The sequence below is a fragment of the Ambystoma mexicanum genome, chromosome 4p (assembly GCF_040938575.1).
Source record: "Ambystoma mexicanum isolate Mex_15411 chromosome 4p, UKY_AmexF1_1, whole genome shotgun sequence".
In the NCBI taxonomy this organism is placed as follows: Eukaryota; Metazoa; Chordata; class Amphibia; order Caudata; family Ambystomatidae; genus Ambystoma; species Ambystoma mexicanum.
The window spans coordinates 1,093,325,769-1,094,479,201 of record NC_090927.1 but is presented as its reverse complement, the minus strand read 5'-3'; the positions used below and the strand labels follow the sequence as shown (position 1 = coordinate 1,094,479,201).

General features: G+C 45.1%; 1 protein-coding gene across 1 annotated transcript; it reads right to left on the bottom strand.

The window, feature by feature from the left end:
- Positions 1–193,131: 193,131 nt before the first annotated feature.
- Positions 193,132–906,239, bottom strand: MOXD1 (monooxygenase DBH like 1). Its single transcript, XM_069606682.1, has 12 exons — positions 905,867–906,239; positions 605,236–605,382; positions 565,647–565,814; positions 564,548–564,631; positions 513,523–513,702; positions 499,337–499,439; positions 496,078–496,244; positions 438,126–438,317; positions 349,740–349,799; positions 336,830–336,972; positions 271,657–271,825; positions 193,132–193,440 (listed from the first exon to the last, which is right to left on the bottom strand). Exons 1-12 carry the CDS (start codon positions 906,155–906,157, stop codon positions 193,258–193,260), a joined length of 1,887 nt encoding a protein of 628 aa, XP_069462783.1. The 5' UTR covers positions 906,158–906,239; the 3' UTR covers positions 193,132–193,257.
- Between the last annotated feature and the right edge of the window lie 247,194 nt (positions 906,240–1,153,433).

The following is a 1,153,433-nucleotide window of genomic DNA, read 5'->3' as shown; positions in this document are numbered from 1 at the left end:
TATACCACAGAGCAAGAAACCAAAGGCATCATTGATTTAAATGATACACTTCTGAATGATCCACAAGGGGAGCTGTTTTGCGATGGCACCTTGTTTTATACTTCCGGATGGTACATCCACTGCTGCTTATGCCATCACTACATTAAGCACGATTGTGGAAACCAAGCGAATTTTGCATAACTCCATGCAGGCCGCAGAGATAATCGCACTGACTCGAGCTTGTAAACTTTCCGAAGGGCTTACAGTAAATATATTTACAGATAGCCAGTATGCCTTTGGGGTGAATCACAACTTCAGTAGACTATGGGCAGAACGAGGTTTCTTGACCTCACACGGAACAAAAATCCAACATGGCACCTTGATAGTTCAGCTACTCTCAGCACTTGCGCTTCCTACTCAAATAGCAATCATGAAGTGCGCCGCACATCAGAAAGTAACAGATGATGTAGGGAGAGGAAACGCTTTTGCTGACAGGATAGCTAAACAAACTGCTACTGATTTATGTTCAGAAATGTATGTAATGAAAGAAACTACGAATGTTTGTACGTTAGATGAAGGAATCGATTCCATAAAAAATATTCAAGCTGATGCCACTCCAAAAGAACTTAAACACGGGTCTGAGGGTTTGGCAAGTTTGGATGAGGAAGGTTGCTGTGTGGACAGCGATAGAGAAAGATGGATGCTACCCGATGCATATGTCACCGCTATGTTACAATGGCTCATGGTCCTACTCACATGTGTGCTAGAAAAAATCTGTAAATTACTAGAACCTGTCTGGGTAAACGTGAACATTTCAAAGACGGCTGAGAGTTTTGTCCAAAACTGTATGGTATACTTACAGCATAATGTGGGGAAGGGTATGACGACAACGAGGGGTCGTTTTGGTCCGCCCTTTTGCCCTTTGAAGTGATTAATTTTGACTTCAACAAAATGGAACGCTGCTATAACAATAAGTACGTTTTGGTAGTCTTTTATGCCTTTAGCAAGTGAGTTGAAGCCTTCCCTGTAAAAGATGCCACAGCAATGACAACGGCGAAAACCATGCTTAAGGAATATCTTCCTAGGTTTGGTTTGCCGAGGGTCATCTGGTCGGATAATGGTCCACATTTTATTGCTGCTGTTATCCTGCAAGTATGCGCAGGATTGCAGATCGATAAATGGTTCCATTCTGCTAGACACGCTCAGAGTGCCAGACTTGTAGAATGTCATAATGGTATCCTAAAGAAAAAGCTAGTAAAAGTCTGCTCTAGCAGTAACTTGATATGGCCATATGCCTTACCGGTAGTTTTACTGTCCATGTGGACGACCCCACAGACTAGAACTGGACTCTCCCCTTACAAAATTATAATGGGGAGACCAGCTAATATATAGAATTTACCAAAGCCCAAAAAACTGAAAGATGGGGAGCATTTGCTTCTTGCTGAATACTGTGACCAGTTAACTCAAAACTTGTATTTGATTTATCAACAGGTGCGAGAAGTCGTCCCAGTTAAATACGAGGGGCCAGGTCATCAACTTCGACCTGGGGACTGGGTGCTTACCAAAAATTTTGAAAGAGCATCCAGCCTGGAGAGGACAGTTTGAGATCTTGTTGGCCACATAGACTGCTGTACGAGTAGCTGGAAAACGGCACTGGTTATACGCAATGCACGTCAAGAAAATACCTTTACCTTTGCCACTCGACGAAGAAGAAAAAAGGAAACTGTTTGTTCTGCTTCGCAAGATAAACCTGTTTTAAACAACACCAAGGGTGTTTCGGAGATTCTTCCTGAGCCCATGGGCCCTGGGGAGACTGCTGCTTTGTCTTTGAATTCTTCTTCGGATCTTTCTGCACCCTTGAGTAATCTTGCCTCTATTTCACCACTTCCATCAGGAAGCAGCGACACTCTGTTTGCATATCACATCGTACCTGGAGTCTTGAGGTACGATCTGCGTCCACAGCACTAGATTTAAAGCACAGCATGGCTGTGCCATCAGAAAAATGACTGTTGAGCTAGTCCGCTGCCACTCTCTCCCTGAAACATAAGTAAGTGGCCGGGACCGACAAAGTTACCTTCAATCAAGATAAACCACGTGTCAGGAGATCACCAACTAATGAACTTAAGGAGTCTGTCGCAGAAACTTTTCAGAATAAACTTTGAGGAACAATGCCTGTCACTAACTCTACTCATACGAAGCAACTGATCGATTGTGTGGCTAACAAAGACATTGAACAGAAAAAATCGCGCTCCTTGAGCACTTACTGTTTTCTTGTAATAATGTTAACTGGTATAAAAGTTGTGATTGCGCTTGGGTTTTGGTATATTGAGGGGATGCGTCCTCTTGAGACATTGTTACCTACCAAGAGTTTTCCCACTATGTCTTCTCCTTTCGTGCACCTGCACACTCTACCTTCTAGGGATTTCCAACACAGACAGAGTTACCACAACAATACACTTTTGTTAATCATGAATGCAACCCATGCAGTTCTGAACAGAACAAATTGCTGGATATGTTCTCATTTGCCACAGCACAGTAAAAAGGGTTTGGCTGGAATATTCATCCTCTACCTTTGACTACTGCATGCTACGCCTCTTTAAGGGTACTATTCTTTGGTCCTTGGAATGATGGCATCTCTGGGAACTTCGATGGGACTAACTTGAATGAGTTTGAAAGAGGAGTCCTGACGCCTCTGGGATGTTCCCTTTTGCGAATAGGAGCAAAGTCAATGTTGCTTCCATTAGACTTTCTCATAGACTTTGTAATCCAATCGAATCGCTGATTTCTTTCAAGATGGCTCCCGTACGCAACCGGGATGCCATGCCTCCTTCTTACACTATCAATCATAGCCCCAACTCTGTTTCCTTCTGCATACAGAGGGATGGTTCTCAGCCAATTGGTATTTTTGAAGGTTGTACCAATATTGTGAATCTGACTAGTGAGGACAGACCTTTGTGTGTAGGTGATCCTATGTATTTCGTCTGTGGCAATGAAGCTTATCCTTGGCTACCTAGAAATTGGCAGGGTACTTGTTACGCTCACCTGGCTCCCACAGGGGTGTCGGTCGGACCCGGACAGCTGCGGTCTCCACCCACGTGATGCATAGTGCAGCGCTGACTGACTGGATCTGCCCTCCTAATCTTGTCTGCTTAACCATAGAAATATTCTCCTGCAAGTGGAGAGATGGATTTAGCCACTTGTGGATTCAAGTGATGGCACCCCCACAGTCCTCCCCAACTAATCACCTCCGAAATGCCCTCACAGCAAACTCACCTTGTATTCTTGAAAGATGAGCTCTCCATCCTGTGTGGATTTGCAGGGGCGCTTCGATTCCAGTTACTTCACTGGTTTGAAGGCTCGGGAGAGTTCCGGAGAGTATTGACTCTGAGGTTCCTGGTGAGGACCAGTAAGTATTAAGTTCATAGAGTTCAATATGTCCGATGTGCACTCTTGTTCCTCCCTTCCTTTCTTGTCTTGCAGCTGGCTCATGAAAAGATGCTCTTGTGGCAGCTGGTGGCGCTCAGGTAAGAGTCTGTATTACCCGGCGCTGTCCGGTAAATGTTGCACGAGGAAAACGTGTTGTTTTGTCTCTATTTACAGATGCGGCACGTGAAAATATGGAGAGTCACAAAAGGATGCCTACGGTGGTAAATCAGGTAAGTCTATGGTGGTAAGAATCATATTTGTTGGTTCCCTCGGCTCACCTTGTGGTTTTCTTTTGTCTCCTAGGTTCGGCGAAGAAATGATGGAGGCAGCGCCGACCCAAAGGATGCTGTGAAGACTGGTGAGTATTGCGCGGCGTTGCCGCTGGAGTTGCGGCACGTGCAGAAATGATGTTCTTTACAGGTCCAGAGACAAGATGGATCCAGAATCAGGTGTGGAATAGAAATAAGTTTGTTTTCTAACCTTGTCCCTTTCTTTCCTCTTTGTTTTAGGAGCTCCGGATTCGAGGCGGGCGTGGCAGAAGACTGGATGCAGGCTGCAAGCACGGTGAGTGTTACGCTGCTGGATGCAGAATAACGCAAAGCGTGTGTTGCTGGTCGGGTGTGGTTTAAATAGCCTCAAAAGTAGTCCCAGGTAAGAAATCCCTAGAACCACACCCGAGTAAAAAATAGTCCCTGTATAAAAATAGTCCCTTTCAGGCTTCATGTTGGATTGGAGTCATTTGCAGCATGGTCTGCCTGAGGTAAGTAATGACTATGAGCCTGGCGCCTTAGGCGCCAGGACTGATTCCTACTATGAGCCTGGCACCTAAGGCGCCAGGGCTGAACCCAGATAGCCCCTAGCTGGGGCTGCTGAGGTTTCACTAAATGTCTAGATGCCTGCTGCCGGGGCTGATGGGCTTGGTCCGGATGCCTGGGGGTAGGCATCATGACAGTACTTGTTACTTGGGTATCTTGCTACCAGGGGTATTTGAAACCAACACCTCTGAGGTCTCTAGAGCTCATCCAAGGTGGGACGAGAACAGTGATACTCCTTTGCAGGTCATGGGTGATGTAGCAAAATCCTTTGTGCCATTTTGGGGACAGATCATGAATTCCGAGGATATTAGGAGACTGGCAAGAGTATTGGAGAGAGCCATCAACAGAACCACCAATATACTATACAACATGATATTGGAACAGAAAGCAATTAGATTAGTGGCTCTACAAAACCAGATGGTGTTAGACGTCATCCTGGCTGAGCATGGTGGAGTATGTAAATTGGTGGGATCTGCTTGTTGTGTTTTTGTGCCTGACTCCTCCCCTACCATATTCAAGGCAATACAAAATCTGCACATTCTAAGTACAGAAGTACATGTTCCTGAGGGAAATTGGGACCTTAGCGCTTGGTTCTGGGACTTTTTACAGTCTTGGGGAGGGAAACTCTTTTCAGCCTTAGTGGTAATCCTTGGTATTCTATTGTTCTTTTTTTATTGCATACAATGCCTTCCTGACATATGTTCGATGTTAGGGGGATGTTGTGCGCAAACTGTAGGTACATTGGGACCAAAAACACATGCACCTGAGAAAATGACTAATGTTTTTTCTGATGAAGGATATTACTGTCAAGGATCTAATGGCGATTGATATTTCTGAAGAATGTGATTCAGGATGAACGGACATTGAAGCGTGGGATTTGAGTAAAGCAGATGTTTTAGTAAAGCTCTTGGCTTAGGCCAAAAGTAGGGTTTGTTAAACCATAATCATATAGTGCCTCCTTATTATGAATATTGGCCTAAGCCCATTCACGTTACATGGAAAACCACGTTGCAAAGTTCCGATTTTTGGGTTAACTCAGACACCATTTTAAGACTCATCCGCCATTTTGATTTTAACTCATGTTCCATGTTCTAAAATGGTGAATTATGTTTTCGTCTTGCAGTCGAGCTGAACAACCTTTGAGTTCTGTTAATGTTTAAGTTTTCCGAGAGCCGACTGTTTAAGCTATGCAAATAAACCTTGTGCTTCATACGAACTGCCATTCAAGTGTTGTCTGCACTCACAAGCCTCATCCTTGTATAAACATCAAAACAATGAAGAGTAAACATCGATTGAATGCCTTAGCTGAACTGCATTGTAGTGACTCTTGAAACAAGGCTTACCACAGATCAGAGAACCTACAGAACCATTGTATTTTCATGGAAATCTAAACCTGTATAATCCTTTGCATAATATTGTAACATCTGTCATGTGAACTAGACACGAACTCTAGCCCGTGAAACATTAACATGAAGAGAGGCTGGACAATATTGTAGAAATTGTACAAACATGCTTGTGTTTAGATGTCCAGCACTCTCTCTCCTCACTGTGTTGGCTGGTACACACTAAGAGGTTTTGAGAGCCAGATAGCTTTCTGTTTTGCTTTGCAAACTGTACAGTAATAAAATATACTTGTATATTTTCAGCCTGTGATTGGTGTATTTCATTCGTGGTACTCAGCCTTGATATTTCTTTATTCTTTCGGGTTGACCAAAGGAGAACACAGCAAAGCGCAACATTGCTGCACTTCAGAAAGACTTTGGTTCCATGTTTCTTCTTGGACTCAGCATCCCAGTGGCTCCTTCTTCCAAGGGGTGTCCATCCTCGGAGGGAATCGTCTAGTGAAACCGAGAAACTCTGCCACTTCGCCTGACAAGGCATCAAAGGTACTGTGATGAGGAAAAGCATCTTCTAACCTCAGGAGTCATCCAGGGGTCCCAGATTCATCTTGGATCCAGTTTATCTGTGGCCTCTGAGGTACTTTGGGGTGCTAGAACCTTTTTAAAAAAGCAGAAGCCTATTGCAAAGTATTGGACTGTACTCTAAAAGACAAGGTAAGTGACTCCCTAGCTTTTCCATTACAGGTTACCCAGGTGGGGGGGATCTTCAGATAGAATTGGATATCTAGTCTAAGGAAAGCATTCTGCCACTGTTCACAACTAACCTGCCTTTCTTCCCTATCCTATGCTGATACACCTCACTTAAGAATGCACATGCCTATTTAAAACTGTCTGTAGTTTGCGCATCTATTACTGAATTTAAGTATTGTGTGGTACCACATAGAGAGTATATATTTTCCTTTCTTTGAATAAGTGCAAAGTGTTATTTAAATGTATATATACATTCCTGAATTTTATTTCATACAATGAAGCTGTGTTATCACCTAACATAGTGTGTGGACATCCCTTTTTGGGGGCTTGGGGGAATGCTGCATTTAAGAACGTGACTGCATCACCTCCTAAAATCTTAAGCCTGGCTGCCTTTCTATTGCTACCAAATTGATGGCCCTGGCTGGGGTGTTCTGTGCCTTTACCCTACCATGTAGAGGGCAGAAGTACAGATACCTCCTCCAGTCTTTACAATGTAAAAAAACAAACGCTAGTAAACTAATAGTAGAGAATGCCACCATTCCCCCCATTATACAGTGCTGTTGTTGCTGCACCCAATGTTCATCTGGAGCCAGACTGTTGTCAAACTGTTGAAGGTTCACAGATAGTTCATCCATGTTGAAGTGAATTCGAGTTTGGTATGCATACATGTGATAAGCAATATGCTGCAATTTCTGATCAATCATGAAGAGTCATATTTGTGATGAGGCTCTGTGTGCTTCATATCCTGCTTCTAGCACATTTTGTGAATCTAGTTAGTGTGCTATCACATAGCACTGAAGAAGTGCCAATGGTCACACAGCATTTCCAGTGCAGATTGTATACAGGGACATGCATCCTGACAAGCACAAATCAGGAATAATGACTCAAAGGACAGCTGACATTGCGCATATTATGCCAGTACTGTGAAAGGAGAGTCATTGAGACCTGTGCAATCAGGCAATTGCTCGGTTTATGAAGATCCATTCACATCACACTTGCTGTGCTCATGTCCCTATACTTGCTCCCAATAGAATGAATAATAACATTTAAAGTCCTTAAACACGCCGAGCAGTACAGAAAATGACAACAATGATCGTGGGAGCCCCCCTAGAAGGAAACATTTCCCAGACTTCTATAAACTGGAAACACAAAGCTCGACAGACCTTCTGCGCTGTGGGACCTAGGCACGGAAAGAGCCTGAACGCTGTAGGACCTAGAACCAGAAACAGCCTGAGTGGCCACTTAGACAGCAATAGGGCCATTTTAAATTTCAGACAAAGTTTAAGACCACCCTTTTCCAGCACACCTTCTGTAAGTAGGCAAGAAAACAGTCTATTGACATTAGGCACTACCCATTATCACAGTGATGGGAGCGGTCGTACCCTTGTGTACTGTTTAGCTAACAACAAAAGAGAGAATTGAATTCTCCAGAGAGTCACAATGAAACAACCATCTTGGAAAAGGCTAGACAGTGCAACAAAAAATAAATTAAGTCTTGTGAGAGCCACAATACAGCTGCTTCAAGTAGTGTGACTACAGAAAGATGTTCCCACAGAAAAGGACTGATATGCAAGGCGGTGGCCATCTTAGAATGAGCCACAAAGCTCCAAAACATAAGGATAAAGATAGAATAATGAGAAATACAGAACCTACAGATAGAATAGGGAGTAATAACATGAAAGGGAAAGGACATTGATGCAAAGAACAAAGCATAAAGAAAGGATAAAGGAAAAATGAGAAGACTAACACACAATACAGAAAGGACAATGTGCAACAACAAAATATCCTGAGAAAATCCAGAAAACTAGCATCTAAAGGAAAACCATGTGCCTTATTACAAGCCTTGAGGTACGGAAATAAGCTTGGTGCTGGTAGCAAAGTACCGGGGCACCCTTTCCGGATTGCCAGACTACGAAAATGCCTGCAGAGGCTGTTGCTCCCGGCAGGTTTGACCTGCCGTTAGCACCAGGGGGTTACCGCCGACCTTGTTTGTAATGAGTCCCCATGTCCGACATAGACAACAAGGTTTGTTCTATGTATCACATGTCCGCACAATTCACTACAACAGATACATAAGTGCTTGGGCCCTTGTTAGGAAAATTGATACAAATATTTGAAAGCTACATTGAATTCCAGGGAGATGGCTACTCAGAGCAATATGCCAGGAGCCTCTTCATGAACCCTATGGGAGATTTAGAACACCCGTATGACAATTTCCGAGTGGATGAGACAGAGACAGATATCAGCCTCCAGGAAAATTTGAACATCTGCTTTAACAGGTACAGAAACCGTGACAATGAAAAGCACATCTCCAGCACAGCATTCAAACTACCATGGCAATCAGTAGCCACCTTTTCTGCCAGGCTATACTAGCTAGCAGCTCACTGCGATGGTCACATTTTCCCAAATGCAGAAAAAACAAGATGACACCTTATTGAAGGATTCTTCAGTTTTCTGAGAGAGGCTACTAAAAGAGCTAGTGATTTCAAAAGTTGTCTATAGAAACACAAAAAGCCTAGTGTAAACTGATGACTGATTATGACAAGGATTTGGCCTTAGTGAATAGGGTATATCTCATCATCCAGGCATGGATGGCTACACACGGTCTATGCCTGAATGATGACAAGACTGAGATCATCATCCTGGACACAACTTCAACTCTCAAACAATTGAGTCCTAACTATGCTGCCTTCAACATTGACAATAACATCATTACTGTTGCTAAGGAGGTGAAAACCTTGGGGTTCTACCTGGACGCCACCATGTCCTTCAGCAAGCAAGTAAACGCTATGGCCACGGCCACAGCTTATACTTGCAAACTGATCAGAACAGGTAAACCCTTTTTATGCAACAATAGTAGCATTACCCTGGCCGGAGCGCTTATTTCATCTAAGCTCGCTAACTGTAATGCATTGTACATAGGAGCCAACAAACAAACCATCAATTAAATCCAATTCCTCCAGAACAATGCCTTGAGAGCAGCACTTGGAATTGCCAGGAGAGAACACATTTCTCAGATTAGAAGAGATAACAACTGGCTCTCCACCCAGGACATCATTTATTTAAAAGCTGCCTCACTTACATACAAATGCCTGAACAACATCGCACCTCGTTATTTGACTGAAAGACTTATCATAAAACCCTCTACAAGAACTACTAGGCTATCTAATACTAACTTCCTTCAAGCCCCTAGATCCAAGCTATCTAGAGTCGGCAGTAATAGCTTCACGGTTAAGGCAGTCCAACTCTGGAACTCCTTACCCCCACCACTAAGAGCAGACCAACCCTACCTGAACTTCCGCCAAAAACGAATAAGATGGCTCAAAGAATCTGACAAATAAAGCCTGCTTTTGAAACTAATAATTGATCCTCTCCGCTGCTACCTTGCATATAACTGTATATTATTAGCCTTCTCAACTATTATTCTATATGTATTCCTGACTAGCCTGTGTCAAGGATCACTCTCCTAATCATGTCATGTTGCTCCGTAGCCTAGCTTGAGGTATGCATAATTATACCGTCTGCTTGGATGCCACTGTTGCTCTGCATTCGATTTATGCACAACTATACCTTTTGTCCTGATATGCTCTGTTTACCTCCACCTGTGCTCTACCTATTCTGCTGCAATCACATGCACTGTATCATATTGTATTATGCATCATGCTGTACTGTATTTTGTCATTATGTAACCAAGCTTCAAGTTGTCTTATCCTATGCGTCCTGATGCTCACGGGTCTGGTGCGCAATATAAATAATAAAACAAACAAACAAACAAACAAAAAATAAAAACTGGGGGTTTTCTCGAGTGAATTAATTCAAAAGGGGGTTTGGCATTCCCTTTTGATTGGAGCTATCATCTGGCCACAACATGCATATAAAGTGATGGATGATGATGAATGACATCCCGCCTTGAAAACAAATAGAAACAGTGGGCCTAGAGAGTTTGATATTTACCGATAAAGATACAATCCCACCAGAATTCCTAAATCATCTCATTATGCAATTCTTCCAAAAATGCTTGTTTGAGGTGTGGAAGATTTGGGGTATCCACCCACCCCTGAGTTGTATTTGTACCCACTCTTCCCTTAATGCTCTTAAGATATGGCGTCCTGGTGGAACACCCTCAATTAAACTTGAAAAGACAGAGAGAAGGCTATCGGTGAGCGAGACCCTTAGAAACAGAACTCAATCATTCACTTAACTAGCTACATCCTACTTTGTATCCAAAGTCAGCTTACTGGTGGCACTATCTGTGGCACATCTCCATCTTAAGCTAAAATATTCAACGGCTCAATGTGGACAGGGCTCTGTTCCTTTGGGAGGAAAAATGCCCAACAGCAGAAGATGAATTCCTTGAGATGAACCCATATTTCAGGATGCTCAAATCACATAATGCATCACGAAACTGGACTCTAACTGCAGCTGGCGTGGAGGACCGCACTTCAGGCTTGAGGAGCGAGGTCACAGGTCTGCAACCTTAACCTCTCCAGATGTTTTGCACTACAACTGCCATCACACACAGCCGGCAGAGTTAAAGATGGGGGATCATGGGAGATGCAGTCCAAAGAATCTGCAGAGCCACAGGTTGCAGACCCCTGATCTAGATGTACTTTCTTAGTGGGATCTCGTGGCAGATTTATTTATTTGTAAAGCAGAGTAGCACGCAGGTATCAGGGCGCACACAAAGACAGAAGATAGAACGTGAAGCACGAGACACAGTTAGGGGAGGTGTAAGCTACTAGAATGTATGTAAACAAGAGATTCGTTAGTTGTTTATGAAAGTGCAGAAAATTAGCTTCCTGTCAAAGAGCAAAGGGTAAGGTGGTCCATGCTTTAGGTGCTACTGCTAAAAAAGATCTTCCGTTGACCAGTGTGCTTCTTGAGTTGGTGCGTGTGAGCAACCCAGTTTCCGAGGATCTCAGAGTTCTGCTGGGTTTATATGTGATCAGTCTCTCTGAGAGGTAACGAGGTGCAGAGGCATTCACACATTTGTGCACCAAGATAAGAATCTTGAACTGTATGCGGCATGTAACAGGGAACCAGCGCAGCTCAATCTGCAGTTCAGAGATATGAGAGTTACGTGGTGGATTTTATTGCGGTACGAATGGCATCATTTTGAAAGGCTTGTCGTTTTGGATACAGGTTTTATCTGTGCCTCCTAGTAAGGCGTAACAGTAGTCTATTCTTGGAAGGAGGGTGGCTTGTGCAAGGGAGATAGAGTTTTTCTTAGAGAGGAATGGTCTTATTTGTCTCAGTAATTTCAGGTGGTAATGAGAGTTTTATTTTGTATGAGGTTGACCTGTGCTTCCGCATTTAGTGATGCTTCCAGGATGATATCCAGAGTTTTAACTTTGTTGAGAACTGGGATCTCACAGCCCTCTATCAGAAAGGTGGAGTAGGCTGGCGAGAGCTTATTCCTGGATTGGTGTGGAACGAATACCAGTAGCTCAGTGTTGTTGTTGAGACACATCCAGTTGTACGGCATCCATTTTTTGAGGGTACCATATATCAACTGGAGTTCGTTTAAATCTGTCTCCTATGTCCCTTCAAGCTCCCACAGTAGCGGGGTGTTGTTAGCGTGGTAAGTACAAGTCACATCCCTGTTAGCCAAAATGCCACACAGTGGTTTGATGTAAATGCTGAACAGCACCAGTGTCAAGCTTGCACCTTGTGGGACACTGTGAGCAGTAAAAGGTCAGGTGGAGGAGGCACTCCAACATCGCACAGTTGACCTTCTGCTGTTCAGGAAAGATTGTATCCAGGAAATTGCATACTCTGAGGAATGGCCTGACGTGGTGAGTCTGGCTAGTAGAAGACTGTGGTCTAGGAGCTCAAAGGCTGCAGAGAGACCTAACAGTACCAGGAGTCCTGCTTTCCCTCGGTCCATGATATCTAGCATATTAGATTGTAAGTCTATCAGGGCACTTTCTGTCCCGTGATGCAGGTGGAAACCGGATTGCTTGGGGTGTAAGAGATTAGCTTCTTCCAGATGTTTTTGGAGCTGCATGCAAGCAACCATATCAACTATGTTTGGTAGAAGGTGTGAGTTAGTGATCAGTCTGAGGTTGGACGTGTAGTCCAGGTTTTTTAACCAGCGGGGTCAATGGGACTTCTTTAATGCCGCCAGGTACCAACGCATGTTGGAATGTAGAATTCACAAATCTTGTGAAGAAATGGAAGAGCATTTGAATGTTGTTTAGGATTAATTCATTTGGAATAACATCCCAGAAACATGAGGTAGGCTAGAGTTTCCATAATACATCTTCCATATCAGCTGTGAAAATCTATTGAAAGGTGAATTTGGGTAGGTCTGGTGGCTGTGTGGTGCTCGGGTCGTTCTCAGCACTCTCCCCTGTATCCTGCCAGCTATATGCTTTTGGTTTCAGAATTTTTGATCTTTTTTATTTCACTAGCCTTATTTACTCTATCCTTGAAGGTTTGTTGGTGTTGAGGCAGTCCGCTGTAGTGGGGGCAAATGGTTCTACTTGTACTTTGGGTTTTTCCAGGGATCTCATGTTCTTGAAGAGTTTTTTGAGTCATTTTCAGCATTCAAGGTTTGTGTGTTAAGAAAGATTTCTTTGGCTTTATATCTGGCTGATTTGTATGTTTTAGCAAGGCCTTTCCATTTAAGCCTGATTATTTCCATTTGGGATTTTAGCCAGGATCTTTTGCCTGACGTTTTGTTCTTTTGATGGCTTCTAGCTCAGGTGTGAACTAGCTTTGGTGATTTGAACTGTCTCTCATGATCCCAGTTGTCTGTCAGGATTGTCCGGTAAGAGGCAGCCAACTTATCTGGATGGTCTGTGTCTTTTGTGGCTTTTAGTATTGCCTGCATGCAAGTAGAAAGATCAGCGATTTTCAACTTCTTAACATTTCAACTGAGCATTCTCTTAGTGTGGTTAACTCTTTTCTCGACTTTGCCTATTAGGTGAAAAGTGAATTCCACGAATAAGTGGTCTGACCACACACATGGCTTTGTGTTGTTATGACTATGTCTAAGTTTCGAGTTGCCACTCAATCTAGTATTGTTCCTTTCATGGGTCGGGGCAAACGTGGCAGCCACAGTGTTGTGGACTCTAAATTCAATGTTATTAAGGTTGGATTCCAGAGAGATGCCTCTTTGTCTAAGATGTCTCCCAGCCAGCAGTTTAGGTCGCCCATTAAGAAAATGGACTTCGAATTTGCGTGATTTCATCGTTAAAGCTGGGACAGGTGTCTCAGTTAGAAACAAGGAAATACAATTTGAAATCATTTAAAGGTTGGACTATACCACTGCCAGATTGTTCAGAGTGGGCCGCGCAGACTCGCTGACGTGCTGGAGACACTGCTCTGTTTACGGAGCCCTTGTGCATCGGCTGTGGCTACAATCAGCCCTGTGCAGCACTGGTACATTCTCACCATTATTGACCTCATTTGAAGAAGGTGTCTCTTTGTTGACAATATCAGATCTAGAAAAACATCTAGCCTACACAATGTTGTTCTGGGCTAGAACAACGATGATTAGCAATTGGAAAGATGAATCAGAAGAGGGTCCAGGTTATTAGGGAATATTAGTCAGCTCTGTGTGGAGAAACGTTTGGCTTGTTGGGACAATAACTGCTCAAATACTGTGGGATATATATGGTTGCTGTATATAATTTATTTTTTTATTATTATTTCAGAAGACTATAGGACCCCTTACCTTTCCTTTAAATATGCTTCATTCAACTGCACCTGTTTCGTTTTCAAAGTTTTCATGAAGTTTATTTATTTTATTTATATAGCGCACCGAACCTTCAGGTATCTAGGCGCATAACACCGTTGCATAAGTTGCATCAGTCACACCCACAAATCATCCTTGGCATGGTTGCTTGTTTGTGTATCCTGTGGTTTGGGGTCATTGAAACTTATGCTATACAACACTGCATTTAACTTTGCCGTTTTCTTTTGTTGAATTTGTTAAAGATTCATCTTTTTTAACCATTGAACGCTGCCGTATTAGTGCGTGAATTGTTACATGACATGATTTGTTATGTATTAATGCAAAATGTTTTTTCTTTTTTTTAAAGAGCTGGTGATGTTTTTTGACAATCAGCCTCTGCCTGGCCAGCAACAACCCACCCAAATGAAACATGGGAACTGAGGACGTGTGCAAGTATTAAAATGTCAATCGCCAAGATGAAAACAGCGGGAGGACATGCTATAGTGTTGCACATGTTTTTACATTGAGGAAAATGCCCAAAATGGATCAAAGAAGAAGAGACTGCCGGAAGGATAACCATTTTGCATGAATTCGCAAATTAATAAACAAATAAACACAACAAGCAGAACACCATAGCAGAACAATGAAAATAGACTGAGGCAGAATGAACAAAATTGAAGCATGTGAGAGGGACCCGAAAGAGTGGTGGCATGGAAGTGCAGATGAGTACGTGCACATGATGAAGACCAGCAGGCAAGACTTCACTAAAGACAATGGGCCTCATGACGACCCTTGCGGTCCGGAAATAACGGTGGCGGTAAACCCGCCGCCACCGTTGTTTCCGGACCGCCTGATCCCGACCCCTGCAGGCGGGAGGTGATGTTCCCGCCAGGTCTGACCTGGCGGGTTTAACACCGCCCGCCTGCAGGCGGACGAGGAAACACCGGCAGCATTACAAGATGCTGCCGGTGTTTCCATGATCCCGATTCCCATTGAGTCCCATAGGACTCAATGGGAATGGGGATTTACACCATTCCGCCTCCGTGATTCCCGGAAAGCCGGGGTTGTGATGCCCCGGTAATTCCGGGAATCACGGAGGCGGAATGGTAATACGAGTCCGGCGTTAACCAGGCGGTTTTACCGCCTCGGTTAACGCCGGACTCGTAATGAGGCCCAATGAACTCAATACTTCCTGTGGGTTACGGGTCCGGGATCATGCGCAAAAGAGGAAAAGAATGCAAGCTGACAGATTTCATCTCAAGGAGATATGAAGGAGCCAACAGCGAGACGATCACTAGTGGTGCCATGCATAAACTTCAGAGAATAAGGAGCAAATACAGCACCAGTGATGCTAGCTCAAACCGTTGAACGTAAAAGAAAGACTCATCACTCTAGGACAGGGGTACGGCTTAATGTATTAGTTCATCCTTTATAACACATTTACTATCGTGACCAGACTCTAAGCGCGGGACCGGGATTTGAACCTGTCCTGCTCTGCGTTGTCTTGATTCCACGGTTGCCCCTGAGCTATCCACTTGGCCCAGGCTTTCCAGGTGTTTTGGACTCCAATTCCTGTCAGTCCTAGTCAGCAAAGTTAATGGTGAGAGATCATGGGAGTCGCAGTCCAAAACATCTGGGGAGTCACCGGTTGCAGGTTCCTGTTCTACGATGTCCTCAAGCTCATAGTGCAACGGAAAGGGAGTCACGGCACAGCAGGGAAGAGATACTCAATGCACTTTGACAAAAGGGAAGTCCAGGTATTCAAGAATGTACATGATGAGCTGCCTGAGAGCAGTAAAGGGGTATTGCTGAGATGGTGAAACTGAAAAAGGCCACACCATATCATAATTGGCACAGCCCATGAAGGCCCTTCAGCGATTGTGGCGACCAGGCACATCAGTAGCACACTATGATTCTCATTGATGGACAACATGGAGGAGAAAGCGAAAGGAGCCTGCACCTTATGCCAATGCACAAGCACGACTACGAAGTCAGAGCCACTACACATGTCAACATTACCCGAGACTGCATGGCAAGGAGTGTCAGCCTCATTTGTTTGGATTTTTTGGGGTTCAAGCCATACCTGCTGCTAATAACGGACTGATATTCGAGATTTCACACCATAGTGCAGACATCATCGACAACTGCTGGAGTGGTGATCGGGCTATTAGGCACAATCTTCTCATCATGCGGGATCCCAAAGGCCTTAGGAGCAGATAATAGCCCACCGTTAAATCAAAGTGTTTTTGTGAGGTTCAGTAAACGCATTGGTGTGACACACAAGACAATGACATCACTGGGGCCTCAAGGTGCAGAGGCAACAATTTATGGAAACCATTAAGAGGGGGATTCAGAAAAGTGCAGAACGTGTAGTATCCCTGAAGTGGGCACCGGCACCACCCCGGCTAACTGCAGGAGCTCCCCCAGCCAGCTCAGATGGAAAGTCCCGTTGCTGGTATGAAATAGGAAAAGACCAGCCGAGATAGCCCTTGCCACACCTAGAGACCGTTGTGAGACGCAACAAGAAGGTTGGGTGTCCTTACTTCTGCATCAGGCCTGGAGGAGCGACAGGATATTCTTCTATGGCACTGAACTAAGGCACGCATTACTTCGGCGGGACAAAGAAGTCTATTTCATTCAGCACATGGCCCTGTGATTCCTACGATAGAGACAAAGAGTCGGGCTATGCCAGTGTGACTGCTTTTGACATGCCCACAGAGCTGACCCGTCATGCATGCCACAGGAAGAAATGACACCTTTGGATCCAATTGAGGAGCAGATCATCTTTGTGCGAGAGACTTATGACCTAATCATGTGGAAACGCAGAGGATCATTCATATATTTAACTATGACATCAGTAGTAGGCCGCAGTGTAAACAGAAGTATATTTAGTGGACGGCAGCCGTTTGGCAAACTCATAAAAATGGCACTTTTTAATGTGACCCCGCCCTCTGTCAAACATGACATCCACACAGGTGGCGGCAGATTGACAGGCCTTCCATCCAAAACTCATCCTCATAACTTCCTTTCATTGTCTGTTTTCCCGCCTTGTGACCGCAACATCACGATAGCATTTATAAAGGTATTTCCTGTCACGGCTCCAAGAACTTGTGGAAACCTTTGTTGTTCCTGCAGTTACCAGTTTGAACGACTGCAACTCAGCCGTTTTATCTTTCTAAGTGTAACGCTCTGGTAACCACGAATTTTGGTCATTTTTGTTTTTAAATGGGACGGAATTAGGATATATTACGCAGGAGTAACTATACCAAAAGAGAGATAGTAAAAATAATAACAATAACTAAGCAATGTGTGGTAACAGACCAGGGCCCAAGTTACAGGCCTAAGCGCATTTTGTATGAATGAGCGCCTCGCGGCGTCCTGTTCATTCATGCAAAATACTTAACTAAGATTCCACCACAGAGCTTGAAGGCAGAGACCTTCTTGCATTTCCATGGTGGCCCGGGAGCCTGGAGCAACGGCGGCAGTTGAGCCACTGCCAAAACAATAAGGGGAGTGGGGTAGAGGTGTGGGGAGGGGAGGGAACTGTGACCGAAGGAAAGCAGGGGGTGGGGGGGGATGGCAGGGCAGGGAGCAGCCATCAGGTTGCTTGCAATACAGTATCATTAGATTCAGCCCACGAACCAATTAACCTAACTGTATGGCTCCCCTCTGCCCCCCCGTGTTAAAATTGCTATTATTGTACAATAATTATTATTTGTATAGTAATCATTATCATTATAAGTGCTGCTGCCTTCACTCGTCTCGTCTCATGGTTTATTCCATTTCAAATTATGGCATGTCATGTTAATTCACGGTCACCACCCATCACCCCTACAATATTCCTGAACCTTAATACAGCCCTCGCCCCCCACCCAACAACCACCCCCAACGTCCTGCCAGGATGCACTTTCCCGAACATTCCAAGGTTCGTCTTTCTTTAGCATTCACCTCATCCAAAAAAATTCAGAAAGTCGTTCATAGGTGCATGGTTACTCTAAAATCAATCCTCTGGTGCCACAGAGTGGCGAGATGGAGTAGGACAATGTCTACGCAGATACAAATCGTGTTTTTCAAGTTTGACGAATGGTTTCCACTTGCATTTTCTTAAAGCGTTTTAAAGATGACCTAAAATGATCACAGACCAGCAAGATTTGTAAATGATTTTTCAATATGTGTAAACGACGGAGAGGTCAAAATTACCTTGCAAACTCCATGGAATAATTCGGATATAAAATATAGTTATTAGGCACAAAAAAGAAGAAAAAATGAAATCCCCAAAGAAAATTTTTCGAACACCTCCCTTTATGAGGTTTGCGAGCCACCCCAAACCTACTGGCCACATTCCGACCATTTGGCTATTGCATTTGCTATCTGATTTTTGATATCGAAGAGATGTTGTTGATGTCTCAGCAAATGCAGATATTGTTCAGCGACAACATGGACTGAATAGGTCCAGCTTTCCCTGGAACTAGGGTCTGCAACCTTTGGCGCTTCAGGTTTTTTGCACTACATCTCCCATCAGCACTAGCCAGCAGAGCCAATGGTGTGTGATCATGGGACTTCTAGTCCAAAACATGTGGAGAGCCAAAGGCTGCAGACCACTTTTAGAGTGGGTATGCTTTATTAGATCGAAATAGCGAGTGTGAAAAATAAATTAGTGGAGTGATAACGTCCCAGGAATGTAGTTGATGTAATGTAATTCGTATTCAGAAAATGTTTTGCGACCTCTTGGTGCAGGGTTCTGCTTGAGAACTGGAAGTGGAGGGCAGGTTAGTGGAAGGTGAGGAAGAGGCAGACGCAAATACAGTAGTGTTGATTAGTGCCACCTGGGAAGTACCCTATTACTGTGTATCTTTATGTGTTTATGTGTTTTATGGTGGTGACACTTGGCTCTATGTGTTTCCAGAGGGGAGAATCCAAGTTTGTTTATCTACCCGCACAGGTATATCGGAACAGCTGTTGGACTATAACAAGGCTGTGCAGGTGTGGTATGGGGTAGAAATGCTGTGGAATCATGCAGAGAGAGCTCTACACTGTGTGTGTGGTGCTGTGGTGGTCGAAGTGTACGAAAAGAAGTAGTGGAACTATGTTCCCTGCTTGCCTGCATCCACTCCCCACAAACCCTATCATCACGTCACCTCCTACACACAATACACCCCCCAAACACTTGCACCTGCTGTTCAAGGGAACATTCAGTGCAGTGCACTGAAAGGGCAAGTTTCAACTTCTTCCTACTCTTTTATTTTAAAATGAAACCATTACGGAATGGTATCTTTTTAAAAATAAAAGTATGGGAGCTGTAAAAGGTAATTTAAAAAAGTAGAGGAGCACCGCTCCCGACCGCTTCCGCTCACTTGGAACAACTGGGTGTTAGCATGCATGAGGCTGCAGCGTGGAAGAGGATTTGTGTATGTAAAGGAAGGTCTTAGTCTTGTCTTGTATTTCATGTGGCATTTATCTTATCCCATTGGTCACACATATTCATTATTTGAATAGTTCATTATATAGCTAACCTGCTGATTTTCAGCTTTATGTAAAACTCAACACAGCCCCTATCTAGACCTCGAGCAACTTCAATTGATATTGTTATGGACATTGGAAATTAGTCTTTGAAATGCCCTTCTACCACCTGGCATACCCATCTTAACTTACCCCCTCCTGTGGTTTTGAAGGTTAGAAACTTAGGAGTGCTAATGGGGTCCAGTCTCTCTATGGATCCTCAAGTGTTATCTGTGGTCAAGTGTAGATTCTATCACTATAGAGCATAGAGTATTATTGTCATGTCTCAGCATTTCTGGTTCTGGGTGGCGCTGTCTGCAGACCTGTGGGGTATGTCTACCATCTCCAGAGAAGACCCTGAACAATTATCTAGCATTTCCTTCCATTAATCTGTGTTTTCCAAAAACATGGACTTCAATTCCCACAAAGCACCTTGAAGATACCAGGAAAACCTGGCAGCCTAATCCGGAAACTCTTTTGGAATCTGAGTTGCATGCACAATAGTTTCACTGTGACTGGAAGCAAACAGACTGATTTCAATGGACTGCAAAATTAAAAATGCCACGACAATTATTGTGCTTTTGTTTCCATACAAAATCTCCTGATGTTTGTCTGCAAAGGATCCTCTCCAAAAGTGCATACCAGAGATTTCCATTTACTACACTTTTGACTGCTTGTGTTCCGCCCAGTCATGCAGTTTCACCCTGTTTTTCCAATCTACTAGAACTGCTCAAAAGCTGCCATATCCTCGAGATTTTGTGTACTTGTATTGTGTTCTGAACCTCGTGCAGCTGTGACCCATTTGGAATCTCTCCCTGCCTTGTTGACATCTGCCTTGTGCTTTGCCTGTGACTCTTCCCTGCTCCTCTGCTGCCTGGCTCCAATTCGTAAAGCCTCACCTTGCACGCTCTGTCCTGCACCCTCTTCCTGCTGCCAGTATGTTTGCTACTTGCCTTTGTGCTGCACCCGGCAGCAATTTACCCCTGTTTCTTGTCCATATTTCCTGCAGCTCTGAGCCCGAGCCCCTGTACTGTGTCCCTGCAGCGTTCAGTCTCTGATACTTGTGCTGTTTCCTGTCCATCTCCCCTGCTTCCTTCTCTTCAATTTCCTTGCTTTCAGGTCTATTTACTTTCAAGCTTTACCCCATTAGGCAGTCTCTGTTTATCTTGCTTCTGTTTGTACTGTTTCCTCTTTGTTTTAGTCCTGTTTCCCAAAGTCTTGCCTTGTGTAGTTCATGTGTTTCCAGTCGAGTTTTCCAGCCTGCTTTTGATACCTAGATTCAGTTGTCTTGTACCAGTATCCTGCTCAGTTACCTTGGTCCAGTATCCTAATCCGTTACCCTGTACCAGTACCCTGCTCAGTTACCTTATTCCAGTACCCTGCTCAGTTACCCTGTACCAATACCCTGCTCTGTTACCTTGTTCCAGTACTCTGCTCAGTTACATTGGTCCAGTACACTGATCCATTGCCCTGTACCAGTACCCTGCTCAGTTAACTTGTTCCAGTACCTTGCTCAGTTACCCTGTACCAATACCCTGCTCAGTTACCTTGTACCAGTTCTGTGCTGAGTTACCTTGTTCCAGTATCCTGCTCAGTTACCTTGTACCTTGTCTCTGTTGCCTTATACAGAGGCGCAGGACACACATAAAATGTGGGGTGTGGGGGGACAGGGGACACCTTGGCGACTTCGCTTTTTTAATTAGTTGTGATTTAGTCAAAGAACTCGAATTTTCAGAATTTTTCAAAATTAAAATAGCAGTATGTATTAAATTACATTTATCATCACTGTATAAAACAAGAAAAAAGAAAACAGAACAAAATTAAGAAAAAGAAAAGCAGTTCAGTGTATAAAATCCTTCAATTTGGCGTCTCGCTTCAGAAGGCTCAGTTCGTGTAAAAATGTAACCACTTCCCAGGTCAAAGGGCTTTCATGGCCTGAGAATAGCTGGTCCCAAAAAGATTGGGTGTCAACCCACCATTCCTTGTCCACAAATCTCAAAAACTTTACAACACTCTTCTTTACAAGCCATTACACAGAAATAAGTAGTGAATACTGAAATGTGGGTTACTTATTTGCAGTGGCAAGCAGGAAAGACAAAGGAAGTAGGCATCATTGCACGTAATTTTGTGTGCATGTACCCTGTGTGAATTGTTTTTTTCTGGGGGCCATTCCTCTGCTTCATTAGTAGCCGAGTAAGCACTCTAAATGCTACACGTACACAATGTTCTTTCAAGTGTACTTTAAAGTGTATGGTTTCCTTCCTATCGGAAAAAAACTGGATAAGTTAATGGTTAACATTAGTAAGGGTGGACCGCCCTACAGATACGTCTGGAGATTTCCCAGTTGGCCTGTACACCTTGGACAGGGGTGGACTGCCCTACAGAGAACTCTAGAGATTTCCCAGTACGCCTGTGCACCCTGGCCCTCTTTTGTGTGGTAACCTATTTCATTTGCACATTTTCTCATAGGAAAAGGGTTGGGCTTTCTGAAAATGTGTAATATGGGGCCACTTTGAACATTATTTCCAGGGCCTCTTTTGGTTCCCAGTCTACCCCTGAATTAGTAAGCCTCCAGTCTTGTCAAAGATTAATAACCAAAAAAAATCCTTGTTTGGGGAAACATGTATAACACTTGGACATGTTTGCAGAACTGGATGAAAGCCCCCCATTTGCTAGTGAAGTGCATTCAGGGACGTCATTTAGGGGTTGCCAGAGGTCGCAACTGCGACCTCTGAGGTCTCCCTTGCGACCTCTGTGGTCTCCCTTGCGACCTCTAAAAAAATAAAAAAACATTTTTTTTGTTTGTAATGTAAGCTCCTGGGCTGTGGCTCTTTACTACTGGGTAACACTTTCAGCACTGACCCTAAATAAGAAAGAATAGGAATACCAAATAATGTGTCTTTCTGGAATGCTATACAATAATTGCTAGGCCAATTAAAGGTTTATTTCAGGCACACTTCAGGGGGTGAGTCACTGATTTAGTCTGTTCTTAAATGCCTCAACTCAGCCTTTCATCTTTCTGAGGTCGATAAATGAGTACCAACACAGGTTGGGTGATATTGGGTGTATATTTTGTCTATATAAGGCTTAAGCTTAACACATCATTATCATTTGGTCATGAACGTCTGCTTGCATACACAGTAATTTGATAATATGGGCCTTACACACACTGATCTTAATGATACATATGGCGATCCATTCTTGTATGAAATGTACATCACATAGTGATATCTTAACTATATTTTTCGTAGTGTACAATGCTATGTGATGCCACTTCCTGTTTTGTCAACGGGTGAAATGTTGTTTTCCATCACTTCCCGTGATATCACTTTGGGGCGGGGTCGAATGACATCACTTCCTGTGACGTCATCAGGGGTCAAGGGTCTTGTGGTGTCACTTCCGCTACCCCTGGCATTTTGGTGAAATGACGTCCCTGAGTGCATTGTTGTAATATTGAAGTTCAACATGATGATATACTGACATCGAATTCTCAAGAGCTAGGGGTGTGTATGTTAGCCTTGAATTCCCGTAAGAAAGAATTGCAGGCTTCGCCCACTCCCGCACTTTTAAACACCCGTTGGCAGGTTTACAATCAAATACCAAAACAAAATGGAGACATTTAAGGACAGCTTAAAACGGCCCCACACCCATAAGACTCTTGAGGGATTGCTGTGTAGCCGATGCCACTTGGCATCAGGGGTGGCAAGATCCGGGGTCTTGTTGCCCAATAAAGCTGCGCTTTCGGTTTCCTTTTCTTACCTGCTTGCTGCAGTGCAAGTTTCATTTCTCAGGGCCAGAGGAGCACTTTCTGTTTCTCCAGAATAGGAGAACAATGCAGCTATTTTTAAGGCTCAAGAAACGAAATGTCGGGAGGGCATAGGTGGGGTGTGGGGCGGCGGGGGAGGGAAAAATAGCTAGAGAGTGAGAGTGAGTGAGAGAAAGCACCTGCGCATACCTAAATGCCAGACTGACGGATTCAGATCCACTTATCACTTTCGAACGGAACCTGACATGTGACACGTCTGTGACACCACTGATTGCACGCATTGAAAGATATTACATTAATAATTAACAAGCATTGGCAATGCCAACAGTTTGGGCTTTTATGTAGGCATGGGAATGGTACATGCCAGGCACTGCCATAGTAGTATTAACTGGGCATTGACAGTAGCAGCTCTAAAATGGAGGGGCTTGCCATCCAAGAGCTGTGCCTGGCATCTGCCTAATACATATAGACAAGCCAAAACTGTTGGCTTTGCCAGTTCTTGTTTTTAACAGGACTTTGGTGAAAGACACGCATAGTGGTAATACAATGAATGGCTGAAGGCAGACCTGGTTAAGGCATTTTTATTGCAGCAGCAGGTTTAGAACTCCAATGAAGTGATGAACTCTCAGAAGAATGCTCTGGAAACACACTGGCAGACACTTTGAGTGTTAAGCTTGATGGTAAGGATTAATTAAAGGGAACTCTAAGAGTTCCCATGGGTGGGGAGGAGCAGGAACTAGGTGAGAATTGCCATAGGGATTAGCATGGCCATGGGCAGTCAAAAGGTAGGCACATACAACCCCTACAAGCTGTGTGTCCCTCCCTCCTCATATGCCATTTCTCCCTAGCTGTACTCTAATGCAATATTTTTGGCTTATTGGTATCCCAAACTAACTTGACATTATTATAATAACTTCCAGAAAACAATGTTCAAGACGGATTTGGACAACTGGTATACAATGTAATATAAAACAAGCATATGTTGTCTTTTTCTGAAGTGAAAGGCAACACAGCCTCCCTGAAGAGTGTTGGGACACGAAAGCGCTAGGAGGAGGAGAACAGCAGTACCAATGCAGCATAAGTGATCTAACACTGTGAATATTTGGAGGAGGAGAACAGCAGTACCAATGCAGCATAAGGGATCCAACCCTGTGAATATTTGGAGGAGGAGAACAGCAGTACCAATGCAGCATAAGAGATCCAACCCTGTGAATATTTGGAGGAGGAGAACAGCAGTACCAATGCAGCATAAGGGATCCAACCCTGTGAATATTTGGAGGAGGAGAACAGCAGTACCAATGCAGCATAAGTGATCTAACACTGTGAATATTTGGAGGAGGAGAACAGCAGTACCAATGCAGCATAAGGGATCCAACCATGTGAATATTTGGAGGAGGAGAACAGCAGTACCAATGCAGCATAAGGGATCCAACCCTGTGAATATTTGGAGGAGGAGAACAGCAGTACCAATGCAGCATAAGGGATCCAACCCTGTGAATATTTGGAGGAGGAGAACAGCAGTACCAATGCAGCATAAGGGATCTAACCCTGTGAACATTTTTGCAACATTTGGGATCCAACCCTGTGAATATTTTTGCAACATTTGGGATCCAACCCTGTGAATATTTTTGCAACATTTGGGATCCAACCCTGTGAATATTTTTGCACCAATTGAGATCGAACCCAGTGAATTGGACACTTTGGGATTTGACCCATTTATTCTTTTTCCTTTTTCAGGTAGTATAATGGCCATGAATTGGAGTGCGTTCCTCACCCCTCTTTTTTTACATGTAATTTGTGGATATCCGGACTCCAGAGGCTGCATCACCAGGGACATGTTTCCCTACAGTGGAGAATCATAGTTATGGTTCTCCCCCTCCCCCAGCTAAGGGTAATATGTGTGCTCCTGGAGGGGAGTCTTTCCTTGGTCACCTGAATTGAACAAAATATTTCACTACAGCTCCCATTATTCTCAGAGACTGCAATTTAATTGGACTCACCTGAAGTGAAAGGCAACGCAGCCTCCCTGAAGAGTGTTGGGACATGAAAGCGCTAGGAGGAGGAGAACAGCAGTACAAATGCAGCATAAGGGATCCAACCCTGTGAATATTTGGAGGAGGAGAACAGCAGTACCAATGCAGCATAAGCGATCTAACCCTGTGAATATTTTTGCAACATTTGGGATCCAACCCTGCGAATATTTTTGCAACAATTGGGATCTAACCCAGTGAATTGGACACTTTGGGATTTAACCCATTTATTCTTTTTCCTTTTTCAGGTAGTATATTGACCAGGAATTGGAGTGCGTGCCTCACCCCTCTTTTTCTCCCATTTTACTTGTAGTGTATAGCGTATTTAATGTAACAGTGTGTTGCGTTCCGTTCCCACAGAAAGCATCCACTATATATTCCGACTAGACCCACACCGGCTTGTCTCACTCCGTATTTGTGCCTTAGGGTCCAGATACAGAAGCCACTCTTGCTGCCCCCTTCCATGGGCTTGCATGATGTGGCACCTGCTAGAGTAACTTGCACAGAGGCATTGAGCTTCTCTTATTTCTGTCGGCTGTGGGGGGGGACTCATCAACAAACACAATCGGATGTGACGTCGTCAGAAATTAGCATATCAAGGTGAAATATGCGCTTTTCATTAAGATGGCTTTTGCATAACCACCCAAATTGAACAGGACGAATGGCATTTGCCTTTCATAAAATCAACACACACACAAAACCAAGACAGGACATTTTCTTCTAATTGTGATTTTTAAAATGTTAAAATGTGTGCATGTTTTAAACTCTAAGAACCAATACAAATGTTTTCCCTGGTACTTGCAGTAACAAAATGGGATATTTTACCTTTAGTTGTTTGTTTTGATCAGGTTATATAGTGCACTGGTGAAGTGTCCGGCTGTGGGATGTTTTTACCCATGCATCCAAGCCGTACCATAAAACTGTGCAGTACTGGCATGGAAAACATCATGATGGCCAGAACTCCCCAGAGAGTGCACATGGAAAACATGAAGAATAGGCTCCCACCCATTTTTGCCTATGTTGTGAGCACAGGAGGGCACCGCCTAAAACCACCATTGGGCTACACACACAGTAGCCTGAAACCATTGGGAATGGCAATGCTGATTGCCAAAAAGCAACTCAGAACTGTGGGGAATTAATTTTCTTAATCCCAAAAATGGTTGCAATACCGGTACTCACCACTATCAGAAAGCCGGCGTTTTAAAACCACCAGCCTTTTGTGTAAAACTGAACAGAGGAACCCAAACCAGACCAAGGAAAGACTTGCTAAGAGGTGGATACAATGTAAAACTATATTCTGAAATGACTTGAAGGAAGTAATTATTTAATGTATAGGTAAAAATTGTAAGTTTGATTTAAACTGGGAACTAAAGTGACATTTAGCTGAATTCTGCCTAACAACTACCCCCGACAGGAGAAACCTGCTCAGCCACTCTTCCCAGGCCTGGCTGCATTCTGCTGCCCCCACAAAAAGGAGGTGACACCTCTCTGATTGAATTACCTGGGGACTGCAGGAAACTGAACAATGGACTCAGGCAAATGTTATATTGGGGGGGGGGGCGTAAAGTGGCTCCTCTTGGGAGAAGTGGGAGGAGAAGTGCCTCTGGGAGCCACCCGAGCTGGAGGTGGGGGCAGACAGAAGCTTCCCCCATGTGCTTTGGAACCTAAACCACACCCATCTGGTCCAGAGCATAATTTTAAAAAGATAGATAACTCATAGTGCGGACTTTTCTGAATTATATAAGTAATATCATTATTCTTGTGATTTTTCTGTGCACGTTTTAAGAGGCGTTAGGACCCTGTGGTGTATTGTGGGGGTTGCTAGCGGAAAATAGGGTCTCACTCCAAATGTCTGCATGTTAACAATCTGACACTTCATCATTTAATGTCCATACTCCTTGCGCACATGTGTATAATTTTTGGTAAATGTCCGATATTGTCATTTTTGAATGCAAGCCCCCAGGAAGATCAGAGGCGGACAAGCATGGACCATAAGGAATATATAATGTGTACATGTAATTTCAACAAATTGTGTATCTGGGAAATATGTATTTGAATCAAATATAGATTTGTGGGCAAATTGACCTGGGGAGGATCCTCTGACCCATAAACAGACCTCATCATGATGACAATCCATTTCCTTCCCCCAATCATGGGAGAGGGGAGAATTGGGCCAATGACAAGTAGAGAGGGGCAGGCTCAGTTATGCCACACACACACCCACTTCCAAAACACATAAAAAGAGACTTCTGGGACAGGTAGAGACATTCAATTCCATTTTCTGAGGGACGCTCTGCCGGGAGACTCCAGACTTCACATCCATCAATCTTCAGAGACCAGACATTTACTTCAGAACATAAAGCAAGGGCCTAAACCCACAAACTGAGAACTCTTCTCAGCAGGCCTCAGCATCCGTAAAATCATTTGCAAACTATTCCACAGCCGGGCGAGCTGTCTGAATTCTTTTGCCAAGAACTTTTGCCAGTACCCAGAAAGCAGTGTTACATCCAGAATCCACTTGATCCGGACCGGAAAGCAGAGCAGTATCCAGAACCAGATGCCGCTGTATCCAGAGAGGCTAGACCGGCAGAGCAGAGCTGACCCAGACCGCTGTGAGCAGAACTATAGATCCGGATCGCTGTGAGCAGAACCGGTGCCTGATTGACCCGCCGAGCAGACAGAACCGCCGCCGGACGTGTTGACCAGATCCGTGACGAGGCCTAGTTCAAATTTATATTGTGAGTACCTAGCAGAACTGTGCAGAACCAATCTCTCAGTTAAAATAATGTAATTCAAGCTATTTTAACCTAAGTAGAACTGCCTCCTAGAAATCGTGTCATCTGTCATTTTTAAAGCTGCACAACTGTCACCTGTCAATTCTGAAGCTGCAAGCTGTCACCTGTCATTTTGAGTTTTACTTTAAATCCGAAAATCTACCTTTATTAAATCGTCCGTATCTCTGGAACAGTTTGGGCTAGGAACAAAATTTCATTTTAAAGCTGTGATTCTAGGCTTTCCAACGAACCTAGAACCGACTTCCTACTCCCTATACTTTTTCCGCAATCACGATTTATGCACTTGCGAAATTTACCGCGATTTGCGATTTTGGCTCAATTTCTCCACTTGTCAAAATAGCTGCTCCATTCTTTCCTTTGTTAAAAATCTGTTTGCAACCTGGTAATAACTCATAGAGCATTGCTAAAGTGAGCCTGAACTAATACCAACAAGCATCTCTCACTCACCCTGAATCTCTAGAGGGAATTAAAATCAGTTAGCACATTTTCCCATCCATTGCCATCATATTTAAAAGCATTTTGGGCCTGTGTTTCAAACTTCTGCCTGTTTCCTCTAAGCTTGCTGGGGGGGAAATGCATTTCGTATTGCATTTTGTTGGGATTCTTGAAGACTGTGTGCTCTCCTTCCATTTCTTACATTGCATAGGGGGGGGAGGGTGAATTGTCAAGGAAAAGTGATTACATTGTCTTTTGTTGGAGCCATATCAAGTTATTTTCTGTACTGCATTTCATTCATCATTGCGTTTCCTTGAACCATATAAAGCATTCTTTCCCACCTTATTCTTCTGTTCCTATTCACAAGTTACCTCTTGCTGATTACTGCTCATATTCACAAGTGCAATATCCATTATCAATTTATTTATAGAAGTGTGATATATATATATATATATATATTGTTTACATTTTCAAATAAACCTTTTAATTTGCAAAACAAACCTACTAAGAGGGTGTGTTATACAAGGGTTGTCATGCAGAGTACTGAACTGTACATAAAAATACATCAATAAGGGTTTTCCTCAGCATCCCAGACTAGGCATTGACTTAGTTGTAGTGTTGATTGAATATCGCTTAACACGGCCTACAAATCTGACGAATGCAGTTTGATCCCTGAGGTCTTCATAAATTCAATGAGGTCATCCATGTTTCTATTTTAGCTGGGGGGGACTGAGTCCACCCTCTGAATAAAGTGGGGGGGACTCCTGCCCCCTGCGTGTACCCTCAACTTGAGGCCTGCACCCCTAGTGGGATTCCTCATTGTTTCACCATTGCATGGTTCCCATCCCTTCTTGTTCACCGTCAAGGTCACCCCTTTCTTCACGATTTGTTCTGATTGACCTTGTCTGTTCTTCCATCTTGTTTACCCTTCTGCTGTATGTGCTTGTCTGTTCCCGTATATCAGCATAGCCACCCTAAATCTACCTGGGTGCTCTGTGTACCTTCTGACAATTATGCCAGATTTTAAACATGTTTCCTTCACTAACAAGACGCCCTTGGCATTGCTTGATTTTCAATTGTCCATATAGCATATGAGTATGACTGAAGAGCACCAGATGCAGTGAATTCAGAAAGCAGCAGCCAGAAGGCTGCTCAGAGTTGGGGACGAGATCATGAGGCTTAATCACTTGGATCACGCCACTGGCTGCCACGTTCTGAAATAGTTGCATTCAAGGTGCCATACATGGCATAAGATCAGCCATGCATGAAAGGAAGGCTGCACCTTCTCTGTGCAAGTATTAAATAAAGGAATGAATGTCAACTCCACATGTGAACAACAGCTCACCATCTTACTTCAAGAAAAGTCCGGAAGATGCATTGCTTATATTGGGCTGTATGTTGTCGAAATCTACTCTTCAGTGTTTGTTTTGGGTAGCCCTGGCTTTGAGACTGCCAGCTTATAAACAAGCCTTACAAATCACTTACAACCTAACATGTGGGTGGGGATGCAGGATGAACTATGACATGGCACACTCCTCAAATGTAAAGTTAATCTTCAAGGTAGTTGTATCTAAACAAAGGATGAATACAGATTCTACGCTGCAGGTGTGTAAGCCCTAAAATAACATTTTGAATTAGAGCTAGAGTGTTGCAGAGTTCGGATTGTGTGTGTCATTAAAGTACTAACATAGATGTTTTGGCAATAGGTGCATGGAAATAACAGGGTTAGTGCATTTGAGACTGCAGAGAAGCACGAGCAGCCGTCCGAAGGACAACATTGTCTGCCGTGATGTGAGATGAACAATCAAGCATTTATTTATTTATTATTTGTTATTTATTTATTTATAAGGCACCGAAAGCCGCAAGCATCAGGGCGCCACATGAAGACAGTCACTCACACAAAACACCTGGGCTAACAGGTACAAAGGCACAAGACGCTTGGCGTGCCAAGACACAGAAAGGAAACAGGTACTACTCTGGATTGCTTAGATCATTTGAATAAGAGAGTTTTTAATTGCTTTCAAAACCTGAGAAGGTTGGATTCAATACTCAGGTTCAGTGGCAGTTTGTCCCAGTGGTAGGCAGACCGATTTGGAAAGGCTCGGCCCAAACCGTTTGCTTTCCTGTGGGAGTTAGTTGTAATAAGCCCTTGAGCCTCAGATTTTAGAGTGCCGGTTGGAATGTAGCCCACAATTTTGGACTTAAGGTAGGCCGGGGCTTTTCCACATAAGTACTTGTGATTTTGCCTTCTGCTTGATTATTCGAACAGAATTTAGAAGGGTTTCTGTCTAAGGAAATCTTGACTGGCAAAATCAGCTCCTTCGTTCTGAGTGAAACATGCAGAGAGAGCAGTAGGATGCCTCTGAGGCTTCCACGTGGAGATCTAAAGAAATGTATTGTTGCTAAAGGACATTTATGATCGAAAATCAGGATGTGGTTCGTGAGTGAAGGAAAGTTACAGAGAAAGCACATGGAATAGGAAGAGGTGATGTTGGCACTAGAGACCGGAGGGGTTGGGCACCGGGTGTATACATATGTATGTGGGTGTAGCAAGGGCAAAGGTGTATATACAAGGTCAGAAAAGAAGGAGGGGCTGCTGTCCTTTTGGGACTGTTTGGATGCTGGCATTTTTAGTTTCATCATCATCAATAACTTTCTTTCAGCCATAGGGCAATAAAAGTACATCATGACACAAATAAATCAACATCTATAACAAATGAAACATTACATCCACATTGTGAGTAAATCATATACAATGCCCCCAATGGCCTACTTATATCCCCAGGGAATACTTCCATCAGTGATTCTTGCATCAATGTGGAGCAGGCCAACCATCTCCTTGCTCATCCTTACAATTTGGCCCAAAAGGAATTTCCCAGAGTCCTTTTCCCAATGGGACTGTGTTAGCTCCGGAGAGCACAGGCCAACATGGTCTGTTTTCCGAGTGGGCATCAGTATATCCCCCACAGTGCGCTCTGGCTTCAATCGCAGTATTTACAGGGGGGCAGCATCTGTGGGCAAAGCCCAGTATGCTCTTTCCCATGCTTGGCTCTTTAAAGTCAATTTGGACCCAGTCATGGGCACTTTCCCCCTGAAAGGGCGGCCTGGTACACCTTGTGATAATTTCCCCTGTTACAAATAGACAACCCTGCACTGCCCGGATCCAGTGAGTACACTTATTCACTAGGGCCTCCATAGGTTCATTACAATGTGGGGGCAATTTTGGGACCCTATGTAGGTATATTGATCCTCCCCCGCAGGCACTATTCTCTTGCTATAGGTGGCAGTGTGATTCCGTAGCGCATGACCCATTCCACTAGATGACTCACCCATAGCGGCATTGGGCCTAGGGCCATCTTCTCCCTTTCTAATAGTGATCTGTGGGGGTGGGGTGAGGGTGGGATGTCCTTCTGTGTGCTCGAGGGGTAATCTCGCTCCCTTTGGGCTATAAGGGCCTGAGGCGCATTGTCGTGCGGGGCACTTTTATTTTTGTAGCTTCCACTACGGCCTATAGTGGACCCGAGAATGGCAGGGTTGGGGTTTGCATTCTTAGGCAAGGTACCTGGTTCAACAAACGATGCCGTCAAAAGGTTAGTGTACCCCTTTTTGCCCTCCAGCATAACAGGAACCTCCCTCGTGGTCTCTCCCTTCCCATGATCTTTCAGCAGCAGTTGGAGAAGATTTTGAATTGACGCCAGTTCAGACATAACAAGGTTGCATTTGCCGGCATGGGCCCCTAGGTCCTTCACCCTATCCTTGTCTGTGTTGGCTATTGGTATTGATCCAAAGTGGAGAGGGAAGGTTGGGAGGGAGGAAGCCACCATTGACGCCTAATTTTTCAGCCAGCATCAGGACATTCCCAAGGCCCCTGTTGATTGTCTTGCTGTAACCACCCTCCATGCCCGCCCTTACCTGGGATACATAGTTTTGCATTATGATTGGTCTGGTTTTGTTCTTGCTGTTTATTATCGAGGTGGTTTGCCCCTTCCCACCCCCTCCGCCCCAGATCCTTTGAAACAAACTCTGGGCTATCAGGAGAGCCAGTGGCGTCAATTTTGACAAGTGGGGACTGGCTGGGGATCAATCCGGCGGGTGCTGTAGTGATCAGAGTGGTGGGCGGGGTAGTCGAGGTGGTCGTTGTGGCTGCTGGGCCGCTGTTGACGTGTGGTTTTAGGCTTTCCGAGGCCGCAGGTAAACACAGTCTCTCAATGGCCATGAACATTTTGTAATACTGACCCACAGGCATTAGTTGGCTGGCCGCAGTCTTAGCCTGATCTGCAGTATCCCGATACACAAGTCCACCGGGAGCATCCAAGTCCCTATTGCTGGAGCCTTGGTCCTACTTGTTGGTATTGGTAGACAGCTCAGTAACTTTGCCCACCATGGGTAAAGGCTTACAGGGATTTTGATATTACATAGGAACTGTTGGATTTCGCTAATAAGGGTGTGAGCCTTACCCACAGATATTACAAGATTGTTTGACCTGTTCTTTTCTGCATCTGATGTTGGGCAAGTGGGGGCAGTGAGCACTTTTCTCCTGTTAGAATTCTCTGTCTGGGCGAGAGTGGGAGCATAATGGACGAGATGGCAGGATGGCGAGGTTTTCACAACCTTTGGAGGTCATTTTAGGGGACGGATATTATTATGCGCCCAGAGCACAAGGCCCAAAATGTATAAGCATATGGCTATCACAAACAAATAAGTATACTGATGTTGCCTCCTCTGCCAGTCTTCTTACCTATTCTGGAGTGCAATGTCTTCCTCTTTGTCCACTCCCCTAATTCACCAGCTGGTTTCCGCAATAGGATGCCGAGGGGACCACTGCAAGTTCGGCTCAAGACAAGTCCTGACGAGCCTCCCCCGCAGGGACCAAAGCTGATTTATAGTGCAAGCCCCCCCAGGTCACAATTTCTCACCTGGCCTGGCGTTTCTGGTGTTCCTTCCCACTTATGCAATGAACATTAGTCCTAACCGGTGCTCCACAGTCTTTCGGGGGTTGCCCTGCTCCTGCCCCTCCACCTGCAGCCACCGAACACCCTGCAGGATACCAAACACCCGCGCCCTTTCCCTGTGGGCTTCCCCCGGCGGGTGCTGAGGTGAGCTTTTGTCCAGAAGGGGGCGTTTCCAGCAGGCTACGGAAGCTCCCAGTAGTACTTCCAGTCAGGAAACGGGCTCCCAAACACCCGCGCCCTGGTTTCAATATTGTGTGGGCTGTTTTGGCACCAATACTAAAAAGAAGAACTCCTACTGGGCGATGATTTGCTAGTGAGGTCTTTGGAGACTCGGACCCAGTGATGGGAGAGGAAGGAAAAACCTTGTGAGTACCTAAGCTGTGGATGAGTGGAGAGACCATTGGCGAATACCAGCCAGGACAGGAGAAGCTGACCAGGGACAATTTGAGGACAGACGGATCGAAAGGCAATCAGTCACAGTGCGCATGGTAAATTGTATCACAAGGAAAGAATAAGCCTGGCGTAACTGATTGACAAAGTGTGTCACTTTTAACATAAAAGCAGCTTTTCAATAACCTCCTCTTATGGGGACTCGTGAATATGCTGCCTTTAATTTAATAGGAATAAAGGTTTTGCTTTTAATGAAGAGGCTCTGGAAAATGCTCTCCCCATTCCTATCGGGTTGTGACTTTGAGTGTGAGTGTTGCTTGTGGTTTAACGGAGGGAAGCTCTACATTTGCAACAAGCTTGTTTCTTGATCACGTTGTAGATAATTCAGCAGGTTCCATCCTGAATGAAACAGGAGTGCATTGTATCCCCGTTGTTTGATTGCAATGTTGTATTAGATGATGTTCCAAATCGCTGTGTGGTAAAAATATTTTGTATGGTCTGGCCTGTTTGTGGACTGCCTTGCTGTTCTTTTAAATGCTGTTGATTTACTCTATGGGGATTTTAGTATTGTGTATTTAGTTAACTCTGCTAAGAATTTTGCTGATTACTCCATAAACGTGCTTTCATGTATCGGATGTGTAAGAGATATTTTTAAATGCCATGTTTTATGTGGAAGAGTAAAATAACGTAGCCTCGTCAATCCACAAATCAGAGTGACAGTACTAGGCCAGATAATGCGTGCTTGGGCACCCTAGAAAAGATAAGTTAACGCATAGTGGGAGGGACAAACAAGTAGTCCTACAAGGATCATTGCAGCGACTTGCAACAGGAATTTCATCTAAAATCATTGAAATGTGAGTGGGTCAGGCAATTCCAAAAAACCCTGCATTGCCAATAGTGCCTTGCCTCTTGCAGTCCAAGGTAGGAACAGGGGGTGAAACCAAAACCACAAATGCAGGGGGTGTGGGATGCCCTCATCAAAATTGGGTGAACGCTGGACTGCCATGCCGATCTTTTTGCATCTGCCAACTGCCTTTGAGACTGTGGCTCAACCAACTCAGCTGGACAAGTTGGTCAATGCACGAGTATGGCCTCAGAGCACAAAATGGTTCAGACGCCATCACCAGGTCAGGCTCTGACTCTTTCTTTCAAGTCGCCCCTTAAAACAAAGATGCTGAGCTTTCCTATCACATGTCATCTAGAGGATGGATATATCTTCACATACTATCAGCTGTCTTCTGGGAACTGAAGAATGTAGCTATATTAAAAGGAGCTTTGCCTGGTCATGTGTAAAATAGAATGTTCATGTCAGCGTGTTCCTCAGACAACACTGACCATGAAATACCTCTGGTGAGACTATATCAGAGTCTGCAAAATGGCCAAATTAAATTGCATTGCCGGTCATTTCAAAGAGCGGCAGTTCAACTACATTAACCCAAACTATAGAACGACATGTCAGAGATCATCTTATAAAAGAAACATTATCCTAGTGTATCTTCTACATTTTTCATTATTTTTCAACAAAAAGGTTATCATTTGTTTGAGGGATCGGTTCCCATGTTCCAATCAGAGTTATGTACCAATGTGACATGCAAATCGGTTCACCATTAGTGGCCAATTGGTATGTCGAATTTAGCTGAAATACATGCATCTTTACTTTTTTGTTTATCGTAGCCTATTTTGTAATATACAATAATGTTCACATTTGTATGCAGTTTCTAACTGGTGGCTATTGAGAAACCTGGGCAGAACCAGATGCTCGAAGCCTGAGGCACATAATCTTCACTTTAAAAAAAAATGATACAAAAGCATGCCATTTGAGACAATAAGAAAGGAAACAAGATAATAAAAAACAGTGCATAGCCCTGAAGATGCGCTGAACACTGAAGCTGAAACATGTGTTTGTTCAGGAAAGTGTCCAAATGTTGGCTTGGAAAATATACTACAATAATCAAAACGAGGTAATAACACATGGCTGGACTAGTTTTGAGAACAGTAAATTGATTTAATATTTGGACACTAGCGATCAACTGACTAACATATCAGACTGGAAAATAAGTTTCAATAGAACTCGGAAATTGGGACCCGCTAGACTAATTATGACCCTACACTGGAAAATAATAAAAAAGCATACACGATTGCAAAAACACAGTGCCCATCAGTTAATTATGGAGCTCAGTCGGTTTACTAACAGTTTATTGAAAAAGTTGGTAATTTGAATGACTGAAAATGCTATTGTATTTGTATTTTATTGATTTTATAATGCGCCTTTCACCAAAGGCACTGAACAATAAATGAATAAAAAAATAGTACAATCAAAATTATACAGATTAGTAAAAGGTTATATCAACAGAGAAAAACAGAGAATTCTAGGAGGCTAAAGACGAAAGAAGAGTTTAAGATTAGTCTGGAAAATAATACAAAAGGATGAGGAGGAACGAAGTAAAAGAGGAGCCACAAAGGAGTGAAAGTGTTTAGGAGCCAGAAAAGAAAAAGAGCAAAAACGAGATGAGGCAAAAGGGGGCTTGGGAACAGTCAACAGAAATACATTCTGAGATCGGAAGGGGCGTGAGGGGACATAGAATGAGAGTAGAGAGGAAGGATTAAAAAAAGGAAAGAAAAAGAGGAGCCAGGCCATAGGTGCATTTGAAGGCAATTGAAAGAAAGTGATACAAAAGAAGGGATTCAAAAGGAAGTAGTGAAATTGAAAGTAGGGAGGATGTAATAGAGGTCTAAGGGGGTAAAGAAAAACGGAGGAGAACACACGAGTTATAGATAGAACGAAGAGGGAAGAGATGACAGGCAGGTAGACTGAGCAATAAAGATGAACAGTAGTGGGTTTTAATCCATTTACGGGCAGGTGAGTGTTTTGTGTGTTTTCTTGCCCAAGCAATACCCTTTGACCAAACTTGAGGGTCCCTAGGCCCGTGTTGCGCCCGTTTTCCTTCCCTCCCTCCCCGCTTCTACTTCCCGATCCGTAGCCCTCCCATCTCCGAGCCCACCCACCGGCCCCTGATTGGTGCTTACTGCTAGTGCACGAAGGGCTACTGCCCGTTCAGCTCCTGCTCGCCTTGTTTAATCCATTTGCCGGCAGGTGAGTGTTTTGTGTGCCCTCTTCGCAAGAGAAATGTATTGCTTGGATACCCTTTGACCACACTTGAGAGTCCCTGGGCCCGTGTTGTGCCTGTTGTCCTTCCCTCCCTACCCCCCGCTTCCACTTCCCAATCCGTAGCCCTACCGCCTCCCAGCCTGCCCACCGGCCCCTGATTGCTGCTGACTGCTAGTGCACGAAGGGTTACTGCCCAGGCAGTTCCTGCTCGCCTTGTTTAATCCATTTGCCAGCAGGTGAATGTTTTGTGTGCCCTCTTGCCCGAGCAATACCCTTTGACCAAACCTGAGGGTTCCTAGGCCCGTGTTGTGCCCATTGCCCTTCCCTCACTCCCCCGCTTCAACTTCCCGATCCATAGCCCTCCCGCCTCCCAGCCTGCCCACCGGCCCCTGATTGGTTCTTACTGCTAGTGTACGAAGGGCTACTGCCCGTGCAGCTCCTGCTCTCCTCATTTAATCCATTTTCCGGCAGGTGAGTGTTTTGTGTGCCCTCTTGCCCGAGTAATACCCTTTGACCAAACCTGAGGGCTCCTAGGCCCGTGTTGCACCCGTTGTCCTTCCCTCCCTCCCTGCGCTTCCACTTCCCGATCCGTAGCCCTCCCACCTCCCAGCCCGCCCACTGGCCCCTGATTGGTGCTTAATGCTAGTGCAAAAAGGGCTACTGCCCGTTCAGCTCCTGCTTGCCTCGTTTAATCCATTTGCCGGCAGGTGAGTGTTTTGTGTGTCCTCTTGCCTGAGAATACCCTTTGACCAAACTTGAGGGACCCTAGGCCCATGTTGTGGCCGTTGTCCTTCCCTCCCTCCCCCCGCTTCCACTTCCCGATCCGTAGCCCTCCCGCCTCCCAGCCCGACCACCGGCCCCTGATTGGTGCTTACTGCTAGTGCACGAAGGGCTACTTCCTGATCTGTATCCCTCCCGCCTTCCATCCTGCCCACCGGCCCCAGATTGGTGGTTACTGCTAGTGCACGAAGGGCTACTGCCCGTGCAGCTCCTGCTCACCTCGTTTAATCCATTTGCTGGCAGGTGAGTGTTTTGTGTGCCCTCTTGCCTGAGCAATACCCTTTGACCAAACTTGAGGGACCCTAGGCCCGTGTTGTGCCCGTTGTCCTTCCCTCCCTCCCCCCGCTTCCACTTCCTGATCCGTAGCCCTCCCGCCTCCCAGCCCGACCACCGGCCCCTGATTGGTGCTTACTGCTAGTGCACAAAGGGCTACTTCCCGATCTGTAGCCCTCCCGCCTCCCATCCTGCCCACCGGCCCCAGATTGGTGGTTACTGCTAGTGCACGAAGGGCTACTGCCCGTGCAGCTCCTGCTCACCTCGTTTAATCCATTTGCTGGCAGGTGAGTGTTTTGTGTGCCCTCTTGCATAAGCAATGCCCTTTGACCAAACTTGAGGGTCCCTAGGCCTGTGTTGCACCCGTTGTCCTTCCCTCCCTCCCTGCGCTTCCACTTCCCAATCCATAGCCCGCCCACCGGCCCCTGATTGGTGCTTACTGCTAGTGCACGAAGGGCTACTGCCCGTGCAGCTCCTGCTCGTCTCGTTTTAATCTATTCACCGGCATGTGATTGTTTAGTGTGCCCTCTTGCCCGAGCAATACCCTTTGACCAAACTTGAGGGTCCCTAGGCTTGTGTTGCACCCTCTGTCCTTCCCTCCCTCCCCCCGCTTCCACTTCCCGATCCGTAGCCCTCACACCTCCCAGCCTGCCCACTGGCCACAGATTGGTGCTTACTGCTAGTGTACGAAGGGCTACTGCCCGTGCAGCTCCTGCTTGCCTTGTTTAATCCATTTGCTGGCAGGTGAGTGTTTTGTGTGCCCTCTTGCCTGAGCAATACCCTTTGACCAAACGTGAGGGTCCCTAGGCCCGTGTTGCACCCGTTGTCCTTCCGTCCCTCCCTCTGCTTCCACTTCCCGATCCGTAGCCCTCCCACCTCCCAGCCCACCCACCGGCCCCTGATTGGTGCTTACTGTTAGTGCATGAAGGGCTACTGTCCATGCAGCTCCTGCTCGCCTCGTTTTAATCTATTTGCCGGCAGGTGATTGTTTAGTGTGCCCTCTTGCCCGAACAATACTGTTTGACCAACTTGAGGGTCCCTAGGCTTGTGTTGCACCCACTGTCCTCCCCTCCCTCCCCCCGCTTCCACTTCCTGACCCGTAGACCTCCCGCCTCCCACCCCACCTACCGACCCCTGATTGTTGCTTACTGCTAGTGGACAAAGGGCTACTGCACGTGCAGCTACTGCTTGCCTTGCTTTAATCTATTTGCCGGTAGTTGAGTGTTTTGTGTGCCCTCTAGCTCGCAACCCTCCTGGGCCCGAGCAATACCCTTTGACCAAACTTGAGGGTCCCTAGGCCCGTGTTGTGCCCGTTGTTCTTTCCTCCCTTCCCCCGCTTCCACTTCCTGATCCATAGCCCTCCTGCCTCCCAGCCCGCCCTCCAGCCCCTGATTGGTCACCCCACACTCATAGTTGGCCCTCAAAGGGCAGCCCACTGCCCGTGCAGCCCCTGCAGCAAAGGGCCCCGTGGCAAACGGCAGCTCCAACACTGGCAGCTGTACATCATGCCCGTAGGTGTCTGCTGGGGAAGCCAGTGGCCAGCCATCAACCAGCAGCAACGAACAAGGTAGGAGAGGCCAGGGTGGGGAGTAGAGCAATCACTTTACTCTGAAAGCCCTGCCATACAACAAATCTACATACCTTGGAACAGTACTGTGATTATTAGCCTGTGCCTCTCAAATATTACTGTGATTATTAGCCTGTGCCTCTCAAATAGTACCGTGATTATTTGCTGGTGCCTCTGAAATAGTACTGTGCTTATTAGCTTGTGCCTCTACAATAGTACTGTGCTTATTAGCTTGTGCCTCTGAAACAGACTGTGATTATTAGCTGGTGCCTCTGAAATAGTACAGTGATTATTAGCTTGTGCCTCAGAAATAGTACTGTGCTTATTAGCTTGTGCCTTGGAAATAGTACTGTGATTATTAGACTGTGTCTCTCAATGAGTACTGTGATTATTAGCATGTGCCTCTCAAATAATACTGTGATTATTAGCTGGTGCCTCTGAAATAGTACTGTGCTTATTAGCTCGTGCCTTGGAAATAGTACTGTGATTATTGACTGCATCTCTCAAATAGTACTGTGATTATTAGCCTGTGCCTCTCAAATAATACTGTGATTATTAGCTGGTGTCTCTGAAATAGTACTGTTCTTATTAGCTTGTGCCTCTGAAACAGTACTATGATTATTAGCATGTGCCTCTAAAATAGTACTGTGCTTATTAGCTTGTGCCTCTGAAATAGTACTGTGCTTATTAGCTTGTGCCTCTGAAACAGTACAGTGATTATTCGCTTGTGCCTCTGAAAAAGTACTGTGCTTATTAGCTTGTGCCTTGGAAATAGTACTGTGATTATTAGACTGCACCTCTCAAATAGTACTGTGATTATTAGCCTGTGCCTCTCAAATAATACCATGAATATTAGCTGGTGCTTCTGAAATAGTACTGTGCTTATTAGCTTGTGCCTCTGAAACAGTACAGTGATCATTAGCTTGTGCCTCTGAAATAGTACTGTGCTTATTAGCTTGTGCCTTGGAAATAGTACTGTGATTATTAGACTGCACCTCTCAAATAGTACTGTGATTATTAGCCTGTGCCTCTCAAATAATTCCATGAACATTAGCTGGTGCTTCTGAAATAGTACTGTGCTTATTAGCTTGTGCCTCTGAAACAGTACTGTGCTTATTAGCTTGTGCCTCTAAAACAGTACTGTGATTATTAGCTTGTGCCTCTGAAATAGTACAGTGATTATTATCCTGTGCCTCTCAAATAGTACTGTGCATATTAGCTTGCGCCTCTGAAATAGTACTGTGTGTATTAGCTTGTGCCTCTGAAACAGTACTGTGCTTATTAGCTTGTGCCTCTGAAACAGTACTGTGATTATTAGCTTGTGCCTCTGAAATAGTACAGTGATTATTACCCTGTGCCTCTCAAATAGTATTGTGCATATTAGCTGGTGCCTCTGAAATAGTACTGTGCTTATTAGCTCGTGCCTTGGAAATAGTACTGTGATTATTAGACTGCATCTCTCAAATAGTACTGTGATTATTAGCCTGTGCCTCTCAAATAATACTGTGATTATTAGTTGTTGCCTCTGAAATAGTACTGTGCTTATTAGCTTGTGCCTCTGAAACAGTACTGTGATTATTAGCTTGTGCCTCTGAAATAGTACTGTGCCTATTAGCTTGTGCCTTGGAAATAGTACTGTGATTATTAGACTGCACCTCTGAAATAGTACTGTGCTTATTAGCTTGTGTCTCTGAAACAGTACAGTGATTATTAGCTTGTGCCTCTGAAATAGTACTGTGCTTATTGGCTTGTGCCTTGGATATAGTACTGTGATTATTAGACTGCACCTCTCAAATAGTACTGTGATTATTAGCATGTGCCTCTCAAATAATACCATGAATATTAGCTGGTGCCTCTGAAATAGTACTGTGCTTATTAGCTTGTGCCTCTGAAACAGTACTGTGCTTATTAGCTTGTGCTTCTGAAACAATACTATGATTATTAGCATGTGCCTCTAAAATAGTACTGTGCTTATTAGCTTGTGCCTCTGAAATAGTACTGCGCTTATTAGCTTGTGCCTCTGAAACAGTACTGTGATTATTAGCTTGTGCCTCTGAAATAGTACAGTGATTATTACCCTGTGCCTCTCAAATAGTACTGTGCATATTAGCTTGTGCCTCTGAAATAGTACTGTGTGTATTAGCTTGTGCCTTGGAAATAGTACTGTGATTATTAGACTGCGCCACACCTCTAGCAGTGTTTAGGCTTGTACTCAACGTGCATTATTAGGGGTAGGCCTCTCTCCCACTATACAGGACATTCAGATCTAGCTGTGTGTAGGTGTTTACTTAAATTGCATTGTTAGGGGTGGGCCTTTCTCCCACTATACAGGACACTCAGATCTAGCTGGGTGTAGGTGTTTACTTAAATTGTATTGCTGGGGGTAAGCCTTTCTCCCACTATACAGGACACTGAGATTGAGGTGTGTTTAGGCTTTCACTTAAATTGCATTGTTAGGGGTAGGCCTTTCTCCCACTCTACGGGACACTGAGATCAAGGTGTGTTTAGGCTTTCACTTAAATTGCATTGTTAGGGTTAGGCCTTTCTCCCATTATACAGGACACTGAAATCTAGCTGTGTTTGGCCTTGTACTCGTCTTACACTGTTAGGTGTAGGCCTCTCTCCCACTATACAGGATTCTCAAATCTAGCTGTGTCTAGTCTTGCACTCAAATCTAGCTGTGTTTATTCTCTCTCTCTCAAATCTAGCTGTGTTTAGTCTTGCAACCAAATCTAGCTGTGTCTAGTCTTGCACTCAAATCTAGCTGTGTCTAGTCCTTCACTCAAATCTAGCTGTGTTTAGTTTTGCACTTAAATCTAGCTGTGTTTAGTCTTGCACTCAAACCTAGCTGTGATTAGTCTTGCACTCAAACCTAGCTACGTTTAGTCTTGCACGCAAATCTAACTGTTTTTACTCTTGCACTCATATCTGGCTGTGTTCAGTCTTGTACTCATCTTGCACTGTTGGGTGTAGGCCTCTCTCCCACTATTTGGGATTCGCAGATCTAGCTGTGTTTAGTCTTGTAACCAAATCTAGCTGTGTTTAGTCTTGTACTCATCTCACACTTTTAGGTCTAGGCCTCTCTCCCACTATACATGATTCTCGAGTCTAGCTGTGCTTAGGCTTGTACTGAAACTCTGTTTAGACTATCTTGACACACATCTAGTGGGGAACAGACTGTGATAGTATTGTATAAACCCACCTCCAATACCTCAAAGAACAACATAGACAGCTACCGAATTTATTCCTAGACCACCGCCATCTGTACGCCCAGTACCCCCCCGATCCCCACTGGACAGCGCTCCCTAGGTTACATACCCAACCCATCTAAAGAACAGACAGCACCAATAAAGCAACCATGCTAACCAGCAATAGAGGAATCACCAGTACTGTCTTAGCACAAGACATTACAGTCGATCACCAGACCCGTTATCTCGGCACCGAGCACCAAAATGTCCTGGAACAGGAAGGGGCACCGAGAAAGAACACAGGATCATACCACAATGGGCATGGGCTCACAAATCCAATTTACCCCAGCAGTAACAGCCTCAAATGCAGGAAACACCCCGCCAAAAACCAATAGGATCAGAACAAACTTCGAAAGAGAAAAATCCTTATATCTCAAACCATACCTCGCAAAAACCCCAGAACCTGCATACCCCCATGACAGGAGACATTGAGCCATGCAAAGAATCATCCGAGACAATCAGAAAAAAGACGGGAGCACCCAAGAAGAATGTGGGAAAACTCAGACCCCATCACCACATACATCACAAGAACAGAAGGGCACTAGCAACTCCCACAGCACGCCAGACAAAACGACAAAGTACTAATAACCAACAACCCAACCATTAACCTAACAGACCGATTCAATGAAGAAGCCTTCGCTGAACTTCAACCAATCAGCATGAATAGGGAAGCACCACTATTTCAATATAGCGGACCGCTTCAATGAAATTGCAGCCTTCGCTGATCCCCATCCAATCAACGCCAACACAGATGCACCCCGACCAAACAAATGCAAACCAAAACAAGGAACAATTAATAAGCAAAACCACATGAAAAAGATCCACTGCAATTTAATCAGTGCAAGGTCAACGTCCAAACATGACACCAAAATATACGATCACTTCTGCGACGGAGGGATCCACATCCTACAAGATCACCCTCAACACCTGCCTGTCTGAAGCTTCAAATGCGTCCAAGCAAACAGAAAAACCAAAAGAGGAGGAGGACTGGCAATCATCCACAAGGAACACCTGGCTATCAAACTGGAAGACCCACTAAGCATTGATAAATGTGAACCCTTAATCATACGCCTATCAGTAAACCCCAAAACAAACCTGTAATTCATACTGATATACAGACCACTAACCTATGATGCAACACAATCTCACAGTCAATCTACATCTTTTGTGTTGCCTGTATGCTTATCCTGCTGCACAAGTGACTCCCTCTCTTCCGTCTTGAACACTTCAAGGGCTGAATTATTCACCCTATTGCAGGTATTCCCATAAATTGTAGGAACTCTGGGATCTTAGAGCAACCAAAGTCTTACCCAATGGATAGGCCCTACGATCTATACTGAAAAGGCCCTCTACTTGCGCACAGTATCGGAGAAACACTTTTATATAGTTCAAATGGGTATTCGGTATACCACCCCTCTCAAAGAACATTATGTCGTCTCTAATTACCGATAGACAACCTTTGGTATGCTGGATCCAATAAATACATTTGTTCTTGAGGCTCTCCTGGTCCTCGTAGATTCCCTGTCCCAAATGTGGAATATTGGACATGAGAACAGAGGGGTGAGGGTCTCACAGGTGTATTCAAGACATTTCCTGTTGGGTCATAAACTAGTGGCTTGCTCAAGGCTATGGTATTAGGGCCCGTCAGTGGGGGAGCCACTTTAACTTGCATGTTTTTATGACCTTGAATCCTGGGGCTGGGAAATCACCCAGGACATTGGAAGGTTATTCAGAGACAGTAAATGTTGCTCATGTCATGTTGTTTTGCCATATATTTGTGTATTTGTTGCTTAGAGTGAGGGCCAGTTATCTCTGTTAGAGTGTTTCCCCTTAGCATTGGTGTGGCAGGGAAATCCTCAGCAGAGTTAGGAGAATGAGCAATTTTGATCATATTTTCTTTAAGAATAAAATGGGATATATTGATTAATCATCAAACAGTTGTCTGCCTCGCATTACTGACCTCTCACAGTAGGAAATAGTGAATCCTACAGTACACAGCGTCAATAACTACCAGCTGCACAGTGAATTAATTCATCAAACTGGCACACACAATCTCACAAAAATGGTCCCCACCTACCAGATTGCCCTGATCTTCCAGCATTGCGCTTTTCACAAATAGGCCAGTCTGAGCATGGACATTTGTATGGCTCACAAAAATAGAATCACTCTAGGGCGTCGTTCCTAGCTGTCAACCCTGCTGAATTCGCATACCCCTTTTATAAAACTCATTTTTTAACTCCCCAAATAAACAATTTATTTTACAGTAGTTCATTTAATTGTATTTTTTGACCTGCATCTCTGGTGCGTCAAGTTTATTAGATACAAAGATACTGAATTTCACTAATTAAGTTGCATTGTACAGCCCTTTTAAAATGTCACAAAACAAAGTCTTTCTCTCATCAAATGTTTTATGCAAACAATGTTTATTTTTCCAACCATGCTACACAAATGACCCTTAAAGCGTATTCAAATATTCTGTGAGAAGTTGACAAGTAAATGTAGAGAATGTATTATGGAGATTGAGTTAAAATTGTGGACACAACATGTATTATTACACTCTTATTAAGTGAAAATTATAACAAAACCATTATTTACTGCATGCATGTCATTTTAAACTGCTCAGTGCAGCTGCAATCTTGTTAATCTGGCATAGGATTATTACGAGCTTAGTTTTCAAGGCACAAGGTCCAGAGATCTGCTTTTTTGGTTAAAAAGACCCCCCATTAATCAGTAGTTAATCCATTAGCTGAGCTGAACAGACACCGTTTTGCGTAATCTTAGCATATATAGCAATCTTAGCAACTAACCAACTGCACTAACAATTTCCCCCTCTGCATATACATCTCAAACTACAAACCAAAGACAACCACAAACCTAAAGCACAACAAACCGCAAAAACTTCACTACATTGCAACAACAAAACAAAAAACACATAGACCCGCACAATAGTACACGACGACTACCGGACGCAAAACACCCCAGGCCCAGCCAACGGACCGACCGGGCTGAGACCGCCAACAGCACATTACTGCTCTCTTGCACTTTTCCAGCTTCTTCCCACTAACCAGAGCCGCAAGAGCGCCAGGGGACCACTCCGGTGGTGATAGTGCACGGTACAAATGTCCTTTAACATTAATATTAACATTAACATTAACAATAACATATATCCTGGTCTTAAAAAGTACATTAAATGCAAGCCATTATTTTGTAAAACAACACATTTTCATTGGGATTCACAATTCATGAGGGTTGCAGGGGCACAATTCATAGTCCTATTCCTCTAGTAAGGCTGTTTCAAAAGACCAGCTCTGCACATAAACCATAAACCTTTATTGTGAGGCAGAGTAATAAGCCACTATACACAGTGTGTCTGCTTCATGCACTGTGTCTCAGACTATTTGTTCAGTATATTTTTATGTTAATGATGAGCCACTATACATTTGTAATACACAGCTTTGGCACAAAGAATGTGGGTTCATTTAAAAAAGCACCAAATATTGAAATCATCTTATTGGCTATATGTTTTGAGCCCTTTTGCTGAATTTAGAGCTCCATCCTCTGCTTATAAATATGATATATTAATAAGTGTGAATTATTGATACATTTAGATATTTTTTTTATTTGATATAGATGAATAAATTCAACTTTTCAAATGACAAAACAATTTTACATTCAAATTTGAAAAACAACTAAAATAGCAAGAGGAACGCAAGAAATATACCAAAAATGTACAACAGATATGTGAGCACATACCAAATGATTATAAAACTTAGGAACTTAAAAAATAATAAAATTATACATTTCATTTCATTTCTTACTCAAGTGCACAACATAAATTTGAATATGAATATACACCACGGGAACTCATATTTCCAAATTATTTTGCAAATTGATTTCAGCAGGGAGAATGAGTTTCAAATAGTGCACAAGAGCAGTTATCACCGAAAATCTCGTGGTATTACATAAAATACTCAATATCTGATTTCCATCCCTTTCCTCATGCAAATTCAACAAATCACTAAAAAATGTAGCTCGCATTTCCTTCAAGTTAGGACAAAATATGATCAAATGCTGGAGGGTTTCATTCTCAGTACCAGATTCACAAAACCGACAAAAATTTAGATCAGCAGAAATGATTTTTCGCCTTGCCAAAACTTCCCTAGTGGACCATAAATTAAGCCTTAGTAGTAAAAATTGATTTTGTACATGCCCAGAAGGGGATTTCAGCAAATAACTTGCCACTTGGCCCAAACGCTTGATTACGGAATGTTTGCTATTGAAATCTTTAAATTTTGAACAGAAATCATAATTTTGTATCCACACCCAGCAATTGAACTTAGTCTTAGCATGAACTGGGTTTTCAAGCAGAAGCTGTAATGAAATGTCAGCCTCAACCAGGTGTTCAATACTAAATTACGCCATTTCAATGGAAATACATGATTTGAAGAGGACAAATAGCGTGCTACAGTACTCAGAATGTTGTTATTTTTGACGCCACACAAGCATTTTCGAAAGAAGGAGCACATTCTCCACTTGGCTCTGCTGGATAGTGCGTTAATGCCTAATTCAAATCGTAATAAAGGCATCGGTGTACAGTTTGGTAGATGTAAAACTCTTTTCCAGAATCCAGCCTCCAGTTTATTCCACATTTTATCATTTGTGTACAACTTTGATTCGACACCATAAAGAAGAATGGGAATTACTTTCTGCTCATAAAACATTAATATATGTTTTAGAGTGAATTTCCCATATTTATAGTGAAGTATTCTAGCCTGTGAAATCAGGGTCGACAATTTCGACTGTAGAACAGTGATATATTTGTTATCAATCAGTGACAGTATTTTGTAGAGGAAGCCCCAAATATTTATATTCCAATACTAGTTCCATACCATTTTCTAGTAGTCCATTTGGATTTGCCATGGGGCCTTCAAACCAAAATCTGTGATTTATTCAAATTTACAGTAAGCTGGTTGTTCTAACATATTCTGAAAGAGCGGATAACAAAATCTGTAGACCCTTGGGGGTTTGAGAGATTAAAACTAAATTGTCAGCGTATAACAACCAAGATATACGCTGACCTCCCAATTCAGGAGCATCAGACTGGATTCGGACAAAAGAGAGACCCATGTCAAAAATGAAAAGATTAAACAATATTGAAGCTAGAATGCACCCTTGCTTTAGACCCAAAAACGTGGCAAAGGATGAAGACAATAGGACATCCAAGGATAATCTACCTCGCATAGAGGTTTCCGTGTGCAACTGAATCACTAGAACCAATAGAGAAGGAGGACAGGCAAGCAGTTTGAGTTTTAGGAATAGAAGGTCACGATTTATTGAGTCAAAAGCTGACCGGAAATCTATAGATGCCAAATATATGCTTTCCGGCAAGCATACTGTGACTTAAGCATGTTGAGAGAGATGATATTAGGGAGAGTGCCAAGACCACTAACGAATCCAGATTGAAAAGGATCTCTCTTGAAACTATTTTTGGTCCAAATATTCAACTCTCTCAAAATGAGACGACAAAAAATCTTGCCAGGCATGTCAAGGAAAGAAATGGGCCTGTAACTAGCCGGGTTGGCACGATCACCCTTCTTGTAAATAGGAATGAGGATGGATTGTTTCCAGGACGGTGGTATTTTCTGAGTCAGGTTAATGTTTCCAAAAATAAGATATAAAATGTCTGCCCAGATTTCCGGGAATTGCTTCATATGGGTGTTAGACAACCCACCCGGGCCAGGTGCTCTGGAATGACTTGCATGTTTGATGAAATACAAAATATCGTCTTTATCAAATGGTAAGTGAAAATGAGGCTGGGACTCGGGCTTATATATACTTAAATGAGCCGGGGGTGCAGCAAATAATTTGGAGTAATAAAGTACCCATGTCTCTTCAGACACATCATTAGTTTGTACAGCAACCTGGTGACCTACTACAGTTTGGTTGATGATGTTCCAGGACTGGGCTGTATTTTTTGCGGCTAAAGATTTAAGCATTTTGCTTCCATCTGTTTGGTATAGTTTGGCCTGCATCCCTCTAGACCAATTCCTATATCTGGTTTTAATCAGGTTAGGGCTGTCAGACGTGTAGCAACAGGGAGCTTGGAGGCTTTCCTCTTTTCAGCCCGTACCATCGATTCGTAATTCTAATTTCATGGTCAAGGCTGTGCAAGTGCAGAGGTTGTTTTTGTCCGTGTATGATGGAGGATGGTTGAAATAAATGCATTAAGTCGTGATAAACTACCTCTTGGTTACGTTTCGAAACAACTTTAGACTTTGACCCAGCATCATAGTATGATCTAAAGGCTTCCAAAGATGTCTCGGACCACATTACACGGTTTCTGGCTGGGTTTACTTTGTGAGAGCCCGTAATGTAACACAATTGGTCTTATACCATATTGGAATCACGGAGCCAAGTAGCATTTAGCACATTGTGATCACTCACTTCAGTGTGAATTATTTGAAATGAATTTACTTTGTTTAGCTTGTTAGCTTTAACATAAATAAAATCAATGATTCCCTGACTGTTAGCGTGATGCCAAGTGGTTCTAGGTGGAATATCCCAAGAAAAGGAGCCATTTAACATAAACAGGCTTCTGGCTTTAACAAAGCTTTTCCACTTGGCAAGACGGTACATTTCTGATGTACAATACGGACCCAAACAATGAAGGTTCAAATCACCTGCCAAAATGATGGAATGCGAGTGTCTATCGAGAATTACGATGTCAATGGCTTTGTTCACAGATTCCAGAAAGGTGTCATCAGAGATGCCCACAGGATTCCAGTAAAGATTTATAGTTGCACATGAAAAGTTTGATCCGACAATTTTAGTCATTTGCAAAAATGGATTTGGAGAGAACCAAGGTTCGACCTTTAAAGCAGAAGATTGTTTTACAGCCGTTAACAGGCCAGAGGTGGGACGCCAAGAGGCACCCTTGACGGCTGGTATCAGGAGGACATCATGGTTATTCCACGATGGTGGACTCGTTAACCAAGATTCTTGTAACAGGATTATATCATGATCTAAAAGATGCAGAACCTGATTATTCAAAATATGCTTGTGTCCTCTGGAGTTCCAGCTAATCAAAGAGACAGGTGACACCAAAGACTTTGGATGCTAACCTTGGTGATTTTTGGGGTTGCGTTTGCATGCATGTGTAGGAATACCTTGGTTTTTATTTGTGTGTTGATTTGAGTGGATGTCCAAATGCTTGACTGATGAGCAATCTGAGGTATCAGAGCTTGGTAGAAGAATAAAACCAAGGTCAAAAATTTGGGACTTAACAGCCCAGATTGCATTTACCACCACTCTCGAATTTATCCAGAGGATCACAGAAGAGCGTTTTAGGTGATCAATAAACTCAACCAGCTCAATGTCAATGGTGCCAATGTCATCAAGCTAGGGAATTGTGCTGAATATTGACAGAACAGAAGCATGGTTTAAATTGTATTGTTTTGCAGGCAAAGGCCTGCAACTAAGGGACAATGAGTGCAGGGCGCTTGATAGCACAGTCTGAGATTTTTGTTTTAAAGGATTAGACAGTTCATTGGGAGCTTCAAGCGTGACACTGGGATCATTTCTCTGGATAATACCAGAGGCTACAAAAAACTTTGTTAGTGTAGATTGAATCAATTTTTCCATGTCACACATACTGTGATGTTGAGTGTGTGACTCAGGTTGGCTTGAGTCAATATTATTAGGAGCTTGAGATTGTTTTATAAGCGCTTTCTGTACAATGGGGGCAGTGGGCTCATACATTTTTTACCATTTCTGATGGTGCAAAAGACAACTTCTTTGGAAAAGATTTAGAGGTCATGTACTCATCAACAACTTGCCTTATTTATTGATGCCGTTCTACATTATTCACATCACCTGAGACCACGGGAGGAATAAAGCAAAAGCCATTTGATGGTTGAGTTTTAGAAGAATGTTGAGATACACAAGCAGCAGCACTTATCTGTTAATTTAAAGGACTATAGGCCGTGACAATGGGAAGTAAGGTTGGCAACGTCTTTGTTCTCTTTACCTGCGACTGAAGCAGATATTTTTTCGGCACCTTTCATGTTCTCAGATTTTTTTGGATGGGCACCCTTATTGGGGCCCGCCTTTGATGAAACATCAAAAACATTTGTGTTTGTACCACCAAAAAGTGAGTAGTTTTGTTTTTGTTGCTGGCCCTCTGCAACTTCATTTGCAATGTGGGCCAGATCAACAATGGGATTTGGTATCAAAGGAATAGTCTGATATCGCTGCAAAGGAACATCGGATAGGCTTCAAGTTTGAGAGGCCACTGAGCTTTTAATAATAAGGGGATTGCAGGCGTTACTCATACTTTCAAGCCTATTCGATAAAGTAAGTTGGCCAGATAGGATTAGAATGTACATCGGCCTTATTCGCTAAGACCTCAAACAGTATGGCCAAGGCAAGTATGGCATTATCCATAGATGTCAAAGCAATCCCAGTGTTTACATTATGAGCATCAACCAACCCTCCACCAGGAGAGCAAGAGCCACCCATTTTCCATGGAGTTGGCGCAATAAATGATAGATTATCTACTGAATTGGCAACACTCAAATTTGTAAAAAGAATTGGAGACTTGGATAGGTTTTCAGACATAGTATGAGTTGAAAAGCAAGAAGCATTTGTTTCCAGATCAATTACCGCCATGTCTCCAACAGAGAATATTGTATGCACACTTGGGTTAGAAATGTCATCTGCAATCAAGGAGGACGTAGTTGGTGCTGTGACAGATGATACAACAGGACCAGTGAGTACATTGTTTAACAGAATACTGTCTGTTAGGGAGACATTTTCCTTCGCAAAAGTGACCGTGGAACCAGTCGGGGACACATACTTAGTTGACTCACCCGTTGGGCCATCAACCGCTGCATCGTGCTTGCCAGATTGTCCATGTGAAGTGTCCTTTGTGGCTGCAAGATTTGTTATGTCCACACAGTCAATTGCTGTTGTTGAAATGTTCCCAATGTTCGAAATGGCAGTGTCCACATGACTTGCTTCTCGACAAAAAGGACGAATGTCCATACCTAACAAAAGTTCAGCTCTGCTTTTACATTTAGATTTCATGATACCCATACGTGAAGTAGAGCTTAGTCAGGTTTTTTTTACTGAAGAGGGAGATAGACTATGTGCAGGAATCATGCCATTCGGACAATGCAAATCAGTTACAGTAGGCATGCCTGATTTAAGAGTGGGAATGCTACGTTTCATGGTGGAGTTATGTCAAGAAAAGGCGGATTCACTCAACAGAAATGCAATCTTTACAAACATAAAATGAAATCACAAATGAAATGATGAACCCAAAAGGTGAGAGCCACGCCACTCACCGCAACAAATGCGGCGAAGCGGCAAAGTGGGACTTGACGGGGCTTCATGGCTGCGCACGCGTGGTGCGCGCGCAACCACATATTTATGGCCCCTCCCAGATAATGTTTGACAGAAGGCCTAAACAAAGACAAAAGAGTTCTGTCAGCATAGAATTATGCTAGAGGCTGTTATATGTAACTTCCAACAGCAAATCTTCACCAGATGGGGCTCGTAGTTCGTAGTTAAATCCACTGTAATCCAAGGCAGGAAAGGAGCTCCAAACACCCATGGCAAAGCGGGACTTGACAGGGCTTCACGGGTGCGCGCGCAGTGCGCGTTCAACCACGTATTTATGGCCCCTCCCAGATAATGTTTGACAGAAGGCCTGATGGGGCTCCTAGTTCGTAGTCAAATCCACTGTAATCCAAGGCAGGAAAGGAGCTCCAAACACCCGCGGCAAAGCGGGACTTGACGGGGCTCCACGGGTGCGCATATATAAGAATACTTATATATGACAAAAATCTATGCCAGGAGGAAGCAATTCTGAATACAATAGGCCTCCATAATGGTACATTATCACATAAGAAATTATAGGAGAAAGATATATTTAATTCCAATTTGATCATACATTCAGGAGAGAAGGAAAGAAATACCTCCCTTTTTTACATGGCAAAATACATTGGCCCAATAACAATAAAAAGGAGGATTCTTGGAATCTATTGTAGACCCCATCCAATCAGAGATTGCTGTATCAAATAATTCTGCATGGGCCGAATTCATCAAGTATTTAAGGCCAAAAACCCAAAGTTGGGAGAGTTCTTGGGAAATCTATGGAGCATAGGAACTTTTCTGACAGAAGAAATGCAGATTAGGTTACACCTGGATGAAGCTTACTATGGCCTTTTCTGGAGGGATCCAAAGGCAGAAGCTTTTTCCAAGTCAGAATCAGATTACCTGAGAGGGATTTTGGAAGGAGTGGGTAGACTCGGAGCAGAGCTTACTTGGCAGAGCTGCCTGGAGCAGTTGCCGTTCATACCTGTCCATGGCCTACAAAAGACAAACCAAAGTAAATTAGTACAATCCTTATATACATTTAGATATATTTCTCAAGAAGTAGTTAAACCCTGATAAGAATTTAAAGTCATTTGGATGAATCTTGTACAAGCTAAGGCACTAAATGGGACTGATCCTATAAGGGAAATTGTGTGCAAGTATACTTAAAATAGAATTCCCTAAAATGTATGATTGGGCAGGGCACATTATTCTCTTGCAATATGAAAATATGAATGAATCCCCACATTTTTCAGAGGGGCAATTTATATCTGGATTTTTGACGTGATGTACCACGCGATTCACAGGTTTGCACGAATTAATAGACATCTTGACCTTTACATAAAAGGAGACATCTTTAATGGAGTTGCATACTGCTTAAAGAAGAAGAGAAAAGACATTATTTTGTCCCCTTTGTTCACCAGAAGAAAATGGTAAATACCCAATGTAATTTTTCAAAGTAACATTCTGCAGAAAAGAAAGGATTCTTCCTTACGTGGACACCTAATGCCAATTAAAAAGTAAATGTTGACTCCTTGTTTATCGCAAATGTATTCAGATCATGCTTGTGTGACCCTTTAAATGAATTTAGATAGTGTGCTCTTCAAAATAAAAGCTTGTATCCTAACACAAGCTTGTCAACAAAGCAGCCAAGCATGTGTTTAGGATGTGTTCTTGTATCTATGTCCTAGCTAGAAACCAAGCATGTCCCACATTTCGAGTAGAATCAGCCCTTGACTAAGAAAAGTATATGTGAATCCAATGTTTTTCTCTGGGGCCAACACTTGTTGATGGTGTCAGAGAAAATGAAGCAAATAATATACAGTGAAACATATCTTTCAAAACATATACAGATTTCTTTAAATGCAATGCCGACAGCAGTGATAATTTAAATGTTAATAAGATTGTGTATTTTGTCTAGAATAGTTACTCAGACTTGCTTTTATATGCATATATGTGTGTTTGTTGTGGATGTAATACATTGTGAATGTAAAATATTAGTGAGATAATAACAGGCACGTTGTATTTCTTTTCTGCAGATAAGGTACCTCCTTTTGTGTGGCATATTGTGGGTGACTTCCCCAGTATTGAAAGTTAGGCGACCACCTTTAATTCCGATTTCTATTTTAAATAAAACAGAATATTCGGATTAAAAACAGCCTGTTTCTTGTCCAAAAATTCTGGGCGTTGGATTGTTGTGGTAGGGTTTAGTAGATCAGTGGACATTTCTGTATAAAAACAAACCTTCATAACAGAGATATATCCCATAGATTCAAGTAATTAGAGGTGGGTTGCATGGGTCCTTGATGGGGGTTATAGGCCATTAGTGGACTACAGAACTTTCATCACCTGTGCAAATATAAAGTAGGGTGTCATTAGCATTGCATCTATGCAGGTTCTTCAAAGTGTCAACAACAGAGTCGCTGTCAGTGTGTGCTGCTGTGTATCTTTGGAAAGGGTTTATGGTGCTGATGGATGTGTTCGGACTTCCGAGAGTGACTTTGTTGTTAGTATTTGGTTGTATTTTCACCATTTCATGGTTATCAGATAGGTGTTTTTTATGTTGCTCACAGTTCTTCATTTGTTATACCGTAGCCTTTTCCTCATGAGGTGACCTCTTGCACTGTTAGCGGGTATGAAACAGCTCTCAAGTTTCAGAGCCTTGTAACTTGAGCCAGAAAATGGTGCAAACTCAGGTGATCAGTAGTCTGGCATTACCACCCGTACCTTTTCTTTTTGCCAATACTAAAAAATGAGGTCCTTCTCAGACAGGCAAAAAAGAAAAGCTACCTATTTTAGGTCTGGTAAAAGAACTTGGTCTCTCGGCCAGAGCTCTTGAAAATACATATCGCTGAGGTGGGCCCTTGTGACTGTCTGCTGCTTCTTGATGGATACTGAGCACATCATGGTGAAAGATCTGTTACAAAAACATCTGTTTTGCAGCAGCCATTGGAACTGTTTAAATTGATTAGCAATTTTTTGAATGCTGATTTTAAATGCAAATTGTGTCTGCATGCTGCTTGGTACATTGATGTGCTTTGACCATTTGTCCTGCATTACACTGTTTAAATTGTAGTCATTATTATTATGTGCTTAGGCTATTATTACTGCATGTTCATACTGTGAGAGACCTGAGGGTATTCTCACTCCTAGACCCTTGGATCCTCTACGCAAGGGGCCAGGGAAAGGCTATTGCTATTGGATCCCAACCCTGGGGGGCGGAGAAGGGAAGGATGATCACCTGGGTGGAGGGTATTTGGGGACTGTGAGTGGGGTTCCGTTGAACGAGACATGGTATCCCCCTTTCCCTAGTGACAACCAACCCACCCTTCCCCAACCTTTATTGGCTGTTATAAGCCAGCACCCCTCATTTCTCCACAATTGACACTTGACAGTACTGGGATGAGGAAGAGGCCTGCTAAGAGCATTGAAGGTCAGGCATGCCCCTTTAATTGTGGACACGGAAAGGCAGACTGGCCATCCACACCTGAAGCCTATCAAGGGGCTGCAGGTATATAAATGGATCCCAGCCCAGTGGCAGAGGACAACGCTAGGGGAAGGACCAGGAGGCCGGTGCATACAACAGAGAACCCTACAGCGTGGCGTGGGAGTTGGGACTCCCTGGAGCAGATTGAAAAATGTGAAGGGAGCTGGACCACCAGAGGAGTGTCGGAGGGGCAGGAACTGGAGCCCTGACACTACAAGCAGAAGGCAGTGCTATCAGCGCTGCAGCACAAACTCTAAAAGCAACCAGTGAGTTTCTGGTGAATGAGAAAACCGGTGTGCACGTGTGTGAACATTATTTACTGAATACTTTCTATCGGAGTGGTCGCGTGCGTCACATTAGCCCTTTTTCAAAAGTCTATGCACCTTTCATTGTCAATTGTCAATTATCAAACACATGGGAATACTTTGTATCGGAGTGGTCACGTACATCAAGAAACATGTTTTCGAAGGTCTCTGAACATTGAGCCATTCAGTTAAAGTGAAACAAATATTGAACTACAAATTAAGTGACAATGAACCATAAGCAAGATGGTTAATTATTGAATATCAAACTGAATTAAAACCTTGCTACCAAACAGAATTAAAACCTTTGGAACCCATACAGAGAAAGACATTTTCAATCCAAGCAAACCATTAGATGTTAAAGTGCTAAAATAAACATAACTCTAAACCAACCACAGTATGCTGAAATCTAAAGTGACTTTAAAGAACATGCAAACAAAAGATACTGAAGCCTGATTTACAGTGATATGTTTAACCTGTGTGAAAGCTGCAAATTAACTGAACACATATTTCAACCAATATTAATTGAACTGTGGAGACAGGGATATTTTGTGTTTTGTTTGAAACTGTGTGATTTGGCATTTGGGGAAGGGAACCCTGAGTCATGACTTGGGGACGGAAACCCTGAGACCTGAAAAAGACTATTGCATCCTATATCCAAGAAAGGGAATCTTTAGACTTTTCTTTTTGGAACTGTTTTGTACTTGTGGAAGGGAGCTGAAAGGGAACTGCGAGCTGGAAGCAGCTCATAACTTTGTGTTAAACACTGTTTTCTTTTGTTTTTTGACATCCCTACACACTGCACAGATCGCGTTTTGAGGGCAAGTATAGGGTTTGGACATATTCCTAACTTGAACTCTTTCACTCAGACTTTCCTTAATTTTATTTAGGTAGGGAAATCCAACCTTACCATAGGCCATGTTAGGCCTGTTTCCACCCTGACATTTAAGTTAATGAAATTGGTTGTTTTGGATTGTGTCCTTCTTCATGATGCCTTTACAATACACAGAAATAATTGATAGAAAGACTTCCATGCACCACAATATGTTAAGTATGCAAGCATTATCTAGTACATCTTATTGTACCTTTAAAAATCATTATAAGACATATTGGGCCAATGTCAGTTATTGTGGTGATTTGGCTCTGTGCGGCAACCATATCACATGCACCGTAGTCTGGCTATCAGATTCCACCCTTAACTGTTACCGCAGCACACAAAATGCAGCCTGCCCCCTGTTCAAAAGTAAGAGCCTGAGAGTGCACTGCTTTGTGGCTCACAGTAGGGCTCATGGTATCACAGGACAGAGGGGGTTCCACTTTAAGAGTGTCTGAACACTGTACAGAGGAGACGCTTCAGTGTAGCTTCCTACAAGCCCACACAATGTTCTTGCAGCAGAGAAAGGACAGAGCATCACCTCCCGAAAAGATGTGGCTGCATTAGGAACAACGGATGGATCGAGCAGAGTCCCCATCGCTGCAACACAGCTTTGAACAGGAGGACCACACCATTCAGGGGAATATTGAGAAAACACAGAGAAGGGGCAGCATGGGGTGAACGCGAAGTGTCAGATACCCCAGATGGCCACAGGTTAATTGCAGGGACAGTGGTAATTCCAATGGAGTTTTGCATGAGGAAGAATGGGTGGAGCTAGACATCCAAGGGAGCAACATCCTCCACCCAAGGGCAGAAGCCATGTCATAGAAAGTGGAGGAGGGGAGGGGATACAGTAGCAGGGTTCAGGCAGACCCAATAGTCCACAACGCTTATGCAGAGCTGGATGGGGTGGGGAATAGAAGGGTATTGCTTCCACTTTCCCATAAAAAATGAAGACATGAATAAAATCAATGTTTTCATTGTATTTGTTTATACAAAACCTTATCCATACATGAAAGAAATATATATTATTCATTTTTAATGAGAAGGATAGAAAGGATTTACACAAAATCATTTCCTAGCCTAATTTCGAGCAGGCATCAGAATCTGCGAGATAAGAGGTGTATCCTTTATCTGATGACATATATTTCAATAGCCTATCTACAGAGACCAGGATCAGGGGTGAAGGAAACATAGGATCCAAATCAGGCCCAACAATTAAAGAGAAAGAGTGGAATAACCGTGCATGGCCTTTTTCTTTGCACTGAATGAAGGTTGAAATGTGATTTGCAGCTGTAACTTGGTTTTCTCTACTGTGGTCCCCACAACGTGTCAGCCCATCACACCGAAATCTCGGATTCCAGCTTTTCCTGCTCTGTGCCCAGAAAATATCATATAGGCTCATTACCTATCAAATGGGCTCGGCAGCTTTACAAATTCAGGAGGGCACTAAGCAGTGCCAGTCGTGACACACATGAGCAAAGCAGGTTCTTCTGCGTCTCATCAACCACCACCTGCCACAGGGCAGGAACCATATTGCTCAGTTATTGTGTGTCAGCAGACTTAACCCCTTAAGTGCCAAGGACGAGTATGCTTGCCTGTCTGTGCTTTCAAATATAGTGATGGGAAGAGGCTCAGGAACTGTCTGTCCAATTTGAAGTGCAGTTTATATGACATTTTTGTTTATATGGTTGTGAATTTCTCTTAGGAGCCATGTCTGTGAAAGCTTTGTTATGAAGTGCATTAGGACACAGGTTCTTGTAAAAATATTATTTTGTATAGTGCTTTATGACACATTTCTTGCACGTCTAAGCACTGTAAGAATAGGCAATGATATTACCCAATAAAAAAGTAAACCTTTATTTAGTGTTTTATTTTTTACAATTCATTATAACTTTGTAACAACCTTGTAACCCCTTTGCAATGGTGCAGAGGAACTAATAAATGGTGGTGTGGATGGTTGCTCACAGCATTTCCAGTGGTTCATATTCATTCAAAACCTTCCGCCCATCACCTTTTTGGTTGTAGTTCGACTCCCTATGTGAGATAGGGGCTCTTGCTTGCTGCGCCATAGGGAACCAATCTGCACGTCACTAAGGAGACCCAACAAGGCAGAAACATGGCTGGCATTGCTTGTGTTTCCATGCTGAGAGGACCTGATCTAACAGTTAGGGCTGGGCTGCTACCACTGGTGGCAGTACCTGACTGTATTGCATATGGCTGGACCCCTTTTACAATGGTGCAGACGGGCTAAAAAATGGTGGTGTGGGTGCCTGTCCAGAGCATTGCCAGTGGTTCAGATTCATTCAAAACCTTCCACCCATCACATTTTTGGTTGTAGTTCGACTCCCTATGTGAGATAGGGGCTCTTGCTTGCTGCGCCATAGGGAACCAATCTGCACGTCACTAAGGAGACCCAACAAGGCAGAAACATGGCTGGCATTGCTTGTGTTTCCATGCTGAGAGGACCTGATCTAACAGTTAGGGCTGGGCTGCTACCACTGGTGGCAGTACCTGACTGTATTGCATATGGCTGGACCCCTTTTACAATGGTGCAGACGGGCTAAAAAATGGTGGTGTGGGTGCCTGTCCAGAGCATTGCCAGTGGTTCAGATTCATTCAAAACCTTCCACCCATCACATTTTTGGTTGAACCTTGTAACATAACCATCATGATCAATACTACCCACTTGAAAGGTGCTCAATCGATCTCGGAAGGATAACGTTCTTAGGCACCCCATTTATGATTCGAACCTGCGGGGGCAGGTTGCACACAGCATGTACAAAGGGTGTTGTTTGTAAAGTCTGCATGATCAGGAATGTCATTTGGGGTGGCTAGGCGTCACACCTGCGACCCCTGCTGTATCCCTTGCGACCTTTGGCAATGAAAAAAAGTTTTTAAAAGGAAGAAAAAAAAAACAGAAGCTCCAAGGCTGCCTTCTGGGCTACAGGCACCAATGGGACTCATGCTTCATACGTTACAGAACTCTTAAAGCACAAGTCTGTAATTTCACGCAGCACTAGCATAACGGGAGACCCCGCATTCCGTGTGGTTCGGGAGTCCCGCCATAAAAACAATGAACCCACTTCATTTTATCGAACAATCGATTTCATTCTTCAAGCATCGTCTTTGCTGTAGTGCTACTTTCCCAGTTACACCATCTTAATGTGTGTACAGTAAGTATCCAAAACATGTCTGGTTTCCACCAGCCAGGGGTCTTCTACAGTGGCAGCCTTGGCGGGTTGGGCAGTGACTCGCAAGGGTGGGGTCGGGGGGAACTTGAGCGGGTGGTGACAAGGCACCCGCTCGACAGAGCCAGGTGAAACAGTGGCTGCAGGATTTCTTGAGGCAGCACCGTGAGGGCAGCGAATGTGGGGGATTGAGCTTCAAGTATCGGTGAGTGTGCCGTACATAGGAATAGGGTGGACAACTTTACAAAATGATCTTACAGGCCACATTAGCTGTGCAGTACATCTGCGTTGTGATCACTTGAGTATGGTGTCATGTGCTCTCCTCTTTTTAATGTATCCTTATTTTGTAATAGTAGTGCTAAATTGCAGTTTAGCGAACCAAATCTCAAAACAAACTATAGGACAATTAAGAATATATAGGGTCCAGACCCCTTTTCACTCATAGGCCGGTCCAGGGATTTCAGAGGCACCTGTGCAGCAAAATACATGTATGCCCTAACTTGCCTATGTATTAGAGTCCTCAGAAATGGCATGATAGATAAGAACATTTCAAGGAGTGTCACCAGTCTTTGTTACTAAATGGAATCCTTGGAAGTCATTTCCATGAATAAACCAACAGACATTGTGGTGTGCAACATATGTGTTGGGCACAAAGAGATTCGATAGTGGCCCGTTTTCCAAGTAAGTCCTTTATTGATACAGTGCTATAGTACAGGGTAGTGCTTGCTGGCGGTTGTAATGTGGACTACTAGCGCCACCACCCAGGTAAACTCCATACACTTCTGGTCTGCTTTACCAACTGACACTTGACAGAACTCTCACACTTAACCACACATACACATTCTAGATATGACACCCTGCTGACATAAGTGCCTTAGCAGTTGCCCACAACACTCCTCCCCCGCACAACAATTAGAAGTGAGGAAGTGTCATACTCTATCAACCTTCTCCATTTAGCACACTGAGGTCATCATGCAACCTACAGTAATTCATCAAGCAAAACCCTGAAATGTACAGAGTGCATTTCACGGTAGGCATAGTACAATGCTGGTACACATGCAATAACACTCACAGCCCTCTACCCGCAAGAGGCACTCAGTTGATAACTTGTTGAAACAACATGTGATATCAGTTAAATCCACATTAGACATTAGTTGAATCCTACTGCATCAAAACTTGCACTACCCAGACATGTGTCACATCTAGATAGAATTGCAAAGATTAGCCATGCGTCACACTTAGATGGATCTGTGAAGATTAGCCATGCATCACATTAGATAGATTGGTGAAGATTAGCCATGCGTCACACTTAGATGGATCTGTGAAGATTAGCCATGCGTCACATTTAGACAGAATTGTGAATATTAGCCACATGTAACACCAGATATAATTGTGAAGATTAGCCAGGCATCACACTTTGATAGGTCGGTGAAGATAGCCACGCACAACATTAGATAGAGTTGTGAAGATTATCCACGTGTCACCTTTAGATAGAAGTGCAAATATTAACCATGCATCACACTTAGATAGATCTGCGTACATTAGCCAGGCATCACACTTTGATAGGTCTGTGAAGATAGCCATGCATCACATTAGATGGTATTGTGAAGACTAGCCAGGCGTATCACTAGATAAAATTGTGAAGATTAGCCATACGTCACATTTAGATAGATTTGGAAGATTAGCCATGTATAACATTTACATAGAATTGTGAAGACTAGCCCTGCATCACATTTAGATAGATTTGTGAAGATTAGCACTGCGTCACACTGAGATAGAATTGTGAAGGTTAGCTATGCATCACACTTAGACTGACTGTGAAGGTTAGCCATGCGCCACTTTTAGATAGATCTGTGAAGATTAGCCATGCGTCACCTTTAGATAGATTTGTGTACATTAGCCAGGCGTCACACTTAGATAGATCTGTGAAGATTAGCCATGCGTCACATTTAGATAGAATTGGGAAGATTAGCCACCTAAATGTACTTTGAGAATTCTGAATGTACTAACCACCCCACTCCTGCTCTCCTCCAACACACCTCCCAAGTACTATACACACCATATGGGCTAGTCAAAAGACACACAAACACACATCCAACATAAGTAGCACTTGCATAGAACTAACAACCCCAGGCACTGGACCTTACCCCTACATATAGAACAAGCCAGTGCGCACAGCCACAACCTTAAATACCAGCCAATCTACCCACAAAACGCAATCACAATCACAGACCCCACATAACCAGACATTCACATACAATAAATAATATAGGCACTGGGCCTCACCCTTACGGATACAACAAGCCAGTGCCCGCAATCAAACCACCTGCAATCCAACACACACAGATGCCAGTTTCTCCTGGTTCTGGACCTATATTATCACTCTACCCTCACTAACCCACCTCATCCACTTATTTGCAAAGCCACGTGAGTGCCTGGAGACTGCCTCTTTCGCGGTAGCAGTGCGTGGTATAAGTCAACATAATATAACCTTGCTATACTAATAGGTTCCCTGCGTGATCTTTTCTGTCCAGAACACACTCGGGCACCTAAGAGGTAGGCCTGAAGTCTTTATTATTTGGATTCAATTGGCTTGTAATGGGTATGTATGGCTGTCTATTTGAATAGCGCTTTTGCCGTACATGTGGGACTTGTAACAGTATTCGTTTGGCTAGGTGCACTGGGTTGGCCTCTGCCACCTAATACAGAATTTTTATTTCTCTATATTTGAATCAGGATTTATGATTTATATATGTGCACTGCTATAGCTTCTTCCCAACAACAGTAATTATGAACACATTTGAGCATATTCATGTTCTAACTCTACATCTATTGCAATTGAGCTATATACCAATGTATTTGATTTGATGGCATTTTGTTTTTCTTCATGTTTCCCTATATTATGTACAGTCCATATAACCGTAGTTTTTCTATGAGAACATAGTCTAATTTTACGTTCAATTTACCAGTCTAAGATGGCCGCCTGAATTTCATTAGCATATAGAGTACGTAACTGTGACACTGTTCATGCTCCAAGATACATTCCATTGAGTTTGTATACCCAGTAACCGAGCTAATGGGCTACTCGTTTGTTTGCTTTCTTTCAGTATGCAATTCCATGACTGAAGCCACAAAGTCTCTAGTTTAAATGATAACACTCGCACAGAGTTTTTAATAGTGTCGGAATTCATTAAGTGCTCCTAGTAGTGAGTAATTTTTTATTTAACATCCACATCTAATCTTAAATACTTCTTTCTCCATGGAGCATGACATATATGATTGACTGTGTATTTTCTTCCAATCATAGTGATGAGACTGGATTGCTTTATATTGGACTGCTTTTCCTGTGTTAATACACTAGTGCTCAATTACCATAATATAGATGTCATTAGTACCCGGAGGTGGGGTGTGGCAGCCTCTCAGCCAACAAGGAGGCTCAGAACGGGGGCATTACCGGCGGTAATCCCCCTGCTCCGAGCAGCCTCGTGGCTGGAGGCTGCTTTCTTCCCCCGCCGGGGAATGAGGTAAGTGGTGTCCCACTTCCCCTCTCCCCTCACTCCTCCCCCATCCACAGAATACCCTCCCGCCCTCCATCCCTGCTTACCTTCGTAGAAGTCAATTTCTGGAGTGGTTGTGCTGGGAACACTTCTGTCCCAAGCGCGTCCACCCCCGAACTGCGACAGGCCGTCATGGAAAGGAAGAAGGGACTACACATAGTCCCTTCTCCCTTTCCATGGTGGCCATTTTTTGGTTTACTTTTTTAGTGGGCGCCATGAAAAGAGAGAATGGACTACATCTAGTAATTTCTCCCGTTTCCATGGTGGTTTACTTTTTTTCAATTTTTTTCAATGGGTGTCATGGAAAGGGAAAACAGACTTTGTTTTCCCTTCCCCTGTGGCCATTATATTTAATTTTTTTTTCTGTTCCAAAGCACTGGAACTTTTATTACCCAGTGATATGGGCCGGGGTACTAATAGCAATAGGCCCCGAGCAGGGGGGACATTACTGCTTCAGGTAATGCCCCGGGGCCTTCGTTAAGGCCCTCGCTTTGCTTGGGCCTGTAACTATGGGCCTATTGCTTATGTATATTTGCATACTTTTGTGTTTCTCTGGCTGCTGGGATTCCATTCTGGAAGCACTTCATGTGTTCTATATGTAACTTTGAAGTGTACTATTTGCATATGTATACCTGAACAGTATGGTTGGATGCATGTGGTATCATTTAAAAATAATTGGACGCTCCTAGAATTGCACTTTTTTCATTTGTCAATAACTGGGAAGTAATGAATATTTGCATTTGTGACAGTATATGTGATCAATGGCTAATCGAATAAATCTACAGCTGCGCATTCTCTAGTTTCATTTGTAAGGTCGCCATACATATGTAACAGGGCTTGCAGTGGACAGGCAGGCGCTTGGCCAAGCAGTGGTCTGTCTTTGCGGGTGGTGACCGACATTAAAAACGGCGGAGCACCACTCTCTCTCTCTCACAAATATTTAACACGACTTTGTTGCTCGGGCTCTCGCCAACAACCAGCTCCACTGTCACTTTATTCATGCAGAAGCATTAATAAAGCACTGCATGTTTCATTTGTGTCTCAACTACATCAAATAATATGCCATAAAAAAGAATCCTACAGAGACGAAAAATAGCGAATTGCTTAAATGAGTGCACAGAAGTGCACCGAGCAGAAAAACCGGGCCCAATGAAACCAACCAAGCACAAAAGAAAGCCATGGCCTGTGCATTGGCATGTACGGAGAGAGTGAGTAAACAGGACCATGGCTTGCTGGCAGTGCTATAGGGCAAAGGTTGCTGTGCTGCAGGGTCCAGTGATTCCTCTGGCTGACCATCAGGGAAGCGGGAGGGGCAGAGTGAGGGGGTTGGCAACTAGGGGTGGGTGAATCGGCCGGACAGTGCGCTCCGCGAAGCATGCACTTCTAATTGTCTCTGTGTTTATGCGGTGCTACTAAAATGCAAAATGGCCGCTGGGCGGGAGTGCTAGATATGTTTTCACAACACTAGGGTGAGATGCAATGTGGTCGTTATTACTTTGTTCTTTGTGTGGGTGCTGGATTATTTGTAAGGCAATCGCAATTCCCATCACAACCCTCCACCACTTCCCACCTCATCAGCGTGTATTTATATACAAATTAAAACATTGCAATGTCATTTTAATACTAATTTTGAATTTTGAATCATTTATATCTCGCACTGGATGGACTGAATCGTATTTGGGCGCAGATGGAAACTTTAGCATTTGGACTGTCTTTCTCCAGTGTGATAAGTATATTGCCCCTACTTTACAAATGTTTATATAAGAGCAAAAGAATGCTGTTTCAAGTACTGTTTCTTTCAGTTTGCGGGTCTTCTAGGTGCTGCGAAATTGCAAGTGCGTTCAGTGAGCACACACAACTTTTCCAAACACAAAACAAGACTTCGAAAGCAGAAGCTGAGGTCTGCAAAATAGCTCAGCTGCTTCACACCCTTGCTGCTCAGATGTGTGCATGTGTGTGTATATAGACAACAAGAACCGCTTGTAAAGGTGACACTGTCTTTCATGCCTGAACAGTATTTATACCCACATCACTGTGCCCCCTTGCCACAGTCTTCAAGCAGGGGCACAGGGCTAAGATCACTTTCATGCATACAGTGGCTGCTGGGAGGCACTCAGTTGGTGAGTGATCTGCAGATGCTCTGTTTGTTTTGCATAACCCGACAGGGGAGGACTGTAGATTTGCTTGGTTCTGGCTCCGTTTCTAAGGGTTGAATGTGTTGAGACGCCTTCTTTCATTTCATGCAATAGCCAAGTGTTTTTTTCTTTCCAGTGCATGCCATCATTTGGCCTTGGATGTCTGCTTGCATTCACAGTGAGTTGGTAAAATGGGCTTATACACACTAATATTAATGCTTCATGTGGTGATCCATTCTTGTGTGACATGTGTATCGTATTACAGGGATATCGTAACCATATTTCTCTTAGTGTACTCGAACAATTCAATGTGATGCCACTTCCTCATTTGTCAAGATGTGAAAAGTCATGTGCCACCGCTTCCTGTGATGTCACTTGGGGGTGGGATCACATGGCATAGAAAATGACGTCCCTGTGAATGATACCTCTCTATTGAATGTTTTTTTGTTTGTAATGCACTTCAGGAAACTTCTGAATGAAATGTTCCTGACACTGTTAGGTGCTTTGGGCCCATGGCAGTTGGATGGAACGTTCTGCGTTTTGAAAGGGCTTTGCAATAAAGTTTCATTTTCGGATATGTGTCTGTTTTGGATGCTCAATAGGACATTGCCTGCATGAAGGAGGCTGAGCCTGTGGCATTTTCAGAGAAGCGCATGGATAAGTCTAGGACACATGTGCCAACATGCCGTATTTCATATAGGTGATGCTCACCCACTCCTGCCTTTTCTTGGCACTGTGGACTTCTTGCTTTGCTTTTCCCACTATAAATCCAGTGCTATAAGCCCAAGAATGCAAACAAGCTGAACTGAATGAGCATCCCCTGAATGGCATGGGGTCCTACTGGCAAGTACGTTCTAGGCCTCTCTCAGGCGGTTTACACCTGGAGGAATATTCAACACAAAAGGGCATGTTTGACACAAAAGACTGGTGCAAAAGTGGGGTGCAGTCTCCAACCCCTTTCCACCCTAGTCATCTGAATGGAAGTGCAGCCGTTCCACTTAGGAAAGCACATGCCTTGCCAATACCTATTCCCTACCTTTTCTCTCTATCCAGGGGGCACCGTTGGTTGCGGGCATTACCGCCTCCCTCCTGCCTTGCCCTTATCCCTTCTCCCGTGCACCTCACACTCTGAAAGTGGCGTATAATACAAAGGCAGCGCTTTTGGGGAGCAGAAGCATGGAACGGATTCATCTTCACAGGCCCTGGTTTATAAAATGGCCTCCTTTCACCATAGCTGCAAAGAGCCTTGTTTGTTAGGACACCTTCAGACACTTCTGGGTTCTTAGTTAAAAGGTTGCATGCTGTAATGTGCAGGCCCATACGCATGGTAGGATTCATTAGATGACAAGTTCCAGAGTGGAAGGGAGGCCTGACTTTGTAAATGTAGAGGATATGATTTTCTTGCAAAGCCCCACGGGCCGAAAAGTCTTACCATTTACATTGTTTAAAGCCAGACCGCGTGGCTTTGCCAATGCTTGTCGCATAGGCCGGTCCACTTCTTTGTGGTAGTCTACATCTGTGTGTGTTTGTACATGACGGGTGTGGCTGAGTGGATTCTTTGTTAATAGCTGTGATTGCAGGGAACTCCCACCTGCTGCAGCCGCAGTTGCGCATTTGCTATTGTGAACGCAGCATTGTGGCTACTTCTGTAACAATAACTAAACCCCAGTAGGCCAGGCTGCTGCATTGCGCCATTTCCACTGGGGCTAAGCCAGGCCGTGTGCTCAGAAGAATCTGTAAGTATGGGAAACCAGCTGGGAAGCATTGGAACGTATGTTATATTACATAGAGGCGATATTTGACTAAGCTTAATATTTTGAGGTCGAATCTTTTGTGTTCTTACTCAAACTCACGCGAAAACATCACTAAAGTACAGTACGCATTTCTCTGATCTGTATTGGGCCATAAACGCTTACGCGTGGTGTTCATATAATGTGTGCCGCTGTGATGCAGTGAGCTAGACCTCACTGCCAGGTTCAATGGCGTCGCAGGCTGCCGTGACCTACGTCAGCTCTTTTCACATCCGCGTACGGGCAGCAAACATTAGCCTTTCCCCATCCTGTGCCACAATGAATCCCCCGACAGCTGAAGCAGCTCTGGCAGCCGGCCAGACCCGGCCAGCGTGTGAACCCTCTCCAGAGTTCCAGACGCCCCTCCTGTGTTGGTGCTGTGCTGTCCTGCTGTCCATCAACTCTCTCTCTGGGTAAATACAGCTGACCGGGAGGAATCGCACATCTTTTGCAAACTCATTCCTGCAAACCCATGTCCTAGGGCCTAGGAGTTTTTTTCCTAACACCTGGGTCCACACACCCCCCACTCACCACCGAACCTGAGACTGGCTTGTCTGTTCCCCCTGGTTTCCCGCCACGGTTGCTTATAGTTCCCTTGCTGCCAAACTAGCACCCCTCCTGCTCCCCTTGCCCCTTTGTTAGCTCTCTGGTTCCTTTTATCTCGGCTTTCATCCCGCGTGCTTCACCCTATGACTTGTAAAGCGCTCTGTTGCTTCCCAAAGATAGGTTTGCGCTCAAGAAATATATGATAATAATTATTATTATTACTGGGCTGAATTAGCCAGTTGTTGGCACAACCCAGCATTCCTGCTTGGTCCCTGTTCAGCAATGCAACTGAACGCTGATCACCTGTATATACCATACTTCTTTTGACAAAAATATGACAGAAGAATAATGAAAATGGAGTTAGGTTCGCTGCTTAAAATCTATGATTTGTAAAAACGCTGAGGGAGTAGTCTCTAGGCGGGCAGAGGGGTTATGCTGCGATCTGGTCACGGGCCCAACAAGATCCCAATCAGTGTAAGCATCTGATTTTCATTGGATTTGCCGGGGCAACGGGCACACCAAGGCCTGGAATATTCTTTGGCCCAGGGCATATGCCTGCCTTCCCCAATCTCCAGTGCAGGCAAAGATGTCGCTCCTATATATGTGCATGTGAGTGCTTGTGAAGCAGCAGACCCCCATACAGCAAGATGATAGTTATTTGGTACAATAATATGGATACATTTAGAAGAGTGGAACATTAAGTGTAGGCTGGGAAGGCCGGGGAGAGAAGGGTTAAATGCCAGAGAGACAGATTAGGGAGTGGAAGACGGATCCAGACATGGTGAGTTTGTTCCTGGAACCCCACCTGTGTTCCTATTGAAGATACATTGCTGTATGTTTCACATTATTGGAACTTCTTCAGAGCTCTGCTGAGGGCCTGGGTCTGCGTCAGTGATTCCCTCCCTGACTTTATTCACCTGTGAGAGAGGAAGCAAAGTGTGTTTCCGTTCGATCCTCCATGGAGACCTCCAAGGTAGGAAGCCATTCAGAAAATCCTCCCACAATTTTACCACCTTTTTACATGTCACTCACTGGTTACCAGCTGTAGAAAGCAAATGTGCATTTCATGTTTCCCTCCAGGTTTCTACACTCCTGATAAGGGACACTTACTGCAGTGTTTAGTACAGTTTAGTTGCACATAACCAAAAGAAAATGTCCACCAACCGAAAAAGCATTTATTAGACTGGGGTCCACTGTGTAAATGACCTAAGAGGCCTGTTGTTAGGATAAATACCAGGCTTGCATGGGTAGATGGGCCGTTTGATAATGAAGTAAGAAGGTCTTAGCAGGTGAGAAAAAGGGGAGGAGAGTCAACATTTAGATTTCAGAGGGGACTGGTGAAGGACTGTTTGAGTTTACCACAGGGGCAGGCGCAGGGATGGGACTTGCCACTCCTCAGGCAGACCTCTACCACACGAGGAGAGGCTCCGCAAAGGCAACGTATATATTCAATATTGTTGGAAACACAGGCTGGATGGCTCAGTCCAGGACATCCTCATGACTTAAGGACAGATCTCACCAACCCCCAAAGACCACCAAAACTCACACGGGCATTAGCTTGTTTTTGTGCAGCAATTGAAAACACCGGCTGAATTAGTCAAATAACAGAATCAAATTTAGCTTTATCGATTGTTCTGTAAAAGCAGGCATACATCATTCCAAAATTCAAATCCACAATAATCACAATGCCTGATAATAATACATTTCGCTAACATTTTATTTTCCGACTGATTTCAACAATGTTCATTAAAACATCACTAAAGCGGAAGAGACAAGATATTCAGACATTTATGAATCCATTAGAACAAATCTACATTGTGTACGGTGCATTTTCTTTTGCTCTCTATAATTACGCATGGGGTAAAGTACCCCCTTCCACAGGCCCTAAGGATATTAGCAAGTCACCAAGGACTTCCATGACTGAAGAGAGGAATGAGGCCGGAGGCTTAGTTCCTTTATAAGGTTGTGGAACTCCAAGCATTGGTGAACCCAACGTCATAGCGCAGTGTGGATTATTGCATAACTGGTACCACCAAGGATACTTTGTGTGGCAGCCCAAGTAAATCCTTTAAATCTGCCGAATCTTTTCTGTCCCATCTTATCTAAATACGTCCTGTTCTGTTTTTTTTTTTTTGTGCACCCTGAGGGTTGAGGGTTCCTGGCACGATACAAGTAAATTAAAAAAACATAAAAAAATAAAAATGAAAAAGTACATTGCCAGGCCTTCTCTGGAGAGTGTGGATCGTTTCCATCTTCCATGGCATGGTTGTTGTTCAAACAGACAAAATGAAGGACTATGCATGGAACTTCTGCTGATGTGGCGATGGTCTTAAAGCTGAGGGCGAGAGTGGCACGTGACATCATTACTGTCAGTTGAAGACTGAACAGAGTATTCACCAAGACCCACTCTGTTGACAACATTGACCATTCATAGGGCATTGAGACATCAGGTGACTGCCATGAAAAGAAAGAGACCTCAGAAGATGAAGGCGAAAGTGCCTCCAAAACACAAGAAAATACTAGTGTGCCCAAAAGAAAACAAAGGCCTCTTCACACCCACATTTCAAGGATACAGAGACAACACAAAAATTGCATTCTCTATTTCACCAAACATTGAATACAATAACTCCGTTGGCCAATACTTTACCGCCTTACAAATAATGATGTCCCAAAAAAAATATGCCTGAACTCAAACAAGACAGAGATCATGGCCTTTAATCCCAGCACATTCACCACTTTCCCTCGATAAGGGCTGCTGACCTTTAACCTACTTCAGAAGCACATAACCTGGGAATCCTTATAGACACAGACCCATCCCTTAATACACATATACAATACTTCACCAAAAAAACAAAGTACCTCCTACACATCCTCAGAAAGATACTCCCATGCTTGGAAGGTCACAAAAAGATCTACATCAGCAATGCCCTAATACTCTCCAAAATAGAATACTGCATTTCTCTCTACATAGGTCTGTCACCAGAAAACCCAAAATTGTTCCAAATTACCTAAAGCAAAACTGGAAGATGCATACTAAACCTCAAGACTTATTAGCTTAAATTTCTATTTTGTTTGTGATTTGGTTATATTTTAAACATTTCATATAAAAAATTAAAATGAATACAATTAAATTTCAGCTCTACCTAGGCACCAAATCCACCAATACAATTATAAGAGAGATAAAACATTATCCAGATAAAAACATGCATTCTAACAAATTCATATATATACAATATCAGTTCACATATAAAACAATAAATAAAGTCATTTATACTAAAAACGTTCAGTCATTATGCAGTTAAAATCCAAATTCCCTGTATAACTTCTATGGACATTGTTGTTATTTAGCCAGACTCAATACCTCTCTTGCTGCCAACTGTCCCAGACATTGGGGAGGCCAAACACAGGGACACCTCCACACTCTGCTGATGTAGATAGAGTTGTATATCTGACCGCCCTGAATTCTTATTGTTCTTTTTCCTTTTAATGATCTTTTTACATTTTTGCCACCGCTTTTCCTTCTGTCGATGGTTCTTACCCAGATCCTTAGCTGAACCTCCCTCAATTGGCACAGAGTCAGGGATCGGGTGCAGAATTAATAACCTCCTCTTGTTCAGGTAATTCCACTGTGATAGCCGCCGGCTCCGTCCTTTCAGATCTAACTTTCTTTTTCGTATTCACAATGTTCTGCTCTCTTTGATTGACTGCATACAATATATTGCAAAGACATTTTTGAGAGCCTCTTCGCCTGTTCGTGGTGTCCTTCCGCAGATTCCTTTCTCTGTGGTTCTTTATATTCCACATCAATCACCTCCACGCTACTCATTTCCACGTCCGACTCTGTTTGTGTTTGAGTGTTGATCACTATGGTCTCATTGCAAATGGGCACTGCACATCTCGTTTCTCTCTTAGCCCAAATCCTCTCACTTCTATATAACTCTTCTTTACTATCCAATAGCGTGCTCGTATCCACTTGCTCCTCTGAATGCGCACTGTCATACATCCGGACCAGGGCTTGGAGAACCAGATTGAACGCTGACATGGCATTCCCAGTCATTATCGAACTTTCACCAAAGGTTGAGTACAATAAGCTCTCTCTGGCAGGTCTGTCTGCCACTTGTTGATATTCTCTAGCTGTATCTTCCAAAAACTGTTTGTCCTCTAAAACCCCATTAGAGGGAGGAAATAGACAAGGAGGTGACCCACTTAAATTGGCCAGCCGGATCTCCAGCTCTTGATTTCCCACCTCCAGATCCAAACAGTCATTGAGTAAGGTATTATTGGCCATGCCTAAGTGGACTTGTGACACTTCCTTCCTCAGACTGCATAGCTCTTATCACTGTAACACCCAACTTGTCATTTGGCAGGATTGTACGCTCTAAAGGTTGGCAATGTTGTCGTGTCACCAGATTTACAACCTCTCCTCTTCCATCATTTGCAGTACCCGGGACATTCTCCATCTGCAGCACTTGACTGTAAGTTCAAATAGGAGTTAGTGGTTTAGGATGGGGAACAATCTGTGATTTGAGCACCTTCTCCCGAGGGCTCTCCACGTTTCGCCTCCACGATGGCTTTTACCATCTCATTGTCCAAAGGTGGGGGCACCTTATTCCGAAGGTTATAGTAGCCCTCTTCATGCAACATACCTTAACTTACTCACAATAAAATGTAATACTCTTGCAGCTGTCAGTAGATATAATTCCTGGGATGTTACAGTCAAGTACAGATAGTGCATGGAGAGCGTGTCTTCCTGAGGGGAGCCCACTCGTGCTTACTGTGGGGCTGGAGACAAGATTCTTCCTATATCAAAGGGCTCCTCGTTCCTGCGTCCTGCAGACTTCTAGGTAAACACTTCTGCACACTTACGACCATATCAGTCCAGGTCTAAAAACACTCAACTGGTAACCCATCAAAACTAAAATAGAAATCAAAATCCTAAACATTACCCACAAATCTTTCCAATCTTCATGCCCCTAATGCCTGCAATCATTCCTTAAAGTTGCCATCCTATGCAGATACCTACGGTTATCAAATAAAACTGAACTAATAGCTCTAAAATGTCTGCAAAAAAACACGAAGGCAAATCTTTCTCTTCCATTGAACTCGTGCTATGGAACAAACTACCAGACTATCTCACAAGAACCCAAATCCCACACCACAAAAAAAGCAGTATAAGGTGATATTATCCCCACAAATAATGTCACTATATATATGGTCACCGGGAAAGGCCATAGGCAACATTATTTGTGTGGATAATTTATGAGGTAAATGGGAGCAGGGGTTGCGGGTGTGTCCCCCACTCCCTTTAAAAAATATGGGTGTTGCTGGGGTGTCCCCCGCAAGTTCCATGGGTTAATATCGCCGCAAAAAAACAGCGCCCTTCTTGTTTGCCGATATTTTTGTGGGGATATTAACACAGAACCAAAAAAACACCCAAAGGCTTGTTCAGTGCCAACCTTCAATCACAAGCCTAACACTCCACCTGCTTCAACCTTCATGCACCTAACACTCTACCCACTCCACTCCCTTTTCCATCCGGAAACACCCTTTTCCAACTATATAAGCACTTATACACCACAGACGCCCCTCCCTACTCTTCTTCCTTCACCTTCATTAACACTATACCCGCAACCAACTTCTCTTCCTCCTTCCATCTCCCTTTGATCACAATAGCACTAACCTGAAATGCACTTTCAGACCCCATAGCACTTTTACATCTTCTGTAAACTGCACTTACTTTCATTCCAATCCTACCTTCTCTTCACACCCTTCTCCCTGCCCACTAACACCCCCTCTGTGTTGCCTTAGCATTTCTAGAACACACTCTCCTGTGCCTTGAAAGTATTTGCTTACTAACTCTAATTAAATGTCAATGGTCTGTACTAGCTTTTAAATCCTGGCTGCGACCAGGTGACATTGGTGCCTTGAAGCATTTGTGTGATCTGGTGCCTGTATATCAGATACCAACAAAATAAATAAATAGATAAATAAATAAATAAATAAAATTAACTAACTAGGATTAATATTTCCGCTGTATGTTGTTTTTCTTTCCTGTATCATCTCCTATTATAAACTATTACAATTTCCATTTGCATGTGAAGAGTGTAACATTTTAGTAGAGCACTGTATATATGTTCTTCCTAATTTGGAGGGTGTCATTATTTTTTTATTTGCATTGAAAGTGTTTGTTATTCTATTGTCTGTTGTGTTCTTCCCATTTGCAAGGGTGTACTTCATTTCATATTAGGATTGGGCTGCTTTGATAGTGTCTAGGGGTATGGTACAGTGTGTGTTGTGCTCTTTCCAATTGCAAGGGCCCATGACATTAGCATGCTTAATGTTTCTTTTCTCTAAGTATGTTATGCCATGAAGCTTTTATACTTTACCAAATCACCACCATATTAGTCTCAGAGTGCCTAGCCTTGTCTGGAGGTTAGTGTGTTGTGCACCCACCAGGAGTTTCCAGAACTTAGACTGCAGAATAAAAAGGAAAAGGGGGAAGGTAAGAGAATGAGAAACGTGATGGTCCAAAGACAGGGAAGGGGTGCTGCAAGTGAAAGTTCGTTTTGTGGTTGGGTGCATGTATGTCCTCTTAGGTGGACTATAGGTGGGTGTTATGTTGGCGAGGGTAAGCCAGGGGCCCCCGCCGGCATTCACACGTGCGCTCACACACTCGCACAATGAGCCACGCCGGAGACGTGTGACTTGCTTGGGTCCCCGGTGCCAACTGCCGGAGGACCGTCTTTATTCTCAACTGCGCATGCGCGAGCCTCGATCCCGCTCGTGCATGCGTACATTAGCGTATTCACTACGCAACACCCCTCCCTTTTCCCTTGAACAATAAACATTACCAAACATTAGAATCAACAGTGATCTATTCAAATTGCAACTGACAGTTTTTCACTGGCTACGAGGCAGGGTCCATAATAAAGTCTTGGAACCTCTGCGGGCTGTGGAGGTTCCAAAAATGTGATGAAATGCAGGTGGCGCACAAGCACCCTCATGGGCCGCAACTACTGCAATCTGCGCGTGGATCCGTGCCGACACAGAGCGACGTTCTTTCCCTCCGATGATGTCGGAGCGGAGAGCTGCTCCGGAGTCGTCCTCATTGCCAATGATATGTTGGCGGGGGTAAGCCAGGGGCCCACGCTGGCATTCACACGTGCGCTCACACACTTGCACAATGAGCCACGCCAGAGACGTGTGACTTGCTCGGGTCCGGCGCCAACTGCCGGAGGACCGTCTTTATTCTCAACTGCGCATGCGCGAGCCTCGATCCCGCTCGCGCATGCGTACATTAGCGTATTCACTACGCAACAGTGGGTACAGGGAAAAAAGGTGCAATCTAATGTGTTTAGAATGAATTGGATTGTTTTCTTAAAGGGATGGTCTATTAAAAATTTTTATTTAAAAAATAGATAGGCAACATAAAAAAAAAATACTATCATTCTCCGTTTTAAAACGTCCTATGTAAAATTTTGAGCTATTCAAGCTCAAAATTCGCAAAAGCAAGCGCATGGGTGCATCCATTTTGTGAAATGGAGGCCCCGCCTGTGATGGCTTTTGCTTTTGCGGCACTAATGAAGGAAAAGCCAGCCAGCTGTAGTAAACAAAAGCTACCGCTGGGTGGCTTTCCCTTCATTAGTGCTGTAGGCAGAGGACGGGGACCAGAGCCCAGAGCAGGAAAGCTGCAGCTGAATCTCGGTAAGTGCTATTTATTTCTTTAAAAAAAATAAGCACTAGCTGGAGGAGCCCGGAAAACTTAGAAATAAAACCAGAGCTTTAAAAACGTTGTATTTATGTTTGCGGTCGCTTTTGAAGCGACCGCAAACATAAATACAACGTTATCGTGTTGGAAAACGCTGCGGTTTTTCTTTCCAAGTTTCTCAGGCTCCTCCAGCTCGGAGGAGCCTGAGAAACTCGGAAAGAAAAACCGCAGCGTTTTCCAACACAACCGCGTGTGTTTCTGCCTGAATCTGCTTTCCCATTTGGGGCTCTCGGGCTCCCCACTGGGAGCCCGAGAGCCCCAAATGGGAAAGCAGATTTAGGCAGACAACGCAGCATTTAGCATTTCCCATTTGGGTCTCTCGGCCTCCCCACGGGGCTCCCCAATGGTAAAGCAGATTCAGGCAGAAACAACGCGGCATTGCGGAAAACAACCGCATTGTTTCTGCCTAAATCTGCTTTCCCATTTGGGGCTCTCGGGCTCCTCACGGGGAGCCCGAGAGCCCCAAATGGGAAAGCAGATTTAGGCAGACAACGCAGCATTTAGCATTTCCCATTTGGGTCTCTCGGGCTCCCCACGGGGAGCCCGAGAGCCCCAAATGGGAAATCAGCTGCAGGTAGAAACACTACGCGGCATGTAAACATAACTGCGTGTGTTTCTGCCTGCTGTGGCTTTCACTTTGGGTCTCCGGTGCTCCCCACAGAGGACCATATCTATATGGGGCTGTTGGATATCACAAAATGGGGAATGAATGTAGACTCAATTCAAATTTCCAGGGCTGGTTGCTTTGTAATAGCACACATGAAAAATGTGTAGATGTAAGGAAGGACGAGGGGTAGGTGTAGAATTGTTGAATGTTTGCATGCATGTAGAGTCAGTGTAGAAAAATCAAGGTATAACATTGATAACAAAAAGGACAAATGTTTACTGTTCCTGCGAACGAACCCATACTCCGGAAAGTACTGAAAATAATCATTGATTGTGCAGTGGCCTTGAGATATGCTTCAGTGAAGCCTTTTAGCTTGGAGGATTCTTTCTGTTGGGTGTTACTGTAACCTGATGGTGCCCGGAGCGTACTGTGTGCAGGGCGATTAAGGTGGACACACAAGGGAATAGAAATCAAGTGTATGCATCATCTGACAGAAAACCACACGTGCGTGACTGCATACAAAGGGAAGAGTGCCGTGAAGGAGGGGCTAGTCTAATTGACTGATTATATAGTGAAATATGTTGTCTGAGAGTGCAGTTGCTGCACAGCTCACGGATAATGTTCAGGGAGCTGCATGTGTCACTACATAATGATGTGTGTGACAAACTGACCAAGAGCCAGCACAATCATAAAAGTAAAACAGGCACAGTTAAGAGATATACCTCCTTCACCTTTTGTGATAACGTGGGTCGAGGGGAGGCTATACTCTCAAGAGGGGTGTGAATGTGGTTTATTAGCAACCTAAAAAGCAAAGTATAACAGTCCAAAATAAATGAAAATCCCAAAAATGTTCTATAAAGAAGCGTATACTTTAATTAAACACAACATGTACAATAGTAACTAACTGGAAAACCACTACCCAAAACTATGGGTGATGAAAGAACATAGTATAAGCAAAGATAGAAAGATTTAGTACTCTGAGTAATGAATCAGGGGTGTAAAACAAGTAATAACCACCATGTTCATGAACAGAGTATGTTATTGGTTGCAGAAAGGCATACAAGTGATCTTACTAGTCTCTAGGGCCCAATAATGGAACCTTTTTGCCGTTCCTGGTGGTCCACAGCACCGGATCAGACTTCTTGGCGATGTGCAAGGAATTAGAAGATTAGGAGAGTTGAAAAGGCAGCATCAGAGGCTTTCCGGTGGTTCAAATATGTCCAATGGTTCTTGAAAACAGTTCCAAGCAGTTCAATGGCAAACACGTTAGGATCTGGCTGTCTTGGCTTTCAGGGTGCTCTGTGTCCCAGTCCAAGGGCTCAGGGACATGATGAATTATTTTCTCATGCTCCCAAATACGGGGGAGGCAGGCACTTGACATCAGGTTTATGTTGGGTTCCTACCTAAATGGCGCTTGCACACATGGTTATAAGCATGTTGTGGTCATTCTTTGTTCAAGATAATACAGTGTATAGTTCACACGTTTATTTTTGATCCCATTGGGGATTTTTATAATTTTTAATTGTTGATTTAATCACCATAGGTGCCGACATGTGTTTCGACCAACAGACGGTCTTTATTAAACTATCTGAACAAATCACCTGTAAATGGTTGTAGCCTTGATAAAGACCGCCTGTTGGTCGAAACACATGTCGGCACATATGGTGATTAAATCAACAATCAAATATAATAAAAATCCCCAATGGGATCAAAAATAACCGTGTGGACTATACACCGTATTATGTTGAACAAAGAATGACCATAAAATGCTTGTAATCATGTGTGCAAGCGCCATTTAAGTAGGAACCCAACATAAACCTACTCATTCCAGTTTTAGTGCACTAGAGCACTGGCCCTTTGGTTCCTTCAACCGGTAGCTTGCGCAATCAAATCCGGTATCTCACTAGAAGCTAGGCGCAGCAACCAACCATTCCAAGTGCTCTGACCACTCCCTTGACTTGACTTCAGGGGTTCTTCAAAACAGTGAAGTCCTTGGTACCACTGTGGCAGCAGAGAGGCAGGTCTTTCTCCAGCAGCAGGTCACTCATCAGGTTGCTTTGAATCCCTCTCCAGGGACTCAGGGACAAGATGTATCCTTGTTCTTGGGCTGCCAAACATGGGGAAGGCTGGCACACAACTGATGGGGTCCTTCAACACTGTGAGATCCGGGGTACCGCTGTTGCTTGCAGAGAGGCAGGTCTTGTTGCAGTAGCAGTTTCACCCCCAATGGTTTCTGGGATGATTAGGGGACAGAGCTTACTCCTGCATTGAAACACCCATCTTCACCTCACAAGTGGAGAACTTTGGAAAGGACTGCTCTCCCAACAGGGTCTAAAACAATCTTCTGCAAAGGTTGAAGTCCAAAAGAGTATACAAAGAAGTGGTAAGAGGCCCCTTCTTTTAAAGGTGAAAGCCTCAAGGTGATTGGACTAAAGCTAACCTGCCTTAGTGATCCAATCCCTGTTCTTGGGAGAAGTGGACTTTGCCCTTCTGACATTACACCTGAAGTAATTTGCACTAGAGGAAGTGAAGGCTACAGGAAGGATAGAGAGAGGCAGAGTGAAACAAGATGGTGGAATCTTTCCCCAACTGATCAGAGCTTTCCCTGTCTGCACTAACCTCAACCCTCGCCTTCTGAATTGAATGAAAGGCCTTTAGATAAAAAAAACACTGTGATGTGTGTCTGCTCCCATTGAATGGGTGTGCCTAGGCCTAGGACAGCTGCTTGATGTGTGGCTGTCTCTGGCAGTAGGCACTACCTACCCTTAAAAGAGATCGAAGAAGAGACATGGCCATTCAGGTTCCTGTACTGTCACTTGGCAGAATCACCCCCCCCCCCTGGACAAAATACACATCTCCTTCTGTAGCTGAGTCGGCTCACAGGAGCTGACACATGTGTGATATCAAATTGGATGTGGCTGCCATGATTATGAGCAGTGCCATGCTCCAGGCCCTAACCCAGGCTTGGCATATATTTACAGTTAATCCTGCCACCTGCAAAGGATACTTATAATCATCATAGTTTTGGTGCATATCGTAAATTCAGCCCCTGTGCTGTAGAAACTTGGCGGTCACTGAAACTATCAAGTGGGCACCTGGTGCCTCTGAACCTGCTCTGTGCCTGTGGTAGAGCAGGTGCCGCAGATCGTGATACTGATGCAGTGGGGCACAGGTACACTATGCTTTTTTACATGGAGCGTATGAAAAGGGAATCTGATCAGCAGTTTACCCGTTCAGAGATGGAATTACCCATATAATTTTAATAATAAACAAAAAATATAAAAAGCCAGGGGTTCCACACCCTTGCCAGATAGCAATCCCTCACAATAAGACACAGTATGATATGCATGTGGCTCGTGTGGTACCCTGACAGAACCAAGAGTTGGACGTGGGATGGCATATTCCACCGGCACCCAAGGCTCTGAACTGGAGTCCCTTCAATGTGAATGCCCATGTCCAGTTATTCAGTGAGGTTACACGTGTGACTCTAACAATGCTTCCATGTTATGGTGGCCTTCACTTTCAAGGTTGCATGCTGAGAATACAGCAATGGGGCTGATTCCTGAGAAATCACTGGGCCCTGCCAGCCAACATATGACGATTATTGCGGCATTGTAGAGACTGCACCTCTTCTATGTGGTTTATGGAACCCTCTGGCACTACTGCATGTTTGCAACCCCTTTCAAACATTTCTCTGATATGCAGTAGCTACACCTTAGCTATACCCAGTGGGCATCATCTTGGAGAACAACCCCATTGAGTGAGAGAAATATCAGATGCCAAACCAACACGCCTACCATCTTGCAATGGAGATACGGTGAAAGACGTGAACAGTAAGACAGTGGACAACATCATGTAGTGACAAAACAGCAGGAGGCAGAACCTGCCGATGATATCTGTGATGGAGATTTGTTTCAGGAAGTGCAGGAATGCCCTTCAAATAAAGAATAAGGTCTTTCAGGTGCCAGCAGAAAGGCTGGCACCTACAGGGCAGCCCCCGTCCACACTGCTCCTGGATGCAGAGGATTTTCAATGAAATAGGAATCCAGAAATGATATTTGTGCATTCAACAGAAGACTGTGGTCCTATTAAGGAAGGTGGTACAAAATGAGAATGGGGTGATGGCTGCCCAGGTCAAACTGCAACCAGTGATATTGTCTACTAATGATATAAAATGTATGGTAGAAGAAGAAACCCACCATGAAAGGACCATAACTTGTAACCAAGTATTCCATGACTTGTGCCCAAGTACCACAATATTCCTAGAACCTCCTATGGCTCTACCGGATGTACCACAAAACTACCCCTGAAGGTACATGCTCCATGAATGTGCACTCATGTTTTCATGTATTAATGTGCAATTTAATCATGTATGTATTTATACAGAAATTCATATGGAATCAGTATCTTCACACATAACACACAACACTGTTCATCTTCCTGTCTGTGAACACAAGTACTGGGGGTTAGACATTACTAAACATCAAGGGCACAAAGGCAACCTGCAGCCCACCAACACTGCCATGATTCCTCCCAATTGAATATGCAGGCAAGAGCTCTTTATTCCCATTTCTCACCTTGAGCTGTCACCTACCCTTAGGACTGCCAGCCCCTCCAGCATCCCTGTTGGCCCATTTGCTCCACCAATGGTCAATGAGCTAACCTTCCAATTGTTTGTCCTCCCTCTTCAACATCCCCCTTTCTCCTGGCCTAGTTGCAGCCTGCTGGAGGATAGCAACACTCCTACCAATCCTTAGGAAGACCTCAGCTCACTCTGACAATCCCACCAAATGCTGGCATCTTTCTCTCCTCCCTCACTACTCAAAAATGCTTGAAGAACTCGTTTATCATCCAATCTCTTCTTACATTGACTTTGATGATATCTCGGGCCATGTCCAATATGGGTTCCATAGATGGCCCTCTATTGAATCAGTCCTCGCCCATGTCCCTAATTCTCTTACCTCTGCATATCACTGCAAACTAGTTTTCAATCTAATCCTAATGGACCTTTCAGCCATGTTTGAAATAGTTGACCATGCCCCGCTTCTTCATGCCCTCTTGGAAACCGCCCTTGAATGGATACTTCAAATATATGACAATGTTAAAGTGGAACATAAATCAGAGGAGGTGGATGAAGGTTTTAGTGAGTAATGTACATGTGATCATGTGATGCAAATGCTATAAGGATGGAGTTTCCCAATTTACGAAGAAAGCATGTATTTTAGGGAGCAGGGAGGCAGCAGCTGCAACCCTCATTAAAAGTAATACAGATAGATGCCACTGCAAGTGACATTTTAAAATAAATTAAGAAGCCAGTCATTTATTTCTTACTTTATCTGTGTTTATGTTTCTTTTTGGGGTTTTATGGTAAATTACAGCTCCTGCACTGGAAAACATTCAAAACCCTGTCAAGTTTGTACCACATTTCATACGTGCGTCCTTCTTGGCTTTTTATAGTCAAATTAAAGCTTTTTAGCAGCATGCAGTTGAAACGGGGGAGGGGGTTAAACATACATGAATAAAGTCTTGAAAGGTTATTTGGCAAAGGGAGCAGTTTCGGAGTCTAGTCCTCTAACCATTTCTTCCTCCAGGCATGGTTTCAACAAACAAAGCTGCACCAATCCTTTGCCCAATCCTTTACACAGACTCATAGGCTGTGTGATCAGTATCAGCTCTCAATTGACCCCCTATTGCAATCAGAACTGCTTTAAAAATAGCATGCCAGGACAGCACGAGTGCAGAAACCTTCTGGAGGTCAGACTACGAAGTTCCAACTCCTGCATGAAGGGCCTAGATTTGGGAAGACTGCTGCGCCTGGACCTGGAGAAAGAGTCAGTGAAATGGGACTGGCCTGGGGACTGGAGATTCTTCTGTTCCTTCAGAATGCAACACAACGCTCAGATGTGAAGATGTGCAACTATGCGGCAAGACAGCAAATCTACAGTGCAAAGGGAAAGGGGCTAACAAGCATCCGCAGTATTCACAAAGCTTTTTCCAGGAGTAAATAGAATATACAGCTGGAAATAGGTCTAACTTAGATCAACGGAAGTTAGGCCAATTCAATAAGACGTAACAGTGCTCTGCGTGCATACGTCTTGGTCAGGGGTGTTGCTTGGTCTGGAAAAGATCTGGGGCTACACTAATGGCGCGCCTGTCGGGACTCAGGGCTAGCTAGCCTTTTCATTGTAGCCTCTAAACTTCTATGCAGGGCTACAACCAAAAGACCCGGGACTATGGCCCCTTCAGTCCCCCCACCTCCCTGGCCAACGTCTCTCATCTTGGTGAAAATGTTGTCATGTCACAGTACATGGGTGAACTTTCCTAGCGTAAATGTGCTGTAAAGCACTGGAAATTAGCATTTTGTCAGGTTTGTCTTTGATTGAATGCGCGTGCCAGGAGATGTGTGAGTGAAAAGGTGTAATACCCATGGAAGCTCATTTTGAATTCGGCCTTCGGTATGGCTTCTAAGCCTTCCATTCACTCCATGCCCCATTTCTGTCAATTTGTATGGCGGAGAGGAGGGGTGGAACGCAACTTGCATTACCGCCGCTCGCTTCCTCTACCGCCACACAAATCCTCATGCATTTGCACCGGCATGCATTTTCATGCAGGCACAAATGCTGGGGATCCCTACGGATCCACCTGCATTATGCGCCTGCAAAAAGCAGGCAGATACCGTAGGGCTCCATTGTAATCGCTGACTGCCATTCGTCCCTGGCAGGCATCATTTATTTCATTTGTGCGGACGGGGTGCAAAAGGGGGGGGGCAAGAAACAGCATACACGCTTGTACGCCGCCTTTTGCCCTCCCCTTTTTCCTTTTGCTGTGCACATGACGAGAATTAGGTGGCAGGGAGCCTTGTATGTTTAAGTGTTCACCTAACGGCTCCCTGCCACCAAATTATGAGCTCTATTAAAATAAACTCCTCAGTATTCACTGAGATGGATACATGTGGCTTAATTTACAACAGTTCATGGTGTAAATGTGGTTTGATGAGTGCGAAAGTGTTCATTAGTGCATGGAAATTAGTGGCTTTGATGGAGTAAGTGAATATGTTTATAGGAAAAATGTACATTTCTGTGTGAAAATGTGCTTTGTCACTTTTATATGTTAAACTATTACTTACGCCATTGAATTTGCAGGTGAAATGTCTGGCAGAGTATATTCCTTTGGTGGATCGTACCTGTAAGTCTGCTGCTTAGCAAATCAGACTTAACTTATGCAAGGACTTCCTTCAGGCTTAGGGTGGATCTGGAATCTTCACTCGGCGGTTTAGTGAATCCCATTTGCAGACATCACTTACACCACATGTTTGTGAAGCACGTGACCACATCCTCGCTGGCAGGATCTCCATGGGGCAAAGCAAAGAAAACTATCACTAAAGCAGCTGAAAGACCGAAAGGAGAACCCATCTCCAATTAGAAAACTGGCAAAAGAGATCAGAAGGAGGAAGCCTGACGCTGCAATCATGCTCTCAAAGATGGCTCTGCAACCTTTATCTCTCCAGATGTTTTGGACTACAACTTCCATCAGCCTTACCCAGAATACTGAATGGTGATTGCCCAAAACATCAGGTGTTCCACAGATGTCACACCCCTGCTCTAGAACCACTGAGGGTGATGCCAGATGAGCCAAACACTCATTCAGATGTGAGACATTTTAAATAAGACCTGGAAGGGATGAAGAGGTGCTTTGATGGAAGGATCACCCAAGGACATCAACTCAGGCCATTCAAAAAGTTGGGACGGGGGGCCATAAATCAAGGCAATCCTCCGAGAAGCTCCAGATACTGGCAATCTTCTAGGAGGTGTTTTGGTTAAATAATGCTGTTTCACTGTATGAACGTGTTAGCGAGTAAGCTGTCTAGAATGCATAGTGTCAACCTCCATATTCACATGCAAGTGGGATGTAGAAAACAGTTTGATGATGGGGGCACAATATGCTGCTGAAATATGCTACACCTTTTCCAGAATAGTGGGGAAGCCTAGTCCCAATAGACATTGATAACATCTGCTGACATGTGGAAGACTTCAGAGAAGCAGGCATCATTTGGAAACCACTATGTCTTTATGCATTACCAGTAGACATGATTGAAGTTTGTTGTGCCTCAAAACACTTGTGTATAGGTGCAATATAAATAACCAGTACATAAAATAAAGTAAGGCAGGGTCTGTTAATTTTCCCAAATACAAGCCAGAGGAACTAGTTCAGGGGAAACCCGCTGTACTCAAATAACTCTGAAATTGTGACAACAACTCACTGTTTATTAAGAGTCCTTATGACAGGGATTAAGACATGGACATCTCATGATTTCCAATGCTCTCTCGCTGGTTACAGGCTTGTCATAGAGTTTTAATACAAAGTGATGTCACAAGCAAATGATACATTACAAAAACCTTAGGTGGGATGGGATTGGTTAGTTTGGTAGGCTACAAATAGAAAATCCGCAGGGTTAGTTGTTTCATTGGTTAGACAGTGTCTTTTGGCTCCTCCTGTGACCACCCCCTAAATGTTGCAAATACAGGCATGTCAGTTTAGCACATTATTATTGGGTCTTGCAACAAAATATGAACTAGCGTGGAAGGTGGGTAGGGATTGATCAGAGAGGGTCTTCTCAGCCTTGGCACTTTGGAAGGTTATCAGCCCATGAGCAACAATTCAAGGTGGTGGGAACAGCCCCAAATGTGCTATCTGTATCAAACACGGTTACCATCTCCTACCCTGTAGGCCCTGAGACAGAACATTTAGCTTTCAATGTGGTATTACTTTTGTATCATCTGTCTTCAGTTGGATGGGAACAGTGGTCTCTGTCTGGTTAAAATGAATAGGCTCTGTCTATCAATTTGAGATCATGTGTGCAGGGACCACAAACTTAATTTTCCTGCTCACATTTATGAGGATTTTCTCTCCATCTGTGTCCTTGGCAAGAATATGCACAATAGCTGCACAGAGAGCATGGTCTGCACCTCTCTGCGAAACCAGCATGTCAGGCCTCTCTCTGTGTTCTTAAGCCTTCTCAGCGCTTTCCACTCACTTCAATGTGGCTGCAGCTTCCATTTTGATTTACATGGCCACTGATGTTTGATGCGTTCAGCGTCAGCAAGTAGTTTATATGTACTCTCGTACGACTTATGGTTACTGCATTGCAAAAGTGCATCCATCCTCTTAAGTGGGTCATACGCATGTTATTTGTGTCTAGGAGTACTTTAATCTAAGTGTCTCTGTTGATTCATACAGGAATGCATATGTGCTTCATGTCTAATGCAGCTATGTTATGGTCTCAGTCATGATGACATCAGCCCTTGGATGGTCACAGTCAGTCTACTTGCTCCATCGGCTGCAAACTCATCTCTTCAATGATGTCATCAGGATAGGGTCTAAATGGCTATCTGAGTGAATAAGGTCCTCACATGTGTGGTACAACGGTGATGGGGAGGAGGGGGTGAGGAATGAAGCACCCCTTTTTATTACTGTAACGTTTGGACGAGCGCAGGACCAGCGCAACAAGGACCACATTCATATATCCCTCTTAAATCGCCCTCTGGTCAAGAAATCAACCACATTTCCTTTGAGAGTCACACTGTTGACATGTGGCTTCAGAATCCACACTTTTGCCACTCCTCCCAGGTGACCTTTGTACTTCACTTGCTCATTCAATTTCCAGGCCATATAGCAGCAGTCCCCATCAGGTTTACCACCATAGGCAATATCCCACACATTTGCGTGGATCTGGGAGAAATGATAACCTTGTGCCTGGAGGGAGAAGGGGACACTGCTTCAAGTGTGACTGTAGCACTTCAAAAGTGTGTGTCCCTTCATCTGTCTTTGTATCTACATCCAGTAAAATTTTCATTTCTATTATCTTCTGGGTAGTCTTCTTGCATTGTGTTATAGCTACTCTAATGACACAGAAGGCAAGCAGTAATAGTACTAAGGCAGCTGAGAGTACTCTCGGCCCATTGGCTATCCATGATGGGATCCAGCAAAAGATGTATGTCAGCCAACCTTCATCTGCCCCTGCTGGGCTTGTTATTTCTTCCATCTTGGCATGCAGGTCTGATAACTGCATTATGGCCTCTGAAAGGGTCCCATTATCTCCATGTTGGAGGGGGTGGGGGGGCGCCTAGGTGCAACAGGACAGCCAAATTATTGTGCACACGCCTCCTTCCACAGCTGTGAGGAGATCAAAGACATATCTATTTTAAAGGGTCATGAGTCTGACAGCTCTTAGCTCTTCTTTGACAGTGTTGAACCCTTTAATCATTGAATTTATTGTCTGAAGCACTTCCCACCAGATAATTCTGAGCCACTTGGCATTCTGTTTGGCCTGAACCCCTGGAATAACTTAAGCGAAAAGCATTTCAGTCCTGCTGAACAGTTTGTGCTCTGGCGGTTTCGCATCGAGTGCTTTTTTCATCCTGGTCAAAATATATTTCCCTCTCTTCACTCTGGTCAACTCCATTGATCTTCTCTTTGTCTGGTGTGTGTCCATTTTGGGGAACCAATCTACTTGTATGTCTTTCTGACGCACTAGTAAGGCTTGTGTATTCAAGTGACAGGTCCTGTAGTGGTATATCATTACTGCATTGCTGACCTTCATACCTTGTATCTTCGATGTCCGATGTTCATTTGCATCCTTTATGCTCCCCAACCTTCACTGGACCACAGGGAAGCATTCTCGGGTGGAATAATTGACAAAGAGCCTGCTTCATTCTCTTCCCATGTGAGCAGCTTTGCACTCGCCGCCCATTCTTTGAGACAGTCATCATTTTCCTTCTGTACCACTTCGACTGGAACCATCAGAAGTGCCTGTGCTTTGCACCCTATCTTCCCCTCCATCCCCCTTCTCCTGTGAACATCTGTCCACATACCAACAGTTGAGATCTCCCCCAGCAACCTGGCAGTCCTCCTGTTTCCTTTTTTCCTGTTTTCGGGCACTGCAATTCCTTTGGGTTACTACTCTGGCTTCCCCTTTGTTTGGGCCATCTAGTATATACTGTATCATTTTGTATGAGCTCCAGTCCCATCCATCATTGCTTGATTCTTGATTTGCTATCTTCATATGAGAACGTCTTTTGTGACATCCATCGTAGTGTAGCCCATCTTCTTTGAAATGTTTCCCTTGTGTGCAGAGCGCTAAGTGCATACAGCATTGTGCTCTGGCTGTTGGAATTTCTGTTGCTATGAATGTACTGGAGGCATTCATGACATAGGGGTTGTGTTAGCATACTCTTCAAAATGTGTGTAATTGTGCATCTTTTTGTCAATGAAGGAAGGTAAAGAGATAGAGACAGCAGAATGCAAAAAAAGGTCAGTACAATCAATGACTCTTTCTGCAGGATCCATTGTCTGCATACTGGTGCGCTCTTGAAGTTGTCAACAACTTCAACAAAAAGGTTTGCCAAAACTCATAAGCTTTGATATTATCATTGTTAAGACAGTCAGGCTGTGATAGCACTGTGCTAATGCAGCAATAAAAAATGTTTCAAATATAAACTGAGCCTATTAAGAAGGGCAATAGTAATACATTGTTTATTGTCAGAATTAAATAACATGTGTGTGACATAAGGAAGGAAGGCATAGACAAATATGTTCCCAGGCACCATCTGCTCTGTGTTGCTTATGTGTTCATGAAGTGCTTTACTTCAATAGTGCAAGTGTAGAATTACTCATCAAAACTCAACTCACAGATGTGCAGGGATTACCTAGTGTAAGAAAAGACAGTGGGCCTCGTTACAACCCTGGTGTTAAGGGGTTAACGGCGCCGTAAAAGGCTGTGGTGCCGTTAAACCCTTAACGCCCGATTCACACTTTAACGCCTGCTTTTTGCAGGTGTTAAAGTCCAACCCGCTTAGGGACCTTGGTGCTAATTACGGCACCGTAATTTACGGTGCCGTAATTAGCGCCTTCCCCATTCCCATTGAGCCCTATGGGCCAAAAATGGGAATGAGGAAGGGGCCATGGTGAATGGGGATTTACCGCCCGCCAACCTTGGAATGGGGCAGTAAATCCGCCATCCACCATGGCGGAATCCGGCATGGACCATGGTGCTAATAGCACCATGGTCCAACGCCAGGGTCGTAATGAGGGCCAGTGTGCAGAAACTAGCATTCTGTACGTTCCTGTCTAGCTCTGGTTCAGTAACGTGTTTGAATCTGTTGGGGTTAATTTTCTTCTTCTTGCAGTCTATCGTCTATGTGTTGGGCTAAGGGGTCTCACCTCGGCATGGCTTGAGATCTCCCAGATAATTCCACGCTTTCTTCCCTACTAATTTAACAGCATTGTCTTTTGCTTTCCCTTCGGTGAAGGGGTCTTTGAAACGCGGCTTGTGGCACACTCTAATAACATTTCTAAACAGGACCTGGTCTCCAGGATAAAGCACTGGTGGTTTTAGCAGTTCAGATGGTTCTACTTGTGTGTTATCTTCATCATCCATCTTGGACCTCCCCAGCCGCGACTTCAGCTGTTGAGAGCTAAAAGAAGCACTAGCCATCGCCAAAGCAAGATATTCATGCATTTCATTCCCATGAACAGTGGCAACATTATGGGCGTCCGTCAATTCTCTAGTGGGAGGAGCAAGTGAGAGGCACATGCATAGTCCTGTTACAACCTCATGTGAGTTAAATGGTGATCAGATGCAGGATGATTACGCAGAAAGTAAATCCGAGGGCAGGCAATGAAGCCACCCCTTTTATTGTAATTTTTGTTTTAGCATTTATTTCTTTGAGCAGGACATTGAGGCGTTCACAAATCCTATTTGCTTGCAGGTGATAAGCACAGGAAAACTTATGCTTAATTCCAATCAGGGCTGTGATATGCTTAAACACTTCATTTCTGAAGCGAGGTCCATTATCTGATTGTAGGACCTTACACACACCCCACCGTGGGAACACCTCTCTGATGAGGAATTTCACTGCACTGAAGGAATGGGGGTGTGAGCATGGACCAGCTTCGTTCCAGTGAGAAAATGTGCATACTACTACAAGCATATACCTGTAGGCATTACAATTTCTGATCATATTCACGTAATCTATGTGGCGATGTTGGAAGGACCAACTAGGGAGCAGTATGGCTCCTCGCAATACATGCAACATGTGTCCCGCAGTAGATTTCTGACAGTCAAAGCAGTCATGCATAAAGGTGGCAATATAATCAGCCAAGTTGGAACGTAACCAGTCTTCCTTTTTTTATGTGCGGCAAGAACATCTTTGCTAAGGTGGGTCGGGTAGTGCAGCTGCATAAGCGCAATCTGCAATAATGCAAAAGTAATAACCGGCTTTCTGGTGCTCTCCTGTCGGCACATTGCAGTGGTGCAGGATATAAAGCACCCTCTCTTTATCCACAGCTCTTTCTCCTCTGCTGGTGCTCATCCCCAAAATTCTATTATTGGGTAATAGGCAAGGAACTATATCCCTCTCGCAATATCATGCTGAGCATTCGCATGAGTTTATTAGGTGGACTGTCAAACTCATTTATTCATGCAAAATATGCTGCTTGCTTTGCTTCTGCATATGCTGCTTCATTGGCATGGGAAACCATGTCCTCCCCCCTCGTTTGGGCTTGGCATTTCATGACCGCAATGGTCGATGAGAGGTGCAGCAGGTCTATGAGCCTGTCCAATATGGGAGCGTGCTGCAGTGGTGTACCATCAGTAGGCGGAGTCAGAGTACACCGTGATCTCCGCGTCCGAATGCACTTCTAATACTATTATGAGTGCAACCCATACTGCTGCTTGCACTGAAAATGTGAGGGTTATCTTGCACTTGCCACTACTTCAAAAGTCCCACTCTGTCTTAATTACACAACTGCCACCCCAGTATGTCTTTCTCCTGTCGTCTGGTCAATAGTTGAGGTCCTGTCAATAAAGAGTACCTCCCCTCCCCAGAGGGAATTCTGCCTGCTCTAAGAATGTTGTCATAATATTTTGTGTACTGTGATGAACCTGAGGGCATCCTCCCATCTCTTCGCCTTGGATCCTCTTCTCAGGTGGCCAGGGAAAAGCCATCGCTTTTTGATCCTGATGCTGGGTGTGGATATGCGAGGGAGGATCACCTGGGTGGAGGGACCTTGGGGAGTGGATGTATTCAGAAGAGGCATGGTTTCCCCCTTTCCCTTATCTGAATACACCCTGCCCTCCCCTACCTTTGTTGTTTTTTTTCAGTTTGGCACTCTTTCACATCCACATACGGTTCCATATTCATATCTCTTTAAGACTGGGACAAGAAGATGGCAACTAAGAGCAATGCACACTTCCATTTGTGCACACCACTCTCGTACTGAGATGAAGAAGAGGACTGTGAAACACCAGTACCATGGTCAGGCAAGTCTGACTAATTGGGGCAGGCAAATGACTTACACCTGCAGGCAGTTGAAAGGCTACAGGTGTACAAGGACAAAGAAGCCATAAGGAAAGAGAGGCCCATCTGGAGGGAGAAACAGGGCATCCCATTTGGACAGAGGAACCTGCTCGGTGAAAAGGACTCCGAGTGCAGCAGAGGAGCGAGAGAGAGGCTGCAGCCCAAACAGGGTGTGTGAAGATTGGGAGCCCTGCAGAATCCAATGATGTGTGTCCCTCGCTGGAGCTGGGCAGCAGGAAGGTTCTGAAGAGGCGAGCGCTGCTCATCAAAGCTCCTAACGAGTGAAAGGGGAGTGAGCGACCGCAGAGGAGAAAACCAAAGGCACCCGGAGGAGCCACTGAATACTGGTGCATGACCGAGAGGGAAAGTCACATCGGGGCACTCCAGGTGCCTTTGGTTTTCTCCTCTGCGGTCGCTCACTCCCCTTTCACTCGTTTGGGCACAAGGAGATGCCAATCATATGAAAACTTATGCTAAAGGGTCGGAAGAACGAAGGAAAGATGTGTGAAAACCAAATGCGCTGCAACACATTTTTTGCGTTATTGAATCTGTACTGCACACATGAAATAAAAAGTCATATGCAATTTTGAATACAGTGACAGCAAGTCAAAAGCATTGATGGACAATATGATAGTGTGAATCAAAGGAAAGCCAGTAGCAAGGGCTAGGGAAAGCAAGTGAAAAGCAAGTAGTAAGCCCTATTGTGAAGTGTGAAAGCAAGGTGGGTACAAGGGAAGCACCACATACAGTGAATGGCATGAAATTCACGTTATGTCTGCCACTTTCAGGCATTACTGAAAGCCAATAGAACTGATTGTGATTTTGAAGCTAAAAGAGCTCTCTTCTTGGGGAAGGAACTGTGGTGAATTTGGGGAAGGGAACCCTGAGTCCTTCTGAAACTGTGTTGAACTTGGGGAAGGGAACCCCAAGGTCTTTGGTGCGAAACTGTTTCAAACTTGGGGAAGTGGCTGACACACAAGCCAAGGAGCTGGAAGAAGTTCTGAACTTTATTTTGAACACCATTTCTTTGGTTGCTGACATCCCTACACATTGTGAATATTTATTTGTGAGGGCAAGTATAGGTTTTGTATACAGACAGACCTTTAAGTTGAACCTAATGACAGAGACTATCCCAATTTAACATAGGGCAAGTTAGGCCTTACTCCATCCTGACAAATGAGAAATAAATCCTTGATTCTAGAAAAACTGAATCTGTTGTCTGTGTCTTACTTCATGATCCTTCACAGTATATGGTACAATCATGTACATAGTATCCTTCTTCTTCTTGTTCCGCTACAAATGTCACTGGGTTTATGATTTTGTACCTCACTACCTTTATCGCCGGATTCAAAATAATCATCTCATATCCAGATGCTCTCTGTGTGGTCAATGTGCGCTTAGGCTTTTCAAGAATGGCAAAAAGGGCATGCTACACATACAGAGTGGTGCTACAGCCCATCACAACACTTGTTGATTTCTCTACTGCAAAATCAGTAACAGCCAATGCTTGTTCTCTCGGATAGTGATCTCTCATCACTGGATCTAAATTCCCATTGTAGTAAGCTATTGGTTTGTGTCCTAGGGTAGTTTTCTGTGTGAGCACTGGACTACTTATGTGGTGTGTGACAACAGATACAATTCTGCACTGTAGTCAGAAATCCCCAATACTTGGCCTGTGCATATTGGCCCCTTTAGTTCATCAAATGCTTCTGTCATCTCCCTTGTGCATGTTAATTTACCACCCACCCCTTTGAGCCTCTTTAAGCCCGCTTAAGATGGGTCTAATGTATGTACTGTAGTCGAACACCCAGGCTCACCCATAATTACAGAGACCTAAGAATTGCTGTGTTTCCCTCACGGTCTTTGGTGGCGGCATTCTGAAAATCATATCTACTCTCTCAGGAGTCACCTTCCTGCGCTATTAGCAGTCCAATATATAAAACCTCTCTCTGGCAATACTGTAATTTCACATTGTCCACCTTGTAACCCTTTTCTGCTAGAACTCAGTCCTTTTGACACTGCATGTCTGACCTGTGACATATGAAAATGTCATCCATGTACTGAATGACTGTACTGTCCACATGTACATTCCCCAGGTCCATTTGTAGGACCATATTGAATAAAGAAGGGGATTTACATTACCCTGGGGAAGTCTTGTGTGTTTCCACTTTTTCTTTATTTCTATATAGAAATGACATCAGATCGTGTGATTCTTCGTGAAGCGGGATAGAGAAGAAAGTGTTATTCAAGTCTTTCACCATTAAATGAGTTGCTTCCAGTGGAATACTATATGGTATTATTGCTGGATTTGGAACTAAAGGGAACTTTGCTTCAACAATATTGTTCAAAGGGAGCAAATCCTGAATAAAAATGCAACAATCCCCCTTTCTCCTTCTTCACAGGGTACACAAACATGTTACTTTGAAATTCTGATGGCACTAGAATTCCCTGCTGCACTAGTATGAAAATAATATAAAAAAACACCTTTGTCTGCTTCCCTAGATACAGGCTATTGCTTTGCCCTTGGTAAAATCACCCCTGGATTGAGCTTAATTTTAACAGCTCCTACTCCCTTCAAGAGGCCAACAACATACCGGCAACCGGTCCATAATGTGCTTGGTACTTGGGCTAGGTCCTCCTCATGGAATGACAGAGGAACTTTATTTATTAGGGCAATTCTCTGTGGCACTTCTCTGTAATGAATTCTTACCCAGTACATGATGCTCATAAAAAAACACCCTCTCAATTTCTGAATAGTCATCCCGAAACAATTCATCATCTGTCAAGTCAGTCAGTCTATGCCCTTCTCCTACTGCAATTAATAATAATAATGATTTAGCATTTATATAGCGCTATGAAACCTCAGGCATCTGAGTGCTGCGTATTATTACCCATGGTGCGTGGTGCCCATTTTCGACCTCAGAAGGATGAAAGACTGTGTTTGGCCATACCAGGATTTGAACCTGTATCAGCAGGCTCTGCACTGATGTCAATGCTAGCGCTCTACTCACTGTGCTATCAGACCGGCTCAGACGGATTACTGCTCTCCATGCTCACTCTGTATCATCAGTCCCGTGCAATACTATTCTCTCGCCCCTTACAATAACTGTCTCCAATTCTAGCGAAAACACCTGTCTTTCTTTCTCTAAGGCAATCTCTGGTCTAAACAAGACTTTGTTTTGTAAGCAAAGCAGCTTTCCCTTGATCCCTGGAAGCCATGCTAATAACACTTCCACCCCATATTGAAACACCTCAGGATCTGGGGCACCCCTGTGTGTACAGTCTGGCCACAAATTGCATGAATACATTCTCGTGCATTCATATAGTGAATTCCTTGAGTAGAACACACTATCCCCTTCTTGATGAACAAGACGGTCACATTGAGTTTGCTCATGATGACCCTTCCCATTATATTAACTGGTGTCTGTTGGGAATATAACAATGGCATGGTAAGGTCATGCTCCCCTATGGAAATTGGCAGTTTGTCAGTAAAAGAAACTGAATCCATAGCCCAGAGAAACCTTGAGGATTCATGGCAATGCCTCACATAGGGTATCTCCCCTCCCTAATACAGAATCTGGTTGATGCCATATCTATGAGAAAAGAGAAAGCCTTGTCACTTATCATTATCCCTACACGTAGTTCCTCGTTCGGGCCGGGTGTAACAGATAGATTGAACAAAAGTCAGTTTGGATGTCCTGTTTTGGGGATAAGGTCATCCCCGTCCAAGTGGAAGTTTTTCCTCCCACTGCGGTCACACCCCATAGATTTGGAAGGGGAGTCTGCACAATGGTGTCTGCCTGTCTTGTGGCTACAGCGTTTTGCTGCACTGGCTCTTGTGATGCTTTTTGTGGTGGCGGTTTGTACACCTGTGCCTGCTATGTATACGTCATGGGCTGTTGCGACTGTGCCGGTGCATGTTGTGTCTGCATGTGATCTTGGGCATAATAGTCAGGTCACCCCCCCCCCCCATTCTGTTGTGCTTCCCCTGCTTCTACACACTCGCAATATGTGGACTATCTTCCCATATGTCCAACACTTTGTTGTACTGCCCATGGGTCTGGGCTGTCCACCATTAAACCTTTCTCCACTTTGCTGCACTGGGTACCCTGCTTCTCTCTGGGTACACCCCATCTTCCTCATGGCCAATAGTTAGTGTTCCCCCTTCCTACAAAACCTCCCCCTGCCATTTGCTGCTGATTCTGCATGTTCTGGGTGGGCACTCCCTCTCCGCTCGCCAACATCGTCCCTTCCATTGTATATTTTGAGAGTTTTCTCTGAAGTAACTTTGCTTCTTCCTGTTTGCTTTCTTTGTTTTTCGTTCTTGTGTTCTCCTGCATTAGCCGACAAGAATGTACTAAAATCAATTGAATTTCCGACCATGGCTTCGCCTCCATCCCCACAATTTTTTTCAGTTGCTTTTGCACTTGCTCTGGTAACCGCTGGCTTAGTATGTAGTAAAATAAACCCACTGTTTCATTCCACGGTTCACACGTCTCGTAACACCAGCCTTCATCTATCGCCCGAATATACTGAATTGAGTCTTCCTCCTCACACATGTTGCGTGCCATAATTGTGTTTATCTCTGATGTGTCTGGGTACTTTACCCTCAGAGCCTTCCATACGACTACACTGCAGTTATTGAACGGCGGCCCCGCCGTGTGCTGTGATCAGCGCTGTTACTCTGGGGCATCCTGCCCATTTCCAAATATTGTCAGCTACCTCCCCAAGAATGTCATAGAGTAATCTCTTTAATTCATCCACTGCCAATGTCGTCCCGCTGTCAATCTTTCTGGTTTGTAAATCAGATTTCCCTTTCCTGCAGTCAACAATGGCAGCTTGCACCTCAAATTATCTTTGTCCATCTGTTGCCATTGTATATATTGTGGTTGTCTACCACCGTTTACCAGCAGCGGAAAGTGTGTCCGTCTCACACCTCTCTCATACTTCCCCAAATCTTTAATGACTGTAAATGCTCTTGTCATGCTAGCTCTCATTCATCCTGGTAATGCTTTCAACATCTGCCCATATGGTGTAACTTCGTCTGCGACATGAGATCTGCCTTTGGAGCGCTCAAGCCATCCCTCAGGTTTTAGCTTTCCACTTTCTGTACCTTCCTCTTCTTCCCACAGTGTCTCTTGCTCTGGGATTACTCCCTTGGAGGAGCGACGTGGCCGCCTCCCTTCATCGTCATCACTCTCCCCTTATTATTCTTCTGATCCCATTGTCCCCAAACTGTTATCACTGTCTTCAACTCCTGTCATTCTGTCCTCTTCTTCCTTGAGGCGTCTCTCTCTACCTCTCTCTCTCTCTCTCTCTCTCTCTCTCTCTCTCTCTCCCTCTCTCTCTCTCTCTCCTGTCTTTTGTCTCTCCTTTTCCTTTATCTCTGCGTCGACATTCTTTGACAAGTCTAACCATTTCGATTTCCCCTTCTCTCTCCACAATTTCAACTGCCTTTCCTTTTCTTCCTCAGCCTTTCTCATCACCTTCTCCTCTATTTCTTTCTGTCGCCTCCTCTTTTCCATTTACCCTCTCTCCTTCTCTTCTACATTCACTGCCTCCTGTCTCAACCATTCTTGCTCCTTTCTCTCTGCTCTTTCTCTTCTCATCACATCTTCCATTACCTCTACCCATTCTCTGTCCTCTTCTTCTGCCTCCTTTTGTTTCTTAGCTTCCTCCTCAATGTTTCAATGTGTATGATCTCTGTTACACTCCTTCTGTCTATTTTGAACAAAAAATATCTGTCCTCCCACCCAATCATTCAGTGGGAACATTGTCTCATCCCCTATGCATACCTGAGTCACTGTGTCTCCCCCAGTCAACTTTGCTTGCATGTCACTGCGCTCTTTGCGTTCGTCAATCACAACCCCTGTTTTCTTGTTCGCCAGTTTAGCACTACTAAGTGTGTAATCGCTACTATAGGCAGGAGGTGCATAAATGGGATTATTGAACCCAGGATGTTATTTTAACTCCTCCAACTGAAAAAATCCCTGGCCTCCTATGAGTGGGTCAGTTGTTTCAGGAGGAGGAGCCATGGGCGCATCACCCCTGTGGCCTCATGCTGCCAAAGCATTCATTCTTTCTTGGGTGGGTCCTCTTCTTTGTCCTCAAAACATCAGCCTTGAATCCTATATTGCAAATATGTTGCTTAATTTCTTTCCCTTATATGCAGAATGTATATTTCGAAAGACTATAGTTGCATATTTTATCCTGATAACGCGGAAGGGACCTGCACAAGTGTTTAAGGGATGTAGCCCCCATGGTGGCATGTCGCTCTCTGACTGCTGATACTTACTCAACCTCAAATGGTAATATTTTGCACACTTAGACAATTTAAGTTCGCTGTTACAGTTATTGTGAACAATTAATACATTTCTCCAAACCACAATAACTTCCGATTTATTCCATCAGCCTATGTGGCTCACCAACATCAGCAAGGGTGTATTCCGCACACTGCCCATACTCTAATCTCTGCCTTCAAAGGCCAAGCCACAAATCCCCAGGTGCTCCTCGATCCCAACTCGAATAGTACAACAACTATCTTGTTTCCTAAAAAGCTTTGACATCAGTTTGCTCTGCCAAAATAACAACTCCTTTTCCACAAAAACACAGAACAGAAATACACCACAAATACAGCTGTCTTTCTTCTTTTTTCATTCACAGGGGAATCCATTTCTTAAAAGTGCTTACTGAGGGGTGTGGTCCTTCTTCTACACCATAAATAGCATAGGATAACCTTGAATCTGTTTTTTTTCTTTTTTCTGTAACTTCAACAAGGTACCAACTTCCGCAACCAAAGCTAATCGCATAGCCACAGAGAATCATCTCATCACCCCTAACCTAGCTACCACTCAGAACCAGGGAATCTCCCATGAATAACATACAAACAAACCACAACACAACTCCCCCAATATTTGTCAAATTGTTGGACTCATACTCACACTCTGTGGATCTCCTGAAGCCCTTGGATACTGGCACTCCCATAATCTGCCACTCTGCCTTCCAGTCTGCTCGGCGTCTCATGGGGAGCGGGCAGGAATTTCACCAAGGGGCTTCTGACAGCCGTCTCAGTTTCCATGCATGGTCAGTAGTTCAGTCCTCACGGGTCGCGACGCATCAATTCGGGCATGTGATGGAAAAAATTGGTATTGGCGACAGGGGTCTTATGGACCATCCTCTGCTACGACCTGAAGTCAGGCTGAGGATTTATTAATATTCCAATTACAAGCAAGAGGAACTGGTCCAGAGGAAATCCCCCGCACTCAAAAATAGAAGAGTCCAGAAATGTGACAAATCTTATTGTTTTTTGAAACCTTTCAAATAGGGATCAAGTTAAGGACAACACATCATTCACCAATACTTTCTCATCATTCTCAGGCTTGTCATGATCTTTTAAGGCTTTGTGAAGTAACAAAATAAATCGTGTATTGCAAAAATCTAAGGTAACATTGGATTGGTGAGTTAGGTGGACTACATATAGGACATTTATGGAGTTAGTAACCTATTGGCTAAACTGTTTATGGTGGCTCCTTCTGTGACCACCTCCTAAATGTTGGAACTACAGGTCTGTCAGGTTAGCGTGCTGTCATTGGACTATGCAACAAAGTGGGAGCTGGCACGGAACTTGGGTAGGAATTGCACAGCAAGGGTTTCTCAGCCTTGGTGATTTGGAAAGTTACCAGCCTATGAGCAACTATTCAAGGTGGTGGGAACAGCCACAAAGGTGCTGCTTGTACGGTGAAGGCATCATAAAGTAGACACAGACAATTGAGGTGAAGTTTTGGGTATAAATTTTTATTCAACAAAGAAGGGTTGGTTGAAGGCCCAACCTGTCATATGCTAAGGTGGGATTTCCCTACCTAAATAAAATGGGTGTGGGTTGAAAGCCAGAGATCCAAATGTTTGAGGGAGAAAAGACTGAAGATTGTTCTTCCAAAATAACCTTCAGTCTTTTCTCCGCTGAATATTTCCAACTTGGCCCCCGCCAACCAGCTACTCCCCCACCACACCTCCATCCACACCCCCACCAAACCCCCAAACCCCTACTTACCTTGCAGCTGCTGATTCGCAGAGTCCATGCAATGCATGTTTCCTTTCACTTCAGTGATCGGAAACCGGCGCCGGAGGGTCCTTTCCTTTTTTTGGACAGGACTGGCTGCGGGGGATGCCCCTGCAACCCCTGCTCACATCTCAATATAGTGAGCAAGGGTTTGGGTGACACCACGGCAGCCCTTCTTTTTTTTTTCTTTTTTTCTTGGCTTTTTCAGGATAGGCTGCGGGAGACACCCCAACAACCCCCGCACACAATACAGTGAGCAAGAGTGTGGGGGACACCCTCGCAGCCCTCAGCACCAAATGCATGATCTGGTTGAACTTTTTGGCTGTTCAGAATTTTCAAACAGCGAAAATTCGACCAAATCATACATTCGGTCATTTATTATTAGTCATTTTGGGCGTTTCCAATGAAACTAAGGATAGCCTTTGTCAGGAAGTCCAAAGTAAAAGTCTGTGTCCAAAACCTATACTTGCCCTCACATCTATTTGTATACAATGTGCAGGGATGTGAGTGTCAAAAGAATAAGTGTTCAAATAAAAGTTCAAGCTTCTTCCAGCTCTTGGTTTATTTATCAAAGACTCTCTTCTCCAATGTTCACAATAGTTCACAATACACATCCATTACCTTCCCCACACTTGAAGATAGTTCACAATGAAAAGGAGTTCCCTTCTCCATGCTTCTAAGTCTTTCACTTTCTTTAAAACACAACTCCTGGGAATATATCCCAGCTCTTCTGCTTTGGTTACCTTTCATCAATTCCAAAAATGTATATTTCTTTAGTTTCAGTTCATACAAAAGTTTCTTTAGTTCCAATCACAAGCTTATTTGCAAGAATTTGAAGGGGCTTTTCCATGGGCCGGTGTACTAAGTCTAGGTGCAGTTGTCGGACCACACGGTACACCCATTACAGGTCACATAACTGACACACCTTATTTGCCTCTTTTCCTCTGTAGGCATGTTGCCACAGTTTCAGCTCTATAGAGGTGCTTGGTTTACTTTCACTTCACATCCTCATGATGCTTTGCCATTTCTTATTATGCCACTATTTACTTGATGTAGTTTTATATGCTTCTTTGGCTCTTGCCAATGTGTGGTCTCTCAAATTACACAGTTCCTTTATATAAGCTTCTATGGCTCTTGACAATGCTTGTTCTTTCAAATCACACAATTCCTTCATATAAGCTTCTATGGGTCTTTCCAATGCTTGTTCTCTCAAATCACACAGTTTCTTTATTTATTGTGCTTCCACAAAAACTGCTTTCATTCAGATCGGGATTCAATAATACTTGTTTCAATTCAAGTCGATAATCAAAAGTGCTTTCCGTCATTCGAATTGGTATTCACCAATACTTGCTTCAATTCAGATTAATATTCAAAAATTCTTTCTTTCAAATTGGCTCTCAATATTCGAAAGTACTTTCTGTCATTCGAATCAGTATTCACCAATACTTGCTTCAGATTGATATTCAAAAATGTGTTCTTTCATTCGAATTGCTTTCATTACATTTTCCACTGGTCTGACCTGCTCGCCTGCTGCCCGGGCGCCCCCCTTCCTAGGTTGACTCACCGGTTGGTCAATATGGCACTCCAGTGAGGCATCTGGCCACCACAAGCTCTCTCTCTCTCTCGTGCAGTGCCTCAGCGGTACTGCGTGGCTTCGTTCCACCCCACAATGCTTTTCCTGCAACCCAGGCCTCAATTAGAAGCTTCACCTGGTCACGTCGACTTCCTTTCCACAGTCTGCTGCACGCCTCCAGCTTCTTTCAGTCTCGGTTTCCGCTGCACACATTCTGCCTCTGCCAGGCGCTCTCGAGCCCTCTGTCTGTGAAGCCGCTTTCCCGGAGAGGTCTGCGCTCCAACAGCAGTCAGCAGCACTGCTTCCACAGCTGACTCCATTTTCACCGCTCTTCATGCTTTGAAACTTCCCTCCAGGCTGATTGGTCCAAAAAGGACTAGACCGCTCACTGCCAGCTTGGGAGTTCCATATTACTCTTGCTAGACTCCTCATTCCAGTACCAAACTGGTGTGTGCAAGTGTGTTTGTCAATAAAGAGTGGATGTACTTTTCTGGTTGGCCTGGGTTTGTCTCTTCCCATCTCAGTACCAAATTGGTGTCTCTTGGGGTATGTTCTGTTGGGCACATGGAGAAAGGACTGGCAATAGCCTATAAAGGGCTACGGCCAGCGGTCGAAGTGTACAAAAAGAAGTAGTGGAACTATGTTCCCTACTGGCCTGCCCCCGCTCCTCACAACCCCCATCTCCACCCCCTCCCCACGTACAATACAAACCACAAAACACATGCAACTGCTGTTCAAGGGAATGCTCAGTGCAGTGCACTGAAAGTGCAAGTTTCAATTTCTTCCTGCACTTTCATTTTAAAACGAAACCATTCGGAACAGTTTCTTTTTAAAATAAAAGTATAGGAGCAGTAAAACTTAATTTAAAAAAGTAGAGGAGCACCGCTCCCAACCGCCCCCGCCCACTTCGACCACTGGCTATGGCCAGGGGAAGGCAGACTCATTGTGAAAGGGAAATGGGGGATACCGTGTCTCATGCAAGGGTATCCCACCTCCATTCCTCAAGTCTCCTATCCCCAGGTAGTCCTTCCTCACATATCCACCCTCAGGGTCAGGATCCAGTAGCATTGGCCTTTCTCTGGTATCCTTAGAGGAGAACCTATTGGGGAAAGAGGTGAGGACGCCTTCAGATTCCTCACAGTACTGTGAGAAACCTGAGGGCGTCCTCACATCTACTCCCCTTGGATCCCCTTCTCAGGTGGCCAGGGAAAGGCCATCACTTTTGGATCTTGACCCTGGGGGTGGAGAGGTGAGGGAGGATCATCTGGATGAGGGTCCGTGGGGATTGGTGAGAGGACATCCCTGAGGGAGACACAATATTCGGCCTTCCCATTTCATAAGGAACCCATTATCACAGACGCATTTATAGGGTGTTGTTACCGCTTTTCGTATGGCCTGGGTAACACCAGGAAGATTTATAAATCTTGGAGACACAGGAGAAGAGTGAAAGAGAAGAGGTGGCTCACAGGTGAGACCTGGTATCACTCTTTCCATTGATATGACCAACCTAGCCCGTCCCTGACCTTTATTGGTTACTACAAAGCTGTTCCCCTCATTTTCCCACATGTGACACTTGTCAGTACTGGGATGAGGAAGAGGGGACTAGGAGTATTAAACACCATTAGGTACTTTCAGCACTTTGGTACTGGAGCGATGATGAGGACTGCACAAGAATACCATTGGGGAAGTCAGGCATGTCCCACAAATAGGCTGCATAGAGGTCAGGCAATTGAACGTATACACCCACACCTGTGGATGGTTAAGACTCCTAGGGAGTATAAGAGGTGGGGCTGCATACAAGTGAGGGGGAAGCCATTGCATCAGAAGAGAGGCAGAAGCTGTGGTGTTGAAGGAGGCTGTGACCGACCAAAGTCTGAGGCAGAGGGTGCCGAGGCCAGAGTCCCTGTGAGGCTGAAGACTGGTCTTGCGTGTGTCAAAGGATCTGCTGTTCCCTTCTGCAGCAGTCGAGCAGCAGACAGCAGTGCTGAGTTAGGCTGTTCTACTAAGTTTGTAATTGAATGCTTGTTACCTCTGGGTGTGGCAATGACACCGGAGTGCCTGAGGTGCAGCCAGAGACCCCCGTTCCTTAGGAGAAGTTGAAAGGAGTGGATTACTGGTGAGGTGACACAACCCAGAAGTATGCATGATTGGCAGAAGCATGCTGGAACATTGGTGAATCTCTGTGAAAAGGAAGATGCTGGGTTGCTTCACAGTGAACGCGAAAACCTTGTGATATTGTTACAATTGAAGAGAAAGCATTGTTAAATACAACGCACAATGAAAAAGCCCTCTGCAAGCAGAAACAAAGTGAAGAGGCACTGTTTAAGTGAAACTGAAGTTACAGCGCAAGAGTGGCAGATCGCGGGTGAACTTTTTCCCTGTGAAATCATTGAATCTTTTTGTTCATAAAGTGTTTGATGTTGTATAAATGAAAACGGAGGAATAAATGCATTTCCCAAGCCAAGAGAATGTTGCAACTATTATAAAGAATCACGAAGGAAGCATTATTGGCAAGATAAATGGGCTATGCAAACAAGAGTGATACAAATGCAATTTCAGAGCCAGTAGAAATTATATGAAACAAGTATTGATTCAAGCCAATAGAACTCTCAGGAAATCTTAGAAAGTTGTGAGAAAGTCTTTAAAACCAAAACTGTGATACTTTTTGAATCCCAAAATGATTGCAAATTTGAAACACAGTGGAAATATAACATGGCAAGAAGTGTGTGACACTTGGTGGGAAAGCCAAGAGGCTAACCAGGAGAAACCAGAAAAGTGTTGGATTGCACAAAGCGCCACAAGATCCATAAAGAGAAATCAAGTGAATGTGAATCTGGACACAGGGGCAAGGGCCAAAGAAACTTTGAGGCTAGAGAGCCTGGGGTTCCTGGTTGCATGACCTGTGATGGGTGGACTTTGTCGTCTGACAACTTCTCCTAGACAATTGAGCCCTAAATGGTGAACATCAAAAGACATCTGGTAACAAACTAAGGAGTGCTGTGAGTGAACGAGTGAAACAAACCATAAGGAGGGTCAAGTAGACCCATTTTGTTTTGACCATTGAAATACTGAGATCAGTGCAAATGTTACATTGAAGTCTTGGGGAAGGGAACCCTGAGATTTGAGTACTACAAGTACTGTCTTGAGGATGGCACCTCAGGACTCATTTTTGTGTGTATTGTGTTGCCATGAACTTATGTTGATCCATATTTCTGTGATCATTAACATCCCTACACGTTATTTAGTTTAGTTGTGAGGGAAAGCATAGGTTTTGGATACACAGATATACCTTTAAGTTGGACTTTTTGACTCTGACTTTCCTTAGTTTCGTTTAGGTAGGGAAATCCCACCTCAGAATAGGGCAGGTTAGGCCTTCTATGATCCTGACATTTGAGTTTATAAACTACTTTGTTTTGAATCTTGAATCTGTTATCTGTGTCGTACTTCATGATGGCTTCACAGTACCCAACAAGTTACTGTCTCCGATCCTCTAGGCCTTGAGACAGAACATTAAGCTTTCAACCTGGTATTACTTTTGTATCATGTTGCCGTCAGTTGAATGGAAATGTAGTCTCTGTCTGGCGCGAATGAATAGGCTTTGTCTTGCAGGTTCAGATCACGTGTGTAGGGACCCCAAACTTAATTTTCCTGCATGCGTTTATGAAGGTTTTTGGCTTTGAACATGCAGGTGTCCTATCCCTTCTGCTAATATGAAACTTTCTCTTTCTCAGTGTCCTTGGCAAGTGTGAGGAAAATACATGTGGCTGGTGGCACGAGTGGTGGAAACAATGTGGCTGGTGACACAAGTGGTGGAAACAATTCTAAAACATTATGTAACATGAGGAAAATGCCTACAATCAGGTATTCCTGAAGGCTCATTGGTTTTTATTGTAGGCACAGCCTAGGGAGCCAAAGGACCAATCCCAGGCTACATTTCCCAGCAGGCACGTGCAAACACAAGCCTGTTAACAATACCAGGCACACGCCTTTGATATGCACATGCGCACCACGCACGCGAGGCCCCACTCACGTTACAGGCTTTCAAGGTGAACGGACATGCTTCCAAGCAGCTCTTGCAGGCAAACCATTACAGGGCCAATCCCCGCCTGTACCTGCTGCAGGCCCCGCTCGATAACTCAGATAAGTAAACATTACTTGAAATGTGCATTCAGTGTAGGAGGAGAGCTGTTAGTAAATGCAAGACAGGGAGATTATTGCCTGCATAATTATTGGGTCGGGGATAACATTAGGACCATTTAATTGAACTGTGAAACATACAGGCCGCATAAGTATTGGGAGCTTACATGATCGCAGAGTATAGCAGCCGTGTGATGCAAACTGTTGAGGTGGCAATCAGCTCGTCCGCATTTGAATTAATAGACAGCTTCCACTGTGTACTCTCATAGTTTTCTGATATTTTCTAGCGCAGCCTCGCTGGAAACAGACTCCTAGACGGTAGCGAGCAGTGATGAAAACAACCTGCAGCTAAGTAGTGTTTATTTTCTTTCTACAACATGTTGTGCTGAAGTGTTTACAAACTCTGTATTAAGCAAGGAACATTTAAGCATGTAAAATCTGCTAAGGAGCAATATTGGTAGGAAATTTGCACAATAGTGACAAATCATAGGCAGGTTGTCATGAAGCAATGCTAATGTCGTTGACCCTCATTGTGCTTTTGGCTTAGAAGAGAAGTGAACACACTGGGTTCAAGCAGAAAACCTGAGCACTAAGTCTGAGTGTATGAATGGTATGAAAGGGCGGAGATCATCAACCCCAGGAGGGGATGCCGAAGCTGAGGAGCATGTTTTTCCATAAAACCCCATTCCCATCCATAACATCTACCTAACCCTCTTCCCAGTTACCTCAAACCCCTACCTATCCACTCAGTGGACCCTAACCCTCTTTCCCTGGTGGGTTGAGGAGGCCTGTGTTAATCAATATCCCAGATGCCAAGACCCAATGGGACGGCAGGTGTTCATGCTACCTCCGAGCTAGGCTGGGCCAGGATCTGAAAGAAGCGCGAGCCCACAGATTGTCAAGCACCCGGGAAGAACAATAAGCCATGCAGGACATGCTGACCTTATTACAAGAGCTCAAGACCGAACTGTCTGCAACCAGAAAGGATTAGGTAAGTTTGGCTGGTCAGTTACAGACCCTGATGGCCCGGCTTCTGACCAAGCCATGCCATTGCCCAGAGCCCCATCCACTCCAGTCCAAGTCCAAGCATCCACAGAACCACCACTCTCCCTATTGCCACCAGATAAATATCATTGTGATCCGCAGAAGTACAGTCAATTTGTAATGCAATGTCAACTGCATTTCCTGACAAAGCCAGTGGTTTTCGAGCCTGCTCAAGTCCGTACTGCTTTTGTGATATCATATTTGGGTGGAGATGCTGCTTCCTGGGCTACCCCTTTGGTATGTAAAGATGATGCACTACTGTACAGCTGGGATGGCTTCCTGGAAGAATTTATAAAATCTTCAATCTGCAATCTGCGTCATTGATTAAAGACAGAGAACTGCTAATGCTTTGTCAAAGAGGCAAAGATTTAGTGACTTATGTTACCACTATTAATCGCCTGGCGGTGGAAACTGATTGGCCACAGGAAAAGAGGATGGACTTGTTCTACCAGGGTTTAAGGGACGAGCTCAAAGATTTAATTGCGCAGGTTGAGCCGCAGGTTGAGCCACAGCTGGAAAAATGTTAATCTATGATAGACCTGGCTCTACATCATGACCAGAAACAAAACTAACATAAACAGGATCAATGAAAGTGGGAGTCCAAGCCAATAGCTTTTTTAGAGCAACAGAAACCCTATAAGAGAAGGGAGTGGAACCAAGAAGAACCTATGCAGATAGGACCCATGAGTGTCAAGATCACCGCAAAACATCCAACCCAAAGTGTTCAACGACCGCTCTTGCCCGTTTCAAAGAAACTCTGTTCCTTTGATAAAAAGCCAAAACACCCTTTCCGAACCCGTGCTGCCATGTTGCCATGGTCACTATGGCGTCCTCTCCACAAACAAACTATCACGCGGTAAGGAAGAGGAGGGGCCAATCAAGTTTGCGGCTACCTGTTATAACGCTTCTGGGTAGCTGTACTCGCTGCTTCTGATTTTCATCAAAATCACTGCAAGCTCCCGAACCCACGTCTTGTTCCCTTTGACTGCGCTTATCCTTTCCTGGCCTTTTTTGACCGCAGTCTGTGTTTCTTGAACTCTTGCTTCCTTGGCTGTTTACTGTTTGTTACCTCCTGAACTGCTTTCATGTTGCCAGACTCTGGAACGTTATTTGACCTGCCTTGCCTGCTGATTCTGATCTGCATCTCTGTCCACACGTTGACAAACCCCGGAACGTTATTTGACCTGCCTTGCCTGCTGATTCTGATCTGCATCTCTCTCCGCACGCTGACAAACCCCGGAACGAAATTTGACCTGCCTTGCCTGCTGATTCTGTCCTGCCTTATTGTCCGCACGCTGCCGAACCCCGGAACGTTATTGGACCTGCTCTGCCTCTACTGTTCGCACCGGCTTTCCAGCAAAGTCCTTTTCAACATTTCGGATTCAACACGCCGGATTAAGGAACAACAACTGTTTTTACACTGTGGCACTATCATCACCTACCTGAGCAAATCTGCATGCCCAAAAGAATAGCGCAACGAACTAGAGACTGATTCCTGGCGCTCAGGTCGTTAGGCGTCCTCGTTTCGTCGGGATAGTCTGTGGACTTGAGACTGCCAAACTCTGTCTAGGCGTCCTCGTTTCGTCGTGACTTAGGATAGGTTGGGTTTGCAGAGTTTGCTCAGTAGTGTCCTTCCCTTGTCTACCATTGGTAAGTCTCACTGTCTATTATCTGATTCCTGATTGTCATTTTTGTCCTTTCCTGAAATTGTTTGTTTTCCGCTCTATGCTCTGAGTCTTCTGATATATGGTTCAACCCCTACAGCCTCTATTCTCAGTGTACATCAGCCATTGTTACAGTGTTCCTTGATCACCTGCTTGTCTACGCTCCACAGCATCTGTCTCTATCTCCAGCTGCAACAGTAGAACTATCTTTCCACTAATTGGTTCCTTTGTAATTTTACTTAGAAATACAAAGGGACACATTGGTAGGAAGAACTCATCTCCTACACTTCGAGTTCTTCTACCAGGCCTCATGATCACGAGTCGGGCCAACTTGACAATGGGCGGGTTGTTATCGAAAGAAGAAAAGAATAAGAGACAACGTAATAAGTTATGCCTCTATTGCGGAAAAGCAGGCCATTTAGTTTGGGACTGTCCCACAAAGCCCAAGGGAGAGCCGTCGAGAAATGGCAGTGCATGCCAGTAGTAAGGGTGGTCTGGGCGAGCCAACTTAAAGACACCCCAAAACTCTTAGTGAATACCCAGCAGTCACAGGTCTCTCACGTGACCATCTCAGGCTGCTTATGTTGGCAGGGCAAGCGAGTTCCTGTATCATTGATGGTGGACCCTGGAGCCACAGGCAACTTTGCTAATGAGACCTTGGCATTACAGCTGGGCTTGCCGCTTGTGAACAAGGAACAAGAGGAAGAGGTGAAGTCGGTGGATGGTTCTCAATTGGCGTCTCATCCAATTACCAAATAAACTGAGACAGTGCAATTGGAGTGTGGCCCGCAACGCCAAGAGGGGCTGAGATTTGACATCAAAGCAGCTCCACATAGCTTTGGTTAGGGCTTCTTAATCCAACATTGGACTGGGCATTGGGTTCCATACGATTCCTGTCAAACCATTGTTCGGAGCATTGTAACCAGGTGGCAGCTGCTCCCAGTCACAACAGATTGAGCCAGATTGAACACATGATTGGGAATGTGGAAAACATCTTGCCTTCAGAGTATCAAGAGTACAAGGATGTCTTTAGCAAAACAGCAGCCGAAACCCCATCACCACATCAGACCTTTGACTGCAGGATTTATTTGGAGCATGGAGCCACTTTGCCCTGCAGTTGGATTTACGCATTAACAGAGGGAGAAAACAAGTATATAGAGACCAATCTAGCCAATGGATTCATAAGACATTCAACCTTACCAGTATCTTCCCCTATGTTTTTTGTGCCGTAGAAGACCGGAGACCTGAGAACATGCATCGACTACAGAGCGGTCAACCGCATTATGGTAAAAAAACATTATCCATTGCCATTTGATTCCCATTCTATTAGATCAGGTACGGGGATCAACAGTTTACACCAAACTTGATTTACGCAGAGCCTATCATCTGGTGCAGGTGTGGCAGGGGGTCGAATGGAAGACCGCTTTCCGCACCAAATTCGGATTGTATGAGTATCAGGTCATGCCTTATGGCCTCTGCAGTACACCCGCCGGCTTCCAACATATTCTTGGTGAAGTCTTGCAAGGTTATCTCAACATTTTCGTGGTTGTCTACATCGACAACATACTCATCTACTCCCAGAATATTGAGGACCACCAAGACCATGTAAGAGCAGTTCTCCAACAACTGCAGGAACATAAGCTTTACGCCAAGCTCGAGAAATGTGAGTTCCATCAGTCAACCGTAGAATTCCTAGGATTCATCCTGTCTCCTGAAAGAGTTACCATGGACAAGAAAAAGGTGCAAGCAATAGTAGATTGGCCATCTCCTACCACCATGAAGGACATAAAAACCGTTCTGGGATTTGAACATTTTTATCAGCAGTTCATAGAAGGTTTTGAAAAAAAGTTAATCCCATTACCTGACTGTTGAGGAAAGGGGAAGCCTTCCAGTGGGACGCTGCAGCAGAAGAAGGGTTTCAAGCTCTTAAGGAGGCCTTCACTACGGCACCTGTACTGCTTCATCCAGACCCATGCAACCCTATGTGGTGGAGACTGATGCCTCGAGTTATGCTATAGGAGCCATCCTTTCACAACGAGACAACTCAGGACAACTCCATCCAGTTGCATTTTACTCCCGGACACTACTGCCGGCTTAATAGAACTATGTAATCGCTGATCGCAAGTTACTGGCAATAAAAGTTGCATTTGGAGAGTGGCGTCATTACTTAGTGGGAGCCCAACACACGATCACCATATTAACAGATCATCGGAATTTACGGTTTCTGAAGTCAGCCATGGCATTGAGCTCCTGACAGCTGAGATGGTTGATATATTTCACAGATTTTGATTTTGTTGTTACTTACCGGCCAGGCATTGAAAACAAGAAGGCTGACACCTTGTTGCACTGCCCAGAACCCACTATTAACCCAATTAAGGAAACCAAATAACCCAAACCCATAGTGCCTCCCACAGGTATCATCGGCAGTGTCATGGTAGATGACATGTTTGAAGGCATGGCAGCACAGAAACTCGCCCAATGGAATGCCCCAAGCAAACAGCAAACAGTGAAGGACGTGTTATCCTTCCTTGAATCAGCCTTATTTCTTCCAATCACAGAAATCCAACAACAGGCAATTAAATGGTGCCATGACTCACCTTTTGTAGAACATCCGGGAATATCCAAAACTCGAGAACTAGTCAGTCGTCACTTCTGGTGGCCACACATGAAACAAGACATATGACAATATGTATCTACCTGTGAAATTGCTTACAGAAGAAGTCAGATCATCAAAAACCAGCCGGGGAGCTCCAACCACTACCTACACCATCCATGCCTTGTCACACAATATCACTGGATCTGATAGTGGAACTTCCAGAGAACCAAGGGTTTACTACAATCCTACTGGTGGTAAAATCTTTAACCAAGTTGACACACTTCATTCCTTGTAAGGGAACACCATCTGCAAACACCCTGGTAATCCTATTTCTACAGAACGTAGTATGGCTCCATGGAATTCCTCAGCATATCAAATCAGACAGAGGCTCGCAATTTACATTGCGCTTTTGGCAAGCCTTTTGTAAAACTGTAGGGATTGGTATGCAAATGTCTACCTGTTGCCATCACGAAAAGTGACGGGCAAATTGAGCGCGTAAATCAAACTTTAGAACAATGCCTGCACTGTATGCTACATATTAAGGTGTCATCCACGTTTTGGATCACATTGCGTATAAATGTATCTTCCCCAGGTCCATCCAAAGAGAAAGATGTGTCACCTATGGTTACCCCTAATGTGGTTCCCCATTCGGGTGAGGTGTAACAGATAGGATTTAACCCATCAAGTCTGTCTGTGGGCTGTCCTATTGTGGGTATAAAATCACCCCTTTCCCATGAATGGACTCCCTCCCACTGTGGTCACACAGCCTAGTCTCAGTGGCGGAGTCTGTATTTTGGTATCATGTGCTTTGTGGCTACAGCGTTCTAATGCGTTGGTGCTTGTGATTCTGCTTGCAGTGGCTATATATACACCTGTACCTGTGACGTATATGTCATGGGCTGTTGTGAGTGGGCGGATGCGTGTTGTGCTGGTGATATTTGCGGTGCACATGTCTGCCTCTGATCTTGGGCATAATAAATATATATAAACAATACAATAATAATCAAATTTCTCTGTATTGTATGTTGGTAGGTGTGTTGCCCAGCCATTCTGCTGCATTCCCCCTCTGTTTCTATACACTCAGGATATTTGGGCAATCTTTCGGTTGTATACTAATTGACCTTTTCATAATTGAACTCGGGAGAATTGACCTTGGGAGAATTGACCTAATTTAGAAGGTCAATTAGGACATATATGCAGGGGAAACCTCCCGCAACCCTCCACCCAATCCAAAAACCCCCACAACCCTCCAGCCAATCCCCTTATAATATTTACAATCCAAAACCAACCCAATACATATATAAAATAACTAAAATAATATAAAGGTCAATTGTGCAGAAGGTCAATGAGGACCAATATAATTAGGTCAATTGTGTAAGGTCAATTTGGGTAATATCAATCGTTCTGCATATCCAACATTGTGGTGGGAGTCCCATGGGTCTGAGCTGTACCCCATTAAGTCTGTCTCCTCCCTGCTGCACTTGATACCCTGTTCCTCTCCCCCTGGGCATGCATCCTCTTTCTGTGGCCAATAGTTAGTGTCCGCACTTCCTGCAAAACTTCCCCCTACCATTTTCTGCTCATACTGTGTGTTCTGGGTAACCACTCCCTCCCTGCTTGTCAACATCGCCCCTTCTATTGAATACTTTGACACATTTTTCTGTGCTAACTTTGCTTCTTCCTGTTTTATTTCTTGCACATTTCTTTCTGATGTTCATTTGCATTAATTGACAATAGTGAATAGTCAATTGAGTTTCTGACCATTGCTTCACCTCCATTCCCACAATTTTTTGCAATTGCTTCTTTACTTGCTCCGCACTTGCTCTGGTACTCCCTGACTTGATATGTGATAACATGAACCCACAGTTTTATCTGCAGTGGGTCCTCATCCTCGGGCCTTTTGTGTGCCATAATTGTGCTTATGTCAGATGTGTCTGGGTACTGTACTATCAGGGCCAGCCATACGGCTGCCCCACAGTTGTTAAAAGGCGCTCCATTGTACAATGTGTTCTATTCTGTCACTTTGGGATACTCTGCCCATTTCCAAATATTGGGCCTCATGACGACCCTGGCGCTAAGGGGTTAACGGCGCTGTAAAAGGCTGCAGCGCTGTTAACTCCTTAGCACCTGATTATGAGGTCCCTTTGCGGCTCCCGACCTGGATCTGGACCAGCCGTTAAAGTAGGGACCCGCAAAGGGACCTTGAAGGTAATTACGGTACCGCAATCTGCGGTACCGTAATTACCGCCTTCCCCATTCCCATTGAGCCCTATGGGGCAAAAATGGGGAAGGGCCAATGTTGCATGGGGAATTACCGGCCCGCCAACCTTGGAATGGGGTGGTAATTCCCCATTGCACCATGGCGGACTCGTTACTATACCGGCAGCAACCATGGTGCTAATAGCGCCATTGGTTACCGCCGGTGTTGTATTGAGGACCATTGTCATCTACCTCCCCGAGGATGGCAGAGAGTAAGCTCTTCATATCACCCACTGCTAGTGTTGTCTCTGCTGTCAATCTTTCTAATTCATAAATCCATTTCCCTGCTCCTGCAGTCAGTGATGGCAACTTACACCTCACATTATCCTTGTCCATCTGTTGCCATGGTACATATTGTGATCTCCTCTAACAGCGGAAATTGCATCAGGCCCACACTTTTGTCCTATTTCTCTATATCTTTTGAAACTGTAAATGCTCTGATCATGCTAGTTCTCTCCTATCCTGGTAACACCCTCAACCTCTGCGCGTATGGAGAAACTATGGCTCTGCACTGCAATTTGTTCTTGGAGAACTTGATGCGCACTTCAGGCTCTACCATTCCTCTTTCTGTGCATGATTTGTCAGTAGAAAGTTTTATTCCATTGAAAATGTATTTAAATAGAGGCATGTCCAGCATGCCATTGGAGCAGGCGAGCAAAATGACAAGGATGCATTTAACAAGATTGTATACATTTAACTAAATCCATAAGTCTGCTGCGCCATAGTTGTAGTTTATATGATCTGTTCAGAGACATATTACAATGAGGGCCATCTAGGGCAGAACATTGCAACAGTAGACATTTATTTTCAGTTTACTCATTGTCATTTTTTAAATATAATGCTATTTTTTCAGAGTCCAGATGATCCACAGCAATGTACGTGTGTGTGTGTGTGTGTGTGTGTGTGTGTGTGTCTTTGTGTGTGTGTGTGTGTGTGATGGTGTGTGTGAGTTTGAGGTATTGGCAGTCATCTGAATGTGACAGTTAAAGTCTGTGCAAGCCAAACTTGTACATATGCTTGATATTTCCAAAAGCTTAATTGGTAGGGTGATGCTTTTGTTTATCACAAAAAAAGGAAAAGCATACCAAACACAGAATGGATTAGGGATTTAGTGATTGAATCATACATTCACTTGTATCTGACAGATAAAAAGCTCTTGGGTCATTCCAAAATTTCCAAAATGCTCTTTAATATGCAAACAGCCAGAACCCCACTGGTTTTATTGGTGTCACTCACCATTATCATTGAGTTATTTCTAATCAGCACAGATATGGTGTGTTAAGCAATCACTTTTATGTTCAAATACACACGACATGCATTTTTTAAACCATTGAAAAAATTAGAGGTTTTCCTCCAAAAAAGTCAAAGTTAAAAATGATGCTTCATATTACAATTTTACATACATGCCTACCCTTAAGTCAAGCACAGAGATCCCACAGGTGGGCACTAACATGATGTTCAGAAGCAAGCTCTACTTTCCCTCCCAGGCCCCACATTTCAGCATTCTGTGGCCGACCCAAATGTGTAAGAATAATATAGATTGTACAGAAGTTAAAATGGCAGAGTAAATCTAAATGTGCAAGTGCACCAAGAAACCTGTGAAATGATACCCAAAGCTATAGAAGGTTGTGGAAAAAAAGTGACAGATTTGCACAATGTTTCACAGCTGTAAAGAAGAAAGGTGAGGTATCCCATCAAAATATGCATTCTTCCATCTTTGCAGAAGCTGCCCAGTGCTAAGCAAGCAAATGGCATCCCTGCTGGGTTTATCATGTGTACTTGATTAAATCCAGCTAAACGCTCAGTACTACCAGGAGAACAACTACAATGTATACCACACCATGAATAACAGTTCTGTTTCTAAGTAACTTATACATGAATAAAATTTTAAATACAGGGAAGAACTTATACTGTGAAACAGTACCTCATACGGAAGCAGGCAATCTATGGGCCTCATTACAACTGTGCCGGTCTGATAACAATGGTGCCAGTAAGTCTACCTGCAACGTTGTTACCGCACCAGCACAGCACGACTCTGAGGGTGGGTGCCGTCCCGGCCGCCAGGGTCAGACATGGAGGGCGGAATGGCACCAGCCCGAAGAGTTTCACTGAAGCAACGGCACCGTTATTAACAGTGCTGGTGCTTCCATGGTCCCCATTTCCATTGGACTCAAATGGGAATGGGGATTAACAATTTACCGGCGCCTGACTTCTCGGAATGCCAGGGTCATAATCCCCTGGTGTTTCCAGCAAGCCAGGTGCCGGTAAATATTGCAAGTCTGGCAGCAACCCCCAGACTTATAATGAGGCCCTATATCTATAACCCACAAATCTGAAAATGTTCCTATGTACAGTCCAGCCAACTCTAAGGATTTAACATTTTAAATTGCCATAAATGCAAGCTGGCAAGGCGAACAGGCTGAAACATACCCACAAAGGTAATGTTGTGCTGGAAAGCCCAATCCATTGCTCAATTTTACTCCTTGAGTGTAGTGTATTTTGAACAAGTGCACAAACAGCAATGAAGTAAATAGTTTGTACCACTTCATTTGTTATAAATATTACCTTCACTGCGCAGCAATGAGAAACGCTGTCATTTCCCAACCATGAATGTTCAAGGTGACCCATATTAATTTCATTATGTGAGAATGCACAGCCAAAAGTTCCAAGAAACTTCTCTAACAGTTTTTACTGTACTGCGGTGTTTATGCCAAGGCAGAGTTTGCAAATGTCACTTTTGATTTTGCTATCTTTAAATGGTATTCAAACCCAAGGGATTGGAGGTACATGGTTTGCAGCTGGTGATAAATAACCTTATTTCCATTTTGCCACCTGCTAAAAGCAGAGCTGTAAGCATCCGAAGGAGAATGAGTACTTTTCATTCAACATTTTTTATAAAATGAGACTGGACCACTTGCTTATATTCCATATGTAAACTTTACCATTTGACAAGACGCCATGTAGAAATTTAGTTATTATGCCTAAAACATTAATATTGCAGACCAGTCTAGGTGCTTCTCAAAGGGTGACAGCAGGCAACCCGGGAGAAAACAGATATTAGCACTGAAACCAGAATTCCTCGTTCCAACCTTCCCTCACTTGTGTCCAGTTGACAGATTGCTCATGTTCCTATTGCTTTCTCTAAAAGATTGTTTTCTGAGCTAACCATATGTTGACAATTGACCTCACGAAGTACCTCTAGAGCATGCAACTGCAGAACAAACTGCCTCTCAAAATCTCGGCCGGCAAAGATCTGAAAATATTCTTTCAAACACGCTTTCTTCCTCTCTCTCCCCGGCTGACCTACCTGTCTGCTGTGCCGACTGATGCTTGGTTACCCCCAGAGTTGGACTGGGTTCCTGGCTCCTACATGATCAGTCTTCCCTGCACTGCCTTCGGGCCTACCACACACAGGTGTTATAACTGTAATCTCTACAGCCCCTTGCTTTCTTGCACTTACCCAGAGCCTTGCTGCCCTGGCTGCACTCACGTAGTGCAAGGCTGTCCTGATTGCACTTCCCCTTTCCCTCTCCCTGGCACTTCACCCTCTCCCTTCCCTCTGCATTTTACGCTGTAGCTCTTGCACGATCTCAATGACACAAGGCCTAGTAAGATTGTCTTGTCCTCCCTCTGTCTCACCCCCTCCTGTCTTGTCACGCCTAGAAACACTTGTGTACAGGCACGTTATAAATGGCATATCATATCAATTAACATAACAGAGAAGATAACAGGCTTGATTTAATAGAGTGAAAGCAATAACTTTCACATCCCGACAGAGTGAAAACAAAGTCCTTAGGTTGTTCTGGAGCCAAAATGAGGGACAAAATTAGGATGAAGGGGCTTAGTTTGGCCAAGTCCGACTGGGTCCGTTAAAGGGGCACAATCTGTTGAAGGTGCAGAGTCTGGCAGCGGTGGAGTAAAGTTGGGAAGAGGGGCACGTGGGCCTCGGGCAGCAGATCGCCTAAATTCACCACTGGGTCTGTTTGGCCAGATCACATCAAATGATTTTGTGGTGTGAAGGAGTCAACTTAAAAATCGCATGGTGATTAAAATGATGCTTCAATAACCACCTCTTGATGTCAAATGATTGTTCAAATTCACTAATTGCATGAAACAAAACTCTTCTAAAGGTCATGAATAGTCCCCGAGTGCAATTTCACAAAGCCTATCAATCCAGGAAAAATATATCTCTAGATAATGTTAACTTCTGTATTTAGGAAAGTGATGCTACCATATGCTTTTCCAGAGTAGAGTATTCTGTATTATTCCTTATTCGTAGACGGCAATCATTCATTAAACGTGCAAAAACATAAATGACCACTAGAGGGCAGTCCTCCATTGACTATGTTCCATCACATTTCCACATCGATGCTGTGAAATACACTGTAACAAAGCGAACACATTTCAAGAAATACAGATAAGAATGTAAATAACTTAACTTTACTTCAGATGATAAACCAGAGGTCTGTAACCTGTGGTACTCCAGATGTTTTGGACTACAACGCCCATGATTCCTCACCATTGACTGGGCTGGCTAGGCACGATAAGAGTTGTGGTGCAAAACACCTGGAGGGTAAAAGATTACAGGGCTCTGCATAAACTATACACATTGACTAATCCGAGTTTGCATAATTTATCAGCACACCATCTAATAAGGATGGGGTGAGTGTTAAAGATTAAAGTATTGATTTAGGTGTTTAGGTGTTTTAGAGAATATGATGTTGCCCATCACATTCCTATAATATAAAGAACATAATAAGAGAAGATAATTGTGCTTTTGCTAGCTAATCTATGAAAAGTCAATCTTGTTTTTAAAGGCACTAACGCGAATATTGGACATCTGCTCCTTTTGTTTAGTTTGACAGCAGCAAGGATGTTTGATAAATCTTTTTCAAACATGTTGTGGACTACAAGAACCATAATCCTCCATCATATCAATAGAATGGCTATCCTGTGAACTTTCTCCTTATATATGTGTCCCACATGTTAGATCATCCCCTTTTTTTTGCTTATGCAAAGGGCTTATCCCATTAAAGTGCCCCGGAACAGCACTGGAAAACCATCCACGCCATCCTCCAAAATGTGCTGTGCCTCCTCTAACCGATGGTGAGGCTGAAATGACACAATGGGCTTGATTTAAAAAACATTTTTCATTGGGATTGCACCATTGTAAAATGCTTTTGATAATCAGGATCACGGTGGGCTCCGAAAACAACTTCAAAGAAAGCTAGTGGTGGATAACACTATCCTTGGCGCCTTAATGAAATATCAACTTTAGATCGCCTAACAAAATCGCAATTGTATGGCAAGGCACAAGGGACTCTTTCAGGAGTGGGTGGTATCCCGGCGGTAAACTCACTGTGATACCACCCAACACAATTAGCATTACCGCAACTTGGTCCGGTAGTGTCAGATCACAAGTTGTGGTTATGGGGTACATCCCCATTTATTTTGAGTCCATGGGACTCATTGGGGCATTTTCGGCGCAATTACTGTGGCTGTAATTGTGCCAAAAATGGGCAGAAAATCGGTGCATTTACCGTCAGCTCAGAGCTGGAGGTAAATGCTCCGAGTTTCCCCCAACTCGCGATTGGGTGGAGCGGTAATGCAGTGTTAATATCGTTCCTGCTGCATTTTTTCCGCTCCGCTCAAAGCGATCTGAATGACACTTGGCCTAGTTGGATTGCTGTCTCTGTCTTCCCTCGGTTCCCCTCCCTTGCCTCGTCCCGCCTTGATACACTCGTGTATAGGTGCATTATAAATGCCATATCATATCATATCATATCATATCCTATCCTATCCTATCCTGATGAGGCCCGAAGTCTTCTCTATTAAAGTTGGCACAAACCCACAGGTGGTGCTAAGAAAAAGGTTGCTGGCTATCCTAGGTCTAAATGGGGTCCTTGGGGAACTCCTCACCAAAGTTCACCGGAAACTCTACATCATCATGATGATGGCAGCAGCACTAGTCCTAGCCCGCAAATGGAAAACTGCAAAAGGCCCCCCAGACCACGAATGGGTCGCAAAAATATGGTCCCTCCTTGCCATGGAATGGCTAACATACTCACTACAAGGGCATCAGGCCAAATTCAATACAGAGTGGTCGTCCCTGCTGAGATATCTCAAAGAGGGTGCATGCCGAGCATGGTGCCCCAGAGCTACGTCGCTCCTGGGGATCGTTCCCATCCCGGAAGACGAAGACCTGTAAAAGACACTGGAAAAAAAGGACCCTGCCAAACAATGCGCCAAGACCACATCTCAGCGGGACACCGTTAGCCCGACATCAAGATTTCCAGGACCTGCTCTGGGTTAGGGGCACGGGAGGGAGGGTGTTAGGGGCAGGGGTTCTTTCTTTCTTTTCTTCTTCTCCTGTTTGAAACTGTCACAATTGAAAATGTTTAATAAAAATCTATTGGAAAAAAAAAAGAAAAAGGTTTACAGTGAAATTGACTGAATTATACCGGTGTGCAGAACTAATGATGTCCACCAGACAGGCCTCTGTCCAGTAGGAGTTGCAGTCCATGCCACCGGCCCCAACCCCAGTCAAAAGACTGAGATCTTAACCGCTGCATGGGACATAACCCAGCGCACCCCTCTGTCAAGCATAGGGAAAGAAACTGGTCTGCTTAACAATATGAAAGATATGTGAGGAGCCCATGAGGTCTTCGGTCATTTGTTCATTACCCGAAGTGAGACATTGCAGGAAATTCAGGAAAAGCAGGAGCTTCTACAAAACTGCAATTGCTCAAGTCCTCTGAGAAATTTCAAAAAGAAACCCTGGAGATTTAAGAGGCCATTTGGAGCAGATGTGCCTCAATGACCTGTGCTGTTGTCCTACGGGTAACATATCGATCCTATCATGTTGAGCCGAAATAGCGGACCCGTAAAACATTCACTATTCTGTAAGCGTCGGAGAGTGCCAGTCCATCAAGCAAGGTCACTATGTCCTCCTCAGAAGATGCAAAGAGATCCAAGTGACGACACAAACACCTGGCGCATCCACCAAACGGAAATATAGAACTTCCTTGCACCTGGTCCACCTGATTCTTGTACAAAGGTCACAGCCAATTCTGAAACTCCATTGGCTGTTCTAGTAGCCCTAAAACCTTTCAAACAACCAGACAGGGGGAGCCCAATAAGGCCAGAGTGTGAAGGGTTCTGCAGGGTTGGACAGGAATTGAGGTTAGGGAGGGAGAAGAACTGCAATGGCTCCACTCATTTCAAGAGCAATCGGAAACCTTGCCTGAGGCGGCCAAAGCATCCTCAGCAGAGCCATGTCCTTGAATAGGGAAAAAGGGAGAGAAAGCATACGAGAACCCTTGATTCCAAATGTGAAAGAATGAGTCTGTTGCTAAGGCATTTCCATATGGCATCAAGCTAGACAGGTTTTCGGTCTTGGTGTTCAATATGAAAGCAAAGAGCTCTAGCTCCAAATGACCCCGGTGGGACGGTGGGGGGGTCAGAACTTAAAACACAGTGTAGAGAAGTTGACAGTCCTTGAGTTTCTGGTACACCAGTCCACTTCAGTGCTTTATGAGCCTGGCTGAAACCCTGCTCAAACCGTGATATGACGAAGGAGGAAAAAATCCCCAAACTGTTTCAACATATCTGCAAGGGGTTTTCATCAGGTGCCCCCTGGTCTGTTCATATTTGAAGCATCTTATTACAAAGGTGCCTTCAAGCATTTCTACACAATGTATGTGAGTTTTGACCCACAAAGGGCCCTTGGACTTCCAGTCGTTATCACAACACATGGCTCTGTAAACTACCTCCCTGGGATCAGATCTGAACAGTAGAACTGTGAACGGCGGATAGCACAAGGGCAACTCTGGTCTTGGAAGCAAGACCACGCAGAGCAACAGAGGTTTGAATCTCGGATCCGTGCTTAGAAACCGAACTCAGGTATGGCATTAGGTCTGTTATAAAAAAAATTACTCTTCCATTCCCATTCTATACCATGATGGGTGTAATCCACCATCTGATCTCTATTTCTTCCTCACAGGTTCGGGGTGCCAAACCTGGACAAGTGTATCCTTTCTTTAAATTGCGTAAATTCAGTCTCTGCATTGCCCTGTAGTTCTAGTAAAGGGGACCTGGAAATATTCCCCATATCAAAGATGAAAGATGCCCCATGATCTTGGCAGGATGCAGAAGGGTTATTACTGGAAGAGCCAATATGCGTGTTCGTTCTTTCTTTTTTAATCTTATTTTCATTCATGAGAGGTGTAATGGTAAGACCAGCGCCTTGATCTAGAACCCCAGAAATACCCTGTGTTGCAAAGGAGAGATTTCAAACGTTTCCTGATTTCCGATGAACCCCAGTTCCCGAAGTTGTCAGTAGATATTTTTTGACTAAGTCTTCTGAAGGTGCAAAGAGAATGAAATTGACCAGATATATGATCAAGAGCCGGATCCCTTGACTCCGTCATGTTGCAACTTCTGGGATTTCCGGCTTCGTGAAACACCCCGGGGCAGATGACGGTGTGAAGCGAAGACATCTGAAATGAAAGACGCATTCGCCCCTAAGGACAGTGTCGGTTACGTCAGTGAGGAGGATAAATGAGTGCCGATAATTACGTTTCAATCAAGTAAAGTGTACTACCTGGTAGCCAGGGCATCAAACCATGTGGAAAAGTTATTTTTCTACCGTTTTCAAAGGATGATTTGGGTTCCTCAAATGTATTACCTTTTTGATAAAGAGATTGCTTAGGGAAAAAACTGCTATAGAAGATTGTGTTCTATTGCACTATTTTGTAAAAGGCCACGTATTCTCTTGTACTATGACCCAGGTGCCCCGACATAAAAAGTGAATCTTTCTCGGGCATCTGTTCCCAAAACGGGTGAAACATAGTCTATGTGAAAACTATGGATGGTTTGTAAAAACCCATAGATCTGCAGTTAGGTTTGGCTAGAATGTCACCTCCAAACTTTAGGAGGGACGGAGGGTGAGACCAAACTACCATTGAATCTTCTGAAGCTAAATCTCCTCCTAGGAAAATCACCTGTGTAAAACCTACCACATTGTGACGAGAAGACTAATTCTGAGTCGGGGATGGCCCCTGTGAGCCCCTACTGTTGTAACATAGAGAGTATGCTTGGCCATTCGTATGCTTACTGCAACGACCGGCCCAGACAGAAACCTTTTTCGGGTACAAGGTTTCTCTTAAAGTTGATTGTGAGGAGGTAGCAACATATCAATTTAAAATATGCCCTTGTGCTGTGGAATGCCTAGTGAGGCATTTCAATTGGCCAAATACACAAGGCCCTTTGTGTCCACTTACCCAGGGTCAAAGGGCAATTGTGGAACACCCTTTTGGCAGTTTCTGCCATATTCGTAATTGTTGGTAGTGGTTCCACTGTATCTAAGAGTTTGGCCTGGCAGCCCTAACATGCCCCGTCATCTTCTTTGGTCAGATCATTTTCATAGTTGGAGAGAAACATTGTAATCGCTTAATCCATCGTGAGGACTACTGTACCTTCTCCTGGCCCAAATGTCCAAGGGCATTCAGATCTCAAGGGCCTGCTTACTGCATTACCCAACTTGATGTATAGATAAGTCTGGAGATATTGAGGAGGAAGTGGTTGCCGTTCAGTTGAGTTGCGGTTGATGGTGAACTTACGTTCAAACATCAGAGCTCGCGTATAAACATGAATTCCACTAGTGCATGGAGCATCTAAATCATGAGAGGTGTGGCCAGGGTCAGCTACCACTACCTCGTCCAATGTGTCATAATGGATGGGAGGAGACCTACTATCTGGGTCATCTGGTGATACCATCAGAATTGGAGATTTCTTTGCTCTCATTATTGGTAAAAAAAAAGTCTCCTCGCGGTCAGAGAGTCGCGTGATGTACAGGTCCACAGTAGTCAGAACAACTGTCATCCTTGTCCCGAGCAGTGGCTTGAGAAGCAAAGGCCCTGCACCAATCCTTGGAGCACTCAGTGAGTGTCCTCTTTTTTTCACTCTCAGTTTCCTCTGATGTGCGCTTGCCAGCCTTCCTGTAGCTAAATTATATATTAATTAGATTGAAGGGGCCTGAATCTGGGACACTATTACAGAGTGTTTGCAATCTCTTTAAGGAAGCCAGATATATTTATTGTATTTTTTTTATTTATTGAGCATTTGGTAGGTGCCTATACAACAGAATGTTGTTTCCAGGCACCACAAGGCAAGGTGTGGGGGGTTGGGAGGGACAAGGGGAGTTGATAACAGTGGCAAAAACAGTAAATATAAAATCATGGTCCTACTAGACCTTGTGACATTTGGACGTGCAAGTGCACTGAGGAGAAGTGCAGGAGATAGGGAAGGGGGAGCAACGTATGGACAAGTGCTGGTGGGAGCCCAGAAGGGAAGTGCAAGGAGGAACCAAGGGCTAAGTGCTAGGGTGGGGGAATCCCAAGGGTGGGATGCACAGCCCCCAGGCAAGGGGCCCACAAGGGCAGTGCTGCAGGGGTGATGGTGTTGATAGGGTAGAGTGCCTGGTAACCTGCAAGATTCATGAAGGACCAGGCCACCAGTTTCAGCAGAGGTGGGGTGATTAGCAGGAAAGATAGAAAGGCAGACAGATGGAGTCTTTCGCAAAGGAGGCACAATCCCCTAGCCAGGAGGTCAGGGATCTGCAGTGTCAGGTCTACACATAGGCTGCATATTCTTCGTGTGAAGAATAATTGTCTTCTTCGCCCTCCACATCATATCTAGCAATACACATCAATACTTCGACACATACATTTGTTAAAAAAAAACTTTCAATGATTGCTTATCTTTCACAGGATCATCAGCAAGAAAAGGGGATGTATTTATTTATTTTTGCATTTGTAAAGCACACAAAAACTCAGGGGCATCGAGCCGCTGGTTACATGGGGTTAAGCGGAAAGGTGTAGCGGGAGCGGAAGGGGAGCAAGGGAGAGACAATGCAGAAGGTTGCATAGCTTAATAGCTGTATTCTTGTAGTCACTGAAAAAGTTGTGTTTTTAGTTGCTTTCCGAAAGACCAGTAGTATGGTTTGGATCGTATTTGGGGAGGGAGTTTGTTCTAGAGACAGACGGCGATGACTGGGAAACTAGAACCCCCAGCTCTTGTGCGTTTGAAATGCGGTGTGCTTACTCTATGACTGTAGATGGGTCTTGTAGGTTTGGAGGAGGTGTGCTTTTTAGGTCTTTGTGAGGGATAAGGAGGTGGTGAGTGATCGAGAAGATTTTAAAGTCTATGCGTTCTTTAACTGGAAGCCAGTGAGTGCTCTTCTGAATTCTGCTACATGATTACGTTTGGAGAGGTCCATAGCTGCATGGATAGCATTGTGCTGGATTCTCTGCAACTTGAGAAGATTCCGTTCCATGGTTCGGGCTAGGAAGGAATTGCAATTGTCGAGCCGGGAGCCAACAGTGGCTCTTGCAATGGTCAGGCGTTCATGTGAGGAGAGTAGGTGTTTAGTGGCATTCAGGAGTTTGATGGTATGGACTGCTGAGGATGCGATGGCATTGACATTCTGGGTCATGCTCAGGCTTGAGTCTAGGTAGACACCTAGCGGTTTGATGCTAGAGGAGACAGGGATGGTACAAGCATCAATGGAAAAAGGAGTGCTAGGCTGGGTCCAGTTGACCAGATGTGACATGGGGCTGACAATCATGGTTTCTGTTGTGTCATCATTTAGACCGAGTTAGTGAGAAGCCATCCAAGCTTGGATGATATCACAGATGATACTAATGCTGCAGGGATCTTGTTCATGGTTGCCTGAAATGATAAGGATGATTTGAGTATCATCTGCGTAGTTTGTGAATGATATACCCACAGAGCCGAGGTGGTCAAAAAGAGGTTTAGTGTAGACGTTGTATGAAGTAGGGGGAAACACATGACCCTTTTGGGACCCCACGTGGGACGGGTGTCGGGATGACTTATCATACGTGAGACATATATAAAGAGGAAGCGGGAAGGAAGGCCACTCGAACTATGTACATGATATTGGAGGATTATGGAACCTGTAGTCAAAAACAAACAACTTTTTGGAAATATTTGAAAACAATCCTTCCTGCTTATAGTATTGATGATTAATGGAATGTTGGGATTGTGGGGATACAGGTATGTGACGGTTGGGGCAGTTGATCAGGCATAATGTTGAGGAGACAGATGTGTGAAGATGTGGAGTATATGCGAGAGAGTAAAGAAACCTTACTTACCTCTTTGTGTATTGGATTCACTGCTTCACCGCTGCCACATTGCTGTCAAATGAAAAGAACAGAAAAGATGCAAAATAGGAAGTGTGGCGCCATGCCAAAAATCCAAATAAACGAAAATTAAATCTAAGACGCAAAATAATCTAACTAAATAAGAAAATCCAGAATCCTGCATTTTGTATCAGTAAACCCTAAACATATCCATATTCCTGCATATCATGAGTAAGACAGAATTCCCAAATGAAATTAGATAAACTACTGCAGTAGGTCATGATATGTCAGACAATGGGCATCATCCCGAGTCTGGCAGTAACCCTTAAATGCGGCGGTAGCGCTATTACTGCCGCATTTAAGGGTCCACCAGATCATGACCATAGCAAATACGCCGATGTTCGGTGCTATTACCGCCGGCGGGATGCCCTCCGGCAGTAATAGCGTGAATTTTCCCCATTGGGCCCAATGGGGAATTAGGAATTCCCGAAAGGGCCCAATGGGGAATGGGGACTAACCGCTCTGCCAAACCCGTGATCCGGCGCTAATAGCGCTGGGGGGTTTGCCGGTAGGGCTAATAGCGCTGGCGTTACCGCCCAACTCGTGATGAGGCCCAATGTATTTATTTATTGTTTGCTTGTAAGGCGCTTATACAGGAAATGCATTTTGTTTGAAAGCACCCACATGGCAGAAGGGAGGGAACATGGGATGGCCGTACAATTAAATACAAAAAAATAGAGTGGGGAAAGGGACGCCAAACCTACTATGCATTGTGAGTATTCAGAACGTGCAAATGCAGCAAGGAAGAGGGCAGTTGGGTAGGTGCTGGGGTGTCCGTCCGTGCTTGAGGGTGAGGTGCAGATGAAGTGCAGGGTATGGTAAGTGCTATGCGGCCAGGAGCCGAGTTGTGTGGAAAGTGCGATTCTCCAGTGAAGAGGGTGTGCTGAGGCAAGTGCTGTAGTTAGACAGGAGCTGGGGAGATTGGGTGTGAATGGTCAGTGGCCCTGAAGATGCATAGGGGTCCAAGAAACCAATCACAGCAACTGTGAAATTAGCAGAAGAGAGAAGACGGGAAGGAGGAGAAAAGAGGAGAGTCTTGGGGTGCTTTCAGAACTTAAATGGGTCCTGCTCAAGAAGCAGAGTGAGGGGGAGGCTGTTCCAAAGGAGGGATCCAGCTGACGAAAGTGAACAACCTCCTGCTCTGTATGTGCTTAGCAAATGTGTTGTAAGCAAGACAACGCAGAGCAACACTGGTTTGAATCCCGCTCCTGCTCTTGGAGCCTTGTCTCTGGTCTTAAATGTGTAATAAAGGATTAATTAATTAATATGGCTTCTCTTTGGTAGAGTTTTTATATCCACACCTGCTCTCAGCAGAGTTGCTACCACATGGTGGAATGTTATTAGTGAGACAAAATTCCAAACTATGAATTAACTATAACTATTAAATAACTATAAATATTATCAAAGTGTTCTATAACTGCCTATTTAATAGACAACGGAGTGGCACAGGCAGCGTTTGGTGATGGAGGAACGGGCGGCAGATAGCTCCTAAAGGGGCACCAGAATGGTGAGCCCTCAGGGGTGGTGATGTGCCTAATCATTTCCTAAAAATAGCACAAGCGACTGAATGTACGAGAGAGTCCAAAATAATTAACACGGGTTCAGGGTGTTTGCCCTAAGATTTCTTTTTTATACTGTGCTGCAATTATGCATTTTGCAGCACAATTTTTGAGAGGAATTGAGTCAAAATTCATACAATTTTCAATTGCTCCTCTAGTACAACATGAAAGAAATCCAGCAAATTTCAAGATCCACAGCCAGTCATGTACAGTGAATATTTTCAGTGGAGGGACCTAAAAATGTCATCAAATTAGGATGAGCAACCAAGTGTAGTGAAGGCACCCACAATTGAGGAGGCTTTGGGAGGAGGAAATTATAATAAAAATAATTATGTTAAAAAGGGTAGCACAAAAGAAAATCCAGTAGATGTGTCACCAACAGTGCACTCTGTAGGAGAACCTTATACCATTTTCAACCTATCTATGCCAATACTGGTCATTTGTAAACCCCATGTATGAGCCCTCAGCCACAGCCTATCTTTGCAAATAATGGTCCCTGTAATTCCCATGCATGAGGCTGTGTTTGCAACATATCTATGCCAGTCTTGATCACTGTAAATCCCATACATTAAGCTAGAGCCACAATCTGTTTGCCAGTAATGATCACTGTCAATCACAGGTATGAAGATGTTGCCACAACCTCTCTATGGCAGTAATGGTCACTGATTATATGCACAAACCAAGCTGCAGCCACAATCTTTGTTTGCTAGTAATAGTCGCTCTACATCTCTTTCATGATGCTGTGCCCACAGCCTGTGTGCCAGTAATGGTCACTGTAAATCAGATGCAAGAAACTGCTGTGAAAATCTATCTAGGCCTGTAATGGTTACTGGTAATCACGTGTTTAAGCCCGAGTGAGCCCTGAAGCTAATATGCTTGTAATAGTCACGGTAGCAAATGAACAAAAATCTGCAATATATTGCCCCCTCCCCCACCACCGCAACCCTCACCATACAAACACATGCATGCATACTTATTCCCAAACACATGGGAGCACACACAGTCTGATGCTAACATACACATACATATACACACAACTACACACTCACTCAACTCGTCTTACACATACACAGATACACGCACACACACACACATGCACACACACACATGCACACCAGAAAAGCATGCATATAGAGCTGGACAGAAGGTGGCAGGTGGGAACAATTCTGGACCCCCACCAGGGCTGTGGGGGGTCAGCAGCCATACCCTCACCAACTATGGGAGACCCCAACACCTCCCATATGGCCCACAGAAATGCAACAAGAGAGACCCCAGCAGGCAGCCACATGTTCCAAACTGCGTTTATTTCTGGGCAGCAAAAAAAGAAAAAAACACGCAGAGCATCGTGCACATCGAGAGTTCAGGCGCCGTCTTCCCCGGGGCTGGCTTGCAAGCCAGCTTTGTAATCACACTGCAGGCTGACCTCACAGAATTGGATCAGCTCCCAGAAACCTATCTCCTCCTGCTATTGGCTGCTAAGTGATAGGTTACCTATGTAGCCCTTATAGAGAGCCTGACAATTGGATGTTAGCCTTTTGCGTCAGTGGGTTGGTTTAGCTGTGCCAGCCCCCCATTACCTAATTCTAACTTGTTGCATTATGACTTTGTTCCCATAACTTGCTGAAGCAAGCAGTTTGCACCTGAGCTCTGAGCGCTGATTGGCTGGGCTGAGCCATTCTTGTTACAATTATGTTTCAAATGTTGTGCGAGTCTTTGCGAAAATGTCTTTCTTTTCCAGAAAGAAAAGAAAAAAACACACTGGGTTGCCGTGGTTTATTCACATTTGTGGAGAATTAAAAATGTTTGTCTGTAGAAAGCAATCTTATCTTGAATGCGCAACCTTGGCTGCTCGTGGGTTTTGCGAGGAGCATTGCTGAAGGCTTCTGCAGCCAGTGTTCAGTGAGAGAAATGAACTTGGCTGTAATTTTCCTGAAACATGGCTTTACACTGTGCAATTAGACCATGTTAATTCATATAGGCATTTGCAAGCCTTTAAACAGGTATTTTTGTGTTTGTAGATTCTGATATTGCAGCATTGATTCTAATGTAACATGGAAGTTGCACTGTTGGTGAAGTGGGTGTGTTTCAGCATATTCATCACCCCTGGGTGCGCTGGGGCCTGGTTCAAATGATAAGTGCGCTCCTTGTTCTTCCTGCTGTTCTTCTGTATATGCGCCTGGGGTGAGGGGGCATGGGTTTGATCTCGATTTTCCCTCTTCATATAACTATTAAATAACTATATATATTATCAAAGTGTTCTATAACTGCTTGTTTAATAGACAACGAAGTGGCACAGGCAGCGTTTGGTGATGGAGGAACGGGCGGCAGATAGCTCCTAAAGGGGCACCAGAATGGTGAGCCCTGAGGGGTGGTGATGTGCCTAATCATTTCCTCAAAATAGCACAAGCAACTGAATGTACGAGGGAGTCCAAAATAATTAACACGGGTTCAGGGTGTTTGCCCTAAGATTTATTTTTTATACTGTTCTGCAATTATGCATTTTGCAGCACAATTTTTGAGAGGAATTGAGTCAAAAGTCATACAATTTTCAATTGCTCCTCTAATAAAACATGAAAGAAATCCAGAAAATTTCAAGATCCACAGCCAGTCATGTACAGTGAATATTTTCAGTGGAGGGACCTAAAAATGTCATCAAATTAGGATGAGCAACCAAGTGTAGTGAAGGCACCCACAATTGAGGAGGCTTTGGGAGGAGGAAATTATAATAAAAATAATGATGTTAAAAAGGGTAGCACAAAAGAAAATCCAGTAGATGTGTCACCAACAGTGCACTCCGTAGGAGAACCTTATACCATTTTCATCCTATCTATGCCAATACTGGTCATTTGTAAACCCCATGTATGAGCCCTCAGCCACAGCCTATCTTTGCAAATAATGGTCCCTGTAATTCCCATGCATGAGGCTGTGTTTGCAACATATCTATGCCAGTCTTGATCACTGTAAATCCCATACATTAAGCTAGAGCCACAATCTGTTTGCCAGTAATGATCACTGTCAATCACAGGTATGAAGATGTTGCCACAACCTCTCTATGGCAGTAATGGTCACTGATCATATGCACAAACCAAGCTGCAGCCACAATCTTTGTTTGCTAGTAATAGTCGCTCTACATCTCTTTCATGATGCTGTGCCCACAGCCTTTGTGCCAGTAATGGTCACTGTAAATCAGATGCAAGAAACTGCTGTGACAATCTATCTAGGACTGTAATGGTTACTGGTAATCACTTGTTTAAGCCCGAGTGAGCCGTGAAGCTAATATGCTTGTAATAGTCACGGTAGCAAATGAACAAAAATCTGCATTATATTGCCCCCTCCCCACCACCGCGACCCTCACCATACAAACACATGCATGCATAATTATTCCCAAACACATGGGAGCACACACAGTCTGATGCTAACATACACAGACATATACACACAACTACACACTCACTCAACTCGTCTTACACATTCACAGATACACACACACACACACACACACACATGCACACCAGAAAAGCATGCATATAGAGCTGAACAGAAGGTGGCAGGTGGGAACAATTCTAGGCGTGCAGTGCTGGTGCACACCAGAAGGGTTAGAACACAAGGGAGGTGCTGGCACCACACCTCTGAGCAACATGGTTGGTAAATAACCTGCGGAATGGTGTGCCACACATCATGTGTGCTTTGTTTTTTAACCTGAATTGGAAAAAACTGGGGGCACTCACAGCACCAACTGTGTGGGAGGCAAGCGTTTTTTAGTACAGAGTTCTCAACATTGGCTAAAACAATATTCACCAATTCCCACACACAGGCCTGCCTTGCTCTATAAACATTAGCAAACTGTACACCCTGTAAGGCATGATACAGATACCGGTGTTCACACTCTGAAATAAATCCTGGTTGAACTCAAATACTGAGGATTCCACAAACTCATGTATCAGTTTCCGATAGTTTAGTGTATTAAGCACTTGCTACCCAAATCTCTTTTCAACCTGAAAGCCAATCACTTCAATCCCAGCAGGGCTTAGTATTGTTGTCATCCTTCTGAAGTTGATTCATTGAATTCTAAAACACCGTTTCCTAGTAACTTCAACTATTCTGGAACAATAGCTTTGGTAGACAAGCATCTGGGCTAGTAAGTGGTGCATATCATCCGCCTCCAACTCCCTCAGTGTCAGTCGCTTCTCCAAGCAACGAGTTGGTGGCAGATCACTCTCTTCGGCAGGGGCCTCTCTCTGGAACAGCCTTCCTGCCTCCCTGAAACTCGAGGAGAACCATCTCCGGTTCGGCAAGCACCTCAAAACTTTCCTCTTTGCCTCTGCTTTCTCTCCCCCTCTCCCTTGCTGATTTCCTGACTGAAATTGCACTGGCTACCTGGTCACCCTTTCTGATCTCTGTCCCAGGCCCCGTCAATTGCCCACTTGCACTGCCTCCCTGGCAACCCCTGCACCTGGGGAACACTGTTCTGTATCCTTACAGTCCCCCTACCAGCACTTTTGTCTGCACTTGCTTGCACTTGCCACCAGCTGGCCGTTTATTTATTTATCTTATTTATTCCACTTTTTCCCATGTACTGTACTTTCCCATCTCCCTTCCCCCGCACACTTTTCCTTTCCCCCCTTCCCATGCACTTGTGCGATCTGAATGACACCTGGCCTAGTAGGATCGCTGTCTGTCCTCCCTTTGTTCCCCCCCCTTGCCTCGTCGAGCTTTGACACTTGTGTATAGGCGTGTTATAAATGCCATATCATATCATATCATACAAATGTATATTATTATTTTGGAAAACCGAAATCTGTGAATGGAGTGCAGATGGTCAACATTTGGTCAGAGAACTCTCCTTTTGTCTGAACGGTGACATTCTTTATTTGATTACGTTTCATAGACCTAGCTCGATCCTAATAAGGTAAGGAGTAGGGGAGAGGGGCATGGGCGTAGGACATGGGGGGTTCAGGGGGGACAAATCCCCCCCACAATTTTAAGTGGGGGGATGTAATGTCATTTATCCCCCCCAGAACTATGTAAGCTGCCCTCTCCCCCCTGGCCCCCAAAGCATGGGGCAATACCCTGGAGGCAGATGGGTGATCATCTGCCCCCAGGGAAGGGGGACAAACAAAAAAAATAGATTTTTTTAAAACGTAATTTTGGGTGGTGTGGGTGCAGGTGGGACAACTAGCCACCAGGGATTTTTGCAAGGGGGGTGGCCCTCTCGCCCCCACCCTAAGTGGGTGGGGGGCACCTTATGTAGACCTCCCTGGGGGCAGATGTCTGCCCCTATGAAGGGGTACATGAGATGCCCTCCATCCATTTGGGGTGGGGGGGAGGCCACTGCAAATATTGGCAGAGCCACCCCTCCCAAGATTGGGGTAGTATGTTTTGACCCCACCCCCCCTCGGGGCAGATGGCCACACAAATGTGCCCATCTGCCCATAGGGAAGGGCAAAACAAAAATATATATATATTATAACTTGTTTTGGGTGGGGGTGGGGGGCCCACTAGAACACCAGGATTTTATGTGTTTGAAAGGATGGGTGGCCTTGTCCCCCCACCCTAAGTGGATGGGGGCACCTTATGTAGCCTTCCCTAGGGGTGATTTCTGCCCCTAGGAAGGGGCACACGAGATGCCCCCATCCATTTGTGGTGGGGAGGAGGGCACTGCAAATATTGGTAGAGCCACCCCCCAGGCCTGGGGCAGTACGTTTTGCCCCCCCAGGGGGCAGATGGCCACACACATATGCCTATCTGCCCCTAGGAAAGGGACAAAACAAAAATAAAACAAATTATGACTTGTTTTGGGTGGGTGTGGGGGGCCATTGAACCATCATGGATGTTTGTAGTGGAAAGGGGGGTGGCCCTCTCCTCCCACCCCAAATGGATGGGGGGACATCTCATGTAGCCCTCCCTGGAGGCAGATTGCTAGCACAATCTGCCGCTAGGAAAGAGGCAAAACAAAAACAAAAATAAAATAATGATAACTTGTTGTGGGTGGGTGTGGGGGTCACTAAACCACCATGGATGTTTTAAGTGAAAAGGGGGGTGCCCATGGGTGTCTTCTTTTCGGAAATGCATGGGGTTCCCTGTTCTCCTTGGTGGCTTTGACACCCTAGGCCCAAATCTGTAGGTTGTACACATGAGCAAAATTCCTGAAAATCTACTGTGCAAAAAGACTTGGGGTTACCAGGGTTTTAGGCTTTTCCCTTTGCACCCAGGTAGGTGCACCCACACATGTGAGGGACCGTTTTCGCCGGGAAACCTGTGGGAATACAGGAAGGTAGGCCATGTGTTGTTGGCTGCATGTTTTTCGGTTGGTGACCAGAGTTAAATGTGTGGAAATTGGGGTTCCTTTAGTGTAATTTTCCCGATTTCCCCACAAACTATGGAATCTTTCCCTAAATAGTTGTTGCCTGACCTGCACAAATCACCCCTTCCTAAACTTGGAATATAGTCTACTTTTCAGAAATGTATGCCTTTCTGGCTTCCCATTCATCTTTCCTACCCTTTTCTTCCATTCCGTCCACGCATGTCCTATTGGACAAAAAATGCCAAAATCTCCTACCTCTCACAAAATGGCTGATTAGCATATCAAAATATGTTATTTTGGTTTCCACTCAATCTGTTCATGAAAGCCTGGAAAATGGCGAATCCAGCACAGCAAACCATTTGTTCCTAGCTCTTTCAAGGAAAACACCACAGGCTTCTTTGTACAACATTTTATTGGCATTTTCTGAAAAACCCCAAATGTTCTCCTTTTTGGTCATTTTCTCTCACCCCCCCTACAACAAACTAGGATTCCTGGGTGGCGTTACGACCACCTACATGTGGGAAAAAGGGGCCAACTTTGGCCGAGATATCTCATGTAACAAAGAAGTTACAAGGGATTGAATGGCGACATACCGAAATCACCAAAAAAGGCTTTGGCACTTGGGGGAAATACCCATGGCAGTTAAGGGGTTAAGACGGTAAAGCCCCAGAGGAGATATCATCTGTAAGGTAGCTCAGTTAGTTAATGCTCCAAATGTAGATTGTGCACAGGAATATGTAACACCTGTGTTCAGCACCTGGCTTAATCTTCCGGTGGGATAATAGGCAGAGTGAATGCATTCAGCTTCTGATGCAACTCAGCCTTTTCCAGGTCAATTGGTTCAGAAAAAGTGGTGGAAAACACTACTACTGTCGCTTTTTCTAATTGGCTAGATTTTCGTGCATTTTCTGGGTGGAGTTCGGGAGCCCAGTGTACACACCAGGACCCCCTGCATTTCCCGCTCCACCAGACAAATGCGGCCTTACTGCCAGCATGGATTCTCATGCTGGAAATAAGGAACGAGATTCCTCTGGGATCTGCTTGGAAATAAAACCTGTTAAAAGCAGGCAGAGTCCAGAGGAAGCCATTGTCAATTCCGCCAGCAATCGCTAATTGCACAAGGTATTTACACTCTTCCAAAGTGGAAAAGCAATGTGATTTTACCTGCCTTTTAAGCTAAAATCTTCCATTTTGTGGCAGAAAAGTAAAAACGTGCGCCAATGGAAATGGTCCACTCCATGCAGTTTACTTTGCACCTTGATGGTTGGGGGTTTTGTGTGATACTACACATGTAATAAATAAATAAATAAATAAATACATTTAACATGACCCCAGATAAATGGCAATTCGTGATCAGAATGAGTGAGCATGGCATGTCGCTAGTAAGAGGATGTCCTGTGCTTCTTGAGTGCGTTGGCAAATGATTTTAATTGCCATCTCTCGTTAAGCAGGGGCTTAAACCCATCAGTATGGATTGCGCAATCATAAGTCGACAGAGGTATTTCAAATGGCCAATTTCGCTCTTTGGGTGACATTGTCAAAGTGGGAGAATGTTGCCCAGCATGTGCCACTGTCTCTGCAGAGTGAATTGTGCCACCCCGAGGAAGAAGTGTGAAAAACCCACAAGGGCACTGTGCCCTGCTCTTTCTGTGTGTGTCTTCCCCACAGGGCGACAGATGCAGACTCAGACATGGGTAAGTCTCAGGTGGCAAGCCTGTACCCTAGGTGATGTTGCAAAGGATTCCAGACTTCTGAGGCTGATAACATTAGTAGCACTGAGTTACATGCCACCTGACAGGTATGTGTGATAAAGTTGCAAAGCAGAGCTGCTAGTGGGCTAAAGCAGGAGGCAATGTCTGCCCACCCTCAAAGGGTACGTACAACCAAAAGTAATAGGCCCCTCCCCCCATCATGGCTGTAGGGGCCAGGCTCCAAACCGGGGCAAGAATACCCTCCAATCATCCATGCCCACGAGTAGGGTACCCCTCGTGCTCCAGGAACCTTGTTGAGCAACCTCTGTGCTTTCCAGGTGATACTAACGTTATTTAAAGCCAGAAGTCTAAAAGGTCATCGCTTAATTGCAGCTGGAAATTAGCTCCTGGCATGTTCAAAATGTCTTAACCAAGTGTGACATCACCCCCTTCATTTATTAGCAATATGTGTGTTCTCGTATTTTTTCATCCACTGGATTACTGTTAGAAACAAAGGCAAGAGTTGTGTCTCTTGTGCAGGCTTTAGAAAGGCAGTTGCCAGCCTCTGGCATAATATGCCCATGTTCTTCCAATATTGGCTAGCTGTTGCCCTCTTACGGCCAGGTAGAACCATCATGGCAGTGACTGGCAAAAGCCTTTCCTCTGCAGACAGAAAAGCGGAAATAAGAGGCCAATTCAAGACACGGAACAAATAGAAGTTAGGACAGACTTCAGCTGCCATTGCTGTGTTAGGGAGAATATGTTAAGTGTTCAAGCAAGGAGGTATGTATTAAGCAAGCAAGCAGTGAGACAAGGGAGAGGCAAAGAAAGGCCAGGAGGGCTCTTTGAATAATGTAACAGGGCAGAGGACCCATGCTCTGCTGTCCTAGTAACATATGAGATAACCAAATAGATCAGGCTCTGCAGCAAATGTTAAAGGAGAAAGGAACAGAGTCCAGCTCTGCATTCAGAATAACAAAGGCAAAGAAAGGCTAGGCTCTGAAGCTAGCATGAGATGGAATAAGAAGGACCAGACTCATCGTGAGAGGCTGGCCCGGCCCTCGCAGGGGCACTAGAGGGGCAGCCCACATAGCGGGCTGACCCTCTGGCCACCCCCCTGGGTACACATACACCCCACCTACTAGGCATCCCCCGAGTCTGACACATCCGGCTGCGGACCTGGGGAGTGCTTATAAGGGGGTGGGCTTGCGATCGCTCATCCTCCTTGTTTGCTGTACCCCCTAACCCCCAGAGGACAGTCAAAGCAGCAACATCACACACCTGGTTCCTCTACTCCCATAACAGGGCTTACTCAGAGGTAGAAACAAGATTTCCTCTTTCTTTGAAACCCCCATCCTTCCATTCCAAGAGACATACACGTCTCCTTGCCCCACACAAAAAAGTAGCAACTTGCAGTTGGTAGAAAAGGCTGCAACTCCTTTATTTAGCAGGAGTCCACTTACAGGTGATCTGCCTCTTAACGAGCTGGCGTCCTAGCGGTGGCCCACTGGAAGTAATTGTTATTTCCTCTCTCATACCAGGAGCTCATAGTCAGATGAAAAATCCAGAAATGTAACATACAAAGACATGTTCTTCGCTGCTGCATCCTTTAATTTTCTTCTGTTTTCTTTTCTCTTGTTTTATACGGTGATATTTGTAATTTAATACGTACTGCTATTTTAATTCTAATTTTGTGAAAAGCCCAGTTCTTTGACTAAAACACAATAAATAAATAAAGCGAAGTCCCCAAGATGTCCCCGGTCCCCCCCTAGATTTTATGTGTCTCCGATGCCCCTGGAGAGGGGGCAGGAGATTCCCATTTCCTTGCTGCATCTGTCAGGTGCAGCCTGGATGAGGAGGAGAGAGTCGCTGGCAACAGGGGATTCAGCCCTCACCCTAAGATAGATGAGAGTGGAGGGTGGGTGATTTAAGTGCCTGGGCTGTGCCTGTCAGGTGCGGCCCCAGCCAGTTGAGTGATGCTGACAGCATGGCTGCCAGTGCCGCGCTGCTGTGTTGAGAGGGAACAACATGCTGAGAGGCAATGTGATGCTGGCAGCAGCGCTATCAGCACAGTCCTTCCTCTCATTATGGAAGCACAGTGCTGAAAGCCAAGCAGCGCTGACACATAGCTGTCAGCGCGGCACTCCCACGATGAGAGTCATACTGGCTTCGTATAGCCCAGAAATTGGCCAATGGGCGAGTGTGACATCACATAATACGTTTTATAAACAAAAACTTTGTAAAATACAATGGTTTCAAAACACTCATTGCCACAACTTTGTTTACTACAAAATGAAGGAATTAAATGGTCAAAAGACTAGCCTGATAGTTCTGTGAGATAAGGATTTGCTGCTGAGGTATACATGTAACCTGGCGCTCAGAAATGTGAATACTGGCGAGGATGTCGCTCCAAGGTCAATATACTGAGTACCAACAGAGTGGTGGATACTAGACATGTTTTTAAAATTATTTGTATAGAGTTTATACACAAACTTGTACAAACATTATTTTTGAGCAATACATCAGTACATACAATAGAATCACAATAAAACTTCTAAATACATAAGTAGATCGCAATTTTCACTAATCCATTGTGCAAATTAGCAAATGTGCAAATAAGAATAATTACATATAAAATTGGATCATTAGACACAGCGACCAATTATTAAAATTGTATTTAAAATGTACCCTAAGAGCAGATTCTGTTAAAAACAGATACCTCCATGAGTATCAACCAGTGAACTTACATGTTTTAAGATCTCTTAGTGACCAAATCACTAGCATGTGTTTTACTTAAGTACTAAACTGCAGATCTATTTCAAACCAAGTTTTCAATTTTTTTTTTAAACAACCCTAACGAGAGTGTTACACACTTGCAGCACATCCATAGCCAGTCCCTCGAGAAGGTAGCAACCCCGAGTGTGCATTTACCAAAGGCTAACAATCTAGCAGTTTCAAAATGCGAGCAAAACATTACAAGATGTTTTAAAGTTTCTGGTTTATTACTACACAGACAGCAATGACATGCACGAGTAGACAGAACAGCAGCTTTTGAGTTCCAATGTTGAATTTGATCATTAGTGAGAAATTGATTCAGTTTGAATCTAATGGACAGGGATCGAGCCTTCTTACAGGGAAAGCAAAGTAGGTATGAAGATTGGAGAACTCTTTTTTTTATACAACGTGCTTATTCCTTACAACTATTATTACTGCTGAGAACCTCAATGGTGCATGTCCAGTCATATTCATAAAGTTTTATTTCTTAACATAGACTGGACGTGTGCAAAGATCTTTGGTATTCACATCTATATTTCCCAAAAGTATTTTCATTTTCGCATTAAGGCGTGAGAGCGTTGCAGGATATGGATCACTGAGCATCTGGGATAAGTCTACATACAGTGAGTTACCAGGGGGACTAATCATTTTGGCATAATTGTTCAACAATCTTCATTGGTATTTTTAGGATAAGGAACTCAGACCGAGCTCATGTCTCAGAATGGAGTTAGGTAATGAGCTTGCTAATTCCACTATACTCTGGTGGAACTTGAAATTTGAGCGCCAGATGTTTTATCCAGGTCTCTGCTGAAATCGATGAATTCATTGATGTCATAGGAGAACTGGTAGCATTTCTTATAACTGCCCACACAGATTTGGTGTTCTGCTTACATAAATATTGGATCATTTTTTGATTGCCAGCATTATGTAACTTAAATTGAATTAATTTGATCTTGTTTTTATCTGCTTCTTTGAATTTAGGTACTTTGCTGTAGACACCGCTAAGCCTCTTAAGTCCCTCAATTGATTGTTTTTCTGCTGCTTTAAGTGAGCAACATCCATATTAAATGTGTGGTTTTGGCATCAGCTGTTTATGGGAGTTTTCTAGCCAAGTTATTAAGAAGATGTTTAATAATGGAATTGTTAAATTCTTCTGCTTGTTGGCTATCCATTCCATAGTAAGGCCCATCTGCTTCAAGCATGATTTTTTTACTGATCATATCAGTCAATTTATGACATAATTTACGGTTCCAATGCACAGAAACAGCGGGCCGCTCAATCTCTATAAGCGCTAGGGCTGGGACAATTTCATGGGCGTTGTATTCCATGTTCACATTAAGGTTAATGATCATATGATCACCAAAACCAGGATTAGTCAGCATCACCGCATCACAGGCACTAAGTAGATATGTAGTCACACAAAAATAATCGATGTAAGACTTATTAAAGCCTCTTTGCCAAGTGAAGTTATTTTTTTTATTTTCTATTCCTGCAATTTGGATATCCCATTCGGATAGGTAGTGCGCCCATCTTTGACCTTTCATTAGGGACTCTGACTCACAATTCATGATTGCCTTGCAGTATTTCTTAGTAAAAGGAGGAACTCAAGTGGAGTGGAAATCAACACCTATCACTATCATATATTGCGGATTACGAATAAAGGCATCTTCTAGGATGGTATCCAGATGTGTGAATAACGTATTTTGAGACATCCTTGCTGGATGACAATATATACATATTATTAGAAAAAAGCTATTATTATCACCATATGTAGTGAATTGTATGGCCAACAGATCTGCAGAGGCAGAAATCAACTTTGTGTGGGCTTTCATGTTGTTATTTACAAGAATAGCTAAGCCTCCAAAAGGTCTGCCAGTAGTACCAATATTTGCTGGTTCAGTGTAGGTGGAGTAGTCATTCAAGTAGAAGTGTTGCAACTTCATGGTCACTAGAAACAAAACAACATAGGGTTTGTTACCTTTAGGCATCAAGTTAACCAGGAGATTAAGTTATTGTATCCACATGAGTTCCATGATTTGAAAGAGATTACATTGTGGCTACGGTTGCGTATTACTGCTTTTAATAGTTAAAAAGATTTTCATTAAAGGTTCTACCCATAACCAATCCTTAACAGCACTTGCAAATGACGCAAATTTTGCATTATTGCAAACCAGACAGTGGCCAGCCTGCAAAATGAAAGATTGCTTTGGTGCTTGCAGAAGAAAAAGAGTTATCCCTTTGTAAAAAGAATAGACATTTTCAGAGACAAAGTGATGTGTACATTTCGGCAAAAGAAGCTATTAAAAAGGACATTATTAATGAATTGCACTAACATTGTAAACTGGCCCGGTTTGAAATGTTTTACTGTTATTTTTTAATAGTTAATTGTACTGTATTGTGGTCTTAAAACGAAAATTAAACTTGACTTACTGAGCAAAGCACATTATCAAAACCTAGAATAACGATTCACATTGTTATCTGATATATGTCTAGCATTTTATGAAAGACAGTCTGGTACACTCAAGTGTACTCTTTAAAATCTCTCTATCACAAAAGAGGCAGAGAAAAATAGCGCTGATGAGGGTCCCTAGATGCTTTGCATAAAATGAAACAGCAATTATGAACATCCGCATGTAAACAAAGATGTATATTTGACAAATATATCTGTAATAAAAGGGTTGTATGCATGAATTACTAAATACATAATGCACTGGGCGTAGTGCTCATTTAATTTGTCACAACGTTCACTCTAAGGTTAAGTGCTTGTAACCATGCACCATATATACCATTCAGACAGTCTCATAGTTGGAAAATGAGAAAACATTGCCTGCAATATTCTTCTTTTCATGTCCAGGGAAAATGGGCCTCATTATACCTTTGGTAGTATCTCGGCAGGAAATTCACTCAGATACCATCAAACGAAATTACCATTACTGCCACTTGGTACAGCGGTATTACTGCCAGATTACAAGTGGCAGTGGCAGTATTATTCCCCATTTAATTGGAGTCCATAGGAAGGTTGTCATTATGCCAAAATTTGGGGGAAAGTTGGCAGATTTACCTTTCTGCAAAATGTATAGTTGGGTAGTGCGGTAATGCGGTGGTGCACAGTAATGCTGCCATATTTGACTTAACTGGCCACGTTGGTTGCCTTGTACAATTTTTGAAGAGTATGGTCTAAACTGTCTATGCATGTGGGCAGTGTGCATTGTCACAGGGTCAGAAATCTGACCCTGTCAAGAAAGTTTGGCGACTCCTCTCAGCCTGGTGTGGGGGCCTACCAGGTTGGAAACCAAAGCTATTCGTACCCCAGAGGGGGAAGGTGGCAGTTGGAAGGGGAATCCTTGTCCCTTCCCATTGTGCTTGTATGATTAATGGTAGTTCCACTCTCTGCAACATACCTCAGTATGAAAATGGTGGTCAGCCTCTTTGTATTTGTTTCAGAAAACGACATGTTCCAGCATTCCTGATGGATCATCAACCACAGAGCAGCCCACCACAGTCTCCAGAGAAATGCTTCTCGTCAATGCTTCCCAACCAAGAACTGAGAGAGACAGAAGCGCTTCACGACACAACACCGGCATTCACAATGAGCATCAGCAGTGCCCACTGAATACCGCTCATGTACAAGGGCACACTCATCTGTGAACCATCCCCGGAGCATGATCGAACTACAATGTTGTTCAAATTAAGAGCTGTCTTATAGGACTCAATGAAAGTGTAGAATGGCAAAATATAGTATAATTTGTCCACACTATGACTATTGATCTCTGTGACTGCTTCAAAATATTCCTTGAATAAAAGAAGAATTTTCTAACTCAATAAGCTGTTACAATAATACGTCTGTAACAATAGTGGATTGTACAATAGGATTACAAAAGTGGCTCTGTACAATAATACAGAGGTCATAAGTGTAGCGTGATGATATAATTACATAACATGTGCACATTACGTAACCTGCTGGCAATTCTGCATTTTACCATCTAACAACTCTAAGTTTATACAGGTGGTTCACAGAGAATGCGGTCGAGGAGCTTGAATGCAGATTTAGACAATGAATACAAAGCAGGTAAGGCAGTGTAGTCTTAGTAGAAGACAGGATTCTGGGAATAATATAAGCTTTAAAAATTGAGATGTAAAGCAATTATTTATCTTACTACTCCCTTTTTTCAGTTATATAATTTTGAAGGTAAGAACAATTTCAACATTGCATACTACTTTTGTGCAGGGTCATTTTGAATGAAATGTGATATATACTATATGTTTAATGATTTCCTTGTGAGGGACTTAGGAGAATGATTTATGAACTAATGATAACACATGGATTGTTGGTGGTGAAGAATTATTTTGTGGCACTGGAATATGATTCAACAGTTTTAACTGCAACAGGGTGTGAGAGTTATGTGTATAATGTGCTGGGTGTGTTAAGAGCACATGTTTGGAAAGGAAAGATACTCTTTTGTTGGCTATTGGTGCATTTAAATTATGCAGACTCTTTTCCTCATTAATTACCATATCCATTTTTGTTTTGACATGTCTTTTTATTGGAGTTTATGTTTTTTAGTAGATACACAGATTAAACAATGCTCTATGTGTATCAGGATGATTTTCTATCTGAGCATGTATGTTTTCATAATAAATATTGTGTTAAAGTGTAACTCTAAAAGCGATCACGCTATGTTGATGCTGAAACTATAACTACCAAGGGGAATGCTAGATGGACCCCCTCTAAGTGTCAAAACCTACCAGTTAATGATCGAGGAAATATGATTAATCAAGCGGGTTGTAATGTGGGTAAGTTCAACAAGAGAGTACAAGAAGAATATGATTCTTGCACTAGAGGTGAAAAATGTATGATTTGTGACCTGCATTTCTCCCAAACTATTAGTAATGTGGTGAGTTTAATTGAACTAGAAAAGAGCTGGAGCCAGCAACCCTTTAAAGCTCAGCATAGCCATGCTTTCAACATTAAGGTAAGGGACAGAAAGAGACAGATGCTGGGTGAAATTAGGAAAATAAGGAGCAAACCTAAATTAAAGGAAAAAGATATGGGCAGGGAATTTTGGCGGATAAAGCAGATATATAAAAACTGGCATAAATCACACAAAATACAAAGATATAGTCAACATAATCAAAATATGATGAAACAGTTAGGTGTAACTGATAATCGGGGGATCTGGAGAATACTTAATGGTAATGAGGCTTACCAGAGGGCGACTCAATCTATTTGCATTAGCAAAGCACAGTGGATGGAACATTCTACTAAGTTGTAGAACAACCCCCCACTTGAGGAGGGTGGTGGGGAAGGCGCTCCACGTATAGCATGAGAATTCAATGGGGATATTGATATTGAGGACCTAAAAATAGCTATTGAGAAATTAAATAATTTTCAGGCAAGTGGTCCTGATAGGATCTCAAATCTGGTATTGAAGTGTAGTGTGCCTTTATGGGCAAATATTCTTTGGTGTCCTTTTGGGCAAATAGCCCAGAATGTTACCCTCCCTGACTCATGAACCAAATCAATTATAGTTTCAATGAATAAAAGGGGTCTGAGACACCATCCCAGGAGCTATCGTCCTATACCTCTGATTGATTTAATGAGTATGATTTTAGCTGGTTTTACTTTAAAGGATTTAGTGGCATGTATGGACAGATCAAAAAAGACTTAATATCTTCCAAACAGACATTTTTTAGAAAAGCAATGGGGAGAACCCTCAATGGGTGAGTCAATACTCTGTGTTAGCATAAGGTGACCCAGGATAGAACGAAATCCCTCTGTATAACTAACCTTGAGATGTCAGCAGATTTTGACAGAGTGGACAGAGGGCGTCTCTGGTGAAAATGAGTTGAGTGGGATATTCCTTTCAGTGTTTTAAATACTCTGCTGCTATTTTACCCAATAATAGGGCGGGAGTCTGGCTTAACACTGAGAGGGATCTGTCTAGAGAGATAATAATGGTAGTCTGGTCTAAGGCAGGGGTGTGTTCTGGAACCAACCCTGTTTAATTTGTATGTTTCAGATCTTCCCTTGGCACTAATGAAAGTCACCTCTTTTCCCCCAAGATTGGGGTAGTGGGAGGTAGGATGGCTTGCATATGTAGATGATTTGGTGCTGTTTGATTTGTCACCAGTTGGTTTGTAAAGAACTCTTAGGGCCTAATTCACAAAGAATTTTCCAATGGGGTTTTGCCATTATAAATCGCTTCTGTGAATTAGGCACTTAATGTGTTGGACCAGTATGCAAAGGAGAACAATCTATTGCTTAGCCCTGATAATTCTTGCATATTAATATCTATAATAAAAAAGGTAAGTTTAAAACATGCTCCTGGAGTATTGATGGTAAGTTAATAGATGAGGTCCAAGCGCAAGTTTAAGGGGGTGATCGAAACTAAGGGGAACTAGTTTTAGTTAGTTACATTTTTAACATTGTTAATGAATTGCTGTCTGATTGATAACGTGTCTACGGTGGATGTTATGATAATTTTATTCCTAATGTAATTGTATTTTGCATGAATAATGTGTATAATTAAATGCGTGTGTTCTAACGTGGAAGGTTTTAGTGGAAAACCAATGCACAATTAAAATAAAATAATATTAATAAATACAGAGATTAGGAAATGACCTCTGTATAGCGAGATGATCATTTCAATTCATGTAATTTTTATTTAGAAATCTCCATGCATAGCAAATCAACAAACCAGCTTGAATCACAACTTGTGCGCAAAAAGAGGACTTGCAAATAATCCTTCTCTTGTCGCATCATCCTGTTATGTTATGTTATGTTATGTTATGTTATGTTATAAGGATTTATAGAGAGCACTATCGCCACCAGGCATCTTGGTGCTAGGCAACCACAAGATGGTCCACCTCATTCTGCTCCAGAATAGAAACTTTTTCAGGGAACGTCTGAATTCCAGATGATCCGCAATCCATTTTAATGCGGGTGGCAGGGCATTCCACAATCTGACCGCTGCCACTGAGAATGCTCAGCCCCCTATCCTAGCACGCCTATAGAGAGCATCACCAGAAGTCCAGCAGTCTGTGAGTGCAGATTGCACGTCGGGCAGTAGCAAACACATTTTTCCTGCAAATAGCCAGCCCCAAGACCCAGCAGGGCCCGGTGAACCAGACACAGTGATTTGAAGTCAATGCGCTTGGACACAGGAAGCCGATGCAAGCGTTGAAGAGTGGCGGTGATATGAGCTTCAAAGGGGGAGCCAGTGGCCACCCGTGCTGCCATGTTTTGCACCCGCTGTAGTTGCTGGATCACAACCTTTGGCTGGGATAGATAGAGTGAGTTACAATAGTCTATTCGACTAAGGATAAGGGCAGCTACCACTGGTGGATGAAGATGGGGAGGAACGAAAGGGTGTACCTTTACGCAAAATCCTAAATTCGAAATGCCCTGATTTACAAACTGCTGCCACTTGCTGAGTTATGGACAGGGTGGAAGAAAAAGTCACCCCCAGATTTTTCACTACAGAAGCTGCAGTAGGGAGGTTGCCCAGCGACGATGGCCAAAAAAGCAGGCCTCCAGAGTGATAACCCTGCCAGTGCACCCACAAACAACACTTCCGTCTTGTCCCCATTGAGCTTCAGCCTGTTCTGGTTCCTCCAGACCCCCATAGCCCCCAAGCACCGACACAGGCACAACGTCATCTCCGCATGGTCAAGATCTAAACGGACCAGGAGATGTGTGTGTCGTCGGCATATGAATAGCAGCTGAGGCCGTAAGGGAGGATGAGGCCGAGAAGAGGCTGAATGAATATAGATGTTAAAAAGTATCAGGGACAAGGCGTAACCCTGCGGAACATCACAGGAAAGTGAAGAGGGGGAAGAGAGGAATGGAGGCAAAGACATTGTTTGACCCCTGTCTGCCAGGAAGTTCCTCTGGAACTCGATTCCAGTATTGTCTGAAAATGCCCCCACATATCTATAGTATAGCAAATCTCTCAAAAGTTGCTTTTCCAACAAAACACAACCAAGGACAAAGTCCAATGGATGCATAGATTGCAACTCACAGTAGGCACAACTATTAAAAGACCCCAGCCCAGACACTGGTTCCCATACCATATACAGCACTCTGCTGTACTCGAGCTAGTTCTGCCCTTTAACAGTCAAATAAAAAGAAAATATTCAAACATAAGCAAGCAATGCATGTATATCTGTACACATTGGAGGTTTTTGCAAAGGTGCAGTGTGCCTGCATGACATTTCACTAGGTTTTTAAATTAGAGCATTCTCTAGCAAGTTTATGTTACTAAGTACAATTGTTTAATGAAGATCCCAATGGACTTGGAACACCACCTTTCATGTCTGCTGGCCCTTTTATGTTTGATACACATCTCCATTTCACATTATGACCAGAATGGGGGATTCATTGCAAGAACAGTAAAAAGATTGACATGTTTTTTTCCTTATTTAACATTTGTTGAATAGGTAAAGAAAATCATCTATTTTGTGTTTTTAGATATTTTTTTAATGGGAGTGAGGATTCATTTTGTCATACTGCATTTTTGCTTCGCTTATTTAAATTAATTATATATAGGATCTATATTTTATTTGTATTAATGTACACAGGGCCTCATTAGGACCCAGGCGGAGTGGGTTTCCGCCAGCGCTAATCGCGGCGGACCCGTCCGCCGTACGACGAGTTCCCTTAGCGCCATGGAGGTTTTCTCCGCCTGGTTTTACCAGGCGGAGAAAACCATGGCGCTACGGGACCTCGTTGTTAATTACGCCACCGTATTTTACGGTGGCGTAATTAACTCCTTCCCCACTCCCATTATACCCTATGGGGCAAGAATGGGAATGGGGAAGGGCAGAATGGGGATTGGGGATTTACCGCTCCGCCGAGGTCGGAATGGGGCGGTAAATCCGCCAACCCCCATGGCGCTATCGACGGCTTTCCGCCGTGCTTCGCGGTGCATTTAGCACCGCGAAATCCGCCTGGGTCCTAATGAGGCCCACAGTCATTCTGGAAAATATATGATAGCGTTGTTTTCCATTGCATCTTCGCATTCACTTCAACCAGGGCAATGGAATTCATGTACTTTATACAGTATATATGCCTGTTTCCAAGTAGGCTTTATTGATTGAATATTTGTTGCATGCAATCTTTTAAGGGGTTTTAAGGCCTAGTGCAGTGTTGGTGGTGTGAGTAGATGAAGTGATTAGGGTAGCTTAGTATTCTGCTGAGTCTTTTGGTTTGTGGGTAACGTAAATGCTCTATAGGGTTTGGTGCATGTGGATGTACATACAAGATGTTCACAGTTTGTACTCATGTGTATTGCCTTTTTATAAATGGATCAGGCACATGAAGCAATTATATGCTGTGGCTATATTTGCATGTTTATGATATGATATGATATTTTATTTATTTCGTGCTCATACACAAGTGTTTCAGAGCGCGACCAAGCAAAGGGAAAGGGAACAAGGGAGAACAAAATAAACAACGATCTTACTAGGCCCAGTGAAATTAAGAACGTGCAAGTGCATGGAAAAGGGAAAAAGGGGGAAAGTGCGTGGAAGGGGGAGAAGTGGAAAGTGAGGAACAGAGTAGAGAACAGAATAAATGATAGGTTCAGTAAATAAATAAAGGCAGTGAAAAGTGGTAGTGCAGCCAGCAAGTGGCAAGTGATTATTGAGCTAGTGTATATCTGATAAGTACAGAAGAAGAGTGGGGGATTGTACAAGTACAGATACAGAATCCGAGTGCAAGGTGTTGCCCTGAGGCAGTGCTGAAAGTAGGCAGGGTGAGCCGGTACCTGGGCCTGAAGGACAGAGGTGTCCAGGTGCACAGTGCTGAGAGAGTAAAACAGGTCAGCAGGGGAGAAGAGGGGCAAAGGCGAAAGTGAAGAGGAAGGTCTTGAGGTGCTTCCGAAACAGGAGATGGTTCTCTTCAAGTTTCAGGGCAGCTGGGAGTCTGTTCCATAGGGAAGCCGAAGACAGAGATCTGCCCCAGCTCATCTCTTTGAAAAACGACTGACCCTGAGGGAGTTAGAAGTAGAGGAGCGAAGGGCTAGAGGTGGGCGGTATTTGCGGAGGGATAATTGAAGGTATTTTGGACCCGGGCCCCAGAAAGCCTTGTGGACAATGCAGAGGGTTTTAAATGTAATCCTTCCATCCACTGGGAGCCAATGAAGGGATTTCAGAGCTGGAGAGATACGATCCCAGGGCTTGAGGCCAAGGACACGTCTCGCAGTGCTGTTCTGGATTAGTTGTAGAGGGCGGAGAGAGTGGAGTCAGGTAGATTTAGAAAGAGGCTGTTACAGTAGTCCAACCTGGAGAGAACCAGAGCTTGGGAGACAGTGAGCTTCGGAGGGAAGGAGGGGAAAGGCAGAGTACCTCTAAGGAGGTGCAGTAAGAAGTTTGACTTTTTAGAGACGTCAGAGATGTGTGCGGAGAAGGAAAGTGTGGAATCAAAGATGATGCCAAGATTCTTAGCCTCGCAGGTAGGGGTAGAAGGAGGGCCAAGAGAGGCCGTCCAGAGAGTGAGGAGAAAAGATGGTGAAGGTGTACCAATGAGGAGGATCTCTGTCCTGTTGGCATTTAGATAGAGATTATTGGCGGCACCCCAATTTTGAATCGCGATTAGGCAATCAGAGATGAGAGGAGGAGAGGAGGTGGCTGAAGGAAGCCTGAAAATGAGGTGGGTGGCATCAGCATAGCACTGGAAGTTTGAGCAGAAGATGGACATGCAGTAGGTGAGAGCTGCCAGGTATTGGTTGAAAAGCCAGGAGAAGAGGTTAGACCCCTTGGGAACACCAAAGGTGGAGAGGGAGATAGAGGACAGGAAGGACCCAAGTTGTACCTTGCAGGGTAGATCCGAAAGGAAAGAGGTCAGCCAGAGCCTGATCAGTTATACCCAGGTTGTCACAGAGATGATTGAGCAGGATGGTATGGTTGACTGTGTCCAAGGCAGAGGTCAAGTAGGATGAGGACGGAGGGAATGTTAGAGTCAAGGTTGGAGAGCAGGTATTCACGGATGTTCCGGAAAGCTGTTTCCATACCTCTGGCAGCTCTGAATCCATATTGGTGGTAATGGAGAGAGCCAACAGAGTCAGAAAGAAGGTTAAGCTGGGAGATGGCCAGCTTTTCCAGGACCTACCCCAAAAAGGGAGTAATGGAAATTGGCCGATAGTTAGCCGGACAAGAGGGATCCGCTATGGGTTTCTTGAGGAGAGGATGAACAAGGGAGTGCTTCAGAGGGGAGAGGAAAGAACCATAGGCAAAAGAATGGTTACAGAAATTGGCAAGGGCAGGCGTGAGGGTATTGATGTGGTCCCACATCCATGAGAGTAAGGGGCCCATAAGTGCAGAACAAGTAGCACTTATATGCATACTTTTGGTGTGGGGATGGTGGATATATCAGTTGTCTGAATATGCATTGTAGGTCTGTCAGGGGTGATGGAATTATTTTCAAATTTTGGGGTGGAAGTGAGTGTGGGTTGCTGGTTTAGTGCAAGTTTGTTTGTGCGCATAATAGTGGGAGTAGTGGCAGTAGTCATTGTGGTGGTGATTGCTGGTAGGATGTTGTTTGTAATGTGTGGCAGAGAATCTGTGTTTTGTAGTGGATGTAGGTTCGTTGTGTAAGGAAGGCATGGTATTAAAGTGAGACAGACACAAGTGATCCCACCTTAAGGTTGTTTATTGAACTTTGACAGGGCTGTGGAAAATGCCTATCTAAACCTACATCTAAGATTGGAGCAAGCTACGACCATTAAATAATCATAGTGCAGTCCTACTGGAGTCTAGTCAAATAAAAAGGGCCTATAATAAAATAAACATATGCCAATCTTACCTCTATGCTACAAATGTTGTGGGATAATGTTCACAATAAGAAAGAAGTGTTCACAAAATGATAAGATGTGCTGAATTTGCTGGCATTGCTTTGCCACCTTTCTCCTCGCTTTAAACTGCCATCTCAAAATTGCTGCTTCCTCGTGCGTTTTACCTTGCTCAGAGTACGCTTTGATGCTCGGTCTTTTATCCATATGTGAAAGTGTGATGGAAGTCAGGTGTGTGTAATTATCAGTAATTGCCTGACTCTGCCTGACCCTTGTGTTGGGATGTGTCAGGTATACAGCTCTAGTGTTAGTATGTTGTTGCTCACGAAGAACTGTCCGTGAGAAAGTGCTTGTATCGGGAAAGGAGGGGGGGGGTTGAGTTTCTAGGTATCCTATCTGGTGGGATGGGGAAACAATGTTATACGGAAAGGGATACCACTTCCACTGAATGAAGACCCCCCATCCAGGTGATCCTCCTGCACTGGTCCACCCCCAGGAACTGGATCCCATAGCGATGGCTATGCCCTGGCCACCTAGATGCCAGATACCCGGGGACTAGCGGTTGAGACACCTTCAGGTTCCTCACAGTTGGGAGTGGGTTAGTGAGTGACCCCTTGGCCAATCCCACTGGTAAAATATGTTTTTTTTGTTTTGTTTGTGTTAAAGTAGGACTTACTAACTTTATAACGCTCCATGGATCAGGCGCCCATCGCATTAGACTGGTCCATAGAAATTTGGGGACATTTGAGTGCTACAAGCACTTCGAAACACACATACATGTGGATCTGAAAGGACATATTTCTGTATTTGTAGACAAAGTTTACTTGTTAATGTTTTTTGGGCCAGTTTGCAAGCTAATGTTTAGTTTTTTCTTTTGTACTTACTAGTTGTGTTTTCAATTATTATGGACTGTAGATGAGTGACCTAGATGATGTTTTCTAACAAAGTAAACTGTGTTCTACTAAACACAGTTCTATTTTTCTACAAACACTGTATCACAGCATGGTTTACTCCTTTTACTTTTTTTGCCTTTGCAGGGGCTGTGTTTTGTGCTATGGCAATCATTATGAATGGGCTTTCTAGATGCTTTTCTGGTTCACAAAGTTATACTTTCGCTGACCAGTTGAAGACAGTGTTTCTGTAAGTAAATATATTTTACTTAATATTTGTGTTGTATCCTATTTGTTTAATTTATTTGGGGACTTCAAACTAATCAATGTCACATATATCAAATCAAATTTTGTGACAATGTTGTGTTTGTGCTGGGTGTGAGTGGGTGTTAGAGGATAGCTGTGAGAATTCCCTATTATTAGGTACTAACTGGGGTACATAGCATTGCCCGTGTCCTGATCGAGTGGTGTCTCATGTTCCCTGCAGGATGTTGCTCTTGTCCTCTTGTCGGCAAGTCTTGCTTCAGTTTGCTCTGGTGTCTCATGTGGCCTGGAGGAAGTTGCTCTTGTCCTCTTGTCTGCAAGTCTTGCTTCAGTTTGCTCTGGCATCTGCTTTGCCCTCGAGAAAGTTGTTCTTGACCTATGGTCGGCAAGTTGTGCTTCTGTTTATTGTTGTGTTTCAGAAGCTCTTAATATTGATTTTCACTTTATTGTATTTTTATATTTATATAGCATCAGATGGAGCTTTTCCAAGTGATGTATTTTTTTTCGTGCGCCATGTTTCAGTCCCTCAATGGCTTCTTTCTTGGACATTTGAGAAAATGTCCAAGAAAGATTAATAGATTGTGCTCTCTTCTTGTGAATGAAATTCAGTAAACTGTAACCTTGCAATTTCCCATATTTGGAGAGGCATGATAAAAATAAATTGAATTTCTTTTATTGCCTTTAAAACAGTAGTAATACATTTCAAATGAATAACCAATACATCGAACATTTTGCTTCAGACACTTTTCCAAATGCTGCCCCCTTCTAGTAACTATTGTAGTGAATCGGGGTGAGCATCAGTAAATTAGGGTGTCTATAGAGTGGATTTTTTGCGTCCAACTATAGACATAGACTACAATCTTGCCCCAGACAAATGAGGAATCCATGCAAATTTGGTAGATGTGGGTTGAACGGTGGCGATTTGTATTGCCAGACATACATACACACATACATACATTCAGCTCCATATATAAAGATGTGTGGATTTTTCTAGCATTTTCTTTGCATGTTTTTAGTTTGTGACATATGTGTTTTATATTACACACTTGCAAATGTGTTTTGCTTACATCATGTTTTTACATGGGGTGTGAGTGCATGTTGATCATGGTTGTGGGGTTTCACTGTTCTTAGTGTCAGGAAACCAAGCTTATACATACATTTGAGGTAATGATAAATAGAGACAGCTTTATTGTTGTCTAGCAGGACAAAAGAAACAGCATCCTACATCTATCGGAAACTGTCCGATCTGACCTATCTCACCCCCCAGAACCCTCATCTTCGAAGGTCACTAGTCACCTGACCAACTTAAAACCGAACAACATTCTGAAAATCATCACTACGCCTTACGGCAGCAATATACTGCCTCCCACCAAAACAATATATCCTTTCACTCACATCTAGTCCTCTTTCGATATCAACTTCTGGTTACTGTGTCACTTGATGAGTCGTCCTCGGAAGTGTCCTGCTGAGGGGCATTGACACCCCTCCCATTGTGCCGTCATCCATGCTCTGTGAATTATCCTTTGTCCTTACCGGACTAAACAGGTTTTTGAAGTCACAAATGTCTAAACGTCCTTGGCTGGAGTGATCAAAAGAGAACACTTTTCCAGCCCTACATTTTACGCATGCTTAAGAGTTTGCATAGGAGATAAGCAATCAAGTTTTAAGAAACATTTGAAACATCACAATGTACACTGGAAGGAAAGCAACGGGATAAAGGCTTTTCGGATACAATGTTGCGAGTGTGAGCCATAATTTTCTTCTTCATTTATTAATTGGTTTTATTTGATCCTATTCCCGTACTAGCCACTAAGTGTGCCTGCATGATTTTTTATGTTGTGTGTATTTTTTAATGCACTACGAAAGCGTAACTTTTTTCATACAATTCGTTCATGAGTTGGTACATGTGTGACATTGTCAGACTATATACGGGTGACGGTGTGCATGTTTAAGTGTGGTGGGAGTGGTGCTTGCTTAAATATTCTTTTATTCTACCCACTGTGATTGGGTTGTGGAGAATGGCTGATATTTTTGGAATTCAGTTGAAGGCTTGTCTATTTGTTATGATGTGTATGCATGCATGTGTGCAAAATGGTGGGATATTTTTGGGTGGTCCTGTTACAGGTATTTTGCAGCATTATTTTGCGAGCCCCAAAGATACAGGACTACCTGGTGTTATACTTGTACTGGGATCATGAGCGGTAAACCTAAAATCAGACATGATGCGCACTAGAGCACAATTGTATTATTATGTGATATTTTATCTACAATACCACGTTGGCAGTAATTCAGAATATACTTACCAGAACACCTGAATACTGTTATTCTTAACCAGCCCCTGATGTTGACCCATGTTGACCCATCTGACAGTAACCAGCTTGGTTTTGTATTTTACCACACGTGGCAAAAGTGAACACCGTCTGCAATAAAATTAATTTACCACTTGTTTTACATCAGTCTGTATACTATCACAATTAATTAGGAAACATAATAAACAGACCAAGGCTAACAGATGTGTTTATTGTTGTGCTTTATAAGATGAGAATTCATAAACTATACAAACACATGTAATGCACTAATCCATTTTGCAGGATGTCCCTTGTGATTCAACATGAAAATAAACAAAACCACACATACATTTCAATAGAAAGTTCCCCGATGGTAGACAGCCTTTTCTCAAAAGAGGCTTCAAATACCCCTCTTTTAGTGTTGCAAATCAAAATATTATTATCAAAAGACCTTGGCGCACAGCATCTGCTTTTTCACAGCTTAAAGAAAGCTGCAGCTATGTTTGACACTTTTTTACATGAAATGAGTAACACAAGAAAAATATCTGTCTTTGTTTAAGAACACACTTTCTAGGCTGCGACTGTTTAAAAATGCACTTATCAAGAGCACTTCAATAACAACCCACATTTATTAATTTATGACATTGGCCAGACTACACGCTCTTTAATTTGATTAATTAAATATAGATAAAATATCAATTCAAAGAAAATTCAATATCAATTCAATTTACCAGAATCTCACTGAAAATATGTTTATTTCTGTGTGCCCTCGAACTGCCAGGCGGAACAGCAAGGTCAGGATCTCCTTCCTCTGCCTGGAGAGAGCCTGCACTGGTGAATGTCTTCATCTGGTTTTTCCTTCCCACTCATCAGAGAGAGAGACATAATAGCCTGCTTGAGTCAGGAAGATCGGCACATTGACCCTGAGTTGAGGGAGCAAGAGAGAGAGTACTCCAGAGAGTGACTGACAGCCCTTTTTAAATGCTCTGTCTGTTACCTGCCCATGAAAGTAAGTTTGCCTACATAAAGTGTATGAAGACACAACCATTGAAGTGATGTCATGTGCCAAACATATCCACCTCCCTTTAGCCAACAAACTCACTCAAATGTTCTAGAGGACACGTGATCATCCTGCACTGTTAGAAGGCAGCAAACGGATGAAAGGTGTTACATTTCTCTGCACTGTTTTCCTGTTCTGGGAATAAACAATGGATTTGCTTTGAACAAAAAGGTACTACATTTTGCAGCTTGCATACCTCACATCTGCACTGCAAGAAAACAGCCTTCATTCTGCATGTTCATTTTGTTCTGTGCTTTCCAAACACATTGCACAGGCTGTGTTTGCCATCTCATTTAGAGTACCAATTTGTACCAAAGTCTTGCACCAAAGAGCTATGGACTGAGCTGCATTGAATATTAGTAATGGGATAGGTTAGTGGGTGTAAGGGTATTAGTAAAATTAGTGGGTGTTAGTTTTTATTCTTCATTGCACTTAGTCCATATTACTGTGGTGTGGTGTGTCATGATAACATCAACAGTTATGCAGTGCCAAATGTAACCCCCCCGCTCACCTTTTAGCTGGCATGTGCTCCTTGCATTCGCAATACTGACTAATAGCAGATTCAGCCTAGAGTCTCACACCTGAGTCTCACACTCTTGTTGACAAGTGGGGTCGGTTTTCATTTGTGTTGAAATGTGGAGCCTCTTCTTTTCCTATACTCCCCCTTTCTGTCTGCTGGGACCTAACCAAAGAGTCACTGTAGAAACATGCAGTGACAACATTCAAAATATGTGTGCTTCGCTCATTTGGATTTTCCCTTTCCCCATTGTCAACAATACATACATCATCATCATATGCATTTTGACTGTAAGTGTGATCAACCAGATCAAAATGATTACCATTGAGATCACCACAATTACCAAACCTCTTTCCTTGCAGGTTCTCCAAGTGAATACATCTGTTTCTGTCAGGCTTAAGCCACTCATAGTAATATTAGTTATATTTAAATTCATCCTAATTGTGTGTATGCTTTTATGTTTCAGTAAATGTTGAACGTCAGGGTCAAGGGGAAATTATTTTTTCTGAAAGGAATCAATGTTCTCCACTTTTCCTTCTCACAAATAGCCAACCACATGAAATAGGGTCAACCCCTGATTGATACCACTGTATCTTTAGACATATCCATGTAAAACACATTATGCTGTAATGGCTTGACAAAAAATGAAAATTTATTGAGGTGTGTAATTGTATAATTGTTTAGAGAAGTACTAACCAACCACCTGTGTTTAATTAATTTAGCTCTTTAAACTTTACACAGGTATCTAATTTTTGGACCAGGCATAAGTCAAGTTCCCAAGCTTGAAAAGCCACCATTTCAGGAGTCACAATCTTGACATATTTGCCTCCTTGGCAAAAACCTACATTATGTACTACCTTAGTTTGATAAATCAACTCTGGAGTAACAAATGGGATGCACAATAGAAAACCTATTATCATTCTTTCTACATCAATGTATCATGGGAATTCAATCCCCATTTCAAATGCATTTTTTTCTTGGATCATTTCTACCTCTGTCTGTGTAATCCATAGCACTATTTGACAGATAATGTCAGATGGCACAAAATACAGAGGTATATGGCCTTGAATCAATTGAGACACCCCGTTTTGAACCTCTCATAGAAACTTTATCAAGATACTTTCTAATGTATTTACTGCATTAAAAACGTCTTGCAACAGTTTATCATGTTTTAAAATAATACTGGTACTATGTTGCAACATCGAGGGTTGCTCATTGAGTGTCCAAATAGGTTGATTCACATAACAGGCCACTTCAATCTGTTCACCTTTAAGTCCATCTAACGCCCGTGTATCATTCTCATATCATGTCCCAATTCATGAGCCTTGCTACCTAATGTGTTTACATATACAGCATTAGCTGTTGACATTGTCATGCCCACCACAGATCCAATTATGGTCATTACAATTGTTGCAAGCAAAAGACTGGCCACTCTTCTCCCCCTCCCTCTCTTGGCACTAGATGAACTCATGAAGGTTTTTTCTAACTTTAACATTACCTCCTTTACTGCTCTCTGTGCCCCCTCTTTGCGACTTTGCACACAGTCTTTCACTTGAGCAGTTTTCACATCCGACACATTAAGAAACCTTTCAATTACCAAATCTGCTTCAAACTAGTGTAAGTATTTTGAAATAAGAGTCTCCTATTCCCCAGTATAAAACCTGGAGCCTCTTCCACTGCAATTCCTGAGACTGGTCCCGGTTCTATTAGAACTTGACCTTCCACTAAAGTGATATACAGCGTGTTCATCCTAACTATAAGTACCAAGATGGACCAGAAAATGTGTTGTCCCTTTTCCACCAAGCGTGGACCGCAACCACTTCCTTTTCCCTCTCCTTCTTTTGCGGGTTTACTCCCATGGAATTCATGTTCATCCAGTGGACTCCAATGTAATGGGATCTGGCGGTCAACTCCAGAAGTGCTGGCGAAGCACTGTATTAGTTTCAAAAGAGAAAGAGAAAAGGACAGATTAAAGACCAAAACACCAAATCCATTCACTTTCCCTTTTCTTCAAAGTTGGTCTGAAATAAAAGTTGGATTAAGCAACATAACATATACAATATATTCAATGATGATTTTTGAACCAAGAATATTTTCCACTACCACCTGCAAATAAAACATGGATCAAGCACACAAATACAACACAGCACCTATTTATCTCTGACTGTAAATAAGCATGAATGCTAAACCCAACAAAATTCAACACAGCATCTAATCAAGAAACAATATCAATAAATTAGTCATTGCTACGAAGATTCAATTTGCATTCAAAATCTCTGCTAATATAATCATACATCACCCTTTGACATAACTTTTCTACTTTCAATTTGTTTCCATATATATATTCTTTTTTTTTCCTTACCTGCTATACCGCCTTTCTTATTTATTAATCTATTTATTTATTTATTTATTTATTTATTTATTTATTTATTTATTTATTTCATGAACACCTTATGCTCATATTTCCACTTATATACTCACCGTTTTTCATCCCCCCTTTTTCATATACATTTTAAATTGTATTCACAGTTACTCACCTGTTGCATCTCTCCTTTCACCAGCTTTCTTCACACTTCAACTTGATACATTATTTTATACTATTCATACCTACGTACCTGCTATGGTGAACCTCATTGAGATGCAAGTACTTCATTTTTAGGATTTGACTACATCTTTCACTCCCTACTAGTTTCTCCAATTTGTTCTAACCTCCTCACCTCATGCTTTGGGTGGAATGGTTTAATCTGGTTAACATGGACAAATGATTCTACACTTAACTGTCCTTCCTTTATAGCAATTAAATAGAGTACAGGTGAAACCTTATCTGCAATCCTAAATGGCCCGTGCCATGTTGCGAGAAACTGCATTTTTGTGTTTACCTTTTCCAAAATTAAACTCGCCTACCTCATATGCCGTCACAGATGTTTTATGTCAAAGTATGATTTTGCACCATCAGCAGCTTTTTCCAAATTCTGCTGCACAAATGCAAAAACATGTTATGATTGCTTTCTCAGCTCTTCCACATATTCGTGGTTTGTGGTTGAATATACCAGGACCTGCTCATTGGTCTTATAAAGCAAGTATTGTGGCAAAACCATTTTTCTACCCGTCAAAATTTCATGTGTGCTGCGATTTTTTGATTTAGAATGAGATGACTTAATAGCGATTAGCACCAGAGAGAGGCGCAGATCCCAGCTGGACCCGCCTCAGCCACAAACCTTTTTAACATATCAACTATTGACCTGTTGCACCGTTCCATGCCCCCTGAAGAAGAGGGCTGTTATGAATAGTGCAATTTTCTTTTCACACACACGATTGCCACATCTTTGTCATTACTGCACTACTAAAATGGCTTCCACAGTCTGATTCTATTCTCTGAGGTAATCCAAATCTTGAATAAGTATGATTTTCCAGCAAAGTGGCTGTTGTGTGCGCACTGCAGTCGGGACGTGGACAAATTCCACCCACTTGGACATCAAACAGACGACTGTCAACAAACGCTGTTTACCGGGCTGACCTTTGCACCGGCCCAATGAAGTCTATTTGTAGGTCTGACCATGGTAATGTCAGACTTCTTTTCATTAATGGTTGTCACGCCGCACGCACCACTTACCTGTTCTGGGGGTCGGGATCCTCCGCTCTGGCGGTCTCCCTCCTGGAGATTGTATCCGCGTTGGCGCAGTGACAGCTGTTTGCGTTCCAAGCCTTGCTTTGGTCCCAGGCTATGAATAGCCTTTGCAGACCCAGAAACAACGCATCTCAACGCGGTTGGTGCCGTGTATGCACTCCTGGAGACCGGCCTTGCCTGTGTCCCTGTTTCCTGCTTTTGTTACCCTTTTGTGCCTTGACCAGTGTTCCTGTCTAGCCTGTTTCCTTGGCCTCCAGTCCTGTCCCGGTGCCTCGTCCTTCTTGTATTACTGACTGGTTGCTGGTCCTTGGTGTTGGGTCGGTCCCTGTCTGGGTTCCTTGTGTCCTTCCCACATTCTTGGTTCCGGTTATCATCAGGTCCTGGGGTGGTTTGTGCTGATTCCTTCCCCCTTCCTTTTCCTTCATTATTGGAGAGTCTGCCTTCTCTGTTCCCTTTTACTGGTCTTGTGTCCTGCCGGTATCTCTGCCATTTCTACAACCAAGGAAATACCGAAGAACTGCCCATCAATCAGCTGATAACGCAGCAGACTTCACATAGCCTTCTCTGTCACTTTTTACACTGTCCTGACATCACGTAAATACAGAGAAGTGCCACACGTGGCATTGGGAGCTGGTTCAGCTCAATCCTGTCAGTTATTGTCAGGAGGGTGTTGGGTCGGTTCCCCGCGTTGCTCTTTTCATCTTGCGAAGATCATCGACAGACTGGCAGCCTCATCTCCTTGCTCCCCAGGAAGAAAAGGTAACCAGCCATCTTGTGACGCCTTGTATAACAGATTGAGACACCTCTCTTCCAGCTCCGACATGGACGAAATGCAAGAACTATGTGAAGAACTACGGGCCATGGGTCTTGAGGAAAACGACACCCTTCAGCAAGGAATAGGTTGGGTATTGAATGTTGCTCCACAGCCTGAGAATTCTATGGCCCACACAACTCCTACGAAGTTCGATGGTGATCCACGTCGAGTGGCAGAGTTTTGTACCCATTGTCGTATCCATTTTTAGTTTCGGTCAAGCCATTTCAATCAAGACAAGGCCAAGATAGGGTACATTCTAGGTAATTTGACCGGCAACGCTCTAGCTTGGGCAGCTCCCTTGGTTTCCTCCAACAGTCCCTTGTTGAGTGATTTTGCTGCTTTTGAAAAGGCTTTTTTGGATATCTTCAAACCGCCAAACTTGGCAGTGGTGGCTCAGAACCAGTTGATGGAAATCAAACAGGGATCCAGTGACATCATTAACTACATTAGTCGGTTTCGGCAGCTTGCAACTGACTCCCAATGGCCCGAAATCACACAGAAGACCTTGTTCCGTCGGGGTTTATGAGACGAATACAAGGATGAATTACTGCATATTCCTGGGCCAGAAACTCTACCTGCACTGTTGGATCAGGTCCTCTGTATCGACCACAGACTGGCAGAAAGGAGAAGTGAACGTTGTTGAACGGAAATATATCATCCAGGGCTCTCGGTACATCCTTCAGGATCTACAACCTCAACTGACCCGGGTCCTGAGCCTATGCAACTGGGAGCTATTCGCGGACCATTATCTGAGGCTGAGAAGAAGAGAAGACGTCAGCAAAACCTATGTCTGTACTGTGGGGGAACTCGACATTATCTGGGAACCTGTCCTCTGCGTCCTCTGAAGAAGTCGGAAAACTAACGGACCCGCTATGTGGTGACAAGGCATCAGTGGGCCGTTTTTCTGAATCAGTCCTTCCTCCCATGCACTCGGTGCCCTTGTTCGTCTTGGAAGTCGGTATTGCATGGCAAGGGAAATGCATTAAGACCAGGGATCTTCTGGATTGTGGAGCATCGGGCAATTACATCGATGCCTCGTTTTCGGTCTCCAATGGGATCCACCTGCATCGCAAGGAACACTCAGCAGTGGTAGATGTTATCGATGGTACACCATTGTCTTCGGGTCCTGTGTGCCAATATTCTGGTCAGTTATGGCTATCAGTGGAAGGACATCTTGAACAGATTTCTTTGGATGTGATCAAGTCTCCCTCCTTTCCAGTAGTACTCGGTTTGCCTTGGTTGCTTTATCACAATCCGCAAGTTAACTGGACTTCCCGAACCTTGGTCTTCTCTTCTGCACGTTGTCCTAAGGAATGTTGCCTTTGTGATAGCTTTCTGGCGGAATCTGGTTTGGGACTATCCACTCCTGGAAACACCTTTGTCCGCCTATGTGTTACTCAGTCTATACCTCAGGAATATGCTGATTTTCTTAAGGTGTTTTCCAAACCAGAGGACATTCCATTACCTCCTCACAGACAGTTTGACTGCTCCATTGACATTCTACCTGATGCAGATGGCAAGATCTATTCTTTGACGCAATCGATAAAGGGTGTACTACAGGAGTACACCGAGGATTGCCTTAAAAAAGGCTACATTGTACCTTCTAAGTCCCCCGTGGGATTTCCACTTTTCTTTGTCAAAAAGAAAGAGGGTACTTTGCACCCTTGTATTGATTATTGCCAGTTGAATGAAATCACGTGCAAAGACAGATACCCCCTGCCACTTATCCGGGACATCATTGAATCCTTGAAAACTGCTCGGATCTTCACCAAGTTGGATTTAAGAGGAGCCTACCACCTGGTGCGGATTAAAAGAGGTGATGAGTGGAAGACGGCTTTCAAAACTCCCTTTGGGCATTAGGAGTATAGGGTAATTCCATTTGGTCTCTGCAATGCTCCGGCCATCTTCCAACGGTTCATGGATGTTGTCTTTTTCTGATCTTGTTGGAGTATCAGTGTGGGTATATCTGGACGACATCCTGGTATTTTCAACTACTCGCATGGCTCATGTAGGACATGTTCAGGAGGTCCTTCGGAGGTTATCTGCCAATCATTTATATGCCAAGGCCGAGAAATCCCAATTTCATCAGGAAAGTGTAGAATTCCTGGGCTATGTCATCAGCAGCACAGGAGTGCGGATGGACCCCACAAAGCTGCAGGCCATACAGGAATGGAAACAGCCCCACAATGTTAAGTCACTGCAGAGGTTCCTGGGCTTCGCTAATTTTTATCGACGCTTCATTCCTCATTTCTCTCACTTAACTGCCATGTTGACTCATCTGACCAGCGACAAGATACCTTTTTTCTGGGATTCTCAGGCCGAAATCGCATTTCAGGAATTAAAAGAAGCCTTTATGTCTGCTCCTATTTTGAAACATCCCGATGATGGAAAACCGTTCTTAGTCAAAACGGATGCATCTGACTATGCAATTGGTGCAGTCCTGTTGCAGCACGATCCGGTTACGTAAACTGAACATCCTGTGGCATATTATTCGTGGAAGCTGTCACCCAGCGAAAGAAACTACGCTGTGATCGAGAAGGAACCCTTGGCCATAAAAGCAGCCTTCGAGGAATGGCGACATCACTTGTTGGGTGGTAGATATCCACTGGAAGTGCGCACCGATCATCGCAATCTCCAATTCTTATGTTCCTTGCAATGCAGAACCTCACGGCATGCAGGCTGGGCCTTTCTCTTTTCTCATTTTGATTTCATGGTGACTTACATACCTTGCTCTCAGAACATAAAGGCCGTTGCTCTGTCCCGATCCTTGGAGAATGACGTTCACAGAGCCAAGATCAAGGAACACCTGATTGCCTCGAAGCATTTTCTGTCAATGTTGACTCCCCATCTTCAGCAACTCTTAGATGCCACCCGGACGGATCCCTCCAGATTCCAGATTGTGCAACGTTATGACACCTGTGAACGCGACGGATTGCTTTTCTTCAAAAATCGCCTATATGTCCCCACTTTGGATCTTCAGAGGATTATTCTTCGGAATTGTCACGATTCTGTTGTCTGTGGTCATCGAGGGGTCAATACCACCCAAGAATTGGTTGCACGACAATTCTGGTGGCCGGGATGGGCCAAACAGGTTAAGCAATATGTGGATTCCTGCCCTGTTTGTGCTCAGGTAAAGATCCCACGCAAGAAACCCCTTGGTCTTCTGCAACCTACGCCCATGCCACCATACCCATGGCATACCATTGCCACGGACTTCATTGTTGAATTACCCCTCTCTGGAGGGTATACGTGTATCATGGTAGTGGTGGATTGTTTCTCCAAGCTGGCTCACTTCATACCGTTCCCGAAGCTGCCTACTGCCTCCCAGATGGCGCGGCGTTTCTTGCATGAGGTGTATCGTCGTCATGGCCTTCCTGAGAAGATTCTGTCGGACCGTGGTTCTCAGTTTATTTCCTCTTTCTGGGATCAACTGTGTCGTCATTTGGACATTCAGCACGCTCTGAGTTCTGGTTACCATCCCCAAACCAATGGGCAAACCGAGCGCACCAATCAAACCTTTGAACAGTACCTGCAATGTTACGCCAATGCCACTCAAGATAACTGGTCAGATTGGTTGGACATCGCAGAGGTGGCTTACAACAATGCTGTCCATTCTGCTACCGGACTCAGCCCCTTTGTTTGTTCTGTTGGCCTGCACCCCAAGTTGCTGCCTGTTCGTGTGATGCCTCCGAGTGCCGTTCCATCGGCTGATGCCATGGTGGCTCTTATCCGCGATCAACACCACCTGGCGGCCAGTACCTTAGCAGTGGCATAAGCACGTATGAAGGATCAGGCCGATAAACGGCAGAGCCCTGAGCCCTACCTTTGGGTTGGTGATATGGTATGGCTATCTTCCAAGAATCTGCCTGTTCGAAATGTACCCGTGAAATTGGCTGCCTGTTTTTTTGATCCCTTTCACATCATTGGTCGCATTTCCCCTGTTGCCTTTCGTTAGTCTTTGCCCCATTCCTGGCGGATACATCCTGTTTTTCACATCTCTCTTTTGAAACCCTGTGTGCCCGATGTTCTGGGCCGTCCCTGTTCTCGTCCTGTCCCGGTTTTGGTTCAAGGGGTCCCAGAGTTTGAGGTGCAGGAGATTTGTGATTCATGGATTAGGCGTGGGGTGCTCCAATTTTTGGTCAGTTGGAAAGGTTATCCAGCTTGTGACCGCACTTCGGAGCCTCGCTCCTTTGTGCATGCTCCACGCTTGGTTCTGGACTTCTTCCTTTGCTATTCCTGGAAGCCTGGTGCCCCGGGGTTGCCCGAGAGGGGGTATGGTGTCACGCCGCTGGCACCACTTACCTGTTCTGGGGGTCGGGGTCCTCGGCTCCGGCAGTCTCCCTCCTGGCGATTGTATCCGCGTTGGCGACTTCGACAGCGTTCCGCGGTCCGGGCTCCCAGCTCCCTGGGCACAGACATTGTGAATGTCCTGCGCATGCGCAATCGTCAGCATCCGACGTTTCACATATGCGCAGTGACAGCGGCTTGCGTTCCAAGCCTCGCTTTGGTCCCAGGCTATGAATAGCCTTCGCAGACCCGGAAAGAACGCGTCTCAACGCGGTTGTTGCCGTGTATGCGCTCCTGGAGACCTGCCTTGCCTGTGTCTATGTTTCCTGCTTTTGTTACCCTTTTGTGCCTTGACCAGTGTCCATGTCTAGCCTGTTTCCTTGGGCTCCAGTCCTGTCCCGGTGCCTCGTCCTTCTTGGATTCCTGACTGGTTCCTGGTCCTTGGTATTGGGTCGGTCCCTGCCTGGGTTCCTTGTGTCCTTCCCCCATTCTTGGTTCCGGTTATCATCAGGTCCTGGGGTGGTTTGTGCTGATTCCTTCCCCCTTCCTTTTCATTCATTCTTGGAGGGTCTGACTTCTCTGTTCCCTTCTACTGGTCTTGTGTCCTGCTGGTATCTGTGCCATTTCTACAACCAAGGAAATACCGAAGAACTGCCCATCGATCAGCTGGTACCGCAGCAGACTTCAGCTAGCCTTCTCTGTCAGTGTTTACACTGTCCTGACGTCACGTAAATACAGAGAAGTGCCACCCATGGCGTTGGGAGCTGGTTCAGCTCAATACTGTCAGTCAGGAGGGTGTTGGGTCGGTTCCCCGCGTTGCTCTTTTCATCTTGCGAAGATCATCGAAAGACTGGCAGCCTCATCTCCTCACTCCCCAGGAAGGAAAGGTAACCAGCTATCTCGTGACACCTTGTATAACAATGGTGCCCTGGTGTTGGGGAAGCAGGTTGAAATGTTGCGCACACCAGACATCCCCTTCTATAGAGTTCTACATCCGGTGAGATGTGTGGCCAGTATGCAACGTCTTTTAAAATGTCCAAAGTTTTCTGGGAATGTCTGTGACCCACAGTTATGGCATCATGGGCATGAACATCACTCCCTGAAAAAGACAAGGGTACTACCCATTGAATTTGGCCTGACACGGATTGCCGAATCATCTGTCCATCTTGTAAATTAATTATCTTTTTTTTAACAGAACCATCAATTCTTCTTTCCCCAGTAAAACGATTTTGATCTGCATCTAGCAAGTGGTTGTAAAGTGGGCCTAAAGTAAGATCTTCTTTTTGTGCTTTAATCAGGACTTGATCAGGAGGGTACGATGTTATTTGATCAGCGGATGTTTTTTCGCGGGGTTTTTTACTGCAGATTTTTTTATTTTTAAATCATCTAATTTTTTGGGGGGTTAAAAAAAGGGTTAAATAATTATATAAATTGGGTGTGGGTTTATGGTGATATAAAAAAATTAAAGGGGATGGGGGGTTTGGTGGGGGAAACCCCCCAAAAATAAAAAAAAATAAAAAATGTGATGACTTTTTTCCCAAAAAAATCTGTGGTAAAAAACCCAGCGAAAAAACATCCCGCAATGAAATGACATGGAACCATCAGGAGTATCAAATCTCCACTGTGTCAAAGGCTGATCAACTGTTCCCGGAGATTTGGAGCGCATCCACCTGCATTTCACCCAGCAGGTGCCAAATAGGAAGCAATTCCCCCATCATAGCTCCAATTTTGGCTAATTGATCCTTCATATAATTTCCTTCATGTGTTTTCAAATGACCACGAATCTTCCTTCAATGGATGGTCAGGTCATTTTCTGAAACATGTTTGTCCATGGCTTGAATCATTTTGCCATGTGTAAGGGGTTTCTTGTTATATGTGCGTGTTCACCTCAATTCCAAGTCGGATAAATATTCCACAAAAATATTTCATGCATAATCAGAATCAGGGACTAAAACTATTTCTTCAAGTTTATTTTCCTCTGCTGTAGATATTGCCTTATAAATGGCGGACAATTCTGCAACTTCACTGCTTTTAGACCCTAACCTCATTCTTACACTTGGAATGCCAAGGCATTTAACCCACAATCCTTTTCCTGCGACTAGTTCTTTTTTAGAATCACCTCCCACATGGTATGCACATCCATCCAAATACACATTTCAGAGATCCTTACATGTTTCTTCATTGTAAGACTTGAGTGGGGATTGCTCACATTCATTTTAATGTGCTTCTAACTATGTGCCTTCAGGTGCACAGACAGCTGTACAATCATGTAATTCTGCCAGACCTTAAGCAACTGGGCTCTTTTTGTTTTGTCCACATCTCACTTCCACTGGGAATCCCTGAAGGGCTAACGTCCATGAAGTCAATCTTGACTGGGCCAAATTCCCTGATCTGATCCTTTTGCTTTGTAAAAATTGTAGAGGCTGGTGATTTGTTTTAACAATCACAATCACCCCCCCCCCCGAATTATGGGGCTGAAATATTGCAATGCCCAGACAGTGGTCAAAAGTGCCTTTTCACATCCACTAAACATTTCTTTACCTGTGACAATGCCTTTCTGGCATATGCAATGATTTTGGTATCTGCATCATGTTTTTGGTATAGCATTGCTGACATACACTGATCTATGAAACCTATTTCCACAAAGAAGTCTTGATTTGCTAACCAGGGTGCTTTAATCAAACAGTTTTTTTAACCTAGCCCCTGCCCCACTTTGTCCCTTTTCCCATTTCCAGGGTACAACTTGCTTCAGTAATTTATTCAAAGGATGCGTAATTTCTGCATGATTTTCAATACATTTCCTGTTGTAACTTGACATTCCTAGCAAACTCGTTAGACTTTTTAAGTTATTGGGATCGTATAGTGTCTGAATTGCTTCCACTTTTTTCTTTTGCAGGTTTAATTGATGATCTGTCAATTCATGGCCTAGAAAGATTACCCTTTTTCTGCATCAGTGTGCTTTCTGTAAAGATACATTTGCTCCAGCCTTTTGTAGTTGACCGGGTACATGCCTAATTTCATTGAAGTGACTTTCCAAATCCTCATTTTTGATCGGCACATCATCCACATAAACTATGGTCCCTCTCTCAGCAGCATCTGGGAGTGCCTTACTCAGGATATCCCAAACTCACTCCCACTATTGACATATTCAAAGGGGGTCCGGGACCATGCATATTGTAATGTGTCAAAGTAAAATGCAAACACATTTTTTATATCTTCAGCTAGTGGTACACACCAGTGGTAAAAATCTTTGACCCTTGAACCTGTGCAAGTCCTTGATCAATAAATGGAAGTGGCCATCGTGAAATAGATACCCTCTTGTTCAATTCTCTTAGATCTGCACACAAGCGCCTTCAGCCAGTGACTTCAGACATGTGAGGGGCAACCTATATTGTCTTCTGTAGTGTGGCAACATGTAAATCAATCTGTCCACAATCATAGGCATCTTTGGCAAAAACCTCTTTGAATTCCATAAAAATCTTCCTCAACTGATCTCTTTCCTATTCATTTGTGCAAGCATCTGCAGCTTAAATTTGTTCCTCTACCATTTTAGAAATTTCTGAGAAATCCTCCAAAAGAGGACTTTCTGTGCTAGTTGTGTGTCAGTGTCTCTTTGGATAGCTGCTACCCCCAAATATTTTGGAATTTTGTCTTCCACTTCAGTTTGCTGTGTTTTATCCTGCTGCTTTTCTCTTTCTGATCCACCTACTTCAAATAAGACACAATTATGCTGATGACAGCATATCACTTAATTTGGCTTATAAGGGTACACAGACTGAATTCTAAAGATTCCCTTTGGTTTACAATCCAATGACTCAGGTAATTCACCACGTGAAGTCACATCGTTTTCAAGGATATTCCCCATCACTGGGTGGCTTAAATAAGTAGTGTACTAAGATTCTTGCAATGCCATTCCCAATGTTGTATTTTCTTCCAAATGAATGTCCTGGCACCCTTAGTCATACACCAGTATTCAAATGGGTCCATCCGCAATCCCTACCAGTGGTATATATTTCCCATCCTAGCCCTTGCTGTTTCATGGATTAATTTAGGCAAACAAATGCATCAGATTTTTTCATCTCTTATCCCTTTATGTATGTTAATGCTATTGCAAACGGTCTGGTAAATGCAGGAATGGTAACATCCTTTTTCACGTGAAGCTCAATTGCACATGGCACCATTTGGGCACAATGGTAAGCTTGTCTTTTATTTTCAAATTCAGATGCAGCTCCACCCAATCTAGACCAGATCTTCTGTTTTAAGAAGTCCAACACCATGCACATTCTGTGCATTATATCATTTTGCAAATAGAATTTATTTTGGGTTCCACTTACAATCCACACATTGTGGTGACTGCTTTTGAAGCCAACTCGAATCTTTAGTATGCATCTTCTCGTAATTATTTGTCCCAACTCAGGGCTATCGAACCTAAAGATGTGTTATTTTTAATTTAAAAATGTGGAATTTCCTCTCTGTTGAGCATTTTCTTAAACATATTTTCATTAATGAATTTCTTTACCTGTTCTAGCACCAAAGCAACTTCAATCATTTCAGGATACCGATTTACACGGATAGGGATCCCGGGCTGCCATTCTCCAATGTGTATCTCTGCAATAGTTGAAATGGAATTTTCCTGATCCGACTATGGAGTAATATTTGGCTTGCAGTTTTCCTCATCTAGATAAAAACACATTGGGCCTCATTACGACCCAGGCGGTAAGTTACCGCCTGGGCCGTGACTTTACCACCATGGCGTAAACTACGTTTACGCCATGGTGGTAGGCGGACTTACCGCCCCATTCCGACCTAGGCGGGGCGGTAAGTCCCCAATCCCCATTTACCCTTCCCCATTCCCATTTTTGCCCCATAGGGCATAATGGGAGTGGGGAAGGCGTTAATTACGCCACCGTAAATTACGGTGGCGTAATTAACTCCATGGTCCCTTAGCGCCATGGATTTTAACACCTGCTAAAAGCAGGTGTTAAAAGCGCCATGGCGCTAAGGGACCTCGTAATTGGCGGTAAGGGGTCGGCGCAGCTAACGCTGGCGTAAACCCCTTACCGCCAGGGTCGTAATGAGGCCCATTGTGTTTTCATCTATTTGTGATTGCCAGTTTTTCTTGGGGTTCAAATAGATCTCTAAAGATTGTTTCCCTTATTCTCCTTGCATTCGATCCTGACACATGAGAGTGGCAGTGACGCTAGGCACATAGCCATTCTGGAGATATACTTCCACTGCATTTTCTGATTTAGAAATCGTGTGGCATTCTTTTATGATGTTGCTCTGAGTCATTATTTTCTCAGGATTTAATTTTTTGGGCTAAAGCCTAGAACACCCGATTCATGCCATTGATGAGGAGTGACAGCCCGCTGAGGCAATGTGTTCCATGAGGAATAGTATTTCCTTAATGGGTGTGATCAGCACTTCCTGTCTCATCCTATGTTTCCCTATTTTTATGCCAACCTCACTGATACCTTCCGCAGGTATGTCTTCCCTATTCAACTTTTAACAGTATTGTGGGTATATCCCCTCATTTATGATTTGCATTAATTCCCGAGACATTATTGTTTCTTGGGCAGCTGTGTCTATCATTGGAAATGCGTTCCATTTCACTTCAATGGCGATAGGGGCATATTATCTAACTTGGGATTCTTCAAGTATGCAAAGAAAGTGTGAATTATTACTGATTTCAGGGATGACTTTTCTTTGGCCAGCCTGGCTTTTTGCTAGGCCAAGAGGCATATGAAATGACATTTTACCCCCTCTTTGCCCATTTCTTTTTCAAATTCTTTGTCTATTTTCCTGGGTTCATGACCCATTTGAAGTGTAGCCACTAACTGCTCCTTTGACCCAGGACCACTAGTGTTCCTTCACCATTCCTCTATTGTCCTTCCCCACTGCCTGGGTCCTTCCCACTTACCTCCACTCTGTAACCTAATGACTGTGTATTTTCACAAATGTCAGGTGACAGAATGTCAGTTTCTGGTGTGTGACACTTACCTGCATTTCGCACGGCACGTGTCATTTCTGTCCCTTGGAATATCTGGGACTCAAAATATTCTTCAGGTGATTGACCTGCACCTGTTTTTTGTTTTTGGGTAATTTTCATTTCTGTGGAGGTATGAACAGTTTTCTGCTTATCAAGTGAGGATAGACTATCGGTTGATTCTGACTTTTCATTTATCATTGCTGAGACATTCAGCATACCATCAGCCCTGCAATGATTCATTTTGTCACAAACCATTGTTTGACAGCGTGTGTTTCATTCTCATGTTCAGTATTCTTTTTAAATTGCCTTCTAGGGTGCAGCCCTTTTGGATTTTCCTGTAAATTTCTTATTTCCTGCTCCTCATTTTCACACACCTGAATGGTCTGGTTCAAATCTAAGTTAAACCACACTTCCTTTATGTGTGTGTTACTATTCTCTGTCTCACTTTTATTCATTTGATTTCTTGTTTTAAAATTGCTAGACAATTCAGTGTTTTCATTCAAAGGTAATTCATGGGCTTCTGTGTTCTCATCTTTGTCGAAATTACTAACTAGTCACTTGTTGTTGCTACGCACAAGATCACTCCTATGACCTTCTCCAGTTTTGTTTGGTTGCTGCTTTTGCACTGCTCATAGTTTGCCTACTTGCACAGACAACATTTTAACCTGAGCCTCTAAGCATTGGAACCTGTCCGTGTCCCTAAACTCATCCCTTTGTGGTCTGGATCAGTAATGATTGAAATTACCCTGATTAGGCCTGTTCTGGTACCTTTTAGGAGATTGATTTCTGTTTGTGTTTCCCGTGAATTCTCGTGACACAGGAGGTGGGGAGTGTGGGGTGACAATCCTTTGATCATGGCAAGCCTGTGGTGGGGACTGACTATATTGGCGAGGTACATAATTCACATTTTGTCTTTCATGTGCTGGGAATTGTTCTCTATGCTTATTTCCATTTTCAATGAATCGATCTAAATACATTGGTCTTTCCTGATGGCCATACACCATTGTGTTAGGTTAATGATAATGATAATGATGTGTTATTTATATAGCGCCTTAATCCAAAGCGCTTTACAGAGCACATATGTACATACTATATCACCCAACCGAAGATTCAAATCTACTCTGGGCCCCTAATGTCTGGTACGGGCCATTCTACATCTGATTCTGGTTGTTGTTTAGTCCTGGCATATCATAGCGAAACCCCATCGTAGGGGATTTACCAAGATAACTAAGACTAATGTATGAACTTCTGTTGCTGGGCTCAATATATTGGAACATAGGAGTTTGTGGTGGTGTTCTCTGTTGAGCCACACCCCTTTGCCTGTGTGGTGTGTCTTTCTGTAGAGATACTTGGGCTGCTTCCAGGGGCATCTTTACAGACTTTTCCTCTAGAATGGGTGGTGTGGGTTCTTTAGTGTTTGATTTGGTTTCCTTACTTTTAGTTCCCTCTTTCTCCTCATTAAGTGTTACCTCATAGATCTTGGTTGCCTGTTCAATGATCCATTCTAATGGGTTTTCCCTGTCAAACTCATGGATTAACTGAGACACGATATCTTTTTGAAGCCCATAAAAGTAAGCAGTTTTGAACTCTACTCAGTGAGGGTTTAAGGCCACATCAAATCGTGAGAATGCCCTTTTTAGTTTTGAAAGAATTTGTAAGAGGATTCCTTTGGCTGTGCAGACAAGCTATCAGCAGCCTTCTCGGTTTGTTGTATAGATTGATAGGGTGAGAATTGGTGCCTAATTTCTTTCTCAAAGTCCTCCCATTACAAATTGTTTTGTTCATTCAGGCCACGGATAAAATTGGCAGAAGCAGCATCTAAAGTGAGGTGAAAATACCACCCATATTGTTCCCTTGGAATATGAAGGGTCTTACAAATATTGTATACAACTTCAAGATGATCATTGATAAGACTATCTCCTCCTTTTCTGAATGGTTTGATCAAAGCTTTGATAGATTTCATTATCTTTAATGGACTACATGGTGCATTGTGGAATATGTCATTTTGTCCCCTAGTCCTGTTCTCTTGTGGATGAGCATGTGTGTGAGCAGTTGTGGGTGATTCAGCCTCAAATACTGGAGCATAGTCAGGCCTTGTCAGGTGGACAGATGCTGGCAAATGTGTCTGGCTAGGGCTGTGATTAAACCCAGCTTCAGTGAACATGGTGCACTATCACCTTTCCTGAGATTCAGATTTGCTGTTTCAAATCTCTGCACTGAGTACGGAGCTGCTGTGCTTCATGGAAAAGAGCAGAATTCTCATTGCTCACTTTAGTGATTATTCGTTGTAATTCATTAACCTATGTCTCGTAATGGTCAACTGCTTTGGTATTTTCTTCATTGTCATCTAATAATTTAAATGTTTAATTTTCCATGGTAGGGAACTGCTTATCTTTTTCACTATCATCCTTTTTAAGTGTCTGAATTTCTGATATAGCGACATCTCTCTCTTTCGTACACTGTATAACACGGATTTTAAATTAAGTCTGCCTTACTTTCCGTAAATTGCTTATCTCACTGAACCAACAGTGTAAAAAGATTGCTACATTTGGCCTTGAGTTCTGTGTCTAATTCTCTATATTTTAAATCTGCCTTCATGTGTTCCACCCATTCACATTCTGCATCTAAACTACACTACAACATGTTAATGACCTCAGCATCTTTTCCTCGTAGCTTGATGAACCTATGTAGCAGAAACCATAACTTGGCACACAGTGTAATAATATGGTAATGCTCTTGTTTGTGTTCTTTGGCTTGAAATAATCTAGGAAGACATGTTTACTCACTACTTCCTTCTTCAAAGATCTTTTCGGGGGCTTCTTTTTCCATCTCAGTACTAATCCTGTCTTTCCAAGTTATCAGATTATCAGATGACCACGTGCTAAAAGCATACAGTTGTGTCTGTATATAACTAGATACATCAGCAAACCATGTCTGTATTTCTGACATGGTGGTTTTTAGTGCCAATAACACAATAACAAAAATCAGTGTGCACAAAGCACAAGTGCTGCCACTTCCTTCACGGCTCTAGATCAGCTAAAGAGCACACAATATGGTATGCTATACTATGCAAGACCATGCACAGTATTTGCTTTAATGCATCCCCGGCATCTCCCCCATATGTTAGGGGTATGTTGCAGTATTTTTTGATGAGCCCCAAAGATACAGGACAACCTGGTGTTATTCTTGCACTGTGATCATGAGCGGTAAACTGAAAAACCTGACCTGATGCGCGCTAGAGCACAATTCTATTATTATGTGGCATTTTATCTACAACACCACTTTAGAAGTAATCCAGAATATACTTACCAGAACCCCTGAACACTGTAATTTATAACCAGCCCCTGAAGTTGACCCAGCCCACAGTAACGAGCTTGGTTTTGTATTTCACTACATGCGGCAAAAGGAATACTGTCTGCGGTAAAATGAGTTTACCACTTGTTTTACATCAGTCTGTATTCTATCACAATTAATTAGGAGACATAATAAACAGACCAAGGCTAACTGATTTGTTTCTTTTTGTGCTTTATAAAAAATGAGAATTCTAAAAATGTACAAACACATGTAATGCAGTAAGCTATCTTGCAGGACGTCCCTTGTGATTCAAAATGAAAATAAACAAAACCACAGATACATTTCATTAGAAACTTCCCCCACAGTAGATAGCATTTTCTCATAACATGATTCAAATACCCTGCTTTAAGCGTTGCAATTCAAAACATTGTTATCAAAAGACCTTGGCACATGACATTTGCTTTTCACAGCTTAAATAAAGCTCCAGCTATATTTGACACTTTTTACATGGAATGAGTAACACAAGAAAAATATCTGTCTCTGTTTAAGAATGCACTTTCTTGGCTCTGGCTGTTTAAAAATGTACTTATCAAGAGCCCTTAAATAACAACCCACGGTTGTTCATTTATGACAACCTTCACCAGACTACACGCTCCTCAGTTTATTTACCAGAATCCTACCTAAAATATGCTTGTTTCTGTGTGCCCTAGATTTGCAAGGTGCAGTAGTAAGGTCAGGATCTCCTTCGTCTGCCTGGACAGAGCCCGCACTGGAGAATTGCTTTATCTGGTTTTTCCTTCCCACTCATCAGAGAGATATATATCAGCCTGCTCCCGTCAGCAAGATCAGCACATCGACCCAGAGTCAAGAGAGAGAGTCATCCAGAGATTTACTGACAGCACTTTTTTAAATCCTCTGCACATGAATGTATGTTTGCCTACATAAAATGTAAGAAGATACCACCTTGGAAGCGATGTCATGTGCCAAACGGAACCACCTCCCATTAACAAAACAACTAATTAGAATGTTCTAGTGGACACCTGATCAGCCTGCACTATTAGAAGGCAATAAACAGATAAAAAGTGTTACATTTCTCTGTGCTGTTTTTTATTGTTCTGAGAATGAACAGTGGATTGGCTTTGCGTAAAAAGGTACTACACTCCACAGCTCGCATTCCTCACATCTTCACTGCAAGGAAACAGCTTTCATCCTGTACGTTCATTTTCTTCTGTACTTTCCAAACACATTGTACAACCTGTGTTTAGTGTACCAATTTGCACCAAAGGCTTCGACCAAAGAGCTATGGACTGAACTGCATTGAATATTAGTAATGGGCTATGTTAGTGGGTTAAAGGGTATTAGTAAAATTAGTGGGTGTTAGTTTTTATTCTTCATTGCACTCAGTCCATATTACTGTGGTGTGTCATGATAACATCAGCTGGTATGCAATGCCAAATTCAAACCCCCCTTTTTAGCTGGTGCGTGCTCTGTGCATTCACAATATTGACTTATACCAGATTCAGTCTAGAGTCTCTCACCTGTGTCTCACACTCTTGTTGACAAGTGAGGTCAGTTTTCATTTTAGTTGAAATTCACAGCCTTAGTTAAAATTCAGAGCCTCTTTTTCTACAGTCCCCACATTGTCACATGGTTGTTGGTGCATGTGTTGGACTTACCAGACTGACTATTAGACTTAGAATATTGGAGCAGTCCTCCTGTGGTATATATTCTACAATGTAAAAGGACAAAACCTTTAATGTGATTTGTGTGTTGGTTGTAGGCGTGGGTACATGTGTAGTTATTGTGAAATTAAAAGTTACATTTGGTTGTCGTTCTGAGCCATATTGCTGATGAAGCGTTTTGTGCAATAGGTTACAGGCTGAAAAGGCATACCAAACAATCATTTAGTTGAAAATGGCATGAGTCTTTGTGTGGTGGTGGCTGTGGAAGTTTTCTAGTTCTACAGGAGTGTCTGTTTGAATAGGTGTTCCATTTCTGACAACATGTGTTCATGCCACATGCAGGTTTTTAAGTTGATAGTATGGTGGTGTGCATTAAAATGTATATTATGCTAAGGAGAGCTTTCAATGTGCAGACATGATGTGGATGAGAATTTGTTTTAGCGTGAGGTATGTGATTAGTTTAGTTTTGAGTTTTAAAAGGTCGCTGTACAAGTTATATCAGTTTAGTTGTTTAGGTTGTCGGCATGTCGCCTTAAGTGTGAAAAGTTGGTGACTCTTTGATCAGCTGGCTCTAGTGCTTCTGTTCAACAGAGGAGCTGGAATGGCAGAATACCTCACCTGCAACATCCTCTGACATTGACATCATGAGGATAACTGGGCAGATACAATGGCCCATATAAGGTCTTGCATTGCCAATCTTCATGGTGTGCCATAAGTGATCGCCCTAGATGCTTGCGCAAATGACATTCAGTGTACATAACGTCACAGACCTTCTGCAGCAAATGAGGGATGACATGGAGCGTTTGTTTTTGTAGTTTCCATTACACCAATTTGCTTTTTCATGTATTGTTGCCCTTAAATTCTAGGTCAGAGTCACAGTAACTGATCACAAGATTCATAGAGATCACTGGAATGTGACTTCATTCATATATAACCGTGGGATGTCACACATCTGCAGTTTAAAATCTGCATCAATTACCACAGTGTGGTAATATGGAGAGCTAGCAAAAAGGGAACAAGAATAGGAGCTGGGGAAAGGAGGGCCCACGGAGTAGGAAGTACATTACTAGACCGCAGGGGCGTTGCTAGGGGGGGGTAAGGGGGCTATAGCCCCTGATCTTTTGGTTGTAGCCCCGGATAGAATCTCAGGAGCTACAGCCAAAAGACTAGCTAGCCCCCAGTCCCAACAGTTCCGACATCAGTGTAGCCCCGGGTCTTTTCCAGACCTAGCAACTCCCCTGCTAGACCGGGTGCCTCGTGTTCGGCTCACCCGGGAGGCTGGCGATGCCATCTTCGTTGCTGTAGCTAAGCTGCAGAAGTCGCTTCCCAAGCCGTTAAGCGAAACTAAAGATCACCTCTCCTTCCGTCACTTTCTGAAGACTTTTCTGTTTAAATACATTTTCCTCACTGCATGTCTTACATCGTCAAGATGCCCTCAGGCGTACGCTACGCTCTACAAATGCCAATAAGATGAGATAAGATAGACACGCCTAGATAAGTGAAACAAACATTTCAGAATAAAACAGGACAGAACACGGCATATGTGAGCAGGGGAGGGTAAACGCCTGATTCCTGATTAAGATCCGAAAAAACGCCTGTTGGGAAACATGTATGGGTGCACACTGATGGATACATTTGGAGACTACATGCTGCAGAGGTTCTACGTGTATTAATAGACATCTTTTAAATGTGTGCACTTTTATTGGTGCACTTTCGGTCATCATAAATGTGACCCTTTAAACAAAAAAAATACCCCATATCCCTGTCTAGCCCACTGCCCACTCTCCAATCCCACCTCCCTACTTGTCTACCCCCACATACACATGTATATGTGTTCACGGTCGGACTGGGGCATACAATTGTCTCGGGCGCCAAGGAAAAAGTGGCCCACATTTGCAAATGGCAATCCATTCCTTTCGTGACAGATTGTTTGAGTAGTACCCAAGGGGGAGTTTTTTGATAAAATGTAATGCAAATTGTGCAATTTAAAGAATAACTACTCAGCCACAATGGTCAAATCTACTAGCCGCAGTGTGAATTAACTCATAAAACTTGCCCACATTGGTGAAAAAAGTGGTCCACTTTCACCAAAAAAACGGTCCCACGCTAGCATTTTGCGTTTTTGGTTTGGGCAGTGCACTATTGCCCTATAGGACAGTCTGAGCCTGTATGTGTTTGTAATTGGTCAACCTCGACCAAAAGTGCACGAACATAGGCTCCACTTTTAAAAAGAGGACTATGAAAACACAGATTACGGCTGCACCACTGAGGACCATCGCTGTCACAAATCTCTTGACTCTTCTCCATAGACTTCCTCGCTTTCCTCGCCAGCATTCCCTGATAAGATTAAGATTGTGGTTTACATGTCGTTCACACAAGATATGGAGCAATACATTCTAGCATCCGTTCAGAGTCCACTCCGAAGAAAATCCCCTTCTCGTTCTGTACAATGCTGCTGTAGAAGAGGAGTCAAGTACGGCCACCAAAAGCTCTGCCCTGTGTTGCCTATATGTTGGGAACCGTAAATTGCGACACATGCAGTACCAGTGAGAATGCCTGTACTGCAGAGAATCCTGGAAGCAAGGTATCCATTGAGAAAACCCTACATGCATATGCGAAGATATGATGCTCTTCTGGGCAAGGTCCTGGAGGAAGTATGAAAATAAGTGAAAAAGAAGACTGGTGAGGTCATGTGGAGCAGAGCTGACACACCCAGAAAAGATGCATGAGGCAAAAGAACATAGACATTCTCTAAAAGATGAGAAGCATTTTGGGCTCGAGATGCAGATGCTCATGCTATAGAAACGCTGAAGAAAATGCTAAATCAGTTTACACTTGTACAGACGCATTAACGCAAGTAGCCAAAGTGATCTTAAGGCTGGCTACATAGTGAATAGTTGTGGCGATGTGCCAATGTATGATACATAAGAATGTATAGAACCTGGATATTCCACGAAGCACTTTAAGCAAGGCTTGAAACCCAGTAATTGGAAATGGATTTTCAGTACGGCTCAGTTGGAAAATAACTAAAGGTGATGGAGAAATACAAGAAAGGCTTGGATGTCTCAGCTCCAAGAAGTCGAGGCCACCGTGAGCCTGGTTGCCCATCCAGAAGTCACATGAGTGTGAGAAAGAAACAAAACCTCTGTTTGAGGTGAAATGGAAAAACACTGAAGGCGTCAAGAGTTCATCATTTAACAATATTAAATGATGCAAAGAGCTTGAAAATGTGGTCTCCAAGTCACATGGTCAGTTCAAAATAGACATTGGGTTGTGCTACACCGAAACCAAGAAGATACTCCCTTTTATTCCCAGGCACAGAGAGCTTCTGCAAGGCCAAGGTTAAAGCCTTAAATGACTGGCAGACTGCAAGAGTGATGATAGATGTTGGGCTATGATCACGCTGACCCCACCTGCACCTGGTATGGTAGCCTGCATGCTGCTAGCGTGTGGAATATTCCAGAAGGGTACAAGAGTGCCAAATAAATTGTAGAGGGCCACATATCAATGAGCCCTATAGTTTGTATAACCAATGAAGTGTTGAGTATTCGAGTGACACAGACGATGGGCCTCATTACGACCCAGGCGGTAGGTTACCGCCTGGGTCGTATCTTTACCACCATGGCGTAAACTACGTTTACACCATGGTGGTTGGCGGATTTACCACCCCATTCCGAGGTTGGCGGGGCGGTAAGTCCCCAATCCCCATTTACCCTTCCCCATTCCCATTTTTGCCCCATAGGGCATAATGGGAGTGGGGAAGGCGTTAATTACGCCACCGTAAATTACGGTGGCGTAATTAACAACAAGGTCCCTTAGCGCCATGGATTTTAACACCTGCTAAAAGCAGGTGTTAAATCCTCCATGGCGCTAAGGGACCTCGGAATCAGGCGGTAAGGGTCGGCGCTGTTTACGCCGCCGTAAACCCCTTACCGCCTGGGTCGTAATGAGGCCCGATGACTTGCACTTGGGATGGTCTTATGTTATGTTATGTTATGTTATTGAATTTGTAAAGCGCAACCAGGTACCCAAAGGCTTAAGGGCACTGAGACATAAACAATCATAAACTTACAATACACAACATCGATAGAAAAAACAGGATTTCAAGAAAGTCCCAAAAGGGGCAGATCGTGTAAGGCAGGGTCAGAAGTTAGGAGAAAAGGGCAGTTTTCAACCCTTTTATAAAGACTTCAGTCGATGTAGTGACTCTTAGCAAGGGAGGAAGAGAATTCCAAGTCTGAGGTGCAGCAGAGAGGAAGGCGGCATCCCTGGACTTCTTAGTTTTAAGAAGATGAACCGTAAGAAAATTCAACTCTTCAGATCTAAGGGTTCTGACATTTTTCTTGGAAATAATGAGTTCCTTCAAGTAAGCAGGCATGGTTCCATGTACACATTTATGTGTAATGAGAAGTAGTCTAAAGGAGACTCTGGCATGCACAGCGAGCTAATGCAAACTTCTGCATGCTTCCTACACATTGTCTCTTTTCGTAAGACGTTTGACCACTCTAACAGCACCATTTTGAATAACCTGCAGGCGATGAAAATCCAATAGTGGCACGCCTACCAGGAGGCTACAACCATAGTCTAGCTTGGAGCCAATAATGGCCTTTGCCAGGGTTTCTGAACTTCTTTCAGATATGAAGGGTCTAAGACCGCAAAACAACTTAATAAAATAGGATACTGCAGAGATTAGGCTATTGACCTGGGCCTTCATATTTAGATTTTTGTCTAAGTAAATGCCTAACGTTTTAACTTTGCTCATAACATCGATTTTGCAGTTGTCAATAGTGAAATTCTTAGAGCTAGGGCCCAGCTTCTCCAGTTTGGTCTCTGACACAACTAATAAGAGCTCGGTTTTGGAGCTGTTGATGGCTAAACCATTAGCCACCATCCAATGCTGGATAATTTGGTAGATTTTACGCACTGAGTGTCGTCTGCATAGTTTGCAAATATGATCCCTTCCTTTTCCAGCATCTGGAAGAAAGGAATCATAAAGATGTTATAAAAGCAAGGCAACGCACAGGCCCCCTGAGGGACACCATACATAAGAGTGAAAGGTTTTGCTTCAGCACTGTCGCTAGCCACTCTGACTTGTCTCCCCTCCAGGAATGAAGTAATCTACTATACTGCTGCTTGGGAAATGTTAGCGTTATTTTTTAACTTGGTAGATAAGATGGCATGATCCACCAGGTCAAACGCTAATGATAGATCAAGAATCATCAGAAGCAATATATGACCCCCATCCATCCTGTGGAGTAGGTGGGACTTGAGCGCTAACAGAGCAGTCTTGGTTCCATGATTTGTGCAGAAGCCTGACTGATAATCATGATAAATATGATTCTGTTCCAGAAAGATAGAAATCTGGTTGTATGCAACTCTATCTAAAATCTTCAGCAGGAAGGTGGTATTAGTAAAGGGTCTGTAGTTCAAAGCTGCATGAGGACAGAGATTAGGCTTCTTAAGTAATGGAGTAATCCATGCATTTTTGATATTATCAGGAACCTGGTTATTGGCAAAAGAGGAATTAACAAATTTCGTAAGAGCAGGGATCAGAATAGGGGAGCATTCTTTAATTATTATTGATGAACAAGAATATCCTTTACAGCTGATGCTTTTAAGTTGCGTTATAACTTTGGCCAAATCTTATTCGGATATTGGCTGAAAGCTAAAGGCAGATTGGTTGTCAGCATTATTAGCCGAAGTGTGCAAATTAGCTACTAGGGCCTGTTCCGACATACTGAGTTTTGTTTCCTCAATCCCTTCTCTGATTTTTTTGAGCTTGTCGGACATGGCCTGTTTAATTTCTGTGCACCATGGTTCATCTTTGAGAATGGTATCCTGTACAAGACTTGGTGTATGAGATTGCTCCTTCAAGATTTTAAAGAGTTCTCTACGATCTGACTTGGCCTTTTTTTTTTTTCTAACATATTTTATCGGTTTTTACAACACAAAACCATAACATTACAACAACATTAACGTTTGATGGTAAACATGCTCACATAGATTGCATACATTGCATAATATTTCACATGGTGTGATCTCCCCTACATTGTCCATATCTCGTATCTCCTGGTAGCTAGGCTGCATGGTTCGAGGGTTCATACACTGTCCTCCCAGCATTGCTAAATCTTGTCTGCTTTTTCAGGACATCCCCTGGCTCTATAGACTCGTCTTTCAATGGCTATGCAAATTTGAATGTCTGTGATCCACTGGTTTACCTGTGGTGGTTGTGCTGCACCCCAGAGCTGGGCTATATTTCTCTTGATTATTGCAGTTGTGGTCATAAAGCATAGTTATTCATATCTGGGCAGGTCTATTTCACTATCCGCTCCCAACAGCATCAGTTTTGGGTCTCTGGGGATTGTTTGTCGCAGGACCCTCGTAAGGACATTGCAGCACTGTTGCCAGTAGTGACTGATCTGTGGGCATTCCCACAGTATGTGAAAGAAAGATCCTTCTTCTTGGCAGCATAAACAGTTAGGCTCCATTATTGTACCCGAGCTGTACAGGGCTACTCTCGGGTAGTAGATCCTGTGGAGTATTTTAAGCTGTACTAGTCTTAGCCTAGACGAGATGGCAGTTTCACGGGGGTACATGAGGATTTGGACCCAGTATTCTGGCATAATTTCCCCCACGTCCTCTTCCCACTTTGTTTTCAGCCGTGTTAATTCTGGTGTTGCAAAGGAGGTTATAACATTGTACATCACTGTGGTGACCTTCGCCTGGATGTGATCCTCAATTATGTTCCGTTCCAGTGGGGTACTGTCCGGCATGTTGGAGAGGGCAGCGAGGTGTTGTTGTAGAGCGTGTTGTAGCTGCGTGTAGTGGTAATGTTCCGACTCTGGGAGGTTAAAGGACAAAGCCAGATCCTCATAGGGTTTAATGTAGTCGTCCTCTATGATGTCTCCCACTTTTCCTATATCACACCTCGCCCAAATGGGCCATTCTGGCAGTTTGGATATCTCGGGAAGGTTCCTGTTGTTCCATAGAGGTTGTAATGGTGTAATCTTGTCATCCCACCCCATAAAAGCGTGTGCCTCTTTCCAGATGCGAGGTGTCTGAGTAGCCATGTCGTCGGGGCCTCTTCTAGGTATCGCAGCATATAACCTCAGGGGGGGTGATGCTCTCACATGTGGCAGCGTGGGTTCTGCGTGTAGTGCGTCGTTTATCACCGACATTTGGCCAGCCCAGTAATAGGATTGCAGCCTTGGTAGGCCAATGCCTCCTTCCCATATCAATCTCTGCAGTGCCCGGAGGGCTATCCCCGGTCGTCCTCCACCCCATAGGAGTGTCCTGAGTATACCGTCTATTTTCTGGAACGATTTCACCGGTATGTGGAGTGGGGCGTTTTGGAGTATGTATAGGTATCAGGGGAGTGTTAGCATTTTGAACAGTGCTGCGCGACCCAAAAGGGTCAGCGGTAGAGCTTTCCAATGTCGCACATCTCCACCAAATCGGTCTGTAATGGGCTGTAAGTTATTGGACTTGTAGTCCTTAAGGTTTCTTGTGATCTTGATGCCCAGGTACTGAAAGTGGTCAGGGAGCGTTTTGTATGGGCAGAGCTCTGGAGGCTCCATGCCTAGTTGGTTTAATGTGAATATCGTAGATTTGGACCAGTTCACTCTCAGGTCACTAAAGGCCCCATATTTCCGGAGTAGTTGTGTCACCACCGCACATGCTGACCTGGGGTCGCTCATATATATCAACAGGTCGTCCGCATATAGTGACACCCTATCCTCCCAGTCTAGTCCGCCCGGGATCCCTCTCCATGTGGGTGCGTCTCTCAGGAGCTGGGCAAGTAGTTCCATCGCTAATGCAAAAAGGAGGGCCGACAGGGGACAGCCTTGTCGCGTCCCTTTCCCCAAGGGGAAGGTTCGAGATGTCCAACCGTTCACTCTGACCTCGGCCATTGGTGCGTTGTATAGTAGCTGGATCCAGGATAGGAACTGCTCCTGAACCCCATCTTGCGCATGATCTCCCAGAGTGGCTCCCAGCGGATAGAGTCAAATGCCTTTTCAAAGTCAATTGCAAGAACTTCTAGGGGAATGTTCAGGGTCTGGGCACGTTCGATGGCCAAATGTATTCTTCATATATTCATTCTCGTAGACCTGCCGGGCATAAAGCCAAACTGGTTTGGGTGAATCAAAGATGTTATGACCCGTTGCAGGCGTGTGGCTAGTAGTTTGGCCAATATCTTTGCCTCAGTGTTAATAAGGGAGATTGGTCTATACGAGCTGCACTCATCTGGGGGCTTATTTGCTTTGGGTATTACAATTATTGTGGTCTTTCTGAGGTCCGCCGGTAGGCTACCTGTGGTTCGGGCTTGCTGGTACATTTTGAGTAGATGGGGTGCCAGTTCGTTTTCCCATTCGGCCCAGGTGTTTTCCCGGATTGGAGTTGCATCATGGCAGATGTGATTTCGTCTTCGGTGATTTCTTTTTCTAGGGTCGCAAATTGTTCGGCCTTTAGGGAGGTGAGAGAAATCTGTTACAACATAGAGGTTTCAGGGGCAGATGTCGATGCTCTATATAATTCCTCATAGTACCTTGCGAACTCCTCGGCTATCTCCGCATCCATCAGGCATGGCTCCGCTTGTTGGGATGTGATCATTCTCACATGGCTGTGTCCCTCGTCCCTTCGTTCGAGCCAAGCAAGCATCTTCCCTGCTTTGTCACCCGTTTCGTAGATTCTAGCTTTCATGGCATTATGTGCTTGTTTTGCATTGTCCAGTGCAGTGTTTTGCAGTTTTTTTTTTGTGCTAGGATTAGTGCTCTGTTCGTGTCAGCGCTATCTTGGCTTAGATGCGCTGTCTCAGCTTGCTGCACATTTGCTTCCGCCTCCTTTATTGATTCTAAATGCTTCTTCCTTTGTGCTGCAGTCCAGGAGATAATTTCTCCACGTAGCACTGGTTTATAGGCTTCCCACAGTGTGATAGGGCAGTCTACCGATCCCTCGTTCAGCTCAAAGTATGTCGTGCTAGCCTCTTGTAGGCGTTCTACTAATTCAGGCGAGCCTAAGTGATAGCTGTTCAATCTCCACGTGGGTGGAGGCTTCGGTTTACATGTCTTTATTGATATAAGCAGAGGGGAGTGATCTGAGATGCCTCTTGGGAGGTATTCTACTTGCGTTGCTGTATGTATCATTGCTGCGCGTATAAAGAAATAGTCTAAGCGTGATAGTGATGCATGCATCCCTGAATGATAGGAGTATTGTCTCTCCCCGGGGTGCAAGTCGCGCCATACATCCTTGACGCCAAGTGCCTCTGCAATTGAGGCTTGATTGGTCCGGCGGGTGGGGTCTCTGCTGCGTAGATGTGTGCGATCCTCTATGTTGCTTATGACGTCGTTGAAGTTGCCCCCAAGAATCAGGGTATCAGAGGCATCGTCAGACATTTATCTGACTTGGCCTTTGATATTCTTGTGTTAAAGGATTCTTTTTTGGTGGTGTATATAGCCTGTTAATATTCTGTTGAAGCTTTTTTATAACTTGCAAGGCTAGACAGGTCTCTACACTGATGGCAGGCATAGAAAAATTTGTTTTTTATGGATTTAATTTCCTTTAAGTTGTCATTGAACCAGGGATTGCATACTGTCAGGGGTTGTATTTTGTTTTTAATAGGTGCAAGCTTTTCTGTGACTGAGCTTAAAGAGTTCAGGAGTGTAGTTGAAGTTTTCTTCCAAATTATCAATACTACACATCTTGTTATTAAGGCAAGTAGCCCAATCAGCCAAATGTGTGAGAGTCAGCTTCTTTTGATTTCTCACCTTTATTGATAACTTGGGTAGAGTAAACTTTTTTTGGAAGTAATCAGTCTGTATTTGAAAACATATGAAAAAATGATCGGACCAGAGACAGGCATTAACTTCTATATTAAGAAGGGTCATGTTCAGGGAGGACACCCAGTCCAAGGTGTGTCCCTTAATGTGAGTTGGATCTCTAACATGATGAAACAGGCCCAAGGAATCTAATGTATTCTCCATGGCTTTAGCTATGGCATCCGTGGGACATCCCAGCCACACATTGAAATCACCCAATACAATAAGTTTTGAGTTGGATTTTAGAAAACATAAGAGAAGGCTCTTCAGGATGGCTGGAAAGGATGTATCTGGTGTTGGAGCTCTAAATAGTGAGAGGATGTTCAAAGTGGTTTTGGCACTGACCGTTGCTCACCTGATAGCAGAAAACCAATCACAACCCCCGTCAGTATGGAATGTATACTTAGATATTCCCTGTAAGCCTATGAAATCCCCACGTAGGTTTTTGTAGTTTGCCACGTAGTGTGACGTCACTTACGATGAGTTTTACTATAAATGTTGTGTTTTTTATAATACGCGCTGAGAGAAATCGAGCGAACATCCGTTGATGTCCATTTTAACTCTCTGTTTTAGACAATTGCAAATAAAACAGAACAGGTTTTGCCAACTTCCTGAGTCGGTTTTGATTATCGATCTTTGAGTAAATTCTTGTGGGGCACATTTAAGGTACATTTCAGAACTCCCCTTCAAGATAGTGACTTTGGCAAGTGCAGAATTATGGTTCAGAAAGAATGGCAAGAGAAAGCTTGGAGAGAATCAGCAGTGCGGACGAATCTTTGATGTACCAGGAATGAAGGACGGGACAGCAGTTATAATGGATCACTACTGGGCCTGTGGATCCAGAGCATACATGAAGCTGCCCAGAGATTGGGGAGGACTATGTTCTAAGGTGATTGTCCATGTTCCAGCATTGGTGATCCCAAAGAGTGACTTGAACATTGGTGAGTTCCCAACAGCAGATACTCACCTGAGGAAGAAGAGATCTGCTGAGCTCCTGAATCAAATGAAGAGGGAGAACTATTTTTTTAGCTAAATCGATAGAAGCTTTTGATGCCATTCCATATGAACACAGATTGTTCAGCAAGACTTCTTCAGTTTTTACTGTCATCTTTAGGCCTCCTGGAATTCAGACGATGGCGAATACTAAATGGTTACAGATAACCAGATAGGAGCTTTTGCAGATTATCAACACTACTATACAAGGATTTAATGCTATCAAGGAGGAGTTGAGAGCCATGAGACTGATGACTCTTCAGAACAGATTTGTCCTGGACATGATCACAGCTATGGATGGAGGTGTTTGTGCCAAAATTGGAGAATCATGTTGCACATTCATACCTTCTCACAACGACAAGAATGGCACTTTGACATAGGCCATAACAATGCTGACAAACCTGCATGTCCAGATGGAAGATGAGTCAGAAGCCATTGCTGATGACATCTGGTTTGTGTCAATCTTCTCATGGGTTCCACAATGGAAGGCGCATATCTTCAAGTTCCTTGGAGCCCTGTTGGTGATGATCATGTTTGGATTTTGTGTGATCAGAATAATAATCACACAATGCAAGAAGACTGCAAAGAAAGCAGTAGGAATGAAGATTGTGAATAGTGTCCAATCAGGATTTGAATCAAAGGAGCAGACAGATGAAGACATTAGAGACTACATGAAGGCCAGCATTCATGCACCTGAGGGAACAAAGTTCCTGTACCCAGAGAACCACAAGACGTATGTGGGGAGATGGATTTATTGTAGTCCCAATGTACAATGCATGCTCATGACTTGGAGTGTTGATGAGCATGTGAAATCAGCAGGATGCCTGAAGGAAGTCATAACGATATGGGTCCCAAAGAAACACTTCTTCAGTCTGGATGTGAAGATTGATGAGAGAGTGGTCAATGAATCATCCAGAGGGGGGAGTGTAGAGGAGGATTCAAGTACCTGCACCAAAAGCTCTGCCCCATGCTGCCTATATGTTGGAAATTGTGACATTTGCAGTACCAGTGAGAATGCCTGCACTGCAGAGAATCCTTGAAACAAGGTATCCATTGAGAAAACCCTATATGCATATGTGAAGATCTGATGGTCTTCTGGGCAAGGTCCCAGAGGAAGTATGAAAACAAGTGACAAAAAAGACTGGTGACATCATGCGGAGTGGAGCTGACGCACCCAGAAAAGATGCACGAGGTAAAAGAACATAGACATTCTCTAAGATTAGATGTGAAGAGAAGGTGGTAAAGATGAGCAACATTTCAGGCTCGAGATGAAGATGCTCATGCTATAGAACTGCTGAAGAAAAGGCTCAATCAGTTTACACTTGTACAGATGCAGTAACGCAAGTAGACAAAGTGATCTTAAGGCTGGCTACATAGTGAATAGTTGTGGCGATGCGCCAATGTATGATACATAGGAATGTATAGAACCTGCATATTGCACAATGCACTTTAAGCAAGGCTTGAAACCCTGTGATTGGAAAGGGTTTTTCAATGTGGCGCAGTTGGAAAATAACTAAAGGTGATGGAGAAATATAAGAAAGGCTTGGCTGGCCCAGAGCGTGAGAAAGAAACAAAACTTCTGTTTGAGGTGAAATGGAAAAACACTGAAGGCATCAATAGTTCATCATTTAATAATATTAAATGCTGCACTGAACTTGAAAATGTGGTCTCCAAGTCACATGGTCAGATCAAAATAGACATTGGGTCGAGCTACACCGAAACCAAGAAGATACTCCCTCTTATTCCCAGGCACAGAGAGCTTCTGCAAGCCCAAGTTCAAAGCCTTAATTGACTGGCAGACTGCAAGAGTGATGATAGATGTTGGGCTAATTGGGTGGGGAGGCATGATCACGCTGAACCCCCCTGCACCTGGTATGGTAGCCTGCGTGCTGCTAGCGTGTGGAATATTCCAGAAGGGTACTAGAGTGCCAAACCAATTGTAGAGGGCCACGAATCAATGAGCCGTATAGTTGGTATAACCAATGAAGTGCTGAGTACTAGAATTACACGGAAGATGACTTGCACTTGGGATGAGCTTAGTTGCTCACCTGATAGTAGAAACCCAATCACAACCCCTTCAGTATGGAACATATACTTAAATGTTCCCTGTAAGCCTATCACATCCCCAAGAAGGTTTTTTTTTTTAGTTTGCCACATAGTGTGACATCACTTATGATGAGTTTTTACTTTAATAATTGTGTTTTTTTTATAATATGCGCTGAGAGAAATCGAGCAAACGTCTGTTGATGTCCGTTGTAACTCCTTGTTTTAGACAATTGCAAAAAATACAGACCAAGCTTTGCCAACTTCCTGAGTCGGTTTTGATTTTTGATATTTGAGTACATTCTTGTGGGGTACATTTAAGACCCATTTCAGAACTCCCCTTCAAACCAAAAACCGAATTGGAATAATGCCACCAAAACGGCTGTGCTTTCTTTCCCTGGCACATGTGTTGCAAGCATTGGACACTGCCACCCAAAGAATGGCTCTGCATTTGTTTTACCTTCATTTAAATCATCAGAAAATGACCTGCAATCAGAACGGCACCACATTTGCTGTTCTGTACTCTGAAGACTGAAGCTGCGCCTGACATCCAAACCGGCTTTGCAAATTGTTCTTTATTTTATGAAAACATCACAAAGTTGTGCCCTTCATGGAAACACACACCTGCATGCTTTATTTCTGCTGATTACCAAGAAGTGAGGCAATACATTTAAAGAATATCTGCTGTACTGATAAAGTACTTGAGGAGCAAAGAATTCTGTTTTCCACTTTACACAGCTTGTATTTTCTTTTTCTATGAACCATCACGCTCAAATTGCAGGAAATCAAAATAAATAATGTGGTGTTTCTTTTTCTCATGGTAATATCAAAGAAAGCCTGGGCAGCATCCTTTTGCGTCCATCAATCAACCGTATATGCAAACCCCCCAGAAGATTAAGTGAAATTAAACTATGGTCAACAGAAACCACATTTGTAAACTTGAAATGCAAGGAAATGAACACACATGTGAATTTGCTCTTCTGAGAACCAGGAAAACGCTGTTAAAAAGTGAAATGACAAATGACAGCTTGTGCTCGCACAGAAATGTGATTGGATATGTGGGTGGGGGTTTTGCTATATAATGTACAGTATATTTATCCACACAAGACTGGGTTTCCTTTTAAGAAAATAAAACTCAAAAACCAGCAGAACTCGGTTTTGGACCAGGCGCTGACTTCAAGGATGCCTTGCCTCCCGTGCAAAAAGTTGAATCCATAAGTGAACCAGCCCACAAGGACACCTGAAAGACTGAAGAATGTGAAAAGTCACTGCCCCACTAGACTGTCCGGCATCCCTGCAGCAAGGAACAAATAACCCAGTAGGGCTGGTGCATGATCGAGAGGTGCGATTTCCTCCAGCACCCACCCTGAAGAGGGAACTGTAAGAACTTCAAAGGGCATCATAAAACTCCTTTATTGCAAGCAGGCCTGGCAGAGACAGTTGGCTGTGGGGGTTTGCAGGACCGCCCACACAGTAACAAATTCACCACATTGACTTTGAAGAACTTTGGTACATTAAGACATTTTTTCCATCAACCTGAATAAGTAGCAACCTAATATTATGCCAGTATTTCATGTGATTTTCAGTCAAACAGAAAGAGACCAGTGCGTGTTTCTAGCACTTGATGAACTGAAATGGCCATGAAAAATGCATTTCTGGGTTAATTATGAATGGGATAAATCTGAAACTAAGTGGAAAGATGTGAAATGTTATTGGATTGGGAATATGTGTAGCCATTGGCATATGTTTAAATGTATTATACTTTTCATGAAAATGGTGAAATTGTGCCAAAGGGCGATGCGACATCACACAGAGTTGGCGAACGGACTGTCCAATTCCCTTTGACTTATGGAATCTGTACATCTGCTTCTTATAATGGTGACTAGTATAAATAAATGTGAAGTTTGGCTCTATAACTCATCTTAGGTAAAAGGTAGCTTTGTAAGACAAAGAAAGGTCATAAAGTCACACACATAAATTATGTCATTTCCCCTGAACCAATCAGCCCCGGGGGAGTTGGGCAGACTGTTAGGCTGGCCTATCCTAGGATGGGAGTAATTTCAGAGTACTTCCCCCAGATTGTAAAATTCTATGATGTCACTTTGGCTACATAAGGGGGAGACCGAGAAACACAGGAAAGAATCCACTGAGAATCCACAGAAACCCAGACCCCTTGGCCCAGCCATCCAGAGTGACCAGATCCCTTGGCCTAAAAGTACAGAGACCTTGCTGGCTCTCCTGAACCCCAAACACAAGCTTACATTGTAGGTATCACATCACCCAGTGCCCAAATTGCATATCTCACTCTTTTGACCATAGCACATCATTGAAAGCCCACTCAAATCCCAAATTGCCAGTATAATGTGTTAATCTTTCCATAGACCAATCTGTATTAGCCTGTGTATGTTAGTGCATTTCTTTGATAAGTCTTTCCATAGTCTGTATAAATCCTTAGCATTATTTGAAATTCAATTAATTAATTCACCTACAAGGATATTCACAGTGAGCTGGTTGCCTTTTGAAATCAACCACCTCATGTCAAGTGCCTTTCTTTAATAATTATAGCCATTAAAATATTGTGTCATCAGAACTAGTCCTTGTGCAACAAAAAATGAATTTGTTTGTGTATTGTGCTTTCCTATAAATTTCGATGTGTATTTGTCCCATAGAAAAACACTAACAGTAACCCCATTAAGAGTAATCCCTTTCCATCAGAATTCTATCTGTAATGTGCCTTTGTTTCTTATCCTGAAAAACGATTTTCGATTTTGACAGCTAAGCCCTTCACGTAGCTGCCTGTCATTCCAAATCCTGTGTAGAAAAGAAATGCCATTCTGCCCTGTGTGTTTTCTTTTGGATTTGTTTTCATTCCAAAATCAATTTTCTTACTTGTGTTCACGTTGCTTTGGGGCCCTGCTCAGTAGTCTGTAAGCTTCCTTATCTCTTAAGTGTAGCCACACGAATTTCTGTCCTAGCTATCCTTCCGCAATTGTAAACTGATGTGCAAGTAACAAGTAAAACCCGATTATGCCATTTTGCTCATAAATAAGGTTTTCATTTTCGTTTCTGGCCTCCGATTTTGTGGTGATGGGCTGAATTCGAAATCTGATTTCTCCTTCTTTCATCTGACTCCTTGCCACTGCTTTCCATCCACAAATAATTTAGTTTGCATATGTTTGGGGGTGAGTTTTGCGGGGGAGTGCTGAATTTGAGTGCTATCTGTTATTTTTAAAAATGCTTTCTCTTCTGTTTTGCTATTAAAGGTTTATGTATATTGTGTTCTAGGTTTGAATTAACTGTATTGTGGAAATCTTTGCATTATATTGCCACCAATTGGTGATTGCTGCCCATAATGTTTTATTTGCTTGATTTTTCATTGAATCCCAAAATTTATAAATATCACATTGTTACACACTGGCCTGGTTCATAGTCCATTGCGACACAGTGTGTTTGTTAAGGTGGGTGTGAGACGGGTTGGGACCAACTCAAATAAAGGACCCGAAATTGATATGTTTTTATTGTGCGCCACATTCAGTGTCAGTGGAAGAAGTCCCTGACTGGAGTGTGTCGTGTTATAAAACCATTACATTCTGCATCCCCATCTATCTCTAAGTATTGCTACCTCGTCTTAAGGGGCCCTAGGTCTATGGGTTCACTGTCCTATTCTGGATCGCACCATTATAATGCCCTCCTGACCCAACTCTTTTAAACATTTTTCTCCAGGAACATCTGATTTATCTTTTGTTATACTTTGTTCACAAATGAAGAAAGGCTGAATGCTGTCAAACATTGGAAAAATAATTGCCTTGCTTAGTTACTTTTGCACAAACCACTAGCCCCATAATGTTATTGATACAATCCGTGGTGTCCCAATCTGGAGTAAACCCATGTTAGTAAGGCATGACCAACTTGGATATGACATCTGCAAGCCTATGTGCCCCAATTTTTTAAAACACTTTTGTGTCCACCTTAGTTAGTATGATGGGCCAACAAGACGTGCATTCCAGGTGAGGCGTGACCTGTTTTAAAAAGGTGGAAATAACCATTTGGCCCAATGAGTCTGAGATTTTCCTGATACAATGATGGCTTGAAAGACGTTCAGGGTCCTGCTGGCAATAGTGCATCAAAATACTTTACACACCCCAAAGCACTACCATCTACACTGGCAACCTTGTCATTTAGAAGCCTTTCCAGAGCCATTAAAGCAATGCCCACCTCACCTGTATTTATCTGGTACACTAGCAGGAAGTCTATCATTGAAGAAGGCACCCGGGTTATAACATTATAAATAATGTTTCTGAATATATGTCCTTACTAGAGTAAAGATGCAAGTAATAGTCTTGCGAAACCTGAAAATGTCCTTATGTTTCTGAGCGAAGGCACCCCTGTGGTGCGCATAATATCTATTCTACTATATGCCGGATCAATCGTACATCCACCACACCACTGCGGGGTGGGACGGGACTGAGCTGGGGCATCCTCATCCGTGCACTCCTCATCTACATCTTCTGGTGGTGGTATAGCAGCAGAAGGGTGCTGTACAAGATCACATGCAATACATTATAGATACACAATAGTGTTCTGTCACGTTTGGGCAACCTTTTGTAGAGAGTCCCTGTGTTGTCCATTGTTTCAAGACTGTGTTGCGAATCAGCTGCAGTCCTCAAAGACAGTGAAATCTGATGTTCAACCTGATTGATAGTGTTAGGCGGTTGAGGACAAAGAAACGTGATGTATTATTTCTCTGGGCAAGCAGGAGCCACATTGATGCTATTCCATGTCCTGCTAATCCTCATTGAATGAGAGATTAAATAGATAAGAGATTGGGAGCATGTATGGAAATCAAGATATGAGGAGGGACTCAAAGCAAGAGAGGACTATATAGTAATATGTGTACAAGGTTTCATCAATCCTTGCATTGCTTTTTTTAACAAACCAGACACAGCCCTCTATCTTTCTTTCAGGGTCCTTTCGGCCTACTTTTGTCTCCACTGGCTCAGTGTAACTCTTTTCTTTCCCTGCTCAGGAGTCCATGTAGGGTCCTGCAGAGGGGTAACACATGAAGTGCATGCCCTGCTTCTAACCTCAGGCCTTCTTCTACTGGACATTTCTCCCATCTTCTTGTATAGGGATGTCACCCATGACACATCTGATATTCTGACTCTGGTCAGTTCCCTTTCCTGTAATGATCTAAAGAGGTAGAGAAAGCTCTGGAATCCAATCCCAGTCCTGCCCCTGACTTCGAGACTGTTGTCAATTTCCTTTTCGGACACCTCTTTAATCCCACCAATAGTCAGGAGGAGATTGGGTCCTATGGCCCCCCCACAGAATGGATTTCCCGTGGAAGCAAAGTGCTAGTCTGCTTGCATATGGCAAGGAATGCTTCCCATGCTCTAGTCTTCTGAGAATGTATTTGTTCCTGTTCTTCTATTGATAGTTTTGCCCCTTGTTGGTCTCCCCATTTCCTTCCCAGGTGCTTCCTTTAATCCTCAATTATGAAATGAGGTACTGTCACACCAGGGCAGGCGGTGAACTCCTGCTGTCGCGATCACCTTTCAGATTGACATGACACTGTTGACAGCTCCTCAGCTATAGAAGGTTGAGCCTGCAGAAGCTGCAGAGCTTGCCCGGCCTGCAGGCCCTTCTGCAACCTTTTCAGGAATTGTGATGATGGTGGTCTGGATGTGGCAAGCTACTCTCACAAATATGGATCCTTTCTGCAGGACAGTGCCCTTCTGCTTGTCGTTCCGAAGTCTAATAATGCCGCGCTTGCTACCGTAGTATTGCAGAAAGCATTTGCTAATAGCAGTGACTTTTCTTTGCACTTGCAACTCCGCAAAGAGCAAGGCATCGTGAGGTGCACGCCATGAGGTCGGGGACAGTGTGTGTACGGGAGGTGGGTCGTAAATTCAGGTAGGGGGCGTTAAGGGCTTGGGGGACTGAAATAACATCCACGACGCGGAGCGGAAGGAAGAGGAGAAATCAAAGTCGCTACAGGAGAATAAAGTGATGGGTGTTGAAAAAGGAGTTGAAGGGGGTGAAACCCACCTTCATTAGGGTGACCAGATTCAAAAAGTAAAAAACCGGGACAGGGCAACGGACATAAAAGAGACTAAGGGGGTCATTACGACCCAGGCGGTAATTAGGCCAACTTTACCACCATGGTGTAAACTATGTTTACACCATTGTGGATGGCGGATTTACCGCCCCATTCCAAGGTGAGTGGGGCGGTAAATCCCCATTTCCCATTTTCCCTTCCCCATTCCCATTTTTGCCCCATAGGGCATAATGGGAGTGGGGAAGGCGCTAATTACGCCACCGTAAATTACGGTGGCGTAATTAGCATCATGGCGGGTTAGCGCCATGGATTTTAACGGCTGCTAAAAGCAGCCGTTAAAATCGGAATCAGGCGTTAAGGGTTAACGACGGCGTTAACCCTTAACGCCTGAGTTGCAATGAGGCCCTAACTCTTGAAAAAGGCACTACACTTCAGTAGTGTTTGGAGGAGAAGGGGATTTAAGTGTTACTGTTCAAAGAAACACATATTATAATTCATTTATCACAAACTAACACTATCTTAAATTGGAAAATGCAGCATTTCTTCTGTGCAAGATTGTGTGTTCATGCCTGCCAGCTATGACGACCTACTACAAAAAACTGGGACCTCTGCAATTTCCAAAGTGAACATAATCTTGAGAAATGGGGACAGAGTACCAAATACTGGGAAAGTTCCGGTAAAACCGGGACGTCTGGTCACCCTAACCTTCATGGGAGTTGCAGGTAGACGTGGTACTGGAGGGACATCGCCCCTTCAAAGAATCAGGTCGTATGGGACTGTGCAGTGCCCCAAAGTATATACTGCGCGCGAAAGTCCAGCACAGTAAATACATTCGAAGTAAAGACATGGAATCATTGATAGCAGGTTTAACTGTTACTCAACAGAATGTCAATCATTTTACCAAATTCAGAAGGCTGAAAATCTGAGGCCAGACATAGATTTCGGTGGAAACCACTGAACTCTAAGCTACCGGCGACCGCGACGCGCAACCCATGGTTTCAATCAACAACTTGGTTTTTGCCCAGGCAAATAATTTTATTGGTTTATTTAAAAAAAAATTCTTAAAGAGCAACAGTGCATATCAGAACTTGGATGTAACAACAACAAAAAAACAGTCTGTAATGGAATACATTAAAATAATTATAGAAACAGATTTTTCCACGTGATCGCTGCTGCAATGCACATAGCAAAAAAGAGATCCACGGAGAAGTTTTGGCGCGGGCTGGATGATGACACGGAGGAGGACAACGTCGTGGATGGGCACACTGGCGCTTCTTGTTCATACGGCTTGACATCCGGAGGTGAAACCAACATTCCTTGAATCTGGAGAAGAAGAAAAAATTGACATTTCTCCTATGAGATTGACAATGTCTATTCATCCAAATATTCAGAGCTTGAGTTCTTGAACAGGCCCCTGATTCACGGCCCTAACACTCTGGCACGAGCCAGGAAACGATCTGACTAAATTTAGAGTGGTGATGCATCTGCACTTCTGCATTTAGGGGAACAAGTGACATCAACAAAGAATGCTTTCTACATTACTAGCACAAGTGTTCCTCTATGGTTTCTCTCTATAAACACGTGCAGATCATCAGAGCTGAACAGAAACTCAGATGTACACCCTTCTATTTGCTTGCAGTGCAAATGTGTGTGCAATGCCATGTTCGCAAAATGATTCTGGGCATTTAGATCAGGCGAGTTGTGCAGCGCAACCGTGTTGCCCCGCTAAATGAATATGCAGGAAGCGGGGATGTCCCGGATCCTGCTTATACACTGCCCACACCGCTCCCTTTGGAGTATGGCGTGAGGACTAGTAATAACAGCAAATCTCTCACCATAGCCACCAGAGCTCAATCTCCAGATGTGCCGTCAGGAGTTCCATTGACATCACCTGTTACTGTCCCTGCTTTTATACAGCAAAAACAAATGTATGGCCTTTGTCAAGACAGCGAAACAATATCTGACACCCCTCCAGCCCCCACTAGTAGGAAAACAATGATCAACACCCATGCACATCCAAAGGGATAAGAAATTGAGGGGGAGTCCTAGCAAGCACTAAAACAATATGTGGGGTCGGGTTCAAGAAGGGTCTGATGCTGCCCAAAGATTCGCAAACAGACAGGGGATTTTTAAAATACACATTTCCTAAGTAGTTATAGAAGTGTCTATCAGTTTAATGTTCATGCTCAGCAATCAGCGAACTCGGTTTGAAAAGTTGCCTTAAATGCATTATAAGCAGTGGTCGAAACGTAGGCAAAAAGAAAAATATTCAAATAGATATACACAATCAAATCAAAATAGGTCAACGCAGGTTAATCACTAAGTTCTTGAGGAAATCAATAATTCTTTTGTATGTATTAATTTCATTAAATCCCCTTGATGACAAGAGTACAATATCATATCTGGCAAAAATGAAACAATGCATTGTCTATATTACACTTCCCTTTCAAAGTATCACAGAACACATCTGTAACGGATCAGTTGATTCTAACCGTTGCTTACGGGGACATCAACTTGGGCAGGAAAGTAGTGGCATTCACCATCTTGTCATTAAACTCTACTATGAGGACATCAGGCATCTCGCCAGTGGAGCCCCGCCCCACTTAAAGCTCTACCAAGATGATACATCCTGGTTCCTTTGCGTTTGTCTCACTATGCTGTGTTTCATGCCAAAAACCTGCAAGATGCAACTTAAAGACTAAAAGCTAGAAAGATGTTTTAAAACGTGAACAAAATTACAAAAATGTTCAGGAAGTACACATAGGCCAAGCATAGTCTTTTATAAAAATGCATGTCTAAGGTGCATAGAAAGAGCACATATGTTTGCTGTACGTTTAATGTACAAGTGTGAGTGCTATTTATCGAATACAATTCTTTTCATGTGGTGAATGAAAAGGGAGCCTATTTATTTTTTGACATTTGTAGAGATTACCTGCTTGTCAAAGTACATGCTAGAAACTGGATCCAGTGGACGCTCAATGGGGCATACTACCTTTCTTGTAACTACCCTCTGCTGTCACATGGTTTTCACCTAAAGACAGAGTGACCAGGTAGACATTTCAGTAGTCCATTTTCCGAATGGTTTCTAATGGAACAAGTTGCTGACAGATGGTTGTTCGTACATCCTCTGAATTGCTATCAAGAAAATATCTAGAGCTGATCTTCTATTTGGTTAATTCCATTATGATATAATATATGATATGATATGATATGATATTTTATTTATATCGCGCTCATACACAAGTGTTTCAGAGCGCGACCAAGCAAAGGGAGGGGAACAAGGGAGAATAAAAAACAACGGTCTTACTAGGCCCAGGGATATTAAGAACATGCAAGTGCATGGAAAGGGGGAAAAGGAGGAAAGTACAAGGAAGGGGGAGAAGTGGAAAAGTGTGGCACAAAGGAGAGAACAGAATAAATACTGGGTGCAATAAATAAATAAGTGCAATAAATAAATAAATAAATAAAGGCAGAGGCAAGTGCGTGATTTGTCAAATAGGGTATATCTGATAAGTGCAGAAGAAGAAAAAAATGGGGGACTGTATGGGTACAAATACAGATCCCAGTGCACGGGGTGGCTCGGAGGCAATGCAGGAGGGAGAGCAGGTACATGGGCCCTAGGGTGGCCAGGAGAATGGTGGCAAGAGAGGAAACAAATCAGCAGGGGAGAAGAGGGGCAAAGGCAGAAGCAAAGAAGAAGGTATTGAGGTGCTTCCGGAACCAGAGATGGTTCTCCTCAAGTCTCAAAGTGGCCGGGAGGCTGTCCCAAAGGGAGGCCGCAGCCTGAAGACATGGATCTGCTCCCAGCTCGTTTCCTTGAAAAATGACTGACCCTGAGGGAGTTAGAAGTAGAGGAGCGAACGGCTCGAGAGGGGAGGTATTTACAGAGGGATAGTTGAAGGTATTATGGACACATTATTAAAACTCATGGTATGCATGGATCCAGTAGAAACCATATCTTAGATATCACTTTTCACGGGCATGGGTCGCTCACATCTGGCATGGTGCCCTTTAGTATATGCACGCCTTTGCGATATCAGGCTTTTTACTTGAGGGTAGTGTGTTCTGGTGAATATTCAGTTGTCAAAGTGAGCGGAAATCGTCGGGAACGGTGCTCCCCTACTTTTATTTTTTACTGTTAACAGTTCCACTACTTTTTGCAACCATTTCCACCATTCTGGAACTGTTCTTTGTAAAGTTAAAGCACACTTCCCCACTTTACCACTCGATAGCAGTTACAGCTAAACTGATATCTTTTTTAACTCAATCGGCTGTCAAGGCTGCAATCCTTGAAAAATATATTGCACGTTGCTCCCTTCCTGCCCCAGAAACGATCCTAACCAAGTGTAGAAGGTATATTATGTTGGCCGAAAACCAATCCTATCATATGACCAACATCGCAAACACAGAATCGTCAGTATAACCGCAGGGCGTCCATCTTGTGTAACATCCGCCATTTGCTTTTTTCCTTTCTGTCAAAATGCTTTGCAAAACGTATTATATTCTGAAAGCTCATACACGGCATGAGGCCACAGCTTGCATGTTGAAAGATCAGCCCAGACAGGAATGCCAAACAGTACAGAAATACATTGTTTTCCTCCCTCACTGAGTCCTTGAAAGCCAGCAGAAACAGCATTTAATCAACGCCCAGGTGCCAGCCTGTCTCACTAAAGCTGTAGAAACAGGCAGTTAAAGCACGATATATACTCTTCTAGCGGTCCTCCTTACAACAGGCTGACCCCTAGTTCACGAATAGAAACTAGCAGATAACTTGCTTTGGAATGTGTCTCTCACGCGAACACAATATCTTTGCTGAACAAGTGCTTTATGTTCTGTATAACAAAGAACTATGTCTGCAACTTTTGCTAAGTATAATAGATTGAGAAAGAAACTTGTCATTATGTGTTATATTTGTCATAATTGTCAATCACCGAACCCTAGCTGAAGAAGATACATTATGAGCGGTTCTGATGTGCCTTGAAGGCTTGCTTTTTCTAAATATGTAACTGTTTGAATGATGGTCACTCTCTTGAGTCTCAGGAGGTCTGGGTGACACACGTTGCGAGACTTTAGACCCGCAGTCGGCACACTGAGCATATTTTTTGCAATAAACCATAGTACTTGGAAAATGGAACCTCGTGTCTGTCGTATCACTAGTATATGGTGATTGTGCCTTAGTTTCCATATGCGGAGGGTCTTCAGGGCCTAGCGAAAATGGCACCCGAATAGGGACCCTCGCCCTTTTGCTCCATTGTACACCTTAAGTTTGAAGAAGGTGAAAACGAATCGAGGACAAGGCCGTTGAGCAGGGATTGAAAGGTGTTCGGGGCGCCCCTGTAAAAGTGATGAGAGACTCCTTTGCAGATCTGTACACAGCCGGTCCCTGATCGACGAGCAGCGTCCAGAGAGCATCAAGGCAAGGGTCCCAAAACGAGGCAGATTGAGCCAGATACACAGTCACAACGATTCTTGGTTGCGTCTGTATACGGACGAATTGCGTCTTGAGTGACAAACTGATTGATCAGGTGAGTCGTGCCCCGATTCTTAATCACCCTGATATTGATTGAGTGTTGCTCTTGCAAGATCAAACGCCCAGGGTAAGGTAAGAGTAAAGATCAATTACGCCTGGGAAATTGTCTTCCTGTCTTGTGGGATTTTTTCACTGCTGTAGACAATCTTTGGAAACTGGCCAGGTTGCGCCACCCGTAGAGTTGCCAGCTTTTGAAATGTATGTGAAGTATGGACTAGGGGAAATAATGTTTAACACAATTTGGCATACGCAGACCAGGCATGTATCAGACTTGCAGTGGCCTAACGATGGGACTTTTAGATGGGACGTATAGAACACTTAGAATCAGTATTGCTAGGCAAGAAAGGGTGTCCAGTCATTTGGTCGACTGAAAACTGGTCGAATGACATTTGGTCGACGCAATTTGGTCGAAAACCAAATGGTCGAATTTTTTTTAATTTATATATTTATTTTTCGGGTTTTCGTTTTTTTTAAAAAAGGGGTTTTTCGAGAAAAAAGGGGTTGGTGGGGGGCCCCCCCAAAAAAATTAAAAAAAGGGGTGAAAATAAAAAAATAAAAAAATTCGACCATTTGGTTTTCGACCAAATTGGTTCTACCATTTGTCTGGTCGACCAATTTTTTTCGACCAAATGTCTGGTAACCGCAAGAAAGCACGCCCAGCGGCATTCGATGTCGTGAGAGACTGGAGAAAGAAAGCTAATCTCTGTTTGAGAGGTAGGGAGAAACATGCACGTAGACACAAATCAAACACAGAGAAAGCGCTAGAACTTGATGAGCTTAAAGTGACAGAGGATCTAAGAAGAATGGACAGGGCCTTCCAATTAGGTGTACAAAAAATATATCCACAAGATTTGCATACATCAGATGAGCTAATAAACAAAATTCTGAATGAATGAAGAAATGAACTTCCTCAAAGTAGTATTGACCCTATTGCACCTCTACCCATTGCTGCTCTACCTCAGTTGCCACTCCCCACTCCTGTTGTTCCATCTGCGCCATCTCCCCCTGTGCACGTGACACCATTTCCTCCATTACCGAGAGAGCGTGAGTTAGCAGCCGCTGCAGGAGGCAGTTCTGCGGAGGTGGGGCCTGCGCTGAAAGGAAGCACTAGATTAACTTGTAGTACGGTTAGCAAAGAGAGAAAAGAGCAGCTGAAAGAATGGGCAGAAACGTACATTGAAGGCAATGATGAGGGATCCGTGCAGAGTTCCATGTATGACTATAAGAGGCTTGGCAAACAACAGGTACTGTTAGAATGCATGGGGGAGTATCTTGTGGAGGAATGGAAAAAATTGACTGGTACATTAGCACAGCAGGAGTTACGGAATCTAAATGTTTTTTTCTCGTATGCAGGATAGTGCGTCAGAAATACAAGAACATGTAGGCCGGCTATTTGTGTTTAAAAATGAGCTTGATCAATTGAGTGTAGAGATGAAAAGAGGGAAATAACAGGTAGTGCTATATGTCGAGCAGCGATTTTTGCTGCCGTTAAAACCTGTTAGTGAAGAGATGAAAATATGTACGCGAGAGGCGCTTAGATGGATTACAGATGTGACCATTAACCCAATAGAAGTGCATGACACATTTAGTCAGTATAGGGTAGAGATGCAGAGGAAGGTATTGCAGGTAATGGTTGGGTATTTGCAAGATGAGTGTTTGAAAAAAAAAATATGTTGCCCCCCTGATTTAATGACAATATACAAAAGAGCATTTTTGCCTGAAACTGGAAAGGCTGCCTTCTCTCTCGATTTAGCTTTATTGCTTAGTAAGCGAACAGATGAGGAAACGCCTAGTTTACAATTGCCTATGGGAGAAGTGCCCCCTACATTTGTCCCGAAAGTAGAGATTGTTGCCACTGGGGGAAATCCAGCGCAGCTAATAGAAGCCCATTATACTGCACAGTTCGTGCAAGTCCCTTTTTCTAGACAGGAGGTAAATAATATTAAACAGACAATCCCTGATTTTAGGAAAAATCTGGCAGGATTTTATAAGGAAATTGAGTCTGTTTTGAATTTGTCTGTTTTTACAATGAGCGACATTGATCTATTATTTCCCGTGATTCTTCCTGTAGACATATGGAAACAGATTAGGAATATAGATGACATTGATATTCTAGGTGATACATGGCAACATTTTATTAGAATTGATGCAGACAGAAAAGCTGTTGAGAAACCGCCGCCGGTCATGTTGGTCTTACCAGCGCAAATAGTACAGAAATTGAACATTTTAAAACCTGAGAAAAGAATTGTTTGGGACAAATTAACGGCTTGCGTACAGGGGAAAGATGAAGTTGTGACAGATTATTTTAATCAATTTGAAGAAGTATTTGCAGATTTCAGTGGCCAAGATTTGAGTACTGAACCTGGGAAGAGGTTGTTTGTTGATAAGTATGTATGAGGGTTGTTACCGAAAATTCAAAATGTAATAATGACATCTGAAAGTGCATAGCAAGCAAAATCACAGAGTGAAGTGTTACACATGGCCCAATATTATGAGAATAGAGTAAATGCAGAGAAGGAGAAAGAAATAAGGGACAAAGGGTATTTGAAAACAAGGGTATTGATGCAGCAAGTAGCAAACAATAACAGAGGTGGCCGGAACGCACAAACCAGATCTAATTTTTCCAACATGCACGATGGTCCAATTGGACTTAATCAATGTGCCTACTGTAGACAAGAAGGCCATTGGCGAGCACAGTGCCCGCAGATACAGAATTGGAATGGGAATTTTCCAAGAAGATAGAATAGAGGTCGCCCGGGAACACAAGGGGGGTCATTATGACCCGGGCGGTAAGGGATTACCGGTACCGGTAAGGGCACCGGTACCGGTAATCCCTAACCGCCCTACTATGAGGTCCCTTTGCGGGTCCTCCCTTAACGTCTGGTTTTATCAGGCGTTAAGGACAGGACCCGCAAAGGGACTTTGGAGGTAATAACGGTACTGCAACTTGCGGTACCGTTATTACTGCCTTCCCCATTCCATTGAGCCCTATGGGGGCTCTAATGGGAGTGGGGAAGGGCCCTGGTGAATGGGGAATTACCGCCCCTGCCAACCTTGGAATGGGGCGGTAATACCTCCATTCACCAGGGCGGAGTCGCTATGGGTTTGGAGGCAGCCATGGCGCTAATAGCGCCATGGTTACCTCCAAACTCGTAATGACCCCCAAGGTCAGAATAGAAACCCAAGAGCGCCATAAAGTCAGAATAACCAGGGGAATCACAACCAGAATCAGAACCAAAACCAGCAGCAGCATAATAGTACGGGAGATGGAAATGTTTTCGATAATCAGGCCAATGCATACTACTCTGATGATGTATTGTTTTACTAGGGCAGCCCAAGACAGGGGTCGGAACCAGTATCTATTCCCATAGACCAGAAAGGGCCCTACGTAGAAATGAAGGTTGGGAATAGGGAGCACACTTTTCTAGTGGACACAGGTGCACAGAAATGTTCAATTGACCATCACCTGGTTCCAGATATACCACTGTCAGGGCAAAATAATGTCTCAGTAGGGTTTGCAGGTACACCAGTAATTAGACCAGTGTCACAGTCAGTACCTATAACACTAGGTCCATTCACTGAGTCGTGCCCATTTCTTTTGACACAACATTGCGGCAAAAATGTATTGGGTTTAAATTTGTTGAAGAAATTGAGTGCGGTTATTCATTGTTCTCCTGACGGAGTGTGTTTGACAATATCACCACAAAAAGCCCCAGTATCACAATTCTTATCTAAACCATTACCGACTGAATTGAGTAAAGTACCAACTTGTATATGGGCAATGAATTATAACGATGTTAGCTGTTTAAAGGTAGAGCCAGTAAAAATTGTTTTGAAAGAAGGAATTACATTACCACGCATTCCACAATATAAGATTCCGGTGGAAGGGGAGAAAGCATTGAAATGCATTGTTTCTGATTTGATTAAAAGAAACGTAATTGAAGAGATTTCAGGTAGCCCTTGCAATAGTCCAATTCTTCCAGTGTATAATCAAGGAGGTAATGATATACCGTACCATTTCATAATTGATCTGCGCGGATTGAATAAAGTAGTTGATCCCCAATTTCCCTTGGTCCCAGATGTGACTACCATTTTAACTATGATTCCAGCATCCACATCATATTTTAGTGTTGTAGATTTGAAGAATGCGTTTTTCAGCATTCCGGTACATCCAGATAGCAGATATTTATTTGCTTTTTACTCTAGAAGGACGTTCATTTACATTCACATGAATTCCACAAGGTTACACTGTGAGCCCGAGTATTTATAATAGAGCATTAAAAGAACAACTAGACATGCTAGAGTTACCACCAGGTTGTGTATTATTACAGTACATTGATGACTTACTAATTGCTGCAGACATAGAAGACATTTGCAAAGAGAGTACAGTTACATTGTTGACACATTTAGCAGCACATGGGCACAAAGCTTCATTGAAAACATTTCAGTATTGTTGAAAGGAAGTGGCCTATTTGGGCTACCTCCTTTCGAAGGAGGGAAGGAGACTGACACCAGAAAGGATAGAAAGCATCTCTGGTATGCCTATTCCAAAAACGCAGAAGGAAGTCAGAGCTATAATAGGCATGGCTTCATATTGTGGGCAGTGGATCGCGAACTTCGCCATGATTGTGAAACCAATGGTGGCATTGGCAAAGAAGGATGTTGCTCTGTCTTTGCCATGGAGCATGGAATGTCAAGAAGCATTTGATCTCCTCAAAGCTGGCTGCATTGTGCTCAGCTCCAGTTTTGGGCACACCAAATTATGGGAAACATTTTAAGTTATTTATGCATGAAAACAATGGTTGTGCTTGGGCTGTCTTGACCCAGGTACAAGGAGGGAGAAATAGGCCATGCGGTTATTTTTCTTCCCCACTGGATCCTGTTGCATGTGTTTTGCCCCGCTGTTTGCGAGCTGTTGCTGTCGCTGCCACGTCAGTAAAACAAACCAAGGGGATGGTCTTGGGTCACGCTTTAACCATAATGGTGCCTCACGCAGTAGACGTTCTATTAAATAGAACGCAGACGCAACACCTTACATCAGCCAGGCTGACGAGATATGAAATAGTTCTATTTGCACTGCATATACAAAATATGAGGTGTTGCGCTTTGAATCCGGCTGAGTTAATGCCCCCTCCCAATGAAAGAACGGGTGAGAAAGAATTCCCACATGATTGTTTAATGGTTACTGAGCAAGAAACGAAAGGAAGAATTGATCTAACAGATACCCCACAGAAAGAGCCAGATGGAGAACTGTTTTGTGACGGTTCCTGTTTCAAATTACCAGATGGTACATCAACTGCTGCATATGCCATCACAACACTAAAGAGTATTGTAGAGAGCAAAAGAATCCCATACAAATCAGCACTGGCTGCAGAGATAATAGCGTTAACCAGAGCATGTGAAATTTCTGAAAACCTAAATGTAAACATATATACTGACAGTCAGTACGCATTTGGGGTGGTACACAATTTTGGTCAACTAAGGGCTGAGAGGGGTTTTCTGACATCACATGGAACCAACATTCAACAGGGCACTTTGATAGTAAGATTGTTGTCTGCTCTTGCACTTCCTAAACGATTAGCAATAATGAAATGCGAATCGCATAAAAAAGTAACATGTAACGTTGGGAAAGGGAACGCATTTGCAGACAAAATCGCGAAACAAACTGCCACTGATTTACATACGAAAATGTGTATTGAGAGGTCAAAAGAGGAGCCCTGCATGATAGAAAATGGAATTGCCACAGTTAAAAAGATGCAAACAGAAGCAACTGCAGACTAAATAAGAGCTTGGACTGAGGGTACAGCAGAGTTAGACATAGAGGGTTGCTGTGTGGACAAAACGAGTAAAGAATTGATGTTGCCCAATGCCTATGTAACAGCGATGGTCACTATGGCCCACAGCCCCACACACATATGTGCTAAGAAAATGATACAGCATCTAGAGACAGTATGGAAGATACCACACATTAGAAAAACTGCCGACAGACTATTCCAAAACTGCATGACCTGTTTGCAACATAACATTGGAAAAGGAACAACGACTCCAGTAGGTAGTTTTGGCCCCCCCTGTATGCCATTTGAAGTGATCCATTTTGATTTCATAGAAATGGAAAGGTGTCAGAATTACAAGTACGTCCTTGTAGTGGTCTGTGCATTTAGCAAATGGGGGAGGCCTATCCACTTAAAGATTGCACATCAATGAGCACAGCAAAGGTGATGTTAAAAGAGTACTTTTCCCGTTTTGACCTGCCACGTGTCATATGGTCAGATAACGGCCCGCATTTTATTGCAGCCATGATACTTCAAATTTGTGCAGGCCTCCAGATTGATAAGAGATTCCACTCGGCCAGACACCCGATGAGTACCAGTCTTGTGGAACGCCAGAACGGTATTTTAAAGAATAAACTTAGCAAAATATGCTCAGGGAGTCAGCTGAAGTGGCCTGATGCACTGCCATTAGCTTTATTATGCATGACAACGTCTCTGCAGGCAAGGACCGGACTCACCCCATACAAGATCGTTATGGGGAGACCCGCGAATGTTTGGAGCGCCCAGCAACCTAAGCGTCTAAGTGAGATTGAATACCCTTTCCTCAGCACTTATTGTAAACTGTTAACTCAGAACTTGCGTTTGATTCGTCAGCAGGTGCAGGAGGCTCTTCCTGTCAGATATACCAGCCCGGGGCATTGTCTGCAGCCAGAGGATTGGGTGCTGACATAACTTTTTGAGCAAAAGTCCTCACTTGCACCGAGGTGGAAGGGCCTTTACCAGGTCCTCCTGGCAATACAGACTGCAGTCCGAGTGGATGGTCGCAAGGCATGGGCCCATCCTACCCACACGAAAAGAATTCCATTCCCTTTGAAAGAATTGCCTGATCCAAACGGCAAAAGAGAAACAGCTGCTCTCGATCACAAAGACACCATCGCCAGTTCTCTGCCAGAAGTGCTTCCTAAGCCTGAGAAAGGGCCTGGGGAAATTGCAACAAGGATCAAAAGGCCAAAGGTGCCTGCTGCTGCATCATCACTCATTGCATCACAGGCTGACACTAAGCCTGCCTCTGGAAATAAAAAGGCATTATTCATTGATCACACAGTACCTTGAGCAATAAGGTACAACCAGCATTCTCAAAATCGGAAGTGATCTGACCTACGTGTTTGTTTTGCCTCTGTTCCCAACACGGAGGAATTGGGAATCGGAGGCCTACGGAAGTGGAGCGTATGAGCTGTATCAATCTGCATCAAATTGAAAGCTCTGAAACGCGGCTTCCCGGTGCTACCTTTGGAAAGTGAATGGCCAATGCGAGCCCGTACGGACAAGCGGGGAGGCATATGGTACCAACACAACTGATGCTTGCTCTGACATTTTGGAGCACTGTGCAGAATTACATAAGCTTGCTACTCATTTATCAAGCAGGCTGACGAGAACTGGCCTGAACGCGTTGCTGCTCTTTGAACGCTTTGCTGTTTAACGTGTGCCTGAAATTTGGAAACTTTGCATCCTTTAAGCTCGTTCTTGCCTGCTACCAATGCTCCTGCCACAAGCAGTCTGGTACATGCGCTCTCTTATACTCTCCCCTCATTAGAAGTAAGACACAGAAAAGGGTATGTTAATAACACATTGCTTTTGATTATGAATATGACTCACACTATCCTGAATAGGATAAATTGTTACGTCTGCTCCCATTTACCCCAGCATGGCGGAAAAAGGAATGGGTTTGTACCTACAGCCATTACCGCTTAATACTGCTTAATACGGCATGTTATGCATCATTGAGTGCACTATTTTAAGGAGAATGGAATAAGAGTGATACGGGTCAATTGGATGGATCAAATATAGATGAGTTCGAAAGAGTGGTAATGGAACCAGTGGGTTGTTCCATATTTAACAGGGCAAGAATAATAAAACCAATGGTAAAACCAGTATATAGACTCTTTGTGCCTTATAAATCATCTGTAATCACTTTCCACATGAATCCAGTAGGGAATAAGGATGTTGTACCCCCCTCCTATACTATCAATTACAGTCCACGTACTGTCCCATTTTGCTTACGAAAAAGTGGTTCCTACTCAGTAGGAACATTCACTAGATGCATGAATATAGCAGTACTTGAGAAAGAAGAAGAACCAATATGTGCAGGTGATGCCGTTTATGTGGAGAACAGGCTTATCCCTGGTTACCTGAAATTGGGGAGGGACGTGTTACTTAGGCATCCTTTTTCCTGGTGTATTCCTTTCTAAAACTTCTGGCATATCCAAATTATCCAGATCTAGGCCACGGCGGGATGATACAGGATTAATTGCTGAGGACATAACAAAATCATTTATACCATTCTGGGGACAAGCAATACATTAATGGAATATAAAAAAACTGTCCAGGGTGTTAGAAAAAACAATAAATGGAACGACCAATATATTATATAACATGACATTAGAAGAGAAGGCAGTTAGATTAATGACACTTCAGAATAGAATGGCTCTTGATATCATTTTGGCCGATCATGGAGGTGTGTGCAAAATCGTGGGGTCTGCGTGCTGTGTATTTGTAAGTGACTCCTCCTCTACGATTTTTGATGCAATCAAGAAATTGCACATCCTGAGTTCTGACATTTTAGCCCCGACAGGTGGTTGGAATCTGAATATAAGCACATGGTTTTGGGAACTGCTGCATTCATGGAGATGGAAACTGATTGCAATTTTAGTAACATTACTTGGAATTCTCATGTTCTGCTGTTGTTGCATACGCTGTCTGCCAATCTTTTGCTCTGAAATTACAAATGAATGTGTACACGCGATGACAGAAAAATGAACTCCCATGTTGAAAAAGGGTGTAAATCACGAAATGAAAACAATGAAGGAATTATTAATATTGAAGATGACGATTACAGTAGCATGCATAGTTCAGAATTAGATACATGGTCAGATGAAGATGAGATGTATGGATGATGCTCTTGGCTTACGGCCAAAAGGAGGGTTTGTAAGTCCAGAAACGACCCCAACCAAGTATAGAAGGTGTATTATGATGGCCAAAAACCAATCGCATCATATGACCAAACTCGCAAACACAGACTCGTCAGTATAACCACAGGGCATCCATCTTGTGTAACATCCGCCATTTGCTTTTTTCCTTTCTGTCAAAATGCTTGCAAAATGTATTATATTCTGAAAGCTCATACATGGTACGAGGCCACAGCTTGCATGTTGAAAGATCAGCCCAGACAGGAATGCCAAACAGTACAGAAATACATTGTTTTCCTCCCTCACTGAGTCCTTGAAAGCAAGCAGAAACGGCATTTAATCAGCAGCCCAGGTGCCGGCCTGTCTCACTAAATCTGTAGAAACAGGCTGTTAAAGCACGATTAATACTCTTCTAGCGGTCCTCCTTCGCAGATCTTCCTTAGAACAGGCTGACCCCTAGTTCACAAATAGAAACTAGTAGATACGTGCTTTGGAATGTGTCGCTCTCGCGAACACGATATCCTTGCTGAACAAGTGCTTTATGTTCTGTATAACAAAGAACTATGTCTGCAACTTTTGCTAAGTATAATAGATTGAGTAAGGAACTTGTCATAATGTGTCATATTTGTCATAATTGTCAATCACCAAGCCCTAGCTGAAGAAGATACATTTTGGGCGGTTCTGATGTGCCTTCAAGGCTTGCTTTAGCTAAATATGTAACTGTTTGAATGATGTTCGCTCTCTTGCGTCTCACAAGGTCTGGGTGACACACGTTGCAAGACGTTAGACCCGCAGTCGGCCGACTGAGCATATTTTTTGCAATAAACCATAGTACTTGGAAAATCGGACTTTGTGTCTGTCGTACCACTAGTATATGGTGATTGTGCCTTAGTTTCCATATGCGGAGGTTCTTCAGGGCCTAGCAACTAGAGGGTCACAATTCCACTGCTTTTTGGGTTCACTTCCACCAATGGGAATATCACACATGACCATTGATCTGTTCACTGTTTTAACAGTGACTTTTGTCCATCCATGTCCACTGATCCACCTTCCTACTCCCTCTCCATGAATCTGCAAACAGTGCCATTTAGGCTCCACTCTTTCCCTGGCTAATCACAGCCCTCCTTCCCTCACTCCTCCGTACCGTAACTTTTTCTCTCACCATCCCTCATCCTCACACCCCCTCAGTCCTCATAGATCATCTTTTCTTGTATATTTTAATGGTTGGTTTCCAAAAACACATACATCAACAATTCAACAAATAGGTACAGTTTTACTCAAGGCCTAAGACTAGATATTGCACCACAAACACATCAATATTTATCCCCGGCACTCAGTTCGAATCTGCACAGTGGCCGGGTTCATAGAAGATCCATTTAGTTTTTCATGATTAAATACAAATATTGACTTCATATTAGCATTTTGCAACAGAAACAATTTAATGGGCCCGTAATTTTGGTAGGTCTACAAGCAGGTGATAGTGAGTTGTTGTATCCAAAGTCATAATCAAAACACATGCAACATCTTTTAAACACATTTTGACTGTAGGGGCTGGTCCACTCATCCAGGTCTGAGCTACACACCTTTTTACCAGCACCATCACCAGATCCCAGTATCTGCATACACCAGCGGGTATCTCAACCCTCCAACCAAGTAACTCAAGACGCAGAGAGGCTGCCACTTCGACCCCGATTCTATTGGAGGCTACTTGGAAAACGTCATTCCAGAACCTAGCGACTGATGTAGACTACCACCCAATGTGAAGAAACCCAGCATCCGAAGCTTGTGGAGCTGTCTGGTGGTGTGCCTAATGCATGAATCTCAAATGCACCAACCGTAGTCTGTAATCAATCGACACCATTTTGGTCAGTCCTCCTATCTACTTTTATTGCTGCTCTGTGAGCTGGGCAGCAAGCTCCTTCTCCCATCTTCCTCGAACTATCTGAAATAGGTCCATATGTTCTCTCCCAACGCTAAGATATAGCAGCTACACTAGCTTCACCTCTCCGAGAGATCCTATCGGTCAAGGAGGGAAACTCGTCGGGTGCACGCGGAAAGAGGGGAAACTCTCCGTCAATAGATTGCTCAGACGATAATACATTGATATATGAAATGCAGCGCTCCCTCCCCATTCCCTAATCCTAGCCTCTGGAGATTATACGAGGTCAATCTGCTGAGAAAAAATCCAGCTTCACCCGCTCTGTATAGGAAGGGGAGTGTCTGCTGGAATCTGTTGGCGAGAACCTTGGCAAAAGTGTCATTGGCCACGTGATATTGTTCGATATGATGAGCATTGATCTGGTTATGTACAGGGTTTTAATCAAAACTGTTGTTAAGGCACCCCTCATGGAGGATGGGAGAGACCACTTTTCCATAGATTCAGTGTACTTTGACAACAGATAGGGAATAAATAGTCTTATCTGTATTGGTAACTTCCTCCTGAGACAGGTTTGCAGTGCAGCATCCTTGAATCATATTAAATCATGGTTTTATACAGCATCAAAACAATCTGCCAAAAGGCATCAGCCCCAGGGCGCTTAAGAGTCTGCAGCAGGGATTTTTTGAGGTAGCATTGATGGGTACAACGTCCGTTCATCGTAGCATGAAATTTCGATGGTTTTTTTTCTGCGGAAATTTCAACGAAAAAACTCATCTAAATTTTTAGGGGGGGTTTAAAAAGTATTTATATGAGGTGTGGGTGTTCGGGAATAGATACAAAATTAAATGGGATGAGTTTTTTTCCTTATCATTTCCGCAGAAAACCCCCCACAAAATGTCATCCCACGATGAAATGACATGGAACCCAATGATGATATTTAGGCCCAAACAAGATGTTTTGCAATGCTTTAGGTGGGACATGAAACCAAAGCTGTGGCTCATGAAAATGGGTGTGCTGGACATGGCCTAAAGGAGGGGCAGGTGGGCTAGGCAAGGGCCACCTGCCCCAAACAAACAATACATCATGAGGCCCTGCAAACGTGCATTCTGGATCACGCAGCACTGACTCGGCTGGTCTTGTCTGCACACTTTACTCTGCTGCTGGTAAATACATCCCTTTCTCCGTCAGGATATAAGAAATTCAATCAGTTGATAAATCAACTTAAGTCTGTAAATATAGGACTCATGCCGCGTGTCCTTAATAGCTGTTCTTAAATGCTCATTTTGAGTTTCAGCTGCTCTGATGTCTGCCTGTTATAATGTGTAGCTATTACCCGCCTGCAAGGAAGGGCTAATAGTATGCACATGTTCCTTAGGGTGGCAGGATCATAGATTTGCCCCTGTCAGGGCCCATAGGGACCCATCCTATCCTGGAGCAGGCAGCCGATCATGGTGTACGACGTCCTTTCATGGTGGGATGTTTTTTCGCTGTTCTTTTTACCACAAATTTTTTGCCAAAAAAACTCATCACATTTTTTGGGGGGAGTTAGAAAAATAAATAAATCGGGTGTGGGTGTTCGGAAATATATAAAAAATGAAAGGTGGATGAGGTGGTTGGGGGAACCCTCCAAAAATAAAAAATAAATACATTTGATGAGTTTTTTCATAAAAAAATCTGCAGTAAAAAACCCAGTGAAAAAACATCCCAAGATGAAATGACGTGGAACCCGATCAGGGTACAGTCAGGGCTAGTCATACCCTCAAGGTAATTTACAAAGCCCGCTCAGATCAGTGGAGGTTGGATTCTAGCCCGAGTCGTGTAAGCACCCTATGTCTTCACTGGTAGGAAACCCCTAATGATGGAGCTGGGAGGATGACAGAGGATACAACAGCCCCCGGCCCCCAACCTCCGGATGGTAGCATGTGTCTATGCGGAAAGACATTGAGAAGTTGATCAGTACTCTGTGGATTATGCAAATGTAGTTTGTTATCAATTACAGAAGGCGGGTACAGAGGTAAGTTTGTTTGGAAGCGGATACACAGTAAGTAGCAGTCTAAAGGCGGAACTGGTGCGAGAACCCCTCAATAAAAAAGGGGACGATATTGAGCTCAATTTCCTAATTCAATATATGACATTTCAAAATGTTGTAGGAAAGACACAGGTTGTCCAAGATTGCAGAGTTGCTTTTGATTAGATGCAGACTTCATGCGAGTAGTAGACCAAGCAATAAATACCCATTTGGTATTCACAACACAAATTGACAGCTATTTATGTGTAGTATTTGTGTTTAGGCCCATGGGGTCTACCCCCGCTAGCGAAAAAGAGGATGCGGTTTATGGTTAATGTGGAGTAGGAGGCTACACGGCGGACATGCATTTTCCACATACCATGATGCCTGCAATGTAGCACTCCATTGCGGATGTGGAGCACGTACCACAAGCAGCAATTCCGCCCACTTTAAATCCTCCACATTACCACGAAAAACAGCATTTGGCAGTGCAGTGAAAGTAGTGGTAATTCCGTTACCTCCACGTTTTACCACACCGCCAAGCTTGTGAGGAGGCTCAATGTGCTTTGCACCCCTGGTACTTCTGTTCTTTCGGGTTTTTCATGTGTTACTTTGAAGAAGAGATTTGGATCTCACTGGCTTTCCTCCTAACCCTCATGTCTCGCCTCTCAGCTGGTTATCTAACAGCTTAATGGACTCACCCATTTCCTCAAATAATGAGACTCCTTCTGATACAATGATCTCCCTTTTAACTTTCCAAGGTTTCACTGAGCACATGGCCATGGGACTGCACATCAAATAAAAAACACAAATTAATATTTAAAATCAGTTCTACCGATGCTTATTGGTGCAGACACTAGAATATCACCAGCAACCAACCCTGCGGTACTAACTAAACAGAATGTATGTCCTGCACACACCTGCAGAGACAGTGTCACACTCACTGTGGTCTCCCACATAGAGTACAGGGCATACATTCTGTTCTCACAAAGTTGGACTGTCCAAGCTGCGTTATCTTTCAGTGGCAAATAAAGGGTATTTGATTTGGGAGCAGTTGATGTGTCCCCCTGGAGGAATAACCCCTGACTTCCTCCATGCATATTGCTTAAGTGGTCATCCACAAGGGGCAGGATTTATCGTTCTTTTGTTCACAAAGATGTTTTTCTCAGTATAATAGCAAGGAAGATAAACGGCATACTCCATGTGATAAATTCGACTTTCCCTGTCAATTTTTACACATTGGTAATAATAATGTTCCTTTTTTTCCCATGACAAAGTTTCAAAGGGTCTTGTCCCTGGGCCATGGCATGAAGGACTTCCTTACCCAAAAGTTTTTTTTTTTTTATGGGGATTGTATGCCCTTTCGCAAGATAGCCTGCAGTATCAGGGACTGACAAGGACTTTGCAAGGTCCACCAGAGGAGGAGGGTGTAAAGAACTCACCCAATCCTTTTCTCCAGAAGAAGCAACAGCAAGTCCTGCTGAGAGACAAGAGCCAGAAGTGGGAGCCGGGTCAAGGGATGATTACAATGTAGAAGCTGGAGCTTCTCGGGGCTGTAGACGATGTGTGGCTATCTTGATTGCCAACATGTCCATGTCAAGAGGGAATTTTACATTGGACCGAGCAAGTGCTGTGTGCACTAGGGATTAGGAAATTTTCTGCGGTAAATTGAAGGGATCAGACTTGCATAGAGTAGCTACTTCTCTGCCACACATCACTTATGTGCACAAGATAATCTACTGCAGCCACAGGAGATGGAGTTTCACCTCGCGATCTCTGTGCCAGAGTGGGGAGAGGCAGCGCTTTTACCTACCGATGACCCACGCAGAAAGAACACAAAGGAGTTAATTTTGCCCAGACCCGTAATTTGGAGGCGGGGAGCCGTTACGTTAGCACTTCGACCTAAACGGCTCCCTGCCACCACATTTCCGGCATTTGCATGGCAGAGTGCAAAAGGGCGGGCGAAAGGCAGCGTACAAGGTCGATGGAAAACGGGCAACGGTGCGTCATTGCGCCATTGGTCGTATTTTCTACACTGGTATTACAATAATTACAAAAAAGTATGTGGTTCCGATGCTCTCATCCATGGACTATGTGCACGTGTCTTCAGTGTGGTTACTCCGTGTGCAAGGAGCGGGTGGACTAATGTCATGTGAACCATAAAGGCATGCGTAAAATGATTACCTATAGTTCTTCCGGCTGGTTTTATGACCCAGAAAGATCCCAAATGACCATCATAGTACCAATAGGGCACGTGGTCTGCCAGGCAGGTAAAACATTGACATCTCACTGAAGTACTCATTGTTACCTCCACTCTCTTCTGCGCCCTATTTTTCCATCTTTCGATGTCATCTTCTCTGAGACAGTTTGACCTATGTTGGAACTTGCCATTGCAACCTGTAGTTCATTTTAATAGCCCCTTGACGATGATGTTCAGCACGATGGCGTGACGAAATCCCGGGCCCCAGGGACCCACCTTCTGGCAGGACTAAAACCTTGTTTTCGTCTTCCTAATTAGATGTTAGAAAAAGTCCCTTTCGCAGCGCTTTTTCATCTTTGCACGACAAGCACAAATGTGGGGCAAATGAACAGTGTAAAACGTTTTTTCTGATTCGGAAGATAACATGATGAAATGGTGGATTTCGGAACTAATGACGGTCACGTGCGTTTGTTTCCTTATCAAGTGTTAACCTGGTAATTATGAGAGTCATAGGCGAGATCTTCCTGCCACACCTCGCGAGATGATAACACACTTAAAACCGCACTGTTATTACATAAATACCATTTAAGTTGTTAACATCATGAGCCGCGGCGCAAACCCAACAATCACGCCCTTGCCTGATTGGCGGGTTAATGTGCGAATTAACATGACTCATTTATCGTGGCGTAGCTGCTGTTTTCCAACAAATCTTCCAAGCGTTGGCAGTGGCACATTATATCAAGAAAGTACACTAGAAAGGGGGTTTGTGGTAAACGACCGGTGCTTGCATGTTTATTTGCTAACACACGAGTGGTTCCATGTATCGTAAATCTGTACATATAATATTAGAGCGGATGCCAAACGTTTGCTTAAAAATACATTATGATGAAAGTGGGAAAGCCAAATCATGACTTTCATAGCAGGGTAGGGACATATTGACTGCGTCACGAGCTAATGGACAAGTTCTGCTATCATCACAACAGGGACATCACATGCCCAGTGCAATCAGTGGAAGTGACCTAATGACATTTCACCCAATGAAGTTGCAGGAAGTGATATCAGCTGACCTCTTTGTACCTCTCAGCTCACACACTTTTGGCGGGGTTTCTCCCGCCATGTAATCAATTCACACACCCGCCAAGCCCCTCATACACCTATACACTTGAATGAACTCTCACCTGCCCAAAACAAAATCGCCTGTTTTAATCCAGCCTGCAGATTCAAAAGGCGCAGAGCTATGCTTTCACCCCAGTGACATCACATGGAGCGACTTGACTGTTGTAAAAAAATACAATTAGCATACATTAATGAAATAGTAGTTACATATGCAAATGAAAGGCTATTTTTGCTTTCAACCATACATTCACTCCATAACAAGAGTGCTGCCTTGCTATGCCATGGGTGCAGCCATGAAATGTCATGGCTGCCTTCATTGCCAGAGGCACTCTTTCGAATGCCAGTAGAACAACATGCCAAGTATAAACCCCCTGCAAGGTACAGCCTTCATGCCCAGCCAGGGCAATCATATGCCGATTCTGCCTCATATTCCAAAGTATCACATGCACATCCTGACGTCACCCCAAGCACCTCTTACCTTAAGGGTCTGTACCTCAATGTCAGGGCCTGTGGAGGCTGGAGCATGCAGGGTTGTCCATATGGCAATAATCTAATCTAGAACTTTTACCTTAAAAAACATATTTCAAGTGTCTATAGTGCTTCTTCGACAGAGTCCTCCTCCCACTTCTAAGCACTGTAATAATGGATATTCAATTTGTTTATGTCATAAGTATGAGGGCTGAGTTCCGGGCCGGTCTCTGCAGGTCGGCATGTATCACAAAAGCAAACTTTGCACTTGCTTTGCCCTCTCATCAGCTTATAAGGGAAGTTCAACTTGATCATTATTATTATTATTATTAATATTATTATTATTAATATTATTAATAATAATAATATTAGGGTATTTATTGTGATACCGTAGATTTAACCGAATGCAATTTCACCTAAGAAGAAGTGACCGCATGAATTTGACCGAAAATGGGAGGTAATGTGGTATATGTGTAGTGCATAATAGGAGGGATGTGGAGTAAGGGTAAAAGTTAGGGTAGAAAGGGTAAGGGGGTGCTGCGGGTGTAACCCCCTGCATGATTATTTTTATTTTTTTAAGTAAAAAGTTAATTTCGATTTTTGGTAAAACAGATTCGGTCAATTTCCCATTAGGTAAAATATTTTCGATCAAATCTACCCCATTCATTTATTGAGCGCAGACCTAGCTTCGGGAAGCAACAGAGCGCTTTACAATCAAAGGGGGACGAACACAGTCCGGGAAGCAGAGAAAAAAAGCAGGGGGGAGCTAACATTGGAGGGTGGGCAATTGACCGCATAGGGGCAAGACAGTGCGGAGCAGATCACCGAGTCTCAGGTAGGGTGGGGAGTGCAGGGTGTGTGGGCATAGGTGTGAAGGAGCTGTTTCCTCACAGCTGTTTTTAAGTGCAGCATACCTCTTTTCTCAGGGTTATTGTACCTTTCCAGAATAATGTTTTTCTCGAATAAAATTGCATGCTACATATATATTCATGCAAGAGATCTCAAGGTGTGCAGTGTCAGGTGTGAACAGCATTATGCATTCCTTGATTTTTCCTTGCCTTATGGCACGTGCTGCTCTATTCAAGTGCTAAAGTGAAAAGACTAAAAGAGGTCTTGGATAAATGGTGATTCCTTTGTGCTTCAGATAAGGCCGGCAGGGTTGGGGTAGAATCAGGCATGTCGCTTGTACCAGAGTAGTGTCATTTTGCTGCTGTTCTTTTCATCTTTCAGATGCCATAACTACGATTAGAGTTGGACATGGGAGGTCTGGGGTCTGGCTAGGGCAGTGCTTCTTTTAGCACTCCACTCCCAATGGCTGAATGTCGAAAATAAGTTTCTTTTCCTCCACTAACCCACTCACAAACTGTGCCAGCATATGAAGATCCACATGGGTGTTGCTGCTAGGATGATAGGGGGTTGCAAGAGTAAAATAAATCATGTTGGTGGACTCCTTGCACGTGAAAGCCCAGGCAAGCAACCTAGCAAACTAAACATTGTAGTACTTCATTTATCTCATTATGTATTTAGGAGGGACACATGGCTCACATGTGGCAGTGCCTTGAACAATGATCAAGCTATGGAGCCAACCGGTCTTAAATGTACACTGTATGAATGCTCATGATTATTATTAGATTAGGGAGCCAATAGAAATGGAGAATCTGGATAACTTGATTATTAGACCAATAGGGCTAGGCACTGCATAGCTTTCTGTAGGAGACAGCAACTACTGTCGAATCAGTGAATAATAATCTGAATGTATCTTAGAACATTGTTAAAGCTATGATGTCACTCACTCCTATAAAAAAAGCCATTTAATGATGACACGTTGAATGATGCTTGTATTATTCCCGGCCGAGACTGCGTATAATAAAGTTTTGTTTTTCTTAATACCCATGCACATTTATTGCTCATTGGATTGCTTTTTTGGCTACTCATGTTTTTGGGCCTTCCTTACATTTGGTGACCCACAACCTGATTCCAGGTCTGTCTGAGGAGCTGGGAGCTCCCCTGTCACTTTTCCTTGGGCAAGTGGCGCTTATCTGCAGAGAGCAGAATCTGCACACACAACAAGAAAGCATGCAGGCGCTCGGATTAAAGGAAGGCCTACCTGATCGCTGGAGATTTGGCAAAGTCCCCATATGTGCAGGCTCTTTAAGGGCAAGAGATGGCATTGGAGGTCCACGGAAGAACATACAGAAAGCGAGTGCACCTGTCACAGGAACAGCAAACAGGGCTGTGAGTGTTTTAAGTGAGTGAGGAGTGTGCGAAGGAGTGGACCACGTGATGTATATTCTTTTTTCCTTTTTAAGTCAGAGTAAAGAAAAGGGCTCCCGCAGAGGGGTGTGGCAACATCATAATATTAGCATTAGGGAAGAGATATTGAACTGAAGAGTCCCTTGAGAGAGAGTAGGGAAGGCAGCACTGCTTAGAGAAAAGAAGTGAGAGAGGGCTCAATCTCAACTATGAAGCCAAGATACGATACTGTGTACAGAGTGGTCCGGCAACACGTGGGTGCTCATTCAAAAGTCTCTGTTAGGTATCCAGCTGAACGTGGCAAATGTGTAGAATGATAAAGAATTGTGAAATAGAAGTCATCCTACAACGGGTCAAGTAAATCCCTGTGCACATTTGAAAGTCTTCAATAGTTGATGCAACCATAAAGGAAGTTGGTCCGATCACGGCAGATCAGCCTACAAAGCCTTTGGTTAAAGAAAGTTTGTGTAAAGTTATGAACATTTTGTTAAAAGGAATCTGAGCCCGACCGAGGGGGATCTGAGATCTAAGCCTGACTATGGAGGATCCGGGGTGAATCGTGAATCACCCGAGAAAGAATACCCAATGAGGAATTAGATAAATAAATAGGTGTACGAACATTGTGGTGAAAGAATCTGAGCCCAGCTGAGGGGAGTCGAAGGTGAATAACAAATCGCCTAAGAACTTGAGTACTTTTGATAATCTGAAGAAGGAAAATAACTTATCATTTGTTTGTTGCATCAGGCCCTCTGAATGAAGGGACTTTGAAAGGAAAAGAGACTTGGACACGGAAGGCCCTTATGCTTATATCTTGAACTGTATCGTCGTGCTAGAGAAGCCAGAGACTATGCTAAGCTTGAGTGTACCGACTAGTCCCGTGCTTAAAACATGAGGAAGGGAGGCCAACACCCTGAACATTCTGACACATTATTTTGTGAACACTTCTTTCTTTCTCGTAACATTATTTCCCACACTATTTGTATATAGAGGTAGGGATTGGAAATAGGTTTATTAGTATAGGCCCTTTTTATTTTGACACAACACTACGAGGACTGCGTTATTATTATTTGATGGTCGTAGCTTGCACCGATCTGTAGATTTAGGATTAGATAGGCGTTTTTCACAGCCTTTTTGAAGTTCAATAAACACCCTGGAACTGTGGTCACTTGTGTCTCTCTTACTGTTGATACCATGCCTTCCTTACATTTGGTGTCAGGAGTGGCATATAATTCAATTGAAAACAATTGAGAATCCATGCTGATAATTGTTGTTCCACCAGAAGGGGAAAATAGAATCGTTGCACTCCTTGACTCTGACCGTGTATCCACCCTTAAAGAGGTTTTGTTCTCTCAGTTAAACATCCCAACTGTTCAACAAGATTTGTTTTTTAAAACCCAGTTGTTATTAGATACACTCCCCCTCTACCATTATAAAATCCAACAGTGGGATCAAATAATAGTAAAAACATGGCCACCCCATAGATTCATTAGACCTAGTGCCCTAAATCACCTGTGTCCCAAACCTTTGTTTTTTGGTACTAAGTTACTGGTCCGTCAGGGTTACAGACCAATCTATCTAAGTCCTTCCTTTCGGTTGAATCAGACCCAGAAGGGTCAGACGACTTCGAAACTCTATCTGAAGCAGTCGAGACCTGCTTCTTTTCTGACTTTGAAAAAACTACGGAAGGAACCCATACCCCACCGGAAGAAATGGTTGACATAGCAGCTGTCATGGCCCAGTTGGCTACTCATCAAATCCAGGCTTAAGCTAGGCTCCAATAAAACTTGGCGAACTTCTTTCTGAATTTTGTACGATTAGCCGAGTAATTGGGATGGGAAGAAAATCTAAAAAAAATGTTATTTAGGACCCCTGTTGAAAGGTGAGCTACAGACTGCCTACCAGCTACTTAATCTTGCCCGGAAAGCCACCTTTCTATCCATAAATTAAGGGCTGTTGAAAAGAGTAGGCCAAACCTGTAACTTCTATCAGTAAAAATTAAGGACCTTTAGATTAAATACGGGAGAAACCCCCCCCTTGAAATGGGTGAACGAATTAAAAATGCCATCGCTCTTTGGATTAATAACAAAACAATGGAAGAATTGGTAGAAATGATTACATTTGAACAATTCACCAATTCTTCAACACCTTTTTTGCAAAAAGCAATTTTACAACCAAATCGGTCTACCCTAGCCATGGCCATTGAGACTGCCCAAAACCACTCCGATGCAGTCAAACACTTCCACTCGGTACACCGGGTAGGATATTTAGGAACTCAATCCCACCTTTTCCCAACATGAACACTTTCTCACAGACATCTCACTGTGAGAGAAAACGGACTAACACCCAAGCTGTATACCTGACATGTCCCAATACAATGACCATTACACACACATGAACTCGATCACGCTTCCCCAAATGGATAAATGGCAGAGCACGAAAGCACACTCTGAGCAAGGCAGACCACACGAGGAAGCAGAGTTCCAAGATGACAATTTAATACAAGGCGAAAGATGACAAGACCGAAGAGGGTTGCAAGGAGGGAAGTGCCCATGGCCTTTTCAATGAAAGACTGTTACATTTAGGAGCCTTCCAGAATAGGAAACGTAAGAAAAGGAATTGAAGCTGAAGGACATTGCATGATGTGTCGGAGGAACCCGGGACTCTCCCTTGTCGATAGTCAAGGCGTGGAGAAACGCGTGCCGCTGTGGTACTGTCCTTGGCTCGCACAGCAAAGCAGCGCCAGTGAAGTTAGCACAGCTGGTGAGTTGGGGAGACTGATACCAGACCAGTTTGTGTTGAAGGCAAGGTTGCAAGCGGCAACATTGTATAATGAAAAGAGAAGAGAACACCTTATGGAGCGTATGTGGCAAGCAACACAAACACAATTAATCAGCGAATGTGTGATTGAACTTTGAAGCCAAGATACAATACAGTTAACAGAGTGGTCCAGCACCACATGGGTGCTAATTCAAAAGTCTCTGTTAGGTATCCAGCTGAAAGGTGGCAAATATGAAGAGTGATAAAGAATTGTGAAAACAAAGTGGTCCTGCAACAGATCAAGCAAAACCCTGTGCACATTTGAAGGTTTTCGATAGTTGATGAAAGCAGAAATAAAGTTGGTCCAAACCTAGCAGAGGGAGATCAGACTACAAAGCCTTTGGTTAAACTTTGTGTAAAGTTATGAACATTTTGTTAAAAGGAATCTGAGTCCGACTAAGGGGGATCCAAGATCTGAGCCTGACCGAGGGGGATCCGAGATCTGATCCCAACTGAGTGGGATCCAGGGTAAACCTTGAGCCACCTGAGAAAGAATACCCAACAAGGAATTAGATACATAAATAGCGTATGAACATTCTGGTGAAAGTATCTGAGCCTGACTGAGGGGGATCCGAGGTGAATAGCGAACCACCTAAGAACTTGAGTACTTTTGATAATCTGAAGAAGGAAAATAACTTATCGTTTGTTTGTCACATCAGGCCCTCTGAATGATAAGACTTTGAAAGGAAAGGAAATGAGACTTGGACATGGAAAGCCCTGATGCTCATGTCTTGAACTGTATCCTCATGCTAGAGAAGCCAGAGACTGTGCTAAGCTTGAGTGTACCGCCTTGTCCCGTGCTGAAAACGTGGGGACAGGTGGCCAACAGCCTGAACATTCTGACACATTATTTTGTGAACACTTCTTTCTTTTTCGTAACATTATTTCCCACACTTTTTGTATTTAGAGGTAGGGATTACCAATAGGTTTATTAGTATAGGCCCTTTTTATTTTGACACAAGACTACACAGGCTGTGTTATTATTTGATGGTCGTATCTTGCTCCCATATGTAGATTTAGGATTCAATAGGCATTTTTCAAACCCTTTTTGAAGTTCAATAAACATCCTATGACTGTGGTCACTTGTGTCTGTTTTACTGTTGATACCATGCCTTCCTTACAGAGGGGAGCTCATTGGGGGTTGTGGTGTGGGGGTGCACAGTGATTTTTTGTTTTTCTTCATGTTTTGTGGTGAATCAGGGGGGCGCTGTAGGGGGCGGTCCCTGATGGTCTTTGTCGGCACCTGTCTTTTATTGTAACAATGTGTTGTTTGCCATTGCTTAGTTGTGATTTATTGTAAAAGAATGTGCACACCGGTTGTGCATATGTGCAAAGAGCTCCCGACATATAAGGAGAACATTCTCAAATATCATAAGGAAAGGGTGACAGGGATGGGGAAAAAGTTTACTGCGTGCCCTGCAGGAGATACTCAGAGTAAGGATATCATCGAGCACATGTACACACTTTTGTTGTCAATGCACAAAAGAAAAAAATTAAAGCAGAGACAGAGTATATTTGAGTTATGGAAATTGTATGACGAAATAGAAGGGGATGCCAAGGTATCAGCTCAGCCCATTTAAGGAGAGAACACCAATTCGGCACAGTCTTCAACAGCCGACAGTACTCGATGGCCAGGTTTCACTCACAACCTTTTTGGATCTGCCAGCACGTGGGGTAAAATTTTGGCCAGGACGGCATGGTAAAAACAGAATTTTAGAAATGGGTTCCCGACCTTGTTTACGCTGTACGCACAGCAGGAAGCAAAAGTGACGAAAAGCGGTCATGGAATGCAGTTTTCCTGACTTTTCCACATGGTAAGACTATGTCGGGAATAAATGCATCAACATAATGCGTGAAGGCAGCATACATGCTTTTAAGGTTTGTTCAAATTGTATTTATGGAGTCTTCATAGCCTCACAAAATGTCCACCCTCTATATTGACAAAACCATATTCAATATTCCATCATCCGGACGTTTTCTCACACATGACTTCTGTAAAAACATAACTCTTCTGGCCTCTTTAAAACTTTGGGGCCAATTCACAGGGAAGTAATTCTGACCCAACCCTTCACTTCGTCCCCGAGTCACATATTTCTTTCATAAAAAAGTGAACAGAAGAAACTCTGACTTTTCACGAGTAAATCAGTGGTAAGTCAGACTTTATCCTAGTACAGCGTTTGCAAATTGAAGGGCTCTCTGAAGGTTTAATTCAAGTGTAAGTCAGTAGCATCAGTACTTCATAGTACTTTGTTTATGAATCTGCCCCATTGTTCTACCACAGTAAGTTTTAGTCTTTATCAAGTTTCATGTGGGTTTTTTATCAAGCATCAGTTTCTCCACTTGTTGTAATAGAGATTGTTCTTATGCCCACCGGGGTGTCACTGCACCCAATATATCTTCTAGTGCACACATCTTTTCACAAGGCAGATACTTGTGGACATAAATCAAACTCGTGACCTTGGCAAGCATGCTTTGCCTTTAGAGAGGGCGTTCCCCTGAGCCTTTTTAAAACATGTACTATTTTTCGGAGATCGTTCCCAAAATATTGTCCAATCAATACATTAGGAATAATTGTTCTTTGTTTATGCTCACAGGTTGGAGGATTATTTCATGTTCAAGCTTTACCAACTTAATCCAAATATCTCACTAATAACCCAGACTATTAAACTGGATAATACATTTGGAAGATTCTTCCTAAAACCAGCAGTAGACTTCTATGAAGGGAAAGTTATGCCAAAGATGATATATGGTATGGAACTTCACTCTCTGGACATTCAGACCTTCTGGGAGACCATAGAAGGTATAATTTGGAGGAAAATTCTGAAGCTTCCCAATAACATCCCAATTACGGCAATTAGATTTGAATTGGGCCTTGTCTCATTACGAGCTAGATCTTTGTGGCGGTTTATGGTCTTATTCCGTCCTTTCCTCTGCCCTAAGAAGGATTCTCTTTATGTAGACTTGCGGAAAATTCTTTTCTTCCAGGGATGTATGGTTGGGAATGTCTATCTCAATAAGTTCAGAGTTTCCGGTGATAAAACACTAAAGGATCTGTCTACTGATAGGGAAACACTAATTACCAATCCAGATGAAGTCAAAAACGTCTATTTTTATATGATTGGAGTAATACGACTGAAACATTACACTCTTATCCTTCCCTCTGTGATATCAAACATGAACATAGGAAAAGTGGGACTCTTTCATTCATTATGACACAATTCCCAAACCGCTACTATCGTTCCCTCCTTTTAAAACTCAGGTGGAATATTCTACCAACTAAAGAGGTTTTGAAGAGAAGGAACTTAGTTGGAGACTCCAACATTCTATGTAGATTTTGCCATAAATTGGGGGTTTTGGAAACAGCCCGCCATCTATTTTTAGATTGTGTTGAGTTGAAAGGAATTAGATCCATATATCTGGAAAAATGTGCTATCCTGGGATACCTAGGGGAAGACAACTACATCTGGTCAAGTTTTTTATCAATCAGCAATACAATGTCAGGTCTGGCAGTAGCAGGTTTTATCAAATCACTAGATTTATTTGCGGCCTTGGTGTGACGAAGGTGCTGCTAATTTTAGTGAATTAGATGTCCCTATCTCTGGAACTCCCTTTCTACGTGAGGATTGTATATGCACATATTTAGGTTTTAATTGGTATTTTGATTTTAGACAATGGATATGAATTTGCTATTTATGAAATATGAAATTATGTATTTGTAATATAAGATATTGAATTAATTCCGCTATACATTGATTCTATGCTCTGATTGTAAAAAAAAAAGTAAAATGTTATTTAATGAAGACTATTGACGATGATATTAAATGTGAAGGTTTCGTATGTAAACCATATACAATAAAAAATAAATCTCCCATAACCACCACAAATCCTCTCCTTCCAGTTGACATTTACTCGAAGGAATTTTCTTTCCAGGACACAGAGAAAGCAGTTACATGCAATAAAAATGACCCATAGTAAGGTGATCCATTCGGGAGTTACATTATAAACTCTGTCTTCTGTTCTGTTAATTGATGTATGAGTTTCACAACAAGACTTTAATAGTTTTAACTCCCCTGAGTACTCTGCATAACCTTCAGTAGGTTTTTTGTTTTAAAGCACACTCCCACTACCTCCCGTCTACCCGAGCACAACCACCCAGCAATGGATGTTGTTACTGTATACCTCATTACAAACCCTTTCTTTCCTCCAATGTCTTGACACAAATTAAATCATTTGCTTAAACTTGGACTGCTCTTCCAGAAACACCCAAAAAGTTAGTAAAAAAGTTGTCATATGAACCATTTAGCCGAATTCGGCCAGTACTATCAAACAAAGCCCAAACTGCTGAACATGACGAGCTGGAGTTGGGGGTGTCCCCTGCTCTCCATGTTCAGTATTATGGATTTCAGGTGTTACAGGGGTGTCCTTCGCATCCTTGATATTTAAAGCAGGGGACCCAAAAAAAGAAAATCAAAAAAGTAAAAGGAACCCTGCGGCATCAGCCCCGACCCACATTAGAGGAAGTACAGGAGAGGCGGCGGTGGCCGGCAAAAAGGTAAGTAGGGGATTTTGTCTATGGCGGCTTACGAGACATGGATTTGGGTTGTTTTCCCAAAGTAAAACTGATTTGCAGCGAAATCTACTATGGTAATTTCTGCCGTGATTTTTTCTACTTCGGTAGTACAACCCAAATCCACTCGTTCCCGCAATAAACAGTATAAAATAGGTCCAATGGCATCGTAATAACTAACCATGCATTTACACTTCAATAGTGCCAACCACATTTTACCATCACTCTGAAACATACATATTTAAGCTTAAAATCTATGAATTCTATGCAGATTGTTCTAGCAAATTTGATATGATAATAATAGGTTATTTATAACATGCTTAATACCCAGAGGTTTCTAAGCGTGGACCCGGGGAGCAAAATTGTGTTTCTCCGTGTCGTCTTCCTTCCAAGGCAAGCATGTTGCCTCTGAGCTATCCCCTCGAGTGCTGAGGAGTTCCGTTGCTGAGCCTACCTGTTGAGGTTTTGTTACTGGAAACCAATCATTGCTTGCGCAACCTGATATTAAGACTTTGGCAATTGCACCAGTTTATCCATAAGGAGGTAACCATGTTATTCAACTACCATTGTCTATCACAAGGGTCTGGAACATTCGGTTCTCCAGATGTTTGGGCCTACAACCCTTAGTGAGCCTAGTCAATAATCATGGGTCATGGGTGACACAGTACAAAACATCTCAATAGTCATCCCTAATGGGGTGGCCTCCAAAACTTTAAATGGGGCATGGATGATTATTGGAGTGCTGAGGTAGCCTGTGTGTATGTATCTATGGGCACCCAAAACTATTAACCAGAACCTTTATGGAGTGTCATGAAAGTATTTGGACAAGACGAAACATCCCTCACAATCCCTGCATCATCCAAGGGGTTCCTGTTCCTGGCTCTTTCTCTTGATCTGATAAAAGCAGCTAAATCGTCTGTCACTGTAGCCCCAAGTATTTCACTAGAAGTTCCTGGACCATGATACTCACCGAAAAGAAGCCCCTTCTCCTTCCATTGCAAACAAAGTGGCATTGTTTCTACTACTTGCAAGCCCATGTGCCTTCATGGGACACGGGCTTGCAAGTCCTGGACCTCTGTAGCTGCCAATCCTAAAAGGGCTCCCCTTCATATTGTCTGCACCTCATTGTTCCCACCAGAGAATCCTCTGACCAATTTGAAAGGGACATGTGGCTTCCTCACTGGTGCTGCTTCTGTCAAGTCCAGCTCTTTGTGGGTCAACATGAAGGGGCTTTCGAATGTCACCAAGTGTGTTCTTTCCAACCATCCACGTCCAGGTCCTCTGCTTGCAGATCCTGCAACAGAAAACAGTGCTTCGAACGAAACCACATCTCGGCCTCCGTACATACCTCTGCATGTATGATTGCCGAGCTTACTCCACCTCTTTAAAGGAGAGTTCCGGGACTTTTTTTTATTATCCCTACGGTTCGGCCATGTGTTTTTAAGCATAACTCGGTAGATCGTAGAAAACTTTCCTATGGACCTTACCCGACTTTTCGTCCATTAACGCACTCGAAATCAGCCGCCATTTTATGATAATCCTATCATTTCCCCCCATCGACCTGGCTCACCTGCTTTTGCGGCACTAAATCAAATCCCCCGCCCCTGAGCCTGACATCAGCAGACGCGTACCGCCCATTTCCCAACGCCAAAGCACGTTTCGTGTCAACAATCGCTGCGCCTCAGCTAATGAAGTGTCGCCATGGAAATGGCAGGACGCCTCTTTCCTCAATAAGTATAAACACACCGTTTCACAACACACAGCAGCAGATTTTCGATTCCATTCCTCTCTCTGTGTTACTTTGAGTATTCTGTGACTCGTTTCTGTGCTCTGGTCAGCTACCTTCGCCGCTTCTAGGCCTTGTGAACACCTGTACCATCTCTGTAAATTATTTTACTTTCTTTACCACACAATGGCTACAATAATGCCGTATATGTACGAGCCCGAGTACACCGAGGAAGAACTACTGGAAAGGCAAGCACGCGAAAACGATGGGGATTCGGACGGCAGTTGGGAGGACCAGTCAACGGATGAAGAGCCTGGACCATGTCGCATGGACGGCGTCTCCACCTGGTGCATGTGCAATCGGTGCGAGCTAATGCCAACTGAGGAGGAGAACTGCTGCTGCCGTGAAAATTCCGGGTGCTTGGCCTACATTTCAGAAGGCGAGCCAAGTCCGCAATGCATCACCGAGCTGCCAGAGTTCAGGGAAGCCTGCCTCTCACGGACCGTGTTGAGGATGATGATGGTGCTTATGCACGAACTTCGCGGCACTATTCGTCCGTGTAATCCGAGTAACGAGTAAGTATACTCTGGTTTTGATGTCAGTGATGCCACTACTATGTCATGGTCGTCTCCCACATATAAAACTACATCTACATATCATTCGAATGCATGTAAACTGGTTCCATATTGTGCATTTTCTAGATAGAATTTTTTTCAAAGCAGAATGACATTTTTTACCTGAATCGACAGTGATAAGAAAGTTTTGTCATTTTAATACAGTTTGCATCTTTCATTTTCACAGGTGGTACAGGCTGGTGGCCTATTGTTGCTTCACTTGGTGGCTTCACGGGAGGCTCGGACACCGCGTTCGGAGAGTAATACCTGCCTGTGCGGTACTTGCCATTAGACAACATTTCCCCAGCGACAGTGGACAATACCGCGGATTTTCCCTGGATGTGCTGCAACCGGAACTTTACAATGTGTAATGTTTATTATTTATGTTCAATTGAAATTAAGATCTAAAATAAAACCCAACATATATTTTAACAATGGTTGTTTGGATTTTTTAAATGAATCTAGTGTGTCTCCATTGAATAGTCTTCCTGTGCCTTGTCTTGTCACACCACATGTCTCCGGCCAGCATCCTGCAGCCTGCCTCTTACATGCAGTTAGATGGCCTCTCCTTGGTGAGGCCCTGCGGCAAACGAGTCTTGTCTGCACGACCACCGCCCCAATCCACCCCCCCCCCGCCTTATCAAAGGCAGTTCGCACTGGGGTACTTGCGCTGGCAAGTGGAGCTGTCAGGGAGCGATAAAGGCCAAGAGGTGCCAAAGACCATGTACACTTCAAAGTGGTCTATAGAGCATGGGTTGTTGTTCCCATGTCTACCTCCAGACCCCGTGTCTCCTGCCAAGCATCCCCCCTCACGCTGGACGGCCCCCTGCAATCCACATAAGTGTGTCTCCATTCACGAGTCTTCCTGTGTCTTGTCTGCACGACCACCGCCCCAATCCACCCCCCCCCGCCCTATCAAAGGCAGTTCGCACCGGGGTACTTGCGCTGGCAAGTGGAGCTGTCAGGGAGCGATAAAGGCCAAGAGGTGCCAAAGACCATGTACACTTCAAAGTGGTCTATAGAGCATGGGTTGTTGTTCCCATGTCTACCTCCAGAACCCGTGTCTCCTGCCAAGCATCCCCCCTCACGCTGGACGGCCCCCTGCAATCCACATAAGTGTGTCTCCATTCACGAGTCTTCCTGTGTCTTGTCTGCACGACCACCGCCCCAATCCACCCCCCCCCGCCCTATCAAAGGCAGTTCGCACCGGGGTACTTGCGCTGGCAAGTGGAGCTGTCAGGGAGCGATAAAGGCCAAGAGGTGCCAAAGACCATGTACACTTCAAAGTGGTCTATAGAGCATGGGTTGTTGTTCCCATGTCTACCTCCAGACCCCGTGTCTCCTGCCAAGCATCCCCCCTCACGCTGGACGGCCCCCTGCAAACCGCATAATGCCACGACATATACACGTCATTCATTCACAAACACACCCCTGTTTCGAATTCTTTATAACCCACTTCATATTTCTAATGAGAACTACTTTGCGCTTTGCTAGTCAACCCGTGAAGGTGCTGGTTATCTGCTCTTCGTCTCTGTGAACTTCCGTGACCACTTCGAGGAAACTCGTCAGTTTGCAACCTGTGAACTGCTCCCTGTTCTACGACAAGAAACTACTCTGATCCCTGCATCTAACTGTTTGTTCGTCAAGGTAAGGCCATGTACCATAATCATTTTGCGTGCAATTTCTTTTCGTTCAAGACAGTACATGCAAGTAACTAGTCACATGTTCTGAGTTTAGTCAAATTATTTTTCTATTTTTTTAAAGTTATTCAAATACTTATCCGCATGTGAATAACGTGTATAGTTCCAAGAACCAAAACGAACCTTGCATTGAACCTTTTATGTGTCATTTAATTTTTTAACACATTGGTATTCATAGAGAATTGTTGATCTTTACTTTTCAGAACTTTCCACAATGCCTGCCTGTTCCATTGGCGGTTGCCCTTCGAAGACCCATAATAAATCTGAAGGTATTATAATGCATGTTTTCCCTAAGACAATAGATCAGATAAGAGAATGGGTCCGATATTGCGGATATCCACCGTCTGAGCTTGAAAGTAGAGTCCTAGAAGTCTTTGCGGACAAGAGGGGTGATCGATACCGCATCTGCAGCAGGCACTTTAGCTCAGACATGTACTCCACATCATTGCTAATAAAGAAGAACACACCGCGAGCGAGGTGAAAATTGCTCTCAACCGCTATTCCCACTCTATTCGTCCACATCCCTCCACTGGTGAGTCAAGTTTATGTATTTATCTCTCGGCCTTGCGGTAGTGTGTAGCATTAGCTAACAATAATTTCCCTATTTATGTATCCACTCAATATGAAGGCGGAAGATTCTCCATCCGTGTCGTTATTGCAGTCATCAGCCACTTCAAGCGCCTATCGGGTAATCTTACTTGGCTATTCTGCCACTGACTTGTTTTAGGCATGTAAATCAATAGTTTTAATTTATCGTGTAATTATTTTACCTAATGGTACACCCTTGTACTCGTCCTCTAGTCTTTGTTTTCAGTTATAATTATTGTTATCCAAAATAATGCAAGTACTGTCTTTCAGGGAGATGCTGAGGAGTCCAACGTATTGACGACTACCGTTGATGTCACTCAGATGCTCGAGGTACGTTTCAGGACAGTTCCATCGATGGAGATCATCAGATCTTGCATTCTTGTAGCGTGATTGTTACACACAATGTTTCTTTCGTTTTTAGCCATTGATATGTCCTTCTGTCTTCGCCCTCCTATGTGTCTTCTTTTTTCAATATTGTGTTCATTACTAATGAAAGTCCTATGTTTCAGGGAGTCGATGGAGCATTAGTCCAAGAAGAATATGGGGGAGCGTGCAGTTACGGGTCGGCGCAACAGCTTGCAGAAGTGTGCACCGCAGGTACATCGTCCCTTGATGTTCTTATGCATTGGATACTGACAGTTCGATCAAGCGAAATCATATGACGTGATTACATCCGCTATACTTCCTTCTTTATTAACGCAAGTACTATGTTTCAGGGAGATGACGGAGCTTCTTCTACAAGAACATCACCCCTAGTAGTTGATGCAGATCTCTGGGTGGTGACACTTCCAACGATCGAGCAAATCGAATCATATTTACATATCCATTATTTATTTTAGACAACTGATCGTTTGTGCAGGTCTATTTAGATGAGCCGTTCACGCCTGCACAAAGTTTCTGTTCTTTTTATCAAAATAGAAAACCATACTAATGCAATTACTGTGTTTCAGGGAGTCACTGAAGCGTCATCTTCAATAATATCATCAATGGAAGTTTATGAGGAGCCCGAGGTATGGATCTTGACAGTTCCATCTAACTAGATCAACAATGCGTGAATAATTGTCGTTTGAATGTTCTACACAAAGCGTTCATTCGTGTTTTGCTATTGACATGTACGTGGGTATTGGTCCCAAAGTACATTTTGTGTTTTCGATATTATTATACATACTAATGAAAGTTCTATGTTTCAGGGAGTCGATGGAGCGTCAGTGCGTGATGGATGTGCTTATCAGGAAAATATAGTCGTTGCAGCGCAAGAGGAAGTGGAGACATGCACACACGAGTCGGAGCAACAGCGTCCTGATGTTGAAGTTCGAGGCAAGAAAGTTTCAAAGAAAAGAAAGCAAAAGAAGGTTAGTGTCCTGGTCACTATATTATGTTGTTTTTCACTGTTAATAGTTCAATACTGTAAGTTCTGTTTAAACTGAACATCCCTTTTCCAATCTGTCCTCTAGTTGCGAGTGGTTGTACGAACTAGATCTACACAGACAGTGAAGCGAACGAGAGATGTTGCTTGTCAAACCTTTTGGCAGGGACTTGAGACTGGAGATGCATCGTGCCAATGGGAAGAATATGAAGTGATTGACAACGGAGCTATACCACCACCAGCCATTGATAGTGAATGTCCTCCTGGTAGTTCGGATGCAGTCGGAGATCAATTCACAGAATCCACTCCCGCGAAAACTAAGACCGCGAGAAAGTTGAAGAAATTGTTTTATTCACCCATCGCCGGAGAAGGAACAGATGTTGCAATGGAAGAGAATGAAGTGGACGACAATGAAACACCATCAATATCACTGAACATAGCGGAAGACGATATCAGAGATTCTACCTTTCATGTGAGTGACATGTCCTCAACGTTACAGGCCGAACCAGCTGGGATGCAGAGTGACAGTATAAGGAAAGAGGCCAAATTCATTGTATTCGATAGTTGTTTGATTGATATTATTATTCGGATGAAATGTGGGCATTCGGTTGGTGGGGAAGTATGTGGGGAGTCATTGATTAATGTGACTCGTGCAATTCGAGGCACTAACCTTAAAATACATGCCACCTGTACAAAATATCATCCTTTCTCATGGTCTGCACAACCTATGCTGGGACAACTGCCAGCAGGCAATCTACTTTGTGCAGCGGCTGCACTTTTTAGTGGTTCAAGTTTTAAAAAATTAGAGTCTTTCTTTCAGTTTGTGGGAATCCATTTCATTGCGAAAACTCAGTTCTACAAATACCAAACCGATTATCTATTTCCAGCCATTAGCGAAGCTTGGAGAATGGAAAAAATGTCTATTGATAGTACATTCGCGGGCAAACGGTTCAGGCTAGCCGGTGATGGACAGTGCGACAGCCCAGGATTTTCAGCCAAGTACTGCACCTACCACTTTCAGGACATGGAAAGTAAGAAAATTGTGAGTTCGGTGGTCGTGCAGGTGTCACAAAGTACATCCTCAGTGGCCATGGAGAAAGTTGGCTTTGTAGCATCATTGCAAGAACTACAATCGCGGGGAATGGTGATCGACCTGATAGCCACGGACAGACACGTTTCAATTGCCAAGACAATGAGAGAACAGTACAAAAATATAAATCACCAATTTGACGTTTGGCATCTTGCAAAAACAATCAATAAAAAATTGTCGGCTGCAGGTAAAAAAAAAGAAACGCAAGGTATTTCACAGTGGTCCAAGTCAATCAGCAACCATCTTTGGTGGAGCTCAAAAACATGTGGAGGGTCGTTGGAAATCCTACTGGAAAAATGGCGGTCAGTAATGCCACACTGTACAAACGTTCACCGATGGAACACGAACCAACATTTCCACAATTGTGAACATGGCCATTTGTCCACAGAGGAGGCACGGAAGAAGAAGTGGTTGATTCCTTCATCACCCACTCACAAAGCCATTGAAAAGATTGTATTTGATAAAACTATAACAAAAGCTTTGAGGGGACTCACGGAATTCTGCCACACAGGAGATTTGGAGGTGTTCCACAATATGTGCCTAAAGTACAGGCCAAAACGATTGCATTTTGGCATGGAGGGCATGATAAATCGGACTCTTCTAGCGGTCTTGACACATAACCATAATGTTGGCCGTCAACAAAGTAGGACGACCGGAACTTTAGGGACGCTTCGCTACAATAAGGCCTTCACTAAAAGAAGTAAACAATGGGTGATCAAACCAGTGTTTGAGGATATGCAATATGAGTTTATTGAAAGACTTATTGTTGACGTCCTAGATAGGCACATAAATGGAGTTGTGAACGAACCTGTGCAGGGGACAACTGCATTGCCACCCAACATTGCCTGTGTTCCATGTCCACCTAAAGAAGAGCTCATTGAGAAATACACATCACGGTTTAAATGATTGTAATTTGATTGTCTGTTCTCTCGAGTCTCCTCATGTTGCAGGACCATTGAATATGTGTAGCTATGTATTGTGTAAATAAAAGTGATTGCTCAGTGTACATGCAATGTGTCTCTCCACCGTTGCCCCTCCCTTCACTGTGCAGTTGTGCGAACCACCCGGGTGTCACCTGTGACTTTGCTCTGGAGTCTCCTCATGTCGCAGGCCCATTGAATATGTGTAGCTATGTATTGTGTAAATAAAAGTGATTGCTCAGTGTACATGCAATGTGTCTCTCCACCGTTGCCCCTCCCTTCACTGTGCAGTTGTGCGAACCACCCGGGTGTCACCTGTGACTTTGCTCTGGAGTCTCCTCATGTCGCAGGCCCATTGAATATGTGTAGCTATGTATTGTGTAAATAAAAGTGATTGCTCAGTGTACATGCAATGTGTCTCTCCAACCTTGTTCATTTGCGCATTAAATTAAACCAAACAGTAATATAAATCATTTTTCAAAAAATATAGAATGTCTCCGTATTTATGGTTCTGTTGGGCTGCAAAGCACGCAGACAAAATGCAAAGATGGAGTGTAAATTTCAAGTCCTGTGAGATGGCCTTAAACTGAATGTAGCTAACTAGGAATGTGTGCTCGTTCAAAGTGAAGGTCAGCTGCTTTAATTTTTTCTCGGGTGCCAGAATGGCCCACTACTCAGTATAAGGTTCTATTGTTATTTGACCTTGACAGGCCGGGACCACGTAAGAAACGATAATGAATATAATTTCAGAAACGAAAGCCATTTCATGTTCGTTCATTAGAAGAAATAACGTCGGCATAGAAGGAGTGGTATTTCGGGGCTGCCCTACGCACAGACACAATGGAAAATGCAAATATAATGTAAGTAACTCTTTAGATGAGTTTATACCGCAATTTAATTACTATACAGTAGCTTACCGCGCACTAGAACCGTCTCCTTTTACGGAAGCACCTCAAAACCTACCTCTTTGCTTCTGCTTTCTCTCCCCCTCTCCCCTGCTACAACTGGTCCACTGTCTGCGATCTCGGTCCTGGGCCCTTCCACTCTCCACCTGCACTCCCTGTCAACCCCTGCACTGGGGGACTGTCTCAGTATCCTACAGCCCCCCCTTGACGTATAAAACCCAGTTGCACTGTCCTAGCTATGAAATAATTTCCCGACCTAATATATAAAATGAATAATTTTAATAAAGATCTGATGGTGAGACTAATTTCATTTTTTATGTTTTTCAAAAAGGTACTTCATCCATTACTGTCTGTGTCACGAGTACCAGACACCGGCGGATGGCTTCTATAATCGCCAATTGCTTATCCGCGTGAACAACGTTAGCACCCTGACCATTTTGTGGGACGATCGCCAAGTACAAGTATGCCCTTACGCGGTACTAACGGCTAGATGCAACATACAGACCGTTGTGGTGGCCTAGTGCCTCGTTGTTGGAACAGCCATGCGATTATCAGTGCGACCGAAGAGCTTATTTTATCGTAAACCGACACCCTGTGTACTGCACACAAACATCGCTTGCCTCAAGACGAACTATTTTGGATCGAGAGCAAAGAAAAATGCAAATCGCTGAATATTCTCTAAAAATTTTATGTCCAATAAATGTACTTTGCCAAATGTACAATCTTGCAGTTTGCTTTTAAACCACAGTTTCATATTCCGAATTGTGGCGCTGTATTGTGAGATGATCTAAGACCCTGTGTACAGCAAAGGAACATCGCGTGCCTCAAAACGAACTTTTTGGAACGTGAGCAAATAAAAATGCAAATCGCTGAATATTCTCTAAACATTTGATGTCAAATAAATGTACTTTGCCAAATGTACAATCTTGCAGTTTGCTTTTAAACCACAGTTTCATATTCCGAATTGTGGCGCTGTATTGTGAGATGATCTAAGACCCTGTGTACAGCAAAGGAACATCGCGTGCCTCAAAACGAACTTTTTGGAACGTGAGCAAATAAAAATGAAAATCGCTGAATATTCTCTAAACATTTGATGTCAAATAAATGTACTTTACCAAATTTACAATCTTGCGGTTTGATTTAAAAGTACAGTTTCATATTCCGAATTGTGGCGCGCTGTGTTGTGAGCTAATCTGTGTTGATTTCCGGGTTCTGTGTAGAGTCGCGTAGAAGACGCCTGGGCGCGTTTGCCTACGCAGCACAGTCACGTCACGGATAGAGGCGGGGAATATGAATGTTTTGATAAAGTCTGTTTCAGGGGCGGGGGATTTGATTTAGTGCCGCAAAAGCAGGTGAGCCAGGTCGATGGGGGGAAATGATAGGATTATCATAAAATGGCGGCTGATTTCGAGTGCGTTAATGGACGAAAAGTCGGGTAAGGTCCATAGGAAAGTTTTCTACGATCTACCGATTTATGCTTAAAAACACATGGCCGAACCGTAGGGACAATAAAAAAATAGTCCCGGAACTATCCTTTAACTTGTGACATGTGTTCCTGACACCAGTGAGTGTGCCATCCACCCTGCTGGTGGGAGAGTAAACAACCATTTCAAGTTCCAGAATTATATTCAACTGACTCTAGGCATTCCTTTTAGATCTGACTGCATAAAGAGGTAATGATTGGCCCACTGAACAGGAAACTGCAAGGTGCATTCTGTTTTTCTGTAGGGGAGCATTCCAAGGAATAAGGCGAGCAGTTTCCAGGAAAGCCCTTAGTCTCTTTTCAGATGGGGTCAAATTCCTTACTTGGGTAAGAAGATGAGAACATTTTTCCAGCAATAGTACGTCCACTGCTCCTAGTCCATTGCCTTTTTTTTCAAATTAACAACCTTTGCTCTCCATCAAGGAGGTCAGCTGCGGTTCTAAAGATGTTTTCGGGTGGCTCCTTAGTTGAGTCCAAAGGTCATCATAGCATTGGCTATCACAATTCAGGAGGGGCAGTGTTGTCACGCCAGGAAGAGAATTTGGTCCTTGGTGCTATAGTCTGATTTAAATTGGAACAAGCAGAACTATAAGTCCCAGAATGCAACGAATAACACGAGTATTGGATGTCTTACTGAAAGATGACATGGGGAAACTTCAGAGCTCTTCTTAATTCTGGAAACAGTTGTGGACATATCCCTCAGTTGTATGTATCTGCTCACACTGTGGTAACAAATTGCCTTAAAGTGTTGTGAAAACAGCTCGAGTGGAGCCTTCAAAGGGAAGACCTGTTGTAGTACACATTTGCACAGCTGATGTCAACGTGAATACTCCTTTCAAATCCATTCAAAAGCACCAATTTTAGAAAGATGCGTTATCAATAATTAAAGGAACAACAGACTGAATATCAAGAATTATATAAACCGAAGCATAACTAGTAGTGATGAAGTTGGCTGAAATGTACAGACCCCCGCCCGCCCACCCACCCCACAAGCTCTGCTGCCAGGTCCACCTCCCCTCGGCTCTTTTGACTTTGTGTGAATCCACTCACCCTGGCCTTATCATTGGTGTAATGCAGCTGAAAGAAGCGCAGTTGTTTAGTGAAATAAAACCAACATTGCAGTCCACAGGAAGTAAACACACATGGTGCACATAACCTGAAAGCAGGTTCTTAGTATAACTGATATCAATGTTTTGTAAATTTAGCAGTTTATTGATATAGTAGTTTACTATATCAAATGATGTGTGGAAGTTATAAGTGGAGGCTGAGATGACACAGGATCAAGACTGGAGGAGAGAAGTAGGTAATTGGTGTTGATTTGGGGACAGAGGGTTGTGGGGAAAAGAGTGCTAGGGGAGTGTGGCAGGGAAAGGGTGGTGGGAGGTGTGTCGGAATGCCATCTTTGAGGCTTAAAGAGCACATGCTTATTTTTTGATTTAAACATTAAAATGATGCAGGCAATTCTGTTTTGAAAGGGAGGCCTGTTAATCAGACACCCCTTCATAATGCTCCATGCTAAAAATATACTGCACCCACTTATCTTTGCTGGGACCATCTCGTGAAAACTCCAGAAAATGGCCTGAAGTCAAATGTCACCTTTGCATTTCTGGACAATGCTGCAGCAATTTATTTTCTCCAACTGGCTGAGGTGTTTTTATTTTTACATATCTGCACCTTTGGATATAATCATTGTAATTGTGTACCCCAGCAGCTTGGTGGCATGTTAATATATAAATATAAGCTATATTTTGTTATACAAAAGTGGCTACTGAGATTACACTACTATACAGTCACAAGCATTGAAAGTCATCCTGCTGTCAGCTTGGTTAGCATTCATAACAGGGATGGAGTGTATAAGCAGTCTGGCTGGGGTATCCCCACATCAACCATGTGGGACCTGGGCCAGAAAGTGTCTCTTTAATTCCATTCAGGAGGGCAGGCGAACCTCCCCGGGAGTCCCTCTCGATAGTGTTGCTTCAAAGACAGTCCTGCAAAGAATGTGGCCATCTCACGCCAAGGTGCTGATTACTGGAGACCTTTTGATACAGACAGACAGAGGAATGGGGCAGGATTAATGTAGCCCAGAGGAGAGGTTTAGGCCACAGTGGGGTCTCACCCTCTTGGATTTTATAAAGGGCTACTAAACCTCCCCACTTCCTGCAGACAAGGCAACTCTGAGCATCATATCAGTGGGCAATGGACACTTATTACAGCAGCATGGATTGGACACTTAGAGCAGGATTTCGCTGGACGAATCCAGTGTAGCATTTTGCCTACATAAAGGGGAATACCCTCCCCTTAGTTGATGTATCTTTGGATTTCAAGACAAGAAGGATTCACCTAGAACTCTGCTAAAGATACCGTCTATTCCAAAGTCCTCTGCCATAGAGATGAAGCCAGAAGGTGCCAAGCAACAGGAACGTTCTTCTCCCTACCCATCCAAGGGCACATTTGGGGTGAAACTGCTGGCTGGACAAGGCTTACTGTAAGTAATCTACTGGAGGTGACATCACCCCATGCAAATGCCATCTGCACACCTGCCTTTGGGCAATGGGGAGAAGACGAAAGGACTCAACCTGCCCCTGAGTCCGTGGGCCCTGTGTTTCAGCAACCAGAGAACTTAGGAAGTGACCCCTGGCTCCCCTTGCATCTCTAAACTGCCCTTATGCTGTTGTGGGCACCTTAGACCCATCCAAGGTGTTGCATTGGTAGCGCCAGAGCTACCCTGCACCGCGCTGTTGAAACCTTTCTCTGCTGCTCCCTAACTCAGCCCCAGTTTAGCAGTGAAAGCACTCAGACTCCCAGTTTGATGCAGAAAAGCCTGGATCATTGCTAGAACATAAGGTATTTGAAGACCCTTGCCTCGTGCTCCAACATAAAAGTGCCTGGTGACTTTTTGAGGCCCCTTTCTTTGACTTTTAAAAGGCATATCCTTGAACATTGACATTTGCTACTCAAATCCTTTGCCGGGCACCCCTGCCTATCCACCCAGAGTGACCTTTATTCTTGAAGTCTACTTCTCTGTGTTTCCCTTTCAGGAGTGGGTCGGTAGTGTTTTTATTAGTTGTGTGCATTTTTGTTATTTTTTATTAAAGATCCTATTTTTATAGAACCTTGGCTGGATATTCTTTTCAGTACCACTGTACTATTGTTGTTCTGTCCCAGCTCTGCCCCTCCTGAAGTGTATAGCCTTAAGAGCACCACTGGGTTAGTAGTAGTGTGGGGCAGAGTAGGTTCTTTAACTACTTCTCATCCTGACCTCCTGCAGAACAGTAGTCATTTAATCACAGGAGGCCGGCGAGGGTTCAGAAAAAAAACATGGCAGACACTTGGTGGGATGGAGGGCAGGTCTAGGGTCACTCAGATGCCCACAAGAACAAGGGCATTACTGTATCACTGTAGGATTCCTCCTGCATTTCGGGCAACCCGATTGGTCAGTGCCTCTCCATCCGGTGCCAATTGTCCAAGTTTGTCAACTTCTCAGATATTCAGGGCAAAAGAATGGAGTGCACACAATTTTAACATAAAGCAGTGTTTTCCATTGCCTACTGTTTACACTGCAACCCATAGGAAAACACAGATGGATTTGATCACTTATAGCTTTGGTACTGCTTTGTAGCTATACATTCTCTTTTGTGCTTTTGCACCTATTGAGGGAATTACACTCATTTTGCCTAATATGAAGATGTATCATCATTTTGTATTAATTTATAATTGGTGTTTATACCACGCTTAATACCAAAGAGGTTTATAAGCACGGAACCAGGATTCGCGCCTGTGTTGCTCTGCTTCAAGATGAACGCATTGCCACTGAGCTATACTACCTGTGCCATATTGGGTCATCAAGTTCAGTTAACATGTGATTTGCAAGCTTTGCCAGTCAGCATTATGGAAAGCAGAGTACAAAAAAACTCTTAAAAGATAACTGTGCATGAACCAGTGTTTGATATTTTAAATGTAAAGCTTCGACGGAAGGAAATATGTTCAACTGGGTCAATTGCCAGCAGTATGTTCGAAATAAATGTTTACAAACAGACACATAGTTTACTTTTTGACGTCAGTGCCCATGCCAGTTTTGTTTCTGCCTCTCCGCTCACCACAATGATTACCAGGCTAAGCAGTATCTCCGCCTGCACTAGCAGTGTCTCCACCACCTCCCTTTGTTCTCTTGATGATTCACCGGCACCTTTCCTCCTCCTCTTCTCAGTGTGGTCTTACCTGCGCCTCTAGATATGCCACTGGCTACTCTTGTTCGCATACCACCTCCTCTGGACTTCTCACCACCCCCTCCTATTGCCTCATCACCTTCTCTACTTCTCTTTGCACCTCCTCCTGTTCTCACACTGCCTCCCTGATTTGTATTTCCTCCTCCACCAGATGTCCATCCTTCTGTCTCCCCACCTCCTCTTGATATCTTTCCTCCTCCTGTTTTCTCACCCCGTTCTTAATACCTTGCCACTTCCTCCTTATATTTGTCATTAACATCTTTACACAATTCTCTGTGCTCAAGCCTTTCTTCCCTTTTATCCCACCAAACTCCTAATCACTTCTTGGATCTTTTCTCATCTTGATTACTGTCCAGCCCTCCTGGTTGGTCTCCCTGCTTCATATCTTAACCCTCTTTGTTCAGTCTATGGGGGTCATTATGAGGTAGGAGGTAACCATGCCCCTATTAGCGGCATGGCTCCCCCGATACTGGGTATCGGGTCCGGGTTCCTTGAATGAGGAATTACCAGGCCATTCCAACCTTGAAGTTCCCGGCAATTCCTCATTCAAGGAATCCATTCCCATTCGAGCCCCCATAAGGCTAAATGAGAATGGGGAGGGTGCTAACAACGGGCCCGTTACTAACGGGCCCGTTGCCGTGGTCTGCTAGCTGGACCCGCTACGGTGCCTGGTTTTACCAGGAACCCTTAGCGGGTCCCGCGAGCAGACTCGTAATGGGGCGGTAAGGGGTTGACGGCTCTGGCACCTTGACCTGCGCTGTTAACCCCTTACCGCCAATCTCGGAATGAGGCCCTATAACTCAGCTCTTCACCTTATGTTCTCTTTACCACATCGTTCTTTTATTTCTTCCTTTCTTTGCTCCTTATTTTTGTAATCTTTTGACTCTCAGCTTTTTTTTCATTTTCTCTGCATCATTCATATGTGTATTCATGGCCTTGCTTCATCCGAGCTTGTAGGAAAATAAACGAAAAATGGTGACTGGCCGTGGAAAGTCCAGAGGATGGTGGCAAGACCAGTCGCCTCGGTTACCCACAACAGAGGGAGAGGACGGTACGCCCAAAATGCCCAAAAACCATAAATCAGAAACAGCATGCCAGAAACCAAAGTCAACCCATGGAACAATCTTTGGTAGTGAATTTAACGGATACAACACTGAATCAAGACCAATTGGAGGTTTTACAGAAGGGACTGTCCTGTGTCCCCACCAGTAAACATGATCCTTTTGAACTGCGAATAGAGGTGACACAACTAATGAGGAAGATACGCGTAAAACAATTCTTCATGGACAATATGGCCCCATTGAACCAACCAGCCACCAATCTCCATAACAAATCACAGTACTACCCCCCACCACACTCGCTCACGCGTGAGTCATTCACCTTTGAAAAAGCCTTATCAAAAAGGATTGAAGAAATTGAGAAGGAAGAGAGTCACCCATTCTTCAACCTCAAGAAAAAGGAAAACCAGGCTTTAAATGAATTACAGAACAACGACCAGATCGTAATAAAGCCCGCGGAAAAAGGGGGAGCTACTGTCCTGATGAACAGAACAGACTATCAAGCAATGATGAACACTTTGGTAAATGACAGATCAACATACAGACAACTTGGCAGTGACCCAACAGAATCACTAAGGAGAATGATTGATCCAATAATTGAAGAAGGCCTAACGGAAGGGTACATTAGTCAAAAAGAGGCAGACTTCCTCTGCCCTAAATACCCAAAATGCCCAGCGTTCTACGCATTACCAAAAATACATAAAAACACCACACCAATTCCAGGGCATCCGATTGTGTCAGGAATCGGCTCCATATTGGAACCTTGTCTCAATTTCGCAGACTTCTTTCTCAAAGATGAGGTCACACATATGAAATCATACACAAACTGCTGTCCTCAATTACCTAGAAAATCTAGTACTACCCAATGACAATATCTATATTGTGACTATGGACATAGAGTCCTTGTACTCGAGAATACCGCAAGGGGAGACACTAAAAGTCATAGAGAAAACACTACGTGCCAAGAGACCGGAAATACAGATACCAATTATCTTCATCATGCAGTTAGCAGAGATTGCTTTAACCAAGAATTAATACCGCAAGGGGAGACTCTAAAAGTCATACAGAAAACACTACGTGCCAAGAGACCAGAAATACAGATACCAATTGTCTTCATCATGTAATTAGCAGAGATTGCTTTAACCAAGAATTATTTCATGTTAGACAACAGATTCTTTGAACAAGTATCCGGGACAGCCATGGTGGCTATATTTGCCCCACCCATAGCAAATGTATACATAGCAGAGTTTGAAGAGAAAGTAATTTACCAACAGACTAACCCTTTTATGAAGAACATCCTGAGCTGGCGACGTTATATTGATGACATCTTGATGCTCTTCGAGGGCGATGAACACACACAGAAGGGATTCACAGAATGGTTAAACATACAGAACCCCTTCCTAAAATTCACGTTTGAATCCAGCAAGGATACAGCAACCTTCCTAGACTTGAAACTCTTAAGAAAAGAAACAGGAATTGAGACAACAGTCCATCAAAAACCGACTGACCGCAATTCATTATTAGAATTCAGCAGTTTCCACCAAAGGGCCCTAAAAGAAAATCTACCTTTCGGGCAATTTGAGGCGTAACTGCTCCATGAGAACAGAGTATGACACCCAAGTGGAGAACCTGGCAAAAAATCGGCAGAAAGAAATTACCCTCGCAAGATTATCAGACATGCGAAGAAAAGGGCGTGCAACATTCCAAGAGAAACAAAATTAGAACAACACCCAAGAAATGAAAGGGATGACAATCAGATCACGGCAGTTTTCAGTCATTCACCTATAGTGAACCGCATAAAAAAAGAAGTTCGAAAATGTTGGCCTATCCTGAATGTGGGTGAGGGAACCCTGGATCTACTGACTTTTTCCATCAAGAGGAGACGAAACATAAGGGACATAGTGGTACACACCTACAAAGAAGAAAATGAGAACCAATACACAATGTGGAATACAGCAAAGGCCACAGGACATACACCATGTGGAACCTGTGCAGCATGTCCATTTATGAATCGATCCACAACAGTGGACATTGGCTGGAACACACCATGGGAACAAAGAATGCTGACGAATTGCAACACCTCAAATGTGATGTACCTTATAAAGTGCCCCTGTGACAAGATCTACATTGGGATGACCACCAGAAAAATAAAAATAAGAATAGGTAAACACAGATCAAACATTAGGACAAAAAGGATCACAACACCCCTAGTGGAACACTATTTACTACAAAAACACTGATAATGACTTGCACTGGACTATCCTTGAGAAAGTCAAGAGCCAACGGAGGGGTGAAAACTTAGCTGCTATGCTGCTGAAATGAGAGCAATTGTGGATTTTTAGATTAAAGAGCCATATTATTGTCCTCAACGAAGCTATATGCTGGCAAATACTAGCAGTTCAAAGATAAGTCCACAGGAATGGGAGAATAAGCAGCACTCATGACATATACGGCCTTGACTAGGCCCCGCCAACTACAGATGTAGTACCCTGGCAGTCAAACACCTTTATATCCCTCAAAACACGGATTTAACATACCGTGACCTAATATATGCACCGAGTAAAATATTACCTAAGTGCGGCTAATAACGGGACTATGTAGAAGGAGTACACACAACATGTATGATTACCTCAAACACTTTAGAGTATTTCAGGTGAATTTCAAAAACCTAGAAAATATACATCTGGTACATTGCGACTCATTAAAAAATATAAAAATATGATTGCGAGGTCTGGATGTAAATAGCCCTTGACTATCTAATTGTGTACAAATGGACAACACACTACATAGTATTATAAAATTGAGGTGATATACCGTGACAGACTGCCTGAAACGGGATGAACAACACATAATGCTAAAAATAAAAGAAGTACTAGTGGGCATTGCCACTAGATAAATAAAACTCCTCCTAAAATGGTGGCCATCCAACAGAATAAGGAAACAGAACTGGACCGGAGAATGGCGGCAACATGTTATCCTAGGTAAGGAAACCAATTGCTGCATATATACCTAAGCAGGCTATTGCTGCCATGCGTAAGAATAGCCGCCATATCACGGTAGATGGGCATGCACGCGGAATGCTTGCATATATATGCTCCAACTGCCGCATATATATCCAAGCAGGCTATTGCTGCTGTGTGCTATAATAGCCGCCACATTGGGACAGATGGACCTGCACGCGTAACGCGTATTGGAACAGCACACGGCATCACTACCCATAAGATACGCGTACCACACGTGGCAACCATCCATTAAAGGAAGGTGCCGCGGTACGCATATTGAAATGTTGGAAGCCTAACACGAACAAGAAATTACGGGCACTACTTTCTCTGTAAAAAATGCGCACTACACGCGGGATCGTTCCATTGAAGGAAGACACCGCGTTATACATAGCCTGCCATTACCATAGACTAAGATCCTAAAATCCTGAAATGAATAGAAAATATGAGCACGACAAGAATATGTGGTGCCCATATAGCTGTCTAAGACAGTTACATAAGGCATAGCAGGCAACCGAAAATAGGTGCAGCCCAGAACCACATGTGATCTCACCGCAGCTAGGGAAGTAAACAACATCAGATACATACCTACTCTGGAACACTGCCTTGATTGAAGAAATTGGTGGAACAACCAGGATATTTACCAATATTGACACAATAATTTTCTCACACCCCGCAGGCATGACAGCTCCAACACACAAGAGTTGTGAATAGAAACAATAAAAACATGTGAATACAGGCACTGACACAGTCAAGGTGACGGTAAGTATCCTGATACTTAAACAAGAGAACCTAGATTGGATTAAGGAACAATAAGTGGGTTGAACATTAATCTGACCAGGAGTCCTTTGTTTGACAGAAACCAAAACCCCTGGGAAGAACAACAAAAATACCGACCCGATGGTCTACCACAGTAGACAACGGATTGCAGTATGATGCAAGACTCTAACATGCACCGTATAATGTAAACTAGTCAGAACTTTCAAGCACCCTGATCAATGCCCTTTCCCTTGCAGGGAGCTGAAATACAGATGAGATGTCCCATCCAAAAACGGAACACGCCGGATCCAGACAAAGAAATTGATGGACATGAAATTGCCTTTATTCTCCATGTATTAATGTATAGAGTGCCCCAAATTAGCACTATCCATAGTCCTGAAGAAAGCGGCAAATGATAATTCCCCGCTGAAACTGGTTGACAAGTATGGGTTCCGGGTGATGACCTGAGCCACCTGCCTCATAAGAAATTAGTATATGAGCTTGGTTAAGGTCATCCATTAATTTTTAATATAAGTCACACCAAGGGTTAGCAACATGAATAAAGGAATTTGTTGACTCCCAAGGGCGTGCACTTCTTTTTAGAGATCATAGGAAAGTAGTGAGCCAGGATAGGGAAAGTTCCCTTTAGCAGTTCCCTGGATACAACTGGGAACGTATTCCTTTCCTTAGCAGGGACATATAGCTAGAGTTAAGGACTTAAGCGATAGGTTTAAATTGTTTTAACAAAACAGATTCTGCCCATGTTGTGTTGAAATGTATTGGGGGAGGAGACAGAATCCAGACATCCATGTAACTCCAATTGTATTGACTGGCCTTTCATAGCTTCTAGTTTGTAATGAGGCTGATGTCAGCCATTTTGATTTTAGTGGCATCCATTTTGGAAGTTATGATGATGTTCTTGTGGGTGGGGGGCAGCTGGAAAACACCTTGGGTTTCGCAAACACAGATGTCTTCTCCTTAAACAGATGACTCATGAAATGTTATTCTAGAACTAGTTTGTGTAAATGAAGGGATTAGGTGGGGGATTGTTACCTATGTCTGGACCTGCGATATGATAGTGCAAGCCAACATTGCCTACGTGTAACACCTGCAGACCATTGTATGCTACCTGCATAAATTGCTTGCTGAATCAAGACTTCTTTGAGACTTTGTTTACAGCCCTGCGTGGTTGTACAAATTCTCCCGGCCAAAAAATAAAGGGATCTTGCTTTGAGCAATTGCCTCCGTCTTAAATTCTTTTGTTTTTCTGATTATTGCAGTACATATTTGGAAAGCCAGGTAGGAGATCGAGGAGTCCTCTGGCTCTTCATGTGCGTCTCTGCTCCCCAGATACCGTCCGTCGGTGCTTCGCCCTCGGAGTGTATATGCACATAAGATAACGTAAGCAGGTTGCCGAGCTTTGGGCTGAAAGTCTGTGCACTCTGAGAGGTGGGGCTACTGGGGGGTGAAAGGAGGGGGTACTGTGGAGGTGCGGTGTGCAGGAACTTGGATGTTTATACAGTTAAAAAGACTGGGGAAGTGGAATCAAAAGAAATGTGATTGTGACCGGATTATGGAGACAGGGGTAGAACCTTTTTTGACTCCCCCTCCATCCACACATGATTTAAGTAAAGGGATCCACCAAGCACTTTTTTTTCTCAGGTGAAGAAACAGGGACCCACAGGTTCTTTTTTGTACTGCGAGGTAACAGGTCAACCTTTTTTCAATGGTGCCATTGGAGGTTATGTGCAAGGGCCATGTAACAGTTAAAAAGAAAATACAAAAATATTGTGCAGCGTGAGCAGGAGCTACAAGAGACTATACTGTATCATGGCCACAAAGGGGGTCACCTTGTCTCCAAGTATTGGAACACATGAATACTCCACAAGGCATAAAATAAGCGGCATCGCATCACAAGTTGCGATGGAGTACCAGTGAATTGTGTGCCATGTTAATCAAGTGTGTTGTAGTAACTGTAAAATGGTTTTTAAAATGGGATCTGGGCGTATTAAATAACAGTGGAAGGCGTGCTTATGAAGTACAGATACTTGCACTCTGCACACAGAAAGCAAGGTTAAAGGCATGGGACCTTTTAAAGCAGGAAGGTTGAGTGGGTGGCTAATTAAATTCAGGCTCCGTGCTAATCATCATCATGCTCACTCGTTTCTTGGGTTTCACACTCTTTGGATAAGTGCCTACGGGGTTACATTGGGTGAGGCTGCCGTTACGCACATTCTCTTTGAAATGTCGAGACTCCCAAATACTTGAAGGGACAGTCCTCTCCTCACCTTCCCTGTGTTCATTTAAAGTTAATGGAAAGGCATGGAGTGACTCACCACAAGCTGGCCCTGCCTGTGTAGTCCTTGAGTATGGGGGAATTTTGCTTTTGATGTGTGCCTCAGCCGGGAAAGACAGATGGGGATGTGCGAGGTTACTTTAATTCCAGCCCTCCTCTGAGAGTTCCCATATTGGCCAAGAGGGGGAGGTTAGAGGGGCATGGACCAGCTTCATTACCTCACTGTGTTTGACAATCCCTGAATAAGTGCCTCAGTGTGAAGACTGGTTGCAGGGAGGGAGTGTTACAAACCCTGTGGTTACTGATCATGTTCACATTTAGAAAGTTTTATTTGCGAATATGTTTGTAAATATCAAGGTATACTTCTGTGATCATGGATTTTATCAGGCCCAATTGATTGGTCTGTGTATGTGTCTATGTGTGGTCTTGCTGTGTGCACAACCCTGTGTGAGTTATTGTGTGCAGGTGCCGCTGGTGTCTTTAAATGTTATGATTCTTATGTTAATAGAGCGAGCATACCCCTGTTCCAAAATCAGGGCGGACTGCCCTATCAGACATTCTACCCCCGGCAGAATGCAATTTGGACTTGAGATGGCCTTGGGCCGGTTTTACAAGCCACCCTGAGGCCGGTTTGGAATATAACATTATTTTTGTGATTAAGTAACTCAAGTTACTTTAGGTAACGTAACATTACTTATTCCTCTGAGTTGCTCGCCGCTGCACAGTGGAAGGGTTGCAGCAGGCATTCATCAAAGAAAGTTAAGACTTACTAAGTGTTAACTTTGCTTTGATTAATGAACACAATAGCTGAGGCTAGGCTGGGCAGTGTATGTCCCCAGCCATCTGCTGGCGTGGCACCAGTAGGCAGCCGCACTTTGATTAAACAACAAATTGTAACAAATTGTCCTGGGGGGTTGGGAGGGAGTGAACTGAGAGCTTGCCTCCTGCTGTGGGCGGTTCCTATCCTGTGTTGTGTGCATGTTGGTTTTGGGGGACGGCAGCGGGCGGGGTTGCCTGCCTAGAGTAGATTCCTCCTCGCTCTTAGCCTCGGGCAGGGGCCAGGCAACTACCAGAAGCCAGCTATTGCTATGTGGCTTGGGCAGGCTTGGCAGCCAATCACTTCAGCGGGCTGCATGTGCATGGTGTGTTGTGCTGCTGGGTCTGGGTGCGGTCGGTCTCTCACCAGGACACCCCTCCTGCCCTGCACATTTGGAAAGCAAGGAAGGAACTGTTGACATAGAGCAGCAGCCTACAGGCCTCTGGGTCTCTAACTGCAGCAAAGCAAAGCACATGCAACTTGCAAGTGTAACGACAACGACGACAAGGCCTCTATCACATGCTGCAGCAGGCCGACAGCAGCTTGCACCTGGCCCAACCAAGCCCTGCAGCCCAGCCGAGGTGGAAAGCAGAACACATTATTTGTGCACCCACGTGGGACATCGTGATCACACAAAGTAAGGATAAAAACATAAAATGATGGGGCCGGTGCCTGCCAAGTCATCTACCCTTTTTAGCATTTTTATCTCTGGAGGACTGGACTTGGCTTGTAGACCATGTGCAATCCCAATCCTCGAGGCATGTCCACTCCATGCAGAGACCAATGCTGTAAACCGACTTAAATTAGCTAGTGATTGCCCTGAAGCCACTGCCATCTGAAACCTCTTTAAAACAAATAGAAATGACCTGGCTACTCCTTGAACTGGACAGATGTGCTGAGGGTGAAAGGGAGAAAGAAAGCAGAGCACCCAACCATGCCCGAGACCCGTTGTAGCATTGCTGCTTTTAGAAGTCACTGTAGGGATGCTGCTAAGAGGACACCGTTTATTTTGCAGTTTTGCAATGTACTTTTGTTCTCTTGTTACTAGTATTCATAGTGCTACCAGTACATCTAAAAATATATTTATTTGTTCAAAATGCGCCTTTATTAAATTAACTGAATGAACAAGAAAATAAATCCCAGCACCTGATAGCAGAGTATGTATGACTGAAATGACATACCCCGCAGGCAAATGGCCCAATGTACACATAGTTCAATGGAACATGACAATATGAAAACAGCTTTTTTAACAGACTGGAATGACCCATTAGCAATTTATGAATCTTTAAAAATATGCACCCTAAGATTCAATTTCCTTAACTTTTACCACATTTTTAACTATGAATATGCTAAGTGTACGCATGGCAGCATTCAATTATTTGTTTGATCTAATACATCTAGTACACTGTCCGTTTCATTATGTATAGTTCAAGAAATAATGCTCCGAGTCTAGTTTCTTTTTCAAAACAATTAAATTCCATTGTGCGGCTGGCACTGTCCATTTCATTAACTCTCTCTCTGGACGATTTTGCTGTACATGGAAGCACGTGTAAACGGACTACACTCCTACACATAACGGGGCGTTTTATGTTCATTTAGATCGGCCGAGACCAGGTCTCCGACAGCAGAGGTGTTTTGGAGGGACTCGCCCACCCTGTGCTGAGATCAATTCGAGACGCGCACACTGCATATGTATACAAACAATTTATAAACTTCCCTTTTACATGGTGTGATCTTCTTTATGGTCGGTGCAGGTCAGCAACACAGCATGCTCCACATGATGACTAATATCTTGACATGTGCACAGAAAATAGTTGCTTTATGCCAATAATCAAATGTTTTCAACATCACCTTAATGGACAACAATGAGTAAATGAGGCATTCCAGCAATTATTAATCTGCAGATGCATCAGGTTCGGATCTCTGGGGAGAGTACCTTGTGGTTCACCAGGGGAAGGCAGGCAGATTGGAGAATGGTGATTCAATGTGTATGCTTCGATAAAATGATAAGTTGAATTAGTGCATGGAAATGCTGGGCCTAAGGTTAGATCTGTGCAGTTTTAGCTCTCTTGAAACATTGCTCTTTATGTCAGCGCCGAGCACACTCCACACAGTTTTGGCCTAGCACAGCCAGTGTGATGCACCCTTCTTCCACCACTACTGCTGCAAATGCCATCTGTGTGCTGGAGGATCTGAGAGTTGAAGGCAATGTGAACTTTACAGGCATAGAGTCCCCGTCTATCGAAGCTCCGCATGTGAGTGCGCTTTACACGTAAAGGCCCCAGAATCTGCAGGAACATGAAGTTCACTGCAGAATTTACTCAATCCTGTGAACGAGACTGTAAATCTGCAGCCAGAAAGTGCATTTATTTATCATCCTAATTATGTGCATTTCTTAAGTGGCTCCCTTAACAGAACAAAGCTCTGAAGCATCATTGAGACACAACATGTACATATTAAATCTGCTGCTCTTATGATGCAGCTATCTGTATGCCAGCAACAGAGCTTAACCGACCAAAACCACCTGTTTAAAAAAAAACGCTCTTCAAGGTTCATGCATTCCCACCTGAATTCCTTGATGCACTGCGGAGAGACCTGACCGATGGATGCATAGGTTGTTGGATATATTAATGGATCCATGGATGGATGGGCAGACGGGAGTTGGGCGAGCTGGAGGTTTGTGACAAAGAATCTCCATATCGGAGTTTATTACACAACTTATTTTATTGCATTTCTTAAATCACTGAAAGTACAGTTTACTATTCAGGATGTGAAAATTAGAGCCACAATGATATTCTTTTTGCTTAACCACTAAAGATTGTGATCCTCCTAATTCATTACCCCACCCTCTCCACCAGCTGTTTGGCCATCCCACTCCCTCCTTTTTGGATGCAGCCAAAGGACCACTAGTTAATTGTTTCCACTTCCACCACTGCACACAACACAGTCCCCAGAATTGCACAACACATGCATTAACCCACTCCTTTTCATGCATAGCCTGTTCTTGCAAGGCGGAGTAGTCGGATTGCCTTGGGGTACCTGGTGGCACCAATGGAGAGGGGTAGATTCAGGCAGCGGGGTCCAGCCCTGGTACTCACATCCAGAAATGAAGTGCATCTGTGATTCTTCTGTAACGGTGGGTGATGCCTGTGCGACACACAACCTAATTTGTCCGATTTCTGCAGCAGGTGCACACACCCACTGGATTATCATACCGGTGTATGCTATCAAGCATAACCTGTTCTTGCAGGAGCTATGCCTTGCACGATTAAAGTGTTGTGGGATTTACAACGGTAGCAGGTGGCACCAACGAAGTGGGGTAGATGTTGGCAGTGTTTGCCAGGTACTGAAGTCCAGCTTATAGGATGAGAGATGCCTCTGTATGGTAGGTCACACCTGATACCATAACATACCTCCACAGAATTCTGCAGCAGGTGTAGTTGCCCATTTGGTTATGTTACTGGTGCATGCAATGTCGTAAATTGCTGCGATTCACAGATGATGGTTTGTGGGCCTCTCTTTTTGAGGCGAGGGACAAGCCATTTATTTTTAGGTGCCCGGGCCAATTTCTTGTCCCAGTCCAACCCAGTCCAAAATGTATGAAAGTTCAATGACCGATGCAATAACATACCTGTGCATTTAATTTTCAATTGGTGAACAACTTAACTCTGCAACATCAACGAAACCAGGAACACTTCCAAAATTAACAAGTTTAATAACAAACACAGGCATATAGTCATGCATTAGTAAATAGCAAATTCGAAAGCACAAAACTGTGCAGAGCATCTAATTTCACAGTGATTCTTTCACATTAGTGAGTGAAACACGGAAAATGGGGAAGAACATGAGAAAAGTGGGTGTTAAGAGGGACGGCCCGCAGGCAGTCCATTGCACGCCCACAATTGCACGGCACGAGACGTATTCATGGATTCGAGCGTGCAAGCTCTTGGCAGGGAATTGGCCATGCAAGTCCTTCATACTATCCGCCCCCCTAAGGCAGGCGTACAGGCACTTGCGTATGGAATCGCTGTGCGATGGTAAAATTGCAAGTTGGTTAATGGGTTGCGTGCACAAAATCGGGGTTTCAATGTGATTTAGGGGTGTGTGTATGCAGTTAAGTGGGGTGCAGGAATGGTTTGCAGGGGTTCAAATGTAGATTTCCTGAGTAATTACCGAATTACGATTTTTCATGTGCATATTGTCGGGGTGCTGGCAAAAGTTATGGGGGACCTTGCGCAGGGTCCCCAAGATGCAGTCCAGCTTGCAGGGGACCCAATGCACTGTTTGAAGGGTGTGTGTAATCGCGCCCGAGGGAGCATGCAAAGGTATCTGTTCTGGCTGTTTTTGCTTTGCGTGGAGGTGTGGTGGGGGTGTTCTGGGCACGACTTGCGAATACAGTTACTTTGCGCAGTGAATTCCATGAATACGAGGTGCACGCATTTTTTATTTTGCGCGCAGGCTCACACTGTGTCATTCTTGGCGAGCGGGCATTGCAGGATTTCTGTGCCCTTTTCCATGAATCGGCCCTTAATCATACAGGTTCAGGTGCACAAAGTAGGCAGGACCAGCGTGCCATAGTTAGCTTAAAGCAGTGGGACAAGCATGTCAATATTTAAGTGACAGCATTTTCATAAGGAAAGTCAGGATCAGCCGCAGCAATTAGATCGACGTATTTGACGTCTCACATTGGTAGGACCATTCTGCCACGCATATGTTTTCACTGTGCAGAAGTGGATTGGTCTAGTCTGCCTGTATGTTTTCTACTGGTGTCCGGTTAAAGGATCGAATTCAAAAGGATCGAATGCAAAAGGTGAGAGTCAATAGGATCGAAAACAAAAGGTTCGAAAAAAAAATTAATTATATATTTTTTGGAGGTTTTCGTTTAGGTAAAAAAAAGTGGTTTTTACCACAAAAACGGCGGTTGGGGGGCCCCCCCAAACAAAAACAAAGAAAATGTAAAAAAATAAATAAAACTATTTCGAACCTTTTCTTTTCGGTCCTTTCGATTCGACCCTTTTGTCATTCGATCCTTTTGATTCGATCCTTTGACCTATAACCTTTTCTACTTAATTGCTGGCAAGAAAAGTAGATTGTCCTGTATCATATTTGATGTTCGTTTTTTGCCCTGATCTCCAGGACCGGTTCTAGTCAGGCAAAATATATCCATAATTCTGGGCATCATCAGGAGTGACAATATAGAAAGTAGCATTGCAAAGAGTGAAATTGAAGCGTTTAAGAACCAAAGATAATGGGCCTCATTCCGACCCAGGCGGTAAGTTACCGCCTGGGTCGTACCTTTACCACCATGGCGTAAACTACGTTTACGCCATGGTGGTTGGCGGACTTACCGCCCCATTCCGAGGTTGGTGGGGCGGTAAGTCCCCAATCCCCATTTACCCTTCCCCATTCCCATTTTTGCCCCATAGGGCATAATGGGAGTGGGGAAGGCGTTAATTACGCCACCGTAAATTACGGCGGCGTAATTAACAACAAGGTCCCTTAGCGCCATGGATTTTAACACCTGCTTAAAGCAGGTGTTAAATCCTCCATGGCGCTAAGGGACCTCGGAATCAGGCGGTAAGGGTCGGCGCTGTTTACGCTGCCGTAAACCCCTTACCGCCTGGGTCGGAATGAGGCCCAATGTGCTTCTAAGTGGTCCCTTATTACAACTGCACCAACACATTTGAATCACTTTTCTGGGGTCAACATTTTGGCAGATAACACAGTAAAAGAAATGATCTTCCAAGATCACACACTTTACTTAAAGTGTTGGAGATGGGATTTGAGCCCAGTCTACGATTGAAGCACTTGACTGACCACAGCACCTTTCAGCTGTGGTTGGTAAAACTATATAGTATTCAGACCTGACAAATGTATGTCTTTTTATAAATAAATTAAGCAGAGTATGTTTGTAACCTTGTACTTTTCATTCTGAATAAAATTAATGTATTCATGTGGCTTCTTTTACTTGCATAAACAGTTTAACAATGGGAGAAATGGCTTACGTTTGTTACTCTGTTTAATTCTCTTGAGAAAAGACAGATTTTCAAAGCCAACTGGAACTGTGTGGCATTTCAGTTGTGAAAGCCCTCTTGAGCTTTTATCACCCAAAAATGAACTCTAATTCATGGAGACTGACTGCCATTTGCAACTGATAAAAAGGTAACATTTCAAATGTTTTTATGTCTATTAGGCAATTTTGGAGGGCATATTGCCAGGTGGAAAAAGTGAGGGATTGGGACACAAGGAATTGCTGTTCTTGAGGTTAGGAGGTCTAATAGTCTGGCTCTGAGGCAGCAGTTCTTTATTAATAATGACTTTGGAAGACATGATCAGTGACTTAGTACATGCAAATCATCCCATGCTGCCCTTTTATAGTGCCCCTTCATTTATTCTTCGATGGGTTTAGAAGATTGGGAAAGGGTAGTCGAATGATGTTCAGTAACCAATTTGGCAGTCGATCCCATTTTGCTTATACCTCTTGTCGATCTGTCTGCACCCTTTAACCATGAGATTCCTTGGGCCTGATTTATGGAACTTTAGCACCGTGCAAAGTGAGTTTGTACTGGTGCAAAGTGACTTTGCACTGCCAACAAACACCCTAATTTACAGAGCAGTGCAAAGTGTCTTTTAGCAGAACAAAGTCGCTTTGCACTTAAAAAGTACTCTCTGTACTTTACCCTACATGGGCCTAATTCACGGTGAAAAGAGTACTTTTTCAGAGCAAAGTGACTTTGCACTGCAAAAAATACAAAAATACACTTTGCACTGTTCTTTCTGTAAATCAGATTGTTTGTTGGCAGAGGAAAGTCACTTTGCACCAGTACAAAGTCACTTTGCACTGCGCTAAAAATTCCATAAATCAGGCCCCTTGTCTCAAGCTCTGTGCTTCACTTCGCAGAAGCAAACCGCTCTTTGTTTTGTATTTAAGATTTTACACTTCAACCAATGGTTCCTGGCTTGTAAGGCATCTTTCAGCAGAACTGGGAAAGACTAATTAAGGCGTGTGTATTGTTTAACATAATCATACTGGCTTCTCAGAAGGCCATTGGTTTCTTTTAATAATAGTTTTGCCTAATTTTAAACCAAAGATTTGCCTCACTGTCGCTGTGCACTTTAATGGCAAACACTGGCAACATTTACACGTTTTTTTTTCACAAAACAAAAACTGTACACATGCAATTCGTTGCAAAGCCTGTTGCAATGTTGTTGCAATTAAACTCTTGTTCCATTAAAAATGATATAAAAATGTGTTAATCATTTAAATTGGATTGCTTATCATTTTTTCTAGCAATCTCTGCTAATCATTTTTGGAAACCTAATTCTTGCCTTGCTATATTACAAAGCAACTATGAAGTTGAAAGAGAAAAAGCAGGGGCCATCTTAGAAACATTACACAGACAGAAGGAACTACACAGGATGAGACAGAGAGCAGACAGGCTACGGGAGGAGCGGGAAAGAGATCAAAAGGGGACTGCTCACTCATACTGCAAGTAGAGGGAGAAGGAAAGCAGGAATTTCAGGATTACTAGAGGAGGAAAGCGAAGAGTCTGAATAAGCACGATTTTCAGCAATTATGAATACAAAGAAGGAGAGGAAGCAGTGGATGAGGAAGTCATCGTACAGCTAACCAGGAGCAAAGAAAAGGCAAAGTCACGTGGAGGTGAGTTTGATGGGGCATCTGGACCCCTACAAGGAGTAGCTAGAGCAGTAGGAAAGCGAAGGGTGAATGGAAAGAAATATCTTTTTCTATGGATGTAGTGGTCACACCAGTGGAATGATTAGAGAAGGATTTGACAGGTTACTATGGACACGCCTTCTGCTGGATGTTGGCGGAATAGACAGAGGGATTAAAACCGCAAATGATACTGTGGCCCAGAGAGGGAGCTTTTAAAAAAAGAAATATATATGGACACAGCCAGATTTTGCATCCGAGGAGGGCATGGGGTTCCATACAAGCTTGAAATGTCATCTGCTCTCTGCTCTCTCCAACAATTGATACTTTGACTGACTCTACTTCTCTGATTTTTTCCTACTATCGGTTAATTTCATTTTTTGTGCCTTTTGTATTAAGGCCTGTTGAGCACTTTGGTGAAAGCGCTCTATAAATATAAAAAAATACCAAATACCTTTCCTCCTCCTGCTCTCATCCTTCCTTGTGATACTTCAGCTCTTCCTCCTCTTGTTGCACTACCTCCTCCTGATACATCAACACCTCTCCACCCTCCATCTTTCGAACTACTTCACCTGTCATTTCCCACCTCCTCCTCTTTCTCTCCTTCAAGTCACCTTATATTCTCTACTTGACATCACTGCCTCTCCTCTCCTTAAACTATCTCTAAACCAGCCCCTTCGTCTCCCCTCCTATCACTTGAAACAGGCTTCATCTTTACCCCTTTGCTCTCTCCGGTCTCCCACACCTTTCAGCCAATCCCACCTCTTTCATAGGGGTCTTTCTGTTCCACCTGGGACCTCCCCTTCCCAATATCTATTTATTTATTTATTGTTTGCTTGTTAGGCACTTATACAATACGAATATACTGTTTCCAAGCGCCCACAGGGCAGGGAGGGAGGGTGGGAAATACATCACAACACAATATTAAGAGCAGAGGGGGAAGAGCCAGAGGGACAAACCTACAATGCCTCTGAGTAGTCAGAATGTGCACGTGCTGAAAGGAAGAGGGAGGGGGGGTAAGTGCTGGGCAGTCCAAGCTCGAGGGTGAGCCATGGACGAAGTGCTAGGAATGTTGAGTGCTACTTGCCCTGGGCAGTAGGAGGTGTAGGTGTGAGATTCCAGAGAGTAGGGCAGATGCAAGTGCTGTGGATAGACAGGAGCAGGGAAGAATTGGTGTGGGAGATCAAAGCCCCAAAGATGCTTAAGGGCCAAGGACACCGATTCAGAAACTGTGGGATTAGCAAAGGAGAGAAGGAGGGAAGGAAGAGGAAAAGAAGAAAGTCTTAAGGAGCTTCTGGAATTTGAGAAGATCCTGCTCAAGGCGCTGGGAGAGGGGGAGGCTGTTCCAAAGGAGGGAGCCCACATAAGAAAGTGAGCGACCCCCTGCCCTCTGTTTAGCAGAACACTTTACACAGAAAGAGTTGGTGCCAGAGGAGCAAAGTGGTCTAGACGGAGAGTATTTAGTGAGATAAAGTTGAAGAAAGAGTGGTCCCTTGGCCCAGACAGCCTTGTGGATGATGCAGAGGGATTTTAATTTAATCTGTGCAGCAACCGGGAGCCACTGAAGACTTTTTAGTGCAGGAGAGATATGGTCCCTGGGCTTAAGGCCATGGATAAGTCTTGCTGCCCTATTCTGGATAAGCTGAAGGGATCGCAGAGTGGAAGAAGGCAGAGTCAGGAGGAGGCTGTTACAATAGTCAAGTGTAGAGAGAACCAGGGATTGAGTGACATTGAGCCTCTGAGGTAAAGAGAGAAAAGGTAGAATTCCTTTGAGATGGAAGAGCTGATAATTGGACTTCTTGGCAATTTCTTGAGTGTGTGGGATGAAGGAGAGAGAGGAGCCAAAGATGACTCCAAGGTTTCTGGCTTCAGTTGAAGGTGCAGGGGGAGATCACAAGAAGAAAGGCCAGAATGAGGGGAAGAAGGAGGGAGCAGGGGTCCCAATGGGAAGGATCTCAGTTTTACAGGCGTTGAGCCAGAGATCATTGGAGGTGCAGCAGAATTGGATGGCAGATAGGCAGTCAGGGGTGATGGAGGTGATGGAGGGTGCAAGGGGATGAGCAGGGAGTCTGAAGAAGAGCTGTGTGTCATCTGCGTAACATTGGAAGTTGGAGGAGAAGGTGGAGATGAGGCTTGCAAGCAGAGTAAGGTAGGTGTTAAAGAGCCAGGGGAGAGTATTGAGCCCTCGGGGACACCACAGGAGGAGATGGAAGTGGGGGGGGATTACTTGGGAAGAACGGTTAGTGAGAAAAGAGGACAGCCAATCCAGTGCCCGTTCCGAGATACCAAGTGTATCGTGGAGCCTTTGTATGAGGATGGAATGGTTAACTGTGTCAAATGCAGAGGAGAGATCGAGAAGGATGAGGACAGCTGGGGAGTCAGAGTCCAGAGATGTGAGCAGTTATTCACGGGTGTTCAGAAGAGCAGTTTACGTGCCTCTGGATGCTCGGAATCCAGATTGATGGTCGTGGAGGGCATCAACAAGTTCAGTGTGAGAGTTAAGTTGGGGCAAGGCCAGCTTCTCAAGTAGCTTCTCCAGGAAGGGGGTGATGGAGATAGGTTGATAGCTGGCAGGGCAGGTAGGGTCAGAGGAAGATTTTTTTCAGCAGTGGGCACACAAGGGAGTGCTTAAGACAGGAGGGGAAAAAGCCAGTGATAAAAGAGTGATTGCAGAAATCAGCAAGAGCAGGGGTCAAGAGAGCCACTGTTATATATCCTTGATGGTCCTGGATGAATAAGGGGAGACTTGTTTAGAAGAGACCTTCATGGAGCGGACAACTCTGGTAACTTCCTCAGGTGTGACAGGAGAGAAGGAGGAAAAGGAGGAAGGAGGGAGTAGGGAGGGTCTTGAGGGGGTGTGTGGGATGGGTTGTGAGGGAGCGTAGAAAGGGGGGGTCAGAATGTCCTGAGTTTTGGTGGCAAAGTGTGACCAGGGCATTGCAGAGGCCATGGGAAGGAGAAGGGGAGGAGGAGACTGTGGAGGGGTTGGCAAGTTCCCTGCAGATTTTGAAAAGTTCTGCTGAGTTATTGGATGCACCGGAGACCTGTGCCTGAATACCTCTCAATAGTGTGGGTTAATTGTTGGACAACTAGTTTTGCTTGATTTGAATTCACTGACAGAGCTCCAACCACATTGTGAGCTCCTCCCCTTTCCAACAAAGATCCACATGCTTAGCTGATATCGGCGGCGGGTACCATTTCGGATTTGGTGCTCATGCATTTTCTCCGTCCATTCCGTGCAGCAGAGCTGCACTATGTGATTTGTATGTGTTTGCAAGTACCAAAGCTTGCAAACAGGGTCTCCTGGATTCAGGGCCTCCAAACACTACCCACGTCTTTCTTCACCCCTCAAATTACACTACTCCCTGGTAATTGTTCTGGTATCTCCTTGCTGTGTAAGAGTGTGTCTGTATTTCTCCCGGGCTCGCAAAGGGACCATGCTTAATGATGGTGTATGGTAGGTAGTCCTTATCATGCTCCTGGGAAGATTGAGTAGACCAGGTTTGGCATCACTTAGTAGGTGGTGGTTCCTGGCCCCATACTCACCTAATCCCTTACCGTCAGAGGCAGGCTGCAAAGGTGGTCATTGCAAACACCAAGCGTATGAGCAGAACAGAAGGTGCACAATTATAAATCAAAAGGATAATGTAGATTGGGGACATTTTCTGGAAAACGATAAAGATTAGAACAGGGCATAGCTGCGTAGCTTATTTGAGTTACACTGGTGTATGCAACACAATCCTGATGTGTTCCTTGCATTCTGCTAGTATCACCAGCACATGTGAAAGTAAAGCTTACTTTTAGTGGCTATACTAAAGACATGGTGGCATTATGGTGGACTTTGAAGCTGCAGATGAGAGCATCTGCACGTGTGAGGATATAGGTTACGTGCGGTGATCGACCAGGCATTTGATGCCATTATTGGGGCATCTGTGGCTGTGCTTGACTGATTATGCTATCACTGGTGAGGCTATACCTCACATACTGTAACACACCATCTATATGATGGGTTGCTCATGGCAACAGGGATGGGACAATGGAGCTCGCTGCAGATTAGGAAATAGAAACAGGAGTTCTGGAGGTCCTGGAAGGTGCTCAGAACGTGAAGCCCCTGGGGAACAGAGGATTATCCAATGTTGAATTTCCAGCCGGGGCTTACTGGCGGCATCACTCTGCACATCTGGATGGTTTACAGTTTTTTTTGTGTGAAAATGAAAGAGTGATTGTACAGCGGATGACAGTCTGTGTTCTTCATCTCGTTCTGCCCTGTGGCTCCTTGGGGTTATGTGAGGCCCAGTCTGTGGCTGTTAGCTGGCGTTGAGTTCTCCAATTTTGTTCACTCTGCCTCATATGTCGCTCCTAGCTCTTCCACCTTCACCCCCAAGTTTGTGCTCTTTGTTTGCGACATCAAAACCAAGCACCGAATAACATGGCAGGACCCGGCAAATGTTTTTCAAGTTTGCTCTTCCTCAGCCAGCCAGCTGTTGTGGTGACTTGGGGGAGGGGCATAAATAGGAAGTGATGAATGCCGTGACTCTTGGGTCCCCCTTCTCCTCTAGTAGGTCTGCCCCTATAGTATGGCACAGCCTGTGTTTCTATGGCTCACTCACTGCAGACCGCATACCTTTAATTGCTTTCCCCATTCCCCCAACGATGCTCCCTTCTCCTGGTGGGGCATTCATCTCTTTTTCTTACTGATAAGATGGATTTGTTTGTTTAATCCATTTTCTGATTTCTCACTGTGTTCTACTTTAATATTGTTCAGTGTGTTATATTTCACACTCTGTGTACGTCTACCAGTGCCAAATTCCTCTGCCCTATCATATAAACATCCAGTCAATCATACAAGGCTTCACATGACACATAATAGCAGCAACTGTGCATGTGAGATCAACCTTAATATGCTGACTATACGAGCCTTAAAAGGGCATTATTGAAGCACTGGGTACTTTACAGCCAAAATCTATTGGCTTTGCCTTTCTTGTTATGTTTCCTTGGGGGAGGGTTAGCCAGCCAGTGTTTTAAACCAGAACATAAACTAAATCGATTTTCCCATCATTCTGTGCAGGCCTAGGAGGAAAGCAGCAACAGCAGTGTGCATTACACTACTTTCAACCAGGCCTAACGGAGCCTGTGCCTTCCATTCCCCACTGGATCTCAATGTTTTCTTTTTAAAAGTATCTTTCGAAAGGAGATTTTTGTTTCTACTGGTTGCAGCTAAAGATCCTCTTGTCCCAGAATAGCGCGAAGCTTGATTGATTGAACAGGGCCTAACATCAAGGAGAATCCGATGGAGGATATGTGCCTGAGGCCCTTCCGCTTCAGTTACAACTCTTTCATTTAACATTCTGTCTCAGAGAAAATGTTTAGCAAAAACAAATCTGTGCTGCACGCGAGTTCCTATGAATTGTGGAGCTGTGAATGACAAAAGCAAATTGTAAATAGTGCAGCCGGGCTAGTCATCATGCTCTGGCTGGCCTATAGGGCAATAGGCCCAGGGCCGACCCAAAAACACAAAATGCAGGTTTGGGGCAGTTTTTTGGGTCAAAGGGGGCCACTTCTTTTTCACAATTTGGGCCAGTTTAATTCACTGTACGGCTAATCGTTTTGACCAGTGTTGGTGAATAAATATTCTTTAAAATGCACAATTTGCATTCTATGGCAAGACTGGAGACAAGCATTATGCTTCAACTTCTTTTATTACTCCTCCTCAGCAGTTTCAACAAACCAATACCAAATACTGTAAAAATGTCCCAAAGTGACTTTTCCTTTTCAGAACTACAATCCCCATAGTCTCTGTAGTCCATATCCATCCTTGCTCCGCTATGACCACATCCTGTCCCTGAGATCCTCCTCTTCTTTTATTGATCTTCAAGCAGATAAGTAACAATTGTATCACCTCCTATGTTATGATGATATGATATCATATGGCATTTGTAACGCGCCTATATACAAGTGTTTCAAAGCGCGACGAGGCGGGGGGGGAACAAGGGGAGACAGACAACGATCCTACTAGGCCAGGTGTCATTCAGATCGCGCAAGTGCAAGGGCAGAGGGGAAGGGAAAGTGCAAAAGGGAGGTGGAGAGGGGAGAGTGTAATACAGGTTTAAGAGCATACAGGATAAATAACAAGGGCCAGCTAGTGGCAAGTGCGAGATAAGTGCAGAAAAGTGCTGGGAAGGGGGGCTGTAAGGATACAGACACAGTCCCGCGGTGCAGGGGGTTGCCAGGGAGGCAGTGCAGGGGAGAGTGGCTGGGCCAAGGACCGAGAGCGGTGAGTGGCCCAGTTGCAGATTCAGTGCAGTTTCAGTAAGTTTAGCAGGGGAGAGGGGGAGAGAAGGCAGAGGCAAAGAGGAAGGTTTTGAGGTGCTTCCGGAACCGGAGATGGTTCTCCTCGAGTTTCAGGGAGGCAGGAAGGCTGTTCCAGAAGGAGGCTCCTGCAGCGGAGAGAGATCTGCCCCCAATTCGTTGTTTGGAGAAGCGGCTGACCCTGAGGGAGTTGGAGGCGGATGAGCGAAGAGCTCGAGAAGGAAGATATTTAGGAAGAGAGAGTTGAAGGTATTTTGGCCCAAGGCCCCAGAAGGCCTTGTGGACAATGCAGAGGGTTTTGAACTTGATCCTCGCAGTCACTGGGAGCCAGTGTAGTGATTTCAGTCCTGGAGAGATACGGTCCCTGGGCTTGAGGCCAAGGACAAGTCTCGTAGTCCTGTTCTGGATGAGTTGCAAAGGGCGGAGAGTAGAGGCAGGCAGATTTAGATAGAGGCTGTTACAGTAGTCCAGCTTCGAGAGAACCAGGGCTCTAGAGACAGTGAGCTTCTGGGGGAAGGAGAGGAAAGGAAGCATACCACAGAGGAGGTGGAGCTGGTAGTGTGACTTCTTAGAGACGTCGGATATGTGAGGAGAGAAGGAGAGTGTGGAGTCGAAGATGACCCCGAGGTTTTTTGCCTTGCAGGTAGGAGCAGGAAGAGGGCCAAGAGAGGCGGGCCAGAGAGCTGCAGGGAAGGAGGGCGTGGGTGTGCCGATGAGTAGAATCTAAGTCTTACTGGCATTAAGGCAGAGGTCATTGGCGGCACACCATTCCTGGATAGCAGAATGACAGTCAGAGATGAGGGAAGGAGAAGAGGAGGCCAAGGGTAGCCTGAAAATGAGCTGGGTGTCATCCGCATAGCACTGAAAGTTGGGGCAGAGAGCGGCGATGCGGTGGGCAAGGAGTTGACAAGATTATAAGTTCAATTCTAGAGTTTCATGGGAATGTTTATGTGTGTATCAGCACAGGAAAGGATTATGAGTGCATGAGCAATAAGATTAGCTCAGGAAACACGTGTTATAAGCCGTTTTGACTACACACATAATACGTTGGTATCGTGAATCTACGTAGTTTACAGCTAATACTGTGTTTTACGTTCAGGCACAGAGCCTTTCAGGTAGCAAGCCAGCCTGAGGTCGCAGTGGGCGGCCCCGTGGCGTATTCCCAGCACATTAGGGGTGCAGCGCCGCAGTGATCCTCCACGCAAGCCGGGTTCTCACGCGGTCTTCCGAGCGAAGAGAGCGCGGTCCCACCCTCAGGGAGGTGGGGCCGGAACAGCTTTGCAGCTCTGCGGGCCCGGAAACCACAGGAAGGAGCGCTCCAGCCCCCTCCTTTGGAGGAGTGGAGCCATAGCTCTTCCTGAATCACAGCCGCATCGCAGATCGAACAATGAAGCCGGGCCCAGCGGTGATCTTAGCATTCTCAAATATTAATGGAAAGGACCTGATCCTTACAGTACACTGCGTCGCACATGTAAGCGGAGCGTAGCAGGAGAGATCCCTCATCTCGCCTCGCACTATTCAGTGGATTTGGCCTGTTAAGGCCCACGAAGCCTCAGTAAGAGACGTACCAACGACATACAGCCATTAGAGGCAGTGAAGAGACACTAACCCGGTGTAGCCACAATATAAAAAAATAAATTAAAAAAAAGTAAGGATTAAAATCATTATCCAAGCATCTGACCAGTGACGTGGGCATGCACAGACACCTTCATTGGTATTCAGGCACACAGCATACTCCCAAGCATATTGGAATTCGAGTGGAGCGAGGAGGAGCAATCCCTAGACCTTGCTGCCAGCTTTAAGGAGGTGCTAGGCAGTTCAGTAGTCGATGTAGTGGCTCAAGGGGGAGACCCCTGCAAGTAAGACTGGAGACGCTGGAAGCAATGCTGAGCCAGCCCACAGATAGCACTGCAAGGACAGGACGCACGCCCACCAAACCCTCAAAATCAGGGTCTGTGGGGAGTACTAAGGCCCAGAAGAGGAAAGCCTCTCCCGACCCCCAGCGCCCATCGGATGGGGCAGAAGAGAAGGGCCTGGAAGTGGCCAATGCCTTCGCAAAGCTTAGAGAAGCCTACTTGCAGCGTCAGACAGTGCCACACCTCACCACCCCCAACCCTGGGGAAGAGATTGACGGGGGAGAGGACCCAGGAAGAAGGGCCAGCAGAAGGGAACCTATCCTCTCTCGACGAGGATGAAGCAGTAGATGATAGATTGGGCTAAGCCCAGCGGGGGGAAGAAAGGAAGAAAGCCTGCAAGGAAAAACACCTCGAGGAGGTACAAGAGGACATGTTTGACCTGAATAGCATCCAGAACCCGAGGTCCTCGGACAGGCAACCATCACCCAGAGTGGCGCAATACATGACCATATGACTGAAGAAATCTCTTGACAAGGAGGTTAGACAACGGCTGCGAGCAGAGTGCCCAAGGCCAAACCTCCCGGGTAAAGTAGCGGAGACCCCCGAGCTCGACCCAAAGATGTTGACATTTGTTTCCAAGACCAATAAGGACCCCCAAAAGGGAATAGACAGGTCATGGGAAAGCTGCCAGGAGAAAGTGCTGGACTTAGCCGGACCACTAGCTAAGATCATGGATCTAGCTGAGAGAACTAAGGATACGGGAGAAGAAGTAGATCCCGATGCCCTAGCAGGATGGGCACAAAGAGCGGTCTGTTTATTAGGAAACACCAACTGTGCAATTGCCTTAGAAAGAAGGAGAGGTTTATTGCTAAAAATAAATCGCAAGCTTAGCGATCTGGCCTCATACAAAGCAGGAGAAGTAGCCCAGGGCTTCCTCTTCGGTGAAACCTTTGGGAAGGAAAGATCTTCCCCAGTAGAGTTTTTGCCGGGATCAGTCTCCACAGGGGCCATGCGGCTGGTCGGAATCAAGGAGGAAGAAGGCCCCAGAATCCCAGAGCCCAGTACTGGGAGAACATAAAGCAGGATTCCTTCTTCCAGGCCAGGGGACGCTTCCCCAGAGGACGCAGAGGGAGAGGATCCGGCAGAGGACAAGGATTTACACAAGTTGAGAATGAGTCAGTACCCTCCAGTGGGAGGGCGGACTGGTATGTTTTGGTAAAACTGACGCGCGCTTTCCAACGATGCATGGATTTTGTAAACCATGCGGGGCCTGCACCTAGCGTTTATAGAACCTCCCACGCAAGCGTGCAGGCCACACCAACAGTGTCTAGCACGCGCAGAGAGGAGCTGTTTAGACCACAAGCTGATGCAGCTCGCTCAGAAAAATACCATAGAGAGATGCCCGGGAGCATCCAGTTTTGTGAGCAATATGTTCCTAGTACACAGGAAAGAGAAGGTCCAACCAGTGATAAACCTGAGGGAACTGAACAGCTGGGTAGTCTACCGCCATTTCAAGATGGAGGGCATACACCAGCTCCGAGACTCCCTCAGAGAGGGTGACTGGCTGACAAGGCTAGACCTCAAAGACGCCTACCTGACAGTCCCGATTCTAGAAGAGTACAGAGCATTCCTAGCTTTTCATTGGAAAGGGCAGTATTGGCAATTCAAGACAATGCCCTTCGGTCTTCCATCAGCTCCCTGGGCATTTACCAAGCTGATGAAGCCAGTTGCAGCAGCAGTTCGGGAGAAAGGCATAAGGTTGATCATATACTTAGACGACCTGCTACTGTTAGCCGAAGACTGAGAGACGCTGACATACCACATGGAGTGGGTACAGAACCTCCTTCTGTCGCTAGGATTTCTAGTGAATGTGGAGAAGTCAGATACCACCCCAGCACAGAGGTTGGACTTCCTAGGTTTCGTTTTGGACACCAGGAAAGCCACATTAGAGCTTCTAGTGCGGAAGATGCGAGACATCAAGAGAGAAATCCGAGGATGTCTGCAAAAACGAGTAGTGTCTCTCAGAGTACTCGCAAGGATCGTAGGGCTGCTGGCGGCCTCGATCCATGCCATATTGCCAGGGCCGTTACATTATCAGGCACTGCCGAGGCTGAAGATCAGGCATCTGCAACAGGGATTGAGATATCATCAATTTGTTCCTTTCGATCAAGAATCAGTGACAGAACTGGAATGGTGGTTGAAGAATATGGACCCTGGAATGGTTGAGCCATTTTCAGAGATCGCCAAGACCTAATAATAGAGTCAGACGCCAGTTGTCTGGGCTGGGGGGCCCGATGCGGGGACCTGCAGACAGGAGGGAAATGGAGCGAAGAGGAGCTTCACCTCCACATAAACTGCCTAGAGCTGTTAACAGGATCTTTCGCGATCAAAGCCTTCAAGAAGGGCAGAATGAAATCATGTGTATTGCTGAAGATGGACAACATTTCAGCGGTCCACTACATAAATCACCTAGGCGGCACGAAGTCCAAGATGCTAGCAGAGCTGGCAAAGGATTTCTGGCATTTTTGCCTTCAGTCAGAGACGTCAGTGACGGTGGAGTACCTGCCCAGAGAACTGAACCTAGTAGCAGACTGGAACTCACAATACCTCACAGACTCCAGCGATTGGAAACTACATCCAGCAGTATTTCAGACGGTGAATCAGAAGTGGGGCCCAGTGCACATAGACCTCTTTGCCTCTCGCCTCAATGCACAAACAGTCAATTATTTCAGTTGGAGACTGGAACCGGAAGCGCGAGGAACAGACGCCTTCCTGCAAGATTGGGCAGGCAGTCCACACTACACGTTTCCCCCCTTCATGATGCTGAAGAGAGTTCTAGAGAAGTGTCGGAGGGAGAGAACAGAACTGCTGCTAATCGCACCACTGTGAAGTCACAAGTATGGGTCCCGACTCTGATGGAGCTAGCGGGGGACCTGCCGAGAGTTCTACCAGAAGGAGAGCGACTGCTCACGGACCCAGTTGGGTCATATCATCCCCTAAGAGCGAGAGGGACACTCCCGCTCATCGCGTGCAGGATATCAGGAGACGCTGGGCGCTGCCAAGCATTTCGGCGCAGGCTGCAGAGCTTATCGCAGAATCCTGGGCTCCCTTCACTAGGAGGAGCTACGACGCGTCTTGGGCCATTTCAGCCCCTGTAGTAGTGATCCTGAACTTCCTTGTGCAATAATTGGAAGACGGAAGAGCGTTCCGCACGATAGGTGTGTAGAAATCAGCAATCTCAGCGGGGCATTTGCCGATTGAAGGCTTACCAGCAGGCGAACACTCGGCGGAGGTGAGGCTTATTAGGGGAGCCAGATTTAAAGTTCCCCCAGAACCTCGTTATAATACAGTTTGAGACGTGACGGCAGTCCTCCGACTCTAAGAAGAATGGCCGGCGAATAAATATCTAATATATAAGCAGCTGTCGGGTAAACTAGCAATGCTACTATGCCTTGTGTCTTGTAAGTGCGTTTCAGACGTCAAAGCGCTAGAGATAAATAGGAGATCTTTTGGTCCAGAGGGTATTACTTTCTCAATAGTCAGAAGGACTAAGACAGGAACCTCTTCAGTATGCAACCCGTATTTCCGGAGCAGGAGCAAGTGGTGTGTTGCAAACTGCATCAAAGAGTGCAACTCAGGACGGCTGAGCATAGGGCAGCTGGTACCACGCAATTGCTTATAGCCCGTAAAAAGCCCTTTCAAGCAGTAACCACGGCCACTATTGCTAGATGGGTCAAGGAAATTAAGCAAGCAGCGAATATTGACTTGGGGAAGTATGGAAGGCATTCGGTGCGAGGCGCAATGGCATCCAAAGCCTTTACGTCAGGGGTATCATTGAGAGAAATAATGTTAGCAGCAGATTGGGCTAGTGATCGTACCTTTAAAGAGTTCTATTTTAAGCCAACAGAAAATATAGCAACTACCGTATTGGGAAGCTTTGAACAATCATAATGCTCGCCTCCAGTCTGGCCATAGAATGAAGATTACCCCTGCTAGTTGCGCAGGGAGTATTAATTCTATTAAAGACTAGGAGGCGAGCATTAAATTCCCTCCCATTCATGTATTGATGATAATGATGTTATAAAAGACTGTTTGCATTAAGTAACATTGATATTTTCGCAGGTTGATTGCAATACATGGACGGCACCCTGATTATTTTGCTTTGTATTATTCCCTAGGGGAAGAGCAGGAGAACAATTGAAAGGACAGACTAGCAACAGTAGTCAGTTCAAGTCGAGGAGGATCAACGCTCCAGTTTGAAGTGATTAAAGTCTTAGCTCTGTTGGCAGAACATAGTGCTGAGTGTTATGTGACAGTCCAGAGCATGTAAAAGAGAGGAGGAGCTCAGGGACAGGATGTGGTCATAGCTGAGCAAGGATGGAGATGGACTACAGAGACTATGGGGATTGTTGTTCTGAAAAGGAAAAGTCACTTTGGGACATTTTTACAGTATTTGTTATTGGTTTGTTGAAACTGCTGAAGAGTAGTAATAAAAGAAGTTGAAGCATAATGCTTCATTACACTTTATCAAAAAACTCCCCCATAGTTACTATTCAAACAGTGTGACTAAAGGAATAAATACCCATTTGCAACTGAGGGCCACTTTTTCTTTGGTGCCCGAGACAATTGTATGGCCCAGTCCCACCCTGCTAGTCATCCGTGAACCTTAACTGCTGGGCTATTATGCAAGTGTATGCAAAAAGGACAAGAATACACAGGAGAGGTTAACATTCCCAGGCGTGGGTGTGGCCAGTTGCAGTTCTCTGATTGATTTTTAGCCAGTAAACATTAGAGCTCAGTTCTGAATTTTAAAGATTGCTTCCTCCGATCAGGATTTAGCAACATTGGTTTGGTAACTACCAATACAGCTGAGCTTGGACCTGCAGGTTGTACACAAATGCCCAGAGATGGCACATTAGCCCAGCATGCAATACTCAACACACTGTCGGGTAGCTCTTATTTGGGCTAAAAAGTGGCTGCCTCTGTCACCACACCTAAGAAGCCTTGACGGAGACCCAGTGCTGTCTAGAATTGTCTTCAAATGCTGCCTCACTTAAGATATTAACAGCAAGCTGTACAACACATTCTATGGTTGCTTCCCCTGCTGAATTCTGAAGTCTACAGGTAGACACCTCCTCACTATTCCAAGAGCCAAAATCAAACACAGAGCTGATAGAAGGGTCTCTGTGATCTGCCCCTGACATTGGAACAGCCTCCCCTGCCATCTCCCAGCAGGTCCCACTGGGCACGGCACATGAGGAAGTTACAATGATATGTAAGATGGCGCTCAGCTTGCCAACCAACATACAAAGAAAGGTGATACTTAGCAGCCATGTTCTTCAAATCCAGAAAAACTCTTTCTCTGAACCAGAAATGCTGCCTGCCAACACCCCTAGGACTTCACTTAGGGCTATCAATGGAATTGGTGTTCCATATATATATATATATGACTCCCTCCTGGTTGCCTTGTATATGTTTCTCCATAATTGGCTGCTTCTTTATAGCTGGTGATTGGTTGTTCCATCATAAATGTGGCTTCTTGATTGTTTGCACCCCTCCCTTACCAGATCACCGTTCTTCTTCCCACCATTAACTAGCTCCTTATACTTACTGCAGATAAACACAAGCTTGACTCCCCTTCCCCTGCACACCCTACCGCCATCCAAACTTCAGCCATCTTGTCACACATAGTCCTCCAGCAACCCTCAAACTTTTTTTACTCTCACGGTAGACCTTGAAGCAACAAACCAGGTCGGGATACCTACACGCGAGCCCTCCATCTGAATACAATGTCTGCAAGTGCCCACAGCTCTCTGAGAAGCATTGCAGAACACAACACCTGTTCTTGTGGTCAGTACGCATCAACACTTCAGGTTTCACATTTGACCTCTCCCTCTGCTCCCAATAACCCCTTGTCCCTTTCTTGCAGGACTGAGTGCCAAAATGCCTCCACAATGGGAGACGCCTGCTACACAAGACCACTTTACTTTACCTGAGAGCCCATTACCTCAGGCAGTTCCCCTCTGCCCTGAAAACTCATCTTTTCTGATTCACATCCTCTCCACCTCTCCCTCAAACTCCTGCATAAGACCCAGGCATCCTTATAGTGCTGGTGCCCCAGCTACAATTCCAAGGGGCGATCTTAAACACTACTCCTCTATGCACTTGATTGCAAAGTAGACCTACAACTCATCAGATTACTATGTCATCCAAGTAATGTAAAACATAATAGTCACTCCTTTTCAATAATAGTCACTCACCTCTGCTATGGCAGTTTGTTTTTGCCTTCTACGGAATTGCATTCTGGTATTTGTAGTCTTCCATTCAAGGTAGGGGAATAATTCCGGAACGTTACACCTTTTGCCTGGCATATTTCTATATGGATTTATAGATTTGTGTAAGTACTTTACTATATTGTGCATACTTTTTAAGTCATCTTTATAAAACAGAGTATAGTTGAAAGCCAAACATGGGTGTGAGGAGTGGAAATGATGAGAGGGCAATTGAGCCATGAATATTTGCCGACGGTATGGCAAGAGAGGTTGCCGTTCTGGAGACAAGCAGGGTTATTTTCCATGGTTCCGGTCCTGTGTTGATTTCAGGGCACAAGTCAAGGAAACATGTGGGTGGACAGCGTGCATTCATTTTTTTCACAGGGCAGATACATCCCCCAAAGGGAGTTTTTGAGGCCAACATTTAAAGAAATGTTCGTTTACATGCTCACCCCAGGTTATCATGTTTCCAGTGCAGACGCTTACCCACAAGGCCACATACAAGTGTTATTAAAGCACACATCTCATATTTGGATTTTGGTTTCTATGGCATATATAATCATAAATTGTTGGATTTAAAAGGTGGCCACCTTTTATACTTTGCAGAAAGAAAGGTTCAGGATTACCGCTGGAACAACCATATGCTCTCAATCCTCACTTATTCAAATTCTAAATTCAAATTAGTATACATTTGCTGATAGTACATAAAGTCTTAATGCCTTTCTTCAAACAGATCAGTTGGAACTAGTATAATAACTCATTTATTTTGTTACATCATAGATAGCAGTAAGCATTTCAAGGTGTTATTTAGCCAATGCATTTCGGAGCGTGGTCCGTCTTCAGGGAAAAAACACTATTTACATGTAACAATATTGGTTGTGTGATACACCAAGCGAAAATTATAACAAGTGAAAATGAATGGCATAAATGTACATGAGAAAACAGACAAAACGAGTGCACCAAGAAAGGATATATGATCAAGCGCTCAGTTGAGCGTGAAACGCGTTGTAGGTGGGCCGTGCACTAGGCGTCCTGCCCCTGTTTGTCTTGCTGTTTCCCCAGCCTTTTGTTCTGCACATTGTGCAGTTTCTTATTATTAAAATAACTTCCTACTTTTACTGTGTGAGCTCTATATTTTGGTTCTCTTCCCCTTTGGGATTGTAGGACCTCACTGGGTCCACGGAGAGTGCGGTCCGCCCCCTCTCCTCTGGTTTCTTCAATATATAAATATATATATATATATATGACCACAATAAATCTTTATTGGCAGAGGTAGCAAAGTATTTACGGTACTGAGGCTCTGCCCATAAAGTTAGCATGATATTGTTTCTCTCATTTTCCCCTAGTTATACACCATCCACAAAATTGCAGGTAACATTATAGTGTATTTCAATTTTACGGGGTTGAATAATTGCTTTGAAAGGCAAATGCTCCATTGTCTTGTTCACTTTCTTCTAGGGCAGTGGTATTCAAACTGTTTCATACCAAGCCACCCCTTGATTAAAAATATTGTTTCTGCCCACCCCTACCTAGGGGTTGGCCTCCATAGGGAGCCCAAACAATGTCAAGGCGAGTAAGGGGGCAGGTTTAAGGTGACTGATTTAAATAGTTAATATAAGCAGTAGAACATCTGCTTATATTTTATATTAAAAACAGTCATCTCAATCCCTTGTTAAAGAGTCTGGGGCCCCCTCTGGACATTTGAAGGCAACTGTTCTAAGGGGAAATGTCAATTGAACTAAATGTGTATATTTCACTTTAAGATAACGTTCACTTCTGCATATATTAATGGTGGCAGTTTATTTATTTTTGCTATGGTGGAGAGATTCCCACACTGAGTGATGTGAGGGACATTTACCCATCCCCAGGTCAAAACAACACATTTTACAACACACTTTGCAGCAGGAATAGAGAAAAAAGCCATATGATTTACAGCAATGTCTAAATATAACATCCCAGCCACTGTCACCCAACCTGATGAGTTGGTTTTGCAGCATTGTGCTATAGGATCCCCTGAGTCCCCCTGCACAGCCTTTAATCAAGGGTCTGATGGTCCATTATTGAAGCTCCCTTCCCAATTTGCAAGATGCATGCTAACACTTCACCAAGCTTGAACCCAGCAGGAGAGAAGACAGAAACGCTGCCACAACCAGTGATCTAGAGTCCCAGAAAAGAACATCATGCCACAGTAAGAACGGTCTACTAGACTGGCTGCTCCAAATGCCACTCTAGTCAAGTAATAACACATAACATACTTGCTAGACTGCCATTTTGGAGCAGCCAGTTTAGCCCTTTCTTACTGTGGTGTGACATTTTGCCTGGGCATCCATGATTAACCAAGCATGGTATGTGTTATTACTTGGCTACACTGGCATTGTGGGGCAGCCAGTCTAGCCCATTCTTACTGTGGCATTATTATTTTTTCTGGGCATCCTCTCCGGGCCAGTAGGGTTGCCATGTGCTCCTGCTCAGCCTGCCTTCCTGTAGAACAGTTGCATGGAGCAGGACACAGACAGCTGTGTGGCCCTATGCTCCTGCTCTGCACCCTCCATGCACAGTGGTGGTATAGCAGGGCCACGCTCTATGTCCCACTCCAGGCTGCTGACTGCACTGCAGGCCCACTAATTGGTAGAGACAGAGGCAGAGCAGGAGCAAACAAATGTATGTCCGAATTTTGCAAGGAGAGGGTATGGAGTCAGGTCATCATATGGGGGGGGCAGGAACGATTGTGTGTCAGTTGAGCATTCATTTTCCAAGGTGCATTCAGGGGGGAAACTAGCAGGACTTTTTTTTGCGAACCCATCTCCCCACCCCCCACTCTTGCAATGCTGGACACTCCCATGTTTACCCTCCAGTATTACAGCACTGATGTAGCAGGACCTTCATATGAAGTGCAGTTAACCCTCTGCCTTTTGGTGTCCCTGATCCGCCCCCACCGGTACCCTTCATTTGCTAGTATACAAAGTCGCGGATGTGAATCAGGGCAAGTCTGGTATCGATCCGCTTTTGATATCGTTAGTTAGGTGTTTGCGTGCACTGCTTCCGTATTAGACCCGCTTTGGGATGTAAGGGGGGTTTATACCTACCGACCACTCCTCGCTCTCGTGCTTCGAACATCTCACATTGACTGGTACCCGAAGAACCCGCTCATTAAACGACATCCCTCTCTTTTTAGACCATTGGAAGGTGTTCATTGCCTCCACGAACGTCAAGTTGTTATATCGTTTTGGGCTCTTGATAATAAAAGGCCATGTCCTGTGGAGGAGAGCACACAAATATACATTTGAAGGCCAACAAGAAATGGGCGTTTTCATCTCTGCATGAATCGAAAGAGAAACTAGGAAAAGCTGTGAAAACGTTACATGTGCTCATTGTTTTTGCTTGCTGTTGCCTGAATGGCATTTTCTGGGCATCTGTTTGATTGCTATATTAATGATACCAAAAGATACTTTTTAAATGATGGGAAGAGGTGGCTACTATCAACCTGGAACAGTGAGCACCATGGTTCCTTGTGCAAAAGAAATACATACGCACACACAAGTAAAATTTGTTCTTACCAGCTATTTCCATCACATGCACAGGTGGTAACAGCACATGCCATGTATTCACATCATATAATCGTGCGCTGCATCACATTTAGGTGTTGCCATTAAATGCCAAGCAGTATAACCATTTGCCATAGCGCTCAATTGGCAGATATTTCATTCATATGGTACAAACTAATATTGTGTGGCACACATTGTCATGCAATGTCAGGTATTCACATCATTCCCTGGTGTTTTCATCACATGCCTGGGTACCAATCCTTTGGCAGGTATTCTCATTAAATAAATACCCATGTGCTAACCAGATATCTGATATGATATGATATGATATGGCATTTATAACGCGCCGATAAACAAGTGTTTCAAGGAGCGACGAGGCAAGGGTGGGGGGGGCAGAAGGAAGACAGGCAACGATACTACTAAGCCAGGTGTCATTCAGATCGTGCAAGTGCAAGAGGGAGGGGGAAGGGAGAGGGGGCAAAGGGGAAGGAGGAGGGGACAGTGCAGTACATGGAATAAAAATTAATAACAATAGGTAAAAGTACGGCCAATAGGTGGCAAGTGCAAGGGTAAGTGCATCATATACCCAGGCTATCAAATCCCTGGTAGTGATGGCCCCCAAATACCCACCTATTTACACCATTAACAAGGATTGATATGTGGCCCACAAGTTCTCACTCAATTGCCAGAGATTACCATCACAGTCCAGGCACTCCCCCATTGTGCAAGGCTGGCACCAAATGCACAAATGCATTACAAGAGATGACAGTCAAATACCTAATTGACCAATTCTATAGGTACAAATACCAAGTTATTCCCCCATTACCAGGGTTTTCAATAAAATGGCCAGACACTAGCCTTATTTCCAAGGATTGCTAAGAAATGTAAAGGTACCTAACATACTGCCAAATATTGGCACGACCCGCACAGCTACTTTCGCCCTTTTGCAGTCATTGCAATGAAATGGCCGGAACAAACCCCATTACCAAAGACTCCCATAGACATTCCCAAGTATGAGCTTCTTAGAAAAAAATGTTTTGAAATTCAACCATGCTCGCCTGCATTGTAAGGAATCATCATCAGATACCCAGGTATATTCCCCTTTGGCAAACATGTGCAATGACTCAGATGCTACTGTGCCAGAGAATAAAGAACAGCAGGAAATCAGAATCAAACCTGGAAAGTAAATAAGCATTGGCAAAGCCAACAGTTTTGTCTTTTCTGCAGACATTGAATAGACAGTTCACAGGCACTATAATAATGGTACTCCTGGCCATGAAATGGCAACAGTTCGAAAATGGTGTGATTACATGGGCATAGGCTATCAGTACCTGGCAAATGTGGATCTAATACCTATAAACAAGTGAGAACTGTAGGAGTTGTCAATACTTGTTTTTTTAAAAGGACTTCAGTGCACGGAAAAAAAGGAAATCGAGTAGCTGAAGACAAACATGGTTAAGACTTTTTATCATAGCAGTAGCACATTTACAGTGGGAATTAAGGCATATGCTCCCAGCAGACTGTTTAGAAATAACACTGGTAGGCCAAGGTTTGATGTTACTGCTTGGTAGAGCTAGCTCAAAGATATCCCAGGAGGATGTGTTTTGGGTGGGGGAGGGCAGGTAGTGTGCACGAATGGGCATAGTGATTACTATGTAATCAATAGGTGGGTACATAACCAAACAACGCCCACAATCTCTCCCTGTATGTCATCTCCCTCATCACTGTATTCTAATGCAATAGTTTTGGCTTATAGAGGCTCCCAGAAGCCAACATTAAAGAGGCAAAGAAAGGCTGTTAGCTTTACAGCCACGCACTAACTGTGAAAGGCAGGCGCTGGGTATGTCCATATCAGTGCTCTCTTTTTTCCCCCACTATCCTCTACAGCAATAGCCTTTGGTGCTCATGAGGGGTAGCAGTAGTCCAGTTTACTGGGCATAAGGATGGGGATAAGGGTTTTAGTTAAGTGGTGCGTGAGGTGTGGGTCACTTTTTCTAATGTTTAGGATGTTGAGCCTGGCCAAATGCTTGTTCTGTGGCCAATTATTGTTATCAACTGCTTTGCTACTTGCCTGTTGCCAAGGGTTGGAATTAGACCTCCTTCCTTATCCCCCCTACCCGCCTAGCTCCTCTAAACGTCTGCTGCATTCTCATCCTGTGCACCAAAATTAAAGGTAGCCAGATTCAAGAGGCATGTGCACTGTTGCTGCAGTCTTCCAACCCTAGCTGCCTCCTCATTCCAGCTGATAGAAGGGAGGTGGTCGAGCTAGTACAGTGAAGCAGTGCTGCAGCACAAGGTCCATGTGTTGGATTGCCTTTCCTATCTCCCCTCTCTGGCTGTCACTGGCAGTCAAACTAAGGAAGCCAGCAGAGCAGCAGGAGCTGGGAGGTCTCCCTCTGCATTTGACAGGGGGAGCAAGAGGCAGGCTGGGCAGCATGAGGAGGTGAGCAAGTGGAGCAAGGCAACAGTAGGCATGAAAAGCATTTCTGCCATTGGCACCCTGGGCTGGGGGAGCCAGCCAATTAGGTGGCTAGGAACGCGGGCTGACACTACCCGCTCTGGCCACCATGAAAATTGAAGAGGGGCTCCAAACGGAGCCCCACCTTCCTTTTCCATGGCGGCCATGTTGGGACAGTAGTTTCTCTCCGTGAAAAGTAGATGACTACACAGGTGCTAATGGTGTGATTTTTATTTTATTTTATCAGAAAAAAGAAAAACGTACCTTTATCACCGCACAGTACCTTCAGCCAGGCAGTCCCCTCTTCAATGTTGATGACACCAGTCATCAACATTGAGGACGGTCGTCCTGGCTGAAGGCACTGAGCTGCCTCAGGCATGCATTAAAGGTAAGTTATTCAAACATTAAAAAAAAAACATTAGCACCAGTGTAGTGATCTACACATGTGCTAATGGTGATATGTCCTTAGGAGGCTGGGCCCACACGGTAGGTAAGAGCCCGCCATCCTCGTTAAGGGACCCTCACTGCGCTCAGGCCCTTAACTCTACAGGGTGGGCCTGCCACCTGGGGGCATATCGCCTCATTATTGTTCCCGGCAAACCCGGTAGCTCACAGGTGAACAAGTCTCAGGGAAAAGGTGCCTGTACCCCACTCCCTTGTGGACATCCTGCTCTGGGAGACCCTTGTTCTTTCCAGCACTGGTCATGTCTTGCTCTGATGTGGTCATCACTGGAAGAAAACTATTATGAACAGGTATTAGTAAGAGGAGTGGTGATGCAGATCAGTCGGAAAAATACCTCTTCTTTAAGGGAGTATCTAGTGCAGTTATCTGTATACATACTAGCATCATCAACAATCATCAGCAAAAGGAATTCCAGGATAAGGGCCTCATCACGAGTTTGGTGGTATCTTGGTGGTAAATCTGCCAAGATACCACCAAGCGGAATTACCATTACTGCCACTTGTTCTGGTGGAATTCCCACCAGATTACAAGTGGTGGTAGGCGGTGTTACTCACCATTATTTGGAGTCCATAGAACATCAGGGGGATTTCGGCTTAATTACCGCCATCGGTAATGCTGCCAATTTTACTGTTTTTTTGTCAGAAAGGTGGCAGATTTACGTCTAGCTCATAGCTGGGGGTGAATCCTCCCCCTCTGCACCAAACTCGTAGTTGGGCGGTGCAGTAATGCAGAGTTTGGATACTGCCGCATCATCGTCAAATTCTACCACACCGCCAAACTTGTAATGAAGCCGTATATCTTTCTTTGATGAAACTATTGTGTTGAGAAGTACAGCAAACTCATTGATTATGTGTATTGTCAATAGGTGAATTCCAGAGTATTCTCGAGAGATCATTCATTAAGTAGTCCCCTTAAAAATTGAGCTGAGGAGCAAGTGAGCAATGTGGTGAGAAAGTTATTTAGCATTTGAGTTTCCGGGTATTATGTGTATGTGAAATAAATGGGACAACATACCATAGCTCAAAGTACACTTCTAAATGTGATGGCTAAGATCTGAAAGGTCTTAAAAATCGGCCGAAATCCTCATACAAACAGGCAGGTAATCTTGTCCGCCTACCACACCGGCACCATATCAGATATGTCTACTGGCCTATAGTGCAGTGAAGTTATCAAGCTGCAATACAAATTATTAATATAACAATATGTAACCGAGCTTATTAAAAGCTCATTTTAAGCTGGCCCATCATTGCAATAAAGACACGCTCAGCCAGATCTCTCGAGAATACTCTGTAATTCACCTATTGATAATACACATAATCAAGGTATTGCATTTGTTCATTATAAGGCTACTTGAAAATAAATGTAAATCAATAACCATAGCCCTGCACATGATAATTCTAAGACCCTGGGCCCAGAACCACAATGATAATTCTAAGACCCGGTTCCATGTAATAATGTCGCCACAAAAATCTCGCCATGCAAAAATATTGCCGAAAAATGGCCGTTTTTTGTGGCGACATTATAGCATGCAACATGCGGGGGACACTCCCGCAACCCCCAAACCTACACCCCCGCAACCTCCAAACTTTTTTTTTCTTTTTTTTTTACATTTTCTTTTTTTTTGCCCCTGTCCCCATATATGGTCACCCATACAATATCGCCGCAACCTTTTCCCGGCGATATTATTTACGGCGACCCTATATATGGGGATAATATTACCTGATACCCTAAGACCCTGGGCCCAGAACCACAATGTCCCCAGGCTCACCAATTGGCTTTATAATGCCGCAACTGGCTGGCTACTCGAATGTTAGCGCTTATATAGCACATGTCTCCCTAAACAGATGCCCTGGCTCTGAAGACTTCCCTGGCTTGAGGCCTTTGAATAACCATGATTTCAGTTATTTTATTAATGGAAACATTCAGAAAGTCAAATAGAGGGGGTGCTGGAGCCTAGGTACAGGTTTTACCAACTTGGTTAGGAAACACGAACCCAAAATCTTGAACTCTCTTTCAAGATGTTGTGCTTTGTACCCTCACAAAGCACTTTTTTCTCCTGCAGGCACAGTGGAATAATCTTGAATAGCTACTTTAAACCCAGAAACGACATTTAAAACTGACCCTGCTAGTAACTGCCAGCTACTGGAGGCAGTTCCTAGCAACAGAGACGCGGGCTCCCTTCTCTTCAAGACAGATATTAGTCTGAGTCCACTGCTTTGTACTATCTGAAGTTGTAAGTGGTCCACTGCAAAGAAAGTTATAATAGTCCAGGCTGGAAATTGATGGTGCATCTAAAATGGCACATAAGAGAATGGTGTGAGTGTGCTATCCTATCAGCTTGCTGGAAACGTGGGCCGTAGCCCATGTTCCCATCAAGCAGTTAGCCACACACTCCTGCTCCTCCAGCTGACCGCTCACTCTCTATTGAGCCAAAAAGTCTTAAACCTTAGCTTACATGTTTTAATGTTGCTTCCCTTGCTGCTTTACCTGCTCTTCCTCCATCGATCCTCGGCCACCACAGGACGCTAGAGAAATAGCTCCTTTTTCAACTACCTTTCCATTTCTCTCAGCAGCCATTTTGGATTGGGAATGTCTTCGTATATGAAAGCACACTTGCTTGAGGGCATGTTGTTTATAAATGAAAAAGCACTAGAGGGCCATGCAACTGTCGTCCCCATGATCCCCTTGGCCGCGGGCTGTGCCAGATAGTAATCCGCCAAAGACTATAGTTTTACCGGAATATCATAAAAGAACTGAAAAAGTGGATCAGGTTGGCATTCTTCATAATCTGACACAGCAGACTCAATGTAAAACCTCACAAGATAAACGTACAATGGTGAGAAGTAAGAAACAATTCTAACTGAGCCCTCCCATATATGATGCCAACTCAGGGTTTTTCCCCTGGCTCCTCCAAGGGACACACGGTATCCAGAAGGGCAGGATAGTACATTTTATCTAAGACCAAGAAAGATCCAAGAGAACCAAGACTGCAATGTTTGCTTTATTCACTGTTCACAAAAGTGTACCCCATATTTAGAGAAAACCTCTCTCAGTTCCATGCCTGGATTGGAACCCAAAGTTATATGGTGCCTGATGAAAATGTACTTTCAAGAAATTCTGTATCAGTGACTCATCGAAAGAGTCCAGTACGTTTGCTATTATAGGGAGATTTATAATTGGTCATAATAGGCAGTGCTTTAAGTGGGCCGGAGCCAGCCGGGCCCGAGTCCTGGCAGTCTCCAAAAAGTGGGGCTGAGCCAGGGCCCTGCCAGGGCCCCGTTCCCACCACTTCACGGTGGGTCATTGTCGCGCCACGGCCGCAGCCGCGCCGGAGATGAGCCCACAGTCATGAAGTCTAGCAGCTCAAACTAGTTTGCGCAAAGCTGTGGCAGGCTAGCACTTGTGTTAGTCGCAGCTCAGGAAACACACAGCGTCCCCACAATTAACACCCTTTTGTCTCCACTTCCTTTTCTGCCTGTTACAGCATAAGCCTGAGAGTAAGAATTCCGTTTCAGCCGTGCACTGTAACAGGCACAACAGGAGTGGAGACAAAAGCGTGTTATTGTTTAAGCCGTTAACCTCATGGTGGAGACATTAGCTTCTCAAAGCCAAAATGTTCACCACTTCTCAGAAAGCCTTTTTCATAAACATTCTACACTGACTCGCCGATTTCCAGGATATATGCTTGGTTCACAAATCAAAAAACACATTTCCTTCTTAGGCTTTTCATTTTCTTCGACTGCATAACAACAATGCCTCATCAAACAATGATTTAACATGTTGGGGGATTTAACATACTCTTTTGGAAAGGGTCTTAACGGCAATCAAAAACACAACCTGCCCCATTTCAGGTATGAAATGATGAGACACTACTGGATTTTATGATTCCTCAACTTTGCATTCTGGTTCTTGAAATGTTTGCATCCACAAAAAGGGACTCACAAAATAATTTCACATGTGTACCAACAGTGCCTTAAAATCTTAAATGCCATTGACTCCTCGTTGGAGTTCCTTTTAATGAACCCACTGAAAGTAAAAAAGAGAGTACGGGAGATCGACTGGATTGAGACGATTGACCTTGTTAGGAAGTATCACTTATTCTTGGGGGTATTGTTAAATGTCAGACCCTACAACACACTGCCGCACTACTAGAGGAAATGCCCGGGGCGATATTGGCGTGGGCAGTGCCTACGCTTTCGGTTGAATTTTGTTTCCCACTAACGAAATTCTGGGTGCCCGTGGCAGCATTTCCTGCAACCTAAGGTGCTGTAGATTCTGTAAAAGGGCAGATTTGAAACTATACATCACTTGACGCTTGACTATCCTGACCTGATTACGCAACATCAGACCCATTTTTCGCACCTATTTAAGGACTACAAGGAGGCACACCCAGATTGAGTGTGGCAACGCATTTTCATTGATAAATCCTTTAAATGGTCATTGGGTGCTATATACGCTGTATAAAAGACGTTTTAATAATTTTTTAGAAACCTTGTCTGGGATCACGACTCTGAAATGAAATCAGAGGTCTCCCAAGAGGATGTTTATCACCTGGTAGCAACTATTTTAATGAACTGATAGCTTGAGCAAGTTTTATTAGGTTTTTATTACCTTTTATTAGGTTTGTAATGTAATGTGAGGTCAAATTGAAATGTGCTTATGTGACGTGATGTCGACCTTATAACGTTTTTCTGAAATGCTTTTTTTAATCAGACTTGAACTTGTTAAAGCCTTTTTTCGAATATGTTTTAATAAGTCTTGTTTTTCTTTGGGATATTTTTTTGTGTACTGTGCTGTTGATTTTACTTGTGAAAAGTTCCCTGTGAACTATAACACATTTAATAAAAAAAGAAGAATAATAATCTCACATAAAGGAGGCACTATAGTACGCAGTGGGGCTACACTGTTGTATACTGTAGCATTATATCGCACTCTAAATCACTATTGACTACACCAGGAGTGTAAGTGCTGCAGATAAGACACAGTGCAATTAAATGATTAGCACACAGTGTTCCAATATGCACTTAGTAATGTAGGCGAGACCACCCTGTGCATTTTTACATGCTCCTCTTTAGGATCACACATTTTGATTGTACCAAGCACACAGTGCTGTAATATGCACTTAGTTATGTAGGCGAGACCACCCTGTGCATTTTTACATGCTCCTCTTTAGGATCACACATTTTGATTGTACCAAGCACACAGTGTTCCAATATGCACTTAGTAATGTAGGCGAGACCACCCTGTGCATTTTTACATGCTCCTCTTTAGGATCACACATTTTGATTGTACCAAGCACACAGTGTTCCAATATGCACTTAGTAATGTAGGCGAGACCACCCTGTACATTTTTACATGCTCCTCTTTAGGATCACACATTTTGATTGTACCAAGCACACAGTGGTGTAATATGCACTTAGTTATGTAGGCGAGACCACCCTGTGCATTTTTACATGCTCCTCTTTAGGATCACACATTTTGATTGTACCAAGCACACAGTGGTGTAATATGCACTTAGTTATGTAGGCGAGACCACCCTGTGCATTTTTACATGCTCCTCTTTAGGATCACACATTTTGATTGTACCAAGCACACAGTGCTGTAATATGCACTTAGTTATGTAGGCGAGACCACCCTGTGCATTTTTACATGCTCCTCTTTAGGATCACACATTTTGATTGTACCAAGCACACAGTGTTCCAATATGCACTTAGTAATGTAGGCGAGACCACCCTGTGCATTTTTACATGCTCCTCTTTAGGATCACACATTTTGATTGTACCAAGCACACAGTGTTCCAATATGCACTTAGTAATGTAGGCGAGACCACCCTGTGCATTTTTACATGCTCCTCTTTAGGATCACACATTTTGATTGTACCAAGCACACAGTGGTGTAATATGCACTTAGTTATGTAGGCGAGACCACCCTGTGCATTTTTACATGCTCCTCTTTAGGATCACACATTTTGATTGTACCAAGCACACAGTGCTGTAATATGCACTTAGTTATGTAGGCGAGACCACCCTGTGCATTTTTACATGCTCTTCTTTAGGCCACGCCTTTCAGGTTTTAGGCCACACCCTTCAGGCAAGCCACGCCCCCAAATGAGGGTCCCTCCTCAATTTCTTACCCCACTTAAAGCACTGATGATAGGTGAATCGTTGGATGTTACTACAGTTTCCAACAAGGATTTTCTTACTAGTGGGCGTGCTTCATAGGATAACCTGCTGCGTAATGCAAGGGTCCAATCCCTTCCCGAATGTATTGCTTGCTCAAGAAAAAAAGAATAGGAAGAAATATGTTTGCATGCTTTTTTGTCAACATGCCTACCAGAACAAAATCCAGAGAAGGGTTGGTAGACTTACACTGTACCAGTAGACTGCGGGCTGTGTTGACAAAACGAACCACAGTTTTTATTTGTGGGGTTTCACTTCCGGTCTCAGGATACAACGTTTATCTGCACTGAGCCATGGTACGTGTTCACCAGAACCTGTGTCTTATCGTTCCAATTGTGTTGACAAAAATGAATCCTATCTATTTTCCAGCTGTTGTGAAGAAGTGATGGTGATCGTTTTCCTATAATGCTTAACTGCATCTGCCAACAGCAGCGCCATAAATGCATTCTGTGTGTCCTCTAGTGGATTGCCTTCAGGGCTCTTGATCCAAATGCCCACAGCTGAAAATGCATTACATTGTACTGCTTTGTACTTTAAATAAAATATGAACCACTGGCTGTACTCGGTATATCATATGCTGATTTAGCGCTCTCTCTATGTGTCTATCTGTCTCTGAGATCCCTTTCACTCTGTCTGTCTCTTTGTCTCTCTCCTTCTCTGTCTCTCTTCATCTGTGGGTGAGGGATGCGCTGTGAGGCGTATGTTTTCTAGAACCACCGCAGCCATTGCTGACAGCAGCACGACCAGAGAGAAAACACACAAATGTTTTTATGGTTAAAGTCCATTGAGAATAGGAGCAGGCACAATGGGGTCCCTCGAAGTCGGGAACAGGCTGGCATCCGGAAAAATACACTGTCATGATGTGTGTCCTGCAGGAATGTTACCATCACACTGAGGGGGCATTATCCATAGGGGGGCGTGGGGGGTGAGGTGGATGCATGGAGGCCTTGCAGGGGGTGCTGGAGTTCTGACAGACCTTGGAAGGGACCAGAAGACCAAGCTACAGGTCTACAACTGTGCCTTTTATTTTCATTTTGAGTTAGTTATTTGCGTTTGTTCATGCTCTATCATGTGTGTGGTCTCAACAGCACTATCACCCAATCTGTGGCCAGAACACAAAATTAAACATTGCCTTAGAACTCACAGAAGAAACATGGCATTGATTTTAATCTGCACATGCGCTTTTCAAAAAAGGGGGTATATTTTGCTATACAGATAGTGTGTATTCACAGCAAAAACTGAACACTGTTTAATTGCAGTGACATGTTAAATGGCCCTTTTCAGAATCTTCAAATGTTTATTTCTAATGATCATTTTGAGTATAAATGGTAGTAGAAACAAGAACTCTATGCTTTTCTTACTGAGGAAAGCACATTATCAAAACAATGAAAAACATTTAAATTATTTTGTGATAGAAGGTTACCATTCCAGGATGGACAGTCTGGTACACTACAATATAGTCTTTTGAAAAAACCCAATGAGAAAACAGAATGGGACAAATAGCATCAATGAGGGTTCCGAGTTGCTTTGCATAAACTGAAAGAACATTTCTGGGACATATGATTGACCACAGATCTTTATATATGACAAGTATGCCTGTGATTACATGATTGTATCCATGAATCACTAAGTAAAGAATGCACACAGGGCTTGATGTTCATTACATTTTTCATAGCACTCACTGAAACATTAAAGTGTTTGTTACCATGAGCCAAATATACTCAACAGGACAGCCTCAGACGATGGAGGTGAGGATCAAATGGCTGTGACATCTGTTTCTCTATGCAGAGAGCAGGATTCTGTGACAAGTGTACGTCTGGTGTGCATGCCTTAGTGTGAATGTGGAGTAGAGCCTGAAGAGTACACACAGCAAAAGGGTGATACCGGAAGATGACGCATGTGCATTCCACGTGTGCAGGATGTTCGTAAGTGAGCAAACACACTTGCAGCATTAACAGCAGAGAAGGTGCTGGAGCACTCAGCCCCCATGACACTGCTGGCTGGTTCCAAAATGGCAGACAGGCTTGTTGAGACATCGGATGGCAGGTCCCTGGTCAAGGCGGAGTTCAATTATAAAAACAAACACAGCACAGATCGTTAAGTGTAACTAAGGGACATGAGGTAAACTTGGAACCATTGGGAATACACCTATCACGAATACCCACACTAACAGGTAAGTTGACCCGCCAACTAGAACACTCACCGAGGCACTCACGGACCAAACCCAACAATAAAACTAGTCAGAAGCCTCGTGAGCTTTAGGGTGTTAGGATGGGGGTCCACAGTGCTAGCTACGTAGCAGAGCGAGGAGAAGGGAATAAGCTAGAGAGATAGAGCCTGCATTAGCACTGCTGAATAGGCTTTGATGGAAGGATGGGCAAGAGAGCCTGATGGGAGTCTTGGCCCAAAGGTTGCCAGCCCTTGAAAGGAAAAGCTGGAGAGTAACCCCAGAATAAATCTGGCTATGCCACATTTGATTTGGTTATGCCACATTTGCTTAGTGCGCAAGTGTTCTGGTCCTCCCTCCTCCTCCTCCTCACAACAGATGTTACAGAGAGAAAAAGGCAGACCTAGATTTGTATCTGTATTCCATTTTGTCAATGAATAAAACATGGAACATGGTAGTGGACCCATCTAGGGTGCATACAAGCAGTGAGTCCTTAGACAGAGCAGCAACACAAAGTCAAAGGTAGCATGTCTTTTCCTTGCAAATCTTGGGTTTAGGTTTGTGTTTCATATGCTAGTCTCTCCTACTCCTAATTTTGAAATACACGTTCAGGAAGGCGGATTTGCCAAGATAGACTGAACTGTCGGGGGTACCTACGTTCTTCTTTAGGGAACAAGCTGCTTTATTCAAGTATCTGGATTGTGTAAACTTCCCTGTCTTGGGAAGAGGGGCTGCCCATGCCTATTATATGTTGTCAATTAGACACAGTAGTCAGAGGGAGTTATTTTAATAGAGAGTGGAATGGCGGATTGGATGTTTTGCTTCAAGCATGGGCCCAACAGAGAACTGGATTTAGTTGCATGGATTAGCAGTGAATGCTGATGGTTCATGCTGGGCCTGCCTCTTCCCAGCTGGGGGCATTCATCGTCTTTCATAGCAATGCCTGCATGTGTACAGCTTCTAGACAAAGTTCTGAAATGAAGCGATATAGAGGGTCTGGAAATACTGTCAAACAGAATTCTGTTAGCGCATGCAGTAAGCATACAGTAACTTGAAGGGTCCATGATTCAGGGTCATGAAAACCCTTTGGTTATTGCCCATTTCAGAATTGATATCACTCCACGGGAAATGCCATATGACTATTGGAGGATAGCACAGGGGAAACGTGCTGGTCTTGGAAGCAAGACTACGCAGTGAAACAGAGGTTTGAATCCTGGATCCCTGCTTAAAACTGAACTCAAGTATTAAGTGCGTTATAAAACAAAATTAAAAATTAAATTAAAAAATAACAGGCAGTAGAAAATCGCATTCTGTTATGCTGTTGTTTGGAGGTAATTACCTCCACCCAAAAATCAGGCATGAATTAATAGTATCGGTAATGACACTCATAGGGCCTCATTCCAAGATAGCCAGTAGCCTGGCAGAAATGCCAGGATACCAGCAAACGCACATACCCTTTCCACCACCTCATAAACCAGGATACTACAGGTGGTGTAACCACTGGTAAATCCCCATTCCATAGAGTCGCATAGTAGGAGGGATTTGCTGGTATTTTCGGCACCAGCAATACCGCTGCCACAAATACCGGCTGTTTTATGTCAGTGGGGCCCTGAGTTACCTCCAGCTCCGGTTACCCCACCGGCATACTTGTACTCTGCCAGTCCGCCAACCATAAGTACCAGCAGCAATTTTTTTACTGGACTGGCAGGGTCCTACTGAGGCCCATAGATTGGGGGAGGGGCAATAAGTGGGGTAGTATCTGTCAAACTTGAAATGAATCTGCTTTCTGTCTGTATGTATTCAGAAAAATAGAAAAAAAGGAAAAATAGGTCTTTTTGTCTAGTTCTCTATGATGTCACTCGTACATCGCCAGATGAATCGCATTGCAGATTGGCAGCATTCAGAGTGTAAAAGTTATTTCAAAATAGCATTAAAGTGCTTTAAATTGCTGACGTCATATATCATAAGGCAGTCGGAGCAACTGTTTAATGTTATGGAAACAATTGAGATAGCATTTCTTTCCTATATAGCTGAATGCATGCTTTAGTAAATGCATTTTTATATTAGAATACAGAAAAATACTGGTTGTCAATTATCTTTTTATATGGCAAAAAATAAAGGCCAACAAACAAATATGTATAATTATAAAGGGAAATGCGGAAGGTGCACGCTGGTGGTTCCAGCTTCCCCACCCAAGCAGCCACACACTGGAACGCACTTCCACCTCATCTCAGACTGATTGAGTCACACCTAGCCTTTCGTAAGGCTATCAAAACTAGGCTCTTTGCCTAAAAGGCCTCCCAATGTGATTCTCCTTATGCATTATTCCTGTACCTGCATAACACTATATCTATGTGTAACTATGAGACCTATGGTCACCCGCTTTGCTAATCACAAGTCCTCTCACATTCTGTAACAGCGCCTCGATGCCTTATGGCTGCAAGTGCGCTTAACAAATGCAAATAAATAAATAAATAAAATAAATTAATTATAAATAATATGGCACGCCTCTTTCATTTCATTATATTTGTAATATTATTGTGCCCATTTAAAGGGCACAGCATATGCCCTGAGGCATGTGGTGCTCTTGAGCTCATTAATCCCAATCAATAACCATTTTAGTTATTTTAAATGTATGAGCCTTGAAAGAATATAGGACTGAGTCAGCTTAACAGATGTGCTGAATAAGCGTTACTACATTTATCATCCCGAGAAATGGCAATTCCACATCTAGACATATAGTGACGTGTGTAGGAATATCATCCAGTATGTGGCCCCCTAAATATGGAGCGTTTGCTTTAAATGATTCAACACTTGTTGATATTGCATTCGGAGAACGTGGTGCCAGGGGCGTTGCGCAATACTGGGGGGTCATTTACATTAATGTAACCTGGAGAATATTTGGTGTCATAAAACAGCAAAATAATAACATATAATTTGCATTCAGATAGCACTGCGAACCCTCAGGTATCTGGGCGCTGATTATGTGATAAACCTACAGTATGTGGTGCTTGTTTATTGGCCTCGGAAGCATGAAAGGCTGAGTTTGGCCCTGCCGGGATTCGAAACTGAGTCAGAAAGTCCAAGAGAGCGCTCTACTCACTGTGCTATCTGACCGGCTAATAGATCTCCTGCAAAACTCCACTAAGCAACATATTTTGCGAAAGGTGTTGCTGGCGTGCCGGGACTGCGGAAACAAGCTACTAGGCCAAGAGTCTGCATGCACAGGTCCTCAATGTAGGCAGAGGACACTCATGAAATAGGCTCGCTGCATGGCTGCAGTCATTCACCCAGAGCTAGAACCTTCCTTTTTTTTATTCCTTCTAAGCGTAAAAGAAAGGTTTTAAAACCTGTTGGGGAAAGGGTCCCAACAGGTTTATCGCATTCTTTAACCCCTGGGGCATTTTCTAAAGTATGGCAAGTGGAATCTGGGCACGGAATGGGATAAGAGTTTCTGCACGCCTTTTCCACACAAACTGCAAAGAAAAGTTAGACGCTGTGTTAGTGGAGTTTTAAAGTCACACAAGTTGCAGATTTTGATACCTTTTATTGGACAAACTGAAAAATCTGTGCAGAGATGAAACATAGCATTAGCAAAGAGAGTGACATGATTTGTAAAGGAAAGCCTCAGCACAGGTCATTCTCAAAGCGCAAAAAAGAAGGACAATTTCATTAGCTGGAGCAACTGAATGAATGGAATGTGGGCCTGCAATTGCTTTCTTATCTAAAAGGCCATACACACTCCTGGACGTACGAGAAGCAAGTGGCTTTCCTTTACAAATCCTTTCACTTACAAACTCTGAAGAAGTCTGCAGGAGTTCGTAAGCTGATGTTTTGTTCCATCTCCGGATAGATTTTTCAGATAGTCCAATAAAAGGTATTCAAATCAACGCAACCTACAAAACTCCCTGATTTTACACTAGCATGACATTTTCATGCTGGCGAAAAAAACAATGGATTCGTACGGAATTCGCCTGTTTTTACAGCTGGTCAAAACAAACTGGCTCCAAAAGAGTCCATTGTACATGCTGGCTGCAACTGATTTACACTATCTGTTAATGCGATTTTGCCTATTTTAACACTTTTCGTTTACACTTCATCTTGCAAATGACTTTAATTGCATTGAGGGAAACAAATTACATGTAAGTGCAAATGTTCTCAGCCCTCTCTATTTCACATCTTTCTCTTAGGATCTAGGCAAATGTATGGCGAAGCGAGCAAGGGACCCACGTCTGGGCATACCCTCTTCCACCCATCACTTTTGTGGTCACAGTTGTCTCACTATTTGAGAGAGGGTATGCCCAGACGTGGGTCCCTTGCTTGCTGCGCCATAGGGAACCAAGCTGCACCTCACTGAGGAGGCCTAACAAGGCCGAAACATGTCTGGGGTTGCTTGTGTTTCTGTGCAGAGGGGACCTGGCCTAGCAGTTCGGGCTGGGCTGCTACCATTGGTGGCAGTACCTGACTGATTTGCATATGGCTGGACCCCTTTTGCAATGGCGCAGACGGGCTAAATAACGGTGGTGTGGAAGGTTGCCAAGAGCAATGCCAGTGGTACAGATTCATTCTAAACCTTCCACCCATCACTTTTGTGGTCACAGTTGTCTCACTATGTGAGAGAAGGTATGCCCAGACGTGGGTCCCTTGCTCGCTACGCCATAGGGAACCAAGCTGCACCTCACTGAGGAGGCCCAACAAGGCCGAAACATGTCTGGAGTTGCTTGTGTTTCTTTGCAGAGGGGACCTGGCCTAGCAGTTAAGGCTGGGCTGCTACCATTGGTGGCAGTACCTGACTGATTTGCATATGGCTGGACCCCTTTTGCAATGGCGCAGACGGGATAAAAAACGGTGGTGTGGAAGGTTGCCCAGAGCAATGCCAGTGGTACAGATTCATTCAAAACCTTCCACCCATCACTTTTGTGGTCACAGATTATATCATTGGCTGTCAGTATTCCCCTCTTCGATTCCGCTCTCTGTACGTTACTCTTAAAGAGGGAGTCCTAAACGTGGCCCTCGTTGCAATTATTCTGCTCACGCCTCAGGGACAGAGACGAAGAGGTGTATATCGTTCCTGGGCCCTTTCTCCCCATCATCGATGTATCGCAGGTGTGAGAAACGCTACTCACTCAGACAACCGTTCAGACGCAATCCTGGTGACAGTGTTGAAGAGATACAGCTGACTGACTGCAACCTCGAAGAAAGCTGATGACCTCACAACTGACACAATGGGCCTCATTACGACCCGGGCGGACTTCGCGGTGCTAAATGCACCGCGAAGCATGGCGGAAAGCCGCCGATAGCGCCATGGGGGTTGGCGGATTTACCGCCCCATTCCGACCTCGGCGGAGCGGTAAATCCCCAATCCCCATTCTGCCCTTCCCCATTCCCATTCTTGCCCCATAGGGTATAATGGGAGTGGGGAAGGAGTTAATTACGCCACCGTAAAATACGGTGGCGTAATTAACAACGAGGTCCCGTAGCGCCATGGTTTTCTCCGGCTGGTAAAACCAGGCGGAGAAAACCTCCATGGCGCTACGGGAACTCGTAGTATGGCGGAGAGGTACGCCATGCACTACGCTGGCGTAACACCCTCTCCGCCAGGGTCCTAATGAGGCCCAATGACATATATTTGTTAGACATGAGGCACGTAGGCATCTCTGCATTAAGTTATGCAGACACATAGATTTATTGCTGGTAGACATGAAAAACATGTTTATGACTCACATAGTTAGAGGACTGACACATAGACACCTTTCCCATGTAGAAAAGGCAAGATGTACAAAAATACAAAAGAACTGCTTGCTGACGCTTAAACGCAACTAACATGGGTGGACATGTAAATCAAGATGGAAGCCACAAGTACATTGGAGTGAATGCGAGAAGCAGAAACGACTCAAGGAAGAAAAAAAAGCTGACAGGCTGATCACGCTGAAGCATGCAGCCCGGGCTTCCAGTGCACCCACCATGCACATCCTTGGCAAGCACACACAGAGAAGGAAGGTTTCAGGTTAGCAGAAGAGATAGGACACCTGCAGGGAATAAAAGCTGAAAATCCTTATAATTGCAGGCAGGAAAAATCCATTTTGTGGTCCCTACATGCGTGATCTGAAACTGCAAGACAGAACCTATTCAATCGAGCCAGACTAAGGTGGCTGTTCCCATCGAATTGAAGGCAGTATGATATAAAGCAATATCAGGTTCAAAGCCAAATGTTCTGTTTCAAGGCCCAGTAGATCAGAGATGGTAAATTGTTGAGAACATGAAGCACCTTCGGGCCATTTTCACTTACTTGAATAGTTGCACTTGGCCTGGTAGCTTTCCAAAGCTACAAGGCTGAGAAGACCCCCCATTAACCTTTCATGCTAAGCTCACACTTTGTTGCACCATCCAATCACCTCACACTAACCTGTAACTTTTGTACTCACAACATTTAGAGGTGGTCCCTGGTGGAGCTACCAGATATATTTACCCAATTGCCACACTGATCACTTATAGAATGTGTATATAGTTTAACTTCATTAGGATGTAACTTCATTTTGTGACATCATGTATTAACAAAACTGAACGACAGGCTCAAGATCGATGAGCGAGTATGGAGAATGCTGCATTGTTCATATCTCAATCTCTGTATTGAATTTTCAACAAATGCAGTAAAACATTGTCCTATGGCTGGATCTTCACTTTTTGGTGAGGGGATTTCCTTAGCCAATTTCCTCTTGCTCATAATCAGGGAGATTGATAATAGTTCCCCTGCCTGCTATTCAGGTGGCAGCAGAGGATGGCCGCTAATACCCCAGGCAATTAAGACAGTTTTTCCCACAGCATGCCCAAAGAGATGCATTGCGACCCACGAGGCCCCGGATTGAAAACCACGCATGGACACTGAGAGATCGCCAGGCACTGCCTTGGAGAAATTCCTGCCTGCTCCCTGTAGGACACCAAGCAGACCCTATGGCAGAGTGGCAGATTGTAGGAGAGACAGGACCCGAGGGCTTCAATGGATCCGCAGAGTGATATGATATCATCTGGCATTAAAAACACACCTATACACAAGTGTTTCAAGACGCAATGAGACAAGGGAGGGGGAACAGAGGGAAGACAGAGACAACAATCTTACCAGGCCAGGTGACATTGAGATCGTGCAAGTGCAGGGGAGGGGGCAGGGGGTAGTGCAGTACATCGGATCGACAATACAAAATAAATAGAATAAATAAAACAATAGGTAAACGTGCGGCCAGCATGTGGCAAGTGCAGGGGTGAGTGCAGACATCAAGGGGGTAATTAATAGAATTTAGCGCACAAGTAGCGCACGCGGCTGGCGCACAGTGTGCGCGTGTGTATCCCTGCACCAGCCGCGTGCGCTAAAATCCATTTCCGCGCACAGGGTATTCATGGATTCCAGCTACCAAAACCGGCCCTGGTGCACAGTGGCGCAGCGACCCTGCAGCAGCGCCAGTTACGCCCCCAAGAACGCCCCTCGCGCAGGGAAAAGCCATCAAAATCCCCAATCCAGCGCAAAGAGCTGCGCTAACCCTGTACCAGCACGGCAAGCGGGGAACATGTATCACTGGGGATCGCAAGAAGTTTCACACGCGGCTGGCCCTGTGCAAGCGGGGTACGTGTATTACTCGGGTGCGCGGGAAGTTTCACACGCAAGTTCAGCAGGGTACGTGTATTACTGGGGTGCGCGGGAAGTTTCACACGTGATTTCAGCAGGGTACGTGTATTACTGGGGTGCGTGGGAAGTTTCACACGCGATTGGCCCTGTGCGAGCGGGGTACGTGTATTACTGGGGTGCGCAGGAAGTTTCACATTCCATTTCAGCAGGGTACGTGTATTACTGGGGTGCGCAGGAAGTTTCACATGTGATTTCAGCAGGGTACGTGTATTACTGGGGTGCGCGGGAAGTTTCACACGCGAGTGGCCCTGTGCGAGCGTGGTACGTGTATTACTGGGGTGCACAGGAAGTTTCACACGTGATTTCAGCAGGGTACGTGTATTATTGGGATGCGCAGGAAGTTTCACATGCGATTTCAGCAGGGTACGTGTATTACTGGGGTGCGCGGGAAGTTTCACACGCGATTGGCCCTGTGCGAGCGGGGTACGTGTATTACTGGGGTGCGCGGGAAGTTTCACACGCGATTTCAGCAGGGTACGTGTATTACTGGGGTGCGGGAAGTTTCACATGCGATTTCAGCAGGGTACGTGTATTACTGAGGTGCGCGGGAAGTTTCACACGCGATTGGCCCTGTGCGAGCGGGGTACGTGTATTACTGGGGTGCGCGGGAAGTTTCACACGTGATTTCAGCAGGGTACGTGTATTACTGGGGTGCGCGGGAAGTTTCACACGCGATTTCAGCAGGGTACGTGTATTACTGGGGTGCGCGGGAAGTTTCACACGCAATTGGCCCTGTGCGAGCGGGGTACGTGTATTACTGGGGTGCGAGGAAAGTTTCACACGCGATTTCAGCAAGGTACGTGTATTACTGGGGTGCACGGGAAGTTTCACATGCGATTTCAGAAGGGTACGTGTATTACTGGGGTGCGCGGGAAGTTTCACACGCGATTGGCCCTGTGCGAGTGGGGTACGTGTATTACTGGGGTGCGCAGAAAGTTTCACACGCGATTTCAGCAGGGTACGTGTATTACTGGGGTGCGCGGGAAGTTTCACACGCGATTTCAGCAGGGTACGTGTATTACTGAGGTGTGCGGGAAGTTTCACACACGATTGGCCCTGTGCGAGCGGGGTACATGTATTACTGGGGTGCGTGGGAAGTTTCACACGCGATTTCAGCAGGGTACGTGTATTACTGGGTGCGCGGGAAGTTTCACACGCGATTTCAGCAGGGTACGTGTATTACTGGGGTGCGCGGGAAGTTCCACACGCGATTTCAGCAGGGTACGTGTATTACTGGGGTGCGCGGGAAGTGTCACACGCGATTCTCCCTGTGCGAGCGGGGTACGTTTATTACTGGGGTGCGCGGGAAGTTTCACACGCGATTTCAACAGGGTATGTGTATTTTGGGGGTGCCGGGGATACCTACACGTGATTTGGCAGTGTGGGTCCTCCCAGGTGTTCCCTGTACACCCTCCACGGCCCCTGCAGGCAGCCCACACCACAGGGGACTACCCTGCATCCCTGGTCATGTCCCGCAGGCAGCCCACCCAACATGGGCCTGCCCCCCAGCAAAGGCACATGTCTCCTTGCACTACTGATCACCAACTCATGTCCCCTTGCACCCCACCCCCCAGCATTGCGGGGCACCTGCCAGCAGGCCCCCACTCATGTCCCCCTGCACCCCCACCCACCAGCATTGCGGGGCACCCGCCGCAGGCCCCCACTCATGTCCCACTCATGTCCCCCTGCACCCCCAACCCCCAGCATTGCGGGGCACCTGCCAGCAGGCCCCCACTCATGTCCCACTGCACCCCCAGCATTGCGGGGCACCCGCCGCAGGCCCCCACTCATGTCCCACTCATGTCCCCCTGTGCCCCCACCCCCCAGCATTGCGGGGCACCTGCCTGCAGGCCCCCACTCATGTCCCACTCATGTCCCCCTGCACCGCCACCCCCAGCATTGCGGGGCACCTGCCCGCAGGCCCCCACTCATGTCCCACTCATGTCCCCCTGCACCCCCACCCCCAGCATTGCGGGGCACCTGCCAGCAGGCCCCCACTCATGTCCCACTCATGTCCCCCTGCACCCCCACCCCCCAGCATTGCGAGGCACCTGCCAGCAGGCCCCCACTCATGTCCCACTCATGTCCCCCTGCACCCCCACCCCCCAGCATTGCGGGGCACCTGCCCGCAGGCCCCCACTCATGTCCCACTCATGTCCCCCTGCACCCCCACCCCCCAGCATTGCGGGGCACCTGCCAGCAGGCCCCCACTCATGTCCCACTCATGCCCCCCTGCACCCCCACCCCCCAGCATTGCGGGGCACCTGCCAGCAAACCCCACTCATGTCCCCCTGCACCCCCACCCCCCAGCATTGCGGGGCACCTGCCAGCAGGCCCCCATTCATGTCCCACTTATGTTCCCCTGCACCCCCACCCCCCAGCATTGCGGGGCACCTGCCCGCAGGCCCCCACTCATGTCCCACTCATGTCCCCCTGCACCCCCACCCCCTAGCATTGCGGGGCACCTGCCCGCAGGCCCCCACTCATGTCCCACTCATGTCCCCCTGCACCCCCACCCCCCAGCATTGCGGGGCACCTGCCAGCAGGCCCCCACTCATGTCCCACTCATGTCCCCCTGCACCCCCAGCCCCCAGCATTGCGGGGCACCTGCCAGCAACCCCCACTCATGTCCCACTCATGTCCCCCTGCACCCCCACCCCCCAGCATTGCGGGGCACCTGCCAGCAGGCCCCCATTCATGTCCCACTTATGTCCCCCTGCACCCCCATCCCCCAGCATTGCGGGGCACCTGCCCACAGGCCCCCACTCATGTCCCACTCATGTCCCCCTGCACCCCCACCCCCAGCATTGCGGGGCACCTGCCAGCAGGCCCTGACACATGTCCCCCAGCCAACACGTCATCACAATCTAGATCCCTGGCCCTTATGGGCAGCCTCCACATGCCAAACACCCACCCAAGTATTGCATCCACCCACTTAGAAATGCCAATTACATGATACAACCCCAATGGCAAGTTTGTAAATTAACACATGTCCCTCACATACACACAATGGGTGCAAGTGAATGTCAAAACCCATATCATGATATGCATGAAACCAATGAGATGATACTACACATTGAAGTTTGATGAAAAAAATGTATTAAAAGCAACATAAATGGAATTAAAAATAAACAAACGACAATGGGAATTAAAAACCAAAAGCAGCATGTCCGTAAAATAATGAAAAAACACAAATCATAATCCAAAGGAAAGGTGTCCAAAGTCACAGTTCAAAAAAGTTAATCCCAGGGAAAAACAAAACCGAAAACCATTGCTCCATGGGTAAATCCCAAAAAAAAACTATAATCCAACAGTGAACTATATACAGATAAACAATCCAGGGTCCATGATCCCAACTGAAGAAATGAAACCTATCTAAAAATACTACCTAATAAAAAAACTATATACCAAAATGTGGTCCATTGTCTAAAAGGTCCAAAATAAATAAAAAAGCAAAGAAAACCTAACACTAACTATATAACTATTTACAAGGGCAGCGGGCTAGTCCGACGGCTCACTGGTTGTTGTCATGGGCCAAGGCATCATCAAACTCCTGTTCAATGGCTTGGAGACGGGCATGTTCCCTGGCTCCAAGGTCTCGCGGTGATAATGCAGTGTCCAGCTCCAACTCCCTGCGAATACCCTCGAGGCACTCAGCCCGCCTCAGTGCCCTCCGCATGGAGTTCTCCGCCCTGACCATTGTGAGCCGTTCCTCCTCTGTCCGCTGCCTGCCCCCTTGATGTTGATGGCCCCGTGCCATGATGCCTCCCACGTCGAGCCTGCCACTGCCTCCGCCGCAACTGCTTGTGCCAGCACGACGGCATCCAGGCTGATGGAATCCACCGACGCCGTCGTGCACGTGCCCTGCCCGATGATGCCGTCACATCCTCCATCTGCTGGGGTCCAGTTGCTGGTGTGTCCTCCCCTGCTGGACCTCCGACTCCCGACTGTGGCAGGGATGGGATCCCCACCCAGTTGGCTGCGTTGGTCGGGGCAGGTCCACAGGGGGCCCTGGTGGCATCTGGGCCGGAAGACGGCATGAAGAACGACTGGCGCATATCCTCCACAGAGGAGGAGAGGGTCGCCAGAGTGGCCGACACATGTACGAAACCCCCGACCACGGCCGCTCCCAACTGGGCCACGTTGGCACGGTGCTCTTCGTGATGACGTGCGTGCTCCCCCCGGGAAGCACGCACCTCATCACGAATGACACCGGTGCGCAACGCGACACCAATCAGGACCTTCTCCATACAGCCAGGGGTCCCCTCGTCCGCAGGTGGAGGGGAGTCAGATGACATGGACATCCCCCCTACCTGCGGACGGGCCTGGGATGGGGCATCCCTGCTGGTGCATGGTGGTGCAGTCACAGTGTCAGGGACAGTGACATGCACAGGCACCTCCACGGCGACCTGTGCTGCCTCCTGCCCCTGGACTGCACCACCTGCACCAGCAGGGATGCCCCCACCAGGCCCCATGAGCGGCTCAGTAGCGGCCTCCTCCTCCTCTGTGGAAACCACCAACCTGGATGGCTCCGCCCCGTCTTCCGCCGTTGCAAGCCCCTGTGGAGGCTCACCCACCCCTTCCGCTGCAGCCGTGGGGGCATCCCTGCCGCTTTGCTCCACAGCGCCGTCTCCACCCTCTTCTTCACTTTGCACTGTGTAGAGGGAGACATAGAACACAAGCATCAGGGTACTGTACAATGGTCACCTAGACAGGAAGCAATAGCAGATGATTGCCACTGTCAAAGATTACTTCCATCATGTCCCTCCACGACACATGGGTCAGCGCAGGCAAAACACATGCAGTAACAGGCATGGCGCATGCTATGGACATTAGCAAACATGTCCAAGGGACTCTTGAAACATACAGTGTTGTTTTTGAACTCACATGCATCATGGGTCATGCCTATCACATACACACACTTCACCGTACTTTCATCCATCTGGACTCGTACACCCCAGACACAGTGGATGCAAGGATAACTAGGCTGCATCAGTGATTCTGAACATTGTCACAGACATGTGCCATGCATCCATGGCATTCACAAGTCACAGACACGCAGGTCAGACACACAGACATGGACACCATACATGTACATGGCATCAGCGCCCATCCCTCACCCCCACCCATGTCCAGGAACAGAGACTGGCATGCTCTCATGTGTCCATTCCGCATAGGACTCCCCATGTTGCATTTAAACACATATACCAACCGTGTGCTTCACACATTACTGGCCTCACATGCATGGACATGATGTCCCTGCACACACACATGCATACATGGCCTATGTCACACATACATCAGACAACCAGCACACTGCAACATGCCCTGTCTCACACAGCAATGCTTGGCCACTTACCGCTCCACTCCAGACGGGTCTGCCTCTCAAGGATCTGGGCATGGAGCGCTGGGCGTACGCGTTCCAGGACCCTCAGCTGGATGGTACTCATGCTGCCCCGGCCCCCCTCCACGAGGCGCCGGGCCTTTATGAGGGTCCTGGACCTCAAGTCCTCCCAGCGCTTCTTGACTTGCTTGATGTTGCGGGTTGCCACCCCCTCCGCGTTGATGGCAACCACAAAGTCGTCCCAGATCCTGTCCCGTCCTTCCTTGTCGGCGCGTGATGATCCGAAGAGGGCACCATAATGCCCCAGGACAAGCTCCACCAGGACACCAACTTCCTTCTGACTGAAGCTGGTGGCCCTCTGCCGATGGTGAAGCTATGGTCCCGGGAAGGCAGTCTTTCCAAATCTGTGCTGCAACACATGACCACGTATTTACATGCTGCATATAAAGGGAAAAGAATGCATAATTGATTCGCCATTTTGGAGCTATGGAAACTGTTTGAGGACGGGGAAGAGGACCCACCTAAGAAGGAATGGATTCTGAGCCAGCATGATGTGGATGTGAAGCGCCCATGGCTCATCCTCCCCCCTCCTCAAACCACTGACCTATGACAGCAGGCCAGGGATTTTACCCCTTGAAAGAATTAAAAGCAGCAGCAGGATATACCAACCCTGTGTATGCACCACCCATGTACAGCACACACTTAGTGGCAAAAACAGGCGAATAAGAGAATGGGGACCATAGTGGATGAACGCAAGGAGTTCAGCGACCTGCAAGCAAAATTGACTGGGAATGACAAGGCGACACCGGGACATAGTGGGGCTAATGAAGGGACAGTCCCACCAAACAAGTGGGTAGGGAGACAGAAACTGCTCAAATTGGACAGAAGGGCTGCAGTAGAGCATAAAAGCATTGAGGAGGAAGCTCAGAAACAGAAGGAGGAAGAGGATAGAGAGTGGGCATAGATAATGGTGAAAGTGAAGAGAAGAGAGGCAAGAGAAAGAGGAACAGGAACGGTTGAAAGAGAGGCAGAGAAAGCAGAAGAAAGGGAAAGAGAGGAATGACAGAAGGAAAGGCAGAAAGAAATAGAGGAAAAAGCGATGACAAAGGCAGAAAATGAGAGGCAGTTGCAAGTAAAAACGAGAAGAGGAAACTGGAAATTGAAAGGCTTGTTAAAGAGCGTTGATGTAAAGAGGAAGAAGAGAGAGGCAGAAACAGGAGCAGGAAAGAGAGAAGTGGAGATAGATGCCTCAAGGAGGTAGAGGACATCATGATGGGACCAAAATGTTGAAATGACGAGGAAGAGGGGATGTGAAGAAGAATAGGGATACTGTACAGGAGCAGGATGGATAGCACCTCTGTCTATAAGGCAAGCAGGAGTTTAGCGGGGTGGTCCCTATTGAGTGGGGAGAGCGACTCACTGGACAGAGTAACAGGGAAATGACAGGGGAAATGCATGCTGAGGAGGCTTAATTTTGAAAATAAAGAGGACAAAGACAGCCATTTTAGCATGATAACCATAAGGTCAGATGAGGACCTAGAGGAAATGACAATGATAAAGGGAGGAGGCCACACCACCCCTCTGGGGAAGTAAGCCCAGAGAGGGAGTTACTGTGGGGTGGAGAGGAAGACATTGAGAAGGCCAAGTTAGAACGCAAAGGACAACTCGAGCATTCCAAATGTAGATCGCGTAACGCAGATTAATTTACTCCATATGCACAGAGGCTAAGAGCTTTACCGGGATGAAAAAGAGCCAGTAAGATGAGAGTGTTCACTACCACAAAAAACATAGGGAAGTGTGACAGAGGAGTAGTGCTGACACAGTTTACATTGCTAGAAATGGGTGGTGGATGAGCACAATATATACTAGGGCAACAGATGGACAAGGATAATTTGAGGTGTAAGTAACCCTTGCTGACTGCAGGGGTGGAGAAATGGATATACGAGTAGAAAGACGTTGGCAGTGGGTGAAATGAAGAGCATTCTTGGGGAGGCACCTGGCGATGTTTGGAAACAGAGTGACAGCACAAAAAACAGTGCACAATGGTGCACCATTCAATAACTGCAGAGTAGTCGCATGGCAGGCTCTAAGGCTACAGTACCCAGATACATCTGATGTAAGCGCCATTGTGAAATGCAAAATGCGTGAGGATGAAGACCTACTTCGATATATTCAGGCGATACAAGAGCATTGGCGTCTCAAAACGTGAGAACTGTGGGATAAAACTGTGGGTTTATTTTACCATATACTAAGCCAAGAACTACCGGAGCAGGTACAGAAGCAATTAAAGAAATTTAAAGAGTCCCTGCCCCCAGCTGGACACATTGGCTAGAGCAGCTTTGGATGTTCTATTAAGCAGCGGAGGTGGTGGAGGATGCCCGGAAAAAGATGCTACTGCTGTTTTACACATGGAGCGATGCTCATAAGCTATACAAGACTGTTAGCCAAGGTGACGGGTCGGATCATCAATTCTTTGGCGCCCATGGTGAGCAAAGATTATGAGAGGTTCCAGCTGAGACAAGCGGTCCAGGGGCCAGATGAATCGATTGATGGGTTCATCACCAGACTCCTTCAACTGGCCGCGACTTGTGCCTTTCTTGATAAGGAGGGCAAGCTGCATGGTCAAGTGATTCAAAGGTGCCGCTCTAACAAGCTACACACGCAAGTACTCAAGGAACCCAGAATCCCCCTCACGAAGATTCTAGAGTTGGGAACATAGACGTCTCTATGGGAGGGCAAAGGGGGCTCGTGCTCCGGCCATCCATCCTGGTGGCCCTGGAGGGGGGGCCCCCACGGATCCTGTCTGGCTTCAAATGAACACTTTTTTTTATGACAGGAAAAAAACAATAGTGATGGATGGGGGACCTGTTGTCCTGGCTATGCCTCTGCCCCACAACACATAAACCAATGAGGAATGAAAAGTCTGTTGCCATGCATGTAGCAGCTTCTTTGAGCCAATCGGTTGATTTGAATTTGTGGTTGTGTCTAGAAGGCTCTTTCCTTGCAACACAGTCACGCTCTGAACGAGGACGAGGCCCCATTTGCTGCTCATCTCGAGGCCTATGAGGTTTTATCACCTTACCTGCCTGGGCCGGGCACTCACCTAACCGGCCACGCCGACGGCGGACCTCTCCTCCCCAACCCCCAGCCCAGTGTACCTTTCTGGCCCTGACTAGGAAGTCCTGAACCCATTACCCGGAAGCTCAGAGCTGTGCTGCCAGCGGCGTCTGGCCGGCACTGGTAAGTACTACGAATTGCCTCATTTTCTTCTTCGTTATATGCACTGTTCACAGGAGCGGAGCAGCAGTGAATTGGGACTAGCCTAGCCAAACTATCATTAAGCTGACTGAAGTGTATAAATGTATACAAATTAAGCTTTCAAGAAAACCTACTGGGTTGGGTTACCATTTTGATATGAATCACTGTGCACCCCTTCTCGTGCACCTCTTTGCGTGCCTTGCTTGTGTGACCCTATTTATTAACTAGCCGCTGTCACGTGTCAAAGGCCTCACTTGCTGAGACTGTGTGTGCCGAACTCTTTCTTAGTTTTAATTGCAGGGGTGGACTAGAATAAAAATGTTGGACTGCGGGCAATGAATACTACAAGCAAGCAATTTCTCCCATCCTTTGAAGTTAATTGGGTACTTCGTATTACTGAGTGCTTGTACTTTGGACACATTCATACAGGAAAAAACGTTCATGTTGAACTGTTAGGTTTTCATTTTGTTTAATAAATGCTTGCTTAAAATCCTTTTCCTTTATTTTCTTTAAAAATGTATATATTATTCTAAACAAAAACAAAGTGAAATCTCCTCAATAAAGCATCCTCCTGGGGAAACAGATCAGAGAGATGTATAATGTTTATATTTTATTAACAACTAGATAATCCATTTAAAGCTTAGAGGAGTATCTGTTGAATTGGTCTCGAGATGTAATCCCCTCATTTTTCACATTGGGAGGGGGCATGGGTTTCGGAGGGGTGACATGGGTTTGGAGGGGGTGGGAGTAGAACATGGGTTATGGAGGGGTGCCCCAAGGCTGTCGGTGTCCCGGGCTCTCGAAACTGTTAAGATGGCATTGGTTGGGAAGAGCTTAGGAACTTGCCATGTGCCAGTCAGCCCACATGGAGGAGGCGTTGAAAGGGCTGCAGGTGGGAGAGGTTCACACCATACGAACAAAGAATAAGAGAGCCTCTGAAGTGAAGACAGCAGCACGTCACAGAATCCGGTAAAGAAAGGTAGTGTGAGCGGTGCCACAGGGTGGGATATTATGCAAACACTGCAGTGCCCCATTCTCACTAAAATCTAGTGCTAGACAGCCAGAACCATGAAAGAACTGGCATACTGTGGTACCAGCAAATGTAACAGATCTCGCAGAGGAAGCTGCCGGTACTGAAGTAGAAGAATATTACCATGAGGTTGATGTCACAGCCTTGCTGGACTATGACACAGAGGAGGTATTTGCCCTGTTTGAGAACGCACAAGACCTGGCAGATGACGAGGTGGCAGATACAGCAAGAGCCATGAAGACAACAAGGGTGCGAGGATAACAGGGCCGTCGACTAGAGCGGCTGAGAGAGATGGCTAGCTGATCAAGGATTTCCAAGCTGTGTCCCAGTCATGTAATTGTTGTTTGGTTTGTTGTTGAGTTTGGCAAGGGAGGTTGCGACCATTTGTGTGTATGTGGCCATGTGTTCAGTGTTGGGTGATCATAGCATTTCACCCACAGCTGCATGTGTGTATATGTGTTGTTGCCATTGATTGAAGTGTACCGAAAAAAAGTAGTGGAACTATGGTCTCGGCAGGGTAGAGGGTAGGTGGAAGTATAGTGCAACATGTGACAAGGTGTTGCAGCTGGGGCATTGCAATAGACTAAGTGACTAGTAACTGAGGCTCCTATTGCAACTCTACACCTGTGCAGGGGCATGAATAGACAGATCCTCTAAATAGAAGGGTGAATATGGTCATAAAAAGTAGAGGCATGGTAAACAGAAAAAAAAAGTAGTGGAATACCGCTCCTGACCGTTCCCGCTCACTTCGCTCACTTGTTGTTGCCAAATAAATATGGGTGAGTGGCTTCCAGCTCACCAGTTATTCACCAACTCCAATCTCGTCTGTACTTATTCTGTCCTCTGTTCAATAGTGTGGATAAGTGGGGCATGGCCTCCCTTGTGCCCATAACACTATGCAATCAGAAAGCAGCAAGCCTCCAGTACGAGGCCCTGCTTTAGATGGCGTCTTAAAGGTATCGCACGCAATATATGCATATGCGAGTAGGCCAATGTTTTCAGTATAAGCAATGTGACCCTATGAAGTAGGGATCAAGGGATACAACGCAAAATCAACTTCTTTACAGATGAAAGACTGTGAGAACTGTGCAAAAAAAGGATTTAATTGATATCATTACAATAGACTCCAGGTTCTCCAGAATAACGCACTCAGATGTGCCCTCAATCTTCCCCACAAGGCCCACATCTCCACTTTCAGAAAGGATGCTCACTGGCTCCCTATTTGTGACAGGATCAAGTTATGCTCACTTGTCATTACACATAAATGCCTATCCCTGACAGCCCCACGTTACTTATCAGACACATTTACCAGACATAGCAGATCCAGACAGGTTAGATCCCCATATCTGCACCAACTAAACATCCCTAAATTGAACCTGAAAACAGCAGTGGGAGCAAGCTACCCAGCGTTAGCTGCGAAACCCTGGAACGCACCCCCTTCGGAAATCAGATCGGACTCCTCGTTCTGGTCGTTCAGAGCCAAGGTGAAAGCTTTGCTCACAACTCAGCAATAATTTGTTACACGCTCTCATACCGTAACTGTGCTATCCATAGACTCGGACCACACTGTAATTTAATTCTGGCGATATCCTTGAATTGGACCATGCTGTAACCTGGTCCTTGCTATTATTTTATTTATCATTGTCATCTGCTCTGAACTACATGCACAACCTTTCTGGAACCTGCTGTTCTTTAATTCTAATGCGCCCAGTTACCCCAGGGGTTGGCTGCGCTATACAAATAAACTAAACTAAACTAATCACCACCAAACGTATCTAGACAGGTGGAAAAAAATATGTGGAGTCTTAGTTGAAAACTTCTTTCTGTCAGACAGGTTTGCTCTGCGAGATTTGGTTCCTGCATTGCATGAAATAAAACAGACTCCTTACCTTCTCCTGCTTAATTCGAGTCCTGGACTGATTTTTCTTCCACACAAGCTAAGCAGAATGTTGAAATACAAGAAAAATTAAGATATATTTCTACGTGTCTAAAGATATCCTGCTCAGGAATACAAGCTTTGTTTTTACTCCCTAAACGTCCTTGTACTTCCATCTTCCCAAGCATGGAAGTAAAATGCTAGGATTCTTAGCTGCAGCCTGGCTAGTGTGTTGATGAAGTGGTTGAATTAGAGGACATGGTCGAGGGTGTGGTTTCAAAAAGAAAGGGAAAGTCCACTAGTCATGTATTTTTGCGGGACTCTCCTGCTGGAGGACTCTGTCCTGTGCTGGATGGGTAAAAGTCCCACCTCCTTTCATGTAGCAGTCATAATCCAGGCCTCCTTTTGTGTCTGCAGGTCGAGCTGCTTCCACTGCTCTTCCCGCCCTGCTGTTAATACTCTGACATCCACATGTATTACAATACTAATGCTTTGTCCCTTGTGTTGTCATGGCCATGTTTACAGTTAAAAAACGTGACCATCACCTCGCAAGGATGAACATTAACATTGTAACTAAGCCAAGCATTAGATAATTTACAGCCATTCACCAATTGTTTAAATAACAATTGGGGTGAGGTTTGGTTCAAAGGTGAATGAGGCTGTGATGCCCTCATAGCCTTGTGGGTAAGTGTCCTGCAAAATGATTTCGGAAAGCTAGTTCCTGAGCACGTGGCCCACACCATTTGTGGAGGTTTTTAGGACTATTCGCCCATCTGACTCGCTTTAAGAGAAAACTACTCCAGTAAGAATGTCAGAAACGTGCATGAGGAAATACACCATTTTGACTGATCCATATTTTCGCTGTGTGTTTAAAAGCCAGGGACGTTTTGGAAATCGATTATTTTAAACTCAATTGACTGGAGAAGAAAACCCTCATTAATTTACCTTGCATTTTGCCTTAACGTTTAATTTGAGAGTTACGGTTGCCTTTTTCTACCAAGCAAATCAATAAAGATAAATTGACTTCTGCATGCGGCGGGCATAGATCACGGCGCATGCGTGTTACTGTACAGAAAACGGATGACCTTCCTGGGCGGAATATGTCAGTCTGGCTGACACCCACGCTGATCTTCAGATAATACGTCGTTTGATAATGTAGCTTCCAGGAAAGCGAAATAAATTACTGAAGAAAGATGCCCGTTCGGGTCTTTGGAGCCATGTTTAGAGTGCAGCATTCCCAAAGCAACACGAAGCAACATGCTGGGAGAGTGTCACTTATAAGTACCCCAGAAAACGTGCTCTAACAATGACTGTTGTGCCTGAGGCAGGTGGAGAACAAGCGTGCTAAAAACATCCCGTTTCCTGAGGGTAAAATGCACTCTTTCGTTACTAAAGGCAATTCCACTGCAGGGGTATAGAGGGAAGGCTAAGTAACATGCTGCTCAAGCATCTCCCTGACCCAGATTCAAAAGTTACCAACGAACCGCGAACATTATAAAATTAAGGGCTCAACATTAAAACCCTCAAACAGAATTCTGAATGTACATTTTTTCGAGGACTGGCTCTGAATACTGAAAAGACGAATGCATCTCGCATTACCTCTGGTTCGCTCTTCCTCCTCAAAGGAATCACTTGGCATTAGGAGGGATTTTCAGCAAAACTGCGCAGTAGCGTATACACAGCCGGATGCATTGTAAGCAGCGTTGGCTGGTGGCATACTCACATAAAAAGAGGCTAACTTACCTGCAAAATCTCAAAAACATCACAATAGTCCATACGAAACATCCAGAGCCAATGATGACAATAGTGATCAAGTATCTTTAGCTTCAGGAAGTATAGCAATTGCTCTAAGCAAAACACGATGAGCAGCGGAAGCCAGCGCGTGCGATTCTGCTGCAAAGAGCGTGCTCCAAAATTGATCACTTTCATACATCTTAAACTGAGTGTATGCCTTATCATAATAAACTCGTAACATGGGGCAATGTGTCAATATATGCTGAGCAGGTTCGATTTGTTTGCCACAGAGTCGACAAAGACGTTCCTCTAACCGGAGCTCCCTTAATGTAATACACAGTTAATAAATATATCAAGGCGGAGGTACATAATAAAGCGGATCAACGTGGGGAGGTGCCACTTAATTAAATAATGCCTCGGACCCAGGTGGAATCCTCCCTGATGTGTATACTGGATATATGTGCGCTTTTACCCCAGAGACGCGAGTGTTAGAACACAGTCACACCCGACTCCTGATATCCAGTTTAGTAGCTATGTGGATGTCAGTGGTAGAAGGAGCTCCCTTTTCTCTCATGTTACATTTTGACAGGTGGTCACGCTCCCTATTTTCGGTCTGGTCTTAGTCCCGTCCCCTTTTGATATGCTTTGATAGAAACTTAATATAAATTTGATATAAAAATGATTTTAAATGTTTGATATGATTTTATTTCAAATACATATTCTTATAGGAAGTGTGAATACATTTTTTATTAGTTTAAATATAAGTTAATATAAATTGTATATCAAATCTATATAAAGTTGGGATCAGCGGTCGAAGACGTTGCTTGGTCGAGCTCTGTGAAAAAAGTGAGCTCCGAAGATGGGGACTGTGAATCTAGGGTTTTGCAGAGTGACCCAGTGATGACATCACAGAGGAGTTCTGCCCTGATGCGATAGGAAGCGGAAAATGATAACAATGTTACCTTTTTAATATAAAAATGTATATACAAATTATTATAAAATCAATATTTTTGGCTTTAAAATGTATGCACAAATCAATATAAAGATCATATTTTTTATATAAAAATGTATATACAAATCAATATAAAAATATATAAAATTGGGTGGAGCTGTTCTCTGAGCTCCCATGTACGGTGCCTAAAATAAACATTATAGGTTTAATTACATCAAAGAAGGAAGAATCACCAGCTGCGGACTCGTGAAGACATCCTGTGTGATCTGGGAAAACTCCATAGAGCTACGTCCAGCCGTCTCCTTGCTGTGTGTTCTTACCGCTGTGGGGGCCTCCCGTAGCAGGAGACCAACACCACCCAATGCGATGATTGGAGGGATGAGACAATACTTCGAACGGAATTACACTGGGAAGATCACTGATGGATACTGGCAGGCCGAACGAGGTGCGGGCTGCTGAATATAAGAAAGTGAAGGGAGACACTCTTTAACAGCCTTCAGAAACACAGTTTCTGCAGCAGCTGCCTGGTGACAAGCCCTGTGAGGAGTGAGGGAAGGGCAGGCCGACCGGGGCAGACACAGAAAAGTCTCTATCACATCAATAAGGTATCGGGAATACCTCACGTCCCGTTTTAAAACCACACACTTCTCCCTCCTTCCCTCACTGTCACTCTTAGAGTATATGAGCACTCCCAGTGCTGTAGAGGCACCATCAGCCAAATCCTGAATACTAAACATGGACAGTGTGACTGTGACTACCTCCCCTACACTGGGAATAGCAATGCAGCTGCAAACTCTGGACTGTTCCACATACGTTCACTGCTAGAAGGAACATGCGTCAGGGCACACATAGAGCCCTCTGACAGCAGGTGCTGAAGCAAGTATTTATCTGTGCCTGACACAGATAAACGTGAGGCATCAACTGGAGTGTGAACCAATCAGGGGTGACGCCGGAAGTCTTGAGATGTGGTGTGCTCAGTTTATGTCCCTCCTTGCTACCTCTTAGCATCCCATGGTACTAAAAAGTCTATGTGGCTGATTCATGGAATTTTCGCGACGAAAAACGGCAATTTGCGCGCCATTCTGCCCGCAAATCCACATTTGCTAAACAGGGATTTGCGGCCAGAATGGCGCACAAATCCCCTTTTATCGGTGCATACATTCCATGAATCAGCCCCTATGAGTCTGCAGAAGGGCTAACTGCGAACTCTCATACTGAATGCAAACACGGTGCCTGGGCCCAACTCTCACCCGTTAGACACCATAAGCATAACCGTGTGCCCTGGACTCACTGCTGCATAGAAACCACCACAGGGAATACTAGGCTAGATGCACACTGCATCACTCCCTGACATAAAGGTGTGTTAAGACATTGCGGATTGCAGCTATGCCTAGCGGAGGGGAGACCCATAAGAAACAGAATACACTTAACGCATATGCATTTCAAGTCAACCAGCCTCAGGCTGGAACACCAGTCGAGACCCAAAGACCTGAAGCCAGCATGGGGGAGCCACCAGAGTCTCCCAGCCTCAGACAGATCATCGATAACGTGCAGGTGGAGTTTGCCTCCCTCACAGGCAAACTCAATGACATTGCAACCGACATAGCCACTCTTAATGGCAAGATGGAATGCGGGAGCACACGGCTCACAGAAGCTGAAAACTGCATCAGCACATTTGAGGATGATGTACACATTCTTAAATTGCAGATGGTAACAGTGACTATAGACCTGAGGAAAGCCCTCACCAAATGTGATGACCTGGAATCCAGGTCCAGGAGAAGCAACATCTGCATACTGGGCCTCCCTGAAAACTTTGGATGTGGCCCCATGGAAATGGCTGTGGAAGGTCTACTGAAAGAACTGCTAGGCGACCAACAATTTTCTCCTATGGTAGTAGTGGAGCGGGCCCAAAGTATGCCTACTTTAAAACCTGAACCTGGAGCCTCACCCCCAGAGCATTAATAGCGAAACTCCTTAACTACTGTGACAGAGACACTATTATCCATATGGCTAGAGAAAAAGGCCATTTTCAGCATGACAACACGTCCCTACATAAATACCCAGACTTCTCTGCGGCGGTACAACAGGAGTGAAAAACTTTTATGGGTGTCAAGCGCATGCTGCGAGACAGATCAATACCATATGCTATGCTTCTCTCAGCGAGACTCTGGATACAACACTGAGGGAAGACAATTTTTTTGATACCCAAGAAGGCAGCCTCTTTCATCGAAGCTCATATACCTTTCAAACCCCAGATGGAGGAGTTGGAAGAAGTGGGAGAACCCTCTACGTTTACCTGACTGTGACAATGGGTACAGAGATGAAGACCTGTTGTTGATACCATTTATCCACTCTAGCACCAAGATGCAGAGGTAAAACATATGAGCTCGATATAATACAGGCTCACTAATCCTTAGTTTCCTGGCATAAGGCACGCCGTATCTGGGATGTCCACAAGCAGAGGCAGCAGCCCCCAGGCAAGGTTGCAGCTGTTTGTTATAGTATTAATGCACTAGTTGGGGTTCAGTGCAGAAATAGCTGAGTTAGGGAGGGGTCGGTTGCGGTATACATAGCCCTAGTTGGGCAGGCAGTGAGTGTGGGGGGAAGGGAGGGTGGTTGGGAAATTGAAAAGTTTGAGAGAAAATGGTCAGTCAATCACAAAGTTCAATATCATATGTGCATGTATATTAAAAGTAGTACATGGATACGTTCATATTTGTGGTACATCTATTGTTGTTTGCAATGTACTGGGTTTGGTTAATGTTCTAAGTTGGAATGCACGGGGCAGAGGTAACTTTACTAAGATGAGAAGGGTGATATCCCACATTAATCGCCAAAATTCCCAGATTCTATTCTTTCAAGAAACACATGCAAAGGCAGGAGCGAATATCACGTTTGCCAAGAACTGGGGCCCAAACAGATTCTTTACCAGTAACTCCACACAACCTAGAGGAGTATTGACACTAGTCCATAGAGAAGTAGCCTTCACTCTGCTACACTTACATACTGACCTGGAGGGTAGATAGGTCATAGTTCACTGCAAAATATGCACCAGAGAAACACTGTTGGTGAGCTCATACGGTCCCAACCTGGACGACCCAAATTATTTTCAGGCACTGGCTGACATTATCATGAGCTACCCACTGACCCTGGTGATATTGGGGGCGGGGGGTCTGAACACAATCCTTAATTTAGACCTAGACTGCACAGGACATGCACCCAGGTCATTATCAAAGGCGGATGATTGTATAATAGACTTGATGCATACTCTTTGTCTACAAGATATATGGAGACTACAACATCCGTCCAAGAGGGGCTATACATATTACTGCACCGTACATGATATGTCGTCCAGGATAGATGTATTCTTCATATCCGACTGCCTGGTGGGACAGACAATGGGGTTTAATATACTACCCCACACCTACTCCGACCACACCCCAATCCAGCTCTACCAACAATGGGACGATGTAGCTCACACCCGATATCCTTGGAGGTTCAAGCCACTAACTCTACAAGACCTAGTATTCCACTAACCTAGAAAATGACATACGTACATTCTTCGCTTCGAATGACAACAGGTCAGTGACCCAGGCTACGCTCTGGCAAGCATTTAAGCTGTACATCAGGGGAATGGCTATGTTGCATGAATTTGGGGTACTGAAAGATATATGCAGAGACCTAGCTAAAAGCAAGAGTAAACTCGAGGATGAGAGACTGAATATGCAGAAAACCCTGACCACAATAAACAAGCAGAGATTAAAACACACTTAGAGATCTACAGGCAACTAGCAGACAGGGAAATTAGATATTTTACTAAACCGGCCATGGCTCGGCACTACGGTGAGGACGAGAGACCGGGCAGGGTGCTATCCACATCAGTTACATTAGATAAAGGGTCTGGATACATAGTGGCAAATAAAGATAAAAACCTCAAATTGCGGTACTCTGAAACAGAGATTAATGAGGAATTCACACATCTCTACAAGGAACTATACCAGGCACAAAACCCAGGATGCAGGCCGGAGCTTGGGACCCTACTCAACTCGATCCCTCTATGAAAGTTTTTGGCTGAAGCCAGAAATCAAACTAATGCACCGTTTACGACTGAGGAAATATTCTGGGTGATATAAGAACTGCCGAGACATAAAGCCCCAGGCCCTGAGCCCTTGCAGCTGAATTTTATGTATAATATGGAGCCCATCTGGCACCTCATTTATTCAAGCTGTAAGCTGTGGTTATAGGCAGTTGTGGAGGGACAGCTCCCACAGTTTCTCTAAGAAGCGGCCATAATGGTCCTGCATGAAGCAAACAAACCATGTGATGAGTGTAGCTCCTGCAGACAATTGTCGCTAATAAACGTCGACACTAAAGTTTACGCAAATATACTGGCATATAGAATACTACCACTCATGCCTACATTAATACATCAAGATCAAGCCGGCTTTATGCCTGGAAGAGCAACGTCACTTAATCTCAGAAGGCTGTTCAATGCCATGGCACGCATATCGCCCGAGACTCACGCAGTAGCCGTAGCCTTAGATGCCTATAAGGAGTTTGACATGGTGTCATGGCAGTTCCTGTTCACAGTCCTTCAAAATGCAGACTGGGCGAGCCTTTCATCAATTACGTTAAAATACTGTACACTAAACCCATAGCTTCTGTCCTAACAAACTGGACACAGCCCTATTTCAATTGGGTAGACGGACATGTGAGGGATGCCCGCTATCCCCACTACTTTTTGCTATGGTAATTGAACCAATGGCAGACCTAATCAATGCCAGACTTGTAAATAAAGGCATACGAATAGCTGGGACCCAGGAGATAATCTTGCTGTATGCAGACAGCGTCTTACTTTATGTTAGAGACCCAAAACGAAATTAAGATGCTATTATGCAAGATGTAGCCTGAATCAGGGCATTCTCGGGATTCACAATTAATTATGAAAAGTCAGAGATCTTCCCCCTCAGTGAAACTACACCCCGACCCTTGACACAAACCCCACTAAAATGGACACCAGACAAACTGGGTTATTTAGGAATAACAGTTTCTAGATCCAAGGATGTGTTATTAACAGAGAATTATACTGCCCTGATGAAATATGCTAAGACAAAAATACCTGCATGGTTACCGATCCCCCTTTCGACAACAGGTAGACTTTCGCTAATAAAAATGATACTAGTACCTAAAGTACTGTATACTTTTGTAAATGTACCCATCTGGCCAGGTGCCTGCTTTTTCACAGAACTACATAACACCCTGGGTAGGTTCCTATGGTACTCCGGTGCCTTGAGGAAAAAGTGGGAGTTTACGGCATTGCCATATATTAAGAGCGGGATCAATGGACCCAACCTGGAGGCCTACTGGATGGCGTACCAGGCGCAATTTGCCTCCCACTTGTACGATCTAGGAGAAGCCCCACCACATGTTAGATTAGAAAAATCAGTGACAGAAGGACTAGAAATGAGGATACTCATAATGGATGACACATACAGAGATGACTGCCCGTATGACCCTGTCTCCACTACATTAAATGCCTTTAAGCGCATATTTCACAGAATGGAATGAAAGAATCCATATTATCACTGGCTGCCACTGTGGGACTTTCCACATCTCTCCCCCACACGAGATGTTAATATCCACAGATGGTGGGAATCCCTTGGGTATAAATACATAGGCAATTTGTTACCTGAGGGGATGTTTTTGACAACCAAGGGACTTAACACAAAACATGGACACACAAAAGGTGGGCTATTGTAATGCTACAGATTACGTGCAGCAATCCAGGCTAGATGGGACTCATATCCTACTGAACCACCTGAAAACAAGCTGCTTGTTCACATATCAAACTCTAGCGGATGTAGGCATCCACTGGCTACCATATACAGGGAAATACTACTTGGAACACCGACGCAGAGGGACCCCTACCCGTGAGAAATCGACAAGGGAACTAAACCAAGAAATAAATTATGTACAATGGGGGGAAATGTGCAGGTTTACCACGAGAGTCTCTATGAATGGCTGACTGAATTTAATACAGTATAACACATTACATATGCTACACTATACGCCACACAGACGTAAGAGAATGTTCCCTGAAAATAATGGTATCTGTCTGAGAGGTGGGGCAGCGGAGATGAGATGTCTGCACATGCACTGGTCCTGCCCGAATTTGTCACATTGCTGGTCACACATATATAAGGTAAGGCTTGATGACTGAACGTTTGTTGATGAGTCAGAAGCGGCTGTGTTACGAGGCTTGAGGCAGGACGACAGTGCGGCTTGACTCGGTGGTCTCTATAGTTCGTAGGTCCTTTCCTCAGATCCGGTGGCTGCGGGCTGCGCGCTGTGGGCTGCTGGCCGTTGGCGGTTCAGGTGCAGGAAGCACAGGAGGCACGGGCCACGCGGTGGAGCGTAGTGCATTAGGCTCCGAGCTCCGAGGCTCCGAAGCTCCGTGGCTCTGAGTGCCGAGGCCCCGAGGCCCTGAGTGCCGGGTACGAAGTACGGGGCACGGAGGCAGCAGCCCGAAGCATCCCGAAGCTTCTGGAGTACGGACTTCGGAGACGTGGGGCCACTCCGGACCAACACAAGTAGGTTTCGGAGTATTGGGTGACAGGACCGGAGCGGGAGTCGGTACAGCTAGATCCCTGACCCCAGTACCCCTGAGTGCCGGCTTGTGGGATTGTGTAACACAGTAGGGGTGTGGGTTGAGCTCTGGCTGGGGGGTCGGGGGCTGGGGCTGAGGGCCAAGTTCGGGTTTGGACGGCTAACAAGGTGCGATCTGCAGGTGCCAGTCATAGGCGTCCCTAATGAGCCCTTAGTGGTAACCCCTAAGCCTTGGCAGTCCCAGTGTATTTCCCCAGTCCCAGTGTAGTGGTGACCTACCTGGGGTAGCGTACAATCTAGTATTCCTCATACCTGAAGGAGGACTCTAATCTAGTAATCTAGTAATCTAGTATTCTCCCACGTACTGAATTAATACACTGAGGATATGCAGCGAGGGAGAAAAGCACCCCAGACAATTTATAACCTGCGGAAAGGCAAGACTTTGCCATTGAGTGATGGCAAGGAAAATAGAAAGAAAGGCAATAAATGCAAAAAGAACTTAAAAACAACGCCTGTGGTACAAGGAGCCATCACAGATTTTTTTGGAGCGAACCCACCACGGGAGATCAACTCAACAATAAATGAGGAAATTGCTGAACCAGGGCACAAGGAGAATATCTCACTAAATTCTGCAAACTATGAGGACATTGACAATAATTCATTACTTGACCTCTGTTTGAGTATTCAGAGAGGGATGGCAATGCAGAACCCGTTAAAGGCTACTAACAATTGTATCCACCATAAAGAAAGTATCAATACAACACTGGAAGAAGCCAATCCTGTGTCTAGTTGTGGACGTCTCTCGGCATCTCCTAATCTTGCGATGGCCTCTATGGAGGATGACCCGGAAAAGGAGGACAATGAAGAATTAAGTCCGCATACCAACAACATGGCAATAAGTGAGCTCCAATCATCTGTAGCTTCACTACAATTTGCACTTAAAATACTTTTGCAAATGACAGGGAGCATATTGACAAACACTAATATTATCACGAGGACATTAGAGCGGAAGGATGTCCCGCGGGATGAGACAGAAGCGAACCTTTCGGATGCCCTTCATACCATGGATGAGATGAAAACAGCTGAAGAGATAAGGGAAGAAGCTACTGAAGATGCGGCTTTGGATATGGTCCCGGAGGACGTAGAAGACCTTTCAGTAATAACAGTAGAGGATTTAGAAATTGTACATAGTCCCGGGATATATCTTACGCGGAAACAACGTAGACTGGCTAAAAGAGCTCTGAAAAACAAGAAAGTAGCAACAAATTCTATACCTCCCAGTGTAAGACCTAAAGCAGCCACGGAAACATGTTCCAAAAAAATCAGAAAAAGAAAGGCGCGAGCAGTAGCACGAGCCGCAGAAGCAAAGGGGCCACTGGCCGATTGGTTAGTGCCAGGAGAAAAGTATAAATTGGCAGACATAGATGACGTTACACAGGAAGACACTGATCAAGATGAAAGTGTTATAGCTGATCCAGAGGAGCATATCGGCCTAGTTGGTACAGACGAAATACCTGAGTCTACACGGCCCGTACAAATTTGCTCGGAAGAGGAATGTAATTCGAATCGCATTTGTTATATTAAGAACCTATATCCGAGTGGTAAAAATCAGTGGCTGGCGCGTTCAGAATTCTTAACCCGACTGCATTATATTCCACAATTGAGAGTTATGAAATCTGACGATTTCTTGTATATCGAACCCTTACAGGTTCCTAATCCTCATGTTTCCGCAATACACTGTACTTTCTTAGCTTCAGCACAGTTGATCAGAAAATTCAAAAAAGAACTGATAACTGTAGACATTGCCATTGATGTAGACCCTCAGGAGAGAGATCTTACTGAAGAAATTGGGGTAGCTACGACTATGAAGTCACAAACTCCATTGGCCAGCCTAGTGGTGCCAGAAAATATGGCCAATACAGTGTCACCAGAAAATACAATGATGTCTGAAATACAGCAAGCTCTTAAAACATTGCTGGAAGCTCTCCCACGAATGTCACAGAATCTCTGAAGCTTCTCATTTGTTTCATGGAATTGTCGGGGATTTGCCCATCTTTTAAGACCAGATGGGTCTATGGATTTACTGCTGCAATATAGTTGTATATGTCTTCAGGAAACTTGGGCATTGAACTCCTTATTGCTGGATGGTTTTGTAGTGCATCAGACATTCGCCAAAAGAGGGGACAAGGGTCGCCCATATGGGGGACTTATTACTGGGGTGGTCAATACGGTCAACTCGCGGCAGATCCAGGTTAACGCCACTGATTACCATCTGGCGGTCGAGGTTGACTACCCCAATGATAATGGGCACAGCAGATTTTTACTGATTAACCTTTATAATCCCCCTGGAGCATTGATAAGGGAAGCTTTACAAGAAGCTATTCATGAGTTACTGACTTTTTGGACTCAAAGACCTGGTAATCTGGCGGTAGTGGTGATGGGTGATTTTAATTGTCATATGAAGGATGATCAGTTGGTCGCCCCTCACGCTGCCCTGAATGAAAGATGCTTGATGACTCACGATAAAAGAGAGAATGAAGGGATGGGGTGGCTACAATTGTTTGAGTCATGGGAACTATCCATGATTAATGGTCGAACAATGGGTGACAGGCCGGGGAAACACACATGGTCTAATGGTACATCATTCAGTACTTTAGCCTACATATTTATGTGTCCTGAAATGTTGTCCACAGTAACTAATATGAGGGTTATAGCAAATAAATGGAGTGACCACGCGGTTCTCATTTGCTCTCTCCAACTGCCTCTCTCTCCTGCCATTAAGTGTAACACGGGCATTATTCAAACTAATTATACAGGCTCTAGAATTATTTGGTCGGAGAGAAACATTAAAAAGGCTACAGAAGCACTTTTATCTCCGGCCCAGGGTCCTCTTCCCCATTTTGAACAGCTGAACGTAAATGAAATAGAAGAATGGATCCTGGGATTCTCAGGATTACATGCCACCTCTAGGAAAAATTATATGACAAATCTTGGAGGTACTATTCTGCCCTATGGTAAGGAAATTCGTGATGCTAAGAGAAGGCTTAGAGCAGAGATGCGGGGGTTCAGGGGACCAAATATAGCGTGTACTATCTATTATGATAAAGTTAGAAAAGCTAAAAACAAATATAGAGCTAGTATTAGAAATATCAGAAACGCAGAGAGGAACGATAGAAACCAGAGGCTGGTAAAAACTATCTGCTCTGGAAACTCGCATAATATTTGGCAGTTACTGAAAGAGAACAGAGAGAAGGTTAAGGGCCAGCTAGACAACCCTATTGGAGAGGAAACCTGGGTAAGATTTCTTTTGGACCGTAATTCAGGAGAAGTAGATGTACCAATAACCACAATAATGAAGAATTCCTATCCCCCGCCCTTTGAGGCCTCTGAGGAGGCCATTCGTAACAAAATAGCAACCTTGAAAGCTTCTAGAGCTCCTGGCCCGAATGGCCTAGCGAATGTTGTCATTAAGAACCATCCTGCTTTCTGGGCATTTCTCCTCTCCATACTTTTTAAAAAGGTTCTAGCACAGGGGAAGACTCCACGTACATGGCAAACGGCGATTTTGGTGCCGGTGTATAAAAAAGGTTGCCGTACGGACCCAAACAATTACAGACTTCTTTCCATGCTGGATATTACGGGGAAACTTTTTGCAGCGCTTTTGCTCACGGAATTGCAAAACTGGGCTGAAAAGGCTAACATCCTTAGTAGGTTCCAATGTGGTTTTCGTCGGGGTTTCTCTACCACGTACAATTTGTGGGTGTTGGACACACTATGAACTCGGGCGCTCAACAAGGGACAGCCCCCGCTTTACGCCCTCTATATTGACTTTAAGGCTGCATTCGACTCCATTCCTAGAGCTAGGCTGTGGAAGAAGCTTGAAGCTATGGGTTGCCCGCCTAGTCTTCTGCATTATCTAAGACAGCTGCACCATAATACCATGGTGTGCCTCAGATTAAATCAAGAGGGCTCCTTGACTAGACAAGTGAGACAAGATAGAGGGGTAAAACAGGGATGCGTCACTGCTCCACTCGTGTATAATCTTTATGTCCATGATATTCCAATAGTGCTGGCCGAGGTGAATAACTGCCCACCTAAAATAGGGGATGTACCGTGCGCAGTATTGGCATATGCAGATGATTTAGTCATCTTTGACAATACTATTGCTGGTATTAGGCGCTCAGCGGTGGCACTATGGGAGTATGCTAAGATCAATGGGTTATCGATTAACCTGGACAAGACTAAAGTTATAAGATTCACGAAGAAAAAAGTCTCTCGTGTTGAGCTCTGGGTGCAGAATAATAACATACTATATTCCCCCTCCTATCGGTATCTAGGAGTTGAAATTTAACCACGGGGTGATTATTCCCTGTGTAGACAAGGTAGGAGAATAAGGGCGCAGCAAGTAACAGCTTTTATTGCGGCATTTACCCGTAGGCAGGCTGGTTTTACATTATGGGGGACGAGACACCTGTATATACAGGTGTTTGCGCCTATGATTACGTATGGGCTGGAAGCCCTAACCTCATTTGACCTAGCCTGGCTACAAGTGGTGGAGGGAAAATTTTGGCGACGCATACTGGGGTTACCCCCGAGTGTCCCTATGGCCCTAATAAGACTTGAGCTGGGTCTACCTTCACTCAAAGCAATGGTGCTCAAAAAGAGGGTGGGCTTCTATCTCAAGATGAAGAGCAGTTCTCCCAATCCTTTATTGGCTACCATATACCTAGAAGTAAGTAAAAAAGAAACTTCTTCCCCTCTCCAGAAAAGTATGATCCAATTTCTGAGAGATATTGGTTGGACTAATAGAGGGTCGACCGTTTCACAGGAGGCTTTAATAGCCCTTGGGAAAAAGGTAGATTTATGGGATTGGTTGGAGAACTTCTCTCATCTAGGATGTTTAAAGTCATGTGCTTTTGTAAAGTATCGACTGTATAGTTTTATGAAACCTCAGGCATATGTGCATTTATGCCCTTCCGTAAGGCTTAGACGGTTTATTATTCTTTTCCGTCTGGAGCATCTACCGACCTTTTATAACGTGGGATCGAGGGAAAAGATTGCAACTGTTGAACGAATATGTCGTCTATGTGATCTTCCTGAATGCCTGGAGACGGCCAAGCATCTACTAACTGAATGCTCTATAATGAGACCCTCAATTGTTAAATATCTTGGAGAATTTGTTCACAATTAGGAATCTATACCTGAAAATCAATTTTGGTTATATTGTACTAATACATCTAATATGCATCTTTTTATTGCATTATATAATGTATGGCTCCAGATTGAAAAAGTGTTAGGCATTTTGATTTAAAATGATTTAAAGTGTTTTATTATGAAGGTTTTATGAAAATTTTGGATACCGTAAAAGTTGTATATGTAGGCATATTTATTTATTTATTTTATTTCTGTTTTTTCCTTTACCTTTTTCATCTATCTCTACAATCGTATAAAGTTTAATTTTTTTTTTTGGTTATGTAAATGTAATATGTGTAAAGTTTGATTTTTTTCAATCTGTATCACATTAAATGTATTATTATTAAGGTAATGTCAGAATATTTGGAAGCCACCTAGATGCTACCTCAGTGTCCACATTATTTGGAAAGTGGCAAGACCCACTGGGCAGCAAAACCAGATCCTTTCTAAATGTTTGCAATATAATAGCAAAAAGATGTTTACTTCAGAAATGTAAAGCTAGCTGGCCGCCGTCTACACAAGAATGGTAGAAAGATTTAACCTGGGTGAATGAAACTGAAGGATTGTATATATCATTTACTGGGTGTATGTCTCTGGGGAGAGTTCAGAACCTGACTACAAACTAAAAACCCCTACGGAAGTATGAAATAGTTAATGAGCACACTAATCATCTCAATTATACTACTTGGACTACACTACGCATTGAGATAATGTATGGTTGGTTAATGCACTGGATATTCTCATGCTTTCTTTCACTGTACCCACTTTGTGATTGCTGATCTGAAATCTAAAATGTAAAAAAATAAAATATACATAAAATTAATATTTTTGATATCACATTTTTACTTAATATTTTTATATAAAGTTCCCCCCAAAAATGTGATATAAAAACGTTTGATATGAATTTGATATGAATTTTGGCATAAAAATGTATATCAATGTTATATGAACTGGCTTTGATGCAGAGAGTGAATAATGAAAGGCAGTTCGCATTATAAGTAAAATGTGCATGCCAGAGCCTGTAAAAAGTCAAACTATGGTTTTTATTGAATTTGCAGCATCTCATGTTTTGCTTACATGTGTCCCTCTGCTGCTCTGTTACTCACCAAAGAGCTGTGAAGCAATACTACTGTGTTTGTTTATCCATGGCAAGGCCTGAGGAATCCCAGGAACGTGGTGACACGCAGAGCAGCATTCTAGCCACATTAGCAGAAAACACAGTAGATCTCTATATTTATCTCGCCGGAATACAGGATGTTGTGTGCCAGCTGTGTAAATACAATCCCAGGAAGATATGCATGGACGTTGTTTATCAACTAACCCAGCTGACAGAATGCTGGCATGGGGAACATTTGTAGGCTGAGGTTAATTGTTGCCATTTCTGGGTCCAGCAGTCACTCTAATTTTGCAGAGTATTTATGAAATAGAATACTGCATTTTGTTGATAAGAAAACGTGCTGCTGGCCCCAGGAAGTATCTGCAGGGCTGAGGTTATTTTAGATCTACCTATAACACATAGGAAGCAGTATGCATGAAATAGAATGCTGGGCCTTGTTGATAAGAACCTAATTTCTGCAAAGTAAACAGAAATACATACATCTGTGCACTGTTGATAATGAAAAACATTGAGCTTTAAAGCTTTAAAAGGGGGTCTCTGGCTCCAGCAGGGGTACTGTCAACCACAGTGTCACAGCCCTGCATTGATGACCGACCCTGTGTGGGTGCCGGCTTATTGACCTGGAATACTTGTTTGTAACTCTGCAGGGTACCTTGTGTAAGGAAGGCCTGGTTATCAGAAGCACGACAGACTCAAGGAGTATAATCCAAGGGTTTTATTAAACAGTATAAGGGTGAGAAAAACGACTAATCTAAGCCTAAATCTAGGATGTGAGCAAGCTATAACCATCAAAATAATGAAAACGCTGTCCTAGTGGCGCTTTATCAAAGAAGATGGCCTATACTAAAAAACCTATTGCCAAATTCTTACTATATATACAAAAGGGTGTGTGACAATGATATGTATAACAAAAGTGTGTAGTATAAACTGAAATTTCCAAAAGGGTTTCGATAGTTCAGGACTGCTAAACGAGTGTACTCTCTTCCACACGTTATATCATGGGACTAGGCAGAACAGTGGCAGGACTGTGAGCACCCCTTGAGTGTCTAGGCATCAGAAAGTAGTTTCTTCAAAAAAGGCAGGAACCCTCTAATCAATGTCTGTTGTTTGTCATCACAAAAAACCCTTGCTTTCATTTGGCATCCCTGCGTTGGGTTCATTTTTACCTTTACAACTTTATCACAATGCAGGATTCGGTCCCCTTATCTTTCTTGGCATCCCTGTTTTGGGTTCACACTTGTCAAAGACTTTCGATTGAACAAGGATTTTACTTGCACCTTCGTATGACCACTTTGACTTTCTTTTACTTTGGTTGGTCTATCCTAAGGCCTTCTGGTATTCGCAGTCTTTTCCAATTATGTTACTTTCAATCTAATAGTTTCACTTTGGATGCAGTGCTTTTCGAGAAGCTAATATTCTATTACCAGACCACTCCATTATTCTTAGCATATTTCAGTCTTAAACACATTTGCAATGTTGCAGGCTTCCCTCATGGTTTTCTATGGCATGCCCAGCTTCTGCATTCATCGTTCTGGTTACAATGTACTTTCGCTCGTGGTTTCACCAAACCCTGTGAGCTGCATCAAACTCTTTGGTATCTTTCACTCGATAACGGCAGCCGGTCTTATATTTCACTAACTGGTAACACTCGATACCATTCGTCCAGCATTTCTTCAGCATTTCCTTGAAGCCCAGGTTATCGGCATAGCACAGCTCACCTCCTCCCAGCTCTGTTGTTCACGTGTCAGTCTGAGGATGGTAGACAGAGGTTCTTATTGTGGTAATGTGCAACAACACTTTTACTTCTCCCATTAAATTGCTCATGAAGTTACATCTTTGATCAGATCTCTTTGGGAAAACCCACTTGGAAAAAGAATGGTATTAGAGGTTTTAAAATATGTTGAGTAGAACTATTTCTCATTGGGAATGCCTCAGGGTATTGAGTGGCATAGCCCATTATCACTAGGATGTATTTATTTCCCAGTTTGGAAGTTTCCAGAGGACCCACAATATCCATCCCAATTTGGGAAAAGGGGATCTCTATTATGGGTAAAGAATTCAAAGGGGCAGGAAGGGGAATATGTGCACTGGTCTTTTGGCAAATTTGGCAGGCTGAGATATAGATTTTCACATCTGTGTGAATGCCTGGCCAATTGAATCCCACGCCCCCCCAACATGAGCTTGGGCGTTGCCCTGCCCTAGATCTTCCACAGTGAGATGGAAGTGGGCAATCTCCAGTACAATTTTCTTGTGACTCCTAGGTATCACCAACTGGGTTCGGACCAGACCATTGACAGTGGTGTCTCCTCTATAAAACAATCCCTTTGTTAGGAAAAAGAAAGGGATACCTTTCCCCATCCTTCTTCTTTGGGTAGGGCCTATAGGAAATCTTCAGCGTGCATGGGGTCATTTTGCTGAGCGAATGCTAAATCTGGGAGAAGGGTGGTTTTATCATCCCTGAAATTTTGGATATCCAAGGTTTTATCTACTTCTCCAAAGCCCTGATTCCCTCTTTCTGGCTCTTCAACTTGGATGACTTCCTCACACCTTGGGCACACTGCTTTTTCAAGAATCCGCTGGGCTATCTTGTCTGTGGGTTTTATTTCAAATGGGTTTTCCCCATGGTTCTGGACCAGCAACTTTACATCTCCTCTAAAATCTGGATCTATACTTCCCATCAATGTGCCTATACCAACCTTCCAGGCTAGGCCACACCTCAGAGCTAACCTGATGTAACAACCAGGGGTAGAGGAGTATCAGGACTAAGTTGGTGGTTACCATCCCTCTTTTTCTGTGAGGAATCATGGCCTCCCTACTGCTGCAAATATCAAATCCAGTCGACTCCCTTGTGGCAACTAAGGGATCAGAGGCTCGACTAAGTTTCTGAAACATGAGAGTCCCCCAATTTTTTTCAATTGGGTCCCATCCCACTGCTGACACCATGTGTAAAGAAGGCATGGTTATCATAAGCACGACAGACACAAGAAGTATAATCCAAGGGTGTTTATAAGGGTACAAAAAATGGCCGAATCTAAGCCTAGATCTAAGACGAGAGCAAGCTACAACCATCAAAATAAAGAAAACACTGTCCTAGTCAAAGCAAAATGGCCCAAAGAAAATATAGTGCCAAATACTTACTCTGTATAACAAAAGGGTGTGGGACAATGATATGTATAACAAAAGAGTGTAGTATAAACTGCAAAGTCCAAAATGGTTTTGATCATTCAGGACTACTAAACTAGTGCACTCCCTTCCCCACATTATATCACGGGACAAGGTGGAACAATGGCATGACTGTGAGCACTCCTTGAGTCTATTGGCATCAGGAAGAAGTTTCTTCAGACAAGGCGAGATCCCTTGAATCAATGGCTTTTGCTTGATGTCACACAACTTTCAGAAGCTTTCGCCATGTGAGATTCTCCTCTTCCCCGGCTTCCTCGTGATACCCACTTCGTTGAGTTAACCTTTGTTTCTACACCACTGTTCAGTCACTTTAACAAAATGTGTGATTCACTTTCACTTGCTTTCATTTGGCATCCCTCCATCGGGATCATTCTTGCATTTACAACGCTATCACATTGCGGGATCGCTCCCCTTAACTCTTTCTTGCCATCCCTTCCGTTGGGTTCACACTTGCCTTTGCAACTTTATCACAATGCAGGATTCTCTCCCCTTAGCTTTCTTGGCATCCCTCCGTTGGGTTCACACTTGTCAAAGACTTTCAATTGAACAAGGATTTTGCTTGCACATTCGTACTACCATTGTGACTTTCTTTTAATTTGGTTGGCCTATCTTAAGGCTTTCTGGTATTTGCAGTCTTTCCAATTATCTTACTTTCAATCTAACAGTTTCACTCTGAATGCACAGCCTTTCAAAAAGCTAACATTCTATTACCGGAACACTCTGTTATTCTTAGCATGTTTCAGTCTTAAACACATTTGCGATGTTTCAGGCTTCCCTCGTGGTTTTCTATGACACGCACAGCTTCTGAATTCATCATTCTTGTTACAATGCACTTTCGCTCACAGTTTCACCAAACCCAGCGAGCCGCATCAAACGCTTTGGTATTTTTCACTCGATAACACCATCTGGTATCATAGTTCACTCACCGGTAGCGCTCGATACCATTTGTTCAACCTTTCATTGAAGCCAAGGCTATGGGCACAGCACATCTCAACTCCTACCAACTCTGTCATTTACCTGAAGGAGTGCCCGCCTTCATCTTGTGCACTAGCAGGAAGGTTTCCTTTGAAAAGTCAGCACAACCTTCACCCTGCAGCTGGATGGACCACACCCCTTTCCTCACCTCTTGGCCCCTTCTGCCTTGCTTCCATAGTCACTCCAATTTCACAGGTGGTTCTGCTCGCCTTTCTCGCCTTGCCTCTCAGGTGCTCTCATGCTCCGCCTTTTTAACTCAGTGGGTAAAGGGAGCAGGATTCCGGTGCGAGTCATGCAGATTAAATGCCTGACTTTGTCTGACCCTGATATTGGGACATGTCAAATAGACTGGTTGTATGTGAGTCTGTCTTTCTCTGAAGCGCTTTGTCTGTGCAGCAGTGTGTGTGTGTGTGTGTGTAGGAAAGGGGGGAGGATAAGGTTCCTAGATAGTATACAGAATGAGGAAGTTCTACAGGGAAAAGGGTGTAGCGATACATTTCCCACTCCCTAGGGACCCCCTCCAGGTGATCCTCCATCACTGGTTTACCCCCAGGGTCTGGATACAATTGTGACAGTCATGCCCGGCCCCCTGGATGACAGATCCCAAGGGACTGGTTGGTGACACCCTTTGGTTTCTCACACTTGCTTCTCAGTTGGATTTGATTGTGGTTCTGTGGACACTGCTAGAACCCCCTGCAAGGCTGTTGATTGGAAGCTGGGCCTGCTTTTTATTCAGAGTTTATTTGAACAACAACAAAGTGGTGAGCACAGGGGTGTTTTAAGAAATGTGCTTTAATGTATTGTTTTTGAATTTTTAAAAAATGTACAATTTCTGTGGTTTTATTCAAGTTTGATAAGGCTTTTTTTACTGTATTTATCGATAGTCAGGCCCTTTTTCAGACAGGCCAGAGGTGAGGAGGTGCTCAAAGGCGCTAGGCTGTGTATTTTAAACTAAACACCTATGCGCTTTTAATGAAGTGTTTATAAATGTACAATTTGCTTAGAATGCTCTTTGGTTTTGCATGTCTGCCAGGATAACTCAGAGGCACTGGTAGCACTGGATTCTGTGTGTGTGTATGTGTGTGTGTGTGCGTGTGCGTGTGCGTGTGCGTGTGCGTGTGTGTGTGTGTGTGTGTGTGTGTGTGTGTGCACGCGCGCACACACGCTGTGCGGACTTGATTTCACTGTGGGGACCAAACCCAAGTCCCCACATGGTAATGACTTCCAAATGATTTAAAACAATTTAAAAGTCGTCTCTGCCAATTTTTATAACTTTTTAAGAAAGGGCCTTGTGGGGACCTGTGTTTATTTTGGTGTGTTGATTTTTTACTCAGCTCTGCCCCCGCAGGCTGGGTGTGGTATTGCAGTCATCAACACACGGACAGCAATTTAAACACACTTGATAAATCGGATGCCCTATATGATTAGGCAGCAGATTCATGGGAACCATTTATACACAAATTCAATTGTGTTTTAGATGGCCTGAACTCTGCATTTAAATGTCAAATAATGAAATTAAGCTGTTTTTTGTGTATTTTGTATGTTTACAGAATTGGATATAATGGATATGCAATGTAAGTCTTCCCTCATTGGACAACATACTTCCAGATTCATTTCAAGCATTGGTTACTTTTGTAACAAACCAATCACAATGTGACTTACTTTACTTACTTATTTTTCTGTGATTTTGTTGAAGTCCCCATAGGCGTGGTGTGTGATGATATTGGGCCTCATTACGACCCTGGAGGTTGCCTCCAAAACCTTACTGATTCCGCCATGGTGAATGGAGCAATTACCGCCCCATTCCAAGGTTGGCGGGGGTGGTATTTCCCCATTCACCATGGCCCTTCCCCATTCCCATTTTAGCCCCCTTAGGGCTCAATGGGAATGGGGAAGGCGGTAATAACGGTACTGCAAATTGCAGTACCGTTATTACCTCTAATGTACCTTTGCGGGTCCCGGCCTTAACGACTGGTTTTACCAGCCGTTAAGAGAGGACCCGCAAAGGGACCTCGGAATAGGGCGGTAAGGGATTAGCAGCACCGGTGCCCTTACCGGTACCGGTAATCCCTTACCGCCCGGGTCGTAATGAGGCAATTTTACACTGTGAAGACAACACATTGGGCCTCATTCCGAGTAGGGCGGTAAGGATTAATGGTCACCGGTAACGAGACCGGTGCCGTTAAACCCTTACTGCCCTACTACGAGTTCCCTTTGCGGGTCCTTCCTTAACACCTGCTTTTAGCAGGCGTTAAGGATGGGACCCGCAAAGGGACTTTAGTGCTAATAACGGTACCGTAATTTATGGTACCGTTATTAGCAGCTTCCCCATTCCCATTGAGCCCTATAGGGGCTCAATGGGAATGGGGAAGGGCCCTGGTGAATGGGGAATTACCAGTCCCTCCAACCTTGGAATGGACCGGTAATTACTCCGTTCACCAGGATGGAATCGGAATGAGTTTGGAGGCAGCCATGCCGCAAATAGCGGCGTGGTTACCTCCAAACTCGGAATGAGGCCCATTATGTGAACTGATGTCAACTTATCTATAGTCTGATATGTGAATCATTGAATGTTGGCATCACATTTTGTCTGATTATACAATAATTATTCACAGGGTTGATGTTTAATTGATACTACTTTGGTATCATTACAAGTTGATCTCTAAGGGTAAAAAGTGGCAGTAATGGAATTGCCGCCACTTTGATCAATCTGCTGATATAAGGGTTATTGAAAATGTACGCTACTTCCTCTGGTGGAATTAACCCTGAAGAAATTAGCACTGGAGGAATAAGTAACGAAAACCAGTGATAATTCCCCCGGTGCTAAATCCTCCAGTGGAATTAGTGCTAGAAATAAAAATGCTCATTCCATCCTATCTTCAGGTTAAAATACTGAACAAAACACTGCTAAAAATAGTGGCCAGTTTAACCAAAAATACCCAAAAGGTGAAGGGAAATGCATTGAGGTGCTGCAAATGAAGCCACAGATGCACCCAAATGGCCATACAAGGGTATGTGAATATGAATAGTATGTAATGATGCTGAAGTCCCCATAGAGCTGATATTATGGTACTGAGTCCACAAAAGGATGGTGTGTGGTCATGTTGAGGTCCCCACTGGGATGTTATTTGATGACATAGAGGTCCTGCCAGGGATGGTGTGTCATGGCCTAAAAGGCCCCATAAGAATAGTATGTAATTATGCTCAAGGCCCCATAGAGATGGAATGCAATGATATTGAATCCTCCAACTGGATGGTGTGTGCTGATGTTGAGGTCCCCACAGGGTTGATATGTGATGATATTTAAGTCCTCACATGGATGGTGTGTGCTGATGTTGAGGTCCCCACATGGTTGATATGTGATGATATTTAAGTCCTCACATGGATGGTGTGTGCTGATGGTGAGGTCCCCACAGGGTTGATATGTGATGATATTTAAGTCCTCACATGGATGGTGTGTGCTGATGGTGAGGTCCCCACAGGGATGATATGTGATGATATTGAAGTCCTCACATGGATGGTGTGTGTTGATGTTGAGGTCCCCACATGGATGATATGTGATGATATTGAAGTCCTCACATGGATGGTGTGTGCTGATGGTGAGGTCCCCACAGGGTTGATATGTGATGATATTTAAGTCCTCACATGGATGGTGTGTGCTTATGGTGAGGTCCCCACAACGTTGATATGTGATGATATTTAAGTCCTCACATGGATGGTGTGTGCTGATGGTGAGGTCCCCACAGGGTTGATATGTCATGATATTTAAGTCCTCACATGGATGGTGTGTGCTGATGGTGAGGTCCCCACAGGGTTGATATGTGATGATATTTAAGTCCTCACATGGATGGTGTGTGCTGATGGTGAGGTCCCCACAGGGATGATATGTGATGATATTGATGTCCTCACATGGATGGTGTGTGCTGATGTTGAGGTCCCCACATGGATGATATGTGATGATATTGAAGTCCTCACATGGATAGTGTGTGATGATGTTGAAGTCTCCTTAATGAAGATGTATTATGATATTACACTTTTTGTATGTGGGCTCTTTGACATTAAATGCCTTACAGATATATAATGCTTCAAGGAAGTAACAGAGAGGTTTTGTGAAGGTGTTGAAATAATTTAAGAAAGTATTTATTGGCCTCAGTGTATTTTATGTTAACTTGAACTCATGTAATGGCAATGTTACATCAACCTCTGCTTAGTACATGGCCAAATCAGAAATTTATTGAAATTTTACCTGACAGTGGGGGTCATTACGAGTTGGGCGGTATTCTGTCTGTAAATCCACTGGTTTTACCGTTATCACCACTTGGTCTGGCAGATTTACCGCTGGATTACATGTGGTGGCGGCAGAGTATGTTCCCATTTTTTCAGAGTCCATTGGACTCTATGGGGCATTTTTGGCAGAATTACTGCAGCAGTAATTCCACCCCAGCAATTTCGTTGAAAATAGGTAGAAAGTCAGCAGATTTACCTCCAGTTCATAGCTGGAGGTGAATCCTTTACATTTCTGCCAAACTCATAGTTGGGTATTGTGGTAATGTGGCTTGAACGGTATTACTGCTGCATTTTTACTGCACCGCCCAACTCGTAATGAGGCCAAATATGTTTTGTTTCTCTTCTGAACAACTGTGAGGTCTTCTGCCAGATTTCAATTACTTCTTGTGCCCATTTATTTAGCATGAAATTCATGATTGTCATTCTTTACCGGCATGTTGAAGCTGTCCCTCTACTCTCCATTTAGGAGATTCGTTGTTGCTACAGAGACCACAGCCAAAAATTCAAAAGATAACTTGGCCAAGGTGCAGGATGCATTTCGTGCTTTCAGGGCAAGGATGCCCGTAGTTAACAACTTGTACCCCTATGCATCCAGTCCCTTGCTCCCCCTGTCAGGAGACAAAAGGGAGAAAATGTGGTTTGGAAGCTAGCCATCATGACCTTCACCACCAAATCTTATGGGGATGTATGGGTGGAGAGCGGCAAGACCACCCCCTTACATTTCCTGGAGGCACTGCTGCACACACCTCTGCTGTGCCTATACCTATCCCATCCTGCCCTACCTTGACCTAGGCATACCTACCCTTTCTCTTCTCAGGATTAGTGCATATATTTCTAGTGTAAGTTTCCATTTTTCTTTAGTGTAAATAGGTTTTTTGTACAAATTTGTGGATAGGGATTTGTTAATATTCTTGAATTAATTGTGATTTGCCACCACAGCAGATAGACAGGCACCATCTTCATGAATTGGGTTCCGGTAACCAGCTGGACTGAGCGTGAAGGGATTAAGACTGACCATTAATTCACTATAGGGGATTTCCCATGGAGCACACCCCTACAACAGGTGCTCAAAATGACTATGTCCCTTGAGTCCCTCACAGGCTAGGTCAAGTGCTTGGGTAAAGACCTTGGCCTAGCAGGGACCAGCATCCTGGTCTGCCATGGCCCTAAGAAAGTCGACCCTGAGACATTGCCCCTTGCCATCCACATGTGTGACTCAATAGTGTCCTATCCTCTTTGGGCATTCAACATCTGGCCATTGTTATAGGCTAGCCTACCATCCACACCACCTATGCCTAGCTCAAGCCCTGCCCTGCCTTGACCAACACTGCACACATTCACCCTGCAGTGACCACTGTAGTTGCCATAATAGCTGCACCCACAAGCAACCCTAGTTCACCTGGGTGTAGCATGCACCAATTCTAGACAAGAGGATAGAGGCACCATACTGAACGCTTCCTCCATGGCGATTGCTGTCAAGCATATGTTGAATGGAGGGTATCATGACACCAGCAGAACATGGACCCTATATCTGCCTGAGACCCTTCTCAGGTGAGAAACGGACCCAGAGATGTGAAGAGGAATATTGGTTAAGGGTGAACCAGGCCAACCAGATAATCCATGACTGGAGAGCTCTTGACAGGGAGACAAGGCTTTGCGCTCTTGAGAGTCTCTGATATCTTGCCTAACACCCAAACCCCACATCGAAGGACATTGTTCATGCTGGATGGAGTCTTTGGAGCCACTGAGTCAGATCTAGAGCTGACATTTAAGTATTATGCCAACCACCTCCAACACAGTGAAAGTCTCTCAGAATATATGGCCAGAACTGAACCGATTCTGCGGCTAGTTTACAAGCAGAAGGAGGTTGAGCCAAACAACCTGAAACTGGTCAGGCTGCAACACGTAATGTGTGTAGCAAGCTGATGCTTCTGCAGCTACGACTCTGAGAACGGATCCCGAAACCACCTTCCTTTGATGAACTGGCCCGGAAGGTGAGATGAAGGAGACAGTGTATAGTCTATCTAGTCAACTGGTGTCTCCTTACACAGCCCCAGGATATGACCAGAGACATCAAGTGGTGAAATTAAATCAGACCAGCTTGGTGATGCAGCTGCAGAGGGCGCCCGCCAAGACACTGCCTTTAAGGTCACCCATGCTACCAGAGCTTGGAAGAGACTCTACACTATCCTCCCAGGAGAGGAAATTCCAGCTCTTCGAGTTCAAGAGCCACGGCTGCCCCAAGTGTACCAACGGTGAACAGCACCGCTGCAGTCCAGGCAGTTCTGCCAAAGGTGTGTACAGCAGAGCAGCACTTTCTGTATGTGTACAAACCCACCAGATTACATCCGAGTTGCAGAGAAGTTCAAGGCCTTGAACATACCAACATGAGCAATGGTGGGAAATGCCAGGGAGGACCAGAAGGAGGAGCAACTGAATCCTCACAATTGTTATGCACCAACAGTGTAAAGACGAAAAACTGCAAGTCTGTGCCACCACACAGGTCCAAAGCTGCAGTGGCACCACTTCTGGGCAAGTCATCTGAGAACCAGCATCCACCCAAACTGGCTAGCCCACCTGTGAGGTAGATCACCTGTAATCTAACTTCCATCAGGAGAAGCACTGGAACACTTTGGGGAGTACATAAAGGGCTCCCATGACCACCAGCCACTGTGGCAGTTACCATTGATGGATAGCAGGCACAAACGCTACTGCAAAGTGGCTCACAGATGACCATTGTGTATGAATGCTTCTATAGAAAACCCCTAACTGATATCCCATTGGATCCCTTCACTGGACTGATCCTCCTCTGCAAGAGCGATCACCCCTAGAAATATTTGGTTTACATCTGATGCAGGCTGCAATTTCCATGCAATGTAGCTGGAGTCAGCACCTCCATCGTCTCCATGGCTTTGTTGTGCAGCAACCGGAGTGAGGAACCCACTCACTGGTGGTGATTAGAACCAATTCCTCGATGTTCAATGCATTGGATGCACTATGTTGGGAGATGGCTGAAGCACGATATGTCAGCACGGTATCCATGCATCCTATGTGCCAGTAGGCATGCTTGCAGATAGATATTCGGTCCAGAGCTTTACCTGATGGACCCGTTGGAGATGTTCACAACAACTGGTTGGACCAGATCACAGTCCTGGCACATGCCACAGTGAGGGTTCCTGCCAGAGTGCGACTCAGTGGGGAGCAACACCCAAGATGTCTGGTGATGGAGGCACCAGAATTTGGGGAGAACCCAAGGAGTTTATTAGTACAAGAGACCATGGTGACGATGGATAGCATGTGCCTCAAGACCATCAAGTTATTGGTCATTAATGTGACCAATAGGACCATATGTTTACCAGAATGCATCATCATCATGCAGTCACACCTGACCCCTCCTGTAGCCTTAGCAGGTGTTGCTACCAGCCAATCAGAGAAGGTACTGGATTTGAAGACCTTGGACTTTAGCTACTGATGTCAGAAAAGGACCCAGACCACCTGAGAGAACAGGTCACCATGTGCGCCAAGGCATTTTCCACCAGCCCCAGGGGCATCGACAAGGCCCAACCAGTGGAATACCGGATTTGTGTGAGTGACAAGATGCCCTTCAGGGAGTAATTATGATGCCTAGACCCAGGAGATGTAGAGGATTTACATCACTACCTAGATGATCTTCTGGAGGCAGGGATCACCCAACAGTACAAGAGCCCGTACACTTCTATCATTGATTACCATCAACTCTGTGGACCATTTGTACCCTCCACATGAGCCCTTTGATGATAGGTGGAGCAACCAATACCAGGAGGCGTTTGAGGAGCTCAAGCAGACCCTCACCACTTGAGCTCCATGAATCCTCCCCCCAGTCCTGGCCTACACAGATCCTCAGTTGCCTTGCATCTTGCACATTGATGCAAGTCTGCAGGGATTGGGACCTGTCCTTTACAAGGAGAACAATGATGAGAAGAGATTGGTCACTTTTGCCAGCTGAGGTCTGCATGCATAGCAGAGGAACTACCCAATCAAGTTGGCATTTCTGGTATTGAGGTGGACTTTCACAGACAAGTTCCAGGATTACCTCTACAGTGCGACTTTCAGAGAGCGGAGAGACAACAACCCCCTGATGTATGTGTTGAAGTCAGTTAAGCTGGATGCTTCCAGACATCGATGGCCATCATGACACAGAACAGGCTGCAATGCTGAAGGAGTGGAAGACTCTTGTGCAGATGGGAGGAATCCTAAATGAGGTAAGTAAAGTTGGAATTTGGCTATTGCATTGCCTGGTTTTACCACAGAGGATCTATCGAGCAGTAGTGTATGCATTTCTCGACCAGCATGGACATCTTGGCAGTGACTGATCTTTTGTTTGGTCCACTCAAGGGTGTTCTGGCCTACACTAACAGCAGATGTGCAGTATTATTGTCAGCACAGTGCCAGGTGTGTCACCAAGAAGACTGCAGCTCATCATGCTGCTTATTTTCATCACCTGCAGGGTTCGCATGGACCTCAACTGCATTGACTTTATCATGTTGGAGATGGACAGGCAAGGTGTGCAGAACTTCCTGCTGGTGACAGACCACTTTACTCTGAACACGCAGGTGTTCCTTCCTAATGATCAGTGTGCCACCACCGTTACCAGGGTGCTGTGGGAGAAATCCTTTGTGCACTATGGTTGGACAGTAAGGATTCATTCCAACCAGGGACCGGATTTTGAGTCGACACTTCTAAAGCAGATGCTGGCTGGAGCTGGTTGCCATCAAGAAGACCAGTATGCCTCCATACCACCCTTAGGGGAATGCCAAAGTAGAGAGGTTCAATCAAACCCTTTCGCCAATGCTGGGCACCCTAATGCCAGATGATAAGAACAGGTGGTGTCAGCATGTGGCTAATATGACCCATAGTTATAATTGTTCCAAGAATGAAGCCACCAGGTTTACACCATACTACTTGACGTTGGGAAGAGATGCCCGACTGCCTGTAAACTTGTATTTTGGAGCATCCGCAGATGGAACAGGTGACAAGAACTATGCCAGCTATGTGAAGCAGCTGAAACATCAACTAGAGCAAGGTCATCAGCTTGTCCAAGTTGCTCTGGAGAAGGCAACAGAGGGAAACAAACGCTGCTAAGACACCAGGGTTAAGTTTCACGCTCTTCCACCTGGCGATTGTGTGTTGATCCATAGCCTGGGGAAGAGTGGACAGAACAAGCTGGCAGACAAGTGGGAGGCTCCACCATTCATCATTGAGCAACAATTAGGAGAGCTCCCTGTCTACTCTCTGTGGGAAGGAGTACAGCCAAGGAACATCAAGACATTACAACAGAACCAACTGCTCCCAGTCCAGGTTGAGTTTGAGCTGACACTAGCAGTGAGAGAAGAGGATGTGAACCTAGGAATTATAGGGTACTGTGGCAGGTGGCCTCTTAATAGAAATCATGGCTCAATTATTTTTATATTATTATTATTATTATTATTATTATTATTATTATTATTATTATTATTATTATTAGTGTATTTGGAAGGGGAAGGCGGGAAAGGGATCTCCAAGCAATCAGAAGAGGAAACAGTGAGGATCAGATCACCCAGTCTCAGGTTGGATGCAGAGTGGAAGGTGTGTGGAGCTAAGTGTTAGCTAGATAGATTTATAAATCAGACCAAGGCTATCCTCAAGGTTTGCGATATTTTAATGGGGGGAAGCATGCAACAAGTAGAGTGAAAGACATCCGTGTATGATGCAGCACAGAGATTCAATAAAAATAGGAAAATGTTTGTGGCACGAGCAGAGCTCCTTGGGGACAGTTGGTCTCAACCTTCACTGAGGAGGGTGGAACAGTGCTCCACCCGTACCTTTGCTGGTTCTTTTTCACCTCTGCGGACCCAAGCTGAAAGAGTGATTCTCCCCTGACAGGTAGGGGAGTGCTAGAACCCACCACCGCCTCCCAGCAGTTCTGTCACTGCCGTGGCCTGGCTCCACAGTGCTCCCTGAGCGTTAAGCGCCCCCAGTCATTTTCCCCTCTCTCACCCTCCTCTGTCAGGCTCAGTGCTCTCTGGTAGAGAGAGGGGAGCGCAGTTTAATGATTTAAAGCCTGGCCCCTGCCAAGACAGGCCTCTGAGACTCCCAGGGCTGCATCTGGCAGGCGCAGCGTGGGTGGAGCATTGGTTTGGACCCTGCTCCCAGGCTGCCATCAATGCTGGGCTGCCCCTGGCATAAGCTGCATATCCCCAAAAACTTTGGGGACCCACCACACATGCTGCTGCCATACCTGCCATAGAACCATCACAACACAGACTTTTATATTTTGGAAGAACTGTTTATATTTTAAAATAACTCTTTTCTCTGCTGTTTTTAGTCATGCAGCTGCTTAGGAAGGTTAATAATGTAAATGGTATTGTGTGATTACCCCTTTGTATATAAAAATATAAAAATCTGCTGGTGTACTGGGAGAAGGGAAAAATCTTAAGATCAACTAAACAAACCATACACCAGCATTTTGCTGTCTGCCTTTACGTTTTGTGTGCTAAAAGCCATACCCAGTGTTACTTACCATGAGGTTTTTGGGGTAACCCATTCTAACCTTTGCATTTTGATCCCACGTCCACTTCCCAACGAGGTGCACCAAGGCAGGGTCAGACTGGGGCATACAATTAGTACAGGCACCAATGAAAAAGTGGCCCACAATCACACATTACTATTGATTACTATCCAGAAAAGACTGTTTGAGTACAATCAAAGGCGTGGTAAAATTGGTTAAAACCAGTGTGGAAACAAATGAAACCCGCCTACTCTGTCCAAAAGTGGTCCATACTGTAAAGAAATACCTGGCCCATTATAGAGTCATTGGCTGGCGCTTTCGGGCAAAGCCCTATAGGCCAGTCTGAGCCTGCATGCTCTAACCTCTGAGTCACTGGATCTTGCTCCAGAGAGCACATTGTTGTGCATTATGACATGGCAGTCAAAGGTGTAATGGATGAAGATGCACCTGGGAACTAGCAATGCCAGTTGGGATAAACATAGGTGCTGGTCTGAGCCATTTGTAATGGAAATAAAGATAAAAACAATATTTGTATAACAGTAAAAAAGCGTTACACATAGAAATATTACCAATGTCCACCCAATGCACAGCTGAACCTACCAGTTTGACTATTTTCAAGGCCAATGAGGGGACTTGAACCTGCAGTTTGTAAACACATAGGGCCTCATTACGACCCTGGCGCTAAGGGGTCTGCGCCAGCGTTAGCTGCGCGGACCCCTTACCGCCAACTACGAGTTTCTGGAGCGCCATGGTCATTTTTCCGCCCGCTTTTTGCGGGCGGAAAAATCCATGGCGCTCTGGGACCTTGGTGTTAATTACGCCACCGTATTTTACGGTGGCGTAATTAACTCCTTCCCCACTCCCATTGAGCCCTATGGGGCCGAAATGGGAATGGGGAAGGGTAAATGGGTCAATGGGGACTTACCGCCCCGCCGACCTCGGAATGGGGCGGTAAGTCCGCCATCCGCCATGGCGTAAAGGGACTTTGCGCCATGGCCGGAAAGTCCGTCGATGGCGGAAAAAATCCGCCAGGGTCGTAATGAGGGCCATAGTCTAACCTCTGATTCACTGGGGATCCCTTCAGAAACCATAGTTTTCTGCAATATGACATGGCGGTCAAAATTGGAATGGATGAAGTTGCATCTGGGAACTAGCAATGCTGTTTGGGATAAACAAATGTGCTATCAGATAGGCAAAGGAGGAGTATTATAGAACATTTAGTAGTGGCAGGGAGAAGTAAAGTTGGGTAGATAGTTGGATGAACGTGAGGGATAGATATGATGCACAGGAAGTCATGAGTAGGAAAAGGTAGAGGAGCTATGTGTTCAATTGAATTGAATACATTTTGGGACTCAACTGTATTCTATGGGGCTCAGCACCAAGAGAAGAGACAGCTGGAGAGCAGGCGTCCAATACACAAGGTGGTGTATTTCTGGAATGTACTCACTGCATGCGGAGCATGAGCATTACTAAGCCATGTCCATGAAAACACAGATAGCAAATCCCATGTGCTTACTTCCTTAGGTCGCCAACAACATTTGGGAGGGGTTGTATGCTAGAAATTTGAATTTAAAGTAAAACGGAAATGAATTGGCGAATATACTGAAAAAGGTTTTTGCCATAATCAAAACAGTACCAGCTGAGAGTAATAAAAGTACCATTTCGAGACAGCCTTCAACACAGTAATTATTTAAAAATGAAATTGTATATTACTTACCCCATGACAAAGGAAGGACCCTAGATTGGGTAGCCAACCTTAACTGTAATACTATAATTACATCTATTAGACCCCAATCTTGGACAGATCATTATCTATTGTCATTTACTCTCTTAGCTAATACTCTGAAAACTAAGCCTAACCTGATAGCGCCTCCATGTCCTACAAGGAACAAACAGAACAATACAGCGGATGCTATCCTGCCACATGTGATCCCTACTCTGAATTCCCTAAAGGACACCACTGATCCCAACAAGTTAGTAGAGATCTATTGTTTCACTATGACCAAGGCATTGGACATTATCGCCCCTCTCAAAATGTGCAAAGGCAAACCAAGAGCTCACCTGAACCCCTGGTTCACTCCTCAGTTAAAAACTTTATGGGCTGAAAAAAGAACATTGGAAACTCTATGGAAACACCTCCCTTCCGCAGAGAATAAAAACAATCTGATGAATTTATCTGCTAAATACAAGGAAGAGATACATCGTACTAAACGCAAGTGGTACAACAATAGAATTAACCAAGCTAGCTCCAGCACCAAAGAGCTCTTCATTATCCTTAGAGAGATGGAGACGCCCATTACCCCTACGGATGCGTGCCTAAAGGACAAACTCTGGTGCACAAACATTCAGAATGCTCTCACCAATAAAATAGGCGCACTGCAAAGTAAAATTACTGACAAACGCCTAAACTTACAAAACTCAGATATTCCACACCACACCCAAAAGCCATCTATTAAACCATCCCAATGCTTTAAATTCTCCAAAGTCTCTGTACCCGAGGTACAAAAAATGATTGCATCCCTTAAACCGTTAAGGTGCCAAGGAGATAGTTGCCTGGCTCAAATAATTAAAGATGCCGCTAGAGACGTGGTTCCATTCATATCCAAACTAATTAATACTTCATTTACTTCTGGTATTGTACCCACCAACTGAAGGAGTCGTGGGTTCTACCCCTCCTTAAAAAACAATCACTGGACCCTACAATTCTGACAAATTATAGGCCAATCACTACGGTCCTGTTCTTACTGAAGATACTGGATAGGGTAGCATAACTGTAGATCCACAAAGAGTTAGAGACTAACCATCTCCTAGGGATTTGGCATTCTGGGTTTAGACCTCAACACGGTACTGAAACTGCGTTGACTGATTTAAAAACCCAGATTGACGAACTCAAAGACAATGGGAAAATCACATTGCTACTTCTGTTGGATTTATCGGCTGTGTTTGATCTGGTCGACCATAGAGTACTATGCAATCACCTCACTTCAGCAGCTCACGTTTCTCAGAACGCTATTACATGGATCCAATCCTTTCTAAGTAACAGGACAATGAGAGTCTTTTCACAATCAGCAGCAGCTGACCCCATTCCCATTAAATGTGGAGTCCCCCAAGGCTTCTGCGTATCACCGACTATCTACAAATATGCCACATCACAAAAAGACTAGTGCACCAAAAATGCAGTTGGAGTTTATTCAATGTTTAAATCAATGTTTCAGACAGCTATATGGGTGGTGCTGAGCGAATTAAAAGAAAGAAATAAAGTAGGAAAACATTCTTTGCAAAATATAAAAAAATGTTTGCACCGTCAGAGAATCAGTGAAATTCCAGATTCTGAATACTGGCTCATTGACTTTGCTGTCTCCACCTCACATTTTCCAAGCTTTAAAATGTAAGTAAGCAGGAGCTGAGACAAGCATGAGCTAGGACAAGCTAGGACAAGCAGGAGCTGGGACAAACAGGAGCTGAGACAAGCAGGAGCTGGGACAAACAGGAGCTGAGACAATCAGGAGCTGGGGGCCGTCCTTTGTGTAAAAATGCTGGACTGCACTGTTAATCCTCGCCAATTGTGTAGCTCATTTAGCGAATCCGGGGAACCTTCCCATTGGGCTGCCTCACTCCTGGATGCCCAGGAGCACTGTATGAACTTGAATATAACACTATACATCCAATGTATACTTCCTTTACTTACATGATTGGCTTATATATTGTTTTTACACCAATGAACTGGAGTTGCTCGGTAATTTCAGGAATGCTTTCGCATCGTGCTAGATTGATTCGCGGGTAATACATTAGGTAGGACAGGCACATTTCATCTCTGGTGCTGAGGCCACCCTGGGAAACAGATAGGAGTGTGCGTTAGAATCCGGGATGTGGCATCATGGACTTAGAGTCACATTCAATCATACACCTCAAATCATGACTTCATTCTTAGTGAAACGTAGCTTTTGAGTAACACATGATCAACAACATGTATTGCATAGCTTCACGCCATCACAAACAACATACAGCAAACTAAAAACACAGTTTACAAATATTTTACATAGCATAATATAACTATTCATGATCCTAAAAATGCAATATATGATACTGACAGATGCGCATAAAGGACACTTTCAACGTTCCAGTCCACTATACATTGGTAAAGTCAACGACGAGACGTCACCTTCTCATACTCACTGTTACTCTAATTCCTTACACTGTTAATTCTTGCTCAGTTCTTCCACATTTGACAGAACCTCTAGATGTAGCTAGCAATAGCAAATGGAGTCCCTACAGAGCTTGTACGCTGAGCCCATGGCAAAGCAAGCTGGACTCTACCCTGAGGACAACTTCTCGGAGCAAGGGCGTATACATTGGTACAAAAACAAGTGGATCAGGGATTAAAGGGCCTTCCAATCAGAGAGGTCCTCGGCAGTCAGTGGTTTCATGGTTGCACCTATGCCATGATCATTCCCCGACTCGTCATTAGCTCCAGATGGTCTTCCATCCAACGGCATGCCTAATGACTAAAGTAAATACATTGAGACTCATTATACGTTTCCGGCCTGGAAATAAGGTGCTGGCAACAATGTGTACAGGCACCTTTAAGGACATGCAAATTATAAGTTGGCCGGTAGGTGCTGTGATCATTACCTGCTGGTAAGTCAGGCCCCTAGCAGCAGGCAACTGCCACAATCACCGGCACCAGTAGTAACGGTACCAGTTATTGCGGCAACCCGGTCCCATGGAGGGGATTTACCGGCATCCCTGCCACCCATAATATCCCATTAACACCGGAAAATCGGGCGGCGGAGACGGTACAGTAGTTCCGCGGTATCCCACCAGAATTACCAGCAGGATACCGGGGAACTCATAATGAGCCCTGTTGACTGGATTAGCACGAGGCATTATCAGTCCTCAAGTTCCAGTAACAACTGAGCAGTCTCCTTGCATCTGGTAGCCTAATGGAATCAGGGCAATTCCATACATTACTGTAACTAAATCTTGCTAACCAGAGCCTGACTCATCCATGGCAGCCGGTCCACCCCAGACAATCTCATCTCCTCCAGCAAATGTTCTCATGAACCCATCCTTCTAGAAATCTAGAGCCTAGTGTAGTGCTCTTCTCTGGGTACTCCAGGATTGCCAAATAAATATTGCAACGCTACGCCAAAGTGATTTTATAATTTAACACATTTCTGGTGGTGATTATTAATGGCAACTCCCTTTACAGGCAGAACATGCTCGTAATGATGAAGTGACGGCTCTGGAATAAGACTGGGTTCCAAAACAAGCTTCCCAACTTACACCGAAGGTTGTGGTCTTGGCAAAATCAGTTTCCCTATTGGGCCTCTGTGTCCCTGTCTGTAAAAGGGGAAGTGTTTCAATCAGGTTACCTCCTTGTAATAAGCCCTACATCAGAAACGTGGGATTACCTGCAGTTCATTCATATCTCAGAGTCCATAGACACATTTATCTCCAAAATGAATGTTCTACACTAAACCAAAAAAAACTAATAACTGAACCAAGGCTGGGAAACACCCAAGCAGCAGTGGTGGCATCACACATAGCATCACAGGTGTCTTCAAAGACATCAGCGATTACACCTTACACCTGTGGAGGAGCTAAAAACATTGAATTTTGGCATGCTATGCATTGTGACAATCACTCTCACCACCTACCCATATAACCCTTACTGTACGTGTACGTTTAGCGTAGAGATGCCTATTAAAGTAAATTCACCTTAGAAACATAAGACTTTCCCAGACATGCTCCAGGTATCCAGGTTTCTCACACATTTCACAAACACTCACAAACTGGACTGGAATGCTCATATGCTTTTCTTTTGACAACTTGAGGATTGTAATTCCACCTTTTCACTCTTTATAGATATATACATGTCAACTCAACCTCTTTCGGCTGGTGCACCCGCCATAGAGACAGTTCACTCACCAGCCAATCCATTTGCCTGTTCATAGGCGTCAATCGAGTTCCCACCCGCATTAACAACTACAGATAACTACAGATACTTAAAGCCGGTACCAGGACATTTGCCTCTCTAAGCAGAAGGTAATTTTGTCACTCCATTCCCCATATACTCCACACACCCATGCCCCTCCAAGCTTGCGTGCTGTGTTACTACCCTGACCCCACTATGTTTTAAGTGGCTTTTTAGTATTGGCCATTAGATGCTCCGACTTGGCAGCTCTGAAACGCAAGTACATACTTGCTGAGCGGAAGTGGCAGGCCTCAGGCACATGGTCTGACAAACTGGCCTGCCACCTGGCCTGCACCTGCTCCAAAGGCAATATGGACTTTCCATCCGCTCTAAGAAGAGGGCTCATTGCCAAGCCTGCATTTCTGGGTCCACCAAGAACACAGCTGAACTTTTCAAAATCTGCAACGAACTTGCCAATCCTACTGCAGTCTCTTCTTCTCCTCTTCCCTTATAGGCACTCTGCACTGCACAGGCCTCCCATTTCCCCACCAAAACTCAGGACTTCCTGTCATCACTCTCCTCTACCCCTTAACCCCGCCCTCTGCACTTGCCTCCCTTGGCCCCCCTCTCTCCCTCCCCATACTCTCCTTCTCTCCCATTACACCGGATGAGGTCTTTAGAGTAGTTCGCTCTACGAAAGTCTCCTCCAAACAGGTGCTCCCCTGCTCTTCGGAACTAACAAGGACAGCATCTCCTCTCTCGCCCCTGCCTTGGCTAACTTTTGTACCCATTCCTTTTTCACTGGCTCTTTCCCACAACCCCTCAAGCACTCCCTTGGGCACCCTCTCATAAAAAAGCCATCAGCTGACCCTTCTTGTCCGGATAACTATCACCCTATCTCCATCACCCCTTTCCTGGGCAAACTCCTGGAGAAGCTGGTCATCTCCCAACTGACCCACTAAAATGAGTCTGCTGGCTGTCTCCACAAATACCAGTCTGGATTCAGAGCATCCAGAGGCACAGAAACTGCTCTCGTGAATACCTGTGAAGACCTGCTCTCATATATTCATTCCAACTCTCCCTCCGTTCTGATCCTTCTCAATCTGTCCTCTACCTTTGACAAGGTCAATCATGCCATCCTCATAAATCGTCTCTGTGATGCCCATAGCATCATGGACAAAGGCACTGGCTTGGCTGGCTTCCTTCCTCTCTAACCAACCTTCCCAAGAGAGAGCAACTGGGCCCTTTCCTCTCTGCTGCCTCAATCTCTAGCTGTGGCGTCCCTCAGGGCTCTATCCTATCTCTGTGGCTTTTCAATATCTACTCTGCCCCTCTGGCCACATGATCTCCACCTACTCTCCTCTTTTCCAGTGTTATGCTGATGACACACAGCTCTCCTTTAAGCTTCCCTCGTCTACCTCCTCTTCTTCCTCTCTTGTGCCTGACTGTCTGACTGCTATGCAGGCATGGTGCTCTGCTAAAGATCTCTCTCTTAATGCCAGTAAGCCAGTGGTCAAAGTGAGTGGGAGCGGTCGGGAGCGGTGCTCCTCTACTTTTTAAAATTACGTTTTATAGCTCTTATACTTTTATTTTAAAAATAAACCGTCCCAGAATGGTTTTGTTTTAAAATAAAAGTGAAGGAAGTCGTTGCAGATTTTACTTTCAGTGCAATGCACTGAACGTTCCCTAAACAGCAGGTGCTAGTGTTTGGGGGTTTGTATTGTGTGTGGGAGAGGGCGTGGTGATGGGGTTTGTGCGGAGTGGGTGCAGGCCAGCAGGGAACATAGTTCCACTACTTCTTTTCGTACACTTCGACCCCTGCAGTAAGCCAGAGATCCTTCTCATTCGGATGCCTGCTCCCTGCTCCCCCGCCCCCACTCTCTGGCCCCTTCCTCTCACCCTCTTGTGAGGCAAAAAACCTTGGGGTCATCTTTGACTCCTCTCTCTCCTTTTCCACTCACATCACAGAAGTCCAACTTTCAGCTCCACCTCCTCAGGGGCATTCTCCCTTTCCTCACCTTTCCCCAGAAGCTCAATATCTCCAGAGCTCTGGTTCTCTCTTGGCTGGACTTCTGCAACAGCCTCTTCCTCAATCTGCCTCTTTCCTCCCTTCGTCCTCTTCAACTAATCCAGAATAGAGCTGCAACATTTATCCTTGGCTTCAAGCCCGGGGACTGTATCTCTCAGCCCTAAAATCTCTTCAATGGCTCCTGGTGGCTGCAATGATCAAATTCAAGACCTTCTGCATCATCCACAAGGCTTACTGGGGCCTGGGACCCCGCTACATCCAACTTTCTCTCCCGAAATTCATCCTTTGGTCCTCTAGCGCCAACTCTCTGCAGATCAGACATTTCTCCAAGCAGTGAGTGAGGGGTATAACTCTTTCTTCGGCAAGAGACCCTCTCTGGAATGGTCTTCCTGCCCCGCTCAGACTTGAGCAAAACAAAAAAGTGATGGCTGGAAGGTTTTGAATTAATCATAATCCTGGGCACAGCTCTGTGCAACCCTCCAGGCCATTGTTTTTCAGCCAGCCAAGCCATTACAGAAGAGGAAAAACCATATGCAAATCAGGCTTGGCCCTACCCCAAAAGGGGCAGTCCAGCCCAAACTGCTAGGTGACATCCATTCTGCACGAGACCACAAACATCCCCAGACATGTTTTAGCCTTGCTGGGCATCATCAGTGATGAGTAGCTTCGGTCTCTAGGCCTGGCAGACTTGTGACCCACGTCTGGGCATACCCTTCTCACTCAGAGTGACTCTAGCAAAACAAAAAGGTGATGGCTGGAAGGTTTTGAATTAATCATAACCACGGGCACAGCTCTGGGCAATCCTCCAGACCATCGTTTTTCAGTCTGCCAAGCCATCACAGAAGGGGAAAGACCCTATGCAAATCAGTCTTGGTCCTACCACAAAAGGGTCAGTCCAGCACGAACTGCTAGGTCACATCCCTTCTGCACGAGACCACAAGCATACCAAGGCATGTTTCAGCAGTATGCAGTAATAAAATCACAGCAAAAATATCGCCTTTACAAAAAATCGTAGCAAAAATACTGTGGTTTGACCCGGTAAAGGTGTACCCCATTATACCATCTAAGGGGAGCGGGGGTTGCAGGGGTGTCCCCTGCTCCCCTTAAATGGTATAATGGGTCTGGGGGTTGCGGGGTGTCCCCTGCATCCTTTACATCGATTGCAGTGGCAAAACCACAGCCTTTTTGCAGCGATTATTTGTGGAAACAGCAATTTTTGCTGCTATTTTAACACATGGAACCGTTTAAGCTTTGTTGGGCATCATCAGTGAGGAGTAGCTTGGTTCTCTAGGGCCGGCAGACTTGGGACCCAGATCTGGGCATACCCTTCTCACTCAGAGTGACTTTAGCAAAACAAAAAGGTGATTGCTGGATGGTTTTGAATTAATCATAACCAGGGGCACGGCTCTGGGCAACCGTCCAGACCATCGTTTTTCAGCCTGCCAAGCTATTACAGAAGGGGAAAAACCATATGCATATGGCTTGGTCCTACCGCAAAAGGGTCGGTCCAGCCCGAAATGCTAGGTCACATCCCTTCTGCACGAGACCACAAGCATCCCCAGACATGTTTGAGCCTTGTTGGGCGTCATCCGTGAGGAGTAGCTTGGGTCTCAAGGCCCGGCAGACTCAGACCCACGTCAGAATGACTTCTCTGTCTTTATCTCTTTTCTGGCAATCCTATGCTTTTGCTTCAGGTTCAACAAAGAAAGCGTTGTCAGGAGAATGGCTCCCTTCTCCTAACCACCTTTCACAGGCTTGAGGGTGGTCTTGGGATATTCTTTAGCAATAGTCCTGAAAAATCGTTTTACTTCCTCCCTAGGGCTTTTGAATCCTGGGCTATCACTACTATGACAAGGGGGATTACTCCTGGGGTTCTCTTGGCTCTTAGTTTCCTGGTTATTACTATTGTGACGAGGGAGATTATTTCTGAGTTTCCTTTAACTTGTGGTTGTCTGGGTACTCTTGGTTCTCTGGATATCACTATTGTGATGAGGGAGATTACACCTGAGTTTCTCTCGACTCTGGGTTCTCTGGGTGTCACTACTGTGATGAGGGAGTTTACTCCTGAGTTTCTCTGGACTCTGGATTCTCTGGGAATCACTACTGTGATGATGGAGTCAATCCCCTGAGTTTCTCTGGACACTGGATTCTTTGGGTGTTACTACTGTGATGATTCTCTGGACTCTGGATTCTCTGGGTGTCACTACTGTGATGAGGGAGTTTACTCCCGGGTTCCTCTGGACTCTGGATGTCACTACTGTGATGAGGGAGTTTACTCCCAGGCTTCTCTGGACTCTGGAGCTTCCCCAGACCACTATCAGGTGTCCTGCTGTTCCTGTTACACATAGTATTTCAGGACTGCATCGATGATTCTACCTGGGATGCTAGGCTGACTTGAGGAGCTTGGGCTTCTCTTGTTGTCTTTATTCCACTCCACAATTTGTCCTTGCAGCTCCACTGAAACTTGGACCACATGGCTCTGGCGCAGTTGCAGGACCACGCAGTCCACCTCCTCGAGGTCACATCACCGCTGGTCCTTCTTTGTCTCTTTGGTTGGTCAAGATTTGGCTTCCAACAGCATGTTCCGCTGACTGTTCCTCGACATCCCCGCCACTGGGGATCAGCCTCCTTGCAGCTTCACATTACTAGGTTTGAATTTTCCGGGCTGGGGTGGCTTCATGCTGGCTGCTCTCTCTTCTTCCTAGTCCTTTCTCAATCTTTATTTCCTGGTGCTGGAGCCTCTCTAGCGTAAAGTCTAAGTCTTTCTTTGTTGTTGTTGATGTGATATCTAGGCCTCCTTGAGGCCAGTTCTTCTCAGTACTATGGTCAGTTGTTGAGATGATCTGTATACCTCCTTGTGGCCAACTCCTCGCAGTTCTATGATCAGTGGTTGAGCTGATCTTTATGCATCTTTTTGGCCAACTCTTTTCAGCCCTGCATTGAGTCAGTCTGTTATTACTCTTCATGTATCTTTGGTTCTTCTTTTTCTGGGTCATATTAATTCCTAGATCAAAGACAGAAGAAGCCTTGCCATAACAAACAGTAGTGTTTTCAGGGGTTTCTGACAAGGACTTGGTCCCAAGGGAAAAGGTGTCAAGGAGTTCCTTCACGGAACAGGAGTCCTTATCCCCATGAAGAGAGTCTCCCCCTGTGAGGTCCCACTTTCCACAACCCCTAGGGGGACTGTTGGACAATAATCAGATGCATCCATTTCAGCTGCCTTCAGAACACATTAGTACAAAAGGGAAGACAAACACTTTAATGGATACATGGAGAGTCATGCAACTGGTTGATGAGTGGCTCCACCATATTCAAGAGACAGTAGAGGAACCGAGCAGGTATTCATGAGCAGCTACAGTGGGTGTCCACACACTCCTATTAACTGCAGTGTGGTTGGCATCATAGAAGGAGACAGATTCAATGTGTAACAAAAGGCTTTCATTAAAGAAAATGTCAGGATGGTGTAAGGCCTAACTTGCCCTACTCTAAGGTGGGATTTCCCTACCTAAAGAAACTCATGATAGTCTGTGTCAGTGAGTTCAACTTGAAAGTCTGTATGTGTCCAAAACCTATGCTTGCCCTCGCAACTCAGACAAAACAATGTGAAGGGATGTCAACCATAAGCTAAACAGCGTTCCAAAAGTAAAGTTCTGAGCTATTTCCAGCTCAGACTTAATCTTCAGCTTCCTTTCCCCAAATGTCAACAAGGGCATCACAATGTTCAAATTACCTTCACTTGGACTTAAAGTAGTAATGTTCCACGCCTTTATTAATGTCAGGATGCCTTTCCCCAAGTTCAATGTAATTTCAGGGCAGCGGGTCTCCAGGTTCCCTTCACCAAGTTCAATATAAAAGAAAGATGGCACAAAAGAAGTATCTTGAAGCTTGTTCTTTAAATTAAACTGACTTTTAGCAATTCTTCACAGCTCAGGGTTCCCTTCCTCAAGCCTCATAGGCATCAATATTAGTTTTCCTCTCAACACAATAGCAGGTCTCCATGTTAGCAAATGGGGGATCTCTAGTATTGGCGTAGTTGTTAGATCACACAGTCTACCCATTACAGGTCACGCAACCAGGAACTTTGCATTTCTTTCCAGCCATTTATTATTCAGCATTCAGGAGTTCTCTTTGTGTAGTTCAATAGCCAATAAACCAATAGTTTCTTATAAGCAGCTTCTTGCTGTTTAATTCAGTTCAATATTCAATAAACAAGTGGTTTCTTAAAGGCTGCTTCTTATTGTTTCATTCAGTTCAATATTCAGTGTTAGCAATTTGCTGTTGCATTTACATTCAGTGTTCAATGTGACCAGTTTGCTTATTTTCATTCAGTTCGGTGTTCAAGATTTCAAGATTAGCAATTTGCTTATTTTCATTCAGTTCGGTATTCAAGATTAACAATTTGCTTATTTTCATTCAGTCCAGTATTTCTTGGGGATTTTCGCTCATACTTTGTCTTTCGCCTGGCTCCCCTGCTTAGAAAAAGGTGTTCTTTCTTTCCACGGAGGCTTTCGAGAATGTATCTTTTTATACGCGACCACTCTGTTACTTAGTATCACTTAGCCTTCTATTTTTATCATTGTTTATTCTCTTAACGTTGTTCAGAGATTAAGGATGTGCATTTGTTCACATGCATTTAGTCTGTTACATTGTATTCATTTGCGCCTTTCAGATACTGGGTTTCCAATTAGTTTCAACTCACTGGTTGTTTTCTTGGCTTCCCGTTGGAAATGAGTGGTGTCTTTTCCCTACTGGGTCAGGGCTTTGCCGTCGGCCCCTCAGACACTTCTGGTATCCCTTCTCAGCCCAGGGGAATAAGCATTTCTCCAAACCACTTTATAAGGGGTCAGCACGCCTTCTGGCTCCGTTCTCCGGACTTCTCCGGCTCTCTTGAGACACGACTAACCTTGTCATGTTTCTTCTTACGCCTCATTTTGCAGACTCTCTGGGTCTCATTCTCCACCAACTGGTCTTGATTAACTCAGGCGTCTCAGCTGCTTTCCCAACTCGCTCGCCATCCTTCCAGTGACTACTCCTTTCCTACTATCCTGAGAGTTTCATAGGTTGCAGGTGGACATAGTTGATTTCAATTGCCTGACTTTTCCTGAACATATTAGTGGGACATGGCTGTTCAGTATACTGGTGTGCCTCTTTTACCATCTTCTTCGCCCAAGTACCAAAGCAGTGAAAGTAAGTGGTGTGGCTTACTCTCAATGGATTCTTCCTCATCTCAGTACCAGAGTTGAGAAAGGATGGAATGTTCTTTCCTCTAAGTTGTTTCTTCATCGTCTCAGTACTTTCATGTACCCGAAGAAGATAATAAAGGGGAACTGCTCTACGATGACCTCTAAAGGTCGGGGCAGGGTTATACTGGTTATTACAAGGACACGGGGAATACTGTGTTTTGTCCCAAAGTACCTCATCCCCAATCCTTTTCCTCCTCTACCTAACACATCTGGGGTGATACTATCTCCTGTCCTTCTCAGGAACAAGAGACATTGGCCCTCATTACGACCCTGGCGGAGATCGTGGTGCAAAATGCACCATGGAGCACGGCAGAAAGCTGCCGATACCGCCATGGGGGTTGGCGGATTTACCGCCCCATTCCGACCTTGGCGGGGCGGTAAATCCCCAATCCCCATTTTACCCTTCCCCATTCCCATTTTTGCCCCATAGGGTATAATGGGAGTGGGGAAGGAGTTAATTACGCCACCGTAAATTACGGTGGCGTAATTAACGACGAGGTCCCGTAGCGCCATGGATTTTTCCGCCCGGAAAAAACGGGCGGAAAACTCACCATGGCGCTACGGGATCTCGTAGTAGGGCGGACGGGTCCGCCGCGAATACCGCTGGCGTAGACCCACTCCGCCAGGGTCGTAATGAGGGCCATAGAGAACAATATTCCATAACCACCCCTGGTATAGGGATTCCTTCCTGACAGGAGAGTGTGGAATACCGCATCTTACCTAAAGGCATCCCACTTCCCATCCCCAAGTACTCTCCATCCAGGTGGTCCTCCCTTGCTTGTCAACCCCCAGGGGCAGGATCCAAAAGCGATAGCCTTTCCTTGGCCACCTGTAGAGAGTTTCCAAGGGGATTAGATGTGACTATGCCCTCAGGTTATTCACAATGCACAGGTTGGGAGTGAGCAAAACCCAGTCTAGAACAGAGAAAAAGTACTCTAGTGCAAACAACATATTCTTTCAATGCATTTAGGCACCAAGTAAATGTTTGCCTTAGACCTAGGCCTTTGCCCTGGTCAAATAATACAGTGAAAGAATATGCTTTTTGCTCAATGGCAATTTTCGCCGTTGTGCTAATTGCACTTGCACTAGTGCAAAGTTTCTCTGATAACACAATCAGTGTACTTTTAGTTGGCTTTCTAACACTGATGTTATTGGATGGTAACAAACTTCTCGAATTCGCAGAATGCTTTAACTCCCCTGAAACACCTGTTCGGTAAAGTTGAATTTTTCAGTGTTAAACTATTACACAGATTGATAGAAATGTGCACCTTCATGTGACTGTTAGGATTGTGTAGTCGATGAATTGCACTTTGCCTCTGCTACAGTTACTCAATAATTGATGAATTTTCAAGAAAGAGACCACTGAAGTTAGTGGTCATCTGTATAAATAAAAATGTTAATGTTTGTTCAAATTCTTAAATCTATGAAAGTTCTTCACTGATTGCTTTGAAATTTTGACACAACGTTGCTTTCAAATAGGCGTGTGTTTTTATATGCCTAGTGTACATAGATGTCACACCTGTGACAGGTAAAAACATGTTTTTTCTGAAAAACAGGGCCATCTGTTGGACGTAAAAGCAACACACGCTATACTAAATATTTTACTGAAAAACAGCGCCATCTGTTGGATGTAAAAGCAGCTCCAGATCTGCTTCGTTTTCAACAGAATGAACGTGACAGGCTGAGAGTGGCTGAAAGACATCAACGAGAAACAGCAGATCAGCATCAAACACGACTCCGTGCTCAGCAATCACGCGATTACAATTGCCTTGCATTCCGGTACAACCCAGCTGATGATTATAGTTTGAGCCAGCATGTTCTCATCGGCACCATGACTGAAGTGTGTCCTTATTGCAAGGCTCTGAAATTTAATGGAAAAATGAAAGAAATGTGTTGCGCCGCCGGGATAATTAAACTGCCTCAACTTGGAGAACCACCAGAGCCATTAAACACTTTGCTTGCCGGATATACCGCTGAATCAAAGCATTTCCCATCTAACATCAGGAAATATAACTCATGCTTCCATATGACGTCGTTCGGCACAGAAATCGTAACAGCTCAATTCATGCCAACTTGCGTTTGCAATCACAATCAACAAAGCTCAAGGCCAATCGTTAGAATTGTGCGGTTTAGATCTAGACACAGATTGCTTCTCACATAGACAATAATATGTTGCGTATTCTAAAGTCGGCATATCTGCACAGACAATGGAACAACCAAAAATATTGTATACCCACAAGCATTGTGAAATTAAATATATTAGAAACGTGTGCTTTCTCTTTTCTTTCTTTTCCATTTAACCAGACTGAGCCACAGCAACGCGTGGCCGGGGACAGCTAGTATACAATATAAATGCAAGGGCACTCACTAGGGAAATTAAACATGCTTTACAAAAATGTATCATAATGGTCATAGTCTTTAATATGAATAATAACTGTGATTTTCTGTCTGTGAAGATATGAAGAAATACATTGAGACCAATCAAATCATCCTTCAAGGTCAAACTGAAGGGAAAAGAGTGGGAGAATAATTTCAATCGAATTAGTGAACTTCATAATTATAAGTTATTGAGGGAATGGTGTATAATTTCTTATGTCCACAAAATTACCTGTTACGTTGTCCAGACCCATTGGTACGTACATTCCATTGAGAATGAGAATTAGTCAATGACCTGTGAGAGCCACACATGGAACACAATGGAAGTTATCTAAAAACAAACAATATTGTTGTATGTGTAAGATGTGGAATACCCTTGAAACTTTGAGACATGTGATGGCTATGTTGTTCTAAAATGCAAAATTTGTATAAACTGAGCTACGAGCGTTATGTGCATAACTGGATCATTATCCAGTCACACCACTTTTGGTATCTTTGCCTGAATACTCGTTCGTAGTCAATGCATATGACTCTGTATAGAGTTTGGTCTAAAGTGGCAACAGCCCTTGGAACACCTAAGTGATAACACTGTTACCTCTGCATTGGAATGATATAAGTTGCCATGTAATGAAATGATTAATCAATTTGGATTTTAAATCTGTTGTTTACTTGCTGTAGAGTATTTGTGTATTATGAATTAAGAGAGAGATTGGTTACTTTGTAATAAGTATTGGAAATGATTAAATGATGTAACTGTTATGTACGTGTTTATGTTTATTGTTTGTAATAGTTGTATACGTTGTTTGAACTAAAAACAAACAAATAAATAAATAAATAAATAAATAAATAAATAAATAAATAAATATAGCACGGCCATGCATCAAAACCATATTCCTTGTGTGTGTATAATCATATTTTCTTTGATCTCACAGAAGCCTTTCAATGCACAATGCAAAACAATTGCTACCAAAGGTTATTTTTTAATATACAAATGTAATTGAAGATATAATTTATTCAAAGACAAAATTCGTACCCAAGTCATCGTTGTTCGACTTTTTGTGTTGTACTGGCATTCCGTGATTAAGTTATCACCCTGCAAAGAAAGTAGAAAGTTTACTTTTAGGTTACGTTTTTATTATTTGGCATTATTTTCTCATGACAAATAAGCATATTTTCTTACAAATTCTATCGAAGGTATTTCCAAATGGAATCAATAAGAGAACATATTGCTAAAAAGATGGGCTGCTTTAAAATGTATCCTGATGGTTGAAATGTGCAAACAGACCCTGTGATAGTATTGTGCTGCCTATGCACAGTGCAGCATTGTGGCAGGCTCATATATCGTTGCCGCCACCGTGTGCTAGTTAGGTACAGGACAAAGAGACCTTGAGCCTCATTATACACGGCCCTCAAAAGCTTTCAGCTTCTCAGTGCACCGGCATTGCAACCCTGTGACATTGCACAGTGCATGCCTCCTGGGTACAGGCAGTGGCACAGAGGGCCTGTTGCCTCCATCTCTTGATGCTAGTAAGAGCTGCATGCAGCAGTCTGTCATTAATTCATTTTTGCATTTTAGCGGGGACATGGGGATCACCCAGTTTCTGTCGCCTTTTCTCTTCTGCCTCATATTTGGCTGCAATATGGGCTTTGATATTCACAATAGTAATTGTTAACAAATACTCCACTTTTGAACATGTATGTGTGACGTGCCACATTGCGTGTGAAAAGTCTGCCACTGTGTACGTTATAGGCGATCCAAACTCAATGGTCATTTATTTATTTATTTACAGTTGATTGATTCATAAAGTGCCAACTATGAGCACAGTCAATTCGCAGCGTGCTAAGAGGATGAGGGGAGGAAGAGGGAGGGAGAATGGGGAAGCGGATTCTGATCTTCAAAGCCTTGAAAAATGTAGAGCAGAATGCGCAGGGGGATGGAGGAAGGGGAAGTTCACATGAGGTAAAAGGAAAACAACAAGGGTAAGTGCTAACAGGTACAAAAACAGTAAGCGCATTGTCGGGGTAATTTCCCGGGGGCCGGCAGGGCCGTCCGCGGACCTCCGGGATTGGGAAGGCCCCAACTCCACCCGCGTACTAAAGGAGTATGAGACACACACAAGAGCAAAGGTTTACTGCTTTTTATTGCATAAAACAGACAGAGACGAGCTCTCAGGTCACAGGCATCCGGGAGACATCTCGTTCATGGTGGGCTCGCAGGCCCTTTTTCTAGCTGTATGACGTGGCTACGTGCGGCACCTGGGAAAACTAGCCCCAAAACTTAACGCCATCTCGGGTTAGCTCCCCGAGTGGTAGGGTCAGTATAGATACATACAGAGGAAACTGTTAGTGGTGGAGGATGGGTCAGGTGGTACGCTTGGGTCGTCCCCTAATAATTGCTACAAGAGAATTGTTACAAGGGGACAATTAGTGATTGGCTAAATTATAATGGCGTCAATGGTGAGCCCCTCGTATTCTGATTGGTTCACCCGAGAGCCCCCAAGCCTGTGACCATTGCTGTTCGCAGCTCGTGGTGTACCTGGTGCTGGCAACAAAGTGTGACTATGTGTCAGTGGCGGACAATGGGCAGTTCTGCCTATTAGCTGGTGTGCGTGCCTTTCCCATCGCTGTCCAATTTGTCACTTCATTGTTGCAGTCAGGGCCCCAGATGTGAGACCCCAGTGCCTCTCTGTCCATTGGGGCTTGGCATCGTATCAGGACGGCCTGGTCATGTGTTGTGAGACCGTGGCTGGAGCAGAATTATGAGCATTTGATTTGTATTTCGTCTCTGAGGAGCGTTTATCAGTGGCAGATGTAACCTTGGCGTGGGGAGCGCGGCATGTAGATTGCAACATTGCGGCCTTGGCTGTGGGCTCTTGTCAGGGCTCATTCTGCGTGGTCAGCACCTTGCAGCTTTGTCTGAGTTGCTCCGGCCTGGGGACTCTGGCTACCTTGGCCTGGCTTATGGGCGGCGGTACATAGTCCATAATATGGGGGTCGCGAGGGGCGACAGAAGTTCATATGCATTAGTCCATAGACAGGGTTACATCTTCATGTTTTTAGTGGCGAGAAAGCGTCTGCAAGCATGTACATGAGCTCTTCTGGTGTCTTGCGTTTCTGCGGTGCTGTAGGTGGGCTATGTGAAAAATAACAACGATGCATGTGTGAGTGTAAGGGGTCCTCTACGTCATAGCACTGAGTATATTCTTCGTGTGGATTGGTGTGTGTGTATGACCAATGTGCTTGGTGGCACATGTCTTTTTGGCTGCTGGCTACGTCATCAGGTCATCTCTAATAATAATAATAATAATAATAATAATTTGGCACTTATATAGCGCTATGAACCCTCAGGTATCTGAGCGCTACTTATTACCCACGGTGTGTGGTGTTCATTTATCGACCTCAGAAGGATGAAAGGCTGAGTTTGACCCTGCCGGGATTCAAACCTGCGTTAGCAGGCACTGCACGGAAGTCAAAGCGAGCGCTCTACTTGCTGTGCCACTTGACCGGCTAATGACGGCGGTATTTTGTGGTTGCCGTCTAGTCGAGTTGATCCATATGGTCGATGTCAGCTCCACCTGAGGTTCCAGCATGTGGTTTGATTGACGGGCAGCTTCCCTGGCTGTGTGGGGCATGGCCACAGTGGATCTTGACATCTGGGGCAGCCGTGAGCGGGTCGAATTCCTCTCGCGGTGGGTGCTTGTGTCGTGACGTCCTAGGCCATGGTCTGGATGAGAATCGGGGGAAGGGATCGTCCCATTTTCCCTCTTCAGCAGGGTGTTACGAAATTATGGAAGATCATGGTCTATCGAAAATAAGACAGCTAACCAGAAGAATCCAATTTCCTTGGTTTGTCACATATTTTTGACGAGAAAGCCCATTTATTTTCTGAACAGTGAGTGATTTTCTTCGGCTCACAGTGTGGTGGTTAATTCTGCATTGTTGCTCAGTATTCAACTGGCAAATTTCTTTTTTCTGGCACAGTTGATGGGTAATAAGCCTGGACAAACCTTCTCAAAGGGTATGTGAGAGCTCCCATGAATCTCCTAGTGAGTTTTGGGTAGATTTGCGGGTTCCCACAGATTTTTCTTCCAGCCCGAGTCTGCTCGATATTCCTTTAAGAGCCATACCTTTTGAGGACGTTTGGGAAATGCTCGGGCAGGTTCAGGATGATTACACTCAATAACTTAAAGAGTTCAGAAAGGGTCAGAAAGGTTAGGGGAAAGAGAGGGGACAGGTGAGGCTAGGTGGGGGTAGCAAGAGGCAATAGAGTCCTTTCAATCTGTAAATGTCATCCAAGTAGGACAGTAATCTCTGCAGTAAGATATCTCAGTAGATTATTGTACCTACTGCAGAGATCACTTTGTAACATTCAGGACCCAGGTTTGGTTAAGAAAAACTCAGCATTTCATCCTGCTGAAATATATCAAAATAGTAAAGTTGAAGTTGGGAATTGTAGGATTGCATGTCAGGCAGAGTATGTCACATAGCAGGTATGTCTGTGTTTGCTTTCCGTTAGTCAGAGGCGGACACATTGTATATTATTGAGGTTCATTATATTACAATATGGGGAAATCATAAAAGACATGGGCATTCTGAAAGGTCTATGGTGCTGGCGATGAGTCAATCATGCATTACGTGTGACTGAAGCTTCATCCTGCTGAGTTTGCCTCCATGAGGACTGTTGGGTTTATGTATTTAATAACAGGAGACTACATTTGTGCAGACCAATGACCTCAGAAAGACCCGTAAGCTGCGGATGAGTCAGTCACATGTCAAGTATTCATGAAGTACACTCTGGCCCTCATTACGACACAGGCGTTGGACCATGGTTCTAATAGCACCATGGTCCATGCCGGTAACTTACCGACTCCGCCATGGCGGAATGGGGAATTACCGCCCCATTCCGATGTTGGCGGGGCGGTAATTCCCCATGCCGCCATGGCCCTTCCCCATTCCCATTTTTGCCCCATAGGGCTCAATGGGAATGGGGAAGGCACTAAGTACGGTGCAGCAAATTGCGGCACCGTACTTAGCACCAAGGTCCCTTTGCGGGTTGGTTTTTTAACGCCTGCTAAAAGCAGGCGTTAAAGTGCCACCCACAAAGGAACCTCGTAATCAGACATTAAGGGTTTAAGGGCGCCGCCACCTTTTACAGCGCCGTTAACCCCTTAACGCCTGGGTTGTAATGAGGGCCTCTGACATTATTTATGAATACCATTTAGTCAGGTAGGATTGCAATATTGTGAGCTCTGTACCTGGGGAAAAAATCAGCAATATTATGAGCACTTTACCTGAGAAAAATACATAACATATCTGCAGTAACGAGCCAATAGTTGCAGGGAGCGACATACATGCGCCGGACAATAATGCAGCACAGCCACCTGGAAATGCAAAGGCCTCTCTTGTGAATAAGGTGCCCTGCACATTTTTCAAACTAATGGAAATAAAAAAATGCACCCTCAACACATTTTTTATTTGCATTATTTTTTGAGACTTTTTCTTTTTTGTGTGAAAATTACACATTTTTGTCAGCTGCAAACAAAGAGTCCATTTGGATTTCTATATTAAAGTAAGGGCTGGATGAAGGCCACTACTCATTTAAACCCTTTATTTTCATGCGTGGCAGAAAATGTTATGGGCTATTGCATTGGCTTTATGCTTTGATTTTTGTAAATATATGTAGGCAGGGAACGGTTTGACCTCTTCAATTCAATGGTCACAGCAACATCTCATCATAAGCTTAGCCTAAGTCTGTCCCCGAATTCCTTAAATGTTTAGCCAAACCCGAATCACCTGAATAGAGTGGGAAATGGAGTGAGTTGGGGTTGGGTGAATAGCATTCATCCACACTCAGTGCAGACTGAAAAAGAGGTGGTGGCCCATAGGAGCACCATTGGCCAGTATGACTTTTTAAACTCTTGTTTGAAATATCTACGGTGAGAGACTCAGTAGTCCTGATGGATGGTAGAGAGTTTTGAATGTGACTCAAGGATCCTCAGGAAGTGCATGCAGTGAGTCAGCATGAGGTTGTTGCTAGGTCTCAGCCCAAGGATTATTCTGGAGGGTCTATTTACAGCCAGGAGAGGACCATGGCTCTAATCACCTCTGCTTGTGACATCTTGAGAAAAGGGAAAGTGGGCTTCAGTGCGTAGAGTACGACATTCGATTTTTTTAGATAGCCCAGGGACTTGAGGGGAAAGGGTAAGATGACCATCAGAGATGATCCCTAAGTTCATTTTTCAAAGAACACAGTTGAATCCAAAATGCATCATCATGTATTCTTCCGACTTGCAGCAGTGGCGGGGTGAAATAAATGAGCATGGACACCTCACTACTGTGTAATTCCTGATTTAGGATTAACTGCATCCTGCGGCTAATCGCCAAACACGGAGTCATGTATCTAAGATCCCTGAACATACACAAGAGATCTCTGTGTAGTAAAGTCATGTTTAAAATGTGAGACATATTTCGATACTGATGCTATTCAAAACGCTTGCCTGAAATTACTAAAATGAAAAGTGGGGTTCCTCTTGCCTTGTGAGCAGTGGGGCCATCTGCTTGTCCCTTAACTCTGGGTAAAATACTTGATAATGGGCTGTTGGTGAAGGTGACAGAGACAGAGTACATGATCCCCCTAAAGACTTCCTAAATATATAGTTTGCACTTGGTAAAAGACTGACCTCCTTTTAGATGAGAATGTCATTAATATCAATCTTCTAAGTCCCTCTATTCTTACCTTTTTTGCGGTCTATTCTATTTGGTGAGCTTCAGGAAAATATGATAATAACATCAGCCCGCTTCTACTTAAGAATCAATTGCCTGCTCATCATTTCTTAGGTTATATTTGTATTTTCATCATTGTTGTTATATTATCATTATTATACTATTAGTTATGTCATTGGGGGCATTTATAAGCTTGAACCTAGCTCCGGAAAGCCAAAGCGCTTTGTACATTGATGGGGGATAGAATCATTCATTAAATGGTTAAAGGGGGTAATAGTCCCCACAGCATAGTATTTAGTGCTCCCATACTTTTTATCAAAGCAGGCATAGTTAACATATTTATTTACTGGGGAACATGCATCAGCACTGCGAGGGGAGCTGTAAAGGTGGGCTGTCGCAGAGGTACAGGGCCAGGTGGGTTTGGGATGTATCCTATGGAGGAGGGTCTTGCTTTCTTTTCTGGAATGCAAGAGGGTGGGAGCGAGTCTGAGGTTAACAGGTATGAGGTGCCACAGTCTTGAAATGTAAATCAAGAATGCTTGTTACTGGCTCTTCCTTGTTTGGCATTTCTGCCGCTCTAGCCTGGCCAGGCACTGATTTCTCATGTTGCCCTAACTGCCAGAGATGGTGTCTTTGCCTTCCAAGTAGACTGGGCAATGCATGGTGCTTTTCTCTTCCGTGATGCAGCTGCTTGCTTCTAGGGATAGCCAGTGATGTTACATGAGAGTGAGCTTGTTGCCATTGGAAAAAATGTAATGGCCTCTATTCATAATCATTTCAGTTATATTCCTGCAGGAATAATGCAAACCCTATATCTGAATCTGCAGCAAGGTCTCTACTACTTCAAGTGTTCCCAAATAATATGTCAGGATGCGGTAGCTTGGGTCTCCCTTCCCCACGTTTTAAGCACCTGGTATGGTGGGATTTTGGAGCACACTACACTCTCGAGCTTCCCACGTACGAGACAATAGTTCCACTAGCAGCTGTCAGGGTCATCGATGGCCAAGTCTAATTTCTCTTGAAAATCTCTTGCCTTCGAGGGCCTGACATATTCAATTAACAAAACAAAAGTTCCTTCAACAAACACGTGAAGTTCAGCTCCAATGTTCAGTAGGTGATGGGTACAACCCTGGGTCCCCCTCTTCCAGGCACTGACCCGTCTTTACTTTCAACCTCTCTTCTCTGGGTTCACTATAGCTTTTCCTTCTTTCATAAATCTTAATGTCTTTTCAAACAGTTCATAGTGGACATCCCTCTACTGGGTTCACGTTTATCAACACACTGTTTCTCGGGACCTTAGACTTCGCACCTCTTTATTGGCATCCTTCGGTCGGGTTCACGCTTGCCACTTCATTAGCATCCCTCTTCCAGGTTCACTCTTGCCAACTTCACATTCTTTCAAATGATTGCGGTATTCACTTCCCTTACTTTCGCTACATTTCTTAAGTCAAATGCTTTCAACTGTAAGGGGATTTTTACTTGACCTCCTACATGACCACTTTGACCTATCTTGGCGGCTCTCCTATTGCCTTCTGGTATCTGTAGTTTCACTCAGACGGGGATCGACCAGAGTCTCTCGAGTTAGCACCCACATGGTGCCAGTTCCCTCTGCAGCTGGTCTCCCCTTAACACTTTTACAGTTCTTTGAACTTAGTTCAATTTGCCACTTTGCGAATTTAATTCACCACAGCCCGTCTCTTATCATTTCTTCCCTCGACCCACCGGATGCGATGAACCGCTTGTCTTGCCTCGTAACTGGAGTCAAGGTCGGTACCACATTAGCAGGAGTTTCCCATGCTCCCACTTATCAGCGTCGACATGCTCCGTGTACGGTCGACATCTGCTGCAGCACACTTGGGCTATTGTCCTCGATCTTACGATTCCCTCTGCAGAGGTTTTGCGGGTCTGCACCGAAAAGGGCAAGGTTGTGTCTCTCCTTGGCACCCTCTCGATATTCAACGTCTTTCTCCTCCTCTTGAACTGCTGGGCCTGGATAGCTGTCTCGTCATGCGGTCTGCCTTGCTCATACTGTGCTCTCTTGCTCCACCTTTTATCCCTGTGGGGAAAGAAAAGGACTGTCAGGTGTGTGTGATTCTGATCAATTGACTGACTTTGCCTGACTCTTGGGTTGGGACATAAACAGCTTTATGAGTCTGTTGTTTTTCATGGGGTAAAAAAGTGTTTGTGTCGGAAAAAGGGGGAATCGGAGTGTCAAATTGTTCTACGGGGTAGGATGGGGAAATAGGGCTATATGGAACTACAACCTCCATCCTAGGGGTGCAGGTGATTTCGGAAAGGTGGGTTTTGGAGGGTTTGTGGGGCAAACAGGAATAGCTGGGATTTTGAAAAAAAACAGTGGGACTGTGGAAACCGTAGTGTTTTATCTGAGCAGGGTGGTAGTGTGGGAAATAATAATCAGAGGGACGGGATTGGTAGGGTTTGTGAAGCAAATTGGTATAACTGGGATCGTGAAATGAACAGAGGGAATTGTGGCGACCGTAGTGTTTTGTCAGAGAAAACTGGGTGTTCGAGACAGAATAACCAAAGGAATGTGGAAAAGAATGTCTGGGGTTGTTTGGGTGGGACACAGGAAAACAGGGATTCTGGGATAGATAATCCTGGGGTGCACATGGGTTTGAGATCTTATTGGATTGGTTATGTACAGAGGGGTCGGTGGATTTGGGTAAGAGAGATTCAATGGGAGGAAAGGGGGCAGAGGTGGCACAGCCCATAAAGGTCTCCGGGATCTCACCCTCCTCTTCATCCTCCTCGGTCACATACTGCATCTCCCTTTGGGCATTCTCCTAACATAACACCGGGTTCCCCTACCCAGCTGACCTTTCTCTGCTCGTCTGCCTTCAGGGTTCGGATAACTGAGGGCCAGCCCTTTCTTGGCCACCTGAATAAGAGATACCTGAGGTCTGCTCTGAGAATACCCTCAGGTTTCTCCAGGACTCATGGGCTTTCTTTGGCGTCCTTTGTGTCTCCCTCTATGAATGTTGTGAAGGAATCATGAATGAGGACATAGACAACAGATTCAAAATAAATAAACACTTTTATTAATTTAAATGGCAGGATGGGTAAAAAAGCTAACTTGCCCCATGCTAAGGTGTGATTTCCCTACCTGAATGTCAACAAGTTCAATTTAATAGGCTGTCTGTGTCCAAAACCTATCCTTGCCCTCACAACTAGAACAAACAAATGTGTAGGTATATCAAAGTCAAAAGAAACAGTGTTTAACTGAAAATTCTGAGCTTCTTCCAGCTCACAGCTTTCTCTCAGCTCCCCTTCCTCGAGCATAAGATAGTTCAGTAAAACAAAAGAGTCAAAATGTACCTTTTTCCAGTTCAAGGCAATATAGTTCAGAATCAATCCAGGGGTTCCTTTCACCAAACTTCAAGTAACACAAATCCAAACAAAGGGGTCTTGAGACTCCATTCCCAAGATGACACTTGTAATCCTTCAAGTCTCAGGGTTCTCTTCCCTAAGACTTCAGTGTCTCACACAGGTTCCTTGGTACTTGCACCTGTGCACCAAGTTGTCGTCTCTTGATTCTTTTTATTGGCTGTGGGCTTAGGGTTTACACTTGGTTTCTTTGGCTTCTCCTTGGCCTCCTTGTGGCTCTGCCACCTTGTGTCAAACATTCCTTTCAAAACTGTAGTTTTTCCACACTTCATTCATTCATTAAAGTTTGCTGTTTGGTTTATGTCAGCTTTTAATGTATTGGAGTTCAAGGGTTGATTCAAGGCATTGTGCAACCTACAGTTAATGTTGTTAAATTGTAGTTCAAAGTTCAATGTGCTCTTATGTTGCCCAATTAAATGTAGTGTTCAATATATACTTGTTTACTTCAATATTAAATTTCCCTTTTGTTCGGTATTCAAAAGGCTTTGGTTTTCAATAGTTTCAAGTGTCATAAACATTAAGTGTTCTACTTTCATTTAGTTCAATTTTCAATAAGGTGTGACTTTCATGCAGTCGAATTTAATTTTAGCCTCATTCATCTTTCTTAGCCATTGGCCTTCTGTTATAGCCACATGCAGAACATTTTTCACTTTCCTTAGTTGAAGACTTTCGATAGCATTCATTCTTTTCTCCAAGTTACGAGACTACTCCAACAATACTTTCATTACTTAAGAATGAAGAGTTCATAGCATTTGGAGACTTTCAAAAGTGTGCCTGTTGCTTTATAATGTGACCATTTCGATACAATGTATAAGTCTCATTATAAGGCTCACGGTTGGAGTAACACTGGTTTTCTCTATCTTGTAAAGTCACCGGCTCACTTTGAAGTCCTTTTCCGTAACGCGCTTGACACCTTTGCGGTTTCCTCTGCTCCTAAAACACTCTCGTGCTCTCACAGCGCCACAGGAGAACAAGCTCTCCTTGGATGGGATGAAGGACGGCCCCTCATCTGGCTCGCTGTCATCTACTGACAGTGCTGCTGCTCTTCTTTTCCTGTTTTCACCAAGGAAAATGTCACCACAGTGACCGCTTGTCTTAAGTATGGCTCCACTCATGACCCTGCTCCTCTTGAAATGTTGAAGGAGATTATGGATGATATTGCTCCGTTGGTTACTAAGGAGATTAACACCTTGTGTAATGTCGGCCATATTCCTTTGGAGCCTAAATTGGTTTTAGTGGTTCCTCTCTTGGAAAAGCCCAATCTTGACCCTTGGGTTCGAGATAATTTCCACCCTATCTCTCTATGAAACTCCTTGAATCTTTAATTTCCTCTCTGCTCTTACTATTTCGATTCCTTTTCAATCTGGCTTCCATTCTGGATGGTGCTCCGCGAGTGTCCTGGTTTCAGCTCTGGATGGCCTTGTTTGATTGGCTGACCAAAGGGGTATCACCATGCTTATTCTTTCAGATCCGATCGACCACTTGATTCTGTTGGACCGTCTTGTCCTTGCTGGCCTCTCTGGCCCTGTCCTATCTTGGTTTAAGTCCTTTCTGTCAGATAGAGGTCAAATTCTTTCTCTTCCACCATTTCACTCTTCAGTTACTTCTCTTTCTTGTGGTGCCCCCCAGGGTTCATCCTTGTCCCCCATATTCTTTAATGTTTCCATCCTGCCTCTTGTTGGCCTCATCCACTCGCATAGCTTCCGATGCTATTCGTACTCTGATGATACCCAGATTATTGATAGCTTAATCTGGCGCAACCTAACACTGCTTCTCAGCTGAGGGGTTCCTTGGAGGCTTGTGGGTCAAAATTGGATAAAGTTGAATGGGGACAAGACCGAGGTCCGGGTTGTCAGACCCACTCCTGTTTCTGCTTCCTGGACTCCATTCTTTTAGCCCCCTTCTTTTGGTTATGTTCCCCTTCCAATTGCTGTGGTCAAAGATTTGGGTGTGAAAATATCTGCTACTCTATCAATGGAGGCACAAGTGGCTGTCATCTGTCAATCAGGGCATTTTCACATTAAGATCCTGCGGGAGGCTTTACCATTTCTTCGTCCGCCGGTTCATGCTCCTCTTGTGACCCCGTTGGTACTGGGCTGGATTTATTACTGCAACTCTTTATATCTTGCTCAGTATCTTATTCTCTGCCTTCAACCTTTTCAAAATCTGGCAGCCAGAGTAGCTACTGGTAGTCCTTTCGAAGCCCACATCTTGCCGGTTCTGCGTGACTTACATTGGCTCCCTGTTGGGAAGCACATTGAATTCAAGGCCCTTTGTATTGTCCACCAAGCCTTTTATGCTAGGGGTGTCGAGTACTTGCAGGAGAAGTTTCGGCCCTATGTACCTGCTTTTCTTCTGTGCTCTCACAATGGTTATCTTATCCAGGTTCCTCAGTTTCCGGCGGTCAAGGCTTGGGGGACGTGCCTTCTCGGTTGCTACTGCTCAGCAATGGAATGCCTTGCCAGTCTCCCTAAGGGACACCGGAACCATTTGGCGTTCAGACGCTTACTAAAATCCCTTCAATTTTAGTCTAATTTAGGTTGTCCTCTACCTGGTTGGTTGTTCCTAGAGCCAAGATGTCATTGGTGAATGAGTGCTTTATAAAACCTAGTAGCATAACATAACATAACACATGGTTAGAGGCGACCGCTGGTAAAGGAGTGATGAAATCATCAAATTCATCACAGTGTCTTCAAGTGCTCTGGCATAGATTGAACAACGAATCACTATTGGAGCAGTGAGTCAGGTTTACAGCCAATACACCGCTCACAATAGCAATAGCACATTTTCCTGCACTCTAAATGCCAATTGCAGAACCTCCTTTGCTTTCATCATAGAGGTTTTGGAGAAAACACATTCCCTGTGCACTCAGTTGAGGTACAAGCAAAAAAAACATGTTCAAAATGTCCTATCATTGTCCTATCTATGTGGCATAATACAAGTGGGCCACTGCATTTGGCAGCTTATGTGGCATCACACTCGCATATTACACCAAAGCCTCTGTAACCAGAGGGAATGGATTTGAAACACAGTGGTGTTTCCTGGTGAACCACTGCGGGTCCTCTGACGGCCTCATGGTTAATTCGATCTATATGAGTGTTGAACTCACATTATTGAAATGATCGATTCACAAGCATGATGGGATGTTGCCCCAACGTCGCACTTTTGTTTTACAGAATGTCTAACCCAGCTATGTGTATCGGAAACCATGGTGGCTTTCTGACTGCATGCATGCCCAGTATTAGCTGTGTGCCACAGGGCCGCAAAGCTTCAACATTATCCCTCAAGCATGAAACCTTGTGTTGCATGACATTGCTTTAAATCCTCTAATATTTAGATTCAAAGAAAGTATCATGCGCCAGGAGAACTAACACACATGGCAAATGCTTTGGAAAGAACTTCACAAAAGAATGTCAGCAAGATGAACTGAAGACTTTTAGGAATATGTCCAATACCCATCTACCACAATACCATACACTTCAGAGCCCATCAACACAAAACATTGCCGACACCGAGTGTAGTAACATCGATTGAAATAGGTGGTCGTTAAACACAATTGTGTCGAACTACACAGCTGCTTTAGTGATGTGCCATTATTCTCTCCGTTTGCTTGTTTGGGCTATTGTGATTTGCTGCAAGTTGAATGTTTTATTTGTGACTTAGTTGAAAATGGTTGGCTCTTCTGATATGTAATGGGAGAAGTCCTAACTGTCCAAGGCTTGACACACCAGTGTTTGTTTTACTTCACTATGTGTGTCTGAACTGTGTGCCTGTTTTCTGATTTGAAATGTAATGATTTGTATCACTTCTAAAGCTGCGGGTGACATATAGGACATAAAACACCGGAAGCATTTGCCAATACTTGTTTTTATCAAGTTACATACATATTGGCAAAAAACATTAGTTGGTTCAATGGTGTACATTAAAATGCCAATGGAAAAAAAAACATATGCTACAGAGTAGACAAGGGTTCACTTTTAAAGATTTTTTTCTAATAACAACAAAAAACAGATTTTTAAACCGGCTTTGATGTTCACTGACAAAGGGCCTCATTACGACCCTGGCGCTAATAGGTTAACAGTGCCGTGAAAGGCTGCGGCGCCGTTAACCCATTAGCGCCTGATTACGAGGTCCCTTTGCGGGACCCGACCTTAACGGCTGGTCCACACCAACCGTTAAAGTAGGGACTCGCAAAGGGACCTTGGTGCTAAGTACGGTACCGCCTTTCTCCATGGCGGAGTCGGTAAGTTACCGGCATGGACAATGATGCTATCAGCACCATGGTTTTCCGCCTGGGTCGTAATGAGCCCCAAAGTGCCTGTTTATGAAATGTTGTAAAATTATATAAAGTAGCCAAGTTTTAAATGAAGAGTGGTACCGAGGAGCGATTGCACATAATTAAATGAATCCATCCTTAAATCACAAGTAACCCCAACCATTTTCCTCTTGCCGAACCTGACACTAATCACAGCTCACTCAGCCTCCTTCATGCCACCAACATCATTGGCCTCATTTCTACACAAGCTTGATGCCTCCTTTATCACAGAAACAAGGCTCTCCCCACCTCCTCCCAGGTCTTTACCATCCTCACCCATCCCAGGTACAGAACTTATCATGCCAACTGATGGGGAGGGGAGGTGGTGGTGTGACAGTCATCCAGAAATCCACCTGGGTCTGCACCATACTCTACAAGGTGCCTATGAACTCCATGGTGCTCCGCTCTTGCACATATCAATGTATGTGATTTATAATGCCAAACTCTAGCTGGGAAGCAAAACAGCCCTGTACAAAAGGGAAGCAAAAGAGTGGAGAGGTAGCAAAATATCTAGGATGGTGGGGGAGCATGGGAAGTGAGGATCTCCGGGCGGGGGATGGGGGGTCGGACTTGCCACCAAACAGACTAACACTTTCCATCTCATCTATCACTCAACACTCAGGTGTGGGTCATTACTTGATGATATCTCTGATCTCAACACATTGGCACTACCTGCTACACACACCATAGCCACACCAGAAGGCACCGCCCGGAACTCCCCTTGAAAAATACACTCAATGGGCCTCATTACGACCTTGGCGGAGGACCATGGCGCTATAAGCACCATGGTCCATGGCGCTAAGGTCCCAACTCCGCCATGGTGGTTGGCGGACTTACCGCCCCATTCCGACCTTGGCGGGGCGGTAAGTCCCCAATCCCCATTTTACCCTTCCCCATTCCCAATTTCACCCCATAGGGCATAATGGGAGTGGGGAAGGCGTTAATTACGCCACCGTAAATTACGGTGGCGTAATTAACTACATGGTCCCTTAGCGCCATGGATTTTAACGCCTGCAAAAAGCAGGCGTTAAAATCACCATGGCGCTAAGGGACCTCGTAATCAGGCGGTAAGGGTCGGCGCTGTTAACGCTGGCGTAAACCCCTTACCGCCTGGGTCGTAATGAGGCCCCATGTCACTAAATACATGAACCTTTAACCTTCTTTAATGCCCATGCACAAATGCATGTATGGGGCAGTATCAAGAGAGCCACCCACCCCACTGAGTTCCTTCCAGAGGGCAATAGACAACTACTAGAAACTCGTCTGCTTATTGACCGAGCCTTCGGTGCCAACACGCCATGTAAAGAAAGGCACTGTGCATTTAGAAATACAGCTAGAAGCCGATGCATACAATCTTTTGGGATTCATGAATGAACCAAATGTATCACTCTGGACTATGTTGCAATCTGAGCTATGGAAACACAGAGCAGGGATGTGTAATAGTTTCAGGTGGTAGGCTACACCTAGATAAGCTGGACCTTGTTCCACTCTCTACATTTTTTAATAAGATAGGACAGAACTTAGAAATAGGTATTGAACGGCTGCCTAACCAATCAGAATATCTTCTGATTGAGCTTTTATGGACACCACAGAGTGTGACTAATAATACTAGGGGGAGACCTTTGCCTATAATTAAAAGAAAACTGGGACAAGGTGGATCACCCCTCACTTTGTTGTGACAGCGCCACCTTGGTGCAGTCTAAATTATAAACACACTTGACTGTGTTATTCGTTATCATTTATCAAAGCTTATAGTTCACTTTACACCTAAAAGTAGCAGAAAAAAACGATTGCAGTGGATGTCCCAAGGTTAGTGCAGCCCCTCCCTGCACAGCCAAGTGGATAAAGAAGTCTACAGAATCTTGTCAATAATGACGCTTGGTGGAAACAAGAGTGTGTATTCTCTGGACAAGCTGGAGAAAGCTTCATCCGAGGATTGTGTTACCTTCTCAGTCATCTCTAAGGACCAGGAAGTACTGCCAATGCAGCAATCAAACAATGGCTTTCATTCAACGGAAACTAGGCCCACGCAGGTGCACTAGAGAAGCAAGAACCATAAACTCTTAATAGACAGTGATTCCTTCAGCCCATTGACCTATTCCCAAAAGTAAAAAAGTATGTGCTCCATGTTAATTGAAGGTTTCAAGATATAAGTATGTATGCATGTATGTTTCAGAGGGTTAAAGGGTTTGGACAAGCAATTAATACAGACTTGAGTTATGGCCCAGTAAAGGTCGAGTCTCACGCAATTCAAGCAGATAAGCAGTTGTGTGTAGGAGGTTCTGAAAATGTGGTATACATGTTTACTCATATGCATGACATTAGCGTGCAATTAATTTGTGGGTCTCAGGAGGAGAGGCGGTCAAGAATCTAATGTTGCCTCGAAGCAGTAATAGAGGAAAGGATCTGCATTCTGATACAGTTCATTTCTTGTCCTGGGGTGCTGAGCAAATACACTTGTCTTGTTTCTTGGGCACTGGGGTATATACGTATAAGCAACTCAGACACACCAGATTGAAAGGGTCTCAAGGGCTCAGATTTCAAAGCAAAGTAATAATAGCAGACTAATTAACTGATAAATGGGAAATTACATTTTTCCAAGACCTAGTATCAAGAGTCAACATTGAGACTACAGCATTGGCACTGGGGCTGCATACGTTTGGTTTTTTCTTTAAATCAATTTCAAAATAAATCGAACATCTCAAAATCTGGAGGTGTCCCAGACCAGAAATTGGGGACAAAACATCTGCCACATTCATAGTTCTGGAACCTCAATCACTTTTTTATCCATCAATATTTTATTTTAAAGAAATGAATCATCTTTTAAAACTCAATGTGTTGGTGTCACAAAACGATCTGTTTAATTCACACAACTAGTTGCGTATTTTACGTAACAATTTGATTTCCTCCTGCCATTTTGTTAGGTCAAACTCTTGAGGTGAAATTTCGGGAGATGTGCAATCTTGCAAAGCTACTGTAACATGAAGGTAGCCAATTCAGTGTTACAAAAATAAAGTTGCCCATGTCTAATTTATCCGATACATGCAACCTATACATATACTAGTTACCAACAGCCTGGCATATTGTGACAAACCTCGATCTATCTCCTTGTAATGGTGTTTGATCGTGTGACCCAATTACAGTTGCTGATATTCATAAAACATCAGGAGCTGATCGATATCAGGGGGCTGCACTTTTAATTGTCCACAAGCCAGCATTTCGGCAATGACGTTCATAACTGCGGATTACCTCTGCAAATCAGTGCAATGCCCTATGTAGCACTGAAAGACCTACAAAAAGGCCAGCATCCGTGGCTTTCCAGTTCAAAGGGATTCAGTGCTGGCCATATTAGTAGGGTGCCTACTCCCCCAGCTGACTCTAACAAATAGCAGCCCCCTTTAATTTTCTGCCACCAAAGGAACTTCAAAAAGGCCGTAAAACCCACCATTAGTGACGTAACTGCTAGGAGAGACTCAGTGCTCGTCATGTGACAAGTGTGCCCACCCTCCAGGTGACATCAACCAATCAACAGTCCCTTGCCCATTCCACCTGCAAATACCTTCCCTTTCTTTAGCATACTCCTCAGGGACGTCACAGAAAATGGCAGGGCCAGGCAAGACCATTATCAGTGACTAACCCTGCCTGGCCCTGCTCAGACCAAAAGGGCCGAGGGACGGGTCGCTTGCTCCTGCAACACAAGTAGGCATAGATCATGCAAACACACTCACGACACAACTCACCCTACACTCATTCGCCCATGTCAACATGCACCATTCATGCAGTACAAACCCAAAGCCTGCCCATACAACCTCACCCAGATCCCACTCACTTCTCCTTACACAGTGTTAGGGAGAATTCTCTCTTTAGGCTGAATTTCCTAACCTAGTGAGTCCCCCAGCAGCTTTGCTGGATTTCTGGAGTTTGTTTTTTTCTCCTGCCAAGAGTGAGACTCTTTTTCTCCCACTCTTGGACATGATTTATGGTGTTCCTTTGACTGTTAATGTGTTTTATGGGCTATGGGGTCCTTTACTCCAAAGGGTCTCATGTGTTTTTACTACGTGTGTTACACAGCACCATCCGTGCAGTGATACAGGGGTGTCATAGTGACACCCCACCATAGACTCCATACCCTGGGACTGACTACTGTCTCCCAGGGCATGTAAAGTCACCATTGGCTTTACTAGTCCCAAATTATTAACAGAAACCGGTACAAACCATCATATTGTGGATGTACTGGTCGGGGCAATTCGATTGCCCTGGGGTCTGTTAGTCGAGGGGGCACGTCTCCATCCCCCCTGATTGAGTTTTGGCTGGTGGCAGTGGATACTACTTTTTATATTCGACCACGAATATATCCCTATGGGATTTTCCCATTGTTCGAGGCTACCAACTTTAATATTTTAATTTTCATAGCCTCGAACATACCGCCGGTTTATTTAATTAATATTAATTCGCCAGTTGGTATTTTTTGCCAGGACTCGATTCTAAAATGGCGTTTGTGTTCTCTTCTGTGACTCCAACTCAAGTCGAGTCCTTTGTTCCACTTTTTGGCGGGCCTCTCCACAGAAGCCTCCAAAAGTGGTGCCACTCTGTCTGGGTACCACAGGGATGTAGGAGGGGGTTTAGGCACCCTGGACTGAGTGACCTTGGTAACTCAAGTCACACTCTTGTGTGATTGGCCCAAGTGGTGAGCCTGCCGGCTCACCACTTAGCATGTTTGATTGACAGCTAGGCTGAGTGAATGGGGGTGTGCTGCATAAAAGCAGTGCTTCGGGGTCTGGAACTTCAGAAGTTACCACAGGACCTGAGAATCCGACGAGGGAGAAGCTGAGCCGACCTACCACGACGACACCACCGGTGGAGCCCTGCGGAACCGACTCACCACTTCCCGACGACAAAGAAGATCTCCCGACTGGAGAGGCTTCTTCCCCTGACTGGTGGGCACAACCAGTTTACCTTCTTCTCTTTGCATCCCAGGCCGTCTTGTGGTCGAATTGCCCGTACCAAGCACCCCGGCAACCGGATAGCCACTTAACACTGGGCCGCGAATAAAAGGACTGCTCCTTTTACCTGAGGACTCCGCGGCTGGTTTCTTCCCTGGCAGTGCAACGGACTCCTGTCTTCCTCCCCGATGAGATCCTCTCTTCCCCCGGACGAAGCACCGACTTGCATCCGCTGCCAGGAACAACTGCCCCCGCTGGAGTATTCTCACCACTTTAAGGTACTGTGTCCGCCAGGCCTCCCTTTCTAAAGATTGCTACAAGGTAATAATAATCCCTTAACCTTCTGGACTGGGTTGACCGCCTTTACCTTCTACCGGGTCCCTTTCTTTTGGTCCAACTCTTTTTTGAACCTTTGCAAGACTCTTGTGCACTTCAACCGTGTGACCTTGGACACATTTCGTTCTGATCCTCTTAAAGTGGATCCGACCTTCTGAACTCTAACTTCACGGTTTTACTTGCCTCCCTCTCTTGTTTTGTTCTTATGAAAGGGTTGGGATCTGTTTCATATTATACTCTGCTTTTCTCTCCCTTTTAAAACGAATTGAGTGCCATCTGCGTTAAGCGCTCACCGCTGTCTGAAAATAAGTGGGGCTTTACTTAAGACTTGTCTAAAATTCTTCTAAGGGAGTGTATATCTTTTAGTGACCGTGTTTTTGAATTGCTTACTATTAGTGCCTTTGTGTTTTTCTAGATGTGGTTTTGAATAAATAATGATCTCTCTTTTACACCAAACTCTGGTCAGTGTTTACTTGTTCTACTGTGCTCTTCTGACCTATTGTGAATACTCTGTATACTGCCTAACTCTTCTTGAGGGAAGTCTGACTGCTCAGCCACAGCTACCAAGTGAATCTTTGTGGTACAGACTGCTACCAAGTGGGTTTACTGCCAAACACCTGTAGTCTTAAATCTTTTGCAGTGGTCCCAGAGGGAACTGCACGGGTTTCTGCCTAACACTGGTGTACAGCGGTGGGGTTTGTATTGAGTATACACTTTAGAGTGCTTTTTGAACACTTTAGGACAACTAACCACAGAGCTTAGCACTAAAAAGCTGATTTTCTAACTTTGGCCCTCATTACAACCCAGGCATTAAGGGGTTAACGGCGCCGTAAAAGGTGGCGGCGCCATTAAACCCTTAACGCCTGATTAGGAGGTCCCTTTGCGGGTTGGAGACTTTAACGCCTACTTTTTGCAGGCGTTAAAAACCAACCCACAAAGGGACCTTGGTGCTAAGTACGGTGCTGCAATTTGCGGCACCGTACTTAGCGCCTTCCCCATTTCCATTGAGCCCTATGGGGCAAAAATGGGAATGGGGAAGGGCCATGGCAGCATGGGGAATTACTGCACCGCCAACCTCGGAATGGGGCGGTAATTCCCCATTCCGCCATGGCGGAGTCGGTAAGTTACCGGCATGGACCATGGTGCTATTAGCACCATGGTCCAACGCCAGGGTGGTAATGAGGGCCTATGTCTGCTATAGAGAGTTATACCCTAGAATCATTGTGTGCCAAAACTGCTGATTGCTTAAACGTATTGTGTAGACATAAGAATCTCTCTGAGAAGGGCAAGAAAATGGAACTTATAGAAAGATTGTTAGAAAACCAAAGTCTGGGAGGTACAGAGGAATCTACCCCCCCAGCAAATGTAGAAAACAGTGATGGTATTGATCTGAATCAAAGTCTTGATAATGAGTCAGAAGAGGAAAGTGAACCTAATGAAGTTAGCCACTCTGAGCCTCTGTCTGCCTTACCGACTGTACCTACTGGGCCTATACCAGGTCCTACATGTAACCCTGCTTATTTTGAACTTGAAAAAATGAAGCTTGAATTAGAGTACAAACGTTTTATTTCTCAATCTGAAAGAAACCAAGAGCTAGAGTTCAGAAGAATGAATGCCCAGGCTGAGCAGAAGCAAGCTGAGTTAAGACTCAGAGAAATAGAGCTTAATCATGAACTAGAAATGAAGAAGTTGTCTGTGGAAAATGCTTCTCTCTCCTCTGGTTCCTCTAGGAGTTCCAGTCCCAAAAAACCCTGGATGCCTAAGGAATTAGTGGGTATGTATGAACCTAAGTTGGATGTGTTGGATTGGTTAAAAATGTTTGAGTATAATCATGGGCTCCAGGACATCACAGGGAATGAGTTACTTCCCTCGCTGTTCTATAGGCTTCCCCCTGTTCAACTGATGTGGTAATGGAGTTGGGGGAGGTGGATAAGAAGGATTATGAATGTGTGAAACTAGCTTTGATAGCTAGATTTAGGAAGACCCCTTCCCAGTACCTTAAGAGGTTTAGGACCCTCAGAAAGCATGATGGTACCCCTTGGGCTACCTGGGTGAGTGAAGGTTTGAAAAACCTAGAGGGATGGATTAAGGGTTACAGAGTTAACACTTATGAAGGAATGGAGAATCTTGTAATGTTGGAGTCAATTTATGATGCCTGCTCTCCTGAGCTCAGACAGTACTTAGATTCCAGGAAGTTAGCAAAGGCTGCTGACTTGTGGGTTGCCAACAGGGCCACTCACAAGGAATATGGGGCTACTCAGAAAAAGGATGAGGGAAAACAGCCAAAAAAGGACTCCAAAGAGAATTCTAATAATTCCAATTCCAAAGAGGGCCCCAAACAAAACCAAAAGGGTAAGCCACAAGGTAAACCAAATCAGGCTAGTGTACCTCCTGGTGCCAAACCAGAAGGAGGTCAGAACAAGCCACCATTCCAGAAAGCATTTGGTAAATGCTTTCTTTGTGGCTCTACTGACCATGTGAAAGGAGATCCCAGATGCAAGGGTAAACCTTCAGGGGTCCAGCTTGTCTCCTTAACCTTCGCTCCACAGGAGGAAGTACAAATGGCAAGTGGAAACTTTCTATTGCTGGCTGATGAACCCATTGGAGTCTCAGCCAGTGTTTCTTTAGTGTCTCTGGGGTTGTGGGAACAACAGAACTTAGATGTCTATAATTCTATCCCAGATCATACTAAAGAGTATTATAAGGACAGTGTCCAGGTGAATGGTCAGGAGACTCCTGCCATTAGGGACACTGGGGCCAGCATAACTGTGGTGGACAAATCTTTTTGTTCAGGCTGAGTATGTTGCTAAGGCACCCAAACGCCTCACCAAGTTAGCTGGAGGGCCTGTGCAGATGCTTCCCCAATTACCAGTTCTCATCCAGTGTAATGACATGACTGTGAAGATACCTGTCAGCATACAAAGTGAGGTGCCAGGAAGGGTTCTGCTGGGAAATGACTTTAAAACTCTTGGAGTAGTGTCACATACCCCCAGACCTCCAAGTAAAAGGTTACAGGAGCTCACCAGACCTGCAAGGGAGCGAACCATGAGAGATACTCCCAAGGAGATGATGAAGAAAGAGATCACTCCTACTTCACTGGAGATGTCAGCTGCTGTCTCTAAGCAACTAGAAGGAAAAGGGAAACCTAAAACTTCTAAAAAGGACCTCACAGCCAGCACTCCAGTGCAGCCAACAAGGACTTCCCCTAGGTTGTCCAAAGTTACACCAGTAACTCCCCCTCCAGCTGAGGCTGAGAGGGAGGTACAACCCTGTGTGGTTGAACTAGACTCTGAAGAACAGCTAGTGGAAGGCCAGGAACTCATTGGAGATCTGGATCCTGTTGACCATCCTGAGCTGCAGTCTTTACTGGCAGAAGGTGGACCCAACAGGGCAGACTTCAGTAAGGGACAGAGAGAATGTCCAACTCTGGAAGGTCTTCGCCACCAGGCAGATGCTCAGGCTGAAGGGCAAGAGCCTGGGAAATATAGGTTACACTGGGAAGATGGCCTCTTCTACAGTGAACCAACAGAGTCTGCACCTGGGGACAACAAACAACTTGTAGTACCCCAAGAGAACAGAACACAGTTCTTGCAGTTAGCCCATGAGATTCCTTTGGCTGGTCACTTGAGTTTCAAGAAGACTAAGGAAAGGCTCTCACTCTACTTTTATTGGCCAAAGATGGGGCCTGAAGTAGATAAATACTGCAGGAGCTGCCACACCTGCCAGACTTCTGCTAAGGTTGGCTCCAAGAATGTTGCACCTTTAGTGCCTCTCACTGTAGTGGGATTCCCATTTGAGAGAGTAGGGATTGACATTGTTGGTCCCCTTGATCCTCCAACCTCCTCAGGCAACAGGTTTATACTTGTTGTAGTAGACCATGCTACTAGGTACCCTGAGGCAATTCCTATGAGGACTGTTACAGCCCCGGCTGTGGCTAAGGCCCTCCTTGGTATTTTTACCAGGGTTGGGTTTCCTAAGGAAGTAATCTCTGACAGGGGGTCGAATTTTATGTCCCACTACATGAAAGCCATGTGGAAAACCTGCAGAGTTACTTACAAGTTCTCAACCGCATACCACCCTCAGACAAATGGGCTGGTTGAAAGGTTCAACAGAACCATGAAAAGCATGATAGGTGCTTTAGAGGACCCCCTTAAAAGAAAGTGGGACCTTCTACTGCCATGCCTTCTCTTTGCTTATAGAGAAGTTCCTCAGGAGGGAGTAGGTTATTCTCCCTTTGAACTTCTTTATGGACATCCGGTCAGAGGTCCATTGGCCCTGATCAAGGAGGGGTTGGAGAGTGCTCCTTCCCCCAAGCCAGTCAGAGTGACTGACTATGTGATAGGTCTCCGAAGGAGAATGTCACAAATGATGGCAGAAGCAAGTGATAACTTGAAAGCTGGACAAGCATTGGTCAAGCACTGGCATGACCAAAAGGCTAACATGGTTGAGTTTACTCAAGACCAGCTAGTTCTCATTATGATTCCAACAAGGCAGAGGGCCTTGCAAGACAAATGGATGGGACCCTTCAAAGTTGTGGGTAAACTTGGAGAGGTCAACTATCTGGTGGACTTGGGCAATCCCAAGGAGGCTCCAACAGTCTTCCACACCAACAGACTAAAAGCATATGTCTCCAGACCTGATGTAGGAGCTTTGCTTCTAGCATCATCAGAGGAAGAAGAAGAGAGTGAAGCTCTTCCTCATCTCCTCAGAGGCTTACCTTTAGATGAAAAGATTGAAGGAGTAAATCTCTCTTCAAATCTGACACCTGAGCAACAGGAGGAGTGCAAATCCATGTTGAATCAGTTTGCCTCCCTGTTCTCACTTTCACCAGGCTTGAACCCTTGGGGACAGCATGACATACTCACTGGTGACTGTCTGCTAGTCAAAAGCAGAGGATATCGAATGTCAGAAAATGTAAGAACCCACATCAAAGGTGAGGTCAGCAAGATGCTTGATCTCGGGGTAATAGAGCCCTCTACTAGTCCATGGTCTAGCCCAGTTGTGTTAGTACCAAAGGCAGGATCTAAAGAACTTAGATTCTGTGTGGATTACAGAGCTCTTAATGCAGTCACCAAGACTGATGCCCCCCCTTTGCCAAGGACAGATGAGTTGGTGGATAGACTTGGTGCAGCCAAGTTCCTCAGCACATTTGACTTGACGTCAGGCTATTGGCAAATAGCCCTGACAGACCATGCCAAGGAGAAAACTGCATTTTCTACCCCAGTTGGCTTATACCAGTTTAAGGTTATGCCTTTTGGATTGCAAAATGCACCTGCTACATTTCAAAGGATGGTAAACCAGGTTCTGAATGGGATGGAGGACTTCTGCATGGCATACTTGGATGACATAGCACTGTTCAGCAATTCCTGGGAAGAACATGTGGACCACCTGAGATATGTTTTGCAGGCTCTTGGAAAGGCCAATCTGACTATAAAGGCGAGTAAATGCCAGATTGGACAGAGTAAAGTGGTCTACCTTGGACATGAGGTAGGAGGTGGAGAAATAAGGCCTTTGCCCAGTAAGATTGAAGCTGTGCAAAATTGGACAACACCTACTACTCAGACTCAAGTGAGAGCCTTCTTAGGCCTCACTGGGTATTACAGGAATTTCATTGAGAACTATGGATCCATAGCTTCTCCACTAAATGTCATCTCCTCTCCTAAATTCCCTAAAAAGGTTAGGTGGAATGAGGAATGCAATCAGGCCTTTGAAACCCTGAAAAAGGCTCTTTGCCAAGCCCCAGTACTCAGAGCTCCTGACTACCACCAAACTTTCATTGTGCAAACCGATGCTTCAAATGTAGGAATAGGTGCAGTCCTCAGTCAACTGGATGGGAAAGGTAGGGAGCACCCCATTTGCTTCATCAGTAGAAAACTGAAGGATCCTGAACCAAGGTGGGCAACCATTGAACAAGAGTGTTTTGCTATTGTGTGGGCTCTGAAGTTTAGGCCATACTTGTATTGTTCTACTTTTGTCATTCAGACTGACCACCAACCCATGAGATGCTTAATGCAAATGAAAGGGGAAAACCCAAAACTGTTGAGATGGTCAATCTGCCTGCAAGGGTTTGATTTCACCATTGAGCACAGGTCAGGGTGTCACCACCAAAATGCTGATATTTTCTCTAGGATGTATGTCATCGACTAGAGGTATGAGATTCATCCAGGAGTGCATTACATCCTCCTGTCCCTTAGTCTGGGGGGGGAGGCGAGTGTTAGGGAGAATTCTCTCTTTAGGCTGAATTTCCTAACCTAGTGAGTCCCCAGCAGCTTTGCTAGATTTCTGGAGTTTGTTTTTTTCTCCTGCCAAGAGTGAGACTCTTTTTCTCCCACTCTTGGACATGATTTATGGTGTTCCTTTGACTGTTAATGTGTTTTATGGGCTATGGCGTCCTTTACTCCATAGGGTCTCATGTGTTTTTACTATGTGTGTTACACAGCACCCTCCATGCAGTGACACAGGGGTGTCATAGTGACACCTCACCATAGACTCCATACCCTGGGACTGACTACTGTCTCCCAGGGCATGTAACCTCACCATTGGCTTTACTAGTCCCAAATTATTAACAGAAACCGGTACAAACCATCATATTGTGGACGTACTGGTCGGGGCAATTCGATTGCCCCTGGGTCTGTTAGTCGAGGGGGCACGTCTCCATCCCCCCTGATCGAGTTTTGGCTGGTGGCAGTGGATACTACTTTTTATATTCGACCGCAAATATATCCCTATGGAATTTTCCCATTGTTCGAGGCTACCAACTTTAATTTTTTAATTCTCATAGCCTCGAACATACCGCCGGTTTATTTAATTAATATGAATTCGCCGGTTGCTATTTTTTGCCAGGACTCGATTCTAAAATGGCGTTTGTGTTCTCTTCTGTGACTCCAACCCAAGTTGAGCCCTTTGTTCCACTTTTTTGGCGGGCTTCTCCACAGAAGCCTCCAAAAGTGGTGCCACTCTGTCTGGGTACCACAGGGGGTGTGGGAGGGGGTTTAGGCACCTTGAACTGAGTTACCTTGGTAACTCAAGTCACACTCTTGTGTGATTGCCCAAGTGGTGAGCTGGCCGGCTCACCACTTAGCATGTTTGATTGACAGCTAGGCTGAGTGAATGGGGGTGTGCTGCATAAAAGCAGGGCTTTGGGGACTGGAACTTCAGAAGTCGCCACAGGACCTAAGAATCCGACGAGGGAGAAGCTGAGCCGACCTACCACGACAACACCACCGGTGGAGCCCTGCGGAACCGACTCACCACTTCCCGACGACAGAGAAGATCTCCCGACTGGAGAGGCTTCTTCCCCTGACTGGTGGGCACAACTAGTTTACCTTCTTCTCTTTGCATCCCAGGCCGTCTTGTGGTTGAATTGCCCGTGCCAAGCACCCCGGCAACCGGATAGCCACTTAACACTGGACCGCGAATAAAAGGACCGCTCATTTTACCTGAGGACTCCGCGGCTGGTTTCTTCCCTGGCAGTGCAACGGACTCCTGTCTTCCTCCCCGATGAGATCCTCTCTTCCCCCGGACGAAGCACCGACTTGCATCCGCTGCCAGGAACAACTGCCCCCGCTGGAGTATTCTCACCACTTTAAGGTACCGTGTCAACCAGGCCTCCTTTTCTAAAGATTGCTACAAGGTAATAATAATCCCTTAACCTTCTGGACTGGTTTGGCCGCCTTGACCTTCTAACGGGTCACTTTCTTTTGGTCCAACTCTTTTTTGAACCTTTGCAAGACTCTTGTGCACTTCAACCGTATGACCTTGGACACATTTCGTTCTGATCATCTTAAAGTGGATCCGGCCTTCTGAACTCTAACTTCACGGTTTTACTTGCCTCCCTCTCTTGTTTTGTTTTTATGAAAGGGTTGGGATCTGTTTCACATTATACTCTGCTTTTCTCTCCCTTTTAAAACGAATTATTAGAGTGCCATCTGCGTTAAGCGCTCAGCGCTGTCTGAAAATAAGTGGGGCTTTATTTAAGACTTGTCTAAAATACTTCTAAGGGAGTGTATATCTTTTAGTGACCGTGTTTTTGAATTGCTTACTGTTAGTGCCTGTGTGTTTTTCTAGATGTGGTTTTAAATAAGTAATTATATCTCTTTTACACCAAACTCTGGTCAGTGTTCACTTGTTCTACTGTGCTCTTCTGACCTGTTGTGAATACTCTGTATACTGCCTAACTCTTCTTGAGGGAAGTCTTACTGCTCAGCCACAGCTACCAAGTGAATCTGTGTGGTACAGACTGCTACCAAGTGGGTTTACTGCCAAACACCTGTAGTCTTAAATGTTTTGCAGTGGTCCCAGAGGGAACTGCACAGGTTTCGGCCTAACACACTACACATGCCAGACACAGATGCAACCCCATGCTCATCAATAAACAGCCTGCAGTACTACGTGCCTCAGCAATAGACTCTTCCTCAATGCATATTCACCACAGAGACTTATTTCACTCCTACCTAAACACACATTCTTTACATCGTCAATCCCACACAGCACAGCACTCAGAATATTGACTGGCATAAGAAGCCCTTGGTCGTTTTGTACTCATCCACAAGACATCTACGACTTGTACCTTCACGCGCACTCTATTTGACTCAATGGAAAGGTTTGGCTGCCACTTCTCACACGCAGGTACTACCTTCCACCCACTTAATAACTTTCTGACAGAGATATAGCTTGATGAATTCACTGCCCATTCCAGCTTACTGCCAGCGCCACGTTACTTGGCTTCACCATAAGTACAGACTTCAAGCTCACAGCTCTAATAAACTTCAAATGGCCTGGTAGCCACTCACTGTTCTGTACACGCTCAAAGCTTCTTCCCAACCTCAGAATTCAGGAGCACTGTCCAAGTCCTCGTCCCCGGCCTCATGGAAAATGGCAAACCGCTCTTTGCTGGTGTCGCAGATTCCTCCCTGAACCAATCTTTATGCTGTGGTCTGTTTAATCCAAGAAGGAAAGAAAGTGGACAACATTTGGATAAGTGGGTCCCTGCCAGTCTTTGACCAGAGTCTCACGAGGCATTCTCACTTCCCCAGTTCTATAGTCCCTCTGCGAAACAGGCCTGGTGGCTAAGTAACGATTATCCAGACCAATACTCGTGTAAGCCTTTCTGATGTGAGTGATTCTGAACACGCAGAGGAACAGCACAGCACAGTTTCTCCTGCAAAGATGTAACACAGGCGCACAGTTGTTACAGACAAATTGGTTTCAACAAAAATAGATAGCACGTAAAAACGGTATTGCATCTCTAAACTCACATTACAGTAGACTGTGCTTTGGATTTTCTGCAGCTGCACTCCTTGATGCTACGCAAACATTTACCAAATGATAAAGATAAGGATGTCTCACATTATCTACATGAAGAGCAATATAGGCGAGACCTGGTTCTAGTTCCCCAATAGTATGTTGCAATACATAAATATATGCAACAGTACAGAACTTTCCATTTCTCTTATTTTAAAGCAGTTATCCAAACAGAAATGCAAACAGGCTCGGACTTGCCTATAGGACAAATGGGCAATGCCCAAAGTGCCGGCCCATAATTCTAGCACAGGGAAGTTTATTTTGGCCAGAGTGGGACAGTTTCAAAAGTCACTGCACTAGTCTTAACCAATGATACTAAGCAAATATGTTTTCAAATGAATTATTTGCAATATATTCTACCACAAACAACCCCTGGGAAGTACTCAAACAGTCTGTTATGGATAGTAATGAATTGTAATGTGTGATTGTGGGTCACTTTTTCACTGGTGTCAGGGCCGATTTTATGCACCAGAACGGCCCTGGCTGTTCCCAGACGCAGCTTCCTCCATTACACCTGTGACAGTTATGATGCTAAAAGCTATTGTTTCCCATAAGAGTCGCAGAGGGAGCGGGAGAGGAAGAGGGAGAGGATTGAGAAGAGGGAGAGAGGGAAAGAGTGGTAGAGCAGATGAAGAGGGGGAGAGACAGAGGGAGAGACCGCTATGTCATAATGTTACAAGCATAAATTGATTCGAGTGGGAGAGATACTGAAGATTGTGCTCTATTTACCAGCCTTTAGATTCGTTAGTAAATGAAATGCATAAAGATATTGCCGGCAGCAGGAGTCTTTCTAAAGGTGAACCCCCCATCTTTATTTATATTACAAGTGACTCTGAGACAGAGCAGCACCAATGTTTATCTGCATCGGCATTGCTAGTTCCCAGATGCAACTTCAATCATTACACCTTTGACAGATATTTCATTATGAAAAAAAGCCATGTGCTTTAAAGGGAGACCCAGTAGCTCAGAAGTTAGAATGTGGGTTTACCATTAGCAAGTTTAGCGATTTTAGTTTTTACTGTTATAAAAATATTTTTCTCTTAGTTTCCATTACAAATGACTCAGAGAGAGAGAGAGAGAGACACACACACACCAATGTTTATGCCAACTAGAGGTCCCAGACGCATCTTCATCCATTACACATTTGACAGCTATGTCATAATGCTAAAGCTCTGTTTTCTGAAAGTAGACCCAGTACCTCAGAGGTTAAAGCCTGGGTTTACCAATGAAGGTTGAGGTTCAGTTCCACTAATTTCTTTTATTTTCAGTGGTTATACAGTGCTTTTACCCAAAACGCTTTGACATGAAAAATAAAGTAGAATAAAATGAAAAATCAATCACAAAGGCAAGTAAGGATCAGAGGCCAGTTATCAAGAGTAAGAAGTAGTAGGTGAGACCTGAGATGTTTTTAAAGAGAGAGAGAAAGAGGAGCAATAGTGGATTTTAAGGGGAAGAGATTTCCACGTTTAAGGGCAAGAATCTTGAATGAACGAAAAGGAGATGTGGCACAAGGCAGATGGGGAACAGCAAGAATGAATTGAAAAGAAGTCCAGAGATTCCGAGTAGGTTGACATAGGGCAATCAAGAAGTAGAGGTAGATAGGGGCAAGAGCATGGATACATTTAAAAACAAGACATGGAAAATTAAATTCACAAAGACGGTGAACAGGGAGCCATTTAAGGTGGGCAAGGGAAGTTGAACTGTGCACAGAGGAATGACAACCAACTAAGATCCTCTCCACAGAGTGCAAGAGAGAATCTAGGGTAAAGAGAGCATAGTTGGCCAGGCCAACTTAAGTTTTGGTGGAAGAGAAAGTGGTACGATGGGCCTCATTACGAGGAAGGCGGTCACGGAATGAACGGTGCCGGTAAGGGACCGGCACCGTTCATTCGGAGCTGCCACATTACGAGGTCTGCAAAGGGTCCCGCTCTGGACGCCTGGCCAGACCAGACGTGCAGAGCGGGACCCGCTAGCAGACCAGGATGCTAACAACAGGCCTGTCATTAATGGGCCCATTGTTGGGTTCCTCCCCATTCCCATTGAGACCTACGGGGGCTCAGATGGGAATGGGGATGTACCTGGTCCCGGTTCCGAGAATGGGAATTACCAGGCCTGCTAAAGTCGGCATGGCCCGGTAATAACCTATTTTCGGGACCCGGACCCGGTACCCGGTTTGGGGGTAGCCATGCCGCTAAAAACGGCATGGCTACCTCCAAACTCGTAATGAGGCCCAATGTCTAGTTTTTCTGCTGTTAAACTGATGAAAATGACAGGATCGAGATACAGACGAGATATGAGTTTTTAAGGAGAGGGTGGGATAAAGGATGACTCCCAGGTTCTGTGCATGAGAGGACAAAGTAAGGTGCAGCACAGGAAAGTAAATCGATAGAAGAGGGAGAATCTTAGAAGAAGCAGGAAAGAGCAAGATTTTGGTTTTCTTTGAGTTGGGTCCCAAGAAATGGGCAGACATCCAGGCAGAGATAGCAGAAAGACAGGAGGATAGACAATGGTGAGCAGAGTCAGTAAAGGTAGGAAATGAGAGAAGAATCTGGTCATCATTAGCATAAAGGTGTACCTGGAACCTGAAGCTAATGATTAGAGCAGGGAGGGATGGAGTGTAAGGAGAGAAAAGGACTGGAACAAGGACAGACCCTCGCAAGACACCATGAGAAACAGGAAAGGAAGGAGAAGAGGGACGTTCCAAGAAACAGAGGAAGAGTGGTTAGAGAGGTTGTAAGAGGACCAGTTGAACACTGTGCCAGAGAGACCAAGGGAGGAGAGTGTAGAGAATAGGGTGGAGTAATCAACAGTGTCAAAGGCCGCACTGAGGTCAAGAAGAACAATAGGGAGGAACGTTTAAGATGGTGTGCATAACAAATAGAATCAGATACACAACGAAGTGTGGTTTCAGTAGAAAAGCCAGATCTAAAGCCAGATTGTTGAGAAGGAAGTAAATTATTAGAGTTAAGCAAACAGGAAAGTTGAGAGTGGACTAAGCGTTCCAAGAGTTTAGCTATGTATGGGAGGAGCAACATAGGATGGAAATTAGAGGGGTCAGACAAGTCAAGAGATGATTCATTGAGATGTGGCAGAATAGTGGCATGTTTAAAGACAGAGGAAAAAGAACCTGAGAGCAACAAGAGATTAAAGAAAGTGGTAAGAAAGGCAGCCAAAGCAGGATAGACAGATGTAACGAGAGAAGCAGGGCAGGGAGAGGGTCTGGAGGAGCCCCCATAGGGTGATTCTGTAGGATTGTAGATATGACATCACCATCAGAAATAGGTGTGAAAGGGGAAAATAATGGAGTGGACAAAGAAGCAAAGGCACAAGAAACAGAATCAGGGGAAGCAGGAGGACTACTGAAAGTAGATGATGAAACCACAGTGCTCGCAGAAAAACGGATAGTGTAAATATTAGCAAGGAAAAAATCTGCAAAGTCTGTGGGAGAAAGAATAGATGATGAAGAGGGATCAACCGGAGGAGGGGTGGGGGTCGGGAGCCTGTTCAGAGTGTGAAAAAGCAGTTTCAGAGAGTTGGATTGAGAAGAAATAAGATTTTGAAAGTAACTTGATTTGGCTTGTTTAAGACCAGAAGTGTAGGAAGTGAAGGTGGCAGAGAATAGACAATATTTAGCAGAGGATTTGTTTTTGAGCCAGTGGTGTTTAGATCTATAGGCAAGAATCCATAAAGATGTCAAGAAGGGAGAGAACAATGGCTGAGAGGGACAGCCCTCAGGATGAAAGCTAGAGAAGGGGCGATAGAGTCTAGAGAAGTAGTAATAGATGAATACAAAGAAAAAAGAAGATTGTCGGCAATTGAAGAAGTGAAGTGGCAATGTTTGGAAAGCTAATCCGAAATAGAAGCAGTAAGGTAGGTGGAATCAAGATTCTGAAGATCATGCCGTAGGAAGGTTGATGTTGAGGGGTAACAAGAAGGAAATGAATGATGGAGAAAATTAAGTGATGTGTGATCCAGGAAATTATCAGCAGGAGGAACGCAAATGAGATTTAATACATTCAATAGAATCAAGATTAGAGGATGTGAAGATTAGATCAAGAGTGCCTCCTTTTACATGAGTAGGAAGGAGGGGAAGGCAATAGCTTCAGATTGTAAGCGTATGTAAGAAATAGTAGTGGACAATCAAGGATGTCAGCATGAGGAAGATGCATATCAAAGTCACCAGCAAGGATTAATGAAGAGTCGGAAAGAGAAATTGAAGATAACAGGAAGTCTAAATCATCATAGAAGTATGTGATGGGGGCAGGAGGGCAATATATATTCAAAATAGAAAGGGGACCTGGGGAAGAGAAAGTGATTAAATGAAATTCAAAGGAAGAAACACTAGGATTAAGAGAAGGAGAAGGAACAGCAATTCAAACCAGCATTGCTATTTCCCAGATGCATCTCCACCCATTATAGCTCTGGCAGCTATACCATAACGTAAAATGGTATGCACTATTTACTCAAAGTTTAGGCAGTGGGTTCATTAGCAGCCTGGCTGTTGTTTCAAGTCCCCTTGTTGGCTTGAAAACGGCATGAGTGCTAGGTTGAAATGTGCATAGCTAGGAAATAGGTAACATTTTTAATATTTAATGTTTTTTTGTTATATAAGTATTGTTGAATATTTATTTCGATTACAAATTTCTCTGAGAGAGAGAGAGAGAGCAGCACCTATGTTTATCTGAACCATCATTGCTATTTCCCAGATCTATCTCCATCCACTACACCTTTGGCTGTTATGTCATAATGTAAAAAGCTATGCACTTTGATGGGGGACCCAGTAACCCAAAGGTTAGACAGCAGGTTCACTAGTGGCAAGGCTGTGGCAACTCCCTTGTTGGCTTGAAAATAGCCAGATTGGTAGGTTGAGATCGGTCTAGCTAGGAAATAGATAACATTTATTTTTCTGTTTTAAAAATATTGTTTAATCTTTATTTTCATTAAAAATGACTCTGAAAGAGAAAGTAGCACCTTTTTGTATTTTTCAAACCGACATTGCTACCTGCATCTTCAACCATTACACCTTTGACAGCTATTTCATAATGCAAAACACTCTGCTCTTTAAAGGGCTACCCCATTGCTCAGAGGATGGATGGGTTAACTAGTAGCAAGTATGCAGGTTTAGGTCCATCCACTGGTTGCAGGTTCAAATTCACTCATTGGCTTCAAAATACTCAAAATAGTAGGATGAGCTGCGCTTTGGGAGGATATAAATAACATGTTTCGTTTTTACTCTAATACATATATTGTTGTATCTCTTTTGCCATAACAGAGTGAGAGCCAGATAACCATCACCTATGTTTATGCCAACCAGAAAGTTCTTAGGGGCCTCTTCATCTATTACACCTTTGAGTGCCATGTTATAATGCAAAAAGCTGTGTTTTCTGAAAAGGGACCCAGTAGCTCAGCACTTAGGGCATGGGCTTGCCAAAGGCATTGTTGTCAGTTCAAGTCCACTCATAGACATGAAAATGCTCAAAACTTGTAGTTGGAACTGTTCATTGTCAGGAAATATGTAAAATATGTAATTTGTAATGTTATCTACTGTTATATGGTTGAGCTTAAGGAATTGGGCGGCCATCAAGGTGGCGATGGTGGAGAGGAGAAACAGCTTCTCAGGATGTGGAGTTGTGAGGGGGGTGAGCTATGTCAACATTTTTAAAAGCTATGCTCTTTAAAGAGTGATCAGGAACCCAGAGGTTAGAAGGTTGGTTAACTAGTGGAAACCCAGTATGAGTTATTCAGCTCCCCTACAGGGAGATGCCAGGATGCTCATCACTGGCAACTGCAAAGGGTATCTAATCATTGCAGGTCCACGTCTACTCATTGGCTTGAAAACAGGTAGATTGGGAGGAAAAGTGTAATATTCTTAGGGGCTCATTACACGGTAGGCGGTGGACCAAGGTGCTAGTAGCACCTTGGTCTCTGCCGGTAAAATACCGGCACCGCCTTGGTGGGAAGGGGAATTACCGCCCTATTCCAAGGTTGGTGGGGCGGTAATTCCCCCTTCCACCATTGCCCTTCCCCATTCCCATTTTTGCCCCATAGGGCATAATGGGAATGGGGAAGGTGCTAATTACGGTACCGCAAATTTGCGGTGCCGTAATTCGCACCAAGGTCCCTTAGCGAGTTGGTTTTTAACGTCTGCTGGAAGCAGGCGTTAAAGTACCAACCCGCTAAGGGACCTCGTAGTAAGGTGGTAAGGGTTAACGGTCGCCGGTACCATTACCGGTGACCGTTAATCCTTACCGCCTACCGTGTAATGAGGCCCTTAGTGTTTACTGTTATAAAAATATAGTTTTACCTACATTTCCATTACAAATTGCTCAGAGAGAGAGATCAGCGCCCATGTTCATCCCCACTATTGTTTCTATACTAACCTGCACAATTTGTTTTGCTGAACGAACCAGCAGTGGAAAACAGGACCATTCTGTTACATTCTTGAAGTGATGCAGGTCATGTTAGGGTAACCTGCTGCTCCATTCCCTCTATGATTTCAATTATATCTAAGAATAATTTCAATGGACTCCATCTACAAACGTTTGACTGTTATATACTTTTACAGAAGTGCATCTTTGTCTATGGTATGCCACACCCCGATGGACGCCATATCAATCTATTGTCCACCCTGAAAAAGGCAGGGAGCAAAAAGTCGAAATATCTCAGTTCACCCTTTTGCCATTAATAGTACACTTATATAAATCGATGTAGTTTGAATTATTTGTGTTGAATACTGGGGAGAACAAAATAAACTCTAAGAATGATCTGTGTTTGCGCACTACGGGCCTCATTACACGGACGGCGGTGGACCAAGGTGGTATTAAAATACCAGCAATGCCTTGGTGGAAAGGGGAATGCTCAGATTGGTAGTTTGAGCTGTGCTGTGGAAGAAAATAGGCATGCTTTTTACTGTTATAAAATATTGTTTTATCTTCGTTTCCCTCACAAAAGGCTCAGAGATAAATAGCAGCACCTTTGTTTATCCGAACCAGTATTGCTTGTTCCCAGTTGCATCTTATCCGCTACACCACTAAAGCTATGTCATAATTCAAAAAGCTATGCTTCTCAAAGGAAGTCCCATTAACTAAGAAGCTAGAGGCTGGATTCACTCGTGGCAAGGTTGAAGGATCAAGTCCCCTTGTTGCATACAAAAGGTCCGACCGGTCAGTTGAGCTGTTCATAGCTAGGAAATCGGTAACATTTGTAACGATTTTACTGTTATAAAGATATTGTTTTATCTTTATTTATATTACAAGTGACTCTGAGGCAGAGCAGCACCAATGTTTATCTGCATCGGCATTGCTAGTTCCCAGATGCAACTTCAATCATTACACCTTTGACAGATATGTCATTATGAAAAAAAGCCATGTGCTTTAAAGGGAGACCCAGTAGCTCAGAAGTTAGAATGTGGGTTTACCATTAGCAAGTTTTGCGATTTTAGTTTTTACTGTTATAAAAATATTTTTCTCTTAGTTTCCATTACAAATGACTCAGAGAGAGAGAGAGAGAGAGAAACACACACCAATGTTTATGCCAACTAGAGTTCCCAGACGCATCTTCATCCATTACACATTTGACAGCTATGTCATAATGCTAAAAGCTATGTTTTCTGAAAGTAGACCCAGTACCTCAGAGGTTAAAGCCTGGGTTTACCAATGAAGGTTGAGGTTCAGTTCCACTAATTTCTTTTATTTTCAGTGTTTATTCAGTGCTTTTACCCAAAGCGATTTGACATGAAAAATAAAGTAGAATAAAATGAAAAATCAATCACGAAGGCAAGTAAGGATCAGAGGCCAGTTCTCAAGAGTAAGAATTAGTAGGTGAGACCTGAGATGTTTTTAAAGAGAGAGAGAAAGAGGAGCAATAGTGGATTTTAACGGGAAGAGATTTCCACGTTTAAGGGCAAGAATCTTGAATGAACGAAAAGGAGATGGGGAACAGCAAGAAGGAATTGAGAAGAAGACCGGAGATTCCGAGTAGGTTGATATAGGGAAATCAAGAAGTAGAAGTAGATAGGGGCAAGAGCATGGATACATTTAAAAACAAGACATGGAAAATGAAATTCACAAAGACGGTGAACAGGGAGCCATTTAAGGTGGGCAAGGGAAGTTGAACTGTGCACAGAGGAATGACAACCAACTAAGATCCTCTCCAGAGATTGCAAGAAAGTATCTAGGATAAAAAGAGCATAATTGGCCAGGCCAACTTAAGTTTTGGTGGAAGAGAAAGTGGTACGATGGGCCTCATTACAAGGAAGGCGGCCACGGAATGAACGGTGCCGGTAAGGGACCGGCACCGTTCATTCGGAGCTGCCACATTACGAGGTCTGCAGCGGGTCCCGCTCTGGACGCCTGGCCAGACCAGACGTGCAGAGCGGGACCCGCTAGCAGACCAGGATGCTAACAACAGGCCTGTCATTAACGGGCCCGTTGTTGGCATCCTCCCCATTCCCATTGAGACCTATGGAGGCTCAGATGGGAATGGGGATGTACCTGGTCCCGGTTCCGAGAATGGGAATTACCGGGCCCGCTAAAGTCGGCATGGCCGGTAATTCCCTATTTTCGGGACCCAGACCCGGTACCGGGTTTGGGGGTAGCCATGCCACTAAAAACGGCATGGCTACCTCCAAACTCGTAATGAGGCCCAATGTCTAGTTTTTCTGCTGTTAAACTGATGAAAGTGACAGGATCGAGATACAGACGAGATATGAGTTTTTAAGGAGAGGGTGGGAAAAAGGATGACTCCCAGGTTCTGTTCATGAGAGGACAAAGTAAGGTGCAGCACAGGAAAGTAAATCGATAGAAGATGGGAGAATCTTAGAAGAAGCAGGAAAGAACAAGATTTCGGTTTTCTTTGAGTTGGGTCCCAAGAAATGGGCAGACATCCAGGCAGAGATAGCAGAAAGACAGGAGGATAGACGACGATGAGTAGAGTCAGTAAAGGTAGGAAATGAGAGAAGAATCTGCTCATCATTAGCATAAAGGTGTACCTGGAACCCGAAGGTAATGGTTAGAGCAGGGAGGGATGGAGTGTAAGGAGAGAAAAGGACTGGAACAAGGACAGACCCTTGCAAGACACCATGAGAAGCAGGAAAGGAAGGACGGACGGCGGTGGACCAAGTTGCTATTAAAATACCGGCACCGCCTTGGTGGAAAGGGGAATTACCACCCTATTCCAAGGTTGGTGGGGCGGTAATTCCCCCTTCCCCCATTGCCCTTCCCCATTCCCATTTTTGCCCCATAGGGCATAATGGGAATGGGGAAGGTGCTAATTACGGCACTGCAAATTGCAGTACCGTAATTAGCTCCCTGGTCCCTTTGCGGGTTGGTTTTTAACGCCTGCAAAAAGCAGGCGTTAAATTCTCCAACCCGCAAAGGGACCTCACAGTAAGGCGGTAAGGGTTTACCGGTACCGGTAAAATACTGGTACCGGTAAACCCTTACTGCCTACCGTGTAATGAGGCCCTAAGTGTTATGTCATTAACGCTTGCGATCAGTTTTACTTTGCACTTAAAATGATATTTATGGTTGTATTATTTGCGGTGTTTGAGATACACATGTTTTTGTACGAACGTTTTGAGTAACTCACAAGGGAGACTGTGTTGGATCTCAAATATAAAAATGTACTTTCGAATAAATGGCTTTATATCACATAGAGCACTTTTAGTTGTATTTGTGAAGACTTCAAAACAATCTTGACTCTATCTACTAAGCAAACCCTAATGCAAACCCTCTTCTTAAATACAACCTTCCTTCAGCAAAAACATACTTCAAGAGCAGCTTGTGACTGTACAAGGTCGAGTGGGATTGGTAGAGCACAACTGTTTCAGTAGATACTGCATCCTGAATAATGTGGCAGAGTCTGATTCATTGAGATTAGATCCTAAGCATTACCAGTGAACCTCAATAACGCCACCATGGTGCAAGGGAAGGAAACACCCCGACAGAATCCAAATGAAGCAATTTGAGAACGAATTGCACAGACATTTCTAAAGGGAATACCTAGGGAAAACGTTCCTCTTGGCTTGATAGTAAAACATGGCAATATTTATTTATAGACAATGAGGAGTTGAAGTCACACTTCACTGCTATGCCCACAAAATTGGGTGAATTGTCTCATGCTATTAATGTTAGAGGCAGCGTGTGACCCCCATTCTCCACGCACACACACGCTTGCACGCATGCAGGCAGAGAGACACAAGGGACGCGTGTTGCTGGTACAGGGTCCCGGCTTCAACTACTGGCCGGGACCTCCTTTATTAACTATAAGCATGCGCGAGACAGAACGAGGCTCGTGTATGCTAACAATGCATGCGTGCTACGCAACAATGAACACCCCCAGAAAAGCAAATGAGAACATATTGAACGAACTAAAGGAAGCAGAGACAAACCAACTGCAATACACCAACAGACAGCCATTTTAGGAAATTATACGCTTACCAGAAAATGTGATAAAAACTGGACAAAGGGATAGGGGAATACAAAAAGGAAACTGTCTACCCAGATTAAGATCCAGATTACATTCAAACAAACTATTTTGAAATATCCAAAAGAGAAAGGGGAGGTTTTAAACTATGATGTAACAAAAAATGTGTAATATTCTCAGACTCTTGGCCCGGTGGCTCAACAAGTAAGGAAGAGTGTCCTGGGACCTAATACCAACAGAACCAATATCCTCAGCAACAGAAAGCACTTTTAGGTAGGGGCCCAGTTTGCGCAGAATCAGGGTTACCACAACCAAGGACCACCCGGGTTATTCAGGATGAGGAGCTAAGGACATACCAATATTTAATCTCTCCATTCCTACCTTAAAAGTAAGAATTGCAAACATTCTGACAAAGGGGCTTTTCTTTACATATACACAGAAACCCCAAAATATCAAAATGGTCATTGAGCTGAGACAGTTTTTCATAAAATTGAAACTCACAGAATACTTGCAGGAATGCACATACATCTAACCTACATATGTTACTGGTTTTTATCCTCCATCTACACTTATCCCACCAGAAACAGCACTGCCACATGAGCTCCTAGCCTATGAAAAAGCTGCAATTCATCAAATTGAGAAAGGCATTCCCTACTACAAAATTCTAAAAAGCAACTTTTTCAGGCACTAAACAAGATAAAAACTAAGAAAGACTTGGCCACAGATCTGTCAGGCGGCAAAGGGATAGAGATAACTAGCCTGAGTGCCCATATGATGATATTGTACTCATGCAATTTAGTGATGAGACATAATCCAGGAGAATCAGAACAAACACAACTTAAAGCATCAAGGCTGAGATGCTTACTCTAATAGACACTGCAAAAGATGGGGGCTACACTAGCCAAAAAGACTTTTAGTTCATAAACAAGGAAAACCCAACAGCACCTACCTTTCATATCCTCCACAAAAAGCACAATCAGCTGTTCGATCTTTCAGATAAAAAAGGTATCGTTCCTGGGTCCCCTTTGTTGATATGTTGGCTTCTTTCGACATCCCCTAGCATATACCACTAGGGTTGTCCTACAAGATACAATAGGCATTTTACATTTGATTGAGAATTTGGACTTTGAACATGAATCTGAAACCCTGGTTTCAGTTCATGTGGAGTTCCTATACAGCAACATATCACAACATGAAGACAGAATAACTTTCACAATCTGTTTAATCAAAAGAGATCCAGCTCATTAAATCCCTACCAATTTCATAATGGAATCCATGAAATGGCATTTTTCACGAATTTCTACACATATAAAGGTTGAGTTATTCCTATACATAAAAGGGACAACCATGAGTTCCCCCTTTGCGCCAAATGTAGCCATGTATATGGATTGTTTTGATTAGAACAATATCTTTTCCAACAATCCATACTCATATACAGTGAAGTTATGGAAAAGACTATTAATGACAGCCTGATGATTTGGAAAGACACAGAGAGAAATGTTGAACTCTTCCAAAAATGGCTCAACTCACACAATACACATTTCCAATTCACAATTTCACATGACAGGGAGAAATTTGCTTGTCTGGATATGTGGATAAAATGTCAGAAGAAGCAACTGTACACACCTTTATATGGAAAGCCCACAAACACAAATACAATGCTGTCATTTCACAGTCAGCCATCCAAGCCATTAAAAGAAAATCTAACTGTCAATTCCTAAGATCCAGGTGAAACTGCAAGACTATAATGAACATCAAAGAGGAATCTTTGATTTTAAAATATAGGCTAAGATCAAGGAGCTACTCTAAATGCACAATTTCCAACATTCCGAAATAAGGAAGGCTCCGAGACAGAAAACACTTCCTCAGGATTAAACCAGCAGAAGAAAAATTCCAAAGTATGATAGTGCAAACTCATTCAGTAGGCACACCACAATAATTAGAAGAACCATTCTGAAGAACTGAAATTTGATTGATAAACAAGTAGGGCTAACAGTAAAACAGTGTTTGCCTTGCTAGAAATCTCAAAGACCTCCCAGTAAGACCATAACAGAAAACAAATAGACAGACATTATGTCTGACCACATGCCGGGTGTTTCCGGACCGGGTTAGGATACTACTCATGTTGTAAATGCTCAGCCTGCCCATTTACCTCTAGGAGTGTTGTGAGGAGCCAGAAATGAGACACAGACACAGGGGATTCATAGTTTTGGTAAAAGACTGTTAATAAAATAAAAGGGGGATGGAAAATGCCTCTCTGTCCCTGTTCCAAGCAGTGTTTCCTTACCTAAAACCAAAAATAAAGGTTGGTCAATGGTCAGAATGTCCAAAGCAAAACATGCTGTGTCAAAAGTACTATTCTGGACCTCACATTCTATAAATCAACTCTAAGGTGAAAAGGGAAAATGACTTTGACCTTTAGTAGTGTATAAATGGAAAATATGTTGTCCCTTTACCCTTTTCTCTCCACTCTGTTTTATATTCAAGAATATTAGTTACTTGAGTTTCTCTAGATCAATAAAACAATTGGAATACTCAAAACTTGGCTCTTATTCTTTATCTTGTTAGGATATCTGGTGTACTCTCCTGCCGGGTTTTCTCTCTTCTTTAATATGTTTCCACAGCCTTTTCCTAGTCCTGATGGGATGGGGTTGGAAGATCGAAGCTGAAATGTTCGATTGAGAAAAGACCAAAAGTTATTTTTCCAAACAACTTTTGTTCTTCTCTCCCCTGAACATTTCAGACTTTTCCCTTGCCTCCACCCCCTTACTTAGCTGTGGGCAGCACACCTCTTTGTGTGCCGCTGTCACCAACATCCCTCTGCAACACCGGTTCCCTTCACTTGCGTGCATGTGAACCGGGGACACAGTGAACGCTTTTGTTTTTTAAATATTTTATATTTTATTGAGTTGGGAGCAGGGGACACCCCCGCAACCCCTGCTCGCATAACAGTGAAGAAAGATACAGCGAACACCCCCGTAGCGCCCCCTGTCTTTCTTCACTGCTATGTTTTTGTATGGCATATTTGTTCGAACTTTTAGGCTATACAAGATTTTTGTATAGCCAAAATTCAGACAAATATGCCATAGATTATTTTTTCTGGCTTTTTGGATGATTCCGTCCAGATGTGCTCTTATCAGGACTTCTTGGCGTAATATCTTTTACAGACTGTTCAACTTGACCATGCCTGGTATGTTTTTCTGCATTGGCTTTCTCACATAACCATGCTCATAATTTGAATCTGCCTGTCCTGGCAAGAGGGTAGACTCTTGCCAGGACTTTTCATATATGAACACACTTGCAACCGTATCTGCCTGGTGTACTCTGCTGCCAGGGCTTTTCTCATGTGGACTCTGTGCACACTTCCAAACTTGATAGTCTTGTATATTTGATTTATCTTGGATTGTATCTGCCTGCTATACTTTCTTGCCAGGACTTCTCTTATATGTGTATTGCATACACTCACAAACTTGAAAGTCTCTTATACTTGTTCCATTCTCCACTTTAGAGCAATGCTCACTTGCTCGTTCTCTTTCATGTGCTTCATTAACAATTATTTGGATTTGGTGTGGCTGCCAATATGTCCGGTGTCCCCGTTTCTGTTTTGGTGGTGGTTGTTTGGCATTTCGGCCTTTCCTTCCTTCTCGCAGCCTCCTCTTCTCGACTTTTCTGCCTCTTGCGGATTTGCTGGGCTCTCATGGATCGTTTCAGGTTTCGATAAGATGGAGGCTGCCTTCCAAAACCTGCAAACAACCAGAAGCACTCTGTCTGCTTCTGGTGTTCCTGCAGCGTGTTTTTGCTCACAGTCAGCTTCCCTTCTCCTTGTGGATGAGCCGGTTGGCTCCACAGGACACTCACCAGCCCCACAGTCTCTTGGTCAATACCGAGAGGAGCACCGTTCTCCCACCAGCAGCGTGTCTCTGTCAGCTGCTTTCCCAGTTTAAATTTCCCAGCCGCAGGAATGCGCTCGCAACAACTGGAGTCCAGCTTGTGCTCCTGGCCGCCATTGATCTGCATTGCTAGGCTCATCTTCTTCGTCACAGTGTCCTTGTACTTATGGGATTGGAAGTGCATTCTTGATAACTTGTATTTCAAGTCTGGGTAAGTGTTCTCAGTGATATTTAAGGGCAAGTCAGTTCTGGATGACTTGTAGGCAGAGTCTGAGAAGGTGTTTTCATGAGTCTTAAAAGGCAAGTCAAATTTTTACGGCTTGCATGCATATCTTGTGAAAAGGTTTTCAGGACCCTTCATAGGTGGACGGGGGGAGATATGACAACATGCCTTTATAAGGCATTGGGCATGGATGGGTTATCCTTAAAAGAAAAACGGGGATACCATGCCTCGTCCTATGATGCCATGATACTCTCCTGGAGGCTGTCTCCCCCATGTGATTCTCCCTCATGTAGCTGCCCCCAGGGTCAGGATCAAGTAGCGGCTGCCATCCCCTGGCCACATGGGGATATGTCTCCACCAGGAAAGGAGTGGGGACAGCATCCGATTCATCACAGTGTCATATTTTTCACACACAACTACACACCAACCTTGCAGCATTTTTCAAATCGTAAAACATCCAATGTTGTATACATCCAAAAATGGCATCGTGAAAAAATCTGTGTCTATCTGACGACAAGCAACATGAGCATACAAATCTCAGAACACAAATACAGAATAAGTTAAAGGGCATTACAAGCCCCAATGGTAATCTGAAAATTACATCACCTGGATTATTGTGCAAGTAGTCAAAATGTGGAGTCAGTGTAGTATTGACCAAATGCTTCACAAGAAGTAACAACTATAGGTCATTCTTTTGAATAGCTATTTACCAATGGCCGGAATAAACAGGTCGAATGTCTAGCCTTGTTTAACAGTTAAATTCCATACATATTCCAGCCATCAACTTCTCACAAAGTGGTTAATATTGATCAGTATTGTTCTCTATATAAGAACTCCACTTCAGGAATTATCATTTTTAATTCAAAGATGATGGTTTTACCCTACTCAGGGCCCACATCTCATGAATTACGGAGGTCTTGCACAAACTGGGTAAAGACTACCGTCTCCACGCTGCAAAGTTGATTTGCAAAAACAGAACTTCTTTTCGATCATTCCCATGACAATACATGAAGCCCAAGCCAAACAGATTGCCGGACATGCAGCCATTCCTCACTTTCAAAATGGCTGATCGAGTGCTGGTATCAGCTCAGTCCTCCCATAAATACAAATATGGCCGCCGTTAGAATAAGGACTGCTTGTGACCTCTGTAACTACCGCATGGCAATCCAGGCATGTATTAGGATACGGTTAACTAAACTGATAAGTGGCGCATTGCTTGTTTGTGGTGGTTTCAAACACATATGCCTAGCTTTGGCTCGAAATATTCCTTTGTGTTTAAGTCTTTTTTCCCACGGCACCTCCCAAGGTTCCATTTATGAAATTTGCATACAATCAGATAGGAACATTATCACAGTTTCTCCTATAATGAAATAACACATGCACAGAATCGCTCCAGGTAATTTGGGATCTACAAAAAAGAGGTACTACTTTATACTATTGCAATTCCAAAATGACATTACATCAAAATGTGCTCTGTTTTTCTGTTACTGCACTTGGTGCCACTATGTAAATACTGAGGAACTGATACAATTAAGGATGTCTTCAGGACATGCACAGCCAAACAATATAGGCAACGCTTTTTATGAGTTTTACTGGTTCCCATATAAATATAGACAACATATAGGGCCTCATTAAGAGGTATGCCGGTAGCCATGCCGCTATTGGCGGCATGGCTGCCGGCAAAACCGCATCCATGTCCGTGTCCTCGAAATGAGGACTTACCGGACCATTCCGAGTTCGGATGGCCCAGTAATTCCTCACTCGAGGACACGGACATGGTTCATCCCCATTCCCATTTCAGCCCCGATAGGGCTGAATGGGAATGGGAGAGGGAGTAAACAACGGGCCATTACGAGATGGCCCGTTGTTTGCTCCCTCTTCCCCTCGCGGGACCCGGTATGCACGCCTGGTTTTCCCTGGCGTGCTTAACGTGTCCCGCGAGGGGACCTCGTAATGTGGCGGAACGGGTTGAACGGTGCCGCAGCCTTTTACGGCGCCGTTTAACCCGTTCCGCCAGGGTCGTAATGAGGCCCATAGCAAGCTTAGCACATTTATTAATGTATACCAGATATCCAAACCGGAATACCAACATGACCAATCCCCATTCCTTTACTGAACGAACCCTAACACAAACTAGAAAACAGGATTGTTTATTTAATTTTTTGAAGCAATACAGGTAATGCAAGGGGTCAATGCTGATCCAGAGTGCATTTTGTATTAATTCTAAAAATTATTTGAATGGCCTCTGTCCACTAATCAGCAGCTGTAGTTTACCATTTGCATAAGGATGAGAAACAATCCATTATCCATCCTAAGAAGACAGGATTCAAAGCTATTGCCCATATATCGAGACGTGTTGGATCAAGCGTTTGCCATAGTCTGATTTCATTTGGATAGTGTAAAAGTTAAATAATCCACTAGCATTCATGTCTACGCAAAAAGTGACATGTGGTCAACATTATGCTTGTGATCAGTTTTATTTTTCACATATTGGGGGTAATTCATAGAATTTAGCGCACAAGTGGCGGACGCGGCTGGTGCACAAAGTGCGCGTGCGACAATCTGCGCCAGCCGTGTGCGCCAAAACCCATTTTAGTGCACAGCGTATTCATGGATACTAACATCCTTAACAAGCCGTGGTGCAGAGTAGTGCAGTGACCCTGCAGCAGCGCTAGTTACTCCCCCAACCCCACCCCTTGCGCCAAAAACATCGCACAAATCCCCTACATGGTGCAAAGGCCAGTGGACCAGCATACAGCCACCCAACCATGAAAACACGTGCGTGGACTTTTACACGTGCTTTCGATAGCACGAGTGGGGTACGTGTATTCCGGGGGTGTGCGTGGACTTTTACACGCATTTTCGATAGCGCAAGCAGGGTACGCGTATTCCAAGGGCTGCGCATGGACTTTAACACGTGATTTGGCAGTGTGTGCCCACCCGGGTGTATACCCCCTCCCCATGCCCAGCAGGCAGCCCATCACTCCAGACCATGCCCCACAGGCATGCCACATTCACCATGCACTCAGGAGCACCGACTCATGTCCCCCCCACACCCCCCGTTGACGGGCACCTGCCAGCAGGCCCCGACTCATGGCCCACCAAACAATATGTCCTAACAAAACAGACCCATGGAATCAATGCCAACCCAAATCCCCCTTGTCCCCCAGTACAAGCGTGCTACCATCCACTGCACCCACTCCCAAGTTACCCATGCCATGATAGTCTCAAAAGAACCACCATGCCCATGCATAAATGCACAACAGAGCCATACAGTGGCAACACATGACAGAGGCAATGTTCATTGAGACATGCACAAAACCAATGATAGTACAATCATGAAGTTAGAACAAATGTATTAATAACATAATGAAAAAACATAAAGAAAACCAAACTTGCAAATTAATAAATAATGAAAGCTATTACCAAAAAAATAGAAAATCCAATGATGACCAAAAATCCCTGGCATGAAAAAAGAAAAGTGGTCCATCGCCAATGTCACTATGATTTAAATAACCAAAACAAAAAGAAAAACATTAATCCATTGGAAATGTTTAAAAAGAAAGTATGTACAAGTCTTCAACTATATACAATCCAAGTCCAAAGGGTCCATGATCCCAAAACAAAAGGAAACCTACAAAAAGTCCTATGAATAAAAGACTATATACATAAGGTGGAGCAAAGTCCATTAACTCCAAATAAAAAGAAAAACAAATGAAACCTAACCCTAAAGAACTGTGTACAAAGGCGACTGGCAAGTCCAACGACTCACTTGTTGATGTTCCGGGCCAGGGCATCATCGAACTCCATGTCGATGTTCCGGAGGCGGGCCTGTTCCTTGGCCTCGAGGTCTCGCAGGGATGCATCCATGGCCTCCTCGAGGCACTCAGCCCGCCACAATGCCCTGCGCATGGAGTTCTCTGCCCTGACCATAGTGAGCCGTGCCCTCTTCGCCCGCCGCCTCTCCGCATCTATTTGCCGGCCCAACCACTGCCACACGGAAGACACTCCCAGTCCGGGGTCCTCTTGCCCCTCGGCCGATGCCTGCCCCCTGGGTGTTGATGGCCCCAAGCCATGATGCCTCCTACGCTGAGCCTGCTGCTGCCTCCGACGCAACTTCCTCTGCCACCACGACGGCCTCCGGGCTGATGGAATCCACCAGCTCCGTTGTGCATGTGCCCTGCCTGATGATGCTGGGACATCCTCCATCTGCTGGGGTCCAGTTGTTGGGGTGGCCACCCCTGCTGGACCTCTGACTCCCGACTGTGACAGGGATGGGATCTCCACCAGGCTGGCTGCATTGGTTGGGGCAGAGCCACAGGGGGCCCTGGTGGCATCTGGGCCAGAAGACGGCACGCAGAACGACTGGCGTATAGTGTGCACAGAGGAGGAGAGGGCAGCAATACTGGCTGACACATGGAGGTAACCCCCGACCATGGTCCCTCCCAACTGGGCCACGTTCGCACACAGCTCTTCGTGATGTCCTGCATGGTCCCCCCAGGACGAACGTCACGTGTGCACAACGCGACACCAATCAGGACGGACTCAATCCGGTCACAGGTGCCCACGTCTGCAGGTAGAGAAGTGCCAGATGACGTGGACCTCCCCCCTACCTGCGGACGGGCCTGGGACGGGGCATCCTTGCTGGTGCATGGTGATGCAGTCACAGTGTCAGGGACAGGGACATGCAAAGGCACCTCCGTGGCGACCTGTGCCGCCTCCTGCCCTTGCCTCTGGACTGCACCACTTACACCAGTGGTACCACCCCCACCAGGCCCCATGTGCGGCTCTGTAGTGGCCTCCTCCTCCTCTATACACACCACCAACCTGGATGGCTCCGCACCATCTTCCGCCGTTGCAAGCCTCTGTGGGGGCTCATCCGTCCCTTCCACTGCAGCCATAGTGGCAGACGCGGCACCAGTCCCCTCGCTCCCGGATGATGGAATGTCCTGGGAGCGTGACTGGGCCTTGCGTCGCCGGCCAGTGGAGACATCCCTGCCGCTTTCCTCCACAGCGCCATCTCCGCCCTCGTCTTCACTCGCCGCTGTGTAAAGGGAGACATTGAACACAAGGATCAGGGTACTGAACAATAGTCCCCTAGACACAAAGCAATGGCACATGAGAGGCACTGTCAAATGTCACTTCCATCATGTCGCTCCACAACACATGGGTCAGTGCAGGCAACACACATGCAGGAACAGGCATGCCACATGCAACACACATTGGCATCCATGTCCAAGGCACCGTAGATTCATCCAATGGTGGGCTGATACTCACATGCATCATGGGACATGCTGGTCACATGCACACACATCACCAGAGGGTCATGCATTTGGCCCCGTACACCCCCAGACACAGTGGATACAAGGATGACTAGGCTGTATCAGTGAATCAACACATCGTCACGGACATGTGTCAAGCATCCATGGCACACACACTACTCAGACACACAGACATGTACATCATGCATGTCCATGACAGCAGCACACATCTCTCACACTCCAAACATGTCAAAGTACAGACACAGGCATGCATACACCATCCATGTGGGTCACACCTGACTGGATTCACATGCAGCACCATCTGGTCCCTGCACGCACACATCCAAACATGACCCATGTCACATATGCAGCCAAGTAGCTAACTACCAGCACACTGCAAAATGCCCTTTTTTAGATGTGAATACATGGCCACTTACCGCTTGACTCCAAACAGGCCTGCATCCTGAGGATCTGGTGGTGAAGCACTGGGCGAATGTGCTCCAGGACCCTCATCTGCTGGGTAGTAAGCTAGACCCGGCACCCCACTGCATCCGCTGCTTCCAAGAGGCGCCAGACCTTCTTGAGGGTCCTGGACCTGTAGTCCTCCCAGCGCTTCTGGACGTGTTTGGTGTTGCGGGGTGCCACCGCCTCCGCGTTGATGGCACCTACTATGTCCTTCCAGATCCTCTTCTGTCCTTCCTTGTCAGTGTGCGATGGTGTGAAGAGGGCATCATAATGCCCCAGAACTTGCTCCACCAGGATACCAACTTCCTTTTCACTGAAGCTGGTAGCCCTCTGCCTCTCTGCTGGGGGGATGCCATTGGTGCCAGAAGGTGTTGTGTCGGACATGGCAACCCCCAAGGCAGGTGTGGGTGGGCAACTGGGTCCTGGGGCTGGGCTGTGGACTGATGGAACACCAGTCGGGAGTCTTCTGTTCCAGCAGGGTTGGTCACAGCAACTGGACCCCTGCAGATGGCAGATGTGCAGGCACCAAATGGCAGAGCACGGTGGCAGCAGGCAGGCAGGCAGGCAGCAGCAGATGGCTCATGGGAGGCTGCTCGGGGATCTTCTGGGCAGGAGCGTGGTCTTCCGTGTGTTGTCGCGTGGCCAGCTTGATACGGAGTGATTTGGCACGTGAAAAACAGCACGTTTGTGTGAATTCCGAGGAAAGGCCCTTGGCGCATAAGCACGTAGGTGACGTAACGTGCATGCGGGCGTTTCCCTCGGCACTGGTTGAAGGTCCCACGTGGGTTTCCATCGCTCTGTACGTGGTTTTCTTGGAAAGCGGTGCGTGTGTTTTCCAGACGTTGGGGTTCACACGGGATTAGTTCACAGCGGCTACAGTGCGTACTTCTTCTTTTGGCGTGGGTGTTGGCTACGTGTTCTTCTTCTACACGCAAGGCAGACGGTGAGTCGCACACGCTATTTTTCCTACTGTGGTTGTCGCTGTTAGTCACGTACCCCTTTTTATGGGCATACTGGCCTGCGTGTTGATAAAATATGCATTTTTTGTGTTTCTGGCTGCCACAGTGTACTGCGTGTGTTTTTTTACACGCACGTGGGCTACAGGGGTCGTGTATCTCTTTTTATTGCTTTTTTGGGATGCCTGAGCGTTGTGTGACACGTCATTTCTCCTGAGGGGCCACAGAATGGGACATTCATCGTAGCTGTATATACGTGTTTGTTGTTTGTGTGCCCTTTTATACTGCGCGTGAACACTTCCGCCTGCCTTCGTTTGGCGGACGTGTTTAGGCCTGTGAGTGTCTTTCGGCGTGCGTGTGTTTCCCCTATTCCATTCCATGAATACATGTAGTTCACGTGTGTGTGGGCGTTCCGTGTATTTGCCAGCAGTACTACCCCAGTTACGCCCTGATTTTCACGCGTTGTTCCCCATTCCACGTGTTACGCCCCATGTTCCGCCCCCTTTTTGGTGTGTGCGCTAACAGAGTGCACTTTTGCTGTGCGCAGTTGCAGTGACTTGTGCGCCCGTATGTGCCACGCGCAGATTTAGCGCACATCCGGGAGAAACATGCGCAGGGCCTTCCATGAATCACATGCGTGCGCCGGCTTTTTCACGCTTGCACCACTAATTTCGGCGCACATTTATTCCATTAATTACCCCCCATAATCTCCTGTATGGTCGAGTTATTTGCAGTGTTTGAGATGTGAATGTTTTTATATGAAAGTATTGTGTAAGTCACCAGGAAGGGTGATGATTCGCTAATGTAACATATTTTTGTAATGCCTTTGAAATAAGTTGCTTTATATCACAATGAGTCCTTTTAGTTGTATTTTGTAATGCTTAACATGCTATTTCACTTTTCCACACTCGAATATCTCTTCTAAAATGTTGTGTTATGTTAATGTTGTTTAACAAGCGCTGAAACCCTTAGGCATGAGTGTGCTGTATAAAAATAAAATAAGAGGATAATGTAATTACATTGTTAGTGAGACAGATACAGATGAAATAAAAACGGTTTTAAACCTTTCATAAAAGTAATGATGTTGTCTCAGTAGCAGAGAGTGAGGGAGTTCATTGTAGATTTCTGCAGCCAGAACTGACATACCACAGTTTGCAGCATAGATCGTATTGAATCTATGACCAATTAGAGTTAATAACAAAGCAGATCAGGTACAGTGATTTGGGGAACACATTTTCAGTGTGCTAGATAAGTGAGAGGGGACCAGGGCCTCATTACAACTTTGCCAGTGCAGAATGAATCTGCCGGTATTACTGTATACAGGCACGTTTCTGAACCAGCAAAGTACAAGTTTGCCAGTGGGGGGGAGGAATTACCTCCAGCTGGAGGTAATTCTGCCACCCTACCGGCAAAAACAGCCGGTATTAGCGGCACCGGCTATACTGGTGCAAGTACTACCGGCATATCCTCCCCATGGAGTCCATTGGGACTCCATAGAATGGGGATTTACAACCCTTACCGGCACTCATAATCTTGCAGTAATACCAGCGGACCATACACGGTATAGAGCCGGTAACAGTATTAACGTTTGCCGGTATCCTGGTGGAATTGCCAATGGGATACTGGCAAACTTATAATGAGGCCCTTGCCATGGATGCTCTTATGAACCGGAATGGCTAGTTTGAATTTTATTCGAGCAGAGAGTGGTAATCAATAAAGTTGGTAAAAACTGTGAAATATGGCAGTTATAAGGGACATTAAGGATGATTCTTGCAGCATTATTCTGCAGCGTCCATCATTTTTTACATACAAAATGCAAGTAGATCCATATGCAAAGAGTTCAGGATTCAAATAAGGACGTATCTGTGTAAATAAATGGAGGTAGTAAAGGGTACGCGAGAAGTAGGAATAATTTGGGTAGAAAAATCCAAAGAGGAATCAAATTAAAATGTGACTGATTTGAATTTATGAAGGGTGGTAAAATTGAGTGAATCCAGATAAAATAAAGAAGTAAAAATTGAAAAATTTTGCAAAAGATGTTTTGTATCCACACTTTATTTTGATAGAAAATTCCAAGCAAAACACAATTGTCGTGAGATAGAATGCCTGTGAATTAAAAAAGTATTTCAGTGTCACCTGCATAACAGTAATACTCAATGTTTTAACCAGCAGGTAGATCACGGTAAGGTTTCACATAAATGTTGCATAACAACCGAGGCAAGGCAGAACCTTGTGGAACCCCATATTTTATTGGTTCCATGTAATAATGTTGCCGCAAAAATATCGCCTGACCAAAAAGTCACCCGTTTTTTGCAGGGACATTATTACATTTAACATGCAGGCGTCACTCCCGCAACCTCAAACCCTTTTCTTTCCAAGGGGAGTGGAGGACACCGCCGCAAACACCTCCCCCTTGACCCCCTATATATGGTCACCATATATAATGTCGCCACAACCTTTTCCCTGCGACATTATGTATGGCGACCATATATATGGGCACATTATTACCTGATACCATTTCATCTTGTCAAATTCCAAGGAAAGTTCATCAAGACTCAAACAATAGCAACAATTGTGAAGATAAAAGGTGAACCAACTCAAGGCAGAATCTGACACCCTAGCCACAGATGTCAATCTAAGAAGTTTCTATTTTTCTTTTTTCACTCTTTCTTTTATTAACGGTCCGCTCAGGAAAACCTGCACGGCTGCAGAGCTTGCACGCCGTCTGCTGTCCAAATCAGCAGTGAGTTGCTGAGTCACTGCGGTGGCAGGGGCCTGGCTGCACAGCGTTAGTAACCGCTGATTTGGACAGCAGACGGCGTGCAAGCTCTGCAGCCGTGCAGGTTTTCCTGAGCGGACCGTTAATAAAAGAAAGAGTGAAAAAAGAAAAATAGAAACTAACTCTGAAACTGGCTGACATTATTAGATACTGACCTCAAATTGAGAGGATCATGCAGAGATCAGCCCTCAAGGCAATTGGATCTCCATAACAGTGCCTGCGGATTTAGTTTAAGCCATAGCACAGGCATCATACTATACAGCTCCTCGTCCTGATGAAGGCCGTGTACAAGATGAAGCACATCAAGCCTACCTAAAACGGCTGAAACACCCCAGTGTAGACGCATTACCCCTAATTACAGTGCAGTAACACTGTTTGATACAAATATAATTTTTTGTCTTCAATATCCCCATGTGATGTTATAATGTTGAATTGTTGAGATGTACACTACAATATGTGATTTCGTTTGACAGACCACGATTGATATCGAGCTTGTCTTACACACACAAATTGGCAGGTGTGCCAAAAAATGTTTTGGCTTCGTGTGTTGTAAATATTCTTGTCTGTATTTTCGGTTTAGCACCGTGTGATGTCATATCTCTTAAAAACATATTTTATGTTGATTTATACTATTTTGAACATATAAAAAACAAGATTGGTTTCGAAAGAGAGAGAGTGAGATTGTGTTTCCTTTTCTCTATACATGCAGAGGTTGATAAGGATTAGGAGTATATTTTGAGCACAGTTGATTTGGACCTATTCAACTGTATTTTGTGTTCCCCTCATCTAAATTCAGACAAAAGTGGCAGAATGCAAAGAAACCCCCTCAGCCCACTATCTATCCCAGAGCAGAGGTTAGGAATTCATATTATAGGACTGTAGAGGAACATGGGGGAAGTTCAGTATAAGCATAATAGACCATTTCCCACAGCAAGAGGCAATGATGCTACACTATTGATAAGGGAAACCAGTGATTGCATTTCTGGATGCAGCCTTCAGGAGGCAGGGTTACCCAGAAATGATCAAAAGTGACCCTAGGCCACAGTTCACAGGCAAGTATGTGAAAGATTATTATGGAAGGAAATGGATCAAATGTTAAAACATTTCAGTATACCACTGACAAAGCAATCGGATGGTGGAATGGCTCAACAAACATATTACAGAGGCCATAGAGCTAGCAGTAAGTATTGGCATGTGAGGCCCGGAACAGCATGATCAGTATCCTCTGGTGGGCGTGTTAATAGCCCATCATTTTTATTGATCATTGCGTGCCTGGCCAGCGTGAAAGAGACACTCTACACTGCCCTGTGCACCCCGTAGTCCAGGCATTCACTGTCAGCGTGAGATGCCTACCATTGGCACTCCGTGACATTCTCTGGGCAGAGGATGCTCTCTGCCTCATCGTCGTGCTGTGAGCTTCGAGCTGGCTTCTCTCACTAGAAATTCTTTGCTGGTCTTGGTCTCTACTCAGCTGAGCTGCAAATATACAGCTGCTAGTTGCAAACACCTCTTCTCCCAAATTTCTGCAGGTAAAATTTGGGAATTATTACTTTGTAAGTGTTCAGGCAAAAATGAGGGTGGCAGATCAAAGGATAGCACTGCGAAATGACCATGTGTAGTCAGGCTCCGGAGGCACTGAAAAAGGAAAAAAGGCACACACTCCTCAGTAAATGTGTTTCAACTCTTGTCAAACAATTGCACGCACACACACAAACACACACACACACACGCACGTTAGGCTGCTTTTCCCAATTGATGTTTTTGAGCCAACAGCCTCTCGTAACTGGCTCTCAATAATGTGATTTGGCTCCTCACCACCAGTTGCAAAAAGGACTTGGGTTAGTGCAAGAATGCCACACACTTGTGCAGAAGCAACTTCATGAATGGAGGCGCCTGGACGCTTGAATAGAAAGGCTTTTGGGTAGGGGGCCATGTCCAAAAGCCCAGTGTCCTGTCATCTGGGGGCAAGGGGTAGAATCATGTCAGTACTGCCTTCCTTCTGGGGCCAGGGACAGACCCATTAGCTCCATGACTTAGATTGAAACTTAGAAGGAAAAGCATGACTGAAAGAGCAGAGCAACACGATCTGGGGCAGCAGGTAAGGAGAAATGGGGGAGATGGAGAGTGGGGGAGGGGTGAGAGAGGTAAGCAGGGGGTCAATAGGAAGGCAATGAGGGAGTGCTTGTACAAGAGAAGCGTCAAGAGAGGGTGATGAGAAGACATCCAGAGGTTATGCAAAGCGATGGGAAAAATGAAAAGATCAAGGAGGCTGTAGGGGGAGGGGAAACAGGCAGGTGGATGAGGAAGGCAGGAGATACTGAGGGAACAGGAGAAAAAACAGGCAGATGGATGAGAAAGATGAAAGGAGGGCAGTAGGCACTGAGGGGACGTGAGAAAAAACAGGGGATGAGAAAGATGAGAGGAAGGCAGGAGGCAGTGAGGGGACATGAGAACAACTGTTAAAAAGCCAAGCAGCGATTAAGGGAGCCCCCCCACCAACTGACCCATGTTGCCATTTAGCAGTCTCATAACCTGACAATATATTTATCTCTATATTAAGCTGTATTTGTGGGAGCCCTTGTGGCTGTTACTTCCGTTGGGTTGAGGCAGGTTTAATTAGTAACTTTTTGAAATATTTGATGTGTCAAGGGCATGAAAGGCATCAGGGCCTTTCAACATTTTAGTTGAAATAGGCCATGAGCCTGAGGGAGGCCCCAGCAACTGCTGCATGTTGCCAGTCAGCGGGTGTATAACACAGCAATATACGTTTCTCATATTACTTTTGTCCTGGGGCTTGCATTACAAGCTGCATTTGCGGGAGTCCTTGCGGCCGTCATTTCCCTTCGGGTATCGGAAGTGTTATCACCTTGTTGTTTTTTCACGCCGGATCCTTCACAGCAGGCACTTGTTCAAATAGAAGGATTTGTAGCTTTTCAGTGGGTATTTTGTGTTTCAGCTCCCTGCTGGCTGGCCATCTCGTGATTATCAGCGGGTATGTTTGAAGACGAAAATATGTGTTTTTGTATAGGCCACACCAGGCAGTCTTTCCCTGTGATCTCTTAAAAGCCATATGTCACTTCAGGTCATTTTCTGTGGTGACTGAAGGGCAAAGTTCATGTGACATCATTTCATGGGATACTATCATTATGCTAGTTACTATTTTTGAAACTTTAAGATTCCTACAGAGTTTTGGTCACATAATGTTGGCATGTATGCATACACTGTTGTCAGCACTCCAGGTTTGCAGCTTGCTGAGCTTGGGCCTGTAACTTGGGCCCCAGGCCATTACCACTTGATCCGGCCCACCGGATCGGGTATCATTGCTTAATTAACACCATGGAGGGGGTGCCATAGTCTTTCCCAGCCAATTAGGGAGCTTGGAATCCATGCTTTACCTCATGGTATTGCCTGTAGACTGAGCCCCCTGAGCGGCGCAAGGCCACATTAAGCCTGAGGCACAACTCCACTGTCGCCTGACCCCCCAATCCTGGCACACTGCCCCTGAAGTCCTCACCCAATCCCCGAATCATGCCCTCACTTACCTGGGCCGAGACACGTACCTATTTATGCTCCCACTTGTTTGAAAGTTCATCGGCTGTCACTTTCCAGTGCCCTGCTTCATCTGGGCCTGGGTCAGAGTGGTGGGAGATTGAATGGCGGTAAGCAGGTCACCCCGGGACCAGTAATCACAGCCAACTTCTGTGTGTGTTTCGTTTCTGATCCGGTATGGATACCCATGTTGGTGAGGTTTTTATTAGCAGCCGTTCCTCATCAAGCAAGGACCTGCTATAGAGGATATCCAGTGATTATACCGAAGAAGGAAAACAACGAATGAAATAATACCGAACAAATGCTGAAAAGTAAATATATGGGGTGGGAGTAAGATGTTATAAAGTGTGGGGGTTGATTGGGGGTGCAGTTAAAAGCGTGGGGAAACAGGGGGGTTTGCAGGACAGCCCCCCCACCCATCTTCCCCCACCCATCCTAAGTTTTGATTCCGGTATTATTTCATTTACTATTTTTTGATTCGTTGTGATCACATAGAACCCTATAGAACAGTTCCATAATATTTTTTAGTGATTTAAGATTACTTGAAAAGGCATTACTTGGTAAACTTACTTGATCGGATTGAAACCAAAGTTTAAATATGATTGCCAGTAAGACTTTTTTTGAAATGTTTGTATGAGGCTGTTTGATCTCACAACATTGGACAACAGACAGATGTAAACATGTTGCGAAGATATTATCTCCAACCAGAGTAAGTTAATAAACAAGCGGATACTGAAAACTAAGAGGCCCTCTGTCATCTCTACATATTTAATAGTAAGCAGCCATCTGGAAAGAAGGATACTTTTTTTTCCCTCTAAAAAATGTAACCTTTAAGCAGCATCCCTAATTTAGTTGGCATACATCCGGCTCCAAGCTTTGTTCATTTGAATTCGAACAAAAAGTCAAGCACCTACACATTAGGCTGGTCATAAGCCTCGTATTCCACTTGAGGCTAATTTACCAATCCGGCCTGTTCAAATTTCTCAATTTGCATGGTCTGTGCATCAAACGCAACCTTTCAAATATTCCTGGACGAAAGCCTAGAGAAGAACTTGAACAGAATGTTGGTACGCGTAAACAACATAATGTGAGTGTCATTTTTCAAAGCGAAAACCTCAAATGGGTGTTTCGATTTGGATCTAAATTAAAGTTCTGATGATTTAGAGTCTATGCACAACCACACCATGACCAATCCTTAAATACTGTCTGCCCTTTTGGGGGGAAAAAAGGCATACACAAATGGTTTTCCTCAGAACTTCCTGGGTTTCAAATGAAAACCTGCTAAAAGGAGCGAGCTTTGCGTAGCTAGATTTGTTCATCATGAGCGTTTGGGATAATACTGAAAATAATAAAAATTACTGTTTATTCCTCTTACTTTAAGACCGGCGATGTTGTTTCTGAATTTCCACGATCATTTATTCAGTATTACCCAATAGCCTGTGGAGTGAGGTATGTTGTAGGGGAAAGGATGCCATTGTGTACAAGATTTCACAATGCATTTACACAAAGCATGAGAATTATATCTTTAGCATTTCTTAAAACTATGGACCAAGAGATCACTGAATAATGGAGTCATTATCCCAAAGACAACATGCCCCATTTAATTTGGGCGATATTAGTTTAGTCCTGTTTTTTTCTTATTTTCTTTCTTTTCAATATGGGACTTGTAGTCCTAGATTGCCCCATTATAAATCCGGGACTACAAGTCCAAGAATGAAAAAATAAAACCGGGACTTATTTCAAAACATAGATTGTGTATGTATATATGGAAGTGATTTATAGCAAACCTCCTAGAAAGCAACAGAGTATTGTTCAATAAAGAGAGTGGAACATAGGGGAGGGAAGAGGATCGCCTAGTCAGCCTATGGTCCTCACTTCTCTGTGAAGTGTGCCTTGAAGAGCAGGGTCTGCAGACCTTTCTTGAATCAAAAGGATGGAGGGAGCCATCTAGACGATAGGAGGAAGGTCGTACCAGAGCTTGGGAGCATAGAAGGAGAAGGCTTGTTTTCTGGTCTTCTCCTCTTGTTTTTTTTCCGGCTCTACCAGAAATGTCGTCAGGCCTAGTACGGTAGTCGCCTGTCTGTTTCCATTTCCTTCCCACTCTCCCCCTCCCTTCCTTATCTATGTTTTAGCACTGGCACTATCTGAAATGTCGTCAGGCCGAGTACGATAGTTAATTTCACATCCTTACTGTTCATGGCCTGTAAGAATGTAATTGTTTTTTCCCTTGTTCCCTCCCTTGCCTTGAAGCACTTTGAAACACATTGTGTATAGGCGCTATATAAATAAACTATCATATCATATCATAAAGTATAATATCCTTCTTGCACTTCAATTCCAGCGTGGCAGTATCTTGGCTCCTGGTGTTTGTTTTGTCCTGAAATGGACATTAGGACATGTGGCACAGGGACACTGATCCCAGAAACCATGGGAGCATCCGTCGTGCTCCCAGGACCACCTCTCCCGATCCATTAGGAGCTGCTGGAGCAGCGTTTTGGCGGCATCATTTTTTCAGAAGGTAAGCCCTGTGGGTCTTGAAATGGGCAAGGGACGACGAGCAGCCATTTATTAGAGAAATTGCTGGTGAGCGTGCAACGCGCTTTTTAAGGGCTCATCTAAATCGTGAAGCAAAGCGCTACTATTGTGGAACATCCGTGCAGGAAATCAACTGCACACTGGGCCAAATCCTTTTTTTATGTGCATTGTTTCAATCTAGGAGTTTTATTTCAAAGATGGCCACCCCGCCTAGTGCATACCAGCCATCCACAGCCTGCTAGCCTGGCCAACTCTGTCATTAGCTGCATCACTCTACATGAGCCAATCAGAGGCTCCGGACGGCAGGAGCTGGCCTCTCCATTTAAGATCCACATCTAAGGCCCTGCCTGTGCCTGTCTGGGCCAGGGAGGGTACGAGAGGATCCCCACATCCTTCCTCCTCTACAAGTCTCAATGCAGCCTTCTGTGCACAACCTGCTTCTCCATAAACCTGTACCAAAAACACCTTCACGCTCCTCTCTACTCCACAAGTGATGGCTAATCTTTCCACTGTCTGCCCAGACTATTTCCATGACCCATTAATGTACTTATCTGCCTTTCTACCTTAGTCACCTGACTTTCTCATTGCATTCAGGGTCCTCAATTGAACATTCTTTTGACTATGGTTTAATCTCTCACTGCACCACTTCCTGCACTGCATTTGTGTGATCATATTTAAAATCGGATGTAGGTGGGTGTGCCTTACATCTTGCATCCTCTGTGCACTGCATTTGTGTGATCCTTTTTAAAATCGAATCTTGCACCCCATCTATTTCTCTGCATTGTGTGCCCTTTTAATTACTAGGCCAGCTCAAAGTACATGCCAGGATTTGCAGTGCAGCACCCCCTTTTTTTCTTTCCTTCTTTCACCCATCCTCTACTTGATGGCACTCACCCTCTCTCCTATCTTGTCTAACTGCTACACTATCGCCTATCTTCCCTCTCTCACGAAGTCTGGCAGGAAAAAGCACAATAAAGACATAGTTGGCCTCATTGCTACCCTGCCGGTCCGGAAACAATGGTGGTGGTAAATCCTGTTGTTTCCGGACCGGCTGATTATGAGTTCTGTTGGTGGGAGGTGTCACTCCCGCCAGGTCTGACCTGGTGGGAGTAACGCCACCCGCCTGCAGGCGGAAATGGAAACACCGGCGTTTCCATTGTCCCTTTCCCCATAGAATCCTATGGGACTCCATGAGAATGGGTATTTACAGAATTCCACCTCCAGAATTACTGTGTCACTGGGGTTGTAATGACCCGGTGATTCTGGCAATCACAGAGGCGGAATAGTATTTCGGGTCTGGCAGCAGCCTGACGTTTTTTCCGGCACGGCTACCGCCAGACTCGGAATGAGGCCCACTAAGTGCAAACCCTGGCCTTCTCATCGCAGACACCTACGTCAGCACTTCTTCCGGAGAGGTCTTCACTGATATCCTTTTCTCTGTCCCCTCTCCAGATGTATGGACTCTTCATCTCATCTCTACTCTATCCCCTTTCACATTGTCCCCCCTTAACGGCGGCACCAAGTGGGAAGCCCTCTTTGCCGGCTTCTCATCTTCACGTTGTATTGTTAATGGCTCTCACACAGGCACTATCCTGGTGCAGGGCCCTCAATTCAACCTCCTTCTCTTTGACTGGATCCTGCCATCTCTCATTAACTTCCTTCCTTCTGCTACCTCTAGCCCACCAAGCTCTCTCTCCCACCGCCCATGACTGGAGTATCACGCCCTGTACTCCATCTCGGAAAACCTTCAAAGACAGAGACCTCCTCCACCTGGCAACTCTTAATGCACCCTCAGCCAACAAACACGGGCTGACATCTGCTTCCTTCTCGAAGACACTGACCTTGACATTCTCTCTCTTTCCGAGACATGGTTCAATGACAGCTCAGTCACTGCTTTTGACTCACTCCTCCCTGACGGCTTCAAGATCATTTCCAAGCTTTTATCTGGCCGTGGTGGCAATGGGGTTGCCTTGATCTTCCATGAGTGGGTCCCTTCTTCCATCTTACCCACCCAGCTCTACTCTTACTTTGAAAGCCTGGTATGCAAGTTAGTCATCTCTCCCTCCTCCACCCTGACCATTGCTACCAGTTACCAGCCCCCAGGCACTATCACCCTGTTACTCTCTGAATGGGCTGACTTCTGTTCTTGCTTACTTTCAACCACCTCCAATCTCCTCTTGGCTGATTTCAACATCCAATTGGACTCCCTTATCAGAGCATACATTCTTTTCATTGACCTCTGCACCTCTCTATCCCTCTCCATTCTACTTCTGGTCCAACCCACTCAGCTGGACACACTCTGGATGCCCTCCTCCACTCTGACCTCCCCCCCCTCTGGTCACCCCTCTCTCTTGATAATACCACGCTCTCATCTCCTCCCACCTGGGTCCCTTTGGCCCTCCGACCACACCCCCAAAAGCCCTGCCAACCTCATTCATGAACATCCGAATGATGAAACGTGTGTCAGTTGCTGCCTTCACCTCCACCTTCTTCTCCCTTTGCCCCCCTATCTCAGATTCTAGCACTGACTCTCCTCTCAGCAACTTCCAGTTGGCCATTACCAATACCCTTGACATTCTTGCCCCAGTCATGAAGATCCGCCTGAAACCTGCCTCTAAGCGTAACACCTGGTACGACTTTGGACTTGCAGTCCTGAAACTTAAGTGCAGAGCGGCGGAACAGAAGTGGCAAACCTCAGACTCATACCCTAACAAACTGGCCTGCCGCCTGCTCCAAAGGAAATACAGACTCTCCATCTGCGCTAAAAAAAGGGCCCACATTCAGGCACAGGTATGTGGAGCATCTATCAACACGGCTGAACTTTTCCAAATCTGCAGGGAACTAGCCAACCCTGCTGCAGTCTCCTCCTCCCCTCTTCCTTCCAAGGCCCTCTGAAATGCACTGGCCACACACTTTGCCACCAAAACTCAGGATATCCTGAACAACCTTGTCACTCACCTGCCCATACCAGCTCACACCCCTCTTCCCCCCTTGGCCGCTCACCCTCCTCCTTCTCCTCCTTCTCCCCTGTCACAGCTGAAGAAGTTAACACAGTTGTCAGCTCCATGAAGGTCTCTTTCAAACAGGTTGCCCCTTGCATTTCTAGAACCATCAAGGACAACATTGGCTCTGTTGCCCTTGCTGATTTCTGCAACCACTCTTTTGCCACTGGATCTTTCCCCTCTTCCCTCAAGCACTCCCTTGTGCGTACCCTCCTGAAAAAACCTTCAGCATACCCTACCTGCCCAGCCAACTACCGCCCTATTTCCATCACCCCATTCCTGTGGAAACTGCTGGAGAATCAGGCTGTGCACCAACTCAACTCGTACACTGAACTTGTAGATGGTCTCCACAACCATCAATCTCAATTCCAAGCATCCAGAAGTCCAGAAACTGCTCTTCTCAACCCCCATGAAGAACTGCTCGCATCTCTGGATTCCAACTCCCCAGCTGTCCTCATCCTACTTGATCTCTCCTCTGCCTTTGACACGGTCAACAATAAATCCTCATTCAAAGGCTCCAAAATACCCTTGGTATCTCAGAACAGAGCACTAGACTGGCTGACATCCATCCTAACTGACCACTCTTCCCAAGTCATCCTGGGCACCTTCTCCCCTTCTATTTCCTTCTCCACCTGTGGTGTCTGCCAGGATTCTATCCTCTCCCCTTCATTCTTTAATATCTACCTTGCTCAGCTGGCATTCCTCATCTTCTCCTTCTCCCCCAAATTCCAGTATTATGCAGATGACACACCTATTCAAACTTATTGCTGACACTCTTGCACCTTCCATCATCCCTTAATACCTATCTGCCATGCAGTCCTGGTGTACTTCCAACAATCTCTGCATCAATGCCAGTAAAATGGAAATCCTTCGCATTGGGACCCCTGTTCCCTCCTTCTTCCCTTCACTCTGGCCTTTCTCCATGGTCTCCCCCCTGTTCCTTCGTCTGAAGCCAAAAACCTTGGAGTCATCTTCGACTCCTTTCTCTCCTTCCTCTCTCATACTCAGGACATTTCCAAGAAGTCCCACTTTCAGCTCTTCCTTCTCAAAGGAATTATCCCTTTTCTAACTTGCCCAGAAGCTCAATGTTTCCTGAGCCCTCGTCCTCTTTAGGTTTGACTATTGCATTAGCCTCCTCCTGAATCTACCTTCTTCCATTCTGCGACCCCTCCAGCTAATCCAGAATAGGGCAGCAAGATGTATCCTTGGCCTAAAGACCAGGGACCACATCCCTCCTGCCCTAAAAAGTCTTCACTGGCTCATTGTTGATTCACGGATTAAATTCAAATACCTCTGCATCATCCACAAGGCTGTCTGGGGCCGGGGACCACACTATCTTCAACTCCCTCTTACTAAATACTCTCCCTCTAGACCTCTGTGTTCCTCTGGCACCAACTCTTTGTGTGTAAAGCGCTTTGCTAAACAGAGGGCCGGAGGTTGATAGCTTTCCACAGCTTGCTCCTTCCTGTGGAACAGCCTCCCTCTCCCTCTGCGGCTTGAGCAGGACTTTCTTCAATTAAGCTCATCAAGACTTTCCTCTTTACCTCCTCAATCCCTTTCTCTTTTGTCTGCTAATCTCACAGTTGCTGTGATTGGTGCCCTGGGCCCCTATGCATCCTCAGGGCACTTGACCTCCCACACCCAATCGCACCAGCTTCTGTCTACCTTAAGCACTTGCCTTGGCACACCCTGCGCCCTTGCGGCTCGCACCCAATGCGGCTCCAGGCTGTGTAGCACTTACCTTACCTTGCACTTCATCTGTGGCTCACCCACGAGCACAGACACCCCAGCACCTCCCCCCACTGCCCTCTTCACTGCTGCACTTGCACATTCTGAATACTCACAAGGCATAGTAGGTTTGTCCTTTTTTCACCCCACTGTATTTTATATTTTTGTGTATTTTCATTTGTCTCACTCCCATTTTCCCTCCTTGTTGCACTGTGGATGTTTTGAAACAGAATGTACTTGCTGTATAAGCGCCTAACAAGTGAACAATAAATAAAATAAATAAGTAAAATGGCGATACTTTCAACCAAGTATGATGGTGTCTTGGGCATTAGAGCCTTGTAGGTGTTGCAAGCTGTCTTGAAGGTGATGCACGCTTGAGGAGAAACCAGTGTAGATCCTTGATAGTGGGGGAAATTGATGGAATTTTCAATCTTTTGATGAGGTGTTTAGCATGCTGGACATCTTCGAGAGGTGCCAGAGTAGTGTAGGGACAGCTGCTAGGAGGGTGTTGCCTTCTTCCAGGTAGGAGAGCCGCAGGGCCTGGACTTCTGATCTAAAGCCTAAGGCAGGGTGATAAGTTTCATTCAGCACAGGAGTGAGATTCTACTATGCTGTTTATTTCTTCTTGACGATCTATGTGTGCTTTGAAGGAGGGGTCACAAACAATGGTGAAGCCGACGGACTTTGCACTAGATTGCCCAGCTCCATCGAACAATCCTATTAAGGTCTTAAGTGGTGTCAAGACGTCCACGATGGGTTTCTATCTAAAATGACTACTCACAAGGACAATATTAAAAACTCCCTTAACTACAAGGACCCTATGTCTTTTGCCAACACCACCAACTTGCCCACCAACAACCTAGACAACATTCCTCAGTTTTCTTTCCCTCACTATTCAGGGAAACAAGTACTTAAGGTGATACAGGATCTCAAAGCCACCTCTTGCCCATGTGACCTTGTCCCACTGATATCTTTAAAGAATCACTTGATCTCCTCGTCCCCGGGTAACCAAGCTGATCAACCTCTCCTTTGATGAGGGAACGGTTCCATCTGCTTTGAAATCAGCATGGATAACTCTGTTACTGAAAAAGGATAACCTAGATCCAACAAATTAAGCCAACTATCGACCCATCACCAATGTACCTTTCAGTCTGAAGGTCCTTGATAAGCTGGCATATAATCAACTCCAAGATCATGTTGAAAAGCGCAACATCTTAGGGACTCAGCAATCCGGTTATAGGGCTCGCCATGGCACAGAAACTGCTATGCTTGACCTGAAGTCCACCTTGGCAAGTATAGCAGATAAACATCAATCTGCTCTGTTGATGCTATTAGACCTCTCCGCAACTTTCAATCTCTTTGATCATACCCTTCTAGTGACAAGGCTCGGAGAGTTCGCAAACTGTTCCATCTTGGAATCAAAATGGATCGGTTCCTTCTTAGGACCACGTACAGTGAGGGTTTATGTCGGTAACAATCATTCTCCTCCTATCCTTCAAACCTGTGGTGTTCCGCAGGGCTCTTGCCTGTCGCCACTACTTTTCAAACTGTACATTCGGCCACTGCTAGATCTACTGAACAGCCTTGTCGAAGATAATAATTATACTGGCGACACTCAGGTTGTCATTCAGCTTAGTGGGACTACAAGAATGATGCAGCAACCCTTAATAAAATCTACAGTGCCATTCAGAAATGGATGGTCTTTAATTCTTTATCTCTCAATAACAAAAGAAACGGAGCTCATGATCGTCGCCACCAAGAACACTCAGAGCAGGTTAACACCAGACTATTCCAACTTCTTGATCCCAGATCATGTCATAACAGTTTCAACTAAAGTAAAAACACTAGGCGTGACTCTTGATGACGAATTCTCAATGAAGTCCCATGTATGCAATATCCGGTACAGCTGCGGACTTAATAACAAACAGATACAATACATTCAACCTTTTATAACAAATGACAACTACGCTTTGCTGTCCACAGCGTTATTAAATTCTAGGCTAGATTATTGCAATAGTTTGTTGACTGGCAGTACCGCCGCCAACTTACAGGCACTACAAGTCACACAGAACAATGCTGTGTGGACCATTTTCAAGCTATCACGTCGCACACACATCTCTACCTTCAGAAAAATTCTATACTGGCTTCCTATGAATCAAAGAATAACACACAAAGTGCTTGTGCTGGTTCATAAATGTGTGTCTCTCACAAACCCCACATATCTATCACAGTGTATCAAGATCGAGCCTAACTACAACAATCTTTGCTCTACCACGCCCACGGTACTCGTCCAGCCAAGATTCAAACTGGCCCAGTTTGGTGGCACTAGTTTTGACACTAAGGCTCCCACTCTTTGGAACACACTCCTGGCGGCCATACGCCAAATACAGAACTACCCTCTCTTCAAAAAGTCCATAAAAACCTACCTCTTCAACCTTAGCCCAGAATAACCAGCTTTAGCTCCTAGCTCATCCGAATCTTCTCACCTGCTTTTTCTGTGTGCGACCCAAGGCCTGCGGGCATGTGGCACGTTATAAAAATTAAAATAAAAAAATAAAAAATACTATATAGAGGCAAGTTTGGGGGAGAAGTCATTCAGATTCATCTGTAACAGTTAGTGTAGAACGTGTATGCAATAAGTGGTCCCCAATGAAGAATAACTGCTTTGGTAGGGATGACTTTCAGGTAGGAATTTGATATCAAGCTTGAATGGTGGAGAGGTGGCTATCCGCATACTGATGGATTTTGATGTTAAATTTAGCCAACAATGCCCCCAGTGGCTCCATGTAAAGGTTAAAGATGACAAGGAAGTGAATAGAGCATTGTTGGACTCATTGGTCGTAGTTGGAATCAGCAGGTGTCCATCTGGATGAGAAGTTATCTGTAAGTGAGATAGGAGTCAAATCATCGAAGGAATGTCCCATCAAATTATATGCAGTTGGGCAGGGTGTAGAGTAGCGCTTTGTGGCTTATTTATTGTGAATGTGGCAGAAAGATTGAACAGGAGCAGGAAGCATGGTTCGCCTTTGCCCATGATGTGGAGTGCCTCATCCATGATCTCGGTGATGTCGGTATTGAAGCTGCTCTTAGTTGGAAGAAGGGCTTGCATGCTCAAAGTAGGTTATTTGGAAAAATCTTTGTGTGCAGTTTATGGTTGATAACCCACTACTCATTTCATTTTGAGTGCAAGACCACTCTTCCAGTTAGTTGTGTCTATGTTGTTCAGTGCTCCAAGTTGTATCTAACCAATTCTTTGTACAGCTAGTCAAAGAAGGAAGAATCATCAAGAGGAAAGGTATATTACAGACTGTTGATGATGACAACCTTTATACATTTGTTTCTTGCAATACTTTTCACAATCCAATTTAGGCCAGAACACCCTGCTGATAAAATTACAGAGCACAATTGTTGGGTCGTTAGAGATGTCCCTTCTGACTTTTATTTGGGTAGTGACATTCTAAATTGATTCTCAATTAGTCTAGATTTAATCAACAAAAAAGTATGGTCACGACTGGTGGGTAAACCATGGGCATTGACAACACTAAAAAGAGCATTCCGGTCAGCTAAATTGCTGCTTTATGCGGTTGAGGGTCAAGTGTGTGAAGAGGTCTCCATCCCTTTACAGGTGCGACAATTCACAATTCCCCTAAAAATTAAGCACAGACATAACCTCAAACATAAGGACACCTACATAAGTTTGAATTCTCACCTCCAACAACAAGATTTATATTTACCTCAACATCTTTAGTGGAACTAGAACATGCCACCGTTCAAACATTGGTGGATGACAGTGAACATCAAAGTATCACTTTGGGCGTGGACACCACTATTGGAATGGCAGTTGGTGCCCAACACATTTCTATTGATTTAGGGAACTTCATCATCATCATCATCATCGGACCAATCCCAAACAGTTATTTTGACACCAGTGACGGTTTTCCTCCAGAAAAGATTTTTACCCATCATGGGAGGAATTTCTTGCTGTACTCTTCATGCCCTTATGGGGTGGAAGCAGGGACGTCATTTCACCAAAATGCCTGCGGTAGCGGACGTGACATCACATGACCCTTGACCTTTGATGACATTACAAGAAGTGATGTCATTTAAACTCACCCCAATGTGACATCACGGGAAGCAATGGCACATGACCTTTCAACCCTTGAAAAAACAGGAACTGGCATCACATAGCATTGTTGCTAAGTACACTACAAAAAATATGGTTATGACATCACTGTACTATGATATACATTTCATACAAGAATGGATCACCATGTGTATCGTTAAGATCAGTGTGTATAGTCCCATATTACCAAATTAGTGTGAATGCAAGCAGACATCCATTGCAAAATGATAATGATGTGTTATTATATGGCGCTCTGTATTGAACAAATGTACATACAATATCACTCAACCAGTGTTGGTACTCATGTATCGATCTCAGAAGTATGAAAGGCTGAATTGTTCTTGCTGGGATTCAAGCCTGCAACCTGCAGATCAAACACACATCACATCAGTAAGAGCTCAACCCACTGAGCTATTTTACCAGCTATAGTAACATTTGCAATTACATGCCTGAATGTTCTAAAAGTCAGAAAGCAAATTACACTATGTAGTGGATACAATTAAAGTGGTAACTGTGCGCAGCAGGCCAGTTCATCTGCAGTTCCAGTGCAAATTTGGCCACATGTCAAGTTTGTGTGGATCTACTTTTCAGGCTTCAGAGGTTGGCAAAATACATACTATTGGGAGGGTTAATAACTTTATATTGAAGAAGTTAGAGTAGCGCAGGCAAAGCGTCGCACTCACACAGCATCCCGTACTCTGGGCACTTATTACCTCATATATGCAAACAAACATCCTGAACAGCATGCAGGGATATAGGAAAAATAGAGACACAATTAAGAATTAATTGTGGCACAATTAAATCAGGGGTCACTATGTGCTATGGTGAAACATTTCTACACTGTACACAAGTTTTTAGGCACAAGGAATTTGTCAAGTGACCCAGGACACCTAGATAGAATGTCTTGTAATGACTGTAAAAGATACAACGTCAGAGGAAAATAAACATGCTGCAACTCAAACTTGCGAAAAGCAAAATACATGGTCAGAAATGGGTACTTATTATATTGCAAAGGCTTTTTGGACGTTTTGTCTGCATTGTGAATTTGAGTTGTTTAAGAACAGACTAAATCAGTGACTCAACTTCTGAAATGTGCCTAAAACAAACCTTTAATAAGTCTAGCAATAATTGTTAAGCATTCCAGAAAGACACATTATTTACTATTCCTATTCTTTCTTATTTGGGACCACTGTTACATTTGTGGAAACCCCTTTTTTAAGAGTCTTGAACAAGAAAGCCAGCCACTCCAGAAACAAAGAGCCATATGGGGCTGGCCACAGAACCAGGAACATCGGTTTGTAAAAAAAAAATATTTTTACAAACAAATATTTTTTTTTCATGGGTTGCAAAGGAGACCACAGGGGTAGCAAGCAAGGGAGACCACAGGGGTTGAAGTTGCAACCCCTGGCAACCCCCAAATGATGTCCATGGGTGGAAGATGTAACCTGTGACATCAGGATGGACGAAGTGGTATTTAGAGTTAACAACTACTTCAAATCCATGCTACCTCATGTACAGGTGAACACCATAAAAAGAGATTTCTCCACCCAAATGGAGGATACTGCTGAAACTGCCAAGACCGAGGTCTTTCCATGTTCCAGCAAATGGTTGAGGAACAGATCAATCTCGCTGATGCCTGTGAGACTGAGGAGCAAATACAGAAGCTGAAACGGGTGTCCCTGGGCTGCCAGTATATATTTTCAGTAAATTCATATGACTGTGGACGTACATCTATCCATTCAACCACCATACCCACGGATCCAGAGATGGCTCCAGTGGCTCTTTAAACAATACCCGTGGGACAATTTGTCTGATCCTCTGTACCTTTAACAACCCGGTACTGAAGATACTAAAACCCAATGGACAATGGAGACTATCTGTAGGCCTGAGGGAGTTGAATAAACAGGTCCACATGTCAAGATGGCCACGTCCTTACATCGATCAAGGGCTGGTACAGATCCAGGGGTCAGAGGTGTACACAGCCATTGATTTGACCAACAGTTACTAGACGGTACCCTGAAGTAGGGAAGGCCAATACAAGCTTGCCTTTGCCTTTGGGGGGCAGCAATATATGTGGACCCGAACACCCTTTGGATATATAAACTCTAGAAATGAGTTCAATATTTTCCTTCATAAGCCCATGCCCGACTTGGCAAAAGGGGAAACATGGCCTAGGTCAATAATGCATTGATCAAGAGCTCAACTGTGGAAGAACATATTGTACAGATTCGCTATCTTCTGGCCTAGTTGAAGAAAGCCGGAGCAAAACTATCCTTTCAGAAGGTACAATGGTGAAAGACAAGAGTGAAGTTTCTAGGGCAAGAAATCACTCCTGAGGGTCGCAAACCAAGGGAAAGAAAGTGGAGGCCTTATTGAAATTAAAAGACCCTAATACTCTTGAGAATTGAGAAGCCTTCTTGGACATATTAGAGTCAAAAATTCATTGAAGACTACACAGAGGTCAGTCGGCCCTTTGTCTATTTATTAAAGGTCAGAGTCAAGTCGGTGTGGGGTCTGCAACAACCTGAGGCAGTTAAACAACTGAAAAGAAACCTTTGCCAGGCTGCTTGTTTGGCTTACCCCATGAAGAATAAGGAGTACTCCTTGGAGACAGGTTTGAGAGATTCTTGGCTAACAGCATTATTGTACCAAAAGCACAACAAGGTCAATAAACGTATCTCTTACTTGAGAAAAACTTTGTCCTCTGTGGAGAAAAAATTGAATGACTGTGAAAAGGCACTCCTGGCAATGGTATGGGCATTGAAAAATTACCACCTGTTTATCCAGGGGGAACACATCATTGTAGACACTCCTCACCAACCCTTGCAGTACTTACAAAGTGACAGGATACGGGTAGGGAATGTAAGTGATTCCAGAATTACTCCATGGATTCTGTCCATGCAAGGTTTTTCTGTGGAGGTCAAATATAGCCAAACTAAAGAGAGTCCTCTAGCGCAAGGATTGGCAGACTTGCATGATTGTGCTCAAGAATACTGTCTCGAGGACAAAAGTCTAATAATCAAAACAAATATGGAGGCGTACTTAGCATCCCCACTCAAGGTCTTTGAAGAAGACACTTACCTGGGGATATCCACAGTATATGCAGACGGGGGCTCCGACCAAGTTGAAAATAACAGGGAAAAAGAGCTAGTGGCTGGCAATCGGAATGCCTGGGTTGATGATAACCCTGTACTATCTGCTGGTTACAAAATAGGACCCCGAAGAAGTTAGATAGCAGAGTTGATGGCTGTACATCAAGCCAATCTCACTGCATTGAACCACCAACTCAAAGGGCTGGTAAGAATCACTGCTTTCAGGAATGGGTTAGTGAAACACCTGATAAACTGGAAGAATACAGGCATGCTTTGTGCTAACAATAAGCCATTAAAACCTGGGAACTAATCCAGTCTATTGATGATCTGGTGATGTCTAATGGGATGACCATATATTGGAAAAATATAAGAGGTCATTCCAAAATAGAGGGACCGGATAAGATTGGAAACAACCTGGCAGACCAGTTGGCTAAAACTGGGGCCCTGCAGGGATTTCATAGATGCAGAATTCCTGCTGTGTTAAATCCAAGTCACATCTGTAACCAGGTCTCAAACTCATGCCAAGAGTGAACTCTCAACTGTTCAGTGGATTAAAGATGTCCCAGATGCAGATTTAATAACTGCACAAGAAGAGCACCCTGTTATTTTTTTTTTTATTTTTTTTATTATTTATTGTTTGGCTGTATGGAACAACCTTTCAACAATTACAAAATGAATAAAAACATATCATAAACATATTACAATTCAATTCATCAATATATAACACATTTCCAAATTTTGCACCTGACACCCAATATATAAAAGATCTTAGTAGCAGCAGCATTCTTTTTTTTCCTTTTTCTCTCATTTTTTTTTTCCTTTCTTTCTTTCCCTTCTATCACCATTCTCTCATGACAGCATTCACAATCACTTTGGGTATAATTCATTTAAAAAGCCTGCTGTAGCTAATCTAATTGACATTTTCTTTGTACCAAAAATCAATAGCCATAATTCTTCCATATCAGTTACAATTTGCGTTGTAAAGCAATGGAGATAGTATTTACAACGTATAGCATATAATGCAGGACAGTAGACGATAACATGTTTCAGCGTTTCTGCGTTTGCAGGATCCTTACAAAATCGGCAGATGTTCTCGCTGGCATCAATTAGTTTTCGCCTAAATAAAATATCCCTTGTATGCCACAGATTTAGACGAAAACGAATATAGTCATCTCTAAATTTTGGAGATGGATATTTTAAAATGTATGGTTCCGCAACTCTAAATTTTTTATGGCCAAACTGGGCAGTGTTCCAGTCTTTAGAATGGGAACATTTTTCCAAGGTATATATCCAGTCTTGCCGATATAGTTTAATTTTAGCCTGCGTTGGATTATAAATTAAAGTATCTACGGAGATGTCCGCATCTGAAAGGATATTTATAGCTGTGTTTAACCAGCATTTTGGGTATTGATGATCTGAGTATAGTAAATATTTACCCAAGATACCGGATAAATCTAGACATTGTAATGACAGGATGCATTTTCTCAACAAGGCTATCAGTTTCCATGCAATAGTACTGTATAGCGATAGCAGCCCTAATTCAAAACGAATCATTGCAATGGGGACACAGGTAGGCAAATTAAGAATTGAGCGCCAATATTTTCCTTCTAATCGATCCCACACTAAACGGGGCAGCATCGATACAGCTTCAGAGCCATACGAGATAATGGGTTTTACTTTCATGGAATAGAATGATATTATATGATTGCACGTAAACTTTCCAAATTTATATAAAATGGCCCTAGATTGGGAAATTAAGGTTTGCAGTTTCAATTCAAGTTCTTTTTGAAACACTTTATCATTGTTACCCTGGCTGATCATAATGCCCAAGTATTTATATGTTGAGGTTAAAAGAATCGACTCCTTTTTTATATACCACTTGAATTGAAAGTGTTTTGTCATTTTACGATTTTGGCACATCATAATTTGAGTTTTCGTTAAGTTTACAGTCATAGCATTTTCTACAGTATACTCCGATAATCCATTAATCAAACGTTGCAAACCTGCAGGAGCTTTTGATAATAGAACAAGATCGTCTGCATAAAGGATCCATGGTATCTGTTCTTGGTCTAGTTTAGGAGCATCAGAGTTAACATTCTGAAACTTTTCACCCATATCAAGGATGAATAAGTTAAACAATGTAGCTGCCAAGATGCATCCCTGTTTCAGTCCTCGATATGTTAAAATGGGGCGGGTTAGTATCCCGTCACAAGTAAGACGAATATGAACTGATGTATTTTCATGAAAGATAGAAATTAACTTGACCAAAGAATAGGGGCAGCCCAATAGCAGCAATTTTTGCAGCATTAGATTGCGATCTATAGAGTCGAATGCTTCCTTGAAGTCTACAAAGGCAATGAATAGCGATTGCTTTTGCTGACAACAGAATGCCTTGATTGCAGTCAAGGAGACGATATTTATAGCCGTTCCCTTACCAGCTACAAATCCTGTTTGAAACCTATCTCTCATATTCGATGAATTAATCCATTGTTGGAGATCTCGTAGAATTAATGAGGCAAAGATTTTCCCAGGAACATCTAACAGGGCAATTGGCCTATAGTTTGCGGGGTGTTGTCTATCGCCTTTTTTATATATGGGTACAATCAATGAAGTACACCATGATTTAGGGATCTTTTGGGTAATTACAACTTGAGAGAAGATTTCAAACAGGATGGGGGCCCATAGATCCGGAAATTCTTTTAGCATGGCATTAGAAAGCCCATCGGGGCCTGGAGCACGGGATCTACTTGCTTTGTGGATAAGATTAAGAATATCGTCCATTGTAAAATCTATTGAGAAGGATCCCTCAAGTTTTACAGGAGGTACGCAATTAGTAGAAGGGAGAAGAGCATAAAGATCAGTAAAATGGGAGATCCATATGGTAGAAGCAACGTCATTAGTCTGCATTTGACATTGAGTGGTGTTATATGTGTCTGATATTAATGACCAACATCCTGCAGTGTTTTCAGTCAACATTTTAACCAACATTGCCTCACCATCTTTCTGGTATAATAAAGAACGATAAGTTCTTCTCCAGTTCCTATGTTTAGTTTTAATTGCTTTAAGAGCAACTAAGCGCTGATCTACTGGTAGAGATTGAATCGCTTTCTTATTTTTTCGAAATAAAGCTTTCGCTTTCTGCATATCTTGGTTATAAGAGTGTGCTGCGACCGAAGATCTTGTTATCTTAGTAGAACCGGCAAATTGATACATTAGTTTTGTGTAATCAATATCAGAATTACAATGGTTTAGCGAGGTTTCGCTTGATGTTTTAAGACAATCTGTGAAATGTAATAGTTTCGTACTGGTCCATCGTAGGCGGTTTCGACCAAGATTCGCTTCAATAGTTCCTTCCATTGTTATAGGAGTCACAGGTGGAGCAATGCTTTGATCAGTAGAGTTCAGTGGCCAGTGGAGATGTAACTATTGTGATCACTAGCCGAAGATGGCAGAACCTGAAACCCTTTTAGGAGATAGAACAAGGAGCGGCTAACATAAATGAAATCAATAATAGCCAGAGAACTACCCCTTTTCCATGTCGGATGGGGAGGAGAGTCCTCAGGAAATGATCCGTTTACCATGAACATGTCTTTCGATTGTATAAACGCATTCCAGCTTCGTACTCGATCGTCAGATAATACTTTGCTACTATTTAGACAATGGAGATTTAAATCTCCCGCTAAAATTATGTGCATTTGTTTCTTGTATTGATATATTTTTTCCCATAAGCGTTCAAGGGAGCGCAAGTAGGAATCAGTGGAAAGAGCAACTGGATTCCAGTATGTATTAATCAAAGAGTATTGACAATCGTCAATAGATAGTTGTGCTAGCTGGAGATACGGAGTCAAGAATTCATGTGAGATAACACTCATGGATGGAGATGTTTTCAGCATCATTAACAGACCAGACATTGGTCGACCTTTAATAGCAGAAATAGCAGGATTTAGGATGGGATAATACCCATCCCATGACGGGCAGTTAGTTAGCCATGTTTCCTGTAATAATATAAAATTGTACTCTCTTAGTTTAATGACAGCATCGGAGAAAAGATGTTTGAAGCCTCTAGTATTCCAGCTTAACAATGAAAGATGCTTACTAGGGGAGACGCTATGCTTGGGAGGTAGAACACCGACATTCACACTGTTGTTTACATTGTGAACCACTCGAGTTCGCTTTAGTGGAGGTAACCAATGTTATTTGTGCATCTTTATATGGGACTGAAATAGCAGAGCTTCTTTGATGGTCAATAGCAAGCTCAAAACCCAGATCCCACAAGGCTGCGCGAGCGGCCCAAAGAGTATTTAAAACCACTCTTGAGCGGAGCCAGATTCGCACTAAGGACAGGTCGTTATTATTTAAGAATTCAACTTGTTCAATATCAGCAGAATTAATATCCTCCAATGCGTCTATATCACCAAAAATAGCTAAAAGGCTAGCACGATTCAAATCATATGAGTGATACGGCAAAGGTCTACATTTAATAATTAATGAGTGGAGATTTTGTTTTACATCGGGTTTTTTCTGTCTATTTAGAGTACTTTCTGAATTCGAGGTGAGTGTCGCATGGGGGCTTACGTGTTTAGTAGGGACAAATGGAATTTGCTTTGAAGTAGAGGCAGCAAATACAGTTTGGTTTAGATTCGAAGTAGCAATAGATGAAGGTAATTTCTGCCCGCCTTCGTCGCATTTAATGCTATTATCAGAAGACTGGTGATATTTTAGCATGTATTGTTCAATGGCTGAAGCTATAATACGATCTAAGGTTGGTGGCATGGAAGATAAATTACATTGATCCATTTTATTCGCATCTGCCAAGGAGGGAAGAGAAGGCGGCTGTGGTACTGATTTTATTGTAGAGGGTAATCTAAGTTGAGATAACTTATTGGCTCCAATTTGGGAAAGAGCACTATCTTTAATTTTAGATCCATCACTAATATTAGATTCAGCCGGAGTAAGTTTAAGGCTTTTAGCTTCTAAATAAAGGTCTATTTCTTTGCGCAGCTCTGAGCGTTTTAAACACAACTCAGTATCGAATAGATCTTTCACTTTTGCAGCACTGATTAATGTTGGGTGATTATCAATTATCGCAGACTCATTATCAATCAAGGCCACAATATTATTTAGGGGCGAGTGTTCAGCTGGAGGTTGTACATTTACAGGTTCTTTTAGGCTTTTCTCGGCAGCGATTTTTGCATATTTATCTCGTACTGCTTTAGCAGCTATAGTCATTTTATTTTTGGCAGGTGGTTTTAGTCCTTTCAAAAATGATTTGGCGATCGAGGAGGGAATATGCTGCTTTGGTTGATTTTTTGTTTTCCTTTTTAAGGGGCTTGTATGAGTCTGTTTGGCTGGGACAGCACCCGAGAAAATTGTGAATAGTTCTTTAGAAGGTTGTAATTCATTCGCTGATGGTGAGAGCAACACAGTATTAGTTAATGGACATACAGGAGCACACTTCTCAATAGGGGAATGAAGTTCTCGAATAATATGTGGAAATGTAGGGAGGGTAAATTGGACAGATGTAGCCGTATTTGCCATGGACAATTGTGGTTTTTCTAATGGATTAAGTGAAGAATCATTGGTTGCTTCCTGCTGTAATAATTTAGCAGAAGTTAACTTTGATTTTTTAGGAGAGATGGGGGCAATATCATTAAATGATTTCAACTGTTGTAAACGTAGCTGTGATTGCCATCTAATTAATTTAATAAGTTGCTTATCTTGGATTTTAAGTTTTTCATCCAAGGTCTCACATAGTTTAAACAATGATGATATAGCCAGATTCATAGCGTGCAAGGTGGTTTCAATTAGTATTGTAGAAGACAAACATGCAGTAGATGGAGGAGGTAAAGAAGGCAAGGGCATGGAAGGAGAAAGAATGGGTTTCGGCATGGTGTCAGACCGTCTGGGAGTAGGCGCTAAATATTAGGATACAGACATATGTTTCTCATCATCAGAGTATATGTGGGAAATTTCTGGTAATTCGTAGTTTGCTTCAAGCACCACATTAGTATCGATAAAGGATGAATTAGAACAGTGGTATGTTCGTCTTGAACCTTTATAAACTCATCAGCCAATACTATAACCGTAGGGTTAAAAGGTGCACCACACATAGAAGGAATACACGAAGCAGCTGGAGTTAATAGACCATTTGACCCAGGTGTAACTAAAGGCTTGCTAATGGGCATAAATTTATCATTCTGCGGTAACTGTGTGATCACTTCTTTTGTAGCCTGTGGATCTTTGTCGCTTAATGATTTTCTCAGATCAGTATAGGGATCTGTCAAAGAAGCCGGTTGTATCGGAATTTCACTATCTTTCAACATAGTTATATCTGAAATAGAGCGCTTGGGTTTAGGATGCATTATAGACGATGGAATATCAGACATAGCACAATTATCAGGTAAATCACTGCTACAGGGCCTTTTGTCTTTGCCCATAATGGCAAGCATCTCCTGTATATCACGGGACGCTACTGTTGCTTTAGATCTCGCAATTTTAGGAACTCGGGAAGCTGAAGTCACTTGTGGACGCGGTGTACTGCCCATTATTTTCCTTTTCTGAGAAGCTAAAGGAGGGGAAGAGGATGGAGCTGCCGCCAGCTTGTTTGATCTAACATAATAAAAGCGTCGGCGCATTTAATACGCCACCCAGAAGAGCACTTGAATTACTATTTCAATTAGAAAGGGTAGATTTTTTTCCTCTTTCTTCACGAAGCAATGACATTCATCCAAATAGTCTGAGGCAGTTGTTCAGTTTTCAGGGAAGGGAACGCCCGACAGCTTGTGGAGCTGCCAGAGTCCGACTCTCCACCCCAAACCCTGAGAACTAATCGAATAAGTGTAAGTGTGGTTAGCAGCTGAGGGCTTTAATTCAGACCACTCACCGATCACAGCCGAACAGCATAACAGCGACTCCAGCCCTTACTTCCTCCAGGGCTTAACGCCGCAAGGGTGGATATACCGGCAATTTATGCTGGGCTGGAATCACGTGACCACTCACGTGTGCGCGCTAGGCCCCGCCTCCTCCAGGAAGCAGGGGAAGCAGCAAGAGCTCGGCTCGCAGTGCTGCAGGGCACAAGTTGGGTTTGCAGGTAATTTTAAAACGCTCCGTTCATGAAGTGCACCTTCCAAATGTTCAGGAACACACGCCGCTCGGGCGGATATACCGGCAATTTATGCTGGGCTGGAATCACGTGACCACTCACGTGTGCGCGCTAGGCCCCGCCTCCTCCAGGAAGCAGGGGAAGCAGCAAGAGCTCGGCTCGCAGTGCTGCAGGGCACAAGTTGGGTTTGCAGGTAATTTTAAAACGCTCCGTTCATGAAGTGCACCTTCCAAATGTTCAGGAACACACGCCGCTCGGGCGGATATACCGGCAATTTATGTTGGGCTGGAATCACGTGACCACTCACGTGTGCGCGCTAGGCCCCGCGTCCTCCAGGAAGCAGGGGAAGCAGCAAGAGCTCGGCTCGCAGTGCTGCAGGGCACAAGTTGGGTTTGCAGGTAATTTTAAAACGCTCCGTTCATGAAGTGCACCTTCCAAATGTTCAGGAGCACCCTGTTATTTGAAAATTCTGTCAACAACGTAAGTTTTCCTCTGACAGAATCAGATTATACTGGTAAAGAGGGTCTCTGTGTGTTGATGACATTTTCAGAATGTCTCGAATTCAAGACGGTTGTTGATGCGGAGATGCCTATCTGGGTATGACCAGTAGGTGGTACCTACCTCATTCCAGAGCCTGATGTTGAATCATGACCATGACGTGGCCACTGCCGGTCATAGGTGTTTTCACACAACATTGGCAATCTTGCGGAAGGTTGTTAACTGGGCACAAATGGGCCTGGATCTGTATGTTATGTTATGTTATGTTATGTTATGTTATGTTAGGGAAACCTATTAGAGCGCATGTACGCCCAATGGCATCTTGGCGCTGTCGAGTGGTTGGAGAACAATTAGCATAACAAAGTCAGAGAACCATACTAGAAGAGAGTGGTTTTCTGAAGTCTGCGGAAGGTGAGATGATCCGCAGTAGCACACAGGGCAAAAGGAAGATCATTCCAAAATTTTGCAGCCACCACAGAAAATTCTTGCACTACCTTACGCGACAGGCGGTAGCGAAGGACTGCTACAAGAGGTGAAGATTGAGATCTCTGCAGCCTGGTTCGGAACATAGTGAGCAAATTTGGCCTGAAGGTACTCAGCTCCCATGTCATAAAAGGCACGGTGCACCAAACACATATATTTAAAGAAGATCTGGCTAGCAACGGGGAGCCAGTGAAGTTTCGTCAGCAGAGGGGATAGATGGGATCCAAAAGGGCAGCGAAATATAGAGCAAGCGGCCGCATTCTGCAGTAGTTGAAGCCTGTTAATCAAGTAGCGTGGTTGTCCCAAGTAAAGGGAGTTGCAGTAATCGAGGGAATTTAAGACCAGAGCTGCCACCACCAGAGCCTGACACTCAATGGGAATGTAGGGAAGGACTTTCTGCAAAATGCAGAGTTTAAATTAGCTGGCCCTACATACACTGGCAACCTCATCATCAAGGGCAAGAGAGGTAGAGATTTTTACAGCCAGGTTCTGGACCGATTGAACCGGCAGGGGGAGGGGGCCCAAGCTCGTCGACCAGAATTCTGGGGTACAAAATAGTTGAGGGGATGTAGTATCCACAACCAGGACCTCGGTCTTACTGCCGTTGAGCTTCAGCCAATTTCTCATCATCCATCTCCTCAGATCCTTGAGACAATTCCTCAACCGAGCCGCAGTGTCGGCTTGTGTGAGGTGAAGACAGACAAGAATATGGGCCTCATTACGAGGTTGGAGGAATGGGTTTACCGGCACCGGTAATGGTGCCAGTGCCGGTAAACCCATTCCTCCCTATTACGAGGTTCCCTTGCGGGACCCGCAAGGGGACCAAGGAGCTAATAACGGGCCCGTTAATAACGGGCCCGTTATTAGTTCATCCCCATTCCGATTGAGCCCGATGGGGGCTCAAATGGGAATGGGGATTGGTTTTGTGAATGAGGAAATACCGGGTCCTCCAATGTTGGAATTACCCAGTAATTCCTCATTCACAGAACCCGGACACGATTTTGGAGGCAGCCATGGTGCTAATAGCACCATGGCTACCTCCAAAGTTGTAATGAGGCCCTAGGTGTATCATCCACATAGGAGTATTAATGAAACCCTTGCGCCTGAATAAGAAACAGAAGAGGTCTGATATAGACATTAAACAGAATAGGGGAGAGTGCAGAACCCTGGGGAACACCTCTCTTGGGATCTCAACATATATTTAAAGTGGTGTCTCATGTGTGCACAATTTCAGCCCAATTACCCCACACACAGAGCTCCTGTACAACAAAGGGGAATGACACCGCCTTCGTCAGATTTGCAAGTGGATTTCATAGGGCCAGTTATTCGCTTCTCTAGAGAAAAATAAGTGCATGTTGACTCTAACATTCTTTTTTACAAAGTGGGTAGAATGTCTTCCCGCCCGCATTGTAAGGCAGAGACAGCTGCCATGCTAATGATCAGCCACATCTTTTCTCGTTTTGGCCTCCCACAAAGGATTGAGTTGGACCAAGGAAGTAATTTTACTAGTGAGGTGATGACCAAGATGTGTGAGATCCTAGGCGTAAAAAGAAAAGTCCACATCACAAACCAGTGGCATCGAGCGGAGGGCTTGAGAGATACAATAAGATAATTGTATGCATACTGAAGAAGTTAGTGGCTGACTATCGACGCAGTTGGGACATTTGATTACTGCTTGTCCTGATGGTTATTAGGTCTACACCATCTTCTACAACTAAAATGTCTCCATTTGAGTTTATGGCCAGACGAAACAGGGTGTTACCTCAGCATCTCCAGGAGCAGACGTTGATGCACACGTCCACTACTCGAGTACATTGAGAACCTAATCAGGCACCTCCAGCAGGCTTTTGCTTATGTGCAACACAACTTACAAAAGTTGGCTGAAGGGATGATATCATACTATGATTTAAAGATCACGAAAGAGGAGTATGTGGCAGGTGACAAGGTTTATATGTACAATTTCCAGGGAAACCTTACCAAGGACTGGGAATTTCTTCCATCTTGGCGTGGTAGTTTTGAAATTGTGGATAAAATATCACCTGTCACCTATAAGATCCACATCCCAAAAGAAGAATAGATGGAAGAGAAGTGGGTCCATATCAATCAGTTAAAAAGGTATCACGCCAAACTAGCTTTAAGAGTGATTGAGAAGCCCACTGAAGTTAGAGCCAAGGAACCATCCGAGGAATGAAGGTATGATCAGAACTCTGGATGGAAACTAAAATATATAATAAAATTAAATTTTCATTTGAAATTTTTTCTGGAAAAGGAAAGAGGAAAGTGTGTTTGATTGAAAATTTGAAAAATCAAATTATTACGAGTCCGGCGGTAACCGAGCCGGAAAAACCGGTAGGTTACCGCCGGACTCGAATGACCATTCTGCCTCCTTGATTCCCGGAATTACCGGGGCATTACGTCCCCGGTGACCCCGGAATTCCGGAGGCGGAATTTTGTAAGTCCCCATTCCCATGGAGTCCCATAGGACTCCATGGAGATGGGGACCATGGAAACACTGGTTCCGTCTTTGACAGAGCCGGTGTTTCCATGTCCGCCTGCAGGTGGGTGATGTTAAACCCGCCAGGTCAGACCTGGTGGGAGTGACACCTCCCGCCTGCAGGACTCTTAATCAGCCAATCTGGAAAGAACGGTGGCGGCGGTTTTTCCGGACCGGCAGGGTCGTAATGAGGCCCAATGTCTCTTACATGCAATGTTATCCGGGGAATGAAGGTTTAAGCACAAATTATTAAGAATTCTTTCTAAACTTTATAGAAAACTAACTCCATTACTTCCAGTCTGGAGACCGGAAGAAGCAGAGTCCTGGGAAGACCCCTGGCACCCGGGTGAGGAACCAAGGGCAAAAGAGGGAGGAGTTCCTTACCGTACCCCTGGAACCCAAAACCAGGAGGTGGAGACCAGATTGCCCATTCCCAGATGAAGAAGAGAGAGCGGGACATGCTCGATCAAAGAATTTGACTTATGAGAAAAAAAACTCTCCGTGACCTTTCACACTAGCTATGTCATGAGAATAAAGGACAGGGGGTGTTATGTGGGGTAGTTTGAAACCCAAGATGAAAGGAACCTGCATTTGGCTGACTGAGGCCTAAAAGTGCATAACATTGAACACACACTGTGGACTGGCAGAGGAAAAAAAAGCATGTACATTTCAACGCTGTCAAATACCCCAACAGTGTTGTCAGAAGACGAAAACAAAATTCAATGGGCCATGTGCTCGTATCATAAGGCCCAAAACCAGAGGCCTACCTTTCCATTAAATGTGGCTGATGCCTAAAGTGTAACTTTGCAAAAGCAGAAAACGTTACCATGGAAAGGTGTGCAGCTTAGAACAATGAACACATGAACAATGATTCTATGTTGGCAGAGAATGTGAATATATACCAGGATGTAAAGATGAAAGTGGGTGGCAGGGTGCAGGAAAAATCTCCATGTGATTTGAGGTAAAAATTTAAAGTAAGCCTCAGGTGTAAAATGAATTGCAACATTCAAAAACACAGTTTTCTGTGCATGAAGAAAAGCTGGGTTTAGTCCATTAAGACATTTTTCTAAGGAGATTCACAGTCCCAGGACTGCTCACCTTCCCCCGATCAGAGGCCAAGCTAAAGCTCTGTTATTCTATCAGTCTAAAACATCTTTTTGACACTAACAGAGCCAAGACAGGAGACACGGATTGTGCCGGGCTAAAGGGTTGATTAGGCCAACAGCTGACCCCTGTGAAAACAGAGGATCCAACCAATGGAAGTAATACATCAGGATGTAAAGATGAACATGAGTGGCATGTTGCAGGATAGTCAGGCATATGATTTGAGGTCAACAATTAAAAGAGACCTCATGTGTAAAAGGAATTGTAACATTAAAATCCACACTTTTCTGTGCATGAAGAAAAGCTGGGTTTAGTCCATTAAGACATTTTTCTAAGGGGATTCACAGACCCAGGACTGCTCACCTTCCCCCGATCAGAGGCCAAGCTAAAGCTCTGTTATTCTATCAGTCTAAAACATCTTTTTGACACTAACAGAGCCAAGACAGGAGACACGGATTGCGCCGGGCTAAAGGGTTTATTAGGCCAACAGCTGACCCCTGTGAAAACAGAGGATCCAACCAATGGAAGTAATACATCAGGATGTAAAGATGAGCATGAGTGGCATGTTGCAGGATAGTCAGGCATATGATTTGAGGTCAACAATTAAAAGAGACCTCATGTGTAAAAGGAATTGTAACATTAAAATACACACTTTTCTGTGCATGAAGAAAAGCTGGGTTTATCCCATTAAGACATTTTTCTCAGGTGATTCACAGGCCCAGGATTGCTCAGAATCCCCCCTTCTAAGACCAGGCTACAGCTCTTTTATTCTATCTATCTAAAATAGCTTTTTAAAACTCATAGAGCCAAGAGTGGGGACATGGATTGTGCTGGGCTAAAGGGTTGATGAAGACAACAGCCGACCCCTGTGAATACAGAAGTTCCAACTAATGGAAGTAAAACCTTAAAAATACATGGATTAAAATTTGATTCATGGTAATTCATGGTGTAGTTCAGTACCTGACTTACAAGTGACACAGTGCAGAGACTTCCACATGATGCTAATGGTTGGAGCTATATAATCTGTCCAGGCAGATAAGATCACTTCTGCCGGCCTTTGATTTTGCAAAAATATTAAGTGATTTCCACCAGGACAAACATGTGAAGTTCTTAAAGAAATATAATGTGTAATTGAAGTAAATATTATGCAGATGCTTTGAAATTACCATAGCTGCTATGGGGAAATCATGAATGTTGATTATCTTTGGAACTGTGACACTTAAGAAATGGGACCAATATCGTTGGGCAAACGTATGAATAGGGCTATCTAATTAGAACACTCCTCTAATCTTGTGAGCTGAAGTTATAAGCTTAAATGTGATGATGGATTCCCAGAAAATTTCACAAAGCAGAGATGATAGCTTTTTAAATTAGATATCTGTATAGAACATGGTGTGTTGATAACTGTTATCATTTTGAATAAATCATCAAAATATCTCGTTCGAACCTGCAGCATTGAGCCAGAATGAGATGCATTTAAATAAATCAAGAATTATTAGGACATTACGGAAACATATAGTTTGTAACTCGTATTGACAAAGTCAAGAATTTTGCGACACCAGATTGATTCTTGGCTTATCTATGGCACAGGGTTGAGGGATTTACATGGTTCTATATAAGTCACAGACAGGGCTAGGTCAAATTACATCACAGGTATATCGGTGTGGCGCTTTTTATTGGGAGGAACTTAACTCCCGCATGAATTGTCGTCCATAAATATATCAAACATTATAGTCCAGTGAGTGCTGATATTAACTTGAACACTACTGTTCCTGAATGGATGTGATCACCCCAACATATTTTCCCTTGTATGGGGCTTGTTCTGAATATTTAGGCTCAGTATAAGACTACATATTTTAAAAATCCCTTCTTCCTCTCAGTCAGCCTTGCAGGCATATTCTGTCTCAACCTCCTCTCCCATGTACATTTCTTCTGTAGGCGGGACAGGATGTATATTGTAAGCCTCCTCTCCCGCTGGTCATACCTGTACCCACTAGGATCACTCTTGGACTCTTTTTCTGTACTTTTAAGCATGATTTTCTTCGTGTTGGGCCAGTTTAATGCTCTTCTTTCTAGTTTTATTAATCACCTTGATTATTGTTCCTAACCTGCTCAGCACCATGAGGCCTCTTTGGAGGTGAATGTGTTGCTATGGTGATATGATATCCATCTCATCTGTCTTACCTGCCTGCATGTTAGATGTCATGAGAGTTCTAAATGTGGAATGTTGTGTGAGTGACTTGCTGAGTTTTCTATGAACGACAGTTGGAGAGAGGTTGGGTGGAATGATACGGTGTGCCGCCGGATGCCCCTTACCTTCCATACTTCTACTTACCTGCTCAGGAGCGTAATTTACATATAATCTGTAGCTTCAAGAATAAAGACTGCTTTTTTTGTCCCCGAGACTCTAGGCTTTCTTACCTGATGGCCCAGCTTAACAATGGCGATGAGCTGGACCCATTACTGCCTTACTACTGTTTGACTTACCTGCGGCCTGTGCTGCGAAGGGTGGCATCTAACAGCCCCCAACCAGACGACTGCCCTCCTCTTACAGTGTGGAAGCCTCATCAAGAGCATCAACATTGTGCCTGCCTGTGTCAGTGCCACCTGTGCTCTTAGACACTACCTGCTTGTCATTATGTTCTGCTACAGATGTTCCTGTGGGTTTACCTGCTTTGGGGCCCTAGCGTGTCCTGCCTGTCCTGCTGTGCTATCATCACACTACTGCCATGAAGCACCTACTGGAGAACCTACTTTATGTGTTAGAAGAAAAAGTGGCAGAAAAGGCCAGCAGGATACAGCGCATAGAACGGCAACTTATGTGGCTGTGATAGGGCTGCGGCTGAGAGCTTGAGTAGGAGCCTGCCAAATTCCCACTAGAAATTGGAATTTAGAGAAAGAAAGGGTTTGCTCTCAAACTGCGCACACACATAGAATAATAAGCAAATGCAAATTAAATGAGTGGTTTTAATCAGAACTGGTGCAGCTTTATGTGTTATATACTGCAGCTCTGTGAAAGCCATACTGGCTTGGGCCCTTTGTCAGCTGTGCCAGAAGTCCACTGCTATGAGCTACGGGGTGTACCCTTGTGAAGGGCTGTCAGAGTACCGCTGCGTTCGGGGGTCTGAGGATTGTTCAGACACCAGTGGTTCACACCCCTATGCCATTATTCATAATGATGACATTGGATAGAACATCATCAGTGTGCAATGCATCTGAGTATCTCCTTCCCTATGTTGGTGTGATGTGAGCATGTTTGCATGCAATCAGGCATCAGAGACACCTTGCACGGGGCCTGCAGCACACACCGAATGCAGGTGTGAAGCTGTGCATGTCCTGGGAACTGTCTCCCAACCATGGTGGAATCCATGGTTGTGACAGCCATAAGGGCTGTAACATAGAACCCATGGGAAGTTCTCACATCTCTACCCGCTAGAATCACTCTTACTGGTGATGGTGGTGGCGAATCAGTCGTGCTGCTGCGGGCACCTCCGCCGTAGGTGTTTGATGTACACTTCTGCTAGGCTTTGATCGAACAGATCGCCAAGCGCCCTTATGAGAAAGAAGTAATTGGGAATCCTCCTCTTATGCATCTTGTCACTGCCCTCAGCCCCGGACACCTTAGGGCAGCCCAGAAAACGCTGCCACTATTGTGCCTTGAGATGAATTGATGCTATATGCTTTTTTATACCTGATGTATTGTGTGACTATCCTTGGCAGTAGCTCAAATCCCTTATGCCTTTGCTCCTGACTCATTGATATTCTTGTCAGAGCTCAGGGCAGCCTTATATTAGTGGTGATGTGAGGCCTGTGGTATCATGATCCGTGTATGTGGCCTCTAGGTTTTGTTGGTGAATTTGTTTGTATTATTATGTTTTGACTTATTTGCATAATGCTTTTTCACACAGATGTTGACCTACTGACTGATGTGAGGTACTGGACAATGGACCTTGTAAGCATACACCACGAGCATGTATTGTTTCCAATGTCTAATTGAGCCTAAGTCTGCCTTGTGGGTTGGTGGTCATATGTTTACGGGACCTGATGAACTGACTCTTGCGTTACTGGCCCACAGACTAGCAAACCTTGCACCCAGGGTGGGTGCTGCATAAGTGTTTATGATTTATGGGTAGTTTGCAGTGTTTATGCTTTGGGCACTATGCTACGTATGTTGCTTCCTCCTTCATAGTTATGTATTGTTGGTTTGTACGTGTTGGACACGGGTTGCTTCCCCCTTGCCTCTGAGGGAGTTCGGTCTGATGACTGGGTGACTGCGTGCACATTTGTGTTTGCCGATCGTGTTTAGTTTATAGGTGTCCCTGCTGCAGGTGGCTCTCGGGACAGCTTAGTGCCTTGTGATTCACATGTTTGTTTTGTTCCACAGGTAGATTAATACACCGTGTATGATTCAGATTTTAAATGGACTCTTGGTTCGGTGTTGTATCCTTTTTACTTAAGTTTGTCAGAGAGTGCCACACTCGGAGTCGTTCGCTTTTTGAATCGGTCATTGTGGGGTATGTCAAATGATCAGACCTTTATGCCAGAGTTTTGTTGGGCATGTGCTGCTGTTTGGCTCAGAAGGATGTCTAAGGTGTCCAGTCATGGGATGTGTGATGCTCTGTTTGAAGTGCATTTCTGCTGACATTGAAGTCGTTGAACCCCCTTGTGAGTGTAGTATGAGCTTACTGAGGACTTCTGAAGATAGATGAGGGACCTGGTGGTTTCGTGTCTAAGGGTTTGTTGGTTTGCTGGATGGTTTGTGAGCATAGGGTTTTGCATTTGCTGTGCATCTTTGCCTCTGTCTCTCTTGTGTCCCTTTTAAGTGTGCTTTCTTTTCTGAAATGCTGTGATGTGCTTTCTATCTGCTCGGCGGTCCCTACCTGCATGCATGATGTCATGAGAGTGTGCAATGCTGTTTGAGTAACCTGCTGAGTATCCGCTGTAGGACAGTTGGGGAAGGACTGGCTGGCTGGCTGAGTGAGTGAGTGTGCCGGTGGATGTCCCTTACCTTCTGTACGTCTTCTTACCTTCTGGGGCGAGTACTATACCCGAACCCTGGATCTGCACGAGTAAAGACTGCTTCTTTCACGCCTGTAGCTCCTGGCATCCTTTCCCAAGTTACTGTTAAGGCAAGCTTACCTTAACAGTCACTCTTGAAAAGCACTAAACAAATAAACAAGATGTCCCCCCACATAAACAGGCACACTTCCCATTGTTAAACATAAAATGGTTGCCAACTAATGTCAGTGAATATACAAAACGGGAACCAGTTAAGAAACAGGCACACTTCCCATTGTTAAACATAAAATGGTTGCCAACTAATGTCAGTGAATATACAAAACGGGAACCATTTAAGAAAACACCTTTGAAATAAAATCTGGTCACTCAGCAATGTAATGTTGCACAAGTCCACTTTATGCAATCAGATTAGCAGTGTCAGATTCATTCGAGAACTGACCTGCAATACCATAGTAGACACTGCCAGGAATGTTTGAGCATGCTCTCCAGCCGCTCACGCATCCAAAACTAGTCCATGGTTAATTTATAAATCTGCTTGCCCTAATCTGACTCAGTACTTTAGATGTACTTATTTCGTTCTATATATGACTGTCACCCTATCTTCAAGCCATTCAAAGAATCCTATGCACTAAGTAAAATCATTGATTTCTTTTCGTATCCATGGCATTCACTTTTGTCGCAATGTCCTGGGGGTTCAGGGAATCAGCCTGAACTCTGGTGGTCTACACACACACAGAAGAGGGAGAAATAAACTAAAGAAACACTCCCCCAGTGTTGTTTTTTTTTAGAAAAGTGTGGACGCATAGACAAACTGTTGAGCCTCTGACAGGACTAGCAGATAGGGTGAAACTCGTGTATAGAACGAAATAAGTACATTTAAAGTAGTGAGTCAGATTAGGACAAGCCTCTTATCTATCCCTTTACCTAGACAGGGGGCACATCCGGCCACCTAGCACAAGAGATTCACCATAGGAAGGGATAGTGAGACTTTCTGTTATGGAGATTTAGTGAAGTGTAGGCCGCCTTTTGTATAAAGGAATGAATGGAATCTTGAAAACCTCCATCTTTTTTTGGTGATACTATATGGAGCTTCTGGTGGAGGTTGCACCTCTGTGCGCCCCCTGATTGTAACTTATAATTCTTCCAAAACTGCCCTGGAAAACCAATGCTTATATTAACCCAACATACTTTTCTGTGTCGCCTCTATTCTGAAGAAAGTCCTTATATAGAGTTCTAACATGCATCCACACTAAGACCAGTAATTTTCCCTGCCTGACTCGCTTCCTGCGTCTCCAACCTCCTGCCCTTCTTTCCCTCCCTATTACTTCACTCTTCCTCTCCTTCCCTACAGTCTGGCTTCCCCTTGAAGTAGCACCATATGCCAAGGTCACGAATCAACGCTTTGAAACTACTACAGTGATGATTTGGCACATTACATAAGCATTGTAACATAAGATAGAGAGAGAAATAATTGTGTCATATATTATGAAAAAACATATTTGCACAGCATGCATTTTGCACAGTCTTGGAGGCCTACTAAAATACAAACATATTATAGAGATGGACAACCTTCTACTCTCTCTGAAAATTGTTCGGCCACTTTTCAAATGGTGCAAGAAATCTACATGGAAACAATTGAAAAACACAACAAAATAAATATTCATACCGGCAAGATAGTCCTTTCTTCGTGTAGATATTGGAACTCCTGGAAGTTGAAATCGAACTCGCTGTCATAGGCAAGTGTCTGTAGTTCCTCCCCATTCCGGAAGTGACGCGTCTTGATTGATTCCCCAGCCAGGTGTGCATGGAGCAGAACGGCAAACACATGAATCCCGTTCGGCTTCTCGTTATTCAGGGCCTGGCCGTAAAAAATGGAACCCTTCAATTTATTCTCGGCATTTTGCTTTATAATCTTTTAGGTCATCCTATAAGGTCAATCAAAATATTGTCACAAGGAATCAAGTTTAATAAATACTACACGATCTAAGAAACCACCTTATCACCTAGGAGGGTGCCTCGGAGTCGCCTAGGCTGTCAACACTTGCCACCAGCGGATCCCATATGTGTGTAAAATTGTGTATACTGTAATTAGTGAAGATGTATAACTAGTACATCTTGCTGAAGAGCATTCAGCAACGGGGTTGTGCCAGCCATTAAAACACCCTTTCTAAATCCTTATTGACTTTTGTCGCTGCACGGATAATATGTGTATAAACTCTGTACTTGGGTTCAAACCGCAATATATTTATTAAAGGTGCATATTTTATCCACCTTGAAATGAAAAACACATATGGGACGGGGACAGCACTAAAAGCAGGGACCCACAACAGTCTGGAAATTTCAGCACCAAGGAAGGATAGTTGTCGCTCTTGTGTCAACTCCAGGGAATCCTAGCTCTAACCCAGTGGGGCAGCAGGCGCACCCTCCAGCAGCCAGCCCATCAGTCTGCGTTACTGCCCCTCAACAGGCACCCCATCAACCTGCCTTAAGTCCCACGTACAGCCCATGAAGCCGCCCAGCAGACTATGAGCCTGCCAAGCATCCTCCCTCCAACAGGGAGTCAATATGCCTGCACCTCAGCCACCCCACTCCCACCATGGCAGCCCATCAACCCGTCTTGCCTCCATTGGACAGGCCACCAGGCTACCCAGCAGACTACCAGCCTGCCATGCATCCCCCACCCATAAGCAACACATCAGCCTGCCCTGCTGCCCCAATAGTAGCTATCAACCTGCCATGCAGCCCCCCGGCAGCAGGAGTAGGGGGAACAGATCATTGTGACCATACACACATATGGTCTGCAGGACCAGGAGTCCCAGTTAGACCTCACTGATCAGCAATTCCTTGCCACCTGCCGCTTGGACCTTCCCAACATCTTCAGTCTCCTGGCAGAAATTGAGGGTGTCCTTGAGCACTGCAGGGGATAGTGGTATCAATCGCTCCCACCTGCCATTGAGGCTGCTAAAATTCCTCCAATTCTGTGCCACAGACACATCTCTGCACACTGTGGCCCGGGTGCATGGCATTGGCCAGTCCTGCTTCTTCTGTATGCGCTCACCAGGTGCGCAGAGTACGCGGGTGCTCCGGGGTCTGCACCCCTCGACCCCAGGAAAGGCCGATTGTGTTAAAGTCCCCCATACGTTACAATAGCCCTTGTTTTTTTTTTTTTGCCACCGGCCCCCTTAGTCCCACCAGGAAAACCAAAAGTCTACGTGCCTGCCGCTCACAGGATTTAATCCTCATGATGAAATGGAGGCAGCCCAAGATAGCTTCCCCCAGTGACGCTGTGGCCATAACTTGGACAAAGGCATCATTCTGTGCCAGCGGGGCTTCCCACACATTTCGAGGTCCTGGCCTTCAAACACACGTGACCCTTGTAGAATCCATGGCAAAGGAGCACGTCTTCAGGGACACGCACATGCAGGGCTCCATCAATGTGTAGGTGGACTGTGACGCAATCTTCTCTTATCAGCCGCTCGTGTACAGGTCCCCGGTCCATCCATAACTTCATGGTCCTGGCTCAGAGCAATCTGCCAGCATCATTGTGGGTATTTATATGCAACCACACCACTTCACAAATGCAGTTCATCATGCACTTACGCTGCATGTTTTGCTAACACATTCCGACCTATGCACACATCTGTGTGGCAGCAAGCTGAGGTGACAGGACACATTCTGCACACATGATGTGGGCAATTACAGCGCAAACCAGAGCATGTGGCAGCGCTCTTTGTGTCCAGGCCTTTTGTAAATAAGACATACAGTTGTGGTTCCATTCTTTGCATTCTGGGACGTGTAGTATCAATTGCCCATTTTAAATGTTGCACCACAAGGCACAGAATGAAAAGAAAAACACAGGTCTGGAAGTCCCCCAGGGCATGCAATTGACACACTACCAATCATGTAGTCTGGACATTTTATAGTCTGTAACATAGGAACCCTCACTGGCCATCACTGTGCATCAATAGACCTTCATACATGTTGCTGTGAACTCTATATAAATGCCAGGTCCTACTCCCTGCCACTCACCTGATATCGGCACACTGCCGAGAAGCATGTGCAGATTCACGTTGTATGGCCAGAATCATTGAAATTCACATCCTAGAAAAAATCCCATCTATGAGGGCTTTAGCCCTCAAGTACATGAATGGCAATTTATTCCAATAGGGGTGAGTGCATAACTGCAATATAGAACATGGCCCAACTGCCCACTCCACACAATCAAACAGCAAGCAAACTTGTATTTAAATGGAGAATGCTATCAATCTTGCTTATGCTCCAATGGCGGTTAGGTCATTAAAAAAATGCATTTCTGGGACAGTTAAAAATAATTCCAATGTTCAAGATAAGCACAAAACAAATCCAATGAAGAGGGGGAGTAAAGTAAAATGGAGGGTCAAAAGGAGTCAAAACCAAGTTCAGGGAAAAGCCAGGGTGGAGAAAAGCCACAGAATCTAGGGCATCCATTCCAAAAAAGGTCTACAAAGAAATGTCATTCCAAGTAAAGGTAACACGGAAGAAGAAGGTTTCCTCCCCTCTATTGTCGCTTGAAATCATGGAGCTTGGAAAGGGTAAAAGGAAGGCCAAACGTCCAAAGGTCGGGGCAGCAGTGGTGGGGACATTGGACTGTGAATGATATTTAGAACATGCCTGTACACAAGTGTTTCTAGACGCCACAAGACAAGGGAGAAGGGACAGAGGAAAAACAGGACAACGATCCTACTAGACCTTGTGTCATTAGGATCGTGCAAGTGCGACAACAAAAGTGCAAGGGGGGAAGGGAGAGGGCGAAGTGCAGGGGAGAGGGAAGGGGAAAGTGCATTCAGGGCTCTGCCACTCTGGTAAGTGCATTTAGTGCAGGGGGCAGTAGGAGTTACAGTTACAGCCCCTAAGTGCACAGTAGGCCCGGAGGCAGTGCAGGAACACTGGTTACAGAGGGGCCTGGTACCCTGTGAGCCTCTGAGGGTACCCAGAGACCAGTCAGGGCAGGCAGACAGGAAGGTTAGCAAGGAAGAGGGAGAGAGAAGGCAGAGGGGGAAAGGAAGTTCTTGAGCAGCTTTCCCAACTTCAGGTGTGTTCGGCTGAAGTTTGAGAGGGGCAGAGAGGCCGTTCCAGAGGCAGGCAAATGCTGAGGGGGTAGATCTACACCCACTCTCAGCTTGGAGAAATGACTGACCCTCAGAGAGTTGGAGGTAGCTGAGCGAAAGGCTCCAGAAGGAAGGTATTTAGGCCGAAAGCTTTGTGGACGATGCAAAGGGTCTTGAACTTGACCCTTGCAGCCACCGGCAGCCAGTGCAGAGATTTCAAGGCTGGAGAGATGCGGTCGCTGGGCTTGAGGCCAAGGATAAATCTTGCATTCCTGTTGTGGATTAGTTGAAGGGGGCGAAGAGTAGAGTTAGGCAGATTGAGAAAGAGGCTGTTGCAGTAGTCCAACGTGGATAGAACCAGAGCTTTGGAGACAGGGAGCTTCTGGGAAAAGGTGAGAAAAGGTAGAATACCTCTGAGGGGGTGCAGCTGGAAGAGGGCCTTCTTGGCAAGGTCCATGAGGTGAGGAGAGAAGGAGAGAGTCCTGTCTAAAATGACCCCAAGGTTTTTTGCCTCCAAAGAGGGTGAGGGTAGAGGGCCCAATGAGGGTGGCCATAGTAGGCGACGGAAAGCTGGAGCAGGGGTCCCTATGAGCAGAATCTCAGTCTTACTGGCTTTGAGGCAGAGATTATTGAAGGTGCACCATATCTGAATCATGGATAGACAGTCAGGAATGAGCGAGGAAGGAGAGGAGGCTGAGGAAAGCCTGAAAGTGAGTTGTGTGTCATTCGCAAAACACTGGAGGTTGGAAGAAAAGGTGGAAATCAGGTGGGCCAAAGGGCGCCAAGTAGACATTGAAGAGTCACAGTGAGAGGCTATAGCCCTGGGGGACACCACAAGTGGATATAGAGGTGGTGGAGAGAAAGGACCCAAGTTGGATGTGGGAGGGTCGGTCCAAGAGGAAGGAAGGAGGTCAGCCATGGCAGAGCCTGATCTGTGAAGCCCAGGTTCTCAGAGAGACGAGTAATAAGAATGGCTTGTTTAACTATATCAAAGGCAGAGCAGAGGTCAAGGAAGAGGAGGACAGCGGGAGAGCTAGAGTCAAGGTTAGAGAGACTTTCTTCATGCATGTTCAGAAGAGCAGTTTCCATGCCTGTGGCTGCTCTGAAGCCAGACTGATGGTCATGTAGACAGCCAGCAGATTAAGAGTGGATGGGTTAGATTGGATATGGCCAGCTTTTCCAGGAGTGATGGAGATCCAGCAATAGTTTGCCGGACATCAAGGGTCGGCAGAAGGCTTTTTAGAAGGGGGTAAAGAAGGGAGTGCTTGAGGAGCGAACAGGAGTGATTTGCCTACAATGGGAAGGTTAGTGTACTTTATTTAATTTGAGCTTTATAAATATTCATCTGGCAGGTTAGCCATAGTTACCAGTTAGTAATGACATACCTGTTTTTTAGGTTAATCAAAGAAATTAATTTAGAAGAACTTTCTACAGACCCTGAAGATGGATATCTAATTCGAAACGCGTTGGCAATACTATCGAGGTGTCTGAATGAACATCTCCAGACTCTTATTAGTTGACAAGAAATATGTTCAGTGTTTGTTGATATTGTCATTATCAAGAATTAAGTGTGATGTGGTAACACCTAAGGATATTGAGTTGAAGAAATTAAAGATTATGCGTTTGTAAAATTGTCTTTTATAAAATGTGATCAATTACACCTCAGAGATAGATGAAACTTGTTTGAAATGCATATAATTATAAACACTGTTTGGTGTTACAAAGGAATTTGAGTCTGAAATTTGAATGGTCTACAGAGTGTTTCCATTTGTATTTATTTACTTCAATACGTGGTTTATGAGTGAATTTATTAGAAAACACAGCTTATTAGGAGAGTTTGTATGTATTGAAATCCTTGGCTCTGTTACGGAAGATGTTGGTGGAAGATCAGGCACCCGCATACCAAATCTTAAAATCTGTTACACCAAACCAGTATCATGGTATCTTGTTGGTATGGGCAACTAGATTAAAATTGATACTTGACTATGCAGACATAAATTGGGAAACACTTCTATCAACGCCACAAATTGCTAAAAAAAAAACTGAGACAGTGGAACTGGATCCAAAATTTAGAAAAAAGGAATTTGTTGAAATCCTCAATTGATATGGGACTTGCAGCAAATAGTTTTGACCAGCTACCTAAATATCTTCAAAAATTTCCATCAAGAAAACATTGTAACCAATGCCTAAGATTTCGACTGAATGTTTACAAAACAAAAGAGATCTTATGGTTTAGACGTGATACAAACACAATGAATAATCTAAGCAGGTTTTGTGGAAAGTCAATTGAATCATTGAAACATCTGATTACAGAATGTCAAAAATTAACGCACTCTAGATGTCGCTATCTTGGGAAATTTGCTCCTGCAGATGGCAATACCGACAAATGGTGGTTCTGGGTACTGTCTGGCAACAAAGTGCCACTCACATGTGCAGTGTGCTATTTTTTAGAGAATAATTTGAACAATGATATCTCCGCTCCACTCAATGTTATCGGTTGATTAATGGATAATCTAACTCATTTATTTATTATATCAATGCAATCTCTTGGCTTTTGTTATGATCATCTGTACAGAGTTCATAAATCAGAAATTTGATTGTAATTAAAGTTTGAATACAAACTAATTGTTAAAAATAAAATAAAAACACTTTAAAATAATTATAAAAATAAATTAGGAGAGTTTTCTCCACAGGCGTGCATTTGAGTCACCTAATGGCAACAGTGGGCTTATTTGTTGGCTTGAAGATGGTGGCAACAGTTAGAGAGAGGCCAGGAGACAGAGAGCCTTCCAGACCAGGCATTCATAGGAGGAATAGGCCTGCGTGGGAATGCCAGAAGCAGGAACCCACTCAGGAAAGATCAGGGCCACTCTACCTCAGGGCCGATAGGTTCTGGGCTCAGAAAGTATTTTATAGCCCTCAGGGGTTAGAGTGTCAAAACTCGTGACAGAGCTGGCCATGAACCACGTCTCGGTGAGAATGAGGACATCAAGGTCAAGGTCCTCGAGGAGGTGGCAGATGTCAGAGGAGTGTTTCACAGCAGAGTGAGAGTTAAGAGTAGCTATGTGAAGCAGGTTGCTTCTTTTGAGAAAGACTTCTGGGGTAGGGTACAGGAATGGTGTACACCCTGTGGAAGTGGCAGAGGGGCTCAAGGGTGGGCAGAGGAAGTAGTTGGAGGTGACATTGTGGTGAGAAAAGAGGAGGAGGGGGTGCCAGAGAGGAGGCAGAGGAGGTAGTGGATTCCTTCCTGAAAAATCCCTGAATATGGCAGAAGGACTTCTTCTGGTGGGGCAGCAGCCAATTCAAGGTGAGTTGTGACTGGGCATGGCAGTGGCTGAACTCCAACATCTGGCAGCAACGTTGGAGCAGGACATTTGATGGGCCGCTGCAGAGGAGAACATGAGAAGCATGGCAAGTGGCCTGGTTGTGCATGGATGCCTGTTCACAGACCAAGCAAGCACCCTTCCTTGGTCCCAACATAGGCCTCAGCAGCTGTTGAACCAATATTCCCAGCTGCAGTTTGCCTTCTGCAGCTGCTGCAAACGAGGCTGCTGCAATAGCCTCTAACATCTGCTTTCTCAGCTTCTCTGCTGCCTCCAACTGTGGCTGCATGTCCCCAAAGGACTGTTAAACACATGCCCAATAAGCAACAGGTATCCACTATTTTTCTGCCATTCTCCTCTTCTTGTGCCTGGGCTGTCTTCATGGCTGGCAGTCTCGTGGATAGGTCTGCTAAGACATTATCAGCAATGGCTAGATGAGGTTAGCAGATGACAGTAGATGGCTGCACCTGGCATGGGAAAGATCCCACTGGCCTTGAAGTAGTAGTAACCCCCCCTATATGGGGAGGGAAGAAATGGCTCCAGATGAATTATGTTATCTCCCATCAAATCCACAACTTGAAGAATATCCCCTGCACTGAGCTGCAAGTTCATTGGTATGACCATGATAGCAATGTCTGTGGCCAAGGTAGAGGTGATGGTGGAGGCAAGTGTTTGAATGGTAGTAGCAGGTGGTGGGATGGTTGGTGGTGGCGGGTTGGTTGGTGGTGGAACATCTGTCTCTTCACCAATATCTGAGCTGGGCTGGAACACCTCTTCAAGGGGACTTCCTCAATGCTCTCTACCTCCCTCTCACCATCATCCTCATGACTGCCATGTTCTCCTGGAGGTGTGAGTGCAAAGTTAGTCTGCGTGGTATATGGCACAAATGGAAATAGTAATACAAGTACACCACACCCTCCTGCCCCTCTGGCCTGACAACCTCCAGCCATTCCCCCAAACTTCCATCCCCGATAATCCATGTACCTGCTCCTCGTTTCCTTGTTCCAACCCCGCTGCATGGCGTTTCCTAGGCAGTCGAAACATTGTATACCCACTGTCTGTAGTCCATTTGGTGCTACCTTGCTGGAGTAACTGTGATCCATGGGAACATTTACTGAATCATGCTGTCATTGAAAATCACTGTTTGTAATGAATATGCATTTATTTATTTATTGATTGATTGATTGATTTATTTATTTATTTATTTATTTATTTATTTATTGGTGTTTTATATGGTGCCTTAGTCACTTAGTAGCACCACAATCCAAAAGGAAGAGATGTAGGGAGAACTAATCTTTCAGAGACTTTAGGAACATTCAGGTATGTAAGCTACAAAGGCAATGGGTAAGTGCTAGATATAACAAAATAGAGAATACACTGTTGCAGTAAGTGCTTGAAAGTACAATGTAAGAATATGTGCAATGCAATATAATGGTAAGAGTTGAAAAGTAAATAAAATACAGAGTAAGTACAACTGCAGGGAGACATACGGTCCAGACAAACATGTGTCAAAAGCAAGCTGAGAGCAAACTTCTTAGACAAAGGATTTACTAAAGAGGTGATTTTTAGTTTGTTCCAGAACTGGAGGTGGTACACCAAGGATCTAGTGTAATCTGTGAGTTCATTCAAGAGGGAGGCCTCAGCTGAGTGTGACGAATCCGAGGAAGTCATCCCCTCTCCCAAAGGTGGAGTCACCCCTTTTGTGACTAGGGAGGGGAGCATGCAATGACTAACACCCCCAAGGATACAGGGCAAGTGGGATCCCATTGGGGGGACCCTCAATGAGGGGACAGAAAATCCCCAGAAATTGATATAAGTTATCCTCCCTTCCACGTAAGCTCTAATGCCTTGGTTGCCTTGGTTGGCTATGTGGGAGCTGAATTGTATGATAGTTTTAAACGCCTTGTTATAACAGCTAGTTTGGTTTCTGAACCCAAGTATCAACATTCATCACCTGACACAACAGAACACAGAGGAGCAGTGGATGAACCATCTTCCTGGGGGAGCATCAGATAAAGGGTTACTCAGAAGTGGCAAGAGAATCAGATGCCCATGGAGCTCGAGGGAGGAGTGCACAGAGGTTCTTGTGGGAAGTGTGGCAAAACAGAGCGAGAGGATGCCAGGTTGGAACCGTCAAAAGGTCACAGTGCCCGCTGAGTGAGGATCCCAAAGCGTCTGGGTCAGAGGAGCAGAGGAGAGAACCTAATGAGATCAGCCCTCAAAGAAGCCGCTGCCAGAGTTTTGCAGGAAGCCAACAGGAAACAAGAGCAAGCTGTGTTGGACGCGAAACCCAGTTGACGAGTCAGACGGACTCACCGACCCTACCAGGGGGCACCGCACAAATGATGAAGATGTGCAGTGGCTGTGTGGAACTGGGAGGAGGGCAGCGAAGAACAAAGAGGCCCTATGTGGGGAGAGCACAGGGCAGCCCTATAGTGGGGAAAACCATGACAATTCCCAAGGAAGGGTGAGCCTAAAAAGACCCTCTGGCAGGATGAGAACCAAGAAGCTTGAACGTTGAGAGAGCCCAGAAAACCCAAAGATAGGGATAGCATAGGACAGCCCCAGAGTGGGAAGAACCACGAGATGCACCAAGATGGCGTGACCCCAAAGAGACATCCAGGTGGGATGAGAACCGAGTGACTGCAATGTGGGTAGTGCAAGTAAAAACCCCAGACTGTGGTCGAAAGTGAGACAAGCCCCAGAGTGCGGATATGATCAAGAGCTCCCTCAGTGGGAAAAGATAAAAAGAACAACCCCAGAATAGGGAACTAGAGTCTGAGGAAAACTACGGTTCTCGTGGAAAGATAAACACTTGTCTGGGAAAAAAACAAAGGGAGAAACTGAAAGAATTCGAGACTAGAATTGAGAAAGACCTAAAATACTAGATGGGAACACCTATAGTAAAGAGATACCAGGGTGGGGACCAGAAACCAGCCACCATCCCTTTATTCGAACAAATGGCCCAAAGTATGTCTTTGATGGATTTTTGTTTTTCTTTGCATTGGTACGGAGAGAACTCTGGTTAGAATAGGATGCTGAACAGAAGACTTCATTTATGTAAGACATCCTGACAAGCACACTCTTACACATTTCATTTTGAAGTAGGGCACAGAAACCTAGGCTTAGGGGCAGCTTAGGCCTTGTTTTTGCTCAAGGAAAGAAAGAATAAAGATGTTTTCAGATTGCATGCCTTCTTATCTGTCTTCTCATTTTTACCTATAACAAGAGTCTAAGGTTCTGTCTTCTACTTTCTCCCTCTGGAGGGAAGCACACACAATGTTCTTTGGGTCATGTGGGGGATGTATTTCTTTATCCTCCTTTTTGAGGGAGGTCAGACCAGTGTTCCCAAAGGTTGTGTATGCACTGCATGCTGTGTGTATGAAGCAAAGGGTTGTAAACATGATGTGTTCTTCAGCCTGTAACCACTGGAGGGACAGCAATGAAGGTACAAAATATGGCAGTGTGGTATGAAGCCTAGAATCATCCAGGATGATTTATTCTGAATGACTTGAAGACCTTGGTGATTCATTTGGGAGTTCCAGGAGGAGATTCATAAAATACTCTGGGCAAGAAAGATCACCTAGAGGTACTTTCTGAGTTATTAAAGAGTGCAAGGAAGCATAGGGGATGTGAAGCTGAAGGTGGGATTTCTTAGAGAGATTTTGGGATATGAGAGAAGAAAGAGAACAAGCTGAAAAAGATCAAAACAAGGTTGTTTACAGAGTCCAAGGAGCTAGATGAGTGCCTAAAGCTGGGGGTCAGAAGAAAGGAAGAGATAGGGGAATTGAGGAGTCAAAAAAGATAACCTGTCTTCAAGCATTAAGACAGAGATAGTGGTAAGCCATCCAACATATATCTGGAGCTAGCAGTCAGGGGTGCATCGATGTCAGAAGAAGCTCCACAGAGCTTTAAGGCAATCTGTGAACTGTCAGTTTAGGTTTGGGAAAAACAGTGTGGGGTGTTATACGATCAACTAAAGGAGTACGATGGGTGTAGGAAACCCCTGGGGAGAGGAAAGAACCATGGGGGACTCTGCAGTTAAGGAAAGTCAGTTGGGAGAGGAAAGGATCAAATCTCACATATAATTCCCTGTTAAATAGTGTGTGGAACCTGAGGGCGTCCTGTTAAAATTTCCAATCAGGCGATACACCCTGGTCTCAACCTAGTATGCAGCACACAGCTGAAATGCTTATTTTATTATATGTATAGGTTCAATATTCTGAGTGATATACCACTCATATCACACCCCTTCTCAAATACCCCAGGTCACAATGGACCAGGAATCAGACTGGTTGGTAAAGGTAATTATTTATTTATTTATTTATTTATTTATTTATTTAAAATTCAAATCAAACATATACTTTTAATAGGGAGCAGCAATTACCAATGTGGTGACAATAACAGATAGGAAGGTATGTAATGCACTTAAATGCAATTCACTCTTTAGCAACACAAAATGTAAAACACCAGAGAAAATAACACTTTTGGCTTTTTTGGAAAGATAGCACTTAAGTTAGGATTTTCCCCTGCAATATTCCCCAACCCACAAATAAACAATTCTAAATAGATATAAGGAAGCAGCAGGTAATCAGGAATAAGGAATAGAACACAGAATTCAAATCCAACCTTCCTTCCCCAAACAAGAGAGAAAAACAGATTTGAAATCTTACACTTTAAAATGACATGTCGGAAATGGCTGGGTAAAACAGTGAATTTGTGCAAAAAATCCTTAAATCAGTACAAATCTCTATGGGAGCAACATTGGAAAAATACTAACAATCGTGAGCTATAGTTTGAGCAAAGGTAAACACTTTGAATCTGAATGGAAGTTTGAAAATAATTTAGAAGAAAAATAACACATGTAAAACTTTGATTTGGAGTGCGGTTTTTGGGTTGGGGTGTAGCTATAGGTCTTAGGTATAATCCAGAGTTCAAATTAAGTCTCTAGCTATAAAACTAAAGAAGATATGCATGGTAGAATGAGAGGCATTTTTAGAAAAATCAGGTAGTGAAACAGAAAAGAAACTCAGTTTGGACAAAAAAATATTTACTATAGTTTTACTCTATGCTAGACCATTCCGGCCAGAATGCCAAGGAGGGATACAGTAAGCTCTAGAATTGATTCATGACTTCAACACCAGATCCCCAGCGTCCACCCCGGCAGAACCAGTCGGGTCACTCGAAGTAGGATTGATAGTTTAAGATTTACACAAGATAAAAATGACTAAAGAAATGGCGCTTAGCAAGATAAATCAAGACAGGATTGCAATAAGGATTCTGACAATGTTACAAGTTATTAAGGTAAGTATAGGATGGTTTAGAGTTTGGGATAAAACAAGGCAAGGCAAGGTATGCTATGGTTTTCTTTGATTCCTATTAATACTTACAGTCCACTTTAATTTAGGATTTTGGACCGTCAAGGGTTCTTGTCATCACACGGATCGTGTCTGACCAAGGACAGCTGGGCAATTCTGGCAGGACAGGATCATCTGGGCAGTTCTGGTCACCGGACTGCACTGGACTGGCCTTTCAGGTTACTGGAGACTGGAGATCAGTGGGATGGCGAGTTTTAGGCATGCATCTAGCAGTAGCAAGCCAGGATGGGTCAGGATGCCCCCCTTGGGTTTTTTGGGATTTTTAAAATTTGAGGCCTAGCTGAAAAGGGGTTCAGCAATGCATAAGCCTTGGCTTTGCAATTAAATCTGGAATCAGGATGATGGAGGATGAAGAAATCGGGAAGAAAGTCAGGAATCAGTGTGTTTTTGTGTGTTGTCAGGTTCCCTTATTTATCATGCCAAATGACATCACTGCAGTATATGGTAGGGGCAGGCTTACTACACACACCCATAATGTTAGGATTAGGCAAGAGCATAATTTCCGTCTTGCTCTTTACTGATTGGATCACAGAAATGGATGTCATGTTTATGGGATGATTTTTACAATGACGAGAAACCTCCCCTAGCCACCGGAACCAAAATCTAACTTTCCCACAAATACATAGTTATACAGTTATAACCTCTGAGAAAATCAGATACACAGGTTTCATATTTTGTGGGTCACATTTCAATCCAAACTCCAAGTCTGTGGGACCTGGTTTAGCCTTCCTCCCACATTTTTGTAATTTTAACCATGAAAGATTTGGCCTAAAATTTCCTAACTTTGTACACAGATGCGCGTTTACCCTCAGGATGTGTGTACCAAATGTTATGTTCGCAATATCAATACTTTCCCCACAATCTGTCATCCTTTACAACTTATGTTCCTTATGCAGTAATGAGTTCTACCAAGTCTTCACAGAAAGAGCATAACATTAGATTTAAAACTACAAACTTTTCATATGTTTCCTCATTCTTGCTGCAAAGTTAAATATCTTGAAGTTCAGTTACAAAATAGGCTTTCTAAAACCAACAGGAAGTCTATTGTTATTTCATCAGTTTTTTTTTTCTTTTCCCTCAACTGCAAGCAAATATAAATTCCTTTGAAGCAGGATGAGGGGCCTCTCTTTTGATTGATGTTAACTGCCCCTCACACTTGACAGGTGAAAGTCTCAGCCTGCTATTGTCCCAGCCTGGAGCAAAGACAAATGTCTGATGATGACGTGGGAAGCCCCTTTGTCCTGGGTATTCAAAGCCTCCATGCGAGCAATTAGCCACTTTCCTGTTTCAGAGGTTTATGAGGTGTCACCCTTTCTCAGGGCTAGCAACTGGCAAAGCAAGTTTTTTTTATATATAGATTTTCTTCTTTTAAATCTTGACTTTAAACCTATGGATTTAAAACAGTTTATAGGTGTATTTTCACCAGCAACAAATCCTTTTACATTTCTAAGTAATCAGGCCTTTACACAACAATGCACTTTTAAATAGGCGATTTTCACCTTTCAGTCAGGAAAAAACACATTTTACTATTTCTTTAAGTCGTTTTTCATCTCCAGCAAATATACACTTTGTGCACCTACAGTTCTTGTCTTGAGTGCTGGAGTTATTTTACAGCATGGATACAGTTAACTGGCATCTATTTAGAGTCTTTCTCTGGACAGCTGATTCTTGATACTGTTGCAAAGAAGATCGATGTGTTTCCCGTGTAAAATGAAAACAAAGCCCTGGGTTAATTTTTCAAGGATACATTTGACAGGAGCTGTCATTCAAATGAGGCTTGGTTCCTTTGAGACACAATGAATGATCCTGGGCACTGCAGGGCCTCCTTAATCACAGTGATACATGAGAAATTGATGAATTTAGCGACAAGCAGCACTTTTAAGGTTGGGAAAGTGTCATTTTAAAGAGTCATTTTGGATTATCAGCAAAATAATGCTGCCTCTTTCACTTCACTCCATGTAAAATGGAGCAGTGCACATTGGCACATTCCTGCAGTGAGTACTCTGTTTCGTCCCCCCTGAAATGTGTGCGGCAGGGGGGTGCATCCATTTTCTGGTTGTTACAAACACGCAATTTCGAAATCTTGGCACGCACATAAGTCAGCGCGGCCATTTTGTGCTGTTTCTTGCACCAATGCAGCCGAGTGATGTAGCAAGGCACATCTGAGTGGGTCAAAATATCCCACAGTCCTCACTTCTTTTCCCCCGTATCCTTTTCTGATGTGAGCAGGTTAAGGCCACTGCTTTTGAATACTGACACTGGGGGTGGGTATGCGAGGGAGGATCACCTGGGTGGAGGAGACTTGGGGGGTGGGGACAGGACGTGCTTAGGTGAGGCATGGTTTTCCCATTTTTCTTTTCGCAATGAACCCTCTATATCTCAAGCCTTTATAGGCTATTGTCAGCCCTTTCCCAGTTGTTCCCCTAAAACATTCCCCAAGAAACATCAGTATGCTACTGGGACGAGGAAGAGAATAACTAGAGCAACACATCCTCATTTTATTAATGCACACACATACCACCTCAGTTAGGTAGTGAGATGAGGAGGAGGACAGCAAGAGTAAGGCAGGCCTACCTTTTCAGGAGTGAGCAGTCTTATCCTTTTTGGAGCAATCATGGTGGTGGGAACTTTAAAAGCCGGAATCATTATGAAAATGGAGTCAGCTGTAGAAGAAAGGCCACACACTGGTGGGTGCAAGCAGACCTCTGCGGTGCAGCAGTGTGGCAAGCAGAGTGCTCGAGACCCTTTGGAAAATGCAGTTTATGCAGTGGGAAGCAAAGTTGAAGGATGCTGGAGGCTGGTGGCAAATCGCAAGAGGGAGACCGGCATGACTGAGAGAAGCGGTCGTGTGAGTCCCGAACTGCAGAAGGAGCATTGCTGGGTGAGCGTGAGCCACAGAGAGCCGCTGGAAGAAGACGCAAGGTACTTCACAATGAAAGCAAATATAAGTACTTTTAAAAACCAAACTGAATGAAAGCAGGTTTTGAGCACTCTTGAATATTGAGCTGATTGAAAGAAAGTTTGTGAATCTGGTTGATACAATGAACTGGATTATATGAGAAACCAAGCAGTGGCAACAGAAATTCAAGGAACGGTATTTCCTGAGAAACAAGTACTGGCAAAAGCCAAGAGAATACAAAGAGTTGCATGGTATGAGAAACCAAGCATTGACCAAAGCCAAGAGAATTAAAGGAACTGTAACAAGTGCATGGTGGCCAACCAAGCCACGGAACAGTGTCAGGAGAGTGACACAGGATAATAAATCAAGCCTCACTGTCAAGTTGAAGCAGTGTCCTAGTGTTGATGGAAAAACAGTCAAGAACGGGTATCGATTGTGTGACCTGTAATTGGTGGACCATGTGGTCTGACAACTCTGCCTATACTGAGTGCCCACTGAATGGAAAAGCCACTGAAAGCCACTGAAAATACCCATGAAGAAGCTTGTGTTTTACAACAACCTCTTATGTGATTTTGAAGTCAAGAAACTGAACTTCCAATGTGAACTAATGAAGAGTAAAAATATCCTAAGAGCTGGGAAGTATTCCCTGGAGTTTTGTTGTTTTGAAAAGCTGGAAGATTTTAACTCTTGGGGAAGGGAACCGCTGTGCTTTATGAACGATTTTGAACTTGGGGAAGCTGATTACAAGCCAAGAGCTGGAAGAAGTTCTGAACTTTATTCTGAACACTACTCATTTTGATGCTGACATCCCTACACATTGTATACAGTAAGTTGTGGGGGCAAGTATAGGTTTAGGACACAGACAGACATTTGCTTTGGACTTCCTGACACAGACTATCCTTAGTTTTCTTGAGGTAGGGAACAACCCACCTTCGCACAATTTGACCTTACTCCATCCTGCTTTTTGAGTTAATAAAACTTTGCGAACTAAACTTGAACCTTTTGTCTGTGTCTGTGCCATGATGCCTTCACAATAAGAACAGTGCTATCAACATCAAGGATGCCAAAAGACATTTTAAGCTGAGAGAGGAGAGTGGCATAATTGACAGTCTTGCTTATAGGTGAAGAAGGGTGAAAACCGAGTGGATACTAAAGTGGTTTACAAACCTTTTTACAATGCAAATAGTGGTAGTGTGCATGAATTGTGTGTGTGGTAGACATAGGAGAATAGAAAGAGGGAAAATGAGTTCACCACTTCCTGAGTTACTGTGGTATGACCTTTCTGTGGCCATACCCGTGAATCAGATTATTCCAGCAGATACAACTGCATATGTGGTCATGATGTTTGCCATTTCACCAAATCCCTTTAGGTTTATACGGTCTGACAAAACTCAAACCCTCCAGCACGCCCCATTTCCGTCTGTGTTCAGCTCTTTCACTTTTCTGCACGGGATCTTAATTTGTGACATGGCTGGTTTACTGCATGTTTCCAACCACAATTAGTATGATATGATATGGCATTTGTAACACGCCTATACACAAGTGTTTCAAGGAGCAACGAGGCAAGGACGGGAAACAGAGGGAGGACAGAGATAACGATCTTATTGGGCCAAGTGGCATTGAGATCATGAAAGTGCAGGGGAGAGGGGAGGGGAAAAGTGCTAGGGGAAAAGGGAGGGGCAATGCTGTACATGGGATCAAAATAATAACAAGAAGTGTGGGCAGCAGGTGACAGGTGCAAGGGTAAGTGCAGACAGCAGGTGTCCAAAAGTGCAGGTAGGGGGGACTGTAGGGTTACAGATGCAGACCCAAGTGCAAGGGTTGCCGGGAGGCAGTGCGGGTGTGCAACTGGGCAGCAGGGACGTGGGCCCAAAATCAGAGGGTAGCCAGGTGACCAGTGCAATATCAGACAGGAAATGAGCAGGGGAGAGGAAGAGAGAAGGCAGAAGCAAAAACAAAGGTCTTGAGGTGCTTCCGGAACCAGATATGTTTCTCCTCAAGTTTCAGAGAGGCAGGGAGGCTGTTCGAAAGGGTGTCCCCAGCCGAAGAAAGAGATCTACCACCAACTCGTTGCTTGGAGAAGCGACTGAACCTGAGCAAGTTGGAGGTGGAGGAGCGAAGTGGCATTGTGCATATTACATGACAGCTGCTGACCCCTGGCTGTCCTGTACAAGGAGCTGATGTCCAAATCACAGCATGATTTTGTAGCAATAATAAATGTGCTAACTTGACAGTAAGGTTTCCCTTTTCTCCCCTCCCATGTGTCTCATCTGGCACTTATTTATTGTATTTATTTGGTATTTATAATGTGCCTATACACAATGTGTTTCAAGGTGCAACAAGACAAGGGGGAGAGCAGGGTTGACAAAACAAAAATGGTTCAACTAGGCTTTGTGACATTCGGCTTGTGCAAGTGCAGTAACATGAAGTGCGGGGGGGACAGGCAGAAGGGCCCATTGGATAAGCGAGTGCCAGGGGAGGCCGATGCACGAGCCAAGGGAATGCAGGGTGATGAAGGTCCACATGCCATGTGCGGGATATGGGGCTGGAAGGGCTCAAGGGATGCAGGCCCCTCCAGGCTATTGCAGGGGGAGGGGCCCCGGAAAGGTCAAGTGTAGGTTGGGGGGTCATGGGAGGCCAGTGCAGGGGTAGACTGGACAAGAAGGGCCTTGTGCCTTGAAGGAATCTGAAAGGACCAAGCAGAGACAGGGAAATTAGTAGGGGGCGGAGAGGGGAAGTATTAAGACAAAGGGAAAGACTTGAGAAGCTTCCCGAACTTAAGCAGATCCAGCTCAAGTCAGAGAGGGGCAGCGAGGCCATTCCAGAGGCAGGCACCGGTGTTGAAGAGAGATCTATCCCCCACACGCTGCTTTGAAAAGCGTTTGATCTGCAGAAATTTGGAGCTAGAAGACCAAAGGGCTCTAGCAGGAAGGTATTTAGGGAGAGAGAGTTGGATGTAGCAGAGTCACAGGCCACAGAAAGCCTTGTGGATGATGCAGAGGGTCTTGAACCTGATCCTTGCAGAAACCGGGAGACATTGGAGATATTTTAGAGCTGAAGAGATGCTGTCCCTGGGCTTGAAGCTAAGGATAAGACTTGCAATCCTATTCTGGATTAGTTGAAGGGGGCGAAGGAAGAAGTTAAGCAGATTTAGGAAGAGGCAGCTCTGGTAGAGGAGCCTGGAGAGGACCAGAGCTCTGGAGACATTGAGTTTCTGGAGCAAGGTGAGGAAAGGAAGAATGCCCCTGAGGAGGTGCAGCTGAAAGTGGGCCATCTTGGCAAGGTTTATGCATGTGCAGAGAGAAGGAGAGAGAGAAGAGTCGAAGATGACACCAAGGTTTTTTGCCTCACAGGAGGGTGAGGGAGGGGGCCAATGGAGGGCTGCCTGAGTGTGGGGGAAAGGAGGGACCAGGGGTCCCAATGAGAAGGATCTCATTCCTTTTTTATTTTTTTATTTCTTTATTATTTTCTTAACAATACAACAGACAAGTCAAAATAACGCCCCCCCATCCATCCCTCCCATCCAACTTTCCAAGACCATACGGTACTGCACCGCAAACTGTGCGCCCAAAGGTTCTCATGGGCTATTTGTGTCCTCGTAGGAGGAACTATCCACCTTCGGGCAGAACAGAGTCACTGTGAGTGCCACCCATCGGAGAAGGTTGTTAGAAGTGTCTGTTTTTTGTTGACGTTGGGCGGTCTTCCATGTCCCTGTTTCAGCAGCCGACCATCTTTGAAGGTCTTCCCACCATAGTGTTACGCTTGGGGCTTTGGGGCTTTTCCAGCCCATGGCGGTGCGTCTTTTCACAAGGATGTACATTAGGTCTTTGAGTTTATTTAAAGGCTTGTTCTTTTTGTTTCTGGGGTGTCTCCCCAGGATGCATGCTTTAAGTGTCTCTACCTCTAAGGTGATGTCCGCCTCGGCCACCTTGGCTTTGATTTGTGTCTAAAAGGTTTGTATTGCAGGGCATCCCCAGAACATGTGGGTCATCCATACACAGGGTTCGTAGCATTTGGGGCACACCTTGGTTCCAGCTCTACTGAACCTGGAGATGATGTCTGGGGTGAGATATGCTCTATTGGTTATGTAGAATTGTATAAGCTGTAGCCGGGCATTTCTGGTTATTTTTTTATGGTAGTGCATTATGGCTTCCCATTCTGTGTCTTCAAACTGTAGGTTGAGTTCCTGTTCCAAATTCTCCTTGCACTTGAGATCATGCTGGGTGATGCAGTCGAGCAGTGTTCCATAGATTCTGGAGGTTTCGTGGCCTCCCTCTGCAGTGCTCAGCAAGCTCTCGATGCACTCATGACCTGTGTCGAGGTTCTCTGTTGTGGGCCAGCAGCCTGCTAGTTTCTTTACTACGGCGTTGTGCAGTAGGAACTGTCCTGTAGGTATGCCCGAGGACTCCTGTAGCTCGGTGAACGTTTGGATACCCTGGTCATCCACCAGATCTCCTAGGGTAGCGACGCCAAATGACTCCCATAAGTCTCTGATCGTCTTTTGGTCTCCTGGTCTGGTTGACATGATTGTCGCGATCGGGATCTGTGGAGAGTAGGGGTCGGACAATTTAACAGTTTTGCAGGCTCGCTTCCACATCTGGGTTCCAAGTTGAATTAGGTGTGTGTATTGTTGTTTTGTTCCGGGTGCGCTCCAAAGCAGATCCCTAAGTAGCATTTGGGGGATTGCGGGCGGCAGTAGGCGAGTGTCAGTAGAGGCGTCATCAGCCATCCACTGGATCACATGTTTCAATTGGCCAGCCAAATAGTAGAGTTCAAAATTGGGGACCTTGAGGCCACCTTTGTCGTAAGGTCTTTGCAGTGTTTCCAAGGCGACTCTGTGTCTTCCATCTTGCCACAGGAATTTCCTGCAGAGCTTATTCAGGTCCTTAAAGAAATGTTGCGAGATATTGTATGGGACATAAATATAGAAGTCTAGGTAGCGCAACCATTTTGAGGAGACTTACTCTGCCTGCGACCGAGAGCGGTAGTTTGCTCCAAAAGTCCAATGATTTCTCCAAGCCTTCTTTTGCTCTTACTGTATTCAACGTCTGTTCCGTCTTGGGGTCTCAGTGAATCGTGATGCCTAGGTATTTGAAAGAGATGGGTTCCCATTTGAGGTCTAGAGTTGGGAGGGTTTCAGCGCTGGACTTTCTGAGGGCAGCCAGGGGGTACAGGCAAGATTTATTGTGGTTGATCTGAATCCCAGTATACCTATAAAATCCCTCCAAAGTCTCCAATATGTAGGGTAATATGTGCACGGGGTCCTTAAGGTATAGAAGCATGTCATCAGCATACATAGAGACTAAGTGAGTAACCCCGTCTATTACTATGCCTCCATCTCCGTACTCCTGTCTGAGGTATGCTGCTACTGGTTCGATAGCTATGATGTAATACATGGGAGATAGGAGGCATCCTTGCCAAGTGCCCCGGAATAGACTCCATTTGTCAGAGAAGGTGTTGTTGGTGCGCACTCTGGCAGCGGGGTTGGTGTAGGTGAGCATAACCCATTTAATGAAGCTTGGCCCTATTTCCATCTTGATCAAAGTGGCATGAAGCCATTTCCACCGGACCGAATCAAATGCTTTAGAGGTGTCTAAGTATGCCACTGCACTCTCTTCCGGTCTGCTTTCTGTACTGTATATGACATGGTGCAACTTATGTACATTTTCGGTGATGGATCGACCAGGCACGTGTCCGGTCTGGTCATGGTGGATTAGGAGAGGGATGGCTTTACGCAGCCTCATTGCCATCAGCGCTGTCAGGATCTTGTTATCCACATTTAGCAAGGACAAGGTCCTGTATGAGCCGCACTCCGTACTGTCTTTGTTGGGTTTTAGTAATGGGATGATGACGGCTTCCCTCATGGTGTCCGGGAGGTGGCCTAATTCATATGCCTCATTAAATACTTGGGTTAATGGTGAGGCGAGTATATCTTCATAAATCTTATAGAACTCTCCTGGGAGTCCATCTGGTCCTGGTGCTTTCCCGGAGGGCAGTGATCTAATGACGGCCATGACCTCCTTGGGGGTGATAGGTCCATCAAGGGTCTCTGCTAAGTTTGCGTCCAGGTATGGTAGTCTGATGATGTCTAAAACATCATGGATATCGGTGTCAGTTGGCGGTGAGGGGTCGGTGTAGAGTGCCTGGTAGTACTCTGTGAATGCCAGGTTAATTCCAGCTTGTGTATGTGTGTCCTGGCCGCCTGCGCCTTGGACTAGGTAGATAGGTTTTCTGGGGGTTTCGCGCTAGTAAAGCCGCGCAAGTAGCTTTCCGGGCTTATCGCATAGGGCATGGGTCCTTTCTGTGTGTTTCGCATAGCTGAGTTTCCCTAGTGACTCCCAGTGTGTCAGGCAAGCCTGTTTTAGTGCTACTGTTCTTTTTATGTGGCATGGGTCCGAAGAGGCTAAGGTTTCCAATTCCTTCAGCTCTACTTCGGAGCAAGCTAGTAATGCCATGATTGATCTTTGGGCCCCCCGTTAGCAGCAATCATTTCTCCTCTTATCACCACTTTGTATGTCTCCCATACCGTGCTGATGTGTTGGACACTATCTATATTTGTCCGCCAATAATCTATTGTGCCTTGCCTAATTTGATTGCAAAAAGCTTTGTCTAACAGCGCTTCCCCTCTAAGTCTCCATGTGGGTATAGGGGGTTTGGGCGCAGTAATTTTCCATGTGGATGTCAGGGGGGAGTGGTCCGAGAGCACTCTGGCCAGGTATTGTGTGTCTTCGAACGCGTGTAGGTGTTCCTCGCTCACAAAAATGCTATCAATTCTAGTGTGTACCGCGTGAGGGGGTGAGTAAAAGGAGTAGGTTCTATTTTCTGGGTGCTGGTTACGCCATAGGTCTTTCAGTGCATATTGCTGTATGAGGGTGTTTAGTATTTTGACGGGGGGATGGCCGGATGTGCTTACTGTCAGATCTGTCTATACGGGCATCTAGGTTACAATTGTGGTCGCCCCCCCCTTATTAATATGCCATCTCGGCATGGGCTCAGCCGGGTGTACAACGAGTGGAAGAAGACTGTGGCGTTGTGGTTAGGGGCGTAAGTGTTCACCAAGCAAAGTTCCCTGCCTTCAATGGTGCCTTCTATGAAGGCCATTCTACCTTTGTTATCTGTTTTGGTGTGGATCAGATTAATGGGGATAGAAGGGGCAATCCAGATTAGGACTCCTCAGGCGTAATTGGAGTATGTGGTGCCTATTAAGGTTCCTCTCCATAATTTGTCCAGCGCTGACAACTTTTGTGCATTTAGGTGGGTCTCTTGCAGAAGGGCGATTCCTATTTTGTGGCGTTTCATGAAGGTTTGAATTCAGTGTTGCTTAACATAGCTGTTCAAGCCTCTAAGGTTCCATGATATCATTTTAATTTTATTAGCCATGAGAGTGGTGTGGCTGCGAACAGGTGGGTGGCCTACTAGGTGGCTCGATCTTCTGGTCTAGTGGTCTACGGTGCAGTGAGTGGTCTTGGTGTTCCCTTTGTGCAACTCTGAATGGGATCCTAACGTGGGGGTTCCCTTAGCTATTAACTATAAACTTTGAACTCCCTAACAACAGAAAAAGTAGTCTAATGGGGTTACCCCCAATCTGACTATCCCGTTTCTGCTCCATTAGACCTAGGTCTACTGGTGCCCTACGGATGGGTTAACTACCCAAACTAATTCAGGGGGTATGAGAAAGGCTGCTTCAGTGGGTGTCGTTATCCGAGCAGGTCGTGTTCAGTATAACTCCAATGAACTCAATGTTGCTGCATTATGTGCGTGGTGCAGTGTTTTCCTTGCACTCTGGTTAGGACATTGTGGGTGGTAGCTAGGGCGCCGCTTGCTGCGGTCGCCGTTGCCTCACTTCAACGTCTGGGATCTGTTCCTTGTCCATCCACTTGCAGACTTCAGCAGGTGTGTCGAATAAGTAAGCTTTGTTGTTGGTGAGGACTTTCAACCTAGCTGGTTATAGAAGCATGCACCGCAGGCCTGCATCTTTCAATCTGACTTTTGTGTGGATAAATTGGGATCTGCTCCTTTGGACCTGGAGGGTATAGTCTGGGTAGATTGCGATTTTCGCAGAGTCCCTTTGTATGCAGCCGCCCGATCTTGAAAAGGCTAGGATCGTTTCTCTGTCCCTGTAATTTAGCACTTTGGTTATTATCGGCCTGGGCAGGGTTCCCCGGGGGCGGCCTTTTGGTGAGGGATCGGTGGGCCCTCTCGATAGTGAAGACTTGTGATAGTTTCCCGGATCCTATTTCTTGAAGTAGGAGGTCTTCCACGTAATTAGTGGGGTCATTTCCCTCAATTCCCTCTGGTAGGCCTATGATTCTGATATTGTTTCGGCGCGCACGCCCCTCTGCTTTATCTGCCCTGTCTTTGAGGTTTTTTACCTTTTGAACTAGAATGTCCACCTCCTTCAGAAGCTGCGTTTTTGCTTCCGAGTTCGCCTTCACTTGGGTCTCCAGCACCTCTATTCTGCCTGCTATGGATCGTACATCTTGGAGTAGTAAATTTAAGTCAATAGCAACGGCGTCGATTTTGCTTTCCATTGTCTTTTGTAGTGTCGTGATGGCCGCCAAAAGCTGGGAGTTGGCTGGTTCGGGAGGGACGGCACCCGAAGCGGTCGTGGAGGTGGAAGTAGCCTCTGGCCTACCGGCACCCTTGGCTGCGTGGGTCTCCATTGTTGTTTGCTTGTGTTTATTTCTGGCCCCTTGAGTAGTCATCCCTTCGCTTGTAGGTGGGCCTGCGGCATCTTCCCGCCGGCTGCCCATGTAGTTTTTGTGGTGGTCGGCTTAGCAGTGGTGTTGCTTCGGCTCGTAGTATTGTTTCTCTGTGGCTCTGGCGTGTATGCTCCCCCTATCTGGATGAGCTCAGGGTGAGGCACCTAGGCTGCGACTGCTCCACCGCGTGCAAGCCCTGGTCTAGCGCTGGGTCCGCGGGGATCCCAGGGGGGTATAGGCGGGACCTTAAAGGAGGCCACCCAGATCTTGTGCATTGCTGTGCTCGTTTTAGGTTCGGCGGGCCCTCGGTTATCTGGCGCTGTTGTGCTGGGGTCAGGCGAGCAGCATTTCCCCGGTTGTGGGTATCGCAGAAGTTGTTCAGTGCTTGGTGGGCCCGGTGGATCGTGGTCGTCGGCAAGGGAATGCCGAGCGTCGCTGTGTGCTGTGCAGGGGAGCCAAGGGTGACGGGCGGGGAGCGCCGCTTTAGTGCTAAGCTGGGGGTGTCATGGCGGCCCAGCCCTCCTTCCGCGCGCCCAGCCGATGTGGATTGCAGCAGGTCAAGCTCCGCGTGTGGGCCCGGGAGACTGAGTTCTCTGCGCAGGGGTTAATGAGGGAGCTGGCGGGGGGCGCTGCTCCTGTACAGTGCTATGATGAGTAGACGCCCCAGCCCCCTCACCTCCCGCTCCTTACCTCGCATCCCCGGGTTATCTTGGCTGGGATCTTGGTGCGCCGGTGTCAGTCAGTGGCCGCTCTCCGACTCCCTGGTGTACTTATGCTCGTCCCATGAGCGCGACACAGACGGGGATCCACTGCTCCGCTAGTAGCTGCGGCAAGGCAAGCCGCTTCCACTCCTCTGTTGGTTCAGCGGCACTCAACCCTCCCTCTCGCTCCTATCTTACGGTCCTCGCTTGTGGAGAGCTCTGGCACACGGATCCGGGTCCGCAGTTCACCGGGTCTCTCTCCTTCCCACTGTTTGGTGTGCGCCACCCTGACGCTTGCTGCCCCGCAGCAGTGACTCTTAAGTCACAGCGAGTTATGCCGGGCTTGCGCCTCCGTCAGTCTTGGCTGCAGGGCCTGGCTGGCAGTGTATTTATATGGCGGCCATTTTCCTCGAGTTTGCCGTGCCTCGATCCTCAACGTGCCACCTCAGTGAGGTTTTGCAGCCGTCTGAAACTTCAGGCGAAGGTGTAGCCAGCTATCATCTACACGTGGGGTGATTTCCAGGAGAATTTAGTCGAGCAAAGCTATAGATTTACGGCAGAATGTTGGGCGCATCGACGGAGCTGTCTGAAACACGTCTTCCTCACATGGCGGTTAGCCACGCCCCCTGGATCTCATTCTTAGTGGCATAAAGGCAGAGATAGTTAGCAGTGCACCATGCCTGAATAGCAGACAGGCAGTCAGGAATGAGAGAGGAAGAGGAGGAGCCAGATGAGGGAAGCTTCAAGGAGAGCTGCATATCATCTGCATAACACTGGATGTTAGGAGAGAAGGTGGAGATCAAATGGGCTAGAGGAGCCAGGTAGATGTTGGAAAGCCAAGGTAAGAGGATACAGCCCCGAAATAGAGTGAGATGAAGGAGAGAAAAGGACCAAGTTGAACCTGGGAAGGTCGGTCAGAGAGGAAGGAGGTCAACCAGTCCAGAGCCAGGTCCGTGATGCCAAGGGTATCACGGTGCCGATTTATAATGGTGACATGATTGACTGTATCAAAGGCAGAGGAAAGGTAGGGAAGGATGAGAACGGAAGGAGACATGTGCCCTCATTACGACCTCAGCGGTAGCCATGCCGCTATTGGCGGCATGGCTGCCGCTGAAATCACGTCCGGGTCCGGGTCCGGGTCCACAGAATGAGGAATTACCGGGCCATTCCGAGTTCGGAAGGCCCGGTAATTCCTCCCTCCAAGGACCCGGACCCGGTCCTTGCCCATTCCCATTTCAGCCCCCATAGGGCTGAATGGGAGAGGGAGCAAACAACGGGCAATTACGAGTTGGCCCGTTGTTTGCTCCCTCTTCCCCTCGTGGGACCGGTAAGCACGCCTGGTTTGAACAGGCGTTGCTTCCTGGGTCCCGCGAGGAGACCTCGTAATGAGGCGGTACGGGGTAAACGGCGCCGGCACCTTTTAAGGCGCCGTTTACCCCGTACCGCCAGGGCCGTAATGAGGCCCATGGTATCAAGATATGAAAGCAAGTCTTCACAGGTGTTCAGGAGTGCAGTTTCTATGCCTCTGGCAACTCTGAAGCCAGACTGGTGGTCGTGGAGACCACCAACAGATTCAGTGGGGTGGATAAGCTGCAAGATGGCCAGCTTCTCCAAGAGTTTGCCCAGGAATGGGGTAATGGAGATAGGGCAGTAGTTAGCCAAACAGGAAGGGTCGGCAGAAGGCTTTTTGAGAAGAGAATGCACAAGGGAGTGCTTGAGGAGTTAGTGGCAAAGGAGTGATTGCAGAAATCAGCCAAGGCAGAAGCAAAGGAGACAATGTTGTCCTTGATAGTTCAAGAGGAGCACGGGTGCACCTGTTTGGATGAGACTTTCATAGAGCGGACTTGCCTAGTAACCTCATCAAGTGATATGGGAGAAAAAGAAGAGAGTAGGAGGGAAGGAGGAGGGGGGAAAGGCGAGGCCGAGAGAGGATGAGGGAGAAAGGAGTGGTGTAGAGGAGAGTGAGGACAGGATGTCCTGAGTTTTAGTGATTTAGTGGAAGGCAGTGCGTTGCTGAGTGCCAGGGAAGGCAAAGGAGAAATAGAGACTGCAATAGGATTGGTGGGTTCCTTGCAGATTTTGAAAAGTTCAGCTGTGTTATTAGTGGCCCCAGAGATGCAGGCTTGGATATAGGCCCTCTTCTTTGAGGAGATGGAGTCTATATTGCCTTTGGATCAGGCATCAGGCCAGTTTGTCAGAGGATATGCTCAAGCCTGCCACTTCAGCTCAGCAGTTCTGCACTTGCGTTTCAGAGCGGTCAGGTCGGAGTCATACCAGGAGTTGCGCTTGGAGGCAGCTTCATGCGGATCCTCACGACAGGGGCAAGGATGACGAGAGTGTTGGAGATGGATACTTGAAGGCTAGGAAGGGGTGTGTCACAGTGAAAGTCAGAGGAATGAATTGGGGGGAATGAAGGTGGTGGTAAAAGCAGCAACTGACACTCACTTCATAGGTTGAATGAAATAGAAGGAGAATGGCAGCGCAGGCGGGGGCTTAGCCGGGGGACCTGAGGGATCCATGTGAGAGGACAGGACAGTATGATCAGACCGGGAGAGAGGAGTAGTGAGAGGGTTGGAGATGGGGATGTCAGCAGAGATCAGAGCATCCAAGCTGTGTCCGGCTGAGTTTGTCAGACCGGAGGGAAGAATGGAGAGGGAAATAGTGTCACAGAGATTGCGGAAGAGTCCAGAGGCCACATCAGGGGAGTCAAGATGAAAATTGAAGTCTCTGAGGAGGAGAAGATTGGAGGTGGAGGCCAGGATAGAAGAGTTGAGGGCGGACCACTCTTAGAGGAAGAGGGAGACTGGGCCAGGTGACCTGTAGATGGGGGGCAGGAGTCAGCGAGAGGATACGAGAGACACCAAGCCTGCAAATGAGGCATTCGAAGGAGGAGTAGAACTGAGTGGGTATGATAGTAGCAGGGCCCCATTCAGGGAATATCAGGACCACTCTGCCCCCAGACCGGTTAGAGTTAGGCTTTGAAAGGATCCTGTAGCCCTTTGGGATGAGAATTTCAAATCTCATGACAGAGGTGGCCGTGAACCACATCTCGTTAAGAGCGAGGATGTTGAGGTCGAGATCTTCAAGGAGGTGGCAGGTGTCAGAGGAGCATTTGATGGCAGAGCAAGAGTTGAGGGTAACTAAGTGGAGCTGGTTACCACTTTTGAAGTTCTTCCGAGGAGGGTACAGGAATGTGGTACACCCATCGGTGGTGGCAGAGGGGCTAGAGCGGTGGCAGAAGCAGGAGTGGCAGGAGAAGAGAGGAAGTTGATGAGAGACAGAAGTCACCTATCAAAAAGGAGGAGGTTGGGCTGAGAGCCCTGGACCATGTCAGTGCCATTTAGGTAGACATTCATGATGGCCATAGAGGAAAGGAAGTATGCCAAAAGTACTTCCCAACGGTTACCACCATTAATGGGAGAGGAAGAGAAAGGGGAGAACACTGAGACCGTATGGGGAATCCAAAGTTCCGGAGAGGGCATGACAAAGAGGATGTCGGTGACAATCTGCCTGGAAGAAGCATTGACATAGGTGTCAGCGATGGGCAGGCCTGGACTGGAGACCAGGAGATCCTTTTTGAAATATTTCCTTCCAGACTTCGAAAGAGGGAAAGGATAGGTGATAGAATAGCAGTTAGAGATGATAGGGGAGATTGAAAGCACCATGGAGAAAGGGCGGTGAGAGGAGGGGGGAGAGAGGGAGAACTGCAGTGCACAAGACCGAACTACAACACAAAGCAGAGCAACAATCTAGAATCAAGTGTCCAGGACAAGAGAAAAGCAGTGGGTTCAGCAACAACAGAAAGCAAGAGACATGGAAGCCAAATGTCTGGATAGATGGGAGAGATTCTTGATAGTGGGACAGAGGGGAAATGCCATTTTTCAAACAGAAAAGCAAATGCAAAAACGCTCAGAATTGACTTCCCTAGAAAAAGGGAAAGCCAAATATTCAACACAACAGCAAATGCAAAAGCACTCAGATTGAATTTTCCTGAATAGAGGAAACAAGTCCAAAGGCTAACTACGACAATTAACCACTTCCAGATATGGATTACATACAACAGAGACGAGCAGCAGACTGTAAACTAATCTAATAGGAGTAATAAAATAAGAGTGCACACAATTGGGAATTGGTTAGGGTTTGGGCATGGGGACACATCATACGACTCCCATGGAGAATACACATTCTCCTTTCATGAAGCTGCCACTGGCCTCGTACATGGTAATCAGAACCACTGCACTATGCTAGTAGAAGCAGACACACAGTCACGCTCCCTTATCAAATGATGTTAGTCTGAGACTCCATGTTGCTGAGTGCACTGTACAGTAGCCTAGCCAGTGGTCTCAGCTGCTTACAGTAATTCTTCCCATGTTGGCATTTGGACAGCCAACGGGGGAGCATACCCTGATAGATCAGGAAATGCTGCTCTCAGACATTGGAGTACGGTGGAAGGAACGGGCATTGGTAATATCACATATCCATGGCTGTTGCCATATATTTGTGTGGGTGGTGACCTCAGAGTATGAGTCATTTGTCACTCTAATAAATACTCTTGTTCATTCTCAAATGTGGCAAATCACGCCATTGGTTCTAACCATGTATGCATGAAGTTTACTCCCATTCCCCAGTCTCCACTCCTTAAATTCTCTCTAGGCTGCTGACATTTATGGCAGTCAACACATGCTCCTGCCAAGACTGCAGGTTCCGAGAGTAACAGTGCTGAGCCATTTCATGTGGGTGTGCTCTCTCTTCAGGTCCTGTCAGTGTACCCCTTCCCCATTTCAATTGATTAGACTCAGAATTCCATATTTCGTGTTTATCTGGCCAATAGTCAGGAACATTCTGCCTGGGGTTGAGCGCTCAGCTCAGTGGTTCCTGGCTCAGCTCAGTGGTTCCTGGTGTGAAGTCATGCTGATTGCTCATTGACTGGGTGGCCCTGCCCTGCACTGGCAGTGGCCTAGCTGCATGGTATCTCCACGGAAGCAGAAAGGGAGTAACCGTATCATGGTAACTGCATTGGCTGCCAGTGGACTGAGACAACGACTGCCTGGTCCTGTACCACGACAGGGAAGCAGGAGATTCCGGAAAGTGAAAGTATGAGGAAGTGTAAGAGATTAGACTGCTTTCAGGGGAGTGATGCTGTGAACGGAGTCCGTGACTGAGAGGGAACCCACTTATGATTACCTGAGATGCTCCTTTCCAATAGCAGGGAGGAGAGATTCATAACATATAATGTCAGGAAAATTGTCATTATATGGTTTATGGCATATTCACAGATTTCCCTGGAGAGGGCCTAATCCATGTGCTTAGGCATGAGTGAGTCACCCACGAAAGCTAGTGGGCATAATTATGGATTGATAGCAGACAGAAAGACAAAGAGCGAGATGTCCACAATAAAGCAATTCAGACCAAGTGTGGAGACAGGAAAATGGGGTGGTAGAACCTCTGTATTGAAGGGAGTTCGATTGTCTTCCCCAAGTAGTTTAAGAAGGAGACAGAATGGAGTTAGATATGGCTTAAGGTGATGTGAAGAGTGGGAACGATTGATGGCGGCCAGCCACGTACTTTAAAGTGCATCTGATCAGATGTGCTCTTGTGCATATGTGGAGCGGAAGGGATGCCCAACTAGGCATCTAACTAGAATCCCCAGCTGATAAGGGCTTAGCCCCTCATCCCAATAGGTGAGGAATATGAGCCTGTCCCTGGATAACTACAAGTCCAGGGAAGGGATCATCTCACAGGTAGCTCAGTTTATAAGACTCGTGTGATACTAGAAATCCTGGCTACCTTGATAGGTTCCATATAAATAAACTAGGAAGAAAAACCAAAAATAATCATTTTGATTGTTACAACTTCCAGGTTATGCATAAGATGGACACTTCACCATGAAATTTAAGAACTATTATGTCCCGGATCCAGTGTGTTTGTTAATATGTTGCTGGCATCTGTTGATCGTTATGTCCTTGATACTAAAGATATTGTAATAAAGAATACCATGCTCATTCCCTGTGGTACGGGTGGAGCGATGTACAGGCACATAAATTCATGGTGCTACTGCCCATCAATCAGCAGGCACTAAGTGAACTTCAGTGTCATCGAAAACCTCCTGATTGCTACCAGGATTATGTTCCAATAGGCTGGGGCATAGCAAGGGAAGGCATGTTGCCTGGTTTTCTCTGTGCATGTCAGTTTTGTCTTGAGCCTTACACTGGTCTGGCTCTTACAGGAGTGTGTTACATCTGAAACTGCAAATTTGTGCGGAGGTAAGCCGTAGTCTCCTTATAGCCTCCTGGTCTCAACCACTCAACTCCTCCTTCTTGGAGACTTCAACATCCACCTGGATGCTTCCTGTCCTTCTTTCTGGAATCTTTTGCGACATCTGCAATTCTCTCTCGCTCTCTATTCTCCCCTCTGGCCCAACTCACTCTGCAGGGCACAATCTGGATGTTCTGATCTCTTCTTACCTTCTCTTTTCCGACCCCTCTCACCACTCCTCTCTCCTGGAGTGACCACTTTCTCCTTTCCTCCCAGCTCACCCTCTCAACCCCTCAGGCCAAGCCAACTCCAGCACTGCCACCTACCTTCTCGGTTATCCGACCCATGCAGCGTGTGTCAGTTGAGGCTTTCGCCGCCACTTTCTCACCCCCCCCTTGACTGACCGAGACCCTGACACAGCTCTTTCCATTCTCCACTCTGCTATATCTGATACTCTCGATGTTCTTGCCCCTGTCATGAGGATCCGCGTGAAGTCCAAAGCCAGGAGCAACTATTGGTATGACTCAGACCTCGTCAGCCTTAAACGCAAGTACAGGGTGGCTGAGAGGAAATGGCGTGCTTCCGGTACATCCTCTGACAAACCGGCCTGCCACCTGCTCCAAAGGCAATAACGCCTCTCTGTCCCAACCAAGAGAGCCCACATCCAAGCCCACGTCTCTGCGGCATCTAACAACTTGGCTGAACTCTTTAAAATCTGCAAGGAGCGGCCAATCCTGCTGCAGTCTCTACCTCTGCTGTCCCCTCCCAGGCCCTCTGCATGGCCCTGGCTTCTCATTTCATCTCTAAAACTCAGGATATCCTGTCCTTTTGCTCTTCCTTTCGCCCTCTTTGCTCTACTCCCTGCTCTTCCCCTGGCCCTTCTTCAGCCACCTCTCCTCCCTCCTTCTCTGCCTTTCCCCTGTTGTCCTCAAACAAGGTTTCTAGACAAGTCAGATCTATGAAAGTCTCATCAAAACAGGTTCACCGCTGTTCCTCCTAAACCATCAAGGACCACATTGAAACCCTGGCTCCTACTCTGGCTGACTTCTGCACCCATTCCTTCACCACTGGAGTCTTCCCTGTCCCCCTGAAGCACTCCCTTGTGCACCCTCATCTTAAGAAACCCTCTGCCGACCCTTCCTGCCTGGCTAACTATCACCCAATCTACATCACTTCTTTCCTGGGCAAACTCTTGGAAAAGCTGGCCATCTCCCAGCTTAATCTTTACACTGAATTGGTTGGGTGTCTCCATGACCACCAGTCTGGCTTCAGAGCTGCTAGAAGCACGGAAACTGCTCTCCTGAACATCTGTGAAGACCTGCTCTCCAACTTCGATTCCAACACCCCCTGTGTCCTCATCTTACCTGATCTTTCTTCTGCCTTTGACACAGTCAACCATGCCATCCTGCTCACTGTCTCCGTGATAATCTGGGAATCACAGAGCAGGCCATGGTTTGTCTGACCTCTTTCCTCTTCGATCAGCCCTCCAAGCTCCAACTCAGGACCTTCCTCTCCTCTATCTCCATCTCTACCTGTGTTGTTCCCAAGGGGTCTAACCTCTCTCCCTGGCTGTTCAACCAATACCTGGCACTTCTTGCCCACCACATTGCTGCTCTCTGCCTCAACTTTCAGTTCTATGCGGATGACACTCACGTCATCTTCAGGCTCTCTTACACCACCTCTTCTCCTTCTCTCATGTCTGACTGTCTGCCATCCAGGAGGGGTGTGTCACCAATGATCTCTGCCTTAATGCCAGTAAGACCAAGATTCTCCTCATTGGCACACCTACTCGCTCCTTTCCTGTCACTCTCTGGCCGGCCTCTCCTGGCCCTCTTCCTGCTCCCACCTGTGAGGCTAAAAACCTTGGAGTCATCTTCAACTCCACACTTTCCTTCTCTCCTGACATCTCTGACGTCTCTAAGAAGTCACACTACCAGCTGCATCTCCTCAAAGGTATTCTTCCCTTCCTCTCCTTCCCCCAGAGGCTCACTGTCTCCAGAGCTCTGGTTCTCTCTAGGCTGGACTACTGCAACAGCCTATTTCTAAATCTGCCTGCCTCTACTCTCCACCCTCTGCAACTCATCCAAAACAGGACTGTGAGACTTGTCCTTGGCTTCAAGCCCAGGGACTGTTTCTTTCGAGGACTACAATCTCTGCACTGGCTCCCAGTGCTGGTGAGGATTAAGTTCAAAACCCTCTGCATTGTCCACAAGGCCTTCTGGGGGCTGGAACCTCAATACCTTCAACTCTCTCTTCCAAAATATCTTCCTTCTCAAGCTCTTCGCTCATTCGCCTCCAACTCCCTCAGGGTCAGTCGCTTCCCCAAGCAGCGAGTTGGTGGTAGATCTCTTTCCTCTGTTGGGGCCTCCCTTTGGAAAGCCTCCCTGCCTCTCTGAAACTTGAGGAGAACCTTCTTCGGTTCCGGAAGCACCTCAAGACCTTCCTGTTTGCTTCTGCTTTCTCTCATCCTCTCCCCTGCTGATCTCCTGTCTGATTCTGAAACTGCACTGGTTACCCGGGTACCCTCTGATCTCGGGCCAGGTTCCCTCCTCACCTGATCTAGTGGCCACTCATGGGAGACTGCTCTTCCTGCTCAGAGAATCTGCTGCTGTGTTTTCCTGAAAGAGAGATTCCTTCTTGCAGTTGCTTCCTTTCTTAATAATAGAGATAGCAGAGTCTGTTCGGAGACAGCTGAGGCTGCTGCTGTACTGATCGAATTTCGGCGTCCCTCAAGGGTTGAGTACTTCACCATGCCTGTATAATATTTTTATGGCCCCCTTTTTTGCATTACTGGAGCAGGAAGGAATCTGGTTTACTAATTTTGCAGATAATACACAGTGTACTATCCCATTGTTTGGCTGCCACACCGAAGACGAAGAAAACCTCAATAATGCTTATGCTAGCATTGACAATTGGAAGGTTCTGAATGGTCTAGCATTCAATAGGTCCAACACCGAACCTTTGATTGTTGGCACGAAGTCCATACTAGCCAAATTGGGCGTGGCCTATGAGGGTTTTTATTTAGGCGATGTGAAGATCATTCCGCTTAAGAAAGTTAAATCTCTTGGGGTTACTTTTGATCAGCATCTCTGCATGAAGGCCCATGTGGGGAGCCTTGTCTCGGCTGCTGTGTATTACCTCAGATTATTTGCTCATTTGCGCCCCTTCATAAACCAGGCCAATTCTGAAACTCGAGCTAGAGCCATCGATGGCTCCAAATTAGATTATTGTTGTAGTCTATTGATAGTTCTCAGCAAAGCAGAAACCAACAGGCTTCATGCTATACAAAACGGGGCTGTGCGGGTTGTAATGGTCTTATATAGATGTGACTTCGTTTCAGAGGCTTGAAGATCCCTGCACTGGCTGCCAGGCGAAGCGCGAATTTGTTTCTGCCTCCTAATGATCACCTTTAAGTGCACTCTGGGCATCATGCAGAGTTATCTGAAGGAACGTATCGTGAACAAGGCCGCATGCAGATCCCTCAGATCCAACAATCTTATATCCTTCTAGTGATCCCTAGATGTAGATCTAAGAAGTCTGAAAAGGGGGCTTTCTCAGTGACTGCTCCCAGGGTGTGGAATGATCTCCCGCTAGATGTCAGGCAAAAGATTAAGCTTGAGCCGTTCAAGAAAAAATTGAAAACCTGGCTGTTTGCCTAAATTGACTTTGTATGATTTCTCAGAATTCTCTCCGCTGCTACCGTCCCAAGATTTTGCTGTCCCCCCCCCCCCCCGTTTTTCTTGTTTTTCTGCACCATTATGCACCCAGGTCCATTGCAGTGCTATGCAAATAATAAAAAGTAAAAGTAAAGTAAAGTGCCCAAAACCAGAGGAGGTTGCATGTGGCTGGGTGGACTTTCCTCCTCGTCCATGTTCACCATGAGGAAATCTATGTCCGTTTTGTGCGCTCTAACTTCTTGTCCTTCTGAATGATGAAAAGTAGCGAAAGTAGTGGCCCCTCCTACCTTGAGAAGCCATGAGGATAAGTTGCAGCTGTTGAATAGCAACGCCTAACATTTTCGCCTTGGAGCCAAACAAATGGGAACCGTCAAAATGCATGTTCAAAAGCCTTCCTTGGACATTTGGCGCAAAACCAGATTTACGCAGCCCGGCAAACCCATGCGACACACTGCTGGCTGGCATTGCTCTACTAATGCTGTCAGCTGAATCCAACCCAGATTGGAGTGACTGACACATAGCCTTGCCATCTTGTATGATATTCAAAAATGCTTCCCTTTCCTCCCCTTCCAGGACGTGTTCAGTAGCCATAACCACCACTTCCCACAAAGTGTTAGTATATTTGGCCAATGCACATGTGGCATTGGTGGGTTTTAATGCCATACTGCTGGCCGAGAAACCCCTCTTAGCTAGGGCATCAAACCTTTTGTCCTCTCTATCAGGGGGAATCATAGGGTATGCAGCTGACATAGATGAAGAAGTGGCAGCCTGTACTGCCAGACTCTCCAGAGACACATGTTTTCGATAAGAACTGCAAGTCTTTACTGGAATATATGTATTTTCTAGTGAATTCTTTATTCACGCCGGATTGGCATCTGGGATTTCTCAATTAGCCATGATCCTGCTCTTCAAAGCAGTGTGGAAAGCGAGGGCAAGGTCCTTTAGGGGGCCTTTGTCAAGACTATTTGTTGTGCTGTCTTGTTTAAAAACAGCTGCCGGCCTTCCCCAACTCAGATACTCAAGCACTTTATTCATGACTGTCCTATATGAGGCATCTGCATGTGCAGAAGGTTCTGGTTTGTCAAAGTTCACCCATGGGGAGGTATCCAATCCCCTGGCATCTCTCAATGAGTCAACCAGATGTTGCATCCTGGACTTTTCTAAAATGATTGCCTCTGGAACATTAGGAGTTACAAATTCTAGGCCAAAGGAGGAGTTACCTAATCAGAGACCTCATCTTCCTCTTATCCTCATAAATAGATGACATGGACACGCCAGTGGAGTCAACATCGAAGTCGATGGTTTCGAATTTGGGAACTCGAAGCAAGTCCTGTCGATGGATTAGAGGTTTGAAGCTTAGGCTTCAATTTGTCTCGAGACTTCAAAGTCTCTGATGCTTCTCGAAGAAGCTTAAATGGTTTTGTGCATGGGCTAGGGGGCACGCAAGCTGAAACTTAATGGACTACTTATCGGCTCTATGAGGATAGGGTCAGAAACCTTCTTAGACTTTTTCAAAGGGATGGGAGAAGCCACCATTTTAGACTTTTTCTAAGAGGGGGAGAAGCTGCCTTCTCAAAAACAGCATCATCAAAAGGTGAAAGCCTTCCCATTCGGGTTTGGTAGCCGACTTACCTGGAAAACTAACTTGTCTGCGGTCGGCAGGGGAGTCTGAAGATGAAGAATGCGAACAGTGCCATCTCTTCTTAGATTTCTTGTGGGAAGAATAAGAATAGTGGGAACCACTTCTGGAATCAGAGCACTTGGAATATATTGAGCGCTTACGAGGAGGTGAAGCCCCCCTCAAACTTCTCTCATCTGATAACCTCCTTCTAGAAGGAGTGTTCAAAGAGGATTTGGAAAGAGGCATACCGAGGAAGAGGTTCCCCTTCTTCTCTGCAAGGCCTTTCCTATCACAGACTGACAGGAACTGCAATCTTCGACCTTGTGATCGATTCCAAGGCACCAGAGGGAGATACGGCGTGGGTCTGTGATAGACAGCTTTGACCCAAAATCCCCACACCTCTTGAAGCCAGTTTTAGGAGTTGACATTTTCGAAGAAAACTGGTTAGATGCAGTAATGAACCGTCAAAGCATGATGCACATGCAGAAAAATGGAACTGCAGTAATGGGCTTGCTATATATACACACACACCAACCTCATACTCGAGAGCAGACAGAGGCCACCAAGGGACACAAGATCCACAACACGATGATACATGGCACCCTCTGCTGTGAAAAAAAATGTCCAAAGCAACTGACGCTGAATGGAATATATCAAATATGAGGAATACGTCAGAGGACACAATCCATTTGAATAATACTTTCTGATTTATATTTGGTTCAACATATAGGAACTTGAAAATGTGCATACTTTGTAATTAAAGTGTTTCATTTTACACCAGGACCCCCTATAGCATAATAATATTAGAATATTAGAATAAGGTAGTTAGAATGATGTGTAACTTGAATAGTTTCTTTAACTGATTGTGAACATCATACAGAAGTGTTATTTGTAAGACAATTTGTAAACAGATCTTTAAATGAGATCTTGTTTACATTGGGAATATGTAACTGTACATTTTCATTATCAATAGGTTGCATTTTGGAAAAACTACAAATCGTGTACTGATTTTTACATATATCATTTATACTTATTGGATTATAAACATTCATTCCACCCATAAGTATTTTTTAAATCTTGACAACAATAATTCATAATAATCTTGTTCATGGTTGGTGGTGAAAAAATGTTGTAATATTTCAACATTTTCTGTTAAGTATAGTAGAACAACTATGTTTTTTTTTTCTGCATTGTTATTAATGTTAGTTAGTAATGATTGTACAGATACAATAAAAAGAGTGTTACTTGTAAGCTTTATTTGTTCTACAAAATGTTGTACTTTTAACAGAATATGGAAAGTTAAATTAGAAAAACAATTCCTTCCAGTATCATTAATAAAACCTGGAGGGCTATTTGTAGAACTGTTAGCTTTACTAAATGTTCTTGGTTGTACAGCTGTATTAATGTTTTTACTTTTCTATGTACTTATTAAATTAATTTGTTGTACAATAGAACCTTTGCTCTTACCTTTTGAGGTTACTGATTTCACTTGTACTGGTTTATCAATGTGCGGTAAGTGATAAGCATACATTTGTAAGCGGATTCAATTCAACACTACAGCTAAGTCAATGCCTAGTCTGGGATGCTGATGGAAACCCTTATTGATATATTTTTATGTCCAGTTCATCTACTCTGGATGACAACCCTTATATCACACCCCTCTCTTCAAATCCCCCTGTCCCCACTGAGCCAAGAAGTAGGTTTGTTTCGCAAATGAAAAGGTTTTATTTGAAAAATTAAAGAATATATATATATATCACACTTCTATAGTAAATTAATATTTGATAGCACACTTGTGAGGATGACAGTGATCAACAATAGATAATGTTACAGTGGTACACTCTTTTTGATGGCTTAGAAGTGATATAGAGGGGATGAAGTAGCTGAGAATGCTTTTATGGCTTCAAGGACAATGCAATGATCAATAAAATGAAGTACAGAAATAACTTGATATGATTTAGCAAAAGATAATGTAATCACTTTTTCTCTGGCAATTCACCCCCTTTGCAATGTAAGAAATGGAAGGAGAGCACACAGTCTTCAAGAATCCCAACAAAATGCAATACGAAAGGCAGTTCCCCCCTAGCAAGCTTAGAGAAAAACAAGTATGATTTTAAAACACAGGCCCAAAATCCTTTGAATGTGGTGGCAATGAAGTGAAATTATGCTAAAATTGATTTTAATTCCCTGTAGAGGTTCAGGGTGAGTGATAGCTAGTTTATATTAGTTCAGGCTCACTTTAGCAATGCTCTATGAGTAACTTGCAGGTTAAAACGAATTTTAACAAAGGAAAGCAAGGAGCTGCTGATTTTTACACGTGGCTGAAATTGTGCAAAATGTCAAATTGCGGCAAATTTAATCGCGTGCGTCGTGTGCAATTACGGAGGCACTATAAGGAGTAGGAAGTTGGTTCTGTGCTCATCGGAAAGCTTAGAATCTTAGCTTTAAGATGACAGTTAAAACTCGCTCCTAGCACAAACGGTTCCGGGGATACCGACGATTTTGTGAAGGTAGTTTTTCGGATTTGAAATTTAAAAGTTCAAAATGACAGGTGACAGTTTTCAGTTTTAAAGATGACAGAATGACACGATTCTAGGGGGCAGTTCTAACAAGCTAAAATAGTTTGGATTAGATTATTTTAAACTAAGAGATTGGTTTTGGCACAGTGAGTACTCACACTATATTTTTGAAATAAGCCGTCAAGGTCTGGTCAGGTTGGACGGGACTTCCGGCGGGTGGTTCTGAAGTCCCGGCTATCTGGGTCAGCTCTGCTCTCTGGGTCTGTCAAGCACCGGTTCTGCTCACATCGGTCTGGTTTGTGGTTCTCTCTGCTTCTGGATACAGCACTGCTTTCTGGATACTGCTACAGGTTCTCGCAAAAGTTCTTGGCAAACATTCAAACAGCTCGCCCGGCTGTGGAATAGTTTGGTTGGTTTTTAGGCCTGCTGAAGAGGATTCAGCTTGTGGATTCAGGCCTCTCTGCTACCAATTCTGGAGTTAATTTCTGCTACAGGTTCTGGAGATTGATGGATTTGAAGTCTGGATCTCTGGATGTGAAGTCTGAAGTCTCCCGGCAAAGCGTCCCGCAGGAAAGTGGAAAGTGAATGTCTCTACCTGTCCTGCACTGTCTGCTTTTATGTGTTTAGAAAGTGGGTGCGTGCGTGGCATAACTGAGCCTGCCCCCTCTACTTGTCATTGGCCCAATTCTCCCCTCTCCCATGATTGGGGGAAGGAAATGGATTGTCATCTTGATGAGGTCTGTTTATGGGTCAGAGGATCCTCCCCTGGTCAATTTGCCCACAAATCTATATTTGATTCAAATGCATATTTCCCAGATACACAAGTGGTTGACATTACATGTACATATTACAGATTCATTAAGACAGGTCTCTGTTCAAGCCCCATGTTCCTGCGAGCTGGGATTCAGAAATGACAACATTTTGCGCTTTTTGGTCGGTTTACCAATATTGGACATTTACCAAAAATTACACAAATGTGCGCAAGGAGTATGGACATTAATTGATGAAGTGTCAGATTTTTAACATGCAGACATTTGGAGTAAGACCCTATTTTCCGCTAGCAACCCCCCAGAATACACCACAGGGTCCTAACACCTCTTAAAATGTGCACGGAAAAATCACAAGAATAATGATATTACTTATATAATTTTGACCAGTCCGCACTATGATCTATATCTATCTTTTTAAAATTATGCCCTGGTCAAAAAGGGGTGTGGCTTCCCACATCACATGGTGGAATAACTGTTTTATCCACTTCCCCCAAGCTCAGCTTGCTAGCAGAGGCACTGCCCCTCCCAGTTTCTCCCAAGAGGAAGCCATTTTACGACCCCCCTAATTTAACAATTGCCTGAGCCAAAGAAGGCCCATTGTTCAGTTCCCTGCAGTCCCCAGGTGCCTCTACCCTTTCAATCAACAGGGCCATGTGATCTCCTTTTGGTGGGGCCAGCAGGATGCAGCCAGGCCTGGGAAGAGTTGTTGAGCCAGTTCAACTCCTGTCAGGGTAGTTGTCAGGCAGAATTCAATTTCTTTAAGTCAAGCTTCAGCTAAATGTCCTGTTTGTTCCCAGTTTAAATCAAACTTACAATTTTTACACATGCAGCTAGAATGCTGATTCTAAGTTCAAAACCATGACATTTAACAGTTGCAAACTATGTGATACTCAAAAGTAGGTCACTCATTTAATTTAAACATTTCGATTTTAGTGGTTTTAAATCCAATTTCAATTAAGCTGCTGACATCCACAGCTCAGCCAGTTTTGTTATAAACATTGTTTTGGGCTCTTCATCTTCCCAGATTTTGTATGCACACAAGAATACATTCTGCCAAATGTCTGCTGGTTTTCATTGAGATTTTGGAATATCTTGTGATGTTTAAAATAGGCATTTTGAGCTTGCATTCAGGGAAACAAAGGTGATTTTAAAGCGCTTTTAAGCTAACAGGCCTGTTATTTTTCCTTTGACACCACCTTTCACCTCTGGCGCTTCCGGTCCATCATGCTGGCACTGATGGGTGGCAGGTTAGACAACCATTTTGGTGTGCGCACAACCGCGCAGTTTTCCTGGTTCTGGGATGGAATGATGGGCGGCGACAGCTCATCCCCACATCCACCCAGTCTATTGATTTAGTTTTTTTCTGGGATAGAATGATGGGCGGCGACAGCTCATCCCCACATCTACCCCGTCTAATAATTCAACATGGGTCAAAACCCTTGACAAACCCCCCCGCCCGACTGCACTTTGAATTTGAGTCGAGGGGGAGTCGGGTGCAACTAATGTTTTGATCCACACACTGGTATGTCCGCATCATCTTCTCCCAATTCTGTAGATGGCACAGTTCTGGATCTTTTCCTCCATCCGGTTGGATCGATCGGTTCTCCTCGCCGGTCCTCATGGGAATATTGGGCGGTACCCCGGGCTCCTCGGATCTTTGCTCCCGGTCCCTGGGTCGTTCTCCTTGGTCAGTCTCCATGGTTTCCTCTCTCCTAGGATGATAAAGCAAAGCGGCAATACACATTCCTAGACATTTTTCCACCACTATTAATGGTGTAGCGAACATATACATTTTATAAATCAGAAGATATGAACATCTACATATTTTCTTTTAAAAATTAGGAGACAAGAACATATATATTCAAGAATCACAGAATTTTATATGCTATATGTGGAATATTTTAAGGTTGGAACTGAATTACTCTGGAGCGGCCCCCTCTGGGATTCCAGTGGATTCCTCCAGTTGTTGCAGAGTGTGCCTGGGATGGCAACACTTCAGCTGATTAATATGGACCCACTTATCTTCCCCTTCCGCCAAATTACATTTGGGGATGCGGATTTTGTAGGCAACAGGGGAAATCTTGTCTATAATTTCAAAGGGTCCCTTCCATGTAGGCAAAAATGTTCGCTGTTTGGCCTGGTTCCTTTGGAAATTGTATAGATAGACCCGGTCTCCCACATCATATTCCTTCCTGGTGGTTTTCAAATGATAGTGCATTTTCATACTCTCAGCTGATCTTTCTAGATTCCGCTGAGCATAGGCAAAAGCAGGTTGGAGGTGTTTCCTTAAATTCTCCACATACTCATGAGTTGTGGAGGCATTTATAAACGTTTGCTCTTGGGTTCTGTAGAGCAAATGCTGGGGAAGCACCATCTTGCGTCCAGTCATCAACTCAAATGGTGACATTTTAGTTGCAGATGAAGGGGTAGATCGGATGGCCATTAGGACCAGAGGTAGTCGGATATCCCAACTTGGCCCAGAATCAGCCACAAACTTTTTTAATATGCTCACAATGGTTCGGTTGTATTTCTCCACTGCTCCAGAAGAAGCTGGCCTGTAAGCAATATGTAGCTTCCTTTTGACCCCCAGTATCTCCCACATCTTTGTCATTACTTCACTGGTGAAGTGGCTACCCCTGTCTGACTCAATCCTTTGAGGTAGACCAAAACGGGAAAAGATGTGGTTAATCACCAGGGCAGCTGCTGTTTCTGCCTTGCAATTTGGGGCTGGGAGACATTCCACCCACTTGGTAAACAAGCATGTGACGGTCAACATGTACTTTTCTCCTCTAGACGAGCGAATTACAGGGCCTACAAAGTCGATTTGCAAATCTGACCATGGCAGTGTCATTCCCCTCTTTTGGAGGGGCACCCGGTGTGTGAGGGATGTTGGCTGAAATTGTGCACACACAAGACACCCCTTCAAGTATTGGTTGAGGTCCTGGCCCATATGTGGCCAGTATGCAATCTCTCTTAAGATTCCCAGTGTTGTGTGAAACCCCCTATGACCGGCGGTGGCCGCATCATGGGCGTGACTTGACATCAGGCTTCGGAATGAGGTAGGGACCACCCACTGATCATGGCCAGCTTGGGATTTCCTTACCAACAAACCGTCTTGGATTCGGAACATCTTTGGACATTTCATCAACACTCTAAGGTCCTCCGTCCCAATGTAATCGGTATCCGTCAGGGGAAAGTTCTCAGGGTCCTCAATGTGTTGGTAAAACTTACCAATTATTGGATCGCCCTTCTGAGCTGTAATCAAATCAGCAACAGGGGTCTCCTTACTCCATTGTGCAGTTGAAAGATCATTGTGAGCATTTGTCTGGGACCTAGTGATAGCAGTGACCTGGATTTTCCCCAACAGGGACTCTATTTCTATTAGATCCCCTTGGATGGCCCCGGTTTTGGCCAGCTGATCAGCTAAGTCATTTCCAGTTTTGTCTGGTCCCTCTAATTTGGAATGACCCTTGATCTTTTTCCAGTAGATGGTCATCCCATTCGATGTGACCAGATCATCAATGTTTTGGATTAACTTCCCATGTTTCAAAGGTTTGTTATTAGCACATAGCATACCTCTGGTTTTCCAGTTAACCAGGTGCTCCACAAACCCGTTCCGCACGTAATCAGAATCTGTGATTATGACCAGTTCGTGCAGTTGATGTTGGACAGCAGTGAGGATGGCCTGATGCACAGCCATCAACTCTGCCACCTGACTACTTTGGGGACCAATTTTGTATCCAGCGGAGGGTTCTGGGGACTCATTCACCCATGCGTTCCCCAGGCCGGCCACCAGTTCTTTTTCCCCGTTGTTGTAAACATGGTAAGAGCATCCATCCACATAGACAGTGGGCATTCCTTCACACTTGTCCTCTTCAAAGATTTGATTTTTAGACTTTCGTCCTCGAGACAGTTTTCTCTGGCACAATCATGCAAGTCAGCCAGACCTTGCGCGAGGGGACTCTTCTTGTTTTGGCCATATCTGACCTCCACAGGAAAGCCTTGCATTGACAGAATCCAGGAAGTAATTTGGGAATTACTCATATTTCCGGTCCGGATTCTGTCACTTTGGAGGTATTGCAGAGGCTGGTGTGGAGTCTCCACTATGATGTGTTCCCCCTGGATGAACGGGCGGTAATTCTTCAATGCCCACACCGTTGCCAGGCGTGCCTTCTCACAATCGTTGAATTTTTCCTCCACAGAGGATAAAGTTTTGCTCGCATAGGAGATTACTTTATTGACTTTGTCATGCATTTGATATAATACTGCCGTCAAGCACGTATTAGAGAACCCTGTCTCCAGGAAGAACTCCTTGTTTCTGACAGGGTAAGCTAGGCAAGGCGCTTGTGAGAGGCTTCTCTTGAGTTGTCTTACTGCCTCGGATTGTTCTGGACCCCATTCCCACTTGACCCCCCCTTCAAGAGATGAATCAGGGGTCTGGTGATCTCTGAGTAGCCCTCAATGAACTTTCTGCTGTAATTAGTCAGTCCAAGAGGGCTCCTCAGTTCCCGCAGAGTTGTGGGTCCTTCATTTTCTGAAGTGCTTTCACTTTCTTCTCCTGGGACAGAGACCCTGAGGAGTAATCTCATGCCCCAAGAAATTAACACGGGTTCTACACCACTGTGCTTTCTGAAAGGAAAGTGTTGCTCCGGCGGCCCTCAACTGTGTCAGAACATAACGGATCTCCACTATGTGTTCCTCCACAGATGAACCTTTGATGAGGACATCATCTACATAAGCCAGGTTACCCCTCGCACCCAGGTCGGGCATGGCCTTATGTAGGAAAATGTTGAATTCATTGCCGGAGTTGAGATATCCGAAGAGAGTCCGGGTCCATGTGTACTGCTGGCCCCCAAAGGTAAAAGCCAGTTTGTATTGGTCCTCCCTACTGACAGGCACGGTCCAGTATGCATTGGTCAGGTCTATTGCTGTGAATACCTGTGACCCCTGAATCTGGGCCAGCCCTTGGTCAATGTAGGGCAGAGGCCATCGGGAAGTATGGACCCGTTTGTTGAGCTCCCTAAGGTCGGCACAGAGTCTCCACTGGCCGTTTGGCTTCAATATTCCCAGCACCGGATTATTGAAGGTGCTGTGTACTGGACGGATTATTCCCCGGGACTCAAGGTTCTTAATTATTTCAGTAAGGGACTCCATGGATGCGAGAGGCAAGCGATATTGCTTCACAAACACTGGAGTCATGCCCGGGTCCGTGGGAATTGTTGTGTGGATGTCGGTGCGACCACAGTCATATGAGTCTACCGCAAAGAGATCTTGGAAATCCAAGAAAACTTGTTTCAACTTTTGCTTCTGTTCCAGAGTCACACAGGCATCAGCTAGGTTGACTCTCTCTTCCACCATCTGCCTGAAGCCTGGAAAGACTTCTGGTTTGGCTATCTCCGCGGCCTCCTCCAGCTGGGTGGAGAAGTCCCTGGTCAGAGTCCTGATTTGGACTGGAGGCTTCAGGTGGGAAAGGCAGCCCTCATGGACCTGGAAAATCACCTCATCCCCTCTGAAGTCACAAGTCACATCTTCCTTACCATAAGGGCAAGAAGTGTACACCAGGAAGTTCTCCTCATGCCGGGTGAAAATCCTGTCTGGTGTTGTATTGTCCTCACTGTCACTGTCAAAACAGTCCTTGGGGATTGGTCCTAACAGTTCATTTCCTAAATCAATGGAGAAATGTCGGTCATCAACCGCCATTCCAATAATGGTGCCTGCGGCTAGAGTAATACTCTTTAAGTCGCTGTTATCCACCTCTATTGGAATGGTGTCATGTTCTATGTTGACTAATGGTGTTGGGTTTACCCCCAACCCTTGCTGTTGGAGAGAAGCATTTAGATGAATATAAGCATCAGGGTTTTTCAATTTTTGTCCTCTTTTAACTTCCACTTCCAGGGAGAATTGTCGGGTCCTTTCCGGGATGGTGACTTCCTCTTTAATCTGAATTTCAACTGCATAAGGTAGCAATTGAGCTGACCTAAATGCTTTTTCTGGATCATCAAAGCCCATGGGATTATCCGCTAATCGGGACCAAGCTTTGAAGTTTATCAGGTCCAAACTAATGGCGAAGCGATTGAGAATGTCACTGCCTAAGTAAAAGGCGGCAGTGACGTCTCGCACGACCCAACAATTATGGACTATGCTCTTGTTGCCAATGGAGATTGTGAGCATACACCTGCTTGCCAGGAGATATTTCGAATTGGGTGCTTCGAGGTCCATTTCCCATTTGTCTATCAGTTTGAATGTGGGAATGGCTGGATCTTTTGGGAGTTGGCGGAACATGGCTTCGCTGATGAAGCTCTTACCATTGTTCACACACACTCGAGCAAGAACAGAGTCCTTCCCATCATTTAACTGAACCGGGATGAACAACTGATCTCCAATTTGCTGAATATCAGCCAGGCTCTGAGCTTATTTCACATTTTTCTGGACTATAGGAGTGGGAGTGTCTGATTGTGGATTGGTAAAGAATTTCAGAGTGTTTCCTTCCAGTGTGGAATACCACCTTAAACTGGAAGGAAGGTTGATTTTCAGAAATAGAGAGGACCCCCCCGTCAGCAGTCTGTTGTCCTACCGCTATTACTGTCACGTCTGGAATTTGGTTGTTCTGGAAGTGAAATTCTACTTGGTCAGATTTTTGTTCAACCATGTGGCAGGTGCCGTTTAAACTAACATGGTTGACACTCTGTTTTAATTTTATTGGTCGGCTAGTCTGGGTCCAGAGGACCTTGTTTACACAATCTATTAGGGGGGACAACCTTCTCAGGAGGTCATTCCCTAGTAAAGAAGAGGTGCCCTCTGGAGTCACTACTATGACCGGGTGTTTCACCTTGTGTCGCCCAATTTTGATGTCCAAATCTGCAGTCCCCTCGATGGGAATTTCCTTCCCGTCAAAGTTCTGGAGTTGACCAGGAAGACAGGTGAGAGGAATACGGTAATTCTCCCCCCTTCCTGCATTTAGTTCATCAAAGGCCCTTTTGGACAGAAGGGTAGCTTGGGATCCAGTGTCCACCAGTGGCAAAATTGTACCCTGCCCCTGTACTTGTACCGGGGCATAGTATCTTCCCTCCTTCTCCTCAAGGGGGCACAGATAATGCACATTTTTGGACAACTGATGGGCTAATTTTCTGGTTTTGGACATTGCTAGCGAAGAGATTTGGGCAGAATTCTGTGGAGAGCCTGGGGAAACTGAAAGAAAAAGTTGGCAACTGGAAATGGTTTCGGGTTCTGGGCCGCCCCCCCCTTTTTGGACGCAGTCATCAGGATGGGTTTGACCCATGGGATTTTGGTATTGTTGGTTCTGGAATAGAATGATGGGCGGCAACAGCTCAATCCCCACATCTACCCAGTCTGTTGATTCAGTTTTAGGTTCCCCTGGTTCTAGGCCACCCCAGCCTTTTGGGAGGCAGTCACCAGGATGGGTTTGACCCAGGGGTTTTTGGTTTTATTGGTTCTGGGATAGAATGATGGGCGGCGGCAGCTCAATCCCCACATCTACCCAGTCTGGATTGGAATCTCTATGGACCCATTTTTCCTTGGGAGGAGTTCCCCCATCTCTGAAGGAGAAGATCCTATTCCCAGGATCTTCCGAGGATCCCTCTCTCTCAAATTGGAAGACCTGTACCTCCTCCACAAAGTGGGTCTGTTTGGGTCTTTTGTTTCTCCTACCTCCTCTCTGCTCCTTGGGTGGTAGACTTTCAGGGGTTGGAGATTTTGTTTCCGGTTCCTGGTTTTCCAGAGGCTGTTTCCAAGTTGGGAAGGAAGCTTCCTCCAAGTCTTTACACCCCCCTTCCCCTTGTGCCTCCTCCCTGGGAACCGGTGGGTTATCGGGGTGCTGCCCCCGTCATTGTTCTGGAGCACCAGGCCCAGAGTTTGGGGCATTCTGCGGTGGCATGCTCATCTGAGGGTTCTGTTGAGCCCTCAGCATGTGACCCAGATCCCGTGCCATATTTTGGACCTGGCGCTCAAGTTGTGAAACCCTCTCAGGCTGATACGGGGCTCTATTTTCTCCCCTGGGCTGATCCCGGGAAGGGTAGCTATCCCTTCTCTGGTAATACCCCAGATTGGGAAGATTTGGGTACCCCTCCACCCTTGGCCTCCCCTCTCTTGGATTAGGTTGTCTGGGCTCAGGGAATTGGGGAAAGAAGGATGGATGGTTTTGGGGTTGGAAATTGGGTCGATACCTGGGAAAAAAGTTCTGCCCAGTGTTTGGGGAATTTCTGCCCTCCTGTGGGAAGTTGGGAGGGAAGTTCCCTGGGTCAGGTGCTTGGCTGGATCCCCCCCTTGGACTGGAGGAGTCCACACATAACCCAGGATTGGTCAGTTTCCCTTGTAGCAGGGACTTACATAGTCAGGGGAGCGGGGGACCCCATTTGTGGGACTACCTCCTTGACTCCCTGTCTGTGACTGGCCCGAGGGCCTTCTGGGATGTGAATTATTTGGTGCAGGCAGGTTTTTAGGCCCCCCCATCTCCAAAAATAAAACGGGCGCAACCTTTACCTCCGCCACCTTGCCAGGTGCAGGGATGCTGTTGGTTTTGGGGTTTTTCTGTGCATTACTTTTATTTTATATGGGCTTCTGCACTTCATAGATCCCGGTAGCCTGTTCAATGACCCATTCTAGTGACCTCTTCTCGTGAAAATCTCTCACTAGCTGGGTCATGATCTATTTGGGCAAGGCATGGAAAAAAGTATTGACAAATTCTCTGCTGTCCGTGCACACCCTTCTGGTGGTCTGCGCAAAGGCACGCTTCAATTCTTGCACAAATTCTTGTGGGGCCTGATCCTCCCCACATTGCAAATTGTAGGCTGCCTTGCGAGCCTCTTGAGGATTTCTATGAAAAGAAAAATGTTTCAAGATGGCCGCCCTATATGTGGACCATCTTGAATGGTTTTGGTCCTCCAGTCCTGCAAAGAAACTGGAGTATTCTATTTATTTGTTTCAATGGGTCCTTAAGCAAGGCCCTTTTTACCTTATTGGCCTTTTTGGTTCGGGCAACCCTGGTCCATTCTTCCTCTGATTCAGAAGCACTGTTCCCAGAGGTGCCCGTCTGATCTTCCAGGTTTTCCCGGATTCTGCAAGCCTGGGAATAGCTGGCAGAATGTGTGGACCTGGTCTCCTGTGTCCTGTGATGCTCAGAGGAGTCTTCCGATCCCTCCTTGCTACCAGGATTTGATGGGTACCCCCCCCACTGACCTAACTGGGCAGAGGTCTTCAGGATGCCCTTAGTGGGCCTACTCTCCTGGGGTTCCCCACTAAATTGCACTGTACTTAGGTGCCCATGCCCGTTTGCCCGCCCATCCATTCCTGAGTGGTACTGGCCTATGAGCCCCATACTTTTGGCTGGATAGTAATCTGCCATTCCTGTGGCCCTGTGCTCATGCGCGCAGGGGACATGGGGGTAGCAGAGTCCAGGGACTGGGAGAGATGAAGGCCTCTGGTACCAGGGCTCCTGAGGTTATGCTCGGGCATTTCCCTTTCCCAGCGAACCTCATCTCTATCAGCCCCTGCTCCCTGTTGCAATGCAAGAGCCTGCGCTTTCAGTTCCTCAGTTAAGGCCTTACTAGACTCTATCAGTCTCTCCTGCATGGCTACCTGTTGCTGTAGCCTATCATTGTGCTGACAGAGAGCCTAATTTTCTCTCTGTGCCTCCTGATTGGTCCTGGAGTACTGGGCCAGTCTCTGCTGCAGGAGGGTTACCTCCTGAGTCCCATCCCTACTGGCCTGCTCCTTTCTTTCCAGAGCCTCCTCCACCCTCCTGGTGTGATCTAGCAAGCCCTGATGCTCTTTTTGGAGGACACCCAGCCCCTGGAGGGCCAAGTGATTTTCTTCAATTTTTCTTTTTAAATGGCAGACTTTCTGGCCTAAGGTATCCCTTTCCTGACCAAGAGCCTGCATTTGTGACGCCAGGTCATCCCTCTGCCTTTGAAAGGCACCAGCTTTCTGGCGTTCTTCATCAAACTCTGCCTGGGTATCCAGGTCTTTCAGAATCAGTTTATTGCTCTCCTCTTTTTCTCTATCCAATTGGCTTTGCAGGGTGGCTACCTGCTTCGGGCATGCCCTGTTGAAATCTATCTGTTGCTCCAGCTTTTTCTGGCTCTGCAGTAAGGAGTCCAAACTGTCTTGGTGCTCCTTCTGCAAAGCCAGAATTCTGGTATCCTGGTCAGCCTTTTCCTGTTGCAGGATATCCATATCCTCCTTCATTTTAATGATGTATTGTCTACTCTAATTTTCTGACTCCTGGCTTCTGTGCAGCCTCTGCTCAGAAGAGGCCAGGTCAGATTGGGCCTTTTCTAACGCCATCTGTTGCCTATTTGCCAGTTCTTGGCCTTCAGCACATTTTTCCTGCATGGCTCCCATATGTAAATATAAATATGCCGCTACCCTGGCAATCTTGTTGTGCTCATCCTTGGCCTTAGGGGCCATATATAGTTCACTCAGGGCCACATGTAAGGGACCCTGATATCTCCACATATCTGACCCAGTTGTAGTGACCTGTTGTGTGATTGCCTGCAACCATACATTTTGGTCCTGTTCAGACCATTCACCTCTCACAAACAGTTTATGTAACAGGTGCTCCCTAGCTATCTTCATATCTACCAAGGTCGTCATTCTGGAATTTGAGTTCCTTCCTGACCTACAGAAGTTTGTATTTTATTTTGCAAAACAGACCATTTCCTTAGAGCGTTCCTTTGAGGAGTGCTTTCACAGTGTAAAACAGCGTGGTGATCTAACCGGATATGTGTATCCGGTCAGTTGACACACTGTATTAAGCTGCAGAAGTGGTAAACCTAATCCAGAATATCCCGGCTACGAGCCCCCACTTTGTAAGCGGATTCAATTCAACACTACAGCTAAGTCAATGCCTAGTCTGGGATGCTGATGGATACCCTTATTGATATATTTTTATGTCCAGTTCATGTACTCTGGATGACAACCCTTATATCACACCCCTCTCTTAGAATCCCCCTGACCCCACTGAGCCAAGAAGTAGGTTTGTTTCGCAAATGAAAAGGTTTTATTTGAAAAATTAAAGAATATATATATATATATATCACACTTCTATAGTAAATTAATATTTGATAGCACACTTGTGAGGATGATAGTGATCAACAATGGATAATGTTACAGTGGTACACTCTTTTTGATGGCTTAGAAGTGATATAGAGAGGATGACGTAGCTGAGAATGCTTTTATGGCTTCAAGGACAATGCAATGATGAATAAAATGCAGTACAGAAATAACTTGATATGATTTAGCAAAAGATAATGTAATCACTTTTTCTCTGGCAATTCACCCCCCCTTTGCAATGTAAGAAATGGAAGGAGAGCACACAGTCTTCAAGAATCCCAACAAAATGCAATACGAAAGGCAGTTCCCCCCTAGCAAGCTTAGAGAAAAACAGGTATGATTTTAAAACACAGGCCCAAAATGCTTTGAATGTGGTGGCAATGAAGTGAAATATGCTAAAATTGATTTTAATTCCCTGTAGAGGTTCAGGGTGAGTGATAGCTAGTTTATATTAGTTCAGGCTCACTTTAGCAATGCTCTATGAGTAACTAGCAGGTTAAAAACGAATTTTAGCAAAGGAAAGCAAGGAGCTGCTGATTTTTACACGTGGCTGAAATTGTGCAAAATGTCAAATCGCGGCAAATTTAATTGCGTGCGTCGAGCACGATTGCGGAGGCACTATAAGGAGTAGGTTCTAGGCTCGTTGGAAAGCTTAGAATCTTAGCTTTAAGATGACAGTTAAAACTTGCTCCTAGCATAAACGGTTCCGGAGATACCGACGGTTTTGTGAAGGTAGTTTTTCGGATTTAAAATTTAAAAGTTCAAAATGACAGGTGACAGTTTTCAGTTTTGAAGATGACAGAATGACACGATTCTAGGAGGCAGTTCTAATAGGCTAAAATAGTTTGGATTAGATTATTTTAAACTAAGAGATTGGTTTTGGCACAGTGAGTACTCAGACTATATTTTTGAAATAAGCCGTCAAGGTCTGGTCAGGTTGGACGGTACTTCCGGCGGGTGGTTCTGAAGTCCCTGCTATCTGGGTCAGCTCTGGTCTCTGGGTCTGTCAAGCACCGGTTCTGCTCGCAACGGTCTGGTTTGTGGTTCTCTCTGGTTCTGGATACAGCACTGCTTTCTGGATACTGCTACAGGTTCTCACGGCTGTTGAATAGTTTGGTTGGTTTTGAGGCCTGCTGAAGAGGATTCAGCTTGTGGATTCAGGCCTCTCTGCTACAAATTCTGGAGTTAATTTCTGCTACAGGTTCTGGAGATTGATGGATTTGAAGTCTGGATCTCTGGATGTGAAGTCTGAAGTCTCCCGGCAAAGCGTCCCGCAAGAAAGTGGAAAGTGAATGTCCCTACCTGTCCTGCACTGTCTGCTTTTATGTGTTTGGAAAGTGGGCGTGTGTGTGGCATAATTGAGCCTGCCCCTCTCTACTTGTCATTGGCCCAATTCTCCCCTCTCCCATGATTGGGGGAAGGAAATGGATTGTCATCATGATGAGGTCTGTTTATGGGTCAGAGGATCCTCCCCTGGTCAATTTGCCCACAAATCTATATTTGATTCAAATACATATTTCCCAGATACACAAGTGGTTGACATTACATGTACATATTACAGATGAATTAAGACAGGTCTCTGTTCAAGCCCCATGTTCCTGCGAGCTGGGATTCAGAAATGACATTTTGCGCTTTTTGGTTGGTTTACCAATATCGGACATTTACCAAAAATTACACAAATGTGCGCAAGGAGTATGGACATTAATTGATGAAGTGTCAGATTTTTAACATGCAGACATTTGGAGTAAGACCCTATTTTCCGCTAGCAACCCCCCAGAATACACCACAGGGTCCTAACACCCCTTAAAATGTGCACGGAAAAATCACAAGAATAATGATATTACTTATATAATTTTGACCAGTCCGTACTATGAGTTATCTATCTTTTTAAAATGATGCCCTGGTCAAAAAGGGGTGTGGCTTCCCACATCACATGGTGGAATAACTGGTTTATCCACTTCCCCCAAGCTCAGCTTGCTAGCAGAGTCACTGCCCCTCCCAGTTTCTCCCAAGAGGAAGCCATTTTACGACCCCCCTAATTTAACAATTGCCTGAGCCAAAGAAGGCCCATTGTTCAGTTCCCTGCAGTCCCCAGGTGCAACTCCCCTTTCAATCAACAGGGCCATGTGATCTCCTTTTGGTGGGGCCAGCAGGATGCAGCCAGGCCTGGGAAGAGTTGTTGAGCCAGTTCAACTCCTGTCGGGGTAGTTGTCAGGCAGAATTCAATTTCTTTAAGTCAAGCTTCAGCTAAATGTCCTGTTTGTTCCCAGTTTAAATCAAACTTACAATTTTTACACATGCAGCTAGAATGCTAATTCTAAGTTCAAAACCATGACATTTAACAGTTGCAAACTATGTGATACTCAAAAGTAGGTCACTCATTTAATTTAAATATTTCGATTTTAGTGGTTTTAAATCCAATTTCAATTAAGCTGCTGACATCCACAGCTCAGCCAGTTTTGTTATAAACATTGTTTTGGGCTCTTCATCTTCCCAGATTTTGTATGCACACAAGAATACATTCTGCCAAATGTCTGCTGGTTTTCATTGAGATTTTTGAATATCTTGTGATGTTTAAAATAGGCATTTTGAGCTTGCATTCAGGGAAACAAAGGTGATTTTAAAGCGCTTTTAAGCTAACAGGCCTGTTATTTTTCCTTTGACACCACCTTTCACCTCTGGCACTTCCGGTCCATCATGCTGGCACTGATGGGTGGCAGGTTAGACAACCATTTTGGTGTGCGCACAACCGCGCGGTTTTCCTGGTTCTGGGATGGAATGATGGGCGGCGACAGCTCATCCCCACATCTACCCCGTCTAATAATTCAACATGGGTCAAAACCCTTGACAAACTGAACACAGCCTGTTGTATTATTTTCTACATGGAAAGTGAGATGTGATTTTTGGTACATTCATATTTACCATAAATAAACTAGTCCATGTTTGCACTCTTGTAAAAGCCACATAACTCATTCCACCTGTAAAAATGTTACATCCTATGTCTACTAATGCTTTATTTATACTTAAACCTTGAGCTTTATGCAGTGACCCCAGGCTTGGAAACAAATCACGGGTCATTCCACACTCTGGTTCGGCCTAGACTACCACGCTTGTGCAATATACATAAAAATCATGCTGCTGCAGGGGCACGCTGCACACTACACTAGGAGAAAGATATGAATATGTGTTTTAATGCATTATCCAGAACAATTTTGGAGGAAAAATTGGCTAAAAAGCCAGAGAGTTTGCAATTGTTTTGTAGGCTAACACCAAGACAAACATCCAATTCATGCACCTCACCAACAGTGCACAGAAACATTAATGCTTTAATTAATGTAATGCTTTACTATTAAAAATGCCATGCCGCAATTAAATCATGTCCAACTGGCAGCACAATGTAGACCAGTCTAGACATGTAATAAACATATTACAGTAGATCATGCCATGCCAAATTAAGATATCCTTAGAATGGCTGCACCAAAATGGCAGTCCAAGTAATAACAATTATCATGGTTATTCTATCACAGATGCCCAGAAAAATATCCAATGCCACTTTAAGCAACAGCAGTGGCGGCCGGAGAATATTTTAAGTGGAGAAGTGTAAATAGCTACCCCAAATATGTCTTAGTGACCGAGCATAGCGAAGAAGCCCGAACCAATTGTTGGTGCTATGGGGTGGGTCCTCCTCCGCTGGCATTTAAAAAAAAATAATGGGTTGAAAAGTTGGGTAAAAGGCAAACAGTTTGCAGTTGGTTTTGCAGGGTGACTCATGAAATAAATCCAATAGATGCAAGTTACCAACGTGGACAGAAGCATTTCTATTTTCATGAAACCTTTGCCCACAAAATGTGCAAGCATAAAAACATGTTCACGCTGGCTGTGCCTATACATTTCCATACTGGCTTCACCAATATAAGACATAATTCCACTTTATAAGAACTTATTCATGTTTGCTTTTCACATATTTCCAGTAATGCTACTATAAGAAAATATGTCCATGCTGGTTCTGCCAATATATGCCAGTACCCCCACAACATACTCCTGTTGGTTTTACCAAATGCATGACATAGTGTGAAAATAAATCTGAACAGGCTGAACCAAAATGCCAGTCTAGCCACATAAAACACATATCATGCTTGCTTTATCAAAGATGCCCAATATAAAATGCAAAAGCACAATAAGAAATGTCTAGACTGCTACATTAAAAAATCCAGTCTAGCTACATAACACTTATCTCGCTTACTTTATTGCAGATGCCAATATTTATTAATCTATTTAATTAATTGTTTTTTATACCCCGATTCGGATTCTAAGCATGGATCTGGGATTCTAACCTATGTTGCTCTGAGTGGTCTTGCATATGTAATATGCCACAGTAAGACATGGCTAGACTAGCTGCACCAAAATGCCAGTCCAGCCACCTAATAACACTTATCATGCTTGTTTTTATCAGAGATGACCAATACAAAATGTCATGCCACAGTAAGAAATGGCTAGACTGATTGCACCAAAATGCCAGTCGACCCACATAATAACACATATCATGGTTGCTTTATCACATATGTCAGTATAAAAATGCCATTCCTGCCCCCTGGGCCCTACAGTTCCTCACACATCCACACAATCGATGTGATTATGTTTGTATACAAGGTGCTGGGGGGACCAGGCATGATATTTTTTTACTAGACCTCTAACATAGATTCCAGTATAAAATACCATCCCTATAGATGTCTCAGTACAAAATACCATCCTTGTCCCTTGGATCCCACAGCACCTAACACATGCACACAATCAATGTGATTATATGTGTACGCGAGAGAAATACGTACAGTGGGCAGGTCACACAGTATCTCTTCATAGAACCCAATCCAGGCATTTAGCATAAAAGCAAAGAGAATTAAGGGGGACGTAAGAATGTCCACAATTTTAAATTTGAAACATGTCTTAAAGTGATTCAGTAAGAAACCCTTTTGAGCGAATAATGGAAGTTGGTGTGAGGAATTCGACCATTCGCACAGAGTGGGCGCTCGCCTGGGCTTTTTTGAAGTTTTGTAAAAAATTCATGATGGGAGATCAACCTCAGAAAATGTGTGGGGCTAATCTGCACACATTTTCCTCTGCTCACTGCATTGCACTGCACAACAAACACAAGTGTACTCTGGGGGGGCACACAGCCTACAGTTGCAGTCCTCCATGTCACATTTAGCTGGAATGCAACAGCCACATGTACATCAAAGCATCTCAAGAAGGGGTAAGGTGACACCTTCCTCCGGCCATGGGCAGCTTAATTGAAATATCAAATGCTCCATTGATCTGCCTTCCCATGGTCTAAACTGCTGGTGGCAGCGCATACTAATAGGAGTTATTTGGAACAGGCCTGCGACAGACTTGCTCGCAGAATGGACAAGAGGAAAGCAGGACTAACACCTCTTGGATATGCAATGTGTCAACTTGAAGCTAGTTCCCACCCCTTTGTATGAAGGCCAGTGAATGGCATGTCTGGGTCCACTATTTACCGTAGGCAACCCCTGTAGAGCGGACCCCTTTCAGAGGGATGAAGTATGTGATTTGAGAGAGACAGAAGTCTGTTCTCACCACAAACTTCAAGGGAGACTTGCACTTTCATTAAGAGCCACAGAGGGCTCAGTTAACCAGAGAGACTGTTTGATCTACAAGAGACAGGAAGATGGGTGGGACTTAGGAGTACATGTTGTCACCTCTTACCTTTCTTATTGCAAAGCACTCTAGTCTTGATCTCACGCATAACAGAAGATTGTTGGTAGGGACCCAGGATTGGTTCATTGAGGTAGCCCTAGCCTGCACCAATCACTGGGGCCCATTTGGCTTTAAAACAGGGCTGAGCTCCTCACTTAGAACATCATCTGATGACTTCAAAACAAGAAGGACTCATTTGGACCCTGACTGAAGGTACAGTCTGCCTTGCAGCTTCCGGCAGTGAAGGAAGGCAGGATTTCCTAAAGGGAAGCAAGATCCATCTCCTAAACATCTCCAAGGGAACAGAGGGAGATACCGGACTCAGAGGACCATCCAGCAGCTCCAGAACCGGTGCCCAGCTAGCACAAAGCGTGCCCTGCTAGCAAGCTTCCTAGGTGGGAAGTGCCAGAGAGTCTCTGAAGAAAGGAAAAGGCTGTTGCCTGCAAACACTCTCCTCAGCTTCGGGCCATCCACCTTAAAGGACGACACGAGCCCTGCGAAGAAGCTAGGAGGAGTGCCAAAACAAGCATCAACCAGCGTTCATCTTTTAAGGAAATTTTTGAGGCAGTCGAGTCCTCAAACTGTGACCGGCTGCACCACTGACTGTTGTCTCACTGCAGTCACTAATGCCATCTGAGACACCTCGTCAACCGTTCCAGATCCGCTAACCAGCACAGAGACAATGATTCACTACCCTGAGCTGTCTTGTAGGCCAGCCTGCAGGCGTCTGTCCAGCCTCGCCTGCCGTACTGCCTGCCCCCTGATACCTGCAGCTGTCTCCCGTCTCGAACTCTGTCACAGGAGCTGCAAAGCATCCTGGAACTGGTCAACACTGTCGAGCATCAAGAACATCTCAAACACCAGATATATTGTGGTTCTGTCCACCTGGTCCTTCTCCGGAGTCCCCTAGTGACATTTACGACCTCATGCTCCCTTGGTGCTGAAACAAAATAACCTTGAACAGTTAAGACTGATTGCTTTACCGACGACCCTTCTGTCAGTATCCAGAGTGTATCTCTTTCCTTCGTGAAACTGTCTGTCCTCTGTGTTCCTTTACAGGGTGGGTAGTGTTCTAGAACTGTCTGTTGTAGTAATAATAAAGTAGATATTTTATATACAACCTTGACTGGACAGTCCCTTTCATCATTGGGTAATAATTGTATTTTGGCTGTGTTGCAACACACCAATGATCCACGATCTTGCAGAGATAAGCCTGCCGTTCCGTCCACGTTACCATAAATTGGACAAGGAGGTTTATAATTTACTTGCGTTTCCAATCTGTTTGGATCCCTTCTGGTGTACTGGAGGTGTGGGGCTGATTGATGGTTCAAAAACCGATATTCATCCCTGGACCACTGGTGCCCCGGAAGTTGATTCGTCACAGTTGGACTCTGAAGTTTTGATTGGTTACAATACTCTCTTTAACACAAAAAAATGTGTAAATTGCAAGACATATATACCAGTTTGGACGCTTACGCGGATCTGTTCTGAAGCAGAGTTTCAATAGGGACAAGCAAACCGAAAGCAGTATGCTCTGTGAATCACAGCTTCAAAACATATCTGTGAGTGTTCTGTGGTAGTACCTCCTGTGCTAGCCCCGGTGTATGCAGACAGCGCAGCGCTCCTCCCGCTCTGTCTTGTTGCTGCGCTGACCTCAACGCTCCCTGGGTCTAAGACCCTGGTGGTAGAAGATTGTACCCCTTCCACGCAGCAGTGTGGCCCTAAATGGCATGCGTGTGAAGGCTGAGAGGAAATAGTGGCAAGCTTGGGACATGCCTAGACAGAAAACTGATTCAGTTATTTCTCTAATTTATAAACCAAGCCAAGATCTAATCAAAAGAGTCAGCGATGCTTTCAATCTCAACGCCCAGCATGTATATTACAGATTCACACAGGCATACCTCTTCAAGACACTCCCTCGTGCAGTGCCCCTCTGAGAGGAACGAGGGCATCCCCGGAGGGATCATGTGATGCAGGCTGACCCAGACACCCGTCTCGAGGACCCCCGCATCGTATCTCCTCAAGTGTGGGGTGTAAAATAGTTGAAGTCCAGAGCTATCCATCAATCCTGCAACAAGAGAACACAGTGAAGTGAAGTGAAGTGAGGAAAACGTGCAGAGCACATGGGAATCCTAGCAGCCGGGGATTAAACAGTAGCAGACTTTAAGGCTTGGTGAGGTGACATATAGGAGAGGGGCGACTGGCCCCGCAACCTGGTAAATCCCCGAAATGATGCTCCTGTTCCCCATGTACATGCCCTTCAGGGTTTATTTGATCAAATGAGAACCTTTCAAGTTTAGGATCATGGCATTGGTGATACATAACTGAATGCAACAGCAAAATAAAATCATATTTGGGCTTAGAATTATTGTCTGGCATTGTTGATGGATACATACGCCAATACCACGGCAATTAGTGACTGCGTGCTATTTACATTCTTGTCACATTTCCGTGATTTAAAAAAGCAATTGCTGACTGCCTAAGCAGTTATCTGAAAGGTAATGGGTTAATGCCAAACATTAACTTCTGCCTCATCTACATTTGTGTAATATTTAAAACTGGTTTTGTACGATCGGACCGAAAAAAAGGTCTGACCGTACAAAAGGACTGAAAAGTGCTACCACTAAATGTTCGAACACCAAAAGTTCGAACCTTTGGTGGTAGCGTTGCAGGTAAGTAACAATACCCTGCTCACTATCCTGTGTGGCATATTGAGCGGAGTGTTGCGGGGGACAACCCCACAGCACACCCGCAAAAAAAAGAAGAAAAAAAAACAGGGGCTGCAGGGGTGTCCCCTGCAACACCCCGCTCCCTACACTTTACAGTATAGTAGTATGTACGTGTGCTCGCATGAGAAAGATGCAAACTTTTGGTAGTTCTCCCCTTTCTCATGCGAACATTCCGGCCGCGGCAAAATCAGCCGCGGTCGGATCACTTAGAATCGAACCTGCGGCTCTCCGTATGTTTTGCAGTATGACTCCCATGCCTCCTCATTACTGACTATGCTTCATCAAATCGATGGAAGTTGCCATCAGAAACATGTGGGGAGTCAAAGGTTACATACCCCTGCACTACACAAAAGCCCAAACTGTTGGCATTGCCAATCATTGAGTTTTTTTGTCTTGAAAATAACATGATAGTCATTGTATTAAAATAATGTGTATAAAATATGAATGTATACAAGTTGTAATGCTAAACATGTCTAAATGGGGGCGGGGGGCATGCCTGCGCAGGTGGATATTGTGATATTGTCACCATACAATGCATGGAAACAGATCAATCATACAGAACACACGACCGTGGTGAAAAGGCAATATTTAATACAAACCAGGTATAAAACAATAATAAGCATTATGTCGCGCGTCAACGGCACTGACCTGCTGATGGACAAAGCAAAATCTCAGTGGCCACAATTCCAGATTATTTGTAGTTGGTATCTTCTCTACAGATGTCAAACCTCTACTTTTCTGTAAGTTTTCCGCAATGGTGGCACCACTGCAAGTCCTCGCGAGCATTCTTAATTTTAATCATGCTAATCAATGGCATAATCATTAAGCATGTTAATTAACCTGCGCATGATTACAAAATGTCCGCATTCGGGCAGCTCAACATGCAAGGTTCATAAAAGAGTTGTTGGTGTGGTTCAGATATGATGGTATGAAAGACCTGTTATGGAGACACAGATAACTTTTCCAATGGGCATCCTCCCTTCGAAAGATCCTGATTTCACCGTCATCTAAGTCAGGCGGTGGACCATGGTGCTATTAGCACCATGGTCCATGCCGGAATCCGCCATGGTGGATGGCGGAATTACCGCCCCATTCCAAGGTGAGTGGGGCGGTAATTCCCCATTTACCATTTGCCCTTCCCCATTCCCATTTTTGCCCCATAGGGCATAATGGGGATGAGGAAGGCGCTAATTACGGCACCGTAAATTACGGTGCCGTAATTAGCAGCAAGGTCGCTTAGCGCCTTGGACTTTAACGCCTGCAAAAAGCAGGGCCAGTGACTCTGGTTACCCAATGGTCGCTCTCCGCCCACTGTTGGATCTAATTCTCCCCTGCCCAGGATCTTTATTACATTGGATCCACTACACCACGATTCCTAATTTCCAGTCCCTGTCCCAAGTGTTAAGGCGCCTCTTTCAATATTCCACTCCCTGCTTTCGCTTCTAGTAAGTCGTTCCCTTAACATTTCCAACGTATTATATTGTGAAACTAATGGGCATCCATTTTGTCTGCAACATGTTTTAAGCCGTAGCCTCACACATGGGCCCAAGAAAAGCAAAGGCGCATAAGGAAGGATGTAGGTTCAGAGGAATGCGGTTGTCCTGTGGTAAGGGGCAATGCGTCTACTAGCCTCGTGATAGGCTTCCAAAATGCCCCTGAAAATATTGCCCTTGTGCCCGCTTTGATGAGTTAAGGTATGTGAGTATCCAAAATGCCCTTACAAAATATAGCCATGGCTTTGAGAAGTTACAGCATGCACGCTGGCAGGAAGTGCATTGCAGTTAGAGTGGGGGCCAGAGGTGCAGTGCAAAACACACTGGCCGCTGCACAAGAGACCTCGTGATCAATGGAGAACAATGGAGTAAGTATCCTCATGCCTGCCAATCTCAACCCTCTTTCTCTCCCTCTCTCTTACTTGCTGTCGCTCTCCCGCTCTCGCCTTCGTTCTCTCACCCCCCACCCCCGCACGCGCAGGCACCCTTACAGATTTTGTGAAATTATTTGGATGACATTATATGTGGATTGTACTGTCTATGTCCATTCAAGGCAAACACCCCTTCCAGATTCTGCAGGGGCAGGGACGTCATTTAGGGGTTGAAAGGTTGTGTTCCATCACTTCCTGTGATATCACTTCGGGGTGGGGTCAAATGACATCACTTCCTGTGATGTCATCAGAGGTCAAGGGTCATGTGATGTCACTTCCGCTACCCCAGGCATTTTGGTGAAATGACGTTCCTGCGCAGGGGTACTCTTCGTCTCTAAACCGTACTCTTACAGTAATGTCGAAAATACGAACTTGGTCGTACACTATGCGCAAGCTCGTTATTAAGCAAAAATAAAGTTCACTTTTCAGTAACACAAACCAACAACCTTCCTTACTTTATTTGCATGCATTTCATATGTCACACGTGCTTAGTTTAAAGGCACTTACCTTCCTGGAATGATGGGTTGTCATAATGGATTTCCATGAGAACATACTTTGGGTCTGTTGGAGCGCCAATAGACAGACCGACGTGAGGAGGATATGTGAAACCCTGCCACGAAGAGGGAAAGTGCTGGTTACAAATTGATTCTGGCTATCAAGTCACATACAAACATAAATAAAGAGTATTATTTGCAAAATGTTTCCCATCTAAGGTGCATGTTTTCTTGGAAAGACAATGCGAAACAAGGCATGTAGGCAGCAATGGCAGAAGTTCTCAACGTTTGATATGGAATTCAAGTCTATCCAATGAAGGCCTTTCGGCTTCCCTCGCAATGAAGATCTGACAATGTAATGCGGAACATCACACGTCAGTGGTCATAGAGTCTATGATCTTTGAATGAAAAAGAAGCCACTAACCAATCCTAAAGTGCCATCTTTTCATTCAACACAAAAGGCTACGTGACATACCGGCTCCGCATGGGCCTAATTTTAGGGGGGGAAGGGGTGTTTGTCCCCCCCCAACTTTCATGGCACACCATTTTGTCCCCATTCATTTGGTTGGGGCACCGACCTTTTCATCAGATGTAATGTCCCCCGCAACATTTTCAGCAACGTTACTCCATCGCGGATACCTGTGTTCAGTACATATTGCTACATGCTGTATATTCAGTAGTCTATGTATTCTCAATACAACAGAGTAATTCAGGAATCCCCTGGCTCGAGGATAACCAGATATTTAAATGTTGGCCCAAAAGTCACTTAAGAGTATTGCACTGCACAGAATGGGTAAACAGCCCACACCAAACCCCTAACATTTTCACAGACCCTAAGGTACTATGCAACTCTCTGTCTTCCATTTGCTTCTTATGTATGTATGGACCACTGCACTTTACTGGAAGAACCATAACATAAGTGGCATGCGCATTACAACATTATGGTTGATGGCACAATTGTGCCTTCTAGGCACCAACAATGCATTGGTAAATTCAAATATGTAAAGTGGGATTCTCAAGGCCTCCGTGAAGATTTGATTGATTAAATATATTAAAGTGGTCTTTTTTCAATGTCAGTTGATCACTGTCCTGTGAAATATGTGTTCACCTTTCAGGCCAGAGGCCCAGATCTCATCAGGGAAGTCCTGGCCACCCATTCCTCTGAAGTCAATACATTGACTGGCGTTTATTTGGGCAATAAAGATAACATTAGTCCATTCTATAAATCACTTTATGACAAATTCCTATTGCATTTAAGTGCTGAAAGAAGACGTTTTATGTTTACCCAGTCTAACAGTACTCAATATATTAAACTCGGAAGTATGTTATGTTAGCTTGTATTGGTATAGCGCCTCCTGCCATATGTTATGAAGTCGAAGCACTGCGATTATAAGTACGATCTCACAGATCATACGAATCAGCAAAACGGCTTCAGCCAGCATTCCTTTTCACATGCTGTGTTTAAGGTCTGCTGCACATATGCTGACCTCGTCAAAATTAGAGTAATGCCCCCTGGGTCATGTTTTCATTAAACAATCTGATGAATTACATCCTGAAATGTGTTGCAATGTTAATTTACGGATTTCACATTTCAAAACAAGAAGCACCCTGTGCCTGCTGGGCTCTGCCAAAGGACACCCCCCCGCCCTTTATCGCCGAGTATGCACCCCAGAGTAAGACTCGCCCCCACAGTTCACTGAATCCAGTTTACAGCAGCTCCCAGAGTAAAGAGGCAATACAGAAGAGTTCTGGGAAATGGAGTCCACTCTGTCCAAGGGAGTGAGTAGGCAGTGAAGGCAGGAAAGATACTGTAGGCGACGAGAAGAAGTAGGTGGCAAGGCAACCCCACTTCCCTCTCCCCAGTGCAAATGCCAACCAGCATTGGCAATGTCAACAGTTTTGTCTTTTTTGTCGACATGGGAAAGGCATTTACCAGGCATTTTCGTTATGGTACTAACTGGCCATTAATGGTAGCAGTATGAAAAGCAGCTGCAGCAAGCCAAACTGTTGGCTTTGCTAATGCTTGTTTTTAAGAGGACTTCAGTCATAGTGCTTATAAATCAAGCAAGTCAGACCTAGTTAAGACATTTTTATAACACCAGTAGCCCGTTTACAGCACCATTTAAACCATTCGCTCTTAGAAGACTGCTTTGAAAAAGCCCTTGCAAAGTTGGATTTTAAGGATTGCTAAATCTAGCTCAAAGAGATCACAAGAGGGTGGTTTGGGTGGGAGGGGCAGGAAGTGGGTGGGAATGGCTATCGCTGAATGGCTGCACCATGCACACCACTCCGCAATACACCGAACAGCCTCACGGGATAGCTCTCCCCTTCCAATCACACACACACCAGACATGGGCCTCCATGCAGACCCCCATCACTGCGCTAATTGCGCTCACCTGCCAACAGGGTCTCTGCCCGCGGCCCTAGCCGCCTTATACCACAGCCGCTGACCCAGAGGTCACACACCCGTGCACTTGCTCCCAACCTGGGTGCTCAAATCACTGCCCACACCTCTCTGCAGGTCCGCCTCGGACTGGGATCCCCCTCCAACACACGCCAGTGCTCCACTATAGGTAATATGGACCGCCACCCAATCCACAGGGGGGGCGCTGACATGAGGACACACAAGGATCATATATAGGCTCACCATGGGGCACCTGCCCCCGGACACACCGTTATGCTTATCCTTAGCTAGCACCAGTCTCCATTACATATGTGGTGCAACCATCCAACCCGGGCCTATCGGCCGAGCTGCCCATCGAGCCATGCAGAGTCTCCCCACCCACCTAACGTGCACAATCCTCCCTCGGCTACAGGCACCAAAACCCGCCGGGGGAGGCCCTTTGTCGCCAGTGGCATTCTCACTCACAAGCAGGCCGCCCCTTAAGGGTTGTCCACCACGCGGCAGCCCGGACCAGGACCTAATTAGGCTTAACACTACAAACACTGGGGACCACCCTCCTATCCGAGCAAACTCGACATGGAGTACACACCCCGCAAAGCAACAGTCCACACCGCATCTGCAGCATTCATCCCTAGGCACTCCCTCACCTGGCACTAACTGGCCCATAACAATGTTATTATGGTCTTCTCGCCGTATCCTTCAGGCCATCTGCCCTTAACACATCTCCTTTCCTTGTCAATACAGAAGCTAACCAGCTATGCATACCCAGGAACTACCAGGCCTATCTATTCATGGTAAGAACCGACCCTGACTAATTAGCCTAAGACTGCTCGCATGCCTGCCCCAATACTAACGCATCCTCTTCTTTCTGCCCTCCTTGTGCTAACCTCATGGCATCTGCTGTTGTATGATACCTAGCTTTCTATTTGTATTGTTTTTTGACCATGTCACGAACACGGTTCACCACCAAATATCAGGTGTTATCAACAATGTACCCAACTTTCAAAATGAACCTTTGCAACTGTGAAAAACCAAATACAATATGTATTAACATCACAATTAATACATGTGTGTCACAGTACTCTCTCACGATACTTGAAAACACTGTCACCATCATACAATTGCACAGCCTGGAGAAAGACCCTGGGTCGAAACAAGTTTTGGCTCTCTTGACATGCAAACCACATATGGTGTATATGCAACTGTACACAATCATGTCTGCCAAACCTTGGCAACTATTGTAATCGAACCAACGAACTATTAAAATCGACCAACCTCAAGCTTACAACGGTGTCCAGAGTTATTGGAGACCTAACACATGGTAATCGTATACCAACTGGCAACCGCCATATCTTGCGCCACGGTAACCAAGGTTCCAAAACCAACTTTCCACGTTCATAACCCCTTGGACTTCAGGAGCTCTGTCACACTGGAACCTCAACTACAGGCTGCAGGAAATAACCCTGGTCAACGGAGAGAAAACAGATCAGCGCGGGGTCCACAGTTCCTATAAGCTCCTACCTTCCCGATTGTCACTTCTAAAACAAGTCAAGGAAAGTGATGTGCTGGCGGTGGGTCCAGTACTCTTAAAAGAACACACGGGCATCCTTCCCGTTTCCCAGATAGAGAGAGAGCCAGACGCCCACACACAGCCAGCCTTACAAAGCCGTATCACACGCAGTCACGTACAGTTTCCGGGTCACCCTCCTCCCCATTCTCTTAGATCACACAGCTGCTAGTTGTAACCTATTTCAGCACTCATTAACAAGGCTACAGGCTTCAGCACACTGAAGGAGTTTCCTCTGCAGCCCATTGGTGCCACTAACACAGCTGGTACGACTCTTCTGATTAATGTCTCGCCCTCTGATAAACTTCATGTCTGTTGGCATTGCGCATAGAAGGTATGCCCCGCCCCAGTGTGCGCTTGCCTTAATTAAATGGCTCTGCACCAGTCTCTTTGCACAATTACGCAACCTACGCAAACTACGCAACCCTCACGTGGGTCTGGGGCTCTGGAGGAGAGAGCCTCTTTGCTTCCAATGATTGAGACCGTGGACTGGGGACCAAAAAAGCCCCTGGAAATGTTTTTCAAAGCGGCCTCATGTTACAAGTGTTAAATGTTAAAATTGGGTCCAAATTGTGAATTTTAAAACACACGGCTCCCTGTCTGAGGAATAACAAAGCAGCCGGTCTTTTCATAAGGCAGTGCAGGCGGCTGCCTGACGTGCCAGCCTCTTGGGGGGCGCCGAGAGGATCAACACACAAACATGCTTTTGCATCATTTAATTTTAAAAAGTAGTACATACACCGTGTACAGCAGTAATGTTATCTATTTTGTTTTTAAAGTGTTACTCGAATTTGAAATTAGACTCAGTCTGAGAGCACTGTCTGACTCACTGCAAGATGCCTAGGCTGGGATGACATTTGGGGGTTGCTCCCTAACAAAGCCTGACTTGCCCTTTGCGACACCCCTAGCATATTGGAAAAGACAGACGTAAAAACAGAAGCTCCGTTTTTGCGTCCGTGCTTTTCAATATAGGTGTCAGCTTATTGTCTGTGCCGCTGCGGCGGGCGCCACTTGGTCTCCTCCTGCTTTGAAGAGATCTGTACCTTGCAACCATGAAAAGTTACAGGTCTTGAAAGCACGGGTGAAGGAGCCGAGGGGCGGTTCTAAATGACATTGGGTGTTTACCTCCTCCTTCAGTTCACATACAAGGAAACACCTTGCCAAACATGAAAGCTGGTTCTGGTTCAGAACATCCATCCAGTCTTTTTTTTTCCTGTGATACTTATTGCAGAGGAAGCCTCCGCTTGCAGTCAGCAAAGGAGGCAGAGCCAAACCCCCTTCGATCTCTGCCGACTGCCGTGCCTTTCACCACACTGGTATTTCCTTCAAGTGCTTGCCGAAGTGGAGGGGAGGTCCTTCCCATGCCGGTCGGACTGTGTGGCAAGCTGCAAGGTTACACCTCAGGTATGCCACAGCAACAGGGCATTGAGCAGTACAATTGTAACCTGTGTCAACACACCCAGCATAGCGACTCCAAGAAGATGAGTGATCGAGTCGGTCATAACAAGCAAAGCAATACTAATGAGAAAAGGCCCTGGCAGACATCAGACTCCAAGGTGATGCTGTCGTCTTGTCTGTCACTGCAAGGACACTGCTAAGAACACCGTAAACACTACACGTTTAATCATGGGCAGTATAAAATGCATACCACCTATGTGCTAATTTGATTCGCAGTGTTTTCCCAGGCTAGTGTGGCCTAGACTGAATGGGCGAACCGCCCTTGCAATGACTTCATCTAATCAGTCACTAATAAAGGCAATTTGTTTGATAAGTCCAGAACCCTTCACAGAATTATCAAGGCCATCTATGCGCTTACAGCTTCTGCATAGAGTCTAAATAGACCTCGGATGCCGGGCTTGGGCACGTGGACGCGGGGGCTTGTTTTTATAAACGTACGGAATGCTGTGGCGTGGAAAGAGGAACCGTTTCACTGAAGCCAGAGAACCTCACGTGCCTGTCAGACCTGTCAGTTGTGGCTGCAGCCTCTCGCAGTGAAGCCACAGCCCAGGAGCTTGCAACTCAGGTAGAATGCATGTCACGTTCACCACGCATTTGATGTTTAGTACATAGAAGAAACAAATTTGAACAGTTGAGAAATTCTGTCAGCAGCACCATGGTACCTAAAACATTCCCTTCCTGTTATCTTCATGGCCTCAGTGAAAGCTCGGATCACAATGAAAACAAGCATTGGCAAAGCCAATCTTTTTTTCTGTCACATGCCAAGTGCTATTCCACATGCTCTCGTAATGCCATTGTATGCCTGGCACAATCACCATACCTTAAGCATGAATGGCATCAGGGCCTTTCAACTTTTTCAAATGAAAGGGGCCTCGAGCCTCAGGGGGTCCCCCAACAACTGGTTCCCCATGTTGCCACTCACCTGTCTTGTAACATTGCAATATATTTATTTCACTATTTTTGTTCTATGGCTTAAAAATATGCACTTTACGGCACTCATTACAAGCTGCATTTCCTCTTCTCCTGGGATATACAGAAGTGTTATCACCTCATTGCCTTTTAGCACTGGTTCCGCCACATCAGCCACTTGAGGACAAAGAAGGGTTTATAGCTCTTCAGTGGGCATTTTCTGTTTAAGCTCCCTGGCAGCAGTGTCAAGAAAAGTTACTTTTTGAACACATGGGGCTCATTACAAGTATGGTGGAGCAGTAAAAAATTGGCGGTAATGGAATTACTGCCCCTTTTCCCACACCACCATACTACGAGTATGGCCCTGGAGTGGGGGACATACCTCCAGCATCATGCCAGAGGTAAATCCTCCCACTTTCTGCTGAAAAGCAGCAACATCAGTGGAATTACTGCAGTGGTAATTCCATTGGTGGTAATTCCACCGAAAATGCCTCATAGAGTCCAAAGGGGGATTAACTCTCCCAACACCACTTGTAATTTGGCAGTAATTTTGCTGGACCAAGTGGCGGTAACAGTAATTCCGTTGGGCGGTATTGCGGTATAGGATTTACCACTGCAATACCACCCAATCGCGATGAGACCCATAATACAGGTAACATTCTAAGACTGTCACCTAGTATCTAAAGTATGCATTTTCTATTGAATTTGTATTTCCTTCTAGTTATTTATCGAGTGCCCTATTTACAACATGTGTAACATACAATTTTTGTTATTGTCATTTTTGGGGCAGGGGGCGCCAATGATGCTTCTCGCCTGGGGTGCAATCTGGTGTAAGACCGGCGGCAGGGGCGTTGCTAGGGGGGGGCTAAGGGGGCTATAGCCCCTGATCTTTTGGTTGTAGCCCCGGATAGAATCTCAGGAGCTACAGCCAAAAGACTAGCTAGCCCCCAGTCCCAACAGTTCCGACATCAGCGTAGCCCCGGGTCTTTTCCAGACCTAGCAACTCCCCTGACCGGCGGTAGTTAAATGGAAAGAGAAACTACCTTATACACTTATGGTTGAGGATTAGCATATTTGAAACGTTTAAAATCTTAACTGCACAGCACGTGGGGGAAAAGGAAAGGAGAGAAGGAAGGATGGGGCAGGGAGCATGGAAGAAAGGTAAAAGGGGCAGTAAACAAGGGTAGCCACAAATAATAGGCCCACTGTGAAGAAGCCAAATGAGGAATGTCCAGAGTTCCCTGTTGGCCAGTCCACTGTTGGCTCTGCTGCCCAGATGAGACTATGGGCACTACCCGGAGACTTGCGAGAACTCAATGGTCAAGGTTTTGAGGATGGCACAGTGGAGTTAACCTTCCTCACTGGAGTAGCTTGATAGGCTATTGTTTTATGTCACTTTGTGCTGGGGAAGGGAGAGGGACTTCGGGGTACAGCGAAGTAACTAGACTCTAGTGCAAGCATAAGCCTTTCAGCAGTACACTGATTTTTCCCTGAGTGTCTCAGAAACTCACTAATGGGACCGAGGGGATGCTGATGAGAGTGTTCGTACATTCAAGAAAGTTGTTCACCGTCAATCGTGATGGTTTTCTCCTGTTTCTCTATAGAATCACCATGGCTGATTTGAAAATGGTTTGGGGGTGAAAACCAGGAACCCCACATTACTGTTTGTACTTTTCAATTCGTCTCATGTGTGAAGCTGTTGTCAGAGGTATCAAACAGGGGTCCTAAGTGTAAATCACCATGTTCGCCTCTGGAAGAGCTGGGTTAGTCCTCTGGGTCATGTCCCAGTGATTTCCGCCTGAAATCTAGACACGTGTTCAATAGTGATCCGCCATTATCGATTGTGAAAGAATGTGGAGGGGCATTGCTCTCACTGTTGATTGTGGAGTCCACTTTGTGGGGAGGGGTCAGTTCCTTTGCTGTTATCACGGGTTTAGGTGAAACATTTTATGATAGCCTATCATTTTTAGCTGTTTGATCATTTTATCATTGCTGCTCTTTGTTCCCCCTTTTAGATTTCAACTCGATCTTAGCAGCCTCAGCTCATTTGCGGGGCCTCACGAGGCGTTTTCCCGCGGTGGTAGCACCTCTTTGCAGTCCATATCTACGCGGCTTTGTAGATTTCATAGTCACGAATTTCTTTAAGGTCCCCCCGCCCGCAATTTCCTGTGTGACAATGTTGGGGAATATAGTGCACAGATAAATATTAAGCTAACCTGCCAGGCCTCTGCCGGTCCTAAACAGCTAACTCAACAGAAGTGCCACGGGTTTATATACTTCACCTCCCCAAATAAAATAGGGTAGGATCCGAGCTACTAGGACTTTTAGTTCCACTTCTTAAACGAATATAAATACAGAGTGGCTCGGTTTACCAGCGTCCTCTGGCGTCCCCAGCAGGCCACAGCAGACCACCATGCAGCTCCACTCTGCACCGCACTCTGCTCGGATTTGATGACTTCATGGTCAAGTTGCCAGTCTCCTGCAGCAATCCTCCACCCCACAATAGCAGCCACCAAAAAAAGGCTTTCAGTAGACTCAGCGTTCCCAGCAAGTACAGCAGACCACTCTGCAGCTCCACTCCGCGTGGCGCTTCATGCACGTTTGATGACTTTATGGTCAAGTTGCCAGTCTCCTGCAGCAAGGCTCTGCCCCACAATAGCAGCCATCAAAAAAAGACTTTCAGTAGTCAGCGTTCCCAGCAAGTACAGCAGACCACTCTGCAGCTCCACTCCGCAGCTCTACTGTTCGTGGGTTTGATGACTTTATGGTCAAGTTTTACCAGTTTTCTGCAGCAATGCCCCGCCCCACAATAGCAGCCACCAAAAGAAGGCTTTCAGTAGACTCAGCGTTCCCAGCAAGTATAGCAGATCCCTCTGCAGCTCCACTCCGCATGGCGCTCCGCGCAGGTTTGATGACTTTATGATCAAGTTGCCAGTCTCCTGCAGCAAGGCTCTGCCCCACAATAGCAGGCACCAAAAAAAGACTTTCAGCGTTCCCAGCAAGTACAGCACCACTATGCAGCTCCAGAGGAGTTTGGTCAAATAATGCAGGCACTTGTGGTCTCACTGAGGGTGCACAACCGAGGGGCTGCAATCAGGAGTCTTCTGGACAGGTCAGGGACCTGCAACAGGCATCTAAAAGTCTAGTAAATCTAAAGGGGAGGTTGAAGATTGTCAGTGAACTTGGAAGTAGCTCAGTGATGCAAATAACCAGAAGGGCACTAAGGCCTTTAGGAGATTAGCAATCCAACTTTGTGGACATTTCTCAAGGTCCAGCCAAGATGGGGAGAGGTCCTCAAGCAGCCCCCGGCACTGGGGGATGGAATTGAAAATGAGGGTTTTTAAAGGAAACCGTGCATACTGTCTGAGGTGGGGGGTGCGCTCCTTTCTGAAAATCCTGGTAAATACCCAAGATGGTATCATGCCCTCATGTATTGCAGCCCTGTAGTTATTGTTAAGTTGCTCAACTCATAGAAAGAGCATTTTTTGGGGGGTTTATACATATATGTGTGGTAGACCCTTAAACTTGGGCTTTCTGTTTCTTAGCTATTTTAATGCAATCATGGCCGTAGACCTTATTCCACCCCAATATAAACTGCCTGACGTTATTCAAGTCTTCAAGAAGGGAGATCATTCTGATCCATTCAGCTACAGGCACAGAATATTGATAGATGGGGCTGGCAAGGTATTCAGGAAGACACATCTTACCAGAATCCAGGATAAGGGAGGCAAAGATGTGCCGTCCCCCAGGAAGGTTCAGAAGGGGAGCACGAAGGTTGAGAATGGTCTCTGCTTGAGCTTGTTCTTCATGAAATACACCAATGTCTACAAGGAGACACTGTGTATGGCATTCATTGATCTCATGGTTGACCTTGAGTCCGTGTAGCAAACACTTTTCTGAAGAATAAGGATACATACCCTGAATATTAGAGGCTCCTAAAAGCCTTGCCCCTGAAAACACCCAATTGGATAAGATGTGGCCCTAATGGTAAGATTACAGAAAACGTCTCAATAGGTCAGGGCAGCCATCAGGAGGTGTGCTCACCCCCATCTCTTGTTTCTAAATGATGCAGTGGATTGGCTTTCAAGGGTGGGTGCCAATGTGCCTAAAATGGGCAGTAACAGTGTGCTGATTCTTCTTTTTGAAGATTATCGAGTGGTCAATAGCCCGTATCTGAGAATAGCTGGATTAAGCTTTTGAGCAGCGTTCGGGCCTACTGCACATGCAAGGGGCTTGCAATGACTACCTCTAAAACCAAACTGAAGGGTATGGGGTTTCCTCGTTGCTTGAAAGATAAGATTTACATAGAGCGCAAGAGTGTAGAGATGGCACCCTGGTTTGACAATTTGGTCATTCCTTTTACATATTTAGGATAACAAAATAAACAGTTGGACAAGAGCATCTTCCTGTAGACTCAGGTGGCTTCTGGGCAAGGGTGTTGCTAGGTCTGGAAAATAACCGGGGCTATGCTAATGTCGGTACTGTCAGGACTAGGGGCTAGTTATCCTTTTGCTTGTAGCTCCTCAGCTTCAATCCGGGGCTACAACCAAAAGACCCGGGGCTATAGTCCCCTCAGCCACCCCCTAGCAACGCCTCTACTTCTGCGGGTACTTCATTTTCATCGGCAACCGTGATACTCCCTGCCTTCAGCACCTGTGTGAGTGTATAAATATAAAGCTGTTAAGGGGGCTGTTTATTGTAGTGAGCTATGGGTTATAATAACCCATCAGCTCCGATGATTAAGGAAAATGGGTTTCTCAAATCTCTCTTTTGTGTACCCCACTCAGTAGGGTCTACAACCATGTTTTAGCTCACTGCACTATCCACACAGAATAAATATTTATTTGAAAATCAGTTTGGTCCCACCCACAAGGGCAGTACAGCACCGAAATGCAAAGCTACTATCCTCAGAACAAGAGTACCATCAGCAACCCCAGACACGTGTTTCGTCCCTGATGGCCCCATCAGTGAGGTGAAGCTGAGCCTCTCTAAGGCACAGTGGGTAAGGGCTCCAAGTCTGCCTAGCATTTCAGTGACGTACTGCCCTTTGGATGGGACCAAACATATATGCAAATGGGTATTTCTCCTTGGTGAATGGTACAGTGAGCTAAACCGTGGTTGTTGACTCTCTTGTGTGGGGGACCCCATAGAAAAGGTTATTTGAACCATGTTCGTCCTCAGAAGAGGGGCTCCCACAGCTCTAACATTTTCAGCATGTAGGTATGGTTGGCACCTGCTTTTTCCAAGCATTTTTACCTTAGAAGCCACAGTTGTTTGAGGTCTGTCTGTCGTATTGTGAACAGCCGCGCCCCATGAAACACAGCAATATAGGATTATCTGTCTTATACTTAGAATGTATATGTTTTATCGTATTCCCATGTGTTGAAGTTGGACCTGGTTGACTAAAAACTATATTTTCTCTTTTGAGCTATTGATAACCAAACAGGGTTCTCAATACCAGGTGTGCCCAGTAGCAATGAGGATAAAACCATCCCTTGTGAATGACTGTTCTTTTCCATTACAGAAATTCAAGGGGAAAAGAACAACGTAAGCACTTTATCATCAATTGGTGTAACTTCAGATCTCACATGATGTATATGTCATTTTTCAGCTTGACTACATATTATTGTTGGCTGTCTCAAATTGGCACTTACACCTGTGTGCAATTGCATCAAGGAAAAAGGCTAATAGAAAAACGAATATTTAGGCCTACATGTTTTCTATTACATTAGTTTGGTTTGATATTAGTGTTATCAAGGTGAAGGGTTTAAAGGGGGGGACGCCCCACTACAGAGGAAAGAAGCAGTGGCAATGCAGATATTTTTATTACAACAGTGGTGTGCTTACAGCTCTAATTTAGTCATTAAGTTTAGAAGATTGCTTTGAAAAAAAACTGGCAAGCACTTCGAGAACAAAGTTTGATGGAAATGCTTCATAAAGCTAGCTCATAGAGAACCCTTAATTTTTCTGTGTTTTCTGTGGGGAGGGACAGGAAGTGGCTAGGAAAGGCCATAGCAATTAGCACGGCCATGGCCCATCAATGGGGAGTGTGGGGGGAAATACCCAAACATCACCTACAAGCTTTGTGTCCCTCCACCTATGCCGTTTCTCCCTAGCTGTACTCTAATGTAATAGTTTCGGTCTATTGGTGGCAATTTAGTGCCACCTAAAAGCCAAAATGAAAAACCATGCAGCACAATGGCAGATGTGAATGCAGGGCACACTGCAAGACAGCCAGTCATAAGTGTGGTTGGAAAAGTAGTAAAGAGGGACTAGTCCAGGAGGCAGACTTGTGGGCAGGGGAAATCAGAATGGGTGAGGGGTGAAAGGTGGTCATGGGGTAAGGCAGGTAAGTGCATTTCTAAGGGTCAGGGATGCACTGGGCAATCCCGAGATGCAATAAAGTCAGATGTATTATGAAGGCATTTTGAATTATGAGAGCAGCAGCTGTTTCATCAGTGTATGGTCCACAACTAGACATTGTGAAAACAGCTTGTCGATATGGGGACACATAACTCCACAAAAGCAAAGCCATATGTGGCTCCACATGTAGAATGCTTTCTAGAACACCAGTGCATTCCAAAACAATCATGTCCCTCCAAACAAGGTGACACTCCATAAAGGTACTGGTCAAATTAAGTGCAACCAAAATCTACAGCTCTGTCTATGTTATTGGTGTGTCATCGAAGGAAAGCACAAGGGCAACGTGCTGGTCTTGGAAGCAAGAGCATGCAGAGCAACAGAGGTTTGAATCCCGGATCCGCGCTTAGAAACCAAACTCAGGTATGGTATTAGGCACGTTATAAAAACATTAAATAAGTAAATCAATAAACTACCTGTCACAAAGTTCTCCAGATGGTTTGGACTACAACTCCCACCAGCCCTGGCCAGCATAGTCAATGGTGAGGGATCATGGGAGTTGTAGTCCAAAACATCCATAAGAGCCACAGATTGCAGAACCCTCCTCTACTGGAACTGCACCTCTCTAAAGTTCCCACTTCTCTCTCCAGAAAAGGATTAATTGCAATATAAACTCCTTTTGTCTATGCTTTGGAACTGCATGCTGCTTTTCAACCTGTTCATCAATGCAAGTCTCTTGCCTTACTTATATCCTTGAGTTCCTGTTCTCTCACACGTGTTTTTGGAATCACACAGTGCCCCGTGCCTCATTTGCTGCCATTAGGTGTTTCACATTCCTACAGTTTTCATATAGGCCGTACCCTTTCCCAAATTTAATCTACAACTGTTCCCATCATAGTATACTTTGATTTAAAAGCCAATTTTTATGTAGATGGTACAATAACATATCTATGTGCCTTCCCTGTTTATCCCATCCATAATAGTTCTGCTGCCACATCCTTCAGTCAAATCCTGGTTTTCCTCTGCCTGATTGGCTGTGCATCTCTTCTGCGTTGCCTGCTCCATCATTCCTTCCAACTCCTGTTCAGATTATCCATCTCTATGTTCTTGGTGATCATGCTCACAAGTTAAACATCTCCTTCACAGAATATACGTTTCCTCCCTCAAAATGTGTAAACCTTGCGTTAATTCTATATTTTCTTTTATAAAAGGTGAATTTTCCGACCACATAATTTGCTGTCCCTCTTCCTGTAAAGACATTGTTCACTACTTGCAGGTTCTGGATTTGCTGGGCAGAAGAATGCAGCTACTAGTGTAGGCCGAGATGTGTTGGAAGCTATTATTCATTTTGATATGGGACAAACTCACAAAGAAAATGCATTTAGAGTGACATTGGTAGAACACACCTTCACGTTTCTAACCCATAAAATGCTAAGTAAAAACAGAAAATAGATTGTGATTTACAGAATGATTCATTTGAAATCTGACTTATGAATCCTACCTCTCCTCCGATGGCCCACGCAAAAAAAACCGTTTCGCAGTAAAGGAAGGCATCTGGCATATTCGGGTGGTAACATTCATGGCCGTAGTCCAGCACTGTTTCGTTCAAACTCTGCCCACACTCGTACAGCAAAATATGGTGCACCAAATTCTCATGGCCTTGTTGTATAAGCGGCTCCACCTATTAAATGAAAAATAGTTTACACTGCATTTCATTCAGGCACAAAAAAAAACATATGGACACACATTTTTGAATGTATAAAATATCCACGTCATTTTCCATGACATTGCAAAAATGGTCACTCCATGGGCCTCATTCTGAGTTTGGCATTGCAGTAAAAAAACAAAAAGTTGGTCATTCCTTTACCCTCCCCCTTTTTTGGTGGCAACGGAACTGCTGCCACTTTTACAACACTGCTGAATTTCGAGTACGACCTTGAAGTGGAGGATTAACCTCTAGCACAATGCGGCAGGAAAAGTCTCCACTTTAAGGCCACAAATCGGTGGATACAGCTTATGCTTAGTCCACTAGAAACACTCGGGCAAATGGAGATGTACATCTCCCTACCACTACTCATAATCCTGTGATAATGCCACGGGAGTGAATTGTGGTAACGGTAAATGATATTGGTGGTAATTAGTAGGATTTGCTGCTGTTTTATCACCAAACTCGTATTGACACCCAATATCTTTTTTTTGTCATGTCATGGTTATTGGATGCAAATTGCTTTAAAAAACAAAAATATAGCAAAGTTTATAGAGTAGGTAAAGGATTTTGAAGTGAATATACACATAAACACATTTTATACATATATTTAAAAAGGTGCCATTTATTTATTGCTTAGCTCACGATTCCTTCATCTAGGTCAGACTCAAGATCTTGTCAGTATATCAAATCACTCCTACAAACCCATTTTAGCATGAATTCAAAATCCCAGTTTATCTAAAATACATAGAAATAGATTCACAACTTAGAACAATAAGAATCAATTTCATTAATTGTAAGAGTTTAAAAATTCCAATACTAACTGATTCTAATAAAAAACAATAAAAAATATATATTCATACTAATCTGGCTTTGAGATTTCCATGCTAGCCAGATGTATTGAGAGATGCCATAAAGCATGGAGTCATCGACAGCACATATAAAATAATGACATGTAAGTGTATTTTGTATAGTATTTGACAGGTTTACATATATTTCACACACCAATTTAATGCCCCCTTGTATACAATCTCACCCCACAATTCAGGGCAATGAACAGATAGAGGGACTCAAAAATCAAAATGCACTTAAAATAATTAGATTAATTTTAGACAACTCGGTCTCCAGCTTTACCCTGGAGCCAACTACAATATATATATATGTATATATATATATATATGAGATACATTACTCACCGTAATCGTATTTCTGATGCTTGTATCTGCTTAGATTCACATGCTGTGCATAGGCCGACATCTAGTGGAAGCTGCGGAGTATTACAGTTTGTTTTTCGAAACTCGAAAATGGGCGTCGACACAGGCGTGCCAGTAATCCTATCCCTAGTGTGACGTCCACTGTACCCAAGATCCCTCACGCATCTAGGATCCTCAGATTGTATTTTTTCTGACATGAGGAAGCATGAGGAGTAGCGTGAGTACAGATAATCCAAGCAGATAGACAGAAAGGTAAGACTACAAGCAATCATGCGCCTTCTCTCGGAGGGGAGGAAGGGTGGGTCGCATGTGAATCTAAGCAGATACAAGCATCAGAAATACGATTACGGTGAGTAATGTATCCCTTCTGAGGCTTGTGGAATCTGCTTAGATCACATGCTGTGCATAGATTAGCGAGCAGTACCCGAAGAAGGAGGTGGGATGTGAGAAGGGTCATGAGCAAACAGGTGTCTTAGAACCGCTTGTCCCACTTGTGTATCTGTCTTGGAATGAGTGTCAATGCAGTAATGCTGAGTAAAAGTGTGAATAGAGCTCCAAGTAGCTGCTTTGCAAATGGTGTCGAGGGGAACATTTGCAATGAAAGCCAGAGTGGCCCCAATGCCTCTAGTAGAATGGGCCCTTGGCGTAAAAGGCAGAGTTTTTTCAGAAAGAGAGTAACACAGCTGTATACAGTTGATAATCCACTTCGAGATCGCGCCCTTAGAGACGCGATCCCCCTCTCTGCCTGTAGCTACGGAGACAAACAGTTGATCTGTTTTCCTTAGCGGTCTGGTTTTATTCACATAGTAGAGGACCGCCCTACGCACATCAAGGGTGTGTAGTTTCACCTCAGCTGAGCTTTGCGGGTTCTGGAAGAAAGCCGGAAGCTCGATGGACTGGTTTACATGGAATTTAGATATATATTTAGGTGAGAACCTAGGGTGTGTGCGTAAAACCAGTCTGTCTTTGTGGATAGTAAAGAAAGGATCCTGCACTGACAGAGCCTGAATTTCACTGACCCTTCTTATAGAGGTAATGGCTACTAAGAAGGCCGTTTTATAAGTCAGGTGTTTGAGACTACTTTTATGCATGGGTTCGAAAGGGGGGCCCATGAGCTTAGCTAGCACCACATTGAGGTCCCATCCTGGCGGTGGGTTCGAAATAGGAGGGTGAAGTCTCTTTACTCCTTCCATGAAGGCTTTAACTACTGGTACTTTCCACCACGATACTTTGTTATGGGATGTGGTGTAAGCCGAGAGGGCTGCCAGGTGTACTTTCAGAGAGTTAAAAACCAAACCTGCGTCCAGCAGGTGGAGCATGTATGTTACAGCGTTGGAAGGAGTGCAATCAACTGGGTTGATTTGTTTATTCTGGCACCAAATAACGAATCTCTTCCACTTGTCAAAATAACAGTGCCTTGTGTTTGGTTTCTTGGATTCTTTTAGGATGTCCATACACCTCTGTGGTAAATTGAGATGGCCAAACTCTATGACCTCAGGAGCCATGCTGCCAGGTTCATTGAGTTGGGTTCCTGGTGCACTGTTTGACCTTGTTGCTGGGACAGTAGGTTGTACCAGGCTGGGAGTTTGATGGGCTCGCACACCGCCATCCTGCGTAGGTGTGGAAACCATGGTTGTCTCGCCCACATGGGAGCAACTAGGATGAGCGTCATCGATTCCTTGTTCATCTTGTACACCACCTTCCTGATGAGAGGAGTTGGTGGAAAAGCGTACGCAAACATCCCTGACCAGTTCATCCACAGGGCGTTCCCTTGGGAGTCTGGCTGGGGGAACCTGGATGCAAATCCTGGGCATTGTTTGTTTTCGCTTGTGGCGAATAGGTCTATAGTGGGGAAACCCCACTGAGAGAAGAGATCTTCTACGATATCTCTGTGAAGGACCCATTCGTGTTCCTCTAGGAGGGAGTCTCTGCTTAGGGCATCCGCTAGGGAATTGAGCTCCCCTGGAACATGTTGTGATGACAGGAAGATGTTCCGTCTGAGTGCCCATATCCAGATTTTCTGGGCAAGCTTGGACAGATTTGGCGAACGAGTCCCTCCTTGTTTGTTCAGATAGAACATGGCTGTCGTGCTGTCCGGCCGGATCTGCACTGACAAGTTTAGCAGATGGGGCTCGAACGCCCGAAGCGCTCGGAATACTGCCAGAAGCTCTAGCAGGTTGATGTGGTTCTTGGCTACTGAGTGAGACCAGAGACCCTGAGCTGTGTGGTGGAGATGGTGAGCTCCCCACCCAGTCAGGCATGCATCTGTAGTCACCACTGCCTGTACTTCGGGATCGAAAAAGGGTTTCCCCTTGCGAGATTCTCTCTTGTCCACCAGTGTAAGCTCTGTACGAGTGTTGGCGAAACGACCACTAGATCGTCCCACTGACCACTTGCCTGAGACCACTGTTTCGCCAACCATTCCTGCATGGGACGCATGCGCAGACGCGCGTGGGGGACCAGGTAAATGCATGACGCCATCATGCCCAGTAACCGCATTGCTTTGCGCACCTTTATTTGTTGACCTGACTGATAATGTGGAATTTGCAGTAGTATATTCCGAATTCTCTCTTCCGAAGGGAAGGTCAACCCTTTCTGAGAATCTAGGATTGCTCCTAGGAACTGTTTTGAGGTGCTTGGCACCAGACTTGACTTCTTCTCGTTGATAGAGAAGCCTAATTCGTGGAGGAGGTCGATAGTCCTCTGAATGTTTGACCTGCAAATTCCTGGGGTTTCCCCCGTTATGAGCCAGTCGTCCAGATAAGGGTACACTGGGATTGCCTCCCTGCGTAGGTGTGCAGCTGCCACCGCCAGTACCTTGGTGAATATCCTTGGTGCTGAAGCTATCCCGAAGGGCAGTACCTTGAATTGGTAGTGGCGACTGTCCACCTTGAAGCGCAAGTATTTTCTGTGGGCTGGGAGCATGGAAATATGAAAATAAGCATCTTTCATATCCAAGGTTGCCATGTAATCCCCCTTTTTTAGGAGGGGGATTACCTCTTGTAGCGTGGTCATACGGAATTTTTGGAGCTTGACATACTTGTTGGCAGGCCGTAAGTCCAATACTGGGCGCATTGTTAAATCTTTCTTTGGCACAAGGAAGTAAGTTGAATAGATACCCTTGTTTACCTGGTGTCCTGGGACGAGTTCTATCGCGTCCTTTTCTAGCAGAATGGCGATCTCCTCGAGAAGGATCTTCTGATGTTCTAAGGAGTGTACTCTTTGTCGTGGAGGGTGGTTCCGGGGACGCTGCAGTAATTCTATACAATATCCTGTGGACACTGTTGACAGCACCCATCTGTCTTAGGTGATCCCTTCCCAAGCCTGGGTGAAGTTGGAAATGTGTCCCCCTACTGGGGTTGCGTGAGAAGGGACCCTGAACTGAGCGTCACTGCTTTGGTGGAGGCGTGCCACCTCCCTTGTTGGGGCTGCCTCTGCCTCTTCCACGACCTCTCTTGTTGCCCCTGCCGTAACTCTGGGTAGACTGCTGGTTGTTGTTCCATTGTGTACCCTGTCCTTGGGCATAGTTGCCTCTTTGTGAATTTTGGCCGCGTGGGCGACGAAAATGACTGTTCCCCCTCTGGTTAGGGGGTTTGTTGGTAAGCTGGCCAAGGGATTTGAGAGTCTCGTACTCGTCCTTGGCATTCTTAAGTGCGTCTTCGACCGCTTTCCCAAACAATAGATCGGGTTCCACCGGCTTGTCTATTAATGAAGCCTGGGTTTCTGTTTTGAACCCCGACTGCCGTAACCACGCATGTCTCTTGATGACAGTACCTTCTGCTATCAATCTTCCTGCGTTGTCCGCGGCGTCGAAAGTTGCTTTTAATATGCAACCAGACACGGCTCTCCCTTCTGCCGAGATCCGAGCCAACTGGCCCTTTAACGGTTCAGGAGCAGAGGCTATGAGCGCCGCGACCTCTTCCCATTGATGGCAGTTGTAACTTGCCAACAGGGTGGTGGAGTTTGCAATCCTTGCTTGGTAGGCGGACGTTGAGGCTACCTTCCTGCCAAACCCGTACAGTCTTTTGCTCTCCTTGTCGGGAGGAGCTTCTGATGATGATAAGGGTGTCCCAGCCCTCTTCCGAGTGTTGGTAACCACTAGGGAGTCTGGTTTAAGCTGTCCTCTTATATAAAGAGGGTCAGACTGGGCTGCCCGAAAAAGTTTTTCGACTCTGGGGTTGACGGCTCTGGTGAGGTTAGGATTCACCAGGGATGGATCTATTCTACGTTGGATGGATTTAAGGATAGGGATGGTCTGAGCGACCGGTCTCCTCTCTCCCACCAACTCTTCTGCGAAGTCCCTTTCCTCCTGTACACCGTGGGTGTCGATGTGAAAATGTTCTGCCGCGCGAGCGAGAACTTCATTAAGGAGGGGCTGGTTATCAACTGGCGAGTCGGTAACTGGGGCTTCGCTTTCTACCGGGGAATCTACTCTGTAAATTTCCTGCTCGTCTTCTACCTCCTCCAGGTCCTCATTATCCGCATAGTATTCAGTCCCGGTTTGTTCCTCCATAATTGTAAACTCCTGGTCCCCTTCAGGGAAAGGCTGTCCTTGGTATCTGGGGTGTGGAGTAGAGTATGGAGTAGAGTAAGGCTGCACCTCGAAGGGTTCAGGTCTTTCGAACCGGGCCTTTTTACTTAGGGGGATAGGATCAGAGGAGCCTGAGGGTGTGGCCCCTTGAGGGTCATACGAAAGGAAATGTTCTGGGTTTTTGTCATAAAAATCAGCTAAGGAAGACATCCTTGACATGACCCTGTCTATGTCTTCACTGGACCATTCTTTGGAACAGGGTATGGCTTTAGTAGGCAACTTAGAGGACTTATCAAGGGTAGCCGTGCTGGATGTTGATGTCCCAGTAGATTTATGTTTGTCTGGCTGCTTAGGGTGGAGGGATGGTCTTACAGGAGTGGAAGGCTGTGCTTTCCGCTGTTTCCCCCCCTCCCCGTGCGTGGAAAAATGTTTTCCCTGCCCCTTGGAGGCCCCAGAGACTTTCGACGCCTGGCGTCGAGGGTCGGGAGAGGTACCTTGTTTCGAGCGTGGGGCCTCGCTGGTGTTAACTGCGGCCTCGGTCTCCTGGAGCGCGGCCTGGGGGTGGAAGTCGTCTTCGTCTTCCGCTGATCGAACTTCCGTTAATCTAGGGAGCGAGGCACTCTTGGCAAGAGTGGATGATTGCCTTGCGTCATGCGGCGATCTCGATCGAGAGCGCCCAGAGGACACCGAGTCGGACCGTTCTATCTGTGCCTCTTTCCGAGAAGTCGACGTCGTCGAGGTTCGGTTGGACTTAGTGTGCTTAGTGTGTGTAGGGTGTGTAGCGCTTGCGTCGCCGGGGGTCTTCCCCATAGCCGCCCTGCCGGACAACCTTCCGAGGTCGGGGACCTGCGCTCGGCAGTCTTTCGACGCCGTAATGCCCTCGCCGTCCGAAAGTACGGCGTCGCTGCCATCGCTGAAGGCGCCCTCCGCTGCCATGGCCGCCTGCCTGGCGTGGTGGGCCCAACGCTTTGTCGAACGGTCCTTAAGTGTCTTAGGCTTAAACCTACTACACGCTCTGCAGTTCGCTTCGGGGTGGTCCCTCGGCAAGCAGAGATTGCACGTGGCGTGCCTGTCGACCCAAGGGTATTTGCGGTTGCACTTGGGGCAGGATTGGAAAGGGGTACCCTCCATACGCACCTTGAGGCAGCGGGCTGGTAAGTGTAGGAAATATATAAGGTGTACCTATATACCAAGAGTGAAGAGTATGTACCACCCCCCACTCTCCCTACTTGCAGGGCCGAGGCCAGCGGCCTACTAGGCCCGGGCCGAGGCCAGCGGCCTTCCGAGGCCCAGATCCGTCGTGCAGCAGCCGACGGTCGATGTCTTCTCCAGCCGTCGTCGAGTGTGGAGGGTCGACGTTGGGGTGGGGAAGGATGTCAATAAATAATTTAAACTTCAATAATTAGCAAAAGTATGGCTAAGGCCAGGGAACTCCGCAAGATGCTTCCGACCAGTATGGCGGAAAAAAACAATCTGAGGATCCTAGACGCGTGAGGGATCTTGGGTACAGTGGACGTCACACTAGGGATAGGATTACTGGCACGCCTGTGTCGACGCCCATTTTCGAGTTTCGAAAAACAAACTGTAATACTCCGCAGCTTCCACTAGATGTCGGCCTATGCACAGCATGTGATCTAAGCAGATTCCACAAGCCTCAGAAATATATATACATATATATATATCATAAAAAGAAATTATGACTGCCGATATGAATCTCAATATTAAAAGTCCACATACACATCCACTTTCAATCACAGCAATCTCCATATAAACCTGCTGCATTATAATAAACACTGGACATATGACAATTCTGCTTAGCATTGATCTATTTCCTGAACATCACAAATTTCTCACTAAAATATCCTGCACAATGCATATCTGGTTAAATATTTGATTTCGCCAGAATCGAGACACGTATGACACCAGAGAAAATTACATCAATAAACAAAAAATAGATATGCACCAACTTCCTTGTGCAGGTGTGAGATAGGGAATACATTAGCTATGTAGAGGCCACTTGACAAATAGGCGATGACTGGCTAACATGCTTACTTGCAGAAGGCAACTTGTTTGCATTGGCTTGTTGGCTTGTGTATGTTTGATTTCGCATGTAGTGTGTGATTTACAATTTAAGCATGTTGGTGGATGGGTGTACGCGTGTGGGTGTTTTCCATCGGCTGGTGTGCACATCTTTCAATGTGTATAGGCCTGCACAATATTAATGCACCTGTGTGTGTGAGTTTTGTAAAACCTAGATATTTATTCTCAATGTACATAGATGTGCAATTTTAAAGGGGCCTGGATGTGATGCTTTCAAACATTTTAGATTTATGGGCTGGAGATGTACTATTCTCCAGCAAAAACCACTTAGTTGAGTAGCTTCCCTCCCACACTACTGCCAACTCTGACCAGGAATTGACAGAAAGGTGTATGCAGAGGATTTGCATGTCACACAGTTTTAATAAATAGAATTAATTTTTTCAGCATACATTTTGTCATCCAAATATCCAGTTACTATGGCCTCCGCTGGTGCCATTAACTGCATGATATCATCCCAGGCAATCTTGCTAGCTATGAACCGCCAAGACTCAACACCAGTTTCAACCACTGCCTAAATTCTAAACTAATATTTAACTTTACAAAGGCAATCCCACTTTAAGTTGGCAGCCAAAATGCTTTCAGTTTAGAAATGTGTTTTCCGTTTTAAAGTGGAATTGGCCTAAAGAATTCACATCTCACTTTGTATTTCATATATAAATGAGGAATCATGAGGCATTCAGATATTAGCACTTGTGCCCCTAATTTCGAATTGCTCCTTCTCTGCATTTTCAGTCCTTTTCCCGTCCCACATTTTACCATGATAAAGGTTGGACAATTTTAGGAAATAGCTAGAGGTTTCTTTTGATTTACCTTTTAAGATGCACTTTGGATTTTGGGAGATGCCGCCAGGTACCCAGCCATGCAGGCATAATTTTGTCAGCAAAATGCCTCAGTTCATATGTCTAGCTTGGAAGTCAATTCTTCGGCGCAAACTGGACCTCCATCTATGGGCTGCTCTGGCTGCCCTGTTTTAATAGACCAGTTGTCTCCTTCTGGCTAGACTTCAGTCTCCAGTTTGTTCCTATTCTGTCTCTTCATCACTCAATATGCCAGAATCCAGGCTGCTCTCCTTCTTTGTCTCTGTTCTGTGTGTATGCTATTCTTATATGATTTTACTCCACCCCTACTCTTAGCATAGAGGTGTGGTTCCCCAGACACCTGGCCAAGAAGTAGTGGGGTGCTGCTCTTTCTGAAAATAAGCCTATTTTGTTTGTATGCTCTTTTGTGACTCAATTTTGCTACTTTAATAAAACGTACATTTGTAGTTTCTGTGTGCCAAGGTAAACAGTTTGATATCCTGAAGTATAGAATAGTCTTTCTGACGATGTTTTGCATTTTGGGCAAATTTGATCCATTTGCACATAATTCTGTTTCAATATTCTGATAGAGCTTTCTCTTATCTACAACATATTAAACGCTCAGATAAACCAGAGCTTTCCTAATGAGGCAAGACTTAATTTAGTTTTTACACATGTAAGTGTATTATATAGTTCATGTGAATGCATTGAGTTTTCTCTGGTGTGCACTTGTAGCAGTTCTCAAGAGGGCAGAAACAAAATGTCGGCTAACTATTTATTCTCCAAGACACCACTATTCATAGTTAAATTCTTGGTTGGGCCTATTCTAAATGACCTTTAATCTTGACTAATCCAAGGCAACTGGCAGGTGACATCCTTCTAAATCTCACTCCATCTGTTGCCTTCCCAGTGTTAATGCAAAAAAATGAAGGGTGAAACAGCCATTGACCAGACTCCTTGCCTCTTTGCCTAGGAACATTTGCTTTTGCCTTCCTGGCTGCTGCACATCTGAGTAACCATAGCTTGCTAATTACTGTGTTGTCTCTCCACTCTGCAGCATGCACCTATAATTCAGTCACCCCAGCTACTCCTGATGCTCTTCCAACTCAGGGCTCTACGCTTTCTCAAATCACGCTACAACTTTCACCTTTCTGTTCCCTATCCTAAAAATCACATCTCGAAACTCCCACTACGCCATCTCTCTTGCACCTCCTGCTTCCAAAAAAGCGGACAAGCTAACTAACACCTATCCACCTCACCTCTCTTTCTCCGGATCTCAACTTCTCTACTCATGATTACCCCATCAACTAAACACTGCACTCCGGAATGGTCAGTCTGTATGCAACATAACTTCTTTTATCACTGACTACTTTCTCACTAGCTCTCCTCCAATTAGACCTCCTTGCTATCACTGAAACATGGATTCCTCCATTAGACACCATCACTCTGGTGGCCCGATATGACTCCAAACTATCCTTCATTCACTCTCCTCATTGGAATGGCAGATGTGGAGGCATCAGACACCTATTCTCTTCCCGCCTCAACGCCTCACAAATCTCCAATGCCAGATCCTCTCCTACCTCTTTTGAATTCACTATCTCTACTATTTATCCACCTCACTTGGTTAACATCCTCTCCATATATCGCCCTACTGGACCCACTGAACCATTCTTTAATGGATGTGGGCAACTTCTTGGCAGTTTTTATGCTAAACATCTCCTCAGTCTCTTAGATGAATTTAACCTTCACTCTCCAGCCACTTCTCAGAAATCTGAACTTCAGTCTTTTCTCAATGACCACAATCTCTGCTCTATCCATAACCTACCTACCCACATCAGGGGTAAATCATTGGATCTCTTATTCATCTCCAACCCTCTCTCAGCTACTAATACTACTGTCACAGCATCCCTATATGATCACTCCATTGTGTCCACCGCCATCTTCTTTCCTCCCTCTGACTTCTCCTCATCACTTGATCACTTGACTCTTACTAAAAGGAAATGTAACCTTTCTGTTATTCCTCCCTTTCTCTTGGATGTACAGTACTCACTCTCCTCTTTTACACCTAATGCCTCTTCCACTAACACTGCTTCTCAAGCTTCCAATTCTTACCATACGATTCATTCTCCTCACACTTCTCACTGCAAACTTTCACCCCTAAATGTCAGCATTGTCAACCATGAGTCACCCCATTCATACGCTGTCTCTACACAGACATGCATGGGCTGCTGCACAAATGGAAGCGTAGCCACTCGCCTGAAAATGTACAACTCTACCTCTTGGCTCTGAACTCTCCCAATACCTGATGTATAAGCGCCTTACAAAACAATAATTACTTTAAAAAAAGAAATTGATGGAGAGAAAATGGAATTCTACTTCACCCTCATTGACTCTCACTGCAACCATCCACACCATCTCTGGGGCATCCCAACCTCACTCCTCACACCTAAACCTATGACTATTATGTAAACTCTCAAAGCAAAAAACCTAGCTCAAAACTTTGCTGCATACATTTCCAAAGCTCAAGACTCTCTCCTGGCTTTCCTCACACTCCCTCCTCCTACATTCTACAGTGTGCCTACTCTACCATCATACTGTGCCTCTATCTCCCACTTTAATCACACTATTACTCAAGAAGTACTATGTCTACTGATGCAGGTGAACCCATCTTGTGCACCATCACACCCTCTTGCTCCTCAGCTTGTCAAGCATATTGCCCCATTAGTGGCCTCTCACCTCACTGAACTCTTCAACCTGTCCTTCGATTCTGCTTGGTTTCCCTCTATTTTCAAAACGCCCACAGTCATTCCACTCCTAAAAAAGCAAGGGGCTGATGTGAACCTTCCAGCTAACCTTTGCCCTGTTTCTCTCTTTCCGCAATACTATAAAGTGCTAGAAAGGGTTGTGTTCAACAATCTTACACATTTCTTAGCCATCCACCACCATCAATAACCCCTACAAGCAGGTTTCCACTCCTGCCACTCCACGGAAACTGCTCTCATGAATGTCTCCAGCTTCATTCCCTCTGCTAAGCGCTCCATCCTACCTAAATCCTAATTCTCTGTGACCTGTCCATCAGCTTTGACACTGTCGATCTATCTGATCTGCTTAATACTCTTTCTTCTTGGGATTCATGATTGAGCTCTTATCTGGATTGAATTCTACCCAACACCTTGCCAATTTTCTGTCTCCTGAAGCAACAATAACTCTCAACTCTATGCTCTAACTCTTGGCATTCCACAAGGTTCTGTTTTGGGCCTTCTCCTCTTTACACTCTACACCTCTACTCTTGGGGCACTAATCTCCTCCTTTGGATTTTCGTACCAACTCTTCGCGGATGACACTCAAATCGTCTTCTCTTTTCCTGAACTGTCCTCTGACCTCTCTATCAAAATGTCCAATTGTCTCTCTGCCAATACAAATGTGTATGGCTTTGCACTCTCTGATGTTAACTCTACCAAAACAGAGGTTCTCTTCTTCCTTCCCAAATACTCTATCTCATCACTTCCCCTTCCTTTCCAGTTCCAACCTGACATCCAATACCCTTCTCCAGCTAGAAACCTCGGCATCATCTATGACCCTTCTTACGCCTTCTCTAATTTCATCTCCATAACTGGAACAGCAGCTTGCCTGAACCTCCTAAATATTAGGATAATCAGTCATCTCCTTCCTTTCAACACTGCCAAGCATCTCTTAACCTTTCTTGTCTTCTCTAAACTGGACGACTTTGCCAGCACCCTCTTTGGTCTCCCCAACTGTGATTTGTGTCCTCTGAACATGATCAGTAACTTCACTACAAGGACTCCCCTTGGACTCATTCACTTCACACTTACTTTGTTTACCATCGCTAGGCTGGATGGCTGATGATGCAAAACACGGCCAGACTTAATGTTCTTCTCCTGGTGCACAAATCTATCTATGGTAAGGCACCACTGTATCCATTCTCCTCTATCCAACTATACAAGCCTTATCGTAATCTCTGTTCTGCCTCCTTGACTCCCCTTGTGGTACCTCACCTTCCCTGTGCTTGGCCTCGTTTCTTCTCTTTATCTCTTCTTACTCTGCTTGCATGGATTTATCTTCCCCCAGACTGAAAGCCTATCTTGTTGTTTCCCATTTACCCTCTTAACCTATCTCTCATCTTCCTTCTATCTAAAATGTTTCCCTCACATCTAACCTGCCTCTGTCCTACACTTTCACCAATCATGGTTATATCCCTAACACATTGGGCCATACCACCTATCTGCACTTAAAAATGTCTAGAGATGGTGTCCTTTATCTATGCATGCCCACCCATGTATTGTCCCGGGAGACTGTTCCATGTATTTCCCTCCAAAACCTGGTCAGAATGTCTCTGGAACTCCCCCATTGTAAGAAGCTCGCTGCTTCCCGTCAACTCTGATTTCCTATCTATTGTACTTTCTTTTGTGATCAAAAGAGCATTTCCCCTCCCTGTATATAAATAAATAAAAATAAATAAATAAATAACAGGACATTAATTTTCCCACATATACACACACCCAACCACACAGTGAACAATAACTGCAAGACAATGAATATTATTAACAAGGCAGCACGGGAAGAATCCAATCCTCTAGAACCTCTACTGGTCAGTTTATATAACTGCATTGAATTGAGGTTGTATGGAATCACCAAATATGTACTTGAGTCACGAAATGAAATCACAAAAGATAGAGAAATACATCGGAAACAGTGTTTTTCTCCTTTAAGCTTAGCTCTGTAATTTCATCATCAGGGTAGAATTCATAGTAATTAATATCTTTCAAATTAACACCAATGTTTGTTTCAGCCCATTGCAGCACAATGGTCTTCTTCAGGGCCGTGCAACTTATTTTGAATGGTATGTTCCTCTCTAGAGGAATCCTGTGCACAGGGTATTTAATGCAGTTAAACCCACTTCAGCACTGGTGCCTATTAGTCCGAGGAGCTCCAATGTTGTTAACCCCTAGTTTCCTTTGAAGGTTGGAATTTTTTTCAGAAGGCACAATTCACTTTAAAATAACCGGAAGTGGCTATTGCCTGACATACGAGAGATAAATCCAGTTGTTCGATCATTTTTGCTAAGCACTGGAGCAGCGGCTCTGAGGTGATTTGTTTGAGGCGCATAATGCCTGCTGCACACCTGCATCCTAAGCTGTGTGTTGAAACAAGCAGAAGAAGTGCTCCCCTCTCACATCACATCTCTTTTTTTTACCATTAAATGTATTATCAACGTATTATACAATAGAATTACAGTTTGTATTATGCTTCCTATGGCGCAGTGCATAATTTTTTAGCCAGCACAGCATCTCCAATAATGTAGCCCTAAAGGTTAAGGGCCTGATTCATGGAATATTTTCCCAGTTCAAAGTGACTTTGCACTGCCAACACAGACCCTGATTCATGCAACCGCGCAAAGTGTATTTTTGCTGTGCAAAGTCCGGCCAAAGTCAGCGCATAGTCATTTTTGCAGTACAAAATTACTTTGCCCGGACTTTGCACGGCAAAAATACACTTTGCACGGTCCCATGCATCAGGGTCTATGTCGGCAGTGCAAAGTCACTTTTCAGCAATGCAAATTCACTTTGAACCCGGCAAATATTCCATGAATCGGGCCGTGAGTGTCATTAAAAAGAAGCAAAAGTCAGAGGAGAGTGCACTTGCATGCCGCACACATCAGACCTCGTTAGCACAAATTCTGGAAGGGCAGTTGAAATGCTTCTGCCAACATCTTAATTCCTCTCGCCCAGGGATCTGCAACCCATGGCTCTCAAGATGTTTTGGACTTTGACTCTTGTGATCCCTCTTCATTATCCTGTCCGTGGCTGATGGGAGTTGTAGTCCAAAACATCTCGAGAGAGCCTAGGGTTGCAGACCCTTGCTGTAGGCTCTACTATGAAGGGTTCGACCAAGTTATGTACCATGCAAATTCTATACGCATTTTCAAACCTACAATCGAACCATGAACACATACTTTTCACATTGAAAAATGACACATTTGTACTGATAAGCTGTATGGGGTGTGGTAGAAGAGTATCTCCTGTTTACTTGTACTATTATTGTGCAACAGATGTGTATGATGCAAATTCAGACTTAACCAATCAAAGACTTTACTTAAGCTCTCCATTTCCCCATTTGTTTACTTCATCTTTCAATTTCCTGCTCCCAAAATATTTCCGGTATGATTTTCTTGGCAGTGGTACCAAATAACTATTGCTCCAAACCACATTGTAATAATTGACTGCAATCTGAATTGTAGGCAGTAATCAAAGCTCCTTTTGTTAAAACATTTCTTAAAACTCTCAACCCTGGTCTTGGGCAATTCCATGCAAACACTGCTCCTTACATCTTAATCCAACCCTGCTTCTTCTGTGTACATAACAGGTTTGCCCACGGAAAGTGTAACCACAGTGGCTCCGTTTGGCGCACTGGAGATGTTTGGTATTACTTATTTCAAAGTGCATAACTGTTTCTCTATTTACACTATATAACATGTAAGGCATGGCTTCCAGGTTTCAGGCCAGGTGGGCCAGAACTCTATCAACCTATTTCTGAGACTGTTTCTAATTGTATGTAAGCCTGGTTTTCATAGAAGCATGGCAGAGCCTGCTGCTATGCACATAAGGCGTATAGGAATTTCCCTCTGAGTTAGCCCAGTAACCCTCTTACTTTCCGGCGGACGCAGAGTTATGACTTTACAGTGTTTAGTAAATTTTACAGCGCTACAGTACTTCCACCGTTCCCATTGGGAAGAGCAGGGCTGGTTACATGTCTTTATACCGAAATATTTTCTATTGAATGACCATTTCTGAAATATTTTATATCGAAAAACTTTACAGTGAATGCACTTTTTTGGGGGGTGCGGGGGTCCCCACACAAACACCTGTTTCCCACCCCTAATAACCTACCCCAACCCTTGCCTGAAAAGATTTAACCCTTTACCCCAACCCTAAATGCATTCACTATAACATTTTTCAATATAAAATATTCGATATATGTTCATTCTATATAAAAGATCTGATATAAACACTGTATACCAGCAGGGCCATCAATGACCAAATGAAAGGAATACAAGCAAGTGTCTAATTTTGTTTATAGATATAAGAAAGCACAGAATTACTCAATCCAATGCCCCAGTTTTGCAGGTTTACACTATCATTAGGAATAAACCATCTCCTGCTGTTGACAGTGTGTGGCCCGCAATTAAATCTGCCGGTAGAGGCAAGGTTCTGGCCAATATGTAGGTCACAACACAAGATGGCGACTGCAAAGCATGAATTCACAGAATGCGTCAAATTGGGGCGCCTCTACATGAGAAAGTTGGAAAGTTCTGTGAATGGTTATAACAACATAAAGACTGCAACATTCTGAGCGCATTGCCTCAATAGCGAGTCCCCTTCTCTACAAGTAGCAAAAGTAAGTGTGCACAGAAATGTGATGTGTTTTTTGTGTGGTCTCTTCGAAATTGTAAGGTGAGGTGTTTTACTGTATGTAATGTTTTAATGTCTCCTTTATCTGTTGATTGTTTGAAAATGTGTTTTTAGTTTCTTAAGTAAATGTGTGATTAAACGAACTCAACACAAATAAATAAACAATTAATCAGAAAAATAGCATAATCATATATAAATGTTATTTATTGTGAATTATGACCACATCTCCTTGACCATGCACAATTCACAGAGGCATATGCTAATTGGCCAATGCATTTTGGACCCAGGGGTCCTTCATCAGGACAGACTCTGTGTAGGCTTGTGGTCAGAAAGCAGAAGGGCAAGTAGATGAAAACAGTGGGTCAGATCCCCAGATAGTCTCTCTCTCTCTCTCTCTCTCTCTCTCTCTCTCTCTCTCTCTCTCTCTCTCTCTCTCTCTCTTTCTCTCTCCCTCTTCCCCTCTCGCTCTCTCTCTCTCTCTGTCTCTCTTCCTCTCCCTCTCCCTCTCCCTCTCTCTCTCTAACTCTCTTTCACCTGGGACAGAGAGAACGAGAGAGAGTGACAGATAGACAGGCAGGCAGCGCCTTCACCCCATATAAGGATTATGATGAGGAACAATTGGAATTATGAAGACTGTGGATAAATAATTATGACACTTAACATTGCAGAACTAATTAATCTGTGTGTTCTTGAACATGTGCTGGGCATTGTGTGAATTGCATTTTGGAATTATGCAAAAGTAATGTTGGGATTCTGAAAGTATCAATATTGTACCTCACACACACAAAATATTCCTGCTGAAACCACCTTGTTTCAGAAAGCACAAATTCACCCAAGATATTTTAATAAATTGGGAAGGAGGCAGGATGCTCATACTCCAGTCATTGTGACTTGTGTAGCACTTTGAATGCATTTGTTGTTGCTTCATCCACCACAGCAATGCTGCAGCCTATGTTGGGTGAGTGTATTTACTAATTCTCCTGATTAGTCCATAAGATGGAAAAGAGAAAAGCAACCCCCATTAATATGGACACTGCAACTATCCATTTTGCTGGCATTTTCTGATGAACACTCTAAAAATATAAGTGATGTGGCCATTGCTACTTACCAATGGCATAATGCTGTGTTACATAGGTAGCAAAGCAACCAAGAAAAAGTTGCTAAGATGAAACTCAATCAGAAAATGACATTGGAGAGCGGTTTTGTGAATATTATTCTTCATGGCCCACAGGTAAAGGGTGAGCCACGGGTCTCCTCAGTCAATTAGGGTTCAGTGGAGGCCTCATCCAACACATGGTGAGAGACTCTATGATCCTAGTGAATGTGACTAACCAAGAAGCGTGTAAGACTTTCAAAAATTGATTCGTGGTATTTGAGCCAAACATCTAATCACCACAGACCTGGCGAAAAATAAATAAACAAACAATCATTGAATATACTCATACAAAGGAGGAAAATGTCCCCATTCTGGCGAGTGGAAATTACAACTAACCACCAGACCAACAAGCCAGTTTATCAAATTGACAGCAGTTGCTGAGACACAGGTTTGTAATCTTCATGTATAGTCATCGAGCAACATTGCATCAGATGATGGTAAAGGACAATTTCAGTTTGCAGAATGAAAAGTGTCTCATGCACAAGCTATCGAACAAATTAACAATCTTGCAGCCTATACCTAAACTGTTATATTTCTGTGTATGCTGGGAAGGGAGGACTTTAGCATCTGCTGCCCACAGGAGGCAAGGCAGGAGGTAAAGTCGCTGGCAAGTGATGCCATTCCAGTTTGTAATCCTTTGCCCCACATTTTGAAATCAGCCCTAGAAAAATCACAACTTTGTTTTTAAGAATAGAACTGATGCAGTTTGTCTGGCTGAATGTATTTTTTCTGGATTATCATGATACAGCTAAAGCTAGTAGCACCACTCTCTGTAACCCTTCAAAGTTTAACACTCCACCCCACCCCAGAGGGAATTTGCTGCTGACTTTTAAATGGGCACCAATGAATGGTATATGTGAGAATGAAAAGCACACTCACTGTTACCACAACAATGTCAAATCAGCAGAATGCCAAACCCTGGCTGCTCTCACGAATGATGAGTCTACTCTCATAAAACCACCCAACAAATGAGGAGAATGACAACCCTTGAGCCCTCTCGCTCCTCAACATCACTAATAGGGATTCCCTCTTGCAGTACAATAGCTTCCACCACCACTTAGCCTTAAAGGTGCCCTTGCCCTGTAGCTAGTTTATTTATTTGTTTTCATTTATTTATTTGGATTTATAAAGCGCCCAGCGGCCCAGAGGCATTGTGGCGCTGTTACAGGATATTCACTTAGTCACACAGTACAGATATTTCATGGGGTGGTACAGGTAAAAACAAGACGGTTTTGAAGGTGTTCCAAGGTTAGAGAGAAACGGTATTAGAAGCAGTGCATCTGGCAAATAGTCTAGCTGAATAGGTTAGTTTTTAGCATTTTCCTGAAAGTTGTGAGGGATTGTTCATTTCTTAGGCTGACTGGGAGCGCATTTCAGGCTTTTGGTGCTAAGACTTAGAAACTCGTGCCGCCAGATTTGGCTCTGTTGAAGGCTGGGATGGCGAGCAGGTGAGCGTGTTGGTCACGTTTTGGTCTGTATGCCGGGGCCTGGTGAAGTCTTTCTGCTAGGCATGCCGGGGCAAGGCATCTGTGGGTGATCGTGAGGGCCTTAAATGTAATTCGTTCCTCGATAGGGAGCCAGGGGGTGTCTTTTCTTGTCTGTTAGATGTGCTCTCTCCTAGGGATGCTTAGGGTGGCTCTAAGGGTGCTGTTTTGTGCCATTTGTAGTCTGTTAATGTTATTTGCAGAAGTGCCTAGGAGTAGTAGTCAAGTTTTGTGCCAATTGTGGCACTGGCGATGTTAAGGCAGTTATTTGGTGATAGGTGAGGTTTTACTGCATTTATGATTTTAGTAGTGAGTGCGGCTGAGGATGAGATGGCACTGACTTGTCTGTCCATTGATAAGGTGGAGTCCAGATATACACCAGTTCCTTGGACTATGTATGAATTGAACCCCCAAGAACGATTATAACTACCACACAGACAGGCAACAAACTTCAAGTCTATGCATATCCATCTCTGATCATCAGAATGGCTAAGAAGCATGCCGGGTACACTCCTAGTGATGCACAGAGAGACCAGTAGTGAGGTGTGCTGATGTCTTTCCATGTTCAGTCTGGTTTCTGTCTCTATGAAAAACTGTTCAAGCAAATTGGCATCTAGGGGACCTGTGTACTAGCCCTGGCACCATCCCCGGCTTTGACTTATAAAGAGGTACATTTGCATAATTCTTTGCTCAAAACTTATTGGGGAGATTCCAAATCATGAAACTGTTCTACACTTTGCAGTCTTCCCCTGGCGTTGAGCCACCACAGATGAGATATGCATCATGGCATCAATAATTGGACACTGACGCTTTTCTGCCAATTGTATTTTAACTAATGGAACCTTTTATCTACAATGTCCATGCAGTCTGTTATGTGTTGGTTTATCAACTAGAAAAGTCAGCTCGAGTATTAAAGAACATCATTTGTGTACAAGTCCCCCCTTTCCGACGAAATTGGTACAACATTACTTTGACAAGTCACGCTCTGACAAATATATCATGTGGGTAAAGCTAGACATGATTAAATACATACAGAAAAAGGCAGCAATGCAGACTCTACACTACTAAACGGAAACCAGTGGTGGATCTTCACCCTCAACAATGTGCCATCTGGCTTCATTGAACTGGTGGATGGTTAACAATTGGCTCCAGTTTAAAATCTCAAGCATGCCTTCCCAAATATGTCTCTCCATACATGTAGGCTCGCCACAGCACTAATAAGTACTTTTAACAATTCACTTATATAAATTAGTTAGACATTAAATGTATTTCTTCTGTCGAGAAAAGCCAGGGATCTGTTTTCCTACACCTCAACTCCATTTGTTAGAACTATAGTTATTTTGAAATCACTTTGACCAATGGGACAATGGGATTGTGATTGTGTTCCTCCCTATCATGAATTGTCCCTGATTGTTTCGTTTTCCATTAAAATTGCAGTTGTATGTGCAGCTCCTTTATGTGAAGGCAGAAGAAATAGGATCGACGTCAATCCCCACCCCCTCAACTTTGTCATTTACAAATCACCTGGGTTACATTTATTTTCTCAGGCCACTTTATAAACTGTGCAGCGGGTTGTAAATGGGGCCACATGTTCGGAGGCATCACACTTGTTTTATCCCGCTGCACAAGCAAGAACTCTTACCTTCTGGTAATAAATAACGAGTTGCTGTCCTGCTCCTATACACACGCTGGCAAGCAGCGCTTGCAATTATTTATTAATAGAAAAATGTGGCCATCATTTTAAAGAATCTACTTTCCCCAATTGGGGTTTCTTTCTTTCAGTTCCCAGAAAAATCCTTCTGCTCTTTATGTTACGGAGGTGCATTTTGACAGCTTCAAGACATGAGTTTCACCACCATTTCAATATGGCTGCCGTATGGTGGGAATTGTAGGATGGCTTTGTGGTTAGTTCATCTGTTAGCACATCAGAAGCAGTGGATTATATAATCCATCCATTAATGTCCTTTATCGTTGTGCCATTAGCTGGGAAATTACTTTGTATGGATCTCTGGGTTCAAACCTACCTTGTTGACCAGCCACTGCCTGTGTTTTTACAACTAGACTCGCTCTTTAGGGATTTCCCCACATGAAACCTTTTCTGGGTCTAATTTGTGATGTTTAAACAGTTTTACCATTGTACAACCTCGTTTCGTAAGCTGCATAATCAGCGAAGGGGTCCCCAGCTGGGGGATTCAAGCCACCTAATTTTTGGAGTCAAAGGAGATGATAATATTTAGATTCCATTTTGCATAGGGCCTCATTACACGGACGGCGGTGGACCAAGGTGCGATTAGCACCTTGGTCCTTGCCGGTAAAATACCGGCACCGCCTTGGAGGAAAGGGGAATTACCACCCTATTCCAAGGTTGGTGGGGCGGTAATTCCCCCTTCCCCCATTGCCCTTCCCCATTCCCATTTTTGCCCCATAGGGCATAATGGGAATGGGGAAGGTGCTAATTACGGAACCGCAAATTGCGGTACCGTAATTAGCTCCCTGGTCCCTTTGCGGGTTGGTTTTTAACGCCTGCAAAAAGCAGGCGTTAAAGTCTCCAACCCGCAAAGGGACCTCGTAGTAAGGCGGTAGGGGTTAACGATCACCGGTACCATTAATGGTGACCGTTAACCCTTACCGCCGTCCATGTAATGAGGCCCATAGTAAGTAAAGCAATGTATCTGGTTGTACCATTATTATGGCACATGCGGGAGGTACGTGTACTGTCTTCGGTTTGGCATATTTGCTATTAGGCCCAATTTCAATCTAACACCCAGAAATAAGGAGCATTTTCATAGGTCTACAAATCCTTTCTACAAATCACCCTCTAGTATGTGTCCCTGTACATGTGGATTGGCCATTCTGGATTTCACCTCCATATGTGAGATTTTACTCTTCAGGGGCTTAATTCATCTTAGAAGAAGTTGCCAGGGCAATCTTTGGTCAAGTGATAGGCCTTGGTACGCACATGTTTGCTCATGCCGGTGACATCAATACACAATGTTATTTTCTTGCTATAAGAGAAAAGATCTTGTTTTAAGTTTTAATTTATTTATTAAAAGATCATTCTCTATGCAGCAGATGCTCGGGCTATCAAAACCTAAAGAGGTACAATATATTATATATAAGAACATCTGTGTATGGAAAAAGGCCCACATGAATATAAAACAGTTTTGTTGAGAAGATTCTATCCTTAAAAAGAAAGTGCAGGCAAATCGTATAAGTACAGGGTAAATATTAACAGGACCCAAAAGCCAACGGTGAAGAAGGGAGCAATGGAGCACACAGGAGTCATCAGTATGGCTCAAAATTCTTTATTATACAAAACAGGGTGGGAGTGGGTAAAACAAACAGATCTAGGGGAGCCACTTGGGAAAGAATGAAGAGCTCACATGTTGACTTTCAGGTACAGTGCCAGGGATACCTCTCCCACCCTGCTTCGTGTCTTCTCCAACCTGCATCACTTTCCACATGTCTCTTAGTCAATGAGGTGGATCATACATGCCTCACAATAAGTAGTCCCTCTGCCTCTTTTAGAGTTGATGATACCTTGTATACTTTCCTACCAGAAACAATTGTATCCCTCTTGCTTAGGGTTGGCGATGCATTTTTCACTCTCCTACCAGCAAGCATTTCTTCCACCTTGCTTAGCAGTGTTGTCAAGCTGTGTGTTTATAATCCGCCAGTTATAGGTCACCCACCTGGGTCACGATTTTCTCAGCATTTGCTTGGTATCTGGGTTCACCCTAGCCTTTAGACTCTGTGCGCATCTGTAGTGTGGTCGATTATTGTGATTGACCAGTATATCTCTTAAGTGGTTGTTTCCTCTCGTACCCGAATGGTTATCATCATTTTCAAAGGGAAGCATCCAAGGAGGCTGCATTTGAACATGAGTCTCCCCTGGTAGGGGGTTTTCCCTGTTTCTCATTTCCCATTCCTCGTTTGTTGGACTGCTTAATGAGATACTCTGCAACAGTGACCAAAGTCTTCAAAGGATGCGCCACCATTTTGAAGTCAGGCAGAAGCAGACTTGCCTGCATGTGGCTCTGCTTTGGGATTTGGAGGCCTTGTATGGTCATCCAATAAGGTACACGTTGAGATGGAGCTATGTGGTTGAAGTCTCCCCCTGATGGGCAGCAAGCAGGAGAGATTGTCAGTCTTCTGTACATAAAGCAAGGGTTTTGCTGGCGCTATACAGTAAACTTCCACTTTTTCTCTTGCTGGTGGTTGTGAACCATCTTTATGGAGTTCGGATGTTTGCTGCTGAACTCTGTAACCACCAGGATTCTGCAGATTCCGAATGTAGTAGCCGGTAAAATCAAATAAGTCTCTGAGCCACTACCGAGAACATTACATTCATTCTAACAGCATGATCTTAGAAATACACTTTCCCCAGATGTCATGAAGTGCTACTTGTCTATAATTTGTGAGGCCTAGTTGAGCCCCCTTTTTGTTATAAATGTGGACCAGAAAGCTCCCCAGACAATCACACAGGGATCTCAAAGGTGCTGCACGCATTAAGTAAAACTATAAAGTAATGGGGCTCCACGCTCTGCATTTACTTTCATTACCATGTCTGACAGTATTTCTGGGACCAAAGCTCAGGAGAATTTTATTTGGTTTATTGAACTAATCACACCTGGTGTGTTAAATGAAATACTTCACTCTCCTGTGTTAAGTTATGATCTGATACTAAATGAAGAACAGTATCGTGGAAAGCATAGACTTGGCATAGACTATCAGGATATGGTGCATACATTGGGCTTCTAGGAAAGGGAGGTTGCATGTTTCCAATTCGTACCGGTAGACCTCGCCGACAAGCGAATGCAAATCCGTTCCTTCTCCTTACAGTTTCACAAGTCATTGCCCATCTTTGTGCACATCACCACCATTTTACATGATTTTATTGTTTTCATGAAGGTGTTTTCTCTTGGGAATCCTCTTGTTTGTATTATGTTTTGTTGACAAAGCATGCATTGGCCAGTTAAAAATGTATTTAACCTCTTCTACTTCCTTAGTTGTACAGGTAGCAGGGCCAGGTCTCACCGGCCAATGGCAGGCTATGGGCTTTCCGAGACCAGTGTTGTCTCCTCACATTCGTCTCCTGAACGATTTTGTCACATTGTTAACTGCATTTTCTTAATGGAGGATAGCCCCCATATCCCTACACCGCACCGCACCCAGCTCCACCGCCACTACCTCCAAAACTATTATTAAATGTTCCCTAAGTCTCCCACCCCCCGCCACCCTTATAAAATGCTGCCAAAAATGAAGCAAAGCAGATGCTTCATCCAAATGCGGTGAAAAGGCTGCGACGAGGCGGGCGGGTACGTTGCTCGGCATACGGTGCAGTACTCTTTCATATGCATCAAAGATGCATCTGCTTCACCAGATGCTGCAAGGATGTCACCCAATGTTTACTTATTTCAACTTGTTAGAAAACTACTATGAAAAAAGGTTCTGATCGTCCCAAAGTATGTTTTGCTTTGACCTAATATCCCGGACCTCAGGCGCGCGATATACAATTTACTTGGACACACAATGAAAACTGTTATCTTATTCTTTGTAAAAAAGGCCTGCTTGCATTTCTTCCTATTGTCCCTCACTGAGTCCCAGTGTTATTACAGACACCTACAATATCCCTCAGAGGGATTCCAAATTATTATAGCTCCACTTGTAAAAGCCGCTGGATGAAGAGGGTTGTCCATCAAGGATGAAGCTAGATTTTTCTGATAGAAGGTCACACAAATCCTAGCCATTTACGGATTACCAGAGGTGGGCATCCCCAGATATAACTAATATCATAGTTCCCAATTACCAACTAATGCTTTGATCCATTATTGCAGATATTACTGAAGCAATTACCAAATTCGAGAGACTTGACTTCGAGCACCATTTCCACGTTTTCATGTTCCTTGACATGCTTCTCGCAAACATACCAGAAGAATATTCACTTACAGGGCTGACCTATATTTCAGAAATCAGGACCATGGAAAGTGCTCTTAGTGTGCCAAACGAGCTGTCATTCCACATGTTCAAAATGTATTTCTTGTCACGGTGAGGTTCCCATTGTAGGCGTGAATTTCACCTCCAATAAAGCCAATCTCTATTCCAAATATTTTAAGGAAAACAACATTTCCCCATAGCTTGAACATGGCCTGCTGCTCCAGATACATTAATGGTGTATTCATGATATGGGAGTGTGCAAAAGACTGCCTGACTGAATCCCTTAGTAGCCTGAATGGTCGTCACCCCAACTTGACAGCCTGTCACACTTGATGAAAATAATACTCCTAAAACTCCATTGTTCATAACACTAGAGAGCAGAGTAGGCTACTAAATTATAGCAGAAACTGCCCTATACTTCAAAGGAGAACCTTTCTTTCGGGTAGTGTTTCCAGACCCAAAGCAACTGGCCAAAAATTGAGGAGTGTTCATCTTTTTCCTTTTGTAATGGCACGGCAGGTTGAAAAACAATTGTCTGAAGGGTTGCCCAGTGCTTGTTGAGTCACTCAGAACCCTCCAGCAATCACTCTTCTTATTTACATTTGTCACCCCAGGTTTTAACTGGTATGCCCAGACGTGGGTCCCGAGCTTGCCCTGCCTAGAGACCCTAACTACACCTCACTGATGAAGCCCAATGCAGCTGAAACATGCCTGCAGTTATTTGTGATCTCGTGCTGACGGTATACAACCTAGCAGTACTGTCTGGCCTGCCTTTGTGATAGGGGGTGCCGAGCCTGATTTGCATATGGTCTTTTCCCTTCTGAATTGGCTTGGCAGGCTTACAAACATTGTGTGGAGGTTTGCCCAGAGCTTTGCCAGGCTTTTTGGTTTATTCGGAGACCACTTGCCATCACTCTTCTGTGTTGTAATAATTGAGGACTATTAGCAACAGACTAAACATTGAATTAAGACACTTTCGTCCTTCTTAGATTGATAGAATACATTTGAGTCGGTTAAAAGGAAAACTTTGCTATTTAGAGTGCCATCAAATTGTGAATATTTGCAAGAGCAAGCACAGGGTTGCCAGGGGACCACTCCGGTGGTGATAGCGTGCGGTACACATATCCTTTAACATTAACATCATTATGAAGGCAGAGGACAACAGCAAACCAGTTCAACTCTAAATAATCTATGGCGTAAGTGCTATCCTGACAACTCTACAGAAGACGAGACTTGTCTGCACAATCACTCAATATGTGATGACCTTCCGCAGCCACATTGATTGCCGCCATTGATTGACATCTCCAAATGCAAGTGGCCTCTAAATAAAACTGAAGCGCTGTCAATACAATTTTCCAAACCAACAACTGTGCTAAAACACTTACAATCAACCTTGGCCACTAAAAATGAGCTCAAATATGTCTCTTCTTTCCCAGTGTAAGTTTAGTTTGCTTATGGCTTTTATATGATAGCTTTTATAGGATAGCGTTTGCTAATGTCTCAATCACATGCTAAAATATGCCCCATCAATAAATCACACATTACTGTAATTCATTTGTACATAGTAGCGGAAAGACACAGATTGCAAGATTGGAAAATCATATACACACACACACACACACACACAAATTAATTGTGGATATTCTGACTCAGCGCATCTATAAAACCATGAGCCAAAGTTACTAAATGTCCCCTTAGTCTTGTGCGTTTTTACTATTAATATTATGATTCCTACACCGTAAAGTGTCTGGCATTAAATAACCCGCATTTGAATGTATTTCCAGGCAGTATCCCCATTCAATCAATGAGGCACCAGATTGTAAAGTTAGTGCTCATTGATTCAAAGAAAGGGCATTACCAGGCGGCATGTGCACGCTTTTCTGTTGTGGACACGGCCCGATTCATGGAATATTTGCCCGTTTCAAAGTGAATTTGCACTGTTGAAAAGTGACTTTGCACTGCCGACACAAACCCTGTTTCATGGAACTGTGCAAAGTGTATTTTTGCCGAGCAAAGTCATTGGGCCTCATTCCGAGTACGGCGCTAACCAATGGCGCTATTAACGCCTTGGTTGACGCCGTACCCGGACCGGCAGCGCCTTGGTGGATGGCGGAATTACCGCCCCATTCCAAGGTTGGCGGGGCGGTAATTCCCCAATCCCCATTTACCCTTCCCCATTCCCATTCTTGCCCCATAGGGCATAATGGGAGTGGGGAAGGCGTCAATTACGCCACCGTAAATTACGGTGGCGTAATTAACATCAAGGTCCCTTAGCGCCATGGTTTTTAACACCTGCTAAAAGCAGGTGTTAAAACCACCATGGCGCAAAGGGAACTCGGAGTATGGCGGTAAGGGATTACCGCCACCGCTCTCGTTAGCGGTGGCCGCTATCCCTTACCGCCATACTCGGAATGAGGCCCATTGTGTACTGCAAAAATGAATATGTGCTGTCTTTGCCCGGACTTTCCACTGCAAAATTACACTTTGCAGGGCTTGTGTTGGCAGTGCAAAGTCACTTTTCAGCAGTGCAAATTCACTTTGAACCGGGCAAATATTCCATGAATCGGGCCCACAATGTGATAAAAAATTTGTGTCCCGCTTATTTCTTCCCGCAGCCAAACACTTAGGTGTAGAGTGGGGACCGATTTCAGCTTCCCTATATTAAGGAGTCACAGCGGCATAACACTTAAGTGCGAGAATGAATAACAGTTACCGCATGCCACCATGTGTTACACAGATCAGTGCACTTATGTGTCACCAGAGGCATGAATGACCCTTCTGAACCATCATCAATGGGTCTTGAACAGGAGCCCTTTGTTTCCTCCTACAGGGGCTTTCTGAGCAACAAAGCATTCCTCAGAACAGCACACTTGGCTCCCCTTGTTACAAGATATTGGAGGGAATCAGCCCCTGTATTCATTTTTAATTAAGTGTATTGCTATAAAGCTACAAAGCTGAAGCTGGTTGAAAAAGAGGCCTTCTTCGCTAGCAAATCATTTTAATCAGCATTTGAAGTTTTTCTTTTGTCATGAAAAAAAACAGGAGTTCATAATTTCAGGATGAATGAGGCAGCCGTTATTGACACATAGGCTCTCACTATAACTCTGGCGGTAGCGGCGCCCTTATTAAGGGCACGGCTGCCCCAGGAGTTGTTTTTTTTTCTGGCACCCACGAATGGGCAGTAACCGGCTCATGCCGAGTTTGGCGGACCCGGTAATTGCCCATTCGCGGGTGCCGTTATGGCCGGCCTCCCACGAATGGGCAATTACCGGGGAGGTCGGGAGCATGGTTGCACCGGCACCGTTTATAACGGTGCTGGTGCAATCATGAGTTCTGCTCGCGGGTGCCGGTGTGCACGCCTGGTCAGACCAGGCGTGCAGTCCTGCACCGGCGAGCAGAACTCGTAGTGTGGTGGAGAGGTAACAACAGCAGCGGTAGCACTACCGGCACCATTGTTGCCTTTCCGCCAGACTCATAATGAGGCCGATATACTTACTTGTGGGCATTAAAGAAAAAGCGCAGCTTTCTCAGTGACATAGGCTAGCATAGGAAGCGTGCAGAAGAGAGGTGTTTTTTGAGGCAGTCACATTACCATTCTGATTTTTACTGAATTTATTTGCCACAGGCTTTCATTTCGGCTACTAGCCTCTTTAGCAAAACCATGTGGCGTCTATACATTCTTAAATACCACAGCGTTTTCCCTGTAGCGAGGCAGTATTAGGTCTATAGTTTTTAATTTCACAATGGGTTTTTCTTTATGATGCTTGTGCTTTTAGACCTTTGCACAGCATAAATAATTATTTGTTGATCTTTAACAAAATGCAGAAAATTTTGTTTGACTCCTACACAATGTGATGTTGCCCCTTTAAGGATGTGTCATGACAACGTCATGACTGACTGGAAATGAAAGGAGCTTCCACACGCCACCGCCTTAGAACAGCGGCAGACTCCATTAAAGACACTGGCCCTCATTAGGACCCTGGCGGAGTGGGTTTCCGCCAGCGCTAATCGCGGCGGACCCGTCCGCCGTACTACGAGTTCCCTTAGCGCCATGGAGGTTTTCTCCGCCTGGTTTTACCGGGCGGAGAAAACCATGGCGCTAAGGGACCTCGTTGTTAATTACGCCGCCGTACTTTACGGCGGCGTAATTAACTCCTTCCCCACTCCCATTATACCCTATGGGGCAAGAATGGGAATGGGGAAGGGTAAAATGGGGATTGGGGATTTACCGCTCCGCCAAGGTCGGCATGGGGTGGTAAATCTGCCAACCCCCATGGCGCTATCGGCGGCTTTCCGCCATGCTCCGCGGTGCATTTAGCACCGCGGATTCCGCCAGGGTCGTAATGAGGGCCACTGTGTCTCCGTATCTCACTTGGGCCTGCTGCTGGCTGAAACCGTGTGACCACGGTCCTGCGGCCCTGTGTAATAACTTGGAAGCTGATGAACACCCGAGCCAGCAAGTAAGTTATTGAGTAGATTTATTGTAGTCCAATGCCAGGAACAAAACATTGGCATTTCCTTTCCAAGTCAGCATACCTCCAACTGCCAAGCATAGAATCCCCCTTCAGATAACAACACACCAACACTCCACTCACACTGACATCACTACATTCCATTTAGCCGTGATGTCATCCACTCAGCTAGCAAGACACATTACAACACTTCTCCCTCCTTTACCTTGTTGGAAACAGAGAAAGATCACACCAAAACCACCACCAGACAAAAACCCCTACATGTAAGTGTGGCCAGCACGCAATGCACCAACTAGTAACACCACTGGCGACAAGAAACCGCCCCCAGAGAACACCAAACCCCTGGACGCTCCAAGGAAGATCAAGGAAACAGGAAAGTGCTCCACCAAAGGGATATGAACACAATAAAACCTACATGGCACCCCCAGAATACTAACAACTGTGCCAACACGTTAGGCGACATGACACCCCGTATCAACCAAACCCTTACACCAAGTCCTACACCCAACTCAACACCACAACTCAACACCACTTCCACTCCTACCTTTATAACAAAACAGAGAGGAACCCAACGCAGTGTACAAAGGGCTCACTCCTTCCATGAACAGAACCGAACAACCTTCGTGACACAAAAATAAAAAAACTACGCACCTCCACCTGTTCCAAGTTGTCCCTTGGAACCTAAGTCCTGCCACGACCCAGTGTCCTCACAGATAACTACCTAACACTCCTAAACCCTAAGTGCACAAACATCCTCCCGTCCTAGTGTGCCCCCTAGGACACCAGAGCTGCCACCCCCGGGCACGAACCATACAGCTCAATGGAGCAACAACAAGCACAACAACGAAACAGTTCACCACAGCACCCCTAATGTACCACAACACTGCCAAACCCTGAACCATAGAGAACGCAAACCCGCAAGGATGCGGAGCACAACCAGGACCAACCACCTAAACCAGACACACACCAAACACCCACACCAACCACCGCGGACCCCTGGTCCAGCCTACTGCACAGCGCAGTACACCTACCACTCACCTAGGACCCCACGTCCAGCTTACTGCCACCCGCAGCACACCACTCCATACCTTGGAACCCAGGCCCAGCCTGCTGCCACCCGCAGCACACCTACTATGTACCTTGGACCCCAGGTCCAGTCTACTGCCACCCGCAGCACACCTACCACATACCATGGACCCCAGGTCCAGCCTCCTGCGCGAACGCAGGACACACTCTACTCACCTTGGACCCCTGGTCCAACCACCTGCAAAACAGCAGGACTCTTCACCAACATGGGACCTACCCAATGGCCCCACCTTGCATGTTGCTATTGGAAACCACAAACCGTGGCACACTGTAACAATAACACAGCTCACTTACACACACAAGGATAGAGTCACCTCCACTCTCCATATACACCTCCACACACCATATGAATATATGCTAAAAGATACATTGACTTTCACATGCATATTCAGTGCTACCAAAGATTAGACATAACATAACTGAACAATTAGGATGATAAATGTCTTAAAGCACTTTTGGATTGAAATGACTGTCCAATAAACCATAATCACCCGCGGGCACCCCCACCCACGAGTCCATCCAAAACCAAATGGCACCCAACCTGTAAAATAAAATGTTAGGCCTTTGGCAGATTAATGCAGACATTACTGTGGTAATAACATGTGAGAGCCCCCACCCACAAGTCCAAACCCTAAAAGTTCAATGTTCAGTCCACCTGGAAGAAATTGTTATTCACAAAAAAAAATACATAGCAATTTTCAGTACATTAACACAACAACATATCACTAAGTCTCACTCACCTGTAGCATACAACAACCACAACCCTAAGAGACAGCCACTACACTCATGCAAACATCCAGCGCGCGCATCCACACACACTCACACGGACCCATGATACACACACACTGGAATCCAAAATACAGCCGGCAACAATTATAACAAACTCACTAGTGAAAAATGTTCATCTTGAACGGAAACGTCCTCCTCCTCGTAACAAAGTGCAAAGATTCGAAACCCAACCTGTCCCAGGTCCACGCACCACCACAAGTCCAGCAATAGGGCGCAGACTAATCCTCCATTGCTCCGGGCCTGCCGGACTTGCAGTACAATAAATGCTCATCTCTTAGTGTCTCCGACTCGAGCTCAAAACACCCAACGTCGATCACACGGCTGTCCATTTTACCAAACTCCATGCCGATGCCATCGACCCATACAGGGTAAGGCTTGTGCTCTTCCGACGCGCACACACGGATGACCAAATCACCCCAGACATTCATGGTATGCCGCTCGCAATCATGAAATTCTCCAAATATCCTTAAGTGTCCCCGTCGTTGCTTCCCACAGCCAATGGACACTTCTTCCAAGTATAAGCTGCGCTCGAAACTAGCAACGTAACGAAAGTCTCCTGTGCGTTCCAGCAGCCTACGCTGGAACGCACGTCGCAACAAAGGCAACGCCATTACCTCTACGCGTTCTGTCACGTTTTCGTGAACGTGCTCGCACTCCACCCTCTGTTGGCACGCGTATGACCCACATAACAGTACCTCCAGGTGACACGCTACGTCACCAGAGTTGCTCCAGGCTCTGCAGCGTTCACTACTACTCCGCCCCTCCCTGGAATAGGATGAGAGGGAACCCGCCATCTGTGCACGCCGGGCAACATCCGTGGACACCGACACTTGAAGCTGCTCTACAGGCCCCACACGGATGTGGTTCTCAAAACAAACCATCCGGCACCCAACAGCGTGCAGGGACGTCTCACATCCAAGTGTCCCGGTGCTCCGCATACTGCACCAGGAGGCACTTGAAGCCCGCCCCGTGCACATGCCAAGAGCCGCCTCCTCTCTTAACAGTCCTCTGCCAGCACCTGATTTCACTCCGAACACCAAACGGAGTCGGAAACCGACGCAGAAGGCGCACTGGGACTTGGCCAATGGAACATGAGGCTACTCCTAGGACCCCGCACACCGACCTGTGTGCCGACCAGGCCCCAAAAGTGCACCCAGGGACTAAAAAACTGCTCTGCACACCGACCTGTGTGCTGACAGGTTTGTAAGTGCGCCGCACACCGATTTGTGTGCCCAACAGATCCTTAGCTAAGCGCCACCCGGCCCGCTGAAAGGCATCTGCAACCGGTGGAGAATACCAGGGCTTAAACCCACTGACAGGACATGGTTTCAATGGAGGGCAATGTTTCCTGGCTTCAGACTGTCCCCTCCTCGACAGGATCCCATCCTCGTCGCCAGTGTAATAACTTGGAAGCTGATGAACACCCGAGCCAGCAAGTAAGTTATTAAGTAGATTTATTGTAGTTCAAGGCCAGGAACAAAACATTGGCATGTCCTTTCCAAGTCAGCATACCTCCAACTGCCAAGCATAGAATCCCCCTTCAGATAACAACACACCAACACTCCACTCACACTGACATCACTACATTCCATTTAGCCGTGATGTCATCCACTCAGCTAGCAAGGCACATTACAACACCCTGCTGATCTGTGCCCCCCAGATCAGCATGTGTAGCCTGGGTGCCCCCATGCCACTGTCCCTCTGTGTAACCACAGAGCAGCTGCGAGTCTGGGAGCACCCAGCAGCTGATGTCTCGCCGTGTGATCAGGCAAGCGATGTGATCCCTGCAACTGTGTGTGTGTCTTCTGGGTGTCCTCAGCAACCCTCAGGCTGGCCCATGTGCCCGTAAGCCAGTCTTAAAGAGTATGCTAGGTACCCCCAGCATTGATCTGACTGGCCTGTGTGACCACTCGACTCCATGCTGGGAGTTTGCTCCGTGTTTAGATGGTATTGCTTGTGGTGAAGCGAGAGGTGGCCCACTATGGCTCTTGTCGGTGCCATCATTCCATGATCAGAGCTTTAGTGAAGGAAGTGTCTGTTGACCCCCTGCTGTTCCCAGGGTGTATTGGCAAAAGGGTGATGGTGAGACGCACAACACTGCTGCATCATCGGGGCATATCTCCCGCTGAGGAGAGTGAGGAAGGATGCTCCAGCAGAATGCTGGCAAATTCACCCAGCTGCAGCCCTCTGTGTAGAGGGTGCTCGTGCGGCCAAGATGGATGAGTGCCCACAGCTCTGCGGTATCCACCACCGTCTGATTTGGTGTGCTCCCACTGAAGAGAAAATAAGAACGTGAGTGCTTAGCTTGGACCACACCCGCAAGCACTAGCATCAGCGTGCGGTTCGCCGCCCAAGCCCACAGAATGAACCCGGGCAGCACCGGCAGTGAATATTGACTTGCTCCATGATCATAGTATGAGAAAAAATGGGAAAACACAAGTTGCTGGTGGCCCTTGCTCGAAATGAACACTGCAGGTTGTGCCTGCCTGCTCTCTGAAGTGCTGACAGCCCCCCGTCCTGTAATCCCAGGCCAAGAGGCGGTGAGGAGAGTGGCACGCTGCTGCAATAAATGATCTCCCACCACCTCGGTTTGCAGCCTGCCCCACCTGCAAGTACAGATTTCTCACGCATGAAGGGGGGAGAGAAGGATCAGGTGCAGCCGCATCTGCATGAACAGTATGACTCCCCCACCCCAGGTCGAATGAAAGAGGTGCAGCATCTGCCACTGCGATAATTGACTGTCAACAACCCCTGCCTGGGGGTGGAGAAGAGTGGCTAGTACCACCCCCGTAATGTGACTACCCCACCATCAAGGGACTAGGCGGACATTGCCCCGGTGCCCCCTGGATGCGGCTTTGAGATGTGCTCAACTATCCTGGACCGATATGGACAAGTTTGAACTGGTGCCTGCAGCCCCACTAATGCTCAATGAGGACTCAGTGATTATGTACGTTTGTGCTGTGTACCTGCATGTTTATGTTTATGTTTATGTTTATGTTTATTGAGTTTATATAGCGCTTTACTCTAAAGCGCTTTACAGTATAACAACAAGGTTCAATAAAGAAAGAAGCATATTTACAAACATGAGACAAACCAATGATACAGTATATAGAACAATTTACTTAAAAGGGGGGGCTGAGGGGGGAAGGGGAGGGAAGAGGAGGTAGGTGAGTAGGGTTTCAATGTCTGATTTGAGGTCAGCGGGCGGCGAGGGAAGGGGGAAGGAGGGAGGGGGAAGGGAAGGGGGGAGCCCTCATGTGACCTCCGACGTCCCCTGATGGTTTCAGTGTCTGATTTGCGGTCAGGGGAGGAGGAGGAAGAAGGGAAGGGAGGGAAGGAGGGAGGGGAACGGAAGGGGGCAGGGGGTTTAAAGGAGAGAGGTAGGGAAGGAGAGTCTGGGGGAGTGGAGGAGAAGGGCTTTCAGAGAGGAGCAGAAGGGTGAGTAGGTAGGGGAGGAGCGGATAGAAATAGGTAGCAAGTTCCAGTGGAGGGGGGCCAAGAGTTGAAAGGAGCAGAAGCGTGAGGAGGCGCAAGTCGCTGGGGGCACAGTGAGAAGGTAGAGATCAGCTGAGCGGAGAGGGCAAGAGGGAGAGTAAAATGAGAGGAGGGAAGAAAGATGGGGGGCCAGATCATGGAGAGATTTGCAGACAAGACAGAGGAATTGAAATTTGTGTTGTGAGAGGAAGGGAAGCCAGCCGAGTTGAGAGAGTGAGGCATGTCGTTTGATTTGATTAAAGTTGTCCCAGTAAGTTACTGCATAGGAAGCTGTGATGCCGCAGATTGTCAGCATGCTCAATGTGGTTCCAATGACTGACCATGGTGTCCAGTGGTTGAAGTTTTCTTATTCACCCCATATAAATAAAGGTTCCATCACAATGTAGTAGAATTGCCAACATGCCACCAGCAGTCCACCAACTCCGACTGCCACCCGCAATAGATGTAAAGAGTGGTTGGTATATGTTTTAATATTTCTAACTCCCTGAGTGCCAATGTACGTGATGATTGTTTTATTTTGCGATTCCCTAGTAGTGCAAGAATTGTTGTTTGTGACTGATGATTTATTTGATGTCCGGTTATATTGGGCCTCATTACGAGGTTGGAGGTAGCCATGGCACTATTAGCACCATGGCTGCCTCCAAAATCGTTCCGACTCCGGTTTGGTGGATGGAGCAATTACCGGTCCATTCCGAGGTCGGCGGGACCGGTAATTCCCCATTCACCAGAGCCATTCCCCATTCCCATTTGAGCCCCCATAGGGTTCAATGGGAAGGCGTCAATAACGGTACCGCAAATTGCGGTACGGTTATTGACCCAGGTATCCCTTTACGGGTCCCGTCCTTAACGCCTGGTAAAAACCAGGTGTTAGGGAAGGGCCCGCAAAGGGAACTCGTAGTAGGGCGGTAAGGGATTACCGGAACCTGTGCCCTTACCGGTGCCGGTAATCCCATACCGCCCACCTCGTAATGAGGCCCATTGTCTTTGTTTGATTGTTATGGAAAAGGAGGAGTGTAGTGTTTCCCCTTTAAGGATGTGATATGATAGCATCATGACTGACTGGAAATAAAATGAGTTTTCGCATGCTAATGCCTTAGAACGACGGCAGAGTCCATGAATGGCACTGTGTCTCTGTATCTCATTTGTTGGGCCTGCAGGCTGACACTGTGTGACCACGGTCCTGCCACCCTGCTGATCTGGCCCCTGTCATTTCCACCTGCTGTTCCCTGGGATCTCTCTGAGCTACCTGTATTAAACAGGTGAGGTTAATCAAACTTTGTAGTGGGAAGCACCTATCAGTGTAATTTCAAAGCAGTCTTATGCGATGTAATGGCTTAATTGCAGCTGTAAATGAGTGACTGGTGCAATACAAATTTCTTAACCAAGCTACTTGATTTATAAGCAGTATGTGTATCCTTGCATCTGAAACTCTGAAAACAAACAACTGCTGTTATCTTATGGCCAGGTAGTATCATTCCTTGCAGAGACCAACAAATGCATGTCCCTTACCTACACAAAAGCCAAAACGGATGGCTTTGCCAATGCTTGTTCATTCTAACCTCTGCCTAGCCATCCAGATCAGCACATTTGCATCATCATCTTTCAATCATCATCTCATTGTAAAGAAGATCATTCCATTTCTCAGTCAATCTTTTAGGGCTTCATTGGTCAATGTATTTTAGCTCATTAAAGAAAGGCCTCTGGGTTTGTCTTTTCCAAATTAATAAACAAAACCTGTATTCCACGTGCACACATTCCAAATAAATGCATTCACCATCAAAAAAGGTTCAGCAATTGTGAGCCTTTGCCATGTGGCTTGAATCATCCTACAACAGCAAGTGTATGCTATACCATCTATTGTTGCTTAGAATCCATGACACAGTGTGCATTTTATTTAGGAATCATATGGATTACTAGTGTAGATAAAACACAGCAAAAGAATAGTTAAGCTTGCTGCCTATAAAAAGGTGATCTCCAGAAACATTGGGATTGTCAACTCGAAGGGATAGACAGTCAATCAAAAGGTAGCAAAATGCAGTTCACAAACTTGAGAAATTCCAATTTTAAGGAACCAAGATGCAGTCCGAAATAACTATATCCCGAATACAAAGTTCCTCACCCTACGAATGTTATGTTAACTCACACTGCACCACTACATCACAACACTTGTTTCAAATTCATCATGGATGTGGGTTGTGCAATAGTGATGTATTGCGAGTTAAGATTACATTTGAAGTGTAATGGACTTTGTATTAGGGAATTAGTTCATTTGGATTGAGTGATCCTGTCTTCACAATTGACTTCCCAGCATTTACTGCATGCCTAAAGACAATGATCAAAACCACATTATAAATGTACGTGTTGCAAGATAAACCTCAAAATGAATTTTATGATCCAACTCACACTACTACATTATGTGAGGAGCCTGAGGGTGTCCTCACTTCTATTTCCACTGTATCCTCCTTTCAGATGGCCAGAGAAAGGCCATCGCTTTTGGATCCTGTCCCTGTGGGTGGATATGTGAGGGAGGATCACCTGGGTGGAGGGAAATTGGGAATTGATATGATATGATATGATGATATGATATGGCATTTGTAACGCGCCTATACACAAGTGTTTCAAGGCACGACGAGGCGGGGGGGACAAGGGGAGACAGACAACGATCCTACTAGGGAAGGTGTCATTCAGATCGCAGAAGTGCAAGGGTAGAGGGGAAGGGATAAGTGCAAGGGGAAAGGGAGAGGGGAAAGTGCAGGGTTAGTAGAATACAAGATAAATAATAAGGGCCAGCTGGTGGCAAGTGTAGGGTAAGTACAGGGAGGAGGGGCTGTCGGGATACAGACACAGTCCCGTGGTGCAGGGGGTTGCCAGGAAGGCAGTGCAGGGGAGAGTGGCTGGGCCAAGGACCGAGATCGGTGAGTGGCCCAGTTGCAGATTCAGTGCAGGTTCAGTGATTTTAGCAGGGGATAGGGGGAGAGAAAGCAGAGGCAAAGAGGAAGGTTTTGAGGTGCTTCCGGAACCGGAGATGGTTCTCCTCAAGTTTCAGGTAGGCAGGAAGGCTGTTCCAGAGGGAGGCCCCTGCTGCGGAGAGAGATCTACCCCCAACTCGTTGCTTGGAGAAGCGGCTGACCCTGAGGGAGTTGGAGGCGGATGAGCGAAGAGCTCGAGAAGGAATATATTTAGGAAGAGAGAGTTGAAGGTATTTCAACTGAGGAGAGGACGTCCTTAGGTGAGACATGGTATCCCCCTTCCCCTTTTCACAATGAGCCCTCTATCCCTAAAGCCTTTGTAGGCTATTGTGAACACTTTCCCTTTTTTCCCTTCTAAACTGTCCCCCAGAAACACCACCTTAGTACTGGGACGAGGAAGAGACGAACTAGGAGGACACATCCTCATTTGACTGAGACACACACAGATCAGAGACAAAACAGAGTTATACATGCTCCATTGATTAAATCAGACAGTTCCAAGCACCACTCTGGTATTGAGACGAAGAAGAGTGCTGTGGAGGCATACCGGTGGAACAACCAGGAATGGCCGCCTAATGGAGTTCCCCAAAGTCAGGCAATATAACTCAGTGACTGACACCTGGGGTCACTCAACACACGTGATGGATATAAAAATGCCCGCCATATTGAGAGCAGGGGAGCGAGCTGGAGAGAAGTAAGCTGAAGACAGGGAGTTGTGTTGGCCAGGAGAAAGAGATACCAGGGCTATGGTCGGCCGTGAGAGGGTCTGGAGGCCCTGCTATCATCCTGAATGGGTCTGTGCAGCAGATGCTGTGGAACTCCCATTGAGCCCAGCGGCCGCTGTGGGAAACCAGGAGAGTGAGTGGGGCTCTCTGTGGATGCTGTGAAAGAGAGGCGGAGTCTTGGGGAAGCCGGAAAGCTGACAAAGCGTTGAGAAGTCTGTTGCGAACGACACCAAGCTGAAGGAGGCTGCCATGTGCGACCGGTGAGTGTAAAGCAGGGAAACATTTATACCCGAGTGCTCCTGTAGCTAGTCCTTTTTGAATGCTGAATGAACTGAAAGTAAATGAAAGTACTTTTGAATGTTGAAACAAGTACTCTTTGAATACCGAGTGAACTGAAAGTTATTGAAAGCACTTTTAAATACAGCACAGAGTAAAAAGCAAGTTGAATACTCATGAATGGATTGAAAGCAAAGTATTACCAGTGGCAGATAGCTCAGAAAGTATTGTATGAAACCAGTATTGGCAAAGTCAAGAGAATACCAAGAAGGTATGAAATGAGAAACCAAGTATTGTCCCAAAGCTAAGAGGGGCCCATGAAACAAGTATTTGCAAAGTCAAGAGAATACCAAGAAGGGTGAAAATGAGAAACCAAGCATTGGGTCAAAGCTAAGAAGGGCAGAGGAATTGCAGGCTAAGAGGAACCCTATGTTGGCAAGTGCCAGAGGAATACAGAAATGTGTAACAAAGTGCATGGCGGCTAAGCAAGTCACAGTACAGTGTCTGAAGAATGCGAAACCTGAGGAATCAACTAAACATCACTGTCTGATGGAAGCAGTGGCTAAGTATTGATGGAAACAGTAGGAAGGGGTATTGGTTATGTGACCTGTAATAGGTGGAGCCTGTGGTCCAACAACTGCACCTAGACCGAGTGCCCTGCATGGAAAAACCAATCAAAGTATGCATAAAGAAACTTGTGTTTTGCAACAGCCTTATATGTGAATTTGAAGTTGAAGAACAGAACGGGTACAAAGTATTGATATCAAAGGAGCTGAGAAGTGTCCCAAAGAACTGTGCTATTTTTGAAAGCTGGAAGATTTGAAATATTGGGGAAGGGAACCCAGATATTTTGTGAACTGTTTTGAACTTGGGGAAGAGGAAGCTGATATAAGCCGAGAGCTGGAAGGAGCTCTGAACTTCTTTTTTTAAGACTATTCATTTTGATGCTGATATCCCCACACATTGTATACAGGAGGTTGTGAGGGCATGTAAGGTATTAGACACAGACAAACATTTGATTTCGACTTCCTGACACAGACTATACTTAGTTTTCATTAGTTAGGGAAATCCCACCTTAGCACTGGGCATGTTAGGCCTTACTCCTGCATTTTAAGTTAAATAAAAGTTTAGAAAATAAATGTGAATCTGTTGTCTGTGTCAACTCCATGATGCCTTCACAAAATATATGTCACCATGTTCATGGAACACTCCCTTACACCACAGAAATGCAAAAAAGTAGAACCATTGGCCCTCATTACGACTCCGGCGTTAACCAATGGCGCTAATAGTGCCATGGTTAACACCGGTAACTTACCGATTCCGCCAATGGTAAATGGGGAATTCCCACCCCATTCCAAGGTTGGCGGGCCGGTAATTCCCCATTTACCATTGGCCCTTCCCCATTCGCATTTTTGCCCCATAGGGCTCAATGGGACTGGGGAAGGCGGTAATTACAGTACCGCTAATTGCGGTACTGTCATTACCTCAAAATTCCCTTTCCGGGTCCCTACTTTAACGGCTGGTCCAGACAAGCCGTTAAGGTCGGGAGCCGCAAAAGGACCTCGTAATCAGGCGCTAAGGGTTTAACGGCGCCGACACCTTTTACGGCGCTGTTAACCCCTTAACGCCAGGGTCGTAATGAGGGCCATTATCTTGTGTCACACTTTTTCATTAGATATTGTACTGAAAGTTGTCATTTTGATAGAATTATTCCACTCAAGACAATACATGTTATGCAGATACTCCTTGGGCCTCATTACACGGTAGGCGGAGAACCATGGCGCTATTAGCGCCATGGTTCATGCCGGTAAAATACCGGCACTGCCTTGGTGGAAAGGGGAATTACCGCCCCATTCCAAGGTTGGCGGGGCGGTAATTCCCCCTTCCACCATTGCCCTTCCCCATTCCCATTTTTGCCCCATAGGGCTCTATGGGAATGGGGAAGGCGCTAATTACGGTACCGCAAATTGCGGTACCGTAATTAGCTCCCTGGTCCCTTTGCGGGTTGGTTTTTAATGCCTGCAAAAAGCAGGCGTTAAATTCCCCAACCCGCAAAGGGACCTCGTAGTAAGGCGGTAAGGGTTTACCGGTACTGGTAAAATACTGGTACCGGTAAACCCTTACCGCCTACCGTGTAATGAGGCCCCTTGTTTTCCCCATTGAACGAGTTACCTGTAGAGCATCCCCAGATCCTATTTGGAGAGTAATTAATGTATATACTTTTCAAATAAATTTCATTGGAGTCCTCCAATGTGTGCATCACATGGTTTAGAGAACATACGCTATAATGGGTATTATTAAAGAAAAGTAAAACATAAGCCTATTGGTTCAGGATTTGTCTAACAAAGATTCTTGGAAGACATAGGGCCTCATTACGATGCTGGTGGTAGCTGTGCCGTTAAAACCAGCATGGCTGCCGCCGGTATCATTTTTTTCCTGCGCCCGCAAATGGGCAATTTCCAGGTCATTACAGCCTTGCCGGACCCGGTAATTGCCCATTTGCGGCCGCCGGAAAAAAATGCTCCCCATTCCCATTTGAGCCAGATAGGACCAGCAAAATTATAATGAGGCCCATAGTCCTTGAACTCAGGATTATAAATGAAGGACAGTAAACACAAATGTGTTCAAAGTTCCAGACAGGAAGGTCTCATGTTTAGGTCACTCTAGCATTCAGTCGTAATCACTTCTTCGGTGGACCAAAGGCCTCTCCTCCTCTCTCAGGTTTTAGGGCTTCCACCCTTTGCCACACGTCCTAAAAGTCCTCCCCTTCACTGAGGCTTTTCTTCTCTCTGTTACTTATCCTCCTCTTCAGCTTCAGGGTCAAAGGAGCTCTCCTACTCTTTTCTTTTACTCAGGGATCGGGTGCCCAGCTGACCCTTCCACACCGAGGGACATGGTCCCTGCTCACTAACCCATGCCTATGGTAAAGTTCCCTGTTCACTATCCCAGGGATATAGTGCCCTGCTCACTCTCCCTCTCACCTCACTGTAGCACACCCCTAATCTGGGTTCAAGGTACTTTCCTCTTCTGTTACACATTCCCTCTTCTAGATGTCAAAGTCACTATCTCTCCATTACAAATTCCCACCCCCCCATTCTCTTGAGTCAGGGATCTCTTTCTTTTTGTCTCAAGGGGCTCTCCTCCCCCTCACTTGAGTCCACCCCTCTTCTGGGGCCCCAGAGGCTCACCTCTTCTTCACCTAAGTGCCTTCTCTTCTAGAGTTCATGGAACTCCTTATCCCCTCACTGGAGCAGACCTCCCTTTTGGCATCCAGAGGTGCTCTTCTCCCCACAATAATGCACGCACCTCTTCTGCAGTTTAGGGGGCTCCTCTCCCTCTCACTGGAGCAGACCCTCTTTTGGGTTGTATATGGGATGTTCTCTCCCTCACTGGAGCTCACAGGTCTTCTGAAGTTCACATTGATCCTTTCCACTCACTGCAGCAAACTTCTCTTTTGAGTTTAAGAGAGACTCTTCTCCCCTTCACTTGAGCAAACCCGTCTTCTGGGTTTGACTGGGCTCCTCTCCCCCTACTGGAGCAGATCACTCTTCTGGGATTCAAGGAGGGACTCTGTATCCCCTCACTGGAGCACACCACTCTTCTAGAGTTCCAGGTGCTCTTCTCTCCCTCTTTTGGGTTCCAGGTGCACTCACCATTCTCCCATTGGCTAGGGCAAACATTTGAATTGATTGATTAATTAGATTCCTATTCCATGCCAGAGAAAGCATGTCTTTAAAAAGCTTGTTGTCATCTTGGATTTCTTTCAGTTGGTTTCCAAGTACAGGAGTCAGTGTTTGTCTGCCGCTCTGCTCCTGCCTTGCTTCCTAGGTGCCTCTCTGCACAGAAGCTAATTTTCTGGATGTCTGGTAGTTAAAAGGCAATCCCAAGGGACAGGGAAACCTCTAGTTAATTCCATTGGGAAAGGAAGGAATTCTCTTCATAATTGCTGCTGGGGAGCGAGAAAACCAATCTCCTTCACAATCGCTGGGGGTGGCATAAGTGAGGTTTTTCCATTTGTGGATCGGCACCTGTTGACTATTGGATTTCTCAGGGTGTGTTAGGGTTTCCCCATAGCGTATATTTCCCTGAATCCCTGAAAAACACTGTAATTTACTCTGGGTTTTGGATTTCTAAACCTGAGGCATCTTTGGAGATGCCCTCCTGAATACCCTGTTCTTCCTTTAGGCCTGGTAGTTTATAACTAGTTGCTTTCTCAGGGAATTAGAAAATAGAACAAGGACTGGTCCTGTCAGTCCTACTCTAAGACAGACCAGGTACTGGATGCAATGTTGGCTCAGTGACTTTCTTACAGTGTGGCAATTTGCCATTAAATGGTACATGGTTTTGATTCAATCCTTGTTCTGGCAAAGTCTACAGGTGTGTACTAGCTATGGGATTCTCTTTCATAGTTGAGATAGTTCTGATACAGGACATTTATCACATCTTTATTTAATAAACAAGCATCTTCTGATTAGTCCTCATATGAGTGGCAAGTATGGTGATGCACCCCACCACTTCTTGCGTCTTTGAATTTAACCCCTGAGTGATATTTTTCTATATAGCGCCTTCATATTTTCTGCTATATCCAGCCTGTACAGTCCCTCGTTAACATATCTCTCGGACAATGTTTTTGTGATATTATCTTCTTTTTTTAAATGCTGAATTTTTAAAATTGAGTTAAGCATACCATTGTACAATTTCTCTTTTTCCCCACTGGTTGAAAGTTGTCTTGTCGAATAATCTATTAAAACGTCTGATCCTTAGATATCCATAATTTCCCACAATACGTGTGGTATCATTGTGAACCCTTGTGGTCCGTTTAATTAAGGTAACACATCGTACGATGGATGGGATGGAGAATAACTCTCACACCAAGCAAGAAGACCGACTCAGGAAGTTGACAAAATGACTGTTTTATTCTCAATTGTCTGAAACAGGGAGTACAACAGACATCAACGATGTCGCACAGCATGATCTCACAGCATTTCATAAAACAACATACTTTTATAGCAAAAACTCATCATACGTGACATCATAGTACGTGGCAAACTACAGAAACCTATGTGAGAATCTGATAGGACTAAGGGGAGTATCTAAGTATATTTTTTTTTATAGGGGATAGGATTGTGATTGGGTCTCTACAGTCAGATGGTCAACTCATGCCCTCCCTTAGTGCAAGTCATCTACAACAGTCATTAAGTACACAACATATCATTGGCTCTCAAACTATAATGCCCTTCATTATATGGCCCTCTACAATTGGTTGGCACACTTTTACCCTTCTGGAACATTCGATTCTCTAGCAGCACGTAAGTTGGTACCCCAGGTGCTGGTGGGTGGACTTGAACGTACCTCCCCACGCAATTAGCCCAACATCTCTCATCACTCATGCTGTCTGCCATTCAGATTGTCTTTGAACTTGGCCTTGTAGTTGCTTCTCATCTCTGGGAATATAAGGGAGTGTGAGCACGTTCTTATCAAAGTTCAGGCTCACATCTATTTCCATCTTGGACTCACGTGACAGGAGACTGTGAATCGGCCCATTTTATAGCATTTAATTGTCTTAAATGAAAAACTTGGCTCTCCTGGTGTTCTCTCTTTGCAACTTAACAAGGGATACATCGACATCTCACATTCACTGTTCGTCAAGGACTGATAACCAGTTTTGGCTGCTCTTAGCCTTTGACACCAGACCAAGCAGTCTTCCTTCAATCCATCTTTGAGCTTCTGCTTATTCTTTGCTGTGACACATCCACAGCTATCAATCCTCCTTTCTCCATGGTTTGAGCTTACTAAGATTGTGGCATCAAACGTCCAGTTTCTCTATATATATATATTGGCGGCATCACTTGCAGTCTATTCATTAAGTAGAGCCAGCCTTACGATTACTCAGTCTACTTGTGTTACGGCATCTGTACAGTTATAAAACAACTTGTATTTTCTGCAGTGCTTCTTCACACGTGCAATTTTCTTTTTGCACATGAAAGTCTTCTTGATTCCTTACTTCACCATCAGATTCTATAAGGTCTATGGATTCTCTTCTCTGGCCATCCTTCTCAGTGCGTCACACTTATCTATTGTGAGGTCACCAGCCTCCCCTTTTCACATCTTCACACTTCTTCAGGGATCTCCCTCAGAAGACTGTCATCTCTTCAGGGATTCATCATGTAGGGTTTTCTCAGTGGATACCTTATCTCAAAGGCTCTTTGCGATATAGATACCATTACTGGCATTGCGCATGTCACAATTTCTGGTTTCCAACATATAGACAAAATAGGGGCGGGACTTCCTGCAGAGGCATTCGGCTGATCCTCTACAATTGGATGTAAGAACTAGACAATGATTGCAAGCCAAGGTCTTTTCCTATAAGTTCAATAGGTGCTCCTTTTGATAGGCCCAGTGCTTTTCACCAAATAATTCCTTCGAATGTACCCAGCCAACAGCACCCTTTGGAAAGCCAATAGCTCTGTCATGTAGAATATTATAGGTTGGACTTTTACTTTCTATGCATTTATCACTGACTCCTGAAATAGTCTCCTATACTTTTTTATCAAAAACCGGGAGGACAGCCTTTACATGTCTTTCTGTATCAATGCTGCCCTGTCTTAATTCGGTCAATTTTTGGCTTGTGTGATACAGGATACCTAGATATTTAGAGTCATTAACCTATCAATTTGCTTTCGTTCAAGGTGCCTAATATTCTTATTACTATAGTTTACAAAAATCATTATCTTTGACATTTCCTAGTTAATTATTATATTGTTTACCTTACATCATGATTTATATTTTAATAAAAACTGCTGTAAATCTATATACGTTGTATTCAGTGAAAATATCAACAGAATTCCACAATGATCGTATATGCTGCTGGGCCAACTTTGGATGAAAAGAACCGACCTTATCCAAAGGTAAATGGAGGTCAGCCAGATATATATCGAAGAACCAGATTAGTCCTTATTTAAACCCACTAGATATAGGCCTTTCTTTAGATACACTCAAATTATTTTATGCCTCACCCATCGCTCAGAATTTTGCCATTCTGCCATAACCATTGTCAATAAACCCTAAGCTATGCCTCAATTTTGCTCATCAGCTGCTTCAATTCACCATGACAAATGTGGCTAAAAGATCCAAAAAAAAGAGACGTATACAGGTCTTCATTTTCCCTCAAAACCTGCCTTTAGGTTTATGGAGATGGCTGTGGTAGAAATGCCTGCTCTACACCCTGGTTTTTTTTTGTGTACATTTCTTTTTATTAGGTTTTAACAAGGTCATACAGTGAATAAATGGGTCAAAATGAGGGGGGCGCCCTCTAACTCAAAGGTGAATAATGTATTATGCTTTACCCCTGTTCACCCCACCCATTCCCTCCCCCCGCGGTACAGGTGAATGCTCTTCATTCGACAGTCAGGAGAGTGAACCATGTCCTTGTGTACTTATCCTGAGCCTGGAGGGCTATAACAGTATTGACTTTGCCCCTAAGGGGTATGTGGCGCTCCATTCTCACACCTCCCATGGACCGGCCGGGCCGGTTTCACCCCTCAGACTTCATGTCCCCCCCTACTCAATGGAACCTATTGTGAAATTGCAACCGTTCAGTTTCCACGGCCGAGCTACCTCAGTGGATTGCTGCTGAGATCTTCTCCATGAGATAAATGTCTTCAGCTGTGGTGGACCACTCCTGCACTGTAGGGGAGGTGCACCCTTTTTCCAAAATCTAGCTCTGCAAGCTTGTGCCGCCAACAGTAGGAAATGGACCAGAGATGATGGCGCCCCCCACCTGTCCTCACTTTTTTCCAACCCAAACAGTATGAACAGTGGATCCAGATTATGTGTCTCCCCCCCTCTGCCCCTGCTTCCCTGATCCAACCCAAGGCGCCGGCCCAAAACACCTGGACCCTGGGGCAGTCCCACCACTAAACCCTGTTTTTTCAAGGGTTAAATATGGCTTCTCTCTTGACCCAGACTGTTAGTTCTCTGAGTAGTACTTATTCAAAAATCTTTCCTGGTACATCTGTTAATGCAAACAGTCTGTGCCGGATCATTCGGCTTTCTTTATTAGGTCTGCATCTTTAGCTTTCTTCCGGAGCTCTGGCAGCAGTATGTGAGAGGTGCCCTGTTTTCAACCATCTGCTTTGTGATGAAGAAAAAGGGCCGAATAGTGAAAACTCATAGTTTTGGTGAAAATAATGCTACTATGTATATTAGGGAGAGAGTGGTCGAATATTACTTTCAAGACTTTCTTTGTTTCTCTTTTTTTTTTCATTTTTGTGCTGTAGTGAATTTCTTTAATTATAATTGTTATATATGCTGCTTAGTGCATGGATATTTTTAGCAATGTTTACCTTATTTACCTTATTACGTTTTGATGTTATCACTGTTATTAGAACTTGCCTTTCATTTGTCAAGGGCTGCCACTTTTGGTGGAATCCGCAACAATCAGCTGTTCCATGATGCAGAATGGCTTTTATTGTCAACTGCAAATTACCAAAAATAATATGTTCCTGTGTCCTTTCTTGGAATGGTATGATAGGCCTGACAATGTTATTCTTTATATGTGTGCATGCGGGTGGGTGTGCTTGTGTCAGCTCCATTGTAATGTAAATGCAGTGTGCATTTTACTTATGGGTGATAACGTTGAGCTGCAGCCGGTATTCTATCCATACATTCCAGGGAATTAATCTCTGCATTATTTCATAGGAGAACGTTCTTTCTTATAAAAAAGTGCTTTTGCAAGCTCGGCCCAATTTCTCATGGATTTTTACAAAAGATCCTGTCAGGGTGTGTTTGCATCAGTTTTGATTGTTTTGATCAAGTATCTTTAATAATCTACATCCTTTGCCAATGATGCTTGTTTGTAGGTGGGGCTCAATAAACTACCCCCACATGATCACAGCAGTTTGTAATGTTATTAAGATTTATACTGCAATCTGCTGCCCTCTGCATTGTCTCCTGCCACTCTGGTGGATCTGAAATAGGGGGGATGGATGATGTTAGTGATGAGAGTTGGGGAAATGCAGGACAGCATTGCTGTTGTGTTGATGTATGCAGAGGGGAAGTTCCCTGAGCTCTGCATGCTGGTCGGTTTTAGGTGTTCTCTGTCGAGAACATAGAGGCATTTGTGTCTGAAGCGAAGCCTCACGAGCTTGTGTTGCCAGGATGCATTGGCCTGGGCAATATGGAACTTAGTTGTAGAGGTGTAGTTTACTGATGTTGGATATCTGTTGAGAAGGTTCTTCAATTGCCATGTGTGGGTGACTTTGTTGATATGTGTAGTGTGTGTTGGAACATAGAATGTGAGTGTGTTAGTGCAGGGAGCAGTCAGGAGCCTCATAGGACTCACACACCTGAAAGCAGATACAGCAGATTATAACACGGTATAGCGAATGGATGAAAGTCATCAGAAAACATTAGAAGTCATAGAAATGATTGGAAAGGCCTTGCAATCTAGTGTATCCTATGCTTCTACTACTAGCCCATTGCCACTGTCAGTTCTTGTTTCTCTCCCTCTCCCTCTTCCTCTCTGTTTCCCTCTCCCTCACGCTCTCTCTCTCTCTCTCTCCCACAAATATTACCATATGTGCCAGAGGATCTTGGAATTGGCAGTTGTGCGAAGGGGGTATTTTGGGCATGCCACTCTTTACCATAAGCGAGGTGGACAAGAGTTATTTGTGGGAGTGGGGTACAGAGAAACAGCTGCTTCAGGTATGCCAGTTTGCTGATCTTGGCAAAAAGATGAAGCAGTATCTGTGACCATCTGTCCCCATGCAGTTTATTCATACAGTAAAATGTCCATGTGAGTCGCCAGCCAAGCAAGCGGGTTTCAGACTTCCTATAACATTCCCAATATTCATCATAGTAAAGTTACAAAATCCCATGTTGTCCCTTATGAATTGATTGTTCCTGACCTTCACAGTATATATTGAGGTGATATAATGCTTGCAAGCCTTTCCAGATATACTGCATTCTTGCCTTCTCTGTCCCTGTTTGCAATTAGTAAAGAATTTCCAGAAACTGGCATCGCTCAGGTTAATTATTGCAGAATGCATTTTCCTCCCACCACCCCTATTTTATATTTTCTTTTTCGTCTGAATAGGAAAATGTTTAGAGCTTTGCTGTATCCTTTTGATAGGCAAAGCCGGAGCATGCAATGCCATTTCTTCTCATGTCTCCTTTTTGCATATGCTTTACTACATCAACCCATCTGCTCACAGCCATGTCCTTGCCTGTGAGCCAATCAGACCTTACTGGCCCATGTTTATGGTAGGATTCATAGCCTTCACCATAGTTGTTGAACTGCTTAATTTAACAATGTTCATATTTTACACTGGCCTGCAGTTGATTCATGCCATCTGCTTTAATGCATGCCCCAATTTAATCAAACCTTTCATCACTCCCTTAACCTAATTCAGTAGAGTATTGTCCCGCTGGACATAAAATCCTTCAACTTCAATAGGATACTGCACATAATTGTACCAGCCACTGACTGACAGTAATCACACTCTGATTGCGGCATGACTTCAAGCATTTGAATAAGCTCCAAATACTGGCCAGAAACAAAGTAGTCAGTCATGGAAAATGTTCTGTCCGTTATTCAGGTGTACTGCTCTCGGGCACAACCTTTGTTCTCCCAAACATTTGCATTTTTCACATCTAGACTTATTTGTTTGTTTTAACATTTGTAATGCACACCAGACCCGAAGGTATCAGGGCGCAATAAATATCAAGCAGGTTCAGCTTAGGTTACAGTGCTGTGTAGGTACAGACAAGTTATGCATTTTACACGTTTAGGCATGATACAGCCAAATTAAGCATTTTACCAGTATAAGCAGGATACACAAGATAATGCAGTACATAATCCAAACCTACCAAAGAGCCCAGTATGTACTCATGAGCACAGGAAGGATTGCAAGGTAGCGGTATGGTCAGAGGTCGTTATCCTTGATCCAGTGGATGAGGTTAGACCTGAAGCGAGGGTAGGGAAGGCCTCCCCTCAGGTGCGGTGGGAGGGAGTTCCAGTATTGGGCAGCTTTGACCGGGAAGCTGCTTCCACCTGTCTTCGTGAGTTTAAATCTAGGCACTGTTAGGAGGATAGCTTTGGCAGTTCTTGTGGGGCAGTTGGAAGATTGCCTCGAGAATCTAGCTGTGAGGTATTGTGGGGCATCATTATGGAGATATTTGTGAGTCAGGGAGGCTGTTTTTAGGAGGATTTTGTCTTTGATGGATAGCCAGTTATTGTTTCTTTGAATATCAGATATGTGAGCATGCTCAGGGATGCTAAGGGCTGCTCTCAGAGCATTGTTTTGTAGAATCTGGATTTTGTTAGTGATATATGTGTTACTCCCTAGATATAGGGCATTGCAATACTCCAGTTTGGACAAGAAAAGGGCTCTTGTGAGGGTGATGCAGTCAGTAGAAGAGAGAAAGGGCTTAGCAGCTCTAATTAGCTTGCATGTATAAACCGTGGATGAGGACATGGAATTAACTTGTTTTTTGAAAGTTAGGGTACAGTCAAGGAAGACACCAAGGGTTTTGACTTCCTTGGCTACTGTGATGTTATTGTCATCTATTCTGAAAAAAGAGCAGTTATGGCCGAGTTTGTTGAGATTGGCAGGAGTACAGAGGATGAGAATTTCCGTTTTGTCATCATTCAGGCATAGTCCGTAGGAGGCCATCCATGCCTCGATGGTAAAGTACACTCTATTCACAAAGGCCAAATCCTTGGTGTAATCTCCCGTCAATGGGATGAGGATCTCGGTATCATCAGCGTAGTTGTTGTATGTGATATCCAGGGCGGTTTCGCCCTCATCGACTTAATGTAGTGCGTTTGATGTGACCCTGATGTGTTGCATTTCCTCTTGTATCTGATTAAAGTAGTTTTTTATAGCTCAAAGCCTAGCAATCACTCCTTCGCTTAGGTCCTTCCTGTTCTTTGCTGGACACTGCATTAATAGCAGCCTTAATCTTGTATCCTCGAGTTGACTATGTGTGCGAGGCATTTCTACATAATAGAAGTACCTTTGTCCCAAGAGGGTAATAAAGATGAATTAGTAGGACTTCTTGCGATCAACCTCCTTTTTTCTATTGGTAAGATTCTGCCATACCAGTACGTGTTTACCTGCTGGTTCAAGATCTATCCATTTTGAAGTTCAATTAGTAACTCTGCCCTTGGTCTACCTGTCTTACTAGCAGGTTCTAGAATTATTCGTAACACATCAATGCACACCCCTTCTGACAGCCCAACCTGAATGCTGTCTCCATTAAATAGCTTCATTTGCTTCTGCTTGTTGATCATGTTTTTACACTCCTTTCCAATGATCCTTTAAGTCAACGAACTACCACAATTACTGTTTTCCATACCTTTATAATATGATGCTTTTTGTGTAGCATAGGCATCTTGAACATCTGGCACCAGTATGTTGTATCCTTATATGGTACGGGCACCTGTCTTAAAAGAAACAAAGAAATACACACTCAAACATGATTTCATTTGGTCGAATGAGGAAAGACATACCAGAAGAAATTCTTCTAAAAACTGTAATATTTTTCTAACGATATGATATGCTTGCTAATATAGGAAATAGTCGTTGGTTTCCGAAAACACTCATATGTAGGGAGTAGAATGCATTGTTAAAAAGAAATAAAGGAAATGTGCATAATCTCCATGGGAAACTGTCAGTTGTACAGCTATTTGGTTTACATTTCATTTCATGAAATCTGTGAAAGGAGATGAGTTTCCCATACATTATGTACGTTATAAAAACCAATCACATCACATTGCTTAAAAAAACCACACACCACAAAATAGCATTTGCCAGGGAATCAGATTTTCATATTATCATGTTGCTTAAGTATAACATGCAAACACTTTTAAAATCTGAGAACCTGTAACAAAACATATCCCTACAGTAAGATGTCAATATGAGACATTTTGCAGGTCTACAGCCAACGATTTTTGCGGTTAAGTGTCTTGTTTCAGAGGCCAGAGTTCGATTCCCATCCAGGGTTCGAAACCCAGCTGCAGCACTAAAGCCTGTTGGTATTCTGTATTTTTTTTTCTTAAACACACAGGATGGACGCCGTCCACCCTCTCAAAAGATTGGGAGGACGCAAGCCACCCATGTGGTCCTTCGACTTGAGCCCTGGATATAGACCATTTTGAAGTAGATAAGCAATTGGAATTTGATGGAAAAGAACAATTCACCCATTTCTTGGGGACTATCGCCTTGTAACACGTTTGTTTACCGGCTATACAATATATGGCAACACCGTCCACAATGTCTTCACACATATTCCATCCCTTGCAGTCCCTCAAGGAAATACCAAGAGGACAAAATAAGATAACCTTTTTCTGGCTGCCATTCATGGCTCTACAATCAAAACTGTGGAATTAGGTAAATAGGGATAAAAGAAGTAGACTGCCGTTTAAATGTAATAATTTGAGAAACATGCAACTTACGTCATTATTTGTGAAGTTAAAGTAAGGCGTGCTCGGTGAGATAGTGTTTCTTTTCACAGGATTCAATAATCGAAGACTCTTCCTCCCACGATTGGATCCATGATATTTTGCACCTTCTGCCCCAATGTCATCTGAATGAAAAGCCCAGATGACCCTCACAGTGCTTTCCTACAAAACATGTAAAGGGAGATTTTATACTAGATTGTCATTGACAGTAAGTCAATAATATCACATGAAACAATAGGAAAGCTCTCAAAACTTTAAATTGCTCAGTTTTAGAGGTGTGTTTATTTTTCTGGATTGTTGTGTCATCTAATTTAAATTGTGTATCTGTTTATGTTTTTAATGTATATCTATTACCTACCATGCCTGGTTTAATTGCACAGCGACTCACTGCCTTTGTGACCGTGGTATGCAGTTTATAAATGGTTAGATGCACCGAGTAGACAGGTGATGAGTGTGGCATATATGTGCATGCTAGCTGTGTGTTATGCATATGTTCCACATATATGCATGTCAACCGGTTTTCATTAAGTTTGCATCATCAAGACTGTGTCAACTGGAGAGAAAAGGAAATCCAATGCAACTTGGAGGCCAGCCACAAATTATTAACATTTCTGGGCATTAGCAAACATGTAGGCAAGCATTAACAACTGTTCTAGGTATCTAATTTGCACTCAAAAGGATCTGGCATAATTACTGCAGAAAGTGTGGGCAACTGCACCAGTGTATCCATTTTTTTTTAATGTATGAATTGGTGGCATATATCGAGAAAACTTTGTGGAAGGAAAACCCGTTAAAAAGAAACTCAGCTCCCCACATATTAAATCCCTATGCTTCTGTTATGTATGCATTGCATACTTAATGCACATGTAAGGTTAGTAAAAATGATATATGTTATCCTTCCTCTCTATGGCAGAAGTGTAAATGACAGACTGGATAGTTTTCAATAGGAGTGTACTGAACAGCGAAATTACTATTCTGTCAAATACTGACTAGTTGGCCCAAGTATACATCCAAAGCCAAATAGAAAGCCGGGTAGTTCACTATGGAGCAAAGTGTGGTTCCTGCCCCCATTGCTGCAAAAGAAAGTTTAATATACTGCATAAGGCACGTTATTGAAATGGCACAACCGTTTCCTATGGATACATGCACATTTTCGGATTGGTTTAATAATTAAACTGATTAGAAAATTGCTTGTGGACATAGGAAAAATGCTGTACAGTTTCCATAGCATGGCTCAAGCTAAATATTATATACTGCTAGAAGTGTGTTGCCTCGAGCAGCATATTAAAGTTTAATATACTGATGGAAGCATGTTATGCAAATAAATTCCTCACACCTGGCTCTGATTGAGGAAGGTAATGTAAACACCACCTTCACTGATGTGCTGATTGCTGAATGTATTGTGCTCACAGAGCATCTCCAAAGGAAATCCTTGGAGAACCATGATCAGCAAAATACAGGCTACACATCAGTGAAGGTGGCGTTATGTAAATGACACCTTCACTGATGTGCAGAATGTATTTTGCTCACAGAGAGTCTCCAAGGAGTTCTTTTGACAATGCTCCAGGAGCAAGACATTGTTGACAAAATACTGCCGGGAGGAGGCTGCAGCAGCGAATAAGCAAGCAGCGTATTGGCTGATGCAGCCTTCCACAGGCCGTGTTTTGCCCACAGAGAATTTCCAAAGTAAATGCTTGGAGGCCCTCCATGAGCAAAATACATTCTGCACACTTGTGAAGATGGTGTCACCTTCACTGGTGTGCAGAATGTATTATGCTCACTAAGAGTCTCCAAGGATTCCCTTTGGAGACGCTTCTTGAGAAAAACACTGACAGCAAAATACTGCTGGGGATGGCTGCAGCAGCCGACAAGCTATCTGCTCTTTGGTTGCTGCAGATGCCATCCTTGCTGGCGTGCTGAATGTATTTTCGTCACGAGAGCAAAATACATTCGACACACCAACGAGGGTGGCATTTGTAGCGACCAATAAAGAAATAGCTTATTGGCTACTGCAGCTGTCCCCCAGCAGTTCCAATCTCTGTGTCTGGCTATCATCTCTCAAATAGAGAGAAGATAGCTAATCAAAAAAAGTCAACTTCGGCTTCGAATGAGTGTTCCAGGAAAGTAATTTGCTGATACCAAATAGCTGGTTTTCTGCCAAACTTTGGCCAAATACTCGCTCAGAGCCATAGTTTGGTACACCCCTAGCTTTCATATCCAATTGTATACACAGCACAGAATATATATGCGAAAATAACACCAGGTTGGAATGGTTTATTAAAAAATTAAGATATTCACACTACAAACCCTGCGATTAATCGATTCACAATGATTTTCAACACAATGATAATTAGTCAGTCAGAATGTGCCATTCCACTATTCTTTCTCAAGACTTGCATACTGCATGTATCAAAGGAATTTTATCATAATTCTCTCAGAGGTCATAGACAGACCATTCTCTTTGTAGCCACTATCGTAGACTAGTATAGCAGAACATGTGTAGTGCCTATTTGACTAACACCTTTAAATATTGCCTACAATGCCTTACAAGCATATTGCAAGCCACTGGGGGAAACGTTCTGTGACCAAATAAGGGAAGAAGGCTGAGTTCCTTTAAAAGGTCACTGAACCCTGAGTTGAATATGTAAGGGGGTGCTGGATTCCTTATAATAGGTGGTCATGCCATCATCATCACCTTCAATATTTGGTCTCATTCTCACCCTGATGCAAGATATCTTGAAATTGTCCCTACATACATTATATGTACAATCTGTTATGATTAGCAAAAAATCAACCCCATTAAACCAGTCTTTTTAATTTGTTGCAAACTTATATTGTGAGCATAATTGTTAACAAAAGGTAGCGTAGATCTGTTTTTCTAGTTTACAATAAGTGGTAAGATGCAGATAGTTGAGCGCTACCTTTTATCTAACTCCAGTAGTGTACTAAACAATCAGAAAAAAGGAACCAGAAAAGCTAGGAATTACCTTTATGAAATTGGGAGCTGGAATTCGGCCCTCTGCTGGTTGAGGCAACACTTCAGTGATACCCCAACTCATTTATAATAGGTTACAATAGTCTAGTGATGTAATTTTCTTATAACAAGTGCATTGTGATGTTACAACAGGAGTGTAATAAGACAAAATATTGACATGTTTTGTATACAGGTATAACCGGCTTCCCAGTATTATATTGCTATGAACATGTATAAAGGTTCAGATACAAAATCCAATGTAACTGCTTTATTGCATTATGTTGTACTCACAGTCCAAAAATGCTGGGTATTGACTTGGATTATGATAAAAAATCAAGTACAAGAATGGTTTATTAATTCAATCGAAAAGGATTGCAGGTCCTAAGTTTTCTAGCAAAATTAAGCAAATTCTTGAGCAGGTGCCAGAAAGCAAGGAGAAGCAACTTTACATAGATAATGTACAGCATATGGACAACAGATGTGCTTGGTATTATTTTGAAATGACCAAGAATTTGAAAAAAACATTCTCTATCTTTGCCTAACTGTATTTTTCAAAACCAATTTACAAAGACACTATATATAGTTGCTTGATGTTATTACGAGACTGTTTCTGCATAAGTTCTCACATTAATGAGAGACTATGGCACTCATTACAAATTGGATCTGACTGGAAAAACAGGTGGGGACGGAATTACTCCCTTTTTGTTGTAGTTCACCTAATTATAGGTTGGAAAAACATTTGGAGAACAAAAAACCTCCAGAACTTGTGTGGATATAATTCATCCATGTATGATATTCCCTTGGGAAGAATTTCCACCAGGGCAATTCCTTCAATCCGCAATTAAGTATTATTGAACCTCTGAATAGGGAAAAATGCACATTTATGATGTGACAGAATTACCACAGTTATCACTGGCGGTAACAGTAAATCCATTTGTCAGTATTAGCACTTCAACTACCATCAAATTCATAATGAGGGACTTGGTCTAAAATCATATGAGTGCAATTTAGAAGTTACTGGAGTCTTTAAGAAAATGAGAATTTATATTTACAATGCTTACATTAACATTCTTATGTAAATGTTATAAAGAAGCATAAGGTGGAAAGCAAGGTCAGAACACATTCCAAATTACACAAGCTTACTGTGGTGGGGCCCATCACAAATAATCACAGCTGTGGCTCAGATGATATTCCAAGGGTGTTTTAGGATCTTACTAAAGTGGGTATAGCCAGATTGTACAGCAAAATGGGGAATTGGGGATTATTGGTGCTAGGGCCGTCCCTTTCTAGCTTGTCTTGATAGGGCTTCGAGTACCACAGCCCAGGCGTCCTTAAAATATTTAGTGCTAGGGCAAGGTAACCCCTACTGTCTGTTATTCTTCCTTCTAACTTTCTCTCTCCTAGGCCGCTTAGTGTTCTCAATGAGTTAAGGGTGGGGCCTCCTTCCACTCTTGTCCACTTGATTGGAGTTCATGCACAGTGTCACCTGGACCTTTTGTACACTAGATCCGAAGATGATCTCCTCCAGCCACTTTACTATAACACCGGTCTTAAACTCTGCCTTCCTATCTCCATCCTTTGATGTTGTCCTTCTTTCTCTTCTCACTCCCTCCTGTCTCAACCCCTTCTCTCACTGCTGCTACCTCCAACTGCTACCTAACTACTCCCTCCAATGTTAGCGTTCCTGCCTCCTTCTTACTCCTCCAACTCCTCACTGCCATTACCTCTCTGCTACTACCACCACTCCGATCTTACTACTACTCCTACTCTAACACTGCCTCTCACTACTTCCACTACTCCTCTTCTCTACTACTTCTACTTCAATTACCTCTCTGCTGTTACTAGCACATTTCTACAACTACTCTCATTAGCACACTCTACTACCACCACTACCACTACCCTGCCTCACCTCTACCACTATTACCTCCCTGCCTCTGCCACCTCTACCTCTCCTCCCTTCTCCACTCACTACTACACACTACTACTGCTACCTCTTATTCCCACTGCTACTCCACTACTCCCACTACTGCTATCACTATCTCCCCATAACTACTAGTACCTTCCTCCTACTCCTACCACTAGTACATTCACTCCTCACACCCACCCATTTCTTCAGATATATTTCACTCAGGATTTGTGGTGTGTGTGACGAAGTGGGGTTCCAGTTAGCCGTTTCGTTTGAGATAAGGGTCTAAGAGGAAATTAGATTCTATGAGTTATAAACAACACCAACCAATTGTTAAATAACACAGTGAACACTTGTTCTTTTTATATGAGTTGGATTTACCAAAATGTGAAATTACCCTGCCTCAGTATCTTTGTGTTTCATTCATTCTTTCTCTCACATTACTTCTTCTTTCTTGAGCTAAAGTATGGTGGAGGGGTGGAAGGCCCTGTGTAGAATGACCTATGTGAATGATCCTATGTGGGCAGCAAAAGTAACTCCACTTATGTCCATTCTGGTTTGTGCTTCTGAGGACAGAGGTGTGGACCCATGTACTTTTAAAAAAGCACCCACATTCAGTGAGTGACAAGGCGGTGGAAACAATTATTCAGAGGGAAACTTTATATAAATTACAGCAGTGAGTAGTAGTCAATCGAAGGAAACAGCAGGACTTCCACAGCTCTGCTTCATTTAGCTCCTATGAAGGGGTAAACTTGGAATGCATGCTGAAGCCTGCACCATTAACCTCTACAAAGTCATTCGTTACAAGAAGCATCCTAACTAACTGAGTAACTAAGAGATTGTGTTGACTTTAGATTGTCTTTATCTGATCTGTAATGAGATTATAGCAATCACCCCCGTTTTGGGGTGCATTATCGAGGGCTGTGGGCTGTTACCAGTCATGTACACACCCCTGATAAGTGGGTGACAGCTATTCACACTCCAGGGTTCTCCCAGGGTGCAAATAGTTTTCTTTTTTTATAGGAGATGGGTTCTGCGCATATTACGCAAGCTCAAACTCCCGTAAAATAAAATGATGGCCGACACCATAGAAAAAGGGACTGAGTTGTTTTTTTATTTCCATGGCAGCAGCCGCGGGCGGAAAGAGTTCTGGGGCCGGAGCAAAAAGCTCTAGTCCAGCAGGTACATGGGGAAGGAGGAGGGAGAAAGGTGTGTGATGTTTTTGGGGGTGGGAGTGAGGGTGGGGATGTGCAGAGTCAAAAGGTAGACACTCCCTGTTGCTCCCCACAATCAAGTTGGTGCCATCCGGAGAAGAATCGCAGTGTGTTCTCACTTGCTTTTCCAGCCACCTGATTGGCTAAGCGCCATTCCCTGGGTACGAATGTTCATTACTGCAACAATCCAGATGATTTTTGACCACTGTCAGACCCATCCCTACCAACTGGTCCTGTCAGGGCCTCCATCTGCCCTGCAAAGGAGACTGGACCAAAGGAGAGGGGGGATAGTGCTGATCTTGGCACATTGAACAGCTGTAAAGGAAGGACACATGGTTACTAACTAGAAATGTTCACCTAGAGCCTTAGGTCTTCCCACCCACTAAAGTAGCCTAATGCCAGAAGAGGCAGGAGAATAGAAACTCTAGATGGAAGAAAGATGCTGTACCCACAAAGTATGTAGACCAGGGAACCCACCCCAAGTGCAAGGTATTGCACGAAAATCTAGTTAAAAAAACAAATGGTTGAAATGATCTGATTCCGGCTGTACCAAAATTACGTACATCTGAAAATGCCGAGCATTTCAACAATTCCGTTTTCATTATAGCGAACAAGCGAAGCAGGGGTTGAGGGGGTGTCCCCCGCACCCTTGTTCGCTTTAATGGAATCAGTGGTGGCGGGAGTTTCCCCCGCATCCAAAACAACAACGTTTTCAAAAAAAAGAAAAGGCACATGCAGCGCCGGTCCACATCCACGGAAGTGATGGGAACTGGCGTTGCAGGCACTCAGCGGCACAAGTGAAGTGCGCCGCCAAAAGGTAAGTAAGGGGGGAAGTGGGGTCTACAAAGGCCACTTAGCTGTGGGGTGCTTATTTCGAATACGAACATTTAGAATTTGACATGTTCGTTTTTAAAATGTTCGTATTCGAAATAATCACGAACATCCCAAGTGCAACAAGGACACAAAAGAAATAGAATAATACAGACCACAAGGGAGCTACCAAAATGGCATGAGGGTACAACTAAGGGGGATTATCCTGGTGGAGACCAGCTGAGAAGGGAAGAAAATTCATTCCCCAGGGAGAGAGTGAGTAAACATCTGACAAAATCAGGAGCACCAAAGATTCATATATGGGGTTACAGAGCCAGAGACTTCAAGAGAAAAGTAAGAGTCCAAGACAGGGAAGGACTTATGGGATCATTCCCCACGTAGGCTGAGTTACTATGTCCTTTGAGGAAGACATTTTCTTAGGTCGAAGATTCAACAACAGGAGCAGTCTCAATAGGAGTTCATAAACAGTCTGGGTCAGAAACAATGAGAGGAAGCGAGCCAAGTCGGAGGCAACTAACAAAAGGTGGTTTCAAGCAGAGGCAAATCTGGAAACAAATCAGGATCGATGCCAAGTTGAAGAGCAAACAGATGAACTAACCTAAAAGGAAGAACAAGTGTCAAACGTGATAATCAGGCCAAGGGCAAGCACAGAATGAACAAATAGAACATATTTCTATTCACAATAGTGGCCCCGTATAGGAGGTCTGTCAAGCAATTCCCCCCTTCTCACTGAGTCTGATCTTTGCTGGATTTCTTGGTCGATGCCTTCCTGCGGACGGATCGGGTCTTGAATAAGGCGGCACGAGTCTCTGCCGACTTCAGCGTGCGTTCAAAGCTCCGGGATGCAATGATCCAGGAATCCGGGAAATTAAGAAAGTGCACTACACAGCACACGAGTCCAGGAAGTAAGAAAGAAAGGAGAGGGACTAGGAATGGAGTTAGTAGGGAAAGAATCAGGTAAACAATACCGCGAGCTACGGAGCACACGTCTGGTCACTACTACGCAATAGCATTGAGATGCGCAGAGCCGTGGGGGGCGTGGTCTATTAGTAGAACATGCTACGTCCAACATGTAGAGCGAGGAAGGTGTTTCAGGCTGGACGGCCATGTTGGGAGTACCAGGGAGTGTAAGCCCCTTTGAGACAAAGACCAGGAAGTCCAAAAGGGGCACGTTCTGTAGGTCATGACAAGGTCAGGCCCTACAACCAAAATGCTACCTAGCCCAGAGTCCCACCAGTCCCGATATTAGCTTAGCCCCTGATCTTTTCCAGACCTAGCAACACCCCTGGTCCTATATAGGAACATTAGTCATCCACACTTCAGGACCATTCACTGCATGCACCGCATCCTGTGCGTTGGCATGAAAGTGAGCCACCATCAGAAATCCTGGGTGGTGTAGTCCGGTTGCCAATTTTCCTTAGTGCCTGACATACACAGCATAGGGCCTAAACAGTCTGACTAATTGTACACCGCGGCAGGATAGGGTCATGACAATTGGCAGATAACAATATGGTGAGGACTATGTGGTGCCTCAGTGTCTACATCAAACGGACTTGAGGCCAGACGGTTGTCACTTAGGTATGAACGCAGAAAAAAAGGTAATACAAGTAATACAATTAAAAATCAGACTTCTATAAATTGATAATGAAAATAATGTATGAGTGCAGTGAGAATTTGAAATATAAATTACACTTGATGTTTGTTAGAGCAAGGTGGGATGGGAGAAACCATAGAGGATGGTTTTAAGGTGAATGACAGAAAGTCACCCCAAAACTATGGAAGAGCATAATGCATTTTGTGTGGCTTCCTAATAGATGGCTAGCACCAACATTTCGAACAAAACCATTTTTTAAGTGAAGAAAAAATGTATTTTCGACGGTACACAGTTGGTAAAAGCAGAGGAAACACCAGACCCTAAACAAAACCCTCATGCAACTTAAATAAAGGAATCCCCTTTCATGATGGAATACTCGTGCTACAGGCACCGATGTCATAGTTATGAGAAGTTATTGTCCTAAATTGTGAAAGCAGAATGAGGTGGTTCTAACATTTGAAACACAGTGTATAAACCAGCAAGCTTTATGACAATTTTTTAAGTTGACAATTAACCAGAGATCTTTGTTATAATCGTCTTCAACAGGACTCTTGATAGGAATGATACATTAGTATTTTAATCAGCACCGTATTATTTGAAGATATAGGGCCTGATTCATGGAATGGGGCGCAGAAATGGTGGTGAGTCTGCGTGCCGAGACGACCGTGCGCGAGCCGTGATGCTGAAAAAATGTGGCGTGCCACGTGTATTAATGGATTTAAAGACATATTACTAGCCGTCACACAAGTAAACACAAGCTGCGCAAGGAACGCCCACAACATGCTCCTAAGCACACCAAAAAAGAAGCAAAAAGACAAACACAGAGCAAGCATCCAAGCCACCTCTGGCCCACCATCCAGTACCCCTGTGAGAAGGCACTCCTCACCTTGCAAGCCCAGACTGCACCTCCGCAACATTGCGCGTCTTACCTCGCAAGCCCAGGCTTCACCCCAGTGAAAACGCTGGCCCTCCCACGCAAAGATAGAGTGCACCCCAGAAACATCACGTGCCTCACCTCACAAGCCCAGGCTGCACCCCAGCAAAAATGTGGGTCCTCCCACGCAAGCACATGCTGCACCCCAGCAAAATTGCATGCCTCATCTCGCAAGCCCAGACTGCACCCCAGCGAAAACACGGGTCCTCCCTCGCAAGCCCAGACTGTACCCCAGCAAAAACACAGGTCCTCCCTCGTAAGCCCAGACTGCACCCCAGCAAAAACACAGGACCTCCCTCGCAACCCCATACTGCATCCCAGTGAAATCGCGCACCTCAGCTTGAAAGCACAGGCTGCACCCTCCAGACTGGACATCACTCCCCCGCCCCCTCACCTGTGATGCCCCCCCAGGCAGCCATCTCTGGACTTGACACCCCCCTCTACAAACTGGACACCCCCCACAGGCAGGCCCCTCCAGACTGGGCACCACCCACAAACCTCTTCACCTGTGACACCCCCCATCAGCCCACTCCAAACTGGACACCCCCCACAGGCAGGCCCCTCCAGACTGGGCACCGCCTCCAGCCCCCTTCAGCTGTGACACCCCACAAGCAGCCCACTCCAGACTGGACACCCCCCACAGGCAGCCCCTCCAGACTAGAAACACTCCACAGGCAGCCCCCTCCAGACTGGGCACCACCCCCAGACTCCCTCACCTGTGACGCCCACAGGCAGTCCACTCCAGACTGGCCACCCCCCACAGGCAGCCCACTCCAGACTGAACACCTCCCACAGGCAGCCCCTGTCCAGACTGGACACCCCCCACAGGCAGCCCTCTCCAGACAGGGCACAACCCCTCAGCCCTCCTCACCTGTGACCCCCAGGGAGCCCCCCTCCAGACTAGACACTCCCCACAGGCAGCCCCCTCCAAACTGTGCACCAGTCCCCTACCCCTCTCACCTGTAACCCCCCAGGCATCCCACTTTAGACTGGACACCCCTCCACAGGCAGCCCACTCCAGACTGGACATCCCCCACAGGCAGCCCCCTCCAGACTGGGCACCACTCCCAGCCCCCTCTCCTGTGATGCCCCCCAGGCAGCCCACTCCAGACTCAACACCCCTCACAGGCAGCCCACTACCGACTGGACACCCCCCACAGCCCCACAGGTTGGCTCTCCCAGACTTGGCACTACCCCCAAAACTCCTCACCTGTGACACCCCCCCAGGCAGCCCACTCCAAACTGGACACCCCCCACAGGCAGGCCCCTCCAGACTGGGCACCACTCTCAGCCCCCTCACCGTGACGCCCCCCCCTCGCCCCAGGCAGCCCACTCCAGACTGGACACCCCTCACAGGCGGCCCACTACAGACTGGACACCCCTGACAGGAAGGCCCCTCCAGACAGGCAAATTGGTTACACCACAGGCATTTCAGGTGTGCAAAGTTAAGGTTCATGACCTTAGTGAAGGGTTTGCCTAGTGGTATGATTTCCTTCAACCTCTTCTAGTTGTTTTTTCCCTCCAGACTGGGCACTAACCCCAAACCTCCTCACCTGTGACACCCCCCCCCAGGTAGCCCACTCCAAACTGGACACCCCCCACAGGCAGGCCCCTCCAGACTGGGTACCACCCCCAGTCCCCCTCAGCTGTGACACCCCCCCAGGCAGCTCACTCCAGACTGGGCACCACCCTCAGTCACCCTCACCTGTAACACCCCCCCAGGCAGCCCACTCCGGACTGGCCACCCCCCACAGGCAGCCCATTACAGACTGGACACCCCCGTCCAGACTGGACACCCCCCACAGGCAGCCCACTCCAGACTGGACACCCCCACAGGCAGCCCCTGTCCAGGCTGGACACCCCCCACAGCAGCCCCCTCCAGAGAGGGCACAACCCCTCACCTGTGACGCCCAGGCAGCCCCCTCCAGACTGGACACCCCCACAGGCAGCCCCCTCCAGACTGTGCACCACTCCCCAGCCCCCCTCACCTGTGACCCCCCAGGCATCCCACTCCAGACTGGACACCCACCCCCACCAACTGACTGGACATCCACCACAGGCAGTCCCCTTCAGACTGGAAACCCCCACAGGCAGCCCCCTCCAGACTATGCACCACTCCCCAGCCCCCCTCACCTGTGATCCCCCCAGGCATCCCACTCCAGACTGGACACCCCCCACAGGCAGCCCACTCCGGACTGGACATCCCCCACAGGCAGCCCCAGGCAACTTGTGGTCTGGCATCTGGACCCCAAAGTGGTCCCAGCCACACAAGGGTGGAACCGGCTCAACCCCATGACACGGTACAGGACACTGGCATGTTGAGGAAGAAGACCTTCCATGATGAAGAACTCAAGATCCTCATGGACTATGTGACCATTCACCACAGTGACATGTGTCAGCAACCGGCAAGCACACATACACCTGCTCAGCATATGGTGCATTGGCAGCATGTCATGGATGAGATCAACACCTTAGGGTTTGTGAAGCACACAACTGCACAGGTAGTGAAGAGCTGGAATGATCTCACCCATTACACCAAGTCCAAGCTGGGTGCCAACCTAGCCTCGGCTTTGGCAACTGGAAGGGGGATCACCAGAGGAGGACGAGCTGACTGAGCATGGAGAGGATATGAGCCAATTCATTCTACTGGAGCAGGTGCAAGGCATGTGAGGCCTGGACAATTATGAGGCCACGTCCGGTGAGTGACCAACATTGTGCATCCTGAGTACGTGAAGTGAAGCATCACCAAGATGTATAATTGTGGAGCACATCTCGCTGCATTTGAAGGACTGCCCCGGGTGAACCATGTCATGGTGTATTGACTCCTGTCCTGTGTACACAAAAGTGGATACAAACCATATGTTGTGCATCGGTTGAACATGTTGTTGTGGCAGTACTCATCCCCCACTAGCATACCCCCACAACATCTGCAACATGATACCACAATGTGCACTCTTGTTAGATGCATCCTTGATGTCAGTGACTCTGCTTTGCTAAACATGTGCTTGTGTGAGAAATATGAGTTACATTTCACGCCCTGCAGGGTATAGAATCTCTTTTCGCACACATGTATATAAGTGCTCCCATGCTACATAGAACATACAAGATGACAACCAACACGCCTTATGGCATGGCCTGAGTGAGTGCGCATATGTCTAGACTGTGCACATCCCCGCTGCCCGAATGGCAATGACTACTGAGGCAAAACACTGTGAGGCCTGCTCCCTGTTACCCTCCCACACTCAGCCCACACTCCATGGGTCCATGCCCCTCTCCCTCTTGTGGGTGACTTTACCTTGTTCCTATCTACAACTCCATTGACTTACTCTCTCCACTTCATGGACCTTGCCTAGGTGGTACTCTTACAGCCATACATCAACTGGGACTGTTTCCTTTTTCCAAGACTTACGGCATGTTCCCATTGTGTACAGTCCCTGTACCAGAACAACACTGGTGTGGCATGTGATGGATGCAGACTTGGATGTGTGTTTCTGCCTGTTGCCATTTGAAGTAATTGCACGTCACAGGGCCACATGTCGTGCCCATTTCATTGGTATTAGTCAACAGTTTGCGGTGCCATGGGCCATAATGTGCTTCTTAACGACCCTGTTGGTTGGCAATGTGTCCACTGGCACCGGGGCCCTGAGCAGGGAATTCTGTTGCCAGTCTGCATATACCATGCTGAGATAGCTTGTTGTCCATAGTGCGTGGATGCTGTATTCCTTATGGTGACATGCCCTGCATTTTGTTGCATGACAGCAATGTGATACACATGTTTATTGTAGACACGTTGCACATGACTCCACATGTCTTTTTCTGTCCATGTGCAGGTGAGAAGGCACCAGATGCAGAGGAGGAGGAAGAGGATGAGGATGAAGAAGAGTCTGTGCTGCTTCAGACCACCAGTGGAGGATGTGGCGGGGCAGGCTGTGAGAAACCACTGGTGCTACAAACCATCCTGAGCCATGCTGCAGACACTTCTGACTCTTTGGACTCAAGTAGCTCTGATGCTGAACCGGATGCGCAGTCCTCAATGCTGGAGGAAGTGAGTGCACCAATGGGTGGCGCAGCTGAGGCCCGTGAGTTTGCAGGGGGTCAGGTGCCTTCACAAGGCAAGTCAGTGGTGGCACGCCCATCTGTGGTGGTTACGGCTCCAAGGCCATGCTCCCAAGTATTGGTTTCTTGTCCTGGCACAGATGTCCAAGGGAGTGTTGCAGTACTGCAATCAGGGACAGGGGCATCACAGCAAGGGCCGTGCTCCTTTGGATCAGACAGGCGTGGGCCCCACTTGAGGGACGTGGGCATGCTGGGAAGATCTAGTTGAAGCAGCAGATGTTGCGTTCCACACACTGCCTTTGATGTTATCATGCCGGTAGAAAGACGCGACCGAAACCGAAAGGAATAAGGACTATACTCAAATTAGTAACATGTACCATCCGGCAACAAAATCAAGGTTTAAAACAACTTTCATAAAGCCGAACATTAAGGCTTCTATCTCACCATGAATAAGGAGAAATAAATATTAAACTAGATCCCTTTTGATGAACCATTATAATTAATGGAGAAACACATGTCGAGGGCATATACTCAAAAGGCATAAGTCAATCCACTGATGAAATGTTTTGCATACTGCATTTATCAATGAAATGAACTACAATTCATAAACATACAAATTTGCATTTAACCAGCAATTGAATCAAATTGATGTATCAAACAAGAGAATTACAATGTTTGTCAAATTGGAAACTGGGGAAAAATTCATTAAAAAACGAAACTGATTGGGGCGCACAACTCAGGATACTCACAATTCTTTCACTGTGCTGCCTTTGAGAGTTTGGCTGAGGGCATGGATAGGGTGCCACTTTCATGATCCCCCCAGCAACACATGTAGAGCAACAGCTGCAGGTCATGCAGTCCACATGCTGCTCCCACAGGCTACGCATGGAGGCCAACTTCAGGGGCCAATGGGCAGATCTGCCGTGTCTGCATGCATCCCTGCTTGCAGATGGTCTGGCAAACAGGCAAGCCCTGAAGAGTGATTTGTTGGCCCACAGAGCTGAAATCCATGAGGAAGAGGCAGCCAGCAGAAGACTGTTCCACCAGGAGATGTTATCATTGAGGCAGACAATCTTGGAGGAACTGCGTGCACCCCGTGAAGTTGTGCATAGTGACTTCCAGGCCATCAGTCTACTGGTGCATTCATGAGTGTCATGCATGGTGCTGCCACTGAGGACCAGGCCAGGGCACTGTGCGATGAACCTCCAGCACCACTTTCACCTTCTGATTCAATGCAGGATGGTGGTGCCAGCAGAGACATGCCTCCCAGTCCAGTGTAAACGTTCGGTCCGTGAGACCATTGAGGGGTATTTTTATTTGTTTGAAATCCACCTTTGTGGATGTTGACATGCACCCTGCCTCTCTGCCCTCCTGGGTGGCCCTCCCATCCCGCCTAGTCCAGGATGGACATTTTTGATTTTTTTTTTAATTTTCTGATACTTTTGTCAACCCCAGGCCCGGATGTTGACTTTTTATTTTTGAGTTGCCCTTTTCAGGTTTTATTTTTATTATTTTCTTTTTTTTCTTGAGTTGTGCAGTTAACCTCTCAATTCCATGATGTTTGCAGTGGTGGACATGCAGGCATGCATAGTGATGTCAACTCGAATGTTTGCATGGTGATGCATAGGATGGCATGTGCAGGTAACTATAGGTTCAGTTTTTCCTTGCACATGTGTGCTGTGTGAATAGTACTTCACTATGCCTGTTGTAATATCTTCTCCCATGTTGTTTCAGTAATCCATGATGTAGCGGTGACTGCTGCCCCAGGGGGAACAACCTTCACCCTTTGAGGGCCATGCTCCTCATTGTTACGCTCACCTGGCTCCCACAGGGGCGTCGGTCGGATCCGGACGGCTGCAGTCTCCACCAACGTGATGCATAGTGCAGAGATGACTGACTGGACTGGCCCTCCTAATCTTGTCTGCGTGACCCGTAGAAGTATTCTCCTGCAAGTGGAGAGATGGGTTTAGCCACCCGTGGATTCAAGTGATGGCACCCCCCCACAGTCCTCCCATCTAATCACCTCCGAAGTGTCCTCTCAGCAATCTCACCTTATATTCTTGAAAGATGAGCTCTCCATCCTGCATGGATTGCAGGGGCGCGTTGATGCCATTTACTTCACTGGTTTGAAGGCATGGGAGAGTTCCGGAGAGTATTGACTCTGTGGTTCCTGGCAAGGTCCAGTAAGTATCAAGTTCATAGAGTTCAATATGTCTGATGTTTCACTCTTGTCCCCCCTTCCTTCCTTGTCTTGCAGCTGAGATCGTGAGAAGATGCTCTCGTGGCAGCTGGTGGAGCTCAGGTAAGAGTCTGTATTACCCGACGCTGTCCGGTAAATGTTGCACGTGTTTAACGTGTTGTTTTCTCTCTCTTTGCAGGTGCGGCACATGAAGATGTGGAGAGTTATAGAATAATGCCTCCGGTGGTAAATCAGGTAAGTCTATGGTGATAAGAGTTATATATGTTGGTTTTCTCGGTTCACCTTGTTGTTTTCTTTTGTCCCCCAGATGCCGGAGTTCGGCGAAGAAATGATGGAGGCAGCGCCGAATCAAAAGATGCTGCAAGGACTGGTGAGTATGGCGCGGCGCTGCAGCTGGAGATGCGATGCATACAGAAATGATTTTCTTTCCAGGTCCGGAGGCGAGATGGATCCGGAATCAGGTGAGGAATTCGAAAATAGTTTGTTTTCTAACCTTGTCCTTTTCTTTCCTCTTTGTTTTAGGAGCTCCAGATTCGAGGCGGGCGTGGCAGAAGACTGGATGCAGACTGCAGGCACAGTGAGCGTTATGCTGCTGGATGCAGAATAACGCGAACCGTGTGCTGTTGTTCGGGCATGGTTTAAATAGCCTCCAAAGTAGTTCCAGGTAAGAAGTTCCCTAGAACCACGCCCGAGTAAAAAATAGTCCCTGTAATAAAATAGTCCCATCCAGGCCTCACGTTGGCTTGGATTCACTAGCAGCATGGTCTGCATCAGGTAAGTAAAGTCTATGAGCCTGGCGCCTATGGCGCCAGTACTGATTTCTATGAAGAGCCTGGTGCCTAAGGCGCCAGGACTGAACCCAAACAGCCCCCATCCGGGGCTGTTGGTGTTTTAATAAGTGTTTGGATGCCTGCTCCCGGAGCTGATGGGCTTGGTCCTGATGCCCGGGGTTAGGCATCATAACAGCACTCCCCCCCAAGGCCCCTCCTAAAGTTGTTCTTACCCTTGGCCCTGGTTTGTTTAAGAAGTCCTGATGGAATCTCTTCACCAACCGAGGTGCATGAACGTGGTCACTAGGCTCCCATGACCTTTCTTGTGGTCCGTAGCCCTTCCAATCGATTAAATAAAAAAGTTTTGATTTAACCATCTTGGAGTCCAGGATATTTTTTACCTCGAATTCAGGTTCTACATCTTTCAAGATGGGGTTGGGTGGTTTGGGTAATCTTGTTCCTGGTTGAACTGGTTTTAAAAGTGAAACATGAAAGAGAATGAATTCGCATATTAGAGGGTAATTCCAATTTGGCGGCCACCGGGTTGATAATGGCCTCAATGGTCTGAGGTCCCAAATATCTCGGGTTAAAAAATCTGAGTTTCCTTCAGAGGTATGTGTTTTGTAGCCAGCCAAACTTGATCCCCAATCTGGTATTGTGGAGTTTCACTTCTATGTTGATCAGCATTTTTCTTATATTTCTCTTTTGCTTGCTTCAAATGTTCTGTTGCCTCTTTAAAGGCTTGTGTAATAGTAGAGTGCAAATGACTAACTGCGGGCATTTCTACGTGCTGAGGCGAATCTAGTTCTGAGATTCGAGGGTGATGTCCGTATATGGTATAAAAGGGGCTTTGTCCGGTTCCTGAATGTACAGAATTATTGTATGCATACTCGGAAATCCATAAAATATCTTTCCAATTACTTTCGGTCTGGTGTAGCATGCAACGTAAGTACTGTTCAAGGATCTGGTTGGTCCTTTCCGTCTGACCATCGGTCTGGGGATGGTGACTGTTTGATAACCTCACGTCGATTTGCGCCAATTGACAACATTTCTTCCAAAAATGTGAAATGAATTGACTACCTCGATCAGAGACCAATACGGAAGGAAATCTGTGTATTCGAACAATGTTTTTGAGGAACTCCTTGGCCAGAATTGAAGCAGAAGGTAATCCCTTTAAAGGAATAAAGTGGGCCATCTTGGAAAAAAGATCCACAATAACTAGAATGGTGTTAAATCCATTACATGGAGGTAGATCTGTAATGAAGTCTAAAGATAAGGGGCCTCATTACGACCCAGGCGTTAAGGGTTAACGCCGTCGTTAACCCTTAACGCCTATTCTGATTTTAACGGCTGCTTTTAGCAGCCGTTAAAATCCATGGCGCTAACCTGCCATGATGCTAATTACGCCACCGTAATTTATGGTGGCTTAATTAGCGCCTTCCCCACTCCCATTATGCCCTATGGGGCAAAAATGGGGATGGGGAAGGGAAAATGGGAAATGGGGATTTACTGCCCCACTCACCTTGGAATGGGGCGGTAAATCTGCCATCCACCATGGTGTAAACATAGTTTACACCATGGTGGTAAAGTTGGCGCAATTAGCACCTGGGTTGTAATGACCCCCAAGGTGTGCCATGGTGTAGGTGGAATATCCAAAGGTTGTAAAAGGCCAGCTGGTTTTTTCTTCTGACTTTTGTTTTGGGCGCAAATGCCAAAAGACATCACAAATGACTTTACGTCTTTTCGCCAGGTGGGCCACCAGAATTGTCTCTTAATTTTAGCTTCAGTTTTTGCGATACCTGAGTGCCCTTCCATCAGGGCGTCATGATAATTGGCGATGACTAGTTCTTGTAGTTCCTTGTGTGGTAGAAATAGCCGCCCTTGATAATAAGGTAGGTCATTGATGACTGAGTAGTCCGGGCCTTTCTTTACCCAGTCCTGCAGGGCTGTTGGATCGAAGAGTTGTTGGATTTTTACATGAATATCCTCTAGTGTCTGTAGAGTAGTTATGCCAAGAATTCTTTGTTCTGAAATTATAAGCACCAGTTCCGGGTTCGCATATGCTTCTCCCATACCTATTCGGGAGAAGGCATCTGCCTTGCCATTTTTACAGCCAGGTCGATAAGTGATCACGAAATCGAACTCGGCAAAGAACAATGCCCATCGAAGTTGGCGCGACGATTGGGCTTTGGATGTTTTTAAATACTGCAAGTTCCGGTGATCGGTGATTACAGTAATGGTATGCCTGGCACCGAGAAGATAATGCCGCCAAGCCTTGAAAGTGGATTTGATGGCTAATAACTCTTTATCGGTAACCGCATAGCTTAACTCGGGTGCTGAGAACTTTCTGGACCAAAATGCTACTGGGTGAAGTTGACCGGTTTCAGGATCCTTCTGTGACAGGACAGCTCCCATGGCTAAACTGGATGCATCAGTTTCAACTATGTATGGAAGTTCAGGGCGTGGATGCTTTAAGACAGGTGCAGACGAGGATTTCGCTTTCAGCTCTTGGAAGGCCTTTTCAGCCTCTTCGGTCCACAAGAAGCGTTTGTTTTTTCACAAAAGTGCTGTGATAGGGTGTACAAAATGTGAGAAATCCGGAATGAATCTGCGGTAGAAATTAGCAAATCCGAGCATGCTTTGTACCCCTTTAACTGAACTGGGTGGTGGCCACTTGAGAATTGCGTCCACCTTTCGAGAGTCCATTCGGACTCCTTTTGGAGTCAGTATAAATACAAGGAATTCAACTTCTGTAGTATGAAAAACGCATTTTTCCAATTTTGCATATAACTTGTGCTGGCGTAGTTTCTCAAGGACTGCACGCACGTGCTAACATGGTCCGATTCTGAGGAGGAGTACACTAGAATATCGTCTATGTATACGACAACACAGACGTCAATGAGTTCACGGAGGACATTGTTCATAAAATACTGGAAGGCTGCTGGTGCATTGCACAACCCGAAGGGCATCACCTGATATTCGAATAATCCGTACTTGGTGCGAAAGGCAGTCTTCCATTCGTCGCCTTTCTTTACACGTACCAGATGATATGCCCCTCGGAGATCTAATTTGGTGTAGATGCAAGTATCCTTTACTTGGTCTAGTAATTCGGGGATCAGAGGCAATGGGTATCGGTTCTTCACCGTAATCTGATTTAATGCGCGGTAGTTTATGCACGTTCTGAGGTCACCTTCCTTTTTAGGCACGAAGAATAAAGCTGAGGATGCAGGGGGCTTGGATGGATGAATGAAGCGATTAGCAAGGAATTGGTCCAAGTATTGTCGTAGGTGAAGGTTTTCGGGTTCCGTAAGGGCGTAGATCCTACTGCATGGAGGTTGTGCACCGGGTATGAGGTCGATTTGACAATCGTATGACCTGTGAGGTGGTAAGGTGTTTGCCTGTTCTTTTTGAAAAACATCCTGGAATTCTTGATATTCCTCAGGTAACTGCACGACTGGATTAGCGACTGTGGCCCGGCCTTTGTTCAAGGTTTATTTCCAGGTAACAGGTGTGTGCACAATCCAGGAAGGTTATTCTCTTCTCTCGCCAATCAATACTAGGATTATGTGTTTCCAACCAAGATATCCCCAGAATTATTTGGAACTGCGGGGATTTGATTAAATCAAACACAATAGTCTCTCGATGCCCATCTTGACCCAACAGTGCCATCTCTCTGGTGGAATGAGTTACAGGCCCAGAGGCAATTTCAGTTCCATCAACTGTGGTGATGACATCCGAAGAGGTTTCTTTGCAGAAAGGTAGATTCATCCTAGAAGCCAATTCGTGGTCCATATAGTTTCCTACGGCCCCGCTATCAATGTATGCCCTTACTGCGTGCATACGTGATGGCTGCCTTGGATCAATAAGGACCATTGGTATGATTAGGTGCGAGGTCTGAGTGTCCTTCTTCAAGCTCGGCAAGCGGACCTCTATGCTTGTCGGGCGTGGTCATTTCCCGAATCAGGTTCTGTTTGATTTCTATCAGCAACTCCGACTACTTTCTTGGAAGGTTTTATAGGGCAATCCCGTACAAAATGTCCTGAGGCCCCACAGTATAGACACAATTGCATCTGCCGTCTCCTTTCTCTTTCCTTTTGAGTTAAGGGTCCCTTAACCCGCCCCGATCTGCATAGGTTCTGCTGCATCTGTTCCTTTGGGGATGACTTTGGGTTTAATCAATACCCGATTCTCGAACTTAGCTCGGTCAGCCTTTCTATTCTGAAGTCGGTGGTCTAACTGGACCACTAAGTCTATATATTCTGCACATTCCTTGGGTGGGTTCACAACTTGGGCCAAAACATCTTTAAGTTCTCCGTGAAGTCCACGATGAAATAGTGTAATTCGTTTTACCTCTGGCCATCCGGTTTCCACCACCAACCTAATAAAGGTTGCGATATAGGTTAACAGATCCTGGTTACCTTGTCGTAGGGATAAAAGTTCGTTATCCAGGGCTTGTCCCTGGGAATGTCTGGCGAATAGTCTTTCCATGCTCATTTGAAAACCCTGAAAGTCCCGAAGAAGAGGGTCATCCTAATTGACTAGTGGAATCGACCACTCAGCTGTACTGCCACTCAAATATGATAATACAAATGCTACTTTGGCTTGGTCATTTGGAAAAGCTCCAGGTCTGCATAACAAATGCAAGAGACATTGGTTCATAAACACGGCGAACCTTTTTGGGTCCCCAGCAAAGCGTTCAGGTGGAGCTAAAGGAATAGCCCCTGGTAAAACCACTTGCACCGGATTGCTCGATGAAACAGGAGTTGGATTCCCCCCGAGTCCTGGTGAAGGTGTTTGCCCTGCTTGGTTTTGCAGCAGTTGCCTAGCCAGATCGTCAGTGCGCTCCTTCGAGACAATCAGTTTTCTCCTGAGGGCATTAGTCTCTTGGCGAGCGGAGTGCTCTTCTGCCCTAAGTTCCCCCAATAATTGGGCCAGTTGGCCGGTTTCTGAGGTTTCCATAATGCCCGGGCGGGGATTTATAGAGAGGCTTCCATTCTGTTACGCTCACCTGGCTCCCACAGGGGCGTCGGTCGGATCCTGATGGCTGCAGTCTCCACCAACGTGATGCATAGTGCAGAGATGACTGACTGGACTGGCCCTCCTAATCTTGTCTGCGTGACCCGTAGAAGTATTCTCCTGCAAGTGGAGAGATGGATTTAGCCACCCGTGGATTCAAGTGATGGCACCCCCCCACAGTCCTCCCAACTAATCAACTCCGAAGTGCCCTCTCAGCAATCTCACCTTATATTCTTGAAAGATGAGCTCTCCATCCTGCATGGATTGCAGGGGCGCGTTGATGCCAGTTACTTCACTGGTTTGAAGGCGTGGGAGAGTTCCGGAGAGTATTGACTCTGAGGTTCCTGGCAAGGTCCAGTAAGTATCAAGTTCATAGAGTTCAATATGTCCGATGTTTCACTCTTGTCCCCCCTTCCTTCCTTGTCTTGCAGCTGAGATAGTGAGAAGTTGCTCTCGTGGCAGCTGGTGGAGCTCAGGTAAGAGTCTGTATTACCCGACGCTGTCCGGTAAATGTTGCACGTGTTCAACATGTTGTTTTCTCTCTCTTTGCAGGTGCGGCACATGAAGATGTGGAGAGTTATAGAATAATGCCTCCGGTGGTAAATCTGTTAAGTCTATGGTGATAAGGTTATATTTGTTGGTTTTCTCGGCTCACCGTGTGGTTTTCTTTTGTCCCCCAGGTGCCGGAGTTCGGCGAAGAAATGATGGAGGCAGCGCTGAATCAAAAGATGCTGCGAGGACTGGTGAGTATGGCGCGGCGCTGCAGCTGGAGATGCGACGCGTACAGAAATTATGTTCTTTCCAGGTCCGGAGGCGAGATGGATCCGGAATCAGGTGATGAATTCGAAAATAGTTCGTTTTCTAACCTTGTCCTTTTCTTTCCTCTTTGTTTTAGGAGCTCCAGATTCGAGGCGGGCGTGGCAGAAGACTGGATGCAGACTGCAGGCATGGTGAGCGTTACGCTGCTGGATGCAGAATAACGTGAAGTGTGTGCTGTTGTTCGGGCGTGGTTTAAATAGCCTCCAAAGTAGTTCCAGGTAAGAAGTTCCCTAGAACCACGCCCGAGTAAAAAATAGTCCCTGTAATAAAATATTCCCATCCAGGCCTCATGTTGGCTTGGATTCACTAGCAGCATGGTCTGCATCAGGTAAGTAAAATCTATGAGCCTGGCGCCTATGGCGCCAGGACTGAATTCTATGATGAGCCTGGTGCCTAAGGCGCCAGGACTGAACCCAAACAGCCCCCATCCGGGGCTGTTGGTGTTTTAATAAGTGTCTGGATGCCTGCTCCCGGAGCTGATGGGCTTGGTCCTGATGCCCGGGGGTAGGCATCATGACAGCACTCCCCCCAAGGCCCCTCCTAAAGTTGTTCTTACCCTTGGCCCTGGTTTGTTTAAGAAGTCCCGATGGAATCTCTTCACCAACTGAGGTGCATGAACGTGGTCACTAGGCTCCCATGACCTTTCTTGTGGTCCGTAGCCCTTCCAATCGATTAAATAAAAAAGTTTTGATTTAACCATCTTGGAGTCCAGGATATTTTTTACCTCGAATTCAGGTTCTACATCTATCAAGATGGGGTTGGGTGGTTTGGTTAATCTTGTTCCTGGTTGAACTGGTTTTAAAAGTGAAACATGAAAGACAGAATGAATTCGCATATTAGAGGGTAATTCCAATTTGACGGCCACCGGGTTGATAATGGCCTCAATGGTGTAAGGTCCCAAATATCTCGGGTTAAAAAATCCGAGTTCCCTTCAGAGGTATGTGTTTTGTAGCCAGCCAAACTTGATCCCCAATCTGGTATTGTGGAGTTTCACTTCTATGTTGATCAGCATTTTTCTTATATTTTTCTTTTGCTTGCTTCAAATGTTCTGTTGCCTCTTTAAAGGCTTGTGTAATAGTAGAGTGCAAATGACTAACTGCGGGCATTTCTACGTGCTGAGGCGAATATAGTTCTGAGATTCGAGGGTGATGTCCGTATATGGTATAAAAGGGGCTTTGTCCGGTTCCTGAATGTACAGAGTTGTTGTATGCATACTCGGAAATCCATAAAATATCTTTCCAATTACTTTCGGTCTGGTGTAGCATGCAACGTAAGTACTGTTCAAGGATCTGGTTGGTCCTTTCCGTCTGACCATCGGTCTGGGGATGGTGACTGGTTGATAACCTCACGTCGATTTGCGCCAATTGACAACATTTCTTCCAAAAATGTGAAATGAATTGACTACCTCGGTCAGAGACCAACACGGAAGGAAATCCGTGTATTCGAACAATGTTTTCGAGGAACTCCTTGGCCAGAATTGAAGCAGAAGGTAATCCCTTTAAAGGAATAAAGTGGGCCATCTTGGAAAAAAGATCCACAATAACTAGAATGGTGTTAAATCCATTACATGGAGGTAGATCTGTAATGAAGTCTAAAGATAAGTTACATGGAGGTAGATCTGTAATGAAGTCTAAAGATAAGGTGTGCCATGGTGTAGGTGGAATATCCAAAGGTTGTAAAAGGCCAGCTGGTTTTTTCTTCTGACTTTTGTTTTGGGCGCAAATGCCACAAGACATCACAAATTACTTTACGTCTTTTCGCCAGGTGGGCCAGCAGAATTGTCTCTTAATTTTAGCTTCAGTTTTTGCGATACCTGAGTGCCCTTCCATCAGGGCGTCATGATAATTGGAGATGACTAGTTCTTGTAGTTCCTTGTGTGGTAGAAATAGCCGCCCTTGATAATAAGGTAGGTCATTGATGACTGAGCAGTCCGGGCCTTTCTTTACCCAGTCCTGCAGGGCTGTTGGATCGATGAGTTGTTGGATTTTTACATGAATATCCTCTAGTGTCTGTAGAGTAGTTATGCCAAGAATTCTTTGTTCTGAAATTATAGGCACCGGTTCCGGGTTCGCATATGCTTCTCCCATCCCTATTCGGGAGAAGGCATCTGCCTTGCCATTTTTACAGCCAGGTCGATAAGTGATCACGAAATCGAACTCGGCAAAGAACAATGCCCATCGAAGTTGGCGCGACGATTGGGCTTTGGATGTTTTTAAATACTGCAAGTTCCGGTGATCGGTGATTACAGTAATGGTATGCCTGGCACCGAGAAGATAATGCCGCCAAGCCTTGAAGGTGGATTTGATGGCTAATAACTCTTTATCGGTAAGCGCATAGTTTAACTCGGGTGCCGAGAACTTTCTGTACCAAAATGCTACTGGGTGAAGTTGACCGGTTTCAGGATCCTTCTGTGACAGGACAGCTCCCATGGCTAAACTGGATGCATCAATTTCAACTATGTATGAAAGTTCAGGGTGTGGATGATTTAAGACAGGTGCAGACGTGAATTTCGCTTTCAGCTCTTGGAAGGCCTTTTCGGCCTCTTCGGTCCACAAGAAGCGTTTGTTTTTTCACAAAAGTGCTGTGATAGGGTGTACAACATGTGAGAAATCCGGAATGAATCTGCAGTAGAAATTAGCAAATCCGAGCATGCTTTGTACCCCTTTAACTGAGCTGGGTGGTGGCCACTTGAGAATTGCGTCCACCTTTCGAGAGTCCATTCGGACTCCTTTTGGAGTCAGGACAAATACAAGGAATTCAACTTCCGTAGTATGAAAAACGCATTTTTCCAATTTTGCATATAACTTGTGCTGGCGTAGTTTCTCAAGGACTGCACGCACGTGCTTAACATGGTCCGATTCTGAGGAGGAGTACACTAGAATATCGTCTATGTATACGACAACAGAGACGTCAATGAGTTCACGAAGGACATTGTTCATAAAATACTGGAAGGCTGCTGGTGCATTGCACAACCCGAAGGGCATCACCTGATATTCGAATAATCCGTACTTGGTGCGAAAGGCAGTCTTCCATTCGTCGTCTTTCTTTACACGTACCAGATGATATGCCCATCGGAGATCTAATTTGGTGTAGATGCAAGTATCCTTTACTTGGTCTAGTAATTCGGGGATCAGAGGCAATGGGTATCGGTCCTTCACCGTAATCTGATTTAATGCGCGGTAGTCTATGCACGTTCTGAGGTCACCTTCCTTTTTAGGCAGGAAGAATAAAGCTGAGGATGCAGGGGACTTAGATGGATGAATGAAGCCATTAGCAAGGTATTGGTCCAAGTATTGTCGTAGGTGAAGGTTTTCGGGTTCCGTAAGGGCGTAGATCCTACTGCATGGAGGTTGTGCACCGGGTATGAGGTCGATTTGACAATCGTATGACCTGTGAGGTGGTAAGGTGTTTGCCTGTTCTTTTTGAAAAACATCCTGGAATTCTTGATATTCCTGAGGTAAATGCACGTCTGGATTAGTGACTGTGGCCAGGCCTTTGTTCAAGGTTTTTTCCGGGTAACAGGTGTGTGCACAATCCGGGAAGGTTATTCTCTTCTCTCGCCAATCAATACTAGGATTATGTGTTTCCAACCAAGATATCCCCAGAATTATTTGGAACTGCAGGGATTTGATTAAATCAAACACAATAGTCTCTCGATGCCCATCTTGACCCAACAGTGTCTGTGGTGGAATGAGTTACAGGCCCAGAGGCAATTTCAGTTCCATCAACTGTGGTGATGACATCCGAAGAGGTTTCTTTGCAGAAAGGTAGATTCATCCTAGAAGCCAATTCGTGGTCCATATAGTTTCCTACGGCCCCGCTATCAATGTATGCCCTTACTGCGTGCATACGTGATGGCTGCCTTGGATCAATAAGGACCATTGGTATGATTAGGTGCAAGGTCTGAGTGTCCTTCTTCAAGCTCGGCAAGCGGACCTCTACGCTTGTCGGGCGTGGTCATTTCCCGAATCAGGTTCTGTTTGATTTCTATCAGCAACTCCGACTACTTTCTTGGACGGTTTTATAGGGCAATCCCGTAGAAAATGTCCTGAGGCCCCACAGTATAGACACAATTGCATCTGCCGTCTCCTTTCTCTTTCCTTTTGAGTTAAGGGTCCCTTAACCCCCCCGATCTCCATAGGTTCTGCTGCATCCGTTCCTTTGGGGGTGACTTTGGGTTTAATCAATACCCGATTCTCGAACTTAGCTCTGTCAGCCTTTCTATTCTGAAGTCGGTGGTCTAACTGGACCACTAAGTCTATATATTCTGCACATTCCTTGGGTGGGTTCACAACTTGGGCCAAAACATCTTTAAGTTCTACCCGAAGTCCACAATGAAATAGTGTAATTTGTTTTACCTCTGGCCATCCGGTTTCCACCACCAACCTATTAAAGGTTGCGATATAGGTTAACAGATCCTGGTTACCTTGTCGTAGGGATAAAAGTTCGTTATCCAGGGCCTGTCCCTGGGAATGTCTGGCGAATAGTCTTTCCATGCTCATTTGAAAACCCTGAAAGTCCCGAAGAAGAGGGTCATCCTGATTGACTAGTGGAATCAACCACTCAGCTGCACTGCCACTCAAATATGATAATACAAAAGCTACTTTGGCTTGGTCATTTGGAAAAGCTCCAGGGCTGCATAAAAAATGCAAGCGACATTGGTTCATAAATACGGCGAACCTTTTTGGGTCCCCAGCAAAGTGTTCAGGTGGAGCTAAAGGAATAGCCCCTGGTAAAACCACTTGCACCGGATTGCTCGATGAAACAGGAGTTGGATTCCCCCCGAGTCCTGGTAAAGGTGTCTGCCCTGCTTGGTTTTGCAGCAGTTGCCTAGCCAGATCGTCAGTGCGCTCCTTTGAGACAATCAGTTCTCTCCTGAGGGCATTAGTCTCTTGGCGAGCGGAGTGCTCTTCTGCCCTAAGTTCCCCCAATAATTGGGCCAGTTGGTCGGTTTCGGAGGTTTCCATAACGCCCGGGCGGGGATTTATAGAGAGGATTCCGTTCTGTTAGGCTCACCTGGCTCCCACAGGGGCGTCGGTCGGATCCGGACGGCTGCAGTCTCCACCAACGTGATGCGTAGTGCAGAGATGACTGACTGGACTGGCCCTCCTAATCTCGTCTGCGTGACCCGTAGAAGTATTCTCCTGCAAGTGGAGAGATGGATTTAGCCACCCGTGGATTCAAGTGATGGCACCCCCCCCCACAGTCCTCCCAACTAATCAACTCCGAAGTGCCCTCTCAGCAATCTCACCTTATATTCTTGAAAGATGAGCTCTCCATCCTGCATGGATTGCAGGGGCGCGTTGATGCCAGTTACTTCACTGGTTTGAAGGCGTGGGAGAGTTCCGGAGAGTATTGACTCTGAGGTTCCTGGCAAGGTCCTGTAAGTATCAAGTTCATAGAGTTCAATATGTCTGATGTTTCACTCTTGTCCCCCCTTCCTTCCTTGTCTTGCAGCTGAGATCGTGAGAAGATGCTCTCGTGGCAGCTGGTGGAGCTCAGGTAAGAGTCTGTATTACCCGACGCTGTCCGGTAAATGTTGCACTTGTTTAACGTGTTGTTTTCTCTCTCTTTGCAGGTGCGGCACATGAAGATGTGGAGAGTTATAGAATAATGCCTCCGGTGGTAAATCTGGTAAGTCTATGGTGATAAGGTTATATTTGTTGGTTTTCTCGGCTCACCTTGTTGTTTTCTTTTGTCCCCCAGGTGCCGGAGTTCGACGAAGAAATGATGGAGGCAGCGCCGAATCAAAAGATGCTGCGAGGACTGGTGAGTATGGCGTGGCGCTGCAGCTGGAGATGCGACGCATACAGAAATTATGTTCTTTCCAGGTCCGGAGGCGAGATGGATCCGGAATCAGGTGAGGAATTCGAAAATAGTTTGTTTTCTAACCTTGTCCTTTTCTTTCCTCTTTGTTTTAGGAGCTCCAGATTCGAGGCGGGCGTGGCAGAAGACTGGATGCAGACTGCAGGCACGGTGAGCGTTACGCTGCTGGATGCAGAATAACGTGAAGTGTGTGCTGTTGTTCAGGTGTGGTTTAAATAGCCTCCAAAGTAGTTCCAGGTAAGAAGTTCCCTAGAACCACGCCCGAGTAAAAAATCGTCCCTGTAATAAAATATTCCCATCCAGGCCTCACGTTGGCTTGAATTCACTGGCAGCATGGTCTGCATCAGGTAAGTAAAATCTATGAGCCTGGCGCCTATGGCGCCAGGACTGAATTCTATGATGAGCCTGGAGCCTAAGGCGCCAGGACTGAACCCAAACAGCCCCCAGCCAGGGCTGTTGGTTTTTTAATAAGTGTCTGGATGCCTGCTCCCAGAGCTGATGGGCTTGGTCCTGATGCCCGGGGGTAGGCATCATGACACTCATGCCCTCTACCAGGCACTGACCCTTCTGTCAATAATTTGGAGACACACTTCCTGGTGAAGGTGATGCGGGATTCACACTGTGCCGGCTCAGTCAGTGAGTGTTGAGCATGCATCATTGGTCACCATGTTTGTTGCAAGTTTAACTTTACTTAATTCCGGGATGGATATTTAAGTGCTAGTCATGTCACTGTGTTACCGCCCTCGGTCAATTCATCTATGCCCGCACTTACTGTGGTGTAGTGCATGTCACTGGCCATGTCTAATCCAGGCAGTGTACTCCTTGATGTGTGTTTAACTTGGCCTTCCCTCTCACTGTCACTCTCTCTTCCCCTCTCTGTTGTGGTACGCTGCATTAATGGGCAGATCACAGGCTATGTCATGTCACCCTCTTTCACTCTGTGGTGCTTCTGCAGTGGGTGCGCTCTGCATATTTTCAGGATCCATTCATGTGTTGTCATGCTTGTGCATGTTCTTTCTGTTGTTACTATGCATGTCATTGCATTTACCGGATGTGTCTCCCTATGGGTCATATGCAAGGCAGTTGGTTCCCCTCACAGGTAAGTGAAGGGCATTTGCAAACACTTGTGGTGTTTGGCTGGGAGTCTTGCACTGTGTGTGATCACTTTGGATTTACTTGTCTTGTGGGGACCAGTACTACTTTATGGGTGCATCTTTTACTCGGTCTGGTTCTGATGATAGGTGTGGGCATGGTGTTGTTTCTATGGAATGGTGGGGCAACTGGTTTCATATTCAGAATTGTGGGAGTTCCAACTGTGTGGGCCTTTCTTGGGTGGTTGGGAGTTAGTGGCAGGGCCAGCAGTTTGTGGCCTGTGGCAGGTGTTGATGGTTGTGCTGGTGTGTGTCTCATTGCTCTTTGACCATGTGTACTGAGTGACACTTCACATTCCTAGCAATCTTTGTGGGGTAATGGTTCGACAGCACATTTGGCCTCTCTTGCTTAGGGTTCCCCAATTATGGTGTGCAGCCCCAGTTACAAGCCACAAACATGGAACCATTGATGCACATTTGAGGGATGCTATGTTGTGCACCAGCACATTATTTTTTGCGGCGTTGGTGTTTTCACACGCATGTCTCATGCATGCTGCATCATGGTGTTTGCAGCTTCAAGTTGAACGCAGCTGGGTGCATGCTACTGCTGGATTCAATTGACTGCACAATTGGACCAATTGTATGCTGTCACAATGAAGTCTGCATTGACGTTGCACTTTTACTTTGCATCCTACGTTTAGCATCCATTTATCCGTGCTTGCAGTATCACATTGCTTTGCCTTGTCTACTTATGTCATCCATGGCAGTTGCTTCGGTGGCCAGCCTTCCAGTCTGACATCAGCCTCTGTGAATTGCTGCGTCAAGCATGATCTTGCCTGGAGTGCAAGAAGTATTTGTATACTTGCATTCTTGTGCTTTGCATCACGGGCTCCCATGACTGTGTTCAGTGCACTGTCTCAATACTATGCAGGTGATGGCATGCCTTGTCATGTCATTGGTAGTCTTCCTGGGGTGTCCTTGCTTTTTTGTGGACTCAATTAGCTGCATATGTGATGTCTTCTCATTTTCATGCAGCATGTTGACTGATGTGTGCGTTGTGTATGTGCCATTGTCTTGTGAATGCGGATACGTGACATGCACATTTGCTGCGTGTCATTCAGGGGGACAGGCAGTGTGGGGGTTGTAGTTTGTCAGTGTGTGTGTTTTGTGTGTTTGATTTGCATGCAGTGTGCAGGTGTTGCTGTATGTGTGCTAGGACACATGTTGATGTTTGTCTTGTGAGTTGTTGTTTGCATGTTTTGTATGTCATTGAGGGGGGCACGTAGGTCTTGAGTTTGTGGGTGCATGGATGTGTTAGCTGCATTGTTTCATTTTGTTCATTGTCTGCAGCTCCTTCCATCAGGGAATGATGGCTATTTCATGGGATGAAATTTGATTGTCGGTTGCATGCCAAGGGGACAAGTAAGATGTGCATTTATCTTGATCGTTATGGAATGGCTATTTTAGTTGCTGCATGTCTGGATGTGGCAATTCTGGTGTGTCACCCTCTTTGTCACAATTGTAAATGGCCTCTTGTTATTTTTTTTTTGTGGGATGAGGTTTATTGTGCTCATGTTGACAAATTGAGCAACATGTGGATCGATACTGCACTGCTTTTCTACACCCCACAAAATGGACATGTGTGTGCGCATCATGCACATTCTAGGACATTGGTGCAGCTATATGGCATTGTGCTTGTTGTATTTTGTGTCCATGTTAATTTTTGAGGCCATGTATGGCTTACAGCTCAGGCATGATATTTTAGGATTTATCGCTGCTTCCACATTTGACTGGTATGTTAGTTAGTCATATGGGATGTTTTTGGGTGCCAAAGGGGTGATTTCATTAAATGGTTGGCATAGTGGTAGTGGTGTCCTCCATCTTCAATGTGTTTCTTTTATAAACACAAAAAGAGATATCTTTTTACTTGGGATGCATACAAATGTGCACTTCCAAGGGCACTTTCGCAGGGTGGGTTTGTGGGCACAGTGGATTGACCCTTTGTCATCATTGAATGGCACCTGGGATTTGGTGGGATTGTGTGCAATCCACAGGGGAAGGATTTTGGGTGAAATAAAATTTCACAAGCTGGGTACATGCAGCCTCTCCACATGCCCTTTGTCCAGCCATATGCAAGCGGTGTGCCTGTGGGTGAGGATGGGGTGCCACCAGCATGTCCGCTGGGACGCCATGCTGTGTTGCAACATTGTGCAGGACTCATGCTGCCACAATGATCCTGCAGACTACTGGTGACGCATATAGCGACACATCACCAGAGTGGTCAAGGTAGCCAAAACGTGACTTGAGCACTCCAATTGTGTGCTCCACTATGCCCGAGTTGCAATTTGGGCAGTGTTGTACCTTACCTCGGTAGGTGTATTGGAGTTGCGTGTGGGCATAATCATGTATGTGCTCAGAGGGTAGGCACTGTCCCCAATAGAGGTGAACATGGTTGTCATTGTCGTTTGTTGACAGTGTCTGTTGGTCTGTGTGCAACATGCATGCATGTGCATGGCCATTCATACTCACCAATGAGCCATGTGTTGCCATGCTTCCCAATTTCCAGGGCCCAGTGTAGCGTGGACATCCTGAAGATGTAACTATCGATGTAACTATCATGTGTGCTACCAGCAGAGTTGGTATACACTTCAGTAATGATGCTCTTGGTATTACACATAACCTGAAAAATGATAGAGTGCTAATGTTTCCATTTGCGGTAGATGTGCTCTGTTGCTCAAGATGGATGTAGAGCAACATGGGTGCAATCAGGCACCTAGCACGTTTGGGAAGTGCGCCACCCCATAAAAATCCTGGACCACTGCATGCCTTTCTGCAGTGTTCTGGCCCTATAGATAAGCCGGTGGACAGAAGGACGTGCAGTTATTATTGCCAACACCCGGTGTAAGCAGAGTGGCCTGGGAGATGCCACCTTCTATGGGGGTGATCCGCTGGAATGAGCCAGTGGCCACCAAATGCAGAGCAGTGAGCACCTTTTGCAAGGGGCTCAGTGTTTGGAGGCACATGGTGGGTGATGTGAGGTCATCTTCCTACTCCGTGATGAGGTAAAGGAGGATATGGGGGGAGCCTATACCAGCCATAGTCATGGTATTCAGGCATCCCAAAAAAGGCTGGTCCTTGGGTGGAAGATCCGGACCCTGGACATCCTCCTCCTACTGCAGTGTTTCTGGATGATTGCTGCAACAAATGGTGCATTCATCGTGGCTGTATCTGTGCGTTTGTTGATCGTGCATGCTTTTTATGCATTTGTTAGTGTTCGGATTGACCTTTACGCCTGTTATCGTGTGGCATAGGTTTTTCTGGAATTGCAGGTGCTTTTTCGAGTGCCGGCGTTCCCTGTTCAATTCCATTAATACGTTTGTTTTGTGCGCGTGTGGGTGGTGCAATTGTTTGACGTTGGAACGTCCCTTGTAACCCCCACACTTTTGCTTGTTCTTCCTCATTCCACATGTTAAGACCCATTTTTAGGTGGCTGCGCAGGCCCGGCAGGCCCTTCTCTTGGAGTCTCATACAAAGCGTTCGTCGGGTCGCAGTGATGTGGTGGACCAGCACAGATTCCTCGCAAGTCCCAGGTAAGCCCTGCGCATTGTGTTCCATGAATCGATGACTAGCATGCGATTACGCACGTACGGCACGTTTTTTCCATGCAGATTATTCCATGATTCGGGCCCATAGTATATAGAAAAAACAACCAGTGGCCACTACTTAATGTGAAATAAAAAAGCCTTGGATGCTATGGACTGTATTACAAGTTGGGCAACACTGTATGGCCTAGCATGAAACCATTTCTGCCTACTACACCTATTATTTTATTCATATTTCAAAAATAGATCCAAAATTCTCCATCAGGCAGTTGAATCAAATGCTACCGATCTTAAAATTTGCCAAAGAGGAGGCTTTAATCATGCTAACAGAATATGTCACAGACACAATGCTACACCCACGGGTGTAATGGTCCTTCAAAATCAATGTTTAGAAATGAAAACATCATGGCGATACACATGGAGTGAAAACTCAAACTTGCCTGGCGAATCAGCAGACAAAATATGGAGTTGGTTGAATTATCTGAATACAAGGTGCCATGCTAATTCAAACATGCAGCAGTAACAGGGTGCATCTCTCTCATTGTACCATCCCTCTGATAGCTCCTCTATTACAAGTGTGCATCCTCAAAACTATTGCCACTGTGTTGCATGCAATGGGATTGTAGGAAATTGTGCCAGTCTCTTAAACCCTAAAGAAAATGTGCTCCCTAAGAAAGTTGGGCTGTGGGTCTTGAAACAGTGAGACAGTGTACTCACTTAGAAGTCACCAAACTACTGTCAAAATTGAGTATTACACCCAATTCTCTACTGTGTACCCCTGCCCTGCGCCCGACACATCTCCTGGAAGATGTGCATAAGAGATGAAAAGTCAGATGCCACTTAAATTAGTGTAGAGTACATTGATTGACATTGTACCGGAACAATGATACCAGTCTTCAGTTTTTCAACTACATACTTCGATGTATTTTGTAGTAATGCTTCTCTAGCTATATTTGCAGTTTTAGTTTACATTAAACCTTTCGCAAAACTGTAAGAGCCGGGCCTCCAACTAATTGCTTCTTTAGATCCATTCAACTGGCCTTCTGAAAGAAATCTAGTTAGGTAGCTGTTGTTTGTAGGGCCTCCGACAGCAGATTTCTGAAAAAATTGACCATCGCAATTGTCACTGAAGTTTGCTCTCCGCTCAACAGGAATTTTAACCAGTGTTAGAGTTCTAAATGTTTCCAGAAAGTGACCAAAGTCCTTTCCTGGGTGAAGGCAGAGCAGATGGTAAACAGATGATAGAGAGTTTCTTTCACCTCGCTCGTCTGATATTCACAAAATCTGCATGATATATTACTAACTTCGTCTTTGGCTCTCACCAATATGATTTCCTTTGTCCAGCAAAGAGTGAATCGGACTCGCATAAATGTCATTCTAATCCTTGCATCAGGCCATTTCCTTAGATATGGTTGTATCACTCCTTGCTTTCTGTTCTCAGCTGCTAGATATTGGTGCAGTTTCAGTTTCGTGCGTAGCTTTCTACACTCATTCCCCCAGGTAGTCCGTGTTTTATTATCTCCATGTAGTAGTTTGTGCTTAATCCTCTCAATCATGGGGGAGGGTTAGCACTCATACATTTCCCCAACAAACTCAGTATTTTCCATTGGGCTGCTGTTTTCAAAGAACCCAGCCACAGTTCCTTTCGAACTACCTCTATAGGGATTGAGCGAGGCAGGCTTCTCTAACTATAATATTAAGCAGAGCTAATGTCAATGTGTGTCAAAAGTTATGTTGAGTCCCTACCTTACAGTAAATGCTGGACCATCCAGCGAAACAATTATTTAGACAATATATACCAAGGTTTTCACAGAGTGTATCTTAAAATCCAGGACAAATTCCAGCAAACAAGATGTACCCTCCAGCCACGTTTCTTTGAGACAGATCATATCCGCCCAACTTGACCACTCAATCCACTCTATAGCAATAGTCCAGCATACTATTTTGGAGCTCAGAGGGCTTGCCGTGAACCCCCTCCCCGTACCAATTGTTAAAGCCCCTTTGAGGGAATGCAACAGATACATTGATGCACACTTTCTGTTGTTTGTTTTGATATGGTACCAGAGCCCAACAAACCCAAAATATGGCTACTCATATTTTTCACAGCTTTATACACTTGACACACAAATGTGCAGAGACTTACATCCCCAAAACCCACATGCCGTCCCGTATTGCAGACTGTTTGTGTAAGTGTTTGCTAAGAGTCATGGAGTGGACGGACGAAACAGTAAACTTTGAATCAACCTGTAGATGGATACCTCTGAATTTTTAGCAGGTTCTGGCAATTGAGCACACACTGTCTAATGTATGAAATTGCAGAACCAAAACAAACACTACATCCCTCACAAAACATACAGTCAGACAGTATGCGACACATCGAGAATACCCTGAATGAAAAATCCTCAACCCACCAAATCTCAGACAGGGCATTTAACAAAAATCTTTTATATGCATTCTTATTGCTGTGAGTCAAGCCTTTGAAGGAGCAAAATATATTCAGATTTCGCCAGCCCGCCAACTGGTCAGTAGGGTCAGTAGATTATTCTCAGGAGTCTTTGACATGTGAGGTAAATCCGCCTGCCTGCTGGGCATCATCGGATTACTAGAGTGGAAAGAGGATCATGAAGAGACAGTGCCTGAGCACGGACAGATAATCGGGTCTCCTCGAGATACTAAAACCGCCATGCTCGTAGAAACAACCCTGTGCTCACAAAGTACACTGAGTTTTGCTTGCTGTTTCAATCATTGGGGAAGGTAAATGCCCTGCTGCAGACATCCTTAGCAGCAACGTATTTCCTTCCCTTTGTGGGGTTGCCTCCATTGGCGATCAGCGCTTTAGGCTAATTTATACAGGGATTCGATTGCCTCGAATAATTTGATGGAACCCAGTCATTGATTCTGAGGTCACTTTCCATAAGCCATTCCATAATCTCTATGCATGTGTCCAAACCTGCCAAATCTTTATTTCTTGCATTTTCCAAAGCATTAATTACTTTAATTGCCTATTCTAAATTCCGTGAAGAGTCCTCATACACAGATATGGGGGAGAAAAGGACGGAAGTATCTCCTGCACCCTGCTGGGACACAGGACTTTAAGCCTCCAGCAGTGAACCATTAGGAGAACACAGAGATTCCTTAAGCAAGTGATGTTAGCTGACCGGCAAGACGGTAAAGGGGGGAATTACACAGTGTGGTCCTTAGGGCGCTCTTCACAGACGATTCCCACAATTCCAGGGGGCAGGTGAAACTACCCTGGTCTCCCAGCTCCCCTGACTTGCCGGGTGTCCCAGACCTCTTGTGTCTCTCTGGTCTCTTGAGCAAGGGCTTGGCTGGCCCAGTTTTTATCCCCATTTTTACCTGGGGACCCAACATACAGCACTGCCCTAGTCCGAACTTGCTTCGGCGTAGAGTCAAACAAGATATCGCTTTACAGCAACACTCTTGGGGCTACACCCGGGGACAGCATACTGTACAGGGGGCACCCCCCCCTGACAATTCTCAGCGTAAAGCCGATTTATAGATTGCTCAAGAGCCTCCAGAATTGATCTGTCAGTCTGAACATAGTTTGCCGGATTGCATCCCCTGTCCACTGTAAATATATGCCGTGCCAGAACTACGAGATCCAACTCCTGTGTTGATACATTAGCTTGTGTCTGTGCCAGAAGCCTTGAGAGGGGCTCACCTCCAGCGGTTCCCTGGCTGAACGCCAGGATAGTCGCTGATTCAACCCCCGACCCTGTCGCTAGGGGAGGCTCATGTTCATGCACAGGAGCATTGGCACCAGATTCCGACCTCTGCCTTGGGATCGATTCTGCTTCTACAGTAGAATCCATTTCTTGGGGGGTAAGAAGTTGCTAGGCTCCCTCCTCCCTTGCGACAAGCCTTCTGGCTTCGCAGTGCCCATCCTATTGTTCACTGTGTGAATCTGCGTTTGTCTGGGGCCTTTAAAGAGCCCTATCAGGATGCATGCTTCATATTCATACTCATATTGGCTTCAGGGACATCATTTAGGGGTCGCCAGGGGTCACACTTGCTACCCCTGTGCTCTGTCTTGCTGCCCCTAAAAAATAATTACAAAAATAACACGTTTTTTTGTTTTTTTTGTTTACACATTGAAGCTCCTGGGCTGTGGCAAATGTCATGTGGCTATTTGAGCTACTTTTCTTTCTGGAATTCCATACAGCAATTGCTAGACTCATTAAAGGTTTATTTCAGGCACACTTCATGGGGTGACTTATTGTTTTATTCTGTTCTTAAACGCACCAAATTCACAATGCAGACAACATACTCCAAAAAGCCTTTACAGTAGAATAAGCATCCATTTCAGACTATGTATTTTGCTTTTCACAAGTTGCAGTTATAGCATGTTTTTTTTCTGCTGATACATATGGTGATCCATTGTTGTATGAAATGTATATCACGTTACAATAATATTGTAACCATATTTTTCATAGTGCACTTAGAAACAATGCTATGTGATGCCCTTCCTGTTTTGTCAAGGGGTAAACGGTCATGTTCCATCGCTTCCCGTGATGTCACTTCGGGGCAGGGTAAATGACATCACTTCCTGTGATGTCATCAGAGGTCACAGGTCATGTGATATCACTTCCGCTACCCCTGGCATTTTGGTGAAATGACATCCCTGATTGGCTTGGATACCAATCGCCGGTCTCTGGTTTGGGCACCATGACTCCCAGTCCCTTCTCGAACTTTCGCCGGCTTTCAGTAACCTTCCTAGTGCCAGACAGTGGCGTTGCCAGGAATCAAATTTACGAGGGGCACAGTGGGGGCCAAAGACAAAAGTACGGGGGCACAGACAAAAGTAGGAGGGCCGCCTATGTAAGGTAATGTGTGACGTCACAAGCACTCCTGCAGAAAGGCTTTTGTGCACACCAACTACCCACACCCCACTGCACTTCCCCTCCCATCTGAATGCAGGCACGAAACAATTCAGTGACCAATGGGCCATCATTCGCAGTTTCTTTGCTACATTCTGATGGGAGGGGCTATAAGCTGCTCAATCACTACTAGGTTTGAGACAAAAGGTGTATTGCCGTGTGATATGCAGACATTTGCTTCAGTGAGTGTCACAAATAACACCACGAACAGAGAACATGGTCACTGCTCGCCTTAGGTAGGCTTGCCACAAGTGGGGGCCCATCATTTCAGAGGGGGGGCACTGGCCCCTCCAGTTCCCGCCCTAGCGATGCCGCTGGTGCCAGAGAGTCAGAGTCATCCGTGGCCCATAAAAATCCTGATCCCTCAAGGCCGCAAAAGGCACGCAGCGCCCCAACCGCAATTTGCCTGCAAGAACTTACAAGTCACTTACAACAGTAATTCCAACAATAGCCAGACAATTATCTCTCCTTATCTCTCCTTATCTTTACTCTAATGCAACAGTTTCGGCTTATTAATTGCTCTGCTACCTAATAGCACAAACTAAAAATTATCAAACTATTTGTACATGTGCATTAGGTCTTGAATCACTAACATATGCATTGCAAATGAAAAATAAAAAACATTGAGTATTCATGAGCAGCAGGTCCAGAGGAGCCAATAGGTTTGTTATGGATGAGGTGTGGCCACAGACACCATAACCAATCACAGCTCACGAAGAATAAATGTATCCACCTGTCAATCGCATGGAACGCTACACACAACAATACACAGTTAAAATACCAAACATGTGAACCCGCTACTCATGCAGAACACCAAGGACAACAATATGCAGTCAAGTGACTTTGCAATGCTGAAAAGTGACTTTGCACTGCCGACAAAGTCACTGCCGACACAAACCCTAATTCATGCAATTGTGCAAAGTTTATTACTTTTCACTGACTTTGCACTGACTTTGCACTGCAAAAATACACTTTGCACAGTTCCATGAATCAGGGTTTGCGTCGGCACTGCAAAGTCACTTTTCAGCAGTGCAAAGTCAGTCTGAACCGTGCAAAGAAATGCATGGACCGGCCCGCAAGTGTGGAATACATGCATGGACGCACACTCTCTGCGGAACAACAGGAAGCACAATAGCTGCTGAAAAACCTTTTTTTAAACCACGTACATAGCAGGCAAGCACAAAGTTTATGCGCACCTATTAAATTCAGAATGAAAAGTGAAACACAAAATGTAACTTGGGGCCTCATTACGACCCAGGCGGTAAGTTACCGCCTGGGCCGTGACTTTACCGCCCCATTCCAACCTTGGCGGGGCGGTAAATCCCCATTTTCCCATTTACCCTTCCCCATTCCCATTTTGCCCCATAGGGCATAATGGGAGTGGGGAAGGCGTTAATTACGCCACCGTAAATTACGGTGGCGTAATTAACTCCATGGTCCCTTAGCGCCATGGATTTTAACACCTGCTAAAAGCAGGTGTTAAGTCCGCCATGGCGCTAAGGGACCTCGTACTCAGGCGGTAAGGGTCGGCGCTGTTTACGCCGCCGTAAAACCCTAACCGCCTGAGTTGTAATGAGGCCCCAAAACCCTGACTTCAAACATTCAGTACTTTGCCATCAATGGTATAGTAAAAGCAAGTGTTGCCTAGTACTGGTGGTGTTTGTATTCATATGTAACAACTTTGAGCACTGGTGCATTCAAAGCTTTGCAATATATAGCAATAAAAATAAGGATCTCCTCCTCCATAATGTACGCTTAACAGATGCCTGTTTGATTTGACTGTATGCCAGACATGCAGTGGTAGGTTTGGCTGTTTGTGTGCCTCCCCTTTCCCCCCACTGAGCACACTTACCGTTATCACTTTATCGTTTGGGTCACAGGTGTTGAGGTCTCTGCTGAAGGCAAGCACAGTATGCGTGCTGTTCTGCAGGGCGTACTCCAGCCGGTAATCTTGACGGGGGTCCTGTTTCACGTCTCGATTCCTGTCTGTGTAACAATCCTGAAGAAAGACAGAGCAGCTAATGTAGTGTGCGTTTGTTAAGCGGCAAATGAGTGTTCGCAACAATGACGTCATGGAAAAAGAGCTGGTTATAAAACAGAAAAGACATTTATTATGTTTGGTGATATTTGAATTATATTTACGACCCAATTAGTGTGACCTAACACAATAACATTGAATGCTGTATTTAATAGGAACATCCGATTAAAACTAAAACACTTCTTTCAAGAAATACTGCCTCATTACGAGTTAGGTGGTAAGTGGTTAAACTGGCAGTAACCAGTAGTTGAAATGGGCGGGAGCGGTGCTCCTCTACTTCTTTTTAACAGGTTTTACTGTTCCTATACTTTTATTTTAAAAAGAAACCGTTCCGGAACGGTTTCGTTTAAAAATAAAGGTGTTGAAACTTGCACTTTCAGTGTGCTGCACTGGATGTTCCCTCAAACATCAGGCGAATGAATGTGTTTTGGGGTTTGTATTGTGCATGGGAGGGGGTGAATCAATGGGGTTTGTGGGGAGTGGTGCAGGCCAGTAGGGAACATAGTTCCACTACTTCTTTTAGTTCACTTCGACCACTGGCAGTAACAGAGTTACCGCCAATTTTACCACAACGCCAAATTATGAGTTTGGGTTTTGAGTGGAGGATTTACCTCCAGGAAAGTCCTGGAGGTAAATCTTCCCATTGAACGCCGAAAAATCGTCAAAATTGGTGGAATTATCGCGGGTGTAATTCTGCCGTTGTAATTCAGCAAATAAAGCCCCATTTGGTCCAATAGACCAAAATAAATGGGTAATTTACGCCGCCGCCACCACCACTCGTAATCAGGCAGAAATTCCGACTGACCGAGTGGCGGTAATGATAATTCCTCAGGACTATTTTTTGCTGGATTTAGTGCCGAACTTTCGCCTAACTCGTACTGTGCTAAGAATGTATAATGGTAACTTGCAAGAATTCGTGTTCAGTTCATAGAGCAACCTGCGCGATGAATGAGAAATGCCGGAGCACTTCAAATGGATAGGCCAACGTTCTTCTCTCAGAGCATATCACATTATGGCGTGACAGGAACACACACTTCCTCTGTGATAGGCACGCCCTCAGAACTGTGCTTCTCCGGGTGAAGCTCTCATCGCCTCTGTTCCTGCTGGGCTGCAGTGACACTGTAGAAGGGTGAGCAGTCTATACTTATAACGTGTTATGCAGTCTGGTTCGAGGAGATAGCAGAGGAAATGTGAAGATTGCCTTCCACCCAGACATTAGGGATTAAAATAAAGACCAACAACACTGCGAAGAATTAAGAAAGACACGTTTTCGGCTCCCTTCCTATAATACAAGTGCCCACTCTTTAACGTTCAGCCCATGGAACTTCACCCACAGGCATTTGAAACAAGGGGACTAGACAAACAAAATAATACAACTATTTTCACTTATTAGATGCCAGGTTTCGCAGTTCCATGCACGACACCTCGAGCCAGTCCTGATGGGAAGCACAGAACTGGAAAATGTGGCAGGTATTGGCGAGTCCGTAAGTCTCACAGCTCCCTTGGTTTGCAGGTATTACAGTATCTGTAGGCAATTCTTTGCGCTCAAGTTCTGGCACAAGCAATCGTCTTGCTTTTTGTATAGTGTTAAGTGGTGGAGAGAGCAGGCAGCGAAGGGAGGGGTGCAGCAGGGGTATCTGGTGCAGAGGCGTTGCGCGGGGTACGCTCCACCGCAATAGGTGCAGCCTTCAGCGGGTCTCATTTCCACCTCTGCCTTGGGTTGCTGACGTTGAAGTGGCATGGTGCTTTCTTCTTCTACGACCAGGGAATGAAGTGGTTTGTCCATGCATGCAACTCTCTCTGTGACTAGCTCATGGGCATGATCTAATTTTAGGACTTTAGTCCGAGAGATGCCAGGTTCATGCAGTATTTCCTTGCACAATTTCATGGAGAGGCAACCTTGAATCATCTCAACTTCTTCATTTAGCAGGGTGCACATGAAACTCAGTTGTCTTAAACAGACATAAAATGCACCAATGCCTCCTCCTCCCTTTGTTTGGCATCCCTCAGCAAGAACATTTCATAATCTGCATTGACCATCGGCTGAAATAATCAGTTAATGCTGTTTTTGCTGCCTGTTGTCAACCATCTGCTGGGGAGAGAGTTTCGAAAGTGCTGTGCACCCCTGGCCCAGCCAGTACAGAAGAGAAGATCGTTTTGATGCACCATCATCTTCTCGCATGGCTGTAAAGTACTTTTCAAATCTCTCCACCTATAGGGACCACAGGGGACCTTAACTCGATGGAGCTTCCATGATGTTGAATTGTGCCAATGTTGATAGATCAGCGGCAGGAATGCGATGAGAAATGGGTCTGTTCCCTGCATTTCATTATCCCCATGCTGTCAATGCTATTAAATGCCTTGTTTTTATGTTCGCAGGTCTCCCTTACTAAGGCTGGAGACGGAATAAACTGTCAGCAAACCCCTCCCTGAAATGTGTCATAAGAGGGGTGAAGCTACCCACATTGGTGTATTTCCCATGACTTCTAACACACTATGCCCCCTTTCACTTAACTTTTTTTTTGAAGCAGGACGATTCACATAAATGTTTATCAATTTATTCTCTTTCCTCTGTGGGGGTGCAAAAGCACTCTGTAATGGAGCCGCAGCTCTCCTGACACGCCCTGGGATCTCCAGCAGGGCGCGTAAGAGAGTGGCTGGCTGAGGAAGATACGCTCTGTATCGCAAAGAGCATCAGCAGAGAACGTGTGGTATCAGCACCACAATGACAAGATGTGTGCATCACCAATGTTGGCAGGGAGGGACTCACCCACCGGTGATGCACACACTACCTATTAGCACTACATTAATAATGAGGGTCTCCCGTTGTTTCCACAAAGTACATTTCTTTGTGGTAATTTACTGCATGGAAACAACTTCAAATTACTTTGAAATTATGTATTTGTGGGTTAAGGGATAAAAGGTGAGTGGGGAGGGATTTGGGGTAGGGGTTGTAATGAAGGGGGTAGGGGAATTTTCGGGCAGAACCCCTCTATAAAAAAATGCAAAGTGATTTCCACTAAGTAAATTACCACAAAATAATGTATTTCATTGAAATGACATGGAACCATAATGGCTCACAGACACAAGTGGTGCTGGCATATGACAGAAACTGCAATGCCTGTGCACAGTCCGTCCTGTATTACCAGGAGTGTGGTGAGGAATCGATCACATAAGTCACACTCTCCTCTCCACAGCTGGTGTTAGTCTGATTCCTCCAAGAGAGTCTGTCTAAAATGAGCAAATAGTGCAGGGACAAGAGGCATGAACCAAGTTCAACTGCCTTCGTCCTGCTCTCTGAAACCCTTTTTTCTCCCACTGCCATAGCTGTTGTGACTTGTGGCAGAGCGAGCAATTTCTTTCTGATGATTGCTGCTAGTCCATCCCACTTGCAAAAAATCATAAAAGGAGAATACAGAATACATGTCTGCCTCCATATAATGCAATCCTGAAAACAGCTGAACGATCCATTGATCCAGCAGGAGGGGTGTCTGTGGGGTTCCCCAGGATCAAATGAACTGACTCTAGCCATGTTGGGCCCAAGAGTGTAGAAATCCTTTTTGTAATTGGAAAATACACTGGCGGCTGACAGACAAAAAGCAGTATTTCACTCGTAACTGTGACACAAAACAAAATAGATGATGGCTGGAAGGTGCATTGCTCTGGGCAACCCTCCAGACTATCGTTCTTCTCCTGCCAAGCCATTACAAAAGGGGAAAAGACCATATGCAAAACAGGGTAGGTTCCACCCGGGGTAGGACCAAGCCTGATTTGCATATGGTTTTTCCCCTGCTGTAATGGCTTGGCAGGCTGAACTATGATGGCCTGGAGAGTTCCCCAGAGCTGGGCCCGTGGTTATGATTAACGCAAAATCTTCCAGACATCACCTTTCTGTTTTGCACTTGTAACTTTGACACAGAAAAATTATGGTTACATTGTAAACAAAGAGTACAAAATGGGCCCTGCATGCGATTGAAAAAGCCCAAAATTTAAGGCCTACTTTTGAATACAAGTGACTGAGGCCACAAAGTGCACTTTTCCCAAAAGCAACATGCCATGGAGAAATGTGTGCATTCTGCAGCTTAAAACAATGAACACATGGGAAAACGAATCTCCATTGCCAGAGTCATGTGAGTATATCAGGATGTAAATATGAACATTGAAGGCATGATGCGAGATAGCAAAAGGCCTCATGTTTAAAAGAAATTGTAACATTTGAAATCACTGCTTTCTGTTCAGAAGAATTGGCTTCAGTTTCTGTTCAGAACACTCAAACTGTGACCTGCCCATTAGATGTAAAGGGCAAGCCCTGCCCTCCCCCTTTATCTAAAAATCTTTTTGAAGCTTCTGCAGAGCCAAGTTTCACGGGACTATGGATTTTATGAGGTCAACAGCTGACCCCTGTGAAAACAGAAGATTCATTTAATGGGTTGAACTCTTAAACATACATGGATTTAAATTTGATATGTGGTGTAGCCCAATACCTAACTGACAAGTGATGTGTTACAGTAAATTAACCATGAGAATGGAGGTGGTATCTGCCTTTCTGCTCTCAAAGATAAGCAATATATGATCCCATGTTCAGTTTGAAGCAACAAAATGTAATGTGCAATTGAAGTAAAAATATCCATATATGTTTACATATTGGCATAAGTTTAGATGGACAATCGGATTGTGTTCATTTTCTCCAGAACCATAAGGTGCACAGACATCATTCAAATATCACTGTAAAGCGTATAAAGAGGCCTTTAATAAAAAATGGGAAATTGAGAACTAAAGTTATAAGCTGAAATGTGACGATAGATTCCCAGAAAATGTCATGAAGCAAAGATTTAGGAAGATGATAGCTTATTAAATTTGATATGTGTATAGAACATTTCATGTTGATAACGGTTATAATTTTTGAATTATTCACGAATACCCCTATTCGAACCGGCACCATTGTGAAGTCACGGGACTCATTTAATTAAGTCCAGCTTGACAAGATGAAGTAAAACATATATATATTGTTAGGTTTATTTAGAAATTAGAGAAAGTTGCCACGTTAGAGTTTTTAAGTGCAAAATTGAAATGTGTAAAAATGTAAATTCAAGTCAGTGGACTGATCCCTTCACAAATTTGGAATTGGTAACTGAAGAGACCAATCAAAGAAAAGAGGTGAGGTCTGGGTTAAGGGGATGGAAAATAATTGTCCAATCCCAATTAAGAGCCAATGATCTGGCATCTCATAATTTAGACATTTTTGGGCTGTGGTTTAGATGTTAAAAGCTGTTGCACAATGGGAACTAGAGAGAGCTGTTTAACACCATCTGAGCTGGTACTGCTGACAAAATTGCTAGAGAACCAGGGAAGGACTAAAATCTGTCTGGAATCCCTACACAGAGAATATAATATAGGGTTTAATGCTGGAGGCCATTTTTGACTTAACCTGGAGAAGCCTCTAACCAAGTCATGATGTTTCCCCTGACTATCCAGAAACCTTGAAGACTTTCCTGAGCGCAAAAACCCAGAGTTAATTTTATGTAATCAAACTTGTCCAACCAAACCAAATCTTGCGGGGATCTGATGGATTTAATATCTTCCTATTCTTTTTTTTTAATTATTATTATTTTTATTTTTTTTACTTTTTAAATTGGATGGGAAGACAAAGTAGACCCCTAGCATTTTCTTACCAAATAATAATTTAATTAATTTCCCTATAGCCAACTAACACGGGGTGATACTGTTGAAATTCGAAATCAACAATATTGCTTCCAGTGCGGATAAAAATGTAGTCTATAAAGTAATTGGGTACTCATTTCTTTTTGCCTACCCCAAAATTCCCTAAAGGGAGGGGTGCATCAAAAACTAAATTCCCTACTGCTTCTCCTTCCCCTGAACCCTGCCTTAAAGCAGAGGGGCTCCAAATGATCCACTGAATACCTGAGCTTATCTGGGGTGTCAGTGTTAGAATTCTTCCTCTTGGACTTGGCCCTGTAGTGTAGAAGAAGAATTCTTCCTGCTAATATATCACTTTGAATGTGCAAATAAACATACAAAGCAATCTATTGACTGGAAGATTGGATTCCCATCGAGACCTCGTGGCTGTAGAAAATAAACAAGATTGATATGATTAGAACAACTGACAATGGGTACAGTAATTAATTTCTCTAGAGTTACTCCAAACTAACCTGACTAATGTTTAGAGACTTCACAACGGATAAAGGAAACCCAATAGATGTTCTGAAAGAAGAAATAAAACAATGTGAGCCTATAACCCTGGGATCAAAATGAAGAATGACAATAAGCAACAAGAACCATATCTTGCTTATAATAAAGGAGAAAGTTTACCAAGTGAGACCTTCTTCCTAGGTAGAGCGGAGGCTGTTCCGCGGTACTGCAGCGGCTCTCCCACGGTGCAGCGGCGGCTGTCCCACGGTGCAGCGGAGGCTGTCCCACAGTGCAGCGGCGGCTCTCCCACGATGCAGCGGAGGCTGTCCCACGGTGCAGCGGCGGCTCTCCCACGGTGCAGCGGAGGCTGTCCCACGGTGCAGCGGCGGCTGTCCCACGGTGTCCAATGGTTATGTTAGTCTCTAAAACGCGGAGGTGAGATAATGTCTTTACCGAGTGAAAAACAACCGGGTCGTAAATCCAAGCGGGCAAGAACAGGAACAGAAGGAAAAAAGGCCAGACGTAATCGAGGGACAAAAGCAAGAGTTCGTTAACAAGAAGACCAAAGTTTTCAAAGCAGGCAAGGATGATCCAAAAGAGTAGTCGAGTCAGAAAGCCGGGTCAGGAACGTGTATTAAATCAGAGCAAGAAGAAAAAAGGCCAAAAATCGAACGCCAAAGAAAGCTCAATCAGAAGCACTGAACAACGTGGAGGCGTGGTTTAAATAGCCCAGGTCACCTGATCACTGCCGTGAACCCAAACGAACGTTGCGCTTCCTTAGCAACGTATCACGTAGTTTCCATGGCAACCTCCATTCACTGTGGCGAGCCGTGCTCCGATTCGAATGTTCTCTTACTGCATTAGCGGGACCAAACTTGCGTGAACCAACGCGCAGCGGTCCACGCATGACAGTACCCTTCCCTAAAGAACGACCCCGTTTCCTTGAGGCCCAAAAATCGGAGATCAAACGGGGAGCATGAATGTTCCGGACAGGCTCCCAGGTCCTCTCTTCCGGACCATAACCCTCCCAATCCACATAATACATCCTGACCCCTTTGGAAACCTTGGTATCCAAAATCCTACGCACCACGTACTCCTCTTCCCCTTGTACCATGATTGGAGGAGGACGAGAAGGAAGGGTAGTATCCGGTAGAAAAGGTTTGACAAGGGAAACATGAAACACCGGATGCACTTTCCACTTTGCAGGTAAAGATAAACGCACTACCACAGGATTAATCACCGCCGTAACAACATATGGTCCTATAAAACGCGGAAGAAACTTCCTCCCTCCAGGTATCCGCAGATTCTTGGTGGATAACCATACCTTATTGCCTACTATGTAAGCGGGAGCCGGAGAACGATGGGCATCTGCGAACCTCTTAGTGTTAATCTGCGCCATCTCCAAATGTTCTTTCACCCGTTGATGCACTAAACACATGTGTTGAATGCAGGACGATGCCGCCGGATGGCGTGCGGGCAGGACAGGAGAAGCAGGTAACGATCTAGGATGCCTGCCGAACATAGCAAAAAATGGTGAGGAATGCATCGATGTATGCAAAGAGTTGTTATAGGCGAATTCCGCCATAGGGAGTAATGACAACCAATTGTCTTGATACTGGTGCGTAAGGCAACGGAGATATTGTTCCATGGTGGAGTTGAGACGTTCCGTCTGTCCGTCTGTTTGAGGATGGTAAGCAGTGGAATATCTATCATCGATGCCAAAAGAGGCAGTGAGCGATTTCCAGAAATGAGAAGTGAATTGGGAACCTCTATCCGTGATGATAACAGACAGTAGCCCAAAACGACGAAAGACTTTCCTGAGAAATAGATCTGCCAACTGTGGGGCAGAAGGAACACCTCGACAAGGTACAAAAAGAGCCATCTTGGTGAAATAGTCGATGACCACCCATATGGTGTCATAACCACAGAGCGGAGGCAATTCGACCACAAAATCCATTGAAATCATGTACCAAGGATAATCTGGAATCGGCATGGTCTGTAGAAGTCCAACAGGTTTGGAATTTGAGGTCTTGCACTGGGCGCATATATAACAATGAGCAATATGAACGGCCACATCCTTTAACATAGAGGGCCACCAGCACCAACGTTGTAGAAGATCAACGGTCTTCTTGTTACCCGGGTGAGCAGCCAACTTGGCATCATGACACCATTGGATAGCTTTCTTCCTGCTACCCTCATCCGGAAGGAACAATAAACCGTTGATATGGGGTAAACCCTCTACAATGTTGAGGTTAAGTTCCGTAATGTCTGTGGGGTGGGTCTTTACCCATTCACGTAACTCATTACAGAGAGAAGATTGGAGCGTACACCCACAAATCACCTGATGTGGTAAAAGAAGCGGACCGTCTGATCTAGGGGGAGTTGAATCCCCATGTATACGTGAGAGTGCATCCGCTTTAGTGTGCAAGGAACCGGGTCGATATGTAATGGTGAAATCAAACATGGAAAAGAATTCATGCCACCTAGCATGTCGGGCCGTGGAGCACTTTACGGATTGTAAGGCTACCAGATTTTTATGATCAGTGAATACCTGAATTGGAAAGGCTGACCCCAGTAAATGATGTCGCCAAGTCAAGAACGAGTCACGTACTGCTAGCAACTCCCTTTCTGTGATAGTATAATTCCTTTCATAAGGGGTGAGTTTTCTTGAATGGAAGGCCACTGGATGCAATCCTCCAGTTTCCGGACATACTTGAGACAGAATGGCACCAAGAGCGATGTTAGAAGCATCAGCTTCTACCACAAAAGGTAATTCAGGATTTGGGTGTTGTAGTACCGGTGCACTGGTAAACGCCGATTTAAGACTTTGAAAAGCTCGATCACAAACTCTATTCCAAAGGAATGCTACTTTGCTACTAGTCAACGCGGTCAGTGGAGCAACCAAGGATGAGAAATCTTTGATGAATCTCCTGTAAAAATTAGCGAAGCCTAAAAATGACTGTAATGCCTTCAACGTCGTGGGTACTGGCCAGTCCAAAACTACCTTGACCTTAGAGGTACTCATTTGTACACCTTTACCGGATATCTCATACCCCAAGAACTCGACTTCTGTAGCATGAAAGATACATTTCTCTAATTTCGCATACAAACAATTATCACGTAACCTCTGAAGGACACGAGTAACATGAACCACGTGGAGATCATAGGATGCAGAATAGATTAAGATATCATCCAGATAAACCACTACAAATTGGTCCATCATGTCATGGAAGACGTCGTTAATGAAGTATTGAAAAGTAGCGGGTGCATTAGAGAGCCCAAATGGCATGACTCTATATTCAAATAAGCCGTACTTGGTTTTGAAGGCTGTTTTCCATTCGTCTCCGCTACGGATTCTTACTAAATTGTAAGCCCCACGGAGATCCAATTTTGTAAAGATTACGGATGATCCCAACTGATCCAAGAGTACAGAAATAAGTGGTATGGGATACTGATTACGCACCGTGATGGCGTTAAGGGCCCTATAGTCTATACATGGGCGGAGGTCTCCCTCCTTCTTGGGTACAAAAAATAATGGGGAGGCTGCAGGTGAACGTGAAGGACAAATGAAACCTGATTTAAGAGCCTGATCAATATATTCTTTAAGAATGACATCTTCCTTGTGGGTTAGGGAGTAGATCCTTCCGGATGGGATCTTAGCCCCAGGAACCAAATCAATGGGGCAATCATATGGTCTGTGAGGAGGTAAAAAAGTACCACCCCCTTCATCGAACACATCCTGAAAGCCGGAATATTCCATGGGCAATTCCCCTGATACTATGGCTCCGATAGTAGTGGCTGTATCCATCAATGGAAGGCAAGGATTATTTATAAGGGTCTTCCTATCATGACACTTGGTCTCACAGTATTCTGATAAGAACTCAATAGCGCCTGCGTGCCAGTCAATGGATGGATTATGCAGTCGAAGCCATGGTATTCCTAGAATAAGCCTGAACTGCGGAGCAGTGATTAGATCAAAATATATGTTTTCGGAATGTCCTTGAATAGTTTCCATTATCAGATCTTCGGTTTGCTGAACCACCATACCCGATATCAAGGTAGAACCATCAACAGCATTGACCATTACAGGGTTCTCTTTCTTAAGAACGGATAACCCCAAGCTTTCCGCATAAGAGCTATCGATATAGTTTCCGGTAGCACCAGAATCCAGAACGGCGGTGGCATGAACGATCTGCCCTTGAGGTAACCGGAATATCACCGGAACGGCTACTGGTTGATTGATTGTAGAGTCCTTAGAAACATGAATGCTCGGCAATCGGACTCCTCTCATTGCCGAGCTCTCAAGTTTCCCTGTTTCTTGGTAGGTTTCTTGGTACATGCTTTTAGTAAGTGTTCTGGAGAACCACAATAAAAACACAAGTTGTTTTTCTTTCTATGTTCTCTCTCTTCTTGAGTAAGAGGACCTCGTGTAGCTGCTCCTATTTGCATTGGTTCAGGCGCAGTCGTAACTGGGGTAGGAACAGGTTGAAGATTAGAAGCAATACCCCTCTTCTCCCCTTTTCTAGCAGCTTTACGAGCATCAATCTGCAGAACTAGCTCAAGTAGTTCCGGAAAGGTTACTGGAACCACAGGTACCATAGCCAGTATGTCTTTCAAAGAATCAGATAATCCCTTGTAGAAGAGTGATGCCTTTTTATCATCAGGCCACCCCGTCTCAGCAGCCAATTGATTAAATTTGGCTAAATAGGCCAGAAGCGTCAAATCACCTTGTTGTAGATTCAACAATTCTAATTCCACAACTTGAGTTTTGTATCGGGTGTCGAACACCTTACCCATGGCTTCCATCAATGCATCGCAATCAAACAATAAAGGACTGCCTGCCTCCAAAAGAGGATTAGCCCACGCTGCGGCAGTACCACCAAGGTGTGACAACAAAAACGCAGCTTTAGTGGCAGAATCAGGAAATGAACCGGGTCGACATAAATAATGGAGGCGACACTGATTCAAGAAGGTCCTAAATTGTCTTGGATCTCCATGAAATCTTTCTGGCGGGGCCAGAGGGAACTGGGATGTAATATACACCGGGCCGGCTTCTGCCTGTGCAGGTTCAATGGCTGGAGCATTAGGCATAACTGGTGCTACTTGGGGTACAGGTTGTATGGCGGTTTGTAGTTCTAAGATCTGTTGTTGAGTGGTGGCATGCGCATTAGCCATGTCGGTTCTGAGGTCTGCCACTAATTGAAGAAGATTAGCCAGGGTCTCGTTGGGATCCATTTAATAAGGCTTCTGATTATGTTAGAATTCTTCCTCTTGGACTTGGCCCTGTAGTGTAGAAGAAGAATTCTTCCTGCTAATATATCACTTTGAATGTGCAAATAAACATACAAAGCAATCTATTGACTGGAAGATTGGATTCCCATCGAGACCTCGTGGCTGTAGAAAATAAACAAGATTGATATGATTAGAACAACTGACAATGGGTACAGTAATTAATTTCTCTAGAGTTACTCCAAACTAACCTGACTAATGTTTAGAGACTTCACAAAGGAAACCCAATAGATGTTCTGAAAGAAGAAATAAAACAATGTGAGCCTATAACCCTGGGATCAAAATGAAGAATGACAATAAGCAACAAGAACCATATCTTGCTTATAATAAAGGAGAAAGTTTACCAAGTGAGACCTTCTTCCTAGGTAGAGCGGAGGCTGTTCCGCGGTACTGCAGCGGCTGTCCCACGGTGCAGCGGCGGCTGTCCCACGGTGCAGTGGAGGCTGTCCCACGGTGCAGCGGCGGCTCTCCCACGATGCAGCGGAGGCTGTCCCACGGTGCAGCGGCGGCTCTCCCACAGTGCAGCGGAGGCTGTCCCACGGTGCAGCGGCGGCTGTCCCACGGTGTCCAATGGTTATGTTAGTCTCTAAAACGCGGAGGTGAGATAATGTCTTTACCGAGTGAAAAACAACCGGGTCGTAAATCCAAGCGGGCAAGAACAGGAACAGAAGGAAAAAAGGCCAGACGTAATCGAGGGACAAAAGCAAGAGTTCGTTAACAAGAAGACCAAAGTTTTCAAAGCAGGCAAGGATGATCCAAAAGAGTAGTCGAGTCAGAAAGCCGGGTCAGGAACGTGTATTAAATCAGAGCAAGAAGAAAAAAGGCCAAAAATCGAACGCCAAAGAAAGCTCAATCAGAAGCACTGAACAACGTGGAGGCGTGGTTTAAATAGCCCAGGTCACCTGATCACTGCCGTGAACCCAAACGAACGTTGCGCTTCCTTAGCAACGTATCACGTAGTTTCCATGGCAACCTCCATTCACTGTGGCGAGCCGTGCTCCGATTCGAATGTTCTCTTACTGCATTAGCGGGACCAAACTTGCGTGAACCAACGCGCAGCGGTCCACGCATGACAGTCAGAAAGGGTCTTTCCAAAGTGAAACAGAGTGGAGTCACTTAATTAAACAACATACCTTCTACTGAAAGTGAGAAAGTTTCTGCTGAGAGAAGGGAGATTTTGCATTGCATAGTGATGAAGGAAGAAAGGTTTCCAAATATAAATAAAAAAGGGTTTGTTTTGAAATGTTTGTTGTGTTATAAGACTGCCAGCATTGCTAAGAGCTCAGCACCAGTCTAAATCATGTTTACAAGTGAGTAAGATAAAGAATATTGTTAAGCATTACTAAGTTCACAGGGAGATAAAAATACAGGTCGCTGCATGGGAGAAATTGTTTTTGCACATAGTAAAATGTTGCATGTTATTTAAATAAAATGTCAGGGTCTTGCTAAGTGTAAAACCTGGTCATGTTTCAATGTGCTACATGTTATTAAAAGTGAACCTCATGCAAGGTGTTTCGACTGTACATGTTGTGGTGTTAAAGAGTCTGTGATCTGTGTTCTTCTGAAGCAACTAGTGTTTTCAATTTGTGTGATGGGGGAATTGTTAGGAAAGAAAAGCATGTGGGCCACAAAGTGAGGTGGCATGATTTATGATTTTGTACAAATATTAATGTTCATATTCATTAATACATATATATTTTTCTATAAACCGGCCTGTTTCTTGGCTTACCTATTGTTAAAGGGTTAGGGAGCTATGTGATTCTATATAAATCAAACACAGGACAAGATAGGACTGAAAATGAATATGTGTGTGGTGCTTTTGACTGGGGAGGTAAAGATTTCCCTGCATCAATGGTTGCTGCATAAATATCTCCAACATATAAATGGGGGCTCGTGGCCACGATCTAGCTCTCTGTTTTTGATTCATGACAAGTTCCTTGTTTAACAGACCATTCAGTCTACTGCATATTCAGTAGGTTGCGTGGCAGTTGTTCATGCATTGGTAAAATGCCACTGCTGGCTTGAACTCTGAGAGTCAGGGAGGTGTACAGAGGAATAGGAATGTGCAGAATAATGGAAATGGAAATATAATTTGATTTGGTACTGATTGGTAAAATCTAGCAGGAATAAAGTCCAAGGTTTGTTTTCCTCTTTAGATAGAGATTATAAGGTTGAAAAAAGCCACTTTTGAAATGTGTGCTATTGAAATGGAACAGGCCAGAAAACATCTCCTCGCCAAACTGTTCATTCGGGGAGACTGTGATGAGCAGGAGACTGGGGCTGGCAGGAAGGAACTCTAGAGGAGTTTTACATGACACAAAATACCTCTGAAGAGAAGACTAAAATGGCTTAACTTGCGGCTTACTTATATTTTAATGTGTAATTCATTGAAGAGCAATTTCAAAATAAAGAGGCCAGTATGGTCAGTGAGACTGTAGACCTGGATAAGGCTAAGCAATCACTCATGCAATTGGAAGATAATGTACAACAAAGCCAAATTTTAGAATTGAAACAAGAAAACCTCACTGTGCAACTTCACAATGTTCAACCTACCTACAGGCCAGTGCAGAGCAAGAAATTGAGTTTGCTACACTACAAGATACCTATAAAAAGAGTGCAGGAACCATAAGCAACCTTAAACGTGAATTGAATAATAAGACTATTCACAATAGAGTGTTGTTGGATGAAATTATGGCTTTTAAACAGGCCATATAGAGGCATAAACATGAAAACAGTCTGTTAATTATAAAAGGGGTTGACTCCCAAAACGACTTCGATCAGATGTACCAAGATTTAAAAAATGCAACTGATTAAGGAAAAGACCTCTTAAACCAGGATACCAGTGTCCTATTACAAAAAGTGAATCAGTTGAAAATGGATGCATAAAAGGGTCAGTCAGGTTCTAAGGAACTGACCAGAATCAGGGAAGAAAATATAGGGCCTCATTTGAGTAGGGCGCAAAGGTATACCGGGCACCGTTAAGGACATCGGTGCCGGTAAACCCTTTGCGCCCTACTACGAGGTTCCTTTGTGATCCCGTCCTTAATGCGTGCTTTTACCAGGCGTTATGGACGGGATCCGCAAGGGACTTCAGAGCTAATAACGGTACCGTAATTTACTGTACCGTTATTAACACCCTTCCCATTCCCATTGAGCGCTATGGGGGCTCAAATGGGAATGGGGATTGACATTTTCAATGGGGATTTACCGATCCCACAAAGGGCGGACTAGACCGGTAAATCCCCCTTGAACAAGGGCGGACACGGTACCAGTAATGGTGCTAGTCATGGCGCTAATAGTGCCATGACTAGCACCAACCTCGGAATGAGGCCCATAGAGTTTGTGGAGCATTTGAGATAAGCAGAAGCTGACTTAGTACAGGCAACGAAGAGTAGAGATTCTCTAGAGAAATAACTTGTAAAGCGCCATGAACATATGCATATATTGCAAGGCTCTCAGAGAGAACATGGAAACCTTCAGGAAGAGGTTCAGATAGTGAGAGGTCGATTGGTGGCTCAGAACAGTGTGCTTGAAGCCAGCCAAGCCCCTGTATCAGAGTTAAAAAATCAACTCTGAAAATAAGCAGGAAATCCTGGCAGAGAGAAAACCTGTGAGAAATTAAATACTGAAACTCGAAAATAAAAACAGGCACTGAGACACCCTTACCAATCATGGTATGGGATAGGGCCATATGATCAAGGAGAGCTGCCCCTCTCATCAAGAACTGTTTGCCAGTTACTTACAAACTCCCAGGTACAGACTGGAACTGACCTCTTGCATACCACTTATAGGGAACTGGGAAACATGAGGCAGGGGGCCTCATCTATTCCTAGCCAACCTGGTCAGGAAGGCCATTCCTTATCTGACATTGATAAATACCAGATGGGGAGCAGGTGCAAGTGGATCTAGGTCACCTGGCCTAAGCCCCGCCCACCTGGTGCCTTCCTGCCTGTCGCTCTTTTTCACCACTTAGCAAGCCCCGCCCAACTGGTACCTTCCTGCTTGCTGCTCTTTTTCACCACTTAGCAAGCCCCGCCCACCTGGTGCCTTCCTGCTTCCTGCTCTTTTTCACCACTTAGCAAGCCCCGCCCACCTGGTGCCTTCGTGCTTGCCGCTCTGTTTCCCTACTTAAGGAGCCCTCCAGCTTGTTTTCCTTTGCAGATGGGGAGCAGGTGCAAGTGGATCTAGGTCACCTGGCCTATGCCCCACCCACCTGGTACCTTCCTGCCTGCTGCTCTTTTTCACCACTTAGCAAGCCCTGGCCACCTGGTGCCTTCCTTCACCATCACTGTCTTGTGGCCAATGCTGGATTTGACTTTTATGGACTTCATTCATGGTGCGTCACTCTTTCTCAACTCTCATGCTGGACTTCCTTTGCATTTTGTACTCATGGTGACCCTGAATCATGCTGTTCCCATCTTCATCTTGTATCCTGGCTTGCAACATTATGTGTTACTACTGACTTCTGCAATTGTATTCGCTCTCCACTCTTGCTTCTCCACTCTTTTTGACTGCTTACTCTCTTTTCTCTCCTCCTTTCCCTTCTCCCTTTTCCTATCTCCTCCCCTTACTTTCTTCTATGCACTTACTCTATCAGAATTGTCCCTGGACCTAATATGATAGCAACCTCGTCTGTTTCCTCCACCCTCCCATTACTGTGTTTTTCCTCCCCACGACCCCTCCAGCACTATCTGAAATGTCGTCAGGCCTAGTATGATAGTCGCTTGTTTTGTTCCTCCCCTCCCTTTCTGCACCCCTCTCCCTCACCTTTTGTTTTTCTCCGGCTCTACCAGAAATGTCGTCAGGCCTAGTACGGTAGTCACCTGTCTGTTTCCATTTCCTTCCCACTCTCCCCCTCCCTTCCTTATCTATGTCTTAGCTCTTGCACTATCTGAAATGTCATCAGGCCGAGTACGATAGTTAATTTCACATCCTTACTGTTCATGGCCTGTAAGAATGTGGTTGTATTTTCCCTTGTTCCCTCCCTTGCCTTGAAGCGCTTTGAAACACATTGTGTATAGGCGCTATATAAATAAACGATCATATCATATCATATCATACCCACCTCTACCATACAGAATGGAAGGTGGCCAGACGAGTGTGTCATGGGGGAACAAAAATACACCTGTGAGTACTTATGACCCTGAAATCAATATGATGAAAAAATCAGAGAGTTGGATTTGCAGAAGATGATCTTGTAAAGAGAACACCTAGCCAGCTTTGCTGAAAGAGAAAAGCAAAAACCTCAAACTATAAAGGGCATTTTAAAAACCTCCATGTATTCGGGTGAATGGGTGGATTCCCCTAGACTACCTGGAAGGAAGGGTATAGTACACATTGGCAACAGTCTGAAGAAGAGACTGGGTTCAACCCTGTGCCAAAATGTAACAGGGAAAGTGACACAGAGAGTTCAAAGCGGCACAGGTGAAAGGATGAGTCCAGCTGCCATAATTCTGCGAGGTATTCCCAATCTCATAGGGATAGAGTGCCTAGAAGACGGGACTGGAGTTCAAATGGCAGCACTGATTCCGAGGGTGAATGGACTCAGGTTCAGGGGCGAAAAAGAAATATGAAACAAAGAAAGGATTTTGTTAAAGACCCAATCAAGCAGATTAAAGCCATTAAGAGCTTCAAAACCCCATACCACAAGAACATCACATATTAGCTATGAGAACATTTGGAACTCTATAAACAAATGATGTCATCATTTGAAATAAAAAATGATGTATATTGCATGTAGTTTGTGAAATTGACATTTTCCCTGGTGTATGCCAGCTTCTTTGCAGGACTGGAAGGCCAGGATCATTGAAAATGGTCCACCTATAAGGCATTGAGAAACAAAAAAGTTCCCAATTTGGGAACTCACGTCCCCTGCACACTTTCTTGTGTCTGGAATACTAGACCAATACTTAGTTTTTGGTTAAACAGTATTTCAAATAATATTACCAAGGGGTATTTACAATATTTAGATCAAAAAGAGCACAAATGTTAAAGAAATCAACATTCAATCTGATGGGGTCACAAGAACCAATCTTCATTTTATTCATGATGTTGAAGATGTGGAAGGCCCAACGCATTTCGAGTGGTTAAACACTCTTCATCAGGAGCAGATCAAATTTCTAGAAAAAGAAACATACAATATTTACAACCATTTTTTGTGACACACATTGTTTTAAAGCCAAAGTTCTTTAGATCCCTAATTAATAGATTCAGACCTCATGTGATGTCAGTATTAAGAAAAACAGTTCTTCCTCAAACCGGTAATGAAAAACATATCATCATCATTTGGGACATAATGTCCACAGGTTATAGTGTCATTTTCATACAAAAACAACTTTAATGTAGTAGTGCTTTATCAGAATCTCCCTAGGACATACATCTTGAAACTCACTTTGTTAGTAAATAAACAATGAAAGGATAAGGTAAAGATAGGACTAATACGAGCCTTGAAGAGCAGAGAATAGACAATCTACAGAACTGACCTTGTGACTATTTCAAAAGCATTTCATCAAAAGGAGAAAGGTCTCTGGTTTAAGAAGGAAATCTGGTTTGCCATGTTTAAGCACTGTGTCCTATCTGAAAGAGAGGGGTGGACGTAAGTATCGTCTATTAAGAACGATGTATGTCTGGAAGTAAAGAGGGATAACAAAAATTACACTTACTAATATCTGCAGGGTGTTATTATAAAGGAACAAGGTCCATCAAGAGGATGATTATAGAGGGGAATTCTTCACTGGCTAATCCCATCTAGAAGGACTCCAGTGCTTGACAGGTATGTATGCAGCAAATAGGTTCTAAGGGTCGCTAACATAAAAGAAAGGAAAGAAGCAAAATAAATGCTTTTAAAATGGCCAGGTACTATTAAATGGGTTAGCCAGCAGGGGTGGCTGAGAAAAAGGGTTGAATTACTCTTACCTTTGTCTGACAACGGTTGCAGCATGGAGGCAGGAAAACCGAAGTTCATCCGACTCCATCTGCAACGTCGTCAGAGTATATATGGCGAATAGCTGCATGACGTCATCACGCGCATCCGCGTGCGACGCCCCTACAATCCTCCCAAAAACATTAAAAAAATAGAGAGCTTTGGAACTTAGTAAGTCTTAACGTGTAGCCCAACGTTAGATGGTGTATAGTCCAACTAGACGTGTTGGGTATTATGAGTGATTTGAAAATAAGCGCCGGTGTCTGTTTACATCGTGACGTCATCATGTCAGCGCGTGCATGACATCACATGTAAACAAACAAACGTCAAAGCCAATACAAAGGACCCGGAGACTGGGGATGGTCCATATTCCAGTGTTATACCAACCAGTTGTGGACAACAGCCTGGAACTGTCCACAGGTGTGTAGAATCGGTAAGAGTAAGGCTGTGAGGCTAAAAAAGCTGAGGGGTCTTCAGTGGAGGAAAGTGCCAAGTGTTGATACCCACATGCTCCTATACATTATCTAGGACCTATTGGCAAGCCTTATTAGCAAAATTACTAAAGTGGTGAGTTCAAAAGAGTATTTACAGGAATGTCATAGGAATACCCTATGGTATAGAGCCTTCATAAAACTAGCGGCCCAAATACTAAACAGGCCCCAGGGGTCTTAACCAAAGTAAATAGGTAAAGGACATATGCTAAAAGTTCATCACCCAGGTCCTCACACAAATGGTTAGTCTCAATTTACAGGTCAAGATCCTGATGATCGAGATAGAGTGAAGGTGATGGCCACTACAAGTGGCATCCCCGATACGGGTGCGGTTACATGAAACTTGCTTGTTGTACTCTTAGGACTAAAGAAGTATAATCCATGCTAGTATCAGTGTGTATGTGCTTACAGCCCGAGGGGGACTATCATTACATTATTACATAGACTAATGTATATTGTTCAAAGAGGAAAGAATGGCGAGAATATGCTAATAATAGATTGAAAATGGTTAGTGGCGGTATATACATAACACATATAGCTAAACTAACACCTTAGAAATGTATATGCCTAGCCAGAATCAACAGTAGGCTCTTGGCAGAAATCACATGATTGATTAATTTCAAAAGCAATTAGATTTTCATCTACTACTCATGCAAGAGTACTTACTGCCCACACCCGGTGCACAATCTGATGGCTTGACTAATGCCATTTTATCAGTTACATCAATGTAAAAACATGAGAAGAGGAAGTGAAGACAGTTTTACTAATAGCGTGTTAGTTTTTAGGTTTGAATGAAGGGACCTAAGTAATAATCTTCGTTCAGGCCAAGGGGGGACATAGCATCAAGTTTATGTATCCAAAAAAGTTCCTTTTGGGCAAGTATTTTGGGTGAATCACCTCCCCTTGGGAGGGGGTGGATTACTTCCAGTATTGCAAATCGCATCTGTGAGATGTTGTGGTTGTTGTCCCTGAAATGGCGAAATACGGGTGATTTTAGATTTCTTGTTCTGATCTGTGACTTGTGTTCCGTCCATCTTTCTTTTGCTCTCCTGCTTATCTTTCCCACATAATATTTACCACATGGGCATCTGATGGTATAGATTACATTTTTAGAGTTGCAAGTAGCATTGCTTTTAAGGGGGATCTTCTTGCCATTGTTTGGATGCCTGATGTGATTCCCTTTATAATGTTGGAGCAATGTTGACAGTTTAGGCAAGGGAAAGTCCCACTCTTTTGCTTCATGAGTGTCCTTTGGGTCGATTTGTGGGTCTTTCTGCTTTAATCAGAGTGTCTCTGAAATTCCTCCCTCTTTTGTAAGCCAGCATTGGAGGTGATGGAAAGAGGCGATTAAGATTAGGATCTGATTTAATCAGGTCCCAATTTTTAGTAATGATCTTGTTTACCTGAAAACTTTGTGCTGAGTATCTTAGTGTATAGATGAGGTTAGATTTTGGCTGTCTTGGTTGTTTGGTTAGTAGTACTTCACGAGGGTTAGTTTCAGTCCTTGCGATTGCTTTCATCACCACATCCTCCGGAAATCCTCTTTCCAAAAATCTTGATCTCATTGTATCGAACTCTGTTTGGAGTTTTGCTGTTTTGGAAGTAATCCGTTTAGCACGTAAAAGTTGACTATATGGAAGGGTTTCTTTTAGATGTCTCGGATGGAAGCTATTAAAGTGTAGGGAGTGATTCACATCCATTGGTTTCCTGTACATCAATGTCACAATTCCATGTTTCACCACTCAACCGTAACGTCTAAAAAGTTCACCTGTGGTCTTCCAATTTCCATGGTAAATTTTATTTGTGGATTACACTGGTTGATGTATTGCCAGAAGTCAGTGAGCTCCTGTTCTGTGCCGTTCCAAATGCCAACGACGTCATCAATGTATCTTGTCCAGCAATGAATCTTGTTTTTCCAATGTGGGTGACCCAAGACGTAGGTTTTCTCAAAGCAAAACATAAAAATGTTAGCGTATGAAGGGGCCACAGCAGAGTCGATAGAAGTTCCCGAGATCTGTAGATAGTACTGGTCATTATATCTGAAGTAGTTGTTATATAGTATTAAATTGATGACTTCAATTGCAAACGTTTTCTGAATCCGAATGTCATCATGTTTTAAAAGGAACCATTCTAGAGCAGCTATGCCTTCGTCATGTGGAATCAAAGTGTATAGACTGCATACGTCCATGGAAAATATTAGAGGGTTCGTGAAGTTGATCCTTAGAGTATTGATTGTCTGGAGAAAGTGTGTAGTGTCTTTAAGGTACGTTGGTATTTTCTGTACCAAAGGTTGGAGTGCAGTGTCGAGGTATACAGCCAGAGGTTGGAAAATGCTGTCTGTACCAGCGACAATCGGCCTAAATGGAGGATCTTTAGAGTCTTTGTGGATTTTTGTTGATCCATAGAACATAGGAATTATTGGGTTAGTTTTGATTAGAAATTCTTCAGTTTTGTCCGAGATCCAGTCCATTGATCTTGCTTTTTCGACTGCCTGTTTAATGACAGTCCTTATGTCGTTGGTTGGTTCATTGTCCAATGGAAGGTACGTTTGTCTGTCATTCAATAGTTTGAGACAACCCACATTGTATAGATTTGTGTCCATGAGTACTAGCGCTCCGCCTTTGTCTCTGAATGTTTTGTTTTGTAGAACATTATTATTTAATCCTCCTTAGGTCTCGTGTAGTTTTGGTTTTAAAAAGGTTAACCAATGGATTATTAATTTGCGGATGAAAAGTACTTTGATTCTTCATCTCTAGGTAATCATGTTCTTTTGCTGGAGTGATTTGTCCTAGGTTGTCAAAGAAAATCTTAAGCTCCATTTTACGTATCAGCTTAAACAAGTTGATTTCTTCTTCAAACAAGTTAGTCGAATTAGTTGGTATGAAAGAGGTCCCCAGGCTTAGGGTGTCAATTTGAGCTTTGGAAAGGTGTCTGGAGGAGATGTTGATGATCAATGGTGAATCTATTTGTTCTTTTGGCGTGGCTTTCTTTTGACCTCATCTGGTCGGACGTCTTCTAAAAAAGGCTGCACTGGATTTGGAGGAATTGGTATGTCTGTTACCCTTGGTCTTGGGACTAGACTGCCCGTGACTACGGGGGTCGGGACGGGGTTAACTCCGCTTGTGCTGGGTTGCTCTTCTAGTTCTCCACTTGTAATTTCACTACTACACGTGTTGTTGTTAGAAGTTGGTTTCTTAGGCACTCCTGATGGTCCGGATCTAGGTTTGTAGTTACTGTAATATTCTTGCCATGTATAAACTATCTCTCTGGCGTAGTCTAACGTGCCTCTGCGAAATATGCGGATTTTCCTTTCTTCTATGTCACGTTTGTAGCTATCAAGCTTACTGTTGGTGTCTTCTAAGATGGTATGGAGTTCTGCTGCAGATTTAAGTTTCGTAAGTTGTGTGTAAACTTCTTCAATCTCTTGATTGATTGTGTGTAATGATTTTGCTAGTTCCTCTATGGTGAGTAGTATTAGATCCAGGGAGCATTTGTTCAGGATGTGTTCCCATTGCTTCACAAACTCTTTGTTCTCTTTACATAGTGTAGGGCGGAGGTATACTCTAAGTCCTCTCGGGATTCTTTTAGCCTTATAATACTGAGTTAAAGTTGTGGCATGAAGTTTTTGTGATATCTTTCTACGTATCAACCTTTCCAGTCATTCGATGAGGATTGCTGGATTTTCTCTTTTGGTTGCTTCTGCGCTGGTATCTTTAATTAAGCCTAGGATCCTTTCAGCTTCTTCATCAGTGAAGTCTAAAGTAGTTGGAGCTTTGTCTGTTAAGCTACTAATTTTAGAAAATGACATTTCAAGAGAGCCGGGGTGCAACAGTCCGGGCTAAGGTGTCAACCCCTCACGGGGTCAATATACATAGAAGAAGAGAGATGGACAATTGTGGCACACCCTAGTAGCAAAGATATAGATAGGTCTATGGGATGATTAGGAAAAGTGGTGAGCAAGTAAGGTAATGGTTTTGAGGTGCAGAGGAGAGAGAAGCAACCTTGACACCTAGATTGCACAAAATATTGAGAAACAAAAACATTCCCTATTTGGGAACACAGTGCTTAAACTTGGCAAACCAGATTTCCCGCTTAAACCGGAGACCTTTCTCCTTTTGATGAAATGCTTTTGAAATAGTCACAAGGTCAGTTCTGTAGATTGTCTATTCTCTGCTCTTCAAGGCTCGTATTAGTCCTATCTTTACCTTATCCTTTCATTGTTTATTTACTAACAAAGTGAGTTTCAAGATGAATATCCTAGGGAGATTCTGATAAAGCACTACTACATTAAAGTTGTTTTTGTATGAAAATGACACTATAACCTGTGGACATTATGTCCCAAATGATGATGTTAGGTTTTTCATTATCGGTTTGAGGAAGAACTGTTTTTCTTAATACTGACATCACATGAGGTCTGAATCTATTAATTAGGGATCTAAAAAACTGTGGCTTTAAAACAATGTGTGTCACAAAAAATGGTTGTAAATATTGTACGTATCTTTTTCTAGAAATTTGATCTGCTCCTGATGAAGAGTGTTGAACCACTCGAAACGCGTTGGGCCTTCCACAGCTTCAACATCATGAATAAAATGAATATTGGTTCTTGTGACCCCATCTAATTGAACGTTGATTTCTTTAACATTTGTGCTCTTTTTGATCTAAATATTGTAAATACCCCTTGGTAATATTATTTGAAATACTGTTTAACCAAAAACTAAGTATTGGTCTGGTATTCCAGATACAAGAAAGTGTGCAGGGGACGTGAGTTCCCAAATTGGGAACTTTTTTGTTTCTCAATATTTTGTGCGATCTAGGTGTCAAGGTTGCTGGTCTCTCCTCTGCACCTCAAAACCACTACCTTACTTGCTCACCACTTTTCCTAATCATCCCATAGACCTATCTATATCTTTGCTACTAGGGTGTGCCACAACTGTCCACCTCTCTTCTTCCATCTATAAGACAGCCATTTTAAATCACTTCTCCACTCACAGGAACCCACAAGAGGCATGCAAGGCTGCATATAATTTACAATGTGGGGAAGATTAGGCACCTAGGTAGTTTGCACAGGAATTAAAATGAGCATGTGTGCAGATGTCTAGGTGGATGAATACGAATAACACTGAATTTGTGACCACATATTTCAACAATCTTCCCAAATATATAATTACCCAACTAGTTTGTAAATTCCATGAACGCAGGACACTGGATGGGGTAATAGAGAAAGCCACCAGAATATAGGAGGTCCAGAAACCCACTCACAGTATAAACAACCCTAAAACAGCAAGGTCAACTACCACAACTGCCGCTGTGTAGGTGGTATAGGTGAAAACTGTCCCTCCTTTGGACCTGGAGAGTGCAGGGCCTAAAAATAATTATGCAGCTGATAAGAAGAATAAAAGGCAGAGGAGACCCTCTGCTGAGTTCCAATCGAATGGTACCCAGACAGGGTATCAGCAAAATGACTCCTCTGATTTAAGGGTACAAAACCAATTCTGGGATATGTGTACACACGCGCAGCACAAAGGGGGCAGGTGGGAAGATTGAGTAGGTACTTCCCCAGGAAACTTCCCTCCAAATTTCCTGCAGGAGAAGAGTACCACTCCACCTCCCATCCTAAATTTTTCAAACAGGTACCCTCAAAATCATAACTTCCAAAACAAAACTCCTCCTTCTCCCCAGATCCAGGGCAATAGATCCCTGAACCAAGGAGAAGGGATAATCAGGATGGAGTACACAAGCTACCTCACTAGAAAGGACAATTACCTTTTTAGGGAGCAGCAGAGGTATGAGCAGAGACCTCCGTACAATCCAGAGAAAGTTACATAGCTGGAGGGACAGGTCCAATAATGGACCGACAACCTGGGGTGCATGCTGAGGACTCAGTCGAACCCTCAACTTAACAATGCTTCCCAAAACGCCTTAACACTGGGGTCTGAGGTCGAGGGGGGAAATGATTGAAGAAAAATCTTGACAATCAACAGGTTCCTGAGAATGGGGCCCTGGTCGAAGGGAGATGCCACACCTTTGACAAAGCTTCCTTTTTTACCAGAACAGAACTCCTGGAAACCTCTCAGCCTGATAGTGAATCTCTTACTCCCTGGAAGCTAGAACCCAAAGAACAGAGGGTAAGTAGGAAAAGTCAACAAAAAACTCACTTTGTGGAGAAACATAACAAAATGATCGCATTTGAAGGAGGATTCCCAGAGGATTCAGATAAGGAAGTGTTCTGTTTCCTGAATGGGGGGATCCCTTCCAAAGAAAAATGGGTCCCAAGAGACTAAGGGCATCATTACGAGGAGCGTGGTAAAAACGGGTTCATTACCGGCATGGAGGTACTAGCGGGTCCATGCTTGTATGACTAATAGCGGATGATTACGAGTACGCGCGACCCCCCATGCCGGTAATGGCCATACCGGCATCCCGCTAAAGGCCCTCCAACACCCCGATAGCGCCATCACGGGACCCGCCAATACCGCCTCGGAGGAACCCCTTAATACCGACCCGGTAATAACAACATGCTAATACCGGGCTCTTAATACCGGACCCGGAAGTAACATCATCGCGTCGGAATGGGAAATGCTGCGGCGGCCATCTTTAAAAACACAATCCATTGCCATCCTCCAAAACCACCAGTTGCATTCAGGAGAGACCAGTGCCAATCCCTTCACCATGTCGAAGGCTACCTGTAAAACAACCTCTCTCCTGCTCAAAAAGCGTTTTTCAGATGCAGAACTTAACATGCTGGCAGACACCCTTGCAGCACATGCAGACAAAATCAACCTGCAGAACCTGAAGAGGGAGGTGCAGCAGCACAAAAAAGAAATCTGGGAGGAGGTAGCCCGCAAATTGTCGGCAGTCGGCACCACCGCACGGACAGTGAAGAACTGCAAAAAGAGGTGGGATGACCTCCGCCTCAGGGTTCAGAATATCCTGGCCAGCAACAGGAGGGAGGCTATGGCCACAGGCGGGGATCCCCACTCACCTGCCAAACTGACAAGCTGGGAGATATGATATGATATGATATGGCATTTGTAACGCGCCTATTCACAAGTGTTTCAAGGCGCGACAAGGCAGGGAGGGGGGAACAAGGGGAGACAGACAACGATCCTACTAGGCCAGGTGTCATTCAGATCGCGCAAGTGCATGGGTAGGGGGGACGGGAAAAGTGTGAGGGGGAAAGGGAGAGGGGAAAGTGCAGTACAGGGTTAGTAACGAACAAGATAAATAATAAGGGCCAGCTGGTGACAAGTGCAAGATAAGTGCAGACAAGTGCTGGGAAGGGGGGCTGTAGGGATACAGAGACAGTCCTGCAGTGAAGGGGTTGCCAGGAAGGCAGTGCAGGGGAGAGTGGCTGGGCCAAGGACCGAGAATGGTGAGTGGCCCAGTTGCTGATTCAGTACAGTTTCAGGGATTTAGCAGGGGAGGGGGGGAGAGAAAGCAGAAGCACAGAGGAAGGTTTTGAGGTGCTTCCGGAACCAGAGATGGTTCTCCTCAAGTTTCAGGGAGGCAGGAAGGCTGTTCCAGAGGGAGGCCCCTGCTGCGGAGAGAGATCTCCCCCCAACTCGTTGCTTGGAGAAGCGGCTGACCCTGAGGGAGTTGGAGGCGGATGAGCGAAGTGCTTGAGAAGGAAGATATTTAGGAAGGGAGAGTTGAAGGTATTTTGGCCCCAGGCCCCAGAAGGCCTTGTGGACAATGCAGAGGGTTTTGAACTTAATCCTCGCAACCACAGGGAGCCAGTGTAGCGATTTCAGTCCTGGAGAGATACGGTCCCTGGAGGAGACTGCAAGCACATTCATTCAGATGGAGTCCATCGAGGGATTTGGGGAGATGGAGACGGATGCCGCAACATCTGCAGGTAGAGGTGAGTGACCCTGCAGATCCCTGGAGGGGAAACCATTACGTAGCACAAGTGATGTGGAAGAGAGCCTAGGCAAGGCAATGCATGTCCCAACACACACATGAACATATCCTTGTGCAGATGGAGGGCCAAACCCTGCCACACTGAAATGCATGCTGAGTGCCAATCCCATTGCCAACACACAGTCAACACACATGGACCGTGCCCATGTAATACATCACACAAACCCCAACACAACGGCATGCCACCTGTCATGCATCAAACGCCAAAATGCCCCCTTCATACTACCCTGTGTGACACACCTGTCAGATATGAATGCATGATAAATGTAATACTCCACAGCACCATATAATGCATCTAGCATGTGACACCATCACTGATGCCCTGCATCTCTTCTACCCCCCAGGCACCGATGGAGAAGATGCCAGCGAGGATCCAACCACAAGGGCATCCACGTCCCGGCCAAAGACAACAGCCACGACAACACCACCTCCGGGGCAGCCTCGCAGCCCACACCAACACCCAGGGCGCCTGACACTGTGGACACTGAATTGGCTACATCAGTGGAAGGTGAGGCTGTTGACCCACTCAGCAACACTGCTACCCCAGTGGAGGAGGATGTGGACCGGGATGTACTGACCCATGAGCCATGTGCACGCTCACCAAGCCCCATGAGCACCCCCCACCCCACATTCAGCCCTTACCCACCTGCAGCAGTGCGGATCCCCTGCTGCATGACTCTGACCTCAGCAGCCTCCACGAGGACAGCACGGCCATTGCAGGCCCGGTCACAGCACCCTCGCCCACTGCTGCTCCCACCAACAAACTCGAGGCACGGCTAGCGGGGGTGGAGGCCAGACATGACTCCATGTTGGACCTGCTCATACAATATGTGGCTGATGGGGAGGACATGAGGCATGGGATTGCCCAGGCCATAGCAGCAACCACAGCCGCCATAGAGGTGAACACTGCCGCTGTCAATACCTCGGAATCGTTGATGAGAGACAGTCTGGGGGCCATCATGCAGGTCCTCACTTCCATCCTGCTGCACATGCAGCAGGCACAACCTGCACCAGCCGTGGAAATCCCCACGGCTTCCACCCCATCCACCACACCCACTTCCTCTGCCCCCACTTCCTCAGCACCCTCCAGCCCTGTGCGTCTAACAAGACGTAGTGCGAGGCACTCTGAAATGCTGCCCCGGACATCAAGAAGTCCAGGAAATAGTGTAGGGGAACTATGGGAGTGGCTCAGATGGTGTTGGTGGTGAACGGGTGAATTAGGGGGAGTTCACAGGGGGGTTTTGGGAGTTCACTGGGGGTTTTGGGAGTTCACTGGGGGGTGTTCACTGGGGGGTTTTGGGAGTTCACTGGGGGTTTGGGGGAGGGAGGTGCACTTTCTCCAGTTGTTATCAATACACCCGTTGTGTTAAAAAACATTCAATGGCTGGACATTGTTCATTTCGTGTGTATCCATTTAATTAATGACGGTGTACAATGCCCAACTCCACACATTCCCTGTGTGCATGTCCACATGGACACAGTGTACAATGTGTCAATGACACATATCTATCAACGTCCCTGTGGGTCAGAAGTATTCGTCAGTCAGTGATTGGCGTACTGCATGGCCATCCTGTGCATCACGTACTGGCAGGGGTGCTGCTTCCCCTCCATCTTCATCCTCATTATCCTCACCCAGTGCATGTATGTCAATGTCAGGTGGCAGTGGTACATTTCTGTGGCGCACATGTTGTGCAGCATGACACAGGCCATGGTGATCTTTGCCACCTTCTCAGGCGCATAGAGGAGTGCTCCACCAGACCTGCTTAGACAGCGGAACCGCGCCTTGAACAGGCCAGGGGTCTGTTCAATCACTACATGGGTATGGGTATGTATCCAATTGTACTCCTCCTCATGGCTGTTCCGTGGGTTCTGCACAGGGGTAAGTAGCTACTGCTTCAAGGGATATGCTCCATCACCTGCAAGCGAATACAGATAGGTCTAGCTGAGTCACTTTGAGCTGCCACCTTCAGGATGCACAGTCATGGCCGCAGCTATTTGCTGTCAACCTGCACATGTCCCTGTAGGTATGCACGAATATTCTTTAGATGCATTCTATACTGCAATATGGTGTGGTAGTCTGGATGGCATTGTACAGATGATGCAGGGTGAAATCATGCATGCTAATGCGGATGTACTGTGGTTGTAGGACTATGTTTTGCCTCCCATTTCTGCTGTGTATACTACACTGTGCATGGTCACACTAGCCACATTGGCACAGTTGCAATCCTGTTCAGTCATGCATTGCTTGACATACCCATGGTGGCCAGGTTGTGTGTCTTACATGTTGTCATTGATATACGTAATTGGTCAAATGTGTGCCAGTGATGTGTCATGTTGGGGTTGGGAGGTTCAGGTCAGGAGTGTTTAGCTCTGCGTGCATTCTCCACTCACCGTCAATTCCCACCCAGGTGGAGTATGCATCTCCACCCCTTTCCCTCCCAGGTGGAGTATGCATCTCCCCCCTTTCCCATCCAGGTGGTGTATGCATCTCCCCCCCTTTCCCACCCAGGTGGAGCATGCATCTCCCCCCTTTCCCATCCAGGTGGAGTATGCATCTCCCCCCCTTTCCCACCCAGGTGGAGTATGCACCCCCCTTTCCCACCCAGGTGGAGTATGCATCCCCCCCCTTTCCCACCCAGGTGGAGTATGCATCTCCCCTTTTCCCACCCAGGTGGAGTATGCATCCCCCCCCTTTCCCGCCCAGGTGGAGTATGCATCTCCCCCCCTTTCCCACCCAGGTGGAGTATGCATCCCCCCCTTTCCCACCCAGGTGGAGTATGCATCTCTCCCCCGTTTCCCACCCAGGTGGAGTATGCATCCCCCCATTTCCCAACCAGTTGGAGTATGCATCCCCCCCTTTCACACCCAGATGGAGTATGCCTCCCCCTTTCACACCCAGGTGGAGTATGCATCCCAACACATCACTACCCCAAAGCACTGTCATGGGCCAGTTAGGCAACTCACCAAGCAGCCAGGCACGTGGTCCAGCATGTCGCTCCATGTGACGGGGTAGCGTGGCGTTGCGCAGCTCCATGGCATCATGTGTTGATCCGGGAAATCAGGCGCAGCAATGTGTGATGATCTTGCAGGAGTCACATACCATCTGCACATTGATAGAGTGATATTGCTTGTGATTACGGTACACCGCCTCTACGGCATGGGGGACTACCAATTCCACATGGGTGCAGTCCGGGGCACCAACACAATTGGGCATGCCTGCTAGTGCATGGAAGCCTACTTTGGTGTCGACTATCTCCTGGGCAGTCCGTGGTAGGGATATGTGGGTGCTAGCGTGCTTCAGGAGGGCATCCAGCACTTGGTTCAGCATGTGTGAAAATAGTGGTTGCGAAATTCCATGCAGCTGCCCCACTGTGTGCTGGTAGGTGCCTGTGGCCAGGAAGTGGAGCACAGACACCATCTTTAGTAGCGGGGGATGGCAGTGCGTATTTCTATGAGGCTGGCAATGTTGTTGCCTATCATGTCCACTATGGTGGTGATGGTGTCCCGGTCCAACCCGTACAGGGTATGCATCTGGTCAGGGATTAGATTGAATGGACTGGGTCTGATGCGAGGGATTGATGGCTGCCTACGAGGTACTACTGGCTGCACTGGTGGTAATTACTGGGCCTGTGTCGCCCTCCCTCTCCTCCTGCGTCTCCTCTGTGCTGCCTGTTGTTGCTGCTGTAGTTGTTGTTGTAGTTGCTGTTGTTGCTGTAGTTGCAGCAGTATAGGCATGTCCTCCAGAGCCATGATTGCAACAGCTAGTGGTATCATTTTGGTGTAGGAAGGGGTGTGGTGTGTGGGTGTACTCCTTTTATACTGGGCCAGGCTCCATTGACTCCACCTGTGGTGATTGTGTGTACCTGTGGCAGTTGGCTTGATTGCTGATTGCTGTTTACAGGTGGTCCGCGATGCCTGTATGGTGGCCATCGTGCAGGCCCTAATTACCGCCTTGGGGATGCCGGTATTTGCATGCCCGCTTGGGTTGTGATGTCCTCTTATTACCGGCATCCCGGTATTTACTCCCCGGAGGGGCGCGTGTACGTGCCCATGCCGGTATGAGGGGGCACGGTACGGGCAGTGCCGGTATTAACGGGTTGTCGGGTCATAATGCCCCGGACCCGTTAACAATGCTGGTATTACCATTTCGCCTTCCTTTTTTCATTACCTCCATTCTCGTAATGAGGCCCTAAGAGTCCGACAGGGTAGGTACGGAGACTGACCCAGATCGAGAAGTTCCTAGACCCAACGGTGCAAGCCAAGTCATACAGAGACTGTAGAGGTATGCTCACCGCAAACAGTTTATGAGAATTGTCTTCAGACAAAGGGGGGAAAGCAAAGAATCATCTGGGGAGAAAGGATTTCCCTACTACCCACATGATTTTAAAATGTTGTTTCATTCCTACAGATTCCTAATCTCTGACACGGAAAGTCCCCCAAGATCACACTGTGACTGAGTTCAGTATTTAGAAAATGACTGCTGAGCTGGCAAATAACACACACTTTCTTTGTACTCTTGAGGAAAAGGAGGGCACATTTATGCCCCTTTCAAGGTACAGGGTCAGTGTGAATTATCAGCTCTGGTGGACACTGGATCCCAAAGTACTCTTCTGTCCAAAAAGGCTTTCAACCAACTGAATTTAGGAATGGGTGAAAGTCACCAGATTCCCTTCATACCTCTTCCCGGACAACTGCAAAATGTTGCTGGGAATGAGATTTCCATTGAAAGGACTGCGGATCTAGAGATTAAAACTGGGCAACATTGTTTAAAATACCCGGTGGTAGTTGTGGCTCTAGAGGGCAGTCCTTGTTTAATGGGCAACGATTTCCTTCAGACGTTATCACCTCTGATTGACTGCATGAACCAGGTCCTCTCGACCCAAACCAACCAGCCCATCAAACTCAAGAAAAGAAAAGACTATAAGAGTCTGAACGGCCCCTGTCATATTATTGACCGTCATACAGATAAATTGGAATTTAATTTCATTTCCACAACAACCAAGTCCCAGAAATCACCATCATCTCTGCAGGAGAACAAACTGGTGATGGGAACTCTTCTCAGCTCTTGACAATCAGCCTTCCTCCCAGTTGCAAGTGACATTCTACACTGGAGTCGAACACTCTGAATTTGTATACCAGTCAAACATTGGAAGAAACACCAAAGAAACACTGAATCCCTTGAAAGGGGAAGATGAAAAACCAGCATTCAGAAAAAGGGAGAACACTTGGCGTTCCTCATTCAGATAAATGAGGTGGGGGGGGCATTACTCACACCATAGTACGCCTGAATAATGGAAAAAGTTTCATCAGCAAAGGATTATTCAGGAAACTCCAAAAAGATCAGGCCATTCACACATTTAAATGTATTGATTGATACATGGTAAGTGGGTCTGGAAACAACAAATTCTAAACATGTACTGTGTAGCAGGTGTATGTTAAAAAATTCCATTGGCAACAAAATTATAAAACAAAATTGTTGGGTTGTTAGATTTTGGTAGTGCCATTCGAAATTGATTTGTAATTAGTCTAGATTTGATCAACAACAAACTATGGTCATGACTGGTAGGTAGCCCCTTGAGCTTTGACAACACTGAAAGAACATTACAGTCAGCTCAATTGCTGTCGTATGCGGTTGAAGTTCAAGTGGGAGAGAGGTCACCATTCCAGGACAGGTGCGACAATTCACAATTCCCCTCAAAATACCTCAAATAAAAGGATGCCTATATAAATTTGAACCCACACCCTTTTAGTGGATCTAGAACACAACACCATTCGAATATTGGTGGATAACAGCAACCCTCAAAATATAACTTTTGGTGAGGACACCTCTATTGGAATGGTGGTAGATGCCTAAAAATTTTCTGATGATTTAGGTAATTAAATAATCGGGCCAATTACTTGTTTCGACGTCAGTGACAGTATTCCTCCAGAAAAGATTTGTACCCGTCATGGGGTGAATTTCTTGTTGTACTCTTCGTGCCCTTATGGGGTGGAAGAGCTAACCTGTGACATCAGGATGTATGAGGTGTTATTTGAAGTTAAGGACAATTACCTCCAATCCACAGAACCTCATTTCCAGTTGAACACCACAAATAGCGATCTCTCCACCCAACTGGAGGTTATAGCTGAAATTGCCAAGCCCAGGTCTTTCCAGGTTTCAGGCAGATGGTCAAAGAATGGATCAATCTCGCTGATGCCTGTGAGAGTCTGAGGAGCAAAGATAGAAGCTGAAACAGGTGTTCCTGGACTTCCAGGATATCTTTTTAGAGAATTCATATGATTGTGGATGTACAACTATCCATTCAAACACCATACCCACGGACATAGAGATGGCTCCAGTACTCGTTAGATACCGGTTACCTCTCGCATCCATGGAGTCACTCACAGAGATTATTACGAAGTTGGAATCCGGTGGTATAATTCATCCGATCCACAGTACCTTTAACAATCTGGTATTGGGGTATTGGGGATACTAAAAACAAATGAGCAATGGAGACTGTGTGCAGACCTGAGGGAGTTGATCCAACGGGTCCACATGTCAAGATGACCCATTAACCAAGGGCTGGCACAGATCTGAGGATCAAAAGTGTACACAGCCATTGATTTGACTAATGGTTACTGGACAGTAACCGTGAGTAGGTAAGACCAATACAAGCTTGTCTTTACCTTTGGGGGGCAGCAATAAACGTAGCCCCGAACACCCTTTGGATATATAAACTCTGGAAATTAGTTCAATATCTTCCTGCATAAGGCCATGCCAAATTTGGGTGAAAGGGGACACCTGGTGTATGTAAATAATCTATTGATCAAGAGCTCAACTTTGATAGAACATATTGCAGACATTTGCTATGTTCTGGCACAGTTACAGAAAGCTGGAGCAAAACGATCCTTTCAGAAGACACAGTGGTGTAAGAACAGAGTGAACTTTCTAGTGCACAAAATCACTCCTGAGGGTCTCAACCCCAAGGTGAAGAAAGTGGAAGCTTTATTGAAATTAAAAGACCCTACTACTCTGCCAAAATTCAGCAGCCTTTGTGGACTCACTAATTATAATCAAACGCTCATTGAAGACTACGCAGAGGTCACTCGACCCTTGGTACATTTTTTGAAGGCCGGAGTCAAGTGGGTGTGAGGTCCGACGAAATCTGAGGCTTTAAACAACTGTAAAGAAGTCTTTCTCAAGCTCCTTGTTTGGCTTACCCCATTAAGAACAAGGAGTTCTTCTTGGAGACCGAGTTTTCAGATACCTGCCTAACAGCATGATTGTACCAAAAGCATGACAAGGTCAACAAAGTTATCTCTGACACGTGCAAAATGCTGTCCTCTGTGAAAAGGCACTCCTGGAAATGGTATGGGCATTGACAAATTACTGCCTGTTTATCCTGGGGTAGCACATCATTGTAAAGACTCCTCAGCAGCCCTTGGAGTATTTACAAGGTAACAGAATCCAGACTGGGAATGTAAGTAATTCCAGAAATACTTCCTGGATTCTGTCCAAACAAGGCTTTTCTGCAAAGGTCAGAGAGGACAATCCTACCGTCTAACCATGCCTATTGCCTCGCAGCTTCGCACTAGCTCTGCATTCACTTCCATAACAGCCACTAACAACCCATTTATTAACTCAACAGCCCTCTGGTTAGAATTCTTTGCTACCAAACCCACCCCCAACCAACCATGCACCGTACATGTAAGGTACCTTAGACCTGGCTCCAGACTCTCTTGCATCGCCCGTCACCATCCCATCAACATCATTGCCATGAATTTCATATTGCATCCATCAACTGCCCCCTCCCCCACCACCCTGTCACCTGGCATTAAGAACATCAAATCCAATATTAGTACCTCTTACACTCCTAAAGAAACTCTGGTTAAGGGCACCCTGATCAATGCCAGGTCCCTTCCTGCCCATGTGTTGGATGTCGCTGACCTGATCACTACGCTTGACCTAGATTTCCTCGCCATCACAGAGACTTGGTTACACGCAGCCTCTGTATCTTTACTCTCCTTGACCATCCCCTCAGGATATGCCATTATCAGAGGTGACCGCAACCCCAATCAAACTAAAGGAGGTGGTATCCCCTTTATTCACAAAAATTCCATCGGCCTACGAGTCATTCCCAATCAACAGATTCCCTCAGCTGAGCTACTATCGGTGAAACTAGCTATCTCTGCTAACCAAACTTTCACATTACACCTCATCTACAGGCCTCCAGGACTGGTCACCGCGTTTGCTGAAGACATTACCTCCACCTTAGCAGATAAAACTAAGATTACATCTCAAATCATCCTACTTGGCGACTTTAAACTTGCTTTCCAAGATCCCAATGACCTCATAGCTCTGGACATCACTAACACCCTCTCCAACCTAGGCTTCACCCACCACATCAGAAAACCTACCCACAACAAGGGTAGAACTCTTGATTGGTTAGTTGATCAAAACTGCAACATCAATATAGAGTCTAACCAACCATGCGCATGGACCGACCACCATTAGATTACCTTCAACATCATAGCCAACGACCTTTGTGTCAGCAGACAGGACATCGTGCCTGCAATCTGCAAGTGAAATATAAGGGACATAACTTGTGAAAAACTGCTCCCCCTCCTACTACCAGCTCTTAACAAACTATCATCATCATGCACAGGCCCCACTGTCCTAGTGGATACGTTCAATCAGACTATGTTGAAAGCACGATGCTATTGCACCTATTAAATCAGGAAACACAAACCATGCGCACACCTCAACTCCTGGTTTACACCACACCTGAGAGTGCTACGCAAAGAAAAATGTAATTCAGAAGCCTGTTGGAAAAGCCATCCCACTGACTCCAACAAAGCCAGCCTCTTCATAGCATCCCTGAACTACCAAGATGCTATTTTCCAAGCAACAAAAGACACATACAATAAGCGCATCTTACAAGCGGAATCTAATACTAAGGAGCTTTTCAAGATATTAAAAGAACTTGAATCTCCCTCGGCATCGGTGGACACCTGTAGCTAAAACAGCACCTGGTGTCCTAATATTCAAAAAGCGCTCCTTGGCAAAATAGCCACACTCCAATCCAAAATCAATAACAAAAAAATCAGACTCCAGATTGACCCCCAATTCAATTCTCCTCACAGCATAACCACACCCATCATTTACACCCACAAACCCTTTAGCTTCACACCACTAACTACCACTGAGGTTGAAAGCATCATCAGTAAACTCAAACTCTCCAACTGCCAGGGTGTGCTCAGACCCTATTATCAAGGAGGCCACACACAAACTAGCTCCCTTCATCACTGCCTTTATAAACTCATCGTTCAACACAGGCATTGTCCCAGACAACCTCAAGGATGGATGGGTTATCCCCTTTCTTAAAAAGCCCACACTGGACGCCAGCATACCTACTAATTACAGGCCTATCACCACTGTGCTTAAAATTCTAGACCGTGCAGCCTATCGGCAGATGCAAGACTACTTGGATTCCATCAAACTGCTGGGCCTCAGACAATCGGGATTCTGGCCTAGACATGGAACTGAAATGGCCCTCATTGACTTAAAAACCCAAATTGAGGATCTGAACGATAATGGGAAGCTGGCCTTGCTACTACTACTTGACTTATCGGCAGCATTTGATCTGGTAAACCACCAAATCCTATGGCAACATCTCAAATTGGCCGCCCATTTTTCAGAAAAAGCCACCACATGGATCAAATCCTTTTTGCACAATAGATCCATGAAGGTCTTCTCCCCCTCACCTCTGCTGAACCCTCGCCAGTCCTATGCGGGGTACCCCAAAGATTGTGCTTTTCGCCAACACTCTACAATGCGTTCATGAAACCTCTTTTCGATAATCTGGACTATCTGGGTGTCACCTACATGAACTACGCGAATGACACCCAGATACTCATTCCCATCACTGGGGACTATATGGCTGATACGAAAGCAGTAAATTATATCTACCAGGTCATTCAGACTTGGATGGCCCAACATGAGCTCTGTCTTAATGATGAAAAGACAGACCTCCTCACAGGGTCGGACTGGGACAAGAAATAGGCCCGGACAACAAAAAAAAAGTGGCCCACCCCTCACCTCAAAAAAGTGGCCCACCCCTCGCCTCCAAAAAAGTGGCCCTCAAACCATCATCCGTGAATCGCGTCAATTCATGACTTTTACAGAAAATGCTACATATTGAGGGTTCATGTGTCTGTTACATTACAACACAACTCATAAAATAACATTACTTTGCATACAGTTCTGTGACAGGGTCCGTCCACAGCTCTGAGGCGCAGGAGTGGCATGAATCAACCACCCCCACTGCGGTTTTGGGACCTGTTGCAAGTCAATGCTTATGCAGGGCTCTGCAACCCCAGCAGGGAAGGAGGGTTAGGGTATGGTGACTACGAGGAGACTGCTGCCAACACCAGCTCCAGGGTCCTGCACGTTTCTGCTTTGTCATGTTTGAGTGGCAGGGAAGACCTTGCGAGAGCGCTCGTCTTAATGAGGTTCGTTTTGCCAGGTGTTGTTTAACTGGTTTACCGAATCCAGAGCTGAAGTAATGTGGTCTAGCCTTACTTTTATTTATTTCATTGTTTTTTTTTTATAAGCGCTCTAAGCGCGGGTACGAGATTCGAGCCTCTGTTGCTCTGCGTGGTCTTGCTTCCAAGACCAGCTTGTTGCCCTTGTGCTGCGCGGGGTGCTTAGAGTGAGGGGCCGCTGGCCTGCTTGAGGCAGTGATGGTTGGCAAGCACTGTTCATCCTCGAGGAAGAAAAGCCATGCCAGCCTGCTTGCCCTGATGGCACACAGAGCCGGGTCAATTGAGCCAACGCCCTTAACATAATGGCGTCTTGCCTGCTGCAGAAACCATGTCCAGTCCAGCCACCTGGACAGTGCCCCTCAGGAAACTGAGGTGCAGAGCTTCACCTCCCGCATATGGCGGAACATGCAGGGTGCACAGTAGGTGGGCACTATCTGCATGTGAGCGGGCTATAGACAGCTGCATTGCTGAGAGGCCCAAATATTGAGAGCCCAAATAGTGAGAGCTTTAGGAAAGAGGCAGCCGCACCTGCATCAAACCTCGTCCCTTTAAGAGAGTTTTCTGGCCTTTGCACTTGAAATCCTTTTGAATCCCCCAGAAGGTAAAATGTTACCGTCCTTGACTTTTGCGGTGTTCTTCCACTATGTAATCATGATCGTCTGCACCTGTTGTGAATACTGTCTTGGCTTCCTTGGGCACTGGCAGTGGTAGCAGTAAAATACCAGGTTGCTGACTGTGCCTTACCCCATCACCAAAAAGGCAGTAAATGTGGTATTCCTATTCCATACAAATTTGGCAACATGATTTACTGCTGGCGTTAATTACCACAGGAAAATACCAGCGGCACACTTCCTTTCCTGCAGCTACATGAGTTCTTCAAGTGGTAAAAGGAAGTGCCGACACGACTCCTCGAGTTGGGAGATACCACCAGTACAGAATAAAACCTATAGCAATAGCATTAGGTGTTGAAGCAAATAAGTGGTAAGTTAACCTTCCATTTCTGCGCTGTGCGTTCGCTGGGAGTCCTGCTTAACCGCCAGCGGCACTTTCTCACGGTAATGAGTAATTTGAAACTTTCCTAATCTGGCAGTAGTGGGCTCTGGCGCCCTTCTGTAGCAGTGTTCCCCAGTGGTAGAGGTGTCCCTACTCCCTTTTGAAACAGCTGCTAGAGTAGCTCGGTGGGTTAACGTGCAGGCTGCATACATGTGTGCGCAAACAGTCAACCACAGGCTTATCTCCTAGACTGGGACCTTCGGTCTATTGTCCTGTTGGAATATTATTCTATGATGACGTGTGTTGTTGGCAGGTTGGGATGTGATGAATGAATGCACAAAACACACATTATTGCAAATTATATAGGATATGATCATGTATTTATATCGCGCTCCTACACAAGTGCGAAACACCTTTACTCCCATGATCCTCAACCCGGACTTAAAAAAAATGTGATTTGACACACTTGGCAAAGCATCAGGACCACAATCAGAACCTAATCTCCGCGTCCCCGAAAACGCACTGAGCTAGCTGATGGGCTGCATTTGCCAAACCCATGGAAAATTGGTGGGCATTGGCAAGGCTGTGATCCTAAGCATGTTCAAAACAAAGGCGCTATTTGCCATTTCATGCCTTGCTAGGAAGACGGCACAATCATGCATGCGACTGCTGATTGAGAGGTTGGGGGTTCGGGTCTACCACACGAGACGTGACACTCGATTGTTAAATGAAAAATAAAAAACTCTCGGGACAGAGCCCTTTTCAGGAACCGTCCTGGCAAAGCCTGGGCGTACTGGTCACCGTGCCCACAATGTCTGCGACTCGAGAGTCGTTGTCCCACCACATTTGAGTAAAGGCTGATTTGTTTAGAGGCCCCCATCCCCACTGACTTCCCACACTGTCGCCTACAACACACCAAGCACGTGCAGGCACCTCACCCTCAGCCGACTCTTATAACACAAGCCAGCTTAGCCAGGCCATCGAGGAGAGAAGACGAGGGCGAGTCAAAAGGGCGTCACCCAGCAGGGAGCCCAGTACTGCAGTGGACTTCACAAACTGCACTGGCACCACCCCCGGCCCCACGGAACCAAGCCTACTGTGCCTACAATATATTTTTTTAGGGCGCATGATGGCGTGAGACACTTTTGCAACGAAAAGCAAAGCATGAATAAATGGGCTGACTTTGTGATGCAGACTGGGGCATTCCAGTCAGGAGCAAGTGCCTAAACACTTTAATCACCAAGACTGGTGATCAAATCCCATATGGCATGGCACACACTGACTACCCATCAGCACGAGAAGATGGTGGGTGCGTTTTAAAATTCATAATAATGAATGCACATGCGTAGTGTAGAGTCTCTTCAGATTAATGCTAGAGTGACCAATGCAAAATAATAGAGTACTTACAAGTACTATGCATACATTTAAAATGGACGTGCTATTTAAATGTAATATCACATTTATTTTCATTTTGTTGATTATTTACCTTGATGTATTTCCTGAGCTTGGACCTAGCTCTTATACGAATACTAAGAGTCCTTACCTGATTGATTGCAGCACAGTGGCCGGCTGGCTGTTGGCTGGCTGCTGTGGCCTGGATGGGAACTAGAGTCTGGCCGCTGGCGGCCGCTTTGACTCGTCACCTCGCCTTCTGCCCTGGTGGTCCTCCTCAGTGTGGCTGTGTCGTGTGGTTATTGGGCACTGGGCTGGCGGCCTCCAGTCCAAGTTGTCTGGTGGTGAGGTCCACTGGTGTGCTTGCTCTGCAGTGTGGGGACTCAGGCTTGTGCCTGGTGGTGGCTCTCTCTCGGTCTCTCTGTGCCCACTGCATGGGCTGCGCTGTGTGGTGTGACTGTGCCCAAATAAATCATACCCAGGGCCAGGGTGGGTCAGAGGCCCAAGGCAAAGAAATAGCATTCGGCACGTCACGTGAGTGACGCCGTGGTGGACCTGGCGGCACAGAGTCTATTGGGAGGGCAGGGGCAGTCTGCAGCGAATTTTCATTGGCTTTCCGTGGGCAGCTCCCCAGCCCCCAGGCCCAGGCACAAGTTGAAGTTGCCTTCAACTTTGCAACGAAGTGAAATACACATTTGTTACTTTCTGAGTGTGAAATGTGTCACTGCACTGTTCTTCTTGCCGGCCCCAGCTCAGCCCTGCAGGGTGCCCCCCCAGGGTCAGGACTCGGAGGAGGGAGGCAGGTGTTACAATTGCTTTTTGCAATTGCTTCAGCCTCCCTCCAAAAGATCAAAGTAACGAGGCCGCCACCTGCCCGAACGGAACGCGAGCCCAGCACACCACAAGGCACTGGCCCCCTGCAGTGACAGCACGGCCACCGGTGGCCCGCCCACCGTGATGAATGATGCACACATGCATCTGCATGCATCATAAATTATGATGCATGCATGATGCAATCATTAAAAAGCAAGGTAACAACATCTAGTGTTACCTTGCTATGATGAATTCTGCAGTCTGCAGACAGTGCTGCCGCCTCCTGGCTCCTGCTCTGCCCAGCCCAGCCCAGACGGCCCAGTGCCACTCCCCCCCCCCACATGAGTCTGACTTCAGTTCCCGTCCACGGCCCGGGCGGCCTGCTGTGAGTGAGCCTGTGACTCAGCCTCAGGCGAGCTGCTCTCCGAGGGCCGTGGGCAGCGCCGGCACGGCGGCACGCCACACCCACACACCCTGTTGTCAGTGGGCAGGCCGGGCCTGCAGTGCCGATACAAAAAGTAATTTTTTTTTTTTTTAAACGGTAAATTAAAAAAAAAAACGGCCCAGAGGTGGCTGCTGAAAAACCGGCCCCAGGGGACCCAAAGTCATTCGGCCAAAGGCCGAAAGACCGAAAGGGCCAGTCCAACCCTGCCTCCTCATCCTGGGCTCTCATCACAGGCTTAACAGACTAGAATCTTCCTTTAAATCATTCGTCGTCGATAGCAATACCATCAAAGTATCCAACGATACTAAAACCTTAGGCATCTACCTTGATTCTTCCCTATCGCTCTCCAGACAAACAAATGCTGTAATCTCAGAATCCGCCTATACGTGCAAACTTATCACAGCCTGCCGCCCTTTCCTCATCACAGCCAACTGCACCATCTTGGCCAGAACCATGATTATGTCGAAAATCGACTATTGTAATGCCCTTTATCTAGGAACCAGTCAATGCAACTTTAACAAGCTTCAGGTCACCCAGAACTATGCCATCAGAGCGGCATTAAATATCCCTAGGAATCAGCACATCTCCAACACCAGATGTAGCCTACACTGGCTCTCAGTATCCCAAAGAGTCTCCCTCAAAATGCTTGCACTGACGCATAAATGTCTGGTCAACCAGGCGCCCAGCTACCTGGCTAGCCGATTTACCCACCCTAGCTCTAACCGCCCTCAAAGAGCTGCCCAAGCCCATAGTCTCTCTGCACCCAGATTCAAACTACAGAAATCAGGTGGGGCGAGCTTCCCAGTTCTCACCTCAAAACTCTGGAACTCTCTGCCCAACCCTCTTGGAGCGAAACCCTCATTCCACATCTTTAAGAGCAAGGCCAAAGCGTGGCTGTCCACCCAAGACCCTCCTAATTCCTACAGGTCTTAACCAATCGGCTAGCCCCCGCACCCTTTCCACTGCTATTACTGTCGAATTAGCTCCATGATTGTAACTACACTGTAAATTATTTGTAAGTAATCTGAACCTGTACATAGGTTTTGCTATGTTTTTTTTATGCTCTCACTGCACCTCAAGTATACTTTTGTAACTTATGTCATTGTCACTATGCTTACCATGTCAATGTAACCTAAAATATGTGCCCAGATGCCTTTGGGTCAGACGCGCTATACAAATAAACAAAATATAAATACAAATACAAATTCAGATGTGGCCAAAACAAGAAGAGTCCTCTACCGCAAAGATTGGCTGACTTGCATGATTGTGCTGAAGAGGACGAAAGTCTAAGGACCGAAGATAATATGGAGGCATTCCTAACTTCCCCATCCAAGGTCTATGAATAAGGCACTTGCCTGGGGATACCTACAGTTTATGTGGACGGGTGTTCCTACCATGTTGGAGCTAGTGGCTGGCATTGGGATTGCCTGGTTGAATGATACCCCTTGGCCCTCTGCTGGTTACAAAATAGGACCCCGAAGAATTCAGGTGGCAGAGTTGATGGCCGTTCATCAAGCCAACCTAACTGCAGTACACCAACAACTCAAAGAACTGGTGATAATCACTGACCCTGATGTCAGGAATGGGTTTGTGGAACACCTGACAAACTATCAGGATCACTTCTCTCTCAATGTGCTTCCCCTAACTCTTGCACATTGCAGAATCTGGGCGCTTCCTTCCTGGCCGTTGCTGACCATCTTGTGCCAGCCAAGCTCGGTAAGGTAAGAGCCCATGTGTCCGAACCCTGGTTTTTGGATGAGCTCAGAGCACTCAAACTTAGCTGCCGCCAAGCTGAATGTAAGTGGAGGGCCAGTTATAGGAAGGATACGAGAGCAATCTTTCGCTGTGCTCTAGTAACTTACCAAAATGCTTTTCTAGCCACAAAAAAAATATTTTATTTTTTGGCCGGAAGATCGAAGAAGCCGTCAATAAGCCTAAAGTGCTTTTAGAGCTATGCAGTCTCTTTCCATGCCTACTAATTCTGACCCTACGACAGAGCCCTCACAAGCTCTGTGTGAATCTCTTTCCATTTTCTTCCATTCCAAGATCATAGCTATATGTGAAGACACCAAAGTTAAATTGGATGCTTCGGCGAATAAAGAATCTTTCCCTGACCTTCCTACTCCTACTGCTTCCTGGGTCTCTTTTCCTGTGGTCTCTGAGCAGAATACTCAAGTCGGCATCTCCTGCTGACACCATCCCTCTAGACATGCTCAAAGCCATCGCCCCTGATATCATCATTGAAATTACAATAGCCATTAACGCATCTTTTCAAGAGGGGTTGATATCAGGCTCCCTGAAACACGGCCGGGTATTTCCGCTCCTGAAGAAGCCCTCTCTAGAGCCTGCTGTCCTAGCAAACTTCCGTCCCATCTGCCTTCTTTTGTCCCTGATGAAAACTTTGGAGGCATTGGTCTCTCCCCTCGTCTCATCTTTTATGGAACCTCAGGTTATTTTGATATTTTCCAAACGGGATTCCGCCCTGGGAGAGGCACCGAATCAGTCCTTAATTCTGTATTTGATGACCTCATCCGCCTAGTTGATCAGGACTGGGTGGGAGCCTTGCTCTTACTTGACCTCTCAGCCGTGTTCGACACGGTCGATCATTCTACACTGATATCCCATTTTTTCAGATGTGGGCCTCCGGAGGCCAGGTGCTGAACTGGTTTGCAGATTTTCTGACCGAATCGGTTTTCCTGCCTCCCTACTGCTCGGAATCAGTCACACTGTTCTGTGAGTTCCACAGGGGTCTGCTCTGTCTCCCATTCTTTTTAATATCTACATCCGTCCACTGCTCCTTCTCATCCTATCTCATGCTTTTTGATTCGATTCCTACACAGATGACACGCAGATCCTGGTACGTCTGGATCTCACCCGGTCTGACACTGCAGCCTGTTTTAGGAACTGCCTTGAAGACTTAGGTGCTTAGATGGCTACCAATGCTCTCAAGCTTAATGGTAGTAAAATAGAAGTCCTGGTCGTAGGGACATATACTCCCCTTAACCATTGAGTCCCGGACTTCTCTGGGCTGTTCCCCCTACCTTCTCTTATGGTGAGAAGTCTGGGAGTTATGTTTTCATCCTCTTTGATGATGATTGAGCAAGTGGGCGCTATCTGCAAAGCCGGCCATTTCAAACTGCGGACTCTGAGAAAGGTTCTACCCTTCAGCCCGGGCCATCTTCATGCCCCAATGGTTGGAGGGCTGGTTCTTAGTACAGTGGATTATTGTAACTCGCTGTACTACGGCCAACCACACTATCTGCTCAATCGGAACCAAATGCTTCAAAATGCTTCTGTACGCGCAATACTGCGCCCTCCGGCACACTCGCATATGGCCCCCCTCCTGCGACAATTACACTGACTCCCTATTGAACAACGGATCTTATTTAAATCTAAGTGCCTTGTTCATCGGGCCTTTTATAAGGGAGGAGCAGCATATTTGCAGGAGAAATGTGTCCATTGTGTGCCTACCCGCTCCCTGTGCTCTCAGACTGCGCTACTTCTTTTGGTTCCTCGCTTCAAACGTGCTCGAACTGGTGGCCGCGCATTCTCGGTGGCCGCAGCCAAAGCCTGGAACCAACTACCTTTGCTTCTCCGTGCTAACACTAATCATCTGGCCTTCAGACATGCTCTGAAGACTCTTCTCTTCTAGTACTCTTTTATCACCTTCTACCCCCTAACGCCAAGATGCCTTTGGCATATGCTGCGCTTTATTAATCTATATAACATAACAAGAATCAAGGTATGATTTGTGCTGACAAAAAACCCTTAAAACATGGGAAATTGATCCGGTCGATTGATGATCTGGTGACCTCTAATGAGATGACCACATATTGGAAATAGATTAAGGGTTATTCCAAAATAGAGGGTCCAGATAAGATTGGGAAGAACCTGGTGGACCAGTTGGCTAAAACCAGAACTCTGTAGGGGGATTTCATAGATACGGAATCCCCGCTGGGTTATATTCTAGTCAGGGCTGTAACCAGGTCACAAACTCATGCCAACAGTGAACTATTAAATGCTCAGTGGAGTAAAGATGTCCCGGATGAAGATTTGATCACTTCACAAAAAGAGGGCCCGACTACTGGAAAATTCTATCAACACATTGAAGACCCAGTGAGCTTTCCTCTAACAGAATCGAACTATACAAGTAGAGAGGATTCTGGGTGTTGATGACATCTTCCAAGATGTTTTGAATCTAAGATGGTTTGTTGGTACGGAGATCCTTATCTGAATATGACTAGTGGGTGGTTCCTACCTCATTTAGAAGCCTGATGTTGAATCACACGCATGACTCGACCCCTGCCGGTCATGGGGTTGCAACATAACATTGAAACACTTGCATGAGGTTGCATACTGGCCACACATGGGCCTGGACCTCAACATATCAAAAAGGGTATCTCATGTGTGCACAATTTAAGACAAATTCCCTCAGACACAGAGCTCCCCTACAAATAAGGGAATGACACTGCCTTGGTTAGATTTGCAAGTCAATTGCATCAGGCCAGTGATTCACTCCTCTAGAGGAAACAAGTACATATTGACTGTAACATGCTTGATTACAAAGTGGGTAGAATGTCTTCCTGTGCTGAAGTGTAAGAAAGAGACAGCTGCTGCACTAATGATCAATCACATCTTCTCTTGTTTCGGTCTCCCGCTTAGGATTGAGTCAAACCAAGGAAGTCATTTTGTCAGTGAGATGGTGACCAAGATATGGCGGATTCAAGGGGTAAAGAGAAAACTCCACAGCACCTACCATGAGGCATTGAGCGGAGGGGTTGAGAGATACAATAAGACAATTGTAAGCATATTGAAGAAGTTTGTGGCAGACTCTGGACCCATTTGGGAAATTCGATTACTGCTTGTCCTGGTGGCTATTCGGTCAACACCATCTTCTACAACTAAAATGTCTCCATTTGACCGGACAAAGAATGCTGTTACCGCAGTATCTGCTCAATAGAACTCAGGAGCAGACACTGATTAACGCATCTACTACTCGTGAATACATTGAGAACATAAGGAAGCACCTACAGCATGCTTTTGCTTATGCTCAACGTAATTTAGACAAGTCAGCTGAAGGAATGAAATCGTACTCCGACCTGAAGACCACGAAAAAGCAGTATGAGGTAGGTGACAAGGTTTATCTGTACAATTTCCTGAGAAACGAGACCAAGGAATGGAAATGTCTTCCATCTTGCAGGGGCAGTTTTGAGATAGTGGACAAAATATCACCTGTTGCCTATAAGATCTTCATCCCAAAGGAGAACAGATGGAAGAGAAATGGGTCCATATCAATCAGTTAAAAATCTGTCATCCAGACTATCTTTAAGAGTGATTGAGGGGCCCACTGAACTTAGAGCTGCGGAACCATCTGAGGAATGAAAGATAATTTCACAACCCCAGATGGAAACTAAAATATATGACAGGTGAGTAATTGTCAGTGAATATTGTCTGTGACTGAAAAGTTATGTTTTGTCTGACATTTTATCCAGGGAATTAAGGTATAAACAAAAACACTTAACAGCTCTTTTTTCTCCTCTCTTTAGAAACATTAATGCTTTCCCTTCCAGCCTGGGGAATGGCAGGAGAGGAGTCCAGGAAGGACCCAGGAAAATGGGAAGGAAATGGACAAGAGGAGAGAAAGGAAAGAGGAGGCCCCTTCCATACCATCAAAACTCCAAAGATGGAGGGAAGCCCGATCAAAACTGCTGGACTTCCGGCGGAATTGACAACAACTTAAAACCCAACTCTTTCCTGTTCTTTCCCAGGAGTAACCATGACAAAAGAGCAGGGGGGAACATGTGGGCTTTAAAGTCAGCCCGGGATCAAATGAACTGTCTCTTGCCGCGTTGGGCATAAGAGAGCAGAAATCCTTTTTGCAATTGGAAAACACATTACGGGCAAAAAGGCAGTATTTCAATCATAACTGCCACACATCAAAATGCTGGTTACATTGAAAATTAAGAGTACAAAATTGGCCCAGCATGCAATTGGCAAAGCTGAAAACGAAAGGCCTATTTTGGACTGAGTGACTGAGTGACTGAGGGCCCAAAGTGCCCTTATCCAAAAAGAAATATGCCATGGAGAAATGTGTGCATTCTGAAGCTTAGAGCAATTAACACATGGGAAAACAAATCTCTGTTGGCAGAGTCATGTGAATATATATCAGGATGTAAATATGAACATTGAAGGCATGATGTGAGATATTAAAAGGTCTCCTGTGTAAAAGAAAGTGTAACATTTAAAATTACTGTTTTATGTTCAGAAGAATTGGCTTCAGTTTCTATTCAGAACACTCAAACAGTGACCTGCCCCATCATATGTAAATGGCAAGCCCGGCCTTTCCCCCTTTATCTGAAAATCTCTTTGAAGATTCTGCAGAGCCAACTTGTGCTGGACTAAGGCTTTTATGAGGTCAACAACTGAGCCCCGTGAAAACAGAAGATTCATTTAATGGGTTGAACTATTAGAAATACATGGATTCAAATTCAATATGTGTTGTAACCCAAGACCTAACTGACAAGTGATAGGTTACAGAAAATTACCCATGAGCATGGAGGTGGAGCCTGCCTTTCTGCTCTCAATGATAAGCAAAAGATGATCCATTAACCATGGCAGAAAGAATGTTAATGGATTATTTGCAGACAGAATCAACAAAGGAATCCAATGGTCAAATCACATGTTCGGAAATGAAATGTAATGTGCAATTTAAGTCAAAATATGCATATATGTCTAGAGAATGCCATAGGTTTGGATGATCATATTCTGTTTATTTTATCAGGAATCAAAAGACACACCGACATCATTCAAGTATCACTGTAATGCTTATAAAGAGGCCTATCCGTTGATGTAACTCTCATAACAATATTACCTTGAGAACTGATGTTATAAGCTGAAAGGTGATGATAGCTTCCCAGACAAATTTCATAAAGCAGTGATTTGGGGAGATAATAGCCTATTAAATTAGCTATTTGTATAGAAAAGATCATGTTCATAACTGTTTTAATTTTTGAATAAATCAGCTCATTCGCACCTGCAACATTGTGCAGTTACGGGACTCATTTAATTAAGTCCAGCTTGAGGACATTAAATATACATATTGTTAGGTTTATTTAGAAATTAGTAAAAGTTGTCACATTAGAGTTTTTAAGTGCAAAATTGAAATGTGTAAAAAAATGTATTCAAGTCGGTGAACTGATCTCTTTCCAAATTGGGGCTTGGTTACTGAAGGAACCAATCAAAGAAAGAAGCTAGGCCTGGGTTAAGGAGATGGAGAATAGTTGTCCAATCCTAATTAAGAGTCAATGTACTGGAATCTCATAATGCAGACATTTGTAGGGTGTGGTTTAGATGTTAAAAGGTGTCACACAATGGGAATGAGAGAAAGCTGCCATTATCTGAACTGGAACTGCTGACAACATATCTAGAGAACCTGGGAATGTCTAAAATCGGTCTGCAATCCATGCAAGCAGAATCAAATAAAGGGATTAATGCTGAAGGTCATTCTTGACTGAACCTGGAGAAGCCTCTAACCAAGTCCTGATGTTTCCCCTGAGTATCCAGAAGCTTTGAGGACTTTCCTGAGTGCAAAAACCCAGGGATATTTTATGAGAGTAAACTTGTTCAAGCAAACCAAGTCTTGCAGGTATCTGATTGAATTAATATCTTCCCATTATGGATTGTCTGGGCATGCAATGTAGAACCATAGCATTTTCTTATCAAATAATAATTGAATTAATTCCCAAATAGCCCAGTAACACGGGGTGATATTGTTGAAATTTGAAATCACAATATTGCGTCCAGGGTCCATAAAAAGATAGACTCTAAAGTAATGGCGGGCTCCTATTTCTTTTTTCTAACCCCAAAATTCCTTAAAGGGAGGTACATTAAAAACTGAATTCCCTGAACCCTGCCTTAAAGCAGAGGGGTTCAAAATGATCAACTAAATCCCTGGGTTTGTGTGCTGGGTCAGAAAGTGTCTTCCCAAAGTTAAACAGAGTGGAATCACTGATTTAAAAGTATACCTTCTACTGAAAGTGAGAGAAGTGAGATTGTGCATTGCACAGTGGTGAAGGAGGAAAGGTTTCCAAATATAAATAAAAAGCACCCGTCAAAATTATTTTTATCTGTAAGTTAAACAATACTGTGAAGCATTGCTAAGTGCAAAAGGAGATAAAAATACAGGTTGCTGCATGGGTGAAACTGTTTTTGCAAATAGTAAAGTGTTGCATGTTGTTTAATTTAAACTTCATGTAAAGGGTCTTGCTAAGTGTATGATCTGGTTTTGTTTCAAGGTGCTACATGTTATTAAAAGTGAACCTCATGCAAAGTGTTTCACCTTGTACTTGTTGTGGCGTTAAAGAGTCTGTGATCTGGGTTCTCCTGAACACACTAGTGTTTTCAATTTGCGTGAAGAGGTAAGTGTTAGGAAAGAAAAGCATTTGAGCCACAGAGAGAGGTGGCGTGATTTGTGATTTTGTACAAATATACATTTTTATATACATTAATAAATATATATTCTTTCTATACGCTGGGCTCGTTTTTAGCTTACCTGTTGCTAATGGTTGAGGGTCCTATGAGGTTCTATATAAATCACAGACAGGACTAGATTGAACCGAAAAGGAATATTAATATGGCACTTTTGATTGGGGGATGGAAAGAATTCCCTGCATCGAAGGTTACTGCATAATTATCTTCAACAGAGGAACACAGTAGGCAAGGAGGCAAGTGAGAGGCATGCTAAAAAAATCTGGTGCATTTTCCGCTGCATCCAACAGCCTCCTTGCACTATTGCAACCTTTTTTGCACCTTGCAAGTGGTACTGAAGCACGAACTAGGAGCAAAACTAAAGACACTGGCAGTATGGTACACAAACTCAATGCACAATGTAGCCATGCAGAAAGATGAAATAACATTTTACCTCACCTGCAGTCCTATGGGACTCAATGGAATGGGAACTTACCAGCGTCTCCAACGCCCATAGTATCCCAGCAATACCAGGATATTAGGCGGCAGAAACAATAAGTCAGTTCTGCCAGAAACCCGTCGGAATTACAAGCAGGATACCAGCAAAACTGTAATGAGCCCCTACATGTTAAGGAATGCACTATGTCTGTACAAAGACACTTACCAAAGTACATGCCCAAGGATTCACTGGGCCTCATTACAACGTAGGAGGTAGCCATGCCCTTAATAAAGGCATGGCTAACCCCAAACTCGGGTCCGGATCCGTGTCCCGCGAAAGAGGAATTACCGGGCCCTTCCGACCTTGGAGGGCCCGGTAATTCCACTTGCGTGGGACCCGGAGCCGGTACGTCCCCATTCCCATTTGAGCCCCCATAGGTCTCAATGGGAATGGGGAGGACGGTTGCAGCGGTACTGTTCATAACGGTACCGTTGCTATCATCCTGCCGTAATGTGGCGGCATGGCAAAAACAGCGCCAGTGGCACTACCAGCGCCGCTGTTGCCTTACCGCCACAGATGTAATGAGGCCCACTATCTTTCACTTAGGGAAGATGCACTCTCGGGACAACAAGTCACACAGTGTGCCTCGCATTTATTAAGAAACGCCCACAGCACTGCATGTCACCCTGCATAAATCCCCGAATGCCTTATGCTCATCTAAATATAGTGCAGAAAAATCCCTCAAAGCTTCATTTGTTTTGAAATGCAGTTGTGTGAGTACAGATGCCCCAGAGTATCGACATTGTCTTGCAATGCACTCTACGTTGCTCACTATGTATGCATTCACAGAACTACATTTTCTAGAATGAACTCTCTCTCTCACCCAGTGAAGATTCCTTCACACCTTCACAGGAGTATTATCTGGCTCAGAATACAATCTTCCACACTCAGCACAGGTGTGACCACCACCTGATCCCATGGCCCCGAATGTGCCGCACTCTGAAAAGAGAGCTGCTAATAGAAATGCAGGGTCACAATAGACTTAGGATCACTCAGCACAGATTCACCCCAAAGGGCTCTGTTTCACAGAACTCATTCTCACATCCTCCAAACCGAGACCATAGAGGCCGACATTTCCAGAAATGCACATTTCCTCAGACAGAACCAAGGCCTCAAAGGATTACATTAATGAGAGTGTAATCTGTCTGAGTGCTGAAGCCCTGGGGACTACATATCCCACAGGACTGCATGACCTAGAATTCTCTCTACCTTACTCAGTAGAAACCTTCCACATCACTAAGCATTACAAATACACTTCATTCCGACCCAGGCGGTAAATTACCGCCTGGGTCGGAATGAGGCCCAATGACTGCTAAAAACTACCATTCAAATTCACTAGACGGCCCTTCCAGGACTGTCTGTCTCTTGTCCTTCTCACGCCCTCAGACTAGGTTGAGGGCCGGGAGATGAGCTTATTGGCTGATAAGGGAGACTTGTGACCTTTTCTGCAAGTGCACCTTAGAAAAAACACATGCACAGAACCACCAATGACAAATATTCAGGTACTGCTATAACGTGCCCAGGTACCCTCTGGTATGCCCAAAAGGTTCGGCCTGGCATATAAGGAAGTACGGCAATGTCCGAAGTGCAGGACCAACATGCAAGCATGGACTGTTTGTTCCGTCAAAGTGGGCCATTTGTTTTGCCCAGAGTGAGCCAGTTTGATGAGTTATTTCACGTTTCCCCTGGTAGTTTTGACCAGCGTAACTGAACAAATATTCTTTAATGTGCAGGATTTTCAAGTGCACTGGCATTTTACAAAACAAAACTTGGGTACTACTGAAACAATGTCGCAAAAGTGATGAATTTCCATTTCCAAATGTGGGTCACCTTTTCTGTGGTGCCCAAGACAATTGTATGCCCCAGTCCGACCCTGATGGCCCATTCACCCTCCCATTTCCAAGTACAGCCATCACACGATAGCAATAGCCATCACATGCCTAAGTGCACTTCACATGTCAGATCCAGCGTGGTATGCTTGACACACTTGCCATGCTCAGGTATTCCCATAACATGCCGATTCCGCCATCACATTCTAGGGCGTGCCTTCACATGCTTTTATTTGCCATAATCTGCCCATTTACTCGCACAACATGTCAGCATTCGCACTCCTTTCCTTGGCACAGAGGCCCCACAGAAATATGTTTCCTCTAGGACTACATGTCCCAGAATAAAAACAAAAGCAAGAGCCAGCTTTGAGCTAGAATTCTCTGTGCCTTCTTAAATGATGATAATGAGACCACAAACGCCAAGGTCTGCAGGAAATTCAATTGAATGCTTTAAAGCCGTTTTAAATGCTTCCCACATTTGGCTGTGATTACTGAAAAGTCTTTTGAACTAAGAAATAAAGTGCAGACCTCGAAGCAAATCACTTAATTTGAGATTAGAGCTTGTCACTCTCGTTTTTGGAAACATGAGTTAGGGAAGGGGGCATACACCGCTAAATTAAACTGTTGTGATGTGTGTGGATTATATTTCATCGTTAGTGATGGTTCTCTCCTTCCTCTGGACACATTGTTCAAGCTATTAGCCACTGGTGGGTGATTGCCGCAGAATAACATGGAAAGATCTGAGGAACAAAATGCGTTAGGAATCCTTGAAAGTGCACCTCAGTGCGCGAAGCACGCGTCAGCTGTTTTCTTCAATAAATGAATGTAAAACTTAATTGTAAATGTTACAGTTTACGCTTGGTGTTTAATGAACTTGATGACTCCTCATGAACCCAGTGCTTGCATGGAATCCGCCAGTTTAAAATGAGTGCATGTCCAGGGGTAACTCGATTTATGAAAGTTGTATTTCACTGATCACAGATGTTCCCAGAATGTTTCAAGGCCCCTAATTCCAGCTGCACCACATAATATGACATAAAAGTCCCTTGTATCAATGGCGAGGACTGTGAAACGCTTCACGAGTGATTTCTGACGCTGCCCCACCTCTGCCCTATGTCCACAGATCCAGACTCCCATTGGTGGGTCTAGCTTCAAGTTTAAGGTCATGGCTGGGAGAGCTGCAAAGGAACTGGCTCGCACAGAAAGGACAGAAGGAGGTTTGCCACATTTATGAGGCAAAATGACTGACCATACTCTCCTGCCTTCTCACCCTGAATCAAAGAATCCTCTGTGACAGTGATGCACTGGTGCACCAATGAAATGGCTCGGTGCACTGAACCAATAAAGAAATGTGGTGACCCTACAACAACTCTGGTATCATGTAACTAAACTGCATGTTGCCAACACTGAATCCCTTATATATGTTTTGCAACTTTCATTAGCTCTGTCTGTGAGCTAAATCTCTGTCCAGACAGACCTAATCATAGAATTGTGTTGTTCATTGGACTAATGGAGATGCCTCAGGGTTAAGTGCGCTTTACAAATGTCAAAATAAATAAATATATTGTATTATGTTTTATGTAAATTTTCCTGATGACTTCACAGTCGACTAATGGATTATATGATGATAGAAATACCGTAGGTTCGAGTTTTCCTGTGGCCCGTGCTGAATTCCAGATGGGCACACAGAAAGGTATATTAAAGTGGCTCCTTTCCACCATCTACTGCTAAGTTAGCCATGCTGCCTAGTAGAATGCCCGAGTGCACCATGATCATTCTTTGCACCATCCCAAGTGTGGGCAGAATGGTTAAACAATTCGATCTCAGTTTCAATCATTCTGTAACTGACTTTAGTGTTTACCTAGCTCCATCCAGTGTCGGGGTCTGAATATCAAAGCTTTGAAGAAGAGAAGGCTAGAAACACCTTTATATAAGAACTCCAGAATTAATTCTAAAATATATGGGCGGATACGAAACAGACAGACACGATGACTGATAAGTGCAATGGAGGGCTGATGAGATGTGGTACCTTGTAGCTCCTTGGTGCTCCCGGCTGACTATCTTGGGGCCTTATTACAAGTATGACTGTGTTCCTCTGTTCCCTTCCTGCCTTGAAGCGCTTTGAAGCACTTCCCTTGTGTGCAGGCGCTTTACAAATAAACAATTACAATTACAATTACAATTTCCTCCGGTAAAACCGCCATACCTGTTTACTGTTACTGCCTCTCGTTTTGGCTGTAAATTCACCGAATTATGAGTGGCCGGGTGGCGATGTTAATCCCTGTGTTGGAGTCTCGTAGGACACCATTGGGGTTTTGAGTATTTACCATGGGCAGTACTTCGACCTGTGGCCAATCCTGCATTTAGCATAGTTAATGTGGTGGAAACACCTCTAATCAAGTGCTGGAGGCTTTTCCGGCAACTCTCGTTCAACCTAGGGATACAGTGGTGCAGTAACATTGGTGGGGATTTCATTAAGTCCACTGTTTTATCAATTGGCCATACTCATAAAGATACCTTTGGTACCCTGGCCTACAACACTGCACATATCATTCACGTATGTTGGTCTTTTTCGGGCATCACTTTTGCGACATTGTGTCGGGAAGGGAATTGGTTAATTAACGAAGAGACTATATATGTAATACAGAGGGGTCAGTATAACCATTGGGCAGCCAAATCTGGTGGCTCTGCCTAGGACCACCTCTAAGTGCAACAAATACAAAGTTGCAGATTAGCTTCAGAGTAATTGGCTCGTGCAACTTAGTGTGCCTTAATGTGAAAGGTAGCAAAGGATTGGGCAGAACAGGTCTTCTCAGCTTTGGGACCTTGGACAGCGACCAGGCTAAGTGAAACTCTACAAGGTTGGGAACGATCCCGACGGTGCTGCGTGTTCCCAACACATTACCATCTCTGATCACCTAAGCCCTGAGACAGAACATTCGTCTTTGAACCTGTATGATAGTTGTATCTTTCCACCTCTGGTTCGATGGGTACAGCTTTCCCAAATCTGCCTCGTATGAATAGGCACTTTCCTGCATTTCCGGGTCACGTGTGTAGGGACCACGAAATGAGCTCTCCTGCTTGTAGTTTTTAGGATTGTAGGCTACATTCCTTGAAGGTGTCTTATCACCTTAGTGAACTGGAAACTTTCCGTCTCTGCTCGTCCTTGGTGAGGCTGTGCACCGTGTCTGCACTGGAAGCTCTGTCTGTCTGCCTTAACTGGATCAATCTGTCAGCCTTTCCCCATTCACTTCAATGCACCTATAACATCCATTTTGGTTCTTATAGCCATCCATATTAGTTGCAATTAAGAATGAGCAAGCTAGGTATATGTAGTCTTAGGCATCTAGCTGTTTCCGCTTAGCAAAGATATACTTGTGTATGTGTCAGTCCCCTACCTTATGTGAGTCAAAAGCATTTGCTTTGTGTCTATCTGCAATAAACTATCGTGTTTGGGTAGCATCATGCATGGATGCCTATATGCTTCATGTCTAATGCATCTATGTCATGATGTTAGTGGTGATGTCATCAGCTTCTTCGAGTTATAGTCAGTCAACTTGTTCGATCGATGACAACTGTATCTCCTCCATACTGTCAGTTGAGTACAGTTTAAATGGCTGTCTGAACGAATAGCGTTTCTCACATCTGTAATGCATCAATGATAGTGAAAAAGGGCCCAGGAGTGATGTGCATCTCTCATTTCTCTGCCTTCAGGCTGCGAGCCGGGTGGGGTTCACGAGGGCCACACTTGGGTTTCCCTCTTCATAATGCTGGGGTAGCGCACCACAATTAGCAATGCTGGGGTAGCGCACCACAAGTAGCAATGCTAGGAACAGGTTCATCCCTGTTCCTCCAAAACCATCAAAGACCACAATAACTCCCTGGCTGTGGCTCTGGCCGACTTTTGCAACCACTCCTTCACCACTGGAGTCTTCCATTCCCACTGAAGCACTCCATTGTGCACCCTCTTCTTAAGAAACCCTCTGCTGACCCATCTTGCCCGGCTAACTATCGCCCAATCTCCATCACTCCATTCCTGGGCAAACTCTTGGAAATGCGGGCCATCTCCCAGCTTAATCTTCACACTGAATCTGTTGGTTGTCTTCATGATCATCAGTCTGGCTTCAAAGCTGCCAGAAGCACAGAAACTTCTCTCCTGAATATCTATGAAGAACTGCTCTCCAACCTTGATTCAATCACCGCCTGTGTCCTCATTTTACTTGATCTCTCTTCTGCCTTTGACATGGTCAGCCATGCCATCCTGATCAACCGTCTCCATGATAACCTGGGTATCACAGGTCAGGCCCTGGCATGGCTGACTTCTTTCCTCTCGGATCGACCCTCCCAGGTCCAACTTGCATCCTTCCCCGCCTCTATCTCTATCTCTACCTGTGTTGTTCCCCAGGGGTCTAACCTCTCTCCCTGGCTGTTCAACCAATACCTGGCACTTCTTGTCCACTGCATTGCTGCTCTCTGCCCCAAATTCGAGTGCTATGCAGATGACACTAAGCTCATTTTCAGGCTACCTTCAGCCACCTCTTCTCCTCCACTCATCTCTGACTGTCTGTCTGCTATCCAGGAGTGGTGTGCCGCCAATGATCTCTGCCTTAATGCCAGTAAGATTGAGAGTCTCCTCATTGGCACACCTGCTCCCTCCTTTCCTGTCACTCTCTGGCCAACCTCTCTTGGCCCTCTTCCTGCCCCCACATGCGAGGCTAAAAACCTCTGGGTCATCTTCGACTCCACACCCTCCTTCTCCCCTCACATCTCTGACACCTATAAGAAGTCACACTACCAGCTGCACCTCTTCAGAGATATTCTTCCTTTCCTCTACTTCCCCTAGAAGCTCACTGTCTCCAGAGCACTGGTTCTCTATTGGCTGGACTATTGCAACAGCCTCCTTCTAAATGTGCCTGCTTCTACTCTCTACCCTCTGCAACTCATCCACAACAGGACTGCAAGACTTGTCCTTGGCCTCAAGCCCAGGGATCATATCTCTCCAGGACTGAAATCTCTGCACTGGCTTGCAGCGGCTATGAGGATTAAGGTCAAAACCCTCTGCATTGTCCACAAGGCCTTCTGGGGCCTGGGGCCTCAATACCTTCAACTTTCTCTTCCTAAATATCTTCCTTCTCCAGTGCTTCGCTCATCCGCCTCCAACTCCCTCTGGGTCAGTCGCTTCTCCAAGCAACGAGTTGGTGGTAGATCTCTTTCTTCGTTTGGGGCCTCCCTCTGGAACAGCCTCCCTGCCTCCCTGAAACTTGAGGAGAACCATCTCTGGTTCCGGAAGTACATCAAAACCTTCCTCTTTGCTTCTGCTTTCTCTCCTCTTCTCCCATGCTGAATTCCTGGCTGAAATTGAAACTACACTTGTTAACTGGCCACCCTCTGATCTCAGGCCCAGGTCCCCTCCCCCGCCAGTTGCACACCTGCACTGCCTCCCGGCAACCCCCGCACTTAGGGACTGTTTTCTGTATACCTACAGTCCCTCTACCAGCACTTGACACCTGACATGATATGATATGGCATTTAAAACGCGCCTATACACAAGTGGTTCAAGTGTTGATGTCTGCACTTACCCTTGCACTTGCCACCAACTGCCCGTATTTTTTACTTGTTTTATGTATTCTATTTATATCATGTACTGCACTTCCCCACCCCCTCACCTCTGCACTTTTCCCCTTTCCCTTTCCTATGCACTTGCGCGATCTGAATGACATTTGGCCTAGTAGGATCGTTATCTCTGTCTTCCCTCTGTTCCCCCTCCTTCTGCCGTGTCGCGCCTTGAAACACTTGCCTATAGGCGTTTTATAAATGCCATATCATATCATTATCATAGGGTAGCGCACCACAATTATCAATGCTATGGTAGCGCACCAAAATTATCAATGCCAGGGTAGCGCATCACAATTAGCAATGCTATGGTAGCGCACCAAAATTATCAATGCCAGGGTAGCGCATCACAATTAGCAATGCTTGGGTAGTGCACCACAATTAGCAATCCTGGGGTAGCGCATCACAATTAGCAATGCTTGGGTAGTGCACCACAATTAGCAATCCTGGGGTAGCGCATCACAATTAGCAATGCTTGGGTAGTGCACCACAATTAGCAATCCTGGGGTAGCGCATCACAATTAGCAATCCTGGGGTAGCGCATCACAATTAGCAATGCTGAGGTACCGCACCACAATTCGCAATGTGCTATGCGAGTCAGCTTCTTTTATTCCTTTCATATGCATCATGTTTCCCGTAGGTAATTATAAAATCGCCCCCTAAAAAAAATGTAAACATGTTTTCTCCATTAAATACGCTGTCCATTTCATGCGGAAACTTGCAACGTTACAACTGGTTTTCAGAAAAAAGAACAGACTCTCTTTTGACAATTTCCGCAAAATTCTACTTGACACATTCAGAATTAGGAGCTGTGGAAGTTGCTCGTGATTGATGGAGCTGATTCTATCATTTGCAATTTGATATACACAGTGCTTCATGTTCGCTTTCTCCAGCTTCTAAGTGTTTTAATAGTGGGTAGCCCCTTTATCACGTCATCGTGTTCCTCAGTTTATCAGGCTGATTAATCCCAACCGGGGCATTGAACCCATGTCACACAGCATGTTGATCCCAAAGGAGCGTTTCCCTGCTTATGGATGAAATGCAATGTAATACGATGACCCGAGCAATCACTTGGGCTCCGAAGCTCTAAAAGCCTTTGGAAAACGTCATTTTATTTTCTGTGAAAACTTAATTTGCAAAATCTGTGTCTAATGGTTAATGTTTGCAATACAAGTGGAACCTCATTGTCGCCTTAAATATGGCGATGCAAAACACATATTCAAGAGTGAAGGCGAACCTATAATTCGTGCTTAGGGTATTCTTCCACGCAATGTATACTAACGACAAGAGGTTTTAAAAGGGGCGTGAAAATATCTCTGGAAAATCATTTTAAAGTGTATTTTTGTATTTTAGCATGGAAAACGAGCGTTTCAGTCATCACAATTCATGATGATGGATATGGAAGCGACCTCTGCGTGTATTATTTAATCAGCAATCATTGTAACGGTTCTTAAATTGCTCTGCAAATCTTTTCTGCAAGCCTTCGTCTGGGGTCTGGAATGCACGCCTCTGCTCCAATCCCTAACCTAATTTCTTCTGTTATTTAATGCACCGGAAACGTAATGCTCTGCAATTGTTTTGCTGACACTGATCCCGCCACTGGAGGCGCAATCTAATTAACTCAGTCCCAATGCGACGTTTCCTTACGTTTCTGACGCAGCTGTTCGAGCATTTCACTCTGAGAACTACTGTGTGAATCCTTGCATTTTTTTTATCCTTCCATCTATTCCCTTTGCTTCTTGAGGCAGTTGGTTCATATTTCTATGGAGCCTGTCCTCCCCCCACTAGCAGTGCACGAGTGGGGCCCATTTCTTCCCTAAAATCTACCACCTAGTCTTTCGTGAGAGGCGGAAGAGTGAAATTGTGCTTCCCTTACAGGTAGAGCCGGCCTCAGGGGTGGACCACCCGGGTGACTGCCCAGAGCGCCCTACCATTAGTCCCCCACCACGCCAGCTTGGGGGAGACTGTCATGGTCTCCCTCGAGTAGGCGTGGTGGGAGAAGGCGTGGCAGGCGCCCTATCGAAATGAAATGTGCTCCCCTCTCGGGAGCAGAGCGCATTTAATAACAATCGGGAACTGATCAGCACCTATTGAAAACTTTGCGTCTCCCCCTGCACATCCCCCCCGTCCACCCTGCATGACCAGAGGCACATTTGAGGGGAGTGGTGGGGCCACATTTTTGTTTTGCCTCCCAGGGTGCTGCAGCCAATAAGGCCGGCCCTGCTTTCAGGTCAAAGGTTTACTACCCGACATAAAAAGCAACGGCCAGCCTTTCTACTTTATTTGGTGCAATTCATCCTATACTGTGAGTGTGTGCCAAGTGTTTGACTACGTCGAATCCCAGGTCTTTCTTATTTATTTGGTGTGTTTCATCCTATACTGAGAGTGTATGCTGAGTTTTTGACTAGGTCCAATCCCAGGTCCAACACCCTGTGTATTTCAGGGTCTCTCGCGAGGATTTGTGGCCCAATCAGGAGCCTCAGTTCTTGGTTGAAACTCAGGCTTATTTGTCCGGTTCATGCAGTCAATGAGAGTCCTAGTGTCCCACAAAGGAAGTTTGACAGTTCCTTGAGCTGACCAGAGACCTACAATCTACTGAAAGAAGACAGCTCTATAAAAAGGCACAGCTCACTTCCTGTACCTTTGTGTATTGTGCTAGGCTGTGAGGGAAGGTGTTTTACAGGAAAGGCTCACATTTGGGGGTTGTTTGGTGCTTTTGGGACGTTTGGGGGCACTTGCACAGAGTTTTGAGGAGTTGTAGGGGCAGTTATTATTAGTTAGGTGCTTGTTTTTGTATAGTTAGGAGTGTTTTGTTGTGCATTTGTGTGCCTCTGTCTTAATGTTTGTTGAGGGTTTGGTTAGTTGCCCCTTTATATATGTGTAAAAAACAGCTTTCCTCTTGTCCCTTTTCATTTTATAAAACTTTAAAAAGCCAATAAAGTCCTGTTACAATCCTATCCTCAAAGAAAAACCACAAAAAGTTGTTTACACTTTCCCAGTTTCCCTCTGTGTTTCTGTTGTTGCACAATAACCCCACTTACTTTTGCCGACATTGATGTGGTAAATGGCCTGCTTGTCAATTCACTATAAATTGGACATAATTCCCACATGGTGCTATCAAATGGTCTCTTAAAATGCATGCTAACTGTAATAGAAAGTTTGCCATGTATGTGATATGATGCCCCTGCAATAGACTATATGTACTTAAAGCAAAAAGGAATGTAAACGTCCACATACTTGAACATAGATAAAGAATTAAGAATAAAATACAGACCGCACCACCTGAAAACATTCTGTAGACGAGGGGCATACTCAAAAGGGTCATTAACTGTTTGCTGTTGAAAATGTTCAGAAATACCCACAAAGGGTGATTGTGATCTTAAAATAGCACAAAAAGAACAATTTTGGATCAAGGAATTAAAATCTCTGCTCAGTGCTTTGAATGACTAAGAAGAATGCAGGTCACATTTAGTTTAGAGGGTTGCGGTATGTGAAGATGTCATTTTGATATGATAATTGTGGCCATTATATACATGTCTTAATTATATCCAGTAAATATGTTATATAACACAGAAAAATCTTAGTGCACTGTAGCAGATAGGGAGTATATTGTGGACAGATATTTGGTAGTGGCTATATTTATACATCAATATGGTCACGGTTAAGAGACTGACCTACCTCATACAGTGACTGTCTAGTTTTTGGCATCAGATCTTTGCAACAAAGCTAGTACATTTCCGCCAGATCAAGAGACGCCACATTTGTTTCTGAGCAAGGAACGTAGGATGTTGCCCTGTATATATCGTAAGTGATTTCAATCCGGCACACACCCAAGTCACGCCCAGCATGTAGTGGGCAAATGAAACCCTTATTTATTGTATCTATAGGTTCAATATTCTGAATGATATACCACATATATCACACCCTTCTTCTGAGACCCCTCCCCACCCCCGGTCACACTGAACCAGGAATCAGGCTGGTTTGCAAAGGTAAATATTTATTCATGTATTTAACATTTTAATCACAATATATATTAATAGGTAAACAACAATCACCAATGGGGTGACAGAACACTGACTAATGTCTTTAATAAATTAGGAATCAAGTAATGAGCACAAAAACAAATGCAGCACAGGAAAGAATACTTTTGGATTGGTTTAGAACAGATGGCGCAATGGTTAGGGGTTCCCCCTGCAACACCCCTCAACTCCCCAATAGGCAAATTAAATAGATGTGAGGAGAGAGCAGGTATTCAGGAATAACACAAAACAGACAGAATGTCACTCCCACCTTCCCCCTTCAAACACAAGAGAAAAACGGAATTGACTTTTCAACTGTCAGAATGGCTTTGAAATTGTCTTTGGAATTGGCTGAGCAAAAACACCAAATGTGGTCAAAAATACTTAAATTATTACAAATTCCTATGGGAGGCGCTTTGAACAGATGCAAACAATCACAAGCAATGAATTAGTCAGAAGAAAACATTTGAAATCTCAAAGTCAAAGTAGGAAATAATTTAAAGCTAATTCACACGTGTAAAATTTCTCAGAATGTCAAATCACAGCAAACTTGTCCTTATGCGATTTCCGCTATAACAGGCCAATCATAGGGTTCTATAGATAGCCTAGGATGTTAGGTACAAATAGGACTTTAAATTTCGCTTCTATCATAAAAACCGAGGGAGTTATAGAGGTTTTAGTAAAAGTTGTTTTTGCAAAATAGGCACAAGAATGGAAAACAGAAATTCGGATTTAGAAATTATACTATATCAAGGACTACAGAAAAGAGAATGCCACACAGGAATCAGTCATTCACGGCCGCTCATAACAATTCATGTGTGATACTCTATTTTCCGTTTGGTTTGGGAATTACTTTTCTTAATCAGATCAATAAGAAGTTAGGGTTTAATAACACAGATGAGAAAATAGTCACCTTAAAGATATTTCTAGCAATACTATGGTTCTGAATTAGATATGGGACGGGTTTGAGATTGGGATCATACAATGCACATATATTATGGGTCACTGTTCTTCCTATTAATACTCACAGAATAAGTTATTAAATTGGACTGTCGGATCTGGTCATGGATTGGATCTGTCAAGGAAGGACAGCACATCAGGCATGGGACTGGATGAGCTAGGCCGGTCCCCGGATTTTCACAGGATCTGTCCTTCTTGTTTGTGGGTATTTCAATCAGCTGGATAGCGAGTTCCTCAGGCAAGCCTTGTGGTAGCAAGCCAAAGAGTTTCAGGATACTAGTTCAAAAGGCCTTCACTGGGTTGTGAGAAAAAGTTTGAGAATTTAGGTCTTGCTGGAAGTCAATAGTTCTCTACTGCTGGCAAGAGTCTTGGCATCTGGATCTGGAAGGATGTTAAAGCTGGATGTAGAATGCTGGATCAGAATGCTTTGCCAGAATCAGGAAAATTAGTGGATCATTGAGTCCCTATGTGTTGTCAGCTGTCTCTATTTATCCTTTCAAATGACATCACAAAAGGGGTGTATGGGCCGGCTTAACTAAGCTTGCCCCTCTGAGCTGGGATTGGATGAAAACCTCATCTCCGCCTTGCATCTGAGTGATTGGATCAAGGCCAGATGATGTCATATTTTATGGTTTGCTTTACAGTCCTTAGAAACCTCCCTTTAGCCACTGGTCTCAAAATCAGATTTTATCCTAAATACATATTTCTACCTTGGTCACCTCTACACAAATCACACACAACGATTCCATATTTTATGTAGTAGCTGTTCCTCAAAATCCCACAGCTGTGGGATCTTGTTTCCTCTTTCTACAGAATTTTTTCCTTTTTGCCATGAACACAGTTTCCAAACGTTCTGCAACTTTCCACAAATGTGGGTGTTTACCATAGGAATGAGTGTGTACATTTTCACAATTTTAGCATTAACACAGTTCACATAAAACCACATATAGTGCCATTCCTGTCCAGAATATGTTACACAGTTCTGTCGCCTCTTGAAACGTACGGCAAAAAATTAGACAAATCTGTCCATTGTATATTTTTCACCACTTTGAATCACAAGTTATGAGTCTTTAAAAAATGTTCATTGTTCATGCTTAACAGCAAATGGCCTGCCCCTTTTTCTCTCCCTGCAGTCCAGGAACAGCCCCCTCCCTTGGGAACTTCCTTGCAGGAGCAGTTTACAACCCCTTTCACACCCCTGTTTCCTGGGCTGAAGGCTGTGCTATTGTTCATTCTCTTTCTGTAGACAAGTGTTTGGTCTAACCCACAATTATCATCTACCAGTGATTTTCTGCTGAGAGAATCTCCCCTCCACTTGGAAGAAACCTGTTTTTCCACTTCCAAAGGGTTGTAGCTCAGCCAGGCTAAATTATTCTTAATTAAAATTCCAGCAAAAACCAAACTTGTTGCATCAGATCACATAAATACATTACTTACTTAGCTTTAAATTTGTGGGAACAAAAACACAACTAAGACCTATATTCCTTTTAGCAACAACCCTTTTATGTTTGCTAATCAGGCAGACTTTTAGTTTAAATACTTTAAAGTTTCATCAGTAGCTCATCTGACAGCTGTCATTCACAGGTAGCCCAGGGTAATGCACACAGATTTTGACAAGGGCTGTCAGTTTACAGACAATCAGTTTTTCTGAAGAAATGTTTTGCTCCTCACAAATAGGACTTTGTATGCTCGCAATGCTTCATAAGATTACATGAATTTGAGTGCCAAGCAAGGTTTTGAATGTTGAGAAGTGTTGTGTTATAGGCATTTTAGAGTTTTTAGCAACAAAGCAAATGTCATTCATAGGCGTATTTTTGAATTTAATTTGTAAAGTGCTGCTTCTCTCTCTGCACTCTGTTTGCTGGTCATGGAGCCCACTGGCACATTTTCTGTAGTGTGTGCTCTATCCCACCACACATGCACCATGGGTGGCAGGTTGTACATCCATCTTTTTGTGTGTTGAAACATGTGGTTTTTGTAGGTTTTTGGCTCGCACAAAGGTTTTGCCGCCATTGTTGTTGTTTCTTGCGTCATAACTATCAGAGTGGTGCCGCATAAGATAGCAGAGTGGGTCAATACATCCCACAATATTTATAAAATCAATATGGCCACAGTAAAAGACTGACCAAATTCATATATTTCTGTCTAGTTGTTTAGATCAGGTTGAGGCAACAAGCAAGAGACAGCTATTTTTTTTCTGATCAAGGAACACAAGTATTATTGTTTAATTTTGGTACAATCGCTTTCAGCAGGAAATTGGAAGACATTTGCAGTAGTGCCTCATTTAACCACCATTCCTATTTTTTTAGATGCACCTACAAACTGAGTGGGGCAGCCAAATAATGTGGGCAGTTAAATCATGAAAAGCTAGAGGATAAGAGATAATATAATATTTTTTTCTTTGCTGTAAGTATTATGAATCGTTCCAGGTTATATGTATAGGTAAATCTTGAAAAATCAGTTCGATTTTTTATTGGACAGAGCATAGACAGAACAATCGGATCCCTGTTTGATTTGTAACGAAAGACAAGAACAGGCACTCATTTCATTCTAGTGTTGAAGTAAGCCTATGTTTTCTTTCCTGTTTTGCTGTGAATAATACCCAGTGCTAATATCTGAGATATGTTGGTTGCTTAAGGTCTAAAGGCTTTGTTGGATGAATTCCTTTTTTTGATATTATTTATAAATTAGATATAGTAGAGGAGGTAAACACGTTCTTTTATGCATCAACAGGATAACATAATTCCCTGAGGAAGGCAATACCTCATGAAGATTGCAGGGGGAGGTTAGTTGTCAAAACCAGTGATGACTAGTAGCCAAAGAGTAAAATAATATAAAACAAATATGTAGACAGAGGCTATCTTTCAAGAATGGAATATTGTAATTATTGGTGATTGTTGATTGTTCATTGTTTATTCCTGAAATATATCGTAGAGATGCTATATATATATATATATATATATATATATGTGTATATTTTTTTTTATTATTTTTTTTTCAAGGAAAACACTTTAGTTGCAGGGACGTTAAGGTGAGAGCTTAATGCAACAAAACCCCTGAAATTTAGCTAAAGCCACCTTAACTTCGTGCCCATGTTGCGCAGCCTATGACCACAATGATGACATCACAGATCACATCACTGATGACATTACTAATTACATTGCAACAGTAACTGGCATTAAGCATGGCCTTCAGCCATGGTCAGTGTACATGGACAAATATATTTTAACAGATGAATGGGTACTACTAATGGCCTTCAGTTATGGACAGTGGTCACAATCTTCCCCCATGTGCACTGAATATTTTAAAACACTAATAGGCTACCAGTTATAGATTTTGGCCTTTACCAGTGGTTACAGCTTTCAACCATGTTCACTGTATATTATATACACTGGTCAGGCACTAGCCATGGACTTTAGCAATACTGGCCAGTGGCCACAATCTTTGGCTGTGCCCACTATATATTCGAACACATATAAATGGGCCACTAGCCATGGTCTTTGACCTTGATCAGTTTGCACATCTTTTGGCAATATCCACTGTATATTTTAAAATAATAAAATCCAATAAGGGATGGCCTTCAGCCATGCCCACTGTATATTATATACACTAACTAGCCACTAGCCATGGTCTTTAACACAATACTAGCCAGTGGCCACGGCCTTTGTCTGTGCCAACTGTATATGATAACATATCAATAGGCACTACCTATGCCCTTTAGCCATGGCCACTGACTAGAGCTTTCAACGTTGCCACTGTATATTTTAAAACAGTGACGGGCCACAAGGCATGGCTTCTAACAATGCACATTTGTATTTTTGAACACTAACAGACCACTAGCTATGGCTTTTGGTACAGGCCATTGACCCCAGCCTTTGTCATGGCCAAGTCCACGGCCTAAATTCTTATTAAAGTAATCAAACTGTTCATGGACTAACTTATAAATGATGTTATGTCTAATTCCATTATTGAGGTAATCAGTTATATACAATGTAATTGGTGCTGTCACCAGTGATGGCTTCAGTAATGTGATTTGTAATGGCATCAGTGTACTCATACAACTTGTAATTAGTAATGTCATTATTGATCTGAATGATTATCTTCCAAATAACAAGGGACGTGTGGCATATAACAATATATACAAGACATGTAACTAGGCTAGGCTGCTAGAATAATATATGCTTGTGTACTGTCTGCACCATAGTGAAAATTAAAATCTGGCATCCATGAAAATACGCACAGTACTGCTTAGTTTAAAAGTGAGTAAGGGGGCGGCCTCCTCAAGCCTTGTTGCTCTAAGTGGTCTTGTAAGTTTGCCGTACTTAATAGGCACCGTGGACTGAGCAGGCTGGCCTTTTCCTCACTTTGAAGCTAAGCAGGGTCTGTCCTGGGAACTGCATGGATGGGAGACCCTTTTCACCCTTGATGTCACTTTATTTGTAAAAATATCTATTTTTTTATTATGTAAAAAAGATTGCAGGCTTTGAGAACTTCCAATGTTTTAGTTAATGCCCTGTGCTATTAAATTATTTGCTGAGGATCACACACTTTGGTTAAGCAGCGTGCTATAAGCCCCGTGTTTTATGGCCGGTCTCTTGGTCACTGTTGTCATACATCGCACAACCGCAACTAAGCACATTTAAGCAGCACATAAAAGGGAAAAAAATGACCTGCTGCAAAAATAACATATGCCCATGAACATTTTCCCTCAAGGCAAAAATCAAAAGCTGGCACCCATGAATATATGAACAGTAAGTGAACATATATCTTAAAGTGAAATATACAAATGTAGCTCAATAGACCTACTCCTTAGATAAAAGTGCGCAAGACAAAATAGCATTGCACTTTTAAAAAAAAAGTAATGAACACCAGAAAAATAACCTGAGAGAAAAAATGTTCCAGTAAATATGCTGGCAAAGTATAAACGGTACTCGCCTTTTAAACCCAGTAGTACAATAGTGGCTTTATTCCCCCCATCTTGACTGTGAGACTACAACTACCAGAATGCAATTCAGCAAAAGGCAGAAAAAATTGTCTCTGAGTGTAAAGCTTTCACGGTATGACAGTAGCACAGTTTAAAAAATAATAATGCGGATACTGTCTGTTATGAGATATTTAAAACTAAGAAAACACATGGCATTCGGGACTGTGGACTGTCTACCATCCATGCAGTAATCGGGACCGACCCTGGTTAGTTTCAAAGTGAGGAAAGATCCAGCCACCCTAGGCCATCTCTAAGTGGTCTTGTAAGGTGGGCTTATTTATTAGGCAGCATGGCCTTAGGGGACTGACCCCTTCTTTGCTTTTAAGTTAAGCAGGGTTTGTCTCAGTTACCACCAGGATGTGAAACCCACTGTTACTGTATAAAATATCTATTTTTTTGTATTATTGACTCAGAGACTACAACTATCAGAATACATTTCAGCATAAGGAACATAATGGTTTCTGGGTGCAAAACTTTCAAGGACTGATGGTAGCAGGGTTTAAAATAATAAAATCATTTAGATGCCTATTTGGTCACCCATCCATACAGTAACCAGTACTGACCCTACTTAGCTTAAAAGCGGGACTGACCCAACTTAGCTTCAAAGCAAGGAAAGGGCCTGCCCGTTTCTCTAAGTAGTCTTGTAAGGTTGGCACATTCTTCAGGCAACATGGCCTGAGGAGCCTGGCCACTTCCTCACTTTGAAGCTAAGCACTGTCTGTCTTGATTACTGCATGGATGGGAGACCTGTATGTCAATCGTGTCACTGGCCATGGTCTTTGTCCCTGGCCAGTGATTTTGCCCCCCCAACATCACTATAGCTGTAAAAATATCTTTTGGAAAAATTGAAAAAAATACCTGTAACCGCAAGTACTGACTACACATAGGGCCTCATTACAAGTTTGGCGGTAGCCTTGCCGGTAAAATCGTCAGGCTGCCGCTAAACTTGCAATTTTTTCTGGCGAACACAAATGGGCAATTACTGGGTCATTACGGCCCTGCTGGACCTGGTAATTTCCCATTTGCCGGCGCCGGAAAAAAGATGCTCCTCATTCCCATTTGGCCCCATAGGGCTGAATGGGAATGGGTAAATTGGATGCACCGGCACCGTTTATAATGGTACTGGTGCATCCGACATGCTGTGCTCGCAGATGCCTTTCTGCCCGCCACATCCGACCTGGCAGGCAGAAAGGCACCCGCGAGTACAACTCATAGTTTGCCGGTCCGGGAACTACGGCACCGGCATGCTTACCGGTACCGTAGTTCCCGGACTGGCGAACTTATAAAGAGTCCCATGCTCTTGGCTATTCATAGTCCTAAATAGCCATGAATATGACCAAAACGGGCAGAAAAAAAAATAATTCTGAGGCCTCACCATGTGCCCCTATTATCGGTGCCAGCTACTCCCAATCCCCAGATGTCCCCCTACCCTCACCCTTTCCACCCACAAACCATGCTGTTTCTGTGACGCAGTTTGCTTTGAGATGTTGTTTATAGTCGAGGCTACAGAAAGTTTTGTGTTGCAAAGCCAGTCCCAAGACTGCCTCCAACTCCCAAATTTCACTTGGCGCCCTCTAGCTATCCTCTCCACCTCTAGCCTGATGACATTAGCATGTTTTTTGACCTGCAAATAGCTTTTTTCCTTCATTTAATTTTCCCATATCCTCGGCTATAGCCGCGGATATCTCCATCAAGAGAAAAACTAGATGCAGGTTGTTTCATTTCTAAAAAAAAAAACAGTTTTGGGTAAAACCCAGAGATAGCTTTATATATTTTTGGGAAGGGACACCCCTTCTCCATCAAATATTTTAAAAAAATACTGAACAGAATAACCACAAACCATGCATGGATCATGAGTCAACAGTTCATGCCGAAGTTGTTTTGGACCTGGTCCAAATCCGTCCAGCGGTCTGGGATGTGCACTTTGGCAAAAATTGATATTGGTTGTCTATGGGAAAATGAATAGGAAGTAGGCCGCACTTTTAGCAAAAAAAAAATTCTGACACTTAACTTTGTTATTTTTTAACAAATATTTACGAAACCTTGCAGTCTGGGCTGGGGGAGCTCACAGGTTTTTAATCACTTACGAAATTTCGGTCAAAACCATTACTCGAATCAAAAGTTATTAACAATAGAATTTTGTGGGGTTCCTACGGGAGTCCGACTCACCTTAACTATAGGGCACCTATCGCCGCCCTATAATCTGTATTTATTGAAATGATATATTGTTCTTCATGCTTGGTTTGTTAATAATGTCTACACACCAGTAATGTATAGTTATGCAGAGTCACTTTAGGTGTTTTAAAATATTTGTTTCCAACAATAAATGAAGTTGATGATCATATAAAATGGTTACTTTCCTATCTTCATATCCAGTAGATCGGTGCATTGAAATTAAGATGAAATGCACACAATTAATATTTTCTGATTCAATTAACAATGTTATTCCACATCTTTCATTCGGACATCTGTAGTAGTTTAACAGAGTCAGGGGAGAAAAGGCTTCTGGTGAAGGCCCCCATGCAGGCAGGGCCTGTGGAGGCACAGGAGTTCATGTAGTTGGCGCGTGAGCACACAGGAATGTTAATCATCTGGGCAGGGAAAAGGTTGCAGCAAGCACCTTCGATGATGGACTTGAGGTAGGTAATTGCTCAGGAGGAAGCATTCTATGCACCACTAGGCCAAGGGAGATGAGGAGGTTGTGCGGAGGAACCCCATAATAGGGAGGAGCTCCAGGAGGAGAACTAGACTTTGGTGGGTCTATCTCAGGGGGAAGGGCTATAGAAGGGTGGACAAGCAGGTGATTGGGGAGACTCATTCTGAGCCTGCCATTGTAGAAAAGGCAACGCAGGCACAGGAGTTGGTACAAGTGAGAGTTCTACCCCCTCAACACAGTGCACATGGTACTAGGAATGGTAATCTTTGACCTGCCACCGGGGAAGACCAACAATAGGGAGGAGGGGTGTGTTCTGCAGGTTGGAGGGTGTGGGAAGAAAGTGAAGAGCGGCAGAGGAGGAAGGTCTGTGCCCAGCAGAAGAAGACATGCAAAACCACATTAAGCAGTGGCTTTAATAAATTCCTTGGACTTATGAGTTCCCATCTGCAATGATACCACTAGAAACATGGTTGCCACCACCACCCAATCCAGTGGTGATGAGGATGTGGGTGTTAGCACATCCATGGGCCAGGGTGCAGCACAACAACATTGGGCAAGCCATGCAAAGAAGCAGCATTAAACCCCTGCACCTACCCAGCCTGCCCAGTACAGCATCAGGCCCTTGTTTGCGGCACCTTCACAACTAGTGGTTGGTCATAGCATGCCATTTGCAGCACCTGCCCTTCAACAGAATAACTGGGACTGGGTGATTAGGCATGAAGACACCCATTGCTGGCATTGCCTCATGCCTCTAAGCCAGCAGGAGTAGGACTCCAAGGTAGTTGCCTGCAAGATAGCTCAGCAGGTTGAGCACTTGCTCCTCTTATGATCTGTGTGTCATTTGAAGGTCGCAGGTTAGCATCCTGGCACGGCCAACTCAGCCTTTCATCTTTCAGAGGTCGATAAATGAGTACCAACTTCATTAGGTGATATTGTATGTAAATATGTTCTATGTAAAGTGCTTAGGAGTAAGTGCTATATAGATGACACATCATTAGCATTAGTTGGAACTAATGTGGATAGGCATACCCATATGTACCATTGTTCCCTCCTGTAGGCTGCTATACAGCAGGCAAGGAATGAGGCAGTCACTCTCAGAATGAGGGAGAGATTAGCCTCACAGGAACGCTCTGCACATGCAAGAGTGGCAGCTGTCTGTTGGAGCACAAGTTGGTGGCAGCACTTTTTAGAAGGGGCTGTCCATTTTAAGAGGTGGCTGCACAATTTGCGTGCATCTGTGAACTTCATGGGGGGACACCACTCTGTGGAAGTGTCCATGAATTTTAAGGGGAGGACCTTGTGAATGGGTTAGAAATGTGAGGCAGTCAACTTTGTGGAGATTATTCAAAATATGCTATTTTATTAACTGAAAAGGTTGGATAAATGCCTCACTGTGGCTACCATGAGGAGGAGTTTCCTGCCTAAAATAAACTAAAGGAAACCCTCTAACAAAGGTTTTCTGTACCTCACACTTGTACATACAACAACTCAACAAGGTAATACATGGCAGGTCAAAAGCAACAAATATAACAGTGAAATTCACATCATGATAACTGCCACTCCTTATAATCTGGGTGAGTTCCCATTCAGATGGAAGCAAGCTTCTGCTCAACAGTTACAAAAAGATCAGGAAATCTTGTCTTGTAATGAAGTTCCAATGCAGTTCTTTTGATTCCAACTCAACAACAAAAGTTACAATACTTCAGAATGGTTCATCAAGTTCTTTTGATTTCAACTTGACAACAAAGGTTCCAATAGTTCAGAATTGTTCAACAAGGTTTTTCCTCTTTCCACTTCAAAACAACTTCTTCTCATCAACCAAGAATGCTTCGTTATGTCATTAGGATCAACATAGATTAATTGGTAAGGACAATGCCAGTCGTTAAGATTCAGTCTAAACCTTCCAGCCATCACCTCTTTGTTTTTGCTTTGTCACCCCGAGTGGGACGGGTATGCCCAGACGTGGGTCCCGTGCCTGCTGGGCCTAGAGACCCAAGCTACTCCTCACTGATGAGCCCCAACAAGGGCGAAACTTGTTTGGGGATGCTTGTGGTCTCGTGCAGAAGGGATGTGACCTAGCAGTTCAGGCTGGACTGCCCCATTCGGGGTGGGGCCAAGCCTGATTTGCATATGGTCTTTCCCCTTCTGTAATGGCTTGGCAGGCGAAGAACGATGGTCTGGAGGGTTGCCCCGAGCAATGCCAGTGGTTAAGATTCAGTCTAAACCTTCCAGCCATCACCTCTTTGTTTTTGCTTTGTCACCTAGTGGAACGGGTATGCCCAGACGTGGGTCCCGTGCCTGCTGGGCCTAGAGACCCAAGCTACTCCTCACTGATGAGCCCCAACAAGGGCGAAACATGTTTGGGGATGCTTGTGGTCTCGTGCAGAAGGGATGTGACCTAGCAGTTCAGGCTGGACTGCCCCTTTCGGGGTGGGGCCAAGCCTGATTTGCATATGGTCTTTCCCCTTCTGTAATGGCTTGGCAGGCGAAGAACGATGGTCTGGAGGGTTGCCCCGAGCAATGACAGTGGTTAAGATTCAGTCTAAACCTTCCAGCCATCACCTCTTTGTTTTTGCTTTGTCACCCCGAGTGGGACGGGTATGCCTAGACGTGGGTCCCGTGCCTGCTGGGCCTAGAGACCCAAGCTACTCCTCACTGATGAGCCCCAACAAGGGCGAAACTTGTTTGGGGATGCTTGTGGTCTCGTGCAGAAGGGATGTGACCTAGCAGTTCAGGCTGGACTGCCCCATTCGGGGTGGGGCCAAGCCTGATTTGCATATGGTCTTTCCCCTTCTGTAATGGCTTGGCAGGCGAAGAACGATGGTCTGGAGGGTTGCCCCGAGCAATGCCAGTGGTTAAGATTCAGTCTAAACCTTCCAGCCATCACCTCTTTGTTTTTGCTTTGTCACCTAGTGGAACGGGTATGCCCAGACGTGGGTCCCGTGCCTGCTGGGCCTAGAGACCCAAGCTACTCCTCACTGATGAGCCCCAACAAGGGCGAAACATGTTTGGGGATGCTTGTGGTCTCGTGCAGAAGGGATGTGACCTAGCAGTTCAGGCTGGACTGCCCCTTTCGGGGTGGGGCCAAGCCTGATTTGCATATGGTCTTTCCCCTTCTGTAATGGCTTGGCAGGCGAAGAACGATGGTCTGGAGGGTTGACCCGAGCAATGACAGTGGTTAAGATTCAGTCTAAACCTTCCAGCCATCACCTCTTTGTTTTTGCTTTGTCACCCCGAGTGGGACGGGTATGCCTAGACGTGGGTCCCGTGCCTGCTGGGCCTACAGACCCAAGCTACTCCTCACTGATGAGCCCCAACAAGGGCGAAACATGTTTGGGGATGCTTGTGGTCTCGTGCAGAAGGGATGTGACCTAGCAGATCAGGCTGGACTGCCCCTTTCGGGGTGGGGCCAAGCCTGATTTGCATATGGTCTTTCCCCTTCTGTAATGGCTTGGCAGGCGAAGAATGATGGTCTGGAGGGTTGCCCCGAGCAATGCCAGTGGTTAAGATTCAGTCTAAACCTTCCAGCCATCACCTCTTGGTTTTTGCTTTGTCACCTAGTGGAACGGGTATGCCCAGACGTGGGTCCCGTGCCTGCTGGGCCTAGAGACCCAAGCTACTCCTCACTGATGAGCCCCAACAAGGGCGAAACATGTTTGGGGATGCTTGTGGTCTCGTGCAGAAGGGATGTGACCTAGCAGTTCAGGCTGGACTGCCCCTTTCGGGGTGGGGCCAAGCCTGATTTGCATATGGTCTTTCCCCTTCTGTAATGGCTTGGCAGGCGAAGAACGATGGTCTGGAGGGTTGCCCCGAGCAATGACAGTGGTTAAGATTCAGTCTAAACCTTCCAGCCATCACCTCTTTGTTTTTGCTTTGTCACCCCGAGTGGGACGGGTATGCCTAGACGTGGGTCCCGTCACCTCTTTGTTTTTGCAAGGACAATTCTGCAACAGTTCACAACACTTGTTTTAGCAACATTTAAAACTCCTTCAGCAGTTCATAGACACTTGTTTCAGCAGTATTAATTTGTCTGGATGATTCTTTAACAGTTCACAAAAACAATGTATTGATTCTTCAACTTCTTCTTCACGATATTTAACCACGCCACAGTACTTCAACGACTTCCACATGGTCCACTCCCCTGCCAAGCCTATTACTACAAAGTCCTCTTCCCTGGTGTACTCCCCTTCCAAGACAGAATAAAACTACTAACTATAAGTAACTTCTGTGGTAAGGATTATCTTCCAACAAGTCAGCAATGTCTTTTGCTTTACAACTTCCATTTAAGTATTTCTTCTGGGAAAGCAAGAAACTCATTGGTGCTGTTTGTTACACTCGTCTGATTGCCACACACTTAGCAGGATATGCTCCACTCCTCCTGAATACCTATTATCTTGCATCCCTACTTCAATATCCACCAATTGCTGACAATTATTCTCTTTCACTCTCACACTTCTTTGGCTTTGCCAATGGGGGTTTAAGTCAGTTCCTCTTATGACCTTCTTTGTATATGGGCAATATGTTTTACAAACACTTGAATTCTTAATTGACCTCCCTTGACTTTGGCAATGTTGTTTTTTTCTAACTTGCCTTGGTATTATCCTCTTTTGGCTGTGGCAATAGTTTGTAATGTTTTCTTGGGGTATTGCCTTTTCCTGTTGTTGGCCTTTACTCTGACCCATACAATCACACCCACACCCTTTGGTGTGTTGGTCGAGTTCATAGCCTGCACCCTCCTCCTTTTTATATCATCTTGGTTTTCACATGAAGTCAAATTTATATTAGTTTAGTATTCAAACTAAGGGTTAATTGTCCCTTTCACTTTCTTTGTAATAGTTCTCTGCTTACAACTCCCCGGTAAGGCCAGTGGGCGATTACAGAGCGCTCCGGGTCACAACTCAACGGGTCTGGTGTACACGCCTGCTTGCTCCGCTGCCTCCAGGTCTTCTGCTTCTGCTTCTTAATACGGCCCGGCAGCCTGCTTCCTTCGGACCCTTGCAGTCTGCGCCACTCAGAAAAGGAGATTCCTCTGCTCCAAAGGGTCTCTGGAGCTTGCCTGCCACCGGAGCCTGCCTCCCTTTGCGGAGAGCTTACAAAGCTTACCCATCCTGCCGCACAACCTCTGCAAATCAGGTCTCCTGGGGGAAAGCTTCCAACTTCAACTCTTCCCGTTACGTGACCTCTGTAATTAAGTTTTCTTTAGGAAGACCCCTTCTCAGGACCGGCAACTGCTCGACATACAATAGTGGTCCTGGGGTCTCTGTTTCCCTTCAGATTCTATCTCGGCTTCTGCTGCAACATAGAGAGACCATGACTACCCCTCCACCTACTGCTACTCTTCTCTATGGTCTGCACCTGATCTGGGCCTCTCATGCCTCCCAGGTGTGGGTCATTATCCCTAATAGGCTGCAACGTGCAGTCTCGTGCCTCTGGAACCCTCTTCTTTGTCCTAGTACTTTGAGAAGTGTGGGACTTGGAGTCCACAATGTCAAATTTTGCTTTCTAATGAAAGGATCAACACCAAGTTCATTTCTTTCCTTATTTATATTCCCTAAAGAGTATTATAAGGATTTAATGAAGTGCCTATTTTTACTGGGGAATTATGGTAATTTTTAAAGACTCATTTTTAATATTCTCCCAGGCATCATAGACACTTTCATCCTTGTGAATATCAGTGATTTTACAAGGAGTTTTCTTACTCTCAATACATAACTGGTTATGATGGTTTTCATCCATATTGAAATAGTTAGCTTGGGAAAATAGAAGCTTTCTCCGACAGCAAGCCATCACATATTCCGGTATTCCTGATACTTCCTTCTTTAAAGAGGGCAAATGCTGCCTCTCACCCGACAGAGTCCGCCTATTCAGCTGAAGCCCTTCTTCTACCAGGTGATCCTCCCGGCTAACACCACCCCCAGGGTCAGGATGAGGAAGCGGCTGTCTTCCTCTAGCCATCTGGAAGGAGACTTTAGTTAGAGTATTTGTGAGGATTCTGTTGGATTCATCACACCCTGCCTGTTGGAGGGTCTGAGAACTTTATGGGGAGGCTGCTCTCTGTGAGAGAGCCTGTGAACTTTAAGGGGTGGTTGCGCCCTGTGAGAGAGCCCATGATCTTTAAGAGATGGCAGCACTCTGTGGAAGAGCCTGAGAACTGTAACGTGTGGCTGCTATGGTGGTTTGGAAGAAGGAGTCGGACACATATTTTTTAATTATTATTATTATTATTATTATTATTATGGTATTTATTGAGCATGGACCTAGCTTCGAGAAGCATCAGAGCGCTTAACAGAGGTATACAACAATACAGAAACAGCGCTTCACATAGGTATACAATAGTACAGATGCATAACAGAGCCCTTTTCAGAGGTAACAACAGAACAGATATTTCGCGGGTGGTAGGGTACAAAGGGCACAGAGGAGGGGTTCAGCTGTACCGGGTAGCAGGGAGGAAAGGGGCAGGTGGCATCTATTGAGTCAGGTGGCATGAAGGGTGACGCAATGGCCTAGGTGTTGAGGAGGAGAGACTCCTTGAAGAGGTGGGTCTTGAGGTCTTTTCTGAATTGTAGGAGTGGCGGGTGAGTCTGATGACGATGGGGAGCAGATTTCATAGTCTTAGGGATTCCATAGTCTTGGGACGTAGGCAAGAAAGGGTTGTTTTCTGGTCCTTATGTTTTTTGCAGTGACGGATTTGAAGTCTGCACGTATCCTGGCTTCTGGTGGTGCGCTGTCCGCCGGAGATGCTGAATTTCTCAGCGAGGTAGCTGGGTGACTTGACAGCAATTGCCTTATAGAAGATGCAGCAAGACATGAAGATGATTTGTGCACGCAGTTGGAGCCAGTGAAGGTCGATGAGGGCTGTGGTGATGTTTTCGTATCTGCATAGACCCTTGATGAGGCATGTAGCTGCATGTAGGATACTTCTCAGGGGCACAAGGGAGGACGACGGGTGGCCTTCAAGGAGTGCATTGCCCCATCCAGGCGGGATAGGACAAATGCTTGAACGGTGTATCTAAAGCTGTCTGAAGGGAGGAAGGGCTTTACTTTCTGCAGGAAGGAGAGCTGACACCAAGCTTTCTGAGTTTTCTTAGCTACATGTGTCTTGAAGGAGAGGTGTTTGTCAATGTGGAACTTGAGGGACTGGGCACAGGAGGTGAGCTTGGGTGTGAAGCCCTCAGAGTTCATGGTTGATAGCCATGTCTGTATGTCTGGGTGTTTGGTGTTGTTGGTCAGGAATAGGAATTCAGTCCTGGAGGGGTTGGGCTTTATATATGAACTGGACATCCAAGACTGGATCATCGAGAGGCAGGTTTTGAGCCTACGCATTCCCTTGATGGAGTTTATCCTGAGGCATAGCTGTGTATTGTCCAAACTTAAAATGTCCTCAGTCCAAACATAAATCTACTTGACCCTAGCACTAACAGTACAAACTAAAAGTTTTCAAAAGAAGGTTTCTCTTCTGACTGTCTCCCCTTGGCCATTTGTATTCAGGCTTTCTCTCAGGGTTTTCTTGTTCAATACCAATCTTCAATATGCAAATGTCTCTTTTAGAAAATGTGTTCCTTACGGGGATCTCTTGTGATCATTTTCTCTGGTTTTATTTGTGAGAATTGAGAATTGAGAATGTATGTTTTACTTATATCGCGCTCATACACAAGTGGGTCAGAGCGTGAAAGTGTTGTGAGCTCTTATAGCTCCTCCCAACTGTTCAAAGGTCTTGTCTTCCTGATAATATGACAATTTAATTGCTCTCTTTGAGATACTCTCATAGACACCCTCCTTTTATTTTATGCTGTTCCCTTGTTTTATCAGGGTTGATAGTTCCCCACTCTTGGTGTCTTTTAAATCCACTCTTTCTCTACTTTCTTGGTTCACTTATAATTCATAACACTTTCAACAATTTCTCATTAAGTGGTCTCCCCACTCTATAACAATTACCTCTTGTGGAATTATCTCTTGTGGATGTCTATCTCTCTTGATTCCCTTCGTTCTTTAGCTGCTAACACCTTCCACAGCTTCTCACTAAGTGGTCTCCCACTCTTTAACAATTATCTCTCATAGAATGATCTCTTGTGGCTTTCTCTCTTTTATTCATGGATATTTGTCTCCATTTCCCTAATGAGTCACAATCATTCTTATTCTTCAGGATCTTGTATATTGCCTCCGAATTCAGGTTACACTGGTTCAATGTTCCATTATCGCCCTTATCAAAATCATAGTTCCTTCTCTTTATTAAATCTTGCCCCAGGCGGCCTCCCACTTCTGTAGTTCACCCCTGTACCTTTGTTTGCCGTGGATGATATGGCAGGGTTCTGTGCTCAATCGGGTATGTTGGTTTGCTTTCTTGCTTCTTCCTTTCTTGGTTCACCCTACACTTATAATTCACAACACGTTCAACAATTTCAGACTAATACCAGTCTCGGCATCCCTGCAGCTGGCCACATTCAGCAAACAATGGTGGGTTGGAGCTGTCATCACGCCCTGTCATTCATGTTTTGGCATTGATAGATCGGTGCCTGGCCCACCACGGTACGTCCGTGGTCACGCCACCTCATCGGACAGTTCCTCGCACTGCGTCCTGATAACGGCTTCACCATTGACTGCTTCGCCGGGCCTCTGGTAATTGTGCTTGCCTTTCTTAGCCTCTCGCAGCTCAACGTGTTTTCCGCAGTAAAACTCTGCTCCGCTTCTCCACACGTTCTAATATCAGAGGGTTTACCCTGTGTACCCTTCTCTCAACTCGCTTCTGGTTTACTCATCCCACTTTCATACAGGTTTCTTCTTAAAGGGGTATTCCCTATTTCTCCAGACGACATGCTGTATTCAACCTTGCCTATAGGAAAACAGAAGGAGGGCACAGTGTTTTTAATGGAAGGCAGTCCCATCTATGCAGATAAATAGTCCTGCATAGGGAGTTTCATAAGGGGGAGTTACTCCCAGTGAGGTCCCACGTGCTCAGACCACTAAGGATGGTCTAGCAGAGTAGGCTCACCTCCGTAGCCTCTAAGGGGGGACTCGCCCTGGGAGAGAAGCCACAAATACTCCTGATTCATCACACTGCATAGTGTGAGAGAGCCTGTAAACCTTAAGGGGAGGCAGAGCTCAGTTGATTATCCCAAGAACTCTAAGGGTTGCCTCCCCCTCTGGGAGAGTCCATCAAGTTTCAAGGGTGGCTGTTCTATGTGGTAGAGCCTGAGAACTTTAAGGGGTGGCTGCCGCCTGTAAAAGAGCCTACACATTTTAACTCAATCACCGGTTCAGTTATTTGTTTCACAAACACAAACACTAAAAACAAGCCCAATCAACTTTTTGGTGTATGACATGTACTAGGTAACAAATCATTGCCATCATCCATCCACGCTGGTGTGTTGGATATGGTAGATGCAATTCCATAGTCTTCTGCAATCACTGTTCGTTTTTATAAATGTCAATTGTAAAACATGTAGAATCACAAGGCTTCTCCTCTGGTTACAGGCAATATCTCCACCAGCACTATAAACCCTCTCAGGCAGCACCCTTGCGGGGGGCAGTTTAGCGATTCAACAACTTGCACAAGTGTCACTGGCTAGACAGAATTCTTGCTGCACCAATACAATACTGTGAGATCACTCCTTCACTCAAGTGAAGTGCTCATTAGATAGGCATCATGCATGTATGCATCTGATGGTCCACTGATGTTCCTTTTTCAATACATATCTATTTTTAAGATGCCTGTGTCACTAATGAGGGCATCCCACAGAATGTACTCCCTGGTGGCTGCTCTCACACTACTCACAAAGCTTTCAACTTGTGTCAGTGATCTACTTGGTGTCAATGCATTCAATATTGAGTTTATCATTCTTGCTGTAGCTGGCAACATTTGGGATTAGTTGATGTTCTTCCTGTGCTGTGTTCTTTCTCTAATGTATGTTGTAAGTGCTGCAGCAAAGTATGTTTGTGCATTTTTGCAGTGTCCCCTGCTTTGCTCCTCTGTTTTCTGCAAGTTCTACTCACCCGACACATTCATGAAAAGCAGTGACTTTTAAGGTGGATCCATAAAGGAATTCAGAAGTTACTCAATGTTAACTTCAAACAGTTACGATTGGATCACCATGCATGGCAGAAAGCAGGCCCTCCACAGACTGATGTGCCTTACTCTGTTTTGGCATTGCATTGCTCAAGTAGCCCATTCAACATGTGCAAAGTAGAGACCAACCAATGGCCACTGAGGTCTTCTGGTTGTGCAGTGATGACAAATTTGATCTTGGTCGGTTTCATTTTAAGGTAAGTGTTTGACATTCATGTTTGAATAGTATCAAGGCATTCGTGGAGGCAAGCAATGTCCTAGGGGCCACTGATCTTAAGGCACAGCTGAGTGCCATCAGTGCACTGATGGATGATGATGTTGGGGTAATTTAGGAGAGTTTCTAAGAGTTCATGTATAGCTTGAAGATGATTGGCGCGAGAAGGGAACCTTAGGGTATCCCAAACGTGACTGAGAATCGGTTGGATCTGAATGAGCCCATCTGTAGGACCTTGTGTCTATCGGAAAAGTAGGATGCAGACCATTTTTTGACAGTTCCAGAAAAGCCCTTCCTGTCAGCGAGAAGTATTTGGTGATCAACTATCTCGAAGGCAGCTGAGAGCTCTAAAAAGACTAGGAGACACAAGTCCCCAGTATTGGTGGTTCTGAGCACATCATCCAGCAATTGGATGGTTGCAGTCTCAGTGCTGTATTTAGGGTGGAAGCCAGACTGGCAATTGCGGAGGAGGTCAAGCTGCTCGATTATGACAGGTAGTCGCAATTACTTTCTCGAAAAGCTTCCTGCTGAATGGGATCCTTGTGATAGACCTGACGTTGGCTAGGTTTTCTGATTCAACCAAGCGTTTCTTGAGAAGGGGTCTAATGAGACGTGGCTTCAATACATCTGGGAATGCACCTTCACTGAGGAAGGTGCTCATAATCCTGGGCCAGTGAGTTGTTTAATGAGGGAGGCTGGGAGGAAGTGGTCTGTGTAAGTAGCGAGTGTGTCTGAGAGATCTTTATGAGAAAGGAGAGTAAAGTCTGTCCATAAGGGCAGTGCCAGTAAGGCATCAATGTGACCTCTGATATTTTCTAATTTTGTTAATAAAGAAGCTGTTTATTGCATTGAATCTCTCTTGTGAAGCCAACACCTCGGAGACAGGTGTGGGCTTGGAGCAGTGCTTGAGTACTTCGAATAAGGCTTTGCTCCTGTTAGAAATTTCCTCAATGGTGGAAGTTTAGTAAGCTGACTTAACCTCAAAGATCATGTATCCTCATTGGGTGCTCAGGGATTTAAGGGAACAGTGATTCTCTAGGCTGTGGTCCTTGCACCACTGCTAAGGGATCTAATAGAGCATTTGTTTTCAGCAAGTGGGGTGTGTACCAGGTGCAGATGCATTGACGTTGGTGTGACTAGACGTTAGAGGTGCATGGGCATCCACTAGTTCTTTGACAAGGTGGTTAAATGTATCCAGAAGGGCTGAGGCATTCCGTGTGGTGGGAAATTTTGTGAACACTGCCTCTATTGTGTCTAGCAGGACATTCTTGAAGGATTGGCGCTCAATAACAGGGCGTTGGGCATGAAATGTGTGGGGCAGTCTTGTGTGTGATATGAGAAGAGGGATTGTGGGATGGCCGTTCCAGTCAAGGGGAAGGGGTTTGAGTATAAGAGGATCGGGAACTACGTGAAGACTAGGTCACGTGTGTGACCTTTGACATGTGTGGGGGAGAGTACAATCTGTTTAACGTTCAGAGAGTCAGTCAGAGAGACCAGGGAGTCATGTGGGTGGTTTGCTGGTTGGGTTTCGGGGATGTTGAAATCTCTGAAGAGGAAATTATTAGTGTAGGAAACCTTTGCAGAGGAGAGAAAGTTAGAAAGGTCATCGATGAAGAGATGACTCCCTTGAGGTGGCCTGCAAATAAGGTGGACTGTAAATGAGTATTTGTTTCAGATGGAGAAACGGCATGACAGGGATTCAAAGGAGCTGTGTGTGGGGGTTGGTATTACCATGCAGGGCCAGCCAATCATAAGGATGACTGCACCCAGATACCTAAGGGTTTGGTGTGCTATATAAATAAACAAATAAATAAAATAAATAAATAAACCCACCTCGACATTTTCCTGTGTGGTCAGTTTATTGGATAGCATAGTCATAGGGTGGAAGGACATTAAACTATGTTTCAATAATGAAAAGGGCATCAGTGTTGGTTATGAGGTCAGCGATATCGACAGCATGTGCAACCGCTGATGGAGCGTTAACCATCATAACCAGGCGGAAGTGAATCGAAGGCGCATGTTGTAGGGGTGTATGTGGGACAGTGATGAGATTTTCCAGGTTAGCTGTCCGCGGCTGCTTTGGGCATTCAGCTGTGCGATCCATGGCGAGGATGGGAATGGGTTGTGGTGAGTAGAGACACATGGTGACATTTACCTGGTGTAGCACGAGCAGAGTAACTGGACCTTGGCCCTTACCAGGCCCTAACAGGACCAAAAAGGTGTTGCCCTTTTCTTCGACTGCCCTTCACTAGGCGAGAGATTCACCGTGAACTAACATTTAAGAAGGGAAAGGGAGAGGCAGGCCTTATTGGGTGGGTGGAGTTTAGGTCACGTGACCCATACCCACTTGCACCAGTTCACAAACTGAAAAAGAAAAGAGGCTGGAAGGCTGTTTAAGTAGGGGGTGGGGCAGCAAACCAAGAAGGCACCAAAAAAATGTCATTGATTGACAGGTGGGTGGGGTTTAGTTCACATGACCTAGATCCACTTGCACCAGCTCACTAAGTGCATTGGTCCAAGACTTCACTTTAAGGGTGAGGATCTCCATGGATCCCCTTTGCTTGAGGCCCTGGCCAACATGGTGGTGGTATATGTGCTGTGTTTCTCCCTCTGTTGGCTTCTTGCCGCTAATGTGCTGTTGGGGTTGTACTTGTGTTACTGACTGTGTTTGCCCAGTCCTGATAATCTTCTCATGCTGTTCAATTGCACCATGTGTTGTTCATCCCTGATCTTTGGTAGATACTATCTGGATCCCAGCCCTTTCTGCCCCTAAAATAGTGGACGCAACTGAAAGAGCAATTCCTCTGTCAGTCTCAGTGGATGTTCATCACCGTGGTGCAATACATAGTTATGTATTTGTATTGGTGCATGTACTTCAGAGCAAATTTTCAAGGGGATTTAGAATGTGAGTTGGATGATAACCTTACTTGATGTGCAATTCTGGCAACCGGAGTGCAAGCATGATTGAGCAGCACAGCTCCCTCGCCTCTGGCTTATTTAGGTGCATACATGTTGTCTGATAAGGCCATTCACACACTGACTGGTGTATTAACCTTGTACCTGAATTTCTGATACATCCTACCACAAAAATAATGTGAGTGAGATTCTCGTATTAGATTCCCTCAGGAAATTCCTGCTCCTCCCTCCAGCTGTCGCCCAATGACACATTTCTCATTCGCACATTTCAAGCGGTGGACATTGACTGGTGATTTGCTTGTCTCCATGACTCCCCAATTCTCCTTCCACAAAAAGAATGTGCACCTTAGTCTCGCACATGCTGCCCTTAGGGTTTACCAACTGGTCCGATAGCACAGAGAGTAGAGTGCTCGCTTTGACATCTGTGCAAAGCCTCCCGACAGGGCCAAACTCAGCATTTCGTTCTTCCGAGATCAATAAATGAGCACCACACAGAGTGGGTAATAATAAGCAGTGCTCAGATGCCTGAGGGTTTGTAGCGCTATATAAATGCTAAATTATTATTATTTATTATTTTTCTCCTCCTCCCACTGCCAGGTGTCACCTGGTGGCACTTGTCTTGTCCACTAACTTTAAGAGATAGATGCTGACTGGTGAATCACCCGCTTTCCTCATTCTCTCCTACTTACTCCCACAAAAGTTACATGAGCGAGAGACTTGCACAAGCTGCTCTCAGGGGTTCTGTGATCCTCCTGCTCCTCCTCATAGGTGTGACTTGGTGGCATCTGTGTCGTCCAATAAAGCACACAGGCGGCCAGATAGAGTAATATGATTCTTTCCAACACTCAAAAATCGTTAGTTTAACACATTCTTTAGAGAGAACCCATTCAATGAAGGTAGATGCTTTCTGTCACTGTCTGTTTCCCTATAGAAAACACTTGTGTCCCTATTAAGTATAAGGCTAGCCCGAGGTAGGGAAAGGAGAATCTTTTACTAAAACTATCATTAGTTACCAGTATTTTTTTCATTTTTTTATTGTTTAATCAAATACGATTTTTACAATACAAACTTTCTTGCAGATTCGTAAAACAGAAGCCAATCAATGGTTGATTGTGAATTGCAGTTTCATTTGCAGATTGTTATACAGGACTTGCTTCTTGTTCACAGACCTTGCTGTTGAGTAGATTCTGATCAATGTATTCTAACATTTTGGCCGTTCCAATTTGCCAAGTAGTTTTGTCGCCTCCAATGATCCTACACCACCATGTATTTTCCTCATGTAAGATGTCAAAACCGGCCATTTGAGACAAGTACTGCTGTCTAATGGATGCGGTGGCTGGGCATACCATAAGTAGATGTCTTATTGTCTCTTTTACAGGTTGTATAATGTTGTCACAGAATCGACAGCCGTTTGTTTGGGCTTGTCCTCTGATGTGTAGTATCTCATTTGTTTTTAATAGATTGAGTTACCAGTATTGCACCGTTCACGTTAGAGGAAAGTTACTTCTTTCTCACCAATAAATAAAAGGATTATCTAAATTGGCTGGACCCTACAACCAATTTGATAAACTATTTAAAAGGGAATATGTTTAAATGAGAGCTCCTCCTAGTCCTCTATTGTTCTCTCTTCAAGGTACGTATTCTCAAAAAAAGATCAGCGGCTAACCTCTGTGGATGACACCCTATAATCAAATCATTAGATCTAAAGGAAACTTTTTTTTTAAAGTTCAGATCCTGACAAGGCGACGCCGCCAGTTATCCATCCAATGGCATTATATTGGGAACCATTAAATTGGATAATAACAGCAGCTGTTATTGTAGTTCCAAGAATCTGGGGGAATTCATATGAAGTGCTGTATTAAAAACCTGACATTGCTATTTTTATTTATCCCACTCCATTCCTGCTTGATTAGGAAAGCAATGGGGAAAATCAAGCTTTATGATATCGTTTTTTAAAAGTAAGCAATCAATTTTGCATGGGTGATATATTTAAAGGGCTAGTGTATATTTTTGGGTGGCGTCTTTAGGGACTACCTAAGTCACTTCCTCTTGTAGTCCTTGCACACCTGAAGCGTGTCCCTTTAAAGTGAATGGGAGTCGTATAAGAGTCCTTGATGCTAGAAAACTGTATTGTGCCATTTTTGTTAGCCACACAATTGTGCCTGACGTGGTCACCTTACATACGAGCCTTGTTACTCTAAATCGCACCTTCCACATTTCCGCTGACCCTTCCAACTTCCCTCTGCTGCCACTGTTCCTTGGGGCCAGCTAATGCTCACTGCTCATTCTTCTCGCAACTTTTCACAACCACGCAAATACAATTTCCTGTTACTTTCCCTCTCCCCTCAATATGGCAGCTCATTACACAGCTGTCTGTTATTCTTTTTGTATCCACTCTCTTGTCGTCCTGGGATTTGTTTGTACCTTCTTGAGTAACCCTAAGTATTCCCTAACCCTCTAAATGTTATATCTGTGTATTTATTTAGTGATGTAATTTGAACAGCTGATTCCATTCACCTCTATTGGCTGTGCAGCAAGCACACCATCAAGGCGTTATGTATATGTACTTATACTCTGTACCATGAGGAACTTTAATGTATATAGTTCATCTGATTTAATTATAAACGTTTTTTCTGTAGTACCTGTATATGTACTACCTGTACCTGTGATTCGGCCTGCATGCTCACTATGGAAATGGTGGAAGCACAGGCCTTTCCATCGCCCTATTCCCTTACGTGCCCCAATAAAGATGGTGGCTGACAGAGGACACAACAGCCTTTGCAAGATGGTCGCCAGAAGGACGTAGCATTGGTGACGTCATTTCAAGATGGTACCGTGCTACCAACCAAGTGTACAGGAGCAGTGGACTAAGGGATCACTGTCCAGAGACCAGGTGCATTGCCACGCTCAGGTTAGCCCTCGTTGTTTCCTGTGCTCATGTGTGTTTTCTTACTGTCTCTTTCTTGGTTCCTTCCATCCTCCCTGGTTTTTCCCTCTGTTTTTCCAGTGAGTCCTTCTGACCTTCTTCTCCTTGTTTCCAGTCGGATCCCGGCTTTTCAGGTTTAGCCCACATTTCGTCATCTGGATCCTGACAGCACTACCACCAGCTATAAAGGTATTTGCCCAGAAGTTTTTTTTTACTTTGCAGTGGCCACACAGCGTACCATCCTTTCTGTGTTCTTTCACAGAAGGCGGCATGGGCCTGGCAGGACACTGACCAGATTCTTCATTTCGCACATCTCTAACATCAGGTATATGTGTGAACCAGCAGTGAAGTTGTGACAGATTGCGATGCCCAAAACAAACAAAAAAGACAAAAAATGGAGCAGATGCAGCAGTTAGTGGCAGCCGTACAAGCACTCATTACTGAGGTCCAAACATTTAAGATGGATAATGCCACTCTTAACGATGGATAATGCCACTCTTAAACAGAAAGTGTCCAACTGGAACCCTCCTGTACATGAAAGTCCTGTGGGTACTCTGTCCTGTGGTAAATACAAAGGAAATCCTTAAAAGCTCAAGGAATTAATTGATGCCTGTACAGTTCAGTTAATCTTTGAGGCATCTTTTTTCCATCTGACCGCTCCAAAGTGGGCTATATGATTTCAAATATGGCCAGCAGTGCGCTTGCAGGGGCTACTCCTTTGGTGACCACCAACCGCCAAATACTCTATGATTACCAGGCTTTCCTACATACCTTAAAGGCTATGTTTTGACGTCCATACCTGACCTGCTCTGCTCAGGAATCTCTGCTACACCTACATCAAGGTAACCAAACCCTTCTTTCATACATAACCATTTTTAAACAATTGTCCACAGAAACAGCCTGACCGGAAGAAGCCTAAATCACTTTAATCCAAATAGGCTTAAATGAGAACGTAAAAGATGAACTGGCTTGTGTTCCTAGGCCCCAGATATTCAATGACTTAGGGCCTCATTACACGGAAGGCGGTAATGGTTAACGGCCACCGTTAATGGTAACGGTGACCGTTAACCATTGCCACCTTACTACGAGGTCCCTTAGCGGGTTGGTGCTTTAGCGCCTGCTTTTTGCAGGCGTTAAAAACCAACCCGCTAAGGGACCTTGGTGCTAATTACGGCACCGCAAAATTGCGGTGCCGTAATTAGCTCCTTCCCCATTCCCATTATGCCGTATGGGGCAAAAATGGGAATGGGGAATGGCAATGGTGGAAGGGGGAATTACCGCCCCGCCAACCTTGGAATAGGGCGGTAATTCCCCTTTCCACCAAGGCGGTGCCGGTAATTTACCGGCATGGTCCAGGGTGCTAATAGCACCCTGGATTACCGCCTTCCGTGTAATGAGGCCCTATATAGTGACCTTTGTCATACAATTGGATTACAGACTGCAGGAGAGACAATGTGAGAAAATAAAAACTTGAGACTCAGTACAAAGACCAACTCAGCTGTAGGCAAAAATAATTGATGAATTCAAACCTATGCAGATAGGGACAGCAGGAGTTCCTCTCACTGAGGAAGAGAGAGGGAGGAGAAGAGTACAGGGGCTTTGTATGAACTGCATGGCTAACGATGACTTGGACAACGAACGCCAAGTAGCTCCACCCAGGTGCTCAGGGAATGCTGTTTTTCAGTTGTAGAAGGGACATCCATTCAGGAACCTGGTAAACAGTCTTGTTCCTCACCTACTTTCCTCTTAACTACCCAGAGCACTGACATCCATCTTGTGCTTCTTAAAGTGTACCTTTGTATAACGGGATATTCAGGGATTATACAATTATCGTGACCACAATTACTGCGACCCCCAACAAATTTACCTTTTTTAAAAATATCGACCCCCTTTTCACCCCATATATACATGGGGCGGTGGGTATAGTATTTAATACTTGTCGAGAGGGATGCGGGGGGTCGCCCCCCCCTTAGATATGAAGTGAAAAGGGGATGAAATAAAACAAAGTCGAACGTTTAGGGGGTTGCAGTAATTTGGGCACAGTAATCACATAGATTCAATATTCATGGATACTTCCTCAGCTCTAGAGAACAACATCCAACTTATAACGAAGAAAAACAGTCTGCCAGTAGAAGGTGTTGATGTGCAACCCCTGATCTCCAGTCCAATCATAAACAAAACATCACAGCGCCAACTGGGTATAGGTTTGTTTGTTTTGTTTCTTCATTATTTATAGGGCGCCCGAAACTCTTAGGCAGCTGGGCGCACAGCAAATCAAGAATACTTAAAGGTTGGTTACAGTTTGCTTAGTTACAGTTGCTTAGTTACGTACATTATATGCAGTATATACATTATATACATTCGTTACATACAGTGTAGACAAGTACATAGGAAATTTGTAGGCACAGTTACACAGTAAAAAGAGTTAATAGTTGAGACGAGGGCAGGGCATAAGGGAGGCATCGTGGGTCTAGAGGTCATTGTGTTGTAGCCAGGTGCGGGTATTGCGTCTAAAGCTGTTATGCGGCTGGTCCCTTCTTGGCTCAACTGGTAATGCATTCCAATGCTCAGCTGCTTGTACAGGGAAACTTTTGCCTCCTGTTTTTTTTGGACGGAATCTGGGTATTTGGAGGCAACAGGAGTTGGCTGTCCTGGTTGGTCATGCAGAGGATTTTCTTGTTATTGTTATTCTTTCCTTAAGTTATGGAGTGGTTGCATTATTTAGACATTTGAAGGTTAATGTGACGATTTTGAGGAGGATCCTATCGTTGATTTTTAGCCAGTTTATGGTTTCTCCTAGCATTTGAGATATGCTCTCTAGTAGCGAGGTTGAGGGCTCTTCTGAGCGCATTATTTTGCAGAGTTTGTAATTTGTTGATGATATATTTATTTGCTCCTGCATACAATGCATTGTAGTAGTCCAGTTTTGATACGATGAGGGCATTGGCTAGAGTAATGCAGCTTTCTATTGAAAGAAAGGGTCTGCATGCTTTGATAAGTTTGCCGGTGTAGGCGGTGGGATAGCGTGGAATCCAGGTAGAAGCCAAGAGTCTTCACTTCTTTGGTGACTGAGATTATATTGCCATCGATGTTGAAGGAGCTGTAGTTAGTGTCAAGTTTTTTTAAGTTGTTGGAAGAGCCAAGGATAAGGATCTCTGTTTTTTCGTAGTTCAGGCAGAGGCCATGGGTTGCCATCCATGCCTGAATGAGGATGTAAATCTCGTTTACTAAAGCTGTATCTGCAGAGAAATTGCCCGAAAGCGGAATGAGGATCTGGGTGTCATCTGCATAGTTTGTGTAGGTGACACCCAATCTGTCCAGTTTGTCGAATAAAGGCTTAGTAAAGATATTATACATAGTTGGTGAGACACATGAGCCCTGGGGGACTCCACGTGTTGTTTGAATTGGGTCAGCTGAAGCTAGGGTGGAGAAGACTCGCATACTTCTATTGTCAAAAAAGGATTGGACCCAGGCTATAGCTTCACTTGAAAAGTGGACGGCCACTTCGAGGTGTTTGTAAAGTACTGCGTGGTCCACTAAATCGAGTGCCGCCGACAGATCAAGGAGGAGTAGCATAGCTGTGTTTCCTTTGTCATTGAGCTCATCGATTTGCGCTTTGAGATATATAAGAGCAGTCTCTGTGCCGTGCTGAGGTCTGAACCCAGATTGTCCAGCGCCTATTAGTTGGTTGGTCTGAAGGTACTTTTGAATTTGAAGATAAGCCACTCTGTCAATTATCTTCAGGAGGAATGGGACTCTTGTGATGGGCCTGTAGTTAGTGGGGATGGAGGGGTCTAGGGTTTGATTTTTAAGCAGGGGTAGAACCCAGGATTCTTTTAAACTACTTGGGACAGTGTTAGATGAAAAGGAGATGTTGATGAGTTTAGTGATAAAGGGTGCTAAGTCTCTAGCTGCATCCTTAATTACTTGGCCCGGGCAGCTGTCGCCTTTGCAATTTGATGGCTTTAGTGAGGCAATGATTTTTTCAGTTTCATGAATGGAGACTTTAGAGAATTTGAATGGTACTAGGTTGGGGTTGTTAATGGGAGTTGAAATGATGGGAGTTCAACTGAGTGGAAGTGAAGCTTTCTTTTGTTGCAATTTTGGATTGTAGTGTTTTTATTTTATTTGTAAGGGCATGTTGGATATTAGTACACCATTGCTTGTCTTTGGGTACGTTATCCGGTGGAGGTATGGGAGATTCTAATTATCTTTTAGTAGGGATAATTACTTTCTTGTAGTTGGTAGCACAGAGTTTAAGTTTTAGTTTATTTTTATCCATAGGGGAGTGTTGCCATATAGTTTCTAATTTCCTAGGCAACCATTGTGAATTGATCGGCTTCAAATTAATCAAGGCAGCACAATTCCATGTCGTTTTAGGCTTGCAATGTTGGAATTACACAACCCTATTCATTAACTGGACTTCTGGTACATTATTTCTAGAATCTGAACATTGTGTACAACACTGTCCATCCAAACCTTCCAAAGAAAGAATTGCCATGGTTGAATGTATACCTCAGATCAAACAGTTCAACTCCATTGGTCACATACACACTATTACTATACAGTGTCAAGACTTTCTTGATGTCTTTTCTGACAACAGTGAAAGGGCATTACTCCCTCATCCCCCATAAGATTGCACCATAGATCTGACACCTAAATCCCAGGTTCCATACAGAAGAATGTATGTATTATCTGAACCAGAAAAGAAGGCACTACAGGAATACTTGAATACCAACCTTCAAAATGGCCTCATTACTAGGTATAAGTCTCCTGTGGGTGCTTCTCTCTTTTTTGTTCCAAAAAAAGTACTCTAGTTAAGATCTTGCCTGGATTGCCAAGGCTGGAACAAAGTCACCATTAAAGATAAATATATTTTACCGCTTATCTCAGATATTTTGGAAGCAGTTAGGAGAGCGACTATCTTCACAAAATTGGACCTTTGTGGCGCTTACCATCTGATCTGTATACAGTCAGGTGATGAATGGAAAACCACCTTTAGAATGCCCTTTGGGCATTATGAAAATAAGGTGATGCCCTTTCGAACTATCAAATGCCCCATCCGTTTTCCAAAGGTTCATGAACAGTATTTTCTCAGATCTCCTGCTACATGCTGTCATCATCTTTTTGGATGATATCTTCATCTATTCCAAGAACCCCTCTCAGAATGAACAGCAGGTGAAGATTGTTCTTCAAAGCCTTCGCAAGAATCACTTATTGGAAAAACTAGGAAAGTACGCCTTCAGCCGATCTTCATTTCCTTAACTTGAATGTATCATATCTGCAGATGGCATACCTATGGATCCACATAAGGTATCAGCTGTTGTCAAGTGGCCTGCTCCTTGCGCGGTATGGGAGGTTCAACACTTTCTGGGAGTGGCCAACTTCTACAGAAAACTCATTCCTACCTATTCTAGGAAGATCCTGCCCATAAACTATCTTCTTAAGAAAGTGAACCATTTTCTTTGGGACAAGGCAGCTGAAGAAGTTTTTAATACCAGTAAGCTGGCCTTTACTTCTGCTCCTTTCCTATGCCAACCTGATCCCAGTAGACTTGTTGTGGTTGAATCAGATGCCTCGAATGAGGCTAGTGGCACAGTACTCAACCAAATTCAGGAAGATGGACTCAAACATCCAGTGCCCTTTCTTTCCCAGAATCTCAACTTTTCCGAACAGAATTACATGGTTCTTGAAAATGAACTTCTGGAAATCTAACAGGCAGGTATCGAGTGGATACATTTGTTTGTTAGTCTCCAGCCAACCAGTGGATTGAGGATGTACCAGTGAAACGTACAGTTTCTCCAACGCTTTGAATTTTGTAACAGACGACAATCCAAATGGGATTATCTATTTCTACATTATGGCCTTACTTTCACATATCTCCCTGGTACCAAGAATTTCACAGCAGATTTTCTTTAGCGAAAATCTAGTGGAAAGAAGGACAAGTTCCAACCAAAACATCTTCTACCCAAGGCTACTTTCATATGTCTGCTCACTGACTTTTTGAGTAAAGTCAAGAAAGTATCTGATCTAGATACTTTGCTTGAAAGATGAAGTTTACTCCAGCAGAGGATGATTACATTGAATAATGAGTTTTTGTTTCATGGGCAAATCTTTTATATTCCTACTCAGGAATTGTGTTTGGAGGTATGGCAAATGTGCCATGATTCAAGTTGTGCAGGACATAAAGGCATCATGCTACCCTAGAAAACATCTCTTGTCACTTTTGGTGGCTTTCTATATAGACGATGTCAAAGATTATGTGTCAGCCTGTAAAACCTGCCTACAGTCCAAGACCCCTCATACCAAGCCATTGCAAGAATTACTACAGCCCCCGATTCCAGATAAACCCTGGCAATGCATTTCTACCGATTTAATTGTGGATCTGCCTCCATCTAATGGGCATACAGTTATCATGGTAACAATCAACATCCTGACCAATATGGCTGATTTCACTCCCTAGACTCAGATTCCTTCAGCTCCTGTTATGGCACAATATTTTCTGTTGCTTCTGTATCATTTGCATGGATTACACAGTGTCATCATATCAGGCAGATGGTTTGTAGTATATTTCACGTTTCTGGACTCATTTGTGCAAAACACTGGGAATTCAGAGAGCCTTATCATCTGGATATAATCCCCATACCAATTGGCAGATAGAGAGGCTTAACTAAAATCTGGAACAATAGTTATGCTCTTTTATTTCTGCCTTTCAAGATAACTGGCTGGACCTCCTTCCATGGCTGAATTTGGATGCACCAACCCCATCCATGCTTCTATTAAATCCACTCCATTTTACTGTATGTACTGATATAAGCCCCAGGCTTTTTCTACTGCCTCTGCCTCTACTGCACTTGTCTCTCGCATCCACGATAGCCATTAAATGGTGGCATCCTGCCTCAGAGTTGTCCAGGACAGGATAAAGGTATACATAGAGCGTAAATGCTCAAAGGAACCCCCTTCTCTCCCGGGGATTCCATATGGTTGTCCCCACATTATCTGGTTGCTTCTAAACTGTATTCCCTGTATTTTGGACCTTTCTGGATTAGCAAACGTATCAATCCTGTCACATATAAGCTCCAAAGTCTGCCACACTGGGCACCAATCCATCCAGTGTTCTACATTTCTCATCTTAAGCCTCACGTGCCTGACCAACCCCCTGGAAGATCTGCTCCACCTCCCCTTCCGATTGACACACCTGATGGTCCTGAGTATGAAGTCTCTCGCATTTACGATTCACGGTTTCACCGAGGCCATCTCCAGTACTTGATAGATTGGAAAGGGTATGGATCCTGTGAACGCTTCATGGGAACCAGCAGCTAACGTTCATGCACCTGTCCTTCTGTGTCACATTCCTCGCTCCAATCCCTGGAAGCCAGGTCCAGCACCCTTGTGGAGGGGACTGTGAGGGGTCAGAAATGCGAGGCGGACCGGTAGGTAAAGGTTTTTCCCAAGTAGCCATTTTATTAAATAATAAGGCTGTGATAAATGCCTCGCTGTACCTAACCTAAAGAGAATTTCCTTGCCTACCAAACCAAGACTAAGGGAAAGCAGTCTAATAAAAGGAATCTGTCCCTCACACTTATACATACAATAAAACTCATACAGATATTATATGGTATGGTCATTCAAGTTCAACACAATAACAGTTATATTCAAACATAAACTTTGTAACCATGCATGCTTGTAGCAAGGGTTGAATTATCTTCCCCGGATTTAAAGCAGGTTTTTCCAAATCAAAGTTCCAAATAAGAAAGTTATATTTAGTAGCCAAGCTCTGCTCTGAATACAACACAGAGTTGTTCGCACTCCAAAAGTCTTTCACTTGGCATTTAGATTGGCTTGTGATTGAACACAATTTCTCATGTTTCAAAATAATTGTCCAAAGTTTCCACAAAACCAAAAAGACTTTGGGCCTCATCACGAGTTTAGCGGTAACCCTTAAATCTGGCGGTCGCGCCATTACTGCGAATTTAAGGGTCCGCCAAATCAGGGCTTCGGCGGATTTCCACCACCTGCTTTGAGCTGGGGGGAAATCCGCTGAAAATTCACGCTATTACTGCCGTCGGGAAATCCGCCTGCGGTAAGAGCACAAAAATTCCCCATTGAGCCCAATGGGGAATGGGGCATTCCCGAATGGGCTTAGTGGGGAATGGGGAATTCCATTACCGCCAAACCTGTGATCCGGCGCTTATAGCGCCGGGGGGGTTGGCGGTGGTGTTAATACCGCCGGCGGTAATACCGCCGTGTTACCGCCCAACTCGTGATGAGGCCCTTTGTCTACATACATTTAGACAGTATTTCAAACTAACTTATTTTCTTTGAAAACAAATACTTCTGCAATTCTTCTTCATCAACAGCAATGTTTTGTACGACAGTTCCATATATCACAGTAATGGCCTTGCCACTTTCATTCCACTATGCAGTACTTACGTTTCTTCTTGCTGGTCCACTAACCTGCCACAACTACCACTAATAATCCTTTTCCTGGTATACTCGCCTGCCATGACAAAAACCCCTAACACTACTACAAATACTCTGTGGTGAGGTTTGCTTCAAACTTTAGAAAAGTCTTTGATTATCAACTTCATTGAAATTCATAACTACATCTGTGCAGGTACAATACACATTGGTGCTGTTTGTTTCACTTATTTGTTTGCCACATGCAATGAAGTTCAAGTTCCTCCCCTCCTTGATACTTTATAAAAGGAGGGCTTCTCTCCTGCCACTTTGATTTCCTACTTTCCCCCAAGTAACTGCTGACAATGTCTCTTTGTTATAATTGCCCTTCTTTGGCTTAGGCAATGCTGGTTGTTGTCTTGCTCAAACATTGCCTCCTCATTACTTTAAGAATGATTGCTGCAATCTTTCTGAAATGTTGCCCCCTCTTTACTTTGGCAATGATGGTTACAGTCTTTCTCAAGTATTGCCCCCCTCTTTACATTGACAATGAGGGTTACTATCTGGGTTCAATATTGCCCCCTCATTACTTTGGCAATGATGGTTGTTATGTTTCTTCTCTCACTTTCTTTCAAAATTAGTATAATGTTAACTTAGCTTTCTTTCATTAGTTCGGTATTCAAAATGTTTGCAAGCAAACAGCGGTCGACTACGGAGCGTCCCATGGTTACCTAACCAAAGCCAACTAACCAGTCTCTCTCTACGTGCCTGCTCGAACTGCTGCTGCTGCAAATTCTGCTTCTTCTAGCGGTTCCTGAACTTCTGACAGCATTGGTCATATTCTCGTGGCCCACACCATTCAGGAACAGAGCCTGTCTTGCTCCTTGTGCATTCTGGTGCTCGCCAGCCAACGGAAAAGGGCACAAAATAAGGAGAGCTGCTCTCTCCCTTGGGACAGTCTGTCAAAGCACTGCTTCCCACTGCATGACCTCTGCACTTCAGATTTCCAATTTCGAAAACCCTCTCTGCACCGTAATCCACTTCAAGTACAGGAGCGGTTCCGACATCTCAGTTTGTCTGCCTCTGCTGCTTCCACTGCTGCTGGCCACTTCTTCTTCTTCTTCGCCTTCTCTTTCTAATAGCCTGCACCTGAAGGGACTTCAAAAAAAAAAAATTCACGCTCAGGTGTGGGTCATTAGAACCACTAGACTGCATATGATATGATATGGCATTTGTAACGCGCCTATACACAAGTGTTTCAAGGCGCGATACTGCAATTCGGTATCTCTGAGTCCCTCTTCCTCGTCCCAGTACATAGAGAATTATGGGACTTGAAGTCCCTAATGTTTAGGTTCCTTTTTATATCAAAGGCTCCATGTTTAAGCTTCTTTAATACATGCTGTGTATAGAATACATCTTTAGGAGATGGGGTTAGAGGAATTAATGGTTGGTTCTAGACTTCATAGTTTAAACCTAAGGGGGAATCATAATTATCCGAAGCAATGGTATTAAGGTTCTGATCCTTACATATATCATTACCATTTTGGCCATAAGGGTTTTCACTACAAATAATTTGAGCAATTTTGGCAAGGGAAGCCTTACTCTGACAACAAGGCATTAGGTATTCCGGTATTATTAAAATCTCACCCTCTGAAGATGATGAATACTGTGTTTCTCCTCACGTAGTCATCCTATTCCCTTAGTGGCCATCTTCTCCCAGCTGATCCACCCGGCTAATACAACCCCAGGGATTAGAATCAGGTAGTGGCTGCCTTCCCTTGGCCACCTGGGAAGAGAGACTTTAGGCAGGGATTCTGTGAGGATTCTGGAGAATGCATCACAGGACATACTGTCATGAGGTCTGGATGGTCACTATGGAAATGCTGGAAGCATCATAGTCCCCTTATGTGCCTCAATAAAGATAGCCGCTGTCAGAGGAAACAACGACCTTCCCGAAATATCCACGAGCAGAACGTAGCATTGGTGAACTCATTTTAAGATGGCACCCTGCTACAAACGGTTAGCCAGTCTTTGCATCGAAATAAGTAGCATTGAATTACTATGCATCGAAATGTATTAATTGAAATGCTTTTCCATTGAAAAGCATATTCATTGAATGTATTTCAATGGATTTTTAGGTTTAGGGTTGGAGTTAGGATTAGGGTTGAGTTAGAGTTAGGTTTGTGGGGGTGTCCTGGGGGATTGTGGAACTCCCCCCCAATAAAGTTAGGGTTAGGGTTAGAGTTAGGATTAGCCCACTTCACGGTTTTCTCCCTTTGCACTCGTTCCCGCCACTTGGGGGCATGATTTGGGAACTGTTTCATTTTGTCCTATTTTCCATTTCACGTCCCTTCCGGGTTCATTTTGGCTTTTTGGCAGCCAGTATGCATTTTTATTCAAAAGACTACCCTTCCCAGTATTCCATGCTCACTGCTTCATCTCTACCCTTGCAGGACGCTGCTGGGTGGAGGATAAGGAATTCTGGTGGCTGCAGGTGCTAGCAAGCATCACGCCTGAAGCGTGTGATCGTTAGCCGGCTTATAAAAAGCCTCTGTTTTCTTCAGTCCAGTGACTCTTTGTGACCGGTACCTTGTTCCTGGTTCTTATTTCTTGTTCCTGGATTTCAAATTGAGTGTGCTTATTAGTATTTTCTGCTTTTTGGATTCCGTTTTTGTCTGCCTCTGTTTTGCAGTCAGTACTTTCCAGTATGTTCCTTTTTCTGTGATATGATATGATATGATATGATATAATATGGCATTTATAACGCACCTATACACAAGTGTTTCCAGGCGTGACGAGGCAAGGGAGGGTGAACAAGGGAGGACAGACAACAATCTTACTAGGCCAGGTATCATTCAAATCGCGCAAATGCATGGGAAGGAGGGAGAGGGAAAAGTGCGTGGGGGAGAGGAGAGGGGAAAGTGCAGTACATGGGATAGTAGAATAAATAGATAATAAAACGGCCAGATGGTGGCAAGTGCGAGGTAAGTGTAGACATAAGTGCTGGTAGGGGGACTATAGTGATACAGAAAACAGTCCCGGGGTTTGCTAGGGAGGCAGTGCAGGTGTTCAACTGGTGGGGCCCGGGCCCGAGACCAGAAGGGGTGGCCAGGTAACCAGTGCAGTTTCAGTCAGGAATTCAGCAGGGGAGAGATGGAAAGAAAGCAGAGGCAAAGAGGAAGGTTTTGAGGTGCTTCCGGAACCGGAGATGGTTCTCCTCAAGTTTCAGGGAGACAGGAAGGCTGTTCCAGAGGGAGGCCCCTGCTGAAAAGAGAGATCTGCCACCAACTCGTTGCTTGGAGAAGCGACTGACCCTGAGGGGGTTGGAGGCAGATGAGCGAAGAGATCGAGAAGGAAGATATTTGGGAAGAGAGAGTTGAAGGTATTGTGGCCCCAGGCCCCAGAAGGCCTTGTGGACAATGCAGAGGGTTTTGAACTTAATCCTCGCAGCCACTGGGAGCCAGTGCAGAGATTTCAGTTCTGGAGAGATACGATCCCTGGGCTTGAGGCCAAGGATAAGTCTCGCAGTCCTGTTCTGGATAAGTTGCAGAGGGCGGAGAGTAGAGGCAGGCAGATTTAGATCGAGGCTGTTACAATAATCCAGCCTAGAGAGAACCAGGTTTCTGGAGACGGTGAGCTTTTGAGGGAAGGAGAGGAAAGGAAGAATATCTCTAAGGAGGTGCAACTGGTAGTGTGACTTCTTAGAGACGTCAGAGATGTGAGGAGAGAAGGAGAGTGTGGAATCAAAGATGACCCTGAGGTTTTTAGCCTTGCAGGTGGGAGCAGGAAGAGGGCCAAGAGAGGCCGGCCAGAGAGCTGCAGGGAAGGAGGGAGTGGGTTTGCCGATGAGTAGAATCTCAGTGTTACTGGCATTAAGGCAGAGGTCATTGGCGGCACACCACTCCTGGATAGCAGACAGACAGTCAGAGATGAGGGAAGGAGAGGAGGAGGCCGAGGGTAGCCTGAAAATTAGCTGGGTATCATCCGCATAGCACTGTAAATTTGGGCAGAGAGCGGCGATGTGGTGGGCAAGGAGTGCCAAGTATTGGTTGAACAGCCAGGGAAAGAGGTTGGATCCCTGGGGACACCACAGATAGAGAAAAAGATATCGGAGATGAAGGACCCAGGTTGGACCTGGGAGGGTCGGTCGGAGAGGAAAGAAGTCAGCCACGCCAGAGCCTGACCAGTGATACCCAGGTTATTACAGAGAGGGTTGAGGGGGATAGTATGGTTGACAGTGTCAAAGGCAGAAGAGAGATCAAGCAATATGGGGACACAAGGGGTGTTAGAGTCATGATTGGAGAGCAGGTCTTCACGGATGTTCAGGAGAGCAGTTTACGTGCTTCTGGCAGCTCTGAAGCCAACAGATTTGGTGTAGAGATTAAGCTGGGAGATGGCCAGTTTCTCCAGGAGCTTGCCCAGGAAGGGAGTAATGGAGATTGGGCAATAGTTAGCCGGGCAGGGGGGGTTGGCAGAGGGTTTCTCAAGAAGAGGTTGCACAAGGGAGTGCTTCATTGGGGAAGGGAAGACTCCGGTGGCGAAGGATTGATTGCAGAAATCAGCCAGGGCAGGAGCCAGGGAGTCGATATGGTCCTTGATAGTTTTGAAGGAACAGGGGTAAACCAGTTTTGACAAGACTTTCATAGATCGGACTTGTCTAGAAACCTCGTCTGCAGAGAAAAGAGGAAAGGAAGAGAAGGAGGGAGGGCGGGTGGCTGCAGGAGGGCCAGAGGAAGAGCAGGGAATAGGGGAAAGGAAGGAATGGGCGGAGAGTGAGGACAGGATGTCCTGAGTTTTAGAGACGAAATGAGAGGCCAGTGCTGTGCAGAGGGCCTGGGAAGGGACAGGGGAGGTAGAGACTGTGGCAGGATTGGCCAGTTCCTTGCAGTTACTGTGCAGCCCAGTTTGTCTCTGTTCTTTATTCATTTGACATTACCCTAGTCTGCAGTGTACCCTGAATCCTTTAGACACCCCTCATTTATAGATTTACTATTTTGTACCATCTTCCTTTATTTTCCCCGGAGTGGAGAGAGGGGAGGTGTTGCGGTTGCAATTTTGTTTTCCCTGCTCCTGGTCCTTGACTTTCTCTTGGAGTCTGTTCCTGGTTTTCTCTTACACTTCTCTATTCCCTTGTCAGAGGTCTGGTGTATTATGTTATCCTCCCTTTGCTGTTATTGCCTTTCTGGGTCCCTGTTTAATCAGCAGGGTTCATGGGCTTCGCTAAAATTCAAGGTGGTGTTTCTCGTCCTTGTGAGTATTGTCTTTAAGTAACCTTATCCAATACCATCAAGGGTGTGAGGTAACAGATCCTGTCATTGCATGTCCTGTATGTGGGTTTAGCAGTGACAGTACCTGGTGGGTGAGGAGCCTGCCAACATTGTTTGTAATCATAAGGAGCTTCTAAGTGCTTAACCCACATCCCTTTTCATATATTTGTTTTCTTATCACGCTCTACTTTCACATCCTGGGTTTTAGTGTATGTGTATCTTGGTTCTTGAGTGCGGCTGGAACAGCCAAACAAATGAGCAAATGCTACGTATCAAGGTAAACTAGAAACACCCTCCCTGCCTACATATTTAGTGGTACAGTATTTACATCATTTACGGCTGGCAAAATACCAAAAATACTAGTTGTGCTCATACTATTAAAGTCAGGCAACCATGAATTTATGGGGAAGACAGTGGGCCTAGATTATTTTTCCAATATCTGTATAGTGTATGGGTGCTAATAAGGCATGAGAAACCTCTACTTGCAGGACAATGTGCCAAGCAATGCTCTGGGTTACATAGCAGCCTAGCGCTCCCCATAAATCACGGACTATGCCTTTTGTAGAAACAAAGGTGCCAAGTCTTTTAACACATGAGGTACTAGGTACCTACAGCACATGAGATTTTAGGTGTGTCCCTGATCAACTTCCTAAAAGGTGACTTGCAAATATGCACTGGTCATCAATCCAAATGTTCAGCGCCCTGTGGAATAATCCTGGGTCACTTTGGAGGGAATAACCAAGGCACTGCCATCCACTCTGAGCAATTCTATGCGCATCACCATGCACCAACTTCACCCCACTTCTTTCTCTCCCTTGCCTAGAGGACCACAAGTAAGGGGAAATGGAGAGTGCTGAAAATACGGAAAGAAAGCGTAACTTGGTCCACTGCCCTGTGGAAGCCCACCAGGAAGATGGCAGAAGCCTGGCTAGCCTCGCAGTGCCCTAGCTCATGACGTCAACACATTTCCAGAAAGGTAGGTTCAAAACATTAGTGGTACCACTAACCACCCTGAATAAGTTGCCCCAAGCTTAGCCATAGACCACAGTATGTGCAGCGGTTACATGTTGGTTACATGAAGTAATGTATAACGAATGCCCATATATCGAATCTTTTATCTTGAAAACATTTATAGTGAATGCCTTTTTTGGGGTGGTGGGAGGCCCCCCCCCAAACCCAAACCCCTGTTTCCCACACTTAAAAACCCATCCCAACAGTTTCCCCAAAATATGTAACCCTCTACCCCACCCTTAATACATTCACTATAAAGGTTTTCAAGATAAAAGATTAGATATATGGGGATTCGATATGCAGGATTCGATATAAACACTGTATACCATGTGAGCGCATTTTAGTGTTCTGTCCCTGACTCATGGCTCCAATAGGTAATGTAATTGTGCAAATCAGTCCATATAGCTATGTCTACAGATGCGTCACTCATATTTTGTGATTTCTCACATATAGAAGCGGACACAAATAAAAAGTGTCGGCTTCTTTGAAGATACCCATTTTGCATACTCACGGAAAACAGTGAGACTACAGATACCCAACACAAGTGATTGCGGAGGGCACATAAGTTCACAACATAGCATACTACATAGCACTGCTCAGTTGCTACATGTCGTAAGGCTTGCAGCATGAGGCAATTGTGTTTATGACACGGGCTGGCACCACCGAGTTCTAATATTACAGCTCTTTATTAGATCATGTTTTCTTCACTTCAGACAATCAGAAATTGTGGAATCCAGGCTCTAACCATAGCAGACGCCCGCACTGTGTGCTTCTTCTTCGATCTTCACACAGCTTTCAGCTCCCTTGCCTATCACCAAGCTTGGAATGGAGGTTCTACCCACGTGTAAAGGCTTCATTGCAAGTTTGCATTTGTAATGTGCATACATTGGGCACTCGTCCAAGCAGGCATGCAAAAGGTGTGTGACAGGGAAGTTGCGTGCCCTTATCCCTGTACCCATGCACAAGCTCTAATAGAGTTAGAGCCCTTGCCATCAGGCTCTATTGTGTTCTAGGTGACCTTCCCCCTCGATAGAGGCCCTCGTTTTTGTCTCGGGACAACTAACGCGCACAGCCATAACCCAACATGTCATGAACACTCTGTGGCCGGCACTCTATTAAGGAAGTGGTAGAGTTCTAAATGAGCGTGTTGACTGTTGGTTGATCATTGCTCTACCACCTATTACCATTGATGCAATTTAGGTATGTTTCTGAGAGTGAATCAAACATATAAGGGGAATTACCCAAGGCCTCCCGTCACAGCTTATTGCAGCAAGGCCGGGCACTTTTTTCCCGTGTCGCATATCCATCCCAAGGAATCGGCAAAGCTTGCTTTCTGAACCTATGTGACCAGGGGCGTAGGAGCCCCATAACATCTGGGGGGAACAGGGGACACCTAAGGGGACTTTGTTTTTTTAATTTATTTGTTGTGTTTTAGTCAAAGAACTCAACTTTTCACAAAATTAAAATAGCAGTACGCATTAAATTACATATATCACCACTGTATAAAACAAGAGAGAAGAAGGAAAGAAAACCGAAGAAAATTAAGAAAAAGAAAAGCAGTTCAGAGTATAAAATCCTCCCAGCGACGATGGACCTTTAGAGAGACCTTTTATAATACCCTCACCTGCGCTTTCAGTGCAGATGCTTTATGGAGTTTGGCCAACCCTTCCTTTCCTATTCCACTTGAACCCTCAATGATGGAACATGAGTGTGCCCCTTTACAGCAGTGTATGGGCTGCAACCATACCTCGGCACCAGGGTATTCACTGGATTTACATGGATAGCGGAACAAGTGCTGTTTTGAATATCGAGGCTCGGTTTTATTTTTTTCTGGGTCACCCAGATGGCTTATGGTGGCCTCCATTAAAACTTGTCTACAACTCATTAGTCAGCTGGTGGTGGGTACCAAAAATGCAGTGGCATCCCTATTTTAAAATCAGCATTGGCAATGCCAACCATTTAGCTTTAATGTAGGCATGGAAAAGGCCCTTGCCAAGCACCGCCATAGTGGTATTAGGTACCCACTGACGGTAGCAGCTGCAAAATGGTGCAAGTACCTGAACATTTAATAGCAGTGCCTGGTAAATGCCCAATACGTATACACAAGCAAACACTTGCCATTTCAGGTTTTTAGCAGGAATTCAGTGAAGGAAATGCATAGTGCTAATAGAGTGATTGATTGATTTGTCATTAATTGATTGTTTATTTGTATAGCGCCTATGCACAATGTGTTTCAAATCGCTTCAAGGGAGGGAGGGAGCATGGGAGGAATACAGTTACATTCCTACAAGTCCTTGAAACAATTAAGAATGTGAAGAACTATCATAATCAGCCTGACGACATTTCAGATAGTGCAAGTGCAATGAACAATTAAGGAGAAAAGGAGTGGATGAAGGCATCCCTGGATAAGACATTTGTATTACACCAGTAGTATGTTCCCAGCTTCAATTAAGTTATTAACTACACAGGGATTTGTAGCAAACATCTCTAAGTCAGTGGCTTTATCTAAACCATAACTGGCACTTTACATGCCCTTTATAGATATTTCTAGTTTTTCTTTTAAGGAATAGGTTATAATGTAAAATGAGTCTGCGGCCGGCGTGACATCCATCCACCAAAAACCCATGAAAGCTGCTAAAATATCCCAAATAACATGATGCTGTGTTGCAAGACAAGATGCCACGCACCCTGGTACCAGCTCCCGCTACAGGACAGGTCAGAGGTGAATATATACCTCATTTAAGGTTAGTCCTGACTTCAGACCTAGGCTGCAGGTAGGATTGAGTGAAAAGGGAGTTGATGCAGGAACAGCCTACTGTGACTGTCTCTTCCTGGAGAGGAACCAGACAGCAGGACAGATGACACTGGGGCAGTGGGAGAGCGCCAAGTCCGACCTCCCACGTTCCCTCTAATAAATCCTCCCCATGCCGGCCTGCACCTGGGAGCGGGGGGCCACTTTGTGTATTATCAGGCCCAATCAATGTGCAGACAGATATGGTGTAGTGTATATATATCTGTAATTATTTCAAAAAATGACTTCTAATCGATCTCGTGCAGGCCTCGTGAGCATGGATCAAGCGTTAGAAGAAGACGCATTCATGACTGCACCCTTTATCTGGGAACCTTCTCTACTCCGCATTCTCGTCTGCTGTACACCCTTTTCTCCAAAGTCCCTTCCCTGCACCCCACATCAATTCACTCTTCTGACACACTGCCCTCTGCACTTTCTCACTTGTATGTACTTCTCTCTCCTTTGCAAAACCCAAAGCACCTCCTATGCCATTTCTGCCCTACACCACTCTCGCTGTGTTCTGGTCTTTCCTGCACCCTTCTCTCCCCTGCACACACTGGTCACCCTATGCTGCAAACCATCCCTATCTTTCATCTGCACTCCGTTCTTGTTCCCATCTCTCCCCTCCCTTGCTCCTCTCTTTTTCTGTCCTCTGCATTCTTTCTACCCTTTTTCACTTTGCAGTCCCACACTCTACTGCACCCCAGTCCCTCGCTTCCCATTCCCCCATGGCCAGCACCCCACACAACTCTCATCTGTACACTTACTCAGCACTTTCTCCTCAGTCTTCAGAGCACCCTCGATATCCTTGCTTGCATTTCACAGCTTTTCTCTTGCATGCCTTGCATGACCGACCACTCCATATAGCTTCTCAGAATAAGCTGAAACAGGCATGCCAGATCCATGACCTTAAAAGGGCCCATTGATACCTGCAAGCATTAACTCTTAAGAAATAGTCAGGAGCATGGATATTTGGAAGGGGGGACAGACACAGAAGTCACTAAATCCATGTACTGCCGAGGCTCTACCCCCAAAATCTGATCGCACTGCAACCACTCAAGTATGCTGACAGAAACAGCCAGGCTGAATAAAACAGGGTGGAGGGGAGTCCCATTACTTCAAAAAGAAATGGTTTCTTTTTGAAGTCACTCTGACTTCATAAAGAAATTATTTCCATTAAAGGACCAAACCGGAACAGAAATAATTGTGTTATGAAGGCAGAGTTACTGCAAACATAAACTATGGGCCTCATTATAAGTGTGGCAGTGCTGGTAAGATTTCTGGCACCCTTGTTTCCGGACAGTCACACTCAGAGTATGCCTGCTGGGACCTCTGCCCCTGACAGGTCTGACCCTGGTGGGTGCAGTGACCCCAATAGGCAGACTCATCACAGAAGCAAAGGCACCATTAGTGGCAGTGCCGGTGCTTCCGTGAACCCATGCGGACTAACATTTTCTGGCACCCAACTTCCCAGTCCACCAGGACTTGTAATGTCCCAGGAGCACCGGGAAGCTAGGTGTCGGAAATGGTGTTACGAGGTCGGCGGCAACCCACCGGTCACACCGGTGTTTTACCGGCGACCTCGTAATGAGCCCCTATTTCTTTTCGAAGTCATAGGGCTCCCCGCCCCATGCCTTGAAGGCCACTAGCCTTTAGGCTTCCACATCATGAGATGGGGAAAGCCCTCGGACTTCATAAAGAAATCATTTTTGTAAAAAAAAAATCTTTATGAAGGCAGAGTGACTTCAAAAAGAAACTTTATTTTTTTCTGTTTTTACATTTTTTTATTTAAATATTTTAAAAAATGTATATATTTTTTTGTCTGAGGGGCCCCTACCAGGCCATGGATGGGGCCCCAAGCACTGCAGGGGGTGCGGGGGCCCCAGTTATGCCAGTGCTTACATGACAACTGCAGACTGCAGTGCAGGCTGCAGTCATATTTTACCGCAGTGGCACAAATAATCCCGGGGTGATAAAAGCTATTATATCCCCCCACTTAAAATTATGGGGGGGATTTGTCCCCCCCAAACCCCCATGTCCTAAGCCCATGTATGTGACGCAGATGAGTCACCTCTGGGAAATGGATTGTGCTGTAAGATGTACATCACCAGGACCCATGCCAACAAATGTAATTGCAGTCAGTGTTTGCTGCCTCCATAGGTTTCTGTGGTAATCGAAAACCCTGTTGATGCGCTTACTGCATTGTCACGTGGTCGTATGACTATGGGTATAATACACTGCGTAATGTATTGAATGATTATCGTATTTCACATCAACGATATTTTAAATACTTGCCTATATGATATACACATATCATAACATACACGAACACTTATGTAATAAATCGTGTACAATATATGTAATGAATCGTGTACAATTGAAGCATTCTGCCATTTGTTAATTAAATGCACTGAGTACTTATTGTATTCCCTGCCATTATTGATTACCTGTTCCACCGTATATTACACAATGAGATGCTTTTACAATGATTGGTTCGTAGACTACAGATTATATAGTTGATTTGGTTTTATTGCTGTTAAGCATTATTTATTTTAAGTTCAACACATCTATGTCAACAGGAAATTAATGTTGTCACAATGCAATACTACATCAATTACATCGTCCTCCTTTGTTTCAATGTTTGCTCTCTTGCCCTCACAGCTGCAGTCTGACACACCATCAAAATATTACATCACATGGCTACAACTTGCATGTTTAACCATGTATATTCGTGTAAATGACATGATGGGCTTTGTAAGGCTCATGCAATTGGGTCTATTTATTTTGGATAGATTAGAAGTAATAGGTATAGAAAAGTAAGGTCAGGAGCAGATATATATTCAAAAACGTCAGATTATTAGAGGTCTACTAGGCTGTCATACTGCACCTCATCGGAAAACTGTGTGCTGTCAATTATATCGCAGTTACAATGTTAAAACTGAAATATACTTACGCGATAAGCGGAACGGGTGTTAACGTCCTGGGGCCCAAGTTAAATGCCCGAGTGAAAGTGCGAGCAAAGGGCCCGGGACGTTAATACCGTTCCAGCCCAAGAAATGGGTGCTTAACACTGTTAGAACCCAGGGTTTCCAATTCGGAAACCCGGGGTGCAAAGAAAATTGTATTTTCATTCAACGTACAGGACCCCGCGCATGTCCCGTTCATTGAATGAAAACACATTTTCAAGGTGGCCGCCATGGATATGGAAGGCGGGGCTCCATACAGAGCCCCTCTTCCATTTCCATGTCGGCCATGGAGCGGCAGCAGCCCGAAGAAAAGAGGTAAGTGGGGTGGGGGTGGGTTGAAAGGGAAAAATAAGCGATAAGGGAGGGTGGGTACAAGATGGCAGTGCGGCGGGGGAAGCAGACTTCAGGTTCCATGGAGCACGCGCTAAGCAGTTTCAGCCTGCTATCCAAGGAACCTGACTGGCTGCTCCTCCCGCCCTGGGTGCAAATGTTATGTTATGTTAGCGGTACTTGTATAGCGCACCGTCACCAACGGAATTGTTACCCAGGCGCTCTGGCGGATCTGTAAACAGGAAGGGTGGGGTAGGGTTAGTCGGGAGGAGGGGAGAAGGAGAGTGGGAGAAGTGGTGTGCTGTTGCCGGTATACACCGAGTGCTGGGCTTTGGTGCTAGTATCGGATCGGATGAAGGCCTCGAGTGCTGTGGGTGAAGTTTATGTGTTGTTGATGCAGTGTGGTAAAGTGCGTCAGGATTGCTGGGAGAGAGATGGTTGTGTTGTTTTGTGTGGGTTTAAGTATGCAGAAGATTGAGGGTTGGGTTGGTGGGGTCTGTATCCTGGTTCAGGTACTTATGATTCTGTTAGAGTTGTATACCTGTGGGTTCGGATGTTGCTGGTTCCTCGTGGGCCGACTCGATTTGGTGTTGTTGCGCTGATCCAACTGTATCCTATTGAGTATAGTTTGGATTGGTGGATGCATCTGAACCTAATCTTCAGGTGTGGGACTGAGTGGGTCATATCTATTCTCAGGTGATCTAGTGTGACCCTGGTCGGTTAAGGCTTTGAATTGTTCAGGGCTGGGGTCGTGTTGAAGTGTTGTCCTAGTGGATCCGTCTTGGTGAGCGTGTGTATTTAGACGTTCATATCCTTCTGTCCTGACTGGTTCTTTGATTTCCGTGGGGTGAACATCCTTGGGACGGTTGTTTAGTTGTAGTTTTGTGTGGTGGGGCATTGTGCTTCCTGCTTTGTATTGGTGGACAGTGTGTAGTGATGAAACATTCTGTTTCTCACCCATTGCATTGGGGCCCATGATGCAGTGCTTCCTTTCCCTCTCTATGTTTTGTTCTTAGGGTTGTTGAGGAAGGTCATAGTTAAGGTCATGGTCTTCTTGATGATAAACATCACACAATGTAGAAGAGTTTATGAACTGTAGTAGACGTTTTATGAATTGTTTATCATGTGTTGTGAATAAGTGTGTTTGTTTTCACTCTATTCTGCTTCAGGTAGACCTGCAATGCGAAAACGCATGGGTGCCGATGCACGCGACTTAGCACGTCGCTATTTACATTTCTATACTCCTGGGCTCCCCCATTTTTCAGCACCACACTCCTTGTGGCACTCTTTGCTGCAAAACAGCACGGACGTAGTAGCTGTGATTTTAGCAAAAACTTCCCTAAGTTGTGGATAGGGTGAGCATGATATGAAGGAAAATAAGGTCTACATAAGTGGTGTATGACATAGATGTGCTGAATTTACAAGTGCATAAGGAGACTGGGAAAACTGGGAGCTTTTGGGGGTCACACGAAATAGGCGGTGTTTATATTGGGGGTGTTAAAGCAAAGTGCAATGCTTTTACGCCTCCATGTAATGTACCAGCCCATTGTCAGCCCCTTGCACGGTGTGGTAGGGGAACACATCAGAGTTTAAAACTTCCGATGTCTTACTTACCTCCTCCACCTTGGAAGACCACAGTCTCCAATGCTTACGTGAGATTTTCCTCCAGGTGGAGAACCTAGGGATTTCCATGGAATGTGCCCCAGGTTAGCACCTGTTAATGAGCAGCCACAATGCAAATGAAGGCATTAGCAAGCACTGCATGTAAAATGTAATTTGCATGCACTATTTACATTTTTACAAAGCAAAGAGTAAACCTGAAAAGTTTCCTCTTGATTTTTACACTACTATTTGTAAATGTTTAAAACTGCAAGACGCGGACTCAAGAGCACAGTATTAACATTGGTGATCCCCTGCATGCAATTGGCATATGCTATAAAATGATCTGCTTTAAGTTTCAGTTAAATGCAGATTTGTGCATACTCACAATGGGGTTAGCCTACAAAATGGTACATTTGCAAATATGGGTTATGAGTATACGTTAGAATGGAAAAGATGTTGCGTTAGGTGGAAGCCTAGAAAATCTGTATTTGTCAAACTAATGTAGTGTAGTGTGCACTCTCTCCCCGTACTCTCTCCCCGTACATAGTTCACTTGGATTGAACATTGTGACGATAACTAGGGAGCTATTATTTACAGACACAGAAGTGCATATTTTTTAAATGAAGGGGAACACTCAGGCTGAAGACTGTTCTTTATGTTTAATGCTCGGCCTCTACAACCTATGAAGGTGGCAGGGTTTAGATCAAGTAAGGCCTATTTCCCACCTATGCAATAGTGTGTTAAAGTGTATATCAATTACTTACAACGCAAATAGCCAACAAATGTATCAACATCCCCTTCATAGGAAGGATAATTGATTGAAAGTCATGTGGACTCAAGTGAAGGCGATGCGCATGTAAAACATCACATCACGCTGGGGCCAAGTTATTGAATTTGATGCAAAACCCGGGTATACACGTATGAACAGGCAAGCATCAAAAGGTTAGGTGAACCTCTGCTTAGCCTTGCTCAAAGCTCGAACTGAATACAGTCCTCTGTATTCGCTTTACTGCAGGATCCCCAGGCCACCAGTAAATGTGCCAAAACGCATCCAGCGGGATTGTCAGGCGCGTGGAGGGTGTTCTGTTTGGTTGGTCCATTCATATCCTAGTGGGACTCAGTGTACCCTGGTAGGTGTGGGTCCTATAAAAGGACAAGCTTACTTTGACTTCCTCTTAGGTTTTTTTAGTTTGCATGAATAGGAATGATCTTAATTCTTTTTTATCCCTATTTCACCCTTTTAGCCTGTGTATCTATTAGGCCCTTTTGGTCCTCAATATGCCAAAAACAGCCTTCCCAGTCCTTTCCTCTTTTCCCTATTGTGCCACAACAATTTAATGTCCAGAAAAAGGTTTCTTTCTACAGAGATGATCTGTGTTCTGGTCATCAAAGTTAAGGAACACTTCTGGGCTTTTCTCACACTTCTTAGACAGCTTGTTAATTTGTCATTAGCGTTTGGTTGCTTTCCAGACTCTTTGAAAGTTGGCCATGCCTCCCATCTATTGAAGCAAGCAAATTTGGACAAGGATTTTCTAGCTAATTACAGGCCAGTTTCTTCACCTCCTTTTCTCAGCAAATTTATTGAGTGAGTGGTTTCGGATCAGCTGAACACTTTGATTACTGATCAAATACCTTTAGCACATTTCCAATCTGGTTTTTCGGTTAGGTGTGCTACTGAAACTGCCACCCTTCTTATCTAAGACGATATTTATAAAATGTTGGATGATGGTGTCTCTTGTCTGTTGATTTTACTCGACCTTTTGGTCTCGTTCAATACGATAGACCTAGAAAGCTCCTTGAAATCTTGTCAACTTGCATGGGGATTGGAGGCCAGGTCTTGAACTCTTTTCTGCGTAATAGACAACAACTGGTTTCCATAGGTTACAAACATTTTGATCCTATCAGTATTTCATCCGGTGTCCCCCACGGGTCAATTTTGGCTCCTTTGTTGTTTAATCTATACATGGAACCACTGGGAGATCTTGCTATTAAACACGGAGTGGCAATGCATTAATATGCTAATAACAGCCAAGCATATTTGAAAATCTCTTCTGAAAATGATATGTTCAGATTGCATGATTGTTTATCTTGTTTCTTTTTGTTTGCATTTATTAGCAGCTCACATCTAGGTACTAGTTTCATTGAATTGTGGAAGTGCAGGTTATTTATAATGCTCAGGTTTTTTGGGGGATTTTTGTTCAATCACGGATCCGGGATTCAAACCTGTGTTTGCTCACTGTGGTATTGCTTGTAAGACATGCGCGTTGCCACAGAGCTATCCTCCCGTCGCATATCTGATATCGAGATCTGGCTGTCTAGTCATGCGAAGAGATTAAAGCAAGCGCCAGGGCGAATCATCTCACGCTATTCGGTAGCACGAGAGTCTGGAAAAGACACTTTATTCACTGCGGGTAGGTGCAGGAGAGGTCAATGATTCACCTTTATAAGGCTTGATATCATGCATATGGATCCAAGCCCATCAGCCCTTGAGTTTTTCAGTGGTCGGGCTCACTTTCTCCACCTCATAAGGAATGCCTCCCAGTGATCGCAGATAGTGGTATCCAGTTGAGAGCCAAGCACACCCCAACATCAGACAGACTTTAACTAGGAATAGGATTGTAAATCGAGGGGGACCCCCCAAGAAGACACATAAGAAGAAGTCAGCCTGTAGAAGTGTATTCGTTTTTGAAGGTTGGACCCTAAAGAAAAGTGCGATGGGATCTCATTGAAAGCTGACCCCGCAAGAAATTAAGTCTACAAGAAGACTGATACGATTGTGCATTTAATTGAATGTTGTGTAAATTTTACCCCTGAAGAATTTCCTTGTCAATAGTGTGTAAGTGTGTAAGGAATGAAACATGTCGGGTATGGTATGGATGTGGTATGAAAGTAAGCATGATTTTTAGGAAGAATAAGTGAAAGGTTTTTACGGACTGGGTTGCTTGTCTCGACGATAGGGGTGAGCAACTTGTAGATCCAGGTTAAGAGATGAATTTTTGCTAACTATTAAATGGTCAACTGTTACATAAGATTAAATGTATACAACGATATTGCATGGTAATGGTGCAGATATTGTGATTTGCATACTATCAGAAATACTCCTTTTTAAAAAAGATTAAAAAATTGGAACTGTGAAGAAGAAAAGATAAAAGAAAAAAAGTTTTTTACTGTTGAAATATGAAAAATAAAATACTATTTTTTGATACAATGTGGTGTAGTATGAGAATCTAATGGCTATTAACCTCATACAGTAAGGTTCAACCAAATATGGACTTGGGGAAGCAAGGGACCGAGTGAACATTGTGTATTGTTTAAGAGTTCTGTTTATAGAGGGCTGTTCACTATCGGTCATAGGAAATATTACCTCTAGTCTCTCTTAAGTTTATTGTGTGGTAGTCATGTTTTAAAACATAATCAGTGAAAAACGGTTTATTTTTTTATTTTCTTGTTCCCCCTGTAGTTTCCCCTTATCCAATTGGTTCAAAGGGGCTCAGATTCTGGGGTCATCAAAAGAGCTCGCAGATATGGCTAAATCCCTAGGCTTTACATTAGACTCAAGATTAACTCTAGCCCCTCATAGTAACTCTCTTGTGAAAGCTACACAATATCATTTCTTTAAGAGCTGTAAAAGTCTTGTCTCTTCCACTCATTTTCGTTTACTGGTTCACTCACTTGTACTTTCCTGGAATGATTTTGGGAACTCTGTTTCAATTAGCCTTCCCCCCTCTTTTCTGGCCCCACTGAAAGCAGTTTTTCATGCGGCAGCATGCTTAGTTTTTGGAGTTTGAATGTTTCACCATATAACTCCTGTCCCAATGGCAGTGCATGGCTTGCCTTTGCATGCTAGAACTGTACTCAAATTGCTTCATATTGTTCATCAAACATTATATTTGAAATCCCCATCGTACTTGGCGGATAAAGGGAAGGGTTCCGGGGGGATTGGGAGGACTCACTAGTCATGATTCTCTCCGCGTAAGTTTAGGTTCACTTCCACTCTGAAAAGATATTTTTCAGTTGCTGCAGTTACTCGTTGGAACTCTCTGCCGACCTATATTCAGAACATTTCTGAGTATCTGAGATTTAGGAAAGCTCTTAAAATGTTGCTTTGGAATACTTCTTTCTGAATGATTTGTATTCTGCTTTTCCTCATGATCTGCTTTTATACATTTTAATCTATATTTGTTACTATGTATTATAATATGTTTGCACTTGCTATTATAAATGTCTTTTATACAGCTCTATGATGCTTTTTGCCATGTCCGCGCTCCTTAAGAATTGTCAAAAAATAAACAAAAAGAATAACAAAGCAAAAAACAGAAGAGCCTCTTTCCCTTCACATTGCAAAACCTATTTGGCGGTTTGTTTGTCCAGCTAGGTCTTTTTCCAAATGCTTCCATTTGCTTCTCTTATCTTGACTTTAACCTAAACATTACTACATAGAAAACGATTCTATTTTGTTTTCCTGCTTTTCACAAAACCTAAAATACCTTCCATAATTGTGTCAGCCACAGGTCCCTTCAGGTGTTTTAGTCACCTTGCTTTGTGAGTCCAAGAGATCCATGTGAATTGACTTGTATGCCTCGGAGAGTCACTTGTATTTGTTGTTTTTGTCTAGTGTTAGTTTTTTTCCCAGAAAGAAATTGAAATTAAGAAGCAGCATATATGTCTATTTATAAGAAAAGGTGGAGTTGTTTCACTTCTTGTAGCGGAGAATGGTATGCCTCTTGTGGCTGTGGGCCCTGTAGGTGCCAAAAGGTCACAGCAGGTGTTAGCCTAGGTGAAAGAGTCATAAGGGAATGGCTCAAGAAGAGGAATAGAAGGCAGAGTGACAAAGGAGGGTGTATCACAGAGGCATAGACAGGGTAGGGCCTGAGCGGGCAAGGCCCAAACAAACTCTCTAAATGCCCACTCAGCAGCGCTGTGTGGGAATTTACAGATGTTAACGTCACTGCTGTGGGCCCAACTACATTAGCTTCAAGCCCCACCTGGCTATGCCTCTGCTTTACCACCGCCAGATGGGGAGGAGGTGGAGAAGGAGTTAGGGTTCACAACGTGGGGTTTGTGGCTGGCGCAGGAGGAGAAGCCAAAGGGGGAGCTGGAGGAGACAGGGCTGGTGCATTGTGTTCTTGTGCTTTGTGACAAAAGATGATTTAATGGAGGAGGAGCATATTGAGATTTTGCAGAGACCTTACCATCTGCAACTCTGCCTGAGGGAGCAATGCAGGCACAGGTGCCCTTTGTCAATGTTACGGTGGTACAGAGGACATCACAACTCCAGGCCAAGTCAACTCCCACCTGTTCATGGGCCAGGGGCCGCTCAAGCTTGCTGGAGCAGAAGACTGTAAGTGGGCAGGATGACAGTGTGATATGCAACATTTAAATGACACCATTGAAGTCAGGTACACCAAGGAAGGGTTGCTCCTCAGGAACCATGCCAATGCACAAGCACATGAAAAGGGAGCATGGTCTGACTAGTCCTAAAATAGGCATGCCAGTTTCCAGTGACCCCTCTTCTAAGCATACTCCAGCAGCGGGGACTGCAATGTTCCTATGTTCCTCAGCGAACACACCCGTGTAAACGATGGCTAACAAAAACTACAGAGACGGATAACAGGTGTGAATTAAAGGCTTCAGCAGGGCACTAGTGCCATCCCTTTCTCTCTCATCTTGATGTAGCATTTTCCATCCTTTTCCTGGCATTCCTATTCCCCGGGCTAGTAGATAGAGAATATAGACCTCTAGTGTCTATTTTCAGATAGCGTGTCATGATGACCTAAAGTCAATTGCCTTTTTTGTTTAGACTCCCTTTAGCAGCACTTCCTACACTCAACCTACACTATCAGTTGATTAGTTGCTTCCAGAGGAGCAGGGATGTGCGTTCTTTACACTCTGCCCAAATGAGTTATCTTCCTATCCTGCCCAGTCATTCCACTCCCTCTCTCTTTACCCAACTCTCCTCTCTCTCTACTCGCCGACTCCCAGCGTATCCCTCTTTCACTCCTGCATCTCTTCTCCTCTGTCCCTCTGATGTCTCTCACCCCTTCTACTACTGCCCACACCCATCAATGTTTCTTGTCTACCACTCCAACCGCCACACTACTACTCCCTCCTTCACACTACTACTACAAATCCACCCCACCTTCTTTGCAGGCCCTCCTCTCTCACTTTCACATTCACTCTCTCTCCTAATCACACTCGCTAGTCTTTTACACACACTTGGAATGCAGTACCACTTGCACTAACTTACCAATACCTCACCTGCTCCATAATTCACCTCTACGCTCTTCTGCACTCTCCTTCCTCCTGCTGGTCTCTTGGTCTGCCACGTCCTCCTCCTCTAACCTCGCCCGAACAACCCACACATTCCTGATTCCTGGGGGTTATTTTATCCGCCTCCCTCTCCTCTGTTTGGACTGCCTATGTCTTCTCACCCAGGAGTGATCAGAATTGCAGAAAGTTTTGAAAAGTGGGTTAAGCTCCACCCCTTTTATCCACACAGAGCCATCATGCTGCAACAATGGAGGCACATGCTGCAATGTTTCCATGTTCATGTTAGGGGGCTGTGGCTCGGTTCCTTTGAGTTGTGTGGCCCTGATTTAAGTCCCTGGTAGTCTAGGGTGGCTGCAGTGATTTCACTAATGTGTGTGCTAAGGCTGGGGTTCACATCCTATGGCACCACAAAGATATGCTATCAAACTGGGTCCTAGACCTTTCTCTGTGCACACTTTTATTGTACAGATTGAAGGTTGTGAGATGCTGTTGTTCTTTGTCCTTTACTATGAAGAGCTTCAACACTTTTGAATGTCTTGTGGTAGAAAGCAGACATGCCCTCCTACTCTTTTCTGACCGCAAAGGTGCCAATGGTGGAGTTGGCAAAATGGTTGCCACACACTGACGTTTTGCACTTTCAGATCTGAAAGGCTGTCTATGAAAGGCTATGTACGTAGGTGGGAGAGTAGCTTTGTCTCTGCCACCTCTCTCTACATCTGTGTCATTATCTTCTTCCTTCTCTTCCTCTGTATCACTGATTCCTGTTCCGGAGCCTGGACTCATATGGGTGTCCACCACCATCTGCAGACTCATCATTAGCGCATGGTGGTGGAGGAGACCAGGAACATCCCACTCTCTGCACCTCCACACTTATTTCATCTGACTTGTCTGCCCCAGAGAGAGTGGACTGAGCATCCTGTCATGCCCCTCCCCCGGCACTTTTAGGTAGTCAGGAATTCTATCACTAAAAATAGTCACTTTTCCAAAGCTACAAGAAGGCGGCACATTTTGTCCACAGTTATAGTCATTAACTGCACTCTCTTACCTTCAAAGAATTGTAAGACATTTAGCAAGCAACTATTATTTCCTCTGGCCACAGACACTTACTGCCTACCTAAAAATAATACTGTGCTGCACGTCTCTTCAGTGTGACAAGAAATATCATGTGTATTTATTTAATGCAAGGTAGACAGTCAATGAATCCCATCCTCCCTTGTATTTAAATGAAATGTGCACCCCCTTAGGGTCACTGAATATAATATCTGCCTACAAAAGAAGAACTTATACAAGTTTCCTTTCCAAGTAACAAGTATTTGCCTTGGACAAACATTGATGGCACATTCCCTTATTGTCAATGGATCTAATACTTCCCAAAATGTATATGATATGTTTTCTATACAACTTGCATTTTCAATGGCCACAGAAAGATGACACACTCAGGCCTCGATTCAGAACCTGGCACAGTGAGGGTGCTAAAGAGCACGATTCACTGCGCAGGCTCCACCAGTATTCTCAAGTGGGCCTGCCTAGGTGTCCTCACAGTGCACGACCTTCAGGATTGCGCCTGTTTTTGTCATAACGACATATTCGTTGTTTTACAAAAATGCTGCCGAGAACACAGAAGTTAAGTAGCTTCAACATTGCAGAATACAACATTGGAGCTGCTTGCTTTGGTGTATATGAAAGTGTTCATATACACCCTGCACTGCCACAAGGCTTCTTGTGGCGCTCCTCCAGTCTAACGGCACCAAAATGGTACCGTATATGTGCGCTATTTTACCGCACATATTAAACTGGAGTAGTGCCATAAGAATTCCCTGCAAAAAAGCCAGGTTACAAATGTGGCGGTTGCTAGGTTGGTTTCCAACCCATTCTAGGAACTGCCACATGTATTCCGAAAGTGGCGCATTCTTTCCGACTTCGGAAGAATGCGCCACCTTCAGAATAGGTCTTAAGTACCGAAAAGGTTGTTAATCCTTTTAACAGCCTTTTCGGGACTTAACACCAGGATGAGAATCGGGGCCTCAGTGTAAGCCATTCGATTCACTACCCTACCTCGAAAAAAATGTAATACTTTTTCTGCCCAAGCACAAGCATTTTCACTGTCTGCCTAAATATAATTCTAAGATTTGCCATTTGAAACTCTGCAAGCAACAAGACTGGCCACGAAATGGTGGGGCATTGTTTTCCAGCCACCAAAGTTAATGTTCTAGCATCCAAGCAATACTTCTATATTCTTCTCCTTACACGGACAAGATATGTCACATGCGCCTACGTCATGCAAGATGAACGCTGGGATGTAGAAGACTGAGTAGTAAAGACAAAAAGATGGCCTATCCTGTTTCATGTGTCTATCTCTTCCTGAGCTTAATTTTCCTTTTATGTGTACCTGTACCTAATCAGAAGATTATTTCAAATTGTCTACATCTCCCTCAAATAAATACTATTCATTTTCAAACTCTCCCTCAACTAAATTTTGTCCCTTTAATTGTTCTATGAATCTCCTGCCTCTGTCTAAAAAGACAGATGCTGAAATCATACCACGCATGGCCTGTTAATAATATTTGAACCCTTGCCACTTGAACCATTCTCCCCAAACCGCTTTGGCTGAACCTCTAATAATGTTTGAAACAACTCTATTTGTCAGAAATGCCACATATTTAGGCATTTCAGATTGTGGACAAACAAGTCCATCCAGGTTAACATGCCAGAATGCTGCAAATACCGAGTCACACACCGCCTCCCCAAACAGTGCAGATGCCAAAGGGCAGGTACTCACAGACCATGGGCAGGGACTCAGAGGCCATGGGCAGGAACTCACGGGCCATGGGCAGGAACACACGGGCCATGGGCAGGAACACACAGACCATGTGAGTTCAGTGGAAGTGCCTGTACCTCGGAATGCACATCAGACTGCAGGAGGCTACACTTGTGAGAGACCTCAGGCCCCTCTCGAAGGCCTGGTGCAAGGCATATGTTCACAGATACTGCCAGTGTGGCACTAGCTGCCCTAAAAGGTTTTCATGCATACAAGTAGGGCCGCCCTTTGAAAGTGATTAGGGCCCCCTTACAGGTGGAGGGCAGTCTGTAATATCACCCCTGTTGTAGTGGATCTCCTTTGGAGAGGAGATCTCTCTAGTGAGGAGAGAATACATTATGATGTAATGGAATGTTGATGCAGGTTTCCTGCTTGGTTCTAAATTGGACAGTTGGAGGAGAGAGCTGAAGGGAAGGGAGCCCATGAGATGTGGGGTCTTCTTTTCTGATTTATTAACCTAAATAAATCCACATATCTAACTTACCTGTGTCCGCCTCATCTTCATAACAATGGCGACGAGGATGGGATGTGAGGCCATGGAATACAGGTGAAGAGAAGACCCCAGCTGAGACAAGCCGCTCCAGAGATCCCAGTTTCGAGAGAGACGCCTGTGAACTGGGCCCCGCTCCTGTTGCCAGCAGTACTCTTCAGGTCCTTCCCGCGTGTGCCGGCGCGGCGCGAAGAGGCCAACTCCCTTTGCCCCGTGTGCGGCCTCTGAGGTAGAACGCTGCCCAAACGACTGCCGTTTGAGAGGAGTCAGCTCGCAGTTCGTAGCTGCCTGCTCGGGCATGTGGGACCGACTGACGCGATCCGCTGTTGTGATCTGAGCTGCGCAGATCGGCTCGCCACGCGAACTTGTCAGCTGAGCAGGCGCTGTCGATGAGGAGTGGTTGCCGGCGTCCGAAGAACTTCTGGGAGGGCCGCTCCGCTTTCCCGTAGCGTTGAGCGGCCACTGCGCGGAGGTCTGCGTGTCGGCTGCTCCGCTTCCCTTGTAGCATTGAGTGGCCGCCGCGCGCAGGCCTGTGTGTGTACGCACCTCCCCAACACACCGAAAAGTAAGTGCCTTACAATTTACCCCGGCGCAGCGTTCACAGTGTTGCCTGCTCAGACGGCTGAGGGAAGGCGTGGGGAGCGGACTCTGAACAGAGTACCGTATTTCTCCTAACGCAGGGACATTTGAGAGAGAATTACCGTGGACCATATAATAGAGGGGCATTCCCGGTTTTGTGAGGAGCCTGATAAAGAGTCATTCGTTGTATCAAGCAACAAAGAAGAGTTGGAAAAAAAAAAGCAAGAATGAGCTGCACTCTTTTCTAGGAATGACAGAATTTTATCACAAATTTGTAATAAATTATGCTGATAAAGTACAGGAGATGAGAAAGATTCTTAGGAAGGGTGCCGATTTTGTGTGGAATAGCCAGTGTGACAGGGAGTTTAACAGGATAAAGGAAGAAATAAATATGGCTGGTCCATTAGGGTGTTTTGACACGAGGAAGCTAACCATGATTACAGTTGACGCTAGTGAGAGTGGATTGGGAGCTGTGCTATCTCAAAAGCAGGAAGATGGTTCTGAAGAGGTAATCGCCCATGCATCGAGGGGTCTCAAGGGAGCAGAGTTAAGATATTCGGTACTTGAGAAGGAGGCATTGGCATGTTTTTGGGCTGTGGAACGTTTCAGAAATTTTGTGTGGGGACTAGAGTTTGTGTTGCGAACGGATCATAAACCCTTAAAAGCCATTTTTGAGAATAAGGGCCTTGACAAAGTATCTCGGAGAGTGGCAGGGTGGGTTACCAGGATGCAGACACATTGTTTTAGAATGGAGGTCATTCCCGGGAAGGAAAATGTTTTAGCCGACAGTCTATCAAGGATAAAGGTGGCAGCACCTGAGAGTATGGGAAGTGAAGAAATGGAATTAGTGTTTGTCAACACTGATGGCATTGTATCCAAGCAGGAGTGGTTGGACGAAATGGAAAGAGATAACATCATAAGGAGGGTAATCACATATGTAGAATCTACGGTATGGCCAAATAAGGTAGAATTGGCGGAAGAAGTGAAGCCGTTTTGGGAGGTGAAAGATGAGTTGTCCGTAAATGATAATATTTTGTTCAGATGGGGTAGAGCAGTGGTCCCGATAGGTTCAAGGAAGAAAGTGGTAGATTTAGCACATAGTGGTCATATTGCGGTTACCAAGACCAAAGGAGTATTAAGAGAAGATTATTGGTGGCCGGGTTTTGATAAGGAGGTGGAAGATCGTTTGGCAAATTGTCAGTTTTGTGTTAAGAGTGGAAAGGGAATAGCGGCCAGAAAGCAACCTTTAGTGGATGTCGGTCTTCCGTCCAGATTATGGTGTGATATTGCCATGGACATACTGGGTCCCGTGGAACTGGGTTATGCCCGGGGAAAGTATATTGTTTTGGTGGTGGATTTGTTTTCCAGATGGGTGGATTTTAAGGTCGTGAGGGAGATCACGAGTGAAAGTATGATAAAGGTTCTGCAGGAAATCTTTGCAAGTGAAGGTTTACCTGAGACCGTATTGACCGACAATGGTCCCCAGTTTATTGGAGAAAAATTTTCTAACTATTTGAGGAAGTGTGGGGTTGGTCACAAAAGAACTGCATTGTACCATCCCGAGTCAAATGGTGTGGTTGAGAGAATGAATAGGTGTGTGATGGAAAGTGTACGTATGGGAGAGGAGTGTGGTTTAGACAAGCTATCTCTAATACAAAATAGAATGTGGGCCCTGAGGATGGCGCCGCATTCTACGACAGGTCTATGCCCATTTGAGCTCATGAGGGGAAGGAAGCCATATTCCATGGCTTGTCCGCCATGGCTGGGAAGATGTAGGGAGACCGATCTTGTTGTGGATGAAGTGAGAAGATCGTTAGTGGAAAAAAAATCAAATTGGGTCAAGCGTGAAAACTTGAAGAGAGGAAAGAAGGAGTTGCGTGTGGAATGTGGTGACTGGATTAGGATAAAGAGAGCAGTGATAAGGAGGAAGGGGGAGTCTCTTTATTCGGATCCTGTCAGAGTGGTGGCAGTCATGAAAGGGGCTGTGCGAGTTGCTGGAGGGCAAGTATGGAATAAAAATAGGGTTGCCTCTGTGAGGAGAAAAAAAATGTGAAAGCCATAAGCGGGGATGTGCCCAGGAGAAGGAAGAAGGAAATGGCAACTGAGCCGCTTATGGCGTTTTGTTCTAGATTGTTTTTTTATTGTGAATTAGTTAGTGTGACTTGTTTGAGTTAAATCTATTGTATGAAATGAGACGTAGTTAGTGTAACATGCCGAAAACTAAAAGGCGATCAGAGATATATAAAAAAAAAAATAAGAATAATGAAGGGAGATGTGTTGTAGTGGATCTCCTTTGGAGAGGAGATCTCCCTAGTGAGGAGAGAATATATTATGATGTAATGGAATGTTGATGCAGGTTTCTTGCTTGGTTCTAAATTGGACAGTTGGAGGAGAGAGCTGAAGGGAAGGGAGCCCATGAGATGTGGGGTCTTCTTTTCTGATTTATTAACCTAAATAAATCCACATATCTAACTTACCTGTGTCCGCCTCATCTTCATAACAACCCCCTCACGAGGAGAGGGGGTGTATGAAGGGACCATGTGACCCACCGTGCCACGCTGTGGCTCTTCCCTGCAGTGCAACATTGAAGCTGCTGTAGGGCAAACACCACTATGTGCTGTTAGTACAGATGCTGCCATGTTGTTACTACAACCCCTGAGGAGCCCTTGGGCTGGAACAGTGAAAATAAATTCTTATAAAATATATATATGTGCTATGCACTGCATCAAATGCTCATCATTTAATTGATGTGATGAGTGAGGGAGGGAGCGTTGATGTACGATATCGTTCAATACATTTCCTAGCCCTCGAGAGACTTGCATCTCCATCTACTAATCTCACTCTTCATCAGGTAGAGCAGGGGGTGTTACCAAAGATGTGGGGATTCGGCTGTACTCGGGCAGCCGAGATATCTCCGAAGCTTCCATGCCTGATGCAGTCAAGATGTGCAAGGTCAACGCTGCTGGGGGGGTGGGGGAGTGTACCTTGGAGGATCAGAGGATTCCTCTTACAAGCCACCTGGGGATAGAAAAATCAAAGCATTCCAGTTCCCGGACTGCTAATATTTCAGGGAGACAGAAGGCTAAAGAATTGCAGGTACAGCATGTGGCTTGACAGAGTAACCCTTCTTTGTACCATGGCCACTTCTGGGGTCTGGTTATTGAGGTGGCTCTTATCCGGTGTGGCTTCCTTTGGCCCTGAACCACAGTTCACTCAGTACCTTTATTGGCACTTGGAATAATATTCCACATACACACCCTGCAGTGGGGCGGCAGCCATTTAGGAGGCTAAGAACGCGGGCCGCACTGTATGGTACAAGCCCATGTTCCAAGCTACCTGGGCAACTGGCACCCCCTCTCCTTCCCCGCTCCCCCTCCCACTTCTTCTCTTACAACCACTGTCATTTTCTATGTGAGTGCTGAGTGTTTTTTTATTTAAATATAAAAGAAACTTGCCATAAGCGTGGCCCGATACCATGCATTCCTGTTGATCATGAAGCCAATTTTCAATGTTGATGATGTGCAACGTTATCAACATAGACTTCCTGTCAAACAGCACTGCAAAGCATCGGGCCGCACTTCTAAAGTAAGTTGATTTTTTATTTTAACTATACTCCTTTAGCATCTGTGTAGACAACTACACTGGTGCTAATGGCAATATGCCCCTCAGTGGCTGGGTCCACCGTGTTGATAACATCCCATCACCCTCATTAAGGGAACCTCGCGTCGCTCAGGCCCTTAACTTGGATGGCGGGCCATTTACCCACAGGGTGGGCCTGTCCCCTCGGGGCCTGTCGCCTCATTAACTCCATCACAGCATGCCATTATTGTTCAATTATTGTGTCAGCCCTGATTTTCTGCGGTCTGTGGGTTCGGAGCACTGATGAGCTGGAGGAGGCACAAGCAGGCCGTTCGTAAGTGAGTGCCCCTCCCCCATTGCAGAGGTTCATTTGAAGCTGTGTAGGCATGAGGGCAATCGCACTGGACCAGATCCCCCGCTGGAACCCAGTTGTGCCTTCTTCCTCTTCCGAATGTCACTGGTTCTCTATACCGGCATCTGCTGCTGATGCGAGTGTGTTGTGGAATCCGACGGGCAATGCTCTCAGGAACTGGGTGGTCTACGCTACAATGTGAGCAATTGCTTTCATGCACATCCTAACTGGATTCATGTGAATCACGTGTGACCATACCTTGTAACTAATCACAAAGAAACTAACACTTGTCAATTCCATCCTTCCAAAGGTGAAGCTAATTACTTTCATAGCTATAATACATTAATTATGTTACACACATCCGTTCAACCACATCAAAATCAAATTATTTTTTTACATCCTTGAAGATGTGTAGGGCTGTGCTGCAGATGTGGCTGCTCAGGTCAAGAACCTTCTCCCTCGATTATTTTAACTTACTTCGTGCCTATGTTAAGGACATGTATAAGTGGTGGCGGCAGAGTAGCCTTGTCTATTTAGAATTCCAGTAAGTTAGGTGGTTTACAACTTGACGTTCTGCCTTCCAAGCTTCTGGGCTACCTTTTTATCAATACTCAAGGGCATGCAGGATTCACAAAACAATTTCCCCCCATATTTATGCAGACAAGCTAGTTCCTATAAGATTGCTACAGTGATGCGTTGGTGCAGTACAAAAGCTCCTTAACATACCATAACATCACAAAAGGACAAAACTATGGTAGTGTTGGTGGTGACGTGGCACAGTATACAATCTTTGTAGCATAACATGATAGGTAAACAAAAAGGAATATTTTGCACATTTTTAAGTTGCAGACATGGCAAATTTGCATTTCGGACATACAACCCCTCCTGAATGCTGTTATTAAAAAGGTGTCCAGTTGTACAGGCTGCCCAGAACACCATTGCTCTTGCCTGTGAGTCCATGTTGATGCCCATTCACTTCCTCGACTTTGGCTGGCTGCCTGCTTGAGGGACCCCTCAGTGCTGATCTGTGGGCGCATTAGTGTTCATGTTTGATGGCTTGTAACTTGGAAGCTTCCCTCCCTGCTGCTCAGTCATGTAGGGTGGCATTGCTGTGGCCCAAAGCACTGTACAAAGCATGTCATAGCCGTATGGTAACTCAAACGCATAGTACCATAACATGACAGAAAGGTGCCAGTCTGTTACTGCATACAAAAGGACAGGCATGTGGCCCTTCTCTCGCTACATCCACCTGCACCTTTCACATAGTTTTGTGAACACATCCGGCATAGAGAGCTCAGTTTATATTTTCTCACTATAGAAGGCTACGTATTTCTATACTTTGCTAGCCTACTTAAAAGTAAGGCACCACCCTGTTTCTCTGTGAACTAAAAAACATTCTAGCATGACCAGACATTGAATAAACTCTCAATAATATCCTTTTGACATCAAAGTGCTGGGCTTTTTGCAATTACAGGGTACCAATTTGGACATTCCTTCCCCTTATTTTCTGTTATCAACAACTTTCACCTTTATATACAGTTTATTCTTGGCTATGCTACTATTGGTTCAGGCATTGGTTCAGGCATGGCAGATGCACAATTAACATTTCGAAGTTTGACCTCGGGTTCAACATATAGAGATCCCCAGGCATACAAACCACCCACCTCCCAGGATTGTCGAAGCACACTCTCAAGCCCCACATGCATCCAACATTCCATTGTAAAAATAACTTAGACTTCTCCACAACTGCCTTGGAAACGCAACCCTATTATCACAACACTTTAGGACATATATCCGTCCCTCCCTTTTACAGAGCCATGGTCCACCTAACAGGACTGGCACACACCAATGCTCACACAACATTCTTCCCCCATGCATCTCTCCCTTCCTGTGTTCATAGCATCCATTTCCCACTTTCCCATCCTCTTACTTTCCCCCTCACTTATTTTCTTTCTTCCAGCAGACTAAGGGCTGGAAACCCATGATGGGGTTCCAGGGTGCACCTCCCAGGACACATCTAGGAGCTCTGATACTGCTACGGTTGTGATTTGTTGCAATATGAAAAAATGTTAACATAACACCCCATTGTTTAATACATTTGTTTCTTCTGCTCTCTAACCTTTATAAAGCTTTGGAATATGTGTCCAAGTAAGACTATAAACTTTGCCTTACACGTTAAAAAAGTGGGCTGTCAACAGACATATACATATGCCCCTCGCCTCTAGTAAAAAAATCCTTCCCATGTCTCCTCCACTTGTCACCCATTTTTATTTTTGCAGACTGAGTAGGACTCGAGCTTTGATTGGCTGAGCTCGTTGTTGTGGCACGTGAGGAAGGTATTGACAAGAAAGATGTGGAATAGAAAGTAAAAGAGTGCATATGCTAAGCTCTCCCAACATTCAAATGCAGCTATTCACAGCCAAAGACAAGGAACGTCACAATTGGCTCTCCTGTTGGTAGCTAGTTGCTACTCAAGGCTGAAACCTATAAGAGGTCATTGGAGCCTGAGAAAGACAAAAGACCGATGAAAACAGCCATGCAAGAAAGAACGAAAGGTCCAGGCAAAGTGAAATCTACAAAGCATAATAATGCATCAATAAGCCACACACCTCTATGGGCGCGGTGCACGACTCTGTCAATCAAGGGATGGAAACAGCTCAGGTCTTCAGGATATCCAACATAAATATCCATGGGACCACATTGCATCATATCTCTCATGGGATATCCTTACATATTCTCTTGTTATCCTGAAAGCCTGATTGGTACGTAGGATGGAGGGGCAGAGCCATGTCCTGAAAGGGAACAACACAGGGGATAAAAACCCCACCCTTGAAAACACAAATAGGCTTAAACATCCAAAATGAAATTGGGATTTGATGAAGTAACATTTTAATAGATTTTGATGTACCTGAACCCAAACTTAAATAGATACAAACCATAAATACGAACTGTAGATAAAAAAGATGGCTGGTTTTTTTGGGTGGAAAGCAGGTGCAGAGGGTTACATATTTCATTAAAAGATAAGTTCTAAAAGGGGCACCATTGTGCATGCTTAAGGACTGCTGGTTCCCCGTGTTGTTGTGGAAGTGCGCGGTTATGGGAGCCGCATCCTGCGGCTGGTGACTCACAGTGCCGCTAGAGCACTCGCCCTGGCGGATCGCCCGGGAAAGTGCTCTTTGATGCTTTGTTTGACCTCATCGATTGACATCAACCCTGACTGCGCTATTGTCTTCTTGCTCCAGGTGTAATGTGGAGTCTCCGGAAGCTCCAATGTTGCATGACCAGTGTTGAGCAATGGCGCCACCTTGGCAGTCTTCAGGCCTTGATCATGGCCGGCATCGATTCACATTTGTTGTCTGATTGAAATCCTCTCTGGCTATTCACGTCCTCCAATTGTAATTTCACCAGAAACTATTTATTATTCATCTCAGGGTACACACTGAACGATTCGATAGTCTGAATTGACGTTGTAATTTCTAATTTTGGTATCCATTATGGCGCTCATTTAGCATCCATTGGCTGCCTTTAATATGTTCGTGGTTTTGTTACCGTCACCTAATGGATCTTGTACTGTTCATTCTGCCAAACCATGGCGGGCCGTTAGGGACATAATTCAACATGTCCAATATATATTTCTGTTGCAAAAATTATATAGAAAACTCAGAAGTATGATATATTCTTAGGATGTACAATGTATAACTGGTTATTTATAAGGCGCTTAATACCCAGAGGTTTCTAAGCACAGATCCGGGGATCGAACTTGTGTTGCTCAGTGTTGCCTCTGAGCTATCCTCCCAAGCCTGATATAATGAAGCATATATGTCTGATACTAAATTGCATATATCATGGGATGAAATGTTATATCATATAAAGAAACGAGAGAATATTTCCCAAACCGTGTCAATAAGCTGAGCAGAATTCATGTGCATCCTGAAGTACTGGCAAGGCACCCATGCAGTAGTGCGTTTCACAATCCCAATCCATTTAGGCGGGAATATTAAGTGAATTGCAAGTCCATGTTAGTTTGTCCTTAAATATATTTTTCATTTGATTTTTTGATGAAACAGCTAAACGGACAGTTCTGAATATAACAATGTCAGTGCACTCCAGTGAATCTTTCTATATGTCGGTTGCTTAGTTTAACATTAACATTATCTGCAATACTGGCATGGCTGAAGCAGCTCCATTCTGAATTGAACCTCATTGAACACTAGGGATTGAAATCCTCTTAAATGATTAAACCCATCATCATGATTTGACAAAGGGTCGAAATATTGTTGCATGGAATTCTGGGTTAAAGATGGTTAAGGCAATGGCATAAAAAAGAAGCATTACATCGTCACAACATGCCCTCGTCCCAGTCCTTAAACAATTAGGGGATCCATCCAGAGACATCAATTTTCCTAGAAATGCCCTGTGTTTTTAGTGAAACTGTTACCCCCCACCCCCCTCTTGTACCAAGATGGCCTTGGTCTCCAACCACACGCAGATGACTTTCAGATTCCCTCCATCTTTCAATCATGCCTTGCTAGAGACATAAAAGCTTTTCATTTGTCTCACAAAGCACTGTGGCTTTTCAATTTCGTAAAGCACACCACGTGCCAATTCTACACTTAGAATGTATTGGCGCAGAGTTTGCCACTGTCAAAGCGACTGTGCTTATCCTGCTTCCTCATGCTCAAAAGTTCCTGTCCCCCCTTTCTGCTCTTCTCCTTAGAAGACACCAGTCCGTCAATGGCTCCTAGTACTAACAGTTCCGTGGTCATCAATTCGTATTTTTGAATTTTATTTCACCAGTGTTTTGCAAAATGCACAATTACAACAAGCGCATAGGTGGAAGAGGGTAGATATGGGAAAATGGGTGCGCGGGGAGCAACGGCTGTGCGGTTTAAACATTGTTGTAAGATACAGAGTCCCACAAAGTCCTAGTTAACCAGTTGTATAATTAAGGAGCCAGGGGTTTGGGAGACAAAGTGCACATAGAAACGACAAAGTAGATAACAGTGAGCTATCTTATTTAACCAATGCATTAAGGGTTTCAGAGTTTATAACATGTCTAAGTACATGCATAACTGTCATTCAAGTTCTCATCACCCATTATTTAATTCCAGTAACCTCTACTTCTAACCGACTGATCAGACCATCCATGCCTAAAAGTCCGTTTAGTTAAAGCTTTCAATGTGGCGGTCTAATATATTCAGGGAGAGCTGAGCTAGGTCAATGTAGATGAGCAGGTAGGTAAAGAACAGATATGTAACTCCATGGAAAGCATTTTTGAAAAAGTGAGTTTTTGAGGTGGATTTGAGGCTTTCTTCCAATTGTTTTTAGTTGGGAAGCTCTTGTCAATTTCTGTTTGCAATGCAATGTCCCCTCGCCCCCGTACTATAGTGTGTCGACTTTAGGTGGTGCAAGGAGGTTATCGTCAAAGGAATTTAGGATTCTGCTAGGGAGGTAGGGAGTGATTAGGGTGAGGGGGTATCTGGGCTCTTTGTTAGATAAGCCCCAATGAGTCATGCTGAAGATTCTGAATGGGATGAGATATTCAATGGTAACCCATTAATCAGATTCCCCTTTCATAAACTCCATGCAACAGCATATGTGTGTCCTGCTGCATCTGTATGCATCCTGATTGGCAGCACCTGCTTTGCCTGTGGCACAGAGCAGGTTCAGAGGTCACAGCTGCCCATTTGACAGCTGCCGTGACAGCCAAGTCTCTGCAGCACCGGGGCTGCATTTAAGATAAGCACTCCTGTACCAAAACTATGATGATCACAAGCTGGTGGCAGGGTAAACTCTAAATATATGCTAAGTAATGTCATTGTGAATAGCACTACTTATGATCATTGCAGCCATATCCAATTTGATATCTCAGAGGTGTCAGCTCCTGTGAGCCAGCTCAGCTCCGGAAGGTGATGCCTATTCTGGCCAGACTGGCTGATCCTGCCAAATGACAGGACAGGAACCTGAATGGCCATGCCTTGTCTTTGTGAGGGTAGGTAACAGCCTCCTACTTAGACAGATACTCAATAGGCAGTTATCCTGGGCCCAGGCATCAAATGAGCAAACCCATGTAAAGGGAGTAGTCTCAAACTAGGGTGCTGGAGCAAAACTCATTGGTCGTTATTTCAGAAGAGCATTGCCACTTCTTTCAAGAGCACAAATTGGACAACTAAGGCAGGCTAGCTGTAGTCCAATCACATGTGGGTGTTTACCTTTAAAAGAAAGGGGCCTCACACCACTTCTTTGAATCATCTTGGAATCATCTTTTGAACTAAAATCCTAGAGGATTCTGTCTGAAACCTGTTGGGTCATTTCCAGTTCCTCCAGTTGTCTGGTGAAGGAAGGTGTTCCAAGGCAGAGGTGATCTCTGTCCCCTACCAACACTCTTCACCTGATGTCTGCACTTACCTTGCACCTGCCACCAGCTGGCTGCATCTGTTATTTATTGTTTATTTATTACTGTCTATCCAATGTACTGCACTTCCCCTCGCACTTTCCCCTCCCGACCCTCTCCTGCACTTGCGCAATCTCAATGTCACCTTGCCTAGTAAGATCATTGTCTGTCTTCCTTCTGTTCCCCTCCCTTGCCTTGTCGCGCCTGAATCATTTGTGTATAGGCGCGTTATAAATGCCATATCATATCACACCCCTAAGGACCATTGGGAGTGAACATGCTTCTGGAACAAGACCTGCCACTCTATAGCCACAGTAGTGCCTAGGACATCACTGTGTTGAAAGACCCCTGCAGTTGTGTGCCAGCTTCCCCAGTGTTTGGGGGGCAGAGAACAAGGGCCCATCTTGTCCCTGAGTCCCTGGGGTGGGATTCATAGCAACCTGAGAAGTGACCTGCTGCTGGAGCAAGACCTGCCTCTCTGCAAGTCACAGCAGAACCCAGGACCTCACCGTGTTGAAGGACCCCTGCAGTTGTGCGCCAGCCTGCCCCTGTTTGGGAGTACAGGTAAAGGACTCATCTTGTCCCTGAGCCCTTTGATTAGCACTCACAGCACCCTGCAAGCCAAGACGGATGGGATCCCATTGCTTTGCGCTGTTGAACTGCTTTGATACATGTTTGCAGAGCTGTTCGACATATTTGAGGCACCAGAACCCTCTGTTGCTGCCTCTCCTGACCTTTGCACAAATGCCAAGAAGTCTGGTCTGGTGCTCCCGGACCACCAAGAATTGCAAAAGGGTTCTTTTGACTGCTAACTGCCCCCTTAGTTAATACTTTGTCCCTTTAGACCTGCTAGGTCATTTTAATTTCCTTTTGCAACCTCAAGAAATATCCTTTTTGAATATTGTGTTCTTTTGATTGCCTTTTCTCACCTTGTCTCATTACCCAGAGTGCTTCATCTTTTCTATCTATGCATATTCTGTGTTTTTTGTACCGGGCTGGGTTTTTACAGTGTTTTCTAGTTAGTTGTTATTGAACATGGTGTGTTTGATTAAAGTATATATTTTTATAGAACCTTGATTGGACATTACTTTATTTTGGAGGGTTATACTTCCCTGTTTGGGTTGCTACTGAACCACATTCACACCCCTCCTGAGAGTATAGCCTATCCTCGGCTCTTGGTTCATGGAAATGCGAGGGCTGAGTAGGCCCTTTAGCCTCTATTCATCCTTGTACTCCTGCAGGGCAGAAGTCAATTTGTCAATCACACACTGAGGCCCGGGTTCACTCTTAGAGTGGGATGTGTATTAGTCGCAGCTGGTGAATTTGAAGTTTTTGAAGACCAAAGTAGAAGCTGCTACAATCTAGATTTGAAAGGACCAAGGCACAGCCTTGCCCACCTGTTGTGCCAGTTCCAGACAAGCAGATTTTTCTGAGCATATCCATTTACAAATGGGCATTGCTGAACCGCAGCATCAATCTGAGAAGTGAGTAACATTAATTGGTCAAACGTGATGCTTAGATTTTTTACCACATTAGTTATACAAGGGCATGGTTCTAATGAGTCTGGCCACTGGAATCCAATGAAGCCATTAGTCCACCACATTCTCCAACATTTTTCTCCAGACTCTTAGAACCTTCGAAATCAGATGACCACAGTGGGGACGGCCTAGCTCGAGTGCTGATATCACAATTCTCCTTTTTCGGATGCATGCACCAGAATCGCCCGTGTCTGGCGCCGATTACCACTGAAGCAAATTGGGTGGCATGTGACGAAACACTACCCTCTTGCTCAGTTCAGTATCATTGGTAAACTGCAGACATTCACCAATATTGATGTTTGTGTGACCTGAATACAAATTGCGAGTCTCTATTGAACTTTGGTCTGTATCTTGCGAACAATCCAGTTCTAAGCCAAACTGATAACTTGGTATCTATAGCCTTTATCAACTTCTAGCTCATCAGAAGAGTCCTATGGCAGAGATGCACCTTTACTTCCTATTCACGTTGTGGAGCTTGGGGAAGGAGAATGTTTCGGTGAAGGCCCTCAGCAGACCGTTTCCATCCACGTTTGCTGGCCCTTCCAGTGTTTGCACAGTTCTGCCACTTCACAGGCTCTCCTTGGATGGATGTGTTTGCCCCCTGGCCATATGGCACTGCTTCCCAGATACTACTCTCACCTAAGGGTCGCTCCCACCTGGGCTATGGATGCTCTGTCATTCTGGCAGAGTTTCTATTTTTCTTTTCCCCAATACCTTTAATTAGCAACTTGCAGTCAATATCGGTGAGAGAGGGCGCTCGGTAGACCTAGTCGTTGCCAGATGTCACAGGAAGTCGTTTGCCACAATGTCCCTGTCCATGACTCAGACCCTGAGGTCGGTAATTACGCTGCAGCCCATTCCCCTCAGGAGGCCTATGCAGCTCAATCAGCCTCCACGGTAAGGATGCCGGTTAGTGTGGTAACTGAACATAGAAACCTTCTGTTCGGTGATTATCTAGAAACGGTGGTAATTATCTGACAAGAGTCAAGGCGTTGCTCCTCTTTAAAATCTCACAATAAGCACTGGTCTTCTTTATCCTCTTGGTCTCACTGAAAAGAACTTCTCCCCCCTGTCTAGTGAACCCAACTAAAACCTTGAATTTTTCATGAATGGAGTTATGCTTTTCTTCCGGTAGGTTCCAGCAGGCTTTAATAAACTAGATGTCAAGCAACATTTCCTGCCTGATTTCTGATGCTTTCTCTGACACCACGTCATTGTTTAGAAACTGAGATGAGGAAAATTGATGAGGAAGAAATGCCTGGATCACTGGCCATTGACGTTCATTACTCTTGAGTCAACAAGTTCTTCCTCGTCTCAGTTCATCAACCCTCCTCTCCCACCTTCAAAATTGTTCAGATGGTGCTGTCTGTTCTTACAATGTATACCTTAAAAGAACATGGAAGCAGTCTTTATAGCCCCTCACCTAAGGGGAAAAAATGCCCACGTACTACTAAATCTTGGAATGTGAAAGTACTAGAGCAACGACGACTGGGACTAAGAGTAATGAAGATTTCCAGTTACAGGTGCACTAATTCTTCCATACTGGCTGACCCACTTCATTTTAGAGGGAACAGAGTATTTTTAGACATGACCCTCTGCTGCTGACATTGCCCTCTGCTGCCCTTAGCCATAGTTCCACATCTGCATTTTATTTGTGTGGTTGATCATTTGTCATTAAGGAAAATCTGGTTATTATAGAGCTGTTTGGATCATTTGTACTTTTAGTCTGGGACGATCAGATAGCTCACAGGGTTGAACACTCATGGCTGAAATTGGAAAACAAATGACAGGACGCAGGTTTGAATACTGCAAGGGCTGTTTGTCATTCTGTCTCAATGACGTGCCATTGCTAATAGTAACACCTCTCTTTGGTAGGGCTACAATAATGCAAAAACAACAGCAAGAATCACCACAAATAGCGTGCTAAGCTCCCCACAAAGCTATCCTTACAGTGCATTATTCTGAGCTTTTTTTGTGTGTGTAGTTCGGATCTCTTTTTATTATACCAAACGACAGCCAGTATTTTGCTTTGTCGGGTCTAGATATTGCCAACACATTGCAAACTCTGCTGTAATCCGAGCTGTACTCTCCGGAGTCATACACTCATGCTTAACAATAACTAATCACATGTATGGAGCACACATCCCTACTTCATCATCCGTATACGCTTACACTCATCGCAATTGTATTTCCTCTCTAATCTTGGGCATTCTGTTGTCTTATTTTCCCATTATCTGCTCTCCAACCCTTCCCTTACTGTCCACAGACTAAGGGCTGGCGACACCAGGGCAGGGTCACAATATTGCACCTTTCACATAAGGCCAGGTGCCGCAAGAGCTCTACGATGATGAAGGACTCAGCATAAATATTGGATAACACACCATACAAAAGGAAGAGGAGCAAATATAATATCTGCCAAAAAGAAGATTTGACAAGAGGCATCAAGGATGAAAATCTGCACTCACTCAACACTCGGGCGGTGCCAACATCTGGCAACGGTACGATGTTTCATCTGCAGTTTTTTTTAGTTTGTTGACCAAATATTTGGAACAAAAAAAGCATTGAAAAATATATGGGGGGTTGGTAAGGGGATATAAGGGGCAGTGGGAGTTGGGTATAGAGATTAAATAGTATGGGAGGAGGGTAACTCCCAAATATATTTTAAAAATGGAGTTTTTTTGTAAAAAATATTTTCGGCAGAAAACTCATCAGCAAAAAACTTAGCGATGAAAGAACATAGAACCCTGGCAACACTTCTCAACTGCAGGTGTGCCATTGTGGTATTTCCCATGTTCGAAGGCCACTGGCTGCAACTACCTGGCAGAGGCAGCAAACCTGGAGGAACACAATCCAGATAGCGAAGAAGGGTCCATCAGTTTAACCAATCAAATGGGTGTGGGATGGGGTGGCACTGAGGTTTCCTCTACCCTCTGTGCCATCTCTTTTGCGTGGATCGGTTTTTACGGAAGCTTGGGCTCTGAGACGTTCAACAGCCGGCGTGGTCTGTGCCTGCTGCTGCAAACTTGGAAAAAGATGGATCGCAACAGTAGAGGCTGTTGCCTCTATTGGCACAATGGTAGAGGCTGTTTTTGACCAAGAGGTTTTGGGGTTAGGTGCAAGATGATCAAAACACATTAAAATCCACACTTTGTGCACTCGTACATTCCCTGTCCTTTTCACTTCCCAGCATGTACTTTTTAAAAGCTATTGTCCGGGTGGTGGGGTTAGTACTTTAGTTTCACAAGGATATGTAAAAGTGAGAAATGAATTGCAAAAAATGTATAAGAACATCATAAATATGTTTATTCAGAATAAAATCCATCAAACACACAGAATTTCATAATACACATTGATATAAAAATAGTCACAATAGTATCAATAAGAAAAACATGCAAAATGTCATAATAAACATTAGCACCTGGGTGGGGGAAGCCAGCCAATCAGAGGGCTAGGAATGCAGGCTTAAACCGCTGGTACAAGCCTACGTTCCTTGCTGCCCGGCTGCCGGCTTCCCCCACCACTAACTTCCCCCATCCTCCATCATTTATTTATTTTTTATTCCCCCCTGATCCCCAAATTATCTTATTTCGGTTGCAGGGGCACTTCCCGTCGCAGCTGCACCTTCCGCTTTGCTCACAACGGCTGCTATGGAAAGGGAAGAGGGGCTCTGCATGGAGCCCCGCCTTCCCTTTCCATGGTGGCCATCTTTATTAAGTATTTTCCTTCTTGCAACGGGACGCCGCGCGCGCTACCCCGTTGTATGAAGGAAAATCCTTTTTTTTAGCACCTGTGTTACCGCTTTGGCAACCCGGGATGCTAATGGTCTTCAGCCCCCGTTCCAAGGGGCTTAAGGCCACATTATTACCACGATACTCAATTACTAAAAGGAACGAAAATAAGGGGAAACATATATACAATAATAGAAATGCCATCACAAATCATTTTTAGGAACATTTTTAAAACCTCGGAGCCAGCATTAAAAATCTACCTAAACATTATCATAATAACAGACAATTCACATTTGTATAAAAAAAAACACATCTGAAGACCCAGTAATATAATAAGCATCTACCTCAGTTGAACTGCTTTATTATGGAAATAGTTCATGAACAGTGCTGGAGAAAGAAAAAATGAGTCTGCCCTTCCACTGGAAGGGCAGATATGTGGCAGGGCTCGGGATGGAGTGATTGCAGTAAGTGTGCAAAAAAGCAAAAAAACATAGGACTGAAATAACACTGCGTTTTGGAGCAATGACGTGAAACATGCACAAAGAACATAATGCAACAAACTTACAATAAAGTTGAGCAAGAAGAGTATGGTTCTAGCTTTAGTTTCCCACCATCATCAGCATGCAAATCAATGTGAGTCTAAATACATCGCCTCTGGAAAGAAACCCAGTGACCTCATTGAAGTCATTTTATCACACAGCCTGCAGTTTGAATGCGTCCCCAGCACACTATGGGCCTTGTGTGTGATCAGGCAACAGTGGTAATGCACTTTCACCCACACCTCTCTGTTTTTCTTTTTTTTATGAGCCTGTGCGGGTTATCCAGAGGTGCCTTGCCCTGTAGTGCAGGGTGTAGTGGGTCCAGAAATTGTCCACACAGCGCACAAGCACTCCACACGGGGAGCCGCTGCCATTGGAATTACAAAATGGCAGTTTGCCTCTTACCGAGAGTGTTGCAGCTGACAGGCGTTAAAAGGAATCGCTGCCGCTGCCCGTTTATACAGCGTGCTTCCGAATTCCGCTCCCCTGCCCAGGTGCCTCCCTCGTCGCCAGTTTGAAGGGTTGCATTGCATGAGGATCCCTGATGTGCAGGCCTAATCCCCCACCCCTGGTCTGAACAGAACACAGGTCTTGCTCCATCAGGCTCAACGTCACTGTCGCACGCCCACGTGACAATATCACACACTGCATTTTTAATTGCTCCCGACTCACACCACTTAAGGAACAATAGCCATTCTGAATTATCCAATGGCTGATAGATTTTCAGCCATCAGCCATCAAAAGATAAATGCGCTTTAATGTGCTTAAATCCGAAACAAAAATAAAACAAACACAAGCCAGAGAAGAGTTCTTGTGTGCTCCGAATCTCTCAAACTGCTGGCAAAAACTGATCACTGCATGACACATGTATTTTTCCACATTCAATACTTTTCCAATTATCCATCATGAACAGGGTGTGCCTGGGGCATACAACTGTCTCGGGCACCAATGAAAAAGAGGCCCACAGTTGCAAATAGAAATCCATTCCTTTTGTGACAGACTGTTTGAGTAGTCCCTCGTTTTCTTTAGGATATATGTTCAGTAACACTGTTCAAAACTACTAGCCGCATAGTGAAGTAACTAATCAAAGTGGCCCATTCCGACCAAAAAAACAGGCCCACACTAGCATGTTGGGGCTGCAATTCGGGCGATGCCCCGCAGGCCAGTGCAGCCTGATCACCAGCGTTTAAATTAGGCACGATTTCCCTGGATCCGCAATCTGGCAAAATTGTCTCAACTGATTCTTTTTCCAGGGAAACCAAACGCCATTGGTAATCGTGGATAGGTATATGCGCCTCGGTGTTAACCTTTGGTTTCCTCACATAAAGGATCCGCTGAGAGAATTTTTGCCAGATTCCGAATGCAGGAAAATCCTGTCTAATTCCGTCGCTGTTTATGCTGGATATTCAAACATATATTGAATTGGGAAAAAAGACACATGTCATGCCGGTGTTCCCAAAAGCAATCCCAATTTGTGGGCCTGATTGATGGAATTTTTTGCATGGTGCAAAGTGACTTCTCACAAAAATACACTTTTCACTGCTCCAACACGTACTTTTAAGGCATCCAATAATGCTTTCACATTTACAGACTTCAAGAAAAATGATTGATTCGTATGTGGCACTGCATAGTGCACTCTAGCGCAAATACCGCAAACAGATCGTGCAGTCTCTATTAATAAACACAAGTTCTCCGTTTTGTTCTTTTGTTTTGTGTTTTTTTGTGATACCGCCAAAGAGACTGTTGAACCTCCTCTGGTTTGTGGAGGGCGTGGAGGGAGAGGTGTTTCAATGCTTTGTGTTCGTGGCTGGAACTCCAGCCCCTTTACTTTGAGACTTGAATTTAGAGGGGTCCTCTAAATTGCAGGCACCAGAGCATGAGGCCTGAGCTGGACAGCAGGGAACCATTAGGACCTGCCTACGGTTTCTGAAGGGATGCATTGGCTGAGCACCCACCTTTAAAGATAGCCCCGCCTGCTACAGGAAGTATCTGTACGGTAGACAAGCATCATTTCACCTTCTCATGTTCAGCTGTAGCCCCTCTCATTCTGAGAAGCCCCATCACCTCCATAGAGGTCTATGGCGCTGTGGCTTTTCCAGATAGTGGTGTATTGAGCCCCCCGCCTGGCGTGGGGGGACCAGAGCCACTGTCTGTGGATGGGAAAAGGGAAAAGGTGAGAGGGCAGGAGAAGCAGCAATAGGATAGAAACAAACAGGCAGACAACTGCAAAAGTACACAGGGGTTGAGGAGAAGGGTGTATGATTGTGGTGGGAGGGGTGCGTGTGTAATAATTGGTGGTGGATCAGATCTGCATTGACAGGGAACAGAGGGGTACAACTCATTTGTGATGCAGGGCAATTTCCATCAGGGCAATTTCTAGTACATCGATCTGGCAGAGAAGCGGACAAAAGAGACATTCCATGAATCACAAGGGACTTATTTTTCATGGACAGCCTCCATGCTAAATATTTTTAGAAACATCTGCTTTTCATCCAAATGATTGGCTGGAGTCCAAAGATTTTTATTGTGGAGTGGCAGATGAACTATGCAGACACACTGTATTCTTTTAAACATGCACATCTTTGTCTACAGATATGAATCCATGTGTCATGTAAGAACGTTTTGGTCTGATTATAAGTTTAAGGACACAATCATGAATAACTGAACACCTCTTAGTGTTGCCAACAGCAAAGTTAGGGTTTCATACCCTGAAACTTGAGGAGAACCATCTTCCTCTTTGCTTCTGCTTTCTCTCCTCCTCTCCCCTGCTGAACTCCTGGCCGAAACTGAAACTGCACTGGTCACCCAGCTACCCTCTGTTGTCGGACCCAGGTCCCCTCCCCACCAGTTGCACACCTGCACTACCGCCCCCCCGGCTACCCTTGCACTTGGAGGCTGTTTCTGTATCCCTACAGTCCTCAGGGGCTGTTTATGTATCCCTACAGTCCTCAGGGGCCGTTTCTGTATCCCTACAGTCCTCAGGGGCTGTTTATGTATCCCTACAGTCCTCAGGGGCTGTTTATGTATCCCTACAGTCCTCAGGGGCTGTTTCTGTATCCCTACAGTCCTCAGGGGCTGTTTCTGTATCCCTACAGTCCTCAGGGGCTGTTTCTGTATCCATACAGCCTCCTACCAGCACTTGACACCCGATGTCTGCACTTACCCTTGCACTGCCATCAGCTGGCTGCACTTCTTATTTATTTATTCTTTTGATTTATTTTACTGTTCATCCCATGTACTGCATTGCCTTTCCCCCTCTCCCCTCGCACTTTTCCCCTTCCCCCCTCCCCTGCAGTTGCACGATCTCAGTGTCACCTGGCCTAGTAAGATCGCTATCTCTGTCTTCCCTCTCTTCCCCCTCCCTTGCCTCGTCGCGCCTTGAAACACTTGTGTATAGGCACGTTATTAATGCCATATCATATCATATTCGGATTTGAGTCTTGATGAGGAGGAATGAGCTGGCTAAACCATATGGGAGAATCTATGGGATCACTGCGCTGCCCGTAACTGCACCGACGAAAATTACATCCCGGCACAGTGATCAGATAGATCACTTTGCCTGCTTCCCACGGCCCGCATTCCCCTACCCGACCCCCACCCCACTTACCTTTACTGCAGCACACTTTTGAGTGTGCCGCTGACTCCCCGCTATCCCAGCAGTGTAAGTTCCTCCCACTTACGTGGGTCAGAGCTGACGCTGAAGGGTGCTATTTAAATTTTAAAAAAAAATGTTTTCAAATTTCTTGTCCCCCACTTACCACAACAGTAAGCGGGGGACACCCGCGCAACCCTCAACACTGTTACTGTGACCAAGGATAGCGGGGGACACCCCCGCAACCCCTGCTCTGCTAGGGCGCAGCATGGGAGTCAGTAAAAAGAAATGTACCAAAGTTGCCGTAACTGCGTAGTCGCAGTTATGTGGTCAAACTTTTGGTACATTTCCACCTGGGAGGTTACTGGTATCATGAAAGGGCAGGTTCCTGGGGAGAGGTGGAGTCCATGGCAAAGGGTGTGACTGAGGGCCCATGTTACCCTTTTAAAGTGCACCCGGGAGGGGTGACATTTGCAAACTGAAGAGAAATAGATACATGATTTTAAATGACTCATTACCACTGGCATTGCTCATGAAAACCTTCCAAACCATCGTTTTTCATCTGCATTGCCCATTTTGGAGTAGGACCAAAGCTGATTTGCATATGGCTTTGCCCTTCTGGATTGGCACAGCAGGCTGTAAATCCATGGCTTGGATGTTTGCCTAGCGCAATGGCTGCGATTATGACTGCATCCATCGCTCTTCAATGGTTCAAAACACGTCCAGAGTGGTGCACATGCAGAGTACATGATCAGGGCCCTTATGCCCAACGGGGATTAACATGGACAACACAAACTGTGGTATGCTCACCTGCAAAATGTAGCAGCTGGCTTTGGTATTACAGAAGCAGTCATATTGATACAGACCTTTCTCAAATATCATAGTGTGCTCCCAGCGGGCAAAGCAGGGCAATGTGCCAGGTGTCCAGGGGAGCATAATCAATACACTTAGACTAGCCTAGAGGAGCTGCTCCCTGATTGCATTGGTTGAAAGCTGTGGTCCCCCCTCTGGCAAGTGCATTAATTCATAGTGGATGGCTTAGGGTCCAAGGAGATGAATGACTAGTTAAATGAGAAATGCAGGGGGAGAGAACCTGTTAGCCACCTACACGCTCCTTATTTCCCGCCAAGTGCCCCATCTCGTCCCCTACTCGGTCTCTGTGGTGGTTCACGGTTCTTGAAACGGGCGCATTCTCTGCGCTCCTTTCATTTGCATTGATTTTTGAGAATCTGGCCTATAATCTCTATATGTGGTCTGTGCTAGCCCCGCTAGAGGATCTATAGGCCATGTGTTAGCAAGAGTGGGGCAAGCAAAAGTCAGTATTGGCAACTTCTGGATGCATCATCAACCCATTCCCCATAGTCATTCACGCGTGGAGTATTAGAATACTACAAGAAGGGGTTTTCAGACCAGTGTATACAATGATAGAAAGGACAACATGACTGAAGCACATTTGAAGATGAGTGCTTAAGGTGCGAGTTTGACATATCAGTAACTTCAAATGTTTGTTATGTTATGTTATGTTAACGAATTTATATTGCGCACCTGGTACCCGAAGGCTAATGGGCGCAGACTAACAAACACAAAACATACAAAAAATACAGCAGAGTAATTATCTAGACCTAGTAACCCTAGAGGGGTTTAGGCAAAGGGCAATGTTTTCAATTTCTTTTTTAAGAGTTCAGTTGAGGCCAGCGTTCTTAATGCCGTGGGAAGGGCATTCCATGCGGTGGGTGCTGCAACTTCAAATGATCCCTGCCTTGTTTTGTTATTCTTATGCCTAGGAACACTAAGTGTGTTGGAATAGTCGGATCTAAGAGACCTACCCTTATCCTTCGCGACATCTGATTCACTGTAATTGCAAATAACTGTTGCACAATGACAACAATTAATACAACTATTACAGTCAAAACATGATCACAGGATCCCTGCGTAGAAGGGGAAATCTCAGTGGGAGATTTAATCATGATAAGACTAACAATATCTGGTTTTTATAAAGCGCTTCATGATGGATACTTCGCGCTTTCAAGTGCTGTAATAATAGCAGATGCAATGGGCCAGTTCAATGGTACCCACATTATGAACCTCAGAATGATGAAGGGCTGAGTAGGCCAAGCCGGGATGATGGCCACAAGTCGGAGGCAAGCTCTTAGCAACAAGCTATCCGCCAAACTACATTTCAAACAATAACCTTTGTTAACAGTGACCATTTTATGCTATATATAATATGCCACCTCAAGTCATCTGTGTAATATTTGATCCTTTTCATTGTTTTCCTGATCCACATACAGGAGATGTTTGATGGAGTGTTTCCCTCTAGTGATATTGGGCCTCATTACAAGTATGGCAGTAAGGCAACAACGGCGCTGGTCTTGCTACCGGCACCGTCGCTACTGTACCGCCATACTAGGAGTTCTGCTCGCGGGTGCTTTGGCAGGCACCAGGTCTGACCTGGTGGCCATACCGGCACCTGCGAGCAGAACATGATGGTTGCACCAGTAGCGTAATTAACGGTACCGGTGCTACCACCCTCCCCATTCCCATTGAGCCCTATGGGGCCGAATGGGGAGGGGGACTCCCTTATTACCGGTACCTGCGAATGGGCAATTACCGGGTCCGCCAAACTCTGTATGGCCCGGTAATTGCCCATTCACGGGTGCTGGAAAAAAATGGATACCGGCGACAGCTGTGCCTGTACTACAGGCACGGCTACTGCCAGCCTCACAATGAGGCCCATTCACTATTAATTAACGTTTCAGGCAAAGGGTCAGAGTCATGGGGAATTGGCCATCTAAAAAGAGCATAGAAGATGCAGGGTTTTGCTGTTGATGGCTGACTTTCCGAAATCTGTAGACCACTATAACAAAGTCCTCTGCTTGTAACTTGGGGATACTGGTGGTATGGCTACTGGCAGCAGGTACCGCCACCATTTATTACGTAATGCTGGTGCTGGGGATGGAGCAGGCAGGTTATCTTGGCCTTTGCCACCATATCCCAGTCTTCTGTTAGGGGGTCACCACAGTGAGCAGCAAAATGGCGCTGTCCCTTGAAGAGTAGCTCCAAGAATGTGAGGAACAACTAAAACACAAGCTCCCATGTGATACATTCATTCCCAACAATCTCCACATGCAGTAGTCAAGAGAACCCTACCTCCCATGAGGTTTTCTGCTATGCTTTGTGTATCTCCTGGCAATGTAATGTTACGAATTCCTGCCCATAACCACAGCAACGAAATAGAATTCCTAAAACATGGGTACTGTGTTATACACTGTGAAAATGCTGTTGCCCACATTAAAGTACCATCTGCACCGCCGGTCTTTGTTCCGCTGAATGTTGGGCATGGGGCACCACGGCAACAGCACATGAGGAAGAACACGTCGAGTCTGGCCTTACTTGAAGCCAGCCGTCCAGTAATATTGAAGCTGACCTGGCGGCATGTGCCAGAAACATCCAAATAGGCAATGCCTGTAGTGTGGTCTTTGATAATGTTCAGTAATTACATCCACGTGCCTAATTGCTCTAGAGGGGACCTTTTAGTCATACTTCATTTTCCAAGCTGTAGAAATTGCCTCAGGATGTGGCATCCAGCTAGATAGAAAACATGGGGCCTCATTCTGTATATGGCGGTCTGGAAATAAGGGTGACGGTAGCAACCTAACGGCAACCTTTCTGGACCGCTGTACTACAACTATGCCGGTAGGTGCCACGGATCCCCCGGCAGGCCTGACCTGCTGGGTTTTCAGGCTCCTACCTGCATGGTTGTCACAGAAGCACCACCATTGGACTCCATGGAAATGGGGATTAATCCTTACTGCCGCTGCTTGTGATATCCCAGTGGCACCGGGCTATCAGTCGGCGGTAAGTGTGTTACAGGGTTGGCGGCAACCTGCCATGAGGCCCATGCACTACTTGAATGCTGAAATGTGGATGCCTGGAACAACTGCACATGTGTTTAACAAATCACACTGCAATTATTTCTTTATACTGTAGTGCATACACAAGCAGAATATACTGCGCAAGCTTTAATTGATACAAATAAAAAACAAGGTCGATATCTTACAGGGTTTGCAATTTTAGTGGACAAAGCCAAACTAATAGCAATCACCATCATCCGATCCAAATCAGTCGAACACAATTTCACTTGCGCTATCTCAAGCTTTCTTGCCTGCTGCTCTTGAAGCCCTGAACAGACGAAGGAGGGGCATATTACTCCCCTGGTGGACAGTGCAGACATGCAAGGGGCAGTGTAAAAGATTCACTGTCACTCCGCAGCACCTTGTATCCTCACATCTGGGTATGAAACAATGCACACAGCCACGCAATCTGACTCTAGCAATGGGCATAGTCAACCGCACATCAAACCGCAACTATGCACAGTGCAATCTTCAGCCACGTCCTGTTGTCAGGTACCCGGAAGCGGTCTGCAACCCATGGCTCTCCCGAAGTTTAGGACTATAATTCCCATTATCCCTCGAATTGACCATGCTGGCTAGTGTTGATGGTAGTTGCAGTCCAAAAAATCTGGAGATCCAAAGGTTGCCTACCTCTACATGAATAGTTATTGATACCCATTCAATGTCATCTGAATTCTGAGATTATGGTATTGTAGCTTTGTGCCTTTCAGTGATGCACTGCTTACCATCAATAGCTGTATGTCTATTTTTTGCATACACAGGCCAGGTACACCGTTGCAGTGGATTGGAAAGGGCCCCCTTACCAATTGTTCTATCAACATCATTCACTGCGACTCTGCAGCACCATGTATCGACACACCTGGGATTACAACAATGAGCCCATTCCTGTGGATAGCATTAGCAAATGACAAAATCCACCACATTCCACTCCACAACCCTCTAAACAGTAGCCTGCCGCATGACTATGCTGTTGGGTTCCTATGATGGACAAACATTGACATGGGGCTCATTACAAGATTGCCGATATCCTGCCAACAATTCCTGCGGAATACCGACCAACTGCTGCTTCTCTTTCTGCCACTTGTTATCCCAGTCTTACAGGGATATTCCAAGGGCCGGAAATGCCAGTAAATCCCCATTCCATCGAGTCACAGAGGACTCCATGGAGGTAATTGCTGCATTTATTTGCTGGTGGGGACCAAATTTACCGGCAGTTCATGGCTGGAAGTAAATCAGTGCCTCACCAGCAAACTTTTGTTTTGCCGGTCTGAAAAAACTGCTTGTGCCGGAATTAGCAGCAATTTTACCAGCAATTTTTCCGGACTGGCAAACCTGTATGGTTTCGTTATTCAATAATATAATACATACAATGTTATCCAAATGCCATTTCTGAATCTGTGAATTGTCTTGTATGCATTGTTATTTCTTATGCAATGAACAATCACAACCTACTAGAAACAAAGAACCTTGCAACACCGCACCCAAGCACATCGTACATCACTAGAAGTAATTTACAAAGTCCATGGCCCTCATTCCGAGGTTGGTGCTAGTCATGGCGCTAATAGCGCCATGACTAGCACCAGTACCGGTACCGCCACCAATTTGGTGGTATGGGGACTTACCGGTCTATTCCGACCTTTGCGAAACCGGTAAGTCCCCATTTGAAAAGCCATTCCCCATTCCCATTTGAGCCCCCATAGGGCTCAATGGGAAGGCGTCAATAACGGTACTGCAAATTGCGGTACCGTTATTGACCCCGGTATCCCTTTGCGGGTCCCATCCATAACACCTGGTAAAACCAAAAGGAATAGGGCACAAAGGGATTACCGGAACCGGTGTCATTACCTGTGCCCGGTATCCCTTTGCGCCCAGGTCTTAATGATCCCCTATGTGTTATAACATAACTACTCATTTCACCACTCTGCCTTCTTGGCAGAAACCTGTTCATTACCATATGTATGCTCGACAGTACAAAATCCTGCAAGCAGTCTGCCAGAGCAGGCTCAGACCCCATTTTAAACGTCCACATAGTATATCACATTTTTGCATTTTGCTAGCCTGTTGCTTTGCACTGCTTTCGCTGTTTCTTTTAGTCTTTTTCAAGCTTGTCAGTCTCTTTGCTCGCGAACATTTCTAGGCACCTAATTGGGAAGGGAAATTGTTGGCGGACTCATGGCCTCGCAGTTCCTGTAGTCCTCTTCTCTTTTTAGCCACACCCTGGTGCATCTACAGTCTGTCTCGTTTCATTACTGTATGTGCATGAGCCACCAGGCTTCCAGGTTAAATGATCAAGCTCAAGCTGTTGCGGAACTCAGAGATGCCAAGTGGGGGCATGTCAGTGATTTGGGAAATTGACTACGAAATTAGACCTCTGCTTGTACTACAAAACGTGCTCATTAATGCGATTACGAACATGTTTCACCAGTGGCAAACGGAAAAACCCTGAAAGCCCACAATCTCTGACTTTGAAGGAGTCTGTCTTGTTAGTCAAGGGGCTAACTTTGGCAGTCAGGACCTTGCGTTTCACCTGGTGAATTCTTTCTAACATGCCTGGAAGAGACCAAAAAGTACCCACTGAGCGTGATACATTTTTCAAAGTGCAAGTGGTTGCATCTGCATCTGGACAATCAGGACTTTAAGTGGGCCGGGGCCAGCTGCTGCCGAGTCCCGGCAGGCTCTGAAATCTCGTTTTGAGGCGGGGCCCTGCCGGCGCCTCAATATTCTCCCCGGCCACTACATGACAAGAATTTTTTTCTAAAGCCTGAAGCTCCCGCTCGTGTGCAAGAGCTTCAGCATTCAGGAACAAATGCCTTTCATCTATTATTGTGGCACTGCACCTGCGAGGCATCCCTTCATGCAAGAGATGCCTGTGGGCCGGCGCCACCATTATGGAGAGAAACGTGAGGCTGCTGGAAGCAGAGGCCTTGTTTTCTAAAGCCTGAAGCTCCCAAGCATTTGAGTTTCAGTCTTTAGGAAAAAGGCCTCCGCTTCCAGCGGCCTCACCCTTTCAGCCTTAATGGTGAGGCTGCCCCTCCCCAGCTGGCGAGGGGCAGCGCCACCATTAAGGTTGAATAGGCAAGGCCTGTCCCCTGCCAGGCAAGCCGATAGAAAATAAATTACAAAAGGCTGCCTGGCAGGGGTGCCAGTTGCCCATTGAGCCGGGTTTATCAAGGGGGTGTGGCCTAACAGGCCAGAATGTGACCCCCACCTTTAGGCCCTGCTCCCTTGATGAGCCCTGGCTCATTTAGCAGTGCCACTTAAGGCACTGTGGACAACTCTACACGACACCCACACACATACTGTCTATTTCGCTTCCTGTTCCACTGTAAACAAAAGGAAGCGTAAAGAGTGGTAAAATAAACACAGCAGTGCAACAGGAGGCTCGGACCTGCCTGAAGTTCAAGCCCAGCACGCGAGTGTGGCGCGGTTTTCCTTCGTTAAAGTCAGTGCGTGTTTGGGCCAAAGTGGCCTCTTCGGTGAGTTACTTCCCTGTTCAGCTGATAGTCTTGGCCAGTATTACTGAACAAATACACTTTTTAATTCCCAATTTGCAACACATTTGACCAGAAAAACAACTCCCACTTGGGTACTGCTCAAACAGTCTGTCACAAAAGGAATGAATAGCCATTTTCAACTGTGGGCCACTTTTTCACTGGTGGCCGAGCAAATATTATACACAAGTTACCCAAGTCCGACTCAGTCTAACGGCAAGAATTGCTTTTATGCACGGCACCGTGCGATGGAAACAACACATCCTACGTGGAACACACCAGATTTTAGATAGCTGGACAATGACCACGACGATAGGTAAAAAGCGGGTGGGGGGGGGCGGGGCGGTGGTGTGGGGTACAAACAACGTCCGTACAGACAGCATTGTAAGAATGCCACTGGTCATGAAGATTAGTAAAAAAAAAGACACGGCAAACGGAGTACGGAGGGGGCACCGTGCATCTACTGGCGGGAACTGTGCGAGTAGTTGAGCATAAACATTGGCACGCTTCATTTCGTAAAGAAGGAGCACACGCCCTCAACCTTGTCGTTTAAAAGGGAGGTGAAAAGCCAGAATCGTAAAAATGCCCGTGGTTATTGAGCTAGCCGACATTTTCTGAGCTTTTCTGACTAATTGGCATATTTCTAGATCCAATTAATGAAGTGCTGGGAACGGCTACTGGCTTCCGGAAAGCCCTGAATGAGCGTGCGCCCACCGTTAAAATGTACGAGACACAGTAATGAGGTGGCAAACATTTGACGACCGTTAGTGTTACGTGAAGGAGCTGGTATCCATTCATGAACTGAAAACATTTGATTAATTTCTGGGGCAACTAATGAGCTGATCCCAATTATTGAGGTACTTTGAATTAATGTATATTTTCTGGGCCTTTTTGCGTACTTTTGGGGGAAATTCTTGAGAGCTAATTAATGACAAGCTGTTCATGTTTTGTTTTACTGTTGTGTATAGTCCACTTTTCATTTTCTTTTTTAAACAATGTTACTGTGAATACATGAAAGAATTTAGAATGGTTAAAATAAAATATTTTTATTAGGAGGTCATCACCAATCAATCCGTTTGACTTATTCAAATTCCGGAATGTCCACTACAGTCACTTAAAAAGCACAATTTTTAAGACAACTGGTGAGAGGAGACAAAAGTATCAGAGAGGAGGCACCAGTGCACTTCTGTGACCAAGTGTAACCCGGCTTGAGCCTGGTCGCCATGACCACCACGGCTCATTCAGTTTGTTATTTATTGAGAAGCAGGTGGCTGGAGGTCTCTGTGTTTTTTCACAATGTGTTGTGTCAGAGTTAATGGAATATGAGGCTGTACCAAGAGTGTACAGGTAAGTAGTGCTTACTCAGTAAATACCGCTTTTGCAAGGTAGAGGGTGCCAATACAATGGCGCATTTTTGGGAATTTCTAACCTGAAAAGAATATTGTGAGCTAGTTGTAGCGAGTTAGATATGTGTTATTTCTCCTTTTTGACAGGCTTATGAGGACGTAGTGAATCACGTCACGAGCCATTGTGATCTGCAGTACAAGTGGATTTGGTAAATTTTACACCAATCTGTGGCGGACTAGTCTATCGAGTTTGTGCCTAGAGGTGAGCAGTTAGACTCTGGCTGATGAGTGCTCGTGATACTCGGGATCAGTACCTTGTTTCACTTGGGTGAATATCTGGTGTTGATATGTCCATCCATGGTGTGTTGCGAATTTCAGTGATGAATATTCTGCACCTTATTGGTTATAGAGGTGCAGGGCGTTTGTCATATGGTGTGTGGTGGATTGGATATTGAGAGTGGGACCAGTTGTATATGACAAACGATATTGAGTAGTGAATGTCTGTACATAACAAGGTGTTTCCTGATCTTTATTTACAGAAGGATGGATAACTGTGTAGAATGTAGATGACCTTGGCTTTTAGAGTCAACACATTCATGGTGTCATCGTATTCATTGCATTCACGACCATCCTGATTTTTGAGAAATTACAGCTATGGCGGATGTTAAGAGGTGCGGGTAGGATTTACACATTGGGTGTGATTAATTGGAAATTGAACCTAGTACTGTATAGTAGTGCTTATATGTAATTGTATGCATATTGGTTTAGTCTTTTAGTGTTTTTTATCAAAGCATTGTAGATTGTGATAGTATGTTAATATGTGTCAAAAACACGGTAGAAGAACCGTTGCCACCCATGAGTATTCCATGTGTATGGGTACAAAGATGTTGAGGAGACACCATTGAGTTTCATGACCCCAGAAGAATGTCAAGCATAGAACGTTTTTGACAGAAACAGGTTGAGTATAGGCATGAATTGTATCACGTGTTGCAATATTGATATCCAAATATCAGGTGTATCTCTGATGTTGCCATTTGTTTAGACAGAGTTATAGGTAATTAAATCACAATCCTATTTTACATTGTAGGGTCTCCTTTGTTGGTATTAGAAGTTTGGACACGTTTGTATATTAAAATGTTTTTTGATGATGCGTTATATAATTGTGATTATTTGTATTTGATAGATTTTTTTGTATTTTGTAATCAAATTAACTTTTTGTAACTGTGTTGTATGTTTGGGCACTGAATGACAAATTGCCTTTTGCGTTTATACTGTCTATATTACCCTAAAAGTGGGCATTGTCACCACACCACTCAGGTTTTCGGGTTACCCGATCAATTTAGAATAATCACACTGTAGCCAACATCTGGCCCACAAACTGGTTTGACTCACTGTATTATTGCCTGTATAACCGACACACAGCCTTTTTAGACTCCTTTGTACGCACACCACAACTGTTTACCTTGTAATATATGCCCCATAATGCCTAGCACAGAGTTGTATTCATCTACACAACAATTTTAATTGGTATAGCTAATTATACTGGTACCATATCCCATAGCTGGACAGACTCTCCTTTCCCTGAAATTCTAGCAAAAAATGTTGACTCATTATAGTTAGACTACATAGCTAGCAATTGTCTAAACTAAATCGATGTTTACCATCCACTACATCTGTACAGCTACTATATTGCCACATGCCTGCATAACACATAAGATGCTATTCATTGAGTTAATTATCACAACGATTCTGCTTCTCACCATACTGCTCACTGCATAACTATTTTTTTTAATTTTATACAAACAATAGGGGCACCCCTATGTGCAAACATGAGACAGGGAAAAATTGTATTCAATATCCAAACAAAGAGGTACCCACACTTATGACAAACATCGTTCTTGTCATTAATTTCAATTATTTTTGAAGGGAGATAATAAAAGTCATGCTTATTAATGAATCATGCTGATTCATGTATATATTGTGATTTTTTTGTATTATGTTTTCTCTTTTTTCAATATTGCTATCAAGTTTATGTAAAAAAAAGATTTATAAATTCAAAGAATTTAAACAAAACAAACACTTTTTCTTTGTATTAAATTAAGCTTGCACTTTGAGGACTCTTTTCTTTGGTTTTATGTGACTCTTGTAGCACATTTCTTCTCCCTTCAAAAATAATTGAAATTAATGACAAGAGCAATGTTTGTCATAAGCGTGGGTACCACTTTGTTTTCACTGCATAACTAACACTGTATGTAATTTGTGAAAGGTTGCATTTTTAAATCCATGACACAATAAAAAAAAGTACACACAGCTACATTTCACTCTTTTTAATTGGCAGCATACAAAACACACAGACTCTGTTGGTGCACACATACACATAACACAGAGCTAGTTTGAAACATTGCATTGGGCTCCCACTTTTATGGCTTTTACACTACAACCAAGCATATCTAGCACATAACTGAATTATACTCGACCACTACTGTGCAGTTGACTTACTGTTTGTCCTGCTACCTAGCACATGGCTAGATTAACTGGATTGTATTTATACAGGTGTTCATAACAACTGTTTTACTTAACATCAATACATGAACACCTAGCGCACAGCCAGATAACTGACCTCTACACCTGGCTAACTACTGTATAGCACCATCATGTGCCTGCATCCCTAGTAATTAGAAAAACAGTAGAACACCCTAAACAAACCTCTGTGCCATGAGGAGAACCACCTGACTTTCAGGGCACAGCTCAGGACTTGGCTTTTCAACCAACCATTTTAAAAGAAAAGGAAAATAATAGCAACCAACTAAAAACTGTGCACCAGAAACTTGGGCTAATTCACTACAAGCATTTCTTTTTAAAACTCTTGGCACTACCATCTGTAGGAAGCAAAAAAACTCACAGAACCTATCCTGGTGGCACTGGTCAGCGCATTTACTCTCAGTAAAATCTACCACCAACAGCCAGGAAGTGACAACACCCTCACCTCCACTCCCCATCCCCTCATCCCTCAACTAGCTCCTCACTACTAAAGTCTTGCATCCTTACACGTACCAAACTCCTGCAGATGACCTCCTAGGTCTAGTGTATTTAACAAATTCAGACCCAATCCATTTTCTATCAACAACCATGCTGTTCGTTTTTGCACTCCACATTCTAGGGGCTGCCCGTATGACTAACCTGCCCGGTCAGTACCAGCCACAAACAACACAGAGATTGTCAGATTGACACACAGGTAATGGGTACTTCTGACCTGCATCCATCAACAGCAAAGGTTTCTGCATCTGCCTTCATGCTATCCGACTAACACACCTTGCCCTCCTTTCTTACAGAGCCATGCGCAGCGAGGCCAACATTATTGGCAGAAGGGTGCTATATAAGACTACTGTACATTACATTTCAGGAAGGGTCTAAAGACCCTACTCTTCAAAGAGCATCTCAACAATCGCTAATCGCACCACTTAACCCTACATCTTTTAGTCCAGTTCAGCACTCCATTCTCAATTGCACCTCATCCTACCCACCCAAAAACTTACACCATACCTGTATTCCCCAAGGTGCTTTCTATATGTACAGCACTCAGCTACTTTCCAGATAGGTTTGTGCTTTATAAATCCCTTTCATGCCTACATCCCATTTCAGTCCTGCCCTACAGTACAAGATTGTTGCAGACATTAGCCTGTAGCCGAACATTATGTGCACGCCATCTCTGCAAGCAGATCGTCACGGGAGACAAGTTGGTGTGTTTTAGAAGGGATGATTATTGTAGTTAAAGCTAATCTCTGGGGTATCTCACAGACCAAGGTTTCAGAAAAGGTCTGGAGACACTTATAAATTATTAGCAGGTCCTTTATTCAGTGCAAAAAACAGGGATGGGGCAAGGGAAACAAAAGTGGATAAAATGATTGAGAGGAATGTTCCCAGAGTCTGAAGCTATGCTCCTGACAAGACTGTCATATTCATTCAAAAAGTTCTATTATATAACGGTTTGTGGTCAGAGTGAACGCTCCACAACAATGCACCAGAGTCACACATAATTATCACCAGTACAACCTTTCCAGTACAATTTTTGACAGCTGCTAGGATACAGTGGCCCTAATGGACTATAGTTGCTAAATTGTACAACCGTTTATTTAATTCCCATTTGTTCTGCGTTGATTTTTGGCCCATCATCATTATAGAATCCACCAAGGGCGAAGCAGTGGATTGAGACACCCATAGCTGAATCGCTTCCCTTCTCGGTCAAGCCTGACGTCAGCGTCTTTTGTGCCTACCACAGGCCTCTTGCAGGTAGCAAGCTGTGTTCATTATTGGGGCGCCTGTCTTCAATGATCCCCATGTGCCAAAGAAACTGTTTAGCTTGGCAATTGTCTCTCGCTCTGTTCTTGTTCTTTAGGCAATGGCACCTCCAATATCTGGGCCCAGGTCAATCAGGCTCTCTCTGTACTCTGCACTTGCCCCTTATCTGTACTGGAGCACATGCCCCACATGGTCTTCCACCTGCCTCTCAGCGGTCCTTCCATCCTTTGGTTCTCTTGGCTTGGCAAATGTTGGTCAAGGCAAGAGGGTTGGACATCTCTGTTTTTCTCCACCATCCCCCAAAGTTAAATGTCTTCCTTTTTTTAAATCCTTCTCCAATCTCTTGGCTTTTGAGTTCTCCAACGCCTTCCCTTCCTGTTTCTCTCCTTCTTCCTCCACTCTCCTCCATGCACTTCACATACTCCCTCCTACTTTTCAAACTTGCACATACTCACTCAGTTCCTTTTTCCTCCTTATAACTCAGTTCAGCTGGCAAATGGGAATCTAAATGCTGTATTCCAGTATTGGAGACACATGGGATTGGTCATTTTACTTGCCGTGGGATTGGTAGAGAGCCACAGGCACCCCCCTAGTGCTTGCATACCTAATTGCTAGTCCGTGGTGCCAAGAGTTTAAGGAGAGGGGCATCATCTAGGAATCAGTTGGCAAAGTCATTGCGACCACCTGATCCTGCAGTAGCTCCCTGTGCCAATTTCTGTGTTCATCATTCCCCATGGATCACTATTTTTGTTCATTCATAGTTAAGTCATTGGCGGAAAACAGAATCCTGATCCGGACTCAAGTCCAGATCCCTATCGGTGGCTCACCGGCACCCAAGCCAATCTGCTCTGTCCAAATTGTATCACTCATCAGGTTTTGAGGGTTGTTAATGGCCCTGATAACCAAGTTGAAAATGGGTGAAGAACCCTGAGGGTTCCACCATAAATCTTCACCATGGTCAGCATAACATAGAGTGTGGCCTCCCCTGGCCTTTAAGTACCCTCCCCCACACCAATTTCTAGACACTCCAATTGGACTTTGTAATAGATGAAAATGAACAGAACATTTTTGGTTCAACACGCTCAGTCTATCTGGGGCAGAGGGGGAACGAACAATGTAGGACAGCTAGAAAGTAGCTGGTTTAGCAAATAGAATATGAGCTGGGGTGCAAGGGAACACAACAGTGGTGACAAAAAGCTAGTCCCTGAAACACAAAACAGTTCACACAGGGGTATATTTGACAAAGACCTGTGGCTGTGCCTGGGGTTTTGGATTAGGTGGTGACGGGACGGGTGCCTTGACCTGCGGCAGGATGATGGGCCCACAGGTGGTACACATGGGATCCCGAGGACCACCACATCTTATCCCAGATCTAAGACAGGGGCATGACGTTAGTACACCTGCCCCTTGGTTTCTCTCATCTCATGATGGGCCTGTATACTATGACCCCCTTTGGAAGTGCCCCATGCTAGGTAAGATAGGAAAACAAGCTTGCAAACACTGTGGAACACTAACATGATGTACCAATAGAATAAAGTGTGTTGGGAACACAGCCACTGTCATCCAGCGGGAGAGAGAGAAAGCACTGAATGCTGCTAAGTCGGTCTGGAGGTTGCACAAGACTTCCAAGATGGCAGCAGAGCCTGAAATAGGCTTGGTCTGTGGTACTGTGCATCGAGGAAGAGACTTATTCCAAACAGTTGCACATAACAGCTGCAAGCTGCTGCTCCAATCCTATAACAGTTTTAATAATCATACTGAAGTGTATCCATTCCTGAGTGGTGTGGCTCAGGAGGAGGAGTTAGACCCCTATAGAAGGAATAGACATTCTGACAAGGGTTTGGGTGTTTAGAAGTTCTAAAAGAGAAGAACAAGGAGGTGAATGGAGCATGGAGAGGAAGAAGCAGAGGAGGCAAGGTGGAGAGAGCATTACAGAAGTGATATAAGGGAACATCATAGAAGGATTTGCGGAAAAGGAGATAGCGGAGGTGTAAGAATACTGGAAGGAGGAGAAAACAATGTTTTGAAATCCATGGGAAAGGCCATTCCATTGTTGATAAAGCTCTTATTTTGCATTTTCTTAATTCCGCCCAGCCCCACCCTATAACTACCCCATATAATTATTTCAGTAGATCTAAATGTCCTTGCTTGTCAGCTTCATGGGACATTTCAATCTGACCTCGCTAATTATAGACCTATTTCCAACTTGCCACTTGGCGGTCCATCAGTCGAAGGACTTTGTTGACTCTCATCAATCACCTATTATAGTCTAGTCAAGCCAGCTTCCATCGCTACATTGGACCGAGACTGTCACAATGGCTATTCCAAATGACTTAAGATGACTGGTTAGCTCCAGCTAAGTCTGATTTATCTGCTGACACTGACAATGTTCGTTATTCAATTCTGCTCTATCACATTTATGAAATAGGGATCTGAGACCGTTCCCTTGGGTGAAGTCCTTTCTATCAAACCATTGGAAAGAGGTCTCAATGCTACCATTTGAGCAGGCCGCATTTTGCACTTTGTTCCTGAGGAACCTGTATCCATTGCTGGTGACCAGTGGGTTCAGGCCCTGGAGCCACTCACCAGATTGAAACAAGTTGCGTGACAGATGTGTTCGATGTGTAGCTCCGCGTTGGTTGGAAATACATTCTCTACCTCACCACGCTGCAGCTGGGTGTCAGTAGTTCAACAATGGTAGTGCTGCATATGTGACCCACAAACAAAGACTTAACAGCCATCCCGCTGTCAGACTATCGGACTGCACGTCTTTGGCACTATTGTGTTCTCTTTGAACTGATCTGGAATGGTATGACATAGAGGAACACTCTACCAAGTTCACAAAGGGGTGAGGGAAAAAAACTAAAAGTGGGTAGGAGTTTGTTCAAGAGCAAAGGGGTATTTGGACAACAACATTTCTAACGCTTCCTTATTGGTCCATTCTAAAACCTCTAGAACATTTCTTTAACCTTTAATTTGCCGAAAAGTCTAGTATTGAATCTGAGCGAATGTGTAAACAGTATTGATGGTTAACTTGACATTTTGCCTAAATTCCACCTAGCTCAAGTACCTAAAAGCTATCTATCCCATGCTGTGACCAGAATAGGGTGGAACCTGGGGCTATTGGCCATTATAAAGTTCATGGGAAGTGGCAGGGTAAGTTGGGGATCCATTGCATCCCTTTGGATTACTCAACAGCCTCGCCCATTAGGCCACTCGAAGACATAGTTCTTGCTAAATCACATCCAGGGGTTCCCTCTAATCAGACACTTCCCATTTCTATCGGTACTGAAGGAAGGGATGTGTCCACGACCGCTGTGCATAACAGGAAGATACTGACACATTAATACATAAATCAATGTACTGTTTAATAATGAAATGTGGCTTGCCATTAGAATTGCATAGAGATGTGATGATGGCCTAGAGGGTGGGCAAGGTGGGTTCTAATAAAACAGATACTCTGCCATATTAACTCTGTGGTCAAGGGTTGTGTTCAAACATATGATTCATTATGATGTGAAACTGAATGCACTGGGTGACAGATACTTGTATCACCACTGTGCTGTGTCTTTCATCCTCTTTCCAGTAAGATAAACCATTCTCCAACCGGTGGCAATGTTGCCAAACTGAACAAGGGTCCCCTGAGGAGCCACAGATGGGATCGTTTCTTTGACAACTATAGGTATGGTTTTCTGACAACACTGGATGACATAGTTGGACCTGTTTAAGGTGTATTGACTTCAATCCTTCCTCTGATTCTAACATAGCCTCCTAAATTGGTGGTCGCTGATATATGGTATGGGCCTGAGGGCTGGGTTTGCTAGATGGGGTTTGGCTCACCCTGGGGAGCAGCCAGATGACAATAAAGATTTGAGAAATGATGAGGGACCCTTCCCTAATTCTGTGAATGTCTCCTTTTAAATAGACACGTAACGCATATCGGGGGGTCCAGTTGGTCGAACAATGGATATGGACGATACTAGTGATGCGTGTAAATGATTGGGTAATTTAAGGGTGTAATCATGAAATTTGTCAGGAGTGGAATAAAAACGATGGGATGAGGATCGCGCCCCTTTTGTTACACAGGATGGCATTCCTTTGCTTCGAGAGACCTGGTCACTATCTGATATTTCTTTTGAAAGCCGCAGTACAGACACTTTAAACTGTTACAAGTGGGTTATGTTGGCAACTATGAGATGCCCTGCCCATGGGATCAGCATTATTGCATGGATAGTGGCAATGGGTCCATGTGGCTACCCCATCCACCCTCCCAAATCCCCAGAGATAGGCCGGGGGATATAGTTTACCCCATGTGAAGTGGGGAGGTGATTTCATCTCAGGCAGGACATAAAAGCCTGCGACCAGACAGGCATCCTCTGAACCTTTAGAAATGTGTGATTACTGGGTACTCTCTTGCAGCGGATACATCCACATTTAATTCTATAAAACAAATACCCAAGGAATGATGCAATCTACTCACATTGGTGATAATGAGTTATCCTCTACCTCGACTTGTGGGATACCCTGTGGCAAATGGGTGTCCCCAATATAAGAGCTCAGCCTGGATATCTATGACAGAGTTAAATAGGGGGCCGCAGGCAGTAGCTTTTACATTTCACAAAGGGGTACATCAGGACTGTGTTCTTGTCCCGCGTCTGTTTAAAAAATACATACATACTCTTAGTGGAACACTGGAAAGGGTGACAGCAGAAATCCCTGACTGGTTCATCCACTACTTTGTACAATACTGTATGCAGATGACGCTGTCACAATGTGACTTACAAAAACAGGTTGCTACATAAAGCTTAGAGGGGTTTGTCCACACTTAGATGAAATCATGAACATTAGCCTGAGTCACATCTTGATATAAATATGAATGTTAGCATGTCGCAAACCTATGTAGAATTGTGAACAGTAGCATGTCCCACACCTAGATGGAATTGTGAATGGTAGAATGTGCCACACTTAGATGAACCCGTGAACATTACCTTGGGTCGCATCAAGATAGAAATGTGATTGGTAACATGTCACACACTTAGATGGAATTGCGAATGGCAGCATGTGCCTCACTTAGTTGGAATTGCGAATGGCAGCATGTGCCTCACTTAGTTGGAATTGCGAATGGCAGCATGTGCCTCACTTAGTTGGAATTGCGAATGGCAGCATGTGCCTCACTTAGTTGGAATTGCGAATGGCAGCATGTGCCTCACTTAGTTGGAATTGCGAATGGCAGCATGTGCCTCACTTAGTTGGAATTGCGAATGGCAGCATGTGCCTCACTTAGTTGGAATTGTGAATGGTAGCATGTGCCACACTTCGTTGGAATCAAGTGTATCTGTGTACCCGGCTTTCCTGCTCCCCATGCTGTTGCTATATATCTGTATGCCCCTCCTGTTGCTATAAGCCCAGCCCTCTGTCTCTATGTGTCCGTGTGTCGCTATGTTCCCTGCCATCCTGTTCACGTGCCTGGTCTCGGTCACTTTAAAGATAAACATCATATTACACCACTATGCTTACTCTCTACTATACACCATCACTCAACTAGAACTAATTCGGCCTAGCTGTTCACATATGAATACTACCCCATGAACACCTCATCACCCTAATAAAACACAGCTAGCCGAGCCCATTTTGCTTAGTCGCTCACATATGCGTCCTTCAGGCCTAACGCAGCCAGGGCCCAGTCTGGGTGTCCACCCACCAGACTGCACACATCCAACCGATAGCTCCAGCACCACACCTAATGCTAGGATGCAGCTACCACCCGGCAATTACATCAGCTGCACAAATATCTGGTGCACCCACGCACCCTATGACACTATCTCTCTCTACTGTCCAGAACTATGGTTCCCGAGGGCGTTCAACCTACCAGCACTTTGAGGTCATACCAATGATATATAGAGCGCTATATAAATGCCACGTAACATAACATACATAGAACAAAATCAACTAAGCTTGTTGAGAACACTCCACTTTCTCATATGGTGCTAGAGTTTGAGGATATAAGAACCCTTGCAATCTATATAAAGGGAAGGACTCCTTTTTAGTTTTGGCTATTAGGTGGTGACAAAACTATTGCATTTGAATACAGCCAGGGAGAAATGGCATAAGAGGGACACACAACTTGAAGGTGTTGTTGGATATTAACCCACCCATTGACTGGCCATGGCCAATCTAATCCCTATGGCTATTCAAACCCACTTCTTGCCCCGCCCAGCCCAAATCACATCCTGCTGGGATCTATTTGATCTAGCATTATCAAGTCTTAAGATCAAAATGTTTGCTCGAATTGCCTGGCAGTGTTTCTTCAAAACAGTCTTCTGAAATGTAATGAAAAACATCTTAACTAGGTCTGCCTTCAGCCACTCAGTTTGTAAGCACAATGTGTGTTCTTCACTGAAGTCCTGTTAAAAACAAGTTTTGGCAAAGGCTGCAGTCATGGCTTGTGTATATGTATTAGGCATTTGACAGGCACCACTATCATATGACCAGGTACTCACACCATTTTGCAGCTTCTAGCATCGATGGCCAGTTAATACCACTATGGCAGTGCCTGCCAAATGTTTTCCCCATGCCTACACAAAAGCCAACACTTTGGACATTGCCAATGCTTGTTCTAATATATTCTTGGGATTCCTGTCTCCACTTTAATAAATATCACTCATTAGGAGTTGGGCACTGGGTACATCTCTCACCTGGCAGCTTCCAAAAAAGTTGGAATTCTGAATCCCTCCTTGGAAAACCCCTCACGCGTCTCTCACACAGAGTATTATATTAGACTTGGGCCCCACTTTGCCATAAAATAGCATGGCTCCTATACATAAAGGCAGGTGACGAGAGCATGTGTCATCCCTTCTGAACTCCCTAGAGGCGTCCAGCCAGGAGCATTCCAGTCAAGGGCGGAACTGCAAAGCTTGAAGAAGAGCCATTTACCAGCCTCTTTTCCTCTTTGCTTATGAGCCTTTGCTTTGCTGTGTCCTGCTACTTGCCTGTAAGTACCCTTTATTGAAACCTGGGGACCCGAAGAAGACAAAGATTTGCGGACTAAAGATTTCTGGCAGGGACATATTGACTACATTTCTTCCTCATTTAAGAAGCCCCCAAGCCATGTAAAGCATGGTGAACAATGCAGAGGGACTTACATGTTATTCGCCCATATTTTTGACGGAGTCTACTGGAGTTGGTAAAGGACCAAGAGACAGAGGCCAAACATCCATAGACTACAGTGACTGCTCAGCTGACGTGCCCAGGACTAAAACTACATTTTGTTCAGCATTCAGCTGAAGCCAATTCCAATCCATCCACTTGCCGATGTCACCAAGGCAGTTCTTCAAACAGGCAGGGGCCATACCCTTCTCATGGCACACCTGAAAGATCAGCTGGGTATCATCCGCGTAAGAATAGAAGCAGGACTCATGAGAATGTATGTGTTTCATTCATCAGAGGGCAGACATAGACATTAAACAACTGATGTATTGTACATATTTGTAATTCTATTATTTTATTAGTTTTAAAAAGAGGGACTTTTTGGTGTATTTGTTTATGATTCATTGCTGATACTAGACTGTTTTTCGGGTGCTTGTTTTTATTTCCAAACTTAAGCTGAATTTGAGGTAAATCACACAATGTGATAATGGATTGTGGGGTCCCCAGGGATCAGCACCGTCATTGCATTTGTTCATTGTATATTTAACACCCTGATTTCTCTAATCAGATCATTTTGGGGGTTACAGTATACAACTAAACAAGCAACAAACAGCTACCCTTCAAAATACTCCCCAACTCCTCAAAACCAGCTCATAACTTTACAGGCTACCATACTGCTATTAGGAACTTTGTGGGAAGGATTTGCTTAAAAATGAATCCCACCAAAACAGAGGTCCTTGTGGCAGGAACACAGTGCAGCTCATGGCCCTTTGAGACATGTCTGAGTCGACTGGGCAGATCTCACTTGGACTGATTGACTATGTCTTAAACCAGTAAAACATCTTGGAGTACTACTAGATGAGGAGATACCAATGATCCCTCAAGTAGCAGCAGCTGTGATAAAGGCTTCCTTACCCTTACAGTTTACAAGTATATATTTCCTTATTTGACTTTAACATTCTGTGTGCAAATGGTATTGACCTTGTAACATCACATCTGGATTATGCCAATAGCATATCATTGAAACATTTCAAATATATGATGCAGCTTTCACAGCATGTTCAGAAAGTGATTGTCCATATGTTGCTTTGACTATTTTTTTACTTATTTTACTTATTTGGGGTATTTATTGAATGTGGCCCTAGCTTTGACAAAAAGAATCGAGCTGTGTCCCTATGACCACATCACACCTGCTCTGTATACACTCCATTTGTCAGCAGCAGACAGGCACATCACATTCAAATCACTTGTATGTTTCATGGAAACTTAAGGCCACGTCCAAGAATTGATTTTGATTGACAAGTTTGTTTAATACTCATCTGTAGAGTAGGTTCCCTGGATACAGATGGGTTCCAGCAAATGCCGAGATTTAAGAAGGCAGGCCTTCTGCACTTTGGCTCTGAAGCTCTGGAATGAACCACTTCCTGAGTTAAATCATAAGAGACAACCTCAACATCAGAAATAAGTTAGACACATCTTTAGCGGGACTCTTCGGCTAAAAAGATGTAGAACTACTTCACGTACCACAGGAGGATCTTAGCACCAGGAGAACACAACACGTTGTGGCAGGACACTGTAAGGAAAGGCTTGGTATCATCAATGAAGACCAACGCAAATGAGACAGTTCAAGGGTGTTTATTGAAGTTCAAAGGGTTGGTTAATGCCTATCTAAACCTAAATCTAAGGATGGGTGCAAGCTTCGACCATCAAATAATAATAACACAATCCTAGTCGAGTCTCTGTCAAATTAAAATGGCCTATACTAATAAACCTAAATTATCAATCCTTACTTCTAAATAAAATATGGTGTGGGACAGTAGTGTATGCAAAAAAAGGAAAAGTGTACGAGAAACAATATGTCAGGACAGGTGAGCAGTTGGCCTCCCTTGCCCATGCATTCAGCACAGGACAAGGTAGCACGCGCAAGCCTCGTGGCACTCTGGCTTCCTCAGCATGAGGACACAGTTCAATGGTTCAGCAGGTCTCACACCACTCTGGAATAATCTTTAAGAAACAAAAATGATTCTCAATAGAAACGTCTCATGACAAAACACAGGCTTCCTCCACCTTGAAACAAAGTTCACTATGCTTGTCAAAATACTGTTGGGTGTCCTGACCCACGTTTGAGCTATCATGCTGCAACATTTGGTGCTGTGGGCTTAGAAAATCCAAGATGGCCAAAAAGCCCACATGTGCGCCAGAATCTAGGAGAACCACGCAGTTTGTGCACACTAAAATGGTTGCCTAACTTGCCACCCACCAGTGCGAGCAGGATGGGCCGGGGTGCCATGAGTGAAATGTGTGCCAAAGGAAAAACCGCACTTTAAAATCACCTTTTGTTTCTCTGAATGCCAGCTCAAAATGCCTATTTTCAAACATTGCAACACATCCAAAAATCTCACTGAACACCAGCGGACATCTGGCAGAATGAAGTATGTGTGCATACTAAATCTGGGAAGATGAAGAGCCCAAAACAATGTTCATAACAAAACTGGCTGAGCTATGCATGTCAGCAGCCTAACTGAAACTGGATTAAAACCACCAAAATCGAAATGTTTAAATTAACTGAGTGACCTACTTTTGAGTGTCACATAGTTTGTAACTGTTAAAATGTCATAGTTTTGAACTTAGAATCAGCATTCTAGCTGCATGTGTAAACATTGTTAGTTTATTTGAATGCAGAAAACTGGGTAACTAGAAGTGACATTAGCTGGGGCCTGGCTTAAGGAACTGAATTCTGCCTGACATCTACCCCCACAGGAGTTAAAACCTGCTCAGCCACTCTTCCCCTTGCCAAAAGGAGTTGTCACCTCTCTGATTAGATTAGGGGTGGAGCAGCTACAGGGAGTTGAACAAAGGCCTGTCCTGGGCCCAGGCAGAGGGTTTATTGGGGGGAGGCCATAAATGGCTTCCTCTTGAACAATGGGCCTTCCAGGGCCCAGGCAGATGGTTTATTAGGGGGACCGTAAAATAGCTTCCTCTTGGCAGAAGCTGGGAGGGGCAGGGTCTCTGAGCTTGGCAGAAACTGGATAAACTGGTTTCTACACCATGTGACCTGAAAAGACACACCCCTGTTGGCCAGAATATGATTCTAAGAAAGATGTATAACTCACAGTGCGGACTTGTCAAAATTATTTAAATGATACCATAATTCTTGTGAATTTTCTGTGCAGGTTTTAAGACGCGTTGGGAATTTGTGTGATGTTCTGGGGCAAAACCCCGCTATTTGTGGATAATACAGACTCTGTGTTTAAGCTAGAGACATGGGAATTTACTGGAGTATGTATGGACAGGCCGTGTATATGTGTATAATTTTTAATGAAGAACCAAGGTTGCATAACCCACTAAAATCGAAAATGTTGCCGTTTCTGAATGCAAGCCCTCAGGAAGAGCAGATTTGGGACAGAGACTACCTCATGTGATAGGTAATATGTACATGCAATGACAAACCACTATGTATTTGAGAAATGTGTATTTTGATCAAATATAGATTTGTGGGCAAACTGACCATGGGAGGATCCTCTGACCCATAAAACCTACAGCATCACTCTGACTCACAGTTCCTTCCCCAATCATGGGAGAGGGGAGAATTGGGCCAATGACAAGTTGAAAGAGGGGCTGGCTAGTGATGCTGCACACACACCCACTTTCAAAAGACATAAAAAGAGCCACTGGAAGCTAGAGAGGAGATTCAATTCCATTTGCTGCGGAGCATGCTGATCGACGACTTCACATCCAGAGATCCAGACTTCAAATCCATCAATCTCCAGAACCTGTAGCAGTACTTAGAAAGCAGAGCAGTATCCAGAATCCAGAGAGGCTAGACCAGCAGAGCAGAGCTGACCCAGACCGCTGTTCGCAGAACCAGAGAGCTGACCCAGATCACTGTGAAGTGCCGAGACCAGAACCGGAGTCCAGTCCAAAACCTGACCAGATCCGTGGCGAGGCCTATTTCTAAATATATTGTGAGTACCTAGCAGAACTGTGCAGAACCAATCTCTTAGTTAAAATAATCTAATCCAAACTATTTTAATCTAACCAGAACTGCCTCCTAGAAGTTGTCACTTGTCATTTTGCAAAGCTGTCACCTTTCATTTTCTAGCTGCAAGCTGTAACATGTCGCTTTGAACTTTTAAAATTTCAAATCTGAAAAACAACCTTCACAAAATCGTTCATAACTGCATACCCGTTTGTGCTAGGAACTTGGTTTAACTTTCCTCTGAAAGCTTAGAATCTCAGCTTTTCCACAAGCCTAGAACCGACTTGGCCCGATTTCTTTACTTGTAAAAAGATAGCTGCTTTTGCCTGAACTACTAAATTTCGTTTGCCTCTTAAGAACCATCCCTGAATCATTGCTAGAGTGAGCCTGGACTAATATTAACTAGATACCACTCACCCTGAACCTCCTGAAGGGAATTAAAAGCATTTTCAGCATATTTCTCACTGCATTGTCACCATATTCAAAGCACTTGAGTCTGTGTTTCAAAACTCCTATCTGTTGTATAAGCTGCTGGGGGGGAATTGAACTGAACTCTATTTGATTGCATTCCTAAGAACTGAGTCCCTTTCTATTCATCTCCTTACATTGCATTAAGGGGGGGGGGTGAATTGTCCAAGAAAGTGATTACATTGTCTTTTGCTGAAATCCTATCAAGTTATTTTCTGTACTGCATTTCATTCCACATTGCATCCATTTGAAACCATAAAAGTATTGTTGCTATCGTATCCATCCTATAACCACTCATCATTGATTATAAAGAAGTGTGCTAGTGCCGGACTATCCATTATTGATTACTGCTCAGATTAAGTGTGATATTCAATTATTAATTTATTATAAAGTGTGATATATATATATATATATATATATATATATATATATATATATATTTTGTTTAAATTATCAAATAAACCGTTTAAACTTGCAAAACAGAACTACTTCTTGGCTCAGTGGGGTCAGAGGGATTCCAAGAGAGGGGTGTTATATAGGGGTAGTCATCCAGAACTCATGAACTGGACATAAAGATATATCAATAAGGGTTTCCATTCAGTATCCCAGACTAGGCATTGACTTAGCTGTAGTGTTGAATTGAATCCTCTTACAAATTGGGGGCTCGAGCCGGACGTTTGGGTTAGATCTATCACTTGTGCAGATTAATACAGCGTGCCAGCTGACCAGATACACATATCCGGTCGGATCACCACGCTGTGTTACGCTGTAAAGCACTCCTCAAAGGAACGCTCTAAGGAAAAGGTCTGTTTTGCAAAAATAAAATACAAACTTCTGTAAGTCAGGAAGGAACTCAAATTCCAGAATGACGACCTTGGTAGATATGAAAATAGCCAGAGAGCACTTCTTACATAAGCTATTTGTGAGAGGTGAGTGGACTCATCAGGACCAGACGGTCTGGTTGCAGGCAATCGCACCCCAGATCACTGAAACAGGGTCAGATATATGGAGAGACCAGGGTCCCTTACATGTGGCCCTGAGTGAACTATACATGTCCCCTAAGGCCAAGGATGAGCACAACAAGATTGCCAGGGTAGCGGCATATTTATATTTACATATGGGAGCCATGCAGGACAAATGTGCTGAAGGCCAAGATCTGGCGAGTAGGCAACTGCTGGCATTACAGAAGGCCCAATCTGATCTGGACTCTTCTGAGCAGAGGCTGCAGAGGAGCCAGGAGTCAGAAAATGATAGTAGGCAGTATATCATTAAAATAAAAGAGGACATGGACATACTGCAACAGGAAAAGGCTGACCAGGATACCAGAATTCTGGCCTTGCAGAAGGAACGCCAAGACAGTTTGGACTCCCTACTGCAGAGCCAGAAAAAGCTGGAGCAACAGATCAATTTCAACAGGGCATGCACAGAGCAGGTAGCCACCCTGCAAATCCAACTAGACAGAGAGAAAGAGGAGAGCAATAAACTGATCCTGAAAGACCTGGATACCCAGGCAGAGTTTGATCAGGAGCGCCAGAAAGCTGGTGCCTTCCAAAGGCAAAGGGACGACCTGACGGTACAGATGCAGACTCTTAGTCAGGAAAGGGACACCTTAGGCCAGGAAGTCTGCCACTTAAAAAGAAAAATGAAAGAAAATCACCTGGCCCACCAGGGACTGGGTGATCTCCAAATAGAACACCAGGACTTGCTAGAGCACACCAGGAGGGTGGAGGAGGCTCTGGCAAGACAGGAGCAGGCCAGTAGGGATGGGACTCAGGAGGTAGCCCTGCTGCAGCAAAGACTGGTCCAGTGCTCCAGGACCAATCAGGAAACGCAGAGAGAGAATGAGGCTCTCTGCCAGCACAATGATGGGCTCCAACAACAGGTAGCGATGCAGGAGAGACTGATAGAGTCTAGTAAGGCCTTAACTGAGGAACTGAAGGCGCAGGCTCTTGCATTGCAACAGGGAGCAGGGGCGGATAGAGACCAGGTTCGCTGGGAAAGGGAAACTCCTGAGCATAACCTCAGGAGCCCTAGTACCAGAGGCCTTTATCTCTCTCAGTCCCTGGACTCTGCCACCCCCATGTCCCCTGGCGCACATGAGCACCGGGCCACAGGGATGGCGGATTACTATCCAGCCAGAAGCATGGAGCTCATAGGCCAGTACCTCCCAGGAATGGATGGGTGGGCATCCGGGTATGGGCACCCAAGCACAGTGCAATTTAGTGGGGAACCCCAGGAGAATAGGCCCATTAAGGGCATCCTGAAAACTTCTGCCCAGTTAGGTCAGTGGGGGGGGTACCCATCAAATCCTGGCAGCAAGGAGGAATCTGAAGACTCCTCTGAACGGCGCAGGACACAGGAGACCAGGTCCCCACATTCTGTCAGCCATTCCCAGGCTCGCAGAATCCGGGAAAACCTGGAAGATCAGACAGGAACCTCTGGGAGCAGTGCCTCTGAGTCAGAGGATGAATGGACCAGGGTTACCCGAACCAAAAAGGCCAATAAGGCAAAAAGGGCCTTGCTTAAGGACCCATTGAAACAGATTAAGGCAATCAGGAGTGTCATCACGCCTTATCATAAGAACGCCAAGTACTCTGTTTGGGAACACTTGGAGCTCTATGAGCAAATGATGGAGACTTTTCATTTGAAGGACAGCCAAAGCTGTATCCAATATGTAAAGTGGACATTCTCCGCAGAGTACTCCAGTTTCTTTGCGGGGCTGGAGGACCAAAATCATTCAAGGTGGTCCACCTATAGGGCGGCCATATTAAAAGATTTTTCTGTTCACAGAAATCCCCAAGAGGCTCGCAAGGCAGCCTAAAATTTGCAATGTGGGGAGGATCAGGCCCCACAAGAATTCGTGCAAGAACTGAAACGTGCCTTTGCGCAGACCACCAGAAGGGTGCGCACAGACAGCAGAGAATTTGTCAATACATTTTTCCATGCCTTGCCCAAATACATCATGACCCAGCTCGTGAGAGATTTTCACGAGAAAAGATCTTTAGACTGGGTCATTGAACAGGCTACCCGGATCTATGAGGTGCAGAAGCCTATCGAAAATAAAAATAACGCTCCGAAAAACCCCAAAACCAACAGCACCCATGCTGCTGCCAAGGTGGCAGAGGTAAAAGTCGCCCCCGTTTTAGATTTGGAGATGGGGGGGCCTAAAAACCTGCCTGCACCAAATAATTCACAGCCCAGAAGGCCCTCGGGCCAGTCGCAGACAGGGAGTCGAGGAGGTAGTCCCACAAATGGGGTCCCCCGCTCCCCTGACTATGTAAGTCCCCGCTACAAGGGAAACCGACCAATCCTGGGTTATGTGTGGACTCCTCCAGCCCAAGGGGGGGGGATCCAGCCAAGCACCTGACCCGGGGAACTTCCCTCCTAACTTCCCCCAGGAGGGCAGAAATTCTCCAAATCCTGGGCAGAACTTTTTCCCCAGGTATCCACCCAATTTCCAGCCCCAAAATCATCCATCCTTCTTTCCCCAATTCCCTGAGCCCAGACAACCTAATCCGGGAGAGGGGAGGCCAAGGGTGGAGAGGTACCAAAATCTTCCCAACCAGGGGTACTACCAGAGAAGGGATAGCTACCCTTCCCGGGATCAGCCCAGGGGAGAAAATAGAGCCCCGTATCAGCCTGAGCGGGTTTCCCAGTTAGAGCGCCAGGTCCAAAATATGGCACGGGATCTGGGTCACATACTGAGGGCTCAACAGAACCCTCAGATGAGCGTGCCACCGCAGAATGCCCCAAACTCTGGACCTGGTGCTCCAGAACAATGACGGGGGCAGCACCCCGATAACACACCGGTTCCCAGGGAGGAGGCACAAGGGGAAGGGGGGTGTAAAGCCTTGGAGGAAGCTTCCTTCCCAACTTGTAAACAGCCCCTGGAAAACCAGGAACCGGAAACAAAATCTCCTGCCCCTGAAAGCCTGCCTCCCAAGGAGCAAAGGGGGGGTAGGAGAAACAAAGGACCCAAACAGACCCACTTTGTGGAGGAGGTTCAGGTCTTCCAATTTGAGGGAGAGGGATCCTCAGAAGATCCTGGGAAAAGGATCTTCTCCTTCAGAGATGGGGGAACTCCTCCCAAAGAAAAATGGGTCCCAAGGGATGTCAATTCAGACTGGGGAGATATGGAGACTGAGCTACCGCCGCCCATCATCTCATCCCAGAACCCACAATACCGAAATCCCCTGGTTCAAACCCATCCTGATGACTGCCTCCAAAAAGGGCGGGGCAGCCCAGAACCGGAACCAGGGGAACCCACAATGGCTCTGATCTCCAGTTGCCAACTTTTTCTTTCAGATTCCCAAGGCTCTCCACAGAATTCTGCCCAAATCTCTTCTCTAGCAATGTCCAAAACCAGAAAGTTAGCCCACCAGTTGTCCAAAAATGTGCATTATCTGTGCCCCCTTGAGGAGAAGGAGGGAAGATACTATGCCCCGGTACAAGTACAGGGGCAGGGTACAATTTTGGCACTGGTGGACACTGGGTCCCAAGCTACCCTTCTGTCCAAAAGGGCCTTTGAGGAACTAAACGCAGGAAGGGGGGAGAATTACCGAATTCCTCTCACCTCTCTTCCTGGACAACTGCAGAACTTTGACGGGAAGGAAATTCCCATTGAGGGGACTGCAGACTTGGACATTAAAATTGGGCGACACAAGGTGAAACACCCGGTCATAGTAGTGACTCCAGAGGGCACCCCTTGTTTACTAGGGAATGACCTCCTGAGAAGGTTGTCACCCCTAATAGATTGTGTAAACAAGGTCCTCTGGACCCAGACTAGCCGACCAATAAAATTAAAACAGAGTGTCAACCATGTTAGGTTAAACGGCACCTGCCACATGGTTGAACAAAAATCTGACCAAGTAGAATTTCACTTCCAGAACAACCAGATTCCAGACGTGAGAGTAATAGCAGTAGGACAACAGACTGGTGATGGGGGGTCCTCTCTATTTCTGAAAATCAACCTTCCTTCCAGTTTAAAGTGGTACTCCACGCTGGAAGGAAACACTTTGAAATTCTTTACTAATCCACAATCAGAAACTCCCACTCCTATAGTACAGAAAGATGTGAAATCAGCTCAGAGCCTGGCTAATATTCAGCAAATTGGAGAGCAGTTGTTCATCCCTGTTCAGTTAAATGATGGGAAGGACTCTGTTCTCGCTCGAGTGTGCGTGAACAATGGTAAGAGCTTCATCAGCGAAGCCATGTTCCGCCAACTCCCAAAAGATCCAGCCATTCCCACATTCAAACTGATAGACAAATGGGAAATGGACCTGGAAGCACCCAATTCCAAACATCTCCTGCCAAGCAGGTGTATGCTCAAAATCTCCATTGGCAACAAGAGCATAGTCCATAATTGTTGGGTCGTGCGAGACGTTACTGACGCCTTTTACTTAGGCAGTGACATTCTCAATCGCTTTGCCATTAGTTTGGACCTAATAAACTTCAAAGCTTGGTCCCGATTAGCGGATAATCCCATGGGCTTTGATGATCCAGAAAAAGCATTTAGGTCAGCTCAATTGCTACCTTATGCAGTTGAAATTCAGATCAAAGAGGAAGTCACCATCCCAGAAAGGACCCGACAATTCTCCCTGGAAGTGAAAGCTAAAAGAGGACAACATTTGAAAAACCCGGATGCTTACATACATATAAACGCTTCTCTCCAACAGCAAGGGTTGGGGGTAAACCCAACTCCATTAGTCAACATAGAACATGACACCATTCTAATAGAGGTGGATAACAGCGACTTAAAGAGTATTACTCTAGCCGGAGGCACCATTATTGGAATGGCGGTTGATGACCGACATTTTTCCATCGATTTAGGAAATGAACTGTTAGGACCAATCCCCAAGGACTGTTTTGACAGTGACAGTGATGACAATACAACACCAGACAGGATTTTTACCCGGCATGGGGGGAACTTCCTGGTGTACACTTCCTGCCCCTATAGTAAGGAAGATGTGACTTGTGACTTCAGGAGGGATGAGGTGATTTTCCAGGTCCATGAGGGTTGCCTTTCCCACCTGAGGCCTCCAGTCCAAATCAGCACTCTGACCCGGGACTTCTCCACCCAGCTGGAGGAGGCCACTGAGATAGCCAAACCAGAAGTCTTTCCAGGCTTCAGGCAGATGGTGGAAGAGAGAGTCAACCTAGCTGATGCCTGTGTGACTCTGGAACAGAAGCAAAAGTTGAAACAAGTTTTCTTGGATTTCCAAGATCTCTTTGCGGTAGACTCATATGACTGTGGTCGCACCGACATCCACACAACAACAATCCCCACGGACCCTGGAATGACTCCAGTGTTTGTGAAGCAATATCGTTTGCCTCTCGCATCCATGGAGTCCCTTACTGAAATAATTAAGAACCTTGAGTCCCGGGGAATAATCCGTCCAGTCCACAGCACTTTCAATAATCCGGTGCTGTGAATATTGAAGCCAAACGGCCAGTGGAGACTCTGTGCCGACCTGAGGGAGCTCAACAAACGGGTCCATACTTCCCGATGGCCTCTGCCCTACATTGACCAAGGGCTGGCCCAGATCCAGGGGTCACAGGTATTCACTGCAATAGACCTGACCAATTTATACTGGACTGTGCCTGTCAGTAGGGAGGACCAATACAAGCTGGCTTTTACCTTTGGGGGCCAGCAGTACACATGGACCGGGACTCCCTTCGGATACCTCAACTCCGGCAATGAATTCAACATTTTCCTACACAAGGCCATGCCCGACCTGGGTGCAAGGGGTAACCTGCCTTATGTAGATGATGTCCTCATCAAAAGTTCATCTGTGGAGGAACACATAGCGGAGATCCGTTATGTTCTGACGCAGTTGAGGGCCGCCGGAGCAAAACTTTCCTTTCAGAAAGCACAGTGGTGTAGAACCCGTGTTAATTTCTTGGGGCATGAGATTACTCCTCAGGGTCTCTGTCCCCAGGAAAAGAAGGTGGAAGCACTCCAAAAACTGAAAGACCCCACAACTCTGGAGGAACTAAGGAGCCTCCTTGGACTGACGAATTACAGCAGAAAGTTCATTGAGGGCTACGCAGAGATCACCAGACCCCTGATTCATCTCCTGAAGGGGGGGTCAAGTGGGAATGGGGTCCAGAACAAGCCGAGGCGGTAAAACAACTCAAAAGAAGCCTCTCACAAGCGCCTTGCCTAGCTTACCCTGTTAGAAACAAGGAGTTCTTCCTGGAGACGGGGTTCTCTAATACGTGCTTGACGGCAGTGTTATACCAAAAGCATGACAAGGTCAATAAAGTAATCTCCTACGCGAGCAAAACTTTATCCTCTGTGGAGGAAAAATTCAACGATTGTGAGAAGGCACTCCTGGCAACGGTGTGGGCATTGAAGAATTACCGCCCGTTTATCCAGGGGGAACACATCATAGTGGAGACTCCACACCAGCCTCTGCAATATCTCCAAAGTGACAGAATCCGGGCCGGGAATGTGAGTAATTCCCGAATTACTTCCTGGATTCTGTCAATGCAAGGCTTTCCTGTGGAGGTCAGATATGGCCAAAACAAGAAGAGTCCCCTCGCGCAAGGTCTGGCTGACTTGCATGATTGTGCCAGAGAAAACTGTCTCGAGGACGAAAGTCTAAAAATCAAGGACAACATGGAGGCATACCTTAATTCCCCACACAAAGTCTTTGAAGAGGACAAGTGTGAGGGAATGCCCACTGTCTATGTGGATGGATTCTCTTACCATGTTGACAACAACGGGGAGAAAGAACTGGTGGCCGGCGTAGGGAATGCATGGGTGAATGAGTTCCCAGAACCCTCCGCCGGATACAAAATTGGTCCCCGAAGTAGTCAGGTGGCAGAATTGATGGCTGTGCATCAGGCCATCCTCACTGCTGTCCAGCATCAACTCCACAAACTGGTCATAATCACAGATTCTGATTATGTACGGAACGGGTTTGTGGAGCATGTGGTTAATTAGAAAACCAGAGGCATGTTATGTGCTAATAACAATCCCTTGAAACATGGGAAGTTGATCCAAAACATTGATGATCTGGTCACCTCGAATGAGATGACCATCTATTGGAAAAAGATCAAGTGTTATTCCAAAGTAGAGGGACCAGACAAAACTGGAAATGACTTAGCTGATCAGCTGGCCAAAACCGGGGCCATCCAAGGGGATCTAATTGAAATTGAGTCCCTGTTGGGGGAAATCCAGGTCACTGCTATCACTAGGTCCCAGACAAATGCTCACAATGATCTTTCAATTGCACAATGGAGTAAGGAAACCCCTGATGCTGATTTAATTACAGCTCAGAAGGGGGATCCAATTATTGGTAAGTTTTACCAACACCTTGAGGACCCTGAGAACTTTCCCCTGACGGATACCGATTACATTGGGAAAGAGGACCTAAGAGTGTTGATGAAATGTCCAAAAATGTTCCGGATCCAAGACGGTTTGTTGGTAAGGAAATCCCAAGCTGGCCATGATCAGTGGGTGGTTCCTACCTCCTTCCGAAGCCTGATGTTAAGTCACGCCCATGATGCGGCTACAGCCGGTCATAGGGGGTTTCATACAACACTTGAGATTTTAAGAGAGGTTGCCTACTGGCCACACATGGGCCAGGACCTCAACCAATATTTGAAGGGTTGTCTTGTGTGTGCACAATTTCAGCCATCATCCCTCACACACCGGGCGCCTCTCCAAAAGAGGGGAATGACACTCCCATGGTCAGATTTACAAATCGACTTTGTAGGCCCTGTGATTCGCTCGACTAGAGGAAACAAGTACATGTTGACCGTTACATGCTTGTTTACCAAGTGGGTGGAATGTCTCCCAGCCCCAAATTGCAAGGCAGAAACTGCAGCTGCCCTGATGATTAACCACATCTTTTCCCGTTTCGGTCTACCTCAAAGGATTGAGTCAGACAGGGGTAGCCACTTCACCAGTGAAGTAATGACAAAGATGTGGGAGATACTGGGGGTTAAAAGGAAGCTACACATTGCTTACAGGCCAGCTTCTTCTGGAGCAGTAGAGAGATACAACCGAACCATTGTGAGCATATTAAAGAAGTTTGTGGCAGATTCTGGGCCAAGTTGGGATATCCGATTACCTCTGGTCCTAATGGCCATCAGATCTACCCCTTCATCTGCAACCAAAATGTCACCATTCGAGTTGATGACTGGGCGCAAGATGGTGCTTCCTCAGCATTTGCTCTACAGGACCCAAGAGCAGACACTGATAAATGCCTCCACAACTCATGAGTATGTGGAGAATTTAAGGAAACATCTCCAACATGCTTTTGCTTATGCTCAGCGGAATCTAGAAAGATCAGCTGATAGCATGAAGACCCACTATGACCTGAAAACTTCCAGGAAGGAATATCAGGTGGGGGACCAGGTCTATTTATACAATTTCCAAAGGAACCAGGCCAAACAGCGAAAATGTTTGCCTACATGGAAGGGACCCTTTGAGATTATAGACAAGATCTCCCCTGTGGCCTACAAGATCCGCATCCCCAAAGGCGGTTTGGCAGAGGGGGAAGACAAGTGGGTCCACATTAACCAGTTGAAGTGTTGCCATCCCAGGCACACTCTGCAACAACTGGAGGAATCCTCTGGAATCCTAGAGGGTTCTGTCTCAGATTAATTCAGTTCTAACTTAAAATATCCTACATATCGCCTATCAAATTCTGAGTTTCTCAATGTGGGTGTTTTCGTTTTTGAATGCAAAAAGAAATGTGCATGTTAATATGTTTTGACTATAAATTTATATGCCACTCCACTATATCAATGGTGGGGGAAAAATGTCTATGAATAGGTATTGCCGCTCTTCCTTTGTCGTCCTAGGAGAAAGAAAACCTGGAGACTGGCCAAGGAGGACGATCCGGAGACTGGGAGGACGATCCGAGGGGCCCAGGGTACCGCCCAATATTCCCATCAGGACCGGCGAGGAGAACCGATCGATCAGTACCGGATGGAGGAAAAGATGCTGAACTGTGCCATTTGCAGAATTGGAAGAAGATTATGCGGACAGACCAGTGCGTGGGTCAAAACCCTTGTGCACCCGACTCCCCATCGACTCAAATTCAAAGGGCAGTCACGTGGGGGGGCTTTGTTGGGTGTCCTGACCCACGTTTGAGCTATCATGCTGCAACATTTGGTGCTGTGGGCTTAGAAAATCCAAGATGGCCAAAAAGCCCACATGTGCGCCAGAATCTGGGAGAACCACGCAGTTTGTGCACACTAAAATGGTTGCCTAACTTGCCACCCACCAGTGCGAGCAGGATGGGCCGGGGTGCCATGAGTGAAATGTGTGCCAAAGGAAAAACCGCACTTTAAAATCACCTTTTGTTTCTCTGCATGCCAGCTCAAAATGCCTATTTTCAAACATTGCAACACATCCAAAAATCTCACTGAACACCAGCGGACATCTGGCAGAATGAAGTATGTGTGCATACTAAATCTGGGAAGATGAAGAGCCCAAAACAATGTTCATAACAAAACTGGCTGATCTATGCATGTCAGCAGCCTAACTGAAACTGGATTAAAACCACCAAAATCGAAATGTTTAAATTAACTGAGTGACCTACTTTTGAGTGTCACATAGTTTGTAACTGTTAAAATGTCATAGTTTTGAACTTAGAATCAGCATTCTAGCTGCATGTGTAAAAATTGTTAGTTTATTTGAATGCAGAAAATTGGGTAACTAGAATTGACATTAGCTGGGGCCTGGCTTAAGGAACTGAATTCTGCCTGACATCTACCCCCACAGGAGTTAAAACCTGCTCAGCCACTCTTCCCCTTGCCAAAAGGAGTTGTCACCTCTCTGATTAGATTAGGGGTGGAGCAGCTACAGGGAGTTGAACAAAGGCCTGTCCTGGGCCCAGGCAGAGGGTTTATTGGGGGGAGGCCATAAATGGATTCCTCTTGAACAATGGGCCTTCCAGGGCCCAGGCAGTTGGTTTATTAGGGGGACCGTAAAATAGCTTCCTCTTGGCAGAAGCTGGGAGGGGCAGGGTCTCTGAGCTTGGCAGAAACTGGATAAACTGGTTTCTACACCATGTGACCTGAAAAGACACACCCCTGTTGGCCAGAATATGATTCTAAGAAAGATGTATAACTCACAGTGCGGACTTGTCAAAATTATTTAAATGATACCATAATTCTTGTGAATTTTCTGTGCACGTTTTAAGACGCGTTGGGAATTTGTGTGATGTTCTGGGACAAAACCCCGCTATTTATGGATACTACAGACTCTGTGTTTAAGCTAGAGACATGGGAATTTACTGGAGTATGTATGGACAGGCCGTGTATATGTGTATAATTTTTAATGAAGAACCAAGGTTGCATAACCCACTAAAATCGAAAATGTTGCCGTTTCTGAATGCAAGCCCTCAGGAAGAGCAGATTTGGGACAGAGACTACCTCAAGTGATAGGTAATATGTACATGCAATGACAAACCACTATGTATTTGAGAAATGTGTATTTTGATCAAATATAGATTTGTGGGCAAACTGACCAGGGTAGGATCCTCTGACCCATAAAACCTACAGCATCACTCTGACTCACAGTTCCTTCCCCAATCATGGGAGAGGGGAGAATTGGGCCAATGACAAGTTGAAAGAGGGGCTGGCTAGTGATGCTGCACACACACCCACTTTCAAAAGACAAAAAAGAGCCACTGGAAGCTAGAGAGGAGATTCAATTCCATTTGCTGCGGAGGATGCTGATCGACGACTTCACATCCAGAGATCCAGACTTCAAATCCATCAATCTCCAGAACCTGTAGCAGTACCTAGAAAGCAGAGCAGTATCCAGAATCCAGAGAGGCTAGACCAGCAGAGCAGAGCTGACCCAGACCGCTGTTCACAGAACCAGAGAGCTGACCCAGGTCACTGTGAAGTGCCGAGACCAGAACCGGAGTCCAGTCCAAAACCTGACCAGATCCGTGGCGAGGCCTATTTCTAAATATATTGTGAGTAGCTAGCAGAACTGTGCAGAACCAATCTCTTAGTTAAAATAATCTAATCCAAACTATTTTAATCTAACCAGAACTGCCTCCTAGAAGTTGTCACTTGTCATTTTGCAAAGCTGTCACCTGTCATTTTCTAGCTGCAAGCTGTAACATGTCGCTTTGAACTTTTAAAATTTCAAATCCGAAAAACAACCTTCACAAAATCGTTCATAACTCCGTACCCGTTTGTGCTAGGAACTTGGTTTAACTTTCCTCTGAAAGCTTAGAATCACAGCTTTTCCACATGCCTAGAACCGACTTCCTAGTCCTTATACTTTCCCCGTAATCACGATTCTCGCATTCGCGAATTTTGCCGCGATTTGCGATTTGGCCCTATTTCTTTACTTGTAAAAAGATAGCTGCTTTTGCCTGAACTACTAAATTTCATTTGCCTCTTAAGAACCATCCCTGAATCATTGCTAGAGTGAGCCTGGACTAATATTAACTAGATACCACTCACCCTGAACCTCCTGAAGGGAATTAAAAGCATTTTCAGCATATTTCTCACTGCATTGTCACCATATTCAAAGCACTTGAGTCTGTGTTTCAAAACTCCTATCTGTTCTATAAGCTGCTGGGGGGGAATTGAACTGAACTCTATTTGATTGCATTCCTAAGAACTGAGTCCCATTCTATTCATCTCCTTACATTGCATTAAGGGGGGGGTGTGAATTGTCCAAGAAAGTGATTACATTGTCTTTTGCTGAAATCCTATCAAGTTATTTTCTGTACTGCATTTCATTCCACATTGCATCCATTTGAAACCATAAAAGTATTGTTGCTATCGTATCCATCCTATAACCACTCATCATTGATTATAAAGAAGTGTGCTAGTGCCGGACTATCCATTATTGATTACTGCTCAGATTAAGTGTGATATTCAATTATTAATTTATTATAAAGTGTGATATATATATATATTGTTTAAATTATCAAATAAACCGTTTAAACTTGCAAAACAGAACTACTTCTTGGCTCAGTGGGGTCAGGGGGATTCCAAGAGAGGGGTGTTATATAGGGGTAGTCATCCAGAACTCATGAACTGGACGTAAAGATATATCAATAAGGGTTTCCATTCAGTATCTCAGACTAGGCATTGACTTAGCTGTAGTGTTGAATTGAATCCTCTTACAATACACAATATATAATCTCCTTTCCCAGTGACTGCTGGTACTTGTAGTTCCTTTTGTTACTCGTATAGTTCAATATCTCAGCATCAGGACCTTCTGTGCCAAAGTCTCTTTGCCATTCAAGTCTCTTAATGCAGAGGGTCTGATGTAGCAAACAAAACACAAAAGTTCCTTTCCTTTGTCAAGATTCTCACATTCATAAGTTCACGATTGGACCCCCTCCTTTGGGCTCGGACCACGCATCCCCCTCGTCCGGGCTCAGACCCCTTTTCTACGATGTTTTCAATTCACAATTTGGTCTTCCTCATCCGGGCTCCGACCATGGATCCCCCGCTTCCAGGCTCAGATCCCTTTTTAAACAATGTTCACAATCTAGTCTCCCTTATCCAGACTCAGACCATGGATCCCCCTCTAGATCTCCTTTTCACATCAGAATCGAAGACTTTCGACTGTGCACAGGATTGTGCTTGACCCGTCGCACGACCACTTTGATTTACAATTCTTTACAACTCTCTAACATTTACTTCTGCCACTTCTCAGCTGGATACCTTACAGAGACCTTTGATTCGGCACACACGCAGTGTTGGACCACTCTGGCTCACAGCTTTGCTCTTTCGGACTACAAGTCCCACAATGCACATCCAAGGCCTTGTTCCCACTTTGCCAGTTACAGACACTTTTGGAATTCACACAAAGTTCTTGACACAACAGGTTATCCCGCCTTAGCTTCCCTCAAGTCACAGAGTCTCTATCTTTTACCCTCATTGATGAGATGTTAGCGAGTCCTCAATGGGTATTCACTTGATGTCAGGGTCCCAGCACCATCCCTTCAACTACCTGGGTTTCTGGAACACACCCAGGGAGCAAGCACTGATTTAAACACTACCAGGAAAGTGTATCTGGAGTTTTGGTACCCTGGGGAACAGCTCCCCTGCCAGACTGTATCCCCCTTTGTACTCACAGGACTCAGTGTCTTGGCAGTCTGTCCCCCCTTCTGGCTTCCCAAGGTTCTCCCAGCTGCTGACATCTCCTTCTGGTCTTCACTGTTCCTTCAGCATCTCCAGCTTGCTCAGAGTGTGCTGGGGTGGCTGACCTTTTATACTCTTTGAAAGAGTTGATTGGAGTCAGGTGTGAGTAGTTGTCCCTCCCTGCCTGACTCTGCCTGACCTCATTATTGGGACAACATGGAGATTGCCCATAGGAATCCATTGCTCATGGATTCCTCTGGGTAATCCTCGTGACTCCCATCTGTTTCTTCTTCCTCGTTCTAGTAGTTGGACTTCTAGAATGCAAGTAGGAAATGTGGGAGTTGTAGGTTTACCTAGAGATCATGGAAAAAACATGGAGGTTTTTGTCAGGCTGAAGGGGGTAAATGTACTGTGATGGGTATATGGATTTTCTATTGGGTTTTAATTTCCCTGGTCGTTTTTTCTCCTTTTTCTTACAGAAAGGTATTGAGGTATGATGGGACTCTGCTGACAATATCCCATGACAACTGAGATGGTGTCGGGTAGGGGTGTATCAGAACTGGAGAAATACCATGTGTCGGCCAAGGGCGTGTCTCTCATAGTCCCTGAGGTCCCCCTGCCCAGATGATCCTTCCTCCTTCATCCGCTCCCAGGATTGGGATCCAAGAGCAATGGCCCTCCCCTGGCAACCTGAACAAAGGATGGCCGGGAATAGTCTTGGAGAAACGCCTCAGGTTTCTCACAACACGCTAAAGAGCTCCAGAGTTGATTGGATCACTTGCTTACCCTTTACTACAAACACGTGAAGCTGAGAACACCAGAAACAATTGCTCATACTTGGGCTTACTTAGTTTCACAGTTTCAGGTCCCAGCAATAATACTAAAGACATCATTATGGAGCCATGAGTCATGTTTCCTAAGATCTAACATGGCCAAAATCAGTGATCGCCAAAGTGTAGATTGTAAGCAACATGTTGCTCACAATCTCTAAAATGCTGCTCATCAGTTGCTCTGGACCATGGTGGACACACCAAGAGGAAAGAGATGCTGTGGTGATAAAACAACATTGGCAGCATAAGCTAAGCCAGGACAGTGTCAGTAAGCTAACCTGTGAGTCTGCTTTGGCATCACATTTTTCAGCTTTGGATAATTCATATATTCAAATTTTGTTAATTATTCCTGTCGACAGGCTGTGTGGTATGTTACTCATTCTGCCGGCATCAGCGTAATGGGCTGAAGGGTATGGGTTGCGATTGGCTGGTAGACAGAGCATAAATATCATGCATTTGTTCTATCATTTTGGGTATCACACGGTTTTGCACTGCATAGCGAGCCTTGGAGGAGGCTGCTGAGTGGGAGCCTCCTTGCTGGACTGCGTGTAGCAGCATTTGCGAGCGAGCGTGAAGAAAGGGGCGCTGACTGCGTCCATGTGGAGGAGGTAGTGATGCCGGCGGGTGCTGCAGGAGTGCGAGCAGGGCTTGCAGCGGCTGGTCTGTCAATCAGTACATTTATTTTATTCATTGTTCATTTATATCATGCTTAATACCAGAGTGTGGTTTCTAAGCGCGGGATCTCGATTCGAAACTGTGTTGCGTTGCTTTGTCTTGCTTCCAAAACAAATGCGTTGCCCCTGTGCTATCCTCCCTCACCAAAGCAGGAAGATGGCAGCTGGATCTGCCGGATCTGCCGGAAAGAATGCCAAAGACCAGTGAGTGTCGGGGGAGTCTGTCTGAGCCTGGGAGCCTCTAGAGCCTGCATGTAAGTAACTTAGTTCCATATAAGGCTTATTGAATGCAGAGCAGAATGAAACCTTGAAACAAAGTTAAAGCAGGCTTATTGAATACCAAACTAGGTGAAAACTTGGAATAATGCTGAAATACATATATTGAATAACGAACTGGGTGTAAGCTTGAAACAACGCTGAAATACATATATTGAATACCGAATTGAGTGCAAACTTGAAACAATGCCGAAATATATATAAAATTGGAAATGAAGCCAAAGTAGGAATATTGTATACAGAACTTTATGTTTTATGGACAAAGCTAATGCCAAACAGAAGCCAAGAGGAAAGTGCCCATTTGAAAAGCATCATGCAGAAAATAGCGCAAGTGTGAAGAAGCATAACAAAAGTTGGGGTATGAACCAGACCACCACAAAGTGAACTTTATGACTGGAGACAGTGCGACAAGTGCAAAGCCTGGCAAGAGAGGTGTGACATGTGGGGGCAAAGCCAAGAGAAAAACGAGGAGAAACCAGGAAATTGGGATGCTGCCCCTAAAGTCAACAGGCTGAGACTTGGCAAATGAATGGTAATCTCTACACAGGAACAAGTGCAGATTAACTTGTGTGAGCTGGAGAGCTTGGGGTTACTGGTTTCACAACCTGTGATGGGTGCACTGTGGGGCCTACAACTCCGCCTAGACCAGTGAGCCCTAAATGATGAAAGCTAAAAGGCATTGCGAAAGAAATCAAGGAGAAGCACTGTAAGCAGACTGGTGAGGCTAACCAGAGGGTTCTATGTTATAGTCCTGGGAAGGGAACCCTGAGACTTAATAGACTACAAGTATTGTCTTGAGGACAGAGCCTCAAGACCTTTTTGCTTTTGAACTGTCTTGGTTGAGACTTGGGTAAAAGAGCCCACAAGATTGTGTGGAACTATGGCATTGAACTCGGAAAAGACAATCTTAAGACTTTTGTGAACTTTCTTGAACTTGGAGAAGGGAAGCTGAAGAGGAAGCTGAGAGCTGGATGAAGCTCCGAACTTTATGTTGATCACCATTTCTTTAATTATTGACATCCCTACACATTGTTAAGTTTTAGTTGTGAGGGCAAGGATAGGTTTTGGACACAGACAGACTTTTCAGTTGAAGTCTTTGACTCAGACTTTCCTTAGTTTTGTTCAGGTAAGGAAATCCCACCTTGTCGTAGGGCAAGTTAGGTCTTCTAGCATCCTGACATTTCATTTAATATATTATTTTGATTTGAACTTTGAGTCTGTTGTCTGTGTCTTACTTCATGATGCCTTCACACTTGGCAGTCATTCAATTTTGATTTATTCGAAAATGTTATTTTGCAAAAGCAAAATATAATCGACAGCAAAATAAACATAACATTGTCAGATAATAAAATACAATGCATCAAGATTGTCTAATAAATAAATACTAAAATATCACACAGATAGTAAATATGTCCTTCTTAGCCTAGGAGAGCGTTAAGAAATGTTCATTACTCCAACATAAATAAATGTCCATAGCTTCTAGGAGACAAAACAATGCAACATGACATTGTGCATACATATGTAGCCTACGCAAAGAATTTAAAAATCGTGACCTTGGAATTTCATAAAGAGAACAAAAAAAAACATAAAGTGCAAAGTAGTTTCCTCTACTTGGAGACTACAGAAACAAACCTCTCTGCCATCCTGAGATCATTTCACAGTATTAACAGGCTGGGGTAATTGGGTCGTGTAAACACGTTGGGGTCATTGGTTCATGTGAAATGAAGTTGTGTTGTGGATGTTGGCCAAACAAATAAAAGACAGACCAAAATGGCAATGATTAAAACATTTGGATAACTGCTGATCAAAATCCAATCCATTGAACTTGCTCTTAATAATCTTTGATTAAAATGCCAATACATTATTTCATATATCAGGGGTAAAAGTCAGTTTGTAGTCTTTCAATGCTCCACGTCACTGGCGTAGTGTATTAAAAATGCACCATTTGACGCTATCAATGCAGAACATTAACTGGGGAAAACCCAAGATGCACCTGTAATCTGTTTTAAATGACCAACTTGTGATCAGAGTGCTCTTCTGATCTTTCTCAAATACACTAGTTACCACTAAAAGTCCCGATCCGATCTTGGAGAGAACCCCAAGAGTTTTTAAATCCTGACACGTATTTGAACACTTTGATTGGTCTCTTGTGCCTAACAAATAATACGTTTGCCAATTAATTGCCTAACCATTCCTTGAAGTTGAGAGCTATTCTAAATTTTCTCCTGGACTAGATTACTGATAATTACTGAACATTAAGGGTTACATTTGTACAATTATGTTTAGTATAGTAATTTGATTTGCAAGCATTTTGAGAGCACCTTAAAGTTGACATGTTTCATCAAGGTACGGATGTTTTTCACCCTTTATGTTTTGTTTTTTTGTTTGTTTTTATTATTTGTAGTGTGCACCTGACCCAGAAGTATTCAGGCGCAGAGGCAGAAAGAGGGTTGTTAAGCTTAAGTTACGTGGAGCACAGGAATGAGTACAGCTGGGTTACAATGCTGTATGCATGAACAATAACAACAGCAACATTCAGGGCAGATAATAAAAGGTATATACAGTGAGAGCCAAGAATAAGTGAGAGGTACAAGCACATAGCGTAGGACATTAGAGTCACATATATACAGTAAGTACTACTTGGTGGGGTCAGATGTCATGTTCCTTTAGCCATTGAATAAGTCTAGATCTGAATTGTAGGTAGGGTACATTTTCCCTTAGGGCAGGGGGGGAGGGAATTCCAATATTGTCCTGCTTTGACAGGGAAGCTGCTCCCTCCGGATTTAGTAAGCTTAAATCTAGGTATTAGAAGTAGATTCAAGTTAGTTTTTCTTAGGGGCCGAGAGGCTGTTTGTCTAGTGAATCTGGCTGTGAGGTATTGTGGGGCTGCTTGGTTGAAACAATTGTGTGTCAGGGATGCAGTTTTGAGGAGGAGTTTATCTTTTGTAGAGAGCCAGTTAACAGATCTCCTAAGGTCAGAAATGTGGGCATTTTTGGGGAGACTTAGGGCGGCTCTCAAGGCATTATTTTGGAGAGTCTGAATTTTGGACGTAATATATTTGTTGCTGCCTATGTATAGGGAATTGCAGTAATCCAGTTTGGATAAAATTAGGGCTCTCGCTAGAGTAATGCAGTTGTTGGGTGTGAGGAAAGGCTTAGCTGCCCTGATCAGCTTGCAGGTGTAGGAGGTAGCTGACGCCATAGCGTTTACTTGTTTACCAAAAATAAGTGTAGAGTCTATGTAGAAGCCAAGAGTTTTAACTACCTTGGCCACGGCAATGTTATTGTTATCGATTATAAGGGAGGCGTAGTTAGGACCTAGTTTTTTGATGTTGGCTGGTGTGCCTAGGATGAGGAGTTCTGTTTTGTCATCATTCAGGCAAAGACCGTGAGAGACCTTCCATGCCTGGATGATGAGGTAGACTCTGTTCACAAAGGCCAAATCCTTGTCATAATCTCCCGTCAATGGGATGAGGATCTGTGTATCATCGGCATAATTTGTGTAGGTGATACGTAGACCATCTAGATCATCGAAAAGGGGCTTTGTGAAGATGTTGTACAGGGTAGGAGACACGCAGGAGCCTTGGGGTACACTGCATGATATGGGCGCGGGGTCCGCAGCTGCTAGAGGAGAGAAGACTCGCATTGTCCTATTATCAAGGAAGGACTGGATCCAGGCGACTGCCTCCTGAGAGAAGCTGGCCGCTGAGGCCAAGTGGTTGCAGAGTATGGAGTGGTCTACCAAATCAAACACAGCTGAGAGGTCAAGGAGTAGGAGGAGTGCCGTCTTACCTTTGTCTCTCAGTGTATATATTTGTGCCTTGAGGTCTAAGAGTGCAGTCTCAGTGCCATGCTGAGGTCTGAAGCCAGACTGACGCACTCCTAGGAGGTGGTTTTGTTCCAAGTGGTGCTGGATTTGTAGAAATGCTACTTTATCCATGATTTTCAGTAGGAATGGCAATGTGGTTATGGGGCGGTAGTTAGTAGGGATGGAAGGGTCAAGAGTTAATTTTTTAAGGAGAGGGAGGACCCAGGAATGATTTAGGTTACTGGGTATGGTGCCTGATGTGAATGAGGCGTTTATAAGTTTAGTGATGAATGGGGGAGTTCACGGGCAGCATCTTTTATGATTTGGGCTGGAAATGAGTCGCCATGACAATTAGATGGTTTGAGGGTGAGGATAGTTTTTTCAACTTCTTTGATGGAAACTTTGTGAAAGTGGAAGCTGGGAGTCGGAGGAGTAGGTGGGGTCTTGGTGGTCTGGAGTAAAGGTATGATGTTTGTGACAGTCTTGGGCTTAGTAGCGTTGGTACAGGTCTTAGTGGCACTAAGGGTATCTTTTTTATTATTGATATTCGCCTGGAGAGTTGTTATCTTGTTGGCCAGGGCATTCTGTATGCTCGTGCACCAATGTTTGTCCTTCAGGCAAGAGTCGGGAGCTTGAATGGGAGATTCTACTTCTTTAAGCATGGCAAACAATTCTTTGGTGTTTGATTTGGCTTGGGAGATTCGGGAGTTATACAAGGTTTGTTTAGCTAAAATGATTTCTTTTTTGTAGAGGGTGGCTAGTTTGTTCAGGTTGTTTTTGTTAAGGTCTGCGGGATCTGATATCCAGATTTTTTCACTTAGGCGTTTCTCATGTCTAATGGCTTTCAGATGGGGCGAGAACCAGTTGTTTAAGTGTTGGTGGGGTTTGCTCTTTCTAACCTTCAGTGGTGCAATGACATCTAAGGATGCAAGCATCACTTTGTTGTACATATCAACCATGGTGGATGGGTCAGTCTGGTCAGAGATAGCATTCAGTGTGGGAAGGATGAGGAGGATAATATTTTCCGGGGTAATATTTCTTTTGTTTCTGGTAGGAACAGCAGGTGCTACACTGCTAGTGTTCGTGGGAAGTGTGGCTTCTAGCGAGAAGGATATTAGGTAGTGGTCGGACCAAGACTGAGGCAATATAGAAGTGATGATGGTGGGGCAATTGTGTTCGGCCACCCAATCAAGGGTTCTTCCTTTAATATGAGTGGGTAGAGTAATCTTTTGGGTAAATCCTAGTTCCTCAAGGGATTTATTAATCTGTGAGGCATTGGGGTCTAGTGGGTCACTAAATCCAAGGTTGAATTATGTTGATTTGTAAATTATGCTCATTGCCCAAAAAAGTTTGGGGACCACTAGCCTAACTAAACAATGGTAGTTTTTAGAAACCTCTACAATTGGAGACTTGTGTGAGTATGAAACCATGGGCCTCATTACATGTGTGCAGGTCTGGAAATAAAGGTGCCAATAAGCGTACGGCACTGTTGTTTCTGGACCGGCCCACATGGGTTTGCCTGCTGTATCCGCTGTGCCCAACCGGGCAGACCCTTCCGGACACAGTGGCCATGGTAAGCAAGCTGGAACGGAAGCACCAGCACCGTTGTTAATGGTGCCGGTGCTTCAGTGTACCTTTTGGACTCAATGGGAATGGGGAATTACAATTTACCGGCACCTGACTTTCTGGAACACCGGGGTTGTAATCCCCCAGTGTTACCGGTAAGCCAGGCGCAGGTAAATCTTACAAGAGGCCCCATATGTCTTATCTAAAGGTTCAAGTTTGCTATGGCTTTATTCATTAAGGAATTCTATAAATGTTTATAGATGCATCAAGTATATCAATACATACCCTTTTTATGAATATGTGGGCTGGACACTTTATCATTGAGTGCTTCCTTAAGCCACACAGCATTATTCTTATTCTTATTAAAAGTATTAGTAGCAGCAGTACAAATAATGTATTAAGCACGTACAAACTACCAGGAAAGCCAGATTCAAAGGCGTTTATGGTTAGTTTATGATTCAAAGCTTATCCAATCACGTCTCGTTTAGTTGTCCCAGTTGTTTCAGAACCTAAAGATGTGTCTCTTGATGGCATAATGGCATCTACATTGCTTAAAAATGTCCCACTTATGCCAACAAACCTGCAAATCCAGCAATGCTTTACTATTTTTAAGTCTATCTTACTCCTTCGAGACTGCACAGATGGTGTTTAAGGATACCTGTCTCATGCAACAAATGGGGCCAACAATGGTGCAAATACACTCCGCTTCAAGGCGGGTTCTCCAGTTCTTTTAGGTAAATGGTCAGAGATTATTTTCTAAATTGTGAGCTATGGGCAAGCCATACTCCCTCCAATAATTTCTCGTGATTTAATTTGCCTATGGCTCCACTCAAAGTAGTCAATGTGAGACTTTCCTTTCGAGTTCCTTGTCTGTGGGAGGTTGATGATCACTGGGTCATGGTTGAAAGATAGGCCGCTAACAAACGAGCTACGCCTTCAGGCGCTGTTCAAGTGCTAGTTTCTGAGGGACCTCATTTATCCATCGAGGGTTCCTGCATACGCTTGCACTGATCTTGGATGTTCACTCTTTTACTACAAGCTTAGCCGTGGTCGTATATATGTTTCTTTCTGTTCGTGCTACCCGGCAATGTATCTGGGTTCTGCCTGCATTGTACTGAAATCTCTACAATAAGTAAATAAAAACTGAAGAAGATGCACACGGTGGGAGAGTTCATCTGTAGCGGCACACAGCTGTGGGGAGAGGTCGGAACAGAGAAGGCAGTGGCAGAGCTGCAGGGTCACTGGGGATGATATGACTGCTCGGATAAAACAACAATGGAGATGCTGATAAAAGGATAGAAGCTCAGGGGTTACAACCAAAAGGCTAGCCAGCCATGAGTCAAGACAATCCTGACATCAGCATAGCCCAAGATCTTTTCCAGACCTAGCAACACCCCTGTTGATAACCATGAGATAAATACCGGATAACTGTGCACTAGGAACTGATTGGCTAAAATGATGACAACTTGGTAAAAGAGTTAATGCCTGAAGTGGCACAGACGAACATCACTGATGACGTTAACTAGCCAAGAATTTCACCCGTAAGTGATACCAACTGATGAAAAGGAGCGGAAACAAACTGATCAACAAAATTGAAAATGTTTTGATTATTGTAAAGGGCACAAGACAAGCTCATCACGGTTGGGACACATGGATACCCCCTTGGAGGAATGAGCAGCGGTTCACAAAGGAGTGTCTCCTTTGTGTATTAACTTGCAAACTCACAAAAGGAACAATGTGAAAAGATGAACAATTGGCAACTAAGGGGCATATGCATTGGCACATCTGTGTTGCAAAAAAAGCAGAGTCCAGTCGTTGCCAACTGTTGAGCCCGTATGCACACCTGTGGGAAAAATCCCAAAGAAACTTCATTCATAATCACACTTCTCAAAAAGTAAATAGAATGTAAAGATCACACATTAAATCACAACAATTCACTTCCAGTCAGTTGTAAATATAACATTGGCTTTACTGAATGATGAAGCGAAATACAGACAATGTAAAGCAAATCACAAGATGTAAGTAACCAATCTCATGCCAAAATTTCAAAATTCCATGTAGGACAATGTCACAACTGTTATCAACAACCAGTGTGTTGTCTGTATGTGAAATTATACACAAAATCAATAAGAACATAAAGGTCAATCACAAGTATTCATCGAACAATATTAACATGGAATGTTCATTGTGGTGGATGTCAGTGGCAGACTATTCCAACATACTGACGCATTTTGGAACAAAATGATCCTTTATCAAGTCTGTTAACCTGTTATTTTCTTAATTTTATAGTCATCTTTCCAGTGGTAGATCCTATCACCAGCGTAGAGCACCCTCAGATGAGCGGCCAATGGTGTGTAACCTGTTCAGAAGAAACTCCTCTTCCTTAAACTACGAGTAACGTGTAAATGGGCTAATGGCATTTCATTCGGACAGTGGGGCAACGGACCGGCGCACCTCCCATTTGTTCATATCTGTGTTGCGCTCATGCATATCCACCATTTTTGGTCTAGAGAAAAACCAAGCACGTAGGCAGAGGTCATTGACTCACATTTGTCAGTGCACCACATATTCACAAAGGGCCGGCTCTCAAAAAGCTTGTTTTACTTGTAGTGGTAAGGTCATACTGCCTGTCACCCACAGCCACAGCAGCTGTTGCCTGAGGTGGGAGGAAGGATGGGTCATGAGGAGGAGAGGAAGTAGGGCTGGCAAAAGAGGCCTTGCGACTGAAAGAGCAAAAGGAGGCAGAGGAAGTAGGGCCATCGGAGACAGCACGGTTGGTACAGGGAATCCTTGTGTCAAAGGAGGTAGAATGTGCAGGCAAGGTCTTTGGGGTGGCCATTGCTACCACAGCAAGGCATAAGGAGGTTATGGTAACTGTAGAGATACTACAGGACTTCAAAGAGAACATCTATCAGTGGTTGAACCTAGGAGTAGGAGAGCAGGTGGTGGCAACCCAGCAGGGAGAGTGTATGACAGAGGTGTGGTAGAATATATGAAGAAACTCATGTGTTCGCCGATACATAGACACCATTATCTTCATTTGGCAAGGGGACCAGATCAGCTTAGAAGAATTCCACATCTGGCTCAATGGCAAGGCAGCGCACATACAATTCATCATGTGTAGAAGTTCCACTTCGATCCATTTTCTGGAACTAACCATGTCGAACAGGAATGGGAAATTATACTGTATTCCTATACAAAAAGAGCAATGATAGCAACATACTACTGCATTTTGAGAGGTACCACCCAAAGAACTTGAAAGAAAATCTCATATATGGACAGTAATTACAGTCGCAGAAAATGCACTCAAATGACTGACTTCCAACACCATGCCAAGTAAATGGAGGGAAGACAGAGATCTAGAGTCTACCCCAAATAAATTGTTGAAGAACTCAAAAAAGAGAGCTATATTTATGCCCAGTGAAAGTCTCCTGACACCTAGAAATAGGGATACTGATGATACCACCCTAGCCTGTGAAAAAAACATTTGGGCCAGATACCAGCAAAACAAGATCTATAATCAAGAAATGCTGGCCAATTGTACAAACATGTCAGGAGAACTTTGCCACGTGTGGCACTAAACAGATCAAAGAATCTGAAAGAATGCTTAGCCCACTCTAGGATGAAGAAACAGTAAATGAGGAACACATTGGGGAACCTCTGAGAAATAATAGGTCACCACCCCTGTGGCAACTGTACGGTGTACAGATTCACCACCAAAATCAAAACTTAAAAGATAGGACGAAGAGACAAGCTTTTGAAACATTTCACCAACTGTACACAAGCATTGTGGTCTATGTAATTCAATGTCCATGTGGGCTACGCATTGTGGTCCAAACTGCCCATCATGTGAATAAAGGAATTGGGGAACAATCAGATGTGCGGTGCACAATGCACACTTAGTTTCACATTACATAGAATTCCAGCATGGACCTGATGATATCCTGTGGTGGGTGGGGGATGTAGTGAGTACCAGCACCAACGCAACCAATGCTTTTCTGTACAAGGAAGCTTGGTGGATATATAAGATTCAAAGTCAAACTGCAGGCCTCAATGAAATGGCACCCACTTTTGCATAAACAATCATCTCGTGGGACCATCACATAGATGTTATGCCGGATCCTATCAATCCCCAGAGTTCGGGAATTGAGGAGACCTCCTGAGATGCATGTAATTTAGAGGTACTCACTCACAGGCTGTCTCTTCCAAACAGGGATGCCCACATGGGTCTATCAAGATCTGCTTTCCTGCAGACCCCTTAATATGCCACTACACAGGGACAGCACCCTTGTTTGGCAGTACTCATGCCACTCATTGGATCATCAGTTTGATTAGGGCACCTCTGATTAGATCTGTACCTGCGTGCATGCACCTCGCCCGCCGTACCATCTGGAGAAGGGCGCCATCGGACCAGCCACAGAGGGACCTAATTATGACACAGAGGGAACATAGCCACCCACCAACGAACATGGGAAACTTTGCATTCTGCTGGTGTTTGAGGTGCGCTCCATTTAGCCCTCTTTGAGCCCCCCACTGTGGGTCTCAAGGCGACCTGGACCACTGCACATTTACGCTGCATTCCAAATGTATACAAATATATATATATATATATATATATATATATATATTTAATCATGCACACCCAGGAGCGCCCAACATATGTACAGTAATTTGTATGCATTTAGTATGTTGTATTTAGCTCAACATACTTGATGCTATCCAGTGGCCTTGCTACACATCTGTAGCATAGATTTTGGCAGATTCACTGGTGTGACCCATTCCCTCCATCACATACAGGCATTTCCAACAGGGCACCAGTCAGCCTTGCCGCTATCTTTCAAACTTGTCGAAGATGGCCGCGCTACAACACATAGTTGCAGATGCGCACCAAATGATTGAACTGTTACCACAGCAATGGGCCACTTCCAGGCCTCGATAGACCGTTACATAGCAACCCCCAGCATTGGGCCACACCACACTCCTTTCCACTTTCGCAGCACAGGCAGATGATCAAATCACAGGCACTGTTGTAGCGGTGATGACCTTTCCCATCACCGCTACAACATCACACTGTCCTTCCAGCAGAATACACATTAGTTATGGGTTTCTGCTCTTTTCATTCTGTAGCGGTCGGATGATCGCACACGCAAGCCGTTCACAGGAATGCATTGAAGGCAGCCACAGCAGGTCTCCTCGCTTTCACTAGACTGGGGTCAGGACACCAGGCACTGTTCTCAGGTAATACTACCAGTAATCTATGCAATTATTTTTCCTTTATATATGCGGTCCAGCAGAGACACTAACACACTATACCCTCTGGTTCCTTATTCATTTACAGGGGCGACCATACCAGAATTATCAACGCGACACTTCGATCATGAACGTGTCTCAGATTTGTGTCTAAAGTTTTTTACAAACACAACGTTTCTAAACTTCCCCCTTATATGTACTCGATCCAATAAATCAGTGGGGACACTTTTCATATATTCTTTTAATTTAGTTTGTAGACTTCCACGTTGAAGAATGTTGACTCCAATGAGAGCAACAGAATAATCCTCTTGTACCTCCAATAGAACCCTAGTGAAGGGTTCTTTGGATTCCAAGGTCAGTCGCTTATGGGCACTGTACGAGCCCTTGTTTTTAGAAGATTGGATATATGTACACAACCAGCAACCATGCCATCAAGTAATTGTACTGTTTGTTCTTCCCACCACAGGGGACCCACAGTGAAGTCCAGAAGAAGGCGAACTACATGAGCAATTGCCAAAACATCTACAGAAAGAACAGGATCACCAACGTTTTTTGCTAATAGTTAGTGACGCCGACCAATGACAGGTCAGGTGACCTGCTTATCAATCACAAACTAAAAATTGACTCTATGACCTACAAAAAAACTCCCAAAAGAAATATACCATATATGTGTCACAATTAGACTTGATTTGTAGCGGTAAAACTACACAAATGTATATGCAATGTATAATTGTTTATGTTCTTTTGTATATATTCTGAGATGAAACCCTTTTTGTTGAATATATCTGCTTGTCTCACCATGTGTTTTACATGCACTGTGTAGCTTAGTATATTTCCTTGCGTGCTATGATTGATAAACTGTTTTAAGTACGTGATTGCCCAGAGGAGCAAGAGACGTTCTTTTGATGTTTATTGCTGTCTTTTGTCGTCACTGTATGTTGAAAGATTTTGAGAAAAATCATTACTCTCCACCCTGAAAAATAGAAAATAAAGACAAATTAAGAGGGTGGATAATTATAAACCCACATCAAAAAAGTCAAAAGAATCACATAAGTTGTTCTTTGCAATTTGTTGTTGCTGGAAATGTTGGGAACCATTAGGCATTCATTGCCATTGTCGGTCTATAAACGAATGCACACGCGTGTGCATACGAAATTGGACTATTAGGACACGCCACGTTCTATAGTACATTTTCCTATGTGCCTGTTTATTTTTTGTGTGCTTATTTAATGCTCATTGTTTTTGCGTGAAGTGTATCATTACTTTTCCAACAAGAACATTTCTAATGAAGCTTATTTTGTTCATTGGAAATTATTAGTGAATATTACAGTAGAGACGGAGTAACACATTTCATGTATGGCTCCTATAGGTTGGAGGGTTGTTCATGTGATCTTCCCACTGAGAAGTTTGGCTTCCTTTCAAGAAGCATGGAGAGACTTAAATTGGAAAACGTGTTATTGTTGACATCTTTTTTTATAATTTGAATATGGGGAAAAATAACAACGGATGCATTGTTGTGCTTATCAGACGTATGTTTCATTGTTTATGTAGAATCAAAATTGAGTTTTCTTGTGTTTTTTCCAGTTCCCATTTGAATTGTTGCAGCCACATTTGTTTTGATCTGTTTTCGTTGTCTGCCTCCGCTTAAGGCACCTCAAGCAATACATGCCTACTCCTTTAAAGTCTTTTTCTATCTGGAACGGTGCCCTAGCTAACGTGAGTGGTTCAGAAACTTGGGCTTTGAAACTTTCTTTGTCTGTGTCTCTTTGTGAATGTGTGCATGGGACTGCTTGGTGTAAGATATTCTGGTTTTGGTTTCTTTTTTACCCTAATGTGGGTGTATGAGTTGGCTCATTGTGGGGCTGTTAGTGGACATAGAGTCTAGTTGTTTAGCAATGGAAGTCCAGGGGGGATTGGTGGGGGTGGGGAGGGGGCACAGCTGATAGAATGTTATATGTGTTTGCTATTTGTGGCCTGGAGTCTCTGTATGATATATGTGGTTGTGAATGAGTGTTTGTAAGGCTTTTCCTTTGACAAGAGCATTAGTGGGTACATGTGTATCTTGAAGGCATAACTTGGAGGTATGTGTTTTTTCTTTTATTTTATTTTTTTACATACCAAATTCTTCATTAAGATGAAATGTGACCTTCTGTGGCTCGTTGTAATCATCATGGGTTCGTTATTTTCTCTATTCAAAGAACGCTGGGGTGCATATGAAGGTGGATCTAGAAGGATTGTGTTTTCATATTGAGATCTGTAGTCTTTTATTTGCTAGTCTATTAAAGTGTAGCAAAATGGGACAGTAAAGCTGGTTAGTGTGTGATGGCTCTTTATGTTTTTGAATACATGCAAGTGGAATCTATGTATTTTAATAGTGCACATGAGCCAATCAAACTTGGTTTCACAATGCTGTGATTGGGTGGAATGTGAGTGAGTGCTGGGGAAGTGACTGAGGATTCCCTGTGACCAAGTACAGTATGCTGCATGACTCAGTGGGTTTTTGGATGCAAAGTTTGCTTGGTGCATAGGACATTTCAGTGCATGTTCTAATACACTGTGGGGCTGTGCCAAATGGCTTGTGAAATTGCACTCTAGTTAATGTGCATGGGATGTTTTCATATAATGTTTAATAAGATGTGCAAATGTGATGCATGTCTTTTAAAACTGTAGATTAGTAAATTAGATTTTAGTTATGCAATGTTGTGTTTGGGTGTGTTGTAAGCTAGTGCTGCGAAGGGTAGCTCTGAGGATGCCCTGTCATTTTGGTAATGGTTGTATTGGTGTGTTTTTGATGTGCTTGGAACAACCTATTTTCTTTTGATGTATTTGGGAGGTGGTGAATGCAAGATGTTGCAATGTATATTGCTAACAGTTTGGAAACAAAAGTGTGACGCGAGTAAATGTGTGCATGCGGGAGTGCAACTGGTGTGGTGGACAATAGAGTTGTGTGCGGTGGACCTGGCCAAGTGCATATAGTTGACGTCCTTGAGTCGCTGGGCCCGACTCATGGAAAAGTGTGAAGAGATCCCGCAAAGCCTGCGTGCTGAGAACAACTCTGCGTGAGCCAGCGTAAAGACATTTTCCTGCGCGCTCTGCGTATTCATGGAATTGTTCACAGAAAATAACCGTAAACGCAAGTCATGGCCGGAAACGCACCAAACACGCCCCCACGCAAAGCAAAAACAGCCAGAAACAGCTACATTTGCGGGCTCCTCAAGTGCGAACACATGCACGCTTGAAATAGTGTGTGGGGTCCCCCGCAACAAGGTCTACGCATTCGGGGACACTGGCCAGATTCATCCACAAATGTTACCGGCACCCAGTCAACATGCGTACAAAATTCTATAACTCAGATGAAACTCTGAAAAATCTCCATGCGAACCCCTGTAAACCGTTCCTGCACCCTGCTACACTGTGTACGCGCGCCCCTAATTTAGATCAGAACATGCACCCCTGAATCCAACATCTGAATACTATGCGCAAGTGTCTCTATGCCGGCCTTCGGGTGGTGGAATAAATGAGGGCTTTGCATGGCCATTTACCCGACGAGAGGTTGCACGATCAGATCCATGAATACATCTTGTTCTGCGCATTTGTGGGCGGGCGATGGACTGCCGTTGGGTCATTCCTCGTAATGCCCACATTTTCCCTTGTTCTACCTCATTTTCTGAGTTCTGCCCCCTACCCTGTCCTCTACACAAGCCACGCCCATGCTCTGCGTGGTGTCTCACGCAAGGCACTAGGCCTCTCGCAGAGATGTGCTGAGCCTGCAAGACGTCCCCACAAAGCACAAAAAAGTACTGCGCATGCGATTGCATGAATCGATCAATGGGGTTTTACACGCGGTTTGGCGTGCAAAGTCTGTATTTTCCATGCAGATGATTCCATGAATCGGGCCTTTGTCTCTTAGACATTAAGGGCCAGATTCATGCAAAAGAGCGCAGAGATGCTGCAAAGCCTGCGCATCAAGAATGAATCTGCGTGAGCCTGAGCACAGAAGTTTTCCTGCGTGCTGCACGTATTCATGGAATTGTTTGCGAAAAGTAACCGTAAACACAAATCACAGCCGGAACACCCCTGACACTTCCCCACACAAAAACAGCCAGAAACAGCTACCTTTACGTGCTCCTCTGGCACAAACACATGCACCCTTAAAACAGTGTGTGGGGTGCCCCGGCACCAGTTCTGCACCTCAGGGACAATACGCGGGTTCCCCATAACTGTTACGAGCACCCAGTCAACATGTGTACAAAATTCCGTACCTCAGGTGAAACTCAAAAAAATCTGCGTGCGAACCACTGTATTGGAGGACAGGTCTTTAGGACCCCCCCTCCCCTACATTGTCCACCTACGTGAGGCTCATGACTCATCGGCAGCCCCCCATGCACCTGGGCCCGGGAGGCAGGGCGGCTGTGGATCGACACGTGAAGCTGCACGACCAGTAGCCTGGTATAACATAGACACCATTTTGTAATAAGTAAGACTCCATTCTAAGTGTGCTAAACCCCGGCCCATGCAGAATAGCCTGCATACAGAGCTGCAGCTTGGCCCCCACTTGACCGCACACGGAGAGGCCTCCACTTCCCCCAGCCTCCACCTCATGGCAGATCCGCTGAAGGCCCGTTCTCACGAGCAGCTAGATGCGAACAAATAACAGAACATAAACTGTATCATTTACCGTCCGCAGTAAATCACCGCCCTAGAAGTGACCAGACTCATAGTTGAAGTCTGTAAAATAACAGAAACCATCCCAATCCGGCATGCCCCAACCCTGCGCCTAACCCCCAGCATTTGTGATATATGGTGTCCATGACCCCCTGCCCAGTTCCCCCAGATGAAGTGTCAACCATACAAGACTAAACCACTGAGTGTCACAGTCTCATCCATGATTGCTAAGATATGTGTTGGAACGAGCTAAAACATATAATGCTATTAAAAGCATGGTGATCCCCGCCCTCCCCAAGACACTGTGTGCTCTGATACCTAATGTACGATCACTCGAAAATCCATGTCGTACTGACCAACGTTTGCTGCTATTGTAAAAAGGGTGATTAAGAAGCAATATATAAAATGCCTCTATATGATGCGATAACACAGGATTGTACTATATGTAGGCCATCTAGGGCACTGAGCCAGATTTTGCTATAATTGAAATGTTAGATTAGACACATTGCTCTCTTGTTTCCAAGCACATAACCCAACCTAACACTACCTCATGTTTGTTATATGGTTATCATTCTCATGAACTGCAAGTATAAGGTCGGCAGATGATATGTACTGTTTGTGCTAATGACAAATCTCCATCGTTGTGAACCTACTAATGTAAGCATATGTAAAACTAAAGGAATGTGTAATTTTCGTAATGCTTCCAGTTTAACACTAGTCCCCTCCAAGGGCACAGTGTGCAGTCCTGTGAATAGGGAATCACTCAGAGTTACAAGGCCATCTCCCCCTCCTCCCGCCAAGGCCCGCCGGGGCACGCGGGTGTTCGAACGGCACAGCCTCACCTCCCCACATTCCTGCTGGACCCACTTCAAGTATTCACCGCCCCCATGTCAGAGGCCGCCATGGCCTGGCTAAGTGAGTTATGAGCTACCAGGTCCTAAATCCCACCGCCTTTGAGGGACCAGTTATGTATCCTTATTGATCAGATGGCATTCCGGCTCACCCCAAGTTAACGGGCCATGAAGATAGTTATTCACCCCTCTACCAACATATCGCAAAACCATCCCTCATTACATCTAACAGAATACAATAACAAAAGCAGCATGCCCTGTGCCCCTGGTAGGGCACCTGGACTCATGATACAAGGCCCCGGTAGGGGTGACTTCACACTGATGTATTGGTGAAACTTCACGCTGCATACTGTTTTTCTCTGTCTCCCTCTGATCTTAAATTAATGTTTTGGAGGATTTACAGGACATCTTGAAACTGTGTATTATAATGAATGTGCGTGTGAGTGGCCACAAGGGCAAGTATTAGTGCAGCCACCAATCATCAATGCAGACAGCGTCCGGCCTGGCAGCTCCACCCCGAAGAGCCCAGCTGACCCGTCTACCCCACGTTGGCAGCACACAGATGTCCACCAATCCTGGAGCAGTACATGTATACAATGTATATAGCTTAGCCAACGCCACCCAATCCCTAAGACTATGTGCCCCCTATAGCTTACATCAGGCATGACGTAGTTTTGAAATAAGTAGGACTGTCTTTGCTATTGTCAGACAGAGCACTCTCGGAGTTTGCAGAGTCCTTTGCATGCCCTATATTGATCTGTATAAAACGCTTTTAACTTCACCCGCACTTGGTCGTGGTCCCATTCCCTCCTAGGGTGTGTCCTTATTGCCTCTCATTGAAGGGGGTTTTACTGCCTTGTTGGGGGACGCTTACATTCACCACCGTAAACCGTTTCTGCACCCTGCTACACTGCGTACATGCACCGCTAAGTTTGGTTAGAACCCCGGCTGTGTACACGCACCCCAGAATCCAACATGCAATCTCCCCTCTGTGCAGTGAATGTGTCTCTACGCCTGCCTTCGGGTGGCGGAATGAATGAGGGCTTTGCATGGCCATTTCCCCAACAAGAGGTTGCACGGTCGGATCCATGAATACGTTTCAATCCGAGCATTTGTAGGCGTGCGATTGACTACCTGGAGGCCGTTCCTCGTAATGCCCACATTTTCCCTTGTTCTTGGTCATTTTCCGAGTTCCACCCTACCCTGCCCAAGTCACACCCACGCACTGTGTGGTGTCTCGAGCAGGGCAGTCGGCCTCTCCCCGCAAAGTATGAAAATGTACCACGCAATCGATTACATGAATCGACAAAATAGGATTTTGCATGCGGTTCGGCACGCAAAGTCCCTATTTTCCACGTAGATAATTCCATTAATCAGGCACTAAGACAAATAAAGGGAGAAAACAGTACATTTGTGTGTTACAAGTTAGGCTGCTAGAGAAAGGCAACATACTTTGTATTTGGTGGTCCAGTGGCTTCATCGATGTCACTGTGCGTTGTTCATCTCTTGAGCGAGTGATCGACAACATCAGAGTGGCAGGTCTTTCGGTTTTTGCCTGACTATTTAAGTAGCTTTTTACATTGGCAACTTTACACAGATACCTGTATGTGTGATTGGTCATCATGTTTTCACAGCATGTTGCATTTTATTTTATGGCTTCCTAGCATGAACCTGTGCATACTAAAGTTTATTCTGCAGTTCTGCATTTGCTTGTGCCGAGAGGGAGAGAGAGAGAGAGAAAGAGAGAGAGAGAGAAAGAGAGAGAGAGGTGGAGAGAGAGAGAGAGAGAGAGAGAGAGAGAGAGAGAGAGAGAGAGAGAGAGAGAGAGATTGAAGCTGTCTTGTGTTATAGTGTTTACTTTCTTCTGTCTGGGACTGTGCAGGTGGCAGTATGGCGTATGGTTTTATGAAGTGCAGTCAATTACGGAATTGCTTTATTTCTTCCGACTGAACAGCACACATGTTTCTTGTTGAGTGTGATGTTTGCGGATGTTTGTGTGTTTTTTGGCTGATATAAACTTTTGTTCATTTTCACTTCCATCCTTACTACGCATGCTTTCCAGGTTGAATTTGTGAATGTGTCTATGTGTTCCGCAGCATAAGGTTCATTTGGTGTGGCCCTCATATAGCCTTCAGCACCTACGACACATACCCATAAATAGCAATATATGTTATGGCTTTAAAAAAAGTAAATTTGTAGAGTTTGGTTGATGCGATTTTCACCGTCTTTGCCGCATGCACTATTTCTGCTTATGTTGGAGGTTTGTTCTGAAAATCAAAGTTTACACATTTGAGATATTGGCCCTCATTATGAGGTTGCCAGTAGGCCGCCAGTAGTACCGGCGGCCTGCCGGCAAACTCGTTTTATCGTTTCCGCCGCCCAATATCCAGGTAATACCAGGATATTGCAGGTGGCAGCAGAACAGTAAGTTCCCATTCCTGTGGAATAGAACTCCATGGAATGGCAGCACTGAAGCCGGCAGGTTAGGCCTGTCGGTAGTTCACAGCCCCCACCGCGGGACTCGGAGTGAGCCGTTCTAGACTTTGTTACCGGCACCTTATTTCTAGACTGGCTGACTCCTAATGAGGGCCAGTTGTGTGCTAAAGAGTTCATTTGTCTGCCTCTAGGAAAAAGCCCCAAGCAAAGAACTGTGGTTCATCATGAAAACGCAATGAATTATAGATCAATTTGCCGTGAGTGTTTGAATTCAATCAGATCACGTAGGGGACCCATATCTACAGAGTTAAGCATTTGTTAAATGTTCCTACGTAAGTGTTGAGGTAATTTGACGTATATGATTGTGATATTTATAAATGTACATACTCCTTTTAGGATTTTTGCACTTTGGAATTGAGCATGTGCACAGCCATCCTAAACCTGCACATTGTGAACTGTCATTTTCCTGAGACTATGTTGTGTGAGGAAAGGAAACATTAACTCACTACGATCGTTGAACCCCCAAGGAAGTGACTTTTATCACAGCCATTCCATCCCCATGTCTAAATACGTAGATTGTCTGAATTAGTATTAATGGATCAATGTTACAAACGTTTTAATGTTACGATGAGTGTCATGAAAAAATGAAATGAGCACCAAGCCCAGTGTGCACAATGTGTGTAGTTATTCAAGCATATAACACTTCAATCACAGAAATATTGCTCAAATATAAATATATGTGGTCATTCCTATGTTCCAAAAATGCACTTTGATTTCAAGCAAAGCAGCCAGGAACCCTCAACTGTGTTGTTTGTCCCCTTTTCTATAGCCGTATTAAAAAAAGAGGGCAATAGAAGTGTGCAAAACCATCCATCGTGGAATGATAAGCTTCATTATGGAAACAATGTATATAGTTATTCTAGGTTATTGAAAACGGGTGAGATTAGGACAGGTGACGAATTGCTAGCTAATCCCCGTGAGACTGACTGGGGGGGGCCAGCACCAATCCATTTTAATGGTGGCAAGAATGGAGAGGGGGAGGGGTGGTTGTGGGGCAGAAGCATAGTTGTTGGTCATGGCGTTGCCCCTGAGCTATCCTCCCGACCATAAAGGAGCCCCCTTCAAGATTGAGGTTAGAATACAGGAACCACCCCTACACCCTAAGTTCCAAATGTCCTCTATGTGTATGTTTGAGCTTAATAAAAAACTGAAAACGTATTGATACTGTTATGTGAGTTATTGACAACCCTGTCATAAATGGGGGAAAGGTGCAAAGGCAGGTGCATCCCAGAGTATAGCCCTTCTCTTCTTGTGTCAGGGATGTGCACTGGGATGTATCTGACATACCTGGGGCATGCCCGCAAATGCAAATTCTGCATGGGGGAATTCATGACTTTCCCCTGCTTGGGTACATAATTGACACAACATGTGTACAAAATTCCGTACCTCAGGTGAAACTCAAAAAAATCTGCGTGCGAACCACTGTATTGGAGGACAGGTCTTTAGGACCCCCCCTCCCCTACATTGTCCACCTACGTGAGGCTCATGACTCATCGGCAGCCCCCCATGCACCTGGGCCCGGGAGGCAGGGCGGCTGTGGATCGACACGTGAAGCTGCACGACCAGTAGCCTGGTATAACATAGACACCATTTTGTAATAAGTAAGACTCCATTCTAAGTGTGCTAAACCCCGGCCCATGCAGAATAGCCTGCATACAGAGCTGCAGCTTGGCCCCCACTTGACCGCACATGGAGAGGCCTGCACTTCCCCAGCCTCCACCTCATGGCAGATCCGCTGAAGGCCCGTTCTCACGAGCAGCTAGATGCGAACAAATAACAGAACATAAACTGTATCATTTACCGTCCGCAGTAAATCACCGCCCTAGAAGTGACCAGACTCATAGTTGAAGTCTGTAAAATAACAGACAAAAAAAGGAATAATCAGGATGAAGAAGATCCTACAAGTAAGCCAGTTGTGCCGTGCATGTATGTTTATTTTACATTGACACAGTCCTTTTTTAGTTCATTCAACAATTTATTTTACAGGTCTTTCGATAAGCACGAAAGTTTTTTGGCATCAAACGGACAAAAGTGATTGTGAACGGTGGTAACACGGGTTAAGTGTCAACCTCTGATGTATTGAGGTTAAAACTCCACACTGAAGTACATTCCCTGTATAGATGTGATAGAGAAAGAACTATCAAGCAGGGAAAGTATACCTGAGGCTTGAAAATGGCCCCAGGGTTAGTTCACACAAGGTGTACACAACAGATATTTACACAACATACACAAGGGGGAAGATACAGTTGTGTCACGGGGATCGACACAGGTGTGTTTCGGCCAAAACATGGCTTGATTGAAGCCGGTCTATATGCTGGCCTTCGTCAGGAAAGGCACCATTGGTGGTGCTGTCCGTTGATTCTGTGGGTTTAAGAGAGGCAGTGAGGATCTTCAAAAAGGGGTGATTTAATTAATTTAGGATAGTATTAAATACTGGCCAAATTTGGCCATGGTGTTACATCTCATGGTGCAACTGAGAAACGGCTTACCTGCTGCTCCGGTGGCAGTGGCAAGCTGGGAAATATCCTCACGTGGTTGAAGGATAGTGTGTGCGTGATTGCACTTAGGAATATGCCTGAGAGTGCTACAGGCCGACATCTCTCGGGTTCCCGCTGACTGTGAAGGGCCACAGTGGGTCCCAGATCTGAGAGAAAGAGAATATAGTATCAGAATGCATGATCCTGGATAAGGATTCAGAGCAGTGGATTCGATGATGGTGAGAGAATCCTACTCGGGGTAGACTGCCCTCGAAGAGCATGGTGGTGGGCGAGTACGTGCCTATGAGGTGTAGACGTCTGACCAGTGGTTCAGGTGGTCTGTGATGAGTACATCTCGGTGAGCAGGGTGGCTCCCATGGGGGTAGAGTCGTTCCGGTGCAGCGGTGGTCCATGGGGGTGGAACTAGCCGCATGTCGAAATCCTGTGTGGCTATCGGGAGTGCGAGAGCGCGCATCGAGTAGGGCTGAGGTCTAGGCAGGCTCCCTACTACACCTCAGCGCCACTTCATGCGCGCACCTTCAGGCACTCTAAGTCCTCCACACCCCTCGTGCCGTTTTTCCCAACTCGGTCTCACTGCATCGATTTCAGTCTTTTCACCGGTCATTTTCCTGCCTAGACCTCAGCGCTACTCGATGCGCGCTCTCGCACTCCCGATAGCCACACAGGATTTCGACATGCGGCTAGTTCCACCCCCATGGACCACCGCTGCACAGGAACGACTCTACCCCCATAGGAGCCACCCTGCTCACCGAGATGTACTCATCACAGACCACCTGAACCACTGGTCAGACGTCTACACCTCATAGGCACGTACTCGCCCACCACCATGCTCTTCGAGGGCAGTCTACCCCGAGTAGGATTCTCTCACCATCATCGAATCCACTCCTCTGAATCCTTATCCAGGATCATGCATTCTGATCCTATATTCTCTTTCTCTCAGATCTGGGACCCACTGTGGCCCTTCACAGTCAGCGGGAACCCGAGAGATGTCGGCCTGAAGCACTCTCAGGCATATTCCTAAGTGCAATCACGCACACACTATCCTTCAACCACGTGAGGATATTTCCCAGCTTGCCACTGCCACCGGAGCAGCAGGTAAGCCGTTTCTCAGTTGCACCATGAGATGTAACACCATGGCCAAATTTGGCCAGTATTTAATACTATCCTAAATTAATTAAATCACCCCTTTTTGAAGATCCTCACTGCCTCTCTTAAACCCACAGAATCAACGGACAGCACCACCAATGGTGCCTTTCCTGACGAAGGCCAGCATATAGACCGGCTTCAATCAAGCCATGTTTTGGCCGAAACACACCTGTGTCGATCCCCGTGACACAACTGTATCTTCCCCCTTGTGTATGTTGTGTAAATATCTGTTGTGTACACCTTGTGTGAACTAACCCTGGGGCCATTTTCAAGCCTCAGGTATACTTTCCCTGCTTGATAGTTCTTTCTCTATCACATCTATACAGGGAATGTACTTCAGTGTGGAGTTTTAACCTCAATACATCAGAGGTTGACACTTAACCCGTGTTACCACCGTTCACAATCACTTTTGTCCGTTTGATGCCAAAAAACTTTCGTGCTTATCGAAAGACCTGTAAAATAAATTGTTGAATGAACTAAAAAAGGACTGTGTCAATGTAAAATAAACATACATGCACGGCACAACTGGCTTACTTGTAGGATCTTCTTCATCCTGATTATTCCTTTTTTGTACATATACCCACCTGGGTAAATCAGGACTCCGCCAGGCGCCCTATATTTTCTACTGTAAAATAACAGAAACCATCCCAATCCGGCATGCCCCAACCCTGCGCCTAACCCCCAGCATTTGTGATATATGGTGTCCATGACCCCCTGCCCAGTTCCCCCAGATGAAGTGTCAACCATACAAGACTAAACCACTGAGTGTCACAGTCTCATCCATGATTGCTAAGATATGTGTTGGAACGAGCTAAAACATATAATGCTATTAAAAGCATGGTGATCCCCGCCCTCCCCAAGACACTGTGTGCTCTGATACCTAATGTACGATCACTCGAAAATCCATGTCGTACTGACCAACGTTTGCTGCTATTGTAAAAAGGGTGATTAAGAAGCAATATATAAAATGCCTCTATATGATGCGATAACACAGGATTGTACTATATGTAGGCCATCTAGGGCACTGAGCCAGATTTTGCTATAATTGAAATGTTAGATTAGACACATTGCTCTCTTGTTTCCAAGCACATAACCCAACCTAACACTACCTCATGTTTGTTATATGGTTATCATTCTCATGAACTGCAAGTATAAGGTCGGCAGATGATATGTACTGTTTGTGCTAATGACAAATCTCCATCGTTGTGAACCTACTAATGTAAGCATATGTAAAACTAAAGGAATGTGTAATTTTCATAATGCTTCCAGTTTAACACTAGTCCCCTCCAAGGGCACAGCGTGCAGTCCTGTGAATAGGGAATCACTCAGAGTTACAAGGCCATCTCCCCCTCCTCCCACCAAGGCCCGCCGGGGCACGCGGGTGTTCGAACGGCACAGCCTCACCTCCCCACATTCCTGCTGGACCCACTTCAAGTATTCACCGCCCCCATGTCAGAGGCCACCATGGCCTGGCTAAGTGAGTTATGAGCTACCAGGTCCTAAATCCCACCGCCTTTGAAGGACCAGTTATGTATCCTTATTGATCAGATGGCATTCCGGCTCACCCCAAGTTAACGGGCCATGAAGATAGTTATTCACCCCTCTACCAACATATCGCAAAACCATCCCTCATTACATCTAACAGAATACAATAACAAAAGCAGCATGCCCTGTGCCCCTGGTAGGGCACCTGGACTCATGATACAAGGCACCGGTAGGGGTGACTTCACACTGATGTATTGGTGAAACTTCACGCTGCATACTGTTTTTCTCTGTCTCCCTCTGATCTTAAATTAATGTTTTGGAGGATTTACAGGACATCTTGAAACTGTGTATTATAATGAATGTGCGTGTGAGTGGCCACAAGGGCAAGTATTAGTGCAGCCACCAATCATCAATGCAGACAGCGTCCGGCCTGGCAGCTCCACCCCGAAGAGCCCAGCTGACCCGTCTACCCCACGTCGGCAGCTCACAGATGTCCACCAATCCTGGAGCAGTACATGTATACAATGTATATAGCTTAGCCAACGCCCCCCAATCCCTAAGACTATGTGCCCCCTATAGCTTACATCAGGCATGACGTAGTTTTGAAATAAGTAGGACTGTCTTTGCTATTGTCAGACAGAGCACTCTCGGAGTTTGCAGAGTCCTTTGCATGCCCTATATTGATCTGTATAAAACGCTTTTAACTTCACCCGCACTTGGTCGTGGTCTCATTCCCTCCTAGGGTGTGTCCTTATTGCCTCTCATTGAAGGGGGTTTTACTGCCTTGTTGGGGGACGCTTACATTCACCACCGTAAACCGTTTCTGCACCCTGCTACACTGCGTACATGCACCACTAAGTTTGGTTAGAACCCCGGCTGTGTACACGCACCCCAGAATCCAACATGCAATCTCCCCTCTGTGCAGTGAATGTGTCTCTACGCTTGCCTTAGGGTGGCGGAATGAATGAGGGCTTTGCATGGCCGTTTACCCAACGAGAGGTTGCACGGTCAGATCCATGAATACGTTTCAATGCGAGCATTTGTAGGCGTGCGATTGACTACCTGGAGGCTGTTCCTCGTAATGCCCACATTTTCCCTTGTTCTTGGTCATTTTCCGAGTTCCACCCCCTACCCTGCCCAAGTCACACCCACACACTGTGTGGTGTCTCGAGCAGGGCACTCGGCCTCTCCCCGCAAAGTATGAAAATGTGCCACGCAGTCGATTACATGAATCGACAAAATAGGATTTTGCATGCGGTTCGGCACGCAAAGTCGCTATTTTCCACGTAGATAATTCCATTAATCAGGCACTAAGACAAATAAAGGGAGAAAACAGTACATTTGTGTGTTACAAGTTAGGCTGCTAGAGAAAGGCAACATACTTTGTATTTGGTGGTCCAGTGGCTTCATCGATGTCACTGTGCGTTGTTCATCTCTTGAGCGAGTGATCGACAACATCAGAGTGGCAGGTCTTTCGGTTTTTGCCTGACCATTTAAGTAGCTTTTTACATTGGCAACTTTACACAGATACCTGTACGTGTGCTTGGTCATCATGTTTTCACAGCATGGGCAACATGTTGCATTTTATTTTATGGCTTCCTAGCATGAACCTGTGCATACTAAAGTTTATTCTGCAGTTCTGCATTTGCTTGTGCCGAGAGGGAGAGAGAGAGAGAGAAAGAGAGAGAAAGAGAGAGAGAGAGAAAGAGAGAGAGAGAGAGATTGAAGCTGTCTTGTGTTATAGTGTTTACTTTCTTCTGTCTGGGACTGTGCAGGTGGCAGTATGGCGTATGGTTTTATGAAGTGCAGTCAATTACGGAATTGCTTTATTTCTTCCGACTGAACAGCACACATGTTTCTTGTTGAGTGTGATGTTTGCGGATGTTTGTGTGTTTTTTGGCTGATATAAACTTTTGTTCATTTTCACTTCCATCCTTACTACGCATGCTTTCCAGGTTGAATTTGTGAATGTGTCTATGTGTTCCGCAGCATAAGGTTCATTTGGTGTGGCCCTCATATAGCCTTCAGCACCTACGGCACATACCCATAAATAGCAATATATGTTATGGCTTTAAAAAAAAGTAAATTTGTAGAGTTTGGTTGATGCGATTTTCACCGTCTTTGCCGCATGCACTATTTCTGCTTATGTTGGAGGTTTGTTCTGAAAATCAAAGTTTACACATTTGAGATATTGGCCCTCATTATGAGGTTGCCAGTAGGCCGCCAGTAGTACCGGCGGCCTGCCGGCAAACTCGTTTTATCGTTTCCGCCACCCAATATCCCGGTAATACCAGAATATTGCAGGTGGCAGCAGAACAGTAAGTTCCCATTCCTGTGGAATAGAACTCCATGGAACGGGAGCACTGAAGCCGGCAGGTTAGGCCTGTCGGTAGTTCACAGCCCCTACCGCGGGACTCGGAGTGAGCCGTTCTAGACTTTGTTACCGGCACCTTATTTCTAGACTGGCTGACTCCTAATGAGGGCCAGTTGTGTGCTAAAGAGTTCATTTGTCTGCCTCTAGGAAAAAGCCCCAAGCAAAGAACTGTGGTTCATCATGAAACGCAATGAATTATAGAGCAATTTGCTGTGAGTGTTTGAATTCAATCAGATCATGTAGGGGACCCATATCTACAGAGTTAAGCATTTTTTAAATGTTCCTACGTAAGTGTTGAGGTAATCTGACGTATATGATTCTGATATTTATAAATGTACATACTCCTTTTAGGATTTTTGCACTTTGGGATTGAGCATGTGCACAGCCATCCTAAACCTGCACATTGTGAACTGTCATTTTCCTGAGACTATGTTGTGTGAGGAAAGGAAACATTAACTCACTACGATCCTTGAACCCCCAAGGAAGTTACTTTTATCACAGACTTTCCATCCCCATGTCTAAATACGGAGATTGTCTGAATTAGTATTAATGGATCAATGTTACAAACGTTTTAATGTTACTATGAGTGTCATGAAAAAATGAAATGAGCACCAAGCCCAGTGTGCACAATGTGTGTAGTTATTCAAGCATACAACCCTTCAATCACAGAAATATTGCTCAAATATAAATATATGTGGTCATTCCTATGTTCCAAAAATGCACTTTGATTTTAAGCAAAGCAGCCAGGAACCCTCAACGGTGTTGTTTGTCCCCTTTTCTATAGCCGTATTAAAAAAAGAGGGCAATAGAAGTGTGCAAAACCATCCATCGTGGAATGATAAGCTTCATTATGGAAACAATGTATATAGTTATTCTAGGTTATTGATAACGGGTGAGATTAGGACAGGTGACGAATTGCTAGCTAATCCCCGTGAGACTGACTGGGGGGGCCAGCACCAATCCATTTTAATGGTGGCAAGAATGGAGAGGGGGAGGGGTGGTTGTGGGGCAGAAGCATAGTTGTTGGTCATGGCGTTGCCCCTGAGCTATCCTCCCGACCATAAAGGAGCCCCCTTCAAGATTGAGGTTAGAATACAGGAACCACCCCTACACCCTAAGTTCCAAATGTCCTCTATGTGTATGTTTGAGCTTAATAAAAAACTGAAAACGTATTGATACTGTTATTTGAGTTATTGACAACCCTGTCATAAATGGGTGAAAGGTGCAAAGGCAGGTGCATCCCAGAGTATAGCCCTTCTTTTCTTGTGACAGGGATGTGCACTGGGATGTATCTGACATACCTGGGGCATGCCCGCAAATACAAATTCTGCATGTGGGAATTCATGACTTTCCCCTGCTTGGGTACATAATTGGCACAACCAAAGGAGTACAAAAGAGTGTGAATCTGTATGAATTACCATCAATCTTTATTTTCAATGCACTTTACATTAGTTTACCTGAGCTCAGTGATACTGGACGTTCTATTAAACTGAAACAATTAATTTAGCCAATTACTAATTCACCCATTCATCTGATCTCCGGGCTGTAAAACAAATTCCTTCAACCAATGATCACATAAAAAACGATCACACTTTTGGAGGATATGTCCTACCCTCAGAAATGTTGGCTTTTTAGATCTGCACAAGTTGCCAAAAAAAGTTATCTTGAGAGACTGGAAATCGGTGAAACACCCAATTTTGTATGAGTGGTCTCGTGATCTTCGGAAAATGTCATTGGGCCTCATTACGAGGTTGCCAGTTCGGAAATAATGGTACCGGTAAGCTTGCAGGTAACGTTGCTTCCGGACCGGCAAACTACGAGTTCTGCGAGCGGGTGCCTTTCCGCCCACCAGGTTTGTCCTGGCGGGCGGAAAGGCGCCCGCGCGCAGACCTTGACGGATGCAGCGGCACCGTTGCACACAGTGCCAGTGCATCCGTCCTCCCCATTCCCATTGAGTCCAATGGGACTCGAATGGGAAAGGGAAGAAAAATATTTCGACGCCCGGCAATGAGGAATTACTGGGACCGGGAAAAAAATTATTCTGGCGGCAGCCGTGCTGTTTTCACCGACACGGCTGGACTCATAACGAGGCCCATTGACTAAATACTGTCGACAAAGGAAGAATAAGCTTTTGATGATGTCTGGGGGAGATTCTTAGATTAGATTTGAACCTGTTATTTAGTGGGTGTGTGCGGGTGAGGGTCGGGGGGGCGTAGAAGTATCTTGATTGTATTGCTATTTGCTGGTTTTAAAACATTTGATAAAATGAATTAAACAAAATAATAAAATATAATACAAATATACTAGTCACGTACAACACATCTCTGCAGGATGCATCTGTTTGAGACCCTCCCCAATTACAGCAAATAATGAAAACTAGCAAAAAACAAAACACTGATGTGTTCAAAAAGAAGACATTTCATTCATTCGCTCGCCATCCTATGCTTTTGTTGCTCAAATGTATTTCAAAATATCCGTTTCTAGAATGGGTACGAACAAAAAGTACAGAGTGATAAATGGTTCAGTGAGGTTTACTGTGGTGTCAAAGTTCACTGTAAAGGCACAGAGAGCACTCTGGGTAAGTGCCTTTTATTCCAGATGATTCGGTTTATTTTCTTCGCTTTTTTACAGTTCAGGAAACATTTGCGCAGGAAGCTATAAATAACTGTTCACAGTCTGGAAACACTTGCTTGCAATTATTTAATTTCCATTAGCAGAGCCTGGATGTTCTCAATAGGGACTGTCTGAGGACAGCAGAAGGAAAGCCACACTGTGGCTGTCTCCTTTGCTTTTGGTTGTGCTCACTTCGAGGACATATCGAAGGGAATTCAGTATGATCTTAATTTTAACAGAATCCTTCAGTCTAGTTGATTAAGAGGAATCTAAAATGTTCTGAATTCTGAAGCATTTAAATTGAGGTGGGGTAGAGTGCAGATTGTATTTGATTCTCGAATAGAGGCGCAAGACCAAAGATGGAAAGGACCATGCCTATTTAAAGTGTGGCTGCTGCTGGCATTAAACATAAAGGGGTTAATTACGAAGTTTGGCGGTATGGTTGAAAATGTGGCAGTAATTCTATTACTGTCACTTCACTGGCGGCAACGGATTTCCTGCCACTTTTCACACATCACTGAATTCTGAGTTTGGAGGTTAAATGGAGCACTCAGCTCCAGCTAAAGGCTAAAGGTGACTCCTCTACTTAACCTACAAAAATCAGTTAATTTCTAGTGCCACCATTCACAAACCTGTGGTAATCCCACAAGACCAAGTGGCAGTAACGATAAATGAGTTTGGTGGCAAACTGGCAGAATTACAGATGATTTCCCACTAAACTCGTAATGAAGTCTGTAGATTGCTTTTTTAATCAATCACTATGTCTGAGCCGTTTCTCATTTTAGAAGATGTACCTTACAGGACCAGAGTCCTATCCACATTTGCACTGCACAGTCCTACTCAACTCTTCATGCTCTGGCTACTCACTAGCTCCGATCTAACATATTTCCAGCCAATGGTTTTCACTCCTGGCCTCAACAAAACTTCAGCAGATCCCCCAAATCCTGGAAAAGTACAAACACAGTCTCTGCAACCCCCCTGCAATCTGGCTTTCACAGACATCTCTTGTTCCATGTTGTAAACTTCCTTGACACATCCCGCCTTAATCATCTGTCCACCATACACAACCTGTGTTTTGTAGCTCTCACCCACCCATAACACTATTCTTTCAAGCTTATTTACTCAACCATCTGTGCTATGTCTCAAATCCTCTACACCCATCACAACACATATCCAGGGTCTCTTCATGCTGCTATCCATTGATGGGTCCCCTTTCAGATACACCCATTTCTGGAGCACTATAGCACTGATAGGAAACTACTGCATTTATTCACAAAAAGATCACATACAGCACTGTCAGAACAATGCACAACTTGAATCAGAATATTGTAATGGGATATTGTGTTTTATGGTGAAGATATCACTGCTCAATTCTGACACTAATGGAGTCCTACCACACAGGCAGGGGCCTGTGGGAAAGGCTGTCAAACTGCTTGCGTAGAAGATGCTACGATGGGGCATTGACTCCCACAATACAAATGGGGCACTGCATGGAGGAGGTTCAGACTGCTGGGGTCCTCAAAAACCAACAGGACACTGCCTGCAAATCCTCAGACAGATGTGGTACTAGAGCATAAAGGGGGCACTTCTTAAGAAAGGTCAAAATGTGGAGGTCCGATATAACTCAAATAGCAACTGGAACAAGGTTTCCACAACTAGAGCCTTGGAGCAATGACATGGGACTGATGTATAACAATTAACTTTCCAGGACTCTGAGTACCCCAGAGAGGAAGCCACATGCGAAAATTGACATTGCTGGAGTTGGGCTAGAGGGAGAGGGAGTGTTTTGTTAAAAGGGCGATGAACACAAAGCGTAGTGAAAGCAAACATTGGCTTTATTCAGCACAAGGCTCTGGCCAGACTTCCTCAATAACTGACCAAATTTGGAATACACTCTGCACAATACATTCTAAGAACCTTAGCATTCTATGGCATGGGACAGGGAAAGGCAAGCAAAGACTGGGTAGACACGAGGGAATGGGAAAAAGGAACAAAGGTGGCAAAATGAGAAGACACAACTTCATTTTATTGGAGAACAAGCAAAATGTATACTTTTTCAAGTCACACTACTTCCTGTTTCTACCTGGGATGCAGGATCACTGTGCCTGTAATTTGTCTCTGCTTGCCGTGGAAGTCTCACTATATTCTCCATCCAGTTATATGTGATTGTATCACTCCCAAAACATCTAAACACATTTATAAAGCAACATTAATAACTTTAAAATAAATATTGACGGTTCCATGTCTTAAAATCGCGGCAAAAATGGCTGTGTATACAAAATATCGCTGTGGTTTTGCCACCAGAATCATGTAAAGGATACAGGGGAAACCCCCGCAACCTCCAGACCCATTATACCATTTAAGGGGGCGGGGGACACCCCCGAAACCCCTGCTACCCTTAAATGGTACAATGGGGTACACCTTTACCGGGTCACACCACAGCATTTTTGCCACGATTTCTTTTACCGGTGACATTTTTGTCACAATTTTATTACCTGATACCTTATCGCCATGCCCTTTACATTGCACATATTATGTACATGCAGACTGTTTCTATAGTCTGTGACCGCCATCTAGTGGGCCTTTTAATAATTGAAAATCTTGGTTTTGTGGCTTTTAAGTGTCTTTTCAGTAACTTGTCCCTCTAGCTATATTACTTTAAACCTACTTTTGCCTTGCTAGTACCATTTACAGGGGACACCCCTGTAACCCTGGGACCACTTATACCTGTCATTCCTCATTTTCCATTCTTCCCTTTATTCTATTTTTAACTGAAGACTAATTAGACTTTTTCCCCACTTAAACTCAAACCTGCATTATTATATAATTGCCTATATTTTGTTATTATTCACTCTGCCACTGTTTTGTATACCTCTTTATTTTTGTATTGCATTATTTTTACCCTTTCATTTATTGTCTCTTTATTTTTTACTGCAATGTAATCACTGGTCACCCTCCATCCGAAAGGAAAAACCCTGATCTCCCTATCTCTGTATTGTTCTGATCACTTCTAGCCAACAAGGGCTTCCCCCGCACTCTATCCTGCACACTGCCACTATGAGGGTCGGGTGGAACTCTTGTACATCTCTAGGATGTAGCTGTTCTCTATATAACACCCCAACTCTCTCACATATGTATCTCTGCTACAAGTCCAGGCAACGCTACCTTGCCATTTATACATTTGAGACACAGTACCTGGTGGGCAATTTGCAAGTCTCATGTCACTCCAGACCTTGCAGTCCATGTTGCTGATGGTATTACCTAGTACTCTTTCTATTTCTATTTCTATTCTCACTGAGTTGCTGATCTTCAGCATGCTTTTATCATTGTTTCCCGGCAGCCTAATGCTGACTAGTTCACCCACTTGGAAGTCAGGTGTTCTGACCACTCCTCTGGCATTGTAGGAGGCTTTTACTGCATTTTATTTCACAGATACCTTTCTAAAGATTCCTTCTACATCTACGCCAGGTCTAAGACTCATACTTATTCCCATCAGTAACCAACACAGTCTGATAAGCAAATTGACTTTCCTCACATTATTTCAAAAAGAGCAGACTCCAGGATGTTAGTAGGAGTGTTATGGTACATCTCAATGTCCTCGCACTTGATATGCTCCTTTTCAGACTCTTACCAATGCTGTTTGTACCCCCTCCTTCAACACCCTGTTGAATCTTTCTACTGTGCTGTTTGCTTGTAGATGATAGCTTGACAGTCTGTTGGTTAATTACCATGTCTTAGGAAAATGTTCATTTCATGGGAGAGGTGCTAGACACCGTTGCCAGCAGCAACAACCTCTGTACGCCCTCTCTCAGAAAAAGCTGCCTGAGCTAGACGATAATGGTGGATGTCTAGAACTGGTCAATTAAGTCCACTTCGGGTATTCTTGAGGTGTAATCTGTCAAGACAAGGCTGTACCTGGTCCCTGCAACTTGCAAAAGGTCCTGTGAGTTCCACGGGCGATGGACCCTTAGGTGTCTTGGTGGGTATCACTGAGGCAGTGTAGGTACAGAATTTCTAGCAATTTCCATTGCAAGTGGTGAATTTACTAACATTTCCTACCAAACAGGTCACTGTAAACAGGGGACAGAGGAGCAGGTAATGACACATTTTAATAATATTAGGAAATTCTTTAAGAAGCCTTCCCTGCACAGGATTATGTTGAAAGCATACAAACCCTACAACCGACTTGGGTGATGAGAGGTTAGTATCTAGCAAGGAGAGGAAGGTAACCCTTCACAATTGGAAAATAACGTAAAAAGCCTCCAAACAATGATTTTGACATTCCTGTGCAAAGTAGCAGCATAAGCCACATAAGCTGGGTAACATACTAAGTAAAAACAAATGTTCATAATGTTTGTGGAGCACAAAACCTACAGAAAACTGAGACTATTCAGGCTATTCACAAAGAAACAATAAAGAGAGATAGCACGTCCGAATTAGAGATGATCAAAACCTTAGAAGAGATTCCAACAGAACTTCAAGATGATGATGACTAAAAGTCTGAATTGCCAAAAGGGAGTTGTGTCAAACGGAACTCCTCAGTGCATAAATTGAACAAAGCTTCAATTGAACATCGATAAATAATTATAATAGAGGCTTAGGAATAAACTGGGCAGGGGAGAAAAGAATCCAAAGAGGATTTGAAATGAAAAACCAATTAAGAGACAGAGAAAGAGAAGAAAAATAGAGGCGAGAGAAACAGATGGAGAAAGAAGAAAATAACTCCCTGGGGTGGCTGCTGCCTCGGGGGACTCCCTTGGTCACAAAAACATTCAGGCACCGGGTGGCATGTATTGAGCCCCCAAAGAGTGAGCCAGGGGACAGATCTGCGTGGCAGGGGCAACTTGACAACCACAGGGTCAAGGGGCCACCCAAACCAGTCTGCCCAGCCGTGACTCCAGTCGCCCGCCTTGTGGCTAATGAGGTTGGCCCTTTGGAAAGCACGCCCTGGCCACGCAAGCTAGGCAGTGGCCCAGGAAGCGAAGAACAGTGAGTCCACTAGGTCAGAGCTGTGAAGAAAAGTCATGGGCTGGATCGCTGGCCAACCCATTGGAAGAGTGGGAGGTAAGACATCCTGGGCTGCTCCATTGTGCAGCCCGGGTGAGTAAAAGCTCTGGGCTGTCACGACACGGCAGCCCAGGTGAAGCCCTGTGGCCTGCCCCATGCGTCTCACAATTGATTGCAGAAAGGGTGGGCCAAGAAGAACAGCAGGCCATGGGTGTGCAGTGGCGTATGTTAGTAGTGCCCCATTGACATGGGGATGCTGCCTGATTCCAAGATGGCGCCCTGTGCCCAGCAGTGAGTGCAGTGGTTTCCTTCCATCTGAAGCTAAAATGGCAGCCACAGGCTGCGGTGGTGACACGGACGGCTCCCATGCCAACCGGCCCAACCCAAAGATTTTAAAATGAGCCGCAGGCTTGGCATTGAGTGTGGTTGGGCTCCAGCTTATAATTTTAAAAGGTTGTGGGTGCGATGGTGCCTACAGGCAACCCCCAAGCATTCAGGGGGTCGCCCAAGGACATAAGAGACAGCGCGGTTCACACAGTGATCCTGGGTGGCCCAACATGGTGGCTAGGCCATGCAGAAGAGACTGCATAAGTGGGGCCAGGCCCCTGATACCACCAAGTGACAGGCCCCATCACCTACGCCACCATAGACAGCCTGGAAGGTACTTTGAAGGGGGTGGCTGGCTGCCGCAGTCAGGCTACAGAGTGGGATGGATGTCATGGGGCTATAATGAAGTGACACATTTGGATGATAACATGCATATCAAAGAAATGCCAGGGACGTTCTCAGACTGAAAATCCAGTACCTCATCTTCCAAGAGGTCCTCTTGCCTAGCGCTACTGGCTAGAACCAAAGCAGCAACGAAAAAAACTCAGTGCCAGAGATGGAGGACCGGGGGGATCATATACAAGATCTGATCCGGAGAATGTGCAGGAATATCCAAGAGATGGTAGAAAAGACTTAATCCTTGAACACTGAGATGCAGCAACAAGGAGATAATCTCGAAGACAATGAGTACAGCATTCGCCTGGCTAAGGATAACCATCAGCCGTTTGCCGACAAACTGGAGCTGAAAAGCTGAAGAAAACCAGGCTAGGCAGTACCACCTCCAACTAATTGGTCTACTGGAAGGGAAGAACGGACACAATACCCTCGCTTTCATGGGGGTTCTTTTCAAGCATGTGTTTAAGAGCCCAAATGTAAATGAAATAGTCATTAAAATAGTGCAACAGGCCCCGTACCGAGACCAAGAAAAGGTGAAAGACCCCAGGTGATGATAAGGAAAATGCTAAACAATCAACATAAAATTGCCATTCTAAGAACAGTCCATGTCCTCCTTGAAACAAAAAGGCTGGGGCCAAGAGGAATTAGTGTACATCGAAGGTCATGTATTGTCTCTCTCGGCAAGCACAAATGAAAAGAAACAATCATCCCAGGACACTCCTAATTGACATCGTACCTCCAGCCTCATCAAGAAAAATGTTGCTGCAGTGCTACCGACCAGGAGATCATGAGAAACATCAAGAAGAAGGGGCAACAGGCACTCGCTGTCTCTCTGTCACAAGCCCAATCAAAACAATTGCAGTGGGCACCTCCATCTCTATTGGTCTGTGAGAAACTGGTTGGCTATGTATGAAATAGAAGGAAGGAGAAAAGTAGGTACATTGAGCTCTTACCAGGTAAGTGGGTAGTGATCGATCCTGAGGACTAGATGAAAGGAAACCTGCATGAACCCTGTCCCCCACACGAAAGTCTGTTACATTTCTTGTCTCGTCCCTTAGTATCTGTCCCATGTATTATCATCAATCAACTGGCCGGTTTCTCACCACCTTCATCTCTTCCATAAGATAACTGGTTTAGCAATGTTCTGATTACTGTTATTTTCTTTCTCAAGGTGTTTCTCTTTCAAAGTGTTTCTGGGTGAAACACCTTGTTCTCTTAATCAATAAATACAATAAATGCAAAGGGAAGTGGGAAAATATGACTGTGTATAACTTGGCGAATGCACACAAAGGATATAATGCCCCCACTTCTTTTATAGGTCCTAACTCGAGAGACAATATAATGTTCTGGAAAATTATTCTTTATCATTAACAATTCAATGAGGATGAGAAGTTAGTTGAACACACAACCATCCCAAGAGGATACAAAGATTTAACCTCATGCCCTGGGTAGAGGCATAATTCCACAGCTGATCTACCCTGTGGTTTCCTACTGAAGGACCCAATCATTAGTAAAGACGGAGGGCCCGATTCATGGAAGCGTTTTATAATGGCGCACTCCCATAGGAAAATGTTCTGTGAATCAGCCCCTGAGAGAGGAAAGACTGGAATGAACTATGTATGCAGTTGATAGGAGACCCTTGTGTCGCAGTCACTATTTGCTACATTTTTTATAATTCATCGTGTAATCTTGCCCATAGTATGTTGCCACGTTGCCTCACACACACTGTTTTCATGGTTCTTGCACCCGCACATTATAATGAACATCCCCCCAGAAATAATGCTTGAGACTGAATAGGTTTTGCACTATGAGTATCCTTAATTGTCACTGATCCCTCAGAATGTTATGGGTATAGTGAGAAGAGGTCATGAGTATATCAGGAGACTAAGGGTGCAAGGTGCTTTACTTCTGGAAGCCCATGACCCTGCTAAAAACCCTGACACGTAAACCAGCAAAATGGATCGGGACATTCTCTTATATACCATACATCATCCAAAAAGTTGATTGCAATTGTTCTAGCTAAACCTATCCCCTTTATTGAAGACTTCACCCTTACGGGTGAAACTGGGTGATATTTGTTGGCATAAGGGACAGTCTTGGTTGTGGGAAATGAGAAGATAACTTGAGACCACAAATAGGTTAAGGTTTGACTGAGCCGTGGGATGGTATTCTAAGGTTGGTACAAAATAATACACTTCTCTTAGAGCTCAGTCCTTCCATCTCTCTAGAAGGTGGTCTACCCTCTTCATGGGAAAACAGTCAATCACTAATTCTGTGGTTATTACAGCCCTGCACTTCTTCCTTGGCTTTTCCTAGGTTCTTTTTTGGTTTGTCGTAGTCGATTTTCTAGCAGTACCACTTCTGCTTCTTGGGTCATTTATACATGTGTCAGGTGTCAGACTCTTTGGCACTTGCAGGACCCTTCAGTTGTCAGGCTTAACCCAGCCTTTGACAGCAGTGGGCTGCCCTCTGGACTCTGCTAGCCATGAGGAATGTGCTGAGGCCTTTGCAGCACTGATTTACTTTGTGTGGGATTCAGTGTTTCTCTTACACCCCTCTATTCCATCTCTGTCTCCTGTCTCCTCCTTCCTTCCCTGGTTTCGGTTTCTCGTTTCCTCCTCTCCTCATTTCCTATCACGCTCTCCTACCTGCTTTGGTTCTCTTTCCTTCTTCATTCCCTCGGTCACTCCACAACCACACAGTCCTCCTCATTTGTGATTTTCTCTGTTTTCATACCACCATCGTCCCTCCTCTTCTTTGTTCTCTGGAATTTCCCCCTCATCCTATCATCTTTCTCTCTTTCTCATCAACTTCTATATTTCTCCTTTTTGCACCTCTCCTAACTTAACTTTCTCCGATAACTCTTTCTATTTTCTTGCTCATTTTGCTACTCAACTCTCCTGTCTGCTTCCTCCTCTTTTCTCTGCTGATTCTTTACTTTCTCTTGCTCTGCTATTGGCTCCCACCTCCTCTCTCTCTCTCTCTCTCTCTCTCTCTCTCTCTCTCTCTCACACTCTCCCTATGTCTCCCACTCTATTCCTTTCTCTCTCTCTCTCTCTCTCTATCCTCTGCTCTTGACTTGACTTCTTTTTTCCCACCCCTGTTTCTACTGGCAACGTCACTCCTCTGGTACCCAACCTCTCTCTGCTTTCTGCCTTCTGGACTCCTCTTTCTCTCTCTCCACCCCCCACTCCTCTCTCTCCCTCCTCTCCTCTTCTTTCTCCCTCCTGCACTCCCCTCTCTCTCATTCCATCACCTCTGCTCCTCTCTCTCCCTCCTCCCCCTCTCTTTGCTCTTCCATGCCCTCCTTGCCACACCTCCAAGCAACATCCTTTAACTCACTATCCAAGCTCCACACTGCCACATAATCCTACTCTCTTGTCACACTTTTTTTCTCCCATGAGAAAAAGCTGCAGCTGTGCAGTTGTTTGAGTGAGTGCAGACGCGTGCTGCATGTATGCAATTCTTGTGGCAGGGGGCTGATTCTGTGGACTACAGGTTTAAGACGTGTGGGCAATTGGCTAGCAGACTGAGCAGACTTTAGTTTATTTTCTTATGTGGGAGCACACAGGAGGAAAAAAGTGAACGTTACCACTGACTATGTGAGTGCAAGAAATTCTTACCTTTTTATTAAACCATCTTCACTATGGCTAATGGGCAGTTCACTGGCAGCCGTGGCGGTGGCTCTCAGTACAAGAAGGGTTTTTTGCCTAGTCTCCCTCTGGATCTCACTACGTGAAAACCTTTTGAGACTCAAGGGCAGTTAAGGGCCACTGGGAGGGGGGTTAGACAAACGAGGCAAGGATTCACTGAAGGCCTTGGAGAATCGGCCATGTACTTACTCTGAGGCATACATCACGGATCAGGTGGCAGTCTAGAGGAAGGGACTGGGGAGATCCGGCACCTGGGGAGATCCTGGGTGCCGGATCTCCCCAGTCCCTTCCTCCTGTCTCCAGCATGGGACTTCATTGCAGGACTCTTTGTTCCCAAAAATAAACAAATAATTCAAATAAATACCCAAGTGGAGGATAGACTGAGATTTTTCATAGAATGTGCACCCTCTTTGCCCTGCCTTTCATTGTTCGGGGCGACTCCAACTAACCTTAGATGCTGCAAGAGACAGAAAACGCATGGGACCAGGCGGACCTATTGAAGGCCCTGGCAAGCTTTACTGGGGTCGGGGGGTAGGAGGGCTCCGATGGGTGGATATTCGTAGAACAAAGCATCACCAAAATGGCAGCCTTGCCTATTATTCCGTACCGCATGCCTCCTGCTTAAGACTAGGCCTATTGTTTGCCCCTTCCTTGTTAACACGTAGGATCACACAATGCACTATCCTTCTGCTGGTAATTCATTTAAACTTGCGGCAAAATTCCATATCAAAACTCGGCCCTCTCTTGGGCGGCATCTGCAATGGTGATGTGTGAATATGAACACATGAAAACAGGAATCTCTACATCATCTGAAGAATTCTAGGAACTGAACTCCACCCTGGTGGTCTCTGTGGACATGCAACTGAAGGCTGTGAAGTCATATATCAGAGGGGAATTCATGCTGCTATGGGCTTTTAAAATGAAAAACATTAGGGACGTAGAAAGGCTTCTAATGGCAGAAATGAGAGGAGAGAGAGTACAAAGAGAGGAGCACACCTAAAATCTAGAATGTATTGTATCAAAGTAGGCAACACCTGAAGCAAGTAACTGAGGGCAAAGCCGGCAAGTATTTTGCCACACACACACAACAAGGTTCTTTCAAGAAGGTGATTGTCCATATCATTGGATGGGGTACTCCCTGAGAAAATCCCAACAGGTAAACATAATAAACTGCTCTAATACCAATGGCATGGGTCAATAGACAAGACCAGGCTGGGTGCATGTTTTCAGTGTACTTTATATCTCTAATTAGTGATTTCCTGATGACATGTGATGATAAACCAATGATTCAGACAGTATTGCCCGCCGTCTAGTAAGGTTGTTAAAACTCATCTTCCCCAGATCAATTTACCTAACCTTCTTTCTACCCTCCGCCCTGTCCCCGGGACTCTTGATGATCCCCGGGACAGCATATGTTGCTGCGCAGGGTCCATTCCAGGGCACCCAGCAGCCACTGACGCAAGTCAGGGCTTCCGTCCTTGTTCCACCTGCCACTCCCTCGGTTCAAGCCATCAGCGTCACTGCCCATACTGATGAGGGTGGCATTTGCCAGCCAGGGTCAGTACCACTGTCCAAGAGGAGGAAGGTTGCACCTGCAGTAGAGGCTGGGACCCCAGACACAGCTCTGGCCTCCGGCACGTCGAGGAAGAAGCCTTTCTGCGTGCAGGAAATGGACTTCCTTGTGGACTCCGTGCGGGACCACAACCGTGAAATGCTAGTGGGGCCGAATTGTCACACTACGGCTGCCCATCGTATGTCCCACTGGAATCAAGTTGCGGATTGTGTGAGTGCATTCGGCCATGAGGTGCGCACAGCTCAAGAGTGCAAAAAGCGTTGGGATGACCTCAAACGCAGTACTAAGGTGAAGCGTGCCTCTAATTACAACATGACTCTGGTGACTGGCAGTGGGTCACCACCTGAGGAGGAAGACCTCACTTCGCACGAGTCAGTCGTTGCGGGGTTCATACCGGCAGGAATGGTCGAAGGAGTGGGAGAGATGCTGGACTTTGATGCCCCGTCCAGTGAGTGTTGTCGCGTGTTTGTCGAGGCCATGTGTGGTTTGCTTGTGTGATGTGTTGTGCTTGACTGCCACTACATGTCATGTTTGCATGGTTCTCATGTGCAAGTCATGCAATGCTTCACTGATGCGTGCCTGCTGTGCAGGATGCTGGACATGTAAAGCAGACAGGGACTGTCCTCATCACCACACTTGCACCCTACTCACATGTTAGTCACCCGGCTGCCCCTTCGGTCCATGTTGCAGCTCACTGGCCCTTCTGCATGTAGCCTGGGGTGCCTTTCCTCTCAGTACTGGGACTATGTCATTGCATGACTGACATGCATGTGTCTACTGCCTGCATGCGGGTACCCCACGTAGGTATGCTCTCTTGCCCCTTCACCACCCCTGCACCCCAATTTCACCATGGCACTGTGTGCATCATGTTGGTGTACTGCAATGGCCTGTTCAAGGCTCCTGTGTACATGCAAACTTCCACCAGCCAACCTGCCAGACACATACAGTGGGGTACATCCTCTGTCCTTCATGCAGGGTGTTTCACTTGGACTGTGCAGATGTCAGATGCTCAGCAGGGACATGAGTGCCCATTCATGCTTCATGTGCATTCCATGCATGCCCCATTGTGTCCTTGACTGGATGATCATTGTAGTACGTGTCCAGGATGACCTACATTTCATGGCATTTGATCATCCATTGCATGCTCACTCTGGCTCAGTCCTGCATCACACTCTGGCTCAGTCCTGCGTCCCGGGAGGATGGCTCAGCGGCAGCGTGCACATCTTGGAAGCAAGACGACACGAAGCAACAACGTTCAATCCCCGGGTCCACGCTTAAAAACCTCTGGGTGTTTAAGCGCGTTATAAATACGTAACTAAGACAACAAAAAAAAAGCACAATTACGCAACTAATTCCTGTAACAGCGCCTCGATGCCTGTGGGCTGTGTGAGCGCTATATAAATGTAAAATAAAATAAAAATAAAAAAACATGTTTAGGGTGTCACAGTCTGTGTGGGGCACAGGCCTCCCCTGTTTCAGGCCCACTGACTCTTTTCAACTGGTGTAGTGGCTTCTGCACACATGGGTGTACTACTGAGGGTTCATCATGTGTACCGCTTACTGTCCCATTATCATCTGCTGTGTTGTCAGTTGAGTCAGATGATGCAATTGACTCTAGTCAACACTGTCTGCCAAAACACAGGTCTCTGGTCACCCTTTCGCTGCCATGCAATGCCTCCCTGCATTTTCACTTGGGAGGGGTTTGCTTGAAGCCATGCAACCCATTGAATGCACATTGCACGTGATGCCTGAACTTGCCCTTGCACTGCCTTCATGTTTATTGATAGTCATCATAATGTACTTGTTCATGTAGATAGTGGGTAAAATACACATGTTCTGCACTGCATCAACCCACTTCTGAGCCGTGTTACACCGTTCTACATGCCTACTCACTGATGCAATGTCAAAGTGACATGGCATGTATGGTCAGTTTTTCATCCCTTCTCTGTCATGAATGCGACGGCACAGGTTCATCCTGTGACACATGTACTCAGCATTGGAACTCCCTAGTGGTTGTTTAGATGAGTTGATTGGTCAATCTGCGGCCTATACCAACTGGCATAGGGCGCTGATTGAATGTAGCCTGCCAATCGGGTTGTAATGACTGTGGAGTTTCCTTCACGTGTGTATGTGTGCACTTCCACATACATCAAAGCAAGCAGCGTTGTAGCTGCTTGCTTTGGTGTATTGGACGCTGGTCATGTTCATAATACAGGTGTATGGTGAAATGGGTGTTTTTGAACGCTTTCACATGTACATATGCAAGCATCTTCAACGTTGTGTAGTGCAACATTGCAAGGTCTCACTTATGTGTTTGTGAAAGTGTTCATTTACACATGTGTCTTCGGCAGCTTTTTTGTTGACTGATTAATCTGTATTTGATTGACGTTCATGCTGGTGATATTTCTGCATTGCGCACATTATGTTGAACTGGCATGATCCCGAAGGTTCACTGTTGTGCAGTATGTGTATGCCCAGGCCCACTTAGCTAATATGGTGGGTCCTGGGCGTGGATATTTTACACAAGGAATGATGGAATAGGGCACATTCATAGCCCAATGTGCTCAATCAGGCCCTGAGGGGTATTGCGGAGGCCTCATGTCCTGCAGCTCGGACGGTACCCCGACGGTACTGGCGTTATGGTCCCTCATGCCTGGTTGCAGGCCCTTGCTTTGCTTGGTACATTCACTATATCTACATGGCCCATGCCACCCGGTATGGGCCGAGCTGCAGATTGATGGAGCTATATTGATGATGATGCTATAGTGATGCATGCCTACATGCATATTACCTGTGTCATTGTGTGTTTGGATTCACTTGCAGCAGTGGTCTATTTGCAGTTCAGAAATGCTTATGGTGTGTTGGATCTCTTAGTTGCCATCTGTCTTTTCTGCCTGTGACATGTGCTTGACAGAGGTGGTGTCTGATGGAGTTCATATACTACATTTTGCACTTTTGTAGGCTTTGCTATTTAGACACATCCATTTCTGCTTTTGGGATGTGTTTGCATATCAAGGCCACTGGATGCATGCCAGGTTCTCATTTGTGTGTGACATGTCTGCTTCATGTGTTGGCTGTCAATGTGAGTTCTATGTGTGTGTGTGTGTGTGTGTGTGTGTGTGTCATGTGCTTCTGACATGTGTACTAATGTTTATTTTTCTCTACTTTTCAGATGATGACGCAATGGAGCCAGAGGATGGTGTTGTCATGCCAGGCACAGGGTTGCAATCACACCAGCAACCCAGCAGAAGTGGGGGTTGTGGGGTGGTAGACCACGAGAACCCACTTGTGTTACAGACCATCTTGTCTAGGACTGGCAATGAGTCTAGCCGGGATGATCACTCTGACGACAATGTCGAGTTGGATGTGCATCGGGTCCATTTGTCAGGGGTGAGTGATTCTGATGAGGACGCTCCTCTGTCTGCGACACCTGCACTGAGGGGCCAGATGGTGGTGGGACCTCCACCTGGGGTGACTCGGGACGCAGGGTCACCCTTCACACCAGTTGCTGATGTGCCTGGGGCATCACGTCAATGGAGGAATGTAGCCCTGCAGCCGCGGGCGGTGCCAGCCCAACAAAGACGTCGGCTCCTTGGGCCCCGCAGGTGTCAAGCCCAGCAACACGGTGGCTGCACGCCACTGGGGTATACTGAGTGGGAGTAAGCCATGGTTATAATTCAGAACAGCAGGGGACAGCAATTCACGCTGAGAGCATGGAATGCGTGACCCAATCCGTGCTCCCCCTCGCTAGGCAGGTGGAACTCCAACAGTGGGCGGCACAGTCCACGGCCCGCTCGCTCAGGCTGGGCATGGCGGCCTCAGACAGGGCACGCCGGGCTGAAATGGTGTCTTTGCATCAAGCAATTGCTGCTCACACAGAGGCACACATGGAGGCCATGAGGGTTGACTATGAATCCCTCAGATCTACTCTGGGTGTGCTCTTGATGTCCCAGAGGAAGCGGGCAGAGGAGAGGTTGGAGTAGCTAGAGAGTACCATCTCGGCTGAGCTACGTGCTTGCCGGGAGGTGTACCAGTTGTCCAGCCAGGTCATGCATTAAGAATTCTGCGTTACACATGTTACCTTGCAAGAGGAAGCATGTGTATCACGCGAGGTTCTACATGCTGACCTACGTGTCATGGCCGCACAGAACCAGGCTCACCCATCCCGCAGACTTGCTGCTGACGAGGGGCAAGCTGCGCATAGGTGGGGTCAGGGTACTGTGCCATGTCAACCTTTTCAGCCTGAGGGTGATGAGGACGACGAGTTATCTCCCACAGAGGTCGGGCTGTGCAGGCGTTGAGCCCATGGAGGATTTTGTTTTGTATCAACATCATCGCATGTGGGTGTTGAGGTGCACCCTGTACCTCTCCCCTCCTGGGTGCTTTCCCCCTTCCCCTGGGTTGTATGGGGCCATTTTTGATTTTTATAGTTAGTTTAATTAGTTAATATGCTTTTTTATAGTTAGTTTAATGAGGTAATATAGGTTTTTTATAGTTAGTTTAATTAGTTAATATGGTTTAAAATTGATTTTCTATTGTGCATTCATGTGACGGTGTGGTGCTTTGTGGCTTTTGAAAGCATCCACTGTCTGTTCCAGCTGGGCCCTTCAAGATTGTCTCGTGTATGTGTTTGCAGCTTGGGGTCCTGACTCACATAGGCCACTCCTGCTTCCCTTATCCATGGGCTCGCAAGGATGGTTTGGTGTAACAACCATTTACACAGGGCATTGGACTTTCGTCATCTTTGTGGCCTGTCTGCTGCTGTACTACTTGTGTTAACCCCCCTAGTGGGGATTAATTGGGTTTTCTCCGTGGCATGTCTGCAATCAATTTGGGTGAGTACATGATTGATATCTCCATTAATTGATGTGGATTGTGATGTATGTTCTTTTCTTGACTGTATATGTGCTTGATGCACCTCATGCTGTAGACAATAGCCTGCACCCTTTGGCTGTCAAAGTCACACTGATGGTGGGAGGAGTTTGGATGTAGGTCTCAAACATGGCCCAGTAACAACCAGCATGAAGACACACACACAGGGAACTTTCCAGCCTTATTAATATCTTGTATGCCCTTTCTGCAAGAAAATGAGCCTCCAGACTACCTTTCTCAGCAGACACAGGGCTAAGTACTGCTGAAACCTGGCCACGTTTGGTGGTGCACACGTGCGCATGTGTGCGCAAGCAGAAGCACAGGGCTTGTGCTCAGACGCCCGACAGAAGCAGACATGTTTCCAGGAGCTCCAATCAAGGTGAGCAGCACAAGGGGCCACACCGCATCCAACCTTCCACCAGGCCAATTGCACGTGCATGCTAAATTGTGCCAGTGCTGGGGAGCTTGGCCAGGCATTGTTGTAGAAGCACACAGTACAGCTAAGATGCGTTGAGGAACAAATGCCAAGCAGCTTTACAAGTTGTCAGGGGCTCACGCAGGGGTCGTCGCACATATCCTCGAGTCCCCCCTGCTCCATAGAAGCTGAGTTATTAGCACAGTAGCATTCCTAGACAGAAACTAATACAGCGCACAGGAACACCCAGCAAGGCACAGACTTGAGCGCAGTGCATATCATTTACATGTGCAAATTGCCACGTGCACTACCTATTGAAATCCGCGGCTGCCAGAACACAACTTGTTCTGAAGTCGCACCTCGCTATACGCATCTAGCAGCTCACCCAGGGACACATTGTTCTTCCATTTATCGCGCGCCCATGTGCGCCTGCCTTACTGCATTGACAGTGTATGAACCATCACGGGGGCAATCTAACATATGCGTACAAAGCAGCAGACAAGAGTGTTTGTTTGTGGAGAAGTCACTTAGTTTGGGGCATGAATGCTGCTGTGTGTGTGTTGTAAACACACACAGATTAATAACTCACGCTCTCTTTGCAGCATTGAACTTCTCCTGTTAACGGACCTGAGATTGCGCAGGCAGGAGACCAGCACTCACCCCAGAGATAAGTCTCTCTTTGGCTTGCATTTGACTCATTTAGTACAATGTGCATGAAGAACATGGTTTCTCTGATTGAGTATGTGTTATTGTCAATAGTTGTATTTTGCCTACTTTCCCTTGCCAATCACACTCCCCTCTCCTGCCCCTATTTCTGGTTATCCTGAATACCAATGCCTGTCCAAACAATGGATCCCTGACCCTCTTTCCCCACCGGGGTCTCGGAGGCCTGTGTAAGATTTACCTTGCAGGCGCCCAGACCACAGAAGGGGTGGTTGGTTCGTGCCACTCCTGCGCCTGGAGACCAGAGCCGTGACATTACTCATCAGTTGTGGCATCCTCATTGTATATTTTGTCCTGAAAATGGTACCCATCCTGTTGAACCATTGTTGAACTGTGCTACCGTGGTTGTTCTTGCATTCTGCTTGTACATGTGCTTGGACATTTTTTGCAACTTCAAGTCATCTACTGGAGACTCTTCCAGGGTTTTTTTGTGCCTAGAGGCTTTTTCCCTGGTTTGGGGGTTTGGCTCCTTGGAGTTCTCTGCGATTTGGTATTTTTACCTGTCAAGGTGGCCTCTGAGGGGGCTGGACCATATTTACACGCAAGGTGGATCATGAAGACCAAGGGGTAGGGGGATCCTGTAGCCAGGTAAACTAGAAGGAAGAAGGCTACATACCGCAGACACAGTTGTTCAGAAGGTCATGGGGATGTGTAAATGAGGGAGGGCCTTTTGTTGTTGGACAGTAAGCTTGGGCTACAGTGTTTGGGCACTCTCTGACATTGTCATTGTGGGGTACTATGTACATGATGTGTACTGCTGGTCAATGGCTGTTGCTTTGATTTATTTACTTTTCAGGTGTCAGGGGATTGTTGTGGTTTGACATGCTGGGGTGTACACATGGGCAATGTTCGCATGTGATGTGTACAGCACACTGAGGGTCACTTGATTTCATATGCATATATTGAGTGTATGTCCCTACTGACACACACAGTTACACAATGCTCCACCACACGTACAACCACCCTTACATGCCCACAGGTGCACACAGATTGCCTTCTAGGGCACGCTGTGTCCCTGCAGCGCATGATCAATTGCCATTTGGGGATCGTCTACATGCGTCAATAGGTTGTTTATTTTGTTTGTCCTTTTGATGTGATGCTCAAGGTGTATCCCCAACGCAATGGCTGTTCACTGTGCTGTGTGCTGAGCAGTGTGTTGCAGGAGACACACACAGCACACGGGATAGGGAGTAGCGATTTTGGCTTGACCAATGTGTATTTGAACAGGCATTCAGTCTTTTGTTCATGCTACCACTGGTGGAAAGCATTTGTGTATGACTTGGTATGTGTGGGAGGTTATTGGTCAGTCATTTCATCTGATTCCATGTCAGGCGTCATTGTCTCAGGCCACTTTCCATTTATCACATGTCTCTTCGTATCTCATTGGTCATGTGTTGGGCTTTTGGTGTTGCGTGCCATGTCATGGTGTGGCAGACAAGGGTGATGTGAGTTGGGAGGGTTTGGGTGACATACCAGTGATTGTCATGGCCTGTTTTGCAGGGGGTGGTGTGATACACACCTTGCATGTGTTCCTTTTGGTCACACAAAATTGGTTATGTTTAAGTAGCTAGGGATGCACACAATGTAGCATTTCCGTGGCAACATTCTCAGGGTGGTAAGGTTGTGACAGTTGACTGTCTCTTTGTCATCATCAATTGTCACCTGGTATGTGCCAGGCCTGTGTGCACTCCGCAGGGGTGGGAGTTTAGGTGAAAAATGTGGCCACAAGCTGGGTCCGGGCTGCCTCGCCATGTGCCCTTTCCCCTCCCATGGGCAGCGCCTGTGCATGTGGTTGGGGATGTGGGGGCACCACCATGTCCACTGGTATGTCCCACCGTGTTGCAACATTTTGCAGGACACATGCTTCCACAATGATCCTGCACACTACTGGGGGTGCATATGGTACCTGCCCGCCAGAGCGGTCAAGGGAGCGGAAGCGTGACTTGAGCACTCCGAATGTGCGCTCCACTATGCCCCTTGTTGCAATATGGGCAGCGTTGTATCTTACCTGGGGTGGTGTGGTGGGGTTCCGGATTGGCGTCATCATGTGGTTGCTCAAAGCGTAGGCACTGTCCCCTGGGGAGGTGATAATGGTTGTGATTAGTTGGGTTTGTGTATTTGTCTATGTGTGACATGCATGCATGTGCACAGGCATTTGTACTCACCTAGGAGCCATGTGTCGCCATCCTTCCCAGCTTCCAGGGCCCAGCTCAGGGCGGACATTCTGTATATGAAACTGTCCTGGGTAGAGGCAGGGTAGTTTGCATAGACAGAGGTGATGATTCCCTTGGCATCACATGCAACCTGCACGTTGATGGAATGCCAGTGCTTGCGGTTTCGATAGATGTTCTCAGTGGCCCTAGGTGGACGTAGGGCCACATGGGTGCAATCTATGGCACCGAGCACTTTGGGGAAGTGTGCTGCCCTGTAAAAGTCCTGGACCACGGCCTGCCTTTATGCGGGTGTTCTGGGCATCTATATGTGCCTGTGGACTGAGGGGCGTGCAGTCATGATGGCCAACACCTGGTGTAGGCAGCATGACTGCGTGGCCTGTGAGACCCCCCACTATGGCAGTTGTCCGCTGAAATGACCCAGTGGCCAAAAATCCAGGACATTGAGCACCTTCTCCAAGGGCTCAATGCTTGGGAGCACAAGGTGGGGGATGTAAGATCATCTTCCCACTCCCTGATTAGGTCTAGGATGATACGAGGTGGAAACCTATACCTGTGCCATAGACCTGGTCGTCAGGCATCCCAAAAAGGTTGGTCCGGGGCAAAAGAATGCAGGGCCTGGCTATTCTCCTCCTCCTGCAGTGTCCCACGATCAGTGCTGCGACAAATGGGGCATTCATCGTAGCTGTATATACGTGTTTGTTGTTTGTGCACACTTTTATACTGCGCGCGGGGACGCTTCCGCCTGCTTTCGTGTGGCGGATGTGTTGACTCCTGTGCACGTCTTTTAGTGTGTGCAGGTTTCCTGTATTCATGGATTCCATGAATACGTGTTGTTCGCGTGCGTGTGGGCGTTCCGTGTATTTCCCTGCAGTACTTCCCCAGTTACGCCTTCTTTTTCACGCGTTGTTCCCCATTCTGCATGTTACGCCCTGTGACCCGCCCCTTTTTTGGTGTGTGCGCCGATGTGCGCATTCGCTCTACGCGTCGCGCATGGCGTTCGGGATGTTGCTGTGACGTGTGCGCCCGTGCACGCCACGCTCAGATATGGCGCACATCCCGCAGTAAACACACGCAGGCCCTTCCATGAATCTCACGCGTGTGCGTGCACTTGCTTTTTCACACTTGCGCCGGCTTGTACCAAGATTTTCGGCGCACATTTGTTCCATGAATTGGCCCTTAAATCTTCTAGCATAAACCTTTGCCAAGAGCTTCACATCTCCATTTAACAACAATATTGGGAGAAGGTTACCACATTCAGAATGATTTTTACCTGGCGAAGGAATAACTGTAATCAGCGCAGAGCGCATGATGGCAGTAACATATTGATTCCTAATAATCTCTGCAAAACCGGGTCAAAAACGGAACAAGAACATGGCCAAAAGTTCTATAAAACTCAATTGGGAACCCATCAAGTCCCGAACACTTCCCTGCTGTCATTAAATCAATAGCATCCACCACCTCCTAAACGGATATATTCACGTCCAGACAAAGTTTACTGTTTTCATCCATATGAGAAAGCTCCACCTGATGCATGTATTCCCCACCATCTGATTTAGCAATGTGACCATCATCCCTATACAAAGAAGCATAGTAATGCCTGAAAAAGCCCCATAAATCCCCTCTTTCTGTCTTATAATAGAACCATTCTCATCTACAGTGAAAAGCACACATCTCCTTTTTTCTTTAAGCTTCGAACCGTTTGTCAACAGTGTGCCAGATTTCTTGCCTTCTTCCCAGAATGCCTGATTAGTGAAAAACAAAGATTTCTCTGAATGCAGTGCACAATCAAGAATCCACTTAGCATTTAGGATAGAGGTCATGTTAGTGACCTAAGGGGAGTAATTGTATCACTCATCGGCTACTATGTAACCATCCTCAAGCCTAAATCGATCGGCCTCTCTTTGTTTCTTCTTGAAAAATGCAAAACAAATCACCTTCCCGCATATCCTCACCTTCAGAGCATCCGAAACAACAGTTACTTTTTCAGCCGAGACGCTGTTCTCTTCCAAAAATTACTTAATTTCACTCTCAATGTGCTTGACAAAATTCGGATCTTACAAAAGACTTGAGGGGTCATTACGAGTCCGGCGGTAAGGGTCCCGGGCACCGGTAAGGAGACCGGTGCCGGGAATCCATTACTGCCCGATTCCGAGGTCCCTTGGAGGGAACCGTAAGGAACGTGTGGTCGGACCACACGTCCCTTACGGGACCCGCTAAGGGACCAGGGCGCTAATAATGGGCTTGCCATTCGCGAGCCCGTTATTAGCGCCCTCCCCATTCCCATTGAGCCCTATCGGGCCTCAAAGGGAATGGGGAATGGTTTGTTCAATGGAGACTTACCGGTCCCGCCAGAGTCAGACTGCACCGGTAAGTCCCCATTGAACAACACTGGTGCCGGACCCGGTATTGGAGGCAGCCATGGCGGAAATAGCGGCATGGCTACCTCCAATCTCGGAATGAGGCCCTTGCATTCAATCGCCACTGTTTTCCCCCTGTCAAGCCCCCCGCCGACTTATCTATGGCAAGCATGAGGCTAGCATTGTCAGAGAACACAACATTTCCTATACTCGTGGTACACATCCCTACAAAGCCCTCTGATAACCAGAAACAAGTAAATCCATGATGACGTCCCATGGGGAACTCAATGAAAAGTGAACTATCTATCCCCTTGATGTGAATCACGCCAAACATCAAGTAGAACCCCACGTCTCCATCAGAATCACAAGACGTTTTCTGGCCTTAATCTCAGCATGCGAGCTAACAGGGTCTGATTTATCCAATGCTGCATCTAATGTTGAATTAATGTCTCCCCCAAATATCACCTCTGCATTACCCATGGTAGCTAAATCGTCCCCAGGTTTCTTGGAAAAGTCCGCCTGCACTACATTTAGTGCATAAACATTGAAAAGCACCAAGCACCTGTGTATCTTAATGGCAACATATCTACCCTCTTAATCTGCATCCACCATGTCAACTGTATATCTTAAATCATTCTTCAGCAGAATAGCCGTACCCCTGGAGTTTCTGGCAAAAGTGCTAGAAAACTCTTTCATGTACGTTCTGTTCAGAATGTAATACGCCTGCTCCAATGTTAAATGAGTTTCCTCCAGGAAGACAATATTTGGCCAAGCTCCCATCTGCAGAAAATCAGAGCCTAGCACCCACAGGGTGAAACACGTGAGTGGAAAGGAGCAGGTGTTTGGATTCCTACCCCCTGCCTGGAGTGTGTCCCTGTGAGGCTGATGTAGTCCTGCTGGCCATGCCCCCTTCTGGAGAACACCAGAGCCTAGCTCCCACAGGGTGAAACACGTGGGGGGGGAAGGAGCAGGTGTTTGGAATCCTGCACCCTGACTGGAGTGTGTCCCTGTGAGGCTGCTGTAGTCCTGCTGGCCACGCCCCCTTCTGGAGAAAACCAGATCCTAGCTCCCACAGGGTGAAACACGTGGGGGGGGGGGGAAAGAGCAGGTGTTTGGAATCCTGCACCCTGCCTGGAGTGTGTCCCTGTGAGGCTGCTGTAGTCCTGCTGGCCACGCCCCCTTCTGGAGAAAACCAGAGACTAGCTCCCACAGGGTGAAACACGTGGGGGGGAAAGGAGCAGGTGTTTGGAATCCTGCACCCTGACTGGAGTGTGTCCCTGTGAGGCTGCTGTAGTCCTGCTGGCCACGCCCCCTTCTGGAGAAAACCAGAGCCCAACACCCACAGGGCAAAGCCCAAGGGGAAAGAGCACGGGTGTTGGCACCCTGTAGGATGTTTGGCACCTGTAGATGGAGGGCAGGACAGCTCTCCAAAGATTGTGGAGCACCTCTGGGACCAAAACCTGTCCAGGTGAGGGTGAGGAGCAAGTCATGCCGCGGGGATGTTAACGTCATTTTTCTCTTGACCCTTTGACCCCTAACCAATAAGGACCGATAAGGACTAAAATGACTGACATTTGTGAAAGAGCACCCAGCCTACACCCACCATCCAGTACACTTGCCACGACATCCATCGTCCCAAAATGAAAAATTCTAACTGTGACTTGATAGATCCCAACAGCCCCCCACCCCTCCTCATCTGATGTAGCAAAGGCACTACCAGTGGCCCCATGGGAACTGCGAGGAAGCCAGATGCCTTGATCGATGAGGTGCACCACGTCCTTGGCACAATTGATGTTACCACACACCTGGTCCCTTGGGTCGATGAAGGCAAAGGTAAAACTAAAGACAATAAAGCTAATAAGGATGACAAAACCACTGCTAGCAGCCCAACGCACCGGGGTGTTGACATAGATGCTACAGCTAATGCTACTATTGCCAGGGGGGTCTCAGAAGAGCCTGCACCCGTTCCCTGTTGGTTCCTGCTTTCACACGGCTGCAAGAGGCATTAATGATAATGACAAATACTGCACCCCGCCCACATTGAGTCCCTCATTACTTGACATGCCGATTCCCAGCCAGCGCCTGTTGGAGATACTTGATTCCCCTGATACTGCCGACACCACTGAAATCAGTGCAGGGGGGGATACAGTTGCACCCATGATGAACACCACGAGTGAACTCCCCTCCACCATTGCACAAATTAACAGATCACAGGGCGGGCGGTCAATGGAGAGCAAAGCTTGTAAGGAGAGCGCCAGGGGTGAAGTGACCACACAAAAGTGGTACACAACAACAGGCCCAGATGCACTAAAAGTGATACTCAGCAAAGTATCTGCACCCCCTGTCCGCCTAGCATCCCAGAGACAGCAGCAATGCTTACCACTGATGGGGCCCGCAAAAGGGCACCTGCGGCTAATGGGTGCAGCTGTAGCTCTGTTCTGTCCGACTTGGTGATAGTGAAGAACTCACTCCTACAGCTCCTGGAGGCACATAGGACGGGTGAGGCAATGAGGGATCTAAAGGGGAACCCATTTATCAGTACTAAGGGAGTTAAGGGGGTCTCAAATCTCCCAGAGCCAGCAGTACCCATTAATCCTGTTTCTTGGCATCTATTTAATTCTGTTTGAGACTCACACTCTTGGGTCCAGCAATGATTTTCACATCCTTGACCCTAGTTAAAGTTCAAACCCTTTCTAAAATGTCACTTTGAAATGCAGAGTCTAAATATTTAAATGTGGAGTCTAAATGCTGAAATGTGCAGTCTATATGTTGAAATGTGGAGCCCATACCCCTAGAAAAACAAGCTACAGTGTGTCATCCTCCCTACAAGGATAGCCTTATTCCGTGAGATTTAAGGTGAGGAGGAGAGTTGGTTCAACTATCGTTATTCTTTTGAACACTGGTTTGTCCTTTACATACATTTCTCCATTTCTACACTTTTTTGGACAAGAGATAAGGCAGGCATTAGATTTTGTAAGCATATGCCATTTTGATTTGACAAACTCCACTAGGACTGTTTTGTTTATCGCTTTATGGTCGAGACTACTCCTATCTAAGTTATAGGGCAAAATAGGAGTTTCTCCAACACCAACATTTTCCATAATGGCTTTACAAATTGCCTTCCGTACATATGGTGTCAGAGTGGGATCTAACTCAATTGATAAGTGATAACTGAGAACCCATGCTGGTAATTGTGATCCCACCAGAAGGAGAGGATAGGATTATTCAAGTCCTTGATTCTGATCGAATATCCACTATTAAGGAGACCTTATTGTCCCAACTACAAATCCAAGTTAGTTAACATGATTTTGTTTTCAAAACCCAGGTACTATTAGACACCCTACCGATAGCCCATTATCAAATACAACAATGGGACTGAATAGTCTTAAAAATAAGACCCTCCCATTTATGTATTAGACCTCGCGCCTTAAACCCATCTTTTCCCGAACCTGCTTTTTGGTGACAAACCACCTTCATCGAAGTTAAGTTCGGAAGGGTCATATGACTTCGAAACCTTCTCCGAAGAGGTTGAGATCCTTTTATTCTCTGAGTCTGAAAGCCTGACAGAGGGAACTCTTACCCCTTCTGAAAATATGACTCATATGGAAGAAGTCGTAGCTCAACTGGCTGCTAATCAGATTCAGGCCGAGACTCGCCTTCAAGAAACTTTGACGAGATTAGTCGAACTACAAGCAAGACCCCTATTACCTCACAGGATATTACAACCCTACCAGGAAGGAGAAGGCTTAGGGAATTTCTTTTTGAATTTCAAACGATCTGCTGAACAACTGGGATGGGGAGAAAACCTTTAAAAATGCTACTTGGGACCCCTGCTAAAAGGCGAGTTACAAACCGCTTCTCAGTTGCTTAATCTGACCTTGGGAGCTACCTTCATATCCATCAAGGAAGCACTCCTTACAAGAGTAGGTCAGCCTAGTAATTTTTATCAACAAAAACTAAGGTCCATCAGAGACCCCTCTGGAAGTAGGACAATGCATTAAAAACACTGTTGCCCTGTGGGTCGGCAATAAAACGCTGGAAGAGTTAGTAGAAATTATCATCTTGAAACAGTTTATTAACTCATTACCTCCTTTCCTATAGAAAGCCGTATTACAATTAAATTGACCCACTCTTAACCTGGCTATTGAGACTTCCCAAAATCATTCAGATGCAATCAAACATTTCCATTCCTTCCATAAAAATGAAGATAGAAAAGACCAAAAACCACCCTACCGCTCCCAAAACCTGACGTGAGAACAAGGAGGATTCTCTGAACACAGGGAGTGGACCCCAAAAGAAAAGATAGAAATAAAAAAACTTGACACTAGGAATAAAGAAGAATTAAGGAGAGAGGAACCCAGAGGGATTAAGCCATCACCACCCATCTGTTTCTCATGTAGGGAAACAGGTCATTTGGCTCTGCGTTGTCCCAAAAATAAAAAGGAGCCTATGGAAATAGGTTGCTTAGGAGGAGAGGAATGGAAAGAACAAGAGGAGGATATAGAAACCTTTAGCATATGTTTATGCCAATCAACAGTGGATTTTATGTATGAAAAGGCTCTGGTGAATGGGTGAAAGGCTCTGGCGAAAGCATTAGTTGATTCTGGCAGTAAACAGACAGCCATAAGAGCCATTTTGGTCTCTCCAGCAAATCTAGAACATGCAACTATGGTTAGAGTCTCCTGTGTACACAGAGATAACAGGGTCTATCCCTGGGAACCGGTGTACATTAATATCAGAGGGGAGCACGGCCTAGTATCATCACCCATTATCCCTGGACTTCCAGAAGAGGTTATTGTAACAAGAGATTTTCCAGAATTGTTCACCCTTCTTCAAGAGCCTCCTTCCTCACGAAGAGAATGTATGCCACAAAATTGACGGCAGTCTGATTTCTTTTCCATACCTCTCTGGTATGGGAATGGACAGAAGCAGATCCTCTTAGAGATATTGGCTTTGTCAAATCTCCTTAATCCCAGTTCATGGGGTACTCACAGGGAACTAAGGTTAACATCCAAACCTCACTACCACAGCCAAAGAGAAATGACGTGGATATGCAAGAGTCCCTGGGTAAAGCTTCCGCTTGTCCTCTCCAGAGTGCTCAGACTAGAGAAATTGGACGTGCATCAGTCTTGGAGGCCAACAACTCTTCAATAACACCATTTATAAAAATACAAAAAGGTTTTGAAGCCAGGACACACCCCTGGGGGACACCCTTTCGGTATTGATCCTACTAGAGGTGCTACCATCAATTCCCCACTGAACTACAGCTGTGGTGCTCATGTACAAACTTTGGATAGCCATCAAGAGGTGTCCCGGAATACCAAGACCACTGAGAAACTCCAGAGGCGATGCCTGGGCACAGTGTCAAATGCAGTCCTCAGGTCCACATATACTGCATAGACATTGATCTTCTTTAGAACTGCATATTTATCTGTGATCAACCGTAACTGGAAGCTTTGATCCACTGTGCCAGGACCCTCGTAAAACCCAGCCTTTAGATGGTTGATGATCTGATTGTAGTGTACCCAGGCCTCCAAATGAAACAATAGGGCCCTGGCAAAGGTTTTCCCACCTGCATCTAGCAGTGAGGTTGGTCTATAATTAGAGGGCTGGTCTCTGTGGCCTTCCTTGTGAATAGGGACCAGCTCTGCACCTGTCCAAGACACGGGTACCACATTATGGGCCTCATTACGACCCAGGCGGTAAGTTACCGCCTGGGTCGTACCTTTACCACCATGGCGTAAACTACGTTTACGCCATGGTGGTTGGCGGACTTACCGCCCCATTCCGAGGTTGGGGGGCAGTAAGTCCCCAATCCCCATTTACCCTTCCCCATTCCCATTTTTGCCCCATAGGGCATAATGGGAGTGGGGAAGGCGTTAATTACGCCACCGTAAATTATGGTGGCGTAATTAACAACATGGTCCCTTAGCGCCATGGATTTTAACACCTGCTAAAAGCAGGTGTTAAATCCGCCATGGCGCTAAGGGACCTCGGAATCAGGCGGTAAGGGTCGGCGCTGTTTACGCCGCCGTAAACCCCTTACCGCCTGGGTCCTAATGAGGCCCAATGTCTCAGGATAGCATTATATAGCTTTGTTAGATACGGGACCCAAACAACCGGCTCGTTCATACAAAAGTCTATTTGGACCCTGTCTGGGTCACGCGCCTTTCCCAATTTTAGGCACCACAGTGCTCTTCCAACCTCCTTGCAGGTCAATATTAATGGCAAGTAATTAAACCCCTCTCCATGCCTGACGCCTGCCCACTCTGAGGAGTTCACCATGCTGTGATTTGCCACGCCATCCACATAAAGGTTACTATAATATTCCACCCAGTCTTGCTTGGTGATACAACCCTGCAGCGTGTTCCATCCTGCTCTATGCCCAGTACCTATTAGGCCCCAAAAACACTTTGAGTCCTCCTTGTTGATAGCTTCAAGTAATGTATGCCAAGTATCTTCATGCCAAGCCCTCTTTCTATCCTTTAATAACTTTCAACAAGTAGTCCTAGCACTCCTTAACCGTTGGCTGTTTGGCCCTAATTCAGATCTGGCTTCAGTGATCAAACGCCCCTTGGCCAGTCGGCATTCCTTGTCATTACCAGGGGGTAGAGGACTCAGTTGATTTACGTATTACTTTGAAATGCTTCGAAAGCCGAGACCCGACCTATGCCATTATGTTCTCATGCATAGCTACCAATGCAAACGCATTGGTGGGGTTCAACGCGACCACCTCGGCCAAGGACTCGACAATTTCATGGTATGTTAGAGGCAAACTTATGTCTAGGTCAAGCCTGCCCCAACTGATATTGCACCTGGCATGTCCCTGTACCACCAGTTGGACAGCTCCTGCTGTGCTAATAGATGGAGTACCTGCCTGGAGCCTCCAGAAATGCTCACTCACTTCTTCAATTAAGGGGTGATGATCACTCTTGACGCGTTTAACAATGCGAAAGGATTTCACACAGCCCCCGGACTCAATATTCACTAAGATGTAATCAATCTTACCTAAGTTTACCCAGGCTATTTTCAAAGGCTGGTACGGCTGGAGCGTCCTCCGGAAATCGGCCATTACAAGCCCTAAAATTGGCAGCCATTTTCAGGGTGGCTACTTCCTCTGCATTCTTGTGTTGTCTAGCCAGACAAGCTGCATTAACTGATCCTATTCCACAGTGGCTACCCTCCTCATCCATGATGTCGATCATGGCATGATGCAGCTCGAACTGGAGATTGAGGTCCCCCATGGCCAAGATCTTCGAAGGCCCAGAGGAGGACAATTTCCAGCTCAGAACCTGATCTACCATCCTACCAATCAATTCTGTGTTCTTGCCTGGCAGAATCCTGTTGTAACAATTAAACAACAATAACATGGTGTCATCCCTCAGTTTGAGCTGTACTTCTAATATGTCAGGGGAACCTGTGTCCACTATCCTAGCTGACTCAAAGACACATCCACCCACGTGACCAACCCCCCACTAGGTCGTCCCTGCCCCCCTTTAAGTGCCAGAATAGCAAAGGTCATATATCCCTGGATATGGGGGCCTTGATTGCCCAGGATTCCTGGAGGCAGATTACCCCATGCCCTCGAATGAATTCAATCCAATCATTATCGGTCATTTATTTGTTTAACCCGGCTATATTCCACGAAAGGGCCTGCACCCCAGAATTGGTCTGATCAAGACCCACACCAGGATGTTGAATAGGCGTGTCTTTAACAGGCTCTGGATCCTGCTCCAGCCCATGCCCAAAACAGGCCTGACTGAATTTGCATACCCTGAACAGTCTCAAATTCCAGCTCTTGCACAGGACAGACTTGACTCTGCTCTTGCCCAGGGAGCCTGGTCCATCAATTCCATTGGGATCGATCCGGACCTCTTCTCAGTTGCATCACTCTATGCTGGATCCCAGGTGTAGGGATTTGGCCGACCCTGCGGACCTCCCCCCACTGAGTGCTATGAGTCACCCTAGCTTCAGCACTCGACCATGAGGAAAGGGCCAGGTTGCGATGTCTGGGGTCAGTGGTATCAGCAAAAAAAAAGCCTGAACCAAGATCACGCCCCTTCTTCCCTTTAGCTTCCAGCAACTCTATGCTGGCGCTCTACACTAGCCACGGGCCAGTGACATTTTTATGGAGATCGTCAGGCCAGTCGGAGGCAATGACCGCTACTCTGAATCATTGTGGCATCCCTTAGCTGTACTCTAATGGCATCCACCTCATGCGGACCCGACAGTCTATCACAATGAACAATGCCACTTTGTATGATTGAGAGGCAACCTCTTTTTATTCTCAGCCAGTGGGTGACCTTATTAATGAGGCCCTCCCCCCACTCAAGGCTAGCGCCCGGAGGTTTGGGGGCATTCATTACATAAAAGCATGCCGGCCAAAGAGTGCCACCAGTGTTAATGTCTGTCTGGGAGGGGCGCAATCTCGACGTCAATGATGGCTGGTCGCGCACAATTTGTATCTATTAACTGGCTAGTGAAAGTATAAGACAATGGACCTTTCTTCAACTGCACAGGTGCCTCTTGGATTAACCAATTAGCGCTACTTTTGGCAGAATAGGTTTGCGTACTCTGGTCAACTTGCCCAACCACCGGTGCAATCCCCTCAGACAGACACGTGGGTGAGGGATATATATGTAGCACACGCCTCTGAACCAATTTAGACAATCTGCTGAGCTCCTTTTTTAGCTCCTCATTCTGCTATGAAGTCTAAGGCTCACTTACAGCCCTCGCACCCACGATACCCTGCGTCCCTCAGTACATTCTTATGTTGGTCCTCTTCACTAGGCCTAATAGAGGGGAGCGCAGGTGTTGGTACCAAGTCAGGGCCTCAAATCTATTGCTGAGAACCACCTCCGGGGGATAACTCATGCCAGGGGTTATCTCATGATCCACTAGCCCCAGCCTCCCCCTTGCCACTTACGCCCTGACCACTTGCACCTCCTGGGGGGAAATTGACCTCCACTGGTATGTGGTAAGACATTCCTTTGTTTTGACTTGGGCGGTTTTGAACCCGGTACCCCGGCAATATTTTCCCCACATTCACGAGTGCAGATCAACTTGCCTTATGGATACCCATACTATGGTTAGCAAGTGCTCGCATCTCATTGATGCTTAACTTTAGTTTGGGACCCGACCTTCTGCCGCTAACCATGGGGCCCACCTCCTTATTACCCAGTATAATGGTTTCATCACCATTGAGGATGCTACAATTGGAAGTCACTCTCATATCCCGGGTGCCCCCTTTGTCACATCCTTTCCTCCCACTACCAGGTCCTTTGTTAATGGGATCAATTTCGTATAATAGGCCTGCAATGTCATCAATGCTTCAATGCGGTCTACAAACTTTGTGGTGCATTTCCTTGCTAAACCACTTGTTGGAGAGTTTACCACCTTTCTTTTGGACATGATACTAATGCTTTAACATACGTCGGATATACACCCAGGGGATATTGGTTTCCAAGGACCTGCAGTGTTTGATATTCTAATTTTTAAACTACATTCTAATAGTCAATAAACAGTTCGTAAAAAGACTTCCTGAAAATTGTATACATTCTAATAACATAAGATCTAACAAACACGGGTCACATAAATGTAAGATGATAAAAAACTGTTCAAATCGTTACAATTCATTGAGATGACATACATAAACCATTCTCACAAAAACTATATGTATTCTTGAAACTGGCACCTAAAATAGTTAGAAATCAGCAAGCACGATAGACCATCTAATGCTTGAAAGCAAAAAATACTTTAAAAGCAATCATAAAATGGCAACAATAATTAGATCGAAGTCCGGTTTACACTTAAACTCCAAGTTGTCATCGGCAGCCGACAGCTCAGCAATGAAAAGTGCCCGGAGCAGAGCTTGACGTGCGGAGCGAGGGGCGGCTTAAAGATCTGCCAGAGTCCGACTCCCTTCCCTCGCTCCCACACGGAAATGAGCAAATCCAGCAGCACAGTAACAAGCTGCTTAGTTCCGCTGCCCAATAAATTTGCTTTGTCCCAGCTGAAAAGATTGTCATGTGCTTAGGGACACTTTGGATTGCCTCTCAGCTGCCAAACGGAGGTAATCACTCAATATTGCATTAGAAGGAATCCAAGAGAGCGCAATTCAACCGGGAAGCTAGGAAGCTTCGCTTATATGCAAATCATTTATACTCCAGGGGCCAGATTACAGAAATTTTGCTCCGTTGCAAGTGCAAAGTTTGCACGATATTAGCACTAGGGCAAAGTTTGCCCTCTTTTTAAAAACACTGGAACATATTAGAAAACTATTGCACCTCCACAAGTGCAGGTTGGCATGGTATCACGACCGCAAAAATTGCCCAAGTGCAAAAAAATACATTTTCAATGCGTTTTTTTACCAGAGGAAAGTTTTCCCTAGTGCTAATACCATTCCTTATTAACACTAGGCAATAATGCAGTGAAAATGTATCTTTGCTGGCCGAGGGCAATTTTTGCCCTTGTGCTTATATGCTCCCAAACTGCACTTATCATTGTGCAATAGTTTTCTAATGTGTCCCATTGTTTTGAAAAATAGGGCAAACTATGCCCTAGTGCTAATACCATGCAAACTTTGCACTTGCAACGGTGCAAAATTCTGTAATCTGGCCCCAGGTGTCAGCTCCCTTGAGGCAATTTAACAGCATTTAGAAAACTGCCGACTTCCAAACGTAAAGAAGCAGATGGCTGCAATTTGGCCAATTTAACCAAGTTATTAACTACCGTTCATAGAGTGGCGTGCAGATAAGAAGTGGGAGTTAAATCTTACTTTTCCGCAGCCCGGCATTCCTAATACTCCACGCTGCTCATCAGCTTGCTCAACAATGATGGTATCACGTAGGCAAACACTGTTTTCCCGAAACTGAGCCCGCTGCGCCAAACAGTGCCAAACAGAGAGCAGGCTTTCCCACCGGGTTTCGTCACAAGGGCGTACTGCAGCTGATTTAGTAGCCTCTGGGGGCAAGGGGAGGGGGTCTGCACTCCCTGTTGAGAACTTCACAGAGCCAAACAGAGAGCAGACTTTCCCACTGGGCTTCACACACACCCACAACACTTACCTAGGACGCCTGCGACTTCCCTCTTCCATCCCAGCCGCGCCTGTCAGCTCCTGCACGCATTCATATGCATCGAGGGCCGTGACAGTTTGATTTAGAAAGACCACTCGGAGCAGTCTCTAATCGGTCTTTCTGAATCGATTATTTTCTGTTTTCCTTTTTTATGAAAAAGACATTTGGGTCATTATGAGTTGGGCGGTAAGGGATACCGGGCACTGGTAAGAAGACCGGTGCCGGTAATCCCTCACCGTCCAATTCCGAGGTCCCTTAGCGAGAACCGTAAAGGACGTGTGGTCTGACCACACGTCCTTTACGGGTCCCGCTAAGGGACCAGGGCGCTAATAACGGGCCTGCTATTCGCAGGCCCGTTATTAGCGCCTTCTCCATTCCAATATAGCCCTATGGGGGCTCAAATGGGAATGGGGAATGGTTGGTTGAATTGGGACTTACCCAGTCCGCACAGGTCGGAATGTCACGGTAAATCCCCATTCAACCAGACCGGTGCCGTACCCGGTATTGGAGACAGAATTAGACAAGGGTGCGCCTGGGACAGAACGTGGTCTCAGGCGTATTTTACACAAGGTGTACACAACAGTTTTTACAAAAAACATACACAAGAGAGGGATGGTACAGTTGTGTCACAGGGGATCGACACAGGTGTGTTTCGGCCAAATGGGGCTTGATTGGAGCCCGTCTGTGTGTTGGCCTTCGTCAGGATGGACACCAGTAGCGGTGTAGTCTGTGGTATCTGCTGCTGCTGTAGCAGTGGGAGGCTGTGGGCAATCGTCAACTGGTTACTGGATTGCGGGTGCGTGTTGCACTTAGAGTGGTCTCCTGAAGGCTGAAGTCCCTCAGTGAGCTGGATAGGGCCAGAGTAGGTCCCAATTCGCATACCCACAATCTCATGGGGCCTGGTCCATGTGTTGATATATGTTTGACATAAACAAGGTAGTTTCATGTGTCCTATCTTGAAGACAGCTTTTAGTGAGCCTTAAATGTGCCCTATTCTAATGCCAGATAGCATCACTTAGCAAGGATGAACTACCTAAGAAACATATTCTTGCATTCCTTAGGGGAAACTAAACTAAACTTGCAGTCTTCAACTAACCCACAGCATCTGAAACTAGTAACTGTATTAGGCCATACGATTATGTTCCATGCTAGAATTGCAAATCCCATTCCCACTAATACAAATCATGAATTACAGCTCTCCTGCCTTGCTGGAACCTGCATCCGGGCACGCCACTAGCTTGCCTCTTAAGGGTCCCTGTCTCACAGGGCAGCTGAAATTCAGATCATGTATCTTAGCAGGTCGGTGACTAACAGGGTGACTAACAGTGGCCCCATTCTCGGAAAACAAAGAGAGCTATGCATACCCCCAGTCGCTGTAGGGTATGCAGAGTTCTGTTCATTTTTTCACATTTTAATTGCAGCAATGTACAAAGCATCACAGTGCCATCACAAAAGAGTCCCATAGCACAGAAGCCAACCGGGGAAATCCTCAGACTTCCCTGTAGACTAGTCCGCCACTGCACGCAAGGATCAGTCTTGTCCCCACTCCCATTTGTTCTGTTTGTAACAGAATAAGCGGGTTCACAAGAAGTAAGCTGGAGCTATCAGGTAGGTCTTTAGGTAAGTCTCTTTTATTTATACATCGGGTTACACGGGTACATACTTTGATGGAAGGAATAGTAACCCACTGGCTCCCACCACCCAGATAGCCAGCTCCAACTGACACAAGCATAACTATGGGTGAGGGAAAACTCAGTTACATCACACACACACACATCCATGACATCAATAATTATGCCTGCATCGAAGCCAGTGCACAAAAAGGAAGCACTGCTTGGCTGAGGCTGCCTGAAGTATGCCGAACTCGTTATGATATGATATATTTTATTTATATCTTGCTTGTACACAAGTGTTTCAGAGCGCGACCAAGCAAAGCAAGGGGAACAAGGGAGAATAAAAAATAAAAACAACGATCTTACTAGGCCCAGTGACATTAAGAACACGCAAGTGCATGGGGAAGGGAAAAGGGGGAAAGTGCATGGAAGGGGGAGAAGTGGAAAGTGCAGAACAGAGGAGAGAAAAAGAATAAGTTAAATAAATGAATAAATACAGGCAATGAAAAGTGGTAGTGCAACCAGCAAGTGGTAAATGCAAGATTAGTCAGATAGGGTATATCTGATAAGCGCAGAGGAAGAGTGGGGGACTGTATGGGTACAGATACAGAACCCAGTGCAATGGGAGGCCCAGAGGCAGTGCAGGAGGGTAGCAGAGTGAGCGGGTACCTGGACCAGAAGGACAAAGGGTGGCCAGGTGCACAGTGCCGAGAGAGAAAACAGATCAGCAGGGGAAAAGAGGGGCAAAGGCGGAAGAGAAGAGGAAGGTCTTGAGGTGCTTCTGGAACCGGAGATGGTTCTCCTCAAGTTCCAAGGTGGCTGATAGGCTGTTCCAAAGGGAGGCCCCAGCCAAAGACAGAGATCTGCCCCCAGCTCGTTTCTTTGAAAAACAGCTGACCTTGAGGGAGTTAGAGGTAGAGGATCGAAGGGCTCGAGAGGGGACGTATTTGCGGAGGGATAGTTGAAGGTATTTTGGACCCAGGCCCCAGAAAGCCTTGTGGACAATGCAGAGGGTTTGGCCACACCCCCTTCAATGCACTAAAGGGGCCATTGTCGACATGCTAGTGCCCTAGAAGGCAGCGCAAAAGGCAGCGCTGTTCAGAGGCGTGGACAGTGAAGGGCCTGAGCGGGTAAGGCCTACCCAAAAACTGTAAATGTCCACTCAACAGCGCTGCTTGGGCATTTACAGATGTCAATGTCACTGCAGTGAGTCCAACTACATTAGCTTCAGTCCCCACTTGTGAGACAACCATGGTACGCCTCTGTTCAGAGGTTTGGCTGTTCGGCTGTTTGGCTGTTCAGCTGCTGGGTCACAATGCGACTGTAAGGTAACAGTAACATCCGTAGAAACATACAGAATGCAGCCCTGCACCCTTTTTCAAGCGCCCAATCTGTCTGCTGGCTTAAACTGATTGTCGGTATCAATTGAAAGCCCTACGGCATTGTAGTAATTTTCTGGCCCATCAGCCTTCTATCCAATGCATGAGCTCACCTCCTAGTCTGTGAAGTTGGTGGTTTTATCTTTAATAAGCTGCATTAACTGATGTGCCTGGTAGTTTGCACCCACATGTGTGTGTCGCCCTCAACTTATTGTGACAATTAGCACCATTTTTAACTAGTCTACTTACAATTGGTAAATGGAAAATGAACAATGAACCATCCGCTCAGCCGGCAAAAAGGAAATCATCTATTTAGAGTACTTCCATAACAGACGCCAATGCGCTTATTTCCGAAATCGAAGTCCTGTTGGAAGGCCCTGAGGTGGGGAATATTCAAGCTGATGTTGGTCTGACCTGCCCTTAAATGTTGCTAACACATGTGGGATTCAATCAGAGTCGACTAGTGGAAAGGACTTACGCGGGAGGTGGGCAGTTCCTCCCATTGACGAACTATATCCATATGAGATAACTCGTCCCCACAACCAGGAAGGAGGACAAGCTTTTTCTTTCTCGGTAGAAATACACTCCACAAGGACGCACTCTTCGCCTTTTATGTTGGATGCCGCTGGTTGTGTGCCCGTTTTGCCTTGTAGGTGTCATTTTGCAGATGACATACCTATTTCTAACAGTTTTCATCCAAGAAACTATTTTTTTCCAGTGATACGACTGTCTGCGATGTGCGTCAATTCAATGCCGGGCCCAACTCTTGATCTTTGTTACATACCTGCTCTAACTGCACTGTACCCTGAAGTTGTCACATTCATTGAGTAGAATGTCCAGGGGCTGACCGCCTTGGTAGAAACTATGAAGCAAGATATTGGGGCAGTGAAGGCCTCTGTTCATGATCTCATGTAGAAGGTGTTAATTGTGGAGCAATCTCTTCAAACCCCTCATCTGATGGCACCCAAACTGAAAGTTCCCAGTAATCATCAAAGTAAACCAGTTTATGGTGCAAAATATAAACACGCTCCACTGTTAAACCTAAGGATACAGCCTTCTCCTGAGCATAATAACCTGATTGATCTTTCTGGTGACCACGCCAACATATCATGATCCTTCATGCTTGCAGTAGCTAGGCCACCTGTACAATCGGTTGATTTATGTGATAGCTGCGCATTTTTTGCTGCGACAACCAAAAACATTTTTATTTTTTATTTTTACCCCCATTTCACCACATATAAATGCGGGGGAGACACCCTGCAACCCTCCATACTCCTTCCTACATTCTTTATATACTGTACCCATCCCCCCACATATATAGGGGATGAAATGGGATGTCGAAAATTGACATTTTCGGTTGTCGCAGTAAAAAAAGCGCAGTAATTGTATGATCCAAAATCCGTGAGTGATGAAAATAATGAACAGCACTACAATCACCCGTGCAACACTAATACATTGTAAGGTCTATGACAAATAATGACTATTCGGAAGATATCAAATAAAACCAGGGAACATAGAGACTCCTTATTTACGAAGATGATTTGTGAGGACGCTACTGCAGCAATTAGATTTCATGACCCAAATCAGCTGTCTAGAATGTAGTAAAAGTCACATTGTATAATAACTAGCTTGTCAAGGGATTATTAGCAATTGACTATATAACCTGCCCTCTTAGGTAATCTGATATTATGGTCTGAAATAAAATCCTGATCGTCTCACCAAATTCCACAAACCGACCTGTCAACAGCCACGTGACGACCAAGAGTGTTTCCACTTCAATCAGCAGCAAAATCAACATCTTGAACCCATCTATATCAGCATCAATTTGAAGAAAAAAATCGAACACAAAAAAGGACCGGAAGGTTATCTCCTCCACTTTACATTTCCCAACTAGTTCGAAATGAATTAAATATCCAGACTGAGGATATTATCATAACCTCATGTAATATTGTGGATCTCCCTTTGAAAATGATGCATCATGACTGGCATTCTTTTGCTGATGTCCAACATATCATTCGTTTTCAGGAAACTTGGGCCTCGTCCACTGTAAATAAGTCTGTGCACCAAAATTACTATGTATCAGCAGTAAAGGGTTAAAGGGAGATACCAAGTAGGGGGTTAGCGCTATGGGTGCACTTGGGTCTGGGCTTAGTGATTAAACATAAAGAAAGTCGTTTCCCAGATATTATGTGTCTAAAGTTTTTTGATGAAAATGTGTTATTGCTATTGCTTTTTAATTTTTACTAGTTGTCCCCAGCCTCGCGTTGCTGTGGCTCCGTCTGGTTAAATGGAAAAGAAAGAAAAGAGAAAGTGCATGTTTCTAAAATGTTTAATTTCACAATGGTTCTGGCGGTTCTCCAAGTTGAGGCAGTTTAATTTTCCCAGCGGCGCAACACATTCCTTTCGTTTCTCCATTAAATTTCAGAGCCTTGCAACAAGGACACACTTCAGTCATGGTGCCGATGAGAACATGGTGGCTCAAACTATAATCATCAGCTGGGTTGTACCAGAATGCAAAGAGATTGTAATCGCGTGATTGCTGAGCACGGAGTCGTGTGTGACGCTGATCTGCTGTTTCTCGTTTATGTCTTTCAGCCACTCTTAGCCTGTCGTGTTCATTCTGTTGAGAACGAAGCAGATCTGAAGCTGCAGAACGCGATCGCTGTGCTCGCAACCGTGCACCCTGAACTCTGGGTGCAAGTCGCTCTGCTGCTTCCTCGGCACGTATTTGAGCCATTCTAAATCGGAAACATTGAAATGGAATCGTAAAATATTTAGTATAACGTGTGTTGCTTTTACGTCCAACAGGTGGCGCTGTTTTGCAGTAAAATGTTTAGTATAGCGTGTGTTGCTTTTACGTCCAACAGATGGCACTGTTTTTCAGAAAAAGTATGTGTGACATCTATGTATAGTAGGTATATAAAAACACGCGCCTATTCGAATGTGACGTGTCAAAATTTCAAAGCAATCGGTGAAGAACTTTTGGAGATTTAAGATTTTGTACAAACGAACATTTACATTTTTATTTATATAGATACAAGAATGAACATACAGAGATTGGAGCCAAAAGTGTATGAATTAATACATGGAATAATAATGGAGCGGATGTTAAATATAATGGTTGCTTACTTGTGGTCGTTGTGGACTTTTAACCTCTTGTATGAGGAAGATAGTGTCTAGAACATTCCTACACTGGATAAAGCTACCCAAAATCCCAGCATCCAGATGCTCAAACACTGGCAGATATTTCTTGGGAGTTAGGCCCGAGGGCAGGTAATGGCAGTCTCCAGGATGATAGGCCAGTTTACTTTTCATACTTTGCATCTAGTAATGTTAGCAACGGTGCCAGTGCTTCCGTGTTCCCAGGGAATGGGGACTTACATTTTACCGGCACCTGACTTCCCAGGCAGCCAGAGTTGTAATCACCCGGTCGACCGGGAAGTCAGGCGTCAGAAACATTTTACGGGTCAGGCGGCAACCCGGCGTTAGCACCGGCCAGGTTACCGACGGACTCGTAATGAGACCCATTATTTGTTATTCTTATTCTTTCTTATTTAGGGTCACTGCTCAAAGTGTTACACTTGTGGAACCCCCTGTTATTTTTTAAGGGTGCTGCACAAGATAGTCAGTTACTCCAGAAGGAAAGAGCCACATGGCATTGCCACAGCCCCAGAGCTTCAATTTAAAACAAAAACAAAACGATTTTTTGTTTTGTTTAGTGATAGCAAGGGAGACCACAGGGTAGCAAGGAAGAACTCGGGGGTTGCAGGTGCGACCGCTAGTGAACCCCAAATGACGTCCCTGTTAGTAGATGAATTGTGTTGATTATATTTATGTATCCCCATTGTGTCCTGTTTGTCGGCGCTTGGGGGAGACTTTTGAGACAGCTTTCTTTTTTGTGCTCTGCTCATTACATGGTTAGGTGCTCGCTTGCTCAGTATTCCTTAGAGCTATAATGTCAGTGATGTTGTGAGTTGCACTCTATAAAATGAATAAAAGACAAATAGAAAATGGGAACCAATGCAGCACCTCTGTAGCAAAGATACATGAACTGGCCTTAAAATAAATAGAATGCTGTGATAAAAAAGGGGGGTTGGCATGATGCTGGCCAAATAGAAGAACTCTTTGAACATGCATAAATATTGGGAAACCAATTTGGGTGAACATAAAGGCCCTGATTCATGGAATTTTAAGCATGCTGCCAAGTGACTTTGCAATGCCAACAAACTCCCTGATTCACATAGCATTGTGCAGTGTAAAAGTACTCTTTGCCACGTGAATTAGGGCCATTTAGCGCAGTGCAAAGTTTACCTTTGCAGTGCAACGTGAGTTTGCACTGCCAACAAACACTCTGATTCGCAGAGCGGTGCAAAGTGTATTTTTGTAGTGCAAAGTCACTTTGCACTGCGCACAAATTACATGAATCAGGCCCTTAATGTTAAACAGGATAGACCCCATGAGGAACACTTACTGAAAAAGCAACTTGCCTAGCTAGGCTTATTACCTCACCTTGCAAAAGGTTCTGTATGGACTGCCAGACTTTTTTCCTGCTGAGAAACAAGAGTGGAAAACAGTTCAAATCGAAGCCCACCCTGAGTATCGGCCTTGCGACCAAATGCCTTCTCTCACTTTCCCAACTACGTAGGAACTTGTTCTCTAGAGGCATAGCTGGGACTAAGTACATACTTGGCTTGGAAATAACGTTCACTAGCTGCCCGAACTCTGCAGGTATATGTTATATCCACCTTTAGCTCACCAACCCCAGGTTGCAAAGCGTATAACAGCGATACAAATGATAAAGGAGTGTATGGAGAAAGTGGTATATTTTACTAATACCAGTTTTTATATAGCGCTAACTGACCTGAGGATATCAAAGCGCTGTGATAACAGTTGATATCATTACCCACCGCATGGTACACAATGCATTGACCTCGGAAGGATGAAAGGCTGAGTTGGCCCCACTAGGATTATAACCTGTGTCAGGAGGCTACAAACAGATGTCTGAAATGAGCGCTCAGCTCGCTGTGCTATCTGACTGGCTCAATGTTTCATATGAATTTTAGAAAAGACCTGGGGTATAACTGAGAATAATATGGAAAAGGGAGAGAATAAATGCTGTCACAGGATGATAAGAGATCCCCAGATTGTTAGCCTGCTCCCCAATAGCCTTAGCAAAACAATGAAGGCAATTATGAAATGATTGATAATTATAAATACAGAAGCTTTATTTCCCTTACTGTAGAACAGGATACTGTGTTAGAGCATACAAAGGGGATCATACCATTACTGCGCCGGCCGAAAATGCAGACTCTCTTTTTTCGACCCCCTTTTCTCAACATATATATGTGGGGGATGGGGTACAGTAAATAAGTAATGTTGGGTGCAGAGAGGGATTGCAGTTGGCCTCCCTGTGCATATAAATATGCTGTGAAAAGGTGGTGAAAAAATACAAAAGTCTGGATTTTCGTCCGGAGCAGTAATCATATAGATCCATATAAACCTCTATTGATCCAAATAAATTAGCTGGTAGGTGTAAAGAAATGCAGAGTGATACTAAAAGTATGAAAGCAATGGGAAAAGTAACTACTGATGAAACCAAAAAGACATACCTGTTGCAAAATAAGAAGGCCCCATTGGAGGGTATTAGCCATACCTGCCTACATTTGCTAAAGGAAAACCCTGATGATGGCATCACCGGACACCCCACCCCCTTTTCGCTGAGACTCCGCCCACCCACACCACCCACATTTTTTCTGTGAGATAACTCCTGCCTATTAAAGCAGCTGCGGCCCACATTTTTCCCCAACTAAAATTGTTTGGGTAGTTATTAGGTAGGTGAGAAACTGACAAGTTGGCCGGAATGGTGGCATATGGTTGGGAATTAACTGGTAAACTTAATAATGTATCTTGGTGTTGCCGAAGGGACAAGTATGGGCTCTCGCTGCTATGCGGTAACACGTCTTACATACACCTCCACCCTTTGAAAAGAGCAGTCACTGGGACTTAGCAAAGAGAATTGCGGTATCCGGGGCTTTCGGAATCAGCCTTTGCGTTCACAGCAGGAAAGAGTTGCTTTTGCAGTGAAGAGGGAAAGTGTAAATCTAAACAGATTTGGTTGAAAAACATTAACATTTTCAAATAAATCGGTAGTGATGCAGACACATTTTTGTCTATTTCAGTCACTGAAATGGGTAGACTAGGAGGAATGCGCAGGCATGCGTCCTTAGCTGCGCTTCGTCGCATCGTGTCCTGCTGGGGCTGCTCGTCCTTCTATAGAAGCCAGCGCACAGGTATTAATGCAGGTGAATGGCCTAGGTGCAGGGAGGAGGCCAGCAGCCTCGGCGCATGCGCTGCAGGGCGGACTGGCTACGACCCATGCCAGCAGATAAATGCAGGGTCCTTATTGCTTTTGGAACACACTTCATTTCCCGACGGCCACTAGATTCTGGCATAAAGCACCATAGGGCAATACTGAATAAATAAACTGTGCAGGCCACCATGGCCATTCCAGTGAGGGAGGCTCTTGTTCCAAAATACCATTAACCTAGGTGATGTTCACTTGAGTAAAATTAACGACGGCAATAATAGCAGAGATTGTTGGAGGGCTTACAAGCAGCAAGAATCCTGTGCTGCTTTACAAGGAGTAGTTGGACTAGACATTAAGGACAGAAGACTTTTAACAATACTGAATGCTGTATCTTTGCCTAAAGTTCATGGAAGGAATCATAATAACCAGATATTTCTTTCTACGTCTACACAATGTCAGACTAACACTAGAAAATGCAGAATTACCTCAGTTACAAAGTCATTGGAAGGAGGGTACTTTCCTATGACTAATGAGAAAACTGTTTCAAAACAAGCATTGACAAAGCTAAAGGGCATGTCTTTGTAAATGTAGATGGTATGATGTTTCTGTGAAGTCCTCACGGGACAAAAGAGTCTTCGCCTCTACCTCTGCCAAAGCCGGCCGTGTCGGCTTTACCACTTCCTGATATTGTAGAATTGGCATTGAAGAGAATTCCCAATGCTTCCACTTCTTAATATCTACCAAATTGCCGAGCTCCCTGGGTGGTGAAAGGACTACTGCTCAGCAGGAGTACAGGGAAGAGTAATAGATACAATTCCTACTCCTACTCCTAGCCACACACTACTAAACTAGTGTGATCCAATCGAGGTCAAGCAGGCACGGCAGCTACATTCGGAGATGTCTTTATAGGAGGGCAAACAAGGCATGTGCCCCGGCCCCGCACTTTGAAGCGGGGCCCCCACATAGCTGACTGATACAAAGACCTCAGTTGCCATTATTCATTAAGTATAAATAGCAAATGTCAATATATTTTGTGATACATTGCAGAGGCTTACAACCTACTGCCTGATTGTTATTGAGAAGTATATTCTGCTCTGATCAATTCATCCTATAATGCTTTCTGTGTTCACTCTGGCATAAATAGTCTGCGCGTTCACCAAGCACCGCTCCTGTAGCCTTCTCACCTTCCTATGAGGAATATATTGATCAAGTGCAATCACCAAAGATGAAATGATAAATCTGAATGCTGCTATGGTTCAAAATATAGCTCAGTGTGCTATGCATTTGTTACATATAGCTCAGTGTGCTAAGCATTCTGGGTTCCAATCAACGTCTCAATAAACTGGACCATTCCTTCAAGTCTTTCAACATTGACGGCAACATCATCAAGGTTTCCAAGGATACAAAAACGCTAGGAATCTATCTCGACTCCATACTATCATTGACCAGACAAACCAATGCAGTCAGGTCAGCTTCGGCCTACACATGCAAACTTATCATGGCCTGTAGACCATTTCTGACCACTCCTAATTGTATCATCTTCGCCAGAACTCCTACCATGTCCAAGATAGACTACTGCAGCGCCCTCTATCTAGGGAATAGCCTGTCCAACCTTAACAAATTGCAAATTACCCAGAACAATGCCATTAGGGCGGCATTAAATATATAGAGAAACCACCATATCTCCGACCACAGAAGTAATATACATTGGCTTCCCGTCAAGCACAGAATTTCGCTGAAAACCTTTGCCTTGAAGCACAAGTGCCTGGCTAATCAGGCCCCTACCTACTTATCCAACTGCCTCACACTCCACACTTACACCCAACCCATGAGAGTGGCCCAAACTCACAGCCTATCCCTTCCCAGATTCAAACTACAAAACGCAGGTGGTGTGAGCTTCCCTGTCCTGGCTGCTAAGCTCTGGAACTCTCTCCCTAACGCTATCAGAGCTGAGCCCTCATTCCAATCATTCAAGAATAAAACCAAACTATGGCTCTTTGCACAAAATAATTGATATACTCGCTGTGCTACCTCTGATACTGCCTTGCTGATCCCTCACTCATGCTCCCTATCACTGAGCATCCGACCATAATGCCTGTTTGTCTTATTGCATATAACGCCCGTACCTAACTTATGCTGTCATACTGTTAGCTGGTTCATACCTGTATGTGTCTGTAAACTGATTGAGCCATGCTCCGTCTCTATTGTATGTAACTAAAACTGTGTTCTATAAGATTATGCGCTCAGATGCCCCTGGACCCGGCACGCTTTACAAATAAATAAAATACAAATACATAGATGTGTATTCATGTTCCACGTCACAGTACCAAACACCAATAGGTCTGACTGAGCCTTTACTACATCTGAATCCTTTTGTATAGGTTGGTCAGTGTAAAATGTGTTGTGCTACAAAACAACCATCCTGCAATACATTGTGGTAGCTTCAAAAATGAACATAGCTTAAGTATGGGGAAGGTCTAGAATTCGATTCCTCTAGAGGGGGGTTGTAAAACCTGGCAGAAACCTGCAATGATGAGAATGAAGGATTTGCTGGTGATTAGGTAGCCATTCAAGACTGTGGAACCAAGAGTTTCCTGCCTTGCCAGCAGACAACAAAGTGATCTTGGACAAATTATTGAATACCACTGTATAGTAAGTACTTTAAAGTCTTCAATGAAAAGGCTTGCCTTCTCACTTGATGCTGGCATTATTTAGCCCATTGCCTGACCTTTATTTTTATGAAGCTCATTTAAGTAGAAGGGGTCCTAGACAGAAGTGAGCGTACCAAATATACGCATATCATTTTGTTTTTAAACATTGTCATGTTGGGTTATGTCATTTGTGTACTTTCCAAGTCAGTTCTACAGAATGGGATTATTGTAGTCCATGAAAGTCAAACATTCACAACCTTGCTCTAAAATAAGAAATGGGAAACAAAGTGTCAAAGTAAAGAAATTTCAGAATGGGTTCAAATTGCAGTTTGATGAATTAATCAATGTGTGTGATCCTGACCAACTAATTTAATCTCATATTGCCTAACCTGTCAAAAATGCCCTTCCTTAAGCATTTTTTCTCAAGATATGCTTGTCAACAATGTCCCAGTCTTGGTCTGTCGATAGTGTTACTTCATACATAATGATAGTGACCATTGATATATTTAGTACACGCCACAGCCATGTGTTTCTATGCTCTCTAATGGCAACACAACTTAAAAACCATAGCCCTCTTCTTATCTCAGGCTATGTCCGGAAGTATTGAAACATGTGCCTTCCTTGTAGATTCTAATCTATGTCTGCTATCTATTCTATGGTACTTGAGCCTTTCTCGTTGCTTCCAGTTGGTCTGCTGTATCCATGCTTGAGGACGTTTACATTCTGCAAGGCTGCTAATTTGAGTCCCATGTCTAGTCTGTGGTATGTGCACCTTTTTCATACGACCACTAATCTGTGTCCTGCATTTATATTTGAGCCTATCAACCTTCTTCGTGGGCACTAGTGGAAAAAAGTCTCTAATACCCTCTGCAAATGTGGCCCTTGAAATGTCACTAGTTTTTTATTCTGATTCCAGCAAAGATGAAGAAGGTAAGGCGACTGGAAGGGAGTACTATACTTTTAATAGCAACGCAGCAGCATTGCAAGTTATTGGATGCGAGCACGACGTGGGGCATGGGGGGCTTCAACCCTATATTCTGGATTCCAAGTCCTCTTTGGTTCTGTAGAGGGGGGCCCCAAAGGTGTCTGTGACCTGGGCCCCAAAATTGCTTAAGATGGCCCTGGCTACATTGCTTCTTTTGGTAATATAAGCCGAGGACGGGCTATACTCTTCAGACGGGATATGAGCTTGCACAGAAGCAGTCCAATCAAAAAATGTACCATATATAATAAAAAAATATCCACCCAACGACAGGGACATACGAAAATCAGTGTTAACTGCTTGTGAAATGTTCATCATCCACGGCTCGTATTAATGCATTTGGCTCCTGGCTAAATGTACTTGCCGGCTGTATGCAATTAGGCATCCTGTGCAAGGTTTACTGCTAAATCGGGCCAAGGAGCAGATACAGATTTCTCTGTCTCGTTTCCTCATTTGTAGTGCAGTTACCGCTTGTTTCGCCACAGTGCCAAACCATCTAATTCTCTACAGAGGAAATACTTAGCAAGTGATACTCAAATATGCAAAGTAGCACCCTTGAGGCATTCCTGGCATTATGTCAAGCACTGTTGGATAAAAAGCCAGGACGATGCCGCATTGGATGGGTCCACTTGCAATATGAAAAGCTGTTGTTCTTGATAATACAGTGCTACTCATACCATTTTTTCATATGAACTCGATACTGTGACTCCATCTATCAGGCTCTCCTGCTCTTTCTGGTAGCTAGCACAGAGTACACGTTTCCCCTTATAAACTAGAAAACATTGACGTGTGCTTGTACCCACGTAATCTGACCCGTTTTCTTTACACTTGAAATAATATGATAGGTTATTTATAGCACGCTTCATACACAGAGGTCTCTAAGCCCGGACCCAGGGATCGAACCTGTGTTGCTCCATGTCATCTTGCTTCCAAGGCGAGCACGTTGCTGCAGAGCTATCCTCCCGAGACTTGGCAGGATTTACTTGGGGACCCAGTAAATCACTTCACAGGGGAAATAAGTTTCCGCTTCTCTGGTACCTTCTAGAGTCCTGTTTGCAAGCCCATGGCTTTTTTACAAATTCTCCTGCAACGTTTTATTTTTTTGATTGGCATGCAACATCTCCCTCCTCCTGCCACCCTGCCTCTTTCCTTCTGTAGCCTCCCATCTCTGTATTTCTGCCTCCTTCCCTCCTACCATATCTCCCATCTCCTCCCTTGCTTCCGTCCTGTGCCTTTCACTTCCTCCTGAGCTAACCCCTCCCAGCACCCACTCGTGCGTTTGTGTTTGTGCTACCCATTGTTCCTATTCTCGCAATAAACAGCTTTCTGGTTGGTAAGCAATAGCATGGCACGTGTACCTTGAGTTCCACCGTGAAGAGTCATGCTTCCACAAAAGGGTATTGGCGAGACATGACTGCAATAAGAGAATGTGCCATGGCCACTGATGGCAGATATTTCACTGTTTCATTACACATTTCACCAAATGTTGCAATGTTTAGTCTCCTCTTTTGCAGCGTTAAAGCCCTATGCTCCTGTTATGGGCCAACCACTAGCGGACAAGAGTGTCTAACTGATTTAGTGCACTTTCCTATGTCTTCAGGATAGAATATCTCCCTTCCACTTCCACTGAGAATTCTGTGTTTCACTTTATAATAAAATATTTGACTAGATTTCCATCCCGAATGGAAGCAGTTACTTCTATCAATGTTAACTGTTTGCAAAACAGTCATCGTCCACACTTTATTTTCAGTGCGTGTAGCTCCTGGCTACTTTTGTGTACTTGCTGTGTGCACTCAGACATTCTATTAAAGTTGTATTCTAAAATTGAGCATGACACACATATAGATGTCTCTGTTTCTTGTTCTGATTTTGCAGACCTCTAAATGTGTGGCTATGTTTATTTTGACACAGGGCCAAAGCATTGACATTTCGCGAGGAAACACTTGGAAAGCGGCGATCAAGGATGCAGACTAGCCAGTGATCGGCTGTTTCTGGGTTTTCAGCCAACCACTCCTTGCATTCTGGGACATTTGGTTCAGATTTCCCTACTGTATGTAGTATGTACCTACATTGGGTTGATGCATGTATTGCAGAGAACTGCCTGCACCTTAAGGTCAGAACTTAGATTATGTGCATGTAAGAAACAATGAATTGGATTTGCCTGAATAATAGTGACAACACACGATTTGGTGACATGAAATCAGAATCTGTGGAGAAAAATCAGGGGGCACAAATAGCCCTATTTTGGGATGTAGTAGGCTACTTCCTGGGTGCTATAATGTGTGTCCATGTTTCTGTTCCTTGCACTGCGCTCCTTTTAAAAACAGGTATTGGCAATGCAAGCCATTTTGGCTCTTGTATATGCATTGGCATTTGCCAGGTGCTGCCATCATATGCCCATGTACTCTCAACATTTGCCAGCTGTTGCTACCTTGTGGCCAGGTTGTTCTATTTTGGCAGTGCCTAACAAACACCTTTCCCACACCTACAAGTTGGTCAAGTGGCAGAGCGAGTAGAGCGCTTGCTTTGATATCCACATGGAGCTGGCTAACGCAGGTTCCAATCTCGGCCGTGCCAAACTCAGCCTTTCATCCTTCCGAGGTCGATAAATGAGCACCACACACCGTGGGTAATAATAAGCAGCGCTCAGATACCTGAGGGTTCGTAGCGCTATATAAAATGCCAAGTTATTATTATTTATTATTACGCAAAGGCTAAAATGCGTGCTTTTTGTTTTGTTTTGGATTTTAACAAGGCACACTTATCACCAGTTTCCCAAATCCAATTTCTCTCTAAATTCCAGACATCCTCTAACCTTACAGAAATAGCCTCACAGATAAAAACTAACAGCAATGCAAAATGACCACCAGGTAGGTCGTTCCATGCAGAGAGGTAAGAACTGCCCATTACTCCCCTTTTCACTGCCTCCATTAGATTCCTGCTTCCATTACATCCCACTGACTGGCCCGTGTCAGAGTTATGTACATTTTCATTTTATTTGCCATTTCGTTTTTTTTTCGTGCTGCTGTGTTACCGGGTGGACTAAGAACCAAAAGTGGCCCCATTTTACACCATGCGAGTGAACGTAACAAGCAAAACCAAACCCTCTAAAGAGTGTGTGATAAATTGCAATCTGGCATGAGAGTGAGCACATTGGCGTTTAAAAATGTAAATAAATAATAAAATGATGCATGTAATTCCATCTTTGAAGGGAAATCTGCTAATCATATTCCCCTTTAATAAGCTCCATGCCAAAAACCTAGTGTGTGCTAGTGCCCTGCTGCTTCAGTATCCTGATTTGTGGCACCTGCTCTACCAGTGGCACAAAACAGGGTCAGAGACTAGAGATGCCCTCTCAACAGTTGCAGTGAAACCCAAGTCTCTGCAGTGCAGGGGCTTCATTTAAAATATGTACCCCTGTTCCAAAAAATGACATACCCCTGAAGATGTCCTGGCGGCACATAAAACTGTAAATATAAGCCATACCTGAGTTAGGATATGGTAGCCAGCATCTCTCAGATCTAACCCAGCTGCATTAAATTGATATTGCCCATTTGTCAGTCCTGTGGGCCCATTTCAGCTGTGGAAGGGTTATGCGTATTCACCCAGACAGGCGGAACCCTGTGCTACTGGCAGGAAGGTAGCCTGGCGGGGTGCCTCTCTTTGTTCCTTTGTAAGGGTAGGTAACACCTTTCTCCTTGGGACAGCCATTCCACAGGATGCTGGTCTGGGAGCAGAAACCAAGAGACACACTTGTTCACAGAAAGCCAGGCCTCACACCAGGTTGCTGCATTTATAAAGACAGTTGCTCCTATTGAGAAGCAAGGGGCAGCTCTGTACATTTCTGGGAGGGCTGTGCCATCCTGATTCCCTCTGCTTCTCTTTCTCTTCCCTGTCCCCTCCACTTCCTTTGGAGAAAAACACTTACATCATAAGGGCAAAGTCCACACATTTCAAGGGCAGGAATTGGGGCCCCTAAAACAGGCTAGCCTTAGTCCAATCTCCTGGGAACGTTTGCCTATAAAAGACGGGGTCACCAACCACTTCTTTGAATCTTCTTGGGAATCATCTTGAAGCATATTTGGATCATCGCTTGAGAAATGTTTGCTGGACCCTGCTAGAGAGCAGCCCTCTCTAAGGTACTCTAGTTGGGATGAGGAGGCAGGTGTTTCAAGGCAGAGACTAGCTCTGTCCCCTAACCATCCCCAGGGACATCTGGGGATGAACTCTGCTGCTGGACCATAAGTCTGCCTCTCTACCAGCGACCCTGTTGTCTATGACCTCACTGTGCTGCAGGTTCCCTTAATGTGTGTGCCAGCCTCTCCTGTGTTTGGGAGTCTAGGAAAAGGACTGACATGGGCCCTCGAGGCCCTGGAGTTGGACTCAAGCATCTTGAAGCCAGAACAGCTGAGATCCCTGACGACAATGACCCACTCGGATCCATAATTTGAGTGCTCCTCGATGCAGAGCAATCCAGCAGGACCCATCGATGCTGATCTTTGATGTCCATTGTTCACCAAACCACCATCCGCTATTCGACCTCATTCACACTGCACTAGCAAAAGCATGTGTTGCCCCGGGTTGAACTCCAAAGTACTGCTGCTTTGCCATGCTTGAGTCACCATCCAAAACACCTGCTTCTTAACCGCTGCTCCTGTGAGTCAACCGACCCAACCCTGGTGTTCCCCGAACCGCGTCCTCCAAGCCTTTGCATCGAAATGACTCGCCTGCGCATCTTGGTACCAGCTCGACCACCGTCGATCCTGGAAACCCCCTAATCTGCACAGCTTGAGTAGACACTTCAAGACCATAGCTCCCCTTCCATTCAACTCCACCTTGACACCAGCTTGCCACTAGACCCTTGCAATGGCGCACCTGTGACCCGAGTGACACCGCGGTTGACGCCAAGAAGCCTGGTTCCATGCTATTGAACCCCCAAGACATTTGCAGAAGGTATTTGACTGATATCTGCCCCCTTTGTCCATCCTTGAGACTGGCTACATCATTTTGTATCCTTTTTTGCAACTTGAAGAAATATCCTTGGGAACCATATTCACACCCCTATTCAGAGGTATATCTCTTGACTGTGCCTGTTTTACCTTTATGATTGTGTTGGCTCTGGATTTGTAGAGGTACAAGGGCCGAGTGGGCGTTTAGGCCTCTACTCATCCTTGTAGTCCTGCAGGGCAGGAGTCAATTCATCACAGAGTGCTGGTAGGGTTCTTCTCAAAAGGGAATGTGGAAACATTGGGTTCAAACTGTGAATTACAAAGCATCTTTGTCCCTATATACGAATTAAAAAGTTGTATAATATAAACACAAAGAAATATACAATATCTATTGGTTAAGAGAGTGGGAAAAACCTTCAGAAACCAGTATGTAATGTAATGTAACTGGTCTTGTGTAGGGAATTAGCCAAATTGATAGAATAGAATCGATCGAATGGTACATTTGACAAATTCGGCCAGTAACATTTGATCGATTATAAAAAATACTGAACATGTGGAGCGGTGTTGCAGGGTTGTTCCCTGTTTCACATTTTTGGTATTTTTTGCCTTGGTGGGTTGCAGGGGTGTCCCCCACTTCCTGAACATTGGAGGCGGGGGCCAGGAAAAAAAAAGAAAAGGGGACCCTGCAGCGTCAGATCCGACCCGCATTAGAGGGACAGAACTGACGCCACAGGGTCAGGAGAGGAGGCAGATGGAGAGAAGCTATCTAGGGGGTGGGGGATGTACTGGGGAATTGGGGGACATGGGTTTGGTGTGTTTGGCTGTGGTAAAATCATATTTGTGGTGAAACTGGCTCCAGTCAATTCCGCTGCAAACAATTCTACCACGGTCAAACAACCCAAACCCTTGCATAGCACCCTTTTACCACTGTTGGTGACCTCGCTGTGCATCGCTCTGTAAGAAAAAAGGGGGTGTGGTTCATTTGTAGGACAGTGGGAGAGGCAGATGCGAAACCTGTGGTGGTGAAGTCTGCAGGTTGAAAGTACCCGGTTCCTGAGTGCCATCCAGCTTTCTATGGGTTTGGCGGAGAAACTTGGGAGTATGTTATCCATAGGGAAGATACCAACATTTGATAGACCACAGCGCTTTGGGTCTGGTTAGTCACTTATGTGGGAGAGTGCAAAAGAACTCAAGAGGAGAGATTATTCATGGTTATAACAAATTCTTTGTTCGGAAGGGCTGTAGGAGATGAGGAGAGAGGGACGGAAGGGAGCGGAGTGACTGGGAGAGGGTAAGACGTGCAGTGAAATTAGGCAGAATCACTCTTTGTTTGTTGATGTAGCATGTAAGAATGCCCTGATGCCACTTCAAAGTACTACAGAGGAAGGGAGAGAACAGAGGAGTTAGAATGAGTGACTAAGTGCCTTTATGATTATTGGAATAAGGAGTAAGAGTGATCACAATTGTTGCTTGTCAATGGCTGTGGAGGCAGATTTTAGGTGTATTGTAGTCCTGATTCCAAACATCAAAGTGACTCCAGAGAGACTCGGTGGTGTTAAATCTTCCAACAGTTGCAAAAGGTGATGATGATATGGGTTTGAGCAACCATGACATAATTGTGAATGTCAATCCCTGAGAGAAATTGAACAATGATTGACCATTAAGCAGCACATGTTTAGGGCAAGCAGTATCTATCTGACCAAGTAGACTTGTAAGTGTGATGCAGCAGAGCACCTTGAAAGAGACACTTCCCCTTGGGTGGAAAGTCAATAGTCTTCCTGGCATAAACCTCAGCCACCGCAGGAGACATGTGATAGGGTTCAGGTTCTGTATCTATAATTAGGCTAAGCAGGGACAGCACATCTGGTCTTGGTATCTTAGGGATGCCTATCCAAGAAACGTGCGCTGGTACATTGGCCCTCCTAAACCTTGGCCATTTAGGGCATGTACAAAGATTCTCCCTGAATCCAGAAGGTCCCACCTCGAGCCTCTTAGCATGGATATAGGTACCCATAACCAAGCATCTGCCCAGCATGCCAAATCCAGACCACACTAACCTACTGACCATTACGCTCATGCTTCAAATGATCCCACCCCACATCAGGACAGCCGACAGCACCATGTAGTAGCATATAGTTCTCATGTCTGCAAATCTAAGCTCATGCATTTGGTGCATGCTCTCTCACAAGCAAAAGGAATGGCCTGGAGATCTGATTGATCTTAAGAGTATCATTGTATGTTTACTTGCACTGCTACAGCCACACAGTCCAACTAGAAGAGGGACTCGGCACTGTTGGCAGCTTCCTGATGGTCACCAAGACCAGGATTTCATCAATGTCATACAAGCCTACTTTATCACTAGGAGCGGAGACTGAACTAATGCTCCACTGCACTGTATTGCATTGCACTGCACTGTTCCCAAAAGCAGGAATCGGTAGTCTCCCTCATCCAAGGAATAAACACTACCTGCATATTACAAACTAGTTTGCAATACACTTACTTTGTGGCATACGCAAAGTCAAATGTGGGGTGGGTGGGTCATATGTAAATAAGACTGACTTAATAAATGAGCTGGTTTCAATATCCTTTCTGATGGAAATCTTTTATTGTGGTAAGGGTTGCCTTATTCTCCTTGTAAATGGCATCAACAAGCACGAATGAGCTACCTAAGCAATGTGATAATATATTTCTTAGTGGATGAGCCTTGCATGTGTATTTACACAAACGAATCCTCTTAAAAACCCATAGGCCCGTGGTAGCTACAGTGGAGATTGCCTACCTTTAGATGCCTGGACACAGTACAAGATATCTCTATTCCGTGCAGGGCTGCACATAAAGGGAGTTCCTAATAGTGCCCTTGCTCTTGCTGGCCGGCCACCACGCATGCACATTGAGAGGGAGTGTTTTCTCCCTTTTGCTTCTCAACAACATTGTTTACGACCATGCCGCAATGCTGTGTAGAAAATGCTCAGTAACCGGACAAAAGAGGCCCTTGGTGCAGAGGTCCACTGGGAAATCTCTAGACGTTCATGTAGACGTGGAGGAACTGGAGCTGGAGCTGGCTTGTGTCTGGTTAGAGCTAAACGCCTGCCTCTGGCTCAGCTCGAGTGCCTTTGTGAAAGAAGAGCCCGACTGGAGCAGAGTCAAGCATCACCTTGTCCTTGATTAAATTCACATAGTAAATTAAAGTGACCCTGCCATCCAGCGACATTTAGAAGAACAACATGCAGGCATCTACTTGCACAAAGTACATTATTTATCTCTTACCAGGAATTGCATGATGGTGCGAAACTAAAGATTCAATGGGGGCACTGTGCAAGCCTAAAACATGGCTTCCACACTTGATCACACAATGCAATCATGGGCAAAACACTCTACTTAAATGGGTCGTATTCCCTTTGGCTGCCACAACTGGGATCACTTTGAAATGATTCTTTTAAATGTGCACAGTGGGGGTGTGGCCTGGCACGAAGCTAATGGTGTCATGGGACCCAAGTGCTTTACAGCCCTACCAGAAAGCACACAGCTTTGGTGGACATGTTGAAGCGCTGAGGCTCCTGATACCGTCAGAGTCGGTTTCAGAGGCCTAGGAGTGTCACTGGAGGACGTTTCAGATTGGTCGGAGCGAGAGATCCAGAGATCGGGACAACGGGTCTCCTGGGTCATCAGTCTGCACTAGCTTAAAATGGTCACCGGCATCACAGGGTGATCAGAGCTCTGGGATTTAACTTGGCCGCTGACGTGGGTCTGACCGGCTATCCGGGATGCTGTCATTCAGCCGGCACCTCCCGCAACTGAATGGTAGATAACAGTGGGCACTTTCCCCAGAGCCAGACATTAGGTAGGCCTGTGAGACGGCTCCTGCCCGGGACATTGTGAGACGTGCTGCGCCATCCGGTCTGCTCATCAGAGCGGTTATAGAGGTCTACAGCCCCCCCCCACGCTAACCCCATGATGAAGGGGAGACCGGCATAACTGCAGGGCGCACCGTGAGAGGATCAGGAAGATCGGTCCGAGGGTGGGGCCCATAACACCACACCGGCGGCAGAAATAGGAACCCAAGTGCAGCAGTGTCAGTGATTTGTCAGCCTACAACTCTGGGGTTGTATTCTGCCTCCTTAACCCCAGTTGGTAGTGGGGCTCTGGCCCACGTAAAGGGCCTCCTCCTCTCCCTCACAGTACGGACGAGCATCTGCAGAGTGCTGCCTGGTGGGGCTTGTTGCATGGCTCCTCAGTTTACTCCACTTGTTATCAGCAATTGGCCATAGGAGCCTTGCTCTGTGGAGAGTTCCCCCGGGACATTCTGAGCTTGGGAAGTCCCTAGTCTCATGCAAATGGGTAAATCACCATGAAGACCAATAAGCAGAAAGATAAGGCCGGGGCCTCAATCAAGGACTTCCTCCAATCAACTAAGCCTGTCCAATCCAGCCAGCCTGATTGTTTGCCATTGAGGAATTCAGAAACGGATTTGCAGCCTGCTACAAAGCCGATTTCGCCCAGCTATTTCAATTTGTTCAGAAAGAAGGGGTGACCACCCTCCAGGAATTGAAGGGTTCCTTCAAGGAGCTGGCTCACACTTTACAACTGGAGAGCATAGATGAGTGGATCTTGAGATAGCCTTTTGCGACCAAACAAACAATTATGAACATTTGGAACAGCAGATACTGGCGTGAGGTGCACCGTACTTCACTAGACGAGAAACTGGAGGAAAATTTAAATTGCTCTCATCGGAATAATATCAGGAAAAGAGGCATTCCTCATGAAGTGACAGATCGAGAGCTGGAAGCTTATGTCCGGGACCTATTCACTGAGATTCTTGGAGATGCTACAGAGTCAGATCTCATACTGGACCGAACACATGGGGTTTATTCAAATTTTCAGCAGCGTTCGAATCTCCTTCCAAATGTCCTCACACAAGTACACTTCTTCAAAACTAAACAGCAGATTTTCCAGAACAACAGGCTGCAGCGAGGAATTGCGTTTAGGGGCAGCGCACTCACTATCTTCCAGGACCTGGCACAAGGTACAATCCAGAAGTGCCATCTGATGAGGCCACTGATGCAATGGCTGGTGGATAAGGGGGTGCAATACAGAAATGGCTACCCATTTCAAATCATGTTTAAATATGAAGGGGTGCAGCACCAATTCACCTCTCTTCATGAAGCTATCGAAGTCCTTCATATCTCGAGCTAACATCTGCAAGACCCTATCGGAACTGCATCTAATGCCCCTAGTACTGATTGGTCTCATGCAAGATCTAGCAAAGAACATTGCAGGGACCGCAGAAGACCCTCGCAAGATAGACTAGAATGGAGTGGCGATTCGGAGGGCCATCATTGAACTGAAGGTTTGACTGTATATGTTGTACCTATGTCCAGGTCAGAAGATGGACTGAGTTTGTTCCGAGGGGGTGGATGTCTGTTCTATTTGGCCCGCATTGGTTAGAGAGTAAGAGTTCTGCAGAGTTGCAATATTATTATGTGTTTAGTTGTAGGCAGGGCATCAGGAGTACCCGCCAATACATGGGGTTTTCCTTTGACCTGTCGTACCCCCATGTTGGGGCTGTTTTTTGTTTTAATCTTGGGTTTCCAATGTAGTCTAGCCAATTGAACATAATGCAAATGTTGAGTGTTCACATGCAGTTGATTCTGTATAGCTTGAGACATACTATGGTTCTCAAAGATGGGGGTTTGTGGTTCTCAACTTATAGCGCACTTTGGTCTTCCTAGGGTCCAAATAGGTATCTGTACACATAAGCCATCACTTCACGGACCAGGGTAAGTTCTAGCCGGTACTAGGGGGGTGAAACAGATGTTTATGGATGATATCAAGATAGTTTCACTGAATCTGCAAGGCCTTAAATCCCCAGGAAGCTTAAAAGTGTATTGGCTAAGTTGATAGAGCTGAAAGCTAATGTAGTGCTCCTTTAGGAGACACATCTGGTGAGAGGGATTTGTCCTCGTCTGCACTCTGAATGGTTTCCACTTCACCACCACATAAAAGGGCAGGTGTTGTGATATTGTTCAATCACATGCTGACCTTTAAGAAAGTTGGAGAACTGAAGGATAATCAGCAGAGGTTCTTAGGCCTTCATGTTAGATTAGGAGAGAGGGATTTGAACCTGGTATCAATGTATGATCTGAATCAAACTCAAGATTAATTTTACGCCCCTCGGAGTTTTCCCATATTATTGAATTACAGAAAGTAGATTTGATTATAGGAGGGAATTTTAATGTTGTATTAGACAGTGTGGTCAACAAATCAGGGCCCACGACAAGGATTGACCTAACCAGATCCACCGCACTTAAATGGGCGATAGAGGTTTTACAATTGGTCGATGTGTGGAGACAGCAGCACCTGCATGATAGGGATTATACAAACTTCTCCAATATGCGCAGTAGTTTTTCCTGGATTGATTATTTTTGTATCTCCAGGCCCCTACTAGCAGGTAAAGATGCTTCGGACTGCACTTCATAAAGGCTGATAGCGGTATCTATTCTAAAATCTTAGCTACTAGGCTGCCGAGTATTCCTCCTGGGATTGACAGGTATCAAACAGGCCAGTAGTCCCAGGATAATATTGGATAATATTGAAAGAGCTATAGATGTGATCGAATGGACTCGACAAGGGAACTGAGATCTGGCAGTATTATCGGTTGACGCACAAAAAAGCATTTGACAGAATGGATTGGGCGTATTTCTCAGAGACAGTGCAGGGGTGTGTGTTTGGTGCTATCTTCATCAAGAGGGTGTCAGGCAATTTTGTCCACCCATCTACTAACATTACAATGATTGGAGTCTTTTTTGAACCTCTTGCATTGTCCAGGAACCCGTCAGGTGTGCCCTTTGTCCCCTCTCTTGTTCCCTCTGACCATGTAGCCCTTAGCATATAGAATACGGTCTTGTGAGACCATACAGGGAATAGAAATAGCTGGAAATCAACATAAGGTTGTGTTATACATGGACAACCTTCTCTTTTTTATGCATGACTCACTGAATACTCTCCATCATATTGTTTCTTTGTTAGACTCCTTCCACAGGTCCTGCAGGCTTCAGATTAACTTGACAAAGTGGGTGGTACTTAATGTTTCAGAACATTCTGATACAGTTCATAGGCTAAAGAATATGTTTGCTTTTCAATGAAATCCCAACAGCCTAAAATACTTAGGGATTCCTCTTGTGCCCACATACGAGCGATTATATCCTTGTAACATCCCTGGGTTACTTTCCACACTTAAAATGGATCTTGAAAGATGGAGGAAAGCAGCTATCTCATGGCTGGGGAGGATAGCAGCTTTCAAAATGTCTTTATTGCCAAAGCTTCTCTATGTATTAATGGGACACCCACTTCTTATCCCCAAAAGGTACTACGCGATTTCTAATCCCAGGTTTTCAAATTTACATGGGCTAGGTGACTGCCCAGGGTTCCCAGACACATGCTGATGGCAGCTAAGGAAAGTGGAGGCATGGATGTGCCAGATTTGAAAAGTTACTTATATGCGGCACAAATTGCCCCCTTCTAGATAGTGAAGGTGCGGCACATGCTCCAAAGCATTGGGTTGTGTGGCGAATCTAGCAACCTCGTCACTAATCGTCTGGAGAGAAGCTCCTCTTGTGTGGCCAGGGAAAGGCAGAAGCTACCTGACTCTGACCCTGGAAGTGGCTATCTGTGGGAGGACCATGTGGGAGAAGACAAACTCCAGAGGGATAAGACAATATTCGATAGAAGTATCCTAGAAACCATAATTTCTGATGACATACATGCACCTATACAACATACATATATTGCATGTTGTGGTATAGACAAAGAATATATATGTCACAGTATCTACCCAACCCCCCTCTATATACCCACCCCCCCTCTTTTTGTAATGGGGCGAAGAAGCGAGATGGAGTAATGAAGATGACTAAGAATGGTAAACCAACACAGCGTCCTAGTGTATGGAAATTGTTCAGCAAGGCTGGGAAGTTTAAATCTGCCACAGCTGACAGATCAGGTAAAGAGAGGCAGAAACCCAGTGAGCTGTTGACTGGTGCTGCTGCTGAGGAGAACGCCAAATGCGAGCAAAACAAAAGAAGCATGATTGTGGCTGGCACAAGATGCTGGCAGGAAAAGCAGAGCAGAGGAAGCCCACTGCTCGTTTGCCAACAGCAACAGGAGCCATACTCTGCAGGAAGACGCAACGTGAGGGCTGCTCAGCTGACAGGACACACGCTGAATCAGCGAACCACAGAAAATGGAGAAACAGATGCAAGGGGCACAAAAGACATACGGTAAGCCCAGGAAAGCCAAATGGGTTACCAAAGCGCCTACAAGTGAATGCCTGTTACAGAAGTAGCGCGAGGAAGGCAAAGTGAAGCCTTTGAGGAGATTGGTATCTATGCAAATACTACTGAGAAAGGGTCACCGACACACTGCATGAAATAAAACATTAATGTGAATGTGTATAATGGTGAAAAGGGGGCAATAGCCCAACACTGGAAAGAAAGTGTTACGAACTATGGTAAAAGGGGATCAGTGACCCAATAATGGACAAATATAGTATAGTAGTTAAAATAAATCATTAGTAGAGAGGACAAAAGCCCTGACAGGTTAGTAAACCAGGAAAACCCTGAAGCTGGACTCACACACACAGGAATAAGAAAGAAAGCAAACATGCATTTGTGAAACAGTGATTTCCTGGCAGGCGAGTAAACCAGGAGTCAGAAAGAAAGTAAACTTGTATTTAAGAACAGTGATATCCTGACAGCAGATTATACCACAAGTGAGAAAGAAAGCAGACATGAACTGTGTGAAATAGAAACATTCTGACAGGGGAGTACAGCAGGAGTGGAAAGCAAAGTAATCTTGGAAATGTAAAATTGTAAACAAGTTTTGAATTGAGGAAGCATACCCCTTTTTGGAAGATAAATGAGAAAGTTATAATTATCCTGATAAGGGAGTATACCAAGAGTCACAAGAGGAACCCATTCAACCCAATGAAAATACAGAGTTTGAGAAAGTGAATGTGAACCATGATTGAGTGACTGTTGATTACTAGAAGAAATCAATGGAAGGCATGTGGTCCTTGGTAAGGGTAAAAGAGGGCAAGTAAAAACATTTGAAGAGTGAGAATAAGAGAAACAAATTAAAAGGCGCATTTTCTTTAAAAGAAAAGTATAAAACAGAGAAGGAACTTAAAGGAGAAGTTATCCCCATTGAAATTATAAAGCGAAGGAGCAAAAGAGAGAGAGAAATACCAGGAAGGAAACCCACCTTTTTTTGTGTGAATACTGTAACTTTATGTACTGTTATCCAAAGACATCGGACAGAGATTCAGAGACCACAAGAACCATTGGGGAAGGGAGGAACCCCTTTCCTGGTGGGACTTTGTCATTCTTTTCCTTTCTACATGTTAAACCTATTTGTGTTTTGGAACTTGGAAGAAAAGCTACAAGAGATAACTTATGTGAAACCCCTGGTGCACATTATATTGAGTTTAGAGTGTAAGAGTCAGTTTAGGGTTTGGACACAAGATGGACGGTGACCTTTTTGTTAACATCCTGCCACTAAGCTTTCTTAGTTTTGTTGATGCAAGAAAACCCCTCTTAGAGTTTTGGATAGATAGGATTCCCCGCTCTTTTTATTTGGAAAATAAAAGTCTATAACCAACACTTAACATGCCACTGTGTCCGAGTCTTACTCTTGATCCCTTACAGTAGATATTGAGAGCTTGATGATTGGTATCCCGTTACACGATGGGTGTTGGCATTCCCCTATGGCAAGGAAAGGCAACTGTTGCCTATTCCCAGCCACCAAGATGACATTAGACTATTAGGACAAAGCAGTGCAGAGGTATGCAGTGACAACTTTTCCTCCCCATCTTACGTGCATTAGGCATACTTTAGATTTCCCCCCAGGTTGGCAGGAGAGGGGTTTCGATTGGTGGAAAGATGGTGGGTTGAAGAGAATAGGCCAGCTTTTTGAGGATTGGCAACTGTTGATCTTTTATAAAAGCACACAAATGTTTCTAGTTGGCGACACAGATAAGTTTTAATATATCCAACTTACTTGCACTGGGTAGCAAACACTTAGGTGGCAAAGCAGGCTAGGAGGGCGACTACTCAGTTCGAAGAATTGTCTCTGGGGACCCCCAAGCCCGTTATATACATTTCTAAATGCAAATCATTTTAAACCTCGACATCCCTATATGGCTCGATGGGAAACTGACATGGGCTCCCCAATTGATGAACTGGCATGCAACAATGTATGTCAAAACAAAAGAGGTGATGGCTGGAAGGTTTAGAATTAATCTTAGAAAAAGAACGAAACCATGTATCGCTACACAGTGGCCCAAATATGCACTCCTACGTGGACAACTGTCCCTGAGTCTGTTATTGTTATTGTGCTGTTAGCATAAATGTGTTGTAACAATTGACACTGACGAGAGGTCCATGTAAATTATACCTAGTCAAGTGTTTACATACTTCAGACTTGGACTTAAACAAGAGTCATAACATATTCATAATAACTCCAAAATGGCTCCTTATTGGTGTCACAATGACCAACGCGTTTCGGATTAAAGATCCATCTTCAGGGTGGGAGCTACATGTTCCTTTACAATCTTTATCTCGTGTAAGACCCTAGAGGGTTACAAAGAATGCGTTTTCAGTATTTGATGTTGAAATGGGCATACACTAGATAACACTACCGTTTAGGGATTCGAAATCATGATACACTGACCTTCGTATTCTTTTCCAATGTACTCAGGCAAGGTGAGGTGTGCAGCGTAAATATTATTTACCAAGAAATCAGTGAAAGTGGTGAGGGTGCAGCGTAAGTATTATTTACCAAGAAATCATTCTATCAAAAATCAAGGAGGCTGTATTGGAGACCAAAAACTAAAACAACTCATCCAGTAATGTGGGAGCAGTCAAGAAATGCTGGATAGTGGCGGTAACGCAGTCTCTAAGTAGGTAAAAGAAATAAAATGACGCCGGATGAGGCTGGGAAGACCCAGGAGGCGAGGAATCATAGATAGGTCTGACAATTACAAGTACAGAAATGCTGTGGTGGGGCCAGATATTAAACCACTCTCATATCTGATATCATAAGTCCATATTGAGGGACAATGAGGTCGCCCCTCTATGGTGGGTAAATAGGGAAGAGGTACACATAAGCGTTTGTGTAGTCAGTCCCAAACCAACAGAGAACATGTGTATCCACTGCATGAGGGAAAAGCATGACGCAGTGGATACCGTGGAGCAACCCATCCCTCGGTTCACTTCCATATGGGAACTTAGTTTTGAATACAGAAGTGAGAAGGCAGGATCAACCACCCTCATACGCGATTAATGGCAGCTTCGGTTCACAAAATACTGTGGACTTCACATGTGTAAGCACCATTGCTAACCCGGATCAATATACTAATCAGAGGAATGTGGGGGTCTTACCTTGCATCAGAGGACCCGAGACACAAGTCGGCTGCCTAGTCGCGACTAGTTCGGGACTGGCTATGAATATGCGGTCATCATGGCTCCCACGCGCATGCACGTAGTGAGCCGCGACCGCCGTTGACCATCTTGGTGTGGGTATCATGCGCACGCAGACACAGGAGTAACTGTTGCTACAGACGCCCTGAGCCAAACATTAGGGTTGGGAAGTCCTTAAGCTATGTCAGAAATTAATATTACTTCCACCCTAATCACGTAGGGCAGAAACACAAAACACCGGGTAGACATCACAAACTATGTCGTATGCTGGAGAAATGTGGTAGACCAATACGGTCTGCCTCAATGTAAGTAATACGCATGTGGACTATGTCCACCTGCCGGACCGAGTCAGTAGGAGGAAAGCCTGCCACCAACTACAAATGTACACTGTGCTTAGGAGTAACTCATACACTACTGATGGTCAATAACACAGTAGATTGCTGACATGTGTCCCTTTGGGGGCACGGGATATTGGCAGGGCATCGCTGTATCATCCTGGTCGATCGAGGGTACGATCACATGATCGTATACCAGAGTGGGCATGGGGGCACGACCGCAGAAGAAAGCATCTGCAGGGCGCCCCCACGCAACATTCACTCGTTGGATGCGCCTCAAGTGTCCATTCAAATGTGAATGCATATAAGCCCATAGTGATATCTATCCTAGGTATCTTGGGTCGTTTCTCTCTGTGCCACCTGGTACTAGCAGAGGCACTCAATCATCAAAACGAATTAGCATAAAACATGATGTTCAAACTACATACATATTCAAAGAATTAAACTCCAGATGTCTAAGGCAGACATCTAACATTTAAGAGAGCTAAAAGGACAGGGATACTAACGATGTATTCGCTTAGTTCTCTGACATTAACATGGTGACCAGAGGACTGAACAGTTAGAGAGCAGGTAGGCCTAGAGATAAATGGGGATTAACACTTTGTACATGGAATATCACCACCTACTGGACATAATAGACCCCTAGAGTGTATTGGGGACACAATTGGTTCACTCGCGACCACAGAATAGTCCATCAAGGTGATTAGACATTGGCATGGTGCTGAATGTACATGCATCTCCACGAGACACACTCCCATAAGTTCCATAGGTGATATATTGCATTCTTTTACAATGTATAGCGTGATGCCAAGACAACAGACAATGGGCCTCATCACGAGTTGGGCGGTAACGCCGGCACTAATAGCGCGGGAGCCATCTGCCCTACCAGCAAACCCACCGGCGCTATTAACGCTGGATCACGGGGTTGGCGGATTTGGAAATCCCCAATCCCCATTGAGCCCATTCGGGAATGCCCCATTTCCCATTGGGCTCAATGGGGAAATTTCACGCTCATACCGCCGGCAGATTTCCCGCCGGCGGTATGAGCGCGAATTTTCGGCGGATTTTCCCCCAGCTCAGAGCTGGGGAGAAATCCGCTGAAGCCCTGATTTGACGTACCCTTAAATCCAGCGGTAACAGTGCTAGCGCCGGATTTAAGGGTTACTGCCAAACTCGTGATGAGGCCCAATGTGTTTACTCCATTGGTCACAAAGTACATGGCAATGTAAACCACAATTGATATTGAACCACGTGGTAGCGTATTTACATAGATCATAGCAATTGCAGTGATAAGAACACGATAATGTCCTTGCCAACGCATGGGGGACATATTCTGTTAACTTGCAGGTTCTGTGCCAATTTAATTCGAATACAATCAATGTCTCAGTCCCTTTAAACAAAACACATTAAATAAAAATCCTTGTTCATACCCCTAGGGCCTAATGATTCCAACAGGTCCACCCACAGGATTTCTCTCTGTAACAGTTTACACTGGATATCACCACCCCTGTTACCCATTGTCACCTGTTCAAGGATCACACATTTCAGCTGGGCAATCCTATGCTGTGCTTCAAGGAAATGCATGGCTGCTGGAGATGTTTGATTCTTAGTCCTGATATTTGACTTATGTTCTGTCCATCTTGTCTTAACCTTCCTGGTGCTCATACCCACGTAATAATATCCACATGGGCACTTCAGTGTGCAGATCACATTGTTTAAATCCCAGGTGCAGGAATGCTTCAGCAGAATCGGTTTTCCAAAATGTGGATGCAAAATACTATTTCCTGGGAGGATATTTCCACAGTGTGGACAATTGTGGCATGGGACCGTTGGTGGCTGAAGACATTCTGCTTTCACCGGGCTGTTGCATAAAGACCTTCTGTTCCTGTACGCAAATGTATTGAGTTTCTGAAACAGTTGTTGAAGTTAAGAATTAATTTTAACCTCTGGCATCGCTCTGGGCACACTCCACACCATCATTCTTTGCCGAAAAACAAAAAACTCAAGTGGGAAACTTCACCCGATCTATTCACTAAGGCTATCTGATGATATCTAATAGTGAGGCATGAGATAAGATGGTGGCACAGAGCGCATCGGCAGCACCACATAAAAATTAGAACAAAACAAAAACACTCAAATCTCTAATGTGCAAATTCAAAATACCAATCAAAACAGTACGACTTATAGTGACCAATTTAATTAGCAAAACAAAAGTAAGGCGCATATAGCCATGAAATTGAATAACAGTGAAAATCAGAGCTGACACGTGTTTTGAGAAAAGGACTATCTTCTTCAGGGCTCAGATTAGACCAATAACAAAAATGAAACTTTAGTACAAAAGTCGACGATATCTCAAAGAAATGTAACAAAAGTTAGACAAAACGTCATTAAAGTGATCTTAGTATTAGTGATAAGTTAATCCACAATCACAATATAGTCATCACACAGTCTGTGGTGCCAAATCAGGCTAATAACGCTATTATTAAAACATCAAATACATATTATTGCAAAATCATCAAAAAATAAATGATGCAAGAAAGAGAGAAGAAAAATGAGGGCCACAGAGACAAAAATAGAAAGAGAAAAATGATTCATTAAGATATTATTCTAAACAAACTCAATTACAAATTCTTACCACTGTTACCATTAAAGCAAACACTTCTTAGTGTGAGTTCCCAAAGCCGTCCTCAAATGACATGCAGGTCTTAAATATATCCTAGTACAATAATGCTGGTAGTGAAAATGGCCCAACCTTTGTGCACACTAACCCCTGGATGAATGTGAATCCCTGGTAGTCAAAATTAAGATCAATAACAACACCACTCTAACAGTTATCCATATATACCGTCCCCCTTGTAACCTGCCTATGTTCGAGGAGCAACTTCTGCATCTGCTCAGTAAGGCCACCACAACAATGCCCCTGTTGTACTGCTAGGTGATTTTAATTTGTGGGCCAATATTCCAACTGATAAGGTTGCACAATCTTTGCTGGCTGCGCTGTCTGCCATAGGCTACACTCAACAAATTACTGAGCCTACATATGTCGGGGGTCATACCCTCGATTGGGTTCTGCTACACGAAATTACCACCTTAATACCCTTGGTCTGACCACGTTCGGCTCACTGCTCTTATTACGATGCCTGTCGCCCCTCCTAGAGACAACATCACACCTAGACTATCTGTCACATCTAGATCATTCAAAAAGCTTGCCCCTAATAGATTGTCTCTGGAACTTGAAAACAGGTTAGGCAACATGTCAAACTTTGAAAGTTCCTCTGCCACTTCAGCGCATATTAAAAGTACACTTGACCAAATCATCAAAGATCTTGCCCCAATTAGCACTAAGCTCATTAAACCCGAAACATGATCTAAGCAGTGGTTCAATGATGACATTCTTTCACTCAGGCATTTCAGGTGTGCTGCAGAGCGTGCCTGGTGGAAACAACATTCTCCCACTTTGCTGGCTGAATACAAATGTGCGGTTAAGCACATTAAAACCGCCATCATTCGGGCTAAATCCACCTACTATAGTAATCGCATTTGTCAAGCTCAAGCCAATTCTAAGGAGCTTTTTTCCATTCTCCAGGAATTCAATTTCAACACACCAACTAGTGTTTGCTGTCAAACCATACACGATGCCTTTACCGCTAAGCGAGTGCTCTACCACCAACCCTTGTCTCACCCAGTCCATCCCTGCTGCCATCAGCTCTAATATCCCCCCCATGCCTGGGCTCTCTACCCCTCTGCCGCCATCATTAGTGGTCTCTGAGCAGCCCAGTTCCAGCCCCATGTTACCACCGTCCACAACACTGCTACCAAGTCTAGATGACCACATCAAAACTAATAAACCTTCCTTCTCTTTCTCCCCTTGCACTGTATCAGTGGTGAACAAGATGATTCTTGGCATGAAACCTACCTCATGCAAGGGTGATGCTTGTCCATCCAGACTGTTGGTCCAGTGTCTTGATACCATCGGACCGTGGATCACCAACCTGATCAACCAGTCATTTCTCGAGAGTCGAGTACCCTCCGACCTTAAGGAGGCGTGGATCATCCCCTTGCTTAAGAAAGCCAATCTCGACCCACTCATACCCAAGCACTATCAGCCGATAACCAATGTTCCATTCTTACTGAAGGTAATGGACTGAGTGGCATTCCTTCAGCTACAAAAATGTATCGCAGACAACGCCATACTCGGACCTCATCAATCAGGCTATAGTGCCCACCATGGCACGGAAACTGCTATGCTTGACTTAAAATCCAATCTGTCCTCTATTATCGATCGTGGCCACCCAGCTCTTCTTATGCTGTTAGACCTTCCTGCCGCGTTCGACTTAGTCGACCACAAGCTCATGGCCTCCAGGCAGCAATCTCTTGTAGGCTGTACCTAGTTAACCACCCAATGGCTAGTCTCCTCCCCGGGCCCTCGCATCGCCCGAGTGGCCATTCATAAATCTTCATCCATTCCATCGTTGTTGACTTGAGGCGTCCCTCAAGGATCTTCTCTCTCAACCACCCTCTTTAACATTTACATACTTACTCTTCTTCTGTTGCTTGATGACCTGGGTGTCTTGTACACCAACTATGCCAATGACACCCAGGTTATCCTCGAACTCTGGCTCTTACCCCACTGATGCCAAAGCCATCTCGGCCATTTATTCAATCATCCACTCCTGTATGGCTCACAACTCAATGGCCTTAAATGCTGATAAAACCGAGCTTCTCATTGCTGTCTCCAGTCACATGCTAATGAACCTCCCTGCCGACTATACTTCATTTTGTATGGCCAATGTCTGCATCCCCGTTGTTCAAAGCGTCAAGACGCTCGGGGACACTATTGAAGCCGAACTCTCTATGCATCCTCATGTGGCCAAAACCTGAGCTACATGTGCTGGATCAACAAACAGCTCTGTTCACTACACCCATTTCTATCTGTAAACTGCATGTCCCTCCTGGTCTCGGCACTTGTTAACGCAAGGCTAGACTTCTGCAACAGCCTTTTGGCCGGTACATCTTCTGCCAACATTGCAGCTCTTTAGACTACTCAAAACAGCGCTGTTCGTGCTGTACTTGTTCTAGCAAGATGGCACTCCATCACCGAAGCCCGGAAAAAACTAAATTGGCTTCCTATCCGGCACAGGGTATAGTTCAAGATACTCTCACTCACATTTTAATGCCTGAATGACATTGCGCCAAGTTACCTTTCAGTACGGATCCATCGCTACACCCCAGGACGCTCTCTCAGGTCAGTGGTACGGGCAAGACTTTCTCAGCCTCGTTTCCATCTTGCCAAATTTGGAAAAACAAACTTTGATGTTCTTACCCCAGCATGTGGAGCTTGATTCCACTTAACCTCAAGTCCTCCTCTTCCTTATCCAACTTTAAAAAGAACTTTAAGATCTTTCTTTTCCCTGCTCCCTAATTCTGTACTCTCTCTCAGTCTTTGATGCTGATTTCTGTCACTTCTCATTGTCTGTTCTGTTTTGTTTTATGTGCGATGTGATGCCTGCGAGCGATTTGGCGCTCTATCTAGAATTAAAATAAATAAATAAACCTGTGAAGGTTGTAGAGGTGATAGCCACTGAATTATAAACTGGAAGTCAATTGTGGGTGTCCGAGAGTGATTGAGTGCAACCTGGAGTCATGAACCCATAAACTGTTGCACCGGTTTTCCTTATGGGAAGTGAAATGAGAATAACTGACCGAACGTTATTGGTAGATGGTGTCAGTGCTGAATAGCGTTTGTGGTGTCAAAAAGCTGCTGCTTCATTAATTGGACTCAATAAGCTAAATAATCCAACGTGGTACTGGTTATCATGTGAGCTAGAGAGAAAGTGGCATGTGTCTATAGACTTAATTTGAATGGGATTTACGTGTACCATGGCGGATTTGTAGAATCACACATATAATAATCTCTAATTCGACAGGGATGTGGTTTGATAGTCGGGTAGTTGTTGCTTGAACAAATCGCTGTTTGAATTCAGGTCGAAGCAATATATGGTGAATTCTGTCAGTATGCAGTGATAAAATCGCGGCAAAAATGTCGCCTGTACAAAAAATTGCGGCAAAAATTCTGTGTTTGACCCGTTAAAGGTGTACCCCATTACACAATTTAAGGGAGGGCGGGGGGTGCAGGGGTGTCCCCCGCTCCTCTTAAATGGTATAATGGTTCCAGGGGTTGCAGAGATGTCCCCCGCATGTTTTACATGGATTGCGGCAGCAAAACCATGGCATTTTTGCAGCGATTTTTTGTGTCCATGGCCATTTTTGCAGAAATTTTAACACATGGAACCATTCTGTCATGTGTGTCATGAAAGTGGGCTCTCCCGCCTGATAACGTAGAGCTAAAGTGACAAGCCATTACAGAAAGAGAAATATACAATATATGGTCATGGGCTGCAACATTATCCAAATGCATACAATTGAGCGAGAGCAGCTTTACATTCCTATAAAGATGGTATCTTACTCCTGAGAGGCTCCATGGGATTAACACTAGAGTGTCCCCTTGTTGCTGGAGATGTGCTGGAGCCCCTGGCACAATGTTTCATATTTGGTGGGCGTGTGAGCGCAGCCAGTTATACTGGAAAGAAGTGCTTGCCCAGATTAAACACATCGCTGGCATGGATTTGTCCACTGAACCGCTAGTAGTGTTACTAGGAAATGACGATTTGGATGGGTTATACAAATCCGGGGAAACATCTTCCAAACTTATTACCCACCTTTTGGTTGCAACACGGGTGGTAGTAGGTCACACTTGGAAAGTCCCTCAAGCATCTGATGTAAGGGAATGGTGGGCAAAAATAGGTTTGTGGTGGCAATGAGCAGAATTGAGGCTGCTCACAAGGGTGAGATGCCAACATTTTGGGAAGAATGGGGCCCATTTATTATTTTTGTTAGTCAGAACGATTTCCCAGGTGGATACCACAAACCCCAAGACATGTCCTTTTTACATTGTTATAGAAACGGAACCAACACGAATGTTTTATATTCTGAAACCCATACTTTTGTATCTCTTGTTTGAACAAACACTCATTGCCTTTTTTATTTTTTGTTGTTGTTTTTGTTGGATCCAAGGAACGATTGGTTAAGAGTTGTATGGACATTCACTGATGACTGCTATGCAAAATGATAGATGGTCAATTGCTTTTCTATTGCTTTATTTCTGATGACTGACCATTGCATTGTTTCAACAAAAATGTGAATGACAAAAAAATAAATGTGCACTGCACAAAAATCTCATAGTGTGTATAGTGTATTAAGCGATAGTGTTTTCTCCAAAGATTTTAAAAATGTATAATTTTAATGTGCACAGCACAGGCTCTTTTATCCATAAACTTGCTCATTGGTCTGTGACTTGTGAGCCATGTTGTTCTCCCAACGTAAAAGTGAAACAGAGGGTGTTCCATGCCCTTTGGTGGGCAAGTGGGATTGCCTGAGGCGTTTTCCTTCAATTTATCAGGAGCCTGCCAGGACAACTGCTTCCCCTCACCCCCCAGATATAGGCAGTGGCCATGGGGTCTTCACGTACTATCCAGTTTATGAATGAGATCAAACTGATCGTTCGCAGGGGAGGGGTGCTTTTAGTTTTTCTCCTCAATCTCCCACCATCCAGCCATGTGAATGGTGCCTGTTTCTCCCACTTGTACCTGATGTAAGACTGACCATAGCTCCCGTAGGTTTTAAGCCCTCTGACATCTGTGTACAATAACCAGCTCCAAGAGAGTGAAATAATAACTACTAGTAGCTGCCTTTTTCACACAGCTTTGTTGTTGTATGTCTAAATCTTGAAATTACAGTTGCATAACACAGGGGATCGTTTAGGCCAACATTACATTGCATGAAATGGATGATGAAAAGAAGGCTATAAGCACTCCTTTTTGTTTAACATGGGGTATCATATATTTGTCAAGTAGATTTATATTGTGATTTGTGTATTTTCAGGTCATTTTTAGGAAACAGAGCATTTTTTAGCTGAAGGTTGTCCAACTCCAGGCCTCGAGGGCAGAATACTGATGCGTTTTCAGGATATCACACATTAATATTATTTAGATCAATGTGCGTACAATGATTCTATGCACATCTTTTCTCATGAAAATTAACGAGGGATATCCTAAAGACCCTTCAGATTCCAGCCCTTTAGCAACTTAAAAAATGTACATTAACGCACATTTCATATCAGCTAGAGATGAGAATCTACATGGTCAACTGTCTAAAGTGCAGAATGGAATCAAATCTCATCTTTTAGAATGTGTGTTGTCCTGGACAAATCATTTAATTTCACTGAGCCCTATGTTCCAAAATTGGGATGCCCTTTATAGGTTTCCTTTTATGGGAGAAGAGAGGCCCGCACATCACATCTGGGTTTATGTTGCAGGGGCAGAGAGAATGAAACCAGGTATTGTTTTTACTGTTGTGATTGCAGAGGCAGGGTGGTAGGTATGTGTTTTGTGTTTGAGGGTGTGGAGGCAGACAGCAAGGTATGCATCTTTCAGTGGGGAGGCTCGAGTCTGGCTCTTAGATCCAAGCCAGGCCCCATGTCTTGGCACTGGCCTTGCTCTGTCCATGAATAATTTGGCTCCCCCACGTCTACTTCCATGGAGGCCAGTCCACCACTTCTGTGTTGCTCTGATTTGGTGTGTAGTCAGTTCTAGGCATTTGCTGGATTTTGTAACACCACAGGAGTGGAGCTGAACCAACACCAAAGGGAGCTTAGAGGCTTGCCTATTTCATTGTGTTGGGCCGTCAGAGTGGAAGGTACAGTGTGAAGTGCTTCTAGCATTGATGTGGGGCTCATGTACATGTCTACATCTACCCCTTGTGGTGGGAATGGGGCAGCCTGTGATGGTGGGCACATGTTTGGCCCCTGTGTCACAGGAGATCGTGGGATTCTTTGCTGCTGTGGAAGGTCACAAAACCCCAGACTAATGAGAGTACTAAAATAAGTGAAATACAGAAATAATAAGGATGTGAAGAAAAGGGGAATTAACAGGATTGTGACATGGGAGTGGGCAGGTCTGGAAGGAACTTCCTTGACAAAAGAAAACAAGGAAGCAGAAACAAATGAAGGAACTGTTTTTCCCCTCTCCTGATTTCAAATGCCAACTGTGATAACTCTTCTGAATTGATGCAGTCCTAAATCCTCTTTAACATATAACCATATTTGAAGGGAACAGTTGGCTGCAGTATACAAGGTGTTTGTAGTTCACGGGCAGGGAGGGACATGTGATATGAATGTAGCATGGGAATGTTGGGTAGACATGTGCTTGGGGTTCCTGCCAATACATGCTAAGTGTCACCCCAAGGTGTTGTCCCCTATCCATGTGAAGCAGCCCTAAATTGGTTGTCTGATGAAGATTACCTTCTGGCTCTGAATGTAGAACAACATCCCCCAAATCTGACTAATTGGTTATTCATAATATGCTTAAAACTGAACAGGGTTCTAAGCACGGACCCGGGATTCAAACCTGTGTTGCTCTGCGTCGCCTTGCTTCCAAGAGGAGCACGTTGACACTCAGCTATACTACCCGTACCAATGACCAGCTGACAAGTGTTGAGCCGGTTGTAAATCCTACCACATCACCATATGTATGTATACCCTGAAACATCTCATGTTTCTAACTTAACCCATAGTTGTTATTCTGTCTTGCATTGTAAGCTGGCAAGAGGAGAAGTCCTGAAGCCTATTTACTGGTATAGATTCCAAACAAATACTATAGTGGTGGGGAGAGAGTCCGTTTAGACTTGTAATGAGAGCAGAGCCAAAGATGTAGTACCTCGGACCCATAGCTTTCATAGTGTAGCTGTATATGGAGGGTGCACCAGAGAAGATCAAAGTGTAGGGTTAGCAAAGGATTCTAATAACTCTATGGAACGATACTGCTGTTTTCTAGCCACTTTGAACCCTAGGATCAGCACAGTGGTGACCAGTGTGTTGGGGGACAGATGAATACATCATCCATAACTCCTGCCCCTTCACCCCAACAATGCCATAAATGCGAGATACATTACTCACTGGTGCAGCCGTTCCACCCTTTTCCCCCACCGGTACAGCAGGCTTTGGGGACACTGAACTGAAGTTGGTAAAAGCATTCAAACTGGACTGTGAGACTTGTCCTTGGCCTCAAGCCCTGGGATCGTATCTCTCCAGCTCTGAAACCCCTTCATTGGCTTCCAGTGGATGCAAGGATAACATTTAAAACCCTCTGCATTGTCCACAAGGCTGTCTGGGACCAGGATCCAAAATACATTCAACTATCCCTCCGTAAATACCTCCCCTCTCGCGCCCTTTGCTCCTCTACTTCTAACTCCATCAGGGTCAGTCATTTTTCTAAGAAACGTGTTGGGGATAAATCTCTGGCTTTGGGCTGGGGCCTCCCTTTGGAACAGCCTCCCTGCCACCCTGAAACTTGAGGAGAACCATCTCCGGTTCCAGAAGCACCTCAAGACCTTCCTCTTCGCGTCTGCCTTTGACCCTCTTCTCCCCTGCTGATCTGTTTTCTCTCTCTGCACTGTGCACCTGGCCACTCTTGTCCTTCTGGCCCAGGTACCGGCTCACCCTGCTACCCTCCTGCACTTCCTCCAGGCCACCCCTTGCACTGTGGTCTGTATCTGTACCCATACAGTCCCCCACCCACTTTTCTTCTGCACTTATCAGATATACCCTATCTGATTAACCTAGCACTTGCTATTTGCTGGCTGCAATACCATTGTTTATTTATTTATTTACTTAACTTATTATTTATTATTATGTTCTCTGCTCTTTTCCGCACTTTCCACCTCTTCCCCTTCGATGCACTGTCCCCCTTTTCCCATACCCATGCACTTGCACATTCTCAATGTCCCTGAGCCTAGTAAGATAATTGTTTTTGTTCTCCCCTGTTCCACTCCATTTGCCTGGTCGCACTCTGAAACACTTGTGTAGGAGCGCAATATAAATTATATATCATTTCATTTCAAACTAACGTAACTGTGAAAAGCATGCACTAGGCACGAAGCAAATATGCACTACACATAAAGAGCATGAACAATAGGTGATTTATGCATTTAGGCATGAAGAAAATTAACATAGCATCCACAGACATGAAGAACACTAACATGAACAATGTATAAGGTGAATACAACATGAATAACATCATGAAAACATAGCTTGTTAACATAGACGTTAGAGTGTAGTGGGGCAGCCATCTTATTAAACATGGAAGCTGCAGCATGTCTCTGAATGAGCACAGACCTCAAAGCCTCGGGGAAACTCAAAAGGATGAAGCCACAGAAATACCTATCTGTGCAAAGCTCAGGCAGTGGCTAACAACGAATGCCATGGTTAAAGTGAAATTAGGGAGGATCGGTAGGGCTGAACAAAGGCCCTAAATAGCATGCTCAAGACACAAGCAGTATACTGTCAGATTAAGTCAATGTTTTATAAGAGCACAACCAGCCTTTGTTAGCCAAGTGCAACAAAACAGTAAGCCAAAACACTCTATGAAGAGTGTTAGGGAGAATTCTCCAGAATGGTTAATGTCCCTTACCTACAGAGTCCCTCAGCAGCTTTGCTGGATTTCTAGGATTTATTTTTTCACCTGGTAAGAGTGTGAGCCTTTTCTCCCACTCTTGCATGTGTTTTGCTGGGTGTGTATAACATTTTTCTTGTGTTCATAGACTGTGGAGCCTCGCCTACTCCACAGGCATCATCTTTTTACTATGTGTTACACAGCACCTTCAGTGCAGTGACACAGGGTAGTCTTTTAGACTTCCCAACTCAGACTCCATTTTCTGGGACTGACTACTGTCTCCCAGAACATGCAAAGTTGCTATTGACTTTATCAGTCTCTTTAATCCACAGACCCAGTACAAACTATCTTACATAGAGTACTTGAAAGCGTTAATACTATCCCTTTTTGTCTGTTTCTCTTGGAGCATTGTTTTGCTCCCTTTTCATCAAGACTTGGCTGGTGGCAGTGGTCACTACCCTATTTTTCCTACCGCTGTTATCTTAAATAACGTTGGTATTGTTTTAGGCTATCTTGGTAGCTTCGAACTTAAACCCGCTCTACCATATACATCGTTATACGGTTCCCGGCTGGGTTTATTCACCATTTCTTTTTGAAAATGTCTTTCTCGTGTTTTACTCTGTGCGCCAAACCAGGTTTGGTTCCCTTGTTCACCGTCCTTTTGCAGGCTTCTACACAGAGGCCCTCTTTAGGCGCCTGAAAGTCTGGGTAGGCAGGATGTGAGGGATGGGTTTTAGGACCCCTGCCATGGGTTCCCTTGGTAACCCAAGTCGCACTCATGTTTGATTGGCTAGGTGACTGTCCCGCCAGGACAGCCACCCTGCAGTGTGATTGACAGCCAGGCTGTGTGAATGGTGGAAAACTGCATAAAAAGCAGGTCTCTGGGGCTGGAAAGGCAGAGTCGCCACCGGAACGAAAGAACCGACGAGGAGCTGACAGAAGAGAACCCCTATAATGACTGAACCGCCCGATGAAGCCCTGCTGCAGTTCCGAATCTTCAGACTCCAACGACAGAGAAGTTCTACCAGGAATCTTCTTCCCCTGAGCTGGTGGGACCAACCAGTTTGCCCAAACTGCAGGACAGGACTCCCTCCTCTGGTCGAATTTGCTGTACAGAGCTAAAGTGAACCGGATAGCCAGGAAGGTCGGACCCTGCTTGGGTTTTAAGGAGCGCGCGTTTTATTTGTTGCTTTTCTCTGCTGCTGATTTCTTCCCTGGGCAGTGGAGGACCCTCCAGTCTTCCTACTTCATGTCAGTCTGACAGTTGCTTCAGGAACGGTGAGCCTGCAGGACCTGCCAGGAACATCCGCCTCAGCTACAGCTTCTTCTCCATTTAAAGGTACTGTGCAAATACGGTTGTTCGTTTCGTCCAGCAGCCGTGAAAGTGTGTGAAACCTTTTGCCAATCCAAGGGCTTGTCCTGCTCTACTCTTTAAACTAACTTTTCTACCGACCAATTTCGCCCAGAACTCTTGGCAAAGACTTAACCGCGAACTACCCTGAATGTGTGATCTTGAGCAAAAGATTGTTGTCCTATTGACTTTGGCCCTAAGCCTTTTTGATTTGATAGCATCACTGTAGTTCCTCTTTCTAGATTGCCCTGCTTACTTACCTGTTGGTGCTGCTCAATTTTAGTCTAACTTTGTCTTTCCCTCCCTTTTAAATTATTGGAGTGCCATTTTGCTCACACTTCATTTTTGAGCTTAACTTGTCCAGAATCTATTGGGAGTGGTGTGGTGTATTAAGAATGTGATTTTCCAACTGCTTTACGTTAGTGAAATGGTTTACAACTGATGTGTAAATAAATGTATATTCTTTTACTCAGAAACCTTGAGTCAGTGTTTGTTTGAATCATAGTAATTGCTGTCCTTTGTGTAACTATTGATACTGCTCACTTTACTCTTGAGATAAGTCTGGCTGCTCAGCCATCGCTACCACTTCACTGTGTAGTACAGGCTTGTACCAAAGGTGAAATTGTACTGTCACTTGTAGTCTTAATTGTGTGTGGTGTTCCCAAAGGGTACTGCATATAATTCTGCCTAACAAAGAGTAACTCAAGAGTGTACCCAGTGATAATAGAGAACACGACCCACACATTAATATTAGTTGAAATCTCAATAAATAGATGGTAACTCTATTTCAAACACGGTTCCTTCGCATGTGACGCATAATTGGAAAACAGTGCTCATTCGTTAGAAGCAAACACAGATAGGATGCCTGCCGTACTCTCCAAATGCACATACAGACGTGAAACACCACACAAAGCCAAGTACCCAGGATTGCCCAGTCTCATGGCCTGAGAATAAGGGATGGTAACTTTTAAATGAAGGAAGAAGGTTGCATGGGCCTCTCTCCCCCTACTCTATCTCTGGATCATATCCTGACGGTCTGCCAAGTGGCCAAGGTTGGTAAGCAATGTATCAACCTATCAAAATACTTAGCGACATGCCAACCATCAAGTAGTATTCCAACCAAACCCTTCCCGTGAAGATGTAGTTTAACCTTTATCAATATAGGGGTGGTTCCAGGTGGAACCATCAGATATTTGCTGCCAAATGAACTGTTTAACTTATATGTAATCTATATGTAGTCCAAGCACCTAACCTATCCTTGTTTCCCGTAGGTCTTATAAACTGATATTATGTTTTGACGTCATTGATGACAGGTTTGCAGTACTTAAGCAATTGTTTTTGATAAGTATGCTGAGAGCAAATATATTTTAATGCATGTATGCTGTCCCAGCTTTGTTTTAATGCGAATAAAGTGGGGTTTTGCCATGCACTTTGTCTATTCTGTCATTGAGTCTGGTTTTGATTGGCTCAGTTTCCTCTGGGCTTAGCTGGGACTTTGGGGCCACCTTAACATATGGTAGCAGAGAATGGTTGGCTAAGTGTTGTTGGATGGTCAAGGAGTCCCTGCCATGTCCCGAGGACTGCAGAGGTGACCCGTGGAGAGCAGGATTATGCACAACAGAGTGAGGTCGACAGGAGCCCCCTTTGAAGAAAAGTCCCATCCGGTCCCTGCCGGGCAACACATAAGGCATGGAGGACACAAGGATGATAGGGGAGACTCGACGCTGAAGACCATCAGCAGATCCGTGTCATGGCAAAACAAGGGAGTGTTTGGTGTATATTATGGGTTTTTGTTAAGAAATAAGAAAGTGAACAGGAAATGTCTTCCGACAAGGGTCGGGAAAGATCACGTGGTAAACCTTGTTCTGGGGCAGTAGTAAAGACTGATACCTTACTGAGAGTTAAGAAGCAAGCTGGACTTTATTGTTTGTAATCATTGCTGGCACAAGTATTATGTTGTGAGATAGTTTAGGATTTTATACGTGATTTTCTTTGAAATTATGGAGGATGGGAAGTGGTGGTGTGGACCGAGAAGTGTGGTCCGGTGTGGGAGCAGTGAGGTGGGGCCGCTTGGAGCGTGAGTGGCATTTGTGGTACCACTCAGAAGGGTTGAGAGACGCAGGAAGTGTGGTCTCAGAGAGAGCCAAAGGTTGTGTTAATTTGTGGGCAAATATTGTATGGAGGGGTATAAAAAGGAGGAAAAAAGGTGAGCAAGAACTGAAGTAGAAATTGATGATCATTGGTAAATTGTGTTTTTGAGTTATCGTCATGGAAGACACCCCAATCATTCACTTATGTAAGGCATTGCCCCACATAAGGACAAAATAGTTAAGTACCATATGTAATGGGTTCATGCCCTGGGCCCAAGAAGGCACTCATTCAAAGACAGTACTGCAATACATGTGCACCTATTTACATGCCGCTTATAAGGGCAAACAGATAAAAAAACAGACAAGGTATACTTGAGCTATGGAAAACGTTCAAGGAATACGTGGTGGAGCCAGATATCAAAGAATGGATGCTTAGCCAGCATGACAAAGGGCGTATGATGCCCACCTCTCCTCCTCCTTCCCAGAACAGTGATTCGTCCTCAACTGCACGAGGATTATTTCCATTACATGCATTAAAGGCCGCATCAGGGTATATAGGTTCCACATATGTGCCCCTCGCATACAGCAGTGAATACATTTGCCTCATCAGAGGTTGGGTGGTATCCCAGTGGCAATTGCCCAACGCTATTAGCGTTACCGCAGCTCGGGCTTTTTTGCAAACATAGTAGGCTGCGTGCATGTAAAGTGACTATTTGTGCGTACATTACCCGTAAAACCTTTACACTTCCAGATGTGAAATGCATCTTTCAAATTAATGTTGCTGTCATTTGTCATAAATGTGACATAATTAAGGCTATCCACCCTTACAATGGCTGTTTCACCCAGATATATAAAAGTCTCTGAACCCAAGTTCCTTACAAATTACACGAGTTTGTGCCCTGTTTGAGAAATCTCTTTGCAGCTTGCTGAACTTTGTTGGAAACTGTGACCAACTGGAATATTAATAATCACATTAGAGGGCTGTGGAGAGTAGATCAAAGTAAGAGGGAAAACCAATGCCTCGTTAGGTGTACATTTAATAATAATTCCCTGTGCTTTACACACACCACATATTGGTTTGGAGAATGGAATCTCAGCTGGAAAGCAGCAAGGTGGTTTTGTAAATGGCCAGTGGGGAAGCAAGCATCACGTGTAACACTGCTCTGGTTCTCCTGCGAGATGAACAGCATGGGGTCAATTTGCAGTTCCTTCCTCCCTGTGCTTAGCAGTGCTGAATAAATAAGCCTTAACTTTGAATTTATTTTCTACACAATTTACTCTTTTTCTGCTCTCTCTGGGGAGTGTGTGGGGGGCGGGGGAGGGGGGAGAATGCCCAAGGCCTTTCTTAAAACAGCTCAAAATCCCTTCAATGGTGAAGCCTGTTTGTTACTACCCACATTTTCTGTTGCTTATCTTTGAGGACAGACCTCCAGCCACCATTGATTCCTTCCTGTCACTGCTGCAGGTTCAAAAATATGTTTTAGATAGATAGAGCACAGGGGGGGGGTCCCTGCTTGAGTGTTCAAAACACAAACTGAAGCCATTTCTCCTGAACACAAACTGAAGCCATTTCTCCTCAACACAAACTGATGCCATTTCTCCTGAACATAAACTGTGCCAATTCTCCTGAACAGAAACTGATGCTTTGAAATGTTACTGTTTCTTTTACACGTGTCCTTTTATCTATTGCATTTTCTTTACAGGTGAAAAACATGCATATGATTTATATCATTGTGCCATCACGGCCCATCATTACATCATTGATATCGATATTGATATGTTATTTCTATCGCGCTCATACATAAGTGTTTCAGAGCGCGGTGATATACATTTCAATGATATACATTTGAATGGTTCAGGCCAGGGAGTTTCACTGGTAAACCGTTCCTTTCATTCCAGGTTGCAGAATGCCCACATTTTCTCCATGGCATCTTTCTTTTGGGACAAGTGCACTTTGTGGCCTCAGCCACTTATATTTAAAAGTAAACCTTTAGTTTTGGGCTTTGTCAATCGCATGCAGGGCCCATTTAATTTTATTTCCCAGGAAACATTTTGATGTGGCAGTTGAGAATGAAATGCCGCCCTTTCAGTTTGGCAGTCCTCTCTCTGTGTTTTCACTGTTCTGCATTTTTAGGCCCAGTGTATCCAAATGCAGTTTCCTTTTTGGCTGGGGCTGAATCTGAACAGAGACTTGTTGTTTTAAAGGCAAATGTTTACGGGTAATTGGACTAAAGCAAGGCTGCGTTACAGGTCCAACCCCTGGCCCTGGCCTTGGAACAAGAGGACTTTGGCTACTGACATCATGATCAAAGGACTTTGCGTTAAATGAAGTGGAGGGTACTGGAAGGAAGAGAAATAAAGATAATAAACAAGATGGTTCAATCTTCCTCAGCTGGTCTGAGCTGTTTCCATTGTCAATATTATCAAAGGCCCTTTTGGTATGCAGCACCCTGGTGTGAGTCAAGTCCTTTTTGGGATTGGTGTGTCCTTTGGTTCCTGTTTCCCAGCCCAGCCTCTGCTGGGAGGCTGGCTCACCGGAGAGAAGTGTTACTTGACCTCACAAGGGATCAAAGGGAGAGACATAGTTAACCAGTCTCCTGCCCTGTCACTTGGCAGGGCCAGTTTGTCTGACAAGAATACACATATGCCTTCCACAGCTGAGCAGGGATAGCAGTGTTGACACAGATATGAAATTGATGAGGCTGTATTAAGTATGAGAGATGCTAGCCACCATACTTTAACTCAGGTATGAATGAGTTTAAGACTGCCATCAGGATAGCAACTCTCATAGTGATGTTGTTTTGGGAACAGGGGTGCAGATCTTAAAGGCAGCTCCTTTGCTGCAATGGCCTGCCTGTCAGTGCCGCTATCATAGATCACCTGTGCTCATTAGACCTGTTCTGTGCCACAGCACAGGTGGACAGCAGACCACCCTCTCTGAGAGAGAATTACCTGCATCATTTTATATGTATTACAAATTTAAAAAAGCCAGGGCTTCTATACCGTTGCCAGATGGCAATCCTTTACACGTGTCTTATGGTCTTGCCTTGTACTGTCTTGTGGCATGCTATGTTATGTTATGTGAGATTTGCATGGCACACCTCTGACATTTTCTACTTGTGAGATCACTGCATGTGTGAGCTGTCATGGTATTTATCCGAATGTTAGAGTAACGAGGTGCACTTAATTTTGCATTCCTATGCACAAGTTCCACAATGCAATATCTTGCTAGGCCAAATGACGGGACTGGACGATTACTTCACACCTGATGGGGAACATCTTTTGAAATCGCTGTAAACTGACCTATTAGTCACAGTGCTTTGAAGACTTGGACGCCATACCGAAGAGCCTGTGTGGCGAAGTATACTGTTGGTAATCATTATTTGACAAAGGCACGTAGCTAGTTCTTAGGTGCAATGTGCAAAACATTTACCGTCCAAAAATGTGAACTTTTTGATGATAGAACAAGTAGACATCACGGACCAGTCGGGTTTACAAAGTTTTAAATCAGGTATACTTCGCAAATTCGAATACTTTGGAGCAGGTAGAGATTGTGAAATGTACAAGAGGCTTTGAAATGCAAAATCCCAAACAAAGTGCCAATGAACCAAACAGTAAGAATAAGCAGAGTCACTCCTTTACTGGGTGTGAAAATGGGAAGTACAGCCCAGCATGAGGACATCCTGGTGGTGCTGGGAGAGCAGAGTGGGAAACTTTGTACAACCTGTAGAGCTCTCAGAGGCAATAACTACCCCAAAAAAGTCATATTTCCCATTAATGCACAGGCAGGGCAGAGGGACAGATGTCCAGCTGCTCACACAGTTGGTACACCACTGCTTCTAATAAGAAAATAAACTGTAGGAGTGTCTCTGATGATGATGGATTCCTTTGCTTGACACTGAATAAGGTGCCCCCAACTGTACAATATAAGGATATTGCAAGTCATCAATGAACCCTCTTCGAAATACACGAGGCTAAAGGATGTGTGCTTTTTATGGGTACAGAACTCTTCACTGACTTTTGATGTCATCATAAAGCACTTTTTTGTGGGGGTCGAGGAATTGTATATAAAACCAAAACAAAAGTTTACAAAATTAAAATTATTTGTCTGTGATAACTCATAGTAGCAATGTAGCGGTATGAATTGCAATTAGCATTTTTAGATGAATCAGCATTTCATATAGATCCCAAGTGCCTACCCCACTGGCAAGTGGGCAGATGCATCTAGTGAGAAGCAGGAGAATATCTCAGATAAGGAGTGGGCACCAGCTCTGGTGAGGGGCAGGGATGGGCTCAGATGAGATGGGGGATGGGCCTTGGTTGAGGAGAGGGGTGGGCTTTGTTTGGGGAGACAGTTGGGACTTGGTTGAGGAGATGGGCTTGCCTCTGGCGAGGAACATGGATGTGCCCTATGGTAGGAGCAATATTGGACCTCAGGTGAGGAGAAGGAATGGACCTTGGATGCACAGAAAAGACAGGCCTTAGGCAAGGCGCAGGATGGGCCTTGATTTATGAGAAAGAATAGGCATCAAGTGCAGAGCAGGTTGTCAGTTTGAGGTTCAGAGAAGGTGGTTACTTCCAGAGTGGGGAGCCGGGATGAACCTTTAAAGAAGTTATGTTATGGTAACGTTTGGCTGAGGAGGGTAACGAAACAGCGTACAGTGTAGATTGTAATAACATCAAAGCGTATCATTTATATCAGAGTCTGCAACCTCTGACATTGTTACTGAACAATAAAGTGATACCATAACTACATTATACATGAATTACATGGATATTATAAGTCACAGACAAGTTCGACCCAACATATAGCAGAAGTACTGAGTCTGAATGCTTAATACTAAACTGAAAGAAGGCATAATATCTGTTGACACCCGGGGAAGGGAGCTCCGGTGACTGTTACCGTCAACTTTACCACTATGCCATATTACGACTGCTACAAAAATCGGCTGTAATTCCACCGGCGGAATTACCTCCAGCTGTAATTCCATCAAGAATCAGCAGAATCAGCGATGGGACTAATTTTGCCAACGGAATTACTGATGGTAGAAATTCAGCTGACTGCCATGATGGTAATGGTAATTCTGCTGATTTTTTGGAGAATGTCATCACTACACGGGTTGTTCGGCGGTAACCCCGCTGGGCGGAATTACTGTTACTGCCATTGGTGTGTACGTGTGCCCACCAGGTTGTAAATGAGCAGTAATTCTGCCTACCCACATGAAAGTAGTGCTAATTCCGCCATGGCAGAGTTATCTCCGATTTTGGGTCAGAGTCGTAATGAGGCCCTAAGTCCCTTTTCTTATGGCATTGGCCATGTTGTTTTTTTTGTTTTTTTTTATGGAGATTTGGGTAGCACAATACGCATCTCCATTTTTAAAAATTAACTATTTGAACCCCAAAATCCGTTCCGACCTGCATAGGCTTGGGCTGGAGCGTCGCTACCGGCCATGTATGGCCCGCGATGCAGGGGTGATTGCTATAATATAGGGGATCCTGCAAATACCTATATTTGTAAATAATGTTCTTATTACAGGCTAGTGATGGCATCACTCCTGACCTTTAATGAGAAAATGACATCACTACTGATCTGTAATCAGTTATTACACTTCAGTTGTGATGTCACAATGCCTTCTGCTTGAGTCAGCACAGGACAGAATTCCAACTATCACTGCTGCACTTAATCAAAGCTTTAACAAGCTATTCAAATGTCTTACTCATGAAAGAGATTTCAATGACACTTTGAAGCGACTCATTGATAAGGAACTCTTTATGGTGGTGCATTTATTGTGTGCACTGCAGGAGTTTGACACATGAGAGCAAGAATCTGTCTACATGTGATTACTTATTATTGAAGCACAAAACGTTTTTAGATGCATTTTATTAAACTGCTTAAACAATTTTTCGCAACACTTCAGAAGCTGCATGTTAGTTTTCTTTGTATTCCAAACGGATTCAACATAATTATACTTAGCAGCAACTGCGTGATCTCTTTCATTACTTTAAGCAAGAGGTCAGGTATTCGAGGGGATGATAGCCTGTGGCCATGTATTTTAAAGAATAAAATGCCCCGTACGGTGTGTAGATAATGATATTGTATGTGACCTCAGAGTTACAGGGCCTTATAAAGGAGCTCGGCCTTCGGCTATTATGATAATGAAACTCCTCAGTGACTCGCAATATTCTAATCAATGTCCATAGGGGGGTATGTTATCCTATATATAATATCATATGGGAGGTATGTTTTCCCATTTAACTCCATAATGAAAAAAGAGCCGTGTCCGTGCGAAGCTTCCAGACGTTGGCTTGAAGTATTAAACGTGAGGGGGTTTTGCTCATGGAAAGCCCGGCTGTCTGTGAGTGAATGCACCTGGGCGCGTGTCCTCTGTGTGGAGGGTGGGACACAATGAGCAACAGCCGGCGTCTCTACCATGGGATTTGCTTGATGGAGGTGTCCATTGAGATCTCAGTTGGAGGTTTGTGGTCTATAAACAGGAAATTGTGATTTCGCAACTAGAGTGTTGCAAGGGTATTATGTTGTAATACGTGTGCTTATGTCATGTTACGCCTGGTGTTATAATGAAAGCGATGCGTATTGTACAGTGCACCAAACTAACTTGTCTCTAGTTGCTTGAATGCCGGATGTTATTATAGCATGACTCAAGGGCATTGATGTATTGGCTCACAGAAGGATGACAGACTGAGTCAGCCCTGTGACATGCAGTGGTCAGAGCAGGTGCTCAGCCCACTGAGCTATCGTCAGGCTGGCATGATCTGCAGAAATGCTGGTTGAATTGAAGAACACCGCTGTGCCCGCCTGGCAGAGATCATGAACATGTTCAGGCACCTTCCAATGTACATAAGTGATGGGTCTTCAAAGTGAACTCAGCTGTGCGTGGTGTGTGGGAAGGACAAAGCAACAGTGGAGACGAGTAAAGAGGGCGAGGCTCCTCTATCCAAGCTTGCGGGCGCTGTTATCTGACTGCGCAACGATCACCGTCCCAAAAAATGTGACAGGAAAAAGAAACCAAAAATGCTGAGTCATAGACTTTAGGAAAGAAAAACCGCATGCGAAGCAGAATTCGGAACTCCAGCCCCCTACACCAGGATATGCGAGAAAGGGCCCTGACTGTCTAGGGGAAGTGGCCGTCCTGACTAAGCCTCTGGTCAGAGCCCTGAAGAGACAACTCCTATCCTTTAACCCTGCACGACTTCTATCACCATCAGGAACGGGCCACATTGGAACCCTTGTGCCACATCACAGGAACTTTGGAACAGCGCAAGTATCACTTGCGAAATCATCGCCCTCGTCCAAAGAAAACATATTCTTTTAGTGCCTGCTGGCACTAGGGCCAAGGACTTGAACAAGGGCAAACATTTCGCGGGCGCAAAACTGAATTGAAAGAATGCTTTTGTACTGGAGAAAAGTTTCCCCCTCGGGCTAATGGTACGTGCAGAGGCGCAAAGGTGCATGGCGAAGAGAAAGAAAGAACGAAAATAAATAGTAACATAATACATCACAGAATGGCATCACGCTGCAGCGTACAACATTACTGCAAAGCAGAAAAACAGGATACAACATGGCATTGATGAAAGCATAGCTTAGATCAGCAGGCTGAGCAGGTGGCGGGGCCAATCAACTGGCTTGGGATATAGGCACTATTTGCAGATGTGCCACCAGCGTTCTGAGGCAGCACACTGGTGCAACTCATCTCTCGTTGCCCTGCATGTCCCGTTCACCTGCCACCTGCGAGTCCGTAGGCCTGCCTGCTAAGATCTCCACACCCGCCCAGGTCCCCCCCCTCCACTTACTCCAGGGGCTCCACACTTGTCTGCTGCCGTGCTGTTCCCCACTGTGTGCAGCACGTTTTTCCAGCACTGCGCCACACTTCTGAAATGCTTGTGACGTTCGCACTGGACGGAGAGTGTGGCTTGCGCGCACTTTCCCCCTTTGTTTTTTGTTTATTTTTTTCCATTTTTTTCTTGGTATAATGGCACATGCAACTATTGACTTTAGCAATATGGCCCCTCTCGGTGGGCTGTACCACCTGGGTAACTGACCACCATTACCTTGGGACTGTGAGGAATTCGACCATCTGCACGGTAGGTGTGCGCTAGCCTGTGCTTTTTTAAAAATATGAAATTAAATTGAATGATGGTAGATCAACCACAAATGTGTGGTGCTAGGTGGACACAGCACACAGACGCAGTCCCCCCTGTCATATTTAGTCGGGAAATGACAGCCTCGAATACACCATGTCATCTCAGAAGGGGAGGGCAAAACCTTCCTTCCTCCTGCTATGGCCAGCCTAATTAACTAACAAAACTCCATGGATCCACCCTGTCCTTTTGTTTAGCTCTATAAATTATGGCAGCGATTCATATAATTAACGTACAAATAGAGTGTACTGCAAACAGGTCCACATGGAGGCCTTGCTGCAGAGGCTAACAAAGGAGACAGGAAACCCCAAACACCCTTTCATATGCACTGCGTAAACCTAATGCTAGCTCCCGCCTTCAGTATCGATTGACACGGGAACGGCATATCTGGGACTGCATGTTTACAGTAGTCATCCCCGGAGGAGGACCCCATTCAGAAGGTACAAGTCTGTGGACTGACAGCGACAGAAAGTCCGGTCCCGCCGCAGCTTCAAGGGAGACCTGCCACTTTAATCAGGAACCACAAAGAGCTCCATTAACTAAAGAGACTGTTTGATCCACAACAGACAGAAAGATTGGTGGGACTTAGTATTACATGTTTTCACTTCTTTAGCTTCTCTGGTTATGATCTCATGCATGTAGGAGATTGTTGGCGGGGACAAAGGATTGGTTCTTTAAGGTAGGCGTAGACTACACCAATCACTGTGATCCATTTGGCTTTAAAAGAGGGTTGAGCCCCTCTTTTGGCAGATCATCGGAAGTCTTTGCAAGGAGTAACAAGAAGAACTGAGCATTGGACCCTGAAGGTACAGTCTGCCTTACATCTTCAGTGAAGGAAGGCCAGGACATCCACAAGGGAAGCAAGATCCGTCCCCTAAACATCTCCCAAGGAACAGAGGGAGATATCGAATCTAGGGTACCCTCCAAGCAGATCCAGAGCATGTATCCAGCCAGCACACAGCGTGCCCTGCTAGGCCATGCAGCAAGCTTCCTAGGTGGGAAGTGCCAGAGAGTCTCTCAACCAAACCAAGGACAAGGCAGCTGCCTGCAACACTCTCCTCAGCTTTGGACAGTCTACCTTAAATGACGACACAAGCCCAGTGAAGAAGCTAGGAGAAGTGCATCAACAAGCATCTACCGACGTACGCCTTAAAGGACATTTTTAAACCAGTCGAACCCCTCGAGCTGCAACCGACAGCAATGTTGAATGGTGTTACGCCGCAGTCGCTACAGCTGTCCGCGATGCCTCGACCGGTGCTTCAGAACTGCCGACTAGCACTGAGACAATGATTCCTGACCCCGAGCTGCCATATAGGCCATATAGGCCAGCCTGCAGCCTTCCGTCCAGCTTCGCCTTATACCCGCAGCTGTCTCCCGTCTTGAACTCTGTCGCAGAAGCTGCAAAGCACCCTGAAACGGACTTGAACATGTTGAGCACCAAGAACATCTACATCACAAAGTACATTGTGGTTCTGTCCCCAATACTTCTCCGATGGCCGCTAGTGACATTTTACCACCCATTGCTCCCTTTGTGTTGAAACCAAGTATACTTGAACTATTGCGAATAATTACCATACCAACTACCCTCTTGTCAATACCCAGAGTGCATTTTGTAGTGTGCAAGAACTGCCTGTCGTGATAATAATAAAGTAGATATTTGTATACAACTTTTCATTGGATAATAATTGTAGTTTTGCTTGTTGCAACCATAACCAACAATCCATAACCTTTCGGAGATAAGCTTGCCGTTCTGTCCAGGTTACCAAAATTGGACAAGGAGGTTTATAATTGACTTGTGTTCGTATCCCTTCGGGTGTTCTAGAGGTGTGGAGCTGATTGATGGTTTAGAAACGGATATCACCCCAGGACCACCGGTGCCCCGGAAGTTGATTCATCACAGGGACAGGAAGCAGTTACTAGACAGTACATCCTGCAAAGAACAATATTACTGCCTAAATACAGTAAATTAAGATAGCATAAAAATGCACCACGTTACAACAATATTGGGACAAAATGGCTCCTACAGGGATGAGTAGTGAAAAAAACTCCTACTCATCCTCACACTACTACTAAACCAGCAGTGATCCCAAGCTCAAAGGTGAAACTGGCAGAGCCTGACGGTATCAGCAGAAAAAGTTGCAAAGAAAACATGGAATTTCGAATCGACGGCATATGTTTTGCAATCATTTAGCCAACTTTGGGGACATGTTTTTAAAAAATATGGGTGGGGTGAGGTAGGGAAATAGTTATGGTGGGGGTATTACAAAAATAACAGTCATTTCGAAATTCAATGTTTTCACATATATCCATCCCAGCTTGACAGGTATGCCTCCTTTGCCTCTGAGGGTAGAGCAGGCCGAGCATAGGCTACACACTTCAAGAAGTGGGTCAGTTGGCACAGAAATAGACCAAACAAGTATTTTACAATGGTACAAACATAGCAGAATGTCCAACCAAGGTTGTATAACAAGAGGGTACTTTAAAAAAAAGAATACAAACTATTCAAGAAATTCTGCTAACCACCCATGTCGAGGAAAATATAGAGAATGCAGATTTAGGAATAAAAGGGGCACTCCGGGTTTGAAGATAAGGGTGCACAGGGAATAGTTTTAGCAGTAATTTTAGTTATTGAAGATTTCTTTAAAAAGGTAGAGTGGGTGCTACAAGTGACTAGGTCGCTTTAAGGAAGGCTATGAGGACAGAACCACTTAAAATACTTTTAAATGCTACTTCTTGGGGCTCAAAAGCCTCAAGCCTGGCATCTAGGTCCTTGAAATGGGTCAACTCAGCATCAAAACGTTTTTGGAGTCAATGGGCCTCATTACGACTGTGGCGGCCACAGTATGAACTGTGCCGGTAAGGGACCGGCACCGTTCATACCGGGCCGCCACATTAGGAGTTCTGCAGCGGGTCCCACTCTGTACACCTGGCCAGACCGGACGTGCAGAGCGGGACCCGCTAGCAGCACAGGATGCTAACAACGGGCCCGTCATTAATGGGCCTATTGCTAGCATCCTCCCCATTCCCATTGAGCCCTATGCCCTATGGGGGCTCGAATGGGGACGTACCGGGTCCAGGGAAAAAGGGAATTACCAGGCCTTCCAAGGTGGGAATGGCCCTGTTAATCCCCTTTTGCGGGACCCGGACCCGAGTTTGGGGGTAGCCATGCCGCTAAAAACGGCATGGCTACCTCCAAACTCGTAATGAGGCCCAATGAGTCCCACTGTATTGCGGAGATTGAGATGATCGAGTTGGCTCGAGACAGTCCAACGGTGGGATGCAGCACTGCAGCAGTGATTGGCTTGAATTCAGATGCAAAAACAAGGCTGTTTTGGGTCAAGTTGGCATCTCAAATCAGTAAAGCTGGCTCAAAATGTCATCTTCAATGGTGATCGGCTTGAAAATGCTGCAGTGCAGGCAAGAGCTGGTTTGTCCTTTGGTATTGCTTGACTTCTGGGAGCTAGAGAGCTGTCCAGGGTTAACAGCGAAAAGGTAACTCCTTGATTCTGCGCTTCCCAACCACTTCTGTGGTAAAAGTGGTCTCAGCTACAGTAGGACTTGTCCAGCTAGCTCTCGGGAGGATAGCTCAAGGGCAATACGCTCGCCTTGGTAGCAAGAAAACGCGGCGCAACACAGGTTCAGTCCCTGGGTCCGCACTTAGAAACCTCTGGGTATTAAGTGCGTTATAAATAACCAATTACAATTACCCCAAGTATTCCCATGGGATGGTAAGAGAGAAGAGCGGCCCTATTCCTTGAAGATCTTGGCCTTCACCCGTGTGGTATGAGACTTTGGAGCAGACTGTACTCCCAACTAGGCTCCAAATGAACCCTGCTATGGCAAGTATTTAAAGATGAATCAGCTAGAGGGAGGGTCTAGCTCCCACTTCCATAGGCAAAATACCACAGCGGATACGTTCCCTTCTAGCCGTCTGTAAGGAGCCCAATCCTGGCTGCTGTTTTAGAATCTTCTTACCTAGGGATGTTATCCTCACAATGCTTTGTTGGCAGGAAATAAGGAAGGGAGCAGGACGTTTGGGAGCCCTGGGAAAATGCAAGATAGTGGAGCCCTCTTTAACTGGAAAGTCCTCCGCCGGACTGCTCTACTCCGCTCATTCCTCTGTTTACTACATCAAATGATCTCATATGGAATACTCTGGTATGACTTCCCTTTGCCTGCCAGAGCCTGGCCATTGATGCACTGGACCTTTCCCTGCCCCCTGGTGGCAGTTCTTCACTCCTGGGGAGGTGAGGACGCTTTCTCAGTACAGACAAAGGCTCTTGCTGCGACCCAGCCCATATGGCTTGTTTTGGATGAAAATCTGGCCCAGACAATGAATGAACAGGAGCGCCTGACCAGGAAGGTCACAAGTAACCAAGCTGATGATGCAATATCATCGATAGATTTTAGCCACTATAATTGTGGCGCCCCAGAGATCACTGCCCCATAATCAGACATGGCTTATTTTTAGATTTGTCACCTGCCACCAGATCCAGGGCCCCACAATGATATAATTAAATTTAGGCTCAGGATTGCTCACAGTTAAAGGCTGATGCTGACATGCTGTACTTTTGACTCCACCAATTGGTGGCAGGAACACACTTGTCACTCTGACTGCCATGCTACCAAACCACAAGGCAGTAGCTGAGAGGTGACAGTAGACAGGCTCAGCAAAGTCACATGAGTGGAGTCGGCTTTTCTATTAGAGGGGGATCTGATTAGTAGATCTCACTTTCAGAGACAGAGCTAACCACATTATTTTATTAATACAATACAATCAATAATAATCTCAGGCTGGTCCGCCCTCAGAGATGACACTCTGTTAGAATATCACATGATTATATAGCACTTAGTGGAGCAGTTCTCACACTTTTAAGCACTATAATGTTGGGTAGTATTATTCCTCAAGTCAAGGTTACTCAATGTGAAGGCCTTGAAAGGATGGAGGCAATACAGGGGCATGACCTTGCAAACAGCAGACTGTCTGCACCTCTGAGGCAGACCTAGCTAATTGTGCGAGCCTCCTGCTACAATATGTTACTCGTGATGTGGCTCTTCAGGTGTTTTGGACTTCACCTCCCACTATACCGAGCCATTGTAGTCAGTGGGGAAGAATCTGGGGAGTTGTGGTCCAAACCATCTGCAGGGCTATCTGGCTTAGCGTTAACGTGAAATAATAGAACAGCGAGGAACTGTGCAGCTCTATCAATCACAAGCATACAGCAGTATCATGTCATCTCTGCATCGCAGTATGCAAACTACACTCAACATCCAACACGTGCAATTAATCTGTGCCATTCATCAACATCATCCCGCAAGGATTCCATAGAAGAGTTTGCAGAACTTTGTGGGGGGGGCCGGGGGAGGAGTAACACCAGTTGGGCAGATTTCACTTCCAAACTTAATTTGCTGTTACATTCTTAAAGCCTGTTCCAAATGCAAAATAACAGCGTTGAGACTTTAGGTCAGAAACGCAATGCTGATGTAAAACTATTTGAATGCCACTAATCCGACGGTTTGTGCTGGGATGTAATATGTGCATTATTGTATAGATTAACACAGGCCACTGCTACGCAAGAATGACAGTTGTGAGATCTGTACATATGACCAGTATTGTCTTTGGTGCTGGATCATTGTTTTCTTCTAAAAGACAGAATGGTACATACACGCAATACAATACATAAAAAATATTTTAACCTACATGGTCAAGCGGAAGAGCACTGATGCCGGAGGGCTTGTGCCCGCTATATAAATGCAATAAATAAATAAATAAACAACACCCGTGCCCAATCAGGCTTGTGACCGGTCAAGTAAGAATACAGATGCAGAAAGATAAAGGGAAACCAATATATAAAACACATCATGTATATTGAAGACACGCTGTTCGGTCAATCTTGCAGCAGGATACAACAGCAAAGACAGCAGGCAGGCGTACTATTTGCGCTTTATGTTGATATCACGTGTGCATGTTTCTGCACGCATATGCAGCACTTTGTACAGGAAGCGCTCCAAATGTTACACAAATAAATGTGTTTCAGTCACCTCTGCACATCACAAACATACCCAGTACAATGTTTTAAATGGGAAAGTCCCATTGAAAACGCTTTTGTAAATCAGGCATCTTGTGTAATTCTAAACCATGTGTTCAACACCCCGCACATCCCCTCACTCATATCACACTAACATGAATAAACAAAGGAACATGTCTACCAACGTCACCGCATGTCGCACTGGCAACCCGTTCCCTAACTTACCATACATTTAGATATATAAAACACGCAAAGATAGAATTTAAAACGGACGCATCGAACGCAGGCCGCGTCTTTAGCTGGGGCGGTGGGGGGCTTGAAATGACGTCACAGCTGGTGGCGACGGTTGGTGAAGCAGTGTTTGCACATTCTCACTCCACAGAATTTCTGCAACTGGGCACCTGGTACACAGTTGATGCCCCTGTACCTCTAGTAGGACGCGTGCCTGTGGACCTACAATTCTGCACCCATTTTACGGGCCGGAACTCTGTGTGGAGGGTGGGGTAGAATTCACTCAAACAGCTCGCGCTCTTCAAAGCAGGGAGCTGGAAGAATGGATAGCGCGCGACCTCGGGACAGCCCCTCCGCCTTTAGGAATGGCGCTCGATATCTGCAAAGAAGCGAAGTGTCACTAAAATGACCAGCAGGCTCGACGATGCCTCCGCGTTCACGCTCTGGAAAGCACACGGCTGGCTGCAGCACTTAGTCCCGTGGGTTCTGGCGGCGGCTGCTGCCTGGAAGGTTTCACTGGTGCTCGCGGGCACCCCGCTCCTCCAGGAATGCTGTCGCTGCATATTACATAGCAATACGAGAGATACCAGGGGATGGGTGACTGGGCAGGGGCACCGTGTGGGGCCATACTCAACGCCACAGGAATGCCATAGTCGCGCGCAAAATGGAAAGTGGATGGGCGAGTGAGTGAGTGGATGAACGAACGAACGCAAACCAACTGCGTAGTCACCGCTGGCTGCGCAAGAGAGAAACTGCGCGGGCAGGTGTCTGACAGGATAGGGCTGTAGCCGAGCCGCCTCCACCTGAGGAGAAAGACACACGCATGCCCGCCTTTTGGGGACACCGAGGGGGAGCTCTGCGAGGGACTTCTTTACCCACTGGCCTACAACTCTGTTGGATAGAACACGTGGAAGAAAACACAAACAATAACTGAGGACAATATATTGGTGTGAATTTAAAAAATGACGGGGTTTCCCTTAAAGTCGACCTTCTGAAGACAGGGGAGGGCGGTTATGGCCAATACACATTAACTATTAAGTTCGTTTTATCTTTGACCATGGCCTGCACATGTTCTCATTTGGAAAGGTCAGACCCCTGTGTTGTGGGCTCAGCGCCTTCACCAATGCGCCCCCTTGGGTTCTGCGACCTCGGTTCTAGGTCTCTATGCCCCCTGCCCGGCGCCATCTGTCACGCCATGAGACTCTGTCCCATCTGCTGGGCCCGCTCTCACCTGCAGGTAAGGCTGTCCATCCTCCTTCACCCCTCCGATCACCATGTCCGAGGACGCCATGCCCCCATTGGGCGAGAGACCGAACCCCACGTAGCCCAGAGTCTGCACCTCCAGCAGGAAGGCGATGCGCCCGCCAGGCTCACGGCCCCAGCGCACCTGGAAGCGGCCCTGGGCGTCCAGCGTGGCGCCGTGCCCGAGAGGTGCCAACCCCCGGGAGGCCCGCAAGAGCAGTGCGGTCAGGCAGAAGAGGGGCAGCGCCCGTCGCTCCACTAGAGCTGTAGAGGCCAACATCCCGCCCTGTGCCGTCGCCGCTGCCGCTGCAGCCACACTGACTGAGGGAAGGAGAGGAGCCCTGCCCGCCCCTCCCCCGGCATGAGCCTTGTGGGCGCACGGGGCTGGGCCGGGGACTGGGCGGGGGCGTGTGCCAGGCAGCTGCCCCTCACTGGTCTCCTGCAGCTCACTACTAGTTGGGTAAGAGGGGCTTAAACACCAACAAACAGAGCATGAGGCCATAGGCAGGATAGCAGATGTGAACGACCACCTCGCTTTACAGGAAGCGCGTGGGTTTAAAACACAAGTGCCTGATTTACAAACATGTTTTAACATGGGAAAATCCCATTGAAAACATGTTTGTAAATCAGGTTCAAGAACTCTTTGTAGCGGGCTGTAATAGTGCCCACACTTCCCTGTGCAGCGAGTACCTACTCCGCACTCTTCCCTGTGCAGTGGGCACAGACCCCCAAGAAACACTGCCAGAAAACAACAGCGCAGCCACCACGCTGAGATAAGTCTGTCATCAAAACTTTTAATTAGCCAACTGATACGACGTTCATTCGCCGAGTCTTTTTTTCGATGGGTCCAATTGTGAGGGCATACGTGTTTTACACTAAGGAAGACTTCCATCACTCACGGACTACATAACATCCCAGTACTGGGTGTCTTTAAAGAAAAAGGAAGTTACCAGTGCCAGCCCGCCCTCCTTTGCTGCATGGATTCCATTTGATCTGTGTTGGCCGCCAATTGACCCTCTATCCCTCCTCCACCGCAACAGCTGCCCCATTTTCCAAAGCTTTGGTGCCTGAGGGGGAAGTGGGCAGATGCGCGACTGCTGTGGCTCCTAGAAGCTTCACTTTCAACGGAGTAGGGCTTTCAAACATTGCCTTCTTTGTATATAGTACTTGCTGCGACTTTTTTTTGCTTCTTTTCAGCATTGTAAATAACAACAGTAATAAGTGGTCTTGCATAGCGCCCTTCTGGCAATTATTGTGTGCCTCGCTGTACATGACTGTAAGAAAAGGTGAAGTCTTGCTAGTGGGATAGCAGGAGATGCAAACCCGAAAACCTTTAATGTTGAAGGGTGCAGGTCAAAAGTATCCAGGTGCTGCGGGCGTACGCAGGATAGCACAGGGTCAGCACGCTGGACGTGGAAGCAAGGCCACACAGAGCGACATACGTTTGAATCCCGGATCCACGCTCAGAAACCAAACTCAGGTATTGTATTAGGCGTGTTATAAAACAATTTTATAAATAAATAGAACACCCTAGTGGTGTTTCTGGGAAGCTGATTGGTCAATCTGCGGGCTAAATGCACTGATATAGCCCGCAGATGGATTACAGCCCGCAAATCGGGTGTTTGCAAAGCAAGCAGTTTCAACGTTGTATTCTGCAACGTTGAAGCTGCTTACTTTGGTTTATATGAATGTGTTCATATACACCCAATGGTCTCAACAGCATTTTTGCAAAATAACGAATATGTCGATATTTTACAAAAATGCTGCTGAGATTTCAAGATTGCGCCCGTTATGACAAACAGGCGCAATCCTGAAGGTGCACTACGAGGATGCCCAGGCCCACTTAAAAATACTGGTGGCGCCTGGGCGTACTGATTTGGCGCAGTGAATCCTGCTTTTTAGCACATTCACTGCGCCAAGTTCAGAATCATCGGGCCCTGAGGGTGTTCTAATAGCTTTATAGACCTGCAGCTCGGGCCATACCGGGCATTATGGTCCCTCATACCTTGTTAAAGGCCCTCGCGAATTAACTCGATCTTCAGGGCCCATAACGCCCTGTACGGCCCTCGCTGCAGGTCTATAAAGCTATAATAGATACTCGGACTAGAAGAGACAGCCCAAGATCTGGGAGTCTTATGTGCACCGTGGGTAATTTGCCTGCTGATGTGGGGAGTGTAATAGTAATAGGGAAGAGAGATTAGCTAATCTAAATAATGTTTGTGTGCTATTGGCTGGGCCTGTGGTGAACATATGAAGGGATTTTGCATGTACTGTGTAAGGTCAAAGGATATTTTAGAGGGGGTCAGTTAGCACAGGGGCTAGATAGAAGGGGAATGAGAACTTAAGGGCAGGGGGTTAAGTTGTTAATGTGGAAACCACGCCTCACGAGTTAGGATGTAACAGAATTACATCATTGTAGGGATATGACCAGGTGTGGAGAGGGTGATGAACCGAGCGGGAGGGTCCATATTTTTTTCTACATCTGACGTTTCTCTTCCACTTGTGATACCTTCGCCACAACTATACGCTACAAGCCATAGCGTCTATTATTTTGCTTTAAATCACAGCGGACGCTGTTGATGGTTTTCATTTTGTTCCTTTTGGCTAAAGGCAGTGCTTGCACACAACATGAGCGACTGGGCATGCATGCCCTAAGAATTGCTGAGCTTACAACTTTTTGATGTGCATGGGTTTACTGGGTTAGGGCCAGCGGCCCGCCAATTTGTGGACTGTCACCCAGAAGTAGATCATCATGTGTTTCCCAAGAATGGAGTAAATGGAGAACGGACTCTCGCGACTATAATATGCAATACGTTTCTTTGTTGTAGGGAGGCAGGAGGAGCATCCCAGAAGGCCTAAATAGGAAATCTCGAAGATAGTAGGATTGAGCTTTTTGAGGGGCATAGGCAGGGCAGAGTGGTGGCGGAGGAGTTATTTGGGATTCAGGGTTACGATGCAATGTTGTCTGTTTCCTTGTGAGCTTAGAGCCCTTATGGCCATGCGCATGCAATGGATGGGATGCAGAATAACTCTGACACCAAATAATCGAACTAACTCAGGAAGATGGCAACGTTTTCTGTTTTAATATCAATTGTCTAAAACAGGGAATTACAATGGACATCAACAGACATTCGCTCGAGCTCTCCTACATTTCATTAAAAAAATACCGTTATATAGTAAAAATTCATCATACGTGAAGTCATACTACTTGGCAAATACGAGAAACCTATGAGGGATGTGATACGCTCAAGGGGAACATCTAAGTATACTTTCTATAAGGGTTTGGGTTGTGATTGGGTCTCCTGTCAGGTGGACATCTTGTGTCTACTTTTAGTGCAAGTCATCCTCAACTTTATTAAGTACACGGTATATCATTGGCTCCCAAACTATAAGGCACTTCATTATATGCCGTCTATAATTGGTTGGCACGCTGGTGCCATGTCTGGAACATTTGGTTCACTTAGCACCATGTAAGCTCGTGCCCAGGTGCCAAGACGTGGACTCCACTTTACCCCGCCACCCAATTAGCCCAATGTCTGTCATCATCCATGCCTTCTGCCATGTAGGGTGTCTTTGAACTTGGCCTTGCAGTGTATTCTTGTCTCTGGGAATATAAGGGAGTGTGGGCACGCACTATCTATCGCTTGTTCTAGAACTCCAAGCCCAACTCTATTTCCATCCTTAGCTCACGTGACAAGAGACCACTATTTTGACCTTTTTGCTGTATTTAATTGTCTTAAAAGAATAAAACTTGGCACAAATGGTGTTCTTTCTTTGCACCTTAACAAGGAATGATTCAGCTACGCACGTCTCCCGCCTTCAAGAGTAGATAACCAGTCTTCGCTGCCTTCAGCCTTGACACCAGGCCAGACAGCTTCGCCACTCACTTTCACAATCTCAGCTAATTCTTACTGCGACACAGCTCTCAGTCCTTCTTGTCCATGGGTCGGAACTTACTAAATTCATGAAACCGATGTCCAGTTTCTATACAATGGCGGCTCCGCCAGCAGTCTATTTATTCGTACAGCCAGCTTCTATGATCACTTAGTCTACTTATTTAGCTGCATCTGTATAGTTATTAAAAGGCTTGCATTTTCTGCAGTGCTCTTCACACATGCAATCTTCTCTTCGCATATGAAAGTTTACTTGATTCTTTATTTTGTCATCAGTTTCTATAAGTGTCATGCATCTTCTTCAACCATTCTTGTCTGAGCGTCACTCTCGCTTCTTGTGACGTCACCAGCTCCATTTCTTGCTCTTTTTCATATTCCTTTGGGGATTTCCACCGTTAGACTGTAATTTCTTCGGGAGTACATCTGATAGTGTTTTCTCAGAGGGTATCTTCTTTCGAATATTCTCAGCGGAATGGTCACAACTGCTGGTCTCAAGCATGGCATGATCTACGGACTCCAACATACAGGTGGGAGGCGTGTGGGACTTCCTGAAGAGGCACTCGGCTGCTCCTCTACACTTGCAAAAAGCCTCTTTAGATAAACGTTTGCTAGTTCATTTGCTGGGAATAAAACTGTCATTCCTTTTCCCCTTGCCTCATTAACCTTATTGCTGTAAAAATTGTCTTATCAGTTTCACTAGTACACGTTCCAGTCCAGGTAGTCCCATTTCTGAAGAATTAGTCAGAGCAATGCCTGCAGGTTCCTGCTACTTCCTGTGGTTTAGAAGGCACCTCCTTTGAAGCCTAGATATTCTTCTTCTGTACTTCTCCGTGGCCATAGTAGGAGAAGTGAGCGATGCAGATCCTCTTGAAGTGAATGCTTTTTAGTTTGGGCTATTAGGTGTTGCGTGCGACACCTATAAGCAGAAACTATTGCATTGGGCTTCAAATGGGGAGGAATGACATATGAGGAGGGAAACATAGTCTGTAGGTGTTTTTTGGTTATGTCACAATAGTGAGAAAAGAGCTATTCCATTAGGTTCAAGCTGATCTGCCTTACAATAAATTATCACAAGTGGTGAGCAGCACTGATCTGGACAGAAGTGTGACCGTAGCCCAAAGTCACAAGAAAATTGATTCACAAAAAAAGGGATAGTGCAGACCCAATTGAGCTCAATCCACTGACCTTAGACACAATAGTTGTTATTATAAGTCAACTGGCATCAAACAAATCAAAGTAACAATATCTTTCTTGATTCTTTGTTTATTTGGCGAACAAGGATTCTGTGTATAGCCAACATGTGTTTCGACCTTATGCGGTGCTCTTCAGGGCTGTATAAATTATTGATTTATAACATAAATGATGAACACCAAAAACTAAAACAAACTTCAAAACAATATGCACAACTTGACAGTAAACATGGGATCAATTCAAGCAATGGGAATACCATTTCACGTGAACTAGAGGAAGGGAAAAGACTGAGAGAAAAGACACAAGGAAAGAAAAAAGTAAAATAAGGTTAAAAGAACTGGATACTTCAGATTTAGCACTACTAGAAAAACTCAAACTGACCTCAGATTTCATTAGCACCACCAGCTAGTTCTTGTCCGTGGGAGCTGCTGAACCCCACTTACCCTTTAAAATGTTTGATCAACAAGTAGATATTTGAACAGCTGAAATAGAAACATCTCCAAGGGAAAGAGGAAGTGGAGAAAATATTAAACAAAAGATTCCTGTCGTCTGTCTAGATGGATATCTGCAGAGGGTGAGAAAACATAAGCAATGTTAAAATTTACTTGTACACTCAGACCCACCTTACACAATCCCAAATCCAAATCAGTACCTGTGCTCCTCCTCAAATAGCAATTCATTCTGATTGGTAGCGATGACCTTTCACAGTCTCTGAGAGTTTGCAATTAAGAACCTCCCGGAAGATTGTCTTCTGGCTTGACTTGGCTTAACCTGTAACTTGCAAGGAGTTCCTGAACTTCTCAGAGAAAATATGAATGCATTTTATTTACTGAACAGATTCAACAATTGTTACTATCATTCTTTTGTAACCTTTGCTTTCATTTTTCTGGTCCATTGCTAACTGAATGTCTTTGAAGTTTCTTGTAAACTACTTTTCATATCTAAGTTCAAGGGAAAACATTCTGGGATTTTGAGCGGACTCCTTCAAACTCCAAACTGAACGATGATTTATAAATATTTAGCTCTGAGAAGAGTGAGCTGAAAGGGTTGTTCCGTTCTTCCCAAAGAATTTTCACTTTTGTCTGAGCACGAACGGAACTACAGAGGCACTACCCCATGAGTGCATGCGCAAAGTCTGTGAAGACGCTACTCTTCACCAGGCCCTGCACAGCGCTTGTCTGAAGGAAGACACTGCTCTTTACTAGGTGTCACACTACACTGAAAAAGGAAAGGGTCCAACCTTGCGCGAGCACATGTAATGGTTAGTGTAGGTTGTATGGCTCTTACTATAAGAAATGATAGTGACAACAATTTGTTCTAAAGCATGTTGCTCTAATAGAGGTTTGTAAGAAAAACCATGATTCTAAATTTGTGTCAAGGTTCTTATTTCTGATTGTCCAATTGATAGTCCTAATAAGGACAGCTCAATGGTATGTCCAATTCGAGATAATTCTTCCTAAAAAAATAGAATGGTTATCCTTGTGATTGATAGTCCTAATGAGGACAGCTGAATGGTATGTCCAATTCGGGATAATTCTTCCTAAAAAAAATAGAATGTTTATTCTTGTGAGTAGATAATTGATGTCCCATTGAATGACATAGTAGATTTGTCTTTCTTTTAGTGTCCCATGAGGTTTTTCTTCTTATCAGAAGTACATTAAATAAGTCTTCTTCAAAGTGTCTTGTTCTCCCCTCTACGCCTGTTTCACCACTCGAGCTTGATTGGCTCATCAGAAGGGTTTTAAAGATCCACAGGAGTTTCAAACGTAGTTTAGGATCAGAAACCCCTGTTAAGGTGGTCAGTCTAGTTGATATATTAAGCAGCTGAGTATAGTTGCCAATGCTGCTTGGAGAAACGAGCAAAGCGATCCTGCACTGTTCTGGAGCGGTGATGCTGCTCTCCGAGGATGAGTTTAAACATGCGCTCATGAGGCGTGTCAGTTTCAAATGTATGTCTGCGCTGCGGTTCCTTCGCATTTTCTCATGAAACTGTGTAGCGCTCACACAAAGGTTTACTTACACAGTCTCTCAGAAAACATGTGCATGTGTCAAAGAATGTCTGCTCATTTACGCTCAATGAAACACTACCTTTGCTAGTAGTCACAAGTTTATACTTATTCAGAAACACAGAGAGGAAGAGTCTCCCTAGCAGAATGAAGAGAATGTAACTGTCATGATGCCTACCCCCGGGGACCCAGACCAAGTCCAGCAACCCCGGAAGCAGGCATCAAGTTACCCCAAGCAAGCCCAACAACCCCCGCTAGGGTCTATTTGGGTGCAGTCCTGGCGCCTATGGCGCCAGGCTCATATGGAGAGTCAGTTCTGGCACCAAAGGCGCCAGGCTCATAGATTAAAACTTACCTGATGAAGACCATGTTGCAAACTTACCTGATGCAGACCATGCTGCAAGAGTTCCAAGCCAAACGAGACTTGGAAGGGACTATTTTACCTAGGGACTATTTTTTTACTCGGGTGGGGCTGGGGAGGAATACATACCTGGGACTACTTTGGAGGCTATTTAAACAACGCCCGAAGAGCAGCACACGCTTCGCGTTATTCTGCATCCAGCAGCATAACGCTCACCGTGCCTGCAAGTCTGCATCCAGTCTCTGCCACGCCCGCCTCGAGTTTGGAGCTCCTAGAAAAAGGGAAAAAGAAGGAGAAAAGGTTAGAACAAGAGAAATACCTTTGATCCTTACCTGAATTCCCGATCCATCGCGCCTTCGAGCTGGAAGAAAGAAGTTATTTTATGCACGGCGCCTCGCCTGCTGCAGCGCCGCGCTGAACTCACCGGCCTTGGCAGCATCTTCACATTTCACCGCATCCGCCTGCATGTTACCGCCGCACTCCGGCACCTAAGGAGAAGACAAGAACAGCAAGGTGAGCCAAGGGAATACACAGAGGAATAACCCCCATAGACTTACCTGATTTTACCACCGGGGGTACTATTCTTCTTTACGGGTCGGCGCAGCTTCCACTGCATCCTAGCCGAACCCCGGCCCCTAAGGGGAAACAAAAGGACAGCAAGGTGAAACAAGGGACTAACAAGGGGAACCCTCCTCACCACAAAAGACTTACCTGATTTTACCGCTGGAGGCATTATTCCCCGAGACCTCATACTTTCTCTCAGCGCCTGAATAAGGGAGAAAGCAACAGGTTACATATGGACATTATTTTATCGAACTGTGTTGGATAATACAAATCCTTACCAGAACATTACCGGTTGCCACGAGGAACTCTTGAGTAGGGTCAAGCTGCAACCTGCAAGGAATCGGACAAGAGTGAAAGTCAGGCATTTGAACTCTTACGAACTACATACTTTCGGCGTCTTGCCGGGAATATCGGAGTCAATATTGTTCTGGAACTCACCAATTCCTTCGAGCCAGTGAAGCAACTGGTTATCTACGTGCCCCTGCGCTCAATGCAGGATGGAGAGCTCATCTTTTCAAATCATCAGAAGAATATTCCTACGGGCCAAGCAAACAAAGCTATGTGCGCCAGTCCAGTCCGTCATCTCGGCCCTACGCGTCACATTGGTGGAGACTGCAGCAGTCCAGTCCAGATCGACGTCTCTGTGGGAGCCAGGTGAGCATAACAGAACGCGAAGCCTACCCACAAATTCCCACCCGGGCGTTATGGATACCTCAGAGACTGACCCATTGGCCCAATTACTAGGGAAACTGAGGGCTGAAGTGCATTCCGCCCGTGAAGAAACCAATGCTCTTAGGAGAGAACTGATTTTGTCAAAGGAGCGATCTGATGATCCTGCTATGGAACTATTGCAAAGCCAGACTGGAAAAGCACCCCTACCTGGTTCCGGGGGAAATCCAGCTCCTGTGTTATCAAGTAACCCTGTGCAAATAAACCTACCAGGACATATTCCATTAGCCCCACCCGAACGCTTTGCCGGAGATCCCAAAAGGTTCGGCGTGTTTATGAACCAATGCCGCTTGCACTTTTTATGCAGACCTGGAACCTTCCCAAACGATCAAGCCAAGGTAGCCTTTGTATGGTCATATCTCAGCGGCAGCGCAGCTGATTGGTCAATTCCACTAGTTACTCAGGATGACCAAATTCTTTGGGATTTTCAGGGCTTTCAAACTAGCATGGAAAGACTATTTGCCCGGCACTCCCAAGGACAGGCCCTGGATAATGAACTTTTGTCCCTACGACAGGGTAACCAGGACCTTCTATCCTACATCGCAACCTTTAATAGGTTAATAGTGGAAACTGGATGGCCTGAGGTAAAACGAATCACATTATTTCATCGAGGGCTTTGAGGAGAACTCAAGGATGTCTTGGCTCAAGTCGTGAACCCACCTCAAGACTGCGCTGAGTATATAGACTTAGCGGTCCAGTTAGATCACAGACTTCAGAACAGAAAGGCAGATCGAGCCAAGTTTTAGAATCGGGTGTTGGTCAAAACCCACGCTAACCCCAAAGGAACAGATGCTTCAGAACCCATGCAAATCGGAGGGGTTAAAGGACCCTTAACCCAGAAGGAAAGAGAAAGGAGACGGCAAATGCAATTGTGTCTATATTGTGGAACTTCTGGACATTTTCTACGGGATTGCCCTGTAAACCACCCAAGAAGGTGGTAGGAGCTGCTGATAAAAGCCATATGGAGTCAGACTCGGGAAACGACCACGCCCGACAAGCGTAGAGGTCCGCTTGCCGGGCTTGAAGAAGGAGACTCAGACCTCGCATTTCATCATACCAATGGTCCTCGTAGATCCAGGGCAGCCATCGCGTATGCACGCATTAAGGGCATACATTGACAGCGGGGCCATAGGAAACTATGTGGACTATGAATTGGCTTCCAGGATGAATCTACCTCTCTGCCGAAAAACCACCTCAGATGTCATCACCACAGTCGATGGAACTGAAATTGCCTGTGGGCCTGTAACTTATTCCACCACAGAGATGACACTGTTGGGTCAGGATGGGCATCGAGAGACTATTGTGTTTGATCTAATCAAAGCCCCACAGTTCCAAATAATACTGGGGATACCTTGGTTAGAAACACATAATCCTTGTATTGATGGCGAGAGAAGAGAATAACCTTCCCGGATTGTGCACAAACCTGTTACCCAAAGCAAAATCAGAACGCAGGCCTGGCAACAGTAACCACAGCAGTCATGCAACTACCTCCAGAATACCAAGAATTCCAGGATGTCTTCCAAAAGGAACAGGCAAGCACCTTACCTCCTCACAGATCATACGATTGTCAAATCGATCTCATACCCGGTGCACAACCCCCTCGTAGCAGGATCTATGCCCTTACGGAACCTGAGAACCTTCACCTACGACAATACTTAGACCAGTACCTTGCCACTGGCTTTATTCGCCCATCCAAGTCCCCTGCATCTTCAGCTTTGTTCTTTGTACCCAAAAAGGAAGGTGACCTCAGAACGTGCATAGACTACCACGCATTGAACCAGATAACTGTTAAGAACCGATACCCGTTGCCTCTGATCCCTGAACTACTAGACCAAGTGAAGGACGCTTGTATATACACTAAATTAGATCTCCGGGGGGCATACCACCTGGTACGTGTAAAAGAGGGCGACGAAAGGAAGACTGCTTTCTGCACTAAGTATGGGTTATTCGAATACCAGGTGATGCCTTTCGGGTTGTGCAATGCACCAGCAGCCTTCCAATACTTCATGAACAATGTCCTTCGTGAACTCATTGACGTTTGTGTTGTCGTGTATATCGATGATATTCTAGTATACTCCTCTTCAGTATCTGGCCATGTGAAGCACGTCCGAGCAGTCCTTGAGAAATTGCGCCAGCACAAACTATATGCAAAACTAGAAAAATGCGTTTTTCATGCCACAGAAGTTGAATTCCTTGGGTTTATCCTGACCCCAAAGGGAGTCCGAATGGACTCACGAAAGGTGGACGCAATCCTTAAGTGGCCATCACCAAGTTCAGTGAAAGGAGTACAAGCATGCTCGGCTTTGCTAATTTCTACTGCAGATTCATCCCAGATTTTCCACATGTCGTACATCCCATCACAGCACTCTTGCGAAAAAATAAACGCTTTATGTGGACTGAAGAAGCCTTCCAAGAGCTGAAAGTGAAATTCACGTCTGCACCTGTGTTAAAGCACCCGCGCCCTGAACTTCCATACATAGTGGAAACTGATGCATCCAGTCTAGCCATGGGAGCTGTCCTATCTCAAAAGGACCCTGAAACTGGCCAGCTTCACCCAGTAGCATTTTGGTCCAGAAAGTTCCCGGCACCCCAGTTAAACTATGTGGTTACCGACAAGGAGTTATTAGCCATTAAATCCGCCTTCAGGGCTAGGCGGCACTATCTTCTCGGTGCCAGGCATACCATTACTGTGATCATCGATCACCAGAACTTACAGTATTTAAAAACAGCCAAGGCCCAATCGTCACGTCAACTCCGATGGGAATTGTTCTTTGCTGAGTTCGATTTCGTGATAACCTATCGACCAGGTTGTAAGAATGGTAAAGCAGACGCCTTATCCCGAATAGGGATGGGAGAGGCAGAAGTGAACCCAGAACCAGTACCTAAAATTTCCGAACAAAGGATTCTTGGCATGACTACTCTACAGACACTAGAGGACATTCAGGTAAAGATCCAGCAACTCTTTGATCCTACAGCCCTGCAGGACTGGGTAAAGAAAGGCCCGGACTACTCTGCAAAAACTGAAGCTAAAATTAAAAGACAATTCTGGTGGCCCACCTGGCGAAAGGATATCAAATCATATGTGATGTCTTGTAGCATTTGCGCCCAAAACAAAAGTCAAAAGAAAAAACCAGCTGGACTCTTACAACCATTAGACATTCCGCCTACACCATGGCACACCTTATCGTTTGACTTTATTACCGATCTACCTCCTTGTAATGGGTTTAACACCATTCTAGTTATTGTGGATCTTTTTCCAAGATAGCCCACTTTATTCCTTTAAAAAAACTACCTTCAGTCTCAATCCTGGCCAAAGAATTCCTCGAAAACATTGTTCGCATACATGGATTTCTGTCCGTGTTGGTCTCTGACCGGGGCAGTCAATTCCTTTCACATTTTTGGAAAAAATGCTGTCAATTGGTGCAAATCGATGTGAGGTTATCAACCTGTCACCACCCCCAGACCAATGTTCAAACGGAGAGGACCAACCAGACTCTCGAACAATACCTGCGTTGTATGTTACATCAGACGGAGAGTAATTGGAAAGACATTCTTTGGATCGCCGAATATGAACACAATAATTCAGTACACTCTGGAACTGGAAAAAGCCCCTTTTATACCTTATATGGGCACCATCCTCGAACCTCAGACCTTGACTCCCCCCAAGACTTAGAAATGCCCGCAGTTGACCATCTGCACGCTACGATTACACAAGCCTTTAAGGAAGCAAGTACACATTTAAAACAGGCGAAAGAAAAATACAAGAAAGATGCTGATCGGCATAGAAGTGATTCTCCACAATACCAAATAGGGGACCAAGTATGGTTAGCCACAAAACATATACCTCTAAAGGGAACACAGACCTTTAACCCCAGATATTTGGGACCTTACTCTATTAAGGCCATTAACAACCCGGTGGCTGTCAAGTTGGATTTACCTGCTAATATATGAATTCATCCCGGCTTTCATGTGTCACTTTTGAAGCCAGTACAATCAGGGACAAGACTAACCAAGCCACCAGACCCCATCCTTGTAGACGGAGAACCCAAATTTGAAGTTAAAAACATCCTGGACTCCAAGCTGATAAAGTCAAAACTTTTTTATTTAATCGACTGGAAAGGTTACGGAGCACAGGAAAGGTCATGGGAACCTAGTGACCATGTTCATGCACCCCGATTGGTGAAAGAATTCCACCGAGAATTTCCCAGACAAACCGAAACCACAGGGAAAAATGACTTTGGGAGGGGCCTTGGGGGGGAGTGCTGTCATGATGCCTACCCCCGGGGACCCAGACCAAGTCCAGCAACCCCGGAAGCAAGCATCAAGTTACCCCAAGCAAGTCCATCAACCCCCGCTTGGGCTATTTAGGTGCAGTCCTGGCGCCTATGGCGCCAGGCTCATATGGAGAGTCAGTCCTGGCGCCATAGGCACCAGGCTCATAGATTAAAACTTACCTGATGCAGACCATGCTGCAAACTTACCTGATGCAGACCATGCTGCAAGAGCTCCAAGCCAAACGAGGCTTGGAAGGGACTATTTTACCTAGGGACTATTTTTTTACTCGGATGGGGCTGGGGAGGAATACTTACCTGGGACTACTTTGGAGGCTATTTAAACCACGCCCGAAGAGCAGCACACGCTTCGCGTTATTCTGCATCCAGCAGCGTAACGCTCACCATGCCTGCAAGTCTGCATCCAGTCTTCTGCCACGCCCGCCTCGAGTTTGGAGCTCCTAGAAAAAGGGAGAAAGAAGGAGAAAAGGTTAGAACAAGAGCAATACCTTTGATCCTTACCTGAATTCCCGATCCATCACGCCTTCGAGCTGGAAGAAAGAAGTTATTTTATGTGCGTCGCCTCGCCTGCTGCAGCGCCGCGCTGAACTCACAGCCTTGGCAGCATCTTCACATTTCACCGCATCCGCCTGCATGTTACCGCCGCACTCCGGCACCTAAGGAGAAGACAAGAACAGCAAGGTGAGCCAAGGGAATACACAGAGGAATACCCCCCATAGACTTACCTGATTTTACCAACAGAGGTACTATTCTTCTTCACGGGTCGGCGCAGCTTCCACTGCATCCTAGCCAAACCCCCGGCCCATAAGGGGAAACTAAAAGACAGCAAGGTGAAACAAGGGACTAACAAGGGGAACCCTCCTCACCACAAAAGACTTACCTGATTTTACCGCTGGAGTCATTATTCCACGAGACTTCATACTTTCTCTCAGCGGCTGAATAAGGGAGAAAGCAACAGGTTACATATGGACATTATTTTATCGAACTGTGTTGGATAATACAAATCCTTACCAGAACATTACCGGTTGCCACGAGGAACTCTTCAGTAGGGTCAAGCTGCAACCTGCAAGGAATCGGACAAGAGTGAAAGTCAGGCATTTGAACTCTTACGAACTACATACTTACGGCGTTTTGCCGGGAATATTAGAGTCAATATTGTCCTGGAACTCACCAATTCCTTCGAGCCAGTGAAGCAACTGGTTATCTACGCGCCCCTGCGCTCAATGCAGGATGGAGAGCTCATCTTTTCAAATCATCAGAAGAATATTCCTACGGGCCAAGCAAACGAAGCTAGGTGGGCCAGTCCAGTCCGTCATCTCGGCCCTACGCATCACATTGGTGGAGACCGCAGCAGTCCAGTCCAGATCGATGCCTCTGTGGGAGCCAGGTGAGCGTAACAGTAACTTTTGCTTACCTAAATACCTAACTAAATACCTTACTGATTTTAAAATACATTTTTCAGAATCTTTACAGTTTCTTCACAAATCCATCTCCTTCAAGATATAGGCCTCTATCACAATGTTGGATTTACTGCTCGGATGCCGCCAATGCAAATAGCATTACCGCAACTTGGTACAGCACTATTAGCGCCGAATCCTGAGTTGTGGTAAGGCTTTAAATCCCATTTTTGCAAGAGTCCACAGGACTCTATGGGGCATGCTGGGTGCCAGTACCGTGGTGCAATTTACACCACAGTAATAGTGCCGCAAATGGATGGAAAGGGGAGATTTTTACCTCCAGCATTTTTACCGCTCTGCCCAACTCCTGGTGACCCCCATAGTCTTGAATTAATCAAATAAAATGGGGTGCTCTCAACAAAGATTCTGGTTGTCTTGTCCCAGTCAGTTCCGAGTTCTCTGAAGATCTCTTCTTGTAATATTGTCCTCTCATAACCTGACATAGGCCTGAAACCTGGAGCTTCTCCCACACAAGACATTCCTGCTTTAACTTGGATGATGAAAGGCAGTTTAGAATGCCTGTTAAGACATGAGGAACCACTCTCCACCAATCAGCTTCCAGCTTCATTGCCACCATGATGGATTGGGGAACCCCCCTTCTGTAAAAAGTAAAGTTAAGGCCCAAACCAACTAGTTCCCATTAACCTGAGTAACTGTAGAGTGTTACCAACCCAGAAGTAAACCAGGGGCAGTACTAAAATAATAAATACTTGACGCCACCTCTGTGCTCATGATACCACCTTGATTAAAAGTGCCTACTTAACACAAAAACAAAGTACGCCAAACCTTACACAAAGTGGTAATCAGGCCCACATATTAGTTCCCATTAAGGGATAATAATTACAATCAAATATTTCAGTACTAAAATGGGACTAGGCTGTGAACCTTCACCCGTGTGCCCAGTGTCAATTATGGATGCACTAGCTTGCCAACAAGAAATGCATTCAAACTCCAAATAAAAAAGGCTCCAGTTTCCAAGAGATCACTACAACCAAAACGAAGTAAATATCACCTCCACTAACCTTAGACTGAACACATATACCCAAGTGTGCCACTGAAATTAATGCCATCATACCTGGTAATGCTCTTCATCTGGTTGCTTCTTTATCATTTCATAGACGTTATGGCGGGCATGGGTCTTCTGGCAAACCTGCTGGGTTGCTGGAGTTAACCATGCAAATTATTTCTTGGCTGGTGAAGGGGCGAAAGCAGCTACAGTCACTAACTAACTAAAGACATTTTCATATAGCGCACACACACCCGAAGGCCTCAGGGCGCTTACATAACAAACAAACATGAAACAGAAAAAAGCCGCAATGCAACTTAAGAAGCTGGACCCTCAGATCATTCCAGGATAAGAGTTAGGCATTGTCAATTAAGTTTTATATCAAAAGGAAATGTTTTGAGGCGTTTCCTGAATTGTTGAGTAGAGACACACCCCTTGATGTGTAAGGGAAGCAGTTTTCAGAGTGACGGAGCCCAAGCATTAAAGCTTGCTCCACCAGGTTTTTTTCAGGGCAACACATGGTTGTACCAGCAGCATCTTATTATTTGAACGTAATGTCTGGTGAGGGTCGGCTTTTTTCACTCTGGAGGAGAGGTAGCCTGGCGCTTCACTCATCAGGCATTTAAATACCAAAACGCTCCTTTGAAATGTAAACGCTGTTCAATTGGAAGCCAGTGCATCTTCCTACGATATTCTGAGATGTGAGTTTGGGGGGCAAGACTACAAACAGCTCGGATTGCACCGTTTTGCAGTAGCTGAAGTTTCTTAATGTTTCCTTTTGATGTCCCGAGAAGAAGGCTGTTACAATAGTCCAACTTTGTATTTACTATGGATGCCGCAATCAGGCCCATATTGGGTTCAGATAAGTAGGGGCGGATCTGCCACAGTAAGTGTACGTAGTAAGAGCACAAAGATTTTAAGTGGGACACATGTTTTTGAAAGGAAAGGTGGGAGTCAAAGAAGACACCCAGTGTCTTTACTGAGTCTCATACTGGGATCGGAATTTCCATTGATCACGAAGGTTTTGTACCGTGTGTCTAAGGTCTTTAATCAGTGGGATGTTCCGACGATAAGTAGCTCTGTTTTTTGTCATTTAGTGCCAGGGAATTTAGGGCCACCCATTTCTGGATTGCCCCAAAAACCCTGTTGCCATTTGCTACATCCTCCTCCTAGATCCCAGATAGCTCAATAACTATCTGGGTATCATCTGCATAGTTGTCAAATTTTACACCCAGAGATTGCAGGAGATCGCATAGGCATTTAACATTAATGTTAAACAGCAAAGGAGATAAGCACAATCCCTGAAGGACACCGCAAGTTACCGATATCTTCTGTGACTGAGATGTTCCCTTGGCTATGCATGCCATTCTGGGGCCTAAAAAGGATTTGAGCCAAGATATCGCCATAGGGGTGCATGGCCCTACGTGTTTTAATCTGTCTCCCAATAGGCTATGATCAACCAGATCAAACGCTGATGACAAGTCCAACAAAAGCAGTAGGGCAACATTTCCCTCCTCGATAATCTCTCTGATGTTTGTCTGCAGGTCTAACAAAGCCATCTCTGTTCCATGGTTCACCCGGAAGCCTGATTGTTCCTTTGCCTAGATAGTATGAGTCTCTACAAAAGTTTGGTACTGAGAGCATTTGTTATGCTCACCTGGTTCCCACGGAGGCGTCGACCGGAACTGGGCCGCTGTTGTTTCCACCAGCGTGACCTGTAGCGCCGAGATGACTGACTGGACTGGCCCACTCAGCCTAGTTTGTCTGGCTCGCAGGAATATTCTTCTGCAAGGAGAAGAGGAATTAACCACCCGTGGAATTGAGTGTCAACCCACCTTCCCCACTCCCGTTGTCTTCCCACAGATCACTCTTGATGTCCCCTCCTCAGTCTCACCTGATGGTTTGGAAGGATGAGCTCTCCATCCTGCGTCGACCGCAGGGGCGCATTGATGACCAGTTACTTCACTGGCGTAGAGGAATTGGTGAGTTCCAGTATTGACTCTAAAGTCCAATTGTTCATAAGAGTTCAAATGTCTGATCTTCACTCTGTCCGATTCCTTGCAGGTTGCCGATTAATCCACTCGAAGATTTCCAAATGGCAATTGGTAAGATTCAGGTAAGTCTATTGTGGTTTTCCCCTTAGGGGCTGGGGTACGGCGATGAAGCAGAGTTGACAGTGCCGACCCGAGATGAGGTGAGACCCCCGTGGTAAATCAGGTAAGTCCTTGGGGGTAGCTTGTATAGCCTTAGAGAGTTCCCTTGCTCACCTTGCTGTCTTTGTCTCTTTAGGTGTCGGAGGGCGGCCGCGAGATGGAGAGAGCGTGATGGAATGCTGAAGTACCGCCAAGCAGGTGAGTTCAGCGCGGCGCCGTAGGAATGCGAAGCGATGTTTCAAAGACTTCTGTCTTTCAGCTCCGTGGCGCAATGGATCAGGATTCAGGTAAGGATTAAAGTTAAAACTCCTGTTCTAACCTTTATCCTTCTTTTCTTCTTGTTTCAGGAGTCCCAGGACTGAAGCGGGCGTGGCTGAAGACTATAGCTGCTGAAAACACGGTGAGCGTTACTCTGCAGCAAGCAGAATAACGCGAAGCACGTGTGGCTGTCCGGGCGTGGTTTAAATAGCCTTGGAAGAAGATCCAGGTAAGTATTCTTCCACAGCCCCATCCAAGTAACAAAATAGTCCCTTCAGTAAAATAGTCCCTCCTAAACCTCATTTGGCTTGAGTCTTCATGCAGCATGGTCTGCCTCAGGTGAGTATGCAGCATGGTCTGCTTCAGGTAAGTTATCAATAATGAGCCTGGCGCCCATGGCGCCAGGACTGACTTTATCTTTATGAGCCTGGCGCCATAGGCGCCAGGACTGCACCCAAACAGCCCCTAACTGGGGCTTTTGGGCATGCTCCAAGTGGCATGATGCCTGCTTCCGGGGCTGCTGGGCCTGGTCTGGTCTTCCAGGGGCAGGCATCATGACAGCATTCCATCTTGTCAATTATTTTTAAAATGAAGAGCACATTTGTTATTGGCCGGTAATTACCAGAAAACAGCCGGTCAAGGTTATCCTTTTTTCATAGAGCTGTAATCCACGTTTCCTTGATGGCCTCAGGCACATAGGCCTCCGCAAAGGAGTGATTAATAAACTCTGTAATCCAGGGATTTCTTATTATTGGTGCAAAGTCTTTGAAGAGAGTGGCAGGGAAGATGTCGCCTTTACAGGGTGTGGGCTTGATCTTGTATATGATTTGTAATACATCCTGTTCTGAAATCTCACAAAATGAGAGGAGATTGGTGCCATGAGTGAGATCTTCACAGTTTAAAATCTCAAAATTGTTCACCAGAAGCAGTGTCTCAATCTGTTTTTGAATGTGTGTCTGGTGCTGTAGTGTTTTCCGATAAAAGCTGTCTAGAATACTGTGGTACCAGCTATCATCTACAGTAAACTGGTAAATGGAGGTTCAGTAGGTAAGCCTTTCAGTTCCTGAAGAACTGAAAAGAGTTCTTTAGACAATGATGGCGCCCCGTCTATCCTGGCGTAAAGTTTGAGACTATTTTTTTCAAAGACTGTACGTTTTTACAGTTTGACAGCTTGTTTCCAAACTGCAATTGTAGTGGTCAATTCCTGGCTTCTCCATTGGCGTTCTGCTTTCCTGTTATTCCTTCTGGCTGACAGTATTTTTGAAATACACTGTAGCTCATGCCCCATTTGTTTCTTAAGTTTAGTTGGGGGGAAGCGGGGCAAGAGAGTCAAGTGCTTTGTTGGTAGCTAGTCTCAAGGAGGATACACATTCCTCTAGAGATGGTTTGCCAACTAAAGAAGGCAATAGTGGCTTTATTGCAGATTCAAAGGCTTTATGGGGTGCTATGTGTGGGCCGGCTCTCTCTTATGTGAATGACATTGAGCTTTAAAAGCAAGGGATCAGGGGTGCACATAGATGGGGACATTGTTGTTTCCTGAGGTTCAGGTACCATTTCCACGTTTGTGGGACTCTGTAAGGAATTCTCATTGGCCTGTAGTCTTTGACGGGCTGTACGATTTCTTTGGATGGATGTCACCAATCTACAGTGGTCCATGCTTTTACACAGAGTTTCCATAGTTAGGTCAAAGTATAGGCAGAATCAAAAAAAGATTATAAGCAGACAAGAAAACCAAAACCACTCATCGATCACGAACCTGCACCAACCAGGTTGTCTCGTCCGCGCCTGAGATGCAAAGAAGAAGGACCTGTGAACTACAAAACCGATGGTATTTGTAGTTCAGAAAGGCGCTGTCCATGCACAGCCTGCTAAAGGCTCTATTTCAAATCACACGTAGTAGTTAGGTTGAAATAAAGGTAAGTAAGGTTACAAAGTATCAGGACAATATTTAAACAATGCTAATAAAATGTGAATACACAGTTCCAACACAGTTCAAAGATTAAAAGGCACCAAGTTAAAAAGGGTCACTAATATTAAGATTAAACTGTTAAAACTGTTAAAAACACAAGTAAAACCGAGCAGAAAGTATTAGGCAATCAGTGAGGGAAATGAGGGAAGAATCCCTTCAATACCGGCACAAACAGGCTTGTCTCGTTTGCGCCGGCACGTTCGTGCCTGAGTTGCAAAGAAGAAAGGCCTGTGAACTACACAACCGATGGTATTTGTAGTTCAGAAATGCACCCTGCTACAGAAAGTCAGTGCTAGAGAACCTGTTGGAATCATTTCCCAAAGTTGGTAGGGGACCTGTTGGTTCTTTCCTGACCCGGTGCTCTTGGATGTCTTGAATTATGTCGCTGAAGTGCGTCATGATTGAATCACAGAATTCTTGCACAGGTGTTAGAGTTATGCTAGAGACTGTGAGGTTCTTAAATTGTTTGATGATTTTGAAGGTGTCCATCTGGCCATGTTGTGATGATCTGATGCAATGAGAGAAGTAGAATTTCTTTACTTTGATGATTTCTACTCTACAGTATCACAGTTACCGATGGTAGGCTAGTTTATCTGTCGGTATGTTACTTCTCCAGATTCACTCAAGCTTCCGCTTTTCTTTTCTGATGTTATTCAGTTTGAGAGTAAATCATTTGGAGCCTTCTGTGACATTTTTTATTACTTTCTTGTATTTATACTTTTCAAGGCGGTTAATATCCAGTTGTGTGTGGTAGAGTTGCCCTCTGGTTTTGTGGTCTGGGTTTCGATAGTGATAAGGGTTGGAATACTTCAAGTCTTTTCAACAAAGTGTCTGAATGAGCATTTTTCCCTGGTCTGGTTAATGCTGTAGGTTCATTGAAGGGTTTCGCCAGTGACAGCGCTTCCGTGAAGACAGTGAGAGGGATGGGAAGGTGGTCTCCTGAAGGTAGGTGGCCTGGGTAAGACACAGCGGTGGAGTTATTGTTGCAGAAAATATCACCCAAGGAGTGTCCAGCCCCATGTGCATGCCCTTCAACCAGATGTTTGAGTTGATGTGTGCCAAGGTTTGCAGAGAGAGACATTGTCTTGTCACACTATCCTCCTTCTCAAGCCACATTTTAAAATAGGCCAGCATGGTGAAATGTTGGTGTAACACCCCACCCCTATTGGGGGTTGTGGAGGCACATGTTCTTTTTTCAAAATAAAATCATACAGCCAGGGTTCCCATCGGGCTGCACCTTTATTAGATGGGTCCCCCAATGTGTGTGATGCGTGGGGCACACTTCAAAGCAAACAAAAGCATAGTGGTATAAGGGCACGAGCACTGTTAGTGCCATTAGAAACAACCCAACCCTCACACAGACGGTTTGAGCTAGTGCTCTGCTTATCACCCCCTAAATCAAGCCATGTATGTACCTGGCTGATCCTGCCCGTTCTGTAATACAGTCCCACTTTGCCAGGAGGGACACCACTCATCAGCTCATTTCTGCAACCCAGAATATCTCTCCATCAGGTGGGGTGCCGTGCCAGACGGCAGCTGCACGGGGCCTTCATATCAGCGCCTCTGTGTCAGGGGGTGTGCTGAGCGTCATGGCGGCAGCTCGAGTAAAGACGCTGGGGGCCCTGCCATCTATTACTGATGCTGCTCTGGGCCGCCCAGCTAATGTAGTATAGGCCGTCAACAGTTCATTCGGCACAGGAGCACCCTTAATGACAGCCTATTGGAGTGGGTGTCCAGGCAGCTTTGGGAAAGCTGCTGCAAAGTAAGACTGTATTGTAAATATTTTAAGTATAACGTGCACTTTATATAGACTGTGAATATGTATTTGTAAAGATTAATTTGAACTTTTTACCTTTTTTACAGCCGCTAAAGGATATGTTTTAGTAGTAGTGTTACGTTTTTATATATTTACCCTTTTTCACATAAAGCACAAAACTGCGAGCATACTGGGGACTAACTGTAAATACAGCTGTGCATACCTTGTCCATCGTTGCTCTGTGTTTACTCTAAACTAGTGTTTCCTTTCATAGGGTTTGAGGTATTCCTGTACTTATCACATTTCCCTCCTGGCCAATCCTTTGTCCCAGTGCGGCACACCCAGTTGTCTGCGAAGAAAGGGTTAAAGGGAGGGATTCTGCATATGAGGATGAAAGTTAGGGTTGCTGTGTGAGATTGAATAGATTTAGAAGACCGGCATGCAATCCAGGATGCTGTCCAGTGTTGAAGTTGTAACTTTTATGGTGAATCTGTGAACCAGTGATATTTCGCGTCCTCTTCTGGCTGACCTGTTGGCCAATTGACATTTGTATCCTGCAGGAATGGTTTCATGTGTGACTGCTAAATGATCCACCGAGAACCAGGGTTCTGTGATGAACAGCAAGTCTATTTTGTCCTCGGACAGGAAGTCATAGATGTCAGAGGACTGTGCAGCAATGGGGCAGGGATTGATGAGAAGACACCTGGTGGCAGGCACCCTTCTGTGAATGTTTTGTAGGGGGTGGTCGGTTTGTTTGTAGATTGTGTCACAGTCATCCAGTAATCTTTGATGATTGCCTTCATCCTTAAACTCATTAGGTTCTTTGTGGGGCTCACGTTGGTTATCATTGTTGAGTAGCCTTTTCAACTTTTCTGTCTTAGCCAGATGAACTGTTTCATAGCCATAGCCACCAAGCCATCTGTTATATAGCTTGGCAAATGTTGCAAATCCATAACTACCTGTTGTCTGCTGAATCACACAGTCCATTGCATAACCACACTTATTTCTTGCTGAGGCAATTCAATTGCTGCACAGTCTACTACTTCACTACCTTAATCAAATCATCCATAGTTTAATCAGTCATTTACTATATAGACCTATCTGTAACTGATCTGAATCACTGGTTTCATTGCCCGGACCGTTGCTGAAACCAGCCACTGTTTGCATGGTCAGATCTAATTTTCTCTCTTACCAGGTTTTTGTTTCACAGACATACTATTACACAAAGCAATACCTGTCAGGTGCTGAATCAGTCACTTAATTTAGAGCCAGAAGTGGGAAAGCTGGAGAATGTGTTCTCACAACACCCACAAATCAACCATTGAGGGACACTTGGGATAGCCCTTTTCTTTTCCTGTGACAAATTGACTACTGCTCTGCAGGCGTACTGGGATGAGTAGTGGATTTGAAACGTTTGCCCATGCCCACACTACTACTAAACCAGCAGTGAGATCATTCATATACGTGAAACAGGCACAAGGTGAATGCTCCATCTCCATCACCTCTTCATTGTAGCATGGGCCAAAATCAGGCTATTCTCTTCAGGAGGGGCGTGAGCCAGCAAATAAGCACCCAAATAATAATTAAATAAAATCCAATCATGGTTCTTTAATTAAATGAAAAAGTAAACAGACACTATTAAAAAAACAGCACCACACAGCTGTAAAGGAATATACTGAATATGCAGTGTGACAAACTCATGATGGCAACAAGTAAGACAGACACAAGTGATCACAGTTCAGGGGTGTTTATTGAACAATGAATTCTGTATGCTTGTTGGAAAACGCCTATTCTGAACCTAAATCTAAGATGGGACCAAGCGTCAACCATCAAATGAAAAATAAGGCAGTCCTAGTGGCGTTGTGTCAAATAAAAGGGCCTATACTAAGAAACCTACTGCCAAACCTTGCAACTAATACAAAAAAAGGGTGTGGGATAGTTCTAAAGAAAAGAAAGAATTGTTCTCAAATAATATGTCAGGATGTGGTAGCCTCGGTCTCCCTTTTCCACATTTTGAGCACGGGGTAAGGTGGTATCTTGGAGCACAGTACAGTCTTGGGCTTCTCCAGCACGAGACAACAGTTTTAATGGCAGTTTTCTGGACCGTCAATGGCCAAGTCTTGTTTCACTTGGAAGTCTCTTCCCTTTGAGGACCTGATGTCTTCAACTAACAAAAACAAAAAGTTCCTTCATCAAATGAAAATTTGTTCCCAATGTTCGCTGGGTGACGGGTTCACACCTGGGTCCCCCTCTTCTGGGCGCCGACCCTTCTCTCCTTTCTTTAGCATGATTCACTTCACTTGTTTTCTCAATGTCTTTTCAAACAGTTCATAGTGGACATCCCTATGGCGTGTTTTAAGCCTGTCAACATTCTGTTTCCAGGGGCTTTAGACTTTGCCCCTCTCGGAATCCCTTTCTTTCATTTAGTTTGTAGATCAAAGCCTTTCGATTGTATGGGGATTTTGCTTGACCCTCAGTATGACCACTTTGACCTATTCCACCGGCTCTCCAATGGCCTACTGGTATCTTATAACGGATTTATGACACAGCACACTCCAGTCAGGGACTTCGTCCACTGACAATGAATGTTGTGCACAATAAAAACGCTTTTTATTTTTATTTGAACCGTGGGTTCAATTGAGTAGGCTGCAACCTGTCTCACACGCACTTTAACAAATTCCCTGTGTCGCAATGGACCATGAATCAAGCCGGTGTGTAACAATGAAATATTTAATAATTTTTAGAATTCAATGAAAATCAAGTAAATCAAAATTAGGGCAGCAGCCACCACTGGGTGGCAGTATACATGCAAAAATCCCACAATACAGTTACTTCCACCCCTAACATAAAATACATAAACCTTTAATAGAAACAGAAACAACATTACTTTTCTTCAAAATGACAGATAGCACACAGGTTAAGCACCTCCCCTGCAACACTTCCCCCAAACACCTGCTAGCTAAATTATTTGTGAATGAAAAGTAGTGGCAAAGAGTCAGAATGAAAAGGGAAAAATCAAATTGTGTTTTTAGCCCACTGCCCCTACATAAGAGGCCAAAGAAGAAAATGAAAACCTTCAAAAGGAGCAAAATGGCATACTCTGACTTTACTTGTTACTTGTATCTCAGTTTACAATTGCGGTATGATAGCTAGGACAAAAATGTGTGTGGCTGCTCTTAAGAGACAAGGAAGCTTACAGACTACTGAGCAGGGCACCAAAGCAACGTGAACACATGTAAGAAAATCAATTTTGGGAGGAAAACAATGCTGCAGAAAACACACACGGCAGAATTTCAATTAGTTTTTCACACAGGTTTAAAATTGACAAGCAGCTAAGAAAAGGGTGTTAGCTGTCAAAATCGGAAATCAGTTTTGTGGATCAGAAATACGGGCACATGACAGATAGGATTCTGATGGAAAGGGGTCACTCTTAATAGGACGATGATGTGGGGTTTTATAAGGGAAATGCAAATCAGAATTTATAGAAAAACACATGCACATGCAAATTTGTTTTTTGTGAAACTAAGCCTATTTCTATTGAGACTATGTTTTAATGACTATAGTTAGTAAAAACACTCAACAAAAGTGTTGGTTTCAAATAGCAACAATAATGAATGTGAATTTTCAATCGGGAAATTAATTGATTTACTCCAAATGATACTAGGGACTTACATAGATAACAGAAAGAATTAGAAAAGGACTATGCTAGCGGACATAGACTAAGACAGATTTTTCTATGGAAAAGCAAACAGATGATAGTGGCAATTTGGATTTGACTGGGGTTTTAATGGGATTTAAATAGGATGCAAGGGTCAAAAGAGCGGGATATGCAGTTTTTGGGTACATGGTGATGTGATACTTACAAGGTAAGCTTGAGTTTGGGATTTTGGATAGCCAGTGAGGTCTCTGAACAGCGGGGCCAAGAGATCAGGTCACTGAGACAGCAGGGCCTAGAGATCTGGTCACTGGGACAGCTGGGCTCTCCTGGGTGTGATGCGGGACAGTTAAGCAAGGTCTGGTCACTGTGGACAGCTGGTCTGTCCTAGATGGAATGGTTCTGCATGGCTCTGGATGGGTGGTTCTGCCTAGGTCTGGATCAGTGGTTCTGCCTGGATCTAGATCAGTGGTTTGTCTCTGGACCTGGTTTTGGGTCTGAGTCAGCAGGTCAGGAAATCAGGCAGTCAGTCAGTCAGGAAGCAAGTGAGTAAGTCTGTTCCTTGTGTTTCTCTGTCTCTCCCTTAAATAGCCAGAATGACATTGGTTTACAACCTGGGGGGAAGTACCCAGGAATTAGTCCTACCCTAGGATAGGCCAGCCTATCGGTCCTCCCACCCCCTCTGGGATGATTGGTCCCGGGGAAATGACATAATTGTATGTGTGTGCGTTTATGACTTCCTTTGTCTCACCACAGTTTCGTTTTACCAAAAATAAGTTATGGAGCAAAACTTCAAATCTACACTAGTCACCATCATAAGAAACAGATATGCAGATTCCATATTTCCCAGGGAATCGGACAGTCCGATCACCAACTCTGGGCGAGGTAGCATCACTTTTTGGCACAATTTCGTCATTTTCAAGAAGAGCATACTATTTAACATTCTGTAACTAGCTACACACATGCCCACTACTATTTTCCATATTTTCACCAAGTTTTATATCTGTGTAATTTATACTTTACTGAGAAATACATTTGTCCTGCCATTCCAGTTCCCCAGGTGCTAGCAACATGCACTGGTTCTCATTTTGCTTGTTTAAAAATCCCATGAAATACTGTCATAATATAACATTACTGCTTATTCAGAGTATTGGGAGAAATGTCTTAATGTAGAAAGTTCTTTAAAGTCCATAGAGGGCATTTGTCACTGCGTGGGCGGTCCTTCAAATCCCCACAGCCAACTTGTCGCCTCTGTGTCAGTCTGAACAAAGGGTTTCCATGACACCCTTCGGAGCCATGCAGTTTGGGCTTGGGAGGGGTGTCAAAGGAAATCACACCTCTTGGTGAAAATGCTAGTTCACCTTGGGTCCTTTGTTCCATGCTGTAGAAATGCTGGCCAGTCGGACGAGGCCACAAACATCCTCTCTTTGGCCCTTTCATATGCCCATGGGTGCTGGTTCACTTGTGGAGGTGATTCTTTTGCCATGGAAGGCAGGATTCTTTGAAGTAATTGCCTGGGCCAAACCTGTTCTGCTGGTTTCAAAGTTTTCTTTTTCTTTCTTTCAACAGAAACCAAGTCTTTTTGGGAATAAATATAATGTACATTTAGGTGGCCATATCACTGCAAACCCCCCACATATACAATCCTGTTTCTATGCGAGCAACACTGTCATTTGTCATTTCACTTTTAAACAGCATTTTCCTGATTTTCAGAAGAGCAAATTCACACTTGTTTTTTATTTCAGTTCATTTTGAATTTACCAATGCGGTTTCTGTAGCACACAGTTTCTTGTTAATCAACCTTCTGGAGTGCTTTTACAGATATGGTGAGTTTCTGGACACAGAGAGATATACTGCCAGGCATTTCTTTGACATTGACATGAGAAATAGAAACACTGCGTTATTTCTTTCATTTACTGCAGTTTGTGCGCGATGGTTTATAGAAAAAGAAAATACAAGCCAGATTAAGTGGAAAAACAAATTCTTTGCCTATCAAGTGATTTCCTAGTACATCAGCTTTCTGGAATTGTATTGCCTCACTTCTTGCTACTCAGCAGAAATAAAGCATGCCAGGATGGGTTTTCATGAAGAGCACAACATTGTGATGTTTTAAAATGAAATCAAGAGCAAATTGCAAAGCCGTCTTGGATGTCATGTGTGCAGCTTTAGTTATTCAGAAAACAGAACAGCAAATGTGGTGCCGCTCTGCATGTAGGTCATTTTCAGATGATTTAAATGGAGGTAAAACAATGCAGAGCACTTCTTTTGGTGGCATTCTTGTGTTTGGTGCTCGACACACATATGCGCCATGGAAAGAAAAGCGCTGCCATTTTAACGCATCATTTCCATTCGGTGTTTGTTTGAAGGGGATTTCTGCAAGGGCCTAAATGTACCCCACGGAATCCCCCCTGCTCTCCCGTGACTTTTTTGTTGAGGAAGAGTAGGGTAGAGTTGGGTTCATTCAACAGAATTCTCCTTCATCAGGGTGCAGCACTCCAGGATTCCATCCCGTCTTTATGTTGGAGGGTATAGAGCAGCAGCCACTTTCCTTCCTTACTTTCCAGGTCCCTGGGGTGGTCCACATCAGGCTAGGAGGTAATGGAGTTAATTAGATAAAAACAAGTTTTAGTACATTTTATGGGCATTATTCCCAGAAGATTTCCAACAGTGGAACAATAATTATAATTTCTTTCTGGGACCTGAACATGTCTCCTCTTTACCATCACACCCAGTAGATTACTCAACCGGGCAAGAACAACCGTTTAACTTTTAAAAAGAATTTTCTCATTTATTTTGGGTTGTTTTGTTCAGGTTGGTGAGGAGGAGTCGTCTGGGATGGAAATTAGGTAAGCAACATATGGTCCCCAAATGTCTGGAGGACGTGCGTGCAGGGGTAGTGCCTTAATGAACTCTGTCTCCACGTCTTGACAGTAAAGTACATCTTTTAGCCAGTTTGCCAACGGCGGATCTGGTCCACTGCCCCATGACATAGTGATTCTCCTGTGTGCTAGTACCAGTAGGACGCCCGTCAATTTCCTCATTGTGGGTGCTGGCTGTCTCGTCATCCCGAGTAGCGCCACTGTAAGGTTGGGCAACAGTTCTTCCCCAATTATCGCAGCCGTCGTTTGGAGGACTTGTGTCCAGAATGGGACAGCAGGGCAGTCCCAGGCTGGGTGAAGGAAGTCGGCTGTCGGAACTCCACATCTTTCACATGATGCTGTTGACTCCTGTCGTTGTGTACAGTTTTTGACTGGGGTGTAGTACGTTTCATGAAGGTAGTTGAAATGGATTGGTTTAAAACAAGTGTTTAAAGGTACTTTTTGTATCTGCCACAGGATGTATGTTTAGTCACCGTCTGGTATCGAGGCTCACAAGGATTTTTCCCATCTTGCTTTCGTACTTGCATTTACAGGTACGGTGTCGGCCAGGAGGGATTTGTATATCATAGAAACTAGCCTGCCCTCACCCTGTGCCAGAATCACAGTATGTAGTAGTTGCTATGTAGGTGGGTGTTATGGAAATGTAGGAAAGAATGCTTGGAAAGTGTAACAGAGTCTAAAGTAAACAAATGTGTCTAGGGATGTGTAACTTCCTTTCTCTCTCTAGCTTGCTGAGGTGTTATAAAGATTCCTCCATCGAAAGGGTCTCCTAATGTGCTTATGTGCAGTTTGTCTGCCCATTGGTGGAAAACTCTTTCAGCGGTTTGGGGTATCCCTGGTATAAATTTAACTCGTAGAAGAGGGGAGAATCTGGTCTGGATGTCGCATTTCTGAGCTATTCTTTTCCAGATCGCATAGGTGGATAGGACTGCATTCAGCGTAGTATGAGGCACTGGGAGCTGACTAATGATAACTGCTCTCAGTAGGTTGGGGGACGCCAGGGCTCGTTCTATTTGGACATGTGGTCTGATGAAGTGCGTTGAGTACCAGTAACTGAGAAACTGTGCCTGGGCAGCCCAGTATTACCGCTCTAGGTCAGGGAGTGCTAGGCCACCTTTGGACACCGGTAGAATGAGAGTTGTGTAAGCTACTCTTGCTGGTTTGCCTGCCCACAATAATTCAAGTATTAAGCTCCTAACTCTTTTCAGAAAGGGTTGTGGCACTAGGAGTGGTATGTTAGCGAACAGTTAGAGACATTTGGAGAGAATCACCATCTTAACCAGCAAGGCCCACCCCATAGTGTTAGTGGGAGTATTTTCCATCTGTTTACTTTCTCTTGAAGCGATTTCATTACTTTTTCATAGTTATCACAGAAAATGTCTTAGTGGTTTTGGGATAGTATAATCCCTAGGTAGCGTACGTGGGAGCTCTCCCATTTGAACACATGGTCATCTACGAATTATCTGGTACTTGGTGTTAGGGGGAATTTGAACGATTTGGTGTGGTTAATTTTCAGGCCGGAAACAGCGTCAAATTTAATTACTTAGCTCATAATAGGATTCAGGTTTTCGCTGTGGTTTTGGACGAAGAGTACCACGTCGTCGGCATAGAGGGAGATAATTAGCTTGAGGGGCCCAAGGGAAAGACCTCTCTGGAGTTGCCGGGTACGTAGACCCGATGCTAGGGGTTCCATTACCAATGCAAATATTAGGGCCGATAGCAAGCCGCCTTGTCTGGTCCCTCGTTGTAGGTCTATACAGGCAGATTTCGTAGTTCCTAGAATGATTGATGATTGGGGGCTGTTATATGGTAGGGAGACTAGTTTGATAAAGTGGTTACCCAAGCCCATTTGTCTGAGTACTGCGAATTGAAAAGGCCACTCGACAGAGTCGAAGGCCTTCTCCGCGTCGAGTATGACTGCGATCGCTTGTTGGGTAGGGTCAAGTGCTTCCATGGCACTGAACAATCTTCTAATACCAAACCTTGTGTTGCGCCCAGGTACAAAACCCACCTGGTCTGCAAGTACCAGACCCGGCATCAGGGGGAGCAATCTATTGGTGAGGATTTTTGCTAGGATCTTGTTGTCAAGGTTAATTAGCGAGATTGGTCTGTATGACGCGCAATCTTCGGGGGGATTGCTTGCTTTGTGTAGGAGGATTACATTGGCTTCTTGCAGGGCTTGTGGAAGGGTCCCGGACTCTAGAGCCTCTTCGTATACACTTAGGAGGAAAGGGGCCAGTGTGGTTGCAAAGGTTTTGTAAAATTCTCCTGTTAGGCCGTCGGGACCTGGAGCCTTGATGCTAAGTAGACTTTTTATGGCTTGTAAGATCTCTTCTGTTGTGATGGGTTCATTTATGGGTTCTCAGAGCTCCCTCTCTACCCAGTAGAGCTCAGTATAGTTTAGATAGCTATGTAGGGTTTCAGAGCCCGCATTGTGTTTGGAGCTGTATACTTCTTGGTAGAAAGCCCGAAATTCCTCTACGATTTCTTCTTCTGTATGTACCAGCGTGCCCTGCATGGTGTGCACTCTTTCCACTAGGGTAGGTTTTCTGTCTGCGGCTATCAAGCGGGCTAGAAGGGCTCCAGGTTTTTGACCTTCTCCATATTGGCAGATCTGTTGTCCACGTCCTAAGAAGTTCAATCCTTGTTCTGCCGTGGACCTGAATTTCAGCAGTTCCTCTTTGAACTCTGCTTGGGTGCGCAGATCGTTTGAGGTGGAGCATGTAAGTTCAAGGTTCTTCAGGTGGTCTTTGCTGGTGGCCAGTTCTCTTCTGATCAGCTTCAATATTCCGTTCTCCTTTGCCATGCACACTCCCCTGATGTAACACTTTAGCGTTTCCCAGAGTGTACCTGCTGATGTGACTGTGTCTTGGTTGGTTTCCAGGAAAGATGTGATTTTGCCCCATAGTTCTGTTGTAAACACCTGATCTAGCAGCGATCCTGGTTTGAATTGCCAGTGGGGTGTGCCCTGTCTAACGTCAGGGAGATTGCAATCGAGTGTGACCGTGGAGTGATCAGAAAAAGTTTTAGGAAGGATTTGGCATGTTCCCCATTGGTGCTGGCTTTGGGAGGAGACCAGTAGATAGTCAATACGTGAGCTAGTATTGTGAACTGCTGAGTGGAAGGTGTATTCCCGTGCATCCCAGTTATTGTGTCTCCACACATCAACCAGGTCGTAGGCTCTGCAAATTTCTTGAACTTGAAGACTGGCTTTGGATGGCTGAGTGGTTGTGTTTCGTGACTTGTCTTTCTAAGGGTCTAGTGGTGTATTCAGATTGCCCCCCCAGATGATTGTTGAAGGTCCTGACCCCACGACGTGTGACAGTACCCAGTCGAAGTTATTGGCTCTGTCTCTGTTGGGGGGCATAAGAGTTTACAAAAACAACCTCTTTCCCTGCGAGGATCCCCTTTACTATGAGTCCTCTGTCCTCAGTGTCTTTCTCCGCTTTTATTAGGCAGAAGCAGGATTTTTTGTCAATGAGAATGGCAACCCCCATGGCGTACGATGAATACAAGGAGAAGTACCTGTGGCAGCCCCAGTTCCGAGCCCAACGGTGCTCAGTTTCTGGGAAGAGGTGCGTTTCTTGTATCAAGGCCACGTCTACTTTGTGCCTTTTAAGGTATTGTAGGATTTTCCTTGTTTTGGATGGGAGGTTGCCTCCTCTAATATTCCACATGGCTACCTTGAACTTTGCATGTGGCTTCCTTGTTTAGGACTATCTTTGGTAGTCTTTCCTGCAGGGTCTGGTAGCGATGCTGAGAGAGTATGAGGAGAGGGAATGGTCCTTTTCGTATTGGTGTGAAGAGGCGATGGAGCTTGTGGGGATTGTGGAGTAGGGTGGTGAGGGGCGAGGGGCAGTTGGAGCATTCCCATAACAGTTCATACAAACCCTCCCTTACACGGGCAACCCCCAACTCGCCCGTCTTGGTGACTCTCCTTAAATGAAGTGAACAGTGCTGCGCGTGGGGCGCTAGCGTCCTCCCATGGTTGGAGGCTCCTTCATCGTTAAAAAGATGTGTTATCCTGGTGTTGGAGCCGGCCTCGATTGCGCCTGACTTTGACTAGTGTTCCGGGTTTCATGGTGGATTTCTTCTTGCTAGTTCTCTTTGCGGCAGCTTTGGATTGTTGTTGGGGGGTCTGCACCCGACTCTGTCGAGGAAGGAGTTGGCTTTTTCTGGTGAGTGAAAGAATTGGACCTTCCCGTCATGTTGGACATATAGTTTTGCAGGGAAAAGCATTGAGTAGGTCATCTGGTAATCCTGCAACAGACATTTGACACCTGCAAAGGACCTTCTTTGTGCTTGGACAGCTGGGGAGAAGTCTGGATAGAATTGTATGTTGTCTCCATCAAACTGGAGTTCACCTTTATCTCTAGAAAGCCTCAGGATTGCATCCCAGTCTTTCTAATTTAGCAATTTGGCAATGATTGGTCGTGGGGTTGCTCCTGGAATGGGTCTGGTGAACGGGATTCTGTGGACTCTCTCCATGACAAACAGTTGTGATAATGCTGCTGCCTCAAAAAGTTCCCGACATATTTTTTCAACATGGTCTTCCACCCTTGTCTGAAGTTGCTGTTCTCTGATCCCGACCAATCTTATATTATTTCGACGGGAGTGTCCCTCTAGGTCTTCATTCTTGGCATTGGCCGCTTTCATCTGAACTTCTAGTGTCGTCACCCTAGCCATTAGCGATATCGTGATGTCATCAAGATCAGAGACTTTTTGTTCGATGTCGTCTAGCCTGTCACTATGCTTGTCGAGGCAGTGCTGTAGCTGATCAACCTTGGAGGATAGTGTATCAAGTTTACAGTCAAGGTTGCCAATCCCAGCTTTCAGATCCATAAGGGTCTCTCGAATGTCCATGGGCTGGGAGGATTCTTCCTCCTGGCTTGCGTCTCCTTGTGGGGATTCCGGGTGGCTACTGGGTTTTGGGGTTTTAATTGAAGTTCCGGCTTCATAATTTAGTTTCCGTTGGGATTTGTTGGACTTTCGCATGTTGAATCGCAAAGGGTTGGGTTCTCAGCTCTGACTGGCTCTGGGAACGAAGCGATGTAGGCCTTTATTTGGTCGATTTAATTCCGGATGGTTGTCGCATTGTGGAGAAGCTGAGGGAGGGAGGGGGCATCCAGCTAGTTGGCGTTGGCTCACTCCAGGCTGTCAGCAGTGATGCCGGCGCTGCAGGTACCATGGTTAGTGGCGTCAAAGTTCTTCCTGTGACAGCCCGTTTGTCTGCCTGTTGAGGACTCAGGCGGCAGTGGGGCGTGCTGATCCCAGGAGCCCAGGTGGTGATTTGGCCGGTCACCCCAGGTGGAGATACCGCTTCCGGTTCCCTGTAGTGTAGGGGTGCGGGGTCGATGGATTCCACTGCCATTGTATCCAGAGTTGCTCTGGATAAACAATGCATGCGCCGTAACGCACAAGTTAGGCGGTGTTCATGGATCTTCACTCGTGTTCCTGTGGCCCTGGACCCTTCCATTTTCGTGGTGGTCGCCGTCAGAGCGCGTTTGTGTGTGGTTTCCGTAGTGTTGGTCAGTTGAACAACAAGAAATTTCCTTTGGGGATGTGGCGAGTGTTGAGCTTTTACAGTGGCTTATGTTCCTTGAAGGATCGGATGGTGGTCACCGTTGTGTGAATAAGATCAGGTCCTTTTCCTACAGTTTGTGTTATGCCCGCTGTTATCGGTGGCCAGCCCAGTGTTTTCAGATCGGCAGCGGCAGGGTCTCTGTCTGGTCACTTAGTCCACTTACATGGGGTCGTCCTTCCCATGGGAATACTGCCAGAATACTATGTTTACCAGCCTTTGCCTCCAAGGAAGCGATCTATTTTGGGTGGCTCGTTATTTCATAATATGCAGCTGGTTCGTTCGAGGGGGCTAGGCGCGTCTGCCAACGCCTCCTCGTGTCAGGGTAGCTGCCGAGAACCAGCGGGCCATGGAGAGTCGCCACAATTTCCAGCTTTGGTTGTGCGGGCCTCTCTCTCCCTCTACATGGTGTCCGCCGTCTCCGACGGGAGCTGAGCGCCCGAAGGCGAGGAGTTTCCGGCATCGCTGTCGATGGTTTCACCCGGCTCAGCCTGGGGGGAGATGTGGCGGCTGTTGCGACTAAGCTGTTCTTCGGGCTGATGGGCTTCCCCGGCTGATGCGCTTACCTCCCAGTTCTTGGCCCGACCCCCCGCGTATCAGTAGCAGTGCCACCTACCCTTCAGGTACAGATACGGGGGGTCACGAAGCCAGAATCAGAGAAACTTCCGATTCTGCGCCGGCACTGAGGTACTGGTACAGGGGACCCTGCACATTGCGATTTTGGGTATAGTGCTGGTTATATTCTTTACTGCCTTTATCTAGCCGGTCGGGAGACGACTCCTCTCCAGGTGTGCAGCGATGAATCAGGATTAATTAATGAGCCTCACGGGAGCTCACAGAAGAGCCGCTATCTTGGTTGGCCCTCTAGCACCCTGAATTTTCTCATTTTTATAATAACATCAAGTAAATTACTCCCTGTTATATACATATACCTATGCCTCTAAATATTTCCCTCTGCTTGGCTTTCTCTCTTCTCATTCTTCAGATGGCTCCCCTGTTTGATTTTCCTTTGGCTCATCAATCAGATTCAGAGCGTGTCGGGGGTGACAACTTTTTTAACTGATTGATGTGGACCCATTTCTCTTCCGACAGCTCTTCTTTGGGGATGCGGATCCTCTAGGCAACAGGTGAAATTTTGTCTACAATTTCAAAGGGACCACACCAAGAGGGGAGGAATTAATGCTCCTTAGTCTGGGTCCTCTGAAAATTGTACAAGTAGACCCAGTCTCCTACTTGGTATTCTTTTTTAGTTGTTTTTAAGTCGTAGTGTGTTTTCATCCACTCTGCCAATTTTTCCAGATTCTGCTGAACATATGCAAAAGCATGCTGAAGGTGTTTTCTTAGATTCTCAACATATTCATGTGTTGTGGAGGCATTAATCAGTGTCTGCTCTTGGGTTCTATAGAGAAGATGCTGGGTTACTACCATTCTTCATCCAGTCATTAGCTCAAATGGAGACATTTTAGTCGCAGAAGATGATGTAGATCTGAAGGCCATCAGGACAAGCTGTAATTGGATGTGCCAACTAGGCCCAGGGTCTGCCACAAACTTCTTAAGAATACTCACAATGGTTTTATTGTACCTCTCAACTCTCCCACTACAGGGTAGCAATATGAAGTTTCCTTTTTACCCCAAGTATCTCCCACATCTTTGTCATCAATTCGCTGGTGAAGTGACTTCTTCAGTCTGATTCAATCCTTTGGGGAAGGCCAAAACACAAGAAGATGTGGTTGATCATCAGGGCAACTGCTGTTTCTACCTTGCAATTTGGGGCCAGGAGACATTCCACCCATTTGGTAAACAAGCAGGGTTACTGTTAACAGGTACTTGTTCCACCAAGAGGAGCAAATCATGGGCCAAATGAAATCCACTTGTAAATCTGGCCAAGGCAGTGTCAACCCCCTCTTCTGGAGGGGAGCTCAGTGTGTGAGTGAACCTGGCTGAAATTGGGCACACACAAGACACCCCTTCAAATATTGATTGAGGTTCTGCCCCATGTGTTTACCAGTATGCAACCTCTCGCAAGATTTCTAAAGTAGTATGAAACCCCCGATGACCGGCTGTGGCCGTGTCATGGGCATGACTTAGCAAAATGCTTCGGAATGAGGTAGGTAATACCCACTGGTCACATCCAGAGATGGATCTCCTTACCAATAAACCGTCTTGGATTCAGAACATTTTGGGAAACTTCATCAATACCTGGAGATCCTCTTTCCCAATGTAATCAGTTTCCGTCAGAGGAAAGTTCACGGGGTCCTCAATGTGTTGGTAACATTTTCCAATAATCGGATCCCCTTTTTATGCCGTGATTAAATCTGAATCTGATGTCTCCTTACTCCACTGTGCAGTTGAGAGTTCATTATGGGCAAGTGTTTGCGACCTGGTGACACCAGTGACCTGGATTTCCCCCAACAGGGACTCAAACTCAAGGAGATCCCCCTAGATGGCTCTGGTTTTAGCCAACTGATCAGCCAGGTCATTTCCAGTTTTGTCTGATCCCTCTATTCTGGCATGGCCCTTAACCTTTTTCCAATAGATGGTCCTCCCATTAGAGGTGACCATATCATCAATATTTTGTATGAGTTTGCCATGCTTGAGTGGTTTATTGTTTGCTCACAGCATGCCTCTGGTTTTCCAATTAATCTAGTGCTCCATGAACCCGTTCCGGACATAATCTGAATAGGTGATTATGACCAGTTTGTGGAGTCGGTGTTGCAGTGAAGATGGCCTGATGAACAGCCGTCAACTCCGCCACCTGACTACTCCGGGGACCGATCTTGTACCCAGCGCAGGGTTCCAGGGCATCATCCACCCAGGCATTCCCAACGCTGGCTACCAGTTTCTTTTCCCCGTTGTTGTCAGCATTGTAGGAGCACCCATCCACATAAACTGTGGGAATCCCCTTGCACGTGTCTTCTTCATTGACCTTGTGCGGGAAATTGAGGTATGCCTCCATGTTGTCCTGTGTTTTGAGACTTTCGTCCTCGAGACATTTTTCCCTGGCACAATCATTCAAGTCAGCCAAACCTTGCGCGAGGGGACACTTCTGATTTTGGCCATATCTGACCTTGCATGGACAGAATCGAAGAAGTAATTCTGGAATTACTCACATTTCCTGCCCCAATTCTGTCACTTTGGAGACATTGCAAAGGCTGGTGCAAATCTCCACGATGATGTGCTCCCCCTGGATGAACGGGTGGTAATTTCTCAATGCCCACACCGTTGCCAGGAATGCATTCTCACAATCATTGAATTGTTCCTCTACAGAGGATAAAGTCTTGCTTGCGTAGGAGATGACTTTATTGACCTTGTCATGCTTCTGATATAATACTGCTGTTAAACATGTATTCGAGAACCCTGTCTCCAAGAAGAACTCCTTGTTTTTGACTGGGTAAGCTAGACAAGGCACTTGTGAGAGGCTTATTTTGAGTTGTTTCACTGCCTTGGCTTGTTCTTGACCCCACTCCCACTTGACCTCCCCTTTAACAAATGGACCAGAGGTCTTGTAACTTCTGCGTAATTTTCAATGAAGGTCCTACTTTAATTAGTCAGTCCAAGAAGGCGCCTTAGTTCATGCAGAGTTGTGGGGTCTTTTAGTTTTAGTAGTGCTTCCACTTTCTTCACCTGGGGACAGAGACCCTCAGTGGTGATTTCATGTACCAAGAAGTTTACATGGGTCCTACACCACTATGCCTTCTGGAAGGACAGTTTTGATGTGGAAACCTTCAACTGGTTCAGAACATAGCAGATTTCCGCTATGTGTTCCTCCACAGTTGAACATTTAATTAGGGCATCATCGACATAGGCCAGGTTACCCCTTTCACCCAAGTCGGGCATGGCCTTATGCAGAAAGATGTTGAATCCATTGCTGGAGTTTATATATCCGAAGGGAGTCCGGGTCCATGTGTACTGCTGCCCCCCGAAGGTGAAGACCGGCTTGTACTGGTCCTCCCTACTGACAGGTACTGTCCAGTATCCATTGGTCAGGTCAATGGCGGTGTACACCATTGACCCCTGGATCTAGGCCAGTCCCTGGTCAATGTAGGGAAGAGGCCATTGGGACATGTGGACCTGTTTGTTCAGCTCCCTAAGGTCTGCGCAAAGTCTCCATTGGCCATTTGGTTTTATAATACCCAGATTATTAAAGGTACTGTGGACTGGACGAATTATCCCACAGGACTCTAAGTTCTTTATGATCTCCGTGAGTGACTCCATAGATGCGAGAGGCAACTAATATTGCCTCACGAATACAGGAGTCATTGCAGGGTCCATAGGAATTGAGGTAGAATATATCTCGGTGCAACCGCAGTCATACGAATCCACAGCAAAGATATCCTGAAAATCTAAAAACACCTGTTTCAACTTTTGCTTTTGTTCCTCGGTCTCACAGGCATCAGCGAGGTTGGCCTGTTCTTCAACCATCTGCCTGAAGCCTGGGAAGAGCTTGCGTTTTGCGATCTCAGGAGTCTCGTCTAGCTGTGTGGAGAGATCTCCGGTGAGGGTGTTGACCTGGACAGAGGGTTTCAGGGAGGAGAGGTAGTCATTGGGGGTCATTACGACCCTGGCGGTAGCCATGTCGGTAACACCGGCATGGCTGCTGCTGTTATCTTTTTTCACTGGCACCCGCGAATGGGCAATTAACGGGTCATTACGGCCCAGCCGGACCCAGTAATGACCCATTCGTGGGTGCCGGTAAAAAATGCTCCCCATTCCCATTGAGCCACATAGGACTCAATGGCAATGGGGAGCCCGGATGCACCGGCACCGTTCAGAATGGTGCCGGTGCATCGGTCAAGTTGTACATGGGTGCCTTTATGCCCACCGGGTCAGACCTGGCGGGCATTAAGGCACCCGCGAGTACAACTCGTAGTTTGACCGGTCCGGTAGTAACGGTGCTGGTGGCTCACCGGCACCATTACTACCGAACTGGCAAACTAGTAATGAGGCCCATTGTGGACATGGAATATCACCTCATCCTTCCTGATGTCGCAGGTCACCTCTTCCCCCCTGTAAAGGCAGGAAGAGTACACCAAGAAATTCCCCCTTGCCGGGTGAAGATCCTTTCTGGCGGTATGTCATCGTCACAGTCATAGCAGTCATTGGGGATTGGTCCAATGATTTAATTTCCTAAATCCATGGAAAAATGATGGTCATCAACCGGCATTCCAATAAAGGTGTCTGCATGCAGAGTGATACTCCTTGGGTCGCTATCATCCACTAATTTCGGAATGGTGTTGTGTATTAAGTCAACTAATGGTGTTGGGTTCAACACCAACCCCTGCTGTTGGAGATGGGAATTGAGGTGTACATAAGCGTCTGGGTTTTGGAGTTTCAGTCCTCTTTTAATTTTTAGGTAAAGTGGGAATTGTCGGGTCCGTCCTGGGATGGTGAACTCCTCTCCAATTTGACTTTCAACTGCATACGGTAGCAATTGAGCTGACTGAAATGCCTTTTCAGAATCATCAAAGCCCATACAGTTGCCCCCAGTCAGGATCAGGCCTTGCAATTTATGAGGTCCAAATTAATTGCGAACCGATTGAGAATGTCACTAGCTAAGTAGAATGCAGAGGGGACATCTCGCACGACTCAACCATTATGCTCTCTGCTTTTATCACCAATGGACATTTTTAGCATACACCTGCTAGGCAGGAGATGTTTGGAATTGGGAGTTTCCAGGCCCATTTCCCACTTATCAACTAATTTAAATGTGGGAATGGTCGGATCTTTTGGGAGTTTCCTGAACAACGCTTTGCTGATGAAGCTTTTTCATTATTCAGGCATACTCTGGGCAGAACAGGCCCCCCCCTCATTTAACTGAATGGGGAGGAACAGCTGTTCACCCTTCTTCTGAATATCAGCCAGGCTTTGAGCTGGTTTTTCATCACTTTTTATTACTGGCCTCGGATTTTCAAATTGGGGATCGGTGTAACATTTGAAGGTATTTCCTTCCAGTGAGGAATGCCACTTGAAACTGGAAGGAAGGTTGATTTTCAGGAATGGAGAAGAGTCCCTGTCACCAGCTTGTTGTCCTACAGCAATTACAGTAATGTCAGCTATTTGATTGTTTTGAAAATGGAACTCAATTTGGTCAGATCGTTGTTCAACCATGTGGCATGTGCCATTTAAACTGACATAGTGTGTGCTTTGTTTTAATTTTATTGGCCAGTTACCCTGAGTCAGAGGACCTTGTTCACAAAGTATATTAGGGGAGACAACCTTCTAAGGATGTCATCCCTAATACACAGGGGGTTCCCTCTGGAGTCACGACTATGATCGGGTGTTTCAACTTGTGTCGCCAAATTTTATTCTTCAGATCTGCAGTCCCCTTGATGGGAATTTCATTCCCGTTGAAGTTCTGGAGTTGTCCAGGAAGAGGGGTGAGAGGAATCTCGTGTCTCTCCCCACTTCCTGAATTTAGCTGCTGAAAGGCCCTTTTGGACAGAAGAGTGGCTTGGGATCCAGTGTTCACCAGCACTAAAATTGCACATTACCCCTGCATCCGGACGGGGGCATAAAACCTACCTTCTTTCTCCTCCAAAGGGCAAATAAAGTTTGGCATCCTGAAATAGGCAGGATTTTGGAATCCCCTTTTTCCCTTGATGCTGTGCTGCTCCCCTCTTCCTGGAGACAGTCACTAGAACCGGTTGGTGGGGAGGATCCCTCAGTTACTGTTACATTCACAGGATAAAATTTCTGGGTTTCAGGGATGGGCGATTCTAAATCAGTCCACACCTCTACCCAGTCGGCGTTATAGTCTCTTGGGACCCATTTTTCTTTGGGAGGAATTCCCCTATCCTTGAATGAGAAGACTTTCTTCCCAGAATCCTCCAAGGATTCTTCCCCTTCAAACTGGAGGACACTAACCTCCTCCACAAAATGGGTCTTCTTTGTCTCTTTGTTTCTCTTACCCACCCTCTGTTCCCTGGGTTGCAGTTTTTCGGGGGTAGGAAATTTAAAGGAATAGAGTGCTCAAAAATATTTTTGTCTCGAGCATTCGGGCATGTGTTTTTTACCATATGTTGATCGATCATACAAACATTTCCTATGCACCTTACCGTAGTTTTCCTCACTTTTACACATGCGCAATCAGGCAGCTGGGCGTGGTCATCTTGTGCTAATCTTATCTGTTGCCGCATCGCCCTAAGGTGAACTGCCCTGGCGGCACTATATCATATCCCCCGCCCTGAAGCTGACATCGCCATTCCTAGCGATATTCTCCACCTATCTCCATTAAGATACTGGGCAGCGTAGCCAACGCGCCCAGTCATCACCTATGTCTTGACGTCAGTTGACGCAGAACCCGGAATATCAACACACATCCTCTCACAGCACAGGGTGTCCCAATTTTGAATACAAACCATTATTTTTAAAGGAAACTGGAATAGTCTGCAATTTATAATGTGCTTTTATTTCATAATAAACGCTCCGAGAACATCCGCCGATTTCCATATTCAACCACGTTGGTAATTTATTTCTTTGTTCTCGATCCACAAAGGTTTACCGTGAGTCACACAGTGTTCCTTTGAGTATAAGAAACGCATTGGATGCACCGTGATTCGCAAGGCTTTGGCATCAGCTTGTTGCTAGGCCACCGTAAATGATGTCAGGTTACTCCTTGTCGATGGTCCCGTGAAAGGGCATATCGGCCCGGTGCGATCGTTCGAAAACAGCGTGATATACAGCCAGCCATTTAGGTGTATCTGCAACTGCCTGCTGAAGAAGCCATCAGTTGGTATCTGGAACGGATGACATTCGAAGAATGGGAGGATGTAGTTGTGTAGAAAACATAACAGAAAAGTGTCTCAGTAGCCGCTCTTTATTCTAATTGATCAATTTACCCATTAATTCTGCACCGTTTGAAAACTAATGATGAACACAAATGTGGAACAATGGAAACACAGAGTCTACGATGTGCTTGAGAGGTTAGTGCTATGGAGTATGTTTAGCTCGCAATGGGATGCCGATACGGAATCTGACGGAAGAATTTGAAGAACACATAGAAGGCATTTTAACTGAATATTAGCGTACAATTTGGCATTGGTGGAACCTGTGGGAACCCAGACGCGGACTCCATGCATTTCGGAGCTGGACTGCCCATGTGCCCAGGACAAAGACAAGTACACACAGGTTGTTTTTGCGTGTCGTTAAAATATGCCAAAAACAACAACCCATTACAATGTTAGCCAGCAATACTGGCCATAAAATGAAATCTTGACTCAATCGTCTATAAACCCGTCTACAGTAAAACGTACATAATATTCGGCATTTCCATTCTCTCGGCGTAACGCAAAGTGTCCATTCAAATCAAAAAATTTTCATAAAATGAAATTACATGTTCCTTTGTGTAGTTTTGGAATGGTGCACCTTATCATATTTGACGGTATTACACACCTCCCTTCATTCATTCCATTCCGAATCCTCCCTTTCTTCCAAGGATCAAAAACAATCAAACCTTATACTCTGTAGGTTGCGTGGGTGTGCACAGCTCACAAGAAAAACGCAAATGCAGTGACCTTCAATCCCATGGGAGAGAATAGCCCTGCAAATCAACATGGCATTTGAAATATTTTTGAAAAACAAACAAATTGTTTGCTGGCATCCACCAATGCCGTGCAAAATTTCTAGAGATTTACTTTTTTTAATGAAAACAGTTACAGTTAGTTTACTTCCAAACACCTTATTTTTAGAGTCCCTCTGGCCCTACAGTGAGCTGCACACTCTCCCAGCGCCTTGCAGAGCCAGCCCCCACCACCTGTCAGCTCAGCCCGTCTCCTGTTCTCACAGCAATGCAGCTATTCATGTTTGCAAGTAGCGAGTCTCGAGACCTGACAAAATGTGCTCGCGCGGGAATGGTAGAGCAAGCCCTGCTCCAACCTTAGTGCACACTCCATCTCTGCTCACTGACTCATACCATCTCCAACCCCCTCCTGCCTGGCCGCGGCCCCCGGAGCCAATGACCCCTGTTCCCTTTGAACGCATCTGGTCCCCAGACCCTACCCCCGCACCACCTCAAATTCACCTCCCATATACCTAATCAGGAGTGGTCGTATATTTTTGGTAACACTGAGACCTATCCACACTCCAAAGACTCCAAAGGCCACAAATCAAAGATCGGCCCCTCTGATAAGGCATCCGATAGCAACAACACCAAACACATGCCCCCATAAAAATATAGGTGAGAATGCACCTATTTCACACCAACAGCCCCCTTTCATGAGTTGTTTTGCTTACAGTCAGTAGTTTTTGCGGACCCCGCAGTTGCTTTCATGATGATATCCATCTGACTCTCCCCCGATCAGTGAAGGACCCACAAGAGCTCGATGAAAGCAGGAAGTGTGAAAGCACAGCGTTACACTCTATAGCATCCTCCAAAAGGCACTTCTTGCAAAAGAAAATTGACAAACAAGATACATTTGAAAAGACAATTTGGATGCTTTATTTGGACAATTGACAAAGAGGATACATTTGAAAAGACAATTTGTACGCTTTATTTGGACAATTGACAAAGAGGATACATTTGAAAAGACAATTTGGACGCTTGATTTGGACAATTTATATAAACATTGTTGAACAAATAAATAGCTGCTAATCATTTGAACCTGGAAGTGAACTATTCCACGAGGTCTGCTTTCGGTGGACAGGGCACGTTTACAATGTTTTGTGGCAATGTATGTGTTTTAGGAACAAAATCATGAGCGATTCCATGATAATGTATTTCCAACACAGTAAAAGTGAGATCTTTCACAAAATCGAATTCCATTCCTGGTATATTGGCTTGACCACCCATTTTTTGCTTCTTTTCGTAAAGGCCATTGTGTAACAAAGCATCCCAAAGTTTCCTGCAGTCCTCGATTGTTCTCTCCTATGTTCTCGTTATGCGCTAATACCGCTAGTAATGTTCAATATTGCATCCCGTCTATGCGGAAATGCAATCTCTTGGGCCTGTACTTTAGGCCCATATTGTGGAACACCTCCAAATCTCCCCATGTGACAGAATTCTGTGAGTCCCTTCAGATCTCTTGATAGAGTTTTATCAAACACGATCTTCTCAAGAGCTTTGTGTGGATGTCAAGATGGAACCAACGACTTCTTCTTGCGTTCCTGCTCCTCCGATAAAGATCCATGTGCACATTGGTGAAAATGTAGGTTTTCTGTCCAAGAAGGAACGTTGGAACAGTGGTGCATTAATGAGTGCCATTTTTCAAGTAGAACTTCCACAGACCCAGCTCAAGTTTTGGAGCTCCACCAAAGATGGTTGCTCAAAGACTGGGACAACTGTAAAATATTTTCAGAACGCTTTTCTTTACCAGTAGCTGTGATTTTTTTATTGATTGATTTGGCAACATGCCACACATCACATTGATGGCACATTTTTGGAAACTGCTCTCGCATGGCCTTGGCTATTGAAACATGTCTGTCGGGGGCTATGAGGTCTATTTGCATTCCCCTCGATTGGAGATCTTCCAGAGATTTTATAAAACCATGTTTCTCCCTGGGCACTGAGGATTTACATTCGGACACCTGCATGACCACTGAACTCACAATTCTTTTAGTTTCATTTTCCTGAAAGTTGTATGTGCAGTACTTTGCTGAAAATCCGGGGCTGTCACACTGTCCATTGCCAGCTAGCCTAAACCGTTTGTCAGAGAATGTCCTTTCAATTGACATTTGTTCAATTTTCCAGGCTTCACTAATAGCAGGGAATAAATATTCTCATTGATATTTGTAGTAGTGTGTTTTGGAAAGGAACTGAAGTCCCACAAATTGACAGAAACCGGACAACTTACTAAAACTAGAGCCACTGAAAAGTAAAGCTGCTGCACACAGTAGATTTCCAGCTGGCACTTTGCCCAGCAACGGTTGAGTGTATCATGAAAATGTAGCATGGAGCTGGGCACAGGTGGCTTGGATTTTCAGGTTAGTGCCTTGTGATACACGAGTTACATTCACTAATGGCTGCCCGCATACTTCCCCCCTCACTGGATGGAGACATTTCAGCATCAGTATAATCTCTACCAGGCAGCTGTCGAAAACAATGTATTTGAGCTCCTTTAGTAGACTATCGTCCTGCATGAATGTGGTTTGTGACTCAACTGTGGTGGACATATCGGCCGAACAGGACACACTGAAGCCGAGATCTTTGGCAAGTTCATCGGTCAATTGCATTGAGGCTTCAGCGTCTGTTATTTAAGATTGTGTTATTTGCACACGAATTGGAGAAACCATCAATGTTGATTGTTTATTGGGTGGCCCTTTTTTGCGGGTGTAGATTGTGTGAAGTGGTCACTGAGTAATCCTTATATTCATTTTCTTCTTCATCGTGTCGAGTTCTCACATTGTAGCAATGGTCCAAAAACACTTTGCTTGCTTCGCCGGTCACATTCAATTCATTTTCTGGCCATTGAGCATAAGCATCTGCTTATTGACTGGACTACGCCACACCTCAAATGATAGTTGCTCCATGGTTTAATCTGTTTGGCAAGCAGCATCTTTGGTTTCATTTGTTGGCTGTGTCTTTATACTTCTTTTCCTTCTGGGCCTCCAGGAGATGGGTTGTAAAAACACGTTCAATGTAAAACCAACATACAATGTATAGCACTTTAGATTAAAAAAACATTTTATGAAGACAACACCAGCCCAAACCACTTTTCGTAAACAAAATTGTTTGTAAGTTACCCTTGTTTTCTTGATTTTCTGTGAAACTGTGTTCTTCACTGTAACGACCGCACCAGCAAGCTGGTCCACTACCTCTGATCCATGTGCCTCCTCTTCTAATTCCCAACCTTGTATACATCTGTTGAATAGAATATTCATTAAAAAAGTAAATCATATGAAATCATATTCTTTCATCGCACACATCGCTTACATACATACCCTTGTAAACAGTGTATGTCATTTAGTCAAAATAGACATTTAGAATTTCACCTGATTGATGGCAAGTGTACTCGATCAGAGATCACTATGCAAAACCTATTGATTGTAATGTTGCACTCAAGCATTTTGCATCGTATTCGGCATTAGGGTAGAAATTGTAACGTTAGAACTGAAATGATAAAAGTTTGAAAAACTGCACGTTTATATAAACGTCACTGTCTAATAGTATAAGATGTAGAATTTACTTTCTTTCATTCAAGGGAACTGTCAGTACGCATACCTCATACTCTGGACCAGCTCCAAAGGATGATGTAATTGTAGTCGAAGTACCAGCATCCCACTGTAACACAGTACTTGTTTTAGTATGGATGAAAACAGTGAATTTGAACAGAGAGAATCGGATGCAGACAATGGTACACATAAATAAAAACCCATAAATGAAACATTAGGTAATCAAATGACAGGATACGTAAACTATGTCATATTATCTAAAATTCCATGCATAATATATTTCCGTGAACGAAAAGCAAAATAAAACTACCTAATAGGTGCTCAAAGTTGTTGTTGAATCGGAAAATAAATGGATGCAAAATCTTGCTCCTTCATTTTCAGTGCATTGTCACGAAGTCGTAAAGGGAAAATTAGATTTGCATTAGATATGTGGAAAGGTCCAACTCTCAATAATATGAACTTCAGCAAGTCTGTATGGCTCACCATTGGTATACTGGATGTGTCGGTGATGTTGTCACTACAAATAGTCTGTGCTTCAGTCAATATGCTCACCTAAAAGAATTGACATGTGAAGCAACCGATTACGAAAAGATTATGCTTATTTCAAAGGGCACTATGGCATAGTTTTCTGTGTTCATACATCATTTTCTATGATGCTCCTAAAACCAGGGACAGATGTCTAGCAAAATGGGGTATAGTTATAAAGCAATACAATCTGGTAAATATGCAAAGTTTAGTAAGAAACATTGACACCGAAAGCACCAATCAGTTCATGTAGTTACCTGTTCAGCACCCCAAGGCCTACAGCCAATTCATGAACCGTGACTCACCTGAGGCAGCGTGTGCATGAATAGAGTTGGAATTGCATTTGGAAGCAATTTACTAGACGTTCTGAGTCAATGCTTCTTTTTTTGTGTACTGCGATTGATCGTACATATCCGGGGTAAAGTGCAGGCTAAAGATGCGAAATCGATCACCCCTCAAGTCCCCCAAGACATCCTGGGCTCTACTTTCAAGCTCGCCCGGCGCAAATCGACAATATCTGACCCATTCTCTTATTCCTCTGGAATATATTCATTATTGTGCCCTTAGGTTTGGTATAGGTCTTAGAACGGCAACCATAAACCATACAAGCAGGCATTGTTGAAAAATCTGTAAATAAAAAGTACACATAGTAAATCAAATATTTTACATGAATGCGTGGGAAAGATGGAATTATATCATACATTTTTCTATGCAATGTTTGTTTTGGTCACAGAAGCAAAACCTGTGTAGCGTAGTCGACTATACACTAGGATAACTTTCATACAGAATTGATTGATGTTATGCAAATCATAACGTGTTACTCGTCCATTGAACGTACTTTCATGCATCAAAAGGAAACATGCTTATAGACACGGTCTATGAACATGATAAGTGTATCAAACCTTAGTTGAAAATGCAATCTTGTACCCTATGGCATAGTTGCCAGTACAAATGTTACTTCATGGATCAATCAACTTGGGCTTTAAAGTGTAGAAACATTACACAAGTGAATAGCTAGGCATTCTGTAACGTTTAGGGCACAGAGAAATATTGTTTATTGGTTGTACATGAAAGACACATAAGATGACCAGTACGATCTCCCCAAATCGCGAGTGATGCATTGAATTGCAAGACTACATTAATTTGGCGGTGATAGATCAAAGTTTCGACAGTATAGGAGAGAAACAAGAAATGTAAGTGGCCTCATTGGTGAAAGTGACATCAAATCTAGAGTACACTTACTCCTTACTTGGATTGCGAGGGTGAACTGTTGCGCGATGTTCATGCATAAGCACCATCATAATCCTCAACACGGATCTTGTGAGGGAGGCTGCCTTCAAGTCATGCAGCTCGGTAACGCATAGCGGTGGTGTGCCTTCTTCCAATAGGTAGGCCGAGTATCCAGAGTTTTTTCTGCAGCAGCAGCTCGCCTCCTCGGTTGGCATTACCTCACATCGATTGCAGGTACACAAGGTGGAAACGTCTTCCATGCAACTAGGCTCAGGCTCTTGATCCGGTGATTCGTCCTCCCAACTGTCGTCCAAAGCCCCATCATTTCTGCATCTTTCTCTTTCGACTAATTCCGCCTCGGAATAGTCCGGCTCATACTGGTATAGTTGTATTGTTGCCATTAAGCGACAAAATTAAAATAGATAGTAATGATAGTACTAGTATCTGTTCGCACGGGCTACGAGTAACAAAGAGAGCTGAACAGAGCAGAAACGAGCCACAGGATACAAACAAAAAACGATTGAAAAAGCAACTCTGGTGTTGTCTGATGAGAAGTGGTCTGTTCATACTTATTGAGGAAAGAGGTATCCTGCCATTTCCATGGAGACACGTCAGTAGCTGGCGCACAGACAACATTGACACGAGACGTGCATTGGCATTGTGAAATGGGCTGTACGCGTCTAGTGATGTCAGCTTCAGGGGTGGGGAATATGATTTAGTGCCGCCAGGGCAGTTCACCTTAGGGCGATGCAGCAACGGATTAGCACAAGATGGTCGTGCCCTGCTGCCTGATTTCGCATGTGTAAAAGAGAGCAAAACTACGGTAAGGTGCATAGGAAATATTTGTATGATCGATCAACGTATGCTTAAAAACACATGCCCGAACGCTCAGGACAATAATATTTTTGAGTGCACTATCCCTTTAAGTTCCGGTTCTGGGGTGTCTAAGGGCTTTTAACGGGTGAGGAAGGAAGCTTCCACTTGGGCTTTGCACCCCCCTTCCTCCCATGTCTCCTCCTCTGGAACCGATGGGTTATTGGCGTTCTCGCCCCATCATGGTTCTGGGGTGCCAGAACCTTGGTTTGAGTTAATCTGGGCCGCCATGTTCATCTGAGGGTTCTGCTGAGCCCTCAACATTCGACTCAGGTCTTGAGTTGGGTTCTGGACCTGGCGCTCCAGTTGGGACACCCGCTCTGGCAGGTACGGGCGTCTTGTGTCAAATCTGGGTTGTTCTCGGGAAGGGTAACTATCCCTTCTCCCGGAATAACCTTGGTACTGAGGGTTTCCCTGGTAGCCCTACACCCTTGGCCTCCCCTCTCCTGGATTTGTTGGTCTGGAATCCTGAAAGCGGGGAGAGTAAGGAGGGTTGTCCTGCATGTTAGGGTTTTCAGAGTACCGGGGGAAGAAACTTAAACAAGGATTTGGAAGATTACTGCCCTCCTGAGGAAAGTTTGGATGGAAGTTCCCTGGGGCCATACTCACCTGATTGGATCCCCCTTTGGGCCGAGAGAGTCCACACGTACCCCCAGGATGGGCCAGTTGCCCTTATACCTAGAGCTGATGTAATTGGCAGAGTTAGGCGGCACATTTTTGGGGTACCCTGCCTGACTACCACTTGCTTGTGATTGGTCAGAGGGTTTTTTCTGCCTCTGATTTGGTGGATTCTGGGGAGGTGTATTTTTAAGCCCCCCATTTCTAGGTCCAAAATGCGGGTAACCTTTACCTCTGCCACCTTGGCAGCAGCTGAGGTGTTGGTTTTGGGGTTTTTGGGGGGTTTATGTTTTCTACAGGTTTTTGGACCTTGTAGATCTGGGTAGCTTGCTCTATTACCCAGCCCAAAGTCCTGTCCTCATGGAAATATCTTACCAACTGGGTCATGATGTTCTTTGGGAGTGTATGAAAATAGGTGTTTATAAATTCCCTACTATTCATGCGCACCCGCCTAGTAGTTTGCGCAAATGCCTGTTTTAGTTCCTGAACAAATTCTCTCGGGCCTGATACTCTCCACACTGCAGATTGTAGGCCACCTAGTGGGCCTCCTGGGGGTTTCTGGGTGTGGAGAGGTGCTTCAAGATGGTCGCCTCATAGGTCGACCACCTTAAATGGTTTTGGTCTTCCAGCCCAGCAAAGAAGCTGGAGTACTCTGGGGAGAACACCCATTTGCCAAATTCTATAGAATTCTGATTATTTCTAATGTGAAAAGATGTCATCATCTGTTCATATTGCTCCAGATGCTCCCAGACAGAATATTTGGCATTCTTGTGGTACAAAGTCATGAAACTCCTGATAGCTTTTATCTGTTTAATGGGGTCTTTCACCAGAGTCCTCTTTTGTTTGTTAGCCTTCTTTTGCCGCTGCACCTGAGTCCATTTGCCCTCAGACTCAGAGCTGCTGCTATTTGAGGTCCGATTCCTATACTCTAGGCGCTCCCTAATTCTTTGAGCTTGGGAGTTTCTCCCAGAATGATGGGGCCTAGTCTCTTCTCCCCTGTTGTACTTTGGGCTCTCTGGGTCACTCCCCTTGGACTCCCTCTTTCGCACAGTAGAGTAGTCTTCTGACTCCTCCCTGCTTCCAGGGTTGGTGAAGAACTCCCCTCATCTCCCTGATTGGATGGAGGTTTTCAGAATACTCTTTTGGGGCCTCAATTCATGCTCTTTTTTTCTGCAAAGCGAACCAAATGGTTCCTTTGTAGATGATGTTTATTCTAGTCTAACTCACTGATTTTCTCCTCAATGGAGTCTTCCTGGTCATATATATTGGCCATAATATGTTTTGAACCTGTACAGGGATGCCCGTCCACCAATCTCTGATGGGCGGTCGCCTGCCTGCTCAATCATGCTTGGTCTACTTGAGTCCGGCTGCCTCATGATTTCTGGTTCTTGTGAACCTGTGGCCATGAAGTCAGCAGTGTCTGGCACATACAAGGTGGTACATGGGTTTGAGGCCTTTGATAGAGAGTGCATCACCCTGTGATCAGGTGTGGCCCTGTCCCTCTCTAACTAATCGCGGTGCCTCAAGTTGTGATTTAACCTAGCACACTCTTCTCCTAACCTCTCACGTTTCTCCTTCTCAGCCCCTATCTCATGACGGTAGGCAAACGCCTGAGCCTTTTGCTCTGCTATCAGGTTTTGACTGACCTCTATTACCTTCTCCTGTGCTGCTACCTGGCTCTGGAGTCCCATGTTCTCATCACAGAGGGCCTCATTTCTTTTCAGGGCTTCTTGTATTGCTTGGGAACACTCAGACCATTTTTGTTGCAGCAGATGAATTTCCTGTCTCTGCACATCTTTGGCTTGGGTGGTCTCGTCTAGATCACCTTCTACTTGTCTCATCTGCCCCATTACATTTTCATACTCAGTTTTTAGGTCAGTCCGTTCCTGAAGATCTGACTCCCTTCTCTCCAGGTCTGCCTTTAATCTGCCCATTTCCTTATACAGGGCATCTTTTTCTTGATACATTGTGCCCATCTGTTCAATCATGTCATCCCTCTGTTGCTTTATGGCGCCTAACTTCTGCCGTTCTTGGTCAAATTCTGTTTGTGAATGAACTGCTCCAATGATTAACTTATTATTCTCCTTGTCCAATTTCTCAATCTGTTTTTGGAGAGCGTCCACGTCCCCTAAGCAGACTCTGTTGTATGTTATTTGTTGCTTTCATTTTTGTTCACTCTCCTACAGGGAATCAACCTTTTCCTGACACTCCTCTTTTAATGTTGCTAATTGGGCCTCCTGCTCTGAGTTAGTTAGATGCTGTACCGCCAACTCCTCTTTGAAATGTTTGATGAAATTTCTCAACTTTGACTCAGAATTTTGCTCTCTTGCATTTTTTCTTCTACCTGCTTTAATTCACTCTGGGTTTGATTTAAGAGTTCAGACTGGTTTTGCGCAAAAGTTATACTTTCTTGGTATTTTTCTTCCATAAGCACCATGTGGAGGTATATATAGGCAGTGAGTCGGACCATTTTAAGCTGCTCCTCTTTAATATTCTGAGTCATGTAAAAAAAAGTCAAGGCTTGATGTAGCAGGCCACTGTCCTGCCACACATCCGTGCTTGTGGATGTGACCTGTGACATCATGCTGGATAGCGAGGCTTCCTGCTCCTGCTCTGCCCATTCCCCTCTATTGAATAGTTTGGACTGAAGGTGCTGCCTAGACATGTTTATCTCTTCCGGTGTAAATTGTGTCACCGCTGGAACGGGAAGCATCACAGTGGCCATTATAGAAAACACAATCCATTAAATATATCCTCTTCCTGCAAACCACAAAAATGTCTCAGGAGTGGCTAAGAGACAAGGGGGGGTGAATCTCACCACGGAAAGCCCACATTTAGCAAGGGTGATTTGGTAGTGGGCCAGATGAGGTAGTGGGCCACTGTAAGGAGCTGTATGGAACCAGGCAAAAAAAAACAGTGGGCAGCGGCAGACATCAATATGTCACAACCTCGCCCAGAAGGTCACAGCAGTTGGCAGTGTACCCTGTGACGATGAGGACTGCCGAAAAAGGTGGAATGACATGAGGATAAGGGTAAGGGGAATGCTGTCCCAACACCGCTGGGAGTCCCTGGCGACAGGAGGAGGCACTGCCGAACCACTGGCACTCACCGCTTGGGAGGAGAAATGCAGCACAGTGCTGGACCTCAAAGGGATAGAGGGAGTCAGTGGTGCAGAGGTGGGAGCCAGCAGCCAGGAGGCAGGAGGTGAGTGAACCCCCCCCAAATGCATACATAAATGACAACCCAGCATAGGAAGCCCCAGTGGACGAGGACATAAGTCAGCACCTCGAAGTTGAGCACGCTGACAGGGTAGAGTGAAGGGTTGGTACATCAGCCATACTCCACATCAGCCATTGGGCATGGCACAAAGGGCACCCCTAAGCATCACTGCAGCGGGAAGGGCAGGCAAGTGAACAAAACACATGCCATGCACACCCCACCCCTACTGGTGCACCCTGTGCCAGCGGGAATGATGTGCGAGAATGACCATGTCACTGTACAGCAGTCACTGCAGCAAGAAGTTGTCCCAATAGGACGGTCCCATCAGGGCACTTCAGACAAGCCACATGGAAGTACATGTACCACACACAGACATGTGCCTAGCCTGCCAATCACTGTGCACCACAGCACAGCTGTGCTGGCAGCACAGCATTGCCCCATGGAGCCATCACAGTGTCATGGAATAAGCCAACCCCCAAACCCTACCATGTCAGTGCCAGCCAGGGAAGGGATGTGGGGCCGTGAAGGTCCACAAGCATGCTCGATGCTCGTCAGATATAGGCCGGCCCAGTATGGAGTCCCTGCCCTACACAAACACAAGCTAATTACCAACAGGCCATGGGTTTCACACCCATCGCCACAGGCAGCCCCATGATGGTGGCCCCACATGCATCCTCCCAAGGCCAACCATGTCCATCTGCCCATATCTGCACGGTCACACACTGTACCCTTGCAATTGTGTCTTGAATGCCAACACACGTGGGTGAACCATACCTGATGACACTTCCTATGTTCCCTACAGGCATTCATGAATCACCAGAGTCCCCAGAGGAGGATGAGAATGCCGCAGACCCATCAGGGAGTGTCACTACAAGGCCGTCAAGGTCTGCAACCACCACCATATGAAGTTGCACATGATCCCTGCCGCAGCACACTTCCCACCGTGCAAAGCCTACAGCCATCAAGTCCAGGCCTGCAGGTGGCCCCACAGCTCCTGCCCAGACACCAGCAACTGTAGCCACTGAGACAGAGGTAAAACCTGTTGCCAAAGACACTGCGCCGGCTCAGGGGGGCAGCAGTACAGAGTCACCACTTGCTGAATGCCATCAATCACCAGGGAACACTTTGAGCCACCAGCGCCATCAATCCCCAGGTAGCACTCTGCATCGCCAGTGCCATCAATCACCAGGGAGTCCTCCGCGCCACCAGCACATGTCCACACTGAGCCGGATGCAGATGCAGCATCACCTGGGTCACCTGCTTTCAGCCCCAGCCCAATGCAGATCCCCTCACCCTGACAGCTGAGTCCATTTTGCAGCATGCTGATGCAAAGGCTGGATTTGATGGAGTGCAGGCAGCACACGATGGAAGAGATTGGACTCCCTCAATCTGCAAACCTGCAGACTATCTGGGACTGTATGTAGGGGGCCACCCACAGGGTAGTGTGTCAGATGGTAAGGAACAGGGCAGAGATCAGTGTAAACACGTCCGCCCTGAGACTCTATGCGCAACGTGTCCGTGAAATGACAGAGGGTGTCTCTGACGTAGCAGAAGCCATACTGCAGGGCAACGAGCTGCAGTGGCAGCAGAACCTTGTGGTAGAGTCTGTCCCATCCACCTACACAATGCCCATGGAGGGTTCACAGCAGGGAACGCCACGACAACAGTCGCAGCAACTACTTTGCCCGAGATCACCTGGGGCCTGCAGAAGTGTGAGGAGAGGCCACGGCAGTGAATGGCACTGGGACACCGGCCACTATGAGTGGCCATTCTGGGTAGTTGGTGGTGGGAGCGGGAGGGGGATAGTGTGCTGGGGAATTGGTGGTGGGAGGGTGGAGGGGGGATAGTGTGCTGGGGAGTTGGTGGTGGGACGGGGGATGGGGAGAGTCAGGGCAGATAGAATAAAAGAATTGAACTACATCAATGCAAGGACATTCATGATTGTGTCATTGTGGAGTTTATTTACAGAAGTGACAGTCACACAGTGATGCATGGCTTGTGCCACTGAACTGACTTAAAATAAATTGTCAATCAGTGCCTGGCGAGCTAGTCTACCATCCCTCCCTTCATCTCTGATGTTTCCTGCTGTGGCCCCTGCCTCAGGCACTTCATCATCAACTTCTTGGGGTGGCATGTCCACGTCAGGGGCTAGGGGCACATTCCTCCTCATTCAGATGTTGTGTAGCATGGCACACACACGCACTAGTTTTCCTACTTTTTCTGGAGCGTGCATAAGGGCTCCAGCTGTGCTATCTAGGCAGCAAAAACGTGCCTTTAGGAGTCCAAATATGCACTCCATGCACACACAGGTCTTGCTGTGTGCGTGGCTGTAGGCTATGTTATGTGTTGTTTGTGGATCATGCACAGTGGTCATTAGCCAAGCCAGCTGCTGGTATCCAGAGTCACCTGCATGGGGGGAGGTACAGACATTAGTCACTGTGAAATATGTGGGAGTGGACCTAAACAGCATCATTGTAATGATCATCATGTGCATGCATATGGGGCTTCATCCCATGGCATGTGCCAGTACAATATCGTAATGTGTACAATTGAGCAAGGGCATAAAAATAATCTAATACATAAAATGGTGACAAATCAAAATGACGTAGGATGTAAATGCGTAAATAGCATAGCAAACACACACGTGTTACAAAACCTAGAAAGACATTGTTTTCAATACATACTTGTGCAAGACAATGAAACAAAGAGGTCCCATGCAATCATATTGAACCATACAGTCTAATTTAACATGGGTTGATCTAAATAACTCAAAAAGTAGCAGTATTCACATTAGACACTGTAGAAAAGGATGTCGACACAGGTGTGTTTCGGTCAATTACAGCAGATCTAGTGTGCTTAGAATTGGGTGACCTTCATCAGGATGAACAACAGAATTTGGTGATGAAGCATTGAATGCGGGATCCTGTGTTACTCTGCAGATAAAATTGGACAGAGGAGAGTGTATAAGGGGCTGTGTGGTCATTTGGATAAATTGTTAAATATTCAGTGAGCAACTAATGCTTTTCATTGTTGTGCAAGAACCCCGGGTAGGGAGCTTACTGTGTGTTACTGGTTTGACATGGCGTATGCAGGTCTCCACTTAAATTTGTGGTGGAGGATTCCGATCAAGGTTCGAAAGAAGACTCTTCAGAGCTTGATCTTGTCAATAAAACAGTACTGAAAAATACAGAAATAATGTTTTTTCAGTGGTGTTCACAATGCCTGAGTTAGACACGCTACCCAAAATTTGTAGGTGAACAGAGCATGCACACTTGGTGAGTGGTCCGTATTAATTATGAAGTCGGGGTGCTCTATCCCTAGTAAAACAGGACTCTGGGCATGCATGTTGGTGAATTGCATACACTTGTGAGTGATTTAATAAAAATGTTAGTGCTCCTAATGCTCTACTAGGCCAATTTAGTGCCGAGGAAATTACAGATAAAAGGGGCTCTAACGGCTGTTAGTGCTTCATGAATTGCATGGTTACTGGCATGGTTTGTGGCACCTAAAGTTACCCCTGAATATTTCACTGCGTTTGCCGGAGTGCATAAGAAATCAGGGATGAATTTGATGCAGAGACATTGCAACAACAAATTTGCCTGTTTATGTTTCCAAAGACCTAATGGTGATGGGACGGAGCGGTAGAACACTAGTGAATGTGGTACAGTCGGATCCCACGCCAGTATTGATGGCGATGTTATCCGCCACTCATAAAGTGGGTATAGCAGTCCAATCTTACCTTGTTTGACTGAGATCTGTTCAGACCGCCGGCTTGGTCGGGTGATCAGGGGCCGAACATGCCCGATGGAAATGGCGACATAAGCAGAGCTTCATATTTTGAAGTTCAATGCGTCCATTGCCTCGCAACAGATCCCAAGAAAATGGCAGCCATTTTGGAGTGGCTTCCAAGTAAGCAATGAATGATATGACTATTATGCACCCCATGGATGCGGATCTCTATGCAAGGCTGAAGGTTGTTAATTGACAAAAATATATGTGTTATCTTATAAAGAATAAGATTACTGGCCCAATACTGTCAGTGAAACCCAAGGCGAGAAGGTATAAGTTGTCTGCTACGTTGGCGTATCGAAGACCACTGGTAAGACTTATCACTGCTTGTCTTAGAGGGTCCTGGGGCCCACATATAATGTCCCCGAGTGGCAAAAGATAGTGTACATTGCCCTATAAGTGCAGGTCTTTTCTTAATGCAGATGAAAACTGTTAACACTCAATGTACATGGGAACACTGGAGACACACAATGTGACATGACCGAAGGATAATACGGACTGCCACCTAAATGCCAGTCGTTTCCTAATATAGACGTCAATTGCTAGCATTCAATATACATAGAAACACTGAAAAACCAGATTTGACGTGATCAGGGGACCTTGTAGTTATCAATGAAAAAAGTTATTGTGTGAAGGGTGCAGTGAACCGGGCCTGTGCTGTCTCTGGTGCCTGCCCCTGACCACGGGTGGTTAGTGCTGCACAATCAGGACCCCATGAACTGTTTCCATTCAACCATGAGGTTGAGACCATTTTTCCCCATGTCCAAATGATGTATCAATTTTTGTTCTAATCTGGTCAGAAGTTTGTTGATGTCTCCTCCTCTTTTTGTGGAGTGATCATTTGGAGAACAAACCACTTCTGAGTTTGTATGTCTCTTCGTGGCATAGTGTTTAACCATGGGTTTGTCTGCAACCCCATTCTTAATGCATGACCGGTGCTCGGAGATGCGCTGTTTAATCGCTCTGATGGTTTTGCCGATGTAGAGTAGGCCACAGGCGCACTCTATCACATAAATGACCAATTCGCTGTATCAATTGGTATGGTCTAGTAACTCCCAGCAGACGTTGTTATGTTAGAAGATATTCTTTGTGTCCGTGAAGTTGCATCACACACAATGACCACATTTGTAGTGGCCGTTACGGGTGGTAGCCCCCATAAGGTTTCTGTTGTTGATGCTTTGATGGGTTCAATGTAGGTGTGTACCAGTCTTTCTTTGAGGTTGCATTTTTCCTTAAAAGCGAAGAAAGGTTTTTTCGCGAGTGTCCCTGTGTTCTTCATTAAGTGCCAGTGTTTATTAATGGAGCTTTTGATGAAGTTGCTCAAAGGGCTGTACGTGGAGATGCATACCACTCTCTCTAAAGGCTTACATACTTTTGGAGTGAGAGAAGTTCACTGCAGGCCTTTGCTGCTCTCTTTTTGGAAATCCTATTGCTTTTTTGGGGTAGTCCCTAAAAAGTCCAAATTTGTACTACATGTGGATAATTTGCAGCAGAGATTAATGGGGCGACATGTTGCCTGTGACAACAATTTTCATTGCACAATTTCAGCCAAATCTGTCACTCGAGTCAACAAAAGTCAGCAATTCATGTTTCGGGTTTCCTACGGAACTTGATACTCACCTTAACTATAGTGTGGCAACCGCCGCACTATAATATATACATTGCCCTAACATGGGCGATATCCACAACCCGGATTGCTGTCACCCGTAAGCCACTGATGGTTTAGTGGCACATATATTTTGGCACCAATCAAGATAGGCAGAAAATATCTGTGAAAGTATAAACACCGGCACAATAAGATGTGCAGGGAAGTATAAGCTTTTCTCTCAACAAAGTAAGGTATCAAAAAAGAGAATTGTGTATCATATCAACAGAAACCACAAACCGACTGAAGAAATTGTGTTATACAAAATGGTTTTGTGTATAATTTTAGTTACCTTGAAAAAAGGATAAAACATTTTTTACGAAGTGACACTCCTGCACATAGTCCATGATAAACATTTATGAAAATCAACATGTAATGATTTGTAGCCATAGGTAAATTATTTTCGGGGACTATCATAAATAGACCTAATTAATGCGCAACCTTACAGCTGGCAAATATAGAACAAAACCTGAGGAAAGAGTTGACAAAGTCAATTAACAATCAACAAACTTTTAAAAGTGGGGGGACAGTAAATCAAGAGTAGCAAAATTAGTAGTGAAAATGAATTGTGGAAACAATGAACCAGTGTATTTGCTATTGGAAATCAGATTAAATGGTATCAAATGAAGATCTTATTAATATAATTAATATAATTCACTAATTATGTCTCTGCATTGAGGCCTGGTCATGCACACCTAGAATTATGCAAGGCTCCTTTTGTGGAGGGGAAACATTGTATCTGGAAGCAAGAAGGCATACGGCCCACAGACATCACTGGAGAGATAAATGGTCCAGTCATTTTATACTCACATTAAAATTCCTGAAGCTGACCAGATTAGTATATATGGTTTATGCATGTGTCAAGGTTGCCATCTGTGAGGATGTGAAAGCTCTAGCTTTTTAAATATGTATTCAAATGAATGTTTTTGAAAAGGTGGTCTCCTAATCAGTCCCCCTTTTCATAAATGTGCTATGCTGAAATTGTAGTGCACACCCATGCCTGCCTGTAACCAGTCTGCTGATATCTACTGCACCCTATCTGCAGTGGCATTGAGCAGGCTCAAATTCCACATTTGCATTCCTGATTGCTGCTGGGACATCAAGTACCTGTAGGCAGAGGTGGCATTTTAACAATTTGCACCTCTCATCTAAATTCAAATGATTGTGGAATCTAGATAGCCTGGTGTCATCTATATCTGTAAATATAAGCCATACCTGATTTGGCATGGTGACTTCTAGAATCACACAATTATAAAACCACCACAATATGATATTGCACCAGCGTCAGCCCTATTAGCAGGGCCTAACTATGACAGGTCTGATTTATAATGGTGTCTAGTCTGACTCTCTCCAGAGCTGCCATGTGGAACAAATTCCAGGAAGCTGCCCCTTTGATTCTCCAGCAGGAAGGGTAACATCTTCCCACAGGGCAAAGAAACGTCCCTCTTGAGGTCTCCTAGGAACGGTGCCTAAGAGGCAGTACTGACGTTAGAAAGACAGCCTTCATGCCAGCAGTCATAGGAAGGGGATGGGATTTGAGTAGACACTGAGGGAAGGTAGGCCTGGAGATGGATCCCACCACCTTGCTTTCTGTTAGGGGTCTATTCTTTTTCCTGTCCCGGCAGTTCTTGCAAGCAAGGTACTCTGGGTGTGCTTCCACATGACAAAGAGCCTTTGTTACAAGAATGGGGGTGGATTCATTTCAGCAGGCTTGCTTTAAATCAATCCCCAGCATATTTTTACCTTTTAGGGGCAAAGGGGACTCATAATTCTTTGATCCATCTCTGGACTGTAAGAACAGCAAGACAAATTCACTGGACCTCTTTTGGGGATACAATCTATCCCAAAGTCCTCTGCCAGGGAGGTGAAGTCATGAGTCCCCTAACCATCCCCAGTGGACAGTGGGGAGTCCCCTAACCATCCCCAGTGGACAGTGGGAGTGACTGCTGTTGGACCAAGTCCATGCTTTGGCTGCGCTGGAACCATGACCCCCTCACTGCAGGCGAAGGAGCAACACGACTCAGCCCATCTTGAGTCCAGCTCGAACACATGAAAGCACATAGAATCTTGGCCTCAACGGTGTCAAGAACCCAAGACAACAAAATAAGGTACTTCCAAGAGGCCTTGTCCCCATGTCCATGGTGGGATCATAATGGCTTTTAAGCCCCCTTCCCTGCCTTTTTTCTTACACGGTACACTCTTGACTGGTGCAAGTAAGTGCCTGAACACCCCTGCTCATCTGCCCACAGTGCTATTCTACAACTGTCTAGATTTTCTGTGTTTCATTAGAGGGGTGAGGCTTACTAGAGTTTTTAATTAGTTGTTTACATATTATTGTCTCCTTAAAAGTCTACCTTTTTGTAGAACCTTCATTGGACATTCTTTTATTTTGGAGTTGTGCTATTACTGTTTGGGTTGCTGGAGTTACCAAAAGAGGTGAAGGAGGTGTAACTTTTGGTCCGTGCCTGCTTCACCTTTATGATTGGGATCACTGCTGCTTTAGTAGTGCGGGGCTGAATAGGTTGCTTGGCCGCCACTCCTCCATGTACTACCTAAAGTTAATATTAAGGCAAATGTGAAAAATGAAAAGAGCACCAAGCCCCAGTGTGCATTATAGACTTAGTAACTCAACCATTCGATCAAGTGGCAACTTTTATCCACTTCCAATTTCCCATTAGGGTATTTTGAAAAAGCACAATAGGAGTAACTTAGTAACCATCCTTCTTGAAATGATAACCGTCTAGCAGAAAGTAATGTATATGGTTCTAGGTTTTGATAATGTGCTTTGCCTAGAAATTGTAATGTTCATATTATGACAAAAAATTATACTGGGAGTGATCATTGAAAATAAACATTGTAACATTAAAAAAGAACCAGTTTACAATATTAATATAATTCAATAATTTCCTTTTTGTATGGCTTTTTTTCTTAGAATGTGCACAATTATGTCTCTCTAAATGGAATTTCTTCTCAAAGAGCAGAAAATAAAATAAAAACAGAATTTTAGATGCTTCATTTTATGCCTCTAAAAGGGCTATCTGAAGCCCAAAACCCCCTGCAGAGCCTATCTGAGTCACCTTCTGTCACCCGCACTGCCCTTCCATGCAGACATTGCGCCCTCAGGGTCAAGGGAACATTCATGCAGGACAAACATGATGGCAGCATGTGTCTCCACATCCCAGGATGAGGACCACCTCTGTGGATAACTCTCTTGCGGCTACTCTTATTTTGTTTTTTCTCTGGTAACGCTGCTGTCAGTAATGACTATGGGGGCTCTAGCAACGGTGCACTCACAAGACCAATCTCATTCACACACAAACAAGCATAGAGTGAGACAGCGCAAGAGGGAGCGAGAAAGAGAGAGAGAGTGCTAGATTGGCAAATGATACATACGATAAGATGGGTTCAGCTAGTTCATAGGCAACTCCCTTACTGTTGAGAGCATGTGATTTATATTCTAACTAGCTGTACCTAACATATTAGATGCTGATCGATTCGCTCTCTCTCTCTCTCTCTCTCTCTCTCTCTCTCTCTCTCTCTCTCTCTCTCTCTCTCTCTCTATCTCTCTTTCTCTCTTTCTCTCTTCCTCTCTTTCTTTCTCTCTCTCTCTCTCTCTCTCTCTCTCTCTCTCTTTCTCTTTCTCTTTCTCTCTCTCTCTCTCTCTCTCTCTCTTTTCTTACCCCACCCCCAGAAAGTCCATGGCTAGTGGGCCCGTTCAGGAGACCAATTGGAGCACTATGTAGAGTGGCCATGCCCAAAGGCTCTGCACACCGGGTATGGCCAAAGGCTATGGCTAGTGGGACCGGAAGAAAGCTATTTGGGCAACATGCAAAGGGACCAAGGGCCCAATGGTTATGCGTGAAGTCTACGGCTAGTGAGCGGGAAAGAAAATTAGTGTTTTAAAAGATACAGTGGGCACGGCAGAAGTCCCTGGCTAGCGGGCCCGAAAGACATGTATAGTGACCATGGCCAAAACCTGTTGCCCCCTGGTGGTTCCAAAAGGGAGATGTTGGAGGAACATGTACAGTGGACAAGGCCCAGGTCTGTGGCTAGTGGCCCATAAAAAACTATGGAATACAAAACCCTTGAAATTGGCAGAAAAATCTTTAGTTATAGTAGATTTAAGTTGATCAGATTTAACGCCACAAAACCCTTGAAATGCAGTGGATGTGGGACGTCATGACCAGCTTAACTCAGCACGTTCCAGTTGAAGTCCCCCATAATGCCATTTTGTATGTCATTGTGACTCCTTTCTCTCATAACAAGAACATGTCAAGTTAATCTGGTCATGACTTTCCACATCCACTGAATATGAAGGGTTTTGTTGCATTAAATCTGTTCTGATATGATAGGTTGTTAATAACACGCTTACCACCCAAGAGGTTTCTAAGCGCGGACCTGGGGATCGAACCTGTGTTGCTCCATGACTTGTTTCCAAGGCAAACACATTGCCCCTGAGCTATCCTCCAGAGACTACTTAAATTCACTTTAACTAAAGTTTTTTCAGTGAATATAATAGAAAAACATACCTATGGGAGCATCCATTAAAAAACATTTCATTTGGGTGCACCGATTTTACACTGTATTTCCTTTTTCCTGTATGATCTTTTTCTGCCCGTGCAGCCACAGCAGGCGACTGACCTTCACCACTTTTTTACGGTGATGGTTTCGTAGGATCAACACGTTTCCTCAAATTACTTCATTACATGGAATTTGGCCAGTGTTAAGTCTACCGTCCTATGTATCTGTAAACGTTTTAATTTGCAGTTTTATTGGAAGCGATGCTCTCTGATGTTAGTCCAGTTTTTTATAGTTTGTACTTCAGTACAAGTTCAGATCTAATTTAGTCAGGGTTTGGCAGCAAACTTCACAAAACAAAAGGCTCTTTCTTCGTTATGTTGGTTGATTAAGTTCCCGTGGCACACTGTCAGTCTCTTTTTATTGTCAGAATAATATGAGTGTGGTGTAGTTCACGGCCCGTTAAGTTTCTCAGTCTTTGACATACTGTAGAGGTTTTCAGACACAAATTCGTACTTGTGTCAGAAGCATCAATGGAGAGCCGACTTAAAGCTTCTTGACTACACATGTCATAATGCTGTACACTGTGCCATTTACCACCTTAGTGGTACTACAGGCGCCGGTGCTTGTCCTTGGGTTTCCAGGTCTGCGCCTGCGCAGAGTGAAGAAAGTGGGAAGGAGGGGAGGAGAGGTTTAGGCGCAGAGGGGAGACGGCAGACCTGGAGGGGCGGCGGAAGGTTAGGAAAGACAGGTGGGCCTGATTTACCAAAGCCTGTTTAGACCCAGGAATTAGTGGAAGTACAGTTTGTTTCGGCATTAGTGCGTGCTAACTCAAGGTAGTGCAGAAATAGGAGGCTGAGGTGGAGCTGCATAGTTCCATTGACAAGTATGAGTGTATTTACTGAGTAATGCTGAGTGATATTAAGTAATGCAGAGCAATTCTTTAGTAATAGACCGAACTGTGAGGACATACATGGGCTGGAGGGATGACTATACTAGTACATCTAATTGTGCATTATTCACCTGAGCAGTAGAGACGGATAAACGAGTATGTGTAATCTTGCATTACTCCTGTTGGATCTTCAAGTCTGATGGGAAAGACGGAATATATGATTTCCATAGATGGTGTGTGGTCGAAAATGTTTAGTCTGTTCAAAAAAAGCTAGATGCAAGTCCTATAACATTTACACTTCTTTTATGCGTCCCTAACCGCAAAGAAACAGATTCTTGAGCGTGCTGTCTATCTCCCTCACGCAGTGAGTGTGCTGTACACCTTTTGCTTTGTTAAGTGGCTTTTGGCGCATTCCTGCAGGATTGAACTCTTTTATTACCCGAGTCCTGGTACTGATTCTAATATATAAAAGTCTCCATCTAGCCTTGCAATGTTCTGCGCCCTTCTCCCGCCGCCTTCTCTCCTCATGCCTTTGGTGTTCCGGGCTTGCTCTCACCAGCATGTTTGAGTTTAAGGACCGTGTGCATTTGCCAAAGCAGTAGGATTTGTCAGTTTGTTTCAAATGCCCTAGTGTGCCTAGTGTGCCTGGAGGTGGCAGGGTGTATCTGAAGAAAGTTCTGAATAACACGCTACACGCTGAAACCGGTCGACCAATTGGATGAAACCGGTCGACCAATTGAAGTTCAGGATTACACCCTGAACCCTTGGGACAGTCACACAATAAGTGAATGCCAGAGAAAAGAAAATACTATTTTAATTGATCACAGAGACAACTGTATTTTTTTGAAATACACAAGAGGGAGCAATAAACGTAAAATAATTCCCCCCGTGTTTTTTAGCCTAGAAAAATAGTGTTAATTGACAAGTAGAGACATTTTGATTTGGAGGAAAAAGAAAAACATAAAGGGTTCGCTTCATGGAATAATCGGCGCTGAAAAAACAGTACTTGCGTGCGAAATCAGCGCAAGTCTCCATTCGTTGATTCATGGAACATAACGCGCAGGTCTTACCTGGGACTTGCAAGGAATGGGCACTGGTCCACCACGTCAGTGCGACCTGACGAACGCCTTGCGCGAGACTCCAAGAGGATGGCCTGCTGAGCTTGCACAGCCACCTAAAAAGGGGGCAGAACACGTGGAATGAGGAAGACCAAGCGAAAATGTAGGCATTACGAAGGACGTTCCACCATGAAACAATCGCACCGTCCATACGTGCGCAAAACAAACGTATTCATGGAATTGGACAGGGAATGGCAGCGCCTGAAAAAGCATGCACAACTCCAGAAACACCTATGTCACGTAATAGCAGGTGTAAATGTCAATGCACACACTAACAAATGCAAAAAAGCATGCAGAAGCAGCACACGCACTGATACAGCCACTATGAATGCACCATTTGTTGCAGCAGTCATCCTAGGACACCGTAGGAGGAGGAGGATGGCCAGTGCCTGGATTGTCCACCCAAGGACCAGCCTTTTTGGGATGCCTGACGACCAGGTTCATAGCAGGTATAGGTCCCCCCCACATATCATCCTCGACCTGGTAATGGAGTGGGAAGATGACCTAACATCACCCACCATGTGCTCCCAAGCACTTAGCCCCTCACGAAAGGTGCTCGCTGTACTGTATTTTTTGGCCACTGGCTCATTCCAGCGGACCACCGCCACAGCAGGTGGCATCTCCCAGGCCACGCAGTTTTGCTGCTTACTCCAGATGTTGGCAATAATAACTGCACATCCTTCTGTCCGCCTGCACATCTATATGCCCAGAACACTGGCAGAAAGGCAAGCAGTGGTCCAGGATCTTTATGGGTGGCGCACTTCCCAAAAGTGCTAGGTACCAATGATTGCACCCATGTTGCTCTACGTCCACCTAGATGAACAGAGCACAAACTCAGCACATCTACCACAACTGGAAACATTGAAATTGCCTGTTCATGAGCGATTTTCTAGGTCTTTGCATTTATCTAATAGTTGTCCCATTAGGGTCTGCATAGTCAGTACATCCCCCTGCACCTTGGGTAGTTCTGAGGACATTTCCATGATGACATGTTAGTTTGCCCGAAACCCCAGTCATTGAATCGCCTTTTGAACACTCTCCAACAAACTCTTCATCACCTCTTTCAACTATTGGATATCCTGTGTGATGTTTATTTTGGAGGTCCCTCAAGCATGTAATTGGATGTTCTTTTATACGGGCCATAGCAGCCCCCCATCATCCACTCCATATCTGCCGTCTCTTGTTCCCAGAGTTTTGTTTTGTTACTAACCCATGGGTTGTGGCCTGCTGATGGAAGCACAAAGAAGTCAAGGGTCTCTCTGTTTGGATTTTCCCATCTCTTTGGCATGTATATGTGGCATACGTTCTCATGCTCTGTGTAATTGTAGTTTGCCCTTGTGTTCTCCCTTCTTTGAACTTCTAAGAGTTATTCCTTTAAAGCTGATGCACTTAAAAGTATTAGATGTAAGGTGTTTACAGTTTTCAAATCTTCTCAGGGTTATATAATGTAAAGCTCGTCTCCAATTAGACCTCTTCTTCAGGCTGGAATGTGTCTTCTAATATTGTCTTTTATCTGGACCCCCCCCCTCCTGCGGCCTTACGCAGCTAATTCCTCTTAACTATGTGGTTTGTGCCTCTAGGGAAAGGAAAGAGGCATAATCTTTGCTTGAAATGGTGCAAACTCATGCTTAGTGGTTAACCACCTGGTAGGTATGGCTGGCAATCCATAAAAATGTACTCCCCTTGATTTGCGGCCTGTTCAGTTTCTGGTGGCCTCAATGTCTGTCCACAGTGTTGCAGCTTTTTTTCTCTGTATGCTTCTCGCCCCTAGAGAACTGCGGTTTGCAGTGTTGGGGCCACCTGCTATTTGAAAGTATCCTTCTTTAAGCGTTCTGGACTTTGCTCAGTTTGGGGGGATGCTCTCTGCTTTTCCACATCACTGCGGCTTGATCTTTGCACCCGCCTGATCTTCTGTTCCTGCAGTGTAGCAGTGCACTGTGCCTCCAAACGCTGGCGTGGCCCCCTTACCTCTCCTCTAGATTGTGTCGCTAAATAACATGCCCCGCATTGCTGATTTCCCCACAGTGTCTCTTTATGCTGGCTCTCATTCTGTGTTCACTCTGGGGATCATGTTACCCCTTCTGGCATCATCCTCTGTGGTCCCCCACCGTTGGGACTATGTTTTCTTCTGCAGGTGTCAGCAGGGGAAGCCAATGAAGCAAGCAGTCAACAGACACCAACAAAAAATGTAAGTGTGACTTGGGTGGGGTGTAGAGCAATTACTCTACTCCAGAAAGCCCCCGCCACTCTACCTTATGTCTCCATAAAGTACACTGCCATAGACTTACACCATGCACATTTAGAGAGATTTATGACCACCAACCTAAATCTATGCATGTCTGGACTGTAAATGTTGTTTTGCATTACTTACGAATATAATTAGCACGTGCCACACTTAGATGGAATTCTTAGCCACAGCCTGCGTCACATAGAGATAGAAATTTGAATGTTAGCATGTGCCACACTTAGATGGAATTCTTAACTTTAGCCTACGTCGCATCTAGATAGAATTGTGAATGTTAGCATATGCCACACATAGATGGAACTTAAATGTTAGCATGTGCCACAATTAGAATTGAGAACATTATCCTGCCCCACATCTAGATAATTATTGGCAAGGTTAGCGAGTGCCACACTTGGACGGAATATGTAGATTAGCAAGTACTCTGCTTAGGCAGAACTGTGAATGTTAGCATGTTAAATGTCATATAACCCACTAACCAATATAAGCTCAAACTCTCTGCATACGTATCTCTCTCAAAAACTCACACAACCATCTCTCGCACAACAAGCCGCATGCACTTCACCACACTGCAACAACACATAAACCGCAGCTACAGCACATGCGGACTGACTCCGCTACTCGCACGAAAGCTCAGCACCCGGTGTCTACCGAGTTGAAGCTGCCAACAGTACACCACTCCTCCCACTATCCTACTCCCTCTTCACCTTACTAACCCATCCCACCTTCTCGTTTGCAGATCCACCTGAGCGCCTGGGGACCAATTCCGTTGGTGACAGTGCGCTATATTAGTACCTTTAACATAACATAACATAAAGGCTTCTCAATTTGCATCTGTGATACTCTATTTAGCAAATTGGATAGTTTGACTAGGGCTAGTCTCTTCTCTATCCTGTTTACCTAGACAGGTGATGCACCAGTGCTAACTAGGGAGAGAATAAATAACAAAAGGCATAGGTAGATGTTTTCCGCAAGGAAGACATAGCGAGTTGTAGGCTGCTCTTAAAAAAGTAATCAATGGAATCTTAAGACTTCCATCTTTTGTTGTGTGAAAAGGGTGTATCTCCTATGGGTGTATGCATAGAATCGTACCGTTACATCACCTATCTTGTGTTTTACTTAATACCCGTTCTATGTTAAAACACTCAGTCAATGCTGAGGCTACTCTTAATGTATTGTTAATATACAGGCCTCCATCACATTCCGCAGATTTCATTACCGCCTTATCTAATCACTTGGTGGCATGTTTGAAACCCCTCTCAGGTTTCATTCTTATGGGTGACTTTAACTACTGGCTTGGTCATCAGGATGACCATAAAGGATTAGATTTGGAGTCTGCCATGGGTTTTATCCAACATAATTGCCACCCATCACATCATCTCAGACACACGCTTGACTGGCTAGCAGCAACTAATGTGGCCATAACAGATCTCACCACTACTTATTATCCGTGGTCAGATCATTCTTTTGTTAATTTTGGCATTTGTTCTGCTTTTCCGGTCAAACACAAAAGCAAAGGCTTACCACCTATAAAGAGCCATAATCCCAAATTACTTACTCTGGAAAAAATGTCCCCCCTGGTCACCCACTTAACCAACGTCCATTCCACAGACTCAGCCCAGGAGCTCTCTACTGCTCTTACAGAATGAATACATGAATAAATCCTGGTTCACACCCGTATTACAAAAACTTTAAGTGTTTATGCGCAAACAATATTATAGTTGGAAAACGAATCAATCCCCAGACTTGCTTCTTGCTTACCAAGAGGCGGCCATATCTTACAAAGCCCCATAATGGAGGCCAAGAAAAACTCCTTTAATGATAGGATTGTTGCAGCTAAATCCGAGACTAGAGAGCTCTTTAAAATTCTTAAAGAATAAGAATCGACACCTGCATCTGAGGTAGATGAAGTGGTGAAAGACAAAGCCTGGTGTCAGGCAAGTCAGGATGCTATGAGCGCCAAATTACAGGGCATCAAAGCTGATATTACCCTGAAAAAGGCTAATACATCCATGACAGGTGGCGTCACTAATGGTTGTGAAACAACTAGATGTCCCAAGATTCCCGAATTTTCATTTACCGCTATCACTCTGGCAGAGTTGACAGAGGTGGTGAAACAGCTTAAAACAACTAGCTGCAAGGGTGATCCCTACTCTGCTACCATCATCAAAACATGTTCTCCCACCTTGTTGGAGGCAATTCTTCAGTTTGTGAATGCCTCCTTCATAGAGAACTTTGTGCCTGATGTTCTTAAATGTTCTTGGGTGACTCCTCTGTTGAAAAAACCAGGACTCCCTAAAGAGGATCCATTAAACTACAGGCCCATAACTAACTCATCTTTTTTTTATGAAGATACTGGATAGGGTCGCTTACAAGCAGATAGCTAAGCATATCGAAAGCCTTCCCATTTTAAACTGCCGACAATCGGGTTTCAGAGCTGGGCAAAGCACGGAAACAGCCCTATTGGAAAATAAATCTAGGCTTCTATCTCATATTGACAAGAGGCCACCATGATTATGCTGCTGGATCTCTCAGCCACATTCGACCTGGTTGACCACACGTTGTTGGTCACCGGGCTCGAAGTAGCATCATTTTCCTCTGAAGCCTCTCAGTGGGTAGCCTCCTTTCTGCAGAATCGGGTCAGCTGCGTTTGCTCAGAAATTGCAGAGGCAGCAACGGCACCGATTGAATATGGAGTCCCCCAGGGAGCAAGTCTCTCGCCCTGCTTCTACAATATTTTCTCAATTCCTTTTTTTTACCATGCTTGAGCAGGAAGACATGTGGTTCACCAACTTTGCAGATGATACACAATGTATCATCCCATTGACTGGTGATCATGTACGAGAGGAAGAACGCATTAACAAAGCATATACATGCATTGAAAACTGGATGGTGCAGAATGGTCTCGCACTGAATAGATCGAAAACCAACCTTACGATCGTGGGTTCTCCCAGTCGGATCTCCAAACTGGACCCCAGGTACAGCAACTTCCAGCTCGGTGAAGTTAAGATTGACACACTGAAGAAGGTCAAGTCCCTAGGGGTAATCCTTGAGCAGCACCTCTCTATGAAAGCCCATGTGGGGAGTGTGGTTTCTGGAGCTGTTTATTACTTAAAACTATTTGCACATCTTCGACCTATAATCTCACAGACTAATGCAGAAAAACTGGCCAGAGCCATAGTGGGATCTAAAGTGGATTATTGTTGCAGCTTGCTGACTGGCATCAGCAAAACTTAATTAAAGTGACTCCAGGTCATCCAAAAAGGAGCAGTGATCGTGGTTACAAGTCTTGCTAGACTGGACAATGTTGCACCAGCTAGAAGATCATTGCACTGCCTGCACTGGCTTCATGTAGAGTCGAGAATTAGAAATTGTCTCCTTTTTATTACTTTTAAGAGTCTCCGGGGCATTATGCCCCGTTACTTGAATGAACTTCTTATCCCCAAACCCACTCACCGGTCTCTCAGATCCAACAAGACTAAAATTCTCATGATCCCGAGAAGCAAATCAAAAAAGGCTGAAAAAGGAGCTTTTGCTATCGCGGCCCCCGCAGCATGGAACTGTCTGCCGCTTGACTTAAGGTTGGAAACCAAACTGGAGCCCTTCAAAAAAAAGCTCAAAACCTGGTTGTTTGAATAATTCTTTTTTTTTCATCTACCCTGGCCGCTCTCTGAACTGTTTTTTCAGATGTGTTTTTCCGTTGTTTTTGTCTTGTCTGCGCCATCATGCCTATGGGCTCATTGCTGCGCAATATAAGTTAATTAAACTAAACTAAACTAAACTCCAGCCTGGATTGCCTTGAACCGAGACTAGCAAGTTTGGCTACTGAGCCATTTGTTCCAACTGGTTGCTCTTTCAGTACTTCCATTTGTCAGGGCTTCTACTTCTCTCTGATTGTCAACATATCGCTCCTGTTTCCCTTATTTCTCTACTGCAGTTCTCTGCCACAGAAACCCTAGTCAACCCAGACCTCTGATACTTTGCGTCTTCTGCCTAAAATACTACCCACACTTTTTGGGCCAGTTGCTTCTTTTCAACTTCATTACCCAGCAGCCATCATTTTGCACCAATGTTGTTTTCAATTCTCTCACTTTCTCTCCTCATCATGACTCAATCTATTCCTATTTTTTTTCCCTGTTCACCCCACACTATATCTTATTCCGCTCACTGGAGAAACCTTCGCAGGTCATATATATATATATATATATGTATATATACAGTAGTGGCTGTGTAGTCATGGTTAAGTTGCTATTCCCATAGGAAGAGCACTTTTTGGGCGGCTTATAACTTCGCTACCCCTGGAGGAATCCCCACCAAACTTTGCAGAAAAAGTATATGGCCCACTTTAAATGTATTTGCAAAGTTTGGTGAGGTTTGGTCCAGGGTGGTCAAAGTTATAGGGGGGGTCCCAAAACTTATTTTTTCCCATAAACTGAATAGGGAAAAAACTTTGCTCACACCTACAGCCCAAACCGCTGGACGGATTTTCACCAAATTTGCGGCAGGAGCAGCGGCTTGGATCCGAAATGTGCTTTTGTAAATTTGGTGAAATCCGTCCAGTTGTTTTTTTAAAAACTACCAAAAAGTAGGTCACAAAAAATTAGTGATATCTATGTCCGCTCCGCGGACACACTTCCCTGTTCGCTCCGCGGACAGTGTCCTGATTGGCTAATCAGCTTGCGTCATGTCCGCGGACATGCAACGTGTTCACTGATTGGATGGTGAAGAGCGTGAAGTGTGTTAGATTTTTGGAAACGCCCGTCATCTTGGATCCGCGGACATCCGCGGACAGTGCAGTGACAAATGGTGGAGAAATACAACTTTGGCAAGTGTGTTGGTGTGTATGAGCATTTGGGGAGGGCGGGGGAGTAGGAGATGGTTCAAATGCTGTATTTATTTAGGTGGCAGGCACCCCTGTTGTGTTTGTCTTATCTGCGGACAGCTGCACTGTCCGGGATGTCCGTAATTAGCCAAAATGGGGGTGTCCTAAGGACACTATTCCTGTCCGTACTGTCCGCAGGCAAGTTGAAACTGTTCTAAGAACAGGCGCCGTGTCCGGGATGTCCGCAATTAACCAAAATGGGCGTGTCCTAAGGACACTATTCCTGTCCGTAGTGTCCGCAGGCAAGTTGAAACTGTTCTAAGAACAGGCGCGGTGTCCGGGATGTCCGCAATTAACCAAAATGGGCGTGTCCTAAGGACACTATTCCTGTCCCTAGTGTCTTCCAAGAACAGGCACGGTGTCCGGGATGTCCGCAATTACCCAAAATGGAGGTGTCCTAAGGACATTATTGCTGTCCGTAGTTTCCGCAGGCAAGTTGAAACTGTTCTAAGAACACATTCGGTGTCCGGGATGTCTGCAATTAACCAAAATGGAGGTGTCCTAAGGACACTATTCCTGTCCATAGTGTCCATAGGCAAGTTGAAACTGTTCTAAGAACAGGCGTGGTGTCCGGGATGTCCGTAAGCAATCAAATGGAGGTGTCCTAAGGACACTATATCTGTCCGTGCTGTACGCAAGCAAAATAAAACTGTTCTTAGAACACGTTAGGTGGGAGGTGGCGCTGTGGAGCAGCCCAAGATGGCTGCCTAGCCTTTCAGCTCCGTGCAGCCTCGGCATTCATCTGCTCCCATCTGCGTTTCCCGATATTGTGAAGGACTATCGGCTGGCCAAGTTGCTTCTGCCACTGCACTGGACATTTTGTACGACTTTGGTCTCGATCGGCCCACCTGGGACCTGGCTGGCGGCCCTGTCGTATTTGGGCCTAGCATTCCACCCGGCCCCGGTGGTTGCCTAACATCCGGCTCTCCCGCCAGGCCTGTCTGTCTCCTGGGTCCCCTCCACGCTCCCGCTGACCGCCGCTCTGCGAAATCGCGGCGAGTGCCCGGGGGTCCTGCTGCGGACGCTGCCACATTGTGGATGCCACCTGCTGCGTCAGTGACCATCGCGACCCCCCCGGCGCCGACGACACGGAGGATCCCATCATCCCGCTGTCGTGGACCAGGTGAGCGGGGGCTGGAGCGGTGGGCGTCAAGACCTCTGCCCACTGTCTGCGACACTACAGGCCTGTACTGTCATAAAGAAGCGGTCCTCATCATACTGCCTGCCCACCTTTCCACCGACAGTGTCGCCGCCGACAGTGTCGCCGCTTCTGCCCGCGCCCCCCTAAGAAAGATCCTGCTGTGCACATAAGGAGGCCGCGATCGCTCGCCATCACAGCCTTGCCGCTCCACCGCTGACTCTCTGCTACCCACGGCGGTCCCCCGCCTACCGCCACCGAAGGACACTGCATTTGAGCCTGCCGGCTCTGGCCCATCTCAGCTCTCCATCCTTCCTATAAGTGGGCCCTCACTGCAACCGTGCCCACCACAACGACAATGCCTAGCAGAAATAAGGCGGGGGCCCAAGGAGGCACTATGGACAAATACACTAAAGCGGTCCCTCGAGATGACCCAGCCATCACATCATCGCTACAGGACAAGCCAGATTTAACCCAGCACCGAGCGGTCGAGGCCCCTGACCTCACCCTACTAATGGAATCCATGGCTAAAAACTCTGCCTCCTTCCATGAAAAATTAGACGACATCAACGCTAACGTCGCCTCGCTTAAGGCTCGAGTAGACCAGGCGGGATCGAGGATCTCCGAGGCGGAAAATAGGATCTCGGGGAACGAAGATAGCATCACCACGCTCCAGGACACTGTGGCCTCCCTAACGCGTGACATGAAAGGAGTCAAGGCGAAGTGCGACGATCTGGAGTCGCGCTCCCGTAGGAACAACTTGCGCAGTATCGGGGTCCCCAAAAATGCCCTCAAGGGGCGGATGGAGGATGCATTGGAGAAGCTCCTCAAGGACCTGCTGGGCGACCCTGCTCTCTCTCCGTATTTCACGGTCGAGCGGGCTCACCGGGCCCTGGCTCCACGGCCCTGACCCAGTGACATCCCCAGACCCATTATCGCCAAAATTCTCAACTACTGCGACAGAGATCTCATCCTCCGTCTGTCGCGGGAAATGGGAGACCTGCGTTTTGAAGCCCATACGGTTAGAATCTTCCCAGACTTCTCGCTGGCGGTGCAGCAGGAAAGGCGCCAGTTCCTAGGCGTCAAAAAGCTGCTCAGGGAGCGCAACGTCCCCTACGTCATCCTGTTCCCGGCACGACTAAAGATTACCCATGATGGTAAGATCTTCTTCTTCAATGTCCCTGACGAAGCGGTGAAGTTTATTGAACTGCATATACCTCTCCCCGTGCCGCGAGCCGACCGCACGCCATAGACTACACAGCCTACGATGTTCTCAAAATGTCCACAGATCCGTGACTTTTTGATGTGTTGATGGCAACCCCACCATGTCCATTCAATAACGGCGGCCTCTGGCCATGTGTATGCGGGCCACGGGCTAGCTCCTGCACTGTTTCTTTGCCTTCTCCCTCACCTACCCCCGAAGCTACCACTGTGCCCTGCTCTCTCTTGCGATGTCATCTTGCCAGAGCGTCTTCGCTGGTTCTCGGAGGCTGTCTATGATACCTGTTTTACCGCAACAATACACTTGGGACAGCATCTGCTGCCCCACATCAGGCCACACATGCCGGCCGCACGGCACTAGTGCCCCCGTTGCAGTTGCAATGTTTGCTTTCACTTTTATTTTGTTCTTCCTATTGACTGGCCCCTGTTGGGCTAGGATGTGGCCCTATCCACGTTGGATCTGGTCCTCCGACCTTTGGTTCCCGGTCGGAGAAAGCCCTAGGGGCATCGGGTGTGTTTTGGGGTGGAGAACTGCACTGCATGTTGGGGTTGGGCAGTGAGGGTGGGGAGTGGCGTAATTGGGGTTGCATGAGGGACAATCCATACGAATACTACTACTGGGATGTTCCATAATATATTGCTATGGCTTTAAACATTGTCACATGGAATGTTCACGGCCTCAGCAATTTCACTAAGGCCCGCAGAATAACTGCCTATGCCCAGCGACATGGCGCCAAAATCCTCTTTCTCCAAGAGACCCACGCCCTTGGGCGCCTAGCAGCATGTCTCGCCCCCACGTGGGGCAATAACAGATTCCACACGAAGTACTCCACCCAATCCAGGGGGGTCCTAACCCTAATCCATAAATCAGTCCAGTTTTCCCTGCGCTCCAGCCATATTGACTCTGAGGGTAGATATGTGATCCTCCATTGCTCACTCGCCAATATGGAATGCCTCCCAGTGAACACATATTCCCCGAACTTTGATGCCCCTGAGTTCTTTGATGCCATCACCACCACGCTTCTGAAATACATTGGGATTCCCATCATCTGGGGCGGGGACATGAATTTGATCCTAGACAAAGACCTGGATAGGTCTGGGACGGCCCGCAGAGCCCCGTCACGCGCAGCCCACAGGCTACATGCCCATATCGACACACCGGATCTTAGAGATGCATGGAGAGCTCTCAACCCACAAGTTAGAGAGCACACGTTTTACTCATCGGTACACGATAGCCTCTCCAGGATCGACCTGTTCCTCATATCGAGCTGCATGATGGGAAGGGTCATGGAGACCAAGATACTACCGCGCACACTATCGGACCATTCACCGGTAATACTCCAGATAACACTGGGACAACCAGCCCCCCGCTCCTCTTAGAGATTTAAATCGGAGGCCCTGCTAGACATAGGGCTTCATTACACGGACGGCGGTAAGGGTTTACTGGTACCGGTATTTTACCGGTACCGGTAAAACCTTACCGCCTTACTACGAGGTCCCTTTGCGGGTTGGGGAATTTAACGCCTGCTTTTTGCAGGCGTTAAAAACCAACCCGCAAAGGGAGCAGGGAGCTAATTACGGTACCGCAATTTGCGGTGCCGTAATTAGCACCTTCCCCATTCCCATTATGCCCTATGGGGCAAAAATGGGAATGGGGAAGGGCAATGGGGGAAGGGGGAATTACCGCCCCAACAACCTTGGAATAGGGCGGTAATTCCCCTTTCCACCAAGGCGGTGCCAGTATTTTACCGGCATGGACCAAGGTGCTACTAGCACCTTGGTCCAGGCATGGACCAAGGTGCTACTAGCACCTTGGTCCACCGCCGTCCGTGTAATGAGGCCCATAGTCTTTAAAGCCGATATCTTAGCTGATATCAACACCTTCTTCGAGTGCAACAACAGGCATGATACCTCTGATGGAGTGTACTGGGAGGCATTCAAGGTCTTCATCAGAGGGATGTGCATATCTAGAGAGGCTGGGGTCCTCAAGGCCATAAAAAATAGCTTGCAACAGTCAGAAGCAAAATTAAAAGAGCTTGAAAGGGCATATGCCTCCTCCCCTTCCCCGACGGCACTGGAACAGATTAGAGCGGAATCAGAAACATTCCAGTCCCGCGCCCTGAGGGAGGTTCGGTACTTCGCCCGCCCTGTGGCGGCCAGGAAGTATGGAGAGGGGGATAGGCCGGTTCGAACACTATCCAGACTGGTCCATACTGAGGGGGGCAGGAATCGCATTGATTGCGTCAAGGACACACGAGGCACCATGTGCTGGTTCGACCAAGAAATCCTCGGGACATTCACCACATTCTACACGACCCTATATGGCCCACAGCAAGAACACAGCCTGCAAGACACTGACGCACTATTAGATCAGATCCCCATGACCCTCCTCTCCCGCGCGACCAGTGACCTCCTTGAGGCCCCTATCACCCTCGATTAAATAACCACGGTCATCTCGAACTGCCCCAGGGGCAAAGCGCCAGGCCCCGACGGCCTCACCTCAGAGTTTTATCGGGAGCATGTAGCCATTCTGGCACCCAGACTCCTGGAGGTGTGGAACGAATCCCTAGAGTCAAACATCCTACCCACATCCTTGCGTGAGGCGCTTATAACTGTACTACCCAAGCCAGGCAAACCATTGGACGAATGTGGGTCTTATAGGCCCCTTTCCCTGATCAATACTGACACTAGAATACTCGCCAAGATCATCGCCAATAGGTTTCTCCCCATTATTCCCCACCTAGTCCACCCCGAACAGAGTGGCTTCATGCCCGGCAGATCTACCGCCCTAAATATCCGTTGCCTGTTCAATGTTCTGGCTAGAATTGACCCCAACGCACAGGCCGTGGCGGTCACCCTCGATGCCCAGAAGGCATTTGATATGGTGTCCTGGAAATACATGTGGGCGGTGCTCCACAAAATGGGAATCGGCCCACGCATGAGGTCGTACATCAAACTCCTCTACACAAGCCCCACTGCCAGAGTCCTGGTCAACTCCAGGGCCTCGGCCCCCTTTGCTCTCCACAGAGGTACCCGCCAGGGCTGCCCGTTTTCTCCGATACTCTTTGCGCTCGCCATAGAGCCCATGGCTGATAACGTAAGGGACAAACATAAGCGCAAAGGTATACATCTCCGTGATACTCCCAAGATCATTTCTTTATACGCTGACGATGTGCTCCTATATATTAGAGACCCGGCTGCCCACCTAGATCCGATATTGGGAGACATAACCAAAATTGGCACGTTCTCGGGCTTCACCATAAATTATTCCAAATCCGAGATCTTCCTGCTCACCCCGTCCACTACACAACCGTCCTGCGAATTCCCCCTTCGATGGTCACTGGGAGGCATCAGGTACCTTGGAGTGCAGGTGTCCCTCACTAAGGAGTCACTGTTGGCTGACAATTATGCGGCTGTGGCGCAGCTTGCTGAGGCTCAAATGTTGAAATGGCGCAGTCTCCCACTCTCTTTGTCGGGTAGACTATCTCTTATCAAAATGATCATGGTCCCTAAATTCCTCTACATCTTTACAAATGTACCGATTTGGCCAGGAAAGCGATATTTCAAGAAGCTACACGCTGCGTGTGCCCAGTTTCTGTGGCACTTGGGCGCGGTTTGTAAGAAATGGCAACACATGACTCTCCCCTATGGTAACGGGGGCTTCACCGCCCCCGATTTTGCCAAATATTGGACAGCTGCGCAGGCACATCATGCCACACACTGGTACACGTTCTCCAACCCCCCCGCATGTGAAGCTCGAGAAACTAGCGAGCGAGAGCGTTAACACCCTCTCCCTCATCCTCCATCACACATATCACGCCGACGCCCCGGCAGACCCTGTGGCGGCCACTGTTAGGGCCTGGAAACATATCTTGCAGATACAACCTGATCACCACCCGTACTACAAATGGCTGCCCATCTGGCAGTTCCCGGGCCTCAGCCCTACACATGATAAGCTTTTGATGAAACACTGGCATGATCTAGGCTATCGGGCCCTGACCGACTTTTACCCTGACGGGAAGTTTATCACTCCGCAGACGTGGCGTCCCAGACACCTAGGTACTGCATTGGAATTGCTACAATACTACAGGCTGAGAGTGGCGTTCCGCGCCTGGTGACCCTCATACCCAGATGAGCCTCCGGACTCACCTGAGATCCAGTATGTATCCAACTCGGCTGGTGCTAGGTGGATAGTATCCGCACTGTACAAACTGTTGATGGCCGACCCCACAGACGTGCCAACCAAGGCGCGAGATACGTGGAGTAAGGATCTGGGCCTCCCCATCACGGACACAATGTGGGGGAAAATGTGCACACACACTCGGACCACCTCTCTGAATGCCAGGCATAGGCGTATGCAATACAAGCTACTTAACAGACTATATTACACACCTCAAAGACTGGACAGGTTTGCACACACCCAGGCCCGCACCTGCCCTAAGTGCGGTTCTCCTGCTGCAGATCATACTCATATGTTCTGGTCCTGTGACGCGCTGGGCCCATACTGGAAGGCCATAATTGAAGCTCTCTCGGACATCACAGCGTCCCGTATCCCTGCAGAACCCCTAACTGTACTGTTCGGCCTGTGGGATGGCCCGGAATTGAGGAAAAGGTCTAGGTTTCTCAATGTTGCCACCATAATAGCAAAAAAATGCACATTACAATGTTGGAAGCGCCAATCCCCACCCTCGTTTGAGATGTGGATGAGGGCCCTCACCTGGATGGACTCAATCGTGCGAGGAGGATTATATCAATACCCTCCCGCCGGCCTCCCGCCCCAGGAATGTGTGGACAGAATTTTGTACATATTTAAATAACAAAGATGACCTAGAACTATTGTCCTCCCCTCCTCCTGGTGATGTAATCTAAACCACTGCTGTGCCGCTTGGAGCTGGGCAATGGCCCCACTGATATCTACCTAACATTCCTATGTATTGCACAACTATGTATATACCTGCCACTCTTGCTATGCTGTACAGTGTGTTGATTGTCTGTTCTCTCACCATGCCAATAAAGAAAAGTTTTTAAAAAAAGAACACGTTAGGTGTCCACGGACATTAAAAAAATGCCCATACTGTATGGTTAAAATGTTTGATTCTATGGGTGTGATCTATGGGTGTGATATGCTGCGGTGGTTGTGGCCAGGGCCTAGAGTCATGGGTGCATGGCCGAAGGCTGTAGGCCGTACGCCATGCACCCAAGACTCTAAGCCCTGGCCACAACCACTGCAGCATATCACACCCATAGATCACACCCATAGAATTGAATATGTATGAAATATTTGCAAATTTACAGTTTATGTACTGTTTCATTTGTATAGTTTGTATGTGAAGTTTTGGGTACATCATGCCATTAAGATTGTAGAGTTTGGTAACAAGCACTGCAGTATAACATATCCATGGAAGTAAACATTTTGCACTGTGGTGTTTGCTTCAATGGTTGTGTTATGGAGCAGTATTTATGAGTTGTACTTTTTATAATATACTTACTGTTTGGTTTGGTAACTGGAGCACATATAGTCTTTGTCAATTTCTGTGATAAAAGAAAAGATCATGTTGATGTCAGTAGTTTATAAGGATTTATAACATTGAATAATAGACATTTTTTATTCATTTCGACCCTCATATTTAGTAGATTACAAACCAGTGTACTGTGCAATTTGCTCAGTTTCTGTGTTTGTTGTTAAATCATTGGGTCTGTGGGAAAAACAAAATCCATGTTGGATTAAAAAAAAACTTTAATTTTGTTTTGGTACAGTACATTTATTTTTGTGTTTTCAGTTTTTACTTGTTGTCTCTGGCTAATGTTGGCTTGTTGCAGATTGTTAGTACTTGTTGAATTGTAACTGATTATACTTTTTATTTATATTCTCAAGCTGTTAATCTATCTGTTGGGTTGTTTCAGATTCTTGGGGCAGTTAGATATATGTTGATGTAGTTTAACTGTTTATTTTTGTAATTTTTCAGTGGTATTCATTTATCTGTTTGGTTGTTGCAAAATCTTGGGACAGTTAGATACCTGTTGGCGTATTATAACTGTTTATTTCTTCTTATAATTTAGTGGTATTGATTTATCTGTTCGGTTGTAGCAGAATCTTGGGGCAGTTAGATACCTGTTGGCGTATTGTAACTGTTTATTTATTCTTATAATTTAGTGGTATTGATTTATCTGTTTGGTTGTTGCAGAATCTTGGGGTAGTTAGATACCTGTTGGCGTATTCTAACTGTTTATAGTTTACTAATTGAAGTTTTGTTAATGTTTATGCACAGATTAGTTATTAAATTTTGGTTTTCAGAATATTAAATAAGCGTCTATAAGATTTGCTGGTAATCTTTGCTTTAAAGTAATGGTACTATCATTGCATTCGAAACCATCCACAATTCTTTTTTATATATGCAGTGTAGTGACCTGCATTGGTTGTGGTTCCTGCATGCTAGATTATACCTATGGTTGTGAAGGTTTTCTTACCAAGTGATACTTGACCATGTGAATCCAGTCAGCTTGCAGTTGTTTTAGTACCATTTGCATTGTAACGTAGAAGCATTAGTATTACGTATTTACTATGTGTTTGTATTAGTAAGGTGGAGCGATTATCTGAATTGCAGGTAGTACATAATTTGCCATGGTTTGCATTTTGTACACGTTACTGAAATGGAACGGATTCACAATTAGGTATGGATACATACACAAAACGTTCATTAGGGATTTGTTCATATTGCATATTGTTGCACAGAGTGCATCTATGTTTCCACATGTATGAAATCTGGAACATTTCATTTATAGGTATGTTTTTGTTTTCCAGTACTTGTAGCAAGTACATTAGACATTCTTGTGGATCTTCTTGTGAGTTTATAGTGAATTTCACCATTCCAGCACAGTAGTCCAATTCTTGTCTTATTCCATGAACACTATATGTGTTGTCAGGATTGTTGGTTGCATTTCTATGAAGGACTAACATTTGCAAACACAATTGGTCTGTACTGTGTAAGTAAATGTTGTCAACAATTGGTGGCAATTGAAATAGAATATTGATAGCTACATTTGCATAGCAACTTACAGCAGTTATGTCCAAGTCATTTTTTTCGGAATGTGTGTTGCTTCTTTGAAGAAGTACATGAGTTACTTTGAGTAATAGATTCTTCTTTGGTTGTAGTAATTGATGAAGTATTAGCTTATTTTACTCTCTTTGGAGGATATGCAGTGACATCCTGTTGCATTTCTGTTTGAACTAGTTTTCTTTTACAACGTTTTACTTTTTGTGGATCAGCATATGTTTTTAGATGGGGGTGTATAGTAAATGTAGTCTATTGTATTCTAAAATGCAAGGAATATCAGCGTTTACTTTACTTGCATCAAAGTTGATTAGAAATAGACCGTCAAGTGTACGTAAGCGTGATAGTGCTATGTAGCTCATGCCTTCTTTAAAGACTGTGTTCCCAATATCTATCAATGCTTTATCTAAGGTAAGACCTTGTGATTTGTGAATGGTGACTGCGTATGCTAGAGTTAGAGAAAATTGTTCTCTGCCTACATACATGTCTTTGAAAAGAAGGAATCGAGCTGTTGAACACCCTATCCTTTTTACTTCTGAAAGTTTGTCAAAGAGAAGATTGACAAACTGAATGTTGTTGTCACGTGGGTATGTTTGAAAGCTAACAACTGCACCCAGTGCTTCATTAACTAGTCCTTGCTCCACGTCAAGGTTACGTTTAAGCATTACTCTACAGTTTAAAGATAATTTTAATATTTTCTCCAAACCAGCTGTGTTGGAGATCGAATTGTCTAAGGTATTTAGTCTTGTTGTCGCTTGTTGACACATGGGTAGTGTCATACCATGTACGTCCAGTTTGTCTGAGGAGGAAATTTCAATTATTGGTTGCAATTCTTTTTTCAACACTGTTTCATTGAATTTGGAACAGCTTGCAAGAGTTGGCATCAAGGACATACAATTGACATTTTTGTGTGCTAATTGTTCCATGACATCAGTAGCACATGAGTTATGGCCATAAAGTTCATGGATGTGCTGGGTTTTTAATAATGCTTGTGCTTCTTGAGATAGTACACCAACTGCAATACTTTTTTAAAATGTTGGTGTAGGTGAGGTCTGCAGACTGGCACATGGTTTCTGTTAATTCTCTGTATTGGAAATGTTGCCAAAGGTTGACATTTCCTATGCTGCCAACCGTTTTATGGCAGAGTTTGTGTCCTAAGTTTTTAATAATAGGTTCACCTTTCACTGGTGTCAACTGAAGAAGATCTCCGAAAACAAAGAGGTGAATCAAAGCCACATTAGTTTGGAGACCATGCTCACTTCATCTATTAGTAGCATTTTCATTTGTTTTAACACTCTGCATAGTTCCATTGCATCTTCTGTAGAAAGTTTGTAATATTCTAATTTGTTTTTGTGTTCTACTGGGAGGAGTAGTAATCGGTTTAAAGTGACACCACCTATGTTGTAGGCAGCTAAACCTGTGGGGGCAGTTACAACAGCTGACAGTTTGTTGTTTGTCAATTGTTGAAGGAACTTGCTGATGATTTTGATTAAGAATGTTTTGCCTGAACCAGGTTCACCACTGACATATAGTAGTATAGGTTTGTAATTTTGGCAGGTACATTCTTTATTTTCATGTTGTATACCATGTGCAATTTCTTTTGTTACTTCTTAAACAATGGTATGCTGCTCGTTATTCAATTTTGATTGTAGAACAGTTAAGTCTTCGGTATCTTCTTCATAGTGACACATGGTGTTTTCTACTTCTGTCATAGCTAATTCTGCATCATTTGCTATTAGTGGCTGTCCCAGTGGTTCTTGGCTTCCTGTTACAGAAGGTTGACTACTGTCGGGAGTGCCCTTATCTAGTTGGGCCTGGAGTTCTTCTTCGTGTTGCTGTTCATTGTGCAACATTGTTTTGTACTGTGTAAAGTTTACATCAGTTATAGTGCTTTCATTTGCTTTGAAAGCGTCTTCATAGGAGTCATAGTTATGGAGCGCATAGGGGAGCTCACTGTCTCCCAAGCTCTGGTTCTCTCTCGGTTGGACCTTTGTAACAGCCTCTTTCAAAATCTACCTGCCTCTACTCTCCGCCCTCTACAACTTATCCAGAACAGGACTGCGAGACTTGTCCTTGGCCTCAAGCCCTGGGATCGTATCTCTCCAGCTTTGAAATCTCTCCATTGGCTCCCAGTGGATGCAAGGATTAAATTCAAAACCCTCTGCATTATCCACAAGGCTTTCTGGGCCCTGGATCCAAAACACCTTCAGCTATCCCTCCACAAATACCTCCCCTCTCGAGCTCTTTGCTCCTCTACCTCTTACTCCCTCAAGGTCAGTCGTTTTTCAAAGAAACGAGCTGGGGGTTGATCTCCATCTTCGGCTGGGGCCTCCCTCTGGAACAGCCTCCCTGCCACTCTAAAATGTGAGGAGAACCATCGCCAGTTCCGAAGCACGTCAAAACCTTCCTCTTAGCTTCTGCCTTCGCTCCCCTTCTCCCCTGCTGATCTGCTCTCTTGGCACTGTGCACCTGGCCTCCCTCTGTCCCCTGGGCCCAGGTACCTGCTCACCCTGCCACCTTCCTGCACTGCCTCCTGGCCACCCCTTGCACTGGGGACTGTATCTGTACCCATACAGCCCCCCCATTTTTCTTCTTTTTCTGCACTTATTCAGACTTACCCAGTCTGCTGCCTTAAACACAGCACTTGCCACTTGCTGGCTGCACTACCACAGTTAGCCTCAATTTTCTATTTATTTTATTTATCTGCACTCCTCAGCTTCTGCACTGTCCACTCTCCCCCTTCCATGCACTTTTTCCCTTTTCCCTTTCCCATGCACTTGTGCGTTCTCAATGTCACTGGGCCTAGCAAGATCATTTTTATGTTGTGCTGTGTTCTCCCTTGTTCCCCTCCCTTGTGTAGTGGCGCTCTGAAACACTTGTGTACGAGCGCGATACAAATAAAGGGGGTAATTCATAGAATTCAGCGCACAAGTGGCGCACGCGGCTGGCGCACAGTATGCACGTGCAAATTTCTGCACCAGCCGCGTGTGCTAAAATCCATTTCCGCGCACAGCGTATTCATGGATTTTAGCTTCCAAAACCAGTCATGGCGCAGAGTGGCGCAGCGACCCTGCAGCAGCGCCAGTTACACCCCCAACCCCTCCCCTTGCGCCATGCACAGCGCACAAATCCCGTACATGGCGCACATGCCTCAACCACGAAAATGCCTGTAAAACTCCCCGCGCACCCCTCCGAATACACGTACCCCGCTGCACGGGGCGTGTCACATGCGATTGGAGTGGGGTACGTGTATAACAGGGGTTCGCAGGAAGTTTCACACGCGAAATGCCCTGTGTGAGTGGGGTACATGTATTCCTGGGGAGCGTGGGAAGTTTCACACATGATAGGCCCTGTGCGAGTGGGGTATGTGTATTCCTGGGGTGCGCGGGAAGTTTCGGAGCGGGGAACGTGTATTTCGGGGGTGCGCAGGAAGTTTCACACGCGAAATACCATGTGCGAGTGGGGTACGTGTATTCCTGGGGTGCGCGGGAAGTTTCACACGCGATAGGCCCTGTGCGAGTGGGGTGCGTGTATTCCTGGGGTGCACGGGAAGTTTCACACGCGATTGGAGTGGGGAACGTGTATTTTGGGGGTGCGCAGGAAGTTTCACACGCGAAATGCCCTGTGTGAGTGGGGTACGTGTATTCCTGGGGTGCGCGGGAAGTTTCACACGTGATTGGCCCTGTGTGAGTGGGGTACGTGTATAACTGGGGTTTGCGGGAAGTTTCACACACGATTTTGCTGTCAGAGCGGGGTACGTGAATTTTGGGGTGTGCGCGGGGAGTCCTACACGTGAATTGGCAGTGTGGGTCCTCCCAGGTGTTCCCTCTACACCCTCCAAAGCCCCTGCAGGCAGCCCACACCACAGGAGACTACCCTGCACCCCTGGTCATGTCCCGCAGGCAGCCCATCCACCATGGGCATGCCCCCCAGCCAAGCCACATGTCACCTTGCACTAGTGATCACCAACTCATGTCCCCCCGCACTCCCACCCCCCAGCAGTGAGGGGCACCTGCCAGCAGGCCTGTGCGAGTGGGGTAGGTGTATTCCTGGGGTGCGCGGGAAGTTTCACACGCGATAGGTCCTGTGCGAGTGGGGTACATGAATAACTGGGCTTCGGAAGTTTCACACGTGATTGGCCCTGTGCGAGTGGGGTACGTGTATAACTGGGTTCGCGGGAAGTTTCACACGCGATTGGCCCTGTGCGAGTGGGGTACGTGAATAACTGGGCTTCGCGGGAAGTTTCACATGCGATTTTGCTCTCAGAGCGGGGTACGTGAATTTCGGGAGTGCGGCGGGAGTACTACACGTGAATTGGCAGTGTGGGTCCTCCCAGGTGTTCCCTCTACACCCTCCACGGCCCCTACAGGCAGCCCACACCACAGGGGACTACCCTGTACCCCTGGTCATGTCCCGCAGGCAGCCCATCCACCATGGGCATGCCCCCCAGCCAAGCCACATGTCACCTTGCACTAGTGATCACCAACTCATGCCCCCCGCACTCCCACCCTCCAGCAGTGAGGGGCACCTGCCAGCAGGCCTCCACTCATGTCCCACACATGTCCCCCAGCACCCCCACCCCCCAGCAGTGAGGGGCACCTGCCAGCAGGCCCCCACTCATGTCCCCCAGCACCCCCACCCCCCAGCAGTCGGGGGCACCTGCCAGCAGGCCCCCACTCATGTCCCACACATGTCCCCCAGCACCCCCACCCCTCAGCAGTGAGGGGCACTGGCCAGCAGGCCCCCACTCATGTCCCCTAGCACCCCACCCCCAGCAGTCAGGGGCACCTGCCAGCAGGGCTCCACTCATGTCCCCCAGCACCCCCACCCCCCCAGCAGTGAGGGGCCCCTGCCAGCAGGGTCCCACTCATGTCCCACACATGTCCCCCAGCACCCCCAACCCCCAGCAGTGAGGGGCACCTGCCAGCAGGCCCCCACTCATGTCCCACACATGTCCACCAGCACCCCCACTCCCCAGCAGTGAGGGGCACCTGCCAGCAGGCCCCCACTCATGTCCCCCAGCACTCCCACCCCCCAGCAGTCAGGGGCACCTGCCAGCAGGCCCCCACTCATGTCCCACACATGTCCCCCAGCACCTCTACCCCCCAACAGTGAGGGGCACCTGCCAGCAGGCCCCCACTCATGTCCCCCAGCACCCCGACCCCCCAGCAGTCAGGGGCACCTGCCAGCAGGCCCCCACTCATGTCCCCCAGCACCCTCACCCCCCCAGAGGTCAGGGGCCCCTGCCAGCAGGCCCCCACTCATGTCCCACACATGTCCCCCAGCGCCCCCATCCCCAGCAGTCAGGGGCACCTGCCAGCAGGCCCCCACTCATGTCCCACTCATGTCCCCCAGCACCCACGTCATGACGATCCTCAATCATGGGCCTCATGGCCACCCACATCACACCACGCCACCCCAGCCCAAAGACCCAACCAAGTATTGCATCCACCCATAGAGAAATGGCCATTACATGATACAACTCTAATGGCAAGTATGTACATGAACACATGTCCGTCACACACACAAACAATGGGTGCAAGTGAATGTGAAAACCCATATCATTACATGCATGAAACCAATGAGAGAATGCCACACATCGAAGTATGAAACAAAAATGTATTGAACACAACATGAATGTAATGAAAAAAAAAACTCAATAATGGGAATAAGAAATAAAATGCAGCATATCCGGAAAAGAATAAAAAATATGAAATCAGAATCCAAAGAAATCCAAATGAAAATGTGACCAAAGTCTCAGTCCAACAAAGCAAATCCAAGGAAAAAAAAATATATGAAATCCATTGCGCCATGGTGAAATTAAAATAAAAATGAGAAACATCCACTGTTCAACTATATACAAATCACCAATCCAGGGTCCATGAGCCCAACAAATGAAATGAAACCTACAAAAAACACAACCTAATAAAGAACTATATAGAAAAATGTGGTGCATTGTCCAAGCGGCCCAAAATAAACAAAAACAGAAAGGAAACCTAACACTATCTAACTATTTACAATGGCAGCGGGCTAGTCCGACGGCTCACTTTTTGATGTCCCGGGCCAGGGCATCATCGAACTCCCGCTCAATGTCCTGGAGGCGGTCCTCTTCCATGGCCCCGAGGGTTTGCAGGGATAACGACATGTTCACCTCCAACTCCCTGCGAATTGCCTCGAGGTACTCGGCCCGCCTCATGGCCCTCCGCATCGAGTTCTCCGCCCTGACCATTGTGAGCCATGCCTCTTCCGCCCGCTGCTGCTCCGCATCTATGGCGTGGCCCAACCGCTGCCACACGGAAGACACTTGAAATCCGGGGTCCTCCTGCCCTATGGCCGATGCCTGCCCCTCCGATGTTGAAGGCCCTGAGCCATCATTGCTCCCACCATGTTGCTGCTGATGTGCCTGTGCCTGTACCTGCGCCCTGGCCTCCGGCTGGGGTGCAGTTGTCATGGTGGCCAACCCTGCTGGTCGCCCGACTCCCGACTGCGGCAGGGATGTGTCCTCCACCAGCCTGGCCGCTGGGTCAGAGGCAGCTCCACAGGCTACCCAAGTGATACATGGGTGGGAAGATGGCATGGAGGACGACTGGCGCATAGGGGGTTCAGGTGAGGAGGGGTTCGCAAGAAGGTCCAGCACACGGAGGAATCCAGGACCGGTGACCCGTCCCAGTAGGTCAACGTGGTCAAAGAAGCATGAGAGACGACGTGCAGTCTCTCCACGAAAAGACTGCAGGTCACCTTGCATGCCCCGTTGACGCAACGCTATCCCACTCAGGACAGGCTCAACACGGTCCCGGATAGCCACGTCCACAGGGAGAGGAAGGCCAGTTGTTGTGCCCTCATCCCCTCCCTGAAAACGGGTCTGGACATAGGCATCCCTGCTGGTCCCAGATGATGCAGTGACAGGATTAGGGACAGGATTACATACAGGCACCTCCGCGGCTGCCTGTGCTGCCTCCTGTCCCTGCCCCTGCACTGCACCACTAGCACCAGTGGAATCTATGGTGTGGAATCCCCACCTCCAGACCCCGTGTGTGTCCCTTAGGCAGCCTCCTCCTCCACCAAACCCCCCACCAACCTGGATGTCTCTGTGCCATCTTCCTCCGTTGGACCCTGTGGGGTCTCAGCTGCCCTTCTGCTGCCGAGGAGTCCACCTCTGACCTCTGCCTCTTGGACATACCCTCGGCAGCTGCGGCCTGGGACGTGGCACCAGACTCCTCACCCCCCGACGAGATGACAATCTGGGAGGGGAGCCGGGCCTTGCGTCTCCGGCTGGTGGTGCGATCCCTGCCGCTGTGCTCCACAGCACCCTCTCCGCCCTCTTCATCAGTTGATGCTGCAGACAGGGAGAGATAAAACACAGTCATCAGGGCACTGTACAATGGACTGATACACACATGACTGTTGCACATGAGTGGCAGTGTCAAACTTCAGACATGGCATCACACTCCACGACACACATGTCATTTCAACTCACACACATGAGCATTTTCACAGCAATAGTGCACCAGGCAGCAACATCCATACACATACAACAGCATGAACAGATGAAGGTGAGCCTGACATCACATGAAACACAGGGAGTGCACTAGACATGCACACACGCCACCACATTTACATGCATGTGTACATCTCCTCCAACTGTCGCAGTGATGCAATCGCCATACATGTCACATCTGGCATTCAGCCTTCTACATATCAGTGTCATGAGCATCCATGTTGCATCACAGTTGCACACTTGTCAAATACACACACATGCACATGTACACAGTGCAGATACATGCAGCAGGAACCACCATCCATGTGTGACACCGCAACCATGCCAACGTACATAGACAGAAATTCAAACATGTGTGCTCCCACACCTGCATTTGCACAGCATGCTTACCAACACATACACCATCGATGTGTCTCACACTTAAGAGGACTCACATGTGGCAGCCTCATGCCCCTGTTCATACACATCCCTACATGGCCCTATGAAAACACATGTGCAACCTGCACACTACTGGCACACCACCACACGCACAGCGTCCAATCAGTATGCATGTACACTTACTGCTCGACTCCAGGCGAGTCTGCCTCTCAAGGACCTGAACGTGGAGCACTGGGCATATGTGTTCCAGGACCCTCATTTGGTGGTCGGACAGGTGGCCCTGGCGCCCCTTGGCATCCGCTGCCTTCAAGAGGTGCCAGGCCATGTTGAGGGTCCTGGACCAGAAGTCCTCCAAGCGCTTCTTGACATGTTGTAAGTCGTGGACTGCCACCCCCTCCGCGTTGATGGCAGTCACAATGTCCATCCAGATCCTGGTCCATCCTTCATTGTCGGCGCGTGAACTTCCAAAGAGGGCATCATACTGCCCCAGGACTTGCTCCACCAGGACACCAACTTCCCTGACACTGAGGCTGGTGGCCCTCTGCCTCTCTGGCTGGGGGTTGCCAGTGGTGCCAGATGGTGTTGTACCCGACATGGCAACCCCAGAGGCAGGAGTGGGTGGGCAACTGGGTCCTTGGGCTGGGCTGTGGAGCGATGGTATCCCAGTCGGGAGTCTTCAGTTCCAGCAGGGGTGGTCACAGCAACTGCAACCCTGGCTGACGTGCAGGCAGCAAATAGCAGGGCACGTGGGCAGCAGGCAGTCAGGCAGCAGCAGATGGCAGGTGGGAGCGTGCTCGGGGATCTGTGGGGCAGTAATTTGGCCTTCTGGGCAGGAGCCTGGTCTTCCGTGTGTTGTTGCATGGCCAGCTTGATACGGAGTGATTTGGCACGTGAATATCTTGCACGTCAGTGTGTAATTCGAGGAAAGGCTCTTCGTGCGTAAGTGCATCAGCACACGTACGCGGTTTCGTTAGGACCAAAGTCCCTTAGCGCGTAAGCGCTTCTGTGACGCGACTCACGTGGGCATTTCCCTCGTGACGTGGGCATAGTGGTTCAGCTCGCGTGAAAAAACTGCACGTCCACGTGTGGATGCGTGTAATCCGAGGAAAGGGCCTACCCACGTAAGTGACGTGACGCGCGTGGGCGTTTCCATCAACACGGGTGCATGTTCATCGTACACGTCCAAAAACTGCACGTCCGAGTGTCAGCTCGTGTAATTGGAGGAAAGGGCCTTAGCGCGTGCACGCGTAAGTGACGCGGTACATGTAGGACCCCATTCCCTTGTACGTACTTTTCGTGGAGAGCGAGTGGGTGAATTCTGTACTTCTTGTCGGTTCACACGCGATTACTTCACAGCGTTTCAAGTTCGTACTCCCTGTTACCTCTGACAGCGTTCTTTATTTTTATTGGGCCTGTTTCCTCAAACAGCGTTCACTTCTTCTTTTGTCCTGTCTCCTCAGACAGCGTACAGTTCTTCTTTTGGTGGGGTGTTGCCTACGCGCACACGTGCATTTTTTTCACGTTCTTTTTCCAGGCAGACGGTGAGTCGCACACGCATTTACCAACTGTGCTTGCCCCGTGTGTCGCGTACCCCTTCAGAGGTCATTGTAGGCTGCGTGTAACACGTGTACGCTTGTTTTTGTATTTCTGGGTGCCACAGCGTAGTGCGGGTTCATTTTTCCACGCACGTGGTCTATGAGGGGTTGCATGCACGTTACTTTTTGTTTTTGGGGTGCCTGTGCGTTGTGTCACCCGTCATCTTCCCCCAGGGGTCACAGACAGCCTTGCTAGAGCACTAAGGTACGAATTCCATCTAGTACCCTACCCCTTTCACCCCCGATTGCCCAGGACAATTGTTTACTGCAACTCCCATACGCACAAAAACATCAGTGCCATGGTTGGGAGGCGACCAAGCGGTAAGGAAGGCAAAGGTGGCCGATCTGCAAAAGGTGGGTGTGGTGGGCGCGGTAGGGGACGTGGCCATGATTTGCAGGGTGCCCCTAGACCCCCATGTGTGGAGGACCAATCAGGGACACCCATGCCCCCCCATGGTTGAGGGAATTGTGGCTGACACCATCCCAGCTCAGCCCTTGTTGGACCAGCCCATTGTGGCACCTGACCCAGCACAGGATGACTCCCAGGCTGACTTCCAGGCCAGCAAGTCTAAGCCACGTATGCCAGTGCAAGTTGGTGTCACCAGGCCATGTGGATCTGGGGCAGCGATGTCATCTGCTGCCCCGAGTAGGCAGGGTGGGGAGGCTGCAGGGGCAGCTGCAGCTCTAGCCACCCCAGCTCTGAGTCTCCCAGCCGGGACAGTGTCGGGCCTGGTCCATCAAACTGACGTTGCCCCTGCCAACATCACACTTCAGCCAATGTCTGCACCAAGACCTATGGGCATTGTGCATTTGCACACTCCCAGTACCCAGTCCACCTGCTCTTCTGCCCCTATTGACCAGAGTGGTGCAAGCCACTCAGGCTCTGCTCCACCTTTGAAGAAGAGGAAGAAGGGTGCTCTGGCACTACAGGCTGAGACCCCAGACACGGCTACACAGTCCGGCACGTCAAGGAAGCCTAGCTTTAATGACTCCGAACTTGATGCACGTGTGAGCTATGTGTTGGCACATAGCCGCGAAATGTTGGTGACTGCAGGGTGCAAGACCACACCTGGTCAACGTAGGGCACACTGGCAGACCATCGCGGACCGCATAAGTTCCCTTGGATTTGTGAGGCACACAGCTGATGATTGCTACAAGTGGTGGAATGACCTGAAATGCAGAGCAAAGAACAAGTTGGCCTCAAATCATGGCGCTACTCTGGCGACTGGCGGTGGGTCTCCACAAGAGGACAACAAACTCACTGAACATGAGTCTGTTGCTGGGACCTTCGTCACAGAGGAACAGATCCAAGGTGTGGGAGATCTACCTGATTACGACGCATTGTCCGGTGAGTGCCCATGCATGTGTGTGTAATCCATGTGTATGTTGTTTGGGTGACAGGGTCTGATTGAGTGCCAGGTGAGGGTGTGTACTCCTGAGTGTTATGGGTCACCCATTTGCTTCCTCCCATACATTCACGTGCCTTGGATTTGGGTATGGCTGTATCCCTTCTGCCCACAGTTGCCAATTAGGCCCACATGAGTTCACTTTACCTTGAACTGTCATCTTGCAACTACATTGTTCAGATTTTGTAAGTGTTCATTCAGGCTGATTGTTTCCACTCTCCCATTTTACTACGCATTTTTCTGCCCTATTGCAACATATGTGATATGCTTCGGTCATTGTTTACAGCCCACACTGGGCCACTATTTTTACCTGGTTATGTTAATGATTACACCATTCAGGCCGATGGAGTATTGGGCTGCAGAAGTTTTTTTATTAGGGCCTGTTTGCATGTGGAACATGACAGATGTTTCCTGTAATGTTAAAGTGACCAACCATTGATCAGCCCACAATGACTGTATTATTGGACACTGGATGTGTTTCAGTGTGTGGCACATGCATATTTAGCAACACTATTCAGCATTAATCTTTGCATCATGTCGATGTGACATGGATGTGTGACAGTACTCATTCACTGACATATTGCTGTAGTTTTGTAATTTACCGTGGCTATGCTACATGACATCTGTGTAGTGGCATGTGTCATGTATGTGTATTGGACATGCCACTCACAGCCTGATGTGTGATGCCAGTTATACCCAACATGCTGCAAATGTGTTGCTTTTCCATCTTGCTCTCCACAGTGTCTGCCTTTTTGACTCCACTTCCAACTCTTTGACAGTGCATGCATGGCAGGGTTATAGTCATGTGGGACATGTGTAAATCATGTACTGGATCTCTGGCTTGTCACGGCCTATGTGTGTGCTATGGTGCTCATGCGTGTTTCCATTTGTTGTCTTTCATGTTTTTGCAGGTGATGACGCACTTGATGCTGTTGAGGTTGAGGAGATGGTGCAGACCCAGGAGGAATCTCAGGCACGACCGGGCACCAGTGGGGGACGTGGTGTGGTGGTGGGTGAAAACCCAATGTTACTGCATACCATACTGTCCAGGGGTGTCTCTGGGTGCACCTCTCCAGACCTCTATTCAGGTGCTGAATCGGATGATGAGACTTATGTGCCGTCGCAGGTAAGTGTTTCTGGCAGGGATTCTGTTCTGTCCAACCCACCTGCACCAGGGGTAGAACCCTCTATGGGGATGTCAGTGTTGGTAGGTCTGCCTTTGGCGGTTACGGATGCAGGGTCACACTCCACAGCATATGATCCTGTTCCTGGGCCAGCAGATCAGAGGGGGAATGCAGTCCTGCAGCCTCAGGCAGTGCCAGCACAGCAAGGTGCAGATCGCCTTGCCCCAAACAGGTGTGGTGCTATACTGTATGGGAAAACTCCATGTACGGTATGGCAACCCAACAGGCAGCATCAGTAGAAATGATGGCTCAGGCAATGGAGAGGGTAGCCACTTCCATTATCCCCCCTGAAAGGCAGATGGAGCAACAACAGCAGGCAACAGACTCCATTTGCCAATCACACAGGGAAGACATGTTGGCGTCCAACAGGGACCAACGGGTGGCACTGGAGACTCTGCGCAAATCCATATAAATAGAGTCCCATGGCCACAGGGAAGGCCTGAGGCTAGAACTACATAACCTCAGGCAGACTCTGGTTGAACTTGAGGCTTCCAGTAATTTAAGGGCAGAACAGCAGCTGGAGCAGCTCACACGTTCACTCTCAGCTGAGCTGCATGCAACACGTGAGGAGATCCGGGCATCACGCGAGGCCATGCATGCAGAAATGCAGGCAACCCGTGATGTGCTGCAAGGGGATCTCCGCACTTTAATCCTCCAGAATCAGACCTTCCAGACCTGCATGCTTGCATCCATGGAGGACCATACCAGGGCTTTGCATGGGCTGCCTCCCATAGTGCCACCACCTCCTGATGATGCAGCAGCAGAGGATGAGCAGAGCAACAGCAGTTCTCCCACAATGGCATAGCCGTGCAGGCCATGAGCCCAAGGAGGTATTTGTTTTCTCGCAACATCCAAGCAGGTGGGTGTTGGTGTGCACCCTGTCCTCAAACCTCTTGGGTGGCCTCCCCCACCCCCTGGCCTACACATGGCCATTTTTGATTTTTTTTTTCTTTTTTTTTACAGTGTGTTGCCTTGTGTGGCTCCCGTGGGCATCCACTGTATTCCGGCTGGGAACATGCAGGCTTGTCCTGAGTTTGGGTTAGATGCTTGGGTTCATGAGACACACACCCCTCCTGCTTCCCGTTTCCATGGGCTTGCAAAGGGTGTGACCAAGTGACAGTGAATTACACAGTGACGTTGGGCTCCCATGAGCTGTGTGGGCAGTCTGTAGTCAATACTGTGTAGACATCCCTAGTGGATATTGTTGTTGTATTGTACACTGCATGGTGTATTGATATGTGCCTGTGCCTCCATGTCTTCCTCCTAATTTGCAGGTTCCTTCCTCATGTCTTCACAAGGCCGTCTACTTTGCAGATGCAGTTCATGTTGTATGCAGTACACTGAGACATTTGCGTGGCAGAAACACTCTACAGTTGGAAGGGGTCAATGTGCTGGCATATTGAGGTTGTAAGACTACCACTACTTGAACTTAGTACTGTCATGTTTTTGCATTTTTCCATGGTGTATTGCAGCATTGTGTTGGTGGTAAGTATTTGGTAATGTGTGCTGTTATTTATACATTACTGGGAGCATATTGTGTGTGGGCAGTTTCCATTAGGGACAGTGTACTTTGTTACACTTGTGTCAGGTCTTGTGCATTGCTTTGTTTGCTTTCACATTGCATGACATTCCATGGTGTGTTTGGTGGTGGAGCTGGGGAGGGGTTGGGTGACATGGCCCTGTTCTCATGTTGTATTTAGCAAGGGGGTAATGAATTTTGCAGCATAGATGTATGTCTTTTGATGTCACAGCATTGGTGGTGTTTGGGTAGGTAGGGATGCACACAATGTAACACTTCCAGGTGACCAATCTCAGGCTGGTATGGTTGTGACAGTTGACTGTCCCTTATGTCATCATCACTGATTGTCAGCTGGTATGTGCCAGGGCTGTGTGCACTCCACAGGGGTAGGATTTTAGGTGAAGTAATTAGCCACCAGCTGCGTTACGTGCCCTTTCCCCTTCCATGCGCAGCGGGCGTGCATGTAGTTGGGGATGTGGGGGCACCACCATGTCCACCGGCAGGCCTCAGGGTGTTGCAACGCTATGCAGGACACATGCTGCCACTATGATCCTGCACACTACTGGGGGAGCATATAACAGCTGCCCACCAGAATGGTCAAGGGAGAGAAAGCGTGACTTGAGCACTCTGAATGTGCGATCCACTATGCCCCGGGTTGCAATATGGGCTGTGTTGTATCTTACCTCGGGTGGCGTGGTGGGGTTCCGAATTGGCGTCATCATGTGGGTGCTCAGAGGGTAGGCACTATCCCCTGGGGAGGTGGTGATGGGTATCATTAGTGGGGTTGTGACATTACTCAGTATCTGACATGCATGCATGTGCAGTGGCATTTATACTCACCAAGCAGCCATGTATCGCCATGCCACCCAGCTTCTAGGTCCCGGTTTAGGGTTAACATTCTGTAACTGAAACTGTCATGGGTGGACCCTGGATAGTTGGCATATACTGAGGTGATGATTCCCTTGGCATCACACACTACCTGCACGTTGATGGAATGCCAGTGCTTGTGGTTTCTATAGATGAGCTCTAATGCCCTGGGGGGACGTAGATCCACATGGGTGCAATCAATGGCACCTAGCACTTTGGGGAATTGTGCCACCCCGTAGAAATCCTGGACAGCAGCCTGCCTTTCTGCAGGTGTTCTGGGCAGGTATATGTGCCTGCGGACTGATGGGCGTGCAGTCATGATGGCCAACACCTGGTGTAGGCAGCGTGACTGCATGCCCTGTGACACCCCCCCACTATAGCACTTGTCCGCTGAAATGATCAAGTGGCCAAGAAGTGCAGTACATTGAGGACCTTCTCCAGGGGGCTGATTGCTTGGGAGCACAAGGTGGGTGATGTGAGGTCATCCTCCCACTCACTCACCAGGTCGAGTACTATGTGAGGTGGAAACCTGTACCTCCCATACACCTGGTCATCAGGCATCCCAAAAAGGCTGGTTCTGGGTGTAGAAATTCTGGGCCGGACTATCCTCCTCCTCCTCCTGCGGTATCCCATGACCACTGCTACTAGGTACGGTAAATTCATCTTGGCATCTGAGCTTGTTTGTTGTTTGCGCGCACTTTTATGCTGCTGGGGTCCACATACGCCTGCTGGTTTACGTGTTTCCGGATTAGCGCGTCTTTTTTGGCGCACGCATTAGCCCCGTTCGATTCCATGAATACCTGTTATAGAGACGCGTGTGGGCGTTCCGCGCATTTGCCTCCTGTACTTCCCCCGTGACACCCACATTTTCACGTGTTGTTCCTCATTCCGAGTGTTACGCCCCCTGTTCCGCCTACTTATGTTGTGTGCGCTGCGCTATGTGCGCTTTCGCTCTGCGCTTAGCGCACGCTGTTTGGAGACGTCTGCGCCAGCGTGCGCCACGCAGAATTTTAGCGCACATCCAGGGATTTAGACGTGCACGGACTTCCATGAATCGCTGTGCGCGGGTGTCGCTGCGATTTTCGCACTTGCGCTGTGATACGCACATTTTCGCACGCTTGCGCTGAAAATTTCGGCACACATTAATTCCATGAATCGGCCTGCATATATCATATCATATATCATATCATAGTATCTCTTCTTCTTTTCTCCATGGTTTAAAGAGTTGTAGCAGGGACATGTAATATAGTTCTTATGTTGAGGAGTTTTTAATGACAATTTGATATGATTAATTAAACTTGGTTTGGTAAGTTTTGCTAAGCTGCCTTCACAATTTGTCACTCTGTATCTACCTTTTTTTTCATCGGGTTTTTTATTATTTTTGTATGTGAAGTTATGGGCTATGTGGTATAGACACATGGTTTCCAAAGTGGAACCTCTGTTTGGGTAGTATGTGTCTAGTAAATTGTTTTTCAAAATGTCTTGGCTGTTGTGATCATTTTTGGCTATTGTGTCTATGTCATCATATGATTTGAGAACTCTTTTTCTAGATTTAGCAGGACCAAGACTAAGCCATAGTATATTTTCAGATTTTCCACACAAAACAGTACCGGTTAAACAATCTGCAGCTTCATAGCAGCCACATTCCCTATGGAAGAGCATTTTTATGCCTAAGCTGTACAATTTCTGAGACAGTGTTTTGTCTGATGATAGGACATTCCAGAGGTCTTGAAGCTCTGTTTTTTTCTACTTTGGTTAAGTAGGCTGTAACATATCGTGCAACTGCAGTGGAATTGTCTGCAATGTACTGCACATCTATGTTTGCATTCAATAAGAGGGCAATGATTGCATTATAATCATTGATATATTTTGCTTCTTCTGTTCTTTTTATGTAATATGTGTTCTTAGGTGATTTACCTTTAACACTATGTCTAACTGAAGACATGAAGTTGTTCACTTCACCTGTTTCTGTAACCGGTCTAGGGAAACCAAAGCGGCATTTGGTGTAGTATTTCCCTTTGTTTTTGTATTTGCGACAACAATATTTGCCACATTTGTGTCTTTGAAATTGTACAACTTGTGCATGAAGATCACTATTTGTTGCTTCTGATGGAATTTCACAAGTGACATATTTTTCGATAAACTGTAAAACAGTGGCATCACTGTCTTGACCAAATTTAGCAGCATCTTTAATCCATAAAAGCATGTGGATATGTGGTGCTCCTCTGGCTTGGTATTCTTTTCTCCAAAAGAAGTGTTGCACTTCTCCGAGAGGAGGAACAGTTTTATTACAAATAAAGTGTAGCATAGCAATGAAACGATGATGGAAATATCTTGAAACATTAACAGGATCTAGAGAGCAAAGTTCTCCAGGCGTTATTATATCTATGTTTGTTTTGTTTTTGTTTGATATGTGTAGGAAATCATGTAAAATCTTCCCATGCATATTCTGTATAACTTAATGTAACAAACCAAGTGGGTGGGCCAAGGTTTCTTATCATACAATGTACATCTCCGTGACGTCAGAACCAGTACTCTTTAGTACAATGCATGTTTGCTAACAGATTTGTAATGCTTGATTGTAAAACCTCATCCTTTTCTTGCACTTTTTGTAGTAATTGCGTAGCTGACATATTTTGAAAGTGGGTTCCTGATTTTAATGTGTGTGCAACTCCGTAATATAGAGTTGCTAGTTCACTTTCAAAGAGTAGGTGGAATATGTATTCCACATTTTGTCTAAATCTGGGATCTTCAGAATACATTCGTAACAAGCTGTATTTGTAACGCTCACCTGATTCCCGTAGAGGCGCCGGTCTTGACTGGGCGTATACCGTATCTTCAAAGGTGACGTGTAACACACGGCTGGCTCTTTGGGCTGGACCTCTGTGCACTGTATGTTTGACTCGAAGGGTAAGATGTCTGCAGATAGAAAATATGGGATTAATGAACTGGGTTATTGAATGTCTCTCTCTTCTTCCCTTTCTCTTCTCCTGTAGAACCCCGAAGGTTAACGCTCTCACCTTAGGTAAGTGAACGCCGTGCTCTCCATCTGCCTCGGGGCAGGGTGCTGTAACCAGTTTCTTCACTGGATAAGGGGAGCAGGCCTCTTGACTTCAGAGGACTGCTGTCTGTCGTTTACTGCACGAACGGTAAGTTTCGCGTAATTCTAATGTCTTTAAAGTCTTTAGTAATTATGTCTCTTGTTTTGCAGGGTTCCGGCGATGGTGGATGACGGGCTGAAGTGAGTTGAAGATGGAGCCCGTGTGATGAATAGAAGCGCCTGGAAGCACGTAAGTAAGCGCTTGTTGCCTGCTTCACGATGCGCTCTAACTGTCTTTTTATTTTGCAGGTACAAGTTCGGAGCGGCTGCAGTGTGCCGGAATACCCACTGGGTTAGATGTGGAAAGGAGTAATGGCACGTGAGTATTAGTTCCAAACAGAAGAGGATCAGAGGCTCAACTGGTAGGCAAGTAAGCAGCATGGTCTGCTGCAGGTAAGTCCACCCAAGCATTATGAGCCCGGCGCTTCCAGCGCTGGGACTGGGCATATTTATGAGCCTGGTGCCACTGGCGCCAGGACTGGGTCCAAAAGGTCCCAATTGGGACTGGTTGGCACTCGGAACCTGGGTTATGAATCTGCTTCCAAGGGAGTTGGGAAAACCCTGACCTTTTGGAAGCAGAGATCATGACAGTACTCCCCCTCAAGGCCCCTCCCAAACCGGGCTTCTCCGGGGGTTTTGGCTTGTCAGGAAATGTTCGGTGAAATCTTTTGATTAGGCGAGGAGCGTGGACATATTCAGCAGGTTCCCAGGATCTCTCTTGGGGGCCGTAGCCTTTCCAGTCAATTAGGTAAAATAGTTTAGATTTGGAGATCTTGGAGTCCAGAATGCTTTTGACTTCAAACTCGAGTTCCCCATCAACTAGGATAGGTTTTGGAGATTTAGTTAGTCGGGTTTGAGGTTGCACGGGTTTTAATAGAGAGACGTGGAAGACCGGATGTATCTTCATGTGCGGGGGCAAGTCCAACTTGACCGCTACTGGGTTTACTATGGTAGTGATGGAATAGGGACCAAGGTATCTTGGGTTGAATGTGCGTGGCCCTTTTAGAGGTAGATATTTGGTGGATAAGCAGACTTGATCCCCTACTCGATATTGAGGGGCTTCCTTCTGATGTTGATCTGCTCCTTTCTTGTATTGTTCTTTAGCCCTTTGAAGGTGAGAAACAGCTTCCTTAAAGGCTTGGGTGATTGTAGAATGCAGGTAGTCTACTGCTGGTGTTTCAAGATCTTGGAGGGGATCCAACTCCGAGGTTCGAGGGTGACTGCCGTACAAAAGAAAAAACGGGGTTTTCCCAGTTCCCGAATGGACAGAGTTATTGTAGGCATATTCGGCTATCCAAAGGATGTCTTTCCAAGTTTTTTCAGTTTGTTGCAGCATGCAGCGTAAATACTGTTCCAGAGTTTGATTGGTCCTCTCGGTTTGTCCGTCGGTCTGAGGGTGGTGACTGGTCGATAGTCTCACATCAATTTGAGCCGACCGACAGCAACTTCGCCAAAAATGAGAAATAAATTGACTACCTCGATCCGAAATTAGAACCGAAGGAAAACCGTGCAGTCGGACGATGTTTTCGAGAAATTCTCGGGCCAGAGTTGCTGCTGTTGGCAAGCCTTTGAGCGGAATGAAATGCGCCATCTTGGAGAATAAGTCCACGATTACTAGAATCGTATTGTATCCGGAGCATGGAGGTAGATCGGTGATGAAGTCCATAGAAAGCGTATGCCAAGGGCGAGGTGGGATGTCAATAGGGCGTAAGAGGCCTGCTGGTCTTTCCTTTTGACTCTTGTTTTGGGTGCATTCTCCACAGGTCATTATAAAGTCTCTGATATCTTTTTTCCAAGACGGCCACCAGAAGTAGCGCTTGATCTTTTCTGAGGTCTTGGCTATACCGGGATGTCCTTCCATTAAAGAATCGTGATAACAAGAGATTACTTCTTTCTGTAAATCTGTGCTGGGTAGATATAATCGTTCTTGGAAATACAATAAGTTGTCCTTTACTGCAAAGTCCTTTCCTTGCAGATGCCAATTCTGTATGTCTGCTGGAGTTACAAGTTGCCTGGCTTTATCCTTAACTTCCTCTATGGATTGTGTGGCGATTACACCCAGAATTCTTTGTTCGGGAATGATTGGTACAGGTTTAGGGTTGATCAAGTGTTCTTCCACTCCCATCCGAGAAAGGGCATCAGCTTTACCGTTTTTTGTACCAGGTCGATAGGTAATTATGAAGTCAAACTCGGCAAAGAATAATGCCCAACGGAGTTGTCTAGAGGATTGGGCTTTTGCGGTTTTCAAATATTGCAGGTTTCGGTGATCCGTAATCACAGTAACGGTGTGTCGGGCCCCCAGCAGATAATGCCGCCAAGCCTTAAAGGCAGACTTGATAGCCAGAAGTTCCTTGTCAGTAATCGTGTAATTGATTTCAGGAGGCGAGAATTTGCGGGACCAAAATGCCACGGGATGCAACTGATTGGTTACCGGGTCCTTTTGTGATAGAACTGCCCCCATGGCAAGGCTTGAAGCATCAGTTTCCATGATGTAGGGGAGTTCGGGGCGAGGGTGTTTTAAGATTGGTGCAGAGATAAATTTAGTCTTCAAATCCTGGAAAGCTTGTTCCGCCTCGGTAGACCATTCAAAACGTTTGTTTTTCTTTAACAAGGCAGTGATGGGCTGGACTATTCGAGAGAATTCGGGGATAAACCTGCGGTAAAAGTTAGCGAAGCCTAACATGCTCTGCACAGCTTTTACGGAGGATGGTGATGGCCATTTGAGAACTGCATCAACCTTCTTTGAATCCATACGCACTCCGCCAGGTGATAATATAACTCCCAAGAATTCAACTTCAGTCACGTTGAAAACACATTTTTCCAACTTAGCGAAAAGTTTGTGTTGACGCTATCTTTCGAGGACCATTTTCACGTGTTTCCGATGTTCAGATTCCGATGAAGAATAAACGAGGATGTCGTCAATGTAAACAACAACACACACATCTATGAGCTCTCTGAGGACATCGTTCATAAAATATTGAAAGGCGGCCGGGGCATTGCAAAGTCCGAAGGGCATGACCTGATATTCAAATAGCCCATACTTGGTGCGGAAGGCCGTCTTCCATTCATCGCCCTCTTTTACTCGTACCAAGTGGTAAGCTCCTCTAAGATCCAGCTTTGTATATATGCATGCTTTTCTGACTTGGTCCAGGAGTTCAGGGATCAAAGGTAACGGATATCTATTCTTAACGGTGATCTGGTTCAGGGAGCGATAATCTATACAAGTTCTAAGGTCTCCTTCCTTTTTTGGAACGAAGAACAAAGCTGAAGAAGCAGGGGACTTGGAAGGACGAATAAACCCATTTGCCAGGTATTGATCCAGGTATTGTCGAAGGTGAAGGTTCTCAGGCTCGGTGAGGGCATAAATTCTACTACAAGGAGGAGTAGATCCAGGTATCAGGTCTATATGGCAGTCATAAGACCTATGAGGAGGTAGAGAGTTAGCCTGATCCTTCCGGAAAACATCTTGGTATTCTAGGTATTCGGGAGGTAACTGGGGAGTCTCTGAAGAAATTGCTGCCAGTGCAACACCAGGTGGAGGGTGACAAGTAGAGACACATTCTGGAAACTGGACCGTTCTTGCTCGCCAATCGATCAGAGGATTGTGTTTCTCTAACCAAGGTATTCCTAGAATAATCTGAAACTGAGGGGCCTTGATCACATCGAACACGATCTTCTCATGGTATCCATCTTGACTTATTAGCGTCACTTCTTGAGTGGTATGCGTTACTGGCCCGGAGGCTATCTCCGTACCATCCACCGTAGTAATGACGTCCTTTACAGCCTTGGGACAAAGAGTTAGATTCATCCTCAAAACCATTTCATGATCCACATAATTGCCGATGGCACCGCTGTCGACGTAAGCTTCAATTGCATGTAATCGATCCGGATTATCAGGGCTAATGAGGACCATAGGTATCACGAAATGCGAGGTCACGGAACTGGTTTTCACGCTCGGCAAGAGGACCTCTATTCTTGTCGGGCGAGGTCGTTTCCCTGCTCAGAGTTTGTAACTTTGGTAACAGCAGCTCCTACTGCCTTCTTAGCAGGTTTCACCGGACAGTCTCGAAGAAAGTGCCCTGAGTTTCCGCAATAGAGGCATAATTGCAACTGTTTTCTCCTTTCCCGCTCCTTTTGTGTTAGAGGACCTTTCAGACCCCCTATTTGCATGGGTTCCCCGGAGTCTACTCCTTTGGAAGGAGTTGGCGGTTTGGAAAATACTCGAGCATCAAACTTGGAACGATCGGCCTTCCTGTTCTGCAGTCTGTGATCTATTTGAACGACTAAGTCTATATAGTCCGAACAATCTTGTGGGGGATTCACTACTTGGGCTAACACATCTTTGAGCTCTCCACGTAGACCTCTATAAAACAGCGTAATCCTTTTGTCCTCAGGCCATTGAGTTTCCACTATCAGTCTGTTGAAAGACGCAATATAAACCAAAAGGTCTTGATTACCTTGTCGCAACGAAAGAAGCTCATTGTCCAAGGCCTGCCCCTGTGAATGTCTTGCGAACAGTTTTTCCATACTGAGCTGAAAAGCTTGAAAATCATGGAGGACCGGATCATCTTGATTTACTAGAGGGATCGACCAGTCTGCCGCATTGCCACTGAGGTACGAAAGCACGAAAGCTACTTTAGCTTGATCAGTTGGAAAGGCTGCTGGCCGGCATAAGAAATGCAACCGGCACTGATTGATAAATACTGCAAACCTCTTTGGGTCACCAGAAAATCGTTCGGGCGGAGCCAGAGGTACATTCCCAGGTAGGTTGATCTGCACTGGATTCATAGAGGATGTAGAAGGAAGATTTCCCCCAGATGCGGGTAACGGGGTCTGTCCGGCTTGTGACTGTAGCAATTGTCTAGCGAGATCATCTGTTCGCTCCTTGGAAATAATCAGTTCCCTTCTTAAAGCGTTCGTTTCCTGACGGGCTACATGCACTTCTGCCCTTAGTTCCCCAAGTAACTGGGCTAGTTGGTCGGTATCCGAGGTTTCCATAGCGCCTGGACGGGAGTTTTGTGGTAGGCTTTGCGTTCTGTAACGCTCACCTGATTCCCGTAGAGGCACCGGTCTTGACTGGGCGTATACCGTATCTTCAAAGGTGACGTGTAACACACGGCTGGCTCTTTGGGCTGGACCTCTGTGCACTGTATGTTTGACTCGAAGGGTAAGATGTCTGCAGATAGAAAATATGGGATTAATGAACTGGGTTATTGAATGTCTCTCTCTTCTTCCCTTTCTCTTCTCCTGCAGAACCCCGAAGGTTAACGCTCTCACCTTAGGTAAGTGAACGCCGTGCTCTCCATCTGCCTCCGGTCAGGGTGCTGTAACCAGTTTCTTCACTGGATAAGGGGAGCAGGCCTCTTGACTTCAGAGGACTGCTGTCCGTCGTTTACTGCACAAACGGTAAGTTTCGAGTAATTCTAATGTCTTTAAAGTCTTTAGTAATGATGTCTCTTGTTTTGCAGGGTTCCGGCGATGGTGGATGACGGGCTGAAGTGAGTTGAAGATGGAGCCCGTGTGATGAATAGAAGCGCCTGGAAGCACGTAAGTAAGCGCTTGTTGCCTGCTTCACGATGCGCTCTAACTGTCTTTTTATTTTGCAGGTACAAGTTCGGAGCGGCTGCAGGGTGCCGGAATACCCACTGGGTTAGATGTGGAAAGGAGTAATGGCACGTGAGTATTAAAGTTCCCCAATGTCTTTAAACGCACCTTGTTTTGTCTTTCAGATGCGGGATGCAGCGCCGAAGGCCTCCGGAGCGTGCGAAGAGTTGGTGAGCTTTTGTCTTTCAGATGCCGGAATGCAGTGTGAAGACCTCCGGAGCGCACGAAGAGTAGGTAAGCCTTTGTCTTTCAGAATGCAGCGCGAGGCGTTGGTGACAGCCGATGGCCCTGGTAAGTGAAGAGCTGTCACTGAAGACCGTAATGCTAACCTGTTCTTTCTTGTCTTTATAGGTGTTGCTGAAGACTGGATTCAGGATGGTAAGCCTTTTTCCTTAGGCCCAGGATCTGATGCAGAAGACACGATGAGCGTTCTGCTGCAGAGGATGCAGAATAACGCAAAGCAAGATTCATCCATCGGGTGTGGTTTAAATAGCCTCCTGTAGTGATTAGGTGTCTCCTTCCACAGCCACGCCTAGGTAAGAAAAGAGTTCCTGCTTTCCAGAAGAGTTCCAGTGTTCTGAACCTAGGGAGTGGCTCCTGCCCCACCCAACAGGAAAAGTAGTTCCAAACAGAAGAGGATCAGAGGCTCAACTGGCAGGCAAGTAAGCAGCATGGTCTGCTGCAGGTAAGTCCACCCAAGCATTATGAGCCCGGCGCTTCCAGCGCTAGGACTGGGCATATTTATGAGCCTGGTGCCACTGGCGCCAGGACTGGGTCCAAAAGGTCCCAATTTGGACTGGTTGGCACTCGGAACCTGGGTTATGAATCTGCTTCCAAGGGAGTTGGGAAAACCCTGACCTTTTGGAAGCAGAGATCATGACAGTATTCTGATGCTGTTATCTGAATAGGTCTATCATCGTACCTTCCTCCTTTGCCAGTAGGAAAGAGTAGATTAAAAGCACATGCTTCTATACTTTTTTCCCATATGCTGATTGGTGATCCTTTGGTTTGCCGCATTTGGTATGTGTCTAGTGCATCATCTATGGTGTTGTTAGAGTGTAATGGATGTATTGTATAATGGTCTAAAATATTATATACTGTAGCAGGATCTAGAAGTTCAAACTGAGCAGGTTCTGGTGACTCTTGAATTATTTCAGTTGTTTCCCTTAAGTTTTCTTTGTAGTATTAATTATTGTCTTTTAGATATTGCAAGACTTGTCTAACTTTATGTAAGTCTACGAGTTGTTGCCAAATTCTTTTGTCTTTTGTAGGTACACCATTTAATAAAAGATTGCTAAAAGATTGCTCTATTGGACGTTGCACTCCCAGAGTGTGCACATTTTCTTTTAGATCTAATGGTAAATAAATTACTTTGCCACGAAGGCCTTTCACCAATTCAGAGGGAGGTAATTTTGCTGTTTTTGGTTGAAGGCGTATTATTGCTTGAAATGGGTGCACTGTTTGAATTATGATGCTCTCATATAAATTGAGTTGTTGCAGGGGTTTTGGTAGTGGGAATAATTCCAATTTATTTGTGATAGCACGTGAAGGAGTTTGATTGTTGTGAAGTTTTGTAGTGCAGTAACTGCAAAGTATTAGGGGTCAGTTATTTCATATTTGTTTTCTGCTATAAGGTAGAGAGCTAATTCAAATGATTTGGAATCTTCATTGTTTTCTATTTTGTATGTTACATCTATAGTTTTTATGTTACTTTTATAAAAAGTTCTGCGGCAACACACACACAAATGGTTTGGCACTTCAGCGGATGCACTTTTAAGTGTTAGTATTTCTTTTTTGTATGTGTGTAGTAGAAGATTGCCATCTGTACAATTGTTGCTAGTCTGTTGTAAAGCTACTGTATTTTATAAGTGGCTTTCACTCCCAAAATATTTTTTCTGGATATGCTCTATTTCATCCAGTAGGTCTTTGGCTGTACCATGTAGAAGATTGTTATTTAAATTGGCTAGTACTAAAGCAGGACTTTTAGCATAGTACAGTTTATAGACTAGATTTCTTATTGTTGAATGATGTGTTGATATCATTTTGATATGATGGAAGGTGGATTTGCAAGTAGCTCCTGAAATGCAGGCCAATGAATGTCCTTGTAGTCCTGTGTATTTGCGCACTGGACAGGTATCCATATTTTGCAGCAGTTTCATTTTGATGTTGTCTTTGCCTTTCACATACTGATTGAGGAACTGGCGTAAAGATTTGAAAGATTTTTTGGCAATGTTACACATTGACATGCATGGCCATTTGTATACTGGACGTTCTGGTTCAGTCGAATGGAGAGTTAATACTGAATTTTCTGGGGATATTTTTGTAAGCAGTATTTCTTGTTGCATTATGGTATTATTACGTTTTTCATAACCTTGTCCACTGCTATGTATGGCAATTGTGTTTGTTTGATTTTGTTTGTATGCTTCTTCATTAAAATATGGTTCTGTGCTCGTGGTGTGACTCCATTCACCTCCATAGATATTTAAGAAGTTATTTTTGTTGACATTCCGTTTATTGAGAAGTCTTTTTTGTAATTTAGTCATTAGTTTTGTTAGTGGTTTCATTCTGTTTAACACTAAAATAAATAATTTTCTTTTGAGAAGGATTGCACTGTCTATCAAAGTGTCATGATGCCTACCCCTGGGGACCCAGACCAAGTCCAGCAACCCCGGAAGCAGGCATCAAGTTATCCCAAGCAAGCCCAACAACCCCTGCTAGGGGCTATTTGGGTGCAGTCCCGGCGTCTATGGCGCCAGGCTCATATGGAGAGTCAGTCCTGGCGCCAGGCTCATAGATTAAAATGTAGCTGATGTAGACCATGCTGCAAACTTACCTGATGCAGACCATGCTGCAAGAGCTCCAAGCCAAAAGAGGCTTGGAAGGGACTACTTTACCTAGGGACTATTTTTTACTCGGGTGGGGCTGGGGAGGAATACTTACCTGGGACTACATTGGAGGCTATTTAAACCACGCCCGAAGAGCAGCACACGCTTCGCGTTATTCTGCATCCAGCAGCGTAATGCTCACCGTGCCTGAAAGTCTGCATCTAGTCTTCTGCCACGCCCGCCTCGAGTCTGGAGCTCCTAGAAAAAGGAAGAAAGAAGACGAAAAGGTTAGAACAAGGGCAATACCTTTGATCCTTACCTGAATTCCCGATCCATCGCGCCTTTGAGCTGGAAGAAAGAAGTTATTTTACGCGTGTCGCCTCACCTGCTGCAGCGCTGCGCTGAACTCACCGGCCTTCGCAGCATCTTCACATTCCACCGCATCCTCCTGCATGTTCCCGCCGCACTCCGGCACCTAAGGGGAAGACAAGAACAGCAAGGTGAGCCAAGGGAATACACAGAGGTAATATTAGTTACCCCCATAGACTTACCTGATTTTACCACCAGGGGTACTATTCCTCTTCACGGGTCGGCGCAGCTTCCACTGCATCTTCGCCGAACCCCGGCCCCTAAGGGGAAACAAAAGGACAGCAAGCTGAAACAAAGGGACAAACAAGGGGAAACGTCCTCACCACAATAGACTTACCTGATTTTACCGCCGGAGGCATTATTCCCCGAGACTTCATACTTTCTCTCAGCGCCTGAATAAAGGAGAAAGCAACAGGTTACATATTGACATTATTTTATCGAACTGTGTTGGATAATACAAATCCTTACCTGAATATTACCGGTTGCCACGAGGAACTCTTTGCTAGGGTCAAGCTGCAACCTGCAAGGAATCGGACAAGAGTGAAAGTCAGACATTTGAACTCTTACGAACTACATACTTACGGCGTCTTGCCGGGAATCTCGGAGTCAATATTGTTCTGGAACTCACCAATTCCTTCTTGCCAGTGAAGCAACTGGTTATCTACGCGCCCCTGCGCTCTATGCAGGATGGAGAGCTCATCTTTCCAAACCATCAGGTGAGACTATAAGAGGGGACATCAAAGGTGATCAGTGGGGAGAACAGCGGGAGTGGGGGGGGTTAACGCTCAACTCCACAGGTGGTTAATTCCCTTTCTCCAATTGCAGAAGAATATTCCTACGGGCCAAGCAAACGAAGCTAGGCGGGCCAGTCCAGTCCGTCATCTCGGCACTACGCGTCACATTGGTGGAGACCGCAGCTGTCCAGTTCAGATCAACGCCCCTGTGGGAGCCAGGTGAGCGTAACACAAAGCTTCTAAGATAAATTTTCTACGGTAGGTTTTAAGGGTCATGCATGATTTGTCTCCTGTTTTTATAAGATTCTGAAGGACTCTGTGGTGGAACATTTTTGCTAAAATACTTTTTTTGGTATGGTTACTTGCCACTATATCAAGATTTATAGGAGCAGTTTTAGCAGCAGTGGTAGCTGCATTCTTGTTAATCATTTTCTGTTTTCTTTTACATTTTGATAGAGGAGGCAAAGTTTCTGTACTGGAAGATTGTTTTGTTTTGCTAAATGACTGTATTAGCTGTTTTGTTTGAACTTTTTGTACAAACTCTGCTAGCGATAGATGCTTATTTCGGAAGTTTTTATTTTCATTTGCTCTATTTCTGCGTTGCTTTCTACGGACTTGCTTTCTGGTAGGAATTCTTTGGGGTATGTTGAAACAAAAAAAGAAGGTATGGGTTGGGCTGTTGTGCAATGTATGTGTGCTGTATGCAAGAGTGTCTGAGTATGATGGTAAAAATGTATGTGGTGGTGTGTGATTGTGCATTGGGCAGCTACAATCAGTTGGGAAGCTATTCCTCTATTTTTGTGTTACTATACTGCGGTTCACATGACTGTAGGAAGTGAGCTAGTGGTGAGGAGAAGCACGAATAGTAAATCTAATGGTATAAAATTAAAACAGTTCTTTTTTTTGTAATACTAACATTCTAGGGGCTGAGTTAGAGCTGGTATGTTTTTCTGTAATAATGAGAATATTGATTCCAGTAATGTTGTTTATTTTAAATAAGGTGGCATTTCCTTATCTTTTTTGGGAAATGTCATGCTGTTTTGGGATGTAAGGGTTGCTTTGGAGAAGGTTATGTGAAGATTTTAGGAGTAAAGTAAGAAAAAGAAAACCCAAAAAAGTACAAAATAACAGGTGTCTGTCAAGCATCTGCCAAAAAAACAAATAAAACAGCTCTTTTCAGAGCCAACCTCAAAGGGGAAATGGGGCACACTATTTAAATTTATATTCACCACGCTCAGATTTTTGATATGTCCGCGGACATGGCGCTAGTCCGCGGACATCGCATATTACATACAGAGATTTTGGGGTGGAGAGGCATGCAAATGAGAATGAGCAGAGCAAGGGATTGGTCAGTAAAGTTTACTGGGTGTGTTGTGTAAGGAGGGAGTTTGTCAGAAAGTCTTTTTCCTGAGAGAAGAACAGTTAGCTATGGCTGTGTCTTTCAGAAAACAGATTATCTGGATTTTGGGAGACTCATGGATACATTGGTTGGAGGTGCATGCAGAACGCTGTGGAGTAGCTGCAGATCTTGGATTCCCTCATGTGGAAGTGCATGGTATGGAGTGCGTGGAATGATGTGGTTGGACTTGGTACCTCTCTGTGCTAGTTTGGAGACAGAGCTTCACCCAGACATAATTATAATTAATTGTGGAGGGAGCAGTTTAGGACATGTGTCAGGAATTTCTTTGCAATTTGCGATGAAAGAAGGCATTGGGAAGGTCATGGACATGTTTCCAAATACCCAAGTAATTTTTTCTCGTATTGCACTGAGGAAAATGTGACTGCGTTCTTCTTCATTTGGTCCACAAATGGAGAAAGCGAGGCGCAATGTTAATAAGGCTGTTTGTGCCTTTCTAAGAAATGTTGGCATGTCCTCTTTCCACAATGAAAATATTATGTTTCGTAGCACATACATTTTTCGCAGAGATGGAGTTCATCTTATGCTGGTAATCAGATTTTTGTGAGAAATGTGCAAAATGCATTGCACCTTTTTTGGAATTACAGCCATCCATTTTGCAGTAGGTGTTGACTATTTCAAGTTTTTCAAACACAAAAAAACACCACCAAAAGGCACTTTTCAGAGCCACCACTTCCTCCCAGAGGAAAGTGCAATGGTTTTGAAAGGGCAGCACCCCAAAATTTTAGATGTCCGCAGACTGTCGGTGGACTTCTAAAAATGCACAGGGCCCTGCTCCATTTATTTGTCACTTCTATTTTTAGACTGTGAAAGGCGGCTCTGAAAAGAGCCTTTTTTTCTGGATTTCTGTTGTTTTATATATTTTTTGTTTTTTTACACACGACCCACTAGGAGAGGAGGGGAAAGGAGGGTAAGGAAGGGACATCAACTATGGGGATAAGAAACAGCAGGTGGAGAGAAGAAGATGTAGGGTGGGACTTACTTAGGAAGGTAGCAGGTCTTCTCGTGCTCCTTGACCGCAGTCTCGAAAGCACTTCAAAAACTCTCCCCCCTGCAGAGTACTGCGTCGCAGTACATGCACAAAATTGTGACCCTCGAAAGGTAAGGGTCAACAGCATCATGGATGGCCTGTGAGGCAGCTGGAGGGATGCGCTGTCCCACAGGAGTGTCTCTTGTGGTGACAGGAGTGGAAACAGAGGATGTGGTAGAGGAACCCAACCTACTACGTTGATCACAAGGTACAACCTTGCGAATGGCCCCATCGTGGAACGACCTTAGGTGTCGCTTCATAGATGTCGTACCAAAGCTGTACGAACCAGGCCTCCCATGACTCAGCACCATTTGCACTGGTTGCAGGTGACCTTGTTCGCACATGCTTTTGGTACATCACCATGAATGGTAAATAACCGCCACACCAAAGACTCACGGCCAGTGCTGGTAGTAGGGACTTCCACTACCTCATCCTCTTCATCCTCCCCTACATCCTCATGCCTGTTCCCCTCTTCAGGCCCTTGGGGAAGTGGTGGTGGTGGAGGGGATGGGGGTGGTGCTGAGGCAGATGTAGCACCAGGTGGAAGTACAGCAGCCATGGATGCCATCTGGTTTGAAGATGCAACAGCAAAGGCAGCAAAATCAGGTCAATCTTCAATAGTAGAAAGACAGAATGAAGATGAGCTCTGGGGTATGGCCTTTTCTTGGGGTGCAGGTGCGCGCTCCGTGGACACCCGCACTGTCCGCGGACAGATCGAACACCCCAAAAAGGCTCAAAAAGTTCCAAAAAGTATGTAGAAAGTCAGGGTCATTGTCTGGGACATGTGCTATGGTGAATTTTTACTATAAAATACTTTGGATTGCCTGAAAAAGTACTTTTAAAATGTTCAGGGACTCAGACAGTGTCCGCAATTCAGGACACACGCTCAGCGGGGGTACGGTCACATGATGATGTCGCGAACACATCCACGAAGGGAACGGGTGTCTGCAAAACACCAAATGTACAGGAACAGCTGTGGGCATGCATGCGGGTGTTCTATGGAGAGTGGTCGGGTCCTGAAACTAATTAAAAGTGCGACACAAGTGAGACGGACAGTTACCGACAGGCGCGATGTTCGCAGGACTAATGGGTGTGGTGCACATGTGCGTAGATGTTCTAAAGGCAGTACGGACAGGCATAGTGTCCTTAGGACACCCCCATTTTGGTTCATTACGGACATCCCAGACACCAAATGTGTTCTAAGAACAGTTTCAACTTGCCTGCGGACACTACGGACAGGTTTAGTGTCCTTGGGACACCCTCATTTTGTTTAATTACGGACATACCGGACAGGCACGCTGTCCGCGGACATCTTAAATGCCTTTTAAAAAAAAAAGAAGACACAAAGGACTGAATTAAAACACATATAATATTTATTTTTATTATATACAGATATAAAATGTATGCAAGAGAGGGGGAAGCAGAAACTGACACAAACACAGGAGAATTGGGGGTTTCGAGAGGATGGATGGGAGGAGATGAAGGGATGGAAGTCTCATCGTAATGTTTTTCTTGGTGGGGAAGGTTTGGGGATAGTTGACTGGGACATGGAGAGGGGGAACAGGTATATATGGGACAATGATATTTAATTTTTTCTTTTATGTGGTCCTCCACAAAATGTTTCAAAAGATTGAAATTTTCCATCAGCATGTCAATTTGTTCTTCCATGCACTGCAGAGTATGTTCTAATGTGTCTTTAGGTGTATTATTCTCAATGTTTGTGTGGTCTGTTAAAAAAATTAAAATGCTAAGTACACATAAAGTTATGATTATTAATTTGGTTATATAGAGAAGTGTCTACCATTAGTATCACTATCTTCAGTCATTTCCTCACGTGGAAAATTTTCCTCAAGCTATTCCAAAGTGCTGGCCATTTCTGTGTAAAAAAAAAATATATTTTACTTTTAGTGTACCTAATACAGAAAGTTTAGAAATATATAAGAAAAATGAAGTTTACTTACTAGCTTCTGGTAAGTTGTTTTCTTACTGTTCTGTAGGTCTGCTGTTGCTTCTAGCTGTGCAGTTTCTGTGAGGTAATTATGTTGAAAGCATATCTTTTTTTTTTTGGTATATTCCATTTTAGTACATATGGTATTTAAATGGATGGTTGATGTGTTACATATATAGGTTCCACTTCTTATTTATTATTACATATAATGTGTTTATATGCTGCTTTTTGAACTTGTGCAGTGTTTATATGACTTGATAGAACAATTTAAGATACCCCCTGAGTTTTTGGGTAGTGTTGATGTTGTCCGTACGCAGAGACCACGGACATCAAAATCACTAGCTGGGGGTTCAGTATGTTCTATGTTACTTGTATATTAAGTCAGGGAATCCTAGTAAACTTCTATCAAATTCACAATATGAATATGTATATTCAATAAAATAAAATTTGATAAAGGAAGGTTATGGTCCAGTTTTGCGATTAAAAACCTATGAAATTCAGTAAAAAAAAATGTGTTAAAGGGACGTTATGGTTAAGTTGCACTACTAAAAACCTATGAAATTCAGTAAAAAAAACTTTGTTAAAGGGACATTATGGTTCAAAATGAAACCGAAAAACCCCTGAAATTCGCTAGTTATGGTAAGCTAAGCAACCATAACTCACGCCACCACCGTGCATTGCTAAGACTAACACCCAGGACATCAAAGATGACATCACAAATGTCATCGATGACATCATTGATGACATCACATGTCTGGCTCCCTCTTTTTTCCTTTAGTGATATATCTTGACCAGTAATACTTAGGAACAAAAAAATTAAAAAGTACTATATTTGTAGACTTATACTTCAAATATGTTTGTACAGTAATTCATTTTGGGGTTCACTCACAGCATATGAAACAAATACATAAGGAGAATACACACATGAAAGATAGCAATGGTTTCTGTGTATGAAGACAATCAGTAAGATTATCAACACTTTCTTATTATTCCGCTGTTTTTTTATTACTGTACTTTCTCTGGATATGCTCATATTCGTATACACATTACTTTCTTTAGCGTACAGTCACATCATTTGATAGTTATACCTAGAGAAGTGTAGGTTTGAAGCAGAACAATCATTTCTGTGCATAAAGATAATCAGTTAGGTTACGAACACGTGCTAGTTCTACTGCTGCTTTTTTGCATACTTCACTTTCCCTGTATATACTCATATTTGTATGTTTGTGTTTTGTATGTAATAATGAAATTATGTAGAAAGTGGGAGTTTATTAGCTACTTATTACATGTTGCACATCCACAAAACTCTAATAAGAAAGCATTTATTATGTCACTATTCAACATGGGAAGATTATGAATATTGCACCTCCATCATGTATGCTGCACACAATGCTTATCTTTATACATGAGTAGCTTATTATACTGTAAAGAACTTCATGATACAATGCTATTTATATCAATGCATTGCTTAATGCACTACATAGCTCATGACAACTAGTCCAATGATCCTTGACACTTTTTTGTCAACATTATAATAAGAATCCTTTGTGCAGACTTTTCATGAAAAGTAAATGCACATGTGATGTCATCAGTGATGTCATCAATGGCATTTGTGATGTCATCTTTGATGTCCTGGGTGTTAGTCTTAGCAATGCACGGTGGTGGCGCGAGTTATGGTTGCTTAGCTTACCATAGCTAGCGAATTTCAGGTTTTTTTTGGTTTTATTTTGAACCATAACATCCCTTTAACAAAGTTTTTTTACTGAATATATATATGGCACTTTGCACTTTAAAGCAATCGAAGATTACCCAAATTTAAGATTGATATGATGTGGTACATGTAACCCTGCAGTATAGATATCTAATGCAAAATGAAAGTAGATAGCATTTTGTTTAAGAATGGTTAACAAATTGGTCATGCTTTGTAAAATAGCACAAAACTGTCTAAGGCACTGTGCACTTTATAACTAATTAGGAGGATCATAAGCATGTAACTGTTTAAGGAGTGGTTCAGGAGATAATACCCATAAGCAATTGGTGGCACTATGCACCTTACGATTATTGAAGAATGTATTTGTATTGTGAGACAAATATGATGTGAGGCATGTAGAACTTTATTCCAAACATACATGGTAATTGACTTCGAAACAAGAATGGCGTGCAGTGTACACAAACAAAAAGCAATGGGAGACAATATGTCCCGTACATGACAATGCAGGCAGACTATTTATATTGTGATGCCTTTAAAACGCTGTACATTTCTGTAAACGCGCTGTGTGTCCTTCGATGTATTGAGTCGCAGTGATTCTATGTCAAGACTTGGAGGCTCAGGTTATGCTCTGATCTTCTCTTTACTTCTCGAGCAGCAAAGTATAAACAAACAATTATGAAAAACAATGCAACATAAAACTACAATTCCCAAAATCTGCAGTGAATTCATAGTCCGTTTTTCATAAGTCCACAAAACCCATGTGACCTTTCCAGTCCAATCACATTTCACTTTTTTCTATAAACACTGCCTATTTCAAAGTCATTCCTCTTTCTTTGCTGCTCGAGCAGCTGAGATAAGTACTTTTCGCTTTATCATTATTATGTGATGTGATTGAGTGTATTGTTTTAACGTGTTTGCGTGAGCATAAGTTAACATTACTAAAGCGCGCAGCGTGTCAGGAGAGCGGCAGAGCATATCCACTTTAGAATCAGGAGCGCAACAGGATTTCGTTCCGGCGTTCGGCTGCCTCGTTAGGAGGCACTCTTCCACGGAAGTTTGCACGGCGTGACAGGACTTCTGGGGTTCCGGCGCCAGTGAGAAAAAAACCTGTGAAGAGAGGATAGGAGGTTTTTTCATAGAAAGCGTTCCAAGAGATAACAATTTCCACTACTTCAAAGACTTAACTGATCATTGATCTACATGACGCACGTTGAAACGGTGAAGCAGCCGACGTGCAGATTTGACAGCAGATGGCAGACGCCACCTGGTGGCCAGAGCACAGCACTGCAGGCTTAATTAGCCATAATTACAAACCGTAAGTGACAGGCTCAGTCCCAGGTGAAACTGCTACAGACCCCTCACTATCTGCCTGAAACAGGAGGTAATACCCACTACAGAGTGTCTAAATAATAATAATATCAGTGAGACGGGCACAGTCCCAAGCAAACTAGAATTATATATATACAAACTCACCAAGCTACAAACAAAAGATACATTCAAATTGACAGGGGCAACCCAACAAAACTGCACATTATAAACAAGTGGCACTCCTGAAAAATGTGGTTATTCTGAAGATTCTGAGGGACCACATGTTAGTGGTCTACGCATGAGTCAAGCAGTACAGAGGATGGACGGTGCCGGCAGGCCCCATAGAAAGGAAAGGGACATGATGCATGACCTGGCTGCTTTGTCTCGGAGCATTACAGACCTGAACAAAGCACACAGGGACAGAGGGGGAAGAAAGAAAAAGACCCGCAGGGAGCGTAGCACCCAGAACCCTCCCCCCCCCGGGTTCACCATGAATTCGACCTGGATGATCTGGTGCACCCGAGGTCAAATGAATGGGAACCACCCGAAAATATAACTGAATATATAAAGAAAAGGCTGAAAACCCCCCTGAGCAAACAGGCTAGAAATAAATTAAGGGCTGAATGCCCCAGGCCTAGAGTAGCAGACACCATAGAGATCGACGAAAGGATAATTACATTCCTGGGGAGGTATGGCAGAGACGTAAAGAAAGGAATAGATAGGTCCTGGAGATCATGTCAGGACAAGCTCTTAGACATGTTGGATTTATCACAAGGATATGGCAGCTTTCTGAGGAAGCCAAGTCAAAGAAGAAAGCCATCGATCCAGAGATCGTTGCTGGATGGGAACTGAGAGCTCTATGCTTGATGGGAAATGCTAACACAGCCTTGGCAACGGAGAGAAGGAGATCCATATTGATGCAGTTGGACTCCAGACTAGGAGAATTGGCATCGTCTGAATAGGCAGCACCAGCAAAAGGTACATTCTTTGGTGATCTATTCATCAAAGACATGGCGAAATTTGCCATCACTTACACATCCATGGACAAGGCTCAATCATCGCTCAAGAAAATATTTGGAAGGACGGTTTTTGACAAGGTTGGAAGAGGAAAGGGCCGCTCATCCAGCCGGTATCAATATAACAGGTCCCACAATGACAGGTACCACTGGAAGGAACAAGAGGACCGGGGATCGAACCCTTTCTTCCCTTCCATAGGAAGAAGCAGGGGTAGAGGGCGGAGAGGTAGCGGTAGACAACAACACCAGAATAATACACCTGAGAGAAACAAAAGCGCTGGGGAAAGGGATAGAAACACACATTCCTCCAGTAGGAGGAAGAGTGAGGTTGCATTTAGAAAGATGGAAGGCGCTATCCTCCGATGCATGGGTGATGCAGACGGTTCGAGGTTTTCAGTTAGAATTTTGGCAGGAACCATCACAAATAAGCATACCAAAGCAGATAAGGTTCAGCAAACAAGACGAGTATCTGCTAGACAGAAGAGTAGAGTTACTCAAACTAAAAAAGGCAATCGGCCCAGCCTCAGAAGGACAGGGAGGTTTCATAAGCAACCTGTTTTTGCTAAAAGGCAGACACAAGTTAAGACCAGTGATAAATCTCAAAGGTCTGAAGTATTTTCTTATATACAGACACTTCAAGATGGAATGGATTCACCTGCTAAGGGACATCCTACAGAGAGGGGATTGGTTAGCAAGAATAGACCACAGGGACACCTATCTAACAATTCCGATTCAGCAGAATCAGAGGAAACTACTACAGTTCCTCTGGAAAGGAGAGAAATGCGAGTTCACGTATCTTCCGTTCGGTCTAGCATCAGCGCCATTGTGCTTCACCAAACTATTGAAACCAGTGGTAAGTCACCTCAGGGAACAAGGAATCAGAATGATTATTTACCTGGATGACATTTTTCTGATGTGCCAGGACAGAGAGATTCTTGTAGAGCAGATTCGGAAACAACAAATTTACTACAACAGCTGGGATTTCTAATAAACTGGGAAAAGTCAGGATTAGAACCTGCACAGGAGATGAAATTTCTGGGTTTTATCTTAGAGACAGCGCAGGGTACTCTCAGACTACCTTTGGGGAAGGTGAACTCCATAAAGAAATAAATAAGGAGCACGATGACAAGACAGGTGATTTCTCTGAGGGAGATAATGAGGTTGGTAGGTCGGCTGTCATCGTCAATACAGGCAATCTTTTGTTAGGCAGAAACCTGTGCAGTTCTCTCTGGGACCACTGCAAAAGATTTAGGACTACAGGTGTTTGGCAGTAAACCCACTTGGTAGCAGTCTGTACCACACAGATTCACTTGGTAGCTGTGGCTGAGCAGTCAGACTTCCCTCAAGAAGAGTTAGGCAGTATACAGAGTATTCACAATAGGTCAAGAGAACACAGTAGAACAAGTAAACACTGACCAGGGCTTGGTGTAAAAGAGATATAATTATTTATTTAAAACCACATCTAGAAAAACACACAGGCACTAATAGTAAGCAATTCAAAAACACGGTCACTAAAAGATATACACTCCCTTAAAAGAATATTAGACAAGTCTTAAGTAAAGCCCCACTTATTTTCAGACAGCAGTGAGCGCTTAACGTAGATGGCACTCTAATAATTCGTTTTAAAAAGGGAGAGAAGAGCAGAGAACAAGTTGAAACAGATCCCAACACTTTTACCAGAACATAACAAGAGAGGAAGGCAGAGTAAAACCGTGAAGTGAGAGTTCAAGAGGTCGGATCCACCTTCAGAGGATCCAAACGAAATGTGTCCAAGATCGCACGGTTGCAGTGCACAAGTCTTGTAAAGGTTCAAAAAGGAGTTGGACCAAAGAAAGGGACCAGTTAGAGGGTCAAGGTGGCCAGCCCAGTCCAGAAGGTTAAGGAGTTATGATTACCTTGTTGCAATCTTTAGAAAGGGAGGCCTGGCGGACATGGTACCTTAAAGTGGTGAGAACGCTCCAGCGGGGGCAGTTGTTCCTGGCAGCGGATGCAAGTTGGTGCTTCGTCCGGAGGAAGAGAGGATCTCATCATGGAGGAAGACAGGAGTCTGTTGCACTGCCAGGGAAGAAACCAGCCACAGAGTTTCTCAGGTACAAGGAGCGGTCCGGTGATTCGCGGTTCAGTGGTGAGTGGCTATCCGGCCGCCGGGGTGCTTGGCACGGACAGTTCGACCACAAACCGTGCTGGGGTGCGAAGAAAGAAAGGAAAACTGGTTGTGCCCACCAGTCAGGGGAAGAAGCCTCTCCAGCCGGGAGATCTTCTCTGTCGTCGGGAAGTGGTGAGTCGGTTCTGCAGGGCTCCACCGGTGGTGTCATCGTGGTAGGTCGGCTCAGCTTCTCCATCGTCGGATTCTCAGGTCCTGTGGCGACTTCTGAAGTTCCAGTCCCCAAAGCCCTGCTTTTCTGCAGCATACCCCCATTCACTCAGCCTAGCTGTCAATCAAACATGCTAAGTGGTGAGCCGGCCGGCTCACCACTTCGGCCAATCACAAAAGAGTGCGACTTGAGTTACCAAGGTAACTCAGTCCAGGGTGCCTAAACCCCCTCCCACACCCGCTGTGGTACCCAGACAGAGTGGCACCACTTTTGGAGGCTTCTGTGGAGAAGCCCGCCAAAAAGTGGAACAAAGGTCTCGACTTGGGTTGGAGTCACAGAAGAGAACACAAACGCCATTTTTGAATCGAGTCTTGGCAAAAAATACCAACCGGAGAATTAATATTAATTAAATAAACCGGCGGTACGTTTGAGGCTATGAGAATTAAATAATTAAAGTTGGTAGCCTCGAAACAATGGGAAAATCCCATAGGAAAATATTTGCGGTCGAATATAAAAAGTAGTTTCCACTGCCACCAGCCAAAACTCGATCAGGGGGGACGGAGACGTGCCCCCTCGACTAACAGACCCCGGGGCAATTGAATTGCCCCGACCAGTACGTCCACAATATGATGGTTTGTACTGGTTTCTGTTAATAATTTGGGACTAGTAAAGCCAATGGTGACTTTACATGCCCTGGGAGACAGTAGTCAGTCCCAGGGTATGGAGTCTATGGTGGGGTGTCACTATGACACCCCTGCGTTACTGCATGGAGGGTGCTGTGTAACACACATAGGAAATACACATGAGACCCTATGGAGTAAAGGACCCCATAGCCCATAAAACACATTACCAATCACAGGAATACCATGAATCATGTCCAAGAGTGGGAGAAAAAGAGTCTCACTCTTGGCAGGAGGAAAAAAACAAACTCCAGAAATCCAGCAAAGCTGCTGGGGGACTCACTAGGTTAGGAAATTCAGCCTAAAGCGAGAATTCTCCCTAACACTCGTCCCCCCCAAACTAAGGGACAGGAGGATTTAATCCACTCCTGGATGAACCTCATACCTCTAGTCGATGACATACATCCTAGAGAGTCCATCAGCATTTTGATGGTGACACCCTGACCTGTGCTCAATGGTGAAATCAAACCCTTGAAGGCAGATTGACCATCTCAAAAGTTTTGGATTTTCCCCTTTCATTTGCATTAACCATCTCAAGGGTTGGTGGTCAGTCTGAATGACAAAAGTAGATCCATACAAGTATGGTCTAAACTTCTTCAGTGCCCACACAATAGCAAAGCATTCTCTTTCGATTGTTGCCCACCTTGTCTCAGGATCCTTCAGCTTTCTGCTGATGAAGCAAATGGGGTGCTCCCTACCTTTCCCATCAAGTTGACTGAGGACTGCACCTATTCCTACATTTGAAGCATCTGTTTGCACAATGAAAGTTTGGTGATAGTCAGGAGCTCTGAGTACTGGGGCTTGGCAAAGAGCCTTTTTCAGGGTTTCAAAGGCCTGATTCCATTCCTCATTCCATCTAACCTTTTTAGGGAATTTAGGAGAGGAGATGACATTCAGTGGAGAAGCTATGGACCCATAGTTCTCAATGAAATTCCTGTAATACCCAGTGAGACCTAAGAAGGCTCTCACCTGGGTCTGAGTAGTAGGTGTTGTCCAATTTTGCACAGCTTCAATCTTACTGGGCAAAGGCCTTATTTCTCCACCTCCTACCTCATGTCCAAGGTAGACCACTTTACTCTGTCCAATCTGGCATTTACTTGCCTTGATGGTCAGATTGGCCTTTCCAAGAGCCTGCAAAACATATCTCAGGTGGTCCACATGTTCCTCCCAGGAATTGCTGAACACTGCTATGTCATCCAAGTATGCCATGCAGAAGTCCTCCATCCCATTCAGAACCTGGTTTACCATCCTTTGAAATGTAGCAGGTGCATTTTTCAATCCAAAAGGCATAACCTTAAACTGGTATAAGCCAACTGGAGTAGAAAATGGAGTTTTCTCCTTGGCATGGTCTGTCAGGGCTATTTGCCAATAGCCTGACGTCAAGTCAAATGTGCTGAGGAACTTGGCTGCACCAAGTCTGTCCACCAACTCATCTGTCCTTGGCAAAGGGTGGGCATCAGTCTCAGTGAGTGCATTAAGAGCTCTGTAATCCACACAGAATCTAAGTTCTTTAGATCCTGCCTTTGGTACTAACACAACTGGGCTGGACCATGGACTAGTAGAGGGCTCTATTACCCCGAGATCAAGCATCTTGTTGACCTCACCTTTGATGTGGGTTCTTACATTTTCTGACATTCGATATCCTCTGCTTTTGACTGGCAGACAGTCACCAGTGAGTATGTCATGCTGTCCCCAAGGGGTCAAGCCTGGTGAAAGTGAGAACAGGGAGGAAAACTGATTCAACATAGATTTGCACTCTTCCTGTTGCTCAGGTGTCAGATTCGAAGAGAGATTTCCTCCTTCAATCTTTTCATCTAAAGGTAAGCCTCTGAGGAGATCAGGAAGAGCTTCACTCTCTTCTTCTTCCTCTGATGATGCTAAAAGCAAAGCTCCTACATCAGGTCGGGAGACAAACGCTTTTAGTCTGTTGGTGTGGAAGACTGTTGCAGCCTCCTTGGGGTTGCCCAAGTCCACCAGATAGTTGACCTCTCCAAGTTTACCCACAACTTTGAAGGGTCCCATCCATTTGTCTTGCAAGGCCCTCTGCCTTGTGGGAATCATAACGAGAACTAGCTGGTCTTGAGTAAACTCAACCATGTTAGCCTTTTGGTCATGCCAGTGCTTGACCAATGCTTGTCCAGCTTTCAAGTTTTCACTTGCTTCTGTCATCATTTGTGACATTCTCCTTCGGAGACCTATCATATAGTCAGTCACTCTGACCGGCCTGGGGGAAGGAGCACTCTCCAACCCCTCCTTGATCAGGGCCAATGGACCTCTGAACGGATGACCATAAAGAAGTTCAAAGGGAGAATAACCTACTCCCTCCTGAGGGACTTCTCTATAAGCAAAGAGAAGGCATGGCAGTGGAAGGTCCCACTTTCTTTTAAGGGGATCTTCTAAAGCACCTATCATGCTCTTCATGGTTCTGTTGAACCTTTCAACCAGCCCATTTGTTTGAGGGTGGTATGCGGTTGAGAACTTGTAAGTAACTCCACATGTTTTCCACATGGCTTTCATGTAGTGGGACATAAAGTTTGACCCCCTGTCAGAGATTACTTCCTTAGGAAACCCAACCCTGGTAAAAAAAATACCAAGGAGGGCCTTAGCCACAGCTGGAGCTGTAACAGTCCTCATAGGAATTGTCTCAGGGTACCTAGTAGCATGGTCTACTACAACAAGTATAAACCTGTTGCCTGAGGAAGTTGGAGGATCAAGGGGACCAACAATGTCAATCCCTACTCTCTCAAATGGGACTCCCACAACTGGGAGAGGCACTAAAGGTGCCACATTCTTGGAGCCAACCTTACCAGAAGTCTGGCAGGTGTGGCAGCTCCTGCAGTATTTATCTACTTCGGCCAATAGAAGTAGAGTGAGAGCCTTTCCTTAGTCTTCTTGAAACTCAAGTGACCAGCCAAAGGAATCTCATGGGCTAACTGCAAGAACTGTGGTCTGTTCTCTTGGGGTACTACAAGTCGTTTGTTGTCCCCAGGTGCAGACTCGGTTGGTTCACTGTAGAAGGGGCCATCTTCCCAGTGTAACTTATATTTCCCAGGCTCTTGCCCTTCAGCCTGAGCATCTGCCTGGTGGCGAAGACCTTCCAGAGTTGGACATTCTCTCTGTCCCTTACTGAAGTCTGCCCTGTTGGGTCCACCTTCTGCCAGTAAAGACTGCATCTCAGGATGGTCAACAGGATCCAGATCTCCAATGAGTTCCTGGCCTTCCACTAGCTCTTCTTCAGAGTCTAGTACAACCACACAGGGTTGTACCTCCCTCTCAGCCTCAGCTGGAGGGGAAGTTACGGGTGTAACTTTGGACAACCTAGGGGAAGTCCTTGTTGGCTGCACTGGAGTGCTGACTGCTGGTTTCTGGTTAGAAGTCTTAGGTTTCCCCTTTGCTTCTGGTTTCTTAGAGACAGCAGATGACATCTCTAGTGGAGCAGGAGTGATCTCTTTCTTCATCATCTCCTTGGGAGTACCTCTCATGGTTCTCTCCCTTGCAGGTCTGGTGAGCTCCTATAACCTTTTACTAGGAGGTCTGGGGGTATGTGACACTACTCCAAGAGTTTTCAAGTCATTACCCAGCAGAACCCTTCCTGGCACCTCCCTTTGTATGCTGGCAGGTATCTTCACAGTCATGTCATTACACTGGATGAGAACTGGTAATTGGGGAAGCATCTGCACAGGCCCTCCAGCTAACTTGGTGAGGCGTGTGGGTGCCTTAGCAACATCCTCAGCCTGAAAAAATGATTTGTCCACCACAGTTATGCTGGCCCAGTGTCCCTAATGGCAGGAGTCTCCTGACCATTCACCTGGACACTGTCCTTATAATACTCTTTAGTATTATCTGGGATAGAATTATAGACATCTAAGTTCTGTTGTTCCCACAGACCCAGAGACACTAAAGAAACACTAGCTGAGACTCCAATGGGTTCATCAGCCAGTAATAGAAAGTTTCCACTTGCCATTTGGACTTCCTCCTCTGGAGTGAAGGCTAAGGAGAAAAGCTGGACCCCTGAAGGTTTACCCTTACATCTGGGATCTCCTTTCACATGGTCAGTAGAGCCACAAACAAAGCATTTACCAAATGCTTTCTGGAATGGTGGCTTGTTCTGACCTCTTTCTGGTTTGGCACCAGGAGGTACACTAGCTTGATTTGGTTTCCCTGGTGGCTTACCCTTTTGGTTCTGTTTGGGGCCCTCTTTGGCATCCAGGGTCTTTTGGGACTGGAACTCCTAGAAGAACCAGAGGAGAGAGAAGCATTTTCCACAGACAACTTTTTCATTTCTAACTCATGATTAAGCTCTATTTCTCTGAGTCTTAACTCAGCTTGCTTCTGCTCAGCCTGGGCATTCATTCTTCTGAACTCTAGCTCTTGGTTTCTTTAAGATTGAGCTAAAAAACGTTTGTACTCTAATTCAAGCTTCATTTTTTCAAGTTCAAAATAAGCAGGGTTACATGTAGGACCTGATATGGGCCCTGTAGGTACAGTAGGTAAGGCAGACAGAGGCTCAGAGTGGCTAACTTCATTAGGTTCACTTTCCTCTTCTGACTCATTCTCAAGTCTTTGATTCAGATCAATACCATCACTGTTTTCTACATTTGCTGGGGGGAGGGGGGTAGATTCCTCTGTACCACCCAGACTTTGGTTTTCTAACAATCTTTCTATAAGTTCCATTTTCTTGCCCTTCTCAGAGAGATTCTTAGGTCTACACAATACTTTTAAGCAATCAGCAGTTTTGGCAGACAATGATTCTAGGGTATAACTCTCCATAGCAGACATAGTTAGCAAATCAACTTTTTTTTTAGTGCTAAGCTCTGTGGTTAGTTGTGCTAAAGTGTTCAACAAGCACTCTAAAATGTATACCCAATACAAATCCCACCGCTGTACACCTGTGTTAGGCAGAAACCTGTGCAGTTCCCTCTGGGACCACTGCAAAAGATTTAGGACTACAGGTGTTTGGCAGTAAACCCACTTGGTAGCAGTCTGTACCACACAGATTCACTTGGTAGCTGTGGCTGAGCAGTCAGACTTCCCTCGAGAAGAGTTAGGCAGTATACAGAGTATTCACAATAGGTCAAGAGAACACAGTAGAACAAGTAAACACTGACCAGGGCTTGGTGTAAAAGAGATATCATTATTTATTTAAAACCACATCTAGAAAAACACACAGGCACTAATAGTAAGCAATTCAAAAACACGGTCACTAAAAGATATACACTCCCTTAAAAGAATATAAGACAAGTCTTAAGTAAAGCCCCACTTATTTTCAGACAGCAGTGAGCGCTTAACGTAGATGGCACTCTAATAATTCGTTTTAAAAAGGGAGAGAAGAGCAGAGAACAAGTTGAAACAGATCCCAACACTTTTACCAGAACATAACAAGAGAGGAAGGCAGAGTAAAACCGTGAAGTGAGAGTTCAAGAGGTCGGATCCACCTTCAGAGGATCCAAATGAAATGTGTCCAAGATCACACGGTTGCAGTGCACAAGTCTTGTAAAGGTTCAAAAAGGAGTTGGACCAAAGAAAGGGACCAGTTAGAGGTTCAAGGCGGCCAGCCCAGTCCAGAAGGTTAAGGAGTTATGATTGCCTTGTTGCAATCTTTAGAAAGGGAGGCCTGGCGGACACGGTACCTTAAAGTGGTGAGAACGCTCCAGCGGGGGCAGTTGTTCCTGGCAGCGGATGCAAGTTGGTGCTTCGTCTGGGGGAAGAGAGGATCTCATCATGGAGGAAGACAGGAGTCTGTTGCACTGCCAGGGAAGAAACCAGCCACCGAGTTTCTCAGGTACAAGGAGAGGTCCGGTGATTCGCGGTTCAGTGGTGAGTGGCTATCCGGCCGCCGGGGTGCTTGGAACGGACAGTTCGACCACAAACCGTGCTGGGGTGCGAAGAAAGAAAGGAAAACTGGTTGTGCCCACCAGTCAGGGGAAGAAGCCTCTCCAGCCGGGAGATCTTCTCTGTCGTCGGGAAGTGGTGAGTCGGTCCTGCAGGGCTCCACCGGTGGTGTCATCGTGGTAGGTCGGCTCAGCTTCTCCATCGTCGGATTCTCAGGTCCTGTGGCGACTTCTGAATTTCCAGTCCCCAAAGCCCTGCTTTTCTGCAGCATACCCCCATTCACTCAGCCTAGCTGTCAATCAAACATGCTAAGTGGTGAGCTGGCCGGCTCACCACTTGGGCCAATCACACAAGAGTGTGACTTGAGTTACCAAGGTAACTCAGTCCAGGGTGCCTAAACCCCCTCCCAAACCCCCTGTGATACCCAGACAGAGTGTTAGATGGTACTTCTTTGACAACATTCAATCTTGAAATTATCACTAACCTGATTTAACAGCGACTTCCCTTGGAGGATACAAATGCTGAAATGAAAGTACCCCCAGACAGCTCTACTCCCCCCACACCAGGAACAATACAGAACCAGTGTGGGAAGGAGCAAAACCCTCAGGGAAACCCTCTGGGGAAGAAAACCCTGGACAATGTCGCTCACAGGTGAAGAGGTCTTGAGGTAGTAGAGGTCTTCGGTGTAGCTGACAACTCGTAATGGAGATGAACTCTCTACAGGAGCAGAACAGACAGATAAGTATTCAATAGTGCAGGACAGGCTGAAAGACTCAGGAGAGGTAACAGGCTGGAACGTACTGTAGGATTAAGCTGAGGTTACAAAGAACAGTAAGGTGACCGGGGATACCAGTTTCCAATATTGTAGTCCGAAAACAGTAACCTAAGCCCTCCCTTATAGAAAAAGAGGTTAAACTTCAGCCAATGGGAACAAGTAACGCGGGGAACGGGTGTTTGGGAAAACATGCTAACTTACTTTGGATGGGAAAGCAGAAATTGAAGACAGCCTGAATGGATGTTGGGAGCGATAACTTGCCGGTGAAAAACCAGACCCGGAATGGGGCCGAGATGAGAAAGGAGAGGAGAGTCTAAATGGAAGAGAGTCAATAGGTAGCAGTTAGGGAGAGCAAGAAATTCACAAGGTAAGCGAGGAATTTCCTAGCAGCGAACTTACGGAGCGCCGAAATCAGCAGTAGCGACGCGGTGGGTAGCAGTACTTCCTTCACTATATGTGATCACGTGAACAGCCATCCGTGTCTCTGGGGAGCGTGCAACGTCTATAGCGTTGTCTGTAACAACGGCACGGACATCTGCGGCCATCTTGGATGTATTGGATCGTATTGCTCCGTACACACGGCGGCGCTGCCAAAGAGACCAGTGTCGCCACGGTGTAACACAGAGTGGCACCACTTTTGGAGGCTTCCTTGGAGAAGCCCGCCAAAAAGTGGAACAAAGGGCTCGACTTGGGTTGAAGTCACAGAAGAGAACACAAACACCATTTTTGAATCGAGTCTTGGCAAAAAATACCAACCGGAGAATTAATATTCATTAAATAAACCGGCGGTATGTTTTTTGGCTATGAGAATTAAATAATTAAAGTTGGTAGCCTCGAACAATGGGAAAATCCCATAGGAAAATATTTGCGGTCGAATATAAAAAGTAGTTTCCACTGCCATCAGCCAAAACTCGATCAGGGGGGACGGAGACGTGCCCCCTCGACTAACAGACCCCGGGGCAATTGAATTGCCCCGACCAGTACGTCCACAATATGATGGTTTGTACTGGTTTCTGTTAATAATTTGGGACTAGTAAAGCCAATGGTGACTTTACATGCCCTGGGAGACAGTAGTCAGTCCCAGGGTATGGAGTCTATGGTGGGGTGTCACTATGACACCCCTGTGTTACTGCACGGAGGGTGCTGTGTAACACACATAGGAAAAACACATGAGACCCTATGGAGTAAAGGACCCCATAGCCCATAAAACACATTACCAATCACAGGAATACCATGAATCATGTCCAAGAGTGGAAGAAAAAGAGTCTCACTCTTGGCAGGAGGAAAAAAACAAACTCCAGAAATCCAGCAAAGCTGCTGGGGGACTCACTAGGTTAGGAAATTCAGCCTAAAGAGAGAATTCTCCCTAACATCTTTCCAGGACCTCTGCACTACAGAGCATTGCAGAGGTTGAAGATAGAACATATCAGGAAAGGTCTATCTTACAAACAGAAAGTGCCCATATCACAGGAAGTGAGAACGGAGCTAGAAATGTGCCACATGGAGGCATGGAATGGCAGGGCAATATGTGGCTCATTCCCGGACCTGGTAATAGAATCGGACGCCAGTCGATGGGGATGGGAAGCCAGATGTGGCGACCAATCAACCGAGGGAGATAGTCGAGCAAGGAATTGGGCCTACACATCAATTGCCTCTAACTCCTGGTGGGATCCTTCGCAGTCCGTTGTTCGACACAGCCAGGAGCGAGATGTGCCATATTACTCAAGATGGACAATGTTTCGGCAGTCAGATACATAAACCGACTGGGCGGGATGAGATCCAGGATGCTGACAGAGATAGCCAAAGAGTTTTGGCACCTATGTCTCCAAATGGGAGTCTGTGTGAAGGCAGAACACCTGCCGGGGAAACTCAACCAGGTGGTGGACTGCAATTCGAGATACATGAGAGACTCCAGCGATTGGCAGCTGGACGACTCAATATGCCAGGAGATCATGCATCGGAGAGGTCCATGTCTGACGGATTTGTTCGCTTCGAGGTGGAGGGATCCAGAAGCGACGGTGACAGATGCATTTCTCCAGGTATGGGGACCAGCGAAGGAATACGCTTTCCCTCCGTTCGCCATGATAGCACGTACGGTGGCACAAGTCAGGAGACAGGAAGCAACAGTAATTTTAGTGACAGCCGATTGGAGGGGTCAAGCATGGTTCCCAGACCTGCTGGAGATGTCGTACGATTTTCCAATTCTATTGCCACACAGAAGGGACATAGGGCCTCATTACACGGATGGCGGAGAACCATGGCGCTATTAGCGCCATGGTTCATGCCGGTAAAATACTTGCACCGCCTTGGCAGAAAGGGGAATTACCGCCCCATTCCAAGGTTGGCGGGCGGTAATTCCCACTTCCACCATTGCCCTTCCCCATTCCCATTTTTGCCCCATAAGGCATAATGGGAATGGGGATGGCGCTAATTGCGGTACCGCAAATTGCGGTACCATAATTAGCTCCCTGGGTCCCTTTGCGGGTTGGTTTTTAACGCCTGCAAAAAGGCAGGCGTTAAATCCCCCAACCCGCAAAGGGACCTCGTAGTAAGGCGGTAAGGATTTACCGGTACCAGTATTTTACCGGTACCGGTAAATCCTTACCGCCATCCGTGTAATGAGGCCCATAGTCTTAGGTCCAACAGAAGAAACTCACCCATTGGTACAATCAGGGAACCTGGACCTGATAGCCTGGGCAATTTCAGGAAGGCATAGGCCAAGTCGAGTCTTTCGGGGACGGTTCAGAAATTTATCAAAGAGTCATGGGCCCCGGGAACCGGGAAGGCCTACAGAGTGGCATGGCGAAGATGGAATAATTGGTGTATGGAGAGAGAAGTTAATCCCATACGAACTAAAGCATACAGAACTATTAAGACCTACAGATCTGCGATATCTGCAGGACATGAGTACATTGAAGGAAAACCAGTGGGTGAACATCCTTTAATATGCAGATTATTGAAATGTGTCAAGTGCATTAGACCACCTACACCTAGGTATTCACATCTTTGGGACGTGAGTGTGCTCTGGATGTTTGAGGCCTGGCCGTACAATGAGAATCTTTCTAGGAAAGATCTGTGGGCTAAATTAACTACTTTGTTATGTTTAATTTTCGGTAACAGGAAGTCTTTTTTGACTACAGGTGTTATGGTAGAAAAAATATTGTTTTTGAAGAGTACTATAATTTGTAAATGGTAATGTATTGTTTGATATTATGCGATTGCCCACCCGTTCCGGAGGAGATATGTCATGGAATTCATATTTCTTGACAGGAGCAGAGCAGAAGATGATGACGTTGTAAAGAGGGATCAAAGTAAAGAATAAAGAAGTCATCTACCGGTTGGGGCGCAAGTTATTAAGTTGTTCGATCAGCGGCAGAAAGAGGAAGGACTTTGAAATATGCAGTGTTTATAGGGGGAAGTGAAATGTGATTGGACTGTAAAGGTCACACGGGTTTTGTGGACTTATGAAAAACGGACTATGAATTCACTGCAGTTTTTGGGAATTGTAGTTTTATGTTGCTTTGTTTTTCATAATTGTTTGTTTATACTTTGCTGATCAAGAAGTAAAGAGAAGATCAGAGCATAATCTTTTGCCTCTAACTCTTTAATAGAATCATGACTTTCTGTAACAAATGTGTCAAATATCTGTATTCTATTAGACACTCAAATCACCCTCCCTTCTAACTTTTAACTTGTAACTTGTAACTTTTAACAGCTTTGATTTGTATGCAGTCATGGAAAATCTATATTGCCGTAGAAATATACATTCTGCTGCATTATGAAATCAAAGGACCGGCTCAGTAGAGAGCAATGTCAGACCATCTTCTATGTTCATTAAATCTTATAATACGTGAATATAAAATCAAGTGGACAGACGAAAGCAAGATCATGTGACCAAGCTACAAGCAGTAGTGAAACGCGTCAGTTGTTTGCCTCTGCCTCCCGACATGACTCGCTTGGAGCTATGCGGAACAAACTTTTAAATTGTTAATTGCTAATAAATAGGTGTTTTATCCAACATCCTGGTATGCTGATGATTTGATGAATTGAAAATCTGCTAATTCATTAAGTGCCTCTGGCTGCAAGTGTAACTCGTTTTAGCCTTTGTCTTGCACACCGGTGACTTTTTGGAAATATATATATATAGAGAGTCCGCTCCAGGCCTTGAGGGCCGCAAACCTGATGGATTTTCAGTATATCCATCATAAATATTCATGAGACAAAATGCGCAAGGCTTTAGAATCATTGTGAGCAAAGTTATCTCATGAATATTAAAGAGAGGTATCCTGAAATTCCAACAAGTTTCCCGCCCGCACGGCCTGGAGTTGGACAACCCTTCTCTACTGCATACAAGAAGGTAAATATGAATGGAAACAGAGGTGCACAGGAGGCTATAAGTCTAAATTGCTTACTGGAGGGTATTCAGGTGCAGTTTAAACTTTCTTTCCTATGCTCATGTTGGAACTAGCATATGTTCTAATGCTCTGTCTGTGGGTAAAAATTGTACCTTGTAGCACTCACACGTTTGTGTAACCTAAAAGATAATGTAATCTAATATAGCTGTATGCTGTGCTTACCTGATTGTTTGCATGCAGTTCTCTCTTGTGGTCTTGAATGCTGCACACAACTGTGCTCACTGTGAGCTAGCAACGCTGCTGATCACTTATATGTAGTGGCAGTCTTACGTGGGACTAAACCATTACCAATACATGGATTGTATGCTACTTCAGACACCATCTTGGATGGAAAAAATTTTGTCCGACTGTAACTATTTCCTATGCAACAGAACGTATATGTCAGCATATTAATGTGGGCCAATGTATAGCTTCATTTAGGCCCGTCATGTGACTGGATAGACAATGTATCCACTTTTGTTTGAGTCTGTGGAGTCGGTTAGTCATGGAAAAGGTATGCACATCTGTTCTTAGACTGTCAATAACAGACCATACAGTTTCATGTTTTTGTATGTTGCAGATCAAGAAAATGTTTCACAAGTGGTGCTTTTGTGTGTCTATTGTGGATCATATATCTGCGTTCAATAATCCTTGAAATTTAGAAGATTAAGAATAGAGGAGATATAGTGAAGAAAGTGTTAGAAAAAGAAGTTGTGAATGAGGCAAGAATGAGACTGTACGAATAATCACACACCGATTCCCTTGGTGGCACCATTGGTAATGACCTGGGGCTCAAGTTAATTGACCCAAGCATAGTAGGGCACTTAACGAGGCTCCCCAAGCCATTACCATGGCATCCCCATGGGCTACTGAGGAGGCACAAGGTGGTGCTGCAACACTCACAGATAAGTGGCTGGGGCCAGATGGAGAAGCAGCAGGGAGAAGAAGGCAAGGTAGAGGCAGGTGCTAGCAGAAGTGAGCTTTCCCAGAACATTAACCTGGACAGTGAGATGCAGCCCATGTTTTGAGCAACTTGATTGGCAGTTGCACTCACTCAGGTTCTAATATAGACAAATATTAGGTAGGTGATTGAGACTAGTAGACATGGCGTTAGATCAAAATATCTACTGTCAAACACAAATCTATGAATGGAGGCTTTATTTGTTTTAAACCTATCATTCAATATTTCTTTTCATGATTTATATATTCTGATTATTGTGTCGGGTGATATGGAGAGGGTTAGTTATGGGGTCAAGACAACCTTTCTTGTCATTTGTCATTTGCATTCTCCAGGGCATTTAAGGCCCTCAGCGGCGCATCTGCGCCCGCACGTTGGGGGAGGTACCGGGTTGTGCCTGTATGTGTTCGGGGAGTACAAAGAAAATAATCTTTTCTGCATAATCTGTAAATATTACCTTTTTGCAGGCTCACTTTGAGTAAACCTCCTCTAGTTTGACTTCTTAACTGAACGTTCAGTTTGATGAACTTCGCAGTCCTAAAGCAACTGTATTACATGACTCTGAGCGTTATCGCTCAAAACAAACAAATACGCTACTATTCTTCTGCTAACAGCCCCACTACTATGTCAGTATCTACTACTGTCCGGTATTGATGAAGCTGAAATTGCAATTACTAACATGTTGCATATAGTGACAGATGAATCAAGGGCAATGGAAACCCTGATCTATTCACCATTAAGGAGCCCTAATAAGGAAGAGCCACCTTGCACTTATACCGCTACATGTGATTCTCCAGAAGCTCTTCCTATAACTATCAATATGGACATCAAGACACCACAGCCTGTCAATACCGATTTCAATGTGATATCCCATACCTCCTTGATAGCGCTGCACGTCTAATTTTTCAATATGCCACTTTTAAACACATGCTCCATTGTACAACACGTAGCAGAGGTAGAAGACTACCTTGCTACATCTAACCTTGACATATTGGCCATTTCTGAAACTAGCTTACTGATACCACCAATATGGCAGCCTCACTAGCCCTTCCATACGACTATAAAATCTTTCGAGCTGACCGACTGGATCAAAGGGGGAGGAGCGGCCCTCCTGATTAAGGACCACCTGGACAGTCATGTAGTTGAACATGTCGGCCCAGAAGGCTGCAAAAGCCTGTTTCTAAAAATAAAAATAAACTCTAATGTATTTATGAGTATCCTAACTATCTACAGACCTTCATTCGAAGAGCAATTTCCTGACCTCCTCAAGGGCATCACTAAATCTCGGTCACCTGTCATTATTCTAGGGGTTTTTAATTATTGGGCTGAAGACAAACAAGATAACTTGACCAATTCATTACTTACAGCCCGGGATGCTATTAGGTACATCCAGTGGATCAAAGAACCAACACACAAGAATAGCCACACCATTGACTGGGTTCTTACGCATCACCTGAATGTTCTGCATCCCACTACTTCTATATGCCCATGGTCTGGCCATTTTCTCATCAATTTTACAGTATGCCTCCCTGAAGCACCGGTATACTTGGATAAATGCCCTAGAACTCTGAAAAAGTGCCAAAACACAGTCCACATTTTCTGCACTTTTGAAATCTAAATTACTCCCTCCTGAGCCCCTGGAGAATGTCACAGTCTTAACATTTATCATCTGTCATTTCCTCTTAACGTTCTCCAGTGAGACTGAAGAAAAGAGCATTAGAGAGAGAATGTCACAGAAATCCTTCTGCCCAGGCTCTACCTAACTACAAAGACTCTGCGATAAACGTCAAGAATGCCATGACTGAGGCTAAATCCAAACATTATGACACCAGAATCAATGGGGCCAAATCTAGCTCCAGTGAATTATTGAAAATCCTGAAGGAAGTTGAGGGTAAGACTGTAGACAACCATAATATCATAAAGACTCAGCGTGGTGCCAAGGGACGCAGGAGGAATTTTCTGATAAAATCCTTGATCATCAAAAAAAACATTCTCACAAAGCAACACAATCTTAAAGCTCTGACTGAAGACATGTCTACGTCTGCTGTCTCCACTACTAATCCCTTGACATCCAAATTCAAGTTCAGACACTGCCCTGAAGCCGAAATATCCAAGATAGTTGGCAATTTGAAACCAACATCATGCAAAGGAGACATCTGTCCTGCCAATATTCTTAAATAATCCCTAGATGTGTTGACCCTGTGGATTACCAAAATGGTCAACTTGTCCTTTACTGAGGGTGTGGTTGTGGCCTCTCTTAAAGAGGTCTGGGTTACAAACTTACTGAAATAGTGTACTCTTGATCCCACTTCGGCCAAGAACTATCACCATTTAACCAACATCCCATTCTTGCTCAAGATCCTATGTTGAACTTCAGGATTTTGTTGAGAAGAATAACATCCTAGGCACACACCAATCTGATTTTAGAGCAAGGCATGGAACCGAAACTTCTCTCCCGGACCTCAATACCTGTCTGACTGGCACAGTGGAAAAAGGGTGTCCTGCGCTGCTCATGTTACTAGACCTCTCTGCGGCCTTCAACGTTGTCGACCATGCCATTCTTGTCAACAGGTTGAAGGGTCTGGCTGGCTGCTCTGACAGGGCATCTGGCTGGATTGCCTGTTTGCTGGACCCCTGAGCACTGAGAGTGGCAGTGGAGGCTGCACAATCCTCCCCTAACATCATTAACACTGGAGTACCACAAGGATCATGTATATCAGCATCTATTTTTAACATGTACATTAGGATGCTGCTTGACTTACTGGACTGCCTGGGTGTCCGGTATACTAATTATGCAGACGACACCCAAGTTGGTCTTTGAATTGTCGGGCAATTACAATCAAGATTCAGAGACCGTGAATGGAGTATATGCTGCAATTCTGTTCTGGAAGGTCTCTAATTCCCTGGCGCTTAACAACAACAAAACTGAGTTTTTTATTGTAGCCACCTGGCCACGTCTCATGAAATTTTAATGTATCCTAAGAAAGCTTCAACATCGCTAGTAATAAGATCATGGTAACTAATTGTGTTAAAACACTGGGCGTCCACTTGGATGCAGAATTGAGTATGAAAGTCCAGGTGGCACATATTCATTCATCCTGTGGTTATGTGGTCAAGTTTCTCTACCAGATCAGACCTTATATCTCCCTCAGAAATAAATCTATCCTGGCCTTTTGTGAGCTTCAAAATGGTAATAGAGTTGTCTTGTGCAGACTCTGTTTCAAATTAAGTTTGATATGTTTTTGTTTTTGAAAAAAGATTTAAGTAATTTCTGAATCACGTATTGTTTTATGTTCCATATTTTCTCTATCTTGCATAACTTCTGCCCCCTCCCCTTCTGGCTGTCTCACACTCTGACACAGCCCTTTCCATGCTATGTCTGATAATCTCGATGTTCTTGCCCCTGTCATGAGGATCCGCTTGAATCTCAAAGCCAAGTGCAACTCCTGGTATGATTCAGACCTCGTCACCCTCAAAGGCAAGTGCAGGGTGGCTGAGAGGAAATGGCGTGCTTCTGGTACATCCTCTGACAAACTGGCCTGCCGCCTGCTACAAATGCAATACCCGCTCTCTGTCCGCACCAAGAAGAATCCTCAGATCCAAGCCTGCGTCTCTTGGCATCTAACAACTACGCCAAACTCTTTAAAATCTCCAAGGAACTGGCCAATCCCGCTGCAGTCTCTACCTCTCCTGTTCGTTCCCAGGCCCTCTGCACAGCTCTGGCTTCTCATTTTATCTCTAAAATTCAGGACATCATGTCCTCCCTCTCTTCCTCTCCCCCTCCTCCCTCTACTCGCTGCTCTTCCTCTGGCCCTCATTCGGCCACCTCTTCTCCCTCCTTCTCTGTCTTTCTCCTGTTCTCCCTAGACAAGGTTTCTAGACAAGTCGGATATATGAAAGCCTCGTCAAAAAAGGTTCATCCCTGTTTCTCCAAAACCATCAAGGACCACATTGACTCACTGGCTCCTGCTCTGGCCAACTTCTGCTACCTCTCCTTTGCCACTGGAGTCTTTCCATCCCCCCTGAAGCACTCCCTTGTGCACCCACTTCTTAAGAAACCTCTACCGACCCGTCCTGTCTAGCTAACTATCGCCCAATCTCCATCACTCCTTTACTGGGCAAACTCCTGGAAAAGCTGGCCATCTCCCAGCTTAATCTCAACACTGAATCTGTTGGTTGTCTTCATGACCATCAGTCTGGCTTCAGAGCTGCCAGAAGCACGGAAACTGCTCTCCTGAATATCCGTTAAGACCTGCTCTCCAACCTTGATTCCAACACCCCCTGTGTCCTCATCTTACTTAATCTCTCTTCTGCCTTTGACACGGTCAACCATGCCATCCTGCTCAACCGTCTCCATGGTAACCTGGGTATCACCAGTCAGGCCCTGGTGTGGCTGACTTCTTTCCTCTCTGATCGACCCTCCCAGGTCCAACTTGGGTCCTTCCTCTCCTCTATCTCTATCTCTACCTGTGGTGTTCCCCAGGGATCTAACCTCTCTCCCTGGCTGTCCAACCAATACGTGGCACGTCTTGCCCATCCCATTGCTGCCCTCTGCCCCAACATTCAGTGCTATGCAGATGACACTCAGCTCATTTTCAGGCTACCTTTAGCCACCTCTTCTCCTTCTCTCATCTCTGACTGTCTGTCTGCTATCCAGGAGTGGTGTGCCGCCAATGTCCTCTGCCTTAATGGCAGTAAGACTGAGATTCTCCTCATCGGCACCCCCACTCCTTCCTTTCCTGTAGCTCTCTGGCTGGCCTGTCTTGGCCCTCCTCCTGGTCCCACCTGTGAGGCTAAAAACCTCAAGGTCAACTTCGACTCCACACTCTCCTTGTCTCCTCACATCACTGACGTCTCTAAGAAGTCACACTACCAGCTGCACCTCCTCAGAGGTATTCTTCCTTTCCTCTCCTTCCAGCAGAAGCTCATTGTCTCCCGAGCTCTGGTTCTCACTAGGCTGGACTATTGCAACAGCCTCTTTCTAAATCTGCCTGCTGCTACTGTCCGCCCTCTGCAACTCATGCAGGACTGCGAGACTTGTCCTTGGCCTCAAGCCCAGGGATCATATCTCTCCAGGACTGACATCTCTGCACTGGCTCCCAGTGACTGCAAGGATTAAGCTCACAGCCCTCTGCATTGTCCACAAGCCTTCTGGGGCCTGGGGCCTGGGGCCTCAATACCTTCAACTCTCTCTTCCTAAATATATTCCTTCTCGAACTCTTCGCTCATCCTCCTCCAACTCCCTCAGGGTCAGTCGCTTCTCCAAGCAACGAGTTGGTGGTAGATCTCTTTCTTCGGCTGGGGCCTCCCTCTGGAACAGCCTCAATGCCTCCCTGAAACTTGAGGAGACCATCTCTAGTTCCGGAAGCACCTCAAAACATTCTTCTTTGCTTCTGCTTTCTCTCCTCCTCTCCTCTGCTGAACTCCTGGCTGTAACTGAAAATGCACTGGTTACCGGGCCACCCTGTCCCCACCAGTTGCACACCTGCACTGCCTCCCTGGCAACCCCCGCACTTGGGGACTGTTTTCTGCAGTCCCCTACCAGCACTTGACACCTGATGTCTGCACTTAACCTTGCACTTGCCACCAGCTGGCCGTACTTTTACTTATTGTTTTTATTTATTCTATTTATTTGCACTGTCCCCACCCACTTCCTCCCTGCACTTTTCCCCTTCCCCTGCACTTGCAGGATCTGAATGACACCTGGCCTAGTAGGATCGTTGTCGCTGTCTTCCCTCTGTTCCCCCTCCCTTGCCTCGTCACACCGTGAAACACTTGTGTATAGGCGTGTTATAAATGCCATATCATATCTTCTGCAACCTCTCCTTTTATAATTACTTCTGTCAAAAGGCTATTTATCGTCCGGTCATGCCTTGTAATTTTCCCCTGGAAAAATGTGGGATTTTAAACATTTTATAAGAAATGTTGTTAGGTTGGTTAACCTTTCTAGCCCCACACATAACATCAATATTATATCACATTATTTACATCTGTTTTTCGACACTTAATATATACAAACTCTCACCAATATACATACAATGTACATATTTTGATTTCATTTGCATGTACACTGTCAGTGAAGTATAAATGCTCAGAACATTTTCAAGGTCAATTATATTTTTGAAGTTATTTACCATTTATGCTGCCTTTTTCTCTGTGGAGTGGCAGTGGAAACAGCTTTGGGAAAGATGATACTTGTGTGAAAGGTGAAAGAAAAGGATTGTAAAGGTTAAAAGTTGTAAACAGACATGTGCCTATTGCACAGGGAGCCAATAGGATGCCAATATACCCCAGGAAGTCTTTTATGTTTCTACCAATTATGAGATTTTCTATTATGAATGATTCATAGTTGAGCTGATAACAAGTATGAGTGAGCAGTTCCCTATTGCCATTTCTGTAATGGTCATCATATGAGAGGCAGTATTGCTAGTGAAACCAACAGATTCTTTTTAGTTTTTCTGTTGCCAAGGTAGTGCTGAGATTTTTTTGTCAGTATGGCTACTTATCTTTTAGATGAAGTAGAAAATTCCTCACCTGTTTCATGGCGATTCTGAAGAGTTAGGTATGTGTTAAAGTCCTACTTGTTCCTCTATCAGAGCATGAAAGGGATGGAGGCTGCAGCAGATTATGCAAGGAGTGAATGGGAGGCAGGATATTTTTGTAAACCACAATATGGGTGGTGTATGAGATAGGCAGTCTCAGCGGTGACTTGTCCATAATGGACAAGGGGGCACTGACCCCCCAGTACTCTCATCCATTATGGAGGAGCAGTGGCTTAAAATGTCAAAGTGAAACATTGTTTCCCTTTGACATTTTCTGTTCCCCAACGCGTGTGTCCAATGGTGCATGCAAGGCACAGGGAATTTTGCAGCCAGTTTAGCTATTTATTACTGTGGCATTACATTTTTACTGGGTATCTATGAAAAAGCAAGCATGATAAGTGTTGTTACATGATTATATTGACATTTTGGTGCAGCCGTCTAGCCATTTTCTAATGTGAAATTATTTTTTACTGGGCATCTATGATAAAGCAAGAATGAACAGTTTTATTATTTGGCTACACTGGCATTTAGGTACATCCAGGCTAGCCATTTCTTACTGTTGCATGCCATGTTTTACTGAGCATCTAAGATAAAGCAAATATGATAATTGTTAGTATGTGTCTACACTGGCCTACATTGGTGCAGCCGGTTTAGACATGTTTTATTATTGTGGCATGGCATTTCTAATGGCAAAGTAAAAATGAGTATGTTCTTATATGGGAATACTGGCATATATTGGTCCAGACAGCATGGAATGTAAGGGCACAGTTAGCGTGAACATGTTTTCCTCCTGGCATATATTGTGGTGAAAGGCATTCTGAAAAAGCATTGAGGAATGCTCCTGTGCATTATTGGTGACTTGCATCTATTGGATTATTTCATGATTCACCCTACAAAACTGATTGTATGTTGTATAATGCACCATTTTAACCTATCATTCAAAAAGGTGTTCCCCCAAACCACTATTGGCAGTTGTGGGCTCTTTTGCTGTGCTCGGTCGGTCTTCTATCTTTGTGGAAACTATTTACATACCTTCAATTAGAAACATTCACCAGCCACCACTGGGCAGACCAGATCATGCTGAAATAGACAAATGCATTTCAAGTGAAAATTCTGCACAGCAGCCTTCATCACACCGCCTACCCTTTAATGGACTAACTAAATAAATAACGCATTTTGGTATTATCAATATTTTTCGAATGCATCACATTAAATTGAACAGTAAAATTGTAGTTACATTTGTACAGTACATTGGTTAAAAGAACTGAACTTAAAATAGAACATAAATCAAATGTATTACAAGTAGAAGATTATGGATTGTCCAAATATATAATCCTATCTCTAACACCTGTGGTTATTCCGATTTTAGATTTTAATCTGTGCACCCTAACCATTTTGATGTATCAAAACAAGTTCTACAGTCGGGTATTAAGATAACAAAGAAGGCTACAATTGTGAAAAAAGAAACATTAGAAGCATCCACTGCACGGCATCTATGTTAACCATTTGCATGGGTTACTAACCTACCTAAGAACAATCAAATAAAGTGAAAAAGACACCTTGCTGATATCACATGTTTCACATTTATCAAAACATACACATACCAAGTCTGACTGTAATACCCTACACTGTTTTTTAAAGAGATTATTCTTTAACATGGGTACCTCTGTGCTTCAACTGTACATTGTAAAAAATTCGTATTCTCTAATTGCATATTTCTGCAGCACGACAGAAAAAGCACTAAAAACACAAGAAAAACAAAAGAGGTGGTGTCTGAAAGGTTTACAATAAATCTTACCCTCTGGCATTGCTCTGTGCAACCCTCCAGACCATCGTTCTTCACCTGCCAAGCCATTACAAAAGGGGAAATACCATATGCAAATCAGGCTCGACCCCACCCGCGAAGGGGTAGTCCAGCCCGAATTGCTAGGTCACATCCCTTCTGCACGAGAACACACGCATCCCCAGACATGTTTCAACCTTGTTGGGCATCATCAGTGAGGAGTAGCTTGGGTCTCTAGGCCCAGCAGGCACAGGACCCACGTCTGGGCATACCCGTCCCACTCAGGGGAACAATAGCAAAACAAAAGATGTGATGCCTGGAAGGTTTCAAATAAATCTTAACCTGCCAGTGGTTCAGATTCATTCAAAACCTCCCACCCATCACTTTTGTGGTTATAGTTTGTCTCACTATGTGAGAGAGGGTATGCCCATACGCGGGTCCCTTGCTCGTTGTGCCATAGGGAACCAAGCTGCACCTTAGTGAGGAGGCCCAACAAGGCCGAAGCATGTCTGGGGTTGCTTGTGTTTCCGTGCAGAGGGGACCTGTACTAGCGTTTTGGGCTGGGCTGCTACCATTGGTGACAGTACCTGACTAATTTGCATATGGCTGGAGGACCCCTTATGAAATGGCTCAGACAAGCTAATAAACGGTGGTGTGGAAGGTTGCCCAGAGCAATGCCAGTGGTTCAGATTAATTCAAAACCGTCCACCCATCACTTTTGTGGTTATAGTTTGTCTCACTATGTGATAGAGGGTATGCCCAGACGTGGGTTCCTTGCTTGCTGTGCCATAGGGAACCAAGCTGCACCTTAGTGAGGAGGCCCAACAAGGCCGAAGCATGTCTGGGGTTGCTTGTGTTTCCGTGCAGAGGGGACCTGTACTAGCGTTTTGGGCTGGGCTGCTACCATTGGTGGCAGTACCTGACTGATTTGCATATGGATGGACCCCTTTTGCAATGATGCAATTAGGCTAAAAAACGGTAATGTGGTAGGTTGCCCAGAGCAATGCCAGTGGTTCAGATTAATTCAAAACCTCCACCCATCACTTTTGTGGTTATACTAAAAACACAAGACAGCATGCGTCAGTCTAAAAACAAATGTGTTTAGTGCCAGTTTGTATGCCCTGCAGGGTTTTGTATGATTGGCAGGTAGAGTTTGAGAGCAGAGTGTACTCAACAAGTCAGCCGGCTCTTCCAGGTCTACCGCCCAAAGCAGCTTGTTTTTCCAGCATCATGTATTGTCATGCCTGAGGAAAACTAATAGCTTCATCTGGAATCCGCAGGATTTTTACACCTATAAAAGCAGGCAGATTCCATAGAATTCCATTGTATATACCTCCCCCAATGGTTAATTACGAGAGGCATTTGGAATTTTCCATGCAAGTAGTGGAAGAGTGAAGAGTAAAAGCTATTTGCCCTCGTTTGTACTCTTTACTTTTCCACTATGCGGTGGAAACGATTATAGTTTCTTGGAGGGGACTGTTTGGGCAAAAATGCAAATGGTAGCTGTCTCCTCCATGCAATTTAGGATTCAAAAGAAAATGACCTGCATATTCTTTTAGATCAGCATGTTTCTGAAATGATTTGATTTGTTATTAGGTTGGTTAAAAAAATCGGTATAAAATTGAGTATCATTTTTGGTTCTTAAACCCAAACATTAACGCATATTCATACCAACATGAACAGGGAAGATATGTGGTAAAGTACCTTCATTTCATGCTGGGCGCAGATCCTAGCTTCACACATAATCAAAGTGTGTGATCCTGGGCAAATCATTTAATCTCACTGTACTTTATATGCCAAAATCAGGAGCCTGTAGGCGTGTTTCCATTCCAATATTCCAAAAAGCATCCCTCCTTATTTACTAGCCTCATGTTGCTCCATATATAATAATTGTGGCCATTCATACACCTCATACAAAGTAGTAGATGTTTCAAAACGTGTATGTTGCCCTGGTGCTGTTGGTTACATTTCCAATGTTGGATTCCGACTATCTCGCTTGTATCCTAGCACTCCCTAAAATCTCTCAATGCGATTTAAAATGTGCTATGAAGATGCTGCAAAAATACACATTTGTGCTGCACAATGACATTTTTAAGCCAAAAAATAACCCATTCCATAGTGCAGCATTCCAGGAGTGGGGATGAGGAGATTTATGTTTCACAGCAAGATGCCGGGACCACAAACCCATTGCCTGCGACCTTTTGTGATTGGCCAAGGTTTTCAGGAAAGCTGTGTTGATACGCAGCAATGCTTAGAGAAAGGGCTAGGAGCCTTGTTGTTCAACCCTCGCAGGGACAGAAGTCATCATCTTCTCTTCTCAACGGCCAGGCCAGGAAGATGATGTTGGGAGTCAGAAGAAAACATAATCTATGACTTCTACCCCTCCTCCAGCCCAATACCGCACAGGTGAGAAACGTTACTCACTGAGGCAACCGTACCGCCCTTATCCCAGGCAGGTGCAACAGGACATAGAGACAATTGAAGCTGAAGTTGGCAAAAGCAGTCAAACTAACGTAGCAGTAGCAAGTGCATGCATTAGACACGAAGCACATATGCACTCCAAATGAAGAGAAGATAGAATAGGTAATATATTAATTTACACACGAAGAATATTAACACAGCATCCGCAGACATGAAGAACTCTAACATAACCAATGAATATGTTGAATAAAACATGAACAATGCACGGATATAGTTCACTAACATATTTCTTTATTTATTGTAAAGTGCACAAACACCCATGGGCATTGAGGTGCTGGTTTGCGGAGGGTGGAGGGGTAGGGCCAAGAAGGAGGGGAGGTAAAGTACAATGGGCCTCATTACGAATCAGGCGTTAAGGGGTTAACGGCGCCGTAAACGGCGCCGACCCTTAACGCCTGATTCCGAGGTCCCTTTGCGTCATGGTGAGTTTAACGCCTGCTTTTTGCAGGCGTTAAAATCCATGGCGCTAAGGGACCCTGGTGCTAATTACGCCACCGTAATTTACGGTGGCGTAATTAGCGCCTTCCCCACTCCCATTATGCCCTATGGGGCAAAAATGGGAATGGGGAAGGGTAAAATGGGAAATGGGGATTTACCGCCCCAATCACCTTGGAATGGGGCGGTAAATCAGCCATCCACCATGGTGTAAACATAGTTTACACCATGGTGGTAAGGGTACGACCCAGGCGGTAACTTACCGCCTGGGTCGTAATGAGGCCCAATGAGTCCAAATGCTTTCTGGTTACATCGACATTGTCACTGAAAACAGTCTGAAGAGTAATTTACTTCCACTGAAGGATATGGTCACTGGGAAAGTCTGTTTTTTAGTTGTTTCCTGCAAAGCCTGTAGAACAGTTCAGCTCATATTTGGGAGGGGGGAAGAGATTGTTCCAGAGGCGGGCGGCTACAACTGCAAAACTGGACACCCAGCTCTTGTGCATTTGAAACGTGGTGTAGTCAGCCTGTGCCTGTAGATGGATCTTGTGAGTTTGGAGGGGGTATGCTTGATAAGTCTTTGTGAGAGGTAGGTAGTAGCAGTGTTTGATAGACAATGGTGATTAATCAAGAGGATTTTAAAGTCAATGCGCTGTAGGATTAGGTATACCAAAGGGACTCGGGGTCACACTACAAGCTCACCATTCCAGCTCCCAGGGCCCAACAAACCCTCGCCCAGTGCACAGACGGAGGACTCAGCCAAGGGCAAGTTAGAACTGTTGTGTATTACACAAATAGAGAGGGATCATACAGACATTCAAAATCTCCCAGACTCACGGCTCCGGAGCCAGTGACGAGCCATTTTGTTCCATTTCTACGTTACGACATGGGGCTCTTCCCCGAAAACCTATGAGAAGACAGCATTGGGTAGTTTGGGTGATGGTGCCTATGCATGGACCCTATAGATACCACTTTATTGGTCCTTAAATGTCAGGTGGCTTGACTGCCCCTTTGCCAATAACCTATCCATCACATTGTTGCAGGGTATCATGGATTACTATTGGCCCTTGCCCTCTGCCATCCACCCCTGGATTTCTGTTCCCTGATTGGCTGGAGCTGGTCTCCCCAGGCTTGGGACCAAGGTCTGTTCTCAGCAGTCCCTGCACCTTCTCAAGGTGATGAGAAAGACTATGGCCATCGTTACAGGTCCGGCAGTAACCGTGCCAGTAAAACTAGAAGGTAGCCGCCAGACCCGTGAACAGTTACCGGCACCTGACTTGCCGGTAACACCAGGATATTGCAACCCCAGCGGCCGGTAAGTCAGGCGCCGATAACATGTTGTTCCCCATTCCCATTTGAGTTCCATAGGACTCAATGGGAATGGGGAACACGGAAGCCCCGGCACCGTTAATAATGGTGCTGGTGCTTCCATGAATGTCTATGGGCGGGTGCCGGTCTGCCCAGCAACAGGTGGGAGGGCACCCGCCCACCAGACTTGTACTTTGCTGGTCTGGAAACAACAGTGCCATTAAGCTTACCGGTACTGTTGTGTCCGGACCGGCAAAGTTGTAATGAGGGCCTATGTGTTCCCACTGTAACGGTTAGTGCCACCTCTTTTGCCTGTGAGAGTGCCCCCAGTGTTGCAACATTGTTAAAGATTCCATGTTTCACTTCATGTCTGTGTTGCTGAGAACCAATCGTCTTCCCACCGTGGGTGAATGACCATTTTCTGGCTTGGCCGCATCATGTGATTGAGGACTGCGAAATCGAGTGTTAGTTGCGACAAGCATCTGCAACCTTGCTTAGCCTCTGTCCTATTTGTACCTTGCATTCAGCGTTTCTGCACCTGACTAATAAACAAAATAATAAAAGTTGTTGACATTTTGTATATGTATCTGTCCTCTATCTACAGAACTGTGTAAGCATGTTCTTCGTGTGAGCACATGTGTCCATGTGACTTCATGCATGGTTGCGAGTTTGCTTCATGACTAATGTTGCTATGTCGTGGTGTCACTAATGACATCAGCACAATGGTTTTCTGTTGTTAGTCAATATGATTTATCGAGGCGTTTGGATCCATAATCAGGTTAGCGGCCCCTGTATCCATAAAGACGCTGACTGGATAAGGTTTGAATGGCTGTCTAGGAGAATATCTGTTTACATATGTGGATGCAACTGGCCCTCCTGGGGGCTGTCCAAAACAGTGAGTTGCTTTGTGCGTTCTTGACTCTTCGGGCTGTCATGTTGATGGGGGTGAGGAGGAGCATTCATGGATCCTCTCTTCATTCCCCCCTCTGGTCGACTTGTAGACCAAACCACCATACCTAGCCTTGCTTTTGGCAGCCATATCTTTGTTACTCCTCCAAGATGTCCGTAGTAATTTGCATGGTCATCGAAACTCCATGTCATGTAACTTCAGTCTCTTTCCAGGTTGCACCATACCCATTTCGTCCAATACATGCTGCTGTCAAAGGGATCATCGAATGTTATCATCTCAGTCGGGAACAGTGGGCACTCCTTTATTTTTGCCCTCAGGTTATTTATTTCTTCCACTATCTTGTCTGTTTCTTCTTCAAAGTTTATATCCACTAACACTTTCATCCCTATGATTTTCTCAGTCATTTTGAGAAATTGTGGTATACAGATCTTAATCACACACAGTCCTACTAGTACAAATATTAGTGCTCCTATTAATACTTTCAGTCCATTTACCATCCATGTTGGCATCCATGACCATATATATGATAGCCAGCAGGGTCTTTTCCTGCTCCTTTGGCTTCCTCCTCCATTTTGGCATGCATTTTTGATAATCTTGTCACTGCTTCTGCCAGTGTGCCATTCTCTCCATCTTTTGCAGGCACGAACATGCAACAGGAACTCCCACTTTTGGCGCAGACTCCTCCTTCCATTGCTGTGAGAAGGTCTAGAACATATCTGTTCTGGAGAGCCATCAACTTACTACTCGGAGCTCTGCTTTTATTGCATTGAAGTAATTTACTGTTGAGTTAATTGTCTGCATCAGCTACCATCTCATTACCTGCAACCATTTTGCGTTTGTGTATGTTCCCACAGCTGGAACTACTGAAGCAAAAAACATTTCTGTCCCCCTGAACAGCCGCTGTTCATGTGGCACATTATCCAGTGATGCTTCTGGTGCTGATGAGAAATAGATATCTCTTTTCACTCTACTCGCTTCCACTGACCTTTTCTTTCTTTGCGTCTTGTCCATTTTGGGGGAATCGTCTATCTTGATGTCTTTCCGCGGTACCACTAGTGCTGGCACATTGATGTGTACCAATGAACATACTCCTCCCCAGTTGGGTGGCAGCTTCTCGTATGCCTTAGATCTACCCACCCAATAGTGATCCGTTATTACTGCCATTCCAGTCTTCATTGCTGGATGTTTTTCTCTGTACCAGCATTGCTTGTTTTCCCCAACCTTTGCTGCTCCATCATTCTGGAAACACAATGCTGGTTTCTTCAATGGTATTATGGGCATTAGTCCAGCTTCATTGTCCACCCAGGTCAGTAGCTTGGGGCTCTCATCCCATTCCTTCAGGCACTTGTCACTTCGTCCTTGTACTGTGTTTACCGGTGCTTGTGCTAGGGTGTGTGCTTTAATACCTACTACTCACTCCTTCAATCCTTCAGCTGTGTATATGTGGTCATACATGGGCATTTGTGGTCTTTCCCAACGTCCCAGTACTCCTCCTATTTTGTTGGGTCCTTTCTTGGGGCATGGTTATTCCTTGAGTGTTATAATTTTTGTTTCTCCTTTCTTAGGGCCGTCAGTTATGTACTCAAGGTCCTCTTCTCATCCCATCAAGCATCTGGCATCTATAAACACTCCTCACAGACAGAGGCAAGAGAAAATTAGGCGCCCAGGAGTTTTCTCAGCAGTCTTTATTAGTTGTAGTTACACGACACACTCTGGAAAAACATTCAAAAACATTTTGCCTTCAACCTGCTTATATAGTCTATTTGGATGATGCAACATCCTTATGCAAATGACTACCATGATCAGAGTATGCTTTTGATAGGTCCTCTTAGCCAGAGAAAAAACATCACTTTAATACCATTGGCTGGCTTATCAGGTCTACACCAAGCCCACATTAGCATAGCTGGCATCCACAATTTTCTCTGACGCACAAAACTGATAAGCTTATTTTAGACTTGGCTGGGCACATTTATGACAGTCCTCAACTTCTGCCAAAAGCACCTTCATCACATCAATTTCTACTCTGTCTGATTTTTGAGGTCCTGCCAAGTTAGTCAGTGCCTTATAATGTAGAGAAATAGATTAACTCTATTATATGGTATATGATACCAAATAATACAGTTGGTCTCTCAAATTGTCTGCATGAAGCACATTGTGCCCTTCTCAATAACAACATAGATAAATGTATCCACATTTCCCTTGATTTTATGGCTTCATCATTAAGCTTGTCTGCTTTTCCTGCCAAGATCCATTTTTAACTTAACAGACCCAATTATCTCATTGTGAGATGCTGTCAAAGACTATCTCTAATGTATCAGCCTCTGTTGCTTGTCTGAAAACTCTTGACATGAGTCATAGCTTTTTCACACCTTGCTTAGAACTGGATACCATTTTGTACTTGAGTTATCCATTTTGAAATAACTGTTTGTGTGACACTGTATTAATTCTTCAGGGAGCTATTATTTATTTATTTTAGCATATCTCACTTTGTATCCCTTATTCATGATATATCTTTATACACTTATGGTATGTATGTGATATTTAAAACACCCTTCACTTTCTGGGTCATTCTAACACAAATATGTGCACTTTTTACCTTAAAAAAGGCACTATAATCCTGAGTTCTGCAATAATAGAACCATTCTTTCTGCCTATCATGTTACCTATACTCAGTTGAGGGGGAGGTGTTTGCACCCCCTAAACAGCCTGGTCTAGCTACCACTAATTGTTCATCATGTCAAGTGTCTTTGTATAACTGTCTTCATAGGGAAATGTTAGCTTGGACATCCATCTCAATGTTGCTGTTTTGCCTTGGAATCTTCCTCGGGTTGTAACCATGGATAGGTACATAAGGCATTGTGCTCTTGCTGCTTGTATTTCAGTTGCTATATATGTTCTGGAGACACTATAGGGGATTAGTGAGCAGACATAGCAGCTTTCCTCAGTGGTTTCTTTACCTACTTTGGTCATGTACTTGTACCACATGTTGTTAGATACTTGAGTAGTATCAGTGAGATAGAGTTCCACCCCGATGCCTGCATCTGCACTGCGTCTACCTCTCCTTAGTGTACTTATTGTGCTTACTGGTCCACCTGACATGGTCGTTCCACCTGCATTAGTTGGGGTTGAGTTAGTAGAAGATACAGCAGCATTTCTAGTGACATAAGATACTTGCCAAAAGATGAGGGCAAAAACACCACATGACAATAAGACACAAAATACAAGAATTATTATTTTAATAATGTTGTCCACCACTTACACCTTTTCTGGATCCTTGTGTAGTTGAAGATATCAGTTGCCCGCCTGGAATACGCAAAACAAGAGTTATTGGGTAAGTATTGCATTTTTTCAAGGCCCACGTACAAAGTAATCTGCCATAGCAAGAAGGAATAGATGTACCCACAAAGATTTTATTCTGTGGTCACATATTTCTGAGAGTACGGATGGATTTCCCCATTCAAAGTTTTGACAAATAGGCTATGAATACGTGGAAATACACGTTATGGTGGTGTCTTTTGGTACTGATGACCTCCTTTCAAATTGGGCAAATTGACCTTGGAAAGTTTCAGGATGAGGATCATGGGGAATCATGGAACAAATGCAATAAAAACAGTCAAACTTTCATGATGAATACGTGTGGGAATAAAAATAACAAACGGACAGTGTGCCCTCACTCTGGATGTGTAGGATGTCCTTACCCTATCTCTCCTGCATGGGAACGGGGAAACCATTGGATGTCCTCTGCTGGGTTGTGCTGATTCCAAATTGTTGTTTTGCTCTTCTGTTTGTAGATCGTTGAGGCTGTCAATATTGGTGCTACTAGAGGCCACCGCTTTGTAGGGGTTGATGTCCGTGAGGTGGTTCCAAGTGTTCTTCCTGACAAGTTTGGCTTCTTGCTCAGTTATTAATTCAACAATGTGCGGTCCTGTGAATTGCGGTGCGTCCCACTTTCTGGAGAAATTGCATAAGATGACTTATTCCCCCGGATACAACGGTGGCTGCTTAAGTAAGTCTGTGTTGGCTTTGGTGTTGTCGCTCTCTTCTCCTGCTTTAGGCCTCTCCCATTGCCGCAGCAGCTGATGAGAAATGAAAGAGGCACTAGCAATCAAGAAAACGGTATACTCGTACATTTCCTGACCCAATACATCAGACACATTCTCTGCATCTTTGATTGCCCTAGTGGGAGGAGCCAGGGGAAGTTGAATGTGCTGTCCTTTTATCACTTCATGTCAGGTTAAATGGTGGTTGGTCCAGGGTTTATTGCGCAGTGCGAACAAGGATAAGGGAAAGCAATGGAGACAATTTTTTGTTAGCGTCCTTTTAGTTTTGCCTATATTTTCCTTGAGCGAGCCATTGAGACACTCACACATTCGATTTGCTTGTGGGTGATAGGCACAAGAGAATTTGTGTTGGATTTCTAACAAGGTTCTGATGTGTTGGAACATACAGTTGGCGAAGTGAGGCCCATTGTCAGACGGCAGGACCTCACACATGCTTCATTGTGGGAATATATCAGTATGGGAACAAGGGACGGCCTCAATCCAATGAGAGAATGGACACACAAACACTGTCATGTAGCGGTAACCTTGGCAAACTTGGATCATATCGACATAGTCGATGTGCAGGTGTTGGAATGGACCCTCGATGTATGACCTGCATTCAATTGTTCACACACTAGACAATTAGTCATGCAATCAGACACGTATTCTGCCAATTTAGAACAGAACCATGTTTCTCCAATATGAGCAATAAGTACCTCCTTCCATGTATGGGCTGGATAGTGTAATTGTGTGTCAAAAAACACCATAGGGGAGGAAAGTATCGACACTCTCCCCCGAACCCCATAAGCCAAATGAAGTCGACCCTCCACCCGTGGTTGGCACAGATACCTGATATTTAAAATACAGGATACCACATGGCAGCCAATGGGGGAAGAGGGTTAGGGAGAGGTTGTGGACGGGGATGGGGAGATTAAGGAAAACTGGATAGAGGGTTAGGAAAAAACCTACAGTGGCTAGGATAGGGGAAGTAACAGGGAAAAACCCTACACTGTCTAATATGCTGAACCATGAAACATAACACTCACATAGATCACCAATATGCCCCCTTAATACAGGCTGAATAAGGACCTTAGATAGTGTAATTGTTCTCTCTAATAGCCTCTTGATACAGGCACATGTAGTTATTACTAGGACATGGAATACATATAAGCAAGCGTGAATGAAACAAACTCAGGGGCTATGACTGCCCAACATGAAGAACATGACACATGGCCCCTTTTGGGCAAGCAAAAGCAACATAAACACTCATAAAACATGTAGGACAAAAGGTGTGATTTTCAACACCCACATAGAATGAACTCCAACACATATATATAATGAGGTAGCAGGCCCCTAATGATAAACTGTATGTTGTACAGCGTGACCGCTGATTGCCTCCTTAGTGCCAAACATTCAGTAATTCCCAGCCCTGGTCTAATCAAGAGTTCGACCCATAAAATATGCTCAAAGAAGTCCTGCAAACATTGCCCTACGTTAATTCACGATAAGCAACAAAAGCATTGAGCACTTATCTGTGCGTCTGGGAGACTCGCAAGCTGTCCCAGACGAGAAACGATGACGCCTTGATAGAAATGAGAGCGACCTCGCTCGCAATGTCCACGCCGGGAGAAGAGCGGAGCTTTAATGAAGTAGCGCAAGTCTTCTTGCTTCATGTGCTTAGCCGCGCGTACTTTCTAGGACCGCACAGTTCTCCATGTGCTGCCAAGATTCCTGAATCCTGCTGTAAGCGTGCGCTGGACCGCACGAACCTCCGGCATGGCTTTGCCTCGTGGAAACAATAAGCCACACCTGCCATGCGCCGTTGGCCCCTGATAAGCTGTTGTTAATTACAGACAGCTGGTCAACGCGCATGGCAAGGAATACGAAATGACAAAGGACTGTTGGGAAATGTAGTTTTTCCAGTCCAGGTACCAATGCTAAGCTCTTTTCAGCTTTAAACACCTTTTTCGCCTCCACCATCCCATATTCCTGACATTACCTCCTCTCTCAGGGCCCTTCCAACGGCTCGGTCTATCAGGATGTTGCCGATGAAATTGTCTGACCAATTTTGGAGCATGTACCTCAGCTGCGGGTTCCCAAGAACAATCTTCTGGTCCATAACCTTTCCACTGAATGAGGTACCAAAATTGTTGATTCCTTTTTTTTACATCCAGAATCCTCTGCACTTCGTATTCTTCTTGACCATCTTTCATGATTGTTGGGGGTCATTTCGTAGTCATGCCTGGAGCTGCAGGTTTAAGTAAAGAGACACTGGGTGGATATGTAAAGATGCAGGCAAACTCAATTTCAGGGCAGTTGCAGATATACATTTGCAAATCTCATATGGCCCAATGAATCGAGGCAGAAATTTTCGTGACCCTATTAAAGACACGTTGCGAGTAGATAACCAAACTCTGTCTCCCACTTTATATTGAGGACCTTCCTTTCGATGCTTATCAGCCTGTCTTTTGTATTGTGTCTTGGCTCTCTCCAGATTTTCTCGTGCCTTCCGTCTGGCCTCAAGAATCAACTGTTTGCGCTCCTGTAACACTGGCATATTTTCTATTTCCGGCAATTCTTCTGGTATCATATTCATGACCATATAGGCATTCGTTAGGTTTAGGTAACATGCCCAAGGAAGTATGATAGGTATTATGTAAGTAAATTCGGCTAACCATAAAGCGTGCACCCAAGAGTTCAAACCATCACTCAAATAGCCCGTAAATATTGTTCAAGTGTTTGTTTAACTCTCTCTGTTTGCCCATCAGTCTGTGGGTGATAACTGGTGGAAAGAGCACAGTTGATTCCCAAGATTCGACAAAAAGCCCGCCAAAATCTGGATGTAAATTGCGAACCTCTATCGGAGACAATATTTTTTGGCAATCCATGCAGCCGTACCACATGTTGTAGAAATAACTCAGCCAATTTGCGTGCCCCAGGTATTCCTTCACAAGGAATGAAGTGAGTTTGTTTTGACAGAAAATCTACCACTACCCATATGGTGTCTTATTGCTTATCCGGTGGCAGATCAGTAATAAAATCCATAGAAATGTGTGTCCATGGTTGCTCAGGTGTAGGTAAAGGCTGTAGCAACCCTTTCTTTTTTAACATGCTCTGCTTTATTCCTTGCACAATTCTCACATAATTCCACATATTTCTCCATATCTTGTGTCATAGAAGGCCACCAAAAATATTTTTCCAACATGGTTTGCATCTTTCTCAACCCTGCGTGTCCTGCTAAAGGAGACTGATGACACCAGAATAGCGCCTTGTCTTGTAACTCTTTTGTTGGTAAATACAATCTCTTCTGATGATACGGCAACCCCTCTCGTATAATGGGTGCCGGATGACTGTTCCGCCACTGTACCATCTGTCTTGATGTTAACGCTTTCTTGACTAAGTCTGTGACTTGTGTGATAATGGCCCCAACAATTTTATCTGATGATATAACAGTTTTGACTTCCCCTACTGGATGTTCCAGATTTTGTTGTCTAGAAAGTGCATCTGCCTTCCCATTTTTGTTAACTGGTCTAAAACTAACCGCAAAATCAAATTCATTAAAGAATTGAGACCATTGCAATTGTCTTGGACTAAGTGTGTGTGCTGTCTTGAAATATTGCACATTTTTGTGGTCAGTTACCACCACCACTTGATGTCTAGCACCCAACAAGTAGTGTCACCACTCAAGGAATGCTGCTCGAATCGCCAACAACTCCTTATCAGTGATAGAATAATTTTGTTCACACCCTGACAGCTTTCTGGAATAAAATGCAACCGGGTGCCAAGTTTCTTTTTCGTCTTTCTGTGACAAAATAGCTCCTATTGCCACATTGCTAGCATCTGTCTCAACTTGAAATACTCTCTCCGTGTTCGGATGTTGTAACACAGGAGCAGTAGTGAAGGCTAATTTCAACTTCTGAAAGGTGTTTTCCGCTTCCTCACTTCAAGTAAATTTTGCTGCCTTTTTTAACAAATGCGTGATGGGAGTGACTATGTTAGAGAAATTGCTGATAAATTGCCTATAAAAGTTGGCAAAGCCTAGAAAAGATTGGATATCTTTGATGCATTGTGGCGAAGACCAGTCTCTCACTGCCTGCACTTTCTTAGGGTCCATCACAATACCTGTATTTGTCAAAATAAATCCTAAAAATTCCACTTGTTTTACATTAAAGGCACATTTCTCCACTTTGACACATAATTGACAATCCTGTAAGCGTTGCAGTACTGTTTTTACATGTCGCACATGCTCCTCTGGGGATTCAGAATAAATCAAGATATCGTCTATATAAACAATAACAAAAACATCAATGAATTCCTGTAAAACTTCTTGCATAAAGAACTGAAAGGCAGCAGGGGCATTAAATAAACCAAAAGGCATTACAAGGTATTCAAACAAACCAAACTTAGTTCTAAAAGCCGTCTTCCACTCATCCCCCTCCTTAACCCGTATCAAATGATAAGCTCCTCTCAAATCCAACTTAGTGTAAATCTTAGCAGACCTCACTTGGTCCAACAAAACTGAAATCAATGGCAAGGGAAATCTATTTTTGATAGTTACCTTATTTAAAGCTCGGTAGTCAATACAAGTATGTAAATTTCCTTCTTTTTTGGGAACAAAAAAGAAAGGTGAGGAGACCGGAGAGGTGGAATGCCTAATGAATCCCTTGGACAACATTTCATCTAAATATTCTCTCAAATACTGATTTTCCTTTTCTGTAAGGGCATAAATCCTGCTGCAAGGTAATTTCGCTCCTTCCTCCAACTCTATTACACAATCATACGGTCGATGCGGAGGTAATTGCTCAGCCAGTCTCTTGTCAAACACCTCACTAAACTCTCTGTATGGTGCAGGAATTTCCTACGACACTGCTCCCACAATTTGATCTTCGGATCTCTTTTCAACTAACCATGTCACTGGTTCTACGTCCAAAAAGATATGCTCTTGACATTGCTCCTCCTCAAACCTCACTGTCCGTCTTACCCAATCTATTCTGGGGTTATGAAGCACCAACCAGGGTATTCCCAAAATTAATCGAAATGGAGGGGCTGCTATCAAATCAAACGAAATTTCCTCCCTACGCCCCTGTCCACAAATCATTTCCAATGTTGCTGTCTGCTTCCTTATAAGGCCTGATACCAAAGGAGACCCATCCACTGACTGTACTCCTTCCGCCTTGCTTTTGTCACACAGAGGCAATCCTAACTGTTCCGCCAAAGTAATATCCACGAAATTACCAGTAGCCCCTGAATCCACCATAGCCAGAACCTCCTGTTTTGTCAGCGCAAACCATAATGTCACCAATATATATAAGTGAGAAGTCTTACCCCCCACTGTGCTGGCAACCCATCTGGGGAACTTGATCTCCATGGGGTCTGCCACCTGTGTTCCCCTTAAGGCCGGCCATCTCTTTTCCCGCTTCCTTGGTAATTTTCACACTGTTCCCACTTTTCTGTGGAGTATTAGGACATGTACGTATGAAATGTCCTGCTTGCCCACAAAAAAGACACAGTTTATTCACCTTTCGTTGTTCTTTCTCTGCTGCTGACAAGGGTCCTCTTACACTACCAATCTGCATTGGTTCCACTTCACTTGTCCTTCCTCCTCTACTTCTGTCTAATCGCACAAAAGGGCCCATTTTTGGTTTCTTTTTATCACCTTTCCTTTCATTCATGCGATGATCCAATCTAAGAGCTAAATCGATCATAGCCGTGCAAGTGGTGGGTTGTGGTTCCACTTGAGCAATGGCATCCTTCAGTTCCTCACGTAATCCCTGATAGAATAACACTGTCTGTTTTGCCACCGGCCACTCGGTCTCAATGACCAACCTGTTAAAATGGGTAACATATGTGACTGAATCCCGACCTCCCTGTCTTAATCCCAACAGTTCCTTGTCTTGAGATAATGACACCTCTCTGCGATCAAATAGCCTGCCAAATTCTCCTAGAAAACCATCCTAATTGTATAATAAGGGATCATCCTTCTGTACCAACGGCATTGCCCATGCAGTCGCATCTCCTGTCAGATATGAAATTACAAATGCCGTCCTAGCCTGAATAGATTCAAACGCAGTAGGTTTACACAAAATATGAAGACGGCATTGGGTCAGGAATGTCATATACTTTCTAGGATCACCAGCAAAACGTTCTGGTACTGCTAACGGGACACTATTGGAGGGTTGGACAATAACCGTGGGATTCTGACTCTGGGACCCCTAGCCACATTGTCTCCTTCCAATGGTGTCCGCTGAGCTACCAGACCGGGTATCTGGGCCCTTAACGTATCCGAATCCTGTTTTGCTTGTACTAACTCTACCTGAATATCCTGAAGTTCCTTGAGCACATCTGCCAAGGCCGAAGCGGTCGCCTCCTTTTGGCTCGGGAGGTTGTAAGTATCCCAATTTGGGGGTGGCTTATTATGTCAAAAACACCATAGGGGAGGAAAGTATCAACACTCTCCCCCGAACTCCAGAAGCCAAATGAAGTCGACCCTCCACCCATGGTTGGCACAGATACCTGATATTTAAAACACAGGATACCACGTGGCAGCCAATGGGGAGAAGAGGGTTAGGTAGAGGTTGTGGACGGGGATGGGGAGATTAAGGAAAACCGGATAGAGGGTTGGAAAAAAACTACAGTAGATAGGATAGGGGAAGTAACAGGGAAAAACCCTACACTGTCTAATATGATAAACCATGAAACATAACACTCACATAGATCACCAACATGCCCCCTTAATAGAGGCTGAATAAGGACCTTAGATAGTGTAATTGTTCTCTCTAATAGCCTCTTGATACAGGCACATGTAGTTATTACTAGGACATGGAATACATATAAGCAAGCGTGAATGAAACAACCTCAGGGGCTATGACTGCCCAACATGAAGAATATGACACATGGCCCCTTTTGGGCAAGCAAAAGCAACATAAACACTCATAAAACATGTAGGTCAAAAGGAGTGATTTTCAACACCCACATAGAATGAACTCCAACACATATATATAATGAGGTAGCAGGCCCCTAATGATAAACTGTATGTTGTACAGCTTGACCGCTGATTGCCTCCTTAGTGTCAAACATTCAGTAATTCCCAGCCCTGGTCTAATCAAGAGTTCGACCCATAAGATATGCTCAAAGAAGTCCTGCAAACATTGCCCTACGTTAATTCACGATAAGCAACAAAAGCATTGAGCACTTACCTGTGCGTCTGGGAGACTCGCAAGCCACCCCAGATGAGAAACGATGACGCCTTGATAGAAATGAGAGCGACCTCGCTCGCAATGTCCGCGCTGGGAGAAGAGCGGAGCTTTAATGGAGTAGCGTGAGTCTTCTTGCTTCATGTGCTTAGCCGCGCGTACTTTCTAGGACCGCATAGTTCTCCATGTGCTGCCAAGATTCCTGAATCCTGCTGTAAGCGTGCGCTGGACCGCACGAACCTCCGACATGGCTTCGCCTCGTGGAAACAATAAGCCACACCTGCCGTGCGCCGTTGGCCCTTGATAAATTGTTGTTAATTACAGACAGCTGGTCAACGCACACGGCAAGGACTACTAAATGACAAAGGACTGCTGGGAAGTGCAGTTTTTCTAGTCCAGGTACCAATACTAAGCTCTTTTCAGCTTTAAACACCTTTTTCGCCTTCACCATCCCATATTCCTGACATTGTGTCAGTGCAGTGTGCAATAATGAAAATGGCATTACCACTTTCCCTGAGTAGTTTTGCCGCCGTAAGGTGTCTGTCAGAGACACTGTATATTCCCTCTCTATCCACAACGCTTTTTCTTCCCTGGGTGCAGCTCCCTGCAACTCCATAATCTTTGTCACTGGTAATGTGTTGTACCTTTCCTTTAGTATAATTGTTTGCGCATAATCACGCGTGAGGGACGATGCCTTTATTTCTAAAATGTCCCCAAAGTAGGTGGCGCATTTTGGTTCCGCGTCTGCGCTTGGTTGCCCCTATGTCTACAAGAAAGGAAAAAGTCTTGTCACCTATCGTCACCCCTGTATGTGGGTCCTCTGCCAGGTCGGGTGTAATCGATAGGATGGAACAGATCAAGTCTGTCTGTGGGCTGTCGTATTGAGGGTATACTGACATTCCATTTCCCAAGAATGGGTTGCCCCCACAACAGCAACTGCCCTAATTTCCTTATGGGTGTCGTTGTCATGGAGTCTGTGTGTGCCACTGTCCTGTTGCTGGGTTGTCTGCTGTTCTGCATCTACAGTATTTACTGTGCCGTGTATAATTGCTGTGTGTTGCCCTGCATCTGCAGTGCCTGCGAATACTGCTGCATGGTTGCCTACATTTGTGGTGTGTGCATCATGGACTGGTGTGTCTGTGGGTATGCATTTTGTGCCTGTCCTTGTTGTTGCATCTGGTCCTGGGCATATAACTCATTCTGTTCCCCTGGTTATGCTGGCTGGTATTGCGTACCACCATTCTGTTGCATACCTCCTCTGGTCCTACATACCCTTGAGATATGTCCTGTCTGTCCACACAGACCTCACTGGGTCGGTTCTCTCACTTTCCTCTGATACCCTCCAGGGAAACCATCTGGACCCTGTTGCATTTGTTGTCCATATCCTGGATACCCTCTGGGAAATCCCCCTTGGTTCTGTTGCATTTGTTTTCCATACCTGCATCCCCTTGGTGGACGCCCTCTTCCTTGAAACCCATGCTGCGATTCCCCCAGCTCCATGAACCCAACTCCCACGGGCGGTGGTGTGTACTGTGTCTATGATGCCCCTTGTCCTCCCATGCTTCTCAATAATGCCTCTTCCATGGCATATTTAGAGAGTGTCATCTGTACTAACTTCGCCTCCTCCTGCTTTCTTTCCTCACGCTTTCTCCTCACGTTCTCTTGCATTAACCTACAGTAATGTACCATTGTAAATTGTATTTGTGACCATGGTTTTGCTTCTATCCCCACCAGCTTCTTCAGTTGCCTTTGCACCTGTTCTGGCAACCCTTGCATAGTATATGATAGAATAATGCCACTGCTTTATCCCACAGTTCTTGTCTTTCAAGGCACCAAAGCTCTTAAATAGCCTGAATATATTGTGGCAGGACTTCATCTTCCCCCATTCTCCATGCCATAATCGCACCAATGTCTGAGGTGTCTGGATACTGTGTCCGCAAAGCTTGGTACACAGCTGCTCGGCAGTTAGTGAATGGTGAACCATTGTATGCCGTGTTCTGGGTTGTTACTCCTGGGTAACCCGGCCTCTGCCATACGTCATCAGAGGCCTTTCTGAGGGTCACCCCTTGTAGACCTTTTACATCTCCTACAGCTAATTTCTGTCCTGATGTAATTCTTTCCATTTCATATATCCTTTTCCCCACACCCGGGGTCAACTGGTGCAGCCTACACCTCAGGTTTTGCTTGTCTATTTGTTTCCATGGTATGTACTGAGGTCATCCCCCTCCCTTTTCCAGTAAGGGCCTCTGTGTGAACAAATCTCCCTGTCCGGTCCTCTTGTCAACTTTATTTCCCCCTCTGATCTCCCAGTGTCTTTGGTGGGGGTAAACGCCCTTACCATTTCCCCCCTTCCTTTGTGCTGGGAGGTCTCTAAACCTCTCTGCATATGGAGTTACACTATCCAAGCTGCGAGATGCATCCCTGGACTATCTTGGTCTCTCGTCTTTGTCAACCTGCAATTCTCCTGCGTCTCTGTCTGCTCCCCATGTCGAGCTTCAGTCAGTCATATTCCCTGTCCCATCCCTTCATCCTCACTGTCTGCCAAGTCGGCTTCTGACTCGTCTCCCAGGTCACTGTCGAAATTGTCATTGTAACATAGTCTCCTCCGTATCTTGCCTCCCTGTGTTTCCCCTCCTAAGTCCATCAGATTCCTACTGTCCACCCTCAGGAAGGACCGAGCATCATCTCTGTCTGGCAGCACATCTGCCCTTTCATATGTCTTACTGCGATCCAGCTCCACTTGCCTATCTCTTGCTGCATTATCGTCGGATGCGGTTAATCCCCACTTCAGTCTTATTTCTCTCACTGTGTGCTCCTCCTACTCCTTGCGTTTGTGCTCTCTTGTGAGCCGCTCTAGTTCCCACTTCCTACTTTCCCTTCTTACCAAAACTTGCTTTTGCCTCTCATTTTGCTCTCTTTGGCTCTCTATCTCATCGAGCTCCCCCTATCTCCTCATATCTTGCGACTCCACTCTTTCCTTTCTTCTCTTGTCTCTTTGCACCCTCTCGCGTTCCTCCTTGCCTTCCTTCTCTTTCCTTTCTACTTCTTCCATTATCTCTGCCCACTCTTGTGCTTCACTGCTTCCCTCACGTCCAGCTACTTCCTTACTTGCCCCTCCTTTTTCTCCTGCTGTCTACCCATCTAATTTCAATATTTGCTCTTCTACCCACTTGTTCGATGCTATTCCTTGAAACCGTTACTTGAGGCTTACCTGTGTCTTGCTGCGCGCGCCATGGCTTAGTCAATTTGCCTTCTCTGTTTTTCATCCATTCTGTGCTATATTTACAAATCTTGTCTTTATATCGCGGTAGGGCCCTACATAGGTGCTGTAGGGGTGTATCCTCCCGCACTTCCCTTGATACATTGCTTTATACTTACTTGACCTCAAGCCGAGGCTTTTGATACTTCCGTTATTGTACAAAGACAAAAATACTTTTAATTCTATTTTTCTCAATTCTTGTCAATTCTCCTGAGACTCTCTGACTCCCCACCAACCTTTCAGGCGTGCTCTACGCACCGCCCTTGTACAACTCTGTGCCACCTCAGGCACACCCACCAATGTTGCACATCCGCCTTCCGCGCACTGCCACTAAACAGCTTACTCTGTCAATTACAAATCGTGAACACCAAATTCTGTACCGCCTTGTGCTGCCCTAGTCCTATGCGCAAGCCCTATGGGTGACGTCACAACTTCACTACATAGTGAAAAGATAGAAATCACTAGCAGAGCTCACAACTCTATTGTTCCATCACACAATTTTTACGAACCTGACATATACCCACATCTGTCTTCCTGCCTCTTAACCGGAGATACCAATATTTTGTGTGCTCAATCTGCACCTACAGCATCGCGCCTTGTAGATTAAATGCCTCTGCAAGACTTAAATAGAAGAACATCTTCCACAATTTAAGCTCTGTTAACCCTTACACTGGTATACCAACATCCATGACCAGAGCTAAAAAGCCCAATCCACAGGGAATCCAATATCTAGACAACTTTTATCATCCATACCCTTAAGTCAATAGCCTGGGTCATTTTCCAGAACCTTTTACCTCAAGATCGAATGCTCCCTAACTACAGAAATAACATCTACCTCTGCTCCTTTCCCTACTTCACACTACTCGACACTACTAAACAATACACAACAATACTTCAATAATACTCAACAATACTCATCACCACCCCACACGCGACATTACCTAACCACCCCCCCTCAGTTGCCCTGTGGCTGAGTCAATACTTACACCCTGTAATCCACTGACGCTGCTCGGCTACAGACTCCCCCAAAGCTGCTGCATCACCCTTCTGATATGCTGGGCTCCTCACAGACCGTGGGCAGGATATTTTTGAAACTGGCTCCTAATGGCCTCTGAACGGGGATGCACCTCCTGTTGGTCTCACTTTCCTTGAGGCGCCTCGCATGCCCTCCAGGCGCTGTGACGGAAGAGGTGGCTTATGCCGAACGGGAATAGTGAACCATCCCTCTGCTACCAACTTGTTGGCTTAGTTATACCAGAGTGACTTGGGGGTCATACTACAATCTCACCATTCCAGCACCCAGGGTCAAATGAACCCCCCCCCCCCCAAGTGTACAGATGGAATACTCACCCAAAGGCAAGTTAGAACTGTCGTTTATTACACAAACAGACAGGGATCATACAGGACATTCAAAATCTCCCAGACTCACTGCTCCGGAGCCCGTGTCGGACCATTTTGTTCCATTTCTACATCACGACATGAGCTCTTCCCCAACAATATACAAGAAGACAGGATTGGGTATTTGGAGTGGTAGTGCCTATGCATGCCACCTATAGATAATACTCTATTGGTCCTTACATGTCAGTTGACTTGCCTGCCCCTTCCCCAAGAAACTATCTATTACATGGTCGCAGGATTACCTTTGGCCCTTGCCCCCTGCCATCCTCCCCTGGATTTCTGTTCTCTGATTCGCTGTAGGTGGTCTCCCCAGGCCTGGAGCCCAGCTCAGTTCTCAGCACTGCATGCACCTTCTCAAGGTGATGAGAAATGTTTCCCACTGTAACCGTTAGTGCCACCACTTTTGCCTGTGAGAGTGCCCTCAGCGTTGCAACGTTGTTAAAGATTCCATGTTTCACTTCATCTCTGTGTTGCTGAGAACCGTTCATCTTCCCACCGTGGGGGAATGACCATTGTCTGGCTCGGCTGCATCGCGTGATTGAGGACCACGAAATCGAGCTGTCTGGTCTGCAATTTATGAGGATTTATTCTGCACTTCTGCAGATGGCTCTGTCTCTCTTAGCTTCGGAATGTGCTGTTTGTCTCTGACCTTGGCTGCAAGACCTGCCCTGCTGTTCTCTGCAGCCTAGTTCTGCTTTTCTTCATCTCTCATCATTTGGCGTGTGGCCTTGTGCAACCTCATTATAGTCATACTATGATTTCAATATATCTATACCGTGCTATGTTTCCTATAGGTCAGTAGTATTCGGTTCTTCCAGGCTTCTTATACGATCCTGTAGTCCCATAGGGATAGTTGCGATAAGCGTCTGCAGGCTTGCTCTGCATCTCTTCTTTTGCCTTGCGTTCAGCATTTCAGCACTTAGCTAATGAGAAAAATAATAAAAGCTTTTGACAGCATGCATATGCATCTGCCCTCTATCTACAAAACTGTGAAAACGTGTTCTTTGTCTTTGTATGAGCATGTGTGTGTCTGTATGACTTTGTGCATGGCTGTGTGTTTGCTTCATCACTAACATTACTATGTCGTGGTGTCACTAATGACGTCAGCTCTTGTGCAATTTCAATGAAGTCATTGAATGGCCAGGACTCAAAGGCCTGACCTGTGCCTCTTTTCAGCTCTACTAGACTCCCCCGTGCACTGACGTGCCCTGTCAAGTGTATTATTTTCCACCAGCAGAGCATGAAGTGGACCCGTAACATTGAAAAGCAACACGGAAGAGGGCCCTTAATCTCTAGCCCCAGCAGGTAGAAGCCTATGCTTATTTTCCCCCGGCCCTTCAGAGAGAGTCTCCTCTCTGGGTCTAGGCACAATGGCCCTCATTACGACCCTGGCGGAGATCGTGGTGCAATATGCACCATGGAGCACGGCGGAAAGCTGCCAATACCGCCATGGGGGTTGGCGGATTTACCGCCCCATTCCGACCTTGGCAGGGCGGTAAATCCCCAATCCCCATTTTACCCTTCCCCATTCCCATTTTTGCCCCATAGGGTATAATGGGAGTGGGGAAGGCGTTAATTACGCCACCGTAAAATACGGTGGCGTAATTAACAACAAGGTCCCGTAGCGCCATGGATTTCACCGCCCGGAAAAACCAGGCGGAAAACGGCTCCATGGCGCTACGGGAACTCGTAGTAGGGCGGAAGGGTCCGCCGCGAATACCGCTGGCGTAAACCCACTCCGCCAGGGTCGTAATGAGGCCCAATGTGTGCAAGGCCCTAGTGTTGTTCACCGCAGGCTGGTTGAACAAGGAAAATATGTAAATGCTGCTCTTGGTGGCCCCCGGCATTGTCTTCCCAAGGTTAGATGGAAAAGAGGGCTGCCACTGCGGCAGTATTAAGTTAAGCCTCTGTCCTGAGTTCCCCGCTGCCAACGCTTACACCTGTGTTACATGGCGACCCTGTTTTAAAGAAAAGGAGCACTACAAGGGAACCCTCTGCTACTGCCCCGGCCCTATAGAGCCTTTAATCCCTGGTTACTGTTGTGCTTTGCCCTAGGTAGTCAGGTACCAGCCTGGCCCTCCCAATGATACGCGGGAGACAGGGGATCGTGCACAACCTTCTTTATTCATTAACAAGAGGCAACTGCCATAACACCCATGCTGCCCCTCCCCTTCCCCTGACGTCACGTCCGGGACGTCTCTCGTCAAGGCCGCAACGGCGGCCCGCCTCCACAACGATGGGGATCTGCTAACATCTCCCCCTTCATTCGACTCCTCTGTTGGCGCTTTCACTTGCATGGGGTCATCCACTCCGTGACAAGCATGGCGGTGTATGTTTCTCTTCCGTATTCTTCGCCAAGTCTCTATGATTTGGTTCTTCAAAGATTCTGTCCTATTCACTGTCTCTGTCCATCTCCCAGCAATCTCCTTGGTGGGGTATTACGCGTTTGAAGTACGGACTGTTTTGCGTCACTGACGAGCAGTCACTCCTCTGAGCCGTGACCATTGTGCCTTTCTTGTGTATTACGATGAGTGGGGTGGGTGCGAAGGTGGCTTCTTCCTTCCGATTCTTCAGTTGTTTGAGCCATACTTCATCAACCAGTTGCATGGGATTTTCCCGGGCGCGTCTTTTCTGATCAGTGATTTCCTTCGTCTTTGCCTTGCTTGTTTCATCGTTGACTCTTGCCTCTTGTTCCAGAACCGTTGGTTCTCTTGGCCTAGGATCTTCAGGTAACCTCGTGGTGATCGGTCCCCGGAACAATAGGTCCGCAGGGAATATCCCCGTCGTGCCGTGGGGTGTGTGTCTGTATTCTCTGAGCAATTGGTTGAAAGCCTGCTCGAATTGTTTGTTTTGAATGTGGGCGATTTGTAAGGTCCTCTTGACGCTGGCCATAAACCTTTCGACCATGACATTTGCTTGTGGCCAGCGAGGGGTTACTCGTCTATGTTGAAAGCCCATGTAGTTGGCAAACTTTTGGAAGTCATGGCTTATGAAGGTAGGGCCATTGTCCGACTTTATGACCTTGGGAATCCCATATGCTGACAGCATTCGGTCGAGTGCCAGGATGATGCTTGATGTTGCACTGCTTTCCACGATCTGTGTGTCAGGTATCGTGAGTGTTCGTCTATGAGCACTACTACGTGTGTGCCATCACTCAGCGGTCCAAATAGGTCTACTGCGAGCTCCTCCCACACTTGTTTCGGTAGTGATGACGTCTGCAGTGGGTTTAGGTGTGGGGGTGGGACTACCTGTGCGCAGATGTGGCAACCTCCTACGATGGTTTCTACCAGGCGGTCGAGCTGCGGGAACCACACCTTTTGTCAGAGAAGGTGCTTCGTGGCTACCACCCCTCAGTGTCCTTTGTGAGCCAGATGTACTGTCCTTTCCCTGAGCATTCTTGGGATGATTACCTTGCAGCCTTTTAGCAGTATATGGTCCTCCACCACTGTCAGTTCATCTCGGACTTGGTCGAGCCACTTGACGTCTTCCCACGTCGTGTCTGTTTCCGATTGTGCTTGTTGTCTCATTAGGGTTTTCTTGTTTGTCTGCAGGCAGTGCCTTGCTATCCGGAGTGCTGGGTCACGTTCCGACTGCGTTGAGAGGTCTGCCCATCCACTCCTTTGACCAGATGAATGGTGTGTCTTTACACGTGAGCAGGCGTAAGGGGTTACTCACAGTAGCGTAATCCTTCGGGTACCTGGAGCAATAGCTGGCCAGACCCAAGAATGAGCGCAGGTCAGTCGTGTTTTCGGGGGGGGGGTGGCCGAATTGAGGGCTTTGACTTTTTCAGGATCTGGTCTCATTCCTTTGTCCGAAAAGATGTGACCAAAGAATCTAAGTGATCTCTTAGAGAATTCGCATGTGGCTTTGTTTAGCATTAGTCCTGCTTCTACTAGGGCCTGACACACTGTGTAGTGCCAAGTCGTGCTCCTCTTGCATTTTGCCGTATACCAGAACATCGTCCGAGTAGTTCAAACAGTTTGGGACATGGCGAATCACTATGAATTTCCTCTTGAAAAATGTCAGCGGTGGATGAAATGCCAAAGCTGAGTCTTTTGTATTGAAAAAGGCTGAGGTGGGTTACAAAAGTGGTGATGTATCAGGATTCTGGCGCTATTTCAATTTGGTGGTAACCTTTCATCAAATCAAGCTTGGAGAAAATCCTTGCTCCATGGAGAAGATGGATCATGTCTGTGATCCTGGGTGCCTGATGCCTCTCTCTCGATGGCGACATTGGCCCTGTGCATGTCGACACACAGACGTATGGATCCATCAGGTGACTTCTTGGGGACGGGACGATGGGTGATTCCCCGGGTGTGGGACCCGATACGGGTTCAATTATATTCATGTTGATGAGTTTGTCGAGTTCCTCTTCCACCTGCCTTTGGATATTGACAGGGATCCCTCGATAATGTTGGGCTACAGGTTTGACTAGTGGATTTATGTGAAGGTGAACCCTCCTGTTCTTTAGTTTTCCGAGGCCGGTGAATAGCTTCAGGAACGTTTGTTCTATTGCCTCTGGTTTGGCGAAATATTTGTGGGCCATCAGCTGATATAAGATGTGTACCAGTCCCATGTCTACTGCAGTCCTAAAACTCAGGATGCACCCGCTGTTGGCTTCGGTTTTCAGGATGTGCAGTGGGATTTTTGCCGTGTGTTCCTTGTGGGTGCACCAGGCCGTGATCATGCCTTTGCATGGTAAGGGTGTTGTGGCGCCATATGGATATATGTCCACCGAGGCTTTCTTGACTTTGGGTGGCAGTGCAAGCGACTCATAGGCCTGTTCGCTGATGATGTTGACCGTCGCCCCGGTATCTATTAGGAATTTTAACAGGGTGTTGTTCACCTGTAATGTGAGTACGGGGTTGTGTTGGGTCGCTGCGGTGTTGTTGTTTATGGCCCACATGTAACCCTTTTTCCTTTGATCTTCCTCTGACGATGGGGTGCCGTTGCTGGTGGGGGACCGTGTCTCGATGTACCATACAAAACGCCTCCTTTGTGATCGTCTAGTGTCTTAGGATGAGCGTTTGTCCTCCCGGGTGTAGCGACTTTTCCGATCACTATCTTCTCTTCTCGTGTTTTTCCGGTCACTCTCCCCTCTCTATCTGGGTGAGTTTTGGCGGCCATATCTGCGCCTGTCATGAGTTCGGGGTTTGCCTGATGTGTGTAACGGTGTATTTTTACACATGGCCCTGTAGTGGTCCATGCCCCTGCAAGCGGCGCATTGTTTTTCTATGGCGGGGCATTCCCCAACATGGGGGTACTCGTATCCGCACTTGTAGCATGTGGCCTCCGGACGTTTCCTTCTTTGAGCAGGGTTTGAGTATAGTTTGTTGACTGTTTCAGTGTGTTCAACCTGTTGTTGTAAGGATACTTTGCCTATTTTGTCCAGTTGTGAGTCGACTGCGGCTTCCATGCGGGCCAGTGCTAGAATTTCTTCCAGTGACCTCTGCTTTTGTAGGAGTTGTTCGCGGAATGGTTGTGAGAGACATCCTGCAATCACTTGTGATCGGAGCGCTTCCTCATTGGAGTATTTGTGGAATTCGCAGTGTTTCAACTTAATGCGAAGGCGCATTATGAAATTGTCTATTGATTCTCCCTTTTCCTGTTTGGTCGTGTGAAATATGTGGCGTTCATAATCAACATTCGTGTGCGGCGCGAAATAGTCTGACAATTTGGCATGAAGTTCTCCATATGTCACAGTGTCTACATTTAGCAGTTCGCCCTCAATGTCCCTCACTGCCGGTCCCACTGCCATGAATAGTGTGTTTTTTTAGCCACGCATCATCCGTTAGGCCTATCGCACCTGCGTAGAACTTGAAATCCTGGAGCCATATGGCCCAGCGGGGCCCGAGGTTCGAGGTGTCCCTTATCTCAAATGGGTTTGGCATGTACATGACTTGTGATGTGCCCCCTTCATTTTGTGCGGGCTGGTGGTTTCCTTGATTGGCATCTGCCCCTCCTGATGTTGCTTCTGTGGCGCTCGCCACTCCTGATGATGATGCTGTGGTGCTGGCCGAGTCCGACATCGTGGCTTGCAGCCCCGAGATCCCGCTTTAGGGTGGTGGGTATTAACTGTCTCTTCTGACGTGCTTGGACACTTCTCCCGTGTTCTCAGTGGCTAAGTTGAGTGTATGCCTCCTTGTTTGTCCACCTCGCTGTCCATGATTGGCTGGGGCCTCAGCCTCCTGAATGGCCTGTGAGACGTGGCGCTGTGGAGACTGTTAAATGGGCCGCTCCCCAATGCTTTACTGCGTAGCGTGAAGCGTGAGGCTGGTGTGGGGCGTGTGCAGCTCTTACCGCTCGACGCGGCCCGTCTCCTGGGCCCGTCGACTGCCGCAGTGATGAATGAGCAGGTACTCCCGCGGTTGCTTGTGCCTTTATGTACTCCCCCCCGTCGGGCGGGTGGTTGCGGGCGTGTCGGTCGTTCACCGCGCCGCGGTTTGTGCAGGGGCTCCTGCGTGCCTCCGCCCGGCAGCTGTGGGGCGAGCGTTCTGGTCACTCGAGGTGCGCCGACGCTCTACACTGCCCGCCAGCAGACCTCCCGACGGCACGAATGGGTTCAGCGAACCTTCGTCGCCATTGTTGTGCCTTGCCCTAGGGAGTCAGGTACCAGCCAGGCCCTCCCAATGATACGCGGGAGACAGAGGATCGTGCACAACCTTCTTTATTCGTTAACAAGCGGAAACTGCCGTAACACCCATCCCGCCCCTCCCCTTCCCCTGACGTCTTGTCCGGGACGTCTCTCGTCAAGGCTGCAACTGCGGCCCGCCTCCACAACGATGGGGATCTGCTGACAGTTACCGGAGCCTGTGCTTTTTTATTTTTTTATTTATTTGCATTTGTAGATCGCACTTGCAGCCCGTAGGCATCGAGGCAAGCATTCACTTGTAAAGTGAATGCAAGGGAGGCAAGCACAGGCTGCCAAGAGAAGGTATCATCTCCAGCCTTCCCATCTGAGACTACCCATTCACAGTGAGCCAGATTTCTTCCCCAGTGGTAGAAAGAGGCAACACCACTACAGTGGAAGAGACATTTAGGGGTGGGGAACGGGGGCCCATGGTCCCAATCCTTTCAGCCTCTGCAAGCCCATCACACCAGCCAGAACATGCAGCACCCATAAGAAAAAAGATCCAGCATCCAGAAAGAAGACGTGCTGCGCCAGCGGAAACAAGAGCAAAAGTGCCTCCAATCTACAATCAATAGTCTTCATCAGCACCATGCAGGCTGGTAAACCTTAGGATCCCCGAAGAAGCCTTGCAGAGGAAACGTAAGCCAGCTTCAGCTTTTATTTTTTCATTGGGGCTTTTTTTAGATACTCGCGGGCGATCGGCGAGTCACTCAGCGCGCGCGCAGGCACACGCAAACAGGCACACCACAGACACACGCCGGAGACGTGCGATGGCTCCGGTCTCCGGCTGGCACTGCCGGGGCACCGCCTTTATTTTTCAACCGCGCATGCGCGAGCTCCATGAGCCTCGCGCATGCGCAACGCGTGTACCCAGTACACAACACTCCTCCTCTTCCCCCAGAAACAAAACATTTGAACATGAACAAAACATTAACACAGAACTTGCTTGTCATCAGGAACAGGAAATGTCCACGCCGTCCATTCTAGGGGGCTGGGTCCATAATGAAGTCCCTGAACCTCTGTGGTAGCCTTCGGTCTGCCCTGCTCGGGTATCGTGGCGTCGTCTCCTCTGGGACTTCCGCCGCCTGCATGTCGGCCATTGGAGGGCCCTCTGCCGGCCCTGCCACACATTCTCGTGCCGGAGCATGGTCTGCCATCTCACCATCTTCTGCTGTCTGGATGCGCTTGAAGAATGATACATTCCGTGTGATAGTGCCTCTGGCATTGGCTGCGGTGACCATGGTACCCTTCACATGAGTTACACCTAGCGGTTGAGTCTCATAAGTTGTCGATAATTTGCCCTCCGACCTTCTGTTTCGTACTAAGACAGTATCCCCCACTGCTATTTTCTTCTCGGGGAGCCGTCTCCGTATTGTTTCTCTCTCATTCCTGGCCACTCTCTCCAACTGCACCTGCTCATTGTCTATCACGCCTGGTTCCCGCCCTTCGGCCTCGGGTATGAGCCCTCGCGGTATTCTTCTAAAGAGGGCTTCCGCCGGGGCAACTCCCGTGGATCGGTGTGGGGTTGTACGATACTCCCTGAGAAATTCAAACAGGTTCCTCCGGAGGTCTTCCCCTCCATTTTCGGAAATGCGAAATATCTTGTTTAAGGTGCGCATGAAGCGCTCTACCTCGCCGTTGGCCCTTGGCCATAACGGGGTGACTTTCCGGTGCTTTATTCCCTTTTCCTCACAGTATCGGGCAAACACTTGCCCCTGGAAGGGTGACCCATTGTCCGAACACAACTCCACGGGAAAACCATGGGTGGCAAAGATCTTGTCCAACGCTGTGATGGTGTGATCGCTGGCCGTGGATTCGACCAGTTCCACTTCAGGATAACGGGACCACTGGTCGGTCACAACCAGGAAGTACAGACCCCGACCGGTGGAGCCGAAATCAGCATGGACCGTCCCCCAGGGCAGTTCACTTCTTGCCATGGATTGTACTGGCGGACCTCTGTCTGCTGGGCTGGTGGCCTGGCATGGGATGCATGCCCTCACAAACTCTTCAACCCTTTTCTCCAAGTCCGGGAACCAGACCTTGAGTCTGAGGCGTGCCTTCATCCTGGTCATCCCCTGGTGCCCATTGTGAGCCAAGTGAAGGACCTTCGCTGTGAGGGACCTGGGAACCACGATCCTGTGTCCTCTCAGCAGTAGTCCATCGGTCGTTACAGACAAATCGTGACGTGCACTCCACAATGCCTGCAGGTCCTTCTGCACCCCCACATTTCTCCTGGCATTGTTCATAAGAAGGTCCTTCCATGCTCCTGAGGCCACTGCTTCCTTCACCCTCAGAAATGCCTCGTCAGAGTTGGACTCGTTGGCAATCTCCTCCCTCGGTAGTGCTATGGGAAGTGCCGATTCGACAACCAAATGAATGGAGTCCGCACAACTCGCGACTTCCGTGCTCTCCCCTGACTGCCCTGAGCAGGGATGGCGGGACAGGTAGTCAGCAGGGTTTTGGGTCCCTGGGCGGTACACCAGTCTTACCCCGTATTCCATGAGGGATAACATCCATCTTTCTATTCTCGGTGGTGGTTTAGATGAGGCCCCAGCTAGGATGGGCAGTAGTGGCTTGTGGTCCATCACAACAACAACTGGCTTCCCTAGGATGTATAACCGGAAATGTTTGCAGCCCCATAATATGGCGAGTGCTTCACGTTCAATTTGAGAATACCTCCTCTCGGTGCTGGTTAGTGCCTTACTGGCATACGCGATGGGCCTCATCACTCCCTGTTGATCTGCCTGCAAGAGAACTGCCCCTAGCCCCACGGGACTGGCATCCACCACTATCTCAGACTCCCGGGTTGGGTTAAAATATGCCATGGTGTCCAGTTCAGACAGGGCTTCTTTGATGGCCGTGAACGCCCTCTGCTCTTTTCCAGTCCACGCCCATGCCACTTCCTTCCTCGTGAGGGCTCTTAACGGTTCAGAGATGGAGGCCAAGTCGCGAATAAACCGTCCGCAATACGTCACCATGCCTAAAAAGCTGCGAACTTCCGCCGGGGACGTGGGTGACGATGCCTCCCTGATGTCCTTCACTTTCTTCGGATCAGGTGATATGCCCCCCGCGTGAAAAACGAATCCAAAGAACTCTAAACTGTCCTTCATGAACTCGCACTTCTCCTGGTGCAGCGTTAGCCCAAGGCTGTGCAGTCTGCGAAAAGTGTCGTCCAGGCGCTTGATGTGTTCCTCTTCCGACCTGGCGAATACAAGAATGTCATCCGACATGTTTATGAACCCTTTCAACCCTGACAGAGCCCCTCTGATGGAATTTTGAAAGACCTCAGCCGCGGAGGATATTCCGAAACTGAGCCTCTTATATTGGTATAGTCCTTCATGGGTTGTGAAGGTCGTTATATATCTGGACTCTGGGTGGAGCTCCAGCTGGTGGTATCCGGCTCTTAAGTCTAGTTTTGAAAAGACTCTGGCTCCTTGGAGCTCGCCAACGATGTCGTCCAGAGTTGGTGTGATATGACGCTCTCTTTTTATAGCCAAATTGGGCAGTCTCATGTCAACGCAAATGCGTACAGCCCCCGGTTGCTTGGGCTTTGGGGCGACAACAATCGGGGAAACCCAGGGCGTCGGCCCTTCCACTTTCTCGATGATGTCTCGTTCTATTAGGAGTTGTAGTTCCTTTTCCACCTGGGCCCTCAGGTGAAAAGGAATGCGGCGATGTTTTAGTGCCGTTGGTCTGACTGACTTGTCAATGTGGAGCCGTACAGGATCAGCCTTTAGTTTCCCTATCCCTTTGAATAGTCCATGAAAGCGTGCCAATAGACCGTTCAGATCCGACAGGTATACTGCGAATGTGAAGTGCACCAAGTTGAGTGCTTCCGAAGCTGCGCAGCTCAGCAATGAATGCGGGCTCACACTGGTGACGAAAAACCTCGCCTTGATACTGTTCCCGCCGTGGGATACCGGGGCTATGAACACTCCTTGGATAGGTAGGGGGGCATCCTCGCCAAACGCATATATTTGGGCTCTAGATGGCGAGAGTGTCGGCGGGCCCGCAAGTGCCTTGTAGTGTCTATCCGCGAGCACACACACCGATGCTCCCGTATCGATGAGGACCGGGGTGGGAACTTCCCCAATGTTCACGGTGCATGTGGGTTTTCGTCGGGTTCCGGGGCCACTTGCTATGCTGGAGATACAGAATATTTCACCTTCTTCTTCTTCTTCTTCTTCGGCGATGATCATGTCCTGTGCCTCCTGTTCCAGAGAAGATATACCCTTCACAGTGCGGGCACCATACTTCGTGAACCTCTCCGGTCCCCTGTTGGCTGCCACGGGCACAGTGGCCCTACACATCCTGGCATAGTGTCCGGGGGCCCCACATCTGCCACATGTCCTTGACTTAGCTGGGCACTCACCCCTGTGAGGGAGATCGTACCCACAGTCCGAGCACGATTGAGAGGAGCTCGATCTCGTGGTCTTTTCCTCCGCCCTCGGTGTCCATCTGGCCTTTCCCGGCGTAAAACGCCTGACAGCGAGTGCCTCTTCCTCACCTTTGGGAATACTGGCTGCGTCCATCTTTGACCCTCTGGCCTCCGCCAGTTCATGCGCCCTCCCCATGTCTAGGATCTGCCGGAGGATTAGTCCCGGTTCTCTCAGGACTTGCCTTCTGAGTTTGCCAGAGCAACATCCCTGCAGTAGCTGGTTTCGGACCATTTCCTCCTCATCGGCCCACCTGCAGGAGCTCGCCAGGCGTCTCAGACGGGCACAGAACTGGTCTAGCGATTCGTCGCTGCGTTGTCTTTCAGCCCCCATAACAAATCTGTCGAAATCGACATTCGCTAGTGGTGGGAAATGATCCTTTAGCGCTTGCGTGACTGCGTCATATGTTGCCACTGGAATGTCAAGGGAGTCGTATATCTTCTGGACCTCCGTGCCTGCCGAGTACATCATGATGGCAATCTTTGCCTCATCCTCTGTTTCCCCTGAGGCCCTGAACATCATTTCCAGTCTTTTGACCCACGTGAGCCATTTGGGGCCGAGTTTTGATGGGGGGCCTGTGGTGTCAAACTCGGGCATGGGCGCTAGGGTGGTGCGTACTCTGCGTGTTACTGGGCCGGTGGCACCCTCCTCTTCTGACTCATCACCCATCTCCCTGGGTACTCACAGTAAAGTCCTGGCAGAAAATGGGTGATCCGGCTCCCAGCTGTGACAAAGATCTTCTTTGTTCTCCTTTGTCTCTTTCTTTATCACAGCCCTGCTCCAGCTGGGCTGTGAAGTGTCCAAAAATTGTTTGTTTTTGTTGCTGATGACTCACAGATGGCGCACGAGCACCCAGAACGGGCCGCAACCACTGCGTGTGATGTTTTCACTCGAGCGCTCAAAATGGCCGCCGGCTATTTCGAGCGGTCCACGACTGCAGATTCGCGCTCCGTTCCTGCGATATTGTCGGAACGAGGTAGCGGTTCACCACCCGCCTCGTCGCCAGTTTTAGATACTCGCGGGCGATCGGCGAGTCACTCAGCGTGCGCGCAGGCACACGCAAACAGGCACACCACAGACACACGCCGGAGACGTGCGATGGCTCCAGTCTCCGGCAGGCACTGCCGGGGCACCGCCTTTATTTTTCAAACGCGCATGCGCGAGCTCCATGAGCCTCGCGCATGCGCAACGCGTGTACCCAGTACACAACAGCTTTGTTATGTTTTATTGGTGTTTTATTTTTTATTTTAAGACACGCTGCATGTCACTTAGTTAGAAAACACTTTAGCTATAAGATTTTTGAAAAATTGGGGTGGGGGGGCGAAGGTTCTTGCCATTGATATTTGGCTGGCATTGAAGTGCCTAGTTGCCATCAGGGAGCTAGGAATGAGACAGGATGCATCGCAAGAGTCTCTCTAGAGGGAAAGCACACATTGGCCCTCATTACAACACTGGCGGTAACCAATGGCGCTATTAGCACCATGGTTGCTGCCGGTATTGTAACAAATCCGCCAATGGTAAATGGGGAAATACCGCCCCATTCCAAGGTTGGCAGGGCGGTAATTCCCCATTTACCATTGGCCCTTCCTCATTCCCATTTTTGCCCCATAGGGCTCAATGGGACTGGGGAAGGTAGTAATTACGGAACTGCAAATTGCGATACCGTAATTACCTCGAAAGTCCCTTTGCGGGTCACTACTTTAACGGCTGGTCCAAACCAGCCGTTAAGGTCAGGAGCTGCAAAGGGACCTCGTAATCAGGCGTTAAGGGTTTAACAGCACCGACACCTTTTATGGCGCCGTTAACCCCTTAACGCCAGGGTCCTAATGAGGGCCATTGACTGTTCTAGATGTGTTCTTGGCTCTAAGGAAACTATGGTTGAGCACGTGCAGTGCTCACTTGCTCTCCCATTTTTGGATATCATTCATCTCTGATAAGGGGGGGAGGTTTATTGTTGCCCGTTACTATCTATTTCTGCAAGTACAAGCTAATTATTGAAATTCATTACACAGACATCTTGAAAAGGGGGTTACCTAGACTCTGGGTCTTGCTTTTGTGTGGCCAAAGATTTACGAGATATCATATGGTCGGTGGCTGTCATAAGTCTAACCCAGTTTGAGAAAACCATTTAATGTAAATATACCCTCTAGAGAGAGCTTCATCGTTACCAGGCGTTGCTAGGGGATCTGGGGGTGGGGGCACTATAGCCCCGGGCCTTTTGGTTGTAGCCCCAGATAGAAGGTTAGGGGCTCACCAAAAGGCTAGCTAGCCCCGACAGTCCCGACATTAGCGTAGCCTGGAACTTTTACAAACTTAGCAATGCATTGAGCTGAGTATTCTCTGTCTCTGCATAACCTGGCTGCTATGCATGGTCATTATTGTATTGTGGTTATTACAAATTAGTCCTGTGCCTGTCTCGGGAACACACTTCCAGCTGATCTGCGAAATATCTGCTCCATTGCTCTTTTCCAGAGAAATTTGAAAACTGATCTGTTCCAATCATTCTTGGCCTCTGTGGTTATGTCTGAAGTGGGTAAAGGAATTTAACGTCAGTGCTTAGATGCAGGTTCCTGCTTGGTTCTGGAAGGATATGCGCGTTACAAATCCTAACTCAAATCAGTCCAATTCAAAAGGAGGACCATGGAGCGTTCTCCTTCCTTTCACTCATGGTGGATTTACTTGACTATTCTATACACAGGATTCTTGCCTTTGAAGGTAGAAAACCCACATGGCCCATTATTTCACACCAGAGACCAAGAACTCAGGGACACTCAAAGAGCAGTGCGACCTTTCTCCAGTCATCCTTCCATCCTGCAGGTTGCTGTCTTATCGTCTGTCCCTTGGGGCACTTGGTTCCCCATTTCTCTTACCTGTTGCTATCCACACCTGCCCCTAGATTTCACGTTGGAGTGCCCCGATGCCAGCTATCCAAATAGAGTTACACTCGAAAGAACTAAGTGCTGCACACTTACCATGTCTGCTTAATGCTGTTGCATCAACATTAGATAAAAGTGCCCTCATAATAGGTTTAGTGTATTTCTGATGAAAAACCTGGATTTGCTAATGACCATAATCGCATGTAGACTACACGTCTACCACACAATTATGGATTGAACCCTGGTAATGCTCTAACAGTAATTTTGGCATGCTATGTACAGATATAATTTAATATGGGTACTTACCACCTTTTTTATGACAGCGGGCCTGTATCAGATGAGGAAGAGGTAATACACTTAGAAAATAAAAAGAAACACAGGCTATCCCTCCCTTTTCCATGTATTCAATACTTTACAGCTATGTTCAGACAACGTTTAAATAATCCACTGCTACCAGCCAGAAATCTATTAAAGACTATTTAATATTTCATCATGACAAATCTAAATTACATATTGTACATAAAAAACATGCAAAATAGAGGGGACCCTGTGTCGACTCTCAGAAACACTCCAATGTGTTATTCTAAAAAAGACTCTGTACCACTGTGAGGTTAGTAAACATGAGTGACCAAGTCGTACACCACAATACTGCTCATAGAAGAGCAAATGCCAGTTCTAGTACATATTATCGCTAAAACTGCCGTTCATACGTACCAAACCTCATGTACTACACAGGAGTAATTCAAATCATTGTATCTCATTCAGAATGTCTATGGCAGCCATATCTCCATTTAGGGGTCGAAACTCAATGGGTCTCATTACGGATCCGGCTGTAACCCTGCCGGTGCTACCAGTGGTTTGCCACCAGACCCAAAAAAATGTACCAGTGCCTGACTTCCCGGTGCCACTGGGTCATAACAAGTCCGGCCACTGGGAAGTCAGGCACCAGTAATTGTGTTAATCCCCATTCCCATAGGGTCCATTAGGACTCTATGGGAGTGGGGACATGGAAGCACCGGCACCATTGTTAACGCTGCCAGTGCTTCCGTGACGGCTTTGCTTACCGTGACCACTGCGCCCGGCAGGGTCAGACCTGTCGGGCACAGCGGCTCCGCCAGGCAAACCCGTAGTTTGCTGGTCCAGAAGCAAGGGTGCCGGTTCTCTCCTCCCAGCCAGAATATCTTGCATTTGTGAGAGAATTCCTTTCAAGCGTGGAGGTCTCGTTAACAAATGAATGCACACTTTCCTCACCCCACTGCAGCTACAGCTACTGCTGCCACCACCACTCACACTTCCATGGCTGCAACAACCACCTATGTGCTCTACAATCAGCGTTATGTTATGTTATGTTATGTTATGATAATGGAATTTAGAGGAGCCACCGTACAACCAAATGCATCTTGGTGCTGTATAGCGTGAGAGGACGTCTAAAAAAAAGGCTAGATTTTATTTGAATAAAGTCGTTTTCAGTAGCCGTCGGAACGAAAGGTGATCAGCAGTGCTACATAGTGCAAGAGGAAGGTCAATCCAGGCCTTCGCGGCTGCCACTGAAAAGTCACGTCCTGTTGTTCGAGCAAGCCGGTAGTGGGTAACGGCCACCAAGAAGGCTGAGTGGGAGTGTAAGAAATGAGTAGGTACATAGCGCGAGAACTTAGTTTGCAGATATTCTGCGCCGATACCAAAGAACGCTTGGTGTACTATACACGTAGACTTGAAAGAAATCCGATCTGCCACCGGAAGCCAGTGCAGTTTCATGAGCAGAGGAGACATGTGTGTCCCACTGCCACCATCACCACTGCCTCAGCCCCAGCCTCTGCCTGCACCCTAGCGGAGATAGCTATGGCAGGTTACCAGAGGGTAAAATTCTGCCAGATACCCTCCAGGAAGCCATCTACTTGGGGGATCCACTCACTTTCCACCTGCAAGTCTTTACCTCCTCCTGGAGGAATCAGGCATAAGTATAATCTTTTGTGGAGGACCATCCCATGATCAATCCTATCTTCATCCTCAGTATGAGTGTCAGCAGACCTTTGAGGATGAGAAAGATGATGTTCGTAGATGTGCAGCTTAAGTTGTAACCTAAGTCTTGTCCCAATCCCCCTACCTGCAGAGGCTGGAGTGGCAAGCCCAAGAGCCCCTCACATCCCGTCACCCTATTACCAATCTCAGGCAGTGTTAATGAGGCTGTGTATAATAGAACAGAGTCAGGGCACCAGGGAGCAGCTGGACACACAGGCCCTGAAAGAAGGAACCCTGCACCATTTGTAAAGAAATAGGGCAGCTGGAGAAAAGTTGTGTAGTTCCTGGGCAATCAGTTTACGGTGCAGGTATCAGGGATGGCAGTGACAATTATCCAGAATCTGGGAATGAGGAATGACATGGATGCCATAGCCAATGGTCTAGCATACTGGAAAGAGTGGAGCACTTCCTAGGACAGCAGGCTACCCATACGTTGTCTACTCCCACCCCCACAGTCTCATCAAGGCCTTTAGGGACTGCTGGTCTCCCCTCAGCAGTTCCACCTGGCTCTGGAAAATAGGGAAGGAGAAGGTAGATGGTCCTGTAAGGTCATATGGGGTTGTTCATCTCAGGAGACAAGGTATGTATATTTGAGGATTTAGTAGGGAGTGGGTGTATTCAGGGTTTGGTGAAGAATGGTGTGTGTCTGGATTTGGGGGTGGGGTGGTGGTTGGGCAAAATTGTCACTAAAACAAATATTAAAACAAAATGCTGGTAACCAATGGTGTATTTACAGAAAATCAGAGTAGTGGGGTTGTTGTTTTGGATAAAAATCGGACATCATCTATTATGGGCATATTCAGGGTAGAGCTAAACTAAATGTCAATAGGTTCCTGATGCACCACTCTCCTATTGTGTGCATCATGTAGGCCAACTGGACCCTCCTACCTCTCTACATACTGTCTGGATCCTGGCGGTTGAGGTTAGGCATGGCCACTGTGGAGTAGCAGAAGAAGGAATCGGACTAGAGTGGGTCATGAATCAAGGGTGTTTATTTCCATTTAAAAAAATTGCCTATCTGGCAGTATCGCTATGAGCGAAGTTCCCTACCTAACAAACTAAAACTATGGAGGTGCTCGCCAAGTCCCACAAGAAAATAGTCTTCAGTCTGAATCCTAACAACTGGCCCTACCACTAAACGAAAAAAGAAGGAGGCTGAAGCAATGGCCTCGTTTGTTGGCTTCTACCTGGACAAACACTTAGATCACTTGTTTTCTGTCTCCAATTCTAATGAGGCAGTTCACAGTCTTTTCCTAGATTCTGTTAAGTAAAAACATCTTCTCCTTTGAAAAGAGGCAGTCTCCTTGCACTACTTTTCTCAGCTTTTTATCAAATATTCAAATCATTCCAGGATTACTTGCACCCCAATTCTTTATGCACAACCTTCGTAGAACCTGGACTCCCCCAGAGACTTATAACTCCTTGATAGGCATACTGACTCTCAACTTACTACAAATGGGATGTTTGTCTGCTTAGGAATTCTAGGCTCCCGTAACCTAGTTCACCTTCCCATCTTTGCTGCAGAGTATCCATACTCCTTTCAATCAGTTTTACAAAGGGCGCCTGCATGTCTGACTTTAACTGTTCCTCTTACCTATGTTGGTTCTCCCAGCTTTGGCATAAAACACACATATCTCTTTCACTCTGTTTTACATAGGGCGTGTGCCCGTTTAGCTCTTGCAGGCTCTTGCAGTTTTGGCTGCTTTTCCAGCCTGGATATAAAGTGTTTGCATCTCTTTCGCTCTGTTTTGCATAGAGTGTGAGACCGCTCCACTCTCTCAAGCTCTCATACCTTTGTCAGCTTCCCCAGACATGCTTCTCTCCGTTTGTGATACTCCAGTCTCCGTAACCCCGTTGGGTTGACCAAACTTGGAAACCAAAGTCCATGGCCCTCAGTGGCGTTTTTACTTTGGGAGCATTCGGTCACCTGGTAGTGTTTCCATCAGCTGCAAATGCTCTTCACGTGTGGATTTCGGGGACCCATGCGCCCTTCATTCTGTTGGTCTCAGTGTCGGTTGAGGGGCGCCAGGCCCACCACTGCTCGTGGTCGTGCCACCATCTAAGATGGTTGTGCTTCCGTCTTTCTCTTTCGCCCGACTGTAGCCTATTGCTCGGTCAGGACTAATGCCTTCCAGCCTCTGGCTAGCGGCCCTCTCTTCCTCCACGCCACCCCTGATTCCGCGGCTTGGCGGTGCTCTGCCCCTCCAGGATGACGTCTCTCCAGAGGCTCACCTCTGCATACGAGTGTCCCTCCTCTCTCTGTAGGAGTCTTCTCATTCACTGTCTGCTCGTCTCTTATGTATGTCATCAGAAACAACATAAGTGTGTCGGTCTTCCATGTTTAACATTACCTGCAGCCAAAGGAGTGAAAGAAGGGTCCTTGTTTGTTATAGTTATAACGTGAGATACCAAAGTCTTGTTTAACATTTTTTTTAAAAAAATTCTACCATCCAATATATTTGACTGATTAGACCTTCTAGGCACAGGGAGCAGGGGTGCGGAGTGTTTCCCGCTCCTGTGTTTAATTGATGATGCATGTTCTTTTAATCCACATTGGCAGAATAATTATTTTTGTGGAATTTTTTGAATGAACACACTTACTCTTGTTAGCGTGCTCAATGTATGATATTTTACCAGATTCTTTTTTTTTTTTTTAAAAGGGAAAAGTAACTAGTAGGCTCTGCTATTGATTTTAAATTTCTTTTCTGTATCTATAGTTAGGAGTTGTTCTTAATTTTGCTTCTTGTTTATTTTAGCTAATGTATTTGTATATAATACTTTGCATTCTTAACTTGTATTTAGAATTGTAAAAAAAGGACTGGAAACCAATCCGGGTTACATCGGCACTCCGGCTAAGATGAAAGCGAAAGGCTGGATGTCTTCAATAAATCCACACACAGGCTTGTGTACCGTGCAGTCAAAGTGTCCTTTATTATTTAAAATACATGGACAAAGGAGGCAGCAACGGTCTTGGGTGCAAGAAAGGAACGACGCGTTTCACCCTACTCGGGCTTCGTCTGGTATGTGACATAGAGAGAGGACTGTAGTATTATAGAGAAAAGTGTATGAGTCCTTTTTCGATGTTTTGCACTTAAGTAAGGTAACAAGTAGTAGACAAGAATGCAGCCATGTTGGAACCTCCATGACCACCCATTTCAGTGCTTTCATGAGAGACACAGTGTTTTTATAAACACTGTAGCAGTTCGAAACATTTTTGTTTGATCAAACCAATTATCCCATGTGGGTAAGGGATGGACAAAATGCCTGAAATTACTGATATTAAATCGTGTAATTTCATCTTAGTGTTTACCAGTGTCCATGAAATTGGGAAAGACGATCGTGCATCGTCTTCTATTGTACTGGGCTTGTTTAATTCAGCCCAAGTGGGCCGACACAGTGTCTCAGCATGAACTGAAATGTGCTGTCATAAAAGTTTACAAAATACATGTTGCAGACAACAAAATTGAAATATACAGATGTTTCATAAGTAATAAAGTGCTATGTGCTATGTAAACATTGAAGGACTATTGATTGACAAAGTGCTGAGTGCTATCAATAAAGTGCATAATATAAAGTGCATATTGCAAAATTGCAAGTGGTTGGGAATTTGATCTAGAGGCTGTATGTAACCCTTGCGGGTGCCTCTATGGTATATTCTATCCTACTCTGATCTCATCACCTCCATAGAAATTGATTGAAAAACGCTAAAGGCGCTAGAAGACGTTAGAAAAACGCTAAAAAACGCAGGAAAGGGTAAAGGGTAAGGAAAAGGGCGGGGGGGAGGGAGAGAGAAAGGAAGGGGGGGCATAAAACTATCATTAATATATATCATAAGTATCAAAAAATATTAGTATTAAAACACATAAATTGATCTTATACAGCGCAAATGGGCAGTGTGTTACCCTCGCGGGCGCCCATATGCTGTGACATGAGGCTGTATTTAGAATTGTTTGTAAAAAACTGTCTAAGAATGACCAAGAGGAAGGCGATGAAGTGCCCACCTAACAGTGCGGCTGGTAAACGTTCTGTTATTTTTTCCAATTGCATTGATGAGGCTAATGCCATGATAAACAAAATAGCGACTTTATTATATGACATTGGTCCTCCAGGCATCCCAGGGACTGTGAACCTGACTTATACTAAGAAGGTGGGAAAAAAGGGGTTGGGGAGAGAGACCTCCATTGCCCCGGCGAATAAACCCCCCCGACTAATTCCTCCACCTGTAGAAGGAACATTTCCATGAAAATCAGTGAAGATAAAATGCGAAGGAAGGCGCAGGAAAACTTGAAAGCTACAGTGGTTCCATTAGCTGCAATTTTGGAGGTGCGGAGACTACTTTCATGGTACGAAACACCAAAGCCCCCGGAGCAATGTGAAGAAAATACTTACAATCTACCAGTAGAATGAAATAAACCAGCTCCTTTAACATTGTTAAACCCAAGCAAGAGCTGCAGTAATCTATCCAGCTGCTCCTACCCCCCCCCACCCCTCAGGTAGTTTCAAAACCGGTTTCAGCCACTGTTAGCCAGGGGTGTTACCTAGTGGGGATCATATAGATGGGTCAGAGCAGGAGATCGTTATGGATCCAATTGCTAATCAGGGGCTTACAATAAGTGAAAGTAGAACATCTAGTTGCAAGACAGGAATACATTCTAAATTAAGAGGACAGATGAACTCTTTCCAGGATGACACGTTGAGGTGCCATGGTTGAAAAGACTTTCTGTCCCTTAAATCCTCCCTAGAATCTCACAATGATTGCATTGAGCAAGATATTAACTATATCAAGGAAATGCTTAGAACTCTCCTGAATTTTGTCCAAGCCTTGAGAACAACTATTATTCCACCTCCCATGAAAGTGGCAAAATTGAATGCAAGTTCAGATCTTCCCGATAGGGATTTTTCTAAATTGGAGACAGATCCAGGTATTGGTAATGTTCCCTCAAAGGAGGTAACCTCTAAACCTGAGTTGGACAACAGAATTGTATAGGTTATTGAGGCACACAAAGCAAAACATTCCTCAAGGCCGCTTTGGGGGCCAATTAGTGGGCAGACCTTTATTTATTTATTTATTTATTTATTTATTTGATGCTTGTTAGGCACTTGTACAGGGAGCAAATACTGTTGGAAAGCACCCACAGGGCAAGGGAGAGGACAGGGGATGAAAGAAAATATAATTACAACAATGTTAAATAATTAAATACAATACAAGAAGAGACAATGGTGAGGGGAAGACAAATCTACTATGCCTTGTGAGTGTTCAGAACGTGCAAGTGCAGAGGGGAGAGGGGTATGGGATAGATGCTGTGGTTCTCAGGGGGAGCAGCAGGTGAAGTGCTATGAAGAAAGGTAAGTGCAACCTCCAGTGGTGGAGGGTGAGCCGAGGCAAGTGCAGAGGATATACAGCAGCTGAGATGATAAGATGTGGGAGGTTGGGGCCCTGGGGATGCATAAGGGCTCTGCACACCAATCAACCTACTGTGTGATTAGCAGGGGAGAGAAGGAGAGAAGGAAGAGGAAAAGAGGAAGGTCTTGAGGCTTTTCCAGAATTTAAGGAGGTCCTGCCCAAGACGAAGAGGGAGGGGGAGGCTATGCCAAAGAAGGGAGCCAGCTGAGGAAAGAGATCAGCCACCTGCCCTCTCTTTAGCAAACCGCTTTACACACTAGGAGATGGTGCCAGAGGAGTTCAGGTGTCTAGTGGGGAAATATTTAGTTAGAAATAGTTGCAGATAGAGTGGTCCTGGCCCCAGACAGCCATGTGGATGATGTAGAGGGATTTGAATTTAATCTGTGCTGCCACAGGGAGCCAGTGAAGACTTTGCAGGGCAGGAAAGATGCAGTCCCTGGGATTGAGGCCAAGCATAAGTCTTGCTGCCCTATTCTAGCTTAGCTGGAGGGGTCGCAGAGTGGACAAAGGTAGATTCAGGAGGAGGCTATTCCAATAGTCAAGCGTACAGAGAACCAGATCCTGGGTAACATTGAGTCTCTGGGGGAAGGTGAGAAAAGGTAGAATTCCTTTCAGAAGGAAAAGCTGAAAGTGGTACTTCTTGGCAATGTCCTGAATGTGAGGGAGGGAGGAGAAAGAGGAGTCAAAGATGACTCCAAGGTTTCTGGCTTCCGAGGAGGGAGCAGGGGGAGAGCCCATGGAATAAGGCCAGAGTGAAGGGAAGAAGTTTGGTGCCAGTGTCCCAATAGGAAGGATCTCTGTTTTGCTGGCTTTGAGACAGAGATCATTAGAAGTACACAGGGCCTGGATGGCAGAAAGGCAGTCAGGTATGATGGAGGGTGCAAGGGCATCTGCAGGAAGTTTGAAGAAGAGTTGTGTGTTGTCAGCATAGCACTCGAAGTTGGGGGAGAAGGAGCAAATGAGGCATACCAGTAGAGTAAGGTAGCTGCTACAAAGCCCAGGTGAAAGAATGGAGCACTGGGGGACTCCACAGGTGGAAGTAGGGGAGGAGAAGGTGCCCAGGATGACTTTGTACAAGCGGTCTGTTAGGAAGGAGGTCAGCCAGTCTAGTTCCCGCTTTGAGATACCAAGCATGTCATGGAGCCTTTTTATGAGGATGGAGTGGTTGACTGTGTCAAATGCAGAAGAGAGATCAAGGAGGGTTAGGACAGCAGGGGAGTTGGAATCAAGGGATGCAAGCAGTTCTTCACGGGTGTTCAGAAGAGCAGTTTCCATGCCTCTGGTTGCTCGGCATCCAGATTGACGGTCGTGGAGACAGCCAACAAGTTCAGTGTGAAAGTTAAGTTGGGGCAGGGCCAACTTCTCAGGCAGCTTCCCCAGGAAGGGGGTGATAGAGATGAGGCGATGTTGGCTGGACAGGAAGAGTCTGCTGATGGTTTTTTAAAGAGGGGGCGCACAAGGGAGTGCTTGAGGGAGGATGGAAAAGAACCAGTAAGGAGTGGTTACAAAGATCAGCGAGAGCAGGGGCCAGAGAGCATATGTTGTCCTTGATGGTTCTGGATGAGCAAGGGGCAACCTGCTTGGACGAGACCTTCATGGAGTTCATAAGTCTGGTGACTTCTTCAGAAGAGACAGAGGCGAAGGAGGAAAAGGAGGAAGGAGGGGGTGAGTGGTCAAGGGAAGCAAGAGGTGTAGGGATGGGTTGCAAGAGTGCACGACAAAGTTGTTCAGGATGTCCTGGGTTTTGGAGGTGAAGTGAGTGGCAAGTGGGTTGCAAAGGGCCTGAGAAGGAGTAGGGGCAGAGTATACTGCGGATGGGTTGGCAAGTTCGCTGCAGATTATGAAGAGTTCAGCCCTGTTGTTGGACGCGCCAGATACTCCTGCCTGAAAGTGGGCCCTCTTTTGGCATGGATAGAGAGTCTGTAATGTCTTTGGAGCAGGTGGCAGGCCACTTTGTCAGAGGGTGAACCTGACGTTTGCCACTTGCATTCTGCAGCCCTGCAGTTACGTTTCAGGTCTGCAAGTTCTGAGTCGTACCAGGTGTTACGCCTGGAGGCAGGTTTCATGCGGATACTCATGACTGGGGCAAGGATGTCTAGGGTGTTTGTAATGAATAGGTAGAGGTTGCTGAGAGCAGAGTGAGAAGTAGAGTCTGAGTTGGGCGTACAAGGGGCAGTTAAGGTGGAAGTGAAGGCAGCAGCTAACACTCGTTTCATCGGACGGTTGTTTCTGAACGAGGTTGGCAGGGCTTTTGGAGGAGTTGTCACAAGACCATAGGGATCCAGGTGACAGGAGAGAAGAGAGTGGTCAGACCAAGAGAGAGTGGTGACCAGAGGAGATAAGAGAGGGAGGTTGGAGTGGATGAGGGCGTCCAGAGTGTGTCCGGGAGACTGGGTTGGTCCCGAAGGAAAAATGGAGAGGGATAGAGAGGTGCAGAGGTCAATGAAGAGAATGGATGCTTTGCACAGGGAATCTAATTGGATGTTAAAGTCACCCAGGAGTAGCAGGTTGGAGGTGGTTGAGAGCAAGGCGGAACAGAAATCAGCCCATTCAGAGAGAAACAGAGAGGAAGAGCCTGGGGGCCGGTAAATGGTAGCAATGGAGAAGAGAGAGAGATTACCAATTTGCATACTAGGCTCTCAAAGGAAAAATAGAACTGAGTGGATAGGATGAAAGAAGGAATCCACTCAGTGAAGATTGAGTCAACCCCACCGCCAGCCAGGTGAGGTTGAGGCTTGGAGGTGAACTTAAAGCCATTGGTTAAGAGAGAGTCAAAGGCAGTGACTAAGCTGGCATTGAACCAAGTCTCGATGAGTGTTTGTTACGTTCGGTGTCTTCAAGAAGAAGGCTGATGTCAGCCGAGTGTTTGTTGGCTGAGCCAGCGTTTAGGGTCTCCAGGTGGAGATGATCGCTGCCTTCAAAGGCTTTTTGAGGTGGAGTACAGGGGCGTGGTACTTCAGTAGAGGTGGCGGAGCAGGGGGGGAAGAAGGGGAGAGGTAGGAGAAGGAAGTTGATGAGAGACGGCAGGATCTGGGCAAAGAGAAGGAGGTTTGCCTGAGGGCCTTGAACCAGGATGGTGCCTGTAAAGTAGACATTAATGCAGCAGCGAGATGAGAAGAAGCCTGCCAAGAGAACTTCCAACTTGGTGCCGCCTTTAATGGGAGAGGAAGAGAAAGGGGAGAGAGTAGAGATGAGATGAGAAGTCCATAGGTCTGGAGATGGGACAGATAAAAGGATGTCAGTGAAGATTTCTCTGGAGGATGCACTGACATAAGTGTCTGCAATTGGGAGGCCAGGCTTTGCACCAAGGATGTCTTTTTTATGCTTTTTCTATCCAGATTTTGTGAGAGAGGGTGGATAGGTGATAGTGTAGCAGTTGGGGTAGATTGGAGGAATGGAGAGTGCCAACTCAGAGTAAGAGGAAGGATGCGAGAGGCAGAGAGATAAAGAGGGGACAGGGGTGGGGTGCTGCAATGGACAGTTCTGACCCTAACTCACAGGCTGCTAAGTGGATGTTAAGAGTAACAGTCCCCATGCAATGCAGGATGTGAGCACACCTATGTCCGATTTTAAAGAAGGGGGGGAAAACAAAAGCCTTACCTGAGTCCCTGGCAGGGAGCAAAGGCAGCCTCTCAGCCGTGGGGAGGCTCGGAGTGGAGATGGCCCTGCTTCAAGCCTCCTCATTGGCTGAGGGGCTGCCACGCCCCCCACCGAGGACAAGGCGGCTGGAAACCCGGCCGAGAATCGAAGGATTCTCAGCCGGGTAATGCCTCTGCGAGGGCCTATCAGAATGGCTCTTTCATTCTGATTGTGCCCTCGCCGGGTACTAATAATCAGTATGAACCCCTTCACTGTATGTTATGGGATGTTATTTGGAATTTATATAGCGCTCTATATATCATTGGTATGACCTCAAAGCGCTGGTAGGTTGAATGTCTTTGGGGACCGTGGTCCAGGTCAGTTGAGGGAGTTGAGAGTGAGGTGGTATAGGGTGCATGGGTGCACCGAATATGTGTGCAGCTGAAGCGACTGCGGACTGGTATCCTGACTTTAGTACAAAAATGTAGACTTGGCAATATGCCTGACTACTTACAACAGCTCCTTGTCGCGAGAACCAATATTAGAACATTAAAATCTAATAACCAGTACTTGTTACGTGTGCCGAAATGTCGAACTGTTAAAGTGGCCAACTCGGCCTTTTTCTCCATTGGGCCCAAGGTCTGGAATGCTCTTCCTCTGGATATGAGATGCATTGAGTCTCTGAGATTTTCAAGAAAAGGTTGAAGACTCACCTTTTTAATTAATTTATTCATAGTTTTCACCTGATGATTGTAACTTCTCTTTTTAGCTCCCACCAATGTATTTCTTATGATCTGGGTTATTTGTTGTCTATGTCTTGTAGCGCCCTCACGCCCTAGGATCTATGGCCGCGCTATACAAATGCAATAAAGTAAAGTATACTAACATTAGGTGTGGTGGTATTGATATCAGTAGAATGTGTGCAGGCAGGACGGTGGTCACCAGGTCTGGGTTCTGGCTGCATAAGGCCTGTTTAGGACGCTTATGTGTGCAGCTAGGCCGAAATCGGGGGGTATAGCTACGTTTTATCAGAGTGTTGAGGTGTTCATGAGACAATTTTCATATGTGAGCAGCTAGGCCGAAATTGATCGAGGGGTCTAGCTGCATTCTAATTGTGTGTTGGTGTAGAGGAGAGAGTGAGCATAGCGATGTGAGAGGTGAGTTTATGGGAGGAGGGTTAGATTTCGGGGGCTCGCTGTTGCGGAATTAAGGTCTGTGTTTGCTATTTCTGCATTCAGAGTAGACTTATTCCTAATTTGTATGTGCGAGTTACTGGAGGAAGAAGATGGTGTGTGGGGCAATGGGCATTTAAATGCCAGTAAGCCTAACCAGGATTATAAAAATGCTGAAGATGTGCCATAATCCTTGCAGCAAGCAGCCTAAGGGATTTTAATGGTCAGTTCCTGGGGGATACCCTGGCGGAGATGACTTTTTACTACAGCATCCATGGGAGAATAGGTTATACCCTGTCTAACCTAGAAGCCTGTCCATTACTTAAGGTTTTTTCAGTTGGCCTAAGACATGAATGTGACCATCCCCCTCAAATTGTGAAGATTACGTGTGCCTTCCTGGGAATTGTAAGTCCGAAAGTGCGAAGCAATAGTGTGCCATTGGCAACTAGTCGCTGATGGCAGGCAGGCCATACGGCTAGCTAGAAATAGCTATTGTATACTTTTAAAGAGAAAAAAAGCAGAATGGATAGCCGACCTATCTGCCCTTATGAGCACAGGTCACCCAGCTGCTGGCAACAATTTCGAATGTTGCATTAATGAGGTTTCATGGGTGGAACATTTTACCAAGTTATATTGCGAAATAAGAGATTTTGAATACTGTAGTATTGATCTTGGCAACTCTGATGATTGTTCACTGGTACAAAATTACTCTTTGACTTTTACCCAAGAAGAGAATGGTTGCACATTAAGTAGTCAAACATTGGGCAAGGCACCAGGTCCAGGAAAGGTGCCAGATGATTTCTTTGGAACAGAACCCCATATTTGGATACCATGCTTAACAATATTATTTAACACGATCATGTCCTGTGGTATGTTGCCGCCTTCCTGGACCTCTGCTGAAATTGTCCCGATCTTCAAAAATGGAGTTAGAGATGCCCCCAGTAATTACCGCCAAATCTTCCTCTTGGATATTGAAGGGAAGATTTATGTCTGTGTTCTTTCAGAATCTTTGTAAGCATGGGTGTTAGAAACGGAGGCTATTAACCATCTCCATGCGGGCTTCTGCAGTGGTATCATCATTAATGATCCATACCTTTGTTTTCGGTGGATTTACGAAAAGTATGTTCTGATAATGAAAATGAATGTTAATGCAGTGTTTATTGATCTCCGCACATCATTCGATGTTGTGCCAAGGATGACACTCTGGAGCATGCTCGGAGTTTTAGGGTTACTGCTTCCTCTTTTAAATTCAATTTGGTGCCTTTATACAGGAAATACAGCAATTGTGAGGTGGGGTATAGAGGGCAGAACCACTGAGTAATTCAATGTAGAAATGGGAGTTCACCAGGGCTATGTCCTGGTGCCTAGATCAATCTGCCTGTTTATTAATGGGGTAATTGAAAAATGATTACTACTCCAGATGGATGCTCCCTCAATCGCAAAAGAGAAAATTCCTGCTTTGATGTTTGCAGATGATGAAGTCATCCTCTCTCTTACTTCAGCAGGATTACAGCCCGGTTTAGGAGCATTTGTGGAATTTTGTAAGACCAACAGGATTTTCAGTCAATGTGGAAAAAAAACAATTCTTTGGTTTTCCAGGGACGTAGAAGAAAGAGGGGGCTGCTACATCTGCAACTAAGTTTATTTGTTTGTGCATTTATATAGTGCTACGAACCCTCAGGTATCTGAGCGCTGCTTATTTCCCCGGAGTGTGGTGCTCATTTATCAACCTCGGAAGGATGAAAGGCTGAGTTTGGCCCTGCCGGGAATCAAACCTGCGTCAACAGACACTGCACTGATGTCAAAGCGAGCTTGCGCTCTACTCGCTGTGCTATCGGACCGGCTGAAGTGAAGGTCCTATTGAACAGATGGAACACTATGATTATTTGGGACTGAGACTGATGGCATATTGCCCTGGGATGCGCAAAAAGGGAATGCTGAACTCTCGCTGGCAAAGCACAGAGGTGCACTGATGAGGTTTACTAAGGTGTATGGTGGTGGGGCTGTATGCCTATCTATAGAAGCCTACAAGACCCAAGCCAAGCAGGCAGACACCTTTGGGGCAGAGCTCTGGGGTAATCTCTGCTGCCCTAAACTGACAACTTTTGAAAATAAATACCTTAAAAATATCCTTGCTCTTCCATATTGCTCGCCTAACCTGCCTGTGCCTCTAGAAACTGGAATGCAATGCAAAGATTGGCTTTGTCTGTGAAGCACGTCCAGTTTATTATTGGTTGAGGCTTTGGTCGACTAAAGAATTGAGTACGTTCCGGGAAGTGGTTATGGATTTGTTGTCCCAGAGTGGAGGGAACTCTCTCCCCTGGTTCACACATGTTAAAAATGAACTAGTATCTTTTGGGCTGAGTGACCCCTGTTTCAACACCCACAGCATATCCATGATTGCAAAGTTATAGTTAGAAGAGCCTATGATTTTAAGCATGCACAGATGGTTGTATCTGAAGTTGAAAGTCATCGTTCCTCTCAAGATATTGGCTTAAAAAATGTGAACTAGGACACAAAGATCATCTGGATTATGTCAATCCAACTCTGGAACAGGTACTCTACTTAAAGCTTCAGTTAGGGATTCTCCCATTGGCATTCGTCTGTAACGGATGGAATGCAAGCACTTCTCCCAATTGTCCTTTTGGTCCGGATTTAGATGAAACAATGGTCCACTTTCTCCTTATTTCCAGAAATATTTGCAATTGAGAAGGACATTGTTGAGACCATTGTTCTGAGCTAAAGCTGTTAGAAATACAGCAGAGGCATTGGCATTGTGTCTTAATTCTAGAGATGCTCCGGATGTCGTCTCTACTGCAAAGTATACGTTGTAGGCTTGGCGTATCAGGCAGAGTGCTATGAGTAGATAGTGAGCATGTATAGTATTTACTTTCTGTAGAAAGTGTTTTTACTCTTAAAATGGTTTTGGGTGTGACAAATAACCAACACTTTTTTTTTATTATGGTCAATAAGCTTTGGAGTTGGAAGTGAATAACCTTGCCTGTGTAACTTTTTATTATAACCTAGCTATTTTAACATTGTATATATGTGATGTGCTATAGATGTGTTTTTATTTTTACAATTTCTAAAATATTATAATGAATACGTGTTACTGATGTATGAAATATTTGTATCAATAAATATGTATTATGACTGGAATCAATGTATGTTGATGTCTTTTTTTAATTGTATACTGCTTTTATGGTAATATATTATCAAAATGAAGAACAACGCAAAAAAAAAGAAGTATTTTCATCATCCATATATGAAGAAATTGTGTTTTGGACCGGGAGTTCCTGGTCAGAATGGGAGTCCTTGTCCCTTAGAGGGGAGTCACTCCCAGTGAGGTCCCTCTTGCCCAGATCCTAGGGAGGGTGTTGATTAGCAGGAAGACCCCCCCCTTAGCCTCAAAGGGGGTGGCTCCCCTCTGGGGAGAAGTGATGAATACAATTGTCCAGATTCATCACACCACACAAAGCCTGAACGTTATGATGTGCGTCATTGAGCATTGCATGAAAAACATGTCAACGTTCTCATGGCTGTGCTGCAGCGCTCCACCTGAATATTGAAGCTTCCAGAATCGGACCTCAAGGAGCCCAAATGCTCTGCGGGCAAACAGATCTGAATATGTGCCCGCTTGTAGTTCTCCTCATGCCGAGTTCCTGCATCACACAAGGTTGCGAGGAACCATAGCAAGAGTGGGTATCCTGTGTCCCCTTTAGGGTTCAATTGTATATGGTCAGGATGACACAATTCACAAACATGCGATTTTACGTCGGTCTGTTCTGCATGTAGTGACTGTAAATGCCTCCTCTCATCTAAATACACAGACGCGACATTGGTGTTATCATTTCTTACCATGTGTCTGGCAGTAAATTATGTGTGGGGTACTGAAAAGGCAGGTAAGAAGAAGGTGTGGGGGTCAAAGTGAGTTGCTCCTGTCATGTCCATAGCAAAAATGTCTGAGGTTTTGATATGTGATGCCATGAACTGGGTAGAGTTCTGTTCCTCGGGATCATGGAGTCGTGGCCACAGCAGTGTGTAATGCACAGAGAAATATCACGTCATCTGGCAATTGGGAGTGCGCCATTTTTTCTAGTTGCTAAAATCCTGCTTGCTTGCCTGGGGGTACCAAGGATATATGGGAACAGTTCAGTGACCCAGCTGATCAGGAAAGCCATAAATGGAAAAAGAAGATGGTCCTGGCACGCTTGAAGCCAACCTGAGTAGTGGGGAAATAGGTGTGGGGATGTGCATGGAGCAAGGGGGCATCCAGGGCGGGGCTCAAGACCATGGAGATGGCTGGATCATTTTCTCTCTGGTCTGCCACTGCTCTCTCAAATAACAGTATATGCTCTTGTCTGTTCAGAACACCAGCTATGGCATTACCTACCCTTTTTCAGGTGATTGCCGGCCCCTGAAACCTTGTTTGGTTTTCCCAGTCAGTGTAAGATGCTGATTATTACTTGTTCCTTCATTAATGTGCCATTGTTATTATTTATTTTATTTGTATATGGGTTGTTCAAATCAAACCTTTACAACCAGAAAACAACATCATAAAAAATACATCATTTAAAATAAAAGACTGATACTGTGAGACATGGCATTTTAGTGGCAGTATTAAGTGTATAAATAATGTGTTAAAATAAAATAAAACAGCGGTCGAAGATAAGTAAACTATCACTGTGGTCTCATCAACCAGCAATTTCCCATGATTTTATGAAAGCTGCTACGGCAAGACCTTTGAAAGTAGTAAGTTGTTTAAATCAAGCCAGCTTGTAACGCCTATTAATTTTTTTAAAATATGACAGTCTTTCGAAGTAAAGAGCTGGACATTCCATAAACAAGTGTTCAACAGATTCCAAGACTTTGTCGTTCTTACAAAACCTACGAGCGACTTCTGAACTATCAGCGATTTCCTTAGGAGTAATCCTTTGTAAGCAGAAAATTCCAACAAATTCCAACAAAAGCGCATTATAAGAGAACAGTAATAGACGTTCGGAAACGATAATAAGTATGGAGCAATCGTGCCCCTGTTTTTATATTCGTGGGCTAAATGCTGCAGTGAGGAGTAACCATGGAGTCGATAGCATTCGTCCAGTCCCACTTGTACAAAAGGCTTTTAGCTTTCATCGGCCTGGATATCAATAGATCAATGTCCACTTCAAGCTTGCTCAAAAGCAATTCACAGTAGATTCTCAGTTTCCCAAGAAAACTAAGAGGCAGGTCGAGATTGGTCCATAGATTGCAAAACAAAATGTGCTTCAGCGTACAATGAGTCAGTAGCCGATGCAACGATCTTTCCAAATAAAGATAAGGCCAACCACTGAACCCGACCCCTAAAAAATAGTAGCCCCAACTCATATCTCATTGGGGCCACCGGCACAGCGTTGGAAACTCTCAGTACTCTTTTCCACATCTTCCCCTCGAGAGTATCCAACCAAGAGCGTGATTCTGTTGGCCAGAGCTCGAAGCCACAGATCGGTTTAGGGATCACCTTCCCCTCGTAAAATTGAAAAGCCGCCTTTATAGAAAACCTACCAAATTTTCTATCAGTCATTACGAGTTGGTTGGTTAGATTCTTTGCTTTTAGGGCAAGTAATGCTGATATGTCTCTCACTGATGGGTGCGCTGGAAAATGGTAACCCAGATATGTAAAACTAGCCATACTAGATACAGGAAACTTTTGAAGAGATCATCTGCGAGACTCTTGTTTCCTCCCCCAGACAACTCCAGGATTTTTGTCTTTTAAGTGTTGATCAGTAAGCAATTTTCTTTCGCATAACTAGAGAATGCAGTTAGCATAGTTAGTAACCTCTGCATTCCAATCCTGAGCAGTCGAAGAGTATATAATTGTCTGCATACCCATCCAAGATGTTTTGGTCGTCCCAAACGTAGGGGCAATAAATGCAGCTAAATTCAATGTTTCTCCTACATCTGATACATAAAGATTAAAAAGGCACAGAGTTAGAATGTATCCTTTCCTTAATCCAGAGTCAGTACTAATTTGCTGGGACAAATCCACTGCTTGATTCAAGCGAACATAGATGCCGGAATTTTCATGCAGGCCATGAATCAAACATAAAAGACCACATAGGAGACTCAATTGCGCTACTTTTAACCGTAATCTACCACGGTCTACCTTGTCAAAAGCTGCCGAGAGATCAATCAAGGCCACGTATGTATGTAAATTCTGATCCGCACGAGTCCTCTCCTGAAACTCTCTGACGACTACGCCGCTAATGTTCGTGGAATATCCCCTACGAAAGCATGTTTGAAACCTGTCTAGTCTGACTGTTGACATTACCCAATCAATCCTCTAACTGCCATAACCGGACTGCCGAAAAGATTTTACTTTCCACGTCCAATAAGGCAACAGGCCTATAGTTCTTGGGGTCCAACTTGACCCCCTTCTTATAGATAGGTACCACGTAAGAGTATCTCCATGTTTCTAGGAAACACTCTTTGTCTATGCCATTGTTTCCAGTATTACCTAAAATATGACATATGTGGGTACTGAGGGTGGCCGTTGGGGCTCCAGAAGAGATTTTGGAGCGGGATTGTTTTACTCCCTTTTTTATAGTTGGTAGTAAAATGAGATACTAGTGAGTACTGTGACAAAATGACTTCCGCCCCACAGGAGTAACGCCCTACGTAGCCCTCACACCTCTATAAAACAAGAGTGATCCCAATTGTAAAGGTGAAACTGGCACAGTTAAGTGCTATACTTCTTTGCCTTATGGTGTATGCTGCCCTATGGAAGGCTATACTATACAAAATATACTTTCACTAAACACACCATTTGTAAAAATAGCTAAATAGAACAACACTACACTAAACCCGCCCCTGTAGAAAGAACACAGAATATACAAGAGATAAAAAGATGAACTCTGAATAATGAGACAGGGGTGAAAGGCAATCAATAACCACAATGTTTATAAAAGGGTATGTCTTGTGCAAGAAGAAGGGATCAAAGGTGACCTAACCAGTCTGTAGGGCACAACGTTGGAACAGAGAGGCAGTTAAGAGTAAAAAAGACCTTCTCGCTGTTGTTGAAAATTCAACAGCTTTGAACCACACTTCTTGGTACTGTGTGAGCGGTTCAAAGGTCAAGAGCGTGCCAAATACGAATGTGTGGAAAGGGCTGGAAACGCAGTTTGAAGCAGTTCAACGGAACTTGGCTGATCCAGCTCTCGGCTTGCTCTGATTCCCAATTAGGGGCTTAGGGAGGAGTTAAGTACTTGTTCTCATTCTCGCAACACATGGGGGGCTGACACACATCTGCTGGGATCATTCATCTCCAGTGAAGTCCTGGGTACCATTGTAGCTGGCAAGAAGGCTGGTCTTGTCCCAGCAACAAGTCACCCCCAGTGTGCCCTGGGTCTGATGAGGGAGCAGAGCTTGCCTCTGTCTTGGAACACCTGCCTTCCCCTAACAACTGGAGGATACTGGAAAGTACTGCTATCCCAGCAGAGTCCAAACAAATTCTACCTGAAGTCTTGAAGCCCGAAGATGAATTCAAGAAGGGTAGAAGAGTCCCTCTTTTATAGGTAAACGTCCACAGGTGATTGAACAAAAGCAAGCCTACTTTAAGTAGCCAAATACCTGTCTTTGTGACAAGTGATCTCTGCCTTATGGCATCATACACAATGTGCTTTGTGCTAAAGGAATTGAAGGAGACATTTGTGCTGAGCTCCTTCTGTCTACACTAACTCCGCCCCCACTGATACCCTTAGCATCTAAGGCCCTTTAGTATGCAACACCAATGTGTGAGGCCAGTCCTTTTGTGTAACATGGGCCCTTTGATTCCTGATTCCTACAACAGCTCCTTCTGATGGACTGTCTAGCCCACTTTTGCCGAATGCATTTTCACTGACTGCATTTTCGCCCATTTTATTTGCATTTTTTTCTGTGCCAAAATGCAGATGGCGAGTGGGGTTATGGTGTATATATAGGGGTGGGAGTTGGGGTTAGTAAGGGTGTAGTGTGGAGGGTCTCTGCCTGCATTTTGCCTTAACAAAATGCAAAATTTGGCAAAAATACATTTGGCGAAAATGCATTAGGCAAAAAAGGTTCATAGAACCTGATGGAACGTCTTGCTGGGGAGAGGTGTTACTTGACCTCCAAAGGATCAAATAGAGGCAGTCCCAATGGATAAAATTCCTGCTGAGTACAACAGAGGCAACCAGTCTGGGGGGAATACACACAGCAAGTCCACAGCTGGCCTGGGTTTATAGTGTTGACACATGAATGATACCAATCAGATGGGGCCTTAATAATTATGCGAAATACTAGCCACCGTTCCATAAACTCAGGTATCGCACGGATCACCATTTCCAGTTCTCAAGGACAATTGCATCCTAGAGATCCACGAATCAGATAAAATCCAAAAACATAAGAAACATTTTTGAAAAAAGACAGCACATCCTGTAACTCCCATGACATAAGGTGACTTTGAAAGACAGCTAATCCAGTACAAAGTATAACTACATCAAAAAAAGCAATAAGGATGTTTTAAATTGTGATTGTTTTAAAACCTCCTGATGATGCACTGAAACCTCGGTGGAGAAACACGTGTAGCGGTTACTATTACCAGTGAAGTTATGACAAATGAGACATACTTTTTGGAATGTATTTATTGCAGAATGGTACACAAACGTGGTAAAATACCATTGAATTAAGCAAACCTGTATCGCCCTTATGACTTAAAGTGAATTTTTCAAGAATGAAAGCTGGAGCAAACTGAATCACCACAGTAACTAATTCATAAACTCTGGTGTGGCTTAGATTTAAAGGGTACAGCTGCAATAGGATAGTAACTCTCACACGTATGAGTTTTATTTGGGAAAAAGATGCAGATATAAATGCAGCTTCTGCAGTGACTTGGCTGGCACAGCAGATGTCTAAAAGGGCCCCTGAGGCCCCTGAAACTGCTCTGTGCCGCTGGTCAACCTATGCTGCAGATCAGCAGACGGATGCAGCAAAGCGCGTGTGTTACTATGCTTTTGGCATGGAGCATTATGAAAGGAGTGTCTGATTAGCAGGCCATCCCTTCTAAGATGGAATTATCCACATAATTTTATTAATTAATACAAATTTTAAAAAAGCCAGGTATTCTACATCCTCACCACATGGCAATTCCTCATACGTACAAAAATAATTCCCATACCCAATAGGGTACTTGTAGGCGATTACAAATATATTTAAACACTTTTTTAAATCAAACTTCTTTGCACCTAGTAATTCATGTAAATTGATGCATTTGTATCTTCAAGGTACTTCTGACATCACATTACAGTTGATTCCTGTGGCTCTGTTCAGCTAGTACCACTGATCCTTAACGTATCTTTGGAGCTCTGTTGGTGTAGACACAGGGTAGGATCCTATATGTCTGTTGTTTTCAGTGTTTTGTTGAGAGTATTTTTACCCCACAACCATCTGGTCCTGGGTCGCACCACTGATGCAACCTGAGTTGGGTGGCCCACTTCGCCCAGCCTTCCGCCTCACACAGGTTCTTAGTTCTTCTTATTATGCCCGCCTCGGGCCAGGATACCTCTCAGACTGCTGCTTTCTCCCAGGCCACCGCCCTCATGTGGCTCACGTTGGGCTTTTTCAAGTTTCTCCAATCTGGCCCACAGCGTGCCGACAGCTCCGCAGGTCATGTGGGTACCTGGGCTGCACCGGGATGCAGGCCAGGGCTCCCACTTCATGATGGACCAATGCTATCCCACCTTGCTGACTCTGTGGAGCCCTGAGATGCCACTCAAGCTTGCTGCCCTCCAGACAGCTTTCTGCTGAGCCCAGGAGTGGACTATAGTGAACATTTCCCAGTCGACCTCTGCACCATGCGCCTCTTTTGTGTGGTAACCTATTTTATTTCCCATAGGAAAAGGGTTGGGCTTGCTGAAAATGTGTAATATGGGGCCATTTTGAACATTATTTCCAGGGCCTCTTTTGGTTCCGAGTTTAGGCCTGGCTGCGCCTCCAGCTCCCTCAAACGGTCTTTCTTCAAAGGTGTTTTCCTGAAGGTTTTTCCCTTCAGGCCATGGAGTGGCCTGTCCATTTTTCTTGTCCTCCCAACATTCTATGTGGCTCCTAAGAGGGACTTGATGGGACTGTCCCTGTAAGACACAGTACAACACTTAACCACACATATACACATCAACCCACCTCGCCTGGACCTAACTGGGCCAGGGTTTACACCTGGCTTTCTGTTAGTGTTTTTTTTCTGCCTCAGTCACTGTTGCAGAGCTTCAGCGCCTCTTCCCAATTTGAACAGTCTATGTAGTGGACACCCCTACCATTCACATGCTAATATATGGTCTCTTTGTTTTGTGAGCCCCTGTCCTATCTTTCATCCACCCTCTTCCCAACTTCTGGCCTTTCCCTCCCGTCTGTATTGCATCCATCCACCTTCATTCTTTGTTTCCATTTTGGTTACCTTTGTGGTCAAGGTTAATACCCTGTGCCTTTAACCCCTTTTTGCAGTGCCCCCACTTTCTCACACCTTTCCCGTTCCCCTCTGACTCCATTTGACTTTTTATGTTTGTTACTGTCTTCTTTGCATGCCCTGAGTTGTTCGGCAAGTTGGATGCTTGCCTTAAAAAAACTGCTGATTTTGAAGCCCAGGCCATAGTTGTGCAGTGGCAGAGTTCCTGAAATAACCAGCACAGAGTCCCACAACATTCACCCCTTCCCACACTGTGCTCGTCAGTGCCGATATGGTGCCTTTATCCTGGCTCCTCAAGGAATCTAACTTCGGGTTTCAGATCCCCAGTTGCTTCTTAACTTCGAACAAGTTTCTGACGGCAAATTAAAAGTGTGGGATTGTCTGGTTCTAATCCAAGGCCTGGAAGACTCAATGAAGGCACAATGCAAATCCTCTTATGAGGTGTGGATTCAATCATAGAAGCCTAACCGTTTACCTGGCCCACCGAGGCCAGGTTAGACCTAGAGCCTTATGAGGTGGCTCAACATATGGGCATCTTATTCAATTCTTTAAGTTTCGGACTCCATGTGGATGCTATCATACTGAGTGCACAGTATTGTATTGTATTATACTTGTCATTTGTATAGCGCCAATTTTACCGTCATTATAGTATCAATGTGCTGTTAGTGGGAACCCGAGTGATGGAGGTCATCGAGCACGATAAGGATGTGTGTGTGCATTTGGCCAAAAATAGCAGGGCTGGCCAGGCTGCGGTAGAGAAGCAGTACCAGTGCCAACTTGTCCTTGTTGCTATATGCCGACATTGCCCTGCCTACATCGGGTTACTCTCATTCAGGCTTTGACTGTGCCCAGTATTGTAACAGTAACTGCATGGGCATTTTCAATGCAACCTTGTTTAACATCCCCTCTCCCACCCCCATTATCCAAAACCATGAATTTCCGTTTGCCGTCTAAAACAGTGCCACCAGCTCAGCAGCCAGATTCTGACATCTGCATGGTCAACTGTCCATCGACAATGTACGAGAGGATAGTGTCACAAGAGGCCAGGTGTGCATTCCCCAATTTCCAAAAATCACAATGGGTAAGCCACCAGTTAAGTTCCTAACCCACTAATGTACCCGCTCGGAGATCATGGAGTCTGAATAAACATACCACCAACTTATTCAGAATATACATTTATATATACATTTTTTTGTATTATTATTATTTGTTAACTATTTTCGCAACTCAATTTATGAATGCAAAGTGCATATATGCTGGCAACATCACAATATCATTCATTCTCACTTATCACACCATCATCACACTTACAAATGCAATCATCCTGCTAATCACTCCTCAAAGCTGCTAGTACTATGGTGCAATGTTAAGAAATATAAGCTGTAAAAATACATCAAACATTGATTAAGACAGTATGTGGATTGGCAATTTAATCCACATATATTGATCAAAACATGTGGCCAATACCTTGCTCCTCGTGGGTGGATCCAAAATATGGTCCATAGCTGTCCATCAACAAACGCATTTGAAATAATAGCCATCATTTTAGGGGCCGATCACCTGATCCAAAATGTCTTGCAAACTTGTCTCTGCCTCATTGTGCATCCAGGATTTTGTGTTGCCAATAGGGAAGAAGGCTGCTGCCTCCATCCACAAAGCAGAAGAGGCTACATGGCTAATGCCCTCAATGAGGCAGTGCTGCGCCTTAGGACACGAACCATGTGCAGCTAAGGCTGAGTCTTTATTTGACTGAAATAGCAGTTCGCAATCTACAGTTCACTGTGTCTAAATTCGAAGCTGCACAACTTTTCATTGGTACGAATACAGGGCATGTAAAATATGTATTCCAAAAATTAGATTCGAGAGTCATACTACAGAAATAATGAATGATGAGCAAGGGTCAATGAATTAGAAATGTTACCTTGTTAAAAATGTTGGTGGACTACTCTGGTTCAGTACATTTAAATTCGATACACTCAATAGGCCAATTCTCAAAATGTTGCACGCATGAAAGGAGGGCAGAGAATGCGCTCCTGTCATTTGTGCTGCTTTCAGAACTGCTCAGGTCATCGTATTCTGGACAATAGTGCAAATATCCACTGTCCAGGCCCCTTTCATGCACGCTCCTGTCACTCGACTATAGCAGGCGGGCTCCCAGGTTGCTGGCAGCGCATTTCACTTAGATGGGCCTTTGAAGGGCCCATTTCTGTGAAATTGCCGAGACAAAAAAAGCATTTCCATCCTCGTTCGGCAGTTGGAAATGCAAGTGTGAAAGCCAAGGTTTAAACAACAGCGGTCAGACTTAAAACAAAATCGCGATATGCGGTCATGATTTGCGTCTCCCCATGCACCTCTTTCAAAAGTTGCAGGGGGATGACCCTCATTTCAGGGCATTTAAAAGCACATCCCATTTGCGAATTCAGGGTGCGTATTTAAATCACGCAAATGGGCCAAAAAGGGCATCTGCATGCGTGCATCTAAAATGCGCTCCTTCAGATGCCCTTTGAGAATTGGGCTGCTCCTTTTTTCCCTCACCTGCACCCCAAAAAGTTTTGCAGGTATGACACAATGGGCCTCACAACACGGAAGGCAGTAACCATGGCGCTATTAGCACCATGGTTGCCGCCGGTATTTTACCGAGTCCGCCATGGTGAATGGCGGAATTACCGCCCTATCCCAAGGTGTGTGGGGGCGGTAATTCCCCTTTCACAATGGCACTTCCCCATTCCCATTTTTGCCCCCATAGGGCTCAATGGGAATGGGGAAGGCGGTAATTACGGTACCGCAAATTGCGGTACCGTAATTACCCCAAGGTCCCTTTGCGGGTCCTGTCCTTAACGGCTGGTAAAACCAGCCGTTAAGGTAGGGACCCACAAAGGGACCTCGTAGTAAGGCGGTAAGGGTTTACCGGCACTGGTACCGGTACCGGTAAACCCTTACCGCCATCCGTGTAATGATCCATGTGTTTGCAAACGCTATGCCTATCCAACTGGCTAATATGGCATCCAGGGTGCTGGCGCAGTTTCCACTTTTACCTTTTCTGCTTGCCTTCTGTGCACTGTTGTGCACTGTTCAATGTTTTTATTTTGTATTAATGGCCCGCCATTCTCCCAGTCAATAAGCTTTTACCATAATAAGGTCCCATGAAATAACAGGCATGTCAAAGTGCCTGCCAAGGCAAGTCCTTGATTACACAAGGGTTAGTTGTACTAATCCTCCTCCCCTGGATCAATCACTCAATCAGGATTTCCTCAGTCCTTGGAGATAAACCCCCCTGCTTGATTTCAAAGGTAAATTCCAGGAGAATGTGTCACTTTTCTTACCAGCTACTTTTCGTGAAAGCAGCCGGTTGTGCATGCCAGTGGCCCAGGATGAAGTTACCACATTCGTTAGTTCATACAAACTGAAGCATGCAAAGCTTGTTCTGGCAGTAGGGTGAAACTTTTTTGGGAGTTCAGTCATGCAAATTCTTAAAATCGTTCTCTGGGGGGCGGGGGGTAGTGCATCCCCTTCAGCCACCATTCTGTATTCATAAACGTTTAAAGAGAAGGGGAACACATCGAAGGACAGCATAACTTTGGGGGTAAATACAGTAAATGGTTTACCAAACCTAGCATGTACCAAATAAGCTCAAAGGCCATGTGCAATGTTTCAATTCTGAACTAATAGAACTCATAGCCTGCAAACTCCACACCAAGAGGGAAACCCAAATGCACACTTGCTGGCATTCTACAGCACACAAGAATCTCTTACAGAGCCGCAGTGCAATAGACAAACACAAAATGTTTTACAGATATACAGACAATGGTGGAGCCCAGTGATCCCATCTGCTCTGCAGAGTAAACTGCGAAAATACATAAACATGAGGGCTGGGCCCATGCGTGCGTGCAGAGACTCATATAAATGTAATTAGACGATGACAGAGTCGATCCATTACCTCGGGATGGCAGGCCATTACCACATAATGCAGCCCGCTCCCAAGGGCCATTATTGCGATTAGCAGCCACTAATGCCGATAATTAGTACTTAAAAAGATCCAAAAATGTTTTAACATATCTGGCGTGCCACTGGGCAGATACGCAGCAGCATTTTGGGCTCCAGGAAGATGGGAGATAGTGGGTGAGTGGGGAGTTAGTCCATAACCTGGGCATTTGTCCATTACTATGCCAACATACATCACCCTTGCTCATTCCTCTTGACTCCTTTCTTTTCCCACAAGTAAGGTGCAGAATGAGACATGTCTTCTTTTGGCATAAAAAGGCTGAAGATTTAATTTCACACATAATAAAAAACACAGCAAACAATTGTGAAAATAGTTCTGAAGGTGCGGCGACTGCTCCATGTCCAAAACCTGCTTCCCCCTTTTCCCAACAAAGTCTACAGTAGGCACAACTCCCCCGACCCTTCGTGTCTGAGCCCCGCCTGCCCGTGCAAGTGTTCCTAGGCTAAGAGAGCACCGTTTATTCGGGGGAAGCTGAGCCCTCACTGCTACCGCCAGATGCCCCCACTGCTTAGGCTCCCAAGAGGCGCTGGTCCGAGAAGCGCAAAGACCCTTCCTGCTTTGCAATGGCTCATTCAGAGTCTGCCTCTTGTCACTGGTCGCCAAAACACTGCCACGCCGAAGGTGGGTTGCCGCCCACCGTGGCTCCGCCCTTTCCTTTCTCATAGTTCCATGAGCTTTGTGCACACATTCCAATAAAACAGATCCATCCCAGCTGTCAACAAGTGCACTCCATCCTTTAAGTAATACTCAGGAGATTTCAGATTGATCAGGCCATGCCTGATCTGGGGAAAACCTCTGACCCTGCAGAATTTTGCCATTGCGCAATTCTATTTCCTTCTCGATTTCTCCACCACTGAGTGACTCTCCGCGCCCCTCTATTCCTGCTTTGGAAGGATTTCTGACCACACAATCTCGGTGTCCCTCAGCTGTGCTGACAACTCCTGTAAGGAAAACATCATCCCCCTCATGAGGCTCCCCCTCCCCAAGCTCGTCAAATTGTTGCCCCCGAGGTGAATGATCAAGACATCTGGCTTGTGCTGCTTACCCAGCAATTTGCGAATGTGCCCCTGCAGCTGTGCCCATCTCATCCTGGGCACCCCGTGTCACCATATCCGGTACTCACCAGCGGTCAGCTCCTCCTGCTCGACCGTCCAGCTCGCCCCAGCCCTTGACACAAAGGAATGTCCTTCAACCCAGACGGACCTCCCCCTCCTCTGTGCTGCCGCTACTAGGAAGGAGAAGAGAAGGAAGCGGTTAACGCTACATTTTTTCAGGCCTGAAGTATCTCCTGAAACACCCCGATTTCCACCCCCCTATTTGCTTGATTGCTTCTGAACCCAGGCCCATCTCCGCTGCTGATGTCGATGCCACTATCCAAAAAGGAATGAGTCCCAAACACCCCTTCCATCACTCCAATCTTCTCCAATGCCATATCCATGACCCTCCTGAACTGAAAATGGCCCAAGGCAGACCCATCGCTGTGCAAGAGAAGGGGGGACCACTCTCGTAGACAGCCTTTTCTCGAGATATTCTGCAACGTATCCCACCGAGCACACCGTGCTCCCTTGCGTGCCAAGGAGTGTAACTGTCCTCCCCTTCCCCTTCTGATCAGTCTTGGATTTTCTCAGAAATATGCTTAACCGACCTTCTGTTAAGTGAACGTCTCCCCGCCTCAAAAACCCAGAGCCACTGCCATCCCTATTCTCCGGTGCCAGTTCACTCACTCTGAATGCCCCAAAGAAAGCTAACGTGAAGGCCGCCGTGAACAACACCCTCTCCGACTCATTGTGACAAACTCCCCCTAGGCATCCAATCAGACTGTGCAACTTTTCCACATCAATAGGCCGCCTTGCATCTGGCTTTCTCTCCGCCTGTTTGGCCCATCCCCTCATTGCCATCACAATGTAATGCTCTTTGGTGGGATCTGTTTTACCCCCCAATTTGTAATAGTGTGCTATTGCCGCCAGGTGATAGGTCATCCAAGATCTAGTTCTCCCAGACCGCCAACACCATCCCACAAAGGCCCGTACTGGCAAACCTCCCTGCCTTCCTGTCAACACCTCGTTCTGGAACCACTCCCAGCCCAATTTGTATCTTCTCGCTGTGCCAGGTTCTAGAGCGGTGTGGATTAAGGAACTCAGATCCTCCCAACCATGCCCCACCACTGTGCCTTGAATGTGGTCATTGTCCTGCTTGCTTCTGGACAGCTCCCCCAGAATTTCTCCCACTGTAAACGAGAGAGAGAGCCAGCAGCCACGTTTTTTCACCCCTGGAATATGTTGTGCCCTCACCTTGGAGTTCAATGTCAGCAGGCTTTTTGTGAGTTCTCTAAGCAGTTTCAGAACCCTGGAATTGCTGGACATCCCCTGATTGATGCCTGAACCACTGCCAAGTTGTCTGACCAGAGCAACACCTTTGTGTTCCTTAACTGCCCGCCCCACATCTTAAATGCAACCACAATGGGGAACAGCTCTAGCAGAGTGATGTCCCAAGTAATCCCCTCAAAATGCCATACTGGAGACCAAGCCTGGCCACACCACATGCTCCCCAAAATGGCCCCGAATCCCTGTGAGCCTGAGGAATCAGTGAACAGCTTGAGCCCCTCGCCGCTGGCCAACTCCTCTCTCCATAGCAACACCCCATTAAAGTCATCCAAGAAACCATCCCAAATTCTGAGAGCCTCTTTAACCTCCGACACTAGTCGGACATGCTGTGATGCAGCTGTAAAACCACTATTTTAAGCTCAATGCTCCTAGTGAACACCTTACCAGCCGGGATGACCTTACCCGCAAAATTGAGATTACCCACCAATGACTGAAGCTCCCTCAGGCTGGCCTTGCTCCTGCCCCTCAAAATCCTGTTTGCTTCCTTCAATTTCAGCACTTTCTCGCTAGGCAGCCTGCACTCCCCTGACACAGAATCAATCTTGATCCCCAGAAAGGTCAGTGTCGTGACCGGGCCCACTGTCTTCCCCCTGGCTAGCGGGACCCCCATTTCATCCACCAATCCCGGAAATGAGCTCATGAGCGAATGGCACTCCCTGTTCCCTCTTTCCCAATAAACAAGAAACCATCAAGATAATGGAGGAAACCCCCCCTCCCCGGATCCCTCTGCCTCAAAGCAAACTCCAAAAAGGTGCTGAATTTTTCAAAGTATGCACATGAAATAGCACAACCCATTGGCAAACATTTGTCGAAGAAATAATCATCTTGTACCTTGAAGCCCAGCAAATGGTAACTCTCCTCGTGGATTGGCAATAACCTGAAGGTGGACTCTATGTCAGACTTCCGCATAGAGCGCCTCTCCCTGCGGACATCACCATCTCTACTGCATCCTCAAATGAAGCATAGTGAACCCTGCACAGCTCTTCAGATATTCCATCGTTCACAGATTCCCCCTCAGGGAAGGAAAGGTGCTGTACTAACCGGTACTGCCCCCCCTCCTTCTTTGGAACCAGCCCCAAGGGTGATACCACAACATTCTCCAGGGAAGGAGAGGTGAAAGGGCCCGCAACCCTCCCTAGTTTAATTTCTTTCCCACCTTTTGTGTCAACACCTCAGGCATACCCAATGCCGACTTCAAATTGTTGGCCTCCCTGCCAACATTAGCCCCAGTGAAAGGGATCATGAATCCCCACCTAAAACCTTCCCAGAGGATTTTTGCATCCAGCCTGTTGTGGTACACATTTGGAAAAGAAATCATTGCCTGCAATTGAACTGGTGTGGGTAAATGGCTTTTAATCATGCTTTGCTTTATCCTTAGGTTTGGCACTGCTTCGCTGTTTCCCTTCACCTGACGAGGAGCTGCGTTGCTCTGTGCTTTTGCCCTTTAAGTGCTTGAATCTACAAGCTTTGCCGAAGGTACGGTTCCCTTCCGCAAATTTCCAGCAGTCTGCCTGCTCCCCCTGGTAGTGGCAACGGCTGTTCCAGGAGGATTGCCATCGAAAGGACTCCCTACTCTGCGGTGAGTAAGACCCTCTGCCCTTCCAGTACTGCTGCTTTTCCCCCTGAGCCTTTCTCCCCCCCTACTCTCTGACGGGTACCATCTTGTCTATGTAACTGCCGATATCATCCTCATCCCAAGACATTGCGGGCCAGACCTGCATCTTAAGCCTAAAGCCCCTGTCGTAATTTAGCCAGGCTTCGCTGCCATATTTCAAATACAGGTTTTGAATGTACTGCTCATATGCAATCATTGGCGCTGCATCCTGCGGGAATCGCTCAATCATGATGGATGTACACATCCTAAAGGCCCTCAGCCAATTGTAGATAGTGGCCTCAACCTTTGGTCTCTCCCTATCTTATCCCTTTCTTTTTCAGTTAACTCCCTTAACCCTTCACCCTCAGGTTCCATTACAACCAAATCCAGGATTTCCAGAAATTCTTTTTGCCACACCCTCTCATTATAGGCCCTTGGTATGTGCCAAGCCAAGGAGTTCCCTGCGACCCTTGCAGGGGCAAAGCCCGGCATCAGCCTTCCGTACTGTGTGACATTACCCAATACTCCACACTGAGCTTGGTTAACTGCTGGAGCTGGTGCCGGCTCGCCCCTTGGCTGACCCCACCCAAAGAGGGGACCCCGGGCACTGCAACACCTTGCACCCACCCTGCCAGCCCATGACCCAGAGAGCCTCCTGGTGCTGAATTGGCCTGTGCCAAGTGCCCCCCCAATTACTACTGGACCAGTGCTGGGCAATGCAAATGCTTGGCTTACCACAGAACCCAAGCCCCTTGACCCCATGTTCTGCCCTTGATGGTGAACTGCCTCAGCATTTCTCTCCAATTGATTAAGCACATTATCATTCCCACAAAACATTTGACCATTGCCACCATTCCCCCATGCTTGCATACACTGCATGAACATACCTTTTACCATCTCCAAGGATGTGAGTCCCCCCGCTCCTACCGCCAAATTGGCTGCAGGTGTTCTAGGTCCACTGCCACGATTCCTCAGAGCCTCAGCAGGTACAGGCGCTAATCGAGGCTACAGGCTCCTGCGCCCTCCCCCTTCCTTTTGCGCCAGCCGATCTGCGCTTTCTCGCCACCTCCGCTTGCTGCTTGCTGGCCTTTGCCCTCTCGGTCATGTCCCTCTTCCTTTTGGATGCCAGCTCCTCTTCCTCGCTCTGACCTTCTTCTTCCTCCTCTCCTTCCTCTATTTCTTGGATCTCCTGCAAGCCTTCATCGCAGGACGTGTTAGTGAACATCAGAGGAGAATCAGCCCCATGTGTAAGGCTACTAGATTCATCTATCCAGGCCCATGCCTGGCCGCTGCCAACCGGGCGATAGACAAGAAGGCCTCCAGGTCCTTCTGGGGGGAAGAGAACCCTGTGGCACCCTGGCCATGTGTAGCCATATCCTTCGTTGTAGGACCCTTTCTATGCAATGCCTTCTGTCTGTAAACCCAGGGACATGCACTGCAACCAGCAGCAGCCTTTCAGGCGTTTCCTTTTTCCAATTGTCTTTAGCTCACCTCCTCCTAGTGCACCTTGTACTGAAAATGTTTGCTTAGGCAGTATCTCTTCCTGTTGAAATCTTCAATTTAATTCAATGTAATGCCACGTGTATAGTCCCCTAATATGTTTTAACGTATCTGGCGTGCCACTAGGGCAGATACGCAGCAGCATTGTGGGCTCCAGGAAGATGGGAGATAGTGGGTGAGTGCGGAGTTAGACCAAAACACGTGCAAAGTGGTGGAGATGGCAGTGCCATACAGGGGAAGAGGCAAACAAGGTGCAAACAAAAGAATCTGGGGGAGGATGGGAGAGCATTGGCCGGCTGGAGAGAAGTGAAGGAGGAGGGCTCGGACGGGACAAGGAATCATGGCGGATGCCGCTGCAGAAAGGAGAACTTGACTCGAAACACGGATGGCAAATTGGTGGAGAATGCCTGCGTTCCGAGCCACCTGAATGGCTGCATCGCGAGTCGCGACTTCCGAGTGCTAATTGGTAAGGAAAACTCACATGTGTGGCCCAGGTAAGAAAACGCTGACGGCCCCGGTATAAAAGGTACGTCCTTTGTTAACTATATACACAAGTAACAATGTTACAGTTATACTGATGTGGTGCCCACCGAGTAACGGTCCTAATGGCTCGGTGCAGAACTTTACAGCAGGTAATATGCACACCCTATCCGCACCTGAAAACAGGCACTTTGACAATACACACACAAACATTCACAACCACAGACAAGTCATGGAAAAAGCTACACTCCTCCCCTTCCCATTACACACACACAACACGAGGAAAGGCAGACTGGTCACGTGCTACAGAACAGTGAACGGAAAAGCCCAGACCTTCACATGGTACAAATCTCACATTCCAATTTGCCCACGGGCTCGAATGATAAAAGCGACCTTTGCATGACTTGCTATGGGAAAGTCCACTAAAAGAACATACCACCTCAGCAGGGCCCTGAGGATCATAACAACAGTAGTACAACAAGGCCCAAACACACTGAGAACAGTGCTAACACCAGTGCACACCTACAACCAGCAGGAGCAATTAGCAACCTCCACCTGACTAGACCAGAGGCAACCAACGGACGTTCAACTGGCATGGGCCAACATCAGAAAACCTATATACTCCACAGTAAAGAAACCGTCACTCTCAGGAAACATGACCAGCAATCTATGCTCACAGGGTCACACAAGCAACCTTCCCAGTTACAGGATACAACCTTACTCTGACACTCTGGCAAGGACCTAAGACACCTGTTTGCACTAACTGGCAGTACAACACACCTTTAACATGCCCTAAATAGGGCGACTCATACAGGGAATTTACTCCAACACAACAGTTAACATGCCCCAACAACACCACCAGTTGCCCAGACATGCCCATTTCATTACCATTGACCAAGAGAAGACCTTTTTTTTTAGATCTTAACGTAACACATTAATAACAATTTCATAGCATTCAGACCCACCTCAGCCACAACCCTGAGGCAACCCCCTCGGGTCCTGACACTCCCCCACTCACCTCTGCCCAAAGCCCCAGGCAGCCCCCTCAGGTCCTTAGACCCCCCACTGCCTGCCCTCACGTCTGCCCCAGGCAGCGCCCTCAAGTCCTGACAGCACCCCCCACTCACCTCGGCCCAAAGCCCCAGGCAGCCCCCTCAAGTCCTTAGACCCCCATCATCCTCACTCACCTCTGCCCCAAGCCCCAGGCAGCACCCTCAAGTCCTGACACCCCCCACTGTCTCCACTCACCTCTGCCCCAGGCAGCCCCCTCAAGTCCTGACACCCACCACTGCCCCCACTCACCTCTGCCCCAAGCATCCCCCTCAAGTCCTGACACCCCCCACTGCCCCCACTCACCTCTGCCCCAGGTAGTCCCCTCAAGTCATGACATCACCCCATTTACTTCCACCCCAATCTCCAGGCAGCCCCCTCAAGTCCTGACACCCCCCACTGCCCCCACTCACCTCTGCCCCAGGCAGCTCCCTCAAGTCCTGACACCACCCCCATTGACCTCCACCCCAAGCCCCAGACAGCCCCTGCAAGTCCTGACACCCCCTCAACCCCCACTCACCTTCGCTACAACCCCTGTTCAGCCCCCTCAGGTCCTGACATCACCCCCACTCACCTCTGCCCCAAGGCCCAGGCAGCTTCCTCAAGTCCTGGCACCCCCCACCACCCCCACTCACCTCCGCCACAACCCCCAGGCAGCCCCTTAAGTCCTGTCACCACCCCCACCCCTCTCTGAGCAAGCCCCAGGCAGTACTCTCTAATCCTGATAGCCCCCCACCACCCCAACTGGCCTCTGTGTAAGCCCAGGCAGCCCCTTCAAGACCCAGACACCACCCACCACTCAACTGACCTAGGTCCCAACCCCCAGGCAACCCCCTGAAGTCCTAACACCCCATACCATCCCCACTTACCTCCTCCACAACCCCCAGGCAGCCCCCTGCTACTACACCCCCTCCCCTCACCCCACACACCTCCACCACAACCCCCCAGGAAACCCCCTGCTATTACACTTAGTCATTGGTTAAATGGCAGCACCTTTTCTGAATTTTTGGCGATCCAGGACGTTTTTATGCTACAGGAGATTTGGTGCACTTTTGATGTTGAGTTTGATGGTTTTACCACCTTCCAGGTTGCTGCTGTCAGACAGATACGGGGTCGCCCGAGTGGTGGCCTGCTGATCAGTGCTAGAGCTTGTCAGGTGTCTTGACCCACGTTTGAACTATTATGCTACAACATTTGGTGCTGTGGGCTTAGAAAATCCAAGATGGCGGAAAAGCCCACATTTGCGTCAGAATCCAGGAAAACCGCGCAGTTTTGCACACCCCAAAATGGTCGCCTGACCTGCCACCCACCAGTGCGAGCGTGATGGGCTACACACAGGGCAAAAACCAGTGCAAAGAAAGAAGGTTCTGTTCAAAATCTGTTTTTATTAATGTCAAAAATTGCTAAGGTCATGGGCACAAAACCACCAAAAGGATCCAACTTCTTGTTGGGGGTTCCACATCACTCTACTGCAAGGATCCCCATCAAAACGATGTCAGCTTAAATCATATGCTGTCAAGCTAAACCCCCTTTTTTGAAAGACATTAATTCAAGACAGCTGTCAAAAATGGGTGCAGTACCATTGCACACCACTGACCGGCGCTGGTGCTCTATAAATCCTGACTGGAGAGCTGTCTTGCAGAACTGTGCATTGATCAGAAGGTGGTCTTTCTTAATTAAAAGTTCAAGTTCTGTTCATGAGAAGTCTTAACACCTAGCATTCCCAGAAACAGCCCAGGATATCACATGGCCCTGTTGATTGGGAGGGAGGGGACTTCCCTGCAGCCTGCAGGAAACAAAACAATAGGCTCTTTCAATTGAAAAGAATATACTGATTTGAGGTGTGACTGTAAACAGTGCTCTGCCTGGAAGGAAGGACATGTGATCTCTGACTCACCAAGTTTCTGGGGGCAGGCCAGACTGGGTTGTGGATTTCATATTGCACCAAATGTATGTTTTGTTAAATTGCTTATAAAATATTGTATGAAGCTGACAGAAATGTACAATTTGGAGATCCTTAATATGAAAAATGTACCTACAATTTGAGTCTAAACTCAATTCCGTACGATGTTCTGGGACCGAACCCCGCAATTTATTCATGCTGTAGACACTGTATTTATGCTAGAGACATGATAACTTATATTAATATGCTCAGGGAGAGGGTACAGGTCTGTGTACATTTTGAGGAAAAACCAATGTTGCGAAAGCTACTAAAAAGCGCAAAATGTTGTTATTTTTTAACCCAAGCTCGTAGAAACATGTGCCTCGAACCGAACTGTACCTTAATCAATCTAGGATGTGTATATGTAATTTCAACAAATTGTGTATCTGGGAAATATGTTTTTTGGGTAAAATTGATTTTCTAAGTGAAACCAAAGGGGAGTGTTCTTTCTGTATGCCATAAAAATGACACTGGATGACTCACAACTTAGTTCCCCAGTGAGAGCCCAGAGAATTCTCTGTCCTATCACGATTCTCAGAGGGTGGGGCATAGAAAGTCAGCCTCCCCACCCACTTTCTAAAGACATAAAAGGACCCACTGAAATCCAGGTAGGGACATTCACTTCCCACTTCAAACTGATTTCTTGTGAAGCATTTTGACGGACGACTCCAGATCCAGAACTTAGACTCCAGAACTTGTAGCAGAGAGGCCTAGTCCACACGCTGAATCCTTTCCAGAGGCCTCAGAATCCATCAACCAACCAAACTCTTCAAGTGCCGGGCTGTGCTGTTTCATTCTGGCTAGAACCCCGTCCCAGAACCCAGAAAGCAGTGCTGTATCCAGAACCACTTGATCCAGTTCCAGAAGACCAGACCAGACCACCGTGCAGTGCCAAGAACTTTTGCCAGAACCAGAGATCCAGACCAGCAGAGCAGAGCTGACCCAGATAGCTGTGACTTCAGAACCAACCGCCCGGAGTCCAGTCCAAACCTGTTGACCAGATTGGTGACAAAGTCCCATTCCTTCCAAGACTAGGAGTGAGTATCCTGAACACTGTGCCAGAACCAATCTCTTAGTCTAAAATAATCTGATTCAAACCATTTCCATAATTTAGAACTGCATCATGGAAATTGTGTGTTCATCCGTGATTTCAAACCTGTGAAAGTGTCATTTGCCATTCTGAAACATTATTTCAATTCTGAAAATCTACCTCCACAAAATTGTCTGTATCTTTGGAACCGCATGTGCTAGGAATGAGATGTAACGTTCATTTTAAAGCTACGATTCTGAGCTTTCCAATGAACCCTTTCTATTCCTTAGAGTTTTTCCGTAATCGCGCTCGACGCATTCGGAAAAAGTGCCGCGAATTGCAACTAGCTCATTTCACCACTTGTAAAAAAAAATTGCTGTCTTTTGCTTGCATTGCTGAGATTCGTTTCAACCTAATAATCCCTCAGGAATAATAGGTAGTGTTGACCTGAACCAATCTTAAGTAGCTACCACCTACCCTGAATCTCCTATAGGGAATTAAAATCATTTGTAGCATATTTTCACTCCATTGCAAATCCCATGAAAAGTATTTTTGCCTGTGTTTAAAAGCATACCGGTTGTTCAAGGCTTGCTGGGGGGAATTGAACATTGAATTGCATTTTGATTGTATTCCTGAAAACTGTGTGCTCTTCTTCCAACTCTTTACATTACATAGGGGGGGGAGTGAATTGCCACAAGGGGAAAAGTGATTATATTATCTCTTGTTGAAACTATATCAGTTTATCCCTGTGCTGCATTCTTTTCCATCATTGCATTCCCTTGAAACCATAAAGCATTCTCAGCTAACTTATCCCTTCTATGCTAACTCCTAAGTAATTAAATAAGTGTGCTAGTGTAATATTATCCATTGTTGATCACTGTCATATTCATAAGTGTGCTATCAAATATTAATTTATTTATAAAAGTGTGATATATATCTTGTTTAATTTTTCAATAAATCTTTTAATTTGCAAAACAAACCAACTTCTTGGCTCAGTGAGGTCAGGGGGATTCAAAGAGAGGGGCGTTATATAAGTGTTTATCATCCAGATTATAACTTGTCATAAAATATATATATATAAGGGCTTCCCTTGGGCATCCCAGACCAGGCATTGACTTAGTTGGAGTTCTGAATTGAAGTCGCTTAACAAGCTTCATTAAACCCTAAATTGGTGTATCAAGCTCCCCCTGGAGGAAACATACTGGCTGTACAGGTTTCCCCTTGGGGGGATTCAGCAATTATCGGAACATACTAGTGATCTGTGTCTACGACCCCCCCCCCCCCCGGAGAAGCCCAAATGGATCAAATTGCAGACCAATTGGCCAACATTTTTACTGCCTGGCAAGGAAGTGCCGATGATCAGGCAGTTATTGTTGGAGGTGACTGGAATGCAAAATTGGTTGATGTGGGTGGTTGTGGGGGCTATCGACACATTTCAGATCATTGTAGTTTTCCTGATAAAAAAAACAAATAGAAAGGGGAAGGCTTGGCTAGATCTGCTTAGGGAGTGCTCCTGTGCAGTTTCAAATGGGCACGCCAGGGTGATCTCCCCGGACACAATACTTGGATTTCTGGTTCTAAGACAGCTATCTTAGATTATATGGCCATCTCAGACTCCCTATTAGAATATGTTTTACGACTGCAGATGATATCTCACTCCTGTAGTGACCATTCTGTGGTTGTATTAGTAATGACTGGTACTACTGGACAGGAGGAGTGGTGTCCCTGTAGTAACGTGGCTACTAACCAGGCAGGAAATAGGATCTGCTGGTCTGAAAGGAATATTCAAAGGTTGAACATGTTCACTTTTCCTATGCACTGCTGCATAAAGCAGCTTCTTTGGGGTAAAAACCCCGAGGCGATTGAAGAGTGGATTGGGAGATTGATCCGGACGGTCACTAGGGGGAGATTTTCACCAAAGATAAATTGGGGGAGTAAGTGTAAAACGATATTTGATATAAATATCCGGGATCATAAACGGCAACTGAGACGTGAACTCAGAGCTTGTAGAGGGGCAGATTATTCCTTGGCAATCCCTTATGAGATAGGTGTTCATATAAAGTTTCTCAAACAACAGTACCATACTTGGCTCTTCCATTATCGAAAATTACAACAAAGAGGGAGATGGGAAACATTTATTCAGATTCTTGGCAGCAGAGATACTCGCAAAATCTGGCAATCACTGACTGAGATTGACGGTGGGCTGCTAAAGAAAGTTATAAATCCAATCCCCTCTGATCAATGGGTACAATATGTGAAGGGTAAGTTCTACAATCCTAATATTCACTTTCATTGTAATATGAGTCACGCAGAACCTTGTCCTCTTCCTATGAGCTTTAAAAGTATTAAACAAGTGATTTTAAATTCCAAGAGATCGAATGCACCTGGTCCAAACGGCTTAGCAAATTCTGTATTGAAAAAAGACCCAAATAACTGGACTCAAATCCTCCTAGCTCTCTTTTCCCGGGTTTGTCGCTCTTGCACCATGCCGACGACATGGCAAAGGTCGGTGCTGATCCCGGTTCACAAAAAAGGTGAACGCAAGGAGGTCACCAATTACCGACTTTTGTCCATGCTGGACGCTACGGGCAAGGTTTTTGCGAGCCTTGGAGTCTTGGATAGCAGTTGAACACGTTCTTCACCATGCCCAGACTGGATTTAGACCTGGGGCTAGCACCACTCATTACATCAGAGTGTTAGACTCACTTATTAATACCACAAAGAGTAATAAAGATTCTACTCTATATATGTTATTTGTTGATTTTACTAGTGCATTTGACCAGGTTATAAGAGAAAAACTTTGGATCAAGTTGATTAGCCTCAACTGTCCTATCTGGCTAGTTCAAATTTTAATAGCACTACATAGCGAGAACAGGGCTATGGTAAGATTAAATAACGATGGTTCTGTGACTGAACCTATTACTATTAATATGGGAGTAAAACAGGGATGTGTAGCTGCACCCACGTTATATAATCTGTATATCTCCGATTTACTTCCTCGTATGAGATTGAGGTCAAATTGTCCCCCTAGACTGGGGCCAACCCCTGTGGTAGGCATGCTCTATGCAGATGACCTGATACTGTTCGACAGAACAATATCTGATATCAAGAGTCTGCTTGAAGAGTTAGCACAGTACTCCTCTGAGATGGGTTTGACCATAAACTTGACGATGATAAAGGTAATGCGGATTAGCAGTAAGGGATCTATTTGGCGGGGTATCGAATCAAATTTGGGCCTGATCGAGTTTGCTGATTCCTATCCTTATTTGGGTCTGGAGTTTGACATAACTTCTAATTACAATAGGATAATCGCTTGTAAGAAAAGAAAAGCCAAAATACTAACACTACAGGCATGCACATTCTCAAGAGGAAATGCTGGCTTCAGTCTGGCAGGTACTATAAAGTTATATCAGCAGTGCTTTGTCCCAGCTGTACTTTATGGCCTTGAAGCATTAGCTATGCTAGACCTATACTGGCTCAATATTTTAGAAGTCCAACACTGGCGAGCTGTGTTAGATCTGGGCCCTTCATGCTCTATGCAATACTTGAGACTTGAGTTAGGCCTAACCTCATTGAGAGGTATGGCTTTGCGTGCCAGGGGAGTTTTCTATTTAAAATCTTTCTCTGCACCGAAATGTAAAGGCTTCGAACTAATCAACTCCAGGTACTTGCTATTACAGGTGTGCAACAGGGCCTGGTTCTAAAAGATAGAATTTGTCTTATCTGTAAGAATCCTAGTAATTTAGAAACTGCCAGACATCTTCGTACCTCTTGTCCCAAACTGGGCCCGTTATATATGAACCTATTGGGAAAATGTGTACATAGTTATGAGAGCATTGTTGGAGATTCGTTCTGGGCCTACTGTCTTAACTCATACAATATCCTCTCAACTTGCCTTGTATAGAGTATGGACTCAGGTTAGAAAATTATTGTTATTAACTTAACTTGGATTGCTTGAATTGATTTGATCAGTTTTTAGTGACAAACTATTTATCTGGGATACATTGATGATGTGTTTTTAGATATGTGCATATTTTATTATTGAATTATTAGAATTTCATCAATTTATACTATGCAATCTCAATGTATTTTTTATTGTGCTAAGATTTGTGAAGATTTGATGATGATGATGATGAATGTCGTATGAATTGATATGAAATTATATGTAGTTATATGAAGCTATAAGAAGTTTTATGAAGTTTGTATTTTGTATTTCTTATAATCTCGTAATTGTAACTTTGTATACTTACGAAAGATTTGTTTTAATGTCTCTATGGTGAAAGTATTTATCTTGTTCATTGTTATGTTTTATGTTTCTATGTTATATGAGATATTTTGTGTAAAGTTCTAATATTTGAACTAAATCACAATAAAATGTGTATTATTATATTACACTACCTTCCCTCACCCCACTCACCTCCACCACAACCCCCAGGCAGCCCCCTGCTACTACACCCCCTCAGCCCAGTCACCTCTGTCACAACCCCCAAGCAGCCCCCTGCTAATAACGCACCCATCCCCTCACCCCCCTCCACTACAGCCGCCAGGCATCACTTTGTTAGTCCGACCATGTTATATTTCTTGTCCCCCAACTATATGAATTAGTACATACAATTGGTGAAATCATCATTATATACATTTATTTTACCTTATAAGGTCATTGACATCTGTTTTATTTAAAATGCATCTTTAGATTTGTGATTAGCAAACTGTAAGTAATAAACCTGTTATGATGCCATTTCCATGTATGTGCATAAACATTCAGGGTAACTATTACACATAAACATGATGGTATTGTATTAACTGTATGCATACACATGTTATGATCTCATGCTCTGTTTGAATGTACATTTTGCTGTTGTTGCCATTGCTGTCCCAAATAACAATAATCATGTTTGGTTGTCTCCCAGGTGACATGGAATATTCATAAGATTCCACAGTACTGTTTTTCTTTAATTATTTAATGTGTATGGCTAATATATATCATGTATACCATTTGTATATCATTTATATCATCACACATTATAACAACTAAAAACATTAAATAAGAATCACACACATAAGATGAACTTCGTTAAAATCGACATCTAACAACTCCTATACAAAAAAAAATAATGTTATAATACATTAATAACTACCTATATAGTTTACATTATTCAGGTAAAAACTATCTTCCAAAAGATATGTTGAGGGGCTAGTGTGACTCTAGTCTACCTCTATGCCTTTAACCATATCACTTGTTAACGCTTTTAGGAGTGTCCATTAGTATCCTGTTTTGTGTACACTCCCAAGCATGCATTGCAGCTGCAGTAATCACAAGCGACCCTGCCACCACAATCATAGACCAAAACTGATCTGTTACAAAACTGCCAGGCCATGTGCAAAAACTCTTGTAACCCTTGCTGTAAAGGTCAGTTATCTTCTTGCACGTCAAGATGTGTCTACTATTTTCTATAGATTGCGCATACAAACGGCATAATCCTTTTTTCCGTGGGATTTTCTGCCAGGCACCTGTGTGTTCTAAACTCAGGTGCATGATGAAGCATCTTAGTGTATAGGTACATTACTTGATTGGGTAACTACACGGTTTATGGTATTCAAAGCTTTGCTTAGCATACTCCTTCTAATGCTGTTTGTTCCCTTATATACCAATAGATCTCACTCGGTCCCATTTGTGTGACTTAAGCTTGAGGTAATGTAAATAAAAACCAATGTCTGCTGCCTCTATCAGTGGCAGATCAATATTCTCCACATTCTCTTGTACAGAGTACGCTAATTCAAGATGAGCTTTATTACCCATTCAGAAGTATACATGTCGATTGGATATAGTGACTATATCAGGGTATCCGTTGAGGTACTAGCTTGGTTTATTTTTTTAAATAACCTACTACAAGATAATTTCCTAATAGTGTGTAAGGAAGTGGTGCCTTGTTCCATTCTCAAAGCACCCACAGGGATACTCGTGGCTGAGCTGAAAAGTGACCTAAGTATTTTCCCTTCCAATTTGTCTAACCAACCCACCTGATTGTCTGAGACAGTTTCTAAGCCATATAATATACATGGTACAATTGCTTTGATGTAAAATTCCAGCAATCCCTCTTCTGACTCTCCACCAACTCTCTTGATAAATCCCCTCAATATCAATACCAGCCATCGTAGCATAGCCTTCGCTTTAACATAGGCATAGTATTGTGAGGATGTAGGAGCACTGTAAAATGGTAGCCCAAGATAAACACAGGTTTTGACCTGCTCCAGTTTTATATCCTCAATATACCAGGTAAACATAGTAGTGTGTCGACCTTTACTCCATATGTGCATGACGTTGGTCTTTGTGTAGTTAATCTTCAAACGGTTGGTTGTTAATGACTCTTTGCAGGCCAAGAGGGGTGCGGCCTAATAAAACCATGTCATCCGCATAAGTAATCCACGTTACCTCAAGCCCTCCAGTATGAGGCGGAAAAAGTCAGGGCGTGCTTAATTTCATATAAAGGTTGAATAAAAGGGACGCAAGAACCCTATTGGCAGGCATGGGAGAGGAAATATCCCCGTCTTGCAAGAGACGGCCCATGACAGTTGTGTCAGTGTATAGGGCCTTGATAAAATGCAGCACATGTTTATCAATGCCCCATGTTTCAAGTTTTGTCCACAAGATATGACGGTCGACGCAATCAAATGCTGTTGAATAATCGGCAAAGCAATGAAGAAGTCGCAGTCAGTCCCACTTAGTACATCTGCAGCTAGCAAACAAAGACCCCACATAGCCTGTATAGTAGAGTAGCCCTTCCTAAATCCTAACTGATAGGGTTTTAGTCAAATGTTTATCACTAGCCCATTTATTCAATAGATGCAGTAGACTAGTTGCAAAAATCTTTGCTGCCGGTGTCTAGCATGGCTAGTAGTCTATGGTTGTTAGGATCTGTATGGGAGCAACGTTTGTAAATTTGGAATCAACATTGAGTCCAACCAGCTCTGGGGAAGCACTCCTGTTGTACAAATTTTAGCGTACATTTTATAAACCAGAATTGAGGATTAGATTTCAATATTACATTGGCTAGCCCATCAGGGTCAGCGGCTCGGGAAGATTTTAGCCTTGCCAAAATATCAGGAATTTCACTGATTTCTATATTCAAAACTGGGCCGCCCAGATAAGGAAATAAGGGTTTACATTTTACCATTCTTTGTTCCCAATAGAGACCTTTTACATGTACCTTCCAAGCTTCTTCTGCTATGACGCAGATTTCCTTAGCGGCCATAGTGGCCAAATATAAGTGCCAATATAAGTGCCAGAATGTCCACGAGTCATGCGTGCGAATTACCCCATAGACCATTTTCCACCTGGCTTTATGGCCACAGACCCAATTCTTGTATTTGGAGGCTATAAGCCCAATATTCATTTTTTGCTCTTGGAAATTCAGATTCGTATTTCTCTAAATGCCCCTCACCTGCTTATGCAACTTATGCTTTTCAATATGAATTCTATAGTCAAAAATTCTAAAGTTACCCTTGCCTCGTACATTCATCTTCGCCGCCAAGGCTTAATTAATGCACACAATTTCCCTAATTCACCATTACAATGATTTAGCACTTCTTCAGGGCAGAGGTCTTATATGCGCTATATACTCATTGGCTCTTTTTGGATTGGCCTCAGACCACACAATTCTGTTCCTCTGGGCATTAACTGACAGTTCAGCATTCTTATTCTTCTGTGAGTACACTTGAAAGGTGGCTGCATCATTGCATGATCACTAACCGTAGTAAATACAATGTCATACTTCAATGCTTTGCAGTGCATAGTATCCATAAGGAATATACTGTCCAAGTTTGAGGTGTTATGCCCATTAGTCCACGTAACCACCTCTAACAAGGTTTTATTTTTGCTTGTTAACAGTGTTATCAGGTTATATTCCAGTAATTCTTCTGACCACCTCCGTCCCTTCTGTTTCAGTACTCTGGCATGCTCCGCAAGCAGCCTCCATTGATCATCTGTTGTAACATCCCTTGCCAAATAAATCCAATCCGCATTAAAATCACCAGCTATAATTATGCTCCCCTTGGGAATCTTTAACTTCTATGTTGACAATATCTCTATCACCCATTTTACCAATGAAGCAGTATATATTCTGCCAGGGGATCATATATATTAGGTATTAAGGTGCTGCTATTCCAATCAGTAAAGTTCTTAATTTTCACTACCAAACCATTGTTGCAAGGTGTGCCAGTCGTGAACCCCACAGACTTATAACCTTGTCTTAGGCCAATGCATAGGCCACCTTTAGGTCTCCCCTTCAAAGCTCTAATCACAGATTGAAAAAATATTTGGGAGCCATCCATTAAAAAGGTTGATGTCAAACAAGTTTCCTGTAGCATAAATATATCGGTCGTGGCAAGAGCAGCGGAGTACATAGGTTGTGTTGTAAATGATCTAAATCTCCTTGTGTTCCAGGATAGGATAAGGCCTAAATCAGGACAGGCCAATGGTCAATAGTGTGGCTCTTCAGTACTGTACTGTACATATGTGAGCAACTCCTCCGGTTGCCAGATTCATCTGCAACAGGAGGGCCTCTATTTTATATGAAAATAAATACCTACCAAAAAAACGTACCTTGACTCCTGGAAGTCCCTCACTTCAGAATGGTGACAAGCCGAACCCCTACAAGGACTTCTTCTCTTCATATCTCTGCCTCGTGCTTCACATGATCTGCTCTACTGGATTAATCTCCTGTCTCTGGTGTGTATCTTGTGGATTTCTGTTTTCCCTTCTCTTGTGGTACTTCGGTGTGGCCAGCACAAAATGAATTTGTTGTCTCTCCCCTTCCTCCTGCAGGAGGTGGGATCTTATTCCTCACAGGTGCCATCCATCTGGACTTTTAACAACTTCGGAGTCTCCCCCTCCTTCAAGACTCCCAAACTCGTTCCTCAGCACTGCTCTGTTGAAGGACCCAGAAAGAACATACTTCGGATGATTGAGTGAATCTATTCCAGTCGTATACCGTGGAGAAGAGGACCATTGTATTCTTTGCATCACTCGGCACATCCATCCTCCCCTGCATTGCCAACCAATAGCGTGCATTGCCAATCCTTCAATGTTGATTTGCCAACCAACTCACGTTACGCTGCCAGCCACTCAAGCCTTCTCCATTGCCACCATTCAACATTGATTTGCCAACCAACTCACCTACACTGCCAACCACTCAATACTTCTCCATTAATTCCACCGGCTTTGCATGCTCCTCCCAGCTGTTCGGGAAAATATATCCTGCACTTTACTTTTCATCATGCCTTACACACCACACCTTATCTTCACTAAGTGGACTACACTGCCGCACTACCTGATTTCACTGGTGGCATCCTGTGTTGTCGTCTCCTCCACTGGAAGGAACCTTTCGCTTCCTGTGCAAGCAGCAACACTGCAGCCAGCTCCAGCTCCTGTACTGTGTAAAACACATCCAGTAAGAGTTCCCCAACCCTGTGGACACCTTCCACCAGCACCAAGTGTCTACGTAGTGTTGCACATTCATAACTGATGTCATTACAGTTTATTACCAAATTCATCCTTCCCAGCAATTGCCTCCACCTGGGCACAAATCCTACTATTAATCCAGGTAATGGTAACACTGTCATCTACATACTTATGTGCCACAACTTAACAATCACTGTATCCACTTTCCTGAAGTTGCTGCTGGGATGAACCATATTTGTGTCTTATTTGTGATGATTTAGTGGGTGTGGCACATTCGGCTCACACCTTGTGTTAATGGAGCCACATTTTGTTAATGGTTGATTTGTCATAGGTCTCCACCACATACTGCACATCACTGCTCAACCCCGTCAAGTGATTACTGGCTGCTGTGCCCTTGTGAAACCCCCTGAGTAACTCCGCCATACACGCATCATGACAAATCTACCCCCTCTTTTTCTACAAAACACAGGTGAACCTACAATCCCATGAGATACATGGAGTGATGAATACACAGACTATGTAACTGCCGTTCATGGTCCGAACTTCAACATGGAGAGGCGTAGAGCCCTCCTCATGCAATGTCTGGGTTATGAGGGCAGAAGAATACTCAAGTCTCCCTGAGTTGCCTCCATCTACCCATGCTGCAGGGGAAGGGTCAGACTTACCCACTCCATATGAGGTCATCATACAAATATTAGATAACCATTGTGAAAAGAGAATGAGCATTGTATTACAACACTATCATTTTAGCACGTGTGAACATGCAAATGATGAATCTATTGGGGCTTTTATAACTGCACTGAGAGAACTAGCAAATACTTGTAACTATGGCCTCCCCTACAATGAGCGCCTGCGTGACCAATTCATGCTTACGGTTAAAGAATTAAAAATAAGAGAAAAAAATTGAACAAAAGGTGATCCCTCTCTGAAAGAAGCTTTAGATATTGCAGTGAGAGTTGAACACATGATGGCATGTGTCAAACAATTAGAAACAAAGGATTCCAAAGACTCTATATGTGCCATTTATCCTGCAGACACAAAAAACCACATCAAGAAAAAGAAACCCATAAATATGGGAGAGGATGAGAAATTGCTGCCAAATCTACAGCTTTTTAAAAATGCTTCAGGTGTGGCAGTTCCTCACATATAGCAAATGACCTTGCTTGTCCAGCACACAATGCTCAGTGTGGGAGTAAAGGCCATTTCACCAAATGTTGCCATAACCCGACTAAGTGAAGTTGTTAAAGAAATTAATAGTAATACTGAGAATGAAGCATCTGAGGCACAATTATCTGAGGAAGACTCTGCTGGGGTAACGTGGGGCTGTGTGTAATGTTGAGAGCAGTATAGATAAAAATCTACACTTGGTGGTCATGATTGATGACACCCCAGTCAAAATACTCATTGACTCTGGTTCAGACTACACCATCATCAGTAGAGCAACTAAATGTGTCAATGTTAGCCTAAGGCTGTCACATGTTACAGCCAGTGCCTATGGTGGGTCAAGAATCACAATGCTGGAATGGTTTCTTGCAATTGTAAAAGGCAAAGGTAAGGTTACAAAAAATAAGGTTTATGTCTCTGACAAAGTTGGGTGCCTTCTGGGATGGTATCAGCAACGAGATACGGGGCTCACAATCCAACAATTCTAGGTTGCATTGCTACCATATCAGCCATTCCAGAAGACAGCATAAAAGATGCGGTCATAGAAGAACTTGGCTGCCTTAGAGGTAAATGTCATAAAATCAAATTAAAGAAAGGTTCTGTACCTGTAATTGCAAAAGCAAGATGTGTCCCCATTGCTCTAAGAGAGGAGGTCACCAACGAAATTAACAGACTAATAGAGAATGGCATCATTGAATCAATAGAGGCATCAGAATGGTGCTGCCCACTGGCAGTGGTGAGGAAACCAAATGGCAGTGCCCGCCTATGTGTGGATCTCAGGGCACACAACAAATATGTAGTTGTTGACCCTTTTCCTGTTCCAAACATTGGGGAATTAGCCTAACAGAGCAGGAAAACGTATTTTCCACACTCAATCTGGAGTCAGCTTATCACCAGATTTTGTTGCATCCCAAATCCAGAAATCCTACCACCTTTATTACACAAGATGGCACGTTTCAATTTGCATTTTCCAGAGAATGATGAAAGAAATTCTGGGGGACATTCCAGGGCTGTTCTTTTACCAACGTGATATACTAGTAATGGGGGTCATCCAATAAAGATCATAATATCACGCTCAAGGTGGTATTAGGCAAATTAAGTAATGCTGGTCTCACCCTTCAAAATTCTAAATGCTGTTTTAGAGCATCACATAGTGACTACCTTGGTCACCAATTATCAGAAAAGGGTGCTACCCCCAAATAGGGTTTAGTATCATCCATACTACAATCACCACTACCAAAAAACCGACAAGAGGTCATGTCATTTCTAGGCTTAGTAGAATATTACTCAAAGTTCGTAATACATTTTTCAGAATTTTTTTTCAATATCAGGAACGTATACAAGAAAAGACAAAGCTTTGAATCGAACTCTACATGTGAGAATTAATTTGTTGAGATAAAGAAGTCCATTCTCAATGCTCACTTCTTTCACCATTTGACACCAACAAGGGCACTTACATAATGACTGATGCCAGCATTGCAGCCCTGGGAGCTGTATTCATGTAATCCACCAAGCCTGGTGACAAAATAATAGCTTTCGCCTCTAGGGCTCTCAAAGAAGTTGAACAAAGATACTTTTATTGAAAATGAGGCTTTATCAGTGGCATGGACCATAATAAAATTCACAACATTTCTATGGGGTAAGAATGTTTTCCATCATCGTGGACCATAAATCACTTGTTGCATTATTTATATCAAAAGGGTTGGATGGTGTCTCAAGAAGAAAAATGAACTAGGTGACATCCATCCAAGGGCACGATTTTGTCATTAAACATGTTCCATGTAAGGAACATTTTACAGCAGACTCTCTTTCAAGATTTTCTGTTAACATGGGTGAGGAAGATATAGAAGAACCTGTGCAAGAAGTCTTTTTGGTGTGTGGAGTATCCATAACTCAGGATGAATGGGAACAGTGTTGCAATAATGACACTGAACTTCAAAAAGTAAAAGAATGTGTACTTAATAATTGTTCCAGATGGACCTCCGACATCAGTTTGGGGGCATTTCAGAAAATAAAAGATGAACTTGGCATAGAAATCTTAAATGTGGTGTGAGCAGAGAATATTATTCCTCCAAATGGTGTAAGGAAAAGGCTCATTCAGTCAGCTCATGAAAGTCACATGGATATGTCCAGACCAAAGGGATTCTTCGCACAGACAATTGGTGGCCAGGCATTGATACCAAGGCAGAAGACATGATAAAAACCTCATCACCTCCCCACAAACCTCATCACCATACCCCTCCCACGCACAATACAAACCCCCAAACTTCTTCTTAGACTTTTATTTTTAAACAAAATCATTCTGGAATGGTTTATTTTTAAAATAAAAGTATAGGAACTGTAAAACTTAATTTAAAAAAGTAGAGGAGCACCACCCCCAATGGCTCCCGCCCACTTCAACCGCTGTGCACGTGGCCCTTTGCAACACATGGACACATTAGCAGCAATGTTTGTAGCTACATTCTGTAGCCTCGATTGATTTTATCCTTTTGGCGTTGCGAGAATTGGTCCTCTATGATGTACCCAAGCCAATGTATAACAATGCCATTTCCATGTCAGATGAAGTAATAAACCAACACTTCTCAGTTGCCACTAAGCAGATGAAAAGGATGAAAAGAAATGCTAGAGAGGACTTTTAACATATACATGCATACATCACTGACTCTGCCCAGGTGACTAATGATATGTGCTACCAGCAGATGAGCCAGGTGGGGAGAGGGACATCTGATGAGAGCTGCTATGTGTGCTCCCTCATTCCCTATGTCATGAATGCATCAAGGACATTCGTGGGCACAGAAATACCTGCACCTGATGCACATTGCCTGACTCCCTTAGCACTCTACATAGCTAGGGGGCAATTTGAAGGAAGATGAGCCACTTTACAGTGGATGTCAAAAAAGATATTCCCTCTGTGGATAGCTGTACAAAAACAAAGACTATGATGGATGACCCAAAGATGAAAAACAAAATGATACAATATATATTTGATGGCCCATATAAAGGAAACACTACAACCGTCAATCACACATTGTTACAATGGCCAAATGTTGGAGGGAAAGAGACACCTGGGGTACCAGAGTGTTTGGTGAGACCCCAGTTATTAATATACAGTAGTTAGTTAATACAGCAAGATGGGTCGAAGCAATGATGAAGTGTAAAGCACAAGTTCTACTGTCAGTGCCAGTAGAGGTGGTACAGACTGCAAATGATATATGTCTCAAGGAATTGACTAAATATTCCAAATTGCTCAAAGGCATAGAGGATGAAGAAGGCCCACTACCCATAATACCCGTGAAGAATGCCACATTATGTTTCAGGAATACTAGACCAGTGAAAGTATGGGAAAGCAAACTGTGCAAATGTATTTGTGATGTGCCTGGTATAAAAATAGGATTGGGGTTGGAAGCCAGTAACGGAAATGTTCGAGGGAGAAAAGACCAAATGTTATTTTTCTGAAAACCTTCTATCTTTTCTCCCCTGAACATTGCAGCCACGGCTTCCAACCCCACCAACAAACACACCCAACCCCCACCACTTTATTTGCCTTGTGGCGGCACACTTCACTGTGTGCCGCCGACTCGCTGTGGGCCTGTGACGCCTGCTCCCTTTCACTTCTGGGATCGGGAACTGGCACTGCAGGGTCCTTTCCTTTCTTTTATTTTTTTTTAACTTCGTATAGGATCGGCTGTGGGGGACACCCCTGCAATCCCCATTCACTGTATAGTGAACAAGGTTGCGGGGGACAGCCCCGCATTCCCTACAACCTGTACAACCAAATGTGGGGTTTGGTTGAACTTTTCAGCTGTTTGGAATTTTTGAACGGCCAAATTTCAGCCAAATCTCCCATTGTGGCCTTTTTATTTGGGCTTATTGGACGTTTCCTAAAAATAGGCACTGCCGTATTGATAGAGCACTATTGGGCCTGTCGATCCAGAGCATATATGAAGCTGCCCCCAAATTGGGGAGGGTGATGTTCAATTGTGCTGATAAGCATAGCAATTCTGTTAGTGCCCCAAAGTGATATACACATTACAGATTTCCCTAAAATGGATGTGCATTTGAGAAAGAAAAGGTCCTTCACCCTTGATCAAACAAAAAGGAGTAACTATTTCTTGGACAAAATGGAAAAGGCATATGATGACATAACTGATGGACAGAAATGTTCTTTGCATCCCTCTTTACTGCTGGTTTGAAAGCAAATATTAATGCCAAGTGGTTGCAAAAAAATTGCTGGGATCTGTTACAAACAATTAACACTACAGTGAAAGGCTTTAATGCCATAAAGGAAGAGTTCAATAAGGCTCATGACCCTTCAAAATAGGTTTGTCCCTAGTTTGATAACAGCCATGGAGGGGGGCATGTGTACTAAAATTGGCCCATCATGCTGCACATACATATACCTGCCCACAATGAGACGTCATTACATTGTTAACAGATCTCCACACTACAATGGTGGAGAAGGTGGAAGAAGTTGTGGATGGTGACTGGCTTCCTTAAATATTCTCCTGGATCCCCTCCTGGCTGGCTAATGTATTTAAAAAAATACTAATATCCATACTAGTGTTAGTGCTACTGGGATTCTGCATCCTGAGAATGGCCGTAAACCAATGGAAAAAGACTGCTGAAAAGGTGGTAATAATGAAAATTGTGCTAAACATGGACATTAAAATTCACAAAATGCACACACACTGATGATCTACCTCATATGGACATAAGACAAAGTCCTATCGTCCCTCCAGGATCCACATTTTGTTATCCCTGAGATGCTTGTAATTACATGAAACACTGGGTATTCTGCAAACCAGATGGGGGATGTTGCTCTATGACCTGGAGTATGGATGAGCATATAAAAAATGCAGGTAACCTGAGGGGGTGACCAGGATATGGACCCCCAAGATACCTTACTGGGGCGGGCGGGCCCTAGAGTAGATGTGGTCAAGGGCCCGACCAGAGGGGGGAATGTTGAGAGACAGATGAATACATAATTCATGTCATCTGCCCCTCTCCCACCTCCATATCATAGAAATGAGAGGAGTACATAATTTAGGGTGTCTGCCCCTTCCCCGCCTCTACACCACAAGTACGAGAAAAGCTATTCAGTAAGACAACCCTCCCAGCCATATCCTGGAACAATAGAAGAAGAGATAAATCTGCAAACTCAAGAAGAATTGAACATGCTGTAACTGAAGATGACGAAGGCAAGTGACATCACTGCCAATCTGACACACAAAGATACAATAGACATGAAGCAAGTATGCATTCGACATGAAGAAACACAGACATTCAGTCAAATGTGCATTTAAACAAGAAAAATATTGCCTGCACCATATAAACAGGAGGAACATAACATAATCAGTGTATATGCTGAAATGCAAAACAAATGATATACACATCTAGCTTGCTAAACGTAGAAATGGAAAGGTGACGCTTGCATAAAATCGGACGTGAAATCCCGTTAGAGTGAATGGGAAGCCTTGAAGCTGCAGGCAGATTCAACTTGATGAATTAGCTGAAAATACAGACCTATCCAGGCCAGATAGTGGCTGCACCGCCTCCTCTAATGTTACGACAAAAAGGGTGGTTTGGATGGTTCCGAAGAGAACAGAAGTAATAATTCCCAAGCATTAGCTATATTCTTCTTTCACTAGGTAAAAGAATAATCAGCCTTTCAATGCCAAGTGCCTATTGATAAGAAACGTAATACAGCATGAAAAATAGCTTGAACAAGTCTCCAGTCGCCAGAGAGGGTGAAGACACCCATATTAATATAAGCTAAAATCCCAATAAAAGTCAAGCAGACTAATTCAAAACGTGGTCTCCTCACACATGAGTTATAACTGGAGAGCAGTGTCCATTCATTAACTCCAGACACTGATAGGCACTTTTTCGACTCTGCACAGATTTCCAGAGCAAGAGATGCCAGACAAAGCCAATTTCTAAGCTAAAGGCCTTGACCTGTGGCCTAGGAAATAAGGGTTGGTTTCTCATTTAACTGGAAGACGCAGTTCCTTGATGTTGCTCCCCCTACTACTATTTTTGTTCATGTCCTGATGACCTGCCAAGTGTTCAAGGTTGGTAAAACAGAAGCCAACCATTCAAAACTCTCAATGTGATGCGGCATTGAAACTGTTGCAGTAGCCAATTACCTTTTGCTCAGAGTATGACTTTTATACCTTTATCAATTAGGGGTGGTTCAAAGTGGGATCAGATAGTCATGTCCAATAAAAATACTAACTCATTTTAAAAAGCTATATGTAGACAATTCCCCCAAACCAATCCCTCAAACCCCTAGGTTTTCTGTAATCAAGATTGTGATGTGACTTCAGTCATGACAGTTTGGGATTTTCTGTCTGTTCTGACAGTTCTGTCTGTTCTGCTAGCATTTTCCAGTGCTCTTTTACAGTGGCAGTGGTGGTCACCATCACAGTTTTGCACTCTCTGTTGCATGAATGGCACTCATTCACTCAACTCAAGGAGTGAAACTGCAAGATAACTGAACTCTGTCTTCTCTTGTTTCAGCTCTGTGCAGACTGAGGAAGGCACAGCATGTACTGGTCTTAGAAAACTGTGTCATTCCCTTTAACAAGTATCATGTCAGGGCCGGTTCTTGGATTTGGGAGGCCCTGTATGTCAAAACACCAGCCAGTGAAGCCCCCTAATTTGAATATGTGTTAAAATAGAGGAAGGGACAATACAGGAAATGAGATGACAAGGAGTGACATCAATCTTTGATGCTCTAGTCTATCACAGGCAGTTACATCACAAGAATTTAACAAGAGACTGAGGGCCTGATTCAGAGCCCGTGCTAGATATAGCGTGGAAAGCCGACATTCTCCCCTCCAGTTTCCAGCACCATCATTTTGAGATGGGTGGACATACTGGAGGGGAAATGTCGTGCTTTCTAGCAGCAAAAGCTGCTCAAACCTCTCTTTGCAAGGAAAACATGTGCTGCAGTGACTTAGCCAGCATTTCCCAAAAGACTGGCACTTTTCTAATTCAAGAAAGTTTTCTTAAACTATCATTGAACTAGAAGAGCGCTGCTGCAGTCTGAGAAATGCTATGTACATAACTGTGTACTGTGGGCTTTAACGGCACCTCCAAGGGTACCATTAATGCACGCATCTTTTGGCTGGTGCAGCAAGGGTCTTCTGGCCTCTGAATGCAGTCCCTGCAACCCCTTGCATGTGAGGTGCTTGGCAAGGCGGTTGACATGCCGTAAATCACGGCTTTACAGGAGTGGCGGGCTGCGTTCATTGGTGCCACTCTCCTGTAATACATCAGAGAGCATGTCCTCATAGAAAAGTGCCTCATGGCACCTTTCCATTTTAGCATGTACTTCTGAATCAGGCCCTGAGATGTGATATGATGGAAAATCCAAATAAAGCTACCAATGAATATGAATTGTCACTAATATTATCAATTGAGACAAAAATAGTTAAACTGTGATTGAGGGTTTTCAAAAAGCATATACTAAAACTGAAGTGCCTCTATGAACTGAATTTTCGGATAGGATACAGTAAGCGAACAATATTTGTTCAAGGTCACACAGTGGAGAAGCTGTGCTTTGGACCCAGTCTGCAATTTAGGCCATTGAGTGACCACATATTTTCTCAGCTCTAGTTTCGCTGCTTTATATCCCCTCATTCAGAATTAAAGCGCATGTAATGCTAAGTAATGTGAGACTATTCATTCTCCTTTTGGTTCTGTAACTTAATTTCAAGCCTTAAAGAAACACAGCCTGCAACTTGTAAGTATGTACAACATAAAGAACATGTAAAATTAGACAGTTTACCATTACGACCAGAGATAATTGTTTAACTGTATTTCAGTGACTTCAAAGAAGAAGTGTATTTCAAAAACCAGCTGATGGAGCTCTGTGGGGGCTTTCAGATGCAAACTCCCCCATGAGTTGCAACAACCCGAATGTTAGCACTAATTAGAAGTATTGCAGTCATTCACAAATGACAAAAAGCTGCCCTTTGAAATGTGCTGACAAGCTACAGGATTTGCATAGACCTAAGGCCAGGCTTGGGGTGGTGACTTTGGGTACACAGGACCCTCCTGATCACGATTTTGGAGGTGAATGGGGGCTGCTAAGCACCCAGAAGAGGGGGGTCTGGGTGACTGCACAAGTGGCCCATGCCTTCCACCAACTTCCTGTACCATCCCTGTAGACAGTGGCGTGGCCGGTATTATGGAAGCTTTGCACCATATGCTTTAGCCCATGAACCTGTTGTCCGCAAACTTCAAAGTTTTAATTTGTGGCAACCAATTCCTCAACTTGCACACTCCTTCAATAGGTCTCCTCCTTGCTCCTCTGCCCCATCCTTTCTCCACCTGGTCCCTTGATCGTCCTGCTCCTACCTTGACATCACCCAAATAACCCACACCTTCCTGCTTCAAGTAACCCCCATTATCCTCCCCCCTAACTTCTCCATTAGCTACCTTCCTCTGCTAGTTGCCCGGGCCATCCGATGACTGGCTTTTCCCTCAAGGAGGTATTACAATCATCGAAACATTCAAAAGGGGGCTTTACCCCAGCCCCTTTTTTATACGAGGGTCTCTCGCTGGGAAAAGCCAGACTGCAGAGGATGCCGCATCATGCCACCATCCCCCACATAGGGGAGAGAAATGTTCTTAAGCAGGCAAACCCCATTGGGCATTCCACGCCCGTCTTGCAGTGGTGTGGTGTTGGTGCAACTCGCTCTTTCTGTGCGGGCAGATATGGCTGGCTCTCACTACGCTGATTGTCCAGCTGGATTGAGTCACACAGTGTCTGTCTACATTCAGGCTGAATTTCTGTTGGATCCGGATATTGTTTGTACTCTCTCCCTGGCTGTCTGGTGGTTGCGCTGTTTTCAAACCTTGTTGTTTCTTTGGTGCAGGGTCAGACTGGCCCATCGGCCATTCGGCCCGTGGCCGGGCCGATCACTATTTTGGAGGGCAAGACCCTGGTGGCCAGACCAGATGTGGGCTGGTGTTCAGCCAGCCACTCAGCCAGGTTACAATAGTTTACCTTGGGTGGCTTGCCTCAGCAGCATCAGCAGCCAGTTTGCTCCTCGTTGCAGCACGACACACTACGGATGCATTCATCAAAGAAAGGTAACACAAAAGTGATACCTTCTTTGATGAATGCATCACAATAGAGGGTAGGCGTGCTGGCCTGGCAGTGCCCTGGGCCCTGAGCCGATCCGGTGACGGCATCGCGCCAGTTGTTGCAAATGCAATAAATCGCAACAAAAGGGGTGGCTCCTGGGCCTGGAGCCTCTCCTTTTGTTGCAATTAATTGCATTTGCAACAACAAATTGTTGGGGGTGGGCCGGTCGTGTGATCTGAGACTGAGAGGGCTGAGCCTGAGAGGCTGAGTTTGTGCCTCTCTCTCTCCCTCAGATCGTGGCCCGCCACCGCCTCCCCGAGATATGCTGCCCATGTCGGTTCAGCAACAATGGTCAAAACTACTAGCTGCAAGGTGAAGTAACTCATTAGAGTGTAACTGGCCCATATTAGACAAAGAAGTGGCCCACTTTGACCCAAAAAACTGGCCCACGTCAGCATTTTGTATTTTTGGTTCAGCCATGCAACTCTATTTTCATTACTGGTGGCAACGAGTAGACATGCCTTGAGTCTGGTTCTGCAAAATAAGTATTTAGCTATGTGATGATGTTGTTTTAAAAAAAAAAAAAAAGAACAAAAGGAATGTTATCACTTTCTCAAGTGCTTACACAAAACATAACATGCAACAGACACATGAACCCTCCATAAGTAGCATTTTCTGTAAAGTCGTGAATTGACACGATTCACGGGTGATGGTTTGAGGGCCACTTTTTTTGGGTATCCAGGCCTATTTCTTGTCCCAGTTCGACCCTGTTTTGGTGCCAAGGAAAAAGACACTGGCTAGAATTGGACTGTGAAAGCAAAGGGTGATAGACAATGGTACTGATGAAATATAACATGTCAAAAGAGAAAGGCACCGGAACAGGGGCCCTCTGAACTCCCACACCCCGACTCTGGGGAAGGACTGGCTCTGGCATTAACCCTGTCACTGGCACTGTGATATGATAAGTTATTTATAACTGCTTAATACCCAGAGGTTTCTAAGAGCAGACCCGGGGATCGAACCTGTGGTGCTCCGTGTCGTCTTGCTTCCAAGGCGAGCATGTTGCCCCTGAGCTATCGTCCGGAGACTATATAGGTTTGAAACATTTTGATGAATACATATTATCCCAATTTCTTTTATTTGTGTATATATCTGTACCTAGGGAGAACGTCATTAGCAGTTTACAGGATGCCCAGTTGGTGAATCATTGCTGATTTCCAGCAAGCACACTCAGTACATAGTCACCAACTTGCAATATATTCACCTACCGGGTCAGCGGTTGCCCGTAACTGCCCTCTTGTAGCAAGTTTTACCTTCTGTTGCTTGTGTTAGAAAGAGAGGGGATAATGCACCACATGGTGATCTATTGCCTCATTGGCCAGTAATTTTGCAACTAGAGGTGGACGCAAAATGTAAGACTTTACCCCACAGGCAGTGTTTGCTCTTGGCTTCCAGGTCAGCTGAAAGGCCAGGCCCACCATCCCAAGCCAGTGTGCATGCAGACCGGTCTGCGGAGGACCTCTAAATGCATCTTTTCTTATGGCTCATGTACATTACTTCCCATAGCAACAGGGCAATGGCACACAGCGAACCTGTATTAGTGCTGAGCAGGGACCAGATTTGTGCTACTTGTAGAGCCAATAAAATGACTAACTATGGCTGGGTTTTACACTGGTGTAATGTCAGGATTTGCACCGGTGGAAGCACCAGCGAAATTCTGGTCTTCAATCCATCGCTAAGAAACCCAAATAGACTACCACTCCTGTATTGCAAATTGTTCTCACGGCACAGTGACTCATAAATTACCCCTTTTGTACCAGTGAAGCACTGGAACAAAAAACAATGGCAATATGGTCATTTTAGCAGCTCTAACATTCAAAACCAGTCATTTGATTTGGCTCTAAAAATGGTCTCAGGCACCAAATTCTGACAACCCATTGTACTCCCAGTTTATACTCGCTGAATCATGGCATATTGCAGCATGGCATCTCATGGTGTGTAAAGTTATTTCATGTCATGTTATGTCATATCATGTCATAGTCATGATGTGTCATATTTCAGTTTGTCATGCTATGTCATGATATAGCAGGTGTGATGAATCTTGCGATATCATCAGTCCTTTCCTGGAGAACGTCTCTCCTTATGTGGCCAGGGAAAGGCAGAAGCTACCTGATACCGACCCTGGGGGTGGCAATCTGAGGGAGAAACACAAGGGGGTAGACAACCTTCATGGGGGTGGAAGGACGTTGCCAGATGAGACATAGTACCCCCTTTCACTTTTAACACTGATTACCACCCGCATGCGCTAACCACAATTCTGCCTCCCCTTTTAAAACTCCTAATATGTTTCATTCTGGAATTAGTGAAACCTATATAGTGAGCAGGAGTAAAAGACACCTCTCCACCCTGAAAACCCTAAACGAATGACTTCTGAAACTACTAAAATATACTAATTTGGTATCCTCTACTCTAAATTTAATAGTCATAGTTCTGTTAAGAAGGCTCAACTTAACCAATCATCGAACTATAGTTATTTTCCCGACAGTACTGAGATGAGGAAGATGGATGGAGTAAGGAATACAGGCAAGAGCGGCAAACCAACGCCTCGGTCTAGTCATTGGAAATTACCACAGGTGCTGGGACATTCAAAATCAGAACACCTGAGCAGAATGAGAGATTGAGATTCCTAATTCTGGTTGGGACACGGGAGAAAGTGAAGCAGTCTCAGGCAATGAAAAACGGGAGAAGACAGCATCCAGACAGATGAAGCCGAGAGGTGTTCATCGCGCTGCCAGGAGGAGCAGCCGGAACCGCAGAGCAAAGGAGAAGGCAAGGTGAACACAGAGAGGCCCACGAGACATGCTCCCAGTCTGGAGACTGACTGCAGAAAAAGCGGAGAGGCAAGGCACGTCTAAGCTGCCAAAGACAGCCACTAAGCCCAGAGAAGGAGAATGGGACACTGGGTGCTTCAGGCTGAATGCTGCATGCCATTAGGGGTTAACAGAAGCCCTTACAGGGGAATTAGGACATTAAACATCAGTGGATAAGGGTCACAAAAACCAAAATATAAGAAAAATAAAACAAAAACGAGCAAATGCAAATAAGCAAAGAAAACCTGGCCTTTACATGAACATATTATAAAGATTTAAAAGCCCTGGCAGGATAGAAAACCAGGCACACAGCGAGTCTGGGACTCACACCCAAGTAGCAAAACAAAACCCTTAAAACAAAGTTAAACTATAACAGAGGGTAAACCAGGAATTGGAAAACCGGGCAAAGACCCCACCCTTTTTAATTGTGGGCAGCTGAGAGAATTGGGGAGGAGATCCCCCTCTTTGTTTTTGGGGATCATAAGGGAAAAGCCATACCCCTTTTTATGTAACAAGATATCAGAGGTCCAAAGAAAGAACTGTGAAATAATCTATAAGTGACATTGTGAATATGTGTGTGTGAACAGAGGGAATCTAAGGGGAAAACCCTCAGCAGTGGATCTATGGAATATAAGAGATATTGAGAACACTTAAAAGACCACAGAGACAGTATCGTGTGAATGAAGACAAACCCAAACGAAAAGCCATCCTTGTTGGAATTGTGACATTGTAAATATTCAGAATGACACAGAGAAAGTGTTATGCGTATATAGATAAACCCAAGGGAAAAGTCATCCATTTTGGGATTGTGGAATATTAGAACCTGAAACCTTTGGAACAAGAGAAATCCTAGGGGAAGTGTAGACCCCCTTTTCCAATGGAACTTTGCACCCTTTTCTTTTCTTCGCCTTCAAGTCTTTACATTCAGAACTTTGGGAAGAAGCTGTTGAGGTACAACTCAAAGACAATCACCTGTCACGTTATATTGAGTTTAGTGTGTGAGGGTCAGTTTAGGAACTCTTTTGATTTTAACATCCTGTCACAGACGTTCATTAGTTTGGTTGAGGAGGGAAACCCCTAAAAGAGGTAGGCATAGGTAACCCCCTAATTTTCCTTTAATAAAAGTCTTTGGAAATCACCAAAAAAGCCACTGTGTCCAAGTCGTACCCTTGATCCCTCACAGACGGTATGCCATGTCCCAATGACCTGCCAATTTGTCATTCCCAATAACTATGGCTTCCCAGTAAGCTTCCATTTTCCCATTCCCTGTAAGCTTGTCATATCTCAGGATGTGCCATGTCTTAATAAAGTGCCAATTTGACTGCCCCCAATAAGCCTGGCATTCCCAGTAAACTCTGAAGTTAACATTACAAGTAATCTCCTAGTATCACAATAAGAGTGCCATTGCCAACAAGGCTCCTAATTCGACTTTACAAGTAAACTACCAGTTTGACATTTATAGTTTTCATTTGACATTCCAGGGACGATTAAAGGTGACAGTACCAGGAAGCTCCTAGTTTTAAAATAAGCTTGCCATTCCGAATAAAATCTTTATTTGACATTCCCGCTAAGCAGCCAGTTTGACATTCTCATTCCCAATAAGCTACCAAGTTGTCATTCCCAGTAAGATCCTACCTTCATAATATGCCTGCCATTTCAGTGAAACTCCCACTTTGGCATTCCCAGTAACCTATCAGCCTGATATTTCCAGTTTATAGTTTGACAATACCAGTAAGCTTTCCAGAAAGGTAAGATCACACTTTAACATTCACAGTAAGCACAATTTGTAAGTTCCCAGTATGCTACCAGTTTGATCTTCACAGAATGCGGATGTTCCAGGTGAGCTCCAAGTTTGGTATTACCAGTAAGATTGACATTATCACTAAGCTTGAGTATCCCCCTTAATCTTGACATTACCAGTAAACTCCATTACCTTTCCTACTAAGCTGCGCAAGTTTGGCATTCAGATTCAACTTTAAGTTTGCCATCCCCAAAATGTCTCTATTTTATGCAATTCCAGTATATTGATAGAATTTGATTAATTGGTTATTCCGAATTTTCCATGTGGCCCAATTTACTCATCGATGTAACATAAATCGTATTGCTCATGAGGGATTGGTGTCCTAACCAACAGGGGTGGCGTTGGGGGCCTTGCGTTCTGACATGAAGAAAGCATGTCCTTTTGTGGGCCCTTAATTTCACACTTTTAGACAAAAATGCAGCATGCAATGTATGTGTATGCTGTGAACCGTGCAGGCGTATTTCATAGTTCTATATTTACCAATGACGGAGTGAACAGTTCCTCACTGAATAACATGTTCAATACTTATTGGTACATTTATTTTGGGGCTTCGCCCAACAATCTGTTTTTTTGTGTTTGTATTGTTCTTTCGTTTCACTGCATTGCTAGCTATTTCATCATAAGCCGGACAGACAAGCAAAATAAATATACATGTGCATCCTTTCTTGTTCAAAAGTCTTGTTCAGTGAGTACCACCTACAAGATTGCATTGGAGTACAGCTAGGTGTGTGATGATTTGTGAGGAGGGACACACAGCGTGTATGTGGTGTTTGGTTATTTACCCACACGCTGACTACCCATAACCATGCCAATGCCTATGGCCATTCCCTCCCACTAATTGCCATTAGCCACCCCAAACAGATCCTCTGGGAAGCTCTTTGAGCTACCTTTATCAAGTAGTAACATCAAACATGGTCCTGCCAGCTTATTTCTAAGCAGTCTGCTGAGGATGAATGGTTTAATTGCAGCTGTAAAGGTGCTAATGGTGTAAAAATGTCTTAACCGTGTATGCTGTCAGCAACGTGATTGATATCTGTTGCTTGCACTGTAGTCCTGTTAAAAACAAGTATTGACAACGCCAACAGTTGTAGCTTGTGTATAGGTATTATATAGGTATTTGCCAGAAACGGCAATCAAAAACCCAGCTACTCCCACCATTTTCCAACTGTTCTCATTTTACGGCCAGGTAGTACTGTTATTTCAGTGCCTGGAAAATGCCCCTCCCTGCACAAAAGTCAAAACCATTGACTGTGCCAATGCTTGTTTGGAATGCAATTGTAAAAGTGTGTTTTCATCAATTCCTATCTACCATGTGGCGAAAACGATTGTTTAGTTAAACAGATGACACTATTTATGTCAACGCCACAGCAGAGATTGACGGCTCAATTCAGATTGCGTTGCCTAATTGTTGCGTTTGTGGCTTAAATATAACATGTAAGAACAAGGATATGACATCGTGTTATTTACAATCACTGGGGTTCACGTTCATTTTTCTACACTTTCCATCAGCGGGCCTACTTGTGATCAAAGAACTGCTGATGCACTGGAAGCCTGGGGCGATTTCCTTCACAGAACCTTCTCCATACATAAAAATGTTTCGCATGACAATTTTACATCAATAAATCAAATACGTGCAGTTCACTGCGCATTATCTTCTGCGAGCACGACCACGTTTGCACCCTGGAGACATTGACTATGGGTAATATATTGCGACTTTTGTCAAACTTTCGCATGAAAAAGCATTTTCTATTCTAATGTGAAAAATCCATTCGTGTGTCTGTAGTACTGATTCAAAAGGGGTCCCATTTCTAAAATTGCGCCTCAGAATATGAGTCGGGGCCGCAAAAAAATGTAGTTTGAATGTATACGTTGATCTTCAGCCCCTCCAGTTTTCAGACTGCCCGTTTACTTTCCACATTGACCCAGCGCGGCTAGTTTTGCTCATTCAGTGTTACCTTTCCCCAGATTTCTGTCCCAGGCCTATCAGAAAGCATTCACTGTTCATCTACAGCTCTCATACCATCCTCATTCTATAGGCCTCCGTCTAGCACTTTCTACATCATGAATTTGGACCCAAAGGCCTATATCACACCATTCGCACTAGGCTTGCTCAAAGCTCAACAAGAAAAGCTTCGGTCCATTTTTGCGTACAAATAAATATATTTTATTGGTACTTCATTTCTTAAAATCACAGAAGGTTAGTAAGCACCACACAACTAATCCCTAACTCGCAAGGTCTCTCTGAAATACAACAGATTCAGGAGAAGGAACAGGAGGAAGGCCTCATAAAACTTAAGAGCCTCCTCCTTATTCCATGTCCTGAAGAGGGAACCAGTTCCCCCAGCTCATATTACACGTCGACTCTAAAATCATGTAGACTTAAAAATAGGTGTCTTAACAGGGGACTCCTGTTAGAGGGAGTTACCTCAATGCTCGACAATTTTGTTCAAATCAACATTCCCATCTAATACTAGTAAAGTGTGAAGAGGGGAAAGCCTACCACCCCCTCCCCCTGCTACTAAATTCATGACAAGGAAGAAGCCCAGAAAACACTGCAATCACCCATTCTATTTCGGACAAATTCCCAGTGGACCCATGATTGACAATTATGTCGAGAGGTATTATTATTTTTATCAACACCGAAGGACTATCTGGTGTTGCTTCCCCCATATTTTGCGTAGGGTCTACAGGAACAGCTAATCCTGGGCTCAGACTATTTTATATTACCCTGATGTCATTTTTTATAGCATCAATGTCCTTTTGCAAGATTTCATATGGGGAGATATTGGGCGTTGCGATGTTATCCACCAACTCAACTTCTAATACCAGCATTTGAGTATATTTTGTCAATTGTTTATCAACCAGTTTTCTTTCCTTAATTAACCCATCGATTTGCTTCATACAATCATGGTGACAAATTGCTACGGTTGTGGTTTCTTTTGCCATCACAAAACCTTCCAACCGATTAAGTTTTAGAAGTAATTCATTGGACACTGCTTTTAGTTCCCTTAGTTCTAGATGCATGAAATCATGTCCCTTGTCCAGTAGATCCAGGATTCTAATTATCACAGGGAAGGAATAGGGACTAGGTGGATTATATATTTGGCCTAACACGTCCTCCCTGTTTTCTTGCTGCATATCTAGGTGTTGAATCTTTGTGGGTGTGAAGTCACTCACATTCTCTCCAATGGGCGCTTGAGAGATCCCACTTCATGTCCTGAGTCTTATTTGTCAAATATATTGGATTGGGGTCCATATTATTAAATGAGAGCTTATTGTGCAAAACAGCACCTCTTATTGGTGTAAAAGATGAAGGTTCATAGTGGACATTACGATGAACTAAGGGTACACTAATAGAATTGCTAATGGGCTTATTTAGTTCCATGATTGCTGTTACGTCTACTTCAGATAAAGAGGTATCTCCCTCGTTGTAACTTATATTTGGAATAGGCGCAGAGGACATTACTGATGATGGCATCTCCTTTTCAGAGTGATTGGAAGTCATCATGATCTCAGGGTCAAATCGTTTTTCTATGTTCTCAGGGGAGCATATTGCCATTCTTTATGTATCTTAGGTGGTGTGATACAATCAGCTAAAGGGCCACTACACAAATCATCATTTGGTTCGGAGGTAAAGACCCTCGCATTAAGCTCAAATATAACTCATTGAGAAAGGTAAGCAATACTGTTAAGAATGAAGCACCGCTCACCCCTCACCCTAACAGCCCAACAGCCCACACACTTTCGATGTCACTTACGATACGAGCGCGATGCGTGTTCACCGCTTATTTGAAGCTAGTTCCGGGAATCAGGTGAGCGTGGTTGAGCAAGTGAGTGACGTTGATATGGACCAATGCAATCAATGCAACTACAGGGAGAACAAAGAACAGCAAATCAGTCTCCCTTATTCCTCATACTATCCGAGAGCAGTAGGAGCAAAGTTACTAGGTAAACATAAAGACTAGCTCAGTCCACTTCATTTACTTGAGGTTGTAGCTCACAGGCAGAATCCACGTTATGCAGCACTGAAACTCCTTCTTGCCGACTCGTAAAGCGAAATGGGCAAGCGAAATGAGGAAATGTGAAGAGGGCAGTACTCCAGCCCAACAGCCCATACACTTTCGATGTCACTTGCGATGCGCACGTGATGCGTGTTCACAGCTTATTTGAAGCTAGTTCCAGGAATTAGGTGGGCGTGGTTGAGCGGGGGAGCAAGTGAGTGACGTTGATACAGACCAGACCAATGCAACCAATGCAATTGAGGTTGTAGCTCGCAGGCAGAATCCACGTTACGCGGCAATGAAACTTCTTCTTGCCGACTCGTAAAGCGAAATGGGCAAGCAAAATGAGGAAATGTGAAGGGGGCAGCCCAACAGCCCAAACACTTTCGATGTCACTTGCAATGCTGAGAGGTATGCCCTCAACCATTCATAATGACATACAGATCTATCCATGCGTGGATGAAGAGCCAAAGGCTATGATTAAGGACACCTGTATGGACAGCTTTGACTAAGACACCAAGAAGCCATGTTGCTGATGTTGTAGAGACACCTCGAGATAGCAGCGTTAGACATGAAGCACACGTGCCATCCGCACTTCGGGACATAAACACTCACTTGAATACATGACGAACACAAGCATACAGTTCTATAGTTAGAGGAAAGATACACATACATACTTTCTTTGCTTTATTATTTTGCCATTAGCCAAACGCAGCAACGCAGAAACTGCAAGAGACAAGAGATCCTAAGCAAATCTTACAGATGCTTATACGTGACTAACCCTATGAAACTGCAGGAGCGCCTATGGGACCTGAGAGAGCCAAGTGTGACTAACCTATGGAAATGTAGTATAGTATGGAAATTGTAGAAACCTAATTATGAGGTTTATGAAAATTACAGAAGGCCTCAGGTCTCTGAGCAAGTGACGAGCTGAGCTGATTCAAGCTGGACAGAGAGCAAGACGTGTGAGACAGGACCCGCAGCCAAGGTCAAAAGATACGGATAACATTCCAATCCCTAGACGATAAAGGGACCAGCTGCAGAAAATACTAATAAATCCTCATAATTCAGAGCTGCATAGCTCAAATTCGTGGTCTCTGAACACGTGACATGACTGAGGGCAGACAATGGACAGCGATCAATGGTGGGAAAAGAGAGCTCGTCCTAGGCCGCCAGACACAGACTGCGACAAGTATGCAACAGTATGCAACAAGTGTTGCGCTGCTCAGGAGAGCACTCTCATGAGCTAAGGTGGTATACACAAGTTACAATGCAAACACATAGTCGTTCACATTACCTTGAGCAGAAAAAGTAAGCTGAGAATCTTTTCAGATCCCAGGCCTGGTGATGTCAGCTCTAGCCAATCACAGTTTAGAACTCTAGGGGTGTATAACAATGGGCAAGAACCAATGGTAAGACCACAACACTGCAACAATGTTATGGTTAGTGACTTGGGGATGGGACAGGCCAGCCACCGGACATGCGAGGGCCAGTAGAATAACATCTATAGTGTCTTGTATAGGTTATAACATACTCAATACCCAATCCCTTGGCCTGATAGGTTTTCTGGAAAGGGGCCCAAGTTGTGACATCTTTCTGATGCCACCTGGAAGTACAACTGACCTGCAAGCCGAGGAAGAGCAATAGGTGCATGGATTTTTCCTGTTCCTGTGCTGATCCCTGTTGGTTCTGTCTGTAAAAAAAACGCAGTTTGAACTTGCCGTTGAAGGTGTCCTCTGTGTATCCTGTGGAGGGTGTTGGGCCCTCCAAATCCGCAGACTTCTGGTGTACCTCTGGCATACCTGAGGGTCCGTCCCCAACAAGTTGGTAGCAGAGGTGATGATTGGCTGTGCCAGCCCGGCACCAAGTCATCTCCTTCACCGCCGAACCTGAGAGGCTGCAGGACCCTCGCATATTTCGAGAAGACAGGAAAACACATGCCCGTGAAAGGTGCCCCTTGGAAATCATCATGCCCAAAGTCAGCGAGTAGTCCAGGTAGGCCAGGACGGGGAGGTGAGCGCCTTGAGGAGGAGTCGGCAGCCGAACAGTGCCAGCAGACCACAGAGTGTAAGTATTTACCCAGTCTAACGGCAACTGTGGGTGTCAGGGAGGCTACTGAATATTGAGTATCATAGAGTATTGTCAAAGTATTTTCTAGTATTGTCAAAGTAAGTAGGGACAGGAGCGAAGGTAGAAATCCTTCTTCTATGTTTAGGGCGCATTCGGTTTTAGAGTTAAACGGTTCTGGAGAATAACCTATACTATTGATTCGAGGGCACGGATGGCAGAAGATATGTAAATAGTGGTATTCCTGTGGGTTGGGCATTTTAGCTCAGGTCATAGATGACGGTATCCCCATAAGGGTTAGCAAGGGAGCTGGCCTAGATTGTGGAAGGCGAGTGGACTTGTTAAGTCTCCTGGAGTGACACATTTCGCACGCTAGGGGATGCCGCGGGTGCAGTTTGATCACAAGAAAATATTGATATACTCTGCCTGGAGGCCGGAAGACAGCTCTGGGGTTTTGTGTGGGTCAGGAGTAACGGGCTATTACAGTGTGTGCACAGTATTTGATTTTTCTGCACTACTTAGGTCAATAGATCAGTGACGTCAACCGCAGGTTTGCATATAGGACACAGAGGGCTTGAGACAGTGAGGAGCGAGTATTGGAAACTTGGGATTGGCAGACGAGTTGAACAAGTGGCGGTACGTGGAAAGCGCATGCACAAGATTGTGGGTGTGCCTGAGGAGGCAGGAGTGATTGTGAAGGAGTTGTGGTGCGCGGAGCATGTCTGATAAGTTGTGGAGCCAGAGAGGCTCATAGAAACTGAAAAGTATTGTCATACGGTACCCTTTTTCCCTAAACAGCGGACTGTCAAACCCTCGACTTGAGGTCAGGTAAAGGTACTGAACATGTATCAGGGGAAATGCGGGGAGGGACCCCTTCAGCACTTTTGTAACACACTCCCACCTTACAGGGAGAATATGTGCAAGTATAGCATAGAATGGTCCAAAAGTAATGAGGGAAAGTTAACTAAACCACGGTCACCTTGTGGAAGTTTCTGCAAAGACGTGCAGCAATCACTACTGACACACATACAGGGTACCTATAAGGGGAAGAAGTTAACAAAAGACATGGCCATATTCGAGTTGTGGCACATGTTTCAGGAGGGCGAGGGGGACGTAATGAGGCATCAGTGGATGTTGAGCCAGCAAGAGGTGAAGGAGCCAGGTGCTCATCCATCTGCACCTCCACATGTTCCTCCGAGTGTAGCATCCAATGGCACAGACAATGAGCAAGGGAGGAACCCAATATGAGAGTTAAGGGCAGCAGAGGGGTACTCAAATCTGACATACAAGCCACTGCTATACACTAAGGAGTAGAGGCGGAAAGGCAAAGGGCAGCCAACTAGTGATCAAGAGGCAAGCAGCAAGGCGCAGAGGGGTGTGAGGGAGGTGCTCGGGAGTATATCCACAAACAAATGGATAGGAGGACAGATGCTTCCGAAACTGCAAGGGAAAAAAGATTGAGAGGCAGAAGGGGTGACTAAGGCAATGGAGGTGCTGAAGAGAGACAGCGAAGCATCACAGTGGGCAGAGATAATGGATGAGGAGGACAAGAGAGAGAAGGAATGAGAGGAGAAACTTGAGAGAGTGTGAGAGAGAGAGTTGAAGGAGAGGAGAAGGGAAGAGAGGTTGGAAAAGGAGGATAGTGAATGAAGGAAGGAGGAGGAGGAGAAGAAGCACATGGAAAGGGAACGAGAGGAGAGAATCGAAAGAGACCGCAAGGAAAGGAAGAGAGCTGAGCAGGAGCAGAGGGACAGAAAGACCACGGAAGGGGAAGAGATCCAAAGGCGGAAAGGAGTAGCAGAGCGGGAAAAACACAAGTTAGCTGAGTGGGAACAGATGAAGTTACAGTTGATTAAACTGGCAAGGGTACTAGCATGCAGAGAGGACGAGCGAGCAATAAGGGCGGTAAAGACACAAGGAGCCATAGACACGAAGGCCAACAGACTCAAGGAGGACAGAAGGACAGAACCATACAGCACAAGCCTACGAGGCAGGAGCACGGTAGACAGGATAGGAGTCGGCTTAAGGCGCTGGGGAGGAAGAAGCAGGTACGACTTGAGGGACATCGACCTCAGCACAAAGCCCAACACAGACTTGACATCGAGGAGACTGAGTTTTGCAGACGATTTTTGTAGCAATATGGACATAGGGTCTGACAATGAAGACAGATACAGTGGGGACAATAGGGGGGAGCAGTCCCGATCCCAGTCAACATGGCAGGAACAGACAAGTGAGTGTCATGGGAGTTTAGGACATACATAGGGAGACAAGTGGGGGCAGCTCAGAGGAGACCTCCCAGGACGAAAGAAAAGAGAGACAGTAATGGCTTGTTCAAGGCAACGGTTGACAAGGAGATATGACAACAGCACCAGAGTACCCATCCTAGAGCCAATAGATTTATGTGCAGGCATTGAGAGCGAGAGAGGGGACCGACAAGTCAGGCTGACTAGAAGGATGCATGAGGAGGCAGCGTTCATACAGATTATCAGAGAGAGGAGGGGTATGATATCAGTATGTACCATGGAAACATACAGACAAGGAGAATGTGAAGTGGAGCCTACCATTGTTGAGTGCAGGGGCTGGGAAGTGGATTTATGAGATGGAGAAAATGACAGCGGGACAAAGGTTAGCTGTGGGGGACATAAAGGGACTCCCACTTTCGATCCTAAGAGATGCTGCTGATGATGCATGGAAAAGGACGGGGTTCCCGGGGGTGACGACACAGAACACAGCACACGATGGGTCGCCATTTGCAAATTGCAGGGCATCAGTATGGCAAGCACTGAGCACACAGTACCCTGACACATCAGACATTGGGGTGATTACATCTCAGAAAATGAGGGAAGATGAAGGCCCCATGCAGTAAATTCAGGAGATTCAAGAGCTTTGGCGCCTTGAAACTCGAGAGCCTTGGGACAAAACAGTGGTGATATTTTATCGCATACTAGTACAAGGGCTGCCTGCCCCTGTCCAGAAATGTTTAAGGACATTTGTAGGGATGGAAGCAAAGGGGTGGCCAGAGATACAGCTCACAATAGTTCAGCAGCCACAACCACAGCAGTTCGCACCGCCCATGGAGGGAGGAGGGTTCATGGGGTGGGGTGACCCACAGCAAGGGTTCTGAGGAAGGGGGCCAACAAAGCGGGTGTGGCTTTGGACAACAGATGTGTAAACGAGGACTGAGTGACCTCTGACGGGCCCATAGAATCACAGCTCGCTCTCGAATACCTTAAGACAAAGTAGCTGCACCTCGAGGAGGTTGGGGTGCAGGATTCAAATACTCCAACATAATTCAATAAGGACCACTCAAATGGATCAGCACAGAGACTGTTAAGTTCATAAGGGTTTATTTCATCATAGCTGACACAGTGCAGCCCTATCTGCTGTGGTCAAGTTTCCTGCCTCAAAAGAACCCCCTCCCAGCATTACACAGAGCTCATTTATAGAAAAATAGGAGGGAGCAAAATGTCCCCACCTCTCCCTGCACAGTCTTAAGCAACTACCTCGTTAAACATTAGCTCATTGGGCAATTAAATTGAATTGGTCTAACCCTTCAGAATGAAATATCTCTAGCATGCATGTCTGACTTGTCCTCCAGTGTTCTATTCAATTTATAGTTGATGCAGCTCGACTCTTTCAGATAAGGCTTCAGACACAGCCTCATTAAAAGTCTAGGTTTTTGTCCATTAGTCAAGTTTCTGAAAGCATGGTGTCCTTGAATGTCTCAACTTTAAAATGATCTCATCATTACACACTTTGAGCACTCCTCAGTTTCTTCTTGTTCAAGCCACATTTTGGTTACATGTATTTCCATTAAAGGCATTTTAGCCAGAATGATTTTCTGTCTGTGTATAGAATATCTCATTGTCCATTCTGTGCTTTGCCACCTTATAATATCATGGTAATGCCAATTTCGCCATTATGAACACAATGCCTTTTGAATACTAGTATATTGCAACATTATAAAAAAACATTTTCGCATAATTGCAACACCACATAAGTCCCTTTGAATTTCTCCGGTTAGGTTTAAGTGGGGGGGGCCTCCACTTCATTCAGCTGTTGATTCAATATATATATATATATATATATATATATATATACATATATATATATATATATATATATATATGTTAAACAGAAGGGTAAAGGTGCTGGGGAGGAGAAAGCTCTCCCACAAACACCTACCAAAAAATGCCCAAGCACACAAGACTTCAAATTGTGTTCAATTCATGCAGCACTCACCCACAGCGGGTGGAAAACGCTTTTCCACCCGCTGTGGGTGAGTGCTGCATGACACCTGGTCTGCTTAGGTATTGTTATGTATGCTTTTTATACTATGTTCACTCTTTTTGGATAAATAAAATGAAAATTTGAACACAATTTGAAGTCTTGTGTGCTTGGGCATTTTTTGGTAGGTGTTTGTGGGAGAGCTTTCTCCTCCCCAGCACCTTTACCCTTCTGTTTAACATATATTGAGTGTAGCCTGCTCTAGCCCGGTAGCACCAGCTCAGTAATGAGGCAGAGCGCAATTTGTTGGCTAATCATCTGCTGTACTAACTATATATATATATATATATATATATATATATATATATATAGATATAGATATAGATATATATATATATATATGTTGGGACCTTCATTACACTCCCCGTCTTGAAAGTTCAGTTGTTTGTAAAACAACAACTTACTTTAAACCATATTCTATTTCCATTCACCTTAACATTTATCTAAACATTTCTTAACACAATCTTATAATTTGGCATATACTAACGTATTGTCATACTAAAAACAAACATGTGTGTGTCATCTCCTTCCATGTAAGCCCTACTTTCCTGTAATTGTGTGCCTTTAAACTAACTGCATGCCTTGGACTATTCACAGTCATTGTGAGACTCAAGAGGTTTGGTCAAGCTTTGAGGTAACCCATTAGCTCATTGTCTCTTCGTATGTCACACCTTGTCTGCAACTCCCACCCCAACAAAGTACAATCTCTCCTTGAGCATCTTCTCCTGCCCATGAATATCATTTCACTTCATCCTTTCCTCTTGTCCACACTCTTTCCTTTTCTGTATCTTCCGTTGTAGTTGTCATGAGTTTGGCGTTAGTGGACCATCTGTGTCCTGTCGCCTTTTCCTTTCCATTGTGCTGTTTTCACAGTCGGTCTCCCAGGTTCTTTTGAAGCTTAGACCAGAAGTCAATTTTTTTTTCCTTTTCACATGAAGTTCACTTTTTCCCAGAGTGTTTCTCTTTCAAATGGGTTCATTGTTCGATAGGTTCACAAGATGGGATGGTTCAGCATGGGGATGCAGGGTTGGGGGAGGCTCTTTGCAGACATAATTCAGCATCAGGCATTCACTGGGTTCCTCTACGACCTCCCTCTCTCCTCACTCGGTTCAATGTCAATTTTCCAAGGCATACAGCTCCCTCAATGTATACCTGTAATATAAGACGGAATAAGTTTCTTTTGTAAAATAAACGGGTCTCTACGTATCTAACACATTTCCTACCAACCCATTTCCTTAAAACCTCTTTTTGCATTGGCTATTCTACCTTATTCCCTAGAATTGAGACATTCCCTCTTATTTGACACCCCAGCCTCCTAGACAAGCTACACAACATTTCCTTTTAAACATTTCCCTTTTGTGGGTCATTTTTACACCATAACTAAAATACCCCCCCATTCCTAGCACTGTGTCAGCTGGCTTAGAAAATGATTTTTGTTTTCAATACCACTCAATACATTAACTTCCATCATGGGACACATTTTCCCCTTCCGGGTGCCACATGCAACCCTAAGGAGACAAAACAATTAAAGAAGGACATCTTCTCTTTTCCTGGTCTTCTAGGCACGTCCGTAGTAGATGACAGAAACGTCCTTGGGGATCCCCGTTGTCTGTAGAAAGTCAAGATAAAG

What these genes read in the sequence shown, in the direction of transcription:
- MOXD1 (XM_069606682.1), bottom strand. Translation starts at nt 906,157, where the DNA reads ATGTTGGCCTCTACAGCTCTAGTGGAGCGACGGGCGCTGCCCCTCTTC. An exon ending in ATGGACAGCCTTACCTGCAG is followed by an intron (nt 605,383 to 905,866) that starts GTGAGAGCGGGC and finishes GTCTTTCTTCAG; the next exon opens with GATTGTTACACAGACAGGAA. An exon ending in CAAACGATAAAGTGATAACG is followed by an intron (nt 565,815 to 605,235) that starts GTAAGTGTGCTC and finishes CATGTTTTGTAG; the next exon opens with GAAAGCACTGTGAGGGTCAT.